Genomic DNA, 1,117,942 nt, shown 5'->3' with positions numbered 1-1,117,942 from the left:
GATGATGCAAATCAAGGCTTCAGTCATCAGCGAGGCACAGGCAGCTGCCTGCCCAGCAGTCCGGTAGATTCAGAGCCTTACCTCTTTTGCTGCAGATTTTAAATATTACCTTTTTTTTTTGGCCTTACAGGTTACAAGTTCATGTTTTTCAAGCCTTCACCAGACTTCATATTCTTCACAGCTAGGGAGTGAAATTATAAATTAGATTGGGGAATTATTCTGAATATTTTGTACAGCAAAACTCTTTCTGCAAAGTACAGGGAATTCTGTGAGCCCAGTACTGACATTTCTGATACTCAAATCTCCTGAGAAAGCTTTTTATGACAGAAAAGAGAACCAATGCAGTTAAAACCAATGCACAACAATTGTCATAATTATGTCTGAAATTGAGTTTTCTGCAATGGAAAACGGTGGCATTGACAGATTTAAAAACACCACTTTTCATTTAAACAGTCACCTGGCAATTTCTTTTCCATTATTCTAGACATTATTCTAGACAGAAAGTCTGTCAATCTTCAGGCTGACAAAAAGAGAAGAACAACAAAGGAGAGCCTTTGAAAGCTCCCAGTCTGAGCTTACACCCACAGCTTCGTCTGTAAAAACAATTAGATTTTTTTTTTATTATTATTATTAATAATGTGACAAGGGAATACAGAAATTCACCTTATTTCACAGAACTCATGTGTTGTGCTTTTCCTGTTCTACCTAGCAGTTATCAGCCATGTGCCACAGTACAAGAACTTGCCCGGACTAATGTACAGAAGTGGACATTGCTGGATTTGAGAGAAAATTCAGCTGCAGAGCATCAGCACAAAGCCAAAGCTGTGATCAATACACAGCACAGGTTTGCTGAAGGGAAGGTTCTCAGAGCTTGTCCTTCCCACTCCCCCTTTGGGTGCTTATTCTGTGTAATAGCTTAAAAACACACGCCTTTTCTCTTTTCAGTATTGCACTAGTCCAGTTATTGATGTTTATTTGGAAGAGTGTGTTGGAAACTGTAGTGTCAATAGTCTACTTTCTTCTCCTTCTGTTATAAATGTCAGAGTAATCCTAAGTCTGGTTTAGAAACAAAACAAAACAAAAACCAAACCCAAAACACTTTATTCTTTAATCAGAAACAGTTCTAGGAGCTCAGAATTTATGAACAACCCTAAAATAACAAACAAGTTTAATCACTCAAGTAGGAGAAAATGTTTTGGTAAAGAAATGGGTTTCAGCTCGAGTTATTCAAAGATTATTTTGAACTCTGGATGCTTGGGTCGCACACACGAGCAGTTGGGAAAGGCTGTTGTGCCCTGACATTTTCCTTGTTGATTCACAGCACACAAACAGCTGCACTATCGCTGTTGAGACTCCCCTGGTTTTCCAGGTTGCTCCCTTCCTTTCTTCAAGATAGCACCAGCTTTTTTACTTCCTCGCAGCTCATCTATTTAGGAGTAGAGAGCAAACATGACATTCGAGATAAGGATGTGATTAAGAGGTGCCTTAGTGGTTCATGAGTTCTAGCAGCCTCACAAGATTTGGATAAGGCATAAGGGAAATCCACTGAGAGAGGCAGTCTACCTTGGCATTTCAATTTTAAGGCTTAGTGATGTGGTACAGTGAAGCATTATTGTAGGCTATGTATTAATCGGACGTACAAACATAAAACAATAGCAGTTTTGAAGACTTGGTAAGGCTTTTTGTTCTTTTTTCTTTTTCTTTTTCTTTTTCTTTTTTTTTATTTATCTATCTATCTATTTATTTATTTATTTAGCAATAGCTTGAAATAAAAGCATTCATTTATATTGATCATGAGTGTCTTAGAAGAATGTTTACACTTAAAGGAAAATAACTAAGCCTGGCCAAAGCACTTTTGAAGTTTCTTAAAACTGTTGTTTTAAAACTGGGAAAGAGTGCTATATTAAATCAATCTTTTGACTAAGCTGGAAAAAGTGCATCACTGATACAGTCAACAATTTACAGACCTTTCAGTGCTCCAAATAAGAGAATACAAAATGAATAAAAAGCCGTCTATGTTCACATGACATATGGCTGAGACAGTACCTACTGGTGGGACACATTTAGTATTAGTTGATGATACCATGTGACTCTTTTATGAAAATATTTTTTGATAACTCATAAAATATAGAAAGCCAAGATCATCTAAGGCTCCGAGGCACTTAAGAATTTCTTCTGCCAGTTATTTTTCATGCTAAGCCCACCATTTCCTATGATTTGTGGAAAGTTCAGTAGAAAATAATGATAAAAATACATTTCTGCTTTTCTTTAGGGTCTTGGTTCAGCAAAACACCTAGTTTCTTGCTATGGTCCATCTTTATTCAGGATACCCCTCAACCACTTGCTTAAATTTTACACTGTGTTGAAACCTGAGGCAAAGAATGGGCTTAAGTGTTTTTCTGGACAGGTATAACTTGCTGGTCTGTGACAGGAAACCTACTTTGAAGTCCAAACAAATAACTTCTCTGTTCCAGATTCAAATTAGTCATGAACGTTTTTGTAGTAAAAACATGTGCAGAATGCCTTACAGCTCTTTCATTTCCCAGCTACTGATTTTAACCTCTTCTGTCTGATCGACTTCAGCCAAATCCTTCTCCTTTAAATGCTTTGTAAATGCGAGCACCAGAGTGCAAGCTGCAATACGCTTAATCTTATTGTAAATGTCAACATACAAGGTGCAATAATTATATTGTGTATAAATTCCCCCAGGAGGGGGTCATTGGTGGGTGGTTAGTATATTTTAAAAAATAACCTGCAGTACTCTCTAAACCTAAATGGTTGCTGGTATTAGATTTCTCCATCATCTTCTGGCCTTCTGCCCCACTACTGTAATTACCTTAACTCCTCACCCAATAATAAAACTCTCCAAGCAAATCCTGTGCCTGTTATTAAGCGAAATTAAAGCTTAGAGGAGATTCCCTGCATTCTTTCTTCTGTTCAGCTGTGGTGCTTGACAACTTGCATGGTACAGATGAAACGCACAAAGCCTTTAAGCCATCCTGTATTAAAAGAAAAAGTAACTTGGAGCTTTCTAATGCTGATATGCATTAGAAACAGTTAATGTTGATGTAGAGCGGTACTGGATTCACCATTTTGGTGGAAAACTCACCAGTGTAACGAAACAGAATCAGTCATGTAAGCTTATATACACACTGTACCAGTTTGTTTCATCCCAGATCTCCTGCAAGCCCTTGTAAGGAGAAGGCAGCTCAGATTGCAGGTCCACTCTGTCCTAGGTCTGCCCGAGATTGCCAGCGGGAGTGAAAATTGCTGGAATACATTTCACTGTGTAACCAGCCACCCTCTGCTCACTGCATCACTGTCACCAGATTCCTCTTTGACCTGTGTGACTTTCAAGTTCCAAGCTGAGCTACGTTTCAGTCATCATCTCCCAAGCTTCTACCTTTCTTGTAGGAAAAGATCACTTGTACGTATTCACAGTTAAAAACCTTTTGGTATCACGGGGCAAGATACTAAGAAATACTGAAGTTCTAACTCCTTAGCTCACTAGAAATAAGGAAGGTCATCCCTTCTTCAAACTGAAACACTCAATACAGGTAGAAAAAAAGAAAATAAGGCTTTCTACCTGTGAAAGTATCAGGAGGAATTCCTGAGGTGGCTGGTCATTCATGAAAACAGTCAGCTAGTGCCTCAGCTGTGTTCAGCTACTACAATATCACACAGAGGTTGAAGAGGAGAGTTGTGAGAATTTTCTTAGGAAAATTGCATAACTTACATATTTAAAAGAATGCATTGAAGTCCAAAAATTTTCAGCATTTCCTTGTTGGTTCATTTTTCTTCGCAAGATCTTCTGATAAATAGCAAAATACCTTAAAAAATCATGACAGTCTGTTTTTCCATCAGGACGTCGCCCATTCTAAGCACACAATCCTCAAGAACATAACCCAGAAACTACAGCCCCAGCTAGGCCAAAGACAAAGTTGTGCTTAAATTTAGGTATAGGAACAGTTCTCTTGGCTTTCCTCGCATGCTTAAAATTAAGCATGTGTTTTAACACTTTACTGGATTAAGGCCCATGTCAGCAAAATAAATTTCTTGGGGAGAAGTAATAAAAACGTAGCTTGCAGGGAGGGACAGCAGAGCTATTCACAGCTACAGGAGCTTTAAAACACTGGCTGGTATTTATATATTTAAAGAAGAAATCAGGCGTTAAACAAAACATTTATTTTAGATAGCTATCTAATTAGCCTGCTACAGAAGCACCTTCATTTTTCTTAATTTAATGAAAAACATTTCTCGCATCTTTGCATCCCTAAAAGCAAATTAAACTCCACATCAAGGAAGAAATGTTTTCCAAGCACGAGCTTCAAAAGCAATTATCCCAATGCTTCATAACAGCCTGGCTGCTCCAGAGATACCTCTGCATTCCCCAGAGAAGGAGACAGACAGACAGGAGGCCAAGCTTTCTAAACACTAAGCTTCGTTACAGGCATGCACCTGAATTTGCACATTCAAAAGATTTACGCAACAAATAAATCATATAATCGCATATATACAATAAATGTCAGCTAACTAATTCTCTTGTACGGATTGTGCACTGGTGCATATTTATTTTTAACGTTAAGCACCTCTCTAAATATTTGGTATTGTACGCCTAGCCATTAAAGAGAACTTACATCATCTGCAGAAACAGAAGGCATACAATTCTCCTAGACGGTGCCTATGTTGATTTTATTTTTTTCCAGCAAAAACTTTCTGTTGCTAACAACAGTGCGGCAAAGTATGAATTCTAGCACAGATAGGGCTCCTTTGGGGTTTGAAGCGCAGTGCTATCTGGCCCCGTTTGGGACAGACCTGACTCAGGTGATGGCACAGCAGCTTGCTCTGCAGTAGCACGTCGGCTGCTCCCAGCAGCAGGGGAGCTGCACCCGTGGGCATCCTCTTGCTGACGTCCATACACAGAAGATGTGCTGAACTTGCACAGTAACAGCTCCATTTATTCCTCTCGCACTACTTTGCACCCGTGTCGCCAGGCAATGGATGCATACTGCATTTTCTGCATTTTCAAAAGGAAAAACCTTTCAAAAGACAAGACACACTCATTTGTTTTCAAGTCAGATCTCATCTTCAGAAGCGTTCTTGTTGCAGACAGTTTTCCGAAGGGAATGAGGCTGCTGAGTGCCCAGCCACATGCATGTGCTCATCCATCCTTCTCAGCCGCAGCTTCTGAACCCAACGGATGGTTCCAGGCAGCCACATTTGCAATGCACAAATTTTTCAGAAAGTAAGTTCCTGGGTTGCAAAGAGTGATAGTAGTGTCTTTACAAAAGGAAAGAATAAAGACCAGGCTTCACTCACCCATGTTGCACAGGAGGGAATCCACAGGGAACCCCAGCCTGGAGGCACCAGAGTATAGTAAAACATGTTTTGTGACTCCACTATTGCCAAAGTCCTGATTTCACCAGGACTGAAAGCTCAGGATCCTCTTTTCATGCCTTATTTGCACAGCCTACTGCTCAATGAAGACCCGTTCAAGGTCCCAATGCCCCACAACACAAATAAACATTAAACAGTACATTTTTTTAGCTCTGTAAGACTTCTGAGATCACAGGTGGGAGGAAAAATGGCTCCAAGAGAGCTTTTTCTCTGGTAATCCTTATGGATTATTCTCTAATTAGCAGGGCTGGTCAAAAAATGCCCCTCCTCTTCTTACTGTGGAAATGAGCACCGTGGATCCCATACCAGTCATGTCTCACTTCTGAATTATGCCTGTCTTCTGCTGCTGGTGGGCAGAAGGGTACAGAAAGGCCAGAAGAATGGATCAGATTCACCAACAGTTAACTCTGTGCCGTGCTTCTAAATAGCTGTAGTAATGGGACCATAAAAACTCCCATCAGGTCGAGGTTTCCAGCTTGGGAGCTTTCTCCCATCATACTACATATTTTAGAGCTTAATCATCAGCCCTTCTCCAAGCAAAACTCCTACCTGTTTCAGTTAATCTTTGTCAGAATCAATCCCTGTGCTGGATAACAGGCTGCATTTAAGGTTAAAAAAAAATTAAAAAGAAGTTTCTAATCACGGAAATGAAGTACTGAAATAGTCTTCCAGCAGTGATGGGGAGTGAAAACCAGTTTCAAAATGCAATAAAAAAATGCTATTGCAGCTTCATAGAATTATGTTCAATGAACCAGAGAATTCTCATCCGGTTCAATTTCCCAGCTACTAAAATGCAGTATCTGGCAGTCATCTGAAATCCGTACAGGCACTGAGCTGCAACTGAGTAAAATAATTGTCACTGATCTTTTATGATAGTGAGACTATCACCCTCAGAAAACCAGAAGTTGTAAACTCCTGTTAACAACAAGTTGCTTTTTTGTTTGTTTGTTTGTTTGTTTTCCTTCTTTATAACAAGCCACTTTTCAGCTTGCTTGTAAATATTTGATGCCTTACAGCATGGACAGACTTTGTTTTTAATTTAGAGAATTCCAGTTTTATTTTTAGGAGTAACACTTCTATCCAGAAATGTTATACATTTTCAGAAAACATACACTATTTGTTTTTAATTTAGAGAATTCCAGTTTTATTTTTAGGAGTAACACTTCTATCCAGAAATGTTATACATTTTCAGAAAACATACACTATTCTTTAAAAAGACACTAAAATATTTTATGTTGTATTTTAAGGAAATACATTAATACATAAATTGTTTGCGTTATAATCATTCAGTACATCAATGAATAGTCTACAGAATCGGTAGCTCGGATTAGATAAGGTGGAGAATACGCTCCTAAGGAATAACTAGAAAGGGATTCATGTTTCTTTAGACTCTTCTATTTTTAGCTGCTAAAGAAATCACTTTCTTCTACCTACATAGCACTAACATATGTGTAGCTGTTACAGCACTGTGCACACATTTTTGCTCCAAATAATGAAGCTCTAGTAAGGCAATGCATGTGTTAAATTACAGAAACACCTGTACATTCCCAAGGCAATAAATATTTATGCAGTAAGAGTGTTTTAAGTATGATTAGTGCTCTTAGGAAATCTTGGGTTAAAATCTGCATTTTTAAGTCTAAAGTAGTTTCCACCCATCAGCTTATATAAGAGGGACGAAAAAATGTACAAAAAAGGACCCATACATGGAAGATAGGTTTTGGTTGTTATTTCTGTTATAGATTTCCTAACCAGGAAAAAAACCAACAACAACAACAAACCAAAGGAAGATAATAATGAAAGAAAAACAAATGTGAAAAAAAATTAGGATACAATTTTACATTACTGAGACTCATAAGGTACCTGCATAAAGACCAAGTAGCGTGGCATGTTGCACAAGAGGAGGACAGAGGTGATTTTTAGTGTCTAAGTCAAGACGAGATACCCCAAAGAATAGCTTTTCTTTCTGCTGCTCACCTGTGATACTCATTAATTTGATCTATACAACTTTTAGCTTAGGAGTGTATAAACCATTAATTTGGTGCCACGATCCTGTTCACCTGAATGTACAGCCATTATTTCTCATACCTGTGTCACAAGTGTAGGTTTGCAGTTTGCAATTTCAATAATGCATGGTCAAAAAATGAATAATGTCGACCGCACGGCCGTGTAACTAGGCAGTATAGCTGCAGCCACTTTCTGTTTCTTTTAGAGGCATGGTGACTCGTACAGGAAAATTATGTCTATGCAGTCACTCTGAAGCAATGTGATGATGAAAAACCAGCATCCGGTATCATTTTAGAATGGAATCAAATGGAAATGTTGTAAAAGGGAGGGGGAAAATATTGCAGTACAGTGTGTAATTTTGTGCTTAAATGAAAGGATGCGCTGTCACAGATGATGCAATAAAATAATAGCGTACAATGCCCTGCAATAAGGGAGTTGGCTAGCAGATAGTACACCTATGTTTCTTGTAAGGTGCTTCATATTGCAATTGGTTCATCAAAATGAAGAACTCTTTCACGGGCATCTTTGGACTAATGCTGACTTTTATTTGCATTGCTTTGTAACAATTCCTGGACTGCTGGAAGCCACGTTGAAGGAGCAGGAGGAACCCGTCCTGCAGAAGCAGCAGGCACGGCCCCCCCAGCTGGCTCTGCAGCCCGTCCCCAGACAGGCCCCTTGCTTACCACGTCTGTTGTACTGGCAGAGGTCTCTCACGGCACTGTACCTGAGCCACACATGCCCTAAAGATGCCCTGCTGAGGAGCGTGTCAGCAACAGGCACTGAAAGCATCGTGGTGTGTGTTTCAGTCACGTTGCATGGTGCAGGTTGCTCTGAAGCAACCGCTGCTGATGCTGCCACCCCTGCAAAGTACGCCCATGGGGAGCGGAGGTGCTGCTGTTTTATTACTGAGAGGGGAAAGACAGAGAGTAAGAAGTGAGCACGAGGTTCCCATCTGGAGTAATGCCTGAAACAGTGTTAATAAAGACATATTTTGAGCACTGTGATTTTAACATTTTAATTCTTTAGATTTCACCTGTGAAATACTAGATGCTCATCTGTGAAGTGCTTATTTCCTCCTTTGGTAAGAAAAAAACCCCACACAAATAGTGTGCCATCCACCCAACTCTGGAGACATTACGAGTGTCTTAATTAAAAGGCAAGCATGTAGGACAGCACAGCAACAGATTTGTAACAACCAAATCTGCATGTAGGAAAAGATCTCCACAAACCAAAGAGCAGCACAACTACCTGGGCGAAGGATCAGTCCTTCCCATTAGTGCAGAGCAGGTCCCTTGGCATGTGGTAAGGAACCCCAGGCTGAAGGGATGCACACCAAGAGCGTGGAGTCACTGCCACTTGGCATGCATACGACACCAAGCAACCTGGAAACACAGAAACCCCCCACCCCAGAAACCCCCCACCCTGCCAGTAACAAAAGCTGGGAAAGAGATCAAATGCATCAACTGAATTATTTCAAAATACAGACAAGTTCCATTACATGAACATTTTTTCTCTTCCACGATACGATCAACAGTTCTGTCTTGTATTAGGTAAAAGTCTAACTATTAGAATTCCTTTAGCTTCCAACATACTTAAAACAAAAGAAGTTAAAACCTTCACTGATGTTTCATTTCTGCCAGTGTATTTTCCCTTAGTAAAGTTCTACAATTCTTATATTTAAAATTATTAAAAAGCAATTTTCCTTGTTATTTATGCTTCTGTTTCCTTTTAAAAATGAAAACATATGCCTTTTAATTATGCAATGTTTTTTTTTTCTTCTTATTTATGGCTTATTAAAACCATTTCTACTGAGAGCCAGGTCTTGGTCATCATTCACGCTACCTTGTTTCAGTTCTTCTTTTTTGACAGTGCCTGGCTGATGTGTCCTCACCTTCACTAGATGACCTTCTCTTAAAAACCAGGAAGAACTTCCGGGTAAACAATGTCATATTAGGCTTTATAAACAAGTGTAAAGTCAGCAAGATGCAGAAAGTAATCTTGCCCTGCTCAGCACTGGGCTTCACAGGTCAGGGTGGATTTAGATCAGTTTTATTGAAACCAGAGAAAAGCAACAAGGAAGGATTAGAAGTGAAAAAAATGCAACCTATGAGAAAAAGATTGAAAGAACTGGAACTCTTTGATCAAGGGAAGAAAAGGCTGAAGGCAGATAAAATAACAAACTTCAAATATGGGACAATTGCTTAAAAAACAAACAAATACAACAAAAATACCACCAAAACCAAACACCTTCATTTGCTGTGAGGTTTGTGGTTAGACCTTAAGTGAAGCTTTCTAGCAGCGGGTGCAACAGAAGTACTGCAGTGCTGGGGAAGTTCACACGAGTCCACCTCTGGAGATGTCTACAAACAGGTTAACACACAAATGTCGGGCAAGAATGCTGTAGGGTACAGTCAGTCCCAAAGGGAATGGATTACATCACTTGTTTAAGGCCCTCCCCAGGTCTATTTCTATTATACACGATTCTGTATATATATATATAAATATATATATATGTAGAGAGAGAGAGAGTTTGTTTTGTTTATATATAAACAAACATATGTTTATATGTAAACAATGTATATATGTATATATGTATATATATAAAAACATATGTTTATATATAAACAAAACAAAACAAACTACCACCACCACCAAAAAAAACCTATAATTAAGATGCAACTATTTCTGTTAGCTTATCACAATATTTTACTGTTGTGATCAACTCCTTTATCAATCTAAACCACTACCGTGTTAGATACATGCAAAAAAGTGTTGTTCAACGCAAACATAAAAAATGTTTTTACAAATTCTTACTGTTCACAAAATAACTCTCTCCTTTACCTCTTCCCTCAGACTAGCAAGTGATGAAAGAACAAGTCATTTTATTCTTTAATGCAATCTGAAATGATCATCTTGTGCATTATCAGTAAGAAGTCTGGCCCTTAAGCATTCCAGCTCCTGTATTCCAAATTATATACAGAAGATTAGAAAGGGTCTCCTGGGTCATCAAGCCCAGGTCCCTGCTATCAGTCAGCCCTGTAGTCTGTAATTTATCAAGATCAAATTTGTTTGCAGAGTTCTGTCTTGAAACACTGCTTTCATTATGCTCACTGGATGGCTGTTCCAGACCACACTCCTCTGATGTTTCAAAACTTCTTAAGTTTTCAATGTAAGTTTAGTTAGGGCGGTTTATACAACTTTGCTCTTGTGCCAGCACTGATTTTTATCTTATATATCTCTTCTCTGTGACAGCAAAGCTATGCCCTCTTGATTTGGGGGTTAAAATTTTTTGTTTCTTCTTTAGCCGGTCCCTTCACCACCTTCCATTTTCTCCTACTAATTTTCGTCTTTGCGACATTAACTCTTGTTTTCCCTGGTGTGTTTTGCAGACATCCAGATGGCTTGGATTTGCTGCTTTCCTCCTCAGCAAGATCATCTGGTAAAGGCATGTACCTTATTAGTATGGCATAATCTACTCTTGAAGTACATGTTGCATTTTATCTTATTTATCATTTTCCTCAATGCATGCAGTTATGTTTCCTTCAATATTTGAAAGCTTTGCATAGGGCTGAGATATGAGCAGTGGATCCAACTGCTCATGTTGTACCTCAGTATCTCAGTCATAGGCATGGTATTTGCTATATATGCCCTTTCCTCACTATCTGACCTAATGTCAGCTATTTATTCAAGTCTTCAATTTTGGATTCCATTTCAAGTGCTAGTTCTTTCAATATGCTGCTTATTTTAATGTATATTTCCATCATCAGCCTTTCAATCTCAGATAGGTCATTCTTCAAATGATTGTTGGTTCTTATTTAAACCAGAGGACCTCAGTCAATAGTCTCACCTGCTACATTTGTGTGGTAGTCCTACAGCACCCTCTGGAAAGGAGGCAACTAGGACGTGGAGTCCCCCTCAGCAGAAGAGGGCCCAAGCCAAGTTACAGAATTACAGAATCACAGAATCATCTAGGTTGGAAGAAACCTCCAAGATCACTGAGTCCAACCTCTGACCTAACACTAACAAGTCTTCCACTAAACCATATCACTAAGGGCTACATCTAAACGTCTTTTAAAGACATCCAGGGATGGCGACTCAACCACCTCCCTGGGCAGCCCATTCCAATGCCTAACAGCCCTTTTGGTAAAGAAGTTCTTCCTAACAACCAACCTAAACCTCCCCTGGTGCAACTTTAGCCCATTCCCCCTCGTCCTGTCACCAGGCACGTGGGAGAACAGACCAACCCCCACCTTCTCTACAGCCTCCTTTAAGGTACCTGTAGAGAGCGATAAGGTCGCCCCTGAGCCTCCTCTTCTCCAGGCTGAACAAGCCCAGCTCCCTCAGCCGCTCCTCGTAAGACTTGTTCTCCAGACCCCTCACCAGCTTCGTTGCCCTTCTCTGGACTCGCTCGAGCACCTCCATGTCCTTCCTGTAGCGAGGGGCCCAAAACTGAACACAGTACTCGAGGTGCGGCCTCACCAGAGTCAAGTATATCTGCTCACCAACCCCCTACAGGCAATTCTCTTGCAGGACCTTCCTCATCCCATCTGTTAGGCTAAGTTATGGCATAGTTCAAACAAAAAACATTGGGGGACTACAAGTGGGAGGAGGAGGACAGAGCTTGTGCCTGTAGCCCAGTGTCAGGGATTGGGGCACAGTCCTGAGGTGAGGTGCCCAGGCTGTGGATGCATTTCACTCAAATGTGATTAACGAAAAACTCAACACCACCTGTCCATGTGCCAGGTACAGAGAGGTAGGAGCTCCAAGATGGTATTCTCAACAAAAGCAGCCTGAGTAAATGCTGTATTTCACTCATGTTTCAGTATGTACTGATGGTGTGGGAGAGAGAAACCTGCTGCTGTGGTGTGAACTGCCATGACTTGGGATGGGGAGGCAGGCAAGGAAGCAGGCTGGGTCTTTTGTTGGCTACAGTTAGGCGCCTAAATTCCACTTTAAATAAAATGTGAGTGTTTCAGTACTTACAAAGTAACCTGTTGATCAACAGTCTGCTGACAAAACCTGAGTCCAACCCCAGTCAAAGGAAAGCCTTATGGCTGTGGCTTACCTGACTTTTCTGACCACTTCAAGCTTCCTAACCTCTGCAGCTTGCCCGTCGCTGGAGGAGCAGTAACACCCTAGCAGAGTTTATGTAACTGCTACTCAATATTGCTTTAAGCTTCCTCCATCTGACATGTAAAACTTCCACCTGCTCAGTCACCCAAGTCCTGACTTGAACTAATGACTCTTGATACTACAGTGCTATATTTGCTCCCAGCAGGCTGATAACAAAGTATATGGAGGAGCGCCTGATCCAGTTTATGCTATAGCCTGAGACAATAATTGCTTTGCACTGGTTGTTATCACCTAGCAGCGGGATCAGTTTAAGTTTGTTGCTCTCGAGAGAACAAGGAAACTGCAAATATGGTGAGAAATCCGTGTGCCATGCTGCCTTAAAATGCCAGAGAGCCACTACTGTATCATTAACTATAATTTTAACCTTTGACAATGCTGTCGATGAGCCTTGGTATTTGTCATCGCTGTACTATTTGTAAAAAAATGCTTCTCTCCATTGGCTTCTTCTTTCATCTCTGTGGTTGGCAGCCTTGATATTTGTTTTTCTGTATAATGGAAATTCTAGAACTGCTGGTAGAAAATGAAGTGTTGCTATGAAAAACACATGATTTCTCCCCTCCCTTTAAATACTTCTTTCTCTCTGTTTAAAAAGGAATACTTTACAATGTAAATGAATACTGTTTCCTCCCCCTCCCAATTTGTTCCAAAGGCAGCAGGAACTTTTTAAAAGCAGTTTCTCTCTAAACTTACCAGTGAGATAATTCTGAGTCACTGTGAAAAGTTTGTTTCTGTCCACCCCCTTCTCTTTTGCACAGAGGGATTTTCACAAATCTGTTATCAGACAGTGCTGAGAGCAGAGCAACTGTGGAGTCTCCAAAATGCCAGCGAAGATGATCAAGTTTCCAGTGATAAAACGCAGGAATAAACAAAGCATTGTAGCATGCCTTGCTCTTCACTTGAGCATTTCCTTTGCCTCATTGACACAAAATAAATGTAAAAAAGGGCAGCAAGTACAAAATAAGCCTCTGTTCTACACTATAGCAGAATAAAGCAGCTCACAGATTTTCTGTTTAAGCAACTTTACAAAGTTCTGGTTATCAGCGAAGTTTCCTCACTTCTAAATCCGGCAATTTTTGTTACTCCCTTTATGCTCAGCGAGAGGTCTCTGCTCTCCAGTCCTCTGCCCTTTATCCCTGCCCTGCTCTTGCTGCTGTGTGCAGAACGAGCTTTCTGGATGCTCCTCCACAGAACACAGCACAGCTCAAGTTCCCACCTCTAAATAGCTGCATCTACTCCAAAACAATTTATTTGTCTAAATAAAGGCAAAGATAGAAAACCCATTCACCTTGCTGGGACATGGCCACTGGCAGTGCTTGGTTCCTCTCCATAACACTCTGGGAAATTAATTTAATGGAATAGCTGGGCATTCCCTGTCCCACATTTCCTTAGATAACATAGGCTTTATGGTCACCTTCTTTCCCTGTCTGTCTGGTCATATTAGGACAGGAAATGGGCGTCCAAAGGATATACATGCAGTGTAGGCAGGGCAGAGGTGCATTAACATACAGGAGGGACATGTTTAGGGCTCTTGTGTTGATGAAGAAAACTTCTCATGTTCTTTCATTCCTGGTAGAGGTCAGTTTTGGCACTGTACTAGACACTTTCCTGGCCACACACAAGAAGATTAATGAGAAATATTTACCATGGCACTGGTGTGCTGAATTCAATGTATCCCAGTGGAAACACACCCCTTGGATGACCAGAGACACCTCGCTGGTAAATTTGCAGTGGGGTTGGGTGGAGATAAAGTTGGAGATGCTCAGTGGCATCAAGGATCCACTGTCCTGAGCATGTGGCAGCAGAACTTCAGGGGTGTATGGAAAACTAGAAATGCCTAGGGCTCTTAGGTGCTAGAAAGCAAGGTGTGTTTTGTGGATGGCTCATTAAATTTCTTTTTAGTAATGTTTTTGATTTTTTTTTTCCTGTGTACATAATTCAGGTTTTTTTTTTTTTTTTCTGTCTGATCCCAAGGAGCAGTCATCTTCTGAGAAGACAACTCTACCTCTTTCATGGTGGAGGTGATGAGGGATGCATATGCAAAGTGAGGTGTGAAAATGTCCAAGAAAATTCAGAAGTTCAGAAGTTCAGGAAAATTCAGGAGGCACCATGCAGAAAATGACACACACTCACATACCTGTGTGCTGGATTTCATCTCTAGAAGCCCAGTTCAGGTTCCTGGACTGCTGGTATCTGAGGGAACCAGGTAACTTTCTGTTCCAAAAGTTCTTATGCCCCACTTCTTAGGAAGCAAAGAAAGAACTGGCAGATAGGATTAAAACAAGTAATGTGATGAAATGCTGCCTTACGCTGTTGATGCTGGCAAGGACTACCTGAAGAACGGTTTTATCTTGTTAGATCAGTTTTGTGTCCAGATTACTTCTAAACCCTGACATGTATCCATATCACAAACTGAGTGTATGAGACCAAAGGCTGGAATGAGTATTTGGGAGAGAAAAAAAGATGCAGCAGTGTGATAAAAGGGATTGAGGAATGAGTTTGTTTTCCAATTCTAGAGGCACAATGAAACTAAGTGTTTTGCATGAACTATACCATCAATGGCTTAAAAAGACTAAGAGAGCATGTGTGCTTTGTGTGCATAACCTTTTCAGCTGCATGGCAAATAAAATAAATTAAGAGAATAGACAAGATCCAGCGGTGGGTTTACATTTAAATACAAAGTTTACATTTAAGTTTCTAGGAGAAGAGTTGGAACAATTTGGAGTAAGTTTGGATCTTCACATTCTCTTAATATCAAATTGCATAGTATTTTTGGATTTTAATACTGTTCATGTTTTGACCCAAAATGCAGTTAAAGACTTCTTTTGTCTTGGGTCTATTGTGAAATATTAGCACTTGACATGCTATAAACTAGGGCTAGCATAGACTTTCATAGACATAACCCCCAAATCAGTGTTTCTTTTTTTTTTTTTTTTCTTTTTCCTTCTTTCTTTCTTTCTAGTAAACACAGATTTACAATGTGCCAAAAACTCTACAGTTCCCCTCAATCAGAAGTCAGGAGGGAGGCTTTCAAAACATTCTGGGCTTTTTTATTTGAGCCACCTCATGGCTTTTTTTGCAGGCATTCCTTCCCAGCAAATAGCACAAGAGCTAGCATGCTGAACAAATAAATATACAAAGGTTACTGAATGTATAACTCTTTCCCTCCAAGGAACCTCCTTTCACCTTGCATGCTCACAGTGCATGCTTAAGTTGAAAACATATTTTTCTTCCCTCTCTCAAGAGGAAAAAAAAAAATTATGTTCAAGCTTTCCGAAGGTCAAAAACCTCCAAAAGTAATTTCTTTTTGTTGAAGCATTTGTTTAGACCTCCTCTTAATGTTCACTGGGGGCTCCCATGTTTTCCTATCCCTCCACAAAGCAAGACTTGAAGATTGTCAGTGAGATACACCAAGTTCATGTTCTTGTTGGTCAAGTTTCTAATAAGGAAATCTAGCCTTTATGGCATCTAGTTTAGTGCTATGGCTAGGCACATAGGGTGAACACAACTCAGTATGGCAAACTGCCCTGTCCAGTAAGGTAAATTATTTTCTTAATTTTAATCTTAATCTTAATCTTAATCTTAATCTGTATATAGGGCAGATTTTGGCTCATTAAAAGTGGAAGCTTACAGTTTTACAAATCTGTGCCTCTCACAACCTCAAAAACAGGCTACTTGTTTCCTAACTAGCCCGCTCTGAAGCAGCTAGAAATGTCAAAAGAATCCAACTCACCGGCCAGTTACCTGAAGTGGGCTGTCTCACTCCATTCAAAAGGTGAAGTTTTGAGCAATATGAATTATATACTTTTGGGCTCCCATGGAACACAGACAAACAAACAAATGGAAAAATGGGGACAGCATGGTTTTGCACAGGAAGGGAGGCAAGCAGGTGAAGCTGCCCTCTCCACTGCTGCTCTTCCGGGCATATGGAGGCTGAACATCACAAGGTTTTATGTCAGATCTTGGCTTCTTTTTTTTTTTTTCTTTCTTTTTTTTTTTTTAATAGTCACTTGGTCTAGGTCCTTTTGAAAGATCTTCTTCACAAGTAGGATTGCATCTTTGGAAACGCTGTTTTTATAGGGCTTAACACATACATGGTTAGAAGAACCTGACCCAGAATTTAATGTTTCTTGGGTAACAGATAAACACAGAGTCTTTCTGCCTTTTCTTCCCTCTATTAAAGTGTCATTAAGGAAGCATTAGATGTGAAGAACATTCACCAGCCCATTTTCGTCTAGGGAGGGCAGTACCCTTCCCTCCCTATATCCATGTGTTGGGATGCTGGACACCACTGGCAGGGCAGCGTGACGGGCAGCAGAAATCCTGTTACAGCCGTCGCCCTGTGCTATAGCAGCGACCAGCAATGCACCCAGTGGTTGCCTGTGGGGAGGATGGGTGTATCCACAGGAAATCCTTCATGTTTAGGGTTTGTCATTACATTTGGTTCCCATGAAACTGGAACTGAAAGAAGGCCACATTATCAGGAACCTTTTTAAGTTGACCTTATGATCTAACTCAGAGTGTTTCCCTGGTACTTAAAAAGCATTAGTAATGTGTCAGAAAATATGGGTGAATAAACCAAACCTACACTTGCACTTGTCTCTATATTCACACTCACACCTCAAAGTTTTCAGAGTGAAAACTGGCAGGGGCCTGCCATGACGTAGACACAGCCGTTTAGAAAAAAGCAGTAGCATTGGTTAAGGGTTATAAGAGTACAAAATCCGAGCCACTTGTCACCTGTCAGTTAAAAGAAAATATTGCACGAGCATCTTGGGACATCTCCTTTGATGCATTTGTGTCATTCAGTGACTTTTCCAAGCACTTTCCTTACAGAGGCTTTCTCATTTATTCTCTCACCATGCCCACTTCCCAAGGTTTGTTCTTCCTTGGAAGGAAGCATTCATTTTATTTTAATTTTCCCTTCCCTCCCTGCTCTTCTTCTCTTCACAGCCTGCTTTCCCTCCTCCTGCTTTCCCCCCTCCACGGAGGGTGGCTGTGGCCTGCCGGGGCCCTCTCAGGCCTTGGGAGCACCCAAGGGCCCTGCTCCTCCAGGCTGTGACCTACGGGGCCTGTTGCTGCCGGGGTGCTCAGGCATGGCCCCGCGCTTTGTAGCTCGGTGTAAATACAGCCCGGCTCGGGGCAAGGCCGGATCCGGCCCTCAGCCAGGCGCAGGGCACGGTAGTGCCGCTAAGTATAGCAGCGGCTTCGCGTACAGTACGGTGACCCAATAATTACGCAAGATAATACTGTATGCAGCTCGCTCGCCTCGCCATTCAGAGCACTTGCCAATAATACACACGCACACTTCGTTATCTCCTTTCCTAGCTGGTGGCTCTTTATAAGCGGTCTGTTTTCTCCCGAGATCACTGGAGCTATGGCACGGAGGGCTGTCTAGGTATATTTAACCCTGCGGGTCATTCCAACGTGCTGCTTTAAAAGAAGATCATATTGTTTTTCCTGCTTTCCATTTTTGAAAGGCTAGGCTTTGGCCAGAGGGCACTCTACATATCTGGCTGCAAATAGACTGCTCAGAGCCAAGCAATGCGGTGCCTTGACTAATTTCAGCATTCACTTAAGCTAAATTATTTATGATACTCTCCACACAGGCCTTTCTCTGTTGTTGTTGTTTTAATGTTGTAATCTTCGCCAGAATAAAGGGATAATTTGCATGCATTTTCAGCTACTGCAGTAGCTAACACATGGCTCTGCAGATCGAAGCCAACTACAATATATTCAAAGTTTGAACTGAGTGGCCAGAAGAGGGAAATTTTGACGTGTCAGTAAATCACATCCCTAATGGTGAGAAAGCTTAGCATTTTTACATAAACAGCTGAAACAACATCAGAAACATTTTCCAATGATACAGTTATTCACTTGTATCACAAGCTCATCGCCTTTGCTGCAGGAACGTAAATCAGGGAGATGTTAGGCTGAGTAGGGTCTATTTTCACCTCCAAGCTGGTATTATGAGTCCAAGTTCATCGTCAGTGGAGCGTGGCTCTGTCTTTATGAGAATATCAAACAGAGGGAAGAAATACAATGGCGTTTTTAAGGAGCCTTCTCGTTCCCAGCAGACACAAGGTACAAGAGATAAGAAACCAAATAAAAGCTGGAAGGGAATGCAGAGCAGAGAGGTACCCCCTGCTTCGCCAGCTGCTGGCTTGCCAAAGAAAACAACAGAAATGGGGATTAGAGCTTGCAACGTGCACATTAGCGCAGGACTACCTATTCCCTGCCTTTTCTCCTCTGAAAAGCTGCCATGTGAGGAGAAACATTCCTTTTATTATTTATGGGGACAGCCACTCTTGTTTATTATGCTCATGTTACTATGCTCCATGCCAAGTACAAGCCCTCTTTTTCACGGAGAGGTTTTTCTTTGTATGAAGGGGGGAAAAAAAGAAAAAAAAAAAACAAACTGTTTGCAGGATTAGTGAGGAAATTAAAGCCAGGGCAGAGTAAGGAGGTCTTTCTGCAGAGCTTGGAGCAGTAGGAGCAGTGTGCCGCAGCACCCAGCACCAAGGTGCTCGAGGTCAGTTTGCCCTGGCCTTCCCCAGGCACCCAAACGCCTGAGCAGCACCAGGAGCCCCAAGTTCAGGGCAGAAAAAAGATGAAACAGCCAACAATGTAAACAGTTTTGGCTGGGCAGTTTGTGGGAGAGGGATATTTCCCTCGCCCCCGAGCCCCCTGGGTTTGGAACAACACTGACAGGATGGAAAGGAAAACAAGTTTATTCCCCCCTCCTCCTTTTTGTTGTTGTTGTTGCAAGGCAGCTGAAGGACAGCTGACCTATTTTCTGAGTTCTGCAGCACTGGAGGCTCCACAGCACCTGACGGCTTCTTTGTGCCTGTCCCCTGAAGCATGCTTAATGCTCGAAGGCCTTGCCCTGGTCAGGGACTGCAAAGAAGGAAACTCTGGACTGCTCTTGGATCACATCCTGAATGCGGGCAAGGGTTTGAAACACATAGCCAAATACAAAGAAAATCCAAAGGCGAATGGGAGGGAAACCAGGCAGCAGCTTTGTCTGTGGTGGATGGCAGTAGATTTACTGCCTGGTTCACAAACTGCCTACAGCTGGGGGAAATTGCTAGTTCAATTCTCCCATGTTTAATGTGATTACTGGTACTAGTTCACAGGCTTAATTTCATTCCCTTGAATTCCTCTCCACTAACAAAAAACAATCAAACAGAAAAAGGCACAATAAAAATCCCTTCCAAACGCACAGAATACAGAATGCATTTTTCAAAGGAGGAACTTTCACTCATTCTGTCTTCAGAAGAGATTTTTCTTTTCTTTTTAAGTAAATTTTACAGAGAACGGGTTTACTTTGGAAGATGGGTATGCCATGTTGTATGGAAAGGAGAACTCTTTCTCCTTTCTCTCTGGAGTTTTTAAAGACCCTGACCAAAGACCCTTGCGAACATAATCTAGGAATTACATATTTGGATATGGGAGAAAGTAGAAAGAACACAGATTTGCAGAGTCCACATCAAACACCTCACTGGATGGTGAGAGGGAGCAGCTCTCCCCAGCTGGGAGAGTGCATGAATCACAGAATCATCAAGGTAGGAAAAGACCTCCAAGATCATCTGGTCCAACTGTCCCACAATCACCAATATTACCCAGTAAACCATGTCTACATCCAACCTTTCCTTAAGGAAATGATGGCCCTTGGGCAACCCGTCCCAATGCCTGACTGCTCTTTCTGAGAAGAAATGTCTCCTCATTTCCAACCTGAACCTCCCCTGGCACAACTTGAGGCCATTCCCTCTAGTCCTATCACTAGTTACCTGTGAGAAGAGGCTGACCCCCAGCTCCCCACACCTTCCTTTCAGGGAGTTGTAGAGAGCGATAAGGTCTCCCCTGAGCCTCCTCTTCTCCAGACCAAACACCCCCAGCTCCCTCAGCCGCTCCTCACAGGACTTGTGTTCCCAGGCCCCTCACCAGCTTCGTAGCCCTGCTCTGGACACACTCCAGGGCCTCGATGTCCTTCTTGTAGTGAGGGGCCCAAAGCTGAACACAGTACTCGAGGTGCGGCCTCACCAAAGCAGAGTACAGGGGGACGATCACCTCCCTGCTCCTGCTGGCCACACTATTCCTGATACAAGCCAGGATGCCGTTGGCCTTCTAGACCACCTGGGCACACTGCCAGCTCATGTTCAGGTGAGCATTGACCAACACCCCCAGATCCTTTTCCTCTGCACACCTTTCCAGCCACTCTGCCCCAAGCCTGTAGCACTGCATGGGGTCATTGTGGCCAAAGTGCAGGACCCGGCACTTGGCCATGTTGAACCTCATCCACTGGCCTCTGCCCATCGACCCATCCTGTCCAGGTACCTCTGCAGGGCCTTCCTACCCTCTGGCAGATCAACACTTCCCCCCAGCTTGGTGTCGCCCACAAATTTACTCCTATCCTATAAGGACTCCTATCTTACATGTCATTTTTCAGATTTTACCCTTAAAATACAGGCTACAGCAACTGAGTTCTGGTTCAGAAACCACTTATTGCTTCATGATGGCCTTACAACAAGATGTGGAGCAAATGTTTTCCTGTTTATCAGCAATACAAATGCCATATGACAGCAATACTTCAGGCAGAGTCTTTTTTTCTTTATTGGCATGATCAGAGTTACAGCACAATTCCAATAATGAAGCAAAGCATACCATAACAAATTGTATTCCAACAAACTGTATTTTTCTCTGTATGAGGTTGCTAATATGAATACTGCAAGCAAATTATATGTTTGACATGCCATTTCACCCTTCTTTCCTATAAATTGCTGAGCTTACCTGTATTTCATCCTCAACATAGCATTAGGGGTTGTTGTAAATACTGTATTTACTACATTCCCAAGGCAGGTATCTCCAGATTATTGCCTCAGAATGATTGATAACTTTCCATGCTCTTTCAGACTTGCCTGGGTAAATTTTGCAGGCATGGTTTCTCTAATGGATTGCCTATGGATGTTTTATTTTACATTTTTTTCATAAAGAGGCAGAAATAATGGCCACCTTATGAACAGAACGCCTGATATAGTGCGCTGAAATACTGCTCTCATTGTGCCTGTGCTATCCAATGTACTGTGCACAGCACAATACATTTTTGTGTGCTGATTTTACTACCTGTTAAACATATCTTCTCTGTCAGTGAGACTATCCATTTAATTTAATATACATCTGCTCTGCAACTGCTACATTATTTAAACATTTACAATCTTGTTTGCCAGTGATTGTCTCAGTGTCTCTAACTTGTTAATTAACGTTTATTGCGTATCTGATTATATTTTACTCATTGTTCCCTTAATTTCCACTGAATAAGCCATAAACAGTTCTTATTAGTTATTATCAGTTTAGCTCGGCACAGGATTAACGTTATGCCATTGTTGACATAAAGCTGCAGTTAATAATTCACTTCCTTCCCTTCAGCTGAGGCAGGCAGGGAGTTATTTTCTGGCTGTTTGCATCCCCAGCCGCGTGCCCCTGCCTGAGTCAGATACTGTCCAGCAGATGTAGGGATGAACTATGCTCCAGAGCTCTCTCTTGCATCACCGTCATCATCTTCTTTCATCCCCTCACTGTCCTCACCTCAGGAAAGTCAAACTGAGTCCATTAGCTTCAAGGGAATTATTTTTATTTACAGTGCTGCTGGGTGAGCACTGCCCTGCTGCTGCATCCCCACATCCCTGTCTCACCCTGGTGCCCTACCAGCCTCATTTTCCTCAGCCCTTCGTTTCCTCCTCTGAGAAAGGTGCTAAAAATTACCAACTTCCCCTTGGGGCTCGGTGGCACAGGTAACTCCCAAATTTTCCTGCCTGGGGTGAAGTCAGCACTTTATAAGCACTGGCGTGCCCTCCCCCTTGTGGTTCCCCACCAAGAGGAACATGATCTTTTGTTGACGTACCCATCCTTGGGAGCTTTGCAGTTAGCAGCTCTTCCCAACAGTGCTTGGGGACTGGTCTCTGGCATTACACCCAACTAAGAGAAGCTGTGGATGCCCTATCCCTGGAATTGTTTAAGGCCAGGCTGGATGGGGCTTTATCAGCCTGACCTAGTGGGAGGTGTCCCTCAACATGGCAGGGGGGGAGCTTGGTCTTTAAGGTCCCTTCCAGCCCCAACCACTCTATGATTACACGCAGCATGGATATACCTGTATCCCTGGCAGGTAGATATGAATCTCCCAAACTACCCTTGGCTGCAGTTGTTCAGAGTCCTCTCTTGGACATACCGAGATGCATGTCTTGCTCACAAGGCACACCAAAGCTTGAATGTGTTTTTGTTGTATCGCTCTTCCTGGCTCCACGTGGGCTGGCTGTGTGCTGAGAGTGTCAGGTCTCTGTGGGAGAACTGCTGTCAGCTCGTCTCTTTGTAAATCATGCTGCAAAGTGCAGGCAGGATGGTTGCGGGGGCTCTGGGCACCACTACAGTACTAATAAATGCTCAGTAATAATAAAAGTAAAGGAAAAAAAAACTAAAAACAAATAGCAGCAGCAGGAGCTGGCAAGAACCAAGAAACCGGAATGTTTTCATTTCTTTGACCTTTTATTAAAGCTAGTCAAAAATGTGTATCTGAGAAGTCTTTTCCAGGAGAAAATCTCTCTTACTCTTTCTCCAAAGTGAAAAGTTACCAACAGTTTTATTTTTTCACAGAAGCTTCTACAACATTATAGTCAAATTTACTGAAACTACCCACAGATGTGTCAATTTACTGAAACAAACCATCTTAGACAAATGCAAAACATTTGACAGGAGTTCAAAGAGGACTCTTTAAAAGCTGTTTAATAAAAATGCTAGAAAAGCTGAAGAATCACAGAAAGAGAATAATTTTGAATACTGTTACACAGATCTAGTTACAAAATTTCTGGTATAAAAAATTGGAACTGTTTGAATATATTGAATACATAATTGTGTATGCATGTATCCTTATATATCTATGTAAGTATCATTTATATTTATTGTTTATATTTATTATTAATATTTATTATTTATTTATGTTAGCACATACAAACGCCTATATGTGCTTAACTGTTTCATGGCCTTAGAAAATATCCTGGCCCTTTCAGGTGCTGACAATCACTGCTATATAGGGGCACTGGAGCAAAGTCTGGAAAGACACCCACACTCTGTGGCTATCAAGGGGTTTGCAGAACCCAAATAGGCCATTATTTATCAAAAGTTCATCTGTCTTGAAATGGAAATAGGAAGTGCTTAGATACATAGAGACAAAAGCTACCGATTTTCACTCTATTTCACAACGTGCCTCAGTCTCCTTTGCTGAGGAGCTCTTCTTGCAGCACAGTGCTGTCAGGGCCACCTAGCAGACAGTCTCCGAGGGGTGATTTTGCTCTTGAACTGCGAAGGGTCACTGGCTTTAAAAAGCTTCACATTCCCACCCTGAGTGGAGCAATAACTTTTCTTTTTTATAAATAATGTCGTTGTAATTTGTGTGCAAATTAAGGACCCTGATGATTAGTTTCTAATATTCGTTCTGCACTCCCAAAGGAAAAAAAGAACCTGGCAAGGAAAACAGGTATCCAATGAATCACTCTTCTGTTGATTGAATGAGGTTACTATTATTTCTAGAGACTTGAAAAAACATGACCTGTGCTTCTGTATTTAATTTTATTATTACTGACACTTCTGGTCAACTTAATGCAATGTTAAGGCCTGCTGGTTCAGAAAACTTAGCTCTTATAAATAATGTTCACTGTCTGGTTGCATTGTGGAGTGTTGCCCAGATCACATCCCGGGTGCAGACCTAGACAGTATGAGCACCTGTACCAGTCAGTCTGACCCAGCATCCTATTTCTGACCGTGGTTAAAGACAGAGCAGCAGTAGCGTGGATGAAGTGATGCCTTCTCTGGTACACCCTTCCAGCTTCCAGCCGTCAGCAGGTAGGGGATTTCCAGATCAGGAGATAGCATCTGGACGGTTGCATCGGTAGGTCTTGATTGAGCTATTCCCTGTAAATTGTTTAGTGTTTTCTTAAGACTTAATTTACTTTTTTGGCTGCCACAGCATCCCGTGGGAATGAATTATACAGCGTAATTGTGCTCTGTGTGTATTGATTTAAACCTGATGCTTGATCATTCTACTTTTTCTGACACAGGGCATAATGAGTAAGTGCTTCCTATCTATCTTCCCCCCCGCTGGCTTGGTTTTATAGCTACCACATCTCCTCACAATTATCTCTTTTTCAAGCTAAAAAATTGCAGCCTCTCTAGTTTCTCCTCACATTCCATACCTCTGAGCATCCTGCTGCTTTCCCCGACCTCTCTCTCACTCAACCGGCCCTGTCTGAGGTAGGGCAGCAGAACTGCCTGCAGTAACTGCAGTGTAGGTGGATGATAAATTTACCCAGTGAAACCATGACGTCTTCTGTTTCACTCTCTTTTTCTTTCTCGGAGACTTTTGAACTTTTCTCTGAGCCTTGTGCAACCATTTTTCTGTGTGTTAGCCACAGTGACTCAAAGGTCCTTTTCCCAAGCAGCAAGTGGTTTAGTTCCCAGCATTCTGCACACGCAGCTCAGTTTCTCTCATTCCCTGTGCCCCTGGTTTGTGTTTCTCATCACTGAATTTCATTTGCCAACTTATCCACGTCTTTTAGGGCACTCCATACATGAAAGAGTTGATCCTGAATACAGGGAATGGGAAAGATCAAACGTTACATTCATTTCTGATGCGCACATGCATGAATCTTGACTTTTGATTATTTCTCTCTGTTTGAACAACATACGCCCCTCTTGCTAACAAAGCTATGCTGATCTTTCACTGACACCCCCAAATCAGAAGCTATTGCTTTATTTTGTAGCAGCTTAGACTGCACAGTGTATTACAAGCTCCATTATGAACACCTTGTTTTTTATTCTCTCTCGAAAGTAACCTGTTTGAACATCTTTACTGATATTTTATTGGCAGGACGGAAAATGTCTAATACATTCTGATTAATATTGCTCAGTTAATTTTCAATAAATATTTTACATATGAAACAAATGAGACTTGGTCAAGTTATCATAGCCAAGTAATGTACAATCTTATCACCGTCCTAGAGTTACAAAACCTATATCATGACAATCTGTTTTTTATCCTGTGTTTTTAAAACTTTAATGCCAGATACCTGTTCCACGCCATGTCACACAAGAATGGTAATTCTTTATTGGGAATTGACCAATGGAACAAGCGGGCATGAACTTCCCACATTCAGTGTGAGTGCTTTCCCCACAGTCAATTGTCAGCATGTAAATCTTAAAGCAGCCTTAGGTGAGTACTTTAGCTTGGCTCTCAGCCTTGTCTGGAAGTTCTTCTCAAAAAAACAAAACAAAACAAAACAAAAAAACCACCTGACCGATTTTCTGTTGCCAGCTATGTATTGTTAGATATACCATGTTTTCTGCCAAGGCACTCTTTCTAGTATTATTCTACCTTTGTCTTTCCTTCATGTGTCCTCCCCTTAACTCGCTTTTATTCAGAATTCTGCACATCAGGAAAAGAGTTACAAAATCAAAAGAGGAAACATTAAATTTGCAAGGCAGCAAAAACAGAAGTCCAACCAAAGAAGAGTAAAATTTTAAGAGAAGAAAATAATAATAATTCAGTCAAATAAATTGCCTCCTAATTACTTTCCTTCTTTTATTACACCAGATTGTTCTTTTGGTGAATGTGTCAAGCTGATGAAGGTCTCTACCATGATCTCCAGCTGAGTTTCACCTCAAAGAAAACAGATCTTCAAGTCTGAAGGATCTTTAGGAATCCCTGAGACTGAAGGACTCTCCTGGCATAACTGTGTATGTCTGTGTTAGGTGCGTTGCCTCCCCAGCCCCTTAACCACACACCCTTTAGAGCTATGCTGGAAGGGATGCTCACAGGTATGGCTCCTTCTGCTTCCTTAATGCCCATCCATAGCACCTGACCATTTTTGGCACAGCTACAGTGAAATGACACATTTCCTACTGCAGTCATGCCTCCTATGTCACATCTAGGTTTTGGCCCTTGCATAAGGCCTCTGTGAGGAAAGAAGTGGGATCTTGGCAGCCAGCACTGCACGATCTGGGGGACAAGAGAACATGATGTGGAAAACTGATTACAAAAAAACATCTCCCTCTTTGCTATACATTATGAAAATACAAATGAAATACAAATATACAAAAAAAGAAAAAACACACACACAAAAGCCGAAACAAACAGCTCCCCTTCCCCAGAACTAGTGACTGTGGATACCTTGCGAGCTGAGATGACTTTGGGAGGCCTGGGGAGGTGGAGGTGTACGCAAAGTGACAGTGCCTGGTGGGTGGTATCCCCAAGTGCTGAGTTTTGGGAAAGTCCCTCCTGCAGACACAGAGAAACTCTTTCTTAGCAGTTAGCAAGCAGCAGAAATGACTTTTGCTTAGGGAAACCAGGTTGCCACATGTTCTAAACGTGTATTTTAAAGGGGGCTTTTTAATGATATACCTTTTCTTGAACAGTTAATGCATAAGATTAAAGAGTAAGTAACAAAAAAGTTACATGTGAAAGAAAAGCTAAGTTTCATAGCCATGATCATGATACATGGGACCTAGAGGACACCTAGGCCAAAGGCACTACAGAGTGGACGTGGCCAGCCTGCTCCAGGGCAGACAAACCCTAAGCAGTGTGAATTTGAGTTGGTCTTTATCACTAGGCTGTGGATTTATAACCTGGAATTATGGTTTTTACGCTATTTGTACATAACAAGAAGAAATGTTTCACATCTTTACAGCCTTTGAGGAAAGACTCTCAAGGCGATTTATGAGCATTGAGTTTCCAGAGAGCCCAGTGAAATTCCTGTTAGGAATTGCTTAGTTGTGGAGATGAATGAAGCAACGTGCCGTAAGTTTAAAGCACTCATTCATCATCACACAAGCTTTTTAGCAGCAGAAGCCCCAAACCCAGAAGCCTTTCTGATGCGTGGTGAGCCCTTCACATGTGTCATGCTATGACAGAGGGCTCCTGAGGCGGAGGCCTGCGGCTGATAAGGCAAGAGCAGCCTTCCTGCCCCGCATCTTGTGCTTGCTCCAACCTGGTCGCTTGGCAGCATTCTTTCCAGTGAAAGGAATACCGTGGGAATCTTCTTCCCTTCCTCCTGCAGGCCAGGCTCTGTTTCTGGGCAGATCACAAGGGTTTACCTTATCAGGAGAAATTCCTGTGCCGTGCAGCCTGATGAACAGCTCAGCTGCGTGCAACGTGCATCCCCGTGCTGCAGCAAGAGCGAAGGCCGGTGGACGCTGCACCCCTGTGCACCACCCCGGGGACAGATAATACTGCAGCGACAATATAACTGAGCCTGAGTGGTCTGTGAGCTTTATTGGGCTGTAAGGGAGCTCTGCCCTTTGTGTGACACAGTGACAGAGCTTGCATGGTCCGCGGAGTTCAGAGCAATCCCCAGCACCTCAGCCTGCTCCAGGCAAAAAGCACAAGTTCTAGTGAGAGGGCAGGAAGCCTCTCACCAGCGGAAGCACAGCCTGTGAGGGGGGGACCTGCGGGCAGTGCTGCTGTACCCGCCTGCTGCCTCCTCACCCGGGGCAGTTTGGTTAGCAGCTAGGGGACTGGTGCTACAGGCAGCTGTCCAGGCCGTCTGGCATCCTGGCTGGCAGTGTCCTCGGGGGAATAAGGGAGTAAGGGAGCCTCGAGGCTCTGCTTCTTCTCTGCCGTCACAGGCGAAGCCCTGCAGGATCCAAACATGTGCTGGCAAGGCAGCCTGGGGAAGCTTCTCTCGCAGTTACACTTGCCACATATGCCCTGAGGATGCCCAAAGGGTTTCAGTCTCCCTCTGGCTCCTTGAATAAACATCACTTCCAATGCAAACAATTTAAAACAAAACAAAAAAAAAAATTGGAGTACAGGCTCAGTTTACTGGGGAAGGACAGCAGGGTCAAACTGCAGGGGAGTCCTGGGCTGCACTCAGCATGCAGCGAATCCAGCTGGTTTGGTTAATCTCATTCTAGCCGTAAGAGATGACAGAAGAAATGCTCCTGCCTGAAGCTCTGTTTCAGCTCCTTTACGGGATTAGTGCTGGAAGGACCCCCGCCTGCATCACGCTGCACTGCAGAGTTGCCAACATCTCCCCATCCTGTATCCAAAGAAGTCCCTGTACCACCTACTGCGTCCCAGTCAGAAAGGAAGGATGTTTCAGCGAGATGCATGGATCTTTTTTATTTTTTTTTCCCCGAGTTCACATCTGCAGGAAGGCACTAACTTGTTGTCTATACTTGAGACCGTGTGAAGATGGGAGTTGCTTTCAGCAAGGGTCTTTGGATTCGTGTGACACTGGTAATAAATAGTTAGGCACATTGGGTAAATAACAACAATTTCTCTTTCAGTTGCAGAATGGTATCTGGCAGGCAGACAGCATCTTTTCTGAATGTAAAGTACTTAGTCTACAGGTGGGACGCTCTGTCCAAACAGTGACAACTGCGTATTCCTAATACCTTTTGCAAAAGTCTGCAATATCATCTGTTAAAAAGTGTCTGGAAAATCCACCTTAAAAAAAACACACCAATGAAATGGCCTGCCAAGCTGCAGCTTCCTGATCCTTCCATTATAAAGAAATTTGCTTATGGTGCAATTTATGTAGGCTCCATATTCCAGCAAAAATACATCAAGTGGTATCAGGTTACCAGAATCAGTCCTAAAGCAACTGTTTCCTAGAGGGGGAGGTAGAAAAGCAGCAGCAGCTTGCTTCATGTTCAGTAAGTGGTTGTGACATAGGGAAGTAACAGGAACATGAGAAACAAGATTTTTTTTTTTTCCTTTTTGAAAACCTAATATGGTAACTAAAAGCAGAGGAAGTGCCTATTTTTCAAACTGAACCTTAATCAATTTTCCAGCAAGGACAGTGTCTCCAGACAGCGGTCTATCTGCTGCAACAAAACAACGACCATAATGATACCCCTCCCTCTTCTTTGAGAAATTTCCTGGAAAAAATATTGCTATCATCTCTAAATCTTCAAACGTTGTAAAATATCCTGTGTGGGGTCAAAGAGGCTTCCTGAAAGAAGGTCTAACAACACAACCTCCCACTCGCTATAGATAAGCTTGTGTTCTATCTTCCAGCAGAAACTCGTGTTTCAAAGACATGATTTGAAATAAAAATAAAGAAAAGGGTTTCCATCTTTTGCTGAACTGCTTAGGTTTTTCTGTTAGGGAAGCAAATATTAGCAGAAGCCAGTGCAGCTGCTACAGAGCTTTTTTTTTTTTTTTTTTTTTTTTTTAAAGAAGCTACATAGATGCATGAAACAAAACTAAACCACATGTTCAATCAGTGGAAGTTAGAATAATTTCACTAGAATCCACAGTCATATATTCATCAGCTGGAAACACCCATTTTTTAAACAGCAATTATTTCCTTACGTTTTCCCATTTATCTGGAGCAGATGCAGCAAGCCCAGAAGCATGCTCGAGCCCAGACCGTTCCCTGTTACAGAAACCAACCTGAGTGCTCGAGAAGCGAGTTCACACGGAGTGGAAGTGACCTATTTCATGACCGTGACTCACTTTCCTCTCTCTTTAGGCTGGCAGTTAGCTGCTGTGTCTCTGCTCCCCTCACCCCATGTAGAAGGGATCTGGTTTTGCCGAGTGCATCTGTGTAACCTTAACTGTGAAGCACTGCGAAATAGGCTCTGGAGACGATGGTGAGCCTGAAGTACCTGCAAAACTTCAGCTTTACAGGAGTCTTATTTTGGCAAGCAGTAACCCTGCAGTTACATAGCTGGGTATTATATTGTCTTACAAGGTAAATCCAGGCAGGCACATGCTTGTTTACAACATTTTAAAAAATCAGATCTGCAGAAGATACTGGCTTGTCTACTTTCTCAGCTGATATGATTACCTGCTCCCATTGCTGGACTTCCTGATCTATAAGAACAAGGTGATCTTGAAGAGGTGACACCCATACGAGGCATTTCATTTACACACTGGCAGTGGCAACAGAACTTTTAGAACTGATGTTGCATTTTGAGTTTGGGTACATGGGAGCAAGAGTATAACACTGAGTACTTGATCTTCAAGGTATTTGATCTTCTTTATAGAAAATGTGAACAAGGCCGCACATTGCTTGTGCTATCCGAGCTTGCCTGCAGCTTTTATTCACATAGCCATGAGATCCTAAACATGCCATTTAGTTTCAGGGCACTTCATAGTAATCCTCTCATGAATAGTCACTATGTGTGCAGAGGAACAGATTAAAACCCGAATGGTTGACTCATGCCCATCCAAAGACTGGCACACTGTGGGCTCATTAGGGAGCTGCTCTCAGAGCTTCCTGCGCACATAGCTGCGATGTGACACTGGCCTCTCTGGGACTTCAACCTGCTACTGTGATGAACAGGCTGGGGACTCTCCCTTTGCACCCAGATCATCCCCTGTCATAAACTGCCAGCAGCCTACTGTCTCCATAGCGTGACCAGGTCTCTGTCTCACCACCACAGCCCTGGTGGTGCGGCATCTACTCTGGCAGATGCACAGCCACAGATCTGCTACTGCTGAGGACTGTGGGTTGGGCTGGTGCTCTTTTTGCACGGCTGCCTGAGGCCCAGGGTGCAGTGACTACAATGTCTGCACCATTTTCTATGCAGACAGTCCTTTCAAAAGCAAAAGGAAGTTATTAGTACAGTTTTACCTCTCTGGATAAAAGCAATACAATTTTTAAATTAGAATAATGTCATATTTAAATATGAAAAATACTGTTTCCACATTCTGCAGTAGCAAGGAACATGTACAGCAAACAAATGAGACTTTAGATCTATGTGTTCAAAATAACATTAAGTTTAGAGTGAGCCTGCACTTTATTAGAATCTTCACTGTCCTAAGACCTCTTTCTGCTGAGGAAACACCGTGCAGGTTCTCCTAGCCTGGTTTGTTACACTTACTGAGCATGGACTGCAGGTCTGTATAGAAGCTACTTGATTTTGATGTTTCTTTAGCTACATCAAAACCGAGTAGATGTCATGAAAATATTTCTGCACGCCTCTGGTTTATGTGCTACAGTGGAACTCTGCTGCAGTGGTTTTATTATATTTAGTTTCTGAAATTTTTCCATTAAAAAAACTCATTGTTCTTAACCAGAGGGATAGGGCTGTAAAGTGGAGCCCTATATCAGACCACGGTCAGGCAATTGCTCTATTCACTTAGTTTTCCATTAGAAATAGATGCAGTTACAAAATAAGTTGATTTTTATCCTGTCTATCCTAAAAAACAACATTCTGTGTTGGTTACAGCGTGGGTAGGGACAGAACAAAAATTTGTTGCACGTTCATTACTCCTGTGTCCTGAATCAGTAGGCTCCACTCTTGTCAAATACCCCCTGCCTTTAGTGATCAGCTGAGGTGGATGCTCTTAGAGCACCTGTCAATTAATTTCCAGCCTGTCAATTAAACATCTGAGGTAAAGGGTGCAGCTGGAGTAGGGAACCTGCCATAGGAAGACAGCAGTCTGCTGAAACAGTCTGGGAACCATCACTTTAACAGTCACTATTTTGATAGTCTAGTTTCACAACTCCAAATTAAGAATGGGTAAGAGCAAAAATTTCGTACCTGGGGGCTAGAACAGCCTTATGCCAAACAGTGGCATTAGACGACATAAAAGTGAATGAACAAAGTCTTCTAACGCCATCTGTATTTGATTTTTTTTCCATTAAAAAGTGCCTGTGAGAAAAGTTACATTCTTATGCTAACGTGTACTTACCAGAAAATTTCTTTCCTACGTGCAAATCACCTTTCTTGAAGAGTCTGTGTGCAATATAGATTGAAATTTCTTACCGTATTTTCAATGTTACTACAAAACAAACTTATCATTTAAGATCATCTCTCTTCATTCAAGTTTCTCTTTCTGACAATGCTTTATGCTTCTGTACCTCTTGTAGCTTCTCTTACCTTGTGCCCTCTAGCCCCTTCTGAAGAGCTTCATTATTTTGTCCTTTTCTGACAGCCATACCGATCTTCTCTGCCAGCCAGTTCTTCCAGTAATGCCGCATGCAATTTATATGGGATTAAGCACTAAAGCTAAAGAAAAAAACAACAAAGAAATCAACCCCAAAGACTTGGCCAGAGACTTTTCTTCATGGTGTTCTTTCACCACATACATTCGGTGCCAAGCTCGTCTTAAAATGAACTTCCTCTGACAGTTTACATCTTTTAACACCTTCTCCCCTCACCCACCAGGTATCTCCCCTCTTATCAGCCTCTTTCATTTTTCAGGTGAATTTTTTAGATAGTGTATAATCTAAGAATCCAATTAAAGAGCAATCAAATAAAAATAACGAATCACCGAGTAACATGTGGGAGAACTCACACTGAGACTATGAGGAGAAATCAGCAGGCACAGAGCCTGCATCATAGGCAAAGACTGGCAAACTGCTGAGAAGAGCAGCCACACAGCCAGACCTCAGTGATGGGGCAAAAGATATTTCCTAGAGTCTCAGAGATCTTCTCAGAGGAGTTTTTGTTGCAATACAGAAAGTTCCCGAGCTGCTGAACTGAGAGGAAGCCTGAAAAAAAGGACCTTTTCTGCCAGGACATAGTGGGCAAGAAGGAATTTGGTTTCTAAATGCTTTTTCTTCTGTTTTGTCTCACGCTAAGTTTTATCTGTTTAAAAAGCTACAGGATCTAGTTTCTGTTATAATAAAATGGGTTTGAGTTTAAAAGCTCTTTTGCAGTCTTGGGAGTGCCCAACTTAAGAAGAAAAAATTTGTCAGATCTACTGCAAAGTTCTAGTCAACTTGGAGTCCCATCACAGCCTTCAAAGATCTGCACATTATGTTTAGTTGGGGAAGAGATGTTTGCTTCTTCCAGTGAAATAAATGACAGAATCTGTCTCAAAACTGTCAGAATTACCAGGAACAATACTGTACGAAGCACGTATCAACCTCTTTTCTTCATTTAGTTGCATGACTTTTGCTAATCTTTGCTGCCAGATGAGATTTGCCTTCTTTCCTTTCCTCAAGAGCGTAGATTTTATGATCTCATAGTCACAGTAGTGTTAAGCTTGATGTAAAGGCAGGGTGTCAGGTAAGCAGCAGAACAGTCAGAATATCAGCCTGCTTAACGACGAAATAATTTCAAGACTGTCCTTTATCATACAAATACAAAGCTCAGGTAAAAATGTTACTATGGTGTGAGGCCAAATGAGACGGCAGTGAGATGGTAGTGTATATCTACCTATTATTTGTCACTCTAGTTTTCCCTTGCAAGTTTTACCCAGCAATGAAATAGTTAACAACATTAAACTGTATTTTGCTGCATGACTTTAGTAATAACATGCCATTAAGATGAATGGCAAAAGTTCAGATCTTTGAAGAGCTTGCTCTGCCTGCCTGTGGACTGAAGCAGACACCTTTGAATTGCTTATCTTTGGCTTACGTTTTCAAAACCATCGCTACAACCATTTGAGAGCCAGCAGGATGTTTGTAAAATACTAAAGCCATGGGATAGAGCACAAAGTGGCATCCACTACGAGACAGACTCATCTTATGCTGCCTGTGAGCCAGCTCAAACTGCCCACACAGTATGCGTCTTCATGATTTGTATCCCTCTCTTGGATGATATCCTCCCTTGCACCTCACTGTGTCTTCAGCCTTAAGAACTCTTTGTACAGAGCAGCAGAAAAGCAACACTTAGAACAGACAGAGAATTAACTCACTTGTAAAAATAAACGTGCACGTGTATGTATGTACATGCATGTACGCTTGTATGTGTACACACACTAAAATTTAGTTTAGTGATTCATGTTGTTTTTCTGCCTCTTCATTCCTGCCCTGCTGATGTCCAGAAAGAAGTTGCCATTGACAATAGTTTGGAAACTAGTGAGCATGAATTTGGGAACAGAATTTCATTACTGTGCTATTTGTCAGTCATTAGTACTTCATTTTACATGCCATCCATAACATCCCCAAACCAGAATCTGATTGACTGAATATATTTTGGCTTTCACTAATAATAACTCTTCTGTTTTAGAGGCATAAACCATTGCTGCTAAAGTGTGGTCCTAATGAGGAGTTTGTGTTAAAGGAAATCAAGGTCTTGATTTGACCCTGGTTGGGACTTACAGCCAAAACACTTTTAATCCTTCCTTCAGTCTGCCAAACAAGGTGTTGCTGTGTTCAGGCAGCCAGGCAAAGGAACCTCTAGCATTTCAAGTTACTTCCAATGCATATACCACATGTAAAGCAGAATTTAAATATTATGATGTGGTAAATAAAAGCAGAAGAAATTCCCAATAGAATGAGCATCCTGAAAAATACTGAGTTCAGCCTTTGAGGCTTGCTCTCAAAATGGATGAAAAGTGGTCTGTCAAGCAGCAGCTTAGTAGGCTGCCAGCTCCTTTTCTGTCTCTTCAGACTGTGGTTGAGATCTTCAAAGTTTTCCAGCCACTTGACTCTTGTTTGAATAGCTTTTGGTGTCTTCTGTCAAGGTGATGCAGGTCTCTTTAGAGTTCTTGTTACCTGGGGCTCCCTTCTTCATTCTTTCTTTCATTTCCTATAGTTATCACAACAGCATCCAGGTTAGTCAGCAGAGAGCACTTTGAATATGCAAATACAGACTCTCCTCCTTCCCTCATCCAGCCTGTGATCAATAGTGCTGCTCCTGCACCCTTTCTGAGTCCCACAGTAGTCATGGGTGGCTTGAAAGACCTGACTTCAATGAGGTGTCAGCTGCCCCACAACCCACCTCTGTCAGTGCAATAATCAGGACCTGCTCTGCTCCTAGCATCTCACAAAATACTTCATCTCTGTCACCGGCTCTCATCTGCAGCATTGCTTGGAGTATAAGCTTTCAAGTCTATTACTGTAATACAATCCTTTTAGCAATTGCTATTGCTTTTAAAACCAATTTGTTCCGCACTCACAGGCCTCTAAGCTCCCATAATATTAAGATCGGTGATTGGTGCCTGCACACTAGACTCTGCTTGCTAACAGAGGTCTCAGAAAACTCTCTGGTTACACAACAGGCTAGTGTGGAAACAGTGGAGAGAGAAAGGGAAAAAAGAGCACTTTAACTACACTTACTAGTCTCTTTTCCAGAACTGCAAAATTCCCTCTGTTGTAAATTACTGATGAACAGTTTCCCACTTACCTGTGCAGTGTAATGGCTGTTTGGAAGCTCTTTGTTAGCATAACACAGTGTAAAATGCTGATCTTGTGCAGCAGGTCTGAGAACAGAAGGCAGTAGGGTATTTCAGGAAGATACTTCATCATTTTTGGCTTCAGAATGTACTGTTGTAAAACTGTTGCTTCAAAATGTTTTAAAATACATTCAATATACTATTACAAGTGTTGCTGGATTCATTTGGACTAAACAATTAAGGAGGTATAATAACTCCACTCCCTGAGCACTTTAATTTCACTTAACAGTGCAAGAGCTCAGAGGAACAAGGGCTTACACAAAGCCCATCTGTTAGCCCGTTTCCCTGTTAGTTGGTTTCAACTATGTTTGAGAGAGCACCAGCCTCTTAAAGATAATTTCACAAACTTGGCAGGAAGGGTGGGGGGGTGAGATGATGTGTGTGTGTCAAAGTGGTGGATATTTGAGACTGCGCAGTGGTTACAACAAGCCAGTGGACAATATCCCAGAAACAACATAGTGTGCTTAATTTTGCTCTAGAGGCTAGGGTAAGAACATGAATTGAGGATGGCTTGCTGCAAGGGTTGGAACTGCATTCTGTTGTGCAACCTATTGTTGTTGTTATGTATTTACCCTTTAAAAATATACTGGGAAGGACAAGGCTAGCATCTTGATAGCCTTAAGACTTCCTCAACTGAATCTTAGTTAAGAAAAAAAATAAAGTTAGGTTCGAAGTTCCAATGTGCCAAAAATATTTCAAAATAAACATACGCAATTATTTTCTATTGAACTTAGACCTGCAAAGATGTATATTATATTAGGCAAAGCAGACAGGTGTGTCTTCTTGGGCTTGCTTTTCCACTGCAATTAATTCTGGCATCTACTGAAAGGATAAGAATTATATTAGTACTATGAGAGTGACTATGCCAGCCAGCTGATGATATGAAAGCAGCTAGGTTAAAGCATTTGCTAGGCCACTGAGCATTCCCAGCGTGAGCTCAAGAAACATGAGCAAATTCAGGCTGAGCAAATTGCTGATTCAGTTACTAAAACTGCAGTGCCTCCTTGTCAGCCAAACTCAGTGCTGAGCAGAGTGTTCACCATCTGCCCCCTGTGCAATGCTCATAAATGTTGCAATCAATATACAATTTGGGATGTATGGGCAATGCTGGAAGGTAAAAATATATTTTCCTTGCCAGATATATGTTAATTGGTTGTTTCATTTTGCACATATGGGACAGTAAAATGTATTTGTTTTCTTGCCAATAAAGGAACATTTTCCTAACACTCCTTAGTCACATCATATCTACAAAGGAGAAGGCTCTGATGTTTCCTGTTGGGTTTATGGTTTACATTACAATTCATACACAAATGTTTTTTGGCACTCTAAATCCTGAGCTAGAAGTATTTTTAAAATTATGTCCTGAAATAGGAACTTCAGAACACTGTGTCGGCATCTGGCAGATATCTCAAGAGTGTCATGAACTGTTACTACTTGAGGAACTTGGCAGGCACTGCATGGGCCTTGTGTACCTTACAAGTGTGTAGGAGTCCACTAACAGCTTAATTGTTGAGCATCTGTATTGCTGGTCTCTGCAATAGGCTGTGTCCACCCACCAACCTCAGAAACACACGGTGATCCAGGAAGCTTTCATGGGATGTGTCTGGGCTCCTGAACAGTGACAGGCCGCTCAAACACAAGTGACAGCAGCCTGCCATTTCATGAAAGCAAGCATTTCCTCCTCAGGACAAACCTTTAACCGCTAATCAATCTCACTGCTCGAAGGGCTTGGCACGTGTGTTTCCATCCCCGTGTGTTTTACAAAGTGCTGATCTGCATGCTGAGGCTGAAGGCACTTTATAAAGTGTTTGGGTTCTCATGTACAATAGCATTTCCTGGTAGGAGAGCAGAGGGAGCGCTGCTGGGGCCCTCGGTGAGAGGCAGTGGTGAAGCCAGCAGGCCCCAGAGCATGAGCGCATGGCTGGCGACGACTACGGCTCTCCCATCCAGCAGACCTCTTGCTCCAGGACAGAAAACCCATCCATTCGTGATTAAAAGTGGTGCCACGTTGGGACCGAGGGGTTGCTGGGTCTTTTTGTGGGCCTTGGCCCCCAGCCTAATTGGCATTGTAGCCATGCGTTGTGACTGCTCGGGAGCAGCCGCAGCTGTGCTTGTAGACTGGAGTTTGCCTGGAAAACCAACTTCATGTCCATCTCTCTAGCTGGGCCTTTGCAGAGGCCTTTTGGTGGGAGTTGTCTACACGTTGTACTTCACAACATCTCTGGTCTGCAAGTACGTGTGTTCTAGACAAACTCTTGCTCCTTTAAGAAGACACACATATGCCATACACTTCCACATGGTTAAAGACAAGGCAAGGCTTTTGCCATTTTATAGGGTCTTCATGGAAAAAGTTACACAAATTTACACAAAAATGTTAGTATTTTTTTCATGGTTTACTCACGATTCTGGCACATAACTCCAGCACAAAAAACAATGGTTTTGGCACTGTCTGAGCCATGGAACTAAGTGCTGGCAACCCAGGAGCCCTTCTGGGATGAGCAGCAATGCCAGGGACCTTGGAAAGGAAATGGAGACAGATCGCCGTTTTCAACCTAGGTATGAACACTACAATGAAGTCTGAGGCAGCTTTTCCTAGTTGTCTTGGTGACACTGAATTCCTTTGCCTCCCATTTCTTAGTAGAGCAGAGAAATCCCCCAAACTGGGAAGAGTAGAGAGATGCAAAGACCAAAGTGAAGAATATGCAGTAAGTCAGTCCCACGATCCACCTCCAGCAAGAAGCAGTAGGGAAATGAGAAAACAGGAGTGCCAGAAGAGCAGGCGCCTAGGTGAGAACAAGCGTTCCTTTAGGGCCTATGTCATGTGTGCCTTTTTACGACATGAGCTTTCCTAGAGCTGAGAGCCTTCTAAACCCTGCTCTCACCAACAGGAGCTGGGATCTGCCCTTGGGCTGTTAAATTTTTACAATAGTTGAAACAAACCAGAGTGCTCCTGCTGTCTATCTCTGGGCCTGAGCTACTGGGACCAGGCAGGAGGACTCGTCCCCTTAAGCCCTTGGCTCTAGTATTTATTGCTTCTTACCATGCAGTTTGGACAGTTGTAGAATGTGTCGCAAGACAGAACTTTTAACTTTGGCCTTTATTTAATTTGACACAGGGTGGGGCCTTTATTCTACATCTTTCTTTAGAGGATAGAAATGTGTTTGGTCTATATTAATTTTCTGTTCTGTACCAATGGTTGGCATCGATTGGTTTTGGGTTTTTCTTTTGCACTATAAATGTTAAAATAAACATACCAAGGTCCCAAGTGGTGGTCAGGGATTTTGCCAGACCATGGGAAGTAGTGGGCCCCAAGAGGCTCTGAAAACCACCCAGAGAAATAGAGTACAGAAGATCTGCACCAAGCAGGGATAATAATCCATTCCAGAAGCTAGAAAATATTTTCCAGGAGACTTGGCAATTGTGGCTGGAGATGGAGAGAGAAAGAGAGAAAGAGAGAAAAAGAGAGAGAAAGAAAGAGACAGTAAGAGAGAAACTGTTCTTTTTCCAGGAAAAATTGAAATGTCTGAGAAAAGAAAAGCCCCTGCTATTGCAGGGTACATAGCTACAAGGAGAGATTCACCCAGCAGAGGATTTGCATCTCCAGACATGCAGAAAAAGTTCTTCACCTACTGCAGAGCCCCAGCAGGTGATAGCTGCAGGAAGTGGTTGATTATGAGAGAGATGACAAATAAGGCTGGTAGATAAGAAAAAAATTAAACTAACCCATATGAGTTTCCTAGACCCACAATATGAAGGTCAGAGAGACCAGCAACTCCTCTGGTCTGAGCCTCCTGAACCCAGTTTCAGTCCTTAGGATAGGCTATTAGGTTTTAGACAGTTATTCTCATAAGGAGACCAATGGCTTGTCTAACAGAAGCTTGTCATTTAGAAAGGCCTGGAGCTCTGATGTGATGATAGCTTGACATGAAGAACCCACCACTTTCTTTGACAATTTGTTTTAATGCTTACTCTCACTGTTAAACATTTCTGATTATTTTCTTATTTGAAATTTTCAGGCTTCCGCTTTCAGCTGTTGGCTTTTGTTGCACATTTCTCTGCTAGATTAAGAGTTCATGATAATTTCCCTCAGGAGGGAGACATCCTCTGTAATCGAGTCACTACTCATTTTTTACAAGTCTTTATTACACTCAACCAACTGACTTCTCCAAGGCTCTGCTATGGCATTTTTCTCTAGACCTTGCATAATTTTTTGTGGCTGTTTTCTGCACCCACTCTGGTATTTCAACAACCTTCTGAAACTGTGGGCATTGAAACAATCTCCCTAATACTGTACACGGGGATAAAAGCACATCCCTGCTCAAACTGGATTGGGGTAGCAAACGGCTTTTACAATCTTATTGTGATTTTTTTTTTTAATTTCCATCCCTGTCAGAAGCTGACCTGGTTTACAGTTGATAATGAGGTCCTACTTCCTTCAGTGCTTTGCTGATGTCTCTTGCTCTCATGCTCAAAGTCACACTGGTCATCCGTCTTGGCTTCATAAGGTCAAATTGTCAAAGACCTTTGTGAGGTTTTCACCTCTTTCTACAGCATAGATCAGTCATGCATTTCTAACCCGAGCAGTTCCTTGCCAATGTGGCAAGATCAATGCTCCCTCAGTCTTACCTGTGACCCACATCTAATGACGGAGACACTGTGGTCTAACTACCATCTTGTTGGCTCAGTCTGGTCATACCTAAGCAACACTGAATAGCCTGCTGCATGTGGATGGCCATCCGAAGGGAACCATCTAACGAGCTCTTTGTTGTGGCTTCAAGCCCTGTGTTAATCCCTTTGGAAGGAACTACACAGACATTGTATATCATTAGTCTTACAAGAATGCTATGTTGTAAAACAGTGTAGACTTCTAGTGACTGTGTTTCCATCTAATTTCATTAACAAGTCATTTTTCTGCTTGTTATCCCATTTTTTGGCCTAGGATCCCTTGTCAGGCAAACTAAGCTGCAGTGCTGTCAAGCATCCTTGTGACCCACTGGGATGTTGGCTGAACGTTGTGCATTGTTCTTGGGTCCTTCCAGTGTTTCAAGACTCACTGAAAATGAGTATTTCTAGGCCAGGATCTTCTCTACCATCTCTGTAGGTCTCTTGACTGCAAGTTATCTAGGCCTGCTGATTTTCAAAATACTCATTCCAAGTCAGAGTGGTCAAATACAGTCATTTTTTGTTGTGAGTGGAAAGAAGGCATATATGCACATCAGCTTCTGCCTTCCAAATACAAATAAAAACAGAGTAAGTCTATCTTTTCTATGTGACTATTGATCATCTTATCATCTTCATCTGTCATACATTAATTTTCTTTTCTAGTACTCTTTTAAGCATTGTGTCAAAGTAGTCATATTATTGCTTATGACATAAATCAAGTTGCCCCCTTCTTATCCATCTCCTGCTGCTTTTTACATAGGTTCCCTGTTATTAAAGCTCCACACTTTCTCTTTCTCTTATTGGAGCATAGCTAATTTCACTTGAATATTGCTCTTGATGACTGGAAGCAATTTTCTGAGAGACACTAAAATACAGTCTAATGTCTGGCATCTGAGCCATTCTCCAGAAGAATCTATCTCCTTCAGTAGGGAATTCAGACTCTTTCATGATGTAATTTCACCTAATATTGAAAACTTGAATGAGGGTGAGTGTTGCAACTTTGGGGTTGCTTTAAACACATTTTTGGTCCTGGTTTACTTCTTTTTAATTCAAGTACTCTTTCGCTCTTCAATCGTACCAAATTAACAAATCAGTTTTACATAACTATCAAATATATTTGTTTCTAAGTAAATTTCTAAGTTTCTAAGTAATAAGAATTATAATCTAAGTTAATAATTATTCTCCTACCTACTTTTTTTCCCCTTCTCTCTGTTCCACAATTATTTTTTTTTGAAAATATGTTCAACTTGTCAGCAGTGTCTTCCATTTGCCCCTACTGAACGTCATGCTGCTACAGGCAGTCTACTATCAAGTTTCAGGCCAGTGACTAATTATCTAGCATAAGGAAAACCAAAAGATTTACCTCTGTGGGTACAATACACTTTTGTGGAAAATTCTTTTCAGACAAGGATTATCTTGCAAAGGAATCATACCTTTAGCTTTTTTAAAAAATTAAACAATTTGTCATATCTGTCCCTCCCCAGCCCTCCCAAAGTCTCCATCTGAGGCCTTATGCTGGAAACAAAAGCAAAATGGGAGGAGGGGTAGAGGGAAAGAGTAAGGCTAACTGAGAGGTAGATAAATCGGTGAACTTAACTTCACAGACACTTTTCCAACTATTTCCGCATATATTTCCACTATATTAAGCAGTATACTCCATTTTGATCTCTGGAAAGCCTCCGCCTATTTTCTGCTTAATAAGACATAATTAGCCAATATTTGTACTTACCGTAAGCCCTCTTAGATTAATACACTATGTTAGCAAAACTCAAAGTAGTATTGCCTAGACCATTTTCAGTGTTGACACTATTTCTTCCAGTGTACAAACCTCTGATACTAGTGCAATTGGACACCATGTGGGATGCAGTGCTCTGATTATACCCCCCCTTTATTTCAACATGTGTAGATTCTTTGGCATTTTTCTTTTTTTTCCTGCAACAATATATTCTTATCAGAGGTACACAGGGAGAGCTTGCATGAAAGAAAGGTCCTGTATGCTTGTGTTTAAGTCCCCGTTCTGGAAAGCACAAGAACTGGGAAATGTTGTGTGGTGGCAAAAAGACAAATGTGGTTCATCCAGTTTTGTGTGTGAACAGAGCAAGCTGTTTAGTGATGCCTCTGGCTGAATAGTTTTCTTAGTTTGTGTTGAAACTGAACATAAAACTGTCTCCTGTACCTTGTGTATCAATATTTTTTTATACCATGGTGATGATAGTTAGGGAGTTGTTAAATTCAGAACAGGAACATAACTGCATAAATAAACCTAAGGGATCCCAGCCCGTGGAGAATTGGTATCCAGGTATTCAGCCAACCAAAACCGAGCGTGTTTATGTAAGAAAAGGACTTGTATTTCCTGTTCTGTGCCAGGCTCCTTGGTAATTAACGTCCCGATACAAAACCGTTCATTCACTGACACCATGCACAGCTCGTGTGGAGCTCTTTCAAAGTTCCTGAGCAGTCCCAAGCTCAGTAACAAGCACTGCCGTGGGCCTGTCCAGGTTCACCTGGAGCCAGAAGCAGAAGTGGGTAGGTAGTAGAAAGGGGAAGGCAGACAGCTCTGTTTGTACAATTTGGGTATGAGTTAGCTGAGAGCAAAAAGCCTATAGCGAACCCTAAGCAACAAATAACCTTAAATCCCAGTGCAGGTCATTGCCCAAGGAGCGGCTGCATCCCACACGCTTGCTGATTAGTGGCTCGCACTGAAATAACCAGGCAGGCCCACTCAGACACTCACACTCAGACAACGGGCTGGCAGACAGGATTCCACAAAGGAGGAATCAAAGCCAGAAATCCCTCCAAAATGCCAATTTCAGATGTGCATCTTCATTCCTCCCCCAGCCTCCTTCCTTAACCCTGAAGACAGCAAGTAGGATGGACATCTGATGCCAGAAAGCACTGTCTGAGATGTTTATTTTATTGCTGAAAAATTGAACAGTATTTTGAAGTACAGATTTTGTTTTGGGCTAGCCAAAACTGAAGGCACAGAAGAGACTTGTCAGAGCCAAGGAAACTCTGTCACAATCCCTTACGCCAAGCATTTTGTACTTCCAAAGTAATCACGGAGCTATATCCGTAAACACATATGGAGTGTGTGCAGGACCTTGTACCAGGACTAAGGAAGGAAGGGAAAGTTACTAACTCTGTGACCAGCAGTGTGTACTGTCTGGCAGATATGGTCTAAAACAAGTCTGGAATTGAGAAATTTATCTATTGTGCCTTTTTGTTGTTGTTGTTGTTGTTGTTTTAGGAAACTTTTGCCAGGGAAGATGCCACGTTACCAGGAAATGGCTTTCTGATGTGATACCGTATTTTCTGCTGAGTTGTTCTGGACAAGTGACTGGACTGAATGCCCAGCTCCAGGAAAACAATTGAGATCAGGCCTCCAGATACAAAGGAGCTGCTTTCCACCAACGCAGACTGCTTTTACAAAATACTTCTGAAGGTGCACAAGGTTAGATCTAGAGTGCCTGTGCAGGGAGGCCATGCGACCGCTCTCAGTGTCACTTGTTTGCTTCCACCGTGCGCGGGTGAGTTGGCCAGCCTGGTGTGCTTGTGGGGACAGTGGCACACTGGGGACACGGATGGGACCTAGACTGTGCTGAAGTGACTGTGGTGAGAGACTGCGCCGTGGGCACCACCTCAGCCTCCCGCTGCCCTCGCAGTGGCTGAATCCCAAAAGCGCCTACTGATCCCCTGACTGACGGGCCAGACCCAGCCACTCCGGTGAGAACACGGCCCACCTGCAAGCTGCCATCCACAGGGAGGGAAGGACGTTTGCCCTGTAAAAAACAGAGTGAAAAATATGTTTGTCTCACCCTTTAAAGATAAAGCAGTTACTCTTAGTAGAAAAGAATATGCAAGTGGATTATGTATTGGTGAGCACAGATTCACTGCTTCATGAAACCTGAACTGGGTTTTTCTTGGTAACAATTCTCATAGGATCCATTTGGGGCACGTTTATCAAATTTTCAATAAATTATTAAAGATCCAGAGGCTGATTCTTGATTCTGACCTAGGGTGCTTCCCATAGCTCAGCCACCTCATGGACAAAACCGTAAAAGTCTTTGTTCAAGGTCAGTGCAGTCATTATGTCCATCGGGGGAGCAACAAGGGGAAAGCTTTAAGGAGATGGGAGGTTTAACTGACACATACTGAGAGTAACACTGACCGTAGTCGTGTCCTCTCTTTTCTATCTTATTTGCAGTGAAAGAAGAGTTCTTTGAGTGCTTTCCTGTGTTTCACCATAACTTCATAGGTTTTGAAGTAGAAAGAGATGGCTAGATTTGAGCTGCTTCATCAAGAGTCAGCTATTTCTGGAAACTTTCTTTGGATAGCTTGCTCCAGTGGCTTATTTGGCTCGCTACAATAAATGATCGTTTACACATGAACTTGGCAAATGTCAATTGCTCCCATTTCAGTTTGGGAGGCCTTACCGCACTCTCTTGAGAAGAGTGACAGTCGTACAAATGAGGACTTCTCAGTCCCATTGGCCACGCAGAAGGGGCTAAATTTGCCTTGTTACAAAAAGTGTCAAATTTCACGATTCTTAGAAGCAAATCTGTTGCTCAATTTTGCAGGCATGTCCAAGAAGCCCTGCTGGGCTATTATTTACAGATTCTGAGATAATAGCTTTGAGGAGATTTTCTGGGAGGCACTGGATAGTGAGCGAGAAAAGGGCGTGCTGTGCGGGGAGGGACTGACACCTCCCTCTGCTCAGCGGGGAGATCCTATGAAGATGACCATGGGCTGCTCTCAGTCTGGGTCCTCCAGGATGCTAACTGTGTCAAACATGGTGCTGGAGGGCACGTGGAGTCCCTGGAGCAATGGAAAGTAAAGCTTCTCCAGAACTTAGAAGTAAACATCCAACCATTGTGCACAGGGAGATTTTTTTTTCTGATACTAATTTAATAACTCAGCAAACATAAAGCCACTGAGCGGGTGAGATATGCTGAATTTCCTAGACTAGTTAGAAATTAAAATCAGGCATGATGTCTGCTGGGCAGGGATCAGCCCTGTCCTGTAGCAGCTGCTGCAATTACTGTTTAGAGGGGCTCCAACCAAAACCCTGCTATGACACACCTGCACTGACTGACATGTCCGAGATGTCCCAACTATTACAGCAGTGAAGAGCTCACTGGCCAGATACCAGCCCCAGGACTGCTTCTAACTTCCAGCAATTCCTTGTTTTTGATGGAAGTAATGTGAATGGGAGCCAGAGCAGCAATACAAAACGTTGTGGCTCCGAGAATGAGAAAAATGTTCACACAGCAATGGTAGAAAAATATTTTGGATTCCAACAACAACTATGAGAATTAATACGAGTTTCATAGGGGCATGCATTTGTTAGTCCTCTAGGCTAATTATAGCACCATAAAATACAGTGATAAAAAATTACTGATTGAATTGCTTGAGATGGAGCGTGGAGAGGGAGGAAGGCAAGAGAGGTATTGCTAATAAATCATTGTCCTGTCCAGCGGGCTTCCATTATTTGGAGAGAAGGGCAATTACCAGGGCATACTGCTGCCCTGCTTTCAAAGTTTAACATTGCTGTTTGATATCTGATCCAGCAAACAGTGTTAGGAGGTATCCAAGCAGCACGCACAGCACTTTAAACAGTTAAGAGAGCAGGGGTGCTTGAACACGTTGGCCTTCTTGGCCATGGAGCTCTGGTAATTAAAGACACGCACACACAGGCATCTCCTTAGAGGCTTACTGGTACAGCCCCGATTTGGTTTTGATGACAATGGGGGACCATGTTCCAGGCTCAGCCTCACCAGTACATGGTCTGAGGCTCCTGTATTCTTGAAAGAGGTGGGCTTATGCTGCCCAAGTCAGAACCTGCCTCGACTTTGCCTTCTAAAGCACAGGCTGTGCTCCAGCTGGACCCCAGCTCTTCGCTTCCAGAGAAAGGTCAGTGGAGAGCTGGCAAGATCAGGTGGGCAGTTCAGACACAGCCACCTTGTTGCCACCCCAAATAGCAGGCTGTTTGTCTTCAGATACATGTGGATGTAGTGCTCAGTGACATGGTTTATGGTGGACCTGGCAGTGCTGGTTTAAAGGTTGGACCAGATGGTCTTGGAGGTCTTTTCCAACCTAAATGATCCTAAATGACTCTAATTGCACAGGACAGATTCAAACATACAGATATTTTGTGCTCAATTCAGTGAGTGTGGTGCCTATCCTTGAAAACAAAATATAAAACCACAAACTTTCTACAGCAGAAAAATGCAAATACTTCAGTTTCTGCATTTACATTTATCCCCTTCTGCTCCTAGTGATCGTTGGGGGGTTGACCACGAATTAAGAAAAAAAAGGTCTTTCATTTTATTGCATTGTTGCTTGCCATAACTTTGCTGCCACCTTCCATAATGTTCCCAGTCATCTCTGGTAAACTGGAGAATGCTGCACCATGGGCTGGGGTATTAATTTTTTCCAGGGGCCCCTCTCACTGACCTGCTGTGTGAGCCTGGCCCCCCACCTTCTCTCTGAAGCCCAGGTGCAGAATAGGGCCAATGAGACTGATCTGTCTCACCGTGTGTGTGTGTATGAACAGGAGGCTACAGACTGTGCATGAGATGCTGTTAATACAGCAGCAACAGTGGAGTTAACATCTAGTGATGTACACTGGAAAATGAGAGATGAGTTAGATGGGCTAAACGAGGCAAATTTTTATTAATATCCTGCAGAGTCCAACTGAGTATACAGCCCAGTGTACAGCCCACTGGGTGTTGAAAAATCAGTTTGGCTTGCCCGACCTTAGTCTTGCATTATTTATGATTTGAACCACGCTCTCCTCCCCTGAGCACAGCCAGGATTTAACCATTTGAAAGAAGTCAGCACTCGGAGTAGCTCTAGCAGTGACGGGGTAAGGATAAAAGCCAGGAGAGGATTGCAGGGAGAGGTACTTACTGTGCATATTTCCCTTTGCCTTTGAATCGCATTTCAACTTTCTCTGCCACTCCTGTGTCTCTTATCAAGCCTCTTCTGGGTTCAAAACTAATTCACAGGGCAGGGAGGGAGCTCACTGGAGCCAGCAGCTCTACACCGCAGGTCAAACTTCGTTGTTTTCGCTCCGCTCAGCCAGCCAGAAACATGGCCCTCCCCTTGCTGATGTGCTGCGCCAGGAAAACTGGGAAGAAACTTGCAGATGGATAGGCAGGGTTTCAGCCTGCTAGCCCTCAACTAGTTAAAGCTGACGTATGCCTTTCATAGTACTTCACAGCAGCTTGGGTTGTCAAGCTCATGGCCGTCATTTGTCTCCGACCAAAATACTTATTTCACCCAGATAGTAGGGCTTCTTGTGGCTTTTGGGGAGGACCCAAGGAAAAGCCTCTTTCCGCTGGAAAGATCCACTGATCTACCCGACATGTGTTGGTTCCCCTTAGCCTACCTGTCATGGCTCTCCTCTCCTCAACACTGTAGTCCAAGGAAGCATGGGGCTGGCTCTGTTCCTGCTGATACAGATGTTGGCAGCCTGTAACCCCAGGGACTGCACAGCCCTGCATGAGTGTCTGCTGTGCCCTGGTACAACTGAGTCTCCACCTTCCTTCAGCTGCCAGGCCAGAGGCTGCTTACTGAAAGTGATGTTCCCAAACGGGCAGGTGTCCTGACACCGTTAGCTCCTTCGCCTGCGTCACATTTTCTCTGTAAGTCTCTAGGTGTTGGTCTTGGTCTCAGCTGTTATCATCTCACTGCTTGTAATGTTCTGGCGTGCAGAAGAGCAATACGTTCATTTTCAGCAGTGAAAGAATACGCTCTAGCATGGCAAACAACTCCTTACAATGAAAAGAAAGTTTCAAGTCCTGTTCGTAACACTGTCACCTCTGAGCTGATCAGCAGGCCTTGCAAATGTGATTCTTCACTTCTCTCCATTTAATTTTTCCCTCCTGCCTCAAGCAGCATTCCGTTACAAGCAGATGTGAAAGGAGCAAGGAAAGGAGCAAGGGGCAAAGTCTTACTCCCATCAGCACAATACAAGGGGGAGATCAGTGGACCACGGGAAAGTACTGACATGCAGCACCTGGAGGTAAGGGATTCACGTTCCTAGACGCAAAGCCATGGGTGCAGTGTCTTATATCCAGACTGGTGTGCAGTCTAACCCAAAGTGGTATCAGTACCACTGTTGCTGCCATGAGGTGCACAGTGCAGCAGCTGAAGGCCTCATCTATGCTGCTAGAAACCGTAGCTGTTCGGGGCTTGGGAGCTCGCTTGCCAGGGCACGCTGCTGTGACCTGGCCGCTGAATCAGCTGGGACAGAACCATGTGTATGGTAACAGAGGGCACGCTGTTCAAGCTCTTAAGTTAACCTCTTTCTTTTGTGCCCCAGGAGAATGTGCTGGTTTCTATCTCGTTTTCTCCAGTCAAAGAACTTGCTCTGCAAGCCAGCCTCTGTGTGTTTATGTTTTAACCACTGCTGACTCCAAGCCCCAGAGTATTCACTCAGTGGTTACTTGAAATGCTTAAGTGAGCTGCACCTGGAAGGAATGCAGGTACAGGAACTTTTTTCCGGGCTACAGAATATTAACTGGTGTTATTAACTGGTGTTACTGACTGGCATTTCGGTTTACATCATTCAACATCTTTGCCTCGGAAGAACAAAAACACAAATTGAATTTTGGCAATGTGAGCAAGCTCCATTCCAGAAGATGTTTATTAGCTGTCTTACCAGTCAGGGAGCAGAGAGGGGAGAGAGGCAAGCTCCTCAGAGAGGTTGCATTGTGTGCTCTTGAGCAATCCTAGAGTCATTATCTCAGGATCTCACATTTCAAATACTGTAAGAAATGGAACCATTTATTAAGAAACTGGTAGGCCACGGTCACCTTCTAATTTCTCTGTTAGGACTCTTAGAGTGGGCAAGCTTAGGGAGTCCCAGATTTGGGTGGGGGAACATTTTCCCACATCTGTAATAGATCCATTGTGACAGTGAAGACATGTCTGGGCTGCCAGTATTTTCTTGGAAATATAAGCTGAATATTCTCCTTATAGAAGTGAAGAATACTCTGTTGAAATTTACAGTCTTCCCTCTCTAATATCCTGGAGGCTGGACTCCCACAGTCCACCTTTACCGTGGCTGGCACCTTACCTTCCCACAGACCTGTGAAGACCACTACCTGACCAGAGTTTACCACGCAGTCAGGCTAATTTGAGACCCTTCCTTCTTCTTCTCCCCGCTGTTTACAAGCTGTGCATGTACAAGACATCAGAGGAAGGAAATCGGTAAAGTCGGAGAGAGAAGAAAGGAAATTAAAATCTTCAGATCCCCCAGGCTAAATCCTTTCTTGCTGACAGAGGCTGGTCTGCTGCAGGACCTGGTGGGAGCTGCTGTAAGGTGGGATGATGTGAGACTGAGTTACCTCTGGTGGAGGAGCAAGGAAAAATAGCTCAGGAGCAGGGTGAGAGTGCACTGCTGGTGGATCACTCCAGAGAGACATGGGGAGGAGGGAGAGCCTGTAGGACAAAAGCAGTGCCCCAAACGTACTGCTCTTGTTAGAGATGTGCTGGTGAACCTGAAACCTGAGAGGAACATCTGGATCTGGCTACCTGCAATGAGTACTTATCCTTGGACCTGTGCAGGTGGATCCCATTTGTCTACGCAGCAGCATAAACTACTGGGAGAAACCAGCTGTTCACCATAGCACTTTCTCAGCCTTTTAGATCTGATCTGCCACAGGCACTGAACAGCTTTGTTACGCCACTGCTAGCCACTGCCACCCCATCTGGGCACGTTCCGAATTGGTTTTGATGTAAAATTACTGTGCTTAATCCCTCCTTATTGTTCCCATCCAAGCCTATGCCCACACCATGTCTTTCCTCATCAGCTTTGGGAGAAAACATGATCATAAGGAAGGCAAGAAAGAGCAGTGGGAGCAGAAGTCCTGGCTCCTTGATTGCCGCTCTGCCACGGCTCCTGCACCAGGGATAGCAGCAGGCTGAGGGCACAGAAGAAGGCAACAGGAGCTGCCACCACGCTGCTTCATTTTCAGCCGAGGAGCTCTCCTCCTCAGGGCTAGCACAGCGATCTCTTTGTTTCCAGAGTAGGTGCAGAAGTCATCATATTTTCTTAGCACTGATTTTCATAAAGAAAGGACTTTATGGAAACCACATGTGATAGACTTGAAGACTGATGCTACCAACACCTGCCATTCCTATTTATGTCTATTTTTAGTATCTCTTCACACAATGCTGATGCAGCACAATCTCCATTCTATAATATCCTTCCTAAAAGCTGAACTTTGCCAAGAAATTTTACACAACCATATGTAGAAATAGCCAGATAAATATCCAGCAGAAATGGATGAATCCTTCTGTGTATGTTTGTGTGTCCTGAAAGGTTCTCCCTGAATTCAGCTCCCAAGGGTATGCCAGGGTCTTATGAGAAGACAGAGAAAAATTGGAGCGTGTTGGCTACCCAAACATTTGTTGATGTACAAAGTATTCCCAAGCCCCTGCTCTGCAGCTCCTCACAATGAATGACAGATTTAACTGCATGGCATTGTGCTGAACTTCTCTGTACCTGTCAATTATTTTCCCCTTGCTGTGAATGATGGACCTCTCAAGCCATTAATTTAGGACTACAAAATTTTCTGGAAGGGGTCCACACTACTTCTTCCCAGCCCAAACCCCAAATCTTGACTCCTAGCTTACGCTAATCTACATTACCCTAAATCGCAGGACTCATAAGAGTGTTACTTCTAAATTTTAAAATTTAAATGTAAGTAAAATAACCTGCACTCAAGTTACAGTGATAGTAGCAGCTTATTAATTATACGTGAATTAGACACAATCCATACAAGTGATCTGTCTCTATCTTCCTGAGAAAGCAGCTTTGGTCAGTCTTGTTAGGTATTTGTTGAAGATGGGACTAAAAAACCCCCGAGCCATTTGGATCGTCTGCCTCAGTACATCTCAGCTATGTGAGTCCCCTTTCCTGCTCCTGACAACAGAATCTCTTTTGCTCGTTACTCTCACTTTGTTGCCACAGATAATTCTACATAGCTCGTGGATATCAGCTATGGAAACCATGCCAGCTTCTCCAGAGTAGCTTTAGCTGGTAGCTTGTCACAATTCAGTGGTGACAGGAAACTGAATTTCGTCCCTGGATTCTGGAGCAAGTTAAAACACCATTTGATATTTAATGGGCCTTTGTTCTTTAACGTGTAGCTGTTGACCATTGTATTTTGGCAGCTTCTTTGGAGACACAAGCACAAGGAGGTTGTTTCTGTGGAAGGCCAGAAGTCCCAGGTTCCTGCTGCTTGTTTCTGCCATGCCGTGATGGAAGATGCTGTTGGGCCTCGCAATGCCTTGGTGAACCCAACACATGCTAGGAGCCCTTGCTTTCTAGCCAGGAACTGCTGCAAGCGTCCATTCTCTTCCTTCTAAGGCACTTTCCATCCGCTTTACTCCTTCTTCCCATATTCAGACTCCCTCAAATATCACCTGCGTCCAAGAGCACTTCTTAAGCAGCATCCAGGTGACCCAGACCCCCAGCAGCCTGCAGAGAGGCTGGTGTGGCAGCCCCATACCTCGTGTGTTACTTGCTTCTCTATCCCACCCTCAAAATCCGAGCAAACCTACTCACTTGCCTCACTCTTTCTGTCACCTGTCCCCGCCTAAGTTGCATGGTGCTGCTTCCACCCTGCTCCCCAGTTTGTGGCCTCTGAAAGGACCGGTAGGAGATGCACTTTGCAGGATGGGAACCACAGCAAACCAGAGGGCTGATCCCACCGTGCATCCCTTCCACCAAGCGGATCAGATAACAAAGAAAACCTTTCTCTCTCAGACCTGCACCCTGCAGATGGAGCGCCTGCTGCCCAGGTGCTCTCTCCTGTCATTGCTGCAGGTATAGGGGCAGGCTGCCCCATACTAAAGCTACAGCACAGTGGGATTTGGAGGCTAACGGAGAAGGAGGATTAAAGCCTCCTTCACCTGCCCAGGGAAACAGATTCTGTGCATCCCAGAGGCCACAAAACATTTGCCTTTCAAAGGCAAATTCATGCCTAAATTAGTCTCCATTATCATACACCAGATTTTGCTGCCCTTCATTACATTGTACCGGCTTCTGCTTTAATAGAGCTTTCTGAAGTGTAGCAGACTCTCCTAGCATCTCGGATGCTGGCAAGCCTCTGTTTAGTACTTCATGCCATTGGTACGTAGCGTGGTGGGAGAGATGAGTGGCTGCCCATCCCATTTGCATTGCCGCAGCCACACCAAGAAAACTGCAAGCAAAACAAACCACCTTACAGCACCAATTCCTTAACAGGCGATGGCCGTCTTCCCATAAGGTCTGAGCAAGAGACAATCACTGCCACAGACAGTGGGTGTTGCCCATGGAATTTGGAAGGATGAAATCATCACACGTCCCCCCGCCCGCTCACTTTGAGGCATTTCTGACTGGTATCATATGATGCGGTCGCCTCCAATTAGGAAGGACTGGGATCAGTGATTCAGGAGGTCACTTCCAGGCCTGCGGCTGGAAAGAGTTAGTTTGAGGTCGCCAGAGGAAGGCAACGATAATTGTTAAAAGTGGCTTAGGGCCTGGTCGTGTGTGAGGAGGGCAGGAGAGGGGAGATTCAAAGCCCAGATCCTTAACTCAGTTCGTGCGTTTTGGCAAATCCTTAAGCACGCTGTCCTTTATGTTCCCAACGAGTTTCCCTTGTCTTCGCAGCTTCTGTACGGCCCCGTGGGCTGTGTGTGCCACTGACTCAGCCTGGCTGCTGGCACTCAGTCAGGCTCAGTACACGCTAGCAGCACGTTGAGTGACACAGTTATTCGGGGACCTTAGAAGTGGCCGTTGTTACACACGGCTTTGTGTCGTTTGCACCTGGATCGAGAAGGATGTACTCGTCACTGCCCTGCCCTCCTGGAACATCTCCTGGTGGGATGCAGCAGGCACTGCTGCATCTTCTGCTCCAGCCCTCTGCAGGGCAGTTGCAGATTCAGGAGCATGCATCTACACTGCAGCTAATCGGTTGGGAAGGCTGCTTTAAGAGCCTTTACTCCTTTAAAAAAAGCAGAAGTTGAGCACTCTAATTGACTGCCGCAAAATAAAGCCCTTCTCTTCTTTCCCACATGCATGCACAATATTAAATAACATCTTCTTGTCTGAACTGGGACAGATCCCTGCGCATGCTGGGCACGCAGAGCCTCAGAAGAGCTTTCTTACACAGAGTCTATGGCCCAAAATATTTATGCACAAATATGTTTGTATGGATGTGTTTATATTCACAAGTAATTATGCAGCAGCTAGACATTTTACAGGCTTGTCCTCTCTCTGTCTCCAACAAATAGTGTCTTTAATGTCCTAATGATGTACCAGTTCAATGTTTACATCCCTTTTTACTGTGAATGTGGCTGTTTGATGTTTGACAGCAATATTTCCTGTCTCTTACCAGCAGGACCAACAACTGATTTTCATTTCCTTAAAGAAGAAACCCACATTTGTACTCTCTGAAGGCAAAAAATGTATAAAACGTGTTTTCTGAGGAGTAATTTCTGGGCATGATGTGATGCCAGTCTCGAGCCCTGATGCTGAAAATTGTTCTTCTGTAACTTATTAGTGTTAGTTCCTCCTTTGGCCTGCAGATGAGAGTGCATGTACTAATAACGCAGCAGAATAGTACATGTGGTAATATATTCAGTAATATTCAGCTTTACCCATGCATTCTTTCTCCTCTGTTTTTGTAAAGAGTTCCCCTTCTTTTTACAGTTAAGCCTGGACATATTTTTCTATTTTAAATTTTCCAATGATTTGTACAAGAGAGTATTAAATTGCTAAAGGGCATATTAAGTATTACAGCTCTGTTAAACTTGAATGAAGCAATGCAAGTCTGGAACACATTTAATAAATCTGCAGCTTGATAAGCAAACTTTCTTTGCCGAATGTGACATTCCAGTGCACTAATCAGCTGTGTGAAAGACCTGCCTCTAATTCTTTTATTCTTTTGACTTCCTCACCCAAGGACTCCAAGCAGCTGTGGGCCTCCCCTTCTCTTGGCACCATTTAGTTTAAAACCATTTCTATATCCTTCAAGGGAAGGTGTGCAGGATTGCAGCATTGCAAACTCTGAAGAACTGTCTGCACAGCCTCACTGCATTTTACATTTTCCAGCCTTTTTTTTTTTCTTTTTTTTTTTTTTAAGTTGGAGAATGAGAACATAGCATGTTCAGGTCTGAGGAGGGCTCACAGTGAGTATGTGGAAGTCATATCAAAAAAACACCTATGTCACTGACGGCGGGGGGAAGAGATTAAACTGGGCCACCCAGAATTGCTTGGGAAAGCTTGGAGATGTGACAGATTATTTTTTTTCAGTCCTTTTATTTATTTATTTACTTGTCTGAGTGCTCTTTTACTTAAAAAGATCACAGGTCATCTCCAGGGTGATGCACCTCTTTAATTTCATCCACAGAGGCACTGGCAGTTGGATTGGGCTCCATCAGAAAAAGCTTGTGAAATGTGAGATCATTACAGTGGTGACGTACGGTGGCAAATTATTTTAGATGGATGGTAACCATTCTAGACGTCTTCCTGTTGTGCTTGAGGTTCTGCTGGTGCTGTGTCCCACCACTGCGCCTGTCCATCCTGCTCGCCGTACCTTCTCATCCCGCAGAACTTCAGGACGCAGCCTGCTTTCTGGGTGCTACACTTAGGTTTACGCTATTATGTGAATTCAGGAGGAAACATTATGAAACCTACTTCAAAATAGATCTCACCCCTTATGAAGAGCCTGTATAAACTCTCAGATCTGGTGATAACAGGGTAAAGAAAAAACTCCAGGCATCTATGATGAAAGCTTCTGCTTTCTCATATCATCCTTATTATAGTCAACACTTCTTGCCTGGAATAGCATCTTGCACAGCCCCGGACTTGCTCCTGACCCTAAACTGAAAGGGGAGGCAGAGCACGTTCAGTGCTATGTTGCTGCAGTGCTCCTGGAGAGCTGCTGACACTCGTGTTGGTCAGAGCAGCGCCTGGGGCAGGTCAGTGAGCTGAGCAATTTTTCTATGAGGTTTAATTAATTACTCTGTTTAACATCCCCTTTTGCAATGTCTCGAAGCAGCTTCATTGTAAGTGATGTGAAGAGTGACAAATAAAATGCGTGCACACAATTTTCATGTCCCTCCAGCCAGCAGTGCTCCAGAAAACAGAAGCACTTTTCCTCACAGAAGCCTGGCTGTTTGAAGATGCTCGGAGGGCTGATACTGCAGAGCTGGAGAGCTCCAGAGGTCTCTGTCAAGTCTTTCAAGGCCATTAGGAGAGCAAACACGAAGACCACTGCCCGGGGGCACATTGTGGTGCAGTCGTGTCTGCAAAGCCTCTTGGTTCCTCCTCAGCAGGCTGTAACAGGACGATGTCTCACTGCTGTCACCCACTTGACCGCCTGCCCATCCCTGTGTCACTGTATCCACACACTGCCTGGGCACCCAGCTTCATGTGCAGGAGGAGCCGGGGAACACGAGAGGGGGATAGATATGCAAAGGGGGTGACGGGGTTGGCCATGGCCTTTTATCCTGGAGGAGGGAAGAGCAAATGGTGACGAAGGAGCACTGGGTGCAGGATTGATGGTTGAGTCCTTGAGCTCAGTGAGAGGAAACCGCGTGTCCTTCTCCTTTAACGTCGGCGTACAGTAAATGGTCCCCATGCTCTGTGCCAGCCTGGCAGGACAGAAAAAGAAGGCTGGTCTATGTGAAGAGGGCAAGTACTGTATTGACAGCGGGAGCACAAGGCTCCTCATGCTTTCCTGATGACACGTTTCAACCCAGATCGAGCTCTTTAGGAGCGAGATGCCTCATGCGTCACAGCCCTCAAATCCTTGGCCTCCGCGCTGAGACTGCCACCGGGAATGCCAGCTATGACGGTGGGTTTATTTTCACCAGACTGAATGGACTTCCCTCTCATTCCACAGAGAGCACGAGACAGCTGTAAGTCAGCAGCAGCTCTTCCTTGGAGAGGGGCCCGAGGCAGAAGGCTTCAACCACCTCATCCCTCCGTGCCCGCGTCCCGACCGAAATAGCCAGCGGGGAGCCACGGCCGGGCGCGCCCCGGGTAACGCCCGCACCCACCGGCTGCTGCCGGGGACGGGGGCCGGGGGCAGGCTCCCGGAGCTCGGGCAGAGCCGGGGTCCCACCGCCGGGCTCCCCCGCTCCTCCGCCCGGCTCCCGAGGCCGGCTGCCCGCCCTCCAGGCCCCGGCCCCAGCCTCGGCCTCGGCCCGGGCCCGGCCCCATCGCCGCGCCTGCGGCTCCCCCTAGCGCCCGGCGGGGCGGCACCTGCCCGCGGCCCGCAGGCAGCCGGGCCTTGCCCTTTTTCATCGTTATTTTTTTCCGAGGGAAAAGCGGTAATCCGCCAGGGCTGCGGCTCGGGAGGCTGGGAGCACCGCATGTCTGAGCAGGGAGCAGCGCTGCCTTGCTGGATGTTTTGTGGTTATTCTGTAAATAAATAGCCCCCACACAAATAAAACCCAAGGGGAGCCAAGGGAGAAAGGAAGACGTTTGCTCGCTTCCCCCCATCCCATTACAGAAGATATTTTCCCCAAAACAAGATGCTGGGCTGGGGGGAGGTGACATAAACATGCAGCCTGTGACAGCTCGGGCTGCGCCTGGCGGAGCACAGCTCTGCTCTGAGGTCCTCCAGGTACGGGAGCAAGGGGCTGCAGCAGCAGGAGGGAGGTAAAAACCTCCCCAGAGAAAAGTGAATCGGCCTGGAGGCTCCCTAGGCTTTAGCACTTTGTTTTGGAGAAGCAGAGGGCACGGGGTTGGGACTAAGAGGTGAGAGAAAACCTTTAAACAAAGCTGATATTGGCCGGTTGCTAGAATAAAGCTTGAAACAATGCAATAGGCGGCCTTGCTTCCTTTTATAAATCTGCGGTATCAGTTTGCACCAGCAGTGGCCTTTGCTGAAGGGAGCTGAATGAAGAAACGCCCGTCTCTGCTCCACTTCGCTCAGGCTGGCTCCAGGACATGAAAGCTGGTGAGGTTTTTTTTAAGTAGCATCACCGGGACCCATCACTACTTCTGGACCGGGGCTGAATTCTTTCCCTGCTGCTCTGTGCTCCTGACTTTTATCAGGCGAAGGCTTTTCAGGAAGTGTGCCTACAGCAGCAGCAGCATGGAGAGTGGAGCCAGAGAGGCTGCGACTGCCTTTCTGTGAGCTCTGGTATGGATGCCCAGCCCTTTAACACCTGCCTGGGGAGTATCTTCCCTCGGTGCCCTTTGCACAGAGCCCTGCTCCTTCCACCTCACCCAGCAACCCAACACGTGCTCACTGCCTCACCGCAGTGCTACACAGGGACACATCGCTATGTGTGCCAGCCCCGTTTTTGCTCCACTCGATTTTTTCAGGCTGCAGCGCCCTTTGTGGAGGCACCTCCGTGCCAACTCCATTGGCCCTGGTCAAACAGCAGTAACCATTACACAGTCTCCCAGCCTGAAGCAACAGCTAATGCAGTGCTTCCCCAGGGGTGAGCTACCCAGCCCCAGTAGCTTCCAGTGCAGTTTTTGGGGTTTGTTCATGCCATTTCTATTCTTAAATGCAAACAGGAATGATGAGTAAGTAATAGTTTTCAACTTATTGGGCTAAAGCAAACTGCTTTTGGAGGTACAGGCTGGAAAAATAATGGATACTTTGGTTTTGTTGGGCTTACTTTTTTTTTTTTATAAGAGGCTGTTTCATCTAAACTGAAATGACTAGCAAGCGCTGGAGGGGAGGGAAGAAAGAAAAGCTAGCAACACGCCAAGGATCGAGGCATGTAACCTGGTCCTTCTCAGCAAGAGGCTCCCACAGCTTAACCTGCACTCGCCCTCCTCTTGCATAAGGATTCTTCTGCATAAAAAAGGATTTTTTTTGGCTCATTACAGATGCTGGAAAAGGGAGGTGGAAGCCTTGGGCAAACCAGGTGGTTTGGAGCTCCTCAGGGCACTTGCTGCTGGAGCCAGTGGGAGCAGAGGGGCAAGTTTTCTGCTCTCTCTGAACGAGGCCCTGGCTTCGGAGGCTGCGTGTAAATAAAGCAACCACTGAAAAGCATCTGAGCCTGCGAAGCCAGGCTCTACCACAGCTATTGTGATCCGCGTTGTTCAGGAATTCTACAAAACGGCACCAATCCTAATAAAAGTTTTGCAGAGTAGATAAATACTACGCTCCAGCCCTTGCAGCGAGGGAGAGGGAAAGCTTTAAGCAATTAGGCCAGGCCACACAGCGATTCGGCAGCCGGCCGGGCTGCCAGCTGCGCGGGGCTCCCGAGGCAGCCGTGCCTCTGTGTGCTCCTCTGTGCCTGGGACAGCAGTGTGACCCACACCGCGACCCACAGCGTGACCCACATCGCAGCCTGGGGAGGGGTACTGCAGGACCACATGCATTTTTTAGGGAAGAAAGGGTCTGACCTTGCTCACCTTAGCGAGGAGAAGCAGCTCACCTAAAAGATGCAGGCTGGGAGTTAAATGTGTTTTCCCTGTTTGCTCTCCCCCTGGACTTTCTGGATTGCTCTGGTAAGGTTTCCTATCTATTTTGCACTTTTCTATCTGTTTTGCAGGGAAGTTAGAAGCTCTTAGCTTTGGTCAGAGCTGGTCTTGGCCAAGGTTTTGCTGCTGCCTCTGTTCCTTTTCCTATGATGAGAACAGAGAAACTGGGCTGTTCTTGTCTTCCTCACAGGAGCTGGCTGCTATTGCACTCTACCTATGCTGTACAGAAACGCTTTAGGCCCCTTTGGCGTGACTGGTACATGCACATGCGGGATTGGAGCAAGCTTCAGAAAAGCCTCCTTCCCCCAGGCAGAAAGAGGACATTTGCTTTCCTGTCAGAGAAGCAAAAGCTTTTCCTTTGTCTCAGAAGACATTGTTTTGGAAAATCAGAGCTGACTACATCATAATTCCATCCCCTTCTCCCAGTTTTTGAGTGATAAGACATGCACGATGCTGCTTGACACTGTGATATTTATAAGACAAAGTAGAGGTCAAATTTGCTGAATGGTTTCCAAATTCCAGTGAGGTTTATCACAAAGAGCCCCATGCACGGACCGAAGTGGCGTGACTGACAAGGCCAGGATTGTGTGGAGTCACTCAAAAGCCCAGTTTCCAGCCAGCACTGATGGGCCACATCACGTTCACTGGGGCAAAACCTGCTGGAAAGTTTCAGCTATGTGGAGAATTTGGGGAGTTTTCACAGCGAAGTTTCTGGACAAGAAACCCCATTGTGAGGAGCTCAGTTTCATGCTCTGAGGAGCAGTGCTGTCCTCCATCTGCACGCTCCTGCCTGGGCCTGGAGAGGAACAGCCCGGAGCTCAGCCCCCATGCGGCGGGCAGGCAGGAGGCTGCTGTCCTCGCTGGATGCCTCCAGCCTCCCTGGAAGAGAGGCGCTGCCGGGCTCCGCTTGCCAGCTTTCTGTCCTGAGAAGTGCGGGAAGAAAGGTTTTTCCCACAGCAAGTGCTGACAGGACTAGCACAGAGTTGTCCAAAGGAGATTTGGCAGAAATGCCCACCAGCTAGCTACAGCGAAGAAACTGGCTCCGTCTCCCTCTCTCCCCTCAGACACCGGCCTCCAGGGCTGCTGCGGACACCGAGAGCCTGTTCTTGTGTCTGAGGCCTGACGCTGCTGAGACTTTTTTGCACCCTGGTGCTCTCACCTGCCAGCGCATTTCAGCCTCCCGGCCCCAAGCCAAAGGGGGTGGATTTGGCATTGCTAAGCCTCAGTTATTTCAACAGAGGCAGGCCATGACTAGCCCCAGTACTCAGAGCAGAAACGGGAGCAGGGGTGAAGCTGACACCTCCAGGGTGGGCTCAACCTCAACATCTTTGCCCCGGTATCAAAGTTTAGGCCAAGGCTCAGCAGCTCTCGCTCCTCCACAAAGCACTCAGACAGAGGGGCTGGGATTACGTCCAGGCTTGTTCACTCTCCCTGAAGATGCTCCCAGAAGACACAGGCAAAGCTCCAACAACGCGCTCTGCTGAGGCACCGTGGTAAGGCAGGGAGGAGATGAGGGAAAGCGCCGTGTCTGTCAGCTGAGAGGCATACGCCTTGCCTGGCAGCTGGAGAAGCTGTCTTGCCTGGGGATACTCCACGCCAAACCAACGGCACGATGGGCAGAGTGGGGGCTGTCCTTTCACTCTGTGCTGGTGTTGGTTGCTGAGCAGGAAGGCATCGCACCATGGTCTGGGCTTCTAAGCGCTATTGGAAACAGAAGGAAAAATTGGTTTAGACTACGTATGCAAACAGATTTGATGACTTTTCAGGTAGGCTACTTTTCAGGAGAAAAAGTGACCATACTCTTGCAAATGGTTAAATTTGCAAGATGTGACTTCATCCACCCATCCATCCCCGTATCTTTCCCTATTACTGCAGGATTGCCTTTCACAAACATAAAACTGATGTATAGCCACTCCATTTCTACAGGTGTCTGTTGTGTAACCAAGTAAGATAGGAAATAACTTTTGTCCCCAAAGGACGTAAAAGATCTGATGAATGGCTAAAAAGTCATTCCTATTTGGGCTGTTACCTGAAAAGTTTGGAAGTTTCAAGGAAAAGATAAAGGGAACTAAAAATTTTCACATAACTTGTTTTGTCTTCTTATATCTAGGGCCAGTGTTAGAGCAGGAAAGAAGGGTAAAGGGTTAAGACACTTGACTAAATTGTAATCGGTGTCTTCTTCACAACCGTGCTGCGCAATGTTGGGAATATCACTTACCCACTTGCTGTATCCGTTCCCAGTGTATGAAATGGGGATAACAGCACTTCTTTACCTCCACTGTGGATCAAAAGGATAAAGGTATTAATCATTTTCCAAGACGCTCAGACAATATTGTTAGTGCAGAAGTACCCTACACAGACTGACTTTGGGAAATATACCAAAGTCTATGGTTTGTTCAAATGCAAAACAAATGGAGAAAGCAAAAATAAGAAAGGCTTGCAGCTCTTCAGGGAGGCATGGGTGCCTCATTGTCACTTCTTCAGCAAATCTCTTCAGCGTGATCTTATGAATCTTGTCTTCTTTGGGGAATCAGGGAAGAGACTAGCAACTGTGTAGTTGGTCTCCCCTTCCTCCTTCCCTTCCTGAGTTTACTACCACACAAGCCAGACTGGAGGTGCCCAAAGGAGAGATCCCCATGTGCCATGGGAAGCCGTGCTCTGGACTTTCTTTCTTGCATCTGGCATGGGCTGGAACAGCCTCTGTTTCTTTCCTGCACCTGATCTGGAGACGATCATGAGTTCAAAACTGGGAGATGTCATTGGCCTTTGCTATCTGACTCTACTCCCGCGAGCCCTGAGGTTATCTACAGTCTCCTGCATTGTCCTGGCATCTGAAAACTGTGGCAATGCCTTCCTTTGTGGCACTGTACCTGAGTATTACGCAGCTTGCTAGCAGCACTGCTGCACTTATCAGCTTATCAGCAGCACTCAGCCTGGAGAGAGGGGTGCTGAAGGATCAAACCCTTGTATCAGATCAGTTCCTGCACGTCAGATACACGTACAGGCTGTGTGCTCTGCCAAGCTTTTTAGGTAGGGTAGCAATCTGGAAGTGCATGGGAAAAGCTGAAAGAGTGCTAACTAAATACAAGCACATATGAAGCAGCATTTTATTTTAAACCATGGTCTCAAGTTCTCCAGATGAGCCAAAGACAAAATGAGAGTGAATTTGTGTAACACTTCTGCTGGATGCTCTGTGTCATCCTAGTGTTTAGACCACCGTACTTAACAGCATTGCCTCCACGTACTCCTGCTTTTCACAGCACTAATTCCCCCCCAGTCTAGCAGATTTCTTTGACATTCTCCTTTCTGCCCATCTGATACGAGGAAGGGAGCTGAAGGATGGTGAAAGTCTGAATAAAACACACTCCTACCATGCCTCGCTGACACCAGTGTTATTACTTACCCTTACATGACAGCTAAATTCGTCCACAATCAGTTAAATGCAAAAACAGACTTGCATTCTTCCTTTATGTACTCAGAAAAGGAAATCCACATGTTTATATTCAAAATCCACATCCAAATATACCATTGGTGAGATCTTACCATTTTCCAGCATCTGAAAGGCCGAATACATGTTTGCAGAAAATCCCGCCCCCCCCTTTCCCAACCCGCTGTTGCCCCCAGAGCAACCTTCCACCCTGCCTCCAGGCTCCCGAAGTGTGGCAGCCCCACGCACTCTGCCACGACACGACTGCTGTGGCATGCATGGACAAACTGAAGAAAAGATACGTGAGTTTTTCAGTTGGAAGTGAGACATTAGCAGCTGATTTATGCTGGCTGAGGAGCTGAGATGTAGCTTTCAACCTTCAGCACAAGATCCCTTCCATCTATGCCTAACCTTTTGCCTTTTTTCTCCGGTGTCTGTTTGTCACCAAGCTGTCTTCCAGCACGCTTCACCTCCGTGCATCTAAGCCAAGCCTAATTCTGCAAACGCTCCCTTGGGACACTACACTGTAACAACAGAAGTGGTCCCAGCAACGCCACTGGGCAGGCATTTTCAAGCATCTTACCAGATGCTCTTCATTTTTCACATGGAGTCTGGTTATAGAGGTCTATACATAACAAGGCTCAGTTCTTTTTTTCTGGTCTTGGCTCATGCGAGCAGATTGATCGACATTGTTTTATATATTTGCTCAAATCTTTGCAATAAAGGCTGAAACCTTAAAAATAAAACAAAGAATGGTGCAGTATTGTATTACAGTCTTGTTGCTCTCAAAAATGCTGCTGCTGTCGTTTTAGGCTATGGTCTACTGTCACAGATGTTCCCTTTCTTAAAATGGAGGAAAAGTTCAGAGCACCATCACCCTTAACTTGGAATTACAGAGCTTTATTTTTTAATAAGATGGGGAGTTCTGTTCTCTGGCAGACCATGCATTTTCATTTGATAAAGAGGGTCTACGTTGGCATGCAGTGTGGTTTCCTTTGTTAGGCAAAAAATGTACCTTTATATTGAATATTTGTCTTTATTACATCAAATATTGAAAGGAGGACGAGTTCAATGGCTGACATCCACAGATGTGTTCTCCAGTGTTTTAAATTTGTAATTTTGTTTTGTGTCTTTATGACACTATGTACCGGTGGTAAAGAATCATTTACAAATTGAAATACCTCAAATATACCACTGACTTTACGTACCTTGAGTTCTGCTGAGCTACTTCTCTGGGTAAGTAGAGAACACTTTAGATACTCTGATTTAGCCATACACCATCAGAACAATTTATGTGGAAGAGAGGTGAATTAAACAGGAACAAAGAAATGCACCATTTGTCACCGTCATTGAAACTTAAAACTAAGATTTATTTTTTTTTCCAGAATGCTGCATTTTAACAATGGTTGATTCTTTAGTGTGAAAGCACTGATGTTTTGCTTACATTATAACATTGCTTTGGACTTCTGGAGCTTTTCAGCCTGGCCATCAAATACCACGTCTAGTAAAATGCTGTGTATGGGAACCAAGCTGTTTCCCTTCTACATAAAACTTCTTTCTAATTAAGCAGCCATAAGGCAGATGACACAAAGTATTTCGGGGAACTTACTGCATGTATCTCAGGTGAGCAAAATAATTCTGCTTTCAATCTCACACCTCCAGGCGGTTCTGGACACAGAAAATAACCCAGGAACAACCTGCCCCAACCTCTCTGCTGAAGTTTGACCTTTAGATAATAAACTGTGCCGTATAAAATCCTGTTCCGCCTGGTGCCATTCCGACATGTCCCCATAGCCAGTACACCCAGGCAAGAAAACTAGTGTAAGCAATTAGATTATAGTGCTATGAAGAAATGTACAAGTTTTATTTTTAAACATGGCTGGGCTGAAAAATATTCGTATGGCTTATTTATCTTTCAGGAGATGGTAGTGAATAAGTTAAAGAATATTTCATCCCAAAACATACGCTGCTTTCATTGATAGCTAAGCTAATGTACACATAAGTTTTCTTATTTTCAGAAATGTCAAGCACCCACCTTTTTCCCCCACAAAGATTTACAAGTACATGCATGGCACTTCCTCCAAAGCTGTCGTGGGCTAAAGGCTTAAAAACAATGGTTTTTTTTTTTTTTTTTCTTGAATAAGAAAAATTCATCAGACCAAAATATAATCATTTAAATCAACTTCTTCCTGAGAAACTTAGAATTTGGAATGTGCTGAAAAGTTTCAATAAATAAGTCAAAGATTAACCAGCTTAAAACGTACCTTTTAACAATTACGTAAAATATATTTAATGACAGACAAATAAGCTGTAGGACCAGGAATCTTAGATGCTATGTGCCAGATAAATTTATGAAGTACCATTCGAGGAGGAGAGGCCAGGTTGATTGTTAAGAAAAATACAACAACGTTAAAACCTAGCAAGTAAATTGTTTAACAGTTTTTGTATTTAGGTTACAAGTAGTGATGGCTGAAGATACCATTAAATAAACAGATAAAAATAGACTTTACAGTAAGCGGCAGTGAACTTGCAGGAAGGGTGAATGTGTTAAGTGACTGATTATTCTGTTACAATGTTGGCAAAAAGGATTCAAACAGAACTTCTGAAAGGTGAGAATATTAATTTTCTTTCCAAAATATAACAATTCCACAGTGTGTAAACTAATCATTACTCTTTCAATGTAATTTCATAGAAACCACTTAAAATATACAATGCAGCAGATTCATATTTTAGCTAACATGTTAGTTGTTATCTGTGCCATTTTCAACTTTCTTTAACGCGCTCCCTCATGGCAGCGCATTGCTACCACCAACCTGGGATGTTAATCATGAGAACAGAGTCTTCTACGTAGCATTTTCTGTAAATAAACATCTTGTTTTAACACGATTACAATTCTTTATTCTTGTTCTCTGCATGTAGGTACGGTAAAGACTGACTGCTGATGAAGACAGGCCATAATGGGTATTGGCTCTCAGCAGGCTCAGGGCAGAGGAAGCCCTTGAAAAGCACATTCGAGCTTAGCCTGAGTTCATGTGCCTCGTCCATCACAAAATAACTTTTGCTGTTAGTTCAAACCGAAGGATTACCTTGCAGACAGCAGGCGTGCTGCTGAGACAGCCGCAGGATAGGAAGCCAATAGTGCCTGGGAGATGTTTGAGAGGGCACGAGCTGGACACAGGTGCTTTACTCCAGAAGTGTTACTCATGATGCAGTTCTTCAGCTGTGCTCTGGGACAGGAATTTATTGCTATTATCCTCTACTGGTTTAGTTTCCTCTGGGCCTAAGGGTGCACGAGAGGCCAAGGCCTCACTGAGAACCCCTAGGTCCCCCTGTTCTGCTGTGGAGCAGGGTGGCTCTGCCCATTGCTGTGTGCAGGTCTGTTGGTTCTGCACCTGCAGCCCAGGCAGTTCATCACTGGGAACCCCGGGGACACCTGCCTTAAAGACAACAGCGTGTTGCATATGGGAGCTATTCCTACTTCTCCTCCCAGCCAACACTACTCCACTTCACAGTGTTTGCTGCTAATACTTGCAGTGATCAGCAAGGGCAGGCTTGCACAGTGCCTCTCTTAACAATGTGTCGTTGAACTGGCTTTGGTTTTACAGAGCATAGCTTTTTCTTTTCTTTGTTTTATCATTCTGAAGTATTTCAACTAGAGAAGTGGAGTGTCTCCATATTGTTAATTTTACTTCTAGCCATACTAATAGCAGATGTCTGCTGTTTGCACTGTTGTGGCAGCTGTGCTGTGCTTCAGACACGAACAATTAAATTCTGTGATCATAGAAACATCGTTTATGTTGAATCGGAGCTCCATACCATTTAAGTTTTTTTATTGAGTGACTTTTTCTGTATCTCTTTGGATTTCTGATCCATAATAAAAATACAAATCTACAAATACTCTCCCTGAACATAAAAAAACACACTGCACCTTTTCCTTCAGAGTCTAATAGAAACGTACTCAGCTGCAAGAAGCAAAACTCTGCAGTTTGCATAACCCTGCCCCACAGACTCTTCATTCTTGCAATTCACTGACCTGGTAACTTTTTCCGCTCTATGAACTAGAAGGGCTTACCAAAAACATCTAGTTCCTGTAACTTGCCTTATGACCAGCCGCATTAATTTGCCAGAATAGTAGACTTGCTCCTCCCACACTGAGCAATTCAGAAGCCATTATCTAACCCACTCTTGAGCCTGTTATCCTTGGATGTGCACACACGGCAAAGGCTCTGACTGCATCACTGGAATACCAGTGCTCTCTGGGCAGAGAGAGGCACTCTTCCCAAATGGCTCACTGCCTCCTCATTTCCGTAGTTAATGCCGCAGTATTATGCAATGAAGACTTGTTTCTGGAGAAAGAGAGAGATGAGAATCTGTAAAATTCACCTTGAAATACTGCCTAATCTACTCTTTTATGTTTTGCAGATGCCCAGGGGACTGTTGTGTACTCCAAAAGTTATTTTGTGATAGACAGTAGATACTTCTCTCTTGAAATATGCTATAGCAAGGAATCTATGGAGCCAGCACAGTACAGTAACATCAAACCCACAAAATCAGGCACCTCCCGATTGCCCCAACATGTGGGAACGTTCTGTTTCGTTCTGTTTTAAATGCTGCTGCGCATTAACTCAGTTCCTTAAAGAATTACTTTAATAATAATTAAAAAATCTTAAGAAAGCTGGAGGGGTAACCAGAAGAGAAAGGATAGCTCTTCCATCCATCACCTTTTATAGATATCCTCTAGCCACTTTTCATCATCTTCTTCCTCATCGTCTATTGGTTCTTCTGTTTCCAGGGGAGAAGGAATGAAGAACTCCGGTCTGGGACGTGGTTTCCTGATATGAGACTTCAGTCCAAACTTGCGCTTTAGCAGGTGGAACTGTTCTTTGACATAGTAATAAAACTCATATTCATATCTCATGCGTTGGTAGAGGATCTGTATTGCTTCTGGAGAGGGGACGGTCTTTTTCACTGTCACAGTCAGATTGCCAAGTTTCCTATGTTCTGTAAAGAAAATAAGCCACATGGTGGGTACTGATTAATGAGACCACCTAAACTTTTTTTTTTTCGTTAACATTAAGACTTGACTGTACTGCATTACTGGCACAAATGACCTAAATCTGCCTCCTTAATAACGTAAATACTCTTAGTGATTTGAAGTTAGACTTGTATGTTTAAATATGGCTAGTTCATGCATAGTATTTGGCATTGCAGATAGTCGTTGAGGACCTTAACAGGCAATGGTTATCTGCAAATACAAATCGGGTCACACCAATTATGAGCAAAAACTACATTTAGGGAAATACACATAGTACCTAATTGTGTGCTAATCTTGCTTAGCTTTGGAGATTTTTCCTGATGCATGTGAAATATATATCCGACACACAGCTGAGCTGAACTAATCATTTACTTCCCATGTGACATAGTATGTAGTGTTGCAGTTGTGCTTTATTACTGTTCAAACCTAAGCAGATATGTATCAATCTGAATCCATCTCAGGCTAGCACCGTTGCATCAATAGATGACACCTCAAGACTGAATGAGCCTGTTGACTTTGTCATCTTGACGTACATATTAATTACACTAGTCCATCTTCCTGTTGTGTCCTGGGACTGGAAGATTTCAGTATGTTTCTCTTCATCTGATAACTTTTGCATTGCTTAACTGAAATAAAACACAATTACTGCTGATAAAGATTTAGCAAAAGTACTGTATTGCCTCTCTCTTTGCCTCCTCTATCAATAGATTAGTCTAACATTGGAGATTAATGTATTTGAATAAGGTGCAAAGTAAGCCACTTCAAGCATCCATTTCGCTGTTTTCTACCAGATGGCAACAGGCTGCTGGACTATCCCAAGTATTTTCTTCTTCTCCAATACAGAAATGTAACTGAAGGTCAACTGCGAAGAAGAGGAGAACAATAACCTCTGGGAGTACTGACCCCCCTACTACAACTGTCTTATGGAGAAGTGGAGATGAATGTTACAGTGATGAAGCAGTAGACTCCGTAATTAATCAGGTTTTCTGAAACCTCAGTGCTCCAATCCAGCAAAGTTCATGTGTTACTTTTACGTGAAGTGACACCCATAGAAATGATCCTAATAGCCTTAGAATACCCCTTGGTCCAGACAAGGCAAGATGAATGGGACTTGCCATGTAAGCAAAGAGCAAGACAGTAAGACACAAGACAGCAAGTGCTGCTGGGCTGGAAATTCTCCTATTCTTTTGGCTTTATCATGTGAACACGTCTGGTGCAGAAGAAAAAAATTTTATCCGAAAGAGGTATTTTCCCTCTCATTTTTGATCACCAGTTATAGCACAGTAATTTGTAATGGATATGATACAAAAAGAGAACAGGTTGACTAGCCTACCAAACGTAACGTTGTTACAAATCACAAAAAAAAATATTTAAACATTGATTTTATTTTGCATCTGTACTTTTAATTCCTCTAAAGGAATAATGGTTTTAATTATTTGCTGACACTTAAAACATGCTGTTCTGTAACTAAATGGAGCTTTTACACCAAACTTCATAATTTTTAACACTGAGATATCTTTACTCATATATCTAAATAATTAACCAGCTTATTGTACTGAGTTTTTGTTCTTTAATTACAACAGTAATGGTGACATGCTCTATACTTACTGACTGTTCACGGTTTGTCAATTTGTATAGTTTTAGTTAGGAGTAAAACTATTAAAATACACAGAAGTTGACTTTAAAAACAATCAAGGGGGTGATCTTTAATATGCTGTCTAGCTAAGAAAAAGCTTAAAGGAAGGCTCATGAAATATTTGCATTTAAAACTGGCATTAGCATAAAAAGCTAACGAATGGGGTCAAGACCTTACTCTCTTCTCCACTGCCTACATCCATAGACTGAAATAGACTAACAAAGGTCTCATGTTTTTAAATTCTTAATCAGTTGTTCACGTTGTCATTGATGGGCATTAGACGAATGCGCTCAAGGGAGGACACTGAACTCAGTCTGTCCTTGAAAGAAAGCAAGAGCTGTCTTATGATGATTTAGCACTTCAAAAAATTCCTCATTCTGGTGCTTAGTTGGTAGCTTCCACCAGCTTTGCAGTCTGGTTTTCTTTACAAACTCAGCAGCAAATATACACTACTAAATATTTCATTTATTAAGTTCAAGCCTTTATACTGCTTGCCAACTGCATTTTTATTTTACGTAGGTTATTTCTGTTACAGAAAACACCATTTACATCGCTGGAGAAAGCTCTTTATTTATACGGTCCCTCCAGGACTCTAACCGGGAAAAGCCACTTCTTAAGGCACCAGCTCCCTTTGGTGGCTGCTCCTTCCAGCAGAGAGAGGCACTTGTGTTCGGCCCAGGAGTGCTGCCAACGATGACAAGGTGAAAAGAGCTGGGCTGTTTTCTTGGGGGGTGACCAGCACAGGGTGGGACCAGCCAAAGGGTGGCTTACTGGTGCTGTGCCAGGCCGGGAGCAGCCTGCCAGCACCAGCTCGGCCAAGGAGCCAGGTGCTGCATGCCACCCTCGCAGGCAGGCACCGCCGGGGGAGAGCCAGCGAGCAGCTAAATACACTCGAGCTGAATTTGCCTGAGCTTTGCAATTGCAGTAAGCATGAAATAGAGGATTCCTGGACGTATGCAATTATTTTTTGCTCTATGAACGTACCTATGTGCATATATTGATATACACAGACAGACAGAAATGCACATGCTCTGAAAGGAGCAATGTATATTTTCTGTCTCCTTTCAGTTTGCCTCTCAGTGTAACTATTAGAAACTACAGTGCATAATTAGCTGTGAGATGCTGCTTGTCAGACAGGGCTAGTTGGGACTGCAGGCGTAGCATTTTGATAAAACAAGTTTACTTTTTTTTTTTTTTTACACTTGAATTTTATTTAGACTGGTTTGTAATCTTAAATAACACTTGTAAGGCTCTTTAATACAAATATGAATAAAATCATAGAACTGCCCCTTGAAGTCACCTTAACCACTTCTCCTCATCGTATAAGCAAGATGGAAAAATTATGTAGATTTGGCTTAAAGCCAAAATAACAATCTGCATATGCTACATAAACCCAGCTGTCCCACCAAAGGACCCCATTTTATGACCTTTGAGACAGCTAACCATATGGAGGGCAACAAACTACACCATTTACTTTTTAGGGTTATTTTTTTAAACTGTGTTTGCTTTGGCGTTCTTTTAAATTACTAAAAAGAATGTACTATACAGCAACCAAACCTCCCAGTACTGCCTGCTCACGCCTTGAATTAACGTGGTGAAGACTAAATTGATACACAGATATGGGTGAAGAAAATTAAATTCTTCTGGGTTACCAGGTGATTAATATTTACTGTTACTTTCTCCACTTTCACTTCTCCTTTCTTCTTTTTTTAATTAAGAAATCTGACATTACTCACTGCAGTAATCCAAACTGTAGGGGAAGGAGTTTTTTTTTTTTTTTTTTACATTTTGTGGCTTGAAAAACCTTGGATTGCCATATTTAGACAAAACGATCCTAAAGACTACCTCCAAAGAGAATTTATGAGTTGTGCTTTCTCCCGCGAGGTGCGCGCTCCCCAGCTTTACTCCCAGCTAAGCAGAGCTGTGGGGAGTCGAGCGGCCTCGGGGGCCAGGCCAGGCCATGCACACCAGGCCTGGCCAGCTGTGGGTGAGCAGAAGGTGGAAAAACTCTGCCCTGAGCTCTGCTGCTCTAGGACTGAGCGAACACGATGGTTGTCAAAGATAGAGCAAACTCATTTCCTGCAGCTACGCAGGGAGGCCCCCCGTCTCAGCCGCACGCAGCTGAGCTGCAGCACATACCTACTTCTCCACGGTTTTAAATGGAAAGAAATGAGTGTCGCTGTGGTTGGACGTGACGTACGAACCACCGAGGGCCTCTGCTTGATGTGCCACTCAAACAATCGGTGCGGTGCTAAAAGAGGACTCTGGTGGCTGTGTGAGGAGTGATCTCCCCTCAGAGTATTTAACTGCAGCTCAGCTGAACATTTTCAGGCACCGCTTTTTCAGACTTAACTTTTTAGCTGGGCTCTTGATGGGCATCAGGGAAATGATGTTTTTGGGAAAGCAGAGGAAATGCCGCTGTGTTTGGCCTTTCCCTCGGGCAGGGCCTGCTCCTGGGCCGGGTGGAGGAGGCAGGCAGGGGCCTGCGGCCCCACCGAGCTGGGGCGGTGCAGACCTCTCCGAGTCACTGGCTGAGGTGACGTGTACTAAAACACGAAGCTGATGAAAAAAATAGGCAGTAATTTGTCCCACAGCATCTACTAGCTCTGTCTGAAATACACTGAATCCCACTTATAAACCTCCTTATTGCTTGTATGCACCGGGGAGCAGAAACAGAAGTTAGCTCTCTTCCTCTCAGTTAATCTCATTAACAAAATAAGGTGTAACATTTAACAACATTTAGATAAAGATTAAACATTTGTGTGCATACCGAGGACAGTTATGCTAAGCTCACTAGCAATACTTGCTTTGTTTCAGTATTTTTATCTTAATTACTGTGTTTCCTTCATGGCACGAGACAATTCCCAACTCCAGAGGATTAGAAAGAAAACTCTAGCACACTGGCACACAGTAATGGCCCATCTCTTAATTGTCAGGTAGGGATCTCTCTGAAAATACAGCTATCTGGAGGTATGGGAACACCCAAAACTTCACAGACCTTTGGTCCTAGGCAAATCTGATGTCCTTATTATCAAGCAGGGATCTTGGGAGCAAATACACTAGATTGTAATTAGTGCAGACACTGCAAAATGGCTGTCAATGACAGCGTCTGAACTAGATGGGACTATCACAGCAGTTCTGTTTCTACTTTGTTACCACTACAATGTATAAGGAAACCTAAGGGAAGAATAATATCGCTGTTAACCTAATATAATTTTATAATTTTATTAACAGTAACATGGACAAGCTGCAGGGAGCTCAGAGAATGATAACCTAGCAGAGAGAAATGGAGGAATGCCAAAAAAGAGATTAGCCAGGAACAGCTCACAGAGGCATTCTGAAAGACACATAATCAAACAATTACTAATGCTGAAGGATATAAACGCCAAGGAGGCAAGGGACAAAAACAGAACAAGGAGGAAAGGGGAAAGGGAAGGAGAAGGGAAAAGGGAAGGAGAAGGGAAAAGGAAAGAGAAAGGAAATATTAATGATAAATGTATGTAATACTTTGGGTCAGTAAGGCTCAAAATAACAAAAGAAACATCTTCCTGTTGTATGCATGTAACATATATTAGGAATATATCGCAGAGGTAAACACTGCACAGGCCTGGCCATGGAATGGACAAAGTAACAGTGGTATGTACCCAACAGTGCTCTGCAATACTGCTTAAGCTATCAAAGGCATCATATCACTGTTATGAAACACTTGCCTTACAGCATATTCAACAACACAAATATATATCTTTCTCTATACTTTGTAAACAGCTACCACTCTCTGAGGTCTCTTCTCCAGCTAGGAAGTATTTATCATGAAGTCTCCAACTCTCCTCTTGGAAACTTTTCACAGTATTATGCTGATGTCTCTACCCGTTCAAAGCTGTGGATACAACAATGTGGATTTCCAGCTGCATGGACACCTCAGCTGACTCTCCTGCACATACTGCCTGTGGTGCCGCCCAAGCCTGGAAACGTGCTGTATCTCACACACAATCAGATAACAAATCTCAACAGGATCTTCTGAGAGACTCCTTTTCTTTGGTTCAATTTATGTGTTGCATTCCCAGTTAAGATAAACTAACACAGAAAAAAAAAAAAAGTTGAAAATTAACCCCCATTGGTAGAGTAAAGAGGCAAATTCTTATGAGAATGTGGTCAGGTACTTTTACTGCTGTTTAGCAACTTCTGAGCTGAAACTAGACAGGGTTGGAGGTGCCAAAACCAAAGTCATCTGCAGAGGAAATGCCAGGATTCTCTAGTTCAAGCTGCTGAGAGAATTGCTAGGTTTGCAGTTCATATGAAATTCTGAATATATCTTTTATAGCTGTATAAGTATTACTGAATGAATCCAGTCAACCTGACAATCTGACAAAACCACAATTTAAAAATAGGTTCTTACAGATGATCACTTGTGAACAGTGCTACATAGTAGTTTAGGCAGATACTGCCATTATTACTTTTTTTTTTTTTTTCAGAGAGAAGAGAAAGTTGGAGTGATCGAGACAAATTTCAGCTGTGCTCATGAGCAGGAAAAGCTACACCACAGATATGTAACACAGAAAATCTGCAAACAGAAGTACAGCCTGAGACTTGAGCAACTCGAGCGGGCATCTCGCCTTCGTGCTTCAAGTCACAGTAGACTGGTATCTGTGATTTGTGTCCACAAAAAGGAAGCCTTGGAAGAGGCATGCAGTGCAAGCTTACAATGTCTAAGTGGGATGGAGTGAGGTGGAGGTGTCTTTATTTCCATATATAGTATTGATGAGTGCAACTGGCATATAGCATTCAGCTTTGTAACCACATCCTAAATCAGACAGGATACGAAAAGAGCCTCGGAATGAATACCAGGGTTGGAAGGAGGACTTTAGAGAAAGAAGATACATTTGCTCTGTTCAGCTGACCAAAAAAAGATTGAGAGGTGACTTGTTTACAGCATCCACATACTTTCATGGTAAGAAAACTACGGATACTTCAACAGGGTTGGAAGTTGAAGCCAAGAAATATGAACTGGAAATAAAGCACAGTTTTTCAAGTGGTGAAGGTGATTAATCACTAGGAAAAAAAAAAGAATCAGTTGATTAGCCCTCACTTAGTATTTTGGTGTTTTTACATCAGAACTGGATAACTTAACCAATTCCAGTTACTGAACTCTGTGCAGAAGTAGGAGAAATTGTGTGGCTGGTAGCACAGAAAAAGTCAAGCTAAATGATCCAGTGGTCCGTGTAGGACTTTCATAGCTGCAGATTACAAAAGTCTTGCACGTCCCAGCTTCCAAGCCTGTAGCACCACTTCTGAAAGCCTTTTCTGAGTGCTTTTGAGACACCTAAGTGAATGTCATTTTAGGAACACGTTTGAACACCTGATTTGCTACCATTTTCAGTTCTTGGCTGCTCGAAGCCCAGGGGTCTCCGCCCTGCAATATCAGGCCCTGAGCGACTGTGAAATAACAAACACTAGGTTAAAATAAAAGTTTGAGTACATGGTCTTAAAAATTATTAATTCTAAGTGTTGCACCTTCCTTGTGCATACGTATGACTGCTTATTGCTTTCTATGAGAATAGCTACTGAAATGAGAAACTAGAGCAAAAATGCTAACTAGAGCTAAAGTAATGGCCAATAATAAAATGCATTGCCAAGGTAAAACCACGACTGACATGGTATAATGGGCCTGGAAGATACACAATACTGTATGCAAGTAGCTATTAAAATGGAGAAAAAAAAGAAGGTGCCAGTTCTCTTCTCCCTTGTGAGAAAGCTGCTGGTTCTAAGAAGATTTTCTCCTGTGTCTGCACACAGACAACTCAAAGCCCTGAAATTGCTTTATTTCTTATTAAAAGTTAAAGAAGGTCAAGAGAAAATTCTCTCTTTTCCCCTTAGGTTCTTTTGTGTATAATGAGCAACTGAAGGCGGCCAGGGGCTGAGGCACTAGTGAAGAAGGAAGAATGCTACAAGAGCAGAAACAACACACTGTTCCTTTCAAGTTCACCCCCTCCTGGCCCACAGCCCGACTGCCTTGGCCAGCCGCCAGGGTATCGGGACAAAGGCTTCCTCCTCTGGCCAAAACCGAGGAAAAGGGCCCGTTGTTTAACACAGGCAGACTTGCTTCAGCAAGAGCAAAACCTAAAAATAAGGGGAATTATATTAACTGAAAGTCCTGAGAGAGAAGAGAAATCTCCTAGTGTGGCTAATGCAATTCTCGCTCCATGCCTTTCCCAAAGAGGGAACGTCTTGACTGTCTACCTCTCTGGCTAGAAGGGAAAGTGAAATGTCTCAACAGGGTTAAAGCCATAAGGCTGCTGCAACAAGAATGCATCTTTCTTCTTTTCAGGAAGCCCCAGGTGTCCCACTACTGCCCTCTACGCCTGCCCTAGTATGCTTACATGAAGAGCAAGTGTCCTCATTCATAAAAAGATAGCAGAAATTTCCATGCTCCAACAGACCCTAAAGATTCTCCCAGATAAGGAAGGCAAGTATTTAGCTATCTAGAGAATTCACAATGACCAAAGCTCCTACTGGATTTCACGAAGTTGTTAAAACATAGTGAAGGTGGATTCACACCTGGGCTTGTTGCCAACTCTGTAACAGAGCCTGCATCCATGGTCTGTGATAGGGAACATGGGACACTCAGGGTTCCCCACAGGCTGAGAGGTCTCCCTCCTCCCCAAAACCTGTGAGGGAGATGCTGTTGCAGAAGTTACACAGAGACATGGTGGTTATCCATGCCACCCTTGCACCTCCTCTTCTGGAGCTCAGTCACAGCCAAGGGCAGAGGACTTGAAAAGGGCAGAAAAAGCTCTAGGTCTGAGACAACCCACTTGACTCTGAGCACTGAAGTGCTTGAGTGATGTGAGCTACTCCAGAGGTTGTATTACAGGATGTAGTGTCTCAGTGAGCTCTTGCAGGAGTCTTCCCCTAGCAATTATTCATGTGTCTGAGAGTTTTCAGAAGCAGGCCCCAGCTCAAGAAGAAGTGTGATTTTCATCTGCTTGGGTTAAAATAAATTAATACAGGACACTTTTCAGTGCTTAGATGCTGTTCAAAGACCATCAGGATTTACACATGAATGTACTTGCTCTGTATTACAGGCAATAGATTTTCCTCCTGAAGTGGAGAAATGGCATTTCTGACACATACTTACAAGACCGAGGTCTTTGCAGGAGAAGGCCTCCGTGTACATGCCGTTCATCTGCACCAGCCAGTAGCAGAGACAGGCTCCCCTGCAGCACTTCTCATCTATCTTCAGGCTTGTGTGATCTGTTCCAGCACACCTTGACTGTTCTTGTGCGTCAGCATGAGAGCAACCCATTGAGGAAACAGGGTTTGCTCAGTGATCCCTTTTAATTCAAGTCGCATTTAGCATTACTGTGCTGACAGGGGAAGAGATACATGGGCACATCGTTCTGCCATCCATCACCTTGTTTACAGGAAGTATATTCTCAGTAGCCTTAACTCGATTGCAGGATAAAGGAATTAGCTGAGTATTATGAAAACATGAATCAGAATGGGAGATTTAGATGGTATGAAAAGCCACTACTTCTGCACTTGATCCTGCAAATTGCCTTGAGTCTGTAGTATTTCAATCAGTAGTTTCATTCCAGCATAAGAGAGACTGGCTAGTATCAAAGTCTCCAGGATGACAGCACTTTTTTGATTTAATGACAATACTAGCCATGACATAATGACTACCGTGCTTTAAGGTTATACTGTACAAAACTTTCCTTTGTGCCTAGGAAAACAGGAGAAAAAATGACCTGCTGTCTTCTTTTATTTCTGTATTTCTATATTTTTCTATTTCTATATTCTGTATGTGCATGTAAACATTAACACCTCCAAATGAGTACAAAATGGGACAGAAAACAGGAAGGATGTGACAGAAATTAAGGAGAACGCTTCAAGAAAAATCAGTTTTGAAGAGACAGGTTGCTAAAAAGAACCCTAGAGCTGCAGCAAACCAGGCTTTTGTTGAAGAAGATTGCCATTTTCTACATTGCAATTTTCAAGACCAGTGAAACAGAGGTCCCCAGCATTGCTCGTAAGGCATGCAATGTTAAGAGTTGCATCAAGATAAAGAGAAAACCTCTTGTGGTGGGTCGACCCCAGCCAGCAGCTAAGCACCAACAGCCACTTGCTATCTCCTCCCACCATGGCCCCCACCGTGGGATGAGAGAGAGACCAGGAAGAAAAAAATGAAGAAAACTCCTGGGTGGAGATAAAAACAGTTTACTGGACGGATTAAAAAGTAAAAATAAAAAAGTGATGCAAAGGAAATCCCTCAGCACCTCCCACGGCTAGACTAGTAGTTCAGCTAGTCTCAGAGCAATAGCCCAAACCCCTCTTCTTCCTCCTCTACTCCTGTTGTTATTGCTGAGTATGAAATTGCATGGTATGGACAATCCCTTTGACCAGTTTGGGTCAGCTGTCCTGTCTGTGTCCCCTCCCAAGCTCTTGCTCATCCCCAGCCTACTGGCTGAGAGGGAAGAGTCAGGAAAAGAGGAGGTCTTGACCCTGTGTGAGCACCGTTCCACAACCACAACACAACATTGGTGTGTTATCAGTGCATTTACCCACTAATTCAAAACCCAGCACCACACAGGCTGTTATGAAGAAAGTTAACTTCAACCCAGCCAGCCCCAGAACACCCACTGACACAGGGACATCAGCACTCCTCAGGGAGTCAGCATCATGGGCCATGTCCTGCCATGGACTCAAACACGCATAACAAAATGTCAGATACAGCATGCATGAGAAGGCAGGAAAATAGCATTATCATCTTCCTGCAGAAACTTAAAGAAAAAAGATATAATGCTAGTACTGGGCTTGAGAAAGCAGGATGGCATAGGGTATGTGGGAGCTGTTCCAAGTGACAGCAGCTCTCTAACAGCTTTGCAAGGCTTGGTAGGCAGAGCCAGGAGAAGTCTGTAGGCTGGGAGGCAGTGCTGCCACACGCAGGCAGGGTCCTGCATGAGCCAGCACACACACAGCAGAACCGGAGACATCGGTGTCCTTTCCCACATTACTATTAACCTAAAAAACCCCTGTCATTTGCCCCATGTCTCTCCGCAGCACACCTGTGTATCGCTGTCCGTCACTTCTGTCTGTGATGAGGACCCTTCATGCTGTACTCGTACATGGCCGTCTTGCATGGCTGTGTAAAGCCTTTTTGAGAACATAAATCTTTTTCCCAGTCCCTCAATTCCAGTCATTCTTCTGCGTGGCTCCAAGGCAATAACTTCAGCTGAGGTTATCTCTGACTTCATATTAGCACTTCGGCACTCATGTCACCACTTGGGTTTGTGTTTGGCTGGTCACTCTGACACAAGTTAAAAGGTTCACTTCACCCTTCATGTTTGGCAGTGTAGATAGAGCCACCATTTTGTACTTTCCTTGGGGGTCAAGTTTTTGATTTTTCAGCAACTTGGGGCCACCTGAGTACTTGTAGCCCTGTCATCTTTAATGTTTTAAAACAAAGACATCACAAATTTTACTTTGAGAGCAAAGCCAGAAGAGGAGAGCTCAGCTCCTACAGACTCTAGGATGAAACTGCCAGGAGAAAAGATTTTACTCCCAGTTACCACACTGATGAGGTAGTTTTGACAAGTTCCTCTATGCCAAACAACAGAAAGTATAAATTAAAATGTTTTAGGCAAGACACAGATAAGAAGAGAGAATGTGTATATATGTAGATAAATGAAAAGTGAGCGTAGGTTGTATGCCAAGATGTTAGAAGAAACAAGAGAAGACAGAAACATGAGTTCGTTTGATAAAGATGTCCACGTGAATGCTTATACCTTTATGCTTAGCTGCCAACGTGCATCTGCCATTATCGTTTACCTCATATTTACATTTCCAGAGTAAAAACGGCTGCTGTCAGGTGTGGGCAAACCTGATACACCTTTCTCTAGGAAGCTTAAAATACACATATAACTCACACACGATGCATGTAACAGGCACAGTGGCTAAGATGAAGTATCCACTCAGTCACTCTGCTGAGTATTGGAATGGTGGCCTGCCGTCGATGCTTGGAGAAGGAGGTGCAAAAAAAAAAAGGATGCATGGAGTGTTTCTCCCTCAGTGTCGTCTTGCAGCTTCTGGTGCTTGGTGGTTATGCACTCCTCGGGCCAGAAGCTGCATGAATGGCTACTAAATGTAAACGACACAATGAACTTCTCCATGAATGCGGTGCTTTTGCAGTCCTATTAAGGTTTTGGTCATCAGCATGGTGCATTCCAGGTAATTCCACAATACAGTGATTTGTTGATTAAAAAGAAAAAAAAAATCCACAAAACCACTCAACACTTTACCTCTATTTTAAACCTTTTAAAACTGAGTCTCCCTGAGAAATGATGACTAATTATTCTGCATTCAATCTCTCTACATAGTTCATTTTTTATTTGTAGCATATCCCCCCTTCAACTGTCTCTTTCCAAACTCAAAGGTCCTACTTTACTAAATTTCTCTTCCTACCAGAGCCATTCCTTATCTCTGACCACCTCTATTGCTCCTGCTGTGTACTTTCTCTAATTTTGCTAGACACTTTTTGAGAGAGTGTGATTAAAGCTACAAATAATTAATGAAGTCTCAGGGAAAATGCTGCAGTTTGTGGTTAAAAGCACGTACAACATAACTAATTTCAACTTTTTTCATATGTAAGAGTCAGAAGTAAATACATAGATTTAACATAGATTTGAAATACTGCTTGTCCCAAAGCACAGACTGAGAATACTTCTTTTACTTTAAGAACAAAGGCAATTCAGTGCAAGAGATTTGTTCAACTTCATTGGCTAATTCTAAAAGCAAGAGTGGCACCTACAAGTAAATTTAATTTATCTGGTAAAGTAACATAGAAAATGTTATTAAAAATGGGAGTTAACATTTCAGTGCCATTTTCAACAGATAATCCTCAAAAATATTAATCTTTCATTTTTTTTCTTCTTAAAAACTAATAAAAATTCCCATCTCTAATGGATTCTGAATATATGAAATCCAAATCCTATTTGTAAGGTTATCAGAAGAATAAACGCTGAGATTTTAATGAAGTTCTGTGGAAAACATATCTGAGAGAATGGTAAATTCAGGGTTTCCATAGTAACAGAAACAATAAAAAAATAAAATCAAGGGAGCCTTGTCGTGGCCCGTCCAAAACCAAAGAGATTGTCTCTGGGAGACTTGGAGTGAGTTTACGTGGAAGGGACACCTACCGTGTTGGATGTGCACGTGCCCTTATACACGCCAGGAGGACCATAAGGCCCACACTTTGACACAGGCTCTGCTCTCCTTTGGACACTAATGCATGTATAATCAGGTTATAATCAGGTTATAATCAGACTTTTTCTTAATGTTGAGTATATAGGTCCCAGAACTCCTTAAAACTCTCTAGTTTAGTGTTTAAATGAAGGCCAAGTTCTCCTATAAGTATTGGGGTTATGAAATTGTGCTTCTGAGGTCTTTTAAAAATATATTCCTCACTGGTGTGGCCAGTGACTATGGTCATCAGTTTCTGAACAAACACGGTACCCAGGCACATCATATTCAGCTGACATTTCATCCATCTGCTTGCCACAGTGGTTGAAAGTATTTCTGGCATATGCCTAGAGCATTTAATTTTGTTAAGTACATTTATTGCAGAAACTAAAATCCCTAAACTGAGCAAATAGAGAGTCCTCATAAACATAACTACAATTTTTTTTTCATTTGCTCTGAGTAACAGTGGGAAATGAAAAACCACGAGGTTGAAGGAAGTGAAAGGACTATTTATGCAGCATGGGAAAAATTAAACTGAGTTTCAATGCTTTAAAGTGTCCACCATCTGTTTATCAAAATATGTTTGTTGTGCTTCTTTTGTCTTCAATTATCCAGTCTGTCTGCTCTGATTTATGGACACCGTACTAGATTCTTCCTTTGATTTTAATGGCAAGCTGTGTAAGTTCTGCCTCTACTTTGAAATCAAAATGTTGGGCTGGCATTGCCAATTGCCAATAAAATATACCAATGTATCACGTGCCATTTCTTCACAAGATTGCTCACACGTATACAGTATAAAAAGATGCACGGGGCTCGGAGTTTTTCCTTTTCTGTGCATGAGATCCGAAGTGTCTAGGCTCTACATTCTTATTTATGTTAAAATAAAACCTGTTGAACAAGTGGGATGTACACCAAGATGTGGTCTGGAAGGATAACAGAAACAGATTGTAAATTAAATAGCTGAATTAAACAAGAATTCAAACCATTGATTTCTACAGGCAGCTTGCAAAAACATGCACCAAGGAAAATAATTTTCAGCGATTCAAAGCAGAACCTTTGGCTAAGTAGCGAGTCTGCCCTTAAAATAGGCTAAATAACGTATTCTGCAACTGCAGAAAGTACTGGAGCTAGCAGGGGACCACATGCTATATTCCAACAGCAGCAGAAGGCAGTGCCAAGTAAATACTGAAATTCAATACACAAAAAAATACTTTGCAACTTCACTGCTGTTCTGTTGTTAGAAGTTCTAGATGAACTGGGCTGACATTTTGGTAAGCTGTTTGCAAAAGTTTGGCAGGTTTTCTGCTATCAGCCACCAGCACTGGAATAGCTGCACCAAACAGGCAAAGCTGTACAAGCTGCAATTTGTACCTGTTATTTTCAGCTAATAAGAGATTGACTATGAAAAGGGTTTGCAGTTCCATAGGAGCTTTTCTTGGTATATCAGGATGAGTATACTTGTATATCTGGATGGTATTCAGGATAACGTCTTTCTGTCAAGCTCTTGGACACCAACAGCACTCATTTCACCCTTTTTCACCATGCAGACTGAAAAGAATCATTTGCCATTGGCAAATAGAACAAAATAATCTGAACAAGAGTAATCTGTCAGTAAAGAAAAGCAGCTGGTTTAGCATAGAGAATCATGGACTAAACTGAGTACCCCAAAATAGGAAAGCCCACGACCTCTTCAAAGCGCTCTTTGGCATTCAGGATTCCCAGTTTATACCCTATCTCTACTGGTATTTAACTGGCACCACAGGCACTCAGAACTTACCACTACATCTGACTGGGCTAAAATCAGAATGGGAATGCTTAAGCTAAGAATTTGGAGAGAAAAACAAACAAACAAACAAACAAAAAACACCTGAAAGATCCACAAATCTTGAAACAATAACCCTAACGAAGACATGTAAATCACTATTACCTGATGCCTTTATGGTGAAACTGGACAAACAATAGTCACTATGAACTAGGATTCAGTGCAGAAAAAATGATCGAGGTCTTTTCAAGCAGTGAAACATGAGCTATGGACAGGGCAAGACCAGAGACGCCTCACACGTGGTCGCATACAAAAAAAACCACACATGGAGAGAACATGGAGCAGGCAGCTGGCAAAATTACCCCAGTGTCAAACATCCGAGCAAGTTTATTTAATCATGCCCCAGTTGGTCCTGCCACACTTCACCCTCTTCAAGATCTCTTCAGTTTTACTATACAAACTCCTTCCTCAGATTTCCTGCCTTCTGCAGTTCATTCTCTCTAAGCATTCTTCTAGCAGCTGCTTTTGTCTCCACACAGGGGGTTCCCAAGATTTTACTGCAGTAGATCTTTCTTTTCATCTATCTCCTTTGCTCTTGGCAAAGAAGTCCTGGGCTTCTACTGCATTTCTTTGCTGTACAGGGAACCAGGCCATATACTTTGCTCCTGAAAACACCACGGCAAAAAATATTACAAAAGATGCTATGAAAACCAAACCAAACCAACCAACCAACCAACAAAAACCAAACACCCAGACATTTCCCCCCGCCTCCCCAGAGCAGCTCAAATAGCGGTCACATACACATATTTGTCTATTGGATAGGCAAGGAGAATACTAGTAAGGCATGGCATAACCTCTGTTTTTATAAGCATACCTCTTCTTTGCTCCTACAAACAACACCAAATGCAAGCTCCTTCACAGCATCCATCTGCACCCAACTTTATACAAGTGTACAGCACAAGAGAGAAATATTCCTACTTCTGGACTCCAGTCAGAAACTCAAGGCATCAAACAACCTCCTGAAGAGAAAAGTAGCTGTTCATTTCTGTTCACTGACCACGCAGAGTTCAGTTTCTCGTCATAAAGTACCTGACATTACATAAAGTCAATACCCAGTGAAGTGAACCAGGTTTGGTAAGGGTCTGAAGACCCTCCGAAGATCAGTCATGGCTACTGTGAAAGTGGCGCAGCATGTTCAGTGACAGTGGAGAGTGGAAGAGAACTTGAAAAATACAAATAAGAAAACAAAGCCCCTCAAAATATTTTCATTGAAATAATATTTAGTAGTATTAAGGTTAAAACAGTTTTCGGTGAACATTTTCATTCAACATATTACATTAATTTGCTTTGGCTATGTTCTCACTATTGTCATGTCCAATTTCCACTAGCTTTTAGGAGATTTATACTATATAGCAGCCATTCATTAATCCTCCACTCTCATTCCACATGGCAGAAAAAGTGCATGCTCCTGCCCAAGCAGTAAACCTTGAAACTCCCCAATGCCCTGAAAGCAATGGGAGCACAGTCCTGCAAAGCACGAGGGCCTGTGTGTGACCACACAAATCCTACAACAGCTACCAATTTAGTAAGGGGTCATGCCCTTTATTCGAGTGACAGCAGTAACCTTATTTCCAATATACCTCAAGAGTTTCTGACATCAGCTGAAACTACCTGTTACGTATTGAAAAACTCTCTGATGTATGACTGCGAGGAGGATAAAGAAGTTGTGAGGAGAGGGAGAGAGGGAGGAAAAAAAAGATCAGAAATAAAAAGCAATGAGAAGCAGGATGCAAAATTAAAGGGTGCAATAAAAGAGAAAGAAATAAACAGAAAGTAGAAGACAAATAGTTAAGTAAGTGATTGAAAAGAAGTTTTACCATTGCTCTTGTGAAAATTGAACTCTAGCTCCTAACACCTAGGGAGAAGGCCACTGAGAATCCTAGTAAGGAACTGCTTTTTTTCTTCTTTTTTTTTTTTTTTTTTTAAATCAATCCCACTTCAGAGACATTTTCCTAATGTTGCACTAGTGTTCCGAATAACCTATCATTTCTTCCTGGCTAGGAACAAAGAAAAATCCTCCCTCCCTTCCTTTTTCCTAGGTCCAACGGTGCTTGTTATCCCTCTCCTCTTCTCCCTTCCTTTCCATGAAAAGCAAGAAATCAAATAATGTAGCTGACTGTAAGTGAAGCAAAACAGTCAAACAGCAGGAGCAGATGAGACTGGGACAAGCATACAGACTTTGCTCTAAGCCCTGCATTTTCATGCTCTGTAACACCAACGGTGCAATACGTGTTACGATTTACAGGTACACATATACTTAGAGCACGATACATCACACGATCACACAGCAGATTCACGTACCTTCCGAAACTCAACTGGGAGAAAAGCTATGGAAGAGAACAGACCACTGCAATTACCTATTCAACACTTTCACATGGACCCATACCACAAAAGATGTGGAATCGGGATACATTGTTTTTTCATTGACCTGGCATAGCACAGGAAATAAAGGTTTCTTTTTATGGTGGATACAAAGAGCTGAGTAATCCAATAGTTACAGGGAAGCCAGAACAGAGGAATCACAGAAAGCCATGGGGAAAGTAAATTGATTGTGAAGAGAGAATATTTCAGGTCCTGAGAACAAAGTGGGAGCACTGTGTCACAGACAACGGATGCTGTTGCAGGCTTTCAACAATCAGCAAAGCAGGGAGGGATGGATAAATGCTTGCATTTACTTGTTTTAACTGAGCAACTGCAGGAAGATGCCTATTTAAGGCACTGCCCCCTGGATAGCTCTTCTATTTCTCCTGAGTCTCCAATTATTATTTTTTTTTTCCTTCTCTTCAATACCCTCATTTCCCCTGAGTATGCACTCATCAGCAACTTGCATTCCTCAGAAATCCTCCCACTAGCTGTCTGGAAAGACATTCATGCTAGAGGGCATAACACTCTTCTGACACGAAGATGCCTTTAAAACCGCAAGTCATCTTCAGAAACCGAATTGCGTGGAGGTGCACAAAGAATTCCTCCGAGACCTACTTTGGAGGCAAGTGAATTCAGCCAACTCACAAACATCAGCAGTAATTTCATTTGGGTAAGCATGTTTGGTATTCTGAAAGCCTTCCCCCAAACCACACACCTCTTTGCACGTGCACTTCTTTTAAAAATATTTTCTTCTTGGTCTGTTTTTATGCTTACTTTTTGCCCTCAACTTGTATGATAAAAATGTTTTCTGGGTGAGCCCTGGAGAACCGAGCAGACCAAACACTAATGCTCATATGGAATTTATTTAGAGGGGGGAAAAATCCCTTAAGTTGAGTGCTTATGTTATTTTGAACTGGTTTTATATTTTATATGTATATAGTGGAGCTGGAATTTCAGGGCTGGCTTTTGTTTGCATTCATCATGAAACATTTGTTATATGAGCTGCTGCTACTGCTACCAAAACAGCTGCTGCTCACTGCTAGAAAACCAGAGCCCATCTCAACAGTTTCTTGCTTCCTCTGGTAAATCTAGCTGGCAAAAGAGGCCCAGTGTTTCTACAGAAAAACTGCCTTTGTTTGGCTTCACTGTCGTCCTCACCGTCTTCTGCCTTCCCTGAACATGGACTTGAAAGAGAACTGATAAATCAGAGCAAGAGCAGGTACGTACTGACGCTCCTGACATATCTGCAATTAAAGGTAGATCAGGACTACAGCTGCATGAGCTCTCTGGTCTGCAGCTAGGACAGCACCTCGGATGTGAATGCCTTCCCTTCAGCTGCTCCTATGATTTAGCCAGGATTTAGCCTTTCCGTCCTATGTCATCATTTTCTGCTACCCAGAAAAACTGAGCCATGGCTTGACCTATCTTCCAATAAAAACTTCTTTGCCGTAGAAATGCTGCTGTCCAGTGACTAAGGCGATCTGTAGGAGACTGCTTCTCTATGCAGAAAAAAAAAACACTCACCTATCTGACAATCTGTGCACTGTCCTAATGACTTGGACACAAAACAGGACCTAGCAGATGAGCGGACTGCAGTCCTGAGTGCTGAGGACAGACCTCCTGAACTACACATAAGCTGAATTTTAATACATTGCTTTCTTTGTTACAAGCACTACAACACTTCAGTGTTGTTCTTGCTGCTTCCTGGTGATTTCAAATTGGCAGTGAGCACTCTAACCCCATTGTCATCTTTTTAAGAGAAAATTTATCCCAGACTTGAGCAGCCTCTGCAGGACTTCACTGCTTGTTTAAAGTAAGGGGAGACTACCAGATAATTAATGCCTACCGCTTTAACCAATTCTATCTTTCAGGAGAACATTTTTTTTTCCTCACACCTGGACAACTTACTTTCCTTAAGAGCTTTTGAACAGATTCTGCTGAAAATCAAATGTGCGCCATCTTATATCCATGCACTTGCTGACTCCTTCAAGGAACTAGTTGATTTTTGAGGCTCTACAAAAGCCACATTGAATTTTCTCAAATGTCTATTAATTTAATTCTTTCTTATAATTTCTAGAAGTACCTAAATGGGATTCTTACATCTGCAGCTGTCTAGATACCATTTCAGTCCTTTAAAAACTTGGAGTCGTGTTAACTACCTTCTATTCTTCCAGTGTAGCTGCGGATTGATAGGACACACAGCAGAGTTGGCAATTACAGTTTCAGAAACATCCTTTGTGAGTAGTGGCTACAACAGCAGCATCTTGACCCTGCCAAGGAGGAAAGATAACTGAGGAGAAAAAAAAATGCCCTAGCACCAAATCTGTTACCTGTATTATAGATGGCATCTGCAAATAACTGAAAAGTTACTCAGAGTTAGTCCAAAAAGATATGTACAACTCATAATATGACATTTTTAAAGTGCAGTAACCGTTGTGCAAATGTTGGGGATAGAAAAAGCAGCCCAACTGGAAATAACACACTAATTAAGGAATACAATAGGATTGCAATGCAGAAGAAAGGGTTGAGAGAGGGAAGATGAGCCAGAGAGCAGTGGAGGGGAACATGCTCGTTGCTACTACATTTGTAAATGTGTGATTCGACTCCAAGAACAAAGTAAAAGACGAAAAAAGGAATCTTCCTAGCCATATTTAGTAAAAACCTCTTCTCTTGCTTCTGGGAAAGCAAGATTTCAAGAGGGACAGGTCAAAAAGGCTGAAAAATTCCAACTGGGAAAAGAAGTGGGGAGCATAAACTCCAAGGAAGACTTGCTCTTGGAAGAGCAAGGGGTCAGCTCAGCAGCATTACAACAGCCTCCTACCCCAGGGCAGGTAAAGGGGATCTCAGTCTTCAGCAAAGGGGCTCTGAAGAAGGAGCACAGGAATGGTGTGAAGTTCTGCTCAAGCGAGCAGATTATCCCCTCAGGAGTGATGGTGGGAGACATACCAAAAGGATTCTCGTGTAGCAACTGAGAGCTACACTGCTAATACATTTCCTTATTTTTAATTCTTTTAACTTTGTAACCAAACGCCAACCCTTACACTTCACTGAAATTTATTTACTAATACTTACTTTTTTTTTTTTTTTTTTGGTAAGAGTAATCACAGTAGTCTTAAGGTGACTTAGAGGTCTTTGGATGACCAGAGGATTCCCACTCTGGGAGTAACTTATCTATTTACAGGTACACTCTTGGGATGCTTCAGTCTCAAGAAAAGAACCACCATCATCCAGGGACTCACAGACCCCAGGCTGTTTGGCACTTGTAGGTGAGGAAGGGGTAACAACTCACAGTTTGAGGATCACCAGGCACTTGCCCCTTAATATTACTGATTTTTAATAAAACTCCTTTCTACTGACCCTTCAGTCTGTGATGCCTCCTCATACTTGTCAGTACTAAGAATAGGCCCAACATGGAGCCTTCGTGTTTTACCTGTAGGCAAGGTACGTACAGTGACCTTTTCTATGATGGCTTTCTGCTCCTTGAGAGTGCCTGCCTGCCTGGCACCTCTCCCAGCTACCCACTGTCTCGCTCCTCCCAGCTCTCTGGCAGACCAGTCAGTTCAGGTTGAAAATAACTTCTGGTATTAGCTTTAATGCCTTTAGCAAGCTGCATGCAAGAAAATGACTTGCTATAATTTCATATTCAACTTGTTAGAATTTATGGTCTTTCATGTTTTCCTTATTTTTGTTATTACAGCATTTTAGTTATTATAGCAACTAATTTTAATCACTGTAAAAACTTGATTTTAAATTGCTATGATTATGCAATTGCTGTGATTATGTCCAAGTAATTCCTTAGGAATGGCTACTCATCTTTACTGTATAAAAATTACAGGTAAAATCTGTTTAGTTATACAGTTACCTTACCTTTAATACTTTTCAAAACATTTCAGAACCATCAAAGATACTTTCTGATGGTACTCACGTTGCTTTTGCAATGTGTCTCCAGGATAAGAATAATCAGTTTAACATGTAACCTATTCTATTGCTGCTATAATAGGCACAACTTATGATTAGTCTGAGGTTAAAATACAACCGCTTCTTTCAACATGGAAAATATGATTATGTTCCTGAAAGTAAAGTGAATAGTCAGCTCTGATCTGCTCCATATTGTTGCTTCAGTAAAAGATATTTCTACCAAAACACTAACCCTGCAAATGTAATGTGGCACAGAGTCATAATCATGCCAGATTTTGAGTTGTTATGCACCTATTAGTAACAGAAGTTCTTCATATTCCAGCCTCAGCCACCTTGTGCAATTCTGTTGTTTCCATGCAGGTGAAATGAAGACCTGTGCAAATGTACTGGAGCTGTAGTTGAGACCAGAAGCATGCCTATTAATTGGAATTTAGCAGCCATCCACCTTGTCCACTATGCCTTATGCTGCCTAAAGAGAGGTCAAAGTTGCCGAAGAAGCAATTTGCATAGTGTTACTACTATAATTTTTATTCAAATGCTATTTTAAAAGCATACACAGTAACAGAGGTTTAGCTGGTAGTTAGTGATTAAAATAGCATTATGATTTTATTCGGTAAGTTATTCAAGAAGGAATGAACTGTCAATGCAAGCTTGAATTGTCTGCCATTAAAAAGTTTGTGGCATTCTGTCATCAGTGACCCTGGATTATTTATAAGATATTAATGCTGCACCTGCATGCAGCTTGCCCTGTGTCCCAGAGCTTTAACAATGCTGCTTGCCCATGGATTTTTCATTTTATTATGCTAGGAACAGGAAACATTGAAAAGATGCATCAGGGAATCAACCTCAGATGAATAGCAGAAGCACTGTTACAAATCCGTAACATCTTTAGTGACTGATACACTCATTAGATAAACATTATAGTTTCTTGAAAGATACCAGCATCAATGCTTCAAAATGAGCTCACACAAGAGAATACACATGAATTCTTGACATGTGGGATGCAAGGGTTTGGCTGACACCCCTTGGGATTTAGACCACAAATACATTTTGTTTTTACTCCAAGAAAGTATGAAATTACATCTGTGGGTTTAGTCCAAAACTGGACAGCCCATCAATAGATCTGATGAAAGGAAATTGAAAGAATGCATGCATCATGAAGATGGGGGACGAAATGCAGGATCTGAAGACTAAAGTCTTTTGGAATTGCACTACAAGACAAAGGCGAAACTGCAGGTAGTCTTGGCCTTCATAGACCTACAGATACAGGTGTGTTACACAGAAAGTTTAGAGAGGGGAAACTGTTCATGGTGGAGAGGTACAGGCAAGAGCATGAGAAACAATAAAATGGCTTCAGGCAAAGATTTTGCCAACTGATAACCAGAAAAAGGTGGCAGAGAGAAATAAGAAAAGGGCAGCCTGTTGCAGAGCACAGCCTGCAGTTCTGAACACCAGCCAGAGATGTATGGGCTTGGTCTCTGCAAAGGTTCACAAAGAACAGGTGAAACCAGCACCCAGCGAGAGCTGTGCATCAAGGGAACACCACGCCAAAGAAACAAAAGAGTTTCCAGAGAGAACAATTATGACAAGCATGCCAAGAAACCGGATTCATTCTCTTACAGAAATCCTTTTCTACTAGAACTGAGCTTAGTGCCCAAGCCAGCAATATTAATCCAGCCAGCATGTATTATAGCACAAAGAAAGGAAAGACTGAGTAATTCTGTCATACTTAGCCTATCTCTGCAATACCTTGTAAGTTGTCACAGCTAATGAGCTCATGTGTTTAGAAGCTTTAGTAGAAGAGAAACATCTGATCTAGCTTTTTTCAAAGGATGACCCAAGGAAACAGGGGCTTCACCTTCCATTACATCTTCACTTCAGGACAAAGAACCACAGCAATAATTTTGGCAGATGGACCCATAAATTGCACTTTCCTACACCCTAAGCTCAGGGAGCAGATTTACCCTGGATGCGAGCCGTAACCATGTCAAGCTCTTAGCTACCTCACTTTTCGGCTCAAAAGGCACCATTCATTTTGGACCATTTATAAACAACTGTTCTGCTGCATTACCATGCACATATGGACTAACTCCAATCTAATAAGTACATGTTAGCAGGGAACAGTACGTACAGCAGGCTTGATCCTGGATGCATACAAGCTCCCTGTGGGCTTGGAAAGCCTTGGCAAACTCTATTGCCACAACTTCAGTGTTGCTGGTATTTTAACAATGAGATTTAAACTATCTTGGATAAATCTTTTGGTGCCACAGTTATGTCTCCCATGTATTACACACATACTCTGGGCTGGCTTCACCTTCCTGAGCAGAATGAAAAACTGCAGCTGTTATGACATGCCAACTGTTCCTGCAGAACTTGCCACTGAGAAGTTTAGTTTCTGAGATGAATCTTCAAAAGATCTAGAGGCTCTCTTGAAAAATAGAGTCATGAGAAAGTCTAGAAGTACTCAAATGCTTCCAAGAGTTCCTTCTCTTAAAACAGCTTGGTTTATTCACAATGGGATTTGAATCCTCTGAAAGTCAGAAAACAACATATTTTCCTTTTATGGAATTGGAAAAAGGAAGAATATTTCCACTGATTGTGCTTATCACTGATTGGTGCAGCCACTAAATTCAAGGCACCCCAGATCAGGCAGTCTGGTTTTGTCCCTGCTCTCTAAACCTTATTTCCATGGCTGAAGAGCTAAATAATATATCTACAGCTTTTACACTGTCCTCAGCTCTATAGAACAAACCAAAGAGCAGATTTTTTGTGTAAACTGTCCTAGATGCTATCGACAAAAAGGGGAACAAATATCCCCCTGGGACATGTGCTGTGGCTTCCCCTCCCCATCTTTCTTGCACACAAAGAACAGGGAATTTGTTTTACAATACAATAAACAACAACAAAATTAAACACTTTTCCTAGAGCATAAACTGCCTGTTTTAGCATACAGATTATTTTAAAGCATTCTTCTAGATAATTTTGAAAGTTCAGACATCAGAGGGAGAAGAAATGAATGGCTCGTCCACATTCCTGCTTTTATTTTCTTTTTCAGAACAGGATGTTGGGTGATAAAGAAGAAAACGCCACCCAGGCCGAATGTAACTTCACATGTGCTGTTACCACTGGCACAGTGTTCAACTTCCCTGAAAGTCCGGAAAAAGCAGGGAGATTACACCACCTTCTGGACAAAACTTTTTAAGTCACACATACAATTATTTTGCTCCACATAATGGATGGAAACATGCCATCAAAACATTATACAGCTGGTTACTTCCCATGTCCAACTTCATGTACTACCACCATGCACAGTTTATGATTTTCCTCTTCTGTAGAAAACTTTCATATGTAGTGATTCCTTTTCACAGTATTATTTAGGGAAAGCACAAAGCTGTTTTAGAGTGTGAGGCAAAAGAATAGACAGCATATTTGGAGTCTCCAAAGTTTTTGTGTATTTGAACGTATTCCAAGTTTTCCCATATTCTGTTTTAAGAAAGTTAGAGATGCAAAGAAGTGATGCAAAAAATCTGAGAATTTAGATTTAATCTCATCCAAGCTGCTCTTCTTCTCACATCAAGAGTAAAGACGCTTGTAGGAGAGAGAGAGGTGTATTTGTGCACAAGAGATGGGCCAATGTATCCTCTTTCCACCTATCAGTGCTAGCTCTGCCCTCTCCAGAAAGTATGGCTCTTGAGAAGTAGGTAGAATATTAGAAGCTACAGATCACCTGACCTAACTTTTTTTAATTAATTTTAATTTTGTATTGAACAAAGGCAGAGTACAAGACAATCACTGTTTAACACTGCACAAAAATCACTGCCTCTTTCCATCAGACTTCTTTCAACCTTTCCTACTCAGTGTTTTTGTTCTTAGAGGTCACATCTGCAAAGGCTTTCCTCTCATTTATTGGATGGAAAACACAGAGGGATCCTTCCTGCCCTCCCTTTCATTTCTCCATATCACAGCAACGATAATCAGTTCCTGAACATTTCCAAATACAGAGCATCCGTGTCTTGGGTGCTGGAGCACTCTAAGAACAGGATGGCAGAAAGCCTGCCTGAGGAACTTAGTACTAAAGGTATCAGAAATGTCTTTCTCTTCTGGGGGAGCACTGTCATGAATGGGGGATAAGGAAAGAAAAGCCTCTTTCAGCCTTCTCCACTTGCAAAGAGTTTTATTTTGACAAAGAGTGGAAGAAATGTTCTTGTCCACTTCCAGCACAAGAACCATCTGAAGGCATGTCACACCTTCAGTGAAGTTTATCTCACCTTTTTCCTAACTCTACCAAAGAAGGGTTTATTATCTGTGTCACAGGATCTCAGCCTTGCAATAAAGACAAACGGCAGCAGCGCCCTCCTTACTGAGTTTAGAAAGAATGAAAAGTTCATAAAACAAAACAAAACGAACAAACAAAGAGAAAACAAAAAAACCCTCTATCACCAGCACTCATGAATACCAAAGGATTTTAAAAACCAGCATATTTATATTACCTAGGACAGTATTACTACTACACTTAAAAACATTCTCTGCAAATGTGATTGTCTTTAAGAATTACATTTTCAAAAAAAATCATTTTACACTTTACCTGAACAACATATTTTGTTCCAGCTGACAGTATGAGTAGTTTCATTACAGTCAATAAAAAAATCTGTCTGAAAAGTCTAAGCTGGCCTTTTTGCTTTCCAGTAAGATCTGTATGTCCTTTGTAGCAAAGCGTAACGTTCAAGAAACAAAGTTCTGATATCAGGAAGAAGTGTTTTTATAGGGCTTCTAGTGCCAAAGAGAATTTCTGAACTCCTACAGAAAGGTGAGAGGATAAGGCTTATTTCTGAGGTGATAAAAAACTTTTTATTGCCTATTCTTTTACATTAGATGCTGTTAACTTTTACCCCATGTCAGAGAAGTTGAAATGGCAAAAAACCCTCCATGCTCTGCTGTGCATTGTGTGTATTTTCTGCCCCTTTAAAACACCAAAGATACAAAACCCACCCATGCCCATTTAAAAATAAACTGTGTAAGCATTCTCTGCTTTCTGGCTACCAGCCAGACCATGGAAATGAGCTATAACCAGCAAAAATGAACAGGACTGACCAATTTTTTTCCTTCAGTTGTGCTCCTGAGAGTGAGGAGAGATTTTGCATGTGAAGTTATTCTGTAACTATTTTGGGCCTTTCACATTGCAAAGGCATACTTTCAAATTCTGCAGTAAAACTAATCCAAGGCTCTGCAATTGGACCCTATCTACTCCAATGATGGGAAAAAAAAAAAGGGAAAGACAGAACAGTGAGCAACTTCTACTGCTTAGCACAGAACAGAAATCCAATAAACAAAGTAATACTTTTTTTTTTTTTTTTTTTTTTTAAATTCTATCTGTGTATATTTTGCACTATCCTCTCCCTACTTTTGATCGCTTGTCAAAAGCAGTTGTGGCTGTCAAGGTAGGAAGTGTGCTCTAGGTGATCCTGCTTGGCAGGGGGTTGGACTGGATGATCTTCAGGGGCTCCTTCCCACCTCGGCCATTCTGTGATTCTGTTTCTTACTTTGGACAAGACAGGCACTTAAAAAAGAGGAGTCCCTTTGCAATGCTTGATTTGATATTGATATTAACATGATACTTAATTTCAAGGAGAGAGTAGAAAAAGGAAGAAAAAACCAACAACAGAAAAACGAAACAGGAAGCCTATAGCTGTAAAGAAAGCTACAAGATTAATAGTTCCAATGAAAGCTTTAGTACAACAAAGAGCTGTCACATTTTGTTGCACATTGTTATAAAATACACAAGTCAAAATATTTGGCATATGGATTAGCTCAAGGAAGCATTGTTATTAATGCAGTGAGAACAATTATTCTCCTAGTGTTCTCTGACACTGAAATTTCTTTAAAAGTTTACCTTCCTTCAGTCTCCTCCTGTCAGCTTATGTAAGACACATCTCTGTCACTATACATAGACAGACAGCCGCACTTCAGTTAGTTCTCTCTGATGTAAATGTCCTCCTATCTGATCAACAGAGCCACAGATTTACTGATCTTCTGCTTCAGAACAATAACAGCGAAGTATTTTTTGATGGTAAAAAGGCTTCAGGCTTTGTTTTCTTGCTAGGAGAACACTGAGCAAGAGTCTCTCATTAAAAGTTATTAAAAACTGTCTCAGATGACAAATCCTACTGCAGACAAAGAGGAGATAAAAACACTTGAATAAGACTTTCATAGTTAAAAAAGCAGAGATGAGGAAAAAAAAGTTTCCATATTTACTGATTTGTGCTACACTGAAGGTTCCTGATAAGAACAAGTTTGCTCGGATGGGAGCTGTAGTGAGCTGGTGCCCACCCAGAGCACCTGTAATGAGAAGGAAGAAGGGGTTTAACCCAGAACTCCCACAGCTGTATCTTAAATGCTTTTCAAGATGCCCAAAGCAGCCTCCAGCAGATCAAGAAGTGCAGGTATGGACATGAATACAACCAGTAGTTTACTACCTACAGTGGGAGGCAGGTGCTCTTAATTTTGTTTAGTTTGCAATGTTGGTGGGAGAGCAGCCACCAAGTTGTTACTTTACTTTCTAATCCAAGTAATCCACTAAAGGATGGAGACTGCCTTCCTTCAACCAATTTCCGCTGCTAAACAGCTCTATAAATGCAATTTTCTAATCCAGAACTGCCTATTGCAGTGAGTTCTGGTGCAGAGATTCATTAGACTAGGAGAGAATCACTTTCCCATACAGGTCCTTCCACTGTATTTTTCTCATCTGAATATGTTAAATTGATAAAAAGTAAGTTCTGGCAAAGCTTTACCTTTTTTATATGAAGAGAAGACAGACTGCCATAACAGTATCTCAGGTGGAGCAGCAGGTTAGCACACAGAACTATACATTTTACAGAATTACCTGCAAATGTTAGTCACAACAAAAGGTCGTGTTTGGCCTGAAGTATCTGCTGCTCTGTGGGGTACCACACAGCTGGGCAGGAGAATAGCACCTCTTCCTCCCAGCACTTCATGATGCAACAGCAGAGGGTGTTGCAGATCAGGTCTAAGGTGCACTGAAAAGAACTATGTAGGATTTCTTACAAAGCACTTGGTTTCTTTTTCTTTCTGACTGATTTTGTTAAGTCTTTTGTGACTCAAAAAAAACCAACAAAAAACAACACACCCTTGCATGTATGAAAAGAGTAGAGAAGGGTTAACAAAGGGAAACAGTTTCCTTTCTATTACTCCTTGTTAATCAGTGAACGGAAAGAATAAAACAAACTTTAATCCACATAGGGAATATTGAAGCAAAGAAATGACAAGACAGGTCTTATGCATGAAATCCCAGAGAAGAGGAAATCACTACCCCAAAATGTGGGATCAAATCTCCCATATATAATGGAATATACACAGAGACGAGAAAGATTATCCAGCACTTACTGATTCTGGGAGATTTTTTATTTCACTTCTGATGATTTCAAGGGCACTCTGATGAAAAATCAAGATCCTATGTGCTGTTTGTTAGCTTCCCACATTGGAAAAGAAGTGAAAATCTATGTTCTATAGAACAGCTGAGGAAACCCTACAGATTCCCACAGAAAAATCTGCTGATTGCAGAGAGTGTCCTTCTAGTGATCCCCAACCTCCTTCCGGTCTAGCATCCCTATGGAAAAACCTTGGAGACAGAACTGTGCAAACCTTTAAGAACACTTCAACATGCTAAAAATGTATGTCTTTTTATTTTTTTAATTTACAAAGAAAAGAGAACGCCACTCTTTCCCTGTAATATCTGTATCATGGCTTAATACAAAACTTCCAAAGATCTGTCCTAGAAATAGGGACTGGGAGACAGTCACCCACTGAAACCCATAATTTTTCCAAGGTGACTGATTACTGTTATAGCTGCTCTCAATCAAAAGCCAGTGATAAGCTTTGTGCACTACAAACAAAATTCAACATTTGATTAATGTGTTTTTGATATATATAAATTGGTACAAAACACACTTTTCAGTGGCTGTAGGCATTTCTAATTGACATGAATGCAACTGAGTCACCAGGAAAGAAGGGAAGTTTTACCCCTCCTTAGTTCATACCGTGTTAATATCCCAGTCAAATGTAAGCAGTAGATCAGTTCTGCAAAAACAGGAATATCTTATTTCTCAATTTAAGCATAGGACACAAAACCATCTTCTAAAGAAGTTAACAAAAATAAGCATTGGGAGGGATGGACTGAACACAATGAAAGAAACCTTTCAGGTTGATGCCACGGTGCAAATTAAGAGGTAGATTAAGATCTGTTTTCATTTATCTACTGAAGGCCACCTAAGTCTTTTTTTCTGACCATGCTTTCTATTCAGCATGCTGTAAATTTGTATTTTCATTTGTACTCACTTAATCTCTGTTTAAGTGAACCATTATTCCAACATAATTGATTAAAATCTTAGCAACTCTCAGTCAAGATTAAGGGAAAACAAATAACTTGGTACTTAAGAATCCCCATGGTCCAGCTCCCCAGCCAATTTCTTCCAGATCTTCTTAGGTAGATATTGCTGACAACATTCTGAGAATTGGCAACATTATTTGAGAGCTCACTATACCAGAATTAAAAGAAGAAAAAGTCACTCTAGTGATAATTGGGAAGGATTCCAGCATGTGGCAAGATTACTGGAGCACCAACTGCTTGCCTGGGAATAAAAACCACACAATGATGTTAAGAATAAAAGCAGAATAAATACCTTTCCCCATCAATCAAATCTGCTCCCTAAAAGGAAGATAAATCTCTTCATTGACTAAATAAGACATAAATACTCTACCTTTCAGTAGTCATTTAAGTTTTGCCAAAGTTTCTGTGAAAATAGCTGTATAATGGAAACAGTTACCTGGGTTTTTGTAGATGCTAAGCACATCCTTGAAATAATGAGGTAAGAATCTTTCTAATAAAAGCAGCACATCCTCCAACTCCTCCAGAATACCCACAAGCAGAAAATTTTCATTAACGTTCAGCTTTGCTCTTTCAAGGGCCCATTCACCAGGTTCCCTGTATGAAATTAATCAAGGGAGAGGAATGGAATTAAAAAGGAAAAGAAAAAAAAAAAAAAGAATGACTGTTTAAATATGCATTTACTTCAGAAATTCAAGCCAAGAAGACAACTGCAGGGGGAAAAATATTCAGTGCTGAATGCCGTTCCTCCAACAGAAGATTAAAAAACAAAACAAAACAAAAAACTTGCGTGCCTTACTGAGATTTTCCACACAACATCTAGACTTGATTTGACATGTAAAAACATGATCACATTAAAATGAGGTTAAGAACTGTATGGAAGTACCCAGTTCCATAGATAACTTCCACAGAGATGTCTAAAAGCTCACACTTGTGAATTCACACATTTCTGCTCAGAAGCACAGCCCATCTTGCTGGAGCAATTATTTTCCTGGGTGATGAATGGCTCTGGGGGGATGACTCTGGGAATAACTCTGAACAACACCAGGAGAAATGCTGCATGCAACCACTGCCTTTTGTTATCCAGTGAATACCACGGAGGGGGCAACTGGCCTGTTTCCTGCCTTGTCCTTGGTTTAAGGACAAAGTCTGCCAAAGTCTCCAGGAGCTTCCCTTTCTCTGCCAGTACCCCATGACCACCCTGCAGATCTGATACTGGATTCACATTTGTTTTCTCTGACAGATATTGGCTTTGAAGATCATTTGGGGGGTTATTCTATCTTTTCCCTCACTGACAGAAACTAGCAGGACACTACCGCATCTCCATCATACCAACAGGCTATGTCATATGACAAGCACATACCTGTTCCTGCAACAGAAAACCTGTATGTGGTGCTAAACGTGGCTGGACATATACCCACCACATGGCCAAAAGCATATGTGTTTTTCTCTTGCCACGGGTCTGAACAGACAACCATACTGTAATTCAGTTGTGCAACATCGTGAAGATAGGTGGTCTATCCTAGCCAATTCCCATCTGGATTTAGGATCTCTCAAAATCTTTCCCTGCTCTTCTGCTGGAGACAGCATTAAGTTTTCCCAGCGAGGCCATGACATCTTGGAGACAGCAGGTCTCACATTCTGACTCCTCACACTCAGCCGAAGCGGCTGTAATGCTGAAATTCATCTTGAAAACTTCAGTTTAAAGACATGCTGCTTCTCAGACTTCTAGCCAGAGCATGATAGAAGACGGATCTAGAATAAGCTAAAAACCAGTATTTTAATGGTCAGGAACCTCATAGATATATATTGTGAAAGTATGCATGTCACTCTTGGTGATGGGATTACTCATACATACAAGTCAAATATGCGACCATAAGCATTTGCAAATGAAGCCAAAATACATGAAGAAAAAAATGTTTAACGAAGACATGAATCTGCTTTCTCAATACTATCTTCCTTTATGCCAAGAAATGAAGAATTTTACAGCAAAGATACTTAGAAACAGAGACAAAAGTATGAACATATTTTCACTTGTTATTACAGCTAAAGTATGGCTTTTGTAAAGAAATTTTTGAAAATATTCACAGCTATTCCATTATAGAGAAGTGGTAATAATAAATAAATATAATACCTCGAAGTTGAACAAGCCTACTTAAGAATGTGCTGTGACCCAAAATATAAAAATATTTGAAAACAAGTAGGTATTTAAAATGATTCACACACTGCATGAAAGTTTACTATTACACATCAATAATACAGCAACATGAGAATGGCAAAAATAGACATTAAAAATGAGCTAGTTCAATTACAGTAGTAGAAGGCTCCACTTTACATAATTTTAAGCATGATCACTATTTCTTACATAGAAACAGAAACCTGGTGTTCCTAAGATACAGACCTGGTATAAGCATCTGAGCAAAACTAAAATGTGTATTAAAAAATTACAGTGCAGGTAAAATGGTTAACAAGCACATAAGGTCACTCTGCCAACTCAGAAAAAAAATAATCCTACCCCTCTTATTCTGAAATATATGCATGCAGTTGCCACATACAGAATTACATTGTACTTACACTTTGCTCTTGTACTTGAAATAACTGTTGTTTCAAATTACCAGTTTCTGACAAAATGCTGTCAATTGCTACTGCTGAACAAATTGAGATACCTTTTATATTTATTTACCTGCATCTTGGATGCTGTCCACAGAAATATGGGATGATATAAAATAACCTGGGATTGGAACATTCAGGGTAGTTTTCAAGGATACATACATTAATGTCCTGTAGGTGAGAGAAAAGAAAATGAGGTTGAATACTGTGTTTTCCTTTCTCTATTAAAAACTGTTTTATTAATCTCACACTTTACACAGACATCCCAGAGTCAAAGAATTGTGCTGAGGCTATACCAAATACCTTAGAAGGAATCTACCAGTCATTTTAATACTTGCTACATTTTATTAGAAAGTTGCAGGAGAAAAAAAAAAAGTTATTTTGTTCTACAACGTCTTTCTGCAAAAACCACAATTTTTATATTGAGATTAATGCATGATTCAAAGCGTGACATATGGATCGACTTTCACAATGAATTATATATTTAAAATAGCTGGGATATTATTTTCAGACTTTTCTTTCTTCTGAACACACCCGAGGGGAAACAAGAAGTGGCCAGAATAAATCAAATTTAGACAATGATTATTTTATTTATTTATATTATTCTGCTTCATACAATGACTGCAGTGAGCAAATGTGACTTGCAATTCACACAGCTTGCTCCTGATATAAAAACATACATCACCATTGATTACATTCCTGAGATGTTCAGAACTGAGCCTATTGTGTAAACCCTCATTGAGAAAAGAACTTATTAGAAAGTATTTATCATTTTCCTGATTCATCAGTCATCTAATTAGGCACTATCTTTCATTTCTCAAAAGACTAGGCATAGCTACTGAACCCTGAGGAACTGCATCCCATTTCTAGTTTTACTCAGCTCAATAACAAACACTCCTGTAAGTGGGATTGAATTACAGCACCCTTATCTAGCCTAATAACCCCTTATTCTGCTGGCAGACTCACTGATTCCAAAGGGACTTACCAGGGAAAGAAAGGGTAAGACAACATAAGCAAAGATGAAAGAATCATATCTTTGCAAAAGCCCTCTCCCATCGTTCTTCAACACGTGCTTTTATAATGCAATAGCCTTGGTACACATGAACAGGAAACCAGTGACTAACCATAGAATCACAGACTCAGTCAGGTTGGCAAAGACCTCTAAGATCATCAAGTCCAACTGTTAACCTAGCACTGCCAAGTCTACCACTAAACGACGTCCCTAAGCACCACATCTACACGTCTTCTAAATACCTCCAGGGATGCTGACTCAACCACTTCCCTGGGCAGCCTGTCCCAGTGCCTCACAACCACTGCAGTGAAGAAATGTTTCCTAACATACATCCTGAACCTCCCCTGGCACAACTTGAGGCCATTCCCTCCAGTCCTATCACTGGTTATCTGTGAGAAGAGGCTGACCCCCAGCTCCCCACAGCTTCCTTTCAGGTACCTGTAGAGAGCAATAAGGTCTCTACATAAGGCTCCCTGAGCCTCCTCTTCTCCAGACCAAACACCCCCAGCTCCCTCAGCCGCTCCTCACAGGACTTGTGTGCCAGGACCCTCACCAGCTTTGTAGCCCTGCTCTGGGCAGGCTCCAGGGCCTCGATGGCCCAAAACCGAACACAGTACTCGAGGTGCAGCCTCATCAGAGCAGAGTACAGAGGGACAATCACTTCCTTGGTACTGCTGGCCATGCTATTTCTGATACAAGCCAGGATGCTGTTGGCTTTCTTGGCCACCTAAGCACACTGCCGGCTCATATTCAGCTGGCTATTGACCAATACCCCTCTTTGGGCCCAGCCACACAGCCAGCTTTTTAACTAGCAAAGTGTACACCTGTCCAAGCCATGATCAGCCAGTTTCTCCAGAAGAATGCTGTGGGAAGCAGTGTCAAAAGCTTTATTCAAGTCTAGGTAAACAACATCCATACTTTATCAAGTAAATGAGATGGGACAGAGGACATTTCTGTGGGCACCACACCCTCTAAGAGCCAGAGTTGCTCAGCAGCGTGGGAGCTGTGTAGAGCATCCACTGTACCAACAAGTGCCTTGGGCAATCCTAGGGCCGTGTGGGGTATAGGGCCCTGGCTGCAGCATCAGCGTCTGAGAACTCAGTGCAGAAAAGCTCTTCACAGAACATAAGCCCTAACTAGTTTCACATTTGGGTCCAACAGCCTGTTTAAAGTATTTTCCCCTTCCTCCCATCTTACACTTCTGTAAATCAGGTTTTATTAATGAGTCAGGAGATACTGAACTGCAAAATAAATTACATGGTGAGGAACTATCAAAGAAAACAGCATAAAAAGTGCGAATTGGGATACAAACAACCCATTTCCCCTGCTCCCCACAATGTATTCAGGCATACTGAGAAGATACATACCGCAAGATTTATGTTCAAGACATAAATTTTGAAATTCAAGGCTCTGAGCTTAACCTAATAAACACCCTTTGCTCTCACTGCTATGAACATCACTGAGAAATCTACTGGTGGCACAGTAGGGTGGCACGGGTAATTTGCTAATTTGCTCTTCCTATGATCCCAATAGTTTTTTTTTTCTCTTTTTTTTTTTTTTCTCAAAGACCTTATGGCCACCTTTCAATATATAAAGGAGGCTTATAAGAAAGATGGAGAAAGACTTTTTACCACAGCCTGTAGTGACAGGTCAAGTGGCAACAGTTTTCAGCTGGAAAAAGGTGGATTTAGATTGGATATAAAGAAGAAATTCTTCACTCGGAGGGTGGTGAGGCACTGGCACAGGCTGCCCAGAGAAGCTGTGGATGTCCCATCCCTGGAGGTGTTCAAGGCCAGATTGGACGGGGCTTTGGACAACCTGCTTTGATCAGACCTCTCCACAATAAAGAAAGAGGGATCCTTCTTTATTCCTCAGCTCTTGGATGCGATCTACACTGTTTGTGTCCTGCTGGGCTTCTCTCTGCAGGGAGGCAGAGGGCTGCCCGGGAACCAGCAATGGTCCCCTCCCCACTGTGGCCCTGGGGCTGTCAGTAACAACAAATGATTTCTTTTTAAAAGAGTTTTTCTATTATTGTTACAATTCTGGCCGGAATGGCATTTTGGTAACAGTAATGTCTATTTCCTTTTGTAAAACTGTCTTTCATATAAAAATAATGATGTTCCCTAATACACTAATCTGCGAACAAGTCAGACTACTGATCTATCAGAGGTGTATCAAAGATGTGCTATCAATTTTTTTAAGTTAATAATAGAGCTGTTTTATTTGCTCTAGCATGTTCACATATGCTATAAGAGGAAGCCTGCATGTGCTAAAAAAATTTATGGATACAAAATTTCTTCTGGAATTTTAGTGCTGTCATAAAAAGATCAAACTTTAAAGCACTTCCTGTAAAACATAAAACAATTTATGTAAGTTAATGTCTTTAATTCATTGCAAATATTATAAAAATATACACCAAAAGACCCAGTTTTAGATTTGAGACTTTTTTTCCCCCCCAAGTGTAAAATCCTAACAGTACTGGTGGAAAAAAAAATCATTTTTTTGGCCAGAAGATGGAACACCTAAGTTAAAAGAAAACCTGAGCTTCAAAACATTCTATATTCGTTGATCCTCAGTGTCTCAGTCAAAAGTTATAGAAATACCAGATTCTGCCATGGATGCACAGCAATCTTTGATACCATTAACAACTTAAAATAAAGACTCATAACTCAAATACACAGACGCATTGCAAATATTTTTCCATTAATTATCCATTAACCTGTGGGAAGCCAAAAAATGGCCTTTCCTTTTCTCACAATCACCATGCAAAATAAGACAGTCTTTCCATGTCCTGCCCTGGTTGGATATTGTGGCTTCTGTGATAGAGCCAGGAGACCCTGCTTACAGCTGTGTCACGGTGCATGCCCCTTTTTCATGTCAGAAGGCAGCAGATGTGAAGTGAAGGTGTGTCATGAGGGCTACAGAGGAAGCGGGGAACTAAATAAATACCTTTCAAGGAGAAATATACCCATGAAAGGAAATGAAATAACCTGATGTGGAAAACCAGTGAGTGAGCCCAGTCTATGGTGACCTCTCCTGCTTACAAGGCTGCTCTTAATACTCCGTGGCAGTCAATGGCCCAGTCTAGTCCTCACCATGGGCAGCCAAGAATAATTTTTCTTCTCTGCTGAGAGACCCCAGAATCCTCTCACGGCTTTTTAAATGTTTTCTCACATACTTGCTCAGTGTTTGTAAGGAGGTCAAGCTGACCATTACATCCTTAGGACAACGTTGCATCATACAAACTAAATACAACCACATGGAAATAAAAAAATAAAATGATCTGCCTCTTCCTCTGACCCCTGGCTAGGGAGCTGCGGGTACCACAGAGCAATGGGGAAGAAAATGTAAACAACACAGTTCAGAAACTGCCTTGCAAGTGCAAATATGAAAGGAAAGAAGGAAATGCATGGTTTTCTACTTTGTAAGGCTGCGGAAAGACATACCTTGCTCCAGAGAAACTGAAAAATCAAGATATAGTTGGACTTAAGGTTTTCAAATACAAAGGTAACGTCTTACTGAATGTTATTTAGCAGCACAAGCTATTTATGTATTTTTACATAAAATCAACTACGCCATAAACATTTTTAACCCCAGTTAAAAACATTTTTACATCATCAGTTAATATTCATGGTTTTTATTCAATCGCAATCAAATATTTGGATAATTAGAGCCACGCTGCAGCAAGGAGACCTGCTTTATTCAGATTCTGGAGGAATTTGGTGCTTAGTGGAGCATCAAGCCTAACAACTTTGGCAGGAGATGGCTGTGAGGTGTGCAGGCGATGGGCATCGCTTCCCAGACCTGCGCTGCCAGCACAGCTGAAGCCAAGTGCTTCCCAGCCCGTGCTGTTCTGGTATCGAGCCCCTCCGAGAACTGCTGCCAGGCAGGGGGGATTGAGCCAAACTGCACGGGAGATTTCCCAAACAGATGACTGTCCTCTAGAGACTACAGCACGCTGGTCAAAGCTATCTGAACACCAACGGCAGACTGCAGAGCGAGCCGCGGGTACTTCAGGGAGAAGCTCCACGAGATGGCAGAGCTGATCTAGCTAACCAAAATGCAGGTTTCTGTCCCCAGCCGGCACCTCTGCACCAGCTGTGATTGCCCCTTCACTCTCATGTAGGCTCCACCAGCTCAAAAAGGGAACAGAAAGCCTTTCCTCTTCCTCCATTGCCTGGTCTCTCCATCTGAATATGAGAGGGCACTTCTTTACTGGGAGGGTGGCAGAGCACTGGCATAGGTTGCCTGGGGAGGCTGTGGAGTCTCCTGCTCTGGAGATATTCAAAACCCACCTGGATGCCATCCTGTGCAGCGTGTGCTAGGTGATCCTGCCGGCAGGGGGTTGGACCTGATGGCCCCATCCAACCTCAGCCACTCTGTGATCCTGTCTTCTACCAGGGGTCTTCTACGGTCTTCTACATCCCTCCCCAGGTGATGCAGGCCGCACCAAATGTCTTCAGCTACACTCTTTAATTTTTAGTTATTTTGTTAATGTGGTCATTGCAATGACTAGGAAACTGTCACCACAGCGTGTGGTCATTTCACCCCAGCACTGGCTGCCCGCTGTGTCCAAATGCTGCCGCCACGCAGACACCCATCCGTGCTCACACATGCACCTAGCGGCTGCCAGGACCAGAGTCGCTTTGAGCATTTTCTTCTGTGGCACTTGTGAAACTCCTCGCTCCCCAGGGACCTCTCGCAGCTGGCACTACCACGCCTTTCCTGCTTCAAGGCCAAGCAGCAATACTGCTTTACCTCTGACCACCACTACGTTGAAAGCTGAGCTAAGGTTTAAGCTGGTTTTAGTCACCAAAAATGTTCCTTTCAACTCTTTCTCACTTTGCATGGCTGTTTTTGAAGAGATACAGTTCTGAAAGCTTTTGTACAGCTCTTAAAGGGCTGCACAGACACTTCACATTTCTGCAGGTGTTCAACTTCTCTTCTTCCACATGTTTGTCAGCAGCTCAAATATGTTTAAAAAAAAAAACAAAAACACACCACCTTGATCTACTAAATTCCCAGGAAAGCCTCATTATCATTTCTTCCAAAAGTTGCTCTTCACCTTAAGCTAAATCGAGTATTTGATAAAAAGCAGCAGCAAAAGCAACTAGAGAATGATGAGAAGAAAAGAAAAAAATGGAAAAGTCAGCCCTCTCATCACCCACACTGCTGTAAGGCACAGTGCTCTGCTGGTGAAGGAGACAATACAACAGCCTACACAAGAGATCAAAGGAATATCCTTTAGAAAGTTTCAGGGACTCTTAGCAACAGTGTCTTGGAAGAGCAAAAGCACCCCGCAGAGCCAGCTCCTTTGATTCAAGCTGCTGTCCTCCAGCTATCTGATGTAAAGGTTAGTACAAAACAGAAATTACCCTGTAAAATAAAGCGATGTGCTCTTACAAAAGGTTTACTGAATATATATATATACATATTTTTTTTTTTCTCCAAATGATTTTTCATTTCCAGGAAATAGAAAGTGAAAAATCCCTTCCCATCTTTTCCAATTCTTCAAACGCTTCCTACAACCCCACTTCTGCCCGCAAAGCATTAGTTAACTACTCGTGTTGATGGGTGGGACTGCTTACCTACCCACCTCTCCCCTCTGGATGGCTGCCTTTCGCTCACAAGACCAGAAATGTGGAGACCAAGAGGTGGTGGTGTAACACTGTCAGCACGCACGGACCACCGATGCCAACCCTGCGTCTTGCACAAGGTCCCCCGGGAGCCCATGGGAAACAATGAGGACAACTTGGAGGACTGGACCCTCCTATGTTTTCGGGAGTATTCACAGGGCTATTTTTGAGAGGAATCTTATGTAAAGTTGCCACGTACACAATTGTTCTAGGGAAACAACAGATACCCACAAGCAGAGGCAACGTTCAAATGCCTGCACATTAGCTCTTTTCCACATCTGCCTTTCTGCCTCGTCAGGCTGCCAAAAGGCTCCACAGGCATCTTGTCCCCTCTGACAGCAAGTTCCCTCTCTGGCAGTACCGATCTGGGTAGCAAGTCACACCAAGATGGCAAGTCACTTGAAGCAAGTCAACAACGTATACCATAAAACATGTTGCGAAGATAAAGCGGGGAACATAAAAAGGTAAAGTGGGGAACATAAAGGTCTCTGCTTTGAAAAATCTTTCTTTAAAGAAAAATGCACTTGAGAAACTTGAAAAATGTTTTCCAATGTTTAATATGAATAAAATTAAGGGAAAATTAGTATTTCTGTTCTGTTCTTTAGCGTGGCATTTGCTGCCACGAGCATGACTGTACCACTTCCCCTTCCTGATCCTCCAGCCCAGGGACCCGATGTCAGGAGAAGACAGGCCAGACAGCTCTCCTTCCCCCAGGCAGGGGCAAGGCCACCGGCCATCCTGAGAAAGGGTGGAGGGGGCTGGCTGAAAGTGCTCTGAGTTGACTTGAAAAAACAAACCTTAGAAGTACTCATGGTACACGTGATAAAATCTTGGCAAGCCTGGGAATATTGTTTTCTCTTTCAGTTTCATCTCCAGGGAATGAGCTTTCACCAATTAGCAAGGTTAGATAAAACTGAACTTACCTCTGTACCCAAAACGGCATCCAACCGCACGCAATGCCTGCTGTAAGCGATGCGCAGTACTGCCGTGCCCACAGACAGAAACAGCTTTAGTCGAGGTGCCATGGATATCAGCGACTGTACAGCCGCTCATCCCAGCAGCTTTCACTCAGTCCTGAGTCCCCACAGCTTGCTAATAATTCTGCTCGGCTCCTGGGGGTACGGTCACCTCCCCACTTCTTTGGGGTGGGCAAAGCGTACCACCACCCCCCCCGCTGGTCCCATAACTCCCCACTGCCTTCTGCTAAGCCTCCTTTACCCGTGCTTACCAGGGCAGACTTACTAGTGAATATTTCTATCTCACGCTGCCCAGGGTAGCAGACTAACGCTTTATTTGAGAGAGGGGATGCAGAGCTCACAGAAACCTTGGCTACTGTGGATGACTAAATATCTGGACAGGTAGCGTAATAAGGAATACACACAAAGTTTGACACTTTTCATGAAAAACTGCATTGGTAGGCTAGATATTTATACTCACAACTTAATGAAACTTCACTTTGTTTCATAGCATGAGATAATTTTTCTTTAATTAAAAAAGCCTGTATTATAAGAGCACAACTATTCAAGAGAAAATTCTATTATGAAAATCTGGAGAAAGAGACAAAAATATTTTCAACTGTTACCATACAAAGACTGGTTCACTTAAGCCTTTTAATTTTATTCAAATGAGAAAACTTGACTTTTCAAAGCTAGCCTAGGCTAGCCTATGTTTTTTTTTTTTTTTTTTTTTTTTTTTTAGGATAATTCTGTGTTTTCTTTGAATTGACTTTCCATTTTTTTCTGGCAAAATGTGTGTTTTTCATTTTTCCCCCAGACCACATAAGCAAATATGCTGCCAAGTTGAACTCCCACTTTTTTCACTCAGCTAGTTTGCCTGGCTTTTCTGCCTACAGTGTATTCAGCTCTTCTTCCTGGCATCCCAACGAGCGAAGCAGCACCTAACAAAACAGTGTCTTCTGCTAACTGTCTTCTGCATGTTCATTTAGCACAGGCATAAATTATTCATTCATGTACAAACTTTTGCTGGCATTAACATAGCAGAGGTGAACAACTCTGCCCACAACTCCAACATGTATTTGACAGACACCAAATGCATTTGCAGATCCCAATTTTCTATTTCATAACTCCTCTCTTATCAGAAATATTATTAATTTGTAGACAATCAGATTTACTAATTAGAACCAAATCATTCCTTAGTGCTGTAGCACCTCTCCTACGAAGAAAGGATGAGAGAGCTGGGGATGTTCAGCCTAAGAAGAGAAGGCTCCGGGCAGACCTCATTGCAGTCTTAAAAGCCTTAAATTAAAAGTGGGTAGATTTAGATGAGATATTAGGAAGAAATTCTTCACTCTGAGGGCGGTGAGGCCCTGGCACAGGTTGCCCAGAGAAGCTGTGGATGCCCCATCCCTGGAGGTGTTCAAGGCCAGGCTGGATGGGGCTTTGGGCAACCTGATCTAGTGGGTGGCATCCCTGCCCATGGCAGGGGGGTTGGAACTGGATGATCTTTAAGATCCCTTCCCACCCAAACCATTCTGTGATTCTGTAACAGTTTTAAGTAGTTATCTTCTGACATCTTCCTTTTCCATTGCTTTTGTATTTTTCACCTCAAACCATCTTAGTACAGGAAATATATTAAAAAAATAGAAAGAAATTATGCCAGAAAGAGTACCTGCCAGCTGGAAGAAGTGTATGAGCATTAAATAATCATCCTGTTATGCAGGAGCATTATGCTGTGATAAAGAATGAATTGCAGTGGCAACTAGCAGCACCAAGACAGTACATCTGTCGCTTCTGTTTACCAACACTTCTTCATAGAAGAATCTGAAAAATTAGTTTGCTCAGATGATAACCCCTAATAAAGCCAATTAAGGATGGCACATATGCAATCCTGCAAGCCCTGAACAGGAAATACTCTCTACCTCGCTGATTTCTCAGCCCTTCTGAATGCAGTGGCTGGATGCTGGCCAAGAGATGCTCATGAGAAAAGCAGCGCGTCGACAGACAAATGCAGCTCACAAAAGGTAATTGTGGAGCATGGATAAAGTTAGCTAGCTACAGATGATGGACTGAGCCTGGACTGAGATGCTGAAGTCAGTGGGGTTGAAGCAGACGCAAATGGCAGGTGAGGCTTACCATGGCAAGGGTGGTGGCACAGGCAGGGACATGGTCTGTGCCGGGACAGTGGGATGCAGCGCAGCTCTGGCTGCTACCTGTGCTTGGGGGGAAGGCTGCTACAGACAACCCAGGGCTTCGAGAAGCCTTTTAGTCCATCCTTCGCTAAGGGAAAACTATGTTTTTCTAAAGTAAGGCTGTCATTTCTCCAATGTGTACATAAAAATGTCCATATCCTCTCTCTCTCTAATAGTCAAAAAATATTTACTAGTACCTGATATGAATACACCTTTACGTAATTTAAGGAAACTCCTTTTTGTCTTAAATTGTGATGAACACGTGGAATAACTGGACGACAACTGCTATACAACACATTTTCACTCCTCAGAAGATTTGCATTTCCCTGCAGTATTTCCTTTTTCAGAACATCTTCTGGACTCTCTTCAGTTTCTTAGAAGCCTGAAAACAGAGCACATTTAACTTAGGCTTTTCCAGCTCCAAATAAAGCAGAAAATACCTTGCTGATGTCTTCTGTAAGTTCTCTTCTGAAGAAGAGAGTGCTATGGAGAGAATGAAGGAATCATTTCATATCTCTGGCTCCTAGAGCCCAGCATCTTCTGTTGTACTTGAAATGCTGGATCCCAGATTTGTGCGACACCTTTTTTAAAAACCAAATTGGATAAGATACAGAAGAAATCATTGTACAACACTGCAGATCATCACCTCTATACTATACCACTCTATTTATGTTAAAAGCCTTGCTGATCAATCAAGTACACTACAACACTAAGACTCAGCACGTACTGAGTTGAGAGCAAGTCCTGCTCAGAACTGAGCAATAATATGCATTAAAGATTGTTTGGGATGAAAAATCGTATCAGAAGAAAAATATCTCTTATCCCATAGGAGAGGTGGGATGCTTTCACATACAGAAAAGGGCCCTCTAGGGAGGGAATTAATCAGAAGAAAAGTTTCAAAATGAAGTGACAGCCAAAGATGTTTTAGAAAAAATGGATAAAATGAACATAAGAAAAGATTGCCAGAACCAGCTAGTATTAGAGGACACTATAACGAAGAACACAACTAGCAAGAGGAAGAATCGACATATTTTAGCAGAGAAGGCTGTGCCTCTCCAATTTCTGACAGTTCTGTGATTCAGTCCCTAAAGATATGATAAAGACAGTCTTATGTATGTAAATTCCCAAGGAAAAAAAATAGAGGAGGGGCTGATAAAGGACAGGAAACCAAAGGCAGAAAATAAAATGGCTAGTTTTCTTAGTGAAATGAGACACTGAGTAGGGATGCACAGCATCTGTTCTGAGACATCGCTTGTGCATAACTGAGAAGGCTTAACAGTAAAATAATGCTTTTCAGGGAATATTAGTGACAGTGGATGAGAAATCTGAGCTCCGGGAGTTATAGAAGAACCCTATAATGCTAAATGATTAGGTGATGAAATGCTGGAAGAAATTCAGGGCCGGTAAATGCATACTTTGGATGACAAAAGTGTAATTGGGTTTTTAAATCTAAAAATAAGAGAAATTCAAGGAAGAATGGTCTATCGAGGGTTATTAAACACAGATATGAAAACAACGTCTGGCTGAGGAAATCTATAAGCTGAAGAATGTCAGGAGCTGGGAGGATGCTGGAGGGGAAGCAGCCCTTCCCCAGCCGGGCTGGATGGTGCTCCTGTCTCGCCCAGGACATCTCATCTCACGTTCAGCTCCCAACGAGGACTTAAGGCAGGAAGTTCCCATATGTTTACTTACAACACTATGTTGTTTGCACAGATAACATGGGATTTAAAGTTTTCAGAATATTGCTTAGTTGCTATAACACAGAGAAGCCTATTTTAATAACATGACATTTCTGTAGTTTCGCATTTTTCTCACGTCTTCTTTCCCAGGTCAATTCCTTTAAACCCTGACCTCATACTCACAAATCATGCTTACCAGATTTTAGCAAAAACCTCAAAACACCTATACTAACAGAAAGACATTTAAGTTCTATGAACTCCGTAACATCTTGACAATAACATTACACTGTTTCAGTAAATCTCCACAAATAAATAGTTTTAACAATATGAAAGTTTTTTTTTTTTTAAAGTCTAGTTAAAACAAGTATCAGAGTTCCGAACACTAAAGATGTTATCAGAGAGAAATGATCCATGAGCCAAAGGGAAATTAATTTCCTTGGCAATAGGCATTAAACATGAATGCTGTCTTATTCATTCTATCAAGACAGAGACAGAACAAACAAGAGACCATTCTATTTGCACATGCTGTAATGGAAGTTCATGTGACAAAAATTAGGGAGAAAAGGGCTTACTTTATTCAATATAAATCTTCAAAGCAAGAGTATGTATACGGAGAAGGGAAAATATGCCACACACACAAACAAAAGCAAAACTGCTTTCCTGAAGCCTGTAGTATTTATTTATATTGCTAAGCTTCTCCCATCAGAAGATGAAGCAAAATTCTCGTTAAAGAAAAGAAACACTGAGTTGCTTAAAATTTTCATTTTAACATACAGCTCAACCATAGCTTAGTCTAGCTCTCTAGTGAATTCCAGCCATTCACTTTCCAATTCTCTTTCAATGATGTTTCAGGGGAAGGGACTGTAGCCAACAGCCTACAATGTGTACTTGAAATAACTGTCACTTAAAAAAGACACTTAAAAAAACCCCTTTTTTTCTTAAAAAAAAAAAGAAAAGAACAAATAAAAAGGACACTGTTGTCCTCTCGTTAAAAATGAGAAAAGGTATGATCATCATCATACAGTACAGGTAATAAATTCCTTTGTTTTAGCTATTTTTTTTTTTTTTTAAGTTAGATGATAGTTTTTAAAGCACAGTATTGACCTTTAGGAAAAAACCAACAGGCTTCCTTATAGCAACAAGGTCTAAATGTCTTCTATATCCTCTCAATCTACTTCACTTGTGGTGGCACTTTACCACAAGCCTTTGAATGGTGAGAAAAGAGCTAGAAGTGTGACTTGTGCCCTAATTCTGTTTTCTTATCAGATTTCTGCTGTGTCTGCTGACCTTGAATCTTTTCCTTCACCTCTCAGGGCTTAGATACAAAAAAGCAGAGAAGAAAAAAACCGCTTCTTCTGCACGTGGCTTCCCTGCTGCTGCTGCACCTGGGGATGGTGTCTACTCTGCTGACCCCATCTAATTTTCCTATTTATAATCTTCCCCCTGCTGAACAGCTCTAATGCTTTTTTTTTTTTTCTGGATGATTACTAATACTTTGCATTATTTCTAGCAGTGCCATTCTGAATAGCAGAAAGAAAACGGAACAAACATGTTGATTTCATCTGTCAGTTTGACAAGACAATCACTGTATGGACAACTCCAAGTATTTTAAACTCCTAAAATAACAAGATTTAGAAACATAAAAATGTTCCTATTTGCCTTTTTTTTTTTTTTTAGTTTTGAGCCTTGAGTCATCTACTGAAATTCTTTTCTAGAGCCTTGAAAAACAGAAAAATGTTTTCCTCCCTACATGCAAATCCAGAATCTATCATCTCATTCCAGATGCTACTTCAAAAAGTACAAGTAACAAGATCAATTATAAATCATGTAAGTTAATAACTCTACTAGGAGGAAGAGAGAAAAAAAAGATTTTTTTTTTTTAAATCGAAGACATCATCTCTTTGGATTACTTTCTGAAGAATTTTGATTTTTCTTTTTTCCTCCAACCATTGATGCATAGTTTTGTTTTATTTTTTCTCCCCTTTTAAAGAGAACAGAAAATTAATTTCTAAAAAATCTCATTTAGCAACCCACATTCACCATGGAAAGTTTCCTATTTGCCACCAGTTAGTGGATTTTTCCCCAAGAAAAAGGAAATTACTCTTGACAAACTTAGTTATGAATAGTAGCTGGCTTTGCTTGGACCAGAGCTCATAGGAAAAAGTTGAGTTCAAGGTAACCTGACTAGACTGTGTTTCAATAATTCACTGAGCAATAGGCAGCTTTGCTGAAACAATGGCAGTCCCTTTACCAGAGTCCCTAATAATCAGCTAAACACTCTTGTTGTTCTTCTTTTCTTGTCTAGGTATAGCAGCTATAGTTGCAAGGGCTATAGGATCTTTGAAAATACTAGTCAACGAGACACAAGAAGAGAACGCTTAGAATAAAAAATCGGAAAAAACGAACACCAATTTTACCTGATAGGAAATTTTCCCTACCTTAAAACAGTTCATGGATAACATATTTCTTAACTGATATGTATGGTTTACAGCTGCTTTTGAATGAAGGATTTACCTTTTCGTTCCAGACAGGCCCCCACTGCCTCCCGTGCTAGTTCGTAACCATCAAACTGTAACCAGCATCATCAGCCAACAGGTCTGCGAGTGGCTGTGCTTTTTGAGTAAGGTTATTTAACGTTAGTCATCCCAAGAAAAAAACAAAGCATCTGAAACAGTTGATGTCTGTCTCATGTTTCCTCCCATTTCTTTCTTTAAAAAAGCAGGGAATTATAAAGAAAGACAAGAAAATGAGTTCCTGGCAGCAATCCCTTTCCTTAGTTGACTGACTTTAAGGAAACAATGGCCAAGTGCCCCAAACCCCACTCAATGTCAACAAACACAGGTTTGCAGCTTGTCCCAGTCTGTTCCCTCTAGTTTTCTCCTGGCAACACCACCTTGCCATGCTATTAAAAGTTGCTTTAGTTTTTTGTTTTGTTTTTTACTTTTTAATTCAAGTAAAATCCATCACAAAAAGGCCGAAGGAAACAGGCTGTGCAGAGTTTTCTAAAGTACCCCCAGTGACCATCAGTGACCACTCAGATGCCTGGGTTTATTTCCATTGGGCTTTCATTTCATTAAGATGCCAAGACACCTCAGAGCACGTGGTTCGAATCAGTCCTCATCTCAGGGCACAGAAACCATTATTCTTCCCAAAGCAACTGCAATAAGCACTTGCCAAATGCTCTTTTGATTGTAATTGCTTATCGGGCTGGCAAAGAGGCCGATCTTCTGACTCATTGTTCCTGATCCTTTCATATCCCTCTGGGAAAATATGAGAAGGGAGGACACTAAATACCAGCCCAGGGCCCCCATGTTAAAAAGTTCATTTAAGTTCATTTAACTGAGGCTATTAGCATGCTGATAACCTCATAATAAAACTTTAAGTCTTACAAAAAAAAAAAAAGGAAGGAAAAACATCCACTCTAATACCCTTTATGTCAAGATGGAAAATCTGAATATCTGGAATATCTGACACCTGAAGACACTCCTGTGAGAAAGCAAACCAGCCACTTGCCAGGTGGCACCAAGCACTGGAGAGAACATCCAAATCCAGTTGCCAACAAAAATCTGTGGTGTTTGGTATCTAGTTAGAAGTTGTTTTGTAGAAACACAAATGCATATTTCTACCTCTAAGGAGCATATTGAAGCAAACAAAGCAAGACTAGACAGATAACATCTGGTTGTTGGGAAGACTACTCCCCAGTTCTGATCTGTTCATTCTGTGAGGAAACAAACAAAAACAAAATTTGCATTTTGTGCTTCATTTTCACTGTGTCATTCAGAGGGTTCTTTCCTACACTTGTGTGTTTAGTCAGCCAATGATTACAGTGAAATTTATTTGTAAGTAAGACACCCTATTCTTTTAGCATTGTGAGCACGCTGCTTTTGGCTTTATAGAAAAGCCAAAAATCCACGGTCTAACATTGTCCAAATAGATGGCATTGGGATAGAAGTTGCCACAACAGAAGAGCTACTATTCACAGGCACCAGCAGTTTTATTTAGCCTGGGCAGAAAACCACATACTAGCTTTAGCATCTGAAGGAAACCTCTGGAAGTGCCTCCCTCTGTCCCAGCGTGGACGTGCACCTCAGCTGTGCCCCCAGGGACATTTGGGCACCCTGCGTGCACCCTGGCTCCAGCGACGTGAGCCTGGTGATGACCAGTATGGGGCATGGTGTGCTCATGAAGGCGCCTGGGTCCATGCTAGCTGGCACTAAGGGTAGGTACAAGATTTCAGAAGGGAAGAAATCTACAAGAAATAGGATAAGCTAAGTCTTGAGTATGCCTGGGCACTGAAGGTCCCTTTTTTTTTCTGTAACGTGCTGCATCTTGGTCGGCTTGCACATGGTTTCAGCATAAACCATAAACCACTTCAGCCTTAGAAATACAGAATTTATCCAGTTTTTCTGCATTCAGTAGAAGAGTCCACACCACCACCAAAAAATACGTGCCTGGAAAACGCTTTGCTGATGATACACAGTTTAAACTAACGATAAGGAGAGAAATAGATAACTTAGAATACATTCATGGCATCAGTATAACTGTGCACACTAACTAACAGTTTAACACTGCACAATACCTTAAATATCTCAGCTGTGAATGTGCCAGAAATCTAGAGCACAGTATAGTCTTAAATGTTTTTAGGAAAAGACTGCTATATTTTACCATGCTATCAGCGTGCCATAGGCAGGTTATTCTGCTAACCCCAGGATACTGAACTCTCACTGCGATTCCACTTTCTGGAAGCTTTAGCAAAAAGATGTTTCAGAGATCAGGATTTCAGTTTATTTCACTTTGCTGGCAGTGCTGACAGCCAGAAAACTTATGTATTAACCACAAAAAGGAAAGAGGAAGGAGAGTGACAGACAAGAAATAAAACAGGCTAATAAATTCATTTTTTTTCTGACAGGTTGTCAGTTCCTGCATTTTTTTTTTGATACCTACATAATGAAGTGTATACCCGACTGCTTGAAATTACATTCTCACACCATAAGCTGAACATGTTCAATATATTGACTGTAAGAGGAGTGGTGCCTCCCTCTCGGCCATCTATAAAGAGGACTAAAAGGTCCTGCAGTTTCCCTCCCCATCTCCCTGTCAATAAAACATTTTTGTTTTAATGCAGTTAGAGCATAAAGCAACCAGGAAAAACAAACAGATCTACTCCTAGTAAGGAAGGAATACCTAGGAAGGTATTTAGTAGGGTTTTCTAGTGAAGGCTACTATGACTTCATTAGACAAGACTTCAAACCTTTTTTAATTAAGCATTAATACAATACCAAGCATTAAAAAAAATCAAGCTTCTACTGTTGAATATACGTATATGATTATATGGTATTAAAAAAATATCGTTTGTTGTTTAACGCAAAATCTATGTCATTTAGCTAACGTATAGAATGTAACTTTAAAGACATTAATTTCAAAATTTATGCTAACAGAAAAGGAAGTTGGAGTTATTCGTTTCTTCTTGATAAAAAACCTGCCATTCTAAGAAAGTATCAAGCAATAATTGGTTTTACTGGATGACTACTACAGCACAGAACTCTAGCTTAGCACAAAACGTTGGACTGTGCATTTAAGAGGACATGCACATCACACAAGGAGATTCTCTTAAGCTTTGTTTCCATTCAAATGCAACGGTTACTTGCCAGCTAATTGTTGTAAGTAACCATTTATTGGGAACCACTTAATTGTTGTCTCCTTAATTGTGCCCTCCTGTTGTTTTCATATTGACAGCAATCAAGAATACATGAAATACATAAGGCGAACTGAAAACGTGAACAATCCATCAGGAGTTACAAAAATTATCGAAACACCTAAAACTCATCCTTACTGAAAAAACTGCACATCAAAAACAATAGATTTCTACATTTTGGAAAGAACGTATTTTAAAAAAGCACGTTTAAAAGCACTACATTAATTATTTTCACATCTTCTGTTTTGGCACAGGGCACAATGCAAAGTTGTGAGTATATTTCACAATGTAAATATATTTGTCTCTTATCTTTTTCAGATAAGTTTGAGAATAATCAATACATTGTTAACAATTAAGAGCTTCAGGCCAGTTTGGAAATTATAAAACTTAGTTCAATCAGCAGAGCTCTAAGACAACAGAACCTTAACCACTGTGGCATAAACCCAAAAACATGCAATTGCTTTAAAGTCAAGACACAACACGTTTAACTAGAAATGTCTATAAGGAAAACTAAGTGCAATCACCAAACAGTTGAACTCATTTGCAGGTATGCTTGATAAAAGTTTGATTTTAACTGACTTGGATCAGCCACTAATTTTAGAAACTTGGTATAGGCTATGAGGAACATCTACTGTATGTACAGGAGGAAGTGAATTGCACACTCTCAGCACTTTTTCCTGGGGTAGGGAATGAGAGCTTAAGGTTATTGGAAAGATAGGCTGACATAATAATGCTTAATAAAGCTAAGAGTTAAGTCAACTCTTAGCTAACACATGAAATATATATATGCAAACCAACTAATAAAATGCCACCCGTATACTCGATTCTGCTTGCACCACTGCAGACACCTTGTTGGCCTTACACCAAGAGCTCCAAACCAATCTTCTCCTTCTCCCAGGTCCCAAACACGGTGCCTCCACTGCCTCCCAGGGTCCCCCCAGTGTCTTCCGATTACAAACCAGCTCCAGCATATGATGGCCATCCTGTCTCAGATCTGCAGGCTGCCCCACCTGTGCCAGGACCCTGACCAGAGCCCCTTAGCATGCACCTTGCCAGGACTGAAAGAACAAGACCCTTCTTCTACACCCCAGGCTTGGGCTGCGTACCAGTCAGAGATTTCCTGAGGAAGAGATCTTGCCCGGATATTCATTCTTTATGCAACTTTCCCATGCCTCCTGCAAACTTGTCTTGTTATATCTTCTCCCCTCTTTATTTCTTCCTCATTTGAAGCGTGCTAATCTACTTAGTCATTCCTTGCATGGAAATTATTCCATACTTTCATCATTACTCCTACCCAGCTCTGGATATTTTCCAGTTCTTCCAAACCCATTTTGGAAACAGGAGGTCACAAATGTTCAAGGAGGTTAAATGCAGCTACACTACAGATTTAAACACAATGACGCTCTCTGTTTTGTCCTCAGTGGCTTTTTTTTTTTTTTTTTTTTTTTTCAGAACTGAGCTGATGCTATTGCAGAGCCATCCACCCCACACCCCAGGCCCTACTGACTGGTAAGTGTCCGCTGAGACCACCTCGTTTCCTCTGTGAAATGAGGCCTACACACCCCTCCAACTGCCCTCCCGCCTGCGCCGAAGGCGAGGCTGGCTTTTATCCCTGGGCTACACAAGAATGCTCTTTTTTGTTCTTCTTTTAAATCTCCAAAACGTTCTGAAAATATAACATGGACATAACCTCTTCCCTTATCCAGTTTATTTGGCCTAAAAAGGTCAGCATCAATGTATTAGACGCTCTGTTTGGCATTTGGGATTTTCTACCTTACAAACACTAGCTTCCTACAGCGAAGCTGCAGAAAACTAGTTCCCCATGCTACCATAATGCATTTAGAACCAACCAACCAACCCAAAAAAAGAGACCATCAAGTCCTATCTTGTATTTTTTATACTCATAAAAATGCTATTAGCGAACTTGGCAAAATCACCATAAAAATGAAGATTCATATTTCTCAACTGGGATTAATACAGCTATATCCTTAAATATAAGAACATAAAGTATTATATACACAAATGCTTTAATACCATGTACAGTTTATTGCTGGTGCTAAGACTCTGTTATGTTAAGGCCTCAGATTTCTCATGTAGTTTCTTAACGTTTCCAACAGCCAGAATTTTTCAGTCACATATAATTGACCAGTAGAACATTGCACAAAAAAATACCTCATGTTTTGAAATTCTGAAGCAAATATTGTGGTTATCCTGTATCCTGCCTCCATGAAAAGGAATGCAATACAGAATGATATAATGAAAATAAAAGAGCAATATTAATAAAATCCATATCTTTGTATATTTGCTATTAATGTATCTATTATGAACTGCATAAAAGATTTTAGTGCTGCAATGTTAAACCATGATATGTTGCTTATTTACCCTATGCAACTGACTCAGATCAGTAAATGAAAACAGATTAGTAAGACCCATTTTCTCACTCTCATGTAATTGCATAATGTTGCAACATTAGGAATGCAAATCCACAGGGGAACATTAAAAAATATTGCTCTGTAAATTAAAGTCACTGAAAAGTAAATGTCAGCCATGAAAACATTTCCTTTAATGTTGCTTTATAAGTTGTTTAATCAGTCTCTCCTCCAACTGAGTCTGAATTATCCTTAACCTCAAGGTCCAATATATTATTAATACAAAATGGGGAGAATCTGAGGGCAGGGTGGTTTGCTCGGTTCTTTGGAACATACACAGCAGGCAAAGAGTTACACAAACACGAGAAAAAAAAAAACACTGTGAAGAGTTAATACAGCAAAAGAGAACAGCTGGAGACTATTAAAAGCACTCATTAGAAGGAAGAAGCAGCAAACTGTTCTAATTGGGTCAGCTGACAGGTGGCTGCGCTTCAGCGGTGCCCTCCCGGCAGCCGCAGTGATTGATGCTACTGTGTGATCCTCTGGCCAGGGGTATAGCTGCAAGGCTGCCCTGCAGCTCAGGACACGCTGCAGGGCCGTGAATGACCACTTCAAGTCATCTCAGCACCGATATACGGCACGGGGAGCAAAATGACTACTGTATGTTTGGGAAGAAGGGAAAACCCTGAGGGTGTGTAAAATATTGGTCTCTCAACTAAAGATATGAACCCAGTAACTGAAAATGGTACTTTAAAAAAAAGAAAAAAAAAGAATAAGAAATCCCTAATGCCTGGTACGCATTGCATAGACCTAAAAAAAATCATTTTAACCTCTGCATGCCTCAGTTTTTAAATCCAAATGATACTAAGTTCACCAGACCCTCCAAAAAGTCTGTGGTTCAATCAACATCTGGCCATTTGTGAGATCCTCAGCAGAAAAATCCCATATAGAAATGCACCCAAGCTGCAGGCAGGCAACTCTCCCACTCCTTTTTAGAAACACACAGGAGAATGGCAGCAGGGAGGGAGAGCCACAGGTTCAGCACCATGACCTCTCCTGGTGGCCATGTCTCTGGCAAAACGAAGAGCTTCAAGAAACCTAGCTAAAGTTATGAAGGAGAAAGTTCAATGTCTTACTAATACTGAAAATTCAAGATACGGTTAGCCACAATTAAATATTTTTTTCTTATTCAGATAAATGTGGGGATTAAGACAGCTAGCTGCCACCAGCAAACCAACACAATTTGGTAAAAAAGCATTTTCCACTCTTGATAGAAATTTGGGGATATAAGTGACAAAATTCCTGAGCTTATTTAGTGAATTTTTCATATTAATGAACAACACTGTAGTTACAAAAGCAAATTCCTTAAATTCAGGAATACAAAAAATGTTATATGGAGTTTAACTGTTCAGCATTTTTTAGAATTTTGTTTAAAATTTATGAAATAACCTAAAAACCAACAGGCCGCTTTAAAAATTTAGTAATAAAAGAATTTTTTTTCAGAGATGTCTATGTTATTATACTAAATCTGACTTAAAAGTTTCTTAAAATCCTTTGAATTTTACTTTGTTCCTTTGCAGTGATCCTAATGCACTTTTTACAAATTTAACTGAAAAGACAAAAAGACGGAAAGACAGATGCAAATTTACAGAATTATTTGCGTTTGTAATCTTTAACATACTTAAAGCTGAATATGTTCAAATATTATTTTTTTAGATGAGAAATTCCTATTTATTTTCCTGAGATGTTGAAAGACTATGCTGAGCCTGGTAGAGATACGCTGCAAACTTAACCACTAATTATAATGAAAATCTGAAACATCCTATATGTAGGTGACAGGTTCTTAATTTACTAAGCTCGCTCTCTCTCTCTCTCTCTTTACATAAAATCTCTCCTGGTAAATCAGCTGAAAGATATATAGGTCTTGAGTTAGAAGCCATGCTACTAACAACCCCGGAATTAAGAGAGATCAGAAGCACACAGAGCCAGATTTTCTGCAACTCAATCAACAGGGCACAGCTCACACTGCTTCACACCTTTATTCAGGCTTGGCAGTCCTACATCAAAGTTTTAGAATGCATTAAAGGAAGATGAGAAAGCCATACGTGTCTTTTGCTTTCGATGTTTCACACTGCAGTTGTAATAAGTGCCAGACAATCATCAATAGGCTTTTTGGAAAGGACAGTTTTAATACAAAGCTTTCAAACATTTACGGCAGTCACACTGTCAGGAGAGCTTCTTACCTTCTGCACTTTCAGGCCCTAAGCTATATCATCTGGTGCCTAGTCTTCTCTTGCTGGGTACAAGCAGCGATCACAGCTGTACTGACAAGGGATTACTTGCCTTATTGAAGTGTATTTATTCTAGTTCAATCTGAAGCACATCCACTAAAATGAATTTGAATTCATTATCATGAATTCATCCCATCTTACAGGAACATAGGATAGGGCAACTCTCCCAAGAACACGCTTGAGAGTTTACCTGAAGTGCTTGCTACGATTTCAGACCAGCACCCTCTCTGCAGTATTCCACGCTAAAGTGTTGTCACTGTTTGTTTTGGGATAGCTTGGAAGTGATCTGTTTAGGTGACTGACAGTAACTCACTCCAGCTGAGAAAGTGCCAGGTCAGGGCAAGGAGCTGGCTAATCTGGATGGGAAGTCTCACATTGCAGCAGCTGCCTCCACCGTATCTGGCTTGTGAATAAAGGACTTGTTTTCTATCTTGGCTTTGAATTAAATTTTGGTAAACACAGGCATTTGCCGAAACATTTAAAACAATTTATCTGACTCCTGAATGAATAGTTGTTTTCTCTGGAGGGGAGTCAAAGCCTGAAGCTCTATTCAGAGAAGATTTCAAATGATCAGTGAACAGTAGAAATTTGTCTTTTTTTTTTTCTCATCTTTGCAATGTCAGCAGTTAGGATTTTCACAGTTAAAAAAAGAGCACCCAAGAAACAAAAAGACTTCAAGTTTTTTTACCTAGCCCCCTATCCCCCATTTTTTTTTTTCCTTATGGGTCAGATCTAAGGGAAGGGAATGCCTCCATTAAGGATATCACAACCTGATGGCACAGCAGGAGTTCACTGGGTACAGAACTTTACAAAACCTGATTTTAAAATGTTTTCATTCCCTTATTTAAGAGCCCCCTTTTTAGAGGTGTTGAGCTCCCACACTTTCACATTGAAGTTTCTGAGACAAAATGCATGCTCTCAGCTTTTCAAGAGAGAAGAGCAGTGCTCATAGTCATTGGCCATGATGCCAGGGTGGCCAAAACACTTTCCAAGAGAAGCAAAGCCAGGAACATCAGTGCTAAGAGAAAACAGCAATTAGCCCTTGAATATCCCAGTTTCAAAGGCTGAACACCTTTCCTCATGTAAACCTGGCTCTGGTAAAACAGAGGAGTTACTTGGCCTTAGACATTTACAGATTCTCCAGTCCATTTTGTAACTAACTGCTACCAGCACAAGGCTTTTCAGGATCTTCAGCAAAGAGCACAACCTTCTGTAACAACCAGCAGTTTTGTATTTTCCTAGCTTTTGATCTGAGGCACAATGAAAGAAGAAAAGTAAAAGCTTCTTGTATCCTCCCTGTGCTTTCCAAGTATCTGCTCACAGTCAGGCACATCTCATCCCAAATGATTTAGGTTTAATTCTGTCATAAATACAGAAATTATTTAATATGTTAGTGTTATCGTTAAGCATTTGAAATTGAGATCTCTTAACTTCAAGCTTATCATTCAGATAGTTGCAAAAAAGCAACACTTTATGGTGAATTTTCAGTAAAATAAAAAGGCAAATATTAGGGAAAACCTGTGAGAGGTACAAGGACAGCAATCAGGACAGCCATCGCTTGTGCGCTAAAGTGCTGCACTGGCTCACACGCACAGAGGTAAAACCAACTGCTTAGTTTCTTCACAGCTAGACCAGGCAATTGATTTAGCAGGCTTCTGAAGCTACTATACCACAAAATCCATTACCTGAGTTTTAAAACGCATGCCAGCAGATTCTTTTGCAGCACCGAGGAAAAGATTAAAATGCAGTCACATAATACATTACTTGGTTGAATAGCAGAAGTCTTAAAAATGCTTAACATTCAGAATGAGTGGCTTTCATTAAAATTAATTTCACTGGCAGGTGGCCTATATGTTACTCTGACAGGACCAACCACCCTCTTTGAGCAGCGTGACTGACAATCAAACTTTGCCAAGGAGAGGTGGAGGTCAGATGCCAAAAAACATTTCCAGGCTTCTAACAATGAATTGGAGATCGAAGCAAAAAAGAAAAATATTTTTGATGAAGGTTATGAAGGTTATGATCAGAGTCTCAGAATGACAAACAGCCTTTTCAACAAAATGACTAATGTCCTCAACAGATGGCCACTTAATATTTCCTTTTGTTTGTAGCTTTTTTAACGATTTGTGTATGTGTACATATGTGTACATGCATATAAATAATTAAATATAACTTCCTAAAGAACACCCCGACACAAATGAAAATAAGAGGTGAATTTTTTTTTTCTCTTAGCTTTTAAACCCATACAAACACAACAGGAATTAGGTCTGTACGTTTCAGTACATCTGGCTTGTAACATCTCATAGGAGAACATCACGCTGTCTTGTCACAGTTGTGTCACTGAATCCTCTCTGCAGGATCATGTGTGGCTGAAGGCTGAGTCCAACCAAACTGGATCTCCATTATAGAGAAGTTAATATTTAATTCCACCTTTTTGCCTTCTTAGGTAGGTGGTGGTGAGCATGCAAAGAGATCAGTTATCAGGCACCAAACAAGTGAACCAGCACCCCTACTTCCATGTTCCTCACTCAGCATTTGTACACCTACTGACATGGGATCCTCATCTGTGACAAAGGTTTATGAGCATTATGATAGTTCAGCAGTTGTGCAAAACAAAAACTGATGTTATGAACAGCAGCTTGTCAAGCATTATTACCATCTTCTTAATCCAAAAGAGAATACAAAGTCAAACCTAGAAATGAGATGAGAGCCCTGGTGTGAAGAAACTGTGCACAAACCACCAGCAAAAATATCAGACTTGGGTGCACTGAATTGCTCCTTTTCCCAATTTTCCTCTAGTGAGGCTTCACAGTTACAGCCGCAGCTTCAGCCTAGAAATTTATCCAAATATTCCCAATGATAACTATTGGCAGAATTATTACATCTAACTACTGTACGGTCCAGATCCAGGTCACTGGGAGGACTGAAATTCAATGGCATTTGGGACTTGCTGCCAGCTTATACAGGATCAAACAGGGTAACTGAATTCATCAGCAACAGTCTTCACATTAAAGATGGCCAAACTAACGACCAAGAAAGATGAAGTCAGATGAAAAACGCAACACTGAAGATGCCTTGGTCTCCCACTTTTCAAGCACCCAGTTTGAACATCAGCATTATGTATCTACGCACGGAAATCAGTAATTGGAGCCTTTGTTTAAACATACCAGATATCTCTCCTCCTGCCTCATGCTTGGGGTACGGATCATGTGATTCTGTTCTCCTCTCCAGTCTCCAAAACGTCGAAAAAAATAATTGGATAAAAATCGATTGACAGGATCTCTAATAATATTGATGTACACTGGCTGGTCTCCTCCAAACCTGGTGGGAAGAAAAATGGGTGAATCAATCTTACCAGAAGGTTTCAGAGAGGCAAATGTATGTCTTTCCCCTGAATGCTTTCAAACTATTCTCTACAGAGTTCACAGCATTTACAAGGCTAGAAGTAAAGTTGAGATGCTTATGACTAGTTACAAAACTCTGTAAAAGCACATGAGATTTCTTTAGGGTTAAAGGTAAATATGATATCACATTAAGCTGTATGTGGACTACGAACATTTTAGCTTAAGACCAATTTTTTCCACTGTGTCAATGGATTACCCTTCTCAGTTTTCTCCTCACAATTTTCAGATGAAGAACCTTTTGCAGCTGAATCCAAGGATGAACATTTCTTTTTCTAAACACTTGCTTCCCGTCTGGAAAGTCATGTCAGAGCAGGCAGTGCCTGACACTAACTGCCATAGGGCAGCTTTGCATCACCTTCATCTGTACAGTAGGAGTGGGAACATGCTAAGGATTTTGCAACATTCAAGCGTATTTCAAAAGGCTTCCTTTGGATGAACTGACAGATATGCATGGTATTTCCATCTATTTATTTGCTGTAACTTGCGCAGATATTCCTCCTCTCATCCCCAAACCTGCCCCACCTGCTGGATTTGAGGTTATTTAGTGGTTATATAGCACCTTGCACTCGTACTGCATTTCATGGAAGAGAAAAAAAAAGTCAATATGAAAAATCCTGCTTCAAAAAAAAATAATGAAGTATTAATTTCAAGTACACACAAGTCCAAGGAAAAGGAAGGGGTAAAATCACCTGTGACCAGGGTCTGTTCAAAAGCAAAAGACAGCAAAGATACCTGCAGTTTAGAGTACCTGCCTCCTCCTGGTAGTTAAGACAAACATGTTCAGTTTAATATATGGGATACAAAAGGAGAAAGGGAAGGAAAAAGAGAGCTTGAGAAGATAAGGCACGTGATTTTAATGTATTTTCAGAGTGTTAAAATATTGGCTGCTTATTTTACAACAACATGTATCACTAGCAGAATAGGGCTAATTGCCAACCCAGGGGAAGGAAAGAGGAAAGGTGCTTATATTCTTCCTTGGTCAAAACAGAAGGATGAACATTGATGCTCTGCAACAGACTTATGGACTGCAAATGATGTGAGACAGAGCAAAGTAAAACTTATTTGGATAGAGTTATTCCTAGGATAAATCCTACTTAAAATTTTCCTGATCTAAGAGCATGCATTATGTTTCTCCACAGTGTTTCCACCCTTTAGGAGAACAATCTTTAGCTAAGCACTAGCTCATATTTTATTTTGGGGAGGTGAAGGACATAGCCATATTTAAGTATTTAAATGCTCTTCAGATGATTTTCTAAGCCACAGGTTGTATTTCTTTATTTTAAAATGTGAAATATTAGATTAGAAGAGAGAAAACAGAAGACACCATTTAGATGAAAAAAAACCCCACAACTCTCAGGTTTTCTTCATTTTTTGAGTCAGATAAATAATTGAATATATATAATAAAAGATCAGGGCTCCTCATAAATATTAAAGACACAGCAAAATTGTTTAAAAATATGATTTATAGTAAGAGATGAGAAAAATCCCACAGTTCCAACTTTATTCTTATTCTGCATGATTCCCCAGACCAGTAAACACAGCCTGCAAAGGTTTGTGTATATTTATAACTTATTATTTATGCATATCTATTTATGTATACCAGTAATTTATAATTATTTATGTATGCGTATCAGTAATCTCATTGACCTTAATGTTGCAGGATCACTCTCATAATTTGTAGATGCACAGACAGCAGAAAACTTTGAAACAATCCAATTAAGAAGGCAGATGCTCCTTGCTTCCTGATTAGCACATAGCCCAATTTGGACATATGTCTGTAACGGAAGCATCCTGAATTCTTCTCTGAGATTGTTTTTGCTGCTGTCTTTGCCTTTATACAGAAATAAAACTTACATAAAAAACAGACATTCCTGCAATTACCGTAGAAAATTAAAGACGTAAACCTTTGACAATATACATTTAAATAGAAAAAGGGAGGTGAATGCCGTGGTTGGTAGCCATGAAAACTACTTTTTCAAGTGAAATTGCTGGCAAGATTAGGTTGCACCTAAATTACCAAACATATTATTTTCCTGCTGCTTGATGCAGATCGACAGTAATCTAAAGACAGATGCGAGAGGAGAATAGTAAAGAAAAGGGAAAGCAATGAAAACAGCAAGAACAGATGACAGCAGCAGCAAGTTGTCTTAAGACAGAGAGAGAAAGATTACAAGTCAGAGAAGCGAAAGAGCAGGGGTATCCAGCCTGGGGTTTGTAGAAGATGCTAAGCCTAAACGCTCCTCGGCAGAGGAAAAAAAGCAAAACCAGGCAGTTATTATTTGTCTAGATACAATATTCAACAAATAATCATTGTCTTTTCTGAAGTAAAAGGAGTGGTCAGATTGCATAAGTAACCACCCAAAGCATTAAAGCCTGCTCTTTTTCTGGTAAGGTCGTGTCCCTGAACACGTGAACTGTAAACTCAGTACCAACAGCTCTGAGAGAAGAGGCTTGTCTGTCCCTAGAGGACAGCTGGGATGGGAAGTCACTCTTTCACAAAGAACTGCAGAGGAACTTCTCATTTGGAAATGGAGACTGTGGCCTTCCAAAACACCACACGGCTCAAATTTCTGACTTCCTGCACACTTTAACCGGCCTGGTATACACCCAGCTGCAGTTGCTCCGTCAGGCAGCAAGCAGGGAATTTTTAGAAAACTTAAATCTGTTCTGGCTCTTATTCAAATCTGCATTTTTTAAGCATGGTTTATAATACTTCAAATTCCAACCATTTGTTTGTACGGACTGTACTGGGACTCTGATGGAAGCTAAGCAGCAGTTGCAGGGCATAAAAAAAATCCTAATGGTTAAAAATCAATAACCTTAGGCTGTTTAGATAAAAAAAAGAAAATCAATGCTCCATTTGTTCAAGTACATTCTGCCCATTTTTAGATATCTATCAGTCATCATATTAAATATTACTTAGCTCTCCCAAATGCAACTTTTCAAATTAATAACACCCACTTGAAAATGCTCTTGCAAACAATAACATCATACAGTGCTCTCATTATACATCTTATCATCTTATGTATCCCCAAGTATCTGTTGTGAAGGATTCAGAAAGAAACCCAATTATGCTCTTCCAGGCCTGAGCAGAAGGCTTATATTCTATAAGAGGAATCACATTTGGATCCTGCCTGGTAAATACACTGGGTCCTTCTCATGCCCAGCAGCACATTGCCATAATTGGGTTGAGTAGGACAGGACACAACCTCTACAACAGAGAGCTGAAAATGTACACACTGATCCTCCGCAATGCTCTTTCTGCACTTAGCTTCTGATTTATTTAGCATATACAATTACATCGCATTAATTTTAATTACTCTGTTGTGACAGATGTATTTTCAGATTCCTCATCAAAATAACTAGCATATTTGCAGGCTTCAATCAATGATACTTAGATTCATTTGTAGCATTTCCCCATCCCTTTTTTTTTTTTTTTTAGGAGGAAAAAAAGGCTGAGAAATATACCAGATGTTGTAACTCTGTCATAGAAAAAACTTCTCTGATGAATTCTGATTTTATTATTTACATGAGCAAAACCTGTGCCCAAAACAGTTAGCAAGCCCCATCTGAGTCAGGAAGAAAAAAGCAGTAAAAGATTTCAAGAAATTCAACCAAAGCAACTTATTTTGCTGTAAAATGGAGGATATCTCAGCTCCTGTAATTCTTCATTTAAGCTCCTTTTTAAAGGAAGGTTAAATATGAATGCAGTCCTGTCACTTCACTTCAGGAGGCTGCTGCCGTTCTGCTCAGCACAAAACTCTTTGCACAAGCAGAAGCAGGCTTCTTCATCCCTACAGGCAGAGCACGTTCCTAGAGGAAATCAAGATTCCCAACCTTTTCTCTGTAAGAACATCGGCTGCCTGTTACTCTTTTAATGTGAAGAATGTCCTCTTAAACAAATGAGTTAGTTGCTGCAAGTTAAATATAATGGAAACAAAGAAGAACTGACAGTCAGATTAACATGGACAGGTATATTGCGTCCTTCTCAGAAAGGAAGCCCAATTTCCTTTTGCAGCTTCATACAACCACACCGAGAGCATAATTGCCCAGGAAGCTTTACAGATTAATTGTTCTTACAGCTCCATTACCTGGTCTGCAGCACAGATTCAAGGAGAGATCATGTAAAAACCCCAATGTACAACTTCCAGCTTTTCAGGACTTAAACAGATGCAGTCATATCAAATTCTGTCTTTCAAAAAAGGTATCTTATTTGAAGAATTAGAAATGAAAGGTCACTGTAATCTCTCTTACTAACATACACTTCTGGCGAAGCAACCCCATTCTGTACATGAGGCATCAGGCAAGTCTGGGTTGCTCCACTGACCCTCCTCAAGGATGAGCTGCCACCTTTTTTGCAACAAATCCCAGAGGAGCAGGCTGAGGGATTGCCTGTGTGGTGCTGCATTGTACTGCCAGACTCCTAACTCAAGGAGTTTATCTTCTTGCTTTTGTGCCTTTACCCTGTGCTGTGGCCATGCTTTCAAGCTTTTCTTTGGAATTAGGAGGAAAAAAAGAAAAAGTGTGCTGAGATAATCCTTTTAATTTCAAGACTGCATTCCTGGCTGGGCTGGCCTCGAATGGGAGGTGTGATCCGAAGTGCCCAGTGGTTCAAGGTTAACAGTAAAATGGTGAAAACTGGCAACACTGCTCTCAGAAACTACCCCTTCTGGAGCTGTGACATTAACAGCAGAAATTTCAGCTTCTGAGTGACTTGTCTGGGTAATGTCATCACAAAAAAAATACCAAAGGAATTGCTTAGTAAACTGCCTTAGACTGGCAGATTACACCACTGTAGATCTCCCAAAATATTTTATGCTGTATTTCTGCCAGCCTTTTACATTCATGCATGGCAAACATACTGAAAATTATCTGTATCTATGCCTTTCCTTACACTAAGGATATCAAAGTAGTTTGAAATATAAATTGATAATGAACAGCACCAACACTGATACAACTCCTGCCCATGTCTAGGTAGCATCCCCAGCTCAAGTAAAGGGAATACTTGAGAAGGAACTACTATTTGTGGTTTAGTTTATGAACAGCTGGAAGCAAGAGTGAAAACACTAATTATAAACACAACACTAATAGCAGCTAAAGTCAAACTCTGCATGATTTAAAATCACTTAATTCCAGATACTTTGCATTCAAGGCTTTCAAAAGGTCAGGCTCAGGAACTCTCTAGACCTCTAGTTAACATTTTGCTACAATTTGGAGATGTTCCATCAAAAGCAAATGTTGCACATTATATAGAGGAATGGAAAAAATAATTACAAATTATTATGACAAATCCCCATTAATAGTAGAACAGCTGATACAACACTTTAGGAAGTATTAAATCAACCAATGTGGTATGCAGAAAAGATGCATCTTCAAAACTGACCGGGAGCACAGATTTGGTTGAGATGGTTATTCACATAAATCTTGTGACCTGACTTCTTAGGAAGGCTATCATGCAGAGGATGTAGGCAAGGGTCAGAAGTTACTCGGTATTGCATATGCAGCTTCCTGTCTGCATGCTTTTATCAGGGTTGTTAATGGGGACTCCAGCTGTTTTGTGGAAATGGCTGTCACAGAGCAACTGAAGACAATGCTGAGTGCCATATGGAAATTCAAATACAGTAAACTAGGCGTAGTGAAAAGTCACCTCTCATCACACCCCATAACTTGGTAGTAGTAAATGTTGTGTGACAACGCACAGAATATAAAAATCAATGTAACGTGATTGAAAAAAACAACTGAAAACATGGCAGCCATGTCCCAAAAGTGAAATTCTAGGCAATCGCCATCGAATATAAGGATCTGTGGATATTATCATGTTTGAGTATTTGAATCTATACTGTCTAATATCATTATCTGTGGTTCAGGAGAAAAGCAGAAAACCACTGATAACAGTTTCAGATAATGAAGTAGCAAGAGGTAAGAACAATAAATGGAGTGGTTTGATGATACAGAGACACTTGAGCAAGCCACAGCGCAAGCAAGATGTAAGCACACACACATTGTTGGACAGAAAAAAAAAACAAAAACAAAGCGCCTAGAACCAAGAGCAGAGGACACTCACAGGGAAGGAGCAATTCTGATAAGGACCTGCATGCCTGCACAAATTATCAGCAGCGTGAGATTTTCTAGGCCAAAATGATCCTGGTTTCCCTTCTTCCACGATGAAAGAGCAGAGAGGAGCAAAGACCTGACACTGTACCGACACGACCACTGACCGAGCTCCAAGTCCTTTTCAAGCAAAGAATGCACAAAGTTCAGAGCAGAGTCACGATGATGAAAAAATACATTGCAATGAAAAGATGTCAAGAAGGGCAGAGCCTTCACCTTGAAAAGAGAACAAAAAGGAAAATAAAAACACCTGAGAAGGCTGGGAGGTGATTTTACCACAGCATAAGAACTTACACATGAAAGATAGCATAGGAGAAAAATTAGATAAAAGGAGTCTTCACGTAGCAGGCAAATGGATTCTGAGATCCAATAAAAAGGAATCAATTGGCTTTCTCAGAAACAATTATGAGGAAAAACAACTCAAAATTTAGAATTACAGGACAATATTCACATATTTACAATATTTACAACAATTACATATTAGGAGAATTTACCAAGGATAGCGGATTCTCCATCATCGGTAATTTTGAATCAAGGCTTAAATTTTTGTCCTAAAGGATATGCTGTAGTTCAAAACTAAATAGCCTGTATAATGCGTTGCACAGGGGTAAGAAAGACTACAGAAATGACTTGATTGCCACAATCCAACTTTTTGCCCCAAGGCAGAATCAGCTATGCAGTTGTCACTACCAACTCCAACATCCATGAGTATATTGCATTTTGTTACTTTGCTGTTGTCTTTGTTCAAGCATTCTCTCAGATTGCTAATCTAGAACTCTGCTGATGCAATTTAAGACCACCACTTCTGATATCATTACTTTCAAAGAACAGTATATTTCCTTTATCTTATCACAGTCCCCTCTTTCCCAGTCTTCTCTCTTGTTTCTTTCTCTGCCCTTTCAATCTTTTGTCACAGGTCACTTTTTTCTCTCTGATCTTTTCCTTTACTTGCTTTTGGGCTCTTTCTGATTAATGAACATCTTTCTCAAGTTAATGTACTCCAAAATTGGCAATATAATCTACAGTGCAAATATGAGCACAGAAACCAAAACAACAGTAAAAAAGGATAATTTAAGCATTTTGCCTAATCCCACTGGCCTTCAGTCCACAGTAACTAAATTTCAAGTAATGATTTCTATTCATTGAATATTGTATTACCTGCTAAATGAAAGCTGAAAAGTCTACTATGTGAAGAACATAGGAAATCTATGGAAATAAATTTTAAATAAGATAATCTAAAAAACTGTGAAAAAACTCACTACAGAGCAATGTTTTCAAACAACAACAAAAAAACAACCACAAAACCCCCAAACTCTTAGATCATACAAAGGTCAAACTCCACGTTAGATTTGTGCTTAGCCTTCCATCAAGTCACAGTTAAAAAACATCATTACACTGTCACGTCATTAAAAAATTTAGTATAAAAAAAGAAAAAAAGATGTAGGAGGGATTACAGCACCATGTGGCCATTCATGAGATGTGTACTTTACAAGGCGGACCTCACATGATGGTAGAAAGTGTTTCATGATGTGTTAGCAAAAAATATAGATTATAATGAACACACATAAAGACATAGTGTTAAAGCCGGGCACATAGGTTTAGCTGACATTTCCCTACTTTTAAGGGCTTACCCAAAGGTTACTAATTTTTTTTTCTTAGCATATTTTTAATGACATTCTCTTTTTTTAAAGGAGAAAAAATCCACAACATGAAACTACTTTAGTACATAAACTTAGGCTGCTATCACTGTTTCAAGATGTCATTTCAAGGAGGTATTTCAAAAGCCCAATCCCTCCTACCACTGAACTGTACAAAATGAGTGCAAGCTGACTGATCTACTGCATTTCATGCAGAGTATACTATGGCTTGTATTTGAAGGGGCACGGACATTCAGCATCTTCTAAGGCCAGCTCCACACATTTGCCCTGAACACTTTTCTCAAAAGCTAGCTGAGGACAGTTAAAACACATAATAGGCATGTTCTGCAAAACATCTGCGTTCTGTGTGGTATTACTTGCTCTGGAGAATTTGGAGAAACAAGAATTCTCAAGCTGTTAATAAATGGGAGGGTTATGACAAATATTCCATGGCTCTGTTTTAAGTCAAAGAGAGCAGCATCACAGAATCACCGCTGTTTTACAGACATCTTAGCAGTCTATAAAACATTTAAAAGTTCAATTATGTTTCCAAATTGACAGGTCAGAGACACATGCGCAGGTTAAGCCATGGCGAAGCAAGATGACCTGTTTTTTAAAATGGGAATCATTTTTAAATCGTATCATTGTATCATACAACCCTTACGAACAATCAAAATCTAACATGCAAGGCTTTCAAAAGCCAAGCTTCCAATCAATGCAGAGCGCTCCTGCTTTCAAACATGCAGCTGATTCGCATGATGTATAGGCAAGTTACTTTTCCAAGAGTTACCTGCTTTTTGTTTCTTGGCTATGGACACGTTTTTACAGAGCCCAAGAACAGGGAACGCTGTAATGTAAAAGTGCTGTGTTGAACTGTCATTTTCTGCATCAGAAGGAACACAACTGGCAAAGAATAACAACAACAAAAACTGAACAACATTCAGAAATCAAGCACAGTTTTGCACTTATCCGTACTGAATCTCTCTCTGCCTATACCTGCTTCATATAGCACGTGATGTACTGGTACCCATAATTCAGAACTCGGGTCTGAGTTGAAGCAAAGGATCCAAACTCATCAGCACTACTGCATGTGACTGGGTCTGTCCCTACAACAGGCTGATTTTTATTAGTTAGTATTGGTCTCTGTGTCTGTTTTAAAAAGTAACATAAAAATCAGTAATGCTGATACAGTCTGTTTACCAAAAAAAAGATTTTTTTCAAGAAAAACAAGGGCTTTGCACATTAACTTTACTAATGAATAACAGAAAACCAGAAATATTTCTTATGTTGATGCCAGGGACTCAAGACAAGTACCCTCAGGAGCAGAAGACCTAACAGATTTTTCTCTCCTCCTCCAAACCTGTCCCCCACATCCCTTGTGCACCGAGCAGGAAAGACACAGCAGAGCTGGGGCTGGCGTTCAAGCAGGGCAGAGGGTGGTGGCCACTGGCTGTGGCCCAGCAGAAGCCTGGCAGCTCTGTCTTGCTTGGCTTTCCTTTCAACGGAGGCACCTGCAGCAACATGGTTGTCTCTGGGTTTTCTACCGGCCTTACAAATTGTATTTGAAACTGGCCAACGGGTTCAGAAGTTATTCAGGAATTAGGCGTGGGGGGAAACTGGAAAGGGAGGCGGAACAGCTGGAACAGCTGTATGAGCCTTACTTCAGAATTTAGAAAATTGTGCTAAAAGGAACGCATTGTCCCCTCCTGTCAAGCACAGGCACACAGACACCAAATGCAAACACACCGCAGGTATTAAGCTGCAACTGAAGAGAAGAACGGGGCAGCAGCCCAACAGTGCAGAAAGGCCGATTCCTCGCATCCTACTGATGGGCGTTAATTCATTCTGGCTTCTCAGACAAATAAGATATACTGAAATTTAAGGGCTAATTAAAACGTGAGATTAAATTGAGTTCACGCTTCATCTCTTTGCATCTATTTACCACATCATAAGACATTTTACAGGAGATCACTCTCTAGTGGCCTATGACTCCTCCTAGAGTAAGTAAAGAATTCATTGCTTCGGTGAAACCTGAAAAAGCCTGTTTCTCTCTCTGGGTGGTCTTTTTAATGCTTCTCCCACCTATGACTTTACCCTGACCTAACCAGCCAGCCTTTATGCAAGCAAAAATCACTTACCAGTCACTGACAGAGGCACGCCTTTAGACTTTAACACATTCCTGTGTAATGTTCATTTACCCTGAGACAGGAGGGAGCAGGCAGGCTTCCAGCTCTGCTTGAACCGGGGGCTGTAAGTGCATGTTCCGAAGATATAAAAACACCTACTGTGATTAGGTGTTGGAGGGAAGAAAGCTGCCTTACCACATCCAGACTGGGAGTTGTGCAACTCTCCCGATCCCTGACTCATCCTGAACCAAAGCCTTGGCCTCGCTGCCCCTATATGCATTCCTGCAAATGTTCTTCTGCTTCTCTGAAATCTGTGACACTTGGAGCACACTCCAATGATCTTGAACGGTTGCCCGAAGACTGTTATAGTTACTTAGTTCATCAGAAGATTACTAAGAGTTCAAGCGGGGCTTTTCCACAGACTTGAAGCTTCTTCCCACTTAATTTTTCTCAGGCTAAATAAACAGATGACAAGGGGCATCTATGATAACACACAGTGAATTTGAAATATGAAATAGCTTTTTGTGTTTCTGCAAGTTATTCCAGTTTTTCAAAGCTTCTACGGTCTAACACTATGCTACTTGCATCTACTGATAACACCTGCCATCTCAGCAAATGTAGCAGCAGCATCTAAGTCTGTACCTACTTTGAGCGTATACATTCTTATTTGCTTCTGATTAACATTTCAGAAGCTTTTCACAGCAATATTAATGTAGAAAATTCAATGACAGCTGTCATCCTGATCCTGCCACTTGTCCTTTTCAGGCAGACATCCATGCACGGATGCAAACCTTTGGAATTCTTGAGATCCTTGTAAGTGGTGATGGGTGCTTCTGCCATGTGCATTTTGGGATTAAGCACAGGTTATTACTGACAACTTTTAACCTCCTTGGGTACATGAGATTTTTTTTCTTTTTTTTTTCCCTTCCTTTTTTTATTTTTTATAAACAGCAACAGCCAGTATGAAACCAAAAAGCATTCAAACATTTACCTCTGCAGATAACAACATTTCAAAGTATGGTTATCAGAAGAAAGCCAGACATGGAGAAGTCAGTTAAAATTACCTGAGCAGAACAATGATCCTCAAAGAAAAGCCTCATTCAAGAATCACAAGCAAAGGAGAATTCAATAAACAGCACCATTTTGCCCAAAAGAAATAGTCCCGAAATGGACCGGATGGGGCAGCCACCCATCTGAGGCACGGGGATGTCTCCTAAAGCTGGACAGACAGAAGGCAGACTGGAAACACAAGCTGGGAAACTCTGTGATTAAAGTTTTTCCTTAACTGGTCTGTGACAAGTGCTACACAGAAATTCCCTCACATCAGAAAACAGCAAGAAACTTTTTTTTTTTGTCTTCTGTTTGAAGCTGCAATTAATTAGATTTATGTCAGTAGAACTTCACATAAAGATTTGCTTTAATGTGTTCTGTTAAGATTTAACTTTTTGTCTGCCTCTCTACACTCCTTTGGATTGAGAAAAAATAGTACTGAACTAAAGAAAGACAAGAATGTAGGAAAGTTAAATGAAGATTCATGACTGCAGCTGAACCAGCAGACACTCTTATATTGTTGTTCAAAAAGAGAGGAAAATGTCCCTGGCAAGCATTCAGGATGGGATGGGATTTTCGAATTTTCAGAACTTTATTCAGCAGAACTAACGGTGCCTCTGAAACATGCATGTGCTCAAATTCACCAGTGACCTAAGCCTTAGCTCACTTCCACAGGAGATTTTTTCTGGAAAGAAGATGTAAGTGATGTAGGCCTTTCTTTTTTTCTTTTTTTCTTTTTTTTTTTTTTTCCCTCTCCAGTTGGAAACAAACTAAACAGCATAAATATATGCCACAATGCTTTTCTGAATATTCAGAGAGCTTTAAGTGCTGACAGGTTTATAAGCAGGTGCAGGATGCAAAGGAGGAAAATCCAAACGGTCTGTCATTGCTGTTATTCACATCAGGGACGTTAAACAAAAGCAAGTTTATTTTTCCTACTACTGTTTGGGAAGCTGCGAGGCACCAATAACTAACTGGAGGTGAAGCAGACTCCCTTTTTGCAGGCCTCTGCTTATGTTTTATCTGCTTCTCTAGTAGCCAATGCTATGCTCTGAACTGCTTACAGGAATGTCTTCAGATCCTGAAAGCACTCAAACAAAGATGTGCAACGACCTTGAGGCTTACTAAAAGAGTGGTGAAGATAACATGCCTTTACCTCCCACCTGTCTGCTCGATAAACACAGGTGGAAGGAGAATAAAGTATTTTCTATCCCTTCCTGCAAACAAAAGCCTAGTTTCAAAGGTACAAAACACCAAAGGTGAAGTGAGTTTGTTCACTGGACTAACATCCAGGATGGCTGCCTGGGAAAAACTTTGTGATCTCCAGTAAAGGTTGTGCTACAATACCTTGAAGAAAGCCTCATCCCTTTCCTTGTGAAGGAGCAATGATTTTCACCAAAGTGGGCTTCTTTTACCTTTAAGCTAAGTTGTCTCCTACCTTCAGCCCCACTCCCTGCTGCGCTGGCTTCTCACCAAGAGGTGCTGTGTGTAAGGTCTTGAGCTGTCAGTCAAGGAACACCACACTGGTACATTGAGACTGTTGGTTTTTTTTTTTTAGTTTCTGGGGTATTACATAGCTTTTATGTTGAGCTAGTAGAAAGGCTAAGTCAAACAGGAAGAAGCAAATTCCATAGGCAATGGAATTTGCTATCCACTACGGATGGACCATAACTGAATAGTTCAAAAAAAAAAAACACCATTCCCCAATCAACAAGAAAGAAAAAAAAATAATGCACAGGCAAAAGTAGAACACCTTCGCAATACTGTACTATTTATAATGCCTACTTAAATCACATTCTTGAAAATTCTGCAAAATCGGTACTTGACACACTGCTCCCTAATGAAATACAGTCTAAAAATAACATCATAGAATTAAAGAACAAAGAAAAATACCCAACACCCTGCTTCACCATTAGATGGAACACCAACAATGTATTTTGAAACTAAAGACTGAAACTCTCACAAATGTTTAATTTATTGGAAAACACTAGGAAATGCTAAACCAAAAGTAAGCAATGTTGATACCCCTCGATGGTAGCCGATTTAAAAGACTAATCAGCCTCTTCACTACTAGACAGCCATCAGTTAAACCAAGTTTTCACTCAAGAAAAGGAAAAATACATTTTCCTGGTTTGCAAGTAACAGCCAAAAAGGAAGCTGCAAATATTTTAACATATTTTACACAGTTCTATATATTTTCACAAATTTGTACTTAAGAAAAGTGTAGATGGATTTAATCTTATGGAAAGACTGCAGAAGGTACATGTTATCTATGCGACAAGGATGTACCGTATTTACAGGAAATGTAATCATAGGAGGAGCAAGAGGTAACCGTGTTCATGTTTTTCTCATGTATCTAATGCTGTGTACCACCTTTGAAAAAATCAGTTTAATCAAGAACTTCCCTTTGACCCTCAGGCAGGCTACTTGTTTGATCCTGCGTTTTGGCTGGGAGAAAAGATCATTTGCCAAAGATGTGAAGCTCTATTCTAATGAGTTTTATAATTTAAAAATAATGTATTAATAATGGAACTGTCATAGAATCAGAACAGAGAACACGGAAGACCAAAATTCTGTTTTACTCTTCAGGTTTTCATGCAGTGAAAATTGCCCATAGCCTGTAACAGGCAAGAGAACTTTCAATTGCTCGGAATAATGTATTTTCCAAAAAACAAAAACAAAAACACAATACCACCAACCCCTCCCAAAATTTAGCATTTCTTACTACATTCTCTACCCATGCCTGAAGCCATACATTCAAAGCACATCCACTAATATTATGGCATAAACAATACACTGGGAAGCTAGGCAAGCTCTTGCAAAGCACTAGAAAATTCACACTTCCACAGAAATTCTTTCATCTAAATACCAGGAATCCAACTTAGTAGCACAGATGGCACACTTCCTGATTATAATTTTTAAATGAAATTTAAAGCCTGGGCAATAACCATCTGCAGTCAGCTTTAACCTCTGTATCCTGGCTAAATGCTAACTGGCATAACTCATTCACACCGTTCCAAAAGTTCCTCAGAAGTTTCATCCAAATTCAATTTTCTTCACATTCTATGCTATAAATTTCTCTAGAGTCTTACTGTGTAATTTAAATAGCTGCTACTTTTTATGCCAGAAGGGACTGCACTCCCATGGTATGGAGTGTAATTCATTTGCATGGTTTCTAAATACTTCTGTATCCTGTGGAATGGGGACTATTTTATCAGTACAAAATTAAATTGGTTAAATAAAATTGGTTAAATTGGTTAAATAAAAGTCATTCCAGATACAAAATTAATGAGCTTAGCTGAGCTTTCATTCTTAGATTAGTATCTAATTATACAGAGATGCCACACAACTGTGGCACAACAGGCTGCTGCCACTCTTAAAACACTAGTGCACAGCTTAAAGACCCAAGTTACCACCTCAAGTGTGTTGGCTGGAAATGTTATAAACCAAGGTAATCTTGGCAAAAGCATGCAATAGCTTTCTGGCTTTTCAAAAACATACTATATATAACTACTCGGTAGGAAAGAGACAATAGGGAAAAAAACCCTCTGAAATGTGACTTCCAGTACCAGAAAGGAGAAAAAGTCCATTGTTTCTATTTGTAAAAGAAAGGAAAATATTCTACATATTACAAGTGATAGAAACCAGTGAAAAATACTTTTAAGTGAAAAAATGTCTTACCTTGAGAAGTTGAGGAAATGAACATGTCTAGTGAATAAATAGGGCTGCTCAGCAGTGCTTATGTTTTTAATCAATTCCATCTGAAAAGAATTAACAAATCAAATTTTCCATGTTATGTCAAGGCACATTATGGAGACAAATATAATTTAAACAACATATAGTAATGTAATTTTCAAGTCAGCATTACTCAGGAGCTCCTTTCCCACTGTCCCTCCCAAACATTGTTATCAAGATAGCACTATCACTGTTTCATGCCTAAGCAAGACAGGTTAAAGATGCAGACACCATCATGTTATCACAGAGCTTATGTACTTCTAAAAGTGGACATCAATTTAGAGAAAGGCTTAAACCAAAGGAAAAATTGAAATCCTGTCTAAATCTGAACCAGAAACTTGGAAGTGGCAGCTGCCTTCTGAAGACACCGGATCCATTAGCTAGAATGCCAAAATGTAAAATAACTGAAAATGTAACAGAAAACAGGACTTGAGCCAATGTCCATAAGAGCATGGCAGAAAATCATATCCAGACTATAAAAATAATAAACTGCCTCTAAGGGAGATCAATCATTAATTTTTTCTGTATTTCTTAGTTTTGATATTCGAACTTTTTGCCATGGTTTTTTACATTGCATATCACATTTTGTTGCTCCTCATCCATTTTTCATTCTCCATTTTTTTTTCCTAGGACACACAACCTACCTTTGTCTTTCAGACAAGACAAGGTATAGCCATTTATTTCCTAGGACCAAATGAAAAAGCACACACACAAGTATGTTCTTCCCTACTTTCCTCTGCCTTCAACATTTGTATATGCATACAACAAGCACTGAAGCAAACTGTTCATCCATCAGGCAGGAAGGGAAGAGGCCACTTAGCTTTAGTTGGCCATCTTTAGACTCTGTTTAGACAAACATATCTTTACACAGCTCCTCCAGCACAATAAAACTGCTATCAGCAAGAAATTCAGAAACCTAAAGAGCAGAACTTGCCCGGCCCCAATAGAAAGCCCAGGACACTTCGTAATAACGGTCACAAAATAATTAAGTACATTTTGTTAATGCTCTGAGATGACAAGGGCTGTTCTAGCAACCCAAATAGCTGACATCCAGTTAGGACTTGTAACTCTCTGTGCCAAAAAAATATATTCATCCACCTTGTTTCCAGAAAGAAACAGAGGAGAGACTCCAGGGGCTGGATATCAGATGTCTCACTTTGTTTCTCTGTTTGCGTGTGTTAATTTTTATCCAGCCAAGTTACAGGAGAATTGAAGTTCTCAAAACTGTACGAAGCTTTCTGCTGTATTGGTATTTTACCTGTGTTATTCTATCTGCATGAATGAGTGTCAGAAGGAAAATATTCATACGGGATAAAACCTCTATTCATGTCACTACAGTCATCACTATAACTCCTTCTTGGAATAGATGAGGTACCATCATTATGGCATAAATATGGAGATGTAAAGCTATTATAAACATACAAAGTAATTATGTTTATTAAAGTTGCCTGTATTTTTAATGACAGATAAATGTGTGCAGCAGGGTACGTGTCAGCATTACAAAGTACCTCTCCAGCCTTCCTTGTCCATCACCTCTCCCCGTGGCAGGTGCCAACTGGATATAGGACTGCGTTGATTCATGGTGCAGTACCGCAGTGCTTCCTATTGCACTTCACGTGATGTGTCAGGCTTGTGTCAGCCTGCTGCTGGACCAGCAGAGGCACTTTGGCATCAGCAGCACAGGCAGTCTGCAAAGATGCATGCAGATGGCTGCACAGCATCTGGGTGCCTGGCTTTTTTTTTTTAAGCTCTTGCTACCAAACTCAATGTCTTGTGCTATGATAACTTACTCTAAGGCAGACACAGAATTTTGTTTTGACTTGAAGTACCTTCATACTTAGACACTTAATGTTCAGCTGGGCTTGTAAGCAGATGTGGATAAAGCTACAACGTGCATATGAACAAACAAGCAAAAAACATTCTTTAAAAAACCCTGCCAAAAGGGTAAGTAAGGCTCAACAGAAACAACACACAGATGTCAGTAGGGAAAAATAAATAACTGTAATGGCTCACGGCCACATGCAAATTGTGGCCATATTTCCCATGGGCCTCTCTCTCTCTGATCCCTCTGTGCTGAACTGATTTCAGCTTAACAAGCCAAATGCACTGCTCAGGAATACCAAGCAATCAGCTCTCCTTTTAAGATGATGCAAAACCAAATAAAAAATCGTCCAATGTCTCCCAGAAGAGTAGGGTCTCTAGGATTTCTTTTCTACAAGAAAACCGGTATAGAGGAAGAGTGAGGAGTGGACGATAGCTCAGGAATGTGAGCACCTTTGGATGGAATGGGGCATGCAGGAAGGAGATAGATATGCTTTGGAAATTAACTAAATTGCACCAGAAAGTTGATGCTGCTGAATAAAGATCTAAGGGAGAGGGAAATGCCAGGACATGAAGAGTGTGTGGACAGAGACAGGCAGTGGCACCCTGGGCCCATGTACTCACATCTGCCAGCAGAGCCCATGGTGCTGCCAGAGCACTTCAGCTCAGTCACTGGGCAAAAGCGAGCCCAAACCTCTGCCTGTGCTGTGCTGCCAAGGAGAGTGAGACTGCACGGCCCACGGCAGGCGTTCGGGAGGGATACTAAACCAAAGCGAGCAGCTGCAAGGAGCACTGTGGCATGATCAACTGTGCTGAGGCATTTGCTATCATTGACAGAAATATTTGAAATTTAAAGATAAATTACATGAGCAGAAGAACACAATCCCCCTCAGTAGCAATTCACTGCAAGGAATAGTCTTTCTACCACTGTGACTCCTTGCTTGAACTTTCATTCTATTTTTTCTCCAAAATAAATTTTCTGACTTTAAAACAAGATCTTTAAACACGACCAGATCTGCAATTAGAGGCAACTCTGTAAATCACCAGCTATTTCTGAATCCTAAAGCCCACCTGAGCAAGAAAACCAAGAGGCAATACTCCAAGGGAAAAAAATTTCCCTCAGACTACTGTCCTACACTATCGTTGTAGCATCTCAGCTGGCCATGCTGAAAGAATCAAGTCACCATGGCTCAGCATCAGCGGCGTATTTTTCAGTCGCTGCTGCATTGTAAATAACAATCCAGCAGATGGCACAGTGAAATGACTTGGAGAGAGACTGCTTGGGGCCCTCCCCGAAAGGAAAGAAACGTGGACGATGGCTTTGCTCCAGCCACAGCATTGTTCCTGCATCAAAACTCAGCTCAGCCTTGTGAGATAGGACACCTTCTTTCCCCCTTCCATAAACATCTAGCTCCACATGCTGGCCTGCTGAGAGCAGTCCCATTGCGTTTGAGATTTGTAATAGTTAATTGCACTGGGTACAGAAAGAAATAATCAGATAATAATCTTATCTAGAGAACAGCCAACATGTTCCTACTTTTTGAAGCCGATTCATTTCATTGGGAGAGAATCTGAGGTCAAAATATATAAAAACGGTGATGCAACTGATTTTCCAAGTGGATGACACTATGGTTTCTGCTAACATTGATGCAAATAGGACAAAAAATTCTCAGTATTTGTCTCTCTTTTGAGTTGTTCACCTTCTTTTATACTGGTTACGGTCTCTAATGAAGGCGTGTAGTGTCCAGGAGGCACAAGTATCTACAGGCGTTTGGTGTATCACTTTCATCTCAGTCTTACTTCATTTCCATAAACAATTCACAGCTCACAGGAATGAGAACAGATCTTCATTTTCAACTCTCAGAGATTTGGAATTGTTTCAAAAATTTCTTAAATTCTCTGAGCTGCTATGACCAATTTTCTGCCTTCAAAAGAATTTAAGAAAAATTAGCAATGGATTTTTAGTGTGTTAAACTTGAATTATATATAAAGCCAGCTGTCTGCCCAAAGGATGGGTGGTAGAGGGAAATGATGTGAGGACATACTATCAGGTACTCCTATATGTGGTCAGTATTTGCATATCTGTAAGCACTCTCATTCTTACTTCTGAGTGTAAAAAAGAAGTCAGGACTGGAGCAGTCATGGATGGGCAAGAATTCATGTTGCACCCATACATCTGTCACTTTAAAGCCAGAGCAATTAGGTTGACTTTGTATACGTGAATACTACGCGTAAGTTCTGTAGCTGTAAGCTTCTAATTATTAATTGAAAATATTATAGTAAATGGCAAGGACCTAATTAACTCATCTGCTTCCAGAAGCCACTCCTTTATGCCCATGGATGTTCAATGGCTACACTTCTAATTGCTGACAGGCAGACATAATCTGGGAAAATTTCTTAGTAGGATGAAGACTGGAAAAGGCAATGAGCATATAGATTCCAGTTAAATGCAATCTCCATAGTCATTAAGAACACCTACATGCTTAACTTTATTTAACAATAGCAGACTGCGCAAGCTAAATATTTACAGAAAAGTCTTGGCTGGATCAGAGCTTTAACCAAACACGGGACAGACAAATGACAGAAGGGAGAGAGCAATAACATCTCGAGCGAGTTTCTTATGTGGGGAGCCTGCAGCCCAGCCCAGACCTCTTTTCTCTCATTCCAATGCCTGAAGCCTGAGACCATTCATTCTCTTAATTTCCTCTTGTGTGTACCACATTAAAGGTGGGAGAAGTAATTCATTTTCATATTTTACTCATAAAAAATGGGAAGACAACTGAAAATACCCTAAACAACAGAACAGTTAGTGTCTCCAGGCATGTAACCTGGTGATCAAATGTGCTTTTCAGCAAAAGTAATCATTAAATTATGAACCTATTGTAACTACGTAAATAAGCCATAAATTAAAATAGAGAGACTCATGTTATAGCAGGGCATGCTAGAGAGTAAATCATCAGCTCTGTAACAGTATGTCTACCACTATCTGTGTTCCTGCACATTCACTGAACAGTAACCCAAAGCTTCTGGAGTGAAAAAAATAATGCACCTATTTATCCTCTGTCAGTATATTGCTTGCATCACAAATCAGTCTGGGCTTTTTTGGAATCTTGACATGTTGGACCAAAGCACGGAAGACTGTTTACATGGGATCTGTTATCATGTTTAACATGTTCTCTGCCTACCAGAGAAATGCAGCAGATTATGAGGATGAAGGACTGTGGCTGTTAATACTTTTGAGGTTTTTAGATTTTATCTCCCAGTTAGCAATGAAACACAATGAAGGACATAATCAAAACAAAACCCAAACAACCCCAAACACAAAAACAATCATACCAATAGAAATCCCCTACTGCATATCCAACAGTTAACCAGAAAAAGTAAAACGCAGAAAAAATAACACAAGACAGTTTGCCCCTGACCTGACCATTCTGCAAACTCCCCAGGCTCCATTTTGCTGTGCACAGAAGGATGCTGTGGCAGCTACAGCCCTGGTCTTTGCCCCTTCCCTTGGTCACTCAGCGAGGCTGAGCAGGGGCAGCAGAGGGGGCACTGGCCTCTTCCACAGCCTTTTGGCTGGTGGGCAGCCCCTGATAGCCAGTCCCTGCCTCTGGCCACACACAAATGCCCTAAAGGGTTAGGTGAATTGCTGCCTGTGGGACCCGAAAGGCTACACTGGAAGGAAGGAACGCGGGAACTGCAGTAGTGACATCCGCTCCCAAACTTTAATCTGGAATGAACTGCTATATCTAAAATAACAAACATTGAAACTTATGCTCATAAACACGTTACAGATAAATAACCCCTAACCACAGGATGATGCCACTGGTAGGCCCATCCCTGTGTTTTGATCACTGCACATATCCTTTTGTGGTTTGTAGATCGCTCATCTCAGGAGTGATGCAGGCAGCTACTGCAGCACTTGCCTGAATCAGCAGATCAAAAGAACAGCTGTGGGCAACGTGTGAAACAGCTGTGTGTAAGGCATCTGCGTTAATCAGCACACTTTGGAGACCGAGTTTTTTTGCGTTACTTGCATCAATATCTATGGATGGCATTGATAGTTCTGGCGGGCACACGGTTACCCTAGATACAAGTGAATTTAAATAACCAGATCTTTTGTGGAATCAAACCTGCAAAAATAATGCCCTCTACAGCTTTAAGGGAACATGAAGAGGGGTGTCTGGGCAAAGAGGTTTCATTTGGCATTGCTTCAGTGAGGGCTGTATTATAATGTGAAAAAGGTAGACAAGTGAGAGGCTGAGATGGGTTCAGGGATGTGTCAGACTACAGCAACATGAATTAGCATGGCCTGGGGAAAAAAAAAAATTGATGCAAGTGATTACTAAAAGTGAATGGGAAAAGCCAGCAGAGAAACTGTTGGCTATTATTTATTTATTCATACTCTGCTTAAAGAGATCCAAGCTAGGTCTGAATAAGCCAGCATGCCTACGTGACAAAAGGCTGTGCCCTGCAGATACCTTAATACAGGTCTGAGAAGCTGTTAGCACCTAACCTCACTTGTAGTAACTCTTCTTGCATTTCTGCTGGGCTAACTGCTATGTCGAGTACATTCAAGGGCTGTCTCACCGGAAGCTTTTTTTTTTTTTTTTAAGCATAACCCTCCATATCACGTTTCTCTTGGCTCTACCATCCATTTCTCCTGTTAACTAAAGCTACTTAGAAGATGATGAATACTGGCAGATTACTCAGATAATACATCTTTTCAATATGATTTGTGCTAGATCCCTTTGTTTCTCAGCTTCACAAACACAATAAGAGAACAGGATCTAAGTTGAGCAGGAGTAACTTACCTGTTCATTTTTGGTCAGTCTTGTTTTGTTATGAATGTCAGACGTTACCAGGTTGAATCCATGTTTCTCTGATAAAATTCTTAAAAGCAAAACCACAGTTCGACTTCCACACTTTCCAACTCTGTTGTAGACCACCTGGCTGGGGAAAGGAAGTACCTAAATAAAGATTGAAAAAAAATGAGTCAGTATATTGCTATTTTTGGCTTTGTATCTCAGTCACAGAATATTTTGCCCGTCAGCCAACAGGTATGTAGAAGAGAATTTCTAGGACCCTGCCCAGGTCAGAAACATTCATTTCCACCAGCAAGCTATAAGCTCTTTATAATAAAAACACGTGGCTCAGGAGATGGCAAACATAGACTTCCCCCTCATGACCTACTTTAAAGTAACAGCACAGATCAGTAGCTACACAAGAAACACTAAGCCATGGCTGATGACTTCCAGTGAAGATGATGATGGACTTAAGCTTGTTGACTGCCTCCATACAAGAATGAAAAGCAGTGAACTTGTGCTACAGTTTGGCAGCTCGAAGTGAAGTTGGTCTAATGACAGAGGAATGCTCGAGTTGCAAAACTTCAGCTTTAGAGAAGCAACAACCAATTGGAGAACGCTAAAATTAATCAGCCGTTTCAATGTAAAATATAAACATGAATCTTCCAAAGTTTTAGAGAAGGAATCATGCCACTGGTGAGGTACGTACTCGTGCAATAAACCAAGCCAGAAGACACTGCCGGGCCTGGAGGACAAATGGTATGGTCTGGTCACAGCCACACAGGTGACATTCACCAGGCATCAAACCAGACCAGCCACATCCCACCCACCTACCGGCAATGATCTCCAGCTCAAGTCTCTTGCACCACACTCCTGTCCCCACTCAGGAGACTGATAGTTGACTTGGGCTAAAACTATGCCAAGGACTATTCAGATAATTTAACAGCATGGGCAGCTGCGATCCCAGGCTTGGCACTCTTCATGCAACTGTTGCAGGCATCAGTGCTCTTTACTGAATACCATCTCTCTGAAGCTGAAGGTAAGTTTCTTTTTTTGGCTCCAAGAACAGCAAACAGAAGGTAGTAAATTTTGAAATTTCTTCTTTCAGTTATTTCTCAGAAATTCCTATTACAATTTGGCAACATTTATTATTATAATTATTACTGTCTTTGAGGCAAAGAAGGAGGGACCAGGGGTGCGGGTGGGGTACCTGTGCGGTTTTAACAGTATTTCTGCAAGGCACAACCAAAAGAGCAGCTCATAATAGTTAACTAAATGCTTTTAGACAGCTCAGGTATTCTAGAAGAGAAGTGCTTCAAAAATAAACAAAGCAACATGTCATTGATGGTGCTTTGTATGCTAGACTAACATGAGAAAATTTAGCATGTTAATTAAGAATTTTTATTACTAGACATGTTGAAACTCAGCTTAGAGCAATCACAGGAATAATAAGGTCAATAATACAGGAAGCAGTTTGGTTTTAACCCCAGATCACCTGGGGAAAGGTAACAGAGCTACAGTCAAAACTTTCAAGGATGAAAGAATAGGACAACTGAGAGGTGAATTTGATATCATGATTCATGGACATAAAAACCAACAGGATATGAAAATCACAAACGCTATTACAGTAAGTCCAGTGAGGAATTATGGCCACAAGTCTGCACCTAACATTAAATGGTACCAAAGTCCAGCATTACTAAGTGCCTTCTACAACCACCTACAGGCTTGCCAAGCTGAGATCTGCCATGCATGGGTAAGCACCCACCTCTGCTCCACTCAGTGAAGCCTTATTTTGGCTATTTCCATTCAGACTGTCGGCAGGAAAAAGGCTTTTGATTACTTCTCCAAATGAATATTTAGAAATAGTTTTCATTAACTGCCAGCTTACAAACTGAACTTCATTAAGCCTGCTTTCATACATTTGCACCAGCTGTTTTCCACTTCTGGAAAATGTCTGTCTTGCCTTTGAGGCAAGACAACCAATGTCATGAGTGATGGACTCATCTTTTAAATACCCTATGTCCTATCACACTTCAGACATTTTTCATGCAGAAGCTTTCATTTTTTGCTACTTAATGATTTGTTTGGATTCAGTCATGGCAGACGTGGTGCCCCAAGCACAGCAACACCTCTTCTGTACTGTCCTTGCTGCGCTCTCTCCATGTCCGCTACAGATCTCCCTCACTAACATAGGCACAGCACAACCTCTACAAGAGGCAAACAAGGCTTCCTCTGCAGGAATGAGTGGGCACAACTAGCTTTCTGCTCACTCAGCAGTTTTGATTTCTTCAGTGACATTGAGATAAGGTCACTGTTTCTTATCCATTATGTATTGCATGCTAATTTTACCTATTGCCTTAAAAAAACCCTTCTAGCTCCTAACTTTCAGCTGCTCCTTACTGGTAGTGAAGAGAAGATCAATGAAGCACTGACCTTGCCTATAATAGTCTACTGTTGCTCCTGGGGATGCCAATCTCTCAGCTCCATGTCACCCATGCTGCGTCTCTTGGAACTCAGATCCTCAAAACACACTACAACGCATTTCATTGTACTATTTACTGACCAAATGTTACTGCTGTCTGATAGTCCACAATTTCCTTGACTTAGGCTAGATACCGAAGCAAAATGATGAGAAATTGCATAATGTTGTAGGAAACCATTTTGCATAGCCATTCCTGCAGGATATAGAAAAGACTCTCCTGCCTATTTTGTAAGATGAATAAAACTGGTGCTTGTTATTTATCTTCTAAGAGCAGAGTATTTTGTCATTCCGGTATATACTTCTAATATGTCAGAAGTCAGAGTATGATTGTTACATGCACTATGTTTAAAAAAATAAATAAAAATAAGTAAAAAGCAGTCTATTGAAGTACATAAAACAAGCACATAGAGCTATTCTACTGATTAGGGTCACTACTGATAAGAGATGTTAGGAACAGATAAAACTGGAGTGAAGAGGAAAGAGTACTATTCCATATCAGATTTGAGATCTGCAGACTGCTTTAGAAGCTTAACTCATAAAACTGGGAAACCAGAAAGTGCAAGTAGCAATTCACTGTTCTAAAGAAAGCTGGATGCAGCCTTGTTTTGTTCCTGGATGATTTCCAAGGGCTATTCTATCAGTAAAAGGCATTCTGAAGTCACATTATCGCATTAGACAAACAGCTGGTATAGCAAATAGCAGCAGCATCTAATACTATAGACCAAGAGTCATCTGTTTTCAAGATCTTTAAATTGGCTAACGTTGTCAGGACCTCATGGTTTCACCTACAGCAGTACACGTATGACACTTAGTGAAAGCTTGTTTTTCTATTAAGACGACTGCACAAAATGTTTCCTGACACAAGGCCTGCAACGTGGTTCTAGGCAAGACATTTTCAGCACAAGGAACAGGTCATGTGCCAAAGCAATGGTGTGTCTCAACCTACAGTCACTTTTGCTGGTGGTGCAATCATGTTCTCTAGCGGGAGGATTTCTAACATAACAGCAGTCAGAAGAGGCATATGGGCTTCTGGCACTTCTCGTGATATTGGAGCAGCTAACAGATCTTCATCAGAGACGGAAAATGCTTCCTCAGGAAACCCTTCAGATTACTTTCATAGAGAACTGCTAACTAGAACAAAAATAAAAGGAGAAATCTAGATACCCTTATATATAATGGTAACATCATATATAATGTTGAATATTATATAAAGTGTTGGTCATTCATGGCACTTTGCTATCATCATTACATTTCAAGACCAAAAGAACATTACTATTGCTACTAGTAGCAACGTTTAGGATATCCTTCATTGCAACATAACTATAAAAGCTGTGACTCCCCAGATCAGCTGTGGAAGGGGTAGGTATTTGGTGGTCACTGTCTTGTTTGAGCTTTCTCCAGTATATCTCATCTGCTGATTCAGCAAGTGAACATGGGCCCCATAAAACACACATAACACACCACGTCTTCACTATTTTGCCACACTCATATAAAGGTTTTCTATGAGAAAATCAGCCCCCTTATTCTTTATCAATCTACAATCCTACAGAAGCTTTGCTTCCCATGAAATGCAAAATCCCATCCTCAGTGGTTACAGAACTCCAAAGGTGATGAACTGGATGGTGCAGCAGTAGCTAACCTTTGATACTGGTACGAGTATGTAGGGTAGAGTTTGGAAATGTTAAACAATGCTTCATAATTATGAACTGCTTTGATTTTCATAGCAGAGTTGCACTTTGCAATATAGTGAGCAAAAGTTTTTCTACATTGATACTTAACTCATTCCAAGTGAAATTTTGCTGCACTCAGATTAAATTCAACTTCTAATGAAATCCCTGATTTTATTACCCAATAACTTTCGGGTGAAACTTAATAATACAATTCTTTAAAAAAAAAAAAAAAGAAAGAAAATGAAAGTAGAACAGAAACTTTACAACGGCCTAAGTGCAAATAACTTTGCCAGCTAACATCTACTAACCAATTTTGGCCAGTTTTCACCTTTGTTTCTGAAACTCACCTTCTTATGTAATGCAGTTCTGCTCTGCATGCAGAAAATAGCCATGGCAACGCAAAAAAAAAAGAAACCAAAAGCAAATGCTCACTACAGATAGAGAAAACTGAAATAAAGGGCTATTATTTCCAGACAACTGTTTAGTTTAAAGCAGGCCAATATATCAATGCCTTGATTGAGTAAACATGTGAATGCACTTGGGTAAAATCAGACAAGATTCAAGATAAACACTACAGCCCTAAGATTGCTTTAGAAGAACACAATAATTAGCTGTAATCAAAACTTCACTTGTAGCACTGCTGAATGTGGCTAGTTTTAAGGATTCATTGCTGATGCTTTGCTAATCTTTTATCTATTAACGTCACCATTCCACTTACACACCTAAATGCAACAGAGTGTGCCCAATACACAAAGCCATGCAGCACAGAGGCTTTTGGTACTTAAACAAATTTTTGTCCATTTCTCTTAGGACACTGCAAATCTGCTTTCTGCATTTTAGAAAGAGTAAAAGTAATTTCTTGGAAGAAGAAACACTTCTAGAAACCCGAGTTTGTATCAGGCAGATCTAGAAATGCAAGACAGAGAAAACGAGGAACTTAAAAGGAACTTTAAAAGAGGAACTTTGTTTTCCCACTCACAATGCACACAACAGCAACAGTCAGACGATATAAGAGACCGTGGCAGAAGAGACACTTGAAAAGAATGCTCCTATAATATTAGAAAAAACAAGATGGAAAACAGAGGTTTGGGATTTACAAACTGCTAATTGGGTTACATTTCATTTTGCAATGGGAGTTGCACCATATAGGCTAATTAGCTGAGGTGATGCTCGGCAACATAATATTCATGTAACAACGCACAACTTCAAAACAATTAGAGTGACTTTGTTGAGCATGGCATCAAAGCCCAGAGGTACTAAAAACAATTCAAACATATAATTAATTTTGGAGTTATACAAATTGGTACTTACAAAATTGGTACTTACAATTATAGAAAAGTAAAACCCACAGTATAATTACAACAGCTCTTTCCAAGGAATTGAAAAGTTATACAACAATTTACTTGTCAATTCAAACTGTGTTTTTTTTTTTTCCCTTTTGTTCCACAGTTAAAGAAGTTGACAAGAACCATTCTGAATGAAATCCAGTGGAAGAAAAATCATTTTTATCCCAAAATGAATTTGCATTAAGGATGACAACTGTCAAAGAGCTCTTTAGGCCAGTAAGAATTTCCCCAGATAAATAACTCATATCAGAGATGCACATACTCAAAAGCAGACCATTATCTCCACAAATTTTGCAGGTAAGTGACTCACTCCAGTGAACCCTGTCCTTAGGTATAAGAGAGGCCTGAAGCTGATGCCGTAACTGGCTTCTCCTTTCTCAGCAGACACTAACTTGTGGGCAGAAGATGCTCCACCTTAACCATGTGAATGAGGCCAACCAACACACACGCAAGTGACAAGATCGTGAAAAACACTTACTGATGTCACACATCTCTATGTAATATTAAATCTTCCCTCTGCAACCCCTCCATTTTCTTCCTGCACAGCTGAGACACAATCATAAAACTTCAAAAATGGCTTACTGTGTCAAAGCAACGGTCTGTTTGGCTCATGAGTGGTGGAGGATGCTCATTACGGAGAGCAAGCAACACCCAACACTGGCTGCAGACCATTTCTCTCTGACATTTCTCCTCCTCTTCCAGAGCACACAAAAGAAATTCCAGAATTTTATTAACCACCATGCATTTAATTTTTACCTTATCTTCTACTGTTCCAGTGAACACTCATTCTCACATTGTGGGTTTCAAGAAGACAGATTAGATAATTCAATTACTAGCTTTGAGATCTTGGATCCATCTGATGCCTCTTTTTCTGTGAGGTTTGTAACAAGCCTGACACAGGCTACTAAAAGACAAACATTGAGGCCAATAAGAGATAGCATATCCCAAAGATAACTTCAGGAATTGCCAAAAATAAAAAATCCCTTTCCAAACAAAAATTACCTTATTCTCACATAAAAGCGCCTACAACAAAGAATTACTAACACAAAGATTTGCCAGTAGAAAGCGTGGTTGAAAGGTGAAAAAGTTACCCTCCCTCTCTCCCAGCTAAACATCATAGGCACAATTCTGTCAAGTACCATCATGCTTCTCTGGGCAACCTGCGCCAGTATCTCACCACCCTCCGAGCAAAGAATTTCTTCCTTATATCTAATCTAAATCTACCCTCTTTTAGTTTAAAACTTGCGTACAGGTTTTAGAAGCTGTGGATGCCCCATTCTTGAAGTGCTCAAGGCCAGGCTGGATGGGGCTTTGAGCAACCTGATCTAGTGGGAGGTGTCCCTGCCCATGGCAGGGGGGTGGAACTGGGTGGGCTTTAAGGTCCCTTCCAATCCAAACCATTCTGTGATTCTCTGGGCTGCCTGTTCCAGTGCCCTACCAACGTTACAGTAAAGATTTTTTTCCTCATATCTAATCTTAACCTATCCTTTTTTAGTTTAAAACTGTTACTCCTAGTCATGTTACTACATCCCCTGATAAAGAGTCTCTCCTCATCTTTCTTTTAGGCCCCCTTTAAATATTGGAAGGCTGCTATAAGGTTTCTCCAGAGCCTTCTCTTCTCTAGGCTAAATAACCCCAGCTTTCTCAGTGCAATCATCCAGCCAATTACTTATCCACTGAGTGGTCCATCCATCAAATTCATGTCTCTCCAATTTGGAAACAAGGATGTCATGCAGGACAGTGTCAAATGTTTTGCAAAAGTCCAGATACTCATCAGTACCTGTCTGTCTACCTGTAGAGTGTAGTGGCAGTAGACAAAGACAAGCTTGTGGAAGTAACCAACTCTAAAGCAGACTAGACAGCATCATCCCCTTTACGGTTCACTGAAAATACACTTAAAACCACAAGAAAGATACGGGTGAGGTTTGTTTGCAAAGTCTGAAGTCCATACAGCTGCAGTGGAGCCCTGAAAATAGGCAGAAGAATAAACAGAAGATTCTTCTGTTGCATCTTCATTAAGCAACTAATTCAATTGAAAAAGCATGACTTTTAAAAACAAAGCATTTCATCTTTTTGGCAGCTAACATATTTGGACGAATAAGTTAAAATGTGTTCCCTAATGATTCAACATCCCTAAGTACCAAAATAATTAAAAACATAAGCATGGAGCACAAGCAACAAAAGGAGACTGGATGTAGACTCAGTCCTTCCACTTACTAAGACAGAAGAAAACCATTACTATAAAGTGTCCTCCAATGTTAATGATTCCCGATTCATCCTACAAAACATATCTATATAGCCAATCCAAAACCCACCTATATATATATACTTTTTTTTTTTTCTTGGAAGTACTGAACCCCTACAATTCTAAAAAGAGCTAAGACCAAAGCATAAAGATGTCTGCCTGTTAAGTCTTGGATCAGATCCTATTACAAGATACCAGGTCCTATTACAAGATACCACATCTATACATACAGCAAATTGATACTTTGATAATATCAGTAACAACCTGCGAAAAGAAAATTGCAAAGAGCAAGCTTTCAAAGTTAAGGCTGAACCCCGTCAACACATTTGGTTTTGCTCATTTTATCCCTCATGTCTGATTTATTTTCCTACAACAGCAGCTTGCAGGTGAGCAAAACCCCTACTTCTGCAATCTGCTGCTCAAGATTTCCCAGAAAAGAGAACAGAGACCAAGTTTATTTCAGGTATGTGAAATGACCGCAATTTTTAAATTCAGCACATGCATACAAAAAGTGAAACAGACTGGTAGAGAGCAGATGTTCAGTTCACTTGGCAGTTTCAGGTGGTCACCGATATTAGGCAGCACCTTGAAGTGCGAGCAGACACCTGGATCTAATCCTTCAGACCTGTATGGAAGTGGCGGCAGCTCCAATTCCTCTCGGGGATGAAGCAGGTGACAGGGAATCACCCCACCAAGCAGGTAATGACTGGGGCTACAGCTGAATGCCTGCTAGATTAACCACGTCTTTTCCTTTCACCCTTTCTTAGCACAGCATGCTTTTCAACCTCCTCCTCATTCTTCTTGCTTTCCTCTGCAGTTGGCAACTTGTTCGCCTGTTCTGGAACCAAAATTAGACACAATGCTGTACCTTTTCACCTTAGCACCAAAGAGAACTGAACAACTACCATTCATATCTTGCAGATGTCCCTTTTTAATACAGCTGAGAATGACATTTAAAAGAATCAAAGACTGTCTCTCATATACAGAGGGGTGCAGAACAGAAAGACCTTACTCTTTTCCTGTGGTTTAACCTCTCTCAACCTTACAAGGGTGTATGCAGATCACAACAGAAAATAAAGAATGGTAAGGCTGTCATTAGTTCTCTTCTGAAAAGCAATATTTTCATCTTTTAGTTATGAAGTTCCTCACATTGTGTAATTCCTCTTGCTGGCATGTGCCTATCTCATAACAAGATAAAGGAGATCAGTGATGCAAATTGTTCACTGATGCTGGCAATTGAGAGAACGAGCATGAATTCAGATAGGTTAAAATTTTTCATGTCACTTCAATCACCCAGCTTTCCACTGAAAGGTTTCCATGTACTATTGAAAAACCCTTAAGCTGCAAAATTTTTGCAAGCCACATTCTAACTCCAGAGCACCTTCACATTTATATATATATATATATATATATATATATATATATATATATATCTGTGAAAATAAAAATGTTGGAACTGTAAAGTTTAAAACTGATTGGTTTTCCTCCTGAGCCCAGGGTTTTGTACACTCTGTGATGTGCTCAGAACACGCTGGCACGGTTATTCTCTGCGTAAGTAGTAAATCCTATCACTTCCAACCCACATATTTATATTGGATACTTACGAAATAAGAGATATTAAGTAGCTAAGCCTGGTTTTAAAACTTTTTATAATACATTGTGGCATTGGAGTTCCCTTAAGTAACCTAACTACCTTGTAGCAGTTTCTGTGCTTCCAATGCAATATTCATGAATTCACCCAGGGAGCCAATAATATTGGATTTGACCATGGTGAGTGGTAGACTAAATAATTTATTCCTTTATATGCATTTGTCTTGCTTCACGTTAAGGTTTAACTCTTTTGTATCTATTGTGGTTGACTATCAGTCAGGCTGTAGCTAGTGTAACACATCATGGCTTCACCCCTACCAATGATCTGTCACGCTGTGTCTCAATTTGCCCTCCTATCCTTTACTTTAGCCCCTCTTCAGTACTTTCACATATTATTTTAATCTTTCCAGCATGGTCTTCTTAATCATGTCCGTATTTTCCATTGCACTCCGTGCAGGCACTTTACAAGTCAATTGCAGTATGAAATGTTGTTTATAGCCATAACTAAATTTTAATTTGTAAAACAGGCCAGTTGTGCTGACACTGGCAGGCTGGCTCTGAGGTGCTCCTGCTCCACATGGTCAGAGGAACTCAGAGGATCTGGATTTCCTTCAGAGCTTCTGCAGGTAACAGATTCAAATCTGGTTCATCACAATTTGTCACCACCTGGAAGGAGCAACAAGAAGCACCTACATGAAGGATGATGTACTGCTGGGCAACTCTTCCAGGGCCATTATTACACACAGGGCCAGAATAACTTTCCCAACTGACCAGAGTTCACATCTGAGCCACAAGTGTATCCCATGACTTTGGAGATGCTACATTGTGGGGGCCCAGTATGAAGTGCTCCCATTTTACCCTGCTGCAGTCTGAAATGATGAATCTGGCTTGCTCAGGCAAACCAAACCTCATGCTGGACAGGGAAGGACTCCTTTCCATTACAATGGAAGGAACTTCTCCCTGCACCTACTCAAAAATCCCAAATGGTTCCAGCAGCAAAGGGCTCCATGTTCCCCCAGGATGCCAGGGCATTATAGGTATCATCCTGAGAATTACCTGTTCATATCCCCAAGGCCCCTTGCTTATATTACTCACCCAAACTCCTCCTCCACCTGAGTTACCATGATACCATCACTCTCACACTGGCCCACTCAAGACAAACTGTCCTCTTTGCTCAGTTCTGAGTCTAGGGTTGACCACACATAGTTGAGCTCCCAATCTCCTTTCTGATTAAAGCTCATGGCTGTTGTTGAAGTACTTCATCACTATTTACTGTTCCCTGAGCTATATTTCTTAGTTACAAAACTATATAGTAGAAAAGTGCCAGGAGCTACAAGCTTGCTTTTTAAATCATGAGGCTTTCAAATTAACATTAGAATTTGTTTTTCAGTTTTGCAAGCCTTTTTAACATCTGGGTTTTCATGTTTTTTTTTTTGTTTGTTTGTTTTTTTTTCTTCAAACAGAGTGGCTGGAAAAGGAATATTTTTTTCAAGTCAACAGAGATTCTTTCAGAATTGTTTAATGTTAATAGTTCAGGTTTTAAGAACATTATCAAGGAAGATGAGGTTTGTGGTAAAATCATGAATGTTACTCAACTGAGTCACAAGGCTTAGAAACTTCAACCAAATCAGTTTGTCACTTTTACAAGATATCCTGTTGTGCTACTCTAATCCAGAATGGCAGATTTTTGTTTTCTCCACTGAAGGTTTAGGTCATCCAGACCTAGCTGTAAATTGGACCTCAGTATTATGAACCAGCATTTCCTAAACAACATATAATCAAGGCGGACGTGATTTATTATATTTCTTATTTACCTGGCATTCTGTGGAGCCATGTATTTCTTCTAAGTTTTCTTATGTACTGTAACATATATCCATTGGAATATATTTGATACAACAGTATTCTTATTCGAGTGGATATAACTAAGTGACTATAATGTCCTTCTGTGCTATGTTAGTTTATGAATACATTCCTGTCATGAAGGGGAAGAACAGGGAGAATGAACTGGGCAGCTGGAAATTTGAAACTGCAATCTGTAAAAGATCTTCATATGCTGTGAAATAATCTGCAAGGATGCTTAGCAGGTAAACAAAAATCAACTCAGTACAAATTATGTCCTAAATTTCAATGAAAATACAGAGCTCTGTTAGCTTCAGAAGTGGGGACACTAATGCCTTGGACAGTTTTTTAGCTATTGTACATGGTATAAAACAAAAACTACAGATGAAAAAGTTGGTGATATCAGAATTTTTCTGTTTTGTGTAATACTGGAGTGGCTGCTGTGTTAATACCATAGGCAAGAAAAATCCACCTTTAACTATGCATGCAACTTGACAATTAGAGCACAAGTCAAATACAAGACACTTTCGAAGCATCTTTGAAATAAGTTAGATGAAAACTACAGACTGCTACCATTCACAAAAAACCTGCATCCCTGTTGTTGCTCAGTCTTTCAAAATTGAGAGGCTGAAAATGTAAGGCTTAGTAAAAAGCAAATTCTCCATTGTTGGAACTTTTTCAGGATATCAGCATGCATAGTATCCCTCATGGATTTATCTTCTTGTGACAGGCAGTCTGGCTTTAATTTCCCAAGTCTCTTTGTACTGTCCATTTACTATCAATCAACCTTCCCATATGAACATGTTTCTGATATACTATGAACTGAAGAAGAAAAAAATAAATAATAATCTTCTCTATTTTGGGGAAAAACAGCGTAAAACTATTTATTTTCCTGAAGATTCTATATCAGTAAATGAATATGAACAAATCAAACAGAAATTAGTGCTCTAGAACTATTCAAATATTTTTACAAAACAATTCAAACTTAATAGTGCAGATTATATTGTAGCTTTTGGCAATGTCTCGCTAATACTAGAGGGCTACATCATTCACCAGCTATAGCTTTAGGAGGATTCCAACTGATTATAAATAATATACAATGGTATATTTTTATTCTCTTGAGATACTGTAATTTATAAGCAAGAACACAATTTCAGAAGAACATAAAGTAATGATTGCCAATATTTCAACTATTATTTTACAACCCTTTAACAAAATTAAGGAAATTGAGAAGTATTTAATATGTATTTTTAAATCTAAGTATTTATTGATTGTACTAGGCTCAGAAGCCCAGTCATATAGTAAAACAGTACTTCAAACTGTGAAGGGGGGGTCCTTGCTGTTAAGACACAGAATTCTCTTTTAATATTTTGATTTTATCATACATGTAATAAGTCTTGCAACTGCAGGAAGTTACTTACTGTATTTTAGCATTTCTGAATTCTGACAATTTTTGCTAGATGAAAACTTTCACACTGCACAATCATGTCATAAACAGTTCTTCACCCTATAAGCAGGATAGGCTATTTTTAAATCACTGAAATTTCTGCTTTCCTCCCTCCACCCTCATCCAGATTTACTGTTTCTCTGTGTTTAACCTAGACTGCAGCAAACTATAGGATGGCTTGCTTCAAAGATTATCCACCATTTGTTTTAGAACAGAGAATTTCAATTCTATCAAAAGCACAGACACTTCTGATTCATGATTTTAAAATTCCTAATCAGAATGAAAGAAAGCAGTCATTTTTGTGTAGTTTTTTAAGTCAACTAATTCATCCCTAACAAATTGATCACTTAATAGCATATAGCACTACAGGAGTAGAAACCCATGCTCTCAAAAAGATTGCTAGCAATAAAGCAAAAGTTCAAGTGAAACAGGAAGTATCCACTCAAAAAAAAAATCTTAACAAAGAAAAATATACAACTCTTGGCTGTTATCCTTGTAGTGCTACCAAATAATTGGAAAAAATGAAGCTGGCAAACCTGATGAATATGAAAACTCGAAGTAATGGAGGCAATGCTGACATCACGACAAAATAAAATAATTAAAAGAAAGTATGTATTTGATAGCTGTGTGTGGCAATGAATGGGTACAGTGCATATCAAAGGCTGCTCAAGATTTCTGCTATATTTTCCTGTAGTCTTGATCCATATGGAAAACATGAACAATTAGTGCATAAGTAGTAGGTAATAACTAAAATAACGGTGTAGAAGGAATTTATCCACTTTCCAGCTTCAAACAACAAAATCAATTTAAATTTTATTTTGTGCACGCATTTTGTTGTTGTTGTTTTGACCTCATCCTGACCCACATCCATTTTTGTGTTCACTTAAAGCTTTGAGGTACCGTCACACAAGTGCTAAGGACAAGATTTCACTGACACTTAAACAGCTGCCAAAAGGCATCAGAGCCATGACAGGCATCCCATGGGAAAGCCATCAAGAAAAAGAGAAGGGACCACTTGAAAGTCATTTGTCATCTGTGTGCAGGGCTCCTTTACACATATATATCAGCTGCACCAAAAGAGGGATGTATCCTGATGCTCTTAGCAAGTTCTCAGGGGAGAAGCTCTCATCAGTAAAAACAGTAGGTTTGATGAAGATCACATCACTAGCCCTCAAAGGTCAGGTTCACCCTCATGGATGGAGAAAAAACATCTGATTCGCTAAGGAAATGGCTAGCCCAAATACTAGAACAGAGTACACCATTTTTATTCACTGAAATGCTCACACAAGAAAAAAATCAACTGAACATCATCTGCCACTAATTAGCATCAATTTCACAATTTTTTACAATAGGCTAGAGTCATTGATAGGCATTACTTAGATTCCAATCTACATGGAATGGATAAACAAACGAAAACCCTGCAAAAAGCTTAAAATTAACCTTTTCAGATGTTTATAAGGAAAACAAACAAACAAAACAAAAAAAAAAAACACCCAAGAGAATGAAATAGACACTCAAACTAGGAAATCCAATGCTTTAACTTCAAGAGTTAATTTTTACTGATAGAATAGGAGGTTATGTTTGGCTCAACTGTATTCCCTTTTTATCTGCCACATGCTAATAATACCAGCAAGATCAGGCTATGTTAGTGTTACTGGAAGTTGCTTCTACACGCAGAAAAGCACAGACAGATCTATTTTGGAACTAGAGAAAGTCTAAGATTAGCAAATCACTGGTCAAGCCTTCAGTTCCCAAGGACCAAAGAAGAGTGGCCTATGCTAGGTGTGTTACCTTCATACCACTGGCACATTCCCCTTAACAATGAAGGAAGCCTCAGCTGGGGGAAGACTGGAAAAGCCGGCTGAATGGGATGTAAAGGGAGAACCAGAACCACCTCGGTGATATTCATCTGTGCCACTGAACAAAACTTTCCTTGTCTACCTGCATTGGGAAAACTGCTGCTGATACCTTTATTTGAAAGAGCAACCCAGAACCCTGACCTGACATGTAAGCGTGCTATTCCTTGTTCAGAGAAAAGGTGCTACTTTCAGTTCTTCCACTGGGAAAAAAAATGGTACGTAAACCAAATTTTTTTTTTTAAAAAAGGCACCTAGCCATGATGAAAAACCAAAACAAATATGATTTACAGTAAAATATTACAATAAATTCCGCAAAACAGCTACTATTCAGTGAGTATCAGCTGTTGGTGGCTTTCTTCTACAACTACATATCACTGATCATACATATCACTATCATTCATTTCAACCCTGGACAATGAATTGTTGTTCATTAACTTCATTCCTATTTCTTAAGCATTTTAAAGTAGACACACAAAATTAGAAACCCTTTGATTCTAAAATTTACCTCATAAACCCATCAAATATCCCTCTCATGTTTTCATTTCCTTCATGGCATGTTGTAATTCCCTCTGATTAATGCAGCTGGCATTAGGAAAACACTGGAGAGCTTCACATAACAGTGCCAAGTAGGACTGACCCCAGTTGAATGCAGCAAGACAAGGATATGCTTCCCAGGATAAGTGACTGCCAGGATTGCAAGAAACAAATCAAGGGCTTTTTTGTCTATTCATTATGCATACTAATAAGGAAAGCTGTATCGTGTATAGAAGCCATGCATAGCTTCTATAGGTACATCAGGTATGTCGGTGATAAAAGGAAGGCTAGGGAAATTGTGGGCCCTCTCTGGAAGGAAGTGGGAGACCTGTCTACCTGAGATATGGAGAAGGCTGAGGTACTCAATGACTTTTTTGCCTCAGTCTTCACCGTCAAGAGCTCTATCCACACAGCCCACGCCCCAGAAGGCAAAGACAGGGACTGGGAGAATGATGAACCATCTACTGTAGGAAAAGATCAGGTGTGAGACCAGTTAAGGAACCTAAACGTGCACAGCTCCATGGGACCTGTTGGGATACATCTGTGAGTCCTGAGGGAACTGACAGATGTAGCTGCTAAGCCACTATCCATCATATTTGAAAGGCTGTGGCAGTCCAGTGAAGTTTCCACTGACTGGAAGAGGGGAAACATAAACCCCATTTTAAAAAAGGGAAATAAGTAAAACCCAGGGAACTATTGGCCAGTCAGTCTCACCTCATGGCAAGATCATGGAGCAGATCTTCCTGGAAACTATGCTAAGGCACAAGGAAAATAAATAGGTGACTGGTAACAGTCAACATGGCTTCACTTATGGCAGATCATGCTTGACAAATCTGGTGGCTTTCTTTGATGAGGTTACAGCATTGGTGGATAGGGGAGGAGCAACTGACATCATCTATCTAGACTTGTGCTAAACATTTGGCACTATCCTGCACAATACCCTTGTCTCCAAATTGGACAGACATGGATTTGATGGATGAATCACTTGCTCGGTAAGGAAGTTGTCTGGATGGTCACACTCAAAGAGTTGTGGTCAACGGCTCAAACTCCAGGTGGAGATCAGTGACAAGTGGTGTTCCTCAGGGGTCAGTACTGGGACCAGCGTTGTTTAACGTCTTTGTCTGTGAAATGGACAGTGAAATTGAGTGCACCCTCAGCAAGTTTCCCAATGACAACAAGCTGTGGGTGTGGCTGACACACTGGAGAGAAGGGATGCCATCCAGAGGGACCTGGACAGGCTTGAGAGGTGGGCTTGTGCAAACCTCATGAAGTTCAACAAGGCCAAGCGCAAGGTCCTGCATCTGGGACAGGGCAATCCTAAGCATAGATACAGGCTGGGCAGAGAATGGATTGAGAGCAGCCTTGAGGAAAAGGACCTGGGGATGTTGGTTGATGAGAAGCTCAACATAAGCAGGCAGTGTGCACTTGCAGCCCAGAAAGCCAACCATATCCTGGGGTGCACCAAAATAAGTGTGGCCAGCAGGGTGAGGGGAGGGAGCCCATAGGGAGCCCATGTTGGAGCAGTTTGCTCCTGGGGGATGGACCCCGTGGTACGGAGCCGTGTGGGAGCAGTTCCTGAAGAGCTGCTGCCTGTGGGCAGCCCCCGCAGGCTCAGTTCGGGCAGGACGGCATCCCGTGGGAGGGACCCCACGGGGAGCAGGGGCAGGGAGGGACCGTGAGGGAGCGGCGGAGTCGAAGCAGCGTTAGGACTGAGCGCAGCCCCCATTCCCTGTTCCCCTGTGCTGCTCTGGGGGGAGGAGGTAGAAGAGGGTGTATGGGGGGGGGGTGTGAAGAAGTTTTTAATTTGCTTTTAGTTTTTCACTGCACTAGTCTCCTAGTGATAGGCACTACATTATATTAATCTCCCTACACTGAGTCTGTTTTGCCTCTGATGGTAATTGTTGAGTGATCCTCCTGTCCTTATCTTAAGCCTTGAGCCCCTTCCATGACATTTTCTCCCTCTTTCCCCTGAGGAGGGGGAGTGAGAGAGTGGTTGTGGTGGAGCTCAGCTGTGTAGGAGGGTAAAACCACCACATCATCTGTTATCAGTGTCTCTAAACACAGGCAAATACTTCAAAAAGCAAATTACCTGTGACTAATACAAGGCTATATCCTGCTATTCCACTGAGCTATCCACCAAGCTTTCAGGAGTGAGGATGATTACATGAAAAGCCCTAAAACTTTACTGACCATGTAGGCAGCTAATCAAAGATTGTGTAAGTAATCAGTCACCTAGGTACCTAATCAGCTGGCCTTTCTAGAGACAGCTGAGTTCCAGCTGGATGAGGCTGTGTTCACACAGCCTCAAACTATGTGTTTAGAAAGGCAAGGAAATTTTCCCAATGTAAACAGGAAAGTGTCTGTGTTGGATAAATCTGGCCAACGGCTACTATCCATTGGGGCATAGTTGCTATCCACAGTACTTTTCATCAACAAAACAAAATTCCTGAAGTAAAAGTTACCAAAATGCTAAATCTGAATAAAATTTTCAAAGTTCAGAACTCTTATTTAGATTAATGCCTTTTCCCTACTGGCACAGCTAAGCATATCTGAATGCAAATGCAAGCATGAAAACTACAGGTCTGGAATAAGCATTGCTTTGTTCTTTGGAGCTGAGGGTTCACTGTGGAGACCAGGCAAACACAATCATGGAGGCTGATGTACTTCTGGGAAACAGAAGCTGACTACCCAAATAATTAGGAAAAAATTTAAAGACCACAAGAGGGTACTAATTTAATTTTAAGTATGGAACATTTGTTTAGCTTTAGACTTCCCCTCTACCTCCCTCTCACCCCAATCTCAGTTAATAATGATTAAGTTAACAGGTGATTAAATCACTTCTGTATACAGCCGTTTGCATTTGTGCATGCAGAAAACACAAGTAACTTCTGTTCTTTGAGGGGACAAAAATCAGAAGTCCACCATCCCTCTTTAATTGGACTGTGTGAACTTGAGTGTAACAAATTTCCACATACTTGCTGAAAGTTACAGATCTCATGTGCACACAGAATTTGCAGGGGAAAAAAAATAAAGTGAAGAATCCCAGTAGCTTGCTTTCACTGAGAACTGAGTTAAATCAAATTTGTTTCCACATTACCCTACTTCCTCTGACCAAAAGCCAACCGTTTCACCACATTATCTTACACATGTGGTTGAGCATTTAAAGTGAAGGCATTTAAACTGAAGACTCAGGATGTGATTTCATGGTCACTTTAAACAGACATGAGTGGGAAATGCCATCAGAATGAGTGGCTCTTCACCTCCACCCCATCTCTTACTCCTCTTACCTGCTGCATTGGCATTCACAGTGGGCCACATCAGTGAAGCAATCTGTCTGAAAACTAAACTAGAAGAAATATGCATTTTCAGGTAACTGCTCCAGCTCTCCCACGTGAACAGCTGTATCAGCCCAGTGGGAATCCTGCACCACTGTGAAAAATGACCCTTCCATCAGCACACTACACTTTTTTGGCTTGAAGTGATCACAGAATTTCACCTTTTGATGAGGAGTTCTTAAAGTAGGTAAAATTTCTACTGAAAGGCCAAGAGAGCTTAGAAAAGCATTCAAGCATCTAAGTCCCATTAAAACAGCATTACTCCAATTATGCCCCCTTCTGCTTTGGTGTTTTACAAGTAACAGTGAAAATTCAGCATAATTTGGAAAGGAAACTTTCATAAAAAATGCACCTTGAAGTGTTACAGTTGCACAGCATAAAGACTACAAAATCACAGTTGTACCCAAATACCTCAGTAAGATAGCACACTGTACCAGCAGAAATAAAGTGAGTCTGGAGAAATTAAAACAGCAGGAGAAATCTTTTTTTTTTTTTTTTTTTTTGGAAAATGCTACTATACAGAAGGAGTTATTAGAGCCTTACTGTCTGGAAAGACAGATAGATGATAGTATCAAATCAGGTTTTAGAAAATAAACCAGCAAAACAAAACAACAAGGGACTCTAAATTTCTGCTTCCACTTCTTCCTCTTGAAGAAACCATCACAATGTTGGCTCTCAGCTGTAATGTCATGAGATGCCATGATTACAGTAAGGGTATAGTCACCACCACACAGCCATACTTGATAGGAAAAGTATATTCTATCCCCATAAAATGGCTCATTATGTACATTTATTAAATATATCCTTCCACTGTGCCTGAAATGATTGCTTCTGCAGCAGAGCCCATGCTCCAGGAACTGCTACCAGCAAAAAGGCCATCTTCACTTCCCTTATTAGCTCTCACAGTGGTGTCAGGCCTCCTGCTGCATACTTGCAATGCTATAACCATACAAATACTCAAATATTCATACAAAATGAAAACAGTTATAGATCGGACATTCTAGCACGAATACAGTTTTTCCCCCAAGCACTGAATGAAAGTAGTTCACCAAGAGTTGACCATTTGCAAGCAAATACTTTGCAAGAAAAACAACATTGCAACAACTGGTATGATTTCCAAAACAATTAAGGGACGCTTGTCCAAGAGAGACAAATCTTGTCTTTGCATGACTTTGCTGACAGAAAAAATTCATCACTAGAATCCTATATCCCCTTGACTCAATGACAAGAATCCCATTAGTTTAATCACCCAGACATTTAACCCAAGTTACTTACAAATGCCCGAAAACACTGGGAAAAAAAGTCAGAAAGGCCAAGTGCTGTTGATGTAAACTCAGGAAGGCTGTTTTGCACATATTCCAGAACAAGTAAACATGCTAACAGTTAAAAAATAAAATGAAAGAAAGCACAAGCAAGAAGAAAGCAAATGCAAAATACAAGCAGCTCACCTTTTGAGGGGGTGGTCCATGGTCATCCAAGTAAGTGGAATTTCCTACAAAAAGAAGGGTGAAAATAAATAAAAACTCATTCAATGCAACTTCAAAACTTGCCAATGCATGGAAACAGTGTACCTTTATTGCATTGGTTCTGTGGTGTCAAATAGTTCAAGGAAAATAAATACCCTCTGCTTTAAATTCTGCTTCAAATGAGAAAAACAATATTAATTTGATTTGGCTAAATTTATGATAAAAGATTAGATGCACTTTTTTTTTTTTTAAAGCATAAAATTAAATGGGCCAAGGCAGCTTTAATTAAACAGTCATGGCATTCAATTATTTGCATGACAAAAGCTGTCAGCTGCACCCTGGTACACTTCAAGCAAATGAATACAGTTAACCTTAAAGAGATTCTTAAATAGTAAAGTATCAAAGGCCTTCAACAGATTTTTCTCTGATGTAGTTCACAAGCATTCACTATCTTCCTTCTAACAAGGGTTTTTCCCAACCTCCAAGCTGCACCTTTGTTCCTGAACAGTACAGATTGAATAGGATCTGTATTCCGATGTGCTTACATCTGCCTTTTCAAGACGCTCTTTTATTTCAGAAGAAAATCTTCAGAAAAAAAGCTTCTGAAATTCTAAATTGCTCCCTTTTTAGCTAGTTACAATAGAAAAGGCAGCAATTTCAGAGTTTTCACCTATTACTTATACACACATACTGATAAATAAAATAATCTCTCCCACACTCATCCACATGATGTCTCCTCTCCAGCTGTCCTTTCTGAACCCTTCTGCCAAAGGATTAACCAGGAGCTTTCCCAACATGTCCCAGCAGAGGACAAAACCTTGGAGCAGGCCGAGAAGTTCTCCTCAGGCCATGCATACATATCCTCTCAGTCATCCTCATATCAAAGACAGCAAAAATACCTCTGTACTAAACTTACTGCAGCGTGGACTATGAGAATAACTTTTAACAAGTGTCTACTAAATACTCAAACGTCACATTGGTGAGTCTCTAAAAACCATGACCCATTAGTGAGCATCTCTACTCTTGGGGTGTTGAAGGAGCAGCAGGTGATGCCTCTGGGGGAACACAAGCTAGCTGGGGAAAACATAACTTGCTACCAAAGAGCTCCTCTCTTGTCAATCTGGCCAAAAGGATGGTGTATCACATCATTTTTGAGAGTGTCAGAAAAAAAAAACAAACACAAAGAACTGGGTCCAGGAGGCCAACTTTTCTGTGGCCGTGAGAGTCACCTTCTGGGGTATACTATTTTACCGTTCAAGTGTTTTCCATAATTCTGATGCAGAAAAACTCACCTTTCTATATATTTGACACAAATACCCATCCTTTGAATGACACGGCTGATTATTTTAATGCCACGGATAATTTCAACGATCCCCTATATTCAGGGATGAAAAATTTCTATTATCCTTTCCTCTCTTATAATTCTAATTACCAGGATAGTCTTCCAGTGCACATACTGCTAACAGAGTCTCCTGTATGGCTTTCTGGTAAAATAGCCACCTGTACACATAGAGATGGTCTCGAAAATAAGCTTTTCAGAAAAATGTGGAGTTATACATTGGAGTGGTGCAAAGAAAGCCCTGTTAGTGCTTCTCCTCCTGCACTTACTCAGAAGTTAATTTTCCTGTAGGATCAGACTTCATAGCAACTTTCACCTCTTTGCAATGAATCGGGCTGAAATACTGCCACTTCATCTTTAGCAAACACCCATCATAGTTCATTTTGCCGAGGAGAAGGATTTGAATTGTCTTCTATTGAGAAACAGATAATTACAGCCATTGTTTATATGATATCTTAGACTGCAGTGTCAAGAGAATCTGAAATATATTACAAGAAACATTTTTGAGATATCCTTTAAAATTAAGGAGCCAATAACTAAGCAATTTCACTTTTCTGTATCACTAATCTATGTTGTTAGTATGCATACTGCATTTTCCTTCCTCTGTCAGTTTTTAGTTATTAAAATTAAATCCAAATCTTCCTGGCATCGAACATGTATCCTGTAGGCTTGATTTCTGCTCTTAATTTTTTTTTTCTAAGCACAGTCTAGTTACTGCTGTATCCACTTTAAGACAATAGTAAGTTTTGGACCACTTTATAAAGCTCTTTTTCATAGCAATTTCTTACTCAAATCCAGAAGCAACAACCGGCTACATAAAATAATCACAAGACTGACACAAGTAGTCAAGCAAATTCAGAGTACTGATTTGAAATCCAGTCAGAATACCTTACAAATCAAGAGAAGAGGATGAAAGCTGCAGAAATTCACCACTCCCTTACACTGCCCCAAATGCCACGTGCTGAATTAGTTTCCTTCTCCTGCCAGTTCTTCTTCTTGGGCTCCTCAGGCATATAAACTGGAGCTGATTTCAGCATCCACAGTGTGCCAGACCAATTCAATAGTCTGAATTCTTTTAGGTTCATGTTTAAAATGAGTATTTGTTTTCAGTAATAAAAGTGAAACCTTTTGCTGTATGATTCATACCATACCCTTAGTAAAAACACTAAAATAATTCAACAAATCCAGCTGTGATGGCGTGGAGCGAGCAGGCTCTGTGGTCTGTCTGCCAGCTCCTTAACCCTGTGAAGTCCTTCACGTGCTCTCATTGAGCATCTTATCATAGAAGATATCATTCCCTTTGGCCAGCAAAAGCAGGGCAACACTACTTGAGCCTTAACATGTGCAGAAATATCCTGAAAAATGCACACCAAGCTCAGAATATTTCTGCAGAAAACCTGAAGGAAAGAATAATTTCTAATACAAGAAGAGGCCATGCATGTTACACATAGCTCCTAAGTTGGGTATTTACAAATTGTATGAACTTTTAGTGCCACTTCTCAGAGAATACATATCAGACTATGTTAATTAAAAAAAAAAAAAAAAAAAAGGAAAGAAAAATCAGCATGATAGGTATTGCAACAGTGAAGAAATATCAAGGTAAAGCCAATCTATGAACTATTTCATACTAAGAGATGACACAGAAGTACAAAAAAGGAAAGTTGCACAGTAAAAATCGGGAACTTAGGAATGACTACCATAAATACTGAAACCACTTCATCAGGCTGAAGTGTTTATTGTAACTACATCAACACAACCAGCTAATCTCAGATGGAGAATATGATTATTCAGCTTTTATATGCTCTGGAAGACAACAACTAGAACTTACACAAATAGGTTTTTGACGTTACTAAGTGTCACAGGAAGAGAAAACGCTTTCTGTGGTGTTGCCTTCTGTGTGAAATGATAGAAGTCAACAGTTTTTATTAAGAATCTACTCCATTCTCCTGAAATAACCTATTTCATTGAATTATTACGAGGATTTTTCTGAAATCCTTTAATAAACCTTTAATAAAGCTTTTATTCTTGTCTGTCATCCAATGAGACATTTAATTTTTTTTTTCTGGAACAGAGTATTTATTCTTTAAAAAAAATAAATAAAAAATCTGCCTTATAACTTATTCTGCCTTCCTTTAATAGCACAACAGTCAACCATTAGAAACTACAAAGCAGACAGAATAATCAACGGTCAAAACAGTGGTATTATGCATTCCACAAACACGCTCAGCAGCACACTTGCACTGACTGAACACAGTCTTCTCCCGTGTCTCAGGGAAAAAAAAAAAGTTCAGCTTTATTACAGAACATGGTGAATATATGGAAGCAGTCCAATTTTCTCCATAATTTATTATCTTTGAGGTTAAGTGAATCAGATGTATGCAAAATCTTTGGGGAAACCTTGTGGTTATGTTCCTTTTTTCTTGGAATCACTGAAGTGTGGGGGTTTTTGCTTGAAGCAAGCCAAGTTTAAACAGAGAAAGATGGTCAGTCTCCAGGATTAAGGACAAACATGACTGTGTGCAGTTCATAACCACAGAAGACAAGATTAATTGCAATCCTGGAAAAACATCTTAAAAAAAAAAAAGAAAAGAAAAGAAAAAAAGACTGGAGAGTACGGGAAGAGGTGGTAAACGGGCTTATGTATGAACTGAAGATCCTTTGATAGTAACTGAAACACAATCACTCCATTTGAACAATTTAGATATCATATGGAAAGAAATGGTCAGAGATGAAGGGAGAAAGCCAACATGGAAAATATGGCATTTTTACTATTTTCCTGGAGCAGGTTTTTCCCTTGGTGGGGATCACAAGAAGTGGTCTAAGGGAACTGGGATGCAGTTACTGCCAAATTTATCATGTCTTCTGAAAACACCACTTTGTTCTCTTCATTTGGTCACTGCCTCAAATTTCTACTAGCCAATGTAATGTTTCTTGGCATACCATCTACAAAATAAATGAAAGTGCCAATGACTACTCAGAAGAGGATTAGTTCTGCTCTGCTTTCAGCCAAAAGTTATTTAAACAAGAATCTGAAAAGCCACTCACAATCAAAATCAGTTCACGGCTCCCCAGTGCCAATCGTCAATTATACTACACATTTTCCTCACTTTCTCTTTTCTTTCCACCATGAAAAATTTCCCAGGACGGGAGAGACTGTGGGGGCTCCACCAGTAGGAGCGTTAATTTGATCAGGATGCCTGTGGCCGGCAGCAGGTACCAAGACCAGCCAGGACTGCCAGAAACAACAGACTGAAGGTGCCGGGGTTGTTCTCAGCCCTCTGCGTTTTATAGGTCTCTCTATTTTTTTTCAAGGGAGCAGTGGACATCCTCAGAAATCTTGTGGATTTTTACACATCTGAAATAATATGACATTCTTAGTCATCATTTCCTGGAGCCCTTTATGGATCAAAGGCAGGAAGAGGGATATGGACTACAACTTGAAAACCAGGAGCTTAGCAGTGTGATGTTGCCCAGCTCAAATGTAATATAGAAAGAAAACCCTCTGATTGCTGAGGTCAGCAGAGCTGTACCAGCCTCAACAGAGGGATTTTTTTCACAGGTGTGCAGAAAAGATTAACATAGTAAAACCCTATTGACCAGCCTGCACTGCGATACACAGTGATTCACTGCAATTTCTTCCATTATACATAAAAGGTCCTGTACCTACAAGTGGTTTCCTCAGCATAAGACTAACACCTGTCAAAATTTTCATTTTGAAAATGGAAAAATGTACAGTATTATTTTTTAAAGCATTCTGAAATACATTTTTCTGCTTCCTTTCTTGCCTTTCAAAACCTCTTAGTTATTTCTCATTTTTTTAAAGTCATAAATACCCCCAAAATAACCCCAAAGCCACATATTAAATTAATTCCATGTCACCGCATGCAATGAACCTGAAAGATGACTAAAATACCTGTTTGGCTTTACTTCCCAGTCACTGAACCCTGGAAATTTCATTAAGATATAATTCAGATTTGTTTACCTGCAAGTTTGCTCTAACACAAAGAGGAGAGAAACCAGCGCATTCAAGTACAGTTTTTGAAAACTTGTAATTCAACATATGTAATGTATATAAGAATACTACTATTATATGGACACAGAGGGTTTAAATAACTGCAGGTTCTAAAGTAATGCAGAACATATATCAAAGAAAGATTCTAAGGGAAGAAAAATACCTTTATATATATATATATATGCAAAATATACATTATATATATTTTATACACACACATATATAAATACTGACTTTCTTTATACTTACAAGCTTGTCCAAATCTATTACTGCTTATACGTTTCCCTTTTAATATAATCAGGCTAGGGAGTTAAATTGTTCCGTAGATCAATTTCTTAGGAAAAATGTCCATACCAATTGTATTTGTTACATTCCAACATACTGAATGTATAATTACAATAAATAAAAGAAGAAAATCAAAACTTTCAGTGATTTCATTCAAATAACAAACCAAATTTCTAATATGCCCAAATTTATCCAAATTGTGTGAACTACAGTAAACACTGTGATGGAAATAGGGCAATCCCAGACATGGGAACAGGCTGGGAGAAGAACTCACTGAGAGCAGCCCTGCAGAGAAGGACTTGGGGGTTCTGGTGGATCAAAAGCTCGACATGAGCCAGCAGTGCGTGCCTGCAGCCCAGAAGGCCAACTGAACCCTGGGCTGCATCAACAGAGTGGCCAGCAGGTGGAGGGAGGTGATTGTCCCCCTCTGCTCTGCCCTTGTGAGGCCCCACCTGGAGTGCTGCATCCAGGGCTGGGGTCCCCAACACAAGGAGGATGTTGATGTGTTAGAACAGGTCCAGAGGAGGACCACAAAGGTGATCAAAGGGCTGGAGCACCTCTCCTATGAAGGGAGGCTGAGAGAGCTGGGGATGTTCAGCCTACAGAAGGCTCTGGGGGGACCTCATTGCAGCTTTTCAGTACTTAAAGGTAATTTATAAAAAAAAAAGAAAAAAAAAAGGAGAGTGACTCTTTGCTCAATCAGACAATGACAGGACTTGGTTGGGGGGAATGGTTGTAAACCAAAAGAGGGGAGATTTAGATTAGAGATTAGGAAGAAATTCTTCACTCAGAGGGTGGTGAGGCACTGGCACAGGTCGCCCAGAGAAGCTGTGGATGCCCAGTCCCTGGAGATGTTCAAGGCCAGGTTAGATGAGGCCCTGAGTGACCTGATCTAGTGGGTGGTGTCCCTGCCTATGGCAGGGGGGTTGGAACTAGATGATCTATGAGGTCCCTTCCAATCTGAGCCACTCTATGATATGATTCTATGAAATATCACAGACATTGGTTTATTTGTGATATTACTAATTTTTTTTTGTTTTGTTTTGTTTTGTTTTTAACTTTGCTTCTACACTCTTATGAGACAAACTTTCCAGTCTATACTTCTACAAGATGAAAGACACAGTTTAATGAACAACTAGAAATGCTGTCCAGATGAAATGGAATCCGAATATTCAATAATGACAACTCTTGGCTATAACTGGTCTCAAATAAGGAGAAAAATCCTTCCATCTTACAAACTAACAAAGACAGAACCAGCCAGTTTGAAATAAAAGTTCAAAATCTTCCTATTACTAGCCATATCATCATGTATTCTTCCCGTGTACAGACCAAGCACTGGAATATTTTGCTCTGAGACTCTTTCTGAGAGACCTTTCCTAACCTGCACGTGCAGCAGAGATGCAGGCAGGGCAGGGGAAAGTGCACACTACACACAGCCCTCCTCCTGCAAAGAAAGGAGACTCCAGAAGGCAAAACAGCTCTGAATTGTGTGGTTAAGCTTTGTTTCAACATGCCTGCGACAGAAAGGCAACAAACCTTTCCACTGCAAATGTACAGGCACGCGTTCCATTTTACTGTTTGTTTTGTCAATACGCTGCTTTACTACCACTGGAGGCAGAGAGAAGAAAACAAAATAAAATCAACTAAGAAAAACAGCTATTTTCCTGTGCTCAAGACAGTGTAGAAAAAAAACCCTAACATCCAAAAAAAGGAGGTGCCATTAAGCAAAACTATTTCAATGTTACTTGAACGCGTTTCTCTATGAGAACAAAGACTGCTGTCTATCCCCACTGCCAGGTAGCTCTTTGCTAACTGCATTTCAAAGCTGCATTAATCTGTTCTTCATCTTCACTCTGTTTTTCAGCTGGTTCTCAAATTCTGCTTTCTGATATCACACAGCAAGTGAACACTGATTAAATAAGAGGTTTTTCTTTTCAGAGAAGATTTTTACCCTGCTTTCTGTCACAATGTGTGCCAGGTATTTTGCAATGACTTTTGTTTACTTCTCTATTTCTTTAGCAAAGATTCACCACCACAAAAAGGCAGAGTAAATTATCTATATAAATACAGTACTGTACTCCCCTGTGTCCTTCAGGGAGTCCTTCTGAAAAAATTGTCCTCGCTAGGCCACTGCAAACCATGCTGTTCAAAATTTGAGGGGCAAGCTGAGACTGACTGCTGAAGTGCCGCCCATTCAAATCACTCAGACAGAAAGACTGGCCCCCGACTTTATTTCCTAACTGGCTAACATGAGAATAACAGTGGAAGCTGTGTCAAATTACTGTGGCTGAATACAAAAACGATTTGCGTCGCATAGAAACTGTCAAGTTTCTCTGCAAGAGAGTAGTTAGAAACATGACATTCTGAAATGAGGTAGACTTAAAGAAATTCACGTTGCATGCTTGGGAAACTGCCAGCAGTCTGCACTAACCACTGTCTTTGAGAATTCGCAGAAAAGGAATGAGTGAAAGACAATCCTCTGAAAACAGATATCAAAACTCTTAAACTGAAAGGATTAAGCACAGAAAGATGTTGCAGTAAATTGTGAGGATTGGCCATCACCAGGGATATTTAGGAGCAGATCAAGCAGGCACTGCCAGGAATGACACAGGCATCACCATGCTGCTTAGATCAAACATAATACTCTAGATCCCATTCCAGCCTTACTTCTTAATTTTTTTTTAATCAAACAAAATTTCCCTGGGTGTTGTATTGTGTCCTATCATTCAATATTTTCATTCATTTATTGAAAAATGCAGTACACAGTACTGGTATTAAATTTGGTAACCATACCAAACAAAGGGATTTGACACCAGAGGAACTCTGGGACATCGTATTAAGTTTATGTGGCAAAGTTTGGGAAGCAGGGGTCTATTGGAGTGGCCTCTATGAGAAGAGCCCAGCAGCTGCCCCATGTCAGACCAGAGCCAGCTCCTGCTAGCTCCAAAAACGGACCCACTGCTAGCCACAGCTGAACCCATCAGGGATGCTGGCTGGGCCTCTGGGAGAGGCAGATTTAAGAACGAGGGAAAAAAAACTGCTGCACAACAGCAGCTGGGAGTGCAGCAGGAGGGCAGGAGGTGCTCCAGGCACACAGCAGCAGTTCCCCTGCGGCCTGTGGAGAGGCCCCTGGTGGAGCAGGCTGTCCCCCTGCAGCCCATGGGTCCCACATGGAGCAGATCTCCACGCTGCAACCTGTGGACCCCACAGGGAGCAGGGGCAGAGAGGGACCATGAGGGAGCAGCGGAGACGAAGCAGCGTTAGGGACTGAGCGCAGCCCCCATTCCCTGTTCCCCTGTGCTGCTCCGGGGAAGGAGGTAGAAGAGGGTATACGGGGGGCGAAGGTGTATGGGGGGGAGAAAGCGTTTTTATTTTGCTTTAAGTTTCTCACTGATCTAATCTGCTAGTGATAGGCACTACATTATATTAATCTCCCTACGCTGAGTCAATTTTGCCCATGACAATGATCACTGAGTGATCTCCCTGTCCTTATCTTAAGCCCTGAGCCCCTTCCATGACATTTTCTCCCTCTTTCCTCTGAGGAGGGGGAGTGAGAGAGTGGTTGTGGTGGAGCTCAGCTGTGTAGGAGGGTAAAACCACCACAGACAGAGTCAAAAAGATCTCGATCATTCATTGAAACGGCCTGAAAACACTAGATGCAACTCAGTAACAACAACTATAAAAATTTCAACTCAGGTAAGAGCAACGTCTTCAAAAAAGCAGAATGGGAAACAATGGGGAAATTGCAGAAAAGAAGAGCACAGGGAGAGATGATGGGAAATGAATACCAATTTGCTTCCTTTGGATTTCTTTGAGTACTCTGTGAAAACTTTTCAGAAAGATCCTTCCATTCATCCTTCCATTCCAGCTGAATGTCCGGTGATACTTTCACTAGCTTGGCAAAAACTCCATTTTAACTAATCTTCTTAGGATTAAGCCTTAAAAGCCTGTTTCCCTCCTCCTCCAGAGTGAGAGATTCACACGAGGATATTTTAAGACCATTTGCCTTCATCAGAGGTTTTTTTTTTTTTTTTCTGTTATCTGCAGAATGCATGACACAGAGAAAGAAACTTTGTTGGACAAAAGATGCTGACAGAGTCAGGACACATCAAATTCAGGGAATTTCCAAATGCACATCTGAAGTTTGGGACGGCAATTCCACAGATCAACTTTCTCTCTACAAGACTCTCCTTACCAAAGTGACGACAATTTAAAGATGGGCGTGATGGCTGGACAATGGACGTAATGATGAAGCTTCAATGAAGACCCTGTCAAGTGCGACACCTCTTATTCTCACTTCACTCTGCCATTCAGACTGCAAACTCCAGGGAATCTGTATCGACCAGACACCTTCTCAGATGATACCGTTCTCAAGAGTTTCCTATTACATCAGTACCAGACATCAGCTCTGGTCTTTTGCATGACGTTTTTCCAGAGACAAGGATTTTATTTGCTTAGTTAAACTTATGCCAACTTGCAAGTTTTATTCCTGTTCATTGCGTTTATGCAGATATTTTCAGATATTTTTTTCTCTCTGTTCCCCCTGCACAGGCAATCTTGGAAACCAGCAAGTCAATGAATTTTGGAAAACGCCCAGCTGGCAAGTCACCATTTATTCAAGGAAGATTTTTATTACTGTTATTATTATTAAGCACTATGCAGCAAATGCTGTCCAGAATGGGTTGTTTGTTGGGTGTTTGGTTTGAAGTTCCTGTCCTGGGAGGCACATTTCCAAGAACTGCTCGGGGCTGCGGTCTGACCCCAGCGGCATCTTCCTAGCGGAGAAGAAATGAACGTGCTTCACAGATAATTGATTGCATAAAGCTCTAAAGAATTATTCATATTTTTATCATACTAAAAGCAGATGAGTTTTTGTGCATATGCTTTTCACAACATCCCTCAGGTCATATGGTTGCTATGACTTTGTCACACATCGTTACAGACGCAGCTGCATTTAGGATAATGGACCCCCCATCTGAGGAAGGTGTGCAGGATCAAGATATGTGTCTCTACAGTCTTCTGCTTTCTTCACAGTCAGGCTCCCTTTCTATCTGATCTTAAAAAGTACTACTGAAAACAGAAGAAGATACTTCTGCTTTTTTATTTAAAAAAAAATAAAGCCTGTCTCCTTTTCTTCTCCTCTATCATTTTTTTTTGTGCCATTAGGAGATCACTGTAAAACTCTTCCCTACACTAATATACCTTTTGGAAAGCAAAAGCACTCCACAGAACTGCCTTCATGTTGCTTTCCTCTGTGAAGAAAACATGAAAAAAAACATACAAGTTGTTTAACTATTATTAGTTTCCCTTCCTCAAAAGGTTTAACAAGCATAAAACACTGAAGTAGCATTTCTTGCCAAAGTCTGTTAGAAGCCTACAACTGCAAAACAGAATATATAAGTAGGCCAGATAAGGAACATACCGTACTTAAATGAACTATTTCTTCTTTATGACACATTAGCATAAAGTTTTATTAATCTCTATTACAAAAAATACTGAAATGTCAGATGGTTTTCTAGACTTCAATATGATTTAATGTAAATATTTTCCATTACTATAAATGCTTTGGCCAAACTACTCAATTTTCACACTATCCAGCTACTGGCTTCAGTTCATGAAGACATTTTAACTCCTTTCTACCTGACTCAAACAAATGCACTTTAATGACAGAGAGACTTCTCAGTGTAAGTGTTCTGTATTTTAGGGACTTCTATGCAGAAATTGCATCTTTAAAAATAACAGGCAAGATTTAGCAATCATAGAGCATTGGACTTTGCTTAAACCTGCCTTTCCATTTGAGCACCCCTTCACCTCCTTCATATGCAAAAGGACAGGATTGACCCCATTCCTGCCATTCCAACCCCTTGCAATACATATCCCTCAAATTCAGTTTTCAGCCTTTACTGAAAAAAAAGTCATTTTTGCACATGGAACAAGCAACATAAAACTCAACATTTCTGAAATAATTCTCTCCTTCTATATCTATCTGTCCAGTATAAATGTCATGATTTAAAAAGCCGAGTTTTCCTGCCTTCAGCTTCACTTCTCATGATCTTAAGCAAGACGTACTCATTTTTGTACCAGTGCTTGATTTGCTAGATTGATTTGTAAACATTCTGTAAGGTGCTCTAATAATTCAATGAATTGCCATAAAACATTTTTGCTCTTCAAAATCTAATGTTGCCTTTATTACTGAAGTCTAAGATCCACATGGCATACACAAGACTTACATGTATGAAAAAGACAGTGTAACCCTCGTGACTTTCATGAACTCATAAAAAGCATACAGCAAAAAAATATAAGTATGTACTGGTGTTTTTTCCTAGATTGTGAACAAAAAAGATCTGGCCCTCAATTATTAAGCATTTAGTATACTTTGACTTTCAGAAGTTTAGGTAAAAACATGTGGAAGACAGTGGACATATGAACAGTGTTCAAATGTGTTGCTTAATTCCTGCAGCTTTAAGCTCTCTAATGACCAAAATAGTCTCCCAAAAATGTCAGCAATGCCAGGTTCTACATTAACATTCTTATGTTAAAAAAGGAACTATGCAGTGTCATAACAATGCAGTGTCATACAACCACACAAGTAGTCCAAGTTTCATTGACCTCAGCAGGATTTTTCAAAACGGCATTATTCCCTTTCATGCTCTCTACCTGTCCCAGAAACATTTGCTCTTTTATATGCTACTAAACACTTGCTCCTACTGGTGAGGAATTCAGCTCGATGAAGATGCTAAGAAGGTCTCAAATGCATTTTGACTCACTTGGATAACTGTTTGTTTATTTAGGACTGCTCTTGGTTGCTTTGACCGCACTTATGAACTCTGAGATGCAAACATTCACTCCTGGTAACAATTACCTAGGCGTGCTCTTTCTTTTTATATCATTTTCCTGTGTTTTATTTAGCTTTGAGAACCACATCAGGATGTCACAACTAAGACATGGTAGTTTAATAGATCTCTAACTGCCACTCACCAGCCCTCCTACAGACCATGATTCTTATAAGAGACATCTCAAAATACACAACAAACATCTGTGCTATGTAGGCTATCAACATATATCGGCCATTATCTAAATTTGGCTTCTCAGTGTACATATGCATTAAGAAAAGCTTTTTTCTATATTTACATATAACTATATAAATATGTATCAGCAACAAACTCTGGTTTGCATGAATGGTTGGGAGACTCCTAACCAACAATGAAATTAGTTGTTTAAAAAAATAAAAGCAAAGGTATCAGTTCATACTGGCACTTACTACTGGACAATATAACACAGATGTATTATTGAATTATGTTCTTAGAGGGTGTATTATCACTAAGACATGCCTTCGCCTATTTTGTAAGGGTAATAGTGCTTTAATGCCAGAGCATTCATTATCGCAAAACTTTTACACTTTTGCCGAAAAGTGAGAAGAGGCTTATTGTTCTAATCATATAGCAGGCATAATGGTGTAATCCTGCAACATTTCACGGGGTCATTTCAATGACAGTATTTAATTTCTAGAAATTTGCATTGAGCTTGGCTGAGATACAGAATAAAGAAATTGAAGCATACTGAAATTAACATCCAGATACCTGAAAAAATGCAATTCTTCACCTTTCTACAATACTACATAATTTTTACTGTTTTCCATAGAGAGAAGCTTGAAGAACCTCTAAAGTGAAGCCATGCTGCTGTTTAATATTGTCTGCCAACTGCAGCACTTGCTAATATGAATGTACAAAATTCATGATTAACTCCAAAACATGACTTTTTTTTTCCTACAGCTGAGAAAATAAGAATGCAAAAAAATTACTTACACTAATTTAATCCATAAAAAGCATCTTCTCCCTTATTACGAAGTCTATAGAGTTATGCCTTTTTTGTGTATTAGAGGTTTAAATACTAACATATAACTACAACTTAGTTTCCTCTTATGTGCTGTTTCCTTAAGTGAAAATATTCCTAAGGCGAGCTCATCCCAATCTCATCCATTAATTTTCTTACAGCTTTTTCTTTCGTCATGCGGGATTTCTCTCCCTTTACAGCAGAGGTTCTGTAAGTACACTAAATCTGAAGTTAAATTACTGCATTGTTCCATCAGCAGCAAATTGCAAAACTCAGTTCTCCAAAGTGAGCCCTATTTAGCACGACTGGAGGTCCTTACCCTGGAGATGTATAACAGAACAGTTTTCACATAGGTACCATAAAAACTAAATCAAATCTCATCCCATTTATTGATGGGTTCTTTGCTTAAAGGTTTTGCCTTTTTAATGCTTAAGTTTTAAAGCTAACAGCGTGAAAGAGGCCATTTTCAGAGGGTAGATACTCAGAATTTTCTGAAGCCAGGTACACATGCTGGCAAATTACCTACGAGCCAAAGAAGCTAGCATCTCCAGGCAGAAAAAATGGTCTGCAGTGTAAAGGACATCAGAATAAACAGACAAATACGTGGATGGTACCTGCAGTACTGATATTAGTCACTCATGGACAGCTTAACACCTCTGTGGATTGTTCTGACCTCTGATCCAAAGAGAGAGGATACTTTTTGAAGAATATCGAACTCTGATTTAGAAGAACTCTTGTGGGAAATGAATTCTATTTCTGGTAACATCTAAAAATCGGTATAAGGCCAACATCAAATTTGTTTTGATCTGAATGCAGCCTTAAGTGAGTGCATTCGACTGCACTGCCCTGCCACAGCAGGGGTCACGCTTGGTCTGCTACCTTGCTATGAAGGTAAATAACCTTTGGCCAGTGGCTGCAGCAGATTGCTTAATGCTCCAGCATCTTAGGCCTGACAAAGCTCTAGGCATTGGGACACATGTCAGGGCTTTTTGGCATTATTTTCCTCTCTGGTCTTCAAGAATTCATCCCAGGCTTCCTACCATAAGTCATCATGTTCCAGGTCTTGATGTCCTTATGGATCCACTATGATCCACTATCAGCAGCTCTCATGCTATGGTCAGCCAGAATGTCAGCTCCTCAGCTCCCCTGCCTCCAAACAAAATACAGCTGTGAAAATACATCCTCTCAGTGGCTGTTGCAATTTCATGCAAGCCATTTTAAAGGTCTCCACTGTTTTCTTCTTGTTTCCCACAGCAGTTTCCACTGTATTACATTATTTACCAACGAAGAGCTTTCCAGAACTTATTTTTGTCAAACAGTAAGAAAGAATGTAATTCCCCTAGCTGCCTCCTCGAAAACAGTACATTACTTTTTTACTCAAATTAAACTAGGAATTAAGAAAAAAAAATCATCCTGAGACAGACTCTTGGCACTGCAAATAAAATAAGCCAATCTGTTGAAAATTAGGAAGTTGAAAATGGGACGTTAAGGAGGTAAAAGAAGGGGGTAGAAACCTTGACAAAATGCTGTGGTACTGGGATTACTAATATTCGTATTTCGGAATTCAACGGTGTATTTACTCAGCTCAGGCTGTAACGTGTGTTCACAGCCAAGGCATAAGCAGTAAAGTGTTTCGGATGACTCAGCTGGGCCCAGAGCTCCTGCTCTGATGCCAGGCAGTTTCCCTCCCTTTGCAATCCTTCCCTATAGCCGGACAGAACTGTGTTTCCTCTGACATCTCTAACAAGAATTGCTTTTCTTCCGAGCCATCTTAAAATCCAGATCATTGCTCGAGATGTTTTGTAAGAGCCCTTACAGAAGGGAATCAATCTAAAAGCCCTGTGAAGGGTTACTTTACTCTGACATGTTCATACAGCGCCCAACACTCACTAACTTCATAATTAATTAAAGCACATCAAGCTTCCAGCACCACTAAGAGATTTGTATTCATCTGTTTAATTCCAGGACTTTATATATACTCTTGTACTTTTTCCTGTTTCTTTGGGATGTAAACAAGCATCGTATCCAGCTCTGGAGAATCCCTGCAATATGCTGCCATTTTAGTTCATGGAAAATTAAAGGAAAAGGCATAAATACGGTGCTGTCTGTTGGAAAATGTGGTGAGTAAACACAAATAGGATTTTGCACAGGCGGCTGACTATACGAGGCTCCTATAAAACTATAGCATTTTACAACAGCCTTACAAGACTTAGACTCCCACATACCACAGTGGATGGAAAGTGGGGAAGTTGGGTCTCTTTTGTTTGCTTTCTAAAACAAACGGCCTGGCAAATGAGTCACAGGGGGAAACTAGGGTGCGCACACACCAGAAATAAAATTAAAAAATCTGCACAACACACAAAGCATTCTGCCTAAAGCTTCACAGCAGAACTGGGAAGGCCAGCTTTGCCCTCAAAAATCCTTTTTGGCTTTGTTGCTTCTCTCCTTCCCCCTCATCCACTCATTTAGAAGGCTGCCTTTATCACAAAGGAATCACAGATTATTCTACATATAATTTCCAGGGGTAGAAAAGTAACTTCGTACTTGATTTATCATGTTGTATTAAGCTACTATATTTCTGCTGGGGCTGGGAAGGATGCCAGCATGCTCAGCATACCCTCTTCCGCCACCTCCAGTCGAGTAAAAGATTTCAAGACCTTCTGCTTGTTTCCAGCACTAACTGTGGTTTTGATAGTATTCTCCAGTATAGTATTTTGATGGTATTCTTCATTTACATAACGCAGTTAACTAACAGGATACATTTTTACCATGTATTCTCATGGCACTCGCTGAATGTTTAGTCACATTTTAAGTACCACGACTGAAAGCTATTAACAAACAGAAGTCATCCCTTATGAATTCCCTGGGAGAAGAAAAAACAAACAAACAGAAACAAGGATATCACACCTCGTCAGTGACATTGCAAAATCTTAGCCCTACACTGCAACCTCCTGGGTTGACTGGGCAGCTTAGCCAACCCCTGGCAGAGCCCAGAGCCCATGCCAAATGCCAGCCTTACTTCAAGGGATCGGGTCAGGTCTTTGACCACCTTCAGCATCACCGCTGAACCTGGAACTGTTACCAGCAAACAGCTGGACCACTTCTTTTAAGTTAAACGTCCACAGTGCCTGAGACAGTTTTCGCAACTGCCAGCATTCACAGCTCCTGGGAATTGTGAGTCTTGGTTTATACTGTAAAAACATTCAGTTACTGCAAGAACTAGCAAGGAGAAAGGACACTACTGATGAGCCCCAGGAAATCTGGAGCAAAGCGTTAAGCATCAGGTGAGGCAGGTCCCTCTCCTCTTTTATCAAAAGTGGATTGGCAAACAAATACTAGTAAGCCGAAGAGTTGTTAAGGAGTTTAGGGACTTTGCTGTTTCCTCAGCTTGGAGATTCAACAGACTCGAGCTAAGACATTGACTGACATCGGTATCATTGCTGGGACTATGGCAGACCAAGCAGAAGAAGTGAATAGGTTGTATCATCACATTGGACTATGGTGTTCTAGCCACAAACAAAGAAAAAAAAAAGAACAAAACCCACCACTACTGCCATTTACCTAGGGATTCCCTACACCCACTTCTCAACCATTCTAGAGGACAGATACTCAAGTCATTAGAACCCAAATGAACTTTTAAAACAATTTTTGCTAGAAGCCATCTCTTGGCTATGCAAAATTGTTTCTCTGCTTAAAGAACAACTCTGCACGAACCTGAGTTGTTGTATATAAGATGGTCATTTATGATACTGCACATTCCATGTCATATTCCAAAAACGTTAACACAAAAATACCAGACAGACAAGGCACCCTTCCCAAAGCATGCGTGCATCCGTAAGTGCACAAGCAGTTTCCACATACACACAAAAAAGCAACTTTGAAACTTCAAGAACTTCAAGTACTCTGTGTGACATTTTTAGATCCAGCAACGGCTTCGCACTGCTAGAACAGGACAGCAATATCAGAAGTAATTAGAGTAGGTTGGGAAATGTGATTTCATAGTATAGCTAAGATCTAGGAATAATTTACTCATTCAAAGATCACAAAGGGGAAAGTAGTTTTACTCCTCCCAGCCACTCACCAATATCCTGGAGGAGCTAAGGTTTCTGTTAAAACGATCACAGAGGAACAGGCGTTTTACAGTTTCAGAAATTGTTTTCAATACAGAAATAAATGAAGGCAGTTCACACTTTTCAGGAAACTCATAAAGGCAGCACAGAAATGTCAGAAGCCCAGTTCGGATGTCTTCAGTGATTAGAAATTTCTGCCATTGCAAATGGAAGAATACCATCACCTCTAACATAACACTGTTTTCACACAGCTGAAATTATACTCTTTTTTATTTCTTTGCAATCTGGCATACAACCTGTTTTTGACTTGACGTCTGTTTTTAGCATGCTAGTTAGTACTTAGAACATTATGCAGTTTTTGTGTTTTGGACTATTTTTCTGCAAAAATGCCAGCTCCACATTTTTTCCAAAACTGACCTGGTATTTACTGTCAATCTGATTTTTCTAGATTGTTCTGACACACATCTGTGCCCTTTCCAGCTTTTACAATATCTTTACTTCAGAATCATCTGCAAATATAATCAAAACGTTAACTCTGCACTTCTTGAGCACTAATGCAGATGTTAAACGAAACGAGAGTACTGATCCTTAATAGATACCTTCTTCAACACGTACATATGCTGTTAGAGCTTAACACTGCACTACGTGAAAAGTATTATAATCATTGCTGTTAATCTCATCAATTAAGAATATATATGCTAATGGAGAGTGCGGGTTAGATGAAGGAAAGAGACTTAGCTTCTGTACATCATCATCAGTTTTCTGTTTAGAATTTCAGTGATGCACTCTAGCTCAGCTTACATGGTACAAAACTGCATCCAGCCACCAGCAGCATCCTCAGCACCACAAGAGGCTCACACAACCAGCACATGGTCATGCTCTGCCTTCTGCAAGCCTGCCCCGAGGGATACCTGGACGCAAATTCCCAGTGCAGCTCCTGCTCGTGCAGCTGCAGCTTTGGGGTTTGAGTCACAGCTCTGCCACCTCTACTCCTCAGCATGAAACCAAGCTGCACGTGGAGCCAGCCCAGGTTGCCTTACTGTCCTCCCTACCCACCTACCACATTACTCAACGTCACCACAGTAAGCAACAACAAGGTTCCCCTTCTGAACTCTCCAGATTTGATGTGAAGGAAGTTAATAAAACCTACTGAGACTTACTAGAAACATGACAACCATGCCCAGGACACTGCTGGGAATTTACTCACTACCATCTTAGAGAAAAATCAGCTCATACAATAAGCAAAAGGCTTTTGACTACAACCTCTGAGCCACTTGAGCAAGGCCACTGTCACAAGCACACAGCAGCCACACGCTGCTTCCTCTGCGCACCGTGCAAAGCACTCAAATGTTAATGGTTCCGATAAGAAAAACTTCAGGGCTGCCAGCACTAAACACCATGACATCTATAAACTTGAATTAGTTTATGATTGAATCATTAACTACAGCTTCAAATGTTCCAAAACTACAACGTGGCACGTATGAAATTATTCACTGGGACACAATTCTTTACTGTGTTCTAGTTTCTAGCAGCCCTGAATTGAAATCGTGCAGTTTGAAAGCAGGATCCATGACAAGCTGGTTGCTTTTGAGACTTCTGGCTAAGTGTTAAAACTAGAAAGGTGAAACAGGAATTAAAGCTGTTTTGAGACAATTTTTTTTTCCTCCCTTTGCTTCTATGGAAATCAGACCTTATCTGCTTTCTCTTGCTACTGCTGTTTTGAGAAAAAACTCAAATACATGAACACTTTCATTTAACCTCTGGCTTTTACTTTAGCAGAAATTCCAGTTCTGCATAATAGGTTAAAAATAATGATAAAAACAACACTTCTGGTGTGCCAAGAGCATCCCATACTGAACAGTGGTAGAGCTGTGCTACTGCTGATTTGGCTGCTGCTGAACCCCCTCCTGACTCTGTGATTCACCTGATCGGCAACAATGGAAAAAAAAGCATGGAGAGTGCAAACATTCAAAGCAACAGCTGAATAACCCACTACTCATCAGTGATTTTTTTTAATTAAAACAGATTAACAACACTAGGCAAGCCTAGCTCTTCCACTACACTCCATCATATGTTTACGTTTCCTATACACATGTCAATATGACACTTCTGCATCTCCTTCAGCTGTTAGCAATGTAGTTTTAATGTAATAATAATGAAGAAAAGCTCCAAACCACAACCCAAAACACGCAGTAAATAGGAATGACAGCTTCCCTCAAGTGCTACAGATACATTTCACTTACAATACAAACCAAACTAAGCTTTCTGAGAGTCTCTTGCTGAAATCCATGGCATACATACAGTGTGAGTCAGGTGGGCATCGACTGAACCTTACAGTCTCACAGTTTTTGAATCGCCACCTCCCTCAGTGCAGGAATCCAAGCCCCCAGCGGAGCTGAGTGACCGCGCTCCCCTTGCAGGGCCTGTTGCCGTTGCCATCGCCACCGGCAGCTCCTGCGCGAGCTGAGCCAGGCCCCGGCCGACACCCCCATGGGAGCATTCTGCAAGCGTGGCCACAAGGGAACCTAGTGCAAGGCCACCACGGAAACACTCATGTTCCCCATATCCACAGGCATCCAGCAGGAATTTCTGCCTCCCACAGAGGCCCTGCAGTCCTACACCAACCCTCAGACCTGTGGCCACAGTAAATTTGCCACGGCCACACAGGCAGCCACAGTGATGTTTAATCTGAGAAAGGCTGTCCAGGGGAACAAGGCTACTTGCTGGTTGAACATGAGCCAGCAGTGTGCTCAGGTGGCCAAGAATGCCAATGCCATCCTGGCTTGTATCAGAAATAGCATGGCCAGCAGCACGAGGGAAGTGATTGTCCCTCTGTACTCTGCTCTGGTGAGGCTGCACCTCGAGTACTGTGTTCAGCTTTGGGCCCCACAGTACAAGAAGGAACCTGAGTTGCTGCAACATGTTCAGAAAAGAGCAATGGAGCTGGTAAAAGGGACTGGAAAACAAGACATATGAGGAGTAGCTGAGGGCACTGGGGTTGTTTAGTGTGGAAGAGGCGAGGGCAGACCTCATCGCTCCCTACAACCACCTGTAATGAGGTTGGACTAAGGTGGGTGCTAGACTCTTTTCTTAGGTGAGAAGTAATAGGATGTGAGGAAACAGTCTCAAGTTGTGTCAGGGGATGTTTAGATTAGATGTCAGGAAGAATTTCTTCACAGAGAAGAGTGGTTAGGCATTGGAACAGGCTGCCCAGGGAAGTGGTAGAGTCGCCTTCCCTGGAGGTATTTAATAGATGTGTGGATATGGCTTAATGGTGGAAAGGGTAGTGTTAGGTCGTGGTTGGACTTGATGATCTTACGGGTCTTTTCCAACCTAAATGATTATACGATATTCACTGCTAGCACAGGCCAAGGTACACGTGCAACTGGAGAGCATCAGCAAGCACATGATCCATAGGCACAACAGCTGCTGGAGTCACAGAGCAGTCAACAAAACCAGATGGGTAAATTCACTTGCTGGACAGGTTTGAGCAGGAGGTAAAATGTCCGCTGTCTATACTAGAAGTGGGTGAACACCACTTTGGTCAAATTTTCCCCCAAGTACAAAATGGACTGACAGGAAAATCAGAACACAAGTGAGTCCTACGAGCTTGTCTTCATCCTACTACCATCAGCCAAAATTGGAATTTTTCCAATTTTATGATTTAGTCCATGAGGGAGCAGAGGACTGCTGCCCACACACAGGGCAGAAGAATCATCCTGCCTGAACCGCAGCTGACTTCATTTGCACAACTAAAGGTTTCAGAAATCTGACTGATTTTTTTTTCCTGTTGTCTAGAAAACAAAGAATACTCAGTTTGTGACCCCCTACAGACACTTTCACTGAGCTGAGCTGCTCAGAGGCGTACCTGCTGCAGACATGAGAGTGAAGGCCAGTCTGCAGCAGAACTGTGTTGCTCCATCCTATCCTATCCTATCCGCCATTATCTGCCTCACATGTGACCAGTGGCACTTGATGAAGCTGAGAGCAGCCTGCCACCCTGATATAAGACAAAAAGAAATTAATTTCCTCCCTGCTCCTCCTTGCACCTATTTTTCAGCTTTTCTACTTGCTCTCTTTGACGTCCATCACTGCCACTTTCAATCTATCAATACATGTCTTCCTGACACGTGTATCAATACATGTCCTTACAGTTACACTGTGCTGCCCAGGGACTGCCTAGGTGGGCACAGGAGACTGCCTGCTCTTTCTGACCTTCCCCAAGTTGACAACAGAACACCTAATTGAAAAGGGTGAATGCTTTTCATGAAAATGGTTGAAAGAAACATCACTAATATTTTAACTATCAGATGTCTGCAGCTCCACATGGCAGTATTACAACTTAACGCACTCACTTTTGCTCAACTCCTTCACCCCTGCAAAGCCATTATTTCCACAACGTGGTATCATTTCTGCCATAAAGCTATGTTATGAAGAAGATTTAAATGTTAATTTTTACAAATGACATTTCTATAATCTGAAGACTGCAGAATGTGTGAACAACTTTCAGCATTTCCCTTCTAAAATTTTATGTAAAAACAGTGAACATTTATTCTGAAACAGATTCTCAAGCTAGACATGGAAATTGCAGCTGGAAATGCACCTTTTTTTTTTTTTTACTAAGCAGAAAAATAGGAAAGCAAGACAACACATGCAGACAACAGTGTGATATTGTGCTATCCAGAGGGTTTACAGTACATGTAAAAAACCATAATTATACAGTAAGAAACAAAAGAAATTAAAATTAAAAACCCCTTTTTGTTGAATCAAAGAGTATCCTATTTTTGTGTTTAACTGAATGTCCTCCAACCAAGACATCTGAATTCAATTAACAGAAGTTTTGTTACAGGGTTTGCGTTTTTGTTTTGTTTTTTAAAATACTAAAAAATTAACTATGTGATCTCATTTTTGTTGAATGACAGGATCACGGGACAGAAAAAGCACAATCCAAGTTTTTCAAAAAAAATTGTGTGCAAAAGAAACATGGAATGTGATCACATTGCAGTAGTGCAGGGGTATGTGCCATAGTCATGCTGTATACTAATTCATATGTTCTGAATTTCAGAAGTAGTTGTTTTTCCTCAAAGTCTTGAGCATACAGATGATGTGCTAATTTGTTCCCAGGTGCCTCTTTGCAACGACTTTTCTTCAGAAAAGGATAGATTACAGTTCATTTTGTTCCTGGTAAAATAAAGGCCACTCAAATAAATCAGGAAACTTGAAAAATGCATGTAATTAAGAGTTATGTTTTGCCTAGTATTTTCAAATATCATTTCACAGTTGATATGCAGAGATCGATACACAGAAAGTTCTGATGCAACAACACAGAAGTAGTCAGTAGCTTCTTTCTGCTGTCATTTGTGACTATTTGGGTTTCTCTGGAAGCATAACCCTGGCGTCAACTGTCCAATTTTCACTTGGAGAATGTCTCATATGCAAACCTACAGGCTGGAACTGACCTGCAGGAGTGAAGGTGTAAATGACCATCCAAACTTCCCCTCCAAAACCTGCCACGATCATGAGCACAGAGCATCACTGCTCACCCAGGAAGCCTGGGACAGAGTACCACTGTTACAAGACATCAAGGAGCAGAGTTGTCCACCAGGGCTGCGAGCACGTGCACTGAAAGGTGCAAAATCTTGAACATTCACAAAAACCCACAGCAGTATTGCACACAGCACATGGGAGGAAGATGGAATACTCTCGCTAAAACACATTAAATTGGAGACACACCGTTATTGCCAATGAGGGACAGCAGTAGCTTGTGGGGGGGGATACTAGATGCTGATCCAGTCAAGCCAGTCAATACAGATAAAATACCTACTTAGGGTATTTTCAGACACTGATTAGTTCATTAACAGATCACAATGGACTCTTCCCCCAGTCTCTTTGTGGGTGGCTACCCTGACTGATAGGTGTTAGCACGTTGCATCCTCTTCCACATACAGAGGTGTCTCAGGCTGTTCTGCATTTCACAGGAGCCATGACTACTCTCTTCTTATAAAAACCACCTTATTCTCCTTTCTGATGTCTAACCAAAATTTATTGAAATATTTGTTTGTATCTGATCCACCTTTCTTTCCAGAAATATTTGTTCAAAAACAAGAGACAAGACAGAAGTTCAGAATTCAGCAAGCACCCAGGGTAAGAGCAACAAGCCTTGCAACACTGTCCACGTGAATACTTTCCTTTGCACAGCTTGAACCCATTAGCTTCTTTTGCTGTCTCTACACCATCCAATAAAAGTAAGTGAATCCAGTCCCATTTGTAATACCCCATTATTTAAATGTAAGCATTTATGCCTTTCCTCCAGATTTATAGAGAGAACTGTCTGTTGATTAATAAAGCTGGAGATCTAATAGGCTGACCAGCATATGGGAATGAAAGGCTGTGTTATTGAAAGGGTGGGGATGTGCAGCTTGTGACCTGTGAATCCTCTATGAAGTTGTAAATACAGCACCAAATCCACAATGAAGTAATCAAACCACATGACAATATAATAATGCCTATCAGCCATTGTAAGCCTGATATTAATTTTAAGGTATTAATTTTTCTCCAAAATAGCAAACGTTGGTTTCAGAATAAACAGATTTAAAACCTGAGAAACTACTTCATGCTTTCTGTAAGCTCAGCACGCACACTCAAATCAGAGTGTCAAGCCCTGTTCTACAGAACATAAATAACTTCCATGTAAAATAGGGAAGAGACATGACAGCATTTGTTTTGAGGTGCCTCTGTGAGAAGCAACTGACATCTCAAAGTTTATAAAATCGTTTCCATGCCTCAGGTCACACAGTTTCAAATGACAAAAATACTTCTTTCCAAATTGTTACCTACCACATCTGACTAAACTGCATGCATACAAGAATGAGTATGTTTGTTTTTCTAAAACCATTCCATATATAAAATTAGCTTGCTTAGTGACATGCTGATGGTAAGCCCAAGCAAAAAGCACTTTTCTGGTTTATCTTGGAACAGATTACCAGCATGCAGCTCACACAGGTAATGCTGTGCGTGGTACTCCTGACATGTGAAAGCCTAGGACCAACTGTAACAGAGAGGAAGAGCAGCTGGGTTTATTCCCCTATTACAGAGGACTAATCTCCTACTTTTCCTGCAATTTTACAGTAAGGAAAGAATCATCACTCAACATTTACAGTCCTGTTGTTGAAAACATTAAGAAGAGTAGTACAAAAGGCTCAGCTACCATTACGAGAGAAGACTGACTGCCATCCATGTGAATGGAGCCCAAGCATCGCAAGACCAATACAGAAACATGGTACTAATACTGATGTTGATATTTGGTACTCTTTTAGAATTGTTTGGAAAGATTAAGTGTTTTGGGGAAGTATATGATATTAGCTGGACATCTGCTCTTAAACTACAGGAATTCATGCACTTCGCTTGCTGTTTTCCAACTTCACCTTCCCAGGAGGTCAAACTCCAAATTCAATCCAACGCTAAACCTCTCGCTGTGTTCTACGAAAAGCCCAACACAGAGCTCCAAGAAAAGCATGAGCATCAAAGCCTTCTCCTGGCACATCTGAAGATTTCCCAGGAGCAGCTATGATTGTTTAACTGGTCCTTGGCTCTGCTTCTCGGATGGGCCTGCTGCACTCCCGCTGTCAGCCGCGAGACCTGGCTCACTCGTGGAGCCTGAAGGCAGCCCTCGCCTGCTGGCTGCGCTCTGCAGAGCCTCTGCCAGCCTCCCTGGCTCCCACTGCCTCCTCCCCAGCCTGCTTCCTCTCTCTGCTGATATCTGCAAAACGCAACTGGCTCTTCCAGACCTTGTCTCTGTGAAGCATCTTCTTTGCCCGTGCCCAGGCACCCTCCCGAATCATATTTTGTCTGCAAACTTTCTTCCTCCCTTGCTGTCAAAAGGGAGGATGATCTTGGGGGGGGGGGGGGGAACCATGTGGGAGAAAAAAACAGATGGGAAACTATTCTTGTTGCATAAATTTACTTAGCAAAATGAAAACTCACACGTCGTGTTTGGACAGTTCATGGGGAATTCATTTTCAGCAAAACTTTGTAGGTCTGCTGGCGACTGAAAGTTTGCTAGAGCCCAGGAGTGCTCCTCTCTCCTTGGCTTGCACACAAGCTACTTGTTCAAGGCTGTGTCATGAGTAAGCTATTATCCACAGTTGTTTAGTAATACCAAGCCTCACAGCTCCTGTATTTTGTAAAGGGACAAATATCCAGCTCAAGCACAAAATGTTTAACCCTTGGGCAAAGTATGTAAAATGAGCACACAGCAGAAAATGCCGCATAAAGTTCAGATTCCTTCCTGAAAGCGAAAAGAATTTCCCTTTGCTCCCCTTCCAGATGCCAGAAGAAATTATCCTTATATCATCGTCCTGTACAACAGGTTAGAGAAGTTTACCCCTCAATTACTGCCCAGCTCTCCCCTGCAGTGGAGTACTTACGGAGTATTTACTTGCCCACCCTCAGTGAGAGCTGCCACTTTTGAAGGCAGAACCAAAGAATTTGATACTGCTCAAAGCAGCTCAAGTCGATTTTGACAAAGACTGTTGCAGCCAGTTTTATTTCAAAACTAAAGTGCCGTGATTATTATTATTATTATTTTTTTAAAGACTTGTTTTTGAAGTGTTGAGTATTTCAACCCTGGCATTCACCAAAGAAGTCAGCAAAATGTTTCCACTTTTTTTCCAGAAAAGACACATCTGAGCCCTTGCCACAAGAAATGTTTTTGTCCTACATTTTTGATAACTTCCCAGAACATTTTCTCCTCCCTTCATTACATTTTTTGTTTTGTGTTTTGTTTTTTTTTTTCCCTTTTTCTCCATGGCTTCTACACAAACAGCACAGGAAAGCCAGAATGATTCTCAAAATGTGATTTTCAAAAAACTTGCTACTGATACTTTGTTGCAGCCAGATGCTCTGTGGCAGGTTTTTCTCTGTACATCTCTTAGGGCTGACCCCAGATTTCTCCACGTAATGAGATTATCATTGCTACATTCAATACAAATGTATCTGATTTCAGCTTCCAGCTATTTCTTCCTGTTATAAGTTTCTCATGTACTGTAATTTTTTCAGTATTTTTGCCCAGCAAAGGTACTTGATCCCTGTAACCAAGTTATATCCCAGTCTTCTTTATGCTAAACCAATACTTACTGAGTTCTAAGCTTCGTATCGCAACATATTTTTCTTCCAGCCCTCAAATCAATTTAGCAGCTTTTTTTTTTTTTTTTTTCTTTCCTGGTACTCTCTCCAATATATTTTTCCTTCTAAAAAATGTGGCTGTTCAAAATTATACTATGTACGGAGATAAATGTCTTCTAATTGTTTTTGTTTACTTGCATCAGAGCAAATTATTCCTTCTTACTACGGCACCAGCCTGAAGCGCATGCCAATATATTGGAGAAAGAACATTATATATAAAGCAAGCTTAACCTTGAATACTGACCTTCACAACTGAGCAATTTTATGTACATTAATATTTGCAAGGATTCTAAATCTAGATAGCAAACATTATACTACTTCTTACTGCTTACGCTAAAATTAAAAATACTGAAATATATAAAAATATCTGTGTAAACCAAAGCAAGTTTTACTCCTTCAGTTACTACGCTTGATACCAGCAATGCTAATGGATAAGAAAAAACAAGCTGGACAATGCCGCACACTAAATAGAGTTTACAAGTATTACTCGTCCAACTCATTTTCAGAACTAGTCTTTAAAAATTCTGTCTTTAACCTATGAATTAGGACTGATTTCTGGTTGGTCACAGACACAATATTTAGCATCAGATATTTTAGTCAAAAATACAGCAGGTACCAACTGATTCTAAAGAGGCCCCAACATCTTATCTCTGGCAAATTAGTAAATTATAATTTAAAGCTGTTATTTCGTCAATTGCCATTGAACTAGACCTTAAGTTAGTCACTGTTATTAAATATTTCTGAAGTGAAACAGCATGTCTACATTAAAAAAAAATGAAGTCTACAGCAACAGAAGTCAAAACATGACTGTCATTAAAATCTGTTATCATTTTTGGTCATCATACAGACATCATGTTTTGTAAGAAAACACTGTTGGCATTCCTGATATAGACTGGAAATGCCCTTTTTCCTCCATATAAAAGAAATATTTTCCTGCAGAATTTCAAGGTCTTTGAAAAACCTTCAATTCTTCGATTTCTAGAGGAAATGTTTCCCTAGACACAGTCAAAACGGCTGCAATGTTTTAAATCCCAAATAACTTTGTTATATTTATTTTTTTTGAGTATCCTGTAGATTTTTTTCTCCCTTTTTCCCATAAGTAGAAGCAGTTTCTTAAGCTGTTATGGTGATACAGACAGATGTACACAGATGTGCATCAGCACTTCCTTGCCTTCATCTTGGCTTAGGTGTTAAAATAAGGCAAAAACTACACTCAACTTCTGCCCTTTCAACACAAACAACAAAGACAATGCCCAGAGAATTTTAAGAAGATTCTCAGCTCTTTCCATTCCCCCTTTGTATTTTGACTATCACAGATTTTATATTTTGGATTACTCATAAATACAAATCAAGCAAATCTCAACTAACAATTTAAAATCTCGATCTGTCCAAATGTTAACATACACCTCTGCAAGCACCATTTCCTTCTTCCTCACTGATCTGCTGGCACAGCTTTAAATCATGACATTCTGCTAGTACCAGAAACAAGAAAAACACTTTTTTTCCAAAGGTCTCCAGTAGTTCTTTTTCACATTCCGTTTCCATTAGAAGTCCTTTCTTCAAAATAGCATTTCTTTGCTGCATCTGTTGAACCACCCTCATGCTGACAAGTCCTTCTCATAATAAATGATGAACATCATTAGAGCTGGCCATAAAGCTGGTGGGAAGCAAGGAAACACTTAAATGTATTCACGTCTAGATTTCACCAAAATATGACTGATGACAACACGAAAGCATGCAACAGTGGACACCTCTGTTCCGCACAGAAGGTGGTGTATGACAGCAGAGCCGCACCTGGGAACAGGCGGTGTACCACACCGATGGTGGGCTGGCGTGTGGACTGGGACGCTATCCAGAGCCACAGAGCACCATGGTGTGCCACTGCGCTGCTCAGGGACACGTGCATGCTGCCCCAGTCCCATGCCTGGGGATATCTGCCCTCACCGGCATGGGCATCTCGGTGCTCTTCGTGGTGTCACAGCACTGCAGATGAGGCCCTGTGTATGAACAGGGTCACAGGCCTGGACAGACGGAAACACGAGGTGGACACAGGGCCTTGCACAAGGGCAGCTGTGGGCACGCTGCTTGCTCTGACCATTACCCAGGTTGGCATTCACCTCCTATTGCAAGGTCTTATTTACAGCTGCTTAGAAACTAAAAGAGCTTTGGCCGTTTTATCCAGTATTTTCCACATCAAACATGTGTCTTATGCCGTAGGTATTCTGGAATTAACATCTGACATATGCAAAAAGGGAGTCTTCTCTAATCAAATACACAAGCAAGAACGATTAAAGACTACCTGAGAGAGAAAGTGCTTATTTACCACTGGCAGTTTTGCAAGATGAGGAAGATCAGCATAAATCTTACTGAGATGTGCACATACTTCATGAGAGCAAGCCATAAAATACTGTTCAGTGTAGTACCCTACTGACTAAATAAAAAATACTAAATAAGGGGGTTACCTACAAGATGAAGAGCAATTAAAACAGGATCTCCATGACATTAAAGATGATGAATATTGAGCACATCTCCAGAGCTAGTAAGAAACGATGCTGTCACAAACTTGTCACCTCAACTAGCAATTTTTATTTTCCAACATTTTTTTTCCCAGTCAAAACTGTTATCTAATAAAAAAAAACAAACACTAGCCCTCTTTCCACAATAGTCAGCTTCATCAGTCCTTCTGTAGAAATGCCACATTTTTCATCTCTTCAAGCCAGAACAAAAAGGGATGTACTAATCTGGGACAACTGTGAAGGTTTCTTTTTCCTCTCTGTCCCTCATATTACGTACTATATCCTTTTCTATCCCTCCAGACATAAAGTGTCTGTTTTATAGCTATTCCCAAACATTTCCAATTGCTAAAAACACACACACACTTCCCAAGTGCCTGTACTTCTGGAGGAGTTGCGGCCACAAGATACCCAAAGCCACAGACCTCAAAGTAATCCTGCCCCTGTGAGCACAACTACTCATGTAAGCAAAGCGCATAGGCAGGAGAGGAAGGGTGGCGGAAGGAAACACTTCTCTCTGACATGCTGATGACCCAAGTCACCTCCAGTAGGCACAGGGCCCACCTCCGGAACTGGCTGGGACTGTATAACGAGCTGTATAATGAGATGTATTCTTGCCTCCTGAGAGGACCTGCTGTTGCCACCAGAACCACGTTCTCCACTGCTTGACCTCCTGGCACCTCTTCTGCATCTCCAAGGGCTCTCTTACAGCGGCCAATTCAACCGCCCTTCGCCCATTCTCTGAATAGAAATGCTGGACTGCACTGTTACTAAAATAGGTATTCCCTAAATAAAGGATTCAAATTCTTCCTCCTGGGAAACATATAACTGAAGTAATATCTTTCATTATTATACAATCCCTATGTTTTAGGCAAATTACTCTAATCCACAACAAGGGCTTCAATTATATGCATGAAATCCCTCAGCCTGCAGATTCTAGCACGTGGCACAGTTTGTTTCATTTCTGTTGCTATTGTAACACCATTACTTAATCGCCTAACTATGAAAAACCCAACATATGCCTCTCATCTTTTTGTATATCTTCAAACCCCTTTGACCTACTTCACAAACAACACTAACCAGCACACTAATCACAAAAAAAGAAAAAAGCTTTCTGCTGGCTTAACACAGTACAATGAGCAGTCATCTCTTCCAGAGAAAAAGCAGTAAAGGTAATGAACCGCACTCAAAGCATCCTTCCACCCTCATTCTCTGGACTAAACATGTCACTCAAAACAAACAAAGCTGATTACAAAGAAATAACCTTCAAAAAGAGAAGAAATCCTGTTTCAGAAGAGGAGGCCTTCACCTGTTAGGCATAAGCATCACTTCAGATGCAGGCTCACTGCTGCTTAAAGCCTTGTCCTGGCACATGGAGAGGCAGGAATAAAGAAACAGAGGTTGAATATGCTCATACACTTTAAAGGTTGTTACAATGAGGACCATGTCTTCACTGTGCTCTCATTACCTCCCGGAGTACCATTTTCTGCAAATATGAGCAACTCCACATATAATAATTTTAAGTGTTAATTTGTCTGTATCGTGAATATAGAAATGGAAACCTTTCAAGTATTTTGCATGAAGAGTGCTATCTGATGTGAGGGAGAACTATTTGATGTGAGGAAGAAGGATTTCTTTGGGACCACAAGCTCTTTCTTAGGACAAGGAGTTGATAATTGCCAAAACTCAACCACTTTCCATCGTTCCCTTTAACTGAACGAGTTATACATTTAAACCGTAAGAGCTGCTCACGAAGGTTGGAATTGCAGACTATGGCCATGATATGATAAAGATATTCTTTATTCTAGTAAAATAGAATTTACAACCATGGAAAGGCAGTCAGTATCCAGAACAAACTAAAACCAGTACTGGGGAGGCTCTTCACTGTTTTTCCCAACTTAGCTGAGGGAAGAGTTGGAAGAGTAACTGTTACCAGTTACCACTTTCCATATTAATCCTTAAGCCAGTTGTCATAAGGTATGAGGAAGATGTAAGAAGATGAGTTCTTCACCAGGGGTGTACTGACCTGCAAGACTGTCAGCCTGTTTTATGGGCAAGGAACTGTAATGTTTTTACTCTGCTTTGAGAAGTATCCCGGAAGTTACTGCAATTCTTCTTCAATGCAGTTTAGAGTAACATAGTTTGAAGGATGACACAGTGCCATTTTTCACAGTTTTCTTAGTCATTTAAGTTACAGGCTATAATAAAACCAGGAATTTCAGATGCAAAGTGGCTGGCTGCTCCTGCATTGCTTTACAGGCAACTGTGTATTAAACCATTTTAGATGGAAATAATTTACCCAAAAGTGTCAGCAAAACCCCAAAAAAGTTAGGGAAGATGACTAGAGTAGGATCCCTCCTCCTATTCCTATTCCACCTTGAGCCACCCATTCTATTCAAGGCAGATCCTCAAGGGCCATCAATATGCAACAACAGTTGAGAAGAACAACCAAGAGAATAAAAGACTCTGCTATAAATACATGCTAGCTTCTCCCCATTTTGGGGAGTTCTTCTGTACGCCCATCAGACTCTTATAGTGTGTGCTGGACATAGGGCTCTGCTTCACTGCAGCAGAAGAACACAGAGACACCAACAGTAAAAAACACAGAGTATCAGTCCACAAATAAACCTGAATCCCCTCCCGTTGGAATCAGTGAGTGGGAGCAGAAGAGAAATGAAGTAGGAATTTGTTCACTCTTGGTAAACAAGGACTAGGTTTCCAGAGGTTAAACAAAGCATCATCCATCACACTGATATATGCACAGGTCCCACTGCAATCAGACTCTGAACAACTAAAAAGTTGCTTCCCGAATCCAATATCTTCCACAAAATGTTTGCCTGACTTTCACTTTCCTACATATCCATTATCACGTTAGGAACAGTGATTGCTCATGTAAACTACCACTTCCTTCAGAATGGTCCAAGCTAAGTTCCTAACAAAATTCACTGCATCAGGTAGGGTACTGTAAGATGGTCTAACCACCTCTTTAGGACTGGGAGCGGGAGCACTTGAACAGACAGACCTGCAACTCAGTTTTGGCAATACTGAGCAGATCTCGTGAATACTTCAAAACCACTTAGAGCACTTGTCAGCATCTGGACAAACTTTTTGTTGTTTAACAGATAGAAACAAATGCCGTAAGAAAGCAGAAACAGTGTACTTAAGGCATTTTAGAAGGTTTTCAAACAGCAGATGTTACTTTTCAAACATCCTATCTGCCACGTTACCAACTGCCTAATTCAGCAGGAAGAACAAGAGATGATGTAGCCACTCCAGGGCTACACATCATGATCAGGGCACCTAGGCCAATCTTCAACAAAACTTGTTTGCAAGTCTCTTTAGCAGGGTTTTCTTGCCCAACATGAAACTCAAACTAGTTCTCCCTCTGTCTCCAAACACAAGGCCAAACACTGCCTATGTCCGGCACAAGAAAACATCAGAAAGCTTTTCTTTGCGGTAACACATTCATTTGCCAACCTTCAAAAACTCCAAGCGTGAAAAAAGACCACCCATGCATTTAAAGCTCTACACAAAGTTTCCCTCGCAGATGTGTAGTCCTCCTTTTGCCTAATTGATCAGCTCTTACGGGTTTTACAAGGTAGAAACATCTATCCTCATCATGACAGTTCATTTGCTTTAGTGGACAGAAAAAAAATTAGAGGCAGCAGAGGTCAACAATTAAAAGTATATCCCATTTTTAAATGACAGAAAGATACTTTAGTATCTCACATAAATGACTCCATATGTTTTTCTGAAAGAAAATCCTCTGAAGCCAGCCAATAATATCCAGAGTCAGCTGTATTGTATCTGACACGTGTGGAAAGGGAAAGGTATGCAGCTTACACCTACCACACTAAGATTTCACTTGTGGTATTCATTCATAAAATAAATTCACAGGTCTTATAACAACTGCTGAAATGGCTCCTCATATCCAAAATGACTTTTCAGCATAACGTGTCACAGAACTTTTCAACCCTATCTCTAAATCCAGATCACATACATAGAAACTGCCATGAGAGAACTGACTGACATTATCTTAGTTTAGCAATCTTCCTGTAAGATGGAGTACAAAACTAAGCTCCCTTCAAGAGAGATTTGTTAAAACCCATCACTAATATTTTTTCTTACCTGGTTTAAAAAAATATGTATAAAAAACTATAGTTCAGTGAATGATTAGATCTTACCATTTCGAAAATAACTATATTGTGAGTTTCCAAATATTCAGTGTTACTATTCAACACACAAGTAACTAGTGACAAGACTTTTAGGATGCAGCCAGAGAAAGCATCCATGCATGAATCTCCCCACTTTCTCATATCTTGATTTTGGTTTCCATGCAAGCTCCACTAGGGCTGCGGAAGGAACACATGGCACCAGCTGCCATGGAGCATCTTCAAGTACAGGGCAGAAGAATAGAGGCAAAAAGCCAAAGTAACAGTTACACAGTTCTAATTAGCAACCGGAGCGCTCCCTGGTACCACCCATCTCAGCACATACACTATTCCCAAATGTGTGTTTATATTTCACAAACGTATTTGAAGTTATAAGGAACTGAAACAGCAAATTGAAAGTGAAAGGCTTCTTATACCACAATTAATCTTAAATCTGATACAAGAAGAAATGCAGAACTGTTACAGTTTCATACAATGATTGTAGGTCAACATCAAAACAAAACACAACTTAAGCATTTGGCCCTCTGCTTTCAACCTAATCCTTTGTCTGAGACAGACAGAAAGGAAGTTTGTAACTGTATAATATGAACCAGAAGTTGCACAAACCTTACTTTGGACATCTTGTAGTCTATAATCAGAAGGCATAATTTTGGTAATTACTTTGGGAAAAGGTTAGGACTGCTACAATGAAGTTTCCTGGTGACACAAAGCTGAAAGGAGCTGTCAGCAGAGGAGGATTACAATGGGGTGTATGGAGAACTGTGGCGATGCTCAGGGTTAGAATAAAGTAAAAGGGTCGAAGCTAAGTAGTACAAAACCACACACAGAGATCTTCCCTAATAAGGCTGGAGCTTTTCAGATGGAAACACTGGGTATTGATTATTGTGTCCAGATCTATAAAAAGATAACAGTGAATGCCAAGAAAGGCAAACAACAGCATAACATGCATCAGGAAAGTTATGTCCAGGAGAGGAAAAGGATGTAGTAATTATTACCTCTGAACAAAGTACTGAAGGAGACTGTTTATAGAATATTGTGAACCTTTCTTGTCAATTTTGTTCTAGAAAGAGTAGTTCACTCTGTAACAGGTGCGTGACATGTTACTAGCACCATCAGAGGTAAGGAGGGTATCAGCAGAACCTAAAAGCACCGTTTTTCTTTACATTAAAGGGTTATGTTAGCTCATACAGGCTGGTCAACTGGGCATGGCTCAGAGGAACAAGAGCTATTTAAGCTACAAAAAAAAAAAAAAGTGGCACAAGAGCAAAGATGCACAAAGATGTCATGGAGAAGTTTCAGCTGGAAGTCCAAGGAATTTTCTGAACATCTGAGCGGTGTTGTTCAGTACCAAGCTTTCAGTAAGAATACAGAAGTAATCAAACCTAACTAGCTCTAAGATTAAATCTGAACAGTTATTAAAAGGGATTATAGTAGTTAGTTGCTTACAATAGTACCGGACTGGATTTTGGGGTCCTTCCCTCCTGTATTGCTAGCTTTGATTTCTGTATTACATAGCTCAAAACTCTCTAGTTCTGCTCAGAAGAAAGAAAAGAAGGAAAGAGCACCCGAGATTTCTTCAGGTAATGTTCTGCAATTTTCTCCTTTCAGTCTGGCAGACAACCAAGCTGATACTGTAGTTTGTTTTATCCCAGTATACCTGGTACCCATAAAATCCTCCTTTAATGCAGCATGTACAAACAAACCTGTAATCTTCTTTTGTCAACAGATTTATGCATATTCTTAGAAAACACATGGGAAGGGATTTCAGCTGCTGGGCAACACACACACCCCGCCACCCCCATAATCTCATGTTGTTGCCAGAGTAAGCAAGTTGGGATCAGGAGAACTCCAAAAAGGGTGGTTAAGTTTTCACAGTCATCCTAGAGGCAGAGAGAACATGAAGGAGAAATGATGCTGAAGTGGGATGCACAAGAACGATGATCAGCCCTTACAGTTGGGTGCCCCGATACCTTAACAACACTCTGCTACAGTTTCAAAACTACTTGCAAGCTCAGTCATCTAAAAAAATTACTGTGATGTAAAATTAGAAAAATAATTTGCTAAGGAGGAGGTGAAAATCTAACCTCAGCTAACTGCTGGGGTTGAGAGATCTGAAACCAGAAGTTTCAACACCATTACTGCTGCCACTTGGGCCACAGTTTACTGCTCTGGTGGTATTTCTAGAGAGACAGATCAGGGATTTAACACAAGATCATCCCCCCAGCACAACTTCAGTCCTTCACCTTACAGTTCAATCAACATGCAGAGGCACCAACAGGTATGAAACGCACAGTGGAGTGATAGCTACCTATGAGGTAGAGAGACTAAACTTAATTTCAACAAAACCTACTTCAGATAATTCCAAAACAGTTAACACCAACTCTTCCCTCTTAGTTTGCACTTTTCTTGTTTTCAATCTGTAGTAAGCGATGTATGCTGAGCTGCATTACAAAAAAAAAATAATCACCTGTAACCAGAAAATATTACAAGCTAGACCATTTCTAATAACAGGGCTCAATCCACAAATACCTAACAGAGAAACTAAATCTTTGTTGTGGACTTCCGGCAACTGCCACTTCTGCATTCTGTTCCTGATGGCCAATGTCCTCAGAAAATGTGTGGAAAGCCTCCTCAAACACAGCACCACGCTTGTGCCACTGAACATACAAATCAAATCTGGAAGTGGGTCAGCGTCAGATTTTTTTTGGCCTACTTGCAAATTTCCACTTTTGACAACACAACAAGAGATAATAAAACAAAAACAACGTTTTCAGCAAATGATGCCACATCATCTTAAAGTTTCAGCTCAATTTTAAAATTCAAGTGTCGGTAATAAAGTCAACACCTTTTAAATAAACAGCTTTGTTGATACGTGCTATTAAAAGCTGTTTATTTTGGTCGAACTGAGACAATGCCAAAAGAGCAGGTTTGATTACGTTCAGAGTCTTTCCAGTAATTACGCATCCAGAACCACCGCAGTGTGGTTTGCTATTTAAAAACAAATGGCTTAGCCCATATGCTTATCGAAAGGCCAAAAAAAGGTACGCTATATTAAACGTACCAAATGTAACCAGTAGGAAGAGGCACACAAAACATGGGTTGTCTCCTCATCCCAATCCTCCAATCCACATTTTCTTCCGCTGAATTGTTGTTACAAAAATTCCTAAAATGTCAACAGTGCTTAACATACAGGAAAAAAAAAAAAAAAAAGAAAAGAAAGAAGCAGAACATCTTAACCACTGTATTCCAAAGATTCTCGGCATCTGAGAAGACACAGCCCAACAGTGTTTTCACTTCTTTATGCTGCAAATACTTCCATAAAGCCATAGCTAAATGCATGTATTTTCAGCACTTCTGTATAGCACTCTAAAGAAATGTTAGACATCCAAACAGCTCGAAAGACGGAGACAGCACTCCTTGGGAACTTGGCAGTGCCCAAATCAAAAACTTTGCTGCCATCAGTTTTCAACAGCACTAAAAAGCAAAAAAATAAAATAAAAAAACCTCCAAAACCTAATCCAGTGCATTATCTCCAGCTTTGGAGAATGTCACTCTCTCAAATCTGCAGGAAAGGGAAGATTTCTCCAATCTCATATTGCCAGTTTTTGTATCACAGAAAACAAACGAGCAAACAACTACTTTCAAGTGTTAACATGCTTTCCAGTAAGATGACAGAACATTAAACAGATATCAACAGAGAGGACAGATGGAATCAGGTATCATAACCAAGGCCAGAGTGTCCCTGCTTGATGAAGAACATTAGAAAATTCATTATCATTTATCAGCCAATTTGTGTTCAGAACAACACCCAGTGATGAAGACCATTACTCTGCCCACACACAGCGTGCCCCATGGCCAGGTGAGATGACGGACCCCAGGGCAGCAAGGTGGGGACAGGTGGAAATGTTTCCTGAATTGGAAGACTTTGCAGGAGCAAGGCATCAAGGAAGAAGCAGACACAGATCCTGGCTACACGTTAGTCCCTGTCAAAAAAACAACGAAAACCATTACTTTATATGTTTGGCTACAGTAGCACCCAAGTTTCTAAAAACAGAAAAGAAGTTGCAATTGTCAGACCTTTGAAAATTACTAGGTTTTACGCAGAAAACAAAATGCCATATGCTCCCATGAGAAGCAAACCTTATCCAGGCAGTAATCCAAAACTCAGCAACATGAATCCAGAATCACGTTACCTCTGCAGAAATTAAGACAAGCTACACGCAAATGTTTTCCTGCATGACAAATTATATTTGTACTATCTAGAAAATTCCAGTGTTCCACCTTTTCTAAAATACTGTGCATTGTCTAAGACCCAAGTGGTGCATAACACTATTTGCTGCAAGCCAAAAGAGCAGTAGCTTATTTTGTGAAGTTCAGAAGTAAGTTATTTTGTCCTGCGCCATCTGGAACAGGACACACAACAGCAACGCAGACAGAGCCGTGTCAGTTCTCAGTAATAACTGATGGAAATAATACTACATAAAAACCTTGAGTCACTTAGAACAGTCAGATTTTATGGCAGTACTAAATTTATATTCACTAGAAAATGGTTAGTCAAGAGTTTATAGCTTGTAAGAGAGGTCGTATGGAAACAAAAGTTTAACATCCCAATGAGATATAAAGTGATATTTTGCACACCGTGCTACACATAAAATGCTGCATGAATGCACACTATATTTATCGCTTTATACTTAGTATTTCCATTTTTCTTATACTGTCACTTATTGCCTTATACTGTAGTCACAACTTATTCTTTTATTTTAAATCTGCCAGTACGCAGATTCAGTTGCAGTCTTTACTGAAATGCAACACCCACTATTTGCTCCTAAGTACTCACATCCTGCAACACAGAAGACCACCAAGTAAAAATGCCCTATTAGGCTGCCACCACCGCCTTTTTAGATGATACTCCTACTCTCGCGAGTGAATTTTTTTGACCAACGAATGATCAAATAGCTTCAAGGATGTCGACTGTCCTCATCTGACAGCCACTGACTGAGTATCACAGAAACATGGAGAAGCACAAAGGTAAGGAAAAACTGATGCAGTAACTCTTAAAGCCAACACATTGCTATACTTTTTTCTTTTTGAGTAAAAAATCCTTAATCCTAAATATCACATAGAAAAGCTTATTTACATATGCAAAATGACCCCCAAAATAGATAACAGTCTGAAACAAAAAACAGACAAAAAACCCCACCACAGTGAGTGAGGCCAGCACTGCTGCCTTTGAGCTATGCTATTTTTCAGAGCGCAGCTGTTCCCTCTCTCAGCTCTGTTTGTACACTAGCTGGCAGCTACAACCGACTGCATTTTTCTGAGAGAGAGAGAATGATTTTGATGCAAGTCCAACAGTAAAGCAGTGGTTATTTGTTCTCGTTAAATCAGGGTTTTTTTCTTAACTATTAGTAGGAAGCATCAGCTATGGGATGACAATTGCATTATTTTAAAAATTTACAAAACATATTGATACTCACTTTCGGAAAGCCAGATTCAGATGCACATCCCAGGTGTCTCTTAAAGAGACCAGCAAAAGTGATATTCAGAAGTTCCTGCACTTTCAAACGTTCCTCGCTGAAGATTAAAACACTGCTAACTTTCTGAAATCCCTGCTGATTTCCCAGTTGTTTCTAGATACTTGTCAGTGTGCCATTCTGTGCACCACATGAACGGCACGCTGATAGAAACAAGTTTAAAACTCAAGCAATTTTCTCATTTTGCCCCATAGCTACAGAAGGTTCCCTCTTTGTGAGTTCTTGTCTATCTAGATCAAAGTTCATACATCTTGACGTTTACTTTATGTTTCTAATAATAATGAACATCATCTCCTAGACTATTTCCTCTTTTTGACTCAAGTGTTCTTTATAAGGTATCTGTGTTGTGTTTTTAGTTTTGGTTTCTGATAGGCATTGTTTCTACAACCTTGCTCTGATAACCTGGATTTGTAACTTCAGAACTTTTCAGTTTGCAAGGAAATTACAGCTCCAGAAGCACCAGAAATCACATAATCACTTTTACAAACAATAAAATTAAGCCACAGTGTAAAGTATTGGGTGTGTAATAAGGAGATAAGTTTTCATTTCCTATGCAACTTCAATGGAAATTCTTATTATCATATTAACAAGAATCATGTAATCATTAAAATGCTTATCATTCAGCTGTCATTCAGCTCCATTCACATGTGAGAACAGACAAAGCATAATGCAGTGCATTATTATGACTGGAATATAAAAAAAACACCAGAACCATAACTCTTCGAATATTTCCATGAGTGCCCTGTCTTGTTTAACGTCCTTTTTCTAGATTAAAGTATCACAGATTTCCTTTCCAAAAAAAAGCGAACAGAAAAACACAGCAAACCATGAACTATAGAAATGTCCAGATGAACTTTCATTAAAAAAAAACAAAACAGCTATAGTTATGAAACACTTTTTCAATGTTGATTGATAATTCTATTCATACAGAACAACAACAAAAAAGTCCAGAAAGGGAGTGAAAATATGCTTGATACCGATTATTAAAAGTAAAAACAAAAACAAAAAAAACCAATCTATGAACATACTCCTTCTGAAACTCTTTCCTTATTAGCTAGCTCTACTGCAGGCCACGTCACCAGTATGATTATTTCAGAAGCAAAATCAAGTAACAGTTCATGGGTTTCTTATGAATTGAAGATGGAAATGACAGAATGACAGAAACATCTCTTGTAGGAACCCATCAGCTGAAACAAAACCCAGCTGCTCTGAAAACCTTACAAATAAATATATATATTATATTGTACATATAGTGAAGACATTATGAGTTTAAACCTAGCTAAACCACTAATCAACAAAAGTTTCTGGATCTCTGGAAAAGTTCCTAGATATCACATACAAGAGTTTTTGCTTACAGTGGCTCCCTGTATATTTTTTATAACAAAAATTACTTTTTACCAAGTAAGCAATATTCATAATAATCTGCAAGTGAGAGAAATGGGGCACAACACAATACACTCTAAAACGAGACTTCTATCATAGCAGCACAAGGCTTAAAGGTCTTTCCACGAAGAAATCAGCTGCACTTTTGTGATCTTGCTCAAAGAGTTGCTCACGTTTGAGTATTAAGCATAATTCGTAATGGAAGCTGATTTTTTTTTTTTAAACTAAATTATTTCAGCCAGTGTGTTGATAGAAAGTAAATTAGATAACTTGAGCTTGGAGCTGTGCATATGAGAACTGTTTATGACTGATTTAATGAAAGACAAGCAACACAAGCATTTCTTAGCTAAGTCTACATTACTCTACCTTACCCTATCATGATGTTCACGTTTGTTGGTCAAAGTACTGTTTTTTCCACTATAAAAGTTCCATTTCTTCTCCTTCATCTCCAAAGATATGTTCCTTGTATCACGTACTTATACTATCATATTACTCTAGCTATTACATCATATATTATTATTATACATGCACACTTATGTTACAGACCGTAATCTTTTCTTTTGCTACTGCTTATGCCCTGCCTTTCCAAGATGAGGTAGACCTGAAAAGCAAACATGGTGGATGAAGGGAATGAATGCTCACTGCCAGCACATCACAAAATTGCCACCTCACAAAGGGCTGAGAAATGGCTCTTACCTTATTTCCTATTCCTTGCAGCAGCACATATAGTTCTATAGAACAACAAAGTGCAGCACTGTGAAAATGGCACACAAGTCTACCATAATAAAGAAGGATTAAATATTCACTTTATAGTACCAAGGCTGATCTGTATTTCTTTCTCAGAGCCAAGACTCATTAGCTCTAAGTGACCACTGGTGAGTGGTGCCATCCTGCACTGATCCAACTGATCCTCTTCCCTCTCAAGGACACTCTCATCCACCTCTTACTTGCAGTCTCGGTGCTGGTGTTCATCAACAATTTCACTGGGTTAAGTTTATGTCAAAGAATCAGGTCAATAAAACAGCAGAAATGCTTTTAATTTATTTCTTAGGCAAGCCAACCCGTCACAGTAACAGAAACCAGAAAGATCTTTTGCATGGCCTGCAGCTCCCAGGGCAAATCACCACTCTCAGAGCAACAAAGCATTTGACAATTTTATGTGAAAACTACACATCCCTATTACCTGAGAATTGCTGCCCAGTGGGCAATCAATCCAGTTGGGAGAGCAACAAAGAATCAAGAGAAAAAGCCTTCTAAAAGAGAAAAGTACTTGGTATCTCTTTAAATGGAGAACTTCACAAGAAAGACTTCTGTGATCTATTAAAACATTTGATGAAAAGGAAGTGGAGGATAAAAACATCGATGATATGGAACTATGTCCCAATTCTATAATTTGAACTATTCAAATGAATTGTTTTCCAGCATGCAGTATCACTGTGGGCATTGAACCTCTGCAAAGGCATAAGAACCTGCCTTGACAAAGCACCTCTGCTTCTTTCAGTCTTGAAGCTTAAAGGTTTCCTTTTAAACTTTAAAGGTTTCCTTTAGAACTTGCTCCAAGTCTCCCAACAATTTAACTAGATCCACCTAACATATGCAATTACAGGAGGACAGTAGGAAAAAGGATACAAAAGTACTCAAGCTGATCTTCCTTAACTCCAGGAAACGGAGAAAGTACTGGAGGAAAAAAAAGAAAAAACAGGCAAAATTCCTTCAGATAGGAATGCTTGCCAGTGCCAAATATGAATGTCTTGTGTGTGCTGAAGGAAATCTCAGAATATTACTGCTAATCTCAGAAAATAAATTAACACAATAGCAATTCCTCTCTCAATCCACAAGTAATTTTAAGCTAAGCTTGCTATAATTTCTTTTAAATTAAACTATAATTGATACAGAGGTTTTGTTTTTTTTTTTTTTGTCTCCTCAAACTTCAAGTCTCCCATCCTTGGAACACCAATCTGGATTAGATCCAACCTGCCAGAGGTATCGGTTTCATTGAAACAAATCTGCTTCAATATTTTTAACTTGCAAAGGCACAGTCTAATTTCTTTCAAGACAGAATCACACTGGAGTCAGAGTAACAAAAACAAGCAGGCTTGCTTTTATCTAACTTTGGCGAAGAGACTGAAGCATCATATCTTTTGAAGTTAATACATCCTAGAGGCACAATGGATTTACTGTACTACTTCCCTGTTCTAAGAAATCGCTCTCCTACTGGCCTAAGAGGAAAAAATACACAAAATGAGATGAAAATGAGAGAAAAGGATTGCGCTGAAAAGGGTAAAATGTAGCTGGAATCACTCAGGAGCAATCCCTTCCCACTATAATCATATTTACATCCTCTCTTGAACTTCCTATCCATTCCCTCTCCCTCAGACATATATGTTCTCCAGGATTTTGTTGTTGTTGTTTTGGGAGAACTTAACTTTGCAAAATACATGCAGAAGCTAATCAAACCATACTTCTAAAATGTTTTCTGCTACAATAAATTGTAGGTCTAAATCGTTTTATTTTGACTGCTAGGCTCATGTCCATCTGGATATTTAACTGTGTAAAACTTCAGAGCAAGTTTAGTACTAAAGTCCAGACTCCAAAAAAATATTCAAGTTTTAGAAGTGATTTGTGAATGTGACGTGCAATTTTGACATATCCATCTCCTTTAGGCTGCAACTGAAGCTTGGACCTAGGCCCTACTCCTAAATCTGCACCTGATCAGCAACATGTCTGTCACATCGATCGCCCTCAGTGCACCCCCACTCTAGATTCTAAACAGCTCCGCGCAAAGTACAGCACAACAAACAGTGAAAAACTGGCTTCATGAACTGGATTCTGTTCTCACTGCATTCAAAGGCTTTGTTTTACAAGATCTCATCTACAACTGGAAATACAGAGTAGTACGATGACTGCTTTTTCTATGCCCTTTCACTTCCCAGCACAAGAGAAGAAACACTTCCTTCACACTTCATGCTAGAGCTGACTTTTCATTCCCACTCTTAACCAAATTTCTAGTAGGACAGAACGTGAAGTCAGCTTTGCACAGTGTGGCAGAGATGGGAAGGCACCTCAGGAGGTCATCTACTCCAGCCCACCTGCTCAGGGCAGGGTCAGCTGGAGCACAGAGCTCATGGGACAGGTTTGGAATATCTTGAGGCAACTTATGTCAGGGCTTGATCACACACATAAAAAAATGTTTTAATGGAACTTCCTGTATTTCAGTTCACGCCCACTGCGCTCTTGTCCTGTTGCTAGGGTGTTACTGTGAAGATTTTGGCTCCATTTCCTTTACTCACCCATCAGATATTTGTACACATTGATGAGATCCCCCTGAGCTGTTCTCCAGGAGGAACAGTTCCAGCACTCTCAGCCCCTCCTCACTCTGGTGGGCCTGCACCAGATTCACTCCTGACACTGGGCTAAGCGCTCCTAATGTGGCTCACCAGGGCCAAGTACAGAGGAAGGACCTCCTCCCCCAACCTGCTGACAACACTGCTCCTCATGCAGCTTAGGATGCTGCTGGCCCTCTTTGCTGTGGGAGCGCACTGCAGGCTCATAGAATCATGGAATGGTTTGGGTGGGAAAGGACCCTTACAGTCAAACCCCCTGCTGCGGGCAGGGACATCTTTCACTAGATCAGGCCCCACAGACCCTGTACGTGATGTTTGTGTAAATGTTCCCTAACTTGATCCACCTCATCTGAGGGCAAGTCTTCCTTGCCTGGGATTTCTGAAAGCCGGTTGCACCAGGAAAGGTTGAGGCAAAGATGCTGTTAAGCGCCTCAGCCTCTTCTGTGTCCTTTGTCACCAGGGCCCCACCTTATTCAGCAGCAGAACCTCAACTTCCCATCTGTATCTCAAGAGTAAAGGAGATCCAACGGTAGATGTTTTAATTCCTTACAGCCATTCCTAATTCGATTGTAAATTAGAGGGAAGACACACATACTGACCTCTGCGTAGCAAGGCAAAGAAGCAAGCACATGCTCAACAGTGCATTAAACTATGCATCTTTTTCATATTGATTAAACTGTAACAAAGGATATAATTTCTCTTTTCATACATATGCACACATTATTGATGCTGTTTTTTCCATAATCACATTTACGTTTTATTTCTATTAAGGTAAGAGTCCTGTAACCCAGTGCCTAAACTCTGCACCATCTCCGTACTCAAAAATATGCAGGAAAAAAACTACCACTGAAGAAAAATCTAGCAGATCTTCCTCCTAAAAAATGAACATGTGACACTACAGAGTGAACTCCAAATAAAACAAACTGAAGATAAAGTTACATAAATAGAATAATATTAAATAATGAAATGTAAATTCTGAGAAATTTCAATATACGGCAGTACAATAAACCTAGTTTGGTCACACACTTTATGTTATTTCTAGTTAAAGAAAATAAACATCAGGCCCTACTGAACTGCAGTCCTCAGCAGTAACTTAGCATTTGTGTCACAGACACACTGAAATTGGTATAATTCACATAAGGACTATTAACGCAAGCTCTGGCTTTTTAGTTGCTTAACACACACTTTCCCATTCTAAACTCCTTTACTCTACAGGACTTTTAAGCTGGTAAAGCAAAATTTTTTTTGGTCAAAGAAATTGCAATGCATTCAAAAGCACACAAAAGAGCATTTCACAAATTTGTACTTTATATAAACTGTTCTTTGTGGTTCACAAAGAATTACAGCTGCGGGAGGCAGAACGCATTTAGCCATACATTAGTACTAACATCATTTTGTTATAAGTGTCCAAAAACGCAGCAAGGGAAGGAACAAGGAAAAATGCTTACACTTTTCCTCTTCCTTGTTCTTCCCTCCAACTTTCTTTCCAAGTTGAACAGGAACATTTTCCAGACAACACATGTGACCTGCACAGTACTGTAAGCCTCTGTGAGATACGACCAAACGCATACAGGTATGCACTAATAAATCTATCCAGTCATGTGGACTCAAAATCCTCGGGTCTGCAATCCAGCAACCATTCACTGCCCTAGCACGCTACCAAAGCAAATAAAAGAGATTACTAATGCTTGGTCAGTAGGCAGGACCCTGTGCAGTCAAGGATCAGGAGTGCAAACAGCCTACAAGAGAAGAAAAGCATGGATGTTTGGAGAAAGAAAAGAGTGTAAACCATACTTATGATGTTATTTATGGAGTAGGAGTAAGGAAATCTTTTTGAACCAGAGCCATACTACAATTGAACAGCTAAACCTGCCACTTGTAACTCAAACTTAACTATATATTGAAGCACTGTGAGTCTCTTATTTTCCTTGATGTTGAACATATACACAAAAAAAATAGTTCAAGATCGCCACATTTATTTGTTACATAAATGAAATTTCAAGTTTGAATTAGGATCCAGAGTACTGTGCCTGAAAATGGAAAATGTTCGTACTTTCTTAGCCAAAATGTAATCACATAAGAGCAAAAAGCTACTACATAAACCACTCAATTGATCTGCCTTAAATTTTTTTTTTTTATTGCTCTTTTGTTTTTACATGGTAACGATTCTGATAGAATGAGAAAATAAATTCCCTGGTCTTTTTTCCTCATACCATGCAGTAATTACCTGTGAATTAAGGCAATTTGTGAATGTAAAATTTTAACCAGTTGTAGCCACAGGGCCTAAATAGATGAAGCTTGCATGAAGCTCATTGACTCTCTCACATTATGAGATCCTTTGTACTAAAAACATTTGTCTTCAGCACAGATAAGGAAGTGTTTCTGAAGCTGAATATACAGCTTTTAAACTCTGTTGGCTACAAAGGAAGCTGTTTTAACATCTACCCATGCCACAAATACATTTTTACCAATGACAGTAGGGGCTTTGGTGAACAAATTACACAGAGGTGATGAAGACAGCTGCAGAAGGCAACAAGAAATAGGCCAGTTACCCTTTCAGTGGGAACAGGCTCCATAACATGCCGTTTATCGCCTATCTGCTCCCCCACTACTATTTCTGTCTCCTGCTCACTCCTTTTAAGCAGAGCACAGTAAGAGGTATTCTGTTCTAGCTTAAATCAGGAAAGATTCACCCAGCAACCTGTCCTTCTCTCACCCCACTTTTTCCCCTCCCAGTTATCACTTCTTCCCATGCACTTTGCTTTTCTTTTGAGAGACTCAAGCATTACGTACGGTTCTGCAGCAGCAGGCTTCTCCTGTTGGTGGGAACAGGTTGAGCGAAGACTAAAAAGTGGCTGCTTGCAGAAAGGAAAATGCAAGTTACCATATGTACACAGGGCAGGGGCTCTGCTGGGTAAAAGCTACTCCGCAGCCTGGCAGACTTCACAGGATCAGCACAGCTCGGGTGGGAAGGGACCTTATCCAGTTCCAAACCCTCTGCCATTGGCAGGGCTGCCACCCACTAGATCAGGTTGCCCAGGGCCTCATCTAACCTGGTCAAACTTGGTTTCACTCTCTTCTGAACTATTTTGCGCCTTAAAAAGCATCCCTCCCCCCCCCCCCCCCCCCCCCCCAAAAAAGTAACTCCATTGCCTTTCAGGAATATTGTGCAGATACGCACCCCAGAGATTGCATAAACTCAAATCACCCCTACCAGGCAAGCCAGGTAAGTGCTGTGAAAAAGGCAAGCACAAGGGCTTCTGTTTTTGTTAAGCATCAGTGTTTCATCAGACATGCTGCATGCATTTCCAGGCAAATCCCTGTCCTTCTGAGTCCAGGAAATTGTGGATCTATTCTTGATACTTCTATTCACCAAGCAAGTTAGAAAGCCTCCCTGTGTGCCTTAAATAAAAGGTGTTAATATTTACTTTCCTCTTTGAAGTGTTGGATGGAAACTGCTGTATGAAGATAAAAAACAGAAAGATGTACTCTGGTCCGCAGTCAGAGAGAAGCGGAAGAGAGGAAGACACTCGGCAGCTCCCTTGCAAAAGCTGGAAAAACTTCTTGGTCTATGACACCAAGCAGGAAATTCCAAGATTTTTTTATTTTTAAGAAATAAGTTTATAGTTGACACAATAGCTCCAGACAAACATCTCTCCCTGCAGAGCAGGGGTAGTACAAACAAATCTACTAAACGGAGACTGCTGTTATCTTGGGGACAGTTGGGTCAACACCCCCCCCAAGCTTTATACCCTCAGTAAAATCTCACCGAGTCTTACTTCCCTTGTGCCCAAAGCATGGGCATTGCGTGTGCCAGCACCGAGCCCAGAACATGCAGCTCATTGGGATCCTTGCCAGGTAAAAAGCATCGGACCCTGCACTGCTGCTGCTGCATGTTCACACTCCAGCCTGACATGCCTTAGTCTGGAGCCAGAGGAGCAAAAATGAGAGTGGCAATGCCAGCAATGGTATCACGGCTTACACAATGAACTTACTGCATGCGAGTCACTGAACACCTCACCCCAGTAATGAGATCCAGCTACTGCCAACCTCAGCTCTACTGGAGCTGGGGTCAGAAGGTGAAAGACACTGCACGCAACTTAAAAATCTTTCAGCTTCCAACATTCATAACCAAAACATTCCAGGGAAAAAAAATGAAGCTGTCAGCTGTTTCCATGTAGCACAGCACAGAAAGTAGGTGACTGCTGAGCTACAGAGAATCCCAGAGCTTCCCCAAGGCTTGCCTCATTGACTAGATGAGTGTAAGATTCAAAACTAGAGTGGGGAAATGCAACAAGATTAATAATCAAGGCTGTTTATCAGTTCAAAAGTGATTTAAGAAATAAATCAACACCAAAAAGGCAATATGCAAGCACTAGGTATTTATTTGGATTCCTTTCTCCCTCATATACGTGCTGAAACAGACTTCCAAGGAAGCCTGTATTTTGCAAAGGACTTCCCTCTCATTCCCAAATCACATTCCCTTGTCCAGAAGGCGAGGCCACACCTTGGTTTTCATAAAACAGCCTTGTCTTTCTTCCCAAATTACCTCTGGTTTCAATGTTTCCTCAACCAGTAAGTGGCAACACATCCTCAGGTTGCAGCTAACTCTCAGTCTCACCTGTCTCCATGCCTCTTCCTAATGGCAGCCAATACATTTGCTTATATATTATCCATTACTTATACATACTGTTACCTCTATCAGCCTGTTGCACAGATGCAGTGATGACCAAAATGACACAACTGGAAAAAGCAGACAAAAAAAAAATCACAAAGAACCACAGGTGCTAAGCTTTAGGCACTGCTATTTTGTTATTCTACATAATTTACTTATTGTGCTACGTCCCAGTGGGCAAGACAAAAGAAATCTGTACATTTGTATGGGAAGTTCTGGTAGGAAAGAACAATCAGCTGCAGATATGAAAAGAACTGAGAAGTCAGCATTTTCACAGCCTTTGCCTTACAATATCTGCTATAATGTTTTAGATTATATCACAACCCTTTTCGCACACCCTTTTCATGGAACTGTGAGACTTAGGGAGAAATACGCATACTGTGTTATCAAATCCACCCATCAAGCAGTGATAGATATCCCCTGTGGTGTTAGTTTTCCAGTGTTTTATGCAGTCTTTATTTCTAGGCATCCTAAGCACTGAGGTTTCCATGACCCACTGACACGAAGTGCTCTCTCAACCTAAAAATCTTGGTAGCGGGGCTTCCAGTCTCCTCTCCCGCCCCCTCATCTCCACTAGTCATCAACCCATATTTTTAAGAATAAATGCCACGACGACCCAGATTCTTGCCATCAAACTTCAGAAGTCAAGGACTTGGCTGTCGTGAAGACACAGGTGGCCCTATTGCTCTTTGGAGTGACTTCTGCCTCTCCCTGATGGCTTCAGAGGGAACCTTTGAAAGGAGAAGTCAGGGCCTTGAGGACATGCCAGACTCGGTCTAAATTTCATGCAACTTTTTCTGATCATCAAAGACCCCTTCCTGTCCCCTCTTCCCCCAAGCAGTTCTCTTCCACTTAATCTCTTCTTGGAACACTGTTGTCCCATCTGAATGCCATTTCCATCTATTAACTCATCAAACTTCAAAAGAGGCCTACAAATGTCTCATCTCTACGACCTTTTGGTGTGTTTCAAAATACCCTATTTGCATTTTTCCTTGCTTTTTAAGAACACAAAGGAACAGGATACTTGTGGGACACTTCTCCTAAGATCCTTACTCCTGATTTTCAACACAGATTCAGATAGCTCTTTGCCAGATGTAGGTCAGACAAGAGAGGCATGGAAGCCACCAAGGAAAGAGAAGCCACTCTGGAAGCCACCAGCTGCTAAATTTGGTCTGGTGCTGTACAGGAAATGATTAACCAGGGGACTGGGCCACTACCCGTAAATAAAACAGAAGCAGAGGGAAACGGAGATGGTTACATCTTACAAGGCAATGAAAAAATGAGGAAATTAAACCAGAAAAAAAAAAAAAAAGACCAGTACTATATTTATCTCCTTTCTGATAAAAATAAGTGGGAAAAAGTGGCCATATGAAAGCCTTGAACATGGTATTTGCTGTGAGATAAAGCGATAGTAATACTAATCAATTAGTGTAGGCATTCATAAAATTATTGTGTCATTTGAAATTGAAGCTGGAAGTGGTACACTGGGAGACAAATTCTCAAACACTTCCTGAAAAAGTTTCATCAGACTTGCTTTCTTTTCAGATCTCCTCACCCATCCCAATCCCCACAGGTCTCATGTTGTTTTGAACACAAGTTGAAAATGGAAATTGAAATTGAAAAATGAAACTGCCATGGAGCAAAAGAGTACAATTTCATATTCTAAATAGGTAATTACAAAAATAGTCTATTCAGAAAAACAACAGACTTTCCAAATTGGGGAAAAAATGGAAATGATGAGTCAAACCCCCTTGATTAGCAGCTTTTGATCTGGCCGCTGGCAGCTCATCTCAAAGATCTGCGATGTGCTAGCAGTTTGGTGACCTCCTATGAATACTATGTTATTATTCACAACGTATCTGGGGCTGACACATTAAAAACCTCTGCTGGCCAAGTGGATGGTTGGTTCTCCTTCAAGTCAACAAGCTCAGGAGTGGGAGCACTAAAACCTGCTTCTCAGGTATGGCAGAGACGCTCTGCTTCTTTACCCAAATTGCCAAGGGCTCCATGATCTCCATCCCAGTTTCATGACAACTTCCACTCTGAATCATTAAGTGTGGCAGGAAGAAAGCTTTGGCAAGCATCCAAATGCCCGTTTCTGAAGCAGTAGTACTCACAAACCCTAATGCAAACCTCTTCATCACGCTTCCACACTTAAAGCCAAACATCTATTTTCCACACAACAAGCCCTGCTTCCCTCATTGCAGCTCTCAAGAGCAAGAGAGTAAAATAAATTTCAGACAAATTATTGCTCTCCACTTCCTATCCACCCTCCATTCTCCAAACATCCTCTAACCCAGATTCTAAAACAAAGAAAAACAAATGCCTTGATATATAAACATAAGCTATGTTTAAAAATCTACTTGCCTGCTCAACAATAACGATGGGGAAACTTTTGGTGAAAAGTCATGTGTCATCATTTTCCATGGCTTTCACTCAAAAGTTAAAAAACAAAACAAAGCAAACAAACCAGCCAACAAACAAGCTTTTAGCTTATGCTTTTGAGCCATTGCTGCATTGGTCAGATGAGGTGTTGGAGACAAGAAACTCCACTGCCCAGGGGAAGGCGGCTGTGGCTGAGACAGCAGTGGGGTACCCAAGCCTGGTGCTCCCTTTCACCTTAATGGCAACATGCTACAACTGATGTCTCTGAAAATAACTGATCCTACTTGTATTACACATCTATCACAAGCTGTAATGATCTGGAAGCAGCTCTCACCCCTTAATGATTAGAGAAGGGATAACTAGCTGAGAGTGGATACCTAACTCAGGAGATACAGTCTTAGAGCAAGATCCAAACAGGCACCTAATTCTCACGCATTTCAAAATGATTCTCATCCCTTTTGTGCCCCCATGTTACGAAAGATCAGGTTCTGGACCCTTGTAAGCCCTGGCTCCTGAACCCACTATTCCAGAAGTAAAACAACACAGAGCAGTGGGCATGGGGACCTTCCCCAACCACCCAATGCTCCACAAAAGAAAAACAAATTTGAATTGGCTGTCCTTAAAAATTATGTGTCCTGAGTAACAACGTGGTAGTTTATTTTCTTGAGTGTGTTCATCCAAAGTCGGATGAACACAGAAAGCAGCTATTCGCTCCGCTGGCTGTGCTTCATAACACCAGAAAAACACAGGGCTTCCTTTCACAGCGCTGCAATTTGGAACAGCGCTTGCAGGGGGTCAGCAGCAGGTGCACAGTCACAACTTCCAAAAAAAGGATAAACAGACTTTTTTTTTAATCTTGGACTGGAAGAAAAAAAAAAAGTAAATTCTTACATCTCATCTACAAACTTCGTCTTTGCTTACAGGAACAGCTACAAGTCCAAAATAGCTACTAGAAACTTCTTGAATGAGTTACTGGAATCAGAAGTTAACATGTGAGCACTTCCCCTCAAAGCTAAGACAACCCAGGAAGAAGGGCTCTGTTCCTCTTAGATGCCCCAAATTTATTGTCTGAAAAAAACAGGTTAATATCACAAAAATACCACTCAAGCGGTTCCAGTAATTTCAGTTTCTTGCTACCCACAGAAGAGATTAGAAACTCTTTTTTTGTGCCTAATGTATACTTTTAAATGACAGAATCAGAAGAGGTAGGAGAAAGAATCAATTACCAGCTGGAAACAAGGGATAGAACAGCATACCAGAAAAAAAAGAGAGAGAAAGGAAAAAAAAAAAAAGTGATGTTCTTTTTCTTTTTACCCCACTGTATTTTCTCTTTCAGGCTTTTGTGCCAGAACTGTCCTAGGACCGAAATTGACCTGTTCAGCCATTTTACAGAGTGTTCCCACCAAAAATCAAAGATCTACATTGTACTTTTATCCTATGTTCCAGAAATTTTGACAAGCTAGACCTACACTTAAGTAACAGATGAAAAACCTTCACTTACTGTCTCTGCTGATTCTGACATGAGCTACTGACTTCAGAATAGTTTTATCAGGAATCAGTGTGGTAGAGCTAGCACAGATGTTAATCCAAACCATTTACTGTTTTTTATTTTTAAATATTATTTTAAATAGCCTTTATTTTCCCCACAGTGCACTATGAAGCTTTTGTATGAGTAACTATTGCTAGTCTCCTTTCCAACACCCTTTAATGCTTATCATTCTTTGCCAAACCCTGAGCAAAAGCAATTTTCTTCCTCCCTAATTTCATATGAAAATAGAAGAGCTACTCCATCAATCACCTTTTTTCCTCCTGTGACAGCCACCATTCATTTGGCTAAGTATTCCCTGACAGAGCACAAAATGCTTGCCATCCACTGGAGGTGAACGATGCTTCAGGAAACTATGGTTTTACTTTTGTTTTTGCAAATGAAGTCTATGCAGCACGAATGGAAGCAAGAAGTACACGATCCGACTGCGTTCCCCTGGACACGAAGCCTTTGCTATGAAGACATACATGCACAACTATTAGAAACTGACACCCTTTGATGAGACTGTGGCTATCAATTATGACAGTAACTCCTGAAGTAAAACTGCATAGAGACTGTGTTAATGAACAGTAGCAATATTGTTAATAGGAATAGCTGGACTGCTGACTGCCTCAGCCTACACGGGATCTCCCTTCCAACACTCTGTCTGCCTTAACACTTTTAAAAATGGCCAAAATCACGAGTATCTTTTTTTTCTTTAAATATTTCTATGCCTAACATCACCATACTATCTGAGAGTATCATATCCTATTACACATTTATCTTCATTATGTCCTTTGGGCAAAAGGGATTAAAACAAGATGGAATTAATGTACAACTTGTTCAAAGTCACATGAAGTCTGTCACAGCCAAGAACTGAAGCATCCCCCACTCCCCCAAGTCCAACTGTAGCATCCCATTTACTATTAGTAGACTCATCCTCTCACAGGTGTATATACCTAGGTCTGTATCATATAATTTCAAATTAGAAATATATATATATATATAAATAAATTTTGGAAAAAGTTGCAGTAATATTCCCTCTCATCAAGAATTGAATTAATCTTTTCAAGGTCACAGACAAAGCTGACAAGATGAAACAGAAAAATGTACACAGCTGCACATACACAATACCTGATTTCCAGGCTGGCGGTTGACTTTGTAAAGCAGAAAATGTACCTCTGAATGAATATCATCCAATTTTCCAAATATATTTAGAATATCATCATCACACTTTCATGCAAGCTTAAACACTTTTTGCTATGACTTTGCTGTACAAAGTGTTTCATGGCCAGGCAGGATAACGTTCTGTGATTCTGTGGTAACGTAGTGCAGCGACCACTTCATCTTTCTGAGAGGAAAAGGCTCGAGTCAGTCATAAAACAAGGGGCATTCCGTTCCTGCTTAGAGTATTCCTTGACAGCATCATGTGTTAGGTAGAGCTCTGTTGATCTTACAACTGGACAAGTGGTGAATGATGAGCACGTCTTGCAGCCTTTTAATAGAAGTTTCTTGGAGATGAGGCACATCTTTGTTTTTCCAAAATAGCTCGGTTATAACATGAGAATTTAGCAACATACATTGAAGTCCGAACATATTCTACCTCAAAAGAAAACATGTACCACATTCTCCATAGCAAAATTAGGAAGTCCAAAGAGAACAGAAAAGTCAATGAAGAAAGATACAGCTACAGATTTGTCATTTTGGCTCAGCATCTCTCTTTTCAAAGCTTTAAGAAGCAGCTTCTAAGCTGACCTTTCAGTGCCTTGTAACGTTAATGAATTTTAAAATGTAATAAATTCCAAGCGTAATGTATTCTTAAACAGCCCACTGAAAAGCCAGACAAAAATCGAAATGCTTAAAAGTACTGAAGAGCTCTTTTGAGAACACCGCATGTTCTTGAAATGATGAGGGGGGGAAAAAAAAAAAAGTCAATAGGAACATAACCAGGGCCTTGTTAAAAGCATATTAATTTAAGAAGCGGATACTGCGTATCACCATATTGACTTCATCCATAGAGGAGGCTGTCTTTCCTTGAACGTGTTTCTCCTACTCATACCCCTGACAGGCATTCAAAACTGACAACTTTGTGGAAAACCATACTGACGATCGACATGCAAAAACAAAACTGGATGAGCCAACTTTTTGGCCATTAAAAAACAAAACAAAATCCCAACAACAAAATAACATGCTGTCTACCTAAAATGAAGCATGATAGGTGTTTTCAATCCTTAGGAAACCCTGCTCTGAAAAATTATGAGCTTTTCATCATTTGAGATATAAGTGAAATATTACAAGAAAGGGGAAAAAAGACTTTTTCCCTCCTCCAACAGCTTAGAAATAAAAGGTGTATTCAACACTCTGTCAGCCACTTTTATTATTTCAATTGGATAGTTTTTTTTTTTCTTTTGCCCCTCTCTTAACATGTTAACGGGGAAAAAAAGAGACACCAGAAAAAACACAAAATAGAAATCAACAGCCAAACTGTACTGAAATAAAACCAACTCATACTACCTCAATGAAAATTCTTCACTTTGGGTTTGCTTTAAAATATTTTGAAGAGTTCTGCTACAGCTTCCCCTGAAAGATTTCTTTCTGCTGCCTCCACCTGACAGAATTACGGTTGGATTTTCCCGTGCATCCAAAATAAACAGTCACCCTTGTTGTGACAACTTCAAGCCTACGGAGCACATCTCCTGGCCAAAACACTTGAGAGCTTCCAGCGGAATGAGGAGTGAGAGCGGGGAGCAATTTAGAGCCTGCTTCAGCACAACTGGCCACTTCAGCCTTTTGTCTTGCATAGGAAGCACGGCGCAGGCAATTTCCACATGCAATCAAACCACTGACATCAAGCGGTGCACTTGTTGGCAGTCTCCCGGGGAGTTCAACAGGGGAAATGATTTAATTGACACGAACAACAACAACAACAAGTTTGCACTGCAAATACTGAAGATCAAAAGATATATATATTTTTTTTTATTGGCCATTAGAGGGTTGCTAGCAGCCCTTGGAAATACCCGTTTCTGTGTTTTGAAGCATGTCTGTATCACAAGCCAAAGCAGGGAAGACTACAGCAATGTAAAACCACCGCTGTTCCAAGGGAAAGGAGTCCCCAGTGCCTTCCCCAGATGCCACGGGACCATCCAAGATTTACGAGCTCTGTCCTACACATCTTGCAGAAGATCCTCCTCACTTCCTCCAAGTGCTGGAGCCGCGTTTTGGTTAGCGAGCCAGGGTTACCTTGGCAGAAGCAACAAGCAAGACCTCATAGATGTTGTGTAAATCCCAATACTCCAGTGCATTACTGAAAAGCCTGGCAGCTTTTAAGCTTTCTTATTTTTGAAGCTCATAGATGGTCCAGGACTGATATGCGCCCCCACACAGTAAATTTAAGCCCACTGGCAACAGGCATGTTTTTATGAACTATCTTCCACAGATTCTTTAGAAATAGCTGGCTAATACCCATGCCCCCACAGATTACGTGCTGCAAACCAGTGCTCTACATCTATCCCGATGGCATGACTACAGCGTGAAACTTGAGCCCTGTTCTCGTGAACCACAGCCAGAACGGACAGCGGAAACCAACAGCATTCCACAGACCTTTATTCCTATTAGATCTATTATGAGCTTGAATTCAGAACAGGATAAAAAAAAAAAAGCACAGCCTCATATCTACAGATCTCCTCCCATTTTCCCCATATGACCCTTCCAGAGCTCTGCAAAAGAGAAGAGATGGCAACGCAAAGTGGAAATACTGAATAGAGCTACTTTCTCCCCCTACAAGATGCCACAACATTTTTCCAACTGATTCTCCCCAATCAGTACAGCAACTAAGCAAAAAGGGAGACAAATATGGACAAAACACCAGAGAATCTGGTCCAGGAGGAAAAAAAGTTACTAGTAGTCTGAATATTCTAAAAATACAGTCATCTGCCCCCCAACCCCGTCCCCTGCCTCACAAAAGGAAAGTTCAGAGAATTAGCAAATCTTCACACTTAATTCCTTTGAAAACAAACTTATTCCTCCTCCACAGAGTATGCTGCAGGCCTAAGAACTAAATGAAAGCTGTTCAACCTCACCACCTAGATTTCCTTTAAAGCACACACCTGCCCAACGCAGGTGTGATTTGCATCCTGATTGCCATTGAAGTCTTGTGCTGTTACTTGTGAACTTTCTTTCAAGTTTTGAAGTAAAAAACATCCAAGCATTCCTTCCAGAGTAACATAACTAACCAGGAACAACACACTGAAACCTGAAATGCAAATAAAAAAGCAAAGCCGGACAAGACGGCCCCCCTCACGCTACGGAGGCCTCAGAGTAATTAAACTGAGAAATAAGTTTTCCCTTTGGTCTACTGCCTCTCGGTTCTTGTAGCTATAAATGCAATAAGGGCGGCTGCAAAATTCACACACTGGAAACATGGTTTGCAAACTAGCTGTCTGTCTGATTGGGGATTTAAATTTTCACACCATAAACTGTGGCTTGGAAGGACTGGAAGGAAAGAGTTGCCTGTTCACTGGATCTGTGGCTTCAGGGGAAAGAAAAGTTTGATTTTCTTTAACGTCATGAGACTTGACTAGTCAAGCTGTTTTACAAAGCACCATGCACATATGTAGGGCTTTGGTCATTAGCAAGGCCAGGTGTCCGCTGCCTACTACTCCAAATGCTTCAAAGTCTCCTGGAAGGCAACAAGACTACCTGGCTACAAAGAAATGTTCACAGTTTGCAAACCTTACCAGTTGGGCAAATCAAGGAGTATGGCACTGTTCTTGCAAAATGTACACTAAATATATAAAAACTCTTTAACAATGTCATCCATAGGGTGACAGCCCAAATGGCACCGTACTCCAGCAAGGGTAAAGTAGCTGTAGAAAATACCGTTCAAACAAGCACGTTTACATTGAGGTAGAACATGCTCCATTCACCAGCAGTGGCAGCGGTGCAGTTTGCTTGTTGGGTACCAGGGTTCAAGCCACAAGGACCCTGCTTCCCACCCAGGCACCAGCCTGCTGCAGGGCTTGAGACAAGTCCTCGCCCTCAACATCCCAGGTGACCTGGGCACAAGGAGGAAACTCCTAGGCTAACAAGTGCAGAAGTTTGCTAATGGTGAGATATGAATAGATCCGTCTATTTTCCTCCTGAGGGAAGCCAACATTTAAAAAAACAACAAAAAAAAAGTGACCACACAACAAAAACAACCACCCCCCTTTTCAAAGAACACCTCACCCCTTCCCCAGGAGCTTGCCACGTTTAGGCACGTACAGCAAAGGCTCCTTGGCACCTGCTGAGCACCTCACAAAAACGATCACCACCCATTCACCAAGATCCAGCGTCTTCCAAGCTTTTCATCTCCAGGCCTCAGAAGACTTTCCAGCAGAGACAGCTACCGGCTACGGTGGTTCAAGCATCCGAACCCGGTTTTATTTCCTGGATCCTTCAAGAGCAGTCAAAAGGCCACAAAATGAGAAGCTGTCTAACCCCGTGTTCCTCACAGTCTATTCTCACACAAGCCAAGCAAGACTCATCCTTGGTGAAGATTAAAATTAAAAAATTGGCATCTACTTTGCTTTGAAACAGAGATATCTGTACTTGATCCAATTAAAAAGTCCAACAGTTGTAAGCAAAACCTGCTTCTGCCTTGGTGGAAAACTTGTCTGTTTCCTCTTCAGTGGAGGAATATCTTAACTAACATTACATGAAGAAAAAGAGTCAGTAAAATCCAAGCCAAAAAGGCAATATGCTGGTGCATTTGCGAAGTAACATTCAAAGAGTTTCTTCTTCTGTTCTCACTTGAATTTTCATTGACCTTTTTCTCCAGTTACAGCAGACTCACAGACTATGAACTGGACAGGATTTCTGCCCGCCTGGTCCTCGCCCCCAACCTGCAAAACAGGGACAACTCGAAGCGGGCTGCTCAGGACCTCGTCCAGCTGAGCTCTGAGTGCCTGCAAGGACAGCCAGACCTCTGGGTAGCCTGTTCAGACGTTTGACCACCCTCATGTTGAAATTTCTTTCCCTAACATCTCATTGGCACTTCCCTTGCTGCAACTTCGTCTGTTGCCTCTTGTCCCACTGCCGTGCACCTCCCAGAAGAGCCCAGCTTTGTCCTCTCATCCTTTAACTGAGGATACGGGACAGCTTTCCTTTAAAGAGAAGCAACACAGGCACACGCTGAGATGTACTCGTAGGATGTTCATAAAACACGCGTGCACACATACGGATTTCAGCTTATTTTTCTGAAACACAAGTACTGCGCTCTAGTTTCCAACCTAGTGCTGCTGTCTCTTACGGGCTGCCCTTTTGCAGGGCTTCATGCTGACGGCTTGCCTTCGCAGGCAAGAGGAGCTAACGTGGTAAAAGCTGGTACCTCCCCGTGAGGAGAAGCCCGCAGCTTTCGTTCCCCGTGCGGATCAGTCCTGCCGCGGCGAGGCACTTGCACGACCTCGCGGTGCGCTCCGCTTCCCCCAGCTTCCCTGCGGGGCAGGGAGAAGCAGCTGCCAGCGGGGCAGGCACGGGGGGCACCCCATCCCGGATCGCTGCAGGGCTGCGGCTCTGCCCCCGGGGGGGGCGACGCGGGCATCTTCTGCCGTGCACGGCGCCGCCCAGCATCGCGCCCGTCCCGCGCCGGCCCCGCACGCACCTGAGCGGGGGGAGCTCGCCGTGCCCTCGCCCCCTCGCCCCCGGCTGACAGCGGCCGCAGCTCCCCCCCGGCCCCGGCTCGGCAGCGAACAAAGAGGCGCCCCCCCCCCCCCCGCCCCGAGGCGCAACAAGTCCCCGCCGCGCCGGGCCGCGCTTACCCAGATAGTGCCGCAGGTCCAGCAGAAAGTGCGGGGGCCCCCCGTTGAGCTGGTAGAAGAGGGAGCCCAGGCAGAAGAGCAGCAGGGCGGCCATGCAGAAGCCGTAGTCGCGCAGCGAGAGGAAGGGCAGCAGCGACAGCGGCCGCCGCCGCCTCCAGCCCCCGCCCGGGCCCGGGCCCCCTCCGGCCGCCGCCGCCGCCGCCGCGGGGGGCCGGGCGTCCGGGCAGCCCCCGCCGCCGCCGTGCTGCTGCTGCTGCTGCTTCTTCTTCATCCTCCCCTTGGCCGCCGCCGGGTCACGCAGCCCGCCGGGGAAGGCGCATCCTCCATCCGCCTGCTCGGCTCCGGCTGCCCGCGGCGGGGAAAGTTGCCGGCGGCTCAGGGGGCCCGTCCCGTGCCCATCGCCCGCCGCCCCCGGCCCCCGCTGCAGGCGGCAGAACCCGGCGCGGCGGCTGCGGAGCGCCGCTAAGGGGAGGGGAAGGAGGTGGCCACCATCCCGCTCCCGGGGCTCCTCTCCTCCTCCTCCTCCTCCTGCCGCCGCCGCTGCTGCCCCGCCGCCGCGCTCCGCTCGGCCTCTCGCCCCGGTGTCGAGTTACAGCCGCCGCTCCGCCGCAGCCCGCGGCCGAGCCCTGCGCGACGCCCGGCCCCCGCCCCGGCCCCGCCGCCCCCGGCCCGGCCCCCGCCGCCCGCCCACCCCGGCCCCCGCCGCCCGCCCACCCCGGCCCGGCCCGGCCCGGCCCGGCCCCGGTCCCCGCGGCGCCGCCGTTGCCTCCCCGCGAGCGACCCCTGCGGGCGCCGGCGGGCGCCGCCTCCATGGGCCCGGCCCGGCCCGAGGCACCTGCCCCGGGCGCTCCTGGCCTCGGCCTCGGGCTGCCCCCGCGGTCTGGGCTCGGGCAGGGGCCGCGGGGCTTCCCCCGAGCCTCAGGACGGTCGTGGGGGCGACGGGACCGCCGAGGCGAGGCTCTGGGAGAGAGCGGGGATCACGAAACGGAGATCGCCTCACACAAGCCCAGTTTGACCCCCTTCCACAGGTGGCTCACGGTGCTGTCCCTCATGACTTGGTCGTGCCCACAAAGCTGCTTCACACAACGCACAGGGTGAAGGGTCCTCACTTCGTGCTGGGCTGCTTAATGGCTTCATCCTCTTCATGCAACATACGTATCGTTTGGGACTGTTCGTGCCCCCAGGCACTGTCCGCAGCTGCAGTCCATTTCGGTGCATCCTGTGGCCGCACTGCCAACACAACAATGGGGGGAGGAGGCCTGGTACGGTGTTGCCAGTCCACAGTCGCATTTTATGGACCTCGCTGGAAGGGGAGGGCTTCCTGCCCTTCATGCGATCCCACGAGAGTCTTCTTTCGCTTTTAGCCAACAGCAAGTTCTGTCCTCTGTGGTTTGGGAGAAAAGTAGGAAATCATGACCCAAGTGCAACTCGCCAGGTCAGAAACCAAAATGCAATCACCCTTTTCCTTTTTAGGCTTAAAAAAATGCATCCTGATTGAGGGGCCCTGACTCATAATCCTTTAGCACTCGCAGCTGCAAATTCTGCGCAGTAGGCTGGATTCAGGCGTTTTTGCCACTGACATTGAAAGGCACGTGTAAGTGCCTGAATCCCACCTACCTTACTGGCTTAGATTTGTTGCTGGCTTCCAGCAGTAAAGTGCATCTGCTGAAACAGGGAAATTAACCTTGGTGGCGTGGATAGAACCATAGAGCCAGAACCTGAAAATAAACAACTAGTGAGCAATCCCACTGGATTCACTGATAAACAATATCCCCACAGTGGTTGAAAGATCAGACCTTAGACGGCTTGGAGAGGAATCTATTGGGTTTGGTTACAGTCTGTGGCATCACTGCACAGATCCTTCAAAATCTACACAAAACCCAAACAAAAACAAAGTTAGGAACAATGACACCTCATTTCTCAGAAAGAGAAAACAGAAATGATATAATATAAAAGTTCCGCTTTGGGCTAGTGCTTAAGCACCAAAAGTGACATAAAAGGTCAATCTTTAGGACTGCAAGTTACTTTAAACAGAAAACCCCAATAATATTCAGCAGATACAGTCCTACGTGTATTTGCACAGTTCGACTACCACTTTGTGTTTCAAACTGACATTCACGAGAACCACTCAGTGTGAGGGGCTTACATAACCTGCTCTGCTGCCGTGGATGTCTTGCATTATTTTATATTCTTTTGAACACCTATGTTGTCTACCAGGCAGCTTGCAATGACCACACTGCATATTCATTTCGCAGTGCTAGTTGCTGTTGCAAAAAAAAAAAAAACGGTAAGCATTTACATTGAACGTTTGAGAAAAATGGATGCTTTGGCAAGAACACAGACAACATCTGTAAGGTGAATCAATAAATCTTTATTTTTCTAGTTGCAAAGAATGTCTTTGATCTCTAGGAAGAGATTTTGAAAAAAAAAAAAGATAGAAAAGCAATCCTTTCAATAGAGTTAAAATTAATTGGGAAGGTGGTGCTGTTGAGAGCGCTCCTTCCATCGACAGATAAAAATTCTCTTAAGAGGAAGAAGAGAAATCATTGGTCCTTTCATATGTATGAACTATCACACCTATGTTATTCTATCAATTAAAATGCCTAAAATCAAAGGAGGACAACGAGTAGGAAAATAAATATTGTTTACTTTATGTTATAGCTTGATGTCGTGTAACTGTTTCCCTATTCTTAATTCCCCTGTTACTTATCAACTTTTACAAAAACAGTACGATTTTGCTTGCACAGCATGAAACAATTAAAACATATATATCCTTAGCTGGATTTTTGCATTCAAACACACATACACACACAGAAGAATGAAAACCCACATTAAAGGAATGATATGGTTGAAAAGCCATGTCAACGCTTGAGGAAAATCCAAAGGTAAAATTTTTCAGACAATCTTGTTTTAACTTGTAGAGGATATGAGTCGCAATTCAGCCTTTAATTGCGTGATTATATTGTTTGCTCCCAAGACTGCCGCCTCGTATGGTGTCTGCGACAGTCACTGATCGTTGAACGCGCAGCTTTTCGGTTTATTTTTAATCTCTTTGTTCAACATATGTCCTCAGGCTTTGTTTAAAGCTATCTAAATCCTGTCTGTAATATGGAATTATTAATGTCGTAATAGGCTTTTCCACGGCATTCATTGTTACAGTACCTTGAGCATACGAGGAATGTTTCTGAATTACTTTCGTGCGATGCAGCTAATATCACCACTGTACAGATTGTGCAAATGGGACACAGAGAGATTAAGGTCAAACATGTCTATTAATTTAGGTTGCCAGGCTTGAGATGACTGGGGTTTGCCTTAGCAAAATACTTAGCATCATGAAGCACTTTGTACGTTCAAAGCATAGCTCCCATGGACTTTAGACACAGCTGTGAATGATAACGACTTGTACAAATCAGAGCCCAGGCTCTCAGACCGAACACCAGGCATAAAACGACCACTCAGTGGCCAGTCAGTTCAAGCAATCGGCTCGACACCACACAGGATTGCTGTGGTGCTAGCAGGCACACCACCGATAATTTTCAGAGCAGTATTCCCTGCCGCAGTCTTCGTGCTCTTTGCCCGTCTTGACCTTGTCCCACTCCTTTTTTTCCTCCTCTCCTAGACCCAGTCTCAGCTCCAGGATCTTTGTCCAAGTGTGTTTCCTTCCATGACCTCATCCAGAGTAGGTCCAGCTTTTGCTCAGCTTTGCTCCGGCTGAACCCCCCTCCTGGCTACAATGGTTCCAGCAAGGAGGACACTGCGAGCACAGAGGTAGCTCCCAGGGGCTGGAGGAGGATGCTCAGAACCATCAAAGGAGTGGAGAATATCGCTGCCAAAAATTCCCACGTGGGTCTACCTCAGTGCTATGCTAGAGACTGATGAGCAAACTTGTAACCCCCACTCAGAAATTAGCTCAGTGAGCAAGATGAGCACAAGGAGGTCGTGTGTCAGTGCGACACATGGCTGCACTTGGCAAAGGTCCTGGTTTAGGTGCCAGTAGCCCAGTGGCCTCATCTGCCCAGCTTGTCAGGTCGGCTGCTCGCCAGCCCAGGGATGCCGACGCACCCACAGAGCTGCGTGCTCACGGCTCTGAGCCCAGCGCACTGCTTGCTTGCCTGGGAATGGCTGCACCAGGCTGCTGGGGGCTGCAGCTCCGCTCTGCTGAGCGCACACAGCCCGAGGTCACGTCGAGATCTGTAGTGTTCCATGGGAAGAGCAGAAACCACATGCCTAAAAACAAACACCGGTGCTCCAAGGAGCAGAGGCATTGCAATTTCTCATTTTTGCAGCAGTAGGATTTTGATTCTAGCGTAGGCAAAACATCTTTCACTTATTCTTACTGACATCTGAATATTTTTTTTTGTTTAAATTTTCTAGATAAATTCTCATTATGCCAAATTCCCCAGCTGGGGTATGCCATAATAGGCAGTTTGCAAAGGCATAAGCAACTCGAGAGGGGTAAGGTGTAACCCAGGCCCTGATTTTCATAAGAGAGCAAAGACAGGAAATTTAGATGCAAGGCTACACTGAGTAAAGACTCACTGGTTTAATGGAATAACCTAATGTAATGTCATCTGAGAAGCACCCATGAAAGACTGCAGCTTGAGATTCCTCCAGCACTCTCTCTCTGATTTGGAAAGGGTTGAAAGCATAACAGGGTAATTGATGACAGCCGTGTGGGCTTTATTTTACTTTATTCAGCAACAGTCGATAATTTGATGGAGATGAAATAAGGGTGCACCATGGCTTTTCATTTCATGCACACAAAATGCTTGCAAATTTCATCTTCCTTGACTGCACTAGGATTGTAGGTCTGTGCTGTCTGGTTGTATTAATTTTGTCCTTTGTGGAAGGTTCAGGAATACATTTCTGGGAAAAATACGACAGTAAATGTCTGAAGACAGGTACATGAACCACATCCTATAGCTCATACGTCATACAGGTACAACCTAGTGACAGTCTGACAGTGCAGGGTCATTCCAGAAAAGGCATTTATAATTTTTAATTAAAATGCTATTTGAAAGTACATGAACATGGTCTATCAACGTCACTTGGAGAGTAATAGGACTTATCAAAATGAATTCATATTAATCTCTTGACATTGCTGGCTCTCCCCAGCAAAGTGCTACTCGCAGGGCTGTCCTTACTCCTGATTACAATGGTGGTGTTTAATTTTATCTGAAAACAAAATGGCCAACAGGAATTAAACCAGGACCCTTTCTTTTTTTAAGCAGTATGCATATTATTGAGAAGCAGCAATGAAAGCAGATGGTACAAGAGGACCTTGTATAATGTATAGTCTTAATGATCAATTTTTCCCCCATCATAAATACCCACTCATAACAGCCCAACTGAATTTGACTTTGACTTTGTGTCCTCTTTGTATTGATTTTCCAATAGTAATCTAATTCTTGCATATATCTCCAGAAACTGACAGCAGAAAGGCAGAAGTTTCCATGTGTAAACATGAGTTTTCACACAGCAGACCCGTTAAAAGCCACGCTTGTTTAGACAGTTAACAGAATAGCACCATACGATGTACCGGACAGATTTAGACATGTAAAGACGGAGACCGTCACATGGGGAAAATACAGCACTGGTGCTAATGAGGTACCAAATAAAATAGATAGTGAGACATGTCTGAATCTAGGAATTGTACAGAATATGCTAGGAGCACCAGGCTCTCTCTAAAGTAGCCAGTGGGTGTGTGCAGCACCATGCGGGGCTATGCCATGGTGATAACAGGGAGCAGCAGAGCCAGGCCAGCGCAGCGCTCGCAGCAGAATGAATGAGGGAGGGCAGAGAGCCATCCTGGCACTGCCTCCCCTCCTCCTGTCCCAGAGCGATTCCACAGCTCCCTGCAGTGCACTGCAGTCTGTATCACAAGGAAAAATGTTGGGGGAAGTAAGCTGATGCACCAAGAGGTGTGTTGATGCTGCAGCTGGGAATGTTATGGGACGGTGAAACAGGCTGGCATACATCTAGCCTAGCCTATAGGAAACCTCAATCCACATCTCTGAAACCACCCCTAAAAATGTCTTTACTCATGTTCTACTAATAGTAACACCACTACTCTCTTATCAAACAAGGCATACCTATGAACCAGGTCTCTCTTTCCTGTAGGAAAAGGTCTCTCTTTTCCTCTCATTCCTTACCAATGAATGCCTTCGGCAGTCAAACGCCCTCAGACAGGAGAGAGAACTTTACGTTTTCTTATCCCGCTTTAATCCTTCAACAGCAGAAAAGGTAGGATGTTTCTCTGTGGCATCTAGTCTGGAAGAGGTGTACCAGGGATGCCCGTCAAATGGTCCCTCCAGGTGCTATCAGTGGACAAGCGACAGAGCTGCCGGTCCTGGAGGATGCTGCTTCAGCTCCTGGCAGGCAGGTGCTGTAAGCTGATGCAGAGCTGTGTGGCAGATGCACTCTCAGACCCCAGGACCAACAGCACTTGCCAGTTAAGGAGCAGGGGATCTAATCCACAGGTGAGCACTTCCAGGGCCAGCCACTCAGGGCAGGCTCCTGATGGGATTTTCAAAAGCAGAGGTCTGAATAACTGGGGGTCTAAATCCCTCGGTAAATTTGGCCCTGTGTATTTTCAGCTCATCTCAGGCATTATATAGAATCACAGAACATCCCGAGTTGGAAGGGACCCACAAGGATCATCGAGTCCAACTCCTGGCTCCACACAGGTCTACCCAAAAATTCAGACCATGTGACTAAGTGCACAGTCCAAACTCTTCTTAAACTCCAACACGCTTGGTGCTGTGACTCCGTCCCTGGGGAGCCTGTTCCAGTGCGCGACCACCCTCTCGGTGAAGAACCTCTTCCTGATACCCAGCCTGAACCTCCCCTGTTGCAGCTTGACACCACTCCCTCGGGTCCTATCGCTGCTCACTAAAGAGAATAGGTCGGCGCCTGCCCCTCCACTCCCCCTCGTGAGGAAGCTGTAGACCACGATGAGGTCTCCCCTCAGCCTCCTCTTTTCCAGGCTGAACAGGCCAAGTGACCTCAGCCACTCCTCATACGTCTTCCCCTCTAGGCCCTTCACATATTTGTAGCCCTCCTCTGGACACTCTCCAACAGTTTCACATCCTTTTTGTACTGTGGTGCCCAGAACTGCACACAGTACTCGAGATGAGGCCTCACCAGCACAGAGTAGAGCAGGACAATCACTTTCCTCGACCAATTAGCAATTCACAAGCTGGAAGTTACCTTATTGAATTATTCATATGCAGATTTCATCTAACCAAAGTATTTCAGAAAAACTGTTAGTTCACACATCAAAAAGCCAGCAAATGTCAAGCTCTGTCATGAATCCTTCACTTGGTAAAGTGGTATTCACAAAAAAAATAATAAAAAAATAATACTATTATGCATCAACTGCTTTTATATGAACTGCCATGGGGATGTCATTACATATGTTAGGTCAAATTTTGGAAAAAGCAATGTACAGAAAAGGGACACACCCACAAGCTAAAAATTTACTGTAAGGTCTGTAAATCAGGTCACTTCATCTTCTGACTGCCCACACAAGTTGTGGTCCCTCACTGCACAAAACTTTTGCATGAAACTGCCTTTGCCGTTCCTTCAGTTACCAATGCGATGACCTGCTTCTTCCAACCCCAAAACAGAAGTGGACCCTATGTCAGATAATATAAACTTCACTAGTTCGCTACAGCAGAGGGAACATCCTACCAAATGGTTTGCCTCTACTGCACAGGTAACTTTGTCTTCCAGGTACTCAATTTTACCAGCAAGTGTGTAACTGGCAGAATGGTGATACATTGCTGAGAACTGAAAAGGCAGGTCAAAATTTAAAAACCTCAAGCCAACAGAATAATATTCAAATGGCTAGAGTAATTTTCTGATAACTCTCCGCAAGAGCCTGCCCTGTATACAAGTAGGCACACACATATACTACATGTAACTTAGCCTGCCTGAACTAGTGTATTTCAACAGCCCAGAGCTTTTTTCCAACTTGGTTTTGACTCATTTCCCACACAGTTACATATATAAACTTGGCTTCCTATCATTTCCTTAATGTATGCACATATAAACCTGAAAGTTTTAAAGTTGTGAGTAAAGTTTCATTTTGATTCTCTCTGTTCAGATTAGGAATTTTATTCGGTGCCAGCTGTAGAGTAACTATCGGATATATGGAACTTTTTAATGTTTTAATTAAGTAAGAATTTCTCTCAGTTGTATAATTCATTCATGTTACTCTTACAATTTCATCTGGTTAAAAGTGAAATATGCAAAGTGTCAAGTAGATCTGCCTATCATAAACTATTCCGACCCCCCTAAATTAGAGACCTTGGCAGCAGTATTTCTGGAATGCAGTAAACATTTCCTTTAAACCTATACAAAATACATCTGGAAGACAATGCCTATGAAAATGCCTGTGGAAAAGAGACTGTATAAATCAACTAATCAGGACCTCTAAAGCAGAACAATAATGTTTATAAAATTAAGGTAAAAGATACAATGCAATTAGCATGGTCATGAATGTTGGATATGTAATAAATAGCAGATAAGTATTTGCAAAAGGAGAAAGAATATAATTCATTTACAATGATCTAGGACAAATAAGTCAAAGGATCCTTTCTCAATTTATTGAATTTTACCCAACACCAAGGCTTCCTCTGGACCAGTTTGGCTTTTCTGCAGTCTTTGGCCAGAGTCATGTGACTGGAGCAAAACTATGAATTGCTTTAAGCACTCCCAGATGCTGGGGTTGTCAGTCTTAGCTGATACTATTTCCAATTCTTGTGGAAAAAGAAAGCATATATTCTTACTGTACGGGGCTTCAACTGAGCAATCTCCTGATGGGGAGACTTGAGTTTAAAAACCAGAGCAACCAACACAATCAACTGGTCTGATTTCTGTTGCTTGATGAAATAACAATTGATTCTGCTGTTGCTGCTGCTATTATTTTGTATCCTTTATACTTCTAATTTTGTGCTTCCTGCTGCAGCAACCTTTGCTGTTTCAGTGGGACCGTGCGTGCTGCTGATTGAGCTAAGCCAGACTTTCACATCACACCTTGTAAAGGCAGCTAGTATTGCCCTTATGGGAGGCTCTTTCAAAAGATGTTAACTTTTTTTTTCCTCTTTTTATCTCAAATTAACACAACCAGGCTCAACCATATGTCATTTGCACTTAGAGAACAGTACACCCTGTCCTTGGAAGATCTGCTTAAAGTGTTTATGCCTTTTCATACTGAAATGACATAAAGCAAAAAAGGGTGTATGTTTATAATTTTACAATAAATGTTTGTTAATTTACTGCAAAAGAAAGGTCACATCACCTTCTGCTCAGCCTTGCCTCTTTATTCACAACCGCATCCATCCATCCTTGCAACAGAAGTCTGTTGCAAGGACTATGTATGACAGTCCTTGCTTACACTCTCTAGATGAGTTGCAGACCTCGCAGATTTGTCAAGTCTTGTGTTGGCCAAAGGATGGGAAATGACAGATGTGCATCTGGGTAGGAAATCTCACCCTGAATTGGGTAATGGAAACCCCCAAATACAAAGGAAGATCACATGGTACATAAATCCCCCTCTGTCTGGGCAGATAACGAGAGCAGGGTGGCAGGACAAGGCTATTTCTCCAAAATCCACACATTGCACCAGCTGCATCTCCACTCCTCTGGACCCCAGCCTAGGTTTCTTGGGCCAAGCACAGCACGATGAAGATTTATTCCTCCTGCGATCATCTGCGTCTGATCCCAGGTCAGAAAACAGCTACAGCACTACACTGCAAATGTAAGAAATGCAAGTGCTGTGGAAGAAATTATGATACAGGGTCAAAACTGTGATTCTCCCACTGAATTCAGAGATTTGATTGGCTTGTTGATCTTGGCAAGAGTTGAATTTCACCCCAAGAGACTAACTAAACAACTACTTTAACTGCAATTCTCTTGAGTGTTACATCAGCATCCATATAGTTATGGATCATGGCAGTTAGAGGACAAACTGCACCTCTTATTGTTGTTCAAGCTCCAAATGACAGCCTTGTGTCGCTAACTCTTCTCATGGTAGGAGTCTATAATTTTGCAACTCTTAGCTATTGCAAGTATTGGTCACACAAATGCCAAAATGTCCCTCTTTTCACAAATGTACCTTGCTTGTTCAAGCCAGGGAAAGTAGGTGCAAAACTGAACTCTGGTGTTTTGAAAATTCTTCTCCTTCTAACAGAAACTTAAATATTAGATGGAAATCAATCATGGTTAGACTACACCCTCAGCCAAAAGCAAAGGAGAAAGTTTGGTGGAGCAACAACACATTATTTTAGAAAAACATGGACCCTGAATGTTTTCTAAAAAAAAAAAAAAAAAAATACTTTAAGCTTCAGAAAAGTGGAAATGGCTTCATTTTTAGCCTTGAGACTTGACCCAGGCGTGATCCCCCACAAGGACAAGTGACTGTGTATTGTATATGCATACAATAGACTAACTGTTAGACTAATGGGGGGCTGCAGGAGGTTTCTGGGGCCCCTTCATTAAACTAATGACAAACATTCATCTCTTGTTACAGAGGATACATTCTCTCCTATTTTCCTGTTCTCTCCTGACTCCTTTTGCAACTCACTGTATTTTCTATTTTTAAAAGTCTTTTCACTTGTGTTCTCTGAATTCTTAAGACAACACAAGATGAGTAAAACACTTTTTATTTTCTATTTATTACCAGTCAAAATATCTAGTATTAATACACAACTAAGGTTCTTGTAATTACCAGTCTTCTTACTTTGTATTGGAGACATTTCAACTTTTCTGAGCTTGTGGATGTGGAAGTCTAAATCCATCTTGGGAGTGTTTTGGATGCACAAGAACTACAAGTTCAGATCTTTGCTGTAATATTGAAACAAAGCTCGAAGTTTTATTATTTATATATCACTTATTATATGCCTAATACCAGAAAAACTCAGCATCTGGTATCTGAGTTCAGTGGGCCATACAGCAGGGGGTCAATTAAATTGCCCTGCGTACTGCAAGCCAGGACTCCTATTGCTCTCAAATTGTAAGGAGACAACATGCCTTCCTCTGCCGACAGCCATACCTGTCTCCTGATGATCTACGGAACGGCAAGATCTTGTGTGACACAACTAATTTAATCTTCTCATTTAAATTCTTTCCCAGCCTCTGCAAAACTGAGTGGCCAAATGGCTACACAGAATGAGTCTCCAGGCCTTCGCTTCATTTGCGAATATTTGAACAGATATCTGCTGCCTACAAGTCTGTAGAAAGGTGAATCCTGGTTTACAAGCCTTACAAGCTGCCTTTCCCAAGTCTTTCCCTTTCCTTGGGTAACTCATTTACTGTTGGGGCAAAACCACACCTCACTTGAAGACAGTCACATATTTCCTGTACCTCAGCCATATGAATATTCCTTCCATTGGATTTTGTTTGATAAATTACAGGGAACAAAATTAAAATCAAGATAATTCACCAACACTACCTTCAACCCTAAGGATGCCTCTACTTCTCACCCCTTGGATCTGTCATATAGGCCTTTTCTGTCCAATAGATTAAATAGGTTTGTTTTAGCAAACATACAGCTAAGCAACCATAACTAGGAAGGGGGTGATGGTAGTCTTTTTACTGGAGTTTTATGGCTGGGAAAACTCTGAGAAGCAAGCAAACATATCAAACCTTAAATCTATATATTTTTAGAAGAGTTTGGATAACATTGCTTATTAAATGGTGAAGGCACGCAAGTACCCCACGTGTTGTTTTTCTGCATAGCTCAAGACTTTTGTAAATTAAAGCAGGGCTGGAAGATCCCAAAGAAGTTTGGCAGAGAGGCTGTGAAACATTTTATAACCTTTACATCATTGTCTTATGTTTTTCAAGGGAAATTACTCATAGTGCGATTTCTACTGTGAGTAGAAATCTACCCCCTCCTGCAGCACTGCAGGCTAACTTGCAAAGAGGCAAGGATTAGCTAGTGATAGCAAGGTGAGAATTTCCATAGTTTGTCCAGTGTCTCCTAATTTAAGCTCTAACTATCCTTTACTAAGTGAATATGAAAACATGCTAATGCTTTGGGAGCGCCTGCGGTCTGAAAGTGCCCGGTCTGAAACGGGACACTTGGTGTGTTATATACAACTCAGTCAATGGCTTCAGAAAGCAGGCTGCCAGATGTTTGCACTTCTAGCACGCTCTGTAACACTCTCTCCCCAAAAGGAATGATTACATACCTGCTTTGGCAGTGTCGCCAACTAGAAGGAACTAGAAGGAAGAGGGTGTTTCAGGGACAATGATGCTTAAAAGAAAAGTTTTTGAGAAGTTTAAGAAGCAAAAAAATACCATCAGAAGTCTTGAAGCATGCAAGACGCTTCTGTAACAAAAACAAAATTGGACAAACTGTATTCCAGTTGAATGAAAGCAAGTTATAGGAAGGCAATTCTAAATTGGAAAAGAATGTAAAAAAATACAGTAGGGAAATTTCCAAATTGAGACACATCCTGTTATCACCACCCAAATATTTTTTTTCCCCATGGCCACTATTTTCCAACATTCTACATTTAAGCATGTGCCAAATACACATAATGCCGCATTATCGTTTGAAGAAGACATTGCCTACCAAATAAACCTAAATTGCCACTGCAGGAGTTCAGTTTTGAGCTGTAATCACTGTGTGATGCAAGAATTCTCTTTCACACTTAAAAACAGTAGTACTAGACCTGTAGACAAAGGACTGAATCTCATATTGAACACGAGTACTATGTAAGGAGGAAAGGTAAAGCCTATTGGAATCCTGCTGTGTTTTCTTTCTGTTATGCATTTGAATGTGAGAAGAAACTGCTGTCATTAAAACTGTCAATTCCTGTTGGGATTTGGCTGGCTGGGAAATGAAAAATGCAAATAACTGAAAATAGGAAAGTGTTTTAAGAAATTCCAAATACATCATGTTCAGAATATGCACAGTTCTTGCAAAAGCCAGACACGGACAATCTGACACTGTCCCCACACACGGGTTCTCTGGCTGGCAGGGTAGTACCTGTTCTGCAAAGGCAGCTGTAGAGTATGTTCTGATTTAAAAAAAAAAAGAAAAAAGGACATGTGGAGAGCACCTCATTGCACCTTAGAGGTGTGTCTTAATTTTCAATTGTAACCACCCTTTAAAATAATTTGAACTTTTGATTTTTTATTATGTGGGCTTTCCAAGCATGCAGTTGTTATATTCTGTTATTATAGTGGTAGAATCCGCAGCAGTCTTTCATGCTGGCATTTTAATCACTAGTACTTATTATTGCAAAACTTCTCACAGGCAAGACTGATTGGTAAGATCAAACCTCACATCATTTACAAGGTCTGACATCATACATCATTAACTAATTTACTATACATCATAGGTCATTGATTTTCCACAGGGGAAAAGAACAAAAGGAAAAAGAAATTAGAGTGAAACTGGCATCTATTACTTTCTTCCCGTGGATCATTCTGTCCATGATAAGTGTTCCTATTTTCACCCATTGTCATTTCATGAGAAAAATTTTATTACTTAGATGTGTCACAGTCTTGCAGTCTTGTTATCAAGATTATTTCTTTTTAGATGTGCAGGTTTTGTTTCTGAATGTGGTTGAAGCATTTTGCCCCATAAATGTACCTGACATAAGTATGCTTTATATCTTTTCATCTTATTTCAGCCTTTCCATAAAATCAATATTCTGATTCTGTATGAATTGTAACTAGCTTCCTGAATAACCTACCTTGCATAATAGATTTTTTCTTACTTCTTACTGTCCTTAGTAATAGCAGCAAAAATGGAAGGGAGAAAAAGACAGCAGTGTTTTATGTTATCTATTCTTTGTGTAATATTATGCTGGTGAATGACTGGATAGATTTTTCTAACTCAAATTGCAGTGTTAATATTTTGGAAGCAGAGTAGTTGTATACATGATGGACGTACAAACACTATGCATTGCAGCTTAATTCCTATTCCCTCCACACTACAAAAAGGTAGCTTGCTTATCCACTTTCAGATGACGCAGTTAGCTGAGTATAATCTAGTTGAGGAGAAATATGTCAGCTCAGTACAATTTCTTTGGTGTTTTGTTGTTACAGAATACCTGTCACATAAGGGGTTTTTGAACACAGGAAGAATGAATAAATTAATAGGTGATAAGCAAAACTTGTCTCTTACATTAGTCAGGGATACAGATCAAACTACAATACTTAACTTTGACCTGGGGCCTTTCCTGGGGAGGTTAGAAGTGATTTAGAAATACTGCTACTTTAGAGGCTAAAAAAATGCAGCTTCTTGCTTACAGAACAGGCATGCTGCTCTTGTCAAGGTTTCCAAAGCTCAGTGCAGAACATGTCCTCAGCTGCCTGCCAGATGCTATGGGCACTGCTGACTGCTCGAAACCTGGTCCTCCCCTTTGCTTCCATAACTGGCTGCAATTTTGCTCTTCTCCCTCCTGCCTCCTCCTTTGGAGGAGCCCTGTTGTCCTTCCCAGCCTTCGGCAGGCACTGTCATCCTCTTCTTCCTCCACACCTTTCTTCTGGGTGATACGAGCTATGAACACAGTGCAGTTATATTTGGTTTCTTGTCTTCCAGATTCACTTCAGAATGGTCTCCTGTCCAGAAAGAAAGCCAGAAATGAAAGCTGTTGAAATAACATTCGTTTTGAGACTTCTACTTTCAGTCACAAGGCAAGCAGGGCTCTGCCCCAGCGAAATTACTGTTGGGTGCAGCAGAGCAGAATGGGAAGACCCGGGGTCACGTCAGTGCTCAGCGATCCTCACGAAACACTCCGGTGGGGTACGGCTTGCTCATCTCACAAGTCCCATGGCCCAATTACTAGGCTTAATCCTGGTCAGAGCTCTCCAGCGTAATGCTGTTGATCTTTCCATGTCATGCCTCCCAGGCATAGCATTTGGGAGATAGATGCCTCTTTGTGGCCAAGAGTTGACATGCTACGTTTTAAAGTGTTCTGCTCTTGGTGTGGGGTTTCCGATGCTACTGAAGCCTCGAATTTAAATCCCTGGAGAATAAAACAGTGTGAGAATGTGGCTGAAGCTGGTATATATTAATGATCGACTTGAACTGCAGAAGGCAGAAGTGAAAACCAGTAACAAGAACAGAAGTGTAAAACATGCTCAATGGCATTTTCTGAAGAATAGACATTTCAAGGTATAATAGCGATATATGCATATTATATGGACTAAGAAAGATAGACAGGATGCTTAGAAGACTTGATCTTCACCTAAGATGATCTGAAATGAGAAGCAATCAGAATCAAGAAGTGTAATCTGGAACAGTGACATTAAGAAGGGGGCGGCATGGCAGCAGAGAGGACGTGCTGAATAACGAGTTGAGTCACCACTGGTTAACAGAAGATGTTCAAAAGCAAATGACCGAGTCAGCTGGACCAGGCAGGCTTCAATAAACATATCAGGACCAGAAAGAGAAGAGTGCAGTACACACATAGAATGGAAGAAAATAAAGCTATTCTTCTCACTATTGTGTATTTTCATTTCAAAATATTTAGGAGGTATTCAAGCCTTCTCAGGGAGTGCTGTGCTTCTAAGCTACCAGCTTCACAATTACGAACCATCAGAGTCTAAGGACAGCACAATTGCAACTCAGCAAGGCTCGTGCCTGAGTGTATTCAGGTACCAACAGTGAATTAAATGGATTCCAAAAGCACATCTGTACACATTTTGCTGAATAGAAATCTATCCTATTATTTCAAAAATCTCTCTCATACTTATTGTAACGTGAAAGGCCAAGCAGCTTTAAATTTTAGAGGTAGGAAAAGATTGCATATCTTTGAATAAGCTTAAAAGTGGTGTGGAGTGACTCCAGGAACAATCCTAGCCAATTACGGAAACTGAAGGACATAACAGAAGGCAATACTGTAGTTGTGGTTTGTGCCGTTACCTTCAATGAAAAAAACCAATGTGCAATGGGTACAGCTATATATCATTCACTTTCTTCTCCTGTAGCCAAGATCATAAACATGAAAAACACTTTCCAAAAAGGGAGACATGTTTTTGCTCATGTAAAACACGTCTCTTTCCGAATTACCGTGGTGAAGGCTGAGCATGAAGATAATTATTTTCCCCCCCTTCAAACGCAAAACAAATTTCTAGGACTATGTAGGGGTGAGAAGGGGTAGAAAAACATCCAAACTTTTACCAAATAGTTTCTCAGAATTCTCACAGCTCTTGGATCCCTGTATCATTTGTGGCCCTGGAGAAGAATAGCATTAGGAAACAAAATATATATTTTTTTTCTTAATGTGTAATACTGTATAGTAGCTAAACACTAAACAGTGTTTTGTTTTTGTTGAAATAAAACAAACAAAAAAACCAAAACAAAGAGCAGGAGAATGGTGGAAATAGCTCCATGAGGAACCTTGGTAGGTCATTTAGCACGTCCACCGCTCCCAAGGTAGAACTGGCTATGCCTAACCTATCCTGAAAGATGTTTGCACTTAAACATCTGAAGAGATATTCTTCGAACCTCTGACAATAAAGGGCCTGCAGCCTCACTGGACACACGCTGCCACTGCTTCACTATTCTGACTGGTGAAAAGGTTTCCCTGATGTCTCAGCTAATCTCACTTGATCCAGTTTGAGTTCATTACTTCTTGTCCCAGTCACAGCAGTTGTGGAGAACAGCTTAATAACTGTTTTTCTTTTTCCTGGTGGTCTTTAGAATTTCTGCTAAAGCATTTCTAATTGTTATTACCATTTTTCTAAATGATCTTTTCTCTAAGCTAACTGAAACAAATTCCTGTGCCTTTCATCACCAATCTCGTTTCCTCAGGCTCTGCTCACCACTGTTGCTCTCCTACGACTCTTCAGTTGTTCAATACACTTTTTATGACGTGGTGCTGAAAAGCAGAGACAGTACTAAAGTTTGATGATGTCTCACCAGAGCAGGCAGCTCTGCCTTGAGCCATTTAAGTCTGCTCTCTGGGACCCAAACTTCTCATTTTCACAGACAATGCAAGCAGCAAGGTGATGAAGTGAGTCCTAATTAAGAGTCCTAATTATCAGTGAAAGTTGGAAGCCAACCAATAATCTTTTCACTAACATTTTCCTTGAAACATAACAAAAGAAGTCTAAATTCTATTCTCGTGCAGGTATAGGAACATTAATCAAGGCTCTCCTGACTTCTTGGGCAACCTTTTCTTATTCCATACAACAAATGACAGGATGTGCAAACTTTTAACTTAAGCTGTTCTTTAACAAGGTTGTCTTTTTCTAAGTAAGTTAACAAGTTACTTAGAAACTAGAGGTGGGGATTTATTTCTGCAGTATGTAAGTGATTTAGGAGCTTTATTATGTATTAAAGGTTATTAGATTAGTTTTTTGAAATATGTGGCCTAGATCTAAAAAAACCAATGTAAGATCAGAAATAAAATGTTTATTTTTTATCTATGTTTAAAAATACCCTCAAACCTCCTAATCCTTCTTCGTATGTCCTGTTCCAGTCTCAATTTCTTTTGTTTTTATTGTTGATTTTTTTTCTTTTTAGAGACACATATTTCCTTGATGTATTTTGACTATTAAAACCATATTAAATGTACAGATTTTTAAAAGTTGCAAGAGTCATCTTTGTTTTTCTTTTTCCAAGCCAAAAACATCCTGTGGCTCAATTAAACTCAGTATTTGCTATTTGGGAAGCAAAAACCCTCCAGCAGCCTGTGTTCCCTCATTACAGCCTACCTCTGCGCAAGGACAAACTGTAGCTCATGGCCTCTGCTGAGATTCATCGAGCATGACCCTGCTGCTGAATTAAAAGATGACCATGCAGCAAGCCTCAGCACCATAGGTCTGATGAGTTATATTACTCATTCTCTGGTGAGCTCCTGTTCTGGGCTACACCCGATAACCTTCTCTGTGACAAAGTCTGGTCACAGATCTGGAAATCACGCCATGGATGGTTCCCAAAGCGCAATATGGACCCAGCTGCCCCAAGTTTGTCTCCCTCCACCTTGCACAGTTTTCTAACATTATTCTAGCAGGCTGTGTACTACAAAATGTTTCCCACATGACCCCCATGGAATATGACAATAACCTCGGTTTCATGCTGTAAAAACATTAACATTGCGGGCTGTAGTGCAGCTCAGATTGCTTCAGATGCTCTGAAATGGAAAGAAAAAAAATAAAAAGAATAAAAACAATCATCTCCCGGGGCCTCAGTGCATCAACTGAGGTCTCAAAAAAGTGCAGGGTTGAGCACTGCGCAGGCCATCTGGGCACTTTCTGCTTGGAGGGCAGCCAGGCACTGGGAGGACTGACAGGATGTGTCCTACACCACTTGGCCGTGTATTGCTTCCTTCCGTAGTTTATTTAGCAGTACAGGCATACCTAAATGGTCTGAGGCAGGAGGAAGGCTCACCACTCATCTCGCACACTTTACATAGCAGAACTATGCTTGCCTGTAAATCAAGTGTTGCTCTGGTAAGAGCATTGCCTCTTTTTGTAAATTTAACTACAGATAAGGAGTAGTTTGACAGTAGATTTGGGAACACACAAATTCTAAACCATCAAACCCTCTGCCAGATGATCAGGTTGTATCCTTGCCTTCTTGTGGGTAAGTGTACAGAATTGTGAAACACATCAAGAGTAGAAATGTACAAAGTAAATGTATTACCACAGGCAAATAAACAGCTCAGCCGGGTAAACTGTCCACAAATTACACATTCCTTCTCATAATGTAATGTAAAACACTTCCTTTTCTGCCAGAAACATATATTTTTACTTATAAAACTTCAGCTTTTAAGTCCCTCAAGAGCAGTAGTAATTAACAACTAAACTGACCAAAGAAGAATATGCCTGTAAGGTTGTGCAAATACATTCTCCTACTTAGTGCTATTGAGATGTAAACAAAACCTATAACCCTCAGGATATAAGAATAGAAGAAACAGCACTAAATATTTCATGGTGTTGGTAATAAACAGACAGGAAGTACTGAGAGATGATAGCTGGTGTTAGCTTCCTGTGTAAATATATGCAAAAAACCACACCCCAATCTGAACTTAAGTATATGGACAAAGGTTCTGGGAAATGGAGGGCTCCCCCCTGGTTGACAAAAGAGTGGTTTGGGAGCATCTGAGTGGGCTCAACGCACACAAATCCATGGGTCCCGATGGGATGCATCCACGTGTGCTAAGGGAGTTGGCAGAGGTGATCGTTGAACCGCTCTGTCATCTTTGAAAGGTCCTGGAGAACAGTAGAGGTGCCTGAAGACTGGAGGATAGCCAATGTCACTCCGGTCTTCAAGAAGGGCAAGAAGGAGGATCCAGGAAACTACAGGCTGGTCAGTCTCACCTCTGTCCCTGTAAAGGTGTTGGAACAGCTTGTTCTGGATGTCATCTCCAAGCAATTGGAAGAGAAGAATGTTATGAGGAGTAGTCAGCATGGATTCACCAAGGGGAAGTCATGCTCAGCCAACCTCGTTGCCTTCTATGATGGCATCACCAACTGGGTAGATGTGGGGAGAGCAGTGGATGTCATCTACCTTGACTTTAGCAAGGCTTTCGATACTGTCTCCCATGACATCCTGATAGCAAAACTGAGAAAGTGTGGGATAGAGGAGTGGACAGTAAGGTGGGCTGGGAACTGGCTGACTGGCCGAGCTCAGAGGGTGGTGATCAGTGGCATAGAGTCTGGCTGGAGACCTGTGACTAGCAGCATTCCCCAGGGGTCGGTGCTGGTCCGGTCTTGTTCAACATCTTCATCGACGACCTTGATGATGGAATAGTGTCTGCCCTCAGCAAGTACACTGATGACACAAAGCTGGGAGGAGTGGCTGACACGCCAGAAGGCTGTGCTGCCATTCAGCAAGACCTGGACAGGCTGGAAAGTTGGGCAGGAGGAAACCAAATGAGATTTAATAAGAGCAAGCATAGGGTCCTGCACCTGGGAAGGAACAACCGGACGTATCAGTACAGGCTGGGGGACAACCTGCTGGAGAGGAGCTCTGAGGAGAAGGACCTGGGGGTCCTGGTGGATGACAGGTTGACCATGAGCCAGCAGTGCGCTCTCATGGCCAAGAGGGCCAATGGGATCCTGGCATGCATTAAAAGAAGCATGGCCAGCAGGTCAAGGGAGGCGATCCTCCCCCTCTACTCTGCCCTGGTCAGGCCTCACCTGGAGTACTGTGTCCAGTTCTGGGCTCCCCGGTACAAAAAAAGACAGGAACCTCCTGGAAAGAGTCCAGCAGAGGGCCACAAAGATGATACGGGGCCTAGAGCATCTTCCCTATGGGGAAAGGCTGAGAGACCTGGGTCTGTTCAGCCTGGAGAAAAGATGACTGAGAGGGGATCTCATCAATGTGTATAAATACCTGAGGTGTGGGAGACAAAGGGATTTGGTCAACCTCTTCTCAGTGGTTTGTGGGGACAGGACAAGAGGTAATGGCCATAGGATGGAGCACAGGAAGTTCTGCACCAACATGAGAAAGAACTTCTTCACGGTGAGGGTGACAGGGCACTGGAACAGGCTGCCCAGGGAGGTTGTGGAGTCTCCTCCTCTGGAGATATTCAAGGCACATCTGGACGCCTACTCTAAGGAACCTGCTTGGGCAGGGGGGTTGGACCCGATGATCTTTCGAGGTCCCTTCCAACCCCTTCTATTCTGTGATATGACAGGGAGAAAGCAAGGTGGTAGAAGGAAGAAGGGCATCCTCAACTGAATTCCTATGTTTCTGAAATTTCTTGTGCTGGATTCAGACAAAGTTTTATACCGTTATTAAATTTGTGATCAAGCTGGTGCTCTGAAGTCTTACCTCCCATGTAAAATAAAATTGTTCCTAAGAGTCATGACCATGAAGAAATCCTTGAAAACATGAGACAGAACTGACGCAGCCTTATCTTCAAGAGACCAAAGGCAGTCAAAAGAATAATTTTCAATTGGTGTGAACAGCTCATCCCTATACAATACTAACTCTGAAATCTGAAGATGACAGATTAAATGTTGACATTGTTATCATTTACTGCTGATCATTTTAGTAGAAAAAGTCTGCCAATATAAAAACTATACTTAAAGACAAGAATATGCTTGTTTTACTTAGAGCAGTGAATCAGCCTCCTTGTATATGAATGACATTATTTTCCACTTTAAACTGATTGTACTATTTCTGAACAGAATCTCAAAAATATGTTCATAAATTATTCTTTTCTGAATATTTGTGATGAACTCAATTTTTCAAGGCCATCTAGAAAAAAAACTAGAGGCAGTAGCTGAAAATTGATTCACTCATCCCAAATTGAAAGGTCATTTTTTCAAGTTTTTATATTACTTAGTCATTGTGACAATTATCACATTTCTATCATCAAATTAATTTCAAGTAAACTTTATTTTTCACTGAAACCTATTGCTTAGAATTGGCTTTCCATAAGTTTCTTTTGGCAGTCTTTCTACTTGGTTTTTCAGGACAAGCTCCTCAAAGCAAAGCAAAAAGAGGAAGTCTTTGACAAAACCTGAACCTAAAGCCTCATTAGCTCAACTAACATTTGGCTCCTCTGCTTTTTTTGGCACCTTGGACCATCCTGGGGCAAAATTATGTAGATTTTCGAAGTCTTCCTTTCAGAGACATAGAATGGGATTCTCTTTCACTAGGCTTCTTAACAATTTGTTTTCTCCATTACAAATGCATTTTCAGTTGGTGTTTCATAAGTTTCATTGCTGTTGCATATTCCTCTCTGGATTTTCTGTGTGTAAATTGTGAGCATGCACATATATCTATATATATGAATAATGACAAAGACACCACACCAAACTATTTCAGGATTTTAACGTCAACAGTCTAGGCAGATGAGCACAAGAATAACAACTTACTATCTTCACCGACCCAAATTTATAAATGTAGAATGCTAGGTAAATATATAGGGATTATGTGAAAAACAAACAAAACAAAACAAACAAAACCATGATACAAGAAAGGACCAGATGGCAGATTAAAGAGGGAAAGTGGAAATGAGAAGAAAAGTTACCACCTGGATTTTTTAATCAACAGCAACAGTACAAGTTGTGAAAAAGTGAAAAACAGTGCCTGAAGACACAGTAATGCTGTACTCAAAACTTTGCTTTTTAATGTAGGAGAGCTTCAGATGGCTGGAACTTTTGCAGCCAGCAATCCCTCTTTCTTGACTCCCAGAACTTCATCCTCCAGCAGAGGGGCAGCACTACATATGTTTTTCCTCAAGAGGACATCTACAGTCTGAAAGGTTTGGAGTCAGTATTTCTGGGCTAGCTCATTGCTTCTCATCTCCTGTTCAGATATTTCAGTCCCAGCACTTACATCTGTATTATTGTTTTCAAAACTTTAAGACATTCTGTCCTTCAGGAAATGTTTTTAAGTAACAAACCAAAACAAAAACCATGACTGGGGTGGAAATCATCACTCTTAATTATGCAAAGATTACTATGAAGGCCAGCAGCTCAATTTTCCTCCTTCACTGTAAGGATGGCACCTTTCGGCACCAAGACAGGGCATGTGCTCTGTCCTGAGTAAGAAAAAACACCTCAAGAGTCACTGTGAGAAGTAAAGAGCTTGTGAATTTTTCTGACACCTCTTGCCCAGCTACTGCTCACATCTGCAGTTCCTCAGCTGATGAGACTTGACATCAGCACTTGAAAAGGCTGGCAATCTCCACCTGTGAAGACAGTTTTTTACTATGTAATTTTGACCATCTGGATACAGCATCATCACTTTATTTCATTCTTTGAAATCTCTTTTCATGAATTCCCAGGAAATCAGGTTTTGCTCTTCTGCTTGACTGAAGCTGACCAAGTCATCTATTGCATTCTTCCAACAGGTTGAGCTTTTTCTTCAAACTCTTTTGGCTCTGGGACAGATCATTCATCCCCGATTTTACTATTTCTCTCTTCAATAATCTGTAACCTGTCTTTGAAATAAGTTTCCAACACTTTTTCTTCAGGCTACCCCCCCTTTCTATATAGAATGTAAAAGGAATGTAAAAGGATTTTTTGTTTACTTGACTGAAGTTTTCACATACTTTCAGAACAGAATGCACAGCCCTATTGCCTACAACACTAAAAGTAACTGCAAATGAGTTTGGCATTAGCACTTAAGCCTTAAAAAAACATTTTCATCACTAAGAACATCATGAGGAACATTATTTCTCTTGGCAACAGATGGTTGAGTACACACTGCGAGTTTCAGTGATGAAGAAAATGTTAAGACTTACCAAGAAGTAGTAAGGCATACACAGGAGGTGGATCTTAGATAGGTTGCCTAGATCATTAATAGAAAATTATCCAAAGTGTCAAACTACATGTAGGAATGCATATGTATAGAATATATGTACTCAGTGGTGGTCTACAACATCTCCAAATGACAAAAACTGCTAGGTTTACAAAAGTGTGCTGGCTCCCTGTCAGCCTTTTTTTTTTTTAAATAAAGCTTTGGCTCTAAAGTTTAAAAACAGAACAGGAGAAACACTCAGCCATGGTAAAACAGAATGCTTCTTTTCTGAAAAAGATCTAAACCTAAACTAGGCCAACAGATAGTACTCACAGAAACCCTACTTGTAATCCTGCTCCATAGATTTGGGAAATTTCTCCGTTATTTTCCTTAAAGCTAGCATGTTAGCAATCCTGAACCCTTATTTGATTTTCCACTGGGAGAAAAACAAATCCAACAACCAAATTTTGAATTGATTATACTAAAGGTTTCCTGAACCTGGCTTTCAATCTCGCTGTGCTCCTACACAACGTGAAGCCTCAGTGGAATTCACCTCAGCATGATAAAAATGAGATACACTCCGCAGATTTTTGCCTTTCTATCAGCACATTTAATCAACAAAATATCTGAATAACTTCTTTTTTTCAAATATTGGCCATAGTGATCTGGATTTACACTGCACCGTAACCTCTCTTTATCTAGCTACAGACGTTCTGGGGATGAAGGACCTGAACACACAATTTTCCCTGAATTGTGCAGAGGTAAGAATCTATTTCTGCATCTCCTCTTTCACAGAGCGTATAAAGCATTTACTCAGGTAAGCGGAACAGAGGACTGGCCTCCCACCAGCATTGGATCATATGGGAGTCACAAGTTAATTCTTGCAGTATTCACAAAGTAGAACTGGTTGTCAATAAAGATAAAGATGCACAACTGCAAACATCAATCTGAAAAATATCACAATTAGCATTTCAGTCTCTACATTTAGACTCAGGTGCTCAGGTACACCACAGGTTGAATTGAATTTCTTCCTTGTTCAGTTTGCTATACTGAATAGTATTTCAAATATGTCACTGAATTTTGAACATGGTTCCGCAAGCTATTTTATACCCTGTACACGATATTATAATGCTCATATTATAATTACAGAAACTGTGTATTACATGTATAAATCAAGTAACATGCAGGCATTCCATAGCTTGGTTCTGCCCTGTGAGATCTGGGTGACAGGTCACAACACCACCATTTAGTGCATATATACATTAAGCCATATATTCAAAAATTCATTAAGTTCCCAGAGGGCTTGAGTCTGGTACCGAGATGAAAAGACAGTGATCAAAACAGACAGTTTCGTACTTCTGGAAGAGCAGCTTTTAGGAGAGTAACTTTCAATAGCCCTAAAGACTGAATTCCTGTGGTTTTCCATATCTAAATGATGGGTGGCGTCATCCCCTCCAACTGCCTCACCAACACACCACTGCTCTATTTCAGAGACGCCCCGGAGCTGGTATGTCCACACCGGAGCTAAAAAGCTTGCCCGAGATGGTCTGAGGTTGGACATCTTTGCCATGTTGTTCTCAGCTTCGGGGCCTGTTGTGGTACCATGCATGGTGCAGAGCGACTCTGCACCCCAACCAGGGGTTGCCCAGGGTGCCTGCTTGTAGGGCTCACGATCTGCGTGCAGCTCCGTGCCAGCCAGCCTCCAAACAAAGCCTCCTGGATGCCTGCCTGTACAAACGTTCCCGCTGTTATCTGTGCTCTGTCATCGTGCCAGTACTCGGGATGAGGTAGAAGTGACCAAACTAGGAAGTTGCTTAGACACAGTACTTATAATGTAACTGCATGAACACAGCGCATTGCTCTCTTTGGTTAGGACTGGTGAAAAGGAAAGACCATGAAGCACACTACAAAACACCTAATTATTCAAACGGGTATTGAATAGCTCCTGTGTATTGTGGGAGCGTGCCCTCCGTGATGTTAGGTCCTTTGTTACAAATGCACGCACTTGAAAAAAGTCATATAATTAGCATGAGTCCCATGATAAGGTTAAATGCTCTCGAAGCCAAGACACATACATTTCCACATACATTTCATATATTAATATTAGAATGTTATATTTCTGCATTTTTATGAGTGTTTTTCACAATGCAGGAAAAATTAATATTTTTTTCACAGAAATAACTAAATGAAAGCTTTTATGTTGGCTTATTTATATCTGAAATCCTCAGTGAGCAGCATTTGTGGAACTGACTTGTTTCAAAGTCAAAAATTCACTAGGTTTGTTCCTCTTTCCATAAAAAGAGGCCCCTGAAATGTCATAAAGTTCATGAAACAAGATGGTAAGTGACAGATGACTGGATGAATGATCTTGGCAGTTGGCAGTTGTGCAAGATTGCAGTCTCCTGAAGTGGGAAAGAAACCTTTGATGCCTTTGGCTTTTTCTGAACAGATGATGTTCTGAACAAGCCTGTTAGAGTTGAAAGTGAGGGGAGAAGAGGGTATCATTTTTGCACAGTTCTATACTCATTATTCCCATATGGGAAAATGGGCCTAAAAGGCAGGGGGGGTGGGGGAAGCAGCCTGCATTCCTTTCTATTTTTAAAGGACTGTCTTCTTAGAAGATTTTAAATATGTTCCCAGCATTGATATTTTTAAGCATGTCCTGAAAATAGGTAGCAGGTAGGATGGGGCATGGAGCAGACCTGTGTGAGAGGGGGATATGCCCACAGGATTGTACCCACCTACAGAGAGCGTTCTGGCTCTACCAGACTAACTCTTTGATAACCCAGACCAGGTCTAGAAGAAGCATATTCTGTTTTCAATTGGACCCTGATGGGCACTTTTGTGAAAACGTAAACATAGGTGATGTTGGAGGAATACATTTGCTAGAGAGCTTTGAAGATCCAGCCAGTGTTGCAGAGGGGAATGGGATGAGCACGTTGCACAGGAGCGTGCTATATTTCTTTTGGTTTCACTCCCTTCTCAGGTCTCAGCCTTTTGTTTCAGCAAACGCAGTGTTTAAGCATATCTCTAAGTGAGTAATGCAAACAGCATATTTACTATATCAGCCCCAAAGCCATCCCACTAAAAGCCAAGCTGCTGCAGAGCAGGAAGAGTGCGATGGTGATTAGCCTCTCTAGTCCCACCGCTCTCACTGTATTCCTGCCACTGCTACCAGGCAGATACTACCCTCCAACAGCACTGCTTCCTGTATATAGCAGGAGTGATTCCCACAGGTAGCAGTAGTTCATCATTGCCTCTTTGCAAATACCATCACTTTTGCACAGTGACTTAGAGAAATAAAGCCCTAGTAAATCTCCCTAATATAAGGGATGGTAGAAATTACAGCCACCAATAGATCAGGTTAGGCTGACGTCAAAGCTCTGTGCTCCCTGGAGCCATGACAAAAAACAGAAAGGATGAGCTGCACAATCTCTATCCATTTCATGGCATTAATTTCCCCTCTTTCTTTCAGAAATAAAAAGAAAACAAACAAACAAACAACCCACCCTTCCTCTAAATTGCACAGCACAAAGAGAATTAGCTACTGGTGGGAACTAGACCTCTTCTCCCATTGTGCTCCTGGGGAGAGTAAACAAAAGGATGGTCCCCCACACCTCACAGCCACATACCTTATCCCTAATTAGAAGGCAGTATTTAGTGTTGTGAACTATCCTATAGCCTCTCTTGCTTTCTGCCATCACTGTCAAAAATTATTTTTATCGTTGTATGCATAACCCTATTTACTGAGATTTAACCGAACTACAAACAAAATAAACACACATACATATGTATACCTTAGACCCACGTTAGAAGTTCAGTTGCCTCTTAGCCTTAAGACAGAAATGAAGTCACTCCCTACAGGTTAAGCATTGTGCAAGAAGTGTGCTTACATCACCACACAGTATCTTGAACTCTTACCCCCCTTAAGCCGCATCGGTTGATAAATGATACCTACCTTCCTTCCTAAGGGAGGTGAGACTAGCTTATTTTTTACAGCTTAAAGATGATAATGAATTTATTAGCCACACAGAGATTCTTTATATTGGCTTTGCCACTTAAAAGCAATTCATAACAACACTATGATGGCCTATACTAGGCAGATTTCACCCCTCCATTAAAAGACCTTATCCATTTAAAAGCATGACTGCACTAACATTAAGTTAATAAATTAAATATCTGCCAACTTTTTTTCCTCTTTAAAGTGGTCTGCTTGAAAATAGATGGGCAGTTACTCAGCAAGACTATTCCTTATCATTCTAACAAGTGAGAGCACAGATAAAACCATTTCCAAATCAGCATATTTATGCATGTTCATAATGCAATGAAAATTACCTTGTGTTGCAAAGCACTGAACCCTGTTATTAGTATATGCACAGCCACACATGCCTAGATAAGATATAAAAACCATCACTGAAGTGGAAAAACAGATTTGGAAGGTGAAACTTATTAAGAGGGAGTAGAGGCAACAGGAAAAGGACGTTCAGAAAACTGCACAAGAGAAACAAAAACAAGTTGCAAAGGGAATGGAAAACACGCAAAGAGCTCTCCAGCACTGCTTGGCCAACCAGAAGGAGTTCAGTGGTTTAGTTACAATGAAAGCTTTTAGTGAGAGATGACAGACTTTAAAGCTGAGTGATGAACCATTAGTTTAATAAGTCAAAGCACGTTGGGGTAAGGGGGAGGCTGAAAAAGAAATTGAGAAAGGGGGGTGGCAAAGCGATCCTGCTGGGGACACATGTTGAGGAGCCAGACCTGGGCTCAGCCACGGGAACGGACACACCTTGCATTGAGTTGTGTCAGGCAGCCATGGGACACACACTCCCTCAGCTCACCCTGTGCTTCCTGACACAAGTTCATTTTCCAAGGGTAAAATACAGACATTTCCCCAAGAAACACACCTGAGAGCCATCACGCTTGCTGCCATAGCAGTCAGTAAATGCCTGGGGAGCATTACACTTACAGAAGAAGGTCTAGGGTGGCCCAAACCTGGCTTCTTTCGAGGGACATGGTGTGCCTGACACATTGTCCACCCTGCCCCAACATCCATCCCCTCACACCACGGCCCTGACACAAGGGGAAGCATTGGGCAGAAGTGCGGGTGCAGCCCTTACCTCAGCAAAAGCAGCTCACTGCTCACTCCTTCCCTACTTCTGACACAGCCTCTAGCTTCCCTGCAGGTAGGAACTAATTAGCAATTAGCAGAGGGGCACACCTCCTTTATTTATTTTTTTCCCCTTTGAATTTTTTTCAGCTGAGCCTCACTACAGGTGCAGCCACACTTCTGCCTCTCTGCTTGGCTCTAGCCCTGTCTCTAGCACAGGATCGACCTTACCCACGAGCATTTCAGCATCACCCAGCCCCAACCCATCCTGCTGCAGGCCCTGTGGGTTTCCTGCCGATAGGCCCAGCGGTCGGTCGCGCTGGGGCAGGGCCGGCATCTCCCACCACAGCGCATCCTCCCCATGGCCACTGCGGTCCCCCCAGCCACCGGCTGTCCTCACGTTGCTCAGAGAGCTGTCAGGAAGCCAGATGTGTGGTGACAGAGCTGGCCCACCTCATTAAAGGAAGAATAACGACCACCCCAATTAACTGCTGGATGAACGTGTGCCGCATCTCACCTTTGCTTTTGGGCATCCAGCACAACTTCGTGTGATTTCTGGAACGTCTTGGCTGGCCGGCAGATTGAATGCTTGCAGCTTTGAAGCAAAAAAGATGCTTTATGAGGCTGCCAGCCCTGCACACCCTCTCAGGGATGTGAAAGACGAGCTGTGTACTTCCTGGCACCTACTGCCTCATCCATAATCCCGACCCAGCAAGATGCCTCGCAGGCATAGTTAAGGTGCAGCTGAAGTGTACGAGAGATGATTTGTGAGCCAGGTGCAGTTTAAGCACTGGCAGCAGGAAAATACTTTTTTTTTTTTTTTTTTTTTTTTTTACACACGAACAAATCTGAGGTTTGAGTGACTGAGAGCCGATAAATGCGGATGTGTATTTTTACAGAACATCTTTTCAGAGTAGAGATGGAGTTGGAGCTCTTAACCTCAGAGGCTGGGACGGAGCCATACCATACATGTTTATATGGCAGTACAGGAAGAAAGGTTATCATGTTTTAGTTAACATTTCAGACTAAATTTCTCTTAGCTAACTTTCTGCTCAAACCAAACCTCAATTCCCTCCCCTGCCTTTACATTGCAAAGCAGTTTCATGCCATAAAAGTGAATTTTGAAAACACAGCTGCTGCTTGCCACAACTCCCTGAGCTGAGTTAAATCTAGCAAATATATGTCTTGTGGAATTTAAATGTTATCTTTCTTCCTATTAAAAATTGCACTGGAGGCTCTACTGGAGTCCCGGCTGACCTCCAGAGTCAGTGCCTGCATGTGGCCACCCGCTTGTCTCTCTCACCCTTTGCAGTAGCAGAGGCATCATTTTCACAGTCTGCTTTGGCTCATGGAGGTTGCTGGTAAAGCTGCTCTGGGGATTGCACCTCACTGACAGGGAATCTGTGAACACCTTTTATCTGGACACAGATGTCTTCCTCGACAGTGATTGACAGGATCCCAGAAGCGTTAATCAGGAAATTTCAAATAGTTTCAAAAGTATTTCTGCTAAAAGCAGCCTTGCCTGGAGGGGGAAGTATTCCAAATTTGGGAGCATCAACCTGGAAGCTCATTGTTGAGGTGAACAGAAATAACCCATAAGTACATTTAGATCATCTTTGTCATACTCAAAACTCAGTGCTGTTGGATATTTTAAAAAGAATACACTGTCAAATTTTGCTAAGATCTTGAGAGATAAAGATAATTAAAACAGAGATTTGATTCTTGTGGTAGTGTGCTATGATTCAATAATTTTGGGCTATCAAATTTATGGTTTGTGTGGAGGTCTTTCAAACGCCATATGATGCATATGATACAATCTCAGGTATCATACAATAAAATTTATATATTTAGTCTTTATTTCCATATGACTTGTCTGTAAGTGTCGCAGCTTTACAGAATGTTTGATCCAAGCTTCCTTCTGGCTTTTCTCCTCTTTCTGGCCCTGCCATGCAGGAGTAATCCAGCTGATGGGAGTCAAAGTCAGCTGTGACCAGGCTTCCTCAAAAATTGCTGCACCAGCTCAGCTTTGACCAGTGCTTTCCTGAACGCTGAAGAGTGCAGGAGTCCAAGGCACAAGTGTGTAATTCAGACAGCAATGAGTGAGATATCACTGCTACAGAAAAAGTTTGTCTGGCGTGTGTCCTGACACTGGCAAATTGAGCAGTAATTTCCTCCCCAGATGCTGTGGAGTTTGAGAGAGTTTGGCTCAAGAGGTTAAAAAAATAACGTTCTGGCAGTAAACAGTTTTTTAGAAACATTATTTGGAGACTTACTCAAACTTGTGCAATGCTTTGTCTACAGTAATAGGAATTGCAGCAAGTAATGGTATTAGGTACACAATATGTACCTTCAAATGATCTGCTTGGAAGACAGAGCCCTGCTGGACTTTGAAAGCTTTCTATCAGGATATAACTTTTTCAGCTTCTTTATTTTATCCTGCTTGAATCAGTGTGTGACATGCATGACTCGAATGCCCACAATTTTGGGAAAACTTGAATCCGAGCCTAAGTGTAAGGTTTTGATTCTGTTCTATGGATTTACTGATTTATTTGTCTATAAAAAAATCTCACAGCTAACTAAAAAAAAAAAAAAAAAGGAAAAAAAAAAAGAGAGAAAGAGATGTTTAATTATAATGGAAGCAGTAAGCAGAAGCCAGCTTCATTTCCTCCTTTCCCACCAAATTCAGTCTCTATTTAAAAATCAGTTTCTCATCAGCCAGTCGGTAAGAGGCAGCGCCTTCCCTGTGAAGATGAATCCTGATATTTATCCTAACCCTTGGCCCTAGCCGCTCTTCCCTTCAGAGGTGACAGAGGGGGAAGAGGCATTCTTCAGCTCCCCGAGGGACCTGGACCACCGAAAAGGTCAAGCAAACAGAGTTACAATAACCACGATGCTTGAGGCCGGCCAGCGCCTCAGGTCCAAGCAGAGCGGTGCTGCTGCTGGGCGAGTAACACGATTAAATCGGCCTTGGTGCTGCGCTGCAGAAGCAGACCTTAGAGCACTGCACGCTCGTGCCAGATGGATTGCTCAAGCTTGGAAAGCTCTCTCATGCGCACATAATCACGACAGGCCCCGTTCCTGGAAAAACAACATGGCACTGACAGAAGGATTTTTACTCACTTTCCAGCAGAAAAAAACAATGGCTGGGAGTAGACTTCACGCTGTGGATGGCGAACAGGACTTTATGGGCTGCAAGGAGCCGTTTGCTTGTGGTGGACAGCGGTGAAAGCAGAGCTGAGGGGTGTGTGCTGGGCCGGCGGGCCAGGGGGAGGCTCAGCCTCCCCTCCCAGGGCAGGCGACGGGGGCCTGGCCGATGCTGCCGCTGTTGTTCCTCTGGTTTGCGTGGTCACTTCAACCCTGAAAAAATAGTGATTGAAATAACAGGGAGAAAGCAGATGTCTGGAACTTGTCTGGACTAAGCGGGATGGTTCCTCTGGTTCCTGCTTTGAAAGGCCTGAGCGGAAAGCTGGAAAGGGAGGACGGGAGGGCAAAGGTAGCGCCCGAGCCACGTCTGCATCACCGGCTGCACAGTGGTCAAGCCTACCCACGGCTCTCCGTGGTGACCCTTCTGCATCCAGTCCTTCTCATCAGGTACTCCTGGTTTTGTCACAAGCTTCATTATCACACAGAAGGAGAAAAGCAGCATGTGTTTAAGGCTATATATTAAAACTAAGCTCTATATATTGTACACGAAAAGGGAGCGTAAGCCAGGAGAGCATTCCTCAGCTGCTGCTGTTGGCATCAGATGAAGTTTGGGAAGTCCTGTGGAGTAACACAGTAGTTAGCTGCTCGTTTTTATTTATTTATTTATTTATTTTTAATAGGAAAGACCTTTCCTTTTTCATTTGAATTCTCCCAAGATCCTGGGCAATTAAAATGGGGTGTGAGGTACTGCAGCCCTCTCAGCCAGAAGAAAAGTGATCTCACATTTGACCACTGTGGCAAAACCCACTTTGTTACCGCTAGTCCAGACTATGGAAAAAATGAGATACAAAGAGAAAAGCACAAGCTGCATCTTCCAGCCTATGAGTACATTAATTTAAGAACAGTTATGTTAGATTGGACTGAAGTTTTATTCGTCTTGGTATCACTTCTTCAAATGCACCCTAAACTGGAAATTTGTGGAAAGAGTATGAGACCATTTCCCCTGTATACTCTCCCAGCTATCTGTGGTTTAAGTGTATCTTGACATCAAGCCTACATTCACACCATCATTTTTTCATCAGCCACAAATGAAGCTATCTATCTTCCAGAAGCTTCTCGATCCTTTATTTCTCCTGGCTTCTGAATCAGCCTGCTGTAAGGAACTCCACAGTCTAACTGCAGTGTCATGAACAATTGTTTCCTCTTGCTGATTTAAAGGCAGTGATTCACTGCTTCATGAAGGCCACGAGCAAACTGTTTCCCATTCACATTTTCCCTGGCCATCATTGCTTCACTGGCCTTCACCATATCTTGCCTCAGTCTCTCCCTTCAAACCTCAAGAGCTATTTAATCTCTCTTCATATGAAAGCTGTGCTGCACTGATCATCCCTTTCCTCTCCCTCTACCTTATTTACTTAAGTAGGTAAAAGATTGGTAAACACTTAAACTCCACAGCTATTAAGTTAGGAAGAAAGTTATTAAATTCAATATTACTAGCTCAGCTGCACTGAGAGAACAAAGTCCCCCCTGCTTGGTTGTGACCCACATTTACCTTACCAGAAATCCAGCCCTTGTGGGCTCTGCTGATTGTGCAGGGCACACTTCGGTTTGCCCTAGCACAGAGCAGGGTTTGCTCCAAACCTGTGTCTGTTAACATAAATGTGTGCCCCTGTAATGTCACAAGACAGGTGGATGGGGACTGTTTCCACTATTTCACTGCAGTCAGTGGGAATCCACTGCTGACCTCTGTACAAGGATACACTTGAAAGAGTGGTTTGCTTCTTTCAGTAATCCTCACAGAGAAAGGCATTATTAGTTTATTAATCTCTTTGAAAACACGGTAAAAGACAGCTCGGATGTTTGCCTCTCAGCGGTTTCTAGCAGGAGGAACATATATCACACGGCGAGACATGTTCCTGCAGAGCATCATGCAATTACCCAAACCTTTCTGCAGTCTGTCAAGAAGCTGTGCTCCCTGCCATGCTTCATTAACAGCAGAAATCCCCGCGTTTGTTGGAGCCAAGCTTACACAAATTATTTTCAAATACGAGTAACACAGCCATCCTTCAGTTCGAACAACTGAAGCTTTAGGAGCCATTTGCTCAGGAGAAGAGCCTCAGAGCAGGCTTTGCCATGGCATAGGAGCCAGTGCTGCTGGAATACCTGGAAGCTGGCACCACAACCCAGCTGGGCTCATCACTGTGCTACCAAAGGATGAAAGATTGGTTCCCTGAAGCACTCACAGCCCAGGTATGAGAAGCAAAAATGGGGAATACAGCCTCTGGATGGGGAGCAGCAAGAGGAATGGTCCTAGCCAACGCCAAAACATGAACTAGAAGCTTCACCACACCAGCACCTGAAACACCATTGAGGCTGCAGTGACACCAGGGATTCTTTAAAGAGAGCTTTGACGGATGTAAAGTAACTTGGCATGGATCTATGGATGAGGTCTGCTCAGCCATGGGATGTGGCCAGGGAAGAGACCATGACATGTAACCATGAGTGGAAGCAGGAATCGGGATCTTGCTGCTGAATGAAAAATGACAGGGAAGGGCCAGGAGGGCTCGTGAAGGGGTTGGGAAGGAAAGCCAGGAGAGAACAGCCACACTGCTGGCTCACAGTGTGTTAGCAAACTCCTCCTTGTGTCAGCAGAGCTGTGGTATTGGCAGCACACGTGCTTTTAGCTCACCTGAAATCTGAGCTTCTCCCTTCTCCCAAGAGCTGTTTGGTAGCAAAAAGGATCGGGTTGAGTTCCAGGTGATTCATATTAACATTAGAAATGATGCTGGTATAAGAGACTGAGAAGCCAAAAAAGAATGACGTCTCAGGCACTTGGCAGAAAAGGGTGACAAGATACAGTCAGTAAAGGGGATCCTGTGAAGGTGGGGTTGCACTTTTCTGGGGTCTACTTTCTTATCTTGGTTAACCATCTGAGACATCTTGGAGCCTGTGGTTCTGGCAGCCGGGGGAGGAAAAGTATTAACAACCTCTTTCCACTGACCTCCTCCTCTCAAGAAGGCTCTGGGACACAGGCTGCACATGTGGAGTAATTAGCACACAAAGCCAGAACTGGAAGTGGGGGCTTGCTTGTAGGTAGCACAGCTCAGAGGAGTCATGTGAGCACCCAGCACCATTGTAGACAACAAGGCCCAGACCAGAGATGTTGCTGGAGCCCAGGGTGGTGATCCGGGCCTTTCTTCTGCTTCTACCTCTCTGTCTTTCTCTCTCTCTCCCCCTCATATGTTATGGGCCACTCAGCCCGTTGTGAAATAACAAGGTTTAAACTGCTCCCATTATAGATAACATGGCTTAATCAGTTTCTACCAGAGTAGCTTCTGCCGTCAATAAAACTTTTCAATCAATCGTTTGGTGCTACGTCACCTTAATTCAGCCCAAGGGTATCGCGAATATCTCCTCTCCAAGTGGGCCGTCCAGGATGGCCGCCTCCGGGCCCCCACAGCTGGCTCAAACTCCAGCTCCATATACACAGTGCTCAGGAACGAATAATACTCATCCAATCCCAGACAGGAGCTTTTGAACAGGGATTTAAAACTAATGGAAATTTAATGATAGTAAAAAGAGAAATAAAAGAAAAGACTTCCTACAAAGAAGCTGAGTTTTTCAGAAGGTGAAGCATTACCTGACAATAGTCCTGAGAGGATCTCCCTTTTCCAGCTCTAAATGTCTGAAAAGGTATACGCTGCAACCTCTCTAACCTTAGGACTGAGCAATGTGAGCTCATAATTGCTCCACAGAAGAAGCATGGCAGACCCTTCCCTTTCCCTTTGCTCTCCAGCAGACGTATTTCCTCTCCTTCGTGCTCTCCTGGGGGTCTTTCGGGCACCGCAGGGATGGTCTTCTTTTCCTCCCTTCACCAAAAACTGAATGAAACACCAGTGAGCCACCGCTCTCTCAGACTTCAAATTTGGAAAGCAAAAACCCCTTTGTTTGCACAGCTTCTAGCTCCCCAGGCCTACCTCCCGTTTGCTGCAGGCCAAAAGCACGGGCAGGGCAGGGCACTGGCTCAGCTGGTGCATGGTAGCTCATGACAGGAGTTACTTTTCCAGGACCTTAGTTCAGGGCAGCCTGTGGAGGTGCCTGTGATACTGCAGAATATCTTTAGTCCCTGAATAAGAATACTGAAAGAACTAGAAAAAAATACTTTGCCAACTTCTCATTTCTCCCTCCCCAAGTGTGCCTGTAATGGTTTCAGCTTCTGCGAGACATACTCTGGATATCCAGGATAATGGTTTTGCACCCTGCGTCACAGCTGTAGGTTAGCTGACTCACGATGAGGCAAAGGGAACATGAACACTCATTTTCAGGTATATGTAAAGCAGCCACTGGCAGCAGGATGCAAATTCAAGGCTATCAAGCTCTAAAATAAGACTCTCAGGTTGGCTAACATGTAATATTGATTATTGTAGGGGTTACATGATGTAGATAAATCACAGAATCACAGAATCATCTAGGTTGGAAGAGACCTCCAAGATCACCGAGTCCAACCTCTGACCTAACACTAACATATAAAGGTGCATGGCATAGAGCTACATGAAAAGTTATTGAACAACAGTGCATCAGAGAGATATTTTCTTTTGATGTCATTCAGAAAAAGTTATTGGACAAAAGAATTATAACATCGTCTCTGTATTTGCTTTCTCTTGCACCACTGTCTCTCAGAGCTTGACCTGTAAACATCCCCACATCCACCCTATTTGGCTGCTTCTCTTTGATTTCAAGAAATATATTTTCATCAAAATGGAAAAATATCCAAACTGCTGCACAGAACATTAAATCAATAGAGTGTTTTCCTGACTCAGAGCCTGGAGGATAATTGTACCACTCGCAAAGCTTAGCACTGAGATTTGCTTCTGTCTCACCGGTTGCCACAAACTGGAGTACAGTCAAAGTCAGGTAACATGGTGGATTGTCTCTGGAGAGATACAGCATGCACTGTGTGACGGGCAGAGAATAAAACTAGTATGTGGTTTGGTTTCAGGGTAAATGAGATTAGCATAAAATTACTTTCCTCTAGAAAGAAAAATCCAAATCAATGTGATGGTAAACCCTATTCTAATAACTAGCAGTGTCCAGCACTGGGAGGCTGGACTCTCCTGGTTATACTACTGACTGTTATTTTTCTCCCCTAAGAAAAATAGTTCAACCAATTAAGAAAAAAAAAAAAAAGGAAATAATAATAATAAAAAAACTTTTCTCATCAAGCACTCACTATGTCATTTCATTAGGATCATGGATGTTGGTGAAGTCTGGGTCATATCCCCTCTGTGATCTTTTTTTACTTGCTGAAGTGTAACAGTTAAATAATGAGATAGTTAGATAGTTTATTTTGCACTGAAAATGGTCCAGCATAAATTGAGTCTTAATGCTGGCTGCAGCCACTGGGCACCATGCAAAGCTGTTCAGCGAACTGGCTGTAACACTGCTGGGTCTGACCGGGGCGTTCCCTGAAATGTCTTTCTTGAGCTGCACCAGTTGAGTGTAGGCAGCAACGAGCAACTACATCATCCTCCGTGACATACCCACGGCTACAGCATTCAGGTGGAAGGCATAGGCTGCTAGCACAGGCACCCTAACAGGTTATATGATGACAGACTAAGCACGGGGAGGTGAAGAGAAGAAAAGGGGGAGTGAAAATACAGGGCTGGCACAGGAGAGACTTCAAAATGAAAGAGACGCAGGGAGGTGGCAAGTGGACAGAAAGGGTCAGAAGAGCTGTGGTAGCTGGAGCATATTCTTGAATCACAGCCAGCCTTTTAATACTCTTCATCTGTCCTTTTAAAAAAATATATCTGTTTTTTGTTTGTTTTTGGATTTCTTGTGTTACAGGCATGACTTAAACCAGTCTCAGCTGACGCAGACACAAACCCATTCTTTTTGTTACTGTACAGCTCGGCCTTGTTTGCTATCTGCCCCAAATTTCCTTAGCAATGCAGCCCACAGTCCTATAGAAATATCTATTTTTTTTTCTTCTTGTTTTCAATTTTCCACCTGGACTGTTTCTTAATGCAAAGTCCAGTTCTGCATGGACTGAGAGGAGCATCGTGGAGAGAACATGTTCAGATCATCAGGGGCAGTTGCAGAGGACTCGGCAGGGTGAATGGAGGCCGTACAATCAGCATTCATTCTTCCACTTTCTATCTTCTAAGAACATTTTACTCTAAAGTCCTCTTTTTTAATTTCTGGAAGGCAGCAAGAGATTAATGTATATTAACAGGCTTAAACACCCAGATTCATTAAACAAGCAAAAGGAGTTGGACGGAGGTAGAAAGTTTTAGAAATTTAATTTTAATTTGTATTTGGCATAAATTCTGCTAATAGCAATTTTATCTGCCTATAGTTATACCCTTTAACTATCCAGTAGCCATTCCTATGACTCAGACCACAAATACAGAAGTCCAGGACTAAGAAAGATTTAATTCCTGGCAACATTTGTTCCTAGCTGCTTATCTACTAATTCCAGCTCTAAAAGGACTATATATGCTCATTTTGAAGAAATATTTTTTAAATTATTTTTGAAGTGCCTTAATAAAAGTAATATTTATGTGGTCTAACTTGTGAGGAGAACTTTGAAGATGGTGAATATTATAGTTATATTTGCCACAACAGAAAAACAATTTTATAGGCCATCATAGTCTTGGATTAATTGTATAGAAGCAGGGAAAATGAAAAACAAAAAAGCACAGACCACATAGTTCCCCTGCTATGTAATATCTGTTTATGGGATTTTATTTCTTTAGCCTCCAGTAGATGGCAATCCAGTACTTGGCCAGTAAAACTATCATGTGAAGAAACTCCTCTGTACAAAAGTCCACAGGGGCTTTAATTATATATTGTAAGTGCAACTTCGGACTGAGAACATCATCCAAGTGAATCATTTAACTGATGTTATGTTACGTTGCTGGCCAGCTCAGGACAAACACCAGCACAAATTTGACTTGAGAAGTGTGTGGGGGAAATGTCAGCAAATTGGAAGATCTTTCCATCTTGAAGGGATGCCGGTTGTTTTAGTGCTGACAGTCGCTTATACTGACATATTTAGAAGCCTTTGGAGGTAAAAATATATATATAAATTTTAGTGTCTACTTGTTTGGAATTTCAGTTGCACTTAACATAGTGTAAATCAATCTCCTGTGTTTAAAAATAAAAAATAAAAAAATTGCACAGAACTGTCTGAATATTCTCCCTTCTATTTGACTTACTTCCAGACCATGGCTACATGTCCTATGTGCCCGTGATTTTCTGCATATTACCATTGCTCTAGGACCATTTCTGAGATTGTCATTGTAAGATCCAAGCCACAAAATACCCCAGCTTGGGCGGAGTCCCTGCCTCAGCTGGTAGCCTGGACACTCACCTCACTGCCCACTGCTTCAGCTGAACTTGGGCTGGGTGAGAGCGGTGGTGTTCTCCTGCAGAGCTGGGCGGGAGGGGGTGAGCGGGCGGGTGTGGGTGTGTGAAAAAGCGTAACAAGTCAGCAAGTTGCAAAGGAGAGGGAAGACAGCAAGGGCCACATGATAGAAGGGACATCTTTGAAGCATAAGGAGTTATTTTCTTTGCATTGTCCAGGCAATCAGTTGGATACCTTTCCCACCCCCAGTTAAAGTGCGTTAAAGGAAAGCACAGTTAGCAGTCCCAATTCCTGATATGCTATTTCCTCTTAGAAGGCCATTTTTGTAACAAAGATTTGATAAGACACACCGTTAGTTTCTACCTTAGTTTTGCAAGAACAACTCTTAGTATAACCAAGATGAAACATATCCCATTCCAAGACAGACTTACCAAGTAAATTATACTTTTAAAACTTTCCTTTTACTTGATGGTTCGATCATTTTCCTCCTCTGTGCTCACCTTTACAAGCTTCCTTCATGTCAGGTGAGAACTAGAGCAGGTCACTCACAAGAGATGTCCCAGCCTCCAAGAAGAGCAGTCCTGGTCTCCATAGTAAGTCCCTGCTCGGGCATCTGACGAATTTTCTTTGTGAGATGGGGGGAAGGAAAGCTCTGTTCTGTTTTTGCTGGGAAAGTTCTCAAGAGTGATGTCCTTATTTCCAATAAAATCACTGCACCACTTGGTTTGATAACAGACGGATTGTATTCCTTACCAACACCTGGCTAGCATTAGTCAAGTGATAAAAACATACTTCTCAGCAGATCAACTCTATATTGTTTTTCAGCACACAGATACAGAAAGAAGTTACAGTAAATGTGCCTGTAAATACAAATAGAGATTCAACTCCATTTTTCTTATATTTAATAATCTTGCCCATCCACATAGGTTTTATTCATTGTTCCATTTATACATTTAGTGTGAAGTTTTGTATCTTCTAAAAGTGTGGATTGATAGATGCAAAAAGGGCCTTTGGGCAAATATTTGACATTTCCATAACAGAGATGAATGGCAGCAGCACTTGCAGAGCAGTTTCCATTTTCAGAGCCTCATACTAGCATCAATTACTGTTTGTATTCTACTTTGGATCGAAGAGGAGCTGGAGGCAAACTTTAGATTTGCATGGGATGCAGATAGCAGGCACTAAGTGAGTTTCTATGTTTCTATTTCCTTCAGAGGTACTCATACCATATATTGGTTAATTGCCTCATGAGCAACCAGTGTGGGGTTGCTAATTTTGTGTGATTTCATCTTTATTTATTTATTTATTTTTAAGCCCTCGGTCTTTAGAGGTAGTTAACACAATGGCAATGACAAACCTTGTATCTGCTACTTTCTTTAAAAGTCAAGCCAGCGAGCAGAAAGTACGCGTCTGGAAAAATTAACAACCTACTTTGTATTCCCATTCCTCTGTGTGAGAAGGGATGAATCAGACACTGTTGTGATTTAGAGCTAGTGACAGCCTGCTCATAAGAGCACAGAAATAAAGAATGGCTTGCCATGCTAAGAGTTGAGCAAGTTCTCTTGTTTCTTTTATACTGTGTGCTCTAATACTTCCTCTGGTAGTCTCTGCTTCTTCAACAAATGCTGACAAGGAATTTAGACTCGTAGGGAGAAAAGTGAAATAGAAATATTTTCAATTAAAGCTAATTACTGATGATTTCAGATCTGATCAATTCTACCAGAGTTTGACAAGTACCTCTTTGCTTGATAACTAAATCAAATGAAGATCTGGCAAACATACTCAACTGCAGAATCCAAACTTCTAACAGAAATACTTAATAAAAGTTAAAACAAACAAACAAACATTTCTGTCCTTTGGCATAATCAAACTTATTCTGCCACCAGGATTTGCCAATGGGGTCCTTTCCTACAGTGTGTTTTGCAGAAGTGCTGCAAATCTACAAACTCTACTGAAACAAGTGAAAAGTGGTTGCATGTATTCATTACCTCTGAAAAACTGGACCACTGGTGTCTTGTCTAGTAGTAATTGTCCTGAGCCATGTGATGACTGTTTTGAGGATTAATGGCCAGGATTTGCCACAAGCACTTAGAAATAAACTAGAACTTAGGTTTTTTTCCTTAACTTCTTCACATATTTTTAAGTAGATCCTCTTTGAAACATGTGGTTTAGAACTGATTCATTAGATTGATGGACAGACTTCTCTAAGATACAACAAATGTACTTCCGAAACCCTCTACATTCCCAGAAGGTAGCAATGCTGCTCTTAGTTTTATGACATTTATCAGCTTTCCACTAGTTTCTTTACCCATCCCTTCCTTCTCTCCCTCCTCTCTCTCCCAGCAATCCTCACCACCATCTCAGCTGTTCCATGAGCTGGGTGACCCGTTTTCCCTCCTCCTGTCTTCCTAACGAGACCAGAGCAAATAAGCGACAGGAATATTCCTGTTTTATGCTTGGACTGCTCAGGAAGATGTCAGGGTTGTATGATTCAGCTGCAGATGAAGAGGGCATGAAGGAAGAGCAGAGGCACAGCTCATCAGCATTACGTCCCCAGCTGTGGTGGTTTTACCCAGCTGGGCAGCTGAGCTCCACCACAACAACTCTCTCACTGCCCCTCCTCAAAGGGAAAGGGGGAGAAAATACAATGGAAAAGGCTCAGGGGTTGAGATAAGGACAGGGAGATCACTCAACAATTATCATCATGGGCAAAACTGACACAGCATAGGGAGATGAATAAAATTTATTACCTATTGTTAACAAGCAAGATCAGTGAGAAACAAACAAAAAACAAACAAACCAAAACCACCTTGCCCCCATCCACCCTCTTCTACCTTCTCCCCCCCCCAAGGGGCACAGGGAATGGGGGTTGTGGTCAGTCCCTGAGGCTTCGTCTCCGCCGCTCCCTCACGGTCCCTCCCTGCCCCTGCTCCCCGTGGGGTCCCTCCCACGGGATGCCGTCCTGCCCGATCTGAGCCTGCGGGGGCTGCCCACAGGCAGCAGCTCTTCAGGAACTGCTCCCACACGGCTCCGTACCACGGGGTCCATCCCCCAGGAGCAAACTGCTCCAGCACGGGTCCCCCACGGGCGGCAGCTCCCCCCAGACCCCCTGCTCCTGCGTGGGCTCCTCTCCACGGGCTGCAGCTCCGGCCCGGGGCCTGCTCCTGCGGGGGCTCTCCATGGGCCGCAGCCTCCTCCAGGCCACCTCCACCTGCTCCACCGGGGGCTCCTCCACGGGCTGCAGCGTGGAGATCTGCTCCGTGTGGGACCCGTGGGCTGCAGGGGGACAGCCTGCTCCACCAGGGGCCTCTCCACAGGCCGCAGGGGAACTGCTGCTGCGTGCCTGGAGCACCTCCTGCCCTCCTGCTGCACTCACCTTGGTGCCTGCGGGGCTGGTTTTCTCATATGTTCTCGCTCCTCTCTCCAAGCTGCTGTTGTGCAGTTTATTTCCCTCTCTTAAATCTGCTTTCACAGAGGCACAAACAATATCATTTATTGGTTTGGCTCTGGGCTGCAGTGGATCCCTTTGGAGCTGGCTGGAGCTGGCCCTTATCTAACATGGGGCAGCTTCTGGATTCTTCTCACAGAGGCCACCCCTGCAGCCCCACACTGCCAAAACCTTGCCACATAAACCCAGCACGCCGGCAGAAGCAGGGCTGCACGGAAGTATGGAAGGAACACTGAGGGGGATGATAATGGAGGCAAAGGAGAAAAATCAAACGATAGAAAGCAAGTACAAGAAAAGAAATGCTTCCCACTCTAGCGCTGTGCAAATCTCACACAAGCCGCAGGGTGCAATCCAACAGACCACTGCAGTTTGCTCTAAATAAAATTTATCCAGATGTACTTTGTGTATATCAAGAAGATGTTGCCTGGGGAACCCTACCTCTATCCCCTGTACCTGCTGGCCCTCCAGGGTTTCTTGTTGTTTGTGCCTCAGGCCCAAATGCTTCTAGTAAAAGCAACATTACTCAGAATTAACGAGTGCATCTGTCCTGAATGCTTCTCTCACTTACCTGATTTAACTGAATTTCTCCTCTACAAATGGTACTTTGACTTCATAGAACTTTATAAAAGTGGTCAGCAAAACAGATACACCTGAAAAAATGGGCAGAGAGAGATAGCTACCAGCTTGGAAGGCCTCTGGCTGGTTCACTTGTTTTCTCACCCTGATTCCCATTTGAATGTGGTATTTTTTGTGAGGCACGGACAAGGCATTCACCAAATCAGGTCACAGCAGCTGGAGTTTCTCCATGACAATTCACACCTGTGGTGCTACATGCACCAGGGGTCAGAGGGCTGCTTTTGTTCATGCACACACCTAAATAAGCACTGAATGATGAGCTGGAAAACAGACTTCAGCAGGACCTTGGCCTTGGCCCTCTTGCCCCCGTGACACTAAGATGCTGATTGCAAAAAGGAGTGAGGCTGAATCTTGGCTTATTATCGATACAGACAAGCACAGATGAGTTTGTTTTTTTCCTGGGCACGAAATACCTGTGGTTGGGTTAAACACTGTGTGTTGCAAATGCTTGTCTGCTCCAGGGGAGGCCTGTCTTCACTCTGACAGGTATTAAGCATGAGCTTGTGACATTGCTTTTAATGTTAACTTGTATGAATCCCCCTAGGCTCTTATAGAAACCTCACATATTCCTGAAGCAAGACACAGTTGATCAAATTGCTAAAATACACAAAAAAAGAAGAAACAAACAAACAAGGTTCTTGGCAGCCTCGAGTCATTCCATGGGTTTTGATGTGCCAAAAGGCAAATTTTGACTCAGACGTGCATGTATTTTAGAAAGCAGCCTGAAATCCTTTCCCAGTTTCTTATCAGGCTGTGGAGGAGCAAACTCACATGGCAGCAATTGGTCCCAAGGGATGTTCTAAATCCAGCCCTTGGGGGCTAGGAAAGTCTCTCTCGAGGGGAAAAGGCTTAATGAATGGAGAGAGTCTCTCCTCTCATTTAATTAGATGAGTGCTTATTTGTGTAACTGAATTAATCTAAACCATTTTTCTGCTCTTCAGGAACCACACTGCTTCACATTCAAAGCACCTTCTATGATGCTCATACTTTGAAGTTGTAGAGCAAGAGATGGAAGAACTTAATGAAATAAACCGAATAGTACAAATATGTCCTGCTGATCCTTACAAGAATATGAGCTGGAAACACTGCACAGGCCAAAATACAGTTTCAGTCAATCAGTGGACTCATATAACTATAAACTGTGTTAAAACCCAAGCCTGAAACAGATCCTGTTCAGTGCTTTAAGAATCACCATAACCAATGGATATGGACTAAATCTGTCTCTCTCCGAACCTGCTGTATTCTGCTACAAGGTGGAAAGCTGACCTCGCAATAACTGAGGCTTATGTCATGTTGGAAGTGCAAGTTTGAAGGCCACTCAAAAAAAAACAACCAAAAAAAAACACTCTTTGCAACTTAAAAAGAATAACACATATATATTATGAAGAAATGTCATTGCATGGGAATACCAAAATGACCAAGCTGTAGTGGGGGTAAATAAGTTTCTCCATGGTGATTTCAATTCTCTGTAGGCTTCCTCCCCACTAGTCTTCCAGGCCTGCGAGTGGGTACAAGAAGGAACATGCTATCTGAAATGTGAAACTTGAGAACAAGAGGCTTTTATAAAGTTAGTACTAGTTAACAAAATAAAGAGATGTCTTGTTATGAGGGCATGGGAACAGATGATAATTAAAAAAAAAGGCACACCGAACAGTTCTTCTAGGCAGCCTTGGTATTTTTTTTTTAAAGTTGAAAGACTGACCTACTGTATGTGAGCTCCACTGCCTTCTGGTCTCCTTTCCAGCATTCTCTCAGACTGGAGAGAGAGATGGCAGTAAGCGAGTGCAGCCTGTGCCGCTCCAGAATGGCAGCACACCTCTGTGCGGCAGGGGTTTACATGTGAACCTTCTGCTCAGGCATGAAGTTTCTTTCTGGAAGTATTAGTAGAGGGAATTTTAACATGTTTCTTCTATCTCTCTCTTTTTTTTTTTTTTTTTTTTTTCTGATGTAACGCTTCATTGTGAAGAGAGAATGTTTAGAATAAGAGGATAGGTACATATGTGTTGGGGGGTGGCTGTGGTTGTTTTTGGCAGTGGTCACGGTGGTTAGCACACATTTGGATCAAACTAGCAAAATGCTGAGAGCAACAGATAGGGGCTTTGTGTTTCAGCTGCTCCCAAAGCAATCCTGGACCACAGCAGTCTTGGAAGGGAAGCAGTACTCCTTCCAGCTGCAGAAATGGCAAGCGCTTTGGCTTTTCATGTCGTTCAGTGTTTGTTTTGTTTTTATTTCTATTTTGTTACTTGAGAGACTCTTGGAAACAGCCTGTCTTTGAGCCAGCTGCTGTCCCTAGAGGCTGTTTGAATGCGCTGCCCTAGCCAGCAGAGCAGTGCCCTCTGGTGCACAAGCACAGCAGTGGCCTGGTCCTCAGCTGAACCGAAGGATAAGAATAGAGGGGAAAAAATTCAGAGTTCATCCTTGACATTTTTACTGCATGCTGCCTCATTCCCATGAACTGTTTGCAACGTGGTACAGTTCTGATGGGAGCGTTGCTTAAGGGGAACTGAAGATCCAGCTGCCTGGACCCAACCCAAAGGATGGATTTTTTGGTATGTTTTGTCCTTTTGTCATTTCCACAGGTAGCAATGGCAAAAGTTAGCAGGCACAGTCCACCCTTGTCACTTTGGGCAATGATCCATGCAGGATTAACTTCTAGGTATGGTGCACTGTTGCCAAGTGGACTCGATATCACTGCTAGATTGCTAATCGTACTCATTAATTACTCAGCAAATTTAATTAGAGCAACAAAGACCAACACACTAAGCAGGAAGTGACTTAGGTCAGCAGGAAGGAAGTCACATCCTAAGGCTCCTTTGCCCTCCCACCTGGACACTGACATCTTATGGACTGCAGGGATGACCTAAATGCTCAGGACTAACAGCCACCCTCTCTGCAACGAGGCACCTACGCCAGCCCAAAGGCATTGAGCTGCATTCAAAAATCAGGTTGGAAATCCCTTCTTTCAGGCAAGAGCTGTAACGCCTGCGAGTTGTGCTCCTGTATCTTCCTCTGGTTCTACCAATATTTAATTATTCCATTGCAAACTGGAAAAGCTCCCAAGGGGAGAATTCAGAGACCTCTCATCCAGATCTTCCTAAACCCAGCAGCTGGACATTAAAGGTATGTAAGAGACAAAGATCCAAACCTCCTCAAGCCATTAACATAGCAAGGGCTGTTCAGGGCACCGAGTTTTGACAAGGAAGGGGGACAGCAGATTAACACTGATAAACTGCAGAGTCCACAACCGTTCATGAAACTGCTGAGTTCACTGAAACCATGGCAAGGAAGTTCAGACAGTGATGATTCACGTTCCACTCAGTCACATTTTTAGGACTCCTGCTAGTCACGGATTATCAGGGCTTGTATATTTTTTTTTCTTAATCCTTTTTTCCAGCTGTATGTATGTGTGGAGAACGCTTACGCCATGAGGAACTATGGACTTGGTAAGCTGGAGAGAGGAAGCCTGGGATTGGAAATTAAATAGCTGCACATTGCTACCACACCAGTAAGTAGATCTTTTAGCTACATTTAGAACAACCAAAAAAAGAGAGAGACCAAGGAAATTTATTTACTTTTTATCTATGAACATATGACATATAATTATAGACAGTTTTGATACACAGGAAAACCCTTTTGTCAACCTTTTTTTTTTTTTTTTGCTAAATGAAACAGCACAATAATCTTTACACATTCATATTTTGTTTTTTTCTTTTTTTTTTCTTTACAATACACAGCTTTCTTGGGTTGAAGCAAACTGCAGGACATATTGAGTACTGGTATATTACAGCTACTTACATCATTTAAGAACAGCAAATGGAGAAAAATAAGTTATTTAAATATTGATTTCATATACAGAAAGTGCAACTTTGTTAGTTGTTACGTAACTTGCTTGACAGTTTTGATTCCCCAGAGGGTGTCAATTAAAGATAAAAGTATCTTGGACCAAAAGTATTATTTATTCTAAAAATAATACAGTACAACTGCACAGCTGTGACTTGGTGAATCGACCACTGTTGCTGCTCTTAGAGATGATGACCTGTTTGAGTAACACAATGTTTTAATGCTTCTGATCGTGCTCCCAGTTTGCATTTAAAGCCAGGCTCCTCGAAGAGCCCAAGGACTACCTGGGTAGTAATAGAGGGTTACCGATGGAAGCGCATAGTTATGACGGCATTCTGCAATATTTGGGGCTTGCTGCTTCTATTGTTAAATAGCTATTTGAGTTACAACGGCACAATGGATAGATGCTTAACAGCATTAGCCTGAGCAGAGCAGGTTAGGATTCCAGTGGCAGGTTTCTTTTGTGCTTCCCAAGAGTCAAAGAGTAAACTTTTGCTTAGAGCACTGAACGGCTGCGAGGAAACGTAAGAGGTGTTACGGCTGCACACTGCATCGCCTCACCTGCTTGGGGAATGCCACGGGTCACTGAAACCACAGCAGGGAAGCTCGAACACTGAGAAGCTTAAGGCTTTTTTAGATTAAAATATAAACTAAAATTATAATTCAAGTAAGACCACAGAGCACAGTCTTAAAAAGGAAAACAAAGCAACTACTAAAACTCACACACCTCAGACTGCTCACTCTAGTCCTGGATGGGTGGGATTTGGTTTCCCTGGGCTATAAAATCATTTAAAAACAAGGAGTTACAAAGAGAGTTTGGCACACAGGTTTGGCTTATTCCTGTATTTCTTCTGTTATTAAAAGAGTGGAGGTAATTAATATGGGAGGGCTTTATTATGTGAGTTGCCTTCCCTGCAACAAGAAGAAATGTTTCCTTTTTTTATTGCATATAGCCAGCTTGGGCTCTCCCTTGCTCCAAGGAAGCTGCTGTCTAATTACTTTTCCTCAGTTCTGGCCCCTGCCAGTAATCCCAGGAAGTCTCAATACTCTTTTCATCTCCTGCTTACTGATAGTTGCCATGTAAACCTCAGAGAGGAAATGACAAATCATTATTATTAAAGTCTTTTTAATTTTTTTTTAATTTCACCAGCTGTGTGAAACATCTATGCTGTTATGTTTCCTGATGCTGCCATATTAGAACACACCAATTATACACTGAGGACAACATTGCAGCAAAAGATCTGGAGGAGCTTTGTTTGAAACAATTTTAAGTTATACCAGTGAATTAGTTGCCTTCACATGATGGTGTAATTCCTGATGGGGACAGAATGCAAAGCTGATGATACCAGCAGTCAACAGCTCTAAAGCTAGGAAAGCAAGCCTAACACCTATCAATTCCACCAGGAGACAAATTAATTGTCATCTGTAGTAAAATGCATATATCTGACTTAAAATTTGGCCATGTAAGGACCACATATAGTAAGGACTCATGTAGTAAGCACAACTTCTCATTCATCAACCTGAGAGCATTTCATCAGGACAAGTAAGCGTTATTAGCTCAATATGAGGCTGGGATAACTGAGGCACCACACGGTGAAGTGACTTGTCTGGTTTTATACAGTAAGTTGACATCAGAACTGGTAATGGAAACAGTCACACTTCCTGGCCTGTGCCCAGGTTTCTTCATCTCACTTTGCCTACCAGAGTAAAGCTTGCTCTGTCTTCCGTGGAGCACTTGTGCTATAAGAAGCTAAAGGATACACCATACATAGACCCCAAAGAAAAAAAAATAGTTATACGCTATTCATGATAATCTGTATTTGGTATATAAATGTGTACCCATATAGAAAAATAAAATCTGTCATTAGCCACATATATGAATGGAACGTTTTACATGGATTTAGGCAGAAAAATATTACTACATCATGAAAAAATGATTCACCACATATGCCAGAACAATGCTGTCTTCCAGTGAGAGGTAACATTAACACTCAGACATGAAGGATATCAACTGTTTTAAAATCACAGTGTAATTCATAAGACTATATAGGATTTTTTGTCCATGCAATGAAATTACTGGATCTCATGATTTCTATGGGATACAATTTGATTTTTTGATGCGTTTTATCTCCCACAAGTGATTTTTCATTTGCAGAAACCCACTGTTTGGAATCGATATGGTCAGGATACCAAGTCAAAGCTGCAGCATAATGATTGACAATATAACACAGTACACAGAATATGATTAAAATGAAAAGCAGTTACATATATACAAGGCAGTATATCTTGGAACTGTTTAGTAAGAACAGTAAATGCAGACCGTAGTGAACAAGAAGTTAGCCTCACAACCAAAACCTAGCATAACCCTGCATTTGTAAAAGCATCTCTATAACCCATAAGATGTCATGATGAGGCAATTTATAGAAGCTACTTCAGCTAGATATCACCCTAAATGCAGCTTAAGAGTGACAGGTTGAAAAAAGGCTTGGGAAACATGAATACAGGTAAGTGAACATTAGGTAACTGCTTAAAAGCTTGTTTTAAGGCAAATAAAAAGCAGATTGCTAGAAAGCAGTTATAAAAATGACTTCAGTTCTGTACAAATTAAAAGAAGCTTTCTGACTCTCCTTGGGTTAATTGCATTGGAGTGACAGAAATGGACCATACTGTAAACTAATTCCAGTCCATTGACTTTGGCCTAGCTAAAGGCTTTGTGGCATATTGGGACCTATACCAAGCAACGGCAAAGATGACCAGGGAGGAGGGGTATGTGATTAGCTCTAGACTGCTAAATAAATGGCGTTTGCCAAACAGCTTCTACTGGGGCTTGCACCTTGGTTTGCACAAGGTCTGTAGGTTTGACTCCAGGTATCTAGGTGTACAGAAGGCCCCCAACCTAAGGAGTTCTACATAGAAACAGGGCCTGTTATTAGTATCACTTCCACAAACTTGTGGAAAATATGTAAGGGTCCCTTAATTCTGTGAGACTGTCTGATCTCAGGCCAGCCCTATGCACTTTATGAAATAAGAATACTTTACAAGGGAGTGAGGGGGGAGGGAAGTACCACATCTATGTTACCTGGTGGTTGCTTCTCTTCTCCTTCGGTTGCCAAAGACAGCAATTGAAACATTTCATACCCTTTGAAGAAGATATCTGCCTGTCCTTTGGAGCCACTTCCTCGATCCCTTTAGCTATGTGAAGTAATTAGGGCAATATCGGTGCAGGAAGGAGCAATGGGTTCTTGACCAGGCAATGCCATGCTAGGGAGCACGTTAAATTGCCTCTGGATCAAGAGGTTTGAAGAGTCTTGCTGCTGCCAGGAGCTTGCTTATGTGCCTTTCCTCTGTGATGCCAGCTTCTTGAAGGTAAGTTTGTGACAGAGAAGGCACTTTGCTCAGTGTGTTGAATCCTGCTTCTGTGAGCGGGCTGGAATACATAGGTAGGCCAATGGAAATCAGCCAGTCAGATACAGAAGTGATAAGTCCTGGGGAGACAGGTTTTCGGCAAATTTCAGTGAGCCCTCCACTTGGAATCTGGGCAGAAGAGAAGAAAAAAGAAAAAACATTAACGTTAAACATACTGCTTGTTTTACTGCAACTCTTCTTCTGTTCTTCTTCTAAGCCAGTAGAATTCAACAGCAGGTGTTACAGCTTCTCCCTCTCACGGGATGCATGTAGGTATGAGAGTGAGCTGTGGGCAGAAAGGCTAAGATCACCACAGAGAAGGAGAAACAGCAACAATTTTGGCAATGCAGATGCAGTGGGCAGTATTCAGTTGCTTTGGCGATTGTCACGTACCATTCTGAATTAGTTTGAAATCACTCAAAAATACCCAGTGTTAAGTCTTCCTGGGCTGATCCATTCCAGGTTGATCCAAGGCAAAAGAATACCACTTTTGCCTATTACCTCCTCAGACAGACCAAGCTCTTTTATAAAAAGACATGAAAGGTTTTGATTGTTTCCCCCTCCTGCTTTTTCTAGGGAGAGGAGTGCAAAATGGCACATTTTGATAATTGAAAAAAGGGTGCAAAAAATGAAAAAAGGGTGGAAAGCCTTTCAGATATCAACACTGAGCTGTTCAATACACACCACCCTTAGTGAGCGACTCTCTGTTACACCTGCTAACAGCCTCCTTAGACTTTCCAGGGATTTGGTCAGGATAAAGGGCTATCCGCTCTCCTTTTAACTACTAAATGTCCTCCTTTGGGACAGGGGGAGGGACCTACTGCCCCTGTAGTACCCCTACATATGTCATACTTGCTGGGTGAGCACAGGTAACATTTTTGTACCAGGACTTGACAGCTACCTCCCTTTACCAGTAGTCAGTCCTTTTTATAAGGTCTGCTCATAATTAAGAAAACTTGGGTTTAAGGAAATACTTACTGCCATGCGATGCTGCTTCCTCAGCTGCTTTACCCGGATTTGGTCCATGTTTGCGGCGACATCCTTTACAGGCTGGTCTAAGTCTTCCGAGTACCTCTGTACCAAAGCCTCGGGAATGCCACAGCGACCATGCTGAATGTTCCCAGCCAGCCACAAAGGAGAGGACAGGTGAAAGAAGCGTATCAGTACAGATCAATCAAAAAAAAGAAGCGTGGGATGGGAGCAAGAAGCATTTTTCCTTGAGATTGACGAAAATAATTTTACTTTGCTATAAAGCATGATGGTGGGGAGGTGCAAAAATAGCAGTATATATCTTTACCAGTGTCTTTAACAAATAGCACTACATATCTTTCTACGAGCTTTAAGATCAGTTCCAGTCTCACTGAAATCAACAGCAAAAATCCTATTGCTTAACTTGAACTGGGGTGTCCCCAAAGGGTATGTTGTTACCGTTTTCTGATGAAACTCGACTCCCATAAGCTACTGAACGGTAATTCATTTTCACGACGGTAAGTTTCTCTGGATAATTTTATGAGGTTTGGTTTAATCAGTTAACTGATGTGATCCTTCAGCCCAGCTGTTCCCTGGTTCTTTCGGAGGCTGCGTGACAGATGCAGCAAGTCTCCAACAGCAGCGGCAGGGCAAGGTCTGCCAGAGACAGACCAGTAACAGCGCAGCTCATGTCAAAGAACATTTCTTAAATTCTGATTTACTCTTTCCAATTAATCCTAATTTAATTTGTTCTTCATGCGAGGACTGATAATCTTTCCTCAGTTCATGTTTATTCTATGTTCTCTTTAAAAAAGGATTTCTATACATCTCCTACCGGGACAGGATACCGGTAAACTACTACTTGCATCTCCCCATGCACTCTGACACTGCAGTTGGACCACCTATCCTGTGCTGGTGCAGAGTTCTCCCCGACTGCTCCAGACCACCTACTCCCGGGCACCACTTAACTGCAGAAGACTTCTGAATCAATCAGCAACTGTGTTTTGAATCATAACGTATCCCAGGCATCAAAAGCTTTGGTCTATTACAAGCTTAGTAACATCCTCCTTTGTAGCATGAGACATACCACGTGTCAAAATTTGCCTCAGCTTTTGAAAGGGGTCAGAAGCATAGAATTCCTGCAAGTCAGCTGCTGGATCAATTCTGCTTCTGAAGGGTGCAGAAGAGGATAGTCCAGAAAAAACAAGAAATGAACAAGCCTTATTTACTGACAAAGATACTTCTGGGATATGGGAAATTACCATGTTCTTTTCTTCCTTCTAACACTGCTCATGCATATTAGCCAACGACTCTTCCAAGAAAACTGAAAAAGCAATCCTCAAAGGACGGACTGGAAGTTAGGACTCCTTCCTTCCCAAAATGATGTCCTCATCACTATGCTATCGATTCAGATTTTCTTGGAAATCTACGTGACTTCCTTCTTCAGCTCCACTTCCCTACAGTGGCAGAAGAAGAGAGTTCTGTGCTCGGTGCCACCACAGTACTGGTGGCCTTAAGAGATGAAGATTCAGAATAAGTCTGATATCTCCGTCCCTCTACAACATATCTAGATAATTATTTTAGGAAGAAGGCCCAATATTAAAGACAAGCACAGATATGTAATGTCTAGAGTCTTAATGATTTATGGTTTATCTAGGCCGGTTACTTGCAAAAACGCAACAGATAAGATAAACAAAAGACTAGCCCTTGAAACACTGGTAGAATAAAAAGACTGAAGCAATGTGCTCCGCTCACCTTGTCTGAGTATGGTTCTTCAGTAAGATCAATGTCTTCAGACTGCAACTTGTTTTCTATCACCATTTCCAGATCCATTCCCCTGCTACAAGAGACTTTCCTTGCCGAAGCAGGACCTAGCTTTATCACGTGCTGCTGAACACTAGCAGTCTCTGGGAGCTCTGACAGCCAGGGCGGCAGTGGGCTAGGAGGAGTACTGGGCTCCTGTTCAGAAGATGTCCTATGGACAGGGACTCCATGAAAATCAACGGGAGCAGATGGGCCGGACTTTTTCACCGGCAAACACGGTGCTTCTAGACTTGAGTGGTTCCCGCTTGCGGTCACGGGAGGATGATATAATCCGTTAGAAAGGCGTTCTCGGCATTTTTTGGCAGGGACAGGTGGTGGCTGAGAGGGATTTTTTGGTTGCATTCTTGCCTCGTTTGTGCCTTTTTGCTCAGCTTCTAGACCGCCCTTGAGGACCGGAGCATAATCAGCCCGTGCAAGGTCATGAAAGCCCTTATTCTGTATTTCAAGAGGTGTCCTTGTTACAGGATGTGTCACCAAGGCAGCCTGAGCTTCACAGTTTTTCAGGGGGAACGGAACAGACTTTCCACTTGCACTTTCCATTACAGAGCAGTCCAACTCCTTACCTCTTCCCTTCTGAGAACTGGCAGCTCCCTTACCTTGCTTAGGCATCGAGTCACCTACCATACAACTGCCCCCATGAGGCTGAGGTGGCAGGGCAGATCCAGTTGCCTTTTTTGCTATATCCAGTGAATCCTGAGGAAAAGAATCTTTCTTGCTAGTGTCCTGTAGGTTGGTATTGGATTCTCCCTGGAGATCGTCCAGGGAGTGAGATCTTGGCCAGGTATCCACACCCTGGGGGCCATCCAGAGTTTCATAGCTCCGACAGACAGCAACTGGTAAACTCCTACGGTTCTTCTTCAGACCCATAACAGCTGGAGGTTTGACAGAGCTCTTCAGAGCACAATGTGAACAACTCAACCGGCTTTCTTTTTCCCCTTGCTGTAGAGTTTCTATTGACTTGGTCAGTGGGAGTGTAGGATAATTTGATAGCTGGTTTCTGCTGAAGTCCTTAAAGCTGTGCTCACTTGCTGATTTTGAGGGCAGATGACAGGTCCTTCGAGTTTTACCTAGAAGGAAATAAATCACAATTCATCATTAAAAAATATCCCCTGTGTATTAATAGGGGATCACTTCTAAATGACTCTGAAACACAGTAACTTACTATTTTTTAACTCTAATGCACAAGAACCCACTGCCATTTTAAACATGAATTTCTGAGTTTCAGCTTTACTAACGAAGAACTGATAATTGCTATCAAGTAAGGAAAATACCTTTAAAATAATTACTGTCCCGTCTACTCCCCTGTTTACAGAGCTTTGAGGTCTAGGTCACTTAAACCTTTTTAAATGACAATATATCCTGCACTTAGACCTGATACTCTATACCTGTTGTATGAACTGATTTGACCCCATGCAGAAATAACTCGTAAGTTCTGCCATTTTTCTCCACTCTTCTAATTCCTTTAGGATGTTGATAAATATGTTCACCTCCTAATGAAGTTTACTAGATTGCTTTAAAAATGCAGGAATGCTCAAAAAAAAAAAAGATTTTTTTTATTTTATTACTATGTATGTCAATAGTGTTATTTCATCTCTTAAGTAAACAGCAAACTATTTTTGATGGTAAATCAGAAAGCAAAAAGGTTCCAGGAAGACTGGTGTTGCAACAATCCCATTGTAAAGTTAATTTTAGGAACAAAGGTTTTATGGAAAAAGGCCTTACACTATGAAACTGAGATTGTTACAAAAGTAATTTTCAAGAGTGACTAATCTTAGTGTTATTCTCATGCCATATGCTTTATCAGAGTGGAAATTCTTAGAAATGTGGTGTTTTATTATAACGATTTAAGATGTGAGGACTTGAACCAATATGAACCACATGTCCTTTGTAAGCTTTATTTCATATTTTTATGAGATATGCACCAATACTTTAAGACAGTGTAGAAGTCCATCAAATCTGCTTGACAGAAAAAATTCTGATCTCATTACTCTATTCATGAGCATGAAATACAAGGCCATTTCTCCAGTGCTGCGTAGATATATATATATTTACAAGACTGAAGTAAATTTGTCTCAGAGCAGAAAATCTCTCAGAACGAACAGCATGTCCTGAATAATTATTTTTTCTGGGTGACAATGTTACTTTTGCCCACCTACAGTAAACTTTCTAAAACAATGACAGATAGGTAAAGCTTGGAACTTCTTTTTCCAGTGGAGAAAAGGAAGAAAAAAGCTTTGACTAAATGCTACCAAAATCCAATAATAACAGGTAATTAATTGCTGTCAATTAAAGGATCATTTAGTCTTAGAGATCTGAGAATTTGTGCTAACTTCATTCAAAATGAATTAACCTAGTGTACTTTTAAGCAATAGATGCTTTCTTTAGTTTGCCTTCAAAACTTTATCCTAAGAGAAGCTTAATGTTTTGTTTTTGAATAATATATATTGCTCACTTTAAATAACTATATAATGCTAACATAAATCTAGTGTGTGTTTTACTTAGGAATATCCTATTTCCAAAATTCCTGTTATTCAAAGAAAGCACTTGCTTAACCTAAAAGGGAAATAGCTTGCTTTCCCTCTTTCTCTGCTCAAGGAATTTAAAATCAAAGTAGTCAGAAAACTAGCAAAGAAGGCTGAGGTTACCTTTAAAGAGAAATAAGGAAAACATTCCCCCTCAAAAGGGAGTTGGCCACATTTACTGGTATGCCAGCCAGGTTATTCTGTCTAAAACCAACATGTGCCCACAATGATGAATACAAGCATACAAGAACTCCTTTCTCAGAATCTGTACAGTTCAGCTGCAGCTAAATATCACCATTTTCCCAAAAAGCTAATAAAGACACATCACACATGAACTTGGTCCCTTTACTACATCCTTGTATTCAGGTAACTTCGAGAAGTAGTAGAAAAACTTAACTACCTGCACCTTTTTGTGGAGTGAGACCACAGCCTTCTGAAAATAACTTACAATCACATTAAAAAGGCATGTTTAAGAAACATTACATTCATTTTTTAGTGCCCCAGGCACTAACGTCAATATGTAGCGAGCATGGAAAGGAGTGTTCTCTGTTCATTATTCATATTTGCTACTACATGTCTGACTTGGGCAGAGATTCACCATATTGTCTAGGGCTTGCTGTCACAGCTCACTTAACAAAATCCGTGTACTTTCTTTTCAGCCTGAAATATTCATCAGGGCTTACACTGGTTTTAGAAAGGCACACTCAGGTACCTCAACACCTAAAAGAAAAGTTCTGACAAATGCTACTGCTGTGCGATATTAGGCTTTTACTGAAGTTATAGTGGTATCTAGTAAACATCATTTTGTTTCTTTGGGATATGTCTGTGTAAAGTGCAGTAACCTGAGGATGAGAAAAAGAAGAAATGGGGAATAGGAAAAGGAGGAAGAAAACAGAAAAAATAAGAGAATAAAAAATCTAGGAAAGCAAAAGCAAACTTTAGTTCATTCCAGCCCTGATTCACAAAAAAATACAGAAGTGGTGAGAGTGAGGGGAAAAAAAAAAAAAAGCATTTTTTTCTGCAAAATAAGTAACTGAATATGTAATCTTTAAGGTCTCTGCTTCAAAATTGTTTAAAAAAGCAGTGGGATCAATGCTTCAATGCTACTGTTTTGTACAAAGGACAAGGGTTCAGAATATAATTTCTCTTACATAGATTTGTCATGAGCAATGTACCAGTATGACCACTGTGATTTCTCCTTTTCTACCTATTCCTTCCCTCCTCCTGACTGAGGGGTATAATTTCATTATGCTCTTGTGAAATTAAGAAAGGAAGGCCATATTTCCTGAAAACAGGCTTTTAAGTATGTTTTTAAGTTGTTTTTATAAAGTGGGGACCTATATAAGCAATGTCTACAAATGTAACATTCCCTCCCATCTCGAAAAAAAAAAGAAAAAAAAAAAGAAAATGAAAAAGAGAAAACCTACATTGGTTTAAGTATATAGCTATTAAGGTTTAAAACACATTTTTTAATGTTAGCATTTTTGCTAATAATTCATTTTTATGACTCCCTGGTATAGGTAAGCAGTCTAATGCCTTTCACGGTGCTGTCAACCACAGCTGCATCTCTGATTTATATATGTGCAGAAGAACATAGGTGTCTGGGTGAAAAATAAGATAACCAAGGTGATCCTTACACAAAATTAACAGAAAGTTTGTATTATTTTCAATACAGAAGGTTCAGTTCAAGCTACAAGCATACTTTACGCTTTTGTCTAACGTTATGCTGCAGTGTTTGTTAGATAAAGCTGTGTCCACCTCATGATATAGTTATTGCTGTTAGAATACACAGAAAGAACCTTGCAATACTCTGTCATCATCTGCCTCAGAAGAAAGAAAATTCTCCTTGGGAATATTTCCAGAGGTACCAGAGCTACAGCAATAAATTTTGAGTGTTTCCCTCAAAACCTTTTCTGTGTGGAAGATCACCCTCAGGGAATTAAGAACTCAAAACCAAATACAGAACATATTCAGTGGCCTGTATAGATCCCAGATTTCTTTAACTTCTTTTTGGCGTTGCTTTCTGTGCCAGTATTTCTGTGTGCATTTCAAACATCTCTACTGACACAATGAAGATGATGGCACCTGAGACAATCCTTACATCACTGCTTTTTTATGAATACAAACTAGCAGAAAACCACCCTACATCAGACAATGTGCCATCTGTTTTGTTGCTTCCTCTTCTGACTAATTAGTAGTGAATGCTTAAGTGCTTTGGATGCTCAGTTGGCACTATGGAAATTTGGGCTTCAGTTCCTGAACAAATTAGAGAACATCATTATCCACCTGATACAGTCATGGTTTGTCTGCCTCTTCAGCTCTGTGCCTTGCATATGCAATTCCTATTCCTTTCACAGCCCCTCCCTCCTTAAAAAGCCATGCATCACAACTGGGAAAGGTTCAAAGAAGCCAGGCTTGATCAGAGATATGGAATGACTTATAATGACTAATTAACAGGACTTAGACTAGGAAAGAGATAAGTTGAGAAGGAGTATGACAGAGGTCTATACAAAGACAATGCTAAGTACGGAGGTTTTAAGGAAGACCAGGGATGTTCATAAAAAGAAACAGTTTGAGGAAAATGGATGAATGCCAGGAAACTGAACCAAATTATGGAATCCTTAACTCCTTAAATGATTAATTCCCCAAGAATACCTTGGGAAGCCTCAAATATGCTTACTCTGTTCTTACACTGTTCTCCCAACTACCTGCTTTTGGCTGCTTCCTGAAAGAACTAGATTTCTGATAAGGTTTCCAAATGTGTCTCAGACAGACAACAACTGCATGCAAGAAAAACTCTTCTCAAGTAACTGCACTGTTATCAGAAGTCTAAAGGAGAGTTCATGTCTCTGTGCCTTGTTTCAAACCAAAGAACTGGTCTATATGGACTAATGGTCTGATCCTGTATGGTTGCTTTCTGCTCTTATTTTCTTCCTGTCTATAACCAAGTAAGTTGCAAACTTTATAGTCCTTGCTCTCTGCAAATTGCATTAAAATTACAATGTTGCTGTAAGTACACTGTGGATACCTATGAGAAATGTAAGTATTTCTGCAGGGGGATCCAGAGAAGTACCTTAAAGAAATATACCTGTATCACTGCCATAATACGTGGCAAGCCATTTTTATCCAAACTGCAAGAAGAGCTCTGAAATCTTGAACTGATGCCAAAAGGTGCAATATCAGCCTAAAAGAGGGCCCTATACTGGCCATTAAAACATTATGCAAAACCATTCCCCAGGAAATGTGAAGGCCGGTTTTGTCTCATAATTTCATTTTCCCCTTTATGAAAAGCAGTTTATTATTGCTGATCTGCACATTATGATGTTTATATTAGACAAATGATTATTCTTATTTTAACAGTTGAGCCTCCAATGTATTTTGTAAACAATATATATGCAAGCCATTACTGTCCATGAACTTTGCAGAGAAGGTGGAGCACATTTCAGATTAACCAGCCTTGATAAAATCTCTGAATGACTCCCATACTGAATGTTCTTTTCATAATGGTTTTCAAAGCAAGCACTAAATGCATTTGTGAGCAAAAATGATACAGAAATGCAGCAAGCCATAGATGAAAAGCAATATAAAAATCATTAGTGGTATTTCACATTCTGCAAAACTCAGATAAAAATAATAGCTTAAATGTAAAAGTATCTAAGCAGACAGGCAATAACAATTGCTTTCAAAAGATTTTATTATATTGTTAAAATAAGGAAAATGTACAGGCAGCAGTTTAACTTCAGTGCTATAGCTATCATAATGATGGCACTTAGAGATAAAAAGGAAAGAAAATTGTCACATATGCCATATATCTAGCTATGATTACATTCTAGCATGCCTGCTCCACGAGGATTCATGTTCAAGAAGAAAATTCCCTCTGCTTTCAGGAATTTAGTATATTGCCAATTTCAAGCATTCAGCTTCAAAGCAAATTGCAATTTTCTTCAATAAATGGTTATTTCTGAGTGACAGACTGACAGAAAATGCACATACTAAGAGAAAGATCTTTAGCGTGTATTTTAAATGGGAGAAATGGCTACTACAAGGGGCATACAGCGTCTCTGTTTATTTTGTTCTTGGATTCCTGTTTATACTGGATGTTAGTGATGAAACCAGGCAGTCTGAGGCCAAAACAAGACTCAAAAGCTTGGACTGATAATGCCAAGCATCAAGTGAAATACAAACCAGTTTAATCCATTTCAATATTTAATCTCTAATGAAATATTTGTGTGTACAAGCTTACATCCCTCAAGTAAGCAATCCTCAGTCAACACAACAATCTGATTTCTTCAGAACAGGGAGAGTAATCTTGATTAGCATCCATCTCAGTAATTTTTCAGCGCATCACCTTTCATTGATGCGCAAGACAAGGTAGTTGGAACTGAGCATAAGCAGTTCTTGCTTTTGTTTTAGTTTATTTTCTCACAAGCTTTTCAATTAAGTTAACTTGCTAGCCACTTGTTCATACAATAAAAATCCTAAATCTCTGCACCTGGCCTCTGATCAGATGGGAATGCAACATGCAACCTGAGCAAAATGAAAACAAAAATAACAACAACAAAAAAACAGCCAAAACCACAGTGCATTTTAACTGTTTATCTTATAAACAGTTTCTGTGTAAGTTAAGCAGCAATTTGCCTAATCCCAGTGTAGTTCAGATACTTTTCCATTGTCAGTGGTCCCTTAGCAAAATGCTGTCTGGGTGTAAGTATCGTAAGCCTCACGAGGCATGGCTGCAAGACTATGATAGGGAGTGGACAAGACAAAGTGAGAGTACCTGCTGCCTTATGATCACAAAAAAATAGCAGACGATTTGTGAATCGTGATGTTTTCTACCAATGCAAATAAATAAATTAGAAACAGCAGCAATGAAAACCAATGGCCCAAATCAAGAGGGAAGAGGCAGCCAGAGCAAGGGAGAAAGTCAAGCATGAAGTAGTTCGCATAAGCTAGCACAGGAGCAGAAAATGTACTAAGTTATCTACTGAAAACAGGCTGCAAGGATTTTAAGGCTATTTGAGGACATTATTACCATTCTCCAGGTTTTCACTGCTTTCGTAGCAGCCTGAATCCCGAGGAGAGCATCCACTAAGCCCTTGGCCTTCAATGAGAAGTTTCTCCTGAGATCCTGACTGGTCACTGTTACCTAGAGGAAATGAGAATACAGTGAAAACAGAGACAAACAGAGAATCCAGTTGAACTTATCAACCTTCCATTTCTAACATCATTATTTTCACTGTTATAACAACTACAGCAGATCCATGTTTAAAAAACAGTGAGCATTAGGAACAGCCATCACAAAGTAGTAAACACTGTTGTAAGCATTCATCATGTTTGGCACGGGATTAAGCAACAACATCAGCACAAGTGTCAGGGAACATTGCTGTACACAATGAAAGCAGAATGAGCTGTGTGTCCTCAGTTGCCTTGCGGACAAGTCCTACAATTTACAACCACCAAAATTTATTTAAAATTATGGTGTCAAAGATTTTTCTAAGAATTAAAAAAAAAAAAAAGGCAAAAAGAATTGAGAGAACCAAATAAAGTTTAAAAAAAAAAAAAAAGGAAAAAAAAATCCTAACCCTGACTTATTTTCCAGATGGGACCAAGAGGAGGGATCAGGAATCAGGAATCAGTCTGGCAAAGTTAGGCAATGTCTCCTGAGAAAGGGGGAAGTGACAAGGGAGAGACTGGTGGTAAAAATTTCCTTCCTTCCTTGATCTGTGCAAAGAACCAACACTTGAGTGTGGTCCAGTTTAGGCTGCATAGACCAGATTCCAGGAACTTACTCATAGCATTCAGTTAGAAACCACGTTTTGTAAAGAAACTAAATCTGGAGCTGAAGACACAGAAAAGAAACTTCATGACGCAAGGACTCAGTTTATGCTGCATTCCTCTCCACCCCGGCAATACAATGTCAGAAATGGTTCTTCTGATTCCTATTCTCAGCACATGAAAGGTAATTATGGAGTGGAAAGTGCTGCTGCCCCTCCCAGGTTCCAGCTGTCTGGTCCCCATTTCTCTCTGCTCATCATCCTGACTTGGAGCCGGAATTTATACTTTCCAGACACCACATCAAATAGTTCTTGACCAAAATTGAAGGTCCCTAAAAAGAAAAAGATTCCTTCAGGGAAGCAAACATTCTAAATAGCTCTGCAAATATTAAAGAGAAGTTCATATTAAGTGACATGAAGCTACTCTGTTATAAGTGAAAAGAATCCAATTCTGCAACTGTAGTTTTGTTGGGTGGTGGCAAAAGGCAGAGAAACTCTGGATGCCTCTTTGGGAACCATACAAGAGAGATACACGTCAGTGAAAGCTCAGGCCAAAAAGCACAATCCAAAGATGCTAACCACAAATCTCTTTATAATGGAATTAAGCATTTCCCACTTAATAAGCAGCTGTTTAAATTGTTGCTATGACAGTTTAAGCTAAACTGTAGGATTTTGCACAGAAGCAGCTGAGAAAGTCCTCCCACAATTCATTCCACCGATTCTCATCTGTGGGATACTAAACTTCTGCCAAAATTTAGGGATGAAGGGGAAATTCAGTACATCTTAGGTTGTTTCAAGTAGGCACTGAAAGCATCTCAATTCCTGTCTCAAGCAAGACTTGCTTTTCATATAAATGATTCTACTGTACTGTGACTCTTGGCTACTGCACTGCTTCTTGCTGTGCAGCAGAGACCCTGTCCAGTTTGACTGCCAGTGCTTACCCTGCTTTCCCTGATTTGTGTAACCACTCGCCTGAGACCATCTGGACAATGGACAGAGTTGCACTGCTGCACATTAGACAGCTGGTTCACTGTCTTTCACTCTTCGTACTTGAACAATATAGTTCCTCCCTCCTGTGAAAATTGCTGTACTGACGTATGCACAATCTGAGGCTACCTGTACAATCCTGTAAGTCCAAGAATCATATTCATTTGCAGGTAAAATCGGACAAAGCTTAAATCACATTATCCTTCTCCGCAGCCCTCCAGCTTTGATCTTTTTCCTATCCCTGATAACCTCAATCTCTTCTCTCTGGTCTAGAAGTGTCTTCTTGACTATTCACCATACCTCAGCTTCTTATTTTGAGTAGGTTACCTGAGGATTTATTCTCAAACATCAGTATTCTAATGGGTAGGTGATGTATGTTTGACATCATTTGAATAGGCTAGGTATGCAGGGCTTACAAAAATAAAGAACTCTGTCAGAACAAATGCAAATCTTAAGTCATTCCTCAAAAATCTACATGCTGCTACATAGGAAGACCCTGGAAATAACTAGATCAGGAAAAAAAAAAAAGTCTAAATCCATGAATCAGTTCCCTGCTTTAAGGGGTTCACAAGGTTCTTGTCAGAGCTCTGTTGAAACTGAAAACCTCAAACATCTCACGTACTATCATACTCCTGTAGAAGTTCCACGGCTGTGAGGAGAACAGCTCTGTGCTCAGGATCTCGGATGTTCAGTTCATCTAAATCCTCTTCTTCTAAAAGCTTAAAGGTATCCAGATCTTCATAACCATTGAACAGAAAAGTGGGCATATGCTCCTGCACAAGATGAAAAAGGAAAGAGCTATAAGACAACATATTCATTCAACTTATTTTGGCAATAAAAATACTAGAGGAGATTTTCACAACCAGCAAAAATATCAGTAGTTTAGCAAATGCAAACCACTGTATAACAGCAAAATTATAGGACTACAGCTTGTATAAACATTGCTCAGAGTTCAGGGAGGTAGCTGTGCCAGGCTAGAATACCGCACATATTTCTGTATTTGGAATGCAGTGTATTAAATTGCCCGGGTAGCGTGCTACCCATCCGCGTAATATGGCACAGCTCCGTATGAACAGAGTACTGCAAACAATGAACAACAGCCACACCAATTTATCTCCAGCTCCCTGAACAGCACCGTGGAAAATAACTTACTTTTTAAAGATAGGGTAACTATTGTTATTTTCTTTTTTTTTTTCTTCTATACTTTTCCTTGCTTTTGATGAGTGTTAGCTGGTAGGCATACCACACAAAGATTTATAATGACTACAATGTGCTCCCTGGGGGCATACAACAAAGAAGCCTGCAGCACTTCCTCACGGGCAGTTCTGCCTGGCCATAGCTATTTCCACTTTGCAGCTAAGACCTGATTCTGTTAAGTGGGGTAATATTCTTTAGGACTATGAATCTGCTGTGCAACTTTCAAAACTAGTAACTCCAAAGGTGTTACCCTTCCCACAAGCAAAACTGAAGGGAAAACAGATAAAAAATGTGGTCAGACCTTTAAGTTGATGCGATCCAAGAGATCCTCAACTGACTTGGGTTGTGGGGGTCTGCTTTTCCGGCGTCTCCTGGTGGGCCGCTTTGGCTTCTCTTCCTCTTCATTTAACACGTCCACGTAGATAAATTTGAAAGTGCCGACTTTGTTGTTCAACAGGCCCATCCAAGTGCCCATGGGGGGTTTGCTGATGATATCAATGATGTCGCCTTTCTGCAGACCAAAAAAGCAAGGAAGTCATTTAGGCATGCTTTGTGATGAATATTCAAGCAAACACATCATTTTTCCTTAGTTTTTCGTATGCCCAGAATGGACAGAACACAGTACACAGAATGGAAAACACCCTTTAGTTTTCAAAAAGTTAATGAGACCTTTTGGAAAGATTACAGCCCAGTGGTGCATTGCTGCTGTTTTGTACAGATGTGTCCAAGCAGTGCAACTATCCAAAACTGGTGCAAATAAGAACAGATCAGACTGCTCAGCATATAAGGATACATTCTCGCATCAGATCTTGCAAGGGAAGTAGGCACATGCAGAAAGAGCTCTGCAAAACTGTTGGTTTTCCTACCAATTATCTGACCGTAACAAAGAAAAGGATGCACAAGTTTTTGTATCCTCAGAGAGATTACCTTACTTACACCTGCTTTAATAAGAATTAGCTGTCCTTGGAATTTTAAGTAATGAATGCCCTGTACAAAGTCAGATAGTTTGGACTGAATACTGCACAAATAAAATAAACACTGATACCCAGAAAAATTAAAAGGGAGTAACAACTCATGGTCAATTAATTCAGTATTAGTTCAAATTAACTTATATTAACTAAAATGCCTTTATAGGACATTGTGTGTAGGTGCAACCACATTTCTTCCAAAGACTTTGAAAATTATGCCATTGATGGACTAAGTCATTGCAGCAGGTAAAGCAGTTTTCCAATCTTTCAAACAAAATCCTTGCAAAAGAGAAATGAATGTGTGGCTTATTTTTATTTTTCCTAAAAATGTGTCTTTCCTTGGATGTGTGGAAATACTAATACTTACTTGTGTTTTCTAACCTTTCAGTGTAATTTGAGCAACTCTCAAATGCATCAAAATAAGATAGGTTAAAAGGCCTAAAAAACCCACAGGCAACCTCATTAACAGACCAAGAATTGTACAGTTCTTACAAGGAGCTCTTATGTGAGAGTTTTGCCAAAATAAACATTTGACCCCTTAAAAACAAACATAGCTGGTACCTTGAGCTTCAGAGAGTCTGTATCATAGGGACTTGGAGTGAAATCAGTGTGAACCCTGGCTCTTCCACAGAAAGGTCCTCTGTAAGGAGGTTCTTCATCATCACCATCTTCCGATTTTACGCTCTCCCTGTTGCTGGTTGAGGAATCCGTTGTGCTCACTGTCTGACCACCTAAGCACATGTATGCGACAGACTTAATATCAGTCCACAAAAAAACAAACTCTTTGTGAAGGCTATTAAGCAGAAGCAAAACCAAAAAAGCAGTCAGAGCTTCCTAGGAAACTTTTTTTTTTTTCCTACAAAATATTGTCATGGGAGTTGGAACTCCCTGAATGCCCTTTCTTACACCAAATTATTCTCCTCGATATTTAACTGAGAAGATGATTAACTAGTGCCTCACCTATGATATGTCACAGGAGTGATATTGTCATCTTTTTGCGAAGTTTTGCCCACAAAAAAGCATAGTGATGTGAGGAAATTGAGCTCTGAGTCCTATATGACGGGTCCCTCATATTCACAAGTTTGGTTTTATGGTGACACTTTGTGTTGTTATTTAAAAAAAAAAATCAGATTATATTCAGAACACACTTTCAGTTATTTAAGCATTGAGCTTTTTCTTCAGTGTTTTTGCCCAGTATGTTCTTGTCTTCTATTGATCAGTAGTTCATAGCATTAAGTTCACCCCATCTGTATCCTGCTTGAACTCGTTATGTGCTTTGTGCTAGAGACAATCTTAACCAGAGAGGTTTTAAATAATACTCCTCTAGCTACTTAATGAGAAAACCTCAAGGTCTCTCCGGAGGGGAACCAAAAAAAAAGCCCAGCAGGAGTGCCCAGCAGAAATCTAGCGTGCAGATGTGCTTGTTTGCTACTTGTCCTTGATCTGGAATCGAAAAAGCACTTTCACTGCATTGTTACAGGTGACGGACTGTGATTCTCACTCCAATCATTTGCATTATAACAGTAGGACCAGCAGACCCAGCCAGAAAGGATTTCACTTTTTCAGGGCTCTGTATAAACACTGAGCAAAAGAGACAGTCTCTGCACCAAATAGCTTACGGTTCTTTGTAAGCCCTTAGTGACTAACCCTTTTTTACTTTTAACCACTGTTTCTGTTTTGCCTTTCTTTGATTCTGCTTACTGTGGAGATCTCTGCTTCCTGCAGCCACAAAAACGGAGCAACACAATTAGAACAGGACTTACTCATTGAGCTCTGACCACTTAAGGAACTCCTCAGGCTCTCTACTGAGCCACCAGCTTTCAGCTTGGGCTTGTCCAGGGAGTCAGTGTCTGGCGGCGGTGACTGCGGAGAACCTGGCATGACCCCAGGGCTGGACTCCTGCAAGGCATTGAACCATTTCAGTTTGGTAAACGAGCACAGGTATTGACAGGAGCAGCTCATTCATATCTGAGGAGAGAACAACTTCTATTTTCCCGCTCTTCAGAGACAAGACAGAAGTATAACACATTTATCAACTTATTTAGTGATACTCAGCTGTGGCTGACACCCCACTTTATTAGGAATGATGGCAAACACAGGAGAAATCAATAATTCTCTGAGAAAGCTAGCACTGCAAGTAGAAAGAAACATTACACAAAACTCCAAATTCAAGGTTTTCAAAACACACAATATTTTTTATCAGCAGTGCTTGCCAAACAGCTAAAGCCAAATTCAGCTTTCTGAATCAGAATTTTGTATAAAGGTGAATACAAACAAATCAGACAATGCAAGTGAAAAACACAGCAATGTAAATTTTTTTTTTTGCAGTGAATTACTAGTATTTTTTTTATGCAGCCTGTGCATTATATACGTACATACAACACACAAACCTAAATGCATAAATAAAAAAAAAGAACGATTTTGCCACATATGCAATAGGTGAGCAATTTCCCTTTTCATTCAGTCAAACATTACAGGAAATCCAACAAGGTCTTTCCTAAATTGAAATTCTGTCAGCCTCTGTGACGCACAATTGAAGCAAAGCAGATTACTTGTGGCAGAACAGTTTTTGCTTGTTTTCTCTGAATGCAGGCAGGGATATTGGCACATAGTCTGAGTCATGCCAGAAAGATAGAAGGTAAAAATATTCTGAAATGACTGTGCCAAGAAGCTGGAAAAGAATTCTAGCTTGCATACAAGAAGAGGGTTTTGAGCTGGTGTGTGGTCATGAAGCTTTTAGATGAAACCTATTATTTGCATACTGCAGAATCATCAGAAAAAAGGTCATCCCAGCATAAAACTTCAGAGGCCTAGTCAATCTTGCAGAGAGCTAGAGAGCAGAAGTATTGCTAACCCACTGAGTTCTCAGTGCATCCCTTCCTCAGGGAGATTTTCCGGAGGGGCACTTTAAGGACAGTAAGACACCAAAGCATCTTATCACTATCAAATCATAATTTTAGGCCTTAAAATGCTTTAATTATAAATGAAATGTAACCATAACTATGGCACTGCCCCTGGTTATGAACCAGTAGGGCAAGCAGTCCCCCAGGAAAGGAATTCTAATGTTACAGTGCATTGCGTAAGTCTGTTCATGTACCTGCCTGCTGTGCTGTCTCTGTATTTTGCACTTTGGGGTTGTTATCTCGAATCTTATTAATTGAAGCTCCTTCTATAAGCAACAGCGCTTTGCATTAATGCCAAAACGCCCTGTCTGGTAGGGCATGACAGCATTTCCGTTTCCATTTCCATTTTTCTATTGCTGCGAGCATCCCTGGTCGTCCGGCGACTGGTAAGAGGCCACTTGGGGGCGATGTTTGCCAGAGAAAGCTCTGCTTTCCCGGCGGTTTTGTAAGCTATTACTTACACATTTCAATAGTTTTAAACAAACGCTGACGAATTTTTGACACTCCACCAAAGCAACGAACCCAAAGTATACCAGAAGGGGTATCTATGGAAAAAGCCAGCAATTGTTCCTAGGCCACTAAAATTCAAAGCCTTATTTACAATTAATGTACTTCAGGTTTGCCTTTAAGACTGAGCCATAAAATTCCATAATGAAAGAATAATAGGAAAATCTTCTGTGGGATGCCCCTTTCTGACTACATTGTGCATCTGTTTTAGTGAGCTGCTACAGAAGGCAAGCTATGATGGAAAACAGCTCTGTAATAACAGACAGGCACTGTGTATGAGATGTTATGCTGGGAATTTAAACTAAGGTGTAAATTGCAGATTAAATATATCACTGTGACCCCGTGTCACAGGCCAGTTCCCTTAATAAATAAGGATGATAGATAAAGAGATGGAAATATAGAGCAAGATGTGCAGTGCCATCAACCACAAGCTTCTGCTGATGAGCTACTTGAATGAAAATCTGAAAATGCATTTTCATGGTTGTGCTTCTACAAGAAGCCATTTCACAGTGAGGGATTTTATAAGAACATAGGAATAAGCCACACCACACATTCTTGTTAGAAATTTCTTTACAGATGTCTTGTGATACCTCGAAGCCTGGTAATCAATACTGATTATCGCTTCTACGTTATTAAGCAGAGTCCAATGAGACCTTACATACCTGCTCAGACAGAGAGCTGCTGTATTTTTTAGACATCCTTTTCTTCATGGTTTCCTTTACAGATTTCACCTTTTTGCCCCAGAGATATACGGGAGGCAGAGGGTGATTTGATCACTTCTTTATAAACAAAGTCTCCTTCTTTGCCCTGTAAAACAAACCAGGGTTTACACCTATAAAATATAGATCCAATTTCTTCTCCGTCCAGCAGTCACTGCAGAGGTACCCAGGCAGATGCAGGATGGTAGTGTGGTGTTCTGTTTATTGCTTTAAATCCTCTGTTGAGACCTTCTGAGAACCACTGTAGCAGTCTGCCATAACTTACTCTTAAGGCCTGACTTGTAACTTTCCTGCAGGTACTGTGTGTAGACAGTTTTGGGGTCTGTTGGCATGTCTTTGTCCCTTTGGGTATCAGATAAGTATTTGACTTGACAGAGAGCTCAATGATCTCAGGCTAAGCCCTGCTGATGGGACATACAACAGTAGTTGTGTCTCATGTTGGTCAGTACTACAGTTTTACAGGACTCAAGGTACTTCTGAAATCCTAGACAAATATATATATATATATATATATACACACAGATACCTATATTTGGCTACTCAAATTTATGTTCTATTTTCAGACAAGCATTCAGCTAACCTCTCTTGATGACCGTCTTTGTGGTTTTACTGTGGATTGTTTATTAAAAAAAATGCAAGCAAAAGCTACTAAATCCATCAACCATGGTGGAAGGTTGCACTTGCACACCTATTCTTAAAACACAGCCATAAACTGCTGCTGAACTAAATTAGCTGGTCCACATATAGTGGATGACAAAAGCCAGCTGCTTTGAATGCAATTAACCTTTTCTAAACTAGCTTAAGATACCTAGCATTTACTTTTGCCACAAGCACACACAAAGAATTACCACGGATCAGCTAACATTTTGCAGAACTTGTATGACTCAGCCCTTTTTCAGATATTCCAAGTTGCATGTTAAACACAGTACTTCATCCTACAGCATTTCAGGAACCACAGCAAGGCAGCTCTATTAGAGTTCTACCAGCACTGCCATCAGTACAGATGTACCAAAAATCACAATGCAAGAAGGACCAAAATCTGCTTGGCAGCAATCAGATTGAATACTGACTTTGGTCTCTGACTTGGTTCAATAATCCTTTAGAGGAAAACTTAAGTACACAAAGTAACAGTAAAATAAGTGTACACTATATTCTACATAAAGGATTTGTCTTTTTTTTCCCCTAAATTTATGCATGTTTGCTACTTTACTGATGTTCTGCCAAAAACATTCTCTGATGTTCAACTGACAATTTATTACTGACCGTTCTATTTTTTTTTTTCCCTTTACAAGTGATTACAATGTCTTTGCTAACTTTTGGTCTTGCAGTAGAAAATAAGGACAGCTCTTTGCCTTTTTAGACCCCCTCCCACACACATTAAGTTAGTGAACTTAAACGTTTAAAAAACAAACAAACAACAACCTTGATCTGCATATATTAATTAATCTGGCACAATTTACCTGTCCCACCATGCGAGACAGGTGACACTAGTAGGAAAACCGTTAACATCTAGAATTCACACTCTCCAATACTAAAAACATAAGCTGAACAAAACATGTCAAATTAGCTATGCTTAGGGATAATCAGTGTAAGTTTGGAATTTAGCTTTTTTACTGAGTTGAAAATTGATGAATAAAATATCCATCCACAGTTTTGACCAATAAAGGGGGAATTTACAATGTTAAAACAACAACAAAACACTGCTAACAAAAACAAAAAACAGCTGTTTAAACGCTGACATGTAAAATGTTTCACAATTTAGATTTGTTTTAAGTTAACAGAGAAGTTATCAGAGCCAAAGTTGAATCAGAAAAGAAAAAAATACATGGACGAAAAGAAAAAATGTTGGCAATTTCATTTGATGTAACATTCTGATTCATTTCTATTCTATTATTTTTAGCCACAGGCTGACCAACAGCAACACTAGGATCAACATGAGTAACATAAAATGGAATTAACTCTCTGGGGAGATACTTTATTATATAGAAAAAGTTCTCTTATAGACAAAGAGCTCTGTGTTCAATTGTGCAGCACCCAGAACAACTGGGTCCTGGTCTACTTCAGAACTTGTAGATACAATGAGAAAAGAAATAATGTCTCTTACAAAATGACTTCCACCCCAATAACCTGCAGATTTCAACTGAACAAAGATTCCTCATTATTCCAAAAAGTTTTACCAAGAAAAGGTAGTAGTTCTATGATTTGCCTGGGGTGTCGCTCTGAGGAAGTCAGACACAGGGATAGTCCACAGATGTGCCCCCAGATCTGTGCTTTGATCACTTGTTCCTGCCTCTTTACACATATGGTGTATAAATACTTACACACACATGGATATGGGTGGATATGTTATTCTCAAAGCTAAGGAAGTCTGTGGTTAACAAAGATAATTTACTTTCTTGGATCCCCAAACTGCTATTATGGACCTAAATTACACTTCAGTCTATTATAACTCTATTGTGCATTTCATTTTCTGCTATTTCAAGGCTGTGCCTTGTCTTATACTCACCATTTGTTCAGAATTGTTTCCGATATGAAGGGAACGATTTGTCAAGTCAAATCCTCCAAAGCTGCAGGTTCTCTGCAAAAAAAAAAGGACGGAAACAGTTCTATCACAATGATTAGCACACTTGAAACATTGTGATTTGAAGAACACCAGTGAAAACACACACATCTGCAAAAATGGAAACAAACAAACAAACAAAATGATGGGAGATTATAAACCAAGAATGCTGTTAAAAGCAATTTGAGTCATTTGTCTTTTCCAGAGACAACTCCTTGGCCTAAGGTCTGCTGCTGTTGAGTCATCTATTGCCTACTCTTCTTTTTAAAAAGAAAAAAGACTTTCTGGTCTGAGGAAACTGTTGATCTTATGCATCAAGTTTTCCAGGTTGCTGGCAACTCCACCTCAGCACTCCCATCTGCCTTCATAAATTAGTCCACAGTGGCACTGGAACAGAGAACCACCAATCTTTTAAAGCATCGAATAACCTACCTTCTGGGAATTGCTGCATGCACTCCATTTCCACTGAAATACAGGGAAATGCTACCTTGTAGGGCAAAGCCCTCGGTAAGAGGAGGGAAAAAGCCACCCAGATATCTGTCAGCATTGTGTCTCCAGTGATTCAGTAAGCCCCAATTCCAGATTAGGTATTTACCATCACACCTCTGGTGGCACATGGCAGCTCTGCTACTTCTGGGAGAAAGTACGTCATATTTGCAGTGGCACAATCACCTGAGTGACTCAGTTTTGGCTGAATGCACAGGTGCAGTTTATCATAATCATCCTGCATAAGAAAGAAAATCAGCACTATGACACCACTTCCCTCCTAAGAGCAGAAGGCAACTAAACTCAGTACAGTTGCATTTCCACAGCCAAAACCAGATTGTGTAACAGATGAGTCTGCTAAAGCTTTGGTATTGCTTGAAAACAGACCAGCCACTTAGGGGGCTCAGAGAGAATCCAGCTTTTGCCTTGTAACCCAAAAGGCCAAACCTTTGACTTTTTTCTGGCCACTGAACAACCAGCTGCACAGCACTCAAATACCCGCCCCTGACAACAGCCTCACAGGGCAATCCAGGAAAATGAGGACATGGCCGCTAAAATTTACTTGCACAGCTTCAACTCTGGGCCCTAGGCAGGGGTTTTGAGATGGTCATCTCTCTGTTATAAGTATCCTCTTTAGAGTTAGACCTGAGACAAACAGGAGAAAATCAGCAACTTGCAAACTGTAAATTCTTAGGGCCTGAACCACTCCATGCGGTAAATTCAAAGACACCTTAAGACTCAGCTTAAGACACTTTAAGCATCAGATCAGACCTACAAAGGATTGCCAAATTAGTCCTATGAGTGTGTACTTGGGAGCTGCAAAGATCCACCACCTGAGAACCAGCCGGTGGTCTTCTTCAACACTCTATTCCAATGAAGCAAGCCCTATAAACTGTGCCACTTAATAAACAATTAGATCAACTAGTTCTGTTAATGTGAACATTATTCTTGCCCCATTCACTACTAATCAACATATGTGTTAATTGCTTTTAAAAAGTTTTCTTTTCTGGCTTTATGGTGGGTGCTGTACACAGTGCTTGAATGCCAATTTTTGTACCCATCACAGCTCTACCAAAACTCAAATCCAACTTTGTCTATGCCCCCCCCCCCCCATCCAAAAAAGTGTTGCGATTTGAGACCAACCACAAGGAATAAGATCAGTTTTTAAAGCACAGCACGTTTAGCTATGAGTAATGTTCTCCTGTGAAGAGTCCATTCTAACTAATCCTGCAGCGTATGGTCAATCCAACAATGAAGACAGGACATCTGGAACTGCTCTGAGCAAACTCATCTGTCAAACCAGCCAAAGCTCCTACTATAGCAGTCTTCTGAGACAGCAAAATGCCTGTTGGTTAAAAGCTTCTGCATAAATGTACCATATTAAGGACTTTTATTGTTATGGACATTGTTATTCATTATGGACCTCCCCTATGTATAACATTATCTTCAGCCTTCAATTCCAGTAGTGATCCTGGTAATTCTGTACCAAACAAAAGGTCTGTGGATGAGGAAAGGGATATTCAATGGAATGGCCATGCATTAAAAAATATTATCATTTTGGGAGAAAAGAAAAACTGATGCTATTTGAAAATTCCATGCATGTCCAGGTCACTGAAACAAATATAAATGACAAAAATGAATGGCAAGGCAAGACATAGTGACCGATTCCACTGAATACATAGGCATTGCAATTTCCCTGAGGTTGCAGCAAACAAACATTAAGTGTTTCTAGGAAGAAGGAGTGGCATTAGCTCAAGTTTGCCGGCTTTCTGTGGTTTCAGGAAGAAGTGCGTTGAAAAAGCTAGTAAGAGCAGTGCGCCTCCACCTTTCATCTCATTGTAATGAGGCTGGAGAAGCAGTTAACTGAGGAGTTCCTCAACAACAACACCAAAATGCTATCCATTTCTTCTCTGACTGTATCTCTGTGAATACACAAAAGTCAGCCCAGATGGTTTTCATAAAGAAATTACTATAGTAAGACCACTTTCTAGAAGAACTGAAAAGCTTGTTTCTGACATCAGTATTTACAAAGACAGCTTTAGAAAGCATTTTTAACTATGTAGCATCTCTAGCCCAAATGAATATGCTCTTTTGCCTGAGATACCACCTACTGCTCAACCCTCAGAAGGACAAAAAAGCTTTCTCTTATCTTTGTAATATCATTATGGGAAAACAATGTCTTCTGAGTACAATGTTTATGAAAACAAACAGTATCATGTCAGCGGCAGGGCAAGCAGTAAATGCAGAAGAAATAGCGAAGCAGCCGAGAAAGAATATTCGTGCTACTGAGAAGGAAAAAAATCCCTTAATTTTGCATCCATAGAGCAAAAAGTGGACCACAAAGATACGGTCAGCTCCCACATGTTATTCAGGGAGACCATGTCTGTGGGCTCTTATATTAAGAATAACTCACACCTGTGGAAATGAAGCAGAGGCCTCTCAAAATAAAACCTGTAATTCAAGAAGAAAAGCTGTTTTTACTGTATTGTTCACTGGGATATCTTGCTTAATGTTATGGGTGTACTGCTGTTTCCACCCACTGAGGGAGGGAACATGCCTATATTTTCTACAAGACAAGAGACTAACTGGTTCAGCTTTGGAGATCTGGCTGGCCCCAAAGGCAAGTTCCCAGGAAACTCAGCATCATGGTGAAGGGAATGGTCAAAACTGGGTCAGGAAGAGACTTTGGGTCTCTGGAGTGCTCAAACCACTTAATTTCCCATTGTACAGCACCATTTCTTTTTTTGGCCACCCCTTGTTCCTTTTCCACAATGCTCTGAGGGAAGCTAACACCTTCACCTCATGCAAGAAAGGAGGAGCAGTGGCCAGGGACAGAGAAGAAGGGGCACTTTTGGTGGTGGTGAGCAGCAAGCAGGAGGGCAGTGTCTAGATAACGTAAAACTCCCTGTCTTTCTGCAGCTATGTGTGTTGACAGAGACTACAGAGCTGGATGGGCAACCTGGTGAGATGTAAACTGAGTTGTGAAGGGCCAAGATGAGGCAATGACAGAGGGCAGGAGAGAAACGGAGCACAGTTGACTAAGCATACTCTAATCCTTTGGAAATCTTGTATATCTCTCAGTGTGCCTTTAAGAGAATGCTGACTTCCAAAGCATCATAAAAAACATTTTTATACTGTCTCAAAGCTTTTCATCAGTCATCTCGATTTCTGCTCTAAGGGAATTTAAAAAAAAAAAAACACAGCATTTTGTCATATTTGCTCTTTCTCATCGAGTTACTCTGTGCACATAAAAACTGCAGAATCAACAAAACTCTTCTCTGATGGAATTACATCAAGCTCCTCATGGCTTACTCTTCCCGTATAGCTGAATTTCAGTGCTTAAGAGTTTATAATGGCAATGAAAGCAGGAGAAGCGCTGAGTTTTAGTTAAAAGTATAAAGCAGAAACAGTGTTGACTGCAACCTCACAGAAACTGGAAGACCACCTTCATGACAACTCTTTGACTCACAGACTTTTGGTGGATTCTCAAGAGAACCCTTTTAGTACAGCGATCCACTGTGGCAGCCCACTTCCTCTTGGCTTCCTCATCCTCCTCTAGCAGGCATCTCCTCAGGTCCTGCTTGTCGGCCTTGCTCAGGGTCCTGTCAGTAACGGGACGCACCAGCTGTGAGAGGTTGAGGTGACTGTACAGGCTTTTCTCCACCACATAGGTAATATTGAATTCGCTGACAGAAGTGCGCCCTCGTAGCCTTCTGTTTGGGAAGCCACAACCTCCACCCCCTTTCGCTTTGTGCCGCAGTAATTGTAGGTCGCAAGTTGTGGGGGATGCTCCTTTCCTAGCAGGGCGCTGGCAAAGAAAAGCTCTGGAACAGGAATAGTTAGTATCCATTTTCTTCAATCGGATCTGCTTCCTTACACTCTGAATCTCCTCCAGGGACACCAGAAGATGGTGCTTGTGCCTGTTGCTGTCATAAAAGCAAATGCTTTCTGTACTTACCCCATGGCTCAGAGAGCCGAGGCTCTTCTTCATTTCCCCATCTGTCAAGGAGCGGCAAACTTTCTGGGTCTTCTCCTCTTCTGGGTAAGAGAAAAATGTCCCAAGTTTCTTGGGAGGCTTGATAAGGCCACGGCTATCAGTTTTGCTGAAGGTCTTCACCAGCTTCCGGTTGGCTCCCCACGTATCAAGACTGCTAGATGAGGGAGAAGTAGTAAGTGAGTCCGAGTCATCCTCTGGCTGCTTCTCACAGGAGCCATCGAAGTAGAATTGCTTCTTGTGAACTCCAGAGTAAAGTGCCGATCTGTCATCCAGTATAGGCGAGTTGTCAAGTGAGTGCTCTTCCACACCTGCAGGGGGACGAAAGCAGGACAACGGACGTCATTGTTCATAACTCTCTAAGACGTTCCCCTGTAAAATTTTATTTAATTATCAACAATCATCCACTTAAAATGGAAGCAAAACTCTTCCTGATTCAACAAGCCCAGAAGGTATTTGCAGCTGGATAAATCTGAATCAGCAACTTCCATTTGTGAAGTGAGAGTTTTGGGATCAGATAACAATAAATAGACTATAACAGCATGTAAATAAAACAACTGCTATTTTAAGTTTCTCTCTTTCATCCGCTGCTAAATAAGACCACAGATGCTCTCACTTAGAAATCCTTGAAAAGCTGGAACTGGGATCTGTTTCTCATGTTCTCCTTCTGATGCTTGCTACGATGGCCTACTAAAGCTCTGCTCTAATGAAATCACAGTAAGTCGGAAGCATACCCAGGTATTAAAAACCAAACCAAACCAAACCACATGCATCTCTCATTTAGGTCCAGTTTTCAAACACCCAATGCTTCTGCAGTAGAAAACAGTATTTGTCCCAGAAAGTTACAGAGTTAAGCTCAGGGCTGAAATGAAAAGATCTGGGATTTCCACAGGGGAAAAGGAACCAATTTTAATGATACAGAATTCACTTAACAAACAGATGCAAAGTAAAAAAAGCCAAAGTAGGTCAGATTGTGGTTGTGCCAATTTCAACACTGTCCTGTTAATGACAGAAACACATTGTTTTCAGCAAATACATATTTCACAGAAAGGGAAGAAAACTTTTTGAAACACAAGTGGATATGGGAAAATAGCCAGGTCTCCTTTCTGGAATGGAGTGAATGGAGAAGAGTACCTGGAACTGCGACTCCTTTTCACATTTATCATTCAAGAAACATTTTTGTCTAGTGTTTTCTACTAAGCAAAATATAAGCTCAGATATTATTAGATGTAGTAACAAGGAAAGAATCAAATGAGAGTACACATCTTGCTCAGTCCTGCTTGACAAATTTCATGGCAGTCACGGGTATATATCAGAAACATCATTACCAAAATACCTATGATTTACTAAAGTCATTTATTCACTAACGAGGGAAAAAATCAAGACAAAAAAAATTAGTTGCCTTGTACAGGCTTCCTGTCTCATCTTCAGTCACTCAGCTGGCAAAACATATTTGACACTTATTTGCTGAAACCTAAGACACTGTTTTACCAAAATAAAACTCACTGTGACAGTGAAGGGATAGCAGATCGCATCTGACACAACTTTCACCGCTGAGAACTTTTTTGGGGTAGGTCTGTAGATTGGAGCCTCATTTTAACTCCACTTTCACTGGACTGTCCAGCTTGCTCTTTTTCTCCCCTAATTCTCAGTTTGAACAGAAAATTGACTTTCTCCTGGGACTGAATATGTGCTGATAAACAATTTTAGTCCACTGAGTAAATATGTTTTCAAACAGCTTGTAAAATATGCATTGTGTGTCAACATTGTAACAGATGTTATTTGGAGTCAGTCCATGACACAAAGCCATAATGACACAGATGTAGATTTAAATGTTTTTAAATGCTATATAAGAGCAGTGCCCAAGAATCAGAACCTTCACTTAGTCAGCTCACTGAGAGAAGACTAACACACAATACACACGGATTCAGATATTGGCACGTTCTCGTGACTGTCAAATTTATATTTAGTGCAACAAAAGACTCACTAGCAGAAATGTGGGAGAAGGATCTGGGGGTAAGGTACTTTAAAAACAATGGTAATGTGTAAGGAAATTTGGAAAAGCTTTTCTTCTTTGTAAAGAAATTCCTGAGGAGGGTTATGAGGAATCTTTCTTCTGGGGAATTTCATGTTGGTTTTCAAACTGAGCCTACTATCATACTTTAACAAAGGCTGTTGAACACCAGTGAATTTACTGAAGTTATGCTGATGCTACTGTATCAAATACATCTCTCACTCAGTCCAGCTCTCAAAATCCTAGCCATCTAGGATTTCACATGACTTCACATTTATATACTGGTTAAATAATAGCAGCAAACACCTCAAGAACCGATTTAGTCAACTGCAGGTAACTTGGAAGGGCAGATGGCAATCCCCAAATCTGACCAAAATATCTTCTGTGATCTTGCAGAGTCCTCTGACATATTCAAACAGGAATACCTGGACAGCATTTATGAAGCACTTCTAGTTTGCCCTATGAAAATTTGGGTATGGGGAGACCTTGCTGATGGATATCAACTCCTAATGTGTAATTGATGCCTTAAGGCACCTTCTACTTATGTAGAAGTAATCCATCTTGTTATTTAACGTTATTTTTTTGCTACAGAATTCACCAAGAGCCAATCTACAAAGAAACTCCACTGTCCTGAATGAAGCACAAACTCTGAATTACAGATGAATTACTCAGAAAAGCCTAGCATTAAAACAGAGAAGATGGGCAGGAGATGGAGAAACAAGGAAGCAGGGCAAGATTTTTTGGAGTTCATTCAATGAGTTGGGGAGCAGGGGTGGAAAAACTCAGTGGAAAAAAACCTGGAAGGAACTGAGACACGTAAGTGAAAGACCGAGGGAGAAAATAAAAAAGGAAATGAAATAGAATTGCAAGTGAAGCACTGCGAGAGAAGGAATTAAGAACAAAACAGTTAACATGCTGAAGAGACAGCCTGGTCAAACTGTAGGAAGGCGCCTGCATGCCCTTGGGCTGCCTGGTCCTGCAGCTGCTCCTACCCCTGCAGTCTCTGTCTGATTACTCCCTGCAGCTTTTCCCAGACCCCCAGGGGGTAGGAAAAGCATCTCTGGCGTTCTTCCCTCAGAGCAGGGGAAAACCAGCCCTGTTTTGTTTGCTCCTTCCCATAAAACATGTTTTTACTTCCAAGATAACCCACCTTCATGCTCTCTTTGTCTCCCCTGTGAGGTGAATAAACCTTTTCAGACCAAGATAGCTGCCCAGAGCTCTAGGCTGGCTGAGCCTTTCACTCCAGTTAGTTACATGACCATCGTGCATGGGAGAGGCAGGCTCGACCATAAATCTGCCAACAGCTTCCTGCCACATACCCAAGAAGATGCACGTGTTCTTTAAATACACTCAGAAGGATCCATAATATGGTTCAGCTCACTGCAAAGCTGAAGGGAATCACAGTGTCTGATCCTGGGAAGGCCACTGACAGAGAGAAGTAGCCGCAGTTCCAGTAAGGACTCAAGCAGGGCTTCATAGAGAGGCTACTGAGGCTCAGGCTTCTTTAGGCTGCTTGCTCACACACGGATACAGGTCATCCAGAGTTAATTTTGCAGCATGGCATTCCCAGGGGCTGAACTGCTTCCCGTTTCCCCACCCTCCTTGTCCTCCTCCATTCTCTCTCCCACTCCCCCTCTCTCTTGGCAGCGTGGCTCATTCAGGAGTCAAACTGCAAGCAGGCTCCCCCTGAACGAGAAGGTAATATTACATGAGGCAGCAGCTATCCCACAAGAATGTCTGATGGAGTTTCTGTACTTTTGCCACAGGATGAGGCCATGTAGTGCAACTGCTCTACCCATCGGCCGCTCCCCTCCCAAAACTAGTTAATAGCCTCACCTGTGCGCCCTCCCCAGCTGCCTCCCAGGCCTGAGAGGAGGGAGCAAAACTGCTCTGCTCACCTCCTTGCAGTGCCCGGGGGGCAGCCGGCTGGAGTCACTTCCAGTCTCATTCCCTCCAGTGTGGGGCACAAAACATAAACCGAGTTCTAATCTCTTAATGAAGGGCTCTCTCCAGCACCGCTCTGGGAACGCCTGGAGATCAGCAGTAACCACATCCTAGACTGTCACTTTCCTCCTTCTACAGACTCAAAATGTAATTACTTGGGTAATGCATGCACCGTAGACAAGGCAGCCTTTCCCACTGCCCCCTAAGAACACTTCCCACCCCCGCCCCTTTTCTGTCCCCTCTCAACAGAAAAATGCATTAACACATACACTCCAACCATATGCGCACCGATTTTACCTTCCGTGCTGGGTTTTTTCATTTCTTCCACTCTTATGAGTTTCTTCCTGACTCTGCGAGTAGAATTTACCAGCTTGTGCAACCTCTTAAACTTCACCGACTCCTCTGTTTCATCATCGGATTGTTCTCTTGACTGGCAAAGAAACAAAGGGAATATTAATAAAGTAGTCGTTCCACGGCTTGCTCCTTCAAGTCAAGTTAACCCAGTTCATCTGCTGCGCTGTGTCAATGCAGCTCTGTAACTGGTATTACATTTTCAGCCCAGGTCAGAGAGAAACATTTAAATTAGCGAGGGTTTTCTTTTTTTCTTTTTCTTTTTCTGAAAGCGTGACATACCATTTTGATTTCTAAATCTGTGCAACGTAAGATCCTAGGCATTGAAATGCATTCCTGCCCTTGTCTTTCTTCCCATGCATTGTGTAATAACTACTTCCACGTCCTCGCTCAGTGCGTTTCAGGCAGGGCTCTTTCCCAGGGCTCTTCTTACCATACCAGTTATGCTCCTGTGGTTTGGGTCAGTCACTGGTCTGTCTGGCATCTCAGAACTTGCTGTTTAAACCTGGTTATAAACAGCTTCTCCAAACCGAAACTCTGTCATTGACGACTTCTCTTTTTTTTCCCCTCAGTCTTTCCAGAAAATCAAAAACAGCAGCACAAGAAAGGGACGGGAAGGAAAAGGAAGGAGGAGACCTCATCTGCCTTGCTCAGAAACTGCCACAGCTACAAAATACTCCTTTCCTCCTCCCTGCTCCCTACACTCCTCCTGAAGGCTCTCGAGGCTGGAATTAAGATGGACACAGCATTCCTCCAACACTGACCAAGGGAAAACTCTGACCTTTTCAGATATACAGTGCAGTCCATATTCCCCAGCATCCCGTTTCGTTTTGCATCTGATCCAGTATGCTCAGTTCCAGCTGTTTTCCCTCAAGTATCAAACATTACAGAGACAAAAAAAAATTCTCCCTCTCCAGCAGCAGTGACACAACAAGCTGAAACAATCCATTCCTTGTGAACGAGAAGACGACTTCGATTTTCGAGCCAGATCCAGCGCTCGATGTGCTACTTCCTCTGTTTTAATCAGTTCAGAATGCGAGAGGCGGCGGGGGGAAGGGGAGAGGAGGCCGGCAGGACGCTCCAGCCCGGCCAGGACAGCCCTGGCACTGTGCGCTGCACATTCCTGCGCGCCGCGCGGGCTCCAGCTGGAGCGCGGTACAGATTGTATACCTTACTTTGTTTTCGCCCGTGGTCCCAGCCAATTCCCTGCATTCGTAATGGCCGGCTCTAAAACCTTAATGCGACTTCCTGTCGGTGAAGCTATCTGGGGTTCCACAGCGCTCCCATGCTTTTTCTCCTTCTCCCGAATTAAACTTGGAAAAAAGAAAAATCCCAAACAGACGCGAGCCAAAAAAAGGGAAGCAAAAAAGTAAAAATTCACCCTCTCCCCTTCCCCAATAAAAATGCTCTCTTTGCTTATCCAGGGACTGAATAAAAGACAGCCCAAGTATAAAAACGCTTTCTGCTTTTCAAAGGTACTTAAATATCAGGATGTGGTAGCAGCAGTAGATGCCACGGGACAGGACACCAATTAGCAGCTGTATATGCACGAGTACGTTTTCAAAGGCACAAATAGCGCCTGAAGGAATCAGCGCAGCTTTGAAAGTCTACCTTGTAGGAACACATTTCACAGAGCCAGCAGAACCGTGCCAGAGCAAACGCCAGCCACTTTCTGCGAGGGCACTGCCAATTACCGATACCCCACAAACTTCCTGATATTCCGAAACAAGACGGAATACCGAATGGACCACATATGGCAGAAGGAATTACCATGCTGCCATCCAAGAGCCGCAGGAATGCATTCATTATGGGTACAGACTGGAGAGGTAATTAATAATCTTCCTTCAGGAGAAATAAGGCAGTAGAGAGGGGTAACAGCCTTGTTTATATCAAGATAAATTAAGCAGCAAGAAGAGCATTAATTCACAGATTCCGGCTGGGACAACTTAGTGACATGTCAAACAACAAGATATACCTCAGACATATTTAGATAAGATGAAGAATGGATTATTGACTGTAATCAGGAAGTTCAGTCAAGACTTCTTAGGCCACTAAGCACATCTTGGCAAGCAACCATCATGCATGCTCTGCACTCCAGATACATTTATTTTAAATGCAATTACTCTAAGCAATTGCTTTCCTTCATTACTTTGCATCCATCCTTGGTATGCAAGGCTCCTGTTTATAGAACCGTGAGCTCTGTATGATTTGGGGAATAGCTCACACCCGGTCCTCCCTCCCAGGATGTCACTGACGAATACGAAAGTTGCGTTGAGAATCAACTGGCCTGACTTCTGCACTACCGGTGTCCAAGAAAGACCTGTCCCCTCAGTGTCCTCCACAAAGATTCCGCAGCAATAATAAAAGCTTTTACAATGTCTGACATTTGCATTCACTACTACCGCAGCGAAAGCAAGTGCCGAAATAGCCTCCATACAAGGTACTGACATCAAACCCGAGTGGGTGGTACGGTGGATCCCTACCACACTTCAAAATACATAAAGTACCATCCTAATGAAAGGCTAGCTGGTATTTCCTGCCATTTCAGGACTCTTGGTACCCTTTGTTCCAGCAGCCAGGATCCTTTATGTGCAGTGACAGACACTTCCTAGCCCTGATGCTCGGCTGGGAGAGCCGAGAACAGCCTGTATTTAACAACAGGAACCGCCGGATAATAGCCTGACTAAAAACTAAGTCAGAGCTTCTCTCCAACAGTCTATTTCCTACCACATTGGGTCGCAAGTGGCATGGAAAATCTTTTGTAAAGGAAAAGGACGGCTAATAAGGTTACACAGAAAGGCCTAAAAACATCTGTGACTACGCCAGTGGTGCTGATCAGGAAACTTTTTTGTCAAATAATGCTGATTGCTTGAAAATGAAACTGTTTTGAAAGAGGATCACTTTTGTTTCATTTCCTGATTTCCAAATGATTTAAAAAACAACAACAACAAAAAAACAAACACCTTGAAATTATCAAAAGACTCCATTTTGGCACACGGAAAACAGAGCTTAATTTTCCAGTTCAAGCAGTGTTTTCTTTTGCAGCTAATATTAAACAGAAAACAGAAATGTAAAGCATCCAGGCCTAAATGACATATTTGGAAATTATCAAACTTTGACGTTTTGACTCATACGGCCCATTTTTCCTCTCCGGGTTTCAAGACGACAGAATGGCCTTTTTTGGTTGCGGCTCCTGACTTTGGATGGGAAAATCAGCCTGATCCCACTGACCCGTGGCGGGCCGGGCACGAGGTCTCTGGGGCAGCAATGTCCTAGCAGGGGGCTGCAGCGCTGCCGGCCCTCACGCCCCCTCTCTCTTTCTCCGTCCTTTCGTGTGTTTCAGCACTCTGTGGCACTACAGAAGGGCAGAAACACATTGAGAAGGGGACAACGTGCCTGCCAATGGCCAGGCAGGGGCCAGGCCGGGCGCGCGGGGCTGGTGGAACAGCCGGGCCCCTCCGCCGCCCCGCGGCCGTGGGCGCAGGCCTCTCCGCGTGCTCCAAGGGGAAAACAAATGGATTTGCAGTACTGTAAATAGGAACAACTGAACTTCCATCTCCTCCGCTCCAAATTTTTCCATCCAAAGGCCCATATGGCTCAACTTTTAATTATTTTGGCTAATGCTGTATGTAGTAATTCTGTGGTGAATGCTTAAGTGTTTCATTTCTGGTTTCCACAGCAACATTACATCAGATTGCAGACAGCTGGCTCCACAGTCCTAAACCATAACAAATTGGCCAAGCCAACGCACAAAAATCGCGCTCGCTTTAAAGAGATAGCGCTGCCGGGGAGCCAGCGCGGCCGGCAGGGCCCCTTGGCGGGGCCGGCCGGGCGGAGCCGCCTTCCCGCTCGCCTTGGAGCAAGTGCGGCCCCGACACATCTGCGCTGCTCTCACGGCGCGCGAGGCCGCCAGCTTGGAGAGCTCTGCTGCACGAGCGCGTGCGGGGCCACGGGGAAACGGGGACTAAATTAACAGCATCTGTAAGTACCCAGGGCTGCACGCGGAGGACAGCAGCCACCACGTACCGCATGGCTGGGAAACGGCGGAGAGGCCAAGGCCCAGCCCCGCCACACAGCTCTCTGCCGCTAGCGAGCGTGGCCGTAGCCTGCAAAGACGGTCTCGAATCTGAAAGAGAGACCGATTCCCACTGCTGTCCTTACCACCCCGTCTGCTTGGACACCTCCCCTACGTGTGCATCCCAAAGGCCGCGCTCTGCGTCGCCTTGTACATAAACCAAACAAAAAGCCGCGCATCCAGGAACAAGCAAGAAATTAACACGTGCGCTGCAGCATTCTGCTCCCGGCATCCTCCTCGCTTTCTCGGCTGCTTTTCTCACACAGGCTCTTCACTGCTGCCTGCTCTGGAGGCAAGCAGCACGCGTGGCTCTCTAGCTGTAAAACATCGAGCCCCTTTCACACGCCACAGAAAGAACAAGAGCCCACAATCCTAACCTCGCCCTCTGAATTAGTGCTTTACACACACGCGCGTGCGCACACAGCTATCGTTTATTATGGTACTTGGAATTAATAGGCCAAATGTAAACCAGAAGTAAGTAGCTTGCTTTCGGCACGACTATGTTTAGAAACACTACAGGGTTATAGCAGCAGCGCTTGAAAAACACAAGATACGCAAGACTCGCTGACCAGGTCCTAATAAAAATGTGTAAGAAGCATCAGGGCAACAGGCAGTTAAAGGTATCACAAGTGATTAATCTGTTTCAGCTCCATAAACAAAAACATACATAACTTTTACGTGAGCCGTATGAAGCCATTTAGAGGGATGTTAAACTTTTTTTACAACCCACTTCATGCCCAGCAATCGTACAGCCCCAAACTGAAATCTCTAGGAAATCCCCCATCTAAGGAACTGGAGAATCTTAATATCTGCTTACGCCTAAACTTCAATTATTTCTGGCTATCAGACAATTCTTATCCAGCAAAGAGGGGCACAAACACACATGCAGATCTGTGGCATATCACATCATCTACCCCTTGCCAGCTCACTTCAGAACTACAAGCTCACTGCAAATGCAAAGACATTTTGCTGCTCCTTTTAGGAGACGTGGCTACACGTGTCCTTTCTTCTTTCTCTCTCTCTCAAACAGGCTTTGCATTCGCCAAAAAAAACAACCGTTCTAACTTTTTTTTTTGTATTAAAGATGCCTGGACAAAGTCAGAGACAGGAAAATAGAACAGAAAAGAACTTAAAAGCCCAAGGAAAGGAAGAGAAAAACTAAGAAAAGCTATACATGCTGTGCTGTGCCTAAGAATAACCACAAAAGCCTTTTCTCTTTCTCCCTCTCTGAAACAGGAGGCACATCCTCTCCACATCACGCTACATGCTCAGCGACTTACCAGCTTTGGCATTTATAGGCCTAAAGCTCAGTTTCGAGTAATTCCCCCCGAGTGCTCAGCTGCTGTCAGCTCCGTTACCCTGAAATTTAGGATTAGACCCTTCTTCTGAAGTATTGCATTCGCTCAGAATCCCGTGCACAAAATGCCTCTTCTCTGGAGTTACATTATCAGACACCAAACTGGCTCTGATTTCAGCGCTGAATATGTAAAGAAGAAAAAAAGCGTGATGCTGGACTCAATTAGCTGTTTTCTGCTCACTGATTGATTCCCCCAGTTACTCGCTAGCTGCATAACTTGCAAGAAAGGCATAAGTCATCAGCTCTAAGCAAATCTTCTATTCACCACAAGGAAAAAAGGGAGTGTTGTACATGGCAAACAATCCCTGTTTTCACTGACGAAGGCTTGCTGACCTCTTGCTGGCCTCCAGTTCCTTAATTACTGTCTATGGAATTTCAGTTAAAGAAAAAAATACAGAGAATCTGTGCAAAGCCAGGACGAAGACTGACCCTCAAACGCAACCGCTAGAGCAGAGGCTGTGTCTATAGGAAATATAACTTAAGCCCTTTACCAGGCGCTTTTAATTTTCACTTTTAAATTCTTTTGACAAAAGCCCCCCTGATAATTTCCCTTTATAAAGGGCTAATTTGACACAAAAATAAACCTACTTTAATGTTCTTTAAATTAGCAAACTTACTTTTTTTTTTCTTGGTTTGCAGTGCTATAAAAAAAAAAGAACATCACTAACAACTGGCAATGATGTTTAGTTCAGCAATCTCAGCCTGGTCTAGAATTGGCCACACTGTGGCTTTATGAAACACTGTAGCATGACTTCCAACTTCTCCTCCTAGGCTGGGCTCAAACCTCCCTTCCTAAGAAACAGGCTCTGAGATGCTCAAGTAAATTACAGTCAACCGTACCTAATCCTGGACCTTGAGACAAATCCAGAATTTGGGCAATTCTTTCCAAAGCACAAGAAAATGGAGCAAAACCTCTGCTAATTAGGAGCAATGCTATCCAGTGGTGGGAAGCAGTAGTGAAGGAATACAACAGCACCGTCTTTAAGCCAAGAATATACAATTTCCCCTTACTCAGAACAATACCTTTAATGGACAGTTAATCTGGGTTCACTCCAGATCAGTCACACGATGAAATCATAGCAGGACTAAGTATCTACTTCCTTTGATGACGGGCTGATTTTAAATAGCCACCTGGCCACGTATCTTTCTTCAATTTTCTCCATCTTTGTATTACCAATTTTACAGCTTTTCTATTCCCTAACAGTCATGTAAACTAGATTTACTGGCATGTTGTAGCTGGGATTTTACCCTTGAATTACTTCAGCCCCAAAACTCTGATGTAAAGCCCCATGGAAAATTCTAAGCTTCGGATAAAACCAGCTGGTGTTCTCCAATTTCAATAACATACCAGCCCACATCAAGTGAAACATGACAGCGACTTCCTTGAAACGTATCCCAGATTCCCTTAAAGTTCATGGCCGGGAGTGAAACTGATCTAGTTTTGGGCTTGCAACTTGAGTTTTGAAGGTTTTGGGTTTCACTAAGAAATTTTCACAAACCTCTAATCCTTAGAGAGGCTGTTTATAGAAAAGTGTGTGAAATTCAGATGTGATAATTCTTATCATATTCTGAGGTTACAAAAAAGGGCCTCCAAAATTTTAGAGAAAATTGCACGTGGACATAAAGTTTTTTTGCCACTTCACAAAATTAACTGCAAGAGCATGAATTGCAAAGACTCCGTGAGTCTAAAACATGTAGCAGTAGTGTCAGCCCCCCAGGTAAACTGAAGAAAAAAGCCGTCCCATGTCTGGGTTTGGCCTGTGGTTACTTACAAGGAAATCAAAGGAGAGTCTAACGACTACTTTGGTGAAAGACATATTACACATTAGCTGGTGACGACACTGCTTGCTGAAATTAGTGGGAAATATTTGTCATAAGTAACGAGAGCACAATAATTTAATTCCCCCTGGAGGTCTGTCTTGATACTAGAATAGCTGCTTAGGCAAATTCCTAGATGTTAACTGTTTCCAGGTTTTAGTTAAATAATTTTGAGAAGCACATTGCTGACGTTTGCATCTGCAAGCCAGATACATTTCTTCACGGTGAACTGTTTCTCTTGCTGATTAGAATAATTAATTTTAATGACATTACGACTGCGCTCACGTACCACCCGTCATAGGTATATGGCAGAATGAAGCTCTGCGTTACATTACTTTGTATCTGTTACCATACAGCATTCCTTTCCAATTCTCCTGCAGACTTTTCTACACACGGGAGAGAGAGTCTCTACTTCATCGCGTGTTTTGGCAAGGCTAAGAGGGCATGAGGAGAATCCCTACTCTTTGGTGTAGACTGTTATTGATGAATGGAGTACACCACTGGACCTGGAAACCAACTTCCGAGCATTTCAGAAAACCAGCGGTGGAAAGGCAATACATGAAATACAGTGAAATTCATATCAGAGATTGTTTAGGGAAAACAACAACAACAAGAAAACAATGATAGCCCTTTAGCAAAGGGTGTGGTAAGTTAAATCATATTCTTATCGTATTTTTGAACAATCAAACTATTAATGCTACTGTCCTATGTGCGAGAAGTAAACACCAGCAGTGTAGGGGGAAAGGGGCAAGTGGTAAACGACAGGAGCACAATTAAAATCTTCTATTGTACCACAAGTAAAGATTATTCAGCCTGGGTCTGCCAAATAGGGCAGTGAAACACATGGCTTTTGAGATTCTTAGTTCTTGAACTGAGCAGGGCTTTGTTCCAATTTAATAGGCTCGGTCTCTGAAAAGATGGGGGCAGGGAAACCACATTATGGATTACAGCATCTCCTGTTGGCTGATGCATGCAGTGAGAATGGTCACAGGAAAAAGCTGTAACTCATGGTCTCACACCCTCTAGGTAATATGCAGAGAAATTAGGCAGCTGCCCAAAGGCCGAAAGGTATACAAGACAAAATAAGGTGTTAGAATGAATATTCAACTAATTTGCCTTCCCACCTTCCACCCTCCTGAAATATGTGGCCACACATTTTGTGGTGAAGTTAGTCAATGGGGATTGTTTGAATGCAGTCAAAACAGAAGTGGTTAATCACAGTCACCACCTGTGCATCACCGCAAGCTCTCTCTTCTCTGTCATGATAGCAGGAAGATTTTTCAAAGAGACCTTCCTACAGACTAATTACATCCAGTCTTCACATATGCAGGAGCAACTCCTACTGGCAGTGAACAGGAGGTGTACTTGGCCTATACCACTGTCAATTTCTGTGTACAACCTTGTGGTGGCAATATTTGGTCCCACCAGCTAAAGAGACACACACGTAGCTAAACGGTACATGAGGACAACTTGGGCAGGTCTTCCATGGTAAGTAGTACTTATTGAAGCGATATAGTTTTAATCCTAAATAAATTTATTTATTCTCCAAATTCTAAAACATTCTGGAAAAAATCAGACCAAATAGGTTAAAAGAAAACCAAAACAACCCAGCCAACACCTTACAGTGTTCTTCAAAGCAACATATAAACACATCCATGATTTCCCACTCTGTACAGCACTGATCTAACTTCAAACTTTGTGTAGTGCCCTGGAAACTGTAATGGCAATTTGTGTTTCTCTCACGAATGCTCTTGTGTTACTACACGCATGGGAAACCCTGCTGTTAAGCGTGGACAGAGATGAGGGGGAAGTTCGTAATAAAAATGCAGTTATTCTTCTGCTACTAGATTCCAGTACGAGGTGCTGGACACCTCCGCTGACTGAGATCACTGGAGAACAAGGACAGACAGTGCCACCCCAGACAGATCCCCAGCTAGACGTACATACAGCCTGGGAATTCTGCATTTTGATGCTGTCTTATTATTGGCTCTTTCTTCATCGTTACTATTAATAAGTGCTGGGAATATTACAGAAACTTGGAAACGAATAATAAATATACTATCCAACACAATGAGGGGCATTAGTGCCTTTCAGGAGATCTTCACACAAATTGGGTCACTAGACTCTTCAGAGCAAAGCTGAATGCTCTGCATTCATTCACAGCCATACTGAGTATCAGCTCCCCTCTGCTACTTCAAAGAGCACACAGGGCCTGGAGGCAGCAACAAGATCTCCAAGAACTGAAACTTGGGAACATCCTGTGCCACTCCTAAGCCTTTCAAGGAAAAAAAAAAAAAGTTACAAAAACTGGTAGATCCTCTGGTAACAGCAAACCCAGGCCTGAAAGTGCATAGCTTTCAAAATGCTCAAAGTATTCATGTTGTTTCAGTTTAAACACTACTATTTAAATTACAAAATCTCATCCTACCCTAGTCTCCCTTCACATCTAACACCAGTTCTGAATATTCACTGACTTCTACCTTAGCTCTAACAAGTTAAAAAGAAGGGCTTTTTTTTCCTGTAACATACAGCCCTATGTAATTAGCAATGACAACATTAACAAATGGTTAACCACTTCAAAAATCCATCAGTAATAAGAACAAAAATCAATTTTAAAACTGAAGTATTTAGAAAGCTTCAGCAATCTGAATCACTGAAATACAGTATAACCCTGAATAATATGGATTTGCTGTAGCTACACTTAGATTTGCTCGGAGGCAATTGGTGCTATGGAAGTTATATTGTAATTATTTCTTTTCTTCTTAGTCTTGCACGTAACAACATAGTAGTAACTGTTGTGAGTCAGAGATAACTATCAGACTTGGTGTTTTATCGGAGTTAGCTTTATGCCAAAAAGGGAGCAGGTGCACGGGTAATACAATCCTGATTCAACAGCTACAACACGTCGCCGACTCAAATGAATAGGACCCAAACACCTTTCTCGCCCATTATTTTGCTTTTCACAATGGTAGTAGATACAGAACCAATACCGAATGCTTATTCAGCTTTTAGCCCCATTTAATGGCTGGACAAATGAAGAAGTCCTCAGGAAATATAATACAAAACCCAGGAACAACAAAAGGATATTTTGGCCTAACTAGGCCTGTCTCTGTGTGGACTCAATTTGCTGCCTTCTGCTATGAGACAGATCAATAGCAGATGGAAAAGAGCAAAAACGGGACTGGAAGCTTTCCAGAGCTATGGCCTCATGGTAGATGAAGATCTGCGCTGCTTGCCTCCAGTTTTGCAGAACTGCTTCAGGGAGAACAAGCGGAGGGCAAGTTTCCTACCCGTAAAGGTGCCGTGCTGGCAGACCTGGCCGAAGAAGCTTCCAGAAAGCAGGTGAAGGCACTGCTGCTCTCTCCTCACCCAGCCATTCTGTCAGAGGGAGATGTGTTTTTTGTTCTCCAGGCTCATAAATTGTAAGGCCTCTCTAATGAGGCTGATAAGGTGGTACGTAGCGGGGAGGGGGGCTCGGGGCAGCTCTCCTCAAATGAAGGCATGTGTCGCTACCTGGGTGCCTGCGCTAATGAGCTCCGCGTGGCCGACCATTATGTGATGATCAAAACGGCAGCGCACAAGCCCAACGAGACCAACAAAACAGCTCAGTCCAGGGATAATTACAACTTCATTGAACTTGCATCTACAGAAGCTGTCGGTGAAGTTAATTAGTGGTTTGTTTCTGTGACAGTGTGCGCATGATACACACACTTCTGTCACAATCTCCCTCCTTTTTCTCTCCTTTCCCCAACTCCTGCATCAAATATGACAACCGGTACCAATTAGCAGTCTTTCAGCAGAGGGCACAGAACAAGATTTATATGGGTTTCTCCTAATATTGGTCCTTCAAGCAGAGCTCTGGGGATGGAGCTGCCCTTCCAGGCTTCTTTTTAGGATGGACAGAGAATTTCAGCCCCCTAAAGTTATCAAATGAGCTCCTGTCTTTAAGAAGCATAAAAGGCACCTCAGTAATGGGAAAGAATGTGGTAATTTTGAAATCCTCTTTCCCTGGACTTTCTGAATCCTGAGGACAAATAGGTCCTTATCTAAAACCCAGAAAGGGATTCATTTGTAATCTGCACCTGTTTTACAACCCAACACTTGGCAAAAGGCAATGAAAGCTTGTCTAGAGCTACAGTGAGCAGCCTTCATTTCAACAGAGATGAAAAATCAATATTCACAAATCAATTTGTAAAAAATGGTGAGGTATTTCAGCTTTATACATCTCACTAAGAAGAAAAACAATTTCAACTGCATTTCCACATTATGAAATAAATAATACACATAACTTTGTTGTGAAACAAAGGTTCACAGTGAGGTTTAAACCCACCAACTGCTCTAAAGTGGCAGAGAACCAAGTCACCTACTGGCTTGGGAAGGCTTTTGTTTGTTTGTTTGTTTCTTAACAGCAAGCAAACAGGACATACAAGTAACAACACAGAAATTACATCGGGCTGCCTCCCTTTGGATACTGAGGAGATGACCCTTCAGCCCTTTGTTGTTTATCTCTTGGATTTAATTTTAAAAGGGTACGAAATGCAAGTTTCCATTCCCTGGCACAGTAATTTAAAAGAAGAGGAGCTGGGAAAAAGAATCTTTAAATCTTTGAAATGAGTTTAGCAGCAACACCAAGGATGTTAGTCATAAACACATGACAGTTACACAAGCTAAAAAAAAAAAGTGTGAGTTTCCTATTTATTTTTTTAACAAAAGAAAAACAACAGCTAATGGTATTTGCCCTTTAGAGGTTATCTCATTGGTGGATGTTCTTATGTTTTAGGCAGACCTGACTTGAAAGTATGGAGCACTTACAGATCTCCAGATGTTCTGCCTACATTTTTAGATTCTCTGAATGCTTAGTTTTTTTTTTTGTTTTTTTTTTTTTTTTTGGTCCTGAAATCTTGTTATCAGGCAAAACTAGACCAAGATTCTCTGTAAAAACATAATGACCCATCCTCCCAAGTCCTCCTAACTACCAGCAGGTCTCTTTGCCTGGGAAAATAAAACAAGAAAACAAGAAATGGAAAAAAAAAAAACAAACTATACTAGTGTTTTGATCTCTCTTAAATCCCCAAAGTTATTAAACAAATGTATAACAAGTGAATTAAAATTACGATTTTCCTGAATTTCCTCAATCTGCAAGTATCCTACAATTCACTTTTATCATTTGTGTGTACGAAATGTTCACAAAATGATCAAGTATGATCACAGTGTTCCATTAGAAATTGCCTAGTAACAATTTGGCCACAAGACTGAAAAAAACAGAAATCAGAAAAAATGCCAACAGAATCAGAAGAGTCATTGCCCAAGGAGTTTTAATTCAAACCAGAAACTTCAATTTCAGTGACTCATATTTTAAATTACTTTCTGGGGCTAGAAGGCAGTGGGCTATCTAACAGAATGTTTCTAATATATGGAAAAACATCTTTGCTCCTTGGACTCTATAAAATGAGTGTGGCAGTTCTGAGTTTCCAAGTCTGCAGAGTACAAATCACACAAATGGCACTGAAAGTCAACCGATTTAGCAAAGGAAGTGCTTGGACACAGAATCATCTCTGTGCCTCTCACAAGCTGGTCATTTTAGATTAATAGAGATGTCCTTTGGCAAAACAGTCTGGGTGAACACATGCGCTATCTCTAGACATATCTGACACTTTACACTACTTGTTTTCCTCCCTCTTGCACGGCAGTTACAGCTCAGAGTCTTTCACCCCAGTTAACCCTAGCTGCTTTTTGGTCCAGAAAGAAGCCAAGCTGACATTTGTTCTAACAAGAACTTTTGTTTCTGCACATGATCTGCTCTTCACTTGAAGACATGCAGTTTCACAGCTTCTGTTAAATGTAACGAGGATAAAAAATAGCAACAAGGGCAAAAATCTGGAGAGGTATTTAGAACAATAGAATACGGACTCCCTCATTGATGTTAGCAGGAAGATGGTTCAAATCCCACCAGAACAACAGAGAGATGCAAGAAAGCTCTTGGCTGGAAGAGTAAAGACAGCTTACGAAAATAATTTTAGAGAAGATGTGCCAAGTCATTCCATTCGGGAGCAAATACTGAGTCATATTTAGTCCTCAGAGGTATATACAGCTTTCGGTAACTTCAACACAAGCATAAACCATTATCAGAATATTTAAGAGTAAAACTCAGTAGACCTCTGAGATTTTACTAAAGTAAATGAGAGTTTTGTGGCTTTTCTGCTTTAAGTATTTTAGTCAAAGGCCTTAAGGGGGGACTGTCCAGGCTATAAACACTAATGAGGAAAAGATCAAGACACTTTCCCTTGGCTAAAGAACCAATGCAGAAGAGCAAGGATTCTTCCTTCTATATTCTTTGCACATTTCTGATATAGCTGAACAGAGTAGAAGGCAACATCTGTTCCTCTCTGTTCCCACCTAACTGAAGATGGGCATTTTTTTTTGAATACAAACAAGAAAATCCTTCTCCACCACAAAATATTTTAAACATCTCATAAAATGACATAGCATTCCTCTTTTCATTTAGGGAGGAGAAGCTAACCGTCTGCTGCAGTTAGCAGGAAATTCCATTGACAATAAAATAAATAAATCAATCAATGGGCTCAGAAGTCTATGATTCAATTATATGGGTTACTAAGAGTTTGGATTTGACAGCCAAATGTGTTCTTCTGTAAGATTTATCAGTGAACTTTCAATTAGAGAAATCAAGTGGAATAAACTACTCTGTGGAAATGAAGATATTTGGAACGAAAAATTAATTAATTCAGTATGGCATGACACAAAGACTGATGCCCATAAAAACAAGAGAAGCTACAAAACTCAGAAGTAAAAATAAGGGAAGAAAGCTGCCTTACTACTTATGGGTCTCACAAAAGCTGCAAACTCTGCGCTGAGAGTTAGAAAATACAGAGTTAAAACTGTTTGAAAGCAGCAGGCAGCTAGGACTTAGCCAGACCCTCAGCTAGGATGCATCAACAGCTGGGAAGACCTGAGAAACTCTGATGATTCATAGTAACTGAGATGTAACGTGAAACAATTCTAAATATATGTATATATATATAAAACAAAACAAAAAAACCCTACACCTCTTTCTGTGCGTTAAAAAACAAAAACTATGTAATACAATAACAGAACCCAAAGATTTAAAATCTCTATTAAAGATTTGCTGTAGACAGAACATATCATCATGAGGTCAAATGATAGATTTGCTATTATAAATCACCAAGTAAATCAGGATACTGCTGCACCACAATGAAAGACTTTAAATATTAAATGACACTGGGAAGCTATATCAAAAGGACAGGTACTTACATTACAATTGGAAGACCCATCAAATGTTGAGTAAGAACCATCAGGCCAGTCTGTAGTATCTACAGTACTTGATTGCCTGTGCTGGGCTTCATACTCCTTCAGCTGAAATTTGAAAAGACAGAGAACACATTTTCCAGTGAGAAGGAGCTATCAGTCTTCTTTAAAATAGCAAGAGTTAATGTCTTTTCATTCTTTTTTCCCCAGTATCACTGTGGAATGGGGAGAATCAGACCTTTCGCATTGTCTGTCTCACTTGTTTAAAATAAACTCATTTATTTTGCAATCAGCAGTTTTAATGATGAGATTTATTTTTTAAAGAAGGTGATCTGTGAATACCGAATTTTGATGAATTATCATTGGCAAAATATAAATTACCCATCCCCATCAGAGGCACAGTTTATACTGGACAGACTCACAATATTCTACCAATTTCCTTGATAAAGAAAATGATCTGCAGTGAGGACTAGGAACCGATTTTTATAATTTTACAACTAAAGAACATTTTTTCCACTTTCCAATAAAAGTCTAAATATTTACAACCAACCCTACCAGAGTCAAATTGTTGAGAGGATCATCAAGAACTGATGATTAAAAAAAAGAGAGAAAAAAAAAAAAGAGTTGCTGCTAATAGCTCAGACCACTAGAGGGAAACAATACTGGTATATATAGTGAATATTAAAGATCAGGTAGAATTCTCTCCCACAATTTTTTTTTTAACAGCAGAGATCCCAATATTACCCCCGTGGTGATTTTAAATTTTTGCATTTTTTTCATGTTATGATTCCCAGTAAAGCAGTATTTTCTTCAGACAATAATGTAACCTTATATTCTATGATAGCCTATAGTCACGATTGAGCTCGTGTTTTCTGAATCTCAGGTACCCATACAGAACATCCTGTGCTCCACCACGTTATTTTGCTCAAGGGAACAAAATGACGAGTGGCATACAAACTTTATCATTGGCCTTTTGGCTTCTGAGAAAACAGCTGTTTTTCCTGTGGCTCATCAAAATTCAGATTTTGTAAAGAAACACTTGTGTCAGTCACTAACCTGTCAAAAATTACATCTGTTCTGATTTTAATGTCAAACACCAAAAATGGCTGAGTATGTTTACTTTTAGGACTCAATTCATTTGTCATATATTAAGCATCTATTTTTGGGTAATCTAAGCTATGTTTTCCCATGAACAATGCAATTCCTATCTAATTTATACTACCTAGTGCTAAGTAACAAACAGGCAGTTTTTCCCCCTTTCTTCTCTGTTTTGTGAGCAACTGAAAACTTTGAATTGGTATATCCTACACCATAAAACATGTTTCCCAGGAAAACTGAAGTGTGTACTTATCATACCCTAGCAAGTGCTTCCTCAATAGTGATCATCTTCTCTTTGACCATCATCATTAGCTGGATCCGTTCCTCATCACTCATCGTGATCTCACTGGCCACGTACCCGACATCCTCTCCTGCAGAGAAATGCACCGATAAAACAACCGTGTGAAAGAGGTCACACACAGAGTGGTATGTACTGGAATTGGATTTTAGCTGGATTCTGAGATGTGGTCACCGCATAGATCTGGCTGGCCAGAATAGACCCTCCCCAGACCAATCTCAGTATGATTTGACAGGACTGAATGATTTGGAAGTAACTAAGCAATGATATGAAGTAAATTAGGGCTTGAAAAAACAAGTGTACTGACACTGAAATCAAGACAGTAGAAGGAGAAGGAGAAATAAAATGTGACTGATATAGTTATTGACCCTAAAGACGAGAATCAAGAGAAAGTGCTAATGCCAGGAAAGTCCTGAACTCAGCCCTGAGGAATACTTCGGTCAGCTGAGTGGATGGGAAGCCGTTCCAGGAAAAGTGTGCTGGGCCCTCTTAGCTCTCTGCTGTAAAGCCATGAGCTGGCACACACTGCTGGATGTATTTGGCCTCCCAGCTCCAGGACCTCTTCTGACATGAGCTTGGAACGTCAGCGTGGAGAGTTAAAACTTGAGAGCCAACGAGGACCCACACTTAACTGACAATATAAATGAGCCCCTTTTCAACCTCGTAAGCAGGTTCCTAAATTTTTTCACAACCCATCTGAACACAGTCACGGTGATGCAGGGAGGCATCTGTTTGCAACAGAAGGATCTAACAGATACACATGGGAAAAAAAAGAAATTTTCTTTGTGAAGCAAAATATTTAAAGCAATGCACGGCTGCATTTTTTGAAGAATTAGAGAAGGAGACCTGACAGTTTAAGTGGAATCAATCCTTAAATTTTCACTATTCACCAGATGCATTTCCACTACTCCTTGTAGTGTCTTTTCCTGCAATGAGAGGCTGGATTAAAGCCTAACGCAAACAGGTCTACATAACCAAATGCCAAAGAAAGGAGAAACACCTTTCTAATTAAAACAGGTAAAAATTTATCTCATCAAGTCAGGATCAGAAGAAAAAGCATCATTCATTTTTATATGTTATTTATAAGTATCTGTTAATCACATCATTTTGTGCATGTGCCATCACTGACAACAAGGACTGAAGGTGTCCTAGCAACTTGGAGTTGTGGCCTCACAGAATGCAACTCATCCTTCTGTGAGCCCTGACACAATGGACCAAGTCAGCGATACTTCCAGATCCACAGATCTGTAACTACCACACTGCTGCAAATGAGTTTTACTCTTTTGTAAGGTTGGATCCTTATATTTTATATGGATAGGTTCAAAAGCCCTTTAAAAACATTTACCTTTGGAAGTCTGCCTCATGAGTCCTTTCTGGTTCTTTCGGAAATTCTGCCAAAAAAACTTATTTTTCTTTTTCCAGTCTGCTTTCCCTAAGAGAAAATGAGGGAGGGGGAAAGAAGGGAAAGGGAAGAAGAATTTCAAAAGGAAACATTAGTTAGTAAACACTACAGAAGCTATCAAGTTATATTTTCTAAGACAAAAATGAGATTAAAAAATCCCAAATTTTCTTTGTTTCTTGAGTTAGTCTGTACTAGAACTATGCTGATGTAGCTAATTCAGAGAAATGCACATTCTTTTATAATTGCCAATGCTATAGACGACCGAGATAAGCCAATAACTTACATATTTTGAACTATAAACAGAAAATATTTTACATTCATTTTGATATCTGTTGAGCTGTTAATGTCAAGTTTGGAAGTGTTTTTGAAGTATTTCATTGTTTTATTCTCTCTAGCTGAACCACGATTACGCAGCAAAAGCTACAAGTCAGATAAGGAATTCTCTGATATATGTGTGCATATCTATATAGAAAATAAACACGTTGTGTACATAAATACACACACACATACATTCTGCTACTTGGCATGAGAAATTTCAGGAGACCTTCAGCTACATCTGACTCTTGCTCACTGTATGCCTTGATTGTGCAAGGCTGGGACTACATGTCCATTAAAATCAGATCTGCATACTGCTTGATGACCCAGAAGTAAATTGTTTATTCTAGAAAAGTAACAGGATCTGGATCAAAAAAAGGCATATAATTGTGCTCTGTTGAATTAACCAGGACACATGCTACCAAGATTATGCCATCTGCAAGAGAACATACTGTGCCTGATCTGGCACAAATGCTACCGATTTGGATCTACTTCATCCCTCTGTTTTTCAAAAATTCAAGTGAATGCAGTTTGTTCTGTGCCACTGAGTTTCAGCACGTGACTATGGTATTTTGGATCTTGCCTTAGAAGCCCCAGAGTTGGGCTTATTGACTCTTTGAAAAACAGCTTAATTTTGCACTGTGTGGAAATGATCCTAGAAAAAATTTTAAAAAGAAACAACCCCTCTGCTCTAATTTTTCTTCAACTCTCCAGTGAATAAAATAACGCTAAAAAAAAACAACACCCTATCCAGAATTTTACCAATTTCACTAATGAGTTTGGATACCAATTTGAACTAATTATGGTAAGTTAAAAAAAAAAAGTGAAAGACAACAGAAAACAAATACATATTTAAGAATGCAAAATATTTCAGAAACAAAAGACGAGCCTCTGGCACGACATGCACAAACACAGTTATTCACTGGTGGTGGTAACTTTCAGAATACAAATGGATAGGCTAGAAGTGATCAAACATTAAGGAATTTGAAATTCAATATAATAAGTGAAAAGCTGTGCATTTATCACATGGCAGTACTGGCTGAGCTGCCTCTGAGATCACCGAGACCCCTGGCATCTCACGTTTAAAGCTCCCTCCCCACGCACAGAAATGCTGCTGACTTCTGCTAGCATTCTGTTTACTCAGCTCTTCACATCCTAGCACAAGCTAAACTGAAAACCTGTTTAAGAATTCAATATAAGTATCAAATAAAATGAAATATACTGACCTACAGAGCCTTCTTCCGAACTTGATTTATGAATGGAGAGCCTAGAACACAAAAGAGAAATGGACTTATTGATGCAGACTTCTCACATTTCATGGGAGCTGTCTGATTACAGTAAATTATAGTTTCCAAACAATACATCATGAGCCGTTTCTCTTCCTCTTTCTTCCAAATGCAGCATGTTGGAAACAAAACCTGAACCCACTGGTCTGACCACAGTAACTGAGTTTCCCTCTGCAAGCTCTGAAAAACGCCTTTGACCAGCACAGAAAAACATAACTGACAGAAGCCTATGGTTAAGCCAAAAGCGTCTCGGAATCCCTCAGAAAGAGACTTTTTCACATACTTCCCTCCCTTTCATTTCATTGGCTGCTTTAGAAACTGTAGCACTGGGATGCTGTATTTGTTTAGGTTTTAACAGTTGTGGGCCTTTTTGTCTTTCATCTGGAAATGCTTTATAAATACGCATTCATTAAACTTTCAGAAAGCCACCACGAGGAAGACAGGAGTAGAGATTTAAAGACACGCTGAAGAAAACTTGTCCAGACCCTGTGAAGTGGGACCACGGATGACCGGCGACTACAGCTGCTTCCTCCTTTTTCCCTTCTGTGTGCTTTCCCACCAGTTTATGCTCCCTTACTAAAAAGCTAGTTAGAGAGACTTATTTTAACCGAACATGGACTTTACAAACAACCCACTAATATAGTACATAAGTCTTTTGTTCTCGGTCTTTATGTTCATTGAACCAGTTTTCCATAATGGATTCCAACTCAGTGCCAACGTTCATTGTGGGACCTCTGATGAGACAACATTACCCTCCCACCCCCAGCCCCCCCTCATTGCCTTTTTTTCTCTCTGTGTAAATGGAGCTAATAGAAATTACCAAATCTTGTGAAATTCTTTGAAGCCTTCCTACAGGAATCTCTAACCAGGCTGAGCCAATCCAGTGAAATTACTCTTGCCAGCTTCAACGGCTTTGCTTGAGGCTCCAAGTGCAAAGCATTACTGCAGTATTTTTGGCTGAGAGCTCTGCCCTGTTACATGACAATGCCCTATTGTGCCGTGCCTGTGCTGTACCCATGCAAAATGGAAACACATACATCCCAGCATACCAAGAAGAATTCAAGCCAAATCATTCTGTGAATGAGGCCATGGAATACATACATGTCATATTCTAGTTGCCATCTATAGTGTTTACACGGGTTCCTTGCATTTTCTTGGACTCCCAGAAGAGGGCAATGAAGAGTTTTTGATAAATTCAGTAAACCTCTTGAAGGGAAATTTTAGTTTAAACCAGTTCCGAGTTTAAAAGATGTAAGCAATTACTGGCCAACGTTTAGTAAGCATGAAAAACACACTCATCAATTTGCAAAGACATCATTAGAGGGGAAATGAGACAGTATGAAGTTTCAGTTTGATTTAGAAATTCATCTAGGCAAAGAGGGTTTGGCATAGCAAAGCGCTGAAATCTGACCTCTTTCAACCTCAGACTGATTAAAAAGTTAATCCAGCACAGATTGCAAACCAACTGAAGTAGCTAAACTTCAGATTTGGAGTGCATCAGGTGGAGGGAGACATTTAGTGTTTTCCTTGCTGATAAAGTTTACCTTTGAAGGGAAAAAGTTAATGATATAGGTGTATGCCACCAACTGCTTGGTATTTAAGAAATCAGAATAAGAAATGCAGAAGAAAAATAACCCTCTATACTTTCTGGGTAAAATAACCAGAAAATCCAGTGCCAGAACCAGACTTTCCACATCCAGACATTTAAAGTAAAGATGTCAGTGAGTATTTTTTTTAAATAAAGGAAAAACAGATTAAAAGTATGTGGGCTTTTATACAGAGACAACAAAGTAAAAAGAAAGCCAACTCCTGTTGGAAGTGACAGAACTAAACCAGTAAATGTTTTGTACCTGAGCACTGACCTCACCCACCAAGTGAACAGTTACTTTATCTTAAATTAATTCAGTATTCACAAAATGAACCAAATCACCATCCTTGGAGAGTGAAATCTCTTAATTATCAGAACTTCGCCTCACTAGTGAAATCAGCCTCAAAGCAGAGGCGCTCTCTTGCGCTCTTCAGCCTCCAAATCCATTTGAATTCTTTTCTTCTCTTCCACAGTTGCCAACAATGATGCTAGGAAGCAGCAGGTGTAGTGGCAATGTTTGTGATGTGGACATCTGTTCCCTGGGAATTAGCCTGAGGCCACCAACTCATTCCATGCTGGTTTCCAAAGAAGGGGAAGAGCAACAGGAGCATACTTGTGATGCTCCTGAGCCAGAGAGGGTGAGGAGATGAGTAGGATCCACAGCAAGCAGACTGCCTTCTCCTTTATATCTGATTTAATAAGTATACTGAGTTTCATCAGAGGATGCAAATTCCAGTTATCATTTCATGCATTCCCTGAAGAGGAAATCTTCCATGTCTGGGCTGACCTTGAAAATGCTAACAGCTGGTCTTAAAGGATGGAAATGCCAACAAAGCCTACCACGCAGAGCCTGACAAAGCATTTGCTTCTTAGTTCTATCAGACAACTCTGACACTTAAAAATGCTCAGTGAAATCAATCAAGTGCTTTACTTCCTAGCATAGTACCTCTGAGTTGCTTTACGTCTGATTTGCCAATTACACTCCCTTACCCTGTTAAATCTGCAGCTCCTCTGTGAACGTGCGCTGAAAGTGATTTGTGTTCTTCCATTCATAGACTGATAACTTGTACTGAAAGTTAATGATGCAGTGACACTTGGCAGAAGTCTCAGCACTGCGTGCCTGAAAGGGAGCCAAATGCCATTACTCCACCACGGAGGCCTTCATTTTTGTTGTGGGCTGATGTACAACTTCATTAGCAAGCTTTCAGATGAAATGTACTATGTCACAGCATATAGCAGGAGAAATATACGGGTATATGTTCAGACAGAAAGGAAGACAAAAGATTTACGGCCAGAGGGAAGGAGTACTTTTGTATCTGCCCCAAATCTCTGGGAGTGAGCTTCAGAATGGATCAAAACTTTAATCCACTAATCTCACAAATTAAAAACCATCTTCTAGGCCTTTACTTAGGGCCTCTCAGAGCCACGCTGCCATAACAAACATACAACAACAAAAAAGCAGCACTATAGAGTATCTAAAAATCGAGCTACTACTTTGGGGAATAACAAGATATTACTTCATTTTTGCCTCAGAGAGATGACGGCTTTCAGTGGAGGTGAGTAAATTACACCAGAACACTCAGTGATCAGTGACGCAAGACCTGGTAGCTTGGAACTAGATGATCAAAAAGACTGACTTAACAGAAATGGTTTAACATTCAATGCCAAAATGTGCTAATACACAAACAAGACTGACACAAAAGACAGTATTTCAAATGCTGGAGGTTTGCAGATGACAGAGTACTTGGACATACCTGCTGAAGAAAATGACAGGAAAAAGAAAAAAAAAACCATGCAGTAACAATTTAATCCTAAAAGGCACAAAGAAGGATGGGACATTCCAATGGCAGTATGGAGAATGAATATATATGGGAACAGCCTCTATGACTGAAGTTACTCATGTTCAAGAAAAATGAATTCCAACCAGAAGAGGTAAAGAGAAAAGCTGTAAGGATCAGGGAACTGAACACTTCATCTTAACAGAGAAGGCTAGAAAAGTTTTGCCTCTTCAGCTTGCCAAATTGAAAGCTGAAAGGAGATTAATTTACTGCCTATTAATAAAAAAGGCACAGGAACAAGCAGACATAAGGTGGTAAGAAACAGGGAGTTACCATTTCCTAACTATTTGGACAAACTTAGACCAGTAGGTAGAGAATGGGAGGGCAGCTTTAAAAACTGCTTCTGATAAGATGCCTGAAAGATGTGGACCAGACCAGACATCTGATGAGGATGAGCTGGACACGAGGACTGCCTCTGGAGGGCACTTCTAGTTCTTTTTGCAGACTGTGGGTTCATCGCTTTTGTATGAACAAGAGCAAAGCCAGCCAAGCACAATGGTCTTTGAATCCATCTGTCCATAAAAGTGCTGCAGCTGGGATGACCTTGATGTACCAAAGCAACTTCTCCCTTTATAAATTATCTCTGAAATCCTGGAGGTGGGCTCTAAAAACTGGAATACAAGGAAGAATTGATGCACAAATTTGCTTCACAAGCCCATTGCAACTGAATCTGGTCATAAAGAGGCTTTTAACTTGGCTGTGTTCAGCTTCCCTTGTTAACTCTGGGCTGGTTCTGACCCAGAGAGAGAAACGCCATGGCTTGTCTTGCACAGGGAGCGGCTGATTTCTCAAGACACACGTTCACACGTGCCTCAAGATATGGTGTGCTGGTACACCACAGAATGGGAAAAAGAAACCAGTGACACCATGTGCTGCTTTTATGAATGCACCCGAGCATTTTTGAAAGCTCATCATTCCTGAAGCAGAACTAACACGGGGACTGAGAATGACAGGAAGGCTGACGGGTTTCTGTTTTGCCACTAAGTATGTTCGATGCAGATGTGCTTTAACACACGGCTACGTCTCGTTTATGGCACATAAAATCCACAGGTGCACAGCACCATCTGTTAATGAAACCGCTACTGCTATGATCTTCAATAAACTGATACTGGCCCTCTCCTTTTTCCCGATGACTATTTATACACCATTGAGGAAAATGCTTTTCATGGGATTTTCAGTCTACAGATATTATTCACATTCATAGCAGCAGACAAACTGATGTAAAAGCCCACGCTGGCTTCTGCCGCCAAGCCATTTGGTTATCCGTGTGCATTAGAAATGGCCCAGTCACATAATTAGTATCAACTGACAGACTTGTAACTGCTCCTGACTGAACACAAGGTAATTTATCTAACCAGAGCTGGCACAGGGAAGAAAATGGGCCTTTGGTATTTTTATCAAATTTGCATGAACCTGAAGAGAAAGCAGGCCTGCAAGATTCTGACCTTGCTGGCACCAGCGTGAGAAAGAGATGGAAAGCAAAGACGTTTCATTCAATTATCTTCTCATTAGGTTTCCATAGCAATGGCTCTTTAAGCAGGTCAAAACTTTCTCAGTGGAAACAAACACGGGGCTGCCCGTGGGCGGGCGCGTGTCCCCCCGCCACGACCACGGCGGAGCCACGGGGCTGCCCGCGGGCACTCGACATGGAGGCCGGCGGTGGGGCTGCGTCACACATCGCCCGAGCGGCCTAGCGGGCCGAGGCAGGGGCAGATCGCTGTCAGACGAAAGCTCTTCCACGGCCAAGCATGAGGCAGCGGAGGTGACGCACCGCGTGCACTGCTCGCAGTTCGGCTTCCTCGTGAAAGGCGGCCTTCACGCTGCCCAGCACCCAACTGGCAGGACGGAAAGCTCCTGCCAGCGGCTCGGAGGAGCACTGGTTCCCCTCCTCACGTGTCCCAGGCGGCGCTTGGCTGGCCTCTCGCTCCCATTGTGAGGGTTATTGTGGGAGTTTCCTGCCCTACTTCTCTCGAGGAGGCTGTTTAAAGGCAGCATGAATAATTTGGCTTTGACTAAATCGGGCCTCAAACAAGTGACAACAGGGCCGTACACATTCACTGCTTCTTTTTGATTCCTGCAAGCACTGGGTATAAAGAAACGCATCTTAAATGAGGACATCTCGAGTATGGCAAGCTTTTACTTCTTCCTTTTTTTCCTTCCAACGCTCCTTTCCATTTTTAACCGACCCAAAAGGAACAATTTATTCCGTCAGTAATTAAGTGCAGCCTTTGGCATCCTCACTTTAGGGTTTTGTTTGTTTTCTGCTTTGTTCTCCTCAGTTTCTGCCCTCTCCTTGCCTCACGTCCTCTGGCAGAGGACTCCTGTTTCTTTGCAGAAGAGCTTTCAAATATCTGCCAAAGTTAATTTGGGCACCCTGTCAAGTTGCCAGAATCAAATATGACAGAATTTAAGCCCCCCCATCCATGACCTGGAGTGATGATTTAACAACCTCCTGCTTTCAGAGCTTGACCTGTAGTTTGGATGCGGTAGGGGAAGAGGATTAGGAAATCTAGCGTTAAAAACTACTGGCAAAGGCCAGTAGATTAGTGTACCAAAGGGGGCAGAATTTAGGCTTGCATGAACTCTGCTGTAAAATGAAAGCTGTTTTTATTTAAAGACTGCTGTTTTCAGTAGAAAACACTGCTGAACATGGGGACACCAAACTGCAGGCACTCTCCCAGCCTTAGGCTGATGCGGAGTTCAAGCTTATTCCGCAGGAGTGTGACTGGCATTACTACAGCACATCCACTGCAGAAAATCCTTAAGAACAGATTCAGTCAGTCAATAGTTTCTCCTACAGGGCTGACAACATGCAGATAACCACTTCTGTTCTGGCTTCACTGGCTGGCTGCTAACAGCCTCAGAGAAAACCCCAACTACTGAGCAGCCTGCAACTCCTCCTCTGACATCCACAACAAGCAATCAAGGAGCCGGCCAAACTGCATGCACTCACTCAACGTGGGAGAAGCTCGGTTTAAGACGTGCACCCTGCACACACAGAGCACACGACAAAGATACTCACTCTGGAGAGCAGCTGAAGCCAGGAGCTGAGCACGCAGCTGCCAGAGGCACAGCAGCTCCCCTGTGCTGGAATGCAAAGCCCCCGAGCAATGCTGCCCCATACGCATGAGCTGCTTGCCAGCATCTTCTGCTTCGTGAGGCTGTTTCTGCTCAGCTCGCTGCTCTGGCAGAGTCTGGGATTTCAGGATCATTGGGTAGAGAACACTTAAAATGTACTGAGCTGCAGGCTGAGAAGTATAGCTGGACAAATCATGGCACTTGATATGAAGTATGACCATTTACTTGGTCAGCAGTGTTCTTGAGTGGTACAGATCTAGAAAGAGCCAGTGACTCATGCAGAAGTTGGCAATTCACAACATTCACTGGCATGCAAAGGTGGCAAGATGCCTGTGAAATGCCACAAGCATTACCCCATGCATTATTTTGTGTCCTTCCTTTCTCTAGCAGCTGCAATAAAAAAGAATGAGTACACAGGAGTGACTGTACCTCATCCTGCCTGTACGTAGTGCTCTTGGGTCTCTCACCCACTCTTCTCTCTTTCCGGGCAGTTCTCTGATGCACCACGTTTGAAATTTGCCCAGAGGCTGCTGGAGTGAGCAGTAAGAGCAAGCAGATCTATTTCCCAAGAAGGAAAATACACAACTTCCCCTCTGCAACATCCCCAGTTCTTCTGAAAACAGGATGAGAGTCAGGATGCAGAAGCCTGAGTTCAGGGGACTGGGTTTAACCTGGATTTCCTGGCAAACATGCAGAGCTCATCAGTTTGTCATGTAGGCCTGAATACTCAAAAATGGGAACAGGCTAAAAGTTGGATTACATTGTTTTAAATGCTCTGTTTACAATTATGAGAAAACCTTGCTCAGTCCCCTGCCTGGGTAAACATCCTTGGGGTGTTGCCATCACTTTGAAATAATAGGGATTGTATATACAAACACATCCCCAGATCAACATGCTATGGGGACAAAGAAGGAATAGTAACTACTAAGAACACGCTTATTGCCTATTCGCTACAGTGATTATTCTTCTAGCAAATCAGAAGTCAGTGTGTCTAATAGGAGCACTTGCAGTTCTGGGGAGACTTCTGTTTAAAATGAAATGTCACGGATAGAGGGAGATGCTGCTGCCACTTTGCTGGAGGCAGACTGAGAATCTGTGAAGTTACACCAGCACCACATCTGATGCTATGACTGCAGTTTAAAAGAAGGAAATTTTGGAAAGGGCAAAGGGAAATGAAATTAATTATTAAGAGAAAAAAAAAACTATAAACACCTCATTCCATGCCTTGCATTATTTGCCGAATATTATATGACTAGGAAGCCTGCCCAACTGCTTCATTTACAGAAGTAACTCTAGCATGGCCAAAAACTCAAAGCAATTGTGAGCTGAAGCTTGAACAAACATTACTTTCTTTTCTGCTCTTTATTGATAGCTTTCCAGGCCACATCAGTACCCTTGGCGTTACCCTCCACACTCCTTCACGTGAATCTCACAGGCCTTTGCTACAGTGAAGATTTTTCTCTCCTTGTCAGAATCAATCAAACAAAAAGCATCTTTGGTAGGGCATTTATAATGCATAGAGCAGGTTCATATGTGCAGTCTTTACTTGTAGTTTCATCAATTAACAGGAACAGCGTTGCCAGCAACAGAGGAAGGTGGCACCGCCCCAAATGCCTTTCGGAGGGACAACCACTTGAAGTGACAAGCATGCTGTCTCCAGGCTCGTTTAACCCCTTTTTGCCTCCCTCCAGGCACTACGGCTGTTCTGTGTTACAGCAAATCACCCACTAGACAGAGACTTGCTCGGCAACTTGCTGGACTGAGGGGACCAACTAATTTCATGCTGGCTTTGAACAGATGGTAATAATAATGACCTGGGCAGTACGGTTAGTAAGACTCAAGGCAAGACTGAACATACACTGCCTGTCCACATAAACGGGATTTTTTCCTACCACAGGGCATCAAGGCTGAGCTGTTTTCACTGCGGTGCACAGTGGAGCCTGTCAGACTTTCTCTTCAATCGGGCACCACAGAAAAGGAAAACCATACCAAAGGTTAAAACAAACACAGTTTCTTCCAGACTCTCTCAAAGCCTCTTTCTGTCTGGAATCTCTCAACTGTCAAATTAAACAACCATCCAGGTGTGTTATTTTAGAGCTTTAGATCCTGGTAGGGTTAAGCTGCAGGGTGTGCAAACAGCAGCTCTGGGTGAGGGAGCTACTGGTGACTCCTGCAATACATTGTGCCACTTGCTCTCGACTCCTCATCCCAACAGGAGTTTTTCTCTTTTTTTTTTTCCACTTTCTGAAGCAACCCGCTCATGACACCATACAAACAACTCTTCTTAGCTTACCCTAGAAAAAAGTTTGTATTTTCAATACATGGACATGTAATTTTTTGTCGGCCAAGCCTTTACTTGGGCTTTGGAAGAGTATGCACAACAACAGATTTTTCAGCTCCGAAAAGTCTGGATGGGCATTTTGGGACAAATCTTTCTAATTCAGACCTCCAAATCTGTTTCTGAATATAAGAAACCAATGCACATATACATCCAGTTTCATGTTTGACAAAACGGAGTCTTCTAACAACAAAAGAAGCTTTGTAAAAGGTTCACCCCAGATCTATCACACAGCAGCGGTGGCCACAGAAGCACTGCCCCCAAAAGGACAAACTGCCTGTCTCTTGTAGTATGCCCATGCAGCAAAATTCAGCTGAAAGTCATAAATTAGACAACGCACACAAAAAGGCTCTAGTTCTGACACATCCTCCCCCCAAAACATCAAACTCAGCATCTTAGTAAGAAGTACAGATGGACTTAAAATAGTCATTTTTCAGCAGATCAATTTTATAACCTTTCCCTCCCTGGAAGAGGGCTGAACTGACACGGGAATGCCTCTAAGCTAGAGAACTGAAACTAGCATTGATGGGGCGGGCTGCCACTAATAGGCACAGGCCTGTATCGTTTCTGCTTTGATTATTTTCTATGGCATCGAGTAGATACTTGTTATTTTCAACACTCTGCCCAGTTAGCATCCATTATGTTGGCTTGTTTTCTAAAGTGCGAAGTTTTGATCTGACCTCCCCTGTGCCAGTTGCACATATCTGATTGGGTTAACCACACGCATCCCTCAGCTGACAGAAAAATCCTCAAAAAGGACACCTGTATTCTTGATAGGTCTACAAAAATCATAGGTCTCTTCCACCACAACTAAGATAATGAAGTTAATTTCCTTTCAGTGAAGTAAATGGGTACTCTTGGAATACAGTCATTCAGAAGATGTTTCTGTAGATACTGTCTCCTTACTCAGTTACTTGTGGTACAACACCTACACAGAGACACATTTTAGGAAGCTGGCTAGAACTTGTAAGAGGAGTTCATTCCCAGTTGTGTGCTGTCCTTCTGTGAGATTTTATCTCATCATTATCTGAGGTGGGATAATGATGTTGTTTACCCATGGGGAAAGCGCTTTGAGACTGAGGGAGAAGTATTATGATTACAGGATAACCTTGGAGGCTTACTTCCCAGACTACAGTACTCATCATGTTCCCATCCACTTGGCATTTTTGGTTTCGTTACAATGCTAGACAGGGAAGTATCCTTGAAAAGAACTTCTCCATGTTTCAATATCTGAAGCACCATTTTTAAATCTTAAGCTTGTAGGCTTTCTCTCTTAACAGCACATCAAATGGGGGCAGTGATGGTACCAAGGTAAAATTCACTCGTTTTCAAAACAGCCTAAGATGGATAAGGTATCTACCTCAAGCAAGCCATCCACTACTTTCTCTGTGAGTGACGAAGAGAGACAAGGCACCTCTAAAACATAATTCATCACTTTCCAAGATCTTCAGCATGAATCAGCTTTTAGACGTTTTTGCAGGAAGCTCCTAAAGAGCTGTTCCATACCAAACACCTGACTTCCATACGGCCAACACTCAGTGAGGCAAGTCCCATGCACCACATCTACTGCAGCTCTCTCTAGAACTGACGCTGGTTCTCCTGAATGAGCAAGAGCATGGGCAGCAATTTTATAAAACCTTCCTGTTATGGTCCAGTGGTGAATCATGGCTCCGCTAGAAGCTATTCAAATGCGAGACCGTAAAACTTTACTAAATAAAGCACCTCACATTCAGATCTGGACTCCATGCACTGCCTCTGAACTAGCCCAGCTGGCACAACCCTACGACGTGCAGGCAATTGGAAATACAGTGTCAGTTGTCTTCATGCACTACTGCACGTTACCCTTAGCAGTAGGGAACCGAGATCTTGGGATCAAAGGAAGGAGGTGCAGAAAACAAGCACGCATTGCAGCAGGAGGTGACAGTAAACAGAAACCCTCTCAGTCCACACAGAGAGCTTTTTATTAAGGACTGCTAAAATTAAAGTTCCTTTTAACTTGGTTTTTAAATACTTCACTCCCTTGGCACCTTCTTCAAAAGCACAGTTACAAACCCAGGAGTGCACAGGAAAAGGAAAGTGGTTTAAGTTTGTAGCTCTCCCTTCCTCTAATCTATCTTTTTTGGCTGCATTTAGGTCTAGCCCCAGAAAGTTATTTTTAAACAGGTTTAATTTGCAGAGAATGTGCAATCAGTGATGTTTCTGAGAAATGACTACCAGTTTTATCAGTGTATGCATGTCCCAAGTGCACACAGAAGGGAGAAAAGATAACTCTCCCTTGATTTAAAAAAGAATAATAATAAAATGCCAAAAGAGGAGAGAGAGAGCAGGTTCCAAAATGGGAACCAAACATAATAGAGGCTGGATCTTAAATCTCGAAGTACCGATGCAATTTTAAATTAATTTACTACAAGGAAAAAGAAAACACCAAATTTCCCCTCTCCTTTCTTGCCTCCTGTGCCCTCACTTACTTTCTTTCAGTGTCTGGTGTTGACGCGGTGCTGCTGAGACCCAGTGACTCCTGCAAGAGAAGACACACAGCAGTGAGAGCAGATGTGAGAGCAGCCTTTGCCCAGTTTATGCAGAATATCAAATTAAAAAACAAACAAAAATAGATGACCAAAACCAAAGTGTTTACCTCAATTTGGGATCTCAGCTGTAGAGATGTGGGGCTGGCATCAGGTTTCTCCTAAAACAGAACAGATGCCAGGTTAATAAAATGTCCAAACAACAGGAAGAAGAAACTGGAAGTGGAGAAAAAGGAAGAAACAGGATAACAGAACCTTGGGCTACCTCAAAACCTGCTGAATGGGAAACATTAACCTCTCCAGGAGGAACCACTCTCTGGATACATTCTGAAATACTCCAGCAAAAGCTAATTCCATTCCTTATCACTGGAGGTTACAGAAAAATGTAAGATTGCCACACAGAAGGGATTCAAAACTTAACAGGAGGAACGAGTTGTTTTCTCTAAATGGTCAATGCTTAAAAGATGCTCATGGAAAAGGCCTGTCACTCCTTTCCGTATTTCAGAATTCCCTCCCTTATATATTTATTAGTGATTTCTTGTTAAGCCACTTGGTGTCTCTAGGCTCTGTACAGGGTTCTAAAAAGGTTACAGTCCCTGACAAACATGGGGGACAGAGTGAAAGCTCAGGATCTGTTTCTGTTCACAGACTGCATGAGCCTAAACGTACTTGGCTAGAGCAGACTGTGACTACATACACATCATGAACCATTCCCCAGCCTTCTAACCATTGGCACCTGTGATACAAGACTTACAAAAAACATAATTTACAAATGCTTAGCTACAACAAAAAAATTGCTGTTTTGAAACTTTAAGGTATCATTTATAAAGAATAATAGATAATAACTAAGTGCGAAAGCAGTATTTTTCACTAAATATTTTCTATTCCAAGCCAGACAGAAAATGCCAAGTCAGTTCACTGCCAGGTAAAATAACCATTTTCCATAGCCCAGTGTTCAGGGCGTTGCTCAGTGACAGTGCATAAGAGCCAGGAACAATGCCTACAACTTTTGGGTCCCAATTACCATACTAACAATGTGGCGAGAAAAAACATTCACAGGCTTTAGTTTCTCAAATGAATAAAATAAAAAATGAGTTTCAGAAATTAGGCAGTTGAGGTTTGGGGTTATGCATCACAAAACATCCTTTGGTGAAAATACCACTACCAACAAGAACTTTCCTCATGTAGGTATCTGTATTTCTACTACAGCTGTGGATTAAAAAGAAGCAAAGATATAAAAGATGCAAAAATTACACTATACCATCACACAACTTATTAGTTAAATTCAAGATGATTTTCTGACAATTTGTTTTAAAGAATAATACGCAGGAAAAAAATCAGCATTGAAAGAGCATTTTCTTTTAACGGACTGAAAATACCAAGAGGATTCTGCTCTGTTTCAGCAAGGTCTGTTTTTCACACAGAGATGTGCCAACAGGATGGACTTCAAAGCACTTTCCCCCAAATATCTGGGATATAATCAGCTACTCCAGGACCCAGTCACTGAGGCTCCCTTCGTAGTCAATGGAGAGGCAGCAACTCCTACAGAGTAACTCGCCTGGCTGGCTCCCGATGCCTCAAGTTAGACGAGGTGAGTCCCACTCGTGGTATCTAATTTAAGACTGTTAGCCAGCTACCTGAAAGGCACCTAGCATTAACGAGTCTGGCTCTAGTCAGTGGGAAAATTCCAACTGGAATGATGGAACAAATTATAGTTATTTGTCAGGCAAGAGACCTGCAATTCTCTGCTTGATCTGCATGTGAAGCAGCAGGGGAGCCTGCTTATGACCAGCTATTCTCAACCAGCTCTACCCCTAGAGAAGTCGGTACTGTAACCAAAGGGCCAGCGTAGCTGAGTAAGCAACCACAGTCGTCCACACGCTCAAAAAAAAAAAAAAAAAGACACGGATTTATTTCTCAATCCTGGAGGTCTTTCTGTTCATGCATTCCTCAGCCCACATATAAACCTCTTATCTCTGTGAAATTGTACTTCCTATGCCCTTTGTTTACTGAAAGGGTGACAAAATGTTCTTAGCATTTAATACAAAAAGGAAAAGTAGACACAATTTTCTGGAAATGCAGCCTTTTAATGCTGAACAGGAAACTGCCGCTAAGTGCCATGAAGTGGTGTGGGATTAGCGCTCCCAGAAAGTTTGCAAGGGCAGAGGAGCCCAGCCTGCTGACGGCCCCGGCAGCCCGAAGGACACAGAGTGGCTCATTGCCACGTGCTTGGTATTGAGCATTCAGGGCTGACACGGGGTCATTGCTCAACTCACGGGTTTTGCCTAAACATGCGCAGTCTGGGTATCTGCTTTTGCTGATCCTACAGCACAGAAAGGGAACTGAAGTCCTAGAGTGGAAGTCAGCACCACAAGGGGACCGCATCCACTCTCTGGCAGCCCCAGCAGGGCTCCTTCTGCAGTTAAGCAGAAGCTGGACTGAGCCCAGGGAAATTCCACAGATGCTCACAGATCAGGGAAGTGAAATTAGCCGTTTGGCACCAGGCATCCCTCTCTTTGTCCTTTGGCTCCATCAAAATGGAATCCAAGAAAATTGTTTATCCAGAGAGGACCGTGGGCACACCGCTGCAGCCCTCCTCACCCACTGGCCCACCCTGGCCTTGCAGCCCGCAAGGAGGAAGGGAGCAGAAGCCCTGTGCCCCAGACATGTCTCATTCACGGGCACCTCATTTGTCCGCTGACTGGCAGACGGCTGAGAAATGGAGCATTTTACAAGCTATCACATCTTCAAGTTTCACGTAGTCAGGAAGGAGAATCCACTGTGCGTCCAACATGCCTTTGGATCCCAACTTCTCAGCAGTAAATATTCCACTTTCTGATGATTTATCTGTTGCCTTAAAAAGCCGCCTGCTGCATTTTTTTTTTAATAATGCAGTTTTTGTAAATTATCATTTACAAGATGCTATCTGGATTCCCAAGGCCTTATAAAAGTCTTTTGCTTGAGCAGTTGCTCGTGAATTTGTAGCCTGAGATTGCAATTAGATGGAAAGTTACCATTTTCAGCCTAAAATGAAAACTATTCAGATGAATAGCCAGCTGCATCCTGTGTAACAAAATCCTAAAAAAAGCTGACTGTATTTGCTTTCTTTTTTCCTCACTGTCAAGCCCACCCTGTTTGAACAGGAGCAGTTTTATATGATCAGGATGACTGGAGGACAGAAGCAAGGACAACTCTCCTCTTCCTCCTCTAAAACTTTGCAGTGCTGGAATGCAAAACACCCGACAGTCCTGTATTACTGCGATTATAATACCTACCCCCATTCTACTTCCAACAGAATGATGTTTTTGCTATTACTATTTAGACAAGAAACCAAAGGAAAATACTTAGGAAAATATTACTAAATGACTGAAATTCTGGCACAGGTTTTGATCACGGATCACAGAAATTTTACCAACCTGGACTAATTCTATTTATTTAGGTTAAAATCTGTTAAGCCTTATGTTACAAATCCACAGGTCGCGTTGACTTTAATACATCAGGATCAAAGCCTTTTTTCTATCAAGGACTAACTCTAGAAGGTTGAGAAAGCCTCATATTGTTGGCATGCTATGTAGCACGCTACATCTTTTAAAAAAATATTTCCAAAGATTGGTTTCATGAAAGCACATCTTTCACCATTCTGAAGTGAATCTTAAAAATGAAACATGGGAGAGCTTGGGTTTATAGAAGACACCGCTGCAGTAGCAGCCACCACTAGCCTGCATTTCCAGCGCTCTGGTCTAGACGAAGCAGGCGTCAGGGCGATCGGCATTTTCTGTCCTTTCAGCCTGCTGCCCCAGATAACTGCCCATCACATGGATCCATGAAGCTCGTCTGCTGCGTACCAGACATTCATGCCACTTGCACACTAAACAAGTGTTTGTGCAGGAAATCTACTGATCTGAGAAAGTGCCTGCAGACTCCTTAAACTATGTGATCAATCCAGCATTTTCCAAAAGTGTCTGATTTACTTGAGTGATGTCTGGATTTAAAGGGTCCTTTCTGAAGGACTCACTGCACACAGACACTATCGATGTATATTGCACATGTCCCTTACACTGTATAATTCACAGCACCTGCGATTTGAAGATTCTAGGCAAATGGAGATATTCAGAAATTGTATCCATCCCCCAAGAAATCCCATAAGAGGGAAGGCCCAAAAGAAGGAAGGCAAATGGTAGCTTAACAGCGGTTTGTCTAGCTCCCCTCTGGGTCCAAGGTTATCACCATACTGGACCTCAAATACTGATTTTAGGGCCAGAGGAAGCTGATAAAAATTAGTAATTCTAGCAGACAAGGGAAGGTGAGTGGGCACGGCTGTGCCCAGGTCTTGCCCCTGGCTGCGCTGTGGACGCTGCCAAAAGTGGCCACCGAGCTGAAGGGGTAAGGCTCAGGTGGTCTGGTGCACGAGAAGTGTGTCAGTGTCATTTTTTTTTCTCCCAAATCTCTCATATTGAAAGAAAAGGCAATTTGTGAGCTTAATGACCAGGAGTTGTGGTTTATGCTTCAACCCTTAAGTTGATCGCCTCAGGGCCCAAGAAAGAAGCTTCCTTTACAGGTAGCTTTCCTGTTTACTTTGTTCACTGTGTGATTTATCAAGTCATTAGGTTGCAATTTCTCTTCAAATAATTAAATAATTTCTAAATAATTATTTAAAAAAACTTAAATAATTTCTAAATGTCATTTCTGTTTTATATGCTATCATCCTTGTAAACATGCTGAAAACAGTCTTACTGTCTTCTATGAATTAGGCCTGAGAAATGCATAAGGGAAGAAAGTATTAAAGCACAAAGCGTACAGGGAAGAGGCTTGAAACACATTTCCTGACTGTAATGACAGGCTCTGAATTCGTGAGGGACTTTTCCTCCTGCTGTAACTTCAGTTCAGTTGTTCTGAGTGTAACACAAGAGATAAGGGAAATCTCTGCCTATCTGAAGGTATGACTGTTCTGCTACTGAAATACACGAGCGTGGTGGAGGAAAGCATCCAAATGGAAACCTGGGCACCCAGAGCAGGGCTTGTGCGTTCTACAAGAGGGCATTTGTGTATTTTAATTACCTCAGCATTAAGCTTCATCTACGTTCGACACTACAACTTTGTCAGTTTAGGAAATTACATTTATTGAATCAATCCCTTACAATTAGAAATTCATGAACCTCTTCACAGTTTCTACCACAGGAGCTGTATGCATCTAAATTATAAATTTAAACATTCCTGTGCAGATCCCAAGACAGGATTAATCTCACTCTGCAGACAGCAACTGTGAAAAGTGAGACATGCACAAGTGCTGGGGAAATTTAGTGACATAACCAATGGAAAAGATGACTGAAGTGCTCATAAATTTTTAAATAATTTTAGGAAACCATTTCCACAGGTGTAAACAAAGCACCTACAGCAAAAAAACTTCTGCAAGAAAGTTCTGAAAGTCTCTTCCCCCAAACACCCTCCCTGTTTGCTCTGAAGGTGCACTGCCTGCTCCAGTCTTGCTCCTGGAGTGATTAACCACCACCACCACATCTGACAGACAGCCGGAGCACCACAGGGCTCTAAGCATTTGTTTTGCTCGGAAAGCAGTCGTTCTGCCTGGAGTCCTCCATCACACATCACATTTCAGGCTCTGCAGAGGTTCTGGAGAAGGTGCAGGCAAGCCTGTGTGCAGGGACCGTGCAGGCACACAGGTGCTTAATGGAAATTGCCTAGGAGGCACTAGCCACGCGTCACGGAGCAGAATATAGAAATAAAAAGCCCAATCCCCGTGGCTACTGCCTCAGCAAGTATTTGAAGGGATTACCCAGCTCAGTGAGCTTCCAGGGGTACAGATCAGTAGAAGTCCCGTTTTGAGGCTCAGACTGCTGCCTCCGGTCCGTCCTTCCACCGGAGCCATTTTGGTGGAGAGAGGAGAAGCTTTTTGCTCCACTGCTCCTACACGTCAGGGCCAGAGCTGACACAAGCTAAACGATAACATCCTGCAGCAGCAGCAAAACGCTGGACCGAGGAAAAGAACTATGCAGGAGAAATGGTTAAAAAATGGGATTTCAACCAAGTAAATACTTCTACACATGAAACAGCAGTCCAAAAGTCTCAATGCCTCACAAACAACACAGACATAAGCCAAATCTTAGCTTAACTACTGATGATGGTAGCTTCAGAACAAACACACCGCTACAGCACTCACGTGCCTGCTTTTAGCAGTAGGCATGAAAGAAAAACCATGCCTCTTGGCTTGATGCAGGTGCTGGACCTATCGAACGTAACACGTCACAGGGAGCAGTGCTTGACATTCTCCCCTCTACCAACAATAAAAGCACAAGTGGTTGTTTTTGTTTTTTTCCCCCAAGTGAAATACATTGCATTCAACACCAAGGTTGGAAGCCACAGGGGCTGAAAAACATTCTCCAGTGATTTTGAAAAACATAATTCATTAGTAATTACAAAGGAACGACAGCCTTTGTAAAGCTCTGTAACAATAAAAAGCTACGCAGAGCTAACTCATAAATCCATTCGTAACAAACAGAGTCTGAACCCAGTGAAATTACAGCGCAGACAGAGAAAAAAAAAAAAAAACAGCAGCAAAAGGCTTCAGAGAAAGGAAGGTCGATACAAGAACACAGCTTTCTACGTGGGAAAATCAGATACATTCTGATCAATTTTCCAAACAAGCTGAAGCAAGCCCAAAGCTACAGTAGCTCTCTCTGTGCTAAAAATGTAATAATGTAAAGGCGTATATATGCAACCGGGGCACTGCGGGTCTTTGATTGATGTATTTTACACCCATTACCCAAACACTAAAATGGTAAAACTTCTACGCTGGTGTAACTGCATCTGCACTAGAGCTGTTGCTGGTATAAATAGGACCTGTCATAATTGACTAAAAGTCCTGATGTCTGTCAGCATTAACAGCTAAACTTCTGTTGTTCAAGTATAGCCAAAAAATACTTAATGTGAGGAGAAACAGTAATAGAAAACAACACAAAAGAGGTGGGGTTTCAGGAAGCTCGTGAGGGTGTTCGTGGCATTGGGGAGAACTGTGATCTTTCAGGTGGATGAAAAAATAGCCAAACACATCAGGAATGTTTAAACACGAAGTGAGAGGGTAAGTAAGCAAGCACACAGCTTTGTTATAGCGTGCTCTGCGGTGGGAGCAGCCTGGGTGGGCAGATGCAAAAACTGTGGCAGCAGCAGCACAGGGGACAAGCTGGGACTGGGGGACCAGGCTTTGTGCCCAGTGTGTCCCCACAGAGGGGTGCTGGCACAGGACAGGTACCTGCACACCGAAACAGGGATCTGGCATCTCCGTGAACTGCACGCTGCCCCCACCCCTTGCTTTCCAGCAACTACAGGGTCAGGAATTTAGAGTGGTTTTGAAGTGAAACACTAACAGTGTTGCAGATAAGGGGACAAGAATCACAAGCAGCTCCTCATCTTTACAGCCACAGAGAGTATTCCAAACTTCTCCTGAGTATCAACAGCTTTGGTCAGCTTTTATGCACCTTTCAACTTCAAAATACCAGTATCCTGGTTATGTTCCGTCTCCTTTTGTAAAGCATTTCTCAGAACTTACTGATTTTTCATTTCCATGTATACAATGCTGTACTACCTTTATTATTAAGCTTATTCACCATTTTCCCAATTTTTCTTCAGTATTTTCAAGAAGCACAGAAGACATGTTTTGGTTTTGAAAACGTGCAAGGAAAGAAAAATGCAGTCTCAGGCTAAGACTGATGCCTCAAGGAAACTTCTACAGCCGTACTATAAATCCTCTCAAACAGACATGCCATGGAAACGCTGGTAACACAGATCCACTCTAAGCTGTATTGGTATTGATTATGCATTTGTGCACATACAAGCCACTATCCATGCCTGCAGCAGACAAAATTTCAGGTGATCTATATTGCAAATGAATACAAGCTTGTGAGTTGAATCAACTGCTACACCAAAATCCCAGGGGTTCTGGTGAGTTTGGTTGTTATTGTGGTACTGCTATTTTTACAAGCATACTCACACTTTGACATAATTCATTATACTAGCTAACATTAAAAAAAAAAAACACACCTCTATGTTGTTTTCACTTTATGTTGTACCAAACAGTAAGTTACCAATGAGTTTTTCAGAAGATCTGCAGCAGAAAAACTACAGCTGACTTTGATTCGCTAAGGCCTTAAAAACATTGGTGAAATTCTGGAGTAGGCAAATAGGAAGAAAGCGCTATTCATTAAAAAATCCACAAAGAAGGTTTTTTTTTGTATTGCCACAGATGCATGGGGTACCAGTAATCAAGTCCTTCATTTCAGGAAAAAAAGAAATATTCTGCATTACTTTCATTCTGGGAAAGCTGTGATTTGCTTTACTTGGGGAAAAAGGAGATTGGTTAAAAAAAAAAAAAGTTACAGAAGTTACCCAATGGAAAACAGGATGTTTTAGTTTAAAACTTTCCCCTCCAGCTTTTTTTTTTTCTGTCTCTAATTTATGTCATGCTCATAATCTGCAATGCATTTTATGTCAGAAACATCCATCATTATAGTTACTGTCACGTGCAGACTGGCTACTGCAGTGAAGTGAGACAGTTCTCCCATCTCATTTATTTCAGCCACCTCACCTTACAGAGGCTCAGAACAGCAGAACACATTTGAAAGAGATCTGTACCTTCCTATTCCTTCTCTTGGATCCTTTAGCTAAGGCTGGGTGCCAGCCTTACTTCTGTGACCACCCTGCTTTGGGGGGCATGTTGGCAAGCAGGCAGAAGAGCTCCACAGCCAGGGTACCGCTATCGGGCCACGCTCTTCAGTGCTTGCAACCCACTCCTGGCTTCATACTCCTGGGGGAAAATCTGCCCCTATATTCAAGCTGCTGATTTTAAAAGGTCTGTATATAGAGAGGCATGTACACATATTTTGTGTCTTCTTTTTAAATGCGAAACTGAGCCTTCCAGAACATGACTAAAACCTTTATTCAAGAAAAACTACCATATTTAAGACTTTCTCACATCCAGCACAGAATTACTGAAAGTTTTAGCACTACTCCTCAGGAAAGAGATTTTTTTTTTCCTTTCAAATTTTTAGGGAAGTGCAAGAGTCCAACAGAGAACAGGAACAGAGGTAACAGAAGATACAACGGAGATTTAAGCTATGCAAGTATGTGAACCACATTACCCCACATCCCCAGTGAGTAGTCTTATTGTGAGGATATGCCTACATGCACATCTACTGGTTTTCTATTCTTTCCATGAAGAGATTCAAACAGCCTGGTATACTGATATGACGCAGAAAGAATTAAGTCAAAACTTTTGTGTAACATGGATTCTTGCTTTCCAGCTGACAGCAGAACTACACCTCTTTTTTTTTTGCTTTCAGGTTACAAACACCATCAGCTACAAGCTCAAAAATACAGAAATCCTGAACTCAGAGCATCACAGCTCTAGCCTTCAATCTAGTCATTTTCAGTGGTTTAGACTCAGTAGGCCTTTTCTGCTGATTTGCACTTTCAGTTTAATTTTTTTTATCCAGTTTTGCTCCCGTTAGCAACTTGTGTCCATCATTCCATGAGAAGACTGCAATCAGACATCCATAACGAGATATGCTGTTTGTGTCATCATTCAGAAGCAAGGGGTTCGTGAGGTTTGCCCCCCATTTAAGCTGCTCTGTCTGTGGTAAGCGCAGAAATCCAACTAAGAAAAGGTTTTGAAAAGTTTACTATCAGAAACTTGTGTCAGCAAAAAAATCCAGTCTCTGCTAACATTTTTTTTTTTTTATTACAATCAGCTCATTTCAAAGAAGCAGTTTGTTTCGAGATCCTTTTTAAGAAGGCACACTTGAAGCAGAAAAGAAACTGGTCACAGTGGTAAATGCTTTAATATTTTTTTCTTCTTTTAAAATCTGACATTTAAAAACAGAATCAATCTGATTTTGTTTCCTACATAGGCATGTGAAACTGACCACCCCAAAACTAAGCTGGACAATATGAATCCATTCCCTAGAGCTATGCACTGAAGTGTTTGCTCTCAACCTGCATAAACGCACTCCAGGAATGTGAGGGGGAGCAGAAGAGAGACAGAGGTTGATAGTTGGATGCTAACTTCAAAGCCTCTTCGAAAATGAGGGAGAATTAATTTCTTGAACAAGAGAACTGAAAACAAATTAACCATATTAATGCAAAAAAGGGTTAGCCCACAAATTGCTAGTCTCTATTTATACCTCCTCCCTGCTATAAAAACTGCCTTTGATAAAGAGACTTTCAAATTAGTCATTTTCTCTTTACCTTTGAAACTGAAGCCTGTATTTGATGGATGCTTTGGGCCAGACCCTTACTGACTGAAGCCTTCATCGCTGGCCGTCACATGATGATTATCATCAAACTGAATTACGAATTAACTCTGACGCATTGTATCGTATTTTTAGGCCCAGAGATGACATGCAAGGTTGTTCCCATCAGAGTGAAAAAATATTACTGAAGCCCAATAGCTGTTTGGCACATCGCAGTGTATTTACAAACAAGGCACGCAGCATCCTGGTTCTCCGAAGACCTCAGTTCCACAGCCTCTATCTCAGGGTTTACAGGAAAGGCAGCGGTCTCTGTGACACGAAGATAAAGCCAGCTGGGGCTCAGACACTTCAGTGAGCATTTGTCTGATAATGTTAAAGTAGTTATTATGGACTTCTACACAGTTATGATAGAAATCTGTATCTACACAATTATTGGTAGATGGATTCTTGACTGGCTCTTTACATTTAAGCAAAGGCTGCGGCTAGAAACTCTTACGGCATTGATTCTTATGCTGGTAAGGGGTTAAACTGACAGCTTCAAGCAGGCCATTAACCCTTCCTGCTGCTGAGCCAGCTCCAGCCAGTTGTTGTGAAGCTCAGCCGTGCTGCTACACGGGCATCACCGGCGCAGGGTTTTGCCCCGGCATGCCCACCAGACAGCAGAAATACAGGCTTCAGTGATTCTCGGGTTTAATAGGCAACACGCATGGCCCTGTGGATCTGTCATACAGCTGTATTGAGGGGCATGGGGCTCAGAGATGTCCCCCAGAAGAGGACAGGAGGACAGGCCCCTCTCCCTGCTTCGAGGCCAGGCCCAACTCCCGCTCCCCTCAGCCCAGTGCTGCGCCGCCTCTGGGCTGGCGTGCAACGGCAAGGCCCGGTTTTGCTTTGTGTCTGTGTGGTTTTACACGGCGTGGCAGTCATCCCGACACAGAGCAAGTCAGGACCTCTTCCAAACAAAAGGCTGACTGCTGAACAATGAGCAAACCTAGCACTAAAAGTGTCTGGGGAGAACAAGTAACGATGCCAGCGTTAGGTGCTGCTTGCATACAGCGCGTTTGGGCTTTGGCGAGTAGCCTTTCTTCTGTGGCCACTGAAACTCAGCCCTGCGAAATCTGCCAAGAGAGCTGCCACTGCTGCTCCAGGCAAATCATCTGCAGCCATCATCCACAGCCATGCACACAGAATGAGGAGTGCTCCAGCAAAACCTTACAAACGCTTCTCTCCCACACATTTTCTCCCCGCACTGCTACAACACATATTCACAACTCAGCTGGTTAGACTATTTTACTCCTGAAGAGGCAACTACGAGCGTCCCAAGTTGCACTCCAGCCTCTCTCTCCACCGGACCGTGGGCCACACTCGACTTTAAGGACACAAGAACTGGCCAAGCAGAAGCAGGTGAAGCTCAAGCGCAGCACGGACTTGTGCTCCAAGAGTCACCTGCAGCTGTTAGGTGTTCAGCGGCCCAGCGGGTCCAAGCAGCACATGCACTTCATTCCAGCAAAGCCTGTGCAAACTTTGTACTCGCTGACGCACCCTCTTAGTCACCCGACCCACTCAGTGTCGTATTTTACTATTAAAGGACCACTGCTGTCACAGTTAATCAAGTTATGGTGTTAAAAATGCTGACATGCGTTGCTTTTAACTTCTATAACTTGCCTTCCTAATGTCCATGAAGTGAAACATACACCTCAGCGACCAGTAACCATTTCTGTTTGGAGGCCCTTTCCTAATTGCGCTAAATGGTGTCTTTACACAGCCTATCCCACAGCACAAGAGCTGGCCATGATTTGCAGGGATGTTCTGGTGGACTAGGTAGAACTAGCAAATCCAGTCAGTGTGCCTCACCTGTGCTGGCACAGGGAAGGTTCAGCCCTACACATGCCTCAGCAGAACTGAACAGCTGGATAATTGGAAAGAATCACTGAATCACACAATGGGTTGGGTTGGAAGGGACCTCAAAGACCATCTAATTCCAGCCCCCCTGCCATGAAAGAGACCACTACCAATCAACGAATGCAAGAAGTGCCTTTGTAACCCTGGAGCACATCTAGAGCATGCATTCTCCACATTAGGCCCAGTTGATTTAATGGCAATATAAATGATGTCTTTCGCTGTCTTCCTGCAGAAACTTGGGTCTTCATCGTGACTCCTACTCCACATGACTAAACCAATCATCTTCTGTATGAACATTGAACAGAAACGGTCAGTCCAAGAACAGAAAACCAAAAACCCAGAGGACAAGTGAAACACTACAGGCAACCAAATAACAAAGCACCAGACTAGAAGTGACAAAGGAAATGCTGAGAGCTGGAACACATACATTGTAAAAGTTAAGACCAAAGCAGACTGTACACTGCAAACCTCAAGGTAAGAGGTGTTGTACCAGACCTCATCCTGGACAAAGATAAAGCATCTGGAATAAAGAACCATCAGCAGAACAACTGACAGAAACAACCAAATGCACAAACCTCTCAAACAGAAAGGCAGCAAAGGTACAGAAGAAACATAATACTCATAAATACCATGTCCAGAGACCCTCACTCCCCTTAACAGCATGGCAGTATTGCTATGAGCAATGATAACTCTCAATTACAACCTAAGAGAAACAGAATTCAAAAGCTTTAGACAGTTGAAATCTACTGAAGCCAAATCCCTACAGTGAATAATTTGCTGCCAAGCACTTGCGTGCTGCTTTGTCACTGCTGGCAAACCGCACGGAGCAGACATCGCAAGCTGCCTGATTGCAGCAAGCAAAGGGTTTGCTGAGGGAAGGGAGCGTGCTATGTCTTGTCTCATCTGCCCTCCCAGCAAAAACCTTACACATGCAAAACCTGGCGAACAAATGACCAAACACCTTGCCTTTGCAAATGCCTTTGTGTAAGCGGTATGACTCAGTTTGCTGGTAGGCTTTCCAACTAAATTAATTTACTGTGGTAAGGAAAAACTGAGCAAAGTAAAATTTAAGTTGTACAAACACTTGCAAAAGTTTCTAAATGCCTTTTTCTTTTTTTTCAGCCAAGACCTGCTTGTTTGGGCAGGTGCTACCAGTGTTATGGGAGCGTCCATGGTACAAATTCCTCTGTTCAACCGCCTTCACGAGGGAAAGGTGCCCTGGCTTCTGCTCAAATCACAACACAAACAAAATGACTAGACTGAAAAAGCTTCATTTTTTTTTTTTTTTCTGCCCAGGCTCCCCTCTAACTAAGCACCTTAGTTTTTTTCCAGGCTATGATCCTAACAGGGTTTAGCTACAACAGCTGGAGGCTCTCATCAGGGCATAGACCATTTCTTTAAGAGCTTTTCTTGTTTCAGTCCCAGTTCTAACCCAAGCTGTTCCTCAGTATTATTTTGCCTCTTATTTAATGTTATATGAACTTTGTGAATATGTGCAAACCAACGGTATGCTTACAGTGTCTTATATTACACAAGATTTTGTTAAAAACAAGCCCTTCCTTAGGCATGCAGAGAAAACTTTACACATGCAGTACAACCAGCACGTGACTCTGACACGGTGGTTTTAGACAAGGCCATTTCTTCTCACAAGTTCAATCAAGACAGTAACTCTAATTACACAAGTTGGTATCACCATTACTTGCTGATCAGTCTGACACTGATGCATTGTATTTAACTTTTTTTTTTAAATAGAATTATTAAGGTTGGAAAAGACTTCCAAGGTCATCAGGTCCAACCACCCCCCTACCACCAATGTCACCCACCAAACCCCGTCCCTAAGCACCACGTCCAACCTTTCCTTGAACACCCCCAGGGACGGTGACTCCACCACCTCCCTGGGCAACACATTCCAATGCCTGACCGCTTTCTGAGAGGAGGAATTTCTCCTAATTTCCAACCTGCAATTCAGGCAAGTTTCCCTGTAAAAATTCTGAAAAAAAAAAACGTTTACATTAAGGTGTGTAAAGCAACAGTTTTCCTGTAAAGATTCTAAGAATTGAACAGGCTTTTGCCATGCATACAGCTTATATTCTGTAAGCTATTAACAATGTTTATTTTAAGCTTTATTTTAAGGCAGGAGGTACAGACTATTCTTCATTTCCACATTTAGGGAAATAAAAATAATACATTAGCAAATGTAGCTGAAACTACAAAACAATCTCTCATATGCTACACCAGGCTATCACAGATTTATTGACAGGTCCTGATACTACAAATTAGATCAAGTGTACTGCAGTGTACTTAAGGTGCTACTTACTTCTCTAAAGATACTATGGGTGTATATACTTCCATTGGCTTTCAAACCAACACAAGACACACAGTGCAGTTCATCAATATCACATATTTTCCCTGTCTTTCTAGTCTGCTACTCATGTAGCTTAATCCATGACCCTTCTAACATATACATTTTGAATATTGTCTTTCAAAGACATCCAGGGGTTAGGACAACAAAGTATTTAACCACGTGCCCATCAACAGTACTCACATGCTTAACTTTTGGCATGTTTTTTTATGCTTCAGTGGATGGAGACCTGATCCCACATACAGGGTACAAGCAGTAAGAGTACAAGTTTATAAATACTGTAAGATACTTTCATTTTGTATAGAATGGAATTGTAGTGTCTGTAGAAACTGCAGCTTTCATGTTTCACAATGCATAATCTACAACTTCTACACAACCAAACTTTTAGAGGATAAACAGATCTTTAATCTTTTTTCCAGATTTGAAAAACACTCACTGTCCAAGCATGTCCTGAGACTCTTTGTCAATTCATAAGATCATAGAAAGAAAGACGACAAGACAGTGAAAACCATTCAGTGCTATGAACGAGTGGGAAGCTGCAGCAATGACAGGAAGATTACCTGAAGCCAGTTTCATTCTTCACCATTCCTCATAAATACATGCAAATACTCACGCCTAGGAATACTCCTCACACATTAGAGTTCTGTGAGGGCTCCTATAATTGCCAAATTACAAAGGAGGATGTAACGGATTTTTTTTAGTCTTGAAGGATCTATTTCACTTCTGAAAACTAGAAATGCTTCAAATAGAAAATTAAAAAAAAAAATCAAAATCAATCCAACAACTATTTTTGCTTTTTTACTTTTTCTTAAGTACTCAGAGTAAATGATGACACTGGACTAGATCCATCAGTTCTACTTGTAATCATTACTGATTTCATTTCATTCTTGTGTCTCCCTGTCCTTGACTGGTGCCAAATTCTAGCTCCCTGTAAAAAATACTTGGCAAATGTATATACTGAAAGGGAGGCTTACATGCATCTCGTTATAACTTTAAAATGCCAAAATTTAAGCTTGAATAAGCTGAGAGCGCTCATTTGACACAAACATTATTCTTATACTTAAAAAAAAAAACAAAAAACTGCCTCTCAACTTTCAGCTTGAATTAGACACTATGAATTAAACTCAACTTAGCTTTCTATATTAACAGCCTTATTTGCTCACTCCTCCAGTACTGTTCAGATTTAACTGAGAAGCAACTTTCAACAGCCCAACACTGCATGTTTCAGAAAGCAGTAAATGGATTCTCACAACTTGTGCAGCTGCCCCCCACCTCGCCAAGGCCTTGACATGCCTGCAAAGATTGAAAATGCTGCTACTGTTGTTTAGGTACTAAAATGTGAGGTTATCTCAGTAGATCACTCCCACTCCAGCCGCTTTGCTGGCTATGCAAGATATCTGCAGTAAAAACTGTTCTTCATGGCCTTTGCCTGTTTGCTACTAAATTCATCTGTTTTCTTTGCACGTCCTTGGCTTTTCTAACACTTGCAAATGCTCATCTTTTATACCATCCCGTTCTATCACTTCAAGTCCGTGTTAGAGGACAAAGACATTTTGAAGTTTACTGAAAAAAGAAAAACATCAGCTGGTCAGAATGAAAAATATGAATGATCCATTTGCTTTAGTATCCTGAAAATCACTTTCTTAGTAGCAACAAATGTATTTGTAATGATTATTTTCAACAAACCTAAAAATAATGAAACTGTCTTCATTAGTCCATTTAAAATAGGCGGAGTTACAGAAGTAAGACCACTGAAGTTTCAAGATACAGGCATGCATGTCTAATTGAAGCCTGTCTCTCTCTTTCCTTCTGCATCCCCACCTAACTCTGGGCGTTCTCTAAGTCATAGATTTTGGTGTGTCCTCCACACTAGGGAAAGAGGAAGTAAAACTCTTCAAAGAAGAGAAAAAGTCCTCTCTAGATTTGTCTTCTGCATGTTATGCACGTTGTAATGCCTCAAGAGATTTGATTTTTAGAGCTGTTTTTACTATGTGCCATCCTACTCTCTGTGCGACCTACTCCCAAGGGATTTTTCCACACCTACAAACTTAGAAAAGTGATTTATGTGGTGACCATGAAACACACCATGCACTGCTATTCCCAGGAAGAATAAAAATAAAACAAAACCCACTCAACCTCGAGGATATGCCTCCCACCAGGAGAGCAGGTGGGTTCAGGTCTGTTGTACTGCTTTGAACTCTCCTGTTTATACTGCTGAAGAGAAAACAGCAGCTCTGTAGGCAAAATTGGAAAGAGCACACTGCGATGGTCAGAAGAGAATACGAAGTAAAGCTCAAATGCACAGGAGACTATTTCAGAAGATGGTGCTCCTTGGGTGAACAGCTTGAGACAAGATCAGCAATGCAGTATTGATGCATCTGTAGATTACATTTGACAGTATTCAGACAGCTGTGGTCTCCTAATGGACAACGAGGCTCCTCACTTCCTGCAAGAAGCTAGCTCAACGCAATACTGAGTGACGGTGCGGTAGGTTCATCCAGAGAACCTACAAGGAAAAAAAATTTACTCTTCATTATTTTCTTGTGCTCTTCCTGCAAATACTGAAAAAAAAAACTCTCGAGGATTTAGGAGACTAAACTGGAATCACTCACGCTATTGCATCAAAAAAACCCAAAACATAGCTATTACCGGTGCCTATTCTGCCTCACACTGCACAAGCATATTAGTAACATATCCTCCTACAGTGCCCACAGACAAAATGGAGAATCATTTGCTACAACTAAAGTAAGCACTTCCTCTAGAAGGAAAACAAAAACAATGACACCACACACACAAGAAACAAACCCAGCAATGGAAACTAAAAAGCGTTCCCCTTACCTTCCGTGAATAGCATTCCTGAAACAATACAAGAGAAATGTAGAAATTAAGAGAGTCCCTCTTCCAGTTCTGTTACTGACACTTTCCAAATTATCGTAAGGAAGTCACATAAAACTCCTGTGCTTGTATGGGTTTGGAAAGAAGAACCCTTACCTACTGTACACTTCCCAGCTTTGCCAAAGTTGTGAAGCAGCCTGGAAAACCTCAGAAAAGAAACTGAGGAATACAAAAACTAGAACTACATCTCTTTCCCAATGTTCCTTCATATTTGCAACCAATGGCCATTAATGCGCGCCACCTCAACTCAGACACCTGGCTGGCTGAAGAGGGCCCTGCTACTGCAACCGCTCTCTTGTCCAAACGAGCCTTCAAAACCATCAGTGAGAGGATCCTCTGAGAAAGTAACCTCAAAACACCATGACTATCTCCCATTCAGTCCCAGCAGACAAATCTCTAAATTCTTACATGGATGCGTACATGCTTGTGTACATTTATTACACAGATTAGATTTTACTTAGGCTTGATAACTAAAGGCAGCGGTAGCTTTCTCTAGTGGTCCAAGAAAGCAGAAAGACAACATAGGAGCAAGTTTACAAGAAGCCTGTGAGAGCAAGCTGACAAGCAGATGAAGTCTTGCTGAGCAAGTTAAATGGTTTGTCCTGTCTTATGCTCATTATGCTCAGGACTATTGTCAGGTTCGTCATTTTCAGAGTAAATAGCTGTTCTGAAAAAATAAATACAGGGAAAGAAAAACAAAACAGTCTAACTGCCTTTTTATGACAATCCAATTCCCTGAAAACTCATTCTTCTCAATTTGCCTTGCTTTATTAAAAGTGCGCATGCCAAGCTGAGATAACATCTCTTACTGTTATAATTTTGATCGACACAGCAATTCATGATTTGCTCTTTGGCAACTCCGGTGCAGTCTTTGGCTCTGATTCTGGATAAAAATGCATGAGCAGCTCTGCAGACTTCATGGACTGTGACTACATTTCCACCATTTGCATTAATAAAAAAAATTTACTCAACTTCATTTTCCTCCTTAAGCTTCCCCTGTGTTTTGAAAAAAACATTTAGCAATTGTGCTCTGAAAGCAGACTTTGAGGGGAATGTATCAGCAGTTAGCGTTGTGCCCCTAATTAAACCAGCATATTTATGTTCTCCATAAATTCTCTCGGAAGCCGCAATGTAATTGCTTCTATATGCCAATTTTCATAGGTTATGCAAATGTTTTCACATTATCAGCATTGCCTTACTGACTGCTGAAGATAAGGTCCTCATCTAGCAACGCAAAGGAGCCTTAAGCTTTCTCTGCCACGCATCAATAAGAAACAGGAGACATGCACTGAGAGCCTTCTGCTCCTCTAGAAAAATCTCTCCTAACTAAACAAGAGCATTACCATTTCCAGATTACTTAAAGGGACAACTAAGTTTTTTCTTCTTCTCCCCAACCCAGTATCCCTTAACCAGAATACCCTTAATTTTTGCCCTGACTCCTTCAAATACTGATTTATGTTCCTTGGGGGATTGTTCCTTTCTGCAGTTGGAGAGCCTTTCGCATGGCTGAATGAGTGTCCTGAAATTTTCATCAAGTTCAAAGAATGATTATTGCTATAATCACACCTACAAGCTTAATTTATTTTCTTGCTGTTTTCAAAAAAAATTATCTTGGCAAATGAAAATCCAACAATGGCTCACAGCCAACTGTCAAGGAAACACAGGAATGAAAAGCAACAGAACATCCTGTATGCCAAACGCCAGGAACACCAGTAGGTTGTGTTATTTTTCAGTGGCACCGTTTGTCATTAGTCAAATCTGGTCACTGTCCCACCGCAGGCTTTACCACATCCAACCAAGAGACTGGACTTTGTCCAGGGGTGAGGGATCAAACCCAAAGCTTTTCCAGCTCTGTGAAATCCATGGATGGAGATCACATATAACAATAACCTCTTAGCCTACAAATTAATATCATGGCAAAATGAAAGAAAATCCTCACAATGTTGTAGATACAAAGTCTGTCCTCTTCATGACAGTCATAATCCACCACCTGAAAAACGTGTTTTCATAAAGAGAAGTCATAATGCTGGGAAAGGCCAGAACCTATTTTACCTGATGTGCCCTTATACTTCTAAAACAATTTTTTGAAGGCAAATCAAGTGAGCACTGCGGAAGTACCCTTTTCTGCATGGTTTTAAACTTTTTTTCATGAAGAACTGTATTTTCCACAGAAAATCGGGGGGGGGGGGGGGGGGGGGGGGGGAACACATGAAAGTAATTTCAGCAGGAGTGTAGGTACTATTTCATATTAATGAAAATCAGATCATAAAATAGCCTATGGACTAAGAAAGTGGCAGTCAAACACTTATATTAAAAACAATAGTGTTTTCTCCATCATAAGACAAGTTTCAGGATATTGTTTTAGAAACAATAAAAAATAAATCAGGATCTTAAAATGCAATTCCATAAAACAAGAGAATGTCCCATGATGGGAAACAACTTATATAAGTAACAATTTTATTTCACGAAGCAGTTATGTGATTCTACATCTATACAATATAGTTTGTCATTTGATCTTAAAGTTACCAGGCACAGGAGGAAAGCAAGAGTGTTTGGTTTGTGTGCGTCACATGAAAATTTAAAAATATTTTCAAAATAAAAGATGTTAACATTACATAAAACTGAGAAAAAAAAAAACACACTAATTTTATGGCTTGGTTCTGTTGAAAGGAAGTCTGTATGGCAGTCATGTCAAAACCTGAGTTGACCTCTCGTTTTCCTCTTTACTATAGCATGCAGTAAATAAGGTTGTCAGGGTTCAAGACCAAGTAATTCATTACTAAATTTATGGAAGGCTCCACTACAGAAATCAATAAATAGTGACTTAAGAAGGCAATATGAATAAAGCAACATCTTCATAATACTAACTATTATAGTGGCATAGGTAAATAGGTAACTCTATTTGAGAGGATGGCAAAGATTTTCTTTGCAGTAAGTATATTCCAAATCAATCCAAGGAATATAATTTGCATTGAATAAGTTATTCAGTATTTTGCAGATGACCTCAATGCTGAGACAGGTTATGTCCCATCTTTTTGCAAGGTCACATGTAAATACAGGGGGTTCTCTGGACCTGTCCCATGTCACTCTTACTTATAGACTGATCCTTTCCTGCAAGTCCACAATGGGATGTGCTTTTCAGAATGAGCTGAATATCTACATCAATAAAGAAATCCAAGAGAGCACTTAAATGTGGCTGCTCAGCGATAAGTTGCTACCCCAGCAACTTTGCCTTATTTTTGGCAAAACTAGTGCCATCTATACAAATACATACACACTCCAGATCAATAAATACATGCTTGATCTCTGCTGGTAGATCAAACAAGAAAGGTACAAAGAGACACTGTTGTCTAGTTCTATTATCAAGGAGCAAAGGGCTGGAAGGTACTGTCATTATTCATTACACAGACAAAAGGTTGTTTTCGTGTAAGGCTCCATTCTAGAAAAACAAACATGTCAATCCACCAACACTGCTAGGGAAATAACTGATGAAAAAGCAGATTATTCACTGGCCTAATTTCATAATAGGATGCTAGTCTGTAAAGAGAACTGAAAGGTACTGCATTCAAACAGAATTACGCGGTCAAAGAGATCTAGGGTGGGGAACATCTGGATAGCTAACAGGTTGGCAGAAATAGACATGGGGATTATCATGAATCATAACCACACAGGAGTGTAAGTGTCACGCTGTTGCATAAAGAACAACTGGTGTATTGCAAATATAAACACAACAGTGGCGTGCTACCAACCCTTCTGCTCCACTCAACCCTGCTAAGACATCAGGTGCAATCATGGTCTGTTTTTGGCACTGTTGTTCAAAAAACAGGGAGCAAATTGATCATAGTACAGAAAAAAAGCAGAGATATTTGTGAACGGTCAACCCTGGCGCAGGAAATTAGTGATGTTTAACCAGTGGGAGAGAAAAAGGAGGGGGAAGAGAACATAATGTCCTTCATATGTACGAAAAATTACTGTAAAGAGAAAGAAATGTTTTTTGTTTCATTGCAAGACAGCAAAAGGTAGAGAGAAGTCTGTGAGATACCAATAAAAATACTCAGTGGTAAGGACTGTACACACTAAAATAATTTGCCTAGGGAGACTGTGGAATTAACATGTTGGGATAGATTTACGAACAGGTCAGATCAACATCTGTCGGGAATAATAAGCATAGGTGAATCTGTCTTGGGGCAAAGGACGCACCTGGTGTTTTCTCAAAATTCTAAGATGAAGCTAAGTTGAATTCCACGCTGCGCAACACTATAAAACACAGAGACTGAGGGAGCAGAAAACAGGGTATATTTGGCAACTCATCTTCAACCACAACAACAAAAATTCAGATCTTGCTTTGCGTTTCACTTCTGGTTTACACATTTCACACACAACTACAAAGAACTTCCACTCCTCCATTTGCAGTAAGAGACATCCCAGAGCAAGCATTTGCAACCTTAATCAGGTGTGGCTGAGATACAGACTGCTTATGGCAATGTCTAATTCAAAGCTGAAGGAAAGGAAGCTATATACAGCAGTTTAATTTCTCACTTATTTTGTACTTTAAGGGATGTTTTACATGTGCACCATCCTCAACTCATCAGTCGTCGGGGGTGTGTTTTACATAGATTTCTGAGCCTTTAGATTCCTTCTGTCGCTGTTTTGCAGAACTTGCGTAGCTGCTTTAACAAAGCTCCTGCTTTTCATGAGATAACAACCAACTTGGGGAGGTAGGTACAACAAGAATAAGGAATACAGAAGGGTAGAAGAAAAGTATGGTGCAGAAGGCACTCAAGGAAAGGAGAAAATTAAGCATGTGGAATGAAGTGAATGGAGAAAAGTGGCTGAAGGGACACTTCCACTCCAAGTACTGGAGAGAGAAAGGGTTGTGAAGCTTTGGAAAGAGGCACTGGACCACAGAATGGCTTGGGTTGGAAGGGACCTTAAAGATCACCTAGTTCTTACCTCCTTGCCACGTGCAGGGATGCCACCAACTGGATTGGGTTGCCCAAAGCCCCATCCAGACCACCCTTGAACATCTCCTGGTGTGGGGCATCCACAGCTGCTGAGCTGCTACGGGAAGGGATTGAAGAGGAAGGTGTGGGGAACTACTACGAAGAAAAGCCTTGAGAAGATAGATGGTGTCAGGGAAGGAGAGTTATTATGAAAAAGTCATTTAAGACAAGATTAAAAAAATATATTAATAAAATAAAGGAATTCTTAGTATAAGATGGTTTCTTTCACACCCCTGCTATAGTTACCAAACTCCACAAAAGCTGGAGATATGGACAGTGAGTAGGAATAGGTTCCTTGAAAACTTCTGGTAGGGCACTTTAATAAGAAAAGCTGTTAAAACTACATGAAATCCTCATCAGTTGCAGCTGCTCTCAAGAAGCCTCAATTTGATTTTTCCTTCTGCTGTTCATATGGCTGAAAGACCAATTTATGTAAGATATCTTTTTAGCTTTCCAAATCTCCTCTGGTGTTTCTATTAGCTGTTAAGCAAAATGTGTCATTTCCCTCAGCCTAAAGAGGTGAGCCATGACAGAACTCATCTTGTTATCCTTCCACTTGGATTACAAATAATGCACCATTCTGTGAGCTATGGGGTGAGTACTTCTGTGTTAAAAACGTTACATTACCTATAGCATTGCCACAATAGAATACGTGCTGTTATACAAAATGAATTACATGAACATTATCACCAAAATTTTAGGTTTCACTCATTGGACAAGGTTTTGCTCCTCGCAAGTAAATGAAGTTGGTAACTTTCAAGGTGCCCCTCAAGTAACAGCGATCAACCAGAATGAATTGCATTAGCATTAAGAAGCAGAATGGCCTGGTCTTGTATATAATTAAATTCAGATTTTTAAAGGAAAGGCCTCAGGTTTTAGAAAACTGCTGGAACTTCATAAAGAAAATTTGATACTCCTGTCTTCAAGACTGCTTGACTTACATGAAGGTATAAAAAAGACTGTGCTCATAAAATGGTAAGGGGAAAAAGGGTGTTAAAAAAACAAAACACCACATCCTAAAGATCACCAAAAATAAATACTAAATCAAGAATGCTAATTTTTAAGGGTATTCATAAGCTTACATGTAAAGAGTTTGAAAAATGCTTTAATTATCTCTAATGAAAGTTTACATACTTGAAGCAGAGTTCAAGAGCTACTACTACACTACTAGAAATATCCTTTCAAAGGATATCTACAATTATCTCAAAGACAATGATAAAGCATTCTTCAGTGAGAAGAGGACCCCAAGATTCAGAGAAGTGTTAAAGAAGACATTTATGTCAAAGGCTGAAAGGAAACACAGCAGATAACTTGCCATAAGCAAAATTACTCAGAGAGCCAACTAATATGTCTTGCCCTAACTGTATGCCTTTTATTGTCATGAGAGTTATTCAGTAGTGGCCCTTTTTGATAGAAATCTGAGTAATTCCAGGTAGAAGAATCTCAATGTCACCACTAGTAAGCAGAGAAGATCAATTATGTTTGCACTATTTAGAGAAAACAATAACTATTTCCTGTTCCATTTAGCATGGACATAAAAGAAAACACAACGGATGTTTCCTACTATACTTTGCTATGTTTCCCATGAAAGTGACTTTTGGCAAAATGCCTCTCTCCTTAAACTTCATTATGGACCTTATATTTTTAGTATCACCCACTCAGCTAAAATGCCTTCCTGCTTTCTTCTGCCATGGCTGCCTGAACATTTTTATTTTTGTAATTTTTAAGAGTAGGAGAAATACACTAAAGATACAAACCCTAGAAAGAGAGATGTCCTGCCACTTCTCCAAATGAAGCTATAATACAATAAATCTCTTTTGTATTAGGGGATCTTCTTATGTTTTCACAGAACTCCTCCAGTTTATTCTTACAAGTCAATAGTTTTAAGTCCTCCTCTCATTTTGTGAAGCTGGACTAAGACAGGGCTAACCTCAACTTTCATTTTCTAAGGACTTTCAAGTGTCTTTCAAACAGTCTATGAAGAAACAGTTCAACCTTTCCATGCCTCTATTTTCAAACCCTTTATTTTCTCTTTTCTCATTTACTTCATTTTGAAGCTTGCAAAGCTTCAGAGCAACCTACTGTAGTGGAAATCATAGCCTTGACCGTGGCTCACAGTTGCAGTAGCTGTAAGAAAACGATCAAAACTGTTATTAAAAACCTCCTCCCTTGACCTCATGACTCAACAAATTGACCCTAAAATATATGTATATATAAAAGCCAGTGGTCAAAGGGTCTGAAAATTCCTAAAGTTGTGCTACACTGCAGCATTTTTTCAGTTATTACTTTTTGTAATACTTTAAACCATGTTATATCATTACAGCATCCTGATCAACACAGCCAGTATAGGTCTCACACTAGTAAAAATAGCTTGGGGCTTTGTAGCAGTTTTTTTCTCTGGTAGCCTTAAGGGTGAATCACCTACTTTTCTCTATCCTAGCCCAATTTTCTACTGACCTACTCGTTGTACCTTCTAGCATTTCACTCCTCAGCCTTGGGAACAATCAATGACCAAACTCCCTTCTTTCCTCTTCTTCCTCCTGACAAACTCAGTGAGAGGTCCCAGCTTATGGGGCACCTGCTCCAGACTCGCTTGGAGTCCTTATTCTACTCTCACATGTCCCAAAGCCAAGGCTCCTTCCTTCAGCACTCATCACCTCCTGCCATGCCTGAACAGTCTAAGTATCCCAACAAAACTTACAACGGTGGCAAAATGCAGGAAGCTCCAAAGAGCATATCTAATGGCAAAAAAATTATCTTCATCTTTCCAACCTTCCAACCTCCTTTACTCCCTTTGGGCCAAAAACTCAGTGAAAAATACATGGCTACTTCACCTCTGTATTTACCTTAGCCGAACTGTAACACACTGAAAATTTATTTATTGTTTTTTCTACACGTTTTCAACAATCTTCCATGTATAACTGCCCCGTTATTCAGTCATGGAAAGCTTCCTTAGATATTTGATATTTCCATGTTACCAAAGGCAGATGTAAAATTTGACACGTATCATGGTGTTTTTCCATTTCCATTGCTTAAAGGAATTCTGAAGAAGATTAACATTTTTCTTAGGAAATTAGGATGACTTCTACAAAACAAATGAATAGTTCAAGAGCAAACGTGTAAATTTACATATACCACCTGCAATTTAAAAGCCACAACAAAATTAATCCAGTAGCGCTGAACCTATCTCAGTTCAACAGAGGAAAAAACAACAAAGTTATCAAGCCCCCTGAAATGTTCATCCAAGGCAGCATAAAGGTAAGTTCTAGTCTTGCCATTAATTTGGGAGGCTACTCATAAACAAAGAGATCAAAGGAAGATAATTGACCTGCTAATGTCTATCTTACAAACAAAAAGTTATCCAAACTACTTATGGAGTTAAAAACAGCAGTAAAGAAAAACAAACTTGAATTTTGCTAGAGGGTCAGCAACTTGGCTCCTTTATATAGTATCAATCTGAAGTGAAGCATTTGAAACAATAAAAATAAAAAAGGAGCCAAAACCCATTAGTCTGAGATTCATCTTCCTACTCCATTGCTAATAATGCTGTTCAGCCCTGTTTAAAGTATTTAAATTTTTTCAAACTGCAAGTGAAGAAGGTAAAATAAGATTTAGAAGCTTTGTGGAGAAGATGCCTACCTGGAAGATGAGACACTGGTATTCCAATTGCTGCTGCAGGAACTGTTTATGTATGCGAATTGTGCTGATCAACAGATAATGTTAAGACGACTATGGAATATTAAAAGCACTCCAAGATAGGAGATAAGAGTTCAAGTTTCCTCAAGCAGAGGAGAGAACTGAACTTTGGGTTTCTACCCCGCTGGATCAAACCACCACCTCCTACTATTTGCAAACCAAGCCCCTTGTTTCTCATACTTTCCCACAGGTGTTCAAAATGAATATTTAACTTGGGTCTTACTGAAACAGCATGTTTTTCAGCCATCGCTGTTTGCTAACTTTCCAGTGAAACCAATGCATTTCTGAAGAGATGAAAATCCACTCTATAGTGAAGTAATAGAGCTCTCTACTTCTGCGTATCAGCATTATCCCCTCCATACATAAATGACGTAAAGCAGCCGCAGAACTGTAGGAGTGGCAGTGAGCTATTGACTAATAGAGCTAGACTCTTCACCAGACCTCCGTACTTAAGAAGAAAACAATGAAGTTGTCTGAAAGATGTGAGATCAAGAATACTTCAGTGGTCTTACTCTTAAGATACCTCTGACTTAAAGAAAAGTGAGATAGCAGGCTGGACTTTAGCCTTGAGCCGCAGGCCACCTAGCTTGTTCATCACCCTGGCCATGCACTATGTAATTAGCTCTTGTGGCCAGTATTTGTTTACAGCTACTCTGGGGGTACACCCAGACTAACACCATTACTTGTTAAATCCTTCTGAATTTACACAAATTTTGTGCTAATCTACTGCAAACTCATGGTCACAGACAAAACATTACAGAATTACAAAGGTAAATCTCCCTGAGCAACAAAATCTCAGGGAGGAGAGGCCTAAACAGGGATAATGATACTCAAGTTACCAACCTCAAAGGATACAACAAAGGGTAATTAAAGTTTTTAAAGTGCTTTGAGGGTGGAAAGCGCTATACAAAGGAGAAATTAAACTATCTGGTGAGCAACTGTGTAGGCTAGCAACTGAAGGCTCCAATTATGTAGATCACCACATGAATGTAATAAAGCAATTCCGATGACCAACTTCCTTCGTACATCTCATTGGCATCCCTTCCAGCAATTCCCCCAAGCTGTGAAACTTTAAAAGCGATCTTCTGTGTCAAAACAGACTTGAACTATTGGCTTAATCTTTGCTGCGAGACTAGAAGAGGAGAGGCCTGAACACGTCTGGAGGTGGCCCAAGACAGACAGCTGACTGAAGCCTGAAATATGCCACTTGGAGGTGGGCTTCTTTCAAATATTGTTTATCTTCTTAGCTTTTCTTGAAAGAAGCTTCCAAATTCTGATTTTCTTTTGCTACCTTTTTATCTTCCTAATTTATCTGGATAGCTTGAAAAGCTTGTCTGTTTTCCACAGTTATATCCACTGATTTAATAAGTCATTATTCCTACAAACACTGCCTTCTTTGCATCCTTACATGAGCTGAGGTACACGACTACATTGCCATCATTTTCACACAGAAGCTAAATCTAATGATTACGACTACAGTCTTATCGGGAACTTCAACAGCAACAGGCAAGAGACACAGATGTAAATGAAAATTACCACTGTGTGTTTCGTAAGAACCTTATGCATTCCAAATTTTGCTAATCATTTCAAGTCTTTCTTCTTTAATTAGTTTCTAATCCGTGACTGATTTTGTTTATCATGCCCAGCAACACAAGAAATTCATCCTTTTGATAAGGTACTGAAATTTAATCCTGCTGTAATATGTATTACCCATTCATATTCATATGTATACAAAAACAGGTTTACTACCTTCAATTACTATTGATTAGCTATTACTTAATTTTCTTGAACATCCAAAAAAGACTTAAGAGTCAAGGAAAATCTGGATTCAGATATCCCAAACTATTTTGTTTCATTTTGCAAGACAGCTGTAATTTAAACTGGGGGGAGCACTGAAATAAGTCAAGAGGGATATGGCAGACAGGAGTCAGAAAGAGGGATTTCCATCTGATACCCATTCCTTTTATTATTTTGTGGAAAACAGATTGATCAATCACTAAAGAAATCACATCTCTTCAAACTGCTTGCACTCTCCTTCAAACACAAAATTCACAGACCGTCCTGTTTGAAACGGAATATTTCTCTGCATGCTTCAGGCAATACTGCTGAAACAGGAAACCTACACAACACTGGAAAAAGATAAAGCATGGAGAGATCAAAGGGGGGTAGCTGTGCAGTGCCAGAACCTACATCACGAAGATCAGGGCCAGGCTGGCAAAAAAAAAAAAAAAAAAAAAAAGGGGGAGGGGTGGTTGGGTAGGAATAAACCTTTTGAGTTTGCAGAAGGAAGCCTGCCTTCCTCTGGGCATCTTTGCTGGAGGAGTGTCCTTCTGCTGTGGAGAAGCAGATGTTCCAAAGCACATCCAGATGTGCACGAATACTCGTGATGCATTTCTCATTCCCCTCAAAACACGCTCTTGATTTATTCCTGATTAAGACCTGCCTGTTTTCTCTGACAACCTGCAAGGCTGTTACATTTCTTACAAGTGCAGTTTTTTTTGGATACCTCAATAACTTCAAGACTTCTGTCTTGAGCAACATCCTCATTATTCCTTGAGATCCAGCGGTGGTGTTCCTCTACCTAAAGACGCAGGAGAAGTGGAAGCTAGCGCAACAGTACTTCGACTCCTGAAGCTGCTGTCAGCCATCTTCAGCACATGTAGATGAACTGGTTGGAGGATGGAAGGAAAGGAACACAGAGCTGCCTGGGAAGTCAGAACTAATCTACTTAAGGACAAAGAAGAGTCCTGGGCAACCTGATCTAGTGGGTAGACATTGCACCTTCTGGGTTCATTCTTCTGATGGTTTAGCTGCTATCATTTATTTGATACTCTTCTGATACAGTACCAATTTTCTCCTTAACAGTCGCTACTGAATCCAATAGAATTATCAAAAAAGTTACCCAAAGTCACCTATTTTGAATGCAGGACTGGAAAAATCTTAAGAGGTTAGCCGTGTGCATTTTAGAGCAACGCTGGCTGCCACTTAATTTTTCTTCACACAAGTCTCACCAGTGTTTTTAGCTAGCTATCAGCATTGTCCCAGGGTTTGCTAAAACACAATAAACAACTGTCTGCTAAACAAACTCCGGACTGCCTGGCAACTTTAGAAAAGCTGTTAAGTGTGTTCACAATATCCTGGATCTTCACTCCCCGAAACTTAATGGTCTGCCAGCACATACTACTGTCTTTCCCAGAGTAACGTCACTCAGGTATTTGGAATCCTTCTATTAGTGCATGGACTGCACACCACAAAAACCATTTACCATGCTTTGGGTTTTTATTCTGAGAGATGTATTTTCTTATATGACAATTTAATTTGTTTTCTTTCATTTTTTAATAATCTTATCCCTTGCAATAAAATTTACCTCATGGTCCAGGCAGCACAACACTGTACATTTCCACATTGGTTGTCATCTTTTAAATTCAGAGCAGAGAAAAGAAAAAGAAAATACACAAAGGGAGCTGAAGTTAGTCAACCGATTCCTCCTCCTACACTCCTGAAGTCTTCAGGCTCCAATGAGATCAAATCACAGAGTTAATACAAATCTAGTCTGTCAGTTCCGGCAGACAAGCACTGCTACTAGCATAAAAGAAAAGCACAGCAAGAATATGTTCAATTGATCTTAGGTTCAAATTAAAAGTCCTGCTAAATATAAAGGGACAAGAAAATCACTACAGATGAGGATGCAAGATTGAGAATAGCTAGAAAAATATTTATAACTCTAAAGGCAAATTATTCCTCTCTAAAGTTAGCAGTCAGACTACCCAAAATGAGTTACTTTTTCTACTTAGGACATTTTTTATTTATAACAGCATTACCAATTCTGAAAAAAAAAAAAAAAAAAAAAAAAAAAACAATCACCTTCAATAACTTGCTCTTCCCAGAACACTGACATTGCCAAAAATACAAACATTCCGAAGACTAGAAGTGTTGAAGTGAAGATCCTGTTCCAAAAAGCATGGATCCTCTGAATGCATTAAAGAAAGATAAGGTCACCCAAACCACCATAACAATCCGCTGAGTCTCCAGCCTACAAACTTTGGCTATAAATAGACAGATTTTGCTTAAGGGATTATTCATAAATGGGCTTCCAACAAAAATAGTGTTGAGACTGCAGGAGATCATTAGCTTACAGAAAGTAGAGAGATTTTTACTAAGTCTGCTAGTACTAAGTAGACTAAGGGCTGCTTAGAAATGCATTCACTTCACTGTGTTTGGAACAAGCCTTGCTTTATTTTCATTCTTAATGCTAGCTCTGTATTTAAATGCCTTTGCTGTCTTGGTGTGTGATACATGAGACACTAAAAATAGCGTGTCTGTTCCAGAATTTCCATTGTGTCTACCTTTGAAAAGCTCCATTAATGATGAAAAAATTATTATGAATTCAGTTTATGTAGATAAACCCTAAAATATTGAGAGACTGAGACTGCAGACACAGAAATCTCCATTATTTATTTCCTATATATGTAAATCTACTTTATGCACCTCATATTTAGGAAAAAAGAGACTTATTTTTTTCCTTCCGGTGTAGTTTGAAATGCTTAAAAGTCCACATCTTTTACTGCTGCTTTTTCTTTCATGTGTCTGACTGATAAGGCCTGGAAACCCTCCAAAATTCAAGAAGTCTTATCTGCGTGTTCTCCAGTTCTTCTTTTGTGTGTGTGTGTGTGTGTGTGCGCGCGCGTGCTGAAGATACCTTTCTAATCCAATTCAGATGTTGTTTGTATTTTGGAGAGCCTCTTGCAGCCAGCATGACAAAACAAAACAGTGGGATTCTGTTCCTGCAAGGTAGAGGTGTCCTCTCAGGACAAAGGTAAAAGCACACAATATTGCATTTGCAAAGCAGAGCTGATCATTTCATGGCAGGGAAAAAGGAACCTATTCAAGGACCCGGAGATTTTAATGTCTGTAAAACACAAAGAATACGGGAAGTGGCTAGAGCCAGCTCTAGTGCAGACACAGGCAGACTCCACAAAGATATTCAGGACTGCAACTTAACTGGCTAACTCCCATGGAGACTTCTTAAATCCACATCAATCACTGACTGGGAAACAGTTTGGGGTATTTCAGTCTCCTTCAGCGAAGGCTGGCTGAGTTTCTCTGCTGGTCTTATGATATCACCCACCAGTAGTACAGTATCAGCCAAATGCACCTCTAAAAAGGCTAAAGATTAATTACTCTGTCACTCTAATTACTAATTACTCTATTTGTGCCACTTTACGTCCACTCTGCCTTGCTGGACGCATTTGTACATGATGATGATATCTAGACTATCAAACCTATGTGCATCAAACAACCGATCGCTGAGCATCTTTCAAAGCCATGCACAAAGACACGAGCTACATGCTTGCACGTGTGGGCAGCAAGACAAGAATCGTATGTTGGTTTTGTGTTCATTTCTATTTTCTGACTTCATATATGTGCAGATTCATAAAGCCAGCTACTGTAAAACCACAAGGGCCTAGGGAAGTTGATTTGTCAGATACATGCACTGTACTTTACGTCATGTAGGCAGAGAGATTCTGAACACTTCCCTTTTTGTGCAAGGGAATTAATTAAATCCATGCAGGAAGGAAAAAAAAAAGAAAAAAAGAGGTAAATAGTGTGCCTTGTCACTTTCCAGTGACATTCATTTTAAATTTATGCAATTTACAAATCAAAAGATTAGTGCAATTTCTCAGCGCCACAGCTGTAGCTGTCAGAACCCATCAGGAAGCCTCAAGCTGCTCTTTGACTTCAGGATCACCAGCTACAATGCAGAGCTTGGCAGCAGCAGTTAGCTGGCCGCTGTCAGTGATGGATGAGACAACAGAATGCAGTTTGCTCTTTCACAGCTACATCAATACTGTCCTGCCTTGCTGACAGGCAAGACGAACCTGCTTTTGACAGTGAGCCAAGCAGATATGATCCCAAAGACACAAAGGAAGCAGATATGAGGAGTAACAAGGAGCCATCCTCACCGAGTCACTTTTCTGGCCGTAACCACCTTTTAGCAGATGTCCAGCTGAATTTTACCAGTGATACATCCATTACAGGCCTGAAAATCCACTCTGTCTACTCTGACTGCAGTTCCTCCTCAGCCAGAAACACATACGGTGCACAGGAATAGGCCAACTGCTAGGAAACGTGGGCAACTCCCATGCTGTTCACAAACATTAATGTCCAAACCCAAGCACATTCTCCATTACAAAAACAGAGGCAAAATTCCAAATGCAAAAAGCAGTTACCGTGGTTGGAGACAACGAACAATCTCTGACGGCACTAACATTTGGAAAAATAATCTGTGTTTAGCTCCATCTGCAGCTACTGTTTTGTTACAAGATATGCTGCTCTCCCAAACAATTTCACCAAGTGATATTTTTTAAAAATTCAACGAGAGCAGGATATCCAGACTGAAATGGCCATGGTCTGATAGGAAAGGTTGGGGAGGAGCTGATTAAAAAGTACAATATACAATCAAGATATCAACACTTGCTCCCAAACATTTTTAAAACATTTTCAAAGCGTACAGAAGCAGCAATAAACAGCTCATATTTCTGTCCTTTCAGTAGACGTGCTACAAAGGGCGATCGGGGCGAGCCAGTGCTGAATGCATGTTCTTGGCAAGACTTGGCAGCTCGGGCACTTCTTTGTTATTGCACTACTCCTCCTGACGCAGCCTCTCCGGGCAACTTTTGGAGGACACTTGGACCCCTGGGGTGATCCACTCTTTCCTTATCTGCAGAGCATTCAGTAAACGAAGCTCCAAACCTAACGCTGGCCTTTCACATTTTGCATTTAACACTCATCCTGCTTTAAAAATCTGAAGGTGAATCCCAACACCTATTGCCTTTCAAATTTTTTTTTGCACAGAGCATCCGTAGCTTTGAGAGAGCTGTCAGAGACTCCCCACTCTCCTATTGCCTCTTTCATTCTCATCTCAGTGCAGGGCTTAGGCTTGCTCTATGGATTCCCCCTCTATGGATTCAGTAACCTTCACTTCAGCAAAACCCTGGAGATTAGCACTAGTACTACACACACAGCAGCTTCGTTTTACCCTAACACTTAGCTAAAGAGAGGGAGAAGATCATCAGTGGGGGGGAAAAGGAACGGAAGCATTGCTCACCTGCAGCTCTGGCATGTCCCCACTGCTGGGAAGAAGCTAGCACCGTCCCTTCTCACCCCTGCTTCTGAGGGCAATGCATGGCAGAGCAATGCCAGGCTAGACTAACAGCCCAGTAATACTGGTGCATAATAATTTTGTCATCACTTATATTTGCTACTGGGATATGCCATGAATCTGGCATTCCCCTCCAGCATTACTCCCCAGTCACAATTCCAAAATGTCTGCAAATACACTACCTTTCCTCAAGCTGCAGAGAGGAAAGACATCACACCAAACGAGTCACTGTCTTCTGTCTTTCACATCAGTACTTCTGAGGCCACTTCGGCAGCTCTTCTGTTAAAACCAAATCCTCCTTCTACAGCAGATGATAATCAGATATATTAATCTATCGCAGTGAAAATGCATGCTAGTCAAGGAGGCCATTCCCTGCCCACTGTGTACCTACTCAGCGAAGCATGCAGCAGAACGTCTATCTGACGTCCAGAAACCATATTATATACTGGTGATGGATGTAGCAAAAACTGAGCACTAATTTAAATTTCAGTTGCGTTATCATTGTGCTGACTTGAAAGTTCAAGAAGTCATCACTGGACTACCACAGCGAGCAAACCAAACATGGGAGCCACTGCAGTTACATCTCCGGGATGTCTTTTCATGCAGCCATTTTCTCTGACTACAGTTTCTCTTGAACAGGATGAGCTAGCGAACCACTCGCTGGTCTGTCTTGGGTTAGCTCGCATCTATTTAAACCAGCTTGAAGCTCTGCACCTTTGATGTGAGTTAATTAAACTCACATGGGTTTCCCCAGACTGGCTTCTGCAGCTTTGGAAGAGAAAGGAGCCAAATTAGGCCCATCTGTCCAAATGGAAGGGAGTCCTCTCCTGCCATATAGCGTACTCCATCACCCAGCACAGGAGCTGCCTTCCAAGAGCCCGAGTGCCAGGAAAGGCGGGTGTCGTGGCTGGCAACAGCCACCTAGCATACCAGGTACGCAGAGGCTTTCAGATCCACGCTTCTCTGCCACCAGCTGCTAGGCACAGAAGGCTCACAGGTCTGTCTAGAAAGGGATTTCCTGCAATCATCTTTTCTTTAACACTTAGCCTTAAGTAATCCACGTCATCAGGTACAGCTGCTAGAGAATGGGAGCAAACCACTCCTTGCTGCTAGTCAGTGCTAAGATCCAGGGAAACAAAGAACACACCACTACACATCTTCAGCTCCCACATTTCTCTTAAAGGGTTTGAACTTGTAGAGGAACTGCAGAACTGTTATCAGATAGCATACTGGCTCTACCACAGCACTGGGAGGTATTAACGGTACCTTGCTTTCCCGTACAAACAAGATGGGATATGAGATATACAGCTTGAGATTTCTAAATAAAAAGTACTATACTAAGTGACAGCAAACAATCCTCTTTTTAAAAGTATTATTTCATACCAGAAACTCCACAGAGTTTCAAAGCAAAACTGCTAGGAACAACTACAGTCAGCAGCTTCACAATTTACAAGCTCTGCAATAACTAGTAACTTTCCTTATGAGTTTTTGTATGTGATACAAAAAAATTACCACCACAGCAAAACCATGACCAAATATAACATAAAGAAGAATTCCTTCAGTAACCTGTTTTCTGTCAGACAAGATTTGTAGGAAATATCAACAAAACTGTAAGTAAAATGTATGATACAGTTGGGAAACATAAACTTAACATAAAAGACCTAACTAAGCATGCCCAAAAGCCTTCTTCTCTCTGACACAGATTATGAATGTTATGAAAAATGATGAAAAGGTTTAAAATGAAAAAAACAATCAGTAATACCCATGTACAAAACAAACATGCATATATACACTAAGCAGTGATAAACACTTACTAACGTTACAGAACCGTAAGGAAATGGAAATCATCCAACAAGCGAAAACGTTTTTGTGTTAGGCCTCCTGAAAAGGTTCCTCCCCAGACCCAACAAAAATGAGTTACACAGGTGACCTGCACATACGTTAGTTTCAGCAAAAGTGGGACTCCCCAAGAAGTCTGCACCACTTAATGGGTAAAATCCTGGCAGGCTGGGCTTTAAGGGTCATGTAATGGTTAGCGTGCTGTACTTGAAGGCCAGTTATAAGCAGAGAACTGCAGGATCTATGGGCCTGTCCCATCAAATACCTGCAGAGGAAATAGATGGCACCATTATCCAGGCTGTGGATTTGAGTTACAGTCAATACACTTGAGGGCCGAGCTGCCATTCAAAGTGGCCTCACAGAAATCTCGAGAAACTCAACATGGACAAATACAAAGTCCTGCTCCTGAGAAGGAGTAAGCCCACGCACCAACACAGGCTGGGGACTGACTGGCTGGGTCACCCTGCTCTGCAGAAAAGGCCTGGGGAGTTCTGGGGCCACGAGCACACCTCCAGTTGTGCAGCCCTCAAGTGAGTGAGTCCAGAGGAGGGCTACCAAGTGCTCAGGGCTTTGAGCCCTTACCCTGCAAAAACAGGCCAAGAGGGCTGGTAAATTCAGCTTGGAGAAAAAAAGACAGTCATACACAGCTACCTGATGGTGGCTATGGGGAGGTTATCAAAAACATGGAGCCCAGTTCTTTGCAGTGGTGTGTAGTACAATAGGACAACAGGCCAAAAAAAAAAAAGACATGGAAGGGTCTGTATTAGATTATCGGGGGGGAATATTTACTGTAAAGACAGGGAAGCAGAGGAACAGGTTGCCTAGACAGGCTGTGCAGTCTCTGTCCTTGATGGAGTCTCAAGACTCAACCGGATAAAGCCCTGAGCAACCTGTTTTGAAGTTTTGAATTAAGTGTCAACCCTGCTTTGAGCAGAAGGTTGGATTAAAGACCTCCTAAGGCCCCTTCCAGCCTGAACAACTGTGACTCAATGTCTCCCTACAGGTTCTGTGACATGCATTAATGGAAAAGGGTTCACAAAATTGGTGACTGCTTACATTTGAGAGCATGAAATTAATATTTGCACCTCAGAGTTTTAAGAAGCTGTACTTTCCCAGTTCGTACAGTGCAACAAACAGTTGTACAGTTGAAAAACAGCACACAATTTCATTATGCTCACACCAGGAGCATCTTGGAGCAAGGAAACAATGCTTTTGTCAGACACCATCTTGCCTCCAACAGTTGAGGTTGGCAAGCAAATGCACATAAGCAAAAAATGCTCCAATCGAAAAACAACTAAGAAATGCAGTCTCAAGGCTTAATGAATCACAACAAATATCTAAAAAAATATAAAGCAGTTAATTTCCAAGTGCTTAATTGAGTAGGCCAAATTGTTTGTGTGTGTGAACGCAATCACATCTAGTCACTTCTCTGGGTAGGGATGTAACTCTCAAATCATCAGGATGAAACACTAATGATTCTCCTGGGTCACAAACAGCAATCACTTGTCAAAAAAGTCGTAACTTCTACGTACCACATCAAGGTCTTGTGAAACCCTCCGCTTGCGCAACTCTTCCATCCTCTCGCACACATCCGTGAAGCAGGTGTTGTAGTAGTCTGCATACTGCTGAGCAAGGTCATCAATGTTTCCCAGTGACCCATCCTATAGTAGAGACAAGGAAAAAAAAAAAAAAAAGAGAGGCTAGTCAGTGTTAAAATTCTAATTTAAAAGTGATAGCACAAGCCCGAGGTAGAGCCCCCCCCTCCCTGTAAGGCAGGCAGCGCACAACTTGTGGCTGTCCTTCCAATCCCCAGTCCCGAGCAAGAACACCTGGGAGCCACGTTATCACAGCAGCTCCTCAAGAACTGGTGGGTCCTTGCTAATCCCTGCACCGACAGAAGTGGCAGGGACAGCGATGCCGAGCAGTGGTGTCCCCAGGCACTATGTGCCTCGATTCCCTCCCACCCACATGCATTCATATTCCAAGTGGCTCTCCCGAGCCACTGCCCACTCGCCCCATAACCAGTCATCACATGTGTTTCACCGACCTTATTTACTGGGAGTAGCCCTGCTTTCCTTCACAATGACTAACAGCACTTTCAAACACTAAAACCTCTTGCTTATAAGCACCATCAGTCAGACTGCAAACAATTTCAGCCAAATGACTTTAACAGGCGAGTTTATACCACCCACAAAGACACTCTGCCAGTTGTTCTTTTAAGGTACTCTGGAGGCGGAAACAGGCTTCGCTCAGTCCCAAACGTCTGTTCTGCTAGGCAAGATTGCTACCCCATTAATAAAATGGCTACAGCCAGGAACCTGATCGTAATCATCTGTTAATTACAACTGAAATTCATACTTCTTGAGTGATGGCTAAATAAGAGTGGTGGGGGAAGGCTGGATGTTTTAAGTGGCATTAGAAATCTTTCTGAGCTTCAGGTATCTGTGTCAGAGAGGGCAGGGAGAGGGGGTGGACAAGGTGGATAACCAATGGGCACACAATTACATGGGTCCAAAAGATCAAATGGAGTCATTTTCTCCTTTTGCCTGATTTCTGTAAGTGCATATATGTTATTGCATATAGTCTACCTTTTCAAGAATGCCTACACAAAGTATGGCTGCTGAGAGCAGAACAAGGACACACTGCAGCGTTATTTCGTTGTTGCTATCTGTTAATAGATTCAACACAAACATAAAGTTGTCTTGAATATTAAGAAAAAATAAGCAACCGAGAAAACATTTAAAAAGAATTATGCTAATAGTACACCTAAGTTGCAATGCAAAGTGTTAACACATGAGCTAGAAGGAAATCTTTTAATTAGAAAGCACATCTTATTGAAGCTATTGCCATTTGAAAATAAATAGCCCTGTTTTCTGGGTCTGACTGTGCAGAAGAGGCAGACCTGCTCTAATGAAGTATCACTTCCAGTTTGGAAAAAACTCTCCAATTAAGTCAAAGTGGAAGCCTATTAAACCTGAGATTCTGTGAAACACACTTTCTGCTTTCTTAAAGTACATTTCCACATGCTCAACAGGTATCTAAAATTCCCCAGAAAGCTTTGTAGAGAACTCATGTTCCCAAAATGCTGAACCGTTTTGAGTTTCTCCAACTACTATGTACAGTAGGGATGGAAAGCAACTTGTTGGAGCAACTGAAGCAAAATAGGTACAAAAAGTATATATACATACACACCCTCCTCTATGCGTAACTATATATATACGTGTGTGTGTGTGTGTGTATTTTACTGTATTTCCTACCTCTCAACCTGCCAAAGATCTCAAATGGGAGATGTTTCAAGCAGCACAAGATCAAGTTCCTTAGTGTAAATTCACTTCTGGGAATTTCAGACTTCACAGAGCTTCAGACAAACAGCCTTCCACACCGCTAAGCAAGCACGCAGGTTACAGGGACAAAACACCGACATCTTTGAGAGCTCGACAGCGCTGCCCTGCCTTGTCCCTGCTCAGCAGCCACACGTCCTCTCCGGCTGCTCCCTCATCACGAGCCCTCACCTCCCAGCAAGCTGGGCAAGAAAGCTGGACTCTCTGCCCGTGCCACAAGCTCCGTACACCTGCCCGTACAGCTGGGCGCTCTCCCAGTGGTTGTCACAGCCTTGGCTGAGCGGCGCTTGCTGATGCCCCGTGCACGCAGAGCTGCCTTCACGAGGTTTGCACGCTCAGTAGGGATCACCAGGTAGGGAGGAAAACAAACACAGAAGAAGCAGCCCACGAATGTAACCTTCATTTGATTGCTGTTGCGGGCGATACAAAGACCTGCACGGGTTTCAAAGAGATGAAATGAAATCTAATTCCCAGCCATTCCCTTATGACAACCATTCTTCTCTAAGGGTTACAAAAAATTCCCACTTCCTAGCGTCTTCCCCAGCTGGACAGAGGCTGCTTTTTGCTTAATAAGCTTTGCCAGTTAAGACTATGGGAGCTGGAAATGGTAATAACAGTAGGATAAGACTGGAAACCATCATTTTATTAGAACAATAAGAAATCTGCTTCATTACTTTGTCAGTCTGTCTCCTTCCTGAACTCTGGAGACCTTTAAATTTCACGTGGTAAGCTTGCTGGGGAATAGGTGTAACTTGTGTAAGTAAAAGTTATACAACAGAGCAATTACTGTTTTTATAGGTTACTGTCATGACTCTGAAATTGGGTAATACACTCCAAACCCAAACATACCACGTGAGCTTCGGTTCAGCTAAAAGCTAAGCCAGCTCTACTGCAAGCAGGGCTGAGACCAGACAGGACAGAGGCCTGCCACGCACAGTGGAGCAAACAAAGCTTTGCAAATACTCATTTTTCACTGCTTTTGGTGAGGGAAGAGTGGTGCTTCTTTTCAAAGGAGGTCTCCACAGGTCTGAAGGGTTGTGACTGTCCCTAGAGTAAAACAAGCTCAACAACAGCACCCAAATTAAACCCTGTCGGAACAGGGTGGCCCTCCTGCAACCAAGCACGCGAAGGCAAAGAGTAGCCTCTGGACAAGGGACAAAGGCCACCAGCACCAGAAAGCCACGAGAAGCCACCAGCCTGCCTGCCAGGTAGGATTTCAGTGAGTCAACGCACAGGACTCAACTTAGGGGCTATGCTTCAAATGCAGCTCATGCCAGCTCTCCAAGGAAGACAAGTCCTGTGTGAAAGAAAGCTTAACACCCAGAATGGATAAAGGGACAGAAATATCATGAGGTCTTGAGGATGAGAACTGATTCCTGAAGAACATAATCACTGCAACTCTTCCATACGTTTCTGCTGGGTTGCCAGACAGAGGGCAGTTTACTTGTGGGGGCATCCAAAAAGGAAAAACAGATACACAAGTCAGCCCAAGTCAAATACAGCAAACATTTCACACCCAGCAGCATCCACTCGTTACATACATGAAAATAATGTCGTAACTTGACAGACAATTATGTATCTGATTTACATTACCTCAAGTTTTCTCCCACAGGGTGTATGTTAAATGCATATGATTATCTCCATCATCCACTCCTGATCTTTAAGTTTGTATGCAAACTTTAGCACCCAGCTTGAGAACTCATTCGTCTCCCTTTCAAGGCAGCAGACTTCTCTAAAACGCTTTTTTAAAACTCCCCAACATAATATCATAGAACAATAAAAGCATTCATAACTAATGATAACTAAGATTTCAAATTTGATACATAAAGAATAAAAGCCAGTATTAATTTTGGTAACTTCCTTTGACTTTCTTGCCTTCATACACAAGCCAAAATCTAGAGGATTTTTAAAATAATAGAAATAACAGTCCAAACTCATCTGTTTGCTCATTCCTCTACTTCTTTATGCATAGTCCCACAGTATGGGCTCGATTCCAATATTAGTACAACAGGGTCTAAACAAACTCGAATTGCCATTTTTAGTTTCACAGGTATGAAAAAGCATACAGCTATTTGATACCAAAACCAATAAGCCAACGTCATTTAAAGCAAGCCTTCAGTTATGCGCCACCACGTCCCATTTTGACTTGGACGGACCCATATGTGAAACAGCTCATGAGATCCTCATGAAAACAGGCACAGCTTTCAAATTTATTCTGACATATATGTAATTATCATATAAACCCACTGATCATCTCTGGAGGGAAAAAAAAAACATAGGAAAACCAAATATTCATTAAAATTCCTGAAATACTTTAATTTATTCATAAAAAGTTAACAACATGTTTTTCCTAGAACTCTACTACTGCCTGAGACCTTTTCAGAAATAGTCTGATAGGCAGAAAAGCAAACAACCCACTAATTTTGAAGGGGCAAACCTAAAATGAAAAATTTATAAAATATTTTAATGAAAGCAGAAGCTAGCTCAGATTCCTATTTTTGGTTGCCAAATAACATTCCTAAATTTCCATCTTATAATGTATGCATACAACATTTTTTGGCATCATAAAACAGGGAGTAAATGATGAATTACCCTGGAATTCCCAGGGAATTAGTTCTGATATGCATGTGAATACCAAAGGAATCCATCGAGATTCGTGTTAATGGAGTGACTACAAAGGGGAGCTGGAACGATTTGACACTTATTATAAAGTTAGGATTTATCGGTCACTGCTCATCAGTTGGTTTAACACCCTGGCAGAATCCTTTGTATTTGACATCTAAAAGTGTAAAGGAGAAAAATGTTTTGTCAGAGAGCTCTGCTAGCAATAAAATTGAGTAAAAATACATTAGTATTTTAATAATAATAATGATAAAGTAAACACAGTACTAGGACTTTGTTACTTTGCTAGTAATAAATACATTTCATGAACCTGTTTATAGACCTCAATCCTTGGCACTGGCACAACATACATTCTTTCTGCACAGATTTTCACACAGAATAGTTTTAGAAAAAGTTAAAAAAAAACCCACAGCTATTTGAATTTGTACTTCACTACCTCAGATTCTGACACAGTACTATTACAAAGCTGCATATTCCAGCATATCCCCCTATTCTATCAGCTGTGAATGTCAGGAAAGAGGCTTGATTACCAGAGACACGTGCTTGCTCTTCAAGGCAGGGGGTGAAATTCATGCAACCGAGCAAACCTCCAAAATATAATGAAGATCCGAATGCTACGAGGCTGTTTGGTCAGCAAGACCAACTCTGGCCACTGCACAGGCATGATCTGGGAAGCCAGGAACAGGTCAGAAACCTTGAGGAAAAAATCCAACTTATTAAATGTATAAACGTATGTTTTTAAGGGCACAGATGAAGGGAAGATGCTCTTTTAAAAGGCTTTGCAACCATGCCCTGGCCAAGGCATGACTTTGACCTTTACAGCCCCAGCTGAGAAAAACCCATTTCCGTGCCTGAGACACAGGACTACTGTGTGGAAAGTGACTGTAAACATGAGCAGCTTATTTCTGGCACTGGGATCTTAACAGGGACGCCTACCAAAAATTTGTGGAAGACGATCATGCGTTTCAATAATACCTTTGGTTTGGATAGCTGTGAGGAGCGCAGAAATGAAAGCCAGAATGCGGGCCAGAGCAAACAGGCTTGTTTGGGGAGGAGGGGGTAGGGGGAGAGGGAAGAAGGACCAAAAAAAGAAAAGCAGTGAAATGAGAACATATGTGGAAAGGAAACATATTTGTGCCTAACAAACATGCTGTTTTCAACAGGACTTCATCTACACAGCACACATCCAACGAGATCTTTAGAGCCAAGAACTAGCCTATCTAGGCAGCATGGGATGCTCAGGTTTCCATGGGACAACTTTGAACAAGACACCAGCTTGTTCTAGATGTTTTCCCCAATGTATGCTCACAGAAGTTTGAGAAGCTTGTGCATGCTGCCCTAAGCAGCCCCAGCCTGGCAGAGCACCTCCTGCACCACAAGGTGTACCGATACACGACTTCAGGCTGCTCACGTGAGAGAGACCGTATTTCACATTCCTCCACAATTCTTTTTGAGGAGGCAGATTTAAATCAGATCCACACCTTTCTAAAAAAGAACAGTTAAATCTGCGTCCACCTCTCTGGCTAGGGCTTATGTCTGTATTTGATACAGTAAATTCGGAATCACATGAGGAGGATGGGCATCCACATGTGTGCATTACCCATTTCTGACCTTCTTACCTGTCCCTTGCTAGCAATGTATTTCTGCCAGGAACAAGACTGATGTTTCACATGCTGGCTTAGCTTCAAACCAGCTGCCATTAAAAATAAACCCAACAAGCTGCTAGAGAAATGTCTCCTTCTCTTCCTAGGGTTCAGAAAGGACAATCCTCCATTCAGCAGAAGAAACAATTCCACCATCCATAAAGCGACAGGTTCAAAGTCTATCTTGACAGTCAGCAGGGTCAAAAATGTGAATGAGACAGAAGCGTGAGGCCAGGGAGCCCTGCACTCGCCTTGATATTCAAGGGGGAGGCATAAAACACTCAATGTAGAAGTCATGACATTTTTATATTGAGAAGAGCTATTTTAGATGATGTTGAAGGGCTGTCATGGTTCCCTTGACCCCTCTATAGCTGGACACTGCAAGAACAAAGAGAACATTCAGTGCAAGACTTTCTATTAATTTTTATGGCATCTGAGCCTTGAGTCATTAAGCTATGTGGCTGTACAGATGGTTACAAAAATAGATCTAATAAAACGTGTCAAGCTCTCGTCAGCATATTTAAAACGTTTCTAGACTCTTTACAATAAATAGAATGCACAATGGTATAGCTTGATGTAAAAGATTTTGTAGCAATTATTTGAAATAAGTGATACAGCCCACTGAATTCAGAGTAAAGTCTCACTAAATCCAGAAACTTTATACTGAATCACACAGCTGTGTAACCTTTTTCTATTATATATGATACCTTCTTATGTCATCACCTCAAGAGAAACTCTCCCCTTTTGCAAAGCTCCGCAAATAAAACACTTCTGCCACCATCAGCACCCCCTCACTTTTTATCTCACTTTTTATTGTAAAGTCCGGAAACCTGTCAAGATGTAACAAAGCATCTCCGTGATCCACTTTTTTCCCCTTTGTAAATTAAAATCAATTTGAAAGCACACTATTGGAATCCCTCTCTCTCTCAGGCATGCAACAAAGGAAGTCCTCTATGTAAAAAAAATAAATAAATAAATGCTAAAGTTGTATCTATGCAAATGTACATTCCAACATACTTGAAGTGGGTATTTATCACAAGCAAAACCAGCTCTTTCACATACTCATTGTCTTGACAGACAAGACTATATGCAAATTTTATTCATAAAAAGTTAGTTCAAAGAATCCTTAATGTCCAGCTTCCCTAATAACAGTATATTATCTTCTATCCTCCTTTCCCCAAGGTGATCCGCACTAAGCTCATCAAAATGCAACTCAAAGCTCTTTGTCTACAGTGATACCTGCCAGGCCACCACTACCCATCCGGCTGGTCATCAGTCAGGCACAGGCTATCATTGCCAGCTTGTAAAGCAGGATAAGCGAACAACTCCTCAAGCTGTGCGAGAGCTACACCTGACATCACCTCTCATTAGTTTTGCTTCCCTTATTATTACTGCCTCCTCCTTCAGCGCACCGCGTTTGCCAAGACTTTTTTCCTCATGTTGAGTGGAAAAGTGTCCCTCTGTACACATCAGCTGCAGCGGGCTTCTAGCCTGACACCTGGGAGTAGAAACAAATGATAAACAGAAGGGTGCCAAGGCTTAAGAAATAAGCATATGTGTGATTAAAGCACCATTAAGGAGATGGAGAATAATTTCTTGGTTCAGAACCAGGAAGGTTAGCATATCTTAGTGGGTGGTTTCAAGTTTGAGTAGACTACAGTCTAATGAAATGAGTATGAAAAAAAACAAACATCTTAAGTCGATGACGGAGTAAGTCCTCATCGCAGTGAGCTGGCTATATTAACTGCAATAATGACAGAGGTCTCATTAAAACCCGTATCTTTTCTTTATATCTAGTAGTAACGCAGTATGACAAAAAACCAATTCTATGGTGGTTAGGTCTCCTATGTAACAGAGGTATGAGCAACTCCAAACAGTAGACTGAAAAAGAACCACCACCAACAACAAAAAAAACCACAACAAACTAAAGGTGTTAGGAAGAAACAAAGAAGAAACTGAAATTTCAAAGAAGAGATTAGGAAGAAACTGTATCTCTGGACAACTGCGTAAGCAAGGTCAGTCCGTGAGTATCTGGCAACATGCTGAAGTTGTATGGTAGACCCAATGCAAGCAAACTTTGGTCATTTACATCCAAGTTTTATTACAAATACTGTAGTCCAAACTGTGATTTCTACTTTGTACCAGCACTTGCTATGAGGCGTTCCCTCATAGCTGGATGTATTGGTGAAATACAATAAAACAATAAAATGCGGTAAGTGAGCCAAGAGGCACCAAAATGTTATTTGACAATGACCCTGCTGTGTGGAATTCTGGTTTCATTTTCTACTTCAACTGTGGGAAAAAAATAAAAGGCAGAAACTGCTATAAAAGAAGGGTTTAACTGTGAACACACTCTTACGAGTATGCTGAGGTGTATTCAAAGGATGATCTTATTTTAGGCAATTATTTTTCAACTGTTTTCGCAGTTCTGTTTGTCTCTAAGTCAAACTCCATGCTTGATCGATATCCAGAATATTAATACCATCTACTGATACACTATTTGATATTTGGTTCCTTTACAGGATTTCATCTAACCTAATCCTTTTAACCTTTAAACAAAGCATATTATCAACATCATAAAAGAGCAATGAAAGCACTGACGAAATTTTTGAGTTTGTCAAACTCTATTGCATCAATACACGGCAGTAAAAATCATTACAGCACAGCATATGATACATATTTAATATCCAGGTTGGTAATTTTTAACTGAGACACAGTATGCCCAGCTTCCTAACACATACATATCTACAAGAAGCTTATACATAATCATCACTGCACTATCCAAGGCAAAAAAAAAGTGTTTAGTAAAATAATTCTTTATCCAATTTGGTGGTCTCTAATTAGTTTCTCCACATAAAACACAGTAAGTTTGTTTTGCCCAGTGAAGCACTTCCAGTGTTCTTTCCCCAGTGGTAAGCAGTTCTCTCAATCTGTAAGCTCTGCATGAAAGAAATGGTATTTTATTCTTGTGCTAGGTGCTGTACAAAAAAACAACACAGTGACAGCGACAAATATCAACTCTGACCTTTGCTTCTCCCTACTCGTATGTCCTTCCCAGCACCGTGACAGTAAGAACAACCATCTTTACCTTAAACTTTGTTATGCTTTTCACCAGGAAATACCTTGCTCAGAAAAAGGAAAGTTCACTGAAAGAAACTTCTTATCCTTCTTCCTCTGCTTCCCCCCGCCTCTTTTCCTGGCTTCCTCAGTGCAGCATTGTTTGCTCCTTCCCCCTTTTTTTCCTGCTTCCTGGGGTCTGGGTTTCCCCCCACCACCCCTTTTTAGGAGCTGTGCCTGAGGTCCCGGACAGCTCTTCTGCCCAGCCCTCGCCAGGGAGCACGGCATCCCTCGCCCAGTGACACCCCACGGTGCTGGCCGTGGGGATGTACTGACAAAGGTGGCAAGATCTCCATGCCCCCCCCAGGAACTGCCTTCCCCATTTTCTCACTACCTCAGTGTCCGACTGCTGTGATGGGACCTTCCTTCCAGCTCTGATTTTTGGGGAGCAAAGATGCAAGGCTCGCTCCTCTCCTCTCCAAGTGGCAGCGCAGCCAGTGCCCAGGCAGGTGCGATGGGGCTGCAGTCTCTCCAGCTTCCTCTGACAGGGACCACCAAGCATCTCTGCACTTACACGGCACGAGCCAAGCCTTCACCCTCTTATTCAGCAGCACCCAGCCAGTGGCGAGCATCCTGGCATTTACAGGTGCTACCACACCACTGTGAAGCTGGGTGCTGCACTAAGTGCGATTACTTATTCCTCCACGTGCCACTTAAGACCTTAATTTCCAAGAGTATCTCATTCTCCTGCTACCCACCAGTTTTACAGAGCATGGGATAATCCTGTTCTGCTCACCAAGGTGAGACTGGCTCTCTCCTGTTTTGAGAGCAGATGTGGGGGTTTGTCCTGGCCGCTGTGCCCGGTGGCACAATGCACCGTGTGCCCCAAAGATGCGGCCCCCAATTTCTGCCCACAAGCACAGAGGGCAGGGTGGCTGTTGGCTCTGGAAAACCAGACTGCCTACGCTCGCGTTGCTTTCTCTGACACTCTGCTATTCTGATTCTTCCTGCTAGAAATTCAGCAGCTCGTGGTCTGGAAGATGCATCCAACCCTTCTGCATGCCTGGAGACTAACCTCTCCTTCACTCCTACTGCTTCCTGGCGGCAGCGCTTTACCAGGAAAGGAAATAACCATACTTGAATATGGCAGAAATCCATCTTTCCCCATGTAATCTTAACAGCAGAAGAAATGGTTTCCTGCAACCTGCGCCAGTCCCCCCCCAGCTGCTGAGGGAGGCCGCCAGACCCGCTGCCTCCAGGGCAGCCTCCTGAGGATGAAGCCTCTGGCCAGAGCCACGCCTGGCATACAAAAAGGTTGGTGGCAAGACAAAGTGCATCCTAAGAAACCTGAAAAAGGCTGGCAAGGTGCACGCACACAGTGGCACAGCAACCCCTAAGAGCATGTGGACGAACCACGCCAGCCATGTGTGTTCTGCTCTCCACCAGGGCCACAAGGACGATACCCAGGGTGCCACGTGCACGGGCCCTGGCAAACAGCAGCCTCCTGCTGCCTCAAAGCAATCCTCCACTTTTGGGTCCTTCTTATGCAGGAGCTTCCTCGTGCTAAGGTTTTTTGTGGCGTGAATCGGGACATAAGGGATATTGTTCTGCTTCGAGATATTTTGGTTCTGAAGGAGAGGGTTTATCCCAGTTCCTGTGCGAGGCACGCATAATGACAGCCGTGTTATTTATGAGGGAACAGTGGCAATAATGAGCTTGCTTAAATAGCCAGCCCGCATTTACACAGGGAGCCAGAGGCAGAAGCCAGACTGCGATGTGGTTAGCTCTGCCACTGCTCTCGTTTATTTTTTGTGTGGGCCGTTCTTAGCGCACCTCCCTGCTTTTAGCTTAATAAGAGAATAAACACAAATACAGTGAAACCAGAAAGACTGACGCTGTATTGAAGCACTTCGGTGAAGCTTCAGGTTTGACTCTGGCAGGGGCACAGCACTGCCAAGGCTTATTTTTAACCACTGCAGGTAACATGCAGATGAACTAACTATAATGCTGCTCATGCAACACTTCACGGTGCTGGGCTAAGGTTTTTTATTGTCTTAACTAAGCATCATGAAGTCTCTTTGGAGAGCATTTTATTTAGGAGCAGTAATGCACAGTTATCAGGGGGCTTCAGTTCATTTAATTAAGCTGAATACAATTATACTCTAGTGGGTCTTAAAAATGCAAGAATCTATTTAAATATTATTTAGATGCGTATCTTTTAACTACCGCAGACTGCACAGGGCTTCCTGTTTATATCAATTAGGGATATCAACCTAGCAGTAAGGACTCTCTCTCTTGTCAGTGTGTAATCCTTTCTGCTCTGGGATCTGGTATTTTATTTGTTCATTTCCCTTTCGCTGTGTACAGTGAAGATGGGCTTTTCGCATTCCTGTGCGCCCATATTGCTTCATCATTGCCAAAGCGCTTCCTAATTAGGCTAAATAGACCTCTTATCCAAATAAAAGAAATATTTCTGCTTACCTACAGAGCAAATCCTACCGAGTCTGGGTTTGAATAACTGTGTGGTTGCCACATCTCCCAGGTGTTTCAAGCATGTGTTTCTCTGAAGGGGCAACATGCAATTCACTGCTTACAGGAGCCCCCCAGCAAGGAGCATGCTACATGCTTGCTTCAAGAAAGTGCTTAAGACCATGGCGCTGTCTATCCAGTAACGCTTCCCACTGATAACATGCATTGCTATTATTGGAGACTGAATGCATTACTCAAGTGTTGCACATCATATTTTATCCTTCATTTCAGGGTGCATCTCTGTGAAAAGCCCCGCATGGTTAAGGAGATCCTAAAAATCAGAAGCTGGCAGAACCCCAATGTCAATAAAGTGCACTAAAAGTCACGTGTCTCTACATAACCCAGCAGTTTCTTCTGATTGACCCAAGGCCCTGAACCATAAGTTGAAAGACAGCAACTGTAGATAAAGACACTTGGACTTGGAGGGTAAACTAAGTTCTCACTTGAACAACTTCTCTATGCAATACAACCCTAACATCAAAAGAACATCCCCCTAACAAACCATTTGTCAAGAAAGGTGTCACGCAGAAGAAAAACATCTCACCTAATTGTAAAAGCGACTGTAAAGTGAGAAGAAAGCCTCAGTTGGGTGAGTTCCCTCACAGGTTCTGCTTCTGAGATGAAAGAACAGCCTGCAGTCTCAGGGAACATCAAGCCGTGAACCCATCAAGTGTGGCAGGACAAGCTGCGTACCTGGGCCTGTCTGAAGCACCGCAAGAACCGCAGGAAGCTCTCCGAGCAAAAGGAAGGCGTTACACTACTTGCCACAGTGTGCACCATTATCAGGATGCATAGCATATCAGCTGTCTCATGCATACAGGATCAGAGCTTGAAGGGAAGCAGATTTTGCTGTAAGACTCTCTCGAGGCAAAAGGAGAATCACACGTGTGGAGATCTCCTTTCCAAGCTTTAGAGGTACAACCGTACCCATAAAGGCTGGCTGGGAATGAGTTACACATGTACGGGAAAGTGGGGCACCAGGCTGTGCCCAGCAAAACAGTAAACCACTCTCTCATCCTCAGCCTGTTTCAGCTAGCCAGCCCTCCGCTACAAATCATCCCTCTGAAGCGTTTGCTGGAAATACCTGCCTGGCGTTATCCCGCGTGACTCAGTGCTCACGAACAGCTACCCACCTATATCCTACATGTCTTTAATCAAAAGCAAAACAAGGTGCAACCAGACACGAAGGCTTACTTTGCCCTCTGATATCCCTACCCAACACCCAAAACGAGCCCTGTCATTTCTGAGCCGGCCCCAAACCTCCGTTACCAGCCCCCCAAGTGCTCTCCGCCGGCCTGCATGGCCCCATCAGCACGGGGCCTCTCCCGGGCCGGCTGCGCGCTGACCTTCCTCCCCCAAGTCCCGGCGCGCCCTCTGCTCCTTTCCTCTCACGGATGCTGCAACTCTTCCTTCCGCACGATCTTCCCAAACCCCGCTTCCTAGCAGTTATAAGCTACGCTTCTTGGCCGGGACCCGCTTTTCACTTCTCTAGCCAGAGAAATACAGTTTTAGCACTGCACCTCTATCGTTTGCCATCTGCCATTTTCTCTTTACGTTGGAGGCATTTGCCTAAGTGAGGTGGGAGTCTGGAGAACAAAACAAAAAAAAAAAACCACCCACATTGTTACTTTTTTTTTTTTTAACCACTCAAAACACAAGCCCCAGAGAGCAACAGCTCTGCCCAAGAAAGGCAGGATGGCCAGAGATCTAACGCACTCCCCCTCGTCTTTTCCGTGGCAATTTACAACATAAATAACTATCCGCAAGCGCTGTGAAGTAGTTGTAATTAGGTTTGGCAGATGGGGGAAAAAAGAATTTTTAGAACCTTTTGTATTTTAAGTACATTTGAGATGAGGATTAAAAGCCACAATTAACTTGGCAAGGAGTACTTGAAGAAAGTAGCATTCTGTTAGAGAGGAAAATCAACATTCAGGACTTCCAACTCTTCCTTTTATTTCAACTTTGGTAATTAGGAACTCGACCTCTAAAGCGAACAAACCCAGTGAGACTCATCATGGTTGAGTCTGCAACAAGGATATGCAGAAGCATCCCTCCCCATTCTCATTTCTGCATGAACTCACACACACCATATGTGGTATGAAGCAATTCTTCATCACCACGCCAATATTTTGATTAGGTCCTTGACCTTATGTTCCTAGTTAACTTCCTGAGTTTAGATAGATACCATACAAAGCTTAGGTTTTACAAACTTTACCCATCTGCACGTATATACTCACTTCCAGACACAAAACCTAAACAATACGCTGCTGGATTTGTGCTGAGCAAGAAACAACATACTGACATAACATGGCATACCCCAATTTCTCCTCAATTTGTTACACAACAGACCATACCACCACAGCGGAGTGGGATGACACAGGATTAGACTCCATTTCATGCCTCACTGCAGAGCACTCAGGTAGCAGTAATTAAAGAGGAGAGCAGAACTTTCAAAGAATGACAACCATTTTGTACTACCTACAGCTGAGCAATCTCCACTGACGAAGCAAGAAATAAAGGGACCTTACTGCAAACCTCTCCAAAGAATGAATAGGACACAACACCACAAACAAACAAACAACCCCGCATCTTTCAACTTTTATTTGCACACTGCACAACAAGCAATGTAGAACATTACAAGCTGAAACACTGAGAGAAATTTGGGTAACTAAGAGGAGATACCAGGAATTGCCATTTTCCTCTACAACAAAAATAAGACCTTAGAGAAACTTAAGAGAAGTACGGTATGTAAAAACACAGAAAAATGTCCAAAGAATTTGCCATGTTGTGAAGACTCCCAAAGCGCCAGCAGGGAAACTTCCTTTACTCAGCCATTTTTCTGCAGTGGAATGAAGACAGACATCAGGAAACGCATTTAGAGGGGCAAGAGAAAGCCACCAGCTATTGCAGCTGAACTAGTGTTGCAGCCTCATAGGCACGTGTTGCCATCAACACTTCTCGAGAGGTGACAACGGACAGCCTACGGGTGGCACGCACTTGGTGGGGACCAAGGTCCTCTCAGATGGCAAGGCCTGACGCTCAGCGTAATTAAGAAACACAACCCAAAGCACCTTTCTAGAAAGGAAATCTGATCAGCTGCAGATATTCGCACAAAGTGCTGAAAACACCCCATCTGTACACCAGAGAGACAGCAAAAAGCAAGTACCTGTTCAGAGCCTAGCTGTTCCTTACTCTGATCAGAAGCATCACGTAAATCCAATGAAGAATTGGTCGGAAACTTGCCAGCATGGCTTAGTGCCACAGGCACCGGCACCCCACTCCACTGCCCACCGCGCTGCCTTTCTTGGCATTCCCGGCCTGGCAGCTCACCACCAGCTTTGATTGCTTCCTTTGCTAGGTATGTCCTTATCTTACTAGGATTTCTGGTTTTGAAATACAGTACCTTTCTGAGTTGTCTGATAAAATGTTGCACAGCTTCCACTAACAGGGGGGTGAAGCTTCCCAGCTTCTCTTGCACTCTTGCCTCTGTAAAGTCTCCCACAACAGCGGTCCTCCAAACAGCATCTCCTTTACTGCTAAGGTGATGCTGCTCCCTCATTTAATAACACAGAACCCACCTGGCAGCAGCAACACGTCCCAGGTATGTTTACATCCTAGACAAACAGGCTGGAGCCTCCAGCCTGCGTACATTGAGACAGATTTCTACAACCCCCTGTGGAAATCTGTTGTCCCTAATTTTTCTATAAAACACGACATTCCCACAAAACATTCTACAGCACAGAGGTTTTGAAGTGCAAACGTGCAGTCATCTTGAAGTTGGAAGCCCGAAGACAGAAGTCCCGACTGACATGCAACGTGCAGTCTGCCCCCACCCTTTTCCTGTTAGACAATGGTTATTTACAAACTCTGAGGTGGGAAAGATGACAGATAATGCAGTGGAAGTCAGAGCCTGCAAGTTGTGATGCATATTACATCTGGATACAGTTACACACGTGTATAAAACAGAATTGTTATTTTCAACCTCACTAAGTATACATTTTGGCTTAAATGCAAAATATTTGTTGTCAGCTTTCAGAGCTATAGGGTTAAGCTAGCCAACCACTGAAAGCACCAAAACTCACAAGTACTATCAACTGCTCAGTGTAGCTGAAGGCTAGGTTTAAGTCTACACAGTGATAATGGTAACGATATGAAATCAATCTAACAGGGATAGTAAAAATGAAAGTGATGAGCTTCAATCTAGCAGTAGAAAATAAGTGTATCCAGTCTGCTTTCCATTCCTAGAATTGTAGTAACAGTTTCTGGTGTAAAAAACCCTTTCGGCTCAGTCTGAACACACAGGAAGCTCCATCTGTGAGACTGCAAGCACAAAATCCTTAGAGGATGGATGTGTTCAGAACTGTAACAGATACAGACACATGCAGATAACAAACACAGGTAGAACACAATTCCAAAGATCTCCCCAGCTCTAAGTCCATAAACGCCACAGATTCTGTATCAGTGTTAAAAGAGTATATCATTACTGGTAAGATACTCTGGCAAGCATAATTCCTCAAAAGCCTAAACCACTTTTTCCTAAGGTACAACACAGTCAGCCCTAATACGTGTTTTCACCAAAGCTCCAGCTGAGGAGGTACAATCACTTTGCAAACCTGCAGAGCGGTGCCACTGAGCTCTCATGACAAGAGCTCTCAAATCCATTTTTCCCCACTGTGTTAGGCTGGGCGTGCAGGGGAGAAGAGAGCCAGCTCTGCACCGAGGAGTCAGCTTGATGCTGGAAGAACCACGGGGCTCAACTCGCCTGAACTTGCGAAGAAGCGACAAGAGTTGTTTCTCTCCTTTCTTGTTCAAAACTCAAGAGCCATGCTCAGTTTCAGTATAAATAAACTTTTGCGCCTTAGGCTCATGAAGTTTTTATGTAAATAGTGCAGAAATTAGACCCTTTATCTGTGGTGCCTTTTCGTCTTTTGTTTCATACCCGCTGCACCACCCAAAGCACCCCCAGTTGCAAACGAGGAGGTTAGGAACATCCAGCACCAAGGGACTGCTCAAGTGCTCCTGATTTGGTACTGCAAGAAGCACGCTGATGTTTTCATTGTCATCTGTTGACTCCTGTCACGACCACTGCAGAGCTTTCAAAGTACGGCTTTTATTGCTGCATTAAATAGTTACCTAATCTCCTTTACATACACACTCCCCCACACTGAGGATATACTGAAGGTAGAGAATACTATGATATAAAATTTTAGCATGCTGTTACCAGAGCAAAATGCACGGTATATCATCGTAAATACAGTGACAATAATGAAAAAGAAAAGGACATATTTATGTTCCCGATAATTATATTACCATGCTCATAAGCTTCTATGAGTGCATCTACCCATGCACATAAGGAGGACTTGCTTTTTATTTTCATTTTTTTCATCTGGAGGCCTCATCACATAAACTGATCTCAATAGCATATCCCTATGTTCATACAGGGCCACAGGGAAGTAAAATCAGCAAAATCCAGTGGGCCTGTAGCACAGCAGACCTGACACAGCACTCCGACCAGATTGCACTCGGTGTGACACGGATGTTAGGAACCTGTTCTCCCATTTATTGAATTACGCTTGGTAAAGAAGCCTGAAAATGTGATTTAGAAATCATTGTTGTATTATATTCTTAAGCTTGTCCACCTAATTTTCCGGTTAAGCCCTGCTTAAAACTGTTTTTCAGACAGGTTACACAATCCCTGCTCTCAATTTCACACCCTTCGCAGGAAACACGCCTCTGACAGTAGCACGTAGCTCAGAAAGCCTTACCCTGCCGCCCGAAGAACCTACACCACTGTGCGTGCCATTACGCGTATCTCAGTTCAAGTAGAAAGAGTCCACGATAACTTTGCGTTCCAAAGCCTGGAAGCAGACACGAAAGCTCTGCTGCTGCCGTAAGCACTAAAGATCCTCCACTTGACTCCAGAAGACCGAAGCGTGCCCACACCCGGCCCACATCCCAGCTACTGGACAGCGGTGGGTGCGGCTCTTCTTGCTTCAAGAGTACCCATCTGTCATGTTGTAAACTTGTGCTGAGGACTCCCGGCTCTGAATGTGTTTCAGGAAACTGTGCTGTGATTTTTTCCTGCCAGTGGGACAGTTAAGTCTCTTGAAGACAGTAATAACTAAAAGCCCTTCATGTCTCTTTATCTCCTCACACACTACTTCTCTAACGGAGAACACGCTCTTATAGAAGAAAGCTGATTTTTATAGATTTGCACCTAGTAAGCCCAGTTCCTTCTCTTTGTCCATTTCCTCACAAAATACCTGGAATCCAAATTCATGCAAAGTGACCCTGACATTTGTACCATCACAGCCTCTGCCACCTCTTCCTCTCACAACCAGCAATGGACACAGACAAAGCTGCAGGTTCATTAGTCACGGTCCAGGCCATGCAATCACAAAGCAGAAAATTATCAGAAGCACTTTATGTTAAAAGAGGTATTGTTACCAATCATTTTGCTGGGTCATTAGAAAGTAATTCTCATTCATCCTGTGTCACTGAGCCTACCAAAGCCTGAGCACAAGGTGTGCTCACCAACCCTTAATACCCTGATAACGGGTGAAGTGGAAGTGAAGAAAGTCTGTGCTGCTACGTGAAGGAAAAGCTATAGAGGGGACCCAGCTAAAAGCAGAGACTGCATGCAATTGAGGGAGACCCCCAAAAAGGCATATGCTTTTCTACCTTCCACATCAATTTTTACATTTTCCTGCTGTTTACACTATGCTGTTTTTTCATATCCACAAAAGGAAGCATCATTAATGCCAACCTGGTATGCCGTTGCTCTTTACGTTCACAGAACAAGCTTGGCCGATTGACTTTCAACATGTAAAAATTATGAAGAAAAAAAAGAGTATTTCAAAACACTAATAATGGAGCCAGTATTCACAGCAAACCAACAACACACTAGAAAAGGGAATTTTTCTCAAGGTCCCAATCTACCTTTAAGTACTACCTTTACTTACTCCCTATTAAACAGCAGCTCTCAACAGACAAAGAGGAGACGTAAAAACCTTCCCTACCTCTGTGTCTGTAATTCAAAGGCCAGGGAAACCCTGAGTTTGCCTTCAAGAAAGAACACAGAGGGCACCAGATCCACAAACTCTTATCAGTCCTGTGTAGGGTCTTGTGGAGACCGCACTGCCTGCTGGAGACATCTGTGTTATGTGACCTGGCATGTGAGAAAAAGCCTGGACCAAAGGTTATCTCTGTGAGCTGTCTTTCTTCATAATGGGATTAGTGTGGCTAGGTGTAACGTTTTGCGGAGACAAGAGGGAAAGGAAATGCAACAGGTTATGTCTGAAAAATAAAGCTAGACACCTGAACTGAAAGTCAATCTCCATTTGGATCCCTTTATCTGAAGGGATACCACTCCATGGTTTTGTAAACCAGAATAAATGAAAGGTACTAGTCTAGAGAGCAGAGGTTAAGCCTACCGGGTTTATCCTTACTCTTGCAACTGGGACGCACTTTAAAAACTGACTCCGAAGTATCAGAAAGTCTTTGAATTAGAATGTCTCCAAGTGCTTCCGGAGCCAGTGAAGCAGCACCACGGCCGTTCTGCAGACCCCAGAAAAGCCGGGTATAACCCACCTCCGAACACATGCCCTTCCAGAGCCAGGACCTTGTTGCCTGCCCACACTTTTCGGTACAGCAGCGCCAAGTGCCTATGGCTGAGGCCAAAGCAGCCTCTGGGTGCCAAGCAGACATCAAAGAAGCAGAGGCACTTGAATGAGGTGCTGGGAGGGTGACGGAGGGACGAGATTTCTGCTGCAGGTCATGGCAAACTACTGGCGGCTTCAGGAAGAGCAGTCCTGGGAGGAACCTGCAGCTGGCACGAGCTGCTGCAATGCCTCTGGCTCCTGCTATCAGCCAGGATCTGCTTCCCCTATCTCCACGTTGCCTGGCTTCCTACCAAACTCCTCTCCCCAAAGTATGCTAGCCAGTACGCAATTACACGTTATCACTAGGGTATTATCAGCTGGCGTCTTTCTTTTGGTTTGTTTCTTTATTACTTTGATAAGAAATCCAAATAGCCACTGAAACACAGAGAGCAGGCTAGATTATATATATGTAAATATTACAGCTCCCCGGGCAAGCGCAGGGGAGCTTTGTTGCCCTCAAAACAGATACTCTGTTCTCTTCAGCTAACAACAGTCGGTAGGGAAGCACTGGTTGCCTCTTGGCATGGTAACTGCAAAATATTATGGAAAGATAAAATTATCTTTTTCAGATCTTATAATGGATTCAATAGTTGGAAATCTGAAACCAACTACTGGTTTGAAATGAAATACCAAGAAGACTTCTAACTCATTGTGTCTCTTGCAAGTTCCTCTGTATCTTCTTCAAGTCGTCCCATGAAGACAAAAGCTCCTCACGTGAATAAAAGTCTTCTTCAGCAAAATTCCTGTTGCATCAAGGCTGACCAGAGTTCTGCCAGTGATTTCATTAATGTCAGAATTTCACCCAGATACCTGCCCCAGCTATGGAGGTAAAAACATCGCATTGGCATAAAAGACACCACAGGGTCTTCTATATACAAAGGTGAACAGGCCAAGTTTTGAAAGGCCGTTTATAAAAGAATAAAATTCTTGATTTTTTACTTTATACTGCAACTTGTTTTCAGATCCACATACAAACCTCCAGACTCCACCAGTGGAGAGTTTTCCATTACCACATAAAAACCTGATTCCATGCATTATATACCTTGAAAAAATATCCTTTTCGTGGTGCTGAATTTCAAGGATGCAGAGAATTCCTACGTTATTGTTCACAATCCATGTACTGCAATCTCAAAACCTTACTATCCTTCAACCAGCCATTGCTGCTCTGAGACGCTGCAAATTGCAATTAACCAGTACATTCCGTCGCAAGCTTGCTACAGACTAAGCAAGAGCTTTTAAGTCTAATTATGTTATCTAGTAAGCTCCATTAACAGTACAAATAGCTTTGAGGCGCTTATACCACAGCTGCAACTATGGAATATTTCATTAGAATAAGCGCAAAAGGGAAAAGTTGCATTTACTTCGGCAAACTCCCAGTACAGCTGCAAATACACTCGATATTTGTCAAGTATAGGGAGAGTTATTAAGCGACTTCAAAGTCCGTAAAATATGCTGCTTACCAGCAGCACTTGACAAGTATTTGCTTCCCCTCCGGACCTGGGATCTGCCATCACAGGTTCCTGCTAATAAGGTCCTATTTGAAGGTACCTAAATGAAATGCACACAAACAACGAAATATACGCATCAGCCTGAGCGAGGGGGCTCAGCTTGCACTTCAAGTAACTGCTGTGCACGGCTTTGCCTCCCAAACTTGCACCCAGAGGAGGTCCCACCACACGCAGCTCATTTACCTGGGCACGTGCCTGCCTCCAGTGGGCTTCCAGCAAGGGCAGTGGGATGAAGAGGACACCCTTCCTCCTCCCCATCACGGCAGCTCCTCAGCAGGAGGAAGGCAGACCCAGGCATTTCATCACCTTTATGAAGAACACCTCGTGCATCACAAGGACAGTGAAGCCGTCACCAGACCAACCTACTGCCATAGCACCACAACCATTTCTTGGTTTATGGAGCTGCTCCCAGTGAGGCGCTCCAGTATCTACATCTGTGCTCCCTAAGCTTTTTAGATTACGAATTACTGTAAATCCCCGGAATTTAAAACCCATCTTTTCACTTAGCTGACAGCTCATGAGTGGCTCTGCAGGTGACTATTGTGGACATATGGACCATGGCCAACAGTCTACAGACACCCACTTGGACACCACTCATCTAGTTCACTGCTTGCCTTTCGCAGCAAGGGTTTGAAAGGAACGAACTTCTACGTACCAGAAAGTTGAGCAGTGAAAGAGGCACCAGGGCTACCTTTTCCTTGCTTTCAGGAAGACAGCCCTAAGTAAGTTTACACTCAGTTCACACAAAGATTCATTTTGCAGCAGCGAAGCCTAGAAACTCTTTAAAAACCTGAAATCTGAAGAACACTGATAACTCGCAGTGAGAAAAGCTTCTGTCTTCCCTCAGATAAGTTATTATTTGAGACCCAGAACAAGGGTGGCTTTTCATATCTGTGATTGTGGCGTAATACAAAACAGAGCAGTGAGAAAAGATAGCAGTGCTGGGAGCACCCACAGCAGCCAGCAACTTTACAGTCACAGGACGATTCCTCCCTGCAAAGCAGGCTAACCCTAAGACAAATGACTTTCACTTAGCTTTACCAGGAGAAAAACAACAAATAAATAGCTCTGTCTTCCCAAGAAGGAAAATAGGTTGCACAGCCAGAAGAAACCCATTAGTTGTGTGAGAATCAGACCTTTTTCTGCACCGAACCCCAGCATGCTACGCTGTTGGTTTGGCCTCTTCCAACACTCCTTTCCAGGCATCCAACAACCCTTTGCTTTTACTAAATGCAGTACTGAAACCTGCCAGAAAGGGAGAGAAAGGGGCTGTTCATGAAGTACCGACTGTCCGCTCCCTGCGGACTGGCAGCACTGACCCTGCCTGCACGCCTGGGCTGAAATCCTCCACGGGGAAACTGCGCGCGCGGCCGGGTGCTGCCGGACAAACGGCGAGCTTCTGCGAGGGAAAGGAGCGAGGCAGGCTTTGTTTGCTTGCTTAGAAATAAATAAATAAATAAATAAACGAACAAACCCCCTTTAGAATACGAAGAGCAAAGTCTCCAGGGAACAGAAAAACTGCAAAAACTGCAGCAGCAAAGGCTAAGTAAGTTCTCTGCAGAGTTCAGCACCACTTGGGGTCAGGCCCCGCGGCACCTTCCCATAAGGGATTTATTTCTCCCTGCCCGTCGCTTAAACCTCCGGAGCACGAAGCCACCGCGCGCACCGAGCCCAGCCGCTCGCTCCGGGCGCGCACACGCAGCGCTCCGTGCCGACCGCCGCATTCCCGTGCGGCTGGAGGGCCGCCGGCTGCCGCACACGGACACGGGGATACCGGGGGGGTTTTGCCTTACCCCCGCCCCGGGCAGCAGCTGCCCGCGGTCGCCCCCGTCCCGCCCCAGCACCCCCCGTCCCCTCGGTGCCGGGGGGGGGAGGTCGGGGCCGCACAATGGCCCCATTGACGGCCCCAGCGCCGCCGTCCCACGCGGGTTTTGGGGAGGGGGCGGCGGGGGGGAGGCACGGAGAGGGGCTCCGCGGCACCGCCGGCAGGTGCGGCACTCACCAGGATGCCCATCACGTCTGCCCACAGCTGCGCGAACGCCTCCGAGGTGCCGCTCTCCGCCGGGCCGCCCTCCCGGTCCCGCTCCCGGTCCCCCCCCTCCATGCCCGGCCCCGCCGCCAGCCTCCGGCCGCCGCTTAGCGCCGTGTCCCCGCCGGCCCCGTGCCGGAGCCGCCCCGCCCCGCCATGCCGCCGCCCCGCAAACTTTCCGCTCGGCGCCGGGGCCGCCGGCCGTGCCCCCCCCCCCCGCCCCCACGGCCCGGCCCCTCCCCGCCTCCGCCGCGCCCCCGCCCGCCGCGCATGGCCGCTGAGGGGCGGCCGGGCCCGGGGCATGGCGGGCGGCGGGGCCGGGCCCCACCTGTGTGTGGGGGGTGAGGGCGCTGGCTCGGCCGGCTCCTGGGTTGTGGAAGGTTTGGGGCTGGAAGTGCCTCGTTTTCCCCGGGGAAGGAGAGATCTGAGACTGGCTGGCTCAGAGGAGGCACCGCTCTCCTCGTGGAAGGGTTGAGGGAGCATCGCCTCCACACGTGCCTCCTGCTTCACATCGCTGCCCCCCCCGTATTGTAATAAAAGTTAAATAATGCCTCATTACAGGCAGCAGTAGGATGCTCCTGCTTCTCAGACACCAGCCCTGTGCCTGTGCAGGCACGCAAGCACGCGTGTTGAGTAACGGCTCCGTGAGCGAGCAGCAGGCCATGGTGTGTTCGTAGTGGTGGTGTGCCTCGCTCAGCTCTCAGGTTGTTGTCTCAAAACAACTCAAAAAGCTCCCCCTTGGAGCTGCTATTCACTGGAAGCACCAGTCTGTGCGCAGGGGGGTGAAAAAGCAATGAATTTAATGGGTACGCAGCTGTCACGTTAGCCAAGCGTTTTAAGTGCTCACATCTAGAGTGGTTTGCGGCACCTCCAGCGTCCCACCAGCTCTGTGCGCTACGTGCCCTGCGCAGGGCTCTCCTTCTGTAGCAGCACAACAGATGACACCATTTGTTGGTGGGACTGAAATAGCTTCTGGAGAAGGCATGAAGCAGCAGTGGGGCGCCTATGTGCTCCTCACCATCTCTCCGCCATCCCAGTCATGCTCCTTTTCTGCCCTCAAAGCTACGATTGCCTGCCTTACTTTGTAGGCCAGCTTGCTCGCACCAGAGAGAAAAAGCTGTCGAAACGCTCCCTTTCCCAGCAACTGCAATGCAAAGCAAGGAAGGAGACTTTTCTAAGCACTGCGTTACAGCTGCTATTGCTGGAGCGGTGAGTGGTGCTTACAGCACAGAGAAGAGGAGGTGCTGGAGAGAGAAACACTGAAGGAGAATTATGCCAAGAGAAAGCGATAAAGAAACCATCGACACTGTAGAAGTGTGCACATTAGGATGTAGGACATGAACTGTGTAATTTGTCGTATTACTGACTAGTAATGAGAAATAATGAAAGGCCTGAAACAGATGCAAAATCTCTGCTAATAGACCTTTACACTGCATGTGCCTATAAGCCTATGAAGCACGAGGATAAGGAGTGCAAAGTCTCTCTGTACTCTGAGATGGCTTGCATAACCCAAAACTGGTTTAATTAGTCAGGGTAATTTACTTAGTGACCCTCTGAAATCCACGTTGAACCACTTGCTGTAGTAGTGCCAAACTACATGCAAAATATCTGAGCAAGGCACACTGTTCACCTCAAGATTTAAATAACCTGGGCTCCTCTTGCGTATACTGTTCCGTGTTATACCATCTTGTATTTTGGAGGCATATTTAAAAAAAAAAAAAAAGCAAGCTGCAGCACAGGGCCTAAGAAACCTCCTTACCGTGACTCACGCAGCAGTAGATTAAGATCAAATAGGTGCAGCGGGCAGCGCTCCTACTGCCTGGCTCCTCCCTGCTGCTGGAAGTCATTGCTCCGTGCAAAGATGACTCAACAATTTGCAGAAGCCGGTCCTGAACATCTGCACTCCTCAGCCTTGCAGTGCAGGTAACAGGAACTGGGTTACGAACCGCGGTGGTCCGAGAGCTGCTTCCTGAGCCATTAGGTCACCCCTTTTTGTGGCAGCAGTGACTTTCATCAGAGGAACATGACGCATAGCTGTGGCAGCCTTCCCCTCAGCCAGTTGACTTTAATTTATCTGAGAGCCAGAGCCTTTGATTTTTGGAAGGGGACACAAGGAAAAAAAAAAAAAAAAAGTCTTGCAAAAATCACTCAACTCCAGGAGCAGTTGCTTTAAGAAACACAGTGAGTTGAGCAAATTCCGACAAATCCATGGCAGGTTACAGTAGTTACATCTTCCATTGTTTTGCAATTACAACCCCTACTGCAATTCATCTTCAGACAGTCATTCACAAGATGCCACTTTCCCAGAGATTTGGTGACTATGACAAGCTAAGACATTACTTCCCCCTTCTCCTTCCCTCAGATAGCCCACCCATACCACATGGTTCCTCTACTTCAATGATGCCAGCGTCCTGTAGTAACAAGTCCCAGTGGCATTTTACAAAAAAACAACATCAACCAAACTAAAAAACCCTGCTGCATCAAGAGTATGGGATTTTTCAAACAAGCAGGAGCCCAGATCTTGCAAGGGTTTTGAAGCCCAGCTCTGGCTGCAGCCCAGCCTTTCAGGCTTTGGGATTTGGGTTGTTACAACTGCTATTAATTAATTCCAAATTTACTTCAGTTTAGTGAGTTAGAATACAGTTTTCATTTCCATCTTCACCTGTAGTTGTCTGGATAATAACACAAGCATCCACAAAGCACCATGTTTAAGAATTATGATGCGTTGCATCTGTATAAGCTACCGGTCAGAAATCAACCTTAGTCTGAGGTTTTGGGACACCTCTCAGGAGCTCTGGCCAGGCGCTTACCATCTGGAAACGGTGGGAAAGCAAAGCAGTGTCTGTACCCCCACAGGGCAGCGATGCTGAGGCAGCGTCCCGGTTCATCGGATGTGCAGTGCGTGTGCTCATGGTTGCACCGACACGCACCCCAGCGCACAGGAGACCCTTCCTCTGCACCCGTGGTGACAAAGCTCCCCAGGGCAAAGCCCCCGGGGCTGTTCCCCTGCCATGAAGCTCTACGCAGGAGATAGAAATGGTCGGCACGGTACGGGGACTGCCTTCGCCCAGCTCTGGTGGAGGCCCTGTGCATGTGAGCGTGTCCTACTGGCACACCGTCAGCTGAACGTGGGCGTGCAGTAAGTTTCCCACATCTACGTGCCAGACAGGATTAGCCAACTTGGAGAGCGCTCCCCTGTGTTCAAGGTAGATGGGCTTTTTGCTGGAGGGCTAATCAGAGCAGGAGCCCAGCGCCAAGTTAAGGTGGCTGTGGAGAAGCTTGTCTTTCTCCCTTCTTCACCGAGGGCTTAGGCAGCTGGCCTTCACCAGCTCACACCATCTCTGTAATCATTTCTTCACAAGCACAAGCCCCAAACACAAACCTCTGAGTCATTAAGAGGAAGGATCACAATCTCCCTCTCCTACAGCAGTGTACATCATCTCACCACAGCGTCACACAAAAATGACACCATGGTTTCAACAAAGCATTTAATATTCAAAAAAAAATATGCATCAAAATAAACTGGGAGAGATGACAAGTATAATCCGAACTGGATGCTCACAACTGCTTGCAACTGCGTAAGAGACTTCTAATCCAGGAAATCTGTACCACAAACAACCCCGAGGACTTTGATATCACTTGTAAACTACCTGCAACAGTATGTAAGGAAAGACCTGAGTGCCTTGGGAAGTGGATTGTGCCCCACAGCATAATGGACACCAGACTTCATGGGATCCTGATAGGTGACCCCAGGGAAGTGACTTCACGCTCAGAGGCCTGGCAATTAACCCCGTGTGCACAAACAAAACACAGGAGGTTTCTCAACACCACCACCACCACCCTGCCCAGTATATCAGGTCTACATCGGAACATCAAAGCTTCAGAGAACTAAATAAACAAGCCCTTTTATGCACAGAGCATAGGTGCAGGGGGAGGGAGAAGTAAGATTCCAGCTAGTCCCTACAGAACTAGCCCTAGAACTGTCTTAACACCAGCTAATTACAATGCAACGCTCTATTAGCAGTGATTTTATCGCCTTTCAGCTCTCTCCCTCTTCTCCCTTGGCGGGGAGAAATTGAAGCATGCAGAGTTTCACATCACAGCCTTTAATTTACACAGCAACCATTACCAGTTGCACGCTCCATCCCATATGCTTACCAGGATCCATACTGTAACAAGTTTGTCTTTTTGTCCTCATTATTATTATTATTTTGAAAGTCCTTCTAAAGTGTCATTTCTTTTAATTCTCACCTGTTACTTTATTTTTAAAGTATTTTCCTTAAGAATCGTATAAATATGGTTATTATTCCTGGCGGTGGGGTGCCTTGAGAGGGAGTGCTCTGTGCATCACCCAAAGGAGCCAGCAGCTGTTCTCCAGCAGAAAGCAGATGTGCTGGCAGCCCTTCCAGAAAGCCTCTGCCATGGGGCAGGATGGATGCTGCATACCCAAATCATCAGCAAGCAGGCCGCTGCTCCGTGTCAGATGCTCTTGGTGCGTACAGATGTAAATTGCAAGAGACAGATCTACCACGCGCATTTCCACATCAGACTGCTACGCACTCATGAAGCGATCAAGTTTCAGCATCCTCTGCCAGTTAGATAACTGCAGAAAATGCTCCTAATTTTAAAAGCAGTGCAAGCAATACTTATCCAGTGGCTTTAAAAATAGACCGTATTTAGACTAGATACTCTTCGCCGTACAGTCAGAAATCATTATTTATTCCTTTAGAGGCTTAGCTGTCAGCTCCCGCTGCTGTTGGCAGCGGGATGAGTACAGAGCGTCGTGTCGTGTAGCTACAGCAGCAGTGCCCAACACGAACCAGATGGAGTTAAGGCTGTATAATTCTATCAGTAGAAAGCAGTTACAAACAATAAATTGCTTTATTCTGGTAACAGTCTGAGCTCTCCGCGTTACACCACACCCATCATTCCCCTAGATAGCAGTACCCTATTAGATTAAAAAATAAGGAGGGTGAGACACATGCCCAGGGAAGTCATTCCCGCGGTCTTCACACCGAGGGCTGGCACCACGCTCTGCAGACATGCAAATATTGCTTAGTTTGGCAGACTTCAGTGAAAATACAGTGGTTGTGACTCTGTGTGACAAATCATATGAGGAAAATAAACCTATGCCTAGCGCACAGTGAGAATTACAGCCCCTCTGGAACAATACCTTCCGAGCCGCAAGGAGAAGGGGAAGGTTCACATCCTCTCCTCCTGCACGCAGGTGTGCTCCACGAAGGCCCCTGATACCCTGTCTGACCTCCTTGGGCTGCATGGAGCACACCACCGTGTCCCTTAGCCCCAGGCACGGCACTCACCTCTCCGGCGAGGGGCACACGCGTGTCCCAGGGACACCACAGCCACGCTCCTACACATTGGCACATGGCTCAACGCTCCACAGCCACCCGTAGATCTGTGCGCCATCCACCTACCAGCATGTCAGGCACTGCCTGAATGATTCCCAAAAGACACTCTTGCTTCTTTGTATTTTTTACTTCTGCCTTCTCCACCCAAAATCAGCATCCCCGCTTCTGCATGGGGAAGATGCCTCTGATACTTTGTTTGGAAAATATTCACTGTCAACATTTAAATAGCATTCGTTTTCTATTAGTATTTTCGCAGCAGTTTTTACAAAATGCTTTACAAGCCTTAATTAACTTTTCAGACAGGAGTTCGGCATCCTTTGGGATGTCTGGGGTAGTCTCCAAACTCTAGCTCACAGGAACTTGCTCAACTTCTTGTAGTCTTTTCGTAAGCATCTGCTACAAAAGATGCATACAACTATTTATTTATTTTTTTTTGTGAGAGACTTACAAAATCCACAGAGACAAAACTATTTAGCTCTGTGTCCTTTGGCTGCTCTTATTCCAAATAATTTTAGAACTGGGGAAATGAAAGAAGAGAAAAAGGAAGCCTTAGGACTAGGAATAAGACCTAGGCCTCTCCTTTTTTTTTTTTTTTTTTTTTTTTTTTTTAAAATGTGGTTTCCTTTGACTCTTTTGTTGAAGCTCTTAGTAGGAAAAGGAGCCTGATGACCTCGTCCTAAAGCACATGATAAAACCAGCCAAGAATAAGGTACAACTTAGCGGCATGTGATAGCTGTGTATTTCAGAGATGCTCAACACTGACTCAAATATCACACCAAGTCAGCTGTGGCAGGGTGGGAGGAGCACGCGGAGAGGAGGCCAGCCTCATGCAGTGACCCGCTGCTCACGGCCAGCCCCAACTGTTAAGATGAGAATAGATACACCTCAAGGATATTTTCCCTTTCAAAGGGAGATGCATTAAATATCTTTCCTAAGAGTAATACTTCCTGAAAAACAAAGCCCAAGAACTCCCGTTAAATGTATCATTGCAAAAATACTTAATTATGAAGTGCAAATACAGACCTGGAAAAAAAAAAAGTTATCTGCTTCTTATCAAGGAATAGATAAAAATTTACAGAGCTGCCCCTGGCAAAATGTTACACTAAAGCCCATGTGGCACAAACACATCAATGGCAGAGACTTGCAATAAACCAGAAGATAAAAGGCTGTTTGGGTTTTCTTCCAGAGCAGAGCACTTCCACCCAAAAGCTCCCTGGCACACACCTCCCCCACGCTCCACTGAACATCCATTCTCCAATTTACTGATTAAATATCATCCCCAAGCCTAACAAAACACAAATGATTTCTTCAACTGCTTCTTTGAAGGTTAACACACCGCCCCTCTGAACGAGCAGCAACCCGACCCTACCAGAAGCCTGACTTTCGCTCCTGCGAGGACCCAGTACTGAGCTCAGACTTTGCACTTTTTAAGCCTATCTCCCACGTCACGTGGATATTTTATTAGCAAAGGAGTAGGTGGACCTACTTAATATGGAAATAAACCAGCAAAGAAAAAACAAAACCAAACAAGTCCTGTTTGATGACCTCAGCTAGCTACAGATGACAATAATAGACCGGTAACCAGATGTGGTTATTTGATGCTTGCTCACAAATAACGTCAGCCTAGAGCCAATTCTCCCTACTGCTACCACTGAGCAGAACATGCTTGCTTCAACCTCTTCTTTCAAAGTCACTTTCTGCTGCTAGGACAACTCCTCCTCCATTACCAGAGCTTCTCCTCTCACCTCCATCCTGGAAACGGCTCAGCGTTATCAGTCTCCGACAGATGCAAAGCACCCCCTGCCCTCATTTTCTCTCACTTTCAAAGCAGCTGGCCCACCTGTCCTGCTAAACGCCTCCTGCCCGTGCCCCGACGTACCAGATCAAACCAAAACATGGGCGTCCTCCCCGTCTCAGAGCTGCGCCCTTGGGTTGGCTGACCTGCACGCCACCTGCTGAGCCCAGACACCTAAATTAAGAGGTAATTTATGGAAAAGCAAACAGCAGCTGGCTAGCAAGCAGCAGGCAAGCAGTTGTAGTACACGTGGTGCCGCAATTCCTGTTGTAATAACAAGTGTTCAAAACCTCACAGATGTCAGGAGCCTGAAAATTACACTTTCATTTAAATATAATGGAATTTTTAAAGTAATACTTTTGGAGTGCTTTAGCTTCAATTGTCTGAATCATCAGGGTGCACTTAGGTCACGCTCTTGTACTTTTACTGGAAAATATTTACATTTCTATCATAAAAAAAAAACAGCAACAAATTGAGGTTTATACTTCACTTGGCTCCAGGTGGTAGGATGTTAAATAAATCATCAGGCTGGTGACGAAATCAGGAGCATTCACAAGACTGTGACAATGCAGTCAAGATGATAAGTATTTGTTTCAGCTGTGGCTGTAAACACGGGCATGAGCCTGATTCACAGAGCCCGTGCTCTCCTGGAGGAGCCTTTTTCTTCACTGCCTTGCAAGCTGTACAATCATTCAGGAGCCTCTCTCTCAAATCAGTTTCAAATTGCCATGGAAAAATATACTAAAACCCACTCTATGCTCGCTCACAAGAATTAACGAGGAAGTGGAGAATCATAACCGACCCGTACATTTTATTTTCCCTATATTGTTAATGACACACCTAATGTTTCACCCCATAAAATTTCATTAACAGAGGAAAGAGAGAAACATCTCTCCACACGCAGGCACACCTGAAGATCTGGAAACCGTGCATTTTACACCTATAAATTCACGGAAGGGGCACGGGATGCTTATTACTTGTGTAGCGCACCGAGGTGGAGAAGAGGAGGGAGAGTAATTCCACAAAGCAGCTGCTTCCAGTTAGGGCAACCCAGCTGGAAGGCAGAGGTGCCTGTCAAACTAATTAAAGTGAGGAGAAGCCGTCCATCTGAAACTGCAGCTTTTAAGCACTGGCCAACCCACTTCCAAGATGTAATAAAAAAAGAAGAAAAGTAAGCGAGAGAGACAAGTGGAAACAGGCTTAGGTATTGCTGAAAACATACCTCCGAGCTATTCTCTCGATAAATATTTTGGGAAGTTTCTGAACAGAAGGATTATTGTTACTGTGGTGCTGTGAGTGGGAGGAATTTACCCTCTACAACTCAACCAACTGCATCAATGATGATACAACAGCCCTCGAGGGCAATGAGCTAACGACGTTGGCTCCGCGTTGATGAAGTTTTACAAGGAAGTCATTTCGTTTAAGTACATGTAGAGTAGGCTGGTATTGCTAGTTCTCAGAAAAATGAATCTTCATTTGCGAGGGTTTAATAATTAGGCGATTCTGGTTGAAGATGGCCAAAGACATTTCTGCAGTTCAATGCGTATCCTGTGGGCAACATATGCCTAGCAAAAAGTAATCGCAATTTGGCTTTTTAGAAGTTACCGATGCACTTAATCCCAGAATTGCATCACCCATTCCTTTTGACTTCTGGGGGAAGATGTGATTTATGAAAACAAACAACCATTGCTTGGGTGGATGAAGGTTAAAGGGACTGGAAAGGATGCAGTGATTATCTGAAAGTATGAAGGGTGTGTAAACTCCAAGGGGAAATCGGATTGCTGAAGAAAGCTCATGAGGGTGTAACTCAGGGCAGTGAGATAAATGTATGTGTTTTTAAGCTCTGAAACATTGGCTCCCAAAACGATGACATTATTTGTGTATACAAAAGGAGATCTGGTCATTTCAGAAGTCATCCCTATTTGTCACTGAGGACAAAAATATGTAAAAGTAGACTGAAAGGAATGAAAGAAATTTGCTGCATTGGTGAAGGGAATATGAGAAATAGCACCAGTAACTCTCTATCTTGGTGGCAAGCCAGGTGACCTTCTGGAGTCACAGGATATTATCTGCCATCTCCACCACCGAGAAGGCAGCAGCAGGGATGGTGAGCCCACAGGGCTCTGGGCTACAAACAGTCCATGACTTAATTTCACATGGCTTGGAGCTACATACATTATTTTGGGTGTTTTTCATTTTAAGGTGCATGCTAACTGGGCAATTGCCTAAGAAGTCTGAAAAGCCTGTGTGGCCCTTAAGTTTCCACTTAAATCTGCTTAGAATTTCTCAGCTGATCTTAATTACATCTGTGCCATTTAGGGAATATGTAAAAATGTGCTAAGATACCAGCAAGGTATTGGGCCTCATTTAGGTAATCTCCATTACTCCCCAGCTTCCTTTTTTTATGTATGTATATAAAAATGTTTAAACTCCAGGAGATAAAAATATTTCTTATATTGTTTATAATTATTTATTTATTTTTATATGTAAACAGCATGAGCAGACATTGTTAGGAAAAGACTGCATTTTAACTTGTAAAAGAGGCAGATTCCTTACCTCCTAAAAGCATTTTCCAAATGTTGCAATACCTTTTTATCTTCTAGCATTTTCCAGATAACTTTATAGTAACAGACATGGACTTCCCATATTAGAAAGGAAATATAATTGTTCTCCTGGGTAGTTACTTCAAACAGCTTTCAGTGTATCAAACGTGACTTAAGCTTATGCCTTCTGTTGCCTGTACTTGCCCAGCTATTATTCATGTTTGTCCTCAACCAGAAAGGAATGCAACCAAGGGATCAGGACCCAGTTATTCGCAGCACCCCCAAACACACGCAATAGTATCCTGATCTCTACCGTGTTCAAATGCATCCAAGGATTTTGGCAGGGGAGAAGAAGCAGTTTTAAAATCTTTCAGTGCTATTTCCCAAACAAATGTGTATGTATTGGTAACAAGGGTAGAACAGCTGAATCGTTGTTACGTGGATGTATGAGCAATGACTGTAACAGGCTCCACATGTGACAGACAATTCATGTCAGTGTCAAAGAGCTAAACAGTATTAGAGGCTACTTAGTGTGCTTGGTGGTTTCAAATAAGCTTATCCTGATCACATTTACCCACCAATCCCCTGCTTGGCTTTAAGATACAATGATCTTGGCAGTAATATTTGCTGCTGCCTCCCTCCATCCCGGGTTCTCACTCCCGCACCGCAGTAATTACAAGGGAGAACCCATAAAGAGGAGAGTTCAGGAAGGCTGAGGGAGGGCGAGTACAGGACTGGAAAGATACATCAAGTTACATAACGCTTTTTTTTCCACCCTATTATCTTGTACAAGTTTAAAACAGCCAAATGGATTTGTCAAGAATTAATTGTGTCAAATCAATCTTATTTCCTTCCTTGGAGGATAATTGGTACTGGATGAGAAGTAGCAGCAGATGGAATACAGATTGAATTTAATAAGGTTTCTACCTTATTCAACCCGCTCAGCTGAGATACCATTATAAAGTGGTACACAACTGGTTGAAAAAAACACTTTCAGAGATTAGTTTTCAGTGGTCGGCGGCCAAAGTGAAAGAATATATCGAGTGAGGATCTGTTCTTCAATATTTTAATTAACGGCTTGGCTGGTATGATTGAGGGCATGCTCACTAGATTTATAGATGACAGAAAGCTCAGAGAGCTTGAAAATAACCACTGAACATGAATCCAACATTTTGTCTTGTTGCAGAGCAGTAAGGTTCAGAGCAGAGCGTACCAGCACAGCCAGCAGGATGCACGACTGCATGCCTGACGTGGAGCGATCCCCGCTCCGCTCACCAAGCGTGAGCCCCAGCTGCAGTCCTGGGTCATGCTTTCACCTGGCATGCACTAGACGTCAAGACACGACACGGACAGACTACTGGGAGAAAATGGAAAGGGCAGCCCCATGAACGAGAGGTCTATGAGAGGAGATTGGAAGGACTGGGGTGCTTTAGCCTAGACAAAGATTGCCAGAGAGTAGGATAATCATTTTCAAAAATGGAAAGGTTCCCTCCACCAAGAGGGAGAATAAACCTCTCTGTCTGCTGGGGTTAGGGCAAGAACGAACAGGTTTAGTTGCAGCAGGGGTGATGTCAGGTTAAACGCTGGAAAAAGCCATCTAACAGCAAGGTTCATACAAGTAGTGGAACTGATTGCCTGGGGTCACTGTGGAGCCTTCATCACTGTCTAACCTGTTCTGGAGAACCTCCCAACAATCATTTTGGTACAACCGAATCTGCTCTGGGGCTTGGAGCGGGCTAAATAACCTCCTAAGATTCCTTCCAGTCTTTTTATTTTCTTAATACTTTCTTGTGTTTGTTTTAATTCTTTGAAACCAGACTGTGAAAGCCCCATGCACAGCAGCCAGCATTTATTCAAAAGAATATCTGAAAGCCATTCATGCCAAAAGGCCAACGTACAATGCTGCAATTTATGTATTTTGCTGAATTAGAGCCTAGAGGTATCAAGGATACCACAAAGGACATTGAAATGCTTTGTGTACTAGTGCCACAGGAATGAATATTGATGCCTGGAGAACTGGAAATGCTGTGATTTTGATAGTGACCTGAAGATCGGTCCCAGACTTTGCTACCACCTGGCCTGCTTTTAGTATTGCCATTTGCACAAGACGTTTGAATGGCCGTGGCAGCGTGTAACTGATATGATCGGGGATGACAGTTGCCAGAGGGACAGGCTGCTGCACCAGGGAGCCAAGAATCCCAAACTTAATACGCTTCATAAGAATAATCCTAGAAATTACAGCTGCTCGAGGGCAAGGGTTTTGTTAGTTCATATATACTCCAACTGAAATGCATTAAATATTTGTTTGGGTACTCCTACCTCTCTTGGTCTTAGCCAATGACAACCACCATAAAACGCAGCCTAGCTGCCTTTCCAAAAGTAAAATCATGCCTGGTTGCTTTACAGAAGCGATTTCTGGGGAAGCATAGCTGCCTGTCGGAACTTAAATGCTAGAAACACTTTGCAAATGTGGTTTTCCTGTGTAAACCAGGCATGCAAAGGAGCGTACAACCTTTAGCAGAAGTTGCACTCAAAACAGTTATTCTGCTTTTTTCACATGAGACTTGAGCATGTGCAGGACTTGAACATGCTGTTGGTGTGCTGAGATTTGCAGAAATGATTAGGACAGCTACCTTCTTCTCTGAGACCTCCACAGGCACCAGGCTTTTGGAAACCAGATCCCCACTGAGTCTGAAGTCCTCAAACTGGACATTCGCAAAGTCACTCCTTTGGGAGCTGTGCAGAGAGAAAAGCCAAGGACAGGCAGACGTGTGCATTCGCACAGCTCCAGAGACTGTATTGCACAAACATCGTCACACATTTTGCATCTTTCAACTCCATATGTCATTATGAAATTGCATATAGAAACAAGACTGCTATTTATATAAGAATATATGCATACAATAACATCTAGGACTGTGTGTATACATAACACAACGTATGGGAGGCAAGCCAATAGCAAGTGACCAACCATCCAAAACAGAAAATCCAGCAGCAAGAAATTATTTCCCTGGATTGTGAATCCCCAAAACCTTCACAGGCCAGTTAGAGAGTGTAGCTCCCGCTTTTCACCCAGCAGTACATATGTTAAGTGCATTGCTTATGAGGAGAGAGCCCTCTCCACAATCCCATGGCCCACACTTTCTGAGGAGGGACGTGTAGAGGGAGTTATTAAGGTTCTGTCAATTAGACACAAGGCTGAAATGACATCCCATCTGCTCTACAAATGTCAAAGAGCTCGTAGCACCTGTCTGGGGGAAAAAACAGGAGCAAGAGTTTACCACAGGTTCAGATACTCCTGTGAAACAAAGGGCTCTTTGTGCTAGTGCTTTCCATAGCAAAAGTCCTTTGGAAAGTTTTGGAATATTTTTTGCAGTAGTATTTTATGTCAGTGGATGAAAAAAAAACAAGCATTCACACCCTTAAATGTCAGAGTGAGTTTTGCTGTAGCTTTGCAGGTGCAAAAACTGTACCAAAACCACTAGTAGGAAAACATATCTGCCCTCCCCCTCGCTCCCCTCCCCGCTCAGTACAAGTGTTTAAAGAGGACCAAAGCTGGCAACTTACCCTTTAAGTACTTCATTTCCCTGCCAGAAGGGTCTAAAGCAGTTCCTAGCGAATCTTGGGTTTGTACATTGCAAACAATACGATGTGAGCCATAAATCTCCTAGTCGCTTCCCCTGCACAAGGGCAGCTTCTGAAAGAAACAGAGCAGCCAGAAGTTCCCTTTCTCCCTTCTAATCCAGACAGGAACAGGGACGAGCCAGTCCCTTCTCCACACTGCATTAAAGAAAGACAAGGCCTCCCTCAAAGTCCCTCCACTACCTTCCTGCGCCCTCTCTGTTGTAGCTGCTCATGCTTGATTTAAACTGTCCGAGAAGTACTCCAATTTGCACAAGAAATGGAAAATGAATGTTGACAGGAATATAAACCAATAACCACAGCTTCTGAAATAAGCTTTTTCCTTGGTATGGCTATCATCTATGTTAAAAACAAATGGCCGTGATCTGAAATCATCAGTGCTTTGACTTTATCCTAGCTGACAATTACCTTGGCAACTGTGAAAGGGAGCTTTCTCTTTCCTGAGCAACTTGCTCTCGCTGCCTGAACTTCCACGATGCCAGCAGTCCACAATCTGAGATGTTAAAACTCTTGCGGCAATAACGAATGACAATGTTACCAAAGTCAGAGCTGCCAAAGTCAGAGGAACGTGCCAAGTAAAATGGGAGCTTTTGTCTACGCATAAGGCTCTGGAAAGTCTAGAAATAACTAATGCAGAATAAATCCAGGAACAGGAAATGACAGGTACTGGAATCATGATCAAATGTTTCCTGACAAGTGTTTGCCCAAGTAGATCTTTTCTGTTGTTCTGTTTTCTGAATATGTTTTGTTACTTCTTAAATATTACTTAGCATTTAGCCTGTATTTAGTGTCTATTCCAGAAGCAACTGGGCACCTCACCTACAGAACAAGCTCCTCCTTATTCTGCTAAACTCTTTGTACAGAGTAAAGGAATTTACATGCTGCATCTGAGTCAGAAGGTGAAGATGCCCAGAGACGACGTGATTTGCGTTGGGAAACTTGGCTAATCAGCAGCAGCACCAAAGAGGAAATCGGGGTCTTCCTGAGTCCCAGTCCAGGGACTGCTGGCTGTACTTGGCATGCTGTAAATAGCCAGGGACCAGCCCAGGCAACGCATCACATGCTCCATGAGTCTAAGGAAGCAAAGATATCTTGGAAATTAATCAGGTTTGCTGGGCATCTTTCATACAACCAAGCATAACAGAAATAAAGCTGTTAAAAACATTACAGCCAAACCCACAGAAAACACCCAGCAGTAAGCGGACGCTTACAGGGGAAATGCTCTGCAATAAAGCCCCAAATCATGTGAAGACGTGGGAGTGTTTGCTGGAAAGCAGCACTTCTGTACTACAAAGTGCTCGCAAGATGCAGAGTTTCACAGGAAACTGAACTGAATTATCAAATGTTTTGTAGGTGAAAGCAGAGCCTTTTTGTAAGGAAACTGGGCATGTTAGAACTAGCAGATGGCAGAAATCCAGAGAACTTTATCAGCACCACGACTGGAGGGGAGGACAGTGACAGGCGGTCAGATTTTAATTGTATTTTCCATGAACAACTGTATTAATTGTAGAAGCTGGCCCTATATCATAGGGACCATTTGCTGACAGTACTAAAGATGAAGAACCAGGGAACATTCAACCACGACCAAGCTAATCTATGTTTATAAGAATCACAATGACAGAATTTTATCTGTCTTCATTTCAGGCCCTCAGACCTTTCTGGATTTCGTATTACCCTTCCCTATGGAAAACTCTACGCCAATATGGTGAAAGGGGAGAAAGAGGAACGAGACATTTAGAATGACCTCGCTATTGAAGTCCCTCCCCTGCTGATATCCACGGAGGAAACAAATTGCTTTTGAAACTTCCGCGGCCAGTCTTCACTGCTGAAATAGAGAGCAGCAGCCTTCCTCAAGCAGCAACCCAGGTAACACACACTGTGACTTCACCAGCAATCCCTAACGCCTTATTTCTGAAGCGGTGATTTTCAGCTTGTGGTTGACGGACTTCTGAGGCCTCATTAAGTACCTTAATGAAGTCCTTGTAAAGCCATTAAGAAAACGTCTTAGTTTTTAGCAGCTGTAAATTCGCCACGCAGGTTTGCACTGGCGCAATTTAGGAATACATAAAGGTTGCAGATCGCTTCTGCTGAGCCTCGACCGCTCTGAGGTGACGAGGCGGGAGGTCGGGGACGAAGCAGGCAGCTCGCACTGCCATGTCCTCCCCTCTGGGCTCAGCATGCCCAGGCTCTGCCGCCTCCCGTGGGGCAGCTGCACCCCTGGCCATGCTGTCGGTGCCGGGGTGCCGGGGTCTTCTCGCCCCTGGTTTCGTGCTCACCTGTCATGCTGGGAGGCTTGAGACTGCAGCTGCCTGGCCCCCATCCGGCACGCTGCTGGGGGTGCCCCAGCAGGCACAGTGGGCTGAGCGCTCGCAGACCTGGGGCCTGACTTGCAGTGCTCTCCCTTCCCTCCCTGCCTCCAAGCAGAAGCAGAGAGGTCCCCAGGCCCCTGAGAAACAGCCCAAGTAGGCAGGAGGGGAGCCCGGAGCCCCCCAGCCCGAGCGAGAAGCCAGAGGGAAGTGCTCCTGCTCCTCTCCGTGGTGTGCAGCCACCTTCAGCCACCTTCTGGCCTCCTTCTGGAGGGCTTCTGGAAACCAGAAGCTGCTCCTGCTTCTAAAACCAGAGCAGGATGTGCACAGAAACCAAACCATGGGTTCCTAGGGAAGGCAGCACAAATTTAGAAAACAAATGGGCATATGGGAGAAGGTGTGGGGGCCTACTGAAGCATCACCTTAGAGCCTACCACACCAGTGTAAAAGAGCAGCCAGAAAGAGAGGGGCACACACGTGTGCGTGCCCACACAAACACACGCTGGGGATGAGCGTGTAGCTATGCAGAGTACGCTGCTGAGTGCTTTGACTTCTTTGATCATGGGATAATGGCTCCACGACAGATGCCCTGCTATTCTGCCGTTATCCATCTAGTGAAGAAAGACAAAAAAACAACAAAGACGGTGACCTAAATTCTCCCCTCTCAACCAAAACAATGTCAAACAGTGAAAACCCCGGGAAGTGATGGAAAGGAGGAAAAAAAACGAATACAAACTGAGAAGAGGGGAAGAAGGGAGACGAGGTAGTGGGGTTCACTGTAAGGTCACAAGAGGGGAAAGAACAAATAGCAGCAGCTCAGTGTGGCAAATGTATTAAAAGCCTGCGTGCTGCTAGAAGAGGTACGAGGCACAAACCAGGAGGAACTAGAAGTCTTAATGCTTAATAAAATGCTTAACTTAACTGGCACAACTTCAACTTGTAGAGAATTCACACAACTGAAATATTAATACAGAGGAGTACAGCTTGTAAGGGAATGACAGGCAAGGGAGAGGCCTGCATTTGTATTTTGAAGGTATCTCCACTTGTTGCACTCTGGAAAGACATGGCAGAAAGCCCCGCTGAGAGTCTGGGGGCATTAATAAGAGGGGAAAATAACCAAGGTCTGGCACTGTTGAACACCTATCACAGATAACCAAATCAAGCATAAGCCAAGGTGAGTGAGGATTGTTTCTGAGTGGTATCCCACGGAGCTGCTGGCAATCAGAAAGGCTTACCCACCCAAATGCTACCGAGACACAAAAACCACAGGCTACCAAGCTCACCTTTGATGTGCAAGTTAGGGAAAGTGGCTCGAGGTGGTCACAGCAGATGCAGCCTGGGTGTGAACCAGGGAGAGAAGCCGAGCCCGACCCCCTCCCCGGGGGACCTTAGCCGTGGCATGCCAAAATCCTCCTGGCACAAGTCTGGCGAGCCCAGCACCAGAGATTCAGGCTCACTGATACAGAGGTTTAATGTTGCAGAAGACAGAGAAGAGGCAAGTAAACGTGCACCTTATGGGTTGTGTTTCACTGAGACCCCAACCGGCCATTCGGTCTGACCTAAATTTACAGTAAATATGCTTGGGAACAAAGAGTCACACGTGCTGTCTGTAAGCATTTCAAGACCTTATGTTCACATGCCTTTGTGAGAAACAATAAAAATCATTGTCAAATAAAGATATTTTTCTTCGATAATATGATACTATGCATGCAGATAAGGAGGGGCAGAGAGGTATCTCCAGCCTCATTGGGTTCCTCTTGCTCCTTCGCATAGGATATTCATTAAGTCAGCAGCCTACATGAAAGTATCAGGGCTGGTGCATGGCAGGGAAACCATCTCAAAGAATATTTGTCAGTGGTTTATCAAGACATCTAGGCACGACTCAGTATTTTTACATCAGACTTGTCTAGCGGCTGGCCACGTTTTGAGAGCTGTGACCCAGGTGGCTGCTTTGAGGCTCTTGATGGGCCAGTACCCATCCTCATGTGGCTCAGCAGGAACCTGCAAGGAAGTGCCCGAGCCTGCAAAGGCCAACAAAAAGCACTGAAAATCATTAGTGAAGAAGACAGGACCATGTCGTAGGGTGTTCTCCAATGGGGATGATGCTACCTGCTTACTGACTTCAGATAGCACAAAGCTAGAAAGAACTGCAGGCATATTGGAGAGCATGATCAGATACACAGATGGATATGGAAACTGGAGAAATGAGCTAACACAAACAGGAGGCAGATGGAGAGAAGGACCTATTTTTGCAAAAATACTTCACTTGGGAGGAAGTAAGTCAGAAGCATGAGCAGAAGATGGGAGACAGCTGGCCCTGCAGCAGCTCTCACAACAGGATCTGGAGGCTGCAGGCAGAACATGAGTCAACTTCTTTCTTGCTGTCACAGAAAAGCAAGCATTATGTGAAGATTTACCAACAGACGGCATATAAAATAAACCTTTTGCACTCCTCAGAATTGTAGACCCCTATCAGCTGGGCTACTGAGACGTTGCAGGCACTGATCTGAATCAATTCAGAAGAGTGCAAAAATACCTTAAATAACCCAGGGACCTAGCTGTTAGGCCTACACTATGTTTCCTAAAAAAAAATAAAAATGAAAGCAACAACAACAACAACAGCAAAACAACCAAAAAAACTGCCTGGGACTAACTGTTGTTAGTGTAAGCTTTGTTGGGAGAAGATCTTCAGCCTAAGAATTTATGACAGCTGGCATTTCTTTTCCCCTCTCCAATCACAAGAAGTTATGTGGACACAAAAGATTTTTATTTTTATTTTATTTTTAAGTAGAAATGGAGATTAGGAGAAGAAAGCAGAGCTGTTTAAATCTCTTGATTTTACAGTCCATGAAAATACCATTTCAGCATACTTTAAATACTGAAAAAAACAACCACCCAGCATAAAAACATACCAAAAATGTATTTGTGGGGAATTGCTTAAAGAAGAATTCTCGTTATTCAGGAAGGCTAATGTAAGCCTTGAACAGTTGAGATCAAGAATACTGCATATTTACAATAGGCCATAAAAGGAAGAAAATTGAAAGCATTAAAAAAAGATGTGCTTCATATTTTATGAAGAAAGGGAATAAAGCCCAGTGTCTTCATTTTTTTACAATTTTCTCTTAAAATAGCCAATCTGCATTTAGAAATACGTAATCCTCCCTTCATAGTGATATCTTCGTACACTCTATGAGCAATATCTTTCAAACTCCTTTAAATGAATTTTCACTGCACCCTATTTCCTTGTTACTTCCTCCCAGTGCCTGCTCCAGGGTGGGATGGGGCAGTCAGGCAATGCGCAGGGGTTTTGCTTGGTCCCCAGGCTGCCAACAAAGTGGTGCTGAATGCCTTGCCTGAAATAATCAACACCAGAGGAGGGGATGTGCACCTCTGCAGACCTCTCTTAAAATGCCTCCCTCAGGGGCACAGTGGTTCCCACTGGTACAGAGAGGGATGTGAGTCTTTTCCAGGTGGAGTGAGTCGAGTCTTGTCATTTTCCCAAGGGAGCCTTCTGAAAGGGGAGGGAGTTTGAAAATATTTTTTCACTGCTTCTCAAGGGGGACGCGCTCTGTGTTTGTCACCACTTCAGGAACACTTAGACTGAACAGTCCAGATTTCTTTTTCCTAATTACCACCCATTTTCCTTTCATTTTAAATTCTTATGCTCTAGTATAATGCAGTATGAGATGGCTACACTTGTGGAAACCTGCTTATTTAGCTAGGATCTAAATTTTTAAAAAAATAACTCAGTTCAGTTCTACATGCAATTAATTCTAAGAGTTAAGAATCTTAAGCTTGATAAAGCAGATACACTGCAAAGTAATATATACCATAAAGCATACTTCATGCTTTTATAATTTTTTTTAATTCCTTTTGCTGAAGCACAGTCTGCAAATTTTTCAGGAACTAGGCACATAACTGAACAGCTTCTGAGTTAAAATAGTAACACATTTATATAAAAGGCACTGACAGAAAAAGTGATGATCTCTCATTTCAGTGCTACCACAGGGCTGTATTTTTGCAAGCCTTCACACACACACAAAAGTAGCAAGTCAGATAAAAATTCTAACTGAAAACAAAATGTTTTCTGATTTTATTTTTCATAAAGACCTCTGGTTCGACACCTAATTTAATTCCCAGGGAGTGGGATGGGAATATTCTGCTTTACTGTGCTCTGGGATTTTAAAGCTCAGCATGTTACTAACATCCGTGCATCACTGGAAACAGGCCTTGCATGCCCCCAGGCACTTTTTTTCACATCTTGACTGCATTTTCTCAACTGAATTACCCCCACCCATTTGGCAGACAAAAGGCTCCGAGGTACGCTCTGATTCAAAGGCTTTACTCTGTAAGAGAAAGTCACTCTTAATTGAGATTTCATTTCTTGTGCCATCCCTGGGAAGTACCCACAGCTTCAGTCACCCAGTGAATCATCCAGGTTTTATTTTCTCCAGTACGAGTGCCCTGAACAGAAAATCACATCTAGACCGAGTGAACACGTAGGCATAATACTCAGTTTCTGTTGGCTCAAAACCAGTGTGAAAAGGCAAATAATTAGAAGCTGTGGCCACTGAGAAACAATCTGAAGTCAAGATAAGTTCAAGAAGCACATTTCCAGGAGTACTGGAGCAGAGGGGAGAAAAAAAAAAAAAAAAAAGAAGATTGCCCTTTATACACATCCTGCTGCTCCACATTTATATTTATGGGTCTGTTTTCTTTCAGTTTAAACATTACTCATCTTCACATTCACCCATAATTTTTTAAATGGAAGCAATTAAAAATATAAATCAACATTCAAATCTTACCTGCAATTACAAGTAATTGTCTAACTTCATTTCTTACCTTTCTGTTGAGGAAGATAGCAGGCAGCAGAACTGTTCACAAACCATAATATCACAAGATCTATCTTCTCAGGGTGAAAACAGCTTGAGTGAAACTACTTATTTTTCAATCAAATATACAATGACAGTAACTATTAAATTCAGCTGTAATTAACCGTATGATAGGTTTGTGAAAAGCATCGATGCAATCTGAATGTAGCTTGGAAACACAGGTATATAGCTATAAAAATGTGAGGATGGAGTGATCTAAACGACTTACCATCTCACATCAATGTAAGAGCAACTGTCTCAGTGGGAATTATTAAGTTAATTCTTCTTTCCAGCCTAGGCTACTCGCCCAAGCATCTGTGCCACTCAGTTCTGCAACTTCCAGACCCAGCAAGGGGGCGAAAATCATCAGCCTCCAGAACAGCGCTTTGCACTCCAGACGAAAAGCATCAGCAAGCCCATCAGTCCCAGCCTTGGAGAAGAGCCCTGCCTCCCCAAAATGCTGGCTAGCCGCTGGCTAGCCTGGTACAACCCACAGCGACAGGTACACGCAGCGGCTCAGGAGCACCGAGCCGAAGGCCCAGCCGGCTCTCCGGCACTAACTTTCAGACAAAGGCAGAGCCGCCCAGCTGCAGTTGTCCAGCTCCTGGCCTTCCTTTGACAAACAAACAGGGCTTTCCCGTTGTGCGAGCCGTGTGTCACTTCCACCGCTCACGCCGGGTGCCAAAAGGCTGCGGCGCAGCCCCTGCGCCCGGGCTCCCCCTCTCCCAAGGGACGCGGCCCCCCGGTGCCTGGGCATTGCCCGAGGGGGGCTCCTGGCCCCCAAACCTTGGCCCCAGCTCCCAGCCCTGGCTGTTTCCTCTGCAGCTTCCCTTCCAGCACCAGCCCTGCCGATGGTGTGAAATGCTGACAGCTTGGTGTGGCCCTCGGAATCTTACCCAGGACTTGGTCCAGCAACAACTTTGCGACTGCACTAACTTGAAGTGAACATCAAGTGCTAATAGCAAGTGAACGTGTTGAAATTCCTAACTCGTTCCTACACCGACATGCACAGATTTCTCTTATACATATGCAAGCACACTGTCAGAAGATTTTCAATATTGGGCCTTTACAAAGGTTAGTGAATACAATTTTATAAAATGTGTTTTTTAGTTTCATAGAATCACAGAATCATTAGGGTTGGAAAAGACCTCCAAGATCATCTGGTCCAGCCGTCACCCTACCACCAATGTTTAATTTGGAAGCAAATTAAAAAATAAAATGCTCTATCAAAGACACCTACCACATAGCTCAGAAGGGGTCGAACAATGCTGGGATGGAGTGCCATAGAGCAAGTCCCTCCCCTCCAATTTAAGTCACTCATGTGCCTTAGATCTTCCCTTTTCAGGTTACAAAAATCCTTGATTTCTTTCTCATATGATCAAAACCAGCATTGCTGTTTTGGAATGATGGAAGAGCAGAAAATGCTTCTGGTTGAATCATGTCAATGACTCTGGAAGGGTCTGGTTCTCCTACACCCACAGGAGGACAAACCTCAGCATGAAGGAGGGAAGCAGTGGCGCCGGTGAGAGCTGCATCACCCTGCCCTGCCACCCATCACTGGATGGGCACTGAGAAACGTGAGAGAGGGCAATATAGCAAACGGGCACTGTCCTCTGGCTCCGGGAGGACACCCATGCATGCGCCTGGCTATACGCTGGTTTCTCCAGGACTGCACAGCAGCAGTGGCTTTCAGGCCAAGGAGAGCAGGAGCACACAGCCCAGCATCCTTGGAGGGGGACGGGCACAAGCCCTGGAAGAAAGGAGAGGGGCTGCGCTGAAGGTGAAGCAGGGAGGCAGGCGACTATCCTCCTCCCAGCAGCGGAGGATAGCGGTCAGGAAAGCACGGGAAGGAAGCAGGAAGCGTGCTGTCGCCTGCGCTCAGGATTTCATTTCAAGTCTTGAGAATCTCCTGTTTGCATTAAAAGAAAAAAAGCCACTTAGTCCTCCTGGCATCAGAGGCAATGATTAAAGTGGGAAAACTTTAAACGCTTCCCTCTCCTCCACAGGGTTTAAAATTCAGAAAGTAAATACTAAGATTTACCAGTCTATTTTTAACCTCAGGATTCAGTCTGACTCAAGCGTTTTACATGTTTGTATAAGGCTGCAGGGGGAATAACTCCTTTTTTAACAGGACTTCCATAGTCTTAATGAATTTTGTGTATGTTGAATGGTGAATGTTCAATTAGGCATATGTATGCATTCAAAACATGGGACGGTGACCCCACAGTAACAAATCAAAAGAAGAGAAAGGACAAAAACACAATATAAAACTGCAGGATTTTCAAGACAGTAGTCAGACAGAGAGGGGAGAATTTTGGGGTTTTCAAGTTGATCGATTTTACGCATTAAAAGTTGAGCTTTACAACCTCTGCTGAGCAGCCGCAATGCTGAAAAGAAAAAGGCTTAAGCTTTGAATTTTAAAATATGAGTGGGGGACAAGCCAGCGAATTACCTTTAGCTGTTTCTCACACCTAGCACCCACTGAAAACAACAGATGAACAACATATTTCCCATGGAAGTTTTCCTGCTGTCAATCCTGTGAAGCGCACTGCTGAAGACAGCCTCACTGCTCATCCCATCTCAGCCTTGCATCGAACACCATTAAACAGGAACAATAAAGCAACGGGGGGACAGGGCCTGAACTCCTCCCAGGGCCACACAGGGCGGTCCTGCAGCTGGCCACGGTGTCCCTGTGCCAGCGATCCCACATGTACCCCACGTCCTCACAGTGCAGCTTCTCTGTTCCCTCTGTGCCATCCATGTCCTGGTGGCCCTGGTGCCAGGGCCTTTAAAGTAATCCCGAGACATCAGCCCACGTGAGACCGCTGTCCCTCTGTTGTGCCTCCATCCCTTGACCCTCCCAGGATGCTGCAGCCTGTTCTGGACGCAACATTTGTGTGTCCCCTCAGCTTCCCCCTCCACATCTCCTGACCGGGATGCTTTCACACTCTCCTGTACCAGGACCTCCATCCGCTCCCACGTACCTCTCACGCTGGGTGGCTCTGTCAGCCCTCACTTCCATATTTTTCCATCTCCCTCAGCCAAAGATTTATTAACACATCCGACTCCCCCACCAGAGTTCCTCCTGTCTCCTCCTTCCCTCCTGCACCCTGTCCTCCTTGCTGCTTGTCCTCTCCGTTTGCCACAAGAGACAGTGCCAGGTGTCGGGGCATCAGCTTCCAAACTGTACTGGGAGAGCAGGAGAGGGAGCTGTTTGGTGGTAGCTGCTGATGGATACTGCTCTCATCCGCTTCTTTATTTACCAGCCAATACGGTTATTCTGTTATCTGTCAATAGCTGGAGATATGTTCTGTGGCCTCCCTTTAATCCCTCCGCTGTCAGTTTGCTTACCCTGGGGGAAAAAATATTAGTTATTTATCTTTGAGACTGTGAACTGAGGTGGTCGTGCGTTGTTTATGCATTTAAACATAAACACATTAAATGTTAAATGCATTTAAACATTGCATTTAAACAATCGTGCAATGTTTAAATGCTGCAGATGTGCAAACAGAATCAATGTCTAGTTGAACAAAAGATCTTCCAGGCTGCTCAGTTAAAACGGGCTCAGTCCTGACAGTGAAAAAAGGGTTTACTCCATGTATCCCCTGGGAAAATCACAAGTGAAGGGATTAAAGGAAAAATGGCATGGAACAATCCAACAAACTGTGTGTCTAATGTATGCAGTCAGTAACTTTGAAAAGTTCTAAACATACAGCAATGTTCCACTTAGTGTTCTTGATATGCTCTTTCCAGGAGCGGACTGGAGATATTTAATCTGACTGGGATGACAGCGTGTCTCATCTCAGTGGTGGCGCCTCTATTGCTTGTCCCTTGCTGTGACTGCCCAGGCCAGAAAAAGGCAAGCTGGATGAGACCCTGAGGATTTCAATAAGCCCTCCCTCACCTCTCCCACGGGCACGGCTCCACCACAGCCATGCCTCTCCCAGCTGCAAGAAGTCTTCCTCGGCCAGCCGGGGAGGTTACCAAAGAGACAAAACAGACTTGCTGTGCCTTGGTAGAAGGGCCGTGTGCCTTTGTGAGTGCATAAATCCATGCTCTCCTGAGTATCTGGGAAATGTCTCCACCCTTAGCACTTCAGCAAGCTCAAGGGCCACTGCTCAGGCATAGCCAGCCCCTGCTGGAGTAAGAAAAAGAAAAGGCCATTGCCCCGAATCCATGCTGAATTTCCCGTGTCCAGCAGATACCATGGGATTCCGGTCCAAATGAACAGAAAGGGTTGAAAATTTGCACAACACAAACTTTTTGAAGCCTTACTGAGCGTGAGCCTTGCAACACGGCACTGCCCAGAAGCCCCAACAGCTTCTTCCAGCCCTCTAGCAGCCCTCCGGCTCTCCGGAGGGTCCGAAACCACTGTGGCAGCCCCCGCGGACGTGGCTCACTGCACAGAGCACCAGGGCATTGCCTCATGTCCCAGCTGCCCACCGAGCACCCTCTGGCAAAAATCACGTCCGCGGTTGAGACGGAAAGGAAAGTAAATAGGCACACACACGTGCACGAGTCTATGTGGCTGTGCGAGCCCCTCTGTCGGGCTAAGAAACGCTCTGTTGTCTGCGGGTGGAATAATCAATGAGGCAGTCTCAGTAAGTGATTGCTTATTGCCTCATGGTTATGAGCCTGACCTCCGCAGAAAAGTCCCTGGCGAATTGATCACACGAGCACGTAAGACTTTAGGGCCTGACTGCTTTCAAAATGCAGCTGGGTGAAGGGACCCGGCTGCAGAATGGTTCCAATTTGTAGCGCCGACAGGACCTTAATAGTATCCTATAGGCAAGCACAAGCCTTAGGCTGTCTAATTTGTATTATTCCTTGTTCTGCTTTCTCTTTCTCTTTAAATAAGGAACAATACAAGGAATGAGACCTCAAAATCCAAGTCATGCTGTCAGGAAGAATAATGGTCCTATTCTGCACAAAAATGCCTTTATTGTTGGTTTGTTTACTTCAGCTGCTTCGCTGCCACGCTGCCGTCAGGGCTCGGGAAACAAAGCCCCAGCTCTGAGCCTGCCCCTGGCCGCTGAGCACCCAGCCCCGCTCCTCCGCCGCTCGCTCGCTCGGGTGGCAACCAGCATCGGGTGCCGGAGCAGCGCGCTCCACCCAGCCGTCAGCAGCGCTGGAGACGGAGCCGGGAGATAAATCAGGGACGTCCAGGCTTCCCGTTACACCACCCCTTCTGCAGAGCCAATCGCTCCGTGGCACATGGGGATTTACAGGCAAAAAGCCTATTAGGCGTGCAACTGAGTTAGGCCCGGCGAGCGCTGCTCCGCACATCTGTGAGGAGGCCTGAACCTCGGGGTCCTTCGCTGGAAGGGCGTCTCCAAACACTGTGCAGTGTTTCGTGTCACTTCGGCAATGACTAATGCATTGTCCAAACGTCTCTGGTAGATTGATGACAAGGCGACGGTTTTAAAAAGTCCCAATTCAAATAAATAACTCAACACAAATATTCCATTCCCATATAGCTATAGCAACCGCGGGCTGCTGGGAACTTTCTAAACAAAATAGAGGCACGGTCCTGCGAGGAAGCTAAACAAGAATCTAAATAAGAAAACAAAGCAGGCAGATAAAGGATGGGGTACATTGCACAACATGCAAAGAAAGAATCAGCACGGTGGACTAACACGTATATCAGTGGCTGCATGTTTCTGTGGGTTCTGATCTCTTGTAAAAACTACTTTAAGGCAATTTTCTCAGTTTCAGGAAGGATGATTGCAAAAAAAAGTTCCAGTCAGGGGTTACAAAACTACAGGAAGAATAATTAAATAATTTGAATGGCAATTTAAATCCCAGAGTGGAGAAAGCGAATGCTGAATCTTAGCATAGCCTATGGAAGAAACAATCCTATTATTTCATTCTGATAAATTTTAATGAAGACCTTTTCATAATAAATATGGACTCTGAGCCTCGCAAAGCAATAGTATCATAGCAGGCCTTTTTGACTAAAAGTGAAATAAGTGCATTTTCATAATCGGTTTCTTTAATTGCCACGAGAAAGTCAAAATCTCCTCTCCCCCAGCGCAGATGAATTAGCTGTGCTGCTGCCACGTCTGTGGAACAATGCGGCGATAGAGTTGGGATGCTCTCTGCATAACACAGCAGATCTGTAAACAAGACAGGGACCCAAAACAAAAACACCAAACATTTTGACGGTAAATTCGCTTTAGTCGAGCCAGCTTCATGCAATGCTATTTTAATTCAGCATTACAAAAATATGCCTTCATGTGAAGTATTTTCAAAAGCCTGTGACAATGTTAGTGTGAAAATTTCTTTTAACTCATCCAGCTCATTCCTAGACGATGTTTCCTGCCAGCTACATTCACCACAAATGCTGTCTGGTAAATAGCAGCTGCAAAGGAAGGATGAGGATGCCAGGGCACAGCTCAGTAAACACTCCTCAGTAGCTCGCTATATCCTGGGCCAAGCAAGCTGACACGCATTCACGGCTGCGTTTAAACTCCCCAAACGGAGCAGGACTTTGCTCCCGTAACTCAGCTGAAGGTGAGGCTAGGAGCTAAGGACTAAGGGCGTGCCTGCACGTAGCACTGCCCTCATGCAAAAGGACTTGACGCCATGCAGCATGTCACGCTGACAGCTGTCGGTCCCGTGCTGCTACCAGGGTGGCATTTGCCTGGCATGCTGGTGGCAGTGGCGGTGGCGGCAGTGGCACAGGCTGCCCATGCACCTGGCAGGGCGCGCTCCCCACCGCCCCGCTGCGGCTGTTCCTGCTGCCTCTTAGGGGAAGCAGTGGGAGGCGAGGATCTGGAGTTAAACAGTGCTATTCTCATGCCTCTTCTTGTCTCCTCACCCCGTCTGGCTGGTTCTTGCAAGCCAACACCTTCTTCCAAGTGCTGCCGGGCAGCACTGAGGGAACACTGGTGCGTGCTGCCACCAGCCACAGCCAGAAGTCGGGCACCAAGCGCTGCTCACGCAGGGTGACAGCGGCCCCAGCACGGGGAGAGGTGGCTCTCAGGGAAGACCTTGCCCTGAAGCAGCTCCCCAGGGAGGATGGCTGGAGCTGGGCGAGTCGCACTGTCCGTCCAGGATACCACTGCCCATGCCAAAAACCAGAAGCAGAGGCAGGGTTTCTGGGAGCCACACCTGCGGGGATAAACACGCCAGCAGGGCAAACAGCTCTCCAGAGGAAAGGATTACTGCCCGCTGGCGTCACTGCCTCCCTGCCAGAAGTTATCAGTCTTGCAAATGCAGTAAGGAAACTGCTGGTGTGAATGGCCCTAATCTGCTTCTGCTCCAGCCTCCGGTAACCTGGCGGGCTGAGGCGGCGGGGAAGGGCCCAGCAGGCCGTGAGCTCCGCCAGCGCCGAGGATGCAGAAGAGCAAGATCCAGCCACGGCCTTATACCAAACTGCCCTCAAGCTGAGGTGGCCGAATGCCCCGATGGGTGGCTTGCTTCTGCACAAACAAACCCCAAACCCCGCCGTGTTTTACACTGACCCTGACTCCCGCAGCAGCCACCTGAGGGAACTGGAGCTCCTTCCTCCCGTGCCACCACTGGCTCTAGGCTGCAGAACACCCCCTGCCGCCCCTGGGCATCCCCGGTTATTTCATTGTTTCGCAAGGTGGCCGCTTGCCAATGGGTCTGATTAACCGGGCAGTGAGGTGGGTGAGAAAACTGTGGACTGCGAGGAGGAGGGACAGAAAAAGAGAAGAGAAATGCATCGTCAGAAAGTCCTGTGACAGCTCTTGTCATACAAAAGGACACAAAAATTGGAGTGGACAGGGGACCCGGTCCATAAGAGCAGCAGCAGGACTAAAAGTTTTGTTGTGTCCTCTCCTTTTCTCCCTTTCCTCCCCTCCAAAACAAAACAAAACCAAAACCAAGAGTGGGGGAGAAAAACAGACACAGCTCCCTGGGAGAAGAGCGCCCCTAACCTGATCACAGCATGTCTGTAACCGAGGGAACTGTGCGGGAGGAAGAACAAATGGCTAAAGTGACCCCGCCAACTCCGAGCCCCCAGAGAGCCCTGGTGCACCCACGGCAGCGTTCAGGGAACACCACCACCTCCACCTTCCCAGCCCCGGCGCTGTGTAAGACAAGGACAACCGCCTGGAGGCATGCATCTGCGTGCACCCATCAGGGGCTCTGGAATCCAGTCTGTACAGCCCGAGGTGCCTTGGCAATCAGTGTTACCAGCACCGTATTCATTAAAAAACCTAAACTCATGTACGAAAGAAACCCACAGGCCATGGCTTAGAAGCTTTTAAGCAGCAAGAGCCATAGTCATCATTGGCAATGCTTAAATGGTACCTTATGGCAGAGATTTTAAAAGCAATTTACAAAAAATAGCTAAGAAACACAAAAGCCCTGTAAATAAGAGTAAACATTCCCACATATTGCAAACCAAGAGTCTCATGTATAGGTACTGAGTGAAAGGAGAGGGGAAAAACGTGGTGATATCATCACATAAAATGAAATTACTTCTACAGTGCCAAACTCCCATGATTTTTTTTCTCTCTTTCTAGCTACCTCTCATATTTCAGATTGCATTACTTAGATGGCTGAACGCATGAAGGGCTTCATTTCTGGCCATTTATTTCTCCAATAGTTTGCTGACATTTATTACCTAAAAAGTAAAAGTCCAAACAGTTCAAAACAAAGAAAACACAGGTCAGGATAGCTTAACCAAACGGAGAGTGGGGGAGGAAAACAGCCTGTGAGAAGCTGCTACAGCACGAGACAAATGAAATCCACTCTCTCTGGATACAAAGACATAACTCTTATTTATGTGAATGGGAAACATGCTCATGCACTGAGGGGAGAAAAACCGCCATAGATCAGCAGAACGACTGCACTGGAGATAGCTAAAACCTGACTACATGTGCAATGAATGTGAAAACCATTGCAACCATCTGGGCTATGTAATTTGTCACAGATGCTTTGAGATCTGGATGGACATTGTTGTCTCTCTTTTCCCTGATATTTCTCCAATGTTTGCAAATTGCTTTCTGTGACCTGTAGGATGGCACTCTGCAAAACTTGTCTGTTCGTTTCTGCCATCATTCCAAGTGTTCCAACAGACCCCTGTAGCCAGCTTTCCTTCCAGAAGGATTCTGCAAAATGCCCCGTTCAGCTCAGTACCTGGTGGGTGTGCAGTTCAGTAGTATGTCCACACAGACTGCAACCACCTCCCTAGGTGGTTTCAAAAACCTTAGCTCAAATCTCATTGTACAAAAGCTTCTTCTTTTCTCTGTTCTAAAATATACCTCCCACTTGAGTCATTAAGATCTAGGGATGCTGCTCTTACTCAATTGCTGTAACTACCAAAATTAGCCATCTTCCCCTCCTTAAAAGAGGGCCACCACAAAAAGAATATGAGAAACTCTTGCCATTTCACATTCACAGAACCACAGACTGGCTGAGGTTGGAAGGAACCGCTGGAGGTCACCTGGTCCAACCCCGCTGGTCAGGCAGGGACAACCAGGCCCTGGCTGCTCAGGTTTGGTTGTCTCAGAACAGTTTTGCAACTCAGGCGTTAAAAACAAGTGGTGAAAACTGCACTTTAGACTTCATGAGCTACTGGTGTTTAGAGTTTGTTAGCTGGGTTTTAACCAACTGGATTTAACTGGGGAGATTCTTTGTTTTCATTCCTTTTGTAGCTCCTGTGCAGAGTGTCAGGTTGTTGTCACACGATGCGGTGAATCTGGTTCTAGGGCACATTGTTCCAAATAAAGTAAAATAAAAAAAAAATCTAGCTATTTGACTTAAAGCACTGAACCTGTCCAAACCTACATTTCTGGTTCTAATTTGTTTTAAAGGATTTCTAAGGGTAACTTTTGTTCTGGCAGGCATTACTCCAGTTAGGAACTGTCTGTCCTCCAAATCCAGCATAAACACAAGTCTGAAACAGATGCTGTTTTGCAAGCTTTGGCTAATTGAGTAGCCAAGTGCCCGGGACTGATCTGGGACACATCTATGTTGCCAGTTGATCTGGAGCCGGTATTGCACAGAACTGGTCTTAATGACACGTAAGCACAGCGTCCATGGGATCACAGCACTAGCACCACCCATTCTGACCATTGCTTTTATTTACATATTAATGGTGCAGTTTAGAGGCACAAAGCTACTTGGGGATGGCAATCAACAATATAAGGTTGAACAACTCTAACCAGCGTGGTTCACAGCAATGGCATACTGAGAACAGACCACATAAAAGAAATGGATGAGGGTGAGTCTCGTAGCTGTTGGCGATGGCTTCCCGATTTTCTAGAGGTTCTTCATGCAGGCACCGAAAGCAGCTGGTTTTCTAGAGCTGTGCTCTTGAACTTCATGCAGCTGAGACTGTGATTCTTGGAGCATCTCTCTGATGGCAAAGATCATTTAAACAGCCCTGGCTCTGCTTCTCTTTTGGACATCTGTATCCACCCCACTCCTCTCCCTGTGCTACGCCAAAGCCAACTATTTATGCAGCTGGATGGTGATATGTATCTATGAGCCGACCTGGCTGCAGAGAAAAGAAACCTGAAATCAAATTCTAGGCTATTTGTCTGGCCAGATCACTCCTGTGATCTGGTAGATCAGGAAGCCACATGAACACCTCTGTTGGCATAGCCCGAGGTGGGAGAGAGGGAAGAAGGAAGGAGTGGGAGTTTAACAGGGATCTGTGTGCACAGCTTGGGCAATCATTAGTGATGGCTGGGCCCCCTTTTTAAACTTTCCCTCCTTCTCAAGAGGGGTGTGGGGGGAAACAGGCTTATTCGGTTCTGCCAGAATGAAACTGAAGCCTTGTAAAGCTAAATAAAGCTGGGCACAGTTTTTATAAGCTTGGTAATAGTGCCCTGTGGAAACAGGCCATGATTACAACTACGGCAGTTTCTGACTGATCCTTAAGTGGCGTCCCAAGTCTGTCACACCAACGTTTTTAAAAGGATTCGAGGCAGGAATGATCACTGCTGTGAAGACCAGGCAGTCTTACTTCTTTTAAACTCCAGCCGTCAGTGACACAAAACTAGGTAAGCATTTTATATAAATCCTCAGGAAACTGAAGAAGTTGAGGCTTGCTCCGTGACTGTCACAGTTACTACTAATTTTAATACACCAAACAACAAGCTCATAACAGCCAAGCCTGACTCATTGCTTTCCCTCCCTTCACTCCAGAAACCTATCTGCCACCTAGTGCTACACACACAAAGGCAAGGGATTGCTGAGGAGAGAAAACATCTTGACTCAAGTTTCAAATCGCTGATTTTTTTGAAGTCCATAAAGCTGCCCGGGGCCTTATCAGGAGCGGGTCTGCCAGTGACTCCAGAGCCAGCCGAGCGGGGAGAGGCTGCGGGCCCGAGGCCCCTTCTCCGGCCTAGCAGCAGGAGCCGCCGCAGTCACGGGCTGCCCTCCCTGCGCGGCCTCAGAGGCGACGCGACAAAGTACAGCTGAAACCTAAGCAAAGGAAAGAAAAGGTGGAAGTCCGAATTTCCGCTGATTGGTGATACGGGAACACGCTTTACTTAAAGGAAATGAGAGGTGTTGGACGGTGCGGACGTTTTGCAACTGAATCAGCTGCTCTCACCCTTCGCAGTGTGTGCCAGAGGAAAAGAGCAGGGCGGCAGAGATGCACGCCCCATGGGACTGAGGGCAGGATTCCTCCAAGAGGTGCACTGCAACTGTTTTGAACCTACTAAGCAACAGGATCACACAAAAACAAAGTAAATACTTGTTTTCCTCCTTCTACCACAAAATAAACAGAAAACAATTCACAAGCACTGCAACCCATCTGCTAGGTCATTTCTAACTTCATTTTGTTCATTTTTTTTAGTCCAGAAACAATCACAAAAATGTAAACAACAAACACATGATCCATTTCTCTTCATGGGTTGGCTTTCTTCTTATTTAGAAATGAAATACTTCACTTCTCTCTAAATAAAGCATCACTCCTACAATAATCTGAGGTCTGTTGTAGCAGCTAAGGAGTTCTAAAGGAGTTTACCCATAAACAGATGTTTATGCATGATAAAGTCAGAGCACTGTGTTGAGCACTGAAACTGAATCCCCTCTGGTGCAGGACGCAGCCACTGCTTCTCCGCCAGAGCAGCATTACGCCAGCCCCTATCAGCACAAACCTAAAAAAGAGCTGCCACCGCTTGGAAGCAGGCAGGGCTTGGGCAGGACGTAGCTATCCCCGTGACACTGTATTTAACGCGGGGAATCAGAGCATGGTGCCAGAGCGCTGGCAGCAGCCCAAGAGCCCCCGCTTGCAGATGGGGACTGGGAGGCAGCGGCACTTTTGGCAGCACAGGGCCCCCTGGAGCACTGGTTCGGAAAGGATTGGGAGGAATAGCGCTGCTGGGGGGATTCACACCCTGCTGCTGCGGGTGGGACACTCCGGCTGATGGGGATGGCTTTATTCCACATCAACACCGGTTCTCGAAGAGTTTGGCTGGATTTTTCCAATTGCCTCGCTCGCAGCCGCGCCACTGTTGGCATGATGGCTGGAGGCCAGCCCGGCAGAGCTAGCTCTGTGCAGCGAGGTGAGGAGGGACAGTACAGGCCCGCAGGAAAGGAAATGGCTTCTGCTTGTCCCTTTGTTTTTGAGCAGGTTTATGTTTCAGTCTTGTTTCGGTCCTAGTGCTGTGAACTGACTTGACCTCAAAGACATTAACTTCCTAGCTAAATCTAACTGGGCAAAAGAGGTTTTGCACAGACACAGCAAGCTGGCCACAGCACTTTTATGTACCACTCTTAGAAACTAGCAAGGAGTAAAGGTATGTAATACAGGTACCATAGGCTGCAGATGTCACGCTTCCAAAATCTGTAGTTTGTAATCCCTAATGTCCCACAGTGAGTTAAATTCATACATAAGAGGCAGATGTACCGCTCTGAGTTTTGCACCTCCAGAGTCTGTTTCCGAATTCTTTGTGATAGCAAGGGCTGAGTTTTACCACTGATGCAATTTGTTTATTTTAATGAAAGCTGTCTTTCTCGTGTGATCACTATATTCAGTAACTAAGCATTAGCAAAAATACCAAATATCTTGAGAAATCTAATAAAATAAAAAAAAGACAACAATATTCACCACTTGTTCTACACTCCCACTACTGCTATTGCCAGTGGATCTGGGCCAACAGTTTAGATAATGGAAAACATTTGCAAAGAAGTCCTCATGCGTGAAGAACACTTTACTTTTCATATAATCGCATGCAGCAATATTTTCCTGACGGTGTGGGGCAGTGATTCCCCAGTGAGGGTTGCTTTGGATGCTTGCACAACCTCATGTGACTGCCAGATCTAGTGGCTTAGGAAACTACCGTACTAGCCAAGGTAGGCCACTGCATTTTTGCATATCAGGTAGGAACAACTGCTTGAAAGGGGAATAAAGGGGATTATCAACCATTTCAAAAGTACATCTTTTGATTCTTTGCAGAATATCTTTTTAAAACTTCTTTTGTCAGATGAACTTTGGCATGTGAAGAACAGTAAATAATCATGTATACTGGGCAAAACTGGAAGGCTGCATTTTTTCTTTTTAATAAGATTCTGAGATGCATTCTTGAAGATCAGTCAAAATGTAAATTACTGTATGGAACGATTACTGGCTTAAGACTGAGCAAATATCTTCCCTGTACTTGCATATCTTATGCCTGAATTAAAGTGCAACCCTGGCTGTACATTTCCTGTGTTTGTATGCCTAACAAGAAAGTACAGTAGATTAACTGTAGGGACCAGGAAATGCTTTGATCCACAGTTGAACAGGAATGTAAAGCAAATAGGCGCTACAGAGACTGCTAAAGCATGTAAAGGTTTTTGTTTCTGTGTCACTAACAATGTTAACTGTTATCAGGTGTCTAACAATTAAGATGAGTGACAAAGAAGCGAGAATTCAGGTCAGATTAGGAAAAAGAAGAGGTTACAGACTACTTAGATAAATTGGATGTTTTCAAACAGGCTAGTTCAGGTTGAAATTTACCCTTAGAAAATCAGAGAATTAGCTGAAGCAGTCTTGGGGCTGTTAGTGCTGCTGCTGAACCTCCTGAGTGGAGGCGGGAGCTGCAAAGGCTGCGAAAAGGCAACCACGGTGTCTCCTTTTGGCGCCTTCTGTTTAGACAGCGCTTTATTATCTCTCTTTCTGTCATACACTTAAAATGTCACTACTCACTCATTTGAAAGCTCTCAAATTTAAATTCCCCTTTGGGTTGATAGTCCGAAAATGATTACATGTTTTGCAGACTGGAGAATTTTTGGTTTTGACAAAGCAGCAATTCTGATGATGCTCTCCATAATGGTAAAGGAAAGAATAATGTAATTTATGACTGCTGTGTGCATGCCCCAGCTAACATACATTCTGAACTTTAAAAAGTAGGTGTATTCCTAAGCAAGCAGACTTTTAAAATACAAGTCTCTTAAAGCATTACAGAATACACTAGTGTGTTAAATTTACAACTGAGTACGTGATACTCATTCATCCTTTATGCCATTTGGACTGTAACTGAATAAATGACAAAAAAAAACCCAGAAAACTAATTTATTGCTTCTAAGAATCTAACCTGTTTACAAATTATTTCTTATGGCTGGCTACTAATAAAAACAACAATATTAGTTAATACACATCACCCATTTCCCTTTAGAAATATTGAGATGGTAGAAATCCTTCAAAAATAAAATAAAATAAAATAAAAAAAAAAAAAGGCTGTTCCTGAAGAGGAACAAAATAAACATACAGACCATACGGCTTAAATATACAATAAATATTGCCCATTGAAAATGAGGAACTTTGTTTTTCAGAAAAAAAAATCTGAAAGTCAGATCAGCTTTCAAAATATGGATATGCAGAGATACACATTATATGGAAAACTTCTGGTGATGTGGTTAGTAACTAGTCATGATCTGGCTTTTATTATCCTTATTCTTTCATGTTATGTTCCCCAGTCAAGACTGCACGGCTACTCCTTGTTAACTATTAATCTTTAAAAAAGTTGAGCGAGGGTATGTCATTAGCACTGGCAATGTTACTTTTGGCTGTGGAAAGAACCCCGTCGTTGAGAATTAAACATCGAGAAGACTCCTCAGCCACTGTAATGGTGGTTCAACGTGCGTGAAACAAGAATTCCTTCACCCAGCCAACCAACCAAATAAGGAAGAAAAGTTCATCATGGTGGGCAAAACCAGTAGTCTTGTAGCTGGATGTCCTGATATGGTCACGAGCGTAGCGTAGACAAACCCGTACATGGTTTATGTTACTTCATTCTGCCAAGTAGTAAAACAAGGGCTTGATCTAACAGGATGCTGGAAAGTGCTGTGGTGTCAGCCAACAGGCCAATTATACATGTATTTAAGAATAAAAATGCAAGTCATCTCAATTCAGCTATTTACGTGATTAAAATTAAGCTCATACTTAAATGCCACCTCTTGCAAGACGTGATGCAGTTATGTTGGAAGGGGAAATAAATAAAGCAGTCACTGGCATATGTGGGGTGATGCTGCTTCTGAGCACGTCTGTTGATAGCATCCATGGGTGGTATCTCACGGTTTGCAACAGGCAGCCCACCATGGCGCGCCGGGCACGGGCAGAGCAGGCAGCTGAGTACCACTACAAATTCTGTAAATGTTGATGTATTTTTCTACACAAAAGCTGAATTATCTAATCTGATAGATGACAAACGTAGATTTCTCAGGGAGAAGCTACGGGGACAGTCTCCTTCCCTGTCATTAAGGATGCCCAGTAAAACTGGCTCATGTGACAGCACAGCACCTGCATAGCTGCATCATTCTTTCTTCTTCAGGTTATCTATATGGAACCTTCATTCAGTCGTTTAACGAGAACATATTGCACGCCAAGAAATCATACCTGAACAATTTAGTAAAGTAAGACTTGCACTTTTGGCTATTAGTCTGCTGACTAGCAGTACTCCTGCTCTCTGACTATGGAACAGAACTTGCCTGATGACAACTTGCAAAGCCTGCAAGGCCAGAAGTAACTGAAATCTGGGGGATTTTGCAAATATTTTAAGTAAAATTCTGCAAATACTACGCAAACTTACACACACAAACCTCTAGGGAGAAAGCAAGCAAACAAAAATAACTGTAGAGAGATTAGTTCATTTTTTCCTCTCAAAAACGTTATCATTTCTTCAGTAATGGCATACACACAAGCTTATACTACTAATAATTATGCAGTAGATTTTCTTAAATCCAGCTTGTGCAGTGGTAGAACATTCAAGTAACAATTTTCTTCCTTTTACATAGGTAATGCAGAAAGAGTTACCTGAGTGCAAACAGCACATCTCTCTCCCAGATAGTGCTATCTCTCTATTCTTCGTGCTCCTCTGCCACGCTGACATTGTCAGCAGCAATACCAATGAGTCAAAGACAAGGAATAGGCTCTTAACTTTGATCAAAAGTGAATTCAACAGCACAACAAATAGAACCATATAATACACATTTCCATTCCTTTTGTTCTGGAATGATAAGAATTTTCAAAGATGGAAGAGTTATCTACTAATCTACATCCTTATGTGGCTCCCAATGATCCATTACTCAAATGGTATGAGGTACTGGTAATTTGTTAATTCTACCAATAAACTTTTTTGTCTTTTAGTATTAGGTGAATACAAATAAGCCTCATAAAAGAAAAAAAAATCTGATTCTGGCTGATCATAAGGGAAAGATGGTCCCACAGCAGTCTGCAGTCATTTTTGGCATACATGAGAATCTGACATCATTTAAGGGTTGCTGGCAGGTTCTTAAAACACAACAAATTATTGGATCCTCTGCAGAAAATATCACCTCCTAGTCAATATGCTTTATATATTGTTACTTCAGCTATGGGAATCTCATGTAACATAAATCCTCTTAACATCATCACAATATTTACGATCTATGGACTTAGAAAAGAGAAAGTGGTAGCTGACTAGATCAGATTTTGCTGCCACTTTTCTGACAGCTCTAAAAGAAAGAAAGGGGAGGAAAAAATTTTCCCAGTGACTCGTACCCCAGCTTTCCAAAATCTTCATAGCTTTCATTATTTCTGTTATAATGAATCAACAAAAATCCTTTCCAGTTTTGTCAGCTATTTGGCTCCCTATCCTTCATGTGGTTTCAGTCACTGGAAGTAACTCATACCTCCTGCAGGGAGTCAATCTTTCATTCACAGCCTCATTTCCTTAAAAACTGGGCCTATTGCCTCCCACTGTCTTGACCCGTCCCAAGCAGACAGTCCAAAAGCAATCAACAAAGCAGTTGTCCCACCTCTCTTCATGCTGACTGCTCTCTGAACTCAATCTATATCTAGATGATTTGGTTTTCATTTTTGTCGCTGTTTTCCCTGATGCCAAGAAGAGACTACATTTTACATACCAATACCAAAGCAGTGAACTAAAATAGCAAAGCAGTGTAATTTTATGTAGTAACTTTTTAAAAGGGGGACATGGAGGTAAAAAAAGTCAAGGGCAGCTTCATAGTCGATGACTAGCTACAACAAAATGCTCCATGCTTTGCTCAGTCACCTCTGCCATAACCTGGTCCTTAAGTACATCCAACTGTTGAGAAGCGAAATAAATGAAGAGGTAGGAAAGCCAAAAGACTTTGATAGTAACTGAAGCGTGCTTTATGTAATTTTCAAATTTGCAGATATTGGCATGCTGCATTTCAATTTGCTAAAATTAAGTTTTATTTGGTGAAAAAAAAAATCAATCAGTCACATATATGCCTTCAAATGACAAAGGGCTATGAAGAACCCACCTTGCTACTAGATTTTGTTACTAACTTTTAATGGCTACAAATAAACAATACTAATAGGTTCTCCTCCTTACCTGAGAAAGGTAAAAAAGGCCCACGATGTAAGAATTTTTCAGTTTGTACAGATCAATTTGAGTAAGAACTGTGTGATATGAATTACTAATAAAGTGTTGATTCTACAGCATTGTAGCTTCTTGCATGGTAGGAGCAAACCTAAAACACATCCCTAAGTAAGGCCAGCCATGCACCTGCATGGTTAAAGATGCTAACCCATATTTTCAGCTAAAGGAGGAAGCAGCAATGACCATTTAACTGTTTGAACGTCTACCACTTACTTGGGTGAGGCTGAAGCGATCAGTCCCCAATACTGTGCAGCCCGTATTTCCTTGCTACCTGCGCAGTACACGCTTTAAACACACGATTACTGTCTTATTCTCTAACAAACAGTGTGAGGTATTTTTAAAGAATACAGCATGTATCGTGTACATCTCTGTTATTCCAAGGAAGAGTTTAATTGCTTGTAATTCTATCATATTTTATTTGAAAATGAACTGTGATTTAACTTCCCAACTGACTCATTTCTAGCATATCAGCAATGCTGATGTAATGTTCTCTTAAGCAGATCTGTTTTCAATTCAGGACAGATGTAGGGTATTTTTTTATTATTATTTATTATTATTATTTTTTTTGCAGCCACAGGGATATTTGAATCACTCTTAGCATGGTATATAAAACAGAGAGATTGATTCCTGAGGCTTACTTAAGGTTTCATCAAACTGTCAGTAAGCATCCGGAAAAATTAAGGCTTACATAACTAACAAATTTTAAAGAAAAAAGATGGGTTTTGCAACCTATCTTCTCAAGAAATAAACAAAATATCAAGCTCTGCCATTAGATGCCAGCCACACTACGCATTTCAGATGTGTTCTAACCAGACGGTGCCATAACGTTGCAGTGCGACATGGCTCAGAAGCAGTTCTGTGGTCTTGCAACCCACGTTACATTTTCAAAATTGATTCAAACACTAACTGCTTGAGTTTTCAAAATCAGGAAGGGAGCTCCAAAGGCACTGAAATCCTGTTCAGCAGTATAACTGCTCTTAGGTTGCTCTCTAGCTTGAATAAAAGTCAATTACGCCAAACTTCGCATTTATGAAAAACTGAAAAGCATTACATATAAAACAATGCCCTTGCAGTAATAACTGCTGAAATACTGATGCCTTAAACAAAACCACACAAAAAGGAATATTGAAAATGGGTCCACTTCTCTTTCTTTAATATGAAAAAAAACAAACCACCAAACAACCAACAAAACTAGGCATGAAACTGACTTCCTATGCTTAAAAATAGAATAATGAATGTATTTATCAGAGCAAGATTACATAAGTAATTGAAAATGTAACATATTTCTCCTGAACTCATGAGCAATGTGCCACCCAGGTCTTTTTCTCATTACAAAACAAAACAGCAGCAACAACATCAAAAACAACCTGAAAATAATTCTGATCTCTTTCCTTAAGACCATGATTTCTGAAGCCCTCTGGAGCGCAGGCATCAGCCCCAAAGCCAAGCCACATCTCTTTGGGTGCAGCGAACGCAGGAGCAGGCTGTACACACACTCACCACATGGCTGCAAGACACACAAGACACACTCCCTTACCAGAGGCTCAAAGAGGGTGCAGAGCTTCCAGAAAGAGTTTGTATTTGCACCCTATACCCCACTAATGCATTTGACAAAACTTGTTTCCTTCTTAAGACATTCACCTCTGCGCCAGAGCTGGCTATAGTCTTAAATGTGCTATTTGTGAAGGTCTTCACTAGTGAAACCAGGATTTCTCTGAATAAAAGAAATATGAATAAAATCTCTTATTTATTATTTGTCTGTGCAAACCCACAGTAGCATTTGTTCCAAAGGACTGGATCGTCACCTTGAGGAACTTCGTCCCCAAACTTCTGCAGCCACAAATGTCAGAGAAGTAGACTTTGCAAAGTGCAAATTTTAATGTGGTCCTGCCACAGAAACCTCACTGCTTATGCACTGAAACAGAAGAGAGCAGCACAGGGCCAAAGACTGGAAAAGAATGCAGTTGTGATATATGCACTGTTACATTGCAGATTGCTATGATTCTGTCATTTACCTTTACAAAAGCACTGGCTAGTGCCAGGTCCTGACGGCCCAGCATCCAGTTTTGCTTTTTTGAAAAGTTTTTGCCTGCGCTGGAATTTGCAGCTGGGAGGAATGACCCACGAACTAGTCCGTAAGGCAAACTTTGGCACAAAACAAAGGCAGGAACGTCTGCTGCCATCACGAACATCTTGTTGGCCGAGTTCAGTCACGGGGGAGTGCCAAGCAGCTGAGCTGCTTTCCCACCTCTCTGGTTTGGCTGGTAGGGCCCATGTGAATTAATCTAAAACACTCGATACACTGGGCATAGCCTACTCACTCTGAGAAGGATTGATCACGAAGGCATCACTTAGATCAATCCCTTAAGAAAGCAAAGATTTAAGCACCTGCCTTTGCATCCTGAGGACCCCATTCCTCAAATCACAGCTGCTTTCTCAAAGTCTTTAACTTTACTGCTCATTGTATTGCTGGATTTTTTTGACTTTTGAGGTCTTTTTGTTTCTGTAAATTGTAGCCATTCTGACACTGAGAGCCCAAGCCCTACTTCCATTCATGGAAATGGAAAACATTTTCTGGCAATTTATAGATATATCCTGCCCTAAAACACTTTTTTTTTTTTTTTTTTTCCTTCAGCCAGAAATAGGAACCATTTGGTTAACTCATAACTTGAGTATTCAAAACACTCATGCATTCCTCAAACCATCTTCAAAACCATTTTTACCAAAAGTGTAAATATATTTACAATACACACATAGCATAGCTTTGGTAACGGAGATAGTGACATTGCAAGGGATAAGGAACACAGTTTTTCTTTTGGCTCATGTAATGACTCAGGGGTCCTATGTAGAAAACTGCATGTTGTGTCTCAGTTTTCCCATACCCTGCACGTTGTTTGTAATGTCTCCCCCCCCCCCCCCCCCCCCCCCCCCCCGCTGAAGGATTTGGACGAATGCTTAATTAGCATACCCCTGTGCTGTGCTTCAGATAGCATGTTTTACTCATCTGTATAAAAGATAAGTCATATGTATGATGAAACTTTATACATGTATGTGCTGAACGATGAATATGACGTAGGTAACAAGGCTACCTTCTCACACTGGTTGCATTAACTCCATACACTACAGGAAATTATTTTCCTATCTTCCATTCCTGCTTAAATAGAAGTATGTGGAAATTTCAGAATGTTTCATTTTTTTAAACAACAAAAACCAGAAAAGTAAAAAATGATCTATCAACATACCGAGAAGCCAGAGAACATACCGATGAGGCCTAGGCCTGACCAGCCAGCGAGCAGCCTGGCAGAAAAGCACCGGGGGTTCCTGCTGGGTGTGGAGTTGTGACAGAGACTAACCCTATTACCACCATGTTGTGTGAGCTAGGGAACAACCAGCAGGCCTTGGGAGTTCGTTGTTCTCTTCAGCATCTGAAGCCACATCCAAAGCTCTGTGGCCACCTTGGACCCCAGCACAAGAGAAATACTGATAAAGTGGAGAGAAACGCCCCAGAGGCCAAAGAGCTGTGGGGCTGGACTCAAGCCAAATACTGCCACGTTTGCTTGGAGAAGAGACAGCAGAAGGGCAACCTAACCACAGCCTTCAGCTACCAAAAGCAGTGTCTCAGAGAAGACAGAGCCAAACTCCCCTCATGGGCGCATGGCAACAGGCCAAGAGCCAACAGTCAAAACCTGCAACAAAGGAAATTCCGATTAGATACAAGGACAAGACACTTCACAGCAAGCATGGTTCAGCGGTGGGAGGGGTGCCTGGGGAGTCAGTCGCATCAGCATCCCTGGAGATAGTCAAATTTTGACAGGACCTGATCTGCAGCTGAAGTTAGCCCTCCTTCAAGCAGGCGGTTGGGACTATACGGTTGCCATAAATCCCTTTCAACTTAAATTATTATGTGATTCTATAATTTATGACTAATAAGAGACATCATTAATGTTCCCATTATTTGCTCGCTCTCTCTCCCACCCCCTCCTTTCCCTGTGGGGACACTGGCTAGCCAAGATGAACATAATTGTCTAAGAATACCCTTAAAAGTACACCCTGTCCATGTAAGGTGTCAAGTATGAAGCAGCGGCGTTGGCAAACATCCAGATGCCAAAATATAAACTTCTAGAGCTCAGCTGGATTTTTTACTTGTCAGATCTGTGTCATAATTGCTGTTTATCCACATTCTTCTTTGGTGACATGTATTTGCAGTCTTGCAGTCCCACTGATTTAGCTGGTCATTTCGTGTCTGTAAGGAATTGTGTAAATAAATATTGTGATTTAAACCCTTCAACCACATTAATGTTACTTGCCAGCAAAGTTAAGAAGGGAAGGCTGACATCTTCAGGGTCTGTATTTATGCATTACCTTTATGTGTTTAAATGAATCTAAGCGTCTTTTAGGGTCCATCCACAGTGGCAAGTATATATTTAAAATGAAAAAGGATTCAGGAATAATTCATCAGAAAATCTGTATTTCAAAATCAGAATGCCTAAGTTTTAAAATAATTTAAACCGATCCTCAAAAGTATGTAAAAATAATATGAAGGTGATACTCTTACTATGAAGCAAACACGTCTGCCTGCAGAAAGTTAACCAGGAATATTTTATTTCAAATAACTTTTCCTCAATTATTACTGGGACAATTATTACCCAGACAGAAAACAATACTGTACACCCCGTACTGCAAGACAAAATTCAATTGAAAAAGCCAAAGTTTGATTACAAACAAGGTAATCATGCTACTATATTTTAGAACAATGACCAATTTTAAAGGTTAATAGCCATTTCAGTCGCTCAGAGGGCAGATGTATAATGCGTCCTCCGATGGACTCCTAAGACTTTTCAGGCATTTCCAACTCTCCCATTGTGACCTCGGAAGACACGTGACTTCCTTGGCATTTTACGATTGCCAGATGAATGTCATTGCACTGTTAACAAAGCCTCAGAAAAAGTAGAAGTTAGACCTGTAATAGTAATGTTGCTTTGATGAGATCCCAGTCAGATATTTTGTATTCGAGTTGCTGCTCAGAGGTAGGCAAACTTTTATGGCTGAGTTATTAACTCCCCAAAATAGAGTTTTATAATAGAAATGCTGACAGACGCTTCAGTACAGCAGTGCTATTGGGCACTGCTATAGTCATCAGTTTTAATGAGAGCTGTTAATATCACCTCAATCAAAATGGTTGCCCTGGGCTGACATCTCGGGCTGTGCACAGGTGCTCTCAGCCAAAAACGTAATGAAGGTTATTACATTATCAATGAGGCACAGATGTACATCCAGTCTGAACTCAAGGTGGTGTTACTGCCAAGCACGCATCTCTTTCAGCAGGTCCCAGGTCTGTTTATATCAATAGGCTGTTCCAGCTCAGTGAACCCAGGCACAGCCTTCTGCTTCTCCACGGCATCGCCAGTGAGAGAGGGGGCAACTGTTAGGCATGCAAGAAGGATTTACCCCTGCTCTGCAGGTAGATCACAGCAAAAGCAACAACAACAACAAAATCCCAGTTTGGCTTGTGGTAGTCTTTGAACTTTAAATATGTGCATTTGGGTCTGGACTGCTTCAGCTTTTCAGAGCAGTTCCTCCCCTTTACCAAGCACAGCAACAATACTGGCTTGAGGGGAAACTCTCTCTCAGCTGTGGTTTGTCTTCTTTGTCTTGTCTGAAATCTGACATACTTATCATTGGATTTGCATGCTTTCGAAGCCATACTTCACACTTTGCTCATTAGTGCTTATGTTCACTTACTTTACTATACAAATCACACAAAGATGTCATATTCCTATTTTTTTTAGCATCTCTCATTTTTATAGTAAATAAAAAAATTTTTCAGGCACATTCCAAGTAATGGGTCTATACTGCCAGACATGGATACTAGAATGGATTACATTTCTATTCAGATAACACCTGGGCATTTGGAAGCCAATTTGAAATGAGCCATAACCTCTGCTGAAGTCATCCTTCTTCATCTGTCCTCCTAAGACCCCAGACTGAGGGAAGCAGTACTGTAAGAAGGGTGATGTAAATGAGAAATGGCATCTCATCAGAATATAGACTATGTTTGCTTTAGCAGAGGAGGACAACTGTTTGCAGATCTCAGCTGGCACTGTAATGTTGCTTTGCTCCCCAGAAGCATATGTGATACCTGGAAGGATGGACATGTACATAGAGCGAAGCAAGCATCACAAATTCTTTTGTATCAAAGACTGAAGGGGGTGTGTACATCTATATACGTGTGTGCATGCATGTATGAAAGAGACAGAGCCGGCCAAGGAAGCCACTATTGCATCTTAAATGTAATTCTTGACGGATTCTGCACAAATGATGATGAATGTGCTGCCTTCCCCCTAGCCTCCCTACTAGCCAAATCCACTTTGGATTTGACTAACCATTGCAAACAAAATGCTGAAGTCAAGCTATTTCTGCTTTCACAACTGTCCCTCCATAACTTAAGGGACAGACAAAGATGAACCCTGTTCACCAGGCTGTATCTGGGAGTCCTAATATCGGTCCAACATAACTGATAGGTTGAATGAGCTCAGTGCTTAAATCCCTGGCACTGTATTGTGCAGGTGATACCAGTGATTCTCGGGCATTAAAACCTGTGCTCTAGGCCTGTGTTGGAAGTTGAGTCACTGCAATGAGAACACGACATGGAGCTGAACCACAGAGGCAGTCGGAGCAGAGCACGGACTGCAGTGCAACAGCTAATGGTAGAGAGAGGTACATGGAGGCAGAGGTAGCGGTCAAGAAGTGACCCGATCATTCAGCTCTGGTCCTGGATACTGCAGGTGCAAAGTAAGCTCTGGTTCCCAAATATCCCCCAACACAACGTTTGGAGATGATCGAACAAATGAACTCAGAGAGACAGCAAGAGAAGAAATCAATGAGTTCAGTGATTTGAGCTTTGAACTAGAACTACTTCAGGTATTTTTTTTTCCTTAAAAAAATACCAGTCTTGTTCTTGTAAGGGATTAGATGATCGCGATAAGCAAATCTGTACTTAGGTGAGCAATACTTAAACTAGAAGGAAAAAAGATGGGGAGCTATTGCTCCAGCCAAGCAGAAGCAGTACTACCACAGAGCACTGTTTTCAAACAAGGGAGATGAGGGCGAGGGCTGTTTTATTTTTAGCGGGAGTAAAGCTGCAGTCCCTCATTCCTCCTTAGTTGAATGCCTAAGTGGAGAAACGTTAGATGAATGGAGATGCTCGTTCTGCATTTCCCAGCAGCACGTATAGAGTAATCTCGTTTCAATTTATTCTGGCTGTCCTGGCATGCTCCTGTATTCTTGTTACCATCCAAGTGGAAAGAAGTCAATCTGTGCCAGTATGCACAGCCCTCCCCCCGACAGCAGGCCGTCTATGTGCGCAGGGCTACATGCCTTAAGCCCTGCCTCTGTGAATATGTGCTCACAGATCTTGATCTAACCCTGAAAATAGCTCCCCACAGGACTTAAATCCTCGTGACCCATTTATACATTTCAAGCAAGACTTCAAAACAGACAGATTGCAAAACCAACTGCAAGCGACCCAATTATGTCCTAGAGGAGAATTATTCTGCGAGTAATTGCTACAAAGGGAATGTTCAGCCATCGCAGTCAGAGCAACTTCCAACGTGGGGATGAAGTGGTAACTTCAGATGTGGCGCTTCTCTGCATTTGCCATTTCTCTTTGCTCTCTGGTCTTTTTTTCTGTCTGCCACAAACCCTGCACCATGGCCCAGGAGGTGGTCAGCAAGGGGTGCTACAGCACACGCTGGTTCAGCAGGGAAGTCATCAAAACTTTCTGAAGCTCCTTTTCCCAAATCATCATACACATACAAACCTGGCAACGTGAAACTGTATGTACAGCAAAAGCAGACAAACACTTTAAAGTAACACTATCAGCAGTAGTTACAGCTCCCTCCCATCCATTATAATAGAAGTCTTAGCAGGAAATTAGACTGATTTCCTTAAAAGAAATCAAATACCCCGATTGCTTGGATTAGAAACAATGCTTGGTTTGGAAATGGGGGGTTTCCTGCTCAGTCTTCTTCAATAATAATAATGAATGCTGTAAGTTGATGATAACACACAGTAATGACAAGGAAAGAAAAATTTTGATGTTGCACAAGGAAACATTTGTTGAGGGAAGGGGCAGGACCTGGGCTGATTTTCCTAGAACTTTTACATTTTTATTTCCTTCCACCTCTCATATGCATGTCTTCCTCTAATGGCTTAAAAATAAAGGATGCAATCTGTATTCCAGACAGATTGCATGAATAATCCTCTCTTATCACAAACCAGCCACAGCTGTCCTTGAGTAGTTAACAAGGATCTACAGGACAGGAATTGCTCCAACTCCCAGTTGGAGGAAGCATTAGTTTTATAAAGACATTTCAGCCTTTTAAACTCAACTTTATTTTGCACCAAGACACTGAAAAGAAACAATACATTCATCCGTATGTTAAAAGAAGACAAAAAGCACCACACTGCTCAAGAATTTAGATCTGAGGTGTCACACAGTAGACTGGTTCCTATGAGTAACCCAATGGCAATAGGAATCTCTTTTCTGTGCTAACCCCTCTGCTTCTTAAATGATGTGCTTTCGTTGGGAGCCCAGGTGTGTCCCCTTCATTCTGCATGGAGCCTGAAACACAAAATGGTGCTGGAGCCTCCTCTTTCACTCCCTCCCAGCTCCTTAGGATCCTCACCCTGGTCCCACCAACCTCACTGACTGAAATGTGCTCTGCCTGTTTTACTGGGAACAGAAAGGGGAGTTCCTGGACAGGGGGAATGGAACAGAAGTGTGGCTGCCCCCCAGTCTGCCGTCACCTCCCCAGAAGGAAAAGCCAGGTTGGCATTGGTAGTGAGCACCACACCACTTATGCAGTAGAGGAAGGCAAAAGAAGAGGCACAGAGAGGACGAGGAATGCAAAATTCACTGATTTTTTTACTTTTGTGAATGCCATGATAGTATTGGTATCTCCTGCTTTCCGTGCTGTCTACCAGCGGAGTCACAGTGCTGCCATGGCATTGATGGAAGACTCTCAAACCACTGCAAGGCTCCCAGCTGGACATCCCGTAACGGTTCATTACGAGGTCGCTTCTCCCGGTTGCCCTGGACCTGACAGCTGCCAGAGAAACTAAACCTTGTTGCCAGTGAAGGAAACAGCAATGACTTTCAGCTGTGTGGACTAAAACTGAAAACTTACATCTTACTACAAAGCTTCTTGGAATAAACAGCTATATGTAGATACAGCAATAGTGGCTGAAAGACAGCTTCATCCTGAGAACCATGGGAACCAACCAGGAAGGAATTACAGGTAATAATACCCATCCTATTTGATTAGCTCCAAGTTGATACTACCTTTGTTTTGTTTCTTTGGCATAGATAGAATGATTCAGCCCTGACAAGATGCCTTTTTTTTTTTTTTTTTTTTTCAAAATTGTGTAAGAACCACTCACAGAATTTAAACTAATTATGTTTCTGCTTTCTACTTTTATTTTGTGCCAGTGGGGAGGAAAAAAAAAAAAAAAAGAAAAAGCAAGACAGATAGAAAGAAAGATTGAAATCTGTGGAAATTCAAGAGATACAGCTATTGTGAAATCAAACCACCCAAAGAGGGACCACGTGCATATCCACACATAAAGTATGTACTTAAGGTACTAATGTTTTGCCTTACATTTCCTTGCCAATTGCTGGGATCTTCCAATTACATTTTCCCTTTAAAATACATATATTTCTCCTACCCCTATATAGTCCAAAAACTGACAACCATTTCAACCAAGTTATGTCATAAAACATAAGGCTTGTATAGGTTTATGGAAAAGCTATTTAAATTAGCTCTCAAATGTTTCAGCTGCTGGGAGTTAATACTGTACTACGTCCATGAAAAAAAATCACCGTTCAAGTATGAACTAGCAATCCAAGAAAATCTCTAATTCCTTGTCATTTCTGAGGGATTACTGCCAACACAAATATACCTTTCCTCACAAAACTCTTCTAGTGCTGTTGACAATACCACTCCCCTTTCTGTCACTATGGCCCACATCTGGGGTTTGTGTTTGACTCTTTCCCCCTTAGCCATACCAACCCACTTCCAAATCATGACACTTATGTCTTCAGCATCTTCAAAATCCACCCTTTCGTCTCCATTCTTAGAGTGCGATCCTTTGTTCCATCTCTCGCTTTTATCCCATCTTGATTACTGCAGCCTCCACTCCTCCTTTCTGGCGTCCCATATGCACAAAGGCACACAAATCAAAGCGCTGCCAAATAAACACGCGTTCCTTGCCTGGAAGTTTGATCACCTCTTTTCCTTCCACTCCCCCCAACCCTTTCTTAGTTTCACCACTGGCTTCCCTCCAAAATCATAACAGATGTCAGCACCTTCCCAGCTCAGTGTAATTCTGGGGCTTTTTAATTTATCTTCTGCTTGTTAAGTTTTATCTTACCTTCTAATCCTTCCTTTCCTCCAGTTCTCCTCAGCTCTCCTGCCTACAGGTTTCCAGAGTTTCCTTGTCTTTTGCCCCACATGACCCCTTCTCTTGAATTTTTTTCCAGAAGCCTTGCTTTACCTGAACCCAGGAGATCCACTTGTGACATGCTGTTTATTAAAATATATTGATTTTAAGCTGTGCTATTATTTCCTTTTCTCTTACCAGTTGTCCAAGCTGCCATCCTCAAGTGCTTAGATAGTGCCAAGCAAGCAGCTGGCACTCCTGCAAATACTTGACAGCAGCGACCTGGGCACAACACTGAAAACTGATTAAATGATGTGGTAGGAGATACAACAAACAGAGCTATCTTCAAAATGCTGTCAAATGTGTGAAACAAGCAAGTTGAGAGAAATGAATAAAAGAAAAAGAGCTTCATATGCATTTAGTTAAAAGAACTTTGGCTCCTTTTTTTAATTTTAATGAAGAATTGCTGTTTCTTTTTCTAGGAACTATCAGTCATCTCTTCCTCCTTCTCTTTATCTAGAAAAATTACTGCATATAGCACAGCAATTAATTTTTCTTCCATGTCTTAAGCACCCTACTTTCAAGTACCTGCTCCCCTTTACATTCTGGGAAAATCTATGCTAGAGCCACTGGCACAAAGGAGCTGCACTGGACTGACAGCACTGCAAGCACTACCACAAGCTGAACCATACTCTTATAGGAATGGCAGAGTATGTCTCTGATGCAGAATACCTACCCAACGTTGTATTTCATGATTAACGTTAATCTGCTACAGGCCCAACACAGAAGTTGCCTGTTTGCATAAATGCATGCATGAACATGTGCGTGCGTGTGGACATTCAGGCCTCAGCTTCTCTGCCAGGCTCCCATAAGGCTGCTGCTTCTCTCCATGAGTAATCGCCCAGAGTCGGCCCTATACCAGACTAATTTTTGACTGTCCCTTCCAAAGGCATTATAGTAAGGACTTTGGCCATTGCAGGGGAGAAAGTCCCCCCAATTCTTATTTTTATAGTTACTTAGGGCCTCAAAGGGACAAACAAATGTAAGTTGCTAAATGATCTATCTATTGTCCTACCAGGGGATGCTTCCAGCAATCTTACTAAATAGTCACCTTTAGGTGAACAAGCTTATGGTACCTCAGACTTGAAAATCTGAGCCCATGTGCCAGCATCACATCACTTCCAGCTCCTCCTTAACAAAGCTTATCGAATACTGTTAGGCTATGTGGCTTAATACCAGAAATCTGCCCACCCTCAAGCACATCAAGATCCCACATGCTACCACGCTTCACTCAAGCCAATAAAAAGTTTTAGGGTAATTCTTCAGCCCCTGCCTGTGGCAAGAGATGAGTTAAATGCTGTTTGCATTGCCAAAGGAGTGAAATTGCATCAATCCCCCAGATTTAAAACCTCATGAGCTTTCAGTATTTCTTTCTCTTAAGCATGAGGCAGCTGTTTCTCCTGGGAAGGCTCCTGGAAGACATCTGAGATGAATGCAGGAGGCTGGAATGTGGGGAGGACGAGGGACTGCCAGGACAAGATGTCCACACTCAGGCGATACCCCCAGCTCTCCACTTAGCAGCTTTCACAGCCCTGCCAGCTGCTCAGCTACAACCCTTCTGTCTTCCCCCAAACTGGGATCAGGGTTAATCCTCCTGCCCAGGGCAAGAGCTCTTCAAAGTGCAGCCATCTCTGGAGGCTGACGGGCAAACACAGAGGGTGGAAGGAGGCCAGCCTTGGCAGAGGCACCGCTCTGACACATCCTCACATGGTCGCTGATGCAAAGCAACGACCCGAGACCTCAGTTAGAAAGCGAACAGAGGGGATTTTTCAATGAACTCAAGATGCCCAGTCAGAAGTTTCAGGCTTATAGTTTATATGCAGGGACATGTATCACTGCGTGCACGTGAAACACAGCTATACTATTAAAATCCATATCACACGTTCTCTTAGATTTGGGATTATTTTAAAGCAGGTCTAGAATGACTTAGAATTCGAAAGTCAACTACTGAATTGGAATTAAAATAGTGTTTTATGGTAACAGTATGCCTTGTGCTCTGAGCAGATACTACTGGCAAAGGGGGCCATAAAAGGGGAGCACGTGCTTTACGGCAGTAGTTTGTAGCTGTAGGTCATTTAGTTCCAGGTTAAAAAAAAAAAAAAACTACAAAAGGATATGACTGGAAAATACAATATTTAAAAAGCAAGGCCAATTCCTTATGAATTTGCATCCTAAAATGTGACATGAACTTTTGCTGCTTGGTTCCGTAAGTGGAGACCTTGCTCTGCTCCCTAGCAGCTCCTGCGGCAGGCAGCTGCTCTCCTCTTTTCTGCACGCCTGCCACTAGAGGGGAACACTACAAACACAGCAAGCTGGATAGTTCAAACAGATCATACTGTGTACGTTCAGTAAAAAGCCCTGAGCCTTTTTTTTTTTTTTTTTTAATACAGGTGGGAAAAAAGGACTCTCTCCCACCTTTTTGTTCCTTTATTTTATTTTAGCATTACATTGTGGTAACAATAGGATTTCATTTACGTTGCACACTGGTAGCACAGAGTGGTCTAAAGCACAGGACACCTCTCTTACTGCCCTTCTGCATCGAGGAGACAGGCTGTCATCAGAGGAAGCTGATGTCAAGCACTGCCAAGCACATACCCTAGAACTGAATGCTTAGGGCTGATCTGGGTTTTTAAAACTTTGCAGTTAAAGCCGATTTTCGCTTTTTTTCCCGTACAATGCAAAGCCTTCTTCCACATCTGAACTCACAGACTGTGCTGGCAGAGGCATGGGGGGAAGACCCAAGGAGCCCACTGGAGGCATGGAGGTGGGAATGTGTGCACAGAAATGACTTCATAAGAAATTGCCTCACTGTCTCGTATAACACATATAAGAAATTCCTCCTGCAGCTTTAATGATGAAGTGGGAAGCTAAAACCCATAGGAGTTCCTTTCTCCATTTACCAGAGAAGCAAGATATGGGTTTCAATGATGAAGTGTTCCATTAATATTAGTGCTAGAGGAAATAAAGTGACTTAATTGTAAACTAACGACCTCATCCTAATAACCAAATTCTAAACAGAAAAGGCAAGAAAAAAAATCCTACTTTCAGCCATGCTGCCAACTCATAAATTAAGCAAATGACATTGGGATATAATTATACTAATTAGTAATGATGCCAGGAAAACACTATTTATGGGTATGCATTCACCCCATTTCTAACCCTAGAGCCTAAATCTGAAATAGTAATTCAATCAGAACACACTTTGGAAATTCAGCGCTATCGCTTATGCCATTGTAGATCTAATTTAATCAATACCATATTCTCATTAAATGCAAAGTCTGTTAAAGATGTTCGCAGGCCCCGCAAATGAACTCTATTGGATTCGCCTCATTACACTATTGCTCTGGGCTTAACTATGCATCATTAGCAGAAACAGCATACAAGTAGAGTACCAGGCTCTATACATCACCTTAAAATGACAAAGTCACACGTGATTATGGTCATAAGGGATTGGACTGATAAAAGGTGGCATCTGGAGCGACTGTCAGGTGCTCATTGGCTCAGTTGCTTCAGAAAGGGTGTCTGAATTCCCGGTGACCTTCCTGTGTCAAAACGGGGAGGTAACAAGGTGAGATCTGCTTCTCGTTCACAGAATCATAGAAACACAAGGTTGGAAAGGACCTACAAGATCATCTAGTCCAACTGTCCTCCTATCACCAATATTTCCCAGATGCCATGCTGCATGGTTTGAATTTTTTTGTTTCCTGCTACCATTGGAGAACTGTGAGAACGCTGTTTCTAACCCTCAATTTACCTTATAACTTTTAATGTTTTAGTCACAAAAAAAAGGACTGCAACATTCGGGTGCATTGGTCAACGCCAGGTACCCCTATCACAATACCCTGAAGAGGTCAGCAAGCTCCATACATTGAACTATGAGAAGAGTAAACTAATTTCTTTTCTTACTTAAGCCCAAGATGCATACTATACACCTGAAATGTGTACCAGCACTGTTTAGCTTTAAGGGCTACCTCCCAATTTGTTTTTGCTGTCAGATATGAACGTACACTTGGATTTGCCATACCTGCAGCTACTCTACTAGCCTCTGTGCTCTTCAGTGACAGAGTACCACATATATGCCACACACAGGTCTGTCTGGGTTACATCTGAAATAACTACACGTGGAAGAGCTGCCAACAAAATCCTTCATTCATTTTGTTGTGAAGTTAAGAGATTTATTAAAGCTTGTACTGCCTTGCCGCTATCCATTCACATAAGTAGGCACTCAGCTGCAAACCTCTAGCAACTTCATGGAACTCCACCGGCTTTGTATTTTGTTTGTGCTTTTTGCTAGAACTGGCCAACAAGGTCTCCGTCATTTAGTTGTTTACTGGAAACACACGTATATGGAGAAGTAGAGAGAGAGTGCAGAAAACAGCATAAAACGCTTCCTGGTCTAAATTGTTTACTTGGTATTTCTGCCAACCATTTCCATGTACTTCTGCACTGATTGTAATTGCTAGAAAATTGCATGTTTTTGCTTGTCCCTTCGGACAAATGGGCTGAAATTAGTAGTTGCACATATCTGCAGCTGACTCATTACAACATGAAGCAGTCGACTGTGGGGCTTGGGGTTTTTTGGATCTGTTATTTTAGGATGGAAATTGCTGAGTTGGCAGGCAGTCTGACCATATAAATCAAACAGCAACTACATACTTTTAAAATGACATGCATAATCAATTTAATATGTGATGTTTGAGGGAAAGTAGCTTTACGGAGGAAGTGCTGCTAATAAAAATTCAACCTATGGTACCCCTTAGGTCACTAAGGACAAAGCCATGGGCTAGTATTTATGACAGCAGGCAGCCTGCCTTTCTTTGGATTGCTTCTGGATGAACAATAGCACCTAAAAGAATGTATATAAATATCAGATAGAGACCACAGATGTCTAATTATTGCTTTCATTAGCACTTGAGGAGAAACATCAGTATTAGCAGAGTGCAAAACCACCACGGATAGTTCTGCTGTGACTCTTTGAAGATCTTTCTGCCTTGCAACAAAAAGTCATATGAGTACCTCTCTTACAGCATCATCCCCCAAATCTTCTGGTTCCAAGGCAGCTTTTTGGTTAACGCCATAAGGAAAAGCCAAAGGCCTGGGGGGCGTGCATTGTTCCCTTCTCACTGTGGTGGGGTGCCCTAAGCTGCAATTTCTCTTACTAGAGGCATCCTGCAAATAGGGCTTGAGAGGACCACTGTTTGAGGAGTCAGGGTGTCCTAAGGAAGAACAATTGTCAAGTCAAGCCAAGAGACAAGTTCACATTTTATGCCTAGGGAAAAGCTCAAGCCTCACTTTCACACAACAAAACTGCTGATTTTAGGAACAGGAAAACAAAAACCTGCTCATATATAAATGGAAGAGAAAAGAGACATTTTTTTCCAGTCAGTTATTTCATAGGTCTTGCAAATGTAACTGGAAAAATAAGCACTAAAAATTATTTCTCAAGTAATGACTTAAACTGGCAAGGTGATCACAACATTTTCCAAAGAAGAAGAACAAAGAGTCAACACATGGTAAGTATATTTGTCCCACAAATGTTTTTTGAAAACAGAATGTACTAATCAATTGAAAAAGACAGACTAGCCCTTTTGTTTTTTGTTATCCATGCACAATGAAAAACATTGGGACAAATATGAGACAAGAGACCAAGGTCGTGTTCAGCGCATCCCACTTGGGTTTTGACATCAGAGACATCAAAAGTGAGTAGATGATGTAGCAACTACTTCATGAACTCAAATATTGGAGAAAAGAACCAACATAAAAATCCTGCTGTTGTGAATGGATTTGCCTGAAGTGTTGCAAAAGTTTAGGGAAGGCAAAGAGGGAAGAAAAATCAAGGAGGCCCGGGTTCCTGCTAGGGACAGAATAAATGTGCCTAAAAGGGACAAAAAATAAAATTGATAGATTTTGAGTTTTAAAATGTCTTCTGGAGTAATTTATCTGTTTCTAACATTGATTTAACAGTAACAGATAAACATTCAAATATATGGAAGTAGTTATTGGGGGTCTTCTGGAAAATCAAAAGATACTGGGAAAAGCAACTACCCATTTAGCTTGAAAGACACCTTTTAAATTAACACCTGCTGTAGTAAATAAATAAAATCCCTCACTTTCATTACATCTTTTGAGCAAATGAAAATCTCCCTGAGAATCAACTATTTGCTTTCATTCTCCAGAGGTCCTCATAAGAAGGCACAAAATGTGTTTTACAGAGGAAAAAAGGTTTATTTCTATAATATAATTCCCACTTTGGCATTCATTTTCAGTGAAAGTAATGGACATAAAACAAATTAAATGTTTAGAAAATGACTTCTAAAAACTAAGTGCTTGTGCACCGTTTTCTACTTTATGCATTAATAACGCTATTTTCTCTTAACCGGAGGCAAAATAATTTTAATAACAGGTGCTTCACTCATACTGTAAAACTAAGGGGGAGATTTAAGTGAAGATTTTTCAAATGCTGTGGGAATTGAGCTCTGATTGATTTAATGAAAAATGTATAGTTAATAGTCTGTTGAATGGTTTGAAGACATATTCCCTGAATAGGATTTGGTCATTGACATACTGTTGATTTTCAGGAAAACAATTGTCAAGACACAAATTCTAAATTTGTACAAGAGCTACTCAGTTCTCTAATTCTTTTTCCAGCACTCAAAGGTATTGGCTTTTAAAATCGTATTTATCTTGTTATAGCAGTTATTTTGCAGTGCCTATTGCTACTGAGAATATGTACTGTGAAAAAAATTGAGTTGGTAAAACAAAACTTTAAGAACCCAATGAATATATACCTCGCTTTCAGAACTGGTTTGATCACGGTTATTTTAAACCAAAACTTCAGAAAGCCAGAGTAAGCAGTACCTGTTGATCAACATTTGCTGACTCTAAAAGTGCAGTGGAAATTACAACACATTTGTCACAAACCCGACAATCCAGTTCTAAGACTGTAATTAAACCTGCTACTTAAATTACACTTGCCCAGTGCAGTGCATCAACTCACTTTCTGCCCACTCTACAGGACGAGACATGTATGTGTATATGCAAGAAAGCAGCTGGCTCTTGCTCACCTAGGTGGAGAACATTTTTCTCTAAGTTCAAAGAAGAAACTCAGGCAAATCAGACTCGTTGTACTTGCTTTTAGATGAGATCCCCCCCCCCCCCCCCAGAGTATTGCACTGATGATAGATGTGGAGTTCGTATTTGCTGCAGCTGTAGCTGAACATCCACAGATTTTTCAAAACCTCTCAGTTGAGTTCTCAGGATTTCTGGATTCATTCAGTAGGACCAGTTTTACAGTAACTGAATGCATACAGCCAAAACATGCATACAGCCATAGGCATCTACTACAGAAGGAAAAATAGCAACTATCATGTTGCATGAATACCTCTAGTGGATCCTCTTGATTTTCATACCTTTACACCTCCAATTACTTTTACTTTCTAGGCTCACATCATCTGTATTCCTAGTTCGTAGAGGATAAATTTTCCAGAGTTCAAACATTTTGGAGAACTATGAAAACCTAAACATTATTTTCCAAATTTCTATCATTTCTTGAAAATAATTTTCATTCCCAAATATCTAGCAAGAGAACAATTTGGGGCCAAAATATTACTTAGAAGCACCAAGATGCAGCCCCCAGTTTCCTAGTGAAAAAAGATTTTGTCTCGATCTTGCCTCAGATTTCAAACACGCATAGTGGTGTAGCACGCAGGCCAGCCACACGAAAGAATTAACATTTTGCAAACGGTGAAGCTGCTGTGGTGCACACACGATGCTCTTCCCATTGAACAGGCTCAAGTTAACACAGCTCGAGGTGCCCAGGGGAAGCAGTCTCTGCTGTAAGCTCAGCACGGTCTGACTGGATATGTCTTTCTCAAGGCTTTTCCCCTCTAATCTAAGGACTGCAAAATTTCCATTCCTTTTCCTCGAAACATGAGTTTTAAAGGACCTGAAAGGAATGTACCCACGAAATTCAAAAGGGGGAAGGGAAGGGAAAAGGGAAAATCTCCCAGGGTCCCTCCTCTTTCTTCTTTAAGAGCAGCAGATTGTGCCTGGCTGTAAGAGGAAGGCATTTCCTGACTTCAGCCTATAAATTAAGAGAATAAAAAATCCACATAAACTCAAAGCATAACCAGCTAGATATGTACCCCACTTTCTCAGGTCTTGAAGGAAATGGTAGGAGGTAGCTCTCCTTCCTTTTTGCATCACTATTGGATGGACAAGGAAAAACGCTGGGGGAGCGCAGAGGGGAGTAAGGGAAAGGAGAATTCAAGTTATACTTGCATGCATCAAGGAACACACATACAATCTCTGTAAGTCAGAAATTACACTGTCATGGCAAGCATCCCAGCATCAGTCAAGGGACTTATAGTATTAGAGGAAAAAATAGAAAAAAATGACCCAAACTGATGTGTGGGAATCCACTAAGGTTAACTATTTCTTGTTCTCTTCGTAAGAGCCAATTTTATTTATTTATTTATTTATCTTTTTTGGTGAAGCAAAGCAGATCCTAATTGTTGCACTGACTTAAACAGAATGAGGATTTAGATTTTTGGGGGAGTATTATTAACTAATAAATTTCTGATATATGTTGCAATACAGCAATCTGAGGCAGTATTTGTGCTCTCAGAAAAAAAAAAAGGGGGACTAAAACTAAAAGTTTAAAAATTAAACAACAAAGTGATTAAGAAATTTAAAAGCGCAGGCATGGGGAAAAAGAAAAAAAAAACAACCAAACATTTTCAATTATCCTTTGAAATTAGATGGCGAACAGATGCTTCTGAAAGATAAAGGAGGGCTCCTCTTAGGCAGCGCAAATTTTAGGCAGCCTTTGGTAGGACCAAAGGGCCTCTGATGCTAGATGAGAGAGGTGAGATCAGACAAAGACTGCTAAAGCAAGGCAACTTTGAAAAGGCGGGCCTTGCAAGAGCAGAGACATCTTTTGAGACAGTTGCCACACATCTGTCCCATCGATGTAGAACCACCTGCTTCCTACCTCTGCCCCCTACCACCACCAGCAGAGCAGAGGATGGAGGGTCTTTGTCTGCCTCTGGACCAGACCTCCAAGTACTCTGTGCTTCCATCACCTCCACTCTGAGAGCTTCTACCATAGAATCACAGAATCATTAAGGTTGGAAGAGACCTCAAGATCATCTGGTCCAACCATCCCTCCACCACCAATGTCACCCACTAAACCGTGTCCCTAAGTGCCAGATCCAGCTTCTCCTTGAACACCCCCAGGGGCGGTGACTCCACCACCTCCCTGGGCAACCCGTCCCAATGCCTGACCGCTCTTTCTGAGAAGAAATGTCTCCTCATTTCCAACCTGAACCTCCTCTTGCACAACCTGAGGCCATTCCCTCTGGTCCTATCACTAGTTACCTGTGAGAAGAGGCCGACCCCCAGCTCCCCACACCTTCCTTTCAGGTGGTTGTAGAGAGCAACGAGGTCTGCCCTGAGCCTCCTCTTCTCCAGACCAAACAACCCCAGCTCCCTCAGCCGCTCCTCACAGGACTTGTGTGCCAGGCCCTTCACCAACTTCGTAGCCCTGCTCTGGGCATGCTCCAGGGCCTCGATGTCCTTCTTGTAGTGAGGGGCCCAAAGCTAAACACAGTACTCGAGGTGCGGCCTCACCAGAGCTGAGTACAGGGGGACGATCACCTCCCTGGTCCTGCTGGCCACACTATTCCTGATACAAGCCAGGATGCCATTGGCCTTTTTGGCCACCTGGGCACACCCATGTGTCACAGGAATTGTACTAGAAAGGTCCTTTCTTTTGTCAGTGGTGCATGACAAAACCCTTCCAATAACCCAAAGCAATCCAGCATCCATCTCACGGGAGCGCAGGCACGGGGAGGATCCAGGAACACCACACGTAGCTGCTCAGGCTAGAAACATCTGCTGGAAATTTTTGTGTGTTGCGTCCAAGACCTCAGATTTAAATACAGCTTTTTGAATGTTTGAAAGCTCAATGAAGCTGCCAGAATGCCTATAACAACAACAAAGGAAGAAAAATCATCCTTGAATTGGTGACAATTCCTTTTTTCACTTTTCATTTTATCATTATATAGCCAATAATAAACTTTATTGCTAATAGATAACCAATGGCAAAGAAAAAACAGAAAGAAGCAACTTGAGCCTATTCAGCTGTTTGCAGGAATTGGTTTTTATAATTAGTTCAGAGCAAAAAATCCCCCTTATTAGCATATTAATCTTGTTGAACAGTATTCATCTTTTTCACATCATTTTATGGCGTGCTCTTCCTTTATCAATCATTCAATTATAACACTGTGAGATTACTGAAATTTATTCCAGCCACTTAACACAAGCTATTTTCCTCTTTCTTTCCCTTCAGACGCAGGAATTCAGAACAGTTTGGGCCACATGCTACAAAAATCAACATGATTGCTCAACCCAGATCGTGCTGTAGCTGCCACTCAGCGTAGCAGGTTTTCACCTTGTGTCCTCAGACCATGGACATCAGCCAGAGGCCAGGGAAGGGACCATTGACCTGGATTTTATCTGCACTTTCCATAGATTTGAAGGGACTACTTTCAGAAGTAGAGTAAGGCTGACTACACAGTTTTCAATAAATGCATCCTACCTTTATAAAAGATTTTGGATTTGCTGATACCAAAACTGATGGGAAAAGTTTGTACTTTCTGTGGATGTTTTTTGTTTGTTTGTTTTTGAAACATAAGTAATTTTAACCAAAAATCCTGGCAAAACAACGTGCAAAAAGGGAGGGAAAGGTACGGAAAACAAAAAGACGTACCGTGATTCATTGTTTATTTAATCATTTTTAGCCTGTGAATTCATGATCCTACCCAGGATTTGAGCTTTTCATCTTACTTTGAGAATCGAAAATGTGTGGAAATACTGTAAGTTCTCACTGCATGAGAAGATATCTTCTCTTCCATGACCAGTCAGAAAAATGCCTTTCCAAGTTCAGAAAACTCATAGGGCTTGCCTATGTTGCAGCAACTCATTATTGCAAACCTTGCCTTATTTTGGGGAACTGACAAGAGATCTGCCCTTCTTCTGATTTCCCCAATTTATCGAATACTTCTCTCCCAGTGTTTTTTGGAAGGAATCCTCAGGGTCGAGACTCTGGACTTCTCTCCCCATTTCCAAGGATAATCCTGACCCTTAGCTTTGCTTCGGTCCTTTGCTTTGGCAGAAGTTTTAGGTAAGCATGCTGTCACATCTTTTGAATAAAGATGCCAACCACACCTAAGGGTGGCCAGATGTGACATGTTCAATGGGCTGAGAAGTTATGAAGGGCTGGGCAAGATTTAACACAAGTTGTGACTTCACTCATTAAGCCTACAGCGAGAAGCAACCGGTACGTGCAACCACAGGTGGTTCCAGCACCTTGGCGTTGACTTCACTGGAGAACAATCTGGGGAGAAATATTAAAAGAAGTCCAAAGACGGGGTATGTCTAGGAGAGCAGAGATACTATTTTGATTTACAGGTAAGGAGGACAGCATGACATGCTGTTCTCTGCATGAGTTTCAAATGTAGTACATCACTGCAGGGGGACGGGTGCTCATAGAGTTTCACTTCTAGACTCCTTAAAATATGGCATATAGATCTGGAAGTGGCTAAGAACACAGTTCTGCCTTTTTTGATTTATGCAGCAATGACAAAACATATTTGCAGAGTTCCTCCTGATGAGGAAAAAATTTACATGAGGGAAAGGGCACCTTCCCTGGGATAGCAAAGAAACTCAGCATCTGCGTGGGATTACGGCTCCACTTTGTACAGGGATTGCTGTTAAACAGTTTTTTAAAAAAAAAAAAGCATACACAAATTGCATTGTGTCTTCTTGCATAGAAATGTCTGCAGCAGCTAGGAGAAATTAAGTGACTTATCCCAGCACCTTCTTGCATGTCAATGTCTAACTTTTTAATCACAATCACCCCGCGTAATATGGAAATTAAGAACAGCATCATTTTCCAGTAATTACCAGAAACATACACATTTTCCAACAGGGTGACATTATGTCATGAATTCCTTTGTCAAGAGGAAAGAAAGACAAAACATATCATACTTGTCTGGGAAGGCAAAGCGATAGATTTGTCACGAGGGTAATCATCTATAAAAAAATCCACTATTATCAACTTCCTGAATTTCTGAAAAGGGATTCATTTTCTGCCTGAGCTAATAATGAACATTTTTCTTCTATTCATCATCTTCAGTTTCTTTCCCTCTTGAGATTCATTTATCACTAACTACTGAACCCGAGAAATAAAAAATAGGCAACATCCCCTTTTGAAATAATGGCTTAGAAGACTATTAAATCAAGAGGCAAAAAAATGGATTTCTAACATATATGCTAGACATTCCTGTAACAGCTGCAGGTTTTTCACAGGGGATGCGCAGCACCACTTTAGTACAGGTATTGGGGAAGGTAAGTTCACTCTGTGACAGCGGGAAGTGGGGAGCTGCACGTCATTTTTTCAGATAAAACTGACAATAAAAGGAACGAAATCGCAGGGATGATGAGATCAGCGGCGCTTTGAAGTGCAATTCGTGTTGCAGGAATTAGCCTAGGCTGATTGTTCGTGCACATTTAAAACCCCAAACACCGGCCATAAAGCAGGTCATGCGAACCCTGCCACTTGTGCTGAGCTTCCAACCTGCCAGGGCTGCTGCTCGGGGCACTGGCAGTGTGGTGCTCCCGAGGCACCAAGTGACAGCCATGCCAGGGGACATGTCCCAAAACGCTCTTCCTACGGTACAGCAGGGCCCGAGGCTCCCCCAGGATTGTATAGCCCCGCTGTCGTTCTGTCTTCTGCAGGGGAAAGGAGGGAGACACGGGATTTGCACTTTAAAGAGCTCTTCTCCTGTAAGGTTCTGCCGTTGCACTGTCTTGTTACCCCTACGCTGTATTTTCCAACAAAATGAGCTTTCGAGACATCAGTCCATGAAAACACAGGAAAGCAGATCCCTTACAGACAAGACACAGAAGGAGCAGGACCATCCTCTTTGCTTCTGAGTAGGATGGAAGGAAGACCTCCCCAAATTCCCTCTTACCTCATCCCTTGCTCAAACTTTTGTGGCATGCCAGGCAGCAGCCTGCACGCAGGATCGCTGCTGGAGCTGCTTGCCTGGTGCTCGTGGATGTGCTTTCGCAAGGTTATTGCTTAAGCACGTTTGGGGGCTGTGGGCAAACCACTGAGCCTAATGCCCGGGGGGAGGCTTCTGAGAGGTTTGCTCCAGCACCTGCAGGACACTGGGATGCACACGAAGGTACGGGTCTCTGATGTTAACTGGTTCCGTATTTTCCCCACTGACTCACCGGGATGCTGTCCAAACGCAGCCTCTCGCTCTAACTTGCTAGGCTAAAGCAAGTGCAGGGGATTCGAGCGATGGCTGTCTTAAATTCTAGCTTGTTGGTCCCAAGCCAAAACGCAGGCGCCTGTGACGTCCCAACGCGAAGCAATTTTAGCACGCAAGGCTGCCCCTGTGCAGGACAGACTCAATTTCACCAGCTCGCAAGGCTGACAGCAGAGCACAGACCCTCCGTGATTTATTTCTACAGCTTTCCAAAGCCAGGGGGCAGCAGAAAGGAATGGGTGTAAATTTAATCTTCGCATTTGCCCAGTGTTGCTGTACACTTTTTGCTTTTACGAAGTCAACACCAAGAAACAGTTCTTAGGGATCTTCCCTCACTTTAGCCAACACAGCAGCTTTCCTCTACATACGAAGCCCCATGCTTCGGAAGCAGGGACAGCTTTCAAGAGCAAATTTGCATCTCAGTGTGGTGTGGACTGAGGGCAGAACCGGAGGAGGAGCAGAGGCTTCAACATCTGGTATTAATGGCACCAAATCATGTCACAGGTCAGCAAAGCAATTTTATTCACTAGGAGATTTCTTGACACTGATTGCTCTAACGCAGAGTTGCCAACAAGCCCAGCTATCCCTAGGCAGCAGCCTAGCAGTAAATAATCCCAGCTGTTTCTACAATTTTGCATAGTGGGTACTGAAATGGATTCTCTGCTTAACATCGCGGACAGCTAGGAAGAACAAAGCATGAAATCAAATTCCATCAATCCCTGAAATTTGTTTATGCAATCCATTGTTACTGCTCATGGAATAGCTTTGGCAGGCAAAGGCCACGAGAAAACGTAGGCTTAGTTTATACAGAGCAATTTTTCCCATCTGCCATTTTTGTTGTCATATTTTTTTATATTGATTTCTCTTCATGCAGCTTCAAGTTTAACCCGGGCAGAGCTGCATTGATCCAAGAAAGCCGAAGCAATTTGTCTCTTCTAGCGACGCAGAAATGGGGCAGGAGACAGTACCTATCACCGCTTTTCTGTTACAAATACGTTAGAAGCTCTTTCCCTTAGCCCCGATGTAGATTAAGGCTGCGCTTATGGCCTTCCATACAAATATTTCTGGTAATCCCATTTATCTCTGGCAAGCGAGATGAAATTCACACCGAGGAGCACGTTCCGCGGTAACTCCTTCACTCGCATCGGGAGGAGCTGACTCAGCACATGAATTATGGAACCGCAGCTGCCTGGTGCCGCATCACAGCCCGCAGGTTTACAAAGGAGATTTTTCATTAACTATAAGAAGCATCGCTCGGGCTCTACTATAGAGGGATGTGACCTGCATCTACCTGGAGCCCCACTTTTTCCACTTGTGGAACCAGCCCGTTCTTGTGAGTCGTAAGCGCCTGTTCGCCTCTGCGGGGCAGCAGTGGGGTTTCCTGCCTCCAAACCCCTCTGGTCGCTGCACAGGTGTGGAAGAGGAACCGTAAGAGCTGGTGTAATCGTGCAGCAGAGCATCCGTCACACGTGGGGAGACGAGCAGAAGCCGTTCACCTTACTAAAGAGGAGTCTGAGATGGAGAGCTGCTTGCACCACGCAGACGGAAGAAAACTATTCAAGTTAAAAACATCTCTGGGTACGGCGACCACAAAGGCATCCAAATTGAAGGGTTGTTTGTAACCATCGAAGCAGTGAGGTTTTTGGGGCTGCCAGCCCAACTATGCCAGAAAGTTCCTTTCAGCCCTTTTGTTTCTAAGGTATCTGTAACCCTGACATGAAAAATCCCCAGTGACACAGGAGTACTTACAGACACATTTTAAAAAACTCAGCACAAATGATAGAAATTGTTATATGATGCCAAGCAATTAATCTAGCTTAATTTTAAGGCTTTTCAATGAGAAGTCTCCACTGTAATGCTATTAGAAAGTGTGATCACTTGCATTCACAGCCCCCTTTCAAGGCACTCCTAAGTGGGATGAAATCCAGAGGGTTTTACTTACCAGCAAAACTTCATGGGGGACAACTTGCAATTCTTTTTAGCTAATGAGCACTATTAGATGATTGTGTGACAGCAAGAATATGCCCGGAGAACATCCCCCCCCCGATCATTTCATCCTCCCTGGAATATGCTTTTCTGAGATAAGTCACAATAAATACAATGTGCCAATCGTCTAACCCATTGGGAAAGAGCAGGCACGGGAGCGACTCGGTGCAAATATGAGAGAACCACGGCTCCAGAGAGCTGCTGACAGGCACGGAAATGGCAGGGGTTTAAATGTCATTTCCAATCAGAGCCCTATAGCTAAGGGCCAGGTATGCAGACCAACTGTATGGTATCTTGCAATTGTCCTCTTGCTGTTGACAGGACTGACTGACAATGGTAAGTCACCTACTACAAAGCCTGATACAAAAACTCAGGAATTCATCAATATGCCCAGTGGACAACTGCAAAAAAAAAAAAAGAGCCTCAAACAGACAACAGACAGGAGCCCGAAATGGCTGATGGTAGCTGAGAAATGCACAAGGTATGTACATATCTGTGTATTGTGAAAATCCAGACCAAGCATGCCAGCAACAAAGGGCAGTAAGTGAACCGTGTTTTAAAGGTCTAAAGACTATCTGGTTTATTTTCCCAACTAGAAACTCCTCAGCTATTGATTGTAAGAGTCAACTGCTTTTCTGTGAAAGGGATTAAGAGCATGATTCACAGTTTCATTTTGCTGAGCTCCCAACCAGAATGTCCTTCCCTTCTCCTCTTTGGAAAGAGGTCGTCTGACACGGATTCTCTATAAGCATATAAAAGTAAAATACAAAACATGAAAAAACTCCCAAACCAAGCTGTCAAAGCTCTCCCCATTAGCTAAGCACGGAAAAAAAAGCTCCAACAGTTTCCAAAAAGAGAATGACAGACAGGATGTTGAGTGGTAAATTAGGATATTTGGAATACATCTGTGGACATATACTTTGTCATTCACTACTCAGCGCATCTCCAGCTCAGAAAAATGACTTCTCTTACACAGCAGCAGCTGTTATTGTTTGGATTGTAAATAGTCATAAGCCATATGGTGTGGCAGAAGAAAAAAACTTCACACGTTCTCACATGGACAAATATTATTATTACAAAGCATAAACACATCGATATATGTGTCTTTTCTCTGGGGAAGCACATAGCCTTCAACCTGATCCTAGAAAGTTACTGTCTTCCAGATGAGCAGATTACCTGCAAATAGTGGGTTGGGATTTTCAGAATTTGGATGGCTTAACAGAAGACAAACGCGGGTGTGCAGCAGGTGCAATGCTTTTGGTTAGTTCCACAGACAGGATGAAAAAGAAATGCAAAATATAAATTGAGGTAGCAAAATGGGAGTAAGAATTAGGAGGAAGGGGAAAAAAAGATATTTTTCCACAATAGTTGCATATGGAATGTATTCCAGAATGTTCTGCTGTCAACTACCTTACTACAATTAAGGCAGCAGGACCACGACCTATCATGCAAATGGATCAGCAGTCCCTGGGTAAAGCATTTTGGATGTTGGCAGATTGCACGTAGGCAAGAGCAGGCCTCTCAAAAACGTTGGGAACCTCATCTTGGCAAGAGAAGCTGACTATGATCAGCATTTCCAAAACGTGTCACAAGGAGAAGATGCAGCCCAACTATATCTGATGCTGTGGAAGACCTGAGTTCAAAAGAAAGGTTACTTTCTCTTTAAACCATGATTTCTTCTGTGCTTTTTAAACCCATGCTTAAAACCTACAAGTGCTCAAGTTACTAGAGTAACTTTTTGCTTTAGCACTTTTAATTAAAGGAAAGAGTGATCCCTTTCCATTGTATGGTGAAACTGGTAACACCTCCAGTTAACTTACAGTTTTGCAGAGACAAGTTTTTGAACTACATCCCAAAAATCTTAGTGGAGTGACACTGGACTTGCCCGCAGCAAACACCCTCACGTCCTGTTCGGACGGTTAGACAGACAGAACAAAACCCCCTGAATCTGTGACCTGACAACAATTATTTAGAGCTCACCTTCTCGCAGCCTGTTTCGAACACCACTAATTGGTAAGGCACAACAACTCTAGATTTATATTGAGACCCCCACCCCTTCACCAGAAGATGTAGCTGGTGACTGGCTGCATGGCGAATGAAGTGCTTCAGCTGATGGCAGTGATGGCAAGGACACTCCTGAGCCCACGAGATGGATGAAAATCGGCATCTTACAGGAACTGGAAAAAATATCTTTCCACAGGATTTGGTTGTCCTGCATCAACTAGCCATTATGCTTTAATTATCTCCCTCCCACAGCCCAGTTTTCAAGGTCAGAGCATAGCATTACACACCTTCCCACCACTGTTACACATTTTACCCTGACACGCTGGTTATTCTGAACTTCTTTATCAAAGCACAGAACTGAAACTGAGGTAAGTAAAATGCCTGTGATCAGGAGAATGGCTCCAGCACTGTCACTGAAGCATTAGCATCCCTCAAAGAGTTTTTTTCTTTTTACCTTTGACACATGACATAGCTCAGTCCTATAATCCAATACGAAGGACTGATACTGATGCGAGGAGACCACAGGCGAGTGAGGACGAAGTGCTACTCTTCCGGGAGAGAGAGGCAGGGGAAAACCAGCCGCTCCAGAAAAAGAACAAACTGAGCTGCTCTCTCACTTTTAAGAAGTATTTCAACCAGTTATCAAAGCATTAAGGAGAAACATTTCCAAAGCTGCCATGAACACAAGCTCACCTGAAATAACTGAACTGCGAAGGTAGCTTTCCCGCATGGGAACATGCTCAGTGTGCAAGTTCAGGCAGCCAGAGAGGCAGCAAAACCTTTGGTTTATGACCAGATCATGGCCTAAAGGTTCAACAGGATAATCACTTCCACTTGCACACCCGCAGTCACAAGCTAATGACTTCTGTACAAATCATTTATACAAGACAGCAAAATGAAGAAGTTCATAGCTTGTAAACATGAACTAAATTATATGGGCAAAGATTAGCATAGCTCATACATTTCTAAAATGCAACTTGTTTGTGTACGCCCGTATCTTCAGCAGCTGGACAGCCAAACACTTACTTTCGGGGCTTTTTTTAAAAGAAGGAAATACAAATATGTCTTCTCAGACTGGAACACATTTTATATTAATTACTCTCTCTTAACAGCAATGCTGAGTATGGAAGAAAGAGCTAGTACTGGCTGGAATGGTGTCATCAGAGACTAAATACACTGCCGAAGCAAGAATCACAGCTGCCCTGTGGAGCAGACAGAAGTTACTGATATTTTAAAAGTACTGAAACAAAGATTTTTGGGGGTTGCTCACTATGTGAACAAAGTACAATTCACTTTGTAAGCAAGTGTAGTCAAATTGGTTGTACACTGACTCCCTCGAGCTCATGTAAGTGTGCCTGTGGCAGAGCCTGAGGAGATAAGCCAGACGCACTGATTATACGCTTTACCAAGTAGATCATGCTGCCTTTCTCCCTCAGAAAAATGTGATCCCTAAGTTACTTCAGAAAACCTCCAGTTGATTTTTCCTTTTCATCAGGCTAATATGAATGTCCTGATTACCATCAGCAACAAGAGAAGGCACAATAAAGTTTACTTGTCCTAACCTGCAGCTATGCATCTGGTTACCTCCCTATACTTAGGCACCTATTATTTTGTCTGGCCTTTTTAGTCTTATGGGTAAAGTCTATGAACTTGTATTAAAAAGAAAAAAAGAAAAAGAAAAAGAAGAAAAGAAACATGCATCCCTCTTTGGATTAAATTGATAGTTCAATGACCAAAATATTATTTGAATTCTGATGGCAAAAAAAGAGAAAAAAAAATGGCTATATACAGAACGTGCAGAAAACAGTTAATACAGAGAATGCAGTTTCCAGAAAGACAATCATCATAATTAGTCATTTTAAAAATTTTCCGCCACTAGAAATGAAATTAGTATTTATTTTTATTTTTCCTTTTTCTCTAAAAAAAAACAAAAACAAAACAAAACACCTCTTTAAATTCATAGCTAACAATTCCACAAATGATTTTGAAAAGCTAGGTTTCTATTACGTTAAAAGCAGCCGCTTGGACAAAATACATCTATTCAATCAGCTGACACGTCTCCCTTTCGGAAGAAGTCGTAACAACTAACCGTGGATCAGACTTGTATCTCGCTATTAACGCAGCATTCACATTCCGCTTTCTCATGGAACACGACAGTGAGCATGCCTGTTGCTATCTCCCCCCTGCTTTAATCGATATGTTATGTTTCCCATTTAATGGAAAACATACAACCCTGCAGTCAGAACAGGAAAATCACTTCCATCTTAGTTTTCAGAAACTGCTGAATAAAAGTCAGAACAAAAATAGTCCCCCATTCCCCGCTCACATGGTTTACTCACCATCACTTTATTCCAAAACTCGGTTTCACGTGAAAAGCGATCCATAACAATGAACTTATTGCTTCCTTGTCAAAATATCGCTCCAACCATTTAAATTAGTGAAGGAAGAAAAGAAAACATCGTGCTCCACACAGCACTCTAAAGACACACTGTTGTTTTTGCTGATGCAATGAGGCTTCTAAGCAAACGAGTTTGCAAGCAAGCTGGGTAGTGGCATTTTCCTTATGATTCAAAAGTTAAGCATGCCTCAGCTAACTGAATGCTTGCACAACGTACAGTGAGGGAACTCGAGAAATCATACATGTCTCTAACATACTCATTTGTGAAACTTCAACTCGTATTACCATCTGTAACTCTGCCACACCTCAAAAATGACGTGCCAGATATGAACTTTTACTGGGTGCTATGTGCAGCCAAAAGAAAGATAGCTCCAAGCCAGAGGCTTGCATTTATATGTCTCTGAACTCAAAGTCCCTAAGGTGTATGAAGTTACGCTGTACGTATGGAGCACGACTGTGGATTCATGCTTGCTGTGCATATAAGTATCATCAAGTTCATCCTAAACTGCATGCTAAAAATATCCACACGATAGCCACGATGCATTACTGGATTAATGCACGGAAAGGACTGTGATGGGAAGAAGTCACAAAAACTTACTTAAGTCCACTTAGAACAATTTTTAAAAACCTCCAACAAAAGCACAGAAGAAATTACAGTGCATTTTTTGAGAAATGGGGATAGCAAGATCCAGGGACCACCTAAATGCTGTGATTTCTTTTCCACATACGTGCAGACCCCCTATTTGTGCCCTGAGGCGAGAGACTGAAGGGCTTAGGAACAATTCTGCAGTAAAATGAAACGAGGGGGGCTGTAACCCCCTAATGACTGTCTGCTAATTGGGAGACCGCAGCCTAACACCTGCCGTTTGCTTCACCTGCCTATCCCTACTCCTTCTGGTGCCTGCCTTCACAGGTGAACCTCGTGGAGGTTCAAAACCCAATCCCTGCCTAAAACCGACGGGCGGAGGGCAGGGCAGCCGGCAGCAGAGCCGCCAGGAGGCGGCGGAGGGCCGCTGGCCCCACGGGGCCGCCAGCACGGAGCCGCCGGGCCCGTCCCGAGCCGGGCAGCGGAGCCCCCGCAGCCGCCGCCACAGCCTGGGCCAGGCCGGGTGCGGCCGGCGGCGCAGCGCCCCCGTGCGGCCGGGCGGAGGGGAGCGCGGCGGCCCGTCAGGGAGGCCCGGCCTGAGGGGAACGGGGGGACGAGGAGGGCAGGGCCGCCGCGGCTCCGTCGCGTCGTGATCGAGTTCCGTGCGGCCAGGGTGGGAAATAATGCGGTGGTCCCGTTGCGGATTGCCCGAGCCTGTCACCCCCAATGTGGCATCAACTTCTTGTTGGTCGGCGCGCAGTCGCGGTTAACGGCTCCAGGGTTCTACTTACGCAAACAAAGTGGACTAAAACAGGATGCCCACCATCCTGTATCTGTCCAGAAGTAAATAACTAGAAAGGATGTTGTTCAGCAATAAATCTATTATTAGGGCTTTTCAGCCTCTTTGATTTGCAAAAGCCAGCAGACTGTTCCTTATCAGCGTGTATGTTTTTCCTGCTCGGCTCTGTGAATCCCGCAAGTTGGCAAACGAATACAATCCTCCTGGCATTCGGTGAAACACAGACCTCTTTGTCCCGTTGAAAAGGATCCCGAACCCTCCAGGCTTTCCAGTCACAACCAGGATGTCTCCACTGCCCTGTCTGTTGTTTTGAACGCCATACGTCGAGCCCAGCGGGTGGAAATACGTCCTGAGCTGAGCTCCACTGAAAGCGCTCAAGAAATTTTGTAGACCCCAATTACTTTACCCCAATAACATTACTTCATTTCTCTTAGTCATTTTTACCTTGAGGACCATTTGAATCTGTCATGAAATTTCATCTCGACTGAAAATTACCTTGTCTTGTACCAGTTCTTTCAAAGGCTAGAGAAAATTTTCAATAGTTAGAAAATCTGTGGAGAAAAACTGGTGAAAATGGTAAAGTGGCTGAGTTCTTGGTTTTGGATTAATACTTGGAGGGGAGGGTGAAAATGAAGAGCAAGGGGTGAGTGATGGCAGCTTGTGGATTACTGGATGCTATAAGTGGGAACTTGGGATAGAGACAGCAAGAAAAACCACAGAGGTGAAATGGCACGCAGTAGAAACCATCTTTAAAAGTCTATTTTTTTTCTTTTTTTCTCTCCCTTGATTCTCATGACGCAGAGCATAAAATCTTCCATCAGGATCATAATAAACATCTATCAAAGATCTCTCTGCTACCTTAACAGAAGACAAAATAATTCAGAGACCAGTTGAAGTTCAATTACATTTTTTCTGCAGTAAGCCAGAAAAAGGTGAAAAGTAAATCACCTTTATGTACCCTTCCTGAAGTTCTTTTATATTGATCCCCTCGGAAAACAAGGTTTGAACGTTTTCACATGTCCATCACCTTAGCTCCAAGCTTTTGCCTGTACCAGGCGGAAGGCCCCCCACTTTACATTTTAATTTCAATACCTATGTAAATCATGTTAAAATCATGCACCTGTAAATAATTTCTTACAAATATTAATCCTTAGCCCAACAGCACATCTTCTTTGATTTGTGAGACAGATTTGGTTTGGTTCCTTTAAGGACTGCAAGCATATTGTGATTTCAAGGGCCTGTTTTTAAGCAGACCTCAGTGCTAATGTTAAATACCCACGTGCCATCTATTCTCTTACCCTGGGTGACCAGGACAGCCACTGTGACACCACCACACCAAATACAACACGCATGTGTTTCTCTGTCCCAGAATTTAAAGCGCTTACTTCTCCAGCATCTTTATTCCAACCTGACAAGGCAGAGAAAGATTTCCCTTCTGTTTTACTGGGTGAGGTTTGGCTTTTGCAACATGAAATAAGGTTGCAGATCAACTTTTATTGACTGAAGAAGTCCTTAGCTGGCACAGGAGTCCATCAGCCTGGAGGTTAGGATCTAAGTCAAATTCTCCTAACTGCTGACACAAGTCTATGCATTGGCTAATATGACAGTTAATCATTTTGTACTTTGCTAATAGCAAACCTAATGAATGAAATTATGTGCTCCTGGAAGGCAAGCAGCTAGCTTACAGCAGAGACCTATGCCCCCCTGCAGCTCTTTGGAAAAACCCCGATCACTGACAAAACTATTTTTAATTGCTCCAGCAACATTAACAAACTTGAGAGTATCACTGTTGAAAATACCTTGTCTCCTGTTCCCACACCACTGTGGCCTCTGACATTGCTGATGCCAGTTACGATCAAGTACGGTTTTTAAACTGTTGACAACTAGTGCTGCAAATATTTCTAGCTTCAGTCAAGCTGAATACTGATTAAAAAATAATAATAACAAGTGCTATCACACATAGCAAATCTTTCCCAACTATGCTCCTCTCCTGGGCATGGGCAGAGCCTCCAGTGGCTCCTAACACTGGTTTAGTAACACTGTCACGAAAAACAGCAGAATGAGGGCTTTGCATAGGTGTGAGGCCTGCCAGCAGTATGCTTCCTTCTTGCTACTGCCTGTTTTATGACAGCCGATCACACCTCCTGATTCAGGGCCTGACAAAGTTATTCCAGGATGTGGAGTGGTAGTTTGATCTTCTTTGTCTTCATGGGCTGTAGCAGCTAAGGAACGCTGCGTGCCAGAAGCCAGACTCAAATTAACACCATCAGAAAGTTGGCCTGCTCCCTCTCCCACTTCATCCATGGATGAATGCGGTCAGGTCAGCGCCTTATCTGCAGCAATGCAGGATGTGTCTCGCTACGTGATGCAGACAAGAACGTGAGGCACATTCTGACACTCGCTTCACTTGTATGAAATGCCACTTCACAGAACAGATTACAAATTCCAAAATTATATAAAAAGCTGACCCCTTCTAACATATTCTTTAGGGGACCTATAACATAAATGCAGAATACTGCATTGTAAGACGTGAAAACACAACTGGAAGATTCACAACCTGTGATAGTAATTTAATAATCAAGCCCTTATAACATAACATCTAACACCAGCTGACACTGGAGCTCACAGTACCTCCCCAATCAGTGCTAAATAATGCATCCATAACAATTGCCTCTCACTTGATTATGCTAATGTGGTTGATGCTAGATGCAATTCAAAGATTATTGAAGTCAATGAATGTTCTTCATTAATGCCAATGGAATTTGGATCAGACTCATCAAGTTAAAATATGAGAAAGGAGCTAGAAGTGTAGCAGAGGCATAAGCAGCCATGGTGGTTCTAGCCCTTGGATATTAAAAATTATTGTATGCTCAGTGTCCACCACTGTAAAATATCACTGAAAACAGTTGGTTTGGATCATTTGTGACAAAGGTAAAGTGATCAAACACAACCCTGCTACAATTCCCCACTGCTATCTGTGCAAATGATCTCCTTTTGGCATGCCAGAATAATCTGGGTGAATTTTCATCATGAAATCCTACAGTTCTGAACTCTAAATAAACTCCCGATACTGGAGTCAGTTTTACTACTGTGAATTATTACATGAAATGGTAACATTTCTAACGACAAATTCTCAGGCGTGAGAGGAATTCTTTTTCCTGTTTATTACAGAGCAGTACATGAGAACACAACAGAAAGGAATTGATAAATAAAGAGGAAATGAGGCAGAAAGGTCTCTGTTCATCTCAGACAGACATTCCGAATGCAAACAATATCAAGATTAGTAAATCTGGACACAGGTGTGCTAAGGGAAACTTAATCATCATCAATCATCCTTGATTATTATACTACCAAGACTTTTAAGGATCTGGTTAAAATGTGGCTAGGAAAATCTTCATTATGCCTTTACTGCATTTTCTTCACTCCTCTTTTCATTTATCGATAACACAGTAAGAGCATGGGGTCTTTAGACGGGCTGGGACACTAAGTGAGGACGGTAAAGGTCACAACAAGTTTGGGAATTCAAAACAGAGGTCAGAGTCTTCGCCCTCTGGGAACCTTCACACAGGCCTTCAGTATCTGAGAGTGCCAAAACCTTTTCACATTCCTGGATACTTCAAAACTGATACAGCAGCAGGAAGCAGGAAAATGCTTCTTTTAATTTTCTAACTATTTATTTATTTTTCTTATTCCTCCTTCTTGTAGGAACAACGCAGCTTCTTGAAATTGGGGAAAACTGAAATTGCTGCAGGAAGAGTTCCATTTGTTCTTTTTGTCTTTGTAAGTCCTGTAGCAGAAAACCCCAAAAGGAATGAAAATTTGCAGTAACAGGTGTCCTTTCACTACCAAATTGAAGCTGGGACACCAAAATCAAGTCTTTTGGGAGGTGTGAGAAACTTTAAGAGCTATTTCAAGCAGAAGGCACCAAAGGCATTCCAGTAGATCAGTGGACGTTGGGACTGGGAGTTAAAGGTAGCAGCAGATGGTGTTTCTCTCCATCTGCAGCCAGTCTAACTCCAGAAGTTTATCTGTGTACACACACACTGTGGACACTAACATTAGCGTGGAATTACAGAATGCACAGTAAAATCTTCACCGTTCTAAAAAATGCATTTTTAGCTCCTTCCCAAGGAAGTGGGTCAGTATTTCTTCCTTAGCAGATCTCTCAAGCTTGCCCAGAATGAGAACAGCAATTTTGAGCTTATTTGAAAACCAGACCAAACCAAATCAAACAAACAAAAACTCCTCTTGGAAGCACCTGATTACTGCCAGCTGCCTAATTTTCATCTGACCTAAGTTTTGTATACTTGGGTTGTTGACTCTGCCTTATATCACAGACAATATACACAGAGCATTGTCCCTGGTAGGGGAAAAAAAACCCATTATGTAGGTGCTGCTACCTCTGGAGGAGTGATGCCTGCAGTCTCTGTAACTGGCACAATGTATGTGAAATGTGGGTTCGCGCTTACATGAATTCCTCATACAGCACATATTCCTTATAGAGAAGTTTCCTGTGCTAAAAGTTAGGGCACACAACCAGTGAAGATCTTTGTTCTGTCAAGAAAGACAGAAGGAAAAAGGAAAAAAGTCATCTTCCACTGAACTTTACAGGGGATCTGTAGATTGCATCATTCATGTTGTAAGGCTTCCTACACATCTTGCTTACCCATTAATAGGAGGCTGTAACCACTTATTAAAATTACTCTCCTGAATCCTGGAAGCTGAAGCAATTTTCTGTCAACCAGAGATCCTGACTGGAAACAAAGCAGAGGTTCATTTGTTCTTTTCCAAAGTTCCCCCGTAAACAACACGTTTTATCTGTCTACCCCTCTCCCCTTTAGACCTGCAAACAGAGATTTTTTAAACTTCAGTTCCTCGTGCAGCTGTGGCACAATCCCTGTGTGCAACTTAACGTAGCAATCCAGCAGCATGGGAAAACCAACACAAGCTAGGTAGCAGCACAGATTGATACGATTACCTGTCAAAAATGAGCCAGAATTATATAAACTTTATAAATAACCTGCAAGATATATATCAAACTCCTTGACAATACTGTGTGAAGGATAAGTCAAGGTTTGATAGTTGATGGGAAGAAAATGTCCAAGGCTCGAAGCCATCATGCTCCCGGTCTGACTCTTAGCAAAGCAGTGGTTGGATCCCCATCCCTCCCCCAGGCATCTGGCTGTGATAGGGCAGGCAGTATTTATCGGTATGGTCTGTCCCATTCCTCATTAATCAATACATGCTATCCATTGATGCTTTGAAAACAAAAAATGACCAACTCTCCCTCCCCCCAAAACAATATGGTCAATTTGGTAACGTAATTTTCATAACTGAGGATATTTGGTAGCTTTATTTTTTAAGTTTCGGCTCCTGGAATCACACTGCTTAGGAGAAGCTCGGTTTTCATGAAGAATGTCATGTCTTAAATGCTCAAAGTCATGGAGACAGGACAGCATCAAGGGAATCCTGTAGCATTTTGTTTATATCCACGGTTCTCCATCATAAAGCACAATGCCTCGGTTGCCTCATCTATTTCTATCCAATAATGTCATAAACAACCCCAAATTTCCTCTCCCTTCCAACGTGCTCAGTTCCGTCGATTTCAGTAAGGTGGTGTGGCACAGCAGGGGAGCACACACACAGTGCATCAACTTTTCTGTGCTATAAGCAGACTACTGGTGTTGCAATGGCTAATACCACAGTACAGCACAAACACTAGCAGCCTTACAGTAGGGATTTTTGATATGAGGTGGCTGCAAATGGCAAATAAATCTGTATTTTCAAGTCTAGAGCTCAGAAAAAGGCAAAGGCATCATTTCATTTCAATGAATAGATAGCAGGTAACTGGTCAGAACAGTTTGAAAGGCTAAATTATTTAAAGTACATTATCACCTTTATCAGAAGGATTTAATTTAGGGGAGAAATTGCAAGTACAGTTAAGATTAGCAGGTCAGGACAGAATCTCGGCTCCTTCCTCTACATCACGTGTAAGTTGTGATCTTGTACGTAAGCAAAGCATGCTTTCTCCCTTATTCTTTGGTCTGCTGCAGTGAGCTTGTCCTCCATTTGTCTTCCTTTTGGGTTTTGGGGGGTAGGAAGGGGGAGTTTTTTAGCATGGACCTCTCCAGCAGACACAGGGTATGCCCTCCTGAAACACCAAATCACCTGACACCGCCGATTCCCCCGAGTCACCGTGGGACATCCCTGATGCCGTGGGAGCCCCCAGCACCCCTGCTCCCACCCCACAGCGACCCACAGAGCTTCCCACGGACCCACAGCCCCCGGGAGCCGTGCCCGACCCACCCGCGGCCAGGCTGCCCAGGGAAACGCTGTGCAGGCGGCGCCCCACGCACCGTGGGCTTCCCCTCCGGGGCCACTCGTCGCTAACCCCTCCGCTGCCAGCCCCAAGCTCAGCCCTCGGGGGACGTTCAGTAGGGTTTTCCCCCTATTCCTTTCATTTTAAAAGGACCCGCTAGGTGGCAGCCCCGTCTGCCGACGCGCAGCCCCGTCGGCAGCCCCCGCTGAGCAATCCCTTCCCCGAAGGATGCCTTGGGAGAAAACTCGCTGCAAAACTTACCAAAGATGATTACATTGCCGGTGAAATCGCACATAGACAAAGCCTACAGAGCACTAAATACGCCGTGCACTTTCCCCCTGAATAGCTACAACAGCAAAAGCAGCTCAGGTTTTGCACACATTCGAGTAGTGCCTATTGGATTGAAAGCCCAGGCTGAATTTGCCACCCTGGGTTGCTTTCCCACAAAACAAAACACGAAAAAAAAAACCCATCAACAAAGGCCCGGTCAGGTATCCGAAAGGCCACAGCACTGCTCTGCTTTGCATGTTGAAAGAAACGAGAAGAACGAGCTATTTCTGCTTGAAAAGTTCTCTGGGGAGCAGGAATAAAAGCGCTACTTAACCAGAGGAAACCCACCAGGGTGAATTTCAGCTGAGCGCTGCCCGCGGAGCCGCTCGCCGAACCTGGGCTGAGAAAGGAAAGGGAACGGAGCCGGCAGCTCCGTCCGTCCGAGCGCATGTCTCCTTATCACATCCCATCTTCTGGCCCAGGACCAGACCGGACAGCCAGCCCCATCCGTCCCGTGTCCAAAAGCTGCAGCTTGCCTCTCCAATCCGCTAATGCTGACACAGGTGGTGTGACTGGAAGAGGGAACGCAGGTGACCATAGATTAAGATTTTAGCCGATCCCGTCATTTTTACGCTGGGTGATCTGTATGCCTGCAGCTCCATGAGTAAATGCCAATCCTGAAACACAGAAGTTGCGTTTAACATCAGCGTGCACTGACGTTCGTGAGGCTCTGTCCCTGTTTCGAGGGTGTACAAAACACTGCAGAGCGCTTCTGAGCCTGTTTTAGGCCAGCGAAATAACTGCGAGATTACACGGTAGAAATCAATTGCCGTCTAACTTTCAGTGTTGCATTTGGATGCCTTTTTTGCAGTTCTTTATGACACAAATTTGAGGCTATATAAAGACATTTGATTACCCTCATTGTATATCCTTGAGCTAAACTCACAATCTGAGTTGTCCCATTTGAAATGAATTAAAGAAAAGATTGAATGGTAGGATTCAAACAGCTGCTTTTAACAACTGTATAATAGAGTTCCCACATAAGATATGTGCTTTCCCCCAGACAGAGACTGGTGTAAGACAAGTAAGAGCAAATTATGCAAGCTGGGGAACAAACAAAATATTCAGCAGTTCAGGAACACCATTCAAAAGCCACTAACCAAATCAGCAACTCCAGTTCAGACGGGGCCAAGCATGGGAAGCTGCACTTGGATGATGAAAAAAAAGAGTAACCTAGCTTTAGCTCAGTTTGTCTGGTTTGCTCCCCCCCCCAAAAAAAAAAAAAGAGGCAGAGCCTGTCCCATAATGAACTGTGCTACCTTTTCCATTCAAAACTCATTTTTTGTAGAACGCCTTTGTCTGAATGAGGTTTGCCTTTCTGCAGCCTGCCCTTCACAGGACAATACAAACAGCCTGAGAAGCATCAGGAACCTTCCTGCTTTAAAACCAATTATTTGTTCAGGTTGTAATAATCACAAGTCACAAGGGCTTTCAATAGGATTTATCCCCCCTCAGAAAGATGCTTTTTAGTGCATCAGGATGCAAGGACACCTGCTTGGGGTAGTACAGGCTCTGGAAGATGGCTCAGTAAGGGAAGAGGAGGCAGGGCAAGGCAGATTTGCTGCAGGAGGGCAGCTTTCCAGTCCCCATCTCCTGGGAGCTGCAAGGCAGCCGAGATGCTGACCCGACCTCTCCTCCAGCACCACCTCTGCAGCCCATCTCCTCCGACGCTGTTATCACAGCTCGCAGCTCTTCCCTGCCTCTCAGCTGTGCTGCTCCTCGATGTCACAGGGCACAAAGGAAGCCACAGAGGGGCTGTCATACCCGAGGCCACGCAGAACATCTGCAGTGAAGCAAGGACCTGAAGGCACGTCGCCCACACTCCTAGCCCCTCACCCAGTCCCTTTTCCCACCTTTCCCTCAGACAGGAATCCAGCTGCAGCCACAGACGGGATGGGGGAATAGGGGGCTGGTGAGAAACTGGGTAAAGCATCTAAAAACTGCTGAATATTAACAGTTAAACTGAGCTTTTTGTCGAATTGACCTGGGAGAGAAAGCTGCGGTAGGTTTTCAAAGGCAGCTGGAGCTTATACTTAGGGAAACGATTGGATTTATGACTTCAGACGTGTATTTTCAAGGCACTGATGGGAACACGTGTCCTGCCTATGGCCCTGGTGCAGCTTGGCATTTCTTTCACTCCGAGCAGCGCTGTCCTGAGCATCTCAGATGGCAGCCACCCGGCACGCAGCAGCTGGCAAATGGCCTCGCTGTGCTTGTACGGCAGCACATTTCCGTGGTTACACTGGCACAAACTCCCTGCCCGGGCACTCCTCCGGAAAGCAGAGTGACCGTACGAGGAGCTGTACCTGTGTAACTGGAGCAATTTAATTACACTGGCAAATTTTCCCTGCAGACAAGCACACAGACGGCTAATTCTGACTGCCTTACCCCAGATGTCTCTGCATCTTTGCAAAGTCTGCGAGTGTGTACTGTGCCTTCACCCCCATCAGGAACAACCTGCAACTCGGGACTTTCTGGTTCCTATGATTTTGGTGCAGAATATCCACATTTCCCATGCTCTGACTTCTACAATAAGTCTTCTATATCTCTCAGGATAGTGATATTAAGAAATAATAATAAAAAAAAAGACACATCAAGAAATACCCTCCCCCCCAAATACTACATAAAAATGCAGCATCATATATTTTTATTTTCACTATTGTCGTTGTAAAAGGCTTAATTTTATTACCTATTAAAGCTTTTTGCTTCTCCTTGTATACTTTCAGGAAGCCAATACAGGACACTAAACAAACTGACCGAAAAGAAAAAGCAACCACACAGCACAAACAAGGAGCATGCACACAGTGTTTTAACACCACGCCTGATGCAAGGCACCCCTGCCTTCTTTTATTCCAGTCTGGCACCGGTCCAAAGAAGACTCAACTGCAACAGCACATGTCAAGCTGTGCCACAGTCTTAGTACAAGGTCCCGGCCAGGTGACCTCCCAACATTTCCACTTAATCCTGCTGTTTGGGAAGCCAGAGACTGAGCTCACGCCCCCAGACCATGACCTGGGTTTTGGCACCTCCCCAGTCAGCAGCTTTCAAGCAGTCCTGGGTCTGCCCCAAAATTTCAGCTTCCAAATTGGACTCATCCAGTGTATCAAAGAGCACATTTGGTCTCAACCCATCAGATTAGATCTCACCTAATCCCATATAAACATATGAAAAATACACATACTAGTATAGTTGCAACTTGTCATCAACCAACTCTAAATAGCTAGCAGAGGCTGAGTGAAGGGAAAGTATTAACTTTTACATACAATATCTGAACTGAAATTCAAAATATGAACTCTTGATCATCAATACCTGTAAAACTTGGACTACTTCTACAAAATAACAGAGGTATTTCATTTCTGGAAGAGAAGAGTTGTCATTCCTGTATGGCTTGGGGGTCTGAACAAGTAAAGTGCATATTCAGAGATCAGAGTTTGCTGTCACTGATCCAGCAGGTTTGAAATGATGGATTTTGTGGTATGAAAACATAAGTGAATATTTGCTTTGTCTGGAAACTAGCTAGGGTTTGGTGACAGTACAGTTTAAGGAATTATGAGACCCTTTTCCTGTTTCTGTGTTTCTTCACAGGTGAAGAAAAGCCTGCCACCACTCAGCCCTACAAGCACATTTAGAAAACACTGGCAACACATGTGAACATGGCTAAACTTAAAGAAATGGCAACACTGACTGCACATGCTGAGAAAATTACAGGGACCTTACATGGAATTACCAAAAACTGCAGAAGTACTCAGAGTGTGGGCCAAACAGTGATTTATACTGCAGTAACTCTACTCGTTTCATTGCATCATTCCAGTTCCAAAAAAAAGTCTATTTTAAGGCTTTTACACTTCTCCCCATCATTATAACTTTCATGCATCTTCCACATAACAGCAACAATTTTAGAAAAAAAGTCTTGAAGTTCTCAACTCTGACATTTCTTAGAATAAAAAACTATTTTGGCAAGAGTAAAAGGAGTAAAGACTTATGGATACAAGGCAGTGCCAATTAAATATCATCTTCTTAAGATGGAAAGTCATTTTTCATGGCCTACAATGGTCAAACACTAGAGATTCACCTAGTATTTGCCTTCCCGGGGCCAGATGTTCTCCGCTTTGTCAGAGAGGTTCACTGATGAATACAATTTCCAAGAAGATGACATTATGGAGAAATGCAAACTAATCATTGCTTTCAAAGACCCTCCCGCTGGTTTTGGACTGAAACTGGAAGGCGTTGCAGCAACGCGAACAAAGAATTCATGTACTTGCAGGGCCAACGCAGCAGGCAAGGGGAGCAGAAAGGCTGCCACTAGAACCTCTCAGATGCCCCTTCGAGTTGGGGAAGGAGTTGCCAAAAAGGAGTAAATAAGCTTAAAACTTGCCAGCTGTTACTGCTGCCACTAGGCCCTCCGCACAAAAATGGGCAACAGCTCCTCGTTAGCAGGTTTAGCAAGGGGTGACTAAAGCAGCTGGAAGGAGCCCAGCACGAGAGCAGTCCAACTGGGACTCAGAGGGCTCCAGGAAGCAGCCGCAGAGCCTGCCAGCTGGGAGCTGTACATCATTTTCACACACAGCTACAAAATCTATAAATTAGGATTGTTGAGCCTGGAGTTAACGTGCATGACTCGCAAATCTTTATTACAGAGGAAGGAGTGACATCTCCAAGAGAGCTTGAAGCTTTAACAGGGAAAAAAAAAAAAAAAAGAATGATATTTAAGTTTTGAGGAGAATCAGAGAGAAGCTCGTGCTTCTCAGTGCTCAGCTAAGCAGGGACTGTGAGACCAAACATGCAGGCAAAGGTAACAGCTTGGGTTAGTTCCTCACCTTTTTATCCAGTGTCACTTCTTTTTTTGCCCCCAGCCCTAATTCCTGTACAGATTTTAATCTATTAGAAGCAGGGAAGATTGCTGTCATTGGGAACGTGCCTTTGGAATGTATGTGGGACTGTTTGTGGGATTTGTGATAATTTATGAGTTTATCATTTAAAGTTGAGAAGAAGTTTCTTTTTCTTCCCAATTTCTCCCAATATAAACACAGAGAAACTAAAGAAAAAAGTTTGACTCCATCTTGCCTTTGTTTCAGAGTTATCATGCACTCTTTGTAATCAGACCACTTAGATGTTTCAGCATGCACTTGTTAGCCTGCTGAATTTATTTTAGACCAGAAGAGCTCACAAATGTATAAACCTATTTATTGGAGGTGTTTCAGTGAAAAATTCACAGACATTCAACAGCAGTTGAAGCAGAATTTTAATCCCTTTTCAATGATGTCATAAGTCTTTCTGGTAGGTAAATATGGGAAGGGAAATCCTGACTCCTCTCTTTCCCCATCAAAGTCAGATGGAGTTTTAGTATCAATCAGCTTTGACAGTACTTTGATACCATCTGGTCATGATTTTATTCACAGAAGCGATTGTACAGCAGAGTTGTAGTCCAACTGTTTTTCGTATTCTTCATTAACTGTACATTAGATGTAGTAATGTCTCTACTAGACATTAACTGTCTCAGAGATGACACAGGCATTAAATTAGTGTTTGAAATGGAAGAATTATTTGTAGACCTTTAATTTTCCCTTTTTGTTGTTCTTCTACCACTGCATTTCATACTTCAATGTCTTTTTTAATTAAAAAAGAGTCTATTTTAACAGGAGTCTAGTGTTTTTAGATAGCTGGCCCTGGTCTAGGCTGTTGTAAAGCAACATGGACTCTAAAGCAACCTTTGCTGCAGTGGAGCAGATGTGCAACAGCCAGGATACCTGAGCCACACTGCACTGCAGGGCTGTGTCCTTCTTGTGCCGTTGTGGATCTTGGATACTCCCTTGGATACTTTGGATACCTTGGATACTCCCAATATAACTTAAATGGGTGCATCAGCAATATATATATTTTTTCTTCTCCATAATTCCTTTGCCTCACAAATACTAACTGGTTGGAAGATTTACTGTCAGGAAGAAAGACAAATATAAGCAGTGAATTCCAGCTTCTGGTTTATAACTAAGTTCCCTTTGCTCAAACATTCTCAGATATGCCAACAGATATTCTCTAGACAGCATGTGTCTCTGCTCTCTCCAGTAATGCTTTTAACCTTGTCTGCCCTACCAAAAACTGCCATTAACTTGGTCCCATTCAGTTTGTTAAAAGAGCATATATATCAGCTTTAGAAACTCTCACTTAATTCGCTGTAAAAGAGCAATGACTTCTCTATTAAGGAAAGAAATTCATTTTACTGAGATAAAACTAAAGGCTCGGTAATTAGGATAGTTTTAGAAACCATTTAAGTTTTCAGTGTTTGCAGCAGCGGAGTTGCCATATTTCTTGACCTAGACCACAGTGGCAGCACAGTCTTTGACAATGTTGTAGCTAACTTCTTGTTCAAGAGATTTCTTGGTGCACGTCAGATCTGATGAGATATTTTCTAACCTCTACCAGTAGTCCTTCAAGGCACTTTCAATAACATTGCTCACTTGCAAGATATACCTGCAGAACAGAAGATAAAGCTGCCACCCTAATGAAAGGACTTGAGCTGCCCTTGTTTGCGGCAACCTCTGTGAGCACCCCAAATGCCTGCAGCTCCCATTCAGTGAGCGTACCCTTTTAGAACCACCAGTGGCAGCACTCCGACGTAGCCTGGCATTAGCTCTCAAGCCCTGCTGGGAGCACGTCATAGAATCATTAAGATTGGGAAAGACCTCCAAGATCATCTAGCCCAACCATCACCCTACTACCAATGTCACCCACTAAACCACGTCCCTAAGCAAGCTCACTCTCTACTCAAGGCAAACCTTGCTCAAATACAGAGTAACAAACAATTAAATGGTCTGGATAAACATAGGGAGATCTACGAAAGATATGAAATGTGTATTTTTTTCTTCATCCCAGCTTAACTCTTTTGCAGCCTGGGAATCAAAGGGAACTGACTTACTGTATCTAATATCTGAACTAGCATTGATAACAGTATAAAAAATAAAGAAAAGCCCAACAAGAACCTTTGATCCAAACTTTCCCAGCTTCATTGCTTTGAAAGTTCAGATGAAACGGGACAAGGAACTTTCCTTGGTTTGGAGTTTTTGCAGAACCAAAGCCTGACTAACAAGGTTTTACACACAAAAAAGCTCCCTTGGGCCATCTTTAAGTGCTCTCCTTTATTACAGCTTTGTAGCTAATAATTACTTTCAGAGGGGAAGAGAAAAAAGGTAGTTTCAGTTGGTAAATTGTTGCTTCATGATGTGGAAGGATAGTAATAGCCAATACGACTCACTGAGGTGTGCTGCTTTAATAAATTGCAAAGTTTGGATCTATAAAGGAACAGCTTTAGCCCTGAGCAAAGCCCTCAGACACCAGGCAGCCACCGGACCAACAGCAGCACAGCGCGCCTCAGCGGGGATGAATGCTGGTGGGCAGGGGTGGCATAATGCATAACAGGGAACAAAACCAACAGGTGCATAAGGATCCGCTCGATTTACTTCCAATAATTCCTGAAAACACAGTGCACGTTGTAAACATGTAAAAACCGCACCCGGATCATTTTCTCAAATAAAACCTTGAGAAACATGATTTGATAGTCAACATCTAGACATAGTAAAAACACAGGTGGGGAAATTGCAGTGCTGTTAAATGAATTTGACCTTCTTTCCCCACTTAAAAATAAATCATGTTCCTGAATAACAGCTATTGAGTTAGGAAGGTTTTGTACTTGGTCATCAAATGCATCATGAAAGAGAATGGCATGCTATGAGCTCCTTGCAAACACTGTTTTGCTTTGGGCAATCATATTCATTTTCCTGTATTATGTGAGTTACGATTATGCAATCAGAACGATTAACAGCATCCTATGTATGGTAGCTTGATTGCAGCTACTCCACCAGTACAGAGCCATGAACAAATACAGCCGTTATTTTTTCTGGTATATATAACTTGCTGAATAACTGAATGTAATGCTTTGTGAAACCCAATGAGGAGGCTGTTGAAGAGTGGTGCCTGACTAATGGATTCATTGGAAAGCAAATGCAAAAATACAGTCACCACTGGGAGAAGCAGTCTGTTGTTTGGTGCTTACACATCTAAGTAGTTTTAAATTGCATGAACGTTATATGAGTCCATTTAACATTTTTTTTTTCAAGTTGTAAGGACATTTATATTCTTGATCTACCGTTTTTCAAAATGCATTTTATTTCTGTATGAAAAGGCTTCAAAAGGTTTATATCTTTATGCTTTCTGTAAAAACTTATAAGGTAACCTTTCCACTATTTACTAGAAGAGCATCACTGAGAATATTCCCAAATCACTGTAGACATATAAGCTTGTATATATATGTTAGGACATTTCTGAACTGCCTAACAGGACTTATTGCAACATTTTCCAATAATAAGTACGAGAAAATGCAATAAAACTAATTACTGCTAAAATAAATATTCCCTTCCACACAATGTAAAACAATCAACTAATCACTCTAGAAGGACAATAACTGTTTTGAAATAACATTTTTTACCTTTTCCCCTCTTCCTTGCTAAGCTGTTTGTATTGTACCAGAAAGAGGTTCTAACATTTTTCAGACACAGAAATACTCACAGGTCCTGTCTCAAAATGCTTGTGATTGTCATTAATTTGCATATAAATAAAACTTTAAACATTAGACAAAAAAAGAAAGTCAACGTTCCCTCCCACAGAAAAAAAGCAAGAAAGAAGTCCAACCAGAACAAAGTAGATAAAAAGAAAAGGTGATGAGAAAGGAATATATATCACACAGAAAACATGGCATCATTTTATCTTTTGCCCTTCCTTCTGACTGTGGCTATGTACATTTAAAATGTTTGTCATACATATAGAAAGCAACTAATTCTAGGACATGCCATAGTACGCTACAAATAAATTTCTAACACTTTGCTACGGACCAACTGCTTGCAGACGGTATTCCTAAAGGAATTGCATCACTCCAAGCAGAAGATAGAAATGAGGTATGCTTCCACGATCAATGGCTGGTAGCTAATCAAGCCTGCGTGCTGAATATCAAGTATTTTATAATCGCAAATTGCATGCGATCCAAAGAGTAAAAAATAAAATCAAAAACAAAACAGTTCAGCAATTCTGAAGAATGGCTAAATTTTCAGAAATTACAATATGTTTGAGGACATTTGGTGAGCAGACACAGAGGCTAAATTCATCAAGTAAATTATTCACTCAGCATTAGCATTACAGCTGTGTTTTGCCTCCCAAGACTTTTGCCTTTATTTGCAATTGTGTTGATTATGCATATGCAAAATATTTTATCTATTCTATCTTATTCTGTTTCCCTCTAAACGATGCGCTAATCTGTAATGACAAGCATGGTGCTGCACATGGAAAACTCATCTTCAGGGCAAGCAAATGCACTTGGTTCATATCTAGCAACTTCCAAAAATATGACTGTAGAATTAAACCAATATAAATCTTCTCTAGCAATATAAATGTGCCGTGTTATACAAGAATGATGCTCCGGTTTTAGGAAACGGTTGTGGTATGTCAGTTGAATTCATCACTGATTATTCTGAAAGCATGACTGCTGCAGCAAACCGGCACTTCAATTTTAATTTGTGAGCCTTGTGCAGGGTGACAGACATTTGCATAAGAGTGACAGTATCTTTAATCCCCCTGTACCCTTGACTTGCATCTTGGTTTCTTTAAATGCATTTTTAAATCAGCAAAGCTTCAGCCAATTAGGAATTATAATACTTCTTGGGAAAGAGAAAACGTTTTCAATCCCCATACAATTTCCCTGAAATAAATTATTTGCATACAGCACAGCCAGTGCCAGTAACCGTATTAAAATGCCACTGTTAATTAAATTGTATCCTTTAAAGCCTGACAGTTTCAAATAGAAAAGAAGGGAAAAGTGTTAAACATATATATAATTTCAAGGAATATTCTAAACGAACAAATATTTGCTGAATATTTCCTGACAAAAACACATAGTGATAGTTATTTTCCTACTCTCTCATACAAAAGGGCAAGATGACAAAAGCAGCTGTCTGATTAGGGGCACTGTTGTCCTGAATCAATTACATCCCTGCAGTCGACAGCTCCACTTATGCACCTGTTTTTAAATAGAAAGCTTCTGTAGCTCCCCTTGTACAAGGGAGATGGGGGGAGAAGGCAAGAGTGAAAGAAACAATAATTCTTGTGAAGGTCATCCAGGGCATCCTGCATCCCTCACTCTCCACGCTCACTGATTGCCTCTGAACATAAAATCCGCCCAAATCTTCTGTTACCATCAAGAAGGGGGACGGGAGATCTGTCCTGAACATGTGCCACTTTCACTTGCTTTTGAACGAACATAATCATTGCATTTAACTGACTGACTTCACGACAAATCTCTTTCCTAGAGCTTTTCAAGCTAAAGACTGGCAGAGCTGAGAAGGCTGAGATCCAGCCGCCCATCCAGATTGCAGTGCGCCTCCAGGTATCCATCGCTGCATCTCTGCCTCACTCCCCTCTTCTCTTACCCTCCTAGCCAAGGCTGCTGCTTCCAATACTGCTCACAGCAGAGATACGTGGGCACTCACCTGCCTCTTTGCACTGCACGCTGACAGACAGTTTCTATTTACCTTCAAGCCTTAGGTGGCATGCCCTGAAAAATGGCTGCAGACTGAGAGCCCAAAATGTGGTTATTTTGATCCCAAAGAAGGGACTTTCTTGAACTTATCCTGTCGTATAACTTCTGGAAGACACCTTTCTAAACGAAATTCACTACCCCTTACCACTTGGAATGAAAAGGAGACTGTTTATGCACTCTTTTACTATATTCATAAAGATTTTCCTGTAAAACAAAATATTTCTCCAGAGTATCTTCATTTACTACCTTTCACATGTCTAAGCACACTTTTTCTCTTTATTAATAAGTATCATACATATCTATTTCTTAACAAGATGAAGAAACAAGAATAAATTGTTTTATTATCTGAACACACGAAGAGAAATAATTGAACTCATGAACCAGAGAGGGCTTCGACTGAGCACGTGTTCTGCAGTTTTTACATGTATTCTGTTCTCATTTCCACCACTGAGGTGAAATGTCCATAAGACCCTGTTTCCCTCCCTGCATAGTGGAGGACAACTAGTCAGCTACCTTCATGAAAAATTCTATCTAAATACTACAGAAGGAAGAACCCCATCAAGTTGTACATAGAAATATGTATTAACATAATTCTGAATGCTTTTTGTTTTTCTATTTTGCTTTCACATGAAAACAATGTCTCCAAAGACATGTTCATATTCGAAGACTAGTCTTATGTGCTTTGTAATAAATACAGACCATAAAAAGCAGGGCTGAAAAATTCTTAAACATCACTTTATAAATTCTTTCAGAGTGTTTGATTTTTCAGGCCTTAGATACTAAATTAAGCAGATACAATCATGTTAGTTAGGTCCAGATAGAAATACAGATTTTTAATTACTGCTGCACTGTACAGTTAAAAACTGTGCAGAGCTCCAGCAGTTCAGGAGATTTCTGGAGTGCACTGATGGTAACTTCCTGACATGGGTGTTCAAGGAGCCGACAAGGGGAGACACTGCTGTACCTCACTTTTATAAACAAGGTAGAACTGGTTGGGGATATGGAGGCTGAGGCCAACCTCAGATCCTGTGTCCATAAGATGGTGGGTCTCAGGATCCTCAGAAAGGAACACGGAAGAAAGTGGGCTCACAACACCGGGCATCAGGAGGGCAGGCCTGGGCCTGTTCAAGGACTTGCTTGGAAGGATGCTGTGGGAGACAGCTCTGCAGAGAAGGTGGATCCAGAACACATTGATTTTCAACAGTCTTCTCCTCTGAGCTCAAGAGTGGTCCATCCTGATGTGCAGGAAGTCAAGCCTGGTGGCAGGAGGTCTGCATGGATGAACAAAGAGCTCCTGACACAACTCAAGCATAGAAAGGAAGCAAACGAGGTGATCCTGCTGCTGAATGGAGCAGTGGACCTGGTGATAAAGTACACAAAAAGGCTGAGGTACCCAATGATGAGGTAATTCATCTCAGTCTTTACTGGTAGGGCTTGCCTTTAGCATTCCCAAGCCCCTGAGACCAGTGGGGAAGTCTGGAGCAAGACTTACCACTGTGTGGAAGATAACCAGGTCAGAGAACACTTAAATAAATTGGACATACAGAGGTCCCTGGAACTAGTCCCTTAAATCTAGTTTCCCACAGTTTCCATGGGAATTAACTCATATAACATGGGATTTGCCCTAGGCAACCATAGCCATTTAAATACTAGACAATGCTGTTTAGGCTCCCACGTTACAGCTAAAGGAGAAAGACGCACCTCCAGAATTTGACTGACCCACATGACACCTGTCCTACAAAGGAAAAATTCTCTGTCTGGTGGCTCTGTCTCTCCACTGATGGTTTGGAGATTCTAGGATACTCTGACTACACACTTATGATGACTATAGTTAAGACTGGGAAAATAACAATAGTCTGTTGATGTTAGATAGATACCCAGATGATTTTGACTATCCCGCTGGTTGCATACATCCTTTGGTGCCTAAGCAGCTTTAGAAATATGGCTGTCAGTATCTGCCATACTGGAAAGCAGAATTCAGGTTCTTGGGCATCTTGGTTTCAACAATGCAAGCTTTTGTGCACATATACAGATATGGTGGAGATTCCTACCTGCAAAGACTGCATTCAGATCCCTAAACTGTGATAGTTTAGGGACTGCAACTACTTAGAAACGAATTTCTGTATTCTAATAGGACTTACCTGGATGGAATATCTGTAAGAATGCATTTAAAAATCAGCTTAAACAGAAGGCAATATCTGAGGCTGAGGAATGACCTTTTAGAAAGATACTGCTATGGAAACAAAACTCATAATACAGTCTAGTAGGAAGCTGTCTTTATAATTAAAGGAAATCATTTCCACTACAGACATATGTTTTTAGAAAGCCTAAAAGAGAGTCTGGCACAGCAAATTATAACTTATTGAACAAACTACAAAATTGTAGTATTTTTTTCCTCAATGGTGTCTGCTACCTCTCCTATTAAATGACAAGTATCACACATGTGGATTTTTACTTAATAAAATGGAGAAAAAGGCTGTTTATTAAAAGAAGAGATCCTGGTCCTGTTGGTCAAAAGATTATTGCTTCAAAAATTTCCAAAGAACAGGAATAAATAAAGTCAGAAAAAAGCACTTAAAATAAGGGGAACAATAAAGACACATTATTAGTAAAAGGCCAAACAAGGGAAGAATAGGCTCATAAAATCATAGGATATCCTGAGCTGGAAGGGACCCACAAGGATCATTGAGTCCAACTCCTGGCTCCACTCAAGACCACACAAAATTCAGACTCTATGTCTGAGAGCGTTGTCCTAATGCTTCTTGAACTCCGTCAGGCTCGGTGCCAAGGCCACTGCCCTGGGGAGCTTGTCCCAGTGCCCGACCCCCCTCTGGGTGCAGAACCTTTCCCTAACCCCCAGCCTGACCCTCCCCTGTCCCAGCTCCATGCCGTTCCCTCGGGTCCTGTCGCTGTCCCCAGAGAGCAGAGCTCAGCGCCTGCCCCTCCGCTCCCCTCGTGAGGGAGCTGCAGGCCGCCATGAGGCCTCCCCTCAGCCTGCTCTGCTCGGGGCTGAGCAAACCAAGGCACCTCAGCTGCTCCTCATACAGCTTGCCCTCTAGACTCTTCACCATTTTCATATCCCTCCTTCGGACACTTGCTAGTAGTTTCATGTCTTTCTTGTATTGTGACACCCAAAACTGCACACAGTGCTCATACCTTGTTTGACTTTAGCAAGGCTTTCAACACGTCCCAGAAAATTCTTGAATTAGGATGTTACAGTCCAGATGGGTACAAATAGGGTGGTTGGGCTCAGATGGTGACGGTCAATGGGTCATGCTCTGCCCTGAGGCTGGTTACAAGCAGAGTACCACAGAGGGCTGTCCTGGGACCTGTCCTGGTTAACCTCTCTGTTGGTGACCCAGAGGAGGCAGTGGAGCGCACTGTCATCGGGTTTGCAGCTCACACCAAAATGGTGGGAGCAGTCAATACACCTGGGAGCTGAGCTGCTGTTCAGGGGGACAGGGTGGAGGAGTGGGTGACAGAAGCCCTACAAAACTCAGTAGGGACAAGTGCAAAATCCTGCACCTGGGAGGGAATAATCCCTACAATGACAGTGTCTGTGGAGCATTTCTGAGGGCTGCTGAAGACACCCTGCAGGTGTGGACAGGCACAAGCTGAGCTGGAGCCAGCAGTGGTCCTGGCAGCAAAGACAGCCGACACCTGAGGCTGCATGAGCAGGAGCATGGCCACAGTCCCCCTCTACTCAGCACCTCTTGGACCACACTTTGAGGCCCTCCAATACACAAAAGACACTGATAAACTGAAGCATCTGAGAGGAGAGCTATGAAGTTTGACATGTCCTGGAGCACTTGCCCTTGTGAGGAAAGACTGAGGAAGCTGGGCTTGTTCATCCTGGAGAAGGGACAGCTTCGGTCCTGGTGCCTACAAGCAAGTTATGGAGAAGATGAAGCCAGGTTTTTCATAGTGCTGCATGGCAGAAGGATGGAAGACAATGGGAAAAGCTGAAATGAGAGGTTCAAACTGGGTATCAGACAAAATTTTTTTTTTTTTCCCCACTGTTTGGACAGTGAAGGAGTAGACCAAGTTGCCCAGAGAGGCTGAGCAGGCTCCATCCTTGGAGGTTTTCGAGAACAACTAGCCGGAACCCTGAGCAACTTCGCCTGAACTCGTAGCTCACCCTACTTTGAGGAGGTAGTGGGGGTAGATGCTACCTGATCTCCCTTCACACTTGAATTACCCTGTCATATGTTCAAACTGCAGTAATGGAAAATGAGAGCAATTTATTCCCTAATATTAAAACAATCCCAAATTTCTAAACTAATGATAGCAACTGTATAATTTTATATTCAAATCTCTTGTTGCTAATACTTGCCAAGAAATTCGGCACCTTGCTAACTTCACACCAACTGCCATGTGAAATCTCACATTTTATTTAGAATTTGTGTAACTCATGCCAACAGGCAAGACAAACACACTATTCAAAGGAAAATTGTGCATTGACTTTTCCAAAGACTCATGATGATATTATTTTATTCATCTTTCCTTGCCTAGCCAAGCTCAGTAAGACTGAGATTCTTAGTGTGTTTTAAGTGTCACATAATATAAATTTGTGCAACATATGCATACTACTTGTCAAATTAAATTACAGCAGGTTTCTCAAAGCACCCATTATATTAAATTCAAATTGAAAGAGGGGAAAAACCGCTTGACTAGAGTATGATAAACAAAGTATAAAAACCTATGTTTTTATACAGCCTGACACTTAAAAAAAATCCATAAGCATTTTGCTCTGCAAAAATATTCTTCACTTTGCTTTTCTATGCAAGAATTTTTTTTGTGTGTGTTTATTTTGTCATTTAGTAAGTCAACCTCAAATGTTGAAAGTTATGGGTTTGAGATTACCAGGCAGCATACAGCCAAGAGCAATATGCATGGATCAGAGATTGTTCAAGTATTGTATTGCTCATTCTCCCACAGACATGCCTAAGAGGTAATTTCTACTGCCCCCATTTTGACATGGATGATATCACAGCACTGCTGTATTTAGACATAATAAATGCCCTATTGCCAGCTACGTCCCCAAATCACTTCCAATCTCGAAGTGAACTTCAAGAATAATATACATTTGTATCATTCAGTTACTGGAAAATGAGCAGCTTTGTAGCTCTCTTCCAGTAGTCTATTTAGACAATTTGAACATCTCTCTTCCTGGCACTAACGCTCAGTACTAACCTTGGCACTTTAAGTTAGGTAACAGACAGATTATATTTCAGGAAGGCTCTTTTATTAATCTATATATCTATTCATCTGTACATACAGGTTATAATGCATATACACTATCAAGAATAGAACATGTGATTGAAAAATCTGATTAAAAAAAAAATCTAGGAATTTAGAGGTCTAAACCATTTCACAAAATCTGTTCACACCAGTCCTTAGATGACACGGCTCTCCACGACACAACAGCCCAGGTATCATCACAGTTTTCTAACAGTGACACAGTGTTTCATCTGCCAAGTGAGCACCTAACACCATCAGGAAGTACCTCTTGAATGTTAAGTGGCATTTGAGACATGTTCAATGACTCCTCATTAAGTTATTGAAAGGAATTGAGTATATTTTCTATTTTAATTATCCATATACAGTAACTATTATAGTGGCTGTGCTACTATTTACTTTCATGGTTGAAATGGATGAAATATGCCGCAATGAAATGGCATCAAAATTAACTAAAATGAAAAAGAGAAGAAATAGAGGAAATAATCCCTGAAATAACAGCTTGAAAGAATACCTAGAAAGTCAATACCTAAAAGGTTATTTTCCCAATTAGGGTGTCTGAAGCTGGGTGCACACTGACAGCAGTATGTGGACCACACTTGCTCGTCTGCACTTCTCAGGTTCCCTCATTCTGATGAGGTTCCAGCACTATCTGTATTTGTGTAAGAAAACTTTGCAGGTGCACCCTTCATTTCTTTGTTCAAGCACAGCTAGTCACATAGATTTTCTTTTCGGTTTCAAGGCTCCCCTTGGGAGAAGTCATTCCCGAGTCACAAAATAAACCGGGCAAGCTGGTAGCAAGTTTTTGCCAAGGGGCAAATTAACGTGAAAAGGGAGTTAACAAGGTTTAATGTTACCCTGTTACTAAGCCTGTACCACAACCCTTCGGAATTCCACTTGAATACGAGGTATGTCCGCCTGGGTTGCATTACAAGCAATTGGAATCAGGCAAGCATTAAATTAACCAAACCAGAAAGCCAGCACAATTAGCTAGCTGGTGCTATTTGGCCAAAGCAGTGAAAGGCTGAGCATGGTCCAGCCGGCGTGGGTCTTGGCACGGGGGCAGCCCTGTGCCTCCGCAGAGGGGTGAGGCTGCAGCAGGGAGGCAGCGGAGCGGTCAGGGCAGGCCCGCCAGCAGAGCAGGACTTGTGGCTTGGCAGCACGACGCCCAGGAAGAGTTTGTGATCGGAGTCTGAAACCCAGCTACGAAAACAACACCCAGAAACTGACAGATTGGGATTAATTGTGGAAAATGAGACCCATGAAGACCCATTCCCTGGCTGAAGACACTGTGTCCTCTTCGGGTGCTGTGGTGGATAAACACCTCTGGCCACGCTCAGCGACCATCTACACCCATATTTCACAACTTTTACTTCTCCCAGAAAGCACATCTCTTCCTTCAGTGATATATGGGGATGGAAAACATCAGCAATAAAAGATGAAAACTGCAACTCAGCCCTGTCAAAGTTACGTATTTTCAACAATCCAAACAATTCCTGAGGGAGCATGCAGCAGCTCATGCCGTGGCATCTCCTTTCCTCCTAGAAGCAGCGAACAAGTCAGGTGGAAACATCCCAAATCCGAGCTGAGTTTCAAAGCCCCTCTTCCCTTAGCTCCACGTATATCCATTATGCCCCATAACTCTCCACGCTCTTTTCAACTCTGCTGGTCACAGCTCCATTATCTGAGGAAGTTGCTGTAACACCTGCCTCCTGTGCCAGCCAAAACAACACCATCTGTTGCGAGCCTGTAAGGTCTACAAACCACAGTGTTTTCTGATTTGCCTAAAATATAATGAATCCTTTGTCCCCAAAGACGCCAGGCCCAGCAGCCTCCCCGGGGCTCTGCTGGGTGCTCGTTTCCCTTCCCCAGCCCTTTTGTTCCTGCCCGGGTACAGGGCCATCCCTGTGCCAGTGCACGATGCTCTGCTGCCTGGCGATTCAGAACAAAACCTCCCCAAAAACAGCTGGCAAAGGGATGCCAAAATCATAGGCAAGGCTGCATTAGGTTGCTAATTGCGGTCTGTGGAACAGAGTGTAATGCTTAGTGCAACTCCTTATTATTCTCCGATTCAGATTTTAAACAGGTGCCAGTGGGTAGGTTGGTGCCAGGCCAGATCTTGCTGCCAGAGAGCCCTGGGTTAGCAGAAAGCATGTGCAGGGCTCCCCAGCCAACCACCCGCTGCCGTAGCATTCCTCTTCACTCTGCTCTCCCTTCCCCGCTTTTGTTTCCTTCAGGTTCCCTGCTAGTCCTTCCCTTCTCTCCTGCAACATCTCAGGCCTCTTTCATCTTCTCACACGAAGATGAATTGGCACTGAAGCAATCCACAAACTCACTTAATCAAGATGATGAAAAGGGGTGAGGGCAGGACGAGGGAGTTCACACTTTCCAGAAACATGCTACAGACTGTCTGCCGACTCAGGAAGATGATCCTGAAAACTTGTCCCAGGATTATCCCTGTCTCTGGCCTTTGTTTAACTTTAAGGTTTGGGAAGTTTACTGTCGGATTTCCTAGCAGTCTGAGATGTGTCAGTATTCTGCGGAATATGAAGGTTTATATAATCCACCTGGATATTAAGGAGGAGTGAGGAATCTGACCCATTTTCATTCTCATCTCTCTGCGGATATTTTTATTTGTTGTCTTTTCTACCTATTCACCTCAAACTAAGGAGAACAGAAGGGCTGGAAGCCAGGCAGACAAATGCATACACTTATTTCCCTTCAAGGTAGGAGGCACAGAGAGCGATCTAAGCAACGCTGGAAAAAGCTCAAACAATTCTGAAACGAAGCAATAATTATGCGTGTCCTAATGCTCAGGTGAATTTAGTTACTTATCGAAATCTCAAACATTACATTTAATATGAACAAAGATTAGCTTTCTGGGATTCAGCTTGGCTGAATCATTGTTGCATACAACAATATAAAATATAGACTTGTCAGAAATGAGCCGTACTTTCCGAGGAACTGGGAGTCAGAGTGCTCAGATGAAAATCAATAGTTATGAGCAAGTCTTCCAATAAACAGACTTTTTTGCTTCATTCCTGGCTAAAACACATTTCTTGTCTGAAAGTGTAGGATTACAACACTTTCCCCATCTTTGATGCAGGGAAAGATGCTCCCAGCTGCACGTAAGAGGAAGTAATCCTTAAATGCACCCGAATTCCCCCCACCAATTACCAAGTAGGCAATGCTGCTGTCATGTACTTGCAATTTTCAGCCCTTACATTAAACATTGAAATCTGCAGGACACCTCACCAACATGATGCAATTTGTGTGCATCAGGACTTAGGGATTTGGGAATCTGTGTAGAGACATTGGCACTTTATGAAGGCTGCTGACCTCTCCAGCTGGGATGGTTTGGAGGCAGTGGGGAAGATTCTGCTCCAACCTTTGACAAATTGCTAACTTATAAAGCTAAGGTTCCCATGTACTTTATAGCTGGCCCTGACTCTCTGATGCTACCCACATAGGTGAAGTTTAAATATCTTTTCCACCACAGCTTTGTGTCGACATGATCTGTGATTAGTAAACAGCAATCATTTTTAATGTTCTTTGGAAAAATGTTTTGGCTGCATTTCAAGCATTTTTTATGTATTCTCATCAAGATCTATTCTGTAATTAAGTTTAAGATAATTAACATTTTCCTTATAATCTGTATCTGCACATCTTTTTACCCATGTTCCAGAACATTAAATTATGTTTAGTAAAAGCTTTATTGTATCCTAGATCACAACAGAATCACTGAAGGTCAAAGTCTTATTTTTATTCCATGTAAATAATAAATGATAGTGCATCCAATAATGCAATATTTACTCCAAATTCTCAAATGGCATTTGACTGGAAATTGGTTTTGTATAGCTATTTACTTCCTCTAATGTTTAAGATGTACCAAATGTACTTTGTAAATACTGAAAGTGATGTGAGCCAGAAGTTCAACAGAGCAATCCACTGTGGATTCAACAGTAATGCACCTCTAACCCTGCTACACTTTTACTTTAAGTTTTTTAAGTGTTAATAGATCAGAAGAGGAGAATGTGGTATCATCGAAAAATCGATAGACACATCAGGAAAAAAAAAAATGCAATTACAGGCTCCAACATTTGCACATTTCAGGCTTAAGATTTATCTAATACATATTTAATATGTGTACATTTAATGCCATTTCAGCTTTGACAGAATGCATCATTTCCAAAAGAACTATCATGAGATGTCAGATTTCAGCTCTATATGTAAGTCTTGTAAACTGGTTCTCAATTTAGTGGTCCATGTGCACTCAATAAACCACTAAAGCCAACACAGAAAAATCTCTATTAGTAATTCTAAGAACAAAAAGTTTATAAATGTGATATATTTTTAAAATAAATCCATAACTTCATAGCACTGCTTTTAAGATTATGCAAGGAAATTATTTGTGTAAAGGTCACCTGGATAATTCTCAACTTACAAATTGATAAATTTGAATTAAAATAAAAAATAACTTACAATATTGCAGAAGAAGATTTGGAAAAGAGATGTTAGAAAAAGTGGTTATAGCCAGGGTCAAAATTAAATGCACAAAAATGTAACTGATCAATGTCAACTAGGTAACTCAACTTTTTTCCACACTTTTCTACAATATTTAAACAATACATTGCCCTCACAAATATTTATAAACACTGAAAAAGAGCCAATAGAAATATTATTTTTGTTTATCCCTAGGGAGGCAGACTGATACTTCTTTTCATGCCAACAATTTAAGAGCTTTCAGATTCTTTTCAAATTCTGAGTTTCAGCTTATAACCAGAGCTTCAGTCATGCTGATATTATTTTCTAAAAAAAAATAATTAAAAAGAGGATATAATTGAACAGAATGTGCTCTAAGGATTGCTCGATAACTTCAAACTGGATAAAAGGCCAGCTATTAAATATACCACTCTCTATATTACAAGGTACTTATATTTAATACACTGAAAGGCACAGTAAAAATATGCAAAATCAAAAAAAAAAAATTACTATTACTCCATTGGTCTCTCCGTTACTCTTCTGCCGAAGGTTAGCCACTATTAGAACTATGGAGATGATTTTGCAGTCTGTTTTCTAAATAGTGTGACAATCATCATCTGAATTTATATGAATTCAGTGAATGAATATTCAAAGCAATCTGTCTAAAACCAGAACATCTTCTAAGGATTTTATACACTGACAGTAACACAGCAAAACCCACTTTTTACCAAGATGCAGCAGTACAGACAGAAATTCCAACTGCATTTTTATTGAAAAAAGGCTCATCTTTCAATCCAATTACTTTCCAAGCACACAAAAGACGCTTGCAGCACCGCTTTCTGCTACCTCTTTGATCTAACAAACGTTAGATGATGGTTAATTATTTAAATAACTAATCTCCAGTAGATAAATATATAATTGAGAAAAGTTCCAAGTCATTAAGGATATCTAGCTATAGCTCCAGTGGCTCCTCTGAAATGGAGGATTTTCTTATTAAAACTGCATAATTGTTCCCTTAAATGTTAACCATCTATGTAACGTTCAAACCATTTATTGAGCTCTCTGACACTACTGTAACAGTCCATAATGCAGAGGTATTCATCCTCCTCTCTTTTTTATGTCACTCTCTTTTTATTTTGAAGATGATAAATTTTTTCCCCTAAGTTGTAGGCATTTGTAATGTCAGCAGGAATTCAGTGGAAGATGGAAGCCTCTTCCTCTCCCAGGCTAACATTAATCCTATCCTGCCTGTGTGAGAGATGGAAGTCCAATACGCCCTGCAGCTCAGAGCTAAAAAACACAGCAAAAATCACAGTGGAGTCTACTGAGTATCTGTCTGGAGGTGTCTCAGCCCCGTGCGAGATAGAGGCACGACTTCTATGAAGCCTGAAGCCACTCTTGTGCATGTAATCCCCTTCAGAGCACCAGCTTGTGCCATCTACCCAGGTCCCAGGCAAACTGCATGTGAGATAGAAATCTAAATGCAACATAACAGAGGCTTGTATAAAGTACTCGGCTTTCAGCATCCTCTTTGTAAAACTTGTGTATTTCTCCTGATTAATGGGTAAAGTGTAGTCATGTTATGGAGAAAGAGTTGGGGCAACACCTATCATAGCAATCTGCAATTGATTTCTGTCTCCTAGTATTTGCCGATTTAACATTATGTTGACACTCTCTGTTAGTACTCAGTCGGCTGCAATATTTAATACCTCTCTAATTCATCATTGGTTAATATCAGCCTGTTTCAATGCATTCTTAATGTAGAAACACTTTTGATGTTTTCTGCCGTACAGTCTTTTTCTGGCCCCAGAATTTTCACTCCTCATCTGTGGGACGCAAGGATGTTCTTGCAGGTTAATTCACTCTGCTGCCACCTCAAAGGCCCCCCAAAACTTCCAGTATTATGTCCTCATCTAGCAAATATGCCCTGAATTTTGAAGCAAAATATGAGCTAATAAAAAACAACCCTTTTATGCTAATAAAAATAAAGGCCTTACTTTCAAACATGTGGAACATTCAGCAGCTTTTACTAAATTCATGGCGTGCACTGAAAAAAGATCCAGATACTTATTTAGGAAGCAAAGATTAGCCTTTAAAAGCTTTTCTTAAGCATAAGATAAACTTCTTTCTGAAGTGCAGACTATTTATGTAAGTAAATTAAGAACATACAAAAATGTTTGCAGAATCAAGACTTTTAAATAATGTAAGATGCAGTGGGTCAGTGACAAGCAGGACTACTGAGAAGATACAAATACTGCTCTTCAGTAGGCACTTTGGGGTTGCACCTCTGTCAGTCAAATTCAGTGTGAAAACAGAGCATGAAAATCCATCATGAACCCAGCTGTTAAAACAAAACCATAAACAAAAGCAAAGACTAAGATGACCCCAAGAAAATTATGGTCTAATTTAATTTTCTTTTTTAAGAATGAAAATTCTATATGAAGTGTTTTTTAATTTCCATGTTTACAAAGCAATTTAATCAGGCCCCTGCTAGCCAGCAGGCTGGCCTTGCCCTGGAAGACCGGCGTTGATGGGCAGACATCATTCAGAACAGGATCCTGAGTGGGGTCAGCTGGGAATCACTCTGTGGTGTTGAGCACAAGATTTTATAACAGCAGGATAATAAATAGATCAGAGATGTTCTTGATTTTGACGATATTTTCCTTGCTTAAAATCAAGTTGCTATCTGTGCCTGAAACAAAAGCAGAGACCCATTTTTCTGAAAAGCTGGACTCCCAAGGAAAGGTAAACCACGAAAGAAAACTGTACATTCATGAACTTTGATCACAATCTTTGGTTTCTAAATTAACTATGACTACCTGAGTCTACCTTCTTAAGAAAAGAGTGGGGAAGTGCAGAAAGCCTCTGCTGACATTGCATAACAAGTTCAGCCATTAAGACACTTTAAAAGAGGCAAGAAGTCCTCTTGGACTTTGTCCTCTTGGAGCAAGAAGCCCCAAAGACTCCTGGTGGAGTTCCAAAGGAAGACACATTTCCAGTCATTGGTCTGTACTGGGGGGTCAGTACTAATCCCCAAACAGCTGGGCCACAGGAATCAGTTCTTAGGAGCAGCAGCTCCTGAACAGATGTGTCTTCTAACACCATGCCAGCATCAAGCCAAAGACCTGGGCTGACCTAGTGGTCTCTTCATGAAGAACAGCTTGATCAAATCTGTGATATTAGAAATTTTGTGCTAGAAATGCAAATCATTGATAAATACTTCATAAAGACATGCCCCCCCCCCCCCCCCCCCCCCCCCCCAAGGCTTGCTGTGTGCTTAGTTAGTTGACCCATGCTACTTTTTTTTCTTACGCACTTTTTGTTATGGAAACAAACCAATAGCAACAGCAGCAGCTTGCCATCTGTTGACACATTTTCATCTGAGGCTGTACTTCACACTACATTTCATCTTTGCATTTGTGTAGAAAAATCCAACCAACTACCTCCTAGACTTTGTATAACAATTTCAGAATCGCACTGTATGCAGTGTATGAAGTACAGCAACAAGCACGTCTTTAACGATGCCTTGGTGTACATGGAGTCAATCGTGCTCTTGGGATTCTACCACATATTTTCCTGGCTGGAGAATGGGAAAGGTCATTGAAGCTGGAGAACCATCACTTGAGCTCAAGTGCCCTCTTGTAAGGTCAGAATGATCTTGAGCTACTCAAGACATGAACTGTTTAGAAGATAAGCTGGGGAGTTAGACATTTGGAGCACTGATATTCAGACTAATACAAAACAGTTGTTGCTAATAGATTTAGAAAACAGAATCCAGGAGCTGCTGAGACTCACAGACACGCCATTTGGTGAAGGCAAACCAAGGAACAACATTTCATAGGCAGAAACAAGGAGCAAGTTGGCTGTACGTAGGCAAGAACAAGAAAAGAAAGACACACTCCACAGCCTGGCTGAACCGGCATGTGCAAAAGTCTGATCCAAGTGACCTGTACCTGGCTAACGCTGGGCTGATGAGCTCCATGCAGCTCTGCTCATGCCTCACAAGGAAGGAGCTTACAGTCCTCCTCCCTTGGCACAAAACTGGAGAACTATCAACTTGTTTCTGCTGGATTCTAACTCTGAAGAAGGTTGAAACTATGACATGGGTGCAGCCTCAGCCTGAAAAAAAAGAAAAGCCTGGGAATGTATTGTAGTAGGATCTTGACACAATAACTGAGTAACCATCCAGCTGGGGGAATTTTAACAAGACTGTAATAAAGCTCTTACTACTGTTCAGTCTGATATATTAGAGAATCTTTTTTTCCATCCAGCTTCATTTAAGCTTTTTCCTCCCTGCCCCTCCACCCTCTGTTCCCAAGTAAATCCAATAAACTAAGTAGCCATTTAGTTAAAATCCTCTCAGGGTCAGAGCCCTCAATTCCTTCAGGACTCTTACAGTCCTATCATCATTTCTTCAACTCTGTTTTTCTAGATCATTGATTTTTTTTCAGGGCCGCTTGAAACTGCTCCTCTGGTAGCATTTGTGTAATAACCCGTTGCATAGCGAGCGTCTTCCAGGTCTGACACACACAGTTCCACACCAGAGTACGCCTCTGATGGTCCATTAGAGCCAGATTCCACCGCAATGAGAACTGCATCAATTTTGATTGTTTTATTTAAACTTTTTTTCTACCTTTGACACAGAGACTAATGCTGTAATTGTCTGAAGTCTGTGGAATAGCCTGGAGAATGTGCATGGCTCTAGCTGCTATCGTAGAGCTGAGAGTTGACTTTCATTGCAATGCAGCGTGAAACTGGAGGGCCCGCTTAGTAGAAATTCACACACTTGTTTCTGCCACTTTATTATATCTTGGTTCTGCACAAATATTTGATCTAAAGTGTGGGCTGGCGAGAAATGGTATTAAAACAATAAAGTGCCTGCTGAAAAAATGTGGAGTTGAACTCAAATCCATATATATTAAATTGAGGGATGGTACTAAAGAAGCCCGAGTAGTCAGCTATTGCCTTTTGCTTAATCAAAAACTGCAAGAAGAAGACACGCACTGCTGGAAACCAACATGAGACCTGGTCAGGACTTGTAGTAGCCAAGAAAAAAGTCAATAGAGCGTGGGTCCTAGAGGCTGCCATGAAAACAAGCGTCTACGATGGCAAACTATGACCGCTCACAGGAGGACATCACAAGTAGTAGGAGGCATCACATGAAGTTGTTAACCAAGATAGGCAGTTTTTATACAGCAGTAGGGGGTGCTACCTTTGCCATATCCCAGAAGAATGGGATGCTGTTTAGCTTGAAAAGGCCTCTGGTGAGAACCACAGCAGGTCAACCAGCTGAGCTTGAGGCACAAGCAGAATTAACACAGTTAAGGCTGCTTGAAACCAAGGTTTTACTTCAGGGTAGCCCTGTCAGTCAACGCAAAACTGTGTGGGACCTCTCAGTAACTGATTATATATTGCCATTTAGTTAGAACGGATGGATTGATAGTAATTGTTGTCTTGTGTTTTCCACAGATATTGCTGTTGCATTTGGCTGGGAAATAAAAATGGGAGAAAGTGCTTTTAATAGGTCCTGGCATGAACTAATTGGAACCACATGTTACACAACACTGCTTATTACGCTGTTCTGCTCAGCCTGATTTTCTGGTATGGCACAACATATGCCTCCCAAGCACCTTGGTTCCAAGTAATTATCCACTAGCATGAGAGCACGAGTAGCCACAGCAGAAACTGATGGGCTTTAGCACATTTGTAGCTCCAAATAACTATCTCTCCTTCAGTGGTGTTAAATGATGAGCTACAGGTTGAACTTTTGTCCTCAGTCAGAAAGAAGACGAGATTGAAAAGGCTCTATGTTAACAGAAAATGGTGTCCTACTATCATTTCATTTTCCAGTATTGCTGGGATTGTGATGGTAAGTAATTGGAACAGTCTGAAGGCCAACCTTTAAAAAACAATTTGCCTTAATGCAGCCCTTAATTTGGGATGTTAATAAAGTTTATTAATTTTTACAAACTCACACAAGGAAAAGACTAGCTAAAAATGCTCTTTTATAAGCAGACATGCTATCATTCTGGCTGTGGGGCCATGTACAGATTTACTCAGAAGCATTAGGCTGCAGAAATTTACTGCCCATTACTTCTTTCCTGTCTTGAGTATACTGCATTTAAATGCAACAATGAGCTAACATCTGTATATTCCACAAAGGAGAAGGCTGATAAATATTAATGAAATTTGCTCCTCATGTATCTTATGAATTTTTATGTATTCTTTCATCTAGAGGCATCATTGTACAACTTTCACATAAATGATTGCAGAGATCCCATTTCAGCCTTGAATTTCCACTTTGCACACAGGCCCCCGTAGAGGGAAAGCCAACAGAGCACTCACTTGGCTGACTGCTCTGATTATTGAGAAGCCTCTAACCCATGAGGAGAGGGCTTTCCTTCTCTCTTTAAAGAGCAGTGGTAAGATGAATTCTCTCCCTAAACAGATTAGTTTTAACTCACCAGCAGTGGAATGAGTCTTTTCTCGATTGCCTTTAGATGGGCACGCTGCCCCTTACACCTAACCAAGCAGCTAGCCATTATAAAACTATTGCAACAGATAGATAACATTAAGTGACATTACATGGTGTGTAAAAGGGAAGGAAGTAGAAAATCTCTAGTGGTAAAGAAGTCCATCCTTGAATACATGCAGATCTCTTAAATGCAAAATGCTTACTCTTCTCCTTTTCTGTATTTTTCTCCACTCAAATTCATGCTGTACACTCAGCAGTCATAAGGCTTTTTGCAAGAAAATAGCAAAAAATTCCCCGTTTGGTAAATGCAACCCACTCTAGAATACCACGGCCTCCTGATCCCTACAGAGGGAAGTTTAAATAAAAAAAATAAAGCTGACTCTTTAACTAAATGCAACTTTAACCTTGTTGGTTTTGCTCTAGAGATCCCATGTTCAACAACTTCATTAGTCAAGAAAGCTTGTTTTTAAAATGTTTGTTTTTAAGCTTCTAAATTCTTAGAGTATTATTTTTCTTTCCTCATTATTAATTATAAAATACATAAAGTATGTTGTGACAATTTCTGCAGTGTCTTCTGAAGTTACACACCTCATGTGCTAAAACGTGATTTTTTAAATGACTCTGTGGAAACGTATAAGCAACCCGCAAGGTTTATTCCACAGAATGTTTGCTGTTTCCCATCTTTCTTTGCCATGTCAGTTGAATCCTCTTATCCTGGGGATTAGAACTTCTTTTGGGGTGACACTAAGCACAAATGTCCCCAGCATGCCTGCCCTAGCCTTCGCGTTCAGTGATTCCTTGGGATTAGGCTCTTCCATAGCTAGATGAGCCCCACGAGGGAATGATGTTTCTCTGTTCTTTGTTTCTTTACTTAAAGCTCTGCTGTATTTGCTTACATTACTGCTTTGCTATTAGCAAAATCATTGTTTATACCAAATCAAGCTGTAATACAGATCCAGAACAAATTGCAGCCATGCTGACCTGCACCAAGTTAGCTGAAACAGACAGCTTGGAAAACAGCACACATACCAGAAGATTGAGCAATGCCAACAGTAACAGGCCCCTCGCAAAATTAATCCCTCAGCTTCGGACATCAGGAGTAGACCTGGTGAGTATGAAGGAGCCAGAGCAGATGACGGGCAACTGCTCTAAGAGGCATCTGCACCGCAGATCTTCCTTGCACATCTCTAAAATGCACGTACTTGTACAGAACTCGCTGAGTCATAGTGACATTATCGTACCATGCTGTTTTATGCAACGGTAAATCAGAAGGGAGAGGGTTTTTTTTTTTTTTCCTTCCTTTCTTTCTTTCTTTCTTTTTTCTTTTTTTTCTTTTTTTTTTCTCCTGTTTCTCTCAGATGTGTGCTGCTGAGCTGAACTTCTAAATAGTTCTCAAGTTACTCAGGAAGGTCTGGGAAGAGCAGTATCACCCCAATTCGCTAAAGGAACTAATAATCAAAGGCCCTACAAATGGACTTTCTGTCTGCTTTGAATGATTGACTGAGTCAGATCGAGAACAAATGCGAAACTGCACAAACATACTTTTCTGCCTGTATTTCCTAATATGGGTACTCCAGTTTCAACTGTATCCAGATTTTCACTGAAAACATGATTTTTCCTGAAGAACACTTTTTTTCTTTTTGTGGGGAGAGGGTGGGTGGGCAGGGGCCTGCTTTAGATCCACAATTAGTTTGATAATGTTTTACCATGCAAGATTTTTTGTAAGCATCTTATTCAGCTCAAAAAGACATTTCATAGATGCGTTTGACTTTGAAAAGCTGACTTATTTCTAAGTTGAAAGGGCACAAACTTCATACAGCCTTCAGGAGGTCTGAGAAACCATCAGCAGTGACCCAATCCTTCGTGCAATGAATTTGTTGGGTAGCACTCAGCCTGCACAATAGACCGAATGTGCAAGAACTGCATTTTAGCATACAGTGTGTGACAGCTGATTTAAACCTACTTACAGCATGAATAGTCCTGTTAGGAACATATTTGTGTTTTATAATGAAGACAAAATAGATTCCTCAATATAGAATGCGTACTGTCCAATTCTTTCCTTATGCTGTTACATATTCATGAGAAAGCAGTATCTGCACCACCATATCAGAGTAAAATTTGTGTGAGAAAGAAAAATCAAATCTACACCATCTAAACTATTCAGTGTAACCTTAGAATATTAAATCTTAGACAAAAAATGGATGGTGGCATTCTTCACCACCTTACAGTGTAACATAGGTCTCTCTGGTAAGATCACTCAAAGGTTAAGCCCATGTTATTTCATTTAAAAAGATTGCCTGTGTTTGACACCACTATACAAGTTAAACAGTCTTTCAGGCATGTGTTCATGTTGAAATTCTACATAGGATTTAGACCTGGAAACTGTGCCTAGTTTCTGTCGGTAGTCAGACAAAAATTAATATTCCCACAGTGTGTCACTACATTGTCTAATCCAAGATGACTACTAAACTAAAATCCTAGTAAATTAAATAATGTCAGCATTATAAAACATATAATTTATATCCATTTGAACTTATGATACCCTTTTGATTAATCATTCCTGATATATTGTACATCAATAATTAAATGTCTTCTAGAAATGTCAATGCTTATCAGAAAATGACTTAGTTAGGAACACATTAGCCTTATAATTTATCTAGTATTTATCTTTAATGCCGGAATTTATGATCCTATTTCTTTCAAAGATTAGTAGTGAATTACATGTTTAAAACTTGGATCACAAACCTGCAAAGTAAAAGAAACCTGAAGGTGCAGAATGTTTTGAAGACCTTCTTAGGTACATTTCAAAGGACTATGGAGTGAGAACTGTATGAAGAGTTATAGGAACAACTGAAATGAATAAACAAAAAATAACATTAAAAAGAAGCCTCAAGAATATTGAAGTAGGAACATCATTTATTCACTTGCCTACAAATAGCGTGAATAATCATTCTTGTCTTTGAACTGGCACATACAGGCTAGGCATGGAGAGAGATATGTTTATAAACTATCAGTTAGATCTTGTCTGGCTTTGAAAACAGAAGGAATCTCTTTTTATTCCAAGATGAATTTCTACTTCTTTTGAGCGGCTACCGTGCAGAATTTACTTTTAAAAGAACTAATCTTGGAGAAGGATTAATAAAAGGATTTAGCATTTATAGGACTAATATGAAGATCTACGATTACGTTAGACAGAACAGGAATTCTTTAAGGCATCCTAGGGTTAAGGAAGGAACTTTCCCTTACAGCAGCTTATTCCATAATTGTCCACTGTGGGAGTTTTAGCACTTTTCTCTAAGATCTAATACTCTCCACTGCTGGAGACAGAAACGCTAGGCCAGATATATAATTGTGCTGATCAAATTTGGAAATACTTTTTGTTGTTGTTGTTGTTAATGGTACAAACTTGTACAGTCACTAAAAATTTTGCAAGAATTGCTCATTCTTATTTTGAAGGCTCAGGCAAAATAGTGATAGCCCTGCTGAGAAAGTTTTAAACGTATAGCTGCCCTCCCGGCTGCTGCCATTGTCCGAAGGCACTGCGTCAGCTCCCTCCTCCATTAAACACTTCCATTCAATGGGGTGTTTGAAATGAACGGCTGCGGTTGTAGCTGGCCTGTACTGCTTACACACGGAGCAGATGAAGCCTTAAAAATACAATGGCTCTTATTCTCAGCAGTTTCATGTTTCACAGGGAGAACGCACAAACTAGTGACATTAAAAAGTATGTTTAAATACTGGGATACAGGAAATACAAATAGTACATACTGAAGGGAGAGTACCTCTGAGGATGCCAATAATTCCCTGCTCGTTTCTCAGATGTATTTTTGGTTATTTTAATCACTTGGAAGCAGAAACAAATTCTGTCACAGGCAATATATTTTTACCATATCCTTTTTTCCTTCCCTGTACCAGAACCTGCTAAGAAACCTCAAGCACAATCAGAATTTTTTGCTGTTTTTGCCGCCACTGAAATTTTTAGCTGGTATTCATCAGAAAATGGCAGGACAGGCAGAAATTTAGCTAATGAAAATGGAAGTTATTATCTTGTCCATATTCACCTCCCCATCAAAAAATAAAATAAAATAAATAAATCTAGCTACAGCATTCCTATTTTACAAAAGGAACCCAAGACATTAAAACCACCTGGGAAGTGAATACAGATATAAACACTGCACCTTCTAACTCTGGGGACTGAATACTCTGCTGCTTGCTGTGAGCACATTGCCATTTTCTCAGTTCTGAGCATGAAGTACTGCAGGCACTGAAACACCTTTATTAAAAAAAATAAAAATCACACAGCATTGCTAGCATCCCCTGCCCCAATGAAGGCTCGGGAGACTGCAGACCTGAGGCTCATTTTTGAAAGACACATGCAAGGAAACTTTGAGTGAAATGTAGAGGGAATGAATGGGCTGATTACTAAGCAAAGGGATGATTACTAAGCAAAACCACATTTAATTAAGGTAGTAAGCATAACACACAGCTTTATCAATCTTTACATTATTTACTAGGGCAGTATAATGCTAACACTATGAACTTAACGCCAGCATGGACATTTTTATCAGGTAGGAACTAGGAGCAGTCTGAAAAGGGAATGGAGATGGCCAGAGATCAGAAATGCTCTAATGTTCCTCCGTTCTTTTTTGTCTTCTAAGACAGCAGTTTCAAAGACCAGGGAAATCAAATAAATGCTCTCATACTTTATATTGCTATTTCTGCACTCAGAACAAAACCAGTCAGGATCTTTACATCACTGTCCCCAATACACGGTACAGACTGTCTGGATGTACAACAAAAGGCATTATTGCACAGTATAAAGAACTCACGTATCAAAATTAAAGAGATAGGTCGAAGGTGTATAATGTATGATTATTAAAAGACTTTCATGTAATGTTAGAAGGAACCTCTGAGACTCTGTAACTAATACCTATTTGATTTAGAACATCTCTTGAAAATATTATGTTCTCTGTTTAGGTCCTACTAAACTAATTAAGTCCTTTCTCAATCATTTTCTTGAGGAACTGAACAAGTTAGGAATCTTTATTCAGACACTGCAAGGCTCTCATCTGAATCCTTCCCAACTTGCCAGTCTCCTTCTTGTACTGGGAATGTCAGACCCAGAGTCAGAACTTCAGCAGCAGTCCTGCCAAGTTCAAAATCATTGATCATATTAGCGTCAATATTGCCTTGGGAGACTATGTTCAACTCTTATCTGCTGTGATGAACAGATGTAAAATCTCCTTTTCTTAGTTTAACACCCCCAATCTCAGGAGAACTGCTTATGCTCATTCGCTTCACTGCTGGAGCCCACCTCTGCAATGAGGGGAGATTTTGTCATACTTACTACAGTCACACATCCCTCGGTTTGCTCACCTATCAAAAATCTGGTTTTGGTACAGAAAAGCCTGATCAACCTGAGACAGAAGTACGAAGGTAAGTGAAATTATTTGTCTAACCTTGTCTAACCTCATCATACAGGAAAGCCTTAGGGCTTTATATAAAACCACCAGGCATGCTCTCTGCCCTGTTAAGGACAAAGTACTCATATTGAAGAAGGCTCTTCATGAAAAGGGCTGTTAAGACAGCAAAGGAGGGATAGGTAGGATTAAAAGGAGTTTGCCAGCCATTTAGTGCTTTTCAACAAATGCCTGAATTGATGTCTGAAGGTTAGAAGAAAAGGTTTTTTATAGGTGAAGAAAATCTCAGTAAATTTCACAATAAAATGCCACGCAACTCAGAAGTTGCAGACAGTTGCTCAGATATTTTACAAATGGAGCAAAGATGAAGTCATTTGGTGTGGAGAAAAGCCACAATGTTGTGAGAGCAAGACATCTCTCTGAAATACACTGCTCTGTTCATTCATCATGTGGGTGGCAGATTCACAGCCCAAAGATTTACTTACTGACAGGCTGCTGACAAATTTGTGGCCATTGGTTTGGGAGAGGCAGGCAAAGAGACCCGCACAAGGGTGGTCATAGAGCGGGTACCCACAGGAGTGGTAAGCTGAGTCCATGCTCCTGACACAACACTGATGATCCGCTGCCAGGAGTTGCCCATGGAAATGCTTCCAGACTTTTGAAAAGCAGTACCCATCTTGAGGTTTGCTGTATGGGTGACTGACCTTGGGCTTTAAAAAGAGATGCCAGTCTGAGGCCTGTCCGACACTCAACCGGCTCATCAAGATTATATGGATCAGCCTGAACAGAGCCACAGAAGTAGGAAACCTCATTCCTGGTTTAGAGTGCTCAAAACCAATGAGAATCATTTTAAACTGAAGAAATAAAATGCTAAGCAAGTACTTCACACTGAATTACAACACATTAACAGTTCAGAGAGACTGCAGATGTATGTTACGTGATTCTGTAGGCACCTGCTCAGGAGGGGATGGAGATGCTTCGTCTTTTCAAACATGTACAATTCTCCCGTAAGTTTATGTACACAGAAAAATGCAGTCCCAAGGCAGCCCAACTCCTTTCTTCTCTTCTAGAAAAGGAAATCACTAATAGTTTGGATAGGACCTGATATTTCAAAGCTTGGCATTTCTTCTTGAAGTTTCAAAGGTAAAGAAAAAGCTAGATTTTTGTTTTAAGTTATGCTATTCAGCTGTCTTTTCTTTCCCATTACAAGGAAAGTAAAGCTACAGGGGCTACTCTAACTTGTCTTTGTATTTTTTTTATTTGGCTGATGCATGATATTTTTTCCAACATATATTATTTTTTATTTATCATCAGAAGGATATTACTGTGCCCTACCCCCACAGAGCAAAGGAACTACGTTCAATACTATCCCTTCACTCTTCTCTTTCTTTTTAACCAACTATCATTCATTGTCCTCAGGGTGCTCATTAATTCTGAAGTTTAAAAGATATCCATCGACAGTATCACAAATTCATAGACATGAACAGGTAACGGGAACATTTCTCCCTCTGAGCATGATTTCTTCTTTTGTTTAAACTCTGTAATTAACACACAGCTTTGTGACTTGTAGCATCTTCTGTGCACGTGGCAGAACTTCTTACGGAAAGACCTTTCCTTAATATTTTATGAAGCTATCCTTTCTTGTCTCTCAGCTCCAGAGCATAAAGAAATCACAACGCCTAACTGGCAGCACAGGATCTGTGTATGTAAATTGCTAGCAAAGCACAGTCCAGAGGAACAAGCAAGTACAAGTGCTCATGTACTAGTGCAATTTCTGTGCCGTGTCTGGGTTAAGTGGGGCAGAGAAGGTTAAAGTCTTTCAAAGATTTAAACAGCCTGGGAAGTTTTAATTAACACATATTCTCAAGCCATCTGATTGTGGCTTCAAAGATGTAATTGCTATTTGGACCACTAATGGATTTCCCCCGCCCCCCGAGCTTGAAAAAAAAAATAAAAATAAGGTTTACAGAAGAGACTACAGGAACACTAGGATGATTCAAACTGCAAGCTCGCAGGAAAAGAAGAGGACAAAGTATCCTGTACTTTTACAGATGGCAGTTAAGTTCTGGAAGCAACCATTTTCTGCCCCCCTATCTCTGACCCAAGCTCTGCTCTGAGGCACTGCACCAGCCTGGCACAGGGGGAAGGAGCTGGGGCCAAGCTGCCTGGTGCTTACTGCCACGTGATGCAGCCCCAAACCATTTACCTCCACCTCTGAGCCGCCACCCAAATTTGCCAAATTCAAGTGGGATGTGTCAAACTGTGGCACTCAGTACAAGCAATGTACAAATTGCGCACTCACCAATCCTTTTACAGACCAATACTGTACAACAAGCTTGCTTTTCCTGCCAGTTGAGTCAAAATTTCAAATTCTTATTAGCAGAGATTACAGACTGAGGAACAATAATGCCATAGGGTTACTGTAAACTAAAGGTGCAGCAATATAACTGCAAAAGCTACAACCTGCATCTATGGGTTTAGCAGCACTAACTGTATCTAAATAAAAGTGCAATCTCGAGTAGGGTAACTATTAAGATCCCATTCAACAGAACCTAAACATATGAAGGGGCGGGAGAAACAATTGCACAAGGCTCAGCCATGTTTCAAAATGACCAGTATGTCATTTGCAATCTCTTAATGCTGTAGCACTTTAATACAAACCATTTATGAAAATTGTTAAGGGACGTTAAGGACAAGATCTCAGGTACAGTGAGAAACTGCAGCTGCAGCTGCATAGCCAGAGCTGCACAGCTTTGCACCACCTTTGTGTTTACTTGCGACTGAATTTTGGCATGTTCAATTCTTTTGAAATACCCAAACACGACGTATATAGCTTTCCCAGCTTGAGACCTTAGGCTGAACAGCTTGCTTCAGTTCAATTATTATTCAAGCACTGATAGCCAGCATTATCCTAGATGAAATGCAAACCAAGTGAGAAACAGATTCCACTTAAAAAAGCTTGCAAGCTAAAAGAAAATGAAATCAGTCCTTTCAACTCCTTAAAGTGATAGGCAATAACAGGACTGCCAAACCACAGTAAACCTGAAAAGAAACATTTTGCGGCCCATGATTGAAAGGGAACATAAAAGGATGTCAGGTAGATGGATGCTTTATTGCTATTTTATATTTGAAACCAGCAAACAAGGCCAGGATGTAGCTGAAGAAACAAAATTGCAAGCCTTCCATTTATTTCAGGAGACCTGGCTGATGCTGCTAACCTTGTTGTCTGATGGTGATCACACCCTTCATCCTTCCTATGCATTGATCAGCCGCTTCCTCCGAGGGTAGCACGTCACTAGCACCTCAGGAGATTTGTATTTATATGCATGTCCTTCTCGCCCCGTTATATTTTTACTGCAAACAACCTACGAATACAAGCACGTTAGTAGTAAATGCAGCTGCGTAGGTGGAAGGAGGTGACAGCAGAAAGAATCTTAGCCTTTTTTGCTGTTTCCAAAGGTAGGTCAGACTGTGGCGGTGGGTTGATCCCAGCTGTCAGCAAAGCCCCTGCCCAGTCACTCACTCACTCCCTGCAGTGGGATGGGGAAGAGAACCAGAAAGGGAAAAGCAAGAAAAACTTGCTCTTGTTCTGACAGGTTGAGGTACGGACAGTTAAATAAACGAAAAAGAAAAAAAGCCACAAGTGACACGAAGGTGATGGCTTGCTGCCTTCCACCAGCAGGCTGATGCTCAGCCAGTCTCCAAGCAGCAGCTACTTGATCAGAGTAGCAAGGCGAACAGCGTCAGCCCTGGCCACCCCTTCCAGCTTTACTGGAATGGTTTATGGAGCAGACTACAGGAGTGCTACCATGAGGCTACATGGTATGGAGTATCTCTTTGCTCACTTCAGGTCAGCTGTCCTGGCAGTGTCCCCTCCCAGCCTCCTTGCTGGGTGGCAGCCTTTTCCAATGTTTTCACTAACCCTCCTGCGAACTGACTCCATCACTGTGTCCTCATCTGTTAGTTATTCTCTCTCTCAGCTCTTTCATGAAAACAGACACCCAGCCAACTCTCTGCCACGTTTTCCCAATTCTAATTTAGATTTCTCCAACCAATTATTTATTTTTATTCTGAAAAGCAGTGTGCTTTAGCATACCGAACATCTCTTTTTTTTCATTTTCCTATAGAGAGGAGATGCATGTTCCTGACTGCACCAAAAAAACAGCCTGCTGAGTGAGGGCAGTCTACAAAAACATCTGGCATGTTATTGCCTTGTGTTCTCTCCCATTTAGTTAGAGAGCCAAACACATCAATGCTTCTCCAGTTCAGTTCCATATCAGGGAATGAATCACCTACATGAACCAGAACTTCAAATTCAGTGAAAGAAAAAGAGCGTAATCCAAGATTTTTCCTTTTTGACCTTCCCTGGTGGAAACAGGAGAGACACACTGACACTGCAGAAATGGGCCACCTGTGATTTGGCAACAACGGCTAAAGAACTGCGGAGTGTGAACCCAGCCAAAAATGCCACTTCCCTTCAGTCAAAGGATGGACTCTCCTCTATTACAGACTGATTGTTGTCTGGAATGCCTCAGAGCTATGGATGAGCAAGGACAAAAACATGAAAATCGCTGCCCCTTGAGACCACCACGTAAGGAAGCTTTTTCCCCTTGGAGAGAAAAAAGCTCTCTTCCTTGAACAATAGCAAGCGTGCCTCTGGCTGCACACATCTGGTCCTCCTTGTTTCTCATTCATGAGAGGTACAACCAGAAAATTGTCTGACCTGAGTAATAATGAAGGTGTGAACTTACATCTGTATGCATGTGGGTAACTCGTGACCATGCCGACCTGGTTCCTTTTATTGGCACTTCCTCGGAGCATCTGGGATAACATGAAGACCTTTCAATTCCGCAGAATGGCTTTTATTAAGATTTTACCAGGAGTACAGATGGATTTAGTTCTACTAATGATGCATTACTGAATTAACAATCAGTATTGCAGGTTGCACAAAGAGCTATATTGCCCTTTTCATATTGTATTTTTTCAAAAAAGTGTCTGCTCTGCCTTTTAACCTACAAAGTCATTATGAACATTTTTTTTTTCTGTTACGCAGTCTATAACGTGGACATTTCTAAACACAAGACTTAGATGCCTGCTTTGGTATGTGCGGGATGTAGTTTCGTGATCACCATAAACCCTGGAAGTCTACCATGTGGTCCTGATATCCCTCTAACACTTAGCAGCACAGCACTGAAAACCACTAGAGTTTCTTTACTTTTTCTTAAACCTTTTTCTTAAAAAGGGGGAAGTGAAACTTTCCCATGTAGTTTCATGTTTAATGTTTCCTTTTTCAGCTCTCCAGATGACTGAGCTATCCAGATGAGCTCAGCACTTCTGCATTTTGCCCCACAAATGACGTGAAAAAATTTCACAGGAAAAAAAAAAAGGAAAAAAAATATTAAACAGGAAAAAAATGTTTGGGAAAATGGTAATTGGAATTTTAGTTTGAAATTTGCAAGACTTTGAAGACTTCGTGATGAAAATATTCCTTTTCAGAAAAAGGTTTAAACGTGGTCAGAGAAGAGCTTTTAAAAAAAACACAACAAACTACTGTTTATAAGGGATCCCCAAACAGAGCCTCTTTTAACGCTTTAGGAAGCTCTAGATCAAGCTTTCCGATAACAGAGTCAGAAGGAAACAGCAAAGTGTGGCTGGCTATTGCATCTTTTATTCTACTCGTCTAAGTCAAGCGAGTCTCCACAGCCAGTGAGTCTCCACAATTGGATTGAGACTTGGACTGGATTTCTAATGCTAAATTGATAGGTGTTCAGATACTAGTGTGATAAGGAGGATATAAATACACAGAGGCTGACAGCTTAAATAGTTTGCTAAAATAGACAGCTCTGAGAGCTATTCTGGATAACTGTTTATCTATCCATCCATCCAAACTCACTCTCTAAGCTGTCTGTCTGAGTTTGCAGACAGGATATTTCAGCAGGATAGCTTATTGAAATATAGCTATAGTAGCTATAACAGAGAGATAGATAGCTAAAATAGATATGAAAGCTGAATTAGATCTTCGTAATCCAAAGAAAGCTCCAGGAGTCATGGGGGAAAAAAAAAGATAAAAAAAAGTGTATGGATGATGGAAGAACAAGTTTGGACCTTATGAATGAAATAGAAATGAAAATTCTGCTAATAGCAATGACATTTTCTCACAGCGTTCTGCTTTGGACAAAAGGTACCTTGAAATTTCAACTTTAAAATCACCCCAACCTAATTCTCTCGGTAGTGTCTGCACTGGAGATACATCGTTCCCCATCAGCAATGTAGAGTGTGCATGGGTTTGTATAGATGTACACCTGCACTGCTGCTCTAATTGACTGACAGAGAAAATTACTGTCTCAGTTATTTTCCTGCTTTAAAAGTACAACATGTTGTTCAGCCCAACAATTTATTTTTTTTTCCTTTTGCCTGTATTTTTCTGCAGTTTGCAGTTTCTTATCCTTTGTTAATATTCGTCATGTGGCTCCCCACTCGCTAATGACAGTGCATAAGCGTCCAGTGATACATTCCTGCCACAGCTAGGAAACTGAATTTCCAGAACACAGTCCCTCCTCTTTCAGCTCTTCACAGCCTGATATTCCCACAGAAATCAGAAAACAATTAAAACCGTAACTGGATTTTACCAGCTAATTGGAGCTGTGGGTCTTGAATAATTTTGTAGCTATATTTTGGAGGGAATCACACTATATCACAGCTAGGTAGTAGAAGACATTTAAAGGTCTTTTATATAATGTGTTGCTAGTTGCCTGCTGTTTTTCTGATCTTTATGGTAAATCGTGCATTGAAAGATTGCTGCCTAGAAGGCAAGCAATGATTTGAATCTACTAGCCATCTCTATAGATTGGATGCCGTTATTGCCAGAGGAATGGGTATTCCTGTCACACATTCTTGTCTTTCCCTCTTGGAAAATACTTTGCAGAAAACAATATGGAAATATATATATTGAAAGACCATGGTTACATATGCTATGATCATCCATTTATGTGGCACAGCATAGCTTCCTACTAGACTACACGCTCTGTATCCTACCACCACACATGCTTTTTGGTGAGGTGAATCACCTCAGTGATTCAATAAAAGTCTTTGTTTAGTGGATAAATACTGTCAGTCACTGGAATTTTGCTCCTCCTTTCAAGTTTCTTTACTATTTTAAATACAGAAGACCATTGTAACTATAAAATATAGACAAAGTAACAGCTATGCTGGTACAACTTTGATACTTAAGTTTTATTGTTATTCTATACAAATCAATTCTGAGCCAGAAAGATTATCAATTTGCTCTGCAAAAAAAAAAAAAAAAAAATGCTAGAAAAAGAAAATCTGTCCGCTTAGCACAGACAACAGAAAATGCATAAAATTGTGTTAAGCTGCTATTTTTAAGTGGAGAGGATGCATGAAGCAAAATACAGGATCGTAATTGGAAAAAGCCCAATAAACACTTTTGCCATCTCTTTTGATGTTTTGAGTTGCACCAAAATAAAATACCCACTCCTAATGATCCTGAAAAAATCTTTGGTTTAACGGACTTTATATTAATGTCTGAAATATCTTGACCACCTATGTCAGTGAAATGGAAATATGGAGGTGCTGACCAAATGAGAGGCCAAAGTTTGGGAGTTAGCCATTGTACCTAGTTAAGAAAAAACACCTGATCACCATACAGGAACAAGGCAAAGATCCATGCATTCACACAGCCCAGCACAGAATGAAATGAGACGTTGTACTTCTCTAGTTCAGAGTGGGTTAACATGTTTGTTTAAATTCTCACCTCTGGCTTTTAATTAGACAATCTTGAGATAGCAAAGCATATGTGCTTAGACATAAATGGCAAACATAACACATATATATATGCTAAAGAAAAAAAAACAAGGAAAGGAGGTAAAAACATGAATGAAAAATGATCAGATTTGTTAAAAATGATTCTGGCAATGTTTAAATAAATAAGTCACGGAAAAAAGAAACCAACCTCTTGGAGACAGTAAATCATTACAGGGTGCTAAAGATTTCTTAATATATTAGCCTACCCTTAGGGCATCTTGAACATAACCCATTTCAATAACTATTCTGTTCTCTATTTTCTAACACAAACAACACTGCTGATTAGATCAAGCCAATTCTTATGCTAGTAGTGTTGTTCCACCAATACCCACTAAGGGGTATAGCTTGAGGGGAGGGGAGATATGTCAAGCTATGTTGCACAACCTGCTTGTGAATTCTGCAATCTACAGTTTAATCTAAGGTTATGTGCTGCATGCAACAGTGAATGAAGGACAAAAGCCACAGGTTAGATGCAGCTTTCAACTCTGCATCTTAAGATAAATATTTTCTACCAGAGGCAGTGGAATTTCCAAAACCTGAAGTATTTAACATGTTTCTCTGCCCTCCCAGTGACTCCTGTTCAACACCTTTAATTTTGCCTTCAGTTTATCAATGACATAGCCTCTCAGGTCTATAGCTCCAGGGCAGTGCATTGCTCACATCACTACCCTACTGCATGGTGTTCACACTCAAGTAACCTTAAGAACTCCGCTGTTCCTAACTTGACTGCTCTCCCCTCTCACCACATCACTCTTCATCTTGTCTTTTAGTAATTCTAGACCTTTTTGTGCCTCTTATAACTACTTCGTGTTTCACATTTTTCCCTTATATACCCTGTGCCTTTCCTGAGTTTAACTAGAGGACTGACTTCTGTTCCTGAAGGCCAGCCCCATCATGCCAACAAATGGCCTTAATGTGAAGAGGAGATGGCTGGCACTCTGAGATGAGGATTTCCTTCTATGTTTTAGGTTACTGAGATAAAAACTTAAACAATGGGTCAAGGCGTCAAAAAAGCTGTAAATAATATTGATAATGCTATGAATATCTGGGTAGGGAGTGGGATGAACAACAAGTGTGGAAGAAAGAGTGTTTCTGAGGTGGAAACTGTCCCCCAGGCTGGACTTCACTTAACTGCAAAAGCTTTAAACTTGCCACCTGCAGAGGAAACGTCTACAGAACAGGTTGTGGAATAGCATTATAAAAAAGAAGTAGTTCCTTTAAAAGACATTTGCAGCTACCACTCTGTCTGTAGAAACTGGACTTTTAAAATAATGTTTATCAGGAAACTACAAGCTGGAAAGCTTCAATCACTCTACACGTAAGCCAGAAATTAGAGATGGAAGGACATATTATGTCAATTTTTCATTTTGTGTCCACTGGTAGATTACTCCCTATTACATACTCTGGAGCTCTTTGTCCACTGTAGTTTTAAATGACTCAAGTGCTTGGACTTCTACCACTTCCCTTGGGAGACTTATCTATTCCACAGTCTAATAGATCTCACTGTCAGGAAATGGCCTAAATTTGCCTTTGCTCAATCTTATCCCATTACTCCTAGTTATGGTAGTTTCTTCCTGTTGTGCTCTGAAACACCCTTATAATGGCTCTTACCCCAGAATCAGAGTGGATAACAGCCACAAATGGAAACCTCTCGCCTTCCATTAAGTGTTCCCTTGTCCCCTTGCTCCCGCAGCCTGGCACGGCACAGCACACTGGGAGAGATGGCTGCAGCATACAGGTCCTGGACAACTGCCACCTGAGACAGGCCACTGCACAAGGCTCAGCCATAATTATGGCACAATGGGGCAGAGCAAACAGCGCAGGATAAAAGCAGTGCCAGCGGGCAGGGATGCTTCCTTTTAACCCAGGCACTCTAAGTTACATGGTCAATTTTGTAAATAGCCCAATTTTGTAAATGGGCATTAATCATCTGAGTGAAACATCTCATCAGCATCAGTGCTCCCGCGTGGCATGTCTGTCTTGCTGCCTCACTCCTCCCTTCTCATCTTTATTGCTGAACTGTAGCCAACCATTACGCTGTGAACCGTATGACTAAACTTTCACTATAATTTTAGGAGCTCCTGAGAGACTGATTCCAAATTCCAGCACATCCACTCTTCAGCACAGAAAAGGAGAAGGTGTGCACTGCTGTAGCTTCTCAGTTTTATATAGCAGAGATACCTGTTGTGTCAGTTAATGATCATACTTTGATTTAAAGACATAAATACATGAACAACAATAACAGCAGTAGTAACGCAGAGCCAAAGGGCTGATGACTACTAGCACAGACAAAACCCACAAACCAATGAGGAAAAGCTCAAAAACATTACCAGAGGAAGGTAAGAATGGTGTTCTCCAACAGATACAAACTTTTCATCTCATGTGAGATGGAGAGACAATGCCATCCAGGTAACAATGAGGTAAAATTTGGTATCAGCCCGTCCAGAATTGAACAATCAGCTCATGTTTTCTCCTAGACAGCAAACCATACGCAAGTTATTTTGTTTACTCCACAGAAGGAATCAATCAGAGAGAAAGGAGTTTAGCACAGATTTCTCAAAAAATTCAGACAGACAACTCCACTTCCTTTGATTTTTTTTTTCTAATGTGACACTGCTTCAGTCACTTCGGCTGCCCACCTCTTTCATTCATTTTGCTCCTGTTATTATTATTATTATTTTTTTTTTTGCTAAAATTATCTTACTCTGAAGCTTGGTTATTTCCAAGGGTATTTTTGGAGTGTTTCTGTTTGTTTTGATTATGACCTACCATAGTCTATTTTGGATTTTCCATAAGCCTTTTTGTGGTGTCCTTGGAAATTCTTGATCTGTATGTTTACAATCTGAGGACTAAGAAAGTAAAAGAAAACATAAATATTGGTGCTGAATGGCCTGCAACCTATTATGCCCTTTTATGCCATGTCTATGATCAACCTCAGTACTACTTTGCTGTTAAATGTAAGAAATATGAAGTAGCTGAGGGAAAGCTACTAGTGAATATTTTTTCAGGTTTAATTTTTAGTCCTGAATAAACACTATCTAAGCAAACAGTGTATGTAATGGTGTGCAATCTCTCATGCACAAAGAAATGCAAATTATTTTCAATAAATTTATTTCCCAACTACTGGAAGGCGCACAAAATCTTGGAGTAGCAGGACAGATGCCAAGTGATTAATTAAAAAAAGGCCTCAGAGTCTTTAAAGAATAAAGATGCCAGCAGAAACACCTAAAATGCATAAAGAAAAAGGTAGCAGTAGTCAAGGCCAACATGTATTGCACTTCAAATGCTGTGCTGGCTGAGGAAAGCAATAATCCCATACTCCGGGTCCTGAATATTTTCTTAAGTACATTGAGAGACAATCTGAAAAAAACTAAAATTACTTTTTGCCCTTTTTGGGTCCATTTCACTGCAAACGAGGAGAAATTACAGACTAAAGGAAGCAGCGAAAAATCCAAAAGGAATTATTAGCACAGAGCATCAAAAAAACCCTCTTCTAATAAGCAGGATAAATGACTTGGAAATATAAGTAGTTCAGCTCTTTTTTTAAGATAAACCTTTCTACTGCTAAGCATTTCACATTGTGCTGGTGTTCACTCAGAGGCTGTAGGCCTGAGGCACCACACCTTTCCTACTGAGCATGTTAGGAAACCCTTAGCATTTCTGCAAAGGGTAACTCTTGTTCCTACTCGAATGTAACTGCTAAACTCCCACTACTTCCATTTGGCATCAGATCAGGACTGTAAGATCCTACAAGGAAATGCTGTGTTAGAAAAAAAAGATGCAATGAGACTACTTTATGGTTTGGTTCCTTAGCTTAGCCTGATGGCTGCCATTGGGTGGAGCACACAGTTTCACAACTGCTTTCCAGCTGTTTTCCCTCATTTACAGTTTTACAGACCAGAAAAAATGACAATGTTATTATTTGGGCATTGTGTTCTGCTTCTGTGAAGCACATAATAAGGAATAAATGTGATCCTGGTCGTCTGTGTATTTCTAACTGCAATAAGCGCTTTCAAGGCCTACAAAACATCCTACGGGCACCGCTGCTCCTCACCCATCAGATGTGGCAGTTCCCTGGCCCCACACCAGGCCCCAAGGCAGAATGAGGGTGCAGGCAGGACCCGTACCTGCAGTGAGGCCCCACCGTACAGAAGGGGAAGGCAGGAAATTAGTGGCTAATTGCCCCTTTGAGAATTTTATGAGTTGATGTGTGAGTTGTCTGTCATACCACTCACCTTGGATTTGCAAACTGGCTGTCTTTTTGACAAGAAAAACTGGGAGTGTAGTCCAAACTGACAGGAGGAGAAGTGCATTTCTCTCTCTTTTTTTTTTTTTTTTTTTTAAAGCATCATTTATTACATTTAGTTGATATGTATAAATAAACATGAGGAGAAACACCTTGGTAGACTTTGTTATTAGTCTAGTGGAAAGTATTGTATTGCAAATGTAAACTTCTTCAGGGAGGTTGTTCCTGTCTGGCCCTCAAAACCCAATCAAAATACGACTTTTGCTTCAGCTTAACTGTATTATATGCTTTATCATCCAGTGTCTTGTGTAATAAATGTTACTGAAAAGACTAATTTAGGATGTGAATTTATTTTAATTAGTCTTTGTAATACTGCAGCAGATGTTAGCCCGTATAAAAGCAAACCTGCACTTGCAAGGAATCTCAATGAGAATGCCCCAAACGTTTGATATTCTCAGACATGCTGCTTCAGACTACAACAGCAGAAAGGAGAGGAGAAAGGAAACTTAAGAAAGAAGAAGAATCAGGAGATGGGGAGGAAAGGCGGCAGAGATTCATTTTGTTATAAAGATGTCCTGTTATCAGTCACAGTACTGTAAAGGTAAGGCTGCAGAGCACCATTAATAACTGACAGTTGTTGTTAACTACCAGGGAACAGCAGATAACCTTCCTGAGAATATCTATACCCCCATCTCGGGCAGCCAAGTAATGAGTCCCAGCGGAATGAAAGCACTGGCCGTCTTTGTTGTAGCTATTGATCTCCTGATGTGATTTAGATAAGGGAGGAAGAGATAATGGCATTGATTATTCTATTTAGCAGCCAGACCGAGACTAAACTCAAGTATAATACATAGAGAGGAAAAATCCACACTCAATCACTCCTTGTCTGGTCTTTGCTAGGCAATGCGAGGTGGTCACGGCAACAGGGACACACATCTTAATAAACATGTAGGGTTTGGTTTCTGGGGCAATTTGATGTTAACGAATGTATGTCATTTCTTTCCTTTTTTTTTTTTTTTTTTTTTTTTTTTAATGAGTGTGCATTGTTTTCATACAGCAAAGCATTGGCTGAATAGGTTGTTTTCCTGTCAAGGAGGTTGACAGAAATCAGTGATGGAGATCTTGGGCTGACAGCAGGACTTGCATAGCTAATTTTACGTTATGCTCCTCTCCTCTCTCGTGAAGAGTACTCAGCTCCAGTCAGGTAGTTTACAGAGAAGAATCTTAAAAATACTATGACTGCTCATGCATATCCACAGCAAAATGTAATTATTCTGACAAGCTTTAACTGCAGGTCACCTGGAGACACGGATTAGAGCCTTGGGCCTTGCCTCAGAGTTAAAAAGAATCCCTGTTGCATTTAAGAACAGACGCCAATGAGATTTAGAAGTAGCTTAAAAAAATGAAAAAAAGAAAGCCATTTCCAATCGTTTTAAGGCTGTTGAGCTTAAACTGCTTCTCAATATGTTAACAGGTTACAGAAGCCACAGCTCTACCAGGGAACCCCAGTAAGGGGTAAAATGGATTGACAGCCCTGCTATGTCCTTCACAATGCTGTCCTAGGCCTGAAAGACAACACAAATTTGTATTTTGGAGGTTTTCAAAAGCCACACTGAGATTCTCCCACAACCGTGTACATTTAGACTAAGTACAAATTATTAATCTCTTACTGGTGTGACTGTTAGAATTGCTTTGTAAAGCGTAAGAGAAAAATCAGATAAATAAACTGTAAGATGTAGGAACTAAAAATAAAATAAAAGCCTGTGTTCAGTTCTTAGATGCCACCATAAAGTTTCTGCAAGTGGTAAAGACAATGCTTTCACCTGTTCGTGGCCCTGCTCTTCCCAGTGTCAAAGCACTGCAATCAATGTCAAGCAGAGCTGAATCTGTTTTGTTTTTTTTTTTCTTCTAGGTAAAAACATCTTATCTTTTAAAATTAGATTAAAAAATAATAACGAAATTAAAAAAATTAAATCCTTATAGCCTCACAATTTACTCTTAAAAATGTTTCCTCCCCTTCTCCCCTCTTCCGATCCCTCTCCTCATTTTGGGTTTCTTGAACACAAGTCTTTTCCAAGGTAAACATACCTGGCATTCTCATAGGGTTCCTTGGATGGCAGGGCAAAGATGCTTGAGCTTTCTGCATCTGCTATGGTAAACAAAACTGATGTTTTATGGAGAAGCTAAAGAGTAGATCTGAAGCATCCAAGTACAATTTGGCCTAATGCAAATCTTAGGTGGAAACCAGTTTCCCTCAGACTAGATACTTTGCATTTCTGACAGTTTTAGAGTAAACCTCTAAGATCAGATATCTTAATAAGGTGCAAAATGCTGCAAAATAATGCAAAAGATTATTTTACAAAATCACCAAGGACTCGAAAATCTTTGTGTATTGCGCTACCATTTTTCACTTGTCCTCAGCAGGCTAAACATGAACAATGTACAACTCAGATACAGTGATTACGGGCATCACTAGCACTCAAAATCTGCTCCTCATTGTCCCAACACAGTCACTGGAAGACACAACAGACCAAGGATCAGTGGTTGTGCAAAGCACTGCAAAAACAGTGCAAATACAGCACGTCCTTGACTCACTACGAAATAACAGAGCAGGAAGTAATGAGAACAACCAACCCGGTGTAGGCAGATGCACAAACTGGAATGCTAAAACAATCCTAGAAAGAGTTATTGAAATATGCATACCCCAAACATGAGCTTCAATGCAAACAGTCCATGGGTGTACATAGTTCTATGGGAAGAAAAAAATTAAATCCATTGACTAAATATTACACTGAAATTCTGAAAGATTGTCTGAAGGTAAAAGAAGAATAGGTTTTCCCTTTCAAAAGTAAATTGCTTGAGCCATGAAGGAAGGATGGATTTACTCATTTCTTTAACACAAAAATGGGATCAGTACTGTTAGTGCTTGGAATAAAAAATGCTACGGTACATTTCCCTGGACTCTAGGGGTGAACAATGGAAGATTTAATGGTGTGGGTAGGAAAAGCCTGTCATGGAAAAAAAAATACAACTCAGAATTTCATTACTACAAATGAGAACAAAATAACTACACAAAAGCATTGGTATGAATCTGTGTTTCTCCCATATATAGCCACAAAATATTATGACAGAAAAGTGATTTATGAATAGTGCATCCAGGATTTAGATACAGACTGGGGTGGCCCCTCAGTCAGAAGTCATATTCTATAGTTCTTGTGAAAGACCATTAGGATGAGCCAAAACTCCAGGCAGAAAACACACAAAAATTTATTAGGATCTTGAATATCTATTTAATACTAAGTAGTTTTAGTTCTGAATAAGATGGAACCCTACTTTTGTATCATCTCTAGAGTAATAGTACAGCATCTATATTGGCCCAAAAAGCTGAAAGTTGATCTGCTGAAGCATTTACTTTTACCCTTGCTTTTCTTCTGATACAGAAATTTATTTTAAAAGTTGCCTTTATATATTCCTCACACTTCTAGCAATTTGGAAGGTGATTCTGTAAAGTGTTAAAATGAAGCTGTGGCAGTTGACCTGTCTCTGAACAGACATAAACCAAACTAAGTCAATAGACTAATCCAAAATCCTCTCCAGTGATATCTTTAATTCCATTCAAATCTTTTTTCTTTCTCTAAAGCTATTCACGAGTGTTTCAACTGTTTTGTCACTGTTTTCTTGTGCTGCTTGTCAGATCTTTCAGACCTAGGTAAATTATTAAAGAAATAGTAATTAAAAACATTTCCAGAATCATTAAAGCAGAAAGGTGAACCTCTTTCTACTATTTTAGAAATAGATTCAGACTTTGCAGGTATAGACACTACAAATTCTGATACAGATTACCCATTTATACCACAATTCTCAGCCACTCATAAGTAAAGTTGGTCTATTTTCACTATAAATATTCAAAAGAAGGCAGACAAATTTTAATGGAAGTGTATTGTTTTTACTAATACATTTTGGGAAATACCTTCTTTCATTTCACACAGAATATTTTTTCCCCTTTTAAATTTGAAATACTTTTGCAAGAACCCTCAGGTGTATGCTTAAACACAAATTGGCTTTCAGCTGAGTTTCAGTTAACAAAATTAACTGATGTTCTATCTTCTGCTTAATTGCCAATTAGCCACCTCCAACTTCTACTTTATGCTACTGAAGTTATATTGAATGGTGCTCTCTGATGATAAATAACCAGTCTGGATAACTCTTTAAATTAGTTACGAAGATAGTTAATATCTAGAAAACACTTCTCTCACCAGGCAAATCACCAAGAGTTACAAGAGAGCCTCCTACTCCAGTATGGTTATAGTTTTTGAGCAAACAGTGGGAATGCTACGTTACCGGGTGTTAGATTGACTACTCCTTTTCTGGACAACTAAGGTACCTTTACCTTCTTTACTAACAGCTGGGCTAATTGGCAATTGCCCTTTAGATCAATTCCTTTTGTTTAATGTTCCACCCCTTTCTAGTTTCTAGGCAAGCTGAACAAACACTGAATCCAGCCCCAGAAATGTGCTTTCATGCAATTCTCTTGGGCCTGCCCTCAGGCCAACTGAAGTCTGTGGAAGTAATTCAGTGTTCACCCACAAAAAGGTTCTGACCAAAATGCTACTAAACTATGGCATTCATTTTTAAATGCCTACTTTGTTTTCAGGAAACTTGTATCAATTGCCATAGAACAATTTCAGTGGGATATGAGGGAAGTCATAATGTAATGTGAAACAAACCAAAAACTTGACAAATGAGTTGACATTTGTCATTGACATTTAAAGAGAAGATGTCCCTAACCTAAGCAAAAGCACACCTTTCTCACGTTAAGAATTTTTGAGACACGTGGAAATTGTCCTAGAAATAAGTATATTGTTTCCACTTCTTATCTCTCTCTGTGCTAGATACCCGCTTGCAGGTAGAAAGGATGGAAATAACCAATGGACAGACATTTATTTTCCAAAGGAACCATATTTTTAGTTTATCATAAACCAGCTACTGAATAACTGCAATGCTAACATTTCTTGAAACTTAAAGGCCATACAAATGACCTGCTCTATAGAGAATATTCCACACATTATAGATGCATGTAGGAAGGGCAACTGCAAGAGAAAATCACAAGACACCATGTCTTAAGTTTAATAGCCCATTTAATATTGCCTTTCAATTCCATTTCATGCTCAGTAAAGCAAGAATAACTGAACCTTTCACTGGTGTTGGCCTTAGATGAACAGCTTCTGTTTTGACGGCTTTGGTTGCAATGCCTTATCATGGATGACAATTGCCTTGTAGCAAGGGTCAGTGCTAGTGTTAGAGGAACTGCTTCTGCACCTGAATAAGGATATTTCTTTAGTGGACTATTTTTCTTAACAAGAGTCATGCTAGCTGCTCATGTGGCCAGAGAAAAAGTATGACATGCACTGCTTTTGTTCTTTTCCCACCTCATTCCCTCATCCTTCTCCTAATGAAACACAGTGCCTGCAAACCAGCAAGGGGTGAAAATGTGTGTGACATGCTGAAGCAAGCAAAACACAGTGCACTGTCCCGTCAGAAAGGTTAATGGTGAAAAGAAGCAAGACATCTAAACTCATGACATGCTAAAAAGCCGCTTTAAAAAGGTTAATGGTTATTGCTCCCAGTGCTTGCTTAAAGAACAAACTGTGTTGGGACTCAGCCAACCAAGAGAGAAAAATATAAAAAGAAAGAGCAATGGTTTGAATCAAAGATTACAAATTGAACCCCTACCAGAGCAGACAGCAAAGGTTTATAGCTCAGTTACACACACAGTACTATGAACTATTATCTTATATTGCTCATAAACAAAATGATTTGATCAGTATATTACGGAAATTGTACAGATTTTTTATTTCATGTCTATCCATATAGCATAAGCAAGACGACAAGTCACTAATTCATCAGGAAATTCATAGCATGTGGTTTAATATTTGCAGTATAAACTGGCTCCAGCCATGCTACTCTACAGCTTTAAAGAATGGCAGTTGCCATATTTGCTTTCTCCTTTGCATGCCCTCCTGAAAAAACTCATGTTTCTTGTTGAAAAGGGCAATATATGCCAGTAAAATTAAGATAATGTAATATCATAACAGCATTGGAGCCCTCCCACGCTATCCTTACCGTACCCAACTTGAAATGGAAAATTAAAAAGACTCAGTGAAGCTTGCTATAAACAGACAGCAGAAATATGAAAAATAATTTTCTTTGCAGATGTGCTGCTGCCTAGCTGCGGTTTTCAGCACAGTTTAGAGACTTTGAATTAATGCTGAACCAGGACACAGGGCTGATCTACCAGAATATTTCAGCTTTATGGAAAGCTGAAATTCTTATATGTCATGTAAGTACATGTGACTTAATAAGTCACAGTTCAGCCTTGATTACATCTGAGATGTGCAGAGAGGCTGAAGCAATCTCAAAGAAAACAATTTCCTATTATCAGCACAGACAGATAAACTTTTCCCACTAATTTTCATAACAACCTTACAGTTGTGCAAGTTTTGTTGTTGTTGATGATGTATTTTTTGTTTTTTAATCCCCACTTTCTTCACAAAAGAGAAATGACTTTTTTGCCTGCACCTGTACTTCAGTGCTTTCCCCCCCCCCCCTTCTGAAACATCTGTCCACAATGCCTTTCCCATAGATATTACTTCCCCTTCTCCTCCTACATAGCTTCAAATTCCTTCGCACTCTTAGGAACTTCTGAGAAGATGACAGTTAATCTGACCATGTGTTCAGGTTTCCCCAAAATGTGATGGTGCTCTCAATGGCAACATGATCATGCAATATTGCTAAAAATTCTCCTCCCAATTACTGTGCAGACTTGTAGATGCAGTCTCTACCAAAGGACTGTAAAGGCCACAGAGAACAACAGGCTAATAAATATGAATGTGCATTGACTCAGAAGGGAAAGAGGAAGGAAGAGTATCAAACAAAGAAGAGAGAAAGACATTTCCATATGCTAATTTTCCATAGGTTCTGTTAGCCCTTCTTGTTGACACAATTGCCTGTGCTGTGCTGTGACAAATATAACATGTTAAGGGGGAAACTAAATTTGGGAAGCTTCCTTTAAAATATTAAGTACAGTATTTGGAAAGCTTTACTTTAGGAAAAGTTACTTTAGGGAGGGGTATTTCCAACAAACTTTGGTTTGGAGAACAGGTACTCATTCACATGAAAAAATATGCTGTTGGAGTCTGTGGATAACATGTCAACTGCTTTCTCCCTGCAGTACTAATACTATTAGCAAAAGTACTAGGTTCTTGTGAAGGTGCCACCTTGAAACCTCACCAGTAACAGAGAACAGACAGGATTTGAAAAGCTGTTGCAACTCTACAACCATTTTTAAGAAGCTTTTTCTCTTTTAGTTTCCTGTTATTCTTTTATACTGCTACCTTAATCTCTATAAATGGCTTCAAATTAAATAAGATCATCTGTCTCACCTTTTGAATACCATACACAACCTTCTGATGTGTGGAAAGAAATTAAAATACCTACTAATATGATCTGGTAACATGATAAATCTCCCTGATCTCTAACCTGTGCTTTTGAGAAATACTTGACAATTCTTATTTACTCTGAAATAAAACAATCTTCCAGCTAATTTGTGAAAGAAAAAAAAAAAAGATTATGAGACGGGATGTCACAACCTGATTTTATGGAGCCTTTAATACGTTACATCCCCTCACATCATATGGAAACTGTTCTGCAACCTCAACTATATCAGAAGTGACAAAGTACCTGTTCTTAATGTTGTCTCTTGTTCCTTCATAAACATCTTGGAGTTCTCAGAAAAAAAATGTGAACTTCTGATATTTTATTGAAGCCCTCTCACCACAAAGTAGTGACAAACTTGAAATTAGAGCAGTTGAGAAGAAAGGACAAACTTAAAACTTATCTTCTTCCTCAACCACAGCAGTATCTCCATTTTGTTAAAATGCATTTTTCAGTAACTGCTTTGTCACAAAATTGAATTCAACTCCTGTGCAGAGCTATTACCTCCACGCTGTGTGACTGTAGGTCTTCACATCATTTCTTACATCCTCTTTGAAAAATAGAAATATAATTTACTGTATGGTTACATTTTGTGAACCTTCCTATTTTTCTTCAGAAATTTACTAGCATTATATATTATATATATTTGGCATTATATAGTTTTCAAAGTCAACAGATTAAAACAAAACACCCACAAGATGATTGCTACTTGCTTTGCAAATCAGAAAGAAAAGCTATTAATTCGGATAATGTCAACAGGTAAAGAAAATGCCATGGTGGAAAGGGGAAAACAAATAAGAGCACAGCAAAGGAGCTTTTAAAAGAATTATCTAAGATCATGTAATAGTCTGAGAAATAGAAAAAAAAAGTTTTTATATATTTTCAGACAAAAGCTTCTTCAGATTTGTAAAATTGGTCTTAAATCCAGAAAGGAGGAAATCAAAACTAAGCCAATGCAAAGGAATTTTCATGACTTTTCCCTGCTTTTGCACCATTAGTTACATACTATGCACTTCAATGAAATTTGGTTAATGTTTGGGAAAATAGGCTCTTCTAACTCAGGATTCAGAGAAACAGAAATTACTGGACAACTAGAAATGTAGCCACAAAGCAATGCCATTTCTGTGTTGAAATATTGACTGCAGAGGTTGTGCACCATGAACAGTTCTGCTATGTGCCTCCCCAGTGTCTCCCCAGGAGGCACTATGAGGGGGCAGTGAGTGACCAGCCTTCCTAGGTCTCCTCCACCATCATTTTGCTTTGAAGAACACAATCCAAGGAAAAAAAAAAAAAAAGCTGAAAATAAACCCTGGTTATACTCAATGACAGAGGTATGTCAATGGAAGGGTCTTTTTAAAGCAGAAATTACCTGTCATAATATTATGATTTTATTTCACATCAAAAGTATCACTGTTGGCATTGGGGAAGAAAATCTGCAAAGTAACAAATGGGCTCAAAATAGCTCAGGTTATTCAGAGGTGTGTTTCTGATCGTTTACCTAAATTGCAAGCTGGAACACACTTTTCCTTAGGGAAAACACTGTAAAATATGGTCTGTTCAGCAGACAACAATCCAGTGGAGCCCATTAGGTCTCTCTATATTTTTTTTAAATTTAATTTGGCAACAAGACTACCAGAAAATTCAGAAGTTCCCATGGACACATGTATTTGTCATCTGTCTTTTTTTAAATAACAAAAATAAAATCCTGTTGCTGAAAGGAAGCCCAACATTTTAAGAGCAAACAACCCATCTCAAAAAGCATATGAAACATCACAGAAACAGGCAAGTGTCTTTCATGAAGACCCATAGACTACAAGACATTTGACAGTGCAAATGTGGCTATTTATATTGACTTTTCCCTCAGTTGTTTTTTGTAAATATTCTGATATTTTTTGGATGTCTAATACGATGCTGAGATCTTTAGGGAAAACATGTGCATCATCAAGCATAATTACATTGACTTATGGTCTTGGCTGGTAACAAGATTTATTAATCTTTCAGATATAATAATGTCATAGATTTGCTGTAGTCAATATCTCTCAAGCCAATAAATCTTGATATTGGCAACAGAAATCGATGCCTACTTAGGATTTTTCAAAGCATTGACAAAGCATTCTGTTAATATCTGATCTGTAGTCATGCAATAAGCAGTTCCTCTGACGCGTCTTTCTGGCAATGCAATCTGTTTTACTCAAAGGGGAAATTTCTTTCCAAGTCCCATCACTTCCTTAGGTAATGATCAGCTTTCTTCAGTACAGTCAAGCAGGAAGGGACACAGAAAAGCATTGTTTTTATGCGTTGGTAGGGGATGAATGGCGCATTCTTCTGCTTCAAAAAGGTGGATAGCACATGACAGTGCATAATTCCTGGCAGTTCCTTACAAGCCTGGGTTAGTGAGACATTTTTTGAGACAGTTGCTTAGCTTCTTGGTATATAAAAATATTATTTTTTCAGCATGATGTTTTGAATATGGAATACTCTTGTAAAGACTTGGAAAATAAAATTTATCTGGATACAATGGCCAAAACCTGAAGGAGCAAGCTTTTTTTATTTGATAAATAGCCAGACCTGAAACTCCTAGAGACAGTTTAGTTGAAGTCAGATGTCTGCTTCAACAGCACTGTACTGCCCATCCCCAATGCCAACAGGGATACTTTTGATGTGAAATAAAACAATAATAATAATAATAATAAAAGAATTTGGAACCTTTCATTTTAAAGCAACTTCTCTAACAGATCATTCACTCTTTCTATTTCACCCCTGCTAGGTTATTCCCTCACATAACCAGTCATTCCTTTAATATATTTCCTTGTTGTCCTATCTGTAGTACCTTTTTCTGACAAAACTGCCTCTTCATAAGAAGGACATTCCTTCTAAAAATAAAATGCTAACTTTGTTAAAAACACAAAATTATTGAACTTGTCAATGCACTTCAAATATTCCAACACCGGTTTCTAATTTAATTCTACACTTACTAATCTGTGCAAAAATATACAGCGAAAGTCAATGTCTTGATGGATCACTCATGGAAAACTGAAGTAATTACCCTCATTCTAATATTCCTATTTAAATGCATGAAAAAAATGATTAGCTGAAAGTTCTTTATGCAGTGGAAATGGCATCTGCTTAATATTTATGCTAATGTGAAATACCTTTTACCCTAAAGGTTAGGGGTGATGCATGAATGAAAAATGAAACCAAATAAAAACAAAACAACTACAAATGCCTGCTACACAATGCCACCTTGATTTTTATTTAATTTATTGTTTTTAATTTCTATAGCGGAAGTTAGACACTCTTTGGCCTAACTCAGTTTCCCAGAGATTTCTTTTGCTGACATAAGCAGAATCCTACTAAGGAATCTTTTTTTCCTCCCTACTTTTGCTGATAATATCTGTGAGACCTAAGTTGGGTTTAACCCAAAGCAGTAAAGATGTCCGATAGTCTCTTTAGGACATATTCAAATCCATCCCACAAATAAGCATGAGATAAGAAAGGGCTAAAATTGCCAGAGCGCTGGGGAACTCTGCAGCTGGGCCCTGCCATACAGGCTCAGCAGAACAGCAAGAGCTACATCAGCATTTTGCCCGTCCCGGGTCTGCCCCAGCTCAGCCAAGGACCCATGCTTCACTGAACAGTCCTGAATCAAGTCACTCTCCTTTCATAGACCGCAATGGCAAAGCATAAAAACACGCAGTAAAAGATGCTAAGGATCTCTCTGCCGCTTCGTAACAACTGCTGAGGCATTATCTTTCTCTATGCTCCTCCATGCCCCCCCCCCCCTTTTTTTTTTTTAACCTCTTTATATGAGTTAAAGTGTTAAAACAACTTGATTCTAGTTTACTAAGACACTGTTGACAACTTAAAATGAGAATCTTTTAGTTGAATTTTAGACCAAAAAATATTTAAGAGGTGCAGTGACTGAGAGGGAGGATGTATACAGGAGTTGGAAACTCCCTCCCTCCTCTTCTCATAAATAAAAAATTGGAGACAGGCCTGCTCCAGCTGCACTCTTTCCTTGATCTCTGTTGCTCATTCCCTTTGCTCACAAACGACCCAGGACTTTTTTTTTTTTTATATATATTATTATTATTATTTTCTTTTAAGAGAAGCCTACTACTCCTACTGTTTTTTTTTTTTTTTTTTTTTTTTTTTTTGATACTGCAGTTGCAAAAGTATTAAAACAACTTCTCCTAGTGTAACTTCCCTTGAAGGGAAGTTTGTTATTATTACAAATAATAACGAAGTAAGTTACAAACAACAAAACTGAATGAAAGACTGCAAGTACTTTGCCATGATACTGAGACATGTATCCTCATCCATAGCAGGAGAGGAACAGGATGCCCAGCCCTAGAGCTCACTTCCAGGCCTGGCCCCAACTGGTCTGGGTGTTTGGAGGGATGTGGGGCTGGGAAAAGAGATGGGGTGCAATTCGGATGTAGGGATGGACACATGGGCAATTTAAGCAGTAATGAGGCTAGACAAATAAAGTAAAACTAAAGAAAGTTTCCTGGAAGAATAATTATTTCTGAAGGACAAGCAAGCCTACTTTAATCTAGAGTTCTCTTTCAGCAATTCAAATATCTGAAGACTTTGTACATCTTTCCATTCCTATTCACTCTATTTTATTCTCAGCTTACACAAGGTATTTCATCAGAAACAAGGTGTGAGTTTTATTTCACACAACCTAAATTGGCATTTCCTTCTTACAGAGAAGCACAGACTGTATTCCTCTCAGTAACTTTTTTTGACAGCAGGAATTTTTCTTCCCATTTCAATGCTGTTTCAATTTATGCATATTTGTTTACTAAGAAAAGCAAATGTTTTACTAAAAGCAGTATAAAAAGCAAAGAAAAAAATCAACAACAAACAGATGTTCCAGACGTTTGATTTCAGTATAAGAAACTACTCGCTAAAGTCGCAGAGTCTTTAGAAGAGAATGCAGTGCTCTCCATTAAATTGCTGTAGTTCTTCCTCCAGATGCTGCCAGCCCCAGCAGAGGTGGACCTTCTTAATCCTGCCGGCTGCTGGGTTTGGATGTGTTCATATTATTATTAGTTACTGCTATCAGGATACTTAAACAGACCTGTAATGCCTTGCTAAGTAAGAAACAACAATACAGCTTCTTGTCCCACTTGATCCCTACCTGACCCAAAAAAGGGGAAGATAAAAATTATTCCTGCTTCCAGGAACCTGTAAAACTGAGTTAGGAATACAGCAGCAGGAACCATTCCGGCTATTCACTCTGGTTTGATAAACATCTTGGGGCTTTTCTCTTATCCCTCAGCAGACATTGAATATTTTCTATTTTGGGGGGTAAAATGAAATGGAAGACAAAAATATGAATTACCCAACTAGAAAAGACTTGCTCAGGAATTATTCTACTTTTCCATGTACTGGTTAGTAATTTTAAACCTACTCTGTATATATGGTATTAATTTTGAACTTTTAACCATGTGATTTCAAATCAAATGCCACATAGAAAATTTAATACTGAATTATACAATCATCAAATAATTTAGGCTCTGAACAACTTCTAAAGGTGACGTAGTCCAACCCTCTGCACAAAGAAAGGACAACTTCCAAGCAGGTGCAACTTCCAAGCTAGACCAAGTTGCAAAGAGCCTTGTCTAGTCAAGTTTTTAAAATCTCTAATGATGGAGAGAATGACAGCCTCCATGGGGCCCTTATCCAGTGCTGAACCCTCACAAAGGCAAGAGTTTTTTTCTTGATGTCTAACAAAGTGTCTGCTGCCTCTTGTCCTTTTCCCCTGTGCACCTCTGAGATGAATCCAATTTCTTTCTCTAAAACCCTCCTCCCTGCTTGTTAAGTGAAAATTGCAATGATATCCCTGCTTGCCTTTCTCTTCTCAGGCTGTAAAACCTGCCTCTCGTTCTTTGTTATATTCTCTAGTCTCCTAACCATTTTAATCACCCTCTGCTTTTATTGAGCTTTTCTTGTTTCATATTTGCAATGGAGGGTGATTAAAAAAGCCATGGCTGGCTTCTGCTCAGCAAATAGCTCAGAAGTTTTGCTTTGAATTTCAGTGTCCTAAAAGCACAGCCCTGAAGGGCAGAGCTGTTTGCTCTCCATAATTAGCAAATCTCCCTGTAGAAATCTGAAGTAACAGTTGGGTTAATACTACATACATTCCATGTCTAAACTTTATTCTTCTGGGAGGATGATCTTATTGTAGACTACATACCATCCAACACACATTCTAGCATTTCAAGAACTGCAAGGGAGGGTTTAAGTGCTAACAGTGCTGGGTAGTCTTCTTTGACACATGCTAGGCAGACCCTATTTTAAAAAGCTGACTACATTTTTCATTATATTGGTTTTATATTTACTACTATCAACCTTCATTTTTGTCTATTATTTTTAACCAGCTTGCTGTCTGGTGATCTGGGTTTCTGAGGGCATGGGAATTATCTGGCACTTGCAGTCAGGCAGCTGTAGGCTCTCCAACAGCTAACATGTCCCTAGAGGGTAGGTTTGATCTCTATCAAACTTTCTACAAACTATCAGAAGTCCTTGCTTAAACATTACAAGAAGTGTAGTGTACAAGAAGTGTACCCCACACAGAAGGGTTATCAGAAGAAGAGAAGGTGCCCCCCAAATAAAGACCAACCAGCACGACTGTTGGGAATGAAACAGTGATGCCAAGAAAAACAGAGGGCTCAGAGGTAGAAAGACCTAGGAGTCAGCTGTAGATTCCACAGAAAAAATCCCCACGCAAGGCCTCAGGATGCAGAGATGAGCAACTGGGCTCAGAAAGCCAGGAAAGTCAGTAATTTTCTAAATATGACAGGTCTGTGAGCTTAGTGCTATGCACTAGGTCAACATGGGTTTGGCTGTAAGTTATGGTGAGTATGTTTGAGAAATTTTGCCTGAATTTTTTTGGGGGGTAGGGGGATAGATGGGAGTTGTATGACATCACCAGAAAAGGAATTTGAGACCAATTTTTGTGACTAAGCCTACACTAATGAATCAGATGGTGAGACTACAGAAGATTTAATGACAGAATCAGATGACTAGAAACATATATATGTATATATGTATACAAAACAAACAAAAAAACAACTACTGAAAATCTTGGAAGATCTAGAATCAGGAAAAGATACTGAGATGCCCGAAATCCTTCTGAAATGAACAAAACTGTCTGAAGTCTCTGAAGAGGTTCTATCTAAATCTGACAAGTATATGTTTACAATATTTCTAGGCCTAAAATTTACATGATCACCAAATGACAATTCTATGAAGAAAAAAAAACAACAAGCAATCAAAAAAAACCCACAAACAACCCCCCCCCCCCCTCCCCCCAAACTACATATCGAAAAGTTCAGTAAAACTGAGGGTGCTTACTGGGGAGTAAACTACTGCTAAACTACTGTATGAAAAATTATTGAAAATGAAATGGAACTGGTAGAATATTTACTCACTTTTATATTATACTGAGTTTTAAAAATACTGGCAGAAACATGCATTTTAAACAATGCATAAGAATCTTATGGGAACTGAGAGACAGAGACAAGAAGCAATGCTGGTACATAAGAAAAAGTTGGAGATACCATCTGAACCAGGCATTAATATTTACATACATAGGTTAGATTTTACTATTAGATTATTACTTGTATTCCTAGAGATTGCAGTCAAGAGAAATTTCACATAAAAATACAAGCATGCGTGAGATCTGTATGCTCCAGATACAGAATGCTAGGAATAGTAGAGCCTGATAATGGCTCTCAGCTCAATGACCAGGACTTACAGCATTCACAAGGGATTGTGGATTTAATCTGCAACATCAAGTCCCAGACAGCTTCATTCCTTTATTCAATGGTCTGGGACATAATGGAGCTTAAAATAGTTTTTAAATTGCTAATAAATAAATGAAAGGATTTGAAATCTAATGACAAAGCCATATTTGGCTGGGCTTGACATGACAGTCTGCTCTAAAGATGCTACTGTAACAGCCAAAATTTCACTTTAATCATAGTTAAAAATCCATTTTCCCAGGCTCATCAGAGGTCTACCAGATACTAGAAATGAATTGAGTCAGAAAGGAGAACCTGCTGAAGCTCACTAGAGACTGTCAGGAAGAGCTCTTGCACATTGTAGATATGCCAAATTTTCAGAAAAAAAAAAAAAAACACAAACTCTAACCACCAAAGTGACCAAAACCAAACAGGAAAAACACAACCCCTGGCCAAAGTCATACACACACACACACACACACAATTACTAGCCACTAGTTTTGGTACAACCTCCTTTCTTCTAACCTGAACATTTCTTGGGCAAATACAGTTTTGCTTTGGCACATGCTCTAAGGCACTAAGTCTTTTATTAGAGTCAGTACAGTGGTTTTAAAAAGCAAGATAAAAATCAGAAAATTATCCCAATCTTTATTCATATTTTCTTCTTTAGAACTTCTATGATGTTCTTGATGATTTCTCTCAAAGTGGTGGAATTGGTCTCTTCTAATACTTAGAATCCAGTACGAACCACTAATTTAACAGCACATGACAACTTTAACCACACATGCCTAATTACCACTAATTTTTGTAAGTGATCAATTTTTTCCCCATCTAAAATCTCATTTTCACAAACAAGAAACTGGACTTTATTGCTATGTGCAACATTGAATTTTACTACTGGAAATCATCATCCCTCATTTTTAGAAATAACGTTTAATACACTAGAATGTATTTTACAGCAACCTCTGAAGTGAAACAGTCACAGTTGCTAGCTGGCAGCTGTACTAGAACTGATATATACAGCTCCACAGAATATAAACAAAATGGATTAATATTTTATTTCCTCATGGAGCAAAGCATTGACATGGTAATGAGCATTTCCAGAAGCAATTCCACTCCCTGGGAAACACCTTCACAGTTCACAAGGGAGGTTCGCTGTTCTCCGATTATGAGAACCTACCTCACTTCCAAGTCCTGGGTGCACCCTTTAGGTAACCTCTGTCTAATCCTTTTGGTTTGATGTTGGCAGGTGATAATCTCGTGGATTTAATACCGACACTACAGTGGTAGGTCATGTCAATCATTACGCCTGTTGTGCCAAAAAATGTCTAAAAATCTGCAGTTTTAAATTGAAGTCTGAATGTATTTATCATGGAGTGTCCCTGTAAGCCACTGAATCATGAGGGCCCCTTGTGTACGGTCTACCACAGGCAGGTTTTCGAAGGGTTAAAAGCCTTTCACATAGGTGAGGCTGTTGTTCTATGAACTGTAAAATCAGTATTGAAAGCAACTTGGCAAAGGATCTTAGGCCCTGGTTTAATTAAAGTTGAGCTTGTTGCGCAAGTAAACGGCACACAGTTGGGATTTGCTCTCCGCATAATTTACACATCCCTTGTTGGCTTCCTCTCAAAGCAACAGAGACTAATTCTAAGGCAGGCTTTGCCTGGCTTGATTCAAGGGTCATGTCATTGGACTAAAAACAAAGAAAAACCATGCACTGATATGTTTAGGAAAGCTTAGCTCAAAGTTTCAAAAGCTTGCACGTTGTTTATCCTAGTAGGCAGAAAAAATGACGTTTGGTTTGATATTCTGTAGTAGAAGAGTTCAAGCTTCTGTATACAAAACAATAAATGTGAATGATTTATTAGTCTTATTCCATTTAATAAGAGATGCCTAGAGTGGAGAAAAGTACTATAACTACTTATTTTTAAATTATTATGGCTACAGATCCTTGAGTGATTATCTGAATGTAAATAAGAAAGCTACTGCAAATGCATTTGTATATAAAAATCCTGTATGTATCCAATTTTACCTTTCACATCTTGTGAGTTAAATATAACCTTGGATTCTTCCAAGTTCTCCAGCAAAAGAATTGTATCATTGTATGTGCTTTTGAGCCCATGTGACAGACAGTTTGATCCTTTTTGGCTTTCTACCGAGGTAGTGAAGTTATTATGCTCTCCATCTGTTGTTCCTTACATTGCTGACGTTTGGTAAGTGGCAACGCTCTTACATACACAGGGTTTTTAAATACAGAGGGTCTGTAAACTATCTCCACTTGCTGGCAGAGGAAAATATTTTCAAATACTTCAAGAACAGAAAAGTGAAAAAACTGAGTGTAAACTGAGCCTGAGTCACGTAAAGAAAATCTACGTCTGTAGCATCATCATGTTTTAGACCAAATCTGCACTTTTAAGTCATTCGAGAGTCAGTGAAAAGGAAGTTTTCAAGATGACTGCAAACACCTATATCCTTCACTTATAAAGAACTAAATTCTACCTTTGATACAAAACCTCAGGGACAAACACACAGTTGCAGTTGTATCAGGCAATAACTCAGAAACAAGGGACATAAGTGACAGATTTATGGTGGTCCAGATCATTCCCACCTCTTCATGTCAGCTCCGGCACACTAGGAGCAGTGAAGAAGAGTGTCTACCTCATTTCTCTTCCCTGCTTAGCAGCACAGTTTGCTCCCTACTGGGCTATAACTTACAGCACGGGCCAGTGATGCAGAAGACTTTGGGATTCTTTACGCCATCTTCCTCTTGCAATAGGTGTGGGCATCACCCACAACCAGGGCCAAAAACAAACAAGGTGATGCTCCAGGATTATGTACCTAGTCTCATGTTTTAAACATTATTGACATAAATGCAAATGGAAGATTTTATAAAGAAAGAAGAAGAAGAAAAAAAAAAGCTTTTTCTTTTAAAGGTTCCAGTCCTGTGAAATAGATACTGTGAAAATATGCAAACAAGGACATAAAAACTATTTAAACTAAAATAAAGAACAAAGCAGTAAAGCAATTTAACTGTAGAAAAAGAAGGCCATAAAAATAATACATCACTGAAAAAGATGATTTTTCCTACTACATGCTGATCACAATCCCACAATGATTCAATCATGATTTATAATATAATCATTGCAAATAGACTTTGGGCATTAGATTGTTTCAACAGGTCATGCTTTTTTCTTTTTATATGACTTCAGAATCCTCCTTTGATAATGACAAAACTTAATGTACAGACCTTGAGATTACTACTTGGTCGTAAAACAAGGTGATTCCTCTTGCTTAAGATGAATTAATCTTACAAAGTCATTCTCCTCAAGATGTAAGACATACTATTGGCATAGATCCTACTACTCATTCTTTTGCCATCTTATCTGCAGGTCATTGCTCTGATGGAGTTTTTTGTTTTCATACAAAGTGACTGATATGAACACATTCACAGGCAACTTTTATAACCTATTTTTCACATGGTGGCAAGGGACTTGCTAGGAAATGCATGTAGACCAAATAGCATCTTAAAGAAAAACATCTCTGAAAATGTTGCACAGTGGCAGCTCTCACCTTCGAAAACCTGCCTCCAATATACATCACTACCATCATATGAATTGTCACCAAATGGTGAATCGTTTTCCATAACCAGCACACTAGATCTTACGACCAGCACATTTTGGCATTTGAGTCCTAGAAATACCTATTTGTAAAATGAACAAGCAAAAAAACTACAAAATGATCAGGGTATGTTCAATTTTTACTAAAGATCTTAAGAGACTTTCTTTATATTTTGCATACCCTTGTTCTATCCTAAACCTGCAGAAAATCCAAACAGTGTATTGATTAGCCCGTAAAAGCTTCTATTTTCAGTCCTGCTCTTAAAGGAAAAAGAGAAAGGAAAAAAGGAAAAAAAAAAAAAAAAACACAAATCTTTCTCAGTTTTGTGAGAACATTCAAAAGTTTTACTTTGCTAAAATTTGACAACATGCACTGATATTGACCCTTGGAAATGCCTACTTAGATTTAGACCTCTACTTTGGATTCTAACAAATCCCTAGATATTTGCAATTAATAGAACCAGACATGAAATATCATTAGTACCTTGATTCTATCAAGTATAGTATTTCTAATGCAAATCTTACTAACACCCATTGCTAAACATCGCTGCTTTATGCCATTAAACTTTAAAATTTCCTTGTTAGGGATGGTATACATAATTGATTCCATATCTATTAATTTTGGGGTTAACAGTCATCAACTGCATTGACATGGGAAGAACAATAATCATCAGTGTGATGGAATTTTAACAACTTTTTTTTACTTACACATTCAATGCTTAACTTTCTAAAGGCGTATTAGCATACACTGGTAGTCTCAGTGGTGTCAAAGACACTGGATATATTAAAAAAAGATCAGTGACCCATCACATCGTATGTTTTTGGAACTGGTCCAGCATAAGCTATCATGATTTTCTGTCCTCATTAGGTACATGTATTAATCTTTCTTTGTAGGCTGATGTTTATGTATTGTTACGGAGTACAAGCAGATGCAAAGTCATTCCCAGCCAGCACAAACAATTGTGAAGATACATGTATGATGATAAATAAATCATAGAATCATAGAATATCCCGAGTCGGAAGGGACCCATAAGGATCATTGATTCCAACTCCTGGCTCCACACAGGTCTACCCAAAAATTCAGACCAGATGACTAAGTGCACAGTCCAAAAGCTTCTTGAATTCTGACAGGCCTGGTGCAGTGACTACGTCCCTGGGGAGCCTGTTCCAGTGCATGACAACCCTCTCGGTAAAGAACTTTTTCCTGACATCCAGCCTGAACCTACCTTGTCGCAGCTTGACACCATTCCCTTGGGTCCTGTCGCTGGTCACTAAAGAGAACAGGTCGGCACCTGCCCCTCCACTCCCCTCGTGAGTAGGCCGCGATGAGGTCTCCCGTCTCCCCTCAGCCTCATCTTTTCCAGGCTGAACAGGCCAAGTGACCTCAGCCACTCCTCATACATCTTCCCCTCTAGGCCCTTCACATATTCGTAGCCCTCCTCTGGACACTCTCCAACAGTTTCACGTCCTTTTTGTACTGTGGTGCCCAGAACTGCACACAGTACTCGAGGTAGCACAGAATAGAGCGGAACAATCACTTCCCTTGACCAGCTAGCAACACCGTGCTTGATGCACCCCGGGATACAGTTGGCTCTCCTGGCTGCCAGGAGGACACATCTGTTTTAATAAAACTGATCTATAGTTTGATCATGGGTCATGTCCCCTTGCGTCTCTTGGAAGAGAGGCAAAATGTCCACTCAGCCACAACTGAGGTGAGGTTGGAGGGACTTGCTCTTTCCCAAGGGGCAGCGTGAATTAGGCAGAACCATTTAATGTCCCCTTCTGCCAGGACCAACTCTCCTGTTGGAGAATTTGATCACTGCTGACTGTCATGCCCTCGACCTTATGCCATAAACCACCACGCTGGTGGACTGTGACTTAGGCCTCTCTATTTAAGGTTATGAATTGAGATGCTTCACCCCTTCTCCTCCACCTCATATATAATCCTGTCCAGGAGTAATGGGGTACCACATGTAGCCCAGGGGAGACCAAGATGCACACGGTGGGAACACCACCCAGTCATTCTAGAGAGGATTAATACGAGCACTGTGGACTTAAAAGCACTCCAGACCTCTTTTTTTTTTCTGCAAGTAAGAGTTCAATCTCCCACCACTGATTTACTACTGTAGGTTCACCTAGTGATTTCCTCCTTCAACTCACATCTAACACTTAGCTGTCCAGTGTTGATACGATTGCACCAGAGCCTGATAGTGATAAACTGTATCGTTACTACAAAAAGATATCCCTATTATGACAAGATTTCTTTTTAAACTAAAAGTGTATTTCTTTTAATCTATGCCATACTACAGTATAAACTTATCAGCCATATTTTACCATTACTTTTGAATTTTCTAAATCAGTTAATGTTAAAAAACAAACAAACAAAACATTCATGCCAATTATTGGCCAGGTTTTGATATGGTTTCCTCCGTTCTGAATAGCATGTTAACCCACAAGAAGCCCTTAAAAATAATATAACATGTTATACAGTAAATTATTACTTAATGTGAAGAAGAATGGCAGGCTATTTGTGATTTCTATTTTTCCCTTACTTCTCAAGGAAATATGAAAAATGTACGATACTCTCCCAAAACTAAATTTATTTCCCACCTGTATCAATATTTGTTTTGTGTTCCATTTATTATTTTCTCTTCCAGTTTAGTGCAATCTGCATGCTTCATAAATGTGGTATTTTTCCCCAATCTATTACTACTGGAGCTCTTCCCTCAGCATAAGCAGGGCTACCAATTACCACCAATGCTCTCATATAGATCCTCCTTCCAAAAGCCAGTGCGCTGTCATTGATCATTCAGTAGTTTTGGGCTACTGCCTGTCAGTTTTTCATCCATCAAACAATATTTAAATTTAAGTCAAGTGGAAATGTATTTCTGAGTCACATTGCATATGACTTTGTAGCAAATGACAGCTTATTAGACCTAGCTAACTGTCTCCTACCTATCATGGCAAAAAATGTGATCAAAAGAAAGAATGTCATGACAAGCACAGAGGCCACTGCTCCTGTCCGAGTGGTTCCCTTAAGTTTGCTGGTGATTAACAGATCAACTCTTTTCAAGCTTATGACTTAATCATACTAAGTCCTGACTTTAAATTTCTGGAAATTACATTATATGTTACATGATATTTGCTAACTTGCAGCTTCTCAATTCTCAGCTACTTCCTACGTTATCCAAATGCAAGACTGTCATGTTCATTTTATTGAAATGCTTCACCTTGTTGAAAGCACACAAGAGTTTACCACATGTTCATGTGAAGGTCAGCAGTTCAAGCGAAATTTATTTCTAATGATCCAGTCTTATAATTATAGGTGTTTGTAATATTTTCAACCCTTGTTCAGTGCAAAGATTTTATACCCACAGTCCAAAGTTTCATTTTTAATGTGGGGAAAAACTATCCTAAGACAGAGATCAAGCATGGAAAACTCCAAACCAGAAATTTAAGTCTGGTAAAACTATTAGCTACAGGAAGCAGTCTTTAATAATGGAAAGCATCAGGCAACATTATTTCATTGCTAGTTTGCCTAAAATTATTCTGTCAGAAGCAATTTACCTATTTCCCCTTCGATACGTATGCTTTAGGGAAGGAGGAGTAATTATTTTCTAAAATACAATAACACCGGACCACATTCCAGGAGAGGATGCGATTACCCTTTCTTACAAGAACTGCAATGTAGTCAGAGGACATTTATGTAAAGTTAGATTTGGTCTGGACATCACCAGTTGTCAATTCTAAAAGCAACTTAGGAAAGGTGAAATAGAATGTCAAAACTGTAAGTGATCAGACCTTAGATTTACAACTTTTCTGGCACACTACACTTTATGTAATGTTCTCTTAACAGTCATTTATCCCCCTTTGCTGTCACCAACCTTTCCTATAAATCGCCTCAAGTACCTGATAGATTTCCTAACCAAGCACTGGCCAGCCTTTACTGTGGCTTGTCCTTCATAACCGTGGGAGAAGATGACAAAACATAACATTATCTTAATACTTAAAGATCATTCCTTTGATCAGTAACAGAAGAAAGGAACAATATATCTGCCTCTGGTACTAGTCAGGCATGCAAATATCTTGCAAAAGGAAGAGGCTTGGAATACCTTCTTCTGTCCTTATTTGAGAGAGGAAAAATGCTATAGCAAGTTGCATGGCAATGCTCCTCTAACCTCTTGAACTGCTCAGCTCCTCCCTCCTTTGTGATTCCTGTAAACCATGGCTCTGGATATGGAGCTACATGGTTGCTTCTAGTTTTGCAGCCCCTCTTTTCTTGCCATGCCCTGCTACAGTGTCATTTCAGACTATTTCTTTGAAACTGTTCCCATTGTCCTGTTCTGTTTTTCCTGAAAGTCATCCTTCAGTAAAATTCCTTGGCTTGGGGACAGGTACATATCTGTTCTTCCTCTGAAATTGCCCCTATTTATAACCCAGGTGTTAGCAGCTGCGTTCTTGGAATCATCAGCCACAGCTACCTTAAATAATCTGCAAGGCCAAAAAAATGTTGCTTCGCTGGATTTGCTGGCAAAGGGAGACTGACAGTAGGGCGGATAGTCAGCATGAGTGCTTTACTTCAGGCTTGCTCCATTTTACCTTCTAATTCTTCTTTCTTACAACAGGGAAGAATAAAATGCAACCCTTTTCTTCTATAGAACGCAGGTGACATTGCAACAGGAAAGAAAATTTCTTATCATGACTAAGTACAATAACTGGAATGATGTCTGAAAGTTTATTCATTTATATAAGAGATCAATGAATAATTTCATTGAACTCGTAAAGGTCCGCTTAGCTGGGATAGGAAAAAAAATCCAGGAGTTCGTTTCAGGTCAGCTAAATTTACAACTTATAGTTACAAAAGCAAGTTCTATATATTCCAGAATTTTAATTAAATCCAAATATATAATAGCAGCTAATGATATATGAATATCTAAAACACTTAGAAAATCTAGCTGATTTATAACTTGCTGTATAATGGTCACTTGGTGATCCATCTCCAGGTATGTCAGTTCTCTTAAAATGCTGGCTGTTAGATATAAGGACTATAAAAGAAATGCTTAAATACTGATATAAAAATGTCTGTGATAAAACCAGGGGCTCTGAATTTCATGCTACCTTAATACTGCCTCTGAAGTAATGGAAAAGCCATTTTCCAGCACTTGCTTCAAGGACTCCACTAATAATATTTTTCACAAAGGACCTACTTTTTTTAAATAAGTTATTGTGAAATTATTCTAAAGTATTTAAAGTCATGCAACTAAATTTGATCAGAACTTCTCATCCTTTTAATTCCGTTTAATGAAAGATTTCTTAAATGATTTTAATAACAGAATTTACTGCAACTTGTGATGCAGCCCAATAACAAGAACAGTATTACTAAGCTCTTGCTTTAATATCACCTGTGACTCTTCAAGTCACTCTGCCAGTCTGTCACCATCAACTAGTTTAAAAATCCATTTCTGGCCAAAGCTGAAAACTGATCTGGTGACTTCATAGAAGTCACTGTCATCAACTTTTGTCCCAAACAATATTGTACCACTTGATGTTTAGCAGCTATTGCGAAGAAATAAGAAGGATTTGCATAGTGACAAAATATGCTGACAGAGCTGTGCATGAAAATGCATACAAATATTCACTGCTTGCCTAGAAAATGGACAGAAGCAAAACAAATATTATAATGGGAAGCGCAGCAACTCTTTGTCAGTGGCAAAATGTGTGTCCTGACAGCTCTGCATAGAGGATGCCCTAATCTTATCACTGAAAGAGTCATGCTGAAAATACGTAAGAGCCTGCTCACTTTCATCTACCAATTAACTAATCCAAGTGGTTTTCTTTTTTTTTTTTTTTTTTTTAGATGACAGTGAAGATGATGCCCATCTGAATTAAAATTTAAAATTGTAGACTAGGAATATAATTAAAGGGATCCTTTCAACAAATGCTGACTTTCATTTTTCAAGAGACAGCAATTTCTTTTAATTTTAAGCACTTGATACCTAAATTTATTTCAAGCCTAACCCACATGAGGCCTGAATCTAATCAAGATTTAAAGTCTTTGGGCCTGAGGACTATGCTTTCTCAAAAATCATTTGATGCAAAATTATTCATGAGCCACTCAAACTGCTTTCAGTGACACCAGATCCAGACTGTGTTCTGTCTTCCAGCAATTTTTAACTGAAGCTCAAGGGTGTTTGGATCTCCCTCATTCAATCTACCCAAAGAACATAAATCTGTGCTGCTTCTTTGTCTTCTTACTTGCAACCCACAACTGCATTGGTAAAGGCACCTTCAACTGTACTCTTCCCACATCAAAGCCTTTTATCAAGAAACACAGGAGAAAACCACAGAAGCCTTTATTTGCCTGCCACATGCTTTTTCCTGTACTACGTGAATTTGTCAAGGATGTCTCAACAACTTCTGCCAAAGAATCAATATACAGGTGCTCTCTCTCCATTTGAGCTTTGTTCCCTCCAGCCTGCATTTCCCAGACAAAAGAAAGAGGTGCAGCTTTGCTCCTTTTCTGGGGTGCTGTGCGTGTATATTTTTAGGTCCTTTAGTCTGAGGTGGTTGAAGAGGGAAATTAACTCAAACTCTCCTGAGACACCAAAAGGCAACCTTCCTTCAAACAACTCTGCTTTTTTATCTTACTGACTGAACTCCAAATAGCTGCCAAAAATGACTGAAAAGACCCAGAAAGATTGAAAGCCCACACCTAGAAGAAAACAAACACCTATTTTTTATTAAAAAAAAAAAAAAGTGTAAGAAACTGCATCTTTCTACTAACTGAATGCTCACAGATACAACATTATCTTGAGTTTATTCAGTTTTCTGATTGAAGAACAATGGAACTAATTTCTGGTTTGCTACGTATCAGGTTTATTAACTACAAATATAATCACTATTAACCATAAAATGGGAGAAAGACAAAATCACCATTTTTGAAAGGATGAAAAGTTCTTTTCCAAGATGAAAGTCTGCAATTTGCTTTCAACGTCCACAAGTCCACCCAAGCTTTCCACGATTCTACATCTTACCTTGTCCAAAGGAGACCAGGTCGTTATGAAGCACAATAAAGCAAAAGTACTGTATACCAACTTAGAAAAGACACTCTCCAGCTGTTGAAAATGTAATTCAGGATTTAAGCTACTACTTAAATACTGGGGAATAAAATGTATTGAACAGTTCTTCAGTTCATTACTGAACAGTTTGACACAAATATCTTTGCCATCTTGAGCTGGAGTGGTTTCAAACTGATAACTTGTTAATGATCAGTAACCCACAAAACAATGAAGTGTTTAAGCAATATCTTGTGATTACTTCTTAACCCTGTATACTTCCTTCAGATGCTTATTCTTATTTTTTCCTTCAAATAATTCAGCAGCAAAAATGTTAAGTGCTATGAGCAAATGTTCTTGGTTTTAGAACTCAAAGCACATCCTCCAGTAAGCTAAAGTTCAGAAATACAGAAGCATAATGTAATTTATATGGATATAATTAGTCACGTTCATAGTATTATTAAATTTAAAACCACAATGAACCACTTAAAATCATAGTTTACTAGTTTTGTTAACAAAAAGAGCAATTATAGCTATTTCATTTCTTCATTACAATGCATATTGATGTAATACAAAGGTGAAATTATTTCTTTAACTGTACAGCCAATAGCAATATTAGCTTCAAGTATACATAGGTTTTCAGCTTAAAAGATAATATACATATTCCACTTGGGATACTGGTCTGAACTATCTAGGCGCAGCATGGGTACCTTTGAACAGAGGGCTTTTGAGGACTGTGCTTGGAACATTGCTTTATCCTCCACATGCAATTAACCTAGTTCACGTGCCATTACTGCAAAAATTACTTACATTCCTGATTAATCAGAGATTAAAAGCCCTAAACACCTACTTCGAACATTATCAGAAGAGAAAAGCAACATGTTACTAAAAATTTTTTGTTCGTAGGCAGATGAAATACTAAGGAATTATCTATGGACACAAGATATATTTACATATAGATGTCAGATACAGTCAAATACCTGCAGATCCTTGTCATAACTACACACTGCAAGAGATAAATCTCTAAACAAGCATGGCCATTTCTCTATGGCAGCCCAGACACCTTTAGAATATGCCTAGTGCTTGGCTACTCTTCTTAAATCTTTAAACAACTCTGGCAAATCCATCATTTTCTCACTAATTCAGAAATAAGCAGCACTAGGTGACAACATGACAGACTTTGGGACAGGTCTGAAATAGATGGTTAACTGTATTTTTGGTGTTACTAAGATAAACTGATCTTACAGTAACTGAACAGTTACTTACCAAAATGCTATCAAGGAGTCCCTGAGCTTTAAGGTGCAAGTCTTTCAGTACATAAAAACAAACAAACAGATCAACAAACAACAACAAAAATGAATAAACAAAATGCACAGTAAACCTTTAAGGTTGGCATTACTAACATTTTCTGTTTAACATATTACCCTACGACCAGAGAGACTTTCCTTGCCATCTGAATGGTCACCTGAACCATGATGTGTTCAATTTGACAAAATGACCTTTTTAGATCCTGCAGAGCAACACCTGAACAACTGTAGTATTTCCTGCAGACATTGGGTGTTAACATGGCTCTGCAGGCTGATGTGTTGGGTGTTAATTGCAATTACAATGTTCTTATGTATTTACTTTGGGGAAATTGTAAAAGCAAGTACTGTATTAAAGAACCTGCAAATATTGACTGTACAAATGTTTGGACTTCCCATATTTAACAATGAAATTAGTTTCTTCAGACCCAGACAGACAGCCTTTAACTCCAGTTACAGAAAGAAACAGGCTTTTCAAAGCTTGCCCTTGACCTACGTTGAATTCATAGTCTGAAAGACACAGATGCCTGACATGAGAGGAAAAAATAGCCAACAACAGAAGAGTGTACCCCCCAAAGTGGTTCCCACTGCTGGCAAAGGTGTGTCCCAGAGATCAGAAAAAAATAAAATCTCAGAAGTGAGACTTATGGCCTTTCCAGGCTGTTCATATACTGAAATAATAGTTTAATACCTAGACAAAGTGAAATGTTCAATTTTGATCTCTAAATACACTTATTTCTAGAGCATAGGAAATGGCTCACTTGCCTAATAACATTCCACTGCAGATCAGCTAACCAATATTAGGAGTACTTAAAAAGATTATTAAAATAGCCTGAACACTTTAACAATTTTCCAGCATGTATCAGACAAAACAGGGAGTCATACCCAAATGGGACATAACATAACCCCAAGGATAGAAAATACCTGGGAACAGCAATATATATTATAATTTATTTTTAATGAATATTATTGATTTTCAGACACTCACTGTTCTCCAGCACTATCATACCCTGTTTAGGACTGCCTTAGAATGTGAGAGACGACTAAAAATTTCCAAAATTTCAGGTTAATAAATAATAGTATTGATAAAGGAAAATGATATTTAATGTCATAAGGAAAAAATAATTAATGGGTTCTTAACAAAAGATCTCTTACATAAAGTTTACTTTATAATAATTGCTATTTTGAGAGGAAATTTCAGAGCAGAACTACAATCAGATGTCATACAATACCAATTAATCTAGTGAAAATACCAACAGATTTGATTGCTGCTTTCAAATACTTGCTGGAAGCTGTTTATTGACTGCAGATGTATCATTAATATAAAAAAATTGCAACTGCAATTCATCATTAATAGTATAGACAGAATAAATCAATTCATCTAGAAATGTAAAGTTTCACACAACTAATTATTATTTAAAAAGCACTCCAAATGAAAAACCCTTTAATACAAGGACAGCATTTGAAGTAGTCTTCAGATGTATCCTACATTCTAGCTAATACTGTGCTATTTATACAGAAGGATAATTTATTTTAGTGATGATTTCTATTTTTCAGATCTGGTAATCAGGCTTAGTTTACTCTAACTTATGATTTTCTAGTAGCTAGTCAAGAGTCATCAGGGTGACTTGAAAAAAAAATGATGGTATTGAAAAGAAAATACATGAAGAGTTTGCTTAATTTCTTTAAAATGTTATAATTATTTTCAGAGCAAAAAGTTTTAAAACTGATTATGTACTATCAAAATTGAATTTCTTCTCAAAATAGTAGATGGTATGCTCATATAGACAAATTTGTTTAAGGAAAAGATATCTGGTTCTAAGACTGAGCAACTGTTTTCTGTATAGTGTTTTAAGAAAAAAAAATCCAAAAAACCAAAAACACACCAAGACCCCACCCACCAATCCTTCAGTATTTCCCATCAATGTAAAGAAAAAAACAACTTCCCATTACTGTTAGGTACTGTGTTAGCTCAATCACCATTTGCGGGTAGTCTTTTTGACAATGACATAAGGCAGATAATAAACAAGAAGCAGTTGCACAGTCAATGTGAAACACATGTCTTTATATTTGATCTGTTACTGTTTTTCTTCATTCTATATGTGAAATGGGGTTGGATATAATGCACTTCCCCTTGAGGATCCACAAAGATTACTAACACACACAAAATTATTGCATCATTTGTTCCAGACTTATTTTTTTTTCCCCAGAAAGTTAGGTGGGTACAGCAGAGAAAGTCAACTCTCAAGGATGTTGCCATGGTGAATTTAATTCTGTATTTACATACTGACTCTCTGGGAAGTAGGAATACTGGACAATTTACAAATTTAACTTTCATAGATGGTTAAATGTTCACTTTTCACATCGCCTAGTTTCTCAGCTGAAGAACCAAGTTCTTCTCTGTAGAAGTGCAATAGGCCCAAACTTCTTAGCTGTGAATCTAAACTGGAGCCAGATTTTGAACCAGGCAGTTTCCTATGAAATGTGATCCTAGACATCTCAGGGCAGGCAACAGAATTTAGTTACAATTTTTGAATAGATTACCATTACATATCTGTCTCAGTTCTAGACTGCCTGCTACACATAAACCAGCATCATTGATAATTTGATAAAATACTGGAAAAATTCATCTTTAAATGAGGAAAATGATTATTGCCCCATTTCACAATAGCATTGATAATTTGAATTAACATTCAAATGTTCAGACTACATAGCAATAGAACACCTTAGAAAATTCACAGGAATATCAATTGTTCTATCTGAACTGGATTTGAATAATGTGCAGTAAAGTAGGCATAGGGACTGAACACAGGGAATGAACATGAAGCGGGGGTAAAATAGGTACAATCTTTCCTGAACGAAGTAAGAATTTTAAGCAGAAAAAAAAAGTATACAATATACGTACTACACATAGGCACAAGAAGCGTAAATGGAGACTGTGAAGAAAACCTTCACAATGACCTCTCCTAGCACCTGAGCTTTATTTTGTAACCTTAATAAGGCTACTGCTTTGATATATGAGATTACACAATCTTAATTTATTTATGAATTATATCATGTTTATACACACTATCATACCCTCACATTATTGTTTCATAGCACATATTTTGTTACTTCTGTTTCGCCTGCACCTGGAATACTGTGTTTTATGCATCTGCCAGATGCACGATGAACAGCAGATTACAAAGCACTGTATTTAGCATTTACAGCAAGCTCACGTGGTTTTGTACTACCCTGCATTAAGAGTATAGAGTGCAGAAGCAGTGCAATTCAGGATGGTACTAATGCTTTGGTAGGAAGCCTTTACCATTTTCTCCTCCTTCAGCTCACCTCCAGCTGCTGCTGCCGTTACCTCATTCTTCCCCACAAAGCCACCCAGGCAGGGCAGGGTCCAAGAAGCCTAAGAAGTCTAAGGTCTAAGAAGTACAGCAGGATTTAGGAGGATGTCTAGTGGCCCGAAATCCCAAAACACTGGGCTGGCCCTAGCACACCTGTGGATGCAATGGGTTCCACACTCCTGCATTTTTTCCCAGCTCTCTGTTGTATCTTTGAATGTCCTTGAATACCCCCTTTCAAGCTTACTACAACACTAAATTTAGTTACACTTTTGCCTGGCCTACTCGTGAATTTTTGGAGGACAGATGCTCATTAACATATATAATGTCAAATGTGATAAAGCTGATTTTGAAAGGAGCCTCTAGGTGCTACTATAGTACAAAAAATAAATCATTTTCTCTCTATTCTTGATAAAGATAGGTCAGAGCTGTTGATGTTTTATATGCAAAGCCCCGGAGAAGTTGTTATGAATATCAAATCAATTCCCTTCCTTTAGTACTATTGCTAGAGAAGGTTTTTTATGTCTTTCCCTTTAACGACAACATCAAAGAACTAAGGAAAACAAATTTTGCATTAGGAAGTCTGTGTCAAAAAATATTTCACTTCAAACAAGGCACCAAACATAGAGCTGACAAGATGAGAGATTTAAACACTGATTAGCATCAATTTCTTGATTGAATTATTATTTCAAGAAAATGTTGTGTGACCCTCTGATTTAAATACCGTTTTCCCTTCAAACACATTTTTCATTGCCAAAATGGGTTCTTAGATTCATATGTATGGACTGTACACAATGAAATTGATTTTTACAGATTAGCCCATGCTTCAACATTTATAACCAAAGGCTGCAAGGACTGTATTAATCAGAGTTTGCATATTCCAGATCAGAACTGTTACAGAATAAGCAAGACCATCTATATCATATTTCTATGTGAGAAACAACTAATTTCTTCACGTACATTGACTGGGCAATAGAAAAATGTAGTCTTTATCCTCTTAACTGGAATTCCCACCTGAGTAGCAGACAAATACGCTCCAGATTCCAAACTTCCCCAAGAAGGCTCCATGACAATGGCAGAACTACACATAAATTGCTTTTATTTCCTAAAATATATCACAATCACTCAAACATCTCAACGATGACATAAACGTAGAGGTTCACAAAAGCATTACAGGTTAATGCACATCTACCTCATGTAAATCCTTTTCTTTAATATTCATGTGTGAAGAACAGATTTCATGGATGAATGAACTTATGGAGATAAGTAGGAGCTATGAATGCTGTTTTTCTGTACTGCTTTCCCACACGTAATAAGAAAGGCCAGTTACGCTGGGTAGATGAAAACTGACCTAAAACAATTTCATGATAGGGGGCCATACCCAGAGTGAATGCTGCCAGTCTCAGTTAATAAGGATTATAAGCAGGTGTGTTGAGACTGAGATGCCAGAACATGAGAAAGGCACCGAGGGGAGTAGCTCACCTCTATCCTAATGAGGTTTTCTTGACAAAGGAGAAATACGACGATACAGGCAATCTATATATAATTTATGAATTCTTGGCACCATTATAATGTTGACATGTAATTGCTTTAAGGGGGACTATGTGTTTGTGGGAAGGAGGAGCTTAACATGCCTCTGTGGGAAGGGGAATAGGTGAAATGGTTAACCCTGACGTTGCTGCCATAACCGGCTGCAGGCAGGGTAAGGAAGGTGCCTGGAAGGGAAAACAGATCGGTAAGGGTTCTGTGCAAAGGGGTGTGGAGATGGCCAGTGAAAAAGTCACTTGTATTCAGAGGAAGCGAGCCCCCTGCATAGCATTGGTACAATAAAAAAAATCGAAAAGCCTGCCTTGTAAGCAGGTGAGGTCCTGTCTAAGTACATGGTCAGACAAAGGGTGAATCCAAGTGGGTTTAAAACAGGAGGAGAAGGGCCCGCTTTCTGAAGGATATTGGGGGAACTGAGAAAAAGCACACTACAGGCATTCCTATTTTTGCGTTTCTTGTGCAAGTTAAGAAAAAGCTAATCCTGTACAATACGAGCATATCTGTAATTTATAACCTGTCCTGCTAAATTGTAAATATGGAACAGTCATGGTGCAGAGCACTAGGAGCATGTAAATGATTTCCAGGTCTGCGTGGAAGCATAGGAGGAAGGAAAGCAAGAGGTTTTACTCAGAAAATATGAAAAAAAAGTAAGTGAAGAAGGAATCCTGTCACTTCACCTTGCAAGGCAAGATGCAGAGCACAACAGCGACTCAACCCAGCAAACTCCAGTGGTGTTGAGTCACTACAGGATGGTGGTGACTCCTAAACTTTGGTGATACAACACAGTGCCTCTGCCAGGAAAAAAAAAAAAAAAAAAACCAGCAACTGGAGTAAGAACTCAAACTCAGTCCTCACTAGCTTTCAAAACACATACAACCTGTTTTTCTGCAGGAATATGCAGCCAACTCAGAGCTCAATACTTTAAGAAAAAGTTACAAACACAGCATAAATCAGAAAAGCAGGATGCCAGATCCTAATCCATCTTCCTTTGTGCTGAAGTGACTATTAGAAGTTTATATAAAACAGTGAGGATTTGCTATCTACATGCATATTGCAGAAAACTAACTTCTGAAATAATACATATTTCATATATACTAAGCAGCAAATTCTGGGCTGAATGATGCCAGTACACCTAGTAAGCTTATTCAGAGATGCTAGAATCTCCCTCCGTATTAATATTCAGAGTAAGATATGCAGGAAGGTGCTGAGGATTGCTGTGGTCCCTTTCCTATTCTACTTGCCTTCCCAGCTGCTATGGCTATGTGCTTGCTGCTCAGTGCCTTTTAATCACAGAATAGCTGTTTTCTACTCTGCATAGAGAGGTGTGCCTGGCTTTTTAAACTAGCTTCCTGCAAAACAATTAGAGCATTGATCACCGGATCACACAAAATGCTCAAACAATACAGCACATCTATGCAAAGCACGGACCTCGGAGATAAAAGGATTATTTCAAATTAAACAATCATGATTCTTTCTCTGCAATTTATACTACCGCATTGCGTGTTAGGATACTGAAAGCCAATTCCAATACTTTGGTCATAATGAGCTTTAGGACATCTCTAGAGACACATCTGTGACTTGCTTCAAAATATACAAGTTTTATTTTGCCGAGTGACACCACGGTTTTGTCTTCTGGTTCGTTAGGAGGCAATTAAAAAAAGCCAAAGAAAAACATTTTGAATAATTTCAAGCACAAAGGAACAGATCAAAAAAATCAGATGGCATAATGCCACAATTGCTTCAAGAGGACTTGTTCTGAAATGGTGAGTTGTCTAGACTTGCAAGAAGACCTTCTATTATGACAATAAAATATACTGTGAGCATGAACGGCCTTGCTGAATTCAAAGCAGTTTTCAACTGACAGTGAAAGTGCAGGTGGAAAACGGTGGTCAACCCAAAAATCAACCCAATTTTCAAAACTCATCAAAAGCCTCACCATGCTCTTGTTTTCCAGAGCAAAAATGCGAATCTCTCTGTGCATGTCTTATGAAGGGTGATTTTATTGTTGTGGATTGCTGAGCCAAGTGAGCGTCTAAATGAAAGCATTTATCCTGTACAAAATTAAAAATCACGCTATTTACATTCAGCATTCACTGAAAGCCTAACACATCCAAAGACTAAAGTTGCCTGGTTTATCCAGAAACCCCAAGCGAGGGCTCTATCATTTAGTGAGCAAAAATGCAGCAATCCACAGAAACGCTGCTACCATGCCCTCATGGAGCAGTATTGCAGATTGAGGAAATTAATACTGAAAGCTCAGGACTGCATTCATTCTTACTTTTCAGAGCTAGTTTGTACCCCCCGGAGAGTATAAAGCCCCATATTCTAGCCCTAAATGACAGCCAAAAGATCTAAGAAAGGTGTTTAGGTGTTTTTTTCCACTACTACAAAGTGGTGCAGTTGACTAACATATTACTCTCTCTCTGTGTAATGGAAATGGATGGTGAGGGACTGTACAACATCACTGATGGAAAAGACAGGTCAACAGGCAAAATGCAGCTACATGTTGCCAGTTCTCAGTATCGAGGATTACAGATGTCTGTAATAAGGCTCAGCTATACACAAAAAACCAGGTGGAAATTTTGTGGAATTACTGCAGTTTTGCTGATTCTAAAGATTGCCTTTGTGGCACTATAAAGTCTATGTGGCCTGCTGAGTAAAAAACTAGAACGCTTTTTTTTTTTTCCCTTTCTTCCTTTATTATTATTATTATCATTTTTTTAATTAAACCAGCCATACAACAAAACTCATTTGATTTCATGCAAACGATTGTAAGTCTGAGGAATGTATCAAGATCTTCTGCTTTCAGAACTGCTAGTACAAGTAAACGAACACTTTATGTGTTATTTTGCTTTCATATGTTAATTTCAGATTCACAGTTGATACCATATATTTGAAACTTAAATAAAGCATAAAAAGGTTAAAAATACAGGCTCTACTGAATAAAAGCCAACATATCTATCTAGTTAGACTATATGAGATAATGAAAAAAATTGACATCAAAGAAGCTACCTCATTCAGGCTTTTCAAAATACTTGTCATTAAAAGATGGTTTGTTTAAACTTCAGACAGCCTAAATGTATGCCACATTTTGAGTGAAAGAATTACCTTTCCAGGGTTGCAATTACAACTGTACTTAGTTGCCATGGTAACCTGGCAACATATAGATGTTGTCAGATGAAGACATCAAGCGGCAGACAGCGATTTTCAAATCACTGTGTGCCAAGTGTCATTTTTCACGGGTATATCTGTGCTCAATTAGGGAAAAAAGGTTAAAAATGGAAAATTAACATTTTAAAACAATGTTTGTACAGCATCCAGACTGCAATACCAATACCCCATTTTTCTGGGCTATTTTAATGTTCTTAGGTTTGTTTGTTCTTTTCTTTTCTTTTTTTTTTTTCTTTTTTTTTTTTTTTTTTAGTTACTATGCTCCCAAAATAAGTACAACATGAGGAGTTGAAAGGTAAAGGGGTCAGGCTGAACTACGAAGGTTACCATGCTTTTGTGATTGCTCGAGTTCTGCTATTTTCCTCTACCTTTTCTTCCTGTTTTAATTGTCCTGCTATCTTGACTTGGGTATTTTCAGTCAGATGCTCTTTTTGACCTGTACTCCAATTCCTTTTGAGACAACAATACAAAAAAAACGATCTATAGTAAAAGCCGGTGTTGAGCGTGACCCAGTGATGTCAAGTTCTGCAGATACTCCAGCTGTGATCTATTTGTAAAGGCTGAAGTAGAATCCAGAAAATAGCCAGGACAAACACAGCTTTCACTTCTCTTCAATGGCAGCTCATACTGTGGTGCTGTTAGCTATATTGCTATTTTTACCTCTACTCGACAAGGTGGCTTTGCTGTTTTATATTAAGGGTTCCTACAAAAGCTTTCCAAGTTGGTGTTTTGAGTTTATTTACATGGGCCTCTCTTACCATGATGCCAAACTCCTTAATGCCACATCATATAGCAGTACCAGCGTGACTCAGATCAAGCATGAAGATAGATAGGGTTGTACATCCTTTCATCTCACCAGATTGCATGCCCGTGTTTATGCTGTAGCAAGTGTGGCACCTTTCAGCATAAGATCTGTCTGGATACCAAACGGTGCAAATAGAAAATGCCCCCAGTACAATCTGAACTTTCTTTGGACAAAGTTATTCTTTCAGGCTTTAAAAACAAATTGGAACTAGAGTAGTTTGTTCACCATTTACATGTGTGAAAAGTTTTAGGTCTAGTATTAAACCACCTCCCCAAAGACCAAATTTACCACCTTGTCAAACCTCACCTTACCAGACACTCAAAATTCAGAGTTGGAGTGAAAATTTGTCTCATTAAGTAGTATTTTAAGTTAATACATTTAGTATCTAGATAAAAATATAAGAAACTTATATCTACTTTCCTTAAAGTACACACTGGAAAAACTCTTTTAGTGGGAAATAATATTTGTGACAAAATCTTAGGTTGTTCAAAATAGCGAGAAATTTATTTATGAAATTATACATCATTTCAGATAGTGAGATAACTGGTTTTGTGCTTTCAGATTTTCACTGTTAGAGTACTTAAGAAACATCTTCAAAAAAGGTAAGCAGCACTCCACTGTATATAATTTCAGAATTAAGACTCTTGTCTTTATTCCCTCAATAAGTGCTTCAAAACAAACAAACAAAACAAAAAAAAACCCACACTACACATTGTTTAATTCTATCACTTCTATCACTTCCCAAGCTTGCAGAAAGAAGAACATTGCTAAATTGAAATAATTAACATTTTTTCTTCTCTTGTGCAGAGAAAGACAGTCTTATTAGTACAGCTTCACACAAGAAAAAAAGTAAGCTAAGGAATCCCCCAGAGCCCAGGTACCCAACAGTGTGGCAATCATCAGCTGAGAACAGAACTTGTCCAGTCCTTGGCAAACACTGGCTTAGAGAAGAAGGAAAGAACATTCAAAGTATGTCTGCAATATAGTGTACAAAGAACAAAGAAGAGGTATTTTATTAGGTCTAGTTCTATATTTGGCCTGCAAAGACATTTGAAGTTTCTCTTAAAGATTAAAACACATTAGGGATATTCCCCAAACTCAGCAAATTAAATACATAATCTGGTCAATAATTTGGAATTCCAGTCTGAAAGGCCCTTTCTGCCTTTTATTAAAGAATGATGATTAAGTCAGATGTCTATATATACATTTTGAAATATTTTTCTGGAACTCACACCTGTATCAGTTCTACTCTTGTATTCCTGATTTAAAGCAAAATAAAACCTAAACATTTTAATGAAGAATTTGGTTTTGCCAATGAATGAAGCATGCCTTTACTTATGGTCATGAGGACAATTTACATCAGTCCTGTCTGCATTGTGCCTTTGGCAACAAAAGAATCTATAGACATACAAGTATTGGTCAACCCCAGAAGAGACTGAAAGAGTCACCTCATTTTATACAAGCCTCCAAATAGCTATCAGAATAAAATGACCCAGTTACTCCTAACTGCAGTGGACTACAAGTTATTTCTGTATGGAGTTTGTTATTAAGACTTTATATTCTTCCGTAGTCAATCAAAGGTCATTGTTATCCTGTAGGTCACCTGGGATTGCATTTATCACTTGCGTCATCTGAAGCAATATAATGTTACCAGCAGGCAAAATAGCTTTTCTAAAAACTTACTAGTCTTTCTTAATTTCTCTCTTTATCAGGATTTTTAAGAGGCAATACCAACACATTTGAAAACAACTAACCCTAATGTGGTAGCACATTTTAGGCACGGGTAGGTTCACATTTTAGGTACCAACAAGAAAAAGAAACCAGAAGTAAGAAATTACTAAACAAAATAAAGAACTATCTTTTCTGAAATGAGTAAATGAAAAAAAAAAAATAATAAAAAAGATAAAGATCCAAAATCAAAACAAAATTACCGAGAGCCAGCCAGTGTATAGTCTAGCCCTCTAGGAAGCAAGCAGAAACAGAACGCTTCTCCAGTTCATTTACCTAAATAAGAAAAAGGACACCAAAAATCACTCAACTATTAAATAAGCTAGGATTTTAGTGAACATTCTTATGTACTCTGTCTCCCAGAAATAATCCATCTCTTCAATTTGACATGAAATTCAAGCCTTGCTATTAAAAAGCACAGAAAACGTCACATGAAATCAGAGCACAAAGTACCAAAAGAATTAACAAGTGTTTAAAAGTGGAAAATCCAACTGTCTCAAAAATTTCTGCTAGGATAAAACTTCGGTCTTTGACATTTAAATGTTATTCATTCTGGATATAATTTAAGAGGTAGATCTTAAGCAGTAAGACTGGTTTTGATAGCAAAAGTATCTAAATAAACTGTAAGATTATGAAATCTAGAAAAGAAGTTACTCAAGTTATGGTAGTACTATTCCCTGCCTTAATAAATATACATGCTTGAGAATATTTTACATACAGAAAGAAAGATTTTCAGAAATGATTAAAACCAAACACCTTTTCTACAAGAGTTTTTCCTCAGCTCAAACAAACATGACCTGCCAATTCCCTGGTCAGTTATCCTACAGAGAAGAAGGATCAGAATTCCTATTTATTTAGGAAAAAAGAAATACTGTAGATCTTTTAGGACAAATAATGATATCAGTCCTTTTTAAGTATCAATGTAACCAATTAATGAAGGTCCTCTAAACCGCAAGGGATTAGAATTTTTATGCTATGAACTCCATAACTCAGCAACGCATTTAAGTTTTAATCTGTTAGTTTAACTTCTAATGAGATGTGGACACAGTTATCCAACAACATCCGATAAACTTCTTTAAATGGCCTATTTGTTTTTCAGCAGGATAATCTGCTAATACCCAGATGTGGCATATCCAATAAGGCCATTGCTCTCCCTTCCACCTTCTAGAAAAATAACTTTGCTTCTTAACCTGGACAGAACAGAACAGTCGTATCAAACAACCCTCCAGCAGCCCATTATCATTAGTTCCACCTCTAGCATTTGGGCCTGTCTATCCTTAACTTTACTTGCATATGAAGTAAGTACAAGTGAAAAAAAAATCTATGTATTTAAATAACTATATGGCTTATGTAATAGATAATATTAACAATTTAAAAAACATACAGACTTACAGGAAGTAAGATCTTTTGATTATAGAGTATTTTGTACAAACACCCTCTGTAATTCCTTAATCACAGACTGGTTCAGGTTGGCAGTGGCCTCTGGAGGCCACCTGGTCCAACCCCTTTCTTAAGCAGGGACACCCAGAGCAGGCTGCCCAGGGCCGTGTCCAGGTGGCTTCCGAAGATCTCCACAGGGGGAGACCCCACAACCTCTCTGAGCAACCTGTGCCAGCGCTCAGTCAATCACACAGCACAGAAGTGCTTCCTCATGTTCTGAGGGAGCCTCCTCTATTTGTGCCCCTTGCCTCTTGTCCATGTCACTGGGCACCACTGCAAAGAGCATGGCTCCATCCTCTTCGCACCCTCCCTTTGGGTATTTAGACATATTGATGCAGCCCCCCCGAGCTCCCTCTTCTCCAGGCTGAGCAGTCCCAGCTCTCTCAGCTTTCTTTACAGGAGATGTGCCCCTGTCCCTTCATTACCCCTGCGCCCTACATTGGGCTCTCCAATATGTCCATGCTTCCCTTGTGCTGGGTGTCCAGAATTGGACACAGAACTCCAGGTGTGAGGAGTAATGAGGAGAGGGGGAGGATCACCTCCCTCCTAATGCAGCTCAGGATACCATTGGCCTTTGCAGCAAAAGCACATTGTTGGCCTTGGTGGAATAATACTTAATGGACACCATGCTAATCACCGCATAGTTGTACTAAATGTAAATAAGGCTGTTATTTCTGCTCAAGCCAAGCCTGAATGGAAGAGATGACCTTCAGATATCTTTCATTTTCCAGTTCATGTCTATTTCCACATAACAAAAGCAATTCCAATTACGGAATAACAATGTAAGTGTTTTCAGGCAGGTTTCTTATTCACTTCCCTTTCTCTCCCCATACACTACATATATAATATTACATCAGGGTAGTCTATATAAATCTACACTTAAAAATACATGGAAAAATGTGACACCTACAGGGAAATGCTTTTTCAAGCCACTCCTTGCTTGCTTTCTCTAGAATATGCAATCAAATCAAGTAGAAAAATATTTGGCTGAAAATAAAATTCGGTTCTCTTTTCTCTCTCCAAATGCATCCCCATCCAGTAATATGATCACATCTGCCAGTTACACTTCGTAAGACAAGTCATATCTTATCTAAATCCTAGCACTGTCTTTCCTGTTTCCTTGCTTCATAGTTCAAGCTAGCTAGAAATATTGAAAGGATAAATCACACTAAAAATAGGTAGAGTAACCAAATCATCAGAGTTGGAGTCCTGGCTGGAGAGAAGACCCAGGTTAAGCTAAAAAGTTATTGCTAGATCACAGCAAGTGATCTAGAGCCAGGTATTTTGCATTTAATTGTGCTCTGGAAGTACGAAGAAAAATGTAAGTAGTTATTTTAGTTCCCATACAACCCTGCCGTGTCCTTCATCAGTAAGAGGTGCCCTGAATTTCAACTTGCAGGATCTTGCAGAAAACTAAAAAGCACTTTCTAAGCAGGGAGGAGATTGAAACTAGGGATCCTGGAATTTCCAGCTCTTGCAACTGAGTCTTGGAAATGATGCTTAACTTTATGCTATGTTCCCCCCTTGTTTATTCTTTTCGTTGGTACCAGGAAGAGAGAACTGGTTTTATACCTCTAGGTGCAAGCAGCATGTACTGACTGCCATGAGTGATGAGTGTGAAGAACATGTGAGGGAAGAAGATGCATCTTTTCACAATACAAGTTTAGAAAATTTAGCTGTTGAATTTGTATTAATACCTTTTCTATCATCATCATTTTTTTTTTTCCAGTTTTCATTACGTTCCCCTTCCGACCCACACTGCTGCTTTGGAAGGCACAAGGGTCCTTGGTGTGCTTTACAAAGATATCTTGATGTAGGAAGTTACAAATCTTCTACATAAGACACAGAGGTACTTACAAGAAGCAGAGGAACATACGAGGCAATCTCTCAATCCATTTGAGAAAGCACCTGCAGGACTCATTTGAAGGCAGATGAACTAATAAAACCCAGCAAAGCAGTCACCAAGAGAGTGTTCTATTTTACTAAAAGGATTTGTAGCCTTTGCTGCCATCCTATCCCCCAATAACAAATACACTTTAACTTACCAGCTCTTATCTCACTCTACCATAATAAATCAGAGGTAGGAAAAGCTAGTGGAGAACAAAACAATGGGGCTGGAAATCACGACCTTTGGATGTAGTAATTGAAAACCATGAAGAGTTCAGAGTGCAGAATGGACTTCTGGACATGTCTATGCTGGGAGCTTTGAAGCCTGGAATTATCCATTGTTGTAACTCTAGGCTTACATAGCTGTGTTGTCAACCTGTAAACTTGGGTTCAGTTAAATAAAGATAGTTCAAAGCATTAGTATGTAATTAGAGAATCAAAGATCCTATACAGATATACTATTATCTTGTTTACAAGAGGTCTTTTTTTTTTTTTTTTTTGGACAGCCACTGTTTGTACCACCCATTAGGATGTACCAGTTGCAGTGGTGTTACTACAGAGCAGCTACTGACTGCAATCTCTCTAACAAGCATCAAAGAGCAGCTGTCTTTCCATACCAGTGTTTTCACCATCCCCATGAATGCAGAAATTACACATGGGCACATGAGGGGAAAAAAACAACAAAACAAACAAGTGTCGTTAAGAAACGGGGTAACAATCAGCACTTGAAGCATGATTCTCCTGTTACCACTTCACAGCTTCTAACTTTTTCACCAGTAAATGCTGTATTATGGCCTAGGCTACATCCTTCAATTGTAAAAATTCTTGACAATGCAACCTTTATGTTTGCTATTTTAAGTGAAATGATGGCATCAGTGACTTCTGCATCCGGGCTTAACTCACAAAATATATTCCTTAAGATCCTTATTCTTTACCTTCAGATCACTGAAGTTAAGAAAAAAATTTATCTTGGCAACACAGATTTAAAACCTCACAATGCACAATCCCTTTACCTGCTACCTTTCAGCATAAATATTTTATCAGTGCCTTTGTCTTTGGAAGAAGTGGTGCCTGGAGGCAACAGGACAATTTATCACCAAAAGGCTGAATGCCTTTTGATTCTCATTGACAATTATTTCCCTTCGGCTGCAGGGACACTGCCTTCAGAGGCAAGTGAAAGGCTCCTGGGGAAAGCCAGTGCCACTGTGCTGTTCACCAGGCAGTGCTGAAGCAGTTGACCAGCCACCAGTACAGAGAGCACTGCAAACCTCCCGAAGAGGTGAAACAAGAAATTAGCATCCATCACATTGCAAACAAGCTTACTGTAAGGGATGGCAAAGATATAAAGAATAATAAGAAAAAACATTTCTGGATTACTTTAGTAAATCAAAAGGTTAAGCACAGTTAAAGAGTATATCTGAAGCGGAGAGGAGAGGAGAGGAGAGGAGAGGAGAGGAGAGGAGAGGAGAGGAGAGGAGAGGAGAGGAGAGGAGAGGAGAGGAGAGGAGAGGAGAGGAGAGGAGAGGAGAGGAGAGGAGTTTTTTTTTTTGGATAGACACATGACTTTTCAGGAACAATTTGGGGATGCTGTCACATCACACAAGGTTGTCATAGTCTATCACTGCCTAATTAAGAGCTTAACACATCAATAGAGAAACATATTACTCTGCATTATAAACCTGTTCAAGCTGCATTTGTCTGAAATTGTTGCCAATCTATGCCAGCACCACTAAAGTTAGAGTGGTGAATTTTTGCATTCTGGAAATTAAAGATGGAGATAGCGTTAGCAAAAGCTAAATAATAAAAAGTTGTAACTAACCTTCAAAATCATAAACTGCAAAAATATTCCTCCTCATTGTTCTGCACCATGAAAAACAGGCATACTTATCCTCATTAGCTTTCTTTTCCTTGGCATCTTCAATAGGAATTATTTTCCTCCTACATGGGAAACATTTTTTCCCATCTCAGACCTTCCAGGTAAAACCCAACAAGCCCATTTATCCCAAGTACTTCACATTCTACACTTATTCCCAACTCTGTATTTGCCTGTAAAACCATTCAGACACCTTGGCCATATGTACCATGTGTTCTTACCAGTTGCATTGAAAATTATGAACAAGGCTTTTTTTTGAACAGCAAGCCAAGGAACCAAAATACCTACGCAATACAACAAGGAGCCAGGAATGAAGTTTATTTAACTTCACAGCTCCAATTCAACTTTTCTCCCCTGAAGGTAAAGGCTCATTTTCTTCTCCTAGTGAGTCTTTCCATTTGCCTTTCCAGAACACTTTGGAAACCATTTACCAGAATAAGCCACCTCAGACAGGATAGCTATGAAAACTTAGCTTGGATACAGCTTTTTTACACTATCAGCATCATAACTTTTCATAGACAGTGCCCAAACATGATTTCTTAGTTGGTTTTTTTTTGTTTGTTTTCTTTTTTTGAAAGTCTAGTAACATTAAGATTTCTAGAAAACAGGTAACTTGCTTAAATCTAAAAAAAATAAAAATAAAAAAGTGCAATCAGAACTTCTTATCTCCTAATGTCTGTATACAGGTCCTCCAGACTGATGTTCAAAATATTTTTCCATTAGAATTTTACTACAATTTAAGATGATACCTAAGAGGAAAGAAATTGATTGCACCTACATCTCCTGAACAGCATACGACTCACAGCAGCATTTTATTACACTTTTAAAGACTTATCTAATCCTTTTATTTTATTGCTGAATAAATAAAAAAATAAAATAAAAATTAGAAAATCCAAGTCTCCTGACTCCATTTTAATTTGAAGGAAAACAACCCTTTCGATTTTAAAATCCAGAGTAGAACCACACTGTTTCAGAACAAGGAAGCCATCAGGAACAGAACTGTACAAATACGCTGGCCATCTTCTTCAGATGCACCTGCAAATTAGCTTTTGACAGAGCTGGCTTTATTTCTCTCGGTGCCCTGCTTATGTGCAGCAGTATTTGTTGCATGAGGCTACAGTACAATGATAACGTAATTTGGGCTTCTATCATGTCAGCCTTGGATGACATATAGTTGTCTCCATGTTACCATCTTAGCACCATTAGTTTTATGCTTTAAGCTCTAAGAGCAGGCATTAAATCAGTCTCTACTCCTATATTCCCTCTACTTAGCGGTTAGCTTTGAATGTTACTTGCTAAATCACCTGGAGCAATTTTGATTACAAATGATTATACAATGCAATGCCAGTTTAGAGCATGCTTCTCTGTAAAGCACAGCATGTAGATGCAAAACTTGTGAACAGGGCAGATGGAAAAGCACAGAAACAAAGACAAGCCTAAGTATAGAAATCTGGTAGGCTAATCACTTTTAGCATAAAAAATAAGAAAAAAATAAAAACAGCATGAAAACACAAAAACCTTTGAAGGCAAAAAAATAAAAGGAGAAAAAATGTCAACAGAAGAGCATATAGCTTTAAAGACAGACTATGGCTTATAAGTCAGACCCCATCTGCAGGAGGTAGGCACACAAGTAAAGGGCAATTGTCAAAACGCTGACATCAAAGTTTCACTGGAAAGGAAACCAGAAACTGTATATTTAGAAATGTCATTGATATAATCTCCATATCACATCTGATATACAGTTTAATACACGCCGCACAAATTCAAGGAGAAAAAAGCAGCTACCTACAGTGGCCCAACTTGATATGGGAAATGCAGCAAGGAATCAAATTCAGCGTAGTATGCAATTTAAAAGGTGATAATTATTACCTAATAGGTACTGGTCTATATTACTTTCTTAGACTTCTAAATCCAGTTCTGCCTCACTTTTCTCCAGGCCTTTGCCTGCTCAGCCCCCCATTCAGAAAGTGTAGGAAGAACCACAGTTCCTGCCCTCTGGGAAGCACAGACTGCTCCCACAGAAGGAGACAGCCATGATTTTGAGGGAACCAAACTGATCTTTGAAGCACAGGTCACAAGTCACTTTGAATGGGCAGGCATGCACAATGCCAAATATCCAGAGTGAGTGTTCGGCACAAGGCTTCTCTCTGGATTCAGATACATGTACAAGAGTTTGCGGGGTTTAAGACAGACCAGGAAAGTAGTGGACCTGAGAATCTATCATGATGCCCGTGCTTTGAGGAGAGCATGTGAAAATGCCAGGACAAGCGGAAGGGTCACTGAAGGGCAGCTCTGCTGATGCTTTTGTGATATGCAGAAAAGCATTTCCTCTGCCCTTCCAAAAGAAATCCCTTTTTACTTGAGCTGAATGCCACAAACCAGGAGTCTGCTACTAAAATGCCAACTAGAGCAGAAGTACATCTTTGACTTTATTACTTTAAACTCAAAAAAGTGTTCTTTCCCAGTAGAGACATACTGGAATGCTGCAAGATTATCGTGTTATTCCCTGACAGTGAAGTGAGGGAATTTCCATTCTACCTGGCATGCACAGCAACTAACGCAAACCACAAGGTATTTTGTTTTCTAACTTTCACCTAGTGTAAGTGTGAAGCTAGCAAACAGGTTCATATACATGCACGTACACTTAGAGAAATTCTTTTGAAGTGCACATGAGCAGAACTACCGTACCACTGATCTGCTGCGTGCAGACTAAGTCAGCTCCCTGCCTGTAGGTGAAATTGACTGTAACACTTTCCAAATACAATATGCAAAATGCTATTGAAGGAAAATGTAAAATAAATCTTTAAGACCAGCTATTAATGTAATTGAAACTTGATGATTACCAACAGATCATCACTGTACTTTTCAAAAATACAGATTTGAACATCCCTGTTGTGATGCTGAAAATCATGGATTACTGTAATGGGTTTATATGACAATGTTTTGTTAGCAGGGCTGGCTTCTGGGAGAAGAGTCCAGAAGCTGCCCCATGTCAGATAACAGATAAGGGCCCGTTCCAGCCAGCTGCACAAGTTGGTGCAGAAGGAGCTCCAGGCATGGAGCAGCAGTTCCCCTGCGGCCTGTGGAGAGGCCCCTGGTGGAGCAGGCTGTCCCCCTGCAGCCCATGGGTCCCACGTGGAGCAGATCTCCACGCTGCAGCCCGTGGAGAGGGGCCCACGCAGGAGCAGGGGGCCTGGGGGGAGCTGCCGCCCGTGGGGGACCCGTGCTGGAGCAGTTTGCTCCTGGGGGATGGACCCCGTGGTACGGAGCCGTGTGGGAGCAGTTCCTGAAGAGCTGCTGCCTGTGGGCAGCCCCCGCAGGCTCAGTTCGGGCAGGACGGCATCCCGTGGGAGGGACCCCACGGGGAGCAGGGGCAGGGAGTGACTGTGAGGGAGCGGTGGAGACAAAGCATCAGGGAGTGACCGCAGCCCCTATTCCCATTTTGCCACTTAGGGTGGTGGTAGGGGTAGGAGGGAAGTTTATGAAGTCGTTTTTTGTTTGCTTTTAGTTTTCACTACTCTAGGTTGTATTTTTCTCCCTCTATTTTGAGCATGACAATAATTGCTGAGTGATATCTCTTCCCTATCTCAACCCTTGAGACGTTTTCATTGTACTGTGAGAGAGGGTGGGTGTTTGGTGAAATTCATCTGCCCATGATGGTGAAACCACAATTCCCTACTGATAAAAAGATAACTAACTGCGTACAGTCACTTCAGAGTATGGTATACAGATCTAAATTGTTGTACCGAAAAACCACCAACCCCTGCAATGATACAGATGTCAGAAGAATTTTAGAAGAAAAGGCTCAGACTTTATGTGAACCTTAAAATCTATGCTGTACATGATATTGTTTGATCTTCCACAAATGTTCTTTTCTTTTCCCATGATCAAACAATACATCTGAGAGCACTGAGAACATACTGCTGCACTTAAAAAACAAATTCTTTACACAGTCACAACAGTTTTCTGGATTTCTATGTCATGTTACAATCTGATGTATGCCCTACCAGAATAATCCCTTTTGGAGATTATGATATTACATCGTTATTTTTAAATTTACTTTGTTCAAAATCACATGATTATTAAAAAACATGAATGCAAGTTACTCAGTGAGGCCTGCAAAAGTGGAAGCTTGCACTTTATCAACATTCAGTACATTATTTATTTTAGCAAGCAAAGTAATACATAAAAACATACTGATATATTAAGTTTAATAGGCAAATACCAAAAGAAATACCATATTTTAAGATCCTTGGCCAAAGTCATACATTACAAAATACAGATCAGAGAATAAATTCACCTGCCTCTTCTTTATCTCTCAATTATCTCTCTCAAAAAGGAGAGGAATTTAAACCAAACTCTTACTATACTAGAGAAAAACAGTGCAATACTTCCAGTCGTTGCTGTTTGGTCTCTCAGATTTTGGTGTTTCAAACTCTATTCCTCTTAGCCTTCCTTCCCCTGGGGGAAGAAAAGTGAGAACAACCTTGCTGCCATCTGACCTACTACTTTTTTTTTTTTTTTAAGCAGAGATGATGAATAGCTGATGGGAAAGCTCATGTTGCACAAATAAACAAATGTCTCTGTGAGGCATGTGTATTAGCAGATATTTAGTACCTGAGCTGCCACCATGGCCATGTAGGAGGGAAGATGATATAAATACATTCCGCTGCATTAATATACAGAGCCCAACACAGTGCTGCAGGCACAACATGGCAAAGTATGAGAAAAGTGGGATCTTCCTACAGTGGCTGTCAGCCCACCTTAAGAAGTCATCTATGTGGTTTTTAGGATCTACTACTGTTCCCAGGGACAATTCCACACTACGTAACAGATTCTCCTGCTGTCTAGGGGAGCACTAGAGCATCAAGTATCTGTAGTGCACTGAAGCACACTTGGGCAAAAAATAAAATATTTATCTGTAATAAATTTGCTTCTTAGAAAAAAGCACAACCATAATCACAAAGATGTATATGTAATAGCATCAGGATGTCCCTTTTCTTCTACAATATGCATTCATCACACTTAAACCAGATGTCGTCCACGTCTGTGACAGACGAATCTTTTTCTAAAAATAACTTCTCTTTTTGCAAAACATTCCAGTGTCTTTCTAAATGTGTAATGTATTTCCCCGTGGGACGTGTAAATAAATATCTGACAAAGATGAGTAAGTCAGCTATCACTTCAGTTTGCAGAACTAGAGCATACTAAGGATCATTTTGCGACATTTCTGAGCATGAACATAATTTTCAGTGATGCACATCTGCTGAGCATGAATACTGTGAATGGAGATGAGTTTTGTTATCAGTTTTCTGACAGTGTCTATTAACAGCGATGGTGGAGCTGCCTGAGGTCCAACATCTTTGACTCAAAGACTCTGGTTTTAAGCACGTTACTTAAACGCATACCTTAATGTCAAAATACCTTGTTTTTTCTCCATTTGGCCTTCTGATGGAAGCAAATTAGAAATGAATAATACAAGACAGGCACCTTCCTTTCTTGAATAGCTACGTAGATATTCAACAGAATGGGACAGGCTGAAATATTTACTGTTTTTACACAACACAAATATAAAACACCCATGCATATTCATTCTGTCCTTACATTTCCATTGGTCAGAGCATCTCCTTTAGGAGTAAAGTTTACAAACCTACCAAGCAGTCTCCAGAATCCGTATGAAGCAAAATGAAGTAATATTCAAAGCATTGGCACTACATACACTCTATTCAATTTATTTTTAAATTGTTGTATTAATTTTTAAGTTTTATTATATTACTGTTTACCAATATCCTTCATTCATTCATTTTCACTATGGAAAGAGCTCTGCTATCTTCCACAGTCAGTAATCTTATCCAGGCTGTTAATGTTAGAATTAAGAATTTGAGTCTCCTTTCATATCTATTTTTCCATGTAATTAGAGAGGACATATATTTTACTTACATAACATGTTCTTTTTGTTCTTCAGATTACTTCAAGAATGCATCATTCATTAACCTTTAAAGACATTTAATTTCAAGCCATTTCTTTAGCTCTAAATTGACTCATTCTATTAAAAAATCGAGTACAGATCTATTACTTAATTAAAACAAATATAATTATTAGAAACAGGTGATAACCTTGTACATTTGTGTCTTACAAACACAAGTCCTTCCATCTTTTTCAGTAAATCTGCGTGGCAGGCAAAAACTAGTTCATGAGTTTTCATAGATAAGCTTCAACCTCATCCAGCAAACCCATAAGAAGATTTTTAAAGGACTGAATCAGTAATTGACTGAAATCGGGAAGGGCAGCATAGTTTCAAGAAAGATTTATTCAAAGTCATATAATCAAGACAGTCAGATACCTTACAGATGACACCTCTGCTTGTGAGAGAGTACAGTCTGCACCAGTACTAGCCCTAAGTCACTCAGAATAAGGTTAGGTATCTTACTCTTTTTTCAAGCTAGTATTCTTCTCACATTGTTTCTGAAAAGTAGGCTGAAATTGTGTGTGACCTATCAAGACAATCAGTCTCATAAAAGCTTGCAGTTTTAGTTCTATCAAGAGAAGAAAATATGAAATACAAATTATTTACACAGATTTGGGTAATAAAAATTTAATGCTGTACCTGATGAAATGTTGGAGTATTGAGCCACTTCTGAAATTCCAGGTAGGTAGATCCAGAGGTTATTAACAGGATATTGTTTAATTGAAGTTGGCACTTTGAAACTAGTGTCAGTAAAGGGCACTAGATACCACTACAATTGATCCTTTTCAGTCTGAACAACAATCTTTGCAGATAAGCAGTGTTATTTAAATCATTTACTTCTTTCATAAAAATTAATCATATCTTGGTAAATATGAAGTCAGACACAAACATCCCTTATGCTCAAGTTGAACAAAAACAGGATACAAGACAGTGAAAGTCTCCAGTGCACAGTATGAAATAAAAAAAGTATTAATTTTCATTTGTATACCTTTATATGCTTCATACCACATTTTTGTAGGGGAAAAGAAAGAAAAACAGAAGGCTCTTAGCCACTGTTTTCTTGATGGAAGCAACCAATCTGCAAATACACTTTAAGCTCCCTTATCCACTTCTTACACGTTTTACATGTAAGTGTGAGCAGAAGAACAGATGGTTATCAAGGAGGTTATGCTGAGTGCTAACTGGTTGTAGATCCGTGTGAAATTTGAGAAGTCAACGATATCTTCTACAAAATGTATTCAAGTTTTTCATACTGAAAGCCACGGAAGTTGGTCACAAATAACTTCAAGAATCCATGCCTTTGCAAATAACCAACACACTACCCGTAGGTAATGCTAATTGGTAACAGGTAGAAGTGATCAGGGACACTGTCTGAACTCCTGAAAAAAAAAACAACCAAAATCAATACCAGCTCTCCTCACAGAACACTGGTGGAGAAGCCCACTTTGCCACCCCAGTGCTCTCCAAGCAATGTGATGCTTCCGAAGCATCCTCTCAAGCAACGATGCTTGGGGAGAAGACTATGGACAACCACAGGACCAAAGGCATCATTTGTTTTAGACACATTTCTGTCTGAACGCCTTCTAAATCAGTGTCCTATTACCTTAAAAAAAAATCTGCCATCAGAACAATCAGTGAACCAAGTCCAAGTGCTAGGTAAGTAGATTCAGTTTAGCTATGAGTCTAATCACTGAGTAACAGATAAAAAACAAAGGAGAGGAGGGAAAGGGGATCCAGCTGAAGACTATTATTCCTGGAAGTGAGGCTCAGACTGACAGGTGGGTTGCTGAGAGATTTGAAAAAGGCTTCCCTCATTAACCCAGCCCATAGCCATGCTTCACTCACAAATGGCTTTTCTCACACAAGGGAGTTACTAAAAATACTTCAAGATCACGGCCAAGAAATTCCACACGAAAACCAGAGAAAGCCTAGGACTGATGAGCTGGAAATACCTAGTGTATTGGTTATGTAGAAGGTGCTGGAGTTGAAGCAATAGAAGCCAGGTGTCTCACAGAATCACAGCAGTTACCTTGAGCTCCAAAGCCCACGTACAGAGGAGGGGAGCTGGGGTGAAGCCCCCACATTTTAGGGGTGGCCATGGCCAAGACACAATCACAGAGTGCCTGAGGTTGGCAGGGACCTCCAGAGGCCACCTGGTCCAACACCCTGCTCAAGCAGGGACACCCAGAGACTGCCCAGCACCATGTCCAGGCATCTTATGAACACCTCCAAGGGGGGAGACCCCACAGCCTCTCTGGACAGCCTGTGCCAGTGTCTCCATTCGATCTGATTCACTTGATCCCAGACTGCAGCGAGGCAAACTGTTTTTCAAGAGTAAAAATCTCCACAAGTTTCCAAGCCTAGGACCCTGAGCTCCTGAAAAGGAAGATTCCCCCTTAATCTTCCAAAATATTATTTTGTAACAGAAATTACAGATCACAAGAGACACAGATTCAGAAGTTTTGTTTCTTGCTTTTCAGTAAACTGTGGGTTGAATCAAAGATGAAATGTTTGCTAGTAAACAAGTTGACAGAGAAAAGGTCAGATCACTAAAGAATAAACCAACTGAGACTTTTCCTTGTCATTGAGATTCAGCAGAGAGCTTTGTATCTTGGGAATGCAGGAATATGCATTTATGGACAAGAAATCTGCCAAGAACAAAGTCAAGGAAGGGGGAGGAAAAAAAGAGAGGGGACAATTGTAAATTATGCTTGCTGCTTTGTTTATTGCTTTCTTCAGTTAAATTAAAAGCGATATTTACCTCTGTCACAGAAGAACATCCTTATTTCAGGGAAGCTAGTCAAAAGTAGTTTACGCTATTTTTTTTCTATATTTTCTTTCATTTTTATGTGTAATTTTTGTTTTTACCAGATTTAGAAATGAACTATAATAAAGGCCTATGCACAGAAATAAATGTTGTTAAAAAAAAAAAGCAGAAATCTCCAAAAGACCAAGCCTATTCTGTTAACATCTTTAACCCCTGACGTTTTACATATAGGGAACAAATTACCTTAGGCACCACGAAATGCAAATAAAAGAAACATACCCCATCAGGCTATTTATTTTATGTTGAGGTTGCATGAAAATCATCAAATACACATATAAACAAACCTATAAATGCTTACATATTGCTTTAAAGATTAAAGCCAGGAACCCTCTCCCTCACTGAGGGATCTTCCTGAAGCCTATGTCAGATGAGGGGATGAGGAGGTGGAGTGAGAAAGCTGGCTGGGAAGAGGGCAGTCTTGTTGTGTCCTTTGCCTCATATGAACAGTGGACAACTTCTCCACTCCTCCAACTTCTCCACTCAGGACAAATTCCTCCACTTTCAACAGAAACTTCTAGAAAACTAGGGGTGAAGCAGGGAAAGAATTAATCTGTTTAGGGCTGGATTCAGTTTTATAGACAGAAGATGGGAAAAATGAGCTGACAACCACCCTCCCAAATTTTCACATCACTTTATGCTCTTAAAAGTGACAAGTTACAGGTCGTTACGTGAAACAGGACAGGTTTGAGGCCATGCACTGGCATCAGAACTGGTGCTCCATCTTCTAATTTCAAAAGGTAAATAATGCAGCCAGGTAATGATCTTACCTGTTATTCACAAGACTGATAAACAAGAATTGTGTAACAGGAACCACGTAGCCTTCTGGTGAATGTGCTGTTGGTTACAGATGACAGTAATTTGTTTTAAGAAAGATAAGAGGGATGGTGTTGTTTCTTTTATTGCAGGTGTTTGGATAATTGGTCATTTCCAGCAATTAACCCAGAAATATCCTATTTTTCAATTAGACAAGAATCTCATTTGCACTTTCTCAAAAGACAACAGGTTATTCTGCTCCCTGTGGCTATTAAATGGTGCAAGGTTAACCTTACTTGTCCCTGCAAAAATATTTTACTCATTTTCAAACAAGTTGCCAGGTCTTCTCTGCAATGGAACAAGGTAAAAATGTGTCAGATACAGGATACAGAAGGAGAGAAGATTGCAATCTCCACTCTCGTACTGAATTTAATTTCCTGCCACAGCTGCACAACAGCATTGGGAAGGGGGGCAAAGGTTTAGTGGAAAAAAAAATCTATCCAGGTTTTGCTTATAAATACATGCATATTAAGCTTTTTCCTCTCCTAGAATTCAGTATTTCAAACATGATGCTTCTGAGAAAGAGATGTGGTGTATGTTACTCGAGTAGTATTTTCAGATCACAGAACGTTTAAATTATGTTTAGCACTCAGACACTAGGACAGATCTAACTCCATAATCATGCTGCTTCTTGTGCTTGCAGTACACCAAGTTGTGAATCTCAGTCTAAACAGTCTCTGCCCATCTAAACAGCCCCTTTGAAATACACACGGCAGAAAGATGAATCCACTGGAAAACCCCTTGCCTCCCCTCTGTAAAGATTTTCCTGGGGAGATCCAGAAGCTCCTCAAGACTTGCATCATTGCAGTGTTCAAGATGTCCTTGTATTATATGCTAAAGATCATGCAAATCAGACCTGGAGCTATTCAAAAATTTCTCCTCTTTTTAAAATCTCATTAGCATCACCTTCGCCTCGCCATCTCCCAGAGGCACTACCCTAGTTCTCTCAGGTCTGCTTCCATTCCTTGCTTTCTTATAATGCTCTGCTCTATCCAGAAACAATAGCAATAGTAGTTATTCACTGCATTATAAAACACATGGTTGTGTCATGTTTAAATATGTTGTTTGATTCTACCATTATGTGAAATTACTTGGTAAATGGGAGGGAAATGAAGGGGATGTGGTGGCATCGCTGCTGAATTGTCATGGACGTGCTGGGGAAAAAACACCCCCTGACTGTAAGGCCCAACAGGTTTTAGTTATGTTGAACTGGGACCCATTTAAAACAAAATGATACATTTAAGATGATTTCCTAGTGGAATCAATTATAAAAATAAATTAATGACTGCTATTAAATAAAACATTTTGGCACTGAATATTATGGTAACTTGATTTGCATAATTTAACAGTTGCAGGGACTTTGGGAGATAACAATGTAAATGAGTGCTGAAAGTGCGCAATAATGAAAGAGCAGAATCTACCATGTGTAAGACTCCCCACTATGATTTTACTTTACGCTCATCTTTTTAGATCTTAATTACATTTGTAAATAATGGTTAAAACAATTTGTTAGTAACTCCTCTGCCGTCACTCCACTCTGGTGTTGTTATAGATATTTACAAGTTTCTCTTCCCATCTCTTTTCCCTAGAAAAATATTAAGTTCTGAACATAGAAGAAAGAAATCCCCACAGCTGGCAAAATATAAAAAATAAAAAAAAGCTGTTACTAATGAGCTATAAAATAGCATTATACTATTTCCTGTCAGGCAAACCCCAAGGAAAACAGATATTTCACATAATTAGGAAGGCACTCATTCAAATAATAATTGCAAAATAATGAATGTTTCACTTAAATATTTCATAAAGGATTTTCAAAGAAAAAAGATTTCACTGGCTGTTCTTAAATTCAGCTTTGTTTCAAAAGGATTGCATGGCAGTAAAACTCATAGATCAATACCTATGTGGCATTCCATTACATGATTATTTAATTGCTGTGAACACTCAAAAATTAATGATCTGGAGCTATTCTGCTCCATAACTTTTAAAAATATCCAGCTTTGATACACAACACCAGATGACATTCAGTTTTGTGCTTTTCCTATTAACTAGTGTGGACAAAGTATCAAGCTATTTGCAAGGCTTCAGAAAATGTTTAAGGCTAACTTCAGCAAAATGTAAACCTGAAAACACAGGTTTTCATTTTCCTGTTTTGACTGGCATAAACAAGCACAAGTAAACACCAAGCTGAGCACTCAGCAGGATCTCAATAAAATGGTAAGAACCCCAATTCAATAAGACAATGTGTCATCTCCAACTTGCACACTCAGTTTGTACAAAGGACATTGAGCAAGCCAAGTAGAACAAGAGGACTGTATGCATCTGCTGGGATGATACTGATTATTTCCATACACATTCACCATTCACTTTCAAAATTAAGAAATCAAAAGACAAAAAAAGCAGCAGCTACAAGCTTATTATTAAACCTTTCAAATTAAATTTAATAGAGAGTAAGAAGCACAATGATAAGCTCCTGACCACAATCCCAACAGACTGATTTTTTGAATTAATGCAACTAATGTGCTTTTTGCTTTATGGAATGTGATTGAGACTAATCCCACCAAAAATGTGGTAAGGTAGAGGTGAGGTCACGGACTATAAGCGGTAACAATGCAACACAAAGTGTCTGCATATTAAATCAGAAGAGCAGTTCTGAGCATTAAAACAAAAATGCAAACTAATCTAGGTAGGTTGGTATTATAAATTGTCACTATTATATACATATGCTTTCTTGCATGTACCTGTATATATTCACAGGTACACGTTTCCAAAACTTTTCACAAATGTATGATTATTTTAGTGTTAATTCAATGAAAGACATCGAGTCTTTGTCAGTGCAGGTTGAAGTTTCTTTGACAGACAGCCTTAACCAGCCTGCTGTAGAAAAAAGCTGCTTTAGGAAAAATCTCCATCGTATAACCACAAAAAAATGTTGCTTATCAGATATTACAGATTAGCTGCTACTTATCAGATTAATGCAGTTGTAGTAAGTTTATTAGTGGCAATCTGTCATTAAAAATTTCACATATGTTCCAACCACAAGACAGTTTTTTGTGTGCTGTGCACTGTCAGAAGACTGATATCTTATTTGCGTAGTTCTTGTTAGTGAAACATCTTGAAATGCAATGATTTTTCCTTTGAGATAAAAGTTTAAAAACCACCTTCTTTCAAACATTTAAAAAATTCAGTTTTTTTCATAAATATACAAACAGCCTAGTAAAAACATTTTAAAAATACAGAAGTGTAACAAGTAAAAAAAAAAAAAGACACCCCCCACACAAAAGAATATAAGTAAGAAATTATCAGTCCATGGTTCTTTCTGAAATAAAACTTATCCCATTAGCCAGAAGGAGAATCTTTGCAATAGTCTTCATCTACCAAGGAATGCAGGCAGGCATTCCACATATGCCTCAAGATTATGTTCACTTGAAGTAACCTGCTGAGCTGTTAAGGACTGCTTTCCCCTCCCATGCATATGGAGTGAACTTTGTAAGTCTAGAAGTGAGCAAGTATGAATGCTAGATTCACTATTTAATTACCTGAACAGTTATTCTGAAATACAAGATTTTTATTTTGCAAATTTTTGTTAGTATAATTTCACATTTGGGATCTCCTTTCAGCAGCAGCAGGAACAGCTGTTTCTTTTGATGTTTTAATGTCTGTACTATAGCCTTTGACTTAGCTATTAAGGCAAGAGAACAAGCAACATGGTAGTAGGAGCTAGAAGTGAAAGGTTTTAAAGGAAATAATTTCTGAAAATAAAACTAAACTTGATCAGCAAGAACAAAACCAGTGATTGGATATGGAAGAGACACTAGAAATATTTACAACCTAAAATGATGATGGTCAAGAAAGACTGCAGAGCATGACTAACTAAAAATTTTGCTGTACGCAAAGGATTCAGACCAACTTTTCCCAGTTTCTGCACTATTTTAAGCATTCTCAACACAAATTTGAAAGCAACCTGAGTTGCAAAATAAATAGGAAGATTTTTGAATATATGTGTTAATCTCAAATTCAATTCTTAACATTTTGAATATATTAGTTTGCACTGTACTTCAGGCAATCTATCACCTCTTCAAAAACAAACAAAAACTTATTTTTATTGAAATTAGTGAGTATAGCAGAAATTGAAGATTGAGAGAAATTCTCCAACGGTAGGAACAGAAAGCTTCATTACGTAATAACAGAGTACAAATGAGGATCACTGATGATAAATTGATTAAAAAATAAAAAAATGACAAGTCATAAACTGCAGCCTTTATAATGAACTACTTCAGTTATTTAGAACCAACACCCTCAAATCAAATGCAGAAGAAAAGACAGGCGTGTGATATAACACAAACATTTGTGTGATATAACACAAACATTTGAAATGGGGTGCAGCTCTCAAGCTGTTGGACTACATATGGTCATGAAAAGCCACAGCATGTCACTGGTGTGTTTTGCTGTGACCAGCTTCCTTTGAGGTAGCTCTTCAAACAACATCTGGATTCACGTGCCTCTGCCATTCTTAAAAGGGTTCAAAGCATAAGTATGAAAGAGCCTACGCAAGCACAAAAAACCTGACCTTCTTCACCTTTCCATTTTTCTATTTTCTGATCTTTCTAGTCCTGTTTCTTTAATAGAAAAGAAAACTATAACAGGCTTGAAAACAGCATGGGGCATGAACCTCAATGTAGTATCTAAAGTAAAATCTGCTGTCTTTAGTATGCTTCAAGAAAAAATTATTTGTCCTCCAGGAATTCATTTTTAAGCGTTCCTACTCAACAGGGAGATGAAATTTAAAAGCTGAAAAATAACATGTAACAAGACTTGACACTAACATAATTATGTTCTCAAGCAACTTTTCCTCACACATAGATCACTGGCTACTCATCAGCAGATAGTTTCTATATAACATTACACACACGCATGCACGCACCCAGTTTCCTTCCCCCACTGTGATGGATATCACTGGCATGATGGTTTCTGGTCTTTCTACCCACACAGCCATCACTTAACTAAAGCAACAGCATTGACAATCTCCAGTTCATTTATTCAGCTTTGGCATAAGCGGTTTTTCCATTTGGATATTTTCTACATAGATCTGTCAATTTTCTACCCTACTTCAGGGGGCAATAAAATCTTGTTTGAGTTGATACATGGTGATTGAAGTTTTATTAGTTATTCCAAGTTTTTCTAATTCTCTTTGGATGCTTCTGTTTGGAAGTTGAAAGTTTTCTTTGTCAGACCTCAAAAGAAAGTTTTAGCAAGCATTTGGCAAAAAGGTAGGTGAGAGGAAGGGACTTTTGAAGCTTAAGTACTTTTTCATTCTAAATTCAAAGTGCGTGAAACAAGACAAATATAAGGGTATAAAATATATATTTTGAATACAAGCTACTTAGTAATATGTTATTAAAAGGGTGTTTATTCTTGCTTTGCTTTTACTTTAAACATTGAATAAAAACTTGAAAGAGTATAAAGGCTTGAATAAAAAGTCTTTTTTCAGAACAGGACAACAACTTTAAAAGGTTTATGCATTTATATATGTACATACTTACATACCCACACTCTGATTTTGCATCTGCTGTATTAGCTTCTCCTTCACCCCAGTGTTAGCTCTGCAGTTGCAATAGTCTATAACCTTGAACAAATGTATATACCAATTTTTAACCTAATTATAGTATTAAGTAAACGTCTCCCATGGGCCAGAAAAAAAAAGAAACTGGGTATCCTCCAGTTAAGTGACAAATCTCCTGATTAACATGTGGATCTGACAAGTGCAGTATTAACTAAACAAAGATTTTTCCACAGAAAATGACTACAGTGTAGACACACTGTATCAAGCCTTCATATGATCATTCTTAAGTAGGACTTCATCACTTTCATATTTGATAATTATTTAAAAATTAAGATACTCCCACCTTTTATTCTTTTTTTTTTTTCCCCTGAAGCAACATAAGGTTATAAAAATAAATCAAGCTCATTGGGTTAGAAAGATGAGTTTGTACTGTACAAGCTGCACATTTCTTTATGTAATGTTATTAAAACAATTTTAATGAAGTGTATAGCTGTTCTTTGCTAGCATAACCTTCTTTACCTCCATCCCCAAATACCATCAATATAAATAATTACGTTGGCAAAGGCTAAGCATGCTGGATACACTTAAAACACTATCACCCTAAGTAACGCATATTTTAATCCAATACACAAATGAAAGTTACATAGGATAAAGACTTGCAGTCAAAAAAACAAAAGCCACAAAAATCAACTGGAGTCATAAAATAACATTTCAAAGATATGACTGAGGAGATAATGATAGCATGCGAGATCACATCTCTTTCAACAGAAGGGTTATACAGGTATTGCCATTTCCAGGACAATGCCAGAAACACAAAGGGAAATTATTTTTTTTTCCGTTCTCCAGCAGTCCACTGCATCATCCATCATAAAGAACATGTGGAATTTGTACAGTCCGAGTAGGAAATTCACTCCTTATAACCTAAAAACCAAGTTGCTAAAAAATAGTCCTTCTTTCACTTCTACCCAGATATAGTACATCAGCAACCACGCACAAATGCTAATTCAAGACTTTGCAGTTTTTACTCTCAAAAAAACTCACCGATAGGTGGTCAAGTTTTGTGGTGATTTTCCGTTCCCCCCCAACACACATGCAACTTATAAAGTTATTTTCAATTAAAAAGTGCATACACCACTAAGTCAGAGCCATTAAGGATCAGAATTATGCTACTGCACAGCAAAGTGAAACAATAATAGAGGATGCAAGGAAAACAGCATTTCCTACTTTAACAGGACACATTACCTTTGGAAGACAAGTAGTCAAATCAGAAACAGGTAAACCACCTCAGCCAAAAAGCTTCTGTATTGTAGGACCAAACACAACATAACCATCTAATGTTAAACCCAAATTACATGAATAAAAATCAGTGAGGATGTTTGCAAGCTACGTAACCAAGCATGATCTTCAGAGGACAGAAGATCATTTTTGCTATTCAGAAATACCAACAGTTTGTCCAGGAGAAGCACACATGTACAGTGTTCTAGAAACCAGCAGCTGCCTGTTGTGACGCCAATGACAAGCCAGGGGCAGCACCAAACATTTCAAATTTGAAACAGATTTATGTGCTTATTTGTACACAGCTATCAGTGTATTCATGTGATGGTGAACACTTACCACAGCAACAAAATGCTTCCCCAAGCCATGAAGAGAAAGCTTCCACTTACCTAAAAAAAAAAAAAGGGGGGGGGGTTATTAAAATTACTCAGGAAATCTCTCTTACAGATTTAACGTTTAGGGGAGGGAAAGAAGTTTTCCTTCATTCAGTTTTTACTTGCCCACTCCCTCCTTCCACAAAAGATAAGAGATATTTTGCATGGGATAAGAAACTATAACACGCATATACACTTAATCAACACATCTTTGAAAGGCCTCCTGCCCAAAATGGCACAGAAATTGAGAATACTGGAAAAGAGGTATATGATTTAGGATGGAGATTCAGAGAGGGGAGACAAGTCCAACCTTACTGACGCAGACAGACATTGCTGTGGGCAATGCCCTAACAGGGAAGCACAGGTGGCTGCATCAAGACTGACCCCTGAGCAACGACAATCCCGTATGAATATTTTTTTTAAATAAATGAAGTGTTGTTAATAGATCAAAAGGAAATCCTCCATTACACGTCAGCTTTATAAACAACAATTCTGATAATGAATATGAATTTGGTGAGAACTGAAATGAGGTAGTGTCTGAAAGTTACTGGAACAGATTTTTTTTATTGTTGTCATTTTTAAACGGAGCATATTGTTGTCTCCACTGTACGTGTGTATAGAGCCATTCAAATCCTTTTTAGTTACTAGCATGTAACATCAAAGAATGGGGTAGTCTGAGAATACACCATTGTTCAACCACGTGAAATATGTAACGTGTAAGCACAGTTAAGAGGTTAGGAGGAGAAAAAAAGAAGAACAAAGCCATCATTTACAAAATCTTTGAACTGCACTGCTCCTTTTCTAAGTTTGCTATCACAGGAACTCTTTGACTCATTTAAAACATGATGTTGTGCATTTAAATAAGGAACTCTGAAAGCTTGTTCAAGAGAAACAAAGGATTTCCTATATGGTATTTATAGTTGCCTATGTAACAATCCTCTACCTCTCAGAACTTTGAGTTCATACGCAACGGTGCCCTTCAAACATATATTTTAAGTGCATCCAATTATTTTTAAAAAACCATAACAAGAATGCTCCTATTATTTTGGAGCTAGAGAAGCCCAGCAGAGCCCCCATCACCATAAAGTTATGGAGGATGGTGAAGGACGTGCCACCCCTAGTCCAGAGAGACAGAGCTCCCCTGGCAGACCAGGAGCCCCGGGGCAGCCACGTGCAGATCAGCGCTGGCACACTCTGGATATATCATGCTCATGACCAGCATTCAGCACATCTCACCTGCTATCCCCATCCTCTACCTAATGGGAAAGAGGGTGAAGAAAAAATCCCCTCCTCCCCACATCAATCTACATAAAACTTTGTTAACTCTGTTTTTCTAAAACCTGTAAAGATGATTCTTTTACTAAATTCAGACCTTCTGAGAAATGCACTTGCCTTCAGCCTTTCACTTGTTGTTTGCATATTGCTTTTAGCTTTTTAAGTTGCTGTTCAGTGTGCTTTCTACCAGACAGATACTCTGCAGCATAGGACTCAGAATAGCCCCTAAACAAATGCTCATATACGAACAAGAAAATTCATCTTCACAACACATTTGATAAACTAAGGCTGGGGAAATTGGGTGCAGGTCAGGTGCTCTTTCTAAGGTACGTCTTATTTCTACCATTATCTTACAGGACAGTTGGACATGGAGAACATAAGATGACTTAATAAACATATATATGAATTAAGAGTTACTGAAATGTAAGCAGCAACCATGGAAAGAGATACCAAACTGTTTAACCCGTGTGGCTGTCAAAAGGACCAAGCTACACCTCACATACTTAGGAAGAATCTTGCACTTCTGCTCCTCCAGGACAGCACCACATAGAATGCATTCCCTGTGTGTCACCCCCCTGCTAGGCCACCTAACTCGCCAGTAAAAGAAATCCAATATTTTACTTTAATTATTGTAAGAAAACTAGCAAACAAAAAAACAAAAGCACCTACTTGCCACACATTTTAGATCTTGTTCATTGTGAGGCTTACAAAGACTCTGTCCTCCCTCTGTGGCAGCAGCACTGAGCCTTGCACACCTGTGCCATAGTTAAGCTGTTGTAAAGCTGGCCAGACAGTGCTTCAGTGCTTTCCTCTAGTAAGAGGAAGAATTTTGGGGTTATTTCTTAACTAGGACTTTTATAACCTGTTGTTAACATGTTTAACACACCATCATCTGAAAGTTTCTTGCTAGAAGAAATAATGAAATTCACTACAAAAATAGGCCAGAGAAAGAAATAAAGGTATGTGTTGTTTTTTTCCTCCTGTATGTTAGAACAATGTTATGACTGAAGCACCTTTAATATAATTTTCAACTAAAATAAGGCTAGCAAGCATTTTAAGTCCTAGTTATACATGACATGGGTGGTTAGAGCAGGCAGCCGTAATAGACCTTTTCTTATCCTTCAAAGCCTGTTATTCATTTACTTCTATGCATCTAATGATGGTGTACAATAAAACTCTGCACAAACAGAATTTCACTTACAGTACGTACAATCTTTCCACCCACATTCACTGTTCCCCTCGCTCCACAAAGGAGCAGTATCTCCTCCCCTGCAACTACATGCTTCAGCTTTGCTGAAGACGTGGCATATTTTAAAATCCAATTTATGCCAGTACAATTTGAAGGAAAATTAGTGCCCAGTAAATCTAATGGTTAGTATTTCCATGGGAAATGAAAGTGATCCCTTTCTATTAACTATATATTATTCCTCAGAGCTGATTCAGCCCCTCCTTTGGCTACTGCTGCTTTAACATATGGAGATCACATATCATATTACAATTCCTGTCATGATCAGGTACGTCCAAAGCAGCAACACAAGTGATGCAGGCTTCAGCATGCATCCAGTCAACCTTGAACTTACACATTCTCATACAATTTCGTGCCCTATTTTTCACTTGAAGGCACATTGCTGGCACTCAGATTATGTAAAATCTTATGGTATTGAGTGAAGTCTCTTTATGTGTCCTTGTATCATCATCCTACTCATGATTCTATTACTCAACAACCCAACAGAGAGCATAGCTACTGAAGGAGGTACTATCAAATCCATTAATACTAACAGGTGTTGCTACATCCAGACCAGATGAACTGTGCTGCAAGATAAGTCTTTGGCACGAATGGCTTTGTGGCAAGTTTCCAGACCCCCGTCTCCGAGGAAGGTAAGGACACCTTGAAACCCCAGATCAGAAAACTTGTGTGTGAAACTTAGACTGGAAACTGAGTCGACTCTGAAGCAAGGTTAAGTCCTTTATCAAACATTTTTAGAAAAAAAAAGCTTGAGAATGCTATGCAATGAAAGCTTATCTTATTTAACTCCACTTTTAAAAAAAAGAAAGCTAAGTTACAGAAAGTTACAGCTATCACACATATGCAAATACAGTTTCTTTTAGTCTATACACATTAGCAGAACCAAAGTATTTTAAGCAACAAAAAGGAAAGCTTTTTTTTTTCCCTTATTATTTTTATTCTACTGCTTGTAACATGGCTAAGCCTGTCAGGATTTACACATTTGATTTTAAATAAAAACTGAAGTAACCTGATGTCAAGCTGTTCCTTTTCTCCTCCTTCAATCCCAAGCAGTCTGGGCATCACCACATAGGCCACTGCCTTACTGTTAAGTACTGCACATGAGGAAAACAACACAAACAGCACAGTTTTTTCTTTCTAGCAAGTGTTCTCAAAAATATCTACAAACCCTTAGCCTGTACTGTAATCATCCATTTTTATTCTCCATTAGACTCAGTTTAAAGGGATTTGTTTCTGCACCAGCTGTGGTGAACTCACAGAGCTGCCTGTAAGATGGAGATAAGCTATGACCACAGTTGCTGCTCTATTAGTTTGCTTGCATGTTGGATATTTTTGTGATTATAGTTACTCCACGATTTAACGGTAGGAGGCTAATGGAAATGTTACTTGCTACAGTAGCAGCCTAAGTCAGTTGGGGAAAAGAAAAAGAAATGTATTTACACTTGAAGATGTCACATAAAACAGTGGGAAGCTCCCACCCCTGACACTAGAACTGGCATGCTTATTCAAGGACTCATCTACATTATTACATGCTCCTTCACACTTAGAAATCTATTAATTTACAATTAGTTGTATTGATTTTATAGCAGACTTGTGATTTCTGTAATAATTTATGGACTACTGAAGAAATTAACTATGCCTCTTCCAAAGATAAGCATTATCGATAACGAAGTCTTGGCACAAGTTACTGAACAACATCACCGACAGTCAGGATTTTTCTGCTCTGAATTCTGTGTTAATTACAGCAGAACTGATTGGTAGATTCTATCGGTCCCACCAAGAGTTTCTTCCTTGGCTCCTGACAGAAATCCACCAGCAGGAAATGTAATCAGCCAGGGGAGACAACTTCAATTCAGCTTCTGGTGCCTTGTTAAGTTAGAGAAATTTAAAATACTGTTGTTACTGTGTGCACCATTTCACTAGCAAAGGCACTGGGTTCTCTTAAAAAAAAATAAATCAGAAAAGCAATGCTGCATAAGATGAAGTTTCATCATGATTTTGAGAGCTGTCTACTATCTAGTTTGATACTGAAAGACTTAACTGAGGCCCACCAATTAAGAACTATTTCTACAACATATACTATGTAAAACATGAGTGTTTCCCAGAACAATGCCTGCTGCTTATGAAACATTAAAAACATTAGAAAATGTTTGTAAAGTTATTTTCCTCTATTTTAATAAAGTAGTAAGCCATTTTACAAAACAGGCTTATGCCTGTTAGTTCTGGCATGGTTTTTGGTACTTCCTTCATGAAAAGAGGAAAAAAATTTGCTTCCAATAAGTCATTTTTTTTTTCCCCCCTGCCTTGCTAGGTACTTCACTTGACCACAGTGTGAAAAGAATTTCTTTCCATTTTGGGTGAACCCCTTTCAATATAAAGGTGGTCACTATATAAGACACTTAAAAGAATGTCTGATTCGTGAAATCATGCTACAGAAATAACGTAGCAATACTCCTAAAATCTCAGCTAAACATTGCCAATCTTTGAGAAATCTTTTGGTTCTCAGTATATTTGTTTTAAAATAAAAACTCATTTTCACTGCAAGGCATTCAGTAAGTTAATATATGTATTTGTATACCCTAGACATCTAGTATTTTGGTACCTAAATGACCTATTAGCCCCAAATGCATACAGATATAAAAACAAAGATGAATACCACTGGGCAAAGCTTGTATACATAAAATATTTTACAACTGTAAGAGCATCAAACGTACAATGTTGGTGCAGAAATTTACCTCCGTGCAGCACCTGCACAGTGGATGTGAAATTGTATGGTAGCCCAAGTTGTGTTTACTGAACCCAATCCAAATGCTGACAAAGTTGTTAAATTGTTCATGGTTATTTGCGGCATTAATCACAGCAGAACCTGAGTGGTATACCAACTCAGAAGTGCTCAAAGGTAACTTCAGAGAAGGTATATATACACCCACGGTAGTTGTGCAATTGCAGCCATTAAGATAATGTATACAGCGTGTCAAACTTTCAAATACCAGAATGAGGAAGGCAGATGACCTACAGTCAACAGCATTAACTCTCCATGTAGCACTCATTGAGATCCTGAGTAGTAGATGAGGCAGCAGCTTTGAGGGAGCAGAAGAAATAGGGTATGGCATGTCATAATTCTTGATTTTGTAAACCATTGGAGGCAGGGACCAAGTTTTATTAAAATATAACAATATTTTATTCAACTCTGTGGGGCCTTAGAAATACTGTTGCAACAAAAAGAATACAACACTATCTTTTCCAATGATATTAACATGCCTTAAAGGTAAGAATCACAAGTCCTTTGCTGTAAGTAGAACTGCTTGAAGATAAGAAAATGAAGGTCCTAGAGTTGCAAAATAAATTTTCCTGCAATATTTAGGAGCTTACCAATTTGGTACGTAACCCATATCTTGGGTTACTTGTGCTTCAAGAGCAGTTTGCCCTGTTCCTGTGTGCCTTCTTTTTAGGATATCCTTACTATGTACAGGTTAGCAAATACAATAGAAGGGTAAAGGGAAGAGATTATTTGCTTTTGATCAATTACAAAGTGCTAGATAGTACAAATTGTGATGTTCTGTCCCAAGTCAGGGCCACCAAGAACAGGAATAGAAACCAAAGGAAGCGTTACAGACAAGTAAAAATAATGAAGTTTGGCTGCCTCATCAAATGGGACTGACGTCTGGTGTCCAGTTAATTTTAACACAGACCTCTTCTGCCCCATACACTAAGTGCATTTAGAGGCAGTCTGTAAGTGCCTTTTATTCAAAGCATTTTAAGCTAATTTTTATTAGAGGAATTACCTAAAGTCTTTTTCAATAGCATAAGCAGACACCCATTTAACTACCACTAACCCACACCAAACATGACTAGGTATCACCAGGCGCTTCCCATATACCAGCCTTGCAAACCGTCTGCTATATTTTGTGTCTGAAAATTAGTGAAGTGTAGCATTATTTGACTCTCATTTCTCAGCAGCACACAGCCCTGCTTTTCTCCATCGCTGCCTGTTGCCATACCCTCACCAATTAATAGCAAATGAGCCCTCAGTGTTTACTCTGATCAAAATTCATAGCTACGGATAACTGCTGCAGTTCTGCACTCATCTACAGGAGTAAAGCAGGCTGTAGGTTTGATCAGTGATCAGCTGTGCTTGCTGTACATTGCTACTAAAAAAATTTCCATATTGCTACTCAAAGTCACAGTTCATTTATGCCTCTTTGTGATTGATGCACAGGCAGCCATAAAGAGAAGGTCAGGAGCCGCTTAAATATATTCAGATCATTAAAATGGGCACTGTCAACCTCTATAGGTAAATCAAAGCAACAGTGGGACACACATTATCACAAAATCCCTGGTTTAGTATGTGCTAAAACATCACCATATGTCAAGGCCACTGCACTTAAGACAGTCTCATAAATACTCACTAGGTAGGGACAGAGACAGACAAGCACACAGCCAAGGTGCTTGTTCTTCCAGGGGAGCTAGGAGAGACCAAACAGCTGTAAGTCTACAGAAGAAATGAGGCAGGAGGTGTTTGCTTGGCAGTGGAGCTCAGAAAGATGCTTGCTGCTGCTCCAGTTCCTCCTAACCGCTCTGCTGGGAGCTACTTCCAATGCTGGCCAAACTCTGTCTTCAGTGTCACCCACCACTGTGAAAGGACACTTCCCCTTACTGCTTGTGGGATATAGGTCATGCTTCATTTAGCCTTCCTAATTTAAAAGTCAGTTAGGGGAGATGAAGGGAAACCAGAGCTACCCTGTGACCAGAAAGGTATCTGGAAGAGATTCAAGGTGTTGCACAAACCAGGCAAGGGCGTGGATGAGAACCTTGAATCTCAGAGATACTCTCCATTGCCAGGATATTGGATTTGCAGGGAGCAACAAAACAGATCTTTAAGGAAGGAATGCAAATATTCCTTGCATATAAATAAGGACAGAAAATTAAAGAATCAAAGGTGTTAGATAATAAAGCAAGTCCAGCCCCCAGAAGCAGCAGAGTGCTGTACAGTAGTTCAGACCAGACAAGCTGTAAGGCTGGCTCAGGGCAGTATTGTTTTCAGTGCAGTGAGCTATCTCCACACATCACAGCAGACTACGATGTTATCTGTGAAACAGGAGATAGCCACGATAGAAGCGACCACACAGTGCTCCATTAATGCAAATGCCTGCTCAGCTCTGCGTGGGCCCAGATGTGACAGCTCTGCCCCAGGGGAAATAGACCATTTAATGGAACTAATGCTTAAAGGGCATAAGAACTGGTAGGAGTTCCTTCAGGTTTTCAAGGCAATATTGAGCTTCACTGTAGATATCACAAAGATCATTTAATCTATTTCTTGTAATGAGACTGGACTGAAGATTGTGGAAAAGGAGGAAGAGCTGCCTGCTAACAGGAAAACTTAAGATCATCAAGTTGCTGAGCACCATGGAAAAAAGAAAAACATACTTCTGAGCAGCTGTAACAAGTTTGCTTCTTCCATAGCTCAGGCCTGTCACCTGCTCAATTTAAATCTATGGACCAGCTTATTGAATGCCTGAGGTCTACTCCCAGAACAATAGATCTGCATGTAAAATGAAAGCACCTATGAGAAGTTATAAACTACAGAAATCCTTACATGTATTGCAGCTCTCATATAAGAGCACACAAAAGATAGACATTTCAAGCAGTGTTAGCAGAGCTGAACCCCAAATGCAGCTTGTGAAATGGCAAAAGGTCAGCTGTCTGCACAGAAAAACTGCACAATGTAAGATTTTATTGCCAGGAACCTTCATAAGTGTATGAAGATTATATTAAGCTCAGTATTTAATAAGTTAGTGTGTACACTCATGTATATACAAAGACAAAAAAGTTATTTCCTCAATATAATTAAAAATCAATTTATACAAATGATACTTAAATACTTCCCTTACTCATGAAAGGGTGCAAATATTGAAAGATCAAGACAGCATATAGTAAAGAAAGTGTCCCACTTTTACAGAGAATCACATTATTTCTGAATATTCAGTGGCAATTGCTGTTTCTTTCTAAAGCATTCCAGATTAAATAAATGAAGCCACATGAGTCCTGTATGTCAACATACACACAGCTGAGATAAACAGCTTCTCACAGAAGATCATTAAAGTCATAAATTTGGAATAAAGGAAAGCAATATACAGGGATTCATGATATATATTTTCCCCCATAAACTTCAGTTTAGAGAAAACTAAACACATAAAACAAGAAAACAATTTTACAACTGTAGTATATACTATAAATTAAATCCTCAGAGCTTCTTTTCTTCTGCCTTATTCTGTCAGCATATGCATATGGACAGCAATACCTAACAATCGAGGAGTACAAATTCTCTATCAATCAGTACAGTAGCAATGTGTTTTGGAAATAGCCTGTTCAGAAAACTGATGTTTTGAGCCCACCTTTGCTGGTTAATGCTTCAGAGTATACAGCTTCCCTAAACTGTCCTTTTACAGCTGATGAAGCCTTTAACCTACCAGTTACTATCTATGTGCTTGGAATATCATTTTGGAAATGGTACAAGTATGTTGCTGGTGGAGGGTGGCAAGAGGAAGGTGTGTTGAGGAGTAACTTGAAGATGCGGGAATAGTGAAATAGTGAGGGCTGCAGACATGGAAATATGGAAATGGGGCAGGGCGAAGAGGTAGTGCTGATAAAATGCTGGATAAGAGAATAAAAACAAATCAGTGAACCCCAAAAAAACAAAACCACAAAAGCCCCCACACAAAATCAAGGTCCAAGCACTGAAAGCTACTATTCAGCAGTTTACTCAGTTATCAGCAAGCTCTTGGGATTTAACAATCATTCAACATGATTTTGGTTTGTGCTGTCTCCATCTGCAAACCAAAAACCTCCATGAAGTAAATAGTTCGTTTTGGTTTGCAGTTGCCTTGCTATTGACAGCAAGGTTTGCATAAGGAAACACAAGAGGAACTGTTCAGGAGCTGTTCAGTACTGCAACTGTATTTCACAGTGAAGGGCCAAACTTCCTTGGCACTGGGATTCTTGCTCTGAAGTAGTTTTCTGGTAACTGCAATGAATGGGCAACTCCTATCCTTCACGCAGCTCACCTACTTTAAAAAACAATTTGATGCAGACAGAGGTACCAGAACTCACATGACTGGTCCTTTTCTTATTTTCTTTATTTTCCTTTCCCCTGCTTCAGGAAGTGAGGTGCTCAGATGCCCCTACCCAGAGGCTCCGTGGGAACAGAGACAGACATAGGTAAATAAACCATAAATGCATTTTCACAGATGTTGCCTACAAGTACCTGCTGCAGTTAGGGAATGTTTATGAGCTTCTAGGGTTGGGGATTTTCCTGCTCTTTAAATAGAAATAGTTTTATCTTATACATTTAGCAGGGTAAAATTGGAAGGCAATTCATAAAGGAAAAAGTGGAGATTTCAGCTGAGTGATCACTAAAGAGCTTTTGTTCAACGAACAGCTCCAAGAGAGAAACAAACAAAAAAACCACCACACAAACACAAACTCAATCCAGTGATTAGATGACAGTAATTATATTCTAAGCTTGCTGAATTCTCTTGCAGTTTAATTTGGGTACAATATTCCCAGGTTCATATCACAACTCACAGCATATGTTTAGAAAAGAACTTCATTTTATTAATAATTGATGCGTGCAAATAATTTGTCTTTAAATGATACCTCACAAGTTTTTCATAAGAATTTTTAAGTGTTTATACAACATTTGGATGAAAGATACAATAATCGGAGTTATTTTAATCAAATTGTTCACCTTTTGTGTAAATAAGGAAAAACTGCTTTGCCTCTATTTTTGAGGCCAAGGCAGCCTCTCTCTGTTTTTGAAGCCAGTGAAATACACATTCTTCCCTGCACAGGAAGATTCTGTTAGCACAAAGCATCATGCTACTTTCCAACTGATTTACACTAGAAATTCAGATCAGGTTTCTAACATGCCAGACATCTGGAGACTAATTTAAGCCATATACAAGGAGTGGGATGAGGACGGAGGAGGTTTGCCTTCACCCAAGGTACTTCAAAACAACGGGACAGCAAGTAAGTTGCTAAAGGTCATACAAAGCTGACAACAGTGCTGCAAATCCCCCAGATTCTCACTGTGCATTGCCTGCAAAGTTCTGCACCAAATGCTGCATCAAGGAGTTGTGATGCTGGGGCTTTGTACATACTGAGAATCAGAGCTTACGTAGGGTATTAAGAAATGCCAGCACGATGAATTAAGGTAGTTAATGATTGAACGTCCCACATGAGTAGGCTTAGAAAAGGTGAGATTTTTAAATATGATTATGCAAAGAATTTTGTAGGGCATGGCAATTTTGTAGGGCATGGCAGCAGCAAGAATTAAACCTCTACAGAAAGGCCTCTATAGAAGCATTTTCCAACCGAGTTGCCCACTGTGACTCAAATGACAACTTTGAAATTTGCATTTCCTTAGCATTATACCTTTAAATCCAGTAGATAAAACCCGACAAATAAAACACTTCATTGCAACAAAGAGCCACTTCTTCCTAAACTGTTTACCTAAGAACCAGCAGGCATATTTTCATGAATTATCCCTGGAACCCTATAAACTATAAAATTATGAGAGTTTAAAAATCAGGAAAAAAGCCAAGACTTGAATTGACAAGCCAAGTCATATTAAAGTGTAAGCAGCAATATTCCCGAGGCATGATATTGAAACTGATAAACACTGCTGACTCATATATTAAAAGCCAACATCTTCAACAAAACCCACTGAAGCGGCAAGTATAAGAATTTGTACTAGATGGTTAGACCCTATCTAGTCAAGGGCATATTGGCTGCTAAGGCAAATCAAAGCAACTGTAAAGCTGCCTTCATGCTTTTTCTTTAAATTTTGTTACTCTGTCTTGCCCTGGTGGCTCAGGTTTGCTGCTTTTAAACAATCTGTTTTGATCCTCTTGCAGAAAATACCTCAGAAACATTAATACAGAAGGAACGATTGGGGAAAAATATAGCACCCTTTACATATCTGCTCACTGAAGGACGATATATAGATGCTGGAGAAGTGTCCCTTAGCAGAGAACTCTAGAATGAGGCAGCACTTCAGAACAGAAGGCAGCAGTAATAAACAAATACTCTTCTATAGTAATTAAGAAAAAAATCACTTCAGTAACTTATAGGGATGCTACCAGCACTTCAAACAAGATCACCCAAGTTCATGCCTGTTTTCTAGTCAAGAGAACATGTAATTACTTAGTCCTAGGGTAATTTCCTTGTTTTCCTTTCTAGAATCTTGTCCTCAGTAATTCCCGTGCCTTCCAGTAACTTCCTCTCATCTTGCCGCTAGTAGGAAATAAAGTAGGAAGAGTTTCAAATTTTGACAATAAAGTAATTATTTGCTTTCTTACTCAGGATGCTCCCAATATTCATTTTAGTCAAATGAATAGAAAAAGACAAAAGATAGACAAATCTGATGAGGACTTAAAGTTTTCTGATAGCTTGGCTTGATCAAGAATTTAGCCATTCATTTTCCTTCAGAGAAAGGAAACTGGACAAGGTCTTTGTAATTTGCTACTTGTTAAGCACTTCATTATATATATTCATGGTATAAAATATACAAAAGTGTGCTAAGTTGTTTCAGTCATCCATGCCCCTAGTTGCTCTGAGACAGAGCTGCTGGCCAATACTAACATACAACTATGCAGGCAGTTCATGAGCTCTTTCAAGAAAGAAAGAGTCAGGTTCCCTACAGGTAGTTAGCTATACCTGGCTTCACTTTATTTTGCATTTCTTCACTTGTCTCATTGACTCCGATGAATGTGATTTGCTTAACAAGAAATTATGCCCCTTAATATCTGTAACGATCTGAGCCTGATTAACTCAGATGTGAAATGAAAAGAAAAAAGGAGACTTTCGGGGACTCCTCTGTCCTCTCACATTACTATTATCACTGGAAGCAGGTAACACAAAAGCCAGAGTTTTGATATTGATTTAATGGGAACAGAAGTAGGACATATTTCAGAAGTCTCATGCAAGGCCTTCCATGAGGGGGGAACAAAGTAAAAATATCCCCACAAAAATAACCTAGCTGAAAGAGATACTGGGTGGCAGTGGGAGACTATGAAAAGTCTTATGAAGGGTTTTTCTTAGGAAAGAATCTTATTCCCAAATCTAGAGCGTGGCACTTGAGTACACTGAAATGCCCTTGCTAGTTTCACTGTAATTAGATTTCTTCCACAAGCTCTAAATCAGCGCTTAAATTGTTTGAACCTCCTGATGTTCAAATGTTTTCCCCAAATACATATTCTGAGAAGATGCCTCTGTTTCTTGCACTTTCCTATTCACATTTTCCTCCCTCTCTTCTGAAACACCTCCACTTATGAAATGTATTTTACAGAACTTGACTAAAAGTTAAGAAAGCAAAGGTTAATTTCTCTATCAGCTGTAGAAAAACATTGTTTGCATGAAATTTCTAGGATGCACGTTGTAAATTGGGGCACTCCAGCAATATGTTCCTTTCCTCGGGTGATTTGCAGTTACTTAAGGAACAATTCGTTGATTTGGTAATTTGTGATATGTCCCTGCAGGACTCCTTCCTGAGCTTCAGTAGCCAGCACAAATGTATTTGCAGCCAAAATTTATGTTTGCATGCTATCAAAACTTGGAGTTCACAACATCTGATATAGAACATGCAGACAATGCCTCACATGTAGTTTGACAGGTCAGGGGTAATTCTCTTCTGTCAGGAATAGTTTGCCTTTGTTCCAAGGGAAAAAACAAAAACAAAAACAAAAAAAAAAAACAGAATTTAGAGAGGGAAGGGGCAAAGGCTAAAATCTGTTTTCATTAACTTAGCAACATTCTTTCTATTCTTGAAGATTATTTACATTTGTCAAGCTGTTGGCCTTCAAGTAGAAGCATAAGAACTAAAGTAGCACTAAGCTGGTTTAGCGTTTTCAGAGTGCTTTGACCAGTGCAAACCAGCTCGTTCTTACTTTCAAACACTGCTTCAACCAGTTGGTTCTTATCTATGAAGACAACCAGCATACAGTATCATGCTTATTATGGTTATGCATTCAACTTGATTTCCTAATGTATCAAGGGTCAAATCAATCATAACCTTTTCTCCAGGCCTCAGTGCACAGGTCTTTTTTTTTTTTTTAAAGTCATATACTGGAGCCAAGCCTGGGGGTAAAGTCACTCCCTTTACTATTTCCATTTTATAGCTCTATATTTCCAGCTTTATAGCATCAGTTTATGTTAGGAGGACATGCACCAAATCCTGCCTTGGTCTACCCTCTTAGTCTCTTGTTTATTGCTACAAGAATCTTTCTCAGTGCTTCTAGAAAACATGCACTGGCATCAAATTCTATTCTCATTTTTGTATTTCATTCTGTGGTGCTGATATAAGTCACTAGCACTGAAGGGAATATATTTAGAGAACTTGAAAAAAAATCACCAACCCTCTACAGCCCTGAATACATCCTAGTTGGAAATCCTAAGGGATGATAAAATAAATACTGCCTAACTTGAATGCTTGAATAGGGACCGTCTCTTTCATGTGAGAAAAGCTGCATAATATCAGCTGTATCAGTTGCATTTTGATATCTTTTGTGGCTGGATAACTAAATGAAGATCCACACTACAAAAGCACATTCTATAAAATTACTTTCTCGCTGCATCATAGATAGGTGGGATTGGTGCAAATAAAAAAAGTCGGCATTTTACATCATTCCTGTTTTGTTGCTAATTATGATTAATTCTTCTGAATGGAATTGTTTGCCATATCTAGTATACATACACAATGCAGCATGACACAGTCCTTCCAGACACAGTGACTATGATATAACAGCGGAGGCTGCTGCAACTTATACTGCCCTTTGTGGGGCTCTTGATGTACAGGAGAAAACTGCAAACTGAAGCACAGCCACCTCAAACAGTCTTCAAAAGAAAAGTTAAGGTCACCCATAGTAGGACATGTGTAGTCCTTAACACAGCTATTTAAACACAGATGTTTATGAAGGAATGAGAAAGGTATGAAAAACATGGCACTCTTAAAATATTTTCAGATCGAGCATGTGTGAAATTTTAGTGTTCTACAATAAATTCATTCTACCTGGCATTTATTGTCGAAACTGTGGCCAGCCTTCTTAATGGTATTCTGTTCATTAGGAATGTCCTTGTACTAACTTTTTACATGCAAGTCATAAGCCAAAGATGTTAACAATTGCATTTTTTCAGCTCAAGTCTATTTGTGGAAGAAAATATTTTTTTGATGCATCTGTCTGGCTTCCCTGATACTTCATTCTTTTCTGTTGGTTCTATGGACATGAAAGGGTTTCACAGAAGTTAAACATTTCCCCATCACTCCAGATGAAAGATCTAACAGAAAAGGTGTTTTTAACCAGAGCTTTTGTAGGTGCTTTATCAGCATCTTATTACCAAAGCTAGCTTAATGAATGTTACTTTTGGACATTCCTAGTATTGTTGCATATATTTTCTTTGGAAAAAAAGTGAACTGAACTAAATCCTGTAGGCTGCACACCCTGACAGTCCTGAGTAGTCAGTCGGGCCATCAGAACCTCCTACCAGCAGATGCCCTAGTTTCCACCGTCTCTTCCAGTTCAAACCTGCCCATATCTCTTGGAATTCAGCAGCCAAAAGCAAGGCCTTCAAAGTACAAAGAGCTGTTTTTTCACATGACAGCATGGAAGAACTAGAAGACCATATACAACTTGCACTGATGCTTCTGTCTGTAAAGCTCCCGAATTACTGTCTTCACCTCCCCTACACTTCTGTGGATGGAGCTGCCTGAACACTCAAGAATAACTTCATAAGAATAAAAAGAAGCTTTCTCATGCCAAATTAAAGATCAATAAATACTAACCTCAGTGTCACTAGAAATGACCTATTAATGCAGAAGGCTACTAAATCCTAGGCTATCAGTGAGGTTGATGTGTTGAATAAATTAAGCATTCAACAGTAAGAAATTCTTATGGAGTAAATCCTAGCAGCTGCTTTTGTGGCTACTTTTTTTTTTTCCTGCTGATTTTTTCCACTTTTCATATTTAAAAGCTTAAACTAAACTTAGTTTGCTATAATGTCAACTGCTGTAACATCTCTTTTCCTTGTCAGAGAGAGTTTTGTTCATAGGGTATTTTTTTTTTTTTTTAAATCTTTTTCCTCTCTGCTGTTAGATTTTACGTAAAGGTGCAAAACAATTTTCAGTATATGAAATAATGCTTAAAGATTTTTAAGTTACAAAAATGGTTTAAGACACACAACTTATCACTTTCACAGCACCTAGTGTCACAACACATTCAAATTGTTAGGTAGCTCTTATCTTTACATGGATGTTTCCAGCAACAGCATGTTTCAGGAGCTAACCTATGGTGACAGAATGTGACTGATATTGTGTCAGATGTTCACTCCCTTTGTAGGCACCTCATGTATTCACTAGTTTTGTCCTGACTGCTTTAGCTATTTTTTAAGTAAGGGACATGGAAATGCTAAGTATCAAAGGACAAGCCTTAAAACAGAAACCCTTCTGGTTGTAAAGTTTCAATCAAGTTGATTTAAATTTCAGCTGATACAGATTACATCCTGGTTTTAAAAGTGGCCTGTAATTCAACTGCAAGTAGTTTCTTCTACAATGCATTTGAAAACATTGCTAGTTATCACATCCAACAAAATGCTACAGTTATAGAAGCACTTTTAAAGCTACAGAATATGTAACCCACTGAATGTTAAAGGCTTTGGAGACCATGCATTTCTAGCTCTCTAAATCAACAAACCTTAATTCTGATCATTTTTATTCTCTTTTTACTTCTCTGGATTCCACCAAGGAGTGCCTACTCTCAGTAACACGTAAGAGTATGCAAGTAGGCTATAGAGCATACAGCCTAAGAATACCATTGCTTCTCTGGCTAAAACTCTTTATCTATGTGACATGTTATTTTACATTACAGTGAAGGTGACTCTGCCACCTCCTTTAAAGGTACGCACCAAATGTCTACTTAGAGGACAAATAAATAATTGCCTAGAAAAAACACAGGTCAAATACAAAATACACAGACTCACGTACTTTAAACAGCATGCATTACAGACATCAGCATGACAGACTGCCTCTGACAAGTACAAGTAAGGAAGCTGGTCTGGATCTGCTGGACCACCACCCACAGACGCTCTGTGTGAGGGAAATCTGCAGACTTATTCCATCCAAGAATACACAACCCTTACACCTCTGTCTCTATCCCAAACAAAGCATCTCTTCATTCACATTTTCTTCCCAGGGTCAAATGGAACTTAAGAAGTCTGCATTCATCAGAAAAGTAAATATGCAGAACCCTTGTTGAAAATAGAGGAGCACAAAAATCAGGAGATGTAGGTTTTTTTCCAGGAACAGGTCCTTTACCCTGCAAGTTTATCACTGCCTCAGTAACAAAATACTGCAAATCTATGAAGAACAGGAAAAGCGACAGATCACAATGACCTTGCTTTTTAGTTTTGTGAACTCTACAGATTTACACTTTTATCCATATCCTAGTGTTTGTTTTCCCATTAGATTTAATGTAGCTTTACTAAAATAAATCAGAAAGATGAGGAACAATTCAATCAGCACAGGAAAATAAAAAAAGACTGCTTCAATTTGTGTCAGCACATCCTTGTACTCAAGTTAATGAATTGAACAGGTTTTGTAATACTGAAAAAAATATTTGTTACATAATTAGAGAGAAGGAACTGTATCCCATATATTTTTAAGGCATGAATATGCAGATAACCAGACTAAATCACTGGAGATTTGTCAATTCCCCAATTGTTAGTGTTCATTCTCCATAGAGTCTCCTTACGTATCCTCAAATCAAGCATTAGAAAATGCAATTCCCCAAAGCATTAGTCACTTACAAAAATTTAGGTCAGAGGAGGTTTTTACACTTCAACATCAAAATAATATTTCCCTGAAAACTCACGGGGATTTGAGTCTATTTCCTTGAACAGTTTTACTGAATACAACACAAAGCAAAATCAAACCTTTACAAGGGCTGAGTGTCTGCATTTCAGAGAAAAAGCTCAAAAAACCCTCTGGAAGAATGAGACCTCAGGTGATTTGTGTGAAGTGAGGGAAAGTATCATACTGTTTTTCATCACCTAGAGCTACACCACTGTTTTCTTTAATTGCAGAGGGTCTCAACTCCATTTACTACCTTCAAAGGCAACAGTAGATTCAGCAGTTGGATGAAGCATGGTTTCTAAGCAAGTATTAGAAATGCGTAAGAATAAAAATAGCCCTCCAAACCCTCTGGGTCCTGGAAATTATTATTTTATGTATTACATAGATTATAGGCAAGCAACCTTTACCTGTTAAAACTCCCTTCTAAATTGAGTGGAAGTTAGACACAGAAGCCCAGAGGGGGGGGAAAGCTAATTTTACTTCCATATTAAAGAAATAAACAGGTAAAGGTTCATAGACCTCCATGTAAAGTGATAAACTACTAGCGAGAACTTGGCTGTGATACAATTGGCATAACACATCAGTAAGGAAAGCAATGATACTAGCCTCATACTCTTGTGCTCTGGCTTTATGCAACTTTGCTTTTGTATTCTTTCTGCCTCTACCAGGAGAGGCAACACGGTCTGTGTGCACCTGGCCGAGCAATGCATGGGAAGGGGCCCAGTCATGCAGCCTGCTCCCAGCTGGCTTCACTCCTCCTCCCAGCACCGGGCTGCCACAAAGCCCAAAGGGACTACAGCTGAAAGAACTGCTACACGACAGGGGCTGGGGGACCATCACCACTACTTTGTACACCTCTCACTACAAGTGAGAGATCCCCATGGATGTGTCCAGTTCCAAAAGCAAAACCAGACCATGCAGGGGAACAATAAGGGCATATAATGCCGCCCCCCCACCCCTCGCACCCTCTTGAAAGCATCCTATGGAAAGGAGAAACAGCATTGCAGTATCAAAGATTGGGATGTAGTAGTCAGTGATAACACGAAAAACATGTTTCCCATCAACTCCAGACCACAAGGATCTGGCCACTGTGGAGCCATGGGAAGAATAGGCAGCTTTCCTTAAGGGAAGAGGGAAGCATTTCCTTTCTAAAGCTGTTGGTCTGAAGTGTGCCCATTACATTCCCAGGGGAGATCTTGTCATTATGTGCAACTGCTCAGGTGGTTACAATTACTTGTGGTTTTGAAATTACAAGCACTCGTTTTAGGCACAGAAAAATGACTCTTCATAAAGCCTTTTGTCAAAAAACCCACAAACTTCAAGACATACATACACACCTTAAAACAAAACCAAAAAGCAGTGAAATAAGGACATCAGGTTCCCCAAAAATACTAGTCAGCTTCATACACATGCTTATGCTTACATGGGTTTACACATGCTTACATGGGTTTACACAAGGGACTCCTTCCGTTTGTAAAGAAAGAAGTGAGAATTTAACCAACAGTACCAGTGGAAGGCATCACTGAAGTAAGAACAGATCCAATTTAAATGAAATATGTTTTGCTAATATTAAGTACTGATATGCAATGTTCAAACTTTGGCCACAAGGATTCATAAAAAACACCTACAGAAGAATGAAGTGAGGGAACTCTCACCTAGAAGACACGTTTTACTTACACCCTCAAGAGTATAGTTGTAACTGTTGTAACAGAGTAGCCTCCCCATGAATTGCTCAGATATTCTCTAGTTCTTTCATACTCTCCTTTGTCTACATTTTAAATATGTAGCTATTATTTCAGCATTAGCTGCAAACCAAAAACTTGAACCAAACAAGCCACCTCAAGTTCTGCAGCCTCCAAGTTTATTTGTACAGGTACAAAGTGCAATTTAAAGACACAAGGGGAAGTGAAGAAGAGTCATTATTGCCACCTTCAAAAAAAAAATATTTTCTCTCACTAACAGTTTGCTAGCCCCATTACTAAGAAACAAGACCCAGGAAGAGAGTTTGAAAGAGGTTTTGGTGCAGAATTTAAAATCCTTCATTATGACTTCAACAGAGACTTCTGCTGTGAGACAAGTTTTGCTACCCATCTCAGTCTTTTTAGTTAGAGAAAGATCAGCAGAGACTAAATGAAGATTAGTCTACTCAGTTACATAATTACTTTAGGGAAATGATACTAGAAAGACAACTGAAGAAAAAAATCTATCAGAGAAGAGAAAAGCCCAAATAATTGTTCATTTTAAAGTCCCTCTCTGGAGATGCACTTACATGATCATAAAATATGTAAATTAAAGAAGTAGTGTCAGTAGATCGGAAGCAAGTTTTAAAAAGCATTTGCACACTAGAGATACTCAAAGTATCTAACTGTGACTTCAGTGCTTCTGCTGCAACAACCATCGAAGATAGATTTGCTTTCTCATATAACTGGTAATGCCCACAGAATGCAAGTGTGAAGATTACAACTTCTCCTCATAAACTTCAAAGGCACCAGGAATGTAATATAACTTTTTTTTGAGAGTCTTTTTATATCCCTTTTTTGAGAGGTCAAAAGAAGATTCCATATTTTAAAAAATCCATTTTCAGATGGCATATTAATGTTATATAAAAGTATAAATGAAATGTAGTTGTAAGTCTATGAGAAATTCCAACTGGAATTCAACAGTTGGAAAACTGGCCCTTCTTTGTCTGGTAACTGCATTCATGCATATTATTTTCTGAACTCAATCAATTTCTCTCCCACCCTTGTTCTAGTGAACTGAAGCCTCTTACCAGTGGGTCACTAAATTCCAGGCTTCCTTTTAATTTCCCATTTGTTCCAATCAGTTAACTATGAGTAAGAAGAACAGCTTCTATTTAGCATGGAGTTTCCATTTTCTGCCTCATTGAATTTTCATCTGCATAAAGCCAGAAATTCACCTAAATAGCCGTTTTATCCTACCCATTTATAGAATCATAAATCTGAATATGTTAAAAGCAAATTGAAGTATTTTTCTATTCTTATTCTCCTTTGGTCTTCACATTTGAAGGAAGAAGCCAACTATTTTCTCAGTGTTGTATTTCTTTTCTCAGAGTAAAATCACACTACTGTCACTGCTTTTCTTTCACACAACTCACTGATACTGTAAAATAATTCTAGTCAATCAGGTCTATATAACTTCTATATTCATGTAGTGATGTTCAAATTGAGAGCCATCCCAGGACCTTCAAATGACACCCCAAGACGTGCCAAACACCACTAATAAATTCTGATCCCAGTAGATCTCTCATACTTTATAACACATCACAGCATACAAACACTAACAGCTCCCTTCTGCACATAGGAATTGCTTTGATGAAAGATTTTGTTATTTTTCATTCATAAGGCATAACTGAAGTGTTTAATAGTTTTGACTGTAAAGCTTGCACAGAATTAACTGGTTTTGGAAGTAAAGCATACTTGAAACACAGAAAGGTTTTAAACTTCCATCATGTCTTTGTCAAAGCTTTCCTAAATTAAATCTTTAGGACTTCAGTAGTATTTGTAATGATAAAAGTTTGAATTCAATCTTTTATATAAGAGAATCTGGTAAAAATGTCCTGTAAAAAAGCCATATGACAAGCATCACACAAAACAAAAGAACAACAACAACAGACTCCAACAAGAGAACTCCCATAATTTTAAGGCACTATGGCTAATTACGCTGCTTTAAAGAATATTTTCTTATGTAAAAACAGATGGGAATCCAAGCTGTATGTATCAATTTCCATATATATAAGTGTATGAATAAGTTCATTAGTGGAAAAAAATATAGATACAGTTTGTGCTACATTTACTCATTAAATGATTTAAAACATTTATCTGTACAGGTATTATGGCTGTTTGTCCATTATATATAAGCTCTTACTTAAAAAGTCTCCTAGAAGACAAATACTTTTATCTGCACACTACCAAGTTTAAACAAGTTTTTTTTTTTTTTTAAAGCCACGTTTTTCCTTTGATATTTTGTCACATTAAACAAACATAGAAACTTGTCTTTTCTAATTCCAACAAGCTTGGAATATATCACTAACACTAGCAGAATGGTTGCATCCTTCAGTCACGTCATCAGGCAATTAGGGCATAAAAGACAAGTTTTTCCAAATCTACTGCAATTCTTTGGTACTACAGACAGAGGTGTTCCACAAAATCTTCAGTAAAGCATGACACAAATCAGAGCCTCCACAGAGCCTTATGAGAAGCAGGAAGAAAATTACAAGCCTCTGTCAGCCTCCTGCACATGAGCAGAACAAAATTCTTTGTCTACTTTCTGCCCCCTGCATTGGTATGGTAGAGGCACATCTCATGATGAATCACAGCAAAAGATGTCATGCAATGACTACCTACAGAATAAATCACATTTTTTGTTCAGTAAAAAAATTTGATAAATTGCTTTTGCCCTGCACCTCTGATCATCTTCACCTGCCCTCTGCCCACATATCCATCTCTCTCTGCTTCTAACATCCAGAGGTACTAATCCATAACACACAAGGACTACTTAAAAATTATCACCCAAATGAAAGCAAATCCTTGTTTTTCCAAGACATTAAAAATAATAATAATAAAAAAGCAGAAAAAAACTTTAAAACACACAGTAATTAACTTGAGAACACTGAGCTGGTACTAATCCCCCAGTAAGTAATGCTCACAAATTCTACATCTCTATGTACTTTCCACAGTCAAGGCAATGGTTTAACATACTTGGTAGAAGTGTCACTTAACATTAAATGTCTTGAAAATGTATTGAAAATGATTACTTCAAGATGCCATGTTTACACGTCAGTGGAGAGAAAAAGATACTTCCAATGTGTTCTTGGCACCAACCTTAGGATGATCTTGACCACATCCTAGAAAGGCCTCTTTCTCTTTACTGACTTCAAAAAGGGCCACTGCCTTCAAAAAGGAACACTGCCAGTTCACATGTGGATGCCTACGTGGGGAATGCTTTAAGCTAAGCAAGATGTACTCTGCTGTCAGTGTAAAACAATGAGACTGCTCTGTCCTGCTTGGCATTGCTGCAAGGTACAGAATACAAATGAGTATATGGACAAAACATAATAAACAACTCACTTAGCAACAGGTAATGGAACATAATTCATATACCATGGCTGTAGCACACAAAGGAGCGTGTCCAGAAATAAGTTTCTCAGTAATCAGTCATTGCAAGACTACAGCTTGGAAAAACAAACAGAAAAAACAAAGCTAAAGTCTTCAAAAAAGAGTGCTATTTTCACTTTCACATGTAAAGGTGAAACTACAGAAGAAACAGGTGCTTAAGTACTTTCAAATGTTGCAGGAAAATGAGATATTAAATGGTTTGTAGCAAAAGAAAATATTGAGATAACAGCTCCTTACCTGCATGATCATTAAGAAAAACACAGAAAAACAATGTTGGACAAGCATAAAACTTGTTCTAAAAAATTTCACTGAGCAGATAAAAGAAATGTAAGAGATCAGATGAAAGCATTGCCCAGTCCAATAGCTCTGAACTCCTGTGATTTCTCTCTCTTCCAGATGCCAGCTTAGACCCTTGTTTGTACTCCCTATCTTGTTTAGCAGGATGGAGAAGGCTCAGAAAGGACTCAGAAGTTCATTTAATATAAAAGCATTGTTACTAGAAAACAACAATTAGTAAGAGGACTGGAATGGAGATTTTAATCAAATTTCAAGAGAGAAAGCTTACTTTCTGTATAACAAAGAATTCAACAAAGTCAGCATATTCACAGATAAAGATAATATTAACACTGTACCCCATGTTTTAAGGCTGCTGCATAATCTTTAGGTGACAAGCTGTTACCTAAAACCTCTTATCTGTCCTTCTTTATGCCCGTATTTAAGCAGAGAGAAGTCATTGCAAAGCTGACTTCACCTGTAACAGCAAAGGCAGGAAGACTGAGCCATGATATAAGATAGAATCCCCTCAAGATCTTGGATGTCTGTACTAAGGACCTGGAAAGCAAACAAACTGAAGATCATCTTTCTTTGCAGAACAGCAAGCTTTTCAGTGCCAGCAAAAAAGCTTCAATTTCACGTGTTGTAAAGCTAGCTTCACAATTAATATAAGAAAAGGCAATTTTTGATTGACAACAGCTTTTTGTTAATAAGAATTCTCATCAACTTGCAAATGTTTTTCTTTCATTACCAAGATGTAATAAGCCATTACACAATAGAAGTTTCCATTTATGAGATTTTTTTTTTTGTAAGTTGTAATAAAGCAAGTGATCCAGCATGGTTTTCCCCATCTCCTGTTACAGAGGATATGGTAAAGCTTTGACTGACAAGTAGTCAAACCTATGCAAACATTTCTGTTTCAAATGCATTTACTAAGCCTGCAAACTATCAGCAATACCTGAAAGTGATACATTGTGTAATACATCTCACCACTTCTCTTCCTTCTCCCCTGATTTTTATCACCCTCCACATGTTTAAAAAAGTAGTCCAGTATAATAATACGATCATTCACATAGAAAAGTCTGCAATGTGTAAAGAGAACCATGGAAAAGGACTAGCCAGCACAAGAAACCCAGATTATTCCTTAGGTTTTAACAGCTGGTTTCAGCAGGCACCACAGCCACATTTCAAGTCACCTGTTAAAAATGTCTTTTTGCAAAGCCAGCTTCTTGCCTATGCTCTTTTCTTTCTCTTGTACAAATTTCATGGCTAAATTTCCTTGAGACTTCTGCACAAGTGTCTCTGCCCTACTGAGAGCTCCTGGGCCACACTGGACCTCTGCTTTTGGCTCTGACCACATACATCTTGTGTCTTTTCAATATCATTTACTTAATATATTCCTTTGTATTCTTCTATGATACGAGATACAGTCTTGTAGCTTAAATGATAAGAAGTTATTTTGAATAGTTTGATTATTGAATATTACAATAGAATACACCACTAAAGAAGTGTCAGAAGCTACATAACTAGCAATTTCACTCAACATTAACATTGCCATGGATTAGGATCAGCCTACATTTTGCATAGTTGGACTTATACCAACAGATAGGGAGAGCTTTCTGCACTGAAGCTTGGCCCAGGCACACGTCATTCACCTGCAGGAAGGCCAAAAAATGCAAGCCTGAAAAGCACTGCAGTATACTACAACATGCCCAGCTAAGGGAACCAGTCACAATGTATTTCAAACCAGAAACAGCTGAACTCCTCATATGTTCTTGCTCAGAGACATTTCAAAGTAACTTTAATTACATTTTGGATAAAAGTTAGTTTTTACTAGTCAGAGGAGGTTTCTCTGTAGATATGAGCAAACTTCATCTCCCCTTATTTCCAGCTCCTCCTTTCATAGAGCTTCCTCCCCCAGCTCCTTCCAGGCTATTTAATAAAGATGACAGAGAAGGAGAAAAAAGCTCTCTATGCAAATTTATAAACAAATACTGGAGAGAAACATTAGTATGACATTATAACTCTTCAGCCACCATCTGAGATAAGGTCATATCACCCAAAGGGGAGGTAAACATCTTTCCTGGGGTGGCAGAAGACATAAAGCCCACAGGAGACCTCCCATTATGTCTTTACTGTAGGATTTGTTTTTCCTAACACTCTTTCTCCTTAGTATTCTCAGAAAGACCCATATCAATGACACCACCCTGGAGATCTGCTGTTTGAGCACACCAAAAGCCACTGAAGAAAAATTCTCAGTATCTAGAAGGTAATGTAAGATACTGGTGCTTTGGTAAAGGGGTGAGAAGAGGTTAGTTTATTTTTTATTTTTTTATTTTTTAATTTAAAAAGTTTAAAAGTTCAGGAAACTTCATAAGAGTCAAAATCACTGCTGGATGACTGCCATCATGTAGCAGAGACCAGGCATGTAACTGTGCCTAATTGCAAACCATGTTTAATCCACCAGGTGATCTGGCTGTACAGAAGTCTGGCAGGAGCAGTCAAGAAACATCACCTTGAGGGGCTCAGCACAGGCAGGCTTCAAAAGCTTTATTTCACTTTTGAAACATTTCTACAAGTGAACCAGAAGGCAGTTTAAAAATTAGCTGTTTTCCACTCTAATGAAGCTTTTAAAACACTGAATATTGCTGAGTAAATCCAGTACATAGCCAAAGCCAAGAAACTACAATATGCAAACAAGAGCCCAGAGTGTCCTGAATATTTCTTCTGTATATGACCATTAATTTTCCATCTTAATTATGAAGGTGTTTTAGATAATCTCTGACAACCAGCAGTAGATGAAGTAAGAGTCCAGTGAAGTAAGTTTCCACAGCATACTTTTTAAAAAAAAAAAAAAAAAATACTACCAGTAATCACAATGCTGTATTTCCACCAAGTCAGTATTAGCATTTGATGTATTTCTATCAAAAAGTCAATGCAGTGCTGTGGCAAGTATAAGAAAACTTGAGTTGTTCTGCATGCTACAACCAGGATAAAGCGATCACATATAGTAGCAATGGTCATCTATTTAGCAATAGTGTGTTTTTCTATTCATAATCCAGAAATTTTCCAAGGAAGATGAAGCTCCTTTTAGACAGCTAACATCCACACATTGCAGAATGAAGTACACTCATTTGACTACCTTATTTCCCTACACGTACCCCTTAAAAGAGACCCCCACGAATTTGCTGCTGGGACAGGCTAGGACAGCAACACAGGAACCGCAGGAGGTGCTTGCAATGGAGGCAAGCAGGCAGCACATACCTGCTCTCCCACTGCGTGGCCCCCCCCTCCCTCCTCCTGCATTCAGGGAAGGAGCTTTAATAAATAGCTATGACCTCAGCTAAGGAGGTATTGTACACATCTCTACAACTTCACAGACCAGCCTACTCATGAGGCATATGTTTGCTGTATCCCCCTGAAAACCAAGCAAGCCACAGCAAACAAAACCAAACCTGTGCTTTACGTTCTCAGCCTGCCAGGAGCCATGCACCCCCATGGTGGCTGCACTACAAAAAAGGAGAGCAGCGCTTCCTGGGGACAAGAGACCACCCTTCCTTTTCACCACAGGACATGTGGCCAACCTGGCCAGAGAGATCCAGCTGGCAGCCTCCCTCCTCCTGGCCACAGGCCTAGCCCCCACACCACAGTCCCTAAACACTCACCCCAAAGCACATTTGTAGTCCTTTCCATTATACTTCTCCTTGACCAAACACAGATGCCCATAAACACCTTCTAACCTCCCAAAGGACTGAGGGGGGAATGACCTCCTTTTTATGCCCTCCGAACAGGAACCACCCACCTTGCCCTCATCAGGTTAACAAGGCCTCAGGTGGGGCTGGCAGCCCCACAGGCTGGGCTCACCCTAAACTTAAAGCTCCTGGAGGAGGGGAGAGCTCAGCCCAGTTCTGGTGAAGGGACTGGAGCACCTCTCCTGTGAGGAAGGCCAAGGGAGCTGGGACTGCTCAGCCTCGTGGAAAGGGGATTCAGGGGAGTCTCATCAGTGCCTACAAATACCTGAAGGGAGATTGCAAAGAGGAAGGACCCAGGCTCTCTTCTGTGGTGCCCAGAGCCAGGACAAGAGGCAATGGGCACAAACTGGAGCACAGAAGGTTTCAACTGAACATGAGGAAGCACTTCTGTGCTGGGTGGGTGGTGGAGCACTGGCACAGGTTGCCCAGAGAGGTTGTGGAGTCTCCCACCTTGGAGACTTTCAGAAGCTGCCTGGACGTGGTGCTGGGCAGCCTGCTCTGGGTGTCCATGCTCGAGCAGGAGGTTGGACCAAGTGTCCTCCAGAAGTCCCTGCCATCCTCAACCGATCTGTGGTTCTGTGATATGGCCGTGGACCCTCCCCACCCCCAAAATGTGGGGGCTTCACCCCTCCTCTGCACGTGGGCTTTGGAGCTGGAGGCAGGTGGGCTGTTGCACCAGGTTTCCTTGGGCATGTAGGAGATGGGGTTACTGCTGTCCAGAATGCAAAGGCATACAGTGTGTCAGCAAGGGGCCATGCTCAAACAGGCACCTATAAGGCAGCTGGGGGAAATCTGTGTGTGATGGGGCCCAGCTGGCACATATAGAGCCTGTCTGCCAGGAGCACAGCCAGCTCAGGCCAGATTCAGAAACTGAGACAAGAGCATTCCTTCTTACTTGTGAAGAGCAACTCCTAGACTCATGAGCAATCTGCTACTCAGCAAAAGAGTATTAAATTTCATTTGCCTCATTGTGGGCCAGAAAGATTTTACCTTCACTGAACACCAACAAAGACATTCTAAGCTGCACAAACCACCCCCAGTCCCTGAAAGGCCACACCTGAGGAGTTGCACAGCTTGCATACTTGAACACAGCTTGACTGCTCCTGCATCCCAGTCTTCCTTTTTTTTTTTTTTTTCCTTTCAGTGCCAGATTTTACATTTCTTCCAACTCTCAGCATTTAATAGCTGTTTTTGCAAACAGTCAAATATGGAAACCCTGTGTGGGTTATAAAATATCTTACTGTTTTAAGATCTATGTCATGAATGCAGTGTATGCTTAGGATGGCTGTATTTATCCAAGTAATGATTTGAAAAATAAGAGAAATGCAAAATATTATTTAAATAGCTTGAGAAATGGACATTGCTCTTAATTTTAGTAACAGTGAAGAACAGCTAAGAATTACATATGACAACATAAAGTAATGTTTTAAAGATGTCTCTTGTGTGGTAATTTTTTTTTTTCTAAACAGTAAAATATCCAAATGGTATCTATTTTACCCAGCTGTAAGAAGTGCTTTGAAAAAACATAAATCATAGAAGACAGCTTAACTTACTTTCAAACAATGTCACAGGCTGAATTCACCTAGGATATAAGCAGAGATTAACCTCTTTGCATGCCATCAGGGCTGGATTTTGATATTACTTGTCTTGGTATCTTCTGAAACCAAGCAAACCAAACACCTGATGTATCCCTAAAAATCTATGAAGCAAACTGAGATGCATTAACACTGGAGTAATATACACACAACAAACTCTAAAATGAAAAGCTCTTCAGAATATGTCAGAGACAATCTAGACAATCTTCTCTCAGGTTTCATGGGCTTTATTGTAGGGAATGGAACTTTGTGTCTGTCACTACCTGATGCTGAATCTCAGCAGCCAGGCTCCAGCGAGGTAGATCACATTGACTTTTACTGGTACTGCTGCCTCTGTCCTGCATCCTTCACATGTAATGGATTATCTTGGCAGAGGATGCTGTTTTGCTAGACTCCATATTCAAGCTCTGCCATTGACCTTTCAATTTATCTTGGGAGACTTGATTAACCATTTTTTCCCCTGTTGATTTTGACTTTAAGACTTTTAGGCAAAGACTGTTTCAGTGCTGTCTTGGTGCGTATCATTCAGTGTCACACCCACCAGTGTTACCCCTACCAAAGGCAGGAGGCAGAGGAGCAACCATCAGCAACCAGATTCCTTCAGAACAAACTCAAAACAGCAGAGCAGATTATAGCAGGCTTGCAAAACTTCAAACAGAAAGCAGAGCAGCCCCTGCAAGGCCAACAGATCGTGTTTTGTTTGGGTGGGCTGAGAGGAACCATGCTGGCAGCATCAGCTAATTGGGACCCAGGCTCAGCTCCAGGCAGGCACTGAGGCTGGGGATGCTGGTGGGTGAGCGTGCTGCTGCAATTCCTTCCAGCGGTGCTGCGGGACCTGCTCAGGGCACTGACCTCGCATGCTGAGGAGGGCAGCAGCCAACTAAAGCCTGTCTGCAGGGCTTTGCCTCAGTGGCTTATGACAGCTACCAACAGCTAAGCTGTTTTCTGACATCTTTCTCACTCAGCTGCACTTTTCTTACTTCTCTTTACGTTGGCTGTTTTCTTATTTATTTTATTCTATTTTTCTACAATATTGAATATTTTAGCTGGGCTCCTTAAATAAACTTTCGTCATATGGATGCAAAGAAGGGAAACTGAATGAAACTTAAAAGAAACACAGGACTTTGCAAGTAGCTTTGATGTTCTCTAGCTTTTTATTTATAGAATACAGATTAACTTCCTTTTGTTAACATCTATTGTTGTTTTATAATGGGTGCTGCAAATGCTTTGATAAATGAATTGAAAGAATTTGCTGCAGCTCCTGCTAAGTGCCCTGACCTGCTAAAAAGTGGGATCTGTAAAAATGTGTTTCAGACTGAAAAATGGAACAAGAAAATTTCATCTGATTTTGTATAGTTATGAAATAAAGCGATTACTTTGAAGGTGAGCTGTGATTTTTTACTGACATGTAACCCATACAATTCAGCCTCAGTCTAAGCCACATATCTGCACCAGCCAAACACAATCAGTAAGTCTACTCTCTAGCTATTTACCCTTTATATCACTAAATTGTTTTACTCAGACCTTACATATCCCTTTTCTTCTTTGCATTTCTATTATCAGTACCTCTTTATAATACATGGAACTATTTTGCTTCCAAGGTGGATGTCAGACTCTTTCTTCATTACTTGTTAATGTACTTGTTTGAAATTTCTACATAATACCTAGAATTATCCCAAAGGTGGCAAATATTTTGAGTCTTCCTAGGATCACTAGAAAATATTAGTTGTGAAATCTTTTATGGTTGAGGCCAGGTATGTGCACTCTTGCAGCGATGGCTACTAGGTGGCTACTGCTTTTTCCATTCTTATTTCTTTCCAGACACATCATGTTTTTATATTGGTTGCTAACCTAAGTGCCACTGTTCATAATACCAGTGATTTGGCCAGAGGAGTATTTTCACATATAACCTGAAACTCGAGTGTCAAATGTCTAAAGCAGCACAAGCACTGAGGCACCGAATTTACAGATTAAACGGCACTTAGCTGCCCTCCATCCATGGAGATGTTTCACAAACTTCTGGCTGTCCCCAGTAGCCATATCTGTACCACTAAATGATACAGGCATAACCTCCAGGTCTGCCTGTAGGTATGTAGTAGTATTTATAGCAAAAAGTCAGAAAGCAGTCATAGATAAAACTCCCTTCTCTTGCTGCATGGTGTTCAAACCGTCATTTGGGTAATGACAGTGTAGTCTTCAAATGACATATCTGTTCCATCCTTTTGATTGCTCATTTTCTGGCCTCATACATCTGCATTCAGCACAATGGTGCAGCTGCTTTTGCCCAGCTGAGATGTCCTCTTGTGATGTAGGTGATGTGCATTTGAGGTCTCTCAGGCCGTGGAGGAAACTGAAGTGACAGCTTGAGAGCACCGGATGAGTGCCCCAGCTGCGAGGCTGCATATAAAGGTCATCAATTTGACTGTACAAAAGCAAAAATTAGACATTTGTCCATATTCAAAAGGACTGTTTTCAGGGATTAAATCCAGATTTGGGGTTATGGATTTCAATCTTGTAGCATTTCTAGGTTGTGTTCAAAAAAGTATCTAATTTGTAAAAAACAATACTTCACAGCATAAATTAATAAATATCCTTCTCAAAATGATTTTTTCCTCAGATTGATATAATCATATGACTGTAACACTTTTCTATCTGCTCTTCCTGCTACCTGCAAATGCAATAGCAGCATGACTCACAGCTCCATCATCTGGAGACACCGCTTAATGATGTATACTACATCTTAGATTACTACAACATCCATCCTACTTCTCTTGTGTTCTTGAAAAAGAATCTCCTGTTCCAGTCTACTAAATTATACTCATTTAATTAATCTCATCTGCAAGGTGACTTCAGAACAGAAAAACATCATCCCTTTTTTTCCTTTGTTTTTAGGGCTCCTACTCAGATCTCCTTTCTTAGCCACCTCTCCCATCTAATTGGCCAGATCAGTAAAAGGCGATGAAGTAATTAGCGCACTCCTTTTATTCACATTTTAAAACACGTCATTTTCACATATTAATGATTTCCAGCTCAGTTTTGCACAAAAATATTTGGGGAATTGGACATGCTAGTTCGCTGCCATTCCTCTTCTCTTTTCAGCTGCTTCCTGCTCTTTCCTGCAAACAGAATGCTCTCTTTTCATCTCAGCTTTTTAACCCCAAGGACTTCAACTCTATTTTTAGCCTGTGTATGAATTTCCAATCTAATGCATTTAAAGAACCTATCACAGATGTCTAAAACCTTGGAAGTAATTAATTAAGTCCCACTATTTCCGAAGTACACCAAAACAATTTGTCATTGCATGTAAAATGGTATAATCGAGTAGTATAAATGTTTTCAGGCCAAGTCTAGCTATGAATTATTTAGTTCATCTCTTCTAATTAAAGACCTATTGGAGGATTAATGTCTTGTAACCTGACAAACCACTTTACTAAGTAACAAATTATCCATATAATAACCTCAAACTAAATTTATATAACTCGAGTAGTAATTTGCATAAGTATACAACATCCATTGGAATAGAGAGACTACTTCCTTGATATTCAATATGTAGATTTTCAGTCTGCTATCAAGGAAGGAATTCAGACCAAATGTAATTCTAGACTGTAAAAATAATTTATTGGATATCTGATTTTTTCAGCATTTGCATAAACATTGGTTTATAAGGATTTTTTCTATGAATACAGCAAGATAACATAGTTATGCTGTGAAATGAAAGCACAGATGCCTTCATGCAAATATGACTTATTTTGCTCCATAATGTATGCAACATATACATTTCCTGGTTATAGAATTTGTATTATAAAGCTATGCTATGCATCTGAAAGTGGTTATGAAAAGACAAAAAACATCAATGGTTCGAAAAGATAGTGAAAGATTAAATATAGAACAATTGTCCATCTTCATGCAAGGAGGAAAGCTGTATGCGATCCAGAGGGCATCTGTGCTTTCAGAAGCAAAATCTTCAGAACTGTTTCATTACTAAGTATTGATGATTTTAAATATTGTCCGTAATAAAAATGGACTATGGCAGAACCAGACTGATGCTGTCTCTTTGTCTCTTAGGGCCCTGGCTGCCTCTGTTTCCAGAATTGGAGGCCCAGCTCTGATCTAGTCCAACGGTGCAATTGTGCCTCCAGTTTCTGAGAAAATTACTAAATCGGGAGAAAGAACTGTGTGAAAGAGCAGAGTGTCAAGGAAAGAGAACGTACAAATGGGATACAACTGTTGAGATGGGGCTGAAGGATTCAAGGGGGAGAAGGACACCGACATGGCAGGGTGTAAAATCCTAAAGGAAGAAGGCAACGAGGCTGGTAAAGCGAGTTGGGAAGCATCGGGCCACGGGTCTGAGCTGCCAGTGACAGCCTTGATGATGGAGCTGGTGGCAGACGGCAGCTCAGCAGCACTGCAGAGCCAGTGCCAGGGGCTGCAGAGGCTGACCCTTCCCTGCCAGGCTCAGAGGTGCTGCGTGCTTAGCCTAATAGCTAATGCTAGTGGACAGATGCTTAGCCTAACAGCTCATCACATCCCACCTATCTCCTGTGTGCTGGTTACATAATAATTGCTTTACAGATTATAAATTCCCTGTATCCTAAGTCTTTCTGTACAAGCTAAAGACACCTGAACAAACGGATCCAAATTGCCAAAAATGCCTGACCTTTTTATATTTCTTTTCCAGGATACATGACCTATTTCTGTTAGGCACAGCAGATCACACTAGGACTGGAAAACTTCTGAGTCCCAGATTTCCAGACTTTAAGTCCAATTACATCTTCTGTTTTCTTTTGGCCCTGCTTTTACCAGGCCACAGTTCTCTCTGAGTTAACACTAACAGAATCCTTCCAATTACACAATTTTTAGTAAAATGAAAAACAAATGTTAACTCCTCTTGCCTTCCTTTAGCAGCTGAAGAAAAAACTACAATCAACACAAAACACCAGTCTGACTGGAGACAAATAAGTGCTCAGAGTACACTGAGAAGAGAATTTATCACGTCTCAGTTTTTGATCCTACAATTTCTACTATAATACATGAAATTATAACAGACAATGATCAGAAAAAAACAATCAATCAAACAAACAAAAAGCGTGCACTGTTACATCAAATGGTTACAAGAAAGATGAAAAATAGCCAGTGAGAACATCTAATTTGGTTTGTAAATATAAAGGGACAAATGAATTTGGAGTTGACTTCTGCAGATGGCACACGAAGAAACAAGTTTTACTGAAGAACACGTAGCAGGGAAGGCTATGAAATTCCCCCAGTCCATAATGAACATGATTTTAGTACTCATCCAAATCAAAAAATAATCCAGAACAGTGAAATTTAAAACAGATGAACAGTTCTCCCTGACCATGGACTTAACAAGTCTTAACAAGTTTAAGTTGAGTTACCTCAACTTAAAAAAAGGGGAAGGGGGGGAGGGGGGGAAAGGGAGTGAAAAGCCCCTCAAGTAATAGAACAGATGAGTCTGAAAATCAGTTAATAATTAAAATCTACAAACATTAGTGAACCTTGTGGAATGGTCATTAGGGTTTGGTTTGTAGTACTGTTCAACATCAATGTATAATAAAGGGTTTTCAAAATTTTTGTATGAAAAATGGAAAAGAAGAAAAATTAAACACCTGTAACATATTCTAGACATATGAAAAAAACATTACAGGCTCTTAAAATTACCAAAGAGGTCAATTTTACAGTCAGAATAACCACAATGCAAATATGCTTCAGTTTCTCTTTAACGCTCAATTAATTGTACAGAAGAACATGGAAAATGCAGTGCCTTCAATGCAATTAGAACTGGCTTTGTATTATTCATTCTATATTTAGGAACGTCTGTGCTTCTGTGCTATAAATCCATTCTGTATTTAGGAACATCTGTGCTTCTATGCTATAAATAAAATATCCCTCCGTCTTCAGAAATCAGGAAGCATCAGCTTTACTTTAGGTCTGTATTCTGTGTACGTTCTATGCATGTATAAGTCCTTCTGTGGAGTTGAGGGTGAAAAAATGAAATCTGGAGGGTTTACTTCTTTCAGCACCCCAGTCTTCAGCTATATCTCCTATAGAACTTATTTTCTACCAAAGCTAAGCATCCTGAGATCCAGTGGCTGCACTGCCTGCAGTTCGGTTTGGCCAAGCCCAGTGATAAGCGGCACACCTGCTTCCCCAATTGGCAGTTAAAACCTTCCTATGTTGTACCCTGCTCCACTTATGCTACTTCTGTCCTATCCCAATAATTCCCATTATACAAGCTCAGTTTGGCACAAGGCTCTTGGTCTCCCTGATCTCTGGCTCCTGGCAAGGAAATCCCCAAGCCCAGAGCTGTGCAGGAGCGTCCAAATCGTGCTCCAGCTCCCAGCAGCCAGCCCAGCTGGTGGACTGAACCCAACGAAACTCCAGTGGCATGCAACCTTCCCTGTCAGAAATACAGGGAGAACTCAGGTTAGCAAATAGTACAAACAAGAACGGAAAATTTATTTTGGATGGACTTCTCTATTATTTTAAATATTTCCAGAAGGAACACATTGAGTCAAATAATTTTTTTCTTTAATATGGAGATTGCATTTGAAATACTTTAATGGTGTGCGTTGGATATATTTTTAGAGGTTTGCTTCTACAATTCTGGAGGGCACAACAACTTTTTAAAAACAACATGGGAAAAAGTGACTAGATGAACTCTTGTGTTTTCTACTGAGAGTTGCAAGGTCAATGCTGATTTAATTGAGGTCTGGGGAGCAGAGCTTTACCCAGAGGTATAAAATAGAAAGATGCTACAAGGAGATTTATTCTCATGAAAATTTCAATTCAATCAATATGAAAGCTACACATTTGGATCAAAAATGGCAGGGAATCCTCAAGGACTCTTCTTACAAAGAGCTCAGATAATCTTAAAACAGCCTTTGATAGCCTGAGAGAGATCATTTTGTGGCTTTGAAAATGTTGAAACATCTGAAAAAGAAATCAATGTTGCTGGGATCTTTACTTTAAAATTAATGTCAGGCGGTGACATTTCTAACTATTTTGAGTGCTTCCATGCTAATTTCTTTCTTCACCAGTAAGGCTGAGCCCAGGAATGTTCTGCATTCTCTAACTCCTAATGAGGATACCTGAAGAAAGACAAGGCAAAGTTGGAGGACTGCCCTAGCAGGAGTCAAAATACTACCTTAAGAGTTTGTACTAGAAAAACATCCCAGTATGTTTACTGTGCTTGTTTCTCCGTGTGTCTGTCTCTGTCTTGCTTTTGCCTTGAAATATGTATTTTAACTAAGATCCTGACTCATTTCTTTAATTTAAAGGCTAAGTAAAAAAAAACAACAACAACAAAAAAAAGCCAACCAAAAAAAATTATAAAACAGATAAATATTATTACATCTGTTGTATTCAATTATTTCCACCTATCCCATCACCTCAGTTGGATTTGTTTTCATACAATCTTACACTAACACCAAAGCTGTTTCCCCTTAAACCCATTTTAGACCAAATTATACAAGTTTGCATCACAGCAGACCTTATATTAGTACTTGAGGTAGTCATCTGCATAGTGAGAATCTTATTTGAATTTGGCATGCAGGTTTTGGAATCAGCTTACAGTAAATGTAAATTTATATATACTGCATTTAGTATTTTATTACCTCATTACATGCACTGTATGTATTTAATTTATACTTTCTATTCTATTCATTTAGAGTAAAATACTGTTAATGTACTTCATTTTTAAATATTAAGAAGTGAATGAAAGACCTTGAAAATAATAGGATGATGTTTAAAATTATCTGAGCCTTGTGAACTACAACATTAAACACATTTTAATTTATTTACTAAAGCATTTTTACTTTGCTTTATTTACATCACAGTTTATTTAAGAATACAGCAGCACTGATAATCTCTTTGAAGGGATATGTGCTCAAAATCTATGACTCAAAACCCAAACCATTTAAAATTAAATAACTGTCAGGGGGCATGTGTAATAAAATGAACATTAAAAACAAATCTAAACAGATTCTAAGCTTATTTATGCATTTTCTTCCCATGTGTGGAAGAACTGGATATGCAATTTACTTTGGATTTATATTTAGATTCAATCAACATCTGAAAAAAAAAAAAAAAAAAAGGTTGCTCAGTGGATTTCTGGGGTAACTAGAAAATCAGACCAAAATAAACCACTCCTTGATCTTATCAGAATTGTCTATCCTTTTACATATATATATACACACGCAGACACAGTTATATATGTGTGTATATATATATATATACATATGTATGTGCCCTCCAGCTGGTCATCCACTTTGCTTTCTTCCCTCATGATGATATTGTCATCTCTGGTTTCCCTCAAAATGGGGCTGTTGCATCTTCCCTGCTGGGAAGCAATGCTGTCATAGATAAAAGCTGTATCACCATTGGCCAGTTCAACTTTACGAATGACGATATCTGTAGTTTTTTAAACAGAACGTATTCTACCTAAAAAGGTAGCTCAGAAATGAAAAATAACTTACATGGCATAGGAAAGTTTCCAGATACTGAAATATAGGTAAGTAGATAACAAAGAAGAAAAACAAACCACAAAAACAAAAAAGCTAGTAACACTTTGAAATTAAATTTTGGTCAAGGTTTAAACATCACTGACCACCAGAGAACCAAAGTACTATTGAATGATAGTAGGACAAGACAGATGGTGTGCAATTTTAATTTGACTGCTCGAAAAAAAAAATCTGTTTACACTGACAGGATACATAAAAGCTTAAGTCTTGCTTATGAGAGATAATGTGGCTACAACCTGAAGTGCCATTTAAAAGGGTAAAAAAGTGTGTGTACTTGTAATGGCACGGAAAGCAGTTCCCAAAAAAGTATCACCACATTTAAATATGACTAGCAGTAAGTGACCTACCTTCTATTTTGACTATCAACTGAACATTTTCACAGCCCCAGAGGCTATGCATGAACTTTCATGCAACCAGGACTGAGTGCCACTCGCACACTTCCTAAAAGGCAGTTGTATAAAAAAGATAAATAGCAACCACAGAAAAAAAACACCACAGAAAGCCTCTCCCTCTCCCAGCACAAAAATGAATGTTCTACTGCACTGTAAACTCTACGTGAGATCAATTTCTGCTACCAATCAGTCTGATCTGGGCATTCCTCATCCTTTTGCTTGTCCTTTCAGATTTATCAATTTAGTAACCTGAGAGATTTATGAATCAAGTGGTTTATTCAGTCAATCTCAAATAGCTTCTTGTAGAGACAGACCAGTAAGTGTCACGTGAAGAAACTGCATCCATTCTGGAGAAGAAATGGAAATAAATGAGGTTCAGAAAAATTAATCTCATACCTACGTTTCTCTGTAGACATGAAGTCATGCACAGTCTGTGTCAGCTGTAAAGCCAGGCCACTTAAAACAATTTGATGTCTCAGCCTCTCATTTCGGGGGACATTCACCTGAACATTAAAATGGGGCAATGGGGTTGTAGGAGGAATAATAAGGGAAGTCTGAGGCAGACACCTATTTTAATGACTTCTGAGAGTCAACCAGAAGTCACAGAATCATATATACAATTTCAACAGCCATATTAAGTGTGAAATATTCATTGTCCACTACAGACCTGGTTAAGATTTAAACTTTTGTAACTGAAATCTAATACTGCAGCTGAAACTGCTCAAGATCTCATATTTTTATTTTTATCTTATTTTTATTTTATTTATTTATTTATTTTTGAGACGGATAGCAAAAGTTTAGAGTCTCCTATCTACTTATATTACTTTCAGTTTCTTATATTGGACAAAGACCCTCGGGACAACTCTGATGTTTCATTACCTCTGTTGGCTCTGCCAGCCAGCACTTATACGCTCTCAGAATTGTGTCCTTCTTGTTTATGGTGCAGGGGGAAGAAAGGTAAATGCCACCAACCATTCAAGTGTGCCTCAACTCCTGGTCCTGCACCAATAGAATAAGCTAAAGCACTTTTATTTATAGTGGCCTAGGCACAAAAGAACTGAGACTTGGTGATTGGTGTTCTCCAACCATCTTTTTTTTTGTGCCCAAGCTCTGCTAAATGAAGTGGAGAAATGTGGAGACATGTCCCTTCCTGGCCTGTCACATATCTTTTCAGTCTGCAAAGATTCAAGCAAGATTTATTATTATTATTATTATTATTATTATTATTTTATTTAACAGTATGTGAAATTACACAGGAGCTACTCTAGGAGAACATTAAACACAGAGAAAAATTGGAAGTGAAACATAGAAATAGGGAGCAGGTCATCCTCTTGATCCTTAATCTCTAATCGAACCTTACTCCTACCCCTAAAAATAATGTTAAGTCATGTAGAATATTATAGAAATGTCACATAATAAAAAATAAAATCCCTTTAAGAATTTAAATGGCAAGAGCCTTGAGCAGTTGACAATAGGTTTCTCCCTGAGAAACAACTCATCTAGACAGAGGAGTCAGGATTACTGGAGCTAGCTGTCATGCAGCTCTGTGAACTCTCTACATTTCTGTTAGCTGAGGGTATTGGCCCGTGCTGACCTTCTGTACTATGCCTGAGGCAATCACATCAAACTCCCTTTCTGATGAGCCAATGTGAATGGCACTCTGCTAATGACTCCCTCTGCCATATTTCAAAATTCATGACAGTTCCATCCAAAGGAATTATGGACTCCATATCTTTGCCTGCAATTAATGAAATCCTTTCAGTTCAAAGACCCCTAACTTTAATGCTAATTCAAAGGATATCAAAGTAATTGATAGTCTGCATGAATAAATCTGTGTGCTTTAAAATACTTAACTTTCAAAAAACCCATCAATTTTATAATCATTGTGCCTTAACATGGTGAAATCACTAATCAGAAGAAATTCCTGAGTATTACACATACGGATGGTTAAACTACACTAAGAAAAAGAGTAAATTTCCTTATCAGCTGACTTCATCGAGGAAACTCAAACGAGTAACTACATACTGCCTCTTCTACACAGGAGCTCTTACTTGACCAGTGCTCAGAAATTTTTAGGTCAACGTGAGTTCCATAGCTTGCATTTCTAGTGCTACTCCTGATTAAAAAAAAATCCAAACTAATTAACATGTAACAGCCAAAATTAACAACATATGCTGGGACTTAAATGAACTCCTAAACTGTAAAATGTTCTCAAGGATGCTGTATTATTGATTAAAAATTAACATTTTCTCTTTCTCTAGAGCAATTAGTGAAAATGTAAGTTAATGAATATTTATAAGGCTAAGGTAAAAACTTGATCATACTCAGACACCGACTGTTTGTGCTTAATAGCAGGCAGCATCCTGCCAGCAAGGAGATCTTTATATTATGTTTTCAGGGCAGAAGTTTCTTCACTGCGGTCTGGTTTACAGGTGGAGATGAGAATGTAAGAAAAAGGCACTTTCCCTCACAAAAGCCAAAAGGCAGCAGCAGTACCACCAAATAAAGCACTAAAAGTCAAGTCAAGCTAAATGCTAGTGCATATTCCCAAGTGTTTGTCATCAGAAGAGAAAGGTCAAACTGTCAAGTTAGCTAACACCTCCAATAAAATCAACAGCAACACTAGTTACAGCTTGCATTGCTTCTGTGCAGAAAAACAGTATGTGCATACTGCATTCGATTCATTTCCTGGGACTCCTTTGATGAAGGACAAGGCTAGACATTTTTACTGTGCTGGCAAAGGTAACATTTGTCCTGTCCTTCAATCTTGCTAAAAACAGCTTATTTTTATGAGCTGTTCAGCTAGCTATGTACTTCACTCCACACTTACCACAATTATAGCTATTAGCACTTTTTCTTAATATCAGCTTTCTCTACAAGACTTAATCCTTCCACAGGCCAATCTGGGTTACCAACAAAACCTCATTTTGCATTTTCTATTTTGCACCAGGAGCATGGAAGTGGCACAAAGGTCCTTTCACCCATAGCTTCTTCAGTTTCAAAACCATTGGCAGTGTCAAGACTTCAACCATAATTCAGTTCTTTAAAATTATCCCATCAGAACCTAATAAATATCAATAAGGAAGAGCTGGGAGTCTCCAGCTCTGTGATGCTAGTTCTGTGTAGGCAGCTCCAGCTTCAGAGTACAACATATACGCTTACATCCCACTGAGGTTAGCAAGATAAAGGCATCTTCCTCAAGTACTTTGTCAAACAGGGATACATGCTTATCTGTACGTGCCTTGCTGTATTGAGACCAATAGGTGTTTTCTTCTTTTTGGCTCTCTTACCCCAGCAGATTTCACGTTTAAAAAACTTTATACTTACTAACTAGACTTTCCGTACCTGAGGTGATAAAATGAAGGTGGAAAATCTTAAAGGCATATGTATTTCAGATATGTTCAACACTCAGAATTAAGTTACATTAACTATTGGAAAAAGCACTTGAAGTAGTTGCTACAGTAGGAGATGCTAACTTCTGTGAATTATAACGCAAGAAAATACAGAACAGCTGCCACTGGGGCTTTCCTTAAGATCAAGATCAACACATCATTGGTGTATAGCCAATGGTCCTTGGAAACAGAGAGATGTTAGATACTCATCAAGCACGAAAAAAATCTGCCTGTTAAGAACACCATATCCCTTCAAAACATAAACATATCATTAGGAAACCCTCATCTCCAGCTGGTATGGAAACCTTGGTGCACAGGCAGACAAGTGAATATTTAATTTCTTGCTTGTTTCTTCTTCTAGACCATATAGCTATTCAAACTCTTCTTGAGTGTCGCTATGTCCATTTTCATATGCAGCTGGACCTTCACGTATCATCCCTAGAGCTCAAGGTTAAGCTCTTTGTCAAAAAGATGCATTTCTTTTTGAAGCTGAGCCTTACTTCATAGAATCCCAGAGTCATAGAATGGTTTGGCTTAGAAAGGACCTTTAAAGATCATCCAGTCCAACCCCACTGCCATCAGTAGGGACACCTTCCACTAGACCACATTGCCCAAAGCCCCATCCTACCTGGCCTTGAACACTGACATTGACAATTTCTCTAGGCAGCTTGTTCCAGTATTTCATTATTCTTATAGTAAATAATTTCTTCCTTGTATCTAATCTAAATCTACCCTCTTTCAGTTTAAAACCACTACCCCTTTGTCTAACACTACGTGCCCTTGGAAAAGGTCTCTCTGCATTTTCCTTATACACCCCTTAAAGTACTGAAAAGCCACTATAAGGTCTCCCTGGAGTCTTCTCTTCTCCAGGCTGAGCAACCCCAGCTCTCTCAGCTTCTCTTCATAGGAGAGGTGCTCCAGCCCCCTGATCATCTTTGTGGCCCTCCTCTGGACTCATTCTAATACTTCCACGTCCTTCTTGTGCTGGAGGCCACAGAGCTGAACACAATACTTCAGGTGGGGTCTCACGAGAGCAGAGCAGAAGGGGAGAATCATCTCCCTTGACCTGCTGGCCACGCTGCTTTGGATGTAGCCCAGGATATGGTTGGCTTTTGGGCTGCAAACGCACATTGCCGGCTCATGTTCAATTTATCACCCACCAGTACCTCCAAGTCTTTCTCTGCAGGACTGCTCTTACATGTCGGCAGAATCTGCTGATTGCAGCTGTGGCCACAATGTTTTCAGCCTTCAGAGATATGCTTCTGACAGTGAGGGAAAGGTAGTTTGTATTTGTCACAGACTGAAGCACATACAGAGAGGTTTTTTTTTTTTTTTCTTTCTTCTTCATATCTTGTATCTTTCTGGAGCTATTAGTTTTCTAATTTATTTATTTTATTTTAATTTATTTTCTCTGTAATGAACAGGTTTCATCTATAAAAATAAAATGAAAAAGAATCCTGAATCTAGGCTGCAATGTTATCTCTCCTCATTTGCTAACTTCACAACCCTGCTTCTCCCCAGTGAAGCCTGTTTCACAGTAACTAATATATTAACACCCATTTCTGATAAAAATGAAAGATTTGATGTTTTTATAATGCAACTCAGAAAAAAAAAGAAAAAACTATCAGAACTTTTGTTTTTGCTATTTAACTTTTTGATGTATTAATAATGTAAGTTAATATGAAGGTTTTAATTCAAGTCTTTTGACTGTAGTATTACCAATTACAAATGAAATACTGAATGACAGCAGCTAACTACATCATATGCATTTCCTCTTCAGCAGATGTGATCTATCAAAGGTTCATATTTCATTTGCTTCCTATTTCCTCCTCAAGGAAAGACCCAAATTTGTTCTTTACAGGCTCTAGTTTTAGCATACACTATTTTATTGTAATTTTTCTCCCCCACAAACATAGTTAACTCAAAATTAGGAAACTGTCTCATTCTTTACTTGTTTTAGGTAGAGGAAAACTGAAAAGTTGTAAAGCAAGGCTGCTCATCTACGTATTCCAGGATGAGAAGGAGGGAAACCTCCTGTTAATTCCAGAGGAGACTTAACCAGTGAATTATACGTCTGTTGAAACCCCAGGTAGGTCAGAGTTACTACTCAGCCCCCAACTGTTATGTGGGGTAAAGGAGTCAAACTGTCCAAGATGAAAAACAAGAGCTGTCTGAGGAAGCTCACAAACTATTCCCCAACACAAGCAGAAACACTGTGGTCTCTGGAGAGCGGAATGGAGTTAGGTGGAGAAGGGAACTCACCAACATTGCCCTGCCTCTCCAGTGGGGATGAGGATGAATCATGCCCCCAGTCCTCCCCATGGGCATGCAGTGTTGTGCTGCAGTGAGCTGGAGCCCCTCTTTTTTCATTGTTTGGTCCTCCCACCAACTCCTTCTCCCCTCCCAAACACTATTTTGCCTGACCCTTCTCTGGTGTCAGGGGCTGTAATTAGTTTCTAGGCTGTACCTATCCTAATTTTGTAGCAAACAGAAGAAATATATGTCAGTCCTTCAAGGGACTGACTATCTGATTGACATTTTAGCCACAAAAGTGTCATCAGGACAACTGAAGAGTTTTGGAAAAGGCAGAGTTACCTGGAGCTCTTCTGCCCAGTCCAATTAATTTTATCAAACCATTATCCTCTGGACACACTGCGTGTTTCTTTTATCCACCCGTTCTTGTCAGACACTTTACGTTACTAGGACATTCTCTAATTTCTCATCATACTAACTACTGTAAATGAACATCAACCAAAATCCAAGATTCTAATATATCATATATATGAATAAAGTAACATAGTCTTGAAATACAAATCAGAAACTAATTGACTTAAAGGAAAAGTATATCCTGTGATTTCCTTTTCTCATGTCAGACAGGGAAATTGGTTGTTCAGAATCATGCAACCAAAGGAAAATAATTCTATCTCAACTTCATGAGGACTACAGATAGAATGAATTAAAATAACTTGTATAGGTCCATCTAACTCCTGATATATCTGTCTATTCCAGATTAGACAAAAAAAAAAATAAAATGTATAAATGCTGTCTTTGTAAACTTCTAACAGTTTACATACTATTTTCTTAAGCACAAAACCAGCAGAGCCAAGGAACATATAACCTTGCTACCAGTAGCTTTTCTTCTTCAGTGTTCCTGATGTAGTTACATGATCCTTCACTGTGGTTTCCAATAGACTGTAGGCTGCTTCCTGCTGCAGTAAAGTCAACCTGGCAGGTTTTGGATTTCACATAGGAAAAAAAGAAATTTGGTTTGTCAAACCTCTATTCCCAAATTGTATTTTTCTTTATGATCTCATTATGTGCTCCTGAGTTTGTTAATTCTCTTGTTTTGTCCAATATATACTATTGCCATTTAATTTGTAAAACTATTTACTAAAACACTTCAGGTGTTCATAGCTAATAAACTTACAAAAGTATATAATTCCCCTTAAATCTCAGCGTCCACCAGGCCTTTAAAACATTCAGCATACACTTTTGACATACATAGAGCTCTTTCATGTTTTCTTATTTGGTCTTGCATTTTCTTTGTTATCAACTGTCTTATTCCTTATGACAATTTTTAATTTCTTATATATATATATACATATATACATACACATCATCATTTCTAATAATATAAATTACCCCAAATCTATCTACACATTCTTTTAGGTATTTTAGATTCCTATTTCAGATGTTTTATTCTTAAATGAAACAACTACATAAAGGATTTAATAGAAACAAAAGAGGAATATCTGCTAGTCTTATACTGTGGTACCTCACCATAGCTTCACACTTGAACTTTTAATTTAATAGATTCAGTGGGTGTCACAGTATTATTGTTACTTAACCGAGTTATGTGACAACCAGATATAATGGAATATTAAACATAGATAATAGACACCCAGACCTTTTTTAGCATGTTAACTCAGAACAATGGAGGAAACATGTAAGGGTCAAACATCTTTCATCCAGAGTATTTCTGCTATAAAATGTTGTTGTCTACATCTTTGGTGACTTTTGCAGTAAAAGACCTTTCATACACCCCTGCCTGGCTTCAACTGTGCAAACTACACTGCTAAATTGAGCACTTAATCTTACAGAAGTATGGATCAGCAAAAATCTTTTGCCAATATTAAATCATGGCAAAAAAATAAAGTTTAACAACTTCCATTAAGCATTTTAAGCTCTAGTACTGATAGCACTAACACATGGCCTTTGCCTTCGTGTCTAAATCAATCAGAGACTGTGTTAGTATTCTTTTCATTTTTTTCATTTTATTTTTTTTTCATTTTTTATTAAAAAAACAAACAGGTTTTATGCTTTCTTTTATTCAAAAATCTTGGAAATTTTGCTGATGTTAACACAAAAATGAGGAGCCAGAAAAGGAAGGTGTTTATCACAAACAAAACAAGAACACACTCAGGCAACAGGTGAACACTTAAATAGTCAAGTGTTTCAATACATGATTTACTGCTGTGATAATTAACATCATTACAACTAAATCAGGTATAAAGTTGAGGACACTCTGTAAACATCCTAAAATGGACTGAAACACAAGAGTGTGATTGTGCCAACTACTGTTTAATATTGCCCCACAATTACCAGGACACACAGCCACAATTTCTGTGGGTTTGTTTTTGAAAGCTTAGCATACATGTAAGCTACTGAAAATCCATGACTCTAATCCTCTGTGAATTCACAGCTTCCTGTGAATTTTAATGAAATTAGGAATACGTTACAGCTTGAAAAAGCATTATGTAGTTGGCAAGTTAAAGCACCTGTTTTGAGAAGCGTTCAAAAGCACCTGTTCTTAAAAGTGCTCAGAACAAACTATCAGAGACAGAGCTGCAATTAACTGGTAAATTTGCAGGTCCCCTGTTTTCAGAGTCAGGTACCAACTAGTAACTTGGGTAATTGAGAAATTCAGTGCTGCATTTCAATTTGTGTGTGTTGTCATTTACCAGATAATGAAGAGCTTCCTAGCAATGCAACTTAGACTGTTGCTTCCTTAGGAAAAAAAATAATAATAAAAAATACAAATGCCAAACAGAACAGCATCTGTGTGAGTTTTCAGGAAAGCTGACTTGTTGTATTTCAACAATATTCTAGGTCAGCATTGCCCAGGCTGATTCAACCCATGGGTTTTGCTGTCAGCTTCTGACAGGAATTCCTATTTTCTTTACTAATTCATGCCTAGAAACCTTCTGAATGAATTGCTCTCTGGCCAGTGTCAAAGGTGCCATATAGTATAAACACTTGCTTAGCATTATCACTATTACACTTAATTTATTGAGATAAATAAGGATTCCCTTGGCACAGCTAGTATTTTACACCATAAAGTGCAGACTATTTTGACAACAGTCAGCATTATGGGTTACCAAGTAATTACTGACATAAATCAATAGATGCTGGAAATATTGATTATGCATTGGCTGTTAATTTTCTGGCACCCTATCTCTTGGATATGTCCATCACATCTTTCACTTCCAAAGCCTTCTAAAAGAGCCTAGAAATAAATACAGAATTTCAGGCTCTGGCAAAAGATTATTTAATCAGGTAATGACTCTTCGGAGAAAACCTTTGTGTGTCACTGCATCATCAGGCTTTGAATGACCCATGAACTAATCTATTGACTCCTCCCCAATTAGTGTAAGACGTTAATATGGGCTAAAGAGAACTTCCTGACTGAAGGAGAGAATTATTATAACTGTTATAGGGTTTCCTGCTTGTACTTTTCACAGATATCTTGAATGGAAGTTAAATGTCATCTGCACCTTTAATGTGTTCTGCTTTTATTGAATTGGGCAGGGGAAATATTTCTTCATGAGAGGACAGGTTCTTAGCCTGAGTTCTTAGCACTGGGCAGTAATGATTTCATAACACTTAAATGGGGTTAAAAGGGAAGTAGGATGATTCAACTGTAAAAGCATAAGAGCACAGGAGTTAATTATGTGTGTGTGTGAATTAGTGTATGTGTAGGTATGTTTGTCAAGGAAAATTCTGGCAGATGAGGAAGGTAGAAGCTAGACTGGACATACATAGGAACCAGAGCAACACTTGGGGACACAGGCATCTGGCAAGAGCAAAAGACATCAAAGCAAAAGTCACGTTGTCAAGAGAAAAACTGAGTATAAGCTAACTACAAATAGATTTAGTATGGGAATTAAAATGAAATTACTACTCTGTATAAGTAAGGGAGGCAAATGTTCTAATTAGTCTTAAAATGGGAATCAATAAATTTATTACTGATAATCCATAAAGCTGTAGCCACTGGAAAGAGAAATCACTTTTTCCCTGCTAAAACACCTCTCCTGAACTTTCTTTCCCCAGGCACACTGGTCTCCTGAATTTTCACCCTGAAAATACATAGTTACGTTGTGTCTGCAAGGATCAATCCCCCTATTTTTCTAATGCATAGAGGTCTCACACTTAGGATGTGCCGGTGCAGAAATACCCCCTTGTGTTTCTTCCCTTCCAAGAGGCAACAAAAATAGGTTTTATCTGACAAAGAGAGGCCACTGTTCATTGTAGGAATGCTGTGATGATCACTATCCTGGTAAAGTGACAGAGGGTCAAACCTTTGCAATCCCACCCAACTTAGAAGTCACTCAAATCAGCATGTAGCACGTGACAAATTAAACTTCCTTTTTAAATCATACAATGACAAGACAGAGGGAACAGAGCAGTGAGATGGAAAAGGGGACCTAAAGGACTCATCCAAATCTGAATCATGAACGTGACACATAATGCATGCCTCAGTTTAAAGCATATTGTCAGATTACATATTAAATTAAAAGCTATTTACTCTTTCACCAGATTTATTTCATTCATTTTAAATAACTGTATACTCGTCTTTGGTAAAAAAGTGTGTGTATCTTCTGTACTATACATGCTTTGAAGGTGATAAAATTAAACTGCAGATTATCTCTTTTTGATTCTATTGACTCATTCTTAAATCTGGGAAAAATACATTGTATAATATTTTATGTCAGCACTTTCAAGTGATTACTTTCAATACCTTTTTCTCTGTACATTAAAATAAATGAAATTTTAACAGTAGACTAAAACTGATTGATGCCATCCGGTTCATTTTAAAACACGAGTAAATCAAGTTCATTCCTGATGGAAGCCTGATTTCACTGTCTTTCCTTTGTACCACAGTTTTGCTCTATTTCATGGTGAATATACTAAGCTGTATTTTCTACCTAGGGAAACAGATGACACCTGTACTTTCTGGAATTTACCTGTAGCCAAATACCATTGCAGCTGCTTTTGGCAATGTTATCTACTCCAGTGGCAGTCAAAGCTATGTCCAGAGAGGGGCTGCAGCAAACCTATAAGCCCTGACGTGATCTTCCAAAGGCAACAGGACCTGGATGGAAGGAGGATGATGTGAGGCTTCAATGTACACTTGCATGTGCACCAATCCTCCAAATACGAGCTTTCCCATTTGATGCTGGAATCAGACTAGGATTGATAAGCAGGTAGCTGGCTATTTCTAACAGACTATTGTAGGAGGTAACCTATTTTTACACATGCCAGGCACATTAACAGTCTTTTATGGCCTGTCAGGCAGGCAAATGCTAAACAAGGCTTCAGGCACAATCTTAGCAACTATTTTTGTTACCAAAGACGAAGCAATACTCTAAACACAGGTAAAAGATGCTCCATGTGCACATACACTCATGTTTTACTTCAGGCCAGAACATCTATAAACAAGGCAGCATCTGCATAGTCAGCAGCTGTCCACAAATAAGTCCTTGCTCCTGCAACAGATGGGACTGCTAATGACAGTGAGCATGACCCATGCTGAGAAATTCCTTCTCCAAAAATACTTGCTTATTCTAAAAATGAGTCTTTCAGGCTTTTCAGATCACAATGTACAACACTAAAGTTATTTTGCAGTTCTTCCTTTGCGGTTAAATTTAGGTCTTTCTGCATACAGGCTACGCAAGAAAAAAATCTTTTTCTTTTTTCAATAAAATATGTATTTCTTTATGTATTTATATACATATTTTACTGAAAATCTCCCTTATTAAATCACTCCTTTGCAAAAAGCAAAAAAATGAATGCATGCTCTTTTGGCACTAAAAGAATCCATTGTTTTTGTTTGTTTGTTTTCTTTTCCTCCTCCTCCCCCCCAATCTTGGTTGTAAACTAAGAATATCTATCAAACATATCTCTGAAACTAAGTTAATTATAAAGTGCCTACATAACCACAGGAGTGTTACAACCGGTTCCACAGAACTTCTGCTAAATCCACATGCTGCTCATTCCTGAAATACTTCAACCAAATAGCTTCTCAAGAAGAATGGGTTCTAGGCAGCAGATTTAATCCAGCCCAAGAATGTTTCGAATTCTTCTTTTGGGATCATAAATAAAGTTGATGTTGTGAATTGAAAAACTGTTGACACACAATTTTTCTCAGAGACGCATTGTGAACTGACTCAGCTGTTGCAACCACAAAACAATAAAACATTCTAGTGTAACCTACCCTACTTACAGCATCATGTTTCATATCTCCCCATAGAAAATCTCACTTAAATCTAAGATGTTTGTGGGTTTTCTTCCTTCACGACATGGGAGAAACATCCTTTTCCCCTAGTCCCAACTTCAGATCAGTTTAAAATCTGCAACAGAAACCACAGACCTCACTTTAATGAGGAAATTAGTCCAATTCCTATTTAGACATAGTGCACTGGCTATGTTCGCATCTTGTTAACCACTCTATTCATCTATATCCATCAGTCTCAATGGATGAAACCAATACCGACACTAATAACTTTGCTTCCAGTGTCTGAATGCTGCTGAATGGAAGGAGACTAAATGCAGCTGAATTTCTCTACAGAATGTGGGTTTTTTGTCTTCCTCCCCTGAAAATATTTTACAGTGTTTCAAACAGAAAGATTCTGATGGTGCTGCACTGATGTTATTTAACATTAGGTATTATTATCATTGTTCTCAGAAATTTTCTGATACCCATTGCTGTACAACTTGACATTGTACAGGCTTATTGAAATTGCAAAAAGAGGCTGCTCTGCCCTGCAAGCTACTGTGTTCTGAAACTTCATCTAAAAGCCTTGCCTACATGGCTTCTTACACACTTTGTAAAAAGACTAGCTGCCACATTAATATATTATGAAGAACTGAAGGATTGATCAAGTTCCCACCTTGCCGTACCCTCAGTCATACCATGAACAGTTCTTTATTTGTTTTCACACTGGCAGTATCAAATCTAAATACTTCCTGTTCCAAAATAGTCATCATATCCTATACACAACATGTCTATTATATATGTAATAGCGTATCCTACAAACATTTGCATGCTTCCTATAAATATAAGCAAACCCCTACCCTTGGTTATCTTCCATATATCGTGCGACTGTTACAACCTTACAAGGCTCAAGTGCTACCAACATTATTAAAACAGTTACTGTTTTTCAGTTACTGATCAACCACTAACAAAGTCTATCTGCATTCCTGAACCATCAAAGTGAGGTCTTATTAAACAAGGAACGTAACATTGGGGGAAAAAATTATGCTTGCTAATAAAAAAATGGGCATTAGACTGTCTTACACAGAAGCATTTCAGCATTATTTGCCTCCCTCTGCAAATTATAAGATTTTCTCTTTGCCAAAACCAGAAGTACACAGCTTAATACTATAACATAGGACCTGTTGTGAGGTAACACACACACACACAAATTGTAACCAGGTCATAAATGTTAAAATGCAAAAGGAAGGAAATGCCCGTTATTCATCTTCCAGGCAGTATTCAGACATTCATGAAATTGAAAGTTAATGTACCAGGGACTTTCATTATCTGACCCATTCTATCCTATCCATTAGAATCCCATACTACAGGAGACAGAGGACCAATATGTCACTAATACAAGACGGAAAAGGTCACAAAAACTAAGCATCAATAAGACATTACTTCTCTATTAAATTTCACAACACTCAGCAGAAAACATGCTTGCTGAAACCAGAATATTTTATTATGTAATTCAGCCAAACTGAGAGAAATATATGTTTACCACAGCAAGGGCATAATGATTAGTTGTCGAGTGAAAATAATGACTTTTTTCTCTATTTCCTTATTAAAGACATGTTGTTTGTTTAAAAACAAACAAACAAGCACACAAACAAAAACACTGCTTTTTTTTTTCTTTTTAAGGATATTTATTACCACAGAAATATGTTGTTCCTCTGACTATAGCAAACATTCCCTTTCACACAACTGAAAATATAATATTATACAATATTTACTGTTATGTTGAGAAGTCAAGCAAATTTGCTTTCCATTTCCTCTAGTGGAATATTTCATTTATTTAGAATAGCTTTCAGTAAGAACAATATCACTTCTTCTGCAGTATCATTTTAATGTAAGAAAATGGTGTACTGACTCCCCTGAGCTTTCACTGTCCTGTTTCTCCCCCACTACTGTTGCTCAAGCTCCTCCATACACATTGCTTAAACTGCACAGCTGAGAAAAATGCACAGCAGAAACTGATGTGCGATTAAATTATTATGAACCGACTTATAAAAATAAATATATAAAAATGCTGTTCCAGAAAATATGCGAACATTCAGAATATTTAAATGCTGCAACTAGCTTTTTGTGAGGCAAAGCTTGCTGTCAAAGATCTCGGGACTCACCCAGACGACAACATTTTTCTTCATGCTGCCCTATCTAGTAATGGCCAAAGAGGAGCACGACCAACAACAGTAGACCTCTCATCCTCATAGAGGATGACAACCTTGTCCACAGTGAGGTGGTTAGGTGCTGGTGGATGTTGAGCCACAAGGTTTCCTTCACTACTTCATGAATTTTGGGGAATGCCACAGGAACAAGTGGTTGCAGCCGGCCAAGCTCTCTCTTGATGCATTGGTTTGGAGGTGCTATGATTTTACAGTAGCACCAATAAACACCTGGAGACTGGGATAAAATTTACCATTTACAGGTAAATAAATATATCCAATTCCTTCAGCAAAACAACCTCTATTAAAATTATTTGCAAAGGTATAAAAGCAACATGTAGACTGACTAGAGTACTTAGGGTGATACAAGGAAGATACAAAAATGAAAATATGATGAGATTAAGGAAAGAAGATCACAGGAAGGAAATTTCATTTCCTAATAGCAGACTGGACAAGGTGACACAAAATGTACTACAGCATGTGTGACTTAAAGGGCAACCCTTTCTGGCCAGCTGAAAGATACAAGAGATCACTACAAGTCTTCCTCTCTGACCCCCTACCCTTTTCTGTCACGATGGTTTGAATGTTAGATTAATGGTGCAAACTGGAAAGTGGCTGAAGAAAAGTCTGACATGATTTCAAGTCAGCTGGAGCCTTGGGAAACAACTTCCACCCTCTATCTTCTGAACATCTCTGAAGACACTAAATATTTGCAATCTTTAATTGGAAATTTGTAGTCTCTAAGATTTTTTCTTAGAAAACAGAAATAATTATTAGAATAAGATAATTGCAACTACAGAAATTCAGAACTGCAGAGTGACAAAGAGTAAATCAAAGGGCTTGAAGACAAGCTATTGCCTTGCCTTGTGCTCACTGGCTTTCAGTGTCTAGGTTTAACCACATTGCTCGTCATCGTATCAGAGGGCATGGGAAAGCCCCTCTTTTCACCCGCTCAGACTGGGCTTCCCAAAGCCCATCAGCTTCCGGCTTTCCCAGGGTCTCCGAGGCTGTGTGCAGCTGAAGGCTCCTGCTGGCTGAGATGCTCTGCTCTGCCACTAGTGACAAAAGTGGAGCTCAGTGGCTCTTGGGAAAAACCGCCTTCTCCAGAACCCTCTCCAGAAGGCTAAACATGAGAAATGCTGACCAGGTCAAAGTGAGAAATCCACCGGTTCTCCCTCTTCTATCTTTCCTCAATAATTTAAAATTCAATATTTAACCAATAAGTATGAACAAGCATAAAAAGACTTCTATTACCTGTCAAGAAACACAAAATCCAAAAACTATATGGGTGCATACGGCTCCTTTAAAGCATCTGTGTTTATTTACAATGAACCCCATAGTTTAAGGAGACAGAAGGGCATACTTGGTTAGCTTTCACTCTTGCTTTGATAAACACTTTGCAGTAGACTGTGACACAATTTCTATTTTCAAAGTTGCCTTTGCTTTTTAACTATGCCTGAAAGACTGAATCAATAGTAACACAGACAAGGTTAGTAGTTACTGGATAACCTCTGTCCAAGCTAGCAGGTCCTTGAGGCACAAGAAACTAATGCAAAATCAAACTTAATAGTGCTGAAAAAAAATACATAAATCCCTGAATACACGCTACCTGATGTTGCCTCTTACCCAATCTGCTTAATATATTTGAGATAACAGAGAAGATAACCCAATAGTCCTTTCCCATCCTAATCTTTTTTTTTTCTCTTCGACAACACTATTATATAAAAGAAAGCTAGAAACACAGAAAGAAATTACAACTGATTTTTGTTAAAATTAACTTGTAAAAGACAAGAAGGAATCATTGATTGATTGATTGATTTCTTTTATTGTATATCCCTGAATTAAATTCCCTGGACGAAATGGTAGTTCCATCTTTGTGCCCACTATCGTTTAATAAGGGCCACAGTTAACTGGAGCATTAGGTGGTGGGACTGTTCCTCCTTTAAAAATGAGTCTGAAGTTTTCATCTCTCCTTTGAAACAAGGTGGTCATTCACATGACATCTTCTGCCTGCAGGTGTGCTATTGAGGAGTCACCCCAACACATAAAGACAATTGCATAAAGACAATGAATTGCAAACCACAAATATTAAGTTTGCCAATATGATTCATTACTAATTTATTCAGCCTCTGACCATAACCAAACTTAGTTTTCAAACACTGCAATGCTGAAAATCGCTTCTCTCTTAACAGATTTCAGCTAATCCAACCCATATAGTTTTACCTAAGGAGATCAGTATTATGGCACTACGCATGAGAACCCCCCAATAGTTAAACACCACCAAAAAAAACCCTCTTAAAATAACCTGTTACTACACATCATGCAAAATACAGCCCTTTACAATATTTTACAGTTTGGACAGGCAATAGAAAACATTTCCAACTGCAGTATGCACTTATTTGTGAAAGCCAGGAGTTGTTTTATAAATGTATTTGGGAAACACAAGGTTTTTCAGCCAGTCAGGACATTTTCCTATTTAAACATTGATTAAAAATCCTTGCAAAGCAAACCAAGAAGTTGAGAGAGAAATTTTGCAGTGAACAGAAAAGCAGCTGTTTTCTCTCCCTGAAGTCTTATTAATTTAACCAATTGTTTCTTTAAACAACAACAGCAAAAATAATGAAGACAAACTTTAGCTTTTGTTAAACATGTCTCAAGCAGAAGATGTGTGTTGACTAAATTGGTATTTTTCCACGTGAAGGGCATGAGAGGGCATATAAATTTAACCACATGCTATGTTTCAATACCATTTTAGTATGTGATGGGACAAAATACTCTTCGCTGCTGCTTTAAGATTCCTAAAGAATTCCCGAGCAAAACTTTTCAAGCACTTGCAGAAAATCAATGCATTAAAATATCACTGAAAAGCTTTGAACTTTGGCTCTTCAGATGAAAACTGCTTTAATGCAATGTAAGGCTGAGAAATTTGGTTGTAGTCTAAGTGGATTTAGAAAAAAAACACACAACAAAAAACAACACATATATTTACCCCTTGAATAAAAGTAAATAAATTAATTCTCCATGACAATTAACAGCATCCTGTGCTGTTGTCTTTAGTGACTTTATCTGAATATCACGACCTTGTTTACAAATTGTGATTTTGAAATGCCAAGCTTCTGAGTTCAGACACCATATTTTTTTTTTCTTTCTTTCCGGTCAGTTGCCTTTAACGATTTTCTCTTTTCTACAAATATCTGTAGCCAGAGCATCTATTTTCTGCACATGAGCAAGGACACTTGTGCACTAAGAAAGCACTACCACTTACAATGCTTTTCACTCCTCTTCTGTCTTGTTGGTAAAGAAGCATAAACAATAAAGCATTCAATATCTCTCAAAATACCTATTTATTTGACATAATTCCATGTATTACTGTCACCATTTACCACTATTTGATTTGATTAGATCCTCCTGCCAAAATTCATTATAGAGAAATTTGATACAATAACAAATAATAAAGTCTGCTCATTCATATGTTTTTAAACTATTTTGCTGCTATAGAACAAAAATGGTATTTCCTACCTTGGTTGCCACTTAAGATAGTGCAAAACATAGTCATGAATCTTTGAACACTTTGTGTATGCAGGATATCCAAATTGGAACAGAGCACTGTATTAAGGAACCCTATATTTATTATTAGAAGTGATGCTGAAATTGCTGGTTAGGTAGGATGAGACAGAACACCCTTAACAATCCCCCGCAAACAACATCACTGCAAGAAATGTTTCTAAACTGGTAAAATGATAAATCCTCTACTTATAAACCTAGTCTGGCCTAAGTAACAAGCAACTGAAACTTGCTACTGCACTTGTTCAGTAACCTCCAAGACGCTGAGTTGGGAGTCTTGGATAACTGTATAAGCAACTACCCAAATGACAAAATACCATACAATCTTGTCTCTCTAAAGACAGATTCAGCAAAATAAACTAACCTTATCATGATTAAGAACTGTGATGCTTAAAAAGGTAAGCAGGAGCTAAAGTCTTTGGTCTGAAAGCTCTCCTGAATCAGGACCAGAGCAACCTTTTTAGTCCTGCGCTAAAGATTAAGATTTACCAGGGGAATGGTTAATAGTGGTTTTACCCAGCTGGGCAGCTGAGCTCTACCACACCCACTCTCTCACTCCCCTCCTCAAAGGGAAAGGGGGAGTAAAATATGACGGAAAGGGCTCAGGGCTTGAGATAAGGACAGGGACATCACTCTATGATCATCGTCATGGGCAAAACAGACCCAGCATAGGGAGATTAATATAATTTATTGCCTATCACTTGTGGACTAGAATACTGAGAAACTAAAAGCAAACTAAAATCACCTTCCCCCCATCCATCCTCTTCTACCTTCTTCCTTAAGAGGCACAGAGGAACAGGGAATGGGGGCTGCGGTCAGTCCCTAACACTAACATTTCGTCTCCACCGCTCCCTCATGGTCGCTCCCTGCCCCTGCTCCACGTGGGGTCCCTCCCACAGGATGCCGTCCTTCTGTTAGGAGCAATCTGTTAGGAGTTGCTCCAGCACAGGTCCCCCACGGGCGGGCGGCAGCTCCCCCCAGACCCCCTGCTCCTGCGTGGGCTCCTCTCCACGGGCGGCAGCTCCGGCCCGGGGCCTGCTCCTGCGGGGGCTCTCCATGGGCCGCAGCCTCCTCCAGGCCGCATCCACCTGCTCCACCGGGGGCTCCTCCACCCACGGGCTGCAGCGTGGAGATCTGCTCCGTGTGGGACCCATGGGCTGCAGGGGGACAGCCTGCTCCACCAGGGGCCTCTCCACAGGCCGCAGGGGAACTGCTGCTGTGTGCCTGGAGCACCTCCTGCCCTCCTGCTGCACTGACCTTGGGGTCTGCAGGGCTGCTTCTCACTCCTCTCTCCCAAATGCTGTTGCACAGCAGTTTGTTTTTTTCCCTGTCTTAAATCTGCTCTCCCAGAGGCCTAACCAGCGTCACTCACGGCTTGGCTCTGGCCAGCAGTGTGTCCCTTTTGGAGCCAGCCTTTTCCTGACATGGGGAAGCTGCTGAGCTCTTTTCAAAGAGGCCACCCCTGTAGGGCCCTGCTACCAAAACCTTGCCATGTAAACCCAATACAATGGTATAGGTGAACTTCTGTGCTTTTATCTTGTCACCATAAAAATACTGCCACTGTGGAAATATTGAAGGGCTTAGCATTAGTGTTGCCAAGATACTAGGTATGTGTAAGTATACCCATATTCACCCCAACTAGCTATTCCTTGCTGAACATGCACAAATAATATTAGGTGTCATCACTCCCTTATTTCACATAAATGAGAACTAGAAATGAAAGAAAGGATGGTCACAATAAAAGTGCATTGACAGAAGTCATCAAGGTACAACACTGTTACCAATTATAATTTACCAAATCTTCATTACAACACATTTTTATAAATTACTCCTATAAAAAATGAATACTTAAAATGAAAAATGCTCGTTCTTCCATGTCAGCCTAGCTGAAATCCCAATTTTCATTTAATTCTTATTTAGACACAAATGTACCACATACCTCCCTCTCCTTCAGTAATAACATCTTCAGGTAAATATTATCTAATGTCTGTCCTTTTGGGTGGAGGAAGGAAGAGAGAAATTCTCCATGTTGCAGGAATTCCAACAGATTTTGAAACTGATCGAAGTTCCTAGAGATCACCGCAGGATACAAAACTGTATAATGGAAACTTCTACTTTAATTATGCAGTAAATACAGGTACCACAAGAGAAGGTTTATTATTGGGATATCAGTTGTGTTCCCCTACCTCTCAATAATATCCATTGTGTGAGCTTTCCCACCAACATGCCACAAGAATTCAATGGAAATTTTATTTAAAAGATCATTTTCTCCATTCAGCTAGACCCTTACTCCAAATTAAATGCTGTAGGAAAGGTCTGGATCCATGGTGTAGGCTGCAGCCCAAAGCATCTGTGGAACCTTCTCCACATTAACCCTTTTCCTCATGTACAGGACTGGACTGCCTCCCCAATGACAGAGCAAAAATGACAGCTCTCTTCTGGCTCTTCACGGAGTAACGAAAGCCTGCCACTGGCTAAGGAAAAAGGGGAGGAATATGGCTTAACAGCAAGCTCTCTCTTCCTTCATTTCATGAAAACTGCTCCGCTCCTAGGACACAAGAGGAGCACAGAGGCTGTGCAGTCTCAAGGGAGGATTCCCAAACTGCAGATTTCATACCACACCCCTTATTTAATTCTAGCATTGTCTCTCCTAACACAATGGAAAAAATATGTATGTATATATATAATCAAGACTTCATTTTCCTTCAAGTCATGAAGAAAAATTGCCTTTTGTCCTTTCACACGATCTCTGTCTTCAATTAGAGGACTGCACTCCAAGAACAAGTATGGGTAGGAACAGAGAACCAAAGTACAACAAAAAGCAAGATGCTACCATAGACAGAAGGTTAAGGAAGAGAAGAAAGAAGAAGTGAAGAAGCAGCCATATTCTCACTGTCTACAAGATGAGAACAAGATTTATCCTAACTTTTGTGCCTGGGCATGGAAAGACAGTATCACATTGTTTCTAAAATGCTAAAAAGAGGGGGCAGCAGGCTTAAGTAAAGAGAAAGAAATGGTGCCCACAAGGCCTGTTAGTTATCTAGGGTATAATTTCTTGTAACAGCAGAGAAGACCTGAGGAAGGAGTGAAGTCCAGCATTAATTAATTTGATTTTGCCAAGATACTAGAGATGACTGACTTCATTTGGCTGGAAATATTTAATTGTGAAAGGGTTAAACTGATTATTTTGATCACAGAAATTATTTATTCCAGAGAATTAAAGATATATGGAGGGAAATTAACCAAAGAAATGTAGGAAGGCGACCAAGTGGCAATACAGCATTTCTCATCCCCTTCCAGGTAAACTGGCTTAATATGTTAACTCTAGAGGTCTGAGAGATTTTACCCAGGGAAGAATCCTTAGTAACCAACATCTATAAATATTTGGCTTGCTTAAAGTCTTGGCAAAACACATTTCTAAGTAATCCAGCTAAGAAAACAAATGTTCCAATTTTGAGACAGTCTGAAACTGAGTACCAAATGGTACACATAAGGATCAAAAGATTGTGTGCACAGCCACCTAACTTATGCATGGCAATGAATGCTTGTTAAAAAGTATTTGAATAGTTTCAGATGACTCATTGAGACTTTGCTGAAAATATGGCTTCCATATTTAAGTGAATTGCTTATTTTTCAAATTAGATTTTTTAATACCAGATAGTAATGTGTGCATGATTTTTTTTTATATATATATATTTTTCACATGTAAAGCTTTAAATTTCATGGCACCTTTATTACTAGGCAGGAGAAAGTAATGTTTTCTTGAATGAAATGCTCCAAATACCAACAGGTGGAGGATGGAAATATTTTCTTCTCCCCTCTTCATGCTTCCAATGGCAAAAAAATTTAAACTTAGCATCAGTTGCATACTTGCAAGCAGCTCTGAGTATTTTAATGGAGCAGACTGATAGGACTCATCTCAAGTAAATCTACTGAATAAGATTCTGCAGGCTTCTCAGCGGATGCTGAAGGGATGCTGTTGCCTGACTAACTCGTGTTATTGGGGCTAAGGTGACAGGAAGCAGTAGTTCTACTGTGTGTGACTCAGTTTGCTTCTCACTTTCAGAATTTGCATTTTATCCAACTTTCTGAGCAAGAATAGATGCTTCTTACCCAAGAAGACTGTGTATATGATAAGCTTCCACAATGCTAATTGCAGGCTCGATTTTCAATTTAGGGTTAATGTCAGAAGAAAAGCTAACGTCAGTTCTAAACATATCTTCCCTCCCCTTAAACTTGATGAGTCTGACCGCTATGTTACCAAGCACCAATTCATTTCACCCAAACTAATCAATCTCTATTTGTAGTCTGAGCTAATTTGTCACAAATGCATTCACAAAATACCTTTATTTGTCCTAATGCTTGTAGCTCATCTCATTTTCTCTTCTACACATTTCCCTGGCCAAGGAGGATGATCTGATTAAGATTCTGTTTAAAAGTAACATGGTGTTGGCTGAAGCTGACTTTTGTACCCTTGCCAACAGAAAATGATCGACATTAATAATAACCCATATTGTAGCTATTCTCCATGGTGATAGCAAAGTAATGGCTGATGCAAAGCCAGCGCCAGTATTTTGAAACAATCAGGGAAACAAAATGGGCCCACATACCTGGCAGCAATAAGAGTCCCTCCACTGATGGATGGGAATAAATATAAAGGCTGATAGCACAGTAATAAAACAATGATGATAACCCAAAATTATTTATTACAAGGCAAGAACACTGCTGCCTGCTCAGGCTCAGCTGTAAATGGAAGCCGACATCAATGGATGACTCTCAGCAAGAAAACATGGCCCGTTTTAATTTGGGAAGTGTCATCTCATTTTTTAAGGTGAAAGCCATTATCAGAGGTGACAATGATCTATAGTGAATCAAAAGAAACAATAAAAACCCATACTTAACCCCTCAATCCATTACATTTGCTACTGATAGTAACTTCCTTTCAAATACCAAAGTGACATCTTAGGAAGCTGAAAAACACCACTAACATCTTCTCAGAAATCAAAAGTCCTATTTGGTTTATTAAAGAAGGACCAGAAATGATACTCTTATAATATTTTCTTTGAAGATAATACGATCGGCCAATATTATTCAGACAATGACTGCTGCTGAAGAACAGCGCACCCCATCAGAAATAATGAAAGAACACAAAATAAAAACCTAAAATAAAGTAAAATTCTGATGTGCTGTGTTCAGTAACTCCTGGAGAGTCTAGTCACCAAGGAAAACATTTCTCCTCACCATTATCTGGCTTAACATGACTAAACCTATATTGACATATTTAAGACAGATAATGTGCAAAAGAAGTCTTACGGCACATCCCACATAAGTTCTATGGCCTCCAGTAAATGTTTCCATAGAAACACCTTTGCCACAAGAAAGGTGTACTTTTGCAAAGGACTTGGGGGTTAAATATTCAGATTCCCATGGCAACTGTTGTGTCCAAAGGCTGAAGTACCATGTGTCAGTACCTTTTGGAGAAGTATACAGGAGAAAGAAGGAGAAAAAAAAAGTCACCCAATATTTTCTTCACTGGAACTCGTAATCATAGCTGATAACCATCCAAAGTTACCTGAATGTGAAATGCCTCCAGACTGTATTTGGAGTTAAAAAGTTTGTGTGAGAAGGGTAATAAAACAATGGAAAAACAAAGGAAAATAGTACTATTGATTCAAATGGCAGTGAGTACTGTGACACACTCTCAATGAGTAAGACCTATTATGTTTTATATTTCTTAAAGTCAGAAAAGGGTCTCAAAAATGCCCCAGATATGCCTAATACTGAATAACCTATTAGCACAAAAAAATCAGAGTCTTTTTCGTCCATTGGATTTTATGATTTTATTCTAAAAGAACTGACTTTAGTTTTCAGTCATGCATTCAACCACCATCACTTGCTGGGAACAGACTCTACTTGCAGACGACATTGCTTGACAGAGGTCTAGGGTAAGACTCTGCTGAAAGAGGGCTACGTATTTCTCATACTTCAGAAACTTCTCTACAGGCTAATCTAGAGCAGCCCTGTGGGAGCCCTAAAAAAGAGCAAAACATTTATTAAAAGCAGACTGCCAGACAGTACTTCTATTTTTCAGTGAAGTCCTTCTCCCTTCTACTAACAAAACAGAAGACACCTTATAGCATAATATCTCTGTCCATACTGTCATTGTTTTCTTTCTCTCTAAACTACTTCCCCAGAGATTTCTTCTACAGTCTTTCACACCTCTAAATTTTTTGTTGCAGAGTCTCAGGTTTGGGTCAACTAAAATTATCAACCCTCTTCCCTGTTCTGAAATCTAAGAAGTCAAAATGATCCACATCCCATGCTCTGCAAAGCACATCTTGCCACATGACCCATTTGATGCTTGCGTATTTATATGACTAATATATCTGGATATTTTTCATAATTATTTAATAAATTGTTCTAGATAAAATCTTGTTAAAAATGTGCTGAATAATAAAGCATATTTCCTTCACTAAGATGCACGTAGTGCTCAAAGATCCTTTATCCAGTTATGGTCAAGCCTTACAACTCGTAGTAAAAAAATACAAATGAGGGGAAAAGATGGATTTTTTCTTTTGTTAGTTAGAACCTAGATCTCTGCTTTTTTTTTTTTTTCTTACCTGTTTTGAACCTCTTTAAACATGTTTAAATGTTTTAACTATGCTTTAAAAGAAAGTAGAATTCTTATATATCACCTGGATAGAGGAATAAAATTTGTATGCTTCTATTTTTTTTTTTTTCTGAAAGTACAAGTAGAAAGAATATTTTGTCCATTTTGAGCAGCAGAAATCAGATTGGCAAGAAGCATGTCCAGAACTCAAAATTAGTCCCAGTAGTGGGTGACTCCTGCCCAGCTGGGAAGACAGGGAATGAAGGAGGAGAGGAAGAACTCTGGAGAAATTTTAAGAGGACAGAGACAGGCTTACGAGCATTGTGAGGATACAATGTTGTCATTTATTGAACAACTTCCCTTTTTGAAGTGCCAAGTAAGTAGGTACACGGAAAATATGGAAAATGTGCAGTAAATTTTTACAGTTGAAACACCACTCTTTTCTGAAGAAGCAGACAATTTATTTAAGTGACCAAGTGTAATATTTTCCAAAGAATTACATGCACTCAGAAACGTTTTATGCATACAGGTTGAAAATAATGGACAGCAATTAGTAGATAGGTAGAATTTTTTTTTTTATAATTATTTTTTTTGTAACTCCAACAAATTGTTTCAGAGGGTAAAAAAGCCTGATTTTGGCCTGACAACCGCAGCATCCAAAGAAAAAAATGTTCACATAAGGATTCCAGATGCATAAGCTGTCAATACATACTAATTCTATGGGCCCACTATGACAGCTAATAGGAAATGTTTGATATTTATTTATTTATTTATTCTTAATAGACTCTCCCACCTGTAAAAATATCAAGGGTTCAGGGACTAATGAGAGTAAAAATGATTAAGTACAATAGTTTCCTGCTGGAATTCTATATTTATTCATGCAGACATAGTTTAAGAATTTGGGAAATCTGAACATGCTTGGAAACAGATCCAGAACTGGAAGGAAAAATTAAGAATGCTTTTTCCACTGAAACCCAAAACTTCAGAAAGCTAGGATACGGATATAATTAATAGTACAGGAACACTAATGTATTCCTCAGATGAATTTTGAATTCTTGTCCTTTCTAAAGCATAATAAAGGTCAAATTCCTTATGAACACATAAGTGATTTTTAAAAATTATTTTCTAATGTTGACTGTACAATGGTGCTTATTGTCTGGAAGGTAAATCCCTCAGTTTCTTGTCCTGAAGCCTAAGACATGAACGTCTGTGAATCTGAGAGAAAACTGCTTGAGGATGATGAAATCTGGTAAAACTGTGATAGTACATGAAAGATTACCTACCTGTGAACTGTCTAGAGACTCTGTTCTTCTCATTCCTATGAATCCTATTGGATCTGGTAAAAATGCTGACCTTTTTTGTACAGATGTAAGTACTTGTTAGATGCCTGTTTTCTGAGATCTTTGAAATAATCTTTAACGAGAGCTTGGAAAGTAACCAGCATTTTATCTGGTCACTGTCAAAGTAATTGGAGTTCCTTGAGAGCAAATACTTAGAAATTCTCAGAAAAACAAACAAACAAACAAACAAAAAAAAAAGTGGAAACTTTTTCTCTTGCATCTGAATTAAAACTAGGAATATTTTTTAGAATAACCAAACCAGGGATAAGAATAAAGGCAAACTCTGGAAAAAAGATGAGACAGTTGAAAGGTATCTTCAGCTGAAAGATTGTGTCATTATACACAGATATTATCATTATCAACAAGTTTCTTATGCATTTCCTGTCACGATCCAGATGCACATTGCAGATTGGAAAACAAAACAAAACAACAACAACAAAAAAAAAACACGAAGGGGCAAAGGGGACAAAAAGACATTGACTGGAGTCAGTCTACACTACCATAAAGTTCAAGAAGGGCTGGTGAATCAGAAGAACCAACACAGACAGGCATGATCTAGGATGATGAAAAATTGTGAAACTCCAGTAGAGAAATGTTTTGTTTTCAAACAAAGGAGGCCCAGATTTTAAACACAACCACACAGAATCCTTATGGAAAAAAAAAAAAAAGGTAAACATTTCTGTCAATAGATATTCACAGTTCTATCCTTTGACACCTCTTCTGTAGAGGTTAACTAGTTATGAGAATGCATGGCTCTGATATGAATTTTGAAATTACATTTTCAGTGCTTGGAAACTTAAGAGATCTCTTCGAAGGGAAAATAACATATACTTGAAGCAATTGCCTGCCACCTAATCTAGTCCTCTGCTATACCAGACAAGCAATTGTATCACGTAATCCTGTTTATAACCTTATCAAGTGTCATCTTAAATCTGGTTAGATTTCCTATTCCAAACGGAAAGCTGTTGCAGTTGTTTTCTCAATACCTGCAGAAATTTTCTAGGCAAGAGGTACATGCAATTGGCTGACATCTATTTTTTCTTGAACAAACATGTCCTTTCCCTGATAGCCTGCAATAATCCTAGGAGCTCTTATTTGCAGTGATTTCAATATCATTCTCATCCTTCTTGATGACAGACATGCCCATGGCATTGTGGAAGGAACCCCATCAATATTTTAAGTAGTTGATACTATTCATTACAAAGGCTAGAAATACCTTATCACACGCCTCTTGCTATCATGTTTTGCACAGCCAAATCTCATCAGTATTTCATAAACATCCTATGAAGGCCTTATGCACTAAGTCATTTTATTCTAACTGATGAATATTCAGGATACAGCAGAAATTATTATTTGTTTCTGATGAACACCTTTGTCTTTAGTGCTATTTAAATTCATCTCTTTTTTATTCTTATCTGCTCTCAAAATTACCCAGTTCATCCTACTTGTTATTCAACTCCTCCTCTGCATTGAGATTGACCCCATCTCTGCTTTATCAGCAAATTTCATTCATGAGTCAAGGTCATTAAGGAGAATATTAAATAAGATTGTTCACTTGATGAACTCCCCTAATATCCTTTTTCCCTTAAATACTTCCACTTTCAAGAAAACCCATCATCTTGGGTAGCTAAGGAGCATACATGTAATAGACAAAGGGTCAGGAACAAACTTGATTGCTTGGAGCCTCTTCCCGAAGCAGCAGTACGCTGAAACCTGCTAGTATTATCAAAGGTATTCAATATTAATATTTCTGTTGCAGTGCTGGTATTAGACGTGGTACATGGCTCTCACCAAGCTGCTACCTTTTGTTACGCTAAAGTCATCCTGGCCTAGCCTAAGCATAGGGACGACACCACAAGCGCAGGGTCAGGGGATGCTGGAGGGATCTGGAAGGAAGCTCCAGGCCTCAAAAGCTGCAGCAAAAGAGCTGGTGATGTCAGGCAAAATCTCCAAGAGAAATAACCTAATTTGCAAAGTAAAACCCAGACTGTCTGGAAGACAGATGGTTAGTGAGGAAAGAGAGAGACCCTCAGACCCTTGAATTGTAACCTAAATCGCTTCAAAGTACCATATATATTTGCAGTATCATGATTCTTACTTTTTAGTATCAATATTGTGAAAGATTCAAATGGTATTATGCATCCTAGTACAATAACGTTCTGCAATTCTTACAGCTTTGCTGAAGTGGCTTTATAGCTGTGCAACAAAATATTGCCCTCTTGTCCTTTAGTGTTGACAGGTTCACAACCACTGAGACAGCCCACTGGAGCTGGCAGGCCAGTGGGGTGAGAAATTGGACACCCTCAGCAACACTGCTGAGATAAAAGCCATTGCTAGGCTTAGTAAGTTTGCAGGCTAAGCCAATCTGGCACAAATAAAGAGAAACTGGAAATAAAAACAACAATAAAAAAAGCTTAACTGAACCTCTTTGCGCATATTCCAGTTACTTTTGTGCCTGTTGGCCTACACAAACTGGCAGCATGGGTAATGGCAGTAAGGGCAGGTGTGGAGAAGAGATTGTTCCTCAGGGGAAGGGAGGACAAATGGCGGGCATGCAGGGACACCAGCTGGCTCACAGACTGTGCTAGAGCTTTCTGGACTGAGGTCGCACCATGAGGTAGCAAGCACGGGAGGGAAATGAGAAAGCAAATGTAAAATGGAGAACAGGAATAGACTGATTGCATCCGAGTGACCTTGGTTCAAACACACTGTCTTGCGATATATGGAAGTACAAAACCGCCTTTTGAGGCATGCTTGTCTATTTTACAAGGATTTATTGTCAAAAATTGTGTTTCTCGCAACTAGGTTATAGGAGTTCACACAAACTTGAATCAAGCAAGTAAATTCCTGCATCACTATCGCTATTCTACTGAAGTACAGAAGCCCTCAGCTGGCATTTAGCTGTCATACAGGTATACCCCAAACATAGGATTGGCAGTTCATTTACAGAAGGCTAATCGGCAGAACAGCCTGATGGTAAGCTTTTCCTCTGTAGGTGTGACTCAGGTTTTTGGGTCAGTCTGAGGAATTTACAGTTTTGAGTTAGAGTTAAGCTGTATAGAATAGTTATAAATTGAGTTTTAAAAACCTTTACAAGTACCTTTAAGAAAGATATCCGTAAAATCCAGTTAAACGCAATTTAATTTACTTGAAGATAGAGGCTAATAGTATAATGGAAAAAGAGCTGTGCAGTCAATAGCCAAATGAATCAAGAATTAATCTGGGATTTTCAAAGAACCTTGAAGAATTAGATGAGTCTCTGAAAATCCCTCTCAGAAATAGAAGTAAGACCTTCTATGCCTTCAAAGAAAAGTCAGTTACCAATCAGTCTCCAACAGTAGATGTTGCATGCAAAGACAAGATCTCAGAATTCAAGGTCAGAGTTCTAACTAGCTGGAATGTCTTTCATTAGCTATTTTCCTTGGATGTTTCCCAATGTGAGAAAGTAATAACGGTAGACTAGAAATGATCAAAGTGCGATCTGCAAGGAGTTTCTGATGAGAGCATCAAGAACTGTATCACTGATACAGTACTTGATTAAAATCCTCATGCAAGGGAACTTTAGATTTAAGGACACTCAGTGATTAAGGATTATACCAAAAGCCTCCAAAATCAGGTTATAAAGACGTGACATTTCTCAGTAATTTCATTATTTTAAAAACTGTTATACTGATGCCCCTTTGCTTGGGCCTTCATCAGTTACATATTAGTACTAAAAAATAGGAAAAATTGAAAAAAAAAAAGTCATCTATTTCATTTCCACTGTAATCTTCCACAAGTTTCTTAGAATAGTGAGGCTGAAAAATACTGTGTATAAAAAAGAACAACCCTCACACATCAAAAATACAGCAGATATAATTCAAAGGAGAGGAAGGAGGTGTTAGGTGCTTTTTTAGAAATGGGTTTGGATTACCAGCTGTTTTAAAGCAGCTCATGTCGTAGTACAAATCTAGACATGGTTGCAGTAATCATTTCCCTTCACTTGTCTCATCCTGCATTTGCAGTACAATGGTGAGCATGTACAACCATAGCTGTTCAAGTTAGCAAATGTAAGTCATAACAGGGAACATTTAAACAGTCATAGCATTTGGATCCTGTAAAGTTGAGGCAGAGAAAAAAAAAAAAAAACAAGTTGGAAATTCTGCTTCCCTAACAGAGGTAATCAGCTTTGAACACAGGGAAACTAAAATTTTCTGCTGTAAGGATAATTTCTGGTACTACAACATAGCATCCAAGACATAATATTCTCCCTCTACAATATTTTTACTGAAGTTCTTCCTGCAACTGAATTAGAGAAATCAAAACATGATTTTTTTAATCAACATTTTAATTTCATATGCTGAGATTTATTTTAGAGTGAACTACTCCTTTATAGTAGGCATCATACTTCAGTTTTACAAATTTCTCTTTCTATGTCTGTTATTTTTACTATCTACATAAATGCAGTTGCAAGCACACAATCTATTAACCTCCTTATGAGAAAAATCTGATGTGTAAATTAGCAAGACATCCTAAGGTTTAGTGAGTAAAAGTTACATGAAATTCCCTTTTGCTTTTTAAGCTAATTACTTAATTGATGCATTTGCTTCATTAAGCTTTAGGTGTTCTTTTTTTTTTTTTTCTTTTTTCAAGTAGCAAAACGCTAGCTGTCATGCATTTTAAAAAGGTATCACTTTCAAGTGACTGATCTAAGGATCATTTTAAAGTGTTGTCTCTTGGAACCTTTCAGCAAATAAGGGTTTGATTGTGATTTGTAACAATGGTATACAGATCAATATTTAAAAATTTGCACAATTAATATTGAGAAGAACATAAGCGATATTAACCACCTGGAATATCTCAACACCAATTGTGCACAATAGAGGCTCTTTGCCTGTTTGAAGATGTAATGGACTTTTAAAGTGCAGCTTTACAGAGTTAAGAAATTGGGAAATTCAAATATACATTCACACAAAAGTTACAATGAATGTTTTTGCAAAGAAGAAAAATTAGTACCAGATAAATGTAACTATTAGAGCTAGTAAAAGAAATTGATCCACACATGAAAAGCTAACTCTCTTGTAACAGGTGAGAAGTCTTTTCAGAATTAATTAAAGCTAACCATATCAGGATACAGCACATATTCAATAGAATAACGGTTACTTCCTTGTTTGAGCTTTCACAAAGGGATATTTCTACTTTTCTATGACACTTCTTTTTGTTGAACCTTATTAATAATAATATTGAATTTAATTATTAAATATCATTAAACTGTGTAGTAGGACCACACAGACTCTGTTGAATCTGCGAGCTAAAAGATGGATTTAAAACTAACAAAGAACAAAGAAGCTACACTCTTTTACATAAGTCTGGAGAAGCATGTCCCCCCCCCCCCCAAGTGAGGGGGACAAAAACCTGTTTTAAATTTGACTCTTGTCAAACATCACTTTTCACTGGCACACACATGTGTATGAATTGTCAGGGTGAAAGGCAGAGCCCATACCTCTTCACTGTGCAGACCAGAGTCCATTCAGGAAGGTGGACGTTCAGTCCACATCTTTCCAGTCGCAGAGTGGAAGCACCCACTGCTTGGTTAGAGAGCTATTTGCACCCTTCTTTTGTGGGATCTATCTTATTAGTAGCGATTAATGGAGTTATCTTACTAAGTGCTGCGCTATGGCAACAAATCTGAAATCCATGCAGGTATACTTTTGCTGATATATTCACAGCTGATGTTTGGATTTCTTTTTCAGGTTCCAGATGAATTCCATTAAATCCCCTACTTCACCCAGATTTGATAATGCCAATGACTCTGTTGCCCCTCTTTCTTTTCCTTTGATTTCACAACCAGGATGAGCAGATAGTGTATAGAAAGGATTAAGCCTCCAAGCTTCTGCCTCCGCAGATTTCCAAATTCAACCTCAACGTATAAACTCAAAAGGCAATTTTATGTTAAAAAAAAAAAAAAAAAGCATGCTAGGATGCCTCAGTGCATGGTTTTTGAAAAAGTCAACATAGCATTAAAATAGGTGCTGTTGAAAGAACATGAAGTTCACTGGATATCTATGTTGAAGGGTGAATGGTATTACTGGGAGTTCAGCAAGCTCACCGGGCATGAGGTTTCTGATATGTCTGAATAAATTATCAAAATTGCAGAAGTATTTCTGCCTTGCATTGCAGCCTGCTTTCATGTCTCATTTAAAACTCACAGCATCACACAAGATAGAGCTAGTTTTCACCACTATATATTGAGTAACTAGAGAAGTTAAAGGACTCCTAAAAGATGTGAAAATGTAACAAAGATTTATTTTGGTTGAAAGATTGGATGCCTGGTGAAAACTTGAACTTCAGTTGAGTGGGTGGCTAAGTCTTTACTATCCTTAGGAAAGCAGAATATTGAGAAAAGCCTAAAAATGACACACAGAAAAGATATGATTAAAAAAAATAACCTGGATTTCCTTCTATGCTTTGTGGTTGTTATTAATGTAACAGCTTCCAAGATACACAGGTCCATTTCTGATGAAAAACTCAGTCTGTGAGACACAAAATCTAAGACTTCAGTCTACATTAACATCTATTTTGTTCATAGCCTTTTTTTCATGGCTTTGGCTTTCCTAAACCCATCCCTGTGTGCTTGGACAGTGTCTCTAAGCTCCTCCCCAGTCACCTACCTCTGTTTCCACCTCTTCTCTACTTCTTTTTTATGTTTGAGTCTTGTCAAGACCATCTCGTTCATCCTGCAAGCTTCCTATTGACTTTGACTTTTCAGATCCCTGAAAGTCAGCTAGCTCTCCTTGACCCCTCTTCTCTCCATGTCCACATCTCACAGGATCCTTCCAAGCAGGTCCATCACAGGAAAAAGACTGCTCTCCTGAAATTTAGCATTGTAATTTTGCTTTTATTCTTGTCACCTCTTTGCAGAATGCTGAACTTCTCCATTTCATGGTCACTGCAGCCATGGCTGCTCCCAGTCTCCAAATTCCCATCCAAATACTCCTTGTTTGTAAGTATGAGGTTGAGCTGAGTGTTTTCCTTTGTTGGCTCCTTGATTACCTGTGTCATAAACAAATCTCTCTCTTTTTTTTTTTTTTTCTCCCATCAATTCAGCCCTTTTTCTTTCACAATGTTGCCTCGGCACAGCAGGGTTTGCAAGGCAAAGCTGTCAGAATCATTAGAAATGAGAACCAGAGGATGAGATGAATTAGAAAGCAACAGTTAGTGGCATGGTCTCATGTTTGAGCATTCCTGCAACTGTTACAGAGACAGGATACATCAAAATGCAGTCAATATTTTCTTAGAGAAACTAAGACAATAGAAACTTAAGGTCATTTTTTTTCCGACGTCTCCTGTGGAAGGTACTCTGGTGATACGCCTAAATTAAAAAATAATGCATTGGGACATCCAATAGCATGCTCGAGTATGGTTATTTAACATGATATTGCATGGTGAAGATGCTAGTTTCCTTGTTCTGTATGACAGGACCATCCTTTCCTTGTCCTATATCTTGGACAGTTTCGAGAATTCAGCTTTGAAACCCACTGGCACTCAGTCAAATTCTGCAGTGGACCAGATGGCAAAAAATAGTTAGTAATTCAGTAAAATTTGCAGTTCGCAAGTTTAACTACACAGTGCTACCTGACACACTGTGTCACTGTGCTCGGCAAACCACTTAGAATGGTCCATTCACGTTGCCATTACATTTTTCATTTTGATTCTGCACTTATAATGCCTTCACTTGCTGTCCAGATTATGCAATGCATTAAAACATCTTTAAAGTGGGAAGCAAACATGTACCAAAAATTAGTTTCAGTAACCCTCGCTGTGAGGAAATTGAATGATAACACCCCCTGCAGAGGTCCAGAGATTTACAAGTAACCATATCTGTTCACACCAACCATTCAGATCCTGGACAATATGTAAATACCAGGCTCCCTATAGTGCATCTAGTAATTTGCAATGCTCACTTTCAGCTAATAATTTGTTCAGCCCTCAAACAATTTTATAAGCTGCAAAAGTTTGGTTCAAATCAGATTTGAAGCTTTGTGGAAAAAAGAGAAAGAATTTGGGGTTTGCCTGTATGCACAACATAGCTAAGAACTTTAAAAGACCTCTTAATTGAAACCAAAACATAATAGAAAGAAAGCCTGTACTAGACAGCATGAAAGCCTTTAAGAATTAATTTAACTATCATTTGGTATTTCAGTATGTGATTCCTTCTTACTAAAATTTGACAAACATGAATTTAGTAATGGAAAACCTGAAAGCATCTGGGGCTTTGAAGTGTTTTATCTGTATTCTGCAATTCATCCCACACATGGCGCGATGGTAGGCTGTGGGTGCTAAGATCAGATAGAGGTTGGAAGTTCAAGAGTTGTGTGTGTGCAATAAGTGCATAAATTTTATTAGTGTGGTGCAGAGAAAAGTAGTTGTTACCATTAACCTATCTGTCTGTAACTTCTCTTATGCAAATACATAATGGAAGAAACTCCACCAGATTTTCCTTCTTTTGATATTATCTATTGATAACTTTCATAGCTTTTTAGTCACTTTAGAAAAAACAGTTAACATCAATTCTGCCTTACAAGTAAGCTGATCTCACTACCAAGAATAAGTTACTCAGAACAAAGACACATATGCACTTATGCATGCTCATGCAAAACTCTTACCAAGATGTAGCCACTGAATCTCATTTATACACGAACAACCCCTTCGTGACCAGCTTACTCAATTGCAACATCTCCTGGTTTCTAGCACCCCCACGTCCAGGGGAGACACATGTCATGCTATACTTTCACGTAGGCAATGGAACTCCTATACACCTTTCAGGTTTTCTTTGAAAGCATTCCCATCTTGCACTGACAGAGTAAATATAAAGCTTTTCCTGGCAACATTACAGCCTTTATCCTTGCTGGCTCCATCTCCCTTCTGCCTACTCACTGCTAAACACAGCCAATTCCAGGGAAGTTTGAGAAAGTGAAAATAAAGTAAACCTGTATGTTGGTGTGCTGTATATCACTTTTACTATGCAAATGATTGTTTAGAGAAGGGTAAAAGGCTGTAAATATTTTGAGAAGTGGGCCCCCAGTGCCTCTTCAGTATTCCAAACTGCGTTGTGTGCTTCGTAATTATGTAATATATGGAATACCAGCTGGTTTGAATTGTTCTCAGGGGTTTTGGATGATATCAAAATGCTCTGCTCCCCCAGCGAGAGCCATAATCAAGCGAATAATACCATAAAGTCAGACCAAATTGACATTGAGTTGTTGGCTTTTAACGCACTTTAAACCAGATGTTAATGGCCTACACTGTGATTTTTAAGTTTTTGAGGCTTTTTTTTCCTTAGATAAAGCATTATTTCTCTGACAAAATAATGCTTTGGTATGTAAAGATTCTCTCAGAAGTTGCATTTTATATTTTCTGAAGAGACAGATTACCAAATGTTTATTTTCCACTGCTAGGGCAAACAATGCAAGGGATACTTGTTTTGCTGTCACAAAATAGTGTAGGGAGGCAGCAACACACACATTGCTACGTATGCAGCATGACAGTTGCTTAAAACAAAGTCTTCAGAGTAAACTTTTCAATTCTTTCAGATTCTTACAGTGGCACAAACTGAAAAGAAGTGGTAGCAGTTTTTGTTTGTTTCTTTTTTAAGCAAGCACCTTCATTTACAGTATTTTTGCAGATAGTTCTGTAGTGCATTACAAAGCAATAACAACCCAGAATTTCTCGAGAGCTCATAGTCTTTAGCTCATGAAGCTTTACCAAAATGTAATAAGAAACTAATCGCAGAACTAGAGTCTATAATATCACACTCGTTTTGTGCAATCTAATATAGAAGCTGAGAAAGCTCTCAAACTGTTGGTTCAAGCTCTCCCTTACTGAAGTATCACAATTAAACCACTCTCTTTCCACAGAGATTACACCTTCCTTCATCATATTCTTAATCATTTTTTTACAGCCATGCTGAGACAACTTTCAATTTTTATGACAGGGCAAAGAGCTCCTTCCCTTTGTGTACCACTCCTTCCCAGGTCAAAGACCCTGTAAAACAAAGAAAGAATCACGAACCATTTAGCATGTTTTCTATGACTATGACAATAAGTGGAGCTGGCTGTAACTGGAGAGGCTGATCTTTCCATTCACAGTAGCAAGTGAAAGCAAACATATCTACCCTCCTGGAGATATCTAATGAAATAGCAGGATTATCCTAACAAAGAAGTCCATATTGAAGTACAGACTTGAGACCCAGCAGTCATGGTGCAGCTCAATACCATGGTGCCCAACAGCCAATCTGCTGGCACAACCAACCAACACTTCATACAATGCCTGCACAAATGCCATTCACAGCTTATATTTTCTCACAGAATGAGCCAAAAATCTGTCATGTTTCAAGGATGCAAGAACTTAAGCATGGCTGCCATGTGTCACCTAATCATGAGATCAGTCCATGTTACTGTCTTCATCCTTCCACTCCTCCTTGTAGCCTCACCAGTTCATCACCCTGATCCCTTGACAGCCATTCTGCTGATTTTAAGCTGCTTTGCATGTTGCTGCCTGATCCAAGATGCGGGAATACTAGGAGATTATGGGTGCTGTTAAACAAAGCTACTGCATAAAAGACGGAGTTCAGCAACTGTTGGCTGCAAGAAAATGAGAGGAATATAAAAATGTAACAACTGCTAATCTATATCATCATATTCCATGGTTAACCACAGTGATGTTTTGTCCCTGATAGAGTAATACAGCACACCTTTCATATAAGTATGTAACAATTTTTCACCAAAAAGCAGTATAATACCCTTTTATCCTCTTAAATAATATAAAAAACATGGTTTTTTCCTTATCAGTAGCCTCCTTCCAGGTAGCTTTGTTAAAGCAGCAAATAGACAAGCCCTTAGGTAAAGGGAATAAGCAAAAGCAATTATGTTATCCATTATTCAGATGGATAACTACCTTAGAGAAGAGAACACATGTTTTTTTTCTAATTAATAACATTTAGGACACTAACAAACTAGGATGTCACCTGAAAAGATTTTTATGGCCTACTGGGTGATATTTTCTGAAGGAATACATAAAAGTAAAGGAGCATATGAGGGACTTCTGTTTGGGTTGCAGACAGATTTTATCAGCCAATTCAGGTTAGATTGCAATTTTACAGTGACTTTATACAACAATTCTATACAGAGTAAACTTCTAAAAATGAAGTGGTAGTCTTACACTTAAATAGTTAATATTTTGTTTTCTATTATTTCTGGAGTCTATCTTGTGGAGGTGGAATTTTTTTTTCTTATCAGTTACATTATTTTCAATATATCAAAAACTGACTTTCAATCCTTCTTCTCCCGACAGAAGTCTGTAAGGAATCCATATCAAAATGCAAATTTGCAGCCTTCCAGGTGAATGGGCCCTGAGATAAACTTCTTGCCTGAAGCTTGCTGGAATTTTAAGAAAGTAAGATCTAGAAAATAATCCAATCAGCTTTGGTACTCGTAAAAAAGTTCCTTTTGAGCAGCTTAACAAAGGGGTTGTCTTTCCTTTTTTTTTTTTTTTTTTTTGGTATCTAGGATACTAACTCTACTTTCCTTATCTTTTTTATTAGTTTCTTTAATCCAGGACAGAGAAGGGAATAAAGATTTTTTTCAAGAAGAGCACTCAAAATTTTCTTAACAGGATTGCCTAAAGATGGACTCCTAAATCTGTATTTAGGTATCTAGGAGATTTGACTTTTTGGCATAAATAACAAGCAGCTCTCTTCAAAGATATTCGCCATCCTTAACCTAACTGAAAGTAGGTTTTTATTCAATGTCTATTAAAGAATAGAAGAATCTCTAATTTAGTAGGACAAGCCTTGTATTGTTTAAGATTAAAATCAGTATTACAGGCCTTTTTGAGACCAAGATGCTGTAGCTGGTTCAATACATGTAATTTCAAGAATTAACCAGGAGCCCATTGTGGGATCAGAGCTAGTTTTCTTGCTTACATTTGTCCCTTTGAAAGGTAGTTATCCCCCAGGTTTCTTTCCCAGAATCATCTCCTGCAACTGTGCTTCACTGATTGCTTGTGATTCAAGGACATGACTGTGCAGAAAATTCATCACAGCAGGCTGGAAGGGTGTTCCATTCATGTTCGAAAACTGCAGGCTCCATCATAATATGTCTTCAGCCTTGCTCCAGCACAGTAACTACAGAGCAAACAGCTTCTTAAAAAATATCAACACCTGACTTCCAGAAGCAGCAAAAACCAACACGATTTTTGATTCACAGTGTGATGCCTGGTCTACTGATACAGATATTTAGAAAAGGATTTGCACGTGGAAGCAATTTAACTACACTGAAGTTTAAGGTAATTAAAGCTTGTCGCAAAAGATACTTGTGATTTTTATGTCAGGCTGCAACTGTCTGCAAAAGCGATGTGCATTTTCTTCAGATAAACTGATAAATATGGCTGCTTTGCTAAATTTTAGTTTACATCTTTTTTGATATATACTGAGGTTATTTATGGAACTGCTTCTCCCATGATTTTTAGGAAGTCATTTAAAACTAATTAGCAAATTATATGTAAACAACAAAATATGGAATATGCTACTGCTTTGATAAACCTAAAAATAAGCAAAGATTATCTTTATTCAAGCACGACTATACAGGGACTGAACTGGAATGAATTACAAGTGGTTGATATTTCTCGCTTTCTACCCCCACCTCCCCAAGGGTGGTAGCTAATGCCAAATCTACACCAGAGATTTTGGTTTGGAGAATGACAAAATACAAGGGAAATTAGTTAACCACCATTACCAGTGAGATGGATATTATTAGAAACATGGCAATGAGATCTAAGAAGAACCAGAATCAAGTCACTGATAGCAGGTATACAGTCATTATGAAAAAAAAACTTTAAAGTATAGTAACAAGAGAAGTCTTAGCAATATTAAAAACTTAAATTACAGATGGAAATGCTAAAACTTCACAGCATGCCAATGAGGCTCAAGTGTTCATATGATACTTGTATTTGCAGAAAGCGGAACATGTTTTTATCACATGAGAATGAGATTTCATTGCGAGAAATAATGTAAGTAGATAAATATTGACTATGGACTAGGGATAAGGATTACTAAATCAGCTTTTACTTATTTATTTATTTCATAATTACTCCCTGAAGCTCTAAGGAGATGGCTGGAGAGATATTTCAACCACTACTACTAGTTTTTATGTAAACCTTCTAACACAGGAAACAAGAAATTTGGAAACATGCTCACATTCCAGTATACAACAAAAGCAATCTAAGCTGTATGAATATTAAGATTGCAAAAAATTTAGTTTCTAGTGGGTTGGAATACAATTTGGGTTTACATAATGAAAGTCTTGGCAGTCATACCTAGTTCTAGAGTTTTATCTTACTTTGTATCATTTCAGCTAGAACCACATTAGCAACTAATTAGAAAACAGCATGACACTGGACAATATCTGTAAAGCACATATTCCGAGTAGTAAATGGTCTAAAATAATCTAATACTGAATCATTCTCAAAATGCTGAAAGGGTGGTTTTGTAATGCCCTGTATGAGATACAATCCCATCAAACATTTACAAAAATAAACTAGAGATAAACACAAAACACACGGCTGATTTTCTAACTTACACAAAGACTGCTCGTAAACAATGACACGGAGAAGAATGTAATACAGAGAAACCCATTACTGGAATGCTAAGCATATTGAGGAATCCAGTCTGCAGCCCACAGTAACGCCATGGGAGGTTTGAGACCTGGGAAATGGTGAAGCTGAAAAAGATTGAGAAAGAACATGAACTCCCAATATGATGTTATGACAAGAAGTACTAATGGAATCGTTGGGTATGAGCAAGAACTATCAAGCAGAAATAATGACCTCACCACAGTGTAAAATTGACATAAGAATATTTCACATACATTTGGCATCCATAAAACAAAAATGACATTCAGAAACTGAAGAAATTTTAGGGATGATTCTTAAAACTAGTAAGGTTAAGATATCTCTGTGTAAGATTCAGAACGGATCCACACATGTCATGTATCAAGAATGCAGCTGCAAGATAAACAGATGAGCAGTCTTTTTTTTCTTATCCTGCCCTTGTTGAAGGTTGAAGGAATTGAAAGAAACTGGCACACTCATCTCAGGCTGCTATATGATAACCTTTCCTCCCACCCCAGCTAAGAGATCATATTGCTCAAGAAGCAGGATTTTAAGACATTTTGACAGTTGATATTTTAGATATAAGGCACTAATATCTTCTGATCATCTGGCAGAGAAGATCTTGGTCAATCATTTTTACATCTACCTGTCCTGCAGATTCATTATTCCAGCTGTGCACTGTTGGAAGCAATATCAAAACATTTTTGCAGCATTTTTTAAAGGTCTAATTTATTTATGTTTACAAGGATTATTTTGCTCTAAACCAGAGGATTCTGATGAGACGGTTGGGTGGTCCCTTGGAGAAGGACAAAGTGTCTGTGCACCTCAGCTGTGGAGAAGAATACAAGGATTCTAAAAGAGACCAGGCTACAGATACAATGCAAGGAAGCAAAGCAAGCAGGTAATTTTTACAACAGATACAAAGAAGGTATCTTGAGCAGATAAAATACAACAATATATGTGAGAGGGAAAAGGAGGAGTGTGTGTACATATATAGCAAGTAGATGTTGGAAGATGTAAAACTTTGCAGGAAGGAGAGGATAAACACAGAGGATACACCCCTTAGGAGGAAGATGGGGTGGAAATTATAAATCTGCCATGTAAAGTGCCTAGGGATGGTGTGAGGGATGATTTAGTAGAACAATGCCTGGTGGCTTCAGACAACAGAAAATCAGAATTTCAGCTTGACTTGAGGAATGAAATATATGCTTGGTATAAGTTTTTTAAAAGTATCCAACAGCCTCAACCACCTTTGCTGGTGTATTTCTCATATTTTGAATTCCTCCGCTTCACCTTATCCTTTCTGTCTCAATCTTGGAAGCAGAAGTTCAGAAATGAAATTTCTGTCTTTTACCACTTTAAAGCATCCTGTTTGTTCAGCTGTCCCTACCAGTGCTTCAGTTTCAGTCTCTTGGGTTCTTTTCTGACCCAGGATAGCACAGTACCTGTGAGATTCTTTCTTTGTATCTTTGCAAGACTGAAAACGGTACCAGTGAAGCAACACATCATTGATTCGTCAGTATTACTGCATCACTGCTTGCAAAAGGTCTGGCAGCTGCACAGTGTCTCTGTGAAACACAGAAGTTCTGTCTGCTAATCAAAGAAGATTATCATTTGTTATCACCTGCTACTACCAATATCAGCTGTATTTTGTGACTATCAGGAAGATAACTGACTTTGAAAATAAATATTAGGGCCATTTTAGCAAATTTGGTTGTAAAATATAAGACTCGGGGCCAGGGCAAAGTCTTGCTCTGTGTGAAGTCTCATGACCAGTGAAAAACTGTCCCCTTTTATTGTTCTAAACTTGCCTTCTGCCAGCTTCAGTTCAGACCCCTATTTTTTATACAGGAAGAATTTTAATCTTATCAACAGACTTGGTCAAATCTGTATTCATGACCTTTCCCAGGTAACTTATGAATATGCTGATGAACACTATCCCAGCTCAGATTCCGACTAATAAATGAAGTGACAAACTATTTCTAATTCTTGGTTTTGCTCAACTACTATGCATCCCTACTATGCAATGAATTGTATAGGCAGCAATCCTATAGCCACTTAGTTTCCTTAAAACACTCAGAAAAGGAGTCTTATTGAAGGCTATCTGGAAATTCAGACACTGCTTTGCCCACATACTTGCTGACAATTTCCAAGAATTCCAGTGTCCTTGTGAGCCAAGCACTCCATTTAAAAAGCCACCATGAATGTTGCTCAGTAAATCATATTTATCTGTATGTCCATTAATTCTAATTTACCACAGTTTCTACTAATTTCCCTGAAAATTATATTTGCTGTTGCAGATAAGCATCTATATAGATTACAGGTCAATATTAATCCCACTTCCCAGAAAGTCTTTTTAAAAACTGGTGTCACTGTTGCCACCTTCCAATCCTCAAGTACTGTCATAGGTTATATGATGAATTATAGACTGCGGTTAGTTACATGACAATGAAGAACACCATTTTAAAAGAAAAAAAAAAAAGGAAAATTTCAGCTGATGATGTATCTGAAGGATTTAGAGCTGCCATGATATGCTATTACCTCTACTTTCTCTCAAATGCACCTGACTGCAAATATACTTTATCCTCTTAATATTGGAAGTTCTAACCTTCTAACTAATTCCAAAGATAGAAATTTTCTGATTTACTGATTTTGTCACTATGCCCAGTCACTGGTTTGTATGCAGTACCTGCCAGTGTGTCTCTTTCACCACTGGCAAAAACAACTGTAAGAACATCAACCTTTAACAGCAACCTTCCCAAGACCTCTGCTTAAATTTAATTTGATTTGATGACTTCCCGTTGTCTCCAGACTTTGGCATAATTAAGATCCTATTTAATTATAATTGAAAATAACTACATTTCCATTCTGCTTTGTTGTGAACTTTTTTCATCATAAAGGTCTCAGATGAAAGACTAAAATGAATTTAAGAGAACTGAGAATCTCTGACGTAGATACCTGTCATCTATGGCAATGCTTCTCAATAAACCCATTTAAACAACTCTGTTTTCCTTTCTCACCAGCAACCACTGCTACCCTGGGTTACTTCTAAGAAATACAAATTTAAGTTATGTATAGAAAATATGTATTAGCAATACAAAATGCTGTCTAGGAATGTTCCTACTAGGTTAGGTTATTCTTCATGCAAAGAACATTTGTTTTACTACACCATACATGAGGAAAGCATTATTGTAGATAATATAGCCACATTAATGACCAAATGATATTTGATACATTGTAAATAGTCTGTACATACACAATCTCATTTTGTTCCAGTTATAAAGAAGTGTTCTACAATAAAGACACAATAAATGACACGTGACTGAAAAACCAAAACATTTTCTTCCAGTCTTGATTCAAGGAGGGTTCTCTATCCTGTGTAAGGCTCAGAAAGATGGTTTTCCTCCTTGCATCAGATACAATGAAGTAGAAGCTTTTGTATATTTGTCTCATGACAACACTGACAACATTTCATCTTAATACAATCTGGTCACAGCAGCTACTGCAGAAAATTACTCTCTGTTTGCTGGCACCATGGGAGACCATCATTACTGACAAGATTGAGAAACCCGTCAATGACAATTCAGGACTCAATCTAACTCTGGCATCCAAGTGCCATGCTTTTTTATTAAGGCTATTTTTGTGCATCTTTTTAATTCTTATTCATGTCCATTGGTCCTTGACTCACATTGAGATTCAATGCAATAAAGGCTTCAGCTCAACTGAATTCAATCTCAGAAATCATCAAAAAGTAAGATTTATGTAGTAATTTTTAGAAAACCTTATGACGGCCAGCAATTCAGGTGAGGGGATATACTTGTAAGCCCTTCTTCAATAGTATTGTAATGATGTTCACCTATTTCCTTTGCAAAAGAATCACACAGGCCAGTCTATTCCATATTGTGTTGTGATGATGTAAGTCAACTTCTATGTGGATGTTTAGCAGAAACTAGCTACTACCCCCACCACCATCTTTGTTTAATAGCTTTGTTTGTTTGTCTGGGATTCATTTATCATATGGATTTATCATATGGTAGATTTTTATAGACAAAAAAAAAATTGTCTTTCATTCTCATGGTCACTCACTCCACATCAGATTAAAGCCATCACTTCTCTTAAAGACTGTTTAAATTAGATGCAGAATTTTTTGATCAAATACAACTTCCTTAGCTTGCAAATGTCACACAACATCTCCAAAACAAGAACCCAAAATTATAGGCTTACTGATTGCTTCCTTGTTACTGTAAATGGTATATCTATACCAACAAGGGAGAGAGACGCTACAATTCTAGAAATGAGACAAAAAATACATCCTTTTCATGAACATGACATACTACAGAAAGATTCATCCTGTCTTCAGCTGAAGTTGAAGCACCCATCACTCCTATGCTTCACCTGTTCTTTGGTGGTGTCCTGAAGTACAAACCTCTTGGTTGATACAAATCTACTATTTCATACTGTGACAAGAATTTACAGCAGTCTTCGCTCACTAGTTGTCACAAAATAGAGTTGAGCAAATCTGTATTTGTAATCTGACATAGAAAAAAAATAAAAAGTGGGATTCTTCTTATTTCCTGTTCCCTTATACCAGTTTTCAGTCCCTGTTTGGCAGATCTCATCCAAATACATCTCACTGGTCAGTGGTGGGGTATTCTGTCTTTTAATTATCACCAATTAATGAAAAAAATGTGTTGAAATACATGCAAAACATCTTGTATAAAAATTTAGTTCACATTTCCAATTTCTGAGCATCCAATTTGGAGAACTAACTGTGCTTTCTTTTATTTGTTTCTGTTTTGTTTGTTTGTTTGTTTGGTTGGTTGGTTCAGGGTGGGGTTGGAGGGAAGGGTTCATGTTGTATAGTCAGGCAAAGAAAAGAGCTCAGGCAGAAAGTACATCATATCCAGATGGTGCTGAAGATAGCTCAAAAGATTTTTGAAGGTACTTGAAAAAAATTATATGGCTGTCCCTCTTTTGTAGCCTAAAGCTGACTCCATCCCAAGCAAAGTCATCAAAAACTAGCCTCACAAAGGACATCACATTAAGCTGTCGTATCATTATACAAACAGAATGAATTAAGTCAATACTAAGAAACAATTCCTCTTCTCTGTTTCACCATTCCTTTACACAGATCCAAACAGAAATACCAGATAGATCATGGTACAAAGCCAGTATTGGCAAAAATACTTGCAACACAGCGAGGCAGAGCCAAGCTTTCATCTGGGAAAGTGATACTGTGCAAATGGAAAAATACATCTGCGTGCTACAGTATATTGACCTATTCTGAACCCCAGTTTCAAATGACTCTCAGACAAAGCAGGTGGCAAGACCTATTTATTTTTTTACAAAATTAAAATAAATAAAAAAAAAAAAACACAAAAATATATCCAACACTTAATTAAAGTCAGGAAATAGAATAAGTAGACTTACAGTTAAAAAAGCTAGGCCATTTTTGCCCAAATTAATTTCCTCATATGTTTTTTTTTCTTTCTCTAGCTCCAGTTTGTTTTTGATCTTTAGATTGAGAACTGCTCTGAGTGTGTGATCTCTTTTACCTCTTTACATTGTTTGCTATGATCTATTCCTCATTAAAATCTTTGAGTTATACAGTAGGATAATTATTATTAATAAGGCATCTATGATTTCTTTTTCCTTATGATACTTCTAATTGTTTCACTTTTAAAATCATTTTGGGGTATTTTTTTTTCTTTTTTTCCCCATATTCATGTGAGTGTTTGCAGTTTGAAAGAAAAAAAAAAAAGGACACTGGACAAAGATGATTTTACTTTAGATTAAAGGTTCCTTCTTATCAGGTACATGTGCTATCTTTTAGAGCTTTTCAGAATACTTCAATATATACATCTTCAAAATATGCACAACCCTGAACTTATTACATACACTGATATGGTGGAAAACAGTACAGAAATATTACTCTTCATGCTGACTTTTGAAACCTCAGATTTGAGTATAAACTAACATAAAATTGCCAGCTTCACATACATATGCATAAGTGCACATACACATTTTCCATCGTTTTACTTGAAACATCTTAGAAATATGACAACATATTCAGAAGACTTTAGGTTATTGTTGAGTGAACCTACAAAGTCTTAACAGACCTCTGTAACTGCTGTCTCTGAATTTACTCCATAATGATTGTTACTTTTTTCTTTACTTATAATCTGACTTTGAATAAGGCTTAATTTCAATAAGGTTTACAGTGTGAAGGACCAGGACTCTGTGGAGAGGATAATAAATCTTAATGCTAATCCTGGAGAAAACAGTGTGGGTAAGACCCAGACTCTTTACCTGCTTCTTTGGTCAAGGTCCCCACAAGACAATAGTTCCATTTTTTCTGTCATCTAACTTTATCACCTATGCCAATCAGCCTGCCCTAGTGGTATAGCATTTACACTCCAGGGAACATATTTATTTTTATATTAGGGAGAATATTTATTCAGCACAGAGAAGTAAAGTGTTGAGTCTTTTATACCTTATACAATAGAAATAGCACAACAAAGCAAGGTATGACTGTATGGTACCAGCAACAGGGTCAGATAATTACAGACTACGTGCCTTGTTAAAACAGTCATTCTAAGAGTCGCTAGAGAGATCAGCCTTTTGAAAGGGATATTTTTCACATGCTTAAAGAATACTCTCTGTGACTAAAATCAGGGGCATTTAGAGTTCAATCTGTATATTCTACAGATCTTCATTAGGTGTACACTGAATAATCAAATCAGAAAGGAAAAGGAAAATTATTTTTCATTAAAAAAAAAAGATTGAAAATTGTTATTAACACTTACATCCTATGTTCTCACCAGGAATTTCTAAGTAGAATGAGTTTACTTTTGTCCTAATTTTATATCCAGTTTGCAAATAGGAAGCAGAGGACTCCACAAGTAAATGATATGATTGATATGATACTTTCTTGACTACTAAAAAAAGAAAGAGAGAGACTGAACAGAAACCTATTCAACCCCAAAGTTACAGAATGAACTGTTCCTTAACCTATGCTACAATGATGGTACACCATCCTCCTCACTGGAAAGACTCAGTATTTGTTGTTTTTTGTTTGTTTGTTTGGTTGGTTGGTTGGTTTGGTGTGTGTGTGTGTGTGAGGTGCATCTTTGCATGGCTTTCGAGACAAAAGCGCTGACAAGTCAGTAATAAAGAAGGTTGAAACTAGCTGTGGTAACAGTGGCTTTAGATGTAGCTAATGTATTACTTAATGATGTGAAAACACATCTACACTGCATTTCTGCTCATTGCAGCAAACACTGTATTTATAAAATGATCATACTGCATTTGACAAATCTGTACAGAAATATTGCAAATCTCTTCTGCAATAGTTTAACATATTCTAGTTGTTTTCCCCCAAACCACTTGATTATGCCAGCAACATGTGCATAATTACAGATATACAGAAGTTCATGTGCTCAGTCCAATCAACTATTCCTTGACACAGGAAAATAGTTATACAACCCAAGCTATTCAGACTGGACAAATAATGTAGAAGGTTAACAAAACACTGGAATACACTAGATATTTGTGGAGTAAAAGCTAAAATAGTATTGCTTGAGCACCTATTTCACACATCAAGAATATGAATAGAAAAGAATCTGTTGCCTTTAACTACTCACTCTTCCTCATGGCAACAAAAACTAGCTCATGTGCAGGAATTTTTCTCCCCATTACGCTATTCATTTCTAGTCAAAATGAAAGTTCTGTAAAAGAAAATTTTGTAAAGCAAATGTCTACTAGAAGGTACTCCATCCAAATATGAAGGAATTAGATGAATGGAAAATTCTTTGATTGGTGAAGCTATTCTCTGCTGCTGATTAAATGGGCATCGTAAAATCATTCACTCTTCAGGTGGCTTGGGGTCAGTAGTTTATTCACATTTATTACCTGTGAGATCAGAATGACATCAGTGTCATGCCTCCATTGTTTTTAAATTAATTTTGGCTGTTTTTTTTTTTATAACTTGGAAAAAGATCATAAATAATCACATATACAATTAGCATACTGAGAGACTGCTGTTAAAAGTATTCAACATATGTCTGGTTGCTCAAGTAGGATAAAGGCAGTCTCCCTTTAACACAAATCTAATTAAAACCAGCTTACACAGAGGGTCTCCAGAGTATGCTGAGACAATATGGAAAATATGCACAATTAAAATCCCAGGATTTAAATCTAGCTTAGAAAAGAATGCAAAAGAATGTAAAAGAAGTACTTTCATTAAAATTTAGATTCCTAAGTGTTTTGGTTTTTTTTTTTCCTTTTTTTTTTCTTTTTTCTCCTTTGCTGGTAGGATCTTAAGCTACTTGGGTACATTTGACAACATTATCTTTGGTCTACAAGACAAGTTTTTCAAATAGATCTCAGATTCTTTAGAGAACAGCACAGTTGACTAACCTGGCTGATATCATCAGAATACTGTGGGATAAAAGAAATGCAGTTTTAAATAACTTTGCTCATCTTTTGGAAGACACTGAAAGGTCTCCTGAAGAAGTGTATTAACCAGATATTCATTAACCAGAAATGACTGTAAATACACCCACAAATCAGGGGCTCGCTTTCAAGCACTGTGATCCAAAGTGATTTCTGAGCAGCATCTACGACCAGGAAAAAAAATAAATTACAGAAAATAATCTGAGCAGGAAATATAAAAATATCTAGACATATGGAAGACAACTGCAAGGGATCTAAATCACATTCTGTATTTTAGGGAATGGATGCTAATAAAAAGAAAAACATGCAGAGAATCATCTGATCACAGCAGATTCTGGTGTTCTCGAAGAATTTTGGTTGATAATCATGCAGAGGAAGCTGACTGTGAAAGTGTATTGCATACAGCTGTGGAGTGTCAAGTTAGACCAAAACGTTTGTTTTAAAACATGTATGCTTTAAGCTTGAGGACAGAAGATAAATTAAACCTTGAGAAAGTTTGTGGCTGATCTAAGGCTGAAAAGCTGTTTGCAACTTTGAAAGAATTAGCTGAGATACAAGACCACTCTTGATCTACAAGACAGAAATCTGAGGGAGAGACTTCAAGGAGACTTAGAATTAATCCTTTACAAGGTGACTCTCATTTTCACAGCAATAGCTACCATGTTGACCAGGCTGAAGTTTCTGACCCCACAGTCAAGATTAGAAATGAAAAGGTATCACAGGAAAGGACCGTAAGCAAAAAAGTCAGTAGAGCAGGTTCAATGTGTATGAAATAATACCTGAAGTTTGCACAAGGTGCAAAATCGGGATAATGTAATGACGAAAAAAATGCAAGGGATACCATTTATTTTTAAGAAACAATAAAAATATGCAGAATCAGTCAGCATACAGAAAGGGCGGTGGCAGCAACGTGACTGCATGACATAGACTATTAGGGTTCTAATATAGGCACACTTAGACTGTTTACTCTTAGCTCTTAGTAAGCAGTACTTAAAAAAAAAAAAGTTTACTCTGTGTAAACTTACTTTTTACTCACAAACGCAAGGTCGAGAAACACCCCCACTTCAATCTCCTAGGCACAAAATAGATATTTTTACATGCAGAGAAGCCTCTTGTTATGTGGAGTTAGGCATCTATCATCCAAACTCTGGTATACCTCCTTCCACCTAAATTTCTGATAGAAATAAAACTAGCAATTTATGAATGCTTAAATTGTGTAGGTAGGAGTGGAAGGGTCAAGGCCACACTTCTGTACTTTGCATTTCTGATTTCAGAAGCGAGATATTCAGGGCAGCTCTCCAAAGTTTTTCATGTCATTCAGTTCTGCTGCTGACCTGCTTAAAAACTTGAACTCTGTTCTCATGGAATGACTGAGAAAACAGTGTGAAGCTGCATTTTATTTGATAGTTCAGATCTCATCAGGAAGTGTCCAGCTGCTGAGTCAGTAAGTTTTGTAAAAAGCTTCCCCATAAAGCAGTTCTAATACTGGATTACTTCCAGTCTACATTGTTGTCCCCTTGTTGAGTTATGGGGCATGGATTTTTCAAACAAAGCCCTTGCTGCCTGCCATTAATCCTTTTGGGTAAGCAAATCAGCAAGCCTTTTAATCACAGGGATTGATACAACCACTCCTAGCAAAGCACCACAAACCATCTGCCAATTTCACAACTATCAGATCCATGAGTGAATGAAAGTACAAGATAAACAGCATGGTATGGAATGCCACAGCTGAATAAAAAATTAGAACCATCACAGGGGAGATGGATTATTGCTTTATTGTGCTACAATCCATAGAGCAGTTAGATCTTGACATATCATTCCTATTATGGTATCCTTTGCTCCAAACTGCAAGTCTAAGCATAAACACATTTCCATGCATTATGAAAACAGAGGAAAGCAGTCACACACCTAAAAAATATGAATATAATATACATTTTCACGGGATACCTTGTTCTTACTGCCGAATAACTTGCTATATCTGCTCAGTGACCATGAAACAGCACTTCAAAATAAAACAGAAGTCTGTACCCTTCTCAGTCACAAATGTTATAATTTGTGTCCTGTATAGCTGTGTAAGAGCAAAACTGATGAGATATGAAATACTCCTTCAAAACGACGACAGGCCAATCTCACAGCAGATTAGTTGCTAAAACTAGCTGCAAAATAAAGCCAAGGGCAGGTCTGTTTTGAAGCAGTCAAATATGGAGAGTTGCAGGGGAGGGGAGGAAGGGTAGGTCCTCCATCTGTATATTTAGATCAGAATAATTTATCCGTTAAATTTTTTTAACATATCTCATCTTCCCGGAGAAAAAGGAAAAAAAAAAAAAAGAGAAAAAAATCCCTAAAATGTGATAGAACTTAAATTTACTGAAAAAAAAAAGTGTTTGTGTCTAATCATCACCACCACAACTCATTAAAGCAATGCTGGCTCCAACTAGAACAAAGGAAACAGCTTGGAGAACAGCTGAAAAACATTGGCAGCCTGTCTTCTGGGTCCCCTTCTGAGCCTCCCCACCATTGAAAAGATCAAAATACTCACCTCAGACCTCTCCAGTGTAAGTTCAAAACTCAGAGAGCTAACTATTTAATGGACAAAACCAGAAAAAAAGTTGGTAAATACAAACTAAAAGTTATAATTCCCATTTCCCCTCCCCTTCTCCCAAGCAGAGTTTTCTACCTCCACAGACAGCAGTCACATGAAAAGTTTAGAAACTGTAGCTGACTGGGCATTAACCACAAATTGCACCTGAAAGGCATAAACTTCTAGTGGGAGTGAGAAGGGAGACCCCCTCCTGCACTGGTTTGGTGTTCCTCAGGGCTGAGGGGAGGGCCATGGCTGCCTGGGCAGTGGCAGGCAAGACCTTCTTAAACTGATGTTCAACAAATTGCAGCTTCTGAAAACAAACACAGGTAAGAAAGCTGGTGCTGAACAGCCTTGCCTGAATGATGAGAAAGGAGTCATCCTGGACCTGCAGCTCCTGGCTGGGCTTCCAAACCCAAGGCAATCAGAAGAAAGGCAGACGCAAGTCCGTAGCCCAGGCTCCCCCGACAGCACATGGTGGCTGCACCCACGTTCTGTGGATTAGGTCCCTTTGAATATTTCTGGGCTCTGATGTAGAACAGGCACAAGATAAACTAGAGACACAGGCTACCCCTATGCTGCTGACTACAGGATGGCCAGAAATGGTCCATTCATGCTCACGTTTCTCAGGACCCTCCACTGCAGCTGTGTCTGAGGCAGAGCTTGGTGAAGAGGCCAAAACAATGCCTGGGGCTCTTCTTAGGAGTAGCATGGAGGCCCTTAGTCAAGATCATCATAGAATCATAGAATGGTTTGGGTTGGAAGCGACCTCAAATATCATCTAGATCCAACCCCCCTGCCATGCTCAGGGACACTTTCCACAAGACCAGGCTGCTCAAAGCCCCATCTATCCTGGCCTTGAACACTTCCAGGGATGGGGCATTCACAACTTCTCTGTCCTAGTGCCCCACCACCTGCTTCTTTTTTTTTTTTTTTTTTAACCTCTTCCGGTGCATCATCACCCTTTGAGTAAAGAATTTTTTCTTTATAGCTAATCTAAATCTACCCTCTTTTAGTTTAAAGCCATTCCCCCTTTTCCTATCACCACATTCCCTGACAAAGGGTCCTTCCCCAGCTTTCCTGTAGGCCCCCTTTAGGCACTGGAGGGCTGCTATAAGGTCTACCTGGAACCTCTTCTCCAGGCTGAACAGCCCAAACTCTCTCAGCCTGTCTTTGCAGGAGAGAGGAATGTATAAGCCTAAAGATCTACATTGGATACTAAATAAATTGAGGTATTTCACTTGTCTTCTATAATGGAGTTTAAGAAAAATAATCATGTCTTGGGCCCTCATTATTATCTGTGCAGATGTACTCAACAATGTTCCGTAAGGTACATAGTGACATAAGGAACATGCGTACTCAAAATAACCAAAACAAAACACCTTTTTTGTTGCTTTGCTTGCAAATTTTTCCTAAAAAGCACAAACTCAGTGTTGGCATGAGGTAAAATTTTGGCCAGTGCTTTCAAATTTGGATGGCAAAGTTATATGAAAAAGGAATAAAAAGGAAATGGCCTAATATACAGAAGTACGATTAACTAAATTCCTACAATTTTGAACCTTTGGCAATCAAATTCCATGTTTATTCCTGCTAAGGAAGCCTTACTTAAGTATTCTAGTAGGAAAATGACAGCTTGACTATTCAATGTCCAAATTCTAGGTAGATGTTTATCTACAGAAGACATGCAAAACCTGTTCCCATAAAAATTTGGTGATATTCACTTAAAAAAAAGTCTATGACATCAATGGCAGAATGGACTTAGTAGACAAACTGGCAACACTAGCATAGGTCAAAGTTATCTATAAATGTACTTTTTTCTGTGTCAAAAAATTTAGATCAAATCAATTGGGAAGAGAGGGAGTTACTAGATGGTGACTATCTAATACTGTTGCACCTATTTATTGTGCATGACTGCTATTTTTTATTTTTTTATTTTTTTTCACTCTGGGGAGTGCTTATTAGATGCACAGGGAAGTTCCTGAAAATTAATAATCAATAAGGTAAACAGAGGTTACATCCAGGTATTTTCCAACAACAGCAGTAACCTGTTTAGGTAATTTGTACCCCTTTTGTTGCCCATAAATTCAGAAATAATCACTTTCTGCTTTTTAGCACAAAGACTTTTGAGAAGTACTACAGTTTTGTCTGTTGCAACTGTTTTCTAAAGCCTTTCCAAGACCCTTCCTGATGTGCTGGGTCTTTCTAAAGGCTTTAAACTCTGAAATTTGGCACATTTATTCTTGATTACAATTTTTAATGTTCTGCCAACAGAAAAATATCTGCAGCTTTATGCATCAGGCGATAGATGCTTTGTTAAATTTGGTCAGCTGATCTGCTCCTGCTGGGGCAAAGGCTTCTGTATATTCATGGGAGGACCAAGCTATGAGCTGGCTTCTGGTTTGCTATTATCTCTTGAATCTTAGAAGTCATCGTTATTGCTACATTCTGTGAAACATCTAAACCCAGAAAGCCACAGTCTCCTACAGGCAGAGCCTCTCAGATTTCCAGAGTGCTCCACCTCCTTTCTATATATTCTACCTTTATGACGTTTTATCAGTATCTTTTATCTTCCACATCTCCCATTCAACCACCCTCTCTTATCCTTTCTGCAAAACATTAATAGGGCCTTGTTCACACTTCATTATTTGAATTTTCATGCTTTTTAACATATTTCTTATTTAAGACTCCTGTGAACTGTGAGGAAAGCACTAACATGTTGTGGAGTTCAAGATCTGAAGCACAAAAAGATTGAAGGCCAAATCAGCTAATACCCAAGTCAAAATAAAACTGATTACCTTTGTAGACAAGGACCAAAAATTAACTGCTTTCACATTAGGTAACGTAACATCTACCTGCCTGGGCATTGCTCTAAGAGTGGAATCCAGACTGCACAGTAAGGTGTTTTTCTCCACAGTGACAAGAATAGTAACATAAATTGCAGAGGCACTAACCTTGTTTTATTCCTTACCTACCCTAATCAACCTTGTCCACAACTCTGACAACAGGAAGGGGAAGCAAGGACTGAGCATGGCTTCATGCCTTATGTCAGGCTATGTCTGTTCTGCTGCCCAAAGTAGCATGCCTACCCTCCCCATGTCTGTATTCCTATTTCCTCTTCTTCCCTTGAACCTGCACAATTTCTCCGAGGGTACTAAAACTCTTTAAAAAATAATCTAGGACATTACAGGAATTCTGAACCAACTTGAGAGACTGTAAAGAACAGAAGAAATAGCAAAAATCAATGCAAGCACATTTGCTGGCTGGTTTCTGTAAAATCTTCATGTAGTCCAGGAAGCAAGGGGCAGAACCAGAGTAGGATGTGCAGGCAGCTGCCCAGGACAGTCCACGCTTGCAGCCAGCATCATGTCGCTTGTAGTCTCAGCATTTTCTTAAACTGACTGTGCTGACCCTGAAAAGGGCAGTTCCTCTCTTCTATGCACTCTCTGCTTAGCATTCCTATCGTCCTTGCCCTCCGTAAGCCTCAGAGCTCAGGCAACTACATACAGATTTTGGAGGTTTTCACCTCAAAAAGTTCTTCACTAGACCAAGTCTTGAAGCATTTACGTGAGCAAAAAGCAATGCTGTAAAGTCAGGTTATTTGTGATTTACTTGAATGATGCTGGATATTTCCAGGCAATTAAACAAAAATAATACATGCAGTTTGATATTCCTAGTTCCTGTAGGGAGGCACTACAAAACTATGATTTACAATCAAGGTCTTCACATCTCAAGAGAGTGCTATTCCTTTTACTGGTGATTACTACTGAATAAAGTTACTTAGATTCTGAAAGGATGCATAAAAAACAATACAGTTGCTTTGTGAAGTCTGAAGCCCCACTGTAAAACCATGAAATGCATTTACCTACTGTTATTGTGAATATACTAGAAAAGAAGACAGTCTGTTTTTCATGATAGACTATTCCATGCCAGAAATAGGGAAGTGAAGATGAAAATTGCTATCAGATTAGAATCCCCACAATCAAGCACTCATTAGAAACTCAAAGGTAGCCTATATGCAGACATGTACATTTCTTGTCACTTATATCTTAAAAACTACTTGGAGGGTGAATTTTGTACATCAACTTTGAATCATTTGAAAACTTTCAAATATACCCTTACAGTAATTGTATGACCTTGTAGGTTTGTTCCATTTTACATTACAGTCATTTGTAGTTGCAGATTAGAATGACTGAAAGAACTGTCAGTGAGTGCAATTTCAGAACATTTTAGAGCATTACATAAGTAAGAGTAAACCTGCTCCTTTCATTATGTGAACATGAATAAGATGTGACACTGTGACAGCTGCGGTAACACTATGCCTAAACTTTACTGTTAATGCCTCCTTTATCTTTCTCATCAAGGTTTTCTTCTGAGCTTTTGCCCCTGTCACTTGCAAACTTGCAGAGGCTTTTAAGTCAGCTATTGTAAAAGCATGGAAATGTCCTAATCAGTCTTCTCTTGCATGCCTCTAACATAGCCATACCTGTTGGATCCCACGTGGTCTAAAGCCCACTAAGCTCATCTACTGACTGATGATCTTGACTTGTGATCTGGTGTTCTCAAATGCATTATCACTTCTGGCATCCCAGAAACAGGGGGGATCAGTCCTCTGCAGCTCCACTAAGAGTACCCACCACCAAGTGTTAGTTAACGCCTTGCCTGGTGCTTTTGGCTCACGCCAGCTGAGCTAGCACTGGTGCAACTGAGCAACAGCTTGGTTGCAGAAGAGCCCAGGGACTGTTCCAAAAAGGGTTTATCAATGAGGCCATGATATTTTCTGGAGGAACATGTTAGCTATATGACTTCAAACTGTGTTCTGCCACTCAAGCTAAGGGCCAAGGAATGGGTCCTTGCCCTACATTATCCCCTTTCAGCAGAGGAGAAATGTAGCAAACAGGCAAAGAACTGAGTCCCAGCAATCATGTTTCTTGACTTTGTAATGACCTTGTAGGAACAAAATATCTTGGAGAGTTATCAGAGTGAGAAAGACATGACAACAGTATACTCCCTGTGTGGCAGTGGTCCCTTGGTCCCTTTGCTGACAAATTTCATTGGGCTACAGAGCCAAGTCTGCCTATGTGGTCCTCGCTAACTGCATATATTTCTTACTGGGGATGTTCAGGGCCTTGCCTTCTCTGTATTCCCTACACACATACACACCCTATATTTCCCTTTATTTTCTACAGAGTGATTAAAGAATGAGAAACCACCACTGTAATAGGGAAATGTCTTTCAATCAAAGGTCCTTGATTGCACAGTGACACCTTAGTGCCTGTCACTCCTCTAACTGTCAAGCATCAGCTACAAAACTGTTGCTTTCACCTACCACAACAGCTAGTGAAGATGACACTGCAAAGGGAAGGCAGTAATGCAGAGCTGAGCCCTTAAAATAAAATGGAAATTTACCCACCTGGCAGGTCCTGATTACAACAGGATGCTACTTTTTCATATTACTGAAGGCTTCTGTTCAGAATGTTGTTTTCTTGAGCTAAGATTCCAAAGTTTCTAAGGAAAGCGTTGAACTTTCTGCCTTCTTACAATTACCTGATACATCTCCTTACTCAAACATGACTGTGGATGTTTTACTGGGAACTTTGCAGATGGGTAGCATCCACTATCCTCTTCCATTATCTCCTTCTCTGCAGAGCTGCTAACTGTCCAGGAAAATATTTTATATGTATATATATATATGTATATGTATTTTTTATATATATATATATATATATATATCTAAAATCTAAAGACACTTTCTAGAAGAAGCAGTGACAAAGAAGAATCCCTATATCAGTCTTCTCAGTTAGTTAGAAGCCAGTAACTCGACAGCACATTGGTGTGGTCAGAAAAAGCTTTCTTAAGGTTGTGTTTCTGTTTAAAAAAAAGTCCATCCAATTTCTTCTTTACATTCTTCATGTTCTACTATACTTCTAAATAAGCCATAATAATCACGACATCACTCTTGCATATGAAAAACTACACATCAGCTGTCAAGGAAAACAATTTTCAAAGTGCGTAAGATCCTCCTCATTCTGGAGTGACTAGATTTCTGAGGGTATGCATATACACTAACCTAATAATACAGGCAAAGAAACAGACAATGTAATTTCAGAAACTAACCCTTCTTTAAAAAATGGAAAAGAAAAATCAAGCTCATATTCAAAGACCCAATTTTTAAAACATTTTAAGCTAAGATATATTAAACTATGTACTGTCACTCAGGCAAAGGCTGTCATAAGTCTTTGTCGTCATTAAACAAATATAGATTTTAGAGATCAGCTATACATTCTGCCTAGCAAGCACCTACAGTAATTTAAGATACTGTTCTTCTGCAGTTCTGTGTCACTGCCATGCTGCTTCGAGGTTACTGCACTGACCTGCATTCTTAAGCCACTTAAAATGAAATCCAGCAGCTCGGCCAGAGACACATTTCCATGACAGTAAAAAATTAACCCACTTAAGTTTGCCCTGGCTGAGGAATACTCATACAGCCTGTTGATGAAACTGTCCAGCAGGAGCAGGAAGTTGTGAGGTTGTTCTCAACATTTTTGCAGCTGACTGCTGTGTGACATGTATTTAAGACTTTAACTGTAAAAAGCAAAGAATTAAATACAAGCTTATAATCTGTACCTCTAGTTTCCTCCTTCAGAAACCAGGCTGTTCTCTGGGTCATTTTTTGGTCTAGTTTGCAAGAAGGACTACTCACGAGACTGGAACTGATGCTTCAGACCTTTCTCCAACTATTCCAAAAAATAATACACAGTCTTTTTGTACAGTCAGGGTATGGATTTCATTACTCAGTCTCTGCCTGCTACACGCTCTAAACAAGCTAATTTAAACAAGAAGTCTTGACAGTTATGGTTTGCCTTGAGGCAAAAACCCCAAGGAGACCTGGGTTACAGAACTAAAGCTACAACAATCTGTACAACCTAGGTAACTATAGGAAAAAAAAAAAAATAATGGAGCAAAATCATCAAGCATCTGAAAAGCAAAAAATAAAATTCCATTCTCTACATCACAAGTTACCAGTACAGTATTACCAGTGTACAAAGCTTACATGATTGAATTAAGTGTACATCACATTAAGGCTGGTGGAAATGAAGATGCTTGTAAACATGTTTGTATTTTCTCAGCATTAGCTAAGGGCACAGTTTTCTAATTGTCAGAATATAGAAATGTGCCAGTAGCAGAGGACACGAGGAAAAAATGCCATGTTCAATTATTTATTTGGTCAGCTCCTATAGTACACATCAAAATCACTTCTGCAAATAATGGAAACTTTACTCTTGTATAAATTTGGTGGTAAGTCCAAATGCATTGGAGCATGGTGTAATATCCAAAACATCACACAATTTGTAAGAGATCATTACCTGGTCCAGAAATTATTACTGTAAATAGCACCCTCTGCAAACAATTAACAATCTGTACTGCATTTGTAAAGTGACACGTCACTTTCAGACAGCCTATAAATGGCTTCCGTAACATTCGTATATTATTGAGTATCAAAGACGTCTTTATAGTTAGAGCCAAGACCCTTGAAAATTTAGAATGTATGTGTTCAAGGAAGAGAGAGTATAGATATATTTGGATAGCCATCTGTTTTGGATGTCGTCTGTTTGCAGTATGTGTTGAACTCCAGGATGTGATAACTTCAGACACTCTCTGAACTGGATATACATTTGATAATTTTCTGCATAGCAGAAAATAGTCTAGAAGTAGGTCCTCATTAGCATATGCTATCCATATGCTTCTTATCTATAATCAAATCATAATACATTTGTTCCATCAAAACATAAATGTGTGTGGAATTTGGAGAAAAATGCTTTTAGAGCAGTGCACAATGAAAGCCTCTTTCTCTGCTCTCTTCCTTAGAGACAAAGGAAAATTTCAGTTTTAAATACCACACAGTTGGAAAGATTCTTGCAAGTTTTCTGAGGACACAAAATCCATTTTAACTTTGATACTTCATAGCCTTGGGCCCTAAACCAACATTGCTAGTTTTACTGAAAAAGTAATATGATTGCAATGACAGTGTGCTCCCCTAGTTTTGAAAGAGACTGCCTTGTTTTTTATCGATCACTTACAAAATAAGACTTTAAAAAAACTAGCATTTCACAACTCTTCTATGTTGTACCCTTTACCGTTAAAAAGTAACCAAAGTAGCAGGTCCAATCTCCTGTGCCTCACTAGAGCAGCACCTCATTAACAATAATTAAAAAAAAAAAAAAATCTTCAACAAGCTTCAGTGCCTCTTGGTTTACACTACTTTTTTTTTTTTTTTTCCCCCTCTTTTCTCACTTCTTTAACTCTCAGAGCATAGGAAACACAAACTGCATGTACACCGACACGAGCTTTTATCCCGTATTTCGAGATTTGGGCACATGTCCATTCCTCATACAGAATCCTGATGCTTTAATTATAGCCATAATCAGGGAATGCTACCTTATTTCTCTCTAAATAAATTCATTTTGCCACATTTTATCAGTCAGGTACAAAACACACATCTGGGCTCTTAAAGAAAAATTGGGTCATTTTGTGTATATATATGTATATATGCACATATACATATATTCATTTGTCTATTTATATGGATATGGGGATATGAGCAGTATAACACCTTGCTCCTTAGATCTTTGTGACACATAACATCCAGTAATAATACAAAATCAGGTGAACAGGAAAAACAGTTTTGACAACAGAAACTACGTTCTTGTACCACTGATTCTTTAACCAAAACCCTAATCACAGTCAAACTGACCACTGTTTTTGAGCTTAGAAAAAGTCAGTTAACAGTTTTTCTCCCATCAGCATTTTCTTTTTATATGAACTCCATATGACAGAAATATCAGAGAAAATGCAGCTCTTGTGGTCAGACTGAAAGAAGCAGAGAAAATTTCTTTTCAGTAGGCCTAGACTGGTTTATGGAGTCAATGTGTTCAATGACTGAACGAACAATCCTCCAGATTTTCTGCAAACTTATTCAAATTGTTTGAGATTCTTCCGTAAGAAATACCGGGAAAAGCAATGCTTGCATTCTATCAAATGTCACCTTTATTACCTAACGTTTACATATAAAACCTGAAAAGAAAAAAAAAAAGAAAAAAAAAACCACCAAAAGACCAGTTTTATACAAAATCCACAGCCTCCACCCTTATAGATTTTCCTTAAAATAACACAGCTATTTCAGAGGCTTAACCAGCCTTTTCAATACATAAAGTTGCTGTTACCAAGACTGGATTAAAGCCCCATTAATTTCCTTAAGGTATTTCTGACCTGCAAGTTGTTACACCTACTGAGTACATACTGCAGTACAGCTGAACAGCTCCTGGAGGAGCAACCTGGGAGGCTATTCAGTTATTATCATAGTATTAAAATCCCTCCAACAGGGTCACATGAAATGCGGGTAGGATACGAAACACATTCAATGTGCTTTAGGCAGTGTGAGAAAACATGCAACTGAAATACATCCCGCCAAAAAGAGATTTGTTAAAACAAAGCTCTAAAAGCTTTGACAGATACCTGAGACATTTAACCAAGACGGCAAATTCTCAGAATTGTCCATTCTGCATGGGTGCTGAAACCTTGTGAGTGTGATCTTCTCTGTGAGGAAAAAGAAACACACTCCTAGACCACAGTGTGATCCTGTGTACAGCATGGATAAGCTGGATAATACACATACAAAATCATCAGTCTTCTACTCTGTAGATCTGTAATTGTGGATGTCTTCCGAATCACATACTGCACAGTAATTTAAATGACCCATTATCAAAAGAGGAAAGCTGAATTCTTTCCAACTTACCAAATTTCCTTAATTAGTGAAAAATCTCTCTCACTGCTAGAGTGTATATTAATTTCATTCATCTACTAATTTATTGTAAGATTTGTATTTCAAAAACTGGATTCTGAAAGGAAGATTCATGGTTAGTGTTGTTTTCACAGTTCGTATTTTGATGATAGTTATGAAGCACAGTAGGAGATGCCTTGTTTCAGGAAGGTAACAGGGGACTTATCAAAATCAGAGGATTTATCTGTAGTTAGTTGCGCTATCAATAAAACAACAGAGCTCCTGCTAAGGAAGCAGTTTGTTGGGGGCATGTAGCACAGTAGGAACACCATGTTTGTCTTTAAAGGTGACCTGAAGAAATTATGTGATACTGCTGAGCTGTTTATTATGGGACTGTTTCATTTTACAGTAGAAAACATGTCACATAAGAATTACTCCAAAATGTCATTCCAAAAATCCTGGTTTAAGAAAATCTGTAGGAAGTGCATCCCGTTACACAGAGGGTCAACAGACACGCACACTAATGATGTAAAGCAGACACAGCACAAGTTCATACATTGATAGAAGACAATTCTTTACCATGGAATATTATCACTAATCTTATGCTATGCCCTTCATTGCTTAGGTAGTGACAATTTTTTATTTCCTTTTCTGAAGATATAGATCAAATCTTACTTGTTAAGATACAGTGGTGAATATGAAAAATACAACCATTCAACAGCTTGAGCTGACTAGGTTTGGTTCAGGTATGGGGATGGCCTTGACAGACATAGGTTCAGCTCTATGGCCTATCAGTTTAACATCCCTCTCTCCTGTCTTTATGCCACACACCCTTCATACACTTAACACTGGTCTTTGGCAAGAAGATCACCTCTTTCTAAACAAATATACACTAAACAGGCAATAAGCAGCAGTCTCGATGCATCTCAAAGATACGCCAGAGGGACAGAGACAGACCTTGTAGGCCAATGTCAGTTACATCAATTAGGTAAACTATGCCAACTATACGTTACATCAGCTGTATAAATTCACAAAATAGCTCCCTCATCTTTTTTCAGCTATGCTAGTTGCCTCCCACTGACAATAATACTTGAGATAATGGCAGCTTTTGCAAATAAAGAATACAGGAAACTACACAAGTAACTACAGTTCATCTGTTTTAATTTGCTATCTAGGTCTTTATTAGTTTAAATGCATACTAATTTCTTCTTAGGCTGAAGATAGGTATCTTCATCATCTTAGCCCTTAATATGCTAAATATTCCACTATCCTCTCGCCCCTTCAGTGGAAAGGAGATGTGATTATTATCTTTTACATACATATGTATTCAAAAATAAAACCTCTCCAGATAATATGAGCAGATTGCCTAAATAGGCAGCTAAATGACATTGTGACCTCAAACATAGACATGCCAGGTAGGCTCTGCTGCCACACAAGCTGGACTGTTTTGCTTCTTGAGGGCAGGTGGTACCTCCACACCATAATACTGCACTGTGAGCTTTAGTCTGGGTCACTCGGATGACCACAAACCTTATTACTTTCTATTATACCTACAAGTCAAATTTTTGCAGCCTAAGTTCCACATTTTTCCTTTTGGAGGTTTTTGTTTGCTTGTTTGTTTTAATTCTTTCTGCTCAGCCCACATACTCATGACCCTAACAATCCAAGAGTTGCCTGACCATTGGTCTTTGTATCTGTGTTAAATATACATTGATCTTTAATTTGTGCTAGCTTCAGTGACATTGCAAATTACCTAATGTATCTATTAACTGAGAGAGAGAATCTTAACAAACACACCAGGGAAATATATATTTAATTGTTGCAAAATGTAAGGATAAATACAATATGATTTTACCAGGAGCTAAAATGCAGGTCTTTAACACTGTGTTTTGACAAAAATGTCATTTATCTTTGAAACAGAAAAATAAAATTGTTTGATGAGAGCATATCCCTCCCAGAATGTGGCCCTCTGCATCAAGGTCATACAGTTATGAAGATGTTTTTCCTCCATTAGAACACAGTGCCATTATGATTTATGACTGCAAAAACCTTTTCAAATTAAGATTTGTTTGATTGTCTGTTTCTATTAAGGGTATCATAATAACACTTCTCCTTTTTCCAAACAAATGTTCTACACAGCCTAGCATCCAAACGACATGCACAAGGAAGTGACAGTGATTAATTTCTGTTGCTGAATTCTTTATTTCCAATAACTAATTTAAGATAGTCCCCACTTTTTAATAATGAAAAGATATAAATTCTGCAGGGCATTTTTGCTTAGGTAATTGATAAAACATCTTCATATTAACAACTGTAAATTATGACTGTATTGTATAAATCTGTCACCTAGCAAGTGTCCTCTAGAACACAGCAGTATAGGCAGCTACTGTGCACTGAGGCAGAAAACTTGTATTATGAAAAAGGACACATCACCACAATGCCAGAAGTTGGCTGAACAAATATATATATATATATATTTTTTTTTTTCTGCTTGTGTTTTATCTGGATGATAAAGTTCTGATGACATTGTATATAATTGAAAAAAATATATATATATGGCTCTCCTGAGACTCATTCAATATCATTTTCCCATAGGAAACAATAAAAGCACAATTTCTTGAGGCTGGTTTTAAAAACAAATTAAACAATCCACTGGAAAATTGCCTGTGGAGAACAATGGTGCAGTGGCAGACTGAAGAACTAGGTGACTTACCAAAACTTTCATAATATCTATGAATTTCTCGGCCTCTAGTCCATTCTTAGGTAAAACTATAATCAAGCATAGCTAAATGTGGACGGAATTTCAAAAATAAATAGCAAACTACCTCTTCATTCTTACAGCAAGTTCATCAAAAATTTATCCCAGCTTTTACAGGATCCTTTCTTAAAACTGGCAGGGCCATCATCTATTTGCACTGCACTATTTTTTGTTACACTGCAGTATCCTTTATAGTTTCACAGAAACAACAGGAGCTTTGGAAGCTGCAATGACACACTGACACAGTCACTCCACCACACTGTGTTTGGACACCTACATTATACTAGCAATTAAAATCTCTCTAGACTTTGTTTCTATCCAAGAAATCCCCTATCACGTATATTCATGCTACTTCCTCCCTTGTGTGTCTGTGCATGCACATATGTATACTATATCAGGGTTTATATCAAAAAACAAAACAATACAAAAACCACACAGTAAGAAGGTTACTGCCAAAGAGCTCCTCTTAGACACTACATAGGTCAGCAGAGACCTTGTTTATGAATGTGCAGGTGAATTTTAACAGCCCCGGAAAAGACATCAGATAAAGGATTGCAAAAAGAAGAGGACTCTTAGCTTATAGACCATTATTATTCTCCAAACATGTCTTCACAGACATGGTCTTAATAGCATTATTGCATTACTCAAATTTAACAACAAGAATTCAAATGATGCTGTGAGGACAGACGAGTAACACTTTTTCAGCACTCGGTTCTTTTAACAATAGTGTGGGATTTATTCAATGGCAGTCAGTCACGTCTTTCAGGGACCAAAAATCTTCCTCGAAACAACAACAGCATCATGTTACATTATTTTTGTGCTGTAAAGCCATTTACCAAGCATAGGAAAAGAAAATTACAGTAATTCTCAAATTGACCAGGATGAACATGCTCCTACCTTAAGTACACAGTGAGTATCACTACTGGAAGGAGAACTCTGAATTCCAAACAGACTTTGACATGCCACAGCCTGCACCTGAGCACACCTGCCTTCCTTTCCACATTTACTCAGCTGTGCCATGCTGAAGTTTGCTCCAGGTTAGATGCTCTGCTGGGGTCAACTTCGTCATAATCTAATCAGGCTATTATACTAAAAAAAAAATTAGTTTTCAAATTGCTGCAAGTATAAGCACCACCTTGTTTTTGCAAATGATAATATAATTAGGGGCTATTATAAAATAATCATTGCTAAACCATAATTTTGTATGTTTTCACTAAAAAATGCACATTTTAAGCACTATAATTATTGCTATTATCATTCAAGTAATGTTTCTTGTAAAAGCTTCACTAGAAGCAGATTCTGAAAGATCCAACACCTTGAACAGTTACAAAGTCATAAACAAACTAAGAGTTCCTGCCTGTACCTTAAGAATTTACAAAAGAACTGAGCTAAAAGTCTTGAAAATGACACAGATGGTGCTTCATAGCAGTATGTCTCAAAACTAAAACTAAAAAAGAGGAAAAAACATAGGCTATGGATTAAGTTTAGAGTAGTAGCAATGTATTGATACTATGCTATGTACTTTAGTAGCTTCTCTCAAGTGAAATTCTTTGGGTAGAGAGTGGACAAAACTGTGAGCATGTCATATCATAGAATCCAAGTCTGTGATAACTTTCTGCCAGACTAATAGTGTAAGTACGCAAATGTATGTTAATATATGTCATATTTTTACTTTTGCTTGTAACAGTTTATTTGAGAATGGGCTTTCATCTCAACAGCTTCTTTTCTTACTCAATACAATATGGAAAATACAACGGAAGATATGTAATATCAAGATCTATTCCAAACCCAAGGACTTAACTGCAGTGAAGCTTTAGGACTGCTGCGTACCTATTTATGAATATTAGAGCAGCATTAGAAATGAAGCAGGTACGCAGAACATCGGATGGGAGGAAATACTGTCGAAATACAAAGTTTCACAAAATCATCAGAAATTAGCAAATTCTGAATGCTTTACTTTCTAGGGCAGCCTACTAAAGATACTTAGGTATCCTGTAATGTACACCTAAAACTTAATCTAAGTTTAAATATAACCTACATTTACCTGAAGTATTGTTTCTTTAATTTTAATGTAAAAGTAGAAAAGCTGTCCAGAAAGGTACTGCTTTACGGTTAAATCCTAAGCCTTCTGATTTTAAGTGAGAATTGAGTAGATCAGAACCACAATGTCAGAATTCTGCAGCCCAAGGCAGATCCCTCCAGGAAATAATTGCCATAGGTTTTCTTCACGCTGACAAGCAGCCAAGAGAATGGAGAAAAGAGTCACTGCAAATAACAGGAAATGGATTTGAGATTTAAAGGGCACTCACAAAATGTTTCTACATTTTATACTTGCAAAGACACCACTTACTTTGAAAATAATTAAAAAACAAGAACTCTGTGTTCTTCTCAAACATCCCTTTTCTCTTATCCAGCACCTGCATGGTCAAGTCCTTCCTTTCTCCCCTTAGTATTTCTTCATAACACTCTGAAAATATGCTCCCATTTTCACATTGTCATGAAGTTTTCCTAATTTTTGGTTCTCTCAAATCTAAAACAAACATTTCTAACAAACTCCAAAACAATACCTGATTATTTTATATTTTTTAACTTGTAGTGATATCTGTCCTTTCCATATTCTAGAACTTAACTCTCTTCCTTACATGCCTCACATGGTGGTTACATCACCAAAGAAATAAAGTGCCACAGGAATCGTGCAGGCAGGGAAAGTACAGATCTCCTAGCAGAGTCAAGAGGAAGAGAAAGGCTGAATGAGTCCTTCGTTCACCATACTATGCTGGAGCACATTCTGTGACATCCCGTGGGGGCACAGATAATTAAAGCAACAGACAATTCAGCAGGACACAACAGGAAGCACATAAAGTAGCGTGCATATTACTCAGCAGGCATTACTGAGTGAGCCACAGAGGAAGTATTTTGGCCCACAGAAAGAAAACAAAAAGGGTAACTCCTCTGGTATACACAGAGGAAGAATTTATTTATTTGAATATGAGGACATATCTTTACAATTGGGATGCATGACATGAAACTAATGGGCAAGAGCACATCCTGTCCTTATCAGATTTCCAAAATAAAAGAAGAAAAAAAGCTTTCACTTTTGTTACTGCTTTTGCTTCACTGACCATCACTGATATCATTTGGAAAATGACAATTTGTGACGGCAGTCTCCTGATATATTTTAACAGCTGCTCTCATGTGGCCAATGAGAATTATTTCCTAGAGACACAATTGGAGCTATTTTCAGAATTATTTGATTATGATACTACTTCCCACACAATTCTCATTCCCAGTTCAGAGCATGAACAAAGTTCCTTGAGATAAGCTCAGAGAAATACAATGTTTCCCAAGTTCACCTTGTGGTCTGGCAAAAAGCAAATATGTGCAGTGTTTACTATAAGGAGTTAACAACTGTCATTGAATAGTTTCCATACCACAAACAATCTTCAGTTTCTACTACAGAAAGGGAAAAACATTTTTTTTTTTATACAGGCTTTTCAGTTGATGCTTTCTATCTAACATTTCTAGAAATGCATATTTATCTATGTCAAATACCCCCTTTTCTTCTCATCTCACTTCTTATATATAATAGAGAAAAAACATGTTTCTGCTCCTAAATCTTTAAAGTTCATGAAAAACAAAACAAAACAAACAAAGCTAAAAACCTTAAAATGCTATAACAAAGTACATGGCTACAAGGCAGTGTAGCCTTAAAATGCATGACAAACCAAGCAGAAGGATGTTTGTGTTTGTGTTTTGCTTTCTTTTTCTTTATTTTATTCAAAAGACAAATGTAGGAATATTTACAGGTTGGGCCATCTGACTTCATTTAATTTCTTGTTGACTGGAAACAGCAAAGTGTTTGATTTCATTTCATTTTCAGCAGCAATCTAGCATTTGATTCATAAGATCATAGAACAGCTGCAGCACATTTAGAAATAAGACTTCAGTTTCTAAAGAGAAAATTAAAAAAGTAATGCATTCTCCCTTGTAATGAATTTATATTCTCATTTTTGAGTAACTAGCACCACCACAAGAGACTATATAATAAATAGTTGCATCAAAAAAGTATCAGGATTATGTCCCTTCATAACTTAGTTCAGGTAAATATTAACAGACACAGATAGAAAAAAATAAGCCTAGGATTCTTGTTCAAATTAGAGCTGATCTGTGATAGAGTCGGCATTTGCATGACTAGGACAAAAAAAACATGCTTAAAAAAAAAAAAAAAGAAAGCTTATCCAAGCTAAAAAGAAAAGAGAAACATCCTGAATGACCACAAGCAATAACGTTCATACACATGAAATATAAAATATTTACATATAAGAATGTGTTGTATAGTGGGCTTAATAGACGGGTTCTATATTTTTCATGTATGAGCCACATTATTTGCACACAATATCAGTAACATACATTTTACTTTTTTTTTTTTTTCTTTTTAAGGGACCATAAAAGAAAGTTATATTTACAGTCTGAGATCTTGAGCACTGGATACCTCATTTACGGATATTTGCCTCTGAATAGATTTTACAGCCGAAACAACTCGGTTTCTCTGAATTCTCATGTCAAGGATTCTCGTGTCTCTGTTTTGCATCAGATTTCGTGATTATGTGACTTCACGGTGAGTTAGTTCAAATGGCTCATCTTGTATGCCAACACAGAAAAATAGATGAAAAGTTTTCTGTTGGATCAACGAGATACATCAGCTCAACTTGTAGTGATATTATCACTTGATCCAACGTAAAGTATGGAAGTGGGAACATGGATTTGGGGTAGGAGAGCAAACAGACTGTTCCTTTTAGTGGCCTCTTGCTACAGTGTCATTTGTACCTCTAATGCTTTTCACATGTTCTCAGTGTTCTCCATTCCTTCCATGTTAACACCCAACATGTCTTCTTTAGCTGTGACTTAGCAGTACTTTCTACTCCTTGGAAAGGTGACATTGTACCCAATGACTTTGGCATGCTTACAGTAAGTACTAGTTGACAGACAAGTTTTTCTAATGCTGTTGTAATAAAAATTGTTATCCATCTTTGCAACTCCTTTGATAAGTTAGTAAGCCATATCCTAGGAGGCAGACCAAGAGTGCAAAGCACCTGATCTATTGATAAAGAAGGCCCAATAAGTTTGGAGGGGCAGCATTGTTTAAAAACCTTGTTAAAAAAAAAAACTTGCCTTCTAGTGACCGACACTGAAAAAACAGAGGTTCAAAGGGCAAACGTACTCCAATTCCTCAGTGAGAATTTGGAGCAACAGGACAGTTTAAAAGGAGTTTATCTGAAAAAATATCACAAACCCATCCAAGGCCAACAGGGCTCCTAAATACTGAGAACAGATAATCTGTTTCTGTAAGGAAAACATCTTCTTTTTCATCTTCTCAAAAATCCTCAACATATCACTTCTTTTATATGAGATCTATGATGGAGTTGTGAGCAGAGATCACCCTGGCTTCTTTTCAAAGAGACAGATGAAACAGAGACAAAACCATCCTTTGAAGGCCTGGATCTGCCAGTTCTACCTCATGTTCTTTTAAGTGGAATTGGAACTGGCAACTACCTGAATATTGTATCTTTCTTGAAGTTTAGTAGAGGGTATTTCAACACTGAACTAACTTACAGGTTTGGCCAGTGATGTGAGCAGCTTCAGTGTTGAGCTACCTGGCCTGAGGAGAGATGACTGATGCTGACACCAAGCCTTTGGAAGTCACAGATGTCTGTCTGAGATGCTACAGAGAAGAAATCACCAGAGGCATCATAATCCTTTGAGATGCAGAGAATATTCATGCTTACAGGCACAGCTCTTGAAATAATGAGCCCAGGATCAAGAATAACAGCCCTTGAATACGGCAGCCTAGAAATTTTTCCTGTCTTCTCAGAAACAGTTGCTCTGGATCCTCTGGCAACAATAGCTTAATTGCTAGACTGTCTCCAGAGCTACTGACACCACAAGAGTGTTTGCATGCTAAATATGGCAGGCAGGACTAAATTCTGGTAGACTAGGTGTCTGCCACTATGACTAGAGCATCCTCTGGAAAAAGGTGGACAGTAGGGAGAAGGTAGGTGTATGGATAAACACAAAGTTACTTTTTTTACTTCCGCAGACTGAGTTTATAGAAGCTCAAAGAACAGGAAAAATAAAATCTAGTCACAAAACAAGAATGCAACAGTCCCTCACATAAGCAAGCTCTGTCATAAAAGAGACAGCACACAGCCAGCGTTTGATCTCACACTAAGCATGTCTTGTTGGTCTTTTGTTGTGGTCAACAACCATTTCTTCACTGTGATGTACTCTCCTAGTCTATGTGAACATTCACGTGAGAACAGACATATTTGAGGACCAAACACAGTTACAAGTTAACACAACTGAAAGGTGGTGACTAATTCTCTTTGAAGTTCTCTCTCCTGAATGTATACTTCACCACAAATGGTATGTTAATCGCATAACAGATTTGTCTTCAGTTGTTTCAGCTCAAAACCTCTGGTTACTACACACTGAGACTGACTTACCAGGGTTAATTCACAGGAAAATTTTAGCATCTTCTAAAAATATTTTGCAGTCTCCTCTGCAAGACTAGTTTTAATTACATTGCCCTGGCATAACTTCCTCTTCTGAACTTACCAAATACCTCTGTCTCATTTTTGTTCTTGGCTGACTGGCAGAAGAAGTCTCATTTGAGAATCCCTGACTATTCCTTCTCTTGTGTGTACCCAGCCCAATGCAAATGAAGCTCTACAAAGCATCCAGTACTGAAGAGCATTTTAGTATGCCTTCAGAATTTGATATGTTCGTCATGACAGTGCAACTCCAGAGTCCAGCACAAGTTGTGCTACTCCATCAGCTCAAGGTGCTGGTGAATATGGTGACTGTACAGAATCCAAGACTGGAGAGAAATTAAGAAAATATAGTATGTTAATTGTACATTAAACAAAATAAAGTGAAAATCAGATCAATATTTTTCCTAACAATTAAGAAATTGAATTCTCTTTGGAAATGAGAATACAGATTTCATTGTCATTTACCACTGACCTAAGAAGAGTGCAACCAACACAGGTAAAGCTGGTGTCCATCTGGATTGTTTTCTGTTAACTTGTATTGGGACAACTGTCTTGGAGATGGCTGAAATGTGCTCTCAACTTTTCTACTGATCGCGAGACTGAAGTCCTTGGGCAATGCTGGTAAGTGTTTGAAGTTATCATGCATATTTTCTGTGGGGTTGTCCTGGTTTTGGCTAGGGTAGAGTTAATTTTCCTCCTAGTAGCTGGTAGGGTGCTGCGTTTTGGATTTAGGATGAGAATAATGTTGATAAATACACTGATGTTTTAATTGTTGCAGAGCAGGGCTTACACTAAGCCAAGGACTTTTCAGCTTCTCTCCCTGTCCTGCCAGCGAGCAGGCTGGGGGTGCAGCAGGAGCTGGGAGGGGACAGACCCAGGACAGCTGACCCAAACTGGCCAAAGGGGTATTCCATACCATCTGGCGTCATGCTAAACAATATATAGGGGTGGCTAGCTGGGCTGGGGGGACTGGCTGCTCGGGGATAGGCTGGGCATCAGTCAGTGGGTGGTGAGCAGTTGCATTGTGCATCACTTGTTTGTACACATTATTATTAGTAGTACTATTATCATTGCTATTATTATTTTCCTTTCTTTTCTGTCCTAATAAACTGTCTTTATCTCAACCCACAAGCTTTCACTTCTTTTGCGATTCTCTCCCCCATCCCACTGATGGGGCGGGATGGGGGTGAGAGTGAGTGAACAGCTGTGGTGCTTATCTGCTGGACAGGTTAAACCACAACAGGGGTGTGCAGCAATTCTGCAATCTCCAGCAACCAAGACCACCTCTGAATTTAGATTTGTCTTCTCATGTTGGTTGTTCACTTCCACAATGACCAGTATACATTCCTGTTCACTGGCAGAGAAGGTGGAGGCTGGCATCACCATGAAGGGAAGAGGAAAAGGAACAGAGACTGATAATCAGAAAGTCCTCTGGATTTGACTAGGTGATCAGATCAGCACCTACATTCTCTGAGGCAGCAGATGATGTTACAGGACAGGATGTATAAGGACAGACCAGATTTCTGAGGATCTTTCTGAGACACTGTACTTTCCATCAAATTGTCTAGCTACAACTATCTTAGCAATGATTCTGCAGCCAGCACGTAGCAGTATTAGCTCCAAGGAAGCACTTTTTAAACAGAAAGCAAGTTTTCAGATAAGCAAGGTTAATCCTATGCCAAGAATTTTCAACAACAGTAGCAACCAGGGCCACAATATTTGCAGTAGTACTCAAAATAGATCTAATCTCGTGTACATGAGTCATGCATGCAACAGATATAGAATCTTTGTAGATACTCATTAAAAGAAGAAAAAATCTAAGCATCAGATTGCCTATATAGGCAGAGAACCAGAAACACTAAACAATGGTTCTTAAATATAAGAAAAAAATTGATTCATACCTTCCTGGAAAAAAAAAATATTTTTTATTTTTTTTTAACCCATTAAAGTGAAGCAAAAAAGTCTACAAGTTTAAAATAAAAAGCTATAAATATTTTGAACTGAATATTCTGGCAGAATAATTTTATTTCAAAAATTCTATGACTGCCACAATGCTATCATAGCCATTAGCACTAACGCATGGGTATACTGCATGTTCTGACCTTTAAATTTAAAATGACCTAAATCATAGTTGATTATATAATGTCTATGAGCTGTTCCTTTTCTCATCCTATTCCTTAAATGAGATTTAAAAAGGGGGGAGTGAGAGTTAGACCTGTTAATTTTGCATGTTGTTTGTCTTTATAATGTTTCTTCCCATGCTCATATATGAGTATTTGGATTTTGGATATTTTGGATACGTGAGCCCAGAAAACCCAAATGCAGGGGAAAAAAATTATGGAAAGGAGAACAAATTACACAAAAAGCAGTGCAAGAGGTAAGGAAATAACAAACATTGTAATCATACTACATGTTACTGTGAAATTACATTGAAAAATCATCAAATAGTTTTCCATGATATCTCATAAAGTATCTACTTTCTATATGTTAAATATTTTTTCCTTTGAGAAATCTCTCTCCTTAAAAACAGCAACAACAACAACAAAAAAAACCACAACACAAACAACTTTTTTTGGAAATAATATGAAATTTCTATAGGAAAAACAAGTCTGTGTTTTTGACCAGTAACAGAACTATGTAATCAGTGCTGCTCTGCAACCAGAGCAGAGACTGTCATATCTTCAAAAAATTTGACAGGGTACTGCTAATATTCCCATCATGTCTCCTAACAGAAATGCTAGTTGAGCGCAGCAGGTAATGCTGTCAGATAAAGTACATGATGGCTTTGCTGTTGCAAAGTACCATAGTGCCAAAGTTCTGCTTTCTATGTGGCAATGTAAAACGATGAAGGAGGTGAGGGTAATGGAATAATGTGACTAAACAAGGTAGATGGGTTTTTCATTTTGAAAGCCCCCAACATTCAGCAGAGAACAACACACTCATGGAGAGAAAATTCTGTTCCTAAGAAATGCCAATACATCTCATTACAGCGACAGCACAATAGCATGGCTTTGATATTATTAAATTCACAGCTTTGATAAACAGCCCACAAATTACCTCTTGAAGGGAGCTGCATAATAATACCAGAAGCATAAAGAGAGGAAATGGAGTTTAATTAAGTGCTGCCCAACTAAATCACACCAGGAAAAGCATAGGGAGGTAGGAAAATGTTGAGGACTTCGGCTCCACATAGAGGTGGCAAGACAAAGTGGTCATGCAAAAGGCTGCATCTGAAAACATACTGAAGCTCGAGTGGGTTACACATCAATAGTTTCTGGAGACTGAAAGCACTCATTTTCACTCTTCCACATAGTCTCTTTCAACAAGCAACATTCATTTAAATAAAGCTCTTTTTCTCCCCCTTGTACACAGAGGGAGAAAAACAGTCTGATAAAACAAGAAAAATGAGTAAGGCTGAAATGCAAGTACTTTAATTCATACTTAATACTGCAAAAAATACAAAGCTGTAGTGCAGTGTACATTTAATAGCCCAGGAGTAAAGTCCTGGAAAAAAAAATACATAAAGGCAGATGGACCAGTGTAGAGAAAAGTTGCCAGTATTATCCTGGGGTTAGAAAGCAGTGCTAAGCAAACTTTTTCGCAGAATTATTGGGTGTTTTAAATGAAATGGTCAGGATTGGCAGGATGCAAAATACTAGTATGCATGCTGTTCTCCTGAAGTATCACAGCTGATAGTCCAAGAGTAGTACCAATCATTTGGCACTACCTAGCTGCACACAAAAAATCAAGGGCAATGTACCTTACTATATTTGGAAAGCATACACTATTATCTTAATTTTTCTTAAGAGTCTGACTTCTGTAGGAGCCATTAGATTCACCAGAAGCCTACTGCCACAGTGCCACAACACTTACTGACATTGCAAAGAGACTGCATTAAACTTTGTCTCTACTAATAATCCTTGACTCAGGCCATTTCATCTTGCATTAATGTTCTATTGCCCTACATAAATGAACTCTCAGAAGCACACAACAGACGATCACTGTCTTAAATTTAGATGCATTTTCAAAGATTATTTCTGTAAGCAACAATTCAACCATTTGATGGTGTATAAATTTATAGGCTTTTACGATTGTGAGAAATAATTCCATCTCGTTTGCACCCACTCTGATCCCTAAATTGAAACATATGCAAGTATACATCTGATGCATAATAGTTTAAGTGAGAGCTCCTTACGTGAATTTAATACTCAGTTACCTTCATAGAAAGACCATCACAATTGCCACGTGCATAATAATCCAAGCTAGCTTGCCTTAAAATCCAGGAATATTTCGTGACTGGCTCCAAAGCAGTGCGGTAACCCTTTACAAACAAACACAGGCAAATTTTGCAACATCTCCTACAGCTTTGCCTTTCATTCATTAATGAAGAAAAAGCACTTTAAAATGGTTTATGTAATAAAAAAAAAACAGAAGTATTTTTTCACTGAAATTCCACATTTCCGTGGATTAGCCAAGTGCCATCCTAAAGCTCCAAGGAGGCAACTGTTACACTGCTTGTGCTTCCTTAAAGGTACTCACTTTAAGCTGGAGAGTGGGCAGTCAAAACAAAGAAGTTCAGCAGCACATTGCCTGTGCTAATAACAGAGAAAAGGCATCATCTACTAATTAACAAACCAATAATTGAATATTGATTAGAGTTTGTCAGATTTAAAATAATTGATTCCATCTTGAGTCTAACAACCAAGAGACTGTTAAAGATTTGTAATAAACAAAGGATCTTCAATTCAGGAACGCTTTGTCAGCTTCCTTATTGTGTTCTGCACATTGAAAGATGCAAGCAAAATATATCCCCCTATTTGATAATTTTCCCCATTTTTCTGTTCCCAAAATAAAAACAATTGGGATATCCTGAAAGCACAGAAGTCATACATGCCATTTAATTTCCACTTACAAAAGCACATCCAAGTATGACGTATTCAAGAAAAATAAGACCTGGCTACTGCTTAATGCTACACTCTTTACTGGAGATTTACGACGAAATTATAAGTGTTTCATGGCAGCTATGAAAAGTCAGTAACACAAAAGAATTAAGATGAAGGGTTTTTTGTTTTGTTTTGTTTTGTTTAACATTTATTTATTTATTTAATTATTGGAGTGTGAATTTTCAAAGAAATGGCAAAAGTATAAACAGTGCAACTACCAAAAGCTTTTATACAATTCTACAGAGCCATCCAATCCTAAAAAATGGCTGTACTTGACAAAAACTGGAACAATAATGGCTGAGAAGGTACCTGCATGGTTAACAATATTAACCATTAAAGGGTACAATCCAGCCTGAAAACATAAGTTTTCAAAAGTTTTCTTGCTGGGAGTGAGAAGAATATAAAGGGCAGAAGAACAAAATATTACCCCTAAACCAGAGGCAGTGACAGTAAATGGAAGGTTGTTCATAAATACTGCCTTAGTGTATTTAACTCATCAGGTGTTTTCTCAGTTTTGAGGATCTGTAGCCCTTAAAAATTAGAAGTAAGGCCCATAAAACCTAAGATTGGATATAAAATGGTTGCTTTTAAAATAGCAATGACATTATTGTCTTTCAGCTGGTTTTGACCAACAGATTTCATATTTTCAAGGGAAGTTACTTTCTCTGTACATTAAAAAAAATCATGTGAGAATATATAAACAATATAAATACACACAGTTTGCCAACACATGGTTTGCCAACTTCATTTTAAAAAGGGTATTAAAGTTTCTTTCAAAAATGAGTTCTTTACAACATGGATTCAAGAAATGCATATTAAAAAAGTCATCCTGATTCCAACAATTTGTACTAAACCAAACAATTTTGTGATATTTGCATCCCAGATGTTGAAGTACAGGGCACCTGACAACTGAAACCACCTGTTTACATAAGTGACTGCTCATGTCTTTATTCTCTGATCTGAAAGAAAGTAATGCAAGGGCATAATCAAATCATAAAGTCAGGAAAACACTTGCTGTGAATAACTTGTACTTCAGGTGTAACAAAATGAAGTGCTATTGGTCAAATAAATAAATAAATGTATTTTACCATGCTTAACAAATGGGTCAGTTCATAGGCATCCCTTTGCTATTCCATGTTTCTTACAAGACCAAAGTGAAGGGCCTCTACAACTTACGCTGCAGCTGGGTGAGACGGTGGTGCATAACCCACCAAACAACATTTTTTTCTCCTCACAGAAGGTTTCTTCTGTGCACAGGTTTTGGGAAAAATACATTCTGGATGAAAAAGTCAATTTTTCATTAAAAGTCACTGAAGCTCATCTTTCAAATGGTGCCAAAAATGGCCCTTGCATTGTGACTCTCTGTGTTGGGATTCTGCATGTATGCCATTTTTCCAGCAAATTCCACACCTCCCGCACAGCCTGGTTTAAAAAGGAAGCATGGACACAAGGTTAGCAATGGCCACGCTATGATAAGAGAGAATGGAATACGACTGTGATAGTTTTCCAAAGCCCACCTGGAGGACCTGGTGGCTAAATGGATTACTCGCTGACTTCCCACCTCTGGGACTCCAGCCCTGGCTGGAGTGACTGAAAATCATTCTGATCAGCCAAGTGAAAAAAGACCAAAGTGAAATTAGACTGGTGGTTTCAGCTCGGTTCCCTCAGTGCTGTACTTCCAAATCACAAAACCACAGCACGTTGAGCGCTGCTAGCAGGGGAGAAAGCGAGAGGCTTTGAGGCTTAATGAGCATGAATCCAGCTGCCTCTCCAGCTCACAAACACCTTAACATAGACCATAACCACCCCATACAAACAGGCACAAACTGGAATAAATGACTGTGGATTACCATACAAATTAATCAGAAGCAATCCCTTGCAAATGGGTATTGAAATGTCTGCATTGCATTGCATATGACAATAATATAATTGTTAATCTTATTAGATTAACTCTGACAGCCAGATGATACTTTGTGAATGTTTAAAGAAAGTCTCTAACAGTATTTGAATATTTCTATAAAAAACACCACATGCCCTTCCATTTTCATCGCATTCACAAACACTAAATGATTCTAAGATACCCTGTGACCTACGTATGCAGGTATTATTTTAATTCACAAATGAAGAGTCTGCGAATGCAGAGACTGAAGGGCTTTCTCCATAGATTTATAAGGCCAGAGACGGACGCTGTGATCATCTAGTCTGACATTACACTTGCCAGTGTCTCTGCACAAGACTAGACAGCAAGAATCAATAAACAGAACTGCTGTTAGGATGCAGGAGTTCAAGACTGGAAACCCCAAGCTCAGGTCCCCATTAACTTTTAAAACTAGGCGTAGAAAATTTGCCTTGATGTCAGTGTTTTACTGCAAATGAAAGTCTTGCCCTGTGCTGCTGTCTTCAGCTGTAGTTTAGCCAGCAAAGATAGATCAAATCCCTCTTCCTTCAGTGAGACAATTTAAATGGGAGATGAGAGCTAGCATACATTAAACGTGTATGAAAAATACCTTATTAAATTACTCTTTGGAACCAATCAGGAGAAAGATCTCTGTCATAGTGTGAATAATTCAAGGTTTTTGGATTTTTTTTTCTCCCCTTGCCTTAATTCATTTTATATGACCACTTCTTTATGCCAGGATCTGCAGAAAATATTCCTTTGCTACATGAACATGACTGACATAAGGAAGAAACTGTGATTTTGCAGGTTGGAGCTAAGATATCTCAAAAAAGAAGTCTAGCAGAGAACATTGCCTAAAAGAAAAAATGAACACTTATTTATGAGATTATTATTTGGGGGCAACCAGAATGTTGTCATGTTTTTCATTAAATGAAAAATCAATTGAGCTAAAAACAGAGCCTGTGAATTTCTCCAGGGGATCAGGCATTGTTCCTCACTCAAAAGCAATGTTGGTTTTGCACCTCAGAGCTTTCCCAATTCTCACATCAGAGCAACAAACAGAACAGGAGTTCTTACAAAGCAGCCTCAGCAACCAACTCCTGCTCGCAGAAGCCTCTGACATTATTCTCCTCCCCTGCCACCTATCCATCCTCCATGCTCTCTTTAATGAGATTAGGGAATATTAGCAAATGTGCAACACTGGACTGTTGTGAAAATGTGTGAGAAAAATTTAGAAGTCGATTGAAACATCCTGTGTACGTGGAGAATTTTCAAATATGGCTTGTTGCAAAAGGCTTGATTAGCTAGATATGATTGCAATCACTAATTTTCTTCTTTAGGGTCATATGACTGCTCAGATGCCCACGAAATCTCAATTACAAAGCAAATAGGCTGTGTGTGCTCCATAACTGTTTCACTAGCCTAGTACTTAAAAGCCATCTTAAATACTGTGTTTGTAAATACAAGGAATTTCATAATTTCATGCTTTTGAGTTATTTGTCTTCATTTAACAATAATTTCTTTAAAAAATTTTTCTTGGTTTAATTTAAATTGTATACAGTATCAAACTGCTTGTGGAACTTTTGCATTACCTAATATTTAATGAAACAGTATGTTAGAAGAAGTTTTAGAAACCTGAAAAAAAAATGAAAGACCTGATAGCTACTTGGTTATGAGCAAAATACACATTTCTCCAAATTAATTTATTACTATTTATATTTATTTATTATAAGTTATTGCATATACCTTATACCCCAAGCCCTGTAACATGTTTATCCTTCAGCTCACTGCCTTTTACACTGTTGTATCCATAAATTGGACTTTTTTTTGGATTAGTCGTTGACAATTGGGACGTGGATTACTTACTATAGTTCATTGAGCTAGGTTTCTACTGAAAAGCATGTGACAATTTTTCTCTAGCAAATCATATGCATTAGAAAAAAAATGGTTCAGTGAAAACCTCTGTAAAAACTAGTCTGAAATTAACTGGTCTCCATACAGACACAGATATGAGACAAAGGACCTGATACACTCTATCATAAAGGAAAGATCAGATCTGCTAATAGAATTTACTGCTATGCAAAATTAAGGAGTTAGATGCAAGTTAATTGCATCTGATGATTCATCTGTTTCATCACAGAAAAATCTTCATGTGCTCTGCCTTAGAAAAGCACCACTATAGAAAATATTACTTTTGTTGATGCATCACCAGAAATTGAAAATGGCTTTTTAAAGAGCCTATTGGGGAACCAACTTATTTTCCACAATTTTTTCATCCTTTGTTTCTCCAAAATGGATTTTCTTATTGATTTTGGAGCTATCATACATTGTAGTTCACAGTAGCCTGGCATACTGAAACGTTCCTGGGCACATCTATTTCTTTTGCTCTCTGCTATTTGGATTTTACATTAGATTCATTTCTCATCATGCAAGTCTGCATCATTTCAATTGGTGAAATCATATTGATCATTTTTAGCTTTATTTTCACATCAACCCTTTTCTTACCAAGGATAATACATCTTACCTAAAAAAGAAAAATCCAAAAAATCTACTAGACTGTTTTAAGTAAGCCCTGTAATATTTTGATTCATGTCAATAGGAATGTTTCCATTTATTTATTTTTTATTATTTCATACTTGCAGCAATATCCAACAAAATATTGCTGCTCCAAGAACAATCAGCTAATAGAAAAAAAAATTCTTCCAAAATATTTCTTCCACATACTGTCTCTTTAGAATGACTATCAATAAGTCCAGTTTCTTTCAAAAGCTAGTGAGTCAGATATATTATTCTCATTTAAATGCATGCTTGCATAAAGAATCATTATCTGTCTACATCTGTACAGAAAATCTCTCCCTCAGAGAATAAACCAGAGCTATGAGCTGAGCTCTGCCTGTGAATCAGATGGAAGGGTTTACCTGAGAATGGACAAGCACTGCTCTAGGCACTGCCAAAACACCGAGAGCTGGTACCACAGTCTTCTCTCTGCCTGCATCTGAGACAACAACTCATTACCGCATTCAGGTTAGCATTCCTACAAGTTAGACATTGTGTTATGAATGATCCGCTCCTCTCCTCCTCTTCTGCAGAAGAGAAAAGGAGGTAAGAGCACGGTGGCATCCTAGGCAAGTTTGGGCACACTGAAAAACTTGCATCTTCAAAGCAGGGCTCTACTCAGCAAAAAAGGCCTGGGAGAAGGAGGACACGAGGACTGGATCCCAGCTGAGATCTCATGCAAGCATCCTAACAGCTGGTAACAAGATGTAACAGAAAGAAAAATACCTTGGAGTTAACCAAAAGCATAGGAAGAAATGAGCTTGATTTTCCTATATTTTGCTATCTCAAATTCTAATACACATGTAAATAATATATTTACCATGGCAAAGTATTAACCTCTTAATTTTATGAATTAAGTTTTAAACATTCACCTTTCATTAAGGATGTGCTCTCACAGCACCAAAGCACAACACTCGAAAGTGAGAGGGGCAGGAGGGCTCCTCAGCAGAGCCGCAGCAGTGTGGCAACAGACAACGTGAGGCACTGTGCAGAACAAAGTGCCTTCTGACAGCCAGCCTCAGCCAGAGGGTCCTTAGTAAGCAAGGACAGCAGGAGAACAGCTAAACCCCTGGATTTGTAACAACACTGTAACACTTCTCCTAGGAGATCCTTTTAGTTTGTTTCTTTGCTCTCTACTAGCTTTTCCCTGGTGCCTTCGCACAGTGGGATCCACATGCAAGCAGAGGGCAGAAGCTTCCATCCTCTGAATCTCTCACCGCTGTGATCAGGTGCTTCAAGTGGATGCATAAAAAGTTAGTCCCATTATGGTGCAGCACCACTCCCATGGTGTTTCTGAGTGGTGTAATTCTCCACTCTCCGCAAATAAATAAATAAATAAATAAATAAAGCATAATAAAACTTATTTAATATGCCAAGAGGAGAGCATCTCCCTTCCAACTATCTTTGCTAGAAGGGCCCTTGAGCACCCTTGAGTTCATTTACGCTGCTGATATTGGCAAGGTTTTGTTTTCCTCTTACTGGTGATTGTTACTATTTTGGGGGAAATGCTGTTTGAAACAAAAGCACCTGTAATCACCAACACTTCATAGAGTGCCCTCAGGCACGAAGGCAGCAGAACAACGGATGCCTCCCTATACATTTGCATATATCGGGTTTCTATATTCAGAGGAAAAGTTATTAGAACACGTATGCATTTGCATATACTGGCTCTCTTTATTCAGAGAAAAAGTTATTAGACACATAATATTTGAGACTGCCGATACATAAATATAAGGACATGATACATTTAAATTAGCCCCCTCCCAAATAATATTGCTTGCAGTGGGTATTTTTAATATAGTAAAAACACAAATGTCAACAAGACGAGGCTGTCTCATTAAAAACCAGGGGTATATGAGCAACTGAGACTATAGCAACACATCCTATAAAGAACAAATCAGGCTGGTAGATGTCCAGCCATAGCCTGTGGGGAATCAGCTTTTCTACAACTGGTGACATTAGATCTACAGCCACAAACCCCAGGTGGTACTCTGAAAACTATCAAGTCTTTCTCTCTACTAACTTATTTTAAGATAATAGCAACATCTCCTGAGGAATAATAATATACTTTTACACTATAATTGACCTTCTTCCTTTAGAATTTGCCCAGCAATCATCAGATCATTGTACGGCTAAAGGAAAAACTGTAACTGGTGGCAAGTTCTCTAAAAGCAAACATTCCTAAATTCTCACCTACCCAGATAATATCTTCAAGAACTCCAAAAGGCACCAGAACCCAAAACAAGACTGCCGAACTAACTGCTCGAGGTGTTGAGCATTATCTCACTACTAAACACGGGGAAATACTTTTATTTGGTAAACTTTGGCTAACCTAATACTGTTCTCTTAACATCTGGATGAACTTCAGAAATCGCAAACCCCAGAACTACTGTATAATAAAATGAAAAGGTGATGGGAAAAAATACAGCATTAAAAATTCTTGTGTGCCAAATAGGCTATCTTTAAAGAAAACTCTAATTAAAAATACATTAAATATTAATAAACTTTAAAAATATAAACTGAAAAATTGTGGTCAAGATGTATCATAGATCTTGTACAGCCTATAAAAGCATTCGCATTCTGAAGCTGTAATTAAGAACATACAGGATTTATGCAATTAATTTCACTGTGAACACAAATAAGTACAAAAAATGTATTTTTTTTTTTTAAGGAATGTAAGTTCAAGCTACATCAAAATTAAAATGAAAGAAACATGAGTCCATGGGGATATTACTCGTTTCCCATGGTATGAAAACAAATAAGCCTAGATTTATTTCAAAACTCCATTTCATCTTTGAAAAAGGTTGGTAATAAAAGTGGGAAAACACTGGCATTTTCTAGAAGATTCTTCGTGTCACTCAAACCTGATGTTTTCAAAGTTCAAAGATTAATTAATAAGATAGAAAATAGGTTTCTTGCACTGTTTTTCCTATAATATGTAACCTAATGTACACAGATTTTTTCTTTAGCACAAAGCATTTGCAGCTTCTTCCCAATGCAGCTTAACCAGAGAAAACTACAGGATACCATTGATCTTGTTCTGAATGTGTTTGATGCTCAAGCTTATCTTACTTTAAATAGCCACATAGTTTTGCCCATTTCACTGGACAAAATAAGAAGGTAAACCTGGAAAGGACAGCCCAGCGACTGCAGGCAATTCCGTCATGTAAACTTTATGCTGATCACTTCATTGTTCCTTCCATAAGTGATTACTGAACCGTTGTAAAACCAACCAGTTTTTGCCCTCTCTGCTGCTCTTGGCATACTGCTCCAGAAGCCGGTCTATCTCACAGTTAGAAACCTTCTCCCTGGCCAAAGGGACAGTTATATTCATTCCAGTCTCATGCTACCACTGCCCTCCTTTAGCTGAAACAGCTATTTCACTCTCTTCTCTGGTGCCTGCCCCTGAAGGAGTAATCACATTTCTCAGCCTTAATTGTAATTGTACTACATTTAAGGAGCTAAGGAGGTCTCTCCACTACCCTCATGACTGCTCTGCTACCTCCACCAAAATGCATTGCTTCATTCTGGCTAATACCTGATTCATGGATGTACCTTGGGGTCATACCAGCTCTTTTCTTTTTTACTTGCTAATTTCTGAACGAAGAGGACACCTCAGAGCTGGGACTGGCAGCATGTAAGGCTAAAGAAAACAAGTAGAGACTCTGTCTCTACCGCCACCTCCACATCACACAACAGCAGGGTCTAAAATTGGGCATATTTGGTACCTCTTTGGCTCAAGGATATGATGATGATTACTATCACTGGTACTATTAGTCTTATTACTGTTGTTGCATGGTTTTTTTTTTTTTTTCAGTTCAAAGTATCTGAAAGAATTCAGAAGCCCAAACTGTAGCCTACTACATTGGCTATTTTTTATGCTACAAACAGGAGGGCGTGTGTAACATGCAGCACAAGGCTGTGGTCTGAAAGCTCATGGGAATGTTTGGAAGTGCAAAGCCTGTGGGCGTTAGAAGACTGCAAAGTGGTGCCAAAACTGATTTCACTTTTTCCAAAGTGGCTATTGGGAGAGGCGTTTGGAGCATGCTACTCCCTGAGCCATATCTGACTATTGTCTTGAAGAAGGCTGGTTGGCATGGCCCAAAACCACATCAGGGAGTGTGCCAGAAATTAAGGCCCATGTTAAAAATTAAGCAGTAAAAATCAGCAATCACTGCACAATCTCATTAGCTATCTCCACCTTATTTAGTAGTCCTACAACTGTAGGAATGATCCTACATTTGTTAGAACTGAATTTCATCACATTTCTGTTACAATCTTCAAATTCGTCCAGTTCTTCTCATTTCACTAACTCAATCCCCTTCTCTGTGGTAAATCCCTCTTAAACTTGTGTCAACTGCAACAGGAGTTCAACTTGCTACAAAATTATTAATGAAAATATGACACACTCCATTAACTTCCTTATCTCTGGGAAATTCCACTTCCTTCTCCCCCTCAAGCCAGTATTTTTTTTTCCACTACAATCTGGTGTCATCTCTAGTTAGCTAGATATCTAGCTTTCTAATATTTCACGTAGTAACTTCAATCTTCCCCAGGTGTTCTTTTTTAAAAGTTTTTTGCCATTCCTCTCTAAAGTTAATTTGCCATTCCTCAGTACTACTCTATCACTGTAAATTCCTTCAAAATTACTAATTCCAAACTGACAATCTTAATTGCATATTTTCTCAGAATTCTGGGGTATAAACTATAAGTATAAACTAACTTCTCCAGAACTGAGCACATTAAACTCCAGAAATTCTGCTTGGATGCAGTAATTCCCATTTTCACACATTCAGTCCACAGCTCCTTGTGCTTAATCTTAGCAGAGCCTCATATTGTAGAAAATCCAATTCTTCACCACTCCTTTATGTACAGAGCTGAAAATTTTGTTTTGAAACTTCTATAAGGATTTAAAAGCAGTCTACATGTGCCAAAATATGAAGCTTTTACAGTAATACAACTTCACTTTTATTATACCTTTATGGCAGACACTCTTCAGTTCTCTCTTCATACTCTTCAATTAAATAGTTATTTAAACTTATGCTTGGTTCAGAACCTCACAATAATGACAATGTAAGTTCACAGCAATAAAGATTTTTTTTTTTTTGAGCTTTCCAAGTCCTGACCTTACCAATGAGCTGCTAATGAGTCCAAATTGTACTGTTAAAATAATAACAGAATTGAACTTGATTTTAACTTGACTTTTCTAATCATATTCTTTTAAACATGGTTTAATGAAACAGCTGTAATAGCTAGTAGCAAGAAAGTATTTGGGTCTAAAAATACTTTGTTTGATTAAAAGTGCTGACTCCCTTAAAAAAATAAGATCAAACATCACGCTATTAATTCCTTATAGCCTATTGCTGAAAGGCATAATATTTTCTTTTTATCATTTAGGTTTCAAACAGACTATCAGAACTTTTTCTTAAAATAAATAAATAAATATTCTATTTAAACTTCTGAGCTCCTCTTCTCAAGAGCTCCTAAATCTGACATATCTCTGATACAAGTAATCAAAAAAATGGAAGGTGAAATATAACCTCTGTAAGAGGGAAAGAGAAGATAAGTTGATATACTGATACTATTTTTTAATATTTTACATCTGTGAGCTTCCCAAGGATCACTGTTCCAATGAATTGGTCAGCTCCTGCTTCATTCTAGCATGTATTATACTTTCTCGCAGTTCAGACAGATTTTTTCCCCTATGTATTGGTTTTGTAGAAGAAAAAAAAAAGTCATTCTTCTCTTTTTCAATCTGGGACACCATATTCAGTGAAACTTTTTTACTATCCCAAATCTATTTAAGCCTCACACATTCTGAAAGAGATCACAAATAGGTGAATTTAGAGAGTTTGCTCCTTCTAGTTTTTTTATTTGGTTGGTTTTGCTTTCTAACAGGAAGAGAGGATTTGCTTTTGCTTTTCATTGAAATGTATCAAAAATAATACCTTTAAGAATATCTATTTTCTTTCCTTCACCTCCTACTCTCTCAATTAAAAGACACAGTATAACAAAAAGCATATTCTGATTAGTATTCCACAAAATAGCCAATCCCCTGAGCTCATTCTCCTCTCAACAGCTGAAGGAAAAAGATAGGAGCTAGAGCCTTTTTATCATAAAAAGCTGTCTTTCTGTGCAGTCAAAGGGGCAGTTTATTTATTATTTGTACATTCTTCCATTCATTCCAGCAGCCCCTTTGACCACAAGAATTACTTACACCTGCAAGGCTAACACTAAAACTGATTTATAAAAGTTGTTCTTGGTCCATCCTTCACCAGTATCTCCTGACCCAGCTTCCTCTGTCTCTCTGGAATTAAATGAAAGTCATATGCTGAGAACACATAACTTGAACACTCTTCCCAAGTTAGCAACCTTACGACTTGCACTGACAGAGCAATGCTTAGAGGATAAAATGGCTACAGTGGTAGCATCTTTTCAGAAACACTGCACACAGCCTGATCTACCTCTAGCAAGTAGGAGCACGGAGAAATTGTTTTTGAAGAGAAACCCACTAACTAATTTGATGGACGTTCCTCCCTCTCTCCCAGAAACAGCTAATGGTACAATTCTTTTGAAGCAGAAAAAAAACATTCCCACATTTATATATAAAAATGTAAAAACACAGTCTCTTTATGGTCTGACTGAGAATACCCAAGCAGGCAGAAACACACGCTGCACCTTGCCAGATTTATTTTCTGACATCAGACGCAAAGCAACTTTGTGTGAGCATGCAGTTTGCACTGGAGGAAGACCTTAAAAGAAAAGAAGAACCAACAAATGATTCAAGATGCTGAATCTCAGCAATACAGTTCAACAGCATAATGATTTCTGAGAACTATAAATGCATTCTCTCACAAAAGGACCTAGGGAACCGATCCTTTATTACAAAAAAGCTCCAGTCAAACTGAAATCCTTCATTTTCAGGATGTTTTCAAACAGAAACAGACTCCTAAAGTGAAACAGTATGAGACTAAATTGTGGTTTGTAGAAGGTATCTTTCTTACTTCAGTAGACAGCCGTATTAGGTCTGCCCCATATATTATAAAATTCAACTCAATTAAAAAGAAAAAAGCCATATTATTATATAGAAAATGGAAAGCAAACTTGCATTAGAATTGCATAAATACTTATTCTTTTAAAGTTCCATTCCTAAATAGTGAGGATTTGCACATCACCACCTCTAGTAGAAGTGGAGGTTGTAACGTTGGTGATGCTCTCAGAAGTTTCATCATCTGCACCTATTTTTAAAGAACATTAACAACTTCCATATTATAAAGCCAAGAAGTAAACATACTTTTAAAAAATATTCTTTTTTTTTTTTTTCCCCAAAATATATGACTAGAGAACACAAGAATTTCCCTATATCGGCTGGTGTCAATGAATTTGCATAAGTATCTGTCATTATCACCTACAGTTCTTCCTCCGTGGTTCACTGTATTTTAACTACAGCTCCCAACCTGCTGAGAATGGATGCAGGTTCACTTCCCCAGAAGGTGATCAAAACATCTAATCTTCTTTCAGTGAGAGCTTTTCTCACAAATGACTTTTTGCCTGAATGCCCTTCTCTAAAATCTGAATAAAGCTTTTTACAGGCAAAATTATCTTTTATCACTTATAGTTTCTTTTATTTTAATTAATAACCCTGGATGTAATTGCAATAGGACATTTCAGAGGGTGCAATTATAGTTTAATAAACCATGCAGGGTATTTAAAGGCAAAGTGCCCTAGGTTTTCAAGTACTTTGCACTATTTGCATACTCTTTAACATGCTTTGTGGCTTAGTCTGATGTGGCTTTTCTAATTAGAAATAAACAGAAGTTAATCATTCAGGAGGCACTGGGAAAGGGAGAACCAGAAAAAAAAAATACCTATTTTGCAATTACATCTTAATTCCATGCAGTAATTTAGACATAATTTATCCTTTTTTTTTTTTTTTTTTTCCCCCTCCAAATAGAAAGAAGATTTAGAGTGAAACTGACAATGAAAAAAAAAATGAAGATAATTTACAAGTGTTAAGGCAGGAAAGAAAAGTTCTGCTAGTATTTATTTAAGAGTCTGCATATCACTTCTTTCCACACTGGGTTTTCTGAACAATATATTGCAGTGTTCTTCAGTAGGGAATACACACAATTAGTTAATCAGATGATTCAGAAAAGAAGAATTTGATAAGGATATCACCCAAGTTGTACATGGAATCTGCATGACTCACTGGTCACTTAAAGTCTCCCGTATCATTCCATTACTCATTTCCTAATATTTTGGGACCGTCTAATTTCAGTGGGAATAATTACTAGGAAAAAAGTACAATCAAATTGTCTAGGAACAAGGTCAGATGTTTATACAACTCAAAGACTTTCTTAAACAAAGCAACTGCTCAGCCGCTGCCTTGCGGAAGTTCAGAAAAGATAAGGAAGCTGCGTGCACAAAAAGATTTTTACATACTTCATAGTAATGAAAGGGAAACGCTTAAAATAGTCATCCTAATGAATAAATTCTGTTTTAAGCTGGGATTTTTGAAAACTTCCTTTGCTGTGTAAATCAGCTTCCACTTTCAAACTGTACTACTTTCCACACTGAGTCAGGACCAGAACTATCAAGGTCTGTGGGTGCTTGCTGCTACAGGCTGGCATCTCAGGGCCTTCTCAAAATGCACCGCTATGATACCACTTGCTCCATAAAACATTGTCTCTTCCTACTTCAGACTACTGCTGAGGTGAACTAGTTTTACAGAAAATATTCTGTGCATTGAATTGTGCTTTGGATGAAGAGAAAAATGAAGAAAGAGGATCAACTCACTAAGGAAAATTACTACCAATTTAGTCAAAAAGAAAAAAAATGTTCCTTCTATTATTATAGGAACAGGATAGGACATGACAGGTCTCTACTTAACCTTGTAGGTTACCCCCAGACATTGATTTGCAACTATTACCCAAATAATTTTCTAATTTTTCTTGCTAAATGTGTGAAAATTAACAAGCTAAGGGTTCTGTGAAGCATGCAGTGTGTCTTCATTCTTACTGCACATCTATTCCAGGTGCATTAACTTTTATGCGTACTATTCACTCTAAAGAAACCTTGTAACAATATCCCAGAGCCCTGAAAGTTTTTTTTTTTTCTTTCTTCTTCTTCTTGTTCCTCCTTCCTGTCTGTAGATTGCTTTGTCATTCTCATTTAATGAAGATCCTTTTGAATGCAGCAATTTAAAATTCGCAGCTGCTCAGAGGACTACAGAAAAGTCTCTGACCACCAGGTGCCTACATTATGCCGACACTTGAGACTGCTTTTTTGCTAAATTCTCATGGAACTTTTTGTGAAGTATTGGATTCAGAAGGTGGTCAAAAGCAGTTGGCATTTTTATAATGAGAGAACAAGCCCCAGCTCTGGTAAATTGAAAGTATTTGCTACATGTGCTCATCTTCCCAGCACCTGTGGGAGCTGCTGCCAGAGCAGATGGCCAAGAGGAGAATGAAAAGGAGATGGATGAAGGAAAGAAGGAACCAGACTAACAAGTCAGAGATAGCATTCATCTAATTGTCCCCATTTTTTTTTCTTGTTTCCTCCCTTCTGTCTCTTTGTCTATTCCAGTCTGAAAAGTAAGTTGCCCTTCTTCAGGATGTTTTAAAATTTTACAAGGAAACTAAATGAATATATTAATTCTGCTTTTATAGGATCCCAAACAACAAGTAAAATAAATGTTAGCTTATAATGGAAAAAATGCTAAACAAGACACGTGCTTATGCCTGCAATAAAATGGCTTTCTGATTATGTGATTCTCCCATCACATTATCACAAAATTGTTTCATGACGATTCAAAGACATTTCTGAATTTATCTTCCTGTATTCATGATTGTCCCTATACTTTACTTGTTTCTAAACTGCCTTACTCCTTTACCGAAACCAGTTCTAATACACATGCAAACCATTACTAAAAGGCATATAATTAGACTTAAATCAATAGCTGGATATCTGGATTGTGCAGTGGCAAAAGTCAGGCAATTCCACAGAAACAGCCCCTGAGGAATATCCTCTGCTGCTGTATGAGGTTTTAGATTTTACTTTCTGCATTTTGACTGATTAATACAAAATGTGTCTTGGCATTTTTGCTGCTTATAATGCAAAAGGTTCGTAACATTCAGCAGGATACTCTTACATTTGCTCAATATTTCTGATACAAACACTCCCTTAAATTTTCTGAATTAGAGAAGCAGATTTTTGGTAAGCTTTTTTTCCCCTTCTATTGGTAAAAGCACTAGCTTTCAATTTTATTTTTATTGAGAATTAAAAATCTGTTTATTTGATTTAATCAGCTTATTGAGCATTCTCTTTGTACCTCTAATCCCTGGAATGGGGATGTCAAAGCATGTGATAGCACATAACCATGACAATAATCTCAGGAGGTTTTCCATTACTGCCATTTGTAATAAGCAATGCATTTTAGTGTTAAAGAGACAGCTGTACTCATCACAGGGGAAATTTACTCCTCCCCATGCATAAGAGCAGCAGCAGCTTGCCTTGGACAAGGAATTATGAAGGTCTTCAAGGTACACAACCCATTCTCAAAGCAGGAGCTGGCTCTGCAACCCTCCACAAATGCCATATCAGTCCATCGCCTCTTTTTCTTCAGCTTCTAGACGAGGGAGCAAATGATAACCAGATCTTGCTCAGTCTGAGTTACTCCTCTGGAGCCCCCCTTCTGCTCTTACCATATTCAGAGGCTGCCATGGACCCTCCACTTTGCTTTTCCACTACGAACATGAAGGAAAAAGAGCCTTCTATATCCAGTTATGGATAGCTTTCAGTATATGCATTCATGTGGTGTATACAGCGTTCTTTGACTCTGAATCAATGGCTGTGCGCACAAAAACATGCCCAGTTTTATCTCAGAATTGAATATCTTCAGTTAGACAACCCTGCAAAAGAAACTGTTCAGAGATGCTGTTTAATGGCTCTAAGAAGGGCTGCCAGAGCCTCAGACAATCAGGACAAACCTATTTTAGCTGCTTCAATAACATTTTAGATACTTAAGCTCAAAATTGAATGCTATTGGGCACAAGTTGTAGATACACATATCTACAAGCTAGGTTAGAGAACAATATGCTGCAACAGCAAAGAAAATTTTTCATCTGGAGATGAAAACATAGACTGTCCCACTTATCTTAAATATAAGAAAAATAATTACTTATTTATTACACAGTTTCCTCCCACCCCAGACTTCTATTCAGTACAAATTATTTTTCCTGATACTCACCCTGCTTTTCTTTACAAACTCATCAGTGCCTGCGGTTGCACTTCATGATGAAAAAAAATAAAATAAAGAATCAGTAACATGCTGCGAAGGACTGTACAATGCTGACTAGCATTCATTTGAATGACATGTCCACTCAACAGGGCAAGTAAAATAAGTCAATAAGGTTATCATGATTGCTCAGTCATTCTGTCTCTGGAGAAATACACAATCACCTCAAATAAAGCAATTTTTGCCTCTTTTCGTAACTCACTGAGATAGGAAAAGTTGAGCCATTACCCCTTCCACCTCACAGAGATGACTTGATTTTTCCACTAAACTGCGGCTTTGAACTTCCAAAGAGCCACGAAAAACCAGACAGCTCTTGCTTGTATAAAAGGACCATAATGTCTGCCAGGGTTTGTCACTGTCAGGTTTGGACTGTGTTTTATTTTTGTCAAATGCAACAGTTTCTTGCATTGGTAACACGTTTATATTTGTTTACACTTTGTCTTATATGAACATGTGGTTGCCTTTAACTACACAGCTGAAAGAGCTTCTGGGATTTCTACCACAGCTTAAGTTTGCTGCCGTTATTTGAACATGCATATTTATGTTTGAGCCTTAGTCTGCAGAAACCCTGTGAATATCAATCACAAAAACTCAAAGAAGATGCACAATGTAACCTCTGTGAAGTGACTAGATCCTAACTAATTGTCAGCTTGAGGCAACAGGACAAGTTCTATTTGGCTATGTGTGGAGGAATAACAAATTCCTTCAATGCAGCACTTACTCTAGAGTCGGACTCAGTGGCACTAAGAGTGCAACAGAAACTTTTATCCACAGATAGCAGCAGATAAACCAGCATATTTTATGCCATGGAACTTATCTCTTTGTGCGAGAGTTGACTCTGATCTAAAAGATATTTCAATACAGAACTGAAGAACTAAGCAGGGAGATATAAGACATCTAAGTTCCTATTGACTTCTTCTAGAGATAAATATCAAAGGCTGCAGAATCAGACACACTTTTTATTATTATTATTATTATTATTATTATTATTTTAAAATGCTATAAACAGATGTCTTTGACTATTCTTTTGCTAACCACATGAAGCCATGTGGTTACCCAAAGGTAGCCTAAAGCAGCAACAAAGCATCCTACAAATTATTCTATGGAGAAAGGACGATTTCCATAACACATTTTTTTAGTGTGACATTTAATGGCTGCTCAGTCATTAGGCCGAAATTTGACTTTGATCCGCTCTGGGGAAGCATCCCCTCTCCTCTGTACAAGCATCTGCACTGACTAGAAACAACTGTAGCTCACCACCAGAGCTGCTTTAGGAATTCATTCATTATTTTAAGATAGATGGGTCCCAAATCAGCTTGGGGTCTTGACTCCCCCTGCTAACTAAGACAAGACACAATACCTGTTGTATCACCTCGAAAGAATCCACAAGTCAGAAAAAATTTAAGGCATCACATTCAGGTGGGTAAATGTGACAGACACCGGGGTTATCTTGTGCAGTGAAGCATGCACAGAAGAGGATTTTCTTCCACTGGCTGTGAAGAATCTTGTGCAAGGACATTAAGAAGCTGCTTGCTTCTACTCTGATTTATCTTTGTCATCAATTAGATAACTTTTATTTATGCCTTAGGGCTGTGCTGTGTTGGCACTTGCTGTGCACTGTTGCCCCAGTGAATTTATTAGCCAGAGATGTAATTTAATCAGTGATTTCAATTTACCACCAGCAAATCACATTTACCATCATTGCTTCCAATAATATTGTCTTTCAAAAATGTGGTGCTTTATTCTACCTCACTTTAAAACAGTGTCTTTGCTATTGCCAGTCTGGTCACATTAAGTGTCCACCTGCATAAAAGGATGGGATAGCTCCTCTGAGAAGCAGATCTATTACTTCAGAACATGCCACATGACAAAAATATCATCAAAATTTAAACTAACAGCCTCCAGCCAGTTCCTTGTCTATCCTTTCCTGCCTTGTTCCCATATCTCCTAAGAAAGCACTCGGATAACAAGAGATTGAATCAGAACATCATATGTGCACCAATGATTAAATTACTCTTATAGTTCAGTTCCAGTTCCATTACTTTCCTGATACAAATCCCAGTGGTTTGAACAAAATAAGGAAAGAAAAAGCAAGCCACAAGATCAGCTAAACCTGTGTGAGTGGGTTAAGACTGGCAAAGGATAGAAGAATGGCTGCCCTGTTTGAGCCCTTTGTCAGGAACCTTTTATTGTACCTTTGTGATATCAACATTCTTTGTGCATGATGGGCATGCCTGGGACAGGAGCTGAAGTAGCCAAGACGCAGCTGCCATGAAAAATATCTCTGATTTTGGTGGATATCCCAGCTGATTATGCTGAAAAGCCACTCAGATATCTTCTCCTTTGCAACAGGTGTGGTAGGGAAGACTCTATGAGGTTCGCACCTAGCAGTGCTGCTAACATAAGGAACAGGCTACAAAATAAAGGTAAGAAGGGCCCTGATGTTTACAACAGAAGTCCCTTCTAGGGATCCTACAGGGGTTGCCTGGAAACAGTCTTCCCCAGATATTTTGCTGTAACACTAAAGTCCTGTGTTTGCAGCTTAAAGGTAATTCTTTGCCATCCAAATAAATGTGACATTTATCATTTTGATAATGCAGGCCGATCTGAATACCTGTCAGTTTTGCATAGCAATTCAAGGCACCAGGCAAAAAGGTACTGCAACAGTGGTCTTCAACGGGGGGGGGGGGGGGGGGGGGGAGAGAGAGAGAGAAGCTAAGTGATGAAAGATGGAAAGATGAACAAGTAGTGAATTAATTAACACTTAAAAGATGTATTCACTTACTAAACATAGGTTCTCTATTCCAATGATTCATTATTCTCTTTAGTTGATATTAAAATGAAACCTTTAATTACGGATTATTATTTCTAGAGAATTTGGTATGTGTATAAACTCTATAATTCAGACGTCAAATATCAGGCTGTTATTGAGCAGTATTTTGTGATTTATTGGTTGTGTTGTGTAAATATATTTTTTACTGTGGTTTTATATACTCTTATTAGGGCTAGAAGTTAACATATCTAGATAACAGGGACTTCATAAAAATTACTAGCAGATACAGATAAAGGGTCTCAAAAAATCTCATATAAAAATAAACCTCTCTGATTAACAGTATTTTATATCCATACTTTTTAATGAGTAAAGACTGTTAATAGCAGCAATGAACTTGATGAGAAAATGTTTGTAAATTTTAGTCTTTATTTTTTCTATGATTTAATTCCTCACATGCACAGTTATAATTAGCAAGAATGAGACAGAAACCAAAGGAAAAAAGTTAACACTTTGGGTATCATTACTTGGGACTATGCTTTTCCTGAGGTTCAGAAGTCATCTTAATATGGGACACATAGGCGAGGATGAAAAATCCCAGTTATTCAGATTATTCAGATATTTAAATTAATTTGGGGAATGTGCATGCTCTCTGTAAATGAAATCTGAAGTGTGAAACAAAGATCCCCATCTACTTCAGGTCTCCATCCTTTAAAGTATATGTACTCATATCCCATCACCTCCACATGCCTCAGTCTTTCTACTTTAAATAACCCAGGCCGGATCCTCAGATGCAACAAACCTGACTTTTGGGCAGGACAACAAGGACAAATTGTAGACAGATCACTCCATCTGGCGTATCTAACATTACCTTTCTATTACAGAATATAACAAATATGTTAAAAGAAATAAGATAATATGACTGGGGTTCTGTTTTATTTAGTATTTTAGTCAGTTTATGTATTAGACAACAGACTCATAAAACAACCATGCTAGGCCCACATCGTCACAGACTTTCATGAGGATCAGGAGCTGCAAACAAACTTTTTTGGGCAGCTAGAAATCCAGGCTACTGTCTTTCTGTTAAGTGGCTTTAGTTACCTGCCTGCTGTCAGACTTTGCCGACCTGCAGCATATTCACAAAATGAACCAAGGTCCCAGGTTATCACTCTGGGCAATAAGAGAATAAAATCAGCCTTCAGCTGGATGGATACAATCCCATGGAAGATGTTTTAACATGAACTTAAGCCAATGCGGTAACAAGTCAAAACCCTACAAGTTCAGAGGACAAAGCATGATCCTTTCTGAAGGTCTCACTCCCTAGTTCACAACATACAGAAGAGTGTAATGGACTTGACCCTAATGTGTTACAAGTTTCTTTCCTACCCTGACGTTTTCTTTTGTTTGCAACACGACAAGCATAAAGTTCTGTGCCATATACTTAATTTGGGCTAGCAGTCATTTTCCTATTGAAATGTTAAGTAAAATCTAAGTGAACGTGAGGTTGAGTCTTTCAAAAAAAAAAAAAAAAAAAGGAACACTGAACAAACAAACAAAACAAAAGAAAAAACAGCTTCAGAGCTCTCAAAGCTTTCCAGATACACAGATGAGACTATAGTTGGGCAGTGATATTTTCCTGCATTACACACTTTCAAAATACAATCATATAGGAGAGACTGAATCATTTACGTGCGAACAATTAATAAAGATTAAGCAATTAGAGAATTCAAATATATCAAAAAAAAAAAAACTGACAATCCCTTTGTACTTCACTCTGCACTGAAAATAACATTCAAAGAGATCATTTATGTCTTCAGCTCTCAGAATAAAAACAAATTATGTTCCATTCTCAGAAAAAATTGGCCAAAAGAGATCTGTTGATTAAAAGTCCTATATATTTAGGATTTGCATATACATTTTCAGATATCTAAGGGAGCTACCTACAATGCTAGGTCAATAAAGTGTGGACTACTCTAAGGTTATCCATTCTGACATTTAGCAAGTGGAAATGGTTTAATCACAAGTCACCAAATGGCAAAGCTAACACCGCAACTCAGCAGCTAAAGAGTTCATGGCTTCTACCTACCATTCCTCCAGTGGGAACTGGGCTGTCCTAAGATAGTCCTCCTAAGAGGACTAAAATACAAAGGCATCTTTGGGTAGGGTTGCAGTGAAAAAGCTCAGATCCTTTTTTTTTTTCTTTTTTTTCGGTGAGAGGAATGAGAAAGGGAGTGAAAGGAAGCATCTGTTCAGATAAAGACCAAACACATAGGATACATAGTATCAGTCTCCCAGAAACAGAAGATATCTGAAGACAACAAGAATGCTTCTAGATAATTTTTTGAATATGTTACTGCAAAGTGAAAAATTCAACAAATTAATTACCTTGAGAGGTATCCAACAACTTAGGCTCCCAAAGAGTGAGATCTACAAAACAATAACTGCTTTAGTTCCTTGTAAAGATGTATGAAAAGGAAGCTCAGCTTAATTCACCATTTAGGTGGTTGAGGAGTGCTTCTTCCAGCACTTCCAATGTCAACCTCATTACTCTTAATAAGATAAGGATGTCTTGATACACATTTCATTTTCTATAATAGTCTAAATTGGTGATGCTGGAAAAGCTTTTTAGGCACATGACCTTCCTCTATAAAACTGCAAGTCAGCTCGTGTCTACAAGCGCTGGTGTTGTGTTATGCTGTTATCTATATATATGTACAGCATAAATCACATTATAGATCTAATTTCTGAATGACTTTTTGGATGAAAATTATATTTGTATGATACAAAAAACTCTCCAGGCAAAATATTATATAGGCAGTTTTTAATTTTCCCAAACTATTATTAATAACAGTACTTCATATTTCTGCCATAAGTCATTCACTGGTACCCAAGTGCTATTTAAGCAGTAATTAATTAGGTTTCTCAACATGCTGGTGAGGTGCTGTGGCTATTATTTCCATCATACTGAGAGATTAAATGACTTGTTCAAGGACACGGAAACAAACCAGAGATTTAGATGGAAGTTTGAATCCTAGTTTCCTGCTTTTAATGGTGATCAACACTTTCTTTCCTTTCTGTGGAGAGACTCTACCATAAAGATTTAAACGTGTAATCCATTAAACATATAATTTTGCAGGCTATCAGTATCAGTGAGCATAAATACACAGTCTCTAAGCATTTCATCTTCACCATCAGTCTATGACAAATTACTTCAATAATACTGAAAAAGGAGACTTATCAGAAGGAGAGATCAGAGGTTAATTGTTATCACATTAAACTCTAAAAATACGCTCCCTTTTAACACCTCATGACAGTTGCCAGAAAAGCATACAGAATCTGTCACACGGGAACAAAAGATCCTAATTTGCAGATAAGCCAAGTATAGTCTACAGTAATAAAGTCAGTTCTTGTTGTTTCTTAATAATTAGCTGTCAGATTATAGAGAGGTTTGACACCAAACTCCTTCCCATGGAGAGCCACAGCTTCTCCACAGCACTCATCACCTTCCCTCTGCTCGGACGCGTCGATGCCATCTCTTATAAAATGGCACCCAATTTCACACACAGTACAAACCAACTTTGAAACCCTCAACCTCATTTTGTGGGGCAGACGGGCAGGAGGGAAACCACTTCATAGGCAAACTAAATCACGTTGCTAGATTATCATTTCTCGCAAATAGACTCTGGTACCCCCTCTCTTTTTCCCCTTGCCCCAGGGCAAAACATAGCACCATGCAGCATATTGCCTTATGAATCTTCTTCAAGTACCCAATTATCCTGGTGCACCAGACCTGTCATTGCCATGACAGCTGCATGCAGTATGCAGTACATGCTGTCAGAGGTGAAAGATTGCACACAGGCATCCCGCATTTCCATTACAATGTGGAAAGTGAAGGGGAAGAAAGAGACAGACAAACACACACCCCCTCAACAAACAACTTTCCTAAAGAAGCTGATTAAAAGCAGAGGTTAAGATCATTTTTATAAGTGGTAATGTAATTGCCAGACATTCCGGTGCTGTCCCTGCCTCTAGCAAAATTCCCCCGTGTGTTTTTTGTCATGATAATCAATGAGGTGGTGTAAGTACATTTTGAGCACTTTTAACAGAGTTGAATAAAACAGTTCACCAGCCTGCAGTTCCTCGGGGAGGAGAACTAAGCTTTTGTATTTTCTCTTTCTGACCAGTTTTCTTTTTTAAAGAGTAAATATCCCACCCACCCACAGAAACCCACCCCGACAGGAAACCCCATTCTGTCACTGCTGTAATTGAGCTGTGGTGGCTCAAACAGGCTGCCAGATATAGGAAGGGGGTACAAACATGATGTAGGACACTTGCCCTCCAGGTGAACATTGCAGACTGAGCACGGAGATCTGACCCAAAACTCATCTCAGTAACCACGCTGTGATGGATCAGAGCTGGCATTCACATTGCAGGGGGTAACGGATGTTACCCCTCTGAGCATATGCTCATGCTAGGTGACATATGCCCTCAATTCCTACTACCATCAGCGGCAACCATGCCCTGCGAGCACCACAGTTGGTATCTCACAGGATCAGGCCTTTAATGACGAATGTGCAGCGCAGATGAGCGGTCACAGTTCATAAGAACATGCTGCAGATTTTCTAATTGCACATAATATTTGGCATTTATGTCCTGTGTTTCACTTCCTCCTTCCTGAATTATCCCCAGCAGGCCCCCACCAATTCTTCGTGTGATCGCACAGTTCATTATAGCTGTAAATATAAACATCCTTTTTTCACAACCTATCATTATTAGGAAACTAGACGGGAAAAAATATCCAGATTAACAGTAGACATACTGAGATTTCTTGTTCCCTTGGAAAGGGAAAATTTTCTATTTTAAACCAATGAATAATAAGCTTGTGGAAAACAATAATTACAGTACGTATAGCTGGGACAGTTAAAGATTCTTTCTGAAGACAACCAGATGGGAAAGGCCGTGTAACTGAAATAACTCGTCATTCAAAATTAATTTCATCTACATCAATAGAGACAAATGGAAGCAACATGAAACCTCTGGTCAAGTATTCTAATACCAGCACTCAAGGAGATATATCTTCACAGGCTGAAATGGAGGAGAAGTGGAGCAGCTGCAGAGAGAGAAGGGAAGAAAACAGAGAATTCCCACCTCTCTTTTGCAAAGTGGGAATGAGGTGTTTATTACTCAGCATCAGCTGCTTGCTTTTCATCGGATGACATAACAAACGAAGGCTCTGAGGTCTAGAGTTAATACCCTGCACAGACAGGCAGCACACTTATCTAGCCAGAGGAACCAACTACGAGGGTGAGGTTTTGGGGAGTATTCACAAAGACTCACTGTGACCCAGGGAGACTCCTCTCACTCCGCTCCGTGTATAGTTAAAGGGCAAACTTGGGCTCCTTGAATGAGCTATACAAAAGACGTCTCCCTGAAATCAGTGTCCTGTCATCAGACACGATAGCGTTCTTCTCAAGTTTGGAAACACCACAGCTAACAGGACAGTAAGGCAATCTCACTCTTTTCAGAGTTAATAACACCGGAGACAGAAAACATGTAGAGAGCACATGAGCATTGAAAGGTAAGGATGCAGAAAAATGTGAAAGAATAAGGAATTAAACCATTTACTCTTCAATATGAAACATTTAGTCTTCAACATTGCTGCTCCATTGCCTAACAAGGCTCAGGAACATCACTGTATCACCATCTTTATGGTGCACTTGCACCAATTTCTACAACAGATTTTAGTCTGAAAAAAGATCTTTGGAGATGGAGTGGGAGTTTTTACAGTGAGATAAGGGAAGAGAAGGGGGGAGGAAAGGAAAGAATAGTAACAGCAGCAATAACATAGCAAGCTCTAAAAAGGATGAACTAAATATTCATGTTATCTTGTAAAAGCAGCTCTGACAAAAAACAAACCCGGAAGTTAATCTGACATATAAAATACACAACAATTTTACTGGTTTTGAAAAGTGCAGTTGTTTTATAGTGAAAGTTAATTAATTTCCATATGTTTTAGATTGTTATAAATTCTTTAAAAGTTTACATTCATCTCTTTGATAAGGACATTTTTCTATGTAAAGCAAATTGCTTTCATTTTAAATTATGTGCTATCTTTATTTTTTGTCTAAAACTAGTACTTATAACAGGTCGCAAATACTTGGTTTACTGCACATTCCTAAAGTAAACATCCTCTTATGAAGCTTCAAGGTCAAAGGAATAAAATACTCACACAACAATGTTAGTTGTAAGAAGGAGCTATAAATAACTAATTTTATTACGCATCTTCCTCCCAAGATCCTTTCAGTTTGCTAAAGCTTGTGAATCTTCTTCACATTGCTGAAGCTTTGTAAATAGAGCACTACATGGCTGGAGGACAACTTTTCTATTCTAAAGATACACTTCACAGTACCTGGGCAGTAGCTACATGAAAGCTGAAGAAAGTCAGAAAGCTTAGTCTTCAGCTTCTTAAGGTTATTTTAGAAGCATGACTAAGTTCTGGTTAGTCTTAACTCTACAAAATGACTCTCATGCTTAAGATTTTTGTTTTTATTTTTTAACATCTATTTTCTTTCTTGGCATTCTGGTACTTTGAATGGCAAATTATCTGCAATTCTGGCTGTCAAAAATGATTTTGTTAGCCTGGGATTAATAGTCTTGAACAACAGTCTTCCTAATGTGCAATGAAGGAAACCAGAGGTGCTAAATGCAACTTTCATTCTGAAAAGCAGCTCTGTAAAATTAATGTATATGTACATAAGTCTTTCTGAAAGGCAAAAAGGATGTACTATCTTTTCTAACAACAGAATGAGAATTTCAGAAATTATTTGGTGATAAAAAGATATTTGTTCCTTAAAAAAAAAAAAAAGAAAAAGGAGGAAATTGCTCACAATATTTACACCTTCACCTGTTTACACACAGTTATACTCCCAGCAAGAGAAATTAAAGATTCCAGTCTGGTAAACAAAGACCTCAGGTTACCAGAACTTGTGTGAGCATACAGACTGTGAACCACTGATACCAGCAGGCTGTCCTTATCCTTATACGTCTTGGATATAAGGAGAAAATTCTTAACAATGATGGTGGTGAGCACTGGAAAAGGTTGCCCAGAGAAGCTGTGGATGCCCCATCCGTGGAGGTGTTCAAGGCCAGGCTGGATGGGGCTTTGGGCAACCTGGTCCAGTGGGTAGCATCCATGCCTGTGGCAGGACAGTTGGAACTGAATGATCTCTAAGATCCCTTCTGACCCAAACCTTTCTGTGATTCTACATATGCTGATGAAGATGTACCACAGTTGCCTTTCAGGCAGTTTTCTTCTTTTTATTCTGATTATAATTGAGCTTTTGATTTTGAAGGAAAGCACATTATCCCAAACCTTCACTTCTATTACTATTATCATTACTCAAATTACTGATAAAGTTTTCACGATCTATAGTTATCCTTAACACGTAGTTTAAAATTATTTCATACAACAAAAGGAATTCAGCAATGGAAATCTTCACCTTTTTGTTTTGAATAAGGGACAAAAAGCATTAAAGTGACTAAAGATATCTAAAAAAATATGTATTTCCCCAGTGTCTCTGTACACCCATAAGACTATGCTGTATTCATGCCTTAAATTAGCTGTAATTGTTATCACTATCAATAATAATTACAAATAAAACTGATAGAGGTTAGTGAAAGATTACAAACCAAAATGTTCTACTTCAGGAAAAAGGAGTAAATACCATGCTTATGGAGAGAATTAGCCTGAGCCTTTCAAAATCCTCACGTAAAACTTGCAGCGCTTGTGGATTGAGAAGTATGGTGTTACTCAGTGCGAGTGTCAAACATTCCAGATGATTGTGTCCTTCAAAACCAGAAATTACTACCTTTTGCTGACCTCCAATTTCTTTTCCTACAGTCTGCTGTTATGTTTTATTTCTGTATTAGACCTCCCCTACCTCAGTTCACCCAACTGATATCTGCAGGTAACATTCAGGAAACTGGGAAACAGTCTGAGGAGTGCCTGTAGACCTAAATATTCTAATAAACTGAGTATTCACAAATGATAATTTTTGGCTGATTTATAAAACTGTAAATGATACATCATACCTTGAATCCATTATCTGTTGTCGACATAGTAAAATTCACCTCCCATAGCATGCACAACAGAGAATCATTAACCTTAGAGGATGATGCTATAACAGCTAGAATACCCTTGAGTAACAGCAACAGTGTGGGGGCCTAGCACTGCCAAATTGCAAAAGTAGCTATTGCCGTGCAGAACTGATAAGCAGGGAGCCTTCACCATTACCATATGCCACTGGGGCCAAACAAAGCAATAACAAGGTAAACTACTTGCATCCACAGACTAGGAGGGAAGCTTCAGACCATGGTGGGTTAGGACCCACACAGAGCTGCTATCTGAGCATTCAACAGAAGGAACTCTATCTGCTCATAGCTGTAAGAGTACATGCTTTCACACTGATCTAGCCATCTTGTACTACAGAAATAGGAAGGTTTTTGTTGACTAAGATTATGGTGAAACTTATCTGAGGGTCAAAGCCTTAAGCAAAATCATTTATATACCTGTAGAGGAAATGCTGCTGTTATGCTCTGCTTATGATAACACCAGGCAATGAAAGTCTTTGTTTTTTCATCATGTCATAATAATTCAAACTGGCAGAGGTGTATTTCTTAAAAACAAACAAATGCAGCATCATATTAGAAAGATTTGAATGTATTAGCAATGTAAGTCTTCTGGAAAATTGCCTTCACGCATAGGCAGTCTTGTAATTTCCATCTTCTTCATTCTTCTCCTATGTGCCTTTTAATAACTTGGCACATTTAAACTGTCATGGCACAAAAATATTTATTAGCAGAAATACTCAATAACAATAAAGCTAGGATAAATGTTATCTTCCTTCTTTTCCTATGTCATAGAGCAGCAGCTCCCCTCTCTCTCCTCTACCCAAACTCTCTGTAGAATGTCTGCCAAATCTGGGTAGCAGAAGACCTACCGGTTTTCCTATCTTCTCTTGCTCATTTTGACCTCCAGATCAAATCCTGCTCTATGGGATTGAACAGACACATCTGAAGAGTTGGTCTGTTCCTTTCAAGGATGCTCAGCATAAGTTTCCCCAAACCCTTTCATCCTTCTATGCATAACATTGATTTTATCATGTCAGTGAGGGTCTAAAAGTATGGAAGAAAAAAAAATTGCTCAATCTGCAGCAAAGCTTTACCCCCTCCAGACTCTGTCTGTTCTCAACATTTCTTTCCAAAGTTGTTTAGCTTGTCCTTCTGAGCAGAGATATTCTCCACTTGTTTATAACCATCAGTCTGACATTTAAGAACACTTACAGAGGCAAAAAATTCAACCCAGTTTGGAGCAACTGATAACTAATAAAAGTAAAGATAATTTATGAGTTTTGAATCAAATAACGGCAAATTGCCAAGGTGACTGACAAACTAGGACATAGCTTACTTGGCTTTTTATTTTTTATTTTTTTCTACTCCATTTACAGCAAACAGCAGAAATGTCTTTAGCATTTAAAAAATGCTAAGGTTGTCTGGGAAAGTGTTCTCAATTTAAATTCTATTGCTATTTAAAAAAGTAGAGGTGGAGATGGAAGATGAATTCTCTGTATCAGAAGAATTACATCCAAAAAAAGGCAAAAGAAATTGTGACGTAGCACACACTGCCCAATTGCTTTTCAGTCACAGCTTGAGGCCAAGCACCACTTGTCTATTTGTTTCATACTAACAGCTGGACATACTTATCCATAGTAAGCTGCCTTCCTAATTACGCTTAACACCATAATTATAAATCTTCTCTAAAACAAAAATGGAGACACGGGAAAAAAAATATATACATTGGGACACAGTATCTGAGTGTAGAAGACTATGGCAACTATTCACCTTTTCCAAATAAATTTTGTACATTTCAGAATTTGGTCTCATTTATATACTGGGACCTGGTGTGTAGGTTTTAGTCTTTTGCAAGAAAGAAGCTTTATAAGTTTGCAACAGTAAAATTATTAATTAAAAAGTATAAATCAAGGATATCATAAAAAGATAGTATACAAATTGAGATCATTATTGTCTAAAGAATCTGAAGTTGTCAAAGAATCTTTATCAATTAGTTGCTGCTGAGTGCAGAACTCAGAGTCCTTTAACATATTCAACACAGTTCACAGAATCACAGAATCATCTGGGTTGGAACAGACCTCCCAGATCACCTAGTCCAACCTCAAGTTCATCAGTCATCTACTAAACAGCAATGTTGGAAAGTTCTTATAGCTGAAAATCTCCAAAGAGGACTTTTTCCCCCTCAAATTACTGTGCACAGTGATACTAGAGTCTGTGTGTGTGCCCTGAAAGACAGTAACGCTCCACGAGGAGGTCCCATGTCTGCTGTCAAGCAATATTCTCTAAAAATACCTCAAAGAGTAGAGAGTCAGCCATAGCCTGGAAGAAGACATAAGAAGCACTCTTTAGTTTACTATACTAGTAAATGTTACCATGTCAAGAAATGTTCCTGGGTACCAAAACTCAGCTGTCTGTACTTTTAAAGTACTGTAACATGCTTTTGGGCTGTGATGACCAGTATGCCGTAACAACTACCTGCCATGGTCCACGAGTTAGGACACATGAGAGACTGCTCCTACTAGGCAGTCCACCTATAGCCGTGCTGTCTGTGCTTTGGAGGGTATGAAGAGTGTGAAAATGTATTATGAGTGTACAGATATGCCATAACAGTTCTTGGCATGTTTAATTTACTAATGACTGTGTGTCAGTTACAGTACAGATAGCAGAGGATGATTCAAGTATGCTCTGAGCAAGCTATTAATAGATACTATGTTCAGCAAAAGATAAATGTTTTAATTTTTTTAAGTACATGTTTACCTTTACACAGATGGTGTGCCTAAACGGCTGCCATGGAAGAGAAATTAAGACACAAACCATTACTACAGAAATAAAAATTTCCAAAGAATTTGCATAAAATTCAAAGCAGCAGTAAGTGCACTAAACCATATTTGTGGCTTCAGCCAGTTAAGTTTTATTTGCAAGTGCAGTTAAGTTACTACAGTGGAAAAACATTACTTCAGGGTAGATATCTTTCATAATAGAAAGGAGATTCCCATAGTAGTAGTCTCTGTATTGCAGATACACAGACTCAGAAAACAGTGCGTTGAAATTGTTTGGAATAAACCAGCTAGAGTAATAATGTAATTGCCATTAACTTTAAAAGGTCACTACTTTCCGAGCACTGAGTAAAAATTACCAGTGTGAAGACATGGATTCAAGTAGAGTGCAATTCACTGCTGCTACCAGATGTATGCTGGCTGTGTTATTTGTTTTTATTTGTTTAGGAGATGAAGGAAGTTTTGTTCCTCAGAAGAAAAGAGGACTGGCAACATTCCACCAAGCTCTTCTATGCGCTGCACCTCAGGGGTCCAGCCAGCAACTTTATTTTGCTTTTGTTTTGTCTTTACATAAGGGTCTCCATATGCTTTACCAGCATATCCATATGCTGTTTCTTTGGGTCTCTGAATAAAGAATTTGGGATTATTTATTTATTTGTTTAAACTAACAAAGACATCGTTAACATTCATCTCATATGAAGTGAAACCATGAAGTAGAAATCAAGAAAATAATCTTATCAGCTTTCTTTTCACCTCCTGAAACCTACAAATGGCTAATCTTTTGCTACCTTTCTCAACACTCAGCAGTCAGTTATAATACTTGGAGTAGAGCACATGATCATATATCTTAAGGAATTTGGGACAGAGCCTTCTAAGCACTATTGCCTCAAAACATATGGCAAAATTTTTCTCCCAAGAACATATACAAATTTGAAAAAAGAAAATGTCAGAAGAAGCACAGTACATAGTTTTTCTTGAATGTCTCTCTTTATAAATACTGTTTGTGCTAAAATTCTGAAAGCCGTAGCCTTTAAAAGTTACCAATAACTACCATATTGCAGTTTATTTCACACAAATACAGTGCAGCCTAATTTCTTCCACGTTGTGCATGCTATTCCTTTTTTTTTTTTTTTTTTTTTTTTGGTAGCACGGTAGTATTTAGCACTACTAAATAAAGAGATGGAGCAGAATAATGGTAACTAAAATTATTTTATCTTTCAAGGTCACTATTTAGTACAGGCTCTTATTTAAGTCCATCCAAAGATTACTTATTTGTTTGGACAGAGAGGAGGAATTGTCAAGTGCTTATCAAAACATACAAATAATCACAGATCTTAGATTTGATCTGGAGAAGCAGGTTGGCAGAGACAGATAATCTTCTTGTACGGAATAACTTCTCATTGCATAATTCGATTTTCTGTTCTTCACATCTCTACAGCCCTTTCTAGTGTAGCACCTCCAGTTCTCTGTTCTTCATATCTCTTTATGATTCCTATAAATAAAGCATTTAGTCAGCTTATCATCTAGTGACATTCTGTATATTTATATATACACATGTGTATAGCTGCTGAAAGGTATTATGGGGAAAAAAAAGATTGCCTTACTCATACACAGTGAACATGTGCGGCTGGTCATCCACATACCCACACAGCAGTAGCTCTTGTAGGCTGAGAAGTTAATACCAAGCGCTTCTCTCGAGTCATAATAATATCTCATCTTTCCTATTGTAGAAGAGCCTTTACATTACACATTGCTGTTTCCATCTGTCTGCATTTCAAACATTTTCTTTTCAAATATGAAAAAGCCTGCATATTAATTTTGTTTTTCAGATTACGCAAATAATATGTAAGTATACAAAATACGACTTAGTATGACAAACAGATACCTATTTTATTATGAGCATATGACCATATCCCTGTGAATTTTCACTTCCCATGTTGTCCTCTCCAGGATACTTCCATAGAAGGTCACTCTAAAACCCACAGAGACATGATTACTGAGTGTCATGACTTTGTAAACTGAGAGCTTCATTATGTAATCAGGTAGATGCAATGAGATGAGGAAAAAAATAAGAGTTATTAATACCTAGAAATCTTAACTACACCAGGTTGAAAGCAAAGATATCACTATCACAAGGAAGAACCTGCAAAACTACATAGTTCTTGCAGTGAAAACACAGTCTCTGCAACCTTATCAAAATAAAAAGGCAACCAAACATGTTCATGTTTGGACCAGCCATATGTCAACATAGCTCCTGCCCACTGATTTTATTTGCAGCAACTGCCAATGACTCCAAAGAAACCTGTGTTTTCTGTCATGGCAATGACACTACGTTATCCTTCTTTCTTCCCTCTGCCTTTATGCATCAGACTCCGCCTGCATTAGATGCTCTGTCCTAAAAGGAAATTTTTGGTTACTCCTGTCCCTCTAATCTTTGTAAAAACCAAGCAAACAAACACCCCACCAAACCTAGCACCTTCTGATCACCACAGCAATGTAATGCTGCTTGTGCCATTACAGTAGCAAAGGGGCTTTCTTGCTTCTTCCAACACCCTACCTTAAGGGTTATGTTTGTAAAGTAACGCAAACTTTTCTACTTCTTAAAGCAGCAATCCATAAACACCCAAGACAGCCAAAGAGAATTACAGCAGATTTCACTATGGGAACTCAGACAAGAGTTCTTCTGCAGTAACAGGGAGAATAAAAACCCTGTGTGAAAGCCAACAGTAGAGGAGAGCATATTTCAATCTAGTCTGACATTCAGCCACCATGTTATTTTGATGGTGATATAAAATAAAATAGGTGTATTTCATAAAGCTTAAGGCTAAGAAAAGAAACACACAAAATACAGGCTGGTGGATCATAATTTTTTGTTTTGCAGTAAGACTGCTTAAAATGATCTGTGCCTGACTTTCTATATATTCTTATGTTGGCAAGTATTTTACAGCATCTTTAAGTGCTATCTGACAGTTAATTTGAATTTTCTAGAGGTCTCCTCCCCCCCTCCTTTTTCTAAATAACATGTAAAATTATAACCTGCAACAGAATTATTTCTGTCACAGACTTCATATCCTGTAAATTAAGTAATCAGGACAAAATTTTATGAGAAATTTATAGCGAAAAACACTTCAGTATTTTCGGCTGTTCCTCTGACATCAGCCAAAGAAATATTCCATCAAGCTTCATAGAAGCTAAGGGATGAGATACAAACCGATGGAATGTGCATCTTCTCCATAGATACTACCTTAAAATTAGACTTTCACCAAGAAAAACAACACAAACAGCCAAAGACAAAAGTAGAAGGTCACTGTACCAGTCAGGAAGGAAAGTCAAGCTGGATTCACACTCTTTTTAAAATAGGGTAGCTGGGAAGAAGGGAGAGGAAATTACAACAGCAGCTATTATGTCTAAAAGCCCAGTGGTTGGACTACTTCAGAGGCAAGAGACCCAAGGTTCAACTTCTATGTCACTGTACACAATGAAATTTACTCCATAGTTCCACTGGCAAAAACCCAACCCAAACCAACATCAACCAAATAAAAAAACCTATGCAGAAAAAAAAAATCACAATAACCTGAGGCATGAGCCTTGGAGTTAGAGAAGCAGACAGATTTAAACTCCAGTCCATGAGGGTACTTTCAAGCAGCAACAAAGTTCCTTTGCTTGCTCCTTTCTTGTCCTGTAACTCCTGCGTGCCTGGCTGCACAGCCGTCTACCTTCAAGAAGAGATTGAGGTGGGAGGGTCACTGTCCTCATAGCCTCTTCTGAAAGCATCTGGTTAGAAAACTCGCCTGGTAAGAGAGATCTGTAGCTCAGAATCCCCTCAAACTGAAGACAGCTCTGACTTCCAGGAAAACCATTAGGATGCTTCCAAAACAGTCCCCTTAAACCTTGCCCCTCCATGACCAGTCAAAAAGACAGTCAAAAAATTCCCCTAAAAAAAGAAAATCACTTGCTCACAGTGGAAAACATGCTTTGTGTATCTGTTCTATATTCTGGAAAGCTGAAATGAAAGATGTCACACCGTGTAATTTCATTTTGCAATGTTCAGTAACAAAATACATGGTTATTATGTAACACTGCCACAACAGTAAGCACATCTTTTCTTATAACCTTTGTTTCTGCTTTTCCACTTTATCAAAGATGACAACTCAAAGGATTTCACTATCACTTATACTTACAATCTCAGAGTTAATTTTCACTTCTCTCTTTCCTCTTTTTCGTGTCTAGGAGTCACGCTCAAATTCTGTGCTGCTTCATTCTTAACATCTCCAAGATCCTGCTGATGTTTTCTATAGCCAAGTCTCCTCAGACCCACATTATACCCCACTTTGATCACTGGTAAACCCTGCTCCTTGAGTTGTCAAAAAAACTCTCCTCATTCCCTGCTTAATGCAGCTGCAAGAGCCATCTTCTTCACCTGTCCACTCGATCATGTCAAGTCACTCCTTCTTTGAAGCCTTCCACTTGTATCACATCAAATTTAAGCTTCTTGTCATCACCTTCAAAGCTCAAATTGCCTGTCACTGTCCCTCCATTCCCCTGACCTTATGCTGTGAGTTCCCTACAGCAAAAAATGTTCTCCTTGAACACTTGTAAAGTGATTAGTTGTACAACAGAGGCTATTATCACAAATAAACCATAAACAATAAAGATTGCGCCAAAGCTCATTGTTTATTTCCATCCTAACCCTGCAAACTAATTTCTACAGCTCAGACAACAGTGAGATAAATTTCACTTCCTGGATGACACCAACAAAATTTCTAAATTATTGACCTCAACACCTTGCTTCTCCAGAGTAACAGAGAAAATTACAGTGCAGAGATAGAAACAGAAATGTGCAGTAACAAAATACAGAATGCACACAAAGTTTCCACAGACAGAATTGAGGGCAAAAGAGCCAATATAAATTCTCCTCAAAGGAGGCTTACACAACAACAAATAAATGCTCTTTTACGTCTAAGTGAAACCCCTAGAGCAGGGCTGTATGCCTCTGTATGCACATAACCTCCCACCAAGAACCAACTGCTTTCCTACATGCCATTCTGCAGAGAAGCCCTCTGTTTCTCAGGTGTGCCAAACATGGAAGAAAGTTTCACACTGCTGCTTTAAAAGATTATCTTGCACAGTAATATATCTGCTTTATGTGCTCTCTCATTTTCTCTGATACAAAATTCATACCTGAGGAATCCAAACAGGGTAATACTACACTGCCGTGGTGCTAGGCTGACTGGAAGGAAAGACTTTTCAAAACTGGAAGAGCTGTGAATCTCCTTGCTGTTTCCTTCACCAATTTAATTATAACAGTTTCCCATTCTGCTACAGATATTCAGCAAGAAAACTTATTTACAAATAAGCTTTTAGCAGATTCCTTAACCTTTAATGCTGCAATAATGAGAGGCAATTGCGTTTCACCATCCAACTCTTCTGTCCAAAGGTATGCCATTCTGTGTTGGAAAGGACAGCAAGCTGACTAACTAGTGGAAAGGGTCTGTATAACCCCTGAAGAGCTTTTCTCTTTATATATATTCTGGCTTTGTGTGTTAATTTAGATGAGCTAAATCTCCACTGGTGTCATAAGCCTGCAAGATGTCAACATCTGTAACAGATTTAATTTCTTTTTCTGTAGCAAGCATTACGTCAAATGCATGCTATATTTTGATCATTTCCCTGCTTGCTCATGGCAGATTGAAACACCCATGACAGCTCAGCACAAAGGGCCCATTCAAGCTTTTGCAGATTCCAGCAAGTGTCACCAGGAAATCTCTTTAGGCCACCACACTGTCCTACAGCCTACACATTTTCACCCTGCCAGTGAAGGTACCTGTTGTTCTTACTATTCTCCTCTCCTTTTATTACTTAACTATTTCATCCACACGGTGAAATTAGCCTATAATGTTTCTAGTGCATTAAAAAAAAAAAATCAGCATCTGTTATGTTCATGCAAATCTTTCAGGAAACGTAGAGGAATTCAAAAGGCAAAATATCCCACAAAATCTGTTGCCCTTTCTTCTGTAGCAGCTGTAATTTTCAAAACCCTGCCACAAGTTCACAAAGATCATAAAAATGAGTGATGACAGCACAGTCTGTTGGGTGCAGGCTTCCTGAGTTAATTGCTGGCTCTCTGCATCTCTGTTTCCTGGCCTATGCTGTATTTGCTCCTCTGACGAGGCTGCTGAGGTGAAGAGACACCTTACGACCTAAGCTGACCCGAAGCATGCTGCTACTGAAGAAGGTGCTCCAGGTGGGCCAACTCTTCTGCCATTCCCCTCTTGATCCAGCCGCTTCATCTGATGCACAGCCTCCTTTGTGCCACAGCAAGTGCTCGCCCCATTCTGCACTACATACAGAAGAGGTGCCCAAGAAAAGCAACTGAAGAACTTTCTGCTGAATTAGCAAGGTGAAGGGACTAAATGAAAAGTCATGCGAGAGCCACAGCTGCAGCAAAGGAGATTGGCAAATGGTGTGGTTGGTAGCAAGAGGCAGGAGGATTACGGGAAGAGAGGGGAGGACTCCTCTCTACAGTGCTCAATGACCTCAATGAGCTCAGCTGTACCACGTAACTGCACCTCCAGGCTGAGGCTCTACAGCAGGCTGGACCAGACCAGCCTTGGCCCAGTGATTTACTGGCTCGGTGTGGCGAAATGCAGGTTTGATGAATACCAGAGCTGGCAAAAGCAAGTGGGACAGGGCTGTGCAGCAGAGGAAGGAGGAGAGTGGAACTGTGCAGCCAGCTGTTAGATCAGCTTAATTTCCTCTTAGGTGCTAACAGGAACTTGAGCTGGCTTTCTGAGACAGGAGCGTCTCTCATCTGCATTCATACAGCAGCCCGTATAGCACAACTTCAAACTCAATGAGGCCATTAAGTGCAACCACACTGGAAAAATACTATAACAGATAACATAAGACACCAAAGTGAACATGCTTCTTGTAACATTTGCTGAACAGTTATACTTCTTCACTGGCCACATTCGTAGCAAGTGATAGCATCAGATGCATCACAGATTTTGCATGGAAAATGCCTCAATGTATTTGACAGACCCCTCACAGTCATTCACAATGACAAAGTCCAACAAGAAGTGCTTTCATTTTGGAAGACCTATGGGCATCAGGAAGAGAACCATAAATCCTTTATTTTTTTATCTCCAGATTATTCTTTGTAAGACCAATAGGAAAGATACATCAACCTGATGCTCTTTCTGTGACAATTTCTAACTCTTTTTATAGACTCCTCAAAGCTTAAATAAAATCTGACAGTTTTCCTCCTGCCATATGTAGAGGTAATGAATCTATCAAGTCTCTTGAGGCAGCCAGCAATTATCTCTGACATTAGATACAACACACTTGCATTTACCCACACAAGCATAATTTTAACTATGGGCAAGAATAATTAAAACTTTGGAAGCTGCAATGAAGAACGGACAGAACAGCTGGTGAAATGAAAGTGCACTGCAAATAGATTTTAAAACTGCAATGTGCTGATTTTCTCCTGGCCATATTTGTAGCAGTTAAGGATGTTCATAGAGAGATGTTCAATGCAACAGTTTGGCCCAATCCACCTCCGAACAGCCCAAGTGTCTGCAGATCTACTTCTCTGTATAGGTCCCATCCATATCCCTTCTCTGAATCCTTCAGTGGCACTTTGAACTCACTCTTCCTCAGTCCTTCCCCTGACTTCAGGCTCCTCTTGTTCCTAGTTTTAACCTCCTCCTTCTGCTAGAATGGGTATTTAATTATAGTCACCATACTCCAAAGAGTTTGGAAATTTTAATTCAAACTATAATAATAAAGGTGCTGGGATTGCCCATGAGTTAATAAATTTGTAATGTCATGGGGCAGGCAGAGTGCCTCCTGTTTTCCTATTCACCAGTCGTCTTTGCACAGGGATGATCAACCATCACAGCAGACTCTGCTTCTCTGCTATGTAATAAGGCTGAGAAATGTCAGAATGTCACTAGTTATCCAGTGATGTTTCCATGGAAAATTCACTGTCCCAGCTAGCTGGGCCAACTTTTGAAAGACAAGCCAAACTGATGTCCAGGATCACCTTGCGATGGCTCTCAGGGAAAGGCTGTCAATAATTCCTCTCAGCAGGTAAACTGCAGTACACTGTCTTGAGCACGGGTAGACGTGTTCTTGCTGTAATACAAGTTGGGTATCCTAATGCAAGATGGAGTGACAGTTTGACACATGCATCGTGCTGTCATTCTTGGAAATTGGTAGTTTCAGGTCTACATGACTTACAGCTAAGCAGTGATTTCTGTTACGCAACTCAGAGAGGAGCTTCCCAGCTCTTCCTTTTCATCTTTATCTGGGCTATCAAGTCCTCAAGCCTACATCACAAGAGGAGCTTGAACTGCTTTCTCCTCTTTCCTCTCAGAGTAGATGGTTACCGCAGATAGGCAGAACTTTGTTTCCAGAGTGCTGTATGTGCTAGCCAGGCTTGCTTAGTCAGCAACACACACAGAGTTTGTACAGGTCAGCAATTACCTGGGAGCAAGCAGAAAGCAAAGAATACGACACAGCTTACTGATGTGCCTGTTCCTGCTCACGTCTCCTCTGGCACTCTTGGGCAGTGGTGCAAGGTGGCTGCCAGACCTCTCGTGCAACAGTGTGCAGCCCTGCAGTGAAGTGCTGTGTGTGCATAGAGGACAGTCATGTCTGTTCTCACCGTGGCGCTATCACCTCTGTACCACACACATTATGCCTCGGGATATGCAGGGTCTGTACAGGACCTGTATCTGTCAGTACAGATCAAGAACCCAGCACCGCAACCAAGAAGAGTTACAAAGCAACTGTTTTTGTGAGGCAGCATGCCTACGCTACAGTGGAGAAGCACGGCTCTATTTTGGAATTACGTTTAATTCCTTTCACCCGCTCCCTGGAACTCATGAGTGCTGGAGACCCCTGAAGTCAGAGTTTCCTGGCACCAAGCATCAGGCTTGCCTGGGTTATGCTCACTTTGGAAAATCCCTGTTGTCAGCACCATGGGAGTTTTTCAGACCTCCTTGAAATGTTACTTTTAGTCTCAGCTCAACTAGTCAAACTCCCCCCAAACAATTTCACAGTTATAATTATAAACCCACCATATGTTGGAAATAGACGTGTAAACTAACATTTGCTTCACAAGCTTACTAAGTCTTGAGAAAGGCAATTGTTAACATTTATTTTAATCACCCTTACAGCTTCCCATTGTTAGAACATGATGAAAATGAGCAGATCTGATGCATACTACAGAGATGCATGTTAACTTTGTGCTTACCTGACACAGCAACTGGAGGGAGGAGCAGAACAGTAATTAACAAACTATCTGAATGTTGTGGCAGTGCTAATTAGACGCTGCTAAAGCTTATTTAGCTCCACAACAATTTCCACTTAGGTAGTCACTTCAAGCATTTCTTAAGGGGTCTTTCTGTCAATCATATAGAAAGATTCCTGGTTTGCATTTTTTTTTTTTTAAACCTGTCATAATATAACTAAAAACTTGCCAGACAAAAGAATAAAGATCAAACTGTGCCTCGTCTCGTTTTCTCTGAAATCAAAACAAACTCAATACTTGACAAGTCAGGCCTATTTAACTTGCGCAGAATATGTCCCAGCGTAGCCATATTTAATTGAGGAGTGATTTAATATACTTGGCCACAGGGCAAAACAAGAGTTCAGTCACTGCTTCCACTCTATTCTCAGAGGTGAGCAATGCAAAAACCAAAAGTTTAAGAAATCTACATATTTCTCATTGAAAGAGAGAAGAAGGCAACTCCAAGAAAGCAAGACAGATTTCTGTGGAAGAATAAAATTGTCAGGCTTGTAGTCCTAATGTACCAAGCACGCAAGATATGTCATGTCCACAAATTGTTGCACTTGTAGCTGGCATTTTGGAATGAATTAGGTGGGTGGACGGTTAAATGACAACAAGTACTGTATATCTTTAGCCCTCAAGGAAGACAGTACTTCAGAACCCCTTACATGTCTTTTTTTTTTTTTCTTCTTCTTTTAGGCAATAACTTTTTTCCAGGAAAAGGTCAGGCCAGTGTGACAGAAAATCATTCTGATTTGAAGGCTGTTAGGAGTCATGAAAGTAACACATCCTGCTATATTCAGCCTGGCTGGATGTGTGCAGAAACCCGCACAGCACAGACACAAAGAGGGCGAGGGGTGTGTGGGGGGCAATAGAAACGAAAAGAGAAACAAAATCCCTGCAAAGAAAGTTTTATCAAAAATACATCCAATCACGTGGGGAAAGATAGAGAACAGCTCTTGCTATTGACTACAAAGCTTCTTATATCTCTGATAGCACCATTGCCTACCATTTTTTTCCCCACATGAAAATAGCTATTTCCGTAGAGTATTTTGGAACAAGCTGGCTAAATACATTTCTGAGCTTTCACAAAGCATGGAGGATCCAACTGTGAGGTGCCTTGAATCTCATCCCTTGAAACGCGTTGACCAGAAGAGGTGAGCTAAGGCAGAGGGGAGATAAGCAGTGGCAGGTTTAAAGCATGTGATAACGCCCTGATCTAGCTCCAGGACACGCACAACAAAGCTTCTTCAAAGACTTATTTCACCACATTCTTTACCAAACAAGGAAATCTCCTCTAATCTGCAAGTAAAGGAAATGACAAAAAGCGGGCCGGTTGCAGACTATTCAACTTTAGATTATATTACTCTGAACTGTTAATTAAACTCTTTTTATAACTCTCTCCTGAGTCTGCCTGGGGCTATACCTTTAAATTACCTTTTAATGGGAAATTGATGTGAACAGCATGCAGCCACAAGTCTGGGGAAACGTGTCCCCATTCTTAGGACATCGGCTGCATACATCAATGGACAAGCGGTGTTTGCGTCGGGCCGTTACCTCTATTCGGGCTGCGGGAAGAGCCAGCCAATTAACCGGCTGTCAGGAAGCACACACGGCAGTGTAACACTTGGAGAGAAAATGAAAAAGCATACAAATCAGAGAAAAGAATACAAGATAAGCAGGTCACCTATCACAAAAGTGTGAAAAAAAATAGCTACTGGAAATACATGAACAGGGTGGCTCATGCTTCCAATTCACTAGAGTTACACTGAGGTGAGCTTGGCCAATATGTTTACAAAACGATATCTATCACACTACGATGCCTTTTGGAAATAACTGCAAAAGCCTGATTTATACTTAAAAGGTAACTACTGGTAGCACATGTCAGATGAATGGTGTAAATGAGATTATTGAGATGACAAACTGTTACAAAAGAAAACTGAGAGAAATATCAATGACTTTATTTTATAGCCTTAAGTTAGGAATGTGGAGTAATGCTGAAGGTTTGAAGAGGTTTTGTTTCATTACCACAGCTCATTCATTTTGCAGAAAATACAGGTCTAATACAGCTTCAGCATCTCAAAGCTCTGCTGTCAAAGACAGCATTTTCCAGTAGGTCTATCTTCTTCTGAGAAAATCCAGATAAAATAAAAAGTTTTAAGAAATGAGGTAAGAATTTATATCTATAAAAAGAAGAACTACAAGCTGTCTCAAATAGGACACTATTAGAATGAAACAAAGTTGAGCCCTTAGGTAATAGCACAGGAAAATCAGCTTTCACACGGTACTCAAATGCATTCAGAAGACTAACTCAAAAGAAGAGGACTGGCAGGAAACACTAAGAATTCTACAAAGTAAAGAAAGGCAACAGTCACCTTTTTTGAACTAAACTCCATGAAAAGAATCACCACATGACATAACTAGTTGAGGTCTTGGTTGAACTTCAGCAGCAATGTAAATCAGAATAGCTATGATGTGAACTGAATTCATAACCGAATTACAGATCAGGTCAGTGCTCCACTGCTTAGACATTCCCAGTACTAGGGAAGCAAAAATAAAATAGCTCCAAGCAACAATTTCTGAAACATTATTTTAAAATACATATTCAGCTACATGAAATTCTCCTATCCTTACCTGAAAAACTACTAAGTAGTGTAAAAAAAAAAAGAAAAAAAAGTCAATGCATTTGTTCATGGCTGCAGGGCAGATTTTACTCTTTACTAATAAAACCAAAATTATAAAACTAAAAATCCTGTTCAAGTTTGAAGCCCATAGCAGTTGATGTTTAGACAGAAATTGCAACAACTCCATCAGTGCAGCATCATGCTGTGCACTTCTGTTCTTAGTTATTTCAAAATAATCACCACAATTTTAACTAAGAAGCACAAAGCTAATGACACACAGTACAGCTGAAGCAGGCCTAAGATCACAAACCTAAACACCTTCGTTCTGCAACAGCAGTTATGACAGTGGTAAGGATGGATCACAATAAGAAGTCTACTTCGTTAAACATTTCTGATATGGCACCTGTATCTTTGGTTTGAACACACAAGTGTTGATCATCACACAAAAACTAGATTATTCAGCATTTCATATCCAAAACCTTTTACTCCTCTTTAAGCAGAGCCAGCAGGAGGGGGAGTAATGATTTGTTATTCTAACAGGTTATCAGCTAATTGCTACAGTCTTAGAGGAAAGAAGCGGCAAGGAGGGAACAGTAGGGATGGGCTACATCCTGCTGATTCAATGCAGCTTGTAGAAAAAAATCCTTTATTTTGAAGTAGGAATGCAAATGATCTTGATGGATGAATTCCTTTCTATTTCCTCAAAGAAAAGAAATGCGATATTTGTATGCAAATGGTATCCTCAGGAATCATCACTTCCATACTGCATATCAGGATGCTGACACCTTACCTGATCTTTAACGTTCCTGAATATGACTCGGCTGAACCATATTTGTCTCTGCTGGTCTTATACTGTAATTGCCAAGAAACAGCGTTTCACTGGAAAGAACCTCAGCAAGCGTAATCGTGTAGCACCCAATAAAAAGATAGGGACCAAGCTCCCCTCCTAGGAGTGATGAGCCCTTCTTGAGAAGGTCACTGACCACCCCCTAAACAACAAGAAAAAGTAGTCTCAGTTGGTAAGGGTTTAGCCTACCCAGTGATTTTGAAGCAGACAAGAAGAACATTTTACTGCACAAAATCTACAATGCACAGCTGGAAACAAAAGAGTAAGCGCATAGCATTTAAACTTCCAAATGGCTAAAGGCATATGGAGACATCAACAAGGACATAAACAAACCCTGTCAGAATTTAAGAGACGTAATCTAAGAGGCATCCTTTCATGGAGGGGTTATCTGTATTGGAGTCTAGCTCTTAAACTACACGATTTTGCTGCTCACTATCATGCCCACTAATGCTGATAAAATGCCACAACAAGAAGAAAAGGAATCTTTACAGCAGGCAAATAGTTTTGCCAATGGCAATGCTGAGAAAGTAACTTTTAAGAGACAATCAGTTATAATTGTAACAAGTTACCGGATTTATTTTTTTTATTTTATTTTTGGACTTGGCTCCAGTTTCAGATTACTTTAAAATGCAATCAAGCAGAGTTAATTACTTTCAGTTACTTTTTCTTATGCTGTGTATTGGTACACGTTCAAAAGAAAGATTGCTGAAACACACAGACGTTTCCTCGCTCCCTTCCCCTGGGAAAGAGGAAACTTCAGGGATGCACAGGGACAGAGCAGAGGCTGCTGCTGGCTGCTCTTTTAAATTGCACTGCATCACTGCACTATTCAGCTGTGCAAATGCAAGCTACAGAATGAAAAATATCACTGATATTCCCAGTGCACCTAAGTGGAATGCACATTTTAGTTATATACGTTTTTCTTGGTTTTGAATATTGATGTTCCCAGACCCTTTACAATAGGTTTTCAATTTGTTTCCCTTGTGGGCAGAAAGACTGGGTGAAGGAAAAAGATGGAGAAGGGAAATACCGACTATGAAACTAGAAGCTCACTATGTCATGCAGCTTTTAGTCAGGATAAATACAAAGCGCAAGAATGCATGATATTTGGGAGAAATTTCTTCACACTCCTCCCTCCCCTCCCTTACCCATTCTTTTCTCTCAAATCCCCTTAAAACCCTCTGCTATCACAACTACCAGAGCTTGACAATGGTGTAGGCAATGCATTACTGCAGTACTGTTCATCGCCCTGGAATTCACAATTCATTGCAGAATGTTGATAGGAATATACACTGATTTGTGTATATATATATATATATATATATATATCCCTATACATGTTATTTCTAATAAAAAATATTTTTGAGCATGATTTACAGATATATGTAAAACTGTAGAATATTCATTTTAAAAACAATATTCAAAAATTTGAGGACACAAACAGCATCCAAAAGCTGCCTTCAGAAAGGGCAGTGTGCAGGGATGAACGCAGCCACAGCCTAACAAGGAAGGAGGATATGCATTGCCAAGCATCTTGCACAGCGTACAAGTATACTCTGCTCTCTCCTCTCCTCCTCCCTGGTGATGGCTTGGGTGCTCAGAGCTAACATCCTCTTAGTAAATAGCGTATATGGTTGACCTGACTGTTCACGGATTTTTCATTTCTACAGTGATGTTACAAAGCATTTTAGAATGTCATAAAGCTTCAGTCCGTTATCTTCAATAACCAGATTAAAAACATCAGCTAACAAAAATACGAAAAAGGGGATGATGACCTGAATTTGAGATAGAGTGTCCAGGTACCTTTTTGAATCCTGGCTGTTCCACACATACAATGAATTTTCTGAACCTCTCCAGGTTCAGAAATGTCCACAAGTACTACAGTTTTCCATACGAGATTTAATTTGAAGTAAATGATTTTCTGACCTGATAGGCTATAAAAACCTTGACATTAATGAAAATAATATATTTAGATTAAGTTACCTAATGCATTATTGTAGGCACATAAGGGGAAAGATGAGGGAGACATGCAATACTACAGGTTTTATCCCTGATTCATATTACTCATTTTAAGATTGAGATCTGAGGAACTGGATAGCAAACCATGGCAGAAATCCCAACGAAGCTATTATTACAAGAAAATAGTCTTAGGCACTAGAGGGAGCATCTGCCTTTACAGTCCACCGAACAAAAGTTTCTATGTGCCTACAATATATACATAAAGTAAATTTCACTATTAAGTGGAATAAGCTGTAAGTCATACTTTTCTCACTTTTTGAGCAGCTATCGAATAGCCTAATAGTTTAACACCATAGCTTGACTTGTTCAGGAAATGACGGCAACAACATTTTATTTTAAGGACACAGCTTCAGACTTCTACAATGCAGACACTTCCAGAGCTTGGCTATCTGCCTGGACTCGCCTCGAGAGAAGGGCGATGCTGGGCTGTGATTCACCTGACCAACTCTACACAGCTGTCAGAGGATGAACGTGTGAATCATTTTCTAGAAGTGCCACATCTATGAACTGCAAAGGCAGCTGAATGCAAACACCAAATGTGTACACCACAGATGATTAGACCACAAGATCCCCACCCCAAAACATAAACAGAACTTACTTAGCAAAAAATTGTGTGACAACATTAGTGAATACAAACTGTGGGGGTAGGGAGTGTGAGACAGCATATAAATTAGGGCCATTAAGGTGAACTAAGCTTGCTGAATTATGAATACTAAAATAAGTTGTTTAAAATGGAAATTACTTCCCCATGGGACAGCAACTATGACAGTGATAGAGCCTTAAGAAAAAACTGTGGCAATTCAAGATTATCATTCTCAGTAGAGGACTATATCAGTTGGTCACCCACAGTGTACTGACATCACAAACTTATGGTAAGTTTTCTAGTACCATAAAGCTCTTCATTATTACTACATGTAATAGATTCAGTTAAGAAAGTGAAAGCAAGAGACAAACCAGAAATCCTGTATTAAAGAGTGTAAGAAGCAACAGAACCTAAACACCTAAGTTTGCCTCCAGAAACATTAGCAGTATTTTTTCTCCTGAAAGCAACATGAAACAAAAAGTATCTGTTGCCTATATTTCTCTTTAATGTCTCAGCTGTGCTATGAACTCCCTTGCTGACTGGCAGGCATACATGCTCATCTCAAAGTAGCCCTCCCCTCTCTCTCTGGATGCTGATACCTGAAGCAATGCTGAGAATCATGGCTTAGTTAGCCTATACCTTTTAGTAGCCATGTTATTAACATCAGACATTGTGATCTTAGACCTCATGCCAAGCCCTGAGATGGGAAATTTTATTTTCACGTCCATCAAATCGGTACTGCTGCAATCAAGGATATTAAATTATGTCGGTTTTGTTGTGCCTTTTTTTTTCTTTTGTCTACAATCAGCCGTGACATAAGAGAGACTAAGTTTGCGAAATAAATGTTATTTCCACTTATGTCTTTAAAGCAAAGTACAGTGATTGAGGTTCTTCAGAATTTTTACTAGGATGCTCCTTTCTTTCTCCCCTCAATATAATATTTCCTCATTTTTAGGCAACAACTACACAGTGCAAAGGTGGAACTACAGTAGTATCTACAGTTATCCTCCCAAATGAGGAACATTGCCTGGCCTACCCCGTGTTGAGGGGAGGGTAGATCAGCTGGACTTGCTCTCACCGTAGCAAAGGTGCCTTCATGTCAATGTTGCCCTGTTTTAGCATCCAGAGAGGGAAACAAACAAAACAAAACAAACAAACAAAAAAGACAAAACAACAAAACAAAACAAAACAACAACAACAATAAAAAAAAACACAGAAAAGCATGAAACCAGTTCAACCTGATGCAAGAATACAGTGCACAAATTCTTAAATATTCTTTTGACTGACAAATATTAGCAAAGGGATCTCAATACATGACTTACTGAACCAGAGTAAGATAACAGGAGCCTCTGAAACTCCAACTTCCTAATAGGAATGCTAGCAATGGTCAAAGTTGGAAGATCTTGCAAATCCACTACTTTGGGCCCTAACAAAGCTGAACAGAATTTTATTTACCAAAAGAAGACCACACAATAACGTTTAAAAATGTCAAATTTTCAAGATGTAGCAGACACAGAGGTGTCTAGGGTTTATGTGGCAAGGCTTTGGTAGCAGGGGGGCTGCAGGAGTGGCCTCCGTGAAAAGAGTCCAGAAGCTGCCGCATGTCAGATAAGGGCCAGCTCCAGCCGGCTCCAGAAGGGACCCACTGCTACCTAGAGCCGAGCACTTCAGCAACAGTGGTTGGGCCTCTGTGAGAGCAGATTTAAGAGAAGGAAAAAAACCTGCTGCTCAACAGCATTTGGGAGAATGAGGAGTCAGAGCCTGCAGCCCCCAAAGCCAGGGCAGCAGGAGGGCAGGAGGTGCTCCAGGCACACAGCAGCAGTTCCCCTGCGGCCTGTGGAGAGGCCCCCACGTGGAGCAGGGGCAGAGAGTGATCGTGAAGGAGCAGCGGAGATGAAGCATTAGCAACTGACTACAGCCCCCATTCGCCGTTCCCATGCACAGCTCTGGGAGAGCAGTGAATAGGGGGAAGGTGGTTTTAGTTTGCTTTTAGTTTCTCACTGTCCACTAGTGATAGGCAATAAATCATATTAATCTTCCTATGCTGAGTCTGCTTTGCCTGTGACAATAATCATAGAGTGATGTCCCTGTCCTTATCTCAACCCCTGAGCCCTTTCTATCGTATTTTCCCTTTCCCTTTGAGAGAGTGGTTGTGGTAGAGCTCAGCTGGGTAAAACCACCACAAGAGTGTTTCATAATATAAAAATACTTCTAACTGCAACTAAATTTGCCTTATAGTCCTATGGTTAGTCCCTTTGGTGCTACTGTAACAAGGCAGATGGAGATTCCCTTCAGCAGTGGAGCTTGTTAGTCATATAGAATGTCTGAACTGCAGGGCACCTGACCATGGTGCATGTGGTTGCAGGGAGAAGATGAAAAAAAGGCAAGAAGAGCAGGAGGAATGAGTGTGGTTTAGGCTTGTCCCAACATGAAGGTGGAACATTACGAGACTCATAATTTAGAGATGAGCAGAGGTGAAGAAAGTCTTTCATCTTTTGCACTTTCTCCATTTATTCAGTGTGAGCTTCAGCAAAGACAGAAGTGCCCAGGTCTCTCAAGTTACGTATGCGATATATTTCATTTTCCCCGCAAGATGAAAATCTCTTTTTAAAGTGCTGTGTGAACTTTAATAAAGTCCTATAGCTAATAATGATCCAAAACACTATCAACCACAGGGGTGATCATTAAAGCTCTTCTTTTTTACTGTGGATTGTACAGAGATTAGTTTCATGTACTGGAAAATAATAGGTTACCTATGTGTATGATCAATGTCAATCCATTCGGAGACTACCCCTTCATATTTTATTTCAAACAAGCCATCTCCAGCCATCTAAAAACATCTTTTAAAGAGTTTCACAATCTGAGATAAGTTATGTTGCTACCTAGATTCACCAGAGAGAACGTGTAATTTGAGCAATTGACACCCATAGCAGCCCAAATCTTTAACTCCTGTTTATGTGGGATCCATGAAGTTGGTCACGGTACCAAGGTCCAAAGTTGAGACAATGGTGCTACAACCATGAAATGCTAAAGAATCAGAAAGCCCCCTTTTTCTTTCCCCTTTATGGAAGAGGGACATTAAAAATTGCAGCAATCTATAATGTTGTACTATGAAGACAGAACACTAAGTCTAGAAAATGTTTGCTCTCCATTTCTAGCTGCTTTTAAAAAGCAAAGCAGGCACAACTTCTCCATGTAACAACTCTACAGGGACTTGCTTATTTTGTTCTGGTCATATTTTTAGGAAAAATTGGACAAAAAAAAATGCTAATTTTAAGAGAACAGAGAAGGATGTATGAAAAGTGATTGGTTCTGATTAACAAGCTGAGTTTTGTTTAACTGAGACTGCAGAGAATGAACAGCTAGATCCATGAGCTGTGCTGAATGAGTTACAAACTACACCAGAGCAGACTCAGTCCAGGAGAACAAAGGTGCTAAGGCCAATCTTTTGTCTCCTACATGTCTTAAACTGCTTAGAAGCCTCTCTGTAACTCTCACCAGCTCCATCCCCCAGCTACTTGAGGACAGCTTCACACACCAAAACAACCAGAGCAATGCTTATACTTCTTTTTGGTTCACAGGCTTCCTCCCAAACACAACAGATTGTACTACATGCTGTGAGTGGGAAGGCTACAGATTACCCCCATTGTTTCAGTCCTCTATTCCTTGTGCATGGTGGAGAGAAAAAGAAAAAACAATTTTATATATACATATATATATTTCAGTGCAATTGAATTCCTACCACTTAGATAGCTACTAATGTTTTGTTCTATAATGGTGTGCTTTTTTATTATTATTATGTATATATATATATTTAATTTAATGGTGAAATCTGGTAAAGCTGTCTGTATTCAAAAGAAGGTTACAGATAGTTACTTTTCTCCAAGCTCTGAAAATGACAGACCAGAGCCCTGTGAACCATTTTCTATACAAACTGTGGAACACTGGCTGTCTTAGAAGCAACACATAAATATGTATTACCAGTTTATAAATATGTATTGTATTACAAATGAAGAAAACAACTGAATAGAAGATCTCATAATTGGTAGGATCATTTATTTAAAAATAATAAAAAACAAATTACATAACTCCACAGGGAATTACTTTATATCTAATCATTAGAAGATTGCAGAATAGTTTCTACTTCTTCATACTTGAATGTAGCATTTGTGTTTGAACTTTCTCTAAATTCTGTGATTTTTCAAGCTGACACACTAGTGTAAGTAAAGGAAGGAGGCAGAGTGAGCTGTCTGGATTCTTGGGAGAAGGAAAATATGGCTGTTCTGTACCCATTCACATGCCAATAATGTTTGCGCAAGCCCACAGCATCTCTCACACTGATTCTATCTTTCTTTCTAAGGCTGGGAAATACAACAGTGTCCAGCTGTCCCTTAAACTATTGCTTTGAGTATACACCCAGTTCTCGCATTTCTCTTTTTCAACTGCATCAAAATAGGCAAGGGTAGAAATATGAATATATAATTTTATGCAAGTTCTTCCTATCAAGAAAGTTGATCAGATATTTGAAGCCTTGTCTTATACTTCGAAAATCATAAATATAAGAGGAAAAAAATGAGCTGGTTGAACTTCCCTTTGAAAAGTATGGATTTTGTCAAATCTATTCTGTCCATCTAAAATGTTCCCAATTTAAAATGACATCCACAGATCACCCAGGTACTGCATACCCCTCAAAAAGCACTGGACATCATCATTGGCAAAAGAAACAACAGCAGCTCAGCATCACAGCTGACTGTGTACTGATGTGTAGCTGTAGGAAAAGACACACACACACACACATCCAGTAGTTTAGGCAGCCGAATCCTGGATGCCTAGTGAAGACACCAGGAACCTGAATCAACTAGAGAGGCAGAAAAAGTCTGAAGCCAAAGGCTAGCCCTCTAGAAACTTAAGTATAAGCAAAAACCACTGAGCAAGTGAAGTTATGTTTCAAAATGTGTCTTAGGCCTCCCATTCTCTAGTTCGGGTGTCTGGCAGCAGCACCCAAGACATCTGAGTTGGTTGACAAGAACCCACTGAAGAAAACACCACTTCACCTTTCGACCCCTGGCATGAACTTAACAATGGAAAACCAAAACAACTTACAAGCTTCAGTGCAGAATTTGGTGGATAAGTCATAAGAATCAACAATGTACAAGTTAAAAAAAATAAAGTGATAATATCAGTAAGTATACTATTTCCTTTTAAAAATAAAAACAAAGATTGTAATGTACAAAAGAGATACAGCTATATTATTCACTATGAATATCACATGTACTTCAGTTTATCTATCAGATTTTTATTTTATTATTATTATTTTTTAATCTTCAACAACTGTAGGGAGCTATACCAAACACATATTCTATGGATACTGAAAATCTCTAACCTATTGTTACCAGACATGTTCCAGGCAAGTTTTCCAAAGGTCAGAATGCAAGACTACGCTCCATAAGATGAGCATGGTACATAAATGGTCATTTAATAAGAATCACCTCCAAGGACATGATCTCCAGATTTTTTGTCTTTGATGCTATTTGTAAAGGTAATTCTACCTCCATCCCCAGGGTTAAACCTGAAGAAGGTCAAACCCACAAGGCAAGTTTTGAGTTGCAACCTGATGATCCAGCCCAAAGTGAGCTATTCTACTGCAGAAAGAGAAATGGAAAAAGCTAGTCACTTGAACCACAGGAGAAACTTACAACTTGTCCAAGCATCCTTCTGCCCAGATCATCCTCCCATCTCTGCATTTAAATCATCCCACCCTTGCATACAAAAGGCAAAACTTCAGGAAGAAAGGAGTCTCTAGAAACCCCATAACATTCATTGCTCTTTCATTATTTCTCTACACATAAAATGGATACAGACTAGGGAGAGGTTTTCAAGAGCATGCCTGAAACTAGGTAGGCTATGGAGAAAGACTATCACCTAGAATGTTACAAAAGGTGACAGTGGTAGCCTGTGACCATATCTTCCATGTAAGACAACTCCGGACTATAAAGGAAACAGGAAGCCAGGGTTGAGCCCAGACCATCTATTCTTTCATGGCAGAGGAAGATCTGGGCCTTTGGTTGTATTTCTTTTATTTTCAGGAGAAAAGTGGTACTGAGATCTGCATGTAACATATCACTTATTTTAACGTTCTGCAATTTAAATGAAAACAAAAGCAGACTTTGCAATTCAGTGACTTGACGTTCTGAATTAATGACAATGAGATGACGAGAGGGGAATATAAATGAAAGGGCTCAGTACTAGAATTCCCATGAATAAAGATCTGAAGATTTGTGAGAAATTTTCAAAAAAAAAAAATCAAGTTATTTCACTCTGTTATCCTTCAGTAATGGCTAGAAATATAGTGCCGTTTTCTGGCAATCCACTAATGTATATCTTTATTGAAATTTCGTGTTTTATTACTAAATGAAAAGATAATTTACCAGTTTATGAGTAAGAAATTATTTTACACTTTCAAATCTCCCTCCCACCCAAATAGCATAAATGTCTCATTGTTCTCCTGAGAGCACATCTCTGGTGAAATATAAAGATGGTGCTTACAGCAGCATTTTGAGTCACTTAGTAGTTAATCATATGTACAACTGTAAGAAACTAGGGGACCAAATCATTTTTAAATCTCCCTCATGCACTCTGTAATAGTACCTTGGGAACCTGACAGTCTGATGAATAGTGGGTCAAAATTTCACAGAATGAACAGTGTTTAGGTGATCGAAAAGGTAACTGTAATAACAGCATGGAAATTACAAGGGGAAAAAAAGTCTTTAAAAAAATCTGACTTCAGGAACGGTACACATTTAAGCACATTTCTCATGAAATTTAGCTCTCAGACCAGGAAGCAGAAACAAAAGGTCTAGAAACCAGATACCTGGTCAGACTGGCAGAACGTAAGGAAGTGAGTCCAGAAGGTTGTATTTAACATGCCTCCTTATTGTCATACTGAAATGGGATGCAAGTGTAGTCTCCAACATCTCATGAAGTTTATCAATTAGGACTGACAGTCTCTTAATTTTTGGATTCCTGTTTGATATGGATATATAGAGAAGCACATGTAGTAAGGTGACCAGAGGACCCATGTTAACCAATATTAAACTATGACCTCCATGTTCTGAACAAAATCTCTGGGAAGTATTTTGTCCCATGCAGAGTCCACTATGCAGGGTTTTTCCTCTTTCCCTCTTTTAAGCCATGGCTTTAGGAACACACCTATTCCTAGCCTCAACAGGAAGTCAGGAGACAGGCACCTTGGCATTAGCCCCACATCAAGAAAGCTGTTACTTATATAGTCTGTTGTAAGGGATGTAAATCTCTTAATTCATGTTGCTACATTTCATTTTTGCACCATCTTATCCTTCTCAAATAGTGTAACACTCCTCAGAAGGTGAATGGGCCCAAGGCCCAAGTATGCAAGCTTCATAAATTATGAAAAGAATAACAGTGCCATGGAACAATAGTTACATTACCCCTCCTTTGAAAAAAAATAATCCTCCAAAGCCCCACAGTTCAGACTCCTTGCTTATTTCCGCTGTGAGAAGTCAACAGAGGCTGGCTTTTTTTGGTTTGCGGGCCAGCTCCACTGCTGTGAGCAACCTTTCACTTCTTGGCTGCTGGCTTCTTGCAGTCATGCAAATGTCTGCATGATTTCAGCAGTCAGAAAAGCCACACCAATTCCCCTGCCACATCAGGCCTTAAAAGGTGGTATAGCTTCCTTTGAAATCACTGAGATTTGAGCACAATTTGTTTGTAACTTGTTTTCTGCCACCAACTTACTACCATTTTAGTGCTAATTTTCTAAAAATACTGTGAACCACAATCACTGCCTTGCTCAAGATGAAACAAGGGGGCAAAAGAAGCCTAATATCAGAACTAATTCACCTTGGAATGCTGGAAGTGCTGTCAACATTACAATGGGGGGTTTTGCAATTTAATACCATGGTTTTAAAGTCATACAAATGTATATATGTTTTCCTACCTTATATAACAGTATAACAAAGTGTGGAACAAAAATCATTTGTTTAATCTTTCTGGGCACTCAGTATGTCTGATCTTCTTCACACAGTACCTTGCTATTAAGTGTGGAAACTCCCTTTTCAACTTTTACAACATTTAGGAAAAAAAAAGAAAAAAGAAAAAAAAAAAAAACACCCAAAAACTTGTTAATGCCATTTACTCTTTATTTTTTACATCTGGGGACTAAAAGGAAGGAAGAATATTAAGAGCAACATTCAGAACAGTATATTCAGTACTTTGGAAACTCAAAAGAGAACAGCTCTAAAATCTGACCGTGTCACAAGGAAGTGAAAAATGTGTGTATACTTACTACTCAGCTGGCAAAGAAGCTTCTTGTGTGAATGCCAAAGAAAATTAAATAATATTCATTTGGAAGCCATTCAGGGTTTAGTTTCACATGATTATAATGAATTAAATGCAGCCAGGATTCACAGCATCAAAGTACTCAATCAAAATAAAACAATGAGAAAATAGGCAAGTGAACTTGATGATTTAAATGTGAACAATTATATCATAGAACAAATAATTTTCAGTGACACAGCCAGGGGAAAATAGGTGAAACCCTACATTATGCATTTTGCCTTTTCGTGTTTTTGCACCTACTGTAGAACAAACACCATTTGTTTGAAAATATATAATACTACATTAAAACTAGAATAAACTTGATTGACAGAGAGGGACAGGGATTAAAATCCCCAAGGTTTACTAGCCTAAAGGCAGTCATGACAAACTGCTGCCAGTTGCCCAAAGCCTGCACAGCTACTCGAGCACACAATCCTCAAAATAGTCATATGTGGCTGAGGACAATCCCTGCTGTGCAGAGCTGAATTTCAAACTGGGCTCAAGAGAAGGGAAAACATCAACACAATCACACACCAGTCACTCACATCTTACATTCATTATCAGGTTTTTCAAAGGAATCCCCAAGGTGGCTATATTTCACAGAACTGAAGATTTAAAATAAAAGAAAGAAAAACAAAGCAGCTCCCTCCATTCAAAAATGCAGTTATGCTATTTTAAAAATGCACAAGAAGACAAATGAAATAAAATTGTTTAAGTAGATATTAAGAAAAAAAAATGTTTTGGAAAAGAAATAGTAACAGTGTAGATAACTTAAATACTAAGTGTAGATAGTGGGAATAATACTGGTACTGGGCAGTCATGAATGGTGACAAATGAATGTCATCCAATACATAGGATTCTTAGCTGAATACTATTCATTTATAAGAACCTTATTTCGCAGGAAAACCCACAAAGATTTTGAATTGATATATAGACAGTACAGCTGCCTGTCTTGTCCTTTCCACTGTAAAGATTCTATGTACCACTGCAGCTAAATATAACATATCAGCAGTAGGATGTGATAACTTAACATGCTCTAATTCCCAGTATTTCAACAGAACTGATGTGTGAATAAATTTAAAGCCTGTGCATTAGAATGATTAATAGAGTCTAGAAACAAAGTACATGATTAGAAAAATCTGTTTGAATTAAGAAGAGACTTTGCAGAGACCTCTTACATAATCTACATATCTACATGCATGTGAATAATTACTTTTTTTTTTTTTTTTGAGTTTTTGATGTCAGATTGAAATTTTCTTTACTGTGGTACCCCCAAAAAAAAGAAAAGGCTGAGAAAAGATTAGTAAAGATTTCAGAAGGATTTGTGTGTACTTTAGTGATGTAGGTACAACATATTTCTCTGAGAAATCCAACAGTAGTCAAATAAGGCAATGTTTATCAGTAGCTCCTGCAGATAGCAAGAAAGCCAAATAAACATACATCTGTGCTGGATACTTTACTTGTATGGATGAGGACAGCCCGGGAGTTGCTGTTTGTTTTCTTTGTTTTTACTGCAAGACACGAGTAGCCCACCTACAGCAGTGCACTGTCCTTGTGAGAACCCTTCTTCTGCATTGCCCTTTCTCACCAGTGGGAAGTATTTCAGTAAAAAAAAAAAAAAGCTCAGATTTAAAAGATCAAACTGATCAGACTGGTTAGCGAGACTGACTGCAGCTAGCAAAGTAATTGTCACTATCCAAATCTATGAATTACCCATCACTCTCGCACAGGAAATGTGGCAACCAGCAAGCCCTGGTTGTGTCAGGCACAGATGGGAAAGCTCCTTCCTTCTGCTAATTGACTGGGAAGAAAACTCATTAAATAGCACTTTTCACCTGTCACAGACCAATAGCAGACTCAGCAGCCCTCTCAGCTGCCCACCTGTTGGGGAAGGCAGAGCTGATGCTACGGTGGCTTCTCTCCTGCTACTGAACAAATGCCCTGTTGCTCGACACAGAAGAGCAACAGATCGTCCCTCTGTCAATTAAGCTCCTGTAAATCACAATGTCACACGCACCACTAAGTTTGATCTCCACCACAGAAAGTATTCTAACCCTAGATTTTTTCATGGGTGGTACGTAACAAAAATTAGAACAAGAGATCTGCATTTTTCCCTTCTTTTTCTTCCCACTTTTAAAGCACTGTCAGCACAATGAAGCTTTATGAAAAGCTGCATTTTGATTAAAAAAAGAAAATTCATGAATTGTTTTCGTGTGACTTTTTCCTTTTTTATAAAGCTAGCCCATCTCTATTATTTACACGCATTATAAAAGAATGTGAAAAATAATACTGAAGGATTTCATTTTTTTTTCCTGTTTTCTTAGTACGCTTGATTTAATAGCAGCACAATTTTGCTAAGTCAAACAAACCAAAGGCATCTATGACAATAGCATAAATCCATGCTAGGCCAGCAAATCCTTTACTTCCATGTTACACTGGTAACAAACAGAACAGAATTTGGCTTGTGGCATTTGCTGGAATGGTTAAAGTAAATCCTAGACACTTGTGCTCCTTCACTGCATTGTGAAAACTGACAGCAGACTTAAAGAAAAGGAAGCTTAAATACCACACTTAAAAATTAATATTGAACAATACATTAGGTTCAAATACAGTGAATATTGACACCCTTCACAGGAAGGACCTACCACAATAGTCATGCATTCTCTCATATAATGAATTACAGCAGGAGAAGAAGAAAAAAAAAAAAGCGAACTAGAAATCTCACAAGAAATAATAGATAGTTACTTTATAAGTACAACAGCAATCAGCAACAGTGGGCAATTCACTTTTCCACACAGTGGAAGAAAGACAGTGAAGGACTTTGGCAACCTCAGAAGCACATGGGACACCCCCACCCCAAACCAGTTCTAAACACCCCACCCCAATACAGTTCTAAAGAAAATTCCAGCAGAACCTTGTCAACTGGATCAGCAAAGTAGGAGAGTGGGAATAAGGCGAATCAACAGTCACAAATCCTGCAAATGCTGCCCTTCCCAGTTGTACCCCCTTCCTCCTCCCCCCCCCCCAAAAAAAAGACTCCCCTCCCCCCAGCACTTATCTGTACCATTGTATATCATAGCCAGTTTCTCCATCACAGAGACCTGTCCATGTTTGTTAGATGAACAGAGCTGCAGGAAGAACAGGACTTCACTTCAAAACAGTGCTGCTTTCAAGAGCCACTTAACTACCACTCTGTTTTAATTTTAAGATTTGCATGCCAGCTCTAAACCACAACAGAATTTTCTCTCATGAACGCTGAAGAAGATATTTCAGGATGCTGACAATGAAATTGAAAGAACAATTAAGAAAAACAGTCCTGAAATAAATTCTTTTGAAAGAAAGCATCATGTGACATCAGCTTTAAAAGGGCTGATCTCAAGACCTCAGCCACTTTTCTACTTGGACAGTTTTTCTGTGTTGGTCTCCTTTTTCCTTCCATTGTGTCTTTTCCTTTATGCAACATGCTAACAAATTTTGGTTTACTTAGTCATGGGCTAAGATCTCACTGCTGTAGAAAACAAAATGCAGAACACAAGATCCCTTCTGTTTAATACAGTATTATCTACAGGGAAGGAAGGGAAGATGGACATAGAATGATGGAAATCCAATAAAAAAAAGTTCAGCAGCAGTAGTGTTGGTCAGCCCAACAGCCACTAGCAGGTCCTTTTTCCATAGGCTTCACACTCATGGAGAGTTAAAAGTAGGGATGTGAAGGAAAAGAGTGAAGCAGTTCTGCAGATCTTCACGATGAACTCCAGCCGAGTACGGAAAGCTGCACGTGGGAAAATTCAATGGGTGCTTATTTGAGGATGTGTTAGGTAAGCACTGGAGAAAGATCGTAGGTGTATGCAAGGGGGATGATCATCTCCACAAGAGTAATTTCATGCTAGTCCTACCCAGTGCAAGAGCAGAAAGCTGCCAAAAGGGAGCAAAGACAACAACAACAACAAAAAAAGTACCAAAAGAAAAAAAAAAAGGCTGGATGAGCATTAAGTTTGTCCTTCTTCCTTCTGCCAGCTCCAGAAGCTGTTGAAAAAACCCTGGTGGAAAACAAAACATGAAGAGATATCCCTTATTCCCCCAGAATGTGATTACTTGATTCACAATTCATACTTGCCTGTTTGTTCACAGAGCAGAATCCAGTCCTCAGCTGCTTTCCCTCTATCTTAAATTTATTTCCATGTTACATGATGGTAACAATCATCAGGTGTAGTGGGTTTACGTGGCAAGGTTTTGGTAGCAGGGGGCCATAGGGGTGGCTTCTGTGAGAAGGATCTAGAAGCTGCCCCATGTTTGGTAAGGGCCCTGCTGCTGACCAGAGCTGAGCCAGTAAGTGATGTTGTTTGCGCCTCTGTGAGAGTATATTTAAGTCAGGGAAAAAAGCACACTGTGCCACACAGCAGCTGGGAGAGTGAGAGGAGTGAGGAAGAGCCTTGCAGGCGCCAGGGTCAGTGAAGAAGGAGGGGGAGAGGTGCTCCAGGCGCCAGAGCAGAAGTCCCCTGCAGCCTGTGGTGAGGACCATGGTGAAGCAGGCTGTCCCCCTGCAGCCCATGGAGTACCACGGTGGAGCAAGGTTTCATGTTGCAGCCTATGGAGGAGACCACAGTGGAGCAGGTGGACCTGCACCGATGGAGACTGCAGCCTGGGGAAGACCCCTGCCGGAGCAGATTCTGGGCCAGACCTGTAGCCCGTGGAGAGGAGACCACACAGGAGGAGGTGACCTGGCAGGAGCTGCTGCCAGTGGGGGACCCAGGTTGGAGCAGTTTGCTCCTGAGGGATGGACCCCGTGGTACAGACCCATATCTGGAGCAGTTCTGGAAGAGTTGCTGCCTGTGGGAAGCCCACGCCGAATCAGTTCGACAAGGACTGCATCCCGTGGGAGGGACCCCACAGCACAGGGGACGAGAGTGACCGAGAAGGAGCGGCGGCGAAGAAGCGCTATAGACTGACCATAACCCCCATTCCCCCGTTCCCCTGCGCCGCTCAGGGGGAGGAGGTGGAAGAGGGTGGATGGAGGGGAAGGTGCTTTTGGTTTCTTTCCTTTGTTTTTCACTTCTCTAGCTTGTTAATAATAGGTAATAAATCTTACTATCTTCCCTACGCTGAGTCTGTTTTGCCCGTCACGATAATTACTGCATGATCTCCTCGTCCTTATCTCAACCCTTGAGCCCTTTTCATCATATTTTCTCCCTGTTCCTCTTTGAGGAGGGAGAGTGAGAGAGCAGTTGTGGTGGAGCTCGGCCACCCACCCAAGTAAAACCACCACATTAGGTTAGGCCCAATTTGCTGCATAGACAAAATTTGCCTATTTTTCTACTTTGTGTGTTCTACATCAACTGACAATGCTCCAAAGAAAACTATTGTGCAAGCTCCTTGGTTTGGTTGAGCTTTGTGAAGATTACCACAATGTTACAAAACATCTCAAAGACTGCAAACAAAACCCCATATTGTTAAAAGTTATTTGGTCGCTGCCATCCTATTTGAAACGCCTTTTCTGCCCCTTCCTTGCTTCAGATGGAGCAGCCCCATTATGTTTTCAGATGTCAGACACGGTTAGTGAGCACAATGCTCTCAGACTATTACAAACAAAGGAATTTTTTTTTCCATAATGTTATTTGTTTGTATGAAGAACTGTGCCAGGGATCTGCTAAGTTATATCATATCCTTCAATGAAAGTAATTTACAAGGAAAATGAATCATGGGCAAGACAAAGATATCAGCTATTCTACATCCACCCTGTTCCTTCCTGTATCTGTGCCTGGAAAAACCAAGCAACAGGAACACAATAGACTAAACTCAAATCTGGTGTAATAGCACTGAAGTCAATGATGTTATGGCATGAATGAATTTGGCCCAACATCAATTTAATTTTTAGCAACGCTGAAGCCAATCCTAGTGTGTGAAGGTTTGCCAGTTAGTTGGCAATATGAAGATACAGCTTTTGTGTCAAAGCACAGTATGCCACAGCCATTCTGACTGAGAATTTGCAGGTAAGTGGGAGGCATAACATGTACTTAAAGGTAGGTTAATGGTGCAGCAGAGCAACGCAATAATTGCTGTAACCAACGGAATGAAGAATTAACAGTAACAGCAGCAATGCACTGCCACAGCCAAGCAAGATCCAGTCATTTGCTACATCCATATACAGATTATAGCATCAGAGGGACAAGGTCAGATTTATGACTGAGAAGGTATTTTTATGATTAGTCCTCATGTCAAGCATTTTCATACATTTTCTTACGAAGGTCATTCTCCAGGAGAAAATTTCTTATGCTTGAATTGTTCCCATGATTTTGGGGTGTATTTGTCATTTTCTTAAAATTGTGCATAAAATAAATAGGAAATCATATGCCCAAGCATAAAAATTCTCTTTCATCAATTTAAAGATTATATAGATATTTTTTTCTTCCCTCTTCAGTATCTCAAATGTAATGTTTTAAATTATCCACACCTTTATTTACCACCTATTTGATCTCCATTAGAAAGATGGCCCACATTCCAAAGCCCACACAATGCCTCTTTGATTTATTTTTTCTCCACAATGTCTCACTAGTAAAACACGTTGCCACCAAAGCCAATGATTCTCCGTACCTTCTGAGAAGATGTGGACAGAGAAGGCACAAACGGGGTTGCAAAAAGATGATGAGAAGTACGTAGGACTGGATCAAAAGTTGTGCTGACAGACAAATGATGAAATGTGAAATATTTTCTTCTTTTGGAATTAAAGATTTTTGAAGTGTGCTTCTGTAATAAGCGGCAACAAGACAGTATTATAGTTGTTTCGTGTTTTTGTTGGTTTTGTTTTTACTTCAGTCAAGAACACGCGGTTTCAGGGTCCCCCATCCACTATTCACACATTCCCTTTTTCAACACATTGAAATAAACTCTATCCCTATGTAGGTCATACCCACCACTTCAATTTGTTTTCAGACCTCTTTGTCAAATGTCTTCAAAGCCATATAAATCTAAATGCACACTTGAAGTATCTCTTAAAAAATGTGCTGAGCAGTGCCATTATTTAACATTCACACATAGCACTGTAGCAGAGTGTAATACAGCATCCCTAGCCTACTCTCCCTGTTCAGTAACGTGGCAATCACATCACTCGTCTGAGCTATGGCATCTAGGCTAGTCACTGTTATCTGTTTCCAAAAATTCATACAGTATGTAGAAACTTGTAGTACACCTTTTAAAACTAGACTTTTATATTCTTAGTGTTGAAAATTGATTTTAGATTAAGAATGTGTAACTATAAACTGGAAATCCATGAATCTTTGTCAGTTTGTAAGAAGGTTTTTAAATTAAACTAAAGAAGAAACAGAGATGGGTCAAGTACATGAAAGTATGTAAGTATGAAAAACATACATACATTTCCAAGTATGAAAAACAGCGATGACTGATTCCAGAATATGTATGCAAATATGCTGGCATTAAAAAAATAAATCGTAATAGGAACAAATAGACCATTCACACACCACTCTTTTGCATCCAAAATGCACTTACTTGAACCATGCTCAGTGACAACAGATAGGCCAAGCTAATGATCTGTTGCAGTGGGTGCCAAGCTGACACTCCGGTGGCTGCAACCTGCTGGTGTCACTGACCTCATCCCATCACTTTGTGCCTCAGTTTCCCAGCCTTCAAAATGAAGGCCAATGGCCTTACTGAAATGCTTTCAGATTTTCTCAGGACAAGCCCTACAAACACTAGGAGCTGCGTCTTGTTGCACTTAGCAGTATGTCACATGCGTTCAATCACACCAGTTTTACTACTTGGGACTGAAATATAGCCTTATGCAGAAGAGATTTGCAAGTAAAACCTCTCTGGTCCCAGTTAAGTGCCTAAAATGGCATTTTTTCTAAATTTGCATTCAATGGTGACAAGCAAATAGGACACAGTTGTGCAGCCTCAGAAATAGTCTAAAAGGGAAACTGACTCACTTTGTATTCCTCTCTTCCTGGTGCTCCTGAGGAGAGTAAATTGCACTGACTGTGTTGTTTCGATGCATGTTGAGAGCCCCTCCACTGCCCTGGAGCACAGCACAGTCTATTCTGCTAAAGTGTGCTGCATCACCCAACTCCTTAGGTGAAGGCCTGCTTTCTTCTGTAGATTGAGTTTCTATTTTTTTCCAGCAACTCCAGTAAGTGACAGTGAGATGTAAAAGGACGTATCTATCCCTTTCCTATGAGGCCGTTTTACATTTCTGTATGTTTGCGGTATTTCAGAAATAAAATAAAAGTTGAGCCCTGTGATGAGTGTTCAACGAAGGCTGGCTGTAGTCTATCACTTTGCTTACTACAATATTGTAAAACGTAGTGATTATAGTGCAAGCAGAGGACTAAATCTGAAGACTGTATTTAAAAGAGCAAGCAAAACCAGATGAAGTGAAAAATAAACTCCTAAAACAATAGAAGAAATGAAAGAAATTTAAAAGCAAGAAAGCTCAAGCGACTCCAGAGAAGGGCAACGAAGCTGGTGAGGGGCCTGGAGAACAAGTCTTACAAGGAGTGGCTGAGGGAGCTGGGATTGTTCAGCCTGGAAAAGAGAAAGCTCAGGGGTGACCTTATCATGCTCTACAGGTAACTTAAAGGAGGCTGTAGCGAGGTAGGGGTTGGTCTATTCTCCCATGTGCCTGGTGACAGGATGAGGGGGAATGGGCTAAAGTTGCATCAGGGGAGGTTTAGGTTGGATGTTAGGAAGAACTTCTTTACTGAAAGGGTTGTTAGGCATTGGAATGGGCTGCCCAGGGAAGTGGTTGAGTCACCATCCCTGGAGGTCTTCAAAAGACATTTAGATTTAGAGCTTAGTGATATGGTTTAGTGGAGGACTTGTTAGTGTTTGGTCAGAGGTTGGACTAGATGATCTTGGAGGTCTCTTCCAACCTAGATGATTCTGTGATTCTGTAATAACTAGAAACAATTACGTTTCCAGATTTTTTTTTGGAACTATCAAATAAAGAAGTAGAAAAGTAATGTTTAAGTCAATTTCATAAATGTAATGTGGCAAATTAAGGGTACTGCTTTGTTAAAATAATAGTAACTATAAGTCTCTGCTAAAATGATGTGTGAGCTACAACAACATGATTCCAAAGTATAACACTGTTTGTTCAGAAACTTAACAGAGGCACAGGCATGAAGAAATGAAGGCAGACAACCAACACTTACTGAGAGGAATTATATATCTAAAGTGACTTTGAATTCACATTATATAGACTTTTTTTTTTTTTATAGATGGCTAAACAATGTGTTCAAACAAACAACTTCAGCTAGAAATCTTGGTGATTACTTTATAACCCATATGACATTTGCATATGTGCACATACAAGCTAGTGAGTAGTACTGAAAATACAGTATGTTTTATTTCAATTGGTACAATGATGCACGGTATCATCTTATTCATTCCCTAGGTATGTTGGTGGCACACGTCAGTTGCCATTGGATTTTCATCTGTAAAGACCAAATCAGCTTTTGAAGGTTTAGAAAGGAAAAGTCCTGAAGCAGCTTACTATGCATGAAACCATTTGTTTTTCCAACAGAAAACAAGTTCCTTTTTATTTAGAGGCCATTAAGAAATTCAGCCTGTTATTGTTTAGAAGCTTAAATTTAATTCAAATACTCTCCTAAATATTGCTTAACCATGATTTTTGCTGCATTCTGAGTAGTAACTTCACATTAATGAAGCATAGCACATGCATATGCTGTGGTGATAACAAGAGAAAATACATTTTATCCCCTCCCATCCCCCAGTTAGAGTAGTTATGTATTTCTTACTATTTTTTTTTCCCCAGAACACACACGGAACTAATGTTTACCTCTCTGAATTCCTTATATTTTCTTCTACATCCTTTTAGCACAACCCTTGGTTACTAGAATAATGTATTTTTCATATTCATTGTATTTCTCTCTCAGCATATTAGCATTATTTAACATCAAACAGAGCATTATTGCATAGTATATTAGGCATAAAGCCAGTGTCTACCTACTTGCAGGTGATTGAAAACCGCTAGCAAAATTATATTACTTTTAGTCTAAGATAATCATCCAGACAAATAATTTTGACCCTCATAATTCTAATCCTAATCAGCCTCATGGCTAAATCTTTGCATATTGGACTAAAACCCCATGTTTAAGAGGTATTTCCTACAGGATAATGCCCTACTACATGCAATTAGCTCAAGAACAGCAAAGGTCTCACGGGTCTCTGTTCAGAGGTAAGCACCCACACTGCTCCGTACTGTTAATTACTCCACACTAGCAGATGCAGAGCTTTACTGGAAGTTGCCATTGATCCTTAACAACAGACTCCCGACATTGTATTTGAGCAACATTGTTAGGCAAAAACCAAGCATACAAACAAAACCCAATAAAGACTTCCAGCAGGATTCTTTCTTCTTTTTCCTTTCAAACTTTTTTTTTTTTTTTTTAAATGTAGGAGATTTTGAAAAGGAACCCTTCCAGACTTGCATGGCTTTTGATCATGAATCAAACTATTTCACTGTTATTCCCTGTACTCCCTAAAACCTCCCACCCCCCTTACCAAAAAGCAAAGAGGTGGTCTGCTTAAAATATAGCTACTTGAAGCAGGCTATTGTTTCCTTCCCCCCTCAGAGACCACCCAGATTTTCTATATTGAAGCTTCTTTGCACTAGACAGATTAAACTAGCTCCACAGCTCTCTGCAGCCTGCAAAGACCTGCTACTCTGCAATGTATTTATTACTATTTACCACCATCACTGCATAAACAGAGCATACTGTGCTGGCTAAATGCATACACAGAGACAGTGAAAGTTAGAAACTCTGCAAAATCATAGGCATTTTGTGGGGTGCTCAGGAAAGCATGTTTAAAAATTGCCTATCTTTGCCTTTTAGGGACTGTATCTGAAGTCTTTTATTTTCTTTACACACCTTGAGTTTTAACTCCTATATTTTCAAGCTGGGGGGTTAATTAAAAAAAAAAGGAAACAGAAGTTATCACGTAATAACCTAATTTCAAGCTCCAACATTTATGGGTAAAAATGGTGCCTAAAGGACTCAAGTTACAGTTTGTCTTAGAGGTTAGGGCTGTACACCGGGAATTAGAAAACAAAGCCATAATTAGAATCTGTATAAACTCTTTCAGCTCATGATGTTTCAGTTTCCCACCTAGAAAACAGCTATATTGCTACTGAACTCCACTGTGTTTTGAAATCCACAAATGAGAAATAAGAGTTATGAAAAGACCTACGACGCTATTATGAAAATGAAGTGGGGAATCACTCAAGGGATAGATGCTGCTTAGGGGCAGGATTTATTTATCTAGTTTTAGCCACCCAAAAAAAAAAAAAAAATCAATCCAGGCAGAGTCTTCTTTTATCACACAAAATTGTTGAGAGCATCTTTGGAAGTAGGTATGAACAAAGATGCTGCCTGGAGATGCTCAAGACAAGTGTCTGTCCAGACAGCCAGATTTAGTCAACTTGAAATTTATAGTAGGTATCAAAATAAAGCAACGTTATATGCATGCAAATATATTATGCATTTATCCTTGGCTCAAGGCACCACACAGGCACCAGTGTTGTAATGCATTTTTTCACATCTAACATAATTGATTTTTACTGTGATCAGCTGTACATTTTCTTTTACTAATCATGAACTTGCAACCCCAGACTTCTTACAACTGGCAGAGAAACTATCCTATAAATCTCAGAAGCTGCTAAATGGTGAGGTGGGGCAGGCAAAGAATTGCTCAAAAGAATGATCAAGAGAGGGCACTGTCAGTGATAATACATATCAAGGGATCTGTAAAGACAAAATTACAGGTGAACCAAAAGCATGTCATTATTAAATCTAAATAAGTAGTATCAACAGTGTTAACAGTGTTAGACAGTGAAACACAAAATGGAGAATTGTACACTAGGCTGTGGGTTATATTTTAAACATCATATTAGAACTTTTAAATCAGGAAAAACAACAGATTGAAAATACGTGCTCTGTTACTACTGACATTTAAAGGTTTATAAGTGAAATTGTTGCCCCTTAGATGATGGGTTGTATTCTTAGTTTCCCATTCTGGGTCCCTGCAAAAACATTCAAGTCTGTATGACAGCTCCTCTTGGAAACAGACTGCTTATTCCTTCTCTTCATTGCAGCCAGCACAGATGTGATAACACTGCAACATAAGCCACCAAATTTGGATGGGGGTAGAGTTTTCTGAGAAGTACACAGGGACAGGATGAATGACAATAACACAGGTTGTAGCATGGGAAATTCCAGTGATATACTAGGAAACAAGTTTTCACAGCAAAGAGTCTAGCACTGGAACAGGAACCCAGTAAGGCCGTTCACCTTTGGAGATACTCAAAATGGGACTGGACGAGGCCTTGTGCAACCTGGTCTAGGTTGGTCTTGTGTTGAATGGAAGGTTGGGCTTACGTCTCCTGAGGAACTTTCCAAACTATAGTCCTTCCCAATACTAAGCCACCTTTAAATATATTTGCTTTTTTAAATGGCTACTGTTCCTTCTAAGCCATTTGAAATGACTACAGTCAACAACAAGATACTACTAATTTTCCATTGTGCGTATATCCCTAGTAGCTGTATTTCTGCTTCTCAGATGGGCAAAAAACATTCACCTGGGAGGCTGCCTTAAAGGTCTTAAGTTTGCTCAACAAAAACTGGTTTCTTTCTCACAGCCCTCGCTTGATCTCTCTGCCCTCCATCCATACCCCTAGCTATGGCCTATAAATGGTTTTCTGTCTATAAAATAATCCATGGCAATGTTTCTCTTTGATAACTATATTGTACTTTTGCCAAGTGGCAAATTTTAATGAGGTTTGCTGTTGTCCAGCTCCTGACCGGGATTTGAATCCCTCCACATGCAGACACAAAAAGAATTGTTTGCGCTTCTGTAACTCAAGTTTAACTGCTCGATGCTATTCATTTGTATGATCTGTTCCCCAAAATACATTTTTCAAAAATATATTAGCATATAATAAAAAAGGAGGTGGTTGGTAGGCTCTTTATCACACTGGTGGCTACACTGGCTCATACTCAAAAAAAAATTCAGAGTCCACGGGAAATTTTGGAACAACTGTATGTTTCTGGGATAAACAGTTGTTCTTCTCAACTGTAGTACCAATATATCTTCACAGAAACTATCCCAACTGTAAAAAGTTAAATGGCAGCCGGTATTTCACAGAGGTGGAAAATAGTTTGAGGGAAAACATTCCTGCCACTTTTTGCCAACCTCAATTCACTTGTATTTTGATAATATGGAAGGAAGAATAGGTTCACAGGTACCTGACATTAGTAACTGCATCAGGTTAGGGCTGGGACAGAGTAGTAAATTAGACTCCATCATTATTGTCATCATGGTTGTTATTATGCTATATGTTCATCAGCTACTGAGCTTCTGAACACTTTAGGGCAGCAAGAACAGCTGTCGTTTTACAAACACCAAACCTATCTGTTCCTGCTTGCATGAACAGGGAGATGCAAAAGGAGCTAAAAGGAAAACAGCAAATTTAAACTGAAAAAGTGATGAAGTGGGTAGGTGGCTGTTGCTTTCAAAATATTTTAAGGCTAGAACATATACAAACATTCATATATTTATGATGTTGACTTTGTCAACTGAAGGTTAGCAGTTTTTATGTCATTTATAATAATTTCTTCTTTTGTCTAAGAAATACAGCCTTACTATACTTTCCTTACATTTACAATTTCTAATATGAAAAGCTAGTTTAACACAATACTAATGCTGTACTGAGATGGAAGCTGTTTTGCTGCCACAAACAATTTCAATTATTTTTTCTAACTATAGATACAACATAAAAAGATCCAAATATGGCCTCAGGCCAAAAGTTTGGGAAAAAAAGTAATCCTAAAATCAGTTGAAACATTTCATTTTGATAACTGCAATTTGTTTTACTGTAAATTAGAGTTTGAAAAAATAAAGAAGAAATAAAGAAATAGAACTTTTGTTTAAATAGTATTAAATTAGAATGTCACAACAATTTCAGAACTTCAGAAACATTTCAAAGCAGGAAATTCCTGACCGCTTCCTATTAAGGCTGAAGCCAGGAAAATTCTGCTGTAGCTTGCTGCTCTGCCTGGCCTTTGCATGCATGACATTGAGTATTTCCAATACAGTATTGCAAGAAAGAGATAGCATTCTGAACTCCACAGTGTTAGAAACTGGAATGAGCTGCAAGGTACATTTTAGGAGCTATATTTACATAAAGAATTGTCAGTGAATCGGCAAAGCTTAAGTAAGAAATGAAAGAGAACTGCCTGCACATAGGTGTGAGAAGCAATATTTATAGTACCTTGTTCTTTGATTCTTAATTCATTGATTTTATCTGTTCAAAGATTATTTTAAAATGAGCGAAAAGCTAACAAGCTTGTCATATGCTCTGGATTGTGAGTTTATCTCACACACTAAACCATTCACAGTAATCATGAAATACAACAGAAAAAGGATGTTGTAGATCTGTGGCTCAGCATTGAATGAATTATTCTATCCCTGGATCCCCACATTTAATCTTCAGACGTGTTACAGCTGGACTCAAGATTTACTGTTAATTCTTCAGATGTACAGGATTTAAGAGTTATTATGTTTTAGAGAAGACCATCTGAAAAAGAAGAATATTTGGCTCTTTGACCATCACGTTACACACAGACAAGCTTAACATATGCTGCCGCCTTTGTCCTGGCACAAATATTTTGCAGATTTCAGATGTGGAAATGGCCTAAGCTGATGCTAATCATGAAACTGATGCGTTTAGGTAGGCTGCAGATCCTTATTTATGATGGAATTATACAGGTTATTTTCTCTTGGACAGAAGATAAACATATTTTCTGGAGACAGAGAAGCCACACAAGGGCTGAGCTATCTGTGGCCTGGATTGTGCTGCCAACCTCCATTGCACCAGCCTGACAGCCCTGAGCTGTGAACTGCTCTCTGCATTCACAAGGAAAGGAGGTTCCTCGTGGGGCACCCTCAGAAGCTGGCAACCTGGGTAGGTGGATGCATAAGCATTGCCAATCTAAATGCTTATTGTTTTTTGAATTAATGAGCGTCATGGTGTTGGCTGGAACAGAGTTAGTTTTCTTCATAGAGGGACATATAATGCTGTGTTTGGGGTTTCTGATTAAAACAGAGGTGATAACACCCTGACGTTTCAGCTGTTGCAGAGCAGTGCTCACATATCAGCCCAGGACTCTTCTGCTCCTGGCACTGCCCTGCCAGCGAGGAGGCTGGGGGTGCACCTGGAGCTGGGGGGGTACACAACCAGGAGAGCCAGGCCAAACTGGCCAGAGGGATGTCCCACACCATGGGGCAGCTGTGACAACGGAGGAGGAAGGAGAGATGTTGGGAGTGATGGCGTTTGTCCTCCTGAGGAGCCACTCGGCACGCTGAGCCCTGCTGGCCTAGGAGCAGCCAAACCCCTGCCTGCTGATGGGAAGCAGCAAGGGGATCCCTCGCTTGGCTTTGCTTGTGAGCCTAGTTCTTACTTTACCTGGTGAACTGTCCTCTCACAGCCCATGAGTTCTCCCATTTTTACCTTTCTGATTCTCTCTCTCATCCCACCTGGGGAGAGTTACTCCCCTATTGCTCACAACAATGAGCCTTTTCCTCCAAAAAGCAGTTTTAACTAAGGGCTGTGTAGGACTCATTCTTGGGCAGCCCAGGCTAGCACATTCTTGGAGGGAAGAAGATGTGCTGCAACCTCCCATCCCTTCTGAGCTCTCAGAAATGGTCAGAGGGCTGCCCCTCTCCCCTTCTCTCCTTTTTTTTTTTGTTGTTGTTGTTTTTCCCTTCCCCTGCTGCAGTCCCACTGTGAATTTTCAATGTAGCAAAGTGACAGGATTTGGCAAGTTTTCTATGAGCACACCTACTGGTTCAGCTACATCAGGAAGAGGCGAGGGAGAAGAAATGCATCCTACGAACACTTAGGCACAAGACAGGAATAATCACATGGATACAGATGTAGCTTTCAGGCCTGGGAAGAAACAGAGCTTTTAGCTCTCACAAAATTTTAATAATGAAATTTTGAGTACTGACTGACCTGAGGCACACGCATGGTTAGACGTATCTTGAGATACTATTTAGACTTTCTTTTTCTATCTAGTTTTAGGCCCACAGGGGCTAGGGCCATAGTGCTTTGTTGGATGCATGAAAGTGGAAACAGAGGGAGCAAGAAAGCAGAAAGCAGTTTGTCAGTGAACATTGCATGTACACACAAACAAGTGCAAGATGCTCCAAAATGTCCAAGAGCAACAGAGGATATTTCTATTACACCATGCCCCACAGCAGAATCCTTTGCATATTTCTAGCATTCAGCATTAAGCACTCTTCAGGGCTGCCAAACAAAAAATGTTTTCACCTGCAGCCATGGAAGAATGGGAAACTGAGGCCCCAAGGTTGCATAACCTCTACAAGTCCTGTAGCACACAGATTAGATCTTCCTTACCAAGCCTCAGGTGATACCTGAGGTGTTATGTGGCTTTACAGATTTAGTTATGTCTTAAGTATTTAATAACTAACAGATATAAACAGAACAAAAATAAACAGCAGCATCTTGAGAAGCTTCATGTTCTGAGGGAGAGAGGTATGTGGCTGTCCTCTGACATTTGTTTTCATTGCTTCTTTTTCTCAATGAAGTTGCTGTTTTGTAGGCATTGCAGCCCTGTTTCACAGTGCTACTTAGACTAATTGAGAAATTAACTTTAGTCATGTGGAGCTACTAGCAGTGAACTTCAGTCCCATCTAGTTTTATAGTAGAACTAGAACAGCATCAATGGCTACAGGAGTTTATTGCAATAGAAGCACGTCACAGGGGTGTTCACAGCAAATAACACACCATGCTCCTACTACTTTCCCAGAAAGTTACTCCCTTACAGAAAAAAAAGAAAAACAATCACCTGTTCTGCATTTCTGCAACATTTTTGAGGAGGGGCTAGGTGTCATTTCTGGGAGCTCTTTCCCTTAGTTTAACCATAGTTGGGATGAAATAAGTAGTTTAAACCGTTGAATAGCAATTTCAACAGAATTGCTGGTTCATGTAAATTACCTACCCCCTGTGGCATGTTTACTAACCAATCAAAATATTTTCATTAGACAAAGCAATGCAATAAATTTAAATGAAAATAAGGACAACTACAACACAAGACACATAAGAGATTTGTGCACAGCATGGAAAGTATCTTATAAGAAAATTATGTTCATGCTTTACAGTGCCAAATTTCCAGAGTAATAAAGCATATTTATCACTTGATACAGTACAGTTATTTCCAACAACTTAATGAAAAAACTCCAGCTATAAATGGCAGTTGCTGTTGGACTCACTGGGAATAAAAAATTAATCTAGGCAAAGCATTTGAAAAAACATGCATATTCTATCAGAGCAGATCTTTTATCACAGTCTTAACTATAAAGAACACTTACTGAAATGTAGATTACAATCCTACAAGAAAATTCAGTTCAATAACTTCTGGGTTCCATCACAAGGATGGATGAAGTATAACAGCTGTCATCAGAAGTTACAGGACAAGGCACAAATACCAGCCGAACAGAAACGATTTATAAATACCTGCAAAATAACTTCACATCCCTTCAACAGACTGATGTTAAAGATCCCGTTACTACCAGGCTTAGAAAGACTTTCTCTTGGTTTTCCCCACACCCAGAATACTGTATGGGATTATGCCTTTGGGATCTGACATATATCCCAACACAAGGTAGATGGTATTGCATAAAATACCTCTATCTTCTTCTAAAGGGTACAGTCTTTTGGTCTGCTTTTTCATTAAAACTGTCATATAAAATGACAGAGGTCACCTCCCCAAGACCGTCTCCTGGTAATTTCTGCAAAAATGTATGTGAATTGACAGTTCCAGAGCCTTTCCATGATGTTTTTCCCTTTAGCTTAATTATTATTTTGTATATTTAGATAAAAACCAGTAATGACATCCTGAGTCAGGATGAAATAAACTTACATTCCTCTTCATACCTAATTTTCCACCTGATGACTAAGGATGTGCTGGTACCTGACAGAACCTACCTGCTGCTACAGTGAGAAGGCTGGCTCTCCGTGACTTCTCTGTGGTCAGCTTTATGGGGTCCTGTACACATATAGCTAAAAACAGGCAATTACCTACGGCAGCAGATTGCTGGTGGCTGCAACACAGACCTGGCCCTTCTGCCTCCTTTCCCATGCCAGAGCTGTGAGGAGCCACGCTTGATGATGGAGGTGCTGAGGAAAAGCACAACACGTGGAGTCACTCCAGCCTGCAGCAGAAAGAACCAGCCTGGCCTGAGCCCCTCTCTCTCTCCAGCACCACCACTCCTCTCTGGAGGAGAATGGTTCTGTCTTCCTTAAAGGGACCCAGTAAGACCTTGTGGACTTCACATGTCCTGCTGCAGTGCCTGGTAAGCCTGCACATCGCAGCCCCCTGGGTACCCACTGCGCTCATCCGACAGGCCCAACACAGCCGGCTCTGCCGAGCCAGGACTCAGAGCTAGCAGATGGGACCCAGGGCAAAGTCTTAAAACACAAGCAGCATTCACCTGCTGCTAGAAACAAAGTATTCCTACGTGAAACTGTTTACAATACAAAGATTGATTGCTGTCTGAAGGTCTGAAGGCCTTTCCTAGATTACAAACCCAGCCAGCAACCTCACCTGATTCTTCACCTTCCCTCACCAAAAAAAAAGCCCTTTTCTCTCAAACTGCCTCCTTCCCTGTCCTCCACCACACAGCCATCTTTGACTGTCCCAGCATTCTCCACCAACTGCTCTCAGTTGTTTGTACAGAAGCAATTTACTTTGAGATACTCATTTTCACAACTACTTATTTTTCCTCCCACAGCTCCCTACTAAATTGAAGTTGCTACTCAGACAGTAAACCCATCAGCAAGCATATCGATATACCCAATTATGTCATTCAGACTCAAAGAGCAGTTTAAATTCATCACTCCTGTACCAAATCAGAGCTATTAAAGTGAGAACATCATGAAAAGGTTCATTGCCATGAGTGCTTGATAGGCAAGGAACGACAGCTGCCAAGCTGCCTGGCACAGCAGTTCCCAGTCACCTCAGTTATTTGTCCAGCCAAGGCATATCTTCATCTACCCAGCTGTACCACGTCTCACCCAGCAAAGGCCAAACATCTGGGACATTACAAAATACAGAGGACATCAAGGAACTAGTGGGGACAACACAAAGGCAAATAAGAGGCATGCACACCTGGCAGTAATGTGAGGGGGAAAGAGGAGAGGTAGTGCACACAGGGAAATGTGCAGTGATCTGTAATGGCCCATCCACTAACCTGGTATGTACTGTTCTGGTTTTGAGAAATGGGCAAACCTTGCAGGATGAAGCTGAAGATGGCAATTTTAAGTCTTTCACTTTGTTCAAGCAAACAAACAACAACAACAATGAAAGATTAAGAACAAATTATATAAAGGTAAAGTAGTAATAGCATAGATAAGTTAGAATCAGTCACCTAACTTTACAAGAATAAAACAGAAGGCAAAAAAAATCAGAAATAGAGTGATCACTATTGTTTCACTGTTAATAATTAAATTGAAGCTCATTGTAACAGAAAGTGACTTAGCAAAATTCAAAATTGAAGCAAGAACATATCTACATTATTGACAGCCATGTATAACTTGTAGAGCTGTCAAGGATAGTTAGATTTTGTGAAAAAAACATAAAGTTACAAAAAGCTATTAAAATCCTGTTTTATGATTTTAAATCTGTCTTTAAATATCTGTTATCAGAATAAAAACAGCTGTGAAGTTTTCTGCCCACTGTGCCATTTCTACATCTTCAGTTATCTGATGCTGTCAAATGCACATTCAGAGCCAGGACACCAGCCAAGGCAGCACTGGGAGATGGTATTCCTGCAAACAAAGGGCTCATTCCTCATCACTGAGGTTTTCCATAGCCATGGTTCTGCAGACTCAGTGATTCTCAAATAAATCAGGGTTCATAGACCAGGAGAGCAACTTCTTTAGGAAGAAGGCTGTGATGCTGGAAGTGGATTTACAAAGACCAGAAAATGGGAAACCACTGATTTGCATGCTGTACTTAATGAAGTACGCTAGATTTTGGTTTAAACATGAAATTATCCTTTTTGTCCTGTATACCATACATTTTAGGGGAAAAAAAATCACTCGTTTTTAACTTTTTTTTTTGAATTAGGGAAGATTTATTAAATCTGTATAATATCTTTGGCTTAAATAACTATTACAACATCATGACAGCTTTAGTTATTCAGTTGAAACAAGACCTGAATCATCCAAAGTGAAAATTAAGCCCAGAGCTGAAGCAAAGAATTCTGCCTTGGAACAGTAAGAACAAAAATACTGAAGATTCCTGTTGGGTCCTGGTGTAGGTTTTTGTTTGTTTGGTTGGTTTGTTTTGACTTTTAATTATTTTGCATGAAAACTTCCAATTATGGTGAGTTTTATAGTCTGCAATCTGTTTGTATATTACTTTCAGCTAGAGATGAAAACTACACCCAACAAAATATTTTAATCCAGAAAGTTAATGAAAAATGAAATAGCCCGGTTCTTTCTGTATTATCAATAATGTTATTGAATCTTGGATGAAATCTCCTTATTTCCACTGAGAAGAGAGGTTAACTTGAGTTTGGATAGTCTGCATCCTGGCTAACTAGCACAGATGGCAGCGTGGCTTAGAGCCCAGGATCTAGTTTCAACCAAGTTAGCACCTGCTTATTTTGAAGACATAATACAAGTGAAACAACACAGAATCCTCCAGTGCCCTTCCTGCAGTCCTTGTTTCCCCCATAAGAGAGGTTAGTGTTCCACATCTGTCTGGGATAACCTCAGAGCATCTCAGGTCTGCAGGATGTGCTCCATCCACATGATCAAGCAGTACAATAACTACACCTAAAGAAAAATAAATAACTGAAGCTTACAGTTACAAACTCGGGCTTATACCACCTGAAATTGGTGTTTCCTGGTGTCCACCACCTTGATGGACTTGTATCGAAAATTTTCTGATCAACGCCATGCACAAGCACTCTGTTCCTAGGGTATGGGCATGGAGCTGATCAGACACAGCTTTATACTCTAAATTCACACTCTTATAATGAGAAACATTTGAAAAGATAGCCAAGGCTGAGTTTTCAGAAGCATTGAGGCATCAGGTCACTGACAGCTGGGATGTGACTGATGTCAGCCAATGGACAAAAAATTAGCCAGGGGGTGAAAAAGCCCCATCTGAAAACTGCAGTAGGTGTCCAGCTGCATCTTCAGAGATGTAATCGGGCTGCTCAGTAAGTGGGGATATTACACAACCCTCCCCATGGAATGAAGTCATACTAGCTATAAATTTAATAGGAAGTGTAAAACTTAAGAAAACATGAAACTTCTTAAATATCTGTATTGTTTAATATGCTTATTAAAATCATATACAGTAGCTTCTCGTTTTCATACTGGCATTTACAGATGACTTTTCACCTTCCACCCTTACCATGCTTTAATCTCCAGTTAAGTCCAGCATCTCATAACCTTTCAATAAATTTGTCTTTCCAAATATCTGGCAGGCACAAAAGTGCTATTCTCTCATGCTTCATAAATATGGTGCCTGGAAACTCATTATTAAAACCATTTTTGTGAATACTCAAGTTCTAATTCATGACTTCTCTGAAACTCTTTAATGAAACCAAGATGTCTGATAGTCAAGTTCTTCCAATGGGCATGAACAACAGATCTTTCACAACCTGTTAGAAGATGTGCCAAGACTAGTTCCTTTCCTGTGTAATAGAAGCCACAGGAATCAAAGTTTCTGATCAAAGTCCAACACCTCAGCACTGCCAAAAGCTGACAAGCCCTCCCTTAACCACCCCCCCCCCCCCCCTTCCTGAAAACAGCTCTGTAATCATGCTGAATTTTAATAGAATAACTATCTCTTGGACTCAGGCTGAACTTGGTTGTATTAAGCTGTGATTAAGCCATATGACGGTTGCTACATATAAAAATAAATATATGAAGTAATGCTAAAGTGTGACGAGATTCTTATGCAACCTACTACCACAGTCCAGGTTTTCTTTATACAAAGACATTTTTCCCTTGCATACGCATGAAACAAAATATTCAAAAACAGTAAAGTGATAATTCTACTGCATTTATTGAATGCCAGCCCAGAACATGCATGCAAAATGTAGTGAAGTTATTCTGATTTGACCAGTGTAACAGAAGAGATTTCAACACTTGAGAACAAGTTCTTCTTTACATCCCTTTGTCCCTCTCACCCTGTGGAGCCATGCACAGTAACTGCTCTTAATCTGTTCAAGGCCACAGTTCGGGGCAAATGGTCATGGCTACAAGATTTATGCACTAAGGCTGAATGACTGAAATGTAGAAATGCAGCACAGGTCTGGCAAAGCTTGCCTGCTCCCGTTTTGCACTGTAGCTCACTGGCAGCACACTTCCAGCTCACCAGTGAGGCACACCCCTATTTGTGGGGGATTTAACCTGAGGCCATATGAAGTCTTCCTTAAAATGTGAAATTGGTATAAACTGTCCCTGCGTAAGAAACAGCCTTAAGAGGATTTTATGTAGACAAAGGAGATTTTAATTTAATATTCCACACAGCCAATTCACACTGCAGCCAGAGCAGGGCAAGGGGTGGGGATGAGTAAGGACATTAACATCCTAATGAGTGGCTTTCCACAGCTAGGCTGATGCAGTGCTTCCTACAGAGCACAGGCACAACCACACGTACAGGCTGAGTAACTCAAGCCTTCTCTGAGCAATTCTTGTGGACAAGTGCCACTCCAGAGAGACAGCTTCTCGCATCAGCGAGACAGATTATTATTATTTTATTTTAAACTGATTTCATGCCTCTTGAGATCTTTCAAAAAAAAGTTTGGTTTCTGTCAGTTCTCTTACAAACTAGTAAAGATGCTTACCAGCTTTGGATGTATAGATAAACTTTAGATTTTATTTAATTAGGTGAAATATTTTTTCCAATAGTATAGTATTATATGGAAGTTTGGACTCCTACATTTCTTATCCCTTCACATTACTGATTTAGTCTACAGTCATAGCAAAACCCCAGAGCTTGCTGGTGCTTTAGTTACTAGTAGTAGTAAATCACTGTCCAAAGTGTGATGTTTAATTAATGTTTGCAGAATACCTTGACAGCCTTGTTGAAAAATTCTCAGGAACTGTAAATCCCAGGACAGTTAAGTTTGCGACTTTCTGGTCACTGCAAAGGAAGCATGTCTTGAATTTCATTCTGGAATTTAAGCATAAAAGTGTTCCAAATAGTCACAAGCTTCAAGCTGAGAGCTTGTGCTCCATTCCTTGAGAGTGCCGAGTTGTAACTGTTATCCTGTCCAAATATATGTGTATGGTGGGAAGGGAGGATGTACAGTACCCCTGGTATAAAGAAGTCTAATTGTCCTCCAAAGAAAAGACAGTAACTATAACAGCCTAAAATGACAAGTCAGAAGAAGGTCCTTAGTTCAGAGAGAAATGCTCTTTTACTCAGGGGGCAGAGAAACAGTTTCAGTTCTTCTGTTTGAGTCAAATCACTGTTAAATGTGTGTGCCAATGACCTAATTCTGTTTTCTAAGGATGTATTACTTACGCAAGAGAGACCATAACCACCTCTTCACAACTATTCCCAGTCAATTGCAGGGTTACATATTTGCCGTATGTACAGCCCATAGTGAAACTTAACTGTAAGGAAACACACAGAACTCAATTTAGCAGAGGGATTATAAGAAGTTAATAGAGCCTCAGTTGCATCTCAATTCAGTAAAAACAAATCTATCAGGTTTCTTGCCATATATTTACAGAAATTTTAGCACCTACAGAGGAATGAGTTAGCCTGCTGAGGCACCAATACTTTCAAATTTAAGATATTATAGAAACAAAAAGACCATCTATAGATGATAACAAACCTCTAATCTAGCACAATTTTTCCTTTAAATGTAGTTTCTCACTGCTCTCTCTATTTAGTATTTACCTATACGCCCATAATATTATTCAACTAAATAGGATCTAAAAACCTGTAATAGTAGAATCACCCCAGTTAATATTTTGAGAGTTTCTATAGGAAGCTTAATTTGCACTGTGTGCTGGGACTTGTGTTAAGAACAGTTCTTGCAAACCTTACTTTTTGTTGATTCAGATGCACAGTGCTGACAAAGCCTCACAACTCACGACCTACGCTCAATTCTCAATGAGGACTAAATCACTTTGATGGATAACAGGTTTGATTATGATATACCATTCCCTCTGAATTATTCTTTTGTGGCAGACCTGCTAAAATTGTCATTACATCCTAACCTAAAGATACCAGGCTCCCCCCCACTTTTTTTTTTAGTAAATAAACAAATACCTGCCTACATGAGTTGCTTCTGATGGGCAAGCAGCCACAGGAACAAGCAGACTCCTCTATCTCTGGTGATATTTAAGTCTTTTTGGCCAGTCCCAATGCGGCCAGGGCTTCCAGTGTGGGGCTGACACATGCAACCTCCAGGCAGTCATCATGTGAGAAAACACTGCGGGCTTGGGCACAAGTAGAGCCAACTGTGTGTCAGAGCACTGTTCGTTTTCTTTCCTACCCATTATTGGCTTGACATGCTTCCCAGCCAAGTTCACAAGTTTTTCCTACCAATTTCAGCAAGAGGAGAATTTTAAGCTCCCAATACTTTCACGATTTACAAAACCGCACATAAAGGTAAAACACCAAGGCATTGTAAAACTTGGAAAATGAGGTATTTCTCACTCTCTAAATGCAGAAACCTTATATTCACAGCAACAATTTTTTGGGGAAAAAAAATCTCTGAAAGTTAAAGTCTACAATAAAAACCTGATATGCACCTGAAAAGGTTTTATTTCACATGTTGTATCTGAAACATAGCTGTTCACATCCTGGCACAAGTGAGCCAGGAAGGTCTGCGCTTTGCTCCTCTGCCAAGAGTTCCTTTATTGCTTGAGGGAGTATTTAAGTCACTTCCAGTAACTTGAGTGTTAGTTCAGCAGACCAAACTCTCCTCTTGGTGAAACGGTCTTTACCTCCCCACCCCACCACCACCCACATCCACCCCTTTTACCTTCCCATGGTACAGATAGTTTTACTTGTAAATTCTTCCTAGTGTCATTCTGAGCAAAGCAGACCCCTCTGCCAGCACCGCTGCTTGGCCAGGGTGCAGGGAAATATTTGTTCCCTTCACACTGCTCAAGGGGAGGCAGATTATCTCATTATTGCCCAAATGGGGGTGTTAAAGCCGCAAGTGCTCATATGCCTGATAATGTTTGTATACATGATGATCATGCTTCCTAATAAACTAATTAGAGTATTTTGACATGTTTATATCCATAAGTGCATTATATGGCATCTAATGCTTAGATATTTATAAGAAATTACCTGATGTGATGAAAAGACACTCAGAAGAACTAAGGAGTATGGGAGTAATTTTCCAAGTTTTTGACATCATGAAACAAGATTTAAAAGAAGAGCTAAAACGCAGGTAATGCCTTACTACATACTTGCCTCACAGCCCAACAAGAAGCAGTGACTAATCTAGTGGACATTGTAATCTTGTAATCCCTCTGCTGTGACCCAAAACTAAAGCATCAACACAAGTGTTTGCCTAACGTGGAGCACAGTACCACTTAGTTTTCCACAATGCAAGACTTATTACTGCCAGTGCTAGATCTTCCTAACTACCACTTTCTCAGAGTTTACTATTAAAATAATATCTAAAAATATTAGATTTGAAAATAAAAGCATTTTAGAATTCTCATACAAAGCGTTGAAAGCCCAAGCACCCTCATCCATCATATCTTGGAATTAAAGCTACCGTTATTTATGATGTTTCACATAGTAAAGTACATTGGCAGTAATGAGCACAGAAGAGGATAAAGACTCCCTATTTGATAATATACAAGAGAAATAATTCTGTAATGCGAATTTTACTAGGAGTGATTAAAACTGTCTTTCTGTATATCTTCAGTTGTGTGACCAGAAGAATAATAAAAGTTCAATCCTTTTTTTTTTGGTATTTTTTTTTTTTTTTTTTTGCCAATTCTAGAGAACATCCCCACATGTTGACGAAAAATTCTGCATATGCCAAACCCTAAAACATTTTTCTTATTGCACGTTGGGAGATGCACAAGTTTATGGTGAGTAGAATATGTTTACTCTCTCTCTCATTGCATACTTTCCAGATCAGATCTGGGCAGGGATGGAACAGTGTTACAGTTTCCTTGAAACCTTATTGCCCCATAAAGTAGCAGCAGCACTGCAGTATGTCTTTCCATACACGTACATATTAAAAATTTCCAGATATAGAGAGTTGAGTTTGTTAAAAAACTAGAAAGATGAAGTATTATGAAGTGCTTGTTTTCCCACTAATTGTTTTGACGTTGCAAGATAAAAGTCTAAAGAGACTTCCACAGCAAAGCAATGTCTGCAAAGCATTTTGTAAAGATAAAAAATCTTTACACATCATGTTTTGGTCTAGTTCTCCAAGATGCCACCTATTTAAATTTCTCAAATCAAAATAGCTCAATAGTTAAGAAGTCAAAGCAGCACTAATTAGCGTATGTTTCAATTTTATTTTAATTTTTACATCAATATTAATTCTGAGGTCATGTCAACCATATGTTTAGCACCTTGTTGAACTACTATCATTTTACCTAATTAAAGGCTTCCATGTGCAGGCTGAAGAAAATTAACTAGTTGCATATTGCATAAGCCATAGTGCATTATAGCTAAAATAAAAAAAAAAGTTCATATTTCCCCATCTAAACTGAATTAGGATTCTTTAAGAGAAATGACTTCATACCATGCATAGCTTTTTAATCTTACAACATCTACTTCACAATATGCCTGATTAAAATACCAAGGACTGTTTGTATTTTATTGTCCAGTTATTCTGATTTCTTATTTCCTCTACCAAGTACAATCAATACTTCTTTGCAAAAATGCATGCTTCTCATTTGTTTCCAGCAGTCATCCCATTGACATTTAACTAAACATGGAGATAACCATAATCCAATCTTGACAAGTACTCATCTCATTAATGCCTTTTTAATCATCAAGGATGACATCCCTGTCAAGTTTTAGATAAATTGTGTCAAAGCACATTCTACACACAAAAGCATCATTTTCTCATACATCTAAGTATAAATGGGTTCATTTATGGAAAACTGAAATGAAAAAAGCAGTGGACAACTTATAATATATACATAGCAAGTGTTTTAGCGACATTTTAAAGAACCAAGGTGATTTTTACTCTTGTTATTTTGTTTGGTTTTAAGTATGCTGGTTTACTTTCTGTTTTTGCTCCAATCCCTGTCTTCTTCTGTGTCACAAGAAGATATGAGCCATCAAGACTATGATTGCAAAGCTATAAAATTGCAGTTGTTGGTCCTGGCATCAGACTTCAAGCTACCTTATGCTCTCAGGTTCTTCCCCCCCCTCCCCCCCCAGTGTACTGGGCCTGGCTGGGATGCTAACTTTCCCTGCAGCAGCCCATACAGTGTTGTGCTCTGCACTTGTAGCTAGAACAGCAGTGGTATCACACCAGTGTTGTGTCTGCTGCTGAGAAGTGCTGGCACAGCATCAGGACTCTCTCTAACCCTCCTAGGGGGTGGGCAAAAAAGTGAGAAAGGAACATCACCAGGGCAGCTGACCTAAACCAACCAAAGGAATATTCCATGCCATAAGGTGTCACACTCAGCAATAAAAGGTGGAAAAAAGAAGAAGAGGGGAGGGGTGGGCTCTCATTGCGAAAACATCTGTCCTCCCGAACACCAGCTATGTGCGTTGAGGCCCTGCTTCAAGGACGTGGTCAAGCATCGCTCGTTTGTGGGAAGTAGAGAGTAATTTCTTTCCTCTGCACTTCCACATAGCCTTTAATTGTTTTTTTTTTTTCCTTTTTCCCCCCTCCCTTTTCCCCTTTCCCTTTAGTTAAATTGTTTAATTAATAATAATAATCTTTCCTTAATAATTATTTTTCCCCTTTAATTAAATTATCCTTATCGCAACCGGTGAGTTGTTCTTTCCTTTACTTCTTCCCCTCCTCTTCTAAGGAGGGGGAGTGAGAGAGCGGTTGTGGTAGAGTTCAGCTGCCTAGCACGGTAAAACCGCCACAACAGGCAACACACTTTTTCCTCCCACCACTGTTGCTCCACTGCCACCAAAATATTTCAGCACCATTACACCTCTTTCTTACTTTGCACACTTCCATATGACAGGGTCTGTCCCAGCACTGCCTTGGGGCCAACACAGGGTTCAACAACAGCACAGCAAGACAAGGGCTATGATTTCAGTTTCAGTGCTAGTTCTTCAACCAGGAGCAGCAACTGCAGTAAAACGAATCCAACTTCAATGCTGTAGCTCCAGGCTAAAACAAGTTAAGCATCTCAGAGATGTTGATATGTGCACAGACTGGTCAGCAGTGGCAGAACTAGAATGTGCAGCAAAATATTCACACAGCTTCAGAGAATTTGGTAAAACAGTATTATTCACCAAGGCTAGCTTCAGTCAGCTGGGTTTACTCTTCCATGACTTTCTCCAGAAGTAAAGAAAGAAGAGAACAACTCAGCAGGAACTTAACTTTGATCCTTTGAATCAGTCCTGGAAGAACTTTTTTGCCATTAACTACAGAGAGGATCAGCCTTTTTCATTACCTTCCTTTTGACTCTATTCAGCGCATGCAAGTAGACTTTAAAGTTTATATTTTGGCAAATGAATAAGGAAAGACAAAAAGGCCACCTGCTCCTAAATTTCAAGTCTGTGCTCCCAACTATTAAACACCATATATAAAGCTAATAAAATCCGCTGAAATCATCTAAAATCTAAAACATTTTCTCTCCTCATCTTATTTCCCAAAACTATGCAACCACTTTTTCCTGAACCTTTATAAAAGATACTAGAAAACAAATTCCACTACAGTGGAAAAGTTAAAACATATCTATACATTTGTAGTACTCAGTCCTATCGAAAATAATGCCTTAGATTCCTTCGGTCACTCCAATGATCTACAAGTGTCTCAAATCAAACCATGGCAAATGACTTTACTTACAAGTACACATCTTAATGATAAAAAACCACAAAGCTTTACTCAGGTTTATTGTAAACTATTATAACATCATGCAACAGGGAAGAGTCATGCAGAATGATCCACAGACAGAGGCCAGCTTGTAATACTATAAAATGTTATCACCACTACACACACAATATTTTTAGCCCAGATCCTTACCTTTAGAAGTGAAACAACAGCAAAGACTGAAAGTTCTAGCAAATGTACATCCTCAAGATTTTTTCCAAAAAACACACCACCTTCTCTCAACACCTCATAGGACCCATACCAACCTCTCCTCACTAAGTCCTGCCCCAAGAAAAGGGAATAGTATTACAAGAACAATAGTTAATTTAGCTGCATTTTACACAGCAACTTTTGACAAAGTTACAGCTTAATTAATCCTCTTATCACAAAGTGAGACCATAAATATGTTCAGATATACATACAAGACTTACTGAAGCCTTAATTTTTGCAGTTTCTAACTTCAAAAGTTTAGCTGAGTAAATGCATTTAATTAATGCATTGTTCTTAATAGTTTTATAAATGGATTAACAAATCACATTGTAAAAATTTTCAGGATAAAGAACTTTCAGCAGTTTTAGATCTAAAAATGTATTTCTAAAAATATGTCTAGACTAGTCAAAGTAAAGCAAGAAAATATACACACAACTAAATGAAGTTTTGAATAGCTTTTCAACTCTTTTCTATATGCCACTTGTTTCAAATCAGATGCAGCTAAGAAATATTTTGACTTTTCTGATAATTTAATGAAAAACTTTCCTGCTATCAAATGTTACTTATCTGGGAAAGTTCACAGGGAAGCTGATGGCCAAGCAGTAGCTTTTAATGTTAAAAAGTATATTAAAGTAACATCGTTAATACATTCATATTCATGGAAAGCTTCTAGGCATGCCTTTGAAATATTTTTTTGAACATTTGTCAAATGAGTGAAACTGCACACACGTATTATCTCTTCTGACTCATATGGGCTAAGTATCTACTCATCCCCTCACCAACACTGGAACTCTACCACTCAGGGTTTCTGATTATCATTCATAATTTCCCCCTTCTTGCCTGTAAGAGAATCCTTTCCTACACACAAGCTTTTCAAAACAGAATGCGAAGTGAGAACGACTACATTATACCTCAAAAAGACCAGGAAAAGAAAGTCCAGTGAAGTATGTCAATACTAAAATAATAAAATCTAAAGAACGTCTATTTTTCCAGCTATGGCCCCTTTTGATGTTTATTAAGTTCTGCCCACTGAACTTAATGGCACTGCATAAATGTATCCGAGATGAGAATTTGGCTAACAGTGGTTAGAAAGTATGGCAGTAGGTCAATATTTAGACTTCCCTGCCAAGGGCAACAGTGTTGAATATTATAAACATTCTGCTGGGCTTCTTTGTCACTGAATGCCAAGTTGTTCTCTTCCCACACATGGGCCATAAACCTCTGGAAGCAGAGGCTGCAATCGGGGGCTTTAAAGCAGCTTATGATGGCTAGCCACTGAATGCCCCATTGACTGGGCATTTAATTTCTTTCCTCCCTCTAAAAAGCTCAGCTTTCTTGCACAGTCTCCTAACATAATGGATGCTATACATATAAAATAATGTTCCCATACATCAGATTTCTGAAGTTATTCATCTGTCTCAGTGCCTAATGGGATTTTTCAAAAGCACTGAGTAATTTAACATTTATTGATTTCAACGGAGGTAAGCAATAGTATGATTACCTGCATCTGTAAGTATACTAACATCTATAATTTAACTAGACTTATAAATGAGATCACCTAATTGGATACTCCAGTTTTGTCATTGCTAGTGGTGTGACTTCCAAAGACGCTGAGTCTTTGCAAACCCAAGTGACTCAGAGCTTTGTAGATGCTCAGCACTTCTGAAAAGGCAGGTTATAAGCACACCTGCCCTAATCAGAAGTGGAAGGCTACCTTTGATCAAGTATGCCTGACACAGCACATTTATTTAAAGTGCTGAAGTATCAGGCACCGTACACTGAGAGTCTGCCTGAACAGGAGACCAAGGGGGCCCTTCCACTTTCATTCAGAGTTGACAAGATGTGCCAGCAGTGCTCTCACAGCACTGCGCTTAGGTAGGCTTGAAGAACAAAAGGCTATTCATATTTCAAGGATCCTTACCCACATACATCAAAAAAAGAGTTTCAAACTAAATTCCCTTTAAAACCTGGTCTTTGCTAACAACAGCGCAGCCTCCACAGTCCTACTCTGCAGCAACAGAACCAAAAGCTACAAAGCCATTTCTGTGACTACTACTTTGGCATTTATTTATACCAGCTCAGAAACTTGGCTGGCACATCACTCTAAGCCTTCAAAAGGATCTTGCTATTCACATAGCAAGAATCTACTACACTCAAGACCATCCAGATGAAGTAAAAAGTTTCTCTAAACATTACAAATAGCTAGTGTCAAAGGAATGAAATACAACAGGGCAGTGAGAAACAAAAGCACATAAAAGACATTGGCAGGGAGGAAGATCACTTCTTGAAATAATCTCACCTTTGAGGTATGCTTTTAACCTCTGCTCTTCAAGCAGTTCTCAGCCCTAGCCCAAAGTGGAGCTTATTGCAACAAGTTACCTATTTTGTACATCCTAGAAGGAAATTTGTCATTAGTTGTGGAGATCATAAACTATATTTCTTCAGCACTTTATATGGAGATCTATAATAGAGATTAGATAATAAACAACATGAGGAAAAGGTTCTTATTAGTGCTACTGTAAAATGCAGAATAATATAACAGTAATGATGTGATGTGTTTTTTTTTTTTTTTTCTGTAAGTAAGTTAAAGAGCCTGGAGTAAATATTATAAATACAACTCTGGTTAGGACACCAAAAGGGGAAATTAAGATGCCAATAAAGCCGAGACTCAAGATCTAGCATTTTGAATTCTCTGCTAGGGAATGCTTTCAAAGGCACAAAAAAATGTCATGATCCGAACAGTCTTATAAGAGCAGCAAAACTTGCACATGTAATTCTTAATTCTGCCTCCCAACACTAGATCCATGTTTCAGACAGCACTGGTTATCCTTGACTTTGGGTCTGTGAAAATGTTGAAACTGAGGTCGGATGGCAGGATTTCTCAAATACTTTCATATTGCGAACTCTCTTAACATAGTCTTAAATTTCTTTGACGTATATCCTTCCTCTCATAGGCGCAGACAACCTTCCTTTTCCATTCACAAGTCATACAATATCTTTTCAATGACTACCTAAATTGCTTATATTAGAGAGCAATAATGGCAATGTGGTTTTGTCTTTCTTTTAATGCAATTTTGAAATTGAAAATGAATAGGACAGTTGAAACCATATGATTAACTAGCTCTCGGAGGATCACATATTTGCCATGTACTTCCCAGACCATCAATAACTACTGAACCACAAAGCGAAAACCTATGACACAGTGGAAAGTCACGATAAAAGTAAGCAAAGAGCAAGTTTTGTTCATTTCATTTCAAATGATTCTTAGCAATGATGTCTGCAATCCATTGAACATACAAGAGCTAATACAATAAAAAGTGACTGGAAAATTTTAAAACTAGACAATGAATTCAGTTTAGAAAAGGGGGTGGGGGAAGAGAGAGCGAGGGAAAGAAACTGCTTTCCAGTTTCTGATTAGCCAGATTCCAAAGATTCTTTAGTGAGAAAAAATATTTAAGATGCAACTGTATGAAGATCTTCAGCAACACTACCATTTGTTTTAGAGGTGGTTACTTTTTTTTTTTTTTGAGGAAAATCTTACATAATTTCATTTTTTTTTCTCTGCTTAAACACATAGAAATACCTATTTCCAATAAGTAAACTAGATCAAAGAATCATATGTAACTTGGAAAAAAATCTCAAAATATCATTTGTTCAGCTGTCGCTGGGAGGTTTGCAATTAACGAGAGGTCAAATTTGTTTTTTCTCTCCTTAAGATCACAACAAATGAATTTAATATATAGGAATACTGAAAAACTTTAAAGATGAGCTTAATAAAGCTTTTGTCTTTGAAGCAGACTTGGGCTCTTCCTAATTCAGAGGAGTTTTATAGAGCTACGTTTCCTGTTTTCTTCCTTTAATAGATTCAGGATTTATTTCCTTGTCTGTTCAGCATTCTTTCTATTTTCCAGTGAGCCCTCTTTGCTTGGTTAGCCACAAGCAGACAGCTATTGATATAGTGCAACTGTAGGTTTCAGCACAACACAGCTCAGACAATAAACACTTACAGCTATCTCTAGCTCAGTCTATAGCTAGAGACAGAATTATACCGCCATTCAGCCCTCAGTTCCCAGAACTCGGCTGTAAACTGAGCCAACGTAATCTCAAAGTTCCCTAAAATATCTGCATTAACACTAAGTTAAATGGACAGCAGCTGAAGGAACCTGAACAAGATGTTTCCTCAGTAAAGCCAGCTTCACTCAGGCCTTCAAAGTTTCATTCAAAGGAGTTGTTTCTTGTTGCCAATAGTTTGCAAAATTTGAAGCCTGCTGGCAAAAACCCGGCCTGTCACCTCAGGAAAACCACCTTCCCAAACAGCACAAGCCTTCAGCAAAATGTCACCATGGACGAATGCCGATTGAGAACATATGCCCTCAGATCCTTTGACACTGTCCTTTCCCAGTGTAACACCTTTGTCAGCAAGGATGCTTGCCACCGGGAGAAGCGGCCAACTCTGCACATGTTCCAATAATACAGCAATACTGGCAGCTGCGGGCTGGCAGTTTTGGGAGTCTCATGGCTCACCAACTTGGGAATATAAGTGGAATGGATTGCGTTCTAGGATTTCAAGTTAAATACAGTTTTCTTTTGGCTTAAACTTCTTATCTTCTTTCATACCTGATAAATTAAAAGGGAGGGTGTTCTAAGAGTAAAAAGTGAAAGGAGAAATAAAATAGGCCCTTGTCTCTGTGTGAAACAATGTGCTAGCAAAAACATAGCTATGGCAGCTTAGAATTTACCTTTTAGCCTGTTGTACGATAATTAGAGCTGACTGGGTAATTTATACCTTGGATTCTACCAAACAGGGAGGAAGGCATGATCACAGGGAGGAAAGCATGATCACCAGTTTCACTGCTTTTAGATGACTAATATTTCATTGCTGAATGGACCGAGAACTGTTTTAGTCATGAAAAAAAAGATTCTAAATACCAAGTAGTAATATTTAATTTTGAAACTCTACTGTCCCAAGAAATTACAAGCCAAACAGATCTGCACAAACACTCACAGTTCCCCATCTTTAGTACAATGAGCAATTTTTTATTATTTATTTATTTTTGGTAAAGCCTATGCACAAATATAACTTCACAAAATGCAAATTTAGATATGCATAGTGTGTGGTCACAGTACTTTCCATTTCTGTTGGATAAATAGTATCAATCAAGCTAAAGGACACTGTCTTTTACCAGGCTTGACCTAAACAGTAACCCATTTTCAAGCTGTCCTGCAAGGCAGCATGCCACCAATACAAAAAGCTCTTTAGGCTGTGCTATTACACAGGTTGGTTTCCTGATGCATAAGACCAAGAAGAACAACTTTTGATACCTAGATGAAAGCAGACTTAACTTTCACAGTCCTTGCACACACTGAAAGGAGGAAGAGAGGGGGAGAGACAGCAGGCAGGTTGACCAGATCTTTGGTAATGGCATATTACCCAAATTTTGTACAAAGTAGTGACCTTGGGCTCAACACACAGGTGTGTTCCCATTCATAAGAAAAATAACAAACATATCTGAGTAAATACCAGAGTTCAGCAGCAGCAGTACTGTGGTGAGATCTTGATTGACTTGTACAAGGTAAGTAGATTTTTGAAACTGAAAACAATTAAGCTATTTATGTTTATATTGTAATATTCACTTTTGAGAAAGCTTTTTCTGGGTCAATGGAAAGGAGGCCATTTGAATAACATTTCCTTAGATTTTAATCACACATTTACTATTCACGAATATGTCAGGTGGCTGAATGGAAAAATAACCAATGATAATTAAAAATAGATTTTTACTCAGAGGAAAAGGTACAACTCATGTAATTCAATAAATTTAGCACCTGTTTACTACACAATCAAACAAATGAAAGATTCTAGTTCACAGTTTACAAAAATTCAACAACTAATGTTTCTGCTCAAGGGACAGTATCTAAGCAGACATCTGGAGAATCTACTGATTAATTAATAGATTCATTAATTAGACAGCTGTACTGTTAGAAGAGAATTTAATTGTTTGGATTAATAGCCCCACTAATTAGTCCTAATGAAAATCATCATCAACCCTTATAGCTAAGAAAATGTTGACTTCCTACATGCCCATCTGCACGATTATCTTCTTCCTAGAAGATGCTAGATAACTGCTGGCTGAGGTATGAGACCATATGTGCCATGGGAACATCCAGAACAACCCTGAAGCCACTGATATTTCCAGTCTCTAGCAAACATGCCAGTACAGACAGGCACTAAAATCATTTACCTGTTTCTTGACTCTGAAATGTGGCACCAGCACAGAAATCTGTGAAAAACAAATTATAAATAGCAAGCCTGTGAGGGGATACAATAAATCATGAGGCAGCCGATGAATATTACTTAATTTAAAATCATCAAGGTGTGCAAGCTATACACAATAGCAAAGAGAAGCCTTTCAAAACCATGACAGGGCTGCAGCATTCACAAATAACCTTATATAATTGTCTTGTCTCACCAAGAAGATAGTCATATCCCTTTCCACAAAGGAAAGATTGTAATTATGAGGTATTTCATATGAACTATGATCAACTACAATGTGTGACAGCCAGCTTAGAGTGCTGTTTAATAATGAGCTAAAGACCTCATTGGAGAATGTTCCTGTCATCATAGCTGAATCAAACAGTACATCTATACTATGTTAAATACACTAAGAATTCTGATACTAGTTTTCCTTCTATGTGTTTAAGTTACCCCAATGTATAATGGAGATAGTACATCAAGGGATATTGAGAGGATGTGAGGGGGAAATAAACAGATAATTAATGAATTTTATGAAGCACAGATAACTAAAATCCACCTTAAAAGCCCATGGAGAAATGAATAGTTTTGAATTAAATATAGTTTAATTAGCATACAAAAAGCGTACTGGGGGCATAGCAAGGAAAGAGTAATTTTGCACATCACATGTGGTAAAAAGGTTTGTGATCAGTTAAAAATAATTTAAAAAACAGAATACAGATGGAAGGAGAGGATAAAGGGTAAAAAAGTTCAAATTGCACAGGTAGCCACAACGTGATACTTTCTCAGTTCTGAGTGCTTGTTTCTGACACTTTTCTTCCTGTATTCCTGAATTCTTTAGCTTAAGTCTGTGTATGCTATTTATTTTTGTAACATCAGGTGTATTGCCAAAGTCCAAGATTGAAAGCAACCACTCCACATCAGATTATAAAAGTGACTTGCCTAAATGAAAATTCACAGAAGCACCTGGTAGAATTTCAGTGGGAAAGAGACACCAAAGAATGTTTTGGAAATCCCACTACAACGTTTTGTGCCCAGCTTCCACTGGCCCAAGATATCTGAGAAAAGCCTTCATGAATGTGTCACGTTATTACACAGCAATAGACTACATGGTAACAGGGCAGACAGTTTATAATTTAGGTGAAATCATCATTTAAACAAATAAGAATGACAGGTATCTTCTGTAAGTTTTGCTGAGTGTGCTTAGTTGAGCTGTAATGTAGTGTTTGGGTATTACTATCAAAACTCCTGCTCAATAATGCCTATTAGCTCTGCAGTTGTGTGACTAGAAGTTTCTAATATAATATTGACCAAGCACATTCAACTGGGTAGCCACACGCTGCCAGATGTAAGCCTAGTGGGAAGCATTGTGGGAAACCACCTTCTTACCTTCTGTAAGTATTGCAAAAGTTAACAGAAACATACTAGAAAAATAAACCAAATATTATAACCCATGCCAGGAAAAATAATTCTGTAAGTAGGTTTATTTCAGGTATATAATCCACAAATTTCTATTACAAGGTGTTAGGAAAAGAAATATCTAAATAGATTGCTGTGGCTGCAGTCAATAAATGTATTTCATCACTGCTGCTGCCAAAACAGTCTGTACAGAAATGTGTCTGACAAGCACAAAAAGAACTAAAAGGAATTGAATGACTTATTATTTGTATTACATTGGTAACTCAAATGTTTGGAGAAGGATGTACCAAGGGGGCTAAAAGTAAATCACTGATACAACATTTTTAATAATAATAATCTTTACCCACAGCTTCTATCCTGACTTTTCGTATTACTTTTTCCTCTGCATTTAACACCCTTTCCTCCTGATTCCTTTTTAAGAAAGCGTCACATACACTCAATGATTCTGTTCACCTGACACACCAAAAAAAGCACATCCTAACATAACAGTTACCAAGTCATATATTTAAATTGCAAACATCAGATAATAGCACATTATCTTCTGGGCATGGAAGAGCACAACTGAACAGAAAAGTAATTTGAAGGAGAACATATTGAACCAGGCTAATGGATCTAAAGAAGCAGCACATTGGTGATCCCAGAAGTGCACCTACTGTCCTTTGGTTTTCCCCTTTTCTTTCTATTTTCTTAAGGCTTTAAAAAATAATAATTCAAGCTATGTAATTATTTAGGTTGGCATAGATTAAGTCAATCAAGACACACACCCAGCTGAAGTGTTGGGAGAGAAAACTTGAGCTTTTAATTATGTTGAAACACAGCTGTATTCAATCTTTAGTAACTGATCAGCATCGGCAGCTGGTAGACTGTCAGCCAGTAAGTCAAGGTAAAGCTAAATGCCCTTGCTACTATCTAAAATACTTTGTAATAAATTTTTTTAAAACATATATAAAAACACTTACTGCTACAGCTGAAATTATTGGAATAACTCTTGTAGCTGAACTAATTATTTATAAAACACTCCCTTCCTTAAATTGCTTGCATCCTTATTCTCAACTCTGCATAAAGTGCAGTAAGATCCAAATTTACCAACACAATAAACCTGCATTCGTTTTAAAAGACAAATTTTTATGATGACAATATACAGAAAAGGAAAGGCAATTTACACAGAAGGAAAGCAGTGGTCACATAAAATAACTTTAATAGACCAAACAATTTTGGAACACAAAACTGAAGGCTGGTATTTCACTATGTGTAAATAGGGAAAACTGAGAAGGTGAGTTTTTAATACCTGTACTTGACTATAAAAATCTTATGACTCCAACATAACTAAATGTAAGCCTCATTTCTTTCATTAGATACCAGTACTAGAAGAACTAGAGTTTTGGTGTTTTGTTTTATTTTTTCCTCTAAAACATGCACATCAACCAAATCATATAGTGTGTCAAAATATGAGTGTCAAAGTAGGCCTGCTTCCTCTGTCAAGAACATGGGAAAGATATGAGCATGTTGCCAACTTCTACAACACTGTCAGAAGTGCTATCAGCACTTTTCTTTCCCCTTGTGAGGCATATGGTTAAGTGACAATCCAATGAGCATCCGTTCTTAAATAATGTGTTCTTTGTAGTTGCGAAAAAAAAATATCTTGAAAAGCACAAAAATAAAAGCAACAGAAAATTTTCAGAAGAACCTGAAAGAACCAGAATTGATCTCATGATTTTAAATCAATTTACTTTTTTCTTCTGATAGATTATACTTGTGTAATACAGCTGTGGTGGTCTGGACAAGCAGAAAAAAAAGGGTTGCTGCACACTTAGTAAGGTCTGCAGATGACAGTGCCCTGAAACTCACCCAGGAAGGAGCTGAAATAATTAACAGTCACTGTCAAGAGGACGCGTACCAGCAAGGTGAACATGTCATTGAAGCCTGTGGTATGTGTCCCTTATGCAGACAAGAAGAGCACCACAGCACCTCACCACACCTAGGACAGAAGACATTCACTGCAGAATCCACCACTTCCCTCATAGTTAAGACTAAGGGTGATGAACTATGAACCAAGCCATGTTGTTGTGTAGATCCTTCAAGAGGCCTCTGCAGCAAGTACCTTCCTGCTGGGCACTGCAGGACCACAGAGCACCGCTATTCCTGAGAATGCTAATGAGCTTCTGGCACAGGTACATGATGGATCCATGGCATATTTTGTCACATGTGAGTACCTAACAATATTTTAGTACTGTTTACAACCATTTAGAGGCGGATCTATTGCACACACTCATGCATGAGATTCTCTCTCATCTCATCAACCGACATCTCACAGTTCCTGTTTCCCAACGGAGACCATGGAGAATAAATTAAAATAGTCCATAAGTCATGTGGATAGCATCCTTCCTCCCTCATTCACATTGTTCTCCTCATAGCATGAATTCTGACCATTCTGGGCAACAAGTCTGGCCTGGCCCCACTAAAGAACAATATACGTTTCAATATTTTCACTTCTCTATATATACGCTGTATCCTGGGCATTTAACAAGTACCTCATGGTTTTCAATAAATAAAGCTTTACGAAGAATCTCACTGCTCTACAATAGACTCTTATCTCAAAAGTCCCATATCTTCCTATGGAATGTTCTTTCAAAGTAAGTCAATAGAAAAATAAATCTCTGACATAAATGAGCACATCCCCATCTCCACAATACAGGTGCTTTGTTTAATGTGCAAACCATATATAGCTACGCTTTCGTCATCTGTTCCACCTTCAAATCACAAACAAACAAAAAAAACTCGCACACTAACACAAGAAGTAATAATTATGATTCCTTAATGCTTGTATGTTTCATTTTCGGTGGGGAGGGCAGTCTGCAATGGCACTTCCCAGAAGCAGAGAAGCATTTTTCACGGCTCTGCAGTATGCTGTGTTATGGAGTAGCTACACTGCATTCTGCAAGTCAAAACGACAAGTGGTATGCATCAGTGTAATGTTATTAATCCAAAAGGATTTGTATCCAGCTCCACCATGTAATATTCTGGCTCCCTAGGCATTTTCACTATGCACTACTTCAAGATCAACAGGCTGGCTGTTAGGAAAAGAGGGGATGTTCAAGTAATGGTCACAAATATCCAGCATTTACTTCCTGATTCCTTTTTTAGTGGTTTCAGTTATGTGATTCTTGATAAATAGGTAGTAATAAAAAATAAGGGGGAAGAAACACATTGGAGAAAAAAGGTATTGTAATAACATAGTTTTGGAGCAACTATTATTTTTAAGTGCAATTATTCTGGATTTATTTCAATTCAGCTGAGGACAGTATTAAACCCATTGGATTCTTCTACTTCTTGCCACATTCGCAAATCAGCTTGCTGCCTGTAAGTACAAATAATGAGATTTATTGTACAAGGGAAAATAGCAACAACTATCTCAAAGGCTCCTGAATCATCAAAAAATGTACTTCTTTCAAGAACTACTAAATGACATAAAAGAGAATGGAAAACAGCTTTCAAAATATAATTCCAGCATTTACATTTTCACAGCTTAGAATTTAGCAGAACTTTTATTATCCACTACCAGAATGGGAATATGAAACTTCTGCAATGCTTGCTCCAAAACATTATACTGCCCCAACACTGTGACACTTACCCCATGATAATTTGCTTTACAATAACAGGTTTGGTGAGTGTTGCTATGTTAGGGCATTTTTCTGCCTTCCAGTAAAAGGATTGCTCTCCCATTTCACCTCATTCTTCCATAGGACAACACAACATTCTGGAAATAATAATCCAAGACAGCCCATGGATCTGTTCCACTCTCTCTGAGCCCTGAAGTGTTTTGCACACTCAAATGCAGTGGTGTTGCACCTCTGTACTGCCCATCACTACACCACATAAAGTCAAAAGGAACTCCTCAAACTGCATGTCCAAAAACTAAAAAACACAACTCAATCATTATTACAGCTTCATGTTTTAGTTTTATTTTGCTCTCAATTCTGCATTTTCTCCCCCTTATTTTTTTTATTATTTTTTTACTTTATGCTTTAAATACTATTTTTGTCAGGAATTCTTAAATCCACTTTTTAAACTTTCTTTCCCTCTTCCTTGTTCCCTGTCAATCCCTTTTCTCCTTGAACTCGGATGATGGCTGTTCTTGATATCTCAGCATGCAACAGTGAAAAAAAATAGCTCTGCAGAGAAATTGATCCATTTCTGTACTACAGAGATTACCATAGTATAAGTTAGTGCAATAATTTATTTTAGAATCAGTAACTCACAAATCCAGAGTGGATGCACAGAGTCAATCCAAGGTTAAGTATACCACAAAAATTTTGGTTCTGGAAATACTTAAAGCCTGGGGTGCTCTATACCCCTCCAAGCTGATTGGTAATAGCTCAAGAGAGCAGGTCCAAAACAGGAAGCAGGTCCAAAAATCAAAGCAATGTGACACTGTGTTAAGTGCTGCCAACAGTGGCTGCAAAAGCATTCTTGCAGCGATCATAGGATTTCTGTGTAAACAGCCAAGGCATGTGCCCTCTCTCAACTGAGCTGCCTCATAAGCATCTGACTGACAGCTTGCTGCTTTTAATGAACTGGAAAATCTGTATGTTTCCTGCCTCTGCAGATTTGGGCAAGTTCAGCTCTACAAGAAATCATGAGCTGCTTTCCTTACCTTTGCCCTCTCCATCATCCCACTCCCTTTAATTACCCAAAGCAGACTGCTAAAAAGACAAAGGCTTGTTCTGCATTTTGAAAGGTTTTCCTGATGCCTAAGACCCATCACTCCATCTTCTCCAGTAGCTTTGTGTCATTCAGACAGAAGACTCAGACGTGTTTGGAAGCCTCAAGGACTCACTGACAAAAGCTTTTATTCCCAAATGAAACGGGCTCTTCTTTTTAATTCTTAATATGTTTGTATTCATTAGCAAGATGACATTTTCCACAGAACTCTGCCTACAGAATGGGGCATATCACATTCATGCCACGACTACCCTACAAATAGCCATGCTGACTCAGGGCTGCTGGAGCCAGTGAATATTTACATAATGAGTAAATAAGGTCTTGCACACTGTGGAATAAAGATAAAATTAGAAGATAGACAAGTCAGTTAACTCCAATTTTTTATTTTTATTTTTTCACATCAGTGGTTATTAGAACTGGGAAAAGTGCTTTGATTAAAAAAATAGTGGGCAATGAAGAAATCTCTAGGAAAGCTATTTCCTTAGCAAGAGACTGCAAGGCAGGATGAGAATGTTGCTGAAATTCTTCCTTGCTGTGAAATTAAATTAATCTCCATGTAGAGCTGCCAAAATGCTGCAACCGACACCACTTAACTGTGTGGCAAAATTCTAGATCCTTCATCCCATTCTACTTTTAAAAGGTTGCTTATAGTTTCTATTCTTTACCCTTCCCTCGCTTCTGCAGTTGTCAGCAGCCCAAAAGACATGCTGGCAGACAGGCGTGCCTGATTTCCTTCTGGCAGCCCCTCTGCTAAGCGCATCTCCACAGCAGCCCAAGTACAGCTTTTGTCACCAGGCAGGCGGCCTCTGACGCCCCTCTTTGGGACAGAGCACTTTGCACAAGTGCTCACAGAGGGCCACTGGGATACTTACCAACCTCCTGCCAAAGGAGCAGAAGTAACTGTCTGTGATGGAGATTTCTAACTTTGTGCTCCGACGCCGGACTAAAAGTGGAAGCTGTCATTCTTACTAGCTGCAATCTCAAAGCTTGTCCAAGTTCTAGCTTCTTGGATCTCAGGCTGTGGGTGAAAAGACCAGCCATTCCCTCCAGAGGCCCGCATGACATCCATCGAAATTGCTGCTGCTTCAGTTCTGCTCTGTACAATATCGATAAAGAAGCACTCTAGCTTAAAATACTTTTTTTTTTTCTTAAAAAAAAAAGAACACAGCATTCTCAGACATTTTAACAACTTGTTCTCATTTTGAGAAACTTAGCCACGTTTTACAGGGCAAGGATGGTGTGCTTGAACACCAGTCCCCCCAGCATATCCTGTGACATTTACTTTTCTCTATCGGTTCCAAAGAAAACATGTTATACACTACGCAACAGAAAGTGGAAAAACCTATATCTCATCATGAGCCTACACTTGCAACACTGCCAAACTAAACAATCCAGGGTAACTGAACACTACGTCTTTCATCACTACCCAACTTTCATCCCTCACTTGTCCTTATGCCTTAGCATATACAAGGACAAGAACTCGAGGATTTTTCAACAAAGGCCTGTAGCTTTCTGTGCTCTGCTTCATCCCTAGAAATAAGATTAAAGTGATTTGTGTGTAATAAACATACTGACTGGTTTAAAGTATATATATATATTTTTTCCCATTTGAGAAATTTTAGAAGTAATGCACCGGTGGGAAATCATTTTTACTGATGTATTTAAATATAAAAGTCATAAGCAAATTTCATGGCTGAGTGAAAAAACAGTTTGTCCTTATTTTTATACGAGTCTTTTATAATGAATTTAGTACTTGGAAGACATGGGCCTTACCATGTCTATTTTTCCAGGGAGAAGAGAAAACAGACAAATGATATATGTTTTTAAACTCAGTCCATCCCAGTGCAGAGGGAAATCAAGGTGGCTGGTTACAGTTTATCTGCTATTTTATTAGTTAGAGCCTCCAGCTCTTTTTACTCCCTAGCACTCCTTCAGGGGTCGTATTGAGCAGTGTCCCATTGAACAGCATCCCACTCTATAGGCCATTTAAACAACAGGAAAAGTAAGCAACATAGTCTGCTGGGAAATCTTGGTCTTTTCAAAATAGGAGCATTTGGGGCTGTTTTTAAAATGAAACCAATGTTATAGCCTCTTCTCCTGATTATGAAAATGAGATTTTAAACAGCCTCAGGAAGAGCAAGTTACAGTCACCATAAGGATATCAGTCAGAAACATGCCACTATACATGTTGCTATCCTCTTAAGTATACAGACATGCATATTTATCCACAAGTTTCCAATGAAACGCAGTTTCAAGTGCAAGCACTCATTCAAAACAGTATTTCCTACTGTGGGGCATATCGATTTTCAGCAATGGAGTTCAAGAAAAATAAGGGAGAAATGACATTTTTATTTTTCAAATTTTGTTAATAGAACATTTTTTCAAACAAGAACCTGAACTCAATTCTACTGTATATACCCTTATGAATCTGATGCTCAAGTGAAGTATCTGGTTTATTCCCAATGAACTGCTGATCAAGTAGATCATTGCATTACCCCACTAAATCATTTACCACAGACTTCCTTTTTCTTTTTAAAAAAATTGTTAACTTCACAAAAAAAATAACTCTCCCCCACAAAGAAAGTTCAAAATTAATTATTCAGAAACATAATATGTAAAACATCATAATATAACATGAAATAAAACACTAATTATATTGCAAGCTTCCCTAATAATTGTCAACAAAACCTTAAATTAACTTGGCAAGATCCTGTAGTCTTTGACAAAGGCAAATGCCAGCTAATACATTTTGACAAGTAGTAGACTGGAAGAAGAACATCTTGAAATACTGCGAGAAATATGAGACCACACTGACTGTTGTGTAAATAGCCATTTTTCAGAATGCTTTACATAGTAAAGAGCTGTCATACACAGATTATCTCCTGAAATGCCAACAATTTAACAGATCTATTAGTCTGTTGTATTAAATTTTTGTAATAATTTACTTAATATTGCTGTACAGATCTCAAGGGTCACTGTTCTGGGCTATTTGTACACAGCACAAGAGAATTTTAAATTAGCTTCTGTTTTAAATATATCATTTTAAATATACATCTATGCACATTATATTCATTTTGTGCTGCAGCTTCACATGCCATTCCATTTGCTTTCCATCTTATTATATAAAAGACCCTTTTGATCAAAGTGGTGGCCTTGATTTTTTCCATAAATTATACAGTCCAAAAAGCAGTAAGATGTAGGATTTGTGAAGAGTCCAAGAGACTGCTCAACTAGATATTCTTCACTTGCAATATTTGTCTGTACACAAAGACGATGATTAAAGTAGGAGAGACTTTCTTGTTTTCATCAGTTTAAGTAGGGAATATTCAGCCACTGCTTTTAATATCATTCAGAACAATGCTGTAGGCAACTGCAGTTGTCGTGTTCAACTGCATTCTGCTTTTTGGATTGGATTTAAATTCAACCACAATTTTTTCCAATTTTCTATTAAATTTCCTGGCTCCCCTTCCCCCACCCTCTCTAAACAAACAGAAAACAAAGAACTATGATGAGCTTATTCAGGGCAGCACAGACACACACACACAAGCGTATTTCTGAATAGATTTGCATTATTACAGCCCAGTGGAAACATTTAGCAAAGTGGTTGTATTTTATATCCATTGAAGCAGACATGGCTCGGTACTAAAACTTATGATCCTGAATAAAGTCTTCAGAGACAGCAAATATAGAGAAGAATTCTGGATGAACTGCGGGGAAAAGATACAATTAACAAAATAATGAGGAGCTAAAAAGGGAAGGTAAAATGATGGGAGAGGAAAGTACACAGTATCCATGCCCCCAGAAATTGATCAGCGAGACAAGTATTATAACCCAAGACAGTCAATTTGACTGTTCTTAACATACACTAGGAATCTGAGAAAAATATGTATATTTAATTATATTGTATTCCTAAAGCTTGCTTGGAAGATCTTGGGTCTTTCACGCCAATCACTAGACACTAGTGTGGCTGAACCTCCAAGATACAAACGCTTCCTCTAAGAGAGGAGGCAAGCATCTTTGGGATGGTCAGATCCTGCAGAATACTTTCGTTGTTCAAAAAAAAAATACACACCACCAAACAATCAAAGCCAGATCAAGTTGCTTACTGTAAGAGGTGACACAGCACAGAAGAATGTAAATGGAAAGGCACAGGAGTACCCAAAGCTCCATCAGTCCCCGCCAGCAGCCCAGGATGGGTGGGCAGCAGAACCTGCTCTGCCCGACACTCATGGGTCCGAGTCTGCTGGCCCTGGGGCAGAGTTAGTCTCCAGACTGCATAATTCACACCTGGTTAATTGAGATCAGACAGGTACCGTTTTGTGCCGTTCAAAATATGAACAAAGTGATGGAAGGGTTTGGGGATGAGGGGGAAGACTTTCAAGAGCAGAGCAACCACCATACAATGTTTAAGCTTTTTTTTTCTATCCTAACATATGAGCAAACGCAACATTTCCTTGTCCACAAAGCCAAAATTCAGTTCCCGAACACCACCTGAAATTGTTCTTTAATAACTACCATCTTTTACCTGATATTTAAAGACAGCACAGCATTATACTGAAACTTTTTTGGTGAAATTAAATGCTTTTTCCATTGCCTCTAAATTTTTTTAATAGTTTCCCCATGAAAAACTCAATGCTACTGCAAATACCACAAGCAATGATTATTTGCTATTTGACTGATGCAATAACTTCATATATGTAGTCCAGTTCAAGTAAGAAACAACTTCACAAACACAACAGTAAGACATTGATATTTTTTTCTCCATGCTTGTGGTTGGTTACATGCACACCCTTAATTACACAGATGCACACTGCCCGCAGGCAACCTGAAAAATGATTGATAATCACCTTCACAATTTTTCCAAGGCTGCTTCTTTATAATTAACATTCTAACAGGGAGTAGAATACACATTAGACATAGTAGCATGATATTTGACTACTTTTCAAAAAATATGAGGACAGACCTAAAATTATACTACTGACAAGATTATGTAGACCTGTATATTCTGCAAAAACATTTCTCTGAAAAGATAAAAATAAAGAATTGCCAGTCTCTTTATCAAGAGAATATTTCCACAAAAAGAGCTAAACATTCAAAAAGTTGTTTTGATTTTATGCTAATTTATAAATACGAGTCAAAATTAGAAGAGCTCTTGACCAATGGATCAGAATTTGGTATTTGTATAAACTGTTATTTGTTTTAGAAACCAAGTTTGTAGATAATAGAAAAACCTTGAGTTTCATCCCACTAGTAAAGGATGTACCTACTATTACTAGTAACAAACAAGCAAGGTTCCTCTAGGTTTTTCTTTATTTTTATTTAATAGCAGCAGCTACTGCAGTGGAAGGATTTTCAGAACAATATAAATATACAAACCATCACTTAAAGTACATTACATAAGGTAAATCACATACTAATGCATGTGTTTTGACATTAACAACCTAAATTTCTGCAAACCCCACACGTGCTAAGCTTTAGATACGTTTTGTTTAATTTTCATCTCAGGGTAAATAACACATCCTCTTCACAATTTGCCGTGGAGTGTTTTGTTCTTTCTACAGGCATATTTTCTCTTGTCATCTGTTTTGCACACTGGAAGGCGATGGGAAAGGATGTAGCATGTGCTACTAATATATGAATGAAACTGAATTCATTTCCAAGTTGTTTTAATTTTCTACTCCAATTAACAGTAATTAGACCAGAGAGCAAAATAAATTCCTATATTCTTCAGCGTACTTTAATTTATTGAACACATAACTAAAGATTCTCCGAAAGGAGTGTATTAAGTAAGCGGAGAAAATAGCCAAGCTATTTTGCTTATTTGTTTTCTGTACTTCTCATTTCTGGAGCTTTTAGATGTAATCCTTCAAACTGTCCTCTCCTCAGTCTCTACCTCTTCCATTCTGAAGGAAGAGGGAATACACTGCTGCATGTCATGCTTTATTTGCCTGCCATTTTTTTTCCAGGCACACAGACTCTTCGAGTTATTGAAAACATTTAGACTTTGGTTTCTAGATTTTGTTATTTGGTTTACAACCCCTAGTGAAGATTCTAGCACCAGACTGGAAAGGAAGGATCCACAGATGCATATGGTTGAATAAAACCTAACATGGAGCCATGGAAATGAAAGCGTGGTAGTGTACCTCCTCATAACGGGCTTTGAAATAAAATTTTAAGTATTTAAGTGCATGCCAAAGTAGGTAAAACTACACCATGTTAAATAAAGTGAGCAAATCATTAAGGCAGGAGCTTGCCACACAATGTGTTCTGTCACTAGTTCTCCTTCTTCCTAATTATACAAATTAAGGATGGCTATAACAGGTGTTACAAGACTGACCATAGTTACAACTCAAATAGCAATATATTTTGTGTTGTTTTTTTTAGTTACCATTCCAGTTTAAAAAAATAGGTTTACCTAATTTAGTTTAGTTAAAACAAATAATTTATAAGCTTAGAATTCTTGGGATGCTCTTCAGTTTCAAGACTGGGAATTGTGTTTGTCCCTTATGTTACAGATGATTCATATGTCCCAGGTAACTCCATCCTTACACATGCAATCAAGTAGTTTAAAATCTTACATTTTTAATATTTTAGTTTCATAATGGGCTTAGGCCTCAATCATCTATATTTGGCTCTAGGACTTCTAGGTATGCCAAGTTAAACACATGCTAAAGGATCTTAGGAAATGGCATCTTTAATGTGGGTATGAAAACAAAGTTTGGGATAATCTGAAAAGTATGTGTAGTATCTTATTTAGAATTACTATTTATTTCAACACCAAAGAGTCTATCTTTAGCCTGTATTTTTATTCCAGCATATGATATTGCTAGATTTTCAAAGTTATAGCTTAAACTATGGTTAATTCAAATCTCACAGAGAAAAAGAAAAATGAAGGGAATTCTACACAAAAAAAAAGATGCTAAAGCTAACTAAGCTTAACTTGAACTATACTTCAAGTTAGTTACAGCTTCCAAAATATCCATAACTTAACACTAATTTAAACCTTCTAATATACATAACATAAGTAATGTAAAGAAGAAAAAAGCTGATTGATGATCTGTGGCTAAGAGTCATTATACAGGAAGACAGCCTCCAAAGCAAAACAATTGCAACCTCAGTCTCAGGAGGGCAGGTTCAACAGAAAGGGAGAAAGACAGGAAAAACACAGAATGGACAAATCCATACTAAGACATACTTAATATTATCAAACATGCATTATTAGACTTGCTAGAGCCAGAAGATCTGCTGAAGAATATTTCATTTTGACCGTGCTTAGTCTAGCCAACGTGTTTTGAAATGTTAGGGGAACATTCAACATAGATTTAGCTGGTCAAGTCACAACCTAGAGAAAAAGCCTGTGGTTGACCTTTTCCAGTCAACACTTTGAATGTTAATTTCAATGTTCGGCACATGGAACCATTTTGTTAATAAACACAGGGCTTCCCCGTCACTGTTGGCTGGAGCCAAAACATATCTGCCAATCATTCCCACCAACCCATGTCCACTTTGTTCACAAACTTACTCACAAGCATGTTTTGCTTTCAATGGAAAGCCAATGAATATTCAAGAGAAAAATATAATCAAAGATTTGTTTTCCCCCTTTCAGAATGTGCGCTCATCAAATCAAATTTCCAAGTTTCTATACACAGTTCTCCCTGTTTGTCGAATATACAGAAGATCTGACAGCCACACAAAGCATGCACATTCCCTCCAAGGAGCAGTAAGGAAGAACTGCTGCTGCCACAGGACTCATCTGTTGATCTTACAAAACCAAAAAAAAAAAAAAAGTGTTAGGTTATGGAATGGTGCAAGGCAAAGTGAAACTGAACAGTCACATGAGGACCCTTATCATGGATCACCTACAAATAGATGCTTATGCAAGGAATTTGGAAATACTTCAAGGATAAGGTATTATTCAGGGGAAATAATGACATCAAATACAGTTCTACTACAACTTAAAGTAAAAAGACAGAGGAAAAAGCATGTTTATGCTGGCTGTGAAGAATAAACATGCTACTTCAGCATTACAGGTCCCCCCTCCTCAAAGAATTTCCACCAGGAAAATACTTTTAGGACAATATTTAAATAAAAGTGAAGACCCCACACAATCTTATGTAAGCACTTGCATTGTTGAACAAGACTCAATGATTTTTCAGGGACTAGGCAGACTTCTGTATTCTTAGACAGTTTTACTGAATTAAGCCATTAGTATTGAAGAACTGCTAGGAATGGTAAACACAACCATTAGATTAAATACAGAAAACAGTGATGCCTGACGCTTTGTCCCAGTGATGTACTATTTTATCCTGTACATATTTTAAAGACTGTTTCAGTTCTGAAATAATTTATTTTTTTAATTTTTTTTTTTTTTTATAAAAGGCATGATACAAAATACATCCATAAAAGACTTTTCCGGTCCTAAATTATGTTTAAAAGTTTATTTCCTTCCTAATGTTCCACTGGAATGACTTTTTGGCAGAACTAGCTGGAAAGCAGAAACCAGATCTAAATGCAGCTTAACCCATTTGTCTCCCTTCAGAAATTAATACTAATTTTTAAAATTCAAAGTCTTCCCAAAACTACAAGCTACAGATTTTTTTTTTCAGTTTTCTCTTTGATATTTATTTCCCTGAGAAATTCAAGGGAAATGACTTGAAAAAACTAGCTGACAAGTCCAACCCCCCTCCCCCCTCCCATGCCAGCTGGTTGATTGGATTCTTTATACAACTTCCAATAGCAGTTTCCAGAGGGAAAGATTGCTAGCAGTCTGATTCTGTAGTACACTTTAATGTGCACTATCCAGCACAGTCCTGTACCTTTTTTTTTGTCTCAAGAACTGCAGAAACAGAATTAAATATATAGAGCATATTTACAGGAGAGCTTGATAAATGTATATGTTGTAACTTGAGATGATCACCAGCTATGGTATTGGTTGCAGCTATTGGCCCAAGCCCAAAATAAAAAAAATTAAAGTTGTCCAGTTTCGTATCATACTCCACAATAAAAGTGAAGATGCCTAATGCTTGAGCGAAAAATAAGTGTCAGTACAAGACATGCAACACATTAAGCCAAGAGATGCTCATACGAGGAAAATTGGAAACCCAAACAAAAAAAGAAAACCACCCTTCCTTGCTCTTCAGAAAAGGTATTGCCTTTTTTGTGGGATACGCAAAATGTAATACTCTGTTTTATACCCACTCCCATTTTGAGAAAACAACCTTCATGGGATTAACACTTCAAACATCTGACTGTTTCCTTAACTTTAGAAGTATGAGTAAGAAACACTTTCTATTCAAGTAGAACAGCTCACGTGTATAAAACTAACCTTACATCAGTGTTTATAGACCCTTATTCTACAAACCGGTTAATTGCTCGGCATAGCAAGTTCTATTAGAGCACAGCAGCTTTATCAATACCTTGCCCAGCTATATTCCTTACTAGAACTGTGTATTTCACAATAAGACTTGCTTACAGATTTCTACAAGTTATTGCACTCCTCCTTCTAACTAACTGTACTTTTCACATAACAAAGGAGTAAATAACATACCATTTAAAAACCTCATTTTATATGCAAGTGAAACACACCCAATATTTTGCAGAGTTTTACCCTTCTCTACAACTCAAAGCAGTGTCATGGAGGTTTGGTGACACTTAGAACTGTTCAACACAGGGACCTCAACTTCTAAGCACATAATTTGGCATTAATTAAAAAATTAGGCCAGAATCCTACCATACAGTTTTTATCATACAAAGTATTTATTTTGAAAAAATGCTTGTAGCTCACAAAAAAAAAAAATCAGGTGTCTTTTCTTTCTTAGAAATGGTATTAGAGAAAAACAGAAGTAGCAATGGTAAGTTCCCACAGAGAGGCTACAGGAACAGGTGGATCAGGTTGTTGTATTGTGTGTAACTATTTAGGGCACTATCACCTTTCTGTCTACTACCTGGGGGAGAAGGTTTGAGTAATTCCTCCAACAAAGATTTAGTTTGGACACTTCTGCTGTATCAAAAATTCAAAAGCAAAGATCTCTTCTGAATTGCACCTTCAATGAACTACATAAAATGGGTTGTCTTCAAAGCTGATGTGAATTCTCTCCAGCTTTACTTACTCTTTGTTATGTGTTCCCACAACACAGCAAGGTACCAGGAGCAACAGGAGCTCAGGGTTGACATGTGCTGATAAGGAATTCCAATTTGCCACCCTCTGTCAAAATCTGTGCTAGTATTTCAAGTAATAAGAGTAATACTAAATCTACAGCTTGAGTAAGGGCAAAAAGAACACCCCTCTGCAAGTAATGGAAAGTTGAGGATAACAGATAAGCCATCTAAATTTAACAGAAATTGTATCATCATATACTTCTGTAAATATTATGTCCATCTGTGGATGTATATGGACTGGCATTTGTAATAATTACTAAGACTTCTAGAGCATCCATGTAATTTCTACAACAACAACAAAAATCGTACCTTATGACTGTAAATCCCTCCATTACATAGGCCATATAATTAAAGAGTTCAAGCCACTTAATTTGCAATATTCAAATAAAAGGGAAATCACACAGAATACACCATGGCTAGTGGCAGATGGGTCTTCAGACAATACATAATTCTACTTAGAGTCACATACACTGACAAAAATAATTTCTGTATGCATGATTCTCTGCAATTACTTCACACATTTCATGATCATTTCCCTATTTAATTACTTTTCTAGGGGATTACTTTATACTACAGTACTTTGTACTTTGTTTCATTTAAATGAAAGATTTTGAAAAACAGGCCTCTCATTAGATTTCCTGCACCAGAATCTTTTAGTCCTATCAAAGGCTCATTCCTCTTCCCAAAATAGGCAACTTACTTAAGTACAAAGACATTTTCTTTGCAATATTACTTTGTTTTTCTAAAATCATTACCAACTGATAATGACATTAATCTCTTTGTTACACTTGACTAAAAGCAGCCAAGCTAGTGAGGAACTCAAAAATGTAAAGTATCCGCTTGTGTTACTGAAATCCACCAAGGGAACACTGAACTTCCACTGGAGAATGTGTATATATGGCATATAAGTTAGGTGCTGCTTTATCATAGCATATTTATTCATGGCAGTGTAATTAATAACCAGCTGTCAACATCCTGAAATGGTTTTGGAACACATTAACCACAGGATGTTTAAGTATTTGTAACTTTTTTTTTGTTAATATGCTTCTCTGAACAAGCATATGTATATATATAAATTATAAACACACACAAACAAGCACTAACTATTGTTATGAATGCCTGAGGAGGATTAAGAAGCTTCCTTGAAATGCAGAAACCCAGAGGATTTCATATGCTATGTGGGAAGCCAGCACTGCTCGTGGGCTTCTCAGGTTTATATTACATTCATTATCTTCAAGCACTGTGAGGTGTTGACAGTTTTAACTGCTTTCATTGGAACTACAGCCCCTGCGAAACTGACTGCAAGCATGAGTCTGTGATTTACTGCCCACCTGACAGAAGGCAGAGTCAGCCCTTCTGAAAGGTGTGCCACGGTGCATCCCCACCAGTGCTTCCGGAGGAACGTGAGTGGGAAGTCAGGGTGAGGGGCAGGGGGAAAGGGGCTGGGGAAACAGCTTCCAGCCCTGCTCCCTGGGAGCTTCAGTGTGAACTGCTGTAGTCACCCCTCCTGGAGATCGCATAGCCTCCCAAGCACCAACAATGGTCTTACAAGGCTTACACAAAATTGAAGTTGAGGATAAGACCATGCCTCAATCTGCTGTTCTGGAGGAGTCACTGTGAGAATGTGCTAAGGTTTCCAAGAACAGCGGGACAGAAGTGAAATTTAGAGAGATTCTGTAGCCCATGACATGAAGAAGCTTAGATAACTGTGTGCTTAGTCAGTCCTAAAACCCAGGAACACCTTCCCCTTATCTCACTGTTAAAAGTCATCCAACATATTCTGAAGTATTCTTGGATCTTCCATTTTCAATGTCAGTAGAGAACATAAGCTTTTGTCTGTAGACCACATGCATTTTTTTTCAAACCAGATACATAGAAAGCATATTTTTTGTCATATTACTTTCATTATACTATTATTGTAAACTTCATTAACAAACCCAACAATTCTGAAGGATGGAAAAAAAGAGAGAAGGTCACACTTAAAGTAATTGCCTGCTGATGCCAGTATGTTAACTATTAGACTGTTATTAATTGATTTGGTACCATACCAAATCATGCAGTGCAACCACAGAATGGTAGATGCATTCCACAGGATTTCATTCATGTATCTTTTTAAACTGCCATCTTTTTTTTCCCCATCCCCTAAAATTGCATTTACAAATACTGAACTAAGGGAAACAATGCAAAGGAAGATATCAATGTTTTAATATAACATGAAAATAGTAGCGTGCTGTTCCATATCAAAAAAAACAAACTGCTGTCCATCTTTGCTAGTGAAGTTCATTGACAAAGAGCAAACTGCAATATCTTACACCAAAATAAATAGACAGACTGAGAGACAAAACTGAAATGATGACATGGAATACCTTTAAAGAAATTACAGCAGATGTCTGTAGAATGCATTGTTTTAGTTAAAAAAAAAAACGAAGAAATAAAAGTCTGATGTTTGCTCTGTAAAATAACCCTTTGAAATGCCTTCCAGTCCTTTGGAACCTTTCCCTAGCCATTCTTGCTATGAGACTGACCTTAGAAGCAAACTCCTACATAAGTTTACACAAGGTAAGTAGCCTCGAATTCAAAGGAATAAGTCATAGCTTAAGTTAAGCATTCAAGTAACTGATTAAGTGGCACCCAGAAACAATCCTGCAAAAGCTCATATGTATGCTTAACTTTCCACAACAAACATAGCCCTACTGCTGGGCTGCTCACAGCACGCTTGGGTTGAACATTTACAGAGGTCACCAAAATTTTGCTGTATCAAATCTGAAGCTAGGAGCAAAGAGCAATGTTTTACTGAAGAAGCCACAACGATAAAGTTACCTCAGTAACTTATTTTACCACATAAAAATTCATGAAAAGAGGGTCCTCATAACAATTAGACACTGCTAGAAATAGTACCAATAGGTTACACCCATCAGTCGAGAAAAAAAAAAAAGAAGAAACACCACGTTGTTTCAGAAGGGTAATGTTTATATTTTAAATAATCAAGATATGGACCAAAACCCACTTTGGTTTATCTTTCAATAGCAGAGGATACACAACATGAGGGCAGATGTGGACAAGAGACAACCGAACTAAGACTACACGAGGCAGAGGTTTTAGCTTGAATTTGGAGAACCAGATGGTCTGCATTCCATAACTGCAAGCAGCAGTGAAAGTCAGAAGGTCAGTAGGAAGATTATATATATAATATCTTTTTAAAACATAAATCACTTTTTCCACACCAAATGACTTGTGGAAGAGCATGAAAAAAGCCCAGTGGCTCAGCCCAGCAGCCCATTTATCCCTGCTTTCTGTCCCCAGCAGCAGCAGGGAGAGGAATCTGTGCTGAAGGAGCATGCATGGGAATGGCCACTTGCTGCATTTGGTTTCCCTCCCTGTTGTGGAGATAGGCAGTTTTAGAGGTTGTCTTTTTTTTTTTAGTCCATTTTACATCCATATGCTAAAAGTTTTGAGCAGCTTTCATGTCACAAGACTTGGTGAATTTGCAATCCACTCTGTGAAGTTGTGATCTTCCATAATGCTTTCCCCCAGCCCTCCAAACAGAGCCTTTCCTCACAGGACTGTTGCTCAGATCATTTTTGCCATCCTTCTTGATACCTGGCATAACTACATTGTACTCTATTTTGTGCTCAGTTCGTACTCAAGATACAGGAACAAAGTTTTATTCAGTAGCTAAACAATATTTTCCATTTCATTTTTGGTTCTTTCCCTGGAAGTTCCCAGTATTTTGTTGGCTTCTTTGGTTGCTGCTGCACAATGAATTTAACTTGAATATCAAGGATCCTAAGTTGTAATAAGTATTTCCAGGTTCAGAAACATTTAGTTCTGGTTTGGATTATTTTTCTCCTCAATGTACTACTTTCATGTCTGTCTATGCTGAAGCCATCTGTTGCCTTTTTGCCCACTCACTCTGCTTTATGAAGACCCTTCTGCAGTTCTCCACCATCACCACACCATTTGACTACCTGAACAAAAGCTCAGCATCATCCACCGGTCAGCCTGAGTGGTCTCTAGCTTCCAGGCTCCCTTTCCATACAGGCATACATGGGAGACATACAAGCAGTCCACCAGCACCATGACCATTGAAATGGGACCTTACTCAGTTCAGCCAGCGGCTCAGCAATCTTGCTTTTTGCAGTGAGTCTCTCCAGCACCCTGTGGTGAATGGCATCTGGTCCTGGTGAACTGTTAACACCAAATCTGTTTGGTCTCACATTTTTGAGATATTTACATCAAATTCATCTAGTTTCCTCAGGGGAGAGCAGGGTGATTAGTACATGACTTTGAAAGTAGTCAAAAATTTAGCTAGGTTGAGACTGATCTAGTGTAGTATTTTCTCCTAACACTAAAAAAGGGAAAAAAGTAGAATTTGTGAATGTCACAGAGCAGGAGAGGTTCAACACCACACCAGAGAGTCTCTTTTTAAAGAAGCAAGTGATCTTAAAGATGAATATATGGAAGAGAGACAGCTATAACACTTCACAAAGCCAGGCCAGTTTATATCAAAACAGTAGAGGAGGAACACGAGTAGATATGTCAAACTGTAATTAACTGCAAGTGTCAGGAGGACAACACCGCCCATGGGAAAAGCAAATATAATCCTGTGGTGGATCAACAAGGTATTTACAACAGAAATATTCAATTTCAGCTGAAATAAATCCAATTTATACATACCAGGCATTTAGTTTAAGGATAGAAATAACACTTAATCCCACTTTAGACTGACTCCCTTTGATCTTTGCTGGACTCCAAGTATAACCAGTCTTACAGCCTTTTCAAAAAACAAAAAAAAGCAGTACTGAGACCTCTACCTTTTTTTTAAAAAAAAAAAAAAAGCTTTGCAGAAAAAAAATTCTCACTTTATACAATAAACCACCCCTGCATTTTTTCCTTCATTCTTTTATGCCATAAAGACTAATATTGTCACTGTAGAAACGACAGTTTTATTTGAATTTAAAAGTTATATTAACACTGCAGATAATTACTAATATTAATGATAATTAAGGTATAAGAAAATATGACCTTGCAGATAATTATATTAACCTTGCAGATAATTGTAAGTTAGTGTTTGCAAAGAGCCGTGAAGAGACAAGCTCTATATATAGCATTACATGCACACATACATGCTGCCCACCTACTGTTCTTAGCAACTGCCATATATTTTTTTCTTGAAATTTTAAGAGTGGCTGCACAAGGAAGTATTTTTTTGGTGGAAAGTAAACAAAAGTGGCACAGGAAAATTGGGTTTCATTCCCACATCTTCAATTGATCTAACGTGCAATTTCAAGCAATTTATTTTACCTTACTATTCATAAAAGTTTCACCACCTGTCAAATGATATTTCCACTGTAAAGCACATAAAATCTACTGAAGACCACCTCTATACAAATGAGCACTTATTTTTCAGTTCATGTTGTAGGTTCTGTAATTTGTTGACCTAGACACCTACAGATTAAATGAAGAAAAAGTTATCATATGCAATAATAGAAAGTATTCCCACAGTCTTGAGGGGATCACTACTGAAATAACAGTTAATTCTAGTAAGATTTAGTTTTTGCTTTATTGTGCCCACTTTAAGAAAAGCACTGTTAGAAATTTATTTATTCCTAAATCACCTGTAACTTTCTTAGAAAAAAAAATCTCAAGTCAGCCAAAGAAAATATTAATTTAGGCTTGTAAATATTTTTCTTCAGAAACAACTGCACTGGCTGGAAAAGCCAAGAAACTATGAACTGGCTCTTTCTCAACTCCAATGAAAGCCAAGCTGCTGGAACATTAAATGCTAGCTTGAAACCATTGATACTGATCAACAATGTTGTTTTTAAAAAAACAAACAAAAAAACACACCATCACCATTTGTCAAAAACAAAAGCCAAGAGCAGAACTCAAAATAGTTTGTAATTATGTTTTCCAGAACTGCTATCTTCCTGTCTCTGGGGAGATATTACTGAAGCTTTGCTTACTTTAAAACATAAACATAAAGGCAGTTTTGTTGATCATACTATTTTATTTATACGTAGGTTACTTTATCACTGAAAAGATATTATGGATAATAGCCCCAAACTTTACATTTGTTAAGCGAGTAAAACAGCTTTGCCTGTGAGAAGCAAGACAGTAATGTTTGCCAGGTTAAAAAAAAAAAAGTATACAGGAGCAGGAGGCTCCTGGCCAGCTCATCAAGCCATCCTCACTTCCTGAATGAAGGAAGAAATGGGAAAATTCTCATGTTGGTTCTGGGCGCTCCAAGCAAGATGAAAATTGTGTCACTTGGCATAACAGCAGCATCAGGTCACCAAATGCAGACTATCCCATGACAAACCATCGGGTTTTATGCATTAAGAAATGTCCAAAGAGAAGAACATCCAAAAAAAGAGGGAGTTGAACTTGATGATCCTTATGGGTCCCTTCCAACTCGGGATATTCTATGATTCTAAGATTTCCAGAGGAAAACTTGAGGGCTGCTGAAACAGACAGGAATAGCTAGGAGAAAGGTCCCCATTTCTCTTCATCAAGAATTGGCATAGCTTTGAAGGCAGGCTATTAACCTGGAAAAGTGTAGTTCTGGTTCTGATATTTGTCAGTTCTACCTTTCAATTCCCCCAAACCTCCCATAGTTCATCTTGCCTCTTCAGATCATAAGGCCAAACAACAGTCATTTTAACGTGTTTGTAAAGCAATATAGCACCAGGCACTAGCTTGGTACAAAGATAATTCTCAGTAACACTAGCACAACACCCAGCACTAAACCAGACATTTTCAGCCTACCACTTCAGGTAAAAACCTGTAGGCTGAACTGAAGCCTGGATGATATTCCAGAACTGAATATTAACTTCAGCAATTTCCCATTAACTGTCAAGTCAGTTCCAGCTTCTCTTTCCTTCCATCCTCAAAAAAAAAAAAAAAACTGAAATCTGCTGCTCCTGGGAAAGCAGTAATTGGAAAGCCAATATACATGACGTGCAAAACAATCTTGTGCAGAGGATGGTGCAAGCATTGTGTACTAATTAATTCTGAAATCCTGGGACTGCACTAGCTTAAAAATAAAAAATGCATATAAACCCACATTACACAATCAAGTGCATATTAAACATCACATTCAATTGCACTTCTGTATTTCCCTGACTCCAGCTCTAGTACTTCAATTGTTGTTATTTAATTGTTTAAACACACAAAAATACAGTGCCTTTTAATTCTCTAATAAAACTGGAACATTTAAGAGTTTGGAAAACAAAGATAAAAATGCAATGTCCACTTCAGTAAACACTCCTAGTGTCTGTTTTTAAGGCTCAAAAAACAATCAATCATCACTCCCGAAGTCCTTGTTTTTCACATGAATTGCAATGCTGAGTTCAACCAAGACTGATATTTAGAAAATTTTATTTTTTTAGTATAGAATTTAACTGCACCCATTTATCTCTGTTACAGCCCTCCTGCCACCTGTGACATATCATATTTCTCGACTTCATCATCAGAAGATGACTTGTTTCGTATGTTCCCTCTTTACACTTCTGTACATGCATTCCAATCACTGACATTTTACCAGTGGGAAAAGAATCTTCTGATTTCAAGACACCAAAGGAGACTAATGACAGAGCCCTCAGCAGGACACTGCATCTCCTTGACACCAATCAGAGATTACATTTCCTGCCTTCCACTGTGGCAGGAAAGCACCGGCTGAGTAGTGCTGAGGAGACCCAAGTAGCTTAGAAAAAAAAGAGCCAATCACAACCACCTACTGGACACAGCGGTCACAAAGAGCTAGATTAGTATGCGGAGCAGGAAGAAGATGCAAGTTATTTATTAACTCAGTCATCTGCGTGCGTTATTAAGCAACTGGAGAGGAGGCTAAAGAGACAGAATGCTATGAAAAAGTGTTGGAAAGCAAGAAAAAAAAACAAAAAAGAACACCTGCCCTCTGCTATTACAAAAACTATAACAATTGGTACAGCTATTCAAGTATCAGTACTCCTAGACAAATGATATCTGCTCTGCTCTCATCTCCACCCAGATTTCCTAGAGGACTAGGAAGATCCAACAGTCAGCTTCTTTCCTAAGCATGCCACCCTACACAGGAAGGGCAAAGGCTGGGTGCCTGAGACCCTCAGCCTGAACAGGAAAACATCATCATCTTGTCTAGACGAATGGAAATCTTGAGAAAAAGGCACCACTTTGGTTGGGCTGCACTCCTTCATTGGTGTCAACGGCAAAAAAAATCATCAAGTTATAATTGGCACATGTAAATGGGAACATCTATTACTGAAACAATCTAAAGGAGGAAGAGCAACATGCAGAGATGCTCTGCACATCACTACAGAAATAAGCCAATTTGAAGGTATGAAGAAAACCAAAATTAGCAGCACTTCTTGAAATTTTGTTTGCTATAACTGGAGTAACTTGAGACTTCCATGCTAATCATCACTTGATATCCCATACAGAAGTTAAGGTCTGACTTATTTCAGAGTTGTATGAACATACCAAAAAGAGTCCTACACAAGCTTTGTGTGATTGTTTGTGCTAATTGCTGTAGAGACCTGGTTTGGTGTGTACCAATGAAGAAAGACAATAGGACAAAAGATGCTATCATCTGTTACAGATTGGAAAAAGATGTAGACACAATCAGTTGCAACAGATCATGATCAAATGAGGTTTAGGTTGTCAGAGAGATAAAAGGTCATGTAACATCAAGACCCAAGTTTATTTTTTAATAAAAAGGTATGCAAACCTTAAGGGTTGAAATGAATACATGGAACATGTAGATGTGCTTTAGATGGCCAAAATTTTCTAAAATAATTCACTCCTATTTGACAAGATTTAACTACCACTGTTCAAACACAGAGCAAGGATAAAAGTGTTTGTGAGGCAGGCCACAACTTTATTTAATTCCCATAAATATGAGAAAAATCCCCCCAAATGCAACAACGTAACCATAATTAATCACATACTAGGTTGGGTACAGGATGGCTATACTGTACTACACTTGTCTCAACATTTTTCTTATTCCTTTTTACTCAGCATCGTCTCCTTCTCAGTTTCCAAGAGAGAATAAACTCTTAATGACTCTCCTGGATGGTCTTCATATTCCTTCCTTCAATCTCCCAAATTCATTAGCTGGCAAATCCTGCATCAGCACCAGCTAATTTTCTATTTCAAAGTACAAAACTAAGACTTACGAGATTCTTTTCTGGAAAGTGGAAATCTCATTGCCATGGAGGGTAAAAAAGACAACAGAATTTAAATAAGTCTGTATATCCAAATGGAACAAGTACTGAAGATTGTCCACTTAAAAATATATATATATATTTTTTTTACCCTAAGGAATGGTGCTGTTTCTTGTGAAAAAATAACATTCTGTTCTCAGAATTCTGCAGTATCAGATCCCTTATACTTAATCAAAAACACTGTTTCACTAAAATATTTTCAGAAAAAAAAATCAACCAGCTCTGGTGTCCAATTAAGTATAACAACAGCTGTTTTAAAAATTTGGAAAAGTCAAGCCACACACTCCTGAGGTTTTAGGATTATGTCAGAGGCAGAAAATTATGTCTAAAGAACAAACAGGGAATCATAATCACAAAATGTAGAATCTGAAGAGCCCATTTATATATCAGGACAAATAAGACTTCCTAGCTCACAATATACATATCTCCAACACAAGAAAAAACACCCCCACAAAGACTTCGTTGGTCCTTGTGAGGCACGATATTCTGGTACCTCTCTCCTACACCTCATTTACATTTGGGTCAAAAGAATGTTAAAGTTGTGACCCGTTTTTTTCCCCCCACTCAGTTAATGCATTGCATCTCTGCTCACTCATGAGATGTCCTTGGCAACTAATGATTTACCTCACCTGTTCCAGGAACAAGCTGATTGTAATAAATTACTCTGGCTTTCAACACCACTTCTCCACCCATATGGCCCCTAGTATACACTTATCATTTATCTACAAGGTTTTCTGAAACAAGTAGTGCTGGTGAACCAAGTGCTCCCACAGTAAAATAACATTTCCGTTTATTTATGAAAGATGAGATTTTGAGTGAATAATAAATGTTCATGGTAAGCTTCAATACAGAATATGTCCTACGACTGATCAGTCACAAGTGTCTGTGGTTACAAATGAGTGTCTAAAATGGCATATTATTACTTTTAGGCCAATCACTGAAATAAAGCATCTATGACAATATTACATCACAGATAAATTACAGCACTACTTTGCAGGAACCAATACAGCAAACATTAATGACTTACTATTATCACAAGACAATTTTCATCTCACACTTGAAATTATGCAAGTACGTGCCAGCTGCTGCCATTTCACAGTCTTTATTATTCAATATCACTGTTTTAATAAAAAAAATTGCAAGTAAACAAAAGTGTAACTCTCCCACAATTCCTTACCTCTCTTCCATCAATTGGGCTGGATGGGATCCACTCGAGGGTACTGAGAGAACTGGCAGAGGAGCTGGCCAAGCTGCTTTCCATCATTTATCAGCAGTCCTGGCTATAAGGGGAGGTCCCAGTCAACTGGCGGCTAGCAAATGTGACGCCCATCTACAAGAAGGGTCAGAGGGTAGATCTGGGGAACTATAGGCCTGTTAGTTTGACCTCAGTGCCAGGGAAGCTCATGGAGCAGATTATCTTGAGTGTCATCACGCAGCACTTGCAGGGCAACCAGGCAATCAGGCCCAGTCAGCATGGGTTTATGAAAGGCAGGTCCTGCTTGACTAACCTGATCTCCTTCTATGACAAAGTGACACGCTTAGTGGATGAGGGAAAGGCTGTGGATGTGGTCTACCTTGACTTCAGTAAGGCTTTTGATACTGTTTCCCACAACATTCTCCTCAAGAAACTGGCTGCTCGTGGCTTTCACTGGTGTACGCTTTGTTGGGTTAAAAACTGGCTGGATAGCCGGGCCCAAAGAGTTGTGGTGAATGGAGTCAAATCGAGTTGGAGGCCGGTCACTAGTGGAGTCCCCCAGGGCTCAGTATTGGGGGGGCCAGTCCTCTTTAATATCTTTATCGATGATCTGGATGAGGGGATTGAGTGCACCCTCAGTAAGTTTGCAGATGACACCAAGTTAGGTGCGTGTGTCCATCTGCTCAAGGGTAGGAAGGCTCTGCAGGAGGATTGGATAGGCTGGACCGATGGGCTGAGGTCAACTGCATGAAGTTCAACAAGGCCAAGTGTGCCGGGTCCTGCATCTGGGGTGCAACAACCCCAAGCAGAGCTACAGGCTGGGAGATGAGTGGTTGGAAAGTTGCCTGGCAGAGAAGGGCCTGGGAGTACTGGTTGATAGTCGGCTGAATATGAGCCAGCAGTGTGTTCAGGTGGCCAAGAAGGCCAACAGCATCCTGGCTTGTATAAGAAGCAGTGTGGCCAGCAGGTCTAGGGAGGTGATTGTCCCCCTGTACTCGGCTCTGGTGAGGCCGCACCTCGAGTACTGTGTTCAGTTTTGGGCCCCTCACTATAAGAAGGACATGGACGTGCTCGAGAGAGTCCAGAGAAGGGCAACAAAGCTGGTGAGGGGTCTGGAGAACAAGTCTTACAAGGAGCGGCTGAGGGAGCTGGGATTGTTCAGCCTGGAAAAGAGGAGGCTCAGGGGTGACCTTATCCTGCTCTACAGGTAACTTAAAGGAGGCTGTAGCGAGGTAGGGGTTGGTCTATTCTCCCACGTGCCTGGTGACAGGACGAGGGGGAATGGGCTAAAGTTGCACCAGGGGAGGCTTAGGTTGGATGTTAGGAAGAACTTCTTTACTGAAAGGGTTGTTAGGCATTGGAATGGGCTGCCCAGGGAAGTGGTGGAGTCACCATCCCTGGAGGTCTTTAAGAGACGTTTAGATATTGAACTTAGCGATATGGTTTAGTGGAGGGCTTGTTAGTGTTAGGTCAGAGGTTGGACTCGGTGATCTTGGAGGTCTCCTCCAACCTAGACGATTCTGTGATTCCAAAGCTTTGCCAAATAAAACTCAATATTTTGGTTGTTGTTCTAATGTGTCTGCATGCTTTGGTACTGCATGCTTATTGAAAGTTTGTACATTGCACAGAGCATTTACAATGCAGTAAGAAGAAAACCTGCAAGGGACTGGTGTGAGCCATCTTTTACTCAGACTTCTGCAGATTGTTACATAAATGAATATAAGAACTGATATGTTTTACACCATTTACCCAGTTACTCTAGGACAATGGAATGAAAATTCTGATTCAATAAGAAACAGAAGGTATGGCTGTGACTATGTAGAAAATAGTTAAAGAATTCAGGAAAAGTAATTTTCCTGAAGTCCCTGTAAATCTGCCTTGTGACAATACTATTTATAGAGTATCCTGCCTTTGACAGTATTGAAAGCATAAATTTAAATTTGTTTTACTGAATATTGCTCATCCTTCTACTACTGCTTTGGAAGATATAGAAGACAAAACACACCAGATTCAACTCCACAGTGGCTCCACAAGAGTTCTGTATGTTACATCAGGGATGAATTGTGTCCCATTCCCCCCTCAGTTTTGTGAGCAAACAAAAACCCCAACCCTATATATTTTTAGATACATACACACACAGTCAAAGACACATGACAGAACACACGTACTTCTCTCCCTCCAGAAGAGCACCAACCTAGTGAAAAGCACCAATCCCTTGGACAGCATGAGGTCAGCATCTACTCATGTGGTGATGGCAGTCCTCTCCTACCTGCCTGGCAAGGGTCCTTACAGCCACAGGGCACAGAGCATCACAGGGTACCACATCAGTCCAAAACCCTCAGGTGTGCTACTCACAGATATCAGAGAAAATGAATTCCTCCACCAGCAGCAAAATGAGTGTCCCCAAATATCTGAAACAGCAATGAATGTAGCAGCTTCCATTGCTGCTGCTCCTCAGTGCCCTGCCCATCATTCAACAATGATTCATCATTCAACAATAGCTAACACATGTTCAAAACAAAGAAAAAAAAACAACTTTAAATGATACATTCCATATAAGTTACAACTTTTGTTGATAAGCTATGCTAACCTATCCCAAACAGCTGCATTCCCACCTCATATGCAGCCACTGTAACTTAATTGAAACTCACGTTTTGTTTTTGTCAAGAGAGCATCTGTGCAAATAAAGTTAATGCAATCTTAAGACTCTAGCAGACTTAAAGACCACCTTTAGATAGAGATCTAACCCAACAGCACATTCAATAAATTCCATGTCATGCTTTCTTACTTCTGCTATTAATAAGTAGTCAGCCCATCCCTGTCTATGTTAATTCAGCCCAGGTACTTCAAATACTCATTCTAAACTCAAACGCTTATCTAGAAGTCCAACTCTGCAGAGCAATGAAGCTTTAGCTAATTATGCTAATTAATTAAACTAATTAGGCAGCTCCAGCTAATGCATGTAGATGCGGCTGTTTTTAGAATATTTCATCTTAAGAGGCTAGCATAGTTCAGCATGACTGAAAGCACACAGTCACTTTTACAGCAAGGGTTAACAGCCAGCTGTAGTGAGTTGTTTTGCACAGGAAACTGTTGCTGTCTTATACTCCCACAGAGAGAAAAAAAAAAACACTCGGGGTCTCAATAGTACTTAACAAATCAAAAACTCTCAACTCAGCTTCGGGACAGTGGAAAAGTAACTTGCATATCTACCTGCCTTGCTGCCCAGGAACTTCTCAATAGGATTTTACAGTCAACACTCAAGTCCAGCCTGTCACAGGCTTGCTGCTATCATCTAAAGACATTTAATCTGACAAGTCTGATTTTGCCTTCACACAATCAGATGTCACGACTGTTACATGGCCAAGGGTCTTTCCTGCCCTACAGACCACAGATTCCTTATTGGAGTTTCACAAGCTGAATAATCAATAATGGAGTTAATGTGATATAATACACTTCTGGCTTAAACATTCAATCCCTTTTGGAGTAGAATATTACATCTACTTCAGTGTTAAAAATGTATTAACATGTCTTTGATTTTCCTAACATGATTACTAGTTGCTATGGATTACTACCATCCCTTGATGGACCAGAGGCCTCAAACAGTATCTGTTGTAAGGCTGAGCTCCAAGTAATATACTCATTTGAAGTCTGACCATTTTGCACTTTGGTAAGCCATTCAGAAGTGTAGAATATACCTCTTCCTCATCCTGCTGCATAAAAGCATTCATTAGGATGACATTCAAAAAATGTTAAAAGAAAATCAGTATTTGGGTGGATGAGCATAAGACCAGAGAAAATTAAAGAGTCAGAAAGAACATCCAAACTGAAATTGACCTATACTAACGTCCAGTAGTAATAGAAGGATGAAAGGCCAACATCTTTTAAAAGAAAACTTTGAGACCATATCCTTCAGTAGGAAAAAAGATACCAAGAAAAAAATCAGCATGATAAATGACAGTTATGGTTAAATACAACTAAGAGCAGTAGCATTCTGGTGGTCTATTTCATTTTTGCTTGCAGTTTTATCTTATTTCCTTGTCACTAAGGAAATACTTCTTTTCCCTACATGGAACTGTAGTGACATTTGACAAAGTAATTAAGAGAAGGATGCTCATGATCAGCTGCTTTCACCCTGTTACCAAACACAGTCAATACACAGTTCATGACTTCAGCAGATGTTCATGTTTTACAGACTTTGTGGGAACTTAAGGTCTTACTTTTTCTGTCCTTCCTGTATGACACAGAAAACTGAGTCTAAACAGAGAAACCACTCAATTATGAGCAGCAAGCATTAACCCATCCAGTGCTATCCACTACGCAAATCAGAGAATAAACTCTGCCCAACAACCTTATTTCAGCAAATTCACAGTTAGTTTGAAACTGGCAGGTCTGAACTCTTGGCAAATGGAAGAAAAGCTAGTCTGAGCAGAGAAGCTAGTCTGAGCAGAGAACTCTGTCGGGGCTGTTCACTATTCACCCATCACCCACTACTCTTTCCAGTTTATACTTGGCTGAAGTAATCCTCCTTACAACACACGGATCTACAGCACACAAGGACAGAGGGTCACATCTTAAGGAGGCAGAGGAAAACTGACTCCGAAGAAGCACTCCCGAATTCCCCCCAGCCCTCATCTCCATCTCTCACCTCTGCTCCACCTCCTCACTTGGGCCACTTCTCTGCATGACCATGGACTTTCACATGACACAGGACTAAATAAAGTCAAAACCAATCCTCCTCACACAGAGAGGAGATTTTGCATCTGTGCTTTTGCAAGAGAGGGAGGTAGCACAGAGTTTAAAATTAAAAAAAAAAAAGATTCCTCTCCACCCTCCCCCCCCCAAAAAAAAACCCCCCCACACAAACAGTTTAAACTGCTTGTAAAATGAGGGCCTCCTTCTGCTTCAGACTCTTTACTTTCATTGCTGATTTGGCTAAAGGCATCTTCAATTATGCAAGCAAGTGATCTGACTGAGCAGTTGTGAGGGTGCACAGGGCACATGGACAAACTCCTCCTGGCCCTGATGATCAGTCCCCAGACTTCAAAAGCTGGCATGCTGGCTACACAGCAGAAACCCGCCTGGGTGTCACAAATAGCCCAGAGATCAGTAGAAACTGGGGACAAATATTAGCGAGGGATTCAAGTTTCCCAGGGAGGAGCAAGAAGACAGGCATGGACACACAAGGCCGGCTCTATGGACTAGAGAGATTCAGCTGGAAGCCTGGGCTCAGTTTCATCAGAAACCAGAAGTTTGCTCAACCTGGAAGAGTCTGGATTAAACATTTTATAGTCTCAACAGAAAACACCCAACAGTCTCCAGTCCTGCATACACCACGGACAAGAAAAATCTCTTTTCAGTCAACGACTTGAGCTTTGTATCCCCTGCCTTGCATTTACAAATGCTCAAGCCATTTTCCACGATAGAGTGCTGCTATTCTAACTTGCCCACACTCTCCACCTCACACTATCACAATGACCAGAAATAAGGTACTCTGCTGAAAGAACATCACCTTTCCAACCCTACAGCAGCCAGCGGGGACACGGTCTCTGCTGCAGATTAAGAGTTTTAATGAGAAAAATTTCCAAAGGGCAGCAACTTAGTATGTTTTGCAAACTGTAAGATGAATACAACTATTAATGCAAGACAGCAGTTAAAACTTCAGTCACCATATCCCAGAGTAATGAAACACAAGCTAAAATAGAGTACTTTCAATTTATTCTGGTGACACTGCAGGTCAAAAATAAGAGGGCCACTCTTTCCAGGAAAACTTGTAGAAGGAAACCACTCATCCAACATCAGGGAAACTTCCCTAGTTTCAAGTTTTTCAGTCAATATTTCCAACAAACAGGTATATAATCAGTAACTATGCCAGTATGTTTTGCATCGTGACTTGATTGCTAATGTACCTAGGCACTATCTTATCTCAGTTAAAATCCAGGTTTAATAAGAAGGGGAAATGCTATTTATGCTAATGCTTTTGAATGTTCTAGAGAAACATGTTTTTGTTAAAATAGCTTTAACTCTTATAATTCCCAAATGCAAAACCTAATCAGTAAATAACATGTCTTAAAGTTGGTAACCTGCTTCCTTGAGTTGTTGCATCAAGGTACTGGAAAAGAGGAAATATTTGCAAAAGGAAGAAAATGGACGGAAAGGAGAAATGTGAACAAAATCCACCATATTCTTACCTTATTCCAGAAGTATTTAAAAATAAATTTGCAGGTAAAATGTCTTCCTTCCCTACATATGATTTTTAAATGCTTATGGTTTCAGTATATTAGCTACCTTTTTAATAATTCATATATATCTAAATATGTATTTGTGGTACGGGTAGAGGTGAGGAAGAAAATGACATTTACATTACTTGCTAGATGGAAATGAGTCTGGCAGCTAATCTTAAAATTCATGGACTGTAATAGAAACTATAACGGGAAATATACACACACACGGCTTTGGCAGCTTTAAGCCAGCTACTTTATTTTAGTTATAATTAATTTTCAACACCAAAAGATACAAAGGGCTACATACATATTCTTTAACGTACAAGATTCTAATTAATATAACCTCTGTTTTAAATTTACTGTTATCATCTATTAAAGAATAAATAATTGTACAGCTTTCTAATGTGTAGCTCAAGCTTTAAATCACTGACCATAACTAATAAGCAGTGTAATAGCATGAGTGTCTTAACTAAAACTATAGACTGCAATTTTGTTGATTGTAAATCATCATCATTTTTAATGCAAAAGCAACAGCAAATCTCTGTAATTACTGGGTGCATTTTGAATCACTTTTATGATTACTGCTCTATACCCATTAAAAATCCAAAACACTGAACTGCACAGGGTATAAAATTAGAATTATGATACACAACAAACTATAATTGAAATCCATAAATTTCTGTACTAATGTTCAAGAATTATTTTGTTCCAAGAATTGCAGCCCTGCAGAATTGACTTTAAAAACATTTACTTTATCTAACATAGCAGTAGTGGCAGCAATAGCAGTAGTTACTTTGGGGTACTTAAAAAAAAAAAAAGGTAAAATATTGAGGATTATATTTGGCATTCCTGCTTGTTTATGTAACATGTGGCTATTGATGCAAGAAATGCAAGCATTACTTGGCTCCAATTCTCTCTTGCCTGTGCATTTAAACTCTCAGAGGCTTATTGAGAGCTTGCTCACTTTCAGCAGCACATCCATCCCCACAGTTACATAACAAAAGTTGTGTTTCTACCCACACCTGACCAAGCACTTCTTTTATGCTCAAAAAAAGATTTATTTCTGTTAGGCTTAAGGTGTGATAGTCAATTCCTCGCTTCTGCTTTTTGCAACACCACAGTATGGAGATGTTCACAACACATGGCCATCATGCAGTCTAACTAATAGAGTAAACAGCAATTTTTCATAGAGAATGGTATCTGTAGTTTCATTAGTGGTCCCCTGTTAATAACAGAGGAGACTTGCAACCTCCCTGCTCTCATGACTCTCCCATGTAGGGAACAGGTTAGGTAGGTTTAAAAAGTGAAGAAAGTTCTAGGGATTAGAAGTATGAATGCTGAATCCCTGGCAAAACAGCAGGAAGACACAACTGGGAGGAAAGGAGAAAGTAACTTTTCACTGCACAAAGGCTGTGGTATGACCTGTAAATCTGCTCCCGTGTCAGTCATTCAATTGCTCATGCTCATACTCATACAGAAGGCCACCCCGAGGCCTCTGTCACTGACATTGTGTGTCAACTACAGCAAACTAATCAACCATGTTTTTTTACCCTCCTCAAATTAGCTGTAATAAAGAAAAACGAAAACAAACACAGCCTGTGGAATATCTACCTGCTTCTTGCCAGACCTATAAGAAGTCCATGGAACTTTGAGGTCTTCGTGCAAGAAAAACTGAAGAGCATAGACAACTTCTTAAAAAGCAAAAAAAAGCCAGTCCACCAGGTTACCCAGAGAGAAAGAAATCTTTGCAAGAATATGGTACAATTCCAAACTGTAATTAAAAAAATGCATTAGCCCTACCCCTAGTGACCCTGAGCTGGGTCAGTGTGTCTGCAGGGAGATACAGAACAGACATTTATTTTTACATGACATGCCCAGCAGGGAAAGCGTTTCCTACAGCTTACACTTTTGTAGACTTAACACAAAAGAGATATGTCTGAGGCTTGAGAAATTTAATCGTGATTCACCTGTGAGTTGCATCTGCACATTACTGTTTTTTTTCAGCTGCGTTCTGAACTGTAGGATAGGTTCCACATAGTGTTCAATACACATCAGGCCAGATCCTTGGCTGTGGTCAAAATGTGCTCAGCACTCCCCAGGAGGGGATTTATGCAAGTGTCTCAAGGCTTTCTTTTGCAGGCCTCACTTCTGCACGCACACATCACTGTAGTGCCTATGAAGTCTGCAGCCCCCCGGGGCAGTGCATTTACCCTCAGCTCCCATATCCAGTAGTCAACTAGCAGCAGAAACACAGAGCAGACCCAAGTGTCTGTGCCCTGCAGACATCAGACATGTAGGGACAGACAGGAGATGGGCTGCTGCGCATAAAGAAAGTGCGTTCTCCTCTCAAAATTGGTGCCGTAACAGTGATCAAGAGCAGGTACTTGTCTGATAAGGGAAGATGACTTGTCAAGAATAAGTTACACCAAATCAACCTAATCTCCTTACATACCAGACAGCAGAACTCCCAGCATAATGGAAATTAGCAGATGGCTTAAATCTTGACTTCGGGAAGTCTTTCGATACAGTTTCACTGGACATTTGTACTCACAAACTAGGGAAACATGATCAAACGCAATTAACAAATAAAAAATATTTGCAAAATTATGCCTCCAAACCACATAAGACAAAAATTTGAAGAGTTCTAATGAGAAGCTTTACAGGAGCTGTCCTCAGTAGAGCAATAATTATTACTTTTTAGTACCAATTTGGACGGTGAAAAGGAGAGTATTTTGGTATCAGTGGGATACATTCAACCAGTTGGAGCATTAATGCACAGGAGGCCAGGCTTAGAATTCACAGTGGTCTTAAACTGGAGAGAGCTTGGTTATACAAGTATGTTCTTCATCAGGGACAACAGCAAGAAAGTACAACCGAGAGTGGATCATTTTGTACATAAATAATGGGAAATAATTGGATAGCCCTGCTACCTAAAGGCCTAAGGCCTGCTGTAGATCCAAGGTACGAGCTAGCAATATCATAGCATTACAAAAAGGTTAACAGCCACACAGTGACAAACAAACCCAGTTATAAACTGCAAAGACAAAGTAACTAACGCTCTGCCCAACACCAGCAAGACCCTAGCTGGGACACCTCATCCAGACCACTTCAGACCCATGAGTGAAAGGTACAGAAGGGGCCAACTCCAAAAAATAAGAACAGGCCTAGAAGAGGGAGATTGATAATTAATGGTTTGTTAATAAATGAAGTAATGATTAATGGTTTATTAGAGACAGTTGGTTAGGACTTGCAGTACTCTCAATTACGCTAAACCTTGCCCCCAGCAGAAGAGAAAAAGGTATTCTCAATGTCCCAAGAAGACATAGCAAGAAGTAAACTAGAATTGTGGCATGGAAGATTTAGGTCAGATACTAAGGAAAAAAATAATCTTAATGCTAAAGACAACTTAACACTGGAAAAGGATTAATAACTAAGATTAAGATCATCAGTAACACAGCCTCTGTAAAGTTAGACAACAGCTTATCAATCAGTATTTTCAAAAGCCAGCTAATGCTTGAGAAAAAACCCGCATCACTATTTCACCTCTATTCAGAGGCTTAAAACCACTTGGACCAGTATTTTGACAACAAATTACTAAGGGTTGCTACTTCCAATTAGGCAAAGAGAAGGACATTTAACTCACAGCGTGGATCTGGTGTGATATGAGCAAAAAAAAGTTTTTTGTTTTTTTTTTTTTTTTTTCCTTCTTCATAATTTCAGCAACCTAAGTTTAGTCAAACCATAGAAATGTTGAAGGGGAACACATAGAAAACTGCTGCAATAATTTCACTGCTTTTTCTGCTCTTTAGAGATATACACTTGGTTCAGTTCCATGCAGCACTACCACTTTGTACAGTAGAAGAAAAAAGCTTGCAAAAAACTGCAGGAGTCTTTTTCTAAACATATTCTTCAGCTGCAAGCTGTCTAAACAGCATCCAGAGCTGTGATTTAAACATGAACCTCTAAAAAAAATATAGTGCTTTTCTCTTCCAACCTCTTGAATTTAAAAGACACTGACACTATTTGGAAACCAAAAGTCTAAGTATTCTTTATGCACAGTTTTGGGAATACAAAAAAAAAACCACACACCCTTAGAGTGTTATTTCTAATATCTTTTTAGTCCCTACCCCCACTCCCACCCCCCCTTCAATTTCCAGGCAGACAAAGCTGTCTACATGGGCACAAGCAATGGGCTTACATGGTCTAGGGGCTCACGTGTTTGTCAGGAAAGGGAGCAGGAACCAGAGATTCCAAAGGAAAAGTAAAAGAGCATGTTGGCAGACAGCCAGTAACTCCTCTGATCACATTACTTTAAATGAAAAAAAAAAAAAAAAGGAAATTAGTTACAACGCCTGCCAAATTTCCACCTTCAGGATTGACAGAACATGTAAATAAAGCAGTCTCCAAACAAATTCCACTATTTCACCCAAATCAGACATTGATCTCTGCCTTTGGGTACATAGCTCCATAATAACATGATAGAAATTCTGTCTGAAGACCTTTTTCTCAACCTGGCTGCTCTGACGTTTTCTTTACTACAGCTTATATCTTCTTTCCAAGTTTAGCTTCTCCATGGCAGTTTAAGCCCAGTAAGACAACAATAATCAACATACAGGATTACTCTTCTTAAATGGGCTAAAAGTCCTTTTGAGAGGACTATCCAGCATCAGTAAATCATCACAGCACAATTATCAACTACTTCTATTTCCTACACTCTAAACATTTTCATATACCAAAAAGCTTCTTTTTTACTAATTATATTTTCTATGTCTTTACTTCTGGCCAAAGAAATGGAATGTCATCCAGGATTTCAGCACAGTGTTTGACAGGCTATGGCTTATTTCATACATTTCCAGACTGGAAGAATGGGGAAGGAAGAGAAAGAAAAAAAAAAAAAATGTAGAATGAGGTATGTATCAATTTAACGTTATATGGATAGTAAAAATACATTTGAAGAGCTACTTAGCTCAAGGTAAGGCAAAGACCAGAAACCATACTGATTATATTTTTGTATTTAGTACTTTGAAATCCAAACTACAGATCCTGTGCAAAAACCTTGCTCATTTCCCAACAGAAATCAACCCCAAAAGCTCCACTGGCTTTCACAGGACAGGGTCAGAACCCACATACCCAACTGAACCCACTGTACATGTACTTTTGAAAAATCCTACTGTAGAAAATGCAAAGCATGTGCAAGACAAACCCAGTGCTGCCGACTGTTTACAAAACATTACAAAAGATCTAAAACTAAAACCCAAACATCCTCTGACAAGCTCTGTTTTACTGAAGCATGCTTATTTGCATTTAATGGCTGCCATACTCTCTCATAGCAGTTATTAATCAAACATCCTGAAGCATCAATGATTAAGCACATGGCCGTCAGACAAAAGGGGACATTAGAAGCTCTTTAGATGAAGAAATCTCTCCCTGACAGTTATAACTTACTTATTAACACTTAATAGCATTGTTTCTTGTTTCTTTAACACTGGCTAAAGTGAGTAGTATTGCAGTGAAGCACTGACATCAAAACTAAAGTTCATTTGTCACTTAGAGCTTAAAAATTAACGTATATAAAACAAACTATACATTAAGGAATCCCTCACACAAACCACAAGCCCCTAAAGCCATGTAATATACACGCCATAAATATTGCTCTGTCTGCTTATTATTCGTCGTCTCTGTGTTGTAATGGTTAGCAATAGATAATCGCTATTCAAGTACTTTATCTGAAATAGTCTACAGAAAGTTTGTTTTGTAAGTGCAGGTCTTTGCAAGCCAAACCAATACTAAGATAAAGAAGGATTGGTGAAGATCAATGTCCTTTACAGTCAAGATTTTTCTTTTATTGGCAGGAGCCAGGGAAGGAAAATAATATTAAAGGAAAAAAAAAAAAAAAGCTTTTACAACTAAAGAGCCAACTTAAGTTCTGGGAGTGACTTGTATAAAGAAGTGAACATTAGTGAAAACACCTGAATCACTCTGGAAGTTATTCTTAAAACACCACCTCTAGAAGTGTAGAACAAAATTTAAGTTTCCTTCAAATTAAAATTTGAAAAAACATAATATCACCACTTCAATTAAAAATAGCACATCTTGAAAGTTTAAAGTTAGAAACTTACGAACTGAAAACCAGCAAGAACATAAGTGTATACTCAAATTGTACTCCACAGAATATCAAGGAAAATGACAAAAAAGAAGATTATGATGTTAGGGCATGATAGGATGCTCTAGCTTAATAAAGGATGAAATTGTTTCTGTCCAATTGTACAGTAAATTTAAATTAGAGAAAGAAATCTTTCTGTAGTAAACGCGACAAGAGAGGCAAGGGAAAAAAGAGAAAAATAAGCTCTTGAATTCCTTCACCACCTTTGCCTTGAATTTAGTTGATATTCATTGCAAGCATGAAGCTATTATTAAAAGGCTAGTGCTCATTTCCTTATCCACATAGGAAGCAGTGTGCTCAGCACAAAGGAATTTCTGTCTTATTTTCCACATCTCGATCAATACTATTAACTATCACATCAGTTTCACCTACTTGAAGGTCTATAAAGACACATTCTATAAAAACAATTCATTCTCCTGGACAAATTTAGGCTGCTAGCAAAAACATCATACCCATAGACAGGAAGGATGTACCACAATCACTTATTTCCTGTTAGACACCATAGAAATTGATTTAATGAAGCTAGTGGTTGCATAGGCAGCTCTTTTTAATATATTTATGTTTAGAATATAAGTTCTCTTTTAAGTAAGTTTCCAGCTCTACGATGAAATAGCCCCTTGGGGCAACACCTGAAGCTTTTATGGCTTCCTGTGTAGGTGAAGCAATACCCCCTACTGAAGGCTCATAAGAAAACCACCCAGTTTTGTAAGAGACTTATTTTAAAAAAAAATGCACAGCACCCACACTATCACATACTTGCTACAGTATCAACGCAAACCTGCTTCATCAGGAGAGTCAGGCTTCCTCTAGTTATAATAAACTCTCTCTGCTTTCATTGATAGAAGCTTTTCCAAACACATAAAACTTACTTACAGTAACTGGTACTACAGATGATGTAAACTCCTTTAGAAAAACATCCCCAAGTGATTAAGCCCTGCCCAGGGCACTACTCATACTTAAAGGCTTAAATGAGCTCGGGCCACCAGCCTGGCAGTGCCCAGCAGCAGGCCAAGCTCAGCTGATGTTCGTTAGCAGTTAAGGCAGTTCCCTTCCTTCCCCCATCCAGTACTCATGTGCTTTTCTGTCAAAAAGAATAAAATCATTTTCCCAGGAAATGACTGCATCAGGACTCAGAGAAATTATTCAGGATGAGAGTGGTGAGGCCAGGCTGGATGGGGCTTTGGGCAACCTGGTCTAGTGGGAGGTGTCCCTGCCCATGGCAGGGGGGTTGGAACAAGATGGTCTTTAAGGTCCCTTCCAACACAAGCCTTCTGTGATTCTAGTACTGAAAGGGTAAACAGTATTTTTCCAACATCACTTCAAACGCTGAGCTGTTAGACCACAAATATGGGGAACAAAGTCTGCTTTTTAGGAGAATTTTGCCTTAACCTTTGTTAGGGTTACTAATGTTACTTCTTAAAGAGGCGCAACATGATTAAATGCATGTGCATTGTTCTTCATGTTTGTTTTTGGTTTAGTTTGGACTTTATTGGCAAACTCACACACATTTTGTTCCTTCTAGTCACTGGCTGCATGAAGTACGTCCTTGCTGTATGCAATTTTTAGACGCGGAAAGAGAACAACTAGTGGTATCTTGTCAAACTTTCTCTTGCTCCTTCTATTCCAGAACTATAAAGCATTATTTTTACCACTGTGTAAATATCAAGTGTATGTGAAAGTCTTTCCTCTGAAGAATTCTTTTGGCAGTCTTGTTTAGAGGTTATCATAGCAAAAGCCTAGTAACTTCTTTCACATGAAAATAACAAAGCAGGTGAAAGTGACTTTTTTTCCAACTCGCTTGGTATAATTTCAGTCACATTTCCTTAGCTTCTGCTTTTCCCCTTTATTTGAATGTTAACACCTTTATAGGATAAAATTGAATGGACCGTCTTGCTTAGTAATTTCCATAGTTCTCTTTGTCAACCCATTAATTTAGTCAGAATGGCATTTTAAAATGAGAATTGCTTGTGAAGTTTGGTCTAAAATAAGAGTGAATGTAGTCTCAGCGGCAGAAATAGACACTCATTCTTATCTTAGGTTGAATTTTTTAGCCCAAGAACCAGCACATGAAGATGTAACAGGTCTTCTCAAGGACAAATTAGATTCTTGATGACTATTCTGGTACTTCCCACACCCTAGTTATGGAAAAGCCCTCACTAAACTAACAGCTGAATATTTAGAAGGAGACCTTCACTACAAGGTATACAGAAGATCAGAGGTGCGTTTGTATATAATTCTCTATGTAATACAACACAATCATTTTTTAGTAGAACAGGTTTAAACAAAATTGCAAGAAAAGCATTTTGGCAACCACTACACAATCGGACAGAATTAAGAAATGCTACAGTTTGGAGAGATTACTGTGATGACATGATAAGCACCCAAAAACTATGCCAAAAATTGTTTTCAACATTTTTGCAGTGAACTCATAACATTTGGTGAGACTACAGCTTTTTTTTAAAGCGATACATTCCAACTTTCTTCATAAAGACCAATTTGGTCTCATACCTATTTTCTAAAGCTGTAACACCTACTCCTTTTCCCAGATCTCTGGGAACTCTCCCAAGTGAGAGGAAGCCTTTCTTCTCAGCAGAGCATGGAGGAGGCAAGGGAAGGATCCAAATTACAGCCCAGCACTCTGGGGCAGCAGGAGAGGGAGGTGGAATAAAACTCTTGCAGAGCTTGGGATGGGATGGATAACTAATACAGGGCTCAGAATGGGATGGAACAGGGACAAATTAAACAAGAAGACAGAGCATTGTCTCAAGCTGTACAAAAAGGCATTGCTGCCTCAATTCTCTCTCTCCACCCAAACAGATCGTTGGTAACATTCCTCAGCTTTGTTGAGTGAATCTAGACTGGGGTGAAAATGGTTAGGGAGACTTAGGAAAAAGATGTACATTCCTGGGTGGGAAAAACATTGATCTTAAGGAAGAAGATAGTGTCCCTTTAGGCAGATTTACGGGAGACGATTTAGGAGAAGTTGAGCAGTGGGCAGCTCTGGAATGAGCAGAGAGCTCTGGGGAAACTGAGCTGGGAGGTGTGGAGCTCAAAGGACGGGAGCTTCCTAGTGCAGAAGAGTCACTCCTGGCAAACATCTCTACCCCAATAACATGGGCATTGATGCAGAATTGGCACCCACTCCTAACTTTATTTAATTATTTGTTTGTTTGTTTGCTTTCTCTATGGACTATTGACTTATTGAGAGCATGGTAAGATGGCCACTTAGCTAACCCTGGAATAAAAACTGCTCAAGCTTTTCTTCATCCTGGATGGAAAGAAAAGGCTTTTATTTTTGTCTTTTTAACTTCTTCCTGAATGACACAAAATTTACTGCATGGTTTTTGAGGCACAGATATCAGAACTGGGCCTAATTTCCCCATCATGTTCCCACAGATGTCATATGCAGAGTGACACCACCGCATCCCTACTTCAGAGTGTGGATGCCCAAGACCAATGCAATTCTTGGAGAAGAAAGAACTTGTGGAAGAACTTTGTACCAAGTTGTAAGTCTTATTTGATACACACTATTTCTTTCTGATTTATAGTTGCTGACAGGACAACCGTAAACAACTGTTTACTTGATTGCAGCCAATATAGATGAGTGTAGATTTCAGAGAATATTTACCAAACATTTATTCTAGTGTGAACCTGTCAGATCTACATTCAGAAGTCTGCCTTGCTGCTGTTCAAGCTGCTAATGGTGATATTTAAAGCCCTGAAAAGTTCTGGTTTCTTTTTGCATGCTACTGCTATATTTATCGTTCTCATCTCACATCGTACTGTTCTCACCCATCACAACAATTACAGTTGGTAAGGGTGTGCTTGTTAGCTGATTTAAATTTGAACACTTCAAGCCAAACCCAGCATCAAATGAAATCCCTGGCAAAACCTTCACTGACTTCACTGGGAATGAGACCAACTGGAGGAGCAAGACTCCGGCGAGAGGCATGTATCACTGCAATTCACATACTGCTGAGCTCGTGAGAACAGGGACGAGGCATTATTTGAAGGCAGCTGCAGTTGTGTTTCATTTGACAAACCTCTTCTCTTTTGTTTTGCAAAATATTAAAAGACTCTGCAAGTAGCAAAGCTAGCAGCCTCGATGACTCAGTGCAGACAGTTTTGGGCCAGCCTGGCTGCAGACTGGCAGTGTCGGGGAAGGTTCAGGCAATTCTCTGCTTCCTGATGCACAGTCTTTCCTAAAATAACGCGGTGGTGCTAAACATAGCTCTGCCATGTACGTTTAATAAATGACAATTCCTGCAGCGTGTACAAGCCACCGCGTTTGTCAAGATAAGTACATCAATATGAGATGTCATGTTAGCCTAGACAAAGAGATTCAACCAGATAGCTTTGTCAAACACAAAGCAAAGGGGCTCATTCAAACTGACAAAGGAAGAAATGTAAAAGTTATACCTACCGATGCAGTCTGAACACACTCAGTCCTCCCCTGCTTTGGAGGAATCTCAAGCCAGAAAGTGACCTCCTGTACCTGATGTACTAAATTCCCTCCTAATCAGGAACAATACTCTTGTCACCTCAAACCCCTCTACCACATTTTTCAGAAGTTCAATGATACCTGTCAGTATGTATCAGATCATACGTACACGTACTTTTGCGGATAGGGACTTTTCATAAATGACATATGCACACAGGGTATGTCTAACAGGCAAAAATAACAGGCATAACTAATTGCCATATATCCAAGCTACTGTTTATTACTTGATCACTTTTCTTACTTACACATAGGGAAGTTTAAATTTAATTTTAAGGCAATGGCAAATGACCCTGCACACACACACGCACACAATTCAGAATTTTCCTGAGAAAATTCAGTTCAGCTTCTCACCACTGAGCCCTGACTGAATCATGTCCTTTGGGGGAAGAAAAAGCCTTCTGGAAACTACAATTGGCCAGGCATTTCTCTTTTGCCAGGGAGCTGTAAGTTTAGTTTCTCCTTCAAATGTAAAGCCATTTGAAGGCTGGCTGAAGCATCCCCTTCACACGCAGTTGATGCTGAGTGCAGGGGAAGGCAGCTCAGCCCAGCTTCCACTGAGCTCAGGACCACATGCTCCCCTTCTCCCCTCCAGCACCCACCATGAACAGACCTGAGAAGATACAGGGGGTAAGTGAAAACAACCCTAGAAAAAGAGAGAAAATACTGCAAAGTGGATACTAACCTCTCTCAGGACTCCACCTTTAATACATCCTAATGGGATTTTCCTTCCCCTCAAAACTGAGACATAATGAAGCCCAGGAAAATTCACATTCAACACTTCCAGAGTAGAGCGAATACACATTAAAATATTCAGGAATTATTCAAATGTTAATACAGCAAAGCGCTCTATTATTCATACTCTGCAATATCTTGCCTTAATGCTCTTTTGGGAGAAGACCTTTTCCAGTTTTTTTTTTTTTCTGAGTTTAATAAATTGGGACTTTGAAACAACTGTCCAATATATGAGGTGCTATATTTTCTTTAAAAGAAAACAAAGGTACGAAGTCGAAGGCAAATTCATTGCTTCCTAATATAAAATACCTTTTCACTTCCTGAACATTGCCTGTAGCTTTGCTAATTTATTGCCATGAAAATATTGTTACTACTTAATGCACTAGTACTTTTGTCAATAGGCAGCTTTCCCCAAGGCATATTTGAGAATGCTCTGCTAATCAGGGTTGATGCAGTTATTCCAAAGCAGCCAGGTCTTTAGAAAAAGGTTCATGTTTAATTCCAGTACGGGTGAGTGTTGCCATTTCTTCAAAGCACAATATTTTTAATTCACTGAATTCGTTTCTGTAGCTATCTGAAGCACTAACTAAATTATCCAGCCCCAGACTCAGTTTGAATCAGTATGTTTCAAAGAGTATTGCTGGCAACTTTACCTCTTAACATATAACTTATGCGAGATATTCCTCATTTTGTGATGGCAAGGATTAAATAAAGATTTAATCAGAAACAGAAATCTGTGCTATACCATCAGCATGGAACATAAAAAAAAAAAAAAGGGTGTTTAAGCAGATACTCACTTGGATCTAACTTCTTACTTTTCTACATCTGCTTAAGCTCTTGAGGTTATGACCTCAAGGGCAGCTGAATTTTCAGTGTTTGTTTTCCAAGCATGCTGATAATCATAAACAGCACAGTGAGTGACAATGAGGTCACATACACATACACGTCACACTACAGTTTTATTCTCTCTAGTAAATATGGAAATCTACATCAGTACAACTTTATTGAGGCTACGCAAATCATCTTAATTGGTGCAGGAGCTTTTAATGCATGTATATTTTCAGTCATTTTTAATGTATTTGCAGTTCTCTGCAGATGAAAAATTGAATAAAGTTCCTCAAGAACAGGTCAGGCCATTTATTTCAATTAGAAATAGTAATGAAATTCCAGTAAACTATTAAATGTCACTTAATCTGTATTCAAGATAAATAGAATACTTAATTTCTCTTGACATGTTCCATGACGAGGTACCATACTCGTCTTTGTATTGACTAAAGTGGTGCTCCTCTGCTTTCCATACCACAGTGACATTTAGTGACATTATTCCTGCTCAAACCGAGCATGGACATAATCTGGTTTGCAGCTAGCCCACCAAGGTAAGAAGTGTGTCTGCATGGGGGTGAAGGCTCCACTGCCTTTGTTCTGGCTGGCTCAGGTCAGTGCTGAGCTCCCCTTTGTTCATCTTAATGGGAAACTTGGCGTTTTGCTCATTTTGTTTTCCTTCTGCCATCGCAACCCCTAAATTTCTACACATCAAAATAGCAATACTATTCCTACCTCAGGCATAACAGATTCCCTAACTAAAGGCAGAATTACAACAATCAATAAATATTTAAAAGTAGCTAGATGTTCTGGGATGACTCAGAGAAGTACCACAAGTTCTTCTTTGAAGCGCACTGCAGCCCATCACCTCCACAAGAAGTTCCTCAGATTCAAGAGACTTGTAAGGAGATCTGACACAGCAGGCTTGAAACTGAAACAGAAGGCTTGGAGTATTAAGGAACATTACCGACATGGAGAAAAAAACTGGACTCAGTAGAGATCTTCTCAGTTACAGTTATATTCCTTGGTTTACATTTGAAAAATATAAAAGATTCAATTTGAGGAAGTGAGGTCTTAGGTTCTAATTCTCCTGGAAATAATCAAGATGGCTTGCGATAATTCTCCATGTCTGAAGTCGCCCACACACATGGCTTGAATTCAAAGTCTGCACGTCTTTAAGAGATTTATATTAAGCTGCACTAAGTAGTTGTTACTCATTTCTTCTGAGTGCGATCAAGCTAAGTTAAACTAAAATTTACCTTGCCAATACATTTCTATCCCTCACACTCTGTGGTTTCCCCCTTTATCTGAGAAGACAATAACACTGAAAGGAGACAGCAAAAAGATGGTTTAACATCTCATCATCCACACCTAGTACTCATTTTTGGTCTTTTGACAAGCCTGCAGCTCAGGAAGCTAGCAAAAGGATATAAACAAGGCAGAGGATCAGCACTTCCAGTTCCCAGGGACATTTTCAAATAAAACTCCAAAATTGTCTGAGAACTACATAATTGAACATATTAAATATTCCTCAGGAAACAAGAAAAATATATACATACAAATACACACAGGCATGCTCCTCTTTGTAATGCTCCATTCATAGACATTGAAAGTCTGCATGAAAAGATGGCATGGTCCATGTAAGCCATGGAGGGAAGGAGAAGGCTGGTTAGGAGCTCAGCAGCAGAGATGCAAACAGATGTTCAATAGTTCAGTGTCTAGTGCCCTGCTCCACACCAGCCACATGACCATCTGTAGACAGGTGTGTCTTTTGATAAATATATACAAAAAACTTGGAATACACCTGAAGCTGATTCTTTAATCTTATGCGCAGAAGAGAATACATCCAGTTTCTTTTGACATGCAGAGGTCTGTACACTGCATATTCTATATAAAAACATAATACAGGTTGCTGAAATTACAGCCACAGTTTTCTAAAGGATATTTTTTTTTTTTTTTTTTTTTTTTGAAAGAGACACAATTACAATACAGCTCTTTCCCAAATGAAAGAATACAGTATTTCATTTCTCGTGGTCTACACAACATCCAATGAATAAGGCACGGTGACGTGATCTTTTGGTATTCCCTTTAAGCCGTTTTTGAGATGGATTGCTACAGTGGGTGGCATTCACAAGAACACATGTTAAGCAACACACATTCAAATCTTGCCAGTTTTATGGCTTCTTACAACACGCTTCAATGTGAAGTGATTCACATGAAGGAGATGGAGAAAACTTTTCTATTACTGTAAAAAAATGATGTTATATGAATTTATCGTCCAAAATAAACATGTTGACACCACAAGCTGAAATAAAACAAGGAAATTAAGCTTAGTTCCTCTTTCTACCTCAAAATGTTGCATTTACATTTCAACCCATTAAAGCTGAGTGACACTTTCTGTGTAAGATGAGCTTGTCCTGACAGCTAACCCACATTACTATCAGACCCATCAAATTAAAACAAGGTGAGCTCAAAAAGAAATCAATGCCAAAGATTTTAATTTCCTTGAAGTCACATGCTGGCATCTTAGGAATGTTATAATTCCTATAGAGAAGGTAGAAAAGAGAGAAGGTAATGAAGCGAGAAGGCAGAAAATTCCTTGGTAAGAAGGAATTGATGACTGTGAATACACACAATGCTGAAAGAGAGAAGTGAAACAGTTGTGAAGGTGGGAGATGCACTGCAGCAGCACTGATAAGCAAGAACTTTTATGGAATTTTGTTTTTATATAAGACATGTGATGGTAATTTCAGAACGACATCAGTCCAATGGCATATCGCTTTCAAGGAAAAAAAAATCTCTCTGAAATGACACAGTAGGTTTTGGAAGATGCTGTACTTAGACTTGAAGTATATGTTCAGGGATGTCTTTGGCCACCACCCTATCGGATTTGGTACATTGTCTCTGATAGGTCTCTGATTGTCTCTTCTTGAAACATCTGTCATCGGTCCGACATTACAGGAAGAAGTGAACAAATAAATATCTCAAAGCAGTCAACTGTGTTGTACTTGGGAAGTGACTAGTGGTCCTCTATTAAAAACAGGAGTCCTGAAACTTATTATCCTCTTAGCCTTATCATGAGCACCTCCACATTGTTAACCAAGTTGAATTTCACCCATTATTCCCACATCCAGGTCCCCTGCTGATGATGGTAATTCTCAGTTTTAATTCATCACAACCATAACTAATTCTAGAGACCCAGACCTGCAGACTTCCCCATCACCTCACTTACATATCTTCTGGAAGTTTTTCCAAGGCAGAAAGTGCCCACAATTTCAAGGTCAACTGACAACTGCTCAGGTTTCCTGAAAAACCATTATCGAAAATACGGGCAACCTGGGTCATCAAACAACTTTCTGAAGCACTTCATTCTCAACTCTGAAGCAAACATGCATTTTAATACCTTATTTTCTTTCACAAATCATTTTCCCCTCCATGGCACTGCCCATTTAATTCTATAGCTGTATTCAACCTGCATATCTTATTTGCAGCAGGAAATCTACAGAAAACTTCAGACAAAACAATTTCTACCTTCCGGACCACATTAACCTTATGCTTTAATCTTTCCAGAAGATAAGAATTAGGTGAATGTCGGGGTTTTATCAGACTGGAATACACTTTTCCGAGACCTGCACTTTTCCGGCCTTTCAGCAGAACGTGTGTCCTGAACACAGACCGACTCATGCCCGGGGCAGCTGACGCATGGTTTTGACATTCACTGCTCACTTCCATCCCCTAGTAAATAGACGCGGGCAACAGGAGCTGTTCCTCCAGCCACAAGGCTGCTTCCTTCGGGAGCCACTTCGCCAGCAGGACCTGACACTAGCGTGCTACCTGTAAGGGCAGGCGAGGGCAGCTATCACCCCCCAACACAATGGAAAAGTTGCAGAAGGAAAAATAAATAAATAAAGCAAAAAAAAAAAAAAAAAAAAAAAACCAAAGCATCTCGTAGGTGGTCCTGTCAATCCTTGCCTTCACACCCAAACCGGACCGGAGCCAAGGGCCCGGCCAAAACCCCGAAGAGCGGTCTTACCTTGTTGGAGTAGGGGGGCTTGCTGAGGTTGATGCCGTCGCGGACGAGCTTGTCGCGGATCATGATCTTCAGCTTGAGCCGGGGGTAAGCAACCAGCCCCCCCCGGCCGGGGCGGTGCCGGGGGGCCGCCAGCCCCGGCCCCGACGGGGGGCGGCCGGTGTCGGGGGGCGCGGGCGGCGGCTCCAGGGTGAAATAGAGCCCCGCCGCCGTCTCGGCCGCCTCCTTGAGCCGCCGCACGGCTTCGTGGATCCGGCGGCGGTGCTGGGGCACGGCCACGCCGATGGCATCCAGGTCCGGGTCCCCGATCTGCTTGCACACCTCCAGGTCGTCGTAGCCGTTGTCGACGAAGGACTCGGCGTACTGGGGGAGCTGCAGGGTCTTCAGCCACTCGTACACGATGTTGGTGCACATGCTGGCTCCGCGGGGACGGCGACCGCAACTTTCAGCACCGGAGCCAGCCTCCCCCCGGCCGGAGGAAACAGAGACACGGCCAGGAGCCGCGCCGCGAGTCGCGGGGCTCGGGAGCAAGGTCAAGAAATGAACACCCACCGGGGAAAAAAGAAAAAAAAAAAAAAAAGAAAAAAGCAAGCCACAAATCCCTAGAGCAGATCAGCGGGGCATCGACAGCGCTGCCGAGCGAAGCCCTCCCGCTTCTTCCTCCTCCTCTGCTGCTGCCACCAAGCGCCGCCGCCCGCTGCCACCGGAGAGGGGAGGCTCGGGCGAGAGCGAAGCCAAGTGCGAGGGTGCATCCCCTAAAATCCCCAGCCGCTGCCGCACAACATCCACCCACTTTCTCTGGAAGTAATTCGCCGGCGCTGTCCTTTTTTTTTTTTTTTTTTTTTTCCCTCTCCCCCCCCCCCTTCCTTCCAGCGTTGGTTTCTGTTCCAGCTCCCGTCTCACCTTCCCGTGCTCTGTCGCATGATGAATCCGCTCCCTGCGTGGGGCCGGTCACGCCGGGCGAGCAGGATCCCGTTCCCTCGCCCAGCACAGCTCCCTTCTTTTCTTTTTTTATTACTTCATTTTTATTTTTACGTCCTTTCCCCTGTCACTGCCGGCAGCGGGTGCACACGGCTCCTTTCGGATTAGGATTAAAAAAAAAAAAAAAAAAAAAAAAAGGGATAAGGAAGGATCCCGCTCACTTTCCCAAGTTACTTTCCCCGCTGCCCTTCATCCCTGCCCCGGGATGCCGGCATCAGGCGCCCGGCCGGCAGCGAGCCCCCCTCCTGTTCCCCCAGCCCTGGGCGGGCAGGCAGCCGGACACAACTTTTATCCCCTTTATCCCCCTTACCCTCTCACCCCCCTTATCCCCGTTATCCCCTGTTGTCCTCTGGTCCCCCCCGGCCGCTGCCCCGTGCTGCTGGCGGTGCCGAGCGGGCGGCCGGGCTCCGCGCATCCCCCGGCGGCAGGGCCGGCCCCGGGGCTGCCGAGCCGCCCCCCGCAGGTCGCTGCCGCCTGCCCCGCTGCCTTGGCGGAGCCTCCCCGGCCCCCCCGTCAGCGGGACCCCTCTGCGGAGCCCCCTCCCTGCCGGCTCCTCCTTCCCCCTACCCCTGGGGGCTTCGGGTGGCTCCTCCGGCTCCTCCCGGCGCGGCTTCTCCCCGCTCCTGCTCCTCCTCCTGTGCCGCCAGCCCCTGCCCCGCCGCCCTCACAACTTTACCCGCTGCCGGTGGTCGCGGGCTGACAGGCAGCCGGCCGCCGGCCGCCCCCTCTGCACGGCACGGCACGGCTCGGCACGGCTCGGGGCTAGGGCCAGGGGATGAGGCAGGGGCAGGGGATGGAGCTGGGGCAGCGGCAGGGGGTCTGCCCGCTCTCCGCACGCTCTCCCGCCGCCCCGTCCCCCTTGCGGGCTCGGCGCCGGCAGGACGGGCAGCGGCGGCTGGGCACCGCGTCCCGAGCGGGGCTGCTGGCGGGGACGAACCTCGCACCCCTCAGCCCCGTCCCCGCTACCCGCAGCCGGGGGCTGCCCGCGGCCGGCGGAGGCGCCTGAGGGCGGCCGCCGCGCTCCGGCCGCACCGCCGGGCTCGCGGCGCCCTCGCCAGGCCGCCGAGGGAAGCGCCACCGCCGGCTGCGGCCCCGCCGGGGCCAGGCGTCGCCCCGCCGCCCCGGGGGGACCCAAAGGGGCCGGGGGGGTCGCCTCGTCTCGGAGGGACCCGCGGCCGTGGCGCTACGGGGGAAGCGGGGCGGCGCCTGGAGCCCGCGGTCTCCTCACAGGAGGCTGTGGGCAGGGGGCATGGAGCTGGGGGCAGCCCGAATTAGGCTGCGGGGAGCTGCTGAGGGCACCCGTCGTGCCTCTTCCCTTTCATAACTCAGTTATTTTTAGTGGTAACAGGGTTCCTGGGGGACCTCTGTAGCGGGTGGGCCCAGGTTTCTCCTGTGGACTTCGTAGCAATTCACCTCAGGATTGTTTAACACAGCAACTTTCTCAGCAAAAGCACTGTATTGCAGGGCCTATTTTAGAAGTTACATACTTACAAATGGTTATAATGCAGCCTCTGGGTACGGCTCACACATTCATACGCTAAAAGGGGAAAAAGAACAGCACTTTTTTCCTTTTAAAATCTCCTTCCACTCATCTTCTCATCCAGTATCTTATTTTCTTTCCAGGCCACACAATATTTCAAACCCTCTCCTCAGCCCAGACACAGAGATTGCAGCAGAAATTATCTTCTTTTCACAGGCCTGGTGAACCACTGACAAGGCCGGAGAAATTAGCAAGGAGGTTCTGCGATTGGGAGCTGGAATTGATGGTGTCAGAGATAGATGGGGAAAACTGGCTGGTGCAGCCCCCATTCATCGGGCTTACTGACAGCACATACAGAATTATATCGGTTTCATCTGTGGATTTCAGAAGGGCCTGGGAGGGCTTTTAAGGTATTGCAAACATTGTGGTTCAGCTGTGGCTTGGTAAACCATGTGCCTCCCATCTGTAAAAGGGCAGGGTCCTGAGCTTCTCTCTGAACCTGTGCGTTGTTGCCTTGGGGCTGTGTTCAGCCTCAGGTTATAGAGCTATGAAACTGTCTCTGGTTTGGCATTGACCTTGATTTCACAAAAGGAGTTCACCTGGTAGCAGATACAGCAGAGTTTTAGGTGACATTGAAATAAATAATAATAATAATAATAATAATAATAATAATAATAATAATAAAGTTATGTCCTTTAAAAAGACCATAAAAAAAACGATCAGAGGTCCATGGAGGAAAAGACCCATCCTTCTCACCTCAGCCCCTGGGAACACACCAGAGCAAGTCTTCATGAAGACTTGTGTAGAGGTTTGGTGGCTACTGAAAAGGGCATTCCTTGGGGTTGATTGTGGGGCTAGTACTGTACAGTATCTTTGCTCATGCCCTCAGTGGCAAGGTGGGCTGCATCCTCTGTGAGTTCCCAGATGACACCAGACTGGGAGGGGTAGGCAATAGCCTGGGATCCTAATTTGAGACTGAAGGAGGAAGGTCTCCAAGTGGAGGAGCAGGATATGGAGGCGTGTTTTGAGTGATAACAGCAGACTCAGTATGAAAACCTGTTACATGCAAAATGATTATTAAAAATTATTAAATGCAAAATTTGCTAATTCCTCAGATATCAAATTATAGTTTTGATCTAGCTGAAGCCTAAGAGCAGGCTTTCTGATTGTAAGGCTCCACTTGTCATTTGTATTGCATATGTAGAGCTACTAAATAAGATAGCAAGACATTAAACAATATTTCTTGCTGTATTTGCAGATTAATTTCAGTGGTGGAATAGAGATACTGTATTTCAGCTTACATTTAGCTTTTAGCTTATCTCTGCAGAGTACACTATTTATGCTCACATTATATACAGATACTAATTAAGTTGTTAATATATCACAAGATGGGAGAAGCTTTCCCTGAATACACAGGGTTTCCTGACATAAATTGGAAATAGGCTGTGCCTAAACAAAGAGCCAAAGCACAAGCAATTTGTAAGTGAAAGGCGCACAGGCTGACTAATAGTATGGGTGAGCTAAAACATGTACAGGTAAATCTGCCTTCAAGTTCCAGGATAAACAGCAGAAAGGAACTAGCACCACACATCCTGGCTTTCTTCATTAGGTATTGTACCCAGCTCTTCAGCATGCAAATACTCTTCCTCTTTTCTAGGCCCTGAAATGGTCTGTGGTCTCTGACCTTCCAATGGACCATGTGAGAAGGGATGAGCCTCCCAGGGAAAATCTGAAACACGTTGTTCTAGTAGAGATACACAGCAAGTATCTTCCTAACTGTATGTTATGTATAAATGTAATCACAGGTATATATGTAATCATGCAGGTGACAGACAAGTGAGAACAGGGCACTCCTCCTTGCTTCTCATACTTTGCCATTCAAATAAAGACCACTGCTTTCTGGGCAAAGTTAATCAAGCCACACTGCGACTGGAATTCATTAGAATTGTGTGGGCTGATGAAAATTGACACAATGCATTTAACTTCTGTAGTGCTCCATGCGAATGGGTCATCTCCAATATTTCCAAAGTCAATCTCAACTTCGTTTTTCAATTTCAGCAGATAATAAAGAGAACACATATTACAAGTTGCACTGATCATACAGGATTGTAATGTTGCAGTCACTATCTACATAAACACATTATGGAGGGCAAGTCTGGAAATGTTTGCTACCAAGTTAGTAGAATTTTCCTTGTGAGCAGTTTGGTAGTGAAGGGTAAGGACCAAATTTTTTCTTTTCAGGTTAAGTTTGTAGCAGCTTTCAGCAAAATGGATAGAAGTTATTTCTAACTTGTATTCAGAAGAATCAAGTCCAGATGAGATCCGTGGCAGAAAAATACCATTCTTCCCTAGGATTTTTTTTTTTCCAGCATCTTTTCAGGCACACTATGAGGAAAAAAAATGAGAGTCCTGGCAGGTTTCACCATGTCAGACTGTATTATTCATGTAACATGACATAAATGCGATACTTATTGCCAAAAAGGATACATCATAGCAATGGCAGGTTTGTTTAGCAAATGTAAAGGATATTTTAACCAGATCAGTTTAGGTATCCTTCAAACAGGGGGCACCCTGCATTCATTCAGGGCACCAATAAATGAAAAATATTTCATCCTTGAACTTCTGAAGTGTATGCTATTAAAATATATGCTTAGCTAATGGATTACATTGTCAGATAACAGTAGATTTTGCGAAGCTATGGACACCCATTTTCTATACTGTGAGATGTTGTATATAGTCATTTTGTGTGGAGTGAGGTAAATCAGATTGTAGCTGAATGCTAACTTACACCTAGATAAAAATATACTCAGGAATCTTTAAAGTTTGTTTTTGTTTGTTTATTTGTTGGTTTGTTTCCTACCTTTACCATTACTGACTCATTTTTGACACATTAAGGAAGCATTGCAGGCCTTTGCTCTAGATAGCTGAGTACTTAGTGTTTTGAACCACACTGATATATCTGATGTTTGAAACAAAGCTAGACACAAACACAAATATTCTGAAGGATAATCACCTTGTGGATGAATTGGAGGAAGAGTCTGAAAATAATAAAATTCAATTAAGGTATTTGTGAAGCTCAGCTAGAAAAGGAAATTCAAATTCACATACAGCATGAGGGTATAGCACATGATTATATTGCTATAAATAATGTACTGAGTGCAAGCTAATACTTCTGTACTTTTCTAAAACACAGAAGCAAATTCTCAAATACTTTTCTAAGGTTTTCACCAGGACAGAAGGTGAATAATTCACTAAAATGAATGTAACTGCTCATACACAAAGGTAAATATTTGCAGAATTAGGCTATTAGTTAAGGTAAACAGAGCTCTTTATACTTCCTTGTAAAATGTTGCAAATATGTGACCATACCTGGAGTACATTGGCAAAAAGTCCTGAGGAATTTAATGGTGATGAGACAAAGCTTGAAAATACTCTCTTATCTAAAGGTGAGTGTGAAGTGAAGAATATATAGATACAAAACTCAGCATCTAAAGGAAGATTAGCTCATGTAAACTCTGCAAATAAATAAACTTATGTATAAAGGTTAGAAATTCAGAAATTAGTACACATTATGTCAGCCCTCATGAACTGTACTAATGAATAGTACTGACTGTTAAGTATTCTGATGATTGAATTTTCCTCATTAAAAAAAAAAAAAAAAAAAAAAGAGGACCACTACTTTAAGTACCCTTTCACAGAAGAATGGAAAATTTAGATTGGAAAGGACACCTGAAGGTCATCCAGTCCCATACCCTGCTGAGAGCAAAGTGAGCTTCAGAGCCAGATCAGGTTGCAGGTGGGTTTGCCCAGCTGACTTCTGAAAATCTGCAAGGATGGAAATTCCCCATCGTCTCTGGGCAACCTCTTCCAGCTTACTTCCTCTTTTACCAGGAAGAACATTTGCCTCCTGTTTAGTGAAAGCAACTGTGCCCTTTGTCTCATTTCCTTTTGCTGGGCACTTTTAAGAAAGGTTTGGCTTTATCTTCTGTATAGATTTCCCGTTAGGTTGTCAAAAGCTGCAGATTGGTTTCCTTTGCTTTCTCTAGGCTAAACAAGCCTTTACCCTCTCCTCATATTTTGTCAGTAGACAAAAATTTGAAAAGATAATATTTTTGAGGAATGAAGATGTATTTAAGCAAAAGCTCTATCACAGAAAAGAGAAACAGAAAAAGAAGACTGACGAAAACATGGCAATACGGAATTTCATATGAAATCTAAATGTAAAAAGAGTATTGTTTACAAAATGAAATGTATCAATGGTTTATAAAAACAAAGCAATGCCTTAATTTTAAAGGAAACTTTAAATATACAAAAACAACCTTCAGTCCCAAATATACTCATGATATTCATATTTATAATAATATAATGAGTCTATCTAAAAGGGAAAATAAAAGGACCTAGCTGATGAAGCATCTCTTTTTTTTTTTTTTGTAGTCATGAAATTAAATTTTTTTTGGATTTGAAATCACATTTGAAACAGAGTAGCTACTTTATTTACTGTGGTACTCTTGCTTCCTTTCCCATAAAAATTTACAGGCACTAATTTAAGATCAGGACTATGATAACTAGATCACTTTCTGAATGTAACAGAGAAGCAAATTTAATAGAAATGGGAATAAATATCTACATCAAGGCTGTTGTTTTCCTCAGACCAAGTTCTGTAACCAGAATTCAGTCTAAACATTTAGCTTCTTTTTCCTCAGTAGCAGAATGAGAAGGTGTAAGAGCTAAACTTCTCCCACAGAGCAGCCCATTCTCTGTTAACCAGTAGACTCCTAACTTTTTATTTTATTTTATTTTATTTTATTTTATTTTATTTTATTTTATTTTATTTTATTTTATTTTATTTTATTTTATTTTATTTTTTGTATTCCACTTCCAGTGAAGAGCTAAAACCAGTCTGCACAAGTACTAGCTTCTTGGCCTTCCATGGCAAAACCTCTAAAACAAAAGAATACAAAAACACTTTGTCCCTAGAAATATATTGTGACTGCTGTTTCACTCACTGCTGGTGGACACCTGTTTTCACAATGCAATAGTTTCCTACAAGAATTCAGAATGGGCTTGTCTTTACAAACTTTAAACAGTGACCAGTATTGGCTCTGAGCCAGAAGGCAATGCTGATGTGGTGTGCACACAGGAATTTTACATTTACCCAAAATGTTTTATTTCACGCAGAACGGTATTTAAATGACCTACTTATAGCAGGCAAATGTAAAAAGAAATCCTATATTATTATTAATAGTAGTGTTCCTGGTACTACTTATGTTGTGGCAGTCCCTGGAAATACCAGCTGAACATCAGCACAGTGGGTAGAAACTTAATTAATATAAACACCCACATAACTTACAGTCTAGCACTTCCACATGACACTGCCTTGGAATCATAACGAACAAAAAGCCGAGAGCTTTGGTTTCTTGGGCGTTTACTGTGAGCTTCTGTCACCTTTTTTTCTACAAATGTCCACATACTCCTCTTCATCAAGAAGAGCTCCTTTATCACATGCTTGCACAAACCATGAAACAACAGTCTTTATGCAGCTTTGAAGTTTGTTATTGCTGTTGTTGTTGTTGTTTTTTCCAACGAGAAATTGAATTTAGAGCATACAGCTACTGCCTAATAAAATTGAACTCACAGTCAGCATAGTCATATGTCTTACACAAAGACATTGTAAAAACCTGCAAACATCAGGCAGGCACCACATTTCCAGGACACAAAAGCATTTTGTGGAGAAAAAAATGATTTAGTAAAATGGGGGAAAATGGATCCATCATTTCTAACTAGCCTGTGCAGCTTGTCCTAAAAATTGTGGCACTAATTACCAGCTGTAATTACTGTGGGGCAGGAAGTGTCTGTCGGGGACAAGGGAAATGATCGACCCTTCAGAAATTATCCTCTTGGTTCCAGAAGATTCCTCCAATGTCCTAAGACCACAATGCAATATTTTGACCCCAGGGGACATTAGGGAAAACACCCTGCTTTTTGTTCAGCTGAGGTTTCCCTGTCATCTGGGAGCAGAGTCACCCATTCGTTTTACAGAGCAATCAGAAAAGCTGCCAACTGACAGTCAGCTCTTAGGTTCTCTCATGTTTGCTTTTACTCTGCCTCTCTTCAGAGGCATGCAGGTGAAATCCCAGATTTATAATGTATTTAGAGGGAAATAGATAAAAAATGATGAGACTTTTAAAATTTCTCAAAGCCACAGCTCTCTAAGTACATAAACATTAGAAGTGTGTTCTTAAACTCTCTTCTCTTATATGCACAGCCAATAATAGACTGGTTATTTTCATTACCCGCTGGCATATGCTCAGTTCCTTTGACCATGTGCTCTTTCTCTGACTGCTCCATTCATCCATCCTTCCTCCATGTCTATTATCCCTACCAATTTCCTGCAGCTCTGTCTGCCTCATGGACTGTGTTTTCCATCATCTTCCATTTCCACAATTCCTCCTCTTTCCTTCATGACTTCTGTGCTGAATGGCTTTTTTGTTAACACTCTCCACTTTCTGTTATTTTCTCCTTTTCTCACCATGTCCAGATCTGATTCCTGCCCCCCTCCAACAGAAATAGTCCAGTTGGAAAATTCCCTTGCAATGTTTGCCTTGTTCTTATACTGACTTTTTGCTTAGGCTCTTGCTACCTAGACAGTATATCGAACTCAAGGGACTTCTCATCTGATTCAGTTTGGCCATTGCTATGTGTGATCTTACTGAAAGGTGAAAGAACAGTCCCAGCTTTCCCTTTTTTTCTCTTGAGCTCAGCTGCTATAGACAGCATAAACACACAGAGCTTTCTGAACAGCACTTGAGATGCAGGACATAAAAGCTGGAGCCTTGTGAGGTAGAAATCATCAAGAGTAAAGCAGAGCGTACTTATTCTGTTTCTTGAGGCTCATCCAAAGTAAAGCGCTTCTTTGTAGGGAGAAGGCAAGATTGTTATCCAGGTGGCTATCAGGTAAAAACCCCTGGAGCCAAGCAGTGCTGCAAGGTAACAGTCATGATTTTTCCTCTTACAGGCCTATTCCCAGCACATCAGCAGGACCAGTAGGCACCAGAACACATGAGGAAAAGGAGGAGGAGGGGGAGAAGGAGAAGGAAGTAAAAGAGGAGGAGGAAGAATAAGGAGAAGGAAGTGGAGGAGAAAGAGGAAATGGAAGAACTGGCTGTGTGAAAGGGTACAGCATGGCCCAAGTAATTAGACACTCTGAGGTGGCTAAGGATTTAGATCCTGGCTTTGAACTGTGGGGTCTTGATAGTGCTGATTCTGAAGAGCCTCCATCAGGAGATTAGAAAGCTCTCGCTGTGGCAGTTCAAAACTAAGATGGTAAAAATTGTTTGGATTTATGCAAAAGCTCCTCTCCAAATAATCAATGTTTGAAAGAATCAAATATTTCCCTGAATTCCCCTCAGACGCTCCCATTCTGGATGAGTAATGAGAAATTAATCATCCTGTCAGAATAAACGCCGTGAGACCTTTTAGTCATGCTCGCCCCTTCCTCTGTAATAGATTTTTGTCAGTCATCCAACTAGGTCTCCCAGAAGGCAGTGCCGCATCCCAGCTCACGCCTTTTATGTGGCCTCTTTCGCAGCTGGGGCCTGTTTCTGGCCCTGTGTTGTGTCAGGAGTCGATCAGGCATCACAGGAGCCCGGCCCATCACGCCCACCTTACCTCTGCCGACTGTCGCCCCGCAGCACCTCGCTGTCGCTTCCTTATTTCAGGTGGGTCCCGGTCTTCCTGCAGCTGGTACCCTGCATCTCTCTGACACAGGCGGTCGGGGAGGGTGCATCTGTGGGTTTTTAACTGCTTGGTTGTAAAAACACAAGCCTAGCAGAATATTACAAGATCAGGGAATTAAAAAACAAACGGTTTTTTGAATTCATTTACACCATGCATATTTCTGATAAAGTGGATCTAACAGTCTAATTAAAAATAAATAGAAGAGAGAGGAAGAAGCAATATGTGCTTACCATCTGAGCAATTTTTCCTTGTTAATAAAGAATCATGCCAGCTGAAAGAACCCTGAGATTTTCCAAAGATACACAATCAGGATGAAGGGTTTTATCTCCAGAGAACACATCCAGTGTTATATCTCTGATGTATTATATTTTAGTGCCTTTTTCTACAAATGGTATCTCAACAGATTTTTTTTTAATCTATGCATTTTTGAGTTGTCATTTCTCTATATCATGCATGCAGTACCCGCACACTTATAAACACTTTCACTTGAGTGAATTCTCATCCATCTTTCATTATCAGCTTATTTTGAAGTGAATTTGGGAAGACTCCTGAGGGGTTGTAGAGACATATGCAGATCTGCCAGTTAACCTCTGCACCTCTGGTGGGAGAAGATGGAAGAGAGAAGACTTATAAAGCAAACAACTTTCAAACATCAAAAATACCACGTGTGTAGATTTCTGCTGTTTGTTAACCTTGGAAGTGTCGGTAGAGGGACAGAAGAAATGTTTTCTTCCCTTCCAGTCTTCTATAAGCTTTCATATCACACCCACTTCAGTGGAACAGGCAAAGCAGGAGTGGGCTGTTATCTATTTGAAAGGGGCTGGCTATCTGAGATGATCCAAGCTGTGACACAAACTCCAGTGCTGAGACCTATTTCAGAAATGGCCTCACTGACAACTCCTTGGCATTTGTCAACATCCTCACTCTTATCATTATGTCAAGTCAGAAGATGCATTTTTGAGTATGGCTCTGCCTTTTAAGCATCAGAAAAAGGCTATCTCAGCTGGGTGAACCACGGACATTTCTGAGCTCCCAGGTGTCTATGTCGAGGTGCATTCTTCAACTGTGTCATAACCTCTTACTAAAGTAAGTTTTCAGGGTCTATGTAGTTACCTCTGCATTGACTCATAACATAAGAGTAAGAGTCACACAGACTGTCAGACCCGTGTTGCTCACATCAGTGACGACCTCGATTTGGATGGCTGAGAGACCCGGATATTGAAGTGTGCCACAAAGTACACCCATCTTTCCATCTAACTGCGGCCTTTGGGTTTCAGACTTGCTAATGATTTGAGACAGGTTAAATCGTGTCAGCATGAAGTTCAAGACTCTAATTTGAAAGGAAGATCCAGGGCTTGATCTAAATCTAACATTAATAAAATAATGAAGTATTAACTTAATTTGGATTAGTCAAATATTAGGGCAATTCCTGTTTCATTCAGGACCAATTAAATACTCATATGGAAGAGTAATATATCTTTATCTCTGACCAGTCTTATCCTCATAAAATCAGCATTGGTTCAGACTGGTCAGATAAAGTGCAGAATTATTCTTCAGGGATGTGCTGTAATGATTTATTCCCTCTCTTCAGAGAATATAAAAAGCTACCTCTTTCTAGTGATTTCAGTCAGTAAATTGATGAGGCAATCTGTAGTTTACCTTTCCATTGGCAGGTATATAAGCTACAACCCCAGATGCTCCCTGTCTCTCTATAATAAAATCCCACCTTTCTTATGGCAGCAAAAATCAAACCAAAAAAGCCTGCATCAATTCCAACACGTGCAAAATGTTCCAACTCCAGTGCAGGGCTTGTGGGGTTACAAGCTTTTACCAAAACTCCATCTCACCCCAATGGGTTCTTTTATTTTGAGAAGAAGGCACTGTCTTCTATGGATGCTTTTAATCAGAGCTTTAAACTCCTAAGTTCTCTGTTTGATAGATGTTTTCTACCCTGCACACTGCTATGCTGAACTATGCACTGCATGTCTACTGTAAGAGTAGATCCTAGGAAATGACACTTCGTTGAAGTTAAGTTAGATTGATGCCAAAGATCAATTTTTGTGAACTGGGTAAGGAACACGAAATGGGGGCACTATTAACGATATGAAAGAAAGCTATACATCTCTGTGGTCTGCCTAGAAATTCAACCTTAACAGACATGAATGTAATTTTTAATGAATAATGAAATTAATTAATATTTTTGATTAAATTTTAAGCGTGCTTTGTACAACACAGGTGCATAAAGCTTGGCTATGTTAGAAGCCCTCACTGAGCCTCTAGAACTGACCAAATTCAAACTCCAGCTTAGTCCTAATTGCAGAGTAAAGCATCGAACACTGTAGATGCCAAGCTGAAGAAGTTAGGGGGTTCAGAGCTCTGAAGAGTAATGACGGAATGCCATGTGGTCTTCACTTTGCCCCTGCCCAAAGTACAAATAGAAAACAGTGTCTGTTTCACTGGAAACCAAAGATGTTTAAGGCTGCTCTTTTAATATTGGCTGGTCTGACCTACGCTCTAACATTCTCAGCAGCTCCCCTGAGATGTAACACTGCTAAAACCTTGCAGCAGTTATGAGTGAAACACCTGTTTTTCTAAAGTGCTAATTCTGACTGTTGCTTAAAAACACATTTATCTGTTCAAATACCACAACTGCTTCTAAGATATATAGATAGATTGAATTTTAGTATCCTATTGCTATATTCATTAGAAAGACTTAGATATTATTAGATTAACAACTGTTTCTGCACTGCATTGATTCCCATTTAAATGCCAGAATAAGCACCCTGAGATCCAAAAAATCTGCAGGAATGATGCTCTGTGGCCGCTTGATCCTGCTCATTGCAGTGGCAGGCTGTGTGGAGCCCGAGGCTTTTCCCTATTTGGCTCCGATCCCTCAACTGAGGTGCTCAGTATCAGCACGGGGCTTCAGTTGCCTTCCCCCCTTTGGCTCTGACCCCTCAGAGCCTTTCCTGAGAAAGAAATAAGCATTACTGCTCCCCTGCCTTCCCACTAATGCAAACAGCCCAGGAGCCCTCTGAGTAGCAAGGACTTGTCACGCCATCATTCATCAATAGTGAAATGGAAATCTTGATTGCCATTAAAGAACCTTTTTTATATTCTTGCGAGGCTGTAACAAGCATTTCAACTGTTCATTTGCGTTAACATTGCAAGATAGGGTGTAACCTGGAGACTAACTAATTAAATGCTCTTTGATTTTGAGTGAAGTGTTTGCTACAGTTTAGACAACAGAGTCTAATTAGCGCTGGATGTTTAATGGAACTAAAGACCCATGAAAAGCAAAAGGTGCTGAAATAAAAAGTCAGTGAGAGAGATGTGAAGATAAATGAGAGCAAAATAAGGAAAGTAAAATAACCCTTTGCTATATTAGAAATACCATTCCCTCAAACAAACCTATATTATGAGAAATTGATAAAATCTCACCAACTCAAATGTCCATCTGCTGAAGATAATATAATGGAAAGCTATCCAAAACACATTATGCCAGCAAGCAACATATTAAGGTATTTCTCACTATCTCAGGACATTTCATTTCTTCCAGGCAACAAATTCACCCCAGTACTTTTACAAAGGAATAAAAACTCAGTATGTATTGCTTTGTGCTTTATGATTCACAGCATCTCAGCAGGAAATCGAATGTTTGCCTTAGCAGCACCTTTTTCTGTCAGTAAATGCAGCCAATTTATGGTTTTCCTTGGCTGAGAAAAATGTGTATGCAACTTTCTACCCATATGCAGTTAAGTCCATAAAGTTCAAAAAAAAAAAAAAAATTCTCAACAGATGAGTCTACAGTGTAGCTTTAAAACAATAAACTTTTATTCAATGCATGTGTCCTCTCTAAGAGGGGATTAAGCTGAAAGGCCTGGGAATAGCAAAATCGAGATTGCATCCCCAGCTCTGCCACTAATTCCTTGGTACTATCTTCAGCTGAAGACCTGGGAGCAAGATGTGCCAAATCAGCACTAAAAGCCATGGCCAATTTAATTTTTCAGCACCTCAGGTTCCTAGGCACCACAGATATAGCACTCATAACATTTTTTTTTTTTTTCAGTGGGGAGTTAGTTTTTAGTTTTAATTTTTGTTTTGTTTTGCTTTGGTGTGTTCTTCTGAAAAAAAAATCAACAATGAAGTCAGGAAGCTGGTAATACATCACATATTTACATAATCACTACTGGTCCCTAAATAAGAGTGATTAAAAAAAAAAAAAGCACGCAGGGTAATTGCAGTACAAACACAGATGCCTTGATCCCGCAGCAGCAGCATGCCAATAAGTGTGGAATCCCCCAACTGCTTTCTAAGAAATAACATTTGTGCAATGATGTGCAGCATCCCTATCTGGTGGCGTGTCATTCCCCATGGTTTACCTTCTCCTCAAGGCAGAGGAAAAAAAAAAAAAAAAAAAAAAGGACAAGACATCAACCAGGGCTGCACTTCTGTACACGGGGAGGCATGCCCTTTGGACAAGGACCCAGAGAATTACAGCCAGGGTGGCCGGGCAGGACGGGCTCACAGCCGCATGAATGAGTTGCTCCAGTTGCTGAGGGACTTGCAGGGGAGTTTCAGAGCTCGACCTCACACAAGCTTGTATGAGCCAACCCCAGTGTGTCATGGCCCAGGCCCCAACCCCAATGGACTATGACCAGAACATAGCAGAAGTCTCCATGCCAACATAGGGTCAGTATGTTCTGCTGCACTGTGGCTGTGTTTTTCTTCATGGGCTGCAGGTAGGCTGCCTTTTTGAGTTTGGATTGGCATCTCACGCTGTTAGTGTGAAAGCCAACACTGAGCAGTTGCTGAGCTGCCTTCTTAGATTGCTGCTTGAAGTAAAGTCTGAGTACGACAGCTGCAAACTAGAGTCTTAAAGTCACCAAACCCCTGTGTCCTTTGGCCAGTGGTACAAAGAATGACTAGCTGCTTCACAGCCCACCACAGGCAACTTTTACAGGACGACTTCCAACTATGTCATATGGAGATTTGTGCTTGGCTTATGAGGGAAAGAGGCCACGGAAGTTGCCGAGATATTTTTGGAAGATTGTGTCAGTCTTAGAAAGCCAGTCTTGTTTACATCTGCACTTTGTCTACAGGCATGGAGCTTGGAAAGAGCAGCCCTCTCAACACACCCACTTTTTTTTTGCCAAAAGGAGCCATTAGTTCAGCCCACTTCATAGCCAGGGCATGAACTAACAGTTTACAGTTTGGACATCTGCAGGGAAATGAAACAATTATTAGATCACATATGGGACATTGGTGCTACAGAGAAGCTTGGCATGCATAGGGCGTGCTTACATTTATGTTACAGTTTGGACTGGGATTTCACAGTCTGAAGCATGCCTCACAATTTTTTCAGCTTACAGTTTTGATAAACTTGGTAGAGTTCAGTTCTCTTCAGTTCAGTTTAGTAGAGTTCAGTTCTCTATTCTCGGCGAAGTCTTGGCGAAGTCAGGAAGGGGACCAGTAAAACCGCTGTATTGGACTTCCGGAGGGCTGACTTTGATCTGTTCAGGACACTGGTTGGCAGAGTCCCTTGGGAGGTGGTTCTGAAGGGCAGAGGAGTCCAGGAAGGCTGGGCACTCCTCAAGAAGGAAATCTTAGTGGCTCAGGAGCGGTCTGTCCCCACGTGCCCAAAGATGAGCCAGCGCGGAAGAAGACTGGCCTGGCTGAACAGAGAGTTTTGGCTCGAGCTTAGGAGAAAAAAGAAGGTTTATAATTTTTGGAAAAGAGGGCGGGCCACTCAGAAGGACTATAAGGATGTTGCGAGGCTGTGCAGGGACATAATTAGAAAGGCCAAAGCTCATCTGGAGCTCAATCTGGCTACTGCCGTTAAAGATAAAAAAAGTTTTTAAAAATACATCATCACAAAAAGGAGGACTAAGGGGAATCTCCATCCTTTACTGGAAGCGAGGGGAAACTTAGTTACAAAAGATGAGGAAAAGGCTGAGGTGCTTAATGCCTTCTTTGCCTCAGTCTTTAGCGACAAAACCGGTTGTTCTCTGGATACCCAGTACCCTGAGCTGGTGGAAGGGGATGGGGAGCAGGATGTGGCCCTCACTATCCACGAGGAAATGGTTGGTGACCTGCTACAGCACTTGGATGTACGCAAGTTGATGGGGCTGGATGGGATCTACCCGAGGGTACTGAGAGAGCTGGTGGAGGAGCTGGCCAAGCCACTTTCCATCATTTATCGGTAGTCCTGGCTATCAGGGGAGGTTCCAGTCAACCGGCGGCTAGCAAACATCTAGCCCATCTACAAGAAGGGTCGGAGGGTAGACCTGGGGAACTATAGGCCTGTTAGTTTGACCTCAGTGCCAGGAAAGCTCATGGAGCAGATTATCTTGAGTGTCATCACGCAGCACTTACAGGGCAACCAGGCGATCAGGCCCAGTCAGCATGGGTTTATGAAAAGCAGGTCCTGCTTGACTAACCTGTTCTCCTTCTATGACAAAGTGACACGCTTAGTGGATGAGGGAAAGGCTGCGGATATGGTCTACCTTGACTTCAGTAAGGCTTTTGATACTGTTTCCCACAACATTCTCCTCAAGAAACTGGCTGCTCGTGGCTTGGACTGGTGTACGCTTCGTTGGGTTAAAAACTGGCTGGATAGCCGGGCCCAAAGAGTTGTGGTGAATGGAGTCAAATCGAGTTGGAGGCCGGTCACTAGTGGAGTCCCCCAGGGCTCAGTACTGGGGCCAGTCCTCTTTAATATCTTTATCGATGATCTGGATGAGGGGATCGAGTGCACCCTCAGTAAGTTTGCAGATGACACCAAGTTAGGTGCATGTGTCAATCTGCTCGAGGGTAGGAAGGCTCTGCAGGAGGATCTGGATAGGCTGGACTGATGGGCTGAGGTCAACTGTATGAAGTTCAACAAGGCCAAGTGCCGGGTCCTGCACCTGGGGTGCAACAACCCCAAGCAGCGCTACAGGCTGGGAGATGAGTGGCTGGAAATCTGCCTGGCAGAGAAGGACCTGGGAGTACTGGTTGATAGTTGGCTGAATATGAGCCAGCAGTGTGCACAGGTGGCCAAGAAGGCCAACAGCATCCTGGCTTGCATAAGAAGCAGTGTGGCCAGCAGGTCTAGGGAAGTGATTGTCCCCCTGTACTCGGCTCTGGTGAGGCCGCACCTCGAGTACTGTGTTCAGTTTTGGGCCCCTCGCTATAAGGACATGGAGGTGCTCGAGAGAGTCCAGAGAAGGGCAACAAAGCTGGTGAGGGGACTGGAGAACAAGTCTTATGAGGAGCGGCTGAGGGAGCTGGGATTGTTCAGCCTGGAGAAGAGAAGGCTCAGGGGTGACCTTATCGCGCTCTACAGGTACCTTAAAGGAGGCTGTAGAAGGTGGGGGTTGGTCTGTTCTCCCACGTGCCTGGTGACAGGACGAGGGGGAATGGGCTAAAGTTGCACCAGGGGAGGTTTAGGTTGGATGTTAGGAAGAACTTCTTTACTGAAAGGGTTGTTAGGCATTGGAATGGGCTGCCCAGGGAAGTGGTTGAGTCACCATCCCTGGACGTCTTTAAGAGAAGTTTAGATGTCGAACTTAGTGATATGGTTTAGTGGAGGACTTGTTAGTGTTATCTCAGAGGTTGGACTCGGTGATCTTGGAGGTATCTTCCAACCTAGATGATTCTGTGATTCTGTAATGTGGCAGAAAATACTTGGTGGACATCACAACACACCCTTAGAGCGAAGGAACTGGTTTCCTCCTGGTCAAAGCTAAACCAAAATACATGCTCCGGGAACACACATAATGTGTTTCATCTGCTTACTGGGGTCCAGCCCAGGGGGCCAGAACAGTCCTAGTCCAAAGTAACCCTCCCGACTTGGTTATGGTCAGAAGAACAGCTCTTTACCATAAAGTGTTTCTGTCTACAGACATCTTTCTACCAGGCAATACTGTTCTCTAATGCAGCTGTAGCCACAGTGGTCTGTCTCTAGGACAATATTTTCATCTCTACTTGGCAGGCTTGGAGCTACTGCCATCTCAGAGGAAAGAGAACTGATTCAGCAGCTAGAGCAGCAGGGTTTTATACAGATCAGCACAGCACACAAGGTGGCACCATATGTTCCTGCCCTTCAGCATCTTACAAATATCAATTAATTCCAGCAGGCACCAACACAGAAGCAGGTAGTAATTAGAGATTTGGAGAAAGGGATGGCATTAGCAGTCTAAATATTGGGGGAAATTCATGCTATGCTTAGATGTACATGAAGGAGGACAAACTGAAGGTCATTTGCATATTTCCATAAAAAAAGCTGTGATAGCAGTCAGCCCCCCCCCTTCCCTCCAACACGCTAAGCTAGAGCTTGCTTGGTCAGAGCTAAATCCCGGGAGATTTGGAAAAGAAGCTCATATTCAGTGCAATGAAGAACAGGAACTCAATGAAGACTCTCACGTGAGGGGATAAAATGAATGAAACATTGAGCTACAAGGAAGATACCTTCCCTCAGGAGTATTGTGAATGTCACAGAGCAGCTTCTTGGTGCTACTGAAATATAGCTAACACATTAACAAACAATAATTTCTCCAAAAGTGCAAATTTATATAATTTTAATTATTTGGGGTATTACATCACTCATTGTAATTACACTAAATTTTAACTTGGATTTACTGCCTTGTATTTAATGTATTCATTCACTGTAGCTGTGAAATTTAAGTGATCAAAGGGAAGAAAGATAAGATTTTAGGCCTTAGTGTTCTTATGTTATCTAAATAATGACAAAAAGCAAAGCTGTATCTTATTTTCTTTCTTTCAGGGAAAATTTGTTATATTTTCAAGTAAAGTTTCCTGATTTTCTTAAAGGCTTTGAAGTACAGTGACTTGATGACAGGACTCTGCTGCCAGCAGAGAGTGGAAGATGCAGCTACAGCCACTGTCTAGGTGAGTCTTAACCAGTGGGTGGAGACACTGTAAGGCCAAAGCACAGCTTTACAAGGTTAGGTAACCAAGCTCTTTCAAAGATCCCAGGCCAGAGAATTAGAGTAGCATCAACAATGACATCCTTTCAAATTTGTGCATTTGATTTTTAAAGCAAAACAAAACAAAAAAACAACCTCCACACATGTAAATGCAAGTCCGTAATTTGAAAGGCAAGAGGAAGAAGGATCTGAGTGCCTAAAGTCATAGAGGACTGATTTTGGTAACAGTAACCACATCTTATCAAAGTTATTGTCTCTGGAGAACTTCCACCCTGTCACTTGCAATCTGTCAGACCACTTCTATTGAAACATACATTGGCAAACATAATTACTTACACAGAAAAAAACAGAGCAAGAAATAATTACTGAATTTCCAGGTCTATTTGCACAGAACTTAGTGGTTTTCTTTTTCTCCAGTGCCAGTGCCAATGAAGTCTCTAGAGACAGACAATACAAGTATTTCATTTGGAGCAGAGGAAAGTCATGCCACTGGTGGTATGTCCTTCTCCATCAGCTATCCTTTGTTTCCTGAGGTGGGTTAATATAGTCCTTTGTTTTTCTGTTTTCCTGTAGAATCTTTGTTGATGCTAGAGGGGAAATGTTGAAGAGCAAGTCCAAGCTGAGAAGATGAGAAATACTGAAAACTTAACTCCAAGGCTGGTTTTCATGAAAGATTAAATAGAAACAACTGGAACAACGAGACTACTGCTAGGTCTGCATCTCATCTGCTATTCACATGGATTAGTGCTGAGAATGAAGAAATTAAATGGATGAACCTCAGAAATGCAGACAGGACCCTGGAATGCTGCTCATATAATTAGTTCAAATGAAATTTGAGTTAATATCTGGTGCTGTGCGTTGTTTCTGAAGTCACAGCTGTTGCTTTATGAGGAGGGAAGGGAGACTTCGGTGTTGTTATTTGTGCTTAACTTGCTGCATTAATATCAGATCTCTGAAATTGAATCCCAGCCCCAAAGCATGGCCTTTTCACTGTCAATCAATTCGTATTGTTTTGAAGACTGGGAATGGTACAAGGTCACCAAATCTCAGAAGGCTTAGAAAAAAAGTCATTTAAGAACTTAAGCGAGAGAAAACACTGAGGTTTAGGAGGCAAACTTTTGCACCAAGAATGACATTCCCAAAAAGCACACCACCTCCTAATCCTAAAAAATTGAAAGGCACATGAGACTTGGCTTCAGGATAGTTTAGTGGTTAGACAAAAATGGAGGCAAACTATCAAAACAGATAGTCACCATAACCAAAATGGATTACAGTTTCTGTTTTTTGTTGTTGGTGGTGGTGGTGGTGGTGGTTGTTATTTGGTGTTTTTCTTTTTTGGCCTTTCTCAATCCAGTGGCTCCCTGAAGACTTCTTTACACCTCAAAACATCTAATTGAAAGTCAGGTCAGGCCTTAATGTGGCTCACTGTTGCCAACAGCAGTTTTGCTATTCACTCTAGAAATCCAGGACTGACTTTCTTCCTTCTAAGACCTTTCCTTTGATACAAAGAAAAAAATAATCCCTGCACTAAGATTTGTTGGTCTTTTGAAAGAGAAGATAATGTTCAGCATTTTACTGACCCTAGCCCTGCAGTTCAGAAGAAAAATGAATAGTCACAGAATGTCCAGAGACCATTTCCCCTTCAGGAGACCATTTTATTCATGATCTAGTCAAGAAAAAGGTCTGAAACCTTCAGGTAAGATTAAGTAAATTAGGCTTATAGGTAGCTCTGTGCCCCGCACAAGATGAGTTTAGAAGAGAGTAATGGATGCTAACCATGCAGCGCAAACCAATACAAATGCTTACAGTCACACATTTTGGCATTCTGTGTTTTGTCTTCGGTGAAGACACTGGAGGCTCATGAACTGTGAGAAGGCTCTTAAGCAATGAATGCCAAAGAATTCATTTATGTGGATATTCTGCTCCCAGGAGGGTGAAATTCAATAGCAGAAAGTAAACGTTTTATACTCTTTTCTTCCTGAAAAGACTCATCATTTGTGATAGAAACTTATAAGTGCTTAATCCTAATTAAGACATGACTATCATATTTGGTCAACATGTGAAACGGAAAGAAATGGCATTAGTGGATTACTTGTCCATCAAAATTCTTAAGGTACTCTTCAGCCTTCATAAGAGTCTCATGGGAGAGTTTGCTAGAAAGGAGAGAGATGCCCCTCTGACCTGACTGACAGCTGGAAAGGCGGCAGCAATTTTCCTGTTGAATTCAGACTGCTGCATGATAAACACTGTTTTAAAGTGAAAGCTTGAAATACGAATGTGGATCCTTTGCATCAAATTTGTGCTGACTAAAGAAAATGTGCTAGGCAACACAGGTTATCAAAACCATGCTGCCCCAGTCCTGCTGGTGTTTGCAATTCTATATGTAACAACAAATCAAAGGGAAAGTTTGATTCATCTCATTTCATGAACAAATTGTAATTTGTATTTTTGTGGTCCAGAAGACTACAGAATTGGGATTTGTAATTGGATCCAAACAAACAGAGCTGGCCTTTTTCCAGCAGTGGAGCTGGGGGAGTGCCCAAAGCTCACATCCCTTCCTCATGGGTCAGTTCAGGAGGATGAGGCTCTCTACGAAATGGTGCTGAGATGACCACAACACTGGCCATTTTTAGTGCTAAAAACACAAGCCACTCCTTTGACCTCCTGTCTGGAGGAAGAGGTAAATGCGTTTTTTCCACTCAGTAGTTCTGGAAGGTGCATAGGTATCACAGTGTTAATCATCTGTATAAGGACCGCAATCAATAAATTGTGAGACAAAGGCACGGAAAGCTCTGCTGAGGCTGCACTCAAGGTGCTTTTATAACATAAATAACAAAAGCAATTTTACGGCTTGGTGCCTGAAAGGACAGGGCTATATGGAGCACTGATTAAAGTGGACAAAAAGCAGATTTTCCCCCAGGGGCCAGCTTAGACCCATCCCTAGGGCAATGCAAAGCCATGGGGTGGAGGAAGGGACTGAGCGTTTCACACCTGGCAGACGGCTCTCTGCTGAGAGATTCATCAGAATCTGAAGAAGTTGTGTTGGCAGAAACTATACAAGTGACAAGGTAGGAGGAAAGGGAGGGAGCACAGCCCTAGCAAGCCTAGCAAGGATACAGATCCAAAGATGGGGAATAACCTCAGAAAGTGTGGCTAGCAGTGTCCTATCTGGACCTTCTCAAGTCTTTCTAGAATGAGGGCAGTAGAGACAAGGAAGTGGTTGCAGGGTGTGAGGCAGTGCAGAGGCAGATGGTGAGAAGAGCGCCTGGGGCACTGGGGCAGGTTGGGGACAGGCACTGGTAGAAAACCAGCTGGTTGGGGACAGGAAAGGAGAAAATGTCTGCTTTACAACCGGAATTGCTCCAACAATGTACTCAAATCAAACCTATTTTGTCTCAAGTGGTCTAAATTTTCACTATCCAAAGTAAAAACTCAGTCTGCTCTCACCTATTTGCTGTGTTTCAGGTTAGCATGAAATTGTATAAATCTTTTACACAGAAAACAAAGGATTAGCATAGTTTGACATCTGAAGTTAACTTTTCTTCATAGTTGTCTATATTTCCATTCTAGATTTGAAAGAAAAAATTGACTCTTTGTTTTAAGCCAGGTTGTTTTCCCTGAAAGGATTTCCTTCAGAATAAGCCTTGCTGACCCCTCTGCCCCAGATCTCCGTGGCCTGAAGTGGATTAACTTTCCACCTGACATGCCAGCATTTACTAAATTTCCTAGATTTTTTTAAGAGCAGAGAAGAAGGACTAGGACACCTCCAGCCTCTGATCATGGATAACAGATTCTGGGGGGAGTTTGATGGAGAATGGACATCAGGCATAACTTTGCTATCAACACGGGTTCTTGTTTCCTTGGACTTTAATTTGGTACAAATTTTGTTACACATTAGTTACCAACAGTTTAGACATTCACAAATGATAGTACACTTCTAGCAGCCCATTGAGCAATTCTCAGTAACACAACAAGTACACAAGCTTGGGCATGGTAGCCAGGACATGGCAACACACCCTGGTAAGAACTGTTTGATGGAGGGCTGCAAACTCACCTGTTATTCCGGCATAAAAGATGTGTGTGATGAGAACGGTAGTCTGCGAGGTGGATCGGATCCAGAAAGTCTGTCTCTGTCTTTCAGAAATTTGAAGTAGCTTGTCAGACAGAAAATATTATGAGACATAATGATCATAACACAGCTTTGAAGAACAACTCTAAGAAAAAAAAAATCTCCTCAGACAACCAACACATTCAATTCTTGGGTTGTTGCTCATAAATATGAAGTGCAAAGCAGCTGTATGACAGCCCACACGCTGCCATGGGCTGAGGAACTAGGGAAAACTATTTTTCAGTGTTGGCCCTATCAAGGATGTATGCTCTAGCACAGAGTATAGCGTTTATACCACCATGCCACAGAGGTTTGGCTCCAAAACACCAGGAGAACTCCAATGAAAACATAAAAAGTCTGTACAGTCATTTTCTTGGGGTCACAAACAATTGCTTTGCTTGACATGAAGACTTAATAGAGCTTCAAATCCAGAGAAAGGAAAGAATTGGAGGCTACACAAGGTTATTGCTGTAATCTGCCTCTGAAAAAAAGTTCCTGATTCTGCTTTTGCTTTTCAGTAATGTATTTTGATTGAGTTATTGCATTTTATTTTATTTCTTTGCTTATGACAACAGTTTTTATAGCACAACAAGGAGGAAAACAAACCCCAGGTACCATGGGCTGTGCTGTCCTTGGTTGGTGGAGGAGGAGCAGGGCTGAGTCGATGGTTCTCACAGACACCAGAATGATGTATACATCTCCAAATGTTACATAGGCCACACTGGGATTGACTAGCGTGCTGTTCTTGTACTCATAATATTTTGTTTTAGAATTTGAAAAATTTTTCTAAATATTCACCATCACATCTGCACTTGAAGAGAAACATCTAAAACTCTAAAAACACCTAAAAAGATCTTTTTCTAGTACACCAAACGAAGAATTGCAACTTACAAGTTACTTCACTGCTGGTGGTAATGAATCCACACCCTTTATGTCTTTTACCGGCTGAGAAGCTCTGCCAATAAGCACAAAACTATGGAAATGCGGTTGGGGTTGCAAAGGGACATTCTGAAATAAATCTACAAGCAGCACTGAGAGAACAGGGTCTGTTCTAGAGATACCATGTTAGCAAACAGGAGTGGCAGCCTAAGTAAAACGCCTGGGCAGAATGAGGCAGTGATGAAACATGGCATGAAATCCGCTGGGCTCCAGCCATCATGGGGACAAAACATAGTTAGTTAACACCCGCAGTAGCTGGGGGGGCAGAAATATGTCCATGAGCATTGCTTGTACAGAAAGTCCACAGAACTACTGTCTCAACAAAATCACTTGAGAATAAGCTTTATCATAAGCCACTGATGCTACACACTAACATATCAAGGCATTGAAAGCCATTACGTTTTTTCCTGAGAACAACTGCAGGAGATGTAGCTGATGGGTAGATAACCTCGCTATAAGGGGTGAGGGGGGATTCATGTGCCTCATTTGTCAGGAGCACTTAAGTAATTATTTGTAAATGTTCATTCTTGAAGATAGAAATTGTTTGCTTGTGAGCAATAATAAATTACACATTTTAAATATTTGATCGTCTGCTGTTGGAAAAAAGGTCATAACAAAAGCAGTTTCCACTAGCTAAGATTCATAACAGAAATTCAAGCCCTTTGTTGAAAAGTCCTTGGATTTAAGGATCTCATCTTTTTCTGTAGTGAAAAAATAAGTAAGAACATTGCCTATTTAGGTGAATCTATATGCTTGATAAAAACTTTATAGGTTTTTCAACTGGCTATTACATTTAGAATGAACCCATTTAGTCATTGTTATTCTTCCCTTATTCTTAGCTGAAATGCTGGATTTTGCTAATGCACATGGCTGTTTAATGGGGTCACCACAATATTGAAAGAATAATTGTCAGAAACAGGGTAAATTGTTTTCTCTGCGCTTTATTGTTACCATAACTGTTACCATTACTGTTCTGAGATGTATATCAAACAAAGTTACCTAAATTGCCTCTGAGAACCTCATTGCAATGTGATGGATTCCTACAATTTAGCTGGCAGAACAGATTGCCTCGTGGTCCTAACACACTGCCGCGCTTCCTCCCCCCGCCACTCCATTCTATAGACATTGTGTTTTAATAAAAAGTTATAGTTATGCTGCCTCACCTTCATCACAGACTAGAAATGCAGACTTGAAACACGCTTGAAGCGATTTCTATTTTTTTTTCAATAATTTTCCAGAGCAAGAATAATAATTATGCAGGTTTAAATAATAGTTTCTACAAAATAGTTGATAGTAACCTTTCTGAAGAGGGTATCTGTGTGCTTTCTGAATGAAAATGCAAGTACATAAGAGTTAATTAAGTCCTGCAGTAAAAACTTAAAGACTGTTTCTTCTGAAATGCAGTCATGTAAAAACGATTTCTGATTTCTGACTGAATAGCTCCGTATAATATCCAGTCACATCCGCTTACTTGTTTGATATGACTTTTATTGCCTTTTCCCCTTGAGATACAGTACATACCAATGCTATTTTAAAAGTCTCCTTTCATTGCAGAACCACATCTCGTGGCCAGACAGGGGACAAAGACTTCAGCAAGCCTTTTCAGACCTGCACGGCCCTCCTCTCCCCACACTCAGGCATACGCGCTGTACAGATAGGTTTTCTCTAAATTTGTTTTGTTGTTGTACGACTTCTAATTTATTGTAGGTATCCAGAGGTAAACTGACAGGCAGCTGAATGGTAGGGTGATATTTCTCTCCTGACAACACTAGATGGACCCAGGCACAGGAAATAATGTGGTATCATGAGATATTTCTGCTGAATATGATGCCTTCAACTGAGCAGCTTCAAGACTGTTTTGGCTTTAAATCTGAATTTACCAGATATAACAGGGATTTGACATTGACCCTTCACCTGAGAGTAATACATTTTTTATCTTTTAATAACACAGAGTAGTGCTGCATTGTGATTTCAGGAAGCTCTTTGAGTAAACAAATCATATTCATTGCCTAGAGACTAACATGACCTCCCAGAGTCTATACAGATGAGAGATAAGCTGAAAGATAGGCTTGGAAAAGTTTTGAGGTAGCTAACAGCAGAATTTAAGGGTACATTTCTGCACTGGTTAGAACTAATGTTTAGAGTTATCTTTATTTATATATTTTTTTAAGGTACATTTGTTTATGGAAATGCTAGAAGTGATTTCTTAACACTATTTGATCCAAATGAAGGTTTTAAACTGGGTCTGTAGCCCAGTTTCTCAGGAGGTTATATGTGCTCTTAGAGACTGCCTGCCTATACTGAGCAAATTGGTTTTGTATTTAAACTCCAGTTTGCGATTTCACTTAAATCTCATGTCATACTGAAAATAATCCCCTCCAATTTCTGATACCTGTTCTGGCCATCAACTGTGGCAGACACATTGTGGTGGGGACAGCTTTGGGGCTGGGCCAGGCTGCCCTGTGGGCAGAAATGAGTGAGGCTGGGGAAAGTCAACATTACGGTGAAATGAAGTGGTGCCTTTAAACAGAAAATGAAGACTACATTGATAAAATTGAGGAATTTTGTTTAAAATGCATTGTTGCAATGGCTTTCCAGGGGAAATTTGCATTGCTGTGGGTAACTATCACAGCATGTCAGGCTCTGCACCTACTTTACAGCCCTCCCAGCAGAGAACTTTGCTCAAGATCCAGTTTTGGATGGCAGCTGCCCCGTACGGGGAACTTCAGCTGGTACATGGTGGTACGAATGAAACGTGCCCAGCACAGCAGGATGACAAAAATGTAATTAGCTGTGGGCTAGGCTTGGAAATTAGCTGGCTGGGTGGGAAGCAGCAAGATTTGCCTGAGGTTGGAGGAATAACCAAGTGAAATACTTTGGAACCTAGTGGGGTCCATAAACACACTGGCCAAGCGGGAAAGGTTTCCAACTATGTGGTTGGAAGACAACAGCAGAAGGACATACGCACCACTGGAAAGCTGAGGACCGAATATCACCCTCATTGCCTACATGCAAATCTTGAAGATACTAATGAGAGTTTTGAAACTGTGTTCAAACTGGAAGGGAATATTTTTGTGTAACAGAGCGGAGAGTAATTGCCTACAGATTGAAATGAACAGAACGTGCATTGTACCATTTATTTTATCAATTGAATTCCATGATTTGTTCCTCATCCTACAGTCTCTTAATAGCATTAAGTGATGATTGTGTGCTACTGTGGGTAATCAGAATGAAAATTAGCCTTTTTCAGTCAAATTAATTGTCTCTATTTATTCTGCTTCCAATTCAGTTTTTAGCTATTATTTATAGTCTATTTAAGAAAGATTGCATCTCTTCTGCAAAACCACTGTCTTCAGCAAAACCACTGTCAGAAATAAGAGCAGTTTTACAAAAAACTGAAATAACGCAGCATTTCTCATTTCAGTTGGATGTGCCTTCCATACTTAGTTTTTTGGCTTGAAAAGAAAGCCATTATATTCAGATAATAGTTTTCCCAGCCAAAAGCATGCACTCATATGGAAAAGATTGACTGTTAAACTCTAACAAAATCTGTAATCTACGCACAATGACATTTTATAATAGAAGCCTGCTCTAAGGCATTTTGTTTTTATTTTTAAAAACTCCTGAGGAACCACAGAGTTGGAGTTATCTGAACACAGATCAGGATGTCTCTTTGTGCTTTTGACAAAAGCTGATTTGTTCGGTGCTAGAAAAGGTTGGGAGGGGTGTGTCAGAGTTGTGATTATGGCAAAGGTCACTAGCTCTGAAATCTTAATGTGGTAGAAGAGCTGGGTAACCTCAATTTGTGCCATCCTTATTCTTGATCATCCATAATAATTGCTAAATGACCCAGGGCTCACTTCATTACAGTCAGACCTAGGTAAAAATAAAAATAAAAGCATGCTGCTGCCTTGGCTATGCATCTTGAAACAAAGCTTCACCCTGGCTCCAACAGTCGGCCCCTCAGATGGGTAGTAAGCACAGGCCTGTATAAATCATCCTCAGATAAACATGAATTTCCCAGAAAACATGAGTGAGTGATGGGCAGGATGACATGGTGTGCAGTGTTCCCGAGGGCTGGGTTAAGCCAGGTTTTGAATGTCCCCTACACTGGTGCTGCTGTTCCTGTCCCTGGGGGATTTCCACAAAGCTCAGGAGGGGTGAGAAGCTGTGAGCAGATCTGCATCCTTGTATTATGCTCTGTTGCTTAGAGGACGAGCTTAAATTGAAAACTAATATCGTGAGCTGGAACAGTCAGAGAAACCAAGCTGCTTCTCATGGGTCTCCAGTGATGCCTTATGTTTGCAAAACAGCACTTCAGGCCCTGGCAAGCAAAGCTGGGTTTTGATGTGCCGTCAGAGCAGCAGCCCCTCAGACAGAGACCTCGTCCCATTGCGCTTGTTCGGCGCAGCCACCTCCACCCCCACGGCCTCCAGCTGCCCACCCAGCACTAGTGACCCTCAGCCCAGTGTCCTGCTCCCCTTCCCTCACCTGCACAAACCCAGCAGGGCCCTGCCAGCCCACCCCTTGCTCCAGGGGCCACCACCACCGCCCAGCCTGGCTCCCCCCAGCTCTCCCCTCACCACCATGTCAGTGCCCAGCCCTGCCTGATGCCTGGCCCTGCACAAAGCGCCTCCATCCTGCACTGCAGCCCCTTGCCTCTCCTCCTCCTGGATTAACCACCGTGCTCTTCACCAACCTGATGGGAAGAGGGAGGCCATTCGTGAACACAGCATTTTGGAGTCTTCCTCTTCAAGGCAGGCCTGCCATGCCACTGCTCCTCTGGCCCAGCTGCAGATACTTGTCTGGCACCAAGAGGGAGGAAAGTGCTCCATGGTGAGCTACTGCCCTGCCCTCCTGGGGCACAGGCCTTGGTGACGCTTTTCCTCTAGCTCATTTCAGTCATCCTGAATGCCCTATGATGTGACAGCACAGCTTTTAATTAGAACCACGGGGCAAGAGCAGGAGCTTATTTCACTCCAGAGTAGGAGAGGTGGTAAGGATGAGAAGGGGTGGCTCTTTACTTGTTAATTTGCCAGTTTTCCTCCTACAGACATCCAGCTGGTGCCCCACAGCTTGTTACCTACAAGCCCCGTTCGCTGCTGACAGCGACCTGGAAGCAGCAGCTCAGGACTCACGCATGCCCACACAGCCCGGCCTCCTCAGCCAAAATTTCAAATTTCTCACTTCACCAGGCTCTGGGAATAAAAGACAAATCTGTTCCTGTGTCACCTGCATTTCTGACAGAGAGCAAGAGGCCTGGGGCAAGGCAGCCCTGCAGAACAGCGACCGTGAGGCCAAAGGCTACTCAAAGAGCTCTGTAACGAATTGTTTCTTCACGCAAAATGGTGGCTGCACTGCAACACCCCACGGACAGATGCGGTCACATCTTGGTGCACGGTAGGAAGCTACACGCATGTTGTTATGTTAAGCACCATTGCCAGTTAATTTGGCCCAGAGCAGCGTTTATTTTTCTCTTTTCTCTCCATAAGATCTATAAAAAACAAAGGTTGATTAATTTTCACCTTCCCTGTTAAAGAAACCCTGGACTATGTCTTGTCACGCTTGCTTCACAGCCACCTCACAAAAACACTTGGGGTAAAAACCCCAGTGTCAGTATGAGAGCAGCTTGCAGGACTGCGTGAAGGGGGTCCCTGCTTCCACTACTCTGCCAAATGTGAAGGGCACCTGTATCCCTTGGGGAAGGGCAGAGGCCCCAGTCTGGATGTCAGGGAGGAGGCAGCAATACCAGACCCTCACTCTCCATTTCCTCACACAACACAGCTGTGAGGATCACTTTGGAAGCCTGCTGCGTTGTGCTCGCTGCCTCCCCCTGTGTTGCGTTCCCTCCGCATCCCCCTTCACAGCAGCAGCAAGCACAAGCAGTTTGTCTCCATGTTTATTGCCTGCACAGCACCCTGTGCCCCGCCAGAGCTATCTTTGCTCATTTAGTGGGATGCCAGATCTCATGTGGTTAGAGATCTATGCCAAACACCATCAATTCTGGTTAATTTTTTTCAAGCAGGGCTGCTTCATTTTTTCCATGCTGCTGTTTATGTTAGGGAGCAGCTCCCTGCAGATACCAGAAGAGCCACACTTTATCTCCTTTTACATGCATTCCTACAAGCCCTCCTTTGCCACAATAGCTGCCAAAATGTCACAGGAATTCAACTGGCCCTATGCCAACTAGCTCAGCCAAACCTTTTCTCCCTGTTCTACCTCCTTGCCCATCTGACCTACATCAGCCATTCTTCTGCCAGGCTGAAGCCTATGGGGCCAGGCTCAGATCAATGTTTCTTTCCATATTTTTGTAGCTCTTGTAACAACAAGAACAGAGCAGATCACGACCAGGGATCTCAGAGATATCAGAGAGAGAGCAATTCACACAGCTCATGATCTGGCCCAACCTTGTAGCTTAAGAAATTCCTTTCAGCAGGTACTGGAGAACTTTTAAATCATTGCTTGTCATCAGTTACATGTAGGACTATGGCAAACAGCCATTACTCGCATCAGCTTTGCCTTCTCTCCAGGTCAGATCACAAGGAGCAGGGTCTTCAGACTTGAAATTGGCTTTCCAAAATGTGGTACATGGCCAAGCCCTGTCATTGCTTACATTTTGGAAGCCTACATGGATTCTTTGCTTGCTGTTCTGTTTCAAAGCTGATATGCACACACATACTCCATCTGAAGACAATAACTGTAATGAAGCGAAGCCTCACAAGGGGCCTAGCCCACTGCACTGTGCACTCCTTGATCCCAGAAAACCAAGAAGCACCATAATTGGTAGGTGACCTCCTGACATTCAGAGAACAGAATCTCAGCAAGTACCTTTTATAAGAAATTTGCAGGTGCCCCAGAGCATGAGGAGGTACCACCTCAAAATTGTTCTCTCTTCACTCCCACAGAGAAGGCTGCATTATTCTTCACAGGAGTCTTCTGCACCACAGAAATCACAGTTGTATACATTTCCTCATTATATCTGCTTAATTAGGCAGAGGCATTGGTAAACTTATCAAAACAGTATGCATAGTCTCACACTTTGATTGCAAACCCTTTCAAATCAGAAAGCCTCTCAAGCCCTGCCTACACTGCGGATAAAGCAAGATACAGAAATGCTGTTATCTGCTCTGAAACAGAACATAATTCTTTCCACTTTCCTTTTGACTGTGGATTTTCTACATTCCTCCGTTGCCCCTTCTGAGCGGTTTTGGGGTCAAACAGCTGCAAGCGAGCATTGGAGAAGTGCTCAGATCTCAGCCAGCCAGAGGGTGCAGCTCCCTCCTTCCCTCCCTCCCAGCCTGCACACTAGCCCCAGCCCAGTCTCCTTTGGCAGAGAAATACAGTGCTAAGGGAGCATTAATTACATACTGTGAAAATCAGCCAAACAACCTGGAATTATGCTCTGGTGCACTGATGTCGATTGCTACATCTGTACTCATCCCTCAGCACTGGGCCTCAGTTGCCTACTGCCAAGTTGTTAGAGGACTTCCCAACCTCCCATGTAACTCCCAGGCAGGGTTGGCCAGGAGCCGTTCCTAATAAAGAATCCGGATATGAGCACCTTTTGGAGGGTGGCACAGTTTAATACTAACACGCACACCCTCATGTGTCAGCAGGGCTCAGATGTATTTCATTTAGAGTAAGTTTGCAATGGAACTGCCATAACACACGATATGCAGAAGGACCACGTTTTATGTGGCTCTCATCAAATCCTGGCTTTTGCTACATTAAAGTGCTTCACTTTGCAGCCCTAGCTGGGCAATACCCTCCCTCCTTTTGTCAGTCCTTTGATGCCATATGCAGCCATGCAGTCCCACAGGGAGGAGGGAACTATTTTTGCCACAGTAATGAAGATGATGACCAGAGCCACTGAGTGGCTGGAGTCATTGTGACAGCTCAGAACACCCTCCATTTAACTGGACTGAAGTTAAAACAGTTTTTGATTCCAACGCATCATCCTATTTATAACTCCATGTTTAAGGTTCAGAATACTCAGCTTTCAGGTATTAGAGTGGAACTAAAAAAGGGAGGCAGGAAGGTCTGGAACCGGCAGATTTTTGATACAGATGAAATTATATCCTCACTGCATTAACTGCATACTAAAACAACCAGCACTGAAGTATTTAACTACTTGAGGTGGCATGAGATTAAAAAAAATTTCACCAAGGTGCTGCAGTTTCACACATCTCAGAATTACTGCCCCAGCCTCTCTTCAGATTCAGCATTTATGCATCATTCAGAACATTTTTATTTTTATTTTTAACCCCCACAACAACAAAAGACAGGAAGTTTAATGGATTGAAAGCTATCCTTGCAAGATGTCCTTATTATAAAGGACATCTCAAAACTTTAAGCAAAATGAAGACGACTCTTTTGGCAAGAAGGGACTTACTGCACACTCCAAACAGCAGTAAAAGGATTGTTAAGGGAAGGAAAAAAAAGGGGGGGGAGGGGGAGAAGTAAATTAGACTCACTTCAGGAGAGATTTGAATAGTTTATTTCGCCCAATCAGAGCCCTTCAGCATAATGACACATTCATATACACATATATGAACATTTTTTTCTGAAACATTAATGTATAATACATTTTAAATTTAAAATACCAGCTGCACAGGTATTTTTATTTACAAAAATATTCCATACTTAATTTTTTTTTTACTTTGTTATGATGACATAGTTCAGTTCAAGTACATGTAAGTAAAATAACTCTATGCAATCTAACATAGTTGTTTGTAACAGTACAGTTTGCAGTTCATATGAAACTATATTTGTAGACAGATGGATTTGCAACCCTACCTAAAATGCATATTCCAGTAATCACCCTCAGAAGAGCTAGTGGGGCTCAGCAAGACTTAACTGAAAATAAGTTGCAATGAACAAAAAGAAAAAACACACATGTACACACTAAGTTATACATAAACAAGAACTGCTACACATCAAGCATGCTTACCCACAAGTGGGCAATGTTAGAAAAATTTACTGATTTCCCCCCCGGCCCATGGAGCTGGTACAATGAAACAGTAGCATAACTAGAAAGCAGCATGTTTTCCTAGTTCTAACCACTACAGATAGCAGAGCTCAGGTCTAAAATAACATATTACTGCTTATTTACAGTTCTTTTTTAAAAGGGAATATTTAAAACATGTTCCCACCCCACTCTCTTTGCATCACTGAATGGTAGTAGTAATCCACATACAACTCCTTACATGTTTTCAACTGAAACAGCTTAACTTCTAGTTATTATTTGCCTGTAATATGTAACTTAGGTACTAATAAAAACAAATGCAAGTGTCAAAGAAACCTACGGCTGTATGACAAACATTTTGAGGTGCTTACCACGAAAAAATAAAAGGAATGCCAATTGACAGCTTTCATTTGATTGTTCTATGTTTCCACCTTGTTTCTTCTTTACCAACACCCACGTCTTTAAGCCTGAACTTTATAAAGAATAAAAGAACTCAGAAACGCAGTACGCTCATCTGGCTTGGAACAGTAATAAAATAGATGATAGCACATTTTTATAACATACATGAGAGAGAGAAACTGGCCCAGCTTAAATTAGCTTTTCAATGAAAACTGAAATTACACCAGTATACCTGATTCTCCTAAACTACGCATTTGTTGATTCACTTCCTCCCCTCAAACATCATTTGTTTTTGTCTACAAAGTGAAGATTTTGTGGTAGTAGCACAGCTATCAACATCTACCCAGAAAGAATCACGTTATACATGAAATTGGCCAGAATGAAGGAAGAAGTTCCACTGACAAGTTACCCTGCAACTTGTAGAGGGAGGCAAGTCCTTGCACTCCTTCCCCACCACATGCAGAACTTCAGCCACCATCAGTATCCACCAGTTATATGAAACCATGATGAGAAAAGGGAGGAGGGTACTTCTTCAGTCACAGGCTATAGGTTTTTCAACACACATTTGGTATACAAAAGAATTGATTTACATGTAAAGAGCTGATGTATAATGAAGACTTGTACATTAGTCAAAGAAAATCTGTATTGGACAAACCTCATTTCAATTTTTGGGAATTTTAAGAGTCCAAGGAATATAGCTGAAAATTCTTTCATGTGAATACTTAAAAAAATCATAGAAAGCAAGTCAGCCATTGACTGCAGCTATTGAGAAAACTTCTACGTTACATTAGTTTTTTGAATGCACTATCTTCCCTCTTCATACTTAGGGAATTTTTTTTAAAGAATGTTCAAAATGGGAGGTAAAAGTATAATTATTTTCTGCAAAGCAAAATGGGCTGTTTGTTTTCATTGCTTAGTAATTGTATCATCTCGATATGAGATATGAATGTATTCATAAGCTTAAAACAACTTCTTCTATGGATAATATACATACTTTAAGTACTTTGACTTAAAAATTGAACATAAGTCTTTAAAATTAAAGGTAGAAGTGTACATATAAAAATTATTTAAAATTAAAAGTATATTCTTAAGCAGTATGTATAAATATAACAGTTTGTTGTATTATCTAGTAACAAATCTGAAAGTGTTGCAGTAATTTATAAACTGAATGCTGACACAGGATAAGTGCCTTTCATTAGATTCTACATTGTATATACTTGTATATACATATTTTGCTAAGAAAACACACATTCTGAATTATAGTCACATAATTAGCAAATGTGCCCCAAAGTAACCTGCTCTAAACTCTTCACTGAATGTGTGTGCTTATATACAAATAATGAACCTAAACTGCACAAATGTCGAAACAAAATTAAGGAATAAAGTATCATGACTGAATTAAAGTGCAGGAAAAATTCAAGTTTAAAAGTTCAGGTAGGATCAGTGCTATTAATTAAGGAAAAAAAAAAAGAAAAGAAGAAAAAAACAAAAAGGAAAAAAGGAAGTGAACTTGCTTCCAAAAGTCCTCCTTTGGATGTAGCTTTCTAACATCTCCTGCCGTGTAAGCACCACCTCAGGCAAAAATCTTTGTATAAAGACAGACAAAAAACACAGCTACATATTACTATATTTTATAACTTTTTTTTTTTTTTTGCCAAAGAACAAATCACTGGAGATGCCTGTGGTGTAACACTTTCAGACTTATTTGGAATACACGCATATTTACACATATCAACATTCAGAAGTTACAATTTGGCAGGACTAAGGTGAAGAAAAGCTTCTTCAGTTTACAGTTCCTAATGAGACACGCTACATATAAACAGATAGGTAGCAGCAGTTTCTTACACTTCCATCAAAAAAAATAAAAAAGTAATGCTCAATTGTATAATTTTCCAGACACTCTAAAAAAGTTTCACACAACTAAAATGCTAGCAAAAAAAAACAAAAACACAGGGGTGTTTTCCCCCAAGGATTTCAACGTAGTTTGCTGTACAAAAGGTGCACCACAAATAGCAGAAGATACATGTATATGATCAACTTCCTTCCACAGAGAAGGAATAAGGAACATCTTACACTGAGATTGTACATAGCCCCTGTTATTGACCAAGAACCATTTTTCATATTCATCTTCTGAGCAACCATTTCATTAGTTTTCAAATCTAGAAACATGCTCTGAACATGTGCAACAAAAGATTCAACTATGATACATTCTATAATACCAAATAAACCACTGCTCTCCTTGTACTGGCACATTGTCTCTCGTTGCCTCATTTTTTGCTTGCTGGTGGTCATCAAATGTTTCCCAATGGGAAAAAGTTTAATATGCTTTTCTTTCAAGCCAAGGTCATCTTCCATTGAACTGATACCACAATTTGCTGAAGAGTATTTTTGCCATCCTCTCTCCCAGAGACTAACCAGACTAATTTTCCAGGATGATTCTGTTGTTCTGAAACACAGTTCATCTTCAACAAGTTAAATAATAATCAGTCATCTCCATTTATGAACGTGAGAAAAGTACGGGCACGAATGTCAGGTAGGGTGTTATATTTTTGTAAATGGTATGACCAGAGTTTATCTAGTTCTCTTCTACCTGGACTTTAAACAAAATGGTATTGATTTAAATATGCATTAGTTGGACACTAAAAAAAAATAGATTAACAGGCAGAGACAAAATGTGTGGCAAGCTGAGTTAACGTTGCCTCAATAGATATGGTACAGAGACATCAAGAAAACAGTGCCACATGTTCAAATTGTGATGTTCATATAGCTGACACGGTATGGTATGCCTTCATACTGGCAACAAAAAATTACTTGTCTTTAAATGTAACTATAGATAAAATCAGAAAACTTATCGATTTGTGCTACAAATCTCAAGCACATTTACTGGGATGAGTGACAAATTAAAAAAAAGAATTAAGAACCATCATTAACTTTACTATTTGGCATCTTTTTATATGTATTTTAAGGTTCACATATCTATGTACCTGCAACATCACTTCACAATACAGATATAACCCAGGTTTTGCTTCAGAACATTTGGAAAGTGTGTGAAAAACACACACAGAATGCAGTGCTTGGACAAGCAGACCCAAATAATTAATTTCTGACAATATTGAAAGACATCACCTATCAGCTTCTAAGTATTCCCTTTTACAAAACAAAACCAGACAGTAACTATTCCTGCCTTTTTGAGGAAAACAAAGGCCAAATTCATTTTTGAAATGCAAACATTTATTTTAAAAGACCCCTGGTCATCCCCACTATTACAGCTTTAGCGCAGCAGCCATTAACAAGTAAGCTCAGCTAAATTATTTACCTTACCCAACTTGAATATCATTTCACTGAGTTTTAGTGGACATTTAACATTGCCCACAATATTGAAAACACTGCTTTACAGATTAAATCTGAACTTTAGGCAAGCTGCCTTTAACACTTTGTGGGGCTGAGATAGGTACTTGTAAAATAGCTCTACTAGCAGGGTTTAGGAATTTGCTAAATATCCTGACAATTATTAAATATCAGATGCTTGCCATTATTCATGCATCAGCACCTCCATGGAGTGTAAAACTGTTTGAAAACCTGAGTACGAGATTATCCGATTTCAGAGTAAATGACTAGAGGGGCATCTAGAACGTAAGTTTTAAGCGAAACTATCTCAGCTATTTTAATTAGTGGCTGTAAAGATACATTCTGTTAAACTTTTATAAAAATTCACAGCATGAATGGAACCCACAGCCAGTTCTAAACGTTATACAAACTGAACCAATAATTGTTTTTGGCAAAAAGTAATATTTAACTAAACAGAAGTTGAAGTATTCTTACCACAATGAAGATGTTACCACATTTCACATTGCACATCCATAACACAAATGAAAACTCCCAGCATGACACATTCCAGTCATATTATTCACTTGACTTCTTTTAATGCAAAAATTGTGTATTCTCTTGTTTTGCACTTCACAGAATATGATGTGAATACAAGAATACTAGATCGGGGTCCAAGGAAAGACTATGCACAGGTCAACTATGTATACAATTTTCAACATGAAATTTTCCAAGCTTCCAGATTTTCTGATGAAAGAAATGACAGCAAGCTTCCACTCTTCTTCAACAATAATGGTAAATATAGCGAGTCCTAGAGAGGGTAAGTGTAAGTCAGCTACTGTCCAGCAAGACAAACAACTTTATTCCAGCTCTCGGACCCCTGATTTATTGCCTCTCCTCACAGGAGGGTATAACACTGGCAGCAAGTACAACAGCACAAAAACTTTTGGCATATGAAATATTAACACAGGATTGACCCTGCATTGCCCCTGCCCATCACACTACTTCCTTTATCCCTTTTCCACATATTCCAGTTACCTGCTCTGTTCTCCAACTCTCAGCTAACCAACAGCTAAGAAACACTCAAGGTTTCTTTCTTTTTACGTTTCTCTTAAATATAAAGCTCCTCAGTTAAAGCCACGACTGAGGTAAAACAGTGTGTGATTTGTGCTAGGAAACAACAGTATCCAATGCTGAATACTTCTTTAAATTTCAATGTTCCTGCCAAAATTAATGAAAAACAAGATTTTCATCAGGACAAAATTAAACAGGTGTAATTGATGAGCATCATCAGAATTGGTACCACTTCTTGTCTTTGTACTTCAACATCATCTAAAAAACAAAGAAACAATTTTTAATTAATGTTTCTATGATGTACTACAGAGTGCTATAACACAAACAAAGCATCATAGCTGAACAGTGAGGGTTTGGCATGATGAATTTTCTAATGGTGACATAAGTGCTGATTTTCTGGTCTCTGATAGAAGATGACAATTTCGGAGAATGGGAAGGTTGCACAGAAGATTGGGGGATGAATGGAGATCTGCAGGACACTCAAGAGAACAGCTATCCTTCGTACTGACTGAGGAAAAAATGAACTTGGAGTCACAGACTGTTGGATCTTTCTTAAGAATCACAGGAATCTCACACAGAGCATTAATTATCTAATTCAGTGACAAATTCTTTAAGTAATGGGAAATGAGCAGGCCTTTTGGAAATCTACATACCACTCAGACAGATGGCACACTCCAGACCGATGTGCCAAAAAACAAAAGGTGCTTACCTTAATATTTAACTATTAGGAGTAATGATTGCAAGATAGAAATGAAGTACTTTATAAATGACATTGCATTCCCTTTAGACCTCTCTAATATGCCTTTAAAGTGGAAGTCAGTTTCTTGCAAAGATTACATGTATTCAATAGACAATCAATTTAATGCTCTTAGTTTAACATGTAATGAACTCACCTCATGAGCATGTTTAGAGAAAGAATCGGCACTGTAAAGCATAGCTGCAGTTTTTTCTTCCAGTTCTCCTAGTTTCTGTCCCCGTTCATCTAGTGCCAGCCGGGCTCGTGCTAGTTCACCAACTACACCAGATGCTGCTCCTTTGACACCTTCAATACCCCCAGGCCCTGGAATATGCTGGGCAAGACTTCTTGATGCCTTTCCAGACGCTGATTCTCCAACTGAAGGCATTTGCAAAGCAGCAAAAAAAGAACAGTAGGGTTTTTTTATCATTATGACATAAATATCAATATAACTGCTTTATAAAGAGGTGTGTTTTTTTTTTTCCCATGGACAGCAAACACTTAATCATAAGCATGCCTATGAGCAATACTCACTACTCTGTTACTATTTAATCAAATTGAGATTTTGAAAACATATTTCAGAGTTTCCAGGCATTTTATAAAATTATAACCTCGTCACAGTTCAAGCATGAAATTAAAACTCACAACAGTGTTGACATCATCATCATTAACAGAATTATGCAGTTTTTAACAATACAGCTTGCTTCACAAGGAGGGTGTTGGAAATTCAGCAAAGCAGGAGAACTTCAGTAATAGGAGCTGCGGTCAATACTGGAAGTGCTTTGCTGTTATAACTTACCAGCGTAAGTTTCCTACAGTGGAAATTTAGTTTTAGATTCAGACACTTAAAGACTAGGTATCAGTGATCCCATTAGTGTAAGCAAACACGTTTAAAAGAAAAGTAACATACATCTTGGAAAGACAGAGCAGCTGTATGAACAAATCAGTTCATCCTAAAATAAACACCCACAAGTGGTGAGCTGAACAGCTCTGCTCCGGTGACCATACTGACTAGATCTCCTTTGCTCATACTGGGACATAAGCCACCTAGTTCAGTTTAGAAACTTAGACACTGATATCTCTCTCAAACTGACTTGTACACTCTACAAATATCGAAAGAAAGGACAAGAAAAGGCCTTTTTGGGTATTAAAGTCAAACCAAACAATCTTTTTATTTTTGTCTTTTAAAAATGAAATTATGGTTAACATTTTTCCCCCCACCTCTAACAAAGAATATTATTATTGTTAAATAAAAAAAATGCTGCAGTATTTCAGGATTTTCTGATCTGATTTTATGGTTCTAGGAAGAATGATTTTCATTTCAACCAATACTACATACATTTTGATTCTTGAGGAACATACAGAAAACCATTTCACTTATTGCAGACAGATTCTGCAGTGATCCTCATGTTAAGTATTACTATTCTGAAGATGTTTTCAGATGTCTTAGTTGTCATTGAACTCACTATCAGGCTACAATTCATTTGGATTTTTTCCCTATTCAGCATTTTTATTCTGACAATTTGAGCCAAAAAGGCATTTTCTATTGAAAACCACAAAGCCAGAGATAGTTATAAAAACCACTTGAGATCTCCTTAAAAATAGGTCAGAGGAGTCAGTGCAAAATTGTGGAAACTTCAAATGATGTAAAATGATACCTTCTAAAGTTATAAGTATGCTTTTCTGTTGTCATGAACTGGTAGTTTTCCCATGTTCCAGTCATGCTAATTAAATGTGTAATTTCTATGTGCGAGTTTCTCTAATAGAATACTTGATCAACCTTTCAAATTATTATGTGTACATAACTACAAATGACATTTTTAAATTGGAAAACACCTCTCAATATTTTTTATTTATAAATACACACGCATGTTCAAAATATACAGGCAAAGGAGTAAGCATTAATTTTTACTGGATAGATCAAAAGAACTTATAATAGAAAAGTTTGTCAGGGAGCCCTGTCTGATTTAACAGCAACATTTCACACTGAAAAGCAAACAGTTCTACTTACCAATAAACTTGCATAAAATGATGTTTCAACTAGCAAATCTATGACTAAGTAGATTTTATTTCCTTTAAATATATTAAAATGCTGCATACAACCACAATAAAAGAGTAATAAATATGTAATCAAGAAGTAATGACAAAATGCAATAAAATTTTGGCCAAATGTGAACTTAATTCAGTCCTCTATTCATAGGACAATCAAGTATAATACAGTGGTGTCCCCTCTCTCATTTCTGAGGCACAAGCCAAATGAAGAAAAAAATCTAGTAGGTGAATTGAAGTAGAATAGTTTCAGTTTTCTTACTGTTCAAACGTAGTGCTCTCCAGAACCAGTCTCTTTCAGTTTACCAGCATTAAGAGAATTATGGACAGTGCTATAGACTTAAAATGAATAAATATGAGATCAGTTGTCCCTTTTGCTGTCTTATCATCCAACCTTGAATAAATAAGGTAAAGCAGTCTGTGAGAAAACAGTAACATTTTCTGATCTTGTTGGTAAGGTGTGCAACATGTAAAGCTATGAAAATTTATTTCTTGTCGTTCCCTTTCTCAGTTTCCTCTTTGCAAATGTAGTGTCCTATTAACACAGTCAAAACATTTCTCAAGGATCACTGGCTTCCTTGGGTGGAAATAACAGAAAAATAAAGAATATTAAAAACTTACACAGTTCTTCTCTGTCAAGTGACTGTGCCCCACCTCCGAACAGGCCTTTAAAGAAACCCCTATTTGGTGCTTCTGGTGTTTCTACAGGAGTGAAGAGCTCACCCAACATTTCCTTTTCAATAAAGAGATACAACAAGGCATACATCATTTCACACGCAAATTAATGAAATATTCTGTCACTTCAGACATTGATTTCATGGATCTGAATTTCAAAACAAATGTGTTTTAATAGACATCTGCCTTTGCAGTAGGTAGTCACTGCTACTTAGGAAATAAAAAATAAAAACATATTAGGAAATCTGTCCAGACCATCTGTTCAGATAGTTGCAAGCTTATAGCTCAAGAATATTTGCAAAGAAATGTATTTGAGTAAAGCTGTATTTTCTTCTCAACTTGGGCAATACTTCTGATCTTGTTCTGTTGAAACTGTATCTACAAATGCTCATATCCACAGGTTGCAAAACAGAACTTGCATAATGTATTTCTGCTATATCTGTATTCTAAACAACTTCGAAGCTGAAGCATTGTAGTGAATCTGTTGAAATTGTTAATACCGCTGCAACATAATAATTTCCTTCAAGTATCTTAAGTTAGCAATCTCCACTTAAGTCTGCATGCACCTCCACCAGCATCATTTGACCAAGAGTTGTGCATATGTTAAACATGGACGAAACTGTTTCATACAAGAGTATGGATGAAACAGTGCAATGTAAGAGTGGGGGAAATTCATCCTGAATTTGACTCTACAATGAGAAAAATCAGAGCATGATAGCTGAAGCACAGCTTTATGAGAAATTTAATTACTGTAAGCACTGTGAATTTAAAATAGAGACTCGGAGGATAGCCATGTTAGAAGACAGTAAGTTTGGTTTTATTAATTACCTGGAGATTTTCACATGTTTCTTGACTGTAGGTGAGCCTCTGTATTTCAGTCGGTGAGACAAGATAGAGTGCTTGTCCATTATTGGTGAAGCAGAATGTCCTGGCTATTCGCATATTGGTGAGTGGCAGGTAATACACATCCAACAGTGGCCTTAAACTTGGCAAACTTAAAGAATAAAAAAAAGCAAATGTAGCAGGATTATCTATTATTGATCAAATGGCTCATTTTTAAAGCACATTATTTTCCTCCTCACTATCTGAATAAGTACAGCATATACAGGATATCATTTAATGCAGTGAAGAACAATTTCAAAACAGAACTATGCAATCTTCCAGTTAGCACCTCAAAAAGAGAAACAGACATCTGCAACAGCTGCATTTGAAAGCATCATTTAAATGATACTCTGAGTATATAAGTCAAAGGTACACTTAAAGTACTATTCAGTAATTACTAATGAAATATTTTAATACCTGCTTATTTTTTTTCTTTCATATACAATTAAATACCCTGCCTCTTCTTTCAGATGAAGATTTTCTCGAATAAAACCACAGGTCTGAAAGAATTGTTCACTTAACGCAGGAAAATATGCAGGGGGAGTGCTTTCGAAGAATAACAGAATTCAGTAATCTCAAACAATAATTTTGTGAATTTATGCCTGCCTTTTTTTCCCTGACTGTATATTTAAAAGGAAATCCTCTTAAATCAAAGTTTTGCTTAGCTTATATTTTCTGTTTCTGCATATGGAACTGCAGTACTTACTGTATCAGGCTACTGAAGAACAGATGCAATGCATTCATGCTGTAATAATGCTCAAGCTACCAAACATTCCTCTCCCTCAAAGAAACACTAAATGCACGGATGCCTTATGTCTTAATAAATATAACCCAAAATGAACCCCTACCTCAAAAATATTACTTGTGAAATTTCTGTACAAACAGAATTTACACAAAATGTTAACTAAAAATCCATCAACCACATATTAAGCAGCTTCTGCTGCAGATAATATCTGCGTAAGATTACTAGTTCTAAAGACTTAAGAAAGCAGGACAAAGTGAAGCTGAAACTACTGATAAAGAAAAAATATAGTGATAGCAACAAGTGTCGTTCCCCTCCCCTCCCCCCCCCCGCCTTTAGCATGATACTGAAATTTCTAAGTGTTAACCTTGCATTTTACAGACTATGTGTTGTCCAATAGCAGGAAACTGACAAACAAAAGGAAGGAGAGTAGATACCTGTAGAACTTTCCTCCATAGTCATATTAAGAATTAAAAAGAAATATTTTCTTTTAAGCACATCATCCAGCAATGACACATCTACCCTGCTTGTATGTAAAATAGGAATATTCCTAGATTGAGTTAGTAAGAGGGAACTGCTTTGCCTCAGACTGCTGGAAGCATCAAATAATCCTTACAGCTTTGAGAGAAATCATGACAATATTAGGTCACATAGGACAAGCATGACGTTAATGACAGCATTTTCAGAGTATTAAACAAACCTGTAGCAGAATGGTCTTATCTAAATTTATATCTGTAGATAGGCATTGGGCATCTTGGGCATGACGATACTCTGACAACTTTACGCAAATGGCAGCAATTTCATGCTTATGAAGTTTCCTCTTTGATAGGTCCGACTCCCTTGGCAAACAAGTGTAGCTGCCACCAGAAATAACTATTCCTGAAATAAATTCATGTTGTTCTAAATAAACTCATGACAAAAAGTCATGTCAGGGCAAGGTTGTCATAGGAGCTGATCCCTGGGAGTTCAACTTATCTACACATCATAACAATTCAGTATCTATAATTTAGCACCTACTTCTCAATGCAAAGTTCATTCGAAAATAAAGTTGATCATGAAAAAAACAGGATTTGTTTGAATATATGGAATGTGAACATTACCAAATTCAGCTTCAATTACGGAAAAAACAGTACTTGCCCTGCAGACAAGCAAGGTGAACAGCATTTTCTAGAGATGTTTAGAATGTATACTGGGGTATAGATCAACGGAGTTACCAACAGACTTAAAAATCAAGACAAACTTTTTAAATTATGATATGAAACAGCTTTAGTTTTATTCCTAGCAGCTCCCTGAAGAAGTGAACATCTTTTTATAGAATTTCCCAAGCTTAGTGCTTGATATTAGCAACTTCTAAAATGATCTTTTAGGAATTTTACTGGCAGAATTTTGAGTGCCATATTCCACATTCATCTTACCATCAGCCACGAATAAAATGTAGGTGCAAGGATATAGGTATATACAGTCTTTTTCCCCCCTACCCCTACTCAGAATAAAACAGCATTTGCAAATATTCAAGAGAAAAGACAGGTAAAGGTTACAAATGTGAAATAAGTACCTTCAAACATTACTTTTACATGTTTAAATTAATAACTTAAACCTCTTAATTTAGATTATTTTTCTATACTACAACTGTCATCAATTTCACCTTTATAGCCTGAGTTTAAGGCCTTTGAGACATGAGCAAGCTACACAACAAAATAGTAAGCTCAAGACATGACTGAGAAGCAAACAGAACTGTAACAACTGCACCAAAAATATGCAGAGCTATGATTAGCTAAAGGTCTAACTTAGAGCAGTTTCCCCCATCCAGGAGTAAGCTCACATTTGAGACAATCTTCATGAGTTCAAGGACTTACAATTATTTGTTGAACTGGTGTAACTTGAGTTAGTGATAAATAATAGGAATATATAATCAAAGGTATCCTGGCCCAGATGTTAGAGGTTCATCAACGCTGAAGTGAATGTACATTTATTTTATTGATATTCTTCTGAAAAAATAAACTATTGAGTTTTATCTAACTTAAGACTCATTTTTTATTTATATATATGTATGTATATCTTTCTATCAAGCAAGTCTTACCTAAAAGTCATAATATGTCCATTGGCACAGAAACATGCAAGGCAGATACTGTTACTCAATGACACTATATCTCCACGAAGAACAAAAGAAGTCTCTGTTATGTTTTGCTTATAAATACAGTTCTGGGATGGCAGTGAGATAACTTTTGCTTGCTTTTCAGAACATATCACTGCATATTGGTTTTCACTGATTTCCTGAGAGGAAGAGGGGGACACTGAAACAGGTCGTCGCTTTTTCAATTTATCTTTTTCATCTTTATCTTCAGGAACATTGTGTTCTCTCCAGGGTTCATGTGCTGGTGAGACTAAAGATCCTGTGGTATCCAGAAAAGCCATTCTCAAAATTGCCCCTTTTAGCCTCAGGATGGTTCCTAAGAAATAGAAGTTGAGAAGATTTCTAAAACAGTTCTAAGTTGAATTTTAAATACAAAATATTCCTTTATGAAGTTAGCAGAATGAAAGCTAAACAAGAACTTAGACTTGCCTAAACAAAACAGAAGTAAAACCTTTGGGCATTAATCTGAAAACCAATGAAGCACATGCAAGTTCACATACCTATTCAATAAAATGTTAAACCAGTTTTCAAAATTTAAGTGTCTGAATATACTCCATTAACATCAATGGTAATGTATTTATTTATTAAAAGAATGGAGCTGGAATGCATATTTGTAACAAACTTTACAAACATGCATCGTGTTCTGCAATGAAGTTGTAGTAGGAAAGCTAAATCTATGCCTAACAGTACATTATTCAGTGTTTATCTTTATTTAGGCAACATTCTGAAAACCATTATTAAGACATCATTACAACAAAATCAGTTGCTGTGTATCAGTAAAACAAGATCTCAGTAAATCACAAGAATACTTCATAATTAGTATTTAAACCATTAAAATAGACAGCCCTTAATTTTTATTTATTTTTTCCATGATTCAGTAGAACTGAGTTTCCTACCATAGCACCAAAAAAAAAACAAAAACAAAATACACATTCTCTACTATCTCTGTTTAACTGTTGCCATCCACTACATTAAAATGAGAAAGTCTACTTTTCTCAACAGATATACTTTGATTTTTTTCTTTTATTATTATGACATTATATATTCAACTTTGGAACATTAAAATTCTGGTAATAAAAGTAATCAATCTATATTGTTAACCTTATTATCTAGATCAATGAAGTATATATTTCCAATTACTCCATAACTGAGAAAAATAGTTTCTTAATATAATAAAATAAAAGCATGAGAAACAACAGCAATATTTATCCAAGTATCTTTAGGCTGTACTCTGCTTTCTACTCACCACTAGGAGAAACAATTACTGGCTGAAGAAGTCTTTGCTCTCCTCCTGGGGGTAGGTTCAGTACAATGACAAGCACTGTACCCAGGGTGGTCCCAACCCACAAGCACGGGGAAGGTGATGTATCGGCTTTTCTTGTGAAAGTCTCACAAAAATGAAGAGCTGAAATTGCCTCGCGTGACTCTTTATCAATGCTAGTTACACTAGAACTCCTGGATCGACTGAAAGAGTTGTCTTTGACATCTGAAAACAGATAGGTATTAATTAGAAAGAGCAAAATGCAGGAATTAAGAAAATTGAGATAATCTTTTAGTTTTGTTCTTTAGTATATGTATCATACTACTGCTTTTTATTACTACTTTATTCTTCCTTAATTATATTTCTACTGTGATTCTTCCTTAATCATATTTCTTTTTGATTCTATTTTGAACAAAGCACCCAATCTTTCTTTGCAGAGGTAGTGATTAAGTAATTGCCATGAATGACTTATCACAGAATGGTTTGGGTTGGGAGGGACTTTAAAGACCATCTTCTTCCAATCCCCCTGTCAGGGGCAGGGACACCTCCTTCTAGACCAGGTTGCTCAAAGCCCCGTCAAGCCTGGCCTTGAACACCTCTAGGGTTGGAACATCCACACCTTCTCTGGGCAACTTGCTCCCGTGTCTCACTACTTCTTTCTTACTAGTATCAAATCTAAACCTGCTCTTTTTTAGTTTGAAACTGTTACCCCTTGACCTGTCACTACACTCCCTGATAAAGCATATTGGACATTTCTGCCTTCTTGAGACAAAGAGTAAAAGTTATCATTAAACAACAGGAGTCCTTAAAAAAATAAAAAAGTAAAATTAAAAAAAAACTGTCAATTAGCTCATTGATCAGATAAAAAATGGTTTCCATGACAAACAGCTTAATGATTTTTTTTTTTTTTTTTTTTTTTTTTTTTTTAAGATTCAACTATTTTAGTTTAAGAAGGACAGGCACAACCAGACATCATGATTACACAACCTGTAATGACTTACAATATTGTCCCACTTCAGGAAACTGCATGAAGGAGTTTTCATAGGCCATTTGCACACACCTGAACTTTTAGTAAGAGAAACATCAAACGCTACCAAATGCCATTTGGCACTGCTATGAAAAGCTGAAGATCTCCTTTTTGAATAAAGTACAATATGGCAGTAACAGTTTTCATCAGGTTGTCTTAGTCTTTTTGCTTGGCAAATACGGTTCTTATAACAGACGGTGAATTCTCATATTAACAAAAAAATTCAAAACAAACCATGCTGCTCTATTCTAGCTGTGTACTGTCTGTACCTGTGGTGATACTTAATACATCAGCATGTCTGAAGTTATCTGTGCACTCCAAATTAATGCTTTACTTTCTCAATGCATCGTTCCACAATTTTAGCATGAGACAACACTTATCAGTAAAGTCTGGTGCACTTTATTTATATCATGACTTCCTAAAACTAAGTTATTATTTTAGGTCTTCAGGTGGAGCACGGAACATTTCTTAAGCAGGATTATGAGCTAAAAAGCAACGTTTAACTTCATACTCACTAGAAGCATCAATATGCTAATTTCATTAAATAATTGCAACTTTTCTACAAAGAACATCCAACATGCATTTGAAAAATCTTACAAACTAGATTTCAGCTGACAAAATACAGGCATCTAGACAATATAAACAGTGAAACTCTCAGGAGACATTTGTCTCATTCCAACAAGGATAGAAAAATTATTGTCCTGCCTTGTTTTTATTTTATTTAATTCAAATGTAAAACATCAATCATAAAAAGAAACTAGGTCAACCACTCATATGCTGACATCTCAAGTTTTCACATTTAAAAACATTGCCTAGGAAAAACATCAAATCCAGTGTAAAATGATGAAAGTCGTTTTATATTTTTTTAATGACCATAACCTCTTACAATGCTTGTTCCTTCAAGCTTAAATATTTATTGGCTTTTTGTTTTTTTGTTCCAACTCTAACAGATTAATCACTCTGAATATAATCATACATTCGAATTTTGCTGACATTAAAATACATATTTGCAAAAAAAGCATAAATATTCTGTAAACCAAATTAAGGCCAAAAAAAGCTGGAATATCTTGGTACATTCAGAATTTAAAAACGCAAACCAACTGTAAACCATCTGCATGAATAAAAGATAACTCAAATCCTGGCATCTCACTAGAACGTGGGACTACATGTGGTTTCATTAATTATACCCCTTTGACTAAAGATTTGAGAACATACTTTCTATACTCCTTATTTCAGGAAAGATCCTTCTCCTCTTCCTGAGAAAGATACAATTACTGCAACAGGCATAAAATGTACTTTTCTTCAGTTGCAGCTGGTTGAACATTTGAAAAGCATGTGTACAAATTCCAGAAGTATTGGAATGGACAGGGAAACACAAAGATTAACTAGCCAAACAATACAGACATTGTAGAGAGTGGACAACTCATTCAAAGAGAACTGGGAGTGAAAGATTTAACTGCATTAGTGCATATTCTTTATCCTGAAGTCAGGCAAGAATCTAATTTCTTAGTAGATTAGTTTTGAATGAAGAGGAAGTTACAATAGTGTGACTACAAAACCATTTCATCAGAAGGAAGGAAAGATGAGCCTCTTCTAAGCAACCAAACCACAGAGTAGGACCGAGTGGTAATGGTACCTTAATCATCTGGGTTACAACGTTGAAAAGCGATGGTATAATGCAGACTACAGTATGCTTAAGATGATTTCTATTTTAGGAATTGGAAGATAAATATAGAAGCACATTTTGTTTTGGCTACTTAGAGAGAAAGGGGAGTAAGTCAAAGATTTAGAGACAGAAAAGTATTTTGAAAGAGCACAACCATGAAAGAGTAAATGTGATCAAGGTTCAAGAAGCCATGGAAGAAAATGAAAGAAAATATGGATAATAAACTTGTGAGAAAGACATTTCAGAGGTGTCTCCTAGATCCAGTACATACGGTCACATAAGTGACAAAAAAATACAAGCAAGCTGAGAGTCACTGAAGAACCCTATGCAAAAACTATTCCACTAGAAGAAAAGATGGTAAGTCGAATAAAAACAGACATCTCATTGCCTAAGAAAGTTATTTACAGACCTGAAATTTTAAGACTTTTATACAGAACAAAATGAGGTGTATAGGTGCAGATAGCTACACATAGGGTAAAGTCAAGCAAAACCAAAGACCATTACAACTAAGTAGTAAAGAAATACACCAGAAGGGAGTTGACCAAAAAAGCTCCGTTATTTCATTAGAACAGCAAATATTAAATCACGTAGAAAATGCTGACAATTTTAGCATTAGAAAATACTGAGTTTTAGCATTCTTTTTTCTCCCTGCTTCAATTAAAAAAAAAAAATCTATGTACTTACTGCTATCGAAGAATTTCAAGTAAAAACAACAGTAGGAATAGAATGAATTTGATAATATTTAAGTGTAAATGTGTTCCAGTTTGCAAAGTCTGATAAAGTAGTAAGGAAGAACAAACACACAATGAAAAGACAAACCAAATTTTTGTGTTCCTTACTGCCAACAATGCCATGGTTAAATCATTCTAGTTCTACACAGAAGAGCCTTAGAAAGATGAGGAAAAACTCATCCAGAGGCAATTAACAGAAGCCATCCTAGACTTAGACAACGCAACTTTAAAAACAAAAACTAACCTAAACCTATCTGCAAAAATGAAGATTAGCAATGTGACGACAGCTTTCAACAGCATAAAAAATGGCCTAGCAAAGAGAAACAGAACCATAGCTATCCATGTTCCTTGTGGAAAGGACAAGAAGAAAAACTAAGTTAATATGGAAGCAGGGAGTATCGTTTGAATATTGTTTGAATAACAGGAAATTTGTTTAACTGGCTATAAAACACAAACTTTTTCTGGTATTTTTCTAGAAACTTATTTATTGGAGGCTCATGAATGAGAGGTTAAACTGCCAGACACCTGGATCCTTGCCATAGCAATGGATTAAAGGATTTCTGAGGGTTTCTTCCAGCTTCACATTTATCTGAGCAGAGCAAGCTGTAATGTAAATCAGGGTGGTCTAACTCTTGAGTTTCAGGATATTCCAGTGCCATCAATTCTTCCCTTGCTGATAGCAAGGGTTGTCAGATACACAGTTCTGCAGCTGACAGTCTGATCCTGATCTGTTTTCTGTTGGGGTTATACAAGGGATTCTGCTGCAAGAGGGGAAAAGAGCTGTAGCAGACAGAAGGCAGCTTTCCTATGCAGGCTACATCTACTGCTGTAGGTCTACAGCTGTCCCTGATCATCTTTTTCTCTAAAAGGCTGGGGAGCTGGATCTGATCTACAAGCTGGCAGTCAACTTTTGATGAAAAAGCTCTTAAAAAAAACCAAACTATTCATTTGTATGTTGTTTTAGTTATGCAAAACCTTCAGAATTACAAACTTCACAACTTAATTGCTTATTATGTAAAAAGGTATTGTACTTTTTCAAGAAAATTGAAATTCTCAGAGTGGCCATCTACCCAGCAAACAGCTGTATGTTATTTTCATTTATGGAGAGTGGTCACAAGACAATTACCATTTGCAAAAATGCATCCAACTATTTGTTGAGCAGACCTCAACATATCCTGTTGTTCCCAAGATACTGTATTTTTCAATTTAAAATATATCAGATGGTTTTAAACAGGCAAGCAATTTTCCTTACAATAAATTACCTGCTTATTCAACACTTGTTCTATCATAGCACTATTGTGGAAGTAGGAGTGACAGATGCCTAAAAATTATGACAAAAACGTGATAAGCCATGTACAAAATTTGCAGGCTTACCTTACGATGACAGCAATGACATTTTGTGCCTGAGATCCCCCAAAGAGAGTGGAATTAAAATTTTAGTTCTATACTTCAGATAATGCAACTCAGTCATGATAGTTTACATAAGTAAGGACTCTTTATTGTATGCACACTCTGCAAAACAGTTTCAATAAAAATAAAATCAACTATGTAAACTTACCTAAATCAGGCTTTAACTCAGTTGGCAAACTTAGCTTCCTGGACATCTTTGCTGAAAAGTGAAGTATATCTTTTTTTTAAAAAGAATAAACATGATTCTGCTGGCCTTTATTTGCCTCTTTCCAAACATTTAATAAATTATTGTTCATTACATTAACTGCAGTACTTAACAGGATTTCTATTAAAGCAGAGCCCGACTTTCACAAGTGAAGGGTGCAAAGTAGAACATGGAAGATACCGCGGTCTTCAAACGCAGCATTTTATTACTCTTGCCCAACTTCATTTCCCCTTAGATTTCTGAATGAACTTGATGGATTGGATGAATTTTGCTTTGGCTCAAACTCAAATTTTATCTCTTTGGGTAAGAGAAGATAATGTAGACTCAGTTACTGCAAGAATATACACTGAAATTTTCAAAAATTTAACAACCCCTCCACTCTTCTTCTGCCCTACTTCCTGATCACACCTGAGATACTTTAAAAAAGAAAACAGATGAAATTTTAATTACTCTAAAATGTAAGGGGTAAGAGTACATGTGTAAAATAAGCTAGTAATCTGAGATGTAATCAGCAATCTTAGAAGAAATAAATTACAAAGAATAATTATATATGATCAGCAGCATACAAATGCAACATTCAAAAAAGTCAAATTTCAACAGTACTGGTCATGTGAAAAATAGAGCTTAAAATCATCACTGACTTAGAGAATTCTATTTGTAGGAACAGAAATCTTATGGCCTATTTAAAATACAGTATTATGCTAACAAACATTCATAAAGTAATAGTCACTAGTAGACTTGTAGCCATACATCCTTCATCCTTCTTTTAACAATTAGTAGAAAGAATAATTTTGATGTAGTTCAACTTCTAGACCAGGGCTAGAATTTGAATTTCTCAGCCACATGCCTGAATTTTGATATATCATTTAGTTCTTCATTGTCTTTTAAGGGTAACACTTCTCCACCTAAAGTAGATGTTGGATACCCATCATTAGGCAGATTGAATCTTGCAGCTTCTCTCTGTTAAACTCTCTGGAGTTCGCTTATTCTAATTATCCTTTTTTTAACAGAAATCATTGTTTGCTACATGTCCTGAAGAAGAGTGCATGATTTAAAGTTACTTCCACTCCTTCAAAAGGAGAAGTACTTCACTGTATCATCAATTATGCTCATCAATATTACAAATGCTAGTTATCTGAATGGATGAACAGTTTTATTCCTGTCATACATCATAAAAAATTGAGAGTAAGACTCCAGAAATAATCTTCTCATTTCCTTCACATGTCATTGTTACAAAGTATGTCCTGTTCAAATTAAATTGAACTCAGACCACAATGCTAGTTATTTTAACTTACTTTAGTGCAGGCTGAAATGGAAAAGGGTACTGCACCTAAATGTTTTCTATCCTCACAGCCTTGCATTGGCATCTGCCTGGCTTAATGATGAGGCCAGAGTTCATCTTCAAGAAGTTTCTGCCAGAGGTTGTTTTCAGTAAGACTGACTCTTGTTTCAGATCACTGCTCAGCTATACATATGGAAAACTGTGGTACACTGCGCTAGTGACCATGAGCCCTTTTTTCTGCTGTCAGTCTGAACTTGCATCAGCTTGGTGCAAGAACACGGAACCTCATCCGGAATTGGGAATTATAAGACAGGTGTTCCTCATCATAAGACTTGTCTTTTGTTTTGGACATGTAAATCATAAAAAGCTGAGATACTGAACAAAAGCTGAAGCATGCACACAGAAAAATTGAGCTGGTTTTGGCTTTTCACAGCTTTTACCATGTGTGAATATCAGTAATGATTAGTTTATTTAATCATATTGAAAACTAGAGTGGTCACTTTTGGCTTCTCAAATCGAAGTGTTTAACAACTCCGGAAAAATGGCAAAAACCAAGATATTAGGCAACAGGTCATACAAAATACAGGTTCGTATGTCAGATTCTATGAGTCAATCCCCACTTTTGGCTTTTTTGTTCACTAGTAAAAGGCCAGCCGCATGATCTAGGTTGACAGGGTAAAGCAAATCTGCCAAATGTCTTTTTCAGTACATACTAAAAAACGCCTCTCATTAATAGGACAACAGGATACAAGAGATAAGACTGTCATTGCTAGAAATCATGAATTAATGTTATGAAGAAAACTTACAGTTCAAAATATACTTCAATGTGTCAAAAGCCTCAATAATTCCAATGTAAATAAACTAGAGCTTATTTAAATAGCGGTACTGCCATCTTGTGTTTAGAGAGATAAGTGCCTGAAGATGCAATAAGAAAATAGGAATATTTCACCAGCTAAATCGTTTTTTGGTATTTGGTATAATAAACTGCCTGCATTCATATATGGCTTATAGTTTACAATAGTTTTAAGAAAATTCGGTTTTGCCATGACCCAGATGAAAAATAGCAATACTGCCAGACAGCTAGAGAACTACCACATAAAAGATAATGATCAGGGAAAAGGAAAGAAAACAGGATTGAGATCTCAGTGTCAGGCTTTTGACTTTATTTGTACAACAGGACAAAGGCGATGTCAACTGCCCCTTCTGAGTGTGACTGACCTCAAGTAGCAGCTGTGATGCCACTGCTGAATACCTCTCTTGGTGATTGCTGCCCCATTTACAGCCAAGGCTGCCTTTCTACAACCAGTGCAAGACAAGGAGACAGGCTAGGGAGTAATTCTGCTGCTCTTGCCTCTGCTTAGACCTACACTTTATACTTCTCTAAATTAGAAAACCTGAAGTTGTACATAGGCCACATACACACATTCTCTTGCTTATTTATATAACTAAATACATATCTCGTGAAAATATGAGATCAGAGAACTGTCCAAGAACAACATCCATGATTCTTGGAGATTTCTCATATGTCAGTCTTGAAGGGAACAGGTGGTAAATATGAAAGGTTACCTTGGCATACTGTGCTATTTTTCAGTATAGCAGGCTTGACCAATTCAATGAAGAAAACCTGAAGGATACCTGAGACACGTCTGAACTGTCAACAAGAAGATGTGGCTTAAAGTAATAGTTATATCTTATTTGCAGCATGTTACCCTGAGCTACGTTACAAAATGTTACATTGTATAGCACAGTAGTTTGAAAGCTGTAAACTGTTTTCTCATATATTCCTTATTCAAGGAAACAGTCAAAACCCTCTGCTAAAAAAAAATCCTCTAAACCTAAAATAAAGTGAGACAAGTATCTTGGTGTTTTGACAGACAAGAGAATAGTTTACATGAAGCATAATTCATTTAACATTTAATGAGAAATATCTAACCAGCTTAGAGTTTTCTTTTAGTTCTTGCTAGTATTTTAGACATACTGAAGTCCCCACATGATTCAACGTTTGACAACTACATAGAAGAAAAAATTTAAATTACCAAATTTCATGATGCTTAAAGAATCAAATACTGCACTGGTGACAGTTAAAGAAAGAAATAGATTATCAATGCTGAGATGTCTAGATTTGATATAAGAATAATGAAGCCATTTTACAAGAGAATGCCTGAATCAGACAAAATATTAAACACTGGAAAAAAAACCCACTCTTACTCTGGCATTAGGGCATCTGAGAAGTTAACCTTTGATTCTGTGAAAACAGTATTAAAAGTCAATGACTTCAGCATTGTTTGGCAATTTTAGTTGTACACTTCATAATGTGAAAAGCCTTACGTTAATGGTAACAGCTAGGAGTACAGAAATTTTGAATTACAACTACTCTGGTTAGATCTGCCTAATGATATTATTTGCAATTGTTCTTAAATTTGCAGATTGAAGAAAAGAAAAACAATTTCACTGAAGAATGCAGTCTCCTGAAATAATTATAGAGGTATTAGAGTCTACAATATTTTGCATATAACTTTACTAAAGCTTCTTACAGAAATGGATGTTGTAATACCTCACGTTCTGACCAGATTCATATTGATATATTAAGTCACATACAAGTCATTGTATCAAATACTTAACTGACACAAACATGTAAAACAGCTAAAGATATTGCTTCAGCTGGAATCAGATCACAATGCCTTTCTACAAAAATTACATAGTCTTAGACATGAAATACTTCCTATCATTTTTTTTCCTTTATGTCTAACACACTTTTCAATAGTAATTCACAGAACATTATTTACGTTTTCAAATATTTGTCATTCCTAAGAGAAATGTTTGCATCACATAACGGCCAGAGTATTTTCTGTAAATTCCTAGTTGATTAAACCAAGTATCTCTGTGTATCTAAGGTAATTGCAGCTATTCTGAAGTTCACCCCAATGCAAACGAAGGGGAAACGTGACCCTAGAGCCACATATTAACAATAGACCTTCGGACAGGTACATTCATATTTTCTTTTTTTTTTTTCCCCCTAAATACTCAGAAAGACAAAGCTGAAGTGTTGGTTCATGAAATATTTGCATTTTAACTTACTTATACTACTGTTGCAATCTTTGATGACCTTTGATCCTTTAATGAAGTAAGAACCCTTGCCTGATACTGTCACTAATGATACAAATCAATGGAAATTAAGATGTTTCTACATAAAAGTTTTAATAAAATGACTAAATTGACAATGGTTTCATATTTCTAAATGGATGCATTTTCTGTTACCACCTTACAGACCTATCACTGAAATGAAATTACTTCTCCCTTTGTCAGCAGTTTTCTCTTACTGTTCACATCGGACAAAAAACACAGGGGTGATATTAACAGCGACTGAAATAAACTATGTAAACTATTCTTTTTTTTGTAACCCATTTTGACAGGTTGTATTTCACACATGGATAAAGACCTGAAAGAACTTGAACTGACTGCATGATACGCCAGTGCAAAAAGCTACAACCATGCTACATACAAACTCATTCCTGTGAACACAGTTGATGGTAAATTGTGTTCTTTCATACCACAGTGTGAAGATAATGACAAAGTAGCACTCACATTTTACAAAACTCATTTTCCATTCACATTTAGCTGACAATTCCATTTGTCAGCTATTCAAAACAATGAAAATGCATTCAAACAATGAAAATGCAAAAACATGCAACTAGTGGCATAGCATTTTGCCTTATTTTACATATACCAAAGAGCATACAATGTAAGTTCAGAAAGTCATGCAGGGGAAAGATGCTGTATATAAGGTATAGAAAACATAGTAGTGGAGGAAAAAAAACCCAAGAACAAGGATCCTTGCACAGCATCCAACTACTCGAAACTAACAGAATGCAGATGAAATAATTACATTTCTTCAGACTTCCATTACACTGTGCAAGGTACACAAATCAAAGTATGGGCTGACTGGGAAACAGTTATGAATTACACATCCAATGCATTCATTATGGCCTCAGCTTTGCATTTAACTTACACCCTGAAGAAGGCATTGCTTGTAAACGTTATGCTATTTTAGCTGTGAAAAACATTCACACTTTCATTTGAAAGGCTTCAAGCTGAAACAGATGTCAACAGTTCTATAGAATTATCATTAGCATGTTTTATTAATACCGTAATATTACTCTTTTTAAAAAAGGGAAAAATAAAGTAATGCTCAAACACATTATAAGACCTCATATCTTGTGCAAAAAAATAAGTTTAGAAGAGACTGCTTTGGGACAAAAGGAAAATACCTCATCAACAGGCATTGACATAACATGCACAAGATTAAGTGTTGTTTTTCTCATGAGAAAAACTGAACATAAGCTTCCAGTTAGCCGGAATCCTCTAGGAGGACATATCAATGAATATTCATGTAAACCATACTCAAGTTTTTCCAATTACATAATTTAATTGACATAATGATCTATTATTGAGAGACAGTTACTTTTTTGAATTGTGCTTAGGCTTCCACTGTCTCTGAGCTCATCTTCCCTAACCTGTTATCGCTGCAGTTGTGATAGTACTGAGCAAAGGGGACATTTCTTGCTCTTCCTCATGTTATGCTTCAGATTCCAAAAGGAACCTTCACCATAGTCATATTTTCATATTAACAGTTCTTCTCGATTACTGAATTGTGGATTTGTGGTTTAGGATTAAAAGTTAAGTTGTCAAACAGCAAATCAAACAGAATAGTGAAAAAGAAACATCCATCACCTGACCTTATGGTTCAACATAACCTATGAAGTAGTACTTCAGCAAGCAACTTCACTACACAAAATAGTTTCAGTTTTTTGACCTCACAAAAGAGAGAAAATTAAGCCTTCTTGCAATGATATACTAATGTAACAACAGAAAACATAATGAAACATTAACAGATTCTGAAATGAAAGTAGCCATATCCCATGCAAGAAGAGCCCTTTCCCAAAATCAAATCACCCAGCCCCTGGACTTCATTTAATGACTCAAGTGTTACAAGCAGAGTTAATTTTCATTCCAATCACAAAAGGGTTCAATCTATAACCCACATACAACATATTCCAAGGCAGTTTGTTGCCAAATTTTTAAGCTAAGTCTGGATGGATTTGGAAGGATATTGTGTCACTGTTAGATGCAGAAAAAGTAAATACATTCTGGACCAGTAATGGGGTGTATATAATATATATATATATATATATTTATGATCAAATATTTGGTCATATATATATATATATGACTAAAAGTCCTTTTCCATGTGATTAAATCAAAACATGATACCACCTCCACCTTGACCACTGTAATATGGAAATCTGACCACGTGGTTATGAATGTAATGCACAAAAAAATTTAATCAGCCACATGTTCTCAAAGGGAGCGTACCTTTGCAAAAATAGTGGAATAATGTTGTGAATTGCATAGACTGAACTCTTAGTACAGATTAGAATTCCACCCATCCAGAAAACAGAGAAGTGCATTTGCAAGAGTAATTTAAGCCACCAGTATCCTTGATTTTTTTTAAATTGTGCCCAGTGTATTTAGTACAGAAGCAGCCCACAGAATTACCAATTAGAATAAAGAATGAAAAACAACTAAGTATGCATTTTTTAAAATTTTATTTATTTTTTTGCTGCTGAGTTAGTGTTGCATAGAGTAAGGCACTGGATTAGGAAGAGAACATTTTCTTTCTAGTTCCTACCTATGTCATTGGCTACCATCCTGGAAAACATTCTGCTTTTGGTCTTCACTGTAAATAATATATTAATAAAAAAAGGTCAATCTATGTATCAAAGAATGAACCGGAAAAAAGACTTTAGAAAAGAAAAATACTGTACCCTTTTCTATAAAATTATTCATTTTTTGATCATCATCAGAATTTGGTGAACCAGAACCTATGAGTGAAGACAGAATGAAATTGATATACATTTAATTTTGACACAAAACCAATGTATTAATAAAATTTTCAGTTTAAGGTAGATAAAAAGATTTATTAAAATATAAAATACTGATAGTGGTATTCTCTGGTAGCTGGTAGCTGTACTAGATACTATGGATTGCAAATTATTTTGTTGGGACAGGAATTCTGCCATATTGACGTTAACGACAAAAATTATAATTCAGGTTTTATGTTGCACAGTGCCGCAAGTTTATTTGTTAGAAATATTTCTCTCACTGAATAAAGTGTTTAACACTGAATAACTGTATTGCTGTCCTAATCATGCTTCCAGACAAAAAATTAACCCAAATTACAATTCACAGAACACAGTAGTAACAATAAACTAAGAAGTTTTGAAAATCTGTTTTTTTCCGATGCAATATATCATTGTTTGGCCCCAGTTCCTCAATTATTCCACCAACAGCTCAAAGCCAATGTTGTCACCTAGGATTTTTCAGAATTCTTAATACTGAAAAAACAGTAGTGGTGTCTACAGGCCACTACTTGAAGCCTCCTATTGACGTAAGATTAAAACACAGTTCAACTGAAAATAGAAAATTTCACTGGATTTTATTTTGTGCAAGTGTAAAAATAAGAATGGAATGCAAACATTTTGACCTTTGTGAATACAAAATTATGAAGGTTTACAATGCTATACATTTATTTTATGGTCAGATGAATGCCCTCAGTCTATCACCTCCTAATTTCTGGGGGGAAAAAAAAAAGCAGGAGACAGAGTTACCATCTGTCTCCTTCCCCCCCCCCCCCCAGGTTTTCTATAGTTCTCTTATTAAAACTGTAGGATACACTCCTAACTTGCAGGTGGCCCCTTTCACAGTCCTCTAAACTGTATAATCACCCACTGGAGCAAATCAAATGGAAGTTAGCTTCCACATCTCTTCACTTGGGGACTGAAATGTGGAAGAGGTGGAAAATCTAGATCACTTGAGCAAATACAGACTTCAACCCAAACTGACTGGTTTGTTTTACAGGTCATATCGTTAACAGTCAAAGCCAGTAACATACTAAATTGTCAATCCACCCCTCCAAAATTAAAGGTAGTTAAACTTTTTGTGCTAGTATATTTCCTTCTTCACTAGCCAGACTATTTTGGAAAAACTCCATTTAAATTTGGCCTCCGTCCTGCACCTCAAGTTCACCAATACTGTGCAACACTTTCTCCAAAATGTCCTCTCTTATCTCTCTGGAAACAGCACGTTATTTTCACATGACTAAAAGAGGACTACTTTCCAGTGTTGTGATCTTGCCCACAAAAGGTGTAAAACTTAGAAACCAAACCTAAAAAACTGCAGTTCTTCTCATATCCATAAGGGCTGGCCTTCCCCGGAACATACAAACATCACAAAAAGATTTCTTATCAGTGAGGTGACTGCCCATTTGCCTCCCTCCCTAGTTACAAGTACCTTTCTCAAAAGAAAACTGGAGAAGCCTGCCATGAACTTTCTCATTCACAAAAAACTGGGAGGAGAGGACAGAACAGAGGGAAGCAGGACAGCGTCTAAACTTACCACTTCGAGAATCTACTTTACAGGGCTTGCAGCTGTGGCTTCTCAGCTCCCTCTTTTCTCTATTCAGTATTTTTGGTATTTAGAATTATTTCTCTTTAGTACTGCATGTGTACCTAAGATATCATATACTCTTTTCACAGAATATTCAGCTCTCCAAAATTCTAGGTTTTATTCTGTTCATTTTATTGTAAGATAACTTCTGAAGTCTTCTCAGACAGTCAATTTATAAATTAAAAGTTACATCTATCACTCTATGGTTAAGATTTTCCCTCTAATTTTGTTTCCTTTCAGGACATTTAAATCTGTCTATTCTAAGTTGTCCCCTTATTTGATTCTCTTAAAATAATATATATATATATGTATCTGAACTACGTTATATTTTAATCTACTCCAGCTAACACAACCCAGACATGAGGGAGGGAGGGTAGGCAGATTGTTAAATTTAAGATTTTTCCATATAAACCTTGATTCTTACCCTAGTACTTCCATTGCACTGTTAGTGGAAATGGTGATTTGAGTTTTATACCACTTCAACATCAACATTATGAAAAAAGCCTCTAATTCAACTTAGTATTTTAAGCTTTAGCTATACAAGTTGGAAGTCATTTGGGCTGACATTTGAGTGACGCTGGAGCAAGAGAGAAAAAAGATTGCAGAGTTACAACTCATTATTTGTTCCCTGTAAACATTTTTGCAAAAATAGTAAGTTTTTCAATGGAGATGGGGCAGATGATAACAAGAGGTTTAATCTACTGCGTTTCAGTTTTAAACAGCTTCCTTCATGGCTCACTTCGTTCATTCCTCACATGGCTCACAGGCTACAGTAGAAAAGGAATCTATCCTTAGACCCATATATTGATTACCAGTTTGCATGACATTGTAAGTATACTAGCTACATTAGATTAGCTATTTGTGTAAACCTGCAACTTTGACCTTTACTCTAATTTGGAGTAGAGCTTTCAATGAAATAGATGAAGTGCCATTACTTCTTCAAAAGTTTTGTCAAGAGTAATGCTGAAGATGTGACTTCTTTTTTTACCTACTATGTGAAATATTCATTTCTAATACTATATCCTGACACATACTATTTAATATTCACATATCTACAGCCTCAGTGAGCCAACATTGAAAATTTTTAAGTTGTATAACATATTGCTGAAGCTTTCCTTTAGAATATTCAAATACAGTAATAGCAACTGAATATCTATCCCCCCCCTTTTTTTTTTAAGCAAGGAAATCGTACTTCATAAGGATGACAGCTTCTGAAGACCTCTGATTCCAAAGGAAAATGATAATTTGTGGAAGCAAAAGTAAACTAGCTCCTTTTGCGAACTTTTTTTTTTAAACCACTTCTGAGAACTGAAACACCAGATACCTGAACTATTACAGGAATTCATACACCTCTTATCAGTGTTTCAGAATTCCATTGTGCAGCTTAGTAGGCTCCCTGAAACACAAATATTGCACATTGTATCTCTCTTCACTCATCTTTATGACTTTTTTTATTGCATCTGTTAAATAAACTTTGCTTTAAAAATACAGTGGAGCAACACAGCAAAATTTTTCAGAACTTCTCACAAGTTACACAGGTTTTATATAATTACTTAACAAGTATGTGTTGATTTAAAGCATGCCATCTTCTGTGGAAATAAGAAGCTGAAAGTTAGAGAAAGCGATGATTACCTGAAGTAGGTGATTTGCAGCGATCTTCTGGCACCATTGTACCTTCATTAATATCACAAAGACCTGCTGGAACACAAAAACAATGTATAGTGAACATGGCTGCTATTTCATCCTTTCTTCCATTACAGTTAGGAATTTTATATTAAATACAAACCAGCTGTTTGTGGTAGAATTTGTTACATATTGCACTTTTTAAAATTTGGACATTAGCTGCAGTGATTGCAAAGCTATTCACTTCATCCTACTCATTAGATTTCAGTGCAAAGTACTATCTTTTAAGCACGACACTTATCTGAACACTTAATTACATGATATAGATATATGTTAAGTACACATTTATATTTTGAAAAAAATCCTAAAAAATGTAATTGTTAAAGAAAGTCACATGAAAGAGGATCTCTAAGACTACAACCACATTCAGAGTATATGTGAAACCACTGAGTTCTTTCACTATTTGCTTTCCATCTGTTAAAGTGATGAGCTTTGTATTTACTTTTGTACTGTGAAGTTCAATATGGAGTTTTGCTGGAAGATTATGTCATTTACTGAATTTAAGGTATTAGGGTGCTTAAAAAAGCATTCTTCCTTTTATGAAGGGATTTCACTAAATTATATTGTCAACTCTGACCATTTGAATAACTACTATGTTAGCATCTAAAGCTCATTCCTTACATTCCAATGAAGGAAACAAAGCATAGGAGTTCATTATCAGATGCTAAAGATGGAAGTTACCTCATTAACGTCCTAAAGATTATTCCACAGCATTAACTAGGAATATACAAGGAATTTTGCCCTTTTCCTTTTTGATAATAAATTGCTAGCAACACTGCCCAGTTTTAAACACACTTGAGACTATAAATGTTTTGTACTACACAGGGTTGTGTAATAAGTTTTCTTAAAAATCCACAAGCTGCTCTCCCAAAAAAGCAAAATAAGTTTTAGACAGTAGCATGGGTGGACAATATATATTTAATTTATGTATATTTAAAGAATGATGTCTGGGATACATTTACAGATAAATTTCAGCATGTTATCTCTCCAAGATGGCCTGAGCAGACCACATGTTATAAATTCATAAATCAATAGCTCTGCTAATCACAAGTAAGAGTGATCAAAATCAGCTTACAATTAATGACCTTTCTCATTAAGATCTCTGAAAATTCAGAGCTCCCTTTTCACATATTAAAAGCATGTAGTTACCATTCTGAGAATACGGCCTTGGTAAGAGCAGATGTCCCTCAAAAATATAAAGACAGATCCTGATCTGGTTTCTTTAAGAAAGAAACATGAATTTTTGGTGCTGGGAACAGACAACCAAATAAACACTGCACTTGGTTACTATATGGGGAAGCTTTTAGATTAGAATGGGGGGGATTGAAGTCTCCTTTTTGGGAAGAAAAGGAGCTTTTAAGCCTAAGATGTGCTTATTAACAGCTGTACTAGCTAACACCCAGAAGGATTCTCTGACCCTACTCTTTCAGCTGGTGGAAAGCACATGCCTCACAGAATGCTTTCACTGGGCAGCCTATATCATCAATAGAAGAACAAAAAATATGTCAGGAGCAGCCAAACATAGTTTATCAAACCAATTAACATCTTCTATAATGAAGTTTTAGGTGTCCTGAATCTTTGAGGTGGACTCTTCTGGTACTAACAGTTGAAAAGCCAGCTTCACGCACAAATACCATTTTAACATTTTAATTTTCTTTCATCACTGACTGTTTATTCTTGCCACTTCCCACTTTCTTTTTTGGTAATCCAGCAAAAACTTTGCCAGAGTTGCTGAGTGGGATTTGAAAATGAACACAGTCCTTAGGTATGAGGGGAAACACTTCTTGCAAGCATGACAAAGAAATACCCAGGAGGTTTGCTGGCCTTCAGTCTGAATTGCAACACTTCACTTTAAAACACACTACCCAAGGCCTTCGGGTGTCTGCCATCTATAAATCTGTTAGCTTAGACACAGTGCTGTGCTCACACTGTCACTCAGATGCTACACATACCTGTTGTACATGAAGCTCTATTACAACACGCATAAATATGAGCTCATTACTCCAGATCAAAGCACAGTTTCAATTCTGACATGTAACAACAACAGACAACACAGTATCATATTATGTAGACTGGTTCATCACTGGAAGCAGCACTCTTTGACCAAATATGAAGTAAATCCTCACAGCAGCAATACTGGAAGGACATACCCATCCTGTGCTTTTAGAAATAGTCATGTTTCTAAATCATGCTCCTTAGGGAGCCAAACTATATAAATCCAAAGATGCAGTTCAGGAATTTAACATCCTCTCTCCTCACAAATATTTTAATTCTTTATCTTCAGAGGATGAATTGAATTTCTCACACTAGTTTCCTCTGAAAAGTGAAATCCGACTGGAATAGACTTTAGACAAGAATAAAGTCATATACCTACACACTTGCTTCCTCTGTAATAAGTATTTAAGTTAAATTTGATTAATATACATCTTAATGAATAACACATACCAATTGATCCAACAGAAGACCTCAAAATAGTCTCCTGTCATGAAGCTATATGCCAATTTTATGTATTAGGTAAGATTTATCCCACTAAAGAGTAAGTGTGCATTATGACCATCATTGTGGCACATAAACCTTGGAAATCTAAGCATAGCCAACACTGCTATTATTTGACAGATAGGAGGAAGGGACAGGTACATAAAAATTAATTTTACGTATTAGTTGTTACAATGAACAGAGTAATGAAGATGAGCTGAGCCTATGAACTATGAAGGTCTGTCTGCCTTATAACCCAAGGTACCCTGATATAACTCGTGCGCGCAGTAAATTCAGGAAAATTTCTCTGGTTTCAGGCTTACAACATACGTGCAACTTGCTGTGAATTTCTAAACCAATTGATCCAAAGCCTTCTATTTCAGAACTGCAACCTGACTAAAACACAAATATATGGAAAAGTGACCTTCTTAACGAGCTCTTAGCTTCTTTCTGAAGTCTAGTAGCAGGAAATTTGAAATAAACTCCAAAATCAATCAAAGTCATATAACTTACTAAAGATAGAAAAAACATTATGCTGTATCAAAAGCTCCCTTGAACTACAACCAAATTTAACTGATATATTATGCTTCATAAGATGTTGGATGATTTTGTGCATAAGCTTCAGGCAGATTTATCACAGAAGAAACAACAACTTTACTGAAAACCTGCCTAATTAAAAAAATACAATTAAAATAATAAACATGACAATTAGAATTAAAAATAATTGACCTGAGACAGTGAAAAAAAACACTATAATCAAACTGTATGATTTCAGTTCTGTATTTGGCTTAGCCACAATTGATGTTGGTCTGGTTTAGTTTAAGCCTAGGTTTAAAAATTCAAAATAAGTTCAGGTCCAGATTCAGTTCAAGGAGAAAGAGGATGGGTAAATGACTAGAACAACCAACCCCTGTACTTTCTTCTGGTTTGATTCAACTCCAGTTCTGAAATCCTTGTTGGTTACATTAAAAAAAAAGACTTTTTGATGTGTAATCAAAGAGTAGTCACATGCAAGCAAAAACTGCTTCTATTTCGTCTGAATAATCCTGAACTACCTCTGGTAAAACATATAAAAATGTTATAGAAATATATAAAACTTAAATATATTTCTAGTATATTGTACTCGTTGAAAAATCACAAACCCTTGCAACTCCCACCAATAATAAGCTTTGAAAGAGTTAAGGTTGGTGTCTTCTTTGAACTCAAAATTATGGAACTAAGCAAGCAACAACTGCTGTTTGTAGTTCTTTTGTGTAGTCATAAAATTTTGAAGTGTTTGGTATTTGGTACCAGTACGGGCTGTCTTCTTACTGGATCTATTCTCCTGTCATATTTAGGAATATGTATATCAAGCAAAGATCTCAAAACAGTGTTAACAACCACCATGAATAGATTTTTCATCACCCTGTAAAAATTTTTCTCACATACATTGTGCTTTTCAGCATACAGCCAAAGCTATTTTTTTTTCTTCCACAATCACGAGTTAAAAATGAAGGTTGACTTTGTTTTTATCCATGACAAGCACCTGTAGACGTTGTCTAGCAGGCCGTCACAAAACACATACTGCATGCTTCACAAACTATCAACCGTCACCTAAAACGTGAGTAAAATACCTGGTAAGATTCACTGAAATTCCAAAACACATTCCCAACCATAGATACAGACTAGTTTGTACCTGTAGAACTAGTCTGAAATGTCAGTTCACAGTCAAGCTAGCGTAGAGTACCTTGACTCTAAATAGATGTTGCTTTAAGATGCGACCCTGAAATTCTTTTCCGAGTAAAAAGATGACAGAAACATACATCATATTCTTGCATCGCAAGTGAAGGAAAAATCTTGCATTTCTACTCATGTTTTAGAAAATACATAACTCTTAGTCTATGATTTTTTTTTTAAGAAAGTCTTTTTGAATTTTCAACTGATTAACTCAGAACATGCAATTTAATAAGTTATAAATGTCTATTTAATATACCATCTGCTTACAATTTACACTGGAACATACAAAATAGCAGTGTTCTTAGTGAGGAAGGACCAACGCTTCTTGCTTTGGTCAAAATCTGTGGAAATGGCTGAATAACAGAATATTTTTTTCCACTCCCCTCTATCATGAAATCATTGAATCTTTGGTTTTGCTGATCTTGAATACTATGGACAGTAGCAATATGCTGCTTTGTCACATTGTCTGAACCTGAACTTCACGCAACTAGTTAAGAATTTGTCTGAATGCCTACATAGGTTAGTATGATTACTTTCTAATGCTGTTGTCTCAAAGAATGAGAAATACACTCAAGTTTCTCTAAAATATCCACATTAAGCACGCAAACACTTTTACTAGGAAGATTTACAAACTCAGTACTAGTAATCTCTGAAGGTTATTAGAACTGTACAGCAGTTGAAAAAATCTTATGCATAAAAATCTTCAGATGTATTAAAACAGAAATGCTTTAAAGATAGAAATAAAAGAATTCAATGAATGCAGTCTTGAAATACAAACAAGTACATGTAAGTTCCTTGCATTTTTGAAGGCACTAAACACCAATATTAACATTCAAGAACTGGAGAATGCAAAACCCCAAAGACTAGTTCATATAGCTCCAATCCTATTAATACAGCAAATAATTATGCTTTAGCTTAACAGAGTTATGTAAACATATACAGCAATAATTATTTCTAAGCTACCAAAGTCTGGATAACAGAAAGAACTAGAAATAACTAGAAATCATTAGAAATGTTAAATAACTCTAAAGAAATTAATTTCAGTCTTTACAGAAAGTGAGCTTGTAGCTCTAGCTAATCAAGATTTGGAAAGGATGGTGAAGGAAGGCAGGATCAACTACCTGGTTAAGAAACCAACTCTTACAAAACCTATTCTAACCTATTAAATATTCCAGGTAAACTCAGCTTTTCAACTGCTGGCTTCAGAAGGTAGTTCTGGAACTTCCGCCCATCTTTTGTTTCCCTTCACAATGTCAAAGGAGCAGCAGATCCCAGCTTTCAGTTCTGTATCATCTCAAGGTGGAAACATTCCTTTCATGCCTAACTCTTCCTCGGCAGCAGATGATGGAAGACCATAAAGGAAGTAATATTTGGCTATTGAGCCTATCACCTCTGAAATGCATTTTTTTTTTCCTCTTTGGGAAAAATCACAGAGAAACTAACAAAACTAGACCACAGTCTCAAGTATGCCTTCACCCACCCCAGTCACTGTTCCTTGGGTTTTGTTTTATTCTACACACCTGTTATAAGGTGGTCAGATCACACACCTCTGCCCAAGGGCTGGAGAAAACTGGCATACTAGGGAAATGAAAAACGTTATGCTTTTAAAATCTGCTTTATATTTTCTGAATTCTTGGATGCTGTGACTGCTGGAATAAGTCCTGAGAGTAACTCATAGTTTTGATGGGTTACCATCAGCCCCCTAGAGGGCTGTGCAATGCACCAACACCTCAACTTTTAAACCCTACAAGCAACATCTTTGTAGTAGGAAGCTTTCACTTGTAATCCACAAATCACAGCTACAATGTTAATAAGTAAATAAGAATTGTCATCATCTTACACCAGTTCTGAAGCTTTTTGAGCCAGGATGGGGACCAAGCAAGGGAAGGTTCTAGCCTCAGAGGACCACTGGATTTGGTGAGCTAGATCTTTAGTCTATAGACATCAATAACTTATGAGACAGGTTCTTGCTTTCCTCCTCTCTCCTGCCAGTACATAGACTATCATGGTTGCTTTTTTCCTTCCAGTTTCTTTCAATGATGCCATGAACAAGAAATGATAGATGTATGATGGATTAAAATCAGTTTCTAAAACTAAAACAATTACTTAAAATGGAATAACAAAAAATATTTGTGGTGAGTAAACAGCAAGTAAAAAAAGCAGGTTCAGATGTTCAAAAATATTTTATTGCCATGAGATGACTTACTTATATAAGAGGTGCGAAGCTTTTTCACAGACTCTGAATATAAGTTAGAAAGGCCGCACATGCAAGAAGCCACAGTCAGCATACCTTTATGCAGCAATGAGAAAAGGAAAGACGGAGACACTAACAGTACATTTGAGATAGAAAAGCCAGCTGAACAACTTGTATAACCAGATTTAGAAAACGCTCTTGCCATGCAGATCATTAGTATTAAAATGTAAGATGAAAAATTATATGATTTCATGTAAGTTATATTCATGAGCAAGAAAGACTCAATTCATGAACGTCTTAGCCACAGTGTTAACTCAGAGTTATGCTGAACATTAAAATAATAAAAGGCAAGTAATTTTTAACACTAAAAATGCAGTTAATACATAAATGCATGAGGCAGAAGTTAAGCCCTTTACTACCAAGAGCAATTAACACAGTGAAGCAGCAAAGTTATTTCTTTCTCAAAAATATATATATTTTTAAATTTATACTTAAAGTATAGCTTATCTGACACAGCCTAAGAACTGCTTATGTTCTGCTTTATGCTAATGCTTTTTAAAGCAGCTTCCTCAGTTGAAGTAAGCTGACTGGTGGTAACTACATCTTTCTCAAACCAATGTTTTACTAAAATTTCCTGGAGCATCCATTTTCACTTGGATAACATGTTACTTGAACGTTATTCTGGATCACTTAAAATAAACCAACCAACCCTAGAGCATGAAGAAGTTTTTTGAACATCAATAATTTCCCATCAAATGATAATCAATTGGGGGCAGCAGTGACTTTGTTGATAGCCCTGTCTTTAGCTGCTTTCCAAATTAGCTTAAAAGTATCCACTAAATAACAAGGAGGAGAAAATCTTAAAATTCTAACTTTTAATTTTGGCAATAAAAAGTTTGGAATTTTGACTGGAAGGTCATTTTCCTCCTCAGCTGCAAAGAAGCACCCTTCTTAGGTATACTTTTAAAACAAAGTTCATTTTTCAATAAAGCTTCTATTTTACTCATTTGGATTGGGAAGTTTAATTGGTTCATTTATATCAAAGGCTTCCTCTGAAACTAATATAAGAGCATGTACAATATTATAACATGCTTTAGATTATCATGGACCTTTTTAAACAAAGGTTAAAATAGGATGCAAAGTGATCTTCACAGATACAGTGACTATCTGCTAATATTAATAGGTTTATACATGCATGTGATGTGGATACTAGGCTTAGCAGAAGATACTAAGACTTCAAGCCATGCTATTAAGTTAAATGCATAAATTTACTGACTGTAACTTGTATCTATACACACAGAACATGCGTTTCCATCTGTTTTTTAAAAAATAACATCACACTAAAAACATAAGCAATGATATCAAGCATTACTGAGTATTGTTTTATTGAGTATTGTTTTTGAAGGAAAAAGTAACGAACCTGCAATAGTGACGATCAAGAAGAAAGGATGAAACCATAACAGCAAAAGCATACTTGTATTCAAAGAATAGACACTGTTAGCCCAGATAAACTCAGACGTAGCTGGTTAAAATAAGTGCTGGATAACTCACCCCCAGATGGCTGCCGAGTTTTTCGGGGAGATCGCGGCTCCCTACGATAAGGATCATTGGAGCCATACAGTTCAATAGTGCCAAGATTCAAGAGCACTGTCTTCTGCAGGTAATCAACCATGGCAATACCATTACAGTTTCCAAAAACTACTCTGGAAAAAGATAAGTGGAAGGGAAGATAATGATAATCAAATATAGGTATAATTTTATTTTGGTATTTTTTGCTATTCAGAATTTTAAGACTTCCTAATTTTTTCTTATATTATTATTACTATTTTTAAAAAAATGCCCTAAATTAAGAATATGTATTAATTATAATTTTAGAATGCAGCATTGTTTGTGTTCTTTTGTATAAAGATGTGACATTGAGTAGAGTAGATCACTGTCATTGTATGTGCCAACCTATCTGACAGAGGCTTAACTGACATTTAGCTCTACAGTGCAAACACAAGGAAGAATGATACTGTTTTGTTTCTGATGTTAGCATCATCAGGAACTGCCATAACCCACAAAATTTAAGCACAGGAAACTGATTGCATCTAGTGTTGCTGTGCAAGTCATGTGAACACATTGACTTAATTTTTAATAGCTGCCACATTAACAAAATAATGAAAAACAAAATTGCATAGAATATACTTACAGGCCGTACGCTGAATTGACTGCTAAGCTGGTTATCTGCTGAGGAGGTTCTCCACTCACCCACACTAGTTGGATAACTAGCTCAATTTGGTAACCTGGAGACTGCTTAAGAGGAGAATTTTTAACTCTGCAAAGTAAACAAAATATATCTTTTTGAGACTCTAAAATCTCATTTTTTTCCTTATAGGCTCAGAATTCACTGAATTCTGTATTACACTGGACTTTTGAAAGTTTGGAAAGCTGCAAAGAAAATCAACAAAAAACAGAAAACTACATTAGAACTGGTCATTCAGTCTTTTAAAAGCCCTGTTGATTCATTATTGTGTTGAAAATGAATTGAGTAATGATCACATACACTTCATTTCTCTCTTCTTCAGAAAAAGAACAGCATTAGCATGCTGTATTGACTTGACCAGTGCCTAAAAGGAAGGTGGTACTAACTCTTTTCTGAGTTTCTAAAAGAACTCTGGTTTAGAGGATGGGAGAGTGTGGGAGAGTGAGGCATGTGGATAGAAGAAGCATATGGAAAAGGAAAACAGAAGCACAAGGTATTAGACAAACACAAACAAGAAACTGACAATACGGAAAAAAATTCAAAGCCAGGTAAAATGACTGTGATGGTAGACACAGGAAAAGCTTGAGGGGTGGGGAGGCGTTGGGGAATTGACGCTCTTGGAAACATTGTCTGCATGCTGATGAACAAACTTAGCAATTTAAACATTTTTATTTAAAATGTTTGTTCTAAAGCATGAACATCTATAACTATACTAACACCTGTGCCAAAGTTTCCCAAAACAACCAGCAGAGTCACAAAATTATTTTCTGATTATTATTATTAATATCAACTGGAATTAGGACATTTAAAGAAATTAAGATTGGAATAAATTTATTGAAACGGAATTTAACTTTCAGATATTTGCAGAATGTTGCTGTAACAAATGAGTTTCACTGACAGTAACATTTCTGTAAGAATTTCCAAGTAGATATATTATCAGCATATAAATATTCTTGTTTCACACTCAAAAGCATAACAGAATACACTTACTTTAAACATGGGACATTATCGCGAAGTCCATCAGATGAACTACTACTAGTTGAAGGATGAGACTGGGGAACAATGGATTGAGGATTGGAACCTGTGCCAGGAGTTGGTAAAGGTGGCACCTGCTCACCATCTGGAGATTCAATATCATTTATTTCATACAACAGACGTACTTCCAGCATCTGCAACAAAGTTAAAAACAACAACAACAATCTGTAAATCCTGTCTTTCAAAAAAAATACATGAATTAAATGAAGTGCAACCAAAATTACTAGTACTAAAAGTGACATCCAGGACTTTTTCATCTTTTTAAAGGTAACAGTTGCTTATTAAATATCACAACATAAGCACACGGTCTTCAGAAATAGAGTAATACTAGCTACTTGAGATTGAACATTTGATTACAAAAACCTGAAAATCTAACTTATTTCTCACCATTTACAAGTTTCCTGCTCAATAATGACAATAAAAGGAAATACTGAATACAAGACCCATTTAATTGTCATTCTGTGCATGTAATACTCTCAGTTATGATGAAAGTTTATTTTATGGAGTGTGGGAATGCTGAAACTAAAAAGAGCCAAAGGAAGGCGAACAGCTTGACTGACATACCCATTCAGTAGCACTATACATACAGAACTTAATTCAATGTTTAATGTTGTATCAATCTAGACTATACATTTTAAAGAACAGAAGCTCATCGTGATTTCAGATTTTCTTCTGTTGGGTCTGCAACAATATTAGTATTAATTGTAGCATAGTTTAAAGAAAGTTTTCCAATATCTTATTCTCATCTGCAAAGCAGAACTTAATTCAGACAAATAACTATACAGTAAACTTTAAAGCATTCCTAGTAAAGAATCAGCTTGCTACTTGCTTATTTCTAAAAATCCATTAGAAAATACTATTCCTTTAGAAGGGAATGTACTTGTACATGACTAAACTCTAGAAGAAAAAAAACAAACATGCCTCATCTCCTTTAATAAGACTTGTCTGAAGTGGAAAGAATAAGAACTGTATCACCACTAATGCTTTATTCAGAACATTGATAACTCACCAGCTTCAAGTTCGCTTTCTGATCATACATCCAGATAAGCAAAGTTGCATGTGTCTAATTTAACAAAAAAGATTTCTCAATCTCTTGTACTAGCCTTCTCAAGTCTTCTACAACTTGTCATTATATCGAATCAATAACAGCAAACTCCTTAACAGACCTTTGGGCATGTATGGCACAGTTCTTCCCTTCTAGTTCTGCATACGGCAGAATTTTTACCAAGAAAAATGGTAATTATTAGTAATCAAGCAAAAAAAAAAGGTATCAACTAAAAGATTTGAAAATTCTTTGACTCCATATCTCATCCACTTCCGTTTAAAATATATCTCTGATTCAACCACGTTTTGATCCACACTTTGGTTTGATAGAGCAAAGAACTATTATCGGTAGCAAAATCTGAAAAAGGCAATGAAAAACAAAATCTTGCTGTGTAATTTTTATTTCTGCTGAATTTCATAATTTATTACTTTTCTTCCATGAAAAAGCCCTCCCAGTTTTGAGGTGATCTTTTTTGTCCATTTTACTAACAAAATTAAAAACTGAATTGCTGCAAAAATCTTATTATAGCCATATCCTATAAAGTTATATGAATTACCGGAATGACTTCTGTTGTCACTTCCTGCTTGCTGAACCTGTAAATAATGACATGTGCAGAAACTCCAGCTATGCACAGCATTCTACTTTCTGGACACCATGAGATGATCTGAATAGCATACGGATCTTCATCTACTATATCCGTGTTTGGCCTATCATCCTTATTCCGCGATTTTTCAAATACTTTAGCTGTTTTGAGCTTATAGAGTACTTGCAGCGTTACTAGGAACAAACCAAGAGAAATAAAAATTAGTACCCATTTAAGCAAATATTTTTCTCGATATTTTTTCTAATTTAGAAACGTTTCTTGATAGAGACAGTCAATGTGTTCAGTAAAACACAGCAGAGCAGAAAAAATCAGTAACTGTGTTGATACCGCCCATGCAGTGCACCACTTGCCCAATGCAGGATCAGTTAGTATCAAAAACTTTTCCCATCTATAGATATATATGTTAAGCTTAAGTTACAAACTGCTGTCAGAGTTTCTCATGTTTAACAACACTTCGGGTTCTCTTTATATGGGTAAGAACTAGTTATATTTACCACACCACAACTTAAGCCTATGGCACACAAAGTGAAGTTCCTTCCCTTTCTCCTTACAGTATTTCAAATCCATGTCCTCTTACCTGTGTTCTCAAACTTAACAGCCTCAATTCCTTCAATTTTTCAAAAACACTGCCCTCTGATCAATCTGTATTTTTCTTGATAGTTGATACACCAGAACTGTTCTAGTGAAGTCTTACCACAGTTTAAAACTGTGAAAGAGTAACTTCATCTTGGTTTTACAGATATTGCCATTTATTCATTGTAATGTTTTTTTTTTTGTGCTGACACTGCACTCCCACAGAACTCCATTTTTTTTTCTAGACTAAGTTCTGAGTGTATAGCCTTGAACCTATATTCAAATAAATGGTCTCATGCTATTCAACAATTAGTAATATTAACCTCAATTATAATTCTAATTCTTTCTTCCAATATTCTTGCAACTGTCCTAGTGTTGCTTTCAAACTTCATAGGAAGTCTCTGGTCAGTCATCCAAACCCTTGACATCAGTAATAATCATATCCCTATGAAAACCTAACCTATCCTTTCTGCTCTTCTGTATTTCAGTAGCTTCACCCGACTCACATTGCCCTATTACATCTATAGGGCTGTGGTCTTGGAGAAATTTGGAAAAGGTTTAAAATTAAGACACAGGATATCCGTAGTTTCCACTTTAACAGGCTTATTAATCTGTTATTAAAATGAAACTAAATGGCTTTAACAGGAGCGACTTTTTACAGATCTATGCTGAATAATATTTTTAACCACAGAGAATCAATCTGTTTTTCTTTCTTCCAGGTTCCACCCCCACTCGAAACAAATTAAAGATCTATAATACTCCCAATACTCCTCCTCCCAGTTTTTAAACATATATGTTGCATCTGTTCCAACCCACACACTCCTTAGCATTTTGGAGCCTCACCAGTCTTCCACAAGTTTTCAAAGACAACTGATAATGATTCTAAGATTATTTCAGACAGCTATAAAGCCCTAAGAGTAAGTTTAGTCAGAACTAGATGATTTAAAACATCTAACTCAATGTAGTCCATTCTAATTTGAACTCTTACTGCATTTCTCACTGTTAGCTGCGTAGACCATCAGAGGCAATTGACCCTTTAAAAATGTAAAATGGTTTGTTCAGTGCTACAAAGAATTTTACTACTCTCCTGCCTTTATTCACAAATGTGTAGATCATTTTACTAACACAAATTACTACTGGTTCCAATTCTCATTTTTAGATACTCTGAGTTCCAGGGTGCTGATATTATATAAAAACAACTCTAATTTTAGACTGAAATAATTTACTGAAATTCAATTACTAAAGTAAGTACTGAGTACTAAAAAGGGATGCATTTGCCTGGCATTCATCTGTATGGTCAATAAGCTACTTCTGAAATTTAAAAAACAATCAAAAAACTTATTTTCCAGCTGAACCTTGAACTACTAGGACAGGTTGCTGTACCTGGGTTGGGGCAATCCCAGACATGAGTACAGACTGGGAGAAGAATTTACTGTGGGCAGCCACGTGGAAAAAGACTTGGGGGGTTCTGGTGGACAAAGAGCTTGACATGAGCATGAACAACCTGATCTAGCGGATGGCATCCCTGCCCAGGTCAGGGGCTTGAAACTAGATGATCTTTAAAGTCCTCCTGACCCAAGCCATATGATTCTATGATTTTCACTGAGGTGGTTAAAAAAAAAAGTGAAAACTTAACTAAAAAAAATCATGTTAGTTTTATTTAATTTTAAATCAAAATTTCATATGGAGTTGATGACTGTACATAAAGCAGGAAATATAAGAATGACTAGTTTGTAATTGCATTCCATTAGAGAAATCATTAAGTTTAGAAAACTCCTGCTGAATAGAAGAAAGTTCTCTACTGAAAACACTTACTTGCTGAGGCATCCCAAAACTTGATTGACCCATCAGCATGCCTATGAAATATTAAAAATTAATAAGATCATAAAAAGGTTAGTTGGAGCATTAGACCTCTTTGCTACTAACTGATTAAAGATATGACTGACGACATTTTTATTAGTATTTGTAATGACATTTTGTTTTTTAACAACTTATGGTAAACCATTTACAAACGCATGCCCCACTTATTTAGACAAAAAGGATTAAAAAACATTTGGAGGTTAACTCACTGAAATTCCACTGTACTAATTTACCATTTTAAACTGTTTTGAGTTACCTACATTTCTCATAAGCAGTTTGGCATATCTTACCATGCGTTGTTTCTTAAAATGACGACCATTATTTAGAGTGACACTCGTAAAGTAAACGCCTAAATTAACTTTCAGAGTATTCAGTGTATTTCAGTATATTCCGTATTTCAGCATAAATGAGTTTTCTAGTCTGTTTTTATCCTTAAATCATAGTCAGAGGACTAGACTTTTCAGGACCATCTCTCAAAGTCTCTGTAACATTTAGTATGAAGTGACAGTAATCCTCATCAGGGCTAATGAGCTGTTCTAAAAAATATTTTACTGGTACTCTCACTTTCAGTGATGCACTGCATGGTTATAAATTAAATTTCATTTATACTGCTTACAGTAGAGTTAGAAGGACCTGTTTAAAAAAAGATCAAAATGAACAGATTTAAGTATTTGGTTATTTATTTTTAAAAGAAAAACTTGGCTTCCCTTTGAGAACTGAAAATCAATAACAATTTAATGGACTTCCTATGCTTTAAAACACAGTTCAAGTATTTTCCAAAAGTTAAGAATAAAGGAAAAATTCCAGGATGTATAGATAGACAATCATAACAACACATAATAATAATCCCTGTAAAACACTTGCTTTCATACTATTCCTACCTTCTCTTCCACATTTTACTTTCTTGTCAAGATTATGCAAATATCTTGTCTAGTGAACTTAATTTCTTAAATGATTAAACCACTCATGGAACATTTTTTTTTCTATAAACGATCAAAATATTCTCAGTTCTACTCAACCAGCTAAGCAAGTTATTACTACACTGTGGTGTCACTTACCCCGTAATTATTATCTCTGGATAGCTCTGAGTAATCAAACCCCAGTTGCCTCCACTGATAGGCCATTCCTAGAAGATTAATCAATACAATACAGGATCAAATTTGGCAATATAGTAAATGAATTTGAATGCAGGAACAAATACACCAAGGAAGAAAATAAGATACAGCGCAGAGTTAAGCCACTGAAATTATTACAGGTAACGCAGATTCCAGTATTTCGCAAGTTCAAAAAGTTACTAGATATGTCTACAGCAAAGAAAAGTCAACAAGGTCTATGGATGACACCCATGCTCCAAGAAGACCCTTAGCTTCCAGTGATGTGGCAATCAATTGAATCACATCAGGAAAGCGTAACTACAGGCATGACACATGCTATGTCCTCTCTAGACATCTGCTACTAGCCAAAGACAGAATAATCAGTCAGGTGGAGCTTTAGTCATAGCATGGCCATGCTTACACTGTTTAGAGCAGTTGATTTTCAGTATTTTCAAATAACACTTATGTACTACATGTTTTACCTTCTTACTGTAACCTTGACGTTTCTGTCGAGCACCAACTGAATAGAGTGCAGGTATGAGGTCCACAGGACAATCAGCAAAATATTCACAACAGGTAACTGGAGACTCATGTATTGTCAAAGGATAAGGATTCTCAAATATAGGGTACCTTTAAGGGATGAAAGTGGAAGACTTAATCTAGGCAAAAACAATTTATTTTAAATCCAGAACAAGTGAAACACTGAAGACTGTTTGGGTTCTTTTTGTACAAAAGAAAATAAATGCATACAAAATTAGGTTATGAATGAATATATTATGAAACTTCACTTCTCATCGAGTACACTATCCAGATTCTGTAGATCTCTAGACAGAACCTGAAGTTTGTACTGTTCCTAGAATATTTTTACAACACTGCTGTTCTTTACAGTCTCATTTTCAAAATGTTCATGAGCCTTAATGTGGAAAAAAAGTCAATATTCAGGTATATGTATCTGTGCTCAAAGGACATTTCTCTTCAGTTAAATTAATACTATGCTTTTTTTTGTGTGTGAATCGAAAACAGCTTTTCAACCCATTTAAAGGAAAAATTAGCAAAAACAGATGAAAACTTTATGCATACAAATAATTGTACATAAAGCTATCCATGAAGCTAAAAATCTTCTAAAAACTGAATGAAAGAGGCTTAATTTTAACAAGATGTTAAACCCATATGACAGCATAGGGCAAAAGGAAAAATCCTGTAGCATCTATGCATGCATCTGTGCATTTTATTGCTTTTTCCAGGTGCAAAAGAATTAATACACTGCAAGTGAAACAAAGACCATATAGGTCTTCTAAACAACATAGCTACTGAAGATTATTATTACTTTAACATGAAACGGAACAAGAATTATCTTTAGATTTCAGCCACTGCCAACTACTTCACTTAAGAAAAAAAGACTTGTAAAACGCATTTTATTTCAAGCCCATTAAACTTGTTTTATGAATCTATGAAGCTTAATGCCATGGGTTTAATCAGAAACAAATTTTGGCTTCAGCATATGGCAATGTAAAAAATGGCCACATAGAAAATCTAAATGAAACTGCTCAGTAGTTTCCATTCCCATTAAAGTTGTGAACTAAACCAATTTCAAATATTAGGATTAAACTTGACCTTCTTCCAAATTTCACAGATCCTTTATTGTCTAAGGTATTACCACAGACTTTGAGGATACTTATTTACAAGCTTTTGTTCTGCCATAGATGGATGTTCTTCACATGGTTCATTACTTTTAATCAGGAACATCAAAGATCTTATCTGTCAAGTTCCCTTGCTACTAATCCATTAATAGTTGGTGATTGTTGCCTATAATGATTTTGAAACCTCTGATTGCAAGACCCACCACAGCGTACAGATTGTTCCATGGGCAAAGTAATACAAGTTTCAAGATGCACGGGCAAGTTTTAGTTGTGAAAACTGTAATGAGATACTACTTTTAAGCAACCTCTTACCACACTAAGGAACGAGGGAATATGTTACCATTCTAATTTTGTGTATATACACAAATTTGTGTGTGTGTGTGTGTGTACATGGTAGTTATTACATCTGTACTGAGTTACTTCTAACCAATACTTAAAACTTTTCAATTCGGCAATAATATTAACAAATATTTGTTTTTATATGATGACAACCACACTCATTGTCAGCCAAAATTACCCAACCTCTCAGAACACCTGTTACACCTGCTCCCTTCCCTAAAATTTTGTGCAGTATTTCGCCAACTGAGCTCTAGTTGACTCTAAAATAAACTGATAATTAAAAAGCACAAGTGACCTGTTAGTAATTTCTGTCAGTCAACTTTGGAAAAAGTTGCATATACTGTACCCATCTACTACATGTTAACTTGAGAAAAGCTGCTTTCAAAAGGTATTATAGTCTACCAAATAAAACTTATACCAAATATTCAAAATGTTATGTTTTAGGCGGGGAGGCAGTATGGTGGATTAAGCAGCTAAAGATCAGAACAACGTGCTGACTACTGCAAGCAACCATTAAAAAGACTATACAAGACTCTTACCCATTTTGTGCAAGGTCAATCAGCACTAAGTCCTTTTCTAAAAGAACGACTACAGCATACGGTTCCTGAAAGTCTAAAAGCAAAAAAAAAGATAAGTTATAGGTAAACATCATACTCTGGATGCACAGCACTCAATCAGTCCTTGCACTTGATTAGTCAAGAGTAGAAAAGCAATTTAGATGTCACACAGTTTCTGAAGGTATTTATGCACTCACTCCTCTGAATACTTTAAGTTTGGAAAAGCCACACTCCTTTAGCTAAATGTCCTCAATTCTTTTTCAATTTGCTAGAACCATTTGAACAGCTCACATAACATGAAAAGGAACATGCAGATGAACTTGTATAAGCATGATTCTGAAAGTACCAATTACTGAACAATAACATTCCCCCAATCCCAAATTTTCCTCTTATTTATATAAAATAAATAAAACGGAAGTTTTCAAAGTTTAGCTTGCTGTCTTTCAGAACGACAAATTCTCAAATTCTGAGCTAAACAGTTCTATATGCTCTGATGGAAGTTGACAGCTAAAAACACCGGAATCAGAAAAAATAGCACTAATGTGGGACAACTACCTACTCTATGATAAAGAAATCCCCTTCTGCGACAGAGAGATTACAAGTTAGTGAAGAATTTTGTGTGACTATTGGAATTAATACGAAAGTCACTAAAGTTAAGAGTACTACACAAATGCTAATCAAGATTTAGCATTGACTGGAAAGGTCTCATGTGCACTAATAAATATTGATGAACACATCTGCTGCAATAACAGCATAAAATTGTGATGCTACTTTTTGTCTGCACATGCTTTTGGGGTTAAAAAAAGGAAAACATGCAACCAGCAATCAGCATTCTTCTAGAAACAAAATAAGATTTTATTATGAACTCTTCTATTACGATGCTTTGGGAAAAAAACAGACCCCAGACAACAGGAGTAACAGATGTTGCTGCTGCTGCAGTCTGATCCCCAGAGATAAAACAAAGACAATAGTAAGAAATATTCTGATGGGATAAAACTCCAGAGAAACGAGGTCAAAATACAGAGAAAAATCTTTACAAAGCCTACCATTAGGATACGGCGTTTCGCAGAGGGTTAGAAAATCAACGATAGAGTAATCCATTTCTAGCACAGCAGTACTTTTCCCATGCATAACTGTTAAACAGGGTCTTCTTCCTACAGTGTCATATGACAAGCCTCCTGAGAGAATGATGAAAGGTTCTCTGGAATAAAGCAGATGTATATAGGATCAAACCAAGGTAATAAGTAAAAAGACTGGTCAGTTTTTGTAACCTAGCAGAAAAGTTCAACAAGATATCATTAAGCAGACATATGTAAAGAATAACGCAAAGCAACTCAGCATGCAATAGGTAGTTGGGTACATTTCAAAATTTAGAAACAGACTGTTTCCCAAGATGAAGGTTTTTTTTTTTTATTACTTTGTTGAACTTCAGAATTCTCTTCTATTGAACAGCAGATTCAGATTTGCCAACAGCTACATACATCCACAATATAAAATATTCCAGCAGGATTAGGAAGTAATAGTCCCAAGAATTTTGCTTTTTGTACAGAATCACCCTAAAGCTTGAAAGATTAAACATTTTGCAAAAAACGCAAAGTAATTTTGCAATCACAATAACTTGGCTGTCTTAGAAAAGCAACCAGGTGCTTGGCAAACTTCAAAGACCTTAAGAAACAAGTACATAAATAAATGCCAATATTTCTCAACACATATTTGCTCTAGATGTTTTTATCTATTTTCCCCTACCACCATGCATTAAATTGAAGGATTTTTTTTCTGTCATAGACTACACTCATGCTGTGTAATTAAATGACTGAGTAGAGCAAAACAAAGAGTCTTCTTGTCATGATAGAAGAGATTATGGACTTTGGAAAAAATTTAAGTCTCTACAGAAGTGTATTACAAAACATATCCACATTTCCTCTAATATGTGCATAATATACAATTTACTGAAAGTAAGATGAAGTAAATATATTTTACTACATATTTTCTTCATTTCCTGATTATTAAAAGGCCACCACTCATTTTAATACTGTTTATGTTTAAAATAGGGTCTTATACCTTTTAAAGAGCAGACTGACTGTTTATACAGCTGCTCAAGAAATCTCACCCACTACTTAGTGCTTCCTCAAATTTGAGGTTATATTTCTGAAGGAATAACAGGCACTAAGGGGATGCAATTCCTCCTATTTACTTGTACACCCACTTTAGGATGGCAAGACACACCCTTTGCTTGTGTCTGTCTTCAACTGAAGTAGTTAACATGTCAGGATCTGGAGGAAATTTGTAGGAAAAAAGCTATTCTGAGAAAATGAGGCTGAAGAGACTTCTATGTTGTCTTTTCCCATATCACCATCTTTCTGACATCTAACTGGATTTCACTTGTGCTTCAAAGAAGCATGACGGATTAGGTACATCTTCTTGAGATCTGTGCATGGAGAGTTTTGTTTGTGCACATGCTGGCCCTCATAAGCTTGGCTAAAATAGACACTGTTTGCAGTACCGAAGGCAAAGCAGACTGGGACAGCTTCCAGTTTCTTGTTATTTTGCCATCTGCCTGATCCTTCAGAAAGCCCTTTAACTGAAGAGTTAACATGATCAAAGAGTTCTGAGGCTGAGAAACAGATCTCAAAGGAATGGACATAAGTTATACCATGAGCCCGCTGAGTTCATTCAGTACTCTGACTCCACCATAACAACAACTGAAAGCAGTAAGCAAAGTAGTAAGGACACTGCAAGCACTTTCCTTGAAACTTCTCCAAGTTCTCGCTTTGTTACACTTCTTCATATAGGAACTTCCTATAATCTTTTACAATTGGGTCCATGAAGTGATTTCAGGAAAAGAATAAAATTTAATTTGATCTGATATTCTTCAGGATGTTAGTGAAGAGACATCACTTGTGTGATACACTTCCAGTTCCTCATTTTGCTGGAATGATTTACTGAAGTTTTGGCAAAAATGATAGTGTTTTTTTTTTTTTTTTAAGTAATGTTGCCAGAACAATTTACAGTTAACTATTAAGACTTGTGGATTCACCTAGATCATCTGGTAAAAACCAAAGGGATACATTTCAGTTTCCAAGTTTCTAACTTAGCAGTGAATATCACATGCTGGTTTCTGCTAGTTTTATTTCTCAAGGTAATCAGGTTGACTGATTCCTGTAGGAATGTTTCTGCTCAGTTTTAGAGGTCAATTGTTAAACTTCAGTTTCAGCAATCAGAATCAGCAATTTGGGTGTGAGAAAACAGATATAGAAGTCACACCACTGGTACCAGCTGACTTACTTTTCAGAACATGGGTGAACAATTTTCTTTCAAATCTACTATTACACATACTTCCATAATTTGTGATGAAATTATTCTCTAATAATAAAGGTAGAAAAGGCTTCAAGAGTTATTTTAGTGCAAGAATGAAAGTCTTAAAGTAGTGGTCAATATAAATCATAAATTCACTTTGGGAGGTGTGTTTTTCAACCGACAAGCTCACAACACAAAATAATACTACTAAAACTAAATTCAGTAACTTTTACTTATCTGGATACCTTCTCATTATTCATGTAATCTGTGGATCCCAATAACATATATTTATCTTGCTCAGAGGTGCTGCTGTACTGTCAGTCACGACAGCTGCATTAGCTACCAATAGAATACCCTCTTTAATTATTAACAGGGAAACTTACAAGCTGTAATTTCCATTAAACAGAACTCAAGTAGCAGAAAATAAACTTGAGGAATTTTACATAATGCTGAAGTCAAACAGAGTGAATACCATCAGGGACTGAACCTGGGGGGTGGGAAATTAGCATTAGGAAATTCATGAGATTCTCTGGATACACTTTAGACAGGAAAATACATGTAAAGCCACCTCAGCATACTCAGATGGTATCCCACCTTTGGAACAACCACTTCAAAGACAGAATGATCTGGATGAACTTAAATGGCTGGAGAACAATGATGTTATGCTCTGTGATTGGAATGTTTTTACCAGTTTGACTAAGGAACACATCAGGAACTTGCCTTTTTGACCTCCTAGACCAGATACAGGATTGTCAATAGTAACTTTTCTACAGATGTAATATGCTCCCATGAATAAAGCTATAGACACACTACTGTTGAAGGGTAAATGTAACTTTGGGGAAAAAAAGGCAAAAAATGCAAAGACCCCCATAAACTTAAAGGACAAATATGTACTCTGTAAGCTCCCCATATCGTGCTCACTTCCTCCTGTTTTCCCCATTCCAACTTCATGATGCAGAGTAGGTAGTGGGGGGGAAAAAAAAGAGAAGGTATTAATAAATGCTGCAACAACAGAAAGAATAGTGTCTCTAGCTTCTGTTACAGAATGCAGTCAGTTATGCTCCTTCCTTCTGTGTGGTTGTGGACATCTTTTCTCAGAAATAAAGTGTTTATTAGAATTAGAATTATGTTTTCACAATAAAGAAGTTAGGTAAAATAATTTATTATGCATTAACCTCTTTTTAACTTCTTCTAGTTTTTTGTTGTTGTTTTCTGAAGAACACCTAGAGCAGACAACTACAGAAGCAAAATTATTTCCTTTACTGGCTAGAAAAACAGATACATGTCCTGGACAAACCCAAAAGTGATTACTCTTCTTTACTACAAAAATTAAGCCATGAGCAATGTATGACAGTCAAAATTGTATCATGCTCCCACACCTAGTAAATTTCCATCGGTAAAGAGAAAAACTATAACAAACTTAGGCACTGAAAGTTAGTTAGTCATGCTTTAAAATTCTTGTTATAAGATTGCAAATAGAAATCCAACTGCACACGTGAACAGTTATTTCTAGTGCAATGCTTCCTTACCACAGGGCAAACTGTTTAGTATTTATTTTGATTAAAGTTCTGGAAGGGAAGAATATCACAACATAGACGTGTTATTATAGATTTAGAAGTACACTGAGAACAGAGAAGAATATTAAAGAGAAATTAAAGAGAAATTCATCCAAACTGAATGTTTTGATGCACACTGGATAATAAGAGGTAACAGAAAAAAGCCTGCACTAGGAAACAGTCTCCCCAAAGAGCTACGTATTCTCAGAAATTGTAGTAGAACAAGCTCCTTTCTAAAAACTGTATGAAAGGTCAACCAGTTTTCGTATTGTAATATTGAAGCTTGTTCTATAAACTATTTTTTCAGAATTCATAGTAGAAGGCTTTTGACTGCAGAAATTGTAACCTAAAGTAACTTCAACTTCAAGTTATCTGTACCTTTATTTAGATCTCAGTTTGACATTTCAGTTGCGAAAATATGCAGACAGATGTAGACTGCTGTAAAAAATGAATTTTCAACTGCCTGTGGATGTTCAAACATCTGGGCACTAGCCCTAGGTTTCTACTTCACTTTTAGCAAACAAAATTTCACACAGCCACTGATATTATCTGCATAAATACTGATATATAGTAGAAATCAGTATTACATCATTAATAATATTCCATAGATTTGAATGCCTGGAAAGCAAACAAGATAATACATAATCACCTAGAAGTCAAAAAAAATTTTCAAATAGCTAAGCAGGTTTCCATGAATATTGTAACTTTATATTGCACCTTATACTCAACCATTTTAAAGCACTTTAGAACCATAAAGAAAAGAAATCCCATAAAGTTCATGAAATCCTTCAATCCTAATTGCAGTCTTGCTAACAAAACATGCTATTCAAGATACTGTAATTCCATCTCAGCCTCTTCTTGCAATTACTGCTTTGTTACTTTTTCAATGTGCATAATTAGGCACAATTCAATGCATAAATTACTGTACTCTACCAGAACAGCTTCCGTCAGTAACATTTTAGGGGAGTGCAGGGGGAGGAACATGTATTCAGAATTTAGAATATCTGCATCAGACCACTATTTTTCAAAGTTAAATTTTTCAGACCTCTACATTTCAGTGTCTTCTGTGCTGTCAGGCTTTTTTTTTTTATTTAATAAGATATGTTCTCAGAAAATTGAGTAAAAATACACAAGGGTTGTTTTTGGTAGCATGGAATAAGCACGTAGATAGTGCATAAGTGATACCTTACCTAAGTTAAGGTTTGTGTATATAGCAATTTTTTCACATTTCTGTTTTTGCAGTTTATTCAGCAAATCTGATTTTTGAAAAACAATTTCAGCTTTTTTTACTGTAGCTCAGTGATACCAAAATATGTATCCGAACAACAGGAAATAAAGGACATTCTCAGAGAGCTGCATTTACTTTATGTATGCTATAACTTCACATGCAAAACAAGTCTTACCCAGCTCTAGTTGTTTTATATTCCACTTTAAGGATAGGTTTGCAGGGTTCTGGCTTCTTTCCATCCTTCAGCTGCTTTCCTAAAGTGAATTTTTTTTCTTATATTAATCTTACAACTCCATAACATGATGGCAAATTAAGAAATTCACTATGCAACTTACAAAGTAGAACATTTATGCAAACATATATTCAACACCTCTGACGATTACAAAGTATGCCTTGAAATACCATGAAAAGAATGTTAAAACTATCAGTACATCAATCCTGAGTATTTACAGTCATGTTGGTGGTGCCTTTTTTTGTGTGTGTTTGTTTCCAGTGTTGTGGAATTTTTATTTTCAAAAATATAATCTTCCCCTAAAAGTTATTTTAAGTAGCACTGGAGGATTTAAAACTTATCTCTACCATTTTGCAAACAAAATTTCTCAGCTTACAAGTAAAGTGAAGTTTATTCTAAGCGTTATCCTTAAGAGCTTGAATATGAAGGGCCACTCTTCCTCTACTTTGAAGTATTAGCAACTAAAGCTTCTATAGACACAATTTCTCCTGGCGTCAGTAGAGGTTAGAAGTACGATGTAAATATGCACCTGTCCTATCTGTACATTGATAACATTTGATAAAGCTATAAGGTTCTGCAGAAAATTTAGTTTGCAGCCCAATACCAAAATAAAAATGGTTATTAAGATGACAAAACATAAAACTGAAGTTAGTCTTGCCTTTGTTTTTTTAATCTTTGTCTGCTACAGGATCACAAGAAATTTATAGCTTCCTTTTTCCACTTTGGCCAACATCCATGATAATAAGCAGGGACTTGCTATAGTCTCAGATACGTAAACCAGAATGTTTAACTACAGCATCTTAAAACTTACAACTTACAGCATCTTACAACTAACCTCACAGATTATCCTCACCATTGCATTCACACTTGTCTGAGGTAAATAAGTTGCTAACACATAACTTAGATGTGTACAGATAATAATCTGTATACCGATATATATTTTTTTGAAATATGCAGCAGCATATTTCACAGAACAACATGTTAATTTCCCAGGCTTAAATTAATGCAGAATTATCTGAGAAGTGGGAACATCTTACCAGATGCTAATCTTATTCTTTTACAAATCTTTCCAAGAATTTATATGGTAATCTACACATTTATACATGAAACAGATGCTTGCTTATATGTATTTTAAACAACATATGGGACTGTAATGTCAAGCAAAAAGCAAGCTCTGCAAAACATGCATTAGTTAATCTTAAGATCAATGTCATTGTGTAAAAAACAGCCTGAAATTTAGATACCATTGCATTGAGTTGGACTCTTATTTCATAAAAACTAGACTTTTTTAGACATTAAATCTATCAGAATTTGATATGACAAAATCTACTTGCACTGCAATAGATTTTTAATACTTAGTTTTATAAAACATATTTCCATTAAAAATAAGTTTCCTCTGGGTTTTAAGAGCTGTGGGCACACAGTGGGCATCTGTTTTCAATCTTACCATGTGGAGTGATTGTCTGGAATGGCTTGGTAGGAGATTTTACATTCCATATGGTCAAGGTACCATCTGAGTGACTACAAATAAATTGTTTTCCTTCATGATGCCAAGCCACAGAGTGGATAGCCTATGCAAGAAAACAAACAAACAAAACAGAACAGTACAAGACTAATATCTCAGTATCATTTTATTGTTACCCCTTCCTTGATGACATTAGACAACAAAAGGAAATTACAAAAAGCACTACCTAAATCTTGTTGCTCTTAGTATGTCCTAAATTACCCATGTTAAGTTCTAAAGTACTTCTTTCAGACATAATTTATTCATCAAAAACATTGCCTTCATTTTACTGACATGTTTGGGGGGGGGGGGGGGGACGACAGGGACACCTCCTTGGAATGTTGAATAAAAAACCATTTTCAACAGTTGGTACTATGCAGAAAATAACTACAAATCCTTATTTGAACTTTGCTAACCAAAGCTTAACATTGGGCAAAATACCTTGTCGACACTGAAGATCTACTTGAGATTATTAAGTCAAAAATTTACATGTCATTTTGAGATGCCAAGTGGATATGCACGAGAGGCAAACAAGGGCTGAGAACACCAGTGAAATGAGAATTGAAGTGATCAATAAGATTTTTTGGAAGAAATTAAACATTTCAGCTTTAGATGAGGAAAACAAAATATTAGCATTCTGATGTTGCAATAGCAGTGTTGAGTAGGAAACTACTAGTAAAACTTTTCACAAATAAAAGACATGTCTTCACATTCATAAAATTAGGAAGTGAGTAATCAGCCAAGCCACATGAAAACCTACTGCAGAAAAAAAAAATAAATGAAATCTAGTTGCTGCCTTTAGGTGAGAAAATAAGTGAACAATAAAGGAAAGAGTTCAGATAAAGCAAACAGATTAACTAGTAGGAATAGATGATCGTTGCCATTTCTGCTTCCAGTCTCTTGGTACATGAAGACATTACGAAACCATTTGGTGATACTCAAGAAAATTTTAGTTATAGCATGAAAATACCAATAAACAATGAAAAGCCCTTTATTTATCTACTGCCCAGAAGGTGCGGAAGGAAGTATTACCTGCTATAAATATTGAGTTTTGGTCCTGCTGAGAAAGTAGATTTGCTTAATAATTATGGTGGAGACATTACTCTAGGCAAACTGAAAACAGAAACTGAATGTGTGAATGCTAATAGGCTGTCCAATACTATCTTTAGAAGGCATACTCTCGGTAGAGATTGTTTGTAAACAGGGCTCAGACTCACTCAATTTCCTATGTACCTATGGATTTCCTCTGCAAGGAACCCTCCCAACAGTGGACACTTAGGTAGTAAATACTTGGCGAAGAGCAAATCACAGAAGACAGATGTACGACAGCTTCATCTGAAGTGATTATACACAGATCTGATCTTCACATTTAATAAAGTTATACAGAAGAACAAGACAGCTTCCAGCAACACGAAGGCAGAATCCAGAGACAATGTGACAGACAGGAAAATGACTGCATTACATGAGTGTGGAGTCTTCAGTACAGACAGTTTCAATTGAAAATAGCAGATGTGGATATCTGCAAACCACTAATTAAATTTGACAAAGAAATGCTAAACTTTAAGTTAATCTTGCTCCCTCTTTCATGTGGAATCACTATAGATTTTGTTAGAAGACAGATTTAGTGTACCAACATCTCATCTATGCATTTGCAGCTTGGAAACCTAGACAACTCATATGAAGTTACCTAGAGACCAAGTAAAATAGTCTTGCTTAATCTGTCTGTGAGGTAAGATTTAATTATCAAATAAAAGCAGGAATTATAAAAGCAGTTTTGCATATAAATTTTTTTTCTAGATTATGTTATTTACCAACATAGTACCAAAGGTAGGGATCAGCAAGTTTGAAAGTATAGACTTTGCTAAAGCAAAAGCTGTATTTGAAGAAGTTCTCTTTACTTGAAAGCTATCTACACTATTAGTGATGCAACGTAATAAATGTTCCAAATACTGCCCCATATGGAGTCAACCATCTCATAGCGTAAATTAAGCCATTTATATGTCTATGCAGAATAGGTCTTAAGATCCAATAAGAAAGCAAGTTGCACAGAAGGAAAGATAATTCTGAGTGATAAGGATAATTCTGAGTAATAGACAGACACTTTCTTTTTATTGAAAAAAGGTCAAGAGGGAGGACACAAAACAACCCAGTACTGTTGAAGTGCATTAATGCGTATGAACACAGATCTGATAAACTGAGCACAAAGGAGAAAGACAATTGCTATCACTTAATTTCTGCAAGGAACCTGATGAGATGGAAAGAACACTGAAAGAGAACAATGATGCCATGGTTTTATGACTTCATTGACTAATTTTATAGACCATCTGGTTAAATTTAATGACACAGTTAAATGTTATTTAATGCGTAACAGATATTTTATGTATTTTTCAAATAATTCAACTAAATTCTCTGGGCAGAGTATGAAAAACTTTGGTACTGAGCACTATCCTTTGCTATTACAAAACTCAACCTTTTAAGTCTGAAAATCAAAAGACTTGTACGTAGTTGAACTCTCAAGGTATTAAATGGGCTGTCTAGGGCAAACCAGTTATAATGAAAAAACTACAGTAACTTTAGGTGGCACTAGCTAGTTAGTATCAACACCTTCAATTGCCAAAAAAAACTTTTTCCATGGTTACTATTAGTGCTAAAATTAGAAAGAAAGTATAACATCCAAGACAGAAAGTTCAGGCAGAATACACTGAGGCTGCAAAGATATACATAGCTTCTTAGACAAGAAAAAGCCCTTAAGAGTAATATATTTTTCCACTCATATTTTAAAACAAGACCTACCAATCCAGAATAAAACTACTCAAATTTTAATCATAATTCTTATCCTTGATTATTAAACATCATCTGGTATCCTTTTGGTACCAGAGCAACATGACTAAATCATCTGGTGCTGGTTCTGCTGCATCTCATATTTTTGTAGAATATCTCACTGGCCACTTGGATCCTGATCAGACAGTAACCTCTCATGAGAAGATCATGCACTAGTACCACAGAGGACTGTTGCTATATTTAAGGCAGAAGCTGTCCGCATCCTTAAGAAGAGTTGCCTGAACATGCAGCCTCCTCAGTGGCAGGGTAACACAGGAAGCAGAGAAGTCCTTGACTTAGTGCTTTGCAACAACATCAATGTGTTATCAGCATTATTCTCATCCTAAATCCAAAACGCAGCACCATACCAGGTACAAGGAGGAAAATTAACTATCTCAGCTGAAACCAGGAGAGCAGCCGAAGTTCTGACCTCAGACAAACACTCTGAACCCTCCCATTCACAAACACGCACCAAATACACAAAAACTGTACACGAGATTACAGATGGAATGCTCTATTAAGAAAGTAAATAAAGATTTATTTAGATGAAGTGAACTATTATAGCTAAAGGTTTCTTTATTTTAATAAGAAACCACCTCTTTCACTTTGATTCTAAGTTAAGGTAGCTGTTCCGGGCTATGTGAAAGTTTGTTTCAAAACTTTCTAGAAGATAACTAACTGCCTCAGAGGAAATAAATCCATACATTTTTGAATAACAAAACCATCAGGATTGAATTTGCTGTCTTACATGTAAAAACTTAACCAGAAATGTAGAAACTGACCATCCTAGTGTATTACGTGGAGATAGTACACATAGAAAGCCTTACTTTCACCAGCTGTTCCAGATGCATGATCCCATGTGAAAAAACGACTGCTGTACTGCCTGCTAAGAAGCTAATATGTTCCATATTCAGAAGGAAACATTTTTGCAATGTCTGCAACAGTTACCTGAGAGAAACCGTAGGACCCTAAAGTGAAAGAGTCTGAGAAAAATAATTAAAAGCATTTATCTTTCCATACAAGACTTACAGAAGTAAACCACTGATAATGAGATTGATGCATTTTAATATTTTATGAAACTCCATTTTTTTCTGCTACTACAGCTTGTCAATATCCCTAGAATCACCATTATTTCTTGGCTCTTTAGAGAGGTACAAAAAATGAGAAATTCTAAGACAACTTCTACTTACAATCTTAGAACTAAATTAATCAATAAAAACTCATGTTTTGATATGTTTTGATCTTATTTTTTCACCTACTGAGGGCACTTAACTGTTTCAGTTCAGAAAATCCTTCCAAAAAGGAAGGATTTCAATTCCAATAGATCTATTTTAGCCCTAGAGCTGATTACATGCATACTATTTTAGAACAGTTTGAGACTGCTCTTCATCTTATCTTCCCACAAGACAAGATACATGCAGAAACTGATACTTTGATCTGAATACAATACTATTAATCTTTTGCAATTTTCCCTATTGATAAAGACTTGTTTTAAACCATATTTCTAATATCAAGCTTATACTACTGCAAATACAATTGCTACCACTCAGAACAAATCTAAATAATCTACGCTTTTAATTTTTATTATTTTAATATGCACATGCTTGTATACCTTTCAAATATTAGAAATCTTTACTGGCTAAACTCCTCTGCACAATTTCCCAGAAGAACGAACCAAAATTGGGGAGAATTACATTCATAATTTGGTTTTGACCATGATTCTTAACACTTCTGTGCCATTAACATAACTTGAAATATACTGTGCATGACTAGGAAGATCCAAGTCTATTTAGATTTCCGTCTTATGATAGCCCTCCATCTCCCGTATGGAAGCATACAATGTTTTTTGGTAAACCTGAATGGATGACGCCACTCATTCCTTTTCTACTGGTTTACCAAAATATCCAAAACAAGCACCGTAATATCAGCATTCCTGTGTTAACTCTCTCCTGTGGCATTTTTTTTTCCCTTTTATTAGGCTATTGACAAGAAAAAAATAAAAACGTAGTTACTGAAACTTAAGCGAATATGTATCTCACTAAGTTCATTTTGATGCAATGGAACATGCAAGGCATAATGACTGCCTGATCGTGCTTTGGTTTCTGGCAAGTCATATTTCAGGGTTGTGGGTTTTTTTGTTTGTTTTAAATTAATTTATTTCAACTCCCCCAGGCTACTTTGACATGCCTTTAATGCTGTAAAATAATCCCTTACCCTCAGCCACGTACAAGAAGATTGAGCCTAAAAATAGTAAACTGTAATACATTCTTTGAGTTAATGCTATCAAAGCTGACTTTAAAGCAGAACAAAAAAAACACTACTTGAAGAATGGACTTTATTGAAAACTAAAATTGAAATGCATTTTCTAAAAATCTAGTTTATTTATTTAAGAAACAAACTAATATTAGAGACATTGTTTTACTTATTTCATGGCTGCAAATAAAGAAAGGGAAGCATCTGCAGTATAAACCGTATTCCATAGAAAAAAAGCATAACTTAAAAAGTATCACCAATATTTGAACATAAAAGGTTTAAAAATTATGCAAAGAAAAAAAAAGATGTAACTCTTATTTTCTCACTAAGCCTGTCGAAGACAAAAAAAGTTTGTTCTCCAAATTCTGTGAATAATACTAGATTTAGAAGAATTCATAAATGTAAACATACAACACATTGCTGTTATAATAAAAAGTATATACTTCTGAAAGTTCAGAACCTCTTTTGTGATACAGAAAAATCAAGAACAAATTCTAAATTCCCTGTCAGAAACTAGCATGCTGTAGAGGGAAGAACACTCCAGTAAACAGTACTAATACTAGTCATTATCTACAGCTGCCTCCCCCAACCATGGTTCAGCAGCAATATGGTTAAAAAGGTTTTATGCAGTGGTGGTGGTGTTGCCCGCCCCCCCCTTTAAGCATTCCTGTCCTTGGGATGAGAGCTCTTAATTTTGTACTGCAATTATCAGAGTATGGTGCTGGGTGGGCACGCATGTTCAGACAAAGAAAACGGGGACAGTGTTCCACTGACTCAGCTTTCAGATAACAGATGAATCTGCCACACAACAACATTGGAATTTGCTTCAAGAGAGCCTCCTTGGTGGTCAGGAAGTTCTGAATGAAAACAAGCAGAAGTTTAAAAAGTTGTAATAGGATTCAGCTTTCTTCTTCAAGGAAGCTGCACAGCTATCTTGCCATAAACCTCTGATCATATAGAAAGGTTGATCTCCTTGTCCATGAGTAGAGGAAGACAGTAAAGTATAAACATTTGGACCACTGGACACTTGGGAAGTTTTGACTCAGTTGCATCAAATGACGCCGGTAAAAAGCAACGAAGGTAGAAGAAACTTATCCAATAGCAAGGTTTACAAACAGTTTCTATAGTAATAAATGTCTCTGGCCATCCTGTCTGTGACACCTGCTGAAGCCTAGTCACCCATTAACAGCCAACATAACTCAAAATGTAGCAGCGTTGTGAAGCACACACATTTCTCTTGTAAGAGTCTGCAGAGCTAGAGATTCAGCTCCAGGCTCCTGAGGCAATGCCTGGTGCTGCAGCACCAGGCTCTGCTGGTGTCAATCCTGTAACTCCCAGCAGCAAAGATCATGTCCCATGTAGAGCACTGCAATTTTTAAACAGGTGTAGACTCAGTCATCACCTTTGCAATGACTGGTGGTGGACTTTAATCAGACTGATGGGACTACTATCAGTATCAGAGTAATTATCTATTTTCAATAGGGTTAGAGCCAGAGAATGTTTTCCAGTGCTAATAAGCATGCTTGATTCACCAAACAGTATTCCTACCACCAATTTCTTAGGCTTCTGTATTATGAAGAAAGATGTCGTCTTAGTGTTCCAGTAAAAGTCACCAACCTTTCTACAATAACCTCACTCAGCATTAAGCAAATGGGATGGCTTTTCTCTTACCTGTTAAGGATGCTGCTCATAAAAACTAGATTTTTTTTTTTTTTTTTAAATCAGGCAATTGGGCAACATTTACTTTCCCCTAGCTGAAACTGGGCTAGCTGACAAACAGCAGGATCAGTATATTCATATAGGCCACTAGTTAGTCAGCACGGCTCAAAGCAGAATTAGGAAGTTAACATTATGGAGCTTAATATTTTTTTCACTGACAAATTCAGGGAGATTCTCAATTTTTGCAGCTGAACACAAAACTGAGGCACTGAAGAACAAAATGAAGGATACAGGAGAAGACACCTCACCTAGCCCGTGCTAAAAAACAGACCATATACATATGAACAAAAATCTAGTCATCGTTCACTTTCTGCAGCGTTACCTTTACTGCATCTGATACATCAGATCTCAAGGCCATATGGCCAGAGACAATTACAGTACTCTCTGCAATGGCACCTTTCAAGAAATATAACTTTTACATAATGTGTAACGAGATTAATCATTTTTATTTTTATGCCATTCAATACAGAATCCAGAAAAATACGATACTGTGCTAACTGTATCGAATCCAAAATCAAAAAACGACCATTGTTCTATTTTTTCCCCTTAGAAAATTAGATTTAAATAACATGACAATAGATTTTTTTTAAAGGAACCTTATCATATGGTGATTCTCACTAATGAGAACAGTGAAACTTGTCAAGCTCACTCCATATATCTTCTTTATTTTTTAGGTCTCCTCCTTATCCATCCCCAACTTATGGCAACCATAAATGTTTTCTTTAGCAAAGCATCTTACCTCAGGTATTTCATTACCTCTTCTGCAGTCAAAAAAAACAAACGGAATAGCTAGATGTATTCACCTACACATCCTAAAGAAAATCAAAGATGAAACGACTGAACTATACACTGCTGTTTGTGACCTGTCAAAATCAGGTTGGTTCAGGAAAACTCATAGATGACAAGCATGAGGCCAACCTTTAAACAAGTGGGCCACAAAATCCAAAGAAAAACAAAATAAACAGCACAGTGACTATTCTGGGTAAGTTTCCAGAACCATTATTAAAACTTTAATGAAGAACTAACCAACATAAGAATTAGTTTAACATACCAGGTATGAGCAGTCAGCATGCTTTTTGTAATAGGAAATCACATCCAACAAACCTCTGAAAATGTAAGTAAGCATGTGGCTAACTGAAACACCAATTAAGCCGTCTACATAGATTTTTCTTCAAAGTCTTCAACAACATTTCTCAAAGGAAACCAAACAAACAGATCAGATATCCTTGAACAGATAAATAATTGGTTAAGGTATCAGGAAGTAAAGCAAGCTAAAGGAAAGACAGACTGGCAGTAATTGATCAGTTCACAGATGAAGGTAATTGGCAGAGAACCTCAAGGATCTGGGCTGCTTGGTTTATTCATAAATAACCTGGAAAATCAGAACGAGAATATTGAACTGAAAGGCCACTGACAATACTAAGGATTATTCAAGGTAGAAATGAGCCCTTCCAGTGAAGAACTGCTGAAAGATTTTTTTTTTCTTCTTCTAAAGTCAGCCAGCACATGCAACTGTGAAGTGATGCAGACAAAGAAAAAAGATTCTAGTATTGTCCTGGTCTCAGCTAAGATAAGGTTAATTTTCTTCATTAGTGGCTGGTATAGGATGTTGTGGCTGGTATATAGGTTTTGGATTTAGGAGAAGAATAATGCTGATAACACAATGATGTTTTAGTTATTGCTTTTACTTGTTGCAGAGCAGTGCTTACACAGAGACAAGAATTTTTCTGCTTCTCATGCTGCTCTGCCAGTGAGGAAGCTGAGGGTACACAAGAAACTGCGAGGGGACAGAACCAGGACACCTGATCCAGACCATCCAAAGTGACATTCCACACCATGTGGCATCATGCTGAACAATAACACTGGAGGGGCTGGCTGGGGGGCTGTCCCTGCTCGGTCGCAGGGACAGGCTGGAGATTGGTTGGTGTGTGATCAGTAATTGCATTGTGCATCACTTGCTTTGTATATTCTTTATTATTATTATTTTCCCTTCCTTTTCCATCCTATTAAACAGTCTTTATCTCAACCCTTAAGTTTTTACCTTTTTCTGATTCTCTCCTGTATCCCCCACTGCAGGGGAGTGAGTGAATGGCTGTGTGGTGCTTAGCTGCCTGTTGTGTTAAACCACAACAATTATACATTAAAACAAGGGGCACTGAGCTGACAATTGACACTAAAAAGTGATACAATACTTTTATAGCAGGTTGTTCCAAGGAAGTATTGTTTGATCCTTGCAAAGGCTAATCTAGTATTAAGATTGAGAGAAAGAAAATGAAACCAAACGTAAAATGATTCCCCAGTATAAATGTTACGTGCTTACATCCTGAATAAGCTATTTTGAAGGTACAATAAAACAGTTTAAAAAATAAAATCTGGGATGAGCAAGAACAGCAAGAAGCATAGAAAGAGCTTGAATATGAACAAAAGTAAGACTAGAAAGAGATGATGGAGATACGAAGTAGTTTACAAAATGAAGCAACACAGAGAGAGAATGAGTTAGATGCATGTAATGCAATTGGAAGGTAAGAATTTGTTCTTCATATAGCATACTTTGTGTTCAAAAACAACTGTACAAACTTCAAAGAAATCTCATCCAGCTCTGATGATCTAAGGCTTATGCTGCTTCAGAGATTCATCCTTCAGAGAAACTCTCCATAGGCAGAGCTGACACATGCAAGTATAAGTACTAGGCCAGAACAACCACAAAAAACAAAACAAAACAAAAAAACAGAAAAACCTGTCTTGTGAAGACTTCAGCACAGAGCTAAGAAACAAATTCCCTTTGTGATATACAAAGCATGCCTAGCTTAGCTAGCACTGAACAATGATAAAGACATTTTAGGATCTTTTAAATGTAACCAAGACTAGCTTTATGTTATTTTAAATAAAATGCATATACTTGCATAATGTGTTGCATGATTGTTTTAATCTGTCTTTCCAGTAGCCTAAATTCTCTTAAAAAATCAAGTTGTAAGAAATAAATTCCATTAAATGCTCCCCCCAACCTTTTTTTAAAAACAAAACAACAACAAAAACTCTTTGGTTTTAACCTTGATCTTATCCTACAATGAAAAGGTACACTTATAGAACCATCTTACTGAGACTATTAATTGGTTTCTTTTTTTCACACTTTCCAGAATGTGAGAGATTCCAAGTTACAAAAATTGCTAAGCTATCTTATTTCAACTAAAGACTCAAGCTCTTAACAGAGAAGACACACTACTCAACAGAAAAACAGAGCTGAAACCTTAACCACAGAAACTGGCGAAGAAACCTAATCCATGACACCATTCATTGCAAAAAACTTCAACACAGCAAACACTTCTTCAGTCTAAAGTTTCTGTTATTCAAACACTGTATTTCTTTTACAGAAAGTGTCAAGTATTTGCAATTTCAAAGAGGCCTATTTTTCTCTATCCACTAGTGACAAGAGCAGGAGATGAACAATAAAATAATCAAAATGGTATCTCTAGAACTGTGAATGATGTCCTCATAATATACAATGTAAATGAAAAATTGTTATTACCTCGTCGTGTGAGTATCTGTAATCTGCCTTCTTTGACTTCAGATCCCACAATACCACTGTTCCAGACTCAAAACCAATCAGGAGCTGCAATAATAAGCATAAATATTGTCTTTATAAGCAAATATAACACCATTTAAATGGCCTGCAGTTCTTGTCCCAAAGATCTGCAGCCTAATACTAGATGAAGCAATCACAAGTGATTGAGAAGACAGAAGTTAGTGACAAGCTGAGAAGACCTCAGAATTGAAGACTTACTTTATACTGTGTTTCATTCTCTTCCAGCTAATACAATACTAATACATGCTGAAATTCATGTAAAGTTAGAAAGAATTTGTCTTCATCTTCAGAAGAGTCTTTGGAAATCCCTTTGACTTCCAGAAAGCCCAACATTAAACACTTTCCTAAATGTATTCCTTCCTGAGTAAAAATTATGGTTGTGGGGGAGCACTTTTTGTTCACTAATATGTGTTTTCCTCACTAGAATTTGTTCTGCTCAGATTTGTTAGAAAAAAATGCACTGTCATTTCTGAAGTTCTGGGTATTGTTTCATTGTCTCTAAGAAAAAAAATGTAATAAGCTTTCCCCGATGTTAATCAAAATTGAGTTAATTGGCTAAAAGAACACAAAGAAAATTAGCTGTTCAAAGGAAACGTAGAGAGAAATTAAATGTAATGCTTTTTGAAATCATATTTTTCAAGAAGCAAAACTAAAATTATTTCTGCACGGAATGAAGATCCAAATTGCTCATAATAATTGCATTATCACATCGCTGAGTATCTAAGTGTTTTGTTTTCCTATTTTAAGTGATACTTCTCTTAATGAAAACAAAGCAAGGACAACAGAAAACAGTAGTAACAGCCTTTGTACTCATTATATGATCAAAGAAGGTTCTTCTTATTAGCTTATTTTATAGTAGTTGGATCTACTCTGAGAGCCTTCCCTTCAGCAACACTGCTAAAGTGGTTCTAAGCATTATGTAGCAGGCCGTCAATTCCACTTCTTTTTCCCAGCACGGACATACAGAAAAGGAATACTTGGCTACAGATATTTATTCACTGCTGAAACAACCTATTTCATGTAAGCAGAGGCACCCCAAGTATGATCTTCATACTACAGGTTAGAAAACATTGCCTTCCCATACATGCCACTGCAGTCAGGGAGAGAGATCTACATGAGTCTATTGCTGTACCTAGAGGTTTTGCCTGAACAGTCTTTTCAAGATTTTAAGTTTTTCAGGGTCTGGAGTTCTTTCCAATATGTAAAAGAGGATCTCCATCCAGCATACAGACAATATATTCTGTTTCCTTGCTACACAGCACAAAAATGACCTAAAACACTAAGCGTGTTTGATCCAGTAAAAGTGAATGTTAGATTTTTTTTCCTCATTACAGTGTCATGTATACTATAATTTTAAACTACCCTGCTTACCATAAACCATTTTATAGTTTTTTTATTATTATTATTTATTTTAAACTTTGAATTTAGCCTTCTCTTCATTGGGATTTTTCTAACAGCCTGAAAGTTTTAAGAAACAAGTACACAACAGGTTCTTGCAACTGCACAGGTCTTTGGTATGTTTTGCTTGCTTTTATGGATGTATTTTTCATTTATTTTTTGTTAGAAAGAAGAGGACCATGAGGTCATTCTACAAGAATGAGGAACACCCAAACTGATAAAAACAATAAACCTTTCACTTTAATTGACAATAATTAAATATAAAGTATGGGTAGAATACACCAGACTAAAGAGATTGCTTGTCTTTTCTCAAGTTACCATAGCTTCATTACATTCATAATCTAGTGTTCATGATTCTGGAGTGCGATTCAGACCTAATCCTACAGAAAAATTCAGTAGTTAAATGCTTACCTCAGTGACTTTCAACTGAATGGAAAAGCTCTACTTGTTAAATTCTTTTTGGACTGAATCCTCAGACATCTATGTTACAAGCTCACAACTAGCATGCTGTTAAAATATTCAAATCACTGCTGAGACAATACTATCATTGCCCAATCTTTTCAGTTTTATCCACCACTAACACATCAAACAGAAAACAAACAAAAATAGTATTTTTCCTGCACATGTAGAACAGTAGAAAGCAACATTATTTTCTTTCTCCTTGAAAGTTATTTACTCTTGGGAATTCAAAACTGTGATATTTCTGAGCCATTACACTGACAGAAATAAACATCTAGAACTTAATTCATCAATATATTCATTTACTTATACCTGAATATACTTTATATATACACTAGAGAGGAATCAATGAAAATCTGCTTAGAGAGACATCAAGCTTTCTCAAATGGTATTTGGCTAGACGTACCAGCTCTTCTGGTATACCTAGCCAAATTATAACCTCATTTTTGAAAGCGGTCTACGCGCTTTTGGAAGAGATGCATATGTACTATAGTTTTAAAATCCTTCTTCTTTTACTTTTTTTTTCTGTTGAGAAAATTAAGGAAAACCCTTCCTGCTTACTCTTCAACTGTGGACCAAAGCACCTGAACAAAAATTGCAGCAGACCAGTCAGATTTGCTAAGTAACTATGAGGCAACACAAGTTAGGCAGGCTGAAGATCCTTCAAAGGGTTAGAGAGTCACATAATCTCATCCAAAGATTAGACAAGAGGTCGGACAACTGAAGCAAAGGCTCAGTCTTGCAACCAGGACTGAAGTGCAGAATGAATTACGGCAAAGCCACAACATACATGTTGTCATTCTGTACACTCTTGATCATGTATAAGTGTTTCTATAGCACGTAACAATATAGAATAAAGCATTTAGGAAACAGATAAGAAATAGATACGACAAAAACAGATGTTCTAGCACAAATGGAAACATTTCTTTATACAGATTCCTGAGGGTTTCCAAGGATCCATTGTTTTCTAGCACAACTATCTTGTTCCAGTGTAAAGGAAGAAATCAAGTGGAGTAGGCATTAGCCACACAGCCAAAAAAGCACTGAATTAAACTGCCTAGCAGAAGGTCACTTCTCTATAAAACTGTACATTCTAGTATTACAGTCATTGCTGTCAGAGAAAAATGTTTTTAACTACTTGCCTTTTCTTTTAATTCATGAAATCTTCACTATGGACTTAAGTTATTCATTCTGTATCAGTTTCTACACGTGCCTTGTAAGAGGTCTCCCAAAACAAACAGTAATACTTGCAGATTTATTCTAGAACTAACAAAGTTCTAAGAAAGAACTTATGACCACTGATTTCATTGTTCAGGTTCTTCCTGCTGGCTGCTGTGTCACAGGACATTACAATGAATGTCCTGTGAGGGCCTCAAGAATGTGTACCATAAAAAATTTTAGTTAAGACGACCACATTGGTAATATCTCACAAGGAGAATACAAGTCTGATATGTAGCTTTTTCTTGCATGTTTTACTAAAGATGACTTTTCTGAAGCATTTAGTTGTACTACAAGCCAGTTAAGTTTTAACCACTAAATACTGCTAAGTGATAGTTCGTCAGTTAGATCTTTAACCTCATAAAAATTGCTGTCTTGGATTGGCCACAGATAAGGTACACAATAATCTATATAAATACACTTCAGTGACCACAAAGCATTTTACAGTTGTAAAAGTAGCAACAGCCCCATGGTATTATAAAGCTTATTAATTTCCATCCCAAGTTTGTTTTTTTAATAAACTTTTTTTAACCACAAGTAACGTTCCTCGCTTGTATCTTCAAGGATTTCTGCAATTCAGTGCTTTCAGCTGTATTTTCAAATGTTTGTGATTACGAGGTACGTTCAAGTACCCTATCAGTGTTTCCTATATTCATGTCTGTACTTTACTTCATATTTTCAGAGCCTAAAGCCTTGATTTAGTCTTCCTTCATGGTTCCAACATTGTCCTCATCTACTTAATCCCTCCTTAAAAGCAGTGGGATTTACATTTTTTTTTTTAAAGTCTCACTTGAAAAATAGTTCAGTGAAAAGCCTTCAACATATCCTACCTTGCCTTCATCCATTGGATTGTCACTGATGTGGACAATAGGTCCTGGGTGAGATTTGGATGACCTAAACAAGGAATAATTCCAATTAAGAGAAAAAAATAGCCCTGCCCAAAATTGCATCTCATAAGATGATTACAAGTAATAGAAAAATTATATTTATGTACTCTCATAGTGAAACATTGAGACACCAATTAATCTTAAAACATCTCCTAAAGTTGATCAAGAAAAACAAAATATTATTTAAAAAAATCAGTAGCATTTCATACAACACCTATTTCACATACCACTTTTCTTCAGAAGATTTCAGTAGACTACATACAGTAGACTTTTATCTTGTATTCCTGCATACACACAGTTTATCTGAATGCTAACTAACTCAAAGAACAATAGCTGCTACAGATAAGACAAAGCCCATGTTATTATTTCCATAAAGCTTTGCCTCCCTTAATTGCACAAACTGGAAAGCTATATTTTGCTATCTTCCTTCTTCCACATGCTCATTTGTAGACAAGAAGATATGATACACTCTCTAAACCATTAATTCTTCAGTGATGAAAAAAGAATTAAAGTAACTATTTTTTAAACATTATATAATTTAGATACTGCCCAAGATGGGTACTATTAAAACGGGTTTTATTAAAAACAACTCTGTTTTTATGTTGACTTCTTGCTATTAAAGAATTATTATCTTGATATTAAAGAAGATCGACAAATGAAGAGATGTGTTTTTTTTTTTCCAAAAGCCTTTGGCAAGTGATGGACTTCATGTATGTTTTGAAGATATAACATTCTAGAAACAACAGCAGCACAGAAACAGCAGCATACAAGTATGTTTTCACCCACATACCACTGTATTTGCAGTCACAAATCTATTATTAAAAAAGGAAGGAGGAATGGAAATAGCTGTAAAAAACATATTTTGTTCTTGGAATAGGCTTATTTAAATTTACATTTTCAACCAGTATGCATCGGCCCTGTCACAATGCATATCTTTACACTCTGGAAGATATTCTACAAGGACTACTGAATCCAATTATCCCTGAAAACATGCTGATGTTAAACAGAGTTCTGGGCATCACAGCCTTAAGTCAAGTCAGAAATAGTTTTAACAAGCTGAAAAAAAAAGTCCACCAAGTTAACGTTAACACTTCACTTTCATGAAAATAAGTTATTTACATGCCTGTGTACTTTGCCCGTATTATTTGGTGCAATGAGACTAATATGGAGGTTGTTCTAGATAAGAATGTCAATTCTGCAACTTATAACATCTTGGACACTTGGACATCTGTTCCCCCCCCCCTCAATAGAGGATACCAGACTGAACTCACAGTTCAATGGCTTTATTCCACATGATGACATAGCCTGAGAGAGTAAATGATTCCACATTGACAATGTGAATGTTTCCTCTTTCGGTGCCCACATATAGCCATTTACTTTGGAAAGGTAGATGACAAAATGTTATCCTGAAAAAGAATACCACCAGAAAAAGGGATTAAAGAGAAGTCTCTCATAAATCCAGTATTTCAATGTCTACGTTGCCAAAAAGTAGAAGAAATGCAGCAGGCAAACAGGAAAAAGTACAAGTTACAGGTAGATAAAAATAGCAAAACCAGTACATGATCAGAGATCCACAGACAACGTAAAATTTAGAATAAACATGGAATATAAACCAAAGTATTCTAAGACTATTAAGTCATTCAGATAAAAATCACACAGCCGCCACTGAAAATCATCACACTGAATGTTTTTTCCTCAAGTTAGCTGCCATTTTAAGCTTAAAACACAATACTCCTATGTTATAATCTATAAATCTCCCTTTGAAAACAATCTAATTTCAAATTTTGAAGAACAAAAGATTTTTAGAAGCAACTTGTTGCAGTTTAAACTGGCTTCAAGTGAATAAGCAAAGGGAGAAAGACTAATCTATTAAACATAAATTTACATGTAACCCAATGTATCTCCCAAACAACAATCCTATTAACAACCACAAGACCTATAAAATAAAATTCATTTTAAAAGTAGTTTAAAGTTGGTGTTACTGTTTTACTTAAACAACATTTTAATTTCCAATCTTGCATTTTTCACCTCTGTTGCTAGTAATGGCTGGCAGAAATCCTCCGACTGTATCTCCAGTGCAAGAATTAGTATTTTAAAATTTGCTTATTTCTGACCTCTTGAGTTCTGCTTATTTAATTTGTTGACAAAAGTAATAATGTATGCATAGGAACTGGAGCTTCTGAAGTATTTGAGTTTTCTATATAACAGAAATACTAAGTTAAAGCCTAGAAAATTTCTATAAAATGTTTTTGAATTTACAGTTTCATCTGATAAGGTCCAATATGGTAGAAACTTGACAAACTCCTTGGACTATCAAACTAGGATTTTCAGAAAGGTTTCAGTGATAAGCTAAAATAATTATTAATTGGAAATTTGTTTTGTCAGTGCTAATCCTTAGCTTTACACATTTTTTCTTATTTTCTCCCAGTTGGGTTCCCTTCTTGCCAAATCCATGCATCATTTCACAAGCCTGTTAATAATTATTTACGCAAAGAACAGCTTTAGATCCTTTGCATTAGATGTTCTATGTATGCATTTAACAAGCACAAAAGCAAAGTCTAGTGGCAACAATGCAAAAAATTACTGATTGTTGAAAAGACATTAATTTGTATTACAGTTTTCAAAAGTTAAGGTGTCTGTTGTAACACTACCTGGATCCAAAGTGCACCACTTTTTATATTACTTATTTATTTCCAGCAAGGGAATGCTGATTGCTCAAGCAAATCTTTAATTTATCCATTTCCTGACTTTCTTGGTTTCTTTTGCTCTTGTACTTTAAGTGCAAAGGCTGCACTTTTTTTTCCATTGATGTTATATAGAAAAAAAGGACTATAGACAAGATTTAAAGTGCTCCAACTCAGTGAACTTGTAGAGGTTATAACATTTTTACTATACAGAGTAATCTGCAAACACTGCAGGTGAAGCACTTGCATTTCACCAACTTCCTTAGAAGAAAGGCAAGACAGATTTTATTGGAAGTTAGAAACATACATCTGCACATACACCATTGAGGCAGGTCCCCAAATACCACTACCCAGTAAGAGAGCTCTCCCAGCGTAAGCAGGCCAGGGGGTATGTGAAGAGAGGCAGCGTGAGGCAAGAGGTGAAGCAAGCTCTCAGCACTCTGCAAGGCTATAGATTTCTTTCTGGCACTCCATGTGCCAGAAAAAAGCTGGCAGCCGCATCACCTGGATCTAAAACCATGGCCTAGCAGCCAGAAAGAATATTCAAGAGCAGGGTCACGGGTATATCTGTATCAATCTGTGAGTTAATATTGTCACCTACAGTTGCCCAACACTCATTCTAAAAATCAAAACAAGACAACCAAAAACTAAAATCTATTTCATGGCATTTAAAGGTGGACAGAAATATAACTTTGGGCTGCAATTTCAATTGCTATAGTGAAAGGGCAACACTTGAAGGTAAAAAAAAAAAAGCGTTCAACTCCTCAATACTCTTGATGCCTTTCATGGAATACTTTTGCACTCTTCAGCCACACTCAATGTCTTCTCTGTGCAGCAGAGATTACTTTTGTCACCAGTTAGCAAGCAGTGAAATGCTTCCACACCAAGAGTAAGTTACATTTGATCTAGTATCTTTACTAAATCTCAAAGTCAGGAGGCAAATGACTTCAGAATTGTAAGTATAGGTAAGTTTAAAGCAGTGTTCCCAACCCAACCTTCAAAGTGTGCTTTTAGCAGTCTTCCACAATCAAAGTCTTGCATGACGTTTATGTAACCAAAAAATATTCTTTTGGAGCTTTCATGGTTCACAGAACTGATGACTATCTAAGTCCAAATGGAATTCATTGTGGTGAAGCTGCCATGATGAAAGAATCACTGCTATTACTTGCTATTTCTCCATTTTCTTTCTGGGATAAAAGTATACCTTCCAATTTTCAGAAATTCTATTATATTTTCATCTACTTGATTCATTTCAGATAACTGCATTTATTTTTGCATTCAATTTACAGAATAACATTTCTAACATTATGGTCCATGTACTGAGTTTCTCTTCTCTTCAGTGATTAAGGCTTCACCTAAGACACTAAGCAGATTTTAAACAATGGCTGGAAAATTTATAGCCCCTGTAGAAAATAAATTCAGTGAAGCTATGACCATCTTAACAACCAGAGAAATCACACTGACATGTCAGCATATAACTATATTCAGTCACCTAGCTTATTCCATTTTAAATTGGACTTGGGACTACAAGAGATTTAGACTTGCTTTGGGAGATGAAAACAAGTTTCAAGGTCTTCTTGGTAGTCAGGCAGCTCCCTTCAGGCCAAGAACAGCACATTTTTTTCCTTAAAAAAATGCAGACTTTCCTCCAGAAACCCTTCTTTCTGTCATGATACGATTAGAGTATGATATTAGATACTCTGTCCCTAACACACATACGATCCACAGAAGTAGAAACTGCCATATTATACCCTGCCCATTTCCAAAACTCAGGCATTATTCCCGTTCTCTCCTTACCCACAAAGGGATACATACACTAATGTAGAAAAGAACCAGTGGTTGGGCAGAGATTAAAAGCACTACAGATGCACTGAACCAAAGTAAAATTTCTTTGCAAGCCTTTCTTGAACACAAATTCCAACTGGCTAATAACAGTCAAGAGCAGTACACATTCTTTCCTGTATCAAACCATTCTGACCAAAAAATACCATGAGAAAGGCATCCATAAAAAAAATAGACCAGTTTTGGGCATCCAAAGGGACAGCTTAAAAATGGGACTGCGTGAGCAAGTGATGACTGAAAGCAGCCTTTTGCAAGCAGTTCGTTCATGGCACAACAAATTTATCATGCTACCCCTTAAGGAATATCTGCTACCTCATCTAACACATTCTGTGAAGCTGACGGAACTTTTGCGATAATGCAAGTATTGTGCACAGCACTTTATTCCAAATATTTTGAATCCCTTTACAGAAGAAAACAATGCTTTAAAGGGTTTTTTCCAATGTGAGATTTACAATGATTTTAATATATGCTACCATCACTGCCTAGATGAGGTACTGTTATGCAAGCCCAAAACAGTCAGCATAGCGCCAAATTCTAACATACCCGTACTTTTCCATAAGCATTAATTCTTCTTCCTCACTACATACACATTCACAAAGCTACTGCACATGCTCTCAACCTCCCTCCGCAACAAGCTAACAGAACCCAAGAAGAAGCTTTCCTGTGAAATGTATTTATCAGAGCTTAACCCGTAGTTCTCAAGAAAACAGTTATATACAGAATACAGTGTTACACTAACAGTAGAAAATATTGATAAAAGAAAAACCCCAACCCTCACAAAATGTTTTTTTATTTCTACTGCACTTAGAATGTAATTTGTGTTGTTGCTTATGGGAGAGCATTAGCAGTGACAGGAATCTTTACGCAGCCATTTGGAAACCCACTGAAAAGATTTTCTCGTAACTGAAGACCATGTCTTTTCTAACAATGTCAAAATTAGTTAAAATTTTGATTGTGGTTGTGTCACAACATATATAAATAATTATAGCAAATTACAGTATTCCCTAGAGGAATTTAATTATGGAAATCTCAAAGAATAGAGTTTATTAAATTAATATGCCAACAGCCTAATTCTTCGACTTAAGGGAACTAGTAAGTAAAAAAAAGACACTTGAGTGTATTATTATGACAAACATCCTTCTAAATTAATCGTTACCTTTCCTTAGTCTGCTGCATTATGAAGTATTATGTTCTTCAGAATTTTCCACTACTTTAACAAAGCACAGTGACAAATACTTTGATGAATGTCAAATGCTGATAACAGGTTTTATTTTTAAGACACAAACTATTTCTAGAACCTCACACTATCATTGTAAGTCTTCAGTTTGTGCAATTACATTAGCTGCTCAAATCAGTGTATATGCAAAATATTTTTTTCTAAGAAAAGCAGTAAGCTATCAAAGTTGCCTTCTGCATACATCTCTCTCCAAGCTTTCATACACGGGATAGTCAGCACAAAATTCCTAAACTGAAATGTTTAAGTTGTATACTAGACTAGACTCCATGTCTGTGGTCCCTGTGACAAGTATTTAATGGGCACAAAATGAAGAGCCATTGTCACAGTGACATTCAGATGGAACCAAGCAGTAGCTGTGATTTTTCCCATACTTCTGCAAAGGGGTTATTTCCGGATTTGTTAAATGCAATAGGTTTTACATACTTACTTGTATGAAAAAGGCCTGAAGGGGCAGGAAGCACAGGCAGAGGAAGAATTGTTCTTCAATGCCCCCCAAAATTTTCCCTAAAAAGGCCGTGTTGGTAAAGGTAGTACATCATAGAAACTGGCCCAAACATCCCATAAGAGTACTCTCAATGATTCTTCTCCAAATATGATCACTTGAACACCTGGCTCTGCTGTCAGCTGAGAACCTACACTCAGTATCTGACTTCTTCTGTACACTAGTGATGTCAAAATGTGGTAATGGGGAAGCAAGATCCGAGAACAATAATAAAATGGGAGAATGCCATGACTGATGTGACCAACATTAAGGCCTTTTATACATCATTCCAGATAGAGGCTCACTTTTAGAGTTCTTATGTTACTCAAGGAATAACCACCACGTTTGGCATCAGAAGACAGTCAGGTAGCTTGCTATAACACAAGCAGTTCAGGCTAAACATTTATTCTTGGAAGTTACATATGAGGATTTATAAAACAGCCACATTGGAGATGTAAATTTCCCATTGGAGAAAGAAGAGCTATGCTCATCACTGATGAGGAAAAGTCTGCCAGGCAGGCAGGGCAGAAAGACTAGAGCTTGAATTCCACCCAGGAACGTGGCAGTTGGTCATTACGTGGCACACAGCACTGTAAAAAATCATTGGTGTACAGGGAAAAACGGTAATTGGACAGTGGAGACAGGTTTTAAAAACTGTCTCATAGAAACCTGAAGTCTCAGAGTAATAGGACTCACTATTTCAGTTCGGCCTCAATGCCAAAGGCAGCAGGAGAAAACACACAATTGTAGCTCCATCAACAGCACCTACACATGGGATAGAAAGTGCACTGCATGGCCTCCAGAAAACATTTTTCAAAGGAATCTGATCTTGCACGAATAAGACATTCAGACCTGCAGCAAACCCAGACAGCTGAAGAGCTCCTTTTCCCTTACTAATGTCTTGAAACAAGCTGGAGCTGCTAAGTATGTCCTCCAGTGGATCACCATTAAGTAACATTTTTTGAGCCCAACAGGAAAAAACGGTCTTATATGAAATCATAAAAACAGATGATCATTTCATTTTGATCTTGAAAAATAAGCCAGTTTTAGAAAAAGGGTGAAAAACTTAGCTATGTGTCATATGTCAGATCTGTACTCAGTATATTATTAACTCAGAAAGAGTCCAAATATTCAACTTCTCAGAAGCATTGTATGGATGTGTATCTTTCCGTCAGTTATACTATAATCCTACCCCAAAGCATATAGGGCAAGGTGGGGGGAAAAAACAGCCCCCCAAATAAATGGTGGAAGTGCAACTGATATTAACACAGAGAAAAGGGGGAAAAAAATCTATCATCTCTTCTCAAAGGCAAAAAAAAAATAATCCTGTATGTCCTCCTGCTATCCACAAAGTGGCAGAATTGGTCAGTTTATAAATTCAGTGAGGTGGAAGGAGAGAGAAATCCTTTCAACTAATGCATGGCCTGAGTACAAATTTACAGTTTCTAACAAGGTGAGGTATGTGTCATAATAAAAGTCCAAAATCCTATCTCTTAGTAAAGAGTAAATACAAGTGGGATTTTTCACACACACTGCAGAGTTTGTATTTAAAATACAAACGTGAAGTGGCTGTTTACAGCAGGGTACAAAGGCAGCAATACTTAAAACACTTTGCTAACTCCAAATTGTGCAGTTTCATGCCGAGAAAGACTAAAATCCTACAGCACAGAAGTTGACATATTAAAAATTAAACTGCTATCAATGCATTCAATGATCAATATGCAAAGCACTGGTACACTAAACATTTGGTTCTATTTTTATGCTATGATTTTGGTTCTTGTCTTTACGCTAAGCCACAAAGCAAGTAGAACATTTGTTTCTGCATTAAGGCATGGAATCACAGGCAGCTCAGGAAAGATGCAAGTCAGATTATAAAACAAATTTTTCATGTTCTACATTAAGCTGGCATATTTTCAAGTTTATACAGGTACGTAGATGACAAAAACTATTGCCATTCACTGAAAAAAATCTTAGCAATGCACCAAAATCTAGGATACTAGTAAGTTCACACTCTGAATCGTGTATTTCACGAGGAGATCCTAACGCAAGCAACCCACCCCCCCTTCACGTAAGCACCATTATGCATTTTCTTCTGGCCCCTACACACTGCCCCTCTTCCTCCTTCCCACAGTCAAGGAACAGTGGCCAAGCTCACCATTATATTGGTTTAATATCTTCTAACTTTTGTTTAGTAACTAGAATATGGAGCAGCTGTAAAACCCACACAAATGTGACAAGAACAAAAGGCTAGAAAACTTGCAAAACTAGCTTGTTTTGTACTGTATTTCTGATATCTGCCATTTTTTTAATTTGTTATACATTAACAAGTTCATCAGTCACCAGGTCAAAAAAGACTTGTTTCAAATTACTCACCACCACTGATACAATAGGCAGCTATGATTTTATTAAATGGCCAAATTCTTACTTACAGATACTCAACTCATTTACAGATTCAACAGAAAGCAGAGTCTTTAAAGACCCCTGGCCACTACTTTTAAAGATACATTTTGTTCAAAACTAAAAAGCTGCAAGTTACCCAATGACGACATTTTCCACTGCTAAGAATCAAGTCTGTAATGGGTAACACTCATGTAAAACTCTTAATCTCCATTCTTAAAATTCATGAGCAGAAAAGCAAGGATCCAGAACACTTCCCAGTCACATAGTAGAGGCTGCATTCTGAATTGGTTTACAGGTAATTTAACACCTAAGGTGGTGGTGTGTTTTTTTTTTTTTTGGTATCAAAACTACTTAACACAAGAATTTATAAACAAGATGTGTCCATTTTTGTTTCCTTGTTTGACTTCTGCTCAAAACAGGCCTGAAATAATGCTAGTCAAACTACATCACCAACAGGTGAGAAATACAAGTTCTGGAAATAACATCGTAAAGCTCTGAGCTCATTCATGTATACAGCTGAAACCAGGGAATTAACCAAAGCTGGTAAAAGGCTATACCAGGGGAATAAAGAATTCAATAATGCACTGCACCCCTACCTTTTTTCTCCCCCTCCTCCTTTTTTAAAAGGTTTAAGAATAGGTTTCAAATTGTATCTTTTAATCTGGGTAGCATGAACTGTTTCAGTTACTTTATGCTACAAACAACTTTATAATTCACATCAAATCCCTACATATCAAAATCCGATTTGAAAACAGAATCTGGAGAAAACCTGCCCCTTGACATACTGAGCTCAACTCTTAAGTAGGATACAAATACTGCTTTTCTGCAATGTCAACACACTTCCAGGTACTTCCAATCAGGCACATAATTTTAAGCCTTTGCATCTAGAGTTCTAAAACAAATACTGATATAACCAGAGGAATTGATTCAGTCATTTAGTAAGATTTGACTTGATTTCTCCTCCAAGGACATTTTTCCATTCATTTATTTTCTTTTACCCAAACCAATTTCCAAGATACTGAAAAACCCTACAAAGTGCAAGCTGGCAAAGTGAAGCATCATTGGAAAACATTACTATAAGGCTCAGTTTTAATATTTAATATTTTAATAATTAATGGTTGAGAAGTTAATTATCCTTATGAGAAAATCTTAACCCCAAATCATAAATTATTTAAAAACGTTTTATTAATTAGGTACCTAACATCTTCGCACTTGCTAATTTGAGTGTTCAGTTTTTTTCATGAACGCTCCTCTTAATTAACTTTGTAGCTAATACACAACATAAAACTGACCCAAACAAAGTCAGCTACTTCAAATTCACATAACATATCAAACCTATTAGGAGTTGTAATAACACTAACAGCTCTAAGTTACTAAAACCAACTAAATAGAATTATTCAGCAATGAATTTGCAATTTTCTAAAGTTCAGAATCAAAGTAACTCCCTTGTAATGAGATTGCACTTTATAAAATAAAGCTTTATCTTATGAATTAGCCAAAAGAAAGCTATTTGAAAACATACGTAACAGTCATCCAGCATGACTGTTAATAAATGGCGTGTGACAATGCCATTGGTGGCGCTGGGACCTTAAGTGTTCTGGCTACTTCTGTAAGTTATAATGATGGATACTTTAAGATTAAAATTACTACAAGAATAACCCTTGTCTCAGAAACTTTACCTTCACCTCTCTTGATAATTATGATGCTCTCACTACATATTTTTTTCTGATGCTCTCACTACATATTTCAGGAAGGCACAGCTTTTTTTTTTTGGAAAATCAGTAGCCTGCCCAAAAATTAATAATTATTACTACTACTGAAGAGATGTAAGTTACCTAGACTTTTCCCTGACCCCATTCTGGTAACACGAAGTTCAACTAACTATGACAGGTTTTGCTTGTGAGAATACCACATTTAGAACAAAACGACAGTTTAAAACTTCCACTGTTGAAACTAAACTATCTGTACACCTAAGACTCTAAACCAGCTTCCAATAGATTTACACACAATCGGAATCACCTCCTCCGACACGCATTTTAAAGCATTAGTTACAAGCTGATATCCAATGCTTTGTTTCAGACGGCAAAGCCAAATTTTATACTTACACTTAACTAGGTGCTACAGGTAGGAGAAAAGTCATTTAAGAACAAGGGGAAAGAGGACAGAGAAAATTTGGGTTGGATATTCCACTTTATCTCATAGCCAGACAACACTCCTTAAACTAGAGACAAATTTCATTCCTCCCTATTTGACTTTTATACTGCATAAAGGAACTGACACCTCCTTGGGGTGGAGAATTTTGCTCTGTAAACAGAGCTTTCCATTTTGTGCGTAGTATTTATGCATTGTGATCACAAAAACAACCTCAAAAGGGACTTGGGAATCACTTAATCCTCTATCCCAGAAAAACAATAATCTGCTTCTATGTCATTCCTGACAAATCTGTTTATCATCTGCTCTTTAAAACTACAAGGTTACTCCATAATCCACCCAACAGTCTACTGTAGCACTTCGTATGACATTACATCAAAAGGTTTCATACAAGTATTTAAATCTTCCTGTTTCGTTCTACCTATTACTTAAAGCCTGCCCTATTCAACAAAGCTTCCCGCCCTATTCAACAGAAGTACAGGTCACAGACTATTGTGTTCTTGCTAGGCTCCTCTCAGCTCTCCAAGAAGTCCAGTTCAGAAACACGTGGCTCAAAAGTACGCATAACATTCCAATTGAGACTGTACCTAATCTGGCAAGAGAAAAACTACTTCCTAAAAAACTTGAAGAAAAAAAGACAGAAATATATCTCAGTAAGCCTTCAAAAATGGAGCTAGTTTTCCTGTTGCCTTGTTAGTACATACAAATACTTTTGTTCCAAAAATTCCTTTGGAGACAAACTAAAAGTCTTCTTTCCCTCCACTTTTTAATGACAGGAATATTGTTGTTCAGCAAAGCAATACTCAAAATAATAGAGGTCATCTCAGTTTAGCAGACATATGGTGTGTCTACTCATAAGCAATTTAGACCCTAACCACCTGCAAGTTAATTGCAAAGTAAATCCAGTTTCAATTTTTAACAATTTATTAGTTGTACTGCTTTAATAAATCCAATCTCCCATTTACACAGTGTGATGGTAATGTGCAAAGCAAAAATAATCCAATTCCTACCGTTCTCGGTTAAACTTGAGTGAATGAAGTATAGCAGGTCTCTTCTGACGTAAGTTCCACAAGTGTAAGGTATCATCAGCCAAGGCACTCACAAGAGCTCCCTATTAGAAATAAGTTGAGTAAAACTTTATTTCTAGAAACCTAGTATTAACAACATCATGGAGGAAATATGTAATATTTTCTACCAGTATTAAAAAAATATTTACAAGCATGCATGTCAGCATCATAGAGCAGGTAAGTTTCAAACAGTAGTAACAGTGTAACTGATTTGATCATGACATTGAGCTCGCTCACATTGGGTTCAGTGCTATACTGAGGGGTAACGGGAAGAAACAGCTTTTTCTGGTGTGAGCACATCAGTTTCCTCATGCATACAATTTGCAGAGAAATTAAGCAATGAACTCAGTGGCTAATACCTATGCACCAACAAAGTTAGTGATACTTAATTTCAGCACTCCTCTGAGCTAGAAATCCCTCTAGAAATCTGGCCATAGCTAGTTTGAGAACAGCGTCACTGTCGGGTCTCAGCTGCAATATCTCTAGAAAAAACATCCGAAATTACTGAGGGATCCGATTAGGGATCTTTGCTCAGCTCACATCTGAAATAGTAGCTATCAAAATAAAATTAACAACCCACTGAAACTGTTGGCACTATTAAAAGCATACTTTACTACTGTAAGGGATAACATGCAACATTCAATTACATGAATAAATATTCCCAGCAAAACAGTTCTTGCCTATAGCAGGAGCACTCTAGAGACAAAGCCAGTTTCAGCAGTTAGTCTAGCAATTTATGTGATTAAATAAAGGTACCTTAATTGTTATCACTGTTTAACAAAAATGATTCTAAGTGTGAATAGTATTTGTATTTTGATGTTTGCTTAATGAGAAGTTGAAGAAAACATACGTTGTATCTTCTCAAAATTATGGAATATAAAAATCATTTTACTAACCTCGTTAATCAGAAACTGAAGCTGGATTATTGCAGCTCCACTGTCATGCTGGCAGTAACATTCCACTCCTGGGCGACCGAAGCTGAAATTGGTACTGTTAAGGAATAATTGTTGTATGCAAATGTAGGAAAAAGAAAAACGTTATCAACATCACTAATATCGTGCTCAAGCAGGCTAATACCCTGCTTCTAGCAAGTGCACTCAAAATACTTAACCACATAGACCTTAATGATCACCAAAAAAAATTCATAAACAGAGTAACAACAGTTGAAAGGCCCATTTTATTTATCCCCATGAAGTAAGAAAATTATGTATAACTGCTAAACTTACCATATTTATTTAAAGGATCCCTTGTCAACAAGAACACACTGGAGGATGATGAAGCAGTTATTTTAGTAGTGTTAAATATCAGGACTAGTATAAAATAAAGTTTATTTAAATAAACATCACAATCAAATGATCTATTTTTTTTTTTTTTAAGTGCTAAAGGAGGAGCTTTCTCTCATTTTTAGATGCTACTTACAGATGAAAGAAGAGCTGAATAATGCAAGGCATATTAAAAGAAAATGTGCTATGACAGAGATAAAAAGATCAGTAGCCAAAATATGGAGGAGTCAATGGTAAATTATGTATAAATGTAAATTTCCAGGATCTCTGTATCAAGATTTCCTGGATGCATACCAACTATGAGATAACAAAAGTGTGCTCATTTTTACTCCTACACATAAATCAGTCCTCTACTTTTATAATGAATATCAAATTGAAGAGGTAACAACATAGATTCTTCCTTATCTCAAAACTAGACTAATTTATTAGTTGCAAAGACTGTATTTCCAGTTTGGTTATCCTCTTTCTTCTGTCATGAAATTAAGGAAATTCTCCAACCTCTAGGAGAGGGAACAGAAATAACACAAGTCCAAATGAATTATGTGAAACAGTCAGTATACCATCATTACAGTACAAACAGGGTTCACAGAGAATAATTTGCCAAAGAGCTGAACACCTCCTGTTTTAAACAGGCATCTTGGAAAGAATGGAAACCATTTCGAAGACACATGCAAATCAGGGAAAATAACGTACAATTTGTTCTCTCAGTACACAGTAAAAGCTAATAAAACATTACAATTCTCACCCATTCTTCAAGCTTTCTGTTTACTGAAAAATTGTTGATCACAACAAAAGTGTATATATATACCCTTTAAAAAAGTATGTACTGCATATATCATTATATATATAATTGTATTGGGTTTACATGGCAAGGGCTTGATAACAGGGGGACTGCAGGAGTGGCCTCTGTGAGAAGAGTCCAGCAGCTGGCCCGTGTCAGATAAGGGCCAGCTCCAAAAGAGGACCCACTGCTGCCAGAGCCAAGCCAGTAAGTGATGCTGGTTGTGCCTCTGCGAAAACAGATTTGAGAAAGGGAATAAAACCTGCTGCACAACAGCAGCTGGGAGAGAGAGGAGTGAGAACCAGCCCTGCAGACCCCAAGGTCAGTGCAGCAGGAGGGCAGGAGGAGCTCCAGGCACACAGCAGCAGTTCCCCTGCGGCCTGTGGAGAGGCCCCTGGTGGAGCAGGCTGTCCCCCTGCAGCCCACGGGTCCCACACGGAGCAGATCTCCACGCTGCAGCCCCCCCGTGGAGGAGCCCCCGGTGGAGCAGGTGGATGTGGCCTGGAGGAGGCTGCGGCCCATGGAGAGCCCCCGCAGGAGCAGGCCCCGGGCCGGAGCTGCAGCCCGTGGAGAGGAGCCCACGCAGGAGCAGGGGGTCTGGGGGGAGCTGCCGCCCGTGGGGGACCCGTGCTGGAGCAGTTTGCTCCTGGGGGATGGACCCCGTGGTACGGAGCCGTGTGGGAGCAGTGCTTGAAGAGCTGCTGCCTGTGGGCAGCCCCCGCAGGCTCAGTTCGGGCAGGACGGCATCCCGTGGGAGGGACCCCACGGGGAGCAGGGGCAGGGAGGGACTGTGAGGGAGCGGCGGAGATGAAGCCTCAGGGACTGACCGCAGCCCCCATTCCTTGTTCCTCTGTGCCTCTCAAGGGAGGAGGCAGAAGAGGATGGAAGGTGTTTTTAGTTTGCTTTTAGTTTCTCAGTGTTCTAGTCCACTAGTGATAGGCACTACATTATATTAATCTCCCTATGCTGAGTCTGTTTTGCCCATGATGATAATTGTTGAGTGATCTCAACCTTTGAGCCCTTTCCACCGTATTTTTTCTGCTTTTTCCTTTGAGGAGCAGGATTGAGAGAGTGGCTGTGGTGCAGCTCAGCTGTGTAGCAGGGTAAAACCACCACAATAATGTATAATTCAACACCCACACCCCACAAATATTTATATATATATATATAAACTAAAATATACATTCACACCAGTGAAAGTGGAAAGGCTGAAGTAACTACTAAGTTTCATGCAAATTAAAACTCAAACACACATCTCCCACTCAGCTTCTAAACAACAAGATACAATGCAAGCAGAACTACAGTAGAAACAAGTCTGCTTCAACACACCTCTCAGTGTTTTACCTTTTCTACTTCAACCACTTTCTTCTCTTAGCTTAATGAATCTGTATAACATCCAGCCAAGTGATAAGAGATATACTAAACAGATGTTGAATAATCCAAACTTAATTCCAGCTTTCTTCCCTGAACAGAATTAGTAATTTAATTTTGTTCTGGAGTGGAAGGGCTTAAAGAGCCAGCTTGCTTCACCTGTTTTTTCCCCTTGTATTTTACATTCTTATCAGTATGTTTCCTGTACAAAGAAATCATCAGCCAGTTCCATACTCCACTACCATTTCATAGCTCTTAAAAAATGTAAATAAAAAGCTTAAAATCCATGTTCCCCACCCCCCCAATACCTTCCTTCACAAACTCAGAATACTTTTAATATAGCAGCAGTACTTTTACAGATTGCCAGGCAAGAAGAAAAATCCCCACAATAACAGAAATTTCAGAGTCGATTAGTTGATTTACTTCTGCCTTGCTCATGCTTCTGCATTCACTTGAATTGACAATTTCTTGTAGAAATAGTCAAAGCCATTTCTGAAAGTGAAATTCAGATGTTTACAGGAACTGAATTTTATGACTTGTCAATTATTTATTTGCACTGACACAGTTTTCTAACAAAAAAAAGATTTCCCAACACCTCCATTGAACATCAGCTTCCAAATTAAATATGTAACACTTGTTCCAAATAAATTGTGGGTGGTGAAGGAATTGAGACTTTATAGCTACCTTGCCTCAAAACAAGAGTATGACCCAGAGTACAAGAGTATGATCCAGAGAAACCCACAGATTCTTCAAGTTACTCCAACCTTCACAAGCTCTATCCTTCAAATGTTCGCCTCAAGCAATTTCTGCTGCAAGTATTTTCTAGAAGCACTATTATAATATTGAAATTTGTATTCACTAGTTAAGAATACTTGAACTTTTGACCAACAATCCTTTAGCATTTTGCAGGACATCTCAACCAGTTCCCTCTCCAGAAATCAGTACATTCGCAGCATGTAAGTAAGTTTATGCAAATTTTAATCGTACAGAGGAAGTTTCTGCTTTTTGACAAGTTAGTGGAAGCCTCATGAACAGATCTGAAAACAGAGTTTGATCTCTTTTACCCTGCTTATGTTTATCAAAAAATAAAAGTGCAAACAGTGCTTGTAGCCCGTCCATTTAGTTCCTCTAACCAAGGATTATGTAGCCTTCACTTTTTCACCTGGGAGCTAAATTTATTCTTCTCGTCTCAAATTATTATCATTCTCCTAATCAGCATTAATCTTCTTTTCTAAAGCAATGCAAAGCCTCCCAGTTTTGTGGGGTATTCTGAGTTGAAAAAGCACGTCACTTAAATACTGACTGTGGAAGGAGAACAGAATAGTTTAGCTAGAAGGGACCTTCAGGGATCATCTTGTCCAACTGCCTGACCACTTCAGGGCTAACCAAAAGTTAAAGCATAGTAAGGAGGGTGTTATCCAAATGCCTGTAAAAACACATGGCTGTTAAAATACCCTTTCCATGTTAAGCATTTCCCAACCAACCACACAAAACACACAGTATTCCAGGGAGTGCAGTTTGTCCAGTTCCTCTATAGCTGCTGCGTATGAATGCTTAAGGCAAGAGAGCTCACTGTACTAAGCAGTGAGCGTCTACCACGTAGTAGTCCTTGAAACAGACAATGATTATAATGGATAATGACAAGACGGGCAAAGCATTTTCATGCTGCAGACAGGAAAAATTCTCTGCCAAAGAACTAGGGTTGCTCAGGAGGAAATAGTCTGCTCAGAGCAGTTTTCTTTTTTTTTTTTTTTTTTTTAAATCAAATACCAATCCTTCCTCCTTCATTTCCACACATTTCTTCCTACTGTTCCTGTTTTGTCCCTAATTCCAAATAGGAGCAAGTAAGTTCGATTAAGAGCTTCTCAGCCGTAGCTGTGATTATTGGTTCTGTGCTCCTGAATGCCATTAGGAAGTTAACCCTGACAAACACTAGCATTTCTGTCTCCCAATGCATGTTTTATGAAAAAGCAAGCAAAAGACAAAAGCCATAGCTAAGAGAAGGAAGAGATAAGGTACTCATGTCCTAACATCAGTGTTCATTTTCCTGACTGCTGGAGGCACAGATCATACCTTAGAGAAGCACATTATCACACAAATATAACATTGTATAAGGACACCAACTTGACTTTGATTTGTAGCAAGAGTTCCAAAAGGTGTTTTTGCCTAACATGTTTCAGACCTAAACTTGCACGTTTTTATCTATATCTATATATATCTTTAATCCAGGCAAAACTAAAGCATCATTTTTCTAGTATGTGTGTTAATGCTGGAAAATATTCTGCTTGAAAAAAATATTTAGAATTTATCTGCATAGGAACAACTCAGTGCACATCTGCTTTTTGCAGTTATGTTCTGAGAATGAAAATTAATTCCTGAATACATATGAAAGCCTCAGAAGAGCAGTCCATTCACTTACTACTTTTTGGTTTTAATTCAACTTACTCTAAACCAGACTAGCGAATATCAGGGTGTTTCTTCACTTATGATAGACCCATCTGACCCTAGAGACAGTTGCAAAACCTGTACCTATATCACTTCAATCCTTAGCATAAGTCAGTTACAAATACAAAACTACATTTATAATATAAATTACCTTTCAAACTATCCCCACCTTCATGTTCATACATTGCAATAAAGTTTTGATAGTTCAGCACAAGATATAGACCATATTCCTGTATCAGATTTGCCACTGTTATGATAGTCTGGGATTTTCAAGACAAATACAGAATTAACAGCTTTTAAAATTCATTACCAGATACCTCTTAAAGTTGTAGCTGTAACACCTGTAGCTGTAACACAATATTTAAACATCAGGCAACTCTAATGGAAAAATAGATCTCCTAGTAGAGGAAGATACATACTACTGCTCTGAATTATGTACAAAACACTAAGGTTGCTTACAATATTCTTATATACACCAGTCTGTAGCATATAGCTCTACAGCACCACAGATTATACCTGCATGTTTACTATATAAACCCTCACAGAAACAACCTCCAAGAACAGTTTATCAGTATACACGGCCAGTCAGCAAGAGTTATGCCAGAAGCTGGGAAGTACCACAGTCAATACTGTCTACAAAACTAGCTTTGACCTTTCATGTCCATTTAATACCAATGAACCGGATAAAATTAAGTCACAGAACATTTTAGGGAGAGTTTTAGATTACATGTCAAGCCTAATATGGTAGCATATCACCATTTAAAAAAAAAAAATTATAGAATTTCTTTCTAAAACCTTAGGCCTGCATAGCATCTTGCTGTGTTCACACCCCTCACCTGAGCAGGTCTTTATTCTTTAGCACATCTCACTATTTATGCCTGCAAAAGTATAAAATAACATTCAGTAACATTTCACATCCACTTTCCTATATGGAAGTGACAACATCAGGCAAAAAAACAAACGAGGGCTTTTGTTATTTACATAAACAGTGCTACAGCTTAAAATGCAATTGAATGAGGAAAACAAACAGCCACATCTCTAAATGAAACAGCTCGCTCTTACATACCTAGAATCATTAAAACTATTTTATCCAGATTTACAGCACTTCTTGCACATATAGACTTAATTTTCTTCTCTGTTTTAAAAATCAGGTCCCTTAAGTTCTCCAACTCTGAGTTTTCCGACCCCTAACTTAAGTAGTGGCCCAGCAAGAGTTACACTCACCTTGCTCAAAGAGTGTGCTTAGGGAAGGTGCAGATGATGAAACATTATGAATAAATTAAACTATAATAAAAATGCACCTATGAAAGGCAGAGATCTTTTATAAATTTAAGTTCAGGTATGGCTCCAAAAGAAAGCTGTAAGACTTCTCAGATTTTTTCATTTAGCAAAATTGTAGTCTTCGTCCAATTTGCAGACTTACTGTGAAGACTGATGAGATTTCTCTTTTCCTGCGACCATCTACATGCCTCTGGATGAATTTGGTGCCATTAAGACCCCGCTTGAGTTTTATCTAATCCTTCCATTATCGAGAGGTACTAACAAAGTAACTCCAATCTTGATCTTTTTTGCCGTAGTAGTTAGGTTTTTTTCTTTGCAGTTCCCCCCAAAGCCTATCACGCTAACAGTAACTACAACCAACTGTGGAATAAAGAAAAATGCCACGAAATAAAACCATCTCCACCGAAAATAAGAGGTATTTTTATTTTAAAAATGCAGAGAATATACAACCAAGAGAAAACTTCATACCACATCAAAGGTACAACAAGGGATAACTGCTAATCTGAAGAAGCGAGCTTTTGTTAATCGGCAGGTCCCATTTTCTTCAGCCTTAAAGCATAAAGCTTACATTGCTGCCTTCCAAAAACCAATAAAGGGTTGCCTCATACACATGACTTACAAAAGTACAGAAATACGCAACATTACTAACACTCTTTCAACACTGAAGAGAAGCTGAACTCACATCTACAGACACTTTTTCCTCTCTCCTCTCCTCCAAGTGCAGCCAAGCACCAGCTCTCCCCAAGTTCTCCCCTGGCGACAGTGATGGCCCCTCAGCCTCCGCACCCTCCCGCACATTTCCCCAGTACAAGCCAGAAGTTTCAAGGACAGGAGCTGCAGCCACAAGCAGGCCTGAGAAAAGGCAACAGGGCGAAGAGAAGCCAGGACAAGTGTCTGCACAATGCAGGCCCCACTAACTCCCACTATTTCTTCCGGAAAAGAGCAGCCACACCTCACAGCCACCACCCTCTACGGAAGTTGAATAGTTTACTGCTTTGTTACAAGGACCATGGTGCTGTCCTCTACATTTCCACACTAAGTACAATTAGCTTTAAAACTGAGATTAAAGGTTGCCAGGTGGGAATATTATCAAATTACCAGCAATAGCTGACTATGGGAATTCCAGCTGGACTGTTGCAATGCATTCTCCTTCTGCCAGCTAAGAAGTGGAGAAGGCAGGAAAACTGACCTCAAGGAAACAGGATAAGGAAAAGGAAGATGCCAGATACAGACAGAAGACACTGGCCGTAATGCCTGTGCATCAGATATAGCACTTGCTGAATTAGCTGATACAGTTTGACCTAGTTACTTGGACAGAAAAAACGTCAACATTATACATTGTATTTGGAAACCAACTCAGGCGTCCCTAGACGGTAAGGAAATAACTTCCAGGCAACGAAAAAAATCTACATTTAGCTTCTTTCTATTAGTCATAAAGATGAAAGTAAAAGCAAGGCACCTCATGGTAGAAAAGACTAGGATCTCAGTGCTGGGAAAACCTTTTGCTAACCTTCCAAAGGTCTTCCCTTCCTTGAGAGAAGAGAGGGAAAAAAAAAAACAACAAAAAAAAACCAGAACTAACACTCAAAAAAACCACAAACACCCAGGAAGGTAAGTTCCTTCCACTTATGGTCTCCAAAGAGACCATTTACACACCAAAATAAAACCATTATGTTTTTCTCATTTCCAAGGAACCTTAGCATTGTACAAAGTTTAGGTATTTTTGAGAGCAACTGTACTGAGTGCTGAGTGTTTTTCTTTTGTTGTTTGTTTTTTAAATACGGACACTGAAGGCTAAGAAGCCACATTCAGATGGGTTATGTTTGTCCAACAAAGTATTTGAGATGCACTGAGTTCAGTGTCCCAGAGGGTGGAAACCAACCAACTAAAAAAAAAAAACACCACACAAAAAAAACATAATTTCCATTGTCCAATTACTACTGGGGAAAAAGGGTGACAGCAACCTGGGCAATCTACTCTAGGTGGCCCTGCTTGAGCAGAGGGAGCTAGACCAGATGACCTCCAGAGGCCCCCTCAACCCCAGCCATTCTGATTCTGTGAACAGGTGTGGTATTCGAACAGCTCTTTTAGATCTTAATCTTGTTATTTCAAATGCCATATTGGCTGAACTACTGCTGTTTGCTCCTCCAGCTGCAGAAATTCCACTGAACCGGTGACTAGGCAAGCCCCTGGAACAAGGCTTTCTCAACTTCCAAATCCGTCACCGATAACATCGGCTCCTGCGTAAATGCAAATCATCTTCCCCAAGCATTCACCTTGTTCATAAAACAGCCTCAGCTCCTCTAAACATCAGGAACCAAATGATTCAATGGCATCTTTAGAAAAAAAAAGTCTTAGATGGACAGGGTGAAAATAGGCAGGCAGTTGTAGCAATCTCAAAGCATAAAAAAAAAAAACTTTTTTTTTCCTTAGCTTGAGTTATGTCAAAATTGTATGTCAATTATTGAACTAGCCTGCACAGAAACTGATCCATGGTGGATATTGAGCAGTTATATCAGATTTGTTTTCTAGCAAATAATAGCTAAGAGTCAAAATACTTAAACTTCAAAGCTACTTACAAAAACAGGCAAAAATACAGCATTTCCTAAACAGCTTTGAAAAGTACCAGTAAATTTTCTGTAACAGCTGTATTTGGTAGAATTTTCTCATGCCTGCCAGTAAGAGGCAATCTTTCTTGAGAATAAGATGTAAACTAGGTAGTACAAACAGGACAAAAGCCCAACTTAAAAAAAAAAAAAGGAATTGTCATTAAAAACAATTTTACATACATGTAATTCAGAGATAACAATGCATGTCATTAATTCAAGGGGCAAAATCATCAATTTAGATTAAACAGAATTTTCAAAAACCCAACCAGGTTACTGGATTTCCTTGATATTACTCATTTTATTTTCTGACAGAATCTCATCCAGGTCCTACTACTTGAGCCTAAAAGCTATATTTCAGCACTAACAACGCAAAAAAAAAAAAAGAAAAGGAGATTTATCTGGCATTTATTCACGTGGGATGGGAGGGAGGGAGAATGGCAGAACACAAGGGGAGAGAGAAGGAAATTGCTACAAATATATTTGCATAATGGTTCCTTTGACTACACAAGATGTACTGAAACGGGTTGTAACTGCTAACTCACTGAAGTTTTTTTTGGAAAGGCTATATACGGAAGAATAAAACTAGCAAATCATTACATACTTCGAAAAACCTTTATCAAAATTCAGAAGCAAGTCTTTTTATTCTGTTACACGCTTCCAAGTCCTGCTCATCTGTCATCCATTTAAAACTGTTTAATTTTAATTACAAATATCCTATCTCATCCATCCTTTTGGTAGCATATGCTATATCACAACATTAATAATTAACCAGGCTTTTTCTTCTTATGTTCACAGCTTCTTGGCCACGACTGAAGGCATGGCCATTTTATGCTTAGCTCTCTTCCCTGTGTCCAAATATTCCATACAGACATTGCCAAAAACAGCATTAACAAATGTAATGTGCTGAACTAGATGTTAAGTGAATTTTTATATACCTATTTAGTTTAACTTACAAAAGCATAAAGAACCACATATATTACCTTATAACAATAACTTAATGTTATCACAGAATATAGCCAACTCCTGCCCAATCAATTATTGTCAATTAATGCCAATTTCTGACAGTAAAGCAACTGTTAGGTCCAGAAACATGTCTCATCCCCTATTTTGGGGAAGACAGAATTATCTAAAATACTTCCCCTAGCGCTTGCCTGCCAAACAAATCTTATTCAGTTATTTTTCAGTCACAAAACACAAGATATTCATGGCAGAAGACACTAACCGTTAGAATTTCATCTCAACCTCATTCAAATCTAAGCCCATCCTTCAGTTCCCTCCCTCCAAACTGAGCAGCAGCTAGTCCAGCCTGCTGAGTCCCAGTTTCACTTCTACCTCATTAACCCTTTAAATATTTTTTCCCAGAATAAGAACAGATAATATTACAATTCCAACATTAGCATAATTTCTAATTTTGCACATCACATTTGCATTTCAGTGCTATCAAAGCAGTGGTGCCAGTTTTATGGAAGGCTAGCTCAGTATTACCACCACAAACGCAAAACTAAGATACAACGCAAGCAATTCAGTAGATGGCACTCTTTCACAAAAATCAAGAAAGGAAACTGTCCTCACAATAAACAAATGATTACCTTGAAGCTGCAAAGCTTATTTTTAATATGTAAAAACTGTAAATACTCATTGGAGTGTTTAATATTTTGTACTTTTCATAGGAAAATGTGTTTGGTTTTTTTTCATGCAAAAATATTGAGGCATTATCACCTTTTTGTCAAAATGCAATTCTATATTGCTATTTTGTCCAGACGTGTGCTATTACAGAGGTCCATTTCATATCACAAAAATAGCTGTATACCACTGTTACATGAAGTAATGTTTTTGTGGCTTTTGTTTACTAGAAGCCAGTCTGAGAAAGACTACAAGGTTGAAGTTGTTCCTAGAAGCTGCTTATGCAACCTTAATTCAGTATCTCCTGAAATGCAGAAGATCCAATGGTCTTCTATTAAAAAAAAAAAAAGATTATGCAGTATTTCACTATCACTAGTAAACATTTTGCATGATTTAACTTAAGCTTTATTAATAGTGTCGAAAAGATAGACGGCCATTAGATCAATTTAAAACAACACAATTCTTTAATATTACTAAAACATGAGTATAGTACTAAATAGAAGGCTTCCCATTTCATCTCAGCTCTTCTTTTAAAAGTTTTTGTGGATGGCACCTTACATCCTGCTCCCTCTCATTGTACTTGTAGACTTCAGATAGTTCCTTTGGCCACAAGAAATGCATCACCCTATGCTAAACAGAATTCCCGTGAGAGCATGAACACAGCACTACTGCTTGGTATGGCTGTGCATGTCAAACATACCTTTTATTAAGATTAGGAAGGACAGAACTCATGGAAGTCTTGTAGCACTGCAAGTATCCACTGCCTAATTTAAGACTACAAAATGATGGAAAAAAGAACATGAACAGAACAGCCCAGTCCAAAGTAGTTTTCCAAAGCATGTTTCCTGAGGTTTTTCCAGGTGGCATTTGACTGCATGGAGGAATGCTACTACCTTGCACACCTCACTTCTTTAAATGAGGGTGGGTTTTTTTGTTTGGTTGGTTGTGAGGGTTGTTGTTTGGTTTTTTTTTTGATAGTTTAGAGAATCTGTTCATCTTTTAACCCTGTGCACTTCCACTTCCCATCATATTCCATGTAATATCTGGTATTTAAAGCAGTGCTCATCTGCCCTGCTATCACAAGAATGTTTTACTTCTTTGTAATCTGCTAGTAATTTTTAAGGCTGAAGAATTATTTTGTTCAAGTTCGACAGAAAGGAAGAAGTCTTGCAGATCACGTTTTCCTGTAAGCTTTATGAAAATAGGAAGCTGAGAAGAGAGGAGAAACCCAGATTAGATGCACAGCCCACCAAAAGGGCCAGCATTACCTCAATATCCTAAAATAGAGGCTCTGCATAAAATGCTGCAGTCATGGAAAACTGTTACACACACTGTTAACAACAGTTACCACACACAGGGTAATTCTATTACAATAGAGAACCATATGATACCAGGTTTCACAGATCAAGTGTCTCAGCTTTTTTCCCCCAGATAAAGGTAAAGGAATACCCACATCCTTTAACTCTCTTCCTATAACTGAAGCTGTTCCAGTCCCAGGAAAGGGGAAACAGCACTCTTCATACGACAGCTTGAAGGAAAACATACATGACAACCTGCATCTCTGGCTAAAAACCACAGAAGTATACCTGTTTATGCTGCCCAGCTCTTCCAAGGTTCCTCCACAATCCTGCAGCTTAAATGAAGTTTCTAGCACAAATTCTGCAAGAATGACATTGTCTTCAAAAAAGCCTGCACTGAAATTTAATAGTTTGAAATCTGATTTATGAGGATATGAGGAGCAAGGAAAGGGTCAACACTGGGGGGGGAAGCTGAGCATTTGTCTTGCTGCATAGTCTTAGAAAAGCTGCAGAAGCAGACTAGAGCTTTTCCTTTCTACGCAGAGTGCTGCTGTGTCCTTCACTACCAGTCTGCTCTCCAAATGCCAGAAGAGATCATTTCCACCCCTTCTCCCCTCACCTGTCCCCACTTTTTTTAAACGGTAAAGAGAAAGAAGGAAAGATAAATACCAAGGCTGTACAAAGATCTACTTGAAGAGAAATCCAGCTGGATTCTTCAAGAAATTGTTACCTTTAATTGTATTTTTACCTTTTTAACTTGTTAGAGTAAAAAACTAAGGAAGTTTGGATTGGCTTTTGAGCATTTTAGTTCCAACTGGAATCTTTTCAGCAACTCATTTGTTCCTGAGAACCACTCCAAGAGATGGAAACAACCACTGTTCTACCTATTACAAAAGTCAGTGATTCTAAAAAAGAATAGTTGCTATTATCATTACTAGTCCCAGTACTACTTCCCACCCCAGCCCCCCCCCAAAATTTAAACACTTGCTGTTTCTAGTAGACTATCAAACCAGTTCAGAGCTTTACTGAGGTTTTAATTTCAAAGCCTGAAGTTACAGATGCCAGAGGGGTTCTCACCTTTTGTAGGTAAATTTCCAGCTGTAGAAAACAGTGCTGCAGAAATGCCAAAACAGGAAAATATCCAGGGGCTCAGACAAGAGCAGAGGTCTCTGGAACAGGGCTCCCCACCCAAACTCAAAAAGGTTTCTAAGCAACAAATTCATCCCTTTAAACTGAATCCAGCCTAGGAAGTTAAGACCTGCTTCATGTCAGGAGAACCCGCATTGATACAGTGTAATTCACTGCTTTAAATGTTCCAATTAAAACTTTAAAAAACAAAACAAACAAAAAACACCGAATATTACATGGATTCTTATTACTCAGCAATAGTAAGAAAGTGAAATTACTTGTTAGGCTTCATTTCTGTAACGCCTTCCATCAAAAAATATTCCAGGAAACCACTAATGCAACTCTTAGCCAAATACTGAAATCACTAGAAGTTGCAACACGTAGTAGTTTTACATATGCTTTGCATGGTAAGGAATAAAAGCCATGGGACGCTCAGATATAAGATGATGCAATAAGCATTTAAGTTGGTATCTGTCATACTGGGATGATGTTCTTAAACATATGCTAGAAGGAAAAAAAATAGAAACAAGGAGGGAAACTTTTTTTCCCCAAGAATTAGGTAGAAAAGTTCAAAGAGAATAAATACCATCTTTACAAGATACCATTCAGAGTTTATTACTGCCTTCAAATGTGGGCATACTAGAATGGCAACTCTTTAGGCAGGAACAAGCAACCCTGTTGTACATGCACAGTTCTTAGCAGATCTGTGGGAACTGAAAAAAATGAAGAAAAGGATTAGCCTCCCTGCTAGTAAAGAATTCCACTTGAGCTAAACTCAAGTCAAACATGTATAAAGAAAAAAAGCTGTCTTCCCCTACAAAAAGAAACTTTATTGGGCAAACTGCCTGCAGACTCATTTTATTTCTTTCAAGCGCTACAAGTCTGGAAGTGTTTTGCCTGCAATCCCAACTAGTTTTGCATCCAAGGGCTACAAACAAAACCTGTTTGATACACTAGCACAACAAGTCTGATTACTACTCGGTTTTCCCACGAATGGCCAAGGTCCCAGCTCCAGCCTCCAGGACAGGCTGATTAATCAAGAATCACCAACAAATCCCCCCACACGTTCCAAGTCCGTTCGACTCTAAACCTGGGAGAGCAGGTCGTCTTCAAAGACACTCTGCCATCAACAGGGCTGCACAGCACAGACAAAGAAATGTCTCAATAGAATCAAGTGCCATCTCTTCCCACAGGCCACATACATAAGCAAATTTGATCCTCCCTGAATCAGAAAAGAAAGAAGAAAGTTTGATTATTAGGCCCAGACTACTTGAGATAGTTGCCAAGAGCACATCTGGGCTGGGTGCTGGAAGAGGCCACTCACCAACAAGTGCTATGATTAACTGACAAAAGCAGCACTGTACCAATGAACACTCAAAAACTGAAACAGTATTTTTGAAGTGACTCCATTAGAAAAAAAAAAATCACCTACAGACACAGAAAACTGCAAACATTCATGATAAAGACAGACCAACTATTCTTTTTTGAAAGATAAACAGACTACTTCTATTAAGCAAAATTTCCCGACATACAAAACAGCAACACTCTTCTCAAGGGGAACAATTTCCTCAAATACAAGTGAGAAAGGAACACTATTTAAGACCCCCACATTGGGCTGACCCCCCACACTGCAGTCACACAGGGACAAAAATGACACAGAGAATGGCAGTTTTATAAAATGGCTACTAATAAAGACAACCACAGAAGTAACAAGGAGTAACAAATAGTCCAGCACTGAGCTATTAAGATACTTGAGGTTGCTTGGTGCTTCAAAAGTTATTAGTAGGAATTGAAAATATTTATAGAGATTCAGCATCCCTCACACAGACTGCATTTATACTGGTCATCTTAAGGTGTTTTAAAAAGACAAAGAAGTATCCCCAACTGAGTAATTTCATTAGGAGTAAACCTCCCCCCAAATTAAGTACATTTGTAACATTTACAATAACATGCTTTTTAATATAATAGATGAGAGATTTCAGAATACAGTTGTGTTGGTTTTTTTTAGAAAGTATTTTAGAAAGTATTTGTGTTTTTTTCTTTGTAGAACAAACCAAGTTTAGAACAGAAAACACATCTATCATCATTGATGTCAAATTTGAGTACAACTACTGTCATAAGATGCTATCATGTTTTAAGAGTGGCACAAAGTAGCTTTCCCCCCTCAAATCTTACAACACCACTAGCTTCTGACCTTGCTTAGCACTCTGTTCTAATTGCAATAAACTCAGCTACAGCCAAAAAAAAAAAAAGAGCAGGAACATTATCAGATCACAGTATGATTATCACATTCAAGTTTCCATACCAGCTTCTTTGACATCAAAACTCACCAGTACGCCACACCAACACCCTTGGCATTTTACATTACGCCAAACCACAGAAATTGTTTCATCAGCTCTTTAGGCATCAGACAAATTTTGCTTAAGCGGCAAGGATTATCCCCTTGCCACTAGACAGTACAGGCTTAGAGAATTTTAATCTGTACGCTGTAAAAACAATCGCCATGCAAAATACTGAGTTGAAATGAAGACGTGTGTGCAGCCACACAGCTAAGGATGTCTTTCCTCTGACAGGAGCCAGCCAAAGACCACAGAAACCACTGCACCGACTCAAACCAGAGGCCCACACAGTCTGGCACTGTCCCCTACACCATCACTATGTGCTATGTAAGAACAGCACACAAACATGGCCACTTTTTGCAGCCTATTCTTTTTCTACTTCCAAACCACCCACAGGACTGCTGAATCAGGTATGTTAGAGGGCAATCCCCACCTAGTCCTTGTAGCATGTGCTTATAGACCCAGTGGCTCCAAGTTTGTTCATTCCCCTCCTGGCTGCACTGGCACAACCTGCCTCCACCACCTCCTACAGCAGCAAATTCCACTACTCGTCATATTCAGATTGAAAAATGCTTTCTACCATCTCTTTTACATCAGTCTAGAACTATGTTAGTGAATGCTCCCTAGTTGTTGTACTGTGGAATTTGCTGAATGACAGCTCAGCATGCATTTTAACCACTCTCCTCTTGACTTTACAATCCTTGATCACATTTACCCCTTCTCCTCTTCTCTAAACTGAAGAAACCAAGCTTTTTTTTTTTTTTTAAATCTTCTTGTAAGGCAGCCTTTCTATTCTCAACCATTTTAGTCTCCCTCCTCTAAATCCATGCCACCTTTCCTAAAATGCAGAAACCAGAGAAACACGGGACTCAAAATGTGGGCACACCACTGTTTTATACAATAGCCAAGTGATGCTTCTTTTTGTTCACTATGCTCTTCCACATGTGTCTTGGGCAAATTTGGTAACAACAAACCAAAAAGCCAAGCTTCAGTAGCTGGTTCAGAAAAAATACACAGGCCACTCACTGATTTGGAGGTTTGCACTTCAACTTCTGCAACCAGTACGTGTCAAAGATCTAGTTTAAGCCAATCCTATTTTACTTTAGCGTATAATACACCTTACACTTATATAACACTTAGTGTATTACATATTTCTAAGCATATTTAATATATAATATTATATTCAAGTAAATATTCAGTTGAATTCAAAGAGGTGAATTGCTATGAAATTATACCCAAGACTTAAGAATTAAACATTTACGTAGCACTCTTGGAATTGAAGTAGAATCTCCCAAGTTTCTGCAGCCTCACTAGGAACTGACCTTTTTCCTCACATCAGTCTTGAAAATAGAGGAAGACTACGTTTGTAAAGGAAAACACAACTTTAACCTGAAAGCTTGAAGGTAGGCAACAAGCACTTGATTTTTTTTCTTGTTTTAGAAGCTATCCTTATTAGAAAGGGTTTCAGTAAAGTAACAGCTAAGTCTGTAAGTATTCTACCCAGGTCAGAGTCAACTAGACACAGAGAAGCTAAGGTCATTTTTGAGCACTTCAGGGATAAAAGCCTGCCCATAACCTCAACAAAGTTGTAAGGATTTCTACAACTTCTGTCAAATGAAATGAAATGCACCGGGTACTTCTCTTGCAGCCGGCTCCTGTTTGCCTGGAGGAACTGGAGAGTTGGACTCAGTGATCCTCGTGGGTCCCTTCCAACTCCGGATATTCTATGATTTTATGAAGTGGTGACACTGACCACCTGTAGTGCTTACTATGCCAAGACAGATGCCCTGACCCTCAGGTGCAATAGTACTAACAGCTTAATTTTTAGCTATTTTAGAACAGAGCAAACCTGTTAAGAATACAATTTTTAGTGACTACCAAATACTTGTGTTTAAACTACACAATACCACCACTGGCCCCTTTGGAATTCTAATCACTGGTATTATAATGGATCTAGCTTTAAATCAAAAGTCCACTCTAAATACAGCAGGGGACCAAACAGGTATCAATGCATTCAAATATTTAACATTAACCCTCAAATTGTGGTCTATGTACTTGCAGAGCAGTAAAGGTTAGTTTCTACTTTCTTAGAGCTGCAGAGCTGTGTTTGCAAACTGCAGTGACAGAAGCCTTTATGGCTGTTAGCACTAGTACTACATTGTATGTGTTGCAAGCAACTTCCCTGCATTAAATACATGTCTTCACTAAGTTTCAGTCACTTTTTCTGTAGAAAAGTATACGAGGTAAAGAGGCTGCACAAATGCCCTCAAAAACCTGGGCAGGAAATGATAGAATTCACTGTTAGTTATGCACAACAAGACCATCATGAAATACTGGAACTGCTTCTGTTTATTAGCTAAAATGCAGAACTGCAGTTCTTCAGTATTTTCTAAGTGAACTTCACTGTTACTACCTTCTGGTGTGCTGCTCCTCCCACTGGGAATTGCCAGCAGAAAAAACGTACGATCAGAAGTTGGACAGCTTGCTGAGGAAAAGCCACCACCTCTCCACAATTTATCTCCACCCCCGCCCCAAGAACAGCATTTATTTGATCTAGAAGTTACTGACAGAATGTTCATACAGAAAACAAAACAAAACACACAGTTCTTTTAAACTGCCAAAGTTCTGAAGTTAAGTAGTTTTTGTCCTTTGCAACTGAAGTAAGAAAATAAGGTTATAAAAGTTAACTCCTGCTGCCTCTTCCTCACAGCATCCTCCTCAGCACGGATAAATTTCATTCTTCTATTCTGTCACTGTGCACCACTTTTTTTTTTTCTTTTTAAACAGTCCCTCTCACTACTCAAGCAATTGGGACTATATTCATAGTACTTTGATACTTTCACAGGCAGTGCCTGAAAGTAAATGGGTACAACAGTCAAGTACCCTATGTCAACAGCCACATACACCGTAGAGAACTGAAAAAAAAGTTTTGAACCTATATGCTTTTTGTTTGCTTTGTTGTTGTATTTATTTATTAACAGTTACAAGTATAAAACAAGTTTTAAAAACCAGAGTATTCTATGGGAATGGCTGCTATTTGAACACTATTTCCTTTGGCCAACAGCCTTTATGAAAACACAGGGACACTATCTTAAAGAGGAAGGCTATTCAATCTCCTTTCTCCAAGCTCAGTAAACTCACCAGGATTTCTTCCAAAAATGTTGTGCTTGCCACCTAATTATTTTAACAAATGAAGGGATATTCACCTTGCCAGCAAGAGATCTCATTATATTTAGTCACCTAAATGGGAATTTATTGGGCAGGGGTGTAGAGGGAAGAGTTGTATTTTGCTTTTTTGGGGGCTTTGCTTTTTATCTGACATCTAAAGGTGGCTGTGAAACTAATTTCACTGTGCCAGTTTACTGCACAAGTTTCATACTTGTACAAAAGGGAATGCTGTGCAAATTACTGTTATGCAGCTCACTCTGCATATTAATAAGCATCACTAAAGCTTTAATACCAACACTACAAAGTTCAGTCAAGAATGTTTTTCAACTGTGAAGAACATCTGTTCTGTTTAACAAGGTACTAACACTGGATAGAGCATATGCTAAATAAAATACAAGCATGTTAATCCTATCAATTTAACATTAAGTGATCACAAAAATTCAGCATTCTATTCTTTTTCCCTAATGAGCAAGTAGAAAAATGCAAGTTGCTTTTGTCCATCTGCTGCTGAGCTGGTGTTACTAGGCCACAAAGAGGCAGAACCTTCAGCAGAAGAGGCAATGAAAAGCATTAGATACCAGGTGGATTACCTCTTTAGTTGGCTGTTCCCTAGGTGTTAAACATTTCATTTTAGCATGAACCAAAGATATAGTGTTAATAGAACACATACAGAGTACATGCCTGGAAGCAGCTTCAAGAGGCTGCGCAATGCACCTCTCTGCTTGAAACAGCACCAATCACATGAACTAAAGCAGTAGCTCACCAAGCAGAGCTACAGAGGCCTTGCTTTGGACCTGCATCCTTTCCTTAGTTACTTGCTTTCCAAAGCTAAGGCAGCTCCTGTGGACGCTTTTCAGGAGAATACAGGAGCAGAATGAGACAATTACATCTTGGGAGAAACCTCATGAAAGGGTGAGTCTGGTCTACAGTCTTCTTGGTGGAGAACCTGAGAGTCTCTCCCCCTCCCCTCTCCAACCATGCTGCTCTCGTGAGCACTGCGGTTTGAGCGAGACCTGCTAAGAATTATTCTGGACATGGAAGTAGTGGCCACTGCAATTTTCCTCATCTAATTATGAAAGGAAAATAAGATTTGAGTTGCCCAGACAGAAAACAGATTGTCACTACCTCGTTAAGACATTTATTAAGCAAAAATCCAATGACATTCAGTAAAATTAACAAATAAAGAAGAGTAGCCTTAGTTATTCCTATCAAGGATGAACTTCTCTGTAGAACAGTGATCAGGTAGACAACTTTGCAAACTGCAGTGCTTCATACTGCACAGCACTTGGTCAAGTATTTCAAGATCAGAGTCACTTACTACAAAAAAAAGTTTCATAGGCTTTAATTAGCTCAGTCAATATAACCTTACATTTCTCAAAACATTTCATCTTGCACTCTGTTTTCTGCACTAGCAGGAAACACACATTTCAAGTTTCATCTACCTTCACTATTCTTGACGTTTAAGATAAGGATTTTTCATTCACTCTGAATTTTAAGTACAGAAACACCAATGCAGAGTAGAATTACAGTGGACAGATGACTGGGGAAGCTGTATCCTGAATGCAAGTGAAAAAAATCACCTAATACAATTTAAGCTATATCAATTGCTGAGTTAAGATTGATTTTATCTCAATATAAGCACTGTCGATATCTAGCATACTTTTTTTTTTTTTTAAAAAAAAGGAATCTTATGGATTTAAAATAGACTAGGTCTGTGCAGGAAGTGATTAAATTAGAACTATGCAGACCAGGGCTTTCATCAGGTTGTACAGATCTCAGACATAAAAGCAGGCATCTCTTACCAAGGAGAGATTTTAACTGCAAGACAAAATGGTTCTCGTTTGTGGCAGAGTCTCAAACAGAACATCAGTGTGTCAGATCAGACTAAATGATAGCCACGGAAGAAGTACTTTCATGAAACCACTGTAAAAATCAACATGAATCTGGATTCAGTATGAATCTCCAGAGGTTGACAGAATTGCTACATATTTTAGAAATCAACTAATAAGGAATTTACCACTCCACCCCAATTTTCATTAGTGAATATTTCAGTTGTAGCTATTTCCAAGACTCATTTTACACTGTGCCTAAATTCAGTGATGCAAGTATCACTGCCAGTACTTTAAATTACGTTGTTAGACCTTTACGTGTATTTGCACTGGAAGTCAACACCAGTAGTAACTTAGTGTTCCCTTTGATAAACACAAGCTGTATTATTATTATCAAGTGCCTACAACAGAAGTGTTGACACAAAAGGTCACTTAAGTACCACCTGCTGAATACTAAGAGGCTATGCCAAGGCATAGCCCTGATTAGCGCTCAAGCATCAATTACAATACTACAACTCAAACTTAAGTTCAGTAAAATAAGATAACTTCAAAAGCCGATGGAAGCGTACTGGAAGCGGGTAAGCAATGCGCTCTCGTACACGGTCTTGGTTCACAAGTACCATAAACTTTTTTCTCAGGTCAGCACACAAATAAACACTCTGTGTGTCAAAGAACTAGATCTCTGGAGAATTAGAGTCTTGTTTACTTAACCAGATGTACTTTGCAGGTCTAAGAATCAGCATTTTTCAAATGAATTAGCATGATCAGTTCAATGGTGCACTCCAGGGCGGGTCACATCAAGAACAGCAAAAAGAAAAGAGAAGACCCAGGGGATTAAAGACTTACTGCAACGTTTACTCTCTCAGAACTGCTAAGGGCTTTTTTTTTTTCTTCCAAATGCAAAACCATTACCAGACATCTAAGATTAAGGACAACGTTCCTAAAATTCAAGTTCTCCAGTATTGTTTAACTTCAAACAGGCATGTAACAATTTACAGGTTTGATTCTGTTTTTTTCACTGAAGTGCTACAAAGACAACCCTACAAAAACAAATGTTCTACAGGAACCCTGATAAAAAAAATGTATTTTTTGGGTTTTTGTTTTTGTTTTTTTACTGTTCCAAAAGCAGTAAACAACACAGGAAAAAATATCAAGAAACAGATGTTCTAGAAGAGCAAGAAGATATATATAAAGTAGTAACTGAGGGCACTTCTGGTCACTTCAATTGGCTGGACGGTCACAATCAAAGAGCAATGAGTGGTGCTCCTCAGGGGTCAGTATTGGAACCAGCACTGTTTAACATCTTTGTTGGTGACATGGACAGTGAAACTGAGCGCACCCTCAGCAAGTTTGCTGATGACACCAGGCTGTGAGGTGTGGTCAACACGCTGGAGGGAAGGGATGCCATCTAGACAGAGCTGGACAGGCCTGATAGGCGGGCCTGTGTGAACTTCATGAGGTTCAACAAGGTCAAGTGCAAGGTCCTGCACCCGGGTTAGGGCAATCCTGAGCACAAATACAGGCCGGGCAGAGAATGGATTGAGAGCATCCCTAAGAAGAAGGATCTGAGATCGTTGGTTGATGAGAAGCTCAAAGCAAGCAGGCAGTGTGCGCTTGCAGCCCAGAAAGCCAACCATATCCTGGGCTGCACCAAAAGCAGCATAGCAGCAGGGCAAGGGAGGTGGCTGCCTCCCTCTGCTCTTGTGAGACCCCACCTGGAGTCCTGTATTCAGCTCTGGGGCCCCCAGCACAAGAAGGACTTGAAAGTATTAGAACAAGTCCACAGCAGGGTCACAAAGACGATCAAGAGGCTGGCGCACCTCTCCCATGACAGGCTGAGGGAGCTGGGGTTGTTCAGCCTGGAGAAGAGAAGGCTCTGGGAAGAAATTATAGCAGCCTTCTGGTGCCTAAAGGGGGCCCACAAGAAAGCAGGAGAGAGACTCCTTATCAGGGAACATAGTGATAGGACAAGGAATAACAGCTTTAAACTAAAAGAGGGGAGATTTAAATTAGATATAAGGAAGAAATTCTTCACTCAGAGGGTAGTGAGGCACTGAAACAGGTTACCCAAAGAAGTTGTGGATGCCCCATCCCTGGAAGTGTTCAAGGCCAGGCTGGATAGGGCTTTGGGCAACCTGGTCTGGTGGGAGGTGTCCCTGCCCACGGCAGTGGGGTTGGAATTGGATGGTCTAGCTAAAGATCATCCAACCCAAACCATTCTGTGGTTCTATGATAACGGCACTCCGTTAGAACGTTTGTGTGAAGAATGCCTTGTGAAATCTTTTTAAAAATACAGATGTGCTGGACACTTAAAAGAAATCTAATGCAGTTACAAATTTTTTGTCAAACAGGAAGTTTTGTTAGAAAGAGCTTACGATCTTAATTTGTGCTTTCAAGCTTTATCACATCTCAAATCATAAGCCACTTCTGTTTTTCCAGCCATGACTACCAAAACTGCTCATTTCTTCTCCTGCAGCAATAATGCTATTTCAGTTCCAAAAGCCCTTCCACAGCGACTGAGAAAGAACAAATCCAGTAAAATGTCGAATTAAGACTTGGGCACTGTACCAGAAACCTGAAAGCCTAAGCTAGGTCCCAGCTGTCTAATTCCCTGTTACATTTTACTCTAAAATTCTGGTTCAGTGCTGTGAGGACAAAAACCATCAGATCACAAAACCTGCATCACCTCAGCATTTCACAGACAGCTAGAAGGTCCGAGGAAACAGACCCTGCTGGTGCTATGGTAAAGCCTGCAGCCTTGAAAACTTCACTTGTTTTCCAGAAGATACTCCCTTCCCCAAGCTCACTATGACCCAGCAAGTTTCAGGTTGCAAGACTACATCCATTAGATTTCCACTTTGTCAGTAACATAGCTACAACAGGGATGAAAAGTTTTCATTCTAAAATTCATTTTCATAAACTATAGTATGAGATTTAATACAATTATACTTCAGGTATTTATGAACAACAGTGATCACTACGAGCTCTTGTGTAGAATTACAACACAAAAGACAATACTTGAAACAGACGATGCATTCAGTTTTCTTACTTTGATCAAGTATCACAGTCTCCTAGCATGAGTAATTATGAATTTTAAAAGTACACCATCCTATACATTATGAAGAATTCAGTCACAGCTTTCTCTCTGTAGGACTAACTCTCTATAATTCTTTGCATTTCTAAGAGTTACACATAATACCGTATCATCATTTTGACCATATCTCATTCCAGTGTATCCAAAGGTTGGTTGATTTTCTTCATTTAGGGGATGGGGACTTTTTCCCCCCCCATCTGTATGAGAGCTAATGATATTCATGTGAACTAAGTGCTGAAAGATATGATAAGAAATGTGGTAGCGTTTAAAGAAACGAAAATGTGATAAGATGAATGTATGCTACAACCAAAGTACTTTAAAAAAAACTCCTCCTCTACATGAATTGGGTGATGAGGTATCCAAAAAACATTTTCTCATTAATAGGTAATCACAGAGTTGCTCTGGCATGACACTACTGCAATATTTTTTAGAAGCTTTGCTGATGTACTCTTCTTCAAACAAACATTTGTTCAAAGTCCAGAAGAATGTGGGAATGGATTGAAACCATTCTCTTCCAACATCCACATGCCAAAAGCCTGACATTCCAAAAAACGTTAGTTTAGTTTGAGTTTAGTAGAATCACAGAATCATTTAGGTTGGACACGACCTCTCCAATTCATCTGATCCAGTCTCTCACTTGAAGCACTGCCAACTTCACAGTTAGATGCCTGGTCTGAAAAACTGAAGTCTTCACTCTGAATACTGCAAAAAGAACTCCAGTCATCTCCCTACTGCCCTTTTGAAGGGAGAAAGAGCAGGTATTCAGCTACTTCAAAACAAACAAAACAACCCAAGTTGATATTTCAGTAAGAGGGGAAAAAAAACAGACTTCCTTCTGTAGTTTGAACAATACAAAGGAAAGGAAAGTATTGTTAATGGATATAATGTCACAAGTTTAACACAGAAATTAGTTAGAACTTTAGAGACTTCACTGATTTGCTCGGATTTTATGGGTATACATCCACTGTAAAACTATTCAGATGCTGTAACAAACATTTCATCAGAAACTGCAAGAAACCACACATCCAGGCTTTGAGCTATTTTGATCAAAGAATTACAGTTGCAAAATCTTCTCACAAAGCCCAGAGAATGGAAGTCACAGAAAATAAGTTTTATATGCCTCAGATATATGAAAACTTCAGCCATTTGCTTACGTAAGAGACTTCTTTTACTGCTGAAAAGAATGGGGGGAAATGAACAGATGCTGACATTCAGAATGATTGGGATCTTCAGTTATTTAATGACGGAATGACAAACAACCTAATTTTTCTCCTTCCTGTGAACAGAGTTTGCAACAGGAAAAAACACTCTTTAAGTAAAGAACCTATTCTGCTTAGAAATAAAGACTCATGGCCAATTTGGTCTGTGTGGAAGGCATAACATTCACTCTACTGGTATCCCCTTCATTTTCAAGAACTTCTGGTGGAAAAGGTGTTCTTCTTCGGATTCTCTCCATCATGAGAAGCTGAGCTGCAAGCTGGAAACACATGTTTTTCAAAGGAATGAAGCACCAACAGAAATACCGTATTCATGTTGGCAGACAATCAAAATGTGACTTACTTGATCTACTGTCCTAGTTTTGCTACTGAGAAATTAAAGCACAGAAAACTGAACTACCTTGTTTAAGACTGAGCAGTTAAACAGCAGGCAGCAAGTTTCCTTCAAATTATCTGCTTTTGCTTCAAAGCTTATCCTACCTCCTATCACAGTCAGCTGAGCTTCTCCGTTTGTTTTCAAGGCCAGAGCCTTGTACAACTAATAATATAAAGTTTTCAGGAAACATCATTCCAAATACAGGAAGATCCTGAAAAAGTGTTTTCCATGTTTATCAAATCTCTTCACTACACAAATGCTGTTGCAGTCAGGTCACATTTGACTCCTAGAGGGACTTTCAAGTAGAAGAGTGAGAGTAAATGAGAGCACAGAAGCAGGCCCATTACCCGTGACACTGGAAGCCATCAGGATGTCACGGAACAGAGTCCACCCCATTGCACCATGCAGGTAAGTTAGACCTTAAGTACATACACCCAGCTCATTAGAAAGTTTTTGGTATGTGCTGGGAAAGCAAAACACAGATGGTTGTCATGCAGGAAACTTCCTTAAAATTCTGGACTACATGTCCTGTTGAAACACTTCAGGTACACTCAGGAAAGAAACAAAACATAGATGAACATTCTACAGCTTTATATCCAACACATCTGGGACAGGAGACCAGAAGGTGATAGCAACACTTGTAACAACAGCTAAATGGCATTGCATATGGAGAAGCTGATGAAACTGGCCTGCAGTGACAGGTGAGGTCCCCAGAAGCTTACGCTGCTGTTGAAATGTAGTATGTATAAATAGTGAGAAAATTGTTCCTTGTGGGGAACACATTCACGAGTATCCAAAACTACAGCAAAGTAAGCCTGAGGTAGAAATTCCACACCTGAAGGCCAGGCCACCAGCCAAGACTCAAAACACCTCAACCAGCTAGAATGAGCATCCTTCAATCAACACAATGAATGCAGAGGAACAGCTGGATCACAGCAAGCAGGTAATTGTGAGGGTGGACAAGATAAGCAAATTCAAGTTTTTAATGTTGCTCCAAAGTGCACTTCTGCTCTTGTTCCTATCGCATCACTCAGTTTCTCCTGAAATACAGAACACAAAATTAAACTGTTCAATTATTTTCGACAGGTCCTAATGTCAGGGAGGATGTTCATGCCACCTGGCTGTTCTACGTCAAGTGCAGGAGGTCCAGGATCTGACACCTCTCCAGGTTTGTATAGAATAAGCTATACACATTTTGTAACTTCTCCCGATACACAGGAAGGGAACCAAGATTTTCTCCATAGCTAAAAACAGAAAAAAAAAAAGGAAGAAGAGTCCTATTAACAGCTCAAAACGTTCCTTTTTATTAAGCAGTATCAGTCAGTCTCAGAAACACTTGCTACCTAAATCCCAGTCAGAAATATTTATAAGTAATGCTGGAAATGAAATCAATTTTGTTGTTGTTGATTTATTTGTTGTTTTCAAATGGGTGGGGGGAGGATACAAGCTATATGCAGCTCAAATTAAGCTAGTGAATACTCCTAAACTACCACTTTGGTGACTTCCGTAAAAAAATAAAAAAGTCTCTTTCTACTACTATATGGACTTCTCTCCCTCTTAAAACTGCAAGGTCTAGAACCAGCTGCTGGTCATGGGAATGAAATGGTGAATTTCTGTCTCTAGCATGCTAACTCACCAACTCCACAGTGCTCTTCTGATTTTAACTGGTCAAGCTTATGACAGGGACAAACAATATTAATGAAGTAGTAATTCTATTTCCAATCTGATTAGTGAAACATGCAAACTATACTTTAGTATTTCCATTTTCACAATTACATTGTGGACTCAGAGAGCTTAATACCATGTTGATGTTATTTTGTCTTTATTTACCTCTAATTGATAAATATACCAAATCAGTGAACTCCCATTTTATTTCTGTCCACAAATCCTGGTTCTTCAGAAAAAGCTTTAGTTCTACTCTGACATGTCACTGTACCAATAGTAGAGACAGCATTAAAATGCATTTTTTCTTTCACTGGCGCTTACAGAGTCCTCAAAATTAAGAATGAAATGGGAGCACGACTAAGAAAATTTCTGTTCACATTAACCTTTTCTAGACAATACTTTAGTTAAAATAACTGAATTGAAATCTGCTCAAATACAGAAAACACGTTCTATAAAGGGACTAGCTCATAAATTGCTGTAAGTAAATCAGGGCTGTAGTATTCACTAGTATGTACAGAAATTAAATCTAAACGAAGTTAGTACATTTCTTAAGAGCTTTTTAACTTTAATACCCTTTCAGAAAAAAAAAAAAACACAACACCCCGTTGCTTCGCAATTACTCAGATCGCCTAGTTGCAATAGAAAGGAACTGAAAGCCTGACAAGCTGCATCCATACCTGAAGATGCAAGAAAAACACTAATACCCAACTTGCATCCGCCAGTAGACAATGAAGGAAGCATTATCCTTCCTTTACTTCTATACCCTCACAACAGAAGAAGAAAATCAGGATTGACTTTCCTTACAGTTTTAGGGTTTAGTTCTCAATGAACACCTCTTTATTCGCTCTCAGTCTTCCTAGTTCACACCTCATTTCAATTAAGACACACTTCTACAGCTCTAAAGAGAGAGTGGCTCCCACTTCCTTAGATTACATGCAATGAATCCTTGCATGTAATTTATCATTAGTAAAAGCCTCAGCAGGTAAGACATCCTACAGGTTACCTATAACTTTGTGGTTCAGTTTTTGTCCATGAACAGTAAGGTGAAATAAACAGCTCTTGCAAGTTCCGCTCCTTGCCAGAGAGCCGTCTTCCTAGGTTTCACACAGCAGAAAGTGAGAGGCTGGTTTTACGTTTTGAGTGTATCTGAATCTATCCCCTCTGCCTGCACCTCTCCCTCCCCAAAAGCAAGTAATCACAGGAGATACAACTTCTGCAGTGCTGTTGGGTTACTGGGCTAACCCATCAGGCTAAACGGAGGGCTTTAGAACAGTTCTTCCATGACTCAGTCAGTACTGAGACGGATACTGACCTTCGCTAAGTTAGCGGAACACAAATGTTCCGGCCTCAGCATGAAACTTCTTCCCTTAGGAAACATTTTCTGTTCACATTACTGCTTCCTCTCACAGCAACCGTTGCTTCCCTCACAATCCTGCTAGGCTCCTCCTGATTATTTAGAAAGCAATTCACACTCAGAAATCACAGGTGTAGTCACGACTAAGTGACAAGAAATATGTTTTTAATCAAGTCATCATAAGGCAACCTACATCATCATATTGCCGTAAACTGCAGGCAAGTAAGCTCTAAGTAAGTGCATGTTGTTCTCTCCCTCCAACCCCAATCCTTACTTTTAGGTCTCATTTTGTTCTCTCATCTATTGTACCAATATGAGAGTAATTAAAACCAACAGAGCCTCGCATACCCTTCATTTTTCATTTAAATCAAATGCATCACCTTTTTAAAAACTAAAATTTATTAAGTATAGTTTTGAATATTTTACTGAGAGCACTTCACAGTCATTACTGTTGACCACTGAGAGTCGAGAGATCTTGGGAGTTCATAACATTATAGACATCATACAAGTTACTTCAGTTCAGCCTCTTCTTTAATACTGAAGTTCTAACTTTTCAACTTGTAAAAGACAACCCTTTTAAGACAGTTAACCTTAGACAGAACACTGATGTTAAGGAAGGAAACAAAATGTCCACTTGCAGAGTAACGTAATTAACAAAGGAAAGAGAATGATGAGATTTACCTGCAGTTTAAAGAGAATTAACTCAATTTTTCTAGCAAGATGGCTAAGCCTTCTCCAAAAACGTCAGAATTTAGACAATTCCAGGACAATACAGAAATCAACTCATTCTACTCCGTTGAAAAGTAAGGTTTAGGCAATGTTAGTGTGGATTAAAGGATCTACAGGGCATGTTCTTTTAAAATAAAAGTTTAAACACGTATGTTATTATGTGCCTTGGGTGGTACAGTATGGATGTGGTACCATATGGCTACAAACGTACGGACAGTTCACTTTTTTTTTTGAACAAGAAGTAGTAACATTACTGTTGGTTTATTCCATGAATTTAATCTGCTCATCTCTGTCAGTTACAAATTATTAGTGAAATACTGTTCCCACATCCTTTAACATCCCCACTTGAAACTACTTTTTGGCAATACAGAAGTAGTAAGAAGATCTACACTACTACAACATTTCTCTCAAGAGCAAGACAAAAAATAAATACAAGCAGCATGGAGTTTTATAATTCCAAAGGTTATAGCAGAAAATGAAACAGACCCTCAGACAGGTCTCTTTTTATAGCAGCTGACTGTGCTTCTAAATTGTCAGCGCATTGGTAATCCTCTACAAAACGTATATATTAACTGCAGATAAGGGGGACTAAGCAGCCATACCTCATAGCATTAACACAACCTGAACTGACACACAACAAGCAGAACAGCCATGCCACCCGCCACCAGAAAACAGAGCTTTTCCCCCCTTCTGCATACCTGGTTCCCACCACACATCTGAATGGCTCCAGCAGCTGAATCAAAACATCATTTGTGTGAGGTACGCTAATTTCCTTTTCAGAACATAAAAGGATACAGCCTTAATGCTCCAGTCTGAGTCCCGATGGCCAGTATTTTCTGAACAGGATCAAATGCCAGGGCTGAAGGTTGATAGGGGAAACCATGGCGCACAGTCTAACAAGTCAGAGCATCGTAGTAATGACGGGACAAGCAGCAGACCAAAAATAAACAGAATCAATATCATATGTTAGGGAATAGGATTCAGCATTAATCACAATTAAGAGAGGAACCAACAGATTGAGAATAACAGCTGTCCTATATGCACCGATTATGAAAGATTTTTTTAAAGTTGGTCCAGTCATTCACCCTTGATCACCAAATGACAGTCATACTTACTGAAACTTAATGTGAATCTTGCATTATTTCTGTACAAAGACTGTATCAACATGGCATTTTATTTTTCCATCCATGTCATTCTCCGACTACTCCTATTTTAACCCTAAGAATGGCACTAAACCATTAAAATCTGTGATGTTCCTAGGAAGTTTGGCAACAAAGCCAGACTTGTTGTCCGAACTGTTACAAATTGCTACACCTGCTTGTCAGAGCTACCTCAATTTCACTCCGACAGGCCCCACATGACAGTGCAAACTCACTCATCACCTTTACAAAAAAACAGTAAAAAAATCAACCCAACCTCCACAGAACATCACTCTCAACCTCTGCTTCCCTTCAAAACAAACTAAAAAACACTCCTGAAAATAGGCAAACAAAAAACATGCCACAAAAACAAAACAAAGCCCCCTTAACCAAGGGATTCTTTCTTAATATGAGGCAGTTGGCACATTTTGGTTTCTGATTAGCCAACACTAATTTGGTAATCGACCAAGCAACAACCCCATTACGCTTCTCAGGCTGCAATTAATCGGAATCAAGAAGAACAAAAGCATTATCTATTCTGACTTCTACTGTAGATGTATGCAATGTAAGCCATACAAACACTGGCTTTTCAACTGCAAAACCTCTAGTTTAACGCAGGGTTATTTTAGGACCTCATAAACGCATAGCAAACTTCTGACAGACTCCTTTTACTTCAGTCAAGTTGCAGGCATAGCTCACAACTCTCAGTGTTTCACAGTGAGTAAAATCTAAGTAGTAATAGCCCTGCTCTTTCCCGTGTCCTTCACGAGCAACTTGTAAAAGTGGCAGGAACGCCTGCAATACTACACAAAACAAGGAGGCGAATCCACAAACAAGCTCAGCCATACCAAGCTAGGCCACGGGTGCACTGTAAAGATAAAAATGGGTATTGATATTCAAATCAGTTTTTATTCCTCTAGGTACAGCTGGCGGATTAATTCGCTGCATCATTTTCCAAAAGCGTGCGGGCACTAACTGCAGTTATCGTATCACACGCAAGCAAATGAAAAAAAAAAAAAAAAAGGGGGGAACTTTTCCTCCGTCTCTGGAGAACCTTTGCAACAGCAGCCCCGGCGACTTGGCAACACACTGCAGCCGAAGCACCACAAACGTCTACAGCCCCCTCCAGGCGCAACGGGAGCGGCGAGCCGCGTTCCCCGGCACGCAGAGCCCCGGACCCCCGTCCTCGGGGCCCGCCAGCGGAGCCTGCCGCTGAAAGGCCGCGACAACGCCGGGCATCCCTCCCTCCTCCTTCCATCCCTCCCTCCCTCCCTCCTCCATCCCGCTCTCCCCCGAAAGCCCGGGCGCACCCCGCCGGCATCGAGCCCTGCCAGTCTCCGGGCAAGCTGCTTGCGGACACGGCCACCGCTTCTCCCCTCCGTCCCCCCGACCCCCCCCGGGGCGCACCCCGAGGCCGCCGCGTTCACCTTGCAGAGCTGGAAGTGCTCGGACTGGAGCGTCTCCTGGATTTCGCTCTCCCGGTTGCCCGCCTGCTGCTGCTGCGCGGCGGACGACGCCGAGGCGGCGGACGAGACCGCCGTCAGGCCGTCCAGCACCTTCCTGATGTTAAATTTCCTCATGGCTCGCGGCGGCGCCGAGGCAGAGCCGAGCGGGGAGCGCCGCCGCCCGCCCCGCCGGCGGCAGACGAGCCCCCCGCGGGAGGGCGACGCGCTAGTCCGGCAGCGCAGCGGCGCTCCTCATCGGGGCCCGGCGGCTGAAGCCAAGCAAACGGCGCCCGGTCAGCCCGCTCTGCCGCTGCCCGGCCCGGCCCCGCCCGCCGGGGGCTCACGGCTCGCCCCAGGCCCGCCCCGGCCCGTCCCACCCCGTCTCTCCCGGCCGCCGAGCCGCCCGCAGCCTCCGCGCCCGGCCGCGCAGCCGCCTCACATGGTGCCACCCGGCTCCCCGCCCGCCGCCGCCGCAGTCCCTGCTCCCCCCCCACACCCGCCGCCTCGCAGCGCCCTCCCCTCCCTCCCTCCCTCCCTCCCTTCAGCCCCGGCACCCTCCGCCCCCTCGGAGCTGCGTGTGCCGCCAGCCAGTCACCGCCGGGGCTTCTCCCGGCTGCTGCCGCCGCCCGCCCCCGCAGCCACCAGCCTCCCCCCACCCCTCCTCCTCCTCCTCCTCCTCCTCCTCCTCCTCCTCCTCCTCCTCCTCGGGCCGCCTCGCGGTCGCTCCCCCTTGCCTGACAACGCGGAAGCGCAGCGCCCCGGGGGGGCGGCGGCGGCAGCAGCAGGAGGAGGAGGAGGAGGAGGAGGAGGAGGAGGAGGAGGAGGAGGAGGAGGAGGAGCGGTGCCAGGGCTCGCAGTAGCCGCGCATGCGCTTCCAAAGGGCCGGCACCCGGATGTGGCGGTGCCCGCTCCGCCCGCAGCGCCGCGACGAGGGGAGCGGGCAGCGGGGTCCGTGTGGGGATGGGGACGGGGCCGTCACGGCAGCGGGGACGGGAGCCCCGCGCCGCCTGTGGGCAGGGAGCAGGGGGCGGCGGTGTGCGGCTCCGCCGAGGAGCGCCGGCTGCCGGTGCGGCGGGGCTGTTAACGGCCGCGCTTCCTCACAGCCTCCCCGACCGCCGCCAGCAGCGGCACGCAGCGTCAGGGGGCTCCAGGCTGCCGGCCTGAGCCCTGCTTTTGTAGAGCGTATTCCTGGATTGTGCCCTTAGTGGCTCAGGTGGTGGTTGGTATTCCCCCCTCAATCAGGCAACTACTATTCGTGACTCAGATCACTGAAGTAAAACAAACTGGACGATCAGTTACCACTTTTGGAGGAAACCTTGTATAGATGTGGCTCAGGACATGGGCCTGCATCCCCCAGCTGCAGCGGGAATGCCTGAGCAGGAGGAGGCTCAGCCTGCAGTAAAATGGCATTTACAAGTGGTGCTTTCAGCCCCAAAGCCAGGCGTGCACAATTAGCGCAGTCAACGTGACAGTGCACAGACAAATAAGCACAATCAGAGTGCTGAAAAATAGTTATGATGCACCCATAATAATAACCTCAAAAGTAAAAGTTCCACAGGTTTCTTGGACCTCTAACCCCATGTCAGTTTAAAGCCATGTTCCCAGCAGGTGTATGATGTATAAAGATTCAGAAGAAACCCGGACAGCTTACATACTCCATTTATGAAGTGACTGCCTAATGAACTTAGAGAGCTGTCCACCTGTGTAACCAGGACCGTTGGACACTTCCTCAAATCATCTTGGTGAACATGTGAAAGAATGCTTCCAGAGACGACAAAAGTCCTAAAGTAAATAAAAGTAGACCTAAATAAGCCTCATTAAATATCTGATAATAATATTTATTTCATTTTAAGAGAGAAGAGTGTGCATTGTCTTTAATTATCCATTATATATTTTATCTAACAGCCTGTATGTTACAGAAATAATGTCTGTTTTTTTCCAACTACTCACACATGCTTATTGCGGTACGCTAAACTGGGAAGAAAACTTCTGGAACTCAACTGTGCTTGACTGAATGGTAAACACTGATTGTGTTTACCACATGCATTGTGTTGATAATGCATACCAGTATAACGTTAAGAATGTAAATAATAGTCCATCAGAATCCTGTTATCAGCATAGGTCAGGCCAGGCCCTGCAAGCATTCCTAGCTACAAGATTCATATCACATCTACTCTCATTATTTATATTAATTATTTATAGAAATTGTTAAGGAAAACAACCTCAAAACTTGCTGAAGAATTAAAGGCCTTTATAAGCCCTCCTTTTGCATACTGCAGTCACTTTTTTTTCCCTCCAATGCACTTGGCCCTTGACTCCATTCTTTACCTGTGTTATATATACTTAGAGATTGCATTTCATTTTCTGTTTAGATTAACACTGAAAGCAAGGAGGACCTCATTCATTATTGTAACGCCGTACCAATACTTGCAAACATTTATACAAGATATATATTGCAGTATATACAAGGTTGAGACAACAGCATTTCGCTTCTCTCACGCTTTGTAGTTAATGCCATTCAACAAGTCAATGCTTTCTGGTACAACTCCTGTAAAAAGTGAATGACAATCTTCTGTCATACTGGGACATCAGTGGGAACAGTAGTAGGACTTTCATTTTATGGTTTTATAGCAAGCATCCCCATTATCTCTCATGATTTAGCTGCTGTGTTTCAGAGCTTCTTTGAGGTCTTCTGCTGTTACCCAACAGCCACATCCTGTTTGCAAAACAGACTGATTCTGCCAAATTTCCTTAGTTCATGTTGCCTGCTCAGACCTTCCGGACACTGATATCTGAAATCTCTTGCCAATATTTTACACCCCCGTCCAAAGCCTAAGTGACTTACACAGCTGAGGATGAAGCAATGAGACCCAACTAGATTGCAACCACTTTGTGTTCTACTGTTACAGGATCCGCCTGTGACAGAGCCACTGTTAAATGTTCGTGAGTCAGCCCCCAGCAGCGCATCTTCATGGGCTACGCAAATCCCTGCTACCAAACAAATCCACTTGGCTTTAGTCTTCTTTGCCTGCCTTTTCTTACTGATCCTCTTATCGACCGCTTCTTGAAAAGGAGAGAAAAACTCACTTGCTCATTTCTTGATTCATATCCTACAGATACCACATTGGCAACCACTATTCCTTGTAGGTATTTAAGCATGGTGCACGTAGTGTTGGTATACGTACCAGTGCAGTCCCACAGACCACAGTTGTCATAGGTCAGACTTCAGTTGGTGGGTCTTTTGCCTCAAGATAATCACCATAACTTTATGGATAACTGGAGCGCAGCCATCGCTGTGCTTATGGTCTTTATTTTTTTTTCAGGGGCAGGCAGTGGTAAACCACCAAAGCATTAGCATGAAGAGGGGATAGAATGATTGCAGTCCTGCACAAGCCAGAGCGAGTAAAATCTCACCCAGTTATAATGCATGCTAAGACTTGGTAGAATAATCCCAGAGCAGTGGGCAGATAGTAAAGGGACAAGTCCTCTCACGGCGTTTTTCATTAGTTCGTATGTACACCCAAAAGTGTTACTGGTTGTATCCAGAGAAGTTCACGTACTTCAGGTGAATTGCACACCATAATTATTGCATAGATGAGGAAAGGACCACCAGAAGGGGCCTCGAGATCTCTGCTTGGCATGTAACCTCACTAAAACTTTTGACAGTCAATCAACCCAGGCTTTGAAGACTAATGAAGAGACTTCGCTTTCCTGAGAACTTCTTAGTGGTGCTTAGTCACTCACACTGCAGAGTCAGAATTGACTGAGACCTATCCAAACATTTCCTTGCCATAAATAGAAAGAAGCTGGGATACATTTTTGAACTAATCTTATTCAGGTTGTTTTACTTAACTGCATTGGACAGGACAGTGTAACCACAGCTCCAAGTGAGTTTTGGAACCTTTCCTGGCTGCTGGGAAACTGCTCAGGTTCTTTAGACTGTGAGCTGTTGCCAGACAAACATCTGTGATTTTTTTTTTCCCCATTAATCTGTATTGGTGAAAAGTCCAAGGAGGACTTCCAGCTTCAGGTGAACTTTTTGATATTTCTGCAGCTTACTTGGAATACGCTGTAAGCAAGAAGGAAATGGAGAGCACGTGTTAATTAGTGGGTCAGTCCCTAGAAAAAGCTATGATAGGACTTGCCATAAACTCAGCTGGAAATAAACTGTCTAGTGTTTGTAAATTCATCCATTTCAGAAACAGCCCCATTGACCATGCCTGTAATGATATGATGAGTTCCTCCTGCATCTGGAAGCCAGCGTGGTCTTTGGCAGGCTCACAGATTATGGGCTTCTTTTATTAAAGACCTATGGAACAGCATGACTAACACCTCGTGTATGGATGCCACTAGGCAGAAAGAGGACACATCCTGTTTCTGAAGGGACTGCACCAAAATTCCTGCATTTTGAGCTCCGGCCAGTATAGTGAGATGTGTATACGTTGGTTGTTGAAGTGTGAATTAGAAGGCTTCTCAGCATTTGTCTACACAACCAGCAGAGGCGCGTCCATGTAGCTGCTTTGAGTTGAGCTGGAGCATGGCAAAAGAAGCAGATACAGCTGTCTTAGAAAGCATTTAAGGATACTGTTAGCAGTTGACCAGCATAGATCTGACTGTTGGCTGATACCAGTGATATGCGACACAAGGCCAATATGCACTAGCAAGGAAGAGTACATAAGGCAGAAGGAAGGTATTAAAGCAGCACTATGCAATGGAAATTTGAGTCTTGTAAAGAGGTCGTGCACCGTCCTCCTTAGTGTCTCACATGCGCCTTTGTCCCACCACTGTCACCTTGGACCAGACAGAGACAGCGTCAGCTATTGAAATATACACAGAAATTTACCGTTTCTAGTGAAAGCACATTTATTGCTTATTATCTATTGACCTATTTATGTATTATTCTCCTCTTCACTGAAGATACACAGTCCTTTCAAAAAATGTTATAGTTAAACATCCATCTATCACTCTTTACATAGAAAATTAATTATGCCAAAGAAATATTTAATGAGGATGTTAACACCACATTTTTTGTTTTCAAATTTACTTCCATTACTTTCAGCCACGTCTTCAGTACCTAAGGTTAGGTCGTCTTAGCAGCACAGTCTGACTGATTTGGCTTCAGCCCATACTTTCCTTTTATCACTGTCTTCTGAAGGAGTAATTTATTTTTCCACTCATCCAAATCTTCTATGTCCAGTGCAGGCACTTAATTAATTTTGTTCTTACGTTGTACTAAAATGCACAGTTCTTTTTTGTTCATGCAGTCTGTCATTTTCCTCTGCTTTCTATATCACATTTTACTTGAGCCTGGGCCAGTTCAGTGTTAAGAACAGAGGCATTTCACCTACTCTGCTCTCATTCTTTTAGTTACAGCAGCTTCCTCAGTTTTTTTGAACCCTTTAAATTAATCTCTCCTGCAATTAAAACAGGTAGTTTTGGTGGTAAAGTATTTCTTTTTTTTTTCTTCATGATTTTTAGTGTAAGGAGCATAAACAGTCCTACGAGCAGGTTTCAGGACTCAGGATTCCTCCCTTCTCATTTTCTTTTCACAACTAAGCACCACCATGGCTAGGCAGCCCCAGAATGAGCTGTTTCAAGCACAGTGTTGTGCTTTGGCTCCTAAAATCCACATCTGCCGTACTTCTGTTCAATTCTTTGTCGTATTCTTTTAGTCCTAATTTTATTTTTATGGATACTTTTTTGTGTAGGAATTCATCACAGTATTTATCTCCCACTTGAAATGGAGTGTTTTGGGGTTCTTGATCTCTGCATATTTATAATAAAATAATTACTTAGATATTTCTAGTGGACTGTGATTGTTTACAGGAGGAACATGTAATATATACAGTCAATATTTGTTTGCTTAGCACGTTGTATTTTTTTCCTTAGATGCCAAAGTGAAATTGCAAATGATACTGAGGAATTTCCAATTTTAACCTGACTTAGGCCATCACTTCAACATGTAATTAATCATATGTTTGCTTCAGTGCCATCTGTGCACCTTCTTTACATGATGTATAAGCTTAAGCTACATCAGAAGACATGGTTACTCAACCACGTACAAAACTTGCATTATTATTTGCATTAGGTCATATTTCTTCTGTAATTGGATCTATTTTGAGAAGTACTTGAAACATATTAGTGCAGAATCATATAAGCACAGAATAACTGAGGTTGAAAGGGACTTCTGGAGGTCATCTGGTCCAGCTGTCCACTCAGTCGTAAGCTAGATCCAACTTCAAAGTTAGATCACGTTTCTCGTGGTCGTGTCCACTTTTAGCATATATCCAAAGATGGAGATTCTTTTCTTTTGCATTATTACAAAATAAAAATACAATTTCACATCCCATGCTCTGCATTTTGCTGTTTTCATATTTTTACACTGGCAGTAGGCCTGAACCAGGATTAAAGCCTCAGGCATACAATGCTAATACACCCAGAACAGGTTTTGAACAAGGCAAGGCTTTTATCTATATAGAAAAAAAGTATGGTTTAATACTTTACTGAATAATGAAAATTGTTTTGTATGTATTTATCATACACTTTATGGTCTTCAGTCAACTATAATACAAGTGCTTCTTATTACAATGCCACTTTGAGACCTGCATAACAGAGTGAAGCAAAATATGAAATACAATCTGTCTCCATTAAAAGGCAGCAAAATATTGCAAGTGAAATCAACACAAGCTTTATAAAATAGTTAAATTAAGATGAAGTATGAGTGTCTGCCAAGAGAAGAAGGGTTTTCTTGGACTAAATGAATTAAAGCTAAAATATTACGAACAAAACTAATTTATCCATTCTTAAACAGAATTATGGTGCTGCAATTTAAAAAAAAAAGTCTTTCAAATTTAATGATCTGTTTATATACAGCATTTTGTACCAAGTGTAGCATTTCAGATAGGATCTTTCATCAATGAGTCATTTTAAGTGACTACCCACTACAATGAAAAAAAAAGTTCACAATTTATTATTGTCATTGTAATTACGGCCCGTTAGCTGGGAGGGGATTCCTATTGTACAGTAGTTTAGCAATCTAGACAAGTACTCATTTGGACTACAGAAACATTAGTCTTTGATTAAAAATGGCTAGTATTTCACTAGTATGTTTTCTTCTTTAAATTAAAAGTAATGAATTACATAAACTGCAAGGCTAAAAAAGCAAGCAGGCAGACTATTCCTTTAATGACATTGAAGCTAGAAGACCCAAAATGTGTGTATGCTTCATTTCATTATGGGTTTTTAATTTCTTGTATTTTCATCATGTTACCATTTTGTGGGAATATAAACACTTCTTTTAACACCATTGATATTCAGAAATAATAATGCCAGATATGTATTTAAATTTTTTGATTAGCTCAGTTGTGCAAGAAGGGTTCAGATGTCAAGACAATTGAAAGATTTCCCATAAAAACAAAAAAAAAGGAAAAAGAAAAAAAAGTATTCTATATGCTTTTAACTTCACTGCAAGCACGGTAGACAGAACCTCTTTATGTGTCTTCTCCTATCCCTCCCAATCGGTGAAACAGGAGGTGAAATGTAATGACAGCTGAGACTTTCCAAAGAAAATGCTAGTACCCTCAAATTAAAATGAACATCATAACTTGAGATTAACAGAGCAAATAATTGTTTAAGAGAAACTAAAACAGTAACAAGACAAATGGGTAGGAGAAACCTAGAGTATGTAGGACAGGTTGAAATGTATTAGTCATTGAGTCTGACAATTCTCATTTCTCCTATTTTTTACATTTTTTGTTTTTAAATTCTGTCCCAACATGCTAGTCAGTAAGCTTCTTTGGAGGAGGCTTTAGGTCCCATTGGTAACCTAAGACTTTTTGAAAACCTAGCTGAAGGAATTGAAATTTGTCTTGTAGTAACTGATTGAATTAGAGCCTAGAGCTAATTATATGCTTTAAATATATCACTTTATCAAGTGTCGTCATGCATTGCATTGTCCTGACTAGAATTTACAACTATTTCTGGGATTAAGATAAGTATTTTGATGTACTGTCACAATTTTGAGCTTTACTTCAGGCAAGGTGTGGAAGGGCTCATTACTATCTGATCCTTCAAATCTCCTTGTGAGCAACCATCCCTCCTTCTATAGCATCACAGTACAGGCTGGATGCAGTGCCAATTAGGAATAGACAGCATTTATTAATTTTATGGATCATTTATGGTGTATTACCATGTAGATGCTCAGGACAAAAGGCCACTTTCTGAGACCAGTAGGAGAAAGATTATTACTGGCGTGGAGGCCTACCTCTTTAGGTATGACTGACAGGTTAATGGTAAAACAAATTATCTTCACTTCATCAACTGGAAATTGACACACCATGCTGTTTTAGATATGCTAGTGCCATGTGTGATTTTAACTGCTTCATACAGCTGTGCCTAAACTATGACCTGCACTGGAAGCTGTTTAATTTGGATGAAATGATACAGCTCTTTTCCCTCACCTGTAAAGAAAATACCTTTACTACAGCAACACTGAGGTGTGCACAGATGTATTGCGGCAGAGCTTGGGCACTGTTTGCTGGCACTGCCACAGGGCGCAAGCCTGCCCATCAGCCATGTCCTGGTCTCCGTGACCTGGGAGGCAGCTGGGCACCCACAGCTCTGGGTCCCCATCACGCTGATGGGATCTGTTTTCCCCTTCCCTCGCTCTGTTGTTTTCCCAAGAGAAGAAACTGTACTGCTCCTCACTGAAGCTGAGTAGCCCTTACCCATACTGTGAAATTTTGGGTGTCAGGACTGCTCTTGATTCTTTCAGGGCAACGCCTGGTAGCCTGTCCAATGCCCCTTTCCCATCAGGAACAAGGCACTGGGGGCACTGGGGCAGCCCCAGCCCTGACACTGGGCACCTCCTTGGGAACGGGGACAGGCCAAAGCCAGGCTGGGATGTGGGCCTGGAGTGGGCCAGCTGTGGGGAGCTGTAGCCTGGCCCTGCTGTGGCCTCGCTGGGGCTGGGGCTGGTGACCCTGGGCTGACGTGGGGTCCTGGGCCTAGGGGTGGGCAGGGACAGGCAATGCTGGCGGTGCCCTCAGGGCCCTGACATTTTCTTGCCAGCATCTAAAATAGCAATTCATATCTGAAGGGCAGTCTTAATTTATGTCACGTGGAAATTCTTTGATATGACTATTTTTATCGAAAAGTTCAGCAATAGCAAAATTTTTAAAAGAAAAATGTATCTCATAAATAATCCTTATATCAAATTTAAGTGAGTTATTCTCATACTGCATGTACATGCATTCATATTGCTAGAAGGATTCCTTGGGAAAAAAAATGTATAAAGTTGCTCCATTCTCAAATTTAAAATTAGAAAATCTAGTCATGTTTATTACCAGTTACGTAACGTGTGTGATATTTTTTAAAACTATTTATTTTGTTTTACTTAATGTGAAAATAAGCTTTAAGATTTATATCATACAACATCAGTTACGTCTGGTTACAGAAGTAAATTTAAAGTTCTTTGGGTCTCAGTCATCTAACTCCCAACCAAGGGAGTCCATTGTTTTTCTGGAGTCTGATTTAAGAAGAAATGAAACCTGTGTTCCTTTCATCTGTGTCAATCAGACTGTCTCACTGGTTACATGTTTTCATTTGACTGCATGTTTTTTGCCAATAAAACAGAGTACTCTCACTTATTCTATTGACTTAAAAAATGGCAATGAAAGAAAACAAAACTTGTAATGAGTTATCACAAATAAGTGCAATTTTATTTTATTTACTATTTATTATGCATTGTATGTCTAACATGGATTGGGAGAAGTATCTGTGTGCATCTTAAGACGAAAGAAATGCTGCATGTCAGGCAGCAATTATGAAAGGTCTCCAAAATCCATTTTGCTTTTCTTGTTTCATTGTCTAGCTGATACCTGTGCTCCCTGATATTTTCAGAATAGTGTGTAGTCCCTTTCATTAACTTTTGGTATAGAATCATAGAATCATAAAATAACCCAAGTTGGAAGGGACCTATAAGGATCATCGATCGAGTCCAACTCCTGGCTCCACACAGGTCTACCCAAAAATTCAGACCATGTGACTAAGTGCACAGTCCAAACTCTTCTTAAACTCCAACACGCTTGGTGCTGTGACTACGTCCCTGGGGAGCCTGTTCCAGTGCGCAACAGCCCTCTCAGTGAAGAACCTCTTCCTATCCAGCCTCCCCTGCTGCAGCTTGACTCCATTCCCTCAGGTCCTATCACTGGTTACCAGAGAGAAGAGAGCGGTGCCCGCCCCTCCACTCCGCCTCACGAGGAAGCTGTAGACCATGATGAGATATCCCCTCAGCCTTCTCTTTTCTAGGCTGAACAGGGCAAGTGACCTCAGCCGCTCCTCGTATGTCTTCCCCTCTAGGCCCTTCACCATTTATTCCATCAGGAAATACTGATGGCTAGGCTAGGCTAGACACTGGATCACTTATATTTTCACCGCTTCCATGGTCCTCAATTCTTAAGCAGGTATTTAGGAATTCTCCATATACTGGATGCTATATCCCTGTCTACAGACTTGTTCGTGGTTACTCCAGTCAGGTCTGAAGGCACTCATAGACACAATGTGTTTCAGAAATCCATTACAGCCACTACATACAAGAAGCCACCACATACTTAAAAGAGTCTCAAGGTTGCTCTATCTTTCTTTAAGTCCTTCGACATACCTTTGTCTACCTCACTGACTGTGCACTAAACACAGTTTTTTTGAACCAGGAGTTTAGGCCATTGAAGAGTATTTTCAAGGAATTAGCCTCATTTAAGCATAAATTCAGTAAAATAGATCTCTAATAGTTGGATACATAACACCTATGACTTTGGAGCTTTTAAGTGCGGACAGATCTCTCAAATGGAGTCTTACCAGAAAAAAAAAAAAAAAAAAGGTTTATACTGTAACAAAACCTCAGCTTCATATGGGCATTAACAAACACTGCTCCCCAAAACCCTGTACATGAAACTGTTCACATAATGCTGAAGAATAATATTTCTTTCTCACTCCTTTTGAAAGCATGATCTAAGTAAATGATTAATAAAATAAATTTATCTTGTTTCCCTGTTTTGTTCTGCAGAGGTTCTTATATCACTACCACCACTATAGCTGTTGAGTGAACTTCTCATCTGTTGTATGCTGACTCTTTTCTTTCAGTCTCTAAGGAGAATTATTTGAGTTGTGTAATGTTTTCCTTTTGTAGTCTTCTTTGAGCTGGAGAGTTGATTGCACATACATGCTATTGTGTTCTTACGTGAAAGAAAGTACGATCAAAGAAATGTGCCTTATACTTCAAGCAGAAAATGATGTTTGTGACAATCTGTATTCCATCAAAACTGTAAATAAAATTTGGTGGAAAAATAGAATTTTGTTTAAACAATAAGGAAAAAGCTTTCATAAAGGTGAAAGCAGAGAGAAATATTTCTTCTAAGAACATAAATAGAATAAATAGGTACTTTAAAAATGGAAAATATTTTTTAAACAGACTTTCCTCACAGAGCTCTTGCTACCCAAAACCTGTAAGATAGTTCAGCCAGTGAAACAAATGCACAGTAGAAGTAACACATTCTAAAATGTAATAGGAGTAAAGTGGGTAAATTTATTTTCATGCTGGACAATAACAAAATTAAACAAATTAATGAAAGAGCAGAAATGAGAAAAGGCAAGATTCTCCTTTACTTTTCATATGTTTTGAAAAAGAGCATAATTTACCACTGCCTAATAATATTTAATTTTTGGAGTAATTATGTGCATTGTGTAGTGTTAGTAAAATAAACGGTGTTAAGATATCACATTCTCCCCAGTCAGAACAAGCTGAACATCTCTTTTTCATATTACAATGTGCACAGTTGAGGAAAAAATACTGTGACCTGGAAAGTCAGTGACTAACTTCCAACTCCAGTGAATTAACAGAGAAACACATCCCAAGACTGAAGATCCTTTGGCAGAGATCTCTGCCTTCAGCTCCTGTCTGATTGAATAAGGAACTGTGAGTTGAGTGCCTCAGCTGACCTCAACTGTTACAGCATTACATGAGTGAGAACTATGCAAAGGATCATGTAACCTTCCATCCCCATGCATTTCTCTCTTAGATTATTTTTTTTTTTCTAAATATTTGTGCCCCCCACTGATCCTTTTATTGCTATAGTGTAAAAGATATATGTGATACTTGGAAATCCTGGTGAAAGTATTAAAAACTCAAAGCTTTATGAAAACTTTTGAACCAGAAAAGATTTTAGTGAGAAAATTTACTGTGTAGATTTTAATAAAATCTGATTTCCAGTAACAGGGGTAACAAAAGATACAAAAATGTTTGCCTGCTGTACCACCAGATGTCAGGTAGTCATCAGGAGCATCAGTATTAGAAGTTATCCACTCTCAGCTAGTCTCCATTTTCTCTCTTCTCCATCTGTCCATTCTTTTTGTCTCTCCATGGGGTTTGTTGTCCTCCAGACTTTGTTCTGGTAGATCCTGTAGGAACTTTGAACTTAATATTCCTTGTGACCTACCTTATACCATCGTTATTATAGCTGCTGTCTCTTGGTGCTGATTTTTAAGCCTGTCACTCTTCATTAAAGACATGGACTATTTCTTAATTATGTTTTGGGTATCTCATTTTTTGCCTTCAGCTAACACACAGAGAATTAGACTCCTTGCTCTTCCTCCCAGGACATTATGCTATTCACACATCTGGCACAGCTCACACCAGCACTAAAAGTAGTAAATATGATTTTTCCTAATTCCCTCTCTATGGCAGTCCAACTCCAGTTTTACTTCATCTTTCTCAAAGTCACTGTGGAGACTACAGGTTTACCTGTAGGTAGCTCAGCTCCAGCATACCGTTCTCACTCCAACTCCTCAGAAGGAGAAGCAGAGAAAATAGTGATGAAAAGCTTGTGAATTGAGATAGGACAGGAAGATCACTCAGAAATTACCTTCATGGGCAAAACAGACTCAGAGTAAAGGAGATTAACATAATTTATTGCCTATTGATAAGAGACAAGACAGTGATAACTAAAAGCAAACTAAAAACACCTTCCCCCATACATCCTCTTCTACCTCCTCCCCCTGAGCAGCACAGGGGAACAGGGAATGGGGGCTGCGCTCAGTCCCTAACGCTGCTTCGACTCCACCGCTCCCTCACAGTCACTCCCTGCCCCTGCTCCCCGTGGGGTCCCTCCCACGGGATGCCGTCCTGCCCGAACTGAGCCTGCGGGGGCTGCCCACAGGCAGCAGCTCTTCAAGAACTGCTCCCACACGGCTCCGTACCACGGGGTCCATCCCCCAGGAGCAAGCTGCTCCAGCACGGGTCCCCCACGGGCGGCAGCTCCCCCCAGACCCCCTGCTCCTGCGTGGGCTCCTCTCCACGGGCTGCAGCTCCGGCCCGGGGCCTGCTCCTGCGGGGGCTCTCCATGGGCCGCAGCCTCCTCCAGGCCACATCCACCTGCTCCACCGGGGGCTCCTCCACGGGCTGCAGCGTGGAGATCTGCTCCGTGTGGGACCCATGGGCTGCAGGGGGACAGCCTGCTCCACCGGGGGCCTCTCCTCAGGCCGCAGGGGAACTGCTGCTGCCTGCCTGGAGCACCTCCTGCCCTCCTGCTGCACTGACCTGGGGGCTGCAGGGCTGGTTCTCACTCCTCTCTCTCCCAGCCGCTGTTGTGCAGCAGGTTTTTTTCCTTCTTAACTATGTTCTCACAGAGGCTCAACCAGAGTTACTCAATGACATGGCCCTGGCCAGCAGCGGGTCTGTTTTGGAGCTGCCTGAAACTGGCCCTTATCTGACACAGGCCAGCTGCTGGACTCTTCTCAGAGAGGCTACCCCGCAGCCTGCCTGCTGCCAGGCCCTTGCCATGTAAATCCAATACAGGCAGAGAGATTTCACTTCCCGGGTATGTGCTACTTTCTCAGGTCCTCAACCCATAATAACTAATGCAATGTCTGTCAGTTTTCTTTGAAAACATCCTTTCACACATATTTTTTTTTTTTTCATGAAACACAGCAACATTATCATCTCTGCCCAAATTTCTATATCTTTTATCATTATACCACTTTCATTGGGCATAAACTTCTTTCCCTTCCCACCACATAATAAACAATGCAGAAAAAAAGAAATATTAAAGTAATAGCTCTGAATTGATATACCTTATACACAGAAGTTTTTAAAAATCCCAGGAGATGATTCTGAAAGAAGAGATCAGTGTTTCTTTTCTGAAATATATTTGTACATGTAAAAATTATTTTCAGAGTCTGAGGTTGCTCTGACTATTTACTTTCATGACATTATCAGGGATATTGAGAACAGCCTCAAGTTGAGGATGTTCTTACTTTACCTTTAACAGATAAAATAAAACAAAGTTAATAAAAGCCCAATTAAAAAAAAAAAAAAAAAAAAAAAAAAAGAAACCTCCTCACTATTATAAATATTTTAGTGAAACGAAACTACAGACAAAGGAAAATTTGATTTATCTTATTTACTCGTTAATGAAGTCGATCTGAACAGATATTATGTAAAAAAAAGTAAAAAATAAAAATCATTGACTAGAACTGGGCAAAAGACAAAAATATAAAGTAAAAAGAGGCTGAAATAAGCAATAAATTAAAAACAGTAATAATACAAACTACTACAAGATATACTTAATATATGTATTGATATATTCTATAGTTATTAATGATCTGGAAAAGACAGCTAATCACCTCTAGCTGAGGTAACTTGTGAGAAGACTTTGCAAAGCTAAGAAAAACATGTGACCAGCAAAATACAATGTTGGTAAACTAATGTGTAAAGTGGAAAAATTTCAAATATAAATATGAACATTTATTTTCAGATTTAAAATTAATATCATATTGCCTATATAAAGCTGAAGCACAATCTGTGCTTGGCAATAACAAACAAGTCAATTGTTACTGTGCACAATTAATAGAATAAACTTCTAGAAGGATATTAACGGCATATTGAATTGATTTTCTCATTAAAAATATTGTAAAATGAAAGTAGATAAGGAGAGTAAATAGGTAAGGAGAGAAAATAGATAAGGAGAGTCTCACCTGTTCAGGAGAACTGTAAAAAGAAAACAGGTCTTAAAGAGGAATTAAAGAGTTATCCCTTATGTTCGAATAATAGTGAAAAAGAAGAAGTTAAGGGGATAAGTCTACTTTCTACTTGGTCATATAAGGAAAAAAACCTACAAATATTTAACTAAATTTTGGCACATTAAAAATTGACAATAGGGACTATCTCTCATAGTACACAAAATGGGCTGTTGGAACTCAATGCAAAAATATTAGTGAGCCAAGAGCTTTGAAAGATTTTAAAAGAAGATATTTGGATGATTAATGAGAACATTCTCTGATAATTAGCTAACAACTTTAAAAAATATTGCATGTAGCTCTTCATGGCCAAATTAATCAGAATTTAGCTGGGGTAAGGAAGGAATCTGCTCTATTAAGAGGTCAGTTGCATTTCTTCATTTTGGAGGTTTTTCTAACTTTCTGTAGCTATCACGTATTTTCCACTGTAATGGACAGGAGTAGATGGACCACTGATTTCCATTGATAAATTACTGTTCTCCCAACTAAGGCAGCAGTTATTTCTTTTGTGATAGCTTTATATTTATGACTGAGTTTCTATCATAGAATATTTATGACTATTTCATAATCTTTATTGTTAGCAGAGACTTAACCTCTGTGTAGGAACCTTTCTGTTCCTGAAATTCTTCTCTGAATTGTGAAATTTCCCTTCTTATCTGAGAGGAAGCATTTACCAACCTCTGAAGAATGATAGTGAGAAGAGTCACCACTTCATACGTAATATAAATAAGAAAAATTCCCTGTATAGTTTGTATGTATTTGAGGAACCATGTTAAACTTTATACATATTTGGCAAACACAGTATCTGACATTTAAAAAATGTATTAATATTTGGATGAAAATCCTGGAAGACACTTGAAATTCAAATGGCATATACACCTGGATACCTACAGGAAGTTTTTGCTGGGTACAAAGAATCTTCTGTGAAACATTTCCAGTGTTTCAGGATTGAATGGAGCTATAGAGGATGTGCACTTCTAACTCCAAGAGCCTTTTAAAAGAATGCTTTGCATACATAAAGTTTTTTTTTTTTAAAGTATCCTCTACCATATTATAGATTTAACGTGACTAATCAAATATATAAATTTAATACAGTGTGTCTGCTTTTCAGCTATGTTGAGCTTTCAGAGTGAATGCTGGACTTGTTTCTCATTTACTAGTTTTAATTTTATCACAGTGCTCTTTTAGCCTGAAACACTACAATGAAATTCACCCCTGAATTATTTATTTTTTCAAAGCATGAAAATTATCTTTATTTCTTTATATATTTATTTTTAAAATGTACTTCATGAGTATCAGGTTCGGTGAATTTTTTTAATGTGAAGATTAAAAACCAAAACAAGAAGGAAAAAAGTGAATCAAATACTAATCTGAAAAATCAGGGCATCATGCCCTGGAGGATATGAGATTCAGGCCTTCAAGGGCAGCACATCCCAATGGTATGATCACTCAAGTGAGAAATTCCTGCCACTGGATATGACTGAATTCAACACTGAAATTAAGCAGGAGTAACTCCATAATTGCTCAAATACTAGAGTCATAGGAACTCTATAAATTCCCTAATTAGAGAAAGAGAAAGCTTAGCTGATGTGCATGTGTTGACTTAAGCCTGCAGCTGCCTCTGAACAATTCACCGGGAGTTGTGCTGGGGAGCCCTCTGGCTGCCCTGCAAGCAGCATTGTCCTAGGCTGCCCAGGACTTTGGTCATCCTCAACACCAACATCTTAAAAGCAACTCTTCTCTTACCCTGTAACTAAAACTTGGTGTGGGGGTAAAAGATAATATGCTGTCAAACAACAGGGCAGAAACAACTACCTGCTCCTCTAAATGCCTTTGTACCACCAAACTTCACTCCTGGACTGAGCTGTCCCTTGCTGTCAGAATTGGCAAAGGAATGAAAAATTAAGAATTTTTGTTTAATGACAAAGCACTGGAGGTTTTAAACTGACTATGACTGGAAGCGGGAATTCCCTTGAGTTTTTTGAATAACTCACCAAGCAAGAAAAAAGTCAAAACAGAGTACAGTCAGTTCTTCTGGAAAGAATGAATCAATTCTCTAGCAGTCTGGAAACCCCTATTAGAGTGAAAATCCTGAAATACATCTGTATAGGCCAGAAATACATTATGGTCAATGGCGAGAAGACGTAAAAAATCCAGACAAATACTTCTGGTTCTTGCTGCGAGGAGATCTTCCGTCAAGTTAGTCTGTACAGTCTAACTAAGATAAAATAAAATGAAGTCTCTATATGTGGCTATACTTAGCCACCTGACACCACCTCAGATAGCTCTCTTAAAAGGACAGGTGCCAGGCAGGACAATAATTTGTGGATCTGCTGGTATCCAAAGATAGCTGGGAAGAAGATATAGCCACTGCATGCTTGAGCATGGTCAGCAGCTTGTCCTTATAAAAGAAGGCATTAGCAATCCTCAGCAGTAATGTCTCCTTGATTATTAGTGTGTCTCTGCTAACTTTAGTCAGCCATGAAGAACATACTTAATGATAATATGATGACGAGAGGGTGCAAAATGATGTAGGACTGAAATTTTTAATAGAAATCTTTTGTATGACAAAGTATGTATTAACGTTAAGTTGGTCTGGGTCTTTAATTTTTGCCCAGTGGAAGAATCTCAGGAATCCTATGGGTAGGACCAATTTGTAGCCAAATTTCTCATAACATGAAAAAAAAAATGACTTTGCCTTTAGAGCTTCCTCAGTTTGGTCTTGCCTTCGGTAAGGAAGTGAATTAATTTTGAGGCTGAACAGTGTACGAAATTTGTGTACATGTGTTTTAGTTTTCTAGATATACCAAGAAACCAGTGTAGTTGTTTCATTCTTTGCACTGTAAATTGTACTTCACAGTACGTACAGTTGAGAATAATATCAAAAATACCTTTGCTTAAGGAAACTCCATTTCCTTGCATTAAATATTAGGAGAAGGCACTTAAACAGACAACCTGAACTTTACAAAAGTGGTGCCTCATGATATTCGTGTGATAAATGACGTTTTTAAAATATGTCACTTGTGAGGCTGGTGTTCAGGTTTGTTGATTCTGTTCTGAAAATCAGAATTCCATGTTTATTGACTGTCTGTGTTTTTGTTTTCTAAAATTTGCCAAGTTTATAGATAAAAATATTTTTCTAGTTGACAGCAAAATATAGTGCTTTTGAGACACGGAAACCAAGACTTGAATTTTACTGGCTCATGTATCATGATAATAGGCTATCATTTTGTCACCCTCTGAATTCTAGAAATAGTTGTTTTGCCTTTGGTTACACTGATGTAATCGTATGGTACACAAGGAAGATTAATAAGTGGTTTGATTATTGGCAATATGGAATCTGGTTTACTTTCCCATTGTCTTGTTGGATCTCTGCCAAAACTCAGAAATAAAATATATATTGTGCAAACAGTGATGAAATATAGCTGACTATGAGCAGAGAGCACAGTTGAAGTGATGCCCCATGTTGTGTAGCAGAGTAGTGAAGAACTACACATTAAATGCAAAACCAAAATCTGAACCACAAAAATAAACATTAGTATTAGGCCGTTGCAAAAACTGAAAGCTTGAATGTAATTTACCTTTAAATTTACCTCTAAACCAGCAAAAGCTGATCCTTCCCAGTAATTATTTTTGACACTGCTGCATAGAAAATATTGTTTTTAAGGCATGAAATGCGAGAGCAGAGGTTATCTCAGTAAGTGTAGGCATGATCATACCATTGTAGGCCATTACCAAGCCTAATAAGAATCCTAAAACCATCAACCAGCATTATATGCCCATGGTACACAGATTACAGACACCAAGAACTCTCTTACTATATAACCACTAAATTCTTTGCCTTTTGCAGATTTTTAGATGCCATAATTTTTTTTTTAATACATATGTCTGTAATGAAAATAGTCTAAATGCCAATGGATATAGTGTTGTATTAGTGCTTTATCCTAAAACAAAAGCTCTAAGATGTATTAGCTCCATTTATCCAAACTACAAATACCTTCATTTTAGAGTACCAACACTAACAATTTTATTAGTAGACTTCAACTCTTACCTAATGAGGTTTGCTACCATAGCAGTTAGGCAGCAGAAGCCAACAGATTAAAGGTGTTCAGCTGGCCAATTTGATGTTGTCCAACTCTTAATTTTACTTAGCAAGTGCTGCACTGTTCTTGTGGGAGATGTCGAGGCAGGAAAAGTGGGGAGAGTAGGCACAGGGGACATCTTACATGCACTGGACAGGCTGAACCACTTCTTGACTTTTGCCTGCTGTGAAAATACATTTCAAGTTCTCAAATATTACACTTCTGAGGGAATGGTGACTTTTGTTTGCAGTTGCCAGAAAAAAAGTGCCCTTTGTTTGCAGGCTGTCAATAGAATGACCTTTCCCTCTTGCCAATTTATGCTCAAGAAATACACGTGATTGTTTTCCCTTTGCTGAATGTTTCAAGAATCTTCCAAATTTGTTTGATCAATGGTTCAGAAGCTTTCAAACTGACATGAGAAAATACACATTTTTGCAGACTCATTTTCTGTTGGACCTGAAGCAGCTGAAGCTAGAGATCAGCTAGAATTAATCTCTGCTTAATGAAGGATACTTGCTGAATTTCTATAAATGCTTGCCTATGACACATATTCGGAGTTACATAAGAAGACTGCCATTTATGCAATCTGCTTTGGCAATATTTATATTTGTATTCAAATCTTCTCCCTTGTGAAAATGAATAAATCAAGACCCTGTAATTGCCTATCAGACAATTACCTGCATTTTGGAATGCATGTGGCTACCTCAAAGGTTAGACTACAAAAGCTGCTTTCAGAGTTGGTCTAGCCAGCAATGCTTTCTTCCTGCTAGCAGATGTGGGCTTTGTCTTTAATGAAACAACGCAGATGCAACATAGTTTATATATCTGCAGTGGAAATTTAAAAAGTAAATTCAGATGCATTCTCGTCTGCACGACAATGTGGCAGGTATAGATGAACTCAAATGTTTTTTGCCTGTACTCTAAGTTCTCCGGAAATCATGTAGCCATGTTAGCACCGCATTGTACCCGAGCTACAGTTTTCTGCTAAAAAAGAAGCATATATTACCCTGAGCACATGCTCCATGCTAACATTGTGGTTCTGCTTCTGATCTGCATCTGATCCACAGTCAGCCTTCTGGGAGCAGAGTGTAGGCCTCCTACTGATCTCATTTCCTTCTCTGGAGGTAAATGAGATGCACAAATGGCATCAGGTCCTCTTTTTAACTGTTCCATATTGACATTACATTTCATTTCAGCAGTATCCGTTAGTTGCTGTTGCATTGGGTAATGTCCAGGACTGTCTACAGTGGAAGCTCATGCATTCTCTTGCATAGAGGCAACCATTTATGCCCTGGTATGCCTTCCCTGATTGTTCTTTATGTCTTACATGTCTTTAAAATACAAGTTTTAGAAATGGCTGCCTGCACTACCACAAATGTTCTTTGAGGAGGCAGGAAATATGGGGACATATTTTTAGGAGATTTTGAGAAGACTGCTTGTCTATGTGGGGCAACACCTCTCTACTAAGCTGCCTGATTCTTGATGGGTCTTGGCAAGTAGCATGCTGGTTAGACTCCCATGCAGTTGCACAGGGCAGATTACTGCCTCGTGTGCCAAGTGTGGAGCCATGGTTGCATTACATGCACTGTACATGAATTAATCTGTTCTTCCCTGCCGATCTCAAATCTAAAAATCTCAACCGCTATGTAAATCTTACAAAAGCTAGGGCATGTGGAACTCATAAATCTCATTGACTCAGAGGGTATGTGTTATGCATTGAAGTCAGGGCAGTGACAAGCAATGATAAAGTCCCTCAGCCTAAGCCTCAAAGAATGAAGGTGAAGAGAATTTCAACCATACGGTAACACACATGAGGATCATATGCAGAAACAGCTACAACAGAGTAATTTGGCATGTTGTGGTAAATTTGGATGGTGTATCCAAGCCATGTGACCAGCAGTTGAATTCCTCTTGCTTTATATGTGATATCTCATATAGGTACACTGGGCTACCTGTGCTTCTCAGCTGTCTTTTGGTGAGTGCCACCCTGCCTTTACACCCACTGGCAGCTCCGTCCAGACCTCTTCTAAAAGGATCTTAGAATATTATCAGCTTAGCTACCCATTTACAGAAAAGTCATGCAAGGGTTATTTAGAACCAAATATGTGTTTAGCGTACACTAAGGTAACCTGTGCTTTCAGACAGTGACAGCTTTGATGCAGTAGTATCCTAACCTCAGTTGTTCTAAACCGTGCCAATAGTCTTTGTCTGTTGCTTGTGGCCAATGTATGCTCAAACAAATGGTATCTTTAGCTGCAGAAAGTGTTAGCTGAAATTGCTTCCTTACTCTTCCTTACTGCAAACACTTCATCATGTTGCTCCTCTGGTCTGTCTCTGTGTGAAGTGGGAAAAGCAGCGTTCACCCTAGAGCGGAAAGCAGCACAGCATACAGCCTGGCAGACAGACAGTTTCCTTTCCTGGAAGGTGCAGAGACCACCCTTCAGGTGTTTGTTGCAGCCTCACAGGTGAGACCGCTGCCTGAACTGTGAATATTTGTCTTTCACTGTATTTCAGTGCAAAGTACCCATGATTTAAGGCAAGGCTTTGAGGGCACAGCCCTCAAACAAACATGGCCTGTTGCATTAGGAGGCAATTTAAGAGATTGCTCAACTGCTAGTTACTGGTTCCTTGGTGAGAACTGGTGAAAAACAATGAAAGTATTTCTAGTTGCTGAAGCTGACTGTGCCTTGAACAAACTGGGTTAGTCGAGCAGTTGCAAAGAAAGGAACAGTGAGCAGAGAGGCTGTACACACCACAATCCTAAACACCTCCCAGTTCCAGTTTTTGAGATTACATTTTTATCCCTCTCTTTCAGCATCTGCATGGCAAGACATGCATTCCTGGGGCAAGTGTTGGTACATATGCTTATTAATGGCATTTGCCCGTAGTCTCACTCAGAGCTACATAGCACAGAGTGCTGTCATGTTGGTACTAAGTGTCAGGCCTCAATGCCAAATGAGGCTTTGTGTGCCAAACTAGGAGGGTATGGATCATGCCACAGGTATCAGGTCTGATCTGAAAAATGCTCTAAGCCTGTCTTTCTACTGACTTAAAATCATTTGGCATCTTCAGGGCTGTGACTTAAGCTAATGCTCTGAGCAGCTTGCAAACTGGGAGATTGAAGCCACATTTAGGCTGCTAGCAGATGCCAGCAGATGGAGAAAAAGGATATGTCCGTAGTGCACAAAGGAGCACGGTCCACACGGTAGTCATATCAGCACAGTGCCATCCCAAGCTCATTAGGCTTGCTGAGCTGTAAAGCTTATTAGTTCATTCACATTGGCTTCCTATCACAGCCAGACTGCTTCCTGAGGCTAAACTAGCATGCTGGCACATGTGCTACACCATATTGTCATCCCAGCTCATTTGACAGAAGTTCGGACAGCTATGCACTCCTCTCCTCGTGTACTGCAGCTCTTACCTGGGAGGGTAAGTATTGACTGAGCTGTGGCTTTTGACATTAATACTTGCATGGTGCCTATAACCATCTATAAGCCTGGCCTTACTCTCTTTAAAAAACAAGTCCTATATATATGTAAGATTCCAGAGTTGATAGATAACTGATACTAGCCTGGTAAATGCAGGAATTGTCACTTTCATTAGTGCAAGACAGATTTTTGTGGATCACTGTTATAGCTTCCTTTTCAAGACTTGAGTCATTCCTCGAGGTCAGATTAATGCTCTCAACAGAGCAAGGTGCAAGTGCATACATCTAGACAGTGTGATCTTCCATGGAAACCTCTCTTAATGGAAGGGACCCGCCTTACTGTCAGCCTCTAGACAAGGGATGCTTTTAGCACATTTCTGGAACTTTCCATTCCTTTTCTTTATGTTTATTTTTAACCTTGTTTGAGGTCAATCTCAATTATGCTTCGTTTGTTAGATATCACTGTCTAGAAATCCATATCCCACCAGTAATGACTTCAGCAGTCAACTGCTGGACAACTTTCCTATTAGGGACTACATGGAATACCTGCCTGTTCAGCAAGAGTAGATTCTCTTTCTACCATTTTAAGTAGGCTACAAGTGTGTTATTTTTCAAAGACAGATAGTGAAGTAAATAAAATGCATAGAGTCAAAAAGACACATACTGAACCACTAGTTGCTTTCCCACATTTCTCAAAGGCTCTCCTTCCAGTTCTCCTTGCCACCCTTCAAGCCGCCTTACCCCAGACAGAAAGCTTGCACTCCTACTGCCCGTTTCCCCCATTCGCCTCCCACCAGCTCCAGCAGTAGCCCTGTGCGGCTCAGGAGATGCCATTTTGCCACCCCCAAACCTAGCATTATGATTTCAAAATTTTACTACTGGCTGCAAGTGAAAATCAAGAGATTTGGAGCACAAATATGGTCAGGTACATATTATCTTTACATTTGGATTATAACCACAAATACGATCATGTGAATCTTTTAATTTATTTTGTTACTTTTTTTATTTTTTTTTTCTGTTCTCATTAGTTCGTATTTTTTATCTTTCCTCCTTTAATGTGAAAGAAAAAAACATCACTTCAGAACTTTTAGAAAACTTTGTAAAAAAGTCTGCTGTACTGTTAATTTCACATCTGCAAAACCACATACCAAGAACCTTTTCCACCCACTTTTGGTCAATAAATATCGTTACTGAAAACAAGCATGAATTGTAGGAGCTGAACAAATCAAGATGCGCTTTTGACAGGTTCATTTGGCAGTGTAGGAGGATATTCTACAATTCTAAAAATATGTTCTATTTTCACAGACATTTTGAGATGTCTCTGTAAGTTCTCTTACAGGAGATGGCCCAGGGCCCATATGGTACAAGTCAATCTGACAGATGTTATATAATAATCTTCCTTGATTAAACTAGTACAAGACATTCTCTTCTCACAACCAAATAACAAGCAAGAAAAAAAAATCACATCAATTTTGAAACAGAACACCACCGACTAGATAGGAATGATAGAGCTAGAGACCTTGTTATAAAGAATGCCCTGGTCTCATTTGAGAAACCCTTGTCCCCCTCTGTCTCAGTCAGAATCCATTGCCAGCAGCTGAGGTAAGGTGACAAACAGGACTTAGTAGTTCTAGAGCTTATATCTGTGTTATTAATTTGAAAGCCACATTAGGGAACGGCAATATACACCAAAAAAATGTAAAAAGGAAAGCATTAGGAAGAGAGGGACATACTGTAGCACTCATAATAACTTAATGGCTTAAGAAAGAGAAACTAAAATAAACTCAGTTACAGAGAAAGCCGGTGTGACACTTTGTGCAAATATAAAGTCTATTCAAAGAGTTTGTATTGGACATTGCAGGAATAAGAGTCAAGTTTCTTTTAGAGTAGGAATGTGCTATTACTTTTTTGGACATATCCATGTATATAAAGGGCACATGAAGAGCTGAAGTAACTTTAGGTATGCAGCATCGTCTAGGAGCTGTTTACAAACACCACAAAATAAGAAAAGTCTTTAAGCTTTTTTTCAGGTTGCTTGAAATTGCATGAGAGTCTCCAAAGTTGTTGACGAGAGGGAAAAGAATGTAGTGAGACCAAGCCTATATTGCAAAAGACAACTTAGCTCTGCAACATCTGTACTGATCACCTAAATTTAACATGCAAAAAAAAAAAATAATCCAAACCTATAACTGTCTTTAATGACTTTGGCAGAAAAACCTTCAAGCTTTGGCACATAGACATTTGATTGTCTTACACCAAATATGTTCATGGAGGCTGCAGTTTCCCTTCTGATTTTCCCTCCTTTTTTGAGTTGTTACAAAGGCTTTAAGCATTTAATTGCATTTTATGTGTGTAGAGCCTCACCATACTACATATGATTTGGATCTAATTTTGCAAGCCTACTTTATTTGATTTGTTACTTGAATTTCCAGTCATGTGGGGATGATTATAATTAATTACTCATATGAATAAATCTCTACAGAATTGGATCTTTAGTCTAGATCAGTGAGACTGAAATCAAGGTGCACTTTACATCAGAACGCTTTTGTGGATCTAGATATTCATTATTTTTTAGGATTTCTTTCTCTCCTTCCCCCACTCAAAACTGTTGAGTTGTCAATAAATCACTCCTTTAATAAGCATAAAACCTCACACTATTATCCTATCTTGTTTAATTGCTGAAAGGTGTGTGTTTAGATTCACATGGCAATGTCAGACTCAATATACAAAAATAAAACACTGTGCTGCATCTTGTACAGGGCTGTGAATCTTCACTCTCAGTTTCACCCCATTTTCTTTGATGTAAAGGCATTTAAACGTGTAGGAACACTCGCATTCATGTTATTGGTCCTGATGTGCTTGTCTAAGTCTCAGCTAAAGCAACAATCTTCTGGTTGTCTTGTGTATGAAACTAAACTTCATCTTATTGTACCAAAACTCCAGGGAACTAATTACAAGTCTATTTTTATAGTAAAACAAGCATATTAAAAGTTTACAAATTGGGTGTGTGTTTACTTTTGCTAGCTCACATACTGTGCTCTGGAGTATTGTTCCCATATGTAAACAACATTGAAAATATAAATTGCCTAAGTGGCTTCCCTGTTGTCAGAAACAGCTGTTCAATGTGGTAGTTACTTCATTTTATTTATTTATTTTTACAGTATTAAACCCCCTGAATATTATCTTTTAAGTGAGTAGCAAGGTGGAATACTCTAAGCATTATTTTCTTCACTGAAAACATTTAGTCTTGAAGGTAAGTATCCATTTATAAAATGAATATGCTACCATTGGTTTAGCAAAATATAAAATCATGGGCCTCAAGGGGCTACACTCATGTGCTTAATGCTAAGCATGTGTTTTAGCATCTTAACAGATTTCTAACATAACAGCTTTCCCTGTCTAGAAGCAGCTCCTTATGAATGGATGAAGATAAATTTGATTTTGTACTCACTGACTATGTTTTGAACCTTGAGGAACATTTTTGTCATTCTTTGAGAGTTTTTGTTGTTGCTGTTGTTTAATACAAGGGCAAGGTATGTTTTCATTTATTAAAATAAGATTAAAGTTATCTGGTAATTCCAGGTGACTTGTTTTAGAAGAAAGACCAGATTCTATGAGACTCATGATAAAACTATGAATTTATAGAAGGAGGGAAAGAAGTCACTGCTACATTGCAGTTAAGAGGTCAAAGAGATCAGTTGTGTGCATGCTTACATCTGTACATGTGACCAAGGTACACAGAACACACCAGATACACAAATGCTAAGACGTACAACTTCCCTGATATCTCTGTAGCTCTCTAGCAACACTCTAAGCCAGTAATTACATTAACCTCTAGTGTTCGAGGCTATAAAGACCATATACAGAAAACAACACCAGCAGTATGTTAAGATGAAAGAATTCTTACATGGTATTATTCATCTAAAAATTAACCTTGGCATTCTACAGAGTAATTCTGTGGTAAGAATGACTGTGTACAGAAATTTTGGCAGAAGTCTCAGCAGCTATGCTAGTAGTTTCCATCTAGGTGGGAGTTTCAGAGCTAAAAATGCTAAAAATGAAACACCTCACAAAGAGATGATTGAGTGGATGTTAATGGGTGCATGTGTGGTTATAGAGTAGTCCAGCATATATTGTAGGTACTAAGACATCTGTACATTGTCCTGAGCAATCTATCTTTGGAATAAGTAATATTATTATTATTAAAACAGCAGAAGGTTTAATCAGCACAAATGAGCAAAGCCTTACCCCTGATAGGGAGGGTGTGGTATATATATTTAAACAGGCACGCCTTAAAAACAGTCCCAGTTGTACCTGGAATGAACAAACAGGCTTGACACACCATGTTTGTCAAACTTTAAAAAACTGTGTCAATAATAGCATGGATGCTGTACTTGATTTTCTCAGGAAAACTAATACCAGACATCAACATGAATTCCCTTAGTTATTGCCTACAGAAACATTCCATAGTCTTATAAAGATCAGATCAATTCTAGCAAGAAAAATACTTAATCAAAGTGCCTGTATTTTCAAAAAGTTACAGTGAGAGGATGATCCAAGAAGTGACCAATGTCTGAATGTAATCCAGACTAAGTAAAGTTCCTGCCTGCTCTGGTATCTTTTCTGCTACAGGGTTAAGGCTAGTTTGGAAAACCCCATCATCCGCACACCTGTGACAGCTGTGTAGGTGCTGGGAGTGGCTTGGCTTGGCCAAGGGGGTTCCAGAAAAGGCCTCTGGCTTCCAGCCTGAAAAAGCCATCTGCTTCACCATGCTCCATGGATAGTGTTAGGAAGGGCTGGTAGCATGCTTCCTCCATGTCGGAGCTAAACACAGAAGGAGTCTGCCTCTCCAGGGAAGCAGATCTCTGAAAAAACACACAGAACATGCTGTCTGCCCTTTTTCACTGCTGTTGTTGCCAATTCTTTCCAATTTGCACAACATATATTTCAGGTTTTAAAGCCTTTGGTTTAGAGCATGGCCTCCTTTTCTGAGGAAGGGTCGTATATGTTCTGAAAGGCCCTAGAGTATTGGGACTTTCTTTATTTGGACTCTGTTTTGGACCCTAGTGTATGTCTGTGTATATAAATACACTGAACAATGATAGATATATGCAAATAAAATCATACAGACGTAAATGTGTCAGTATATGTTATTTGTAACATTATTAACACTACGAACCAGATAAACCAGCAAATCTAACCATTGATATAATATTTAAAAGTTGTTATTATAAATAGAGTAAAATATATGTCAGGAAAGAAATATATGTTAATACACAGAAAACTGTAGAAGAACTGATGGAGCTCTACAGTGATCAGAATACATCATCTAAGAGATATGACTAGGAGAAAAACCTCGATGGATGTATCACTGCATCCAGAAATCCACAGGCCTCTCTTTAAAAATGCATTTTAATGCCATCTTGGGGGAGGAAGATGTAATATTACACAATAAAATAAACGCATATTTATATTGTTCATTGGTATTATTCCTAAAATTCGAGAGTATGTTCAAGAATTATCTTCCCCATAGCAGAGGTGACTCCACTGAAAATAAAGAAGTAACTTCAAGCGTCTCCTCATATAAATGGCAAAAATTGTTATCAGGCACTTCTGGAAACTGTGAAGAATAGCCTCAAGCACACATCACTTCACTGTTTTGCTCTTAAGCAACTTTATTTCATGCCATTTCTAAGCCCGTTGTCTATGTTGCTTCACATTCTTAAGTTGTGGAGATGTTTTCAATTCTTATAAAAATGTTACTGCTTACTGCTGTTGACACCATGTACAGTGCTGCCAGTGTAGATTGGTTGTACTCTGGATGCTGCTGAGTGGCAGTTGTGATTGAAGGGCCCTCCAAAGACTGTGCATATGCCTAAACAGACTCACAGACTCACCTTTTTCAGATTGGAAAACCTCACTCTATATAAACCATTTTCAGCAGCAGATCACTGAAAAGAAGCAGTGTACTCAGAAAGATTTCTCAAGAAGAATTTTTTCCTCTCTAAATCATAACTACTTGTGACCTGTTACTTTAAGGTTGGATATCTTTAAGTATTAATCTGTTGTAAAATTTCAGACTGAAGATTTCAGGAAGCAAAAAGCAAATAAACACTTGAGGCGCAGTGGAAGCAAATGTTTACAGCACTGCGCTATCTGAACATACTGCAAGCAACAGGGAATGACAGAGCATCTCCTTTTGAAAGAGCACATGCTGCTACCCCCAAAGGAAGGAATGCACAGTTTAGCTGCAGTGATGTGCCTAGAGCATTTGAGGTAGAGGGAAGTTTGAAACAGACCTGCTGATGCTCCCTGCTTATAGCACAGCCATACACTTTTGTACTACCAGAGGCTCAGTGGCTAGCATGCAATGAGATGTTTACAGAGGGCTGAACTGATTATTTGTGGTCTTAGGTCATCAAAGTACATAATTTTCTTAATTTTCTGACTAAAACATCTGAAAGGCAGGAGCCACTTTAAATACAAAGGTGGGACCAGAGAGTTGAAAATCAGGGAAAAATTGATAGCAAAGGAAAACCACCCATGTATCATGTATCCCAGAATAGATACTCTTTAGTACTGAAAAGAATGGAAACCTTCTGATATTGCAAAGGTTATCAAATTTTTAACTTGCATTTCTTTAACATTTGACAATTATTATTTTTTTTTTTAAAAGAGAGCATTTCCTGCAGCATATGAAATACAATTAGAAGACCAAACTGTATTTACCTTGCAGTGACAAGAAACTGTTTCATGTGGATATCCCAGGATGCAGAACTGTGACAAGGTGGTAGTTTTATGAACTTCTGCAGCTGCTTCATAAAACAAAACAAAACAAAACAAAAAAAAAAGAGAGGAAAAAAAAAGAGAGAGCTGCTTTTCTCTCTCTCTCTCTCTCATTTTTTTTTTTTTTGGGGGGGGGTGTTGGCAAAGGAATAAATCCAAGGATTACATTTCAAATGCAGAGATTGATGTGGAAAACTTGGATAATAAAATGTTAAATGCTAAACAGATCTCATTCTTCTTTCATTTAAGGCTTCTTTAAGGAAAATTTATTCTGGGGCTCTGCTAGCAATATTTAGTTTGGTATGCTGAGAAATTGTTTAAAGTAAAATCTGTGGAGGTTTACTGTGACTAACTCATGAAAGTTTTTGAAACAAAATTATTGCCCATTTTTAAATAAAGGTCTGCCTTAATTTAGAATTCTTTATTCTTAAATACCTCAGATTTTCATAAGCCATGCCTGAGACTGTTCCTTGCAGGTTTTTTTCTCCTGATGTCTGGGAACATTGGAAGTACATCGGAGAACATCGGAGTACCTCACTGTGGCACCGACTAGGACATCAATGACATGCTATTTTCTTCATGAGTTTCTGAGACAGAGCTTGGTCCTCATTTAGTGTCAGACTGCCCACCTTCTCCTGTGAGACCTGCATTGTGTTCAGTTCACGAAACTGATTAGAATTTGATTTCTTGAAACAAAACCAGAAATGTAAACAGTCTGAGCAGAGGAAAGCAAATTAGTTCAAGTTTATCACCACTGAGGATGGGGATTCATCTCTGGCTGAGACTACAGGAGAAGTAAGACTTTCGGGAGAGAGACCTCTGGGCCAGTCTCAGATGAAGAAATTTCTCCAGTAACACACTGCTGTTTGGATGTATCTGTCTGAGACTGGTTTATCCATGCAGTTCCGTGCCCAAGCCTGCCCAAGCTAACGAGCACATCGACATACTGGAACAAGCCAGCAGAGGCCTGCCAGGATGGATGATTAGGTAACTGGAGCACATGTACAAGGAGAAGCTGAGAGAACCAGGTTTGTTCAGCCTGAAGATGAGAAGGCTTGGGGGAAACCTTTCTACTGTCCAAAACTAGAAGTTGACACTTCTGAGAGGTGCACAGTGGAAGGAAGAGAAACAATGGAGCCAAGCTGGAACAAGGGAAGTTCTGCCTCAATAAAAAGAAAAGAATTGAGTGAACAATTGGCTGACAGGTCAAGCTCCAAGGGTTATAACATATGGGTTTGAATCAGGGTGGTGGCCAGTCACCAGTGGGATTTTCCAGTGCTCCGTTTTAAGGCCAGTTCCCTCTAATGTTTTCATAAATGACTTGGATGCAGGACTTGAAGGTACACTAAGTAAGTTTGACACTAAATAGGGAGTAGCCATTGACTCCCTTGAGGGTAGAGAGGCCTTTCTGATAGGTCTTGACAAATTAAAGGGCTGGGCAATCACCAAAAAGAGGAAATTTAACAGGAGCAACTGCCACATTCTACACCTGGGACAGGACAGCACTGGATATACATACAGATGTGGGGAAGTGAGGCTGGAGAGCAGCCGCCTGGAAAGGGATCTGGGAGTTTTGGCTGATGGCAAGTTGATTGTAAGTCAGCAGTGTACCCTGGCAGCCAAAAAGACCAAACGTGTCTTGAGGTCCATGAAGCACAGCATGGCCAGATCAAGGGAAGTGACTGTCCTGCTCTGCCCTGTGGTGGTGCAGCCTCACCTGAAGCAGTGTGCAGTTTTGGGCAGCACAATATAAGAAGGACATAAAACTATTAGAGTGTTCAAAGGAGGGCTACCACGATGGCGAAGGGTCTAGAGGGCAAGACATATGAGGAGCGGCTGAAGGCTCTTGGCTTGTTCAGCCCAGAGCAGAGCAGGCTGAGGGGAGGCCTCATGGCGACCTGCAGCTTCCTCATGAGGGGAGCAGAGAGGCAGGCGCTGAGCTCTGCTCTCTGGTGATCAGGGATAGGACCCGAGGGAATGGCATGAAACTGCAGCAGAGGAGGTTCAGGTTGGATATTAATAAAAGGTTCTTCACTGAGAGGGTGGTCGGGAACTGGAACAGGCTCTCCAGGGAAGTGGTCACAGCACCAAGCCTGCCAGAGTTCAAGAAGCTTTAGGACAATGCTGTAAGGTATATGGGTTGATTTTTGGGTGGTCCTGTGTGGAGCCAGGAGTTGGACTCGATGATCCTTGTGGGTCCCTTCCAACTTGGGATATTCTATTCTATGACTCTAATTCCTTGGCCTCATGATACAGCAATATGCACGTGGCTATCCTGCTTCTGGTCCTGATCTGCTTTGGGTACATTCCTCAGTTTTTAGCCACAAATTTCTTCTTACTGAAAAGTACTTTTGACGGAATGGTTGCCTTCCAAAGACACCAGTTAGCAGGAGTATGCATGTGGGGGTTTGTTACTTTCTACATGATCAGTGTTATGTTATTGGAGCAGAGAAACAGCATGACCAGAAACTTTATGCAGACGTGTCTGTAGTGCCTGTGTAGTTGAAAAAGATCACATAAGAATTGAATGCTGCAGGACAGAAGAGGAGGAAAAGAGGGAAAGAAAACTTGATGAATCAGCATTAAGCCCAAGGGGAGAGGACAAACAGATAGAGCATGTCTCCAGCTCTTAAAAGAGGGGAATTGACTGAAAGTGGGTGTTCTTTTTGTCTCAAATAAGTCTCAAATAGACTTTGAGGTCACAAGATGATATGTTTTTGGCTGATGTATTACTCATAATTGTCCAAAGAGTACCCAAAAAGAGAGCTTGCCCAGATCTATGCGACTGTGAAGTCACAGATCTGCCACAGTGAGGCCCTCATCTGGTCACTCTGAATGTGATTAATGTTATTTAGATGTCTGAAAAAAACCCTATAAGTAAGTCATTTACTCTCCCTTTAGATTCAGTGAAAGGAAACAAGCTCTTGTAGTGCATGTCTATTTGGGATATCAGCTGTAGAATGAGACAAATCATGCCCTGGAAATGCTATTTTATCTCCATTGATTATAAATTGAGTTGAAGAAAGTTGTAGATAGAAGGGAAACCACTTTGTAAGAACATTTTTAAGTCTGGAAATGAAAACAGTAATGGGCATAGTGCCAAACATTGGTTTACTGCAATTTGTGTTACAGAGCAAACCCTCCAATGACCCAGGGCTCCAGTGAAGTAGCAAAACCACAGATTTATGTTTGGAGTGAAACCACTGGTTTGTACTCCCACAAAGCAAGCAGAGGGAAAGGGCTTCCTTTTACCCTGGTCCTTGTTCACGATACCTTTTCATAATATGTTAGTTTGTCTAAAGTTTTACAGAGGTTTCTACTGGAAAACCTCTCTCCATTCTGTAGGCTGTATTCATTTAGAGCAAGCCAAGCCCTGGAACTACGAAAATTCTACTTTAAAAATATAGGTGTTCTGCCTAGTTACTTATGTTCTTATGAGGAAGAAGCACATTCCTTGACTTCAAAAACAAAAATATCTGAAAATACATTTGCAGAAGACTTATTATTTCTGCTCAAAAACTTCTGCATGCAATTTCCCCTCAAAACACATTTTCAACCCTCGTTTGTCTACTTTATTATGTTCCAAGTTCAGGTACTTTTTTTTTTTTTTTTAAACTGTGATTCAAATGTGTCATTATCATTAAAATATTCTCTTACAAGGATAGACTTTTATTTTTTTTTCTTTCCCCAAACTAGTTCTATCATGCTCTGAAAGATGATGGTTTTCTGAGAATGAAATATTCTATATTGTGATCAAGGGTGTTCAAGAGGATCATAGGAATGTGTCTCGCTGAAAGGAAAAAAAGAACAATGAAAATGGCCTCTTTCCCATCTTTTCCCACAGGAAAATATCACAACAGTTTCCAGTAGTGGGAAAGGTGCATTTATCATTTATGCCTCTTAATGTTCCCTCATTATACTTTTTCCTATTCTTTTTCCTCAGCTCTAGCGCTTATTGTGCCATTCCCCTATTTTTCTGCTGTCATGCTCTCTTAATTCATCTACAGCAAAATTTTCTTTTAAACAGTCCATGGGATTTAAAACCTGTTGTAAAATCAGGCTCATGTGCATTTTAAGTCTTATTTACATCACTCCAATTACAAAATGAAAAATGAAAGTTCTCATTTTATCTGCAGTTCAAACTCTGTCTGCTAGTAAGGATTACTCAAGTTGCTATGGATGCCTTCCGGACTGTGCTTTCACAACTCTCCTGTTTTTTCAGGTACATGTGATTCAGTAGGGTTGGACCAGAATACCAGAACTCTAACAAATGGCAGTTTATGTCTAAATTATGTACACTTTAGAGTAATCCAGAAACTACTCTCCAATCTGTTAGTAGTACAGCAAGTAAACATAAAAATTCCTTTTAAACCAAGTCTTAAATAGGATTTCTCTGCCTTTATCAAAGATACCATTCCAATCCAGGAAAAAAAAAAAGAAGTTGAAAATAGAATTTCAAAGCTATTTAGGTACTTAGATGAAGGGGGTTTACAAAACTGTCTGAGTGATTATGCAAACTTGCAGATTTCCCTGGTGCCTGTCTTTACCCAGAGGATTCTAAATAGTTTAGCTAATCTGAGTCTATAGAACCAACTTGCCTATTAGGCAATAGCAATATTCAGGTGACTGTGTGATTAAAATTTCATTACTGCTTACTTTATTTCTCATTAAGTTTATATTTTCATTCAACATTAATGTGACCTACCTCCTCTAGGCAAACTATGAGCAAATGTTTTTATGAGGAACGTACTCTGGATTGCTTCATATACAAACATCAAATGACAATAATAACAAGAGGTGGTAGTAATAAATGGCAGCATATGAAAGACACATGAATTGACTGCCTTAGCAAATGATGTTAATTTCTTTTCTCATTAGACAGCAGATATTTTCTAAAAAGATCTCAGGAGAAACCAAACAGTATCTTTATCCCATTTTAAAATTGCCCATGTGTTTATCCAGCACATTTAAATTAATATTCTTAACTTAATAACTCTTCTCAGTTACTACTATCCTTATTTAATCTTTGGACCAACTGCTCTGCTATCTCACCTGTTATATGACTACTGAACATCTGTTCCAAGCTGGTAGTCTAAAATACAGATTTAGAAATTTAGAAATAAAACCTGCATGCTATTCTATTAAAAAAAAAAAAAAAAGAAAAGAAAAGAAAAAGAAAGATTGCTGTCAGAGTTGGACAGCTCAGAACTACAAATGTGAAGCATAAATAAAATTCAAACACCCCCATCTCCTCTTCATTTCAAAATCTCACACATACACATTATCTTGACCTTACTAACTTTATGAAATAATGACTGTTGAGCTGGGTTTATAGTGTGTGGGGTTCTATAGTGTGAAATTAATGAGCTGGATGGGATCCCTTATATTTGGGAGGCAGAAGGAAGTTCTGTGGGGAGGTGTGAAATCTACTCATGTCAGTGGAAATGTGTTGTGTGGGCACTGAGGTGCCTTTAAGAGGAGTTCCGTAATCTGACATTTTCTTGCTTTCAAGAGTTTTCTCTGCATGGATGTCATACTTACTCAGCCTTAATTGATTCCAAACAAAGTTCTTCTCTATGGGAATATTCACAGTGAGCAGGAAAAACTCAAAGTAATGTTGGTAAAACTAGACATAGGTTTTGACGCCACAGGAAGCAAAATTCAGCAAGCTCACCACATACCAACCTAAACATAGTCTGAATTTAGAGCATAAATATTCCATTACTCACCATTTGGGCACGATACAGTCTCTGAGTGCTACCTGGCAGTGTAGCATGACAGGGAGACTAGAACTGTTCAAAATATCATCATCTGAAAACATACAAGTCTCATCTACTAGGATTTTGTTGTTACCATTTTTTTTTTTTTGAGTCTGTTTTCTTACAATCTGGAACATCAACCCTTCTACCCTTCTTCAGTGAAAAGTTCTCAGCACTTCAGAATAAGTGTGGGTCCACGAATAATATGGGTGTAAGACAGCAACACTACTGTGTGGGTCTGTTGATAAATATATTTGTGCTCTCTGGATGGAAATTCATCTGGAAATTTTTAATATTGCTTCTTTTTTTTTTTTTTTTTAATTGCTGGACTTTGATGCAGACTTTATTTCAGGTGATTTATAAATGTGATGTAAAGAAAATACTGGCATAAACACTCCTAATTCAAGGAAGTTTAGCACCACTGTATCAGTACAATTCCTCCATCAACCTTTCCCAACATTCATCTTCCCTTTAACTCTTTCAAATATCTATTTGAAAATGAAACACTACTGGATAGGCATCAAATTATTTTTGTTGTTGTTAATGGTTTTCACAAGTACTGAAGTAGAAAATTTGTGTTTTTATGCATTATAATTCAATGCCTGCAGTGAAGTGTAGGCAGGTACTACAACTTTGGGGATGTTTTGTGCAGATGCCCACAACATGGGCTCTCCTTGACAAAGAATTTAGTAACTCTTAACCCTGAATTACAACCATACTTTGAGCCGTACATCTGCCTTCTTTTTCAAGTGAGCACATAACGTTAGGCAATCTCACTGTATTATACTGGACTGTTATTTGATTATACCGCCAACTAAAGCCTTGGTTGAGGTAGCATAATGATTTCCCTTTTTACGCAGTTATTCTCAAACTTGGGGAAAAAAAAAAAAAAAGTGCACAGATTTTGGCTTGAGTATCCCTTTGCTTGGTCCCTACCCAAAAAGAATTTTTAAAATGTTTGATCAGAGATTCATTTCAGAATGTGAGCGTGGGAAAATAGACAGACATTTCTCATTATAAAAAACACCCCGGTGTTATTTTGAACATCTGTACAACTGTAAAGTAGAGATGTTAAAAGCTGAAATTGAGTGAAAAATTGTTTTGATTTGCTTGAGTTATAGGCTTTTGAAAGCAGGACTCTGCACTTGGTCAAAGCAATGTTTTTTTTCACTATGTTCATAACATACCATGCTGTGATGCTTTTATGGCTAATATGCTAAACAGCCAGGGGCTGAGGGAGCATTTCTGTGCATTTTCAGCTGGAGATGACAAAAAAAAATCAAATCTGCAAAAATGGAAAATGGCTTTCAACAAAAATAATTTGTCCTTCACTGAAAATGTTCATTGAAATAACAATAATAATAATAATAAAAAAATCCAAGGGCAATCATTTTGAATTTTGGGTTAAAAAAAAAAAAAGGAAAACAAAGATTTTTTTTTTTAATTTTAAATTTATTTTTTTAAATAATATTTTTTAAAAAATATTATTTATTTGCAAATATCTGAACAATGATTAAGAGAAATAAAATCACCCCCAAAATGGAAAATAGAACAGGACTTCTGCACTGCTTCTAAATATTCCAGGAACCCAAGAAGCAGTACTGTTACCTGCAATTAATTCTTTCTATTTACCAAAGGTGTACACAGATAAGTCTTCCAGTAATGCTGGCTATCATGTAGGAACATGGGCTTGGTGATACTGAAGCATATCAGAGGTGTATCTCACACAAAATTCTGTCAGCTGAAGTACAGAAACCACCAGAGTAAGCTATTTTGAGTCATCCCAGGAAAATTATTCCAGACTCAGAGAACTACAGCTTATGTATAAAGCCATGCCATTTAAGATTATATGTAGATTGTATTGCTTTTACTTCTACTGAACTTATTGAGGTGTTTGACTTGCAACAAAGCACATAACTAAAATTTCAGTTTAACAGGTAGCTTGGTATAAGTAAATTAACTTAATTCAAAAGAAGCTAGAGTTGATAAGGAAAATAGAGCATAAGATATGAAAATTTTGGTCAGAATATATAAACTCGGTAACAGAAATGTTTTGATATCTGGGATTTTAATGAGTCATCAGCAAAGTCAAGTTGTGCTAATAATATGAAAACATAATTTGTGATTAGTGCTCACTTCAGTTTGCTGTGATTTGAAGTCATTAATTTCTATAGCCAGTAAGATTAAGGCATTTTTAGCAGCATGCAAAATGGTTAAGATGTGTATAGGACATAAGTATGTAAAGCAGAACGAAGTGTAAGCGTATTTATAAGAAAGTCATTGTTGGAGGGGTTAGCTCTCTGTAGCAAGATGTGTACACATTTTTAGCATGAACACATTTTTGAGCATGGAAGAATATAGGAAAATGCCAACATATTGCTATGCAGGGTTTGATGGGAGATATCTGTTCATATTAGCAGTTAAAGAAAATTAAACTTACCAACACTTATCTGAAGTAAACCTGACAACTTATAATGATTTGAAAGCGATATTTCAAGACTAATTAACAGAAAATAAAAAATATTGACTCACATCAATTTCAGTCTAACATGCTCAATGAGACGCTTTAAATATTTTTTTATCAGAAAAATATTTTTGCTAAGTTTCTGGCCTCTGTAGAACTATGGAGAGTATCTACTTTTGCTGTGCTTTATTAAAAAAAAATTGCAAGTGGATTTGCAGGGATTTGAATATTTGAATATAGGATGATGTTAATATATTTTCTATACCATTTTCAATATCATTTTGAATATATTTTAACGTGTCTTTCATTTTAAATGCATAATGATTTTCATTGATTAATAGCATATTGTTGAAAACATGCTGAAGCAAAAGGAGTCTTATAACGGAACTTTGATAAGTTTCTGTGTTTTTCTTTTTTTTAGGTGCAACTATTTTCTGTGAAAAAAAAAAAAGATTGGTTGATTTGTTCTCTTTTCTTATAACATTTTTTTCTATAATAATGTATTCACTTCTTTCCACCTTACAATTTCTCTTCTTTGCAGACACAAGCACATTATATAGTGGCACTGCTATTTATTTCTTATTTATTTTTAAGTACAAATGACTGTCTAATAATAAAGGAATTATTTTGCCTCTCTGAGTCATTGTGTCTCTTACTTCAGTAAAGGAATGTTTATGTGACAGATGGTGGGATTACTTCCTTCATTTAAATCAAAATAAAGTATTAATAATTTGCTTGAATGACCTTTGCTTCTTCCCCCTATATTTTTAGATAGTTACTTAATGTTCAGCACTGTCTCTCTCATAAACGAACACCTTCCAAAACTCTCATCCACAACTGCAGGAAGAAAACTAAGCAATTGGTTTCTATCCACAGGGACTTTAATTGCTTAGCGACTCAGTGCATGAAGGTTTTATTCCTTTACTTAAAACACAGCACTTCTGGAAGTAGAAGAATAACTGGGAAGGGGATCAGAAAATTTCAAAATGATAGAAGAGAACTTTGGTATAGAAAATTACAACAGGAAAAAAAAGGTAAAAAAAAAAAAGTATCAAACATAATTTTTTTTTGCTTATAGGTGTTTCCATTAGGTAAATATTCTCTATAAGGATAAAACAAGGTGTGATGGCTTCACATATGTACTAGGTCATCTCAGGACAATCTCTAAAGTATTATATTCTTATCTCAATATCGTAGACCACTTATTCCAGTTTCTTAGTTCACAATTACACCAAACGAAAGCTTCAACTTTATATGGACATGTTTGAAAACAGCTGATTTATGTCTATTGTAATCAGCTTAGTCTTAAGACTTACATATCATTCTGTGCTATACATCCTTAAGAAAATCAAATGGCTATAGATTAAGATGTTGCAATGAATGAAGACTTAGTATACAGGCATAGTTTTTCAGGCTTCATATTTCAGGTGGTGGTTTATATGTCAATAAGAAGCCTTTATGGGGGAATATTGTTCTTTTAATTACTTTCTGTTGTATGTCAACTCCTGGAAGATTAATCCTGCGTACAAAGCATGCCCATTAATCTTTAGTATGATTCTGTCATCACTTAAAGAGATACGGTTGTAGGGTTGCTAACACCATTGGATTTACAGAGGTGAACCAAAACCTGGTCCCACATGAAAACTGGATGTGAGCATTCACTGGAATTTCAAAACTCCTCTGATCTAATTTAAAAATGCACAGCTGCTTTATGAATTTTTAATTTGATCCTTTTTATTTCAGGTTTCATTATTGTTCTGACATTAGACAAAATTCTATACAAACAAGAACAGATTACTGCAATATACTCAGTTTATCTTTAATTGGTTCATTCTGGAAGTGGGAGACTCTCCAAATAAGACTGCATCATTACAGACGTGATGAAGTTCACATTTATGACACTGTCATATGGAAAATAAAAATAAATATTTCCCCAAACCTAAAAAAACATACCAAGCAAGCAAACAAATGAACAAACAAAAACCAACCAACCAACCAACCAACTGAAAACAGAAAAATAAACAAACAAACAAAAAATAAACAAACCAACAACAAACCTTTATAGGTCCTGACAAATTACTAGGTCTCAATCTTTCATTGCAAATATGCCTTTCTGTGCAAAATGCAATTGATTTTCATGGGAACCTTCCCATTTATGCTTGCATCTCAGCAAGATTCTCACTCTGAAAAAGGGTAGGTTTGTTATTGCTGGGTAGCTATAAGTATGAAGGTAATTTAGGGAAAATATTTAATTTATTGTTAATTATCTGTGCAAGTAAGTGTGAAGTGAAATATAGTTACAGATATTATGTGGTGGCAGTTCGAGAAGTGCAAGCAGTCCATGACTTTTGCTTGCAGAAATATGTGATACAACTTGGTAATTAGCGCTACCATCTACTTGTCTCTGTTAGAAAATGGGCCAACTTTTATTCGCCAACGAGAAAAGATTCTTAGATGCTACTCTTGGGAGCACACAGAGACAAAAATTCCTAATAATGCATATCACAGTATCAAACTAAATCAGGTAATCTCTAAATCAAAGTGGGAATTATGGGAAATTATTATTTTACTGTTAATAAACAATGATTAAAGATTTCATGTTGACAAGTTAACTCCAAATTCTCTCATTTCCCTCTGACAAATGCTGTACAGGAGAGGCAGTAAGATAAAGCATGCTATCATCTGTGTTGGGTTTACGTGGCAAGGTTCTGGTAAGTGGGAGGCTGCAGGGGTGGCCTATGTGAGGAGAGTCCAGAAGCTGCCCCACGTTAGATAACGGTCAGTTTCAGCTGGCTCCAAAGGGACCCACTGCTGGCCAGAGCCAAGCCAGTAAGAGATGTTGTTTGCGCCTCTGTGAGAGCACATTTGAGAGAGGGGAAAAAAAACTGCTGTGCAACAGCATCTGGGAGAGCGAGGAGTGAGAACCAGCCCTGCAGACCCCAAGGTCAGAACAGAAGGAGGGCAGGAGGTGCTCCAGGCACGACGCAGCAGTTCCCCTGCGGCCTGTGGAGAGGCCCCTGGTGGAGCAGGCTGTCCCCCTGCAGCCCATGGGTCCCACACGGAGCAGATCTCCACGCTGCAGCCCGTGGAGGAGCCCCCGGTGGAGCAGGTGGATGTGGCCTGGAGGAGGCTGCGGCCCATGGAGAGCCCCCGCAGGAGCAGGCCCCGGGCCGGAGCTGCAGCCCGTGGAGAGGAGCCCACGCAGGAGCAGGGGGTCTGGGGGGAGCTGCCGCCCGTGGGGGACCCGTGCTGGAGCAGTTTGCTCCTGGGGGATGGACCCCGTGGTACGGAGCCGTGTGGGAGCAGTTCCTGAAGAGCTGCTGCCTGTGGGCAGCCCCCGCAGGCTCAGTTCGGGCAGGACGGCATCCCGTGGGAGGGACCCCACGGGGAGCAGGGGCAGGGAGGGACCGTGAGGGAGCGGCGGAGACAAAGCATCATAGACTGACTGCAGCCCCTGTTCCCCTGCACTGCTCGGGGGGAGCAGATACAAGTCAGCACAGAAGAACATTTTTCTAAAATTACAAGCACTTAATGATAGATATTTTAATGAAGACATCTCATCAACCATAGCATGTTTTAATTGACAATGTGCTTAATGGACTCTGAGTCCATATAACATAGATAGAGCACTAAATTGAGAAAGGGTCGCTGATGATTTTACAACCTTGCAATCTCTAGCTGAAGTTTTGGCTGTAGAAAAGAGATGACCTTTGTTTCTTGGAAAAAGAGGGTTCTCAAAAAGCAGGTTATATAATTTTCCTCTGAAAAGAGTAATAAGGATGCTGATTAAAAAAAAATATAAATAAATTAAGTCTGATCTCCTGGAAATGACTACAAAGAACTTCAAAATGATCCTTTCTGCTAAGAATATGTTCTGTTCGCAAGCTCCAGGTTCAGTGATCATGATAGAAATTTGGCTAAATAGAAGTAAATTCTTCCTATAAAATCTTTGGTTTGATTGGTAAGCTAAAAAGGAAAGGAATTAAGTTGGGAATCACAAGAAATTATCGTATGTTTAATATGACACTAATAATCATGGATAAATTTATTACTTGCATCTAGGAATGTTAGTTGTTCTTTCATAAAATAAAAATCTCACCTACATTTGTACATATAAGATGTGCTACCACCAAAAGATTGTTTCTTGGATGGTACATCCAGCCAGGCTTACTTATGTGATTATTTATAGAACACTTTTGACCAGAGGCAATAATTTCTCATTGATGAAAATGTGTCTTTGCAGTAGTTTTCCTGTTTATTGTTTTGGGAGATATAGATTGAAAGAAAGGAAAAGAGAAACATGGAAATAAGTAGAAATATAGAAAAATATGAAGGAAAAGCAAAGCAAGAAAGAAGTATAGATGTCTAGGAAGATCTGCAAATATAGCTCAATGGAGGGTGAAATAACTGTAAGGAGGTCCATTTAGAAAAAGAAAATCTGGGAATAGTAAATAGAAAAAATCACGAGAGAAATGAGGCTCAGGAGAAAATTCCTATTAAATAAGGCTTCTGACCTTTGAAAATGATGCATTGGCAGAGCTGAATGGTGCAGATAATTTTATTTCCTGATCTGCATTATTTCCATAACACATTTTCCTTCCTCCTATATAAATCAAAAGACCTGCTCTGTTGGTTTTACGAATGCTCTACTCGACGTGCCATGAAACACCACATTAATTATGTTTTGACTAACCTAGCCCAACAACTGGCAACTCTTCTCTACAGTTTTTTTTCTAGCAATCCACTTGTTTGGGGATTGGGGCATGCTAATTACTTTTTCAAGATATAATAAAATTAAATATATGGCTCAAGACATTCAGATTTTGAAAAAGCAGGCTGGGATAAACTGTTAAATTCTGAAGACTAGGAAGTTGTGCCAATTTGCACAAGCCAAGGATTTGGACATAGAAAGGAATAGATTATTTTAACGCATATTGTGTGTGTTGTTTTATGTGGTTTTAGAGGTGGTGGTTTTGTTTGTTTGTTTTTTAATATGTTCTATGAGAACAGCATGGCTTCTCCAAAATTTTGAAATTAATTTTCAAAGATTTACATAAATTCTCTGAGGGCAAATCATTTTAATTTGATGAAAGAGCCCTACCCAGCTGTGCCACAGATTTTAAGTAAATGCAGATTTTCCAGGGGAGAAAGAAACTACATCCGTAACAAAGTTGTAGAATTAACTCCATAAAAGAAGTGCCATTTCTGAGCACTCTGATAAGGCACCTGTCCTTACCACTTCAGAGTAAAGTCTTGGAAGTCATTATAAGTTTAGCCATGTTTGATCAAAAGCAAAAGAGACTTGCCTACCAAGTGGGAAAATCATTGAATCTGGAGAGCTTGATAAACAAATCCCACTATAGGTAATTATGTAGATTTAATTCACATCACAGTATTAAACAGGTATAGCAAGCAGTGCTGTGGAAAAAATAAGGTTGAACAGAGCAAAACTATATCAAGACCTAACCTAACCTCCAATAAGTGAGTCTGATTGTTTCATAATTCATGATTAATACAGGCCTTGATCTAGCAAACTATAAAGTACATTCTTATGTATGCAAGTAGTCCTATTAGAGTACACAATTATATAGTTAAAGTTAAGGATGTACTTACAGAATTTGTTGTATCAGTGTAGTCAGTAATTCCTTGTGTTGCTTCTAAGTTGATGGTGTGGAATAGAAACTTGAACAGTGGGGAAAAAAATGAAACCCTGATTTAATTGGTTTGTAAGTTTTCTTCATTCAGAATAAGCAAACTTGATTCTTCTCCCATCATCTGCTGTCATTTGCATCCTTCTCCATATTCCCAATATGAGGAACCACTTAGCTGAATGGCCAGACAGTCTTTCTCAGCTTTCTGTACAGTTAAAGAAGAGAAAAGATCATTTCCAGGGCAGTTTGGAGCAGGAGTTGTCTCTGGGTCATTTGTCTTCTGGAAATGGACTTTCCAACCTCTTGCTTAATGAGGTTTAGGAGATTACCAGCTGACAGAGATGTAGCATAGGTATGCTCTCAACACAGCTTGAAACCCCAATGAAAATTTTAAAATATTCAAAAATAAAAAATAAAAATAATTAAAAGATCAGCACCTAGCAACAAGAGAATTGAACTCTCATTTATTTCCTGAGTTACAGAGTTTTGTGGAGTTTTCTGTAATGCAAACTGCAGGTGAACATAACACCCCTCCAGGACCTTTCCATTCAGTGTGTTTGAGTAGCCACATGGTTTTTATTTTTAAATCCAGTTGCAGATTTGCTAGACTAAATTTGCTTGTAAACATTTTTTTTTATTATTATTTATTTTTAATGTATGCTTGTATTGCCAAGTATAGCAGTATGGATTTGCATACATATGTGTAATGTCTGCAGAGAGCCACACTGCATTTTTGTGTTTTGCAGTGCTTGACGTTAAGGATACGTCATATTCCCAAAAGGGGACAGGATGTGTTTCCTGGATAAGTTACACTTTAGCTATTTGCAGCAATTTTCTGCTTTGGTGATGATGAGGGAGGGTTTGAAGGCTGTCTTTTGCCTGCTAAGAAGTTCAGCCAGAATGTGTTTTAGCAGTCCTCTCCACCTTTCTGCTTGCCCTCACATTGACACAAACTTCTACTTTCTCCCTTCTTTATTTCATCACTATGAAGATAAAGTGAAAGATGGAGATGGAGTGCAAGATCTGAGACTTTCCTGACCCTCTATGACAAACAAGCAGAGCTTGAGTGTTTTTCCTTCATTTCTGGCCATGAAGAGGGAGGTTGGACATGACATGCTTGGGCCCCTGTGATGTTAATCTAAATAAAGAACTCACACCTTACTCTGACATGGTAGGAATACACTTTTTGGCTCGTTATCTCAGTTAACACAAGGACTGCTTCAAAGACTAAGCAACTATTTAAACACAGAAGATTATCTCCTTACTGGTTTGTGCTGCTATCACGTGCAATTTAAAAATTGCCTCTTAATTATCAACTGGTTGGATGCTTCATTTTTTTTTTAGTTTATGCACTTGTATTGCCATCAGGATCCCAGCTCCTTTAGCTGGTACATTCTTATGGCCAATGAGGTGTTATCTTCCTCTTGGGCTCTAGTTTACCACCTCAGTACTTTTTCTGTTCTCAATACAGGTCAGAAAGTACAGATTGGAAAGCCTGAGTACAGGATATGTAGAAGAATTGCATTTTCCTGGATCTCCATCAAGAAAATCTTGATACCTGGAACAGAGGACCAGACCAGGGAGGTGCACACTTCTGGGTTAATATAGTTACCCACAGATAGACATAGCCTACAACTTTCACTTCTTACTCAATTCTTCAAGTGACCTTGGAATTTAAAGCTTAAGAAAATTAAGAGAAGTGAAATGGTAGTAGGTGGATGTCATTGACACAGGCTCTCCCACAAGCTCACCTGTCACTTCTTTCTTTGTATCAAGTAGGCCTTTCTTTTCATTGTTTCTAGAGTCACAGAGAGCCCAGTCTGCTTGCTCACACTAATAACATGTACAGGGCTATTTGAACAAACCCCTACATCCATAAAATCATTATCCTAAATAGGAGAAAACTGAAAAAAAAAAATGTTCTGGGAAAGCAAGCAATATTTGAATCGGTCAGAAACACATAGGAAACATCTTTAAAAGTCTTGCCTGATTCAACTCTCGTTCAGCTGACCTCTGAACTAGCTACTGAATTGAATCATTTTCAAATTATTTCAGAATATACCTTCTACATAAAACACATGTATCTTCAAATATTGTATTTTTTCAGATTGATAGAGAGCCTCCAGTAGACAGAGACAGAATTTTTAAATAACAAATAGCTTGGCTCTCCAAACGCAAACTTGTCTATGGTGGTGGGTTTACATGGCAAGATTTTGGTAGAGGGGGCTGCAGGGGTGGCCTCTGTGAGAAGAGTCCGATAGCTGCCCCATGTTAGATAAGGGCCAGTTTCAGCTGGCTCCAAAGGGACCCACTGCTGGCCAGAGCCAAGCCAGTAAGTGATGCTGGTTGTACCTCTGTGAAAGCAGATTTAAGAAAAGGAAAAAAAGAACTGCTGCACAACAGCAGCTGGGAGAGAGGAGTGAGAACCAGCCCTGCAGACCCCAAGGTCAGTGCAGCAGAAGGGCAGGAGGTGCTCCAGGCACGCAGCAGCAGTTCCCCTGCGGCCTGTGGAGAGGCCCCTGGTGGAGCAGGCTGTCCCCCTGCAGCCCATGGGTCCCACACGGAGCAGATCTCCACGCTGCAGCCCGTGGAGGAGCCCCCGGTGGAGCAGGTGGATGTGGCCTGGAGGAGGCTGCGGCCCATGGAGAGCCCCCGCAGGAGCAGGCCCCGGGCCGGAGCTGCAGCCCGTGGAGAGGAGCCCACGCAGGAGCAGGGGGCCTGGGGGGAGCTGCTGCCCGTGGGGGACCCGTGCTGGAGCAGTTTGCTCCTGGGGGATGGACCCCGTGGTACGGAGCCGTGTGGGAGCAGTTCCTGAAGAGCTGCTGCCTGTGGGCAGCCCCCGCAGGCTCAGTTCGGGCAGGACGGCATCCCGTGGGAGGGACCCCACGGGGAGCAGGGGCACAGACTGACTGTGGAGGAGCGGCAGAGACAAAGCATTAGGGACTGACCACAGCTCCCATTCTCCATTCCCCTGCACAGCTTGGGGGGAAGAGGTAGAAGAGGGTGGGTGGAGGGAAGGTGTTTTTAGTTTTTCTTTGTTTCTTACTTCTCTTGCTTGTTAGTAATAGGCAATAAATTTTATTAATCTCCCTATGCTGAGTCTGCTTTGCCTGTGACGATAATTGTTTAGTGATCTCCCTGCCCTTGTCTCCACCCTTGACGCCTTTTCATTGCATTTTCTCTCCCTTTCCCTTTGAGGAGGGGGAGTGAGAGAGCAGTTGTGGTGGACCTTGGCTGCCAACCACACCTACTGTATGCAAGCACTTAGTATTTAGCCATTCATGCAGTTTGCCATTTGTTTGCTGGTAATATGTAAAGGATGTTTTCGCAAGCAATAAATAAGAAATTATTGAACTGGTTTGCAAATATCATAAATGCCAAAACAAATCGTGGCATAACTGCTCTGTGACTCAGCAAATACCATTCGACCAAATCTACTTACTATCTGTATAAGAGCCATCTCCAAATTTGTGTGAATGACTGATTTGGCTTGTATGGCCACTCTGGTTTACCTGCACTTACCATGCAAAGATTATTGGAGAGCAATTTTTCCAAAATGATATATGACGTATTGCTCATACCGTCAGTTTCCCATGGTCTGAGCCTATTTGAAATGTGCCAAAGGTCATTACCATATAGGTGCTTTTTAAGCAGTGTAATGAAGCCATATGAATAGTTGTGACCTTTTTTTTTTTCTTTTTTTTTTTTTTTTGTCTTTTCTTATTGAAAGCTTACATCTCTTACAGGAGAACAGGACGTCCATAATTCGGAATTGTTTTCAGGAAGTCTACTGCCTGATCACAGTGCTACTGAACATCATAGCAGACTGCCAGAAAATCAGTGTTTCTGCCATTCTGCAAGGTTATTAAGATGTCAGTACTTCCAAAGATAAGGTGAAAAATATGAACTCAAGGAATGATGAAGTCACTTTACCTTCAGTGGCTTGAGGCTCAATTCATGTTGGCTTCTGGTGACTGCTTCCATCTTCCTATAATCCCTCAACACTGCCAATTACCTGTTGGCCTTATAAAGGCAAGACCAGATATAACCATATATCTTAATGCAAACGTCCACCTGGCAAATGGGCTGGAAGGAAGATGCAAAGCAAGAGTAACAAAATGCATTTGAAGGAAAGTACCACTGTATTGCACTCAGCCTAACAGAAGTTTTAAACTGGGAACTTCCCACTGGTTCCTGTGTGCTTTGGGCTCCTGCCAGCTTGGAAGGGTGGAAAGCTCTTAGCAGCTTCTGAAAACACGGCTGATCCCAGAGGGCACAGATCTGAGTATTGCATCTGATCTTTGGCTCTGGAAAAGCTTGCTGGGTTTGTATTTGTAAAGGAGAAAGAAGAGATATTTTTCTGTGAACCTGTTTTAAGAAGAAACAGGGTTTATCTTGGAAGACATTCATGGATTGGGGTTATCAAAATAATAGTGGTGTTGGCCTCTCTGCTTGGTTTGTGAAGGCAAAAACATAAAAAATCTACATCAGAAAAATATGTTTTTCAAGAATATTTGATTCTTCTGTTCTGATTAAAATTCTCAAATTCACTGTTTTCTCTTCCTCCAGAGAATGGTAAATTTGCAAACTTGACATTATTACTAGTATCACTTGTGGAACATTAACTCAGTCCTCACAGTTAATGTCAGCCTCAGCCCAGTCCATCTTTGATCCTGCCACTTATAAACTTACCTTTTGGTTAGCTCTCCCTTCCTCTGCACTTGGGTCGGGTCACATTTTATTTTCTCCAAAGTACCTAGTCAGGAAAGCAGAGGCTGCTGCTCCCAGCTCCTTGTATTCCATGGCTCCTGTATTCCCATGACTCAGGCCCGAGTCTCTCATGATAAAAAAAAAAAAAGAGCAAGTGCAGGCATTTCCCTTAGCCCCAGAGTCCTGAACTGGATTATTCTCAATGTGACAGACAGAGGTTGTTAAACTGGAATCTTCAAAGAAGTTTCCATTGAACATGCATGTTTTGAAAGGCCTTTAACTTTGAGCAGAGTTTCCCCAAGGGATGGCTCCTTTGCTCCTGAGTTGGCTCCCCTGTAAAAGAAACACAGGGGTGTCCAAGTTTCTTAACTAGACGGTTGATAGTACAGAAGGATATTTTCCTTCAGTTCCAAGGTCAGAAATAGTTGATCTTCCCTGCCTCCTCTCCCCTCAACATTCATTCAAAAGCAGACACCCGTGTTGTAATATTATAGTTTAATGGGAAAAAAAATTGGAACATCCATAAAACTTAAAGGCACAGCCCTGTTCTGGAAAGCATTGGCTGAGATTACTGGTTCCTTTACTTGGTATATACATATTTCATGCCAGCAGCTTATTATGTAAACACATGCTTATCTCTAAAGCCTGGAAACATTTTTTTAAAAAAGAAAGCGTATTTGCAGCAGTATATATTTTAAGCCTAGTGTGCTTAATTCAGTGGAAAAAAAAAAAAAAGAAAGAAGAGGCAAAATGGTCATATTAAGTTACTTTCATGCTTTTTGTTTTTCCAGTTTCTGCTAGCTATCATAGTTAAAATTTAATTTTTGATGATTTTTTGTATGGACCAAAACAGTATTACAAAGCAGTGTTTCAGGGTTCCCCAGCACCCCCATTGCTCGAACAGACCCAGGGCTTCACCTGTGCTGCTGGTGAGTGCAGGCTGCTGAATGGCTGCCTCCAACAATGACTGCAGCTTGTCTACCCGCACTGTGTCCGGAGGGGGAGAGACTGTGGGACTCATTCTCACACATGCAATGCCAGCATCCTTTAACACTGCTATAGAACACTAAATTAAATGCTGGTAAATAACTAATAAAAAGGAAAGAGCAATAGTATTTAGATCATAACAACGATTTTACTTGGCAGAGGAGACACAAGAAGTCCTTAGGAAGAGATGAAAGCATTCTTGCTTCAGAATTGGTAGTTTGATGCATATCAGCACAGTTTTATAACTTCACGTTTGGTGTGATGAGGGTCTGGGGGTGCAGGGGGGGTGCAGGCCCTGCGTGGAAATGCGGCTATGTCTGAGGAGGTGGCAGTGTTGTGTAACTGCACTGACAGAGTGCGTCACAACGTGTGACATGTGGCAGCAGAACAGCCTTAAATAGCTCTCACCGTCTTTTCTCCTCCGGAGGTTTTGAGGAAAATTTGATTTTCTGAGTAACGTTTCATCCTTCCCCAGATCACCTGATAATATGGCTCAGACTCCACCAGAGAGCATCTCCCTGTGTGGTCAGAGAGTTTTAGGGTAGAGAGGTGGAGTCTTGGTCTCTGAAGTCCAGATTGTACGAGCATACTCCTGGGACTACAGGATGAAAACACGTTCACTAATCCTAAAGTTAAAATTGGTATTGACCTCCTCGGTAACACAAGCTAGGGGCTGAATTAACTTCTGCTTGCACTAAAGCCATTATTAGAAAAAGGTCTGAAAATTACTAAAAATTTTCCAGTTTTAGAAGATCCATTACAATATATAAAATTTTGTTTTAACATTTAATTATCTTCCATACTAAAATTTGGACTTTGATCATGATGGTTCAGGAACTTATCTGGATTCATCACCCGCTCAGGATTTTATTCATTTGTCCGTTAGACTACAGAGACCTTATTACCGCCTTTCTGTTCTTCACTCACGTACTTACAGACTGTGACCAAGTCACTGTTTATCTTAGCAAGCCAAATATATTGTGTTCCTTCATTCTTCCTCTCTGGGAGTTCTTTCCACATGATCCTCATTACTCTGATCTCTCTACAATTTATCTGTGCAGTGTTTGATTTGTTACACCAAATTTGGACAAAGTAGCTGGCAGTGGCCATGCAAATGATGAATGTGGTGGAAACAGAACATCAACAGAACTCCTCAATAGCCTCCTTTTATTATCCCCAGAACTATATTGGCTATATGTGTATGCTGAGATCTCATGTCCAGTTACTCATCAGTGTCCTTAGTCCTTTTCAGAGTCACTGCTTCATGGGGCCTCTTTCTTGTAAGCATGTCTTTCATTTTTTGTCTCCAGCTGGATAACTTTGCACGTGACAATATTAAAATGCACACTGTTGCCCATGCCTGAGAGCCTCATGTTCCACTGACCAAGGCCCTGGTCTGCACTGACAGTGTTGGGTTTTAGGGTTAAAGCAGAAAGGTAGAAGCCATCCTGGAGGAGTATGCTGGTTTGCAAGCTGAGGCTACGTGGGCAACAGTGTCCTGTGGGATACTTCTCCTGAAGCTGTGGGTGGCAGCTAAGAAGAGAAAGGCAACTGCTGCATGGATGACAAACATCATGAACAAAAATGTTTCAGGGGGCAGCAAGTTAGGAAATGGTGACTGTGAGCTCAGAGAAGAGACCGAAGCAGCTACAGAGGAGAGAGGAGCTTGAGCTTCCTCCCCCCCCCCCCCTCCTTTTCTCTTATCTCCCTTCTCTTCTAACCCAACATAAACAACTTTTTCTCCAGGCGCTCCTTGCAGACAGCATCAAAGCTGTGCATCCAGAAGGAAAGGGACTGCTGGAAACAGCCTGTAGCTAAAGCATCCTGGATGAATAAGCGTATTTTCTCTGTGTTGCTCTGGCCATGCAGTTACTTAGGGATGATATTTGTCTATTTCTGTTTCTTTCCTTTCCTTTAAGACTGGCTTCAACACAACTGTCTTTTGTAGCAAACATGAGATATACGAAATACAACAAAGGAAAAAGAAGGCAGCATCCTCCTACTTGCTTGCAACCCTTCCCACCACTGCCCCCCAGCTTCATTTGCCATGCAGCAGCAGTCTTTTGTACAACTTTTCTCAATACACTGCTCAGTGAATAAGCATTAATTAAAAGAATAATAGGAAGATGGAGATCAATGTTGATTTATGGACAGAAGACAGAGAGCTAAGGCTGAATGGATAAGTAGCTCTGAAATTAAATCTAGATCTAGAAAGTGGCTGGAAATAAAAGAATGAAATATGTGTCAGAGCCTTGCAGAAGAAAAGTAAGCCAAATTCTGTTTGGACCTAGGATTTGCAAAAGTCTGGTGAAAAGGGCAGGACTGGGTAGCTTGCAGGATACTGGTGGCAATGGTGAGGGGATGGGGGTACAGCAGGAGCAGATGATTTGTTTTCTGGGCCACATTTTTTTTACTTTCAGTTAAGACATTTTCCCTTCTCAATGTGCTACCATGCAGTCTGCAAAATGCTCCCAATGATCTCCAAAACCTGTTCCTTGGAAGAGCTTTCTCTCACTTGCCCCTGCAGGTCCTTCCTTTCAAACAGTAACAGAACTCATTTCCAGGACTTCCTTCTCATCACAACAACATAATCTTTAGCTGATTCCTTCCAAATTCTCCACCCATTTCTTTCTTTCTCTAATCCCTAATAGAAAATTAGTTTTGGAATATGACACATTTCCACTGTGGTATATGAAAGTCATACAGAGGGCAGTGCTGCCTCTTCACAGGCTCTCCTGCTTCCAAATGTTTCACCACTCCTTATGATATTTTTTAACAGAATTTGCTATTTTTTAAGCCAGAAAGGAATACACTTCAGGAATGAATTTACACTGGCCTTGTGCCATCTAATCTTGAGAACTGAGACACTGAATTTAACATTTCTGAGACAAACTGTAGCATGCTATAGGCAGTACGTAGATTCACTTCTGAAGGGGGAGAGAAGGTGTTTGAGTGGGCATGGTTAATGGAAGCAGTATTTGGAAAAAAAAAAAAAAAAAAAAAGACCTGGGCCACTTGAAACAGAAACACTGCCTCTTAGAAAGCAGTGGCAAAGGTTTGATTTTTTTTGCCTTTCAGAAAAGGGTTTTTCAAATGACGAACTGTGCCAAATTCTATTTCTCAGTCACAAGGCCCATGATTTGCACCATGATTTGGTGCTCAGTGCATGAACATCTATGAAGCAATGACTGAGCAGGCTAAGCCGTAAGTTTCTGTAGCTCTCTTAATGCTATATAACACAATTTCTTCAAGGGAAATAAGACCTTTCACTGTGAGAAATCCCCCAGCCACTTCAACTGCAGGTCCCTGGAGGCCCCATTAAATTGCTGTTAGGATGAACTTTGGGTTGTGTTCTTCCTTCCCTCAGCTCTTGCATGTTTTGTGGCTCCTCAGCTGGCTCCCTCATTACTGTGGAGGGAAATGCAGTCAACAGATTGAAGATCAAACCGAGTCAAAAGCAAGATGTGAAATATCAGCCCAGTCAGAATCAAACAAATGGCATTTGATTTTCTCTGCAGAGGAAGCAGTCTAGCAACAAACATGCAGCTGTGCTGACTGTTTGGCACACACTGGGAGGTGTTTGATCACTTTGTTCGCCTACTTGTCTGTCTGCTGTTAAATTTATGATCAGAGCAGGGACAGGGGAGAGTGGGCAGGAGGTCCATGTCACCCTGAGCTGCTCCAGAGAAAGAGCAAGAGATGTGCAGAGAGTTTCCCTGCTGCTGACTGTAATTGGGTTCGAAGCTGGAGACACCACCCTCCTTCCCCTTCCTTATATTTCCGGTTAATATCACATTATTCTCCTGTGTGGCATTCTTTTGCTGGAGAGTAAAATAGATGTTCTGGCCTGAAATTAGACAAACAAGAGAGGTGCAGCCTGCCCCACAGTTTCAGACATGGCAGAACTGGCTCTGAACAAATCTTCAAGGGCTATGCAGTTATGGTAAGTAAGTAAGCCCTGTCCACAGCTTTTTGGTCCATGCAACAACAGTGTTACAGTTGTACAGAAACCCTTTATCTATGCTGTCAGGACCTTTCTATAGCCAGAGATGACCCCACTACAGAGCTGCAATGGCAGGACTAGATGATCTCCAGAGGAGCCTTCCAGCTCCTGCCATTCTGTACGATTGCATCCTGAAAGAGAAGCCAGATTTGGTGGAATTTACTGTTCTTAATGCCTGGGAGCAGATATCTAACTTTGATAAGAGACACTACCAACATTTTTAGAGGATCAAGTGAAAAAAAAATAACTATAGAAATCAACAGCTCAGGAGTTTTAACAGGCTTTCCCATTTGGTAATATAAGCATTTAATTTTTTCTGCTTGGCAGCTTTGTACAAACAGGTGGAGAGGAAAGCTCTGGGCTGTGTTTTTTGACACAGCCAAATGTCAATATTCAGAATTGTGTCATGCAAACCAAAACCTCAGAACTGCATGGCTCCAGTTTTGAGGAAGTTTGCACAGAGATCCAGATTTTACAGTTGGCTTTATCTTTATGAAGATCTGTCAAAGGCCTAGGGGCTGAACATTACTGAACTTCAGCATAGTAAGGAGCTGCACAATGCAGACTGAACTCATCTGGAAATTTATGGGTGAGAAAAGAAAACCATTGTTGCTTCCAAATACAAAAAGAGCCTTTCCTTGCACTGAAAGCTGTTGTTGTCCTAGTAGTCAATTGTTCTTACAAAAAAGTAAATATTAAAATGGCTGGCAGAGCAGAAGAAAGTTGTTCAGGTGTGCCCAGGACAACATACAATGAACAAAAGGGAAGATGCCATTCCAACTTCTACCAGTGAAGGTTCATTGAACACTACTGATGAATTTTGCAGCCTTTGGATAAGGTCATGAGCAGTCCAAGTGAAAAACAATCACAGCAATAACAAAATTATTCACTTCTGAACAGCCTCATGAGCCACACTGAAAGCAAAAGAAAGGATGTGAGCTACATTAGAGGCAAATCAGAAGCTGAAACAGAAATCTAGTAGCCAGAATCTACTAAAGTATCCTCTGCAACATTCCCATTCATCTGCCAGAACCCTTTACACAGCAGTCCAATGTGAATAAACCTTTGTGGAGCTCTCGATGCCTTAAGGCCAAGCCCATTAACAGTAGGTTTTGCATACGCAAAAAAAAAAAAAAAAAAAGAGTTTCTCCCTGTAGTGAGCTATGTTTCTGCACTAAAGACTCATTCAAACACAAGGTTAGTTTCATTCCAGTTCATAGGTTTTGAAATGAATAGAGGTAAAGTAACACATGCACATGCTAGGACACATATCTCCCAAACCGAATGGTAAGGATGCACTTACACAGTTAGGTTAATAAAAGCTTTTCATAAATTCTCTCAGGCTAGGTGTTGTAGACTTTACAGTCAGTAAATAAACTCATCCCCTCTCCTGACACTAAATATATATTACTCTATAAGGAGAAGAATACTGAGATACAGGAAATAAACAATAGGGAGAAAGTCTGGATTTGTAATTAGAGCACACAGTGCAGGTCCATTTCACCTGATACCATAAGCCCCTATGGTAGCCCTAGACAAACTGTTAAAACAAAATCTTGAGGGGTGTAAAGGTGCCTCTACCCTACTGATTTTATATTTTTCAGATGGGGTTAGTAAGAAGTAAGTATCTAAATATGCAGTTCTGATCTGTTATCTCAGAGTCTTCACTAATAAATAAGAGCAGCAATGTTACCTTGTCCTCACAACACAGTTAGAAAGTAATTGCATTAAAGTTTTTGAGGCTCTAAGGTGGATGTAATGGACACTGCACAGATATCACACACTGAAAATGCATATTGCAGCCACTTCCTACCTGCACCCTGAGGGGACTTTTCACAGAAGCAGCATGGCAATTAAGTCAAATCAATCAATTCCGAAGTCTGCCTAGGCTAAATTAAAACATTTCCTCCTGGTGTCCAAGGAGATAGGCACAGAAATTGTTATCCTTTAATTCTGCATGTTGAAAATCTCAGCGCTGTAAAGCAGGTATCTTGGCAACATCTGGGCCCTGATACCTGATGTCATTTTTGGTGTTTTGGGGAAAAAAAAAAAATCCTCCCCCATCTTGCCAGCTGTGAAAGTCTGTGTAGCTATAGTCTGGTAGTCAAAAGTGGGTCACCACTGGCTTACAGTTTGCCAGTCTGTTTATTTGCAAGTTATTTCAGCAGCTTAAAAAACTTCTGAATAAGGACATCCTTTGGCCAGCATGGCTGTGTCCATTCCTGCTCATTAATGACCATTTAAAATATTGCATTGCCCTGCCTGCAGGCCATCCTGCTTCTGTCATGAGAGAGCCAGAAAGTGAGCCCTCTTTTGGCCTTTTCTTGGGGGACTTTCCAGTGTTTCATCATTCAGGATCCCGTATCATTGTGCCATTCATGCATATAGATTTTAAAAAAATCAGGCCTAAGAAGTATTTGTAACCCAAATGAAACGTTTTAGAAGAGCATTCCTTTAGCTTTTAATTATTCTTACTACATTGTGTACAATTAATGTCAAAGAAAAAAACACACACACACACGAACAACAACAACAACGACAACAAAACAACCACCAAGAAAACTAGTGCTTACAAATTGTGATATATGACAAGTCCTCACATGTGTCAACTACTGGAATGCTTATTTCTGTAATGTGCAAATACAGAAAGTTAAAGAAACAGGGAGATTTTCCCGTTAAGCAATTTCTAATAGCAATTTCATTTTAGCTAGCATAATTGACCTATCTTTTTTTTTATCTATCTCATTCATTCACTTGGTTATTTCTTATAAATTGAGTTGCTGAAAAGAAAATCCTTGGTGTAGTTAGTGGAGATATATAGTACATTTAAAAGTGACGACAGTGGTGTATGAAATAAAAGAAGCCTTTGTTCCTAGCTTGGATACTTCTATGTATCCTCACTCAATACCTTCTGTTACTTTATATTTACAAATAAACCATCAGACTGATTCTTGCTATGAGGAATAGATCCATTTTCACTGTAACTAACCTACTTCCTTGTTCTATAATAAAAATGGATCAGTATAAATATGCTAATGGCCTTTCCCGAGGCAGGCATTTCGAGAAAAGCTAACTGAGTCTGATGTACAATTTCAGTTCAGAGCATCCTATTTCAAAGCGTGCACAGATTTCTATTTTTGTAGCGCAAAGAAAAAACTAATGAGCTTTTAGACATAAAACATCATGCAGCTGCTCTATGCCAGAAATGCTGACAAACTTGTTTGTAAGTCTGCAAGAGCCACATGACACAGTATGATTCACGTTCATTTTGACCTTTGTCTTGTTTGTGATTGAAAACAATCAAAATTACCAGAGTCAACAGAGTGCAAACTATGTAGAGTAATTGGGTTTGGTTATCTCTGCCTTTAACTGTATTTCTGTGTTTCATCATTCTGGCTTTCATGTACACAGAAGCTACTGAACCATTCATGCATGCTCATGTGGAGATGTAGATTCAGTGTGTTTGACAGCTCAGGAAAGTCACAAAGCAATGTTGTCAAACAACTGTGCAGAAGATGCAAGAAGCATTAGCTAAACTGTCAATAAGCAGCAACATTAATGTAAATTATCAAATCAAATTTGTTAAGCTACCCCAGTGTAAACATGCATTTATCTTAACAGAACAGCGTTTGGATACTTAATGATTAAATTATCTTCCGAGACAGCATGCTAAAAGTATAGATCATATTAATATTTCCCTTATTAGCACAGTGCCTTTAAGCATGTTTCAGGAACTATTTGCTGAGGATACCTTATTTTTGAGTAACACCTCAGTCACATACAAATTTCTTGCTCGCAATTTCCTCCATTCCGGTGCCCAACACAAACACATGGTGAGGCCTTTCAGTGGTAGTGGAAGGTGATGACAGTACCTACATGGGTTACAAACACTGATGTTTTGGCCAACCTGGGATAAGAAAGTCTGGCTGTACATTAATATGCTTGATTATAAAAAGTTGCTGGCATTTAGGTGGCCCTAGTCACTCTTGGTGTACCCCTTCCTTCTGTATTTGGAAGATATCCAGAAGATCCAGGGACCTATTTCTTGACTAGGCATTCACAAACTACCATGGTATGACATATCAATGAGAGTACTCATATTCCTTCAAGTGGGAGTTTATCGTGTCTCCATGACCAGTAGTTTCAGGATTCAGATAGAGTCTAGGTATTGCTTCTCAAAATGAGAGCTCAAAAACCTTTTCTTAATTTCAACTATTATGTAATATAAAAAAATGCAAGTAACAGCATGTCTGAAGTCTTGCATTTCCCTGAACAGGGACACTGTGTTTTCCTGAGGTGAGTTCAGTGCCAGAGTTTGCTGTGATGAGTAAGCAGGCAGTCTAGAGTCAGATATTGTAACTCTAGATACCTTCTTACAGTGTCAGGAATCTCAAAAGCAAAATGTGGTGCTATTACAATCATCTAGACAATAAATAAAACTGGTCACAGTAATTTATTTCAGTGTGAAAGGGTTTTATTACCTCTTTTTGATAGCAGGTTATCAGATTATATAGTGTAATTGAAGATAGGGCCTCTACCCCTAAGCTCATCTTATCTTAATGGCATAACCCTTCATATAACAACATTATACATCACTAGGTTACATGCATACATTAGTCAAGCAAGGTCAGAAACTTCATGTTATGAAAACCTGAAATAAAATATGTGTGAAGGTGGTTATTGACACAAGAAAGTTGTGGAGAACTACTGAAAGTATTTTTAAGAGAAGTAGCCTTATAGATTTCTTTGGTTTTCAATTATTTGCCTTTGTTTTGTTCTATGCAAATACGTTCTATACACTTATTCTTGTTTGAGCACTTCAGGGAGTAAATTTGCAGTCAATGTTGTCATCTGTCTCTCGTTTCTATTAATTAATAGTATACTGAGTGGATTCAGAGATGTAACTTACCTGTATTCTAGTAATACTGTCTCTAAATGTAGGTTTTTACATTTGACTTAGAACTTTTTTTTTTTTTTTCCATAGCAAACCTGTCTTTTGACTGCCATTTCTTTATACTCTTCTCTTTCAAGAATGTCTCCACTTGTGCTAATATCTTTCATGTCATCCCTTAGACCAGACATAGCAGTCTCTTTGTTTCCTAGAGAACTCCACAGAGTTCATTCATGTAGCCATTTCTTTTTATTACTATACATCTCTGGCTTTTGCATCATGGTTCTCCCTGTAGCGTTCCATTCATTTACAGAAAAAAAGCTAAATCTTTATTTTTACAAGAGCATCTAAGCCATCATTGCCTTGGGTAATTTTCCCCTTCTTTGCAGGGACTAGCAACAACTATTCATGTCATGAGCACAGTTTTATCTTCCACTTACTGAGTTTATCCAGGTTACTGTCACTGTCTTCTTGCTATTACTTCTACTACTTTTTTGGTAATTAATGTTCAGTTTATTTCCTAATCTCTGTTCCAAAGTCACTTGCCGTTTCTGTTCTTTGCTTTTTCCTAATGAGAGGAGATGGGGGAAAATGAGAAAATGTATAACAAAACTAGTTTTTTTTTTTTTCTTTCCCTATAAAATCTCCAAAGCCAGAATTATAGTCATTAATACAATAATTTACAGGAAGGATTGTTTTCCTTTGAGAAACTGAATACTTATACTTTTAGACCTTCATGGTTGAGGATACAAGCCAGTGATGACCTGATAGGATTAAAGAAAGTTTCTAACAGTATTTTTTACACAGTTTTCCTCTACAGAATTTTTCTAATCTTTCCCTGAAGCAGCTGGCATTTTTTACAGAAGAAGACAAACTGGAGTCCAATGTGGAGGAGGGCTTCCTTGGGCATATAAGATAGAAATGCACCATAGGACATCCCAGCACAAAAGTCAATCATGTCACTTCCTTAAGGCTTTAGCATGAAACACATTACTTCCTAATTCAAGCTTCCAAAATCCTGTTCATCAGTTTCATAAATAGTGATCTACCGGTAGGGAATACAAGCTTCTACTCAGAATATTATAACCCTTATATGCCTTAATCATGGATAAGCACTTATTGTCCCTGGCAAATGTAATAGGCCCCAAAGGACATCCTTTGCCTCTCAGAAAGCTTAGGCTAAGGGAGCAGACTAATAAAAGAGTAAATGAATTGTTTTATTGATCAACATATGCTCTGAATATGCTCTTGTTAAAAGCTTACATGCATGAGAGAAAAGGAAAGTTATAAGGAAGATGGTGAAGAAAAATAACGAGGCAGCTGTGACTAGTATCAGGACTTTCTTTTAACATGTGAAGGATGCCTAGGAGAAACACAAAGACGCTGTGCTTGAAGGTTAACAAGAGAAGCAGAAGCTGGCATTGTAGCTGGTCAGAGATCAGGATTTTTATAACAAATGAGAACAAGTGCTGGGATGGATATACACAGTCTTACAGAAGGAGATCAAGCAGCTTGCTCAATGATACAGAGAATGCAAGCCTAGGGATGGTGTGCAGGGAAATCTCAATGTCCTATGTGGCCATACTGAAAAAAACCTCAAACATTTACATGTTAATGCAAGAACTAGTAATTGTACATCATGACCTATTGTGTTAACATGGATTTTTGTTACCTGCTTTGTCTTATTCTGTCTTCTTTAGTGTAAATTTTATTCAGTGTAGTGCAGGCTAAAGACAAAGGATTGATTATCTTTTCTTTGAGGAGCACACTTCCTAGGAAGACGTGTTCCAGAAATAATTATGCACAGATTTAATTGTTTTGGTGCCATATAGCTGATGTTAGACAGATCTTCATGTCAGTGTTGTCACACTAATTATATTAACATCTTACATTTTTTCATGGTTAGAGTCTTATATAACTGTCTTCTTATGAATAGACATTAATCAGTATCTCTGCCTAAACTAAAAATGTGTCATGACAACATGTATCTTAGCTGCACACCGCTAATCCTACCAGAACATACATGAGAACATACATAGTAATACATATTTAAAATATATTTAGTGTTAATAACATCCAAGTCAAAGTACATGAATAGATTCATATTAGGGACTCCCACTACATACAGTACATCTGTACTATCATATAAGCTGCAGTTTCCTTATCAGGTCTTAAAAGTTACCAGGTCATATTCCCTCTTGAGTCATTCATAAAAAAAGGCTACCTCAAATATTTGAGGCTTTGCAAGTGCAAGGGTCAAAGAATGACAGATTCTGGCAACTGTACTGAGACAGGAAAAAGACCAGGAAAGATTTTGAAAAACAAACAAACAAATAAATAAAAACAAACAAACGAAAAAAAAGCACACCAAACAACACAAATTTCTCTCTTAAACAATCCCATTTTCATACAGGTGAAATAACTCCAATAATATAAATATTCTGATTTTTGCTGTTATATTCTTTAAAATTAGATAAAGCGGCATTCAATACCTCATACACTCACATTAAAAAATACTTTTTTTTTTCTTGTAAATCTTTGAAGTTACAACCACTCAAGAGATAACTAATAAATCAAAATACTTCATATAGAGTGTTCCACATAAAATAATACTATATGTTTTATATATAGTATTTCCTCTTAGGCCTTAATTGAAATCATCATAAACATCAAGTGAAAAAAAAAAAAAAGACTCCTTGGGCAGCATTTGTTGGCATGACATGATTTTTGTTTATAGAAATAGTGAAAAAAAAAACATAAAATAGTACTAATTTTCAGGAGCAGTGATTTGCTAAGTATATCACCATCTGAGTCTAGTCAGTTTCTCACTTCACAAAACAGGTTTTGTTCTTTAATATATTTTTGAAATGGAGCAATGGAAAAGGCTTATTTTCCTAGTCAAAGAAAAAAAAAATCCTTTTCATATTTTATTAAATAAAACTTGGCAAGGAATACTGAGGTCTAGAATTCCACAGAGACAAATTTAGAGGAGGAAAATAATTTTCGGCTTTGATTATGCATTATTATAAACTTAACAGGGGCTCTGAAATGTGATACTTAAGGAAACACAGCTCTGAAACCACAGACTGTTCTTCTGTTTGTAGACTTGCAAAATGGCAAGATGCTTCAAGGAACTAGAAGAGCACTGCTAAAGGTAGAAATTTAAATTTTTTTGGCAGTAGTTTAAGAGTGGAAGGATAAAGTACACTGCTGGTCCTGCAAGCTCTCATGTCCATAGGTAACTGTAAAACTGGGATCAGTTCTAGAGATTTTCATGCAGCTATTCAGTGGAAGAAAGTTAAATGTATCTATAAATGTTGGCAGCACAGGAGTGGAAGAGATCACAGCACTCCCCAGGAAAAAAAAATCGTGAATGTAAGAAAATCGAAATTTGCCATTTTTAACGGTGTTTCCCATTAGATTTATTTTTGACATTTTATCAGAGCATACCAGGGAAATGCAGGCCTAAGAAACTCTGGTATAGTCACTTTGTTTTAAAATGCTTATATGATTCGTAGGACATATGGTTAGATGTATATTTTGACAAATTTAGGACTCACTTTTTGGAGGATTATTTTTCAGCTCTCATTTAAAATAACATATTTATTTAGCCTGAATCTTTCATCCTGATAACACTTCCAGCTGCTTACAAAAAGGCCATGTGCTTTTATCGTTGCCTCTCTTTTACATCTGTTTATCCTAGACTAGTAAGCAGTTTAATCTTTCCTTTCAAAAAGCACAGTGCACTCAAAGCTTTTACTATAAACTACTAATAAAATAAAGTGAACATACCAATGAAACACAATGAATAATGGTAATGCGATAAACTATTAGGTAGCCTTTTACTAGCTTGCATTATATAGATAATATTGATTATATAAGATACAAGAACATTAGCTAATCTCTATATATGTACAGATACACAAAATAATCTTCTGAAATACTGAGCCATGTGATGGAGAATTAATGGTGCCTTCCAAAAGGGGGCTGTCAGACTGAAGTAATTGTGTTCTGACAAGTCTTGTTTTCTATATTGTCTTCATAAAAAAATAAAAAAATATATCATCTGTTTTCATTTCTCAGGGTAAGCATACATGAAAATCCATATTTGCTACATCTGTTCAATAATTTTGTTCTGAAATCTATAAAAGCCAAAATACTAACCACTTTTGTCTGTCCCATGTTGCTTCTCTGGTAGCATTCATATAGTTCTCAGGAAATACGAAGTCCTCAGATGTTACATGAACTGTCCACAAAAGCTTGAGCAATTCTTCAGAAAGATTCTTAGAGAGACCATTTTCACAGCACTGAATTTCCTGGAAATAAAAGTCATAAGTCTCATGTTGTGTAAGGTATAGGGTGGTCTTGCTGACTTCAGTGGGTACAGTGAGCCTTGTGCCAGGTAATAAACTAATCAACTCTAACCCTGTTTAGCTGGTAAAGAAAGACTGGAAGGAACGGAGGAGAAATACATTTTTTAAAATGTGCGTGTGGAGGGGAAGAAGGAGATTGTAACAAGGTGGATGTGTTGTATCAAACCTTAATGGTATCAGTTCAGTTTTGTTCCGTGTAAGCCTAGGAAAATCAGCATTTCCTCAGCTCCACATCTTTAGTATGGTAACGCTCCTCCCCACCAGCCAACATCTTTTCTATTTTAACTGGAGGCCCTTCAGTACAGAGGCTCTCATGGGTGTATGAGCAGTGTCCAGGTCAATGGGGGCTGGTGTTTGCACAGGGTCTGGTCTAATAACCTGATAATGTATTACTTGCCATTCAAATTGATCTTTGCCAAACCCTCTCTGAAATGGGCAGTAAATTGGAGATGATAGCTTAAAAAAACTGCAACTGAGAATTACAGTTGACAAAACAAAGATGATCAGCCAGGTCTCTTCTCTGTCCCTGAAGGATGTCATGGGTAACTCAATTAAGCATAACTGAATTACACCAAAGCAAAGGAATGGTAAATCTGGCCTGATGTATGCAAAAATGAATGGTTGCAGAGCAGCAGGGACCCAGGCCATGTCTGAACTAAAGATTTCTGGTGAGGTGGCTGTACAGTTGATTGAGAAGGGATGCTGAGTGTGATGAAAGTCAAATTAAATCAGTATATTTATAGGGAGAACATTAAATATTAGTGAAATTACAAGAGGAGGACAATGCAGATGAGCTGAATGAGGCAGAGTTGGTTATACTGTTTTATCTGACTTAAAGGGGTGGTTGAGGGGAAATGACGACACTGGATTGGTAGGATGTATATAAGATGGCTTCTTCACACTATCAGAAAATGAAAAAACCCAACACATTCATGCTAAATAGCATGCGAATACTAGTAGTAAATTGAGTTTATATCAGCATGTTATAGAGCTCATTTCTATTATACCATCTTATAGTTTATGGTGTTTTTTGTTGTTCATTTGTTTTTAAAAGAAAATGCTTCTTGCATAGATGTACATATGCTTTCTCCTTCCAAAATGGCAAACTTTTGCTCGGCTTTGAGTTTACTCATTGTCATTAAAAAAAACTTCATTTTTAAAATATATTTCTGAAGCTATCAGTGCTTCATGGAGCATTAGAAAGCAGTCAGTTCAAAGGCATTGTATAGCTTGTATCTCTCTGTCTAGCCCACCTCTGCTCAGAGGGCAGTCCATCAGCAGGCCTCAGCAGCAGTACCCTGGGTGAGCTGTGCCCATGTCGCAACACCTACATGGAATCTCAGACCAATGCACTTCACCCAAATGCAGCCTCTCTGTCAGATCTGTTGCTTCTCTGTCAGATATGTTGCATGAAAGCCTGAGGAATGGAGCAGGGGTCTGCTGGGGAACCTCAGCCATGGCTTGTCTGTGTGCTCAAGAGACAATGATCCTGAGAGTCTCCTGTCTTGGCAGTTCCCTCACCCTGAAAGGAGCTGGGCCTGTTCAAGGCACCATCTAAGTGAGGGACCAATGCTCCTCCAACCAGTCTTACAGGCTTCATTAGGCCATGAAAGAAAGGCTGCTTTTCATTTATGAAACAGTTTTTTTTTGAAAGACAACCATCTCCCACCTAAAGTTTCTTCATTTGCTCTTCTCTTTCTGACTAGAAACACTCCTCAATGCAGAGCTGCTGCCTCAAGGGCACCTATGCAGCCCCCAGCTTCCCCCCATCCCAAACACATACCACGCTCGTGGTGTGTAATGGTGCACATGCCAAACACCATGAAGGATTGCTTTGTCAATGGCTTTTCTATGACTTTCTAAGCTATAGCAGAGCCTTCATGTCTGTGTTTGCTAGATATTTTAATATAATATGAGGAATTTGTTCTGTCAGCTATTTTAACGCAAATTATAGTTGCTGTCAAAGGTGCCAATTAGACTGACAAGCCTACAAGCGCAGGTCTCACTCTACAGAAATTATGTAGTAATATATCATTTCTGCGATTGTATTGAGGTGGCTGTCAGAAACTAATTCAGCACGTGGGCCTCTTCCTACAAGGCAGAGTACATGCTTTATATAGGAATTTAAAACCCAAATGTAAGATAAGTAGTGGAAAATGTCTGCTGAGGAGGGTGAACAGAGAGATAACAATGACTCAATACTAGTCAGCCTGAAAAAAGTAACCCCAGCCTGTCTGCTGCTTGAATTTTAACAAGCGTAAGCTTTTTGTCAACATTAAGACAAGAGACAGTTTTGAAGGAGGGCAACATTTGGAGGCCTCTTCTACATGAGAGGAAAACACAAGGAGCCTGATATTATTGGCAAAGCCATGGAAGGGGTCAACGGCAGACAGGAGGTGACAGTCTAGGCAGGTATTTCGCAGCACAGAAAGGGAGAGAAAGGTTTTGTAGTGGATCATAGCTGAAGTGACAAGTAGTGCTGTGATAATTTTTCTTTAGATGAATAGTTCTTTCTACCAGTGAATGCAACCTCTCTGCCCTCCTCAAGACAGTACTGACAAGCCAGAAAAAAAGGATCGTTGCAGCAGTCTTCTGGTTGTAGCAGGCAAATAAGAAATTTGTCTGCAAGAGTGGAGAGGAGAGGTAGCCAATTTATGGATGGTTATGCAGGGAATAAGGGGAAAGCTGTAGCTCTGACGCAGCTTTTGAATCAAGGAGAGAACCACTGTAAAGAACAGACTGACAAGGAAGATGGGGTGGTTTCTGCAGTGAAAAAAATAGGCTAGGGGAAAGATGAGGACCTCTGCTTTGTGGCTGAGGTGGCAGGACATCTATGAAGAGAGTCAGAGATCCAGGCCAACATTAAGGCATGATGAAATACAGAGTAATTTAAGTTAACCAAGGTAAGCAGAAGAAATTACACAAACTAGCTATGTGCCCAGTTTCAAGACTGCAAGTGAGTTGAAGTGATATAAACAAGAATATTGCCGCAGTTCATCTGTTCCATGCCTGATTTGTCAACTGCAGTCATTACTCTCCATGGCACCATCACAACCTCCCCAGCAAATGACTGCAGCGTTACAGACTGAGGTGTATATGAAGAACAAGCAGCAGGAAAAAATTAATCTGTCATTAACAATCTTCTCTCCTGGAGTGTCTATGCTTTGAGAGAGAGAAAAAAAATCTATTCCATGGATAAACTTAATAACTGAAGTTGTCTTTACAAAAGCCATATATTTTATATTTTTCAGGAAGGTTTATTTTTTAATTTCTTTACAAAAGTTAATTAAGCTTTTATCTTTATTGTCTCTCACCAACTTTTGTCAGCTCAGCAAACATAAGCTCAAGTGCAAAGCAAGTTGTGTCCATTGCAGTAATAAGGACCATCAGTCAAAGTATAGCCACCTCTAATCCATGTATCACAGGATAGCTCAGCTCCCGTTCCCATCATTGGGCTGGTTTTACAAATGAGAATGTTAGTAATAACTTTTTAGGCAGCAAAAATATGCCAATGGAGAAGAGTCATTATGCAAGACATACATACAAGTTGTACCAACCTCTTTCCTTACCATAAGCAGATTGGATGCTCTCTACATGATCCATGCAAATACAAACAAAAGAAGCAGTGCAAACCTTATGTGGACACTTCTGCCATGAATGACTGCAATTGCCACAGTAAATCCACCATCTGAACAGGCAGAAAATTTAAAGACAATGAAGGATATAAGCTATTTTTAAGGAAAAATTTCTTAAGTCTGAAAAGCAGCTTCTGTTTTTCTGAAGGAAGTTTACATTTGTGAATATTTTAGACATTCCAGTTTTGTTCCAACTATTATGTTATCAAAGAAGAAAGGAATCAAAATATCTAACAGTTGGCAAATCAATTCTTCTGAAAGACCTACAAAGGTGTTTTTGTTCTGTGTATTTTCTAGTTAGTGAAGCAGACCACTTTCAAACTTAGGTATACAGTTTTGCAGATTAAGACGTGTGCAGCCCTCTTAATGTAACCCAATGATTTCTATGTCCTTGAAACAAATTTTGTGGCAGCTGCTTGTGATCTAGCAAGTATGCCAGCAAAAGTGACCCATATGTCAACCTTTCGCTTCACAGCCCTCTGCTGATTGTGAAAGTAGCTTGAAAAAATTCAAAAGGTTCTGTTTCCCTCACTTTAAGTACTACCACATGTGGGTGTTCAAGTTCTTCAGCTATAAAAAAATAAAATAATAAAAAAAAAATATGAGGACAAATATTTGCAGGATTTTTTATAATTCTTTCTTCTGAGGAGGCTAGATGTTTCACATCAGTAGTCTTACCTAAGATACAGTGGGTATTTTTTAAAGTGTATCCCATATCTTTACTGACAATGTTTTAGGATCCCTTGTGACCATCAGAGAACATTGAACATTGTGCATTTTGTAGGCTACCCTTGTACTTCAGTGGTCAACTCCAATTGAAACTGGTTCTGAGTGCCTAGCATCTTTCGGTGGCTGTACTGGCATCTTTAATTCTAGTCTCAGGTATGAACAACTGAAGAGATACACAGGACCTAAGGTTGGAAGGAGAAAAAAAGTAGATTTTATTTCACAGAACTATGGTTTCAAGAGTAGTTTACTTAGGTTTTTTGGTTTTTTTTTTTTTTTTTTTTACATAATTCTTTAAAAGAAGAAAAACTGTTTAAACTTCTATGCGCTTTGACAGTAAGCTGTTTTGTGGTTATAACCACAATGTATATAACATTCCTGGTGTCACACTGAAGTTGGTCTGTCAGCACAAAACAATGCCAAAAGATAACAGAGATCAGATAAGAGGTACTTTTCTGTTGAGTAAGACAGTTTTGCAGCACTGGTTTTCTTGAGTAATTAATTACTGTGATATCTTCCATTATGAAGGTCTGAAGTTCTGAAAATGTTGGAAATCTTATTCAGCCTATTTGAATGAAATTATTCAAGGCCATATTCTGAATCATATATAAAAATAAACAAAATAAAATAAAATAAAAAAAGTAAAACTGGTAGGATCCTCTCCATTTCTGTGTTTCTTCACTGGTCTGCTTTTTTATTTTTATTTTATTTTTTTATTTTTTGCAGATGGCATTGCAGACAATACATAATCTCTTTGCAGAATGTAACTTCAGGGCACAGCGTCTTGTCAGCAATGTTTTATTGGCTCACCTGGTTAGAGCTGGTGATGTGCTGGCTTTCACACTCACACAGTTTAGACTAGCACTGCACACAGGGCACCTCAAGATAGAAACAGGAGCATCAACCCAGGTGAGGAGGGACCACTGAAATTACATATCAAAGATAGTACCATGTGATGTACAAAACCAATCCTGTATAATAACATTTAATAAGTTCTCGTGATAAGACAGCATCAGTGAAGTGTCTTGTAAATGAGTAACAATGACAAAGTGAAGTGTAAGTATAATTTTGGCATTTTTTTGAAAGATATTGCCAGGAAAGGATGTGTTTTGTTGCCTCACTGTATGCATGGCACTTTCAGTGTCTGTATATTATTTCTTCTGGTATAAGAAGATGTGATTCTCACAAGTAAATAGAGGATTACTTTCTGCCAGCATGCTGACAAATACATCTTCTCCTCCATGAAACTTTCATTCTTCTGTGAAGCTGTGTTTTTACTAAGAATAACACTGGCCATGGTGAGACTAACTGTAAAATTGCTGCCATGATGTATGCAAACAGAAAAGCTACTCTGTCTCTTTTGGGTCTTTTCTACAGCAGCTATTTATTTATTTATTTATTTATTTTCCCCAGAGAATTTCTCCTTCATTTTTTCCTGGAGCTCTTTTCCTGGGGCATTTACTTCCTCTGGCCATACAACAGTAATCATTCTGCATGGATACATCTGTGACCCTCTAAGAAAGGTGAATGCAAAATGGACAACCATAAATTCTATTAAAGGATCAGTGGCAAGGAATGAAATGAAAGCAACAAAATTGGCCAGAAGGCACTGACATTAGAAGAGAATCTTAATAATCCTCCTTCCCCTTTTCTCACTGAAGAAGGTTTAAAGACTTGGAGATTGTCCTTTGGGGTACATATATTGTGCAGGAGGCAAAGACTTACCAACATTAAGAGCAGTATTCCTAGTTTTGCAAAGATGTAACCGTAGCTCTTGTAAAATATACTTGAAATAATCACAAAAAAAGTGAACTGCTAACAGAATAGTAATGAACACAGTGCAGGATGCAGAGATCTGCTGGGTAAGTACCTGGAGCTGAGGCATGCCCTGAGTTCCCCTCTGGTATGATACCTTATAGGCAGTCAAGCTCGACCTCAAAGACAAGAGTAGGGACAGAAAACTGCAAGGTAGCTTCAGGGCAAATGCTGGAAAAAGAAAACAAAAGGAGTGGGCAGAAACAGCATCTTCTAACAGCAAGGTAGAGGTGTTTAGCCTCTGGGATGTGTACAGCAGAAGCTGTCTGAACAGTGTCCTGATTTCTCCTCTTCCTCGCAAGTACCGTGCACACATCATGGCACTGGCATTGCTATCACCACGACGTTTTGCCTGTGGCTAGGTGCACTGGGTTTACATGAAAAGGTTTTGGTAGCAGGAGATCGCAGGGGTGGCCTCTGTTAAAAGAGTCCAGGAACTGCCCCATGTCAGATGAGGAGCAGTTTCTGCCAGCTCCAAAAGGGACCTGCAGCTGGCCAGAGCCGAGTCAGTGAGCAACGCTGGTTGGGCCTCTGGGAGAACGCAGTTAAGAAAAAAAACACTGCTGTGCAACAGCATCTGGGAGAGCATGGAATGAGGAACAGCCCTTCAGACCCCAAGGCCAGAACAGCAGGAGGGCAGGAGGTGCTCCAGGCACGCAGCAGCAGTTCCCCTGCGGGCTGTGGAGAGGCCCCTGGTGGAGCAGGCTGTCCCCCTGCAGCCCACGGGTCCCACACGGAGCAGATCTCCACGCTGCAGCCCGTGGAGGAGCCCCCGGTGGAGCAGGTGGATGTGGCCTGGAGGAGGCTGCGGCCCGTGGAGAGCCCCCGCAGGAGCAGGCCCCGGGCCGGAGCTGCAGCCCGTGGAGAGGAGCCCACGCAGGAGCAGGGGTCTGGGGGGAGCTGCCGCCCGTGGGGGACCCGTGCTGGAGCAGCTTGCTCCTGGGGGATGGATGGACCCCGTGGTACGGAGCCGTGTGGGAGCAGTGCTTGAAGAGCTGCTGCCTGTGGTCAGCCCCCACAGACTCAGTTCGGGCAGGACGGCATCCCGTGGGAGGGACCCCACGGGGAGCAGGGGCAGGGAGTTACCGTGAAGGAGCAGCAGAGACAAAGTGCTAGGGACCAATTACAGTCCCCATTCCCTGTTCCCCTGCGCCACTCGGGGTGAGAATGTAGAAGAGGGTGGTCGGGGGGAAGGTGGTCTATTTTTCGTTTAGTTTCTCACTGCTCACTGTTAGTGATAGGCAATAAATTACATTAATTTCCCTGAGTCTGTTTTTCCCATGACAATAATTGTTGTGTGATCTCCCTGACCTAATCTCCATCCCTAAGCCTTTTCCATCATATTTTCTCCCTCTTTCCCTTTGAGGGGAAGGGGGGTGAGAGAGTGGTTTTGTTTGAGTTCAGCTGCCCAGATGGGTATAACCTCCACACACGTTCCTGGTGTCCCTCCAGGAGGGCAGTAACAGGGTCCCTGTGCAACACGGCAAGGTTCCCACAGAGCATCACTCATCTTCACATCTTCTAAATACCTTCCTTTATTCTTAAAGATTATTTCATATGACCCGAGCACAAGATTAGGAGTACATGTTAACTTTAGGTTTATAGGGTTTGGTATGGAGCAATAGACTACCTACTTTATTTGCGTTATGCTGTAACTATATCCTCTATGTAATACATGAGAATAGAAGAACAAAATCTATTTTGATTCTGTCTGAAATTCACTCTGTAGATATTGTAGTTAACATGCTGCTTTTATATTAAATCTTTTCCTTTTTTTCTTTTTTTTTTTTTTTTCCAATTTTGCATTAATGCTATCTTCTAGAGTTTACAAATCACTATTACAGCTGGACCAAAGATACAATGCTACAGGTGTGAACAGACACCTTGTTTAAATTACACTTAAAAAAATATACCTTGTACAATAGACTTCTCACAGCCCAGATACCTCTGTTTTTCTGGCTAAATCCAGCTAATACACACACCTTGCTGGCCAGAATTTCATAGGTATAAAAGATATAGATACTGTGCCTTCATTTGCAAGCACCAACTAAGATAAAAAATAAAAATAAAAAAAAAATCCACATTTGTTCCCTGAACCAGTTTAAGATTTTTTGGGAGTTCCCATGGACATCCAAGCCTTACCCACAATTTTACATATGAAAACAAGTGACACTTTCATATTTGTATTTGTTGTTATTTACTATGCTTGCATATATAGTTCTTTGTGGATGAAAACTGATTTAAAATTTCATGGTATTATTGGGACTACTGGGATTTTGTTTTTAAGTTCATCCCTTAAAGCCAACAAATAGCCATCTCCTTTGCAAACTCTGTATTATTAGTGTCCAATGTGCTTGCAACTCCTTGAAACCACAGGATTATTTTTTTTCCAGATATTAAATGTGTATTCATTTCATTCATGTAATTCCACTTAATACATGGAATAAAGCAAAATATTGCCAAATCACCTTCACATAAATTGCAGATAAAAAATAACCCCAGGGCCTGGAAAGTGCCTCCCTAGTTGCCTTTTAGGAGGTGAGCAACTAAGTGGGGTTGTGAACCCCTTGGGGTCATAGTTTACTGTGCTCATCTGCCTGAAAAAGGAGTACTGATGGTTTGGTATGTGATACTATAGGAGATGATACATATCTGGAAAGTGTCAGAATAGGAGAAAAGCTGAGGAGACTGCAACTAGGATCATGGCCGGAAAGGAGCTGGCAGGGGGAACCTGCTGGCACCCTCACGTGGAGGCGGCAGCAGCAACTCCATGTAGGCAGAGGAGGCTGTTGGCTGGCTTGCTAGCCAGGCTGCCCCCGGCTAACAGGACAGCCTTCAAAGCCAGTGCTGGCATTTTCACCAGTCGCTTCTGGGTATATAACTGGTTGGAAAATTTCTGACAGAATAATGTTTCCACTAAAGAGACAATTCTATTAAAATTGACACATTTCACAAAAAGAAGACAGCATTGATTCGTTTGGACTCTTCACATTCTAAAAACTGAACCTTCTCAATCCAATTCAATGCTATGAAAACAATTAATCTCAATTTTACCACTTTGATTTACCGTGCATTTAAATATTACATGAGCTATCACATACACATAATATGTATAGGTAGTATTCTGACACTAAAGGGACTTAGTGATTTCACTTTATGAAAAAGGCTTCACAGTATCAAAAGGAAACATTTTGATAGTAGATTCACACTACAGTTTCCACAGTGTCTATTTATAGGAAGCGTGAAAGATGAGGCTTTCCAAAAACAAAATGGGAAACTAGGTTTGACTATGCAATGCACTGATCAGGTTTCTGAACACCTCTGCATGGGAAGCGGTGACTTAAGCTATGGAGTTCTGCAGGGCCGATGCTTGGAGCAGACTTTTGATTTCCACAGTCCTGACCATCACCCATGGTTAAGCCAAGGAGCCAGCATTGCTATTGCTTTCTTTCCTCTCCTCTTGAATCTGCTGTCAATAGACTCTGCTCTGCTACATAGCCAGTAAGATGCAGGACTGACCGCAGCTGCTCATCAGCCAGATCTCCCAGCCTTCTGCCTCTGCTGAATTTTAAACTGGGATGCAGCCTTTTAGTTAGTGACTGACCAAACACAGCTGTTAGAAATGTAATGTTGCAGTCAGGCTGCAGGACTCAGCAATGTGGGTGTAATTGGACAATAATGATTGAGGTGTGGAACATTTCCTGGGGAACTGATAACCAGCTGGGAGGAGTTAATGTCCCGCACAGCGCTGTGGCTCAATAACCTCTAGCAGATATTAAATCCCCAGAGGACATTCCTTGTAGAGGTTGTTGCTGCTATTTGAAAGGGGATGAGGCTGTGTTTTGTTTTCTTTATACCTACCAGTTTGTTGTCACCTGTGTTATTTGCTTGATGGTGATTTCTTTTGCTGTGCCAGGAGAACTATAAGATTTGTAAATCTCCTCCATTAGCCATAGTAAAGGTCTTGAAGTCCCCAGTTGGTAACTAGTTGTTCCTGCACAGCTGTGCCTAGCTGGGCTAACTCCTGGCCCACAGGCCAACCCCGGTGTCCCTTACTGTGATACAGTCCCACACTGACAGTGGAGGTATCTACTTTTCCATAGGTGAAGCAATGCAAGTATGAGAAAGCGAAAGGTAGAGGATGATGTATGAGGCCTTTTAATTTATTCAGGGAAATTTCAAGGAATCCTGTAATTCATAAGCTAACATTGATTACTTGATAAAGAGAGCTGTCCCACAAACTAGTTCTGAAAAGAAAAAGATGTAGAAGTATAATAATAAAAGTTATCTATGGGTGTACCTTTGTCAGAGAAGCTCCATAACATTATCAACTAAATCATATCCCCAGTCTTTTACAGTTTTCCAACAGTATTGGAAGCTAGCCTTCCAATTTTTATTTGATCCAATAAAAGAGATTGCATACAGTTTTATGTCGTATTTTGGTACATTTTGAAGTTATTTTCTACTCAGAAGGGAAAATACTCATCGGAAACATCCTAATGAAAACCCAAAGCTTTTCTTTCCAACCTCTCTCCTAAAAACACCAGGGACAGCTCTGGAAGTCAGCATCAGTTAAAACTGCCATTGCTGGCTGTCCACTGGAAATTATCTGAAAGTAATTTCTTATGGAATTACATGATACAATTACATCAAAGGTGTATTTGGTCCTGACTACAGGAAGGAAGGACAGAATCATGGTGGATATTGTGGTATTTACATCTGAACATATGGCTTACCAGTGGACTTAGAATTGTTCTCTTTGTATCTGCACTGGGAACATGAGGGAAACTCATTAATAGCGGAAGGAATTAAAAAGGCAGAGGCTAAGGACAGCTATCCAGTGAGGTGCAGCTGTTATACGTATAACCAGAGCACTTGCCATGAAGTCATTTAAAAAACACACACTGCTTTATAGCTGGTTCTTGAGAGAAATTCTCATTTGAATTACTAGTGTTGCTGAGAAAATTTGCAGTGACGTGCTTTTATATTAAAGGACAGATAAATTTGGGCTCCTGTTGTAGAAAAATTCCACTCAGTAACAGGGCTGTCTCTGAAAGAGAGGGGGCTTGAAAAGTTTTTTTATTCAGCTCCCTTGTACTGGTAACCTTGACAAGAACAGACTAATGTGGCTGGGTCAGCCTAACTTGATAAGAGCAGCTTGTCTGTGGCAAGGCTGTGTGGATGCTTGGCACCTGGGCTGTGTTGGGCTGGAGGGGTGTGTGTACTTGGGAGGGCAACCAGCCAATGTGACTGAGCCTAACAGATATCACGAGGGAAGCTGTAGTTGCATGAGGAATGTTTTATGGCCAGAGTTTTGACCCTCAACAAGCCAAGCAGTTATTAAGACTGGGACTATGGGCCACTCTGCTGATGCAACGGGTTTTGTTCACTTTTATGTACAGGGCTATTTTATATTTTCCAATTAAAGTTGTTTGCCATTTGATCTTCCAAAAGACTCTCCTGTGATCTTGAAAAGTTGAAAAATACCTGGAAAGCAAATGGGAAGGTCACAGCTTGAGTCCCTAAACCATAAGAATAGACACATTTTTGGACAGGGAAGATTTAAAGTAAGACCACTTGGAAAACTAACTCTGGTAGTCACCGTTGACATCTGGTACAAGGTTACAAAATAAAAAGGGGAATAGATTGAAACATATGACCTCAGTGAAATAGCTGTTCTTGTGGCATGGTGTCCGTGTGGAATAGTATAAGATAAATATACTTAAAGAAGAAGAAAATAGACTGACCACCACTCTCAGGATGTGATAAAATACCAAAGAATATCATTCCTCTCTCTTAAACTCTGTAAGTGTATTACAAGTAGAATGAAGACTGAACTTGAAGAACAGAATAATACTTTAAAGAACAAATAATAGAAAATTGGTTTCTTTCTTTTTTTTTAATATATATATTGTCTCAAATCACTTTTATTGTTCTTCATCTAAAGTGCAAGAGAGCCTCAATGTGTGTGTGATGCCAAAATACTCTTCAGATGAGAATTAATATTCTGCCCTTGTAACAGAAAAGTCATTCAAAAACTGTCATAAATGATATACCTAATACCATAAAACAGTTCTGAGACTGGGTGAAGTGAGGGCTTGAGGCTTCTTTTTTTATATTTCTTGAGTTCTTATGGGGCTTTCTCTGCCACAGTATCTTAAAATTTGTGACCTTAAGAATTCATTCTCCTAATACTTTGATGTTACTATGTCCAATTTGATAGATAAGAAATAGGGCCCCAAAGAGTTCAAGGAACAAGTTCATGAGATGTAACAGTTTGGAGTCCTAGAGTTTTGGTGGTCTTCCTCAATCTTTCTGCTTAGCTCTTTGAGAACTACCAGGTTACAGCCTATATAGTACACCCATTCTGCCTCTTGAATGTGCTCTTCCATTATATAGATGTGAAATCACTGGGTAACAAGAACACATCTAATCTCTCAGGGTCTCAATGTGGTAATTTGAATCTGGTCCCCTCTCTAAGACCCGTTAATACTTTTTATTCATTTATTGTCATCAAATACATGCTTAGCTGAGGTTAGTTTATACTAGCAGGGCTCTCTCAAGAATGGTTATTTTAAATTAAAAAAGGAGTTATGCCTTCTGAGCCTTTCAGGGCCTCAGCTCTGTGAAGTGATTTGGTACTTCAGATCACTAGGCTAAGTAGGCTAACATCTGGAGTCCTATATCATGTGAAGCCAAGTGTAGCCCCCAGTAGAAGGGTAAAATTTAAGAATGCATACTTGTGTCTGAAGCATTTCCCATTTACAAACTCAATGCTCAAGCTATTGGAAACATCCCAGTAAAACGACAGCTTCCCCAGGGAGGAGAGGAGGTTCAAGGCTGTTGCCATTCAAGCATCTGATTCAAAACTGTGCTTTCAGTCTGTGAACTGGAGTCATGGCAACCCAGAAGGTGAGTCCTTTTGTATGTCTAGCCTTATATGACTGGCCCAGCTGGGCAGCAAACTGAATAAAAGGCTGCAGCCCAGATGGATAATTGATTATTTGAGGACAGAGCTGGGTCATTCACAATGAGAAAGAAATACTTTGTTTACAGTTAGCCATGTTCAAGTTAGATATCTGTTATTGTCACATAAGTATCTCCTTAGCTGATGGGAAGAGATAAGACTAAACAAAATATTCTTAAGAAGTGCCTTTACGGTTTATGAAAAGTACCTAGATGAATGACCAGAAAAAGTCCCTTAATTTTTTGATGGTTAGAGCTGGAAAATACAAATTCTCTCCCCTCATCCCCTGCCTTTTTTTTTTTTTTTGGTATGATTAATATTACCAAGAGTAGACGCTAAAGCAATACTGTGAAACACCTGGTTTTCATCAACAAGAAATCTACCATTCACACATCAGTCATATGTATGCTTATTTAGGCTAATAGCCAAATGACGTGGCCATAAAGTCAGAGATATCTCCCTAGCAGGAAAACAGACTTAGTTAGAAATGGTGATAGGTTAGGTAAAAGCACCTGGATTAGTTGAAATATCACTTATTTATTTATTATTAGATGACACACAAATCCCCCCCCCCTTTTTTTTTTTTGGTGACAAAAGTCAGAAACCTGCTTTAGGGATCATTTAGAGCATATTAAAAAAAATCCTCTTTTGTATCCTCCTGAAATATGTACAGTATAGTTCCATGAGACAGCACCAGACAAAAGTGGAGAGGGGGGGCTTTGTTGTGTTTTCACACATGGTTTGCATATAATATGAGGATAACTGTCAATGACAGCATTTAGCTAGTTGAAAGAATGAGTTTTTCCAGTGTATTCTTGCAAAATTCTGTTTTCCAGCAAATTCTTTAGAAACCATTTTCTCAGAGTAGAGCAAATGGATTGCCAGAAATCATGAAAACAAAATGACTGTCACCACTGATTAATGAAAATAATATGCATGCTTGTAGGCGCACACTCACTAATCACATTTCCCATATACAAGCCCTAATCTTGTATTTACATTCAAAAATACCTATTTTGCATAAAAGGGAACAACAAAAGAAGCTAAAAGTAAATACTCTGTGGGAGAACACATCTCTGCAGCAGCCTGTGTCTGAACTGAAGATGTGACAGTAGCAGTCTCCAGCTGATACCATATTCCTAGTGACTGAATGGGGTTATACAAAGAAAAGAAGAGCATGATATTTCCTACACATCATCATGCTCTTAAATTCTCCAGACCAGGAGGTAAAAGTGATGGATAGCAAACTGATGAAAGTTAAGCATTAGCAAGTAACTCTTTCTTTGATCTTTTAGCAACGTTAAACCCTCCAACTCTCTAAAATAGACACAGTGAAGACAGGACTGATGTGATTCAGTGCACTGTGTATTTTTAGACACTACAAATTGTACTCAAGACAAATCCCAGCCACATGCTTCTAGACCCCCACCTTTCTTCTTTTCTAACAGTCTCAACAACTTCCAAAGGCTGTGCATGTCCCATCTGTAGCTAGGAAAACAACAAAGACAGCTATGCATACAGCACAGTGACCATCCTCTCCTCTTCTCCCTTTTTAAGCCCTGGGCCCAGCTGGCACTAGACACCTCATTGTGCAGGTGGTGGCCTTCCCACTCTTGCAGTCCTTTCTTTTCCTTGGCAAAGACTGACAGCTTTCTGGTGAGCATCTAAATTAATTTATCTTAGGGAGTGATGTCACCTCTTCAGTCCTATCATAAAGTCCTGGTGAATGGTAATAAAAAGGAAAGGAACCAAGACTTGAGGAACATATTTTGTGTGTGTGTTTTGTTTGATTTGGGTTTTGTTTTTTCCTTCATTCCCCAATTTCTGCTATAAGCCCACAGCACACAGCCTTAGGTAAATGAATAAGGTTTAATGAGAACACAACCTGCAACCAGACATATATTTGTATGGCACATAACAAATAACCTCTTTTGCCTTTTCATTATTTGGATGAAACTCAAAGCATATGGAAAGGACAAGTAGTAATTGCTGAGCAGCCAGCACTTCCATAGCTGGTTGGACTGCTCTCACATTCAAAATCTTCTGACTTCCTTTCTGACGGTGCACCTGAACCAGAATCTCAGATCCAAGCTTCCTCTTGAACTTTGCAAAGTAAAAATGAACTACTAGTAAAAACGGTACAGTGGCAGACCACACTGAGCAAATGCATTATGGAAAGTGTTGCACTATCTGAAATGGCTAAGAACAGAGCTTTACATTGTTGTAACTGCATCCAAGGAAGGCATGCAAAATAGCTGTAGGCAAGGGGCCTGTTTTTCCAGTCATTTTGAAGTATTTTTATCTCAACTACATCTATGTAACAAGCTCTGTGAGTTAGAAAGGAATGCAAACCTGGAAAGGAAAGCCCTCCTGTGAAGGACTCCCAACACTTTCCTTCCTGTGTGTTCTGGTTTCTGCCCCCACTGTACAAGCCAGCAAAAACACAGCTGGGAGATTTGCTGGCTTTGGCACTGTTGAGGGACTTCATCGTAACTTCACATGTAGAATGGGAATCTTCTTTTCTCTGCCTTTGCAACATGATGAAGAGAGCCAAGAAATGGCTAGCTGGCAAGCAGGTTTTTCTCCACTCTTTTAATAAATCTATATGCACATTTAGTGTTTCTAAGTGTGTAGAATTCCACTTAGTGTTGGAATTTTAGGAATATTCTTTGTTGGTACTTTCTGGTACAGTACAAATTACCAATTATATACAATCATATATTTGACCTAAAACCAAATCTTAAAGTGCATGATCCCTAGAAAGCATGATTTATTTATCCTCTGCTAGCAAGGGCAGTAAAGCCAAAGTTTTCATGGGGAAAGTTTCTGGTTGGGCATAGACTAACAGGGGTGTTTTGTGGCAGGGTCGGTTGTGTTCTGGCAACACAACTAAGAAATATACTCTCACTTCCTTCTCAGTGACTTCTCTTACCCAGCATCCTGATAGTCCGAATTCAAACTACCAAGGGAAAACCTACATTTCCTATTGCTGAGAACCTGTCACTAACTTATAGCCACTCACTTCAAGTAGAAAACACTGGTTTGCATTTTTGTAAATAACTCCCTTAGGTATGAGGGGTCAGTGGAACAGTATCTCTCTCTTACATTGCCAGCCACTCATCCATATGAAATATCAGTTTAGTGAGAAATTATACAAGTAAGTCTGCTTTAAAATTTGCATTTGCAGAAGGCCTTCTGATTCATCTATTTTAAGTAAAAAAAAAATGTATTTTGTACAATGTGATTTTTCTTTTGACAAATTTTATAATTTTCTTTTCTTTTTGAAAAGAGACTTTTTCTCCATTTCCTTAAGCTCTTCTAACTTGTAAGAGAAATGTTCATGGATTTACATTTTGAGTGGCAATCTTTCTTTGCAATGTTTATGACCCTGACAAAAAGAGAAAAATATTAAAGATTTAAAGTCATTGCTAGAGTTTTTCATAGGTGAGTTTCTCAAAGAAATCTAATATCAAGCAAAGATTCTTTATTTCTAACAAAACTTGATTTTGGATCTGGACTCCTTATGAAAATAATACCATAATACCAAAGAAATAGTAGGGATATTGGAAAACACAGGTCATAAACAGAGGAAATAATTCAATTTTGAATAGGAAGGAGCCGGAACAACCAGAATCATACAGGAAAATGAGGATAGAAAACCTTGGACAGTGAAATGACACCTAATATATCATTTTCTCATTTCAATAGACAGCAATTAAGAAGACAACATTGAATTGGTTGGGTCATGGCAAGAATACAGACTCATTTTCCTTCTGCAAAGAATCAGCTATCACCAGTTCTTCAAAAAACTCACCAACTCAAGCACCAGCCAACATTCTGTGGGTTGTACATATTTAACTTCACAACTGTTTCTAAAACAAATACTAAAGTCCCATTTTCCACTTTTATAGTGCACATCTACCTTCTGGTAAGAACTCTAATTTTCCCAGAACTTAAGGATGATGTATTTAAGTGGGAATTCAGGACACTGTATTTGTACATACCATGATGTAGAGAAGGTGGGAAGAGTGTGGGGAATTGGTGATGGAGGATAATTAATGGTCTGGACTACGTGTTGCCAATAGTCCATTTGAGGAAGAGTCAACATCAGGAGTAATGTTTACCTAGGCTAAGAATTAAGAATCGGGAACGTCTGGTGTTTTTTTTTTATTATTTTATTTTTTATTTTATTATTTTTTTATTTCTTTATTTTTTTATTAACAAGCATATCTATACGGCAAAACGAAAAGAACAATGTAAAAACTGGATTTGGTTACTATAAGTAAGAGCCTCCTCCTCCTCTACAGGAAGTGTGTTTTTCATTCTCCCTCTTTCTTTTTTTTGGTAAAGATATATCTTTTTTTTTTTAGCTTTAGAGTACATAATCCTGTAATGCTTTACTGCTTTTTTAATTAGTCTGTTATCACTATCTTTCAAGCAGCATTTCTGAGCAATCCTGCATGTCTTTTAATCCATTCTGTTCGGGGTAAACTCTGTGACTTGTTTTCTATACAGGTATTTTCCAAACAAAAAAACTGTCATCATCCTTTGTGTCTTAAATTGTCTGCTCTGCAGTAGAAAGAAGGCATGACAATTCTAACCTTCTCAGGTATTTGTAGCCAGTGCAATATTGCAAAATGTCAAAAGCATTTGAGCAAAAATTTTAGAGCATACAGAGAATGTAAGCTACTTTAAAACACTGAGCTTGCAGTGATTGGTACATCCAGCAACAATACTCTACCATGGCCTTTCAAAAGCATTGAATGCCTAGTGAAAAATACCATACAACTTGGAAGCCAATTTTTAAGTGTTTTGTGTGGCTTCTCTTTGTGAAGGAAGGAAAAAGACAAGCTGTTACCTTAAAAGCATTCTGTAAGAGGCACTCCGCAGCTACAGTTTTACCGTGAGTTCTCTCTGTAAATTAAACAGTAAATTTCCACAATTACCTAAACAGGTAAATGCTGAATTTTAAACCTTCAGTAGGTCTTTTCAAAACTACTTATGTTTCTCTTCTTTCAGGGAGCTTTGGTTTCTCTAATAGCCACAAGAGTGCGGAAAGAAAAGCAGAGTATAAAGGTAAATTCATTAGTTTTTACTCCAACAACAAAAAAGGACTAGAACTGCAGCTTTTGGAGAAAGAAATGAGATACAGGACGAAGGGCAGGCTTAAGGCAGGGCTTTTTCCAGGATACAGTTTTAACCTTTCCATTTGAGACTGAGCATGTTAGCAAGGTTAGTTTGGGCTCAGTTACGTCTGTCTTAAAAACCCAGAATTTCAAAAACTGTTTGCAAAGGCCACAGGAATTCTGAAAAAGGAAATAACTAGTATAGATATTGTCTATACCACCATGCTTGGAGGAGCCCAGGATATTAACTCTCTGGAATTATGTTAACTCTCCAGAATGGTTGCCATACACATAGAACTGCATTCAAGTCTGCATGTAACTCACTGTGCTTTACTTGGGGGAAAGTCTTCTGCTCCACTGCACACACACAGTCCCACAGACTCTGTATACACACAAACTTTAGGGCATGTCCTACGGCTGTGGTGGCTACCTCAATGCCGAGCATCTTCTGAAAGGAGACCAGAGCCAGAAGTAGGTATGGCTATAAGGCCCTACCTACCATGCTCACATGTGGGCTATCCTCACTAGTAAGGATGGTTGCTCCTTACTGTTTGCTGGTCCCTTCTCACATCTTACTCCAGTGCAAAAGAATCAGCCCAGGTCCTTTACAGTCACAGAAGAGGAAGCTCAATTCTCACAATAGTCATGGAGTTACGCTGGGTTACCCACTGGCTATCTACTTGCCTGGTTAGCACCTACGCTAACTCTGGTTAGAGTGGGCTGTATTTTATTTACACACTTCTTTTGCTTGTGTATATTTTTTAACCTTTAGTCCTTGGTTATTTGTTTTTTTTTTTTTTTTTTTTACTATCTTATGGATGTCGATTCCTGCTCTACAGCTAGCATCCATATCAGCCATGCAGTCAACCTTCCTTTCACCATGCGAGCCGCATACACAACTGTCTGTTAGTCTGGGGGCTGACATCTAACCTCCTTCTCTTATTTTATAGGAAGATTCCAGTAAGACTTTAACAGTTCAAGCTGGTGTGAAGTGCTGTGGTCCAACTTGCTCCAGGTTACCATGGTCTTCTTCCATTTCTGAAGCCAGCATGACACAGGATGCTAGTGGTGTACAAAAACACCACCAAACCCAATGCCTTGCACTGAGAACTGTTTAAAAACAGTGATGGTAATTTTTCAGAAACATATTTTAGTCTGTATCTTTGTATATAACTGGAACTTCATGAAAGAAACCAGAGGTTTTGGATGCTTCTAATTCTGCATTTTGTGTCTCGCCACATTAAGGAAGGTTGTTTTTCTGTGTTGTAGATACTCAACACTTCTTGAGAAGTTAGGTACCTAGAAAACCTCTAAATATATTTTGAAAGCTTGAAACTTGTTTACATTAAGATCTCAGTCCTGTACTTGTTTGACAGAGCTCCCTTTCATTTATATTATCATCTGATAAAAATTCTGTTGTTTCTCTCCTACTTTTGCTTTCTGTATCTATAACTTTAAGCTCTTCAGCACAGGACCTGTGCTCGCATGTTGTCTGTAGCACGCTGTAAAGAAGCTACAGGAGCAGAGGTCTTGTTTGTCATTGTGTCCAGGTCCCACCTTCCCTGTATCACTCCCAACATCAGAACTCTGCAGCATGGTCCAGCACTGAAGATACAGCTATGACTGCACAGGATGAATAAAGATTTTGGCAGGAGAACAATCAGCTGGAGCAAATATAAACTGTGAGGAGAATTATGCTTCCACCAAATTCGTTTCCTCAGCTTGCTGTACACAGATAATGTGACTAGCCAGCTTGCTTTTCCATGGCACTGCTCCTTTCTGTCCTGCCTTCTCTGTGAACGTGTCCCTGCCATATCTTCACTAGACACTAGCACTGAGTATCTGCAGCATTACAGCAACACAGCACCAAAAAAAACACCCTAGTTACAGGGATGAAGTTTTCACTGTAAGAAGTGCCAAATAGAAGACTGCATCACGTGCTTGTTTTACAGGGTTACACAAATAGACTTTCTGACAGATAGCTCTGTGGAATCAGCAACTCTTGTTGTATTCCTTTCATAGGCACTTTATTGCTGCTGATGCCTAGGCTTGCTCATTTGGCATCCTGTGCTGCCTTTACATCAAGACACGAAGCAGGCTTCCTCTTTACTGCACTGGCTACATGTATGCAGAGGCAGAAGGACTGGGAATGCAGCGCATCCCCTACCACCAACCAGCTTACCGGCACCCTGCACTACTGCCAGGATAGCCTATGGCTGGTGACTGCATGGAGAAAGCCTAGTTTCTGAAGGGTCATCTCTGCAGGGCAGAGGGCTGGCAGCCTAGAAATAGCAGAAATAACTGCATCAGGAGAATTTTAGAAGTCACAGGAAACATTTGAAGCTGGAGCATGCCAAAAATAGAATGGAATAGTACACAGCAAAGGTGACTTAGAGGAAGCCCATGCCTCTTCCCAGACTCATCCCTAATTCAGACCTCATTATGTCTCTGGTTTTCCCCTCAACATCATCACAATCCCTCCTCTTATTTGTTTTCTGAAGATAGGGTGTGACGTATGAACATGAGACAGCAGAAAACTTCTCCCCTTACTAATATTGTGAGACAAACACTGATAAGCCTTTGCTGGGTACTTGCCATCCTTAAGCCCTCCTGCAAGTGCCAGCAGGACATTGAGGAAGACAGAGGACACAAGGCCACCCCTGCCTGTTAGCACCAGGGTAGCAGAGAGTGCAGCAGTTCCTCCTTTTACACAAGCAACCTTGTTGTAAGCAAGCAGCTTGAGACAGCATGGAGCTGGCCAACTCCTTGCCAGGGGATGTGCTTGGCTGCACTGCCCCAGAGGCATGGTCTAGCCATTTTCCCTGCCTGCACTACCGGGAAGGGCTCTGCTCACCTCCTGGGTCAACAGGGCCCCTTGCAGAGCTGCACATCAGCACATGTTGGGGTGCCCATGCCACCATCCTCCTCCTCTGGCCATCTCAATGCTGCCAGCATCACTGTGGCAGCCCTTAAACCCCCTTGCTTGAGGCTGTAGGGACAGGAGGTCACATGTTCTTCCTTACTGAGCATCACACACATCTCCAGGTGGTGGTAGGAAGGAAGATGGGGTATCTGTTTGAGCAGGATGTCTTTTTTTTTTTTTTTTAAGAGAGCACTTAAAGACTTAAGCCAAGCCAAAGCCAAGTGAAATTTTCCCACCAAAACCAGAGCAAGAAGCAAAGTCAATAGGAAGAGTTAATCTTGTGAAAACCACAAGTCATTATGGGATTGGAAAGGATTATTGCAGTTTAGATAACCTTAAGAAGCATTATCTGTCTTGTTTATACTTGTGTCAGATGCAAGGTAGAGAGTTAGACTGGGAGTCATGGCTGGCAGTCCAGCATCAGAAAAAAAAATAAAAATCACCTTCTGTGAAGGACCGGGTGAAACACCAGCACCCAGGATGAAAGGCATCTCTTCTCCAAGTTTTATTCAGATGCTCTTGTTATCTGGGAAGCATATCCTTCTAAGAGATCAAAGACTATGTTTTCGAGCATTGAAGCTGAACTGAAAGTGAGTCAGAGCTGGGATGTTCCTGGACTGAAAGAGACAATTCAACAATAACAATAGAATTTTTGCTGAGAAGAGGCTGCAATTTATCTCATGGAATATGCTTCTTTCAAGGATGAGAAAATCCTTATTAGGAAATCCAGTCTTTTCAAAAGATGCTATGTTTCTGACCTGCCACTGGTTGTATGCTGCATTGACTGATTTATATTGATATCTGTTATGTAACCCGCATGGTGGAAGAGTAACCACTCTGTTCCAGCTCACATTATCCAAGTGTTCAAATATATAGACATGTATATCCGTGCTGAATCTACTTTAATTTTCTCTGAGCAGATACGTCCAGAAAGTTTGCTAGAGAACAGACAGTCAATTCTAAATATGAAACGTTTCCCCTTTTGTTTGAAATAGAAAATAATCTGAAAGCCTTTCTCTGGTAATAAACCCATCTTTGTAGCATACATTTTTTTTTGAAAAAAATATTTGGAGTACTCACAAAGAAAGAGACCTCATCAAGGTATCAAAAATAATATGTACTCTGAAGCACAGAATATAACAGCATTCTCTTTGATGAATAGGAATTGCTCCATTTTTAAGCAGAAAGTGTCTAATGATGAGATGCGGGCTGGCAAAGCAGAATTGCGGGTTATTTGCATCCCAGCCTCAAGCTGCCAACAGGTTTTACCCACACACTGCATCTTCATATACACTCAGGACTGATAATTAGATCAAATTTATCTCCTTGACCAGAATTTTATCTTTGTTCTTCCTCATTCGTTGCCTTAATTAGTAATGGATCTTGGTTTTATTCTTGGACTGTCCTATTTAGTAGTAGTAGGAATTGTGTAGTTTTGATTTGTTAAATATATATATATATATTTATCTTATGAAGTGTGTCATAGTAAGAACTGTGTTCCTCTGCTCTTTCATGCATCCTGTTCTCTCTGACCTTGGGAAAGTTTCATTTCAAATGAATCAATCACACACTCACAAGAAACACACCACACCTAAACCAGAAACAGAAAACATATTTTGTTAGAAAGCCACTAAATGAAATAATGTGGCTGTTTACAAGAGACTTCACTTGCGTGAGAGGAATTTGGGACTCCATGAAAATGGAGGAGGTCAAAGGTGTGTGACAGCCTGCAGATTATTAATTTCAGCATTATCTTTGCTTTTAAAACCTGCTGTTCCCTTCAAGGGTGTGCTAGTCTCTCTTAAGTGAGAAGTAGCAATACATGATCACAGGAGTTCTTGGGATAGGGGAGAAGAGCTATAGAAAACAATTAGCCTAATTAAAAAAAAATCTTTTGCTAATTAAATGCCTAATTTTCACTTATTAAAACTGGCTGGAAAATCAAAACAAAAGCAAACAAAATCTGACTTTGCTGGATGGCAGGGTTTTAATGAAATTTGAAAAAAGTTTTCAAATCAGAAGACTTACAGTTTCCATTAAGATCTTCATTTGAATGCAAAGCTATTAAAAATAAATGCGAAATTTTCTATACCAATAACAACAGCCCCCGAGGTATTTCCCTTTTCACAGCATGAGCTCAAATTCATGGCATAGTACAATTAAGCTAGATGGAAAAAAAACAAAGCGTAGGATGTGACTCAATCAGGCATCTCATATTTATTATTCTTTAACTTTTGATATTTCTTGTTCCCAAATATGACTTCTTGTAATGCTGTAGAAGTCCTGATTCATTTTGTTTGGCTTTAGATACACCATACCTTATTTATGCATGTAATCAGCTCATACTCTGTACATGGACTGTGCCTCCTTGAAAGAGGGAACTCACCAGCAATACACTGGAGGTATGATTCATCCTTTAAAAGGAAATTTTTTCTTCCAACTACTGGGAGCCTGGTTTCCCTAACCTAGGCTGCTATTGAGAGAACGCAGCTCTGCAATATATCTTTTTCCCAGCCTATCAGAAAGAACTGATATTGCAAGACAGACTATCCTCACCTGTGCTTGGTTCAGTTCTGCAGCCTGAAGGTACCTGGAGAGTGCAGATGTTGTTGGTAATGCAGATGATCTCCCTTACTGCACTATGTTTTAATTATATAAGCAGCTCACCAATCCTAAGATGAACACCAATGACATTTTCAAGAAAATGTGGTATTTATAAGGGGGAGACATTATTGTTCTTCTGAAAATGTGAGTTTTGCTGAACCAGAAGAACAAAAAAGCAATACACGAATGAAAAGCCTGAATCTAAACTTACATAATTTTGAGTTAAGTTGGCAAGTGTTTATACACACATCCAAGACCCTTTAAACGTATTATACCCATTTGTTAACTCCAGTCATAAAAAGAGAGATGTGATTATATTCCACTTCATAAGCAAAGATCAGACAATGTTTATGCAGCCTTAGATCAAGCTGAAGTATGACCTTGCAGACCATGCAAGCAAATTAAAGTCATTTCTGGACTACTGCTAAACTAGAATTCAACTTACTTTGATTCACTAGGAACTCTTGATCATCTCCCTTCTTTTGCTACCAACAGACACTGCATAAACTTCATGGCTTCCTTGTCATTTTAGGTAGATCATGTCTTGGTGAAGGAATAAAGGTAGTTGCCTTTTTTGTTGTTGTTGGTTTAACTCAGACAACATTCCATAACTTGTCAGTAATCAAGTACAGGACTTGTTCTTCCTCCTTAAAAATACAACTCGCTCTGTGTCAATGTATGACTGTTTTTGTCAGTGTTAATTTGAGCTTCAAAACATATGCAAAGAGGACCACCATAAGAAGTTTAAAACCAGTTACAGCACGAGCTCTTACCGTTTCTAGAGCTCACTACCTTTGTCAACTTTTGGAAATAAAGGTAAGCAAAATATAGGCCAATTATTTTTTCACTTTTAAAAACAAAGCCATATTTCTGTTTTGCACTGAATGAAAAAAGAAGGTTTCTAAACTCTTTTGAAAGCCTAATATTGTTGAGGGGAATAATCCATTTTATGAAACTTAATATTTATGAAAATGTTTTATAATGCAGCCCCAGTATCAGTCTTTTGGTCTGAATGTGGAGCTGTATCCAATGTGCTTTACGCAGATACAAATAGAAGGAGATAAAAGAGATGTCATTTTAATGCCAGGGATATAGACATTCCAGTGACACTGATCAACTCACAAACAGCAGAGAAAAATGACATGCCTCTTTTAAACTGCCTAGCTTCATAACTAACATGTACTAATATGCTTTTTAAAAAAAATCACAAATGTTACTTCTTACAAGCATTCATCAATTGATTTGCATAGTCAGGAAATGCAACTCCTAGAACTATAGACACAGTGTTATGTGGCCCCTGTACACACTCACCAACTTCACACATGTGATCTGGGTTACTGAAAGCTAAGGAAACAGATCCAGCCATAATTTCCCTGAAAAAGTCATGACAGATGGTTTATGTCTCCACAACTGTGAAAAACTGCCTTTAAGTAAGAAGCACCTGCAGCTTTTCCAGCTGATGCTCAAACAGGCTCAGTGAGTAAAGCAGTTCACCACAAATGACACTGTGCTGCCATCTGTACTTGCTGAGGGCTTGCAAATCCCACTCCATGTGTGTGCCCAAGTGGGACTGCTTGGTACAAATCTCAAGTCTCTCATGAGACTTGGTATCATGGACTTGGACTCATGGTATCTTTTGAGGTAGGTTCCATTAACATATTTGGGAGAACATTTTGTGATTCATTTTTAGAGTTACTTGCAGCACATGGTCAGTTACACTTAGAGAAAACATTGCAACTCAAAAGCTCCCTAGAGTCTGCTTGACAGTCCCAACACAGCTCCATAAGTCAGCTATGATTCACAGACATCCAGTTTTATGATAGGACTGGGCTAAATTTCAATGACCTTTGGCTGGATGTTTTGCAATACACTTCCAGGAACAACTATGGCTTATGGCTGAGAACTGGTGAGCATGGCTGAGCTTTGATGTAAGTTTTTGAATTTGAACCATGCAACCAAAGTTTGGAATAAAATGTCCAGCACTTCCTGAAAGCTGATAGCTACAATTCTTTTAGAGCTACTGTAGTACATGGAAGAGTCCTAATGTCAGCATGGTCCCTTCTAAGGTTCTGTGAATTGGAATAATTCAAGTGACCATCTCATAACACAATGGAAAAAATATTTTCTGTGCATCTCCACAGAGCATTTCTACCTTACTGGCTCACAATTCAACAGAATTACTGATGACAGCTTAAAATAACATTATATTTCTCTGCCTAAGGCCACAAAGAGAATATTAGAAGAAAAAGTGAGTAAATATATCAGATGGGAGAGTCAAGATATTTTAGATGTTGAATGCTACAAGACTGAGTTACAACTAACAGTGAAGTAGCTGTCTTTACAGGAACAAACTTCTGGACAAATCAGACTATCAGTATGCATCCTGCTTACCTCTCATGCTTTGTACTTGTATGTGTATATAATTGCTGTGACAAGTCATACATTTACTCCAAAAGTATTACTTCTTGCAGATTATTTTGTATTCAGTCAAATAAAATATCCAAGATTTTCTGGCTTGGTAAATACTGCTGCATTTAATCCTTACAGAAGAAGGACAAACTATCACAATTAAATTTGGCCTAGGAATTTGCAGTCAGTTTAAGGCCACTAAACATTTTTTCTCCAATTTCAGAAAGCTCCTAGCAATTTAATGTCACTAATCCCTTATTAGTTTGGGAATTTGTTCTCATGCATCTTTGTGCAGGAATGCAGCCTTTTACCACTTCCATTGAATTCTCAGTCTAATTTTCTACAGTAAAGAAGTACCCTGTCTGTCCAGTCTGCTCAGTCAAGCAGAGTAAGCTCTCATAACTGCTGACAAAAAGGTCACTTTGCTAGCATTTGTTATTCTGTGTCTTTTCTAAATCTTGATTTTTAACTTGATACTAAAAATAACTCATTTTGTGTTCTTCAGGCCTCAAAGGTTGCTAAACTGCTTTTGGAGTGTTTAGCATTTTTATTTTTTTGAAGGTGATGGGTGAGACTCTGCATGTAGTGAAAAATACTGAGTTATTTTGATGTCCATTCATGGAAGAATATGCATGGTCTCTACTTCTTCTCATCTTCTAGACACAGGTTAAGATAGAAATAAAATAGGATCTACTTTTAATAAGAACAGTCAAAACTCCTCATATGAAACGAGTTTATTCAGAACTGTAGCCTTTTAAAGCTATCTCACAGTACTTTTCATGGATGTAAGGTGCTACCCTCTACCACTTTGAACAAAATAATATCTTTGTTGCTAATGATTTTCCAGCCTGCTTCCTAATTCATTTTAAGGCAGTCCGTCTTCACTGCCCATCCCAAACTACATTGTAGTATTGCAGTAAAGTTGTTAAACAATTGCAACATGGGTCTCTCTTCAGGCAAGGTGCACAGAACATCAAGAGTACAATCTGTACTTACAGTCTTGTATATAATATTACTTCACTGAATCTTTTTGTTTCTACAGAATAAAGGTTTGCAATAGGAGCCTGCCCATCTTTTTCTTGCACTTGGAGTACCATGAAAGTAAGCACCATCTGCTAGTGCTCGTCCTGATGAGAAAGGAGCTCAATCTTGCTCTCCCTGTAGGGTGCCAGAGAGATTGCTCTCTCCCAATACCTTTCTCTCCCAAGACATTGGGCAAAAAATAAGAGCGACTTTTACCTTTTATGTACCATTTTAAGTAGATCATGGGTAGGCTGAAAGCTCAATTTATGTCTGATTATTCAAACTGAAGTAGGTTTTCACAGCTTCTCTGGGTACTGCACGATACTCATCTCTGGCTTCACACTGAAGTATAGCACTCTTCTGCCCAGAACTCTGGATTAACGCGTGGATCAGCTTGCATGAGTGGGTCTTGAAAGTACTAGAAAAGATAGTCTCTACTGCTTATATACTGGAACAGCTTCCAGCTTCTGCTTGTACTTATGCAATTGTGGAAAGAGTGAACTGCAGACTTATTTTTAGTGGCAGAGACACACCTACTGTCTCTCATTGAGACTGGCATGAAAACAGAATGGCACACTCCCAAACTGACACAGCATCTGTCCTCAAGTGGTTTTTCTCTTCAAAGCAAGACTATTTTTTTTTTAAACCCTCTGTCCTTCCTATTTAGGGCCAAGGACATGTGAGCTCTTGCTGCCTACAAACCCATGCAAAGTTTGCCAGGAACATTCTCATAAAACAGGGTAAAAAGAGCAGCCAATGTGAGATTTCAGGTTAGTTTCAGTCTGCGAAGTCAAGAAAGTGAACCTCCTCCACCTATAAAGGCATTCTCAGAATTTAGTTTCCTCCAGGAATCTCCCCAGAGAGACGCGCTATTTAAACCCACCTGTTGGGAGTCCTCCCTTCTGCTCACTAGGTGCCTACAGGGTGTAGTGGATTTCCTAAGCCCTTACAGTGCACATCCAACATGCTGCAGATGGCTGTTTAGAGTGAAGGCATTCCAACTATGGTCCCAAACCACTAATATTTTTGTTCAGATTTGCATTGAGGAAAAAGCAGGAATAGGGTACTATTAGTCAATGCACAGAGATGAGGTACCCACAAGCAAAGTACAGCTAAAGTACTCAAGGAAATTGATGCATTTAGAAAGAAAACATGGGACAATTCACTACCCAGAGTTTTGAAAAAAACAGCCAATCTGGCACGTTTAAATAAGAGGTAGGGATCAATAGTGTTTTCTGACTGGAGAACAGCAAACAACACCTTTGTCTAATAAATGTACCATAAATTATGTTTGTAGCAATGGAGCCATTTGTTTGGCTTTGCTATTACAAAAACAATTTTAAAGAAGAGAATCATTACAGACAGAATAAAAGAGCAAATAGGACAAGACAATGTGAATTCACCAGTGTTTGATCAGACTAGACTGATTTCTTTCTCTGGTGAGATAATTAGTTTTCACACAGGGAAATACATGGCTGATCTAATCTATCTGAACATCAGAAAATTATTTAAATTGCTACCACATAAGAAGTTATTAATTAAAATCGAGAAGATAGGGAAAACCTATGAGAATTGTAAGCTGTAAGAATCTGCTAAAGAAGAGGGCAGGTTGGAAGGGAATATCAAGCTGGAAGGAAAGAAAAAAAGGCAGCTCCTCAGCAATTAGTCTTTTGGTCTCAACTTACATAATGTTCTTGTTAGTATTTGGAGCATGGCCATGAAGTTTGCTGACCCTATGAGGTTGGAAGGCATTACAGAGATGTAATAGGTTTAGACAACTGTATTGGAAGAAATAGATGACTCTGCAGACTGAAGTAATAGAAATTGTATGAGTAAATGTCATTCCACATAGACTACTCATTCATTTTGGGACAGACAACAAAAACTTCTGCTTTGAGGGACATATACCAACTAGAAATAATGGGAGAGGAGAAAGACCTAGTTGTTTCTAAGTGTGGGATATTCACTGCCCTCTTTGATGGTAGGAAAATCATTTCCATAACATTGCTACAGTCAGCCATCTTCTGCAGTAGGATGGAGATTTTTTCTGCTGGGCCTTTTCTATACACCAACAGAAGCAGCACATTAGGAAACTGGCATTTAAAATACCATGACAGGGCACAGTGATGAATGGAGCAGCTCATACCTCTTCAAAGCTATTCACTCAGGTTCCTGAAAATGAAAGTAAATATAGCACCCTAAAGCCACTACTAATACTGGTTACACTCAGCTTTTAGAGCTTTCTCAGTGAGTGTTAGATAAAAAGAAAAATCTTAGATTCTTATGAACAAGATGCACTGATAAAGATGTGCCAATATGCTGCCATGGTAGATCAGCTGACAAAAAAAACATCTTCAGAACACAACCAGTTATAATTTGTATTACCACTGAGCAGAATACATAAAAATAGATGAGCTTGACTAAGTTATCTTTTAAAGATCAGTGAGGAAAAGCTCTTGATTTCCTAATAGGATAAACCTGAATTCTTAGTAAGACTGAGGATCCTTAACAGATGAGTTTTATATACTAACAACTGTAGAAATTGAAAGTAGGCTTGCAAGCTCAGACAGCTGACACCAGGTGTGGCTACACCACAAGCTTGGGAGGAGAGTGAAGCTTTAGCAAACAGATATATACACCTTCCACAACAAGTGCTTCAACCACAATTAAGGATCTAAAGTTCACTAGTTCTGCCTATCTCAGGGACTCCCTGCAATGAATATCCCATGAACTACTTCAGGTTTCAAAGTGTTTCACAGCTGCTAAGGGAAACAGTCTGGTGAACTCAATTAACAAGAAGTTTAGTCTGTTTCTTAACAAGCTTTCTTTTAAAAAAAGCAAATGTGACCCTCAATCTCTTCTCCCCTACCTCCCCAACCCTCTTCCAACAGCAGCAGTGGCCTAGTCCATGTCCCTCATCCTCTTGGAAGCAAAATTCAGTTTTGCTTCCTCAATTTAAAAGTGCAAGTCAATGCTGATATCTCTAGGGCCTACAGGATTTTGAAGAAGCATTGGTATAGCTTAATGACCTTTAGCCCTCTAAGGGATGGGCTTGAATTTCTGAAGACATACCATGACAGGGTGAGATTGAATCTTAGCGAAAGGTTGCAGGAACTGCAGATATTCCTAGAAAAGGAATATCTAGTGTCAGAGCAGCAGTTTGTCTCAAAGAACATGGCCTCTCCTCTGTCAGCTTTTTCATGGTTGCGTGTAAGTACCCTAGATATGTCAGGTTATGCATTTTGGGTCAGAAAATGCAAAGGTTTCAGAGCCAAAAAACACTGCTACTCTGTGGGGATACAAGGCAAAAAGGTCAAGTTTCCCCAGGAATCCCATAGAGGAAAAATATATATGTATTTGGTGATTAAGAGATAGGGGGAGAACCAATATTAGAGTAAGATGGCAAGAACCTAAAGCACTCCTGAAATGGTGGAACAGGTTGAAAATAATGGGGAAGACTTTAGTTTTCAGTATGAGATCTTGTCTTCTTTTTTCCCCCCATTTACATAGTACACACCACAACTTGAAAGTCGGGTGAAAAAAACATCTAGAAAACAGTCTTTTACAACTCCCTAAAAATGTTGAAAGGCATTTTCACTAGTGCTGAGAAAATTAAAGAGTGAAAGATCATTACATGTGGTTGTTCAGAGAAAAAGGGGAAAAACTGAAATCAGGAAAAAAAGCAGACATCTCAACAAAACTAACAATGAATAGTGTACTTTTTCCATCTCTAACCCAGTGCAAGGCAAACATTTTGAATAAATAAATTTGACAGATACACTTTACTAAGTTGTCATTAGTTTAATCTAAACAGAGTAACTAACACTGGTGTTGGGTGCCTCAGAACCAACCTTCTGGTCTTGCCTTCTGGTGAGGCTGCACCTCGAGTACTGTGTTCAGTTTTGGGCCCCTCGCTACAAGAGGGACATGGAGGTGCTCGAGAGAGTCCAGAGAAGGGCAACGAAGCTGGTGAGGAGTCTGGAGAACAAGTCTTAAAAGGAGCGGCTGAGGGAGCTGGGGTTGTTCAGCCTGGAGAAGAGGAGGCTCAGGGGTGACCTTATCGCTCTCTATAGGTACCTTAAAGGAGGCTGTAGAGAGGTGGGGGTTGGTCTATTCTCCCACGTGCCTGGTGACAGGACGAGGGGGAATGGGCTAAAGTTGCGCCAGGGGAGGTTTAGGTTGGATGTTAGGAAGAACTTCTTTACTGAAAGGGCTGTTAGGCATTGGAATGGACTGCCCAGGGAGGTGGTTGAGTCACCATCCCTGGAGGTCTTTAAAAGACGTTTAGATGTAGCCCTTAGTGATATGGTTTAGTGGAGGTCTTGTTAGTGTTAGGGCAGAGGTTGGACTAGATGATCTTAGAGGTCTCTTCCAACCTAGAAGATTCTGTGATTCTGTGAACCCTATCTGCCTCGTGGGCTGGGTAATCCTTCAGTTATACAAGTCAATGAAGAATAAATCAGAAGTGTTCAAGCTCAGTCATAAGTTTCTAGTCAGAACAATGTTAAAAATTAGAATTAAAAGAGAAGTTTCTGCTTAATTTCACGTAGCATGTTGAAAACTAAAACATGCTGAACCAGCTCCTTTTCATCTAGAACTGAGAAAAGTATTTTTGTTTCACATACAGACACAATGATCATCAACACATTCAAAATAAACCACGACAGTGATAGTAAGTGATAGAATTACAAAGCCCAACTTCTTGCTGTTGAAAATCCCAGTAAGCAAATACTTTCATTTTCACACAGCACCATGACTGAAAATCTGACCCCACGCCTCATTTGAAGCTTAAGAACTTCCATAATTTTACCTCTCAGCACCATGTATCAAATTCAGACTTTCCTTCTAATCCTATTGTTGCAAGTTTCACAGAAATCCTGTTATCACTGCGATTTATGATCACATTTGACTTGAACTGAGCTTTTGAGTTTTTCTGTGGCCTGGCAGCAGAGCTCAAGCAGCAGAACAAGGACAGCAAAGCTGATATTAATAGACATGTGAATAGACATTTTTAGGAAAGGGTTAAGAATGATTTGCAATTCAGTAGCACATTCACCTGGATCTGGGGTTTTGATTATACTGAGATGTCAAACGATATGAAACATTTCCCCCCCCCCCCCCAAGAGACTTGCACTGTACGAGTGAGATTACAGCAAAAGGTTTGGTGTGTGAATCATTCATTTGAAGTATATCATTAGCAGCTTGCTGTGTTCTCAGTTGACTGCCTGTTCCTATCCACCTCAGTATTTGTTAGGGATTGTATATTGGTTTCAGTTTATAATTTGCCTTTATGTAGCTGTCTGTAGGAAACTAATTTGCCATGCACGTTAGCCAGCTCCTTCAGCATTAACATACATTAGTTCCAACTTCTTTTTAAGTGATGGAGTGTGACAGTCTTTTCTCCTCCACACTTCTGGGGTGTGGCTAGAAATTTCCTTGGTTTAATTTCATCATGTTTTATGATAGCTCTAATGCACAAGACAGACATTGTACTATGCACAGCTGGTGAGAGGTAAGAAGGCTTTTCTTTCAAAAATGCTCAACATTTTTATTGTTGTTTTTAACACAATAACATCCAAGCTTTACAGGTGGTCTACAGGTGGGTTCAAACAAAACCATTTTTATAAGTTTGGATTCCTCCTTTAACCCCTCCCCAACTGAAGGGTATACAGAGTCCTACCACACTTTCATTTTTGCTGCTGATACATAGAGCAGTACATTTATACCACATGCTGAAACTAACAGAAAATTGGTACCAATCCTTTAAACAAAATGAAGTTATGCCCTGCTTATCTTTTATTATTATTATTACAGAAACCATAAAATCTAAGATAAAAGCAGTGCACAAGGGTAACAAGACCTTGTATATTTGCACAAAGTTCATTTCTGGGCGTCTCACTACAGTGATAACTGCAACAAAAATATCACCATAAACCCTAAAAAAAGCATAAGCCTAGAGCATGATAGCACCTAGCTCTCAAGATAACATACTTTTCAGAGTCAGAAAAAGATCATGAAAAGAGAAGCTGTTGAGTCCTGAATATACAGCTGCTCTGAAGTTATATCAGCTACTTAAGCCTGTAAAACTGAAGCTGCTATCCAGCTCATACTTGGAGAGTTTACTACCAGCACACCTTAATAGTAGTAAGTGGGAAGTGAGATTGTGATCAGGTTTTGCTAAGCAGTTTTCAAATTCTGCTGTGAATTTCACTCCAACAGAAAGTATATTAGTACAATGAACACACACCTAGGAACATGACAAAATTCCTCTGCTGCTGGAGAAAGTCAAACTTGTATATAGAAAATTTATAGTTATTTGAGTACTTGCAATATATCTGCTTAAAACTCTAACGTTCTTGCTCTATTCTTAGAGCTTATTTGCATGTTTGCTTAGCTGGCCTTGTATCAATATTGATGCACATAGCCTTAGAATGATTTTTTTTTTCCCAAGTAGATCACAAAGAACTTCATAAACAGCAAAGGAGTTTAAGGAAGAATAAATGTGACAGTAATATAATAATGCCATTCATGTGGTATTGTATGTATAATATCAGTTACAACACATATAATCCAAAACTACACAGGCAATTGCATGATTATATGTATCATATTATTTGAGCATTTTTCTTCTATTTTAAAGAAAGGTGGAAAGAGAATAAGGTACTTTAAAGGAAGAAAACCACAAGTGTTCTGGAAATGTTTTTATATATCAAAAAATATATATCAAAGAAAAGTTTTTATATATCAATATCTTCTCTGTAAAATTGTGAGATGAACAAGGAACACTCTTCACACGCTTCCTTAATGACTGCAAAAATAGTTGTTTAGCTTTAAACAAATCTCTCCAAAAAACAATAAATGGATTTCAGTTTGTCCAGTTGTGACAACACTGGCTTTCAGAAACATGGTATTTTCCAGAATTATTATTATATTGCATTGAACAAAGACACCAAATGGATGTGTCATGCAGTACAGAGAAAACGAAATAACTCTCTAGTGGCTGTAATTCAAGAGGCCTGGCTTTGTTCTGGGGCTTCCAAAGAAGGAAGCAAGACACGCTTGTGCAGAAGTGCACAGCTACATCCTGCACGAGTCTGATGCCAGTGGACACAATCACCGTTGGACAAAAGGGCACTCAGGATCAGCTCTGTCCTAAATAAACACTTCTACCTGTGCAAGAGAAGCAGACATTTAATTGCCCTGCATAGCACCTGCTGATAGCAGAAGCTTTTCCAGTCCCCTTTCCTTTTTGGACTGAAGGACTAACTGTGAAATTTTTTGATGAACAGAGGAGAACAAACACTGCATTTTTAAGACAGCTCTGCAAACAACTGTGGATTATTTGCCACTGCTTCAATTTAATGCCACTTAGGACTACCAAAGCTATACAAGTATTCCAACTCCATCTCCAAAGGGCTTAAAAAAGTGAACATACTGAAAAATGAAGACCAGTAAGTGTAAATGTACCAACTGAAGTAAAATTAGAGAGGAATTAGATTTTTTCTATGAAACTATTGGGGAGGACCCCAAGAACAAATAAGGAACCCACAACTCTTCTTGATGTTTTTACCCAAATATGATTTGAGCCAGTTTAATAGCAAAATTTTTAGTATTGGCTGTTGGGCTGATTATATTATTACCAGTAGATGATATATCTCAAAAGGCTCACTTGTACCCTGTTCCTTAGACAGACAGAGAAAGCTGGTGAAGGAAAGTGTTGGCTCTCACCTTCAATAGGAAAACAACCATTAACTTCATCTGGGTCAGGATTTCACAAGCTGTCTACCTTTTGACCTAAACTAGCCAAGACAAGGTCAACCAACAACTTCAGCTTGCCTTTGGATGAATAAATGTATCTTATGGCATTTGTGATAAAATGTCAGTTCAAGTCGCAATGCCTAAGAGAAAGTGGAATATTAAGTGCAACTCAAATGCCTTGCAATGAAAAAACAGTCATCTTCACCATGCTGACAAATACAGAGTCTGAAGTTGTGCTGAACCTCGCTGTCCCGGTTTCAGTTAGGACAGAGTTAATTTTCCTCCTAGTAGCTGGTAGGGTGCTATGTTTTGGATTAGGATGAGAAGAGCGCTGATAACATGCTGATGTTTTAATTGTTGCAGAGCAGTGTTTACACCAGGCCAAGGACTTTTCGGCTTCTCACTCTGTCCTGCCAGCGAGCAGGCTGGGGGTGCAGCAGGAGCTGGGAGGGGACAGACCCAGGACAGCTGACCCAAACTGGCCAAAGGGGTATTCCATACCATCTGGTGTCATGCTAAACAATATATAGGGGTGGCTGGCCGGGGTGGGGGGCCGGCTGCTTGGGGATAGGCTGGGCATCGGTCAGCGGGTGGTGAGCAATTCCATTGTGCATCACTTGTTTTGTACACATTATTATTATTAGTACTATTATTATTATTACTATTGTCTTAATAAACTATATTTATTATTATTAAACTTAATAATAATACTCTTAATAAACTAATATTATTATTATTGTCTTAATAAACTGTCTTTATCTCAACACACAGGCTTCACTTTCCCATTTCTCTCCCCCATCCCAGAGAGGAAGGGGGGAGGGTGAGTGAACAGCTGTGTGGTGTTTAGCTGCTGGCCAGGTTAAACCACAACACTCCCAGATTGCTTACAATTAGGAAAAGCATTTTTAATGTAGCAACACAGGATCTGTAAGGCTCAAATCTGAGAAGAGTTGAATGCTATCTCTCCTGTTAATTGACAAGTGAGTGCTAGCCAATTGAATGAAATCTGATGCTGCACATACTGAACCATCCAGGCAAAAATCTTGAGCCATGAAAGCACCTTTGTAGATCTCTACTCTAAAATGCTGTAATTCCTCTCAGCTTTTCCCATTTTTTTTTGAATGAAAACAAGAATGTATATTTCCATTTTTATTTCTTTAGAAACAATTAGCTGAAAACAAGTTTATGACAAATTTAAGTGGTATGTAATTTAAAAAGCACATCAAAAAACAGAGTTCTTGCATTACCTGTTAGCCAGAAGTAACACTGAAAGAAATTCAGCTCTTATTCTTACACAGTAACATAGATATGTATTCTGTATTTATATTTCACCAAAATAGGAATTTTAACCAATAAGGTTAACAGTTAATATGCCACCAAAAAATTCCCCTCTTTACTAAGACTGTGTGCATACTGCCTTCCTCACTTGTATTGTGTAAAGATGAATAGGATAGTATAAACGAGCCAACCTCAAAGTGCTCTGGAAGAAACTGCAATTTGTTCATCAACATGATATTTTTCCCCCCATGAATTTCTTTAAATGATTTATTTTTGCTGTCAAGTGAACAGTTTTGGGGCTGTTTTCCTAGGCCAGGCTGAAGCCGCACCAAAACCTGCCTCATAGGCTACACCATGATGCCAGATTTTACTGTACTGACATATAATGCCAATGCATCACCACAGCAATTGGCCTCACTTCCAGCACAGCAATGTTATATATAAGATCTGGTGCAAGTGATCACCTAATGGAGAAAAACATGGGAAAAACTTGTATACCAGCAGCTTCAAGAGGTAACTGCAGGCAGGAAGAGCAAAGATGCTGTCCTAATTACTAATTTAAATGACATCTGGCAAAAAAAAAAAAGTACCTGGCTGAGGGGGGTGTATTTTCCTTACAGTTGGGAGGGAAATTAGATGATAAATCCAGAAGGCTGGCTCTTTTCTGTTTCATTAGAGTGATCAAGAAGGAGCCTGAAATCATAAAAGCACATTTTCCCTCCCCCCTCATTACTTTCAGGTTGCATCTCCAGCATGCATATTAAATCTAATGTGTTCTTAAATGCTGATGTAAAAGTTGTGTTGTGAGTGGGTGTTCTGTGAACTTAATTAGCTGTATACTGTCTCCACTTGGACCAGCCAAATCGTGTTCACCTTTTTCAAGCAGGGCCCTCTGAATTTGACAGGAATGAACTTGTGAAAAGTGGCTAAATAAGCCAGATTTTGTTCATATCAAATATATCGAGCTGTGCATAGAAAATTAAAGGTCTGTATTACAACCCTTTTTCTGTCTTCTCAACTGTCTTGCACTTGTGACACCAATTATTTAGTTAAAATTGAAAATTTGAAATATAATTTAGAATTTTATTGTCAGTTCATAAAGTCTGCTCTCTTTTTAGGTCTGACTCATTCTTCCCACTTAGTAATAATCTTGCAAGAGTGACTTGAGTCGCAACCAAAATGCAATTTACATGTAAATTAAATTAAGTATAATTATGTTTCATAATTACCACTTGCAACTGAAAATGCCTCTTTCAGAAACTCAGTAGAAATAATTTCTCAGCAATTTCTTTGTAATTAAGAGAGACTTAGCAAAAAAAATATTCCTACTAGCTAGACATGCCTTGCAGACAGTACTTGCGTATGAAATGATATCATCTACTGCGCAGTAACTTAACTCACACCATTCTACACTTGTCTTTCTGTTCTTGAGGTACCTCCACAGTTATTTTGCCTCAACATTGAGATGGCTCTATACAGAAGGGACTACAGACACTGGCCCATGCTTTTTTTTTTTTAAAAAAAAAACAAACACTTATTGCCAGTGCAAACCGATCAGCTCCTACCCAACAGAACCACTTGCAAACTATCATTTCTTCCAGAGCCAGGATTACTGAAATGGAAAGAAGAAAAGTACATTTCCTGCTAATGACTGCTCACATGTGTTAACACTTTGGGCTGCAAAGAGTGATAAACCCCAGAGCCAGCCAGTGCTGTGGGAGCTGTTCTATTTTAATTGTTGGAGAAAGAAGACTTCCTTAATCTTTCAGGTGTTCCCAGTTGTTCTTAAAAGAACTATTAGTGACATGTCAAGGGGGAAGCAGGAATAATTTTGAGATCTATGATCCCTGCAGGGAAGATGCTGTATGGGTTTCCATCTTTCTGTGCAACTAGGTGTTAGTGACAAGAGTGTTTCACAAGAGTGTTCTGCCTCACCTCCTTCCAATCATCAAGTTTGTTGTATTTTACCTTTGAAGACATTCATAAAGCAATTTCACCACTAAATAACTTGAGGACTAGAGAGAGGAGGGGTTAACAGAAGTATCGTTGTAGAAGCAAATAATCAGGATCTAATATCACACCTTAATTCAAGACCAAAAGGTATTTCTATATGGGAAGCTTACATAGAGACAGGAGAGGTAGAGATGAATTTAATTTTTTTTCCACTGCTAGAATGCCTCTAAGAGGGTAATAAAGTATTTGACATCTTTTCCTTAGAGGCAGCTTCTAGCCATGTATGTAATTCATCAGTCCCCATTGATAGATCCTTTCAATTTATACAAGGTTTGGCACATCTCCCATGATTTTCCCTCAGCATCACAGCCTCTGAATGCTTCCTGTCCCTTTGCCTTGTAAAGGAGACAATTTTTCTATTAATCCTAGTAGATAAATGCTCAGACCTCAGCTCAAAATATTATAAAAGTCGTTCATTTGGAGAGCAGAACCTTCATCCACAAGCAGTTCAGCATTTTATGAAGAGAAAAATGGTCTGGTCATACATCAGCAAAGCTGAGACATGAGGCATTTAAAGCAGCCACATATATTGACATGGATAGGTATTTTATATTTGGCAAATAATAATTGCTTGACTATAGATAAGGATGACAGAACAAGACGCAGCTTGTAAGGAAGTCTTTTATGAATTATACTTTGAGAGCAGTGGGTAACATTGATTTTACACAGATCAAAAGTAAAAAGGTGGTATAACTTCGGTAAACAGCATGACTTAACTGACATACACAAGTCTCTTGGTGTACTTGCATAATCTAATCCTGTCAGAGGACTGCTGAATCCTTCAACTACACCCCTGTTTTTATACAACCATCTTCAAGCCATCTATAGACTGGACATATAACCAATGGAAGAAACAAAGCCTGCTCTGCAGAAAACCTGTTACATCCAAATGGAGGCATCCTCAGCATATGGGAGGAATTGAGCATTAGAATTATTTTCCTCTGTGAATCTACTACTTAGACTAGTTTTGAAGAACAAAGCTTAGTCAAAATAAATCCTATATCACCATATGTAGTGCATCTTATAAATGAGCAGGCAAGTTTAACTTCTAGAGAAGTCATTCATGTGGCTGAAAATACCATCATATGTTCTCATCAACAGCTGCAAGCCATTATGACATATGTGAAATTAAACAATCTCTGAAAAAATATTCCTTCCAGCAACATTTATGGTGATATTAGAATCATAGCACAGAAGAAGTGGTAGGTACTGACTCAACCACCACTGAAAAACTTCAGAAAATCCTTGTAAATTGACATCTGATCAGGGAGAGGAAAATGAAACTAAAATATGGATTGCATAGTTTTCTACAAATGCCTACATGCTGTGTTATATAATATAGCATATGTACATGGAAGTGCTGGTCATATTATGTCAAGACTTATTTACAGGGAACAATCGTATTTCCTCCTCTCAGATGACAATAGTAGCTGGAGAGACTCAGACATATTTGCCTGGGTTTGGCACTGTTCTCAGAGGGGTGCCTGCAGTGGTTGTCCTTCGTGTGACACTCTGCCTACTATTCTGGTCATGACACAGTACGACACAGCAGTAAAAACTGGTTCAAATGTTCAATGACAGAAATTCTAGTTTTGAGTATGAAGAAAGCTTTCTAGATAAAGTTGAACTAAAATTCCTAAACCTTATCAAAACTGTGTTTTGACATTCCTAATATTGTTTCAACAGAATCAGAACAAAAAAATGTGGGTACATCTTCCTTTACTCATCACATTACCAGGGATTTTTGCTATCTTTCACAGGAGCGTACCTGTGGATCGTCTGGACTCCTAGCTTAAAAATTTACTCTTAAAAACTCAGATGTAATTCTTCTGGTGTTTTAATCATACTTAAATATATAACTACACAGAATATATTGTTTCAAGTGGATGGGAGTATTTCAGGATGCCGATATACAGAGAGCTGGTACTAGCAGATAATAGTGCCTGTGTTTCTTAGTAACAGATAAAATACTTAATATAAGCAGGAAGTCTCACTGAGTGGCCTTAGCTTTATGTTAAGATATGCCTAAAGATGAGCTCTGAAACATACCACAAACAACCAGAAGAAGAAAAGTTCAGGTTAGACCACTGCTTTCCCTAATTGCCTGTTTAGGAATAACAAAAAAACACAACTTCAAAGCAAATGATGCAGTTAGTCATTAGAATAATTTCTTGTGTATTTTTAAATTCTCACACTTATCTTTTCCTTTTTACTGAATGCCTGCTTGGTGCTTAGCAACTATGAGCTGTCTGAAATGTTCTTTGCAGTCATTGCCACCCAATGGGAGACACTTAAAGGAAAACATCAAAAGGTTATGGAGGAAGCTCATCAGGAACTCATTTATTGCATAAAAATGACCCAGAATTGGCCAATTCATCCTCTGTGCTGACATGTGATTCAGGAAACAATTAACATATATATGTATATATACACACACATTTCAGTATTCAATGAGTGCACAAAAGACCTAAGTATATAACTATTTCTTACATCTAGAAGAAGCTTCAAAGTAAAAAGCCAACAACCTCTCAGCTGATCACTCAGAGCTGAAAAATTTGTCCCAGCAGAAAAATTAGTTGCAAAAAGCCAATAGTCTACTTAAAATTGAAAAAGAGTTCATTAAAGACAAGTATGAGCTAAGAGAATTACATCCATGCAATGAATGTTATATAAAACCACTGTGTTGAAAGCATGGGTTCAATATATTCCATCTACTGAGAAACCCTTGAGAAAAAGAGCAAAAGTAGTTCAGTGGTGTGGCGTGTTAACAATGTGTCCGAATGAGAAGAGTAGAAAGAATCATGAGCTCCTGGAAGATCAAAACCTAAATACACAGTGAAGTAGATGAAAATAATTTTTGAGCCACAATTGGTAAAATGTATCAGTAATAAATCTACTTGGAAGTACATCAGGAACAGAAAGCCTCTTGAAGATTATAACAAGTCAATTGATTATAATATAAAAGCAGAAATCTATGAAGAGAATATACATTATTCTTTGCATTGCTGTTCACTCTTGGGAGAAGCTGAGAAGATTCCCATATCAAAAAATATATATATATATATTTTTTATTAAGTGAGGGACCCAGAGTATCTACCTGAAATTGTAGCAACTGTAGAACTGTAGATTATGGAACAAGTTGGCAAAAATGAACTTAAATTGCCAAGACCAGATGGTATTAACTCAGGAGCTCTACAGGAACTCAAGGATGAAATAACTGAATTACTAAGGATAGTGTGCTCTCATAGCATTGATACCTGAAGATGACAAATGTGACAAATTTTAAAGAATGTTTTCAAAGGAACTGCAGGCCTCTCAACCTGATATTTATAGCAGGTAAGTTAGTGGCAACTTGAATAAAAAACAGAATTAATAAGCACCTGAATGGTCAACTTAGGGAGTCAACAAGGCTTTTAAGACAAGCCATGCCTTACAAACCTGTATTTTGAAGAGGGCAAGGAACTGTATGGATAAGAGTGATTTTGAATCCTACTTGGATTTTGCAAAAAGCTACCTTATTAAATGGGAGAAGACAAGCACCAACAACATTAAAAAATGAAGGTGGGAACAATAAATAATCATTTGAAGGAAGCAGAAACGGAAGCTTAAAGAGGTTAGGTCTTTCTGGCCACTGGTTTGACCCAGACTAATGCTGGTTCTCATTCTGATGAAGGACCTGAGAAAGCCTGAACAATGCAATGAGAAAGTCTGTTTCTTTAGTAAATACGAAGTTATTAAGGATGAGAGCCAACAGAAAAACAGCAGGATCAGAGAGCTGCTGGACAATAAGGAAACATGGGAAATTCACTGCAGATGACTATTAAGGATACACAAAAGAATAAAATGCCATCCCAGATTCACATATAAATAATGGCCCTTACCACTGAGCAGAATATTACCACTCAGAAGTGGTATCTTGGGACTATAACAGAACTAGAAACAACATATAACTATATAAATATAATAAAAAACTCCATGAAAACACCAGCTCAATAATTTACAAAGTTGAAAAACTTAAAGCTTAAACACTATTAGGTGACAAACAGGAAAAAAAATGAGCCCATCATTATGCCATGGTTCATTTGGATTGTCAATGTTATGTGTGGCTCAGTCTCCTCATCTCTCTTGTGAGTCTGGAACAGATTCAGAGATGGGAAGGAAAGAGCAAAGTAGAGGATCAGATGGCTCACTCAGAAGAGTGACCAAATAGGAATATAGTAATATGGTAGAGGTCTACAAAATCATAAGGCTCATTGAACAGGTTGAAAAAGGATGGCTTGTTTGCCCTCTTTGCCAATTAAAAAAAAGCCATTTGAAACCAGGTTTAGAAGACAAGAGGATATAATTCATTATGCAACATTTCATATGCCAGTAATAGCTGTAAACTGGGAGAATATTGGGGGCTACCTATGCTTGTGGTGTTTTCATTTTTACACATGCATCTATCAGTGGCCACTGTAGTAGCTAGAATAGTGAAATCAATGTATCCTTAGTCTGACTGTGCAGTCTATCTTCTATTGTTATATTAAGTTGAAGAGTTATAACACCTCACTTCTAGACAAATTATGATATATACAAACTATGGCCCAAGAACTGCTTATCTGGATTTCAGGATAAATATGGACACTGTTTACAAGTGACAGCTTTTCAGGAAGTAGGTATCATGTATTTGAATACCATCTCTACAAAAACATGCACGTAACAGATGAAGAGGTTTTAAGAGAAAGATCTTGTGAAATCAAAGATAATTGTTTCACTGTGTTTTTCTCTTGGCAATAAGCTATCAGATTTTAGTAGCTAACTATCAGCATAGCTTCTGTCATTTCACTGCAGCTCTCCAGGAACATGCAACAAAGGGTCTCAAAGAAAATACTGGTGCTGTCTATCTCACTAATTAAATAACATTTGGGATTGTTCCTGCACATGGGAATGTGATGGTCTTTGTAGTTGTTAGCATTGTCCTACCAGTTAGTGCTGTATCAAGAACTCATAGATAAGCCTCTAAATCTAAAATATTCCAGGGACCATTGCCAGGCCAGTTTGAACATGGGCTTGTTGTTTTGAAATCAAGGGAAAACACAGGACTTTTCCACCAAAGAAAAGACAGAGGAAAGAACATCTTTATTCTTTCATTGCTAAAAGTCTGTACACTCAAATGCCAGGTTACTGTTGGATTTCCCATACCATTATATATAATCTTGCCTTCCTGCTTTAATATCCTGGTGAGCTCTGTTGATCAAACCCTTTGCTCTTTCCTCTCCATTGATCTGAGGGAAGCAGCCCATCACTCATGTATTGCTTTATTTCAGGCCCTGTAATCAGCCTTTTTCCCCATTGCCATGTCATCTGCAGCCCGCGCAGTGTAGGAAAAGTACAGAATATATGAAACAAAGCCAGCTTTGTCCCCTTCATGTTACCAGTACAAAAGCTAGAAAAACTGGTCGTTTTTAGGAATATTCCACTATTTGCAGACATGAGATATTAGGGAGGTACGTTTCTAGAATCAATACCATTTTATGAACAATGTTCTCAATTTCATATTGTCCTTTGTATTTGAGGTAGCATGTATAGCAGAACTCTAAAATGACTTATAAACTATGCGCAGCTTACTTGCCTTTTCCACTGAATAGGTTTCTGGCTTCCTTTTTTCTGTCAGCCTCCAGAATGGCAACAGACTTTTCTGAAACCTATGTGCTGCATAACAGACATGTTATACATTTAAGGTTTGCACTTGCAGTGAAAAACTGGGTGTACAGCTGCCATCCAAGAAGATAGCTACACAGCTGTGAATGGTTTATCACTAGTATGTAGTATAGAGAAATGAGCAACATTCTGAAACACATTTCCTGTTGTTGTAGATGAACATTACATGATCTGTTGATATAAAAGAGCTGTCTAGTATCCCTGCCTCCTTCCCTCCAAATCCTCTAGAAAACCCATGCATGAAATAAGTGATTTCTCTGAAGGCAGTGAAAAACTCTGGATGAGGAAAGGTGTGTTTGTCTATATTTTATATTTTCCAGTTGCTTTGACTGCAAACTTCATCATATTGAAATCCCAAGTATGACAGAGACTGAAGTCTTTATGCTATTTAATATCTCCGCTACTTAATGTGCAATGAAGCAAAAATAGATGAACTTCCAAAAAAATGGATCAAAGGGAGTCAAAATGGGTTCATCCCAAGCTAATCCAGGTGAATAAAAGAAAGAACAATGCATACACACATCACATTAAACAGACGAAGTACAGAAATAGTTTGATTCCAGATATACTGATAAGTGTAATCCCAATAAAACTTAGTCGCTACTTAAAAAAAAACCATCCTAGACTGTGAGAGGTCCCTACAATTTTCCCTCAACTTATTAGAGGACCCTAGAAATCTTTCCCTTATCTCAGCAATATTTAATCTGCATCTATTGAAGCCTCTTAGAGATTAACTCGACACTAGTCCAGTTTAACATTTTTTTTCTAGCTCTCCTGCTTTCTGCTATTAGGAATAACACAATTAAGATTTTCATCTTGTGAGCATGAGGCCATTCAGAGCATTGAGCATTTTTGTAGTTCTCAAGTGATATACATGATGAAAGGTCCTGTTACATACCACTTGAATACAAATATTCCAGCCAAACCATGAAGAAAATCCATGCTTTTTTAGCTAGTTCAGAAATAGTATCAATTACTGTTTCACTCCTAAATTGTAAAGCTATAGTCACTTCAAGTTGCACTAGTCTGAGTAAAAGTAATTTACCCTATTCTCACACATGCCACTTGATAAAAACTATAACCCTATATGTAGCCAAGACCTCACTTCAGTCAATTCTACCACTGCCATGAGAAATCTGCTCTGAGTTTGTCTGTTCTCTCCCTCATTCCACCAACACAGAAGAGCACTTAGAGACAGCTGGTGGTCCATGACTTGAATTTGAGGGGATCGTGGCAAGATTGCATCTTACAATCACTTCTCGACCTTGTGGGCAGGAAGTCCCAAGGAATTCTCATGTTGCTAGAGGTATCACTATGTATATGCATAAATACAACTTGGATTACTTTTTTCCCCCTCCTTCTTGAATGAAGAGGAAACATTCACTTTGGCCCTCTCTCTTCCCACCCCAGAGAAAGTCTGACTAGTGTAAGGGTAGTCTTCACTCTCTCCTGCTTCCACTGTGCTTGGATAGAAAAAACTCCTTTGTTGATGAGTTTAAGGAACAAAAAAAAGCCAAAAGATTATGCTTTAGCTTCTTAAAAACTGGAGTAAATATATATGTATATATATCACCAGTTTAATTATATTAAGTGGAAATTCTGAAATGAAACCAATTCAAATGGAATTGACCACGTTAAGTCAACTTTCAAAATTTGTTAGCTCTGTTGTTAGCCTATGAACCTACGTATTTACCTGTGGAAGTTTTATTTTTTGAGTAGTAAACAATAGCTGGGAGATTTAATTTAAAGGGAAGTGACATTTATTAAGCTTTTTTTACATAGACTTTTGTAACAAACTTAAGTTTGAAGACATTTTCTTCTTAGAAAAATGATCCTGGATAAAAACAAACAAAGTATTAAATAAGAACAAAGCTGAGATCTACATAGAAAAGGTAATACCTTTTCCTCTCAGAGCTTAAAGATGCCCAAATAAAAATTAGTCTACATGTATACAGATTGAGATAGGAAGAGGTTCAGAATGAGCATTAGGAAAAAATGTTTTACCATGAGGGTGGTCAAACTCTGAAACAGGCATCCTAGAGAGGTGGCTGATAACCTATGCCTGTCAGTATTCTAGAGATGTTTGACAATTCCCTCAATAATATTCTTTAACTTTTGTTTAGCCCTGAAGTGACCAGGCAGTTGGACTCAATCTTTGAAATTCCCTTCCAAATGAACTATTCTATCCTATCTAGTCTGTTCTGGGAAAGGGTTGTAAATCCCTCTTAACGAGGCTTGGTGCAGGGAAAAAAAATGTCAGTGATGGAACTGAGGATTCAGAAAGCATAGGAAAATTTGCTTTGAGTACCAGTAAAGACTAAGTCTCTTCTAAAAATACCCCTAAAGAAAAATAACTCACCTCCATATCAGATAGATGAGTCTTAAAATGATTGAGCATCCTTTTTCTTTTGAGAGATTTTTTTTTTTGTTTTGTTTTAAATAAAATATGTTGAGAGATTCTGGCATGGAAGTCATTCTATCATATCAACTTTACAGTAAAGCTAATACGAAAAGACTATAAAAACACAGAACTATGCTGAACATTAAGACAGGTCAGGGAAATCAGTTTTGGAAAAAACAGTCCTTTCAGTAAACAGAATTTAGAAATAAAGAGTAGGAGGGGAAAAACCATTGTCTTGTCATCCTCTGATGAATGAGGTTCAGCTAGATCCAAATCCTTTTCTTCCACCTGTGGAGAAAGTACCTTTGGTACAAGACTTAAAACCTCTGAATAATATTGCAAACGCAAAGACTCCTTGTATAATTTTTGCAGCAGTGTATTGCTTTGCTTCTTATACATCTCAATTTCTGTCCTTGTTACCTCTCCCCCGCACTTGCCAAGTACTTAAAAAAAAACACCTTATCCCTAACCTGTCCCCTCTCTGTGGTTCACAGCTGTGGAGCACCAGTGGGGTAAGTGCTCCATTTGCCCACCTAAATCACAAGGGCTTGCACAAGGACCCTGAGGATTACTAGTTCACACTCATGGGACACAGAACAAAGCTTGTGAAACGCTTGGGAGGAAGTTTAAGAATTAACCCCATTACAGTGTCTTCTTGGCAAGGTGATGAAGTGTGTGATAATCATAGATCCCAAAAACTGTACCCCTATCCCAAAACTGCACTCCTGCCCAGGTTGCTTAACTGCACTAGACAGCCTTGGCTTTATCTTCCCAAAGGTTTCTGGGCACAGCAGCACACATTTAGGTGCCTTTTCATTAAGGAGCCAAAGGTTTATTAGCATATCTGTCCCACTGAGATTTTCCTTCTGCCAGAGAACAATTACCTTGCATATCCCTGAACTGTCATCCAGGCTTACAAAAACAGCCTCCCGCATGTGTCCCACAGAGTTTTCTAAGGGAATAACTCAGTGTGGAGAGGTCAGGCCATCACTTCAGTAGAAGATCAATTCACTAGAATAATTATTTTCAGACTAAGCACAGAGTTCATATTCATGTCAGCCAAGATCATTGTCAGTATTACAGCAGCTCCTCCTAGGATCTGCAGCCCTGCTGTGTGTGGGACATGGTACAGAACAAGCAACATGGGGAGAACACAGAACAAACAGGGTTCCTGTAAGGTGCAAGAGGCAGGGGATGGAAAATAAACAGTGCATTTTTATTTCTGCCACCCAGGAGCTCTAAGCTGTGTGCATTAATGAAGCATGTGATTTTTGAAATGCCACACTATTAGGGTTATACTCACTAAAACAGAAAGCAAGAAGATATTAATGAGATGGGTCACCTGCCTACACAAACAGGAATTCTGCCGGGTTTGGCCCAGGGCTATTAATGAAATCAAGACAGGAAAGACTGGAATGGCATATGGCTGACAGATGCAAGCATGTAATTTGATGGTGCAGTGGAAAGAATTACTCAGTACATTATTATCAATTCAGTATTTTCCAATTTCTTAGGAAAAAAGACCTCACTTCTGGTTTGACCATCTAGAAATTAACTTTTCCACAAAGTGTTACCTGTTTTTTTTTTTGTTTTTTTTTTTTTTTTTTTTTTTTTGAATATCATCTTCATGCATAATTTACTGCACTATTCAACAAGAAGGTTGGAAAAGAATTTAGGAAGTCACATAGCATATGCCCAGGTCCAGCTTCAGTATTGCCATTTCTGATAGCTGTTTGTCCAACCTGTTCTTAAAGACCTCTACAGATTCCCCAGTCTAAGACAATAGCTCATCTTTATTTTTAGACTTTTTCCTAGCACCTGATCTCTAGCTCTCTTGTTCCAGTTTAAGCTTAATGAGCGGAAATGCCTAGTGAACTCAAAGCTTTAAGCTGTATTTTTGAAGGCCAGAGATCAGATTATTCTTTCATTCTTTAACAAAAGCACTACCACCACACAATGACCTCTCATATGAAGAATCCAATTTGCTATCTCCTCTTATTTTGAAGCTGAAACATTGATAACCACATCCAGAGAGCAGCTTAACTGGAGATAATCAATTTTTCATCCAACCCAGTTTCCTAAGGACCATGTTTCCCTAGTTAATTCACACGAATTTCACGTGAAATACTGTCAAAATATCTTTTTTCTCTCAGGGCATCATCATGCTGTCCAGCCATCACTCTTAAGTTCACAGATAACTTTGCTAGAGCACGAAGTATTTAACCACTGGCTATGGAAGATGGCCAGCAGACCATTCAAGCTAATTTTCATTATTACAAATTTTAGACAACAACAATGTATGTCTTCTCTTTCTTGCTCCAGTTCTGTATTACAGGAAGAATCTTTTGGAGGAATGCCCAGAAAGATCATGAGATGGCAGTGGTGATGGTTGGTGGGTGCTACTAAAATTGTTTCTAAATAGACATGGATTAGATGGATAGACATGGATTTGATGGATGGACTACTTGATGGGTAAGGAATTGGTTGGATGGTTGCACTCAAAGAGTTGTGGTTAACAGCTCAATGTTAAAGTGGAGATTAGTGATGAGTAGTATTCCCTGGGGTTCAGTAGGGGGACCAACACTATTTAACATCTTTGTTGGCAACACGGATAGTGGAATTGAGTGCACCCTCAGCAAGTTTGTTGATGACACCAAGCTGTGTGGTGCAGTCAACACACCAGAGGGAAGGGATGTCATCCAGAGGAACCCAGGCAAGCTTGAGAGGTGGGCCCATGCAAACATCATGAAATTCAACAAGGCCAAGTGCAAGGTCCTGGCAATCCTGGGTCAGGGCAATCCCAAGCACAAATATAGGTTGGGTGGAGAATAGATTGAGAGCAGCTCTGAGGCCTTGTGGGTGTTGATTGATAAGTTCAGCACAAGAGAGCAGCATGCACTTGCAGCCCAGAAAGCCAGCCACATCCTGGGCTTCATCAAAAGAATCATGGCCAGCAGGTGGAGGGAGGTGATTGCCCTCCTCTACTCTGCTCTTGTGAGGCCCCACCTGGAGCACTTCTCCTATGAAGACAGGCTGAGAAAGCTGGGGTTGTTCAGCCTGGAGAAAAAAGGCTCCAGTGAGACCTAATAGTGGCCTTCTAATACCTAAAGGGGGCCTACAAGAAAACAGGGACTCTTTGTCAGAGGCCGTAGTGATAGGACAAGGGGTAATGGCTTTAAACTAAAAGATGGAAGGTTTAGATTAGATATAAGGAGGAATTTTTTTATTTTTTACCAGGAAGGTGATGAGGCACAGGAACATGTCGCCCAGACAAGCTGTGGATGTCCCATCCCTGGAAATGTTCAAGGCCAGGGTGGATGGGGCTTTGAGCAACCTGGTCTAGTGGAAAGTGTCCCTGCCCATGGCAGGGATGTTGGATCTGGATGGTCTTTAAGGTCCTTTCTCACCCAAACCCTTTTATAATTATTTGATTCTATGAACAGGTCTACCTCATTTTTGGGCAACGCATTTCAGTCCAGTATTGTCTCCTCTTTCACATCACTGAAGTTAATACTTGACTTCCAGTTTGCAATGCCAAGTGAGCAGCAGATTGAATTCTGAGTCATCTGGCAGGGATACTGTCTCCAAAACAGTAAGTTCAAAGTTTCATCCTCTCCACCTTTCCTGTCTATTTTTCCATCCTTTTAAATGTGGGTGGTTGTGGAAGAGAAAAAAATAAGGAACTCTTCAGTTCAAAAATTAATTTTGTTTTCAGATCATGACCTGCATCCTACAGTAACATCTTAGATATCAATCTCAATAACAGGTATAGTTTTTCTTGACTAGTAGATCATGTACATCCTGGAATATTAAATTACCACAATCTGAAAGCATAGGAAAGTGAAATTTGATACCTGGAGCTGAGTTCAATCTTAGTCTGTCTCAAATTAAATGACCTTAATTATTTTCCAAAGGCAGATTTATCACTTTTAACTGGTTTAGCTGCAAGTATTTGCTTCACTGGCAGCTAATATACACATTTAACAACATGTATATAAAAGGACTCTACAAGATGTTAATTACTTTTTTTCCTCCGCTCCAAAGTGCAGCTGTTAATCAGATATTTAGCTGTTTAGAGCAAGTGATTCATGCATCCATCCAGAAGCTTACCTACAAATAACTAAGATTTGATTCTTCAAGACTTTTTACTTTCTGTAATTTAAAGTGTGTAGAGACAGAGTTGCAGCTCACATATTTTTCACATTCTGAAGGAACCAAATGAGTCCCTATACTTCCCCCCCCCCCCCCCCCCCCCGCCCAGTGAAGTGAAACTCAAACCAAAAGCAAAGGGACATATCTCTTAAGGATTCTTTCATTTTCATTCTGATTTGGGCCTGCTTTCATGCAAGCAAGCCCCACACATGTGGGCACGAACTAACGAGTTCAGACATTCACAGCTCAGGTAACTTGCCCATCCCATGCTTTTAGTACATCCCACATCAATTTTTTAAGCTGGCTGCAGAGACAGAGCTTCTGTACTGCAACCTCTTATGTGGCTACACAATGCTATACTACTGTATGCAAAAAACAATGATGAGAGATTGTTTCACTAGCAATGCACCCAGCCTTTCTCAATTAGGACATCCAACTGCATGGCCTGTAGCAAACTTTCCCTGCATGACTCACAGGCTTGATTTCCACCCTCCCCCCCATTAACTAGCTGCCCCAGAGGGAAAAGATGGAGAGGGAAAACTGGCAATATTTCTGCCTCACTGAATTCTGCACATGTCCCCAACTCAAAAGTATTAATGGAAAAGGAGGGAACTTGGAGAGTGCTTTCTCACAGCTGCCTTTGTGCACTTGTTGGAATTGCAGAGGAATGGGTCAGGTATTACTCATTAGCTGTTACGCTCTCCCTGCTGAAGCATAAAATTTTCTGACCACTGCTCATATTTTGGCAGCAACAGAGAGAAGCTGTGACTAGAGCTAATGGCTTAATCTGAGGAACAGCCTTGAAGGAATTTGCTTGTTTTGTCTTCCACACAGCAAATCAGATTAAGTCTAGTTTAAGCCTGATGCTTTACATTAGCATGTCATTTGTCTACATACCATGACAAAATGCTCCCAAAGTTAGAAAAAGGCCATGTTTAGAGTCACTAGTTTTGAAGTCTGGAAATGAATCAGCAGTTTTGAAATTATGCAGACAGACAGACTAACCAAGTTCTGCAACAAAACATTGCCCATGACAGCTCCCCTCTGCTTACCTCTCCTGCAAAAACCACCACAAGCCAAGGCTCATCTCAAAACAATGCTCTGGCATTTCAGAAGAGAAGTGATTCAGGATCACATGTCCTTAGGCTGAGGTTTGCAAAAAATGTGATGATACAAGGCTGTTCAAGAAAGAATGACTGTGAAGAAACCTTTCTCAGGAAAGGAAGAGACAGAATCACAGAACAACAGGAAAAGGAATAAATTCCTTTGCTTTTATCCTAAATTTGGAGAATACCTCAGAGATTTGGGAAAGGTTCTTCAGAAAAAACTCCAGGAAGGCTGTCCCTCTCATCATCTCTCTGGAGAACATAACCTTCTACTTTGCCTGGTTCCAAAAAATATTTTTATTTGAAATTCCCATCAGAGGTGTTGACAGAAGTAGATGAATTCCACGTAAAGCCTGTAAAAGGGCTACCAGTGTTTAAGCAGGTCCCTCTGCCAGCAGAGTCTTGATGAAAATTATCACTGGAGACCCCTGAGGTTTGCTATTCTTCTGACTTCCACACACCATAGACCTGGACCTCCACACTTCACACAGGGAACAGTGTCCTTTGGCTTTGTGGTGTCTGAGGGCCCTGCCAGAAAGGACTGCTCCACTAAGAGACAACAATAGTCTTGGCAGTATGTAGTGCTGCTCAGTTCCAGCCTGCTATAATATGCCATCCAGGAACACACAGAGAACAGCAAAATCAAATTCAAAAGCATGGGCCCTGATAAACCTCCTCATTAAGAATGCTCTGGTGATCCTTGGTGTAGAGATAGCCTCTGCAGCTGAAGAAGTGGGTTTTCATTTTTATCCTTCTACATCCAAAAACCTTGTCTTGAATTCTTACATAATCATTCTTACACATATTGTCATCTTCTTTAAAAGTGGGGAGGGAGGAGAAAGCAAGATAATTTAGACTCCCTTTTAAACTGGAAGCTAGCTTTGACCATGAACCATTCACATCAGCCCAGAGATATCTGAAACACATCCAGTCAAAGCCTATCTGGTAAGTTGTCCCAGATCTTTATGCCCAGTGAGTAACAATCCAGAAATGAGTTGGTGGAAAACAATTTACTGCTTTTTTCCTCCCCTCTCATTTAACTAATAGAGTCATTCCCTAGTTCTGGATGCAGATATTCTCCCTTAGTTATTGCTCCATAAGCTGGCAGCTATGCTGAAAGGCCAAATAATTGATTGGGTTGGATGCTACCAATGAAGTACCCATAAGGCAGGAAAAGAAATAATCACGTCTGAAAACAAAAAGAATGGTACAGACTACCCAGTTTCCAAATTCACAGTACTGCAGGAGATATCAAACGCCTGCTACACAATAGTGTCATGCCTTATTTTTTTAATCTATTCCAAAACATAAAAGCTGAAAGATTTAAATATTATTACCTTGCAATTCTCATCCAAATGAATCCAGAAGAATCATCATCTATATTTGTACTTCACTTAATTTTTTTTTTTAATATTGTTTGTTTTGTTCTGCACCTACCCTCCCTATTCCAGATTGCGGCCTCTTCCTTTACACATAGGAAGTCTGTATTTATTTCAACAAGAACACTGAACCTCCCAAAATTAAGTAGGAAGACAAACTCAAAAATGGTCATAGAGCATAGGATTTTTGAAAAGAATTTTGCAGCTCTTTGTTCATTGAAAGAGAAGATAGAGATGCTGAGAGTTTAAATATGTAATTGCCTAAAGGCATATAAGGGAAGCCATGCAAGTGACTTGTTTCCAAATGATTTTAGCAGGTCTTCAACCTTGCAGCTCTTATTGAACATATGTTCAGCATGTTACGCAGCAATACATCTCGTATAATTTAGTAGTCTGTAAATAGGGATCTCTCTAATATCTTGTTCCCACTTTTTAATGCCTTGGACATAAGGTTTGTTGTTGTTGTTTGCTTTTTCCTCATTGAGTTATTAATTAAACAAAACTTTACAGAGAAGAGAATATAAGAAAATAATAGTTTGGGGTACACACCCACAAATAAAAATAGAAGCCTATTATATAACAATTTTTTTCTTCACTTTTGTATATTTCATCTCCATTTGCATTACAAGTTTCCATTATTGTCCAGACCTACCCTAATCAACGATGGAGCAAATATTGAATATCTCAGATAAATCTAGGACAGATAACAAGCAAGCAACGGATTTATTTATTTATGTGAGCAAATTAAGAATATAGCCCATGCTCCTTCTGCATTTTCAAAGGCCCTTTTTTGTCCTTTTGATTTAATAAATTTCATAGCTGATGAACAATTTGGTTGCAGAATCTAAGAAAACCAAGAGCCTAAAGCATAACATTAACTAACTCAACCATTATAACAGCCCTTTAGTTTTTTGTTTTGTTTGTTTGTTTTTTTAAACATGAAACAACCTACAATGGATCTTGCAAACTAGAGAAAACTGTGACCACTATGGTAACAACACAATAAGTTATAAATAGACTGTTATTTTTAGAGTTCTGTGTTTCTTAATTGCCTATAAACTTACCCGGTTGTGAGCACTTTGTGAAGACTCTGATGAAAGCATGCACTCTCCAAAATTCCACAGGGCATAGAGACTATACATTATATCTTCTGGATAGGATGCTGACAATAACTGACAGAAGCAGAAACAGTGCAAGACAGATATTTTTAAATGCAAAGAGAGGAAGAACGAGCCCTGTTAGCTCACCCCCCACCCCCAGCTCTGCTCCACGTGGCTCAGCTGTGGCTCACAGGTGTGAGGAGCTGGGGGTGCCTATCAGACCTCAGCCCAGGCTGAATTTCAAATTGCCTCCAGTGAAACCTGGATCTCCATGAATCTGTATGTGTTAAAGAGAATTCAAGACAATTGGGAACATCCTAGTGAAAATTCCTAGAAACCAGCTTTTTGCTTCACCAGGCATAGGTTCTGTTGATGATTTATGCAGCCTCTGTCAAATGGCAAGATCCTTTTCACCTTAATAACATAACAGTCATTCTGAGACAAAAAGGGTGTATGCATCTGTGTCTGTGCACCTTCTGATCATTAAGAGGTAGACTGAAGTGACTGATGTCTCAGTTGTAATAAGAGAAGCCAGAAACACCAACAAAATATTGACAAGTAGAATTTGTTAGCAGAGGTTTAGCGAGCCTCTTAGGAGAAAAAAAAAAAAAAAGAGATGTAGTTATTGAGAAAATGACTGGGCGTTGTGTGCTTTTTCTTTTGGTCCATGGTATCAGTGAGGTAAGTGCTTCAGACTGGACCAGCAGTTTTCTAAGAGATGGTGCATCTTCTTGAGAAATGAATAACCACAACTGAGTACTCTGGCCTTCCCTTGATAGCCTCTTCTAGACACACTTCCATGCCCTTCTGCTGTACCTGTTGCAGCACTTATTATTTCTCTCATCTTGCTGTCCCAACAACATTCCACGTGTACCTCGTTCTTTCAAGTGCTTCCACCAGTTTCCAGCTAGTTGGAAGCTCCTGCTTCCAAGTCCTTCTCTCTGTCCTCTAAAGTTCTACAGCTTTGCCTCTACTACCTTCTTCACCCTGTTTCTGTGTCTTGATAACCAAGTATTTTTATTTTATTTATTTTATTTTATTTTATTTTATTTTATTTTATTTTATTTTATTTTATTTTATTTTATTTTATTTTATTTTATTTTATTTTATTTTATTTTATTTTATTTTATTTCTACTAGAACTGAATCACCTCATTGTTTTGCATGGCTTATGTTTCCTTGTACACATTTGGTCCTGTAGTGTCCATCTAGCCTCTCCATTAGTGCTCATAGGCTCCAAGATCAACTCCATATGGCCAACACCAATATCCTTGTAAGCATCAAACTTCCAGCTGAGGAGAAGTCAAAAAGTTTGTGACTATTCACTTAAAAATTACTCATTTTTTTACTCCTTATTTTCCAGCAGAGGTGCTCAGATGGCATGGAAACAATCCCTTTTCTCAGGAATTTGTCCAGTTCCCTAAGGCCAGATCTGTCTTGAGCATTTTCTTTGGTTTGATAAATATGGCAGGGAGCCAATGCCTAGTTTTTGGCCAAGGACTTTTCACTAGAAAATGAACAGCAACACAAAATTTATTCAAAGTGGTATCAAGCTTTGCACAGCTGTAAAAAGAAGTTTTATCACTATGAGTAACAGTGCCATCTGCTGACTCCCGCTATAACCATATTGGGAGGGTTCCATAATAGATAATTAAGCAATAAATTTTTCCCAAATCCAATATCTTTCCGCAGAAAACAGCTGCTCTCTCTCTCTCTCTCTCTCTTTTTAAGTTTTCTTATAGGATTCTGGAGTAAAAATACTTTTCCAGTATGACTTCTGAAGTCAAGAAATCCTCAACTGTTTTCCTAAGGACCTGAGAGAGAGCAGAATCTTTTATTAAACATTGCTCTGACAGCCATAGAATATTTGAAAACTTTTATATCAGTGCACAATGCATCAGAAAACTTTGTATAGCTCTCCCCAGTTTACCATCTCTCTAGGTGAGCCTGATTAATTGAGGTCCTACCTTTCCAGATGAGAACAGAACCCTTGGGATTCATAAACTCAAACCAGCAGTTTTGAGTAGTTCAACCCAGTCTGCACTCAGCTATTTGGAAGATAAGCTGTCAATTCTAGGAAAAGTGGAAAAAAAAATCCTAGATTTATGTGCACTGAACCTACTCATCTCAGGAGTCTAAAACGCAGTTATTATTCCTGAGGGATCCAAAACAACAGGGGACTGATGCTGGTGACACCCGTTTTGGTTGCCAGCCTCCAAAGTCCTGACCAAAGCCTTCTTCATGTTCAGGCACATTGGATGTTTTTATTATGATTTATATATATATTCCTTCTTTTTCCTTTCCTTTTCTTTTTCTTTTTCTCTTTCCTTTTCTTTTTCTTTTTCTCTTTCTCTCTTTCTTTTTCTTTTTCTTTTTCTTTTTCTTTTTCTTTTTCTTTTTCTTTTTCTTTTTCTTTTTCTTTTTCTTTTTCTTTTTCTTTTTCTTTTTCTTTTTCTTTTTCTTTTTCTTTTTCTTTTTCTTTTTCTTTTTCTTTTTCTTTTTCTTTTTCTTTTTCTTTTTCTTTTTCTTTTTCTTTTTCTTTTTCTTTTTCTTTTTCTTTTTCTTTTTCTTTTTCTTTTTCTTTTTCTTTTTCTTTTTTTTTTCTTTTTCTTTTTCTTTTTCTTTTTTTTTTCTTTTTCTTTTTCTTTTTCTTTTTCTTTTTCTTTTTCTTTTTCTTTTTCTTTTTCTTTTTCTTTTTCTTTTTCTTTTTCTTTTCTTTTTCTTTTTCTTTTTCTTTTTTTTTTCTTTTTCTTTTTCTTTTTTTTCTTTTTTTTCTTTTTTTCTTTTTCTTTTTCTTTTTCTTTTTCTTTTTCTTTTTCTTTTTCTTTTTCTTTTTCTTTTTCTTTTTCTTTTTCTTTTTCTTTTTCTTTTTCTTTTTCTTTTTCTTTCTTTTTTTTCTTTTTCTTTTTCTTTTTCTTTTTCTTTTTCTTTTTCTTTTTCTTTTTCTTTTTCTTTTTCTTTTTCTTTTTCTTTTTCCTTTTCTTTTTCTTTTCCCTTTCCCTTTCCCTTTTCCCTTTTCCCTTTTCCCTTTTCCTTTTCCTTTTCCTTTTCCTTTTCCTTTTCCTTTTCCTTTTCCTTTTCCTTTTCCTTTTCCTTTTCCTTTTCCTTTTCCTTTTCCTTTTCCTTTTCCTTTTCCTTTTCCTTTTCCTTTTCCTTTTCCTTTTCCTTTTCTTTTTTTTTTTTTTTCTTTTTCTTTTTAAGATAGCAATCAGTTAATTTTCGATCAAAATTTTCTTTACGGATCTTTCCTTTTCAAATAAGGAATATTACTTCCATATATGCATTATCCTTGTTCTTGCCAGGAGAAAGATTTTTGTCTACTGTTCTTTTTGCCACAACTAGTTTCATGGAAAACATTTTAAGGATGAACCCTGAAGAAAAAGAGAAGGCATAAAAAGGATCGTGGTGTTGGGAAGCAGCATAGTTTCAAAACCTGCTGAGTCAACTCAAATCCTCACTTAAACGATGCTATATCACATATCTCTTAGCAGTTCAGAAGAATTTGCCTTACAGCCTGCTATTGCTAGGCTGATGTGGGCTGGCTGCAAACAGAAGATGCAATTTGCTTCTTCTTCAGATGTTCCTTTCCTGCCACCCCAGATGGCTGAGTAGCATCTACAGATCGCACACTGTAGAGACCTTTGCTGTGGGGCTGACATCACTGTATAGTTCTATTACATTTCTAAAATATTATCATATCATCATACCAAGTTTGCTAGACCCAAACTGGCAGAAAATGCAAACAAGGCAAATTTAGTTGTCTAATCTTTACTGTGTTAATATGACAAAGCTTGGATGGGACAAGCATATGTAAATTAAAAGGCTGAGACAAAAAGTGCAGAAAATATAGAACAGAAACTGCATAAAAAATCTGCCTTAAGATTAGGTGTAGTTTTGGGCCTGTATGCTGTTATGCTTTGTGTGGTACTGCCATGTTCTGATTATGAGGCCATGCTGGTGGCTAGGGGTGATTGTGGGAAGGTTAATTGCAAACAAATTTCTGAGAGGTATGGCTGCCAAGGAGGGATTTCAGTGAAGGCTTTGGCAGAGGTTTTAGAGTCCTTACTGAGAGCTTGTTAGAGTGTTTATATGAAATAATTCAATAAGAGAAGACTGAAATTAATAATCCCATTGAAGAGAGCCTTTGCCTATGTAGCAATACACTTCGGCTTGCAAATATGTTGGAAAAGGTTTATGTCATATCTTCTTTTTCTGGATCTGATCCACTTGAGTCAATGAGAGTTTTGCAGTTCCTTCCAAGGGGTATAGGGCAAAACTGACACAGGGCCAATGTTCATATGTGTGTATTGATGCTTCCATCTGGTAACGTGAAAGGAGGCTGTATGCTTTTCCTTCCAAAGTGGAAACGGGACCTTAGGAGGTAGCTCAAACTGTCATAAACAGTTTGATGGTAAATAAGGAAATAACTGTCTTGACTTTCTCCTTTTTCTGCACAATTTGTTGTGCAGAGAATACATATCTATTTATCATTTTTCTCCTCATCTGGCTTGCTCTTTGAAATAGGAGAAGAGAGAGAATTTCATTGCTGAGAGAAGATCAGTTAATCCTAAGTAAATCTTCTTGAACATCCACTGCCAACCTAGCCAAGGGTGACTTCATGTGTCTCTCAGGCTGTGCTCCAATAAGTATACTCCAGTGAGAAATATGCCACTAAATTTTCAGTGTGACATCTCTGACTCTTGGTCGGTTTGTCACCCTCTCAAATTACTAGCAGAATTTGTCCCTGAGCAGCTGGTACTCATGAAGTTCATACATATTCCCATATTTCTGCCTTGGCTGACCTTGCTCTTCCATATCTCGTGTCATTGCAAAGGGGGGGTCTTCATCAATTTTTCAGATTAATTTTTGATTTCTAATCCTGTTCTCTAGCACATCCACAGTATTTCCCAGCCTGGCGCAAACTTCAAGTTTAATACCCTTATGATGATGGTCTGGGACAAACATGTTGCTCAAGATGTCTTCCATATTGGAACTTGGAAGATCCAGGCTGTACTGCCAGTCCACAAAATCATTTAGAGGTCTGGGAAAGACCATAAATATAATTCTGGAGTGTGTATTGAGGGTCACTGGGTAATGAGGTCTGTTCAGCAGGAAGTAGTGGGTAGGATCCAGTTCTGCCCAGATAACTGTATGATGGATACTGGCCACTCTAGGAACTATGACAGGGCACCTCACCTGGTCCATGAGAGCTCCAGGAAAATTTTTACAGAGTTCCTCCCAGGAATGCAGGGAATGCTACATACCCAAAAGTCAATAAAGTCCTGCCTGGACTGACACAGTAAATGTATATCACTCTGCCCCGTATTATTCATAAGTGACCCTGGGACCAACTAGGAGTGTGTGTGTAGCTTTTCTAGCTATGTTTGGTGAATTCACATGGAAACTAACACAGTACAGGTCAGTGTATGGCCCAGAGGCTGCCCAGGTACCCAGAGACTTCTAGGGACTGTCATTTGGTATGGAGGCACTTGTCTTCTGCCCTACCTCAAGGAGAAGGGATGGGACATCACTTCTGGTGCAGAAAGTCATAATGTATGTTTCACAGGGATTCAGTGTTCCACAACAGTGCCTGCAGATTCAGAGTACAGGTGATTGTTTTGGATTCTCTCTAAAGGGTTTTGTGAGTCATTACAAAAATTATGAGCTCAACTATTCCTCTCTCTTTTTACCTTCCTCTCTCTCTTGACTTTCTCTTTTCCTTTTTCTTACAACTTCTTTCTTTATTTTGTCAATTTGGGATTTGATTTAGATCCAGGTTAAGATAATTTGATGTAGCGACATGAACAGTCTAGAAACATATTTCAGCTCATCTTAAAATAAACAGCTGCATTTGGTCAGCTGAATAGTTTTTCAGGCTCCATATCCTGAATTTGCTATCTTTCCATTGACCACGATTGGAATTTAGAGATCCAGTTTACATTTAGACAACTATGTTGAAGTATTTTAATCTGAAAATTGATCCTACCTCTTTTGCACTGACTCTTTTTTGTAGACAAGGTCATTAGGTAAACTGACTACTTTGAAGATCACCATTATCTTCTCCAGGTAAAATGAATACACTTCATCCAGATTAGTCTGTTGGCTTTCAACTGTCTGGACAACCTTGTCCAACTGTGGTCTTTAATTACACTTTTGTTTTGTTTTCCCACCATCATCACAACTACTATCTAGACAAAGGAATTTTCTCCTGTGGGATACCCATACCAGCAGGGACCCATTTTCCACAGCTTGTCTATAATTGTCTTCCTAGCTTCCTAGTTCCAGTTTTTATCAGAAGAGTCTATCTCAACATCTTCATTTCTGTAATGGAACATATAATTCCTCTCATTCATAATTATCATTTTTTTAAATATAATTTGATAGGATGAAAGACAGATTTGCATACTTTTTAATTTAACTGGCCTCTTAATTCCTCACAGAAAACTCCTTCCTGCTTAAAGGCGTCTTTAAATCAAGCAGCTTCAGTGCTAATTTAAACATGACAGAGTCTTCCTCAGCAACATCTGAACCAAAACATTTGCAACCTTTACTCTTCAAAAATTTGTTTCTATGGTAAATTTTACAGTGGTCCACCTGCCTGCCCATAGTGATAAAACGTGTCCATGTCTCTTTCCTTGCCAATATTCACTTCTGTCTCACTCAGGAGAAGACGTTGGAATCTCCTTCCACAGCTGTGGTCACCATATGTGCAGTCTATGCACATGGTTTAGGGACATTAAGAGGGTCAGATGTGGATATGGTGTTTCGGTCGCATCACACATTTATATTTTTTGCTCATCATGGAGACAGAGGAATTTGGAGCTAAATCTACAGTCTTTGTTTATGATCCTTATTTTGATGACTGACTATGTAATTTAGATTTATCAGCCTGGGAGGACCACAAATTGTGAGTTAAGTCCCAGTACTATTAACTGGAGTTGTCTACTTTTTTCAACAAAGTATTGCAGGAGAGGAAATACACAAGACAAGGCAGCAGACTATGTGCTGCAGAGGTGCTATTGTTCTGGCAAAATTTGGCTGTTCACTGAATTCATCCTTTTGCACTTCAGATTATGCATATGCAACACAGAAAAAAATCAGAAAACTGACATTCTTCTACTCTAATACCAGTGTAAGATTTTAATCCCCAAATCTCTATTTATAAAACTGAACACAGCTTAATCAAAAAAGAAGAGACCACATCTACATAGATTAAAAAAATGTGAAAAACTATTTCAGCTAATTTGACTAAGAAACTACTCAAACTAGGAACTTCTCAACACTTAAAACTGAATCCAATATGTTTACTGCATGCACAAAATCCATTTAAGATTATAAAAACGAACTGTTTGTCCTGGAGATTTTTTAAAAAACATAAAGTAAGTCAAGAATGTTTTCAACTGTCTTGTTGGCTCATTACCATCCATGAATTTGTGATTTTTTGATTGCTGGTTCTAGTTTCCTCATGGCATCCTCTACAGCAGAGCTTGGCTGCATTGCTGACAGCAATCAGGGTTTTACAACATCTCCCCCATGTACAGGGAACCACATCCCCATGTCTCTCATCCTTGGTGCCTCCATCCATTTGCCATGGTAGTGACCATCCATGGTGCTGCTTATTTAGAAGTCAGACATCCCAGGTGGGAACTATGGGGCAAGGCGGGAGACTGTGCGACCATGGGGAGAAAACATGGAGGCAATGTCCATATATACCAGTCTGGCCCTGTTGTTTTCACTGCACTGAAAGTCAGCAGCACTGTGCATGCAGGGATGTTGGCTGGCTGTTTAGTTCCAGTGCCATGTGCAGAAGGGCTTACCCTTAGAGTGGGGCTGCATCAGAAGTTGTCTGCAGTGAGGAGTACCAATAGTGCTGCTCACTGACTCCTCGCTGCACATGACTTCTGAGGCAGCCCTACTCTGAGGCAGCTTGGGCCTCTATTTTTGTCCCTTTTCATTTGCTAGCGAAGTCGTGAACACAAGATTATTTCTTCAGATGTCAGCAATACCCAGTGATTATTCCCCTGCTCACTTATAACTGTTTAGTAGCTGAATCACTTCCCAGCCAGCAATTGTGAGCTCAGAGATGGAGGCATCTGTTCACACAAACTGAGGTGTGGGAACAAATTATCTCTAGGTTGAAAAGGGGTGAGGGGGAAGGGGAAGACACAATTTAAACACAAGTATCTTAAGCCCTAAGGCAGGAAAGACAGCCCAGCAAAATGCCACACACTGCCCTGCAATGTTATTTGATAGGGACTTCTCAAAATCACACAGGAGAGGTTTTTGAAATTACTAATTAAAAAAATCATGAACAGAAGAGAAGCTGCACAGTTGCACCTTATTGTCTGTTGCCTGTCCAACTCAGATTATCACATTGTAGCTTCATCTAAATGACTTACCAAATTCTGTCACTATGCTTGGAAATATGATTTGATTGTTCTGGTATAATAAAGCTTTCACTGGTGTGAGATCATTAAGGACTCATCAGTATGGATTTGCTGGGTTCTGCTGGCTGAAGTGCCCCTAAGCTTCTGAGCCACTAAACAGGAAGCCCTGTTTTTTTTTTTTGTTTTGTTTTGTTTTGTTTTGTTTTGTTTTTTTTCCATTTCTTTTGCTCTCTTGTATGGCTACTTGCTGTATTATTTCCTAAATGCAACAGACTGCCTCTCAGCATCCGAGCTGGTTTCCCACCCCTCCTTCTCTGATGGAAGCCTATTCAAGAACAGTCCTCACAAGCTTTGCCCAAGGCTGTGATGTATTCTGATAAAAGCCTCTTGGACAAACACAAAATCAACCATTTAAACATCTTTTCCAGGGGAATACTCTGCATTCCCGATGGTAATTTTCCTCAGGTTAATTGGAGTATGTCCAATGTTCATTGTATTTCCATCCTCACAGCTTCCCTACAAGCTGCTTTAAAGCAACACAGACCTTTACAGATCTTACCTCTGACAGGGACAGCTTTAGACTTGGCAAAGGATGGGCAGGGAGGGGAAGGGAGGAGCGAAGAGGAGACAGGATAATGGTCAAGCCTGAGGCAGAAGCAACAGTGAGCATTTGTAGCCATGCAGAATTCACCCAGGAGCCCATCTACTGAAACCCTTCACACAAAATCTTTCTCTCATAGAATAACGCATGCCCTTGTAACACCCTCCTGTGTGCCCTACAGCCAGTGCTAGATAACAGAAAAGACCAAGCCTCCAAATAAACAACCCCCAAGTCCTAGCATAACTTTTAAATAAAAGAGCAAGGTCTCAAAATCAGATTTTTATTTATTTATTTGTTTGTTTATTTTTGCAACCTTTTTCTTGCAACATGCCTAATCTGGACAGCCTCAAGCTTTTTTTTAGAAAAATCTCCCCATAACTGTTGTCAGTGTGTAATTGCCTTCAGCAGTGGATATATGTCAGCATTCCTGCAGTCTTTTATATCTATGCATTAGTTTCAGGAGCTCTGTATGGATGGTTAATGATCTCGTGCAACAGAGTATAATGTCTCTGAATACTCAGGAACTATAAAACTCAGACATTTTGCAATGTGGTTTGGGCTTAGGTTGGTACATGTGGTGTTTTGGGTCTGTATTTGGTTAGGTTTGCTGTCCTCCAGACACCAAGAGTCAGAGGAAACTGCTGTGCTCGCTGGCACACGCATGCTGTGATGCAATTAACAGTTACCACCTTTTTCCTTTGAGGTTAAGAGCTAGAAGCAACAAATTAAATGTTGCCCCACTGCTGTCATTGCTAAAACCACAGGAAGACTTGCACATGTGGCTGACTCTGAACGAATTTTCATAGCAGTTCCTGAAAAAAAAGGGGAAGAGCCAGGGACTCTTTGTCCAGATAAGGACTCAGGAAACAGGGGAGTTGAGCAAAGGCACAGGCAATGCTGCTGCCCTTCATAGGGAAGAGAATAGAGCCCAAGGCCACTTGGATGCAATGGGAAAATGTAGTGGCAGCAGTGAGTACCCTCTTTCAGAGAAACCTCCAGAGGACATTCATTTTCAGCCCATGCCTCAAAGCGAAATGGCACAGCTGTAGGGTTTGACTTCAGAGTGACAGCCCTGTGAAGGATGGGTATTTGGTGTGCATTAGAACGGGAGATGAAAAGTTACTGTGACTTACTGTCTTCATTCTTATATAATATAATTGGCTTATGAGTAGAATGAACAAAAGCATAAGAAAACAAAATCTGTCTTCCCTCACCCAGGCTCTCAGTAGGCAGTACCTTCAGTAGCAGTACAAATGCCTCTTTCCCTGGCTGATGGCTTTAAAAATCATAGGTAAACTATAAGTTTTGAGAGCTCCACCTTTCCAAAAAATTTGGATGAAATTGGCTGGACAATGAAAAGGTGATGGGCAGAATCACTGCTCAACGTGTGGGCACCCAGGCCCCATCTCCACAGAAAACGAGGCTAGAGACCTCTTCTGCACAATGCAGGTATTCAGGCGTGCTCCAAAACTCAGTCAGAGCATCTGCAAGATCAAACTTGAATTTCAGTTTTATCCTTTGCATTGGCTCAGAGCTGCAGACAGACTATTTCCGACACCCAGATACAGGGTGTCTCAGGAGTTTTGTGAACTAGAGAGATAGAGCTTGAAACCACATCCTACAGGAGAGGACTTTGCAGACAGGCAGCTCTGGACTCACATCAGCTGCTGCTCTGAGGTCAGGCAGAGGGCTGAAGTCAAGGGAGAAACTGTAAATTCTTTGCAGACTTTTTGCCAGAGTCAAAAATGTAGGTAGGGATTTCAAAGAGAACTGGTATTATCATAAGTAAAACATAATGATTTTACTGGCACCTAGATGCTTAGGTGTTTATTCATCTTCCACTCTTAATTAAGTTAATTAAAAGATCTCAGGATAAATAGTTCGGTTATATACTGTAGAGCTGGCTATTTATGTGACAATTACCCTCACTATTCATACTCAGCCAATTAATCTCTAGAAGAAGCTGAGGCCCCGTGTGAATTGATAACCTCAGGTCCTCATGCTGGGTGGGGTACTCATCAGCCCAAAATGTCCCTCCCCAGCATCCAGCAATTGCCAGGTAAAGAAAGGAAAATGGGTTTAGAGAAAGAAAAAGTCAAGGCCTTGGTAGATCTCACAAATCTTTTTCATCAGGAAAATTGCAGTCTTCCCTTGTTGTCTTAGGAAAGGTTAACAGTTAATGAAGGCGAGCCAGTTTGTGCTGATAAGCAGAGCTGGAACAGTACAGCACAGTCAAAAGAGCAACGAAATCTTTATCAGTTCTCAGGAAGCCTGTTGTTTGTGAGACTGTTTTAAAGCAAAATTATATCAGAAAAGTGAACGGGAGAGTTTGGGAGCTAATGCCAAAACAGGATATAAGACAACTTCCTGGCACTTGCCTGAGCTGCAAAAATGCTGTGGTTTCCTCAGTCCAGATTAGACATGTCACAACTGCTTCTGCTGCCTCTGAACCAGCACCAACAAAAAACACAGGAGAAAGCCATTCTGAGGTGTTTTGATATTTTGAATGTGCATTTGGAATTGCAGAAGCTGTTTGGAATAGCTGTTTAAGGAGTGTTACTCATCCAACATCTTAGCTGGGCAGGTCTGGGGGGACAAAGTTTAATGCTGAAATGTATTATGATGAAAAGAAGGTTCAGATCCTAGTGTAACTGGCAATTAAATTTATATATTGCTGAAATTTGTATTGGATCACACATGCATTACATACTGGTCTTCAGAGAACAATAGAGATGAAGGGATTTCAGTTAAAGTTTTTGATCTATTTCTGCATTTAGCAATATTGTATATAGTTCAGTACAATGAATTAAAATCTAAGCAGATACCAGGAAGACTCCTCAGTTAAGAATTTATTTCAGTTGTTTCCTCCTATGTTCCATTAGTTCATTTGGGGAAACAAAGACCCTCTTGGCACTATACAACTAAACAGAGCAGTCACCATGCCAGCAAACTTTGCTGGAACAAGTGTTTCCACCAGTATGAAACTAGGAAAAGAGGTGTCCATGGATTGGTTTCACATAACCCCTGAATGCCCTTACCATGACAATTCTAGCTTTGTATGTCTTCCCAATATTCCCATCATGGAACACAAGTATTTCCCAGGGTCATATATGTTTTCCCCCTTCTTTCTTGCTCAGATATAGCTGTTTGCATCTGCCTGTAAGACATTCCTCTCTTCTAACTTAGCATCAGATTATCTTTAGTTCTCAAAACTGCCCATACAGCTAAGAGGAAAAAATACTCCCCTGTTCTTGCCAAGTCCTAAGCACAAGCTGGATAGTAACCATTCTAAGTCCACTTATGGAATCACCACAGAGCACAAAGCATCTCTTACCTGAGTTTAAGATCACTTTTCATTGTTATAAACAAAATAAATTATGCCAAGTAGTCAAGTGCATTTTATCAAAAGAAATTGTTAAGCAGTTGAATAAAGAATTAGAAATAACATTTTAACTGTAGATTGTTGTCTTTCCTTGGTTTTGAGATTCAGGTTTCTCCCCTTTTCTCCCTTGCTTCTCTTAAAATGTACTTACATTTCATTCCTTAGAGATCATTTATAGGAAATATGAGTTGTGAAACATCTCATTTGATTCATTAAATTTAATTCATTCTAAATCCTGCATAGAAAAATGAAAAGATGAGTTAATATCATAGATAGACTTCTCTTCTCTGGATTCCCTCTTCCTTTCACTAACATTGGGGGCCCTGCACTCACATTCATTGCAACATCCTCCATCCTATCTGCAGTGCTTCCAGTTCCCATCTCCACTTCCACCCCTGCTCCAGAGTTCTTTCCCCTGCACCCAGCATCCCTGCAATCCCTCTCTGGCCCTCCTGCATCCCCTTCCATCCTGCTGCCCCACATAGCCTGATCCCATCCCACTGCTTCACCTGTGTTTCGCCTCTTGATCAGACAAAAAGCAGGAAATAACTGAAGCAATTGGGAGCAGGATATGTAACAACTGGCCAGTGAGTGGCTGCCTCAGGGCTGTGAGGCAATGGTAGAGTCCTGTCTCTCCCTCAGTGCAGGCACTGGTAGGGTCTCTTTCCTCCACGTCTGACTTTGGCAGAAACTATAGGAGTTTAATATCTCTGAGATATTATCCCTTAAGTCCTTTGCCAAATTTGACTGAGGTGAGGCAGCTGATGGAAAAGAAGGGAAGGGGAAAGGGAAGGTTGGAAAAAAACACACAGGCAGAGTTGCTACATCACCTTTTGATGCCAGATACCTCCTTGCAGTAGTTGAATGAGATGCAACAATGACTGGACTTTAAAATGTCTTTCAAACACAGGAATGATCACAGCCTGAATCCATCCACCACATACGTGCTTTATAATGTGAAAACATACTATTTGGTGGCATGACAAATACAAGATGTCAGGTTCTGTTTGCACAGATATTCGTTGTTCTGTTGCCATTAATACTCCTAATCTATGGCAGTAGAAATGACGGAAGTGCGTTAATAACACATGGACCAGACAACTGAAAGGATTACCACCAGCAAGGCACCTGCTCCTGTCCCCACAGAGTCTGCCTGTTCTACTGGAAAATAAATCCTCCAAAAAAAAAAAAAAAGTCCTTCCAGGGTCCATGGAGGAGTTCTCACTGCTGTATTATTGGAGGCAGAGTAGAGACTGCTCGGAAACATCACCTGTCCCAGCTTTTAACCACATTTTTTTTTTTTTCATTATGGAGAGGGAGAGGTAACAATGAAGGAAGCCGGTGAAGTTCTTTGTAGGCACCAGTGAAGGGAAGGATCTCATTCCTCTGCAAAGTTATTTCTCTGAGGGCAATGGGCACCCTGGCATGTGGAAAACAATTCTGCGTGGCCTTCCTTTCCTGTCATGGTTGCTTTTGCCTGCTTGTAGCCCAAACTTCTTCCTGTCACCCTTGGTCTGGCTCTCACTGAGATGAATCACATTCTCTTTGCATACTGCACATCCCCAGGCAAAATATCTCATGGAAAAGCAACCTCAGTTTAGTCACAGTTTGAATTAGATCCACTCAGGCACACACTATAGGGGGGTTTTGTTGATTTGTTTGTTGCGTATATAATGTCTGTTAATTTTTATTGCTTGTAAACTTTCTCTCTATAAAATCTGTGTGAAAGCTGGACTACCATGTTAAAGGAAAGTTACCAGATGGGGAAAATATGGTTGATTAAAGTGGCTGTTTCCATGTTTGCTCAGTGTTGTGACACATCTTCACATTGGGTAAGGTGATTGGCAGAGAAATAACAGCAGTGAGCACTGATGAATGTATGCGTCATGTATAAATGCCTGGAGCTGACTAGGGTTTGGAATTTACAAACTTCAGAGCTCCCGAGTCTGATTTATTGCAGGTTTTGCTGAAAAAAAATAATAAAATAAATAAATCAAAAAATAATTGTTACAGTTTCTGCTTTAGACTACTGAATGCAAAAATTAAGAAAAGGCAGGGAGACTATCTCAGAGAGGGAACTGAGGTTATTTTAATATTAGAAGTACTCTACTGTAGGTACAATCCCATTTATTGCTATTAGCCTCCTTTTTTCCTTCTTACAAGAAGGAGGGATAGTTTTCTAGTTAACCCTGAAGGTTTAGGCTGATCTTCCAGTACTATCACAGATGCTGAATATAATCTGGGAACCATGTCATCTCCTGTTCCTTCAGCACCCCATCTATGAAATGTGGATAACACTTCTTCCCCCTTAGTCTTGAACCTTGCATGCCTTGTCCAAGTTATTCTATGTATGTGCATATAGAAATATGCAAAGATATAGACAGATGTATACAGGCTGGTCCCAGTCATCTCAGGCTCTGATTTTTTTGACCTCTGGCTGGTGTTATAAAGCAAGAATAAACAGTAGCGAGCAAGTTTGGTGGGCAATTCCTTAGCTCACTTACTGGTCTGCAAATGGCCATGGATGAGACCTGGGACCACAGGTAGCAAACAGAGATGCAATGGACTGGTTTTAAGATCATTTGCACCTCGGGATTTTTAAAGATTTCAAGAGGTCTTGTTTTCTTAGAGAGAGGCAGGTCTGCTACCATCCCCAGCTGCTGGGATGGTAGCATACCACAGCTTCAGTCCCTGTGGGTGTTGTGCCAGCTGCTGCTTGTCTCATCTCACACCCATCCTGAAAAGCCTGTTCATCAGACTTTCAGCCTGTACCTCATCTTCTTCCTCTGCCAATAGTTTTAGTGGTTAATTTATATGGGGAATTGGGTGCCTGGATAACCCTGTGGGGTCTGACTGAAAACAAGGGGTTTTACTGCCAGGTCTCTGTATTTGAATCCAGTTATTGCAACTGTAACTAGCAAAACCCTGTGGAGAAAACAAACAAACAAACAAACAAACAAAAAACAAAACAAAACAAAACAAAAACAGATGAAATGAAAGAAGAAATGTGTTTGTAGCTCTTGCAGAGAACACCTGAACAATGGGAAGCTTCTCTCCAATTGCACCAAAAGCTGTGCTAGATCTGCACACACTGTGCAACAAAAAGCTCTTCAATTGGACAGAATGAGAGCACAGGCTAAATCTAGATGGTGGTGAGATGTGTTTCAAGATTCCCCAGAGTGAATTTCCCACAGCTGTGGTAATGAAGTGAAGATCAGCTGAAAGACCATCTTTTGAATTTCCCAAACAAAAATCAGAGTCAAGGACAACAACCCAGAGGTTACTATAATGCTAAGCTGACACGACTATCTGTAGACCTACCTGTATAATATGAGAGATTCTTGCTATTAAGGCAAGATGGTTGTGTTGGTACCTGGGTGGAAGTCCCCTGCTCCCAGCCCCAGAGGCAGCAGAAACACCCACCAGCTGGAGGTTGAAAGCAGGCATTAAGGCTGGTGCTAGTGCAAAGGATGTTGCTAATGAACACAACTTTCTTTTCATTTCTCTCACAAATATTTGCATTTCCCAAACCCTGTTTGATACCCAAAGAAGTATTCTGCCTTCTTAAAGGCTTTGCAGTGCACAGTCATTTATAGAGGACCAAGCAACAAATTGCAAACCTTGGTGATGAATTTTATTTTAAATATTCTTATAAATGGAGGTATAATCAGACTTCTTCTAGCTTGATAATTTATGAGCTAGCCGACAAGTGATAGCTTATAATATTCCCTTAGAGGCCATGAAGTGTTTTCTGCCAAAAAGAACAGTCCTTCAGAGGTTTTTTTAACTTTTCTAAGCTAGGCTTTTCCTCTTGGGCTTATTAGCTAAGGCTGCCTGCCTGCTTGGAGCATGTTCTAGGGGTAAAAGCACAGTATGGGATAATTTCTGTATAAGAATATGAAATGCAATTTGACTGGGCAGTATGATGTCAAGCAAAATAATTTGTTTCAAAGGAGGCTATACCATGACAGCAGTTGAATATTCAAACATAGCCACTGGCTAAAAATTCAATCAACAGGGTATCCCCTTTTTCAGGCTTGCTTTTCAGGGACTGATATGCAGACAGCAGGCACCTTTCCCTTGACAGTTCTCCATCAGTCACTCTGAAATTAAACAAAAACCTTTGCTTTCAGCATCAGTCTAATGGTGCTTCCTCTGCTGGTGGCCAGTTAACTAAAAAAATAAAAATGAGACAGAGAGAGAGAGAGAGAGAGGAAAAAGAGCAATTTTTTGGATTGACAAATAATCATTTCCTGATGATCCTTGCAGAAAATTTGGAGATAAAGAAAATGCATGTCCAAAAAACAAAACAAAGCATAAACTGCTACAGTGTTTTGTTCTCAATTTGCAGACATGACACAGCACTCTTATAAAACAAGAAAAGATCATTCTGCACTGTCATACTTGTTCCTTCCCTGTTTCCATGACTGGCAGCTTTCTGAACTGACAGTTCTGGTTGCAGCCCGGTGGTCAGCCCAGGGCTGGCTCTCTGGGCTGGCGACTTTCCTGCAGGGGTCACTTTGTGGCATTTGGCAGAGCCAAGCTGATATGTGGTGCAGACCACTGGACAGTCCAGGCATGGTGACTGTGGAGGCGTGCCATGTATCTGGAGGTCAGCACAGCATTTGTAGACGGACAACCAGCCTGATTCTGCTCCCATGTACAAATAGCGTAACTGATGTGGATGAGTTATTTAATCTTTTTCCGTGGGTAGAGAGTGCAATCTGTTCTGTTGCCAGGTCCATTTAGGCTACACAGATAAAGATTTTGCAAAACATCCTTGACCTTGCCACAGTGTTTGCCCAATCTTTACTGAATTTCAATGCAAAGAGACATGTTCTGCTGGGGAACAACTGAGAGAAGGAGAATAATGTCGCTGGTGCTGGCAGTGGGCAAAACACTGAAGTGGATAAAAAATATTCAAATTACATTTGAGTTTTACAGCACCACAGGACCTGATTAAATGTATGCTTTCTTTTGATGTAGTGCTCTGTTTGCTCACTCTGCTGATGAGGGAAGTACCAGGGGCTGCTGTACGGTGAATAATGCTCCTCACATTGCCAGGACCCCTGGTTACAGCCAGACGATCTATGGGTTGTCATGCCCTCATTAGCAGTGTCCTCATTGTGAAGAACTGCTTCAAATCCCAGATGGACAGTGTGTGACCAAGCACCTGTGACAAGCAGAGCTTTCTGATTTGGCTCAAAGGAAAGCCCACACAGTGCCCATGCAGATCCTCCAGCAACTCCTGCCTCTTGCCACATCTCATTTATGGACAAGGGGCTAACCCAGCCCCTTAGGCTAACCCAGCCCCTCAGCCTACCCCTTTAGCTTTCCTGCAGCACAGCTAAATGCCAGCTGCCTTGTGGCTGGCTACTAGATCGCAGTAGCCTTGTGCCAAAGTCCATAGGAGACCTGCTACTCCTGCCTGCTGGCATTGCAACTGCCTCATCTTCCTAAAAATACGCTCCATTCTAGCCTGAGAATAGCCTGTTTGAGTTTCTTTTTTTTTTTTCCTGATCTCATTTATTTCCCATCACTGTGCCTGTGATTACTCTCCCTCAAAACCCTCTCTCTCCCTCCAACCAGCTTGCCTCCCCTAATTCCTCCTGAGACGTTATCAGTTGGGATGATGAGCAGCTGAGCTCCCTGTATTACTGCTGACGCAGACAGGCTAGCAAACAAGGGAGTGAGCGCCAGCCTGGCGGGGTCAGCTTTATGGCAGCAAGGGAGGGAGGCTGCCGGGCTGGCACACAGCAAGAGACCACAGCTCCTTGTTGCTCTCTCCATTTCCCTCAGGCACAAGGGAAGATACGTGCATTACTCTGCCCTCCCCTCACCAAGCAGCTCCTGGCTACCTGGCTGCTCTGAGCCTTGCCCTGTTCACTCTGCTACACAGCCAGCTGGCAGCTTTGCAAAGGGATCCAAGGCTTTTTTATTGTTGTTTTTCCCCCCTCACACACACCACTAGGATAAAGAGGCGTGTGTGGCGTAAGTGCATCAGGCTGCCCTAGCAGAAAATGCCACGTGGCTTTGGGAGTTGAAATGCCATCTGAAACAAGATGAAGCATGCCCTTATTTTGTCTCCATGGAAGGGTTTCAACAGGATCGTCAAATCTTCACTGCATGGGCCCTGTGACCACAGCAGCTTCGGGGTCAGCAGCAAAAACAAGCCACCAGGGTCATAGTATACTTCTGCTAGCTCAGAAGCCCCACCAGCAGGTCGCGTGCCCTGTACTGCAGATAAACCTGACCGTGTGTCAGAGCAAATCTAGGGTTGGTGGTGGCATGCAGAGAAAGTACCACAGTTCAGGAGCATGAATGTGATGATTAGGGAGTCCAGGCTCCCAGTTTCATGCACCTTTTCCACTGTGGTAGCGGATGCTGTTAGTATAGAATCAATCACAGAATCATAGAATGGCTCAGGTTGGCTGGGACCTCACAGATCATCTAGTTCCAACCCCCCTGTCATAGGCAGGGACACCACCCGCTAGATCAGGTCACTCAGGGCCTCATCTAACCTGGCCTTGAACACCTCCATGGATGGGGCATTTACAATGTCTCTGGGCAACCTGTTCCAGTGCCTCACCACCCTCTAAGTGAAGAATTTCCTCCTAACCTTGAATATAAATCTCCCCTCTTTTAGTTTAAAACCATTCCCCCTCATCCTGTCAATATCTGATTGAGTAAAGAGTTGCTCTCCATCCTTTTTATAAATCCTCTTCAAGTACTGAAAGGTTGCAATGAGGTTACCCTGGAGCCTTCCCTAGGCTTCTCTAGGCTGAACATCCCCAGCTCTTTCAGCCTTTCTTCATAGGAGAGGTGCTCCAGCCCCTTGATCATCTTTGTGGCCCTTCTTTGGACCTACTCTAACAACATTCTTCTTGTGGTGGGGGCTCCAGACCTGAACACAGTACTCCAAGTGAATTAAGCAGCATTAGCATTGCCATAGCTCACAGGGCTGGAGGCAGCCCTGTGAGCTATGTGACCTGTTCCATGGTGCGAACAGGGCGCTGCAGCCATGTAGCTCTCCTTCCTCCATCTCCTGGCCTCTACTCAACTCTCCCGATTTGAGCACTTGGGATCTCCCTTAAGCCTCAGGTTTTGGCATCCACTGAAAATATGGGAAGTGCAACTTTGTGCTAAAGCAAGGGCAGGTTTCCTGTTCTGCACTTGAAATTATGCATGTTGTACACTCAAGTGGAAGCCAGCTACATGAGCGAGTTTACAGTGTTATGACTTGTGGGTATTCACAGACTGCTTTTTGTCCCAAAATCAGCACAACACCTTGAGATGGGCTCACTGCATTGAAATTGCTGTGATGAACTTCTGTAAAGTCAAATCAGGATAATTTTACATAACCAGCCAGTATTTGTCCTCCCTGCTGAGCTACCTTTCCCTGTGTGTTCCTCTGCTAGTTATAGTCCTGGTGAGGTGGTGTTCCTTTTTTTTTTTTTTTTTTTTTTTTTTGTATTTGACTGATTAAAAGAGAACAATTATGTTTATGCTCTGCTTCACTAGTGAATCTGAACTTGTGTATGAAAGAAGGCAAAGGAGAATCTTTTCTAAAAGCTTGAATGTCCATTCCTGCAATGGATGCTATAAAATTATACAATATAACAACTAAATAAAGCTTTAAACAGCACTTTATCCTGTAAAATTCTCACTTTATTCCTGGGGAGCAAGGCTGATGCCAACGGTTATTGTACCCAGCCAGACATACCCTTTTGTATCTCATTGAATACAGAAAAACCTTAGGCAGAGAGCCATTAGCATCTGCTGCTTGCTTAACTGTGGTTGGCTCATATTATTTTCCATCAGCCTGCGTAAAATAAATCCCACAAGGACAAAAGCTAAAATAAGTGTTACTACATGTATTCTGCATGAGGTTGTTAGAGCACAGCAGAAAAACAATGTGTCACCCAATGCTCAGTGCAGAAATCAGTGGGCAGATGGTGGCCCTTGGGGTGTGATTGAGTGGGTTTGTTTCACCACTAGATGACACTTGTGGCTCTAGGAAAGGATCCCACCCCCACCACTGGCTGCAGGTAGCAGAAATGTTGAAGTCTGAGGTTAACCCAGAGCCTCCTCTCCAGGTGGGGAGTCCCCAGTTCGCCACTCAGACATGGTCACTGCCTGATATAATGGAAGTTGTTGAACATTAAGAAGCCCCACTATTTATCTTGCAAAAGTAAGGCGAGATAAAAGGATGATTTTGACTTCGAATTGCAGGAGGTTTCCCTCCTAAGAGAAGAAGGGTAATGTGCATTCAGTGAGAGGGTTTCTCTTCTTGAGCTGTGGCTTATGGCTATGGATTAGTGAGAAAAGTTAGGGATTTGGTGGTCAAAGTACGGTGTGCCAGCACCCATGTCCTGCAAGACCCTTGACTCACTGTGAAACCATGGTCATGTTGTGCCTCTCATCTAACATCACTTTCAGAAGGCCACAATGCTTCTGTAGTATTAATGTTAATGCCCAAATTTTGGACTGCAAAGATAGAACAACTCCTTGCTACCCAGCACTCTCAAGAGACAAAAACTGTTCCTATATATAAGTGCTCAAATACCATAGGGTAACACACTGTAGCCACCACTGAATTGGAAAACATTTTGAACAATGATCTCCATTCTGCTTCAGAGCTTGACTTTGTATTTGATACTGTATTTGATACTGCTGATTTTTGACAGAGTAGTCAGTTAAAACAGACCCTGGGATTCAAATGGTGATATAGGTTCAGATTAAAACAACACTCACTGTGGCAGCAAACTTCAAAGGATACATGAAGGTGTAGATCATAGAATCATAGAATGGCTTGGGTTGGAAGGGACATCACAGATCATCTATTTCCAACCCCCCTGCCGTAGGCAGGAACACCACCCACTGGATCAGGTTTCTCAGGGCTTCATCTAACCTGGCTCGAACACCTGCAGGGAGGGGACATCCACAACGTCTCTGGGCAACCTGTTCCAGTGCCTCACCACCCTCTGAGTGAAGAATTTCCTCCTAACCTTGAATCTAAATCTCACCCCTTTTAGTTTAAAACCATTTCCCCTCATCCTGTCAATATCTGATTGAGCAAAGAGTTTCTCCCCATCTTATTTATAAGTCCCCATGATGCTTAAGGACAGTTGTAATCATATTGTTTAAAGCTGCCCTTGAAGAAAAGGCCACATCCTTCTGACTTTCTGATCAGTGTGGATGTATGTGCTCATTGATGCCCTGACAAATACTGAGAAAACAAAAGGGTGCAGAGACCAATTCTCCCAGAATCATAGAAACAGGAGAATAACACATTCAAGCATAGCCCAAGATGGCAGCCCTAGCCCCTCACCTCCCATCGATCTGAACAGGCTGTTCGGGCCATACAGAATCCCCCTGGATTGCACTTCCACAGATCTGCTTGCAAGAAGAGAGATTTATGTTTCTAACAGCTTAGCAACAGATTATAGAGATAATGGGTGCAATTTGTCAGCAAGCTAACCTTTACAGAAACTTCCTAATGTGAAGATCTTCCTCTCACATTGTGCATCTTAAAATGAATAATGATGGTCTCATGAATTCTGCTGTTTCAGGTTTTCTCTGGCTTATGGTCTTTGTTTCCTCTTTTTCTGCAGAAATTGAAAGCTCCTTCCCAAACTTGTCTCCTCAATATGCAAGCCTGCAGTGCTGGCCAGGCAATTAACAACTTCACCCACAATCAATACATAGAGTTTTCCTGAGTATATAATGCCGTGGGTAAGGAGATGAAGATAGATTTTTCCTGTGTAAGCTTTCCACAATATACCTGAGTGTTTACATGGCTTGCAGTAAATCTACTTACCTCCTTTTAATCATGATGATTAAATCAATTAATGATATTTTACTTGTCTGTCCAAAAACTAATAAGGAGAAGATTTATAACCTAGCAGGGTATGCTTGATAGTGAATTACCAGATGGAGACTCAGGAGATTCGGGCTAGTCCCTGGCTCTGTCATACTGAAAAGTCTAGTTAAGACTTCCACAGTGCTGGACAAGACTGAAAAACTCCAAGGTACCAGTCCCCTAGGCTTAACTTTGTTTCTGTGGCAATAGAACAAAGCAAATGCTGTGTGTTTGATTAGCACTATTACCATACGAAGGGGAAACTAGTCCATATTAGGCAGCCAATTTACAGGAACAGTTTGTTTACTTTTGGACAAGAAGTACTGCCCATGAGTGCCCAAGCACAGCTCCTGCTGACTTCAGTGGGAATCCGGTGTGAGTCAAAAGTGGAGGCTCAGTAGTGTTCTACAGAGAAGCATGATCATAATTATACTGAAAATTATAATTGGAGACTTTCAAAGTCAATCAGGCTGCTTCTGTTAATATCAATAGCTGTCTGGTGGCTAAATTCCCTAGACTAATTCTTTTTTAACACCTCAGCCATAAGACTCATCATTAAACAAATGCCATATCCTAATATATACTGCAGCTTAAACACAATGAGAACTTCAATCTGTTTTTTAATCTCTGTGATATTCTGTCTTGTTGCCCACATACTGGGGAAGAAAAGTTTATTGTAGGCAGAAGACTGCACGGACTGTTCCCCATCTGAAGGTTCTCCATCTTCTTGTCCCTGAGAAGTGATAGGCTGATGCAGACCTTTGTTGCAGGATGACATTTGAAAAATAAGTAATAAACAAAACTTAAAACAAATTTAAGAGGTCTACTGTAGCTCTCAATGCTGCAAGTCAAAAAAAAAATGCTGAAAGAAAACAGCATACTAAAATGTATCAGATTCATAAGTGGAAGGAAAAGGTCATTCAAAAACCTAAGCAGCACAAAAGTCTATATCCAAATAAAAAATGATATTTCTTTCAAATTAAGTTTAATGAAGTTAAGAGAGTTTTGTAACCAAACAGTATTCCAGAAAAACAAACAAAAAATCAATCAAACAAACAAAAATACTATCTTTCCCAGCAACAACAATCCATACCACACAGTGAAATGTGTATCAGGGAATTTTCTTCAGAGTCATCTACCACAGAGAAGTACAAGGCATTACTTGTCCTTCCCTTGTGGAAGAATGCTAACTCCCTGAACTCTGAGATCTAAGGGAAGGATGCAATCCTTTGATTCTCTGAGGCTTAGGTAACCTTTCTCTACTCCTTTCTTTGCTCAGCCATCAGCTTTTTTAGTTTTAGCAGCTGTTGGTCAACACATGCCCTTTGTTTGTAATTTCTTTTGAAACCTCGTGGGAAAGGGGAATGACTTTTACACCTTGTGAACGGGTGGGTGTCAAAATGCTGAAAACTTATATAATTAGGGACTGCGTCTACATTAATGCCCAGAATGTCTGAACCCAATGGCACGGCATGGCTTACATCCATCCCAGTCAACTCCCTTCCCCTTATGTAGTTGTAACCAAATGGCCTTCTGGGCACTGCCCCTGGCCCATACCAACACCTTAATCATGTCAGGATGCCATGACATAGCACTCATTAGCCTGGGCCAAAGCCAAGCCAGGAACTGTGCTAACAATGCATAACACATGAGTGAGGACATGGCCCCTCGTACAATTCAACTTGTACAGCTAACTACTCAGTCCATGCAAGTATACTTACTTGAAGAGGAGAAAACTGACCCTTGCTGCCTACCAGTAGTTGATTCAAAGTGGCCTGATTTTCAGTGCCACAATTTGAAGCAGGTTCCTCAGCTCCTCAAAAAATAAAATCATTTTTAGTTAGAGACCTACCTTTTGGTAACTGATTGGGAATGTTATGACCTGTCTTTAAACCGTAATGTGTTACAGAATTAGAGGGGCAATTTATGGGACAGCAGATACTTCCCTTTGCAAGTTCCTGAGTCCCCAGTGCATTATATCCTTATAATGAGTCAATAAAACAAGTCACAGCTACAGCACAATGAATGCCAGGAGGCACAATGGACAGCAGGTATTTTTAAGGATTTAATCTATCAGCCTCCTGAACAAGCACTTGTACTTTTAGAAGTTTAGTGCACTACACCGCACAAGGTAAGTGAGTATTGGTATTTCAGCTGCACCTCTTGTAGTGCACCGAGATCAATACTCTGTACCTCTGTCAGCCTTGCTGGGGGAGGAAGGTCAGCTGAGCCGTTATCCAGCCTGAGGACAAGCACCAAAAACAAAAAGTGGAAAAAATCTTCTAGGACTCAAAGGCTCGAGGGAATAAACACTAGACACAGCATTTCATGGGGGTTTGTAACAGTGAAGATTCATCTACTGGGTGGATGAGCTGCATTTGGGATTTATTGTGGAGCAGTTACATATTTGGTCTTTGAATGGTCAGAGGAGTTGAAAGCCAAACAAAATCCCTCCAGTTCACACAGATCGATTCTCCTTCAAAAGCAGAATACGGCGAGGCAGGGTGCAGATTTGAAGGGCCTAGGTGGAAGACAGACCTTTTGTTATTTTGCAGACCGGTGCCTTCCAGTCACCATTTTTCACTTTATTTCCAGCACTGCTCAAAACCGTCTACAGATTCCTCTGCGGGGTAAGCAAAACACTGCGAAAAGACTCAGAATGGAGCCGGGCTCGAGCAGAAACCCAGCGTTTCCCTCTGGCAGCACGGGACCGTCTCCCTCTGCTGAGCTGCTGCCGCAACTGCTGCCGCCGGAGCCTTGCACGCCCTGCATCGCCGCCCTGCCTCCCATGTCCCTGTCCTCTGTCCCTGTGCCTGCCCCTGTCCTTGTCCCTGCCCCTGTCCCTGTCATTGTCCCTGTCCCTGTCCCTGCATGGAAGCACAGATAGCAGCAGCAGCACTCCTCAGGCATAAGGGAACAACGTCCCTGGCAGGAGGGACTAGTGCACCTGTCCTGGGATCCTGGGCAACCCCAAACTTTTGGCAAAGAGGTCTTCAGTTTGGCAAAGAAGAATCGAGTGCTCCCGTGTGTTTGCCTGGACCGGGTTTTTATGAGGCTAGGAAACAATTCGTTCGGGTGGAAGGCGTTCCACTCCTCAGAATGACTGTAAAGCTGTCATATTTTGTTTTAGTAGATACGTTTTAGATTTTATGCACGAAAACAGCAGCATCAGGACTGCACAAAAATCTACAAATCATTTAGTAAGGCAAACACTCTCTTAATTACTTTATTCACAGTGTATATTACCTGTTGGCGTTGGCACAGTTCAAGTGTCTCATTTTAGAAATTTCCTCCAGGCAATAATCATCATTATGAATTTTTAAAAGTGGCTGAATGACTCAGCATCCACACTCAGTTGGCCAGCTATGCATTGACTCTACTATCTGTACTATCACTGCCAGAAAGTGATCAAGGAACAACAGTTCTGTAGGTTGCTCTTTGAAGTCATTTACACTTTATCCATATTACTTCCTCATCTAGACACACCGCCACATCAGGGTGACAACAACAACAACAACAACAACAACAATAATAATAATAAAGCAGCAATGAAACCAGTGGAACCCCCTAAAAAGGATAGAACAAGGAGGCTCGGGGTCCTGTTGTATCTGAAGGCAATGTATTTAAACAGACCACCAAGGGTGATATCTCAGAGTGCCCTACCCTAGTGCATCCTGCTGGTAAAATCCTGGTCTCCATCAAAACTCCAGCTGCATTCCACCAAGCAGGGACTCAACCACACAAAATGTCTAATGCCTGATTTGCAACATCAGCACTCTTGTATCAGTGCTGGCTGTGTGTTAAATTATATGGATGATACGTTCAACACATATGCTGGTAGATACATGGGAGAAAATAATAGACCTCTAGTTTTTGCTAAGGTCAGTGAAAAGACAGGAAATAGAGTACGTCTTGTCTTGCCTTTCTCTGCATCCCATTTGTAAATGATATGACAGGGAAGTAAATTTTTTTTTCCACTTTAACCAGGTTTCTCAATTTTCAATTTTTTGTTTTGTGGTGAATAAATCAGGGACTTTAAGAGAAAGCAGATATGGATATAGACAAATAACCTAAACAGCACTTGATTTTATGCATAGTCTATGCATAAATGGTATTTCAGAGCATCAATTATCAAAACAGTTTCCATCTGCAACGTAGCAGCTGCAATGTGTTAAGACTGTAATACATATGGGGGAGAAAGCAAAATACTCAAGAAGCTGAGATACCAATAAAGTCTTTGAAACTGCTAACAGTAGTTTAGGTGAAAGCCACTCAAACAAGCATGAGTAATGTTTTTTTGGGAAACACACCTTTTGTAATGGCACAGTAGAAAAGCAAGTGAAAATGCTGTGACATACTAGAATCAAGAGTTCAGTGGAAGCAGCTTCTGATTCCTTCATTAGTTGAAACTCACATCCCCTCATGACACGTTTCTGTAGTAGAAGAGAAAAAAGCATAAGTATTGCTTCAGGCATTTGAGACTAATTTCTGGTCTCATCTTTTTTCGGTTCCCAAGAGTCATATTTTTAACAGATGTGTAAAACCATGTGGTATAAAAGTTTTCATCCCCTTGTCTACCCAGATGGCTGGAAGCAGAGCAGCTTTAGTCATTCTTGCCTCTCTAGATCTATGGTCCTAGCTTCTGCCCACAACTGTCTCCAGAACTAATTCAAGATTTAGCTGTAGTGAAAACAAGGAAGAAAAAAAAAAAAAAAAAGGAAAAAAAAAAGAGAGAGAGACCTTTATTGACTTAAAGTTGAAGGGGTGGAATTGAGTTGTGATTTCTAGCTTGGGCAGAGTGGGGAAGAGGAAGAATTGATTTATATTGCCCGTTTGGGTCCCTTTAGGCAGCTTCTTTCTCTATGTGTAAAGTTGTTCTGCTTAGTCCTATTCATGCCACAGCAGATTGCTTTGACTGCCTCTGCACCCTGCCTGTAGCTGATATCATCGGTGGGTATTTTTGCCACCTGTAAGATATCCAGATTACCTGGAAAAGAAATTAGATCTAGGACACTCCACGTCACAAAACAATGGTCTTTTTTAGCAAGACACTTCATTAATCTGACTTACTAGTAAGTTAAACCTTACCAACATCGCTGGACATGCAGCTGCTCTCTTCTCCTCCCATGTTCCGGTTTTGCAGCTAGCTGGCTCTGACACAGTGTGGCTTTCCCTTGCACTTCTCTGTGTCTGGTCTCATGAGTATTGCATGGTGGCCCCAGTTCAAGGGGAGCCAGCCAAGATGTCTGTGATGTCCAGCTGAGTGGGGCACATACCTACAGAGACCCTTGCTGAGGGGACAGAAGCATGGCAGTGGCTTTTCATGGCTTGTGCTGCAACCACTGGGGCTACCATGTGCAAGGCAGACACCTCTTGTGTGTCCGCAGAAGAGGAAGCATTTTGGTGCTTGACCTTAGGGAGGGCTGCAGGTACTGGGCAGATGCACCCAAGGTTTCAGAGAGGAGTGTGCCTGACACGAAGCAACATGTCCTGGCTACAGTTGTCTCTGTTCTTTAGCTCAATCTCCGATGAACTTGCTAATTCCTGAACCATCATCCCTAATCATACTATCACAGAAGTCTGAGGTGCTAAGACTTACCTGAACCATACACACACAAACCTCTCTTTTCTGTTATTTCAGCTAGCAACATCTTCAAAGCACCTTTTCCTTATGCTATTGTCTCACTACAGACCACGCAGACTGTCTTTTCTCTTTTTCTGATTTCCTACTTCTTTCCTGACTTTGTTCTCTTCTGAGATAGGTACTCATAGCATCTTGATAGCATCTTGTTTTTCTGCAAGAAAATTTAAGTCACTGAAACATTACCTGGAAAGTAAATTTATTAGGGCTGATTCAGGAAATGAATGAGAGGAAAGAAGAGCTCTGAAAGTGAGATTTCTCTCATTCTGCAAAATGCTGTGTGATTATGCAAAGCTGTTCTCTTATGTTTTCTGCCAGACAAAGTATGTAGACACTTTTCTTGCCTTTTGGAGAGGAAATGCTGTGCATGTGCATAAATGCTGTATCTCTTCCTTGAATTAAAATGAGACCTTACATAGCGGGTAAATTGCACATTGCTGGGGTGAGCAGACTGGCAGCTTAGAACTGAGCCTCATTTCACAGCACATTGCTTGTCTCAGCAGCGAGGCATCCTGGAACGGGCATGGTCTGGTTTTTGGTCTGTAACTCACTGTGTAAATGCCAGCCAAATTAAAGCAAAGCAGATGGGACAAGTCATTTGAAGATTAATGAAGCTACTTGCGTTAAAAAAGTAACTTTAGATATGTATTTAATGGAAAAGATCCTTTCTCATTACTAATAGCTGGTCAAAAGTAAAGGATCAAGCAGTGGAAACAGATAAAGCCTAGCAGAACACAGCTAGAAAGAATTATTACTGTGATTAACTCATTAGGGAGTTAACCTTCATTATTCTGAATTATCAGTCAAGGACTTTATTTCTTTTTCAGGTTCCTACATCACTTTGTAAATGCCTCTGAAACTTTATAAAACTTTCTCTGATCAGAATATCTAAACATTTTCCTCTGTATAACAGTCTATGCACCATGTGCAAGAGAAATGGGTGTCAGGAACCAGTACAGCAAAAAAAAATTATTTTTGTTTTACCTCTACAAAAATAAAACAAACCCCTAAAGAGGTCCCTAAATGTGTCTCCCTGCTCTAAAGAATCTCTGATTCAAAATTACAGCACATCACCAAGTATAACTGCAAAATATTTCCAGAACTGCTCTAAACTGTCTCTTGATCTGCATAGCTGATCCACAGGAAGGGAACCAGACTCAACTCTCACATGCCATTGCACTGACTCCTGAAACTGCTTCTCGTTGTGCACATCCTCAGCAAAGACCAGGTACTGAGAGCCTGCCTGACTTCATTTTAAACACAGAGATTAGAACTAGCTTTGTGTTTGGTTCATGAGCTGGAGGTACTGAAGCCATGTACAGAGATGGGTGTTGCCATATTTTTCTTCAAAAATAAAATCTGGCATTTCAGGGGAGAAACACGTAGATCTCCAAGTCACAAGACAACTAAACTGCAACATTTAGAGATCAACATAGATATCCAGGCTGTTCTTCATATACAGAGTCTTCCATGTACAAAAATTAGAGGTTGCGTAAGTGACAAACTGCAAATTTCTTGGGGATTGTTTTCTATAAGTCATGTTAGAATGAAACTGCTAACAAGAAACAAACGAACATACAAAACCAAACAAACAAAGGAAAAAAAAACCTTCCCAAACCCTCTACTCTGTGACTTGAAAACACCAGGTACCTGGTAAAGTATGTTTTCATGCAGCCATTCCTCCACTGCGCTTCCAAAAAGACTGTCATAAAAGATCACACAATTGTGTCTTGATTCAGAAATGCTTCTCCTATCTATTCTGTTCTGTAAAGGGCTTGACCTCATGTTCCAGTCTTTTGCTGAAGTCCTTTACTGAATAAGAAAGTAGTTTAAAACTTATCCTTATGCCTTTACTGAATCCAGCCATGAATGTCCAAGCTGAGTATAAACAGGACCAATTCCAGAGCTTTTATTACAGGAAACCTAGCGAAAATACAAATGCTTGATGCAATATGATATATTTCTTACAGGAGCAATCTGTAAAAATAGGATTTGAGCAATTTCTTGTACTGAATATAGGCAATAAGTTCCTTTGATATAAAGGATGGTTAGATATATGTCCTGGTTTCAGTTAGGACAGAGTTAATTTTCCTCCTAATAGCTGGTAGGGTGCTATGTTTTGGATTAGGATGAGAAAAGCGCTGATAACATGCTGATGTTTTAATTGTTGCAGAGCAGTGCTTACACCAGGCCAAGGACTTTTCAGCTTCTTGCTCTGTCCTGCCAGCGGGCAGGCTGGGGGTGCAGCAGGAGCTGGGAGGGGACAGACCCAGGACAGCTGACCCAAACTGGCCAAAGGGGTATTCCATACCATCTGATGTCATGCTAAACAACCTATAGGGGTGGCTATCCGGGGTGAGGGGTCTGGCTGCTCGGGGATAGGGTGTGCATCGGTCAGCGGGTGGTGAGCAATTGCATTGTGCATCACTTGTTTTGTACACATTATTAGTAGTACTATTATCATTATTATTATTATTGTCGTTGTTTTTGTTGTTATTTTCCTGTCTTAATAAACTGTCTTTATCTCAACTCACAGGCTTCACTTTTCCATTTCTCTCTCCCATCCCAGAGAGGAAGGGGGGAGGGTGAGCGAACGGCTGTGTGGTGTTTAGCTGCCGGCCGGATTAAACCACAACAATTTCACAAAATTGTGATGCTTAAAAGCTGTCTTACTCCTAAAGGGCAGAAGGACAAAAGTGTTTTATCCATGTGAACATACATGGCTTGACTTTGGGGCAACTTGGTCTAAAAAACTGGAGGCAAAAATCATATCATTTTAAACACAACTGGTACTTTTACTTATTTGTTTTTTTTAGAGTAAAGTACTAAACATGATAGCTCCTTAAGTTACTAACAATGACTTCTTTGAAATACAGGCACATTTTATTGTAGATTTTGTTCATCTCTACCCACTAACTTAGCCTGCAATGTAGTACATAATGTAAAGAGTTGTAGTGTTGATGTAAAACTGAGGTTTTAGAAATTTCATTCATTTCTGGGTCTAATGTTTTTGAATTCTTCGGCACAAACCAAACAAAGCCTTTTGACTATCAGGCTCCATTACAACGTAAGTGGATATTTTGGCTTTCTGGAATGTGCAGAAGTATTTAATAACATGGCTGCTGTGATTCTCTTAAAACAGTACATACTCCAAAGTATACGCGATTAAATAGTATGACAATAACTCCCTCATCATACCGGCATTGTTGAATTGACAAAAGAGCCACTAAAGACACAGCAGATTCTGACTATGCCACAGAATTTCTTAAAATGAGGCAATTATGAAGCTTAAGCATTGTGCATAACATCAGAACTAGACTCGATGTTGTAGATCTGAGTACACTGTGTCTAAGTTTCAGTCAGTTTATAACTAATGTGATCATGCAGGTTATTAGCTGCAATTTTTGACATTTAGATGTCGATTATGCTGGCTTCTGGTGTTGGATTCATTTTTACAACAGAATGTCATTATAGCACTTGCAGTGACATCAAGAACAGAACTTCAGCTTGATCTTCCTCTACAGAAGCTCATTAGAGATTCACATAAGAAGACAACCAACACGTGCTATTGCCATGGAAACAAGATGGAATATTATAAAGCAGTATAGCCCATATTCCAAAATAGAGAGGACAAAGTCAGAGCAATTATAGCACAAGACTGACAGGCTTTTTATTTGCGGCATGTATGGGTCAAAGCAAAAGCTAGCTCCTGCTCTTTGAAATAAAAATCATCAGTGCAATTTTAGGACTCCGTTGTCAACTCCTTATTAGCCAACACAAAAACTCAGTCCAGTGAGTTTAGTTTATGTTGTATGGGAGGAAGGGGGCTGAATGGAGGCAGAGGCATCACAGCAGGTGTGTAGGTGTGACGATGTACAAAGAACAAACATCACAGACTGATAGAGGAATGAGTCAAGTTCAAGACAGGCAGTAAGGTACTGATAAAACAGAGGTGAGCAGAACCAGTAGAAGATGAACATCTGGTACATCATTAAGATGCAGA

At 40.1% G+C, this 1,117,942-nt stretch overlaps 3 protein-coding genes and 4 long non-coding RNA genes across 17 annotated transcripts; 2 read left to right on the top strand and 5 right to left on the bottom strand.

Moving 5' to 3' along the window:
• Positions 1–43,214: 43,214 nt before the first annotated feature.
• Positions 43,215–225,236, bottom strand: UST (uronyl 2-sulfotransferase). Of its 3 annotated transcripts, XM_066994179.1 has the most exons (11): positions 224,606–225,236; positions 165,538–165,581; positions 145,752–145,907; positions 139,063–139,142; positions 124,221–124,374; positions 99,297–99,394; positions 97,053–97,210; positions 66,921–67,200; positions 60,991–61,050; positions 47,231–60,473; positions 43,215–44,100 (listed from the first exon to the last, which is right to left on the bottom strand). In XM_066994179.1, the coding sequence occupies exons 1-10, from the start codon at positions 224,874–224,876 to the stop codon at positions 60,467–60,469; spliced, it is 1,308 nt and encodes a 435-aa protein (XP_066850280.1). In that variant the 5' UTR covers positions 224,877–225,236; the 3' UTR covers positions 43,215–44,100; positions 47,231–60,466. The 3 variants fall into 3 exon arrangements, with proteins under 3 accessions (XP_066850280.1, XP_066850281.1, XP_066850282.1); XM_066994180.1 differs by lacking the exons at positions 43,215–44,100; positions 47,231–60,473; positions 60,991–61,050 and adding an exon at positions 63,549–66,545 and having other exon boundaries at positions 224,606–225,235; XM_066994181.1 differs by lacking the exons at positions 43,215–44,100; positions 47,231–60,473; positions 60,991–61,050 and having other exon boundaries at positions 63,549–67,200; positions 224,606–225,235.
• Positions 225,237–271,025: 45,789 nt separating this feature from the next.
• Positions 271,026–825,080, bottom strand: SASH1 (SAM and SH3 domain containing 1). The gene is given in 21 exon segments (XM_048076923.2): positions 271,026–274,853; positions 275,703–275,834; positions 277,449–278,584; positions 285,072–285,185; positions 287,423–287,573; positions 288,299–288,508; positions 289,527–289,696; positions 290,729–290,864; positions 293,038–293,115; positions 293,117–293,182; positions 295,601–295,672; positions 299,610–300,445; positions 304,390–304,522; positions 318,984–319,085; positions 320,334–320,446; positions 321,719–321,805; positions 323,317–323,357; positions 334,687–334,736; positions 334,854–334,904; positions 371,391–371,519; positions 824,258–825,080. Coding segments are annotated over 21 exon segments (4,479 nt in total). The 5' UTR covers positions 824,669–825,080; the 3' UTR covers positions 271,026–274,592.
• LOC125184425 (uncharacterized) lies at positions 437,484–443,368 on the top strand. The gene is made up of 3 exons (XR_007168392.2): positions 437,484–437,620; positions 442,084–442,219; positions 443,235–443,368. It is a non-coding gene; the product is annotated as an uncharacterized lncRNA (long non-coding RNA).
• On the top strand, positions 550,611–552,373 carry LOC136790434 (uncharacterized). The gene is made up of 3 exons (XR_010830341.1): positions 550,611–550,689; positions 551,761–551,801; positions 552,007–552,373. It is a non-coding gene; the product is annotated as an uncharacterized lncRNA (long non-coding RNA).
• On the bottom strand, positions 557,745–742,545 carry LOC125184423 (uncharacterized). Its single transcript, XR_007168391.2, has 3 exons — positions 601,441–742,545; positions 574,910–574,959; positions 557,745–565,474 (listed from the first exon to the last, which is right to left on the bottom strand). It is a non-coding gene; the product is annotated as an uncharacterized lncRNA (long non-coding RNA).
• LOC136790435 (uncharacterized) lies at positions 761,399–824,193 on the bottom strand. Its single transcript, XR_010830342.1, has 3 exons — positions 815,043–824,193; positions 782,081–782,304; positions 761,399–779,844 (listed from the first exon to the last, which is right to left on the bottom strand). It is a non-coding gene; the product is annotated as an uncharacterized lncRNA (long non-coding RNA).
• A 31,830-nt stretch (positions 825,081–856,910) lies between the features above and the next one.
• STXBP5 (syntaxin binding protein 5) lies at positions 856,911–970,804 on the bottom strand. Of its 9 annotated transcripts, none has more exons than XM_066994176.1 (29): positions 970,482–970,804; positions 969,730–970,016; positions 967,959–968,056; positions 938,470–938,551; positions 937,517–937,617; positions 926,983–927,117; positions 925,655–925,718; positions 921,693–921,776; positions 911,318–911,441; positions 909,814–909,892; positions 904,604–904,758; positions 903,540–903,612; positions 901,504–901,651; positions 900,986–901,053; positions 899,883–899,923; positions 897,447–897,667; positions 895,801–895,979; positions 894,757–894,882; positions 894,117–894,268; positions 886,130–886,195; positions 882,817–882,873; positions 882,681–882,728; positions 875,653–875,703; positions 870,656–870,895; positions 869,356–869,725; positions 866,480–866,645; positions 865,598–865,709; positions 863,085–863,305; positions 856,911–862,449 (listed from the first exon to the last, which is right to left on the bottom strand). In XM_066994176.1, exons 2-29 carry the CDS (start codon positions 969,880–969,882, stop codon positions 862,408–862,410), a joined length of 3,456 nt encoding a protein of 1,151 aa, XP_066850277.1. In that variant the 5' UTR covers positions 969,883–970,016; positions 970,482–970,804; the 3' UTR covers positions 856,911–862,407. The 9 variants fall into 9 exon arrangements, with proteins under 9 accessions (XP_066850277.1, XP_047923729.2, XP_047923731.2 ...); XM_048067772.2 differs by lacking the exon at positions 970,482–970,804 and adding an exon at positions 892,578–892,661 and having other exon boundaries at positions 969,730–970,161; XM_048067774.2 differs by lacking the exon at positions 970,482–970,804 and having other exon boundaries at positions 969,730–970,161.
• Between the last annotated feature and the right edge of the window lie 147,138 nt (positions 970,805–1,117,942).

Source organism: Anser cygnoides, chromosome 3 (assembly GCF_040182565.1).
Source record: "Anser cygnoides isolate HZ-2024a breed goose chromosome 3, Taihu_goose_T2T_genome, whole genome shotgun sequence".
Lineage (NCBI taxonomy): Eukaryota > Metazoa > Chordata > Aves > Anseriformes > Anatidae > Anser > Anser cygnoides.
Note: the sequence above shows the minus strand (reverse complement) of the source record. Positions and strands in the feature narration are given on the sequence as shown.

Bases quoted from the DNA above. Each gene is read 5' to 3' on its own strand.
- UST (XM_066994179.1), bottom strand. From the start codon at position 224,876: ATGAAGAAGAAGCAGCAGCAGCAGCAGCACGGCGGCGGCGGGGGCTGC. The intron at 145,908-165,537 runs GTGAGCTGCTTG...ATCTTTATTTAG, and splicing joins ATGGACCACCCCCTCAAAAG to GTACTTCCTTTCCCCAGCCA. The intron at 99,395-124,220 runs GTATGTTTAAAC...TCTCACCTACAG, and splicing joins GGCAGGAGGAGAGATATCTG to GACATTAATGTATGTATCCT.
- STXBP5 (XM_048067772.2), bottom strand. From the start codon at position 969,882: ATGAGGAAATTTAACATCAGGAAGGTGCTGGACGGCCTGACGGCGGTC. The intron at 904,759-909,813 runs GTAAGACTTGTT...GCTTTATTCCAG, and splicing joins TATAAAACAACTAGAGCTGG to AGAACCTTTCATCATTCTCT. The intron at 882,874-886,129 runs GTAATCATCGCT...CTTCACTCATAG, and splicing joins CTGCAAATCACCTACTTCAG to GTTCTGGTTCACCAAATTCT.